A 1,153,433-nucleotide genomic window follows, 5' to 3' on the forward strand; every position below is an offset into this window, starting at 1 on the left:
AAAAAGAAACAATTTATGATGAGCATTGTATATTTTAATATATTGTGCAGTTAAATAACAATGGAGCTTTGTTTTTTCTTTATTGTTTTTAAAAAAGAAATACTTTATTATGTCGATCACAAGGCAGTTCAATAATTTTTTGTGCACATGATAAAGGAATAGTTATACAATTGAAAAATATATAATTTGCCTAATGACAGTAGGTGGCCGTCATAATTATTGTATGATACGTGTACTTCCTATAAACAAAATACTGTAAAGATTTTGAAACAAGAAATAAGAACGGAGAAATTACTGATGTGCAAGGTGTGTCGAATCCACCACTGCACTTGATTTAGCAAAACAACTGTGTTACCCCTCGCCTGTCAAACAAACGAATGTGGGGTGAGTAGGATCGTTCCCTCCCTACTTTGCTGATAGTCCCCATAGCTGGTCTAATATAAAATGATATTCTTCATGAAATGGACTTTAAAGACATTACTGACATTGTTGCTGCAAAGAAAGCAAAGACAGTTTGTATATAATTAGCACTTTTCTTTTCTCTATGTAGCCTACTTCATTGTTAATATTACAATTGACGAATTTGTACATTTCCTCAAATATGCTGTGAGGCAATTCATATGGATTTCTGAAATTCCCACATGCATGCTATCCCAGGACCCTCACATACGTAAATCCGACTCTGGGAAATGATCATGTGACAGAAATGCAGCAAAAGTGACATGAAAAATTTAGGAAAACCTATTCCCCAGCTACTTCGTCAGTTATAGATCTCACAACAATCTTCTACAGATTGAAGGTTTGTATCAGTCCTTTGATGAGATGGTTGTAGCTATAGTCCATTTTTAAATAAGTTTGTAACTAATAATATAAATGTGACTGGAGGGTATTCTTGATGTGTTTATTTATTCAACATTTCGTATTGATAGTATCGTCTTCTACATTATTACATCATATGGTTGTCACATACCAGTTATGTACTAACACCATTTTACGTTGAAGTCTGGTGTAATGTGTATACTTTAAGTGATCATTAAATTCATCATACTGTAATCACAATCACTACATTGTAGTCATAATCATCATCACCATCACCACCATATCACACATCATGATCGTGGTTTTGAATTTTTCCAATGCCAGGCTGTTTTGACAATGTGATGCATGTTTTGTTTCTGGTACAGGTCTAGTTTAATGTTCTTCACTCAATACTGGAATCCCACAAAGTGTTCATCTAGTATATCAGGTCGCAAGAAGGTCAAACATGGGTTTATGTTAAACCAGGGCGACAGTCCCAGTTAAACCTCCAGTAGATGATTGTGGAGAAGGAGAAGAAGAAGAAGAAGAAGAAGAAGAAGAAGAAGAAGAAGAAATTATGATTATGATGATGAGTATTAATATATGTGCAATAAATGCGATATATTTCGATAACCAATATTGAGATCAAGTCTGTCTTGCTATGTTCATTCTTATATACACTGACAAGAAAACAGTTAATGAGTTCATGACGAAACTTCACCTCAAACTGTGCACACAGATCTCCATAGTATAGACTAGCTGCAAGGGAGTTAAACTTATTTCGATAGTTACATCAAGAATCAACTGTGCATAATTGGGGACAATAGTTGAGTTGTGAAACCCCACCCAATTACATGACATGCGAAATAAGCTTGTGCACTTTGCCAGTTGGGCACACAAGAGTTTGAGCACTATCTCAAGGCAGAGGGTACTCAATTTCTTATCATCTTTTTTTCAAGCTTAAAGTTAGGAGGCATGAGCAGCTAATTTATTTGTACTGTATTTGTCTAAATTTTGTGGAGCTCAAAAAAGTGCGCAATTTGAGGGGAGTTTTTGACTTGAAATCATTAATAGTTCATTGTAAATAAATATTCTATGAATGGGGGAATGCATACATGCATATTATTATGTTACTTTGTTCCTTTCTCTAACATATTATCTTACTCTTATTTGTTATACCAACTATTTTTTGCCAGCATCATCATTGTCGGTTGTCATCATTATCTCATCATCAGCAGCAGAAGCAGCAGCAGCAGCAGCAACAATAACAACACCTGCAAAATCTGTTCTCTCAATTTGAAATTGAAAGATCATTTTTTCATCATGACCTGACAACTCACACTCTGTCCTTTGGGTTTGTTTTTCTTCCTTCTACTATCACTGCTCCCATGTTCCGAAAACAGTTTTTTACCAAATTCTCCAAATAGATATTGAACAGAGTAGGTGATAAAGGACATCCTTGACGTACTCCTCTTCCAATTTCACTTCCATTTTAGGATATCAACGTCGAGAATCTTTGCTGAGTGCGATATTAGACTGATAGTCCTGAACTCCTTACATTTCTTGGCATTATTTTTCTGTACATCTTAATTACACAACACTTTACCATATTGACTCCTCATTACATTACACAAACACATCCCCACAGGAAAAACAAACAAAAGGCGCCAAGATCAGCAACAACCAGTTCTGAAGATGGCCAATAACAGGCTGAAACATGTTAACGAGGTAATGTAAAATTTAACACGAGAAAGATACATAATACGTTTTCCGAAACATTATTTTTCTTCGATATTGGAATCAATACTGTCTCTGTAAAATCTTCAGGCCATTCACCTTTCTCATATATTTCGTTGCATGATGATAGAACGCGTTTTCGCGTATCTTTTGAAATGTTTTTCCTCTCGCTTCCCCCATTAACATTGATGATTGAGGTTTTTCACACAATATTCATGGAAATATTGGCTATATGGGTTATGTATATACAATAATATAAAATAAAATACACTACGTTTTAAGGAAAATACATATTGCATTTTATTGCTTTAATTCAAATTGTCCAACTTCAAATAATGATCATCATGAACACTTTACCATAGATGAATTAAATGATGTTCTAAACCAGCACAAGAACAACAAAGCTGCAGGATGAGACAATATTAATATGGAAGTTTACAAGTATGCCAGCAGTGAATTCAAAGCACGACTATTAACATTGTATAACAGAATTTTAGACGGAGAAAACCCCACATAATTGGCATAAGGCTCTAGTAATACCAATTTTTAAAAAAGGAGATAGGAATGACTGTGAAAATTACAGAGGTGTTAGTCTTCTAAATTCAGAACATAAAATTTACACAAAACTTTTAAAACAAAACCTATATACATTTTATGAAACCAAATTAATGGAAGAAGAAAATGGATTCCGGAAAGGTAGATCATGTGCTGATGGGTACTTCACTCTAAAAATGATAATGGAAAAACAAAGAGAGTTTAATAAAGAGACATATTTGACTTTTATCGATTTTAAAAAGACTTTTAATAAGTTAGGTCTAATAGAGAAAAGTTATTTGAAATCCTGATCATGTTCCAAACCAATTAATAAATGCAACCATAAATTATATTGTGAAAATTATATTTCAGTAGCCTATGTACTGGAAACAATCAAACTGAGTGTAAATCAATCACTCAAGGTGTTTGACAAGGTTGTAGCCTATACCCATTACTATTTACTATATATATGGATCATATGATTAGAAACTGGAGAAAAATAAAACATGGTAGTTTGAACATCAATAGAAATTTTAAAGTTAGATATATTAGTCCTTCTGTTTACAGATGATATAATATTATTAGCAGATTCTGAAGATGGAAAAATGTTCTGTTTTTCAATTACAACTCATTTCTGAGGAATACAGGATGGAAATTTCAGTTAATAAAACTAAAGTAATGGGATTCATTGGAAAAAATAATCTCCGCAGCAAAATTTACGTTTGTAATAAACCTGTAGAACAGGTCTCATGTTTTTAATATTTAGGTCATCATTTGAGCTATGAAATTGAATTAGTACAGTACTTTGACTATGCAATAACCATTAATAACATTTTCAAACCTTCTCTTGTCCAAAAACATAAGCCTATAAAACATTGGCGAGACCTGTTCTCATGTATGGAAGTGAAGCTTGGACCATACGTAAATGTGATGAACACCGAATCACTGCCAATGAAATTAAGTTTTTAGAAGAACTGCTGGCTATACTAGATTAGACAAGAAAAAAATTTGGATATATTTAAAGAATTAAATATTGACCCAATTTTAGAGAAAATTCAAAATTATACACAGAAATGGAAATCTCATGTAGGTCTGCTCAGGATGCTTAGAACAAGGATATCACGCCAAGCACTAAATTACCGCCCTTTAGGAACAATAACTTTGGGCTGTCTGCTGAAATGATGGAGTGAGACCATAACAGGCAACCAGGCTTAATACGTGATGATGATGATGATGATGATGATAATAATAATAAATAAGGAGGAGGAGCAGAAGGAGGAGAAGAAAAAGAAGAAGAAGATAGGGGTGTTTTTAATATTCACCCCAATTTTGCAGTTGCATCGTTGTTCTTCCAGAACAGCGATATTTATATTGGCAAAGATCATGACTATGTTTCACTTTGCCCAGTCAATAAGAAAGGTCATGAGTCACCATTTTAAAGGAGTGATAAGCATGCCATAAATGTCTCCTGAAAATAAAAGCGGCTACACACGGTCCAATCTGCAGGGCGGTTGGGTCGGATGATCTGGTTCTGCTTTCCACATGACCCAACCTGCAGTAGGCTGATTCGCTCCGTTGTGAAAAGATATAGCATGGCTCCTTCACTTTCCAAGTTTCAAAAAGTTGGAATTGCATTGAGTTTATTGTCACAGAACGATAAACAGATAGAAAAAAGAAAACAAGTGGCTAAAAAGTGGTTATTAGAGAGAAAAAAATATTAAGTATTAAAGAACTAGAACCAGCAGATTTTAAAAACTTCCTTCGAATGGATAATGATACTTTCAGTGAACTGCTTCATATGGTGGCTCCTTTAATAAAAAAAAAAAAAGCAAGATACTGTAATGAGAGAAAGTGTTAGTGTACAAGAGAGATTAATTGTGACTTCAAGATTTTTAGCAACCGGGGCATGTTCTCAATTTTCTTTTTTAAAATAGACACGTTCGCATCCTCATCGACCTCTTTGTATTTTTCAAGAATAATTTCTGAAGCCTGATTACGCATATCTCTGTTGAGATAATTTGCGTTTGAAATGCCCCATAAACAAGGCATATCTTTATACAGTTCAAAAATACCCCTCCAGACTTCTTTCTCCTTTCCTTTTCCGTCATTTTTCACGTCGCACTCACTGTCATTGCACTCAATCCTTCATAAACGCCACTTCTGCAAGCTGCAACTGACAAGAAATCAGTCCGATCGTGCTACACATGACCCAGCTTGCAGGGTGTTGGAATGAGGGAATCGAGAGATTGGGTGGTTGTCCGAACCAACCACCCAAGAAGAGTTTTGTTGTCCCAGCAAGCCTACAGACCATCCGATTGGCAGGGTCTCTGCAAATCGGATCCTGCAGATTGGGTCATGTGTAGCCACTTTAAGGGACATTTTTACTATCGACATTCTCTGTAAGGAAATTGAAGTTAGAAGTTATTACAAATGGTATTAAGTAAGATAGAAACAACAGAGTTAACAAAAGAAAGAACACTATTCCCTTTGAACAATGTTTATTCATGCCAATTCATTTACTTCACTTCACAGTGCTCTACACTTAGGCTATCTTTTTGTCTAACAGTACCGGTATCGTACCCTTCAGGCATAGTTCATTCATATTAGTTTGCTGATTTCAAAATCAAATATTTTCGAAAAATTTCAACATTCATTTATGAAGTAAACATCAGTTAGAGAAATCATTTATTGTTACATTATGATTAAAATACGGGACTTTTGTGTGTCCCAACAAAAAATACGGGGACTGTCCCATTTTTTTTAGGGACATATGGTAAGCTTATTAAAACCTCGGGCTTTGATGTAAGTCTGTGATCCCTTTTGCCTTATAAAAAGATACCTCAGCTTAATGTCACTAAGCTATCCCCTCATTTAATCCACCTAACCAATAAAGAACGTAGGTACGTGACAATGTTAGTGGGTTAGTTGAGAGGATTATTTAAGGGATATGACATCATACCTTTGTATCGTATCTTTAAAATTACCGAAAAAGAAAATAAAAAAGGTAGGTGCAGCTTGTAAAAAACGAATATTATTTCTGTTATATAGGTCTTTGTATGATGTTCTGAAACCGAAGTCCAACATTTCAAAGTTTTAAAACTATATTGTTATGGTAATTTTAACTTAATATTATAGTTTGCAGTGTAAGAAAAGTGTGTATGTGTCTAATGCCTACCCACTTCACTTAACGTGGTTCGGGTTCCACATACTCCAGATAGATGGCAAGACTATGACCCATTTTCAAGTTGCACACCACTTTGGCAGGCCATGTTATGCATGATTTGTATCTGTGAAGAGTTATGTCATGTACTAGGTGAGTGTATGTGTAAGTGTATTGTAGGGAATGGGTGAGAATGATGGTGAAGGGAGAAGGGGAAACTGGTGCAGACATGTAGTCTACTCCTGTCGAATAGAACCAAGGGGGCCGCCAGGCATAACGTCCCCATCCGACAGGACGAATCACTATCAACAGTGACATATCCCTTCTCTTCATATGCACTGCGGAGAGATTTGGAATTTAACCCAGGCATATTGGTGCACAATCTAGTGATTTTAAGTTGTACACCGCCGTCTCTCTCAGTCCTGAGGTAGAAATTTTACATGAAAATTTCTGACCCCGTCGGGAATCGAACCTGGGCCGGCTAGTCTGGAGGCAGACGTGTAAGAAAAGTAGAAAGGACAAATTTTAATTATGAAGGGTGGGATCTTGATTATATTATGTGATCTCTACCAGACCAACCACGTGGGTAATGTCGATAACGATGTTCGCTACTACAAAGTTAATGTTGGCAGTAAATCACACAGGTATACCAACACAACATTTGCGCGGCACTTCCATCTTGAATATAGTTACAACTTCAGATCGTTATTCTTTTGGCAAATATTAACTTTTAAGTGTAAATAAGTTATTGCCTTTTAATGCAAGCATGTTAGGAAGAACTGTTCGAAACACTGTAAGACTTAGCTATAGTCAAATAAGAACAAAAACTACTAGATGGCCTGGAGGTATAAAATATCATGGTTTTACATACTATCCTAGGTGAGTATAGTATGGCATAACCTCAACTTAAAATTAATTATTACAACACTTGAATGATCCTGTAATGTAATTGAAACGGTGCGCGTTGGCGTTGTTAAAAGACATGTGTTGTAATAAATAAAAATATATGTTTACAGCACAATTGTTAAGCAACGCCTATACTCTGAAACTAACCTAACATTACATTGATATACTCTGAAAACTAATCATTGTGTCGCTCACTTTCATTTGTGTACAATTTTCATTCATTTAGTTACCACGGTGTTTATTTAATGTGTTAGATTTCCCGATGAAAAGGACCCTCCATATGAGCCGACAAAACTATTTATGGTGCAGCGTGTGAAGCCAGTGAAAGGAAATCCATACTGGGACAAGAAGTTACTGAAAGAGCTTCGTTTAGATGGCAAGGTGAGTTTTTTTCACCTTTACTATTTAGCTTAGTTTACCTCCTTTGTTATTGATTCATTCACTGCCTATCGTTTGCAGCAAGAGTTAGACTATCAAATTTCCTTGGACTTCAGTACAGTGTAAAACATTATAGGCCTATCTTGTACCGGTACGGTATCATTTAATCCATGTGTAATGTATCAGTGAAAAGGAAAACAGCTGTTGTGGTTTGTCTCAAAGAACTACTGGTAGTCCTATTTAAGTTGGAGTATGGTTCTCGTCATACAGTATTCCAGCTGATATATTCAGCTTCAGGGTTTGAAAACAGTTGCAATATTTGCCATTTTATTTGGAAGCTCATTTTCTATGATGAAATAGTTGAGGAACTTTGTATCATAGTTTACTGATCTCAGAATAATTCTTAGGAGTCTTTTATCATGTTTATTTTATCAGTTGCTTACTTCGAATAATATAGGGTACTGAGTATGTGGTTTTACTTTTCGGCAACGAATACTTTTCACAGAATAACCTAGAACTGATCACTTGTTGCACATAGCTAGTAGTGAATAGATGTATCACCCATATATTGTTCACATCAGATGTTACGAGTGAACGAATCACCATTTAAATATAAAACACTGTTGTTAATTATGTCGAAATACGATCTCCTTCAACAATAATCTCTGTCTCCACTGAAACTAAAAATGCTTTCTTGCTGGTGTGATCCAGGCCCCAAAACACCCATTGTCCAAAAATTTGCACCTGGACCTCTCGAGCAAACTGAAGTACCGGTACTTAAATTACATATGGCATCAGCATGTGCTATTATGGCGGTAATACTACATATAATAGGTATGAATAGTTCTAGGTTATTCTGTGGAAAGTATTGGGTGCCAGAAAGTAAAATCACGTGTTTAGTAATTACTCCATTCTATACGTAGTATGCAATTGTTGCAGAAAAAATTATGCCTTCTTTGGTCTAGTTCTGTAGAATTACCATAAATAATAAAAACTTCATATTGTTAATTGCATAATGATTGGCAAAGCCAAGATTTTTATGACTGAAAGGTTTTCTAAAAGCTTATTTAGAAAGTGAAAAAATAGAAATAACTTAATAAAGAGTACGTAGAGTTTATTGCATAATGATTAACAGGGCTCACATTTCGATGGCATAGAATTTGGTTAAAAGTTGTTTGCTCATAAATAATTTTGTAGAGTACAATATGATTGAAAATTCGAAACTTTTTACATGTGAATGTGTTCTGTGCAAGTAATGCTCTTTATTGAACCTTTTATCTGCTGCTGTGTTTACTTCTTACATTTTACATAAAGTGATTGATAGTAATCAGTTGAAAAAAATATATATCGTTGCTGATTTCAGAAACAAACTGATTTAATAAATGGGTTACCTTCATAATATATTCTTAAATAATATAAACATATTAGCCTACAAATGAAAAGACTTTTAACAAGTAAACTCTTGTACAGTGAGGTCACAAAATGGACGTACCCCCATGTATTACGATGGGTATGGTTGATTGACTGATATGGACATGTACCTGATAGTTTAACAATCCAAGACATTGGTATGAAGACCTTCATTTTCATAGCACAGCTGAATTCTGCGCCATGTCCTGGCAGATGTTTTGCAGAGATAATCAACGGTCACTTCGTTGAAGACATCTTCCACAGCTGCTCGTAATTGTGCCATTGTGTTATGGCAGTGATTTTGCACTTTGTCCCTGATGAACCCCCAGAGAGCATTATCAGTTGTTGTGAGTTCGGGACTTCATGGAGGCCAGGCAAAAGGATTTTGCTCATCTGGAGATCCTCTTCCAATCCACCAGTTGGGAAAGGTTGTATTCAGGTATCGGACTGTGGTCAGCCATGTTTGTTTATAACTGCATGGTTACCATGGTACCAATGTAAACATGGGGGTACAAATATTCACATTCAACATTCACAAAGCAAGTGAAAGTAAGAACACATCTGGGGTACGCCCATTTTTTGACCTCACTGTATTCTATTAAATATGAACATAAATTTGCAAATAGGCACGTTGGCTTCAATAACAATCTCTACCCCGTCCCACTGCAGTCTCTGACCATTTAATTGCATTGGCTCTATATAAATAGGAATTTTCTAACAACTTAGGTAAAGAGGGTAGGCTACAGTGTTTATTTGAAGCCTACATAAACTTGCTGTGACAACTGTGTGATAGAAAATCATGTTTTGAGTATTCGTGTTTTTACTAGATATAAAAAATACCCTACAGGCCTAAGTACAGAAATATCTCCAAAGAACTAAACAGTGATGCAAATAATTCCAAAAATAATATTGAAATGACTGAAAAGTAACACATTTATGCTCGACCATGCCGAAATGTAGTAATTATACACCTGGTAGCAGCCCTTTAATGGACCTCATTAAAGTAACCTATTCATTAAAGTTCAGGTGTTCCACCAATCAGAAAATAGCATTGTAGCAATATGAAAGTGCAAGTATCGATTATTCTCGGATATGCAATCGAAAGACAACTAGCGAAATGTCACGGAGGCTGGAAATCCAATACATCGCAGAAGGTTATGTTGAAGAATCGATCCAAAATAAAATTGAAATCTCAAATACAATATTAAACTTAGTCGAAAAAAACAACACACAAATTAACATCAATTCACCGTCATTTTCCAGCCTTTCACAAAGCACATTCCCGCAAATTCATTTCACCAATTACACAATAAATCACCTACAGTTGAAATAAAGTCAGTTCTGTTACTATAATAATTAGCGTTAATTGTAAATAATATTCAAATAAATTCAATTTGTCATCTCGTTTTTCAATGTCTAATTTAATTTCAATGTTATATCAAGATTAATGTTTATTTTGCTCTCTACCTAAATATTACAATTAGATTTTGAAAAGGAGCAAATAATTAAGGTTTAAAGTCTTAAGGGTTATCACGATTGGTTTAAACATGCACTAAAACAAGACGTAAGTGCAAGTTTGAACCAATAAATTATTGAGATTTGCGATAGATTAATTAGTTTAGGAAATTGTATATTTATTATGTAGAACTACATTTGTATATAGATCTTTTGTTAAATTATTAAGTTTTGTACTTTTGTGAACAATATCAATAAAGCTATCTATCTATCTATTTTGCTCTCTAGATTATATCAAGGTCAATGTGGACATTTGTTTGTCGGAAAAAATCAATACTTTCGCGTCTGCGCACATCTCACAATTTACGAGCTATTGCACAAGGTCAGTTCCGCTTGCGCTGGTTTCATAAACAAACATACTCGCGTCTTAATTACTGCCATTATAGGCTCGTTGCATAATGTACTATTATACATTATGGAACAATGAACAAGTTCATGTACATAGTTTTGTCTGTAATGCACTAATGTAAAGATAACATGTAATCAGCATGGGGCTCTGATCATTGGAAATCCTCTTTATGAACTTTAACTTTTTATTATGCATTTCAGCAAAATGATATTGCCATTGTCAAGAATATCCCGGAAGTAAATGCAAAGCTATGGAAAATAAAGCATTTGGTGAAGATAACACCAATACAGTGCCCCAATGGGTTACCAGAAGAAGGCGATTATGATGGCACCTGTTTAACACCATTTGGAGAATTTAAAGTGTCTCCGCGACTAAAAGTTGATCCAGAAAAAATTGCAGCAACAGAGGAGTTCGTGAAGGATAAGAGAAGGGTGGATGGTGAAACTCTCCGCAAACTTCTGAGACTTAAGTGGTTAATAGGATGGTGAAGTTTGTAGATACCGATTACTATTTATGAATATGTTTGGGAAGTCTGTCTAGGTCAGTGATATCAAGTACTTGTAAATGCTGTGTACCTGTTACTGGCTTCTGTAATACAAGATAAGAAATACACTATAGGAATCATTAGTAATATTATAAATTTTTTATTTGTTCTGAATGAATGAGTGAAATAATAGAGAGCATAATTTCTTTCAGTGTTTATATTATTTGTAAGAGTAGATAGATTGGAGATAATATTATACAGACTACATAAAATACAATTGAATACCCCTCCCCCCCTGCTGGAATAAAGCTATAAGGTGTACTGTTTCTCTATGTACTTACACCCTTATTTCTGAGGGGTATTTAATTGTTGGTTGAGAAATGAATTCATACGAGGGTATACAGTGGTAGCTTGTTATATAATTTTTTTTTATGCTCGACCATGCCGAAATGTAGTAATTACACACCTTTAATGGACCTCATTAAAGTACACCTATTCATTAAAGTTCAGGTGTTCCACCAATCAGAAAACACCATTGTAGCAATATGAAAGCGCAAGTATCGATTATTCTCGGATATGCAATCAAAAGACAACTAGCGAAACATCACGGAAGCTGGAAATCCAATACTGTCGCAGAAGGTTATGTTCTGTTACTATAATAATTAGCGTTAATTGTAAATAATATTCAAATAAATTCAATTTGTCATCTCATTTTTCAATATCTAAATCAATTTCAAGGATATATCAAGATTAATGTTTATTTTACTCTCTAGATTATATCAAGGTCAATGACATTTTTGTTTCTCGGAAAAAATCAATACTTTCGCGTCTGCGCACATCTCACAATTTACGAGATATTGCACAAGTTCAGTTCTGCTCCCCAGTCAGATAAGAATAACATGAATACTTATGAATAATTTCAAGTTAGAAATATGGTCGAGCATAAAAAGTCGTATGAAACTTGCCTATAATGATAATTAAGACGCTCGTATGAAAATTATGAAACAAGCACAAGCGAGTTTCATAAACATACTCGCGTCTTAATTACTACCATTATAGGCTCGTTGCATAGTGTACTATTGAATAATAGAATTAAAATAATGTAATTTATGCGTTAATATCACATTTTACAGCTTGTACAATATCAAAGCAGTATTATTCACAAATTAATAGGGATATAAATTACACTACCAGTAGTATAACAGTAGAATAGACATACAGTGGAGGCCAAATCTCCTGAAGTTTCGCGAGAGCCAATAACGTGCAAGCGCGATGTTGTCAAACCTACAGATAGGGTGATGCGTGGTCCACCGAACTTGCCTGGCGGGAGAGATGAGCGGCCGGTGTTGAAAACAGATTCCGTTCTCAATAATCACAATCAATCTTCTTAATGTATCCAGCTGTTTGCTGACAACATAAAGTCCACTATAGTCCACTGTAGTATATTCAGTTGTTGTTTTTCACGAGAAGTGAGGGGTATTTTGATCAGTGTTCATTATAGATGCTGTTGCTAGTAGCCAGAGTAGGGGTGTAGTCAATATATACTGCAGGGCTTTGTCTTCTGCAACTGGTACTGATGATTTTAATTTACTTCTTTTGTGGTTTATGGATGGACAGTATAGAAGAATGTGTTCCAGATCTTCATCATGATTATTACACCACAGACAAGTAGGTTTATCAGAAATGTGAAATCGATGTAGGTACAATTGTGTAACAATGTGACCTGTTCTGGCTCTTGTTAAAAATGTTTGAACATGTCTGGGCAAGTTTTTGTACATTTCCAGGTCATTTGGTTTCTTTTGTACAGACTGTAAAAATTTTCCTTTGTCAGAAGAGAGCCAGTTGTTGATCCATAGGTTTGTAAAATGAGAAGCAAAAGCACTGGCTAGAGACATCACTTGAAGAGGTCTTGGTTGCAAATATTTTGCTTGTTTTGCAATATTATCGACTTTCTCATTTCCAGGTATACCACTATGACTAGGTATCCATTGAAATGTTATTTCCTTTTGGAGTTTTTTAGTTTACTTGTTTCTGAATTGGAATAATTCTATGTATGTATAGGTTTGGTACATATTTAATTATATTAAATATAGCTCCCGTGGAGTCTTTAGAAATTTGAGTAACACACGGAAGAGCAGCATCAATAGCTAGCAATTCAGTGTCAAGACTGGAGGAGGATGAACATGGTAGGAAATAACTTTCTTGATATTTTGGAATATAATACCCTGCTCCTGATGTCCCATTATTAGGATTTAGACAGCTATCTGTATAAATTTGAAGGTGATCCTTATATGTGCTGCAGGGTAGTTCCATGGCATCTAACTTAAGAATGTATGGAGGATCATTTTTGGAATGATTTCCTGGAATTTGTATGCTATGTTCTCCATTTCCATGGAGGAATTTCGTTCACAACTGGAGTTTTAGCAATGAGTGTGTCTGTTATATAGAATGGTACTTCTTCTTTTTTTATTTTATAGAAATTACACAGGATAGCACCTGACAGTTTGAAGAACATCTGAGATCTGGATCCAATTTTAAATGTATTTTTAGATCCTTTTGTAATATATAGTGTCTGGTTGAATATTACATTCAATTTCTAGGGCAACAGTTGCTGTGGCTTTTGGTACTCCTAGGCATAATCTTAAGGCTGAGTTTTGAAGAACAGAAATTTTTTGTAGATGAGTTACTGATGCTCCTCCCCATATTTCACATCCATAGGTCAATTTTGATCGTATATAAGCATTATAAAATAGACGCATTGTTGTGATATCTGATCCCCATTTCCTATTAGCTATGATCTTCAAGAGATTTAATCGTGGTAGACACTGTGAAGCAACATTGGTTAAATGTGTTTTCCATAAAAGTTTTTCATCAAAATTTAATCCTAGGAACTTAGGATCTCAATAACAAAACAGTGTAATACAATAATAAATGAAAATGGTTATTACAAACAAATTATTGACTTCCCTGACAAGACACAAAGCACATCGAATACCTACACACAATACAAATAGAAATTGAACTGGCTTCCTTGGCTCTTGTTTTATAATTTATTTTCGATCAGATGTTTATGTTGCCGAATGGATATTGTTTACAGTTAATAGTCTCGGTGCTTTCTTATCGACACGCAGCTGTGTAAATATCACTGGAGGAAGACCATAAAAACTATGAATCAGTTGGAACGGGAATAAGACGCATAAAATTCAAACCGCTTGGCATAGAAATGAGATTTTTATTTCTACTGTACTCGAAAAAATAATGTCATTCAACCTAATCACATGTAGAGACCCTGTCACGAAGTACTTGTCCGAGTGCACATTTTATTTTTATAAGCAGCGTCAACAAATATCCGTACACGGCAATGCAGCACTGTTGCTACTGACTATTACCGTATAAATAAACGTGCCCCAAACTTCAGGAGATTCGAACTGTACTGTAGTGCAGCGGTGTAATATAATGTTGTCAGAACACAGGAGTAGCCACAATACAATAATTACAACAAAGAACTAAACACAATCAAATACATAGCACAAGAAAACGGATACAACCTTAACATAATAGACAACATAATACGTAAGACAAAACAAAACGACAAAAAACAGAAGAATACAACACAAACACAAGAACACAAAAAATACATCACACTAACATACGAAAACGAAAACACACATAAAATTGCAACCTCATTCAAGAAATTAAACTACAACATCGCATACAAATAACACTATACAAAAACATCTCAACACACAAACAACACAAACAAATACAACCACACAGGCGTATACAAACTCAAATGTAACACCTGCAACAACTTCTACATAGGACAGACAGGCAGATTATTTCAAACATGTTACAAAGAACACATCACAGCCATAACAAAATTACAAAACACCTCCACATATGCAGAACACATCACAAATGCCAACCACACCTACAGAGACATCAACACAGACATGGAAATACTGCACATCCAACCAAAAAGCCAGAAACTCAACACAGTAGAACAATATGAAATATACAGACACACGAAAACACACCCCATCGATATTCTCAACACATAACTCAATTTCAAAACACATACACTCTTTGACTCTACACTACGAACGCACCCACACAGGAAACAAGAGGCGCCAAGACCAACAACGACCAGTTCTGAAGATGACCGAAAATAGGTCGAAACATGTTAACAAGGTACGTTAAAATTTAACACGAGAAAGTTCTTATCATACATATTCCGAAATAATTTGGTATTTCATTACTGGTAGGGTTACTAGATTATTTTAATGAAATTCAGGACATAATTGTTTAAAATATAGGACATTGTAGAATAATTTAGAAAAACTGAACACAATATCTAAAATACAACTATGGTAAAAGGTGTATATCATAATATACATTTATTTTTATGTTTTCTTAAAATATTCATTCACACAAAGAATGACAACTATCAATGACTCTCACCAATTATACACAAGACATTAAACTGCTTTGAAATGTAATCATGAAACTCTGCCAAAGTTTTTAAAATTTAGTCTCGTGTTAAAACAATGTCAGACATTATAAAAAATCTCGTTATAAACATTTCATTAATTGTAGTAATACAGTAGCCCACATGGCTCGATTAACACTGAAACATAAAAATTATTTAATAAGCTTTGTGATAGCAACATACAGGCCTATATTGGTGAGGACAAATAAGGCATTGTGCTTCGTGTTCATTTCCTCTGCTGTAAATACGTATACTTCTTCGCTGAAGCAGCAGTGAATTTTTATATTATCTTTTTGGCATCTTGGCACATGTGTTACAACTGAACTGTTGTTGTTGTTTTCTAATGCCAGGCATTTGACAATAAAGTCATTTGACCTCTTGCACTCCAATATTTTTCAAAGATATTATCATCGTCAGCCACTGAAGCACAGATTTTGAGGTGTTCCGAATCCATTTCTTGGTTTGAGTTGCACAATGGGCAGTTAGGGGACTGATATATTCCAATTCTATGCAGGTGTTTGGCTAAACAATCATGGCCTGTTGCCAATCTAAATGCAGCTACAGACGATTTTCGTGGTAAATCGGGAATTAACTGTGGATTATGATGCAGAGAGTTCCATTTTTTCCCTTGAGATTGTGTTATCAAATTTTGTTTGTTGAAGTCTAAGTATGTAGATTTAATAAATCTGTTCACAGAGTAATATGTAGATTTAGTAACAGGTCTGAAAGTAGCAGTGCTGCTCTTCTTTGCTAAAGCATCCGCATTCTCGTTTCCCAGGATTCCACAATGGGATGGTATCCATTGGAATACAATTCTTTTATTGAGTGATATTAATTGAGAGAGCATTTTAGTTATTTCTGCTGTTTGAGATGAAGGTGTGTTTAGAGACTATTGATAGAGTAGCTGCTTTGGAGTCTGACAATATAACTGCATTCTTAAATTTATTAATGTGGCATAGAAGATTCCTGAGACTTTCACTTATTGCAACGATTTCTCCATCAAAACTTGTTGTTCCATACCCAAGAGATCTATAAAGTGAGAAGAGACAGCATGTGACACCTGCACCGGCACCTTGGTCTCTGGAGATCAAGAATCCGTCGGTGTATAAATGAAGCCAGTTTTGTGGAGGTACCTAATAATAATTGTTTCTAAAGACAATTGTTTCATTATTTCAGTGTTTACTTCTGATTTCAGTATTTCTTCTGTTAAATTTAGATTATATTCTATATTTAATAGAGTTAAAGGGTTTGGCTTAATTTGTAAGTTTTCTTTTAAATTCGGGATATTGATTTTCTGTTTTAATTCTTGAACTAGTATTCTTATTAAGTTCCATGCTCCAGCATTCTGTGAAGGCTAAAAACAATTCACCAGTAGAGTGCCTATATTGCTGTCCAATCCAGTACGTTTTCGAGGGCCATTGCACTGCTGCGACATCTTTTGTGCACTGCCATGATAACAAAGACAATATGACAATAATCTTTGATGATTGCCATGTTGCTGTGGTGAGTTGCGGTTAATTCTGCTGTTTTTCGAGTCACTAATCCATTTTAAAACTCACGAATGTTTATTTCTCAAAATCTAGGACATTCAAGATTTTTCAGAAATTCCTCCTGGATGCCAGACAGATGGTTAAAATGTAGGGCATGTTTGGATTCTCCAGTAATTATCAGTACTGGCACTTCAAATCTGGGTAAAATATGAACTGTAGAAAACTCTTTCTGTTCAAATAAATCCCTGGCAGGAACATGTCTAATTGTAAGTTTATAACATTTATAATACGTCTTTTTTATTTATTTTTTTATTTTATTGGGTTATTTTACAACGCTGTATCAACATCTAGGTTATTTAGAGTCTGAATGAAATGAAGGTGATAATGACGGTGAAATGAGTCTGGGGTCCAGCACCGAAAGTTACCCAGCATTTGCTCGTATTGGGTTGAGGGAAAACCCCGGAAAAAACCTCAACCAGGTAACTTGCCCCGACGGGGATTCGAACCCGGACCACCTGGTTTCGCGGCCAGATGCGCTGACCGTTACTCCACAAGTGTGGACTAATACGTCTTGTATGTAAAATTGAGTTCATTTTTCTACAAGACTCTGATCAATCAGAAAACAGTCACTGAATGTAATTCAACTATATTCAGGCCGTTGTAACCTTGCACATCAATAGCTTTGCATAATGTTAGTAGCGAGAGATGCGACGTTGCCACAATGACCACTCACTACACAATACCTGACTTAATTTTGCAGAGTGTGCTATTCTGCTCCATTAATTCTCATGATGATTATTATATAATTCCGTTATTTATTACTGTTCTCTTAGACAGAACTAAAGTTTTTGATGTCTGTTATATTACATTATCTGCAGGAATGTAGGGATCTCATGCTCGTAAAATTGACGAGTCATTCACACCAATGATGATGCCTGACTATGCAATGGACTCTCACTACCTGAGTTACCATTTTCTGAACGACGATTTTTTTTTTTTTTGCGATATTTCTCAGCAGTGCTACAAATAACTTATGTAACGCTAACACACACTCTACACACGTGGTAATAGCACAGTATGTAGCAAACTGACAACACAGCAGAGCTCCACATAGCAGCTGACAGAAAATGCTATGTTCTGATTGGTTCAGAAGGCCACCACACAGCACTATTCAATTTTTTCGTTTAAAGAGTTTCCTATGCAAATAACAACTGTCAAGAGCAAGGTTACAATGGCCTGGGTATAACTCAATATATACTTCCATACTGACACTCTTTCATTCTAATGATACTTGCACCATACGAAAATTAACATAAATCTTTTCAATAAAGAAGAGGGACATGCTTAAATAAGAAAAAGCAGTGAGTAGAAATGTAATGTTCAGACAAACTTCAAGAGAGGGAGAAGAAAAATAGGAACGGAGGCTACTGAAATGGCTTTTAAAGAACCCAGATGTTCATTACTGCCCTTGCATAAGCCTGATATTGGTCCCATCCTGAACAATAATCCAATCTCTAGCATCATATCTCACCTCCCTCCAAAAGCCATTTTAATATCCTCCCACCTACGTCTCAGCCTCTCCGAAGGTCTTTTTCTCTCAGGTCTCTTTACCACTCTATATTAATTTCTCGAGAGGAGGACTAATCGATAGTGATCGCTACTTTGTTCATGTAAGTGTGGATTCTTTAGTTATAACTTTTATGAATAGATGGCGAAGAAAACAGTCAGTGTCGCCAACAGTGCGTAAATATATCCGTATTATAAAATTAAAAATTTGATCTCTCTCTAATGATTGTAAAAAAAAAACACTAGATTTAGCGGGAAACCCCTGATACTGTCAATTATAATAATAATTTATACTTCACCATAATCAACATTTTCCTAGCAGAAGTTTGTCAATTTGTGATATATTTGGTTCTGACTTACCCCATGGTTAGAAAGTTCACCTTCACGATAAGAAAATTGTGAGTCAGATATCTCTGAACGCGTACTTTAAGTGAACAAAAAGATACACTTTGTTAAACGTCTCTGGCTGGACCAATTTTCTAAGAGATGTGGTACATTTTATTTTTGGTCCGTGGCGACCCTGAACAGCAATCGAACTATTCGATAGTATTGAACAATCGAATTGTTCGATAGTGGATTGTAGTGATCGTTGCTTACAAGCGTTGCAACGCTTACAAGTTACGAGATAGTGGCCATTTCTGTTTTTGTGCGAGCGCAATGTATGCGAGTGGTTATGATTATAATGAATAATAGGTTAGCATGGTGATTTATTTTATTTCTACCATTTCTCTTGATTGTAGATAGTGCGGGTGCAAGCGTTCAAGATTTGCTTGTTTACCACATGTACTAAATTTTAGTACTAAATGCAAAGTGGTTTGAAAACTGCAGTTATTTACGTGTAGAATAATTGTATTGTGAGGTACTAAATGGCTTCCGATAAATGTGAACAAGATGATATAGTTTCGGATAAACGCGACGACATTGCAAATGATACAAATGCCGGAGACTCTATTAGCGACAATGTAGTTAAGTCTGACGTTTGTGTAGCAGTTGATAGCTCATCGGAAGTAAAAGAAGATTCGGTGAAAATTGAATTGAAAGAAGTTGATGATGCATCCCAGAAAGAAGAACAAGCAAACAAGACCAGTACAAGCGCCACTTCTGAAAATAATACAGCGAACCAAGAAAGTAACAATTCGATCACAAAACAAGAAAATGAAAAATCAGAAACAACAGAAAATGATGAAAAAACGGAAGCTCCAACCGATCCAGGAAAGATGGACCCTGCCTGGGATGGTTATATACTTGCAGTGAAGGGCATCCTTCCAATAGACTTAGGGGTGAGTGAAAAACTAGTTATAACGCTTGTTTTTGAAAATCCGGGGATTTTTTTGTTATAGGATATCGCTTAATTTTCGTCAAGTTTGACAAACGATTCTGACGTCACAACATGACCGACGTAAACCAACACGACGAGTAAATAAAACTCACTGAGATATCACCTCAACTAACCCACTAACCTTTTCACATACGTCGACCTCATGTCACTGAGATATCACCTCAACTAACCCACTAACCTTCTCTCATAAGTTGACCTCATGTCACTGAGATATCACCTCAACTAACCCACTAACCTTCTCACATACGTCGACCACATGACATCACCCCATTCTCCAATCTAGCCAACATAGGCTATATTCTCATAAACACACTGCCGATATCCTATAGTCATATAGACCCAAATTATCTTAGATTTTCTCCTCCTACTCCTTGTTACAGTTTTCTTACAGCATCATTAACAAAACGTGGACATAGGAGGGTTTGTTTTCTGTAAAAATCTTGTACGGTACAATCGTAATTGTCTGTGAATTTGGTATATCAGCCTATGCGTGACTGGAAGAAGGTAAGCAAAATCATTTGCTCTAAACTGTTTACATAATATGAAGATGCAATTATGAGTCATTGAAGTAAAGTGAAATGTCGGATGTTGAAAAGTAATTACATGGTATAGCCTATTTGCATGTTTATTTTATTTTTTTTACAGGCTCTCAAGAAACTGTTGGTAAATTTATTGGGTGCTAATCGCCACAGGATCAGACCTCGTCAGAAAGATGACCAGGCCATTTATGTTCATTTTAAATGTGTAGATGATATGAGGGGAGCACAAAAGGCTCTTCATAATCAAACCTTTCTGAACAAGAAAATAACAGCGAATGTAAGTGACTAGTACTTTTAATGATTAACGTAAAATTACCTGAGTTAATTATGTTCATGGTTAATTAGTCCTACTAGATATGAAAATTGTAATTCTTGTATCATATTGTTATTGTGGTGACTTATTTTGTATGCAGTGTGAAGTAAGTTTATTTCGGTAATTATGGAGTTTCGACTACTTTTAGACAATTTTTTTCGAACTTCCATTTTATTCGTATTTTACCGTCGTAAAAACGATAGAAATATTTTCATTTGTCGGAAATCAACTAGCCTTTAACCTAACCTAAGGACTCGATTACTTAGGGCGTGTCTCAAAGCTACATTTTCAGCTGAAGTGAATTAGATTGTTGACTAAATAGCCGGATGTGGCATCAGAAGTTATGATCCAAAGCTACAAAGTGCATAGCAATGGAAGTACGTAGTACATGACATTTTTTTCGATTAATATACACACACCTAAAATGGGCTCTAACCTTAGAGAAATGCTGCTGCCCCTGTACGGAAGTGCGCCCCACAAAAAATTCGCAAAAAAAAAAACCTTTTAAGGGAACACTTCCGAACAGGGGCAGTGGCATTTCCCCTAAGGTTAGAGCCCAGTTTAGGTGTGTGTGTGTATTAATCGAAAAAAAAATGTCATATAAACATGCATCCTATTCTCAATTTCTGGCCCGTAATTTTTGATTAATACACACACACCTAAACTGGGCTCTAACCATAGAGGAAATGCTGCTGCCCCTGTTCGAAAGCGCGCCCGTCTAACCTAACCTATGTCAAGACAAAACAGTTCAGTAAATAGCAAACTACGATCACTTACCTCACATTAATGAAGACATGAATACATTTCTTCCAGTCCATAAAAAAAACAATGCATGCATTCACGAGCTGGATATGCCCTCTTGAACATCAACTCTGCTAAATGTTGAACATCCGTAAATACAACCTCCATACAAATCACCATCATGAGACATAGAACTACACGCTTCTTCCATCACCAGAACTAATCTCAAAGTGACAGAGACAAAATGAAAACAATTGAATTAATGTGAACGTCATCAAACATTGATTTATACATGTGCGCCTCGCGACACGATCTTGCGCGGACTTGGTTAATAAGAACCTAAACTAATAAAATCTAACCTTCGTAAATGCAAGATGTGTAACCAGAGCAAGAAGAGAACTGCTTGATTTGATCTGAAATGTACATGCGAAAATAAATTCATGTAAGGATCATGCCGGCCTGCATGAGAGATCAGCGCATGCACCAAAGCCAAATGGTTCCTGTTCTGTTATAAACATCAAACCTAAAATGGCTGACCACCACTTCCAGTCAGCCGATATCCGTAAGTACGTATATATAATAAATCTAAATTTTTTTCTGTTCACTTTCTCCAAGTGTTTCTACATTAGGAATAATACACTGAATAACAAAAAAACACTTTCGGCGGATATCTTGGTATCCAACAAGCGTTCTAAGACAATTGAAACATGCTGATTTCAAATATGCAAACCATTTGTCTCTATTACCCACCGTTCTTGAGATATACGACATCAACCATTATGTTTAACAACTCACAGACAGGAGTTTCAGCAGAGCATTTATTGCTACATAGGATACTAGTGAACATGACTCTAGCTAAGAAAATGGTGCAAATGCGCCACATGACACATAAGTATAGTAATAATATTTGAGTATCACCCTGTAAGTCTTGGAAGTGGCTGTCTGCAGTGATCTGTCTTATTTGTGGACCTATGAACACACCTTTCACTTTCGCGTAACTCAACTCTGAAAACTTATTACACAGGTACTGAAAAACATCAAAGTCGTTGTCTAGTGTCTTCACGAAATTCTTCATGAGCCCCAGCTGTATATGAAACGGTGACATATCTTTGTCATACTCAACCCAAGACACACGAAGGACGTTTTTACTTCCTGACTGCATTCTAACTCTGATCAGTCAATTCTTCTTTATGTAATGATTCTTTCTATCTCTGATGTCCCACTCCCAGATGAAGCAGGAGTACTTGGTATACCCTGTTTGCATTCCGACGAGAATAGTGATAATGATCACCATAGATCCACCAATTGTACTCATGATAGCGTATTTTTCCAAGAAGTAGCGACATGGTTTTGTACGTCTCTTTCAGGTGCTTAGAATATGAAACCAGTACAGTACTGATGCATATCTGTTTATGTTTATAAAAATATTATTTAATACCTTCAAACTTGTCTTAGATGAGTCTATGAACAGTCGCCATGCTTCAGTGCTGTGTTCCATCCCAAGGGTCATAAGATCTTGAACGTCCATGCAGTAGCAAGTAGTGTCACTCATTGCAAAGAACTTCACAAGTTCTTTGTGTCTGTGCCGAATGTGTAAAGTCGTTATATCCAGTGCAAAGAAATTAAATTCTTTACGACGTGAACCGAGCAGTTCAGCTTGGCCTTTTGTTAGTGCTAAGTCGCATACAAGATCGCAAAGTTCAAATGAATATCTTCTCCAGGTTGGTAGTAGTCAGAGTCTGAGTTATTGGTAGGAGATGAAAGAGGACTTTCTTCTTGCGTTTCTTCATTAACTGTGTATTTTGCTGGTGCTGTTGTATTGGACAAGTGACGGGATCATGTGGAATTGGTTTAGAAACTGAAGGAACATCTGGATATTTTACAGATTCACGAGTTTTGTAGGAGAATCCGATGACATTTGTCGAAAAGAAATAACAGTCTGTCGTGTGGTTGCTTGACTCACGCCATATCATAGGAACTCCAAATCCCAGATGGCTGTTGTTCTTCGCCTTCCTTATCCAACCGCACAAGTTGCATGCACAGGTCAAACAGATGAACTGTGGTGCCCACGACTTACCACTATCCACTTTCGAATCAAAGTATAGTTCATATGTTTTCCTAAGAAACAGCATAAAAGTCTTCCGATGGAATTTGTCTGTTACATAGCCATACATGTATCAAAACACATCTGGTGAAGTTCTACATCATCTGGAAAAACGACGAATGAAAAACTACATTATAAACAGTAAACATCGTGTCAGATATCTACCGCTTGTTTATCAGTGTAATTAGAAGGTTTTAAAATGTTAATTTCATAAAAAGCAAAATCAATAGAACCTAAACTAACCAAATCTAACCTTTGTATATGCAAGATGTGTAACTAGAGCACGAAGGGAACTTTTTGATTTGATCTGAAATGTGCACGCGAAAATAAATTCAAGTAATGATCACATTGGGACTACATGAGAGGTCTGCACATGCTCCACAGCCAAGATGATCCTGTTGCGAGCCCCTCCTGTATCCACTCCCATCGAAGTATAAAGACAAAGAACAGATCCTTGAATACCAGTACTGCAGTCCAATCGATCGACCAACTTTGGCACCCATTGTGAGCACAACTTCCGAAAATCCAGATAATCTGACTCAGTTGATAATTTCGTAGAGAATTGACTGAAATTTGTGGGAAATAGTGGAAAGCGACTGATCTCCTCATGAACTTTCTCTTCAACCTGTGCACCAAACCATCATTGACCTACTTACGGTTGCTTAGCAGATTGTCATGCTCATTTTTACGACTTCATTAAAAATTCTTAACCCATCTCTTGCCACTAAGTAACTTACGGCATATTCACCATATATCTCTCAAAATTGACAATGAATCAGTGGCGGCTCGTGGGTATTGAATTAAGTGGGCCTGCACGCAAAAATAAACCAAGCAACTTACTGTATTTAAAGATTAGTTCCATGCGCTTTGTCTTGTAGGTTGCAAACTTTTGAATCATCTGCTTATTAAAATCCGATATGTAGTTTAACATAGTCTTTACAATGGAAAACATAGCTAATGCGGTCAGTCTCTCTTCTCTCATCATATTTCTAAGATAGGATTTTACTCTCTTCAAACACGAAAAGCAACGTTCTGGTTCGGAAGTTGTCATCGGTATGGTGATAGCTATGCGTAGTAGCGTCACAACTTCTGAAAATGAGACCTGCAAGTTCTCAGATAGAAGAAACTGCAAGAGCTTGACTGTGTCACTGATATTTCTGAATTCTTGTTTCTGATACAAAACAGTGAGTTCCGTTTTTAGTTTGTTTTTATTGAGCATTGGGAAAAACTTCACACATACTTTTAGGTCATTTTCAGGAAATGAGTTTTGTAGCATTCAAATTTTTCTTGACACAGAAGAGAAGATAATATCAGATGATCTATGAACTGAAATCGGGTGTTAGCCTGTGTGATAATGAGGTCACATACTTCCTTGGCTGCCGCAACCCCTGTCTGAATCCCTTCGATCTTACGACGCTTTTTAGGATTTTCATTTTCACAGATCTCGCTGTTCAGCATTACTGTGCACTGTTCCGTATTGTCTGTATGGCATTAACAAAGCTTGATATGCAGATATATGATTGAACTTATATTGTATTGATACGCAGAGTCGGCCTCGGTAGCATAGTCGGTTGCGGGTTCGATCCCGGACCAGGTCGATGGCATTTAAGTGTGGTTTAAATGAGAAAGGCTCATGTCAGTAGATTTACTGGCATTTAAAAGAATCCTGCGGGACAAAATTCCACCACACCAGCGATGCTGATATAACCTCTGCAGTTGCGAGTGTCAAATAAACCATAATTTCATTTTTTTATATGCAGATTTGAACCTTAGAAATATCTAACTGCTGATGTTGTAGTTGGTTGTATAATATATCTACATGATACATCAATTAAAAAAAAAAAAAAAAAACTGAGCCAGAAATTGAATTCAGGATCTTCAAGAGTAAGCACCAGGGCGCTTGCCTCATTTATTGTGATGTTGTTAGATGTTTCAGATTCCATTATGGTTTGAAAACATTCTAGCAATGGCTCCTTCTTCTCATTCAAACATTTACTGTTCTTATTTAAAACTCCATCTTGTTGCCCCAGCTGATGGAATTGTCTTTTAAACATATTAATTTAATATAGACTGTGTGGAGATCAAGAGAAGAAAGCAGGGATACTGGATACATTAGCAAAAAATATGCGAGCTTTGTAGGCTATTTTGTTTAGCGGCTCTTTCCATTATGAGATTCAACTGATGGACACTTAATTTCATATTTCTCCTGAATTGTTAAGGTACTGAACTGAATAGACTGTAAATATTGTACAGAATTAAACATTGTCGCAGTTGTTATACTCACAACATTAAAGAAAATGTATTTAAAACTGCGCGCTACTGACAAACTGCTGCAAATTTTGCAGCGCCTGGAAACTCTGGATTCATGGCAAGGGGCTAGCAGGGGGAGGGGTAAAACTAACGCGCAAAGTTTCTGAGATGAGACTGGCAGCTCCAGGGGAGGAAGTGGCTTCACCCTATACTCCTTGTCTCTGGTTTTGCTCTGGCAGCACCAGGAAGGAAGTGACTTCACTAACGATTGCGTGCATGTCAATGAGAGCGAAATTTTTAAAAAAATTCGAGCCGCTAAATAGAGACTGTTTAATAAATGTATTTCACAACATAAAACGAGACAAGAACCACAAATGTCTGGGGGTGCTGCAGCTCCGCAGCCCCCCTTCGAAAGCCGCCCCTGCAATGAATGTCTTCCAGTTTTACTTTTTTTGCATTCAAGAAACTGATAAACCACATTTTACAGGTGACAGGCCACTCCCCTTGTCTTTAACATTCTAAACACACAGAATGATGTCAGAATTTATTGTTGGTGGAAGGCCCATAGACAAGTACTGCAGCTTGGCTTATTTTGCAACCTCCTTGCATTGGAATGATTAGGTTCGTTCCAACAAGCGGTTCATGGATCAGTTCCTGTAAGGTTCCTGTACCATCTTATGTGCATGCGCTAGTTGAGCATCTGCTATGGGATTGAAACTGGACTGGACACTGTTGGAACGCTTTCGCTGATCGTTATGTACTAAATCCAGAGATGCTATAACTGTGATCATCTTTGCTAAGAACGGGATGCTTAATTATTATCGTTTCATAGCTAATTCTAATTGCAGAAAATAGAATTTCGATCATTTTCTATAAAAAGATGACAAAAAATATGGAAGGCAAGAATTCCGCTAATTCAATGTCGTGTACTGGGGGACTCTCATCTAAAAATAGTTCTTTTTTTTTAATTATTAATGTATGTACGTTATTTATTATACTTTTAATCAAAGCTGCATGTTGAAATTGTAATTAACTATTTCAATACCCAAATAATTTCCATTCCCTTTCTTTTTGGCGAAAATTTAAATTAAATCTCTAGTTTTATTATTCGTCTGTACTGTCACTTTTCATCTTTAACCTCATTGATGTGGACAGTCGATCATGTCTTTCTTCAGTATCCAGGAGACTTTGGTGAGCTTATGCGCATGCGCGTCTTGCGTACTCTTCTGTACATGCCTCAATCCGCGGACTATTTCTGACCGTTCCGAACCTGTGTCAAAAGCTTGTTGGAACGCCCGACTGCAGTACATGTTTCTGGTTCAGGACTGGTTCGGATTGTGTTGGAACGCTTTTTCTGTACTGCGCATGCTCACAATGGTTACGGACAGTTTCTGACTGTTGTTGGAACGAACCTATTATTAAAGCTCTTAGGATTACTCTTCAGGCGCGTGATTCACTTCTTGGTGCCATCTTATCGATTCGACTATGGCATCCAGTTCTGATGAAGTCTGCAAATGCCCATCCATCTCCCTGTTAATATGCCGCCTCCTCATATTGATGGCATCTGTTGACAATTCACGTGCTTACATTCTGCTGCATCCTGACTGAAGATTGCAGCACTGTAGTTCCTGCGACTCATCAAGTTGCCAACTATCCGAGGGGGCTACACTCCCTGGTCTGCTCTAATTCATTGTAGAAGCCTTTACAGTTCCCCCAGACATGACACTGTCCACACCTGTGGAGTAATGGTTAGCACGTCTAGCCGCGAAACCAGATGGCCCAGGTTCGATTCCCGGTCGGGGCAAATTACCTGGTTGAGGTTTTTTTCCGTTGTTTTCCCATGACCCAATAGGAGCAAATGCTAGGTAACTTTCGATGTTGGACCCCGGACTCATTTCACCGGCATTATCACCATCTCATTCAGACGCTAAATAACCTAAGATGTTGATAAAGCGTCGTAAAATAACCTACTAAAATAAATAAATAAAAGACATGACACCTATAGGCAAATCCTGGAACCACGTCTGCTACAATCTCTTGGTCGACCTGAAACTGTTAAGGTGATGCATAAAATTGAAGTTATTGAGGTCTATTGCCGTAAGTTACCCAGCAGTTCTGCTTCAAGTGGTTGAGGAAAACCCTGAGCCAATATACTAGTCTGATTTGTCTCCAAATGGCATCTGTGGCTTCACAACGGATAAAGGAACTCAGCACATATGGACAAAATCGTGATCGCAATGCTACAGTAGAAGTATTTGAAATTTAAACTTACTTTGCGGACACACTTTATATTTTGAAAATAAAGTACATAAGGCACTATAAAGTAGATATGTTAGCAAAGAAAGGAACTAAAATCAACTTAAAAACAAATTTCAACTTCCCATATGAATCAATAAAACGAGTCATAAAAAGAAAAAGTAACAGCGAACAGGCAAAACATGAAAATTCAAAATGGAAAGAATCATTCAAAGATCCAAAACTAATTCCTGATCTACCTCGAAAATCTGCCGTGGCCATGTTTAGATTGATTACTGGTCGTGATTGTCTCAGTAAACACATCCATCGTATTGGAGTACTGAATTCACCTAAATGCTTACTGTGCACCAGAGAAGAGGACATGGAGATGGAGCATCTGGCTAATTGTGAAACTCTTAGGACATTTGTGGACCTTCCATCAAAATATTGGGAAGCAAGAAGGATGATGACTTCATTGTTAAATCCAGAGCATTAGATACACACACACAGACATAGACACACCTAAAATATGCATGTAGAAACATTTTTTAAATATTCCTTAACCTAAACACTAGTAAAGACATTTCTCGAATATGTAGGGCTTATTTCTTTAATTGAGATTTGTGTGTGAACGTGCACATATACTCTCCCTTTTTATATATAGAAATTATATCACCATCCTTTTTGTGTTTATTTCTAGATTATTAAGTTTCAGCCACCCGCTCCTGGAAGCAGCCGAAAAAATACAGCTACCCAAAAACTGGGATCATGGTTTAATTTTGCGGACGAAACATATGAGCAACAGGTAGGTTAATTAAGTATAATTCGAGACTTTCAGGATAATTAATGTGACGTGAGATGTTTGGGTATTTGTGCTGTGTCCTAAATATAGAGACTTCCAATGTTTCATTGGGAAAGGGAAATGGGGAACTATCTTATTTGTTGGATCTGATATTAAGAGCATTTCTCCAAGACTGAATTGGGAAAAAGTTCTTGGTAATGAATCCAACAGATAGGTTTCATTGTTCTCCTTTCACTTGCCTTTCATGACGATGAAGTCATCATATAGGCTAGCTCTGAAATGTTGACTGTCTCTACATTTGAGACATAGTGCAAATACCCAAAAATCTCGCACTATGTAGAGAAACTATCCAGGTGAATGCAAGGAAAAGTAGTTCCTTGTGTGTATGGAATATATTATAATACTAAACAGGTTTTTATTTATTAATGTTTTATTTTTTGCACATGCCAAAATGAGAGCAATAACAAGACAACAAATTTGCAGTTCTATTTTAATGTTAAGTGTACTCTGTACAGCGCTATCATTGTAATTCAGTTTTTCTGTCTTTACTCCTTGCAGGTAAAAATAAAGATGGCTGACCTTCAGTCAAAGCTGGAGCATGTAGAAAAAACTATAGGGAAAGCATACCCAATGTATTCTGCTCTGTTAAAGAAAAGAAAACTAAAATATAATGGGACATTTTGTCCTGTAGATCCAATGAAGACATGTCCAACAGATCAAAGGAATTTGCAAACAGTTTATAGATTTACCATAGGTAAGTGACCTTTATTCGTTTTCTCTATGTACCATTTTATATCTAACATAGCCTCTCACTTCTGATTGAGGTTCTTGCAGATATGTACATTATAATAATATGTACAGTAGAACCGTGGTAATGAAGGGGGTAGAGTGAACGGTTAATCGAAAAAATCTGATAATCCGTATCATAAAAGGTTTTCATAAATTAAGTGCATAATAGAGTTTTGTAACTTCCTCCGTGGTTTTTTGTTTCAACAAGCTAGGTAGTTGATCAGAAGTTAACTAATTTGAGTCTGATTTTCAATTATTGGTTTTTAATGGCCAAGGAAACTCCTTATAATGGCTGTCTGTGAAAAGATAGGAATAATAGAGGTCTCATGTTGTAGATTTACATACTTTATATACTTTACATTGGTTTTCATTAAATTGCGCACAGTTGTAATTCTTATCTCGTATTTTGATGCGAGATGAACTATAGTTTCTCTTTTCCCAAACCACTCAAGTTAGATCAGAAGTTAACTAATTTGAGTCTGATTTTCAATTATTGGTTTTTAATGGCCAAGGAAACTCCTTATAATGGCTGTCTGTGAAAAGATAGGAATAATAGAGGTCTCATGTTGTAGATTTACATACTTTATATACTTTACATTGGTTTTCATTAAATTGCGCACAGTTGTAATTCTTATCTCGTATTTTGATGCGAGATGAACTATAGTTTCTCTTTTCCCAAACCACTCAATTACTTGCACTTCTTTCCATAGCAAGACATGTTTACTACTTTTGACACCTGTGGAAGACATTTTGCATAGAAGTTACTCATAGATGGTATGACCACTCATAGAGTAGACCACTGTGCAAGAGTAAAGGTTTGTAAAAAAGTAACCCATAAAAAAATCATACTAATATGATGTACAGTAGGCTACTTCATATTTTTTGCAGCAAAAATAAAAAAGAGCAATAGAGAGAAAGACAGTCTGATAATGCACCATTCGGTTAATAGGGTGACGGAAAATTGGGGTTCTACTGTACATCTATTATAATTATCAGGCAGTATATCTCACTTAACGATATGTTTCAGGAGAAGAACAATTATTGTTTGAAATCTGATTAGTGTAATACATTAGTACTGTAGTCAGTGATGTATGCAATGGAGGGGGAAAGAAACTTGCCACCCTAGCCCATTATCTCCTGACTTAGTTGCTTCATGAGATGTCTTATTGGTGTCACTTGTGAGGTTCAGACCTGTCTTCAGACAGCTGACTAAACAACAACATATCCTCTGCGGTGAATGATTGGCCAGACCTTCAGTCTGTCATGCAGGCGGTCCTGGTTTGAGTCTTGGTCAGGTCTGGGATGTTTTAATTCATAGTGACACTTGTGGCAGACAAGGTCACAGTTGGGGTTTTTGTCGAGGTTCTCCCGTCATACTAGGCATCTACATCATTCTGTCAACATTTTTCCATTTCAGAATCATTTCATAGCATTTCCTGACTGCTGACTGGCTTGGGGTCGAGGGGTGTTGCCTGCTTGAAACCTGTTACTGTAATGAATACGCCTGCCTTGAGAGTTGGCGCAATAGATCGTGAAAGGTCGCAGTGTTGGGTCATAATGTCCTCCCGAATTTTCATTCCATATCTAACATATGTCCTTAATTTTGATCAGTGATCAGTATATTCTTGCAGAAAAGTATTTTCTATTATCCATGTGCTAAAAAGGATAAATGTTCATCTCCCCTCTTGCTTAAAAAAGTCCCTTGTGGAGATGCTTGTATTTCCCTATTTTGACTATGCTGACATTTTACTGACTGACCTTTCCATCGACAACAAAACGAAACTTCAACGTGCTCATAATTTGTGTGTACGTTTTGTAAGCAATGTTCGTAAATATGATCATATTACTCTATCCCTGGAAACAATAGGTTGGCTTAAACTACAGTAGATAGAAAAAGAAATTTATATTCACTTCTCATTCTTCTCTTCGAAATCTTGAATTCTTCTATTCCTTCTTACTTGTCGTCTCGCTTCACTTACATTTCTTCCCACCACAATCTGAACACACTCTCTCGCCATGAAACAATATTAACAATACCATCCCATCGCACCTCCTCATACTCATCCTCTTTCACAATAGCCCTGCCAAGACTCTGGAATTCGTTACCTGCTAGCATCAGGGACTGTCGAAATAAAATTGAATTCAAACGCAAACTTACTATGCACTTGGTCAGTAATTGAGACTCGTTCAGACATGGTTTCTTGTAAATAGTTCTCTTAATCTATTACAAAATATCTCAATATATGGTAATTTCATCACTATAGAATTTTGTTATTCTAGGTTTGATTTGTAATTCAGTAAATACAAAAATATTCTTTGTTCTTAACTTCTATGATAAAATGTCTAGCTTTCATTAATCAGGTAATCTTGTCGTACTTTAATTTTTATTGTAATTGTAATTGTAATTGTAAATTTAATGTTAATTGTAATTTTATTCTTCATATTATAGTTGTAATCCCCTGGTAGAGGGGCAGAGAAGGCCTGATGACCTTATCTCTACCAGGTTAAATAAATACTACTACTACCAATTATAGTAGCCAGAGTTGGAGTGTAGTCAATATATACTGCAGGGCTGTGTCTTCTGCAACTGGTGCTGATTTTATTTTAATTTACTTCTTTTGTGGTTTATGGATGGACATATAGAAGAATATGTTCCAGATCTTCATCATGATTATTACACCACAAACAAGTAGGATTATCGGAAATGTGAAATCGGTGTAGGTACAATTGTGTGACAGTGTGATCTGTTCTGGTTCTTGTTAAAAATGTTTGAACATGTCTGAGCAAGTTTTTGTACATTTCCAGGTCATTTGGTTTCTTTCGTACAGACTAAAAATGTTCCTTTGTCAGAAGATAGCCAATTGTTGATCCATAGGTTTGTAAAATGAGACTAGATATCCATTGAAAAGTTATTTCCTTTTGGAGTTTTTTAGTTTACTTGTTTCTGAATTGGAATAATTCTATGTACGTATAGGTTTGGTACATATTTAATTATATTAAATATAGCTCCCTTGGAGTCTTTAGAAATTTGAGTAACACGCTGAAGAGCAGCATCAATAGCTAGCAATTCAGTGTCAAGAATGGAGGAGGATGAACATGGTATGAAATAACTTTCTTGATATTTTGAAATATAATAAGTTACCCTGCTCCTGATGTCCCACTATTAGGATTTAGAGATCCATCTGTATAAATTTTATGATGATCCTTATATGTGCTGCAGAGTAGTTCCATAGCATCTAACTTAAGAATGTATGGAGGATCATTTTTGGAATGATTTCCTCATTTCTCATGAAAAACAAAAACTGAATAGACTACAGTGGACTATAATGGACTTTATGTTGTCGGCAAACAGCTGGATACATTAAGAAGATTGATTGATATGTCCTTAATTTTATATGTTACACCAAATTTAATCATATGATTGTAATAAAAAGCGTCCTAATGGATAAGGGGTAGAGAGAGCTGTGCACAGTGTTTCTCTTTGACGTATAACTATATCTTTCTTGTGACTGATCAACATTTTACATTAAGCCTTGATCGCCAATGGTGACTGGAAATTTCATACCCTGACCATGGAGATGTCAAACAAAATAAAAGCAGACAAATAGAGATTGAGAGTTTGTTTCAGACACACTTATCAATTCATGTATAAAAGAAGCTCAGGGTCTAAGTACAATCAGATGTCGTTATAACGAATGCCAGTTTAACGAATTCATCAGTACAATGAAAAAAAAAAAAAATTGTATTTCCCATGCTTACCTGCATAAGGTTCCATGTTAAATTATTTCAATTGTACGAACATCAATATAACGAAAATTTCACTACAACGAAAATAAAAATTTCCCCTTCATGATACATATGATCATTACAACGAAGTGGTGATGTGAAACCAGGAGATTTCATTGATGTCAACAGTGCATTGACTGTTGAACAGGAGGTTACAGAAGAGGACATTGTCAGTAGTATAATGCAAGAGGAAGGCGGTATGAGTGAAAGTGATGAATCTGTATGTAGTGACAGTGATAGTAAAAAAGAAATTTCTCTTGCCGAAACTGTAGATATTACTAATGATTTATGGCTATTTCTCGCTGGACAAAAAATTTACCAGAGGACGTGACAAAAAGTGCAAGTGTTATTGTAAATTATCTAGAAGAATCAATTGTAAAATTGTTGTTGTCAGTTGTTCGGGAAAAAATTACAGACTTTTTCTCAAAGTAAAACATACAATTATGACATTTGTGTAAGAAGTAGCATTGATCAATATTACAGTATAACGATCTTTCAGTATAATGAAAATGATGACAGGGTCCCTAGAAATTCATTAAAACGACATTTGACTGTACTTGTTCTTTTGTGTATCAAAATGTGTTGTGTGTGGTTGAATGTTACAGGCATATCTGAAATTGGTCAGTATGGCATTGGATTCTTTGGGAAGAAGATTAAGAGCATTTCATCAACAAATTTATCCTGTCCTGAGCATGTTATAGAAGCAGCAAATGTAAGTATTGCTATAGCTTTCCTCATGTATATGCACAGCAAATATGCAAACACAGTACTGTAATAATGCTGTACAGTAATAACAAAAGTGCATCACCTATGTTCACCAGTGCCGCTAAAGTTCTCTCATAAACAAAGATATGTAATAGTGATATCTTTATTATACAAATTCGTAATGTAGTCAAAACAATATAGGGTGAGGTACCAAAGATCAGAGGTGGCTGACACTTCAGTGCTTCCAACCTTGAACCTGAAGTACTATCTCACAAAGTTGTATTATTTGATGTCATGAAAACAGTAACTTAACTTACAACTTGCTACATGAAGGAATAATAATGATATTTTCGTAATATATTTGTTATATTATAATCACCATATACGAGGGTCATTTCATAAAAATGCACACGTTGGTAGAACTGTGAAGTGGATGAAGTAACATCAATGCAAATTACGTCAGTTGTAGTTGAAGGCTTAAGGAACAAGCACGTGTGTTCATTTCGTCAATAGCATTCTCTATGTTTAGGCAATATGAGCTAGAAATGGAGCCTACACGTGTCTCAGGTATTGTGACAATTGAAATTCAAAGATCGAATCTTTACATGTCAAAACCTCCACAGAAATCCAGTGTACTTTGAGTACACTTTGTGGTGAATTAAAGTGGATTGTATTATAGTTTCATTATGGATGTTCAGCATAGACCAGGAAGGCAGAAAACATCAACAGATGAACAAAGTGTGAAACTTGTGATGAATGCTCTTGAAGAAGATCGCCAAAGGACATTAAAGAACTTTCAGAAGCTACGGTGATTCCACTAACTTCAGAATTCAGTATTTTGATAAACGATTTGAAGAAGAGACAAATTTTCAATTTCTGTGCGAATGGTTCCTCACTGACTACTGAAAAAAAGCAAAAATGCCTGAACATTGCAAACTTGTGGAAACAAAGATTCGTCGTTGAAGGTCAAGCATTTTTTTTTTCGAGAATCATCGCTATTGTGAAACGTGGATTAGACATTTCAAGCCAGAGTTGAAATCACAGTCAAATGAGTTTCTGCCACGTAAAAATTCGATCTTAATGTACGATTTTTGATCTTCAATCATCACAGTGCCATAGACCTATGCCTAAACACAGAGTACGCTATGGACGAAATGAACACACGTCCTTCCTCCTTAAGCCTTCAACTGCAACTGACGTAATTTTCATTGATGTTGCGTAATTCACTTCACAGTTCTACCAACGTGAAGTGATCCTCGTAAAATATACACATAATATGGCACGATATAAAATATATACACGCAATATGGTACCTGAATAAAATTAGTGTAGCTTGCCTTGTCTGATTAATATCTCAAATTGTGCCAACCTGACGGTTACAAAATGACTAACTATCCAGATATCTGTAAACATACGTGTATTCAAGGAAGTGTTGCCAGTAGTGAAGTGAACTTAAACAGCTAGAAAATCACTAAATTTAAGCAGGTGATCAAGTAAGTATTGTGGGAAAAAAATTGAAGTTGTAACCTAGTATCTCATGTTACATTGTACTGACTATACAATTTATTTAAGATTTCATTAATTTTCTATAATGCGGAAACTTGTACAATTCGGAAAACATTTTCGGTCTCTTGAGATTCTGCTTTGAACAAGTTTTATTGTATAAGTATTTGGAATCAAACTTTTATTCTTAAGAACTATTTTTTTACTGATAATTACTTCAGGAACAAATATTGAACTATTATATTCAATTGAAACTTCGGAAATCACTCTATATAGCTTACACAAGGTGTTTTTGCATTGTGTATTCTAAATCTGTAAGACATAATGATAGATTTTTTTAAGCTTTTTTACCAGTTAATGTAGTGATAGATATTTTTTAAGCTTTTTATTTACCAATTAATGTAGATCTGTGACTTACTTAATTAGCACAATTATGTACTGAAATACCTTTTCCGAATACTTGCAGCTTCAAAGTGTAAATTGTTCACAGTACACTTTATTTGAAGTAAAATAGATTATGAGAATTCTTTCATTTAACAGTGTCGTAATATGTTAGTTGAAGACGATGTGACATTAGTGTTAACATTGTTGTTATAATTAATAATTCTTTGGATTTACTGTTCTGAGAGCGGAAATTGCTTACATTACAATAGCAGTTCATCTGTTATATTGTATATACATATAATTAACATTAATAAAGTTTATAATTGTCAGTTGACCATGGTAGTCTAGATGTTACTGTGTGTGCTTCTGGTTTCAAGGTGCACAATCCATACTAGCTGAAGGCAATGACTTGTCATGCAGAAACAGTGCTAAATGCAGCTTCTGTTTGATGAGAAAGTAAAGTGCTGATCGCATGCAGTAGATATACTGCATGTAAAAGATCTCTTTGTTCTTTAATAAAGGCAAATTTCTATGTCTAAGACAGTCATCATTCCATTCTCAACGATAATAGAAGTCACCCCAAAAATGATTGGGGAGATCTCTGATGGAGAAGAGTGAGAACATGTTGATTCATAATCTCATTGGTCCAGGACCATTTGTGTAATGATCCACCAGTACATTAATAGGTGGTGTAAACATTGAAAATAGATACCTGTTAAACTGAAATCAGTTGAGAAGAGTCAGTGACCTTGTTGTCAAGTACTATATTATTCAGTGATATGAAAAAAGAAAAGTAAAAAATTCCGTACAAAGTATGTCTGAATAACGGACATCCCATGGAGGACCCAAGTGCTCAACAAAACAGACACTTTCTAGGAATTTCTTCATTCCTGCAACCAAACTAAAATCTGTGTGATGTATCTTGTCTCACTGTAAAGAGAGAGAGAGAAAGGAGATATGTCTTACTTCGTCTGTATTGTTATGGCGATGGGGAGTGGAGCGATGCCGTCCATCCATCCAGTAGCGGAAGGGACTAGTTGATACATTTTGTAGCGCAAAATAAAATAATAAAATATCTCTCTTCATACTGTGTAGTTCCGTCACTGAGCTTGTCTTTCAAGAAACTGAGTTCCGGTAGCCTGTACAATAACAAGGTTTTGAAAGGAATACTGAAAATTTACAACCGTCCTATAACATCCACCTTCATTTGAAGGGACTTGGTTTTATTGCTACTGAGACAAGATAAACCTTACCAGGTATAATATAGGATATTTGAACCATATCCACTCCATGACATTCAAAACTTTTTCTTTCACTGCTACACGAAAGTTTAAAAATATATACGTAACAAATATAAAGAGACAATTTTAGACTAAAACCTTAAAAATAAGTCTTAATGGGCAAAATAGGAATTTTTGGGCATAATTAAACAGCTTTCAAATGTTCATATTTGATTAAAATGTGAAGATATTTAACTAGTTTTAGTTTATCTCTTCGGAAAAAATTATGCATTTAACCTAAAATCGAGGTCTAGTTATTACCAATAAGAAAACTGACATTGACAGCACCACTGATACTGTTATCATTGTTTTTGTTATCTTTATCCTTCATTTTTATTTTTTAATTTTGATCACTACCATTACTATAGTTGGTGTCACTGCACTACCATCACTATTTGAAATTCCATTGCTGGTGCTGAACACTTGGAACAACTAAGTCTAAGGGCTGTTATTATAAATGCCGTTTAAACCTTACGTTCAATTTAAAGTGAAGTTTTTCATTCTGCTTTGTATTATAAACCTGAACTACCAGTCAATCTTGAGTTAACATGAGTTTAACTTATCGGCAGTTCTCTGCCGTTTAAACTGCAGTTCAAGGCTCAACAGTGCAAGATGGCGATTCCACAATACACATGAATATTACAGATGTTTTCAAAGAACTTATGAGTGACATATGTGAGTGATCAATATTACTGAACGACCACGGTGGCCAAGAATTTTTCGAAATAGAGTGCTCCACTTTGAAATATACATAAATGAACATAAGTTTTAAAACATGAGGTTTTAGAAGCAAACAGTCCTAACCTTCAGAATTAGGCTTACAGTCCTAACCTTGTTTCGAAAAATTGAGACTCAGATACAACATGCAATAGAAAAATGAGAAAGTGCAAAAATATGTGTTTTAGAGTTTGAATTTAAAGATTATTTGAAAAAATAAATGATTTATTTCTTATTTTTGAAAAAAAATCTGTTGAATCTCTGCATCAGTTACTAGTTGCGCTGCGCTATTTTTCCTCTGGAAGTAGACATACTGAAAACGATGGAAGATTTTGGAGGTGTCTGTAAATCTGCTATAAACCTATTACGCATTGCACTGTGTGTGGCAGACAGTCTCCTGGTAAGATTTACTGTAGGACCTGATTTATAAACACACTAATAATATTACCTAAGTTTACTAGACTCATAAAAAGAATTTTATTGTTTGACTGAATTCTATTTCATAAATATGCTAGACAACACATCAAATACGCACACTAATATTATTACTTTATTACTCAGTTGATTCTGTATGGAGTTACGTCGCAGATGGTCATGCAAGGTCTAGTTTGGTTGCATTGTGTTTGGGAGTATAATGTTGGTAGCCAGCGTTAAACTATTTGAGGTTAAGTCCGACAAGCATACTGAAGTATGCGATATTGGTCCTCTTTAGGTTTTTTTTATGATACTCTCTCTGATATCGAAGAACAAAGATGTTTCTTAATGAAGATTTTCCATGAGCGTCGGCTATTTTAAATCAATAATATAATTAAATATTTGTGATCATCTTCTTTTCTTTTCTAGCAGCAATACCAATCGTATTCCACTACGGTTTAACTTAACCGAGACTCTGTAATACGGCACGTTGAGTTAAACTCATAGTTAGGTTTAACTTAGGTTTTACATAATCTTTAGATTAACCATATTTATAAAACCAGACCTAAGTCATTGGTTCTTCTCAACTGTTTTCGACATAATTCGTAGCCATTTGCAATTGTGACAGCAGCATAGAAACATTTCTGAACATCCTCCACTTCTCTTTGTGGAGGAACATGCTCGGAAGACTGCTCTATGCATGTGAACTAGAGATTTGTGGTATATGGAAGGGAGAAGTTGCATTTCAATGAGGCTGTCAATAACGTAACCTCTAACATATACATTTAATGCACATTTCGATGTGTATGCTAATGGTGAAATTAATCATTAATACTAACTATACAATTACTTAAATTCGTGAATCTTCCAAGTAGTGGAAATAATGCACGGTGCAAGTGCAGGCATTCAACAAGTAATTTGTTGGTATCTTTAGCAGCAGTAGAACATCACTGTTAGTCCTGAGTAGAAATAAAATTACCTCGGGAATTATGTAACGGTGTTACACAATTCTCACTTAAGGTATGGTCATACGTCGCTACTTTTGCAGTGATCAGTACAAAAAACTGCGCAACTCTTGTACTGCGATGTGTGAACAACGGTGCAACCCGAAAAGTAGCGGCTGCCGAACCTGCTGCCCGCTACTTTTCCATGCTGTGCGCAGCTTAAAAGTAGCGACGTGTGAACAGGGTTCTCAGGGTTGCAGCCGCAGCATTTTTGATATCGGTTTTGTTGAAACTTTTGCTGCAGTTGCAACCAGTGCTACCATCCAAATGTGCCAATGATGCTTTTATTGTTTGGATATATTTTAATGTTAAATGTGATGAAAATAAATTATTTGTAACAGTTATTAAATACACAACACAGTCTGAGCATAATTGCTGACGATATAATTCATTTTTTAAATTTTCTGTAGCATAGTTCCAAACAGGAGGGTTGCCAACATTGATTATGTGAATATATTGTTGGTTATCATTTAAGTATATAGGCGTTTTTAAAAGCTTTATAGTAAAAATAATGTCAATTTCTGAATACTAGATACGACAGAAAAGCAAATAATTGATAAGGAAGCTTTAGCATGAGTTTCTTAATAATGCGAACATAACCACAAAATGTATATTGAGAAGTCAACACGGAAATGGAAACCTGCAGCATGACTGCGGCTGAAAAGTAGCGCCTTGTGTGTGAACAGACTCGCAACCTCCAGTTGCAACTTTTGCAGCACGAAAAGTAGCGTGCAGCGCACTACTTTTGGCTTACGTGTGAACACGACACGCAACTTTTGCAGCTGCAGTACAGAAGTTACGCTGCAAAAGTAGCGATGTGTGACCGTACCTTTATGTGGATTACAGGAAGTTATAGTAATCAGGACATTGAAAATCTAGATGATATTACTAAAGTGGCCTCAGAACAAATTTTCTGAGAGCCAGAACCTGCTATCCCTATCTGCCTGATAACAGTTAACAGTGTTTTCTGTTATGGCACACATGGGTGAACAATATCAGCTGTTGATAAGGAAAGGCTGCTGTATTAGCATCCTCCCTAGAGACAGCCAGATAGTTCCCATATTAATTGTGTAAAGTCTTTGACTAATCAGCTAAATCCATCAATGCTTCCTTAAGGTAGAATGATAGTTAAAATTCCTAGATGTAATTGTTTTTCTACAATATAGATAAAATTATGAATGTGCGTATTTCTTTGAATGCTTTGTTACTTGATAGAAATTAACAGTAATAGGGAGTCTAGCATAGGAAAGGTGATATTGAAATGGTAATATATAGTATGTGTGGTCTTCACACATGCAGCAAGAAAAGTTGAATTGAGAAATAAACCGAAATTACTTGTTATGTTTTGGCAGGTATTTGAGAAGATGTTACAGGTACCCGTAGAGCCAACAGCAATATTTTCACGGTGGAAAAAGCTGATTATACACACTAATCGTGCAAAGGATCTGATGGTGACTGTTTTCGGGAAGTGTCCAAAGGAGGTGGAAACTGAAGAACTAAAGCGTTCACATGATGTGTTAAAGGAGTACTACACTAATGGAGAAGGAAAGGAATGTAAAATCGCATCACTGCATATGAAGATTGTGTATGTTGACCCAAAATATGTGCTATCTAGTACCCTCTCTCACACTCTCATGAATGTGCACTCGAATTAGGCTGTCTTACAACGTGATAGGCATTTGTTATTGTGTATGTGTCTTATTCTGCCAAAAGGTTTTCTGTGGGCTTTCTTTGCTCGCTTTTCAACTGACACAAACATTGGAACGAGCAAAGTTTGCACTTCCACGTGTTTGTGTTGGTTCTCTCATTCTGTATTCTCTACATGAGAGAATGCATTATGTCTATAGATGCATTGCTGAATAATTTAGAAAAAGAGCTGCCTTTGAAGGCTAATGGTAGCTTTGTGCTTTAAGATTTTTTATGTACTGGAACTGCTTTACTGAAGGGAGTAAAAGGTTTAGGTGATTAGAGCAAAATCATTCAGTAAATGCAAATCGTGATAAATACATGCACAAGAAGCAGTTGAGAAAAAGTTAAAATTGTTTTGATAGGTGTATACTTAAGGTACGGTCACACGTCGCTACTTTTGCAGCACTGCAGTACAAAAAACTGCGCAACTCTTGTACTGCGATGTGTGAACAACGGTGCAACCCGAAAAGTAGCGGCTGTCGAACCTGCTGCCTGCTACTTTTCCATGCTGTGCGCAGCTTAAAAGTAGCGACGTGTGAACAGGCTTCTCAGGGTTGCAGCCGCAGCATTTTTGATATCGGTTTTGTTGAAACTTTTGCTGCGGTTGCAACCAGTGTTACCACCCAAATGTGCTAATGATACTTTTATTGTTTGGATATATTTTAATGTTAAATGTGATGAAAATAAATTATTTGTAACAGTTATTAAATACACAACATAGTCTGAGCATAATTGCTGATGATATAATTCATTTTTAAAATTTTCCGTAGCGTAGTTCCAAACAGGAGGGTTGCCAACATTGATTACGTAAATATACTGTTGGTTATCATTTAAGTATATAGGCGTTTTTTAAAAGCTTTATAGTAAAAATTATGTCAATTTCTGAATACTAGATACGACAGAAAAACAAAAAATAGATAAGGAAGCTTTTGCATGAGTTTATTAATAATGCGAACATAACCACAAGATGTATATTGAGAAGTCAACACGGAGATGGAAACCTGCAGCATGACTGCGGCTGCAAAAGTAGCACTTTGTGTGTGAACAGACTCGCAACCTCCAGTTGCAACTTTTGCAGCACTCAGGTTGCGCACTACTTTTGGCTTACATGTGAACACAACACGCAACTTTTACAGCTACAGTACAAAAGTTGCACTGCAAAAGTAGCGATGTGTGACCGTACCTTTAGAGAATACCTGTAATTTGATGTGAAATGTAGAAATATCATCTGTACAGGTAATCTATTACACGATTTCAGAAATTTTGTATGTCTTTACAGTACAAAAACGAACAGACAAAAGTAATTTGCTAAGCTAAGTAACTTGTTTTTTTTAAATCTGTTATTTTACGATGCTTTATCAACTGCTATGGTTATCTATTGTGTGAATGAGATGAAGGTGATAATGCCAGCAAAATGAGTCCAGGATCCAGTGCCGAAAGTTTCCCAGCATTTACTCAATGGGTTGAGGGAAAACCCCGGAAAAACCCTCAACCAAGTAACTTATTCCAACCAGGATTTGAACCTGGGCCTGCTTGTTTCACAGTCAGGAGTGCTAACTGCTACTCCATAGCAGTAGGCAATATCTTTTTATGCATCCTCTGTTCAATATAGTTTACTGACAAGATCGACACACCTGGAATCTTGGTGGATGATGTTGTTAAATGTTATGTTTTATTTAACGACGCTCGCAACTGCAGAGGTTATATCAGCGTCACCGGATGTGCCAGAATTTTGTCCCGCAGGAGTTCTTTTACATGCCAGTAAATCTACTGACATGAGCCTGTCGCATTTAAGCACACTTAAATGCCATCGACCTGGCCCAGGATCGAACCCGTAACCTTGGGCATAGAAGGCCAGCGCTATACCAACTTGCCAACCAGGTCGACAGAATCTTGGTGGAGAGCTATCGATTGTAACCCTATAATATTGTCTTTGCTCAGATTACAAAGGGTCTCGGTAGTCCTTTTGTGTTTACCATGATAATCATTGGATCTGAGGTTCAAGAGTTCAAACCAAACTGAAGGTGATGGATTTTAAAGGATGTTCAGATCCTTATCATGACTTTTTTCCAAAAGGAAAGAAAAGCCATGAGTTCTATATTTTAGATTTATGGCACATATAAGAATCCTATGGACCATTTTTCGTCCATGTTGAATTTCAGCATCTAAAACACTGTTGTGAACACTTTGCATCTGAAAGATTTACAGCACTATTGCATGCAAATTTCATGCCTCACAATTTGAAGAGTTAGAAAATATTATAATAGATAATTATAGGCCTAAAGAAAATATTATAATGAAATTTATAGTAGATAATTATAGGCCTAATTAAATTATTATAATGTTGGGTACATAACACACGTTAGTACTAGTTATTTTAGCCTTTCCTTCCCATTTTATGTAATCCCTCTTTTAAGAAAAATTCCTATTTAAGGAAACAAAAAGTAATCCCTCAGAAATTCGTTAAAAAGGGGTTTTACTTTAATTCAGTTGCCAATTTTGGCATAAACAGCATCTAAAATTATGGTTTGTCAGCTTCACAAACCATCAATGATACAATTAATTTACATGCCAGTTGAAATGAATACATGGTTAATTCGGTGATAATAGCAAATACCTTACTATAATAATACCGGACAGCTGTATACTAGTAGCATTGGCGTGAATGAGAAATATCGCGGACCTGACATCTAGTGGAGGGGGATGGAATTACGTCCACATATACAAATATTAACATAGCGGGATTCGGACTATTGTTTAAAACGTGTTACTAATGTGGAATAATATATGAAACACTTAAGAAATGTTGAATAGTATTTAATGTAAAATTATTACCTTATATCAGAGCTGCATATTATGAGAATATTGCCTACTTCATATTACTTACTTACTGGCTTTTAAGGAACCCAGAGGTTCATTGCCGCCCTCACATAAGCCCACCATTGGTCCCTATCCTGAGCAAGATTAATCCAGTCTCTACCATCATATCCTACCTCCCTCAAATCCATTTTAACATTATCTTCCCATCTACGTCTCGGCCTCCCCAAAGGTCTTTTGCCCTCCAGCCTCCCAACTAACACTCTATATGCATTTCTGGATTCGCCCATACGTGCTATATGTCCTGCCCATCTCAAACGTCTGGATTTTATGGTCCTAATTATGTCAGGTGAAGTATACAATGCGTGCAGCTCTATGTTGTGTAACTTTCTCCATTCTCCTGTAATTTCATCCCTCTTAGCCCCAAATATATATATATATATATATATATATATATATATTTTTAATTTCAACCTGATAACGTTGCTTAGTTTCCTCGTCCTTTAATTTCAGAATATTGAATCTACTAATATTAGCTTGTTGCTCTACTTGCTTGGCTACTGATTTCTCTTAATTCTCCAATTACCAAATAATGGTCAGAATTACAGTCTGCCCCCCCCCCCCCTGAAAGTTCAAATGTCTACTATACTAGTGTGCCTTCTTTTATCTATCAAGATGTGCTCTATCTGGTTATGTGTCATTCCGTCTGGAGAAGACCACATATATTTATGTATATCCTTATTGGGGGAATGTTGTACTCTTGACAGTTAAATTTTTTGATGTGGCAAAGTTGACTAACTCCATTGTCATTACTACTTACGTGTAGGCTCTCTTTTCCAATTGCTGGTTTAAAAATATCCTCCCGTCCTACTTTAGCATTGAAATCCCCCAATAAAACTTTCATGTGATATCTAGGTAACTGATCAAATTCCTCATAGAAACTATCCTTTATATGGTCGTCTTTCTCTTCTGTAGGGGCGTGAGCATTTATAACTACGATATCGCACCATCTACCCTTAAGTACTAAATACGATAACCTGTCACTGATAAATTCGACCTTTTTTACTGCTGATTTTATTCTTTTATGTACAAAGAATCCTGTTCCTAATTGGTGATTATCATTTCCTTCCCCATAATACAATAAGTAATCGCCTATTTGTGATATGTCATTCCCATCTAACCTAACCTCTTGTACTCCCACTAAGTCTATTCTATATCTAGCGAGTTCTTTTGCTACTAATGTTACCCCTCCTGTTCTATAAAGACTAGTTACGTTCCATGTACCAAATCTTGTAACCTTTTTCCTTTGCTGTTGTCGTGCCGGAGAATCAGTCCCATTCCGAGGCTTACTGTTAGGTTTCGTAACAAGTTGTTATTTACGGTGATGGGTTGTTAGCCCTTCGCCCAACCCCCAAGCTGGAGGACCACCCCTTATCGGCTGTGCACAGCTGCTTATTCAATATATTTGTAGCTACCCTCCATATTTGGAGGCCGTCTCCTCTATCCGCAACTTCATATTACTTTCTGTAATTATAAATTGTTACATATTTTTTCTTTGCTTTAGTGAGATAAAATCAGTTCTGACATTAGGAATGAATCTACAATAATGCTTTATATACCCATTGCTGACAACTGCAAAAATAAAAATGGTAGTATTCTGATGCTTGTAATAATTTTTAGTAAAGGCATGTAGACAACAATAAAACTTAATTTGCTAAAACCTTAAAATTTCCAATATATTTTAACTTCTATTCATTTATTAGGCCTAAATAAAAAAGCTAATTTTTATTGTTCTATCAACACAGAGACAAAGGCATTGGGCCTAATAACGAATTTTGTTGACTCACGTTTTATTAACTGTCGGAAATCGAAAGTACGATTTGGAGCAATTTGTAATGCTGCAATTGTCACAATTATAAACAGCACACATACACCCTGACATTTCAACACAGCACTAATTAATAAAACTATTAACTAGGCCAGCAACAATATACATTGCAGTTGATTACAGCTTGTTTCGCGCGTATCTCCACACCGGCAGGTAGGTAGCAGCACTAGCATCATTTGCATGCAAAACTGCTAGCTGTCCGGTATTATTTAGTAAGGTATTTGATAATAGTATACGGAAAAAATTAATTAACTTGTAATTACACGTCAGTCTTCATATTTACACATGTGCATGTTATTTAACATCATTTCTTGCTTAGTAGCCACTATCTCTTCCAACAAAAGAAGGATAGGGTAATAAAATAAACATTTTCTTTGTTTTTCCACAAATATCTTTTAAAAGTATAATTGAACTCTTACGAGGCTTTATAGGATAACCTGCCATAGATGGGCATGTGGGAATATCTTTATCTTTTATATTCATACATCTCTAGCAGATTGATGATTTTGGACGTTTAAAAGAAATAAAAAAATCAAAACGACAGACACATGAATTCTTGCAGACTCATTACTTGAATGTGATTATATCAAAATTAGATTTATTATCTGATTTATTGATTCATTTTTTTTGAGAGGGAGTCTTTGCAATTCAACACATACCAGTAACTGGTTAATTAAATACTCAACCTCAGCTAGGTGCATTCTCATCCACACCAGTCACCTGTGCTGAGGTTCACTGTGTATGTAGGGTACAAGCAGGCAACTCTACATGCCCCTAGCGTTATTTAAATGATATTCCGTGAAACATCTTCTTTTTCTCCTTTATTTCGTTGTCATAATCAACTTTAAGATCTTACTATACGAGGGGGATCCAGGAAATAACGACCGTTTTGTTGTAATAATTAAAAAAAATATATATTTATTTGAAAAAACAAAGTCTGTTACATAACTGAAGCTTCCTTTACTTCTCTACATAATCACCCCTACATTTAAACATTTGTCGTATCTGTTCACTAGCTTTAGAATTCCCGTGTTATACTCCTCTGCCGCCAGTTCATTAAGCCAGGTGTTCACTGTCTTCTTCAACTCTTCATCACTTCCAAAACGCGTACCACCCAGAAAGTCTTTCAACTTAGTGAAAAGGTGAAAATCGCTAGGAGCAAGGTCTGGACTATAGGGCGGATGATCAAAGATTTCCCAACCGAATTGATCCAGCAATTCTCGAGTTGAAGCAGCAGTGTGCGGGCGGGCATTGTCGTGAAGAAGCACAACTCCTCTCGAAAGCATTCCTCGCCTCTTGTTTTGGATGGCTCGCCGTTGTTTTCGTAAAGTCTCACAATAACGATTTGCATTGGTCGTAGTGCCTTTTGGCATGAAATCCAGCAAAAGAACACCTTTGCGATCCCAAAAGATAGTAGCCATGACTTTTTGTGTTGAGAGAGTCTGTTTGAATTTTCTCGGTTTCTTGGGTGATGAGGGATGATGCCACTGATGTGATTGGCGCTTGGTCTCTGGGGTGTTGTGAGACACCCAGGTCTCATCACCAGTCACAATTTGATCAAGAAAGGCGTCTCCATCTGTGTGATATCGCATCAAGAATGTCAATGCTGAGGCCATTCTCTGAGTTTTGTGTTGGTCACTCAGTTGCCGTGGAACCCATCGTGCACAGATTTTGTGGTAGCCAAGATGTTGCAACACAATTTCACCAAGCAAAGAACGAGAAATGTCAGGAAAGGCAATATGCAATTCGTCGAGTGATGTGCGCCTGTCTTGCAAGATTCTGTCATTCACTTTAGTCTTCAGGTCTGCTGTGATGAGTGATGGGCGTCCTGGTCGAGTTTCATCGTGGACATTTGTTCGCCCATTGTTGAACATTTCGCATCATTTTCTCACATTTCTTTCATTCATTACAGTATCACCATACACTTCTTTCAATTGCCGGTAAATTTCTGCAGGTTTCAAATGTCGGGCATTCAAAAATCGAATCACACTCCTCACCTCACAGTCGGCAGGATTATCAATCACGTCGTTCATTTTGAAGTAACACAAAATGCACAATGGCGACTTGTTGCAACCAGTACTCACAACATTATGAGAACACGTTAAGGAAGCCAGTTGACCTTCAAACAAGGAAGGGGAGTCAGCTGCGCTGCGGGTATGCGCGAACGGTCGTTATTTCCTGGATCCCCCTCGTATATGCGTTTTCTTTTAGTACATTCAAAACATCGTCGTTGTACTACATAAACCTAGCACCTGACTAATGGAATGATTTATTTAAGAATAGAGTCGCGAATTTTACTACCATCATTTCGATTGTCTTCTGTTTGACATGGCTCGGTACGGCCCAGTGACTAGTGGTCAGCGAGTAATGTCAACTATCGACATTGCTCTACCGTGCGTATTATCCAGTTGTTCCAATTTATCTATCTTGAGCTGTTGTAAATAGATGAATATCATCCACAGTGGTGAATCTCAAACAAGATACCATGTTTTAACATCGAATTAGGCCTACGGTAAACTTCATTCTCGTCCATGTTATCCGGCTAGAGATAGCAGGTTCCGCTATTGAAATAACAGGAGGTGAATGGCTCTGATTGGCTCTTTCATTAATGACGTCAACATAGTGTTAACAATTTAGCATACTGGATGGGTGCAAAAAGTCTTTATTGTGTTGAACTAAAAGCATTATTCACCAATTGCAAGAGTGAGCAATCCGTGGAGTTTCACTTTGAATTTACTCTCTAATGAACATTGTAGGTATAAATGCGTACATCATTTTGAAAAGCAACGTGGAACTAGGGACTAGAAGAAAGTTCTTGAAAGTTCTGTCCATGGAACTGTGTAGGGATTTCTTAGAGATCCGCCTGATGATAAGAAATATTTGTTACAATGTTTGAGTAAGGATCAGGGAACTTCTTGGGAAAAAACCAGATGAAGACACTCGGAGATGGGCCGCAGCCGTAAGAAAAACAAAGACAGCGTGCACCCAATGTGGAACATGTATCTGCTGAGAGCACACTGTTTGTTCTTGTGTTTCTTGTACTGGTCTCAGAGAAAGCTCGTGTAGAGTGAAGAAATCCTGCAGCCAATGCAGTGACAGAGTGAATGTGAAAAGTTAGAAGAGTGAATGGAAAGGCACACAAAGACAGGTATCGATCCTCACAAGTATTAACATTGTAACTCACTTTCTTCCATTTTTCAGGAGAAGCAAATGAAGTTTTAAAATGATCGTGTAAATCTGTGTATACAGATAGCAACAATAAGATTTTACATACGATTGGGAAGGTTTAGAGCTACAATGATAGTACTGGAAGAAAAAGAAACAATTTAAGACCATATCAACTAGCATAACTCAAAACCATAAAAAATTGAGTTACAATGTTAGTATTTGGAGGGGCGATATTGCTATAAGTTTGCAACATTTGTTCAGTGTATAATCCTGATATGGGTTTACTTAATTATTAGTAAGTTAATTAATATCAATTAATTATGCCTGTGGACTTTTAATTTATTAATTTATTTAGTCTTTATTTCATTGCCTGCTTGTCATGTAGTTTAACATGTAATAATGTTATTGGATTATTATTTAGTAATTTTCACCATAGTATTCTGGACTGTTGGTTAAGTAGGCTTTTTGCGTAATACACCGTGTTCCGCTTATAAGTATAATAAAAGAAATAGTTATAATTTCATAACAATGCATGCAAATGGGTTAAGATTGGTACCATTGTAAAGAGGAAATTGGGAAGTTTTAATCCATTGTTGTTACTTATTTTTAGAAGACTCACGCATGCGCAGATCATTAAATAAGAGAATTCGTATCGTATCTTTATTCAGTCAGCATGTGGACGCCACAGCAGAAAGCCTTTTGTGTGCTGTCATTAGCAGAACATAGATCCATAATTCGTGTACAGCGCTTGTTTCGCCGTCAGTACAATCTTAGACCGAGGGAAGCTGTACCGACGTACGTCTCAATAATGAAATGGGATAGGCAGCTCAGAGAAACAGGAAGTTTGTTGTCTAATGCAGGTAAACATTCCAAGCGTAAAGTGTCTGACGAAAATGTCGAACGCATTCGCGAGGCATTTGAGAGAAGCCCGCGGAAATCCATTCGACAGGCTAGTGTGCAGTTGAACATCCCACCAACAACAGTGCATACAGTGCTCCATAAAAGATTGCGTTTGCGAGCGTACAAGCTGCAACTTCATCAGATGATTACGCCGAATGATAAACTGGAACGAAAACGCTTTGCAGAAACAATGTTGGATAAAGTGGACGATGACGACACATTTCTAACTCGAGTCTGTTTCTCAGATGAGGCAACCTTCCACGTCAGTGGAAAAGTAAACCGACACAATTGTCGCATCTGGGGGTCGGAAAATCCAAGTGTCGTAATTGAACACCAACGGGATTCCCCTAAATGGAATGTTTGGTGTGGGATCATGCGTGACAGAATCATTGGTCCCTATTTCTTTGCTGAAAAGACAGTCACTGCAAACACGTACCTGGATATGTTGCAACTGTATGCTGTGCCACAACTCCCAGATGGAGCAATTTTCCAGCAAGATGGGGCTCCACCACACTTTGCCAACATGGTTCGCACATTCTTAGACGAACAATTCCCTGCAAGATGGATCGGAAGAGGATCACCGTACATCACATGGCCTGCCAGATCACCAGATCTAACACCACCTGATTTTTTCCTGTGGGGGTTTGTTAAGGACCAGGTCTACAGGACGCCAGTACGTGATTTGGCAGACTTACAAGAAAGAATTTATGCTGCTGTCAACAATGTTACACCACAGATGCTTCATAACACTTGGGTCGAGGTTGAATACCGGTTGGATATTTCCCGTGCCACCAATGGAAGCCATGTTGAGGTTTATGGAACATAAGGTAACAAAAATTCCCAGTTTTCATTCTTTGTAGCAGTTGGTTTCAACTATATACTTGTATTAATTCAGAAGTTATAGCTATTTCTTTTGTTATACTTATAAGCGGAACACGGTGTATGTGTGCATATTCATGTAGTTTGTTTAGTGAAATGATAACATTTCGTAATAATTTACATGAAATTGGGAAGGTGATTTTAATTATTATGTAAAGAAGTGTAAGTTCATAATTTTCTAAAAAGTAATGCAAAGGAAACAAGAAAAAAAAATGAAAATCAACACTAAAGAATGTGAAAAGAATTCCATGTGACTGAGTTATGGGAGATCTATGTAGATGTGGTTCTTTCAACTATGTTAGACTTCTCGCATGGTAAACATAATATGACTTGTCCTGGGTTAAAGTGGTAGACTCTTGATTATACATCCAGTAGTTTTACAATAAATTAATCTAAAATTATATAATAAGGAACGCACATCTGGAAAGCTATTATACTTTGATGATGTTAAACTTCATACACATGTCTATCAAAATGTTGCTCATGTTGCTTGTAATCTACTGTATGAATTCTCCCCTCAGTCGTCCAGGGCGGTCTAGTGATTATCATGCATATTTTATTCAGGAGGGAAGTAAAGCTGCATATCTGTATTGTAGATTTACAGCACTTAAAAAAAAACCCTTCTCCGAATCGAGGGCTTCAGGCTAAATTTGTCACCGTGTCTTACCCATGTTGAGTTTTTTTTTCATAATACAGAATAATCTTTGTAATTGAAAGTGTCGTTAATAGAAATACTAGTGGCACTGCTCTGAGTTTTGTACATTTCTTCATGGAAATACTTATACAGATGCTCTTATATGACTTCCATTGGATGTAGTTTTTTGTGCAAAAAAAAATGAAGAGGAAAATAGACGAGAGCTAGTACTGCATTAAGAAAATGAAAGTTTGGTGCTAAATCTACAGTGCAGTACTAGCTCTGGGCTACAAGTAAATGCGAATAAACATGATAACATTTCATGCATTAATAATGTAGATATCTTCCTATCCCAAGGGAAAAAATGGAACTCTCTGCATCATAATCCACAGTTAATTCCCGATTTACCACGAAAATCGTCTGTAGCTGCATTTAGATTGGCAACAGGCCATGACTGTTTGGCCAAACACCTGCATAGAATTGGATTATATCAGTCCTCTAACTGCCCATTGTGCAACTCAAACCAAGCAATGGATTCGGAACATCTCAAAATCTGTGCTTCATTGGCTGACCATGATAATATCTTTGAAAAATATTGGAGTGCAAGAGGTCAAATGACTTTACTGTCAGATGCCTGGCATTAGAAAACTACAACATTTCATGCATACTTCCATTACATTAATACTAAAGTATCGATTGTAAGCAAAATTCATCTGTTCATTGGTGAGTAAAGCTTATACACAAAATAGATCAACAAATATGTTAGGAACCTTTGTTTGGTATTAGGGATCCTAAAAATTTATTGCCTTGGAAAACTATAAATCCTTGTTCCCCCTCCCATTTTCTCAACACTGCTTTTACTACCTGGCAAAGCAAACTTCTGATGTGGAAAATAGGTGGAACAATGCTGTGATGTCATCATATCATAACATAAAGAGTAATTTGTTGACTGCAGTGCCGTGACCAAAAAGGCAAAGTCTGAAATTTGCCTTACCAGGTAATACAATGAGAAAGCAAAAGTTTCTTTTCACAAGGATAGCTATTTTGTATTAATATATGTCGAACTACCTATTGCTGAATATAGGCAGATTTATTTCATTGATCTTAAATTTTAGGAATACATATTACAGGATTTATGTTATATTCTCATAATAATTTATAAGTAGAAAGTTAGGGGATTGCACATTACATGAGAAGTGTTTTGAAAAGGTGAATATTAGGATTCAAACAAATAAAGATCATATTTTACATTGGATAAAGTGATATACAGGGTGATTTATAAGAAGTTAGTCACTTACAGAGCATATTCTCTAAGACATTTTGAACAAAAACTGTCATATAAATATGGGTTCTATTTTCAATAGTTTCAGAGTTGCACTAATTTTGAAGTTGTTAAAAAAATACCTTTTTTCTTTAGTTTAAAGGGTAAAAGAATATTACAATTATAGTCGCGACGCTGTTATTCCCGGCGTGACTTCTCCTCTTTGCTTACGTCTTAGGAAGTGAAGGCTCTATAAAGTCTAGGTAGGTAGTGTCGTTCGCCATTTTTGTTCTTTCGTTGCCGAGCTACCATACGAGGAATCTATTTGTCACACCATTAAATATTATCATGTCGTAGCTCCTATGATAATAAATCAAATGCACTGTAATTCAGCAAATAATTGAGCGGCAAATAATGTCTTCGTGTGCTTTCTGTGAACACCAACGAAAGAGCCAAAATGGCGGGCGATTATATTAAGTATTTATCGAGCCTTAAGAAATGAATAACGTCTTCCTCAGCGAATCACAAGACACACACGTTTAAATGTAGCCGACCTGCAACGTGATTGGCTGCCGGAAATTAGAGTGACGGGACTATAGTGAATGAACTATTCAAAAATATCATTTCTTTAATTGGTTAGTATTCTGAAGCTAAAAATGTGTTGTGAATTCCATAGTTGCTTCGTACAGAAATTTTTTTTCTCAATTTTTAACTACATAAGTTACATTTTTCTTATGGATTTATCAGAACAATTGTTACAAATCACCTCATTCTTGTAAACTCTTTAAGATTGTACATTAGGATACAAAATTTAACTGTAAAGAATCAATTCAATTCAATTTATTAAACCATTAAACATACGGTGATGGGCTTCGTCACAAAAAAAAATACATACATTTGAAAATACACATATAATTGAAAACAGTAATTAGAATGAAAACATAAAACATTTTGAAACTGTAAAATTAATGAAAACACTTCACTCTTATGTAATAATTGTAACTAATCTAAATAACTTTATTTATTAAAAAACAATTTCGTATGAATTTATGTTAAGAAACTCATCTACAGAGTAGAAAGGATTAATTAAAAGCCAATCAGTTTGCTAGAAGTCGTGTGATCTGTAACAATTGTTGTGATAAGTGTGTAAGAATAATGTAATTTTTAGTTTAAAAAAAACAAAAGAAAAAAAAAATTCAGTACAGAGGAACTAAGGAATTAACAACATATTTTTGGCTTCAGAATATTAGTCAATTAAAGAAAGTATACTTCTGAATAGTTCATTCTCTATTTGTGATATTCTTTTACCCGGGAAACTAAAGAAAAGGTATATTTTTTAACAACTTCAAATTAGTGTAATTCTGAAAGTATTGAAAATAGGACACATTTTGATATGACAGTTTTTCCTCAGAATGTCTTAGAAATAAGCTCCTTAAGTGCCATTAACACCTCATGAATCACTCTGTGTAAGATGAGGTAATTTTGACTTTTTTTTTTTTAATCCTTATAAGACATTAAAATATTGTAATAGGACAGGACTTCGTAAAAATGTTTCTAAAATATACTACTTCATTATTTTGGTATATAAAGAAAACTGTTAATGTTGCGTGATAAAAAAAATTAAGGTTAATGTTGCTTACAGAATGGGTGCTATTACATCATTTTCATACCATGTTATTTGTGTGTGCATATGCACATGTTTATTATGTGGTCCTTTTTTTTTAACTTAAGGTATGTAAAAACAAGCCAATATATTGCTCTCCTTATTTACACAGGAAAGATGAACTAATACTGGGAGTACCTTATATTGAAGAGACGATGGATAATCTGATATTTCCATTGTTACCAAGAGTACAGTTGTGGAATTATGTCGAAGGTGCTGAAATGTTGTACAAAACCATTGAAACATTGATGGAGCTAGGAAAGGAAAGTACAGTCTTGACAGTAGGTTGCAGTATTCTCATTGCACTCCATTTGGCAAAGGTAAGTTTTGCAATCATCACTCAGTTCACCCATCCAGTTTATTCTAAATATGAATTTAAGTAATTTCTTTATTCTTATCTTATTACATGTACTTTTTTTTCTTCAAAATTTGAGATTTTTTAAATTTTATTTTACTATCTTATTTCATAAATTAAAAGTGCCGAAATAAGTATTAAGATCTCTGTTAATTACCTACAGTAGTTTAATTGATACATATTTATCTTACAAACTTATATTTACTATCATTTCTATGTGCTCTCATTCTCATATTGTCAGGTTTGGTCTATTGTATCCTAAGACTTACATACAATGATGTGTAGGAATCTGTTTGCACAGCACTTCATTGTATCTCTGTTTTACTTTTTGTTGCAGAATGAACCTTTTTATATACACCGTGTTCCGCTTATAAGTATAACAAAAGAAATAGCTATAACTTCTGAATTAATACAAGTATATAGTTGAAACCAACTGCTACAAAGAATGAAAACTGGGAATTTTTGTTACCTTATGTTCCATAAACCTCAACATGGCTTCCATTGGTGGCACGGGAAATATCCAACCGGTATTCAACCTCGACCCAAGTGTTATGAAGCATCTGTGGTGTAACATTGTTGACAGCAGCATAAATTCTTTCTTGTAAGTCTGCCAAATCACGTACTGGCGTCCTGTAGACCTGGTCCTTAACAAACCCCCACAGGAAAAAATCAGGTGGTGTTAGATCTGGTGATCTGGCAGGCCATGTGATGTACGGTGATCCTCTTCCGATCCATCTTGCAGGGAATTGTTCGTCTAAGAATGTGCGAACCATGTTGGCAAAGTGTGGTGGAGCCCCATCTTGCTGGAAAATTGCTCCATCTGGGAGTTGTGGCACAGCATACAGTTGCAACATATCCAGGTACGTGTTTGCAGTGACTGTCTTTTCAGCAAAGAAATAGGGACCAATGATTCTGTCACGCATGATCCCACACCAAACATTCCATTTAGGGGAATCCCGTTGGTGTTCAATTACGACACTTGGATTTTCCGACCCCCAGATGCGACAATTGTGTCGGTTTACTTTTCCACTGACGTGGAAGGTTGCCTCATCTGAGAAACAGACTCGAGTTAGAAATGTGTCGTCATCGTCCACTTTATCCAACATTGTTTCTGCAAAGCGTTTTCGTTCCAGTTTATCATTCGGCGTAATCATCTGATGAAGTTGCAGCTTGTACGCTCGCAAACGCAATCTTTTATGGAGCACTGTATGCACTGTTGTTGGTGGGATGTTCAACTGCACACTAGCCTGTCGAATGGATTTCCGCGGGCTTCTCTGAAATGCCTCGCGAATGCGTTCGACATTTTCGTCAGACACTTTACGCTTGGAATGTTTACCTGCATTAGACAACAAACTTCCTGTTTCTCTGAGCTGCCTATCCCATTTCATTATTGAGACGTACGTCGGTACAGCTTCCCTCGGTCTAAGATTGTACTGACGGCGAAACAAGCGCTGTACACGAATTATGGATCTATGTTCTGCTAATGACAGCACACAAAAGGCTTTCTGCTGTGGCGTCCACATGCTGACTGACTAAAGATACGATACGAATTCTCTTATTTAATGATCTGCGCATGCGTGAGTCTTCTAAAAATAAGTAACAACAATGGATTAAAACTTCCCAATTTCCTCTTTACAATGGTACCAATCTTAACCCATTTGCATGCATTGTTATGAAATTATAACTATTTCTTTTATTATACTTATAAGCGGAACACGGTGTACTAAGCATACAGTATAATTGTATTAATGTATTATACTAATATTGGGCAGATGTTCGTGAAAACTGGGAGGGTTGCTTGTTTATGTGAATGATGTGGATATATTAGGAGAAAATCAACAAACGATTAGGGAAAACACGGGAATTTTACTTGAAGCAAATAAGAAGATAGGTTTGGAAGTAAACCCCGAAAAAAATAAAGTATGTTATTATGTCCCGTGACCTGAACATAATACGAAATGGAAATATAAAAATTGGAAATTTATCCTTTGAAAAGATTGAAAAATTCAAGTACTTTGGAGCAACAGTAACAAATATAAATGACACTCGAGAGTCCACACTTGTGGAGTAACGGTTGGCATGTCTGGTCGCGAAACCAGGTGGCCCGGGTTCGAATTCCAGTGGGTGCAAGTTACCTGGTTGAGGTGTTTTCCTGGATTTTCCCTCAACCCAATACGAGCAAATGCTGGGTAACTTTTGGTGCTGGACCTGGACTCATTTCATCGGCATTATCACCTTCATCTCATTCAGACGCTAAATAACCAGAGATGTTCATACAGTGTCGTAAAATAACCTTCATGCTCTTCTGTTCACTGCCTCATGGCAACTGAAATGGCAATGCCTAAGGAACAGTATGGTGGTATCACAGTGTTATTATCGCCGCGCTCTCATGGTTAACATTCGGCAGGTCTTTGAGCGGCCTCGTGCATAACATTCGGCAGGTCTTTGAAATTTAATTGCATTATTGTTTTCAATTTCTTATACCGCCACTCCAATCACTCGCCTCAATTTCAATATTGCAACCAATAAGCTGCTTCCATTATTAAATGACACCTCCTTGTCTAATCCACGTGGACAAAAACCGAGATTGCAATGTCTTGTGCTGAGGACGAACATTAAGGTATGTGACTAAAAATTGTTATTAAAGAGTTATTATTAAGAGTTAAGAATGTCAACGTACTCGTATATGAAATAATAATAATAATAATAATAATCATTTAACAATATAACAAACTAGTGCTTACTCTTATCGAGGAAGTAGACATGACAACGTGACGCTTAGAGTGAAACCTACGGAGCAACAATCAGTTGGCAAAATTATGTTTTAAAAGCACACCGCATGTTATTGTATGATGCCGACATGTTAACCATGAGAGCACGGCGATAATACTACGAGTATGACTTCACATTAATCGATTCAAAATCTCCCATTCTCACGTGTCACCCTGTATGTCTGCAATAGAACTCTGATCCAAATAGTAGTGTAATAAAAATCTTACTTTCAGGTTGCTGCGAAAGTGATGTTGAATCCCATGCCATCCATTGAGATGGCAAAAAAATATGCCGAAAAGAACAACATTACAAATTTCGAGTATTTTGAATGTGATTGGACAACAAAAATCTCATTTGAAGACTTCGCTGAAAAGATAAAATACGACGACTTCTGTGCTATATTCAATCTCACGCTGAAGTCTTACTCCCCATGTAAGTATGGAATTTTGTTGAGTACTGAATTAAATTTGGAGGAACATCGACATTTCACTTCTGGTACAAATTAGACACTTGTTTGTTTCGTATGCATTTCTTTGTTGCATTTTTGCAATATAATTCAGACATATGATCAACTTATTTACAGTATAAAGTGCCAACAGAAGTTTTGAGTTTAGTGCAACAATTGATAAGTAAAATCCAAACATTATGTCCTTTGGGAGGCTTGAAGCAACCACGAGGCCTGGCTAGTTAACATGCCACCTGTCAAAAGCAATGTTTATAGAGTTCCCATTCGTCCCGTTTTTCCCGGGACAGTCCCATTTTCTCATCCTATGTCCTGGCATTCCGACTTTTTTTTTTTTTTTTTTTCAAATTTCCTGCTTTTGAATAGCCTTCCTAAAAAAATTGGATTACGAAAGTTGTTCTCTTTTCAATAAGTAGCACTCCTGGTGACTAATTCATAGAACATTATTTCTATTGCAATGTTGGTGATACTTAGAGCGATGCCCTTTTCTTTGCTCTCCATGCTTATGTTGGCAATATTAGTTATAATTTCCGTTTCCGATTACATTCAGTATCATAGCATCATGACGAAACGATAGGATCAGAAGAGAATTCCCATTCATCACAGGTGCAGATGAAAATGTGGAATGTAGCCTACATTGTGCAATTCTATATTTTGCATTTCACATGGTGGCCAGTCATAGTCAACCACGTTCATAAATCTGAGAAATACTTGAATGCATCTTAAAATATTATCTTCACTTGTTTACAGTACCTATCATCAAGTCGTATTTTAATAATAATAATAATAATAATAATAATAATAATAATAATAATAATAAAATGAAATTAAGTCCAGTTTCAGTCAGTACTTCTTTAATGTTCTTCTATGTGCCTGTGCAGAAAAAAAAGGTGGAGTGGGGTAAGGTCATGCACAATGCGCAAAAAAAAAAAATCAATAGGGATACTGTTTTAGTTAGATAATGAGGTAATGAAAACTTTTTTCTTTTGTTACAGCATCTGTACATTGGAGCCATCTGAGAAAGATGGAAAAATTGAAGAAAATATTGGTGATTGAAATGAACACAACAGCAGATGTCACATTTCCGTTGATAGTACCTTCTGTAGGCACAGATACGAGTAAACCATTCTTTCCTTCTAGAATAATTCCATTGGATCTATTGCCAAATTCCAAAACATACGTGAAGTTGACTCTCTTTGAGCGCATTGATCAAGAAGAACTAACACTTATTCAGAAGAATGTGGGTCTGGAAAAATCAGTCAATAACCAGAAAAATCTTGGTTTAGGGAAAACAATGCCTTATAATAAGAAGATAGGGGCCGGGAAAGTAGTAACACCCTCCAAAAAGCAGAAAAATACAGGTATAGGAAATTTAATGCCTGGGAAATTGGCAACAACTTCCAAAAAGACTCCCTTCAAGAAACCATATGAAAGGCAGTATTCACAGCCACAAAGAGGCTGGGGAGACTTCAGGAGTAGCAATCTCTGGGACCAGACTCCAGGCATGTTTCAGAACATTCCTCATAACCAATTCGAAATGCAAAGACCCAGAGTTGGTGGTTCATGGAATTTCCCATTGGCCATTGAAGAAGAACAAGAGATTGTGATGCAGATGCAAAGAAGACATTTGGCAATAGAACATAAGAGAAGAGAGGTTGTAATGCAACAAAAACTTGAAGAGGAAATTAGAAGTCAGATAGGGAGAGATAACTGGAGGCACTATAGTGTGGATGAAGATCATAGAGGGGGAATTGGAAAAACAGAAGAGAGATTAAGAGAACTGGAGAGAGTTAAATGTGAACTGAAAGATGAATTTGGTGTGTTGCGTAATCTTCTTAAAGATACACTTAGAGAAGCAGCAATACCACAGCTGAAGGATGCAATTGCAGAGGCAATTAGAAGTGCTGGAATAGTCAAACAGGATGTGAGACCCAGTGATGCAGATGCCAATAGAGTAGGTGCCCCAGAAGTAGCAATACCACAGCTGAAGGACGTGATTGCAGAGGCTATTAGGAGTGCTGGAATTGTCAGCCAAGAGACGAGACCCAGTGATGCAAGTGCCACTGGGAGAGGTGTTCCAAAAACATATAGAAATGCAGGAAATCCCCAGCGTTTTCAAGATCAAGACAGTTCGCACTTGAATCAAAACATTGCGTCTTTGGGTAATCGAGAATATCCTTATATGGGAAAAGACAGGCAGTATCCAGGTAACTGGAAACAGTCCAACTTAACCAGAGAGCAAGAAGTGCCTCAAGGTGCTCCACCTTCTCTGCTTTCCCTGAAGTTGAAACGACCACCACCACCAACATTACCTGAAGCAAATGAAACTCTTCAGGCAGGTGGTTATTCAGATTATGCTTACCAATCACAGACACATGGTACCATTAATAGGAATGAGCCTAATTATAGGAACTTGCCGGAGAGAGACATCAATATAAGAAGTAATGAGATGGGTGTAAGGAGCAGCCATATTCACAGGCCAGATCAGGAACTATTAGCACAAAGAGAATTTAGAGGTGATCAGTTTCGTGATCAGGAGATTGGTAGTAGCTCTATGAGGGGACAGAATTACAACCCTAATTATAATCGAGATGTAAACGTACAAAGGGTATTTGATAATGATCCATTATATGACAGAGTTGAAAGAGACTATATCCAGAAGTACCCTAAGACACAAGCAGGAATAAGGGACTCTGAGAGCTACATACGACGTGGTAATGTGGCTGATCTGTTACATCAAGGTGACAACAGATACATGCAAGAACAGACTTACAGTCAGTTATTGCCCACACCTAGAAGCTACAACAGTTCCATGACATACGATCAGGAAGATACTAACAAAATGTTGGCAACAAGGAATTTTGAAAATAATGCAAAACGCATTAAGTTGGATAACACAGTACACCAAGGCAGGTTTAGTGGGTATGCAAGTGAGAGTAAGCCACCATTGGCTGATAAACATGGTAGGTATTTAGGATGGTGAGCTAAAGAGTCGTGTTATGCTCTGGTAAATACTGGATACAGATGTACCTTCAAGATTTTTGACAGAAAGTCAAAACGTACATCACTGTAGACAATATTCCAGATCTTTGAGGTAGAAGAAATGTTTGTATTATCAGAATTGAGACTGAAATGCAATTGCTGTTCTAAATTGGGAATGGAGGAGAGAAAAAGAACGAAGAAAGCAAGGAAAAAAAAAACTTGAATCTAAGTACAGATCTCAAGACATTGAATAATAGGTTCAGAAGATAAAAGTTAGTTTCATTAGTCGTTTATTATTCTGTGGAATAGAGATGGGTGATAGTCACTCACAGTAGTATTGATTATACTATCAATAGTAGTTCTTACAAATTGATAGTCCTATTGATAGTCATAATAAAAATTATCGATACTATCAATAGTCATTACAAACTTTTTTGTTAATTTATTGTAAACTGAATATATTTCTGAATTAATTTAGTAATATATTCTGATTGAATCTGAATTACATACCAGTAACACATAATATTGTAATCAGTCCTTAAAGTCCAAACATTGTTTTTTTTTAACTTGTGACCATTGCTCCAGGAATAAGTTTCCCATTAATTGGGTTGTAGACGATTTCTCCTTTCACTAAGTTTCCACTTTTAGATAACAGTCTTTCTGAGGGAACTGAAGATTGCACTGAATACAGATACTTCCTGGTCAAATTACTTAGTTGTGGATGAATGGATTATGATAAAAAAACGGATGAGTGGAAATAAAATACTGGATTTGTTTAGTTAAGTATGAAAAATGAGTACGTGCCTGAAATTTTTGTAGTAGTTAAATAGGAATGCACAGGAAAAAGAAATTTACTTAATGTGAGGTTGAGTTTATAAATTATAATTGTGTTTTATTATACTTTGATTCTGTATACTGAAAATTTATGTAATCAATTAATATGATTTATACTAGTATTAGACAATATGTTGATTGTATATACCTGAACATGATAACAGGTTTTGTTTATAATGTGTCAAAAGTAAATATATTTGTTTTTCTGTTTGCGACCACTAGAGATTTTCATTTCCACTAGATAAATTTGTAAGCAACTAACGCTGTTATTAAGGAATATTATCTTGCATAATTTTGTAGATTAATGGAGGTCATGAAAACTGGTTCCAGCCAATCAGAGAGAGACCATCCAATGTCTCAGTTCTCATTATAAAGGGACTGTATCCTTCCCGGATCTACTCTGCCATTTATATGAGAGGTGTAGAACGTTTTTAATTCTACCCTTGGTTGCAAAGGGAAGAGTCGTGTGAGTTGTTTACGATTCAAAACAATACTGGGATAAGTTGTGAATGAACAGTTACAAACGATTCGTAATGTCTGATTGAATCGTTGGAATCGATCCCTGTAAAAGAATCAGTCTGAAATCCTAATAATATTAAGAATTGAAGCCTTGCCTGGAATAGGGATCTAAGCGCCACAATTGTCGAAAAAGCATTATTAGTGGAATAGGAATCTATGATAGTTTCTCTATCATATCGTCGCCTGAATGCAACAACTAGGTAACTCGAAATTTGCGTTTTTTAGTTACCTCTTTTATAGCATAGCAAAAATCGCACAAAATGTAATCCAGGATCTAGGTAACTGATCGAATGATACCAGCGACATCTATTTTCCAATATAACAAATAGGTAAAAGAAAACGAGACATTCCTTAGTGCAATAAATAAGTATATAGGCAATGTTACAAAATATGAAAAATCAAGTTACTTAGTTCTTGCATTCAGGTGACGATATGGGGACATCTGTCAACAGCTATGGCAACTACATCAGGTTGAAATTCCAAAGTCGAAGTTCGTTCATTGTGGAAGAAGGATCTAGCTCCAGTTAGTTTTTCTTAAATTTCTCAAAAGAACAGAATTGGAGCTTAGATCCCTATTTGGGGCAAGGCTTCAATTATCTTCCCTTTTTTGGATACTAGCAATCATCGCCAAAAGTATTGGAAACAATTTGACTATCGATAGTTTCGATAATTGAAGTCATAACTATCAATAATATCGATAGTGCTGTTGACTATCACCCAATACTATTGTGGAAGTTGAGTAAATACCCTATAAAGGAGTTGTATTTTTTTTATATAGCCAAGATATATATTGACAAGATTGATTGATTGATTGATTGATTGATTGATGTATCCATTGTCCTTGTCTATGACAGTTGATGATATTTACTGGCTTGCTCCCAATATTTATAATATCCTCACCGTATGTTGGACCTTCATAAGTCTCATGCTCAGTATCTGTTTCTACTAGTTCATTATTTACCGTACAATTTGGAGATGTTTAAAAGTCATTCATGTTCAGAAAAAATATGGATAGTAGTGGTAGGCTTGGCACACTACATTGTATAATCTCGAGTTTGAACATAACTTCATAAGTGTATGAAAATTGGTAATTTTAATTTAAACATTTATAAACCATTGTCACAGTGAAAGGAAGTTTTTATGTGTGTGATAAACATTGCTGCATTTCAAGAACAAGAACCTCTGTTAGTGTTCTTTGCATGCTTGTCTGTCCATCTCTCTCTGACAACTTATAATCCTAGAAACCTACAAAATGTACAGAGAGAAGTTGGGTGAGGTTCCCTCTTCTATTACTTGAATTTCATTCTTCTTTTTTTTAGTTTTCTAGTTGTCTTTCTTTTCACGATGTATGTACAGTATAATGGAGATCTATTAAGTCATTTTGGACATTTTCATACCATTTAATTAGAGGTTGGTAACAATGTATGGTCTAGTGGTCAGAGCTTCTGGCTATAGTTCATGAGGTCCCGGGTTCGATTCCCGGTTAGAGCACAGGAATTTTTCCTTAAAGGGGATTATTCCTGTTTTCGTCCATGGTCTGGAATTTAGGTCAAGTTTAGATTTAAGACTTCTCCTGGCACCACATTATCATAATCATCCTATCACATCATCGGGGTAATGTAACACCGCCTTCCAGGCGCCCCAACCTCATAAGTGAGTTACAACTAAGCCACGGCCAGGAGAGAAGACCAGAAATGTCGAAAAGACAACCTGGTGGCATTGGATTAAAAAAAATATTTATATTAGTAAAAAAAAAAAAAAAAAAAAAAAGGTAAAGGTATCCCCGTAACATGCCATGAAGGCATTTGGGGGGCACGGAGGTAGAGCCCCATGCTTTCCATGACCTCGGCACTAGAATGAGGTGGTGTGGTCGGCACCACGCTCTGACCGCCTTTTACCCCCGGGAAAGACCCGGTACTCAATTTTATAGGAGGCTGAGTGAACCTTGGGGCCGTTCTGAAAGTTTGGCAACGAGAAAAAATCCTGTCACCACCTGGGATATTTTCAAAATCTGTGCTTCAGTGGCTGGTCATGATAATATCTTTGAAAAATATTGGAGTGCAAGAGGTCAAGTGACTTTATTGTCAAACGCCTGGCATTAGAAAACAACAACAACATATTAGTACATTTTTAAGAAATATAGTGAGCAGGCATTCAATTATTTTGTCTGATTGAAAGTTGTCTTACATGAAAATATGTAGTTATTGAATAAAGAGTTATGATTTAAGTGTATTTAAAATTGTCTTATTTGTCTTTCTCTTGTATCCTATACACAAGTCTGTTCAGATATACTTTAGACCCTTTTGTAAATTAAAATTTAAATACCGGTAATTATTTCTTTACACATGTTTCCTGATATTTAGGATGTTTGAGGTTTTGACAGTGATTAGATTTCGAAGAAGAATTTGAGTTTTTAAACTGTAAGCTGATATGTAATATTTCTGACATTAAAATGTTATTGAACAGATGCACTTTCTCAAGGTTATGGACTTGTTTTTTATTTAAACCAGGGCCTGGCATGAGAGCGGCTCCATTTAGTCGGCTAGAGCTGCTCTCGCTCCGCAAGGCACTTCAATTCCAAGCCAGAGCAGAACGCTCACGCAGTGGCGGACTCACATTACAGTTACCTTCCCTGCATTAATATAACAAGAACCACGGTTGTTCTAGTCATTCAGGCTGTCAGTACATAATAGTTTATAATGATATTACATTAATCCATTGTACATTACAGAATTTATAACACTCTTATTAATTTAATGGAATAAACTTCGCTCTATGCACACACAAAAATCATTAGGCTTATTTACATAACCCATACGCACATACTGCTATCTCCTCACCACAGTTCTACGAGACAGGCATATGGCTTCCACTTCCCCTAATTGCTGTGGACAGAGTTCATCTGCCAATATAATTAAACATCGCTTGATGAAGTTACCTTCGTTGAATGTTTTCAATTCCTTTGCAATTTCGTGGCAAATTTTGTAGCTAATTCTCATTGCCGATTCACTAAGTGCATTATTTTCATTCTGTTATTATATAATATATGATATAATATGACATGACCATAAATTAATACAACTTAAAGAAAATGTTTCTCAGGTACATTATATTAGAGTATTTATTCGATATTTATATTGCATTATAAGTTATTATAGTACATTTAGTAATATATAATTTTAAATTATACAAATATGATATATCATAGTATAGTATATTACAGTTCATGATATACAATATGATATATATATTATGATATATCATAGTATAGTATATTACAGTTCATGATATACACCGTGTTCCGCTTATAAGTATAACAAAAGAAATAGCTATAACTTCTGAATTAATACAAGTATATAGTTGAAACCAACTGCTACAAAGAATGAAAACTGGGAATTTTTGTTACCTTATGTTCCATAAACCTCAACATGGCTTCCATTGGTGGCACGGGAAATATCCAACCGGTATTCAACCTCGACCCAAGTGTTATGAAGCATCTGTGGTGTAACATTGTTGAAAGCAGCATAAATTCTTTCTTGTAAGTCTGCCAAATCACGTACTGGCGTCCTGTAGACCTGGTCCTTAACAAACCCCCACAGGAAAAAATCAGGTGGTGTTAGATCTGGTGATCTGGCAGGCCATGTGATGTACGGTGATCCTCTTCCGATCCATCTTGCAGGGAATTGTTCGTCTAAGAATGTGCGAACCATGTTGGCAAAGTGTGGTGGAGGCCCATCTTGCTGGAAAATTGCTCCATCTGGGAGTTGTGGCACAGCATACAGTTGCAACATATCCAGGTACGTGTTTGCAGTGACTGTCTTTTCAGCAAAGAAATAGGGACCAATGATTCTGTCACGCATGATCCCACACCAAACATTCCATTTAGGGGAATCCCGTTGGTGTTCAATTACGACACTTGGATTTTCCGACCCCCAGATGCGACAATTGTGTCGGTTTACTTTTCCACTGACGTGGAAGGTTGCCTCATCTGAGAAACAGACTCGAGTTAGAAATGTGTCGTCATCGTCCACTTTATCCAACATTGTTTCTGCAAAGCGTTTTCGTTCCAGTTTATCATTCGGCGTAATCATCTGATGAAGTTGCAGCTTGTACGCTCGCAAACGCAATCTTTTATGCTGTGGCGTTCACATGCTGACTGACTAAAGATACGATACGAATTCTCTTATTTAATGATCTGCGCATGCGTGAGTCTTCTAAAAATAAGTAACAACAATGGATTAAAACTTCCCAATTTCCTCTTTACATTGGTACCAATCTTAACCCATTTGCATGCATTGTTATGAAATTATAACTATTTCTTTTATTATACTTATAAGCGGAACACGGTGTATAATATGATATATATTATAGTATAGTATATTACAGTTCATGATATATAATATGATATATCATGAACTGTAATATACTATACTATGATATATCATAATACTTGTATAATTTAAAATTATATATTACTAAATGTATAATAATCTATAATGCAATGTAAATATCAAATAGATACTCTAATATAATGTACCTGAGAAACATTTTCTTTAAGTTGTGTTAATTTATGGCGTTCATTACCAACATATTTGTCATATTCAGTAGCATGTTGTAAAGAATAATGCCGTTGGATATTGAACTTCTTAATCAGTTGGAGTGTTTTATGCCAAATTAAACACTTTGCTAATCCACTGCTCTCTACCAAAAAAGAACCCCTCCCATGATACATTAAACGCATTGGGAATAGCGGGACGGTTTAGTGTATGAGCGGAAGCTCCGTCTTCAAAGTTCGCCATCATACTGCAGAGACACCACTGCACTGACACTGAATGACGTACAGTGTGCATACGTCAGAGCGCTCGCAAGACACGCTCTTTAAGGCACACAGTGCTCATTTCTCAGAATCACGTACTGTGCCTAGCCCTCATTTAAACCATGGATTCTAAGACCAAAGTTATAAATCAAGTTGAACCAATGTTCTTTGAGTACGAGTGTTAATGTGATTATATGTTACAAGTGTTTCTACAGTGAATTTAATATGTTGTTTCCTAAATAAGTTAACAAGGATCAGTTATTCATAGATTTCAAAAAGGCATATGACTTGGTTAAGAGGGAAGTATTATATGATATTCTTATTGAATTTGGTATTCCCAAGAAACTAGTTCGATTAATTAAAATATGTCTCAGTGAAACATACAGCAGAGTCCGTATAGGTCAGTTTCTATCTGATGCTTTTCCAATTCACTGTTGGCTAAAGCAGGGAGATGCGCTATCACCTTTACTTTTTAACTTCGCTTTAGAATATGCCATTAGGAAAGTTCAGGATAACAGGCAGGATTTGGAATTGAACGGGTTACATCAGCTTCTTGTCTATGCAGATGACGTGAATATGTTAGGAGAAAATACACAAACGGTTAGGGAAAACACGGAAATTTTACTTGAAGCAAGTAAAGCGGTTGGTTTGGAAGTAAATCCCGAAAAGACAAAGTATATGATTATGTCTCGTGACCAGAATATTGTACGAAATGGAAATATAAAAATTGGAGATTTATCCTTCGAAGGGGTGGAAAAATTCAAATATCTTGGAGCAACAGTAACAAATATAAATGACACTCGGGAGGAAATTAAACTCAGAATAAATATGGGAAATGCGTGTTATTATTCGGTTGAGAAGCTCTCATCATCCAGTCTGCTGTCCAAAAATCTGAAAGTTAGAATTTATAAAACAGTTATATTACTGGTTCTTCTATATGGTTGTGAAACTTGGACTCTCACTCTGAGAGAGGAACATAGGTTAAGGGTGTTTGAGAATAAGGTGCTTAGGAAAATATTTGGGGCTAAGCGGGATGAAGTTACAGGAGAATGGAGAAAGTTACACAACACAGAACTGCACGCATTGTATTCTTCACCTGACATAATTAGGAACTTAAAATCCAGACGTTTGAGATGGGCAGGGCATGTAGCACGTATGGGTGAATCCAGAAATGCATATAGAGTGTTAGTTGGAAGACCGGAGGGAAAAAGACGTTTAGGGAGGCCGAGACGTAGATGGGAGGATATTAAAATGGATTTGAAGGAGGTGGGGTATGATGATAGAGAATGGATTAATCTTGCACAGGATAGGGACCGATTGCGGGCTTATGTGAAGGCGGAAATGAACCTTCGGGTTCCTTAAAAGCCATTTGTAAGTAAGGTTTAAATCTTATATATTAAGTAAGTTTAAAATGTAATTATGTTATTTAAAGGAAAGAATTATTTAGTAAAGTTATGAGAAAGGTGGGAATGAAGTATGAATTTAGTATGAATAGTTATTAAGTGTAGTGGAGAATAAGAGAAGAGAAGTGGGATAGTAAGTGTTATAAATTAGAAGGAGGGATAAGTGAAAGTGAAGGGACGTGAAAGATTTAGTTAAGAGCAGATATTAAGGTCATGTTACGTCAGTGTGTAAAGTTTGTAAATAATGTAAGGGAATGCTGGCCCAAATACAGAAATGTAAAGGGTCAGCAGGACCGAATATGTTGAGAGAAATATCTTTTCTGACATCAGAAATACAGTAGAACCTCGTTTATCTTTCTGAAGTTTACTACCAGCAATTTTTTTTTTCTGATTTCCATTCTAATTCTCTCAAAATATTGTTCGGGAATGAAATATCTTCTTGCTCCAGACACCTCATGACTGTGTCAACTGATTCAAGTGTAATTTGTAGTGGAACTCACAATTCAGACACTATCTCTTATTCCCCTCCACTATCATCATTGTCACACGTAGGGTAAACTATAATTCATCACTTTTTATTTCATGCCCAGAAAGTGCCAAGTGTATATCCAGACACCTATTAATGTTTTTATCGAAGAATTTGCCATTTTATTCCACTACTGTTTTTAATGTCTCTTCCACTACTGTCATTCTCTTCAAACCCTTGAAATTAGTCTACAAATTCCTCAATGTCAAGGTTTATTACACTTGTATTGGAATGTGAGGAGTAAGTGGATGTGTGAACTGTTGTGAATGGCAACAAAGTTCTAAAATAACTAGTTTTACACATTTCGATTTTAAAGTCCTGGGCATGACTAGTAGCTTCTCACAGGATTTCTTTATACCAAAGTATGCAAATCGATTTTTAGCTGAGTTTTCTGTATTACTTACAAGGGAAGGGTTTCGGCTCGAACAGGAATTTCGTATCCAAAATTTGTATACAGGCCCATCCTTACATCTCTGTAAAGCTCCCAAAAGCATTCGTTTGTGTAATGTGTGGTTTGTCTGTTAGAGCACTGTACAAGTTGAAGGATGGGGAGAGCACTGCACAAGTTAAGGGGTGGGACACCTTACCCATAAGCCTAGCCTAGCCTAGAAACTAGTGTGAGTGGTAAAATGTCTAAAGCCCATTTAAGAATATTTTTCTCCAACGTTCTGTCTGAAAATATTGCACCTAATCAAAAGTGTACACTGTTGTGTGATTCATTGAATGCGCACAAGGACACAACCTTAATAAATTAATCATTCCAAAGCTAGGACATAGAATGTATGATCATTCCACCTGAAAAAAAAAAAAATATATCTATTTCCTTAGACAATACAAAATATATGCTCGGAGGATAACAGATTACATAAGGACTCTTGCTGGGAATCCAGAACTTAAATTGGGAAATCGAGTGTTTATAATGAAAATGCACTCTGTTGTTCATAACCAGTTGTCTGCTCCAGTATTCCACCCTGTTTTTCAGTATTCCTGGCAGTCAGCTGGCTACGTGAATCCTGAACAAGTCTCGGACTTCAAAAATGTAATTCAGGTGGCATTTGATTTTTCGCCAATGGAGTGTAGTTCAGAAGATTGTTCAGGTGTTGCTTTTGCGTGTTGTGCTAATTTCTCTGCTCCATGCTGTTTCATGCATTTTATAGAAAATCCTCGTGTACATTTTTAAAGAAGTGTATTGACCAATACCAACCAAACGGAGAGTTACACAAATGAATGCTTTTACGGTCTTCATTATCATTGTAAGGCAAGCCTCTGTACAAATTTTTAATAAAAAATTCCTGTTTGAGCCGAAACCCTTCCCTTGTTAGGGGAAAAGTGTGAAGACTGCCTGATAATCTGATTATCAGTTAATTGAGAGAAAGATACTCGAAGTTTTACTGTACTTGAGGTTTCGTCACAGTCTACTATATACAGTCGCGAAGCTTGAGGTGTTTTTTTGCAAATCTCGTGATAAAGCGCTCCAAGCGGTTAGCAACTAGAAACAATAGACTGTCCATGGTCGACTTTGGACTGTGTCGTATTTCTGTCGAGTGCTATCTCGTTGCGTATTTCACATTGATGCTTGTCAAATGTTCGTTATTGGTTGTAATGAAAATATTAATGGCTAAAATATAATAATTGGAATAATAATATGGGACAATGAGGAGACGTTTGTAGTACTATAAATAGTAGCAACAGTAAGAGAAAGAGGCCAGAGTTATCCTTTTCCGATTTCCGAAAGATTCAGAAAGGTTCCTGGGTTTCCACAAGAATGCCGTGCAGAAATAAAATTCTTAATTTTGAAGTTCTTTGTGACTGTTAGAATACATTATATCCTTAAATTTCACAATTAAATGTTTCAGTCTAACCGAAAGGACATTAGATACCGGTTAAAGTTCTGCTAAATTTCCAGAGAAATAAAGGTTAGGTCTACTTTTTTTTTTCAGAGGATATATTTTTAATTGTAGCTATAATTTTGTTATTATTTGTATGTTATTTTACTAAGGACGTAGACAAATTAAGTTTATTTTAATGAAATTTATTGATCACGTTTTATTTTCAATTCCGGTGGGATTATTGCTTAGGCCTACTTTTTTTTTCAAAGGATATGTTTTTAATTATAGCGGTTAATTTTGTTGTTATTTTTATTTGTTGCTTTACTAGAGACGTAGAAAAAGTCTGTTACAATAAAATTTATTGATCACGTTTTATTTCCAATTCTGGTGTGATTATTATTGCTTAACCTCATCCCACTTTGTTAACTACGTAAGCCTACACTACAAGTACCGGTACACGTAAGTTACTCCATTAATTCATATTTCCATTATTATTGTTGTAAAGGAAAATGCAAATTAATATTTATTGGTTTCATAGTTAATTATCGCTATAATCTTGAATGAGTGAAGCTTTTATAGTAAATTTCAGTTCGTTTTGCACAAACAAAAATTATATTAACTTATTTCTTGCAGGTATCTTCGAGTTTATGGTGGAATTTAATATACTTCATTAAAATAATAAATTAACTTTATGCATTTAATATTTCAATAATGGAAGGAAGGTGTTAATTTTTCCAAAAGAACGACAACGAAAGTGTAACATACTTTGTCGTCTGCTAGGAGAGAGATCTGCGATGATGAGGCGATAGTAGCGATCCTAGTGGTGGGCAACTACCCCTGTTTGCATTTTTACTACATATTGAGCTTCGCGACTGTATATATAGTAGACTGTGGTTTCGTTATCAGGTATGATGATCATGACAAAGGAACCTCTAATTCTGAAACGTTGGAAATACATAACATTGATATAATCAATATAAAAGTTTTGTAAAATTTCCCTCCTGTTCCACGCGCACGCACGCACACACGCGCACACACACACACACTTTTTTTAAATTTGGTATTTCCAAGAAACTAATTTGGTGTAACGTACAGTAGAGTTCGTATAGGCCAGTTTCTGTCTGATGCTTTTCCAATTCACAGCGAGCTAAAGCAAGGAGATGCATTATAACCTCTATACTTTTTAACTTTGCTCCAGAATATGCCATTAGGAAACATGGTATTGGTTTGGATTTGAACAGGTTACATCAACTGCTTGTCCGTGCGGATGACGTGAATATGTTGGCAGAAAACCCACAAGCTATTAGGGAAAACACTTTATGCTGTAATTTCATATTGATATTGAACAATTTTATCATGAAAGTTACTGTACGGGTTTCCCCCCCCCCCCTTTTTCCTCCCTCTTCATGGTACCGAATATTCAGTGATAGATGTCACTACATGGTTAATGGATTTGTATAATTTGTCCATAGATGGCGGAATATAGTTTCCAATGTTGCCGCGTCTTGTTATGAGGGATTTTCCTTTTCAATAGGGATCTTAAGACAGTTTGTGTGTCAGCATTGTGACCACACTTAACCGCACTTATCCCACCCACTCACGATACACTTGTCACCGTAATGTTGCAAGTGTGGTTAAACCTATGTTGTGGATTGATATTTTTGTTTTAATGAAGTATGATGAACTTCATCAAATACTTTCCAATAAAAGCGTCGTAAGAACGCTTTTCTATATCAATTGGTGTTTTGTATAACATGGAATCTAAGAGAGACATTTACCATTTGTGGGTTCAATACACAACCAAGGTAAACACGAGTGGGCGTAACTACATGACAAATATTGTCAGAAAGATGTGTAATATATATAATTTTAACAAGACATGTTAATTAAGTTAAGAAATAAATTAGTTTGTAATGCATCCATTCCAATATTCTCAGAGGCGAAGACTTCTTCAGAATGCTTTTGCAGTCTCAAGAAGTCAAGTAGCATGTGTCAATTTCTTGAACATTTTTTGAAGTACGTAATTATGATATACCACAATTTGTCATTGTGACTGTAAATATTTTAAAATTATCCCTTTTATTAATTATACATTAAATACAGAAATTCAACTTTTTTCTACAAAAAGTAATTCATTTCTTGTATTTACACTTTTAAACCTCAATGTTTAAAACAAGACTACAAGTCATAATTAAACATGTTCTAGTGCTTTCAACAATTAAAGAAATTAAATACAATCCATAATAGTGATTCTTTGTGATATTTAATCTCAATTTATCAAGAACTGTCAAAGTTAATGAACTGGTAGTGGGAAAAGGGATGAATTATATTAGGTGCTGTAGAACATATAGGCTATTGTTTGGAAAAATCCTTGATGTATAGAAATGAAATCGCAGGAAGATTTTAAAAACCAAATAAATTAAGTCCAGATTCTCGATTCTAATTTGTAATTGGCTGTGAAAATTGTTAGTGACATTGCAGAAGAGAAGTCATAATAGGCCTATTTTATAGTTACTGTTATGTTATGTGGTAATATGTTCATTTTGATTCTTGAAATATTTTAACCGCAAGTAATCGTGTTAATTGAGCATTCCTTTCTTCATACAGTTTAACGCTTGTTGAAATAGAGTTAAAGTTGAAGAGCAGGGAAAGGTAGTTCACATTTAATTGAAAATTTATTTTAATTTGCACCATAGATTCTGCATGATTATAACATAAATAGCCCATATCGCTCATAATAATTTAAAAACATGATCTGATTGTGTTTATGGATTCTTTACAGCAGTAAATTTACCCACCACAATCACCATTACCACTAATATTCAGTTACTGTTTATTTGAAAGATAACTAGCCACAGTAAAAATTGTGTGCTGTACATAGGTTTTTCCAGTTCTCTCTTCCCCCCTTTCCAGGAATGAAACAAGCCTTAGCTTGTTGTTATTTCGAAGTATGAGCTGACAAATGGTTTTTAAAATTTTAAAGTAAGATCTAGAGCAGGCATGCCCAGCCAGGACAATTCTAGCCTTCAATCGAGGTGCGACAGTGAGGTAGAATATTTTTTATACTTGTGCCTGCATGGTATTCTGAGATTCCACGTCACTATTGCACCTTGTTTGAGGGCTAGGTTTGCCTGGTTTAGAGACTGTTTGCTTCTTTTTAATAATTATCTTCTAATAATAGTTCGTGCTGCTAGTTAAATATACTTGTATTGATTGTGTGGGTATCCAAGTTCTAGATCGTAGACTATCATAAGGTACAAAGCCTTCAACTTAAGATGCAACCCTGATCACGGCAGACAGGTGATAGGCTGGTCTCTATACTGGGAAAACTCAACTGTGTTGTGCGGCAGTAAGCAGGCTGGCGGGTGGGTGGATAGACTGGTCTCTCAAGTGAGAAAACCCATCGGTATTGTGCGACCCAACATGCAATTAGTGTTAGTTTCTCTTCTGTAAGGTGTGGATGTGTTGTGCAGCGGTCACTGAACTGATAAGCAGCCCGGCATGCAATAAGTGTTAAGTTAGTTTCTCTTCTATATGGTCAGTTTGTTTTCATTTAACGTGTTTGATGAACTGTGCTCTGTTTAAGTGTAAATTTGTCATGGTGTTTACCACTGAACAAAGGGTGTTTTTACTTTTGACGTATGCTAAGAAGAATTCCTATAAAAGTTATCGTCGTAAATTTCGTCGTCAATTCCCTGATTCAACTGTCCCACTGGTTGGGTTTAGGCAGGAAGAAAAACAAGAGGTGCACTCTACTAACAGAGAAGAAGCTTGATGATATCGGAGCACTCTTAGGCCGTGTCTCAAAGCTACATTTTCAGCTGAAGTGAACTAGATTGTTTTTTTTTTTGAGATGTATTTGTTTTTTATTAAGAGAAAGAAAAAAAGAGCGAGTGTCAATCTGACTACATTCTTAAAATACAATAAATAATTACTGTAAAACAGTTGTATAACCACACTGGTGGAGGCAGTTTCGTTGTCATGCTAGATTGTTGACTAAATAGCCGGATGTGACGTCAGAAGTTATGATCCAAAGCTACATAGTGCATAGCAATCAAGTCCGTAGTAGCTAGTAAACGAAAATGCTTGCTTGATTGTTGATTTGTTCACTAAACTAACATGGGTACCTCATCAGCAATTGGGGTTATGAAATCTGAAAATGCTTTGGAAGTGAATAATGTAAATATAATGTAGAATAACATGTTAACTTTGAACACTGACATTGTTAGTACCTTCTGTACAATGTTTTAAACATTATTGTAATATATTAAGCCCTTATCTTTTTCACATAACTCGTAATGAAACTGCATTAGGACAGTTACTTACTTACTTATTGGCATTTAAGGAACCCGGAGGTTCATTGCCGCCCCCACATAAGCCCGCCATTGATCCCTTTCCTGAACAAGATTAATCCAGTCTCGATCATCATATCCCACCTCCCTCAAATCCATTTTAATATTATCTTCCCATCTACGTCTCGGCCTCCCCAAAGGTCTTTTTCCCCGCCGGCCTCCCAACCAACACTCTATATGCATTTCTGGATTCGCCCATACGTGCTACATGCCCTGCCCATCTCAAGCGTCTGGATTTAATGTTCCTAATTGTGTCAGGTGAAGAATACAATGCGTGCAGCTCTGCGTTGTGTAACTTTCTCCATTCTCCTATAACTTCATCCCTCTTAGCCCCAAATATTTTCCTAAGAACCTTATTCTCAAACACCCTTAATCTCTGTTCCTCTCTCAAAGTGAGAGTCCAAGCTTCACAACCATATAGAACAACCGGTAATATAACTGTTTTATAAATTCTAACTTTCAGATTTTTTGACAGCAGACTAGATGACAAAAGCTTCTCAACCGAATAATAACAGGCATTTCCCATATTTATTCTGTGTTTAATTTCCTCTTGAGTGTCATTTATATTTGTTACTGTTGCTCTAAGATATTTGAATTTTTCCACCTCTTCGAAGGATAAATCTCCAATTTTTATATTTCCATTTCGTACAATATTCCGGTCACGAGACATAATCATATACTTAGTCTTTTCGGGATTTACTTCCAACCCTATCGCTTTACTTGCTTCAAGTAGAATTTCCGTGTTTTCCCTAATCGTTTGTGGATTTTCTCCTAACATATTCACGTCATCCGCATAGACAAGAAGCTGATGTAACCCATTCAATTCCAAACCCTCTGTGTTATCCTGAACTTTCCTAATGGCATATTCTAGAACAAAGTTAAAAAGTAGAGGTGACAATGCATCTCCCTGCTTCAGCCCGCAGTGAATTGGAAAAGCATCAGATAGAAACTGACCTATACGGACTCTGCTGTAAGTTTCACTAAGACCCATTTTAATTAATGGAACTAGTTTCTTGGGAATACCAAATTCAATAAGAATTGCCTTCTTAATTCAATGCTGCACCGTGATGTCATGTTTTTTTTAGAAAAATAGTCTATGAAGAAGGCCATGTTTTAAGCATACATTTCCAAAACTCCCTAGTGTGTAGTTCACAAGTCACCTAGTTGCTAGTCACTAGTGTGTAGCTTTGAGACACGGCCTTAGAGGCAAGTCCGAAAAAATCTATCTCGCATGTAGCTGCACAGGCAGGTGTGTCTGTAGGATCGGCCCATAAAGCCACGAAATTGTTACATTCAAAGCCTTATAAAATTAGAAAAGCTTACAAAGTGAACATTCCTGATCATAATGTTAGAATTAATTTCTGTAACTGGCTTTTAAATTCATACACAATGACATAATCCCGAACTGTTGAAGCATGGTTGCATTTAAGTGGATGTGTAAATTCACAGAATAATCGCTATTGAAGTGACAACAATCCCCATGTGCTTCATGAAGAACCTCTGCATGATGTTAAGGTTGATGTGTGGTGTGCGATCACTTCTGGGAGAATAATCCGGCCAATCTTCCATTATAACACAGTAGATTCTCATCATTAATCAGTGACATATTGTCCGAATTTTTTGAACAAATGAACGAGGATAAAAAATGATGGGTGGTTTATGCAAGACAGTGGAACAGTTCATACAGCCGAGCAATCTACACAGGAATTAGGCGTGTGTTTGGTGATCAGTTGATCGTTAATTGGCCCCCGCGTTCCTCGGATCTTAATTCATGTGACTTTCACCTTCGGAGTGTGTTAAAACATAAAGCGTATGTGTACAATCCTCATACATTAGAGGAACTTCAAGAAAATATTCGAACTGTGATCTCCAGCACTTCAAGGTAGGAACTGGATTGTGTATTTCAGTATCTTCTTCACCGATGTGAACGTTGTATTGAAGCTGGCGGAAATCATTTTGAACATCTTATGTCTTAAGGTAAGGACGTAAACACCAATTAATTTTACAGATGATAAACTAGGCCTAATATTAAATAAAGGTAGAAAGAATGCACGTTGGGCCTGTTACTACTTAAGAGTACGGCCCATCTGCCAGTGCCTGGGTTATGTCTTAAGTTGAAGGCGCTGTATTTAAAAGTACCTTATCTGCAGTAAAATTTCATTGTTACTTTATTACAATGTAAGCAACAGAGAGTTTAGAGAGAAGTGTAACTTGTTTTCTAACCATATTCTTTTTGATATGATTCATAAGATATCAACATATAATAATAATAATAATAATAATAATAATAATAATAATAATAATAATAATAATACCGGTATATTTATTTATTTACTAATATTTATTGTGCTGTACAACAGCCTGGGGCCAATAACAGTTCAGCACAAGATAAAAGTTGGCACAAGATTTACAGTGAATAAAGAATGACAAAAACAGTGCATACAAATAATAATTAAAATTAGAGACAAATGCAAATCAACAATAATGACAAAATGAATAGATAACTACAAAATACATGCTACAGAAAAGTTCAAGAACAATACAAACAAATGAAGTTGAAATGAATGCGATTTTGATGAGTATGCTTAATATAAGAATAGCCAAACAACAAACTATACAATAAACGGATCTGAATTAATATAATGTAAATTGGCAGCTTTCATGCATCTGACAACTGGAGAGAGAGAGATTTAGGCTTATAGGTATAAAATTTTTTTGAAATCTTAAACTATTCGAAGGGGCTCAAAGGTAGATATTGCTTATGAAGGATTCACAATCAATAAGGCCTTAGAAAAGAATAAGTAGTCAAGTTCAAGACGTCTAGCAGCATAAAGGCTAGAAAAGTTAAAATATTTACAAGTACGCTCATAATTGAAAACAGATGAATTTGGTAAAACCTAAAAGCACATAATAATAATAATAATAATAATAATAATAATAATAATAATAATAATAATAGTAGTATATACGTCTGAAGTCTGATTAATGTAGGCCTAATATGTCAGCGATGTATGCAATGGAGATGGAAAGGAACTGGAAACACTGCCCCATTATCTCCTGGCTTAGTAGCCTTATGAGTGGTACCTTATTGGTATCATTTATGGGGTTCAAACCTGACTTCGGAAGTTGCGCCACTGTAAATGAATTGTATCACTACAACAACACATTTACCTTCTTATTGCAATACATTATATGGATTGTTCACTACATTAACACATTGTTTATTGCATGCAGGAGCAGAATGTAAAAATAATGAGTAGTGGTTCGAATGAATCACCATTGTTGGCACTTCATTCACAAGGTGATTCCCAACTCGGTGTAGCAGGGATAGCAACATTGCAAACAAAATAGATTAGGTGTAGGCCTATAGTATTATGTGAGAGGTTAGGTTAGATATGTAGTATTATGTGAGAGGTTAGGTTAGGTATGTAGTATTGTGTGAGAGGTTAGGTTAGATTAGGTGTGTGAGTGAAAGGTTAGATAGATTAGGTGTGTAGTATTATGTACGTGGAATTTGTGCTCTGAGGCCTGTGTAGCATGAAAGATTTTGTCTTGTGCCAATGTCTACATTACAGTCCTTAAAACTTTATACAATTCTACAATTTGGAATTTCTCGTTAGAGATCTTTTAGAAGTTGATACATCTCCACAAATGCTATTGCTTTGTCTTTTGACTTACAGTACGTCTTTTGACTTTGCTTTGCAAATTTATACAGTTGTTAATTCTTTATCTGGTAAATATAAATGCAGAGAGTCGAAATAAAGTGGCGAAAATAATATTGTTTGTGAGAACATGGAAGGCTGGAGTAGTAAAAATAAACATTACACAAGGGAATAATGCCATGATTTTGTCAAACTTTTGTTCAGATTCATGTATGGCTCTTCTTGAAGTTCACTTATAACGTTATAACTTTTTGTTAAAATATAAAACTTTTGGAAGTGTTAAAATGTATTTAAAATACGGTAGTAAAATGTACCTTTGGTACAAAACAAATAACACATTACAGGAATATCTAAACAATCACATCGAACATACAAATAAATACAAGTTAAAATGCAATAGTTGCCTTGATTTCTACATAGGACAAATTGACAGATCGTTTCAGATAAGATACAAGAAACATTTTAAAGCAATAACCAAACCACACAACACATCAAATTGCGCAAAAGAAAGCAAAGGCATTGGGAGAAGTAAAATAAATATACGCGTAATAATTAATAATAATATAGAAATATAATATGGAGATACCACACATCACACTGAAAAGTCAACAACTAAACATAATAGAACAATATGAAATATATAAATACATAAGAGCATATCCATAAAATATGCTTAGTTCCCAATTACAATTTAATACATACACACCATTAACATAAATACTATGCAACACTCAAACATCCCCAGTACCACCTGAACATCCCCCTTCCATAAAAGATAGGACAGAAAACAGCAAATCAAGAGACGAATACCACAACTAATGCAGTACATCACCAGCTGCTGACTGAGGCGAAACATTACGGAAAAGGGTACATTACCTTTATTTAAATAAATTTTAATACCTTTAAAAGTTTTATATTTGAAATATGGTACTTGAGAAGAAATATCTTAAGAAAATGTTAATTACAGAATATGGTAGAGAATGAAATAGAAAGACAACGAGTGTGTAATGCGTTTTATTAATTAATTATAATATTGTTTAACATATTTCAGTAAATGTGTCTTTATATTTGCTCGAATGGTTTTCTCATTGCGTGTGTGGATGGCTCTTGAAAGAGGGGCTGGCTCTGAAAATTCTGGACTTTTGTCTATCTCAGATGAAGTGTCGATTTAGAATGATGGACATTTTGTAATGGTCATGTTAAAAGTGGAAATCAGCTAAAATTTATTGTACTTTCTTCTTTGGTTTCGTTCATTCAATTAGGCAACGGTATGCATTTGCAGAGTTTGGTAAAGGAAAATGCACAAAATAAATTCAAGTAATTAACTAGCAGACTTACTCGTGTTAATTATGTAAGTCCGTGCGGCTTACAGCTGTTTCGGTGCTTCATCACACCATCCTCAAAGCCTACTAGATCTCGGCGTCATCTCGAACTTCTCTGCCTGTTGTGTGGGTGCGTTTGATTGTTGAAAAATGGAGTCAAATAGTGTGTGTGTACTGAAATTGATCTGTGTGTTGAGAATTTGATCGGGGTGTGTTTTAGTGATTCTCAACACACAGATCAATTTCAGTACACACACACTATTTGACTCCACTTTTCAACAATCAAACGCACCCACACAACAGGCAGAGAAGTTCGAGATGACGCCGAGATCAAGTAGGCTCTGAGGATGGTGTGATGAAGCACCGAAACAGCTGTAAGCCGCACAGACTTACATAATTAACACGAGTAAGTCCGCTAGTTAATCAATTACTTATATTCAAGTGTTAAAAGTAGTGTACGCAAGATTCAAAATGGAAAATAAATTCGTTTAATCGGTTAAATTGTAATCAAGGGACATTTCTTTCTTTTCGCTCTAAAAACATTTTCGTAATATAGGCTTTGTACAAGTGAAATTATTTAACTTAGGGTCTTAAGGAGATATGGATGAGGATTACCTCTTTTTCATTGAACTGAAAAATTCATGAAAGTGATATTCGTTGTGTCAACATTTGACTGGATCTATTTAAGGTTTACTAGGAGTCTGGAGGTCTTCACCAGCCATGAGACAGGCTAAACTCCTTATTGGAGAACCAAAACCTGACTCAACTAAACAACTCCTGCCTTTGAACAGGACAATTTTAAGTTGGGTCACCTGTCTTTTGACCAGACATTGCCATCTGAATAAGCATCTACATATATTGGGCCTTAATGATGACCTGACTTGTAAGAAATGTGGGATGAAAGCTGGGTCATCACCTCACATTTTGTTGTGTGCTGTGTTTTTGTGTTTAAGCCACATCAGACTCATTATCTCGGGAAACACATGCTGTCTCTTAAGGAATATCAGGAAATTAAATCCAGTAGCATTGTAAAGCTGGTCACACACTTCGGTCTTCTGGATTGATTTCCAATGTATGGGCTGCACAATGGGCCATTTGTTTCTAAGTGCTATAGTATATCATTGAATTGTAATTGAAAGAATCTTGCATTTGAATGGTATCTGATGAAGTCGTAGTTTTGAATTTTGTGAGTAAGTTGAGATAAAACGACACCTGTTTCAAATTAAGCCATTTCATTTACATTAATTCCGTTTTGGATTTAACACTGTTTGAAATGATAAGGTTTTTTTCGTGAACAGAAGTCAGTCTTATCAGCTAAGGTCATTTTGTTTCTTTCATGAAATATGTATGTGTATGTATTTATTCACACTGCAATGGGTATATACCCGGTGGCAGTGGTAACTAATTACACTCAATAATGACAATAATAAACACAATTAATAAAAAATACAATTAATAATAATACTAATAATTAATACTAATAATAATAATAATAATAACAGGGAACATCCTAAATTAAATGAAGCACGATCACTTAAAATAACATTTAAAGTAAATCTAATTTGTATCTTAAACCTAAGTTCGAACTAAAGCCCACGAGTATGATATGTTCATATCTGCACAAGTACCTTTCAACACTACACTCATTTCGCTGTCAACTCACTCACTGCACTGGAACTACGACACATTTCACTGATTCTATCCTGATTTCACTAACACTTCAAAAACATTTCACTGTTCAAATACTTTGCACTACCACTGTAAACTATAAAGCTTCACTGACAGGAACACTTTTCACTTACACAACACACTTCACTGACACCACATAATTCTTTACTGATACAACACTTCAATAACAAAATATCATTTACATCCTTTAAATACTGTGTATAATTACCGTCTATTAGTAAAGTCCTTAAGCCTATTTTTAAATACATTTTTGGTATACAGGAAGGAATATGTCCTTAAGAGAACTGCTTCTTTACAGTAATTATTTATTTTTCAGAATGAAGAGGATTTCTTTCGCCAATTTGTTAAAGGATTTGTGGCAATATGGGAATCGCAGTTAGATCTTGATTGGAGCAGGCTACCAGATTGCTGTCCAGTGAAACATGATTCTGGCCCTCATCTTTCCAGACTACCAGAAGAATTGCTGCCAGCCATTGGCAAGTTCATGTATCTTGCCAAGGAAGAAACGGAGAAGGTTACCATTTTATTTGTAGATTAATTAAAATTAATTTATTCATTCATTAGGTAACGCAATTGTAAATAAATACCTACATACCGACATTATTATTATTATTATTATTATTATTATTATTATTATTATTATTACTACTACTACTACTACTACTACTACTACTACTACTACTACTACTACTACTACTACTACTACTGCTATTACTATTATTATTATTATTATTCTGTTGAGACTTGAAAGCAAAGCCGTCCAAAGAAGAGATGGACTGAAAATTCTAGTTTGAGACCGTAACAGGCCACTTGTCCTAATACTTGTTAGGAAGATGATGATGATGATTATTATTATTATTATTACTATTATTATTACTACTATTATTATTATTATTATTATTATTATCATTATTATTACTATTATTATTACGACTACTATTATTATTATTATTATTATTATTATTATTATTATTATTACTACTACTACTACTACTATTATTATTATTATTATTATTATTATTATTATTATTATTACTATTATTACTACTATTACTACTACTACTATTATTATTACTATTATTATTATTATTATTATTATTATTATTATTATTACTACTATTATTATTATTATTACTACTATTATTATTATTACTACTATTATTATGATTATTATTATTATGGTTATTATTATTATTATTATTATTATTATTATTATTATTATTATTCCATAGAAGCTAGTCCTTGCCTTTGAAGTGACCTGATGACAGTATATTTTTTTGTCTTCAGAAAATTATACATGCTAAATAGAGGTGGCAGGACTTGTGCACATGGTATTCATTCTACATTTATTAGTGTACTGGTGATAATAATTAATCCAGAACTAAAGTTGTCCTATTTTATTTATTGAACATTGAACTTCTGAGGAAAAATGTTATTGATCTCTGTTGGTTTTTTGCAGAAATCCTTGAATTCTGAATCTCTGAAGAAGGTGGAACTGTTAGTGCGCTGCCTAATTGTCATTTGTCGTAACTTCGACAACATTCCACTTATTGCTTCCTGTGATTATGTTAGTCAGGCAGTTGGAATTGCTGCCACAATTATTCATCGAGTGAGTACACATCTTTTCAGAGACTTCTTCATTTTGCATGTCAAGTTTGTGAAGTAAATGAGTTACAAAAATGTAAAAAAAAAAATTATGTCTGAATTTAAGAATGAATTTAGATGTCAAATGTCTGTTTCTCTTTCAAATAAACAAGCCAACTTTAATCTCATGCACAATAAAAGAAACGTACATGATACTGTACAATGACAGAGAAGAATGGGAAAATTGCGAATTTGAGGATAATGAAGTCAATGACAACTGAGACCCTTGGATAGTAGCATTACAAATACAAAGAATATGGAAGATCATCATGTGGGAGAAGGTCTTGAAACTTAGATAATTTGGCTGTATTTTTGTCTGTTTAAAGGAATCTGTCCTTTAATCGATAATTCGATAATTTTGTAATTACTTATCCCAAATTAGCACATATAGTTGGACGAATTGAAGGGGTTGTCAGACTGGTCCATTACATAGTGATGGACGTTAAAATGGCATTGATTAATTTGCAGAAAAACGATTAAAAATAGATACAAAATAATGGATATTAATGATCAAAATATGTAGAGAATATTAAAGGAAATAAAAGTGAAATTTGTGACCAAAATTAAACGAAAATGCCCCAATAATGACCAAATAGAACAAAAATGCTCTTAAGAGAAAAAATGCTCTAACGAATATGTCTTAACACCCAGTTTATCATAAAATATGTAAATGCTAAAGCAGCTATATTTCTGGCTTACCAAAAAAAAAAAAGATACAGTTTCTTGAAAATCCTAGCCCTACTGATATTACAGTATAATGAAATTTATATTGTAGACTCTACTGCTTCTTCTTTCTGTTATTCTGAGACTTCAATTTTTTTTTTTTTTTTAATTTTTAGTTACTTCTTCGACATATGAACATATTCCCCATTATTATGACGTTTCTTATTATAATATAAAATGAAGTCGTAATTAATTACAGAAGTCTTTTGAAAAGATATTTTTAGAATTATTCTGATAGAATAAAGATTGATTTTTCTCATTTTTTTTTTTAAATTTTCCACATACAAACCCTTTTTACATAAGTATATTAGGGTTAAAGTTTTTAACTAACTATATATATATATACAGGATGTTTAAAAAATACGGGGCATAATTTCAGGTATGTATTTCCCACATGTAGACAATCAAAATATTTCATTACAACATGTATCCGGAAATGCTTTATTTCCGAGTTATGGCCTTCACAACATTGAAATTCACCGGAACCATACCTCATGTTTTAGAAGACACTCCACTGATCAATCGTCAACACATTCACTTCTTGCATGATGGCGCTCCTGCACACTTCAGTCGTACGGCTCGCCAGTACTTGGATCGAAGGTTTCCTGATCGATAGATAGGTAGAGGTGGCCCAATTGCTTGGCCTCCACGCTCACCTGATCTGAACCCTCTCGATTTCTACTTATGGGGCCATTTAAAATCATTGGTTTATTCGTCTCCGGTGCCTGATTTGGAATCCTTCGGAATCGAATTGTGGCATGTTTTGAGGACATACGCAATACTCCTGGAGTTTGGGATCGTGTTCACAGGTCAATGAGACATCGATGTGAGGTCTGTATTCAAGCAGGAGGTGGACATTTTGAACATCTTCTGTAATGACAACGACCTGCGGAAAGAAAAACGTTATGGTGAATTTCAATGTTGTGAAGGCCATAACTCGGAAATGAAGCATTTCCGGACACATGTTATAATGAACTATTTTGATTGTCTACATGTGGGAAATACATACCTGAAATTATGCCCCGTAATTTTGAAACACCCTGTATATAATAACAATATAGTCACTTACATTTTTCTTCTGTTGATGTTGTGCATAAAATCAATATAAACTTAATCGGATTTTTCTCATTGTCAAGGAAGATGGGGTAAAGTGTACAAATTTTGTTGATATTAAGCATATTGCATATTGCTTTGAGAAAACCGACTTTGAGAATCTTTCTTAATTATTACAGTTAGTTGAAGACAATGCGGACTTCGGTGAGGCTGGCCCGTCGTTTTTTGTTCACTTCTGTCACTTTTTGGAATGTCTGTACGATCCATACTTCACATGGAGACTTTTCCTAGCAGGAATTCGCACGGACTTTGAGAAGTTACCATTACAACCTGCACTTCTGCACGTTGAAGTTGTGCCATTCGTGTATGGTGAGTACTTATGTATCATATCTATGTGAATTTTGCCAATATATACCCCGTTAGTTGGCCGTTAGGTTTTGAGGGGGATAGAATATAGTCGTCATATAAATTTGATGTACTTCGTGAATTTATTTCAGAACTGATGATATTTGGTAAGCAAGTGTGTAAATTTTATAGTTGCAACCCTGTTTTATGTTCAGCAATTGTACATAATTTCTTGGAGAGAAATTAATTAATTCATTCATAGTGGTTTTAGAAAATGAGCTCTGACACGGAAATAAAGAGTTTCCAGACCCTTGTTTATTTAACATATTTTCATCCTCTTACTTACTTACTGGCTTTTAAGGAACCCGGAGGTTCATTGCCGCCCTCACATAAGCCCGCCATTGGTCCCTATCCTGAGCAAGATTAATCCATTCTCTATCATCATATCCCACCTCCCACAAATTCATTTTAATATTATCTTCCCATCTACGTCTCGGCCTCCCTAAAGATCTTTTTCCCTCCGGCCTCCCAACTAACACTCTATATGCATTTCTGGATTCGCCCATACGTGCTACATGCCCTGCCCATCTCAAATGTCTGGATTTAATGTTCCCAATTATGTCAGGTGAATAATACAATGCGTGCAGTTCTGTGTTGTGTAACTTTCTCCATTCTCCTATAACTTCATCCCTCTTAGCCCCAAATATTTTCCTAAGAACCTTATTCTCAAACACCCTTAACCTATGTTCCTCTCTCAAAGTGAGAGTCCAAGTTTCACAACCATAAAGAACAACCGGTAATATAACTGTTTTATAAATTCTAACTTTCAGATTTTTTGACAGCAGACTGGATGATAAAAATCTTCTTAACCGAATAATAACAGGCATTTCCTATATTTCTTCTGTGTTTAATTTCCTCCCGAGTATCATTTATATTTGTTACTGTTGCTCCAAGATATTTGAACTTCTCCACCTCTTCAAAAGATAAATTTCCAATTTTTATATTTCCATTTCGTACAATATTCTCGTCACGTGACATAATCATATACTTTGTCTTTTCGGGATTTACTTCCAAACCTATCTCTTTACTTGCTTCCAGTAAAATTCCCGTATTTTCCCTAATCCTTTGTGGATTTTCTCCTAACATATTCACGTCATCCGCGTAGACAAGCAGCTGATGTAACCCGTTCAATTCCAAACCCTCTCTGTTATCCTGGACTTTCCTAATGGCATACCCTAGAGCAAAGTTAAAAAGTAAAGGTGATAGTGCATCTCATCCTCTACATGTGAGAAATATTTCCCTAAAGTTTTGACATACCTTTCTGTTACACTCTGTATATTAATGTGAGGTTCAGCGTTGGTTACGTCAAATTAATATTAAGCCTGTTTTTATTTCCCCAGTCTGAGGTATAACTCCTATCTTAGCCATCCCATATGACTAATATACTGGAAAACTTGTGTGTGCACTGAAATTTTGTGTCATTTTCCAGACTGTTTCCAAACGCCGCTTATTGAACAGTTTCCTCAGCTGAGCACAGAACTCGTCCATGTTCTGGGAGCCGTCATCTCTGGAGCCCAGGTAGGTGATGTTGCATAGTTTAGGCCTTTATTTAACTTAATAGCTGCCTGAAGTTGATTGTAAGAATTTCAGATTATTCTCTATACATATAATATCAATCATCAATTTATTTTTCTGCACCATAAATTAATTTTTTTCATATATATTTCTTCATAATACGAAATAGATTTATAAATGTAGAGTTAACGAAAATATGTTGTTGTGTAAGTTCACTTGTCCTTCGTGTTGTAAAATAGAACTTTCAGTTTCAATCTTGTACTTTAGCCTACAACAAATTTTATCGCTACCATTTATATACGGAATATTTTATTATATGAGCAGATATGTCGCGTAACACATGCAATATGCATTTAGTGAACCCAGCCAGCTAGATTATTCCATCAGAAATAGAGCTCTCTCTCTCTCTCATACCACTATTACTTTCTGCGGTAAAAATTCATCTACATGAATTATGGAGATGTTGGCAGTCATTTCCTATTTGCTTCTGTCACATTATTTTCCTTCTTTGGTTGAAGCTCTTTCTGGATGATGGTTGTGATTTTCTGTTGGATTGTTTCAGATTCTGAATCAGATATCTGGTTTATCAAATATTTTCCTCTGTCAAAACATAATGGTTGTTTTTTATTTTTATACTGGCATTTATAATTTGGGTAATTAGGTAAATTTATTACACATTAGGTCAAGTTATTCCCAGTTCCAGTTTAACTTTTCTGGAGGAGGCAAAAATATAGGAAATTGTGTTTGACTTGGAATTCTAAAGAATTGGATGTCATCTTTATAACGTAATAATAGATTAGACTAGAAACATTTTTAAGGTTTCATAAATATATGCAAATTATGCTCCAACGTTTCAGTTTGTTCTTTTAAAGTACCTAGCAGTGGCGTAGCGTCAATGTAAGCTAAAAAGCTCAGCTTCCCCAGTAATAATAATTTCATAATAACCTGCAGTTTATGAACAAAATTATTTATTAATTTTAATAGAGTTTATATTTATGCGTTAAATATTGTGATGCGGCAGCTCAGGATGATTCGTGATGCAGCAGTAAACAAGAAGCCTGCACACACCAGCTTCCAAGGAGACCGGTTTCTTTCATTCATTCTTCTGTGTAACCCACTCCGCAGATTTTCCATCCCTTTCTAACTAAACAACCCTGGTCGCAAGGCTCGCAAAAGCTAGCTTTTACATTCAAAATAATTTAGTTTCCGAGTTATCCCTTTCGTGAGTTGTGTTCAGTTGAAGTGTTAGTGTGCGCTGTGTCTGATATAATAAGTAATGAGTGAAATAACAGTTCCTGACACCAATTTACTTGAATTTTTAGGACAATTCTATTATCAAGACTGACTTACGAACAAAAGTGTAAGTTAGAAAATAAATGACCGACTCCCTTGCTGTCAATGAAGGACATAACCAAAACACAGATGCATACTTACGTAATGATAGTAATACTGTATCTATTGACCGTTAATATTGTGATTTCTCTAAGTATGACAGGGAGTGAGCTAATGTTATACGTATACATGTCTATTTGTTAGAGATACTGTATGTGTAAACAGTGAAATCATATTTTACTACATACCATTTCAGGTCATGTATTGATGTTACTTACGAGGTTCCAACCAATCTTCGACTGCTGACTTGACATTGACTATTATTTATTTTAAAACTATATTTTTGTAATACGTTTTCTCATATGTACATGAAAGACAACTTGACTTAGCTTCCCCTGCTCAAAATTTCATGCTACGCCACTGGTACCTAGTTATGTTTTTGTTATAAAATTATTATTTAGTGTGGTTGGCACACTAGTTCTATCTGCTCTTAATGATAAGTCCAAGGAACACATTTTACACACGTACATAAATATGAAAAATAGAATTCTGGGTACTTACCCAAGTTGTGAAACTTTCGGGCAATGTTCTATGCTCAGCCATAAGCATTTCTGTATTACTTCTTCATTAATCATTGAAATCAAACTGGATTAAATTACTTAATTTTTTTAACTTTTTCGTAATTGGCTTTGTTTGCCAATTGTCCGACACTAGACAACAACTTTTTCGTAATCTAACCCGAATCACGCAAAGTGAAGTGGATAGGCATTAGACACACACACAGACACACAAACAGGGCAGGATAGGACAGGACTTGACTTGGGAGGGCAGGGCAGGGCAGGGCTTAGATTACTGTAGGCTACATTGAAATGATTATATTTGAACTAAGGCTTTTGTTGTGATAAGTATAAGGAATGGATGTAAATAATTTGTTAATGTTTTGTTATGGAGGCAAGTGGGGTCACATTCTCATTAACTGCTTTCTTTGTGTACGAGGGAAACTAAGTAGAAATAGGTATACATTAAGTAGAGACAAGTTGAGAAGAGTCAGTGACTAAATGTTGAACAATAGAAACTGATCAGTCATATATTATTTTTATGGAAGTTAATGCTTGTGTGACAACTAATTAGTGAATTAGTATCGAATGTAATAATTTATTAATAATTTATTTATTTAATCTGGCAGAGCTAAGGCCAGAAGGCTTTCTGTTCCATCAGTCCATCACTGTGGAGTAATGGTTAACACTTCTGACAATGAAAGGAGCAGGCCCGGGTTCAAATCCTGGTTGGGGTTTTTCTGGTTTTTCTGGGGATTTCCCTCAACTAATTAAAGCAGAATTACTGGATAACTTTCGGCATTGGACCTTGAACTCATTTCGCCCCATCATTCATTCAGAAATCATCATCATCATCCCATCTATACATAGCCCAGGTTAAGTTCTCAGTGCAGCATGCTGTACTTGTACAAGAGCGCGGAAGTTTGGCTATAAGTATCATTCACAGAACAGGAGTTGTAAGCACAATAAAGTTCAGGGTGTTGTTACGGGTCCCTCCTGCATAAAAAAAAATCGAATAGGAATTATTTTTGAAGTAGACCTATACATTTCATCCACGAAGTTCTGGTTGTTACATGCTGTAGTGTTACAATGTAAACGTTCATAGCCATAAACAATCTGAAAATGAAATAAACTGCAACAATTACAGAATGTTAGAAAAGTCCCAGTGCAGTCGGTTTAATAAGTGGTTGGAAGCACTGTCTAATTGGAAGTCCCTTGCCTTCTGATTTGCTTTGACACCTTCCCTTCCCAATTCTCCCCCTGTAACCATGGCACAACTAGCGGTACCAACATTCTTAGAGGATATGAATTACCACTCCTTCCTTGCCTGGGCAGTGCAAAGTGACTTTTTTTAACACAGTGTTATTGCCTATTTAATAGAATGAATTCCTAAAACAGATATGTCACTTCATATTTTTGTTGAACTATTAACATATTTATTATTGTGGTTATAGAAGTGCATGTTATAATAATATTTTAAGTGCAATGTGTTCCATTACATTTTATTTTCATATTTGTAAATATAAAATTCAAATTTTGTGGTTATTATTAATGTACGGTATGGTACTATCTTCTTTTAAAACAAAGGATTACATGCATGTAATATATTTGAATAGATAAGTAATTTGTATATGTGTGTGTAATATTTTTTTAAATGGAATTATTGGAGTTTGTTTTTTAGAACTAATTTATAACATTCTTTTATAATGCTTCTCACACATGATTTTGTGGAGAGTTAGGCTAGAGTAGTGGGTCAGCTTCGCAAGTTAAGTAAATAAAAATCGAATTTACTTAACTAAGTACTTATTCTGAAGAAGGAGAAGGGGTTTGAGTTATTCACGTTTATCCACATATTAGTCAACAAAAAGCTTGTCTCATAGAAGCGTTAGGATCAACAACACTATTATTCTTAATTGTGTGAAAGTTATTAATGTAAGAAGTATTGTATAATTAGCTATACTTACGTTTATATTACTGCATTGTGATTTTCATTGGACAGTGTAACAATGAAGTTGCCCAGTAAATGAAATGGAGTATTTATTTCTGTGTGGATGTGCATTTTGAAGTACCTGTGCATTTTTATGTTAGTTTTGCAAGTGGAAAATACACATAATATGTTGACAACGTCGACAGTGACAGTGATGAATTCCATATATCGTACATTCCTTTTTTTTCTTTTTAAGAATAACTTCTGATTAGTTTTTCCAGCAGGATGTGTTGGTGAGTCTTTGAATTATTTGATTTTTATTAGTTTGCCGAACACAAATATAAAAGTGGAATTAGTAGCCTGTGTTATGCATATTATACTGAGTGAGTAGATCATTTACTTACTGTAAAGCAGCCACTTCACCAGAGATAAAAGTCGCTTTAAAGCTTTCCAGTAATTTGCCTTTCTACTTTGTGCACTGAGAAAGTAGAAATATATAAAATAAGTAAACAAACGAGTCAAAACCATCCATTGGTGAAAGAGAAAAATCTGTACATAGGTAGATGGAAGAATAGGCAGAAGGTTAAATGGCAGGCAGGCAGGTGGGCAGGCAGGCAGGCAGGCCGGAATGGGTGGATGTAGTGGGCAGAGTGGACCAGGCATACTGTAGATGAGTGAGTGGCAGGCTGTGGTGGGCAGGGCGGTTCAGGCATAGATGAATGAGTGGCAGGCTGTGGTGGGCAGGGCGGACCAGGCATAGATGAGTGAGTGGCAGGCTGTGGTGGGCAGGGCAGTTCAGGCATAGATGAATGAGTGGCAGGCTGTGGTGGGCAGGGCGGACCAGGCATAGATGAGTGAGTGGCAGGCTGTGGTGGGCAGGGCGGTTCAGGCATAGATAAATGAGTGGCAGGTTGTGGTGGGCAGGGCAGTTCAGGCATAGATGAGTGAGTGGCAGGCTGTGGTGGGCAGGACTGTTCAGGCATAGATGAATGAGTGGCAGGCTGTGGTGGGCAGGGCGGACCAGGCATAGATGAATGAGTGGCAGGCTGTGGTGGGCAGGGCGGTTCAGGCATGGATGAATGAGAGGCAGACTGTGGTGGGCAGGGCAGTTCAGGCATAGATGAGTGAGTGGCAGACTGTGGTGGACAGGGTGGTTCAGGCATAGATGAATGAGTGGCAGGCTGTGGTGGGCAGGGCAGATCAGGCATAGATGAATGAGTGGCAGACTGGTGGGCAGGGTGGTTCAGCATAGATGAATAAGTGGCAGGCTATGGTGAGCAGGGCGGTTCAGGCATAGATGAATGAATGGCAGGCTGTGGTGGGCAGGGCGGACCAGGCATAGATGAGTGAGTGGCAGGCTGTGGTGGTGGGCAGGGCAGTTCAGTCATAGATGAATGAGTGGCAGGCTGTGGTGGGCAGGGCGGTTCAGGCATAGATGAATGAGTGGCAGCCTGTGGTGGGCAGGGCGGTCCAGGCATAGATGAGTGAGTGGCAGGCTGTGGTGGGCAGGGCGGTTCAGGCATAGATGAATGAGTGGCAGGCTGTGGTGGGCAGGGCGGACCAGGAATAGATGAGTGAGTGGCAGGCTGTGGTGGGCAGGACGGTTCAGGCATAGATGAATGAGTGGCAGGCTGTGGTGGGCAGGGCAGACCAGGCATAGATGAATGAGTGGCAGGCTGTGGTGGGCAGGGCGGTTCAGGCATAGATGAGTGAGTGGCAGGCTGTGGTGGGCAGGGCGGACCAGGCATAGATGAATGAGTGGCAGGCTGTGGTGGCCAGGGCGGACCAGGCATAGAGGAATGAGTGGCAGGCTGTGGTGGGCAGGGCGGTTCAGGCATAGATGAGTGAGTGGCAGGCTGTGGTGGGGAGGGCGGTTCAGGCATAGATGAGTGAGTGGCAGGCTGTGGTGGGCAGGGCGGTTCAGGCATAGATGACTGAGAGGCAGGCTGTGGTGGGCAGGGCGGACCAGGCATAGATGAATGAGTGGCAGACTGTGGTGGGCAGGGCGGACCAGGCATAGATGAGTGAGTGGCAGGCTGTGGTGGGCAGGGCGGTTCAGGCATAGATGAGTGAGTGGCAGACTGTGGTAGGCAGGGCGGTTCACGCATAAATGAGTGAGTGGCAGACTGTGGTGGGCAGGGCGGTTCAGGCATAGATGAATGAGTGGCAGGCTGTGGTGGGCAGGGTGGACCAGGAATAGATGAGTGAGTGGCAGGCTGTGGTGGGCAGGACTGTTCAGGCATAGATGAATGAGTGGCAGGCTGTGGTGGGCAGGGCGGACCAGGCATAGATGAATGAGTGGCAGGCTGTGGTGGGCAGGGCGGTTCAGGCATGGATGAATGAGAGGCAGACTGTGGTGGGCAGGGCAGTTCAGGCATAGATGAGTGAGTGGCAGACTGTGGTGGACAGGGTGGTTCAGGCATAGATGAATGAGTGGCAGGCTGTGGTGGGCAGGGCAGATCAGGCATAGATGAATGAGTGGCAGACTGGTGGGCAGGGTGGTTCAGCATAGATGAATAAGTGGCAGGCTATGGTGAGCAGGGCGGTTCAGGCATAGATGAATGAATGGCAGGCTGTGGTGGGCAGGGCGGACCAGGCATAGATGAGTGAGTGGCAGACTGGTGGGCAGGGCGGACCAGGCATAGATGAGTGAGTGGCAGACTGTGGTAGGCAGGGTGGTTCACGCATAAATGAGTGAGTGGCAGACTGTGGTGGGCAGGGTGGTTCAGGCATAGATGAATGAGTGGCAGGCTGTGGTGGGCAGGGCAGATCGGGCATAGATGAATGAGTGGCAGACTGTGGTGGGCAAGGCGGTTCAGCATAGATGAATGAGTGGCAGGCTATGGGCAGGGCGGACCAGGCATAGATGAGTGAGTGGCAGGCTGTGGTGGGCAGGCATAGAGTGCGTAATAAAAACAAGTTTTTTGATAGAAGATGTAAGTGGTGCTGTAAACTGTATTTCTGCAAAGATCGTGAAATAATTTTTGTAACATAGCAGTACTTCCTCTATACCTCATGTAAGGAGAAAGCAGACAAATGTTAAATTTGTATAAGAGTTGTAACCACCTGTTTACAAATGTATGTTGGTTCCACTATATTAAATAAACTACAGAGAACTAATGCCCTTTTTCTTAAAAAGAACAGAGTTCCTTTTCTGTTACATCTTACTATAGTTATATTGGTTTGACATCATAAACCAACTGAAATATGCAGTGTTACTCTTCATTGGAAGTGGTATGAGATGAAATGTGTTCAAAGACATACTATTATAAGTCTCGGCTATGCTACAAAGTTTTGTTTTCTTATACACATTTTAATATATTTTCTGTAATGTTCTTAAAATTATAATGGATCATTTTACTGGAAGAAATTGTAGAAAATGTAGTACAAAGTGTACAAAGAGGTGGAACACATTGTGTATTTGATTGTGTAGGTTTTGCTTATTACACAAATTTGTCTGTTGATCCGGACTCTTCTGATCTTTTCAGAGTATGATATTACGGTTTATACCTGTTGGTTTAGATAATCGAAGAAAAAGTCTAGATAATTCTACTCATTGTTTGAGTGAGGGGGTGAGTGTTTCAGTTGCATGAAAGTTTATAGCTTGATGTGACTTCTGGCTAAACCTGCAGATGCATGTGTCCCAACTTAATAAACTTTAATTCAGATCCATTATTGGGGCTCCCCTCTATTTTTTTTTTTCCATGTAAGTATAAGACTTTATAGATGTAAGACTCTGTGAATGTGTGAATAATGTTCATAAATATTTAAGTTTTAAATTATGAAAACTCTCGAAATTATTGCTTGTCGCAGACTCAGGCAGGTTTCCTGTATATTTGCAAAGAACAGCTGTGACTTGAAAGAACTTAATGAAGTAGAGGATTGTCTATCCCTCACGTTCAAGAAAGACCAAGGAATGGGCTAATATGCACTGCTACCAATACATTACTAGAAATTCAACGTTTCGTTATTTTGTCATTTCTGTGACTAGCTGAACAAATATGCCTAAATCAAGACATGACTTAATTTTGAAGATGTTATAAGTTGCTGTGATGGTGGTGAAAATGAGGAAAAATGTAAACATTGTGAATTAGACATAAAGGAATAATGTGATAATTATACAGGAATACATTTATCGAATGTAGAATATAAAATATATGCAAAAATAATAAATAGTTTATCCACAATAGCAGAAGAAAAACTATTTAATATTAGTAGAACAGTGTGACTTTAAAAGAGGAAGATACTGCCTACATGATTCTTCACAACAAAATTGCTAATTGAGAAAAGACTTAAATTTAAACTCCTAATCCCTCTCCTGTACCTGTATGCTCTATAAAAAACAATAGATGCTAGAAATAAATAATTAAGGGATATCAATAAATAATCAATATACCGCACATCACAAACTATTCTCTTTGCTAATGACCAACGTATACTAGCAAATTCTGAAGACTACTCACAAATCATGGCCCATAAATTAGATGAAACTGCATCACAATTCAACATGAAAGTTTTGAATACTAAACGGAAATACTGATAGCGGCTTTTAGAGGCACAAATCACATTAGAGCCCGCATTATCATTAATAACAAACCTATAGATCAAATTTCAAGTTACTTAGGTTACACCTTAAGCTATATGTCAAACCAGAATATCCATTTGCACCATGGATAATGAGCCACGATTTCCACATTCCAACGTATCTGCAGGGCCATAAGAAGAACTTTACATAATAAAACAAGGAAAGATACCCTAATCAAAATTGTATGAAATTATGGCAATTCCGATATTATATGGATCAGAGGCCTGGTTTATGAAGAAATTTCATATACAGAAAATACAGTTTTCAGAAATTAAATTTGTAAGAGCAGTGGGAAGCTGTAGATTGCTATACAGAAGAAAAAGAATATCTAAGAAAGGAATTAGTAGTAGACGAATTAAATGCAGATTTTGAGCAATATAGAACACAGTGGACAAGGCATGCATTGTGGATGAACAACAGATTACCAAAGGAAATTCTACAGTACCTACACACCAATTAATTGGCAGGAGACATTTGACAAGACCATTAATTAAAAGATGGGCAGACCAATAAATTATCGATACAAGTTTGGAGACAGAATGGAGTTCTAGAAGGAACTAGTCCTTGACAATGTCGATGGCAACGATGATGATGAAAGCTCTATGAAAAGCGTGATAACTATATTTTAAAATACTTGATACTTAAAAATTGTAACTGATTGTTTTTCCATGTAGGCATATCCATCACGTGTTCTTTATATAAAGTGCATGGGTGGAAAATTGAGCACCATAACTTTTTGAAAGTTACTGATACTCTTAAAATAAGAAAGGCATATTCATAAGATAGTCTCGTAAATATTTTTTAAACTAGCCTGATAATATAATAAATTACCAGCACCTTATTTGTTGAAACTTATATTACTATTTTTTGCAATATTGTATCTTCTGTTATCTGTTCAACCATAGGCTACAAAGTTTTTTACTGCTGCTGTTGCCTACTGGATTACTGAGATGTTTTATTTGTTGTCTTCGGTAGAATTTTACACATACTGGTATTCTTTTAGGAAGAAGTTGTGACAAAGATATTTCATTAACCTCTACATGAAACTAAGTTAAAGTTAGCCATAGCAGCCAATAACTTGCGCAGGAAAGAAAATTAAAAAGATTTTGCAGGACAAAGAAAGAAGCATTGTCACTTTTAATTTTAATAGATTTGAAAGCTACTTTCGGTATAATTTAATTTTTTTTTTGTAACGGTTGAAATTATAACGTAAGTAGCTTTGAAAATCAAGGGTATTCAAAGTGGCAGTGCTTTTTTCTTTGTCCTGCAAAATCTTTTTAAAAACACATAGTGGATTTTGGATGCGCAGCGACAATATATGTAAATAAATTTACCGACATAGCTACATTTAAAATGTATTTTAAGGAAGTATCTGAATCTGTAGTTACTTACTTTGCGTTAATTATTTGTTACAGTGTCAATAAATAAAAATGCTGCTGCAACATGACAATGTTGAGTCAAAGATATTGATGTAGTATAAAATGTGAAATATAATTAATTGATTAACTATTGGACTTACTCGTGTTAATTATGTAAGATTTGTGAGGCCTACAGCTGTTTCAGTGCTTCATGCACCATCAGGACAATGGTACACTGATTACTCAACATACCCATGAGCCAACAACACTACAATGAAGAAGTGAACACAATCAAATACATAGCACAAGAAAACGGATATAATCCAAACATAATAGACAACATCATAAGAAAGACAAAACAAAAACTTAACAAACACAAAAACACGCAAAACACAATACAAACACAAGAACACAAGAAATACATCACACTAACATATGAAAACAAAAGCACACATAAGATCGCATCTTCATTCAGAAAGCAGAAATACAACATAACATACAGAACAGAAAACACACTACAAAGACATCTCAACACACAAAAAACACAAACAAATAAATACGACCACACAGGTGTATACAAACTCACATGTAATAGTTGTGACGAGTTCTACATAGGACAGACAGTCAGATCATTCCAAACACGCTACAAAGAACACATTAAAGCAATAACTAGAGGACACAATACATCTACATACGCCGATCACATAACCAATGCTAACCATACATACAATAACTTAATGTGGACATGGAAATCCTACACATTCAACCCTTGAACCAAAAACTCAACACACTAGAACAATACGAAATATACAAACACACTAAAACACACCTCAATCAAATTCTCAACACACAGATCAATTTTAGTACACACACACTATTTGACTCCACTCTTCAACACCTTTCAACAATCAAACACACCCACATAACAGGCAGAGAAGTTCGAGATGACGCCGTGATCTAGTAGGCTCTGAGGATGGTGCGTGAAGCACTGAAACAACTGTAAGCCGCACAAATCTTACATAATTAACACGAGTAAGTCCACTAGTTAATCAATTAATTATATTCAAGTGTTAAAAGTAGTGTACACAAGATTCAAAATGGATAAAATTTTAAAACTATATTCATATTGGAGCAACCTTGATCTATCATGTGTCAAGCTATGTGGAAAGTACAGATCGTATCCAAAAAGTTTGAATTTTATTTCTTTAATTATGAATTTGCTTCAGTTAATTGAATTTGTACACCCTCCCCCACCCTTGGAAAATAAATGTGTGAAATTTGTTCCAATTTTTTATTATTTTAATTTAGCTTAGATTATCATATCACTTGTAACTTGTAAAAGTGATTACAGAATTGAGAATGTAATATTACCGATTTCATACATATTTTCTTCAGCTGTACTACTTGCAATACAGTTCATGAGAGGGGAGCCCTGAGGGTGTGAAGTTTTCCGTATTGTAGTTGGTGCTTGCCATATTTTTTACAACTAACTATTTTCATGCAACAGCCTGTATGTTCCCAGTCTTTGTTTCAAGATTATTTTGCTTAAAGAAACTCTTAATATATCAATGCTCTTAAGATTAGCCTGAAGGAATTCTGTAAGCTTTTGATTGTTGCAACAGACAGATAATTGTAGTTATGAAAATAGTGCATTGATTACAACTTTACTGCACCTCTATTTCAATAGCAATTTTCTTAGATTAGGTTTAATTCACATAGAGTTGTCGCACTTAAGTTGAATTCAGTATTGGGCTGCCTGTGGCTAGACTTATGAATAGTTTTAGAAGTACAAGTGTTAAGGAATTTTGTAAAGGAGAATATATCATTTTCAAATGTACTTTCAAATGTTCAGTTTGAGTCTGTATTCAAAGGAAGTTTTTGTTTTGGAATAGTTCATTATATTCACAGTTGACTCAGCAAACGTGTCCTGCCTTGATGTTGGTGAAGTAGCTTTTGCAGTAGTATGAGAAATATGAGAAACGTGACAGTTATTTTAACACAATGGTACAGCTGGCGGCAGCGTTTTTGGCGTATGTCCTAGAGTATAATGCCCACTTTGTGAGCAGTGCAGCTGAGAATGGTACCACTTCCTATGCACGTCAGATCAGCCATTTGCCAAACACAGTTGTCAGACTGACTGTAGCAAAGGTAAAATACTTGTACTTAACGTTCCCATTACTTATTTCACATGCCAAAAACGGTGATGCAAACTGTATCACCAGCGATTGTTTTTAATAGAACATTTTCATTTAAAAGCTTGACATAATTCATCCAACTTCTTACTAAGTGACTGTTGTAATATATAGTGTGTTTATTTAAAACATTGGCACTTATTCTTGAGAATAACTCTCTGTCTCACTTGCCATCACATGCTGTGTTGAATTCACGGTATGGAATTACTAATGTCGAAACAAAAATTAATAATATCATATGCAAAATAATGGAATACAGACACTAACCTTGATTATGGCAATTGTTCTAAATGCTGTCTGTTCCCATAAAGACATTTTTGGCATTCCTTTAAGAAGTTTTCACTGACTCTACTGAGATTTTGCATAAAAGTACAGTGAGTCCCAGTGAACAATCCCGGTGTTTCTACCAGCTGACCAATGGCTGGTCCCCCTCCTGCTACCACCACTACTTGCATCTACGAACTTTGAAGTAAAACTTATGCACTGTTATATTAATAATATTCGGTACCAGTACTCATCCTCCTCACAGTAGCTGCTGCAAGTGTTGCCCATCTTGTGTGATACATAATTCACAGCACATCATTTACAGACCTATTTCATTAAATCTGTTCACTAAATTTAGTACCTATTGTTTTTTTACATGAAACTGGGTGGCCAGGGATTTTATGTCCCAAGTATTCTTTGTTCTACTATATGATTTCTTTTTCCGTAAGTAGGTTTTTTTTTTTTTTTTCAAAATATGTACATTAGATTTAGATTAGATTAGATTTATTTATTTAACCTGGTAGAGATAAGGCCGTCAGGCCTTCTCTGCCCCTCTACCAGGGGATTACAACTATAACATGAACAATAAGATTACAATTAATATTAAATTTACAATTACAATTACAATAAAAATTAAAGTACGACAAGAATACCTTATTAATGAAAGCTAGACATTTTATCATAGAAGTTAAGAACAAAGAATATTTTTGTATTTACTAAATTACAAATTAAACCTACAATACAAAATTCTATAGTGATGAAATTACCGGATATTGAGATATTTTGTGGTAGATTAAAAGAACTATTTACAAGAAACCATGTCTGAACGAGTCTCAATTACTGACCAAGTGCCTAGTAAGTTTGCGTTTGAATTGAATTTTATTTCGACAGTCCCTGATGCTAGCAGGTAGCGAGTTCCAGAGTCTTGGCAGGGCTATTGTGAAAGAGGATGAGTATGAAGAGGTGCGATGGGATGGTATTGTTAGTATTGTTTCATGGCGAGAGCGTGTGTTCAGATTGTGGTGGGAAGAAAGGTAAGTGAAGCGAGACGACAGGTACGAAGGAATAGAAGAGTTCAAGATTTCGAAGAGAAAGAGAAGTGAATGTAAATTTCTTTTCTTATCTAGTTTAAGCCAACCTATTGCTTCCAGGGATGGGGTAATATGATCATATTTACGAACATTGCTTACAAAACGTACACACAAATTATGAGCACGTTGAAGTTTCATTTTGTTGTCGCTGGAAAGGTCAGTCAGTAAAATGTCAGCATAGTCAAAATAGGGAAATACAAGGGTCTGCACAAGGGACTTTTTTAAGCAAGAGGGAAGATGAACATTTATCCTTTTTAGCACATGAATAATAGAATATACTTTTCTGCAGGTTTCTGTGATTTGCATGTCCCAGTTGAGATTATTATCCATGTGAATGCCAAGATTTTTTACCGAAGAACTGAAAGGGATATGCACTGTACTTACTTTAACGGGGGAAATGTCGAGGTGCTTTACAGCGTCGGTTTGCCGTTTGTGTCCTAATATGATTGCTTGTGTCTTTCCAGGATTGATATTAAGATGGAATTTCTTTGTCCATGTCACAATCGAGTCAATGTCTTCGTTCAATTTATCTATAGCGTCATTTATTCGATCTAAGCGGGAAGAGATGTAGCATTGAAGGTCGTCAGCATACAAGTGATAGTTACAATGCCTTACATGAGATGTAATATCACTGACATATATTGTGAACAACAATGGTCCGAGTACCGAACCCTGTGGTATACCTGATGTTATGTTAAGCCAGGAAGAGCTTCGATTCCCGGATACAACACATTGTTGTCTTTCCCGTAAGTAGGATTCGAACCAACTCACAGCAGTCTCTGACAAATGCAGATTTCTCAATTTATGGGTGAGCAGGTCGAAATTTACAGAGTTGAAAGCTTTGCTAAGGTCAAGAAGTGTTAGTATTGTTACTTTATTAGAGTCGATTGCTTCACGAATGTCTTCTGTCACTTTAAGTAGAGCAGTGCATCAGTAGTGCATCAGTGCAGCAGTACATCATCATGCACTGAATATGTAACTATTGCAAAACGCAACACAACATAATAAACTGCATTTATTCTTAGCTGAGTCACTGCCTGCTTTTACTGCCTGTCAAGGACACACTACAGACTGGCACAGCTGATTTCGAGGGTTGGGGATTAACCAACCATGAAACTTTCACGTGGTGATTGCTATCACTCTTTTCCTCATTCTCTCTCTTTAGACACGTAAAAAAAACGGTCTGAAAGATAACATAAACACCAGTCAGGAGTGATGAAATAACTAAGCATTTGGAGATTCACTAACCATGCAAATAAAGGGGGGGGGCGAACTCGTGAGAATAGTCGAATTGGCATTTTTGGTGATTAGTCATAAAACAGGGAAGTCCAATTTTGAAAATATACATATGGGAAAATATCATATAGCACAACGAGGGAAAACTTTAGATGTATATTTTCTGGTCGCCCAGTTCCATGTAGAAAAACAATACTTTCTAAACTTAGTGAATGGATTTAATGAAGCAGGTTCTGGGAATGATGTGATGTGAATTATACATCTCACAAAATGGGAAACACTTCCATAAGCTACTGTGAGGACGGTGATTACCGAATGTTATTAATATAATTGGGAACATTCGCTGGAATTGATTGTTGTTTAGTCAACTGTCCGAAGACAGGTCTGAACCTCACAAGTGATACCCAGAAGGCATCACTTATGAGACAGCTAGGCCAGAAGATAATGGAGTAGGGTGGCCAGTTCCTTTCCCCCTCCATTACATACATCGCTGACTAGCTACATATTACACTGGTCAGCCACCAGCGTGGCTCAGTCGGTTAAGGCGCTTGCCTGCCGGTCTGAAGTTGCGCTCGGGCGCAGGTTCGATCCCCGCTTGGGCTGATTACCTGGTTGGGTTTTTTCCGAGGTTTTCCCCAATCGTAAGGTGAATGCCAGGTAATCTACGGCGAATCCTCGGCCTCATCTCGCCAAATACCATCTCGCTATCACCAATCTCATCGACGCTAAATAACCTCGTAGTTGATACAGCGTCGTTAAATAACCAATTAAAAAAAATACACTAGTCAGACTTCAGACGCATACAAACAATTGTTCTTTCTCTGACACGTACCGTCACGTGAGATTTACTGCGTGATAATAGATGTACAGCTGTGAAAAAAAAAATAAAGTGGCTGCACTCATGAACAGCGAATATTTTCTAAGTCCACTTTGGATCACGGTGATGTTACACGATGCTCGCGCTTATAGAAGCAGTTTCAGAACTATGGAGTCATTCGATATCAGCATCTCATAGAATAGCGGTAGAGTGCTCACTTAATAATTCGAAGTTGTGAGTTCGAGCATTGTTCAGGTTATCATTTTATTTTGGTATCATTCTTTAGTGATATAAATAATATTTAAGTTATCATTCGTATTCTGCTATCGTTATTTAGCGATATGAATAATATCCAAGTTATCATTTATATTGTTATCGTTCTTTAGCAATATAAATAACATTCAAGTTATCATTTATATTCTGTTATAGTTATTTAGCATTATAAATAATATTCAAGTCAACATTTATATTCTGTTATCATTCTTTAGTGATATAAATAATATTCAAGTTATTATTTGTATTCTGATATCGTTCTTTAGCGACATTAATAATATTGAAGTTATTATTTATATTCTGTTATAGTTATTTAGCGTTATAAATAATTGTATGTGACTAATCGTGTGTACTGTATACTGTGCACTGTGCACACTATCAGTCACATACAGTGTAACACTTTTATGAGATGGTTCCGACATCTGATTTTACATCCTTCTCTTAACATCATGTCATATACACCTCATTGATACGAGTGACTGATTAACAAATAGAATGCCAATACTTGCATTCTTTTTAAAGACTTCTCTTCTGAACATGGTGTCACTAATGGGTTTAAGTTTAAATTAAATTTTAAACTTTTGATTGTCAATACATGCATAATTTTCATGATCGAAACTGGCTATGTAACAACAAAAGATTCAAATAGTGTAGTCACCTTTAAAAGACTATTAATTTATAAATTTTACAAATGTTTATCGCATGTTAAAAATGACTTAGAACCACAACTTATATAATTTTAAATTGTTTTTATACATGTTTTTAACTTCGTTCATAATAAGCACATACGTTTTTTCTTGTATTTCACCTGTGCTCAATTTGTCAATTTATGTCTCTCCACCTGAAGATGATTTAAAAAAAAATCGAAAATATTAGTGGAATTATAATCTTGTAACGTGAAATAACAGAAATAACAGAATATTGTTTCTATATTCATTGATAAGTTGTAAACGGAAACTATAAAATAATTATTACTAATATAATCACTGATGAACTGTTAAGTTATTTCAATAAATAAATAACGACTTCACTGTGTTAATGTTATAAATTTTGATGTTATGTTACCTGATTGACTAGTTTCAATGTTGTTTGCATCATCCTCTGAATCCTAGTCAGCAGTGAGTAAGTTTTGTGCTTGCATGTGTTTCTATTGTAGTTAATATGGCTGATTTATCAAGAAGATAAGTTTTGTTTTAAATTTTTTGATCTAAAACTGACCTACATATCTCAAATTCCAAGTTTTCTTCATTTGTCTATTGAGGTTCACTGTAACTCGTGTTCGAGACTTTAATGAAACACAAAGAATTAAAACTTTTGTATTTAATATATGAAATACGTGGTACCATTCTTTTTTACAGTTTGGAAAATATGACAAAATACATTTGAGTGCGGCCATTTTGTGCTGATTATAAAATAATCAATTCAGTACCCAGTAGGTCATTTTACTCGATTGATTTACTTATATTGGTTAACTCATGTATCTATTCTGTTATATTCCTGTTCTTTATTCTAGTAGGATAACATTGCATTATTAAATTTGTTTAATCTATAATGAATGCAGCTAAGAACAGCTACTTTTATGACTTCACTTTCTCCATCAAAATTTAGCGTATTTTGTCTTAATCGTTTATGGAGTGAAAGATCATTGTTATTTAGATACTTCATCTTCATCTGTTGTTTTGTAATTTTTTAAATACTGATTCGTATATACAAGTATTCACTTATATTCATTTATGCTCGACCATGCCGAAATGTAGTAATTATACACCTGGTAGCAGACCTTTAATGCATGTCATTAAAGTACACCTACTCATTAAAGGTCAGGTCTTTCAGCCAATGACGACTCAGGTTACAACTGTTCAGCCAATGACAGGTCAGCTTTCTACCGATATAAAACCGCAAGTATCGATTATTCTCGGATATGCAATCGAAAGAGAATTAGCGAAAAGTCACGGAGGCTGGAAATCCAATACTGTCGCAGAAGGTTATGTTCTGTTACTATAATAATTAGCGTTAATTGTAAATAATATTCAAATAAATTCAATTTGTCATCTCGTTTTTCAATGTCGAATTCAATAATCAAGGTTATAATATTATAATATTATCAAGTTTAACCGGACTACGTCAAGGTCAATGACATTATTGTTCCTCGGAAAAAATCAAAACTTTCGCGTCTGCGCACATCTCACAATTTACGACCTAGAACAAGGTCACTTCCGATCTTGTCAGTTACAAATAAAATGTATACATCTGAATACCGGTAATTTCAAGTTAGAAATATGGTCGAGCATAAAAAGTCGATTGAAACTCGCCTATAATGGTAATTAAGAAGCTCGTATGAAAATTATGAAACTCGCTTGCACTCGTTTCTTAAATATCCATACTCGATTCTTAATTACTATCATTATAGGCTCGTTGCATAATGTACTATTATCATCCACTGGTGTAACTCAGCTAAGACGTTTGCCTGCCGATTTAGAGTTATGCTCGGGCATAGGTTCGATTCCTACATGTGCTGGTTACCTTGTTGGGTTTTTTCCTCGGTTTTCCCGAACTGTAAGGAGAATGTCAGATAATCTATGGCGAGTCGTTGGCCTCATCTCATTATCATCAATCCCATCAATGCTAAATAACCGAGTAGTTGATACAGCGTCATTAAATAACGAACTTAAAAAAATATTAATTTATCTTCAGCTTTTTCTATGGATTAAACAATCCGCATTCCTGTGTTTTCCTGAATTCTTATTCTGTTGTAAACGAAAGTGATAGTATGCTGAAAAGCTAAAAAATAATAAGAAAGGGAGCATATTATGATGATAACCTAAAGTAGAAAATACAGTAGCCTACATATTATACCTGTTATTAAGTTTTTAAACATCATAGAGGACTGTTCGATGGTAGTGAAATGCTGTTTAAATATTATATGATTTAATGTACCGGTAATTTAAATAGTTAGGAAGTATTTTGAAAATGTAATACTGATAAACATTAAAAGAAAAATGAAAGGGAGGCATGATATACTCATATTAAATGAGAGCTTATTGTCATGAATTACTGTAAAAATAGACTGTTTTCCACACTTCCATGTGCCCTGCTAGCTTTGTTCCATCTTAAGCTTATAGCATTTTACAGTAGTTCCGAGTTTCTGCACAAGTACGATGCATATTATTTAGAATAGGAGCAGCAAATATTTAATCAATATTGATACACACATTGTATATCCATAATAGAGTTTTAATTTTTCAGAATATTGTGAGTTCACAATTTTAATTAAGGTTTGGTTGTATTATAAAAATTGTATCAAACCTGTTGCATTATACTTGTGCACTAATTGGGACTGTTATCCAGAAAGTTAAGATATTTTGCATGTCAGAAAATTAAATCAATAGAATAGATTGCTGTATAGATAAGAGAAAATGTATTTTATGTAGTTTTTATTTTTGGTGGTAGTTCTATAATTATTTTCGGAAATTCTAGTAGTGTATGGTAATTGAATATATTTTCCTTTTATGTACTGGTAGCTTTATGTTCTAATTTGAACAAATACACATATCGATGGCTAAGTAATATATCTCAGAGATTTAATTATATGTGGTAACAGTAAGGAAAGGAAACTGAAGTAGTTGACTTCTATTTATTATTTCGTTGGTAATGGAGTATAAGGTATCATTGGTTTCCAAACTCTCATTTTCTGCTGTCGAGTATGAACTACAGTTATATTAAAAAATTATAAACATTACATGGAATCATACTGTAAAAAAAAGTGGATTCATACATGCAGTTGATTGATTTTAGTGTATAGTAACAAAGTTGTAAATGAATGTGTTGCAGAAACTAAATATTGATGTACTAAATATACTGGGTGTTCAGTTCAAAATGTGTCATGGCTCGCTGTATGCCATCATGTGGCTAGCGATGAGCCTAGAGAATTCAATCTTCCTACACTTCCGCAGAGGTGTATAACCTATGAGGCAGAGAAGTTGCCTAGCAAGTACGGCGTTCATTCTGAAGAGTACGTACCGATACGTACGGTAACGCTGGTAGTGGCAGGAATGTGAACTGTTTGGAAATACGTACTGTCGGGATATGGGGAGAGAGTTAAGACGATTACTTACGTATTTGTTGACATTAACTTCGACGGTCAACATGGACACGGAGCATTTGATTTGTGTTGTGGAATGTTACCGTACGCAACCGATGATAACAAATACCCTGCGTACGACTTGCCGGCGCAAAACACAGTTCGAAAGAGGTTATGGTAGCACACAGACCGTACAGACCGTCATCTGTTGCTACGACGTTCAAGTCATACCGTACACATTCTCAAGTTCAGATTGAAGAACGCCTTAAATAATAGGCAACTTCTCTAACATATAAGCCGAAACTCGCTTCAAATCGGTGACCCAACAACATTGACGTCATGACACACTTTGAAATGAACACCCAGTATAGGCCTATTTAATCTTTAGAAGGTATTTTTTGGATGAGTAATAATGCATTCATTCATAGTTTTCTGCCCAAGTGCAGGTATTTCACTGCAAACCCAGCATTCTCCAGTCTTTCCTATTTTCTGCCTTCTTCTTTGTCTCCTCATATGATCCATATATCTTAATGTCTATCATCTGATATCTTCTTCTGCCCCGAACTCTTCTCCCGTTCACCATTCCTTCCAGTGCATTGTTCAGTAGGCAGTTTCTTCTCAGCCAGTGACCCAACCAATTCCTTTTCCTCTTCCTGATCAGTTTCAGCAGCATTCTTTCTCACCCACTCTTGCCAACACAGCTTCATTTCTTATTCTGTCTCTCTATTTCACACACTCCATTCTTCTCCATATCCACATTTCAAATGCTTCTATTCGCTTTGTTGTAATGTCCATGTTTCTGCCCCATGCAGTGCCACACTCACACAAAGCACTTTACTAGTCTCTTCCTCAGTTTTTTTTTCGAGAAGCCCGGAGATGATGCTCCTTCTTCTATTAAAAGCTTCCTTTGCCATTTCTATCCTCCTTTAGACTTCCTGGCAGCAGCTCATGTTACTGCTTATAGTACACCCCAAGTATTTGAAGCGATCCACTTGTTCTATTGCCTTGTTTCGAATTCACGCGTTTACCTTCTTTATTTTTCTTTCGGTAACCATGGCCTTCGTCTTGTTTGCATTTATCTTCATCCTATACTGCTCACAGCTGTCATTTAGCTCCAATAACATATCCCTTAGTATCATCTTTTCTTCTGCTAACAGTGCTATATCATCAGCAAATCTTATGCACTTTATTCTTCTTCCTCCTACTATCATCCCTCCCATGTTCTGAAAACAGTTTTTAACTACTGTAAATCCTTCAAGTAGATCTTGAACAGAGTAGGTGAGTAATAATGAATGTGTATTATATGCATTTCTTTTAAATGCAATATTTTAAGTAGATCTTGATTTTGTTACTGACATTCACTTTTTTTGGTTGGCCATTCAGTTGGTTGTATGGCCGATCAATTGATTATTGATCATTATATCTCTTGACTTAGTTCATAGATTATGAGATATGTATGAAAACCTGTGTGTTGTTACTCATTGTACCTCTCTTTCTCATTTTATGTTTTACACCAGATGTAAGAGTGATATTACTATACATCTGTTTCCTTGAAAAGTAGGTTTGATTAAATTGATATACAGCATTAATATTTTTCTACTTAAAATACGTTTTGCTGTACTTTTTACTTTCTCGATATTTTGGAAACTAATAGGATATGTATTAGAATGAATAAAATGTTTAGTATACACTTGTTGGAACTTATTTATGGTTTTCTTGGAATAATATTATTTATTTTTCAGCACAATGCGCTACGTGCCATTTGTCCTGCCACAGTGAATATTGTTATGGGTGTTGTATCTCACAGTAAAGCAAACACTGATGTACGACGCACAGCTATTCAGTGTTTTGTCATGATGGTGCAAGTGCTGGATAAGTCCTCTCCTGATCAGGTGAGTTATTTAAGTTTAATTTAGTCATTGGTCTACTATTGGAAGCATTTTATATCTCTGGACAAAATTAAAACTCTCAGCATATTAATGAAGTGCTACTCAATGATATTTAATATAGATTTGAAATACTAAATGCTAAATTAATACATTAAATCATAGTGTAGTCGAATTTAATGAAAGCATAGTAAGAGTAAAAAATAACCGTTAGAACATTGCAAATGTACATTTAATTGATCAAGTATGTCACAGTTTTAGCAGGTGGCCTTGGAATCTCACCAACACTTAAAGTAAACTTTTATTTCTTTCGTTAAACAGTGCTCGCATGAATTATTTTGCCAATTTGTTTGTAATAAGTTATTTACACTCTGTTACAGAAAAAGTAGCCTAGTTGGAGATTTTAAAATTTGAGCCTATCGGTACACAAAATAAATTTTTATAACATTTTTTATACCGAACAAAAGCTTATGCCAGAAGTTTTTTACACTCCATCATGTGTTATTCTCCTCCCACCAATTTTTTTTCTTAGATCTGAACAGTCTACGGCAAAAGATCGTATCATTGTGAAACCACTGTATTGTCGGACCATCGGATCTGTGCCCCTTCAGCATTGTAGTCGTTCTTGGAAAAGTTAACGCCTGTACTCACTCCATTCCACCCGCTTTCCTCCCACCACGTTAAACAGCAGGCCACGAACCTTGCCAAATAGGGATGTTGCCAAACTTCCGTCAAATGGCGTCATAAATAACTGGTCCTCCATGCTACAATATTATTTATTTCAATCGAAATACATCTTGTATTTCTACATTTTTTAAACCTAAGTCCCATGTTTCGAATCACTTTCCGTAGTTTTTCTCTCCAACCTTGGAAATTATTACTTCTCTTGCAAGCTTCAGTAATTTCTTCAATGCTGAAACTTCTTTCTGAACGATATAAAATTCTTGTCTCTTTCTTCTTAAAATACATTGGCTCATATCATCTACAATAATTAAAAGTTCCCTTGGTCTGTTCTTTTCTGGTGAGTCTAGCTTTTCATCTCCTGCACACACTCCCTCTCTCCTGATTTTCTTTATTAGGAGTTCTGACCGTCTATATAAATTACATAAAGTGTTGTATTATTAGTATTAGTTAAGAAAGTAATTTTAATACATAATCAATTGAAATAAAATAAGCCTCACCTGTGATATCAGTTGCTCTTTTCGTTGCCTGATTTATTGGAAACAGATATTGACCTGTTTGTTTCTCTTCATCGCAAAATGCTATTACGTACTTGCTTAATAATATTTCTTTCGCCACTCCGTGCTACAGTATTCATGTTGAGTTGACAACACTGGACTGCAAGTGCAAATATTGTAAACTGTCCTGCAAGACGGCCAAAATTGTGAGTAGTGGGGGACAGAAAGGGAGAGAAATAGAAAAGAAAGAGATAGGACTGCAGGGAGTGAAATGAATTACCAAGGCTGAGAAGGAATTAAAGTTCAGTTCACATATCTTACGCTGGCACAGATCCGATGGTCCGACTATACTTATAATGTTTCGAAACATATTTGTGAACAAAAACATCAGATAAATTTAAAAAAATCAATGCTGATTGGGAGGACTTCTTTAAGCTATGTTCTGTAAACTCTTGTTTCAGACATGAAGAAAAGTAAAGTGGAATATACAAAAAATGTAAAGATGTTGAATGTAAAAATGATTAATCAGTTGTGACTATTACATGTAGCATTAACATTGACATTTTGACACTCTTTTGTAGCCTGATAAGAAATTTTAATGCTGCCTTGCAGTTCATAGTTCTTACAATCATTTATTAAAGTCAGTGCTTTAGTTATTTGGAAGCGAATGTAAGAGAGAGTGAATTTATGCTTCTGTTTGCTTTGAAATGTATGCCATAATTGCACGTAAATAATCTGTTTGTTTGGATTCAAATGTCCTGTTATTCAGGTTTGTTATAAATCAAATTTCTATGCTGTACTTCGCAATTGGTATCTAACTTGTACAGTAATGGCAAAAGAAACCAGACCTATGGAATAATCAAAGTCCCCGAAATGAGCCACTGCGCATGCCACGCCCACATTCACAAGATAGCGAGTAATCTATTGAAATTGTTGTAGTTTCGACTGCTGACGTAGCCCATTTCGAAAGTCATTAGAAAATAAGCTGGCAAAATTCATGTTCTGGGAATAATAAGTTAATTAAGTAGTAAAATATCGCTGCAATCGAAAAGTATTGGGAATAAATTTGAATAAGGAACAAAAAAAAGTTTCCTTCCCAGGCAGGATTCGAACCACGAAAGTCTTAGTTACCAGTCTATCATGCTCTGAAGTGAACAAGGCTCTGAAATCAGCTACAAGGGTTGGTCCGGTTTTTTTTGCCACTACTGTACATTTTTAATGCCTGAGGTCATAAAAGCTGAGAAATCTAAGTTTTTATTCTGTATTTTGTAGAACGCATAACAGTTACTGATTGCAGAGTACAGTAATGTCAGGACACATTTATAAAGTTTATTTGCTATGTCTTAATATTGAATGTTTTTACAGTTATGGTTGTTATATTAAATTCTACTCTTTTATTAGCTCAACAATTTTGTGCTTAAACTGATTTTGAAGAGGACTATAAATAATTAATGTTAGGAAAACTTCGTAGTTTGTCATAATTCGGACAACAAAAGACTGTCATAATTTATTGATTGTTGTATCTAACCAATAGAGACAAATAGAAGTCGGAACCATCATCCAACTATATCAGGACTCAATGATGGAACTTTTCATGAACGACTGGGTTGGGAAGACATCGCAGACTCTTTGTGAGGTGGTGAGTGCACTGCGGTCACTGCTGACTGATCCTCGAACCCAGGAACAGATACAACGAGTAATGATAGATAACCACATGCTGGACACTATCATCACCATCATTGAAGAGAGTGTGGTGAGTGAATACTACATTCCACTACACATAAACAAACCTACTGTCTCTACTGGATGATAAAGAAAAAATTATATTTAACAAATTAGAAACTGTACCTACTCATACATTGAAGTGCATTCGTGTTTCGATGTCTTTTGAGTTAGATTTCACTTAGCATTGTATACTTCTAATTGTTGCCGTTATTTTTTCATTTATCACTTGTGACAAAATGCAGCTTTATGTAAAATTGTACATTTTTAATTGATAACCATCCTACCGAAGTCTCAGGGTTGATGTGTTATGTAATAGAGGTTTGTAATAATAAAATCTCACATTTGGAAACCTAACATTCTAAATGTGCTAAGTGCCAATTTTTCAAATTTCATTTTATTCAATCTAAGGGAGGAACATCCATATGAGAATATCATACTAAATTGTCTTTGTTGTAAATCAACTGTAAGTGACTCATTCGTGCCCCAAAAGACGTGTTGTGGGTATCTCAACATGCATTTCGCGGTGTGTTTTTCATCAATATCTTAGAAAGTTGTTTTTGACACTTAGCACATTTAGAATGTTAGGTCTTGATTTAGGACTTTTATTGTCCAATTGTATGACACAGGGTTGTAGTTTGGAAATATAGTTGTCTCCCTATAATTCTGGGTAATTAATGCACGAACTTCCGCGAAATATCGAAAATCACACATTATTCGAAATTTATTATTATTTAAAGTCCAATATAAGTGTCTTTAGCAAGTAGTGGAGTCGCTACTGTTGATTGCATACTGCCAGATCTGCTCTTTTATATGAAGAATACAGGGGAAAAAAACCTGATAAGCCATGTTTCACTGTTCTTACAAGAGTGCAAGTTAAAAGTTTCAAGACCCATTATGTTCTATTGTCTTCGGGTTATCATTCTTCAAATTTCTTTGGACTAATGACGTTATTCTGTACAGTTAAACTACACATATCTACACTACCTGAGCTATTACTTGACATCTAAAACAGAAAATCGATGATTGTGATCTTATCAAGTTTTTACCCTGTGCTCTTCATATGGTTTGACCGCAGATGCTTGAGAGGATGTGACAAGAGGAAGAGAAGTATCTGCTTTCTCTTCTCTCACTTGACATGGATGATACCATTTGACGTTACTTTGTGCGCTAAAAGACACAAATTCTGTCTGTTCCCTCAGTTTGGCACAGTCTCTCTCTCTTCCTTTATCAATGCCGAGAGTCCTCTGAACATGGGAAACACTACAGCCAAATAGATTGGGCTAGAAGTTTGTGGTGACCAGTACTCTAGAAACCGCACCTCTTGCCTTCGTCTGAACTGTTTTATATAGCAAGGAGAATGGCTTCACTGGCCTAAGAAAGAATCTGCTTGACCTTAATTTTGAAGCAAGTAAAAAGAAGAATACCGAAAACCAGTGACTTTCAGAACAATAACTAAATTTGTACTACGTGTGTAAATAACAAGAGGAATACAACAACTAATGTGTATTAAAAATAGTGTTACAATTACTTCTTTGCAAAAAAATCAAATTATTTCGAACTGCAACACTTAATATATTACATTGAATTAATTTTTCAGTTTTCTTTGAACAGATACTTTGTTAAATGGGTGTTCATTGTGATTTAGTGTTTTTAATGTAATTTCCAGTGTATCAACCAAAAAATGAACACATAATTTCTGCAACACTTTTTATGAAAGCATCTTTCAATAGCTCATATTTCTATCTAAAAGGCAGTGTCATGTCTTTGAAAGGTTAATGTTATTCTTTGTTATTTATTATATATATTTTTTTACATACATTTCTATTACAATTCCTTTTTATCATCAACCAATTTCAAAGCCGATTATTGAAAACTTCACCTTCTCTTTTACAGAGTTTTACATTTGAGAAACAAATGTTGGCCTCAGAGTGCGTCAAGACCATTACAGCTATGTTGATAGGTTCGACAATAGGGAAGGTAAGTTCGTCTTACATAGCCAACAAATGCTTATTGTTTTTAATAGGAGCCAAAATATTCTATTACTAGCCATACCCGTGCGCTCCGCTGCACCCGTTAGAAATAAATATAAAGTAATTACATAATTAAAATAGGATATTTGATCCAGGGAACATTCGTGTTTGATAGAAGGATAAATCGTTTAATATGTTACTTAATTTAAATTGCATCCAAATAATTAAAATGCGATCATTTTGATCCAGAGAGCAATCATTTGGTGCAATGACAATTCCTTCAACATGTTTCTTAATTTTTATTACATGCAACCATAGTTTAATGAAGATTGACATCATTTAGATTTATTGTGTATATTTTATTTTACTTGTTATAGGTTTCCATTGAATTATGGTAATAACTTAATTTTAACCCTTGTTTTCTACATATTCAGTAAATGGCGCTTGGCCCACTATGGTTCTGAACCCTTCAAATAACTTAAATTATATTATATAATATTACATATTATATTATATTATATTATATTATATTATATTATGTTATATTAAATTATATTGTATTATATTATATTATATCAGAAGTTACTGTAATAACATTATAACATTATGTCCATCTAGAGAAACTACACTTTCCAATGGTGAAATAATAATTAATTATACAAATCGGTTAATTTAGCTTCCGGTATTACTTCATACAAACACAGAAACATTCTCTGTAGGCTATATTTCATAGCTTTCGATTGTTGCTGTCCAAGGCCCCTTATAGACGAAGTTATTTGTTCTTAATTCATTGAACCGTCTTAGATGGCGTCATTTTAATTTTAAAACTCATTTATCTCATTAAATATCAGTCCTATCAAAATTTTGTATAGAATAAAACTTATCGGAAATCATTTTTAAATAAACTTTTGTTATGTAACATTTTTCACAAAAATCAATAATAAGCGAGATATTTCGATTTATTTAATTCAGGCCCCCTTACAACCCCCCTTTTAAATAAAGTATTTTGAATGCCATATAGCCTAAAATGTAAGTTACAACGAAGCAACGAACTTAATTTATATTCCAATTTTCATATAAATCGGTTCAGCCATTATCGCGTGAAAAGGTACAAACATACAGACAGACATACAAACAAAAATTTCAAAAATGCGATTTTCGGTTTCAGGGTGGTTAATTATATATGTTAGGACCAATTATTTTTAGAAAATCGAAAATTACCAGAAAAATTTCGGCTACAGATTTATTATTAGTATAGATTAGAGCGATTGGCTTCTCAGTGGACAGAAATAAGAGATTCCCACATGCTTACATAATTAACACGAGTAAGATCGCCATTTAATCAATTATTTATATTCAAGTGTTAAAAGTACTGGGTGTTCATTTCAAAGTGTGTCATGACGTCACTGTTGTTGGGTCACCGATTTGAAGCAAGTTTCAGTTTATATGTTAGAGAAATTGCCTATTATTTAAGGCGTTCTTCAATCTGAACTTGAGAACGTGTACGGTATAACTTGAACGTCGTAGCAACAGATGGCGGTCTGTACGGTCTGTGTGCTACCATAACCTCTTTCGAACTGTGTTTTGCGCCGGCAAGTCGTATGCAGGGTATTTGTTATCATCGGTTGCGTACGGTAACATTCCACAACACAAATCAAATGCTCCGTGTCCATGTTGACCGTCGAAGTTAATGTCAACAAATACGTAAGTAATTGTCTTAACCCTCTCCCCATATCCCGACAGTACGTATTTCCAAACAGTTCACATTCCTGCCACTACCGGCGTTACCGTACGTATCGGCACGTACTCTTCAGAATGAACGCCGTACTTGCTAGCCAACTTCTCTGCCTCTTAGATTATACACCTGAGCTGCGGAAGTGTAGGAAGATTGAATTCTCTAGGCTCATCAGCTAGCCACATGACGGCATACAGCGAGCCAAGACACATTTTGAACTGAACACCCAGTAGTGTACGACAGATTCAACATGTAATTTTTAAGCTGATAGTTACAATTATTTTTTAATGAAAATGCCCTCATTTACTATAATGTGTGGATGTTGCAGGAAATGCTAATGAAAACTGCAGGATATGAACGTCTTTTTTCTGCTCTTAAAGCTGTTGGACAGCCATCAAAAGAACTACTACATGCACTCCTTACCATGGCATCCGAAGAGGAGCCTTCACATGGTAGCAGACTTATGGTAATTCAGTGACAGCTATATTGTCTCTTGTTATTTTCAGATCTTGATTTGAATCTTTCTGCAAGGAATTTTGCGAGTGATTCGCATTTAGTTTTCTACTTTTTTGAAACAGACTGGATGATAAATGCTTCTCAACTAAATAATAACACGCATTTCCCATATTTATTCTGCGTTTAATTTCCTCCCGAGTGCCTTTTATATTTGTTACTGCTGCTCCAAAATATTTGAATTTTTCCTCCTCTTCAAAGAATAAATATAAAAAATTTCCATTTCGTACTACGTTCTGGTCACGAGGCATAATCATATACTTTGTCTTTTCGGGATTTACTTTCGGGCTTTTTTAAAGAACAATCCAGAGTTATCTCTTTACTTGCTTCAAGTAAAATTCTCGTGTTTTCCGTAGTAGTTTGAGGATTTTCTCCTGACATATTCACGTCATCCGCATAAACAAGTGGCTGATGTAACCTGTTCAATTCCAAACCCTTTCTGGTATCCTAGGTTATTCAGTCATTAATTATTTAAAATATGTTAGTGGATACAAATACATTGTTATTATTATTATTATTATTATTATTATTATTATTATTATTATTATTAATTAGTTATTAAATATTGGAGATTTTCGTTTTTGTATACTTTTTTCCGTATATAGGTTAAAAATAAAAGAATTAAGGTTGACATGTTCAAGTGACTTTATTGTGGATAAGAATGCTTCTGACTACAATTTTCTCTGTGCTTATTTTATTTGAATTCATGATTTCAGAATGCTGACGTGTTGCTTCCAACAATAAGATGGCTTGGAGACATTGATGCAGAAGACCAGCAATGGCTAGCAGAGGCAATCTACCAACTTAGCACGTCAAATCTCCCAAGGTCTGTATTTCATGAAATGATAACTATCATCAGTATTATAATATATTCGGGTTTTATGGAGAATTAGTCTACTAATGCGTGATACATAAATCTAGCTGGCTCATCAAACACTACTGCTACGACCCCAATCATACTTAAGATTAAATGTACCATAAATTTCTTGGGCATTGGGTTATGGGATTTCCGTTTTTTTTTTTTAACACCCCTGTATCAGCTTACTTAGCGTCGATGGGATTGGTGTTAGCGAGATAGTATTTGATGAGATGACACCGAGGATATGCCATAGATTGCCTGGCATTTGCCTTATGGTTGGGAAAAACCTCGGAAAAAATCCAACCAGGTAATCAGCACAAGCGGGAATCGAACCTGAGTGCAACTCTGAATCGGCAGGCAAATGCTTAGCTGACTGAGCTGTGCCAGTGGCTGAGTGCTGTATGTTATTTTATGCTCGACCATGCCGAAATGTAATAATTATACACCTGGTAGCATCCCTTTAATGGACCTCATTAAAGTACACCTATTTATTAAAGTTCAGGTGTTCCACCAATCAGAAAATAGCATTGTAGCAATATGAAAGCGCAAGTATCAATTATTCTCGGATATGCAATCGAAAGACAACTAGCGAAACGTCACGGAGGCTGGAAATCCAATACTGTCGCAGAAGGTTATGTTGAAGAATCGATCCAAAATAAAATTGAAATCTCAAATACATTATTAAACTCAGTCGAAAAAAACAACACACAAATTAACATCAATTCACCGTCATCTTCCAGCCTTTCACAAAGCACATTCCCGCAAATTCATTTCACCAATTGCACAATAATCTACATTTGAAATAAAGTCAGTTCTGTTACTATAATAATTTAGCGTTAATTGTAAATAATATTCAAATAAATTCAATTTGTCATCTCGTTTTTCAATGTCTAATTTAATTTCGATGTTATATCAAGATTAATGTTTATTTTACTCTCTAGATTATATCAAGGTCAATGTGGACATTTGTTTCTCGGAAAAAATCAATACTTTCGCGTCTGCGCACATCTCACAATTTACGACCTATTGCACAAGGTCAGTTCCGCTCCTCAGTCAGATAATAATAAAATGAATACTTCTGAATAATTTCAAGTTAGAAATATGGTCGAGCATAAAAAGTCGTATGAAACTTGACTATAATGGTAATTAAGACACAAGTATGTTTATGAAACTCGCTTGCGCTTGTTTCATAAACAAACTCGCGTCTTAATTACTACCATTATAGGCTCGTTGCATATTGTACTATTAAGATTTAATCTAATAGACCTCTTGTTATATTCAACATTTTTGTGTTTGTTTTTATTCCTCGTGACTTAGTTGTAGCTCAGTCAGCTGATTGTTCAACTAACTGGCCATTGTTATGATCTTAACAGGTATTATGAAATGTGTTAGTGGATGAAACAATTTTGGAGCAAGTTTTCTCAGAGTTCTTGGTTTTCTAGTGTCATTCTCTTTTCATTATCCAATCATTTGATCAATTTTTTTCTCGTGTCATTCTCATCCATTATTCACTCATCTAATCAACTCTGATGGAAATTGCCAATTAAAAGATTAAAAGTGACTTTAATAAAGAACTACTCACCTTCATACAGTTTTTGTTTGTCTCTGTCTGGAGATGATGTGATGTGGTTGTAGAGGCAAGAAATCGGAGACATTGAAAATATCGTTGCAGTTGGGTGATGATACATTAAAATGAAACGTGTAGAAGCAAAAATTTGGCATGGTTTTTGACATAAAAGGATCATGGAAGAAACATTGTGAGTATATTCGTAAAAAGGCAGAGGAAACTCTCACTCTTAAAACAACTGGCATGGAAATACCTTTTACAAAATGTATATGAAACAAATTTTTAATTATATTATTGTGAGGAAATACTAATAACTACGAATTTTGAAAAATAAACAAAATTAATTCTGTAATCTTAATGAAGGTCTGGACCAGGATCATCTTCACTGTCCCGCTTTTACTCAGTTTTCTAGTCTTCATGCAAAATATTGCAGTGTACGAGGCCTGTCTAAAAAGTATCCGACCTTTAGCCAGAAAAAATATTTCAAAAACCTGACGGGGTTGGGACCCTAATCCCCTTCAAAGTAGGCCCCTTGTGCTTGCACACACTTAGCCCACCGATGCTTCCACTGTCGGAAACACCTCTGGAAGTCTTCTTTTGGAATGGTGTTCAGCTCCGTCATCGCGTTCCACATTATCTCTTCTCTACTCTCAAAACGGGATCCTTTCAATGGTGTCTTCAATTTTGGAAACAACCAGAAGTCGCAAGGAGCCAGGTCTGGAGAGTAGGGAGGTTGGCGAACGGTTGTAATTCCATGTTTGGCCAAGAAAGTGTGGATCAATTGGGATGAATGTGCGGGGGCGTTGTCGTGATGCAAGTGCCAGTTGTTCGCCGTCCACATGTCTGGTCTTTTGCGCCGAACTGCATCACGGAGTCGCCGGAGAACATCGTGATAGTACTCCTTTGTCACCGTTTGTCCTTCCAGTGCGTATTCGTGATGCACAATTCCACGGACATCAAAGAAAACAGTCAGCATCACCTTGATTTTGCACCTGCCGCGCTTTCTTCGGCTTTGGAGACTCAGGATGCTTCCATTGTGACGAATGTCTTTTTGTTTCTGGGTCGTACCCATACACCCATGACTCATCTCCAGTTATCACAGTGTTCAGAAACCCAGGATCAGTGTTGGCGGTGTCCAGAAGGTCCTGTGCAACGTCACGACGGAGGTCTTTTTGTTCCGGGGACAACAACTTGGGCACGAATTTCGCAGCCACTTGGTTCATGTTCAAACCATCACGCAAAATTGCATGTGCAGAATCTTTACTCACTCCAACCTCTTCTGCAATCTCCCGCACTGTCAAACGACGATCTGCCATCACCAAATTTCGCACCCTCTCAACAACAGCTGCACTCCGAGCAGTTTGGGGCCTACCACAACGCTGCTCACTCTCCGCTGATGTGCGGCCATCTTTGAATCGGTTGAACCACTCCTTAATTTGTGTTACACCCATCACATCTTCCCCAAACACCTGCTGAATCTTACGAATTGTTTGACTTTGAGAATCACCAAGCTTTTGACAAAATTTGATGCAGTATCTTTGCTCAATTCGTTCAGTCATCTTGCGAGAAAACTAAATCCGACAAACATTTAGAACAGCACCTTACTTGGCGACCACCAGCCAGTGACTGGCACAAGCGAATGCAGTGAAAAAATTCAAGCATGCGCATTACGGTTCCTCCTTCTACCGTGCACAGTGGCGCCGCCTTAGAATCACTACTTTGCGCGGGAAAATTTAAGGTCGGATACTTTTTAGATAGGCCTCGTAAGAGAGCGAATGACATCATTGCTAACTGCTAAACATTAGTTACCAACCAACCAATCAACCAACCAACCAACCAATCAACCAACCAACCATATTAGCTTTCATTACGGCTTAGAAACTTGATTACTCCATCGAAGCTATTGAAAGATTACCACCCATTTTAATATTGTTTCCTTTGTTTAATAGCAAGACATTGGCGTGTCAACGTGGGGTGACTCTGGTTGTATGTCAGACTCTCGAAGACCACCGTAAACTGAGTCAGAAAGCAGTTAATGAGCTGATAAAACTGTTAGAGGTGTTGGCATCACACTCCATAACTTCTTATGAACTGAAGCAAATATTTCTCTTACTGAGGGAGGACTCCGATGTCAAAGTGAGTATAGTTGATTAGTATTAACATAAAAAGCAACAGAAAACACATGTGTACACTCATTTTTATTTGTATTAGTGATATAAACAGACAGGAAATGTAAATGAAGGGTTTTTGGGGGACAGAGAAAAGTGAAAGACGTCTGTGAGATTATTTTCACATTTTAATGAAAAATGTGTGTTTTGAAACTAGTAGACAGATTTATATGATAACTAGGGCTAGGATTTTGATGACCTATAAATCATGAAAAAATGTCTTAAAAACAATGCATTTATGACCTAAAGATCTTTCAAAAATGTCCTTAAAAATGCCCTAAAAATTGATCTTACATAATTGGCTTAGTAGGAAAAGAGGTTTTGTACTACTTAATATTTAGATTAGTAATTAAATTAAATTTTACATAATTTTTTCTAAGTAGTACACTTTCATTAATTATTTTACCTGATGTAGTTTCCATGGATGATAGTTCATCTCTGCGTCGGCATGTGGACGTGAGGTCAGCAGCCAGCTGGTCTGTCTTGGCCCTTCATGGGCTGTAGCGCCATGGATTTACTTTACTTTTAGTTTCTATGTCAAGGCCACTCTTATCCGGAATTAGCAGGTATAGAGGAGTCTATATTGAAGGGGTGGTTGAACTGATCAATTACATGGGGTGTACAACGTTAAAATGGCAATATTTGTGTAGAAAAACGATTAAAGTATTATACAAAATAATGGGAATTATGGACAAAATATGTAAAGAAAATATCAGAGGAAATAAACATTATTTTACTAATGGAGATTTATGGCCAAAATTAAATGAAAATGCCTAAAAAATAACCGAAGAAAACAAAATATGCTCTTATGAGTTGAAACAGGCAAAAAATGCAAAAAAAAAATTCCCTAATAAATATGTCTTAAAACACTCAGTTTATCACATAACATATAAATACTAAAGCAGCTATGTTTCTGGCTTACTAGAAGAAAGATGCAATTTCATCAAAATCCTAGCCCTGATGATAACCATTGTTTGTATTACTACATGTTAAGCATGGGTTAGTGGTAATGATGAATGCCTGTCCGAGAGATTATTTAGGACTGTCTTGTTGGCTGTATGAATGAAGCTATAGTCCCGTCGCTCTAATTTCCGGCAACCTATCACGTTGCAGGTCGCCTACATTTAAACGTGTGCATCTTGTGATTCGCTGATTCATTTCTTAAGGCTCGATAAATACTTAATATAATTGCCCGCCATTTTATCTCTTTTTTTTTTGGTGTTCGCAGATAACACACGAAGACGTTATTTGCCACTCAATTATTTGCTGAATTACATTGCGTTTGATTTATTATCATAGGAGCTACGACATGATAATGTTTAACGGTGCGGCAAATAGATTCCTTGTATGGTAGCTCGGCAACGTGAGAACAAAAATGGCGAACGATACTACCTACCTAGACTTCATAGAGCCTTTACTTTCTAAGACGTAAGCAAAGGGGCGGAGTCACGCCGGAAATAACAGCGTCGGGACTATAGTAGTGTAACTTGCAGACAAGCAGTTAGGAAGTTGCGAAAAGATTTAACAGCTTCAATGAATAGGATACCTTTTCATTCCACTGAAGTTTTTCACCATAGGACGAAGATTGAACTTTCTATATGTTGTGAGCTTTTTGTATTACATTTTTTTTTTTTAAATCCAATGCAGACCTTTTCTATATTTAAATTAGAGCAATTTTGAAAATATTTAGAGTTTGAATTTTCTGTGCATTTTTCTGAATTTTTTTTTTATAGAATTGTAGTTTAGTGAGTTGAAATGGTATTATTTGACTAACAACTTTATGACTTTGTTTCAGTTCCCCTACAGAGTACAATTACTTCATGCTGTGTCATCTGTTGCTAGGAAAGGAGATTATGTGGAGTGTAACAGTTATTTCGATATTCAGAAAGACTCAGGTGAGTTGATCACATTGTTTGAAGCAGTTGGAGTTTAATAGCTGAATTAATATATATGGACTGGAGAGGCGTAGATTCTGTCGCAGATGAAGTCCTTTTACAGAATTGAGTTAAGGGAGTAATCCAGCTCAACTGGTCCAAAAAATTGATTTTTTTTTTTGTTTTGTCCAACATCTGAAGTATAGAATTTCCTCTTTTTGTCTACGAAAGAATTTTCTAAATATCTCTCTTAGTTTCCCAGTTATGACCAAAAATATTCACCAGGAGAGTACTATGTTGATATGTTTGTCGTTCGTTCTCCAAAACTTAAAATTTGTAATACCATTTTTCTCATAGCTCGAAAACTATTAAAGACAATTGCATGAAATTTTGTATGGTTATTGTATACGTCATGATGATCTATAATACTGTATATGTGAATTAATATCTTTGTACTTCCCAAGAAACTAGTTCAATTAATTAAAATGTGTCTCAGTGAAACATACAGCAGAATCCGTATAGGCGAATTTTTGTCAGATGCTTTTTCCAATTCACTGTGGGCTACGCAAAGAGATGCACTATCACCTTTACTTTTTAACTTTGCTCTAGAATATGGCATTAGGAAAGTCCAGGATAACAAAGGGGGTTCGGAATTGAATGGGTTACATCGGCTGCTTGTCTGTGCGGGGATGATGTGAATATATTAGGAGAAAAAAGTAAATCCGAAAAGACAAAGTATATGATTATGTCTCGTGACCAGATCATTATACGAACTGGAAATATAAAAATCGAACATTTTCCTTTGGAAAATTCAAATATCTTGGAGCAACAGTAACAGATATAAATGACACTCAGGAGGAAATTAAACGCAGATTAAATATGGGAAATGCATGTTTTTATTCAGTTGAAAAGCTTTTGTCATCCAGTCTGCTCTCAAAAAAGCTGAAAGTTGGAATTTATAAAACAGTTATATTACCTGAATAATTTCAAGGGAAAAATTATTCCGGGGTTGGATATCCATCCCGGGCCTTTGGCAGAGTGTGCCAATGCTCTACCGACTGAACGTCCAAGGAACTTCACCTGACACCTTCTAAATTTTTCCCTTTATATCCACATACCTCGAGTGAGCTGACAAGATGCCAGAAACCAACATCAAGTGCACACAAACTCTGTGTGACTTGAAATTATGATTTTCTGTTAATGTACCTACAGTCAGGTGATTTAGGAGATGTGAGAGCTGAATAATGCAGTATTTACAGAGATCATAAGTTTTTTCACTAATCATATTTATATTATATATATTTTGTGCTTAGTCCTTCACATGTGAGACTAGATGAAAATTATATGGCTGATCAACTAGCGAAAAGAGGAACTACACTCTGCAGACATTTCCTTTGGTCACTTAATATGTATTTAATCTAAATTCCATTAATTTTGATTATTAGATACATATGCTGTAATTCTTCTTGGTATTGTACTTATTATATTATGAACAATATGGGGTAAGAAAGATGCGTTGAAATGATAGCTTCAGTGGAAAGGATGTGAGAACTAAAAATCTACCCCACTACTATTTTTGTTTAATTTATACTAACCATGATTCGAAACTGTTTCTCTAAGATGGAAATGTTCCCTCAGGTTTGTTATCATAAAATTTAACTGAAATTATGGTTTTACAGATGGTATCAGTGTGCCAGGCATAAAGAAGTGGCCAGGAGCAGGATATGGATTTAGTTTCCATTGCTGGGTGAGATTGGACAATGTAGAGGAATCACATTCTGTCAGTCCCACAAACTATCGGCGGCAGCTCTTCAAGTATGTACAAATGCATTATATATGTTATGTGCACGTGTCACTGCAGTTGATCACTGTAAAAATTGAAGTAATGCTTTTCTATCTTTTTAAAAATTTGCTGATATGACGAAGGCATTAGACAGACACGTAGATATTTTGATCAGGTTCGGGATTAATTGATGAGCTTTCTGACGAAGATGATGAACACTGAAGATTTAATGTATTGTACAGCTTGCTGACTAGTGCTGGAACTGGACTTGAAGCTTTTTTCCGACCTGATGGGGCCCTCGTTATTGGAATCAACACCAAGAAGGAATTCCTTTCCGCTTCCGTGACGGACTTCCCTCTTTTAGATGGACAGTGGCATTGTCTTGACATATGCCACGTGGCTGCGAGGTTTGTGAAAATATTTTAAACTTGATTGCTATCTTATCTTTTTCTGTTTACCATATTAAGGAAGTAAATTATGAAATACTGTAGTTGTATTCGCTTGTGTATGTGGTAATTTGTGTCGAAGTTCTTCATTTGAGTGTATAAATAATGAAGTCTCTTATTTATACTCAGTGTTCTTCATAATGAATTCAGTTTCGTGAATGCAAAAACAGTTTTTAGTAATTGTTGAACTTATATGGATCATATGAGGAGACACCGAGGAAGGCAGAAAATAGGAAAGATTGGAGGTGAAGAAGGCAATGTAGTGTTGTAGATATGTCTATTCTATGGAGATGTTTGTCCAGACAATCATGTCCAATATAAAGCCGAAACATGGCAACAGCAGATTTACGAGGCAATTAAGGAATTTGATTAGGGTTCTCCAAAAGCTCTTGAAGTTTACAATTTTCGTTCATCAACTTATGATAACTTTTACTCATTTTCTTCTTTATTATTCGTTTTATTGATTCACAGGGGAATGCAGTTGTTTTTTGTTTAATTTTGGAGTCTCTTTTTTTAGCTAACATATCAATTTTTCCATTTTCTTGTATATTATAATGTGCTGGAACCCATTACATAACTAATTTTTTTCCAAGCTTTTGAATTTGCTTAATCATAGAATGTCTTTCTTTAATTTTCTTCATTTTGGGGTAAGTGCTGGATGCTATTGCTTGAATTGCAGCTTTAGAAGCTGGTAATATGACAATATTTTTGCAGTGGTGTAACCAAAAGAATATGTTTTGGCTAAAAGTATAAATGTCTCCAATCTCTCCATCAAAGTTAGTAGTATTGTTAGTAGTATTTCTTCCCACACTTTTATAAAACGAGAAAAACAGGCAAGTTCCTCCAGCACCACTTTCTTCATTATCATTTAAGAGAGATCCATCTCTATAAATGTGTGTCTAGTCATTAAGCGAATGAATATCTGGTATGAAGGGTTTCTAATGTAATAGACTTTGCTATTTCAGGAGATGTTTCTTTCTTGTTAATGATTTCATTTAAATGTATGTAATAATTAATTGTAATGCTGAATTGTTACATTGCGAAACATAACTCCTTTTCATGAGGTATAGGATTCATGCTCTGTTGTTAAATAATTATTAAATAATAAAATTGTTATTATTATGATTGTGATTATTATTATTGTTATTAATTTATTCTTTTTGCAAATAACAGGCGACCATTTGGACAGAACCAGCTAACAATCTACATAGATGGTACACAGAGAATGGCAGCGGGGGTTAAATCTCCTGCAATGACAGATGTGAGTTAGTGAGTTATATCTAAATTCCTTTCGTATATTGACACATACATACATTTGGATATTTTCATTTTACAGAATAAGGCTCCCCTCTCCTCTCTTGCCTCTCTCCTCTCTCTTCTCCCCACTCCTTTCCCCTTCACTCTCACTCTCATTATCTCTTTCCTTTCGTCACTTCGTCTCATTTCCTGTCATATGTTAAGGTATGTTCATGGATGGGCAACTCGTGCTCCCAAAGTGCTAAAAAAAACCTTGAAAGAGAGAAAGGCAGACAGAGCCAGCCGCAGCACTTAGAAGTTGTTTGTAGTTTCGCTGCAAAAGCCACGGTGCGCTCTGACGGCTCATGCAGGTGATCATGATGTCTATTCCCTGGTTTGAATTTCAGAATGACGCATGGTATAATAATTATAGTAATTTTAGACAGACTATACCTGAACACATAACAAAATTATATTATTTTCTAGCATTGTAAATTAGTTTAGTACTGGAAACACAAACTGAACACAACCTTTTCAAGATACAACAAATATAGCTGCAACACTTATTTATTATTACACTATGTGTTAATATTTATTATTATATGTCTTATTTGAAACGTACAGAGCTAGAATTTATATGTCTTTATACATTAAAGAGTATTCCTCTGTTCTCAGAAAGGTAATAGTCTGTATTCGCAAACAATAACAAATTCAAGGAAGTATTTTTTACATGTTACAACAGATGAAATAAGCCTACTTCTGAGCTCTTTCTTTACTTTGAGAGCTTTTACACTTCTTTCTTGTATTAAACTCTGCCTCAAGCACATACAGTATATATGGAAACAAAGAGTATATTTGGAAATTCTACTTAGGCAACATTACGAACAGTTCGATTCCTGATTTTGCTGGAATCTGAGTGGCGTGCTGTTCTGTAGATTTATTAATTCAAGCTATAAATTTTCAGGATTTTCTATCGGGGTAAGCCAGAAAGATTTCAGAAAAATTTCGATTCCTTGTCAATTGTCACTATTTCTCCAAACTTAGCAGTGAATTCTGCTGTAGGTCTTGAAGTAGGGTCTTATATTTGATAAGAAGATTTTCTTATCACTCTTCAAGATAGTTTATAGTCAAAGAAAGTGAAGTTGTCTATGTTCTACATGATACTACCACATTTCAAATTTATCCATAAATGTTCTTAGCTAGTCATTATATGTCGTGCAATTCTGTAACTCGCACGCACAACGTGCTAATGATATTTGATATCAGTCTCACCTTGTTGATATCTCATTTTTACCTTTAGCTGTTCTAAAGGAGATGCAGACAGTATTTCTTTACTAAAATCTTCACTGTTTATTTGTAATATAAAATGTCATGCGTAAGAAAGTGTAATAGAATACAAGCTTTACCTCTCTTCTTAATAAAAAAATTCTCTTTTTACTCGTAACTAAAGGGAAATGATCTGGGAATTATATTGTTTTTCACTTAAAACGAGCCGCCGCTCACTGCAGACGCGATCGAACTTGTCTTGAAAGAACCGCACACAGACAGTACAGCTAGTACAGAGTCCGTTCTACCTGCATTGAGATTGTGTTGACACTTTGAGAGCACGAGTTGCCCACCCATGGGCATGTTGGTTGCCAGTTTTGTGTTGACTGTGCGATGAGCTTTCTTTTGCTGCATGCCATATTTGTACAATCATCAGTAAGGGACTTAAAATTGATACGGCATCAATTAATTTTCTTTCAGCCTTTCACATTTTGTACAATTGGATCAGTTGTACAAAGGCATAGCAACTCAAGTAGTACTGCCACGGATATGAAGTCTGGTGATCGAGGAGGCCTCCTTCCTGGCGGAATGATGGATCGGGGTCTTTTACCTACTCTTATCAATCAAGTTCCAAACTACTTCACTTTACCCCTTCGCTCGTCTGCGCCCCTTGACCCCAATGTGAAGAGCTTTCCAGCTGGTATGCAAGACACTATTTGGGGTACACCCACCAGTCTCAGAGGGCAGATAGGACTTGCTGCTATGTTTCACGAAGCTCTCACTCCACAGCAAGTGAAGACATTGTATGATGGAGGTAATTCTCTCTCTTCTTTATTGACAGTGTTTCTTATAAAAGATTATAATTTTTATAATGTTATTGAAAATAAAATTTGGTCGCCTATTTTGAGTAGTGTAAGGAATAGATAGATGTCAGATTACGTATGTAATGTTGTATTATACTGGGTGTTCAGTTCAAAGTGTGTCATGGCTCGCTGTATGTCGTCATGTGGCTATCCGATGAGCCTAGAGAATTCAATCTTCCTACACTTCCGCAAAGGCGTATTACCTAAATGCGAGAGAAGTTGCCTAGCAAGTACGGCGTTCATTCTGAACATTACTTACCGATACGTACGGTAACGCCAGTAGTGGCAAGAATGTGAACTGTTTGGAAACACGTACTGAAGTGAGTTTTTTTTCTTACTGTCGGGATATGGGGGAGAGGGTTAAGACGATTACTTACATATTTGTTGACATTAACTTCGACGGTCAACATGGACACGGAGCATTTGATTTGTGTTGTGGAATGTTACCGTATGCAACCGATGATAACAAATACCTTGCGTACGACTTGCCGGCGCAAAACACAGTTCGAAAGAGGTTATGGTAGCACACAGACCGTAGAGACCGCCATCTGTTGCTACGACGTTCAAGTTATACCGTACACGTTCTCAAGTTCAGATTGAAGAACGCCTTAAATAATAGGTAACTTCTCTAACATATAAGCTGAAACTCGCTTCAAATCGGTGACCCAACAACAGTGACGTCATGACACACTTTGAAATGAACACCCAGTATTACATTACATTAGCCTACATTACATTGAAGTTTCCCATGATGTCTAAAATAGTTGAGTTAAAGCAGAAAATGTGTTTGTATGTGTTGGGAAAAATTTGTAAAAATGCAACCTTCCTTGTTCTCATCTTGTTCTCCTTCTCTCCTAGCCTTCCCCTTGTCTTCTTCTTGTTTTTTCTTCGTTCTCCTTGTATTCCCCGTGTTCTTATACATTTTTCTTGTTCTCCTTTCCGTCTCCTTGTGGTCTTTGTGTTCCCCTTGTCCTTCTTGTATTCCCCTTGAATATACAGAGAATTCGCCTATGGGTGGGGCCAGGAAAGCGGCCTGCCTGCAGTGTCGCTTGCGGGAATCGTCTATCCGTAAGCTTCCACTTTCTATACTATACTCTGTAGAGTTTCAATTTTAAAAGTTTAGCAGCTGATGTTTTTGAAACACTAACTTCCTGTGAAACACGTCTTAGACATTTATTAGGAGAGCGTGTAAATGATGCACTGGTTTGATCAATTTTTTCTCCCGTCAATACTCTTCGTTTTCACTTAGGAATTGTAGCATTTATCGACCCTGTTGTCCTTAATTTGTTAACAAGACGTCTAACAGTTTCTCTACCCTGAATTGGAGCACCCAGATATTTCGCTTCAAATTGCCTACGCACCTCTCTACATGACTCTGTTTTCATATACGCATCATACATAAAAACTCTTTGTTCAAGCGTGAATTTTGCGTTTTGCATTGTTAAGAAATTCTACACACACGCTGAATATTTATGCAACTGTGTCAAGAAACTGCACTGTACGTGTTAAACACTGCAACATCTGGCTCACAACTGATAACTTGTCGACCTTGATGTCCTTGATTGTCGAGCGTGTCTCAACAACTGCGCGCACAAAGCGGCGTATCAGTACATGCCGCTTTCCTGGCCTCACCCGTAGGTGAACGCTCTGTATAAAGATATACAACATAGTAAAGCTATGCACCTGTTGACAGGTGTTGACAGGTGATTACCCACACATAGTTCTACGAAAAGATATACAGCACATTAAAGCTATGAACCTGACGATTTTTAACTGTATTGATTTCAATTTCGCCATAATATACAGTATTGTCTGATACTCTTGAAGTCGTGTGATTAAAATTTAATTAATCCAAAATTTCAAGGAAATAATGTAGCTCATAGCCTTTTGACATTTCATATTTTTGCTATTTCTAAAGCTTAGCCAGTAAGAAGCTTTCAAATGTTGATTTATTTCTATGAAAATGCACTTTATATATTGATGACCTTTTTATCATGGCAATATACACAAAATACATTGGTGCATTAATAACATTTGATGCTAATTCATAGCGAGATTTTTATTGCAACTTAAGTAGCAAATTTAATATTTAAATCTTTTCAAAAGAAAGAACTAATGCCATGAAAAGCAAATGAAAGGAATGATCGATGAATTACAAACAAATTAATCTGTACCTTTTATTGTATTTTCTCGAATACCTGCGCACTTTTTTTCCGAAATATATAAGTAAAAATGTGTGTGCTGCTTAATTCGAAATGAAGTTAGTAACATCGCCTGATTTTCTTCCAGTGCAACTCCTAAGGTGGTAGCACATGCCATTATCTTCCCCTGCACGTATTTAATTTGTTAATATTATTAAATGGCGTTTGGATTAGCAGTACAGAATCAATCAAGTTCAAGCATATAGTTTGCGCGTCTTACATTTTCATTTCTAAAATGAGTATCATTAAAGATATGAGATTGCGATTTTTTACTGCAGCAAAAAAAATTAAAATTAACAAAGATGTGGAGGAACATAAAAATGGTGACGCGTGCTAATAATGTTGCAGGATATCATGTAAATGTCCAATTAAGCAAGACAATTGACATGCACTGCACGTAGGATGGATTTGAAATGTGTCTTGTTCCAGAATAAAATGTATTTATTTATTTATTGTTGACTGAAATGTATTTGTGTTTAATTGTTTTTGATTTGTTGTGAATACATTTGTTGAATGTTTTATTTTGTAATGTTATTTATTTTATTATTTTTTTGCCTTTCAAAAGTGGGGTGTGCAGTTTATTCCAGGGCGTGGGGTATTCGAGAAAATACGGTATTTCCTTATATATGTTAGATAGTTTTGTCTGGCGTAACAAAGTGAATGTTAGTTCAACCAAGATCAAAATTGTGGCCTCTTAAAGAAGCTTGCTTAACATTTTAGCAAATCTTTCTGTAGTCTCTCTGAAGATTGCATTGGAGGTAAGTAACACTATTGGTGTATAGGTAATAAATTGTATATTAGCTGCAGGATGATTATCATCATCATCATCATCATCATCATCATCATCATCATTATTGAGTCGTCAGAGGTATGTTATTTGGAGATTCCTTCCACGGTCTGCCTGCCAACTATTAGTGAAATTAAAATTCCAAGTCTTTCAAATACAAAATATCTTATTACAAATTCTTAGGTACTCTTTACTTATCATTCAATGTCATTTATATTTTCAAGAAAGGTAGGCCTAATTTTGTCAATATCGCATTTTGGTATCAAGCGAATCCCAAATCCAAAATTTAGTATTTTTTAATTAATCGACTTAAAAAACATAACTGTTCTGTATTCTGGATCCTTGTGGTCACCCTCACTGGACAGCTGATGATTTAATCAAATCCTTCTCTACTTACTATCATTATTATTATTGTTATTATCAACAACACCACCACCATCATTATTATTATTATTTTAGTGGGTAATGTTAATGGTTGACTCAATTTATTACTGCATAGCGATTTTTAAGTTACACAAAGTGAACACCAGCAGAAACCCTTGCAGGAGGCCTGGACTCCTAATTTTGTAGTCGCTTATGGACGCTTCTTATCAAAAGATTATCGTGAATATTTATGTTGTGAAAGAGGACATTTTTAAAGACGAAGTTTGTGTATGTCATTAAACAGTACAGCCTAATTACCGAGAACTTTGAAATGAATTAGGCTGTTCGGTTTTAGAGAAAGGAACAACTGTGTCTGGCAGAAGAAACTTGACTGCTCTGTAGTGGAAAAAAAATGGTCAGGTGAGGTATTCCAATGCAGTTTTCAGTTATCTTGAAATAAAAGGCGAGAGAAGGATGGATGGAGAGGTTACAAAAATGGAAATATTTGAAGGAATTATGAAATAGAATGCACAACTTGATTTGTATTTTGCAGGTCCTAACTGCCGTTCTCTATTCGCACTGGAAGACGTTCCTGAATTTATCGAACTGACCAGCAAACTAGTGTTCTGTTTCTCTCCTGCCGCATACTGGAATAACTTGTGTCTGGATTTGGCACCTACGAATAAGTATGATGGCCACGTGGTTGCACCTCACTGCCAGACCTTCAGCATTAAGGTACTCATATTATTTCGTAAAATACGCTAGTTTCTTTTGTCTTGAAATTAGTCAGTGTGTTCAGTTTTACAAACATTTTGCATGCACCATTATAAAGAAAGAAGAATAAAATGTAATTTTTGTTTGTAGAAGTGTGTAGACCAGAGGTGTACACAAGGAGAAGGTTTACCGGTTTTGAACCCTAAACCCCGTTTTGAATTTTTTTATCCCCTTCTATAATTTTTCACTGTCAAAGTAACAAAATCTACATCGACATACCCTCCTACTCCTCCTTTAGTATAGCTCGTGCGGAACCTGGTGAAGCTTGGAGGGACAGAGCAGTAGTGTGGTGTGGGGTCAGCTACCAGCTGATGTTACAGTTATGAGATGCAAGCGAGACTGAACAAGCATTACCTCCTCCACTCTTAACCGCCTGTAGAACTGGTTTCGCCATCAAGGTCAAGCTTCACCAGGTTCCATTCGAGCTATATAATCTCTGTGCTTGGTGCTGCAGCACATTGGAATTATAACAATGCTACCTTTATTATAGAGAGATCTACCACCTAGTACTGACCTTGTAATAAAATGAAGCTGACACAACATGAAATTTAACTTGTGAAATATACTGAAAAGGTTGTTTTGACAGCTCTGCAGTGCAGATGTTGTTAAATATTGTGCATTGTCGATTTGAAACTCATTTTAAGAATGGTATTCACCAATTTGTTAGTGTGAGTTCTGACTTTATTATGAAACATTTGTTTAATGTTTTCTGCGTTTGACAGTTGATATTATTTTTAATATGAACTTCACATTATTGTTCCGGATTCTTTGATACCAGTATGTCTAAGTGCCCGCAAAGCTCAGTTTTATAATTCTTTAGCAAAAAGTCGTGTAGTGATTCTTGCGAGGTTAGTGAAAATTTCACATTGGCAAATATTTCTTCGCAGCTGCAGCGTGATGATGTTGTCACGAACATCCTTCCAGAAAATAGTTTCACATCTCCCTGTGAAAACTTAGCTGCTGATGATAATAATAATAATAATAATAATAATAATAATAATAATAATAATAATAATAATACTGATAATACTGATAATGTAAATTGTAAACAATTTTAATAATGTCTCCCCTCCCCCCTTGACAAAATTCTGCATACACCACTGGTGTGGACACTATTTATTTGTTGATAGATAATAAAGATTCAACCTTTTAGATGATGAATCATTCTTCCTTAACAACTTGGCACAAATATTAAGTTTATTACTTCATACTCGATATTATTTGAGAGTTTTATACAAGTGTAAAATATGGAACAATGTTTTTGTACACTGCAATATTTTGTGACTGAACATAAGAAAATATTTCTTCTTACGAAATATGAAAAAGTATAGTTGTTTCAAACAATTTATTTTGAAATGCTTTTTGAACCTTGCCATGTTGGTTTGTTGGCTGCACAGTGTTCTAGTAACTCTCCTATGAGACAGATTTATCACGTACTGTTTGAGTGATTGTTTTCTAAATATTTTTGTAATCTAAAATTTTATAATTTCGTTGGAAATATTAAGCAATGAAGTTGACAAACTCTTATACTGTAATAACTACTGAAAATAACTACCAAGTGATGGTGGAGTGAATGTTTGACTGATTGTGACGTTGCAGCAGTTCTTTTTCCGTTTTGGGAAGAGTAGTAATTTCTTATGTACTTCTTACTCCTTCTTAGTATACAAAGAAATTGATCTACAACAGACGTAACTACCATTGCCATTAGTATTAATAGTATTAGTTTCGTTGCTGTTAGTATTTCTATTACTAGTATTAATTACACTGTTCTCGTGGGCCATGAATTTCACAGCATCTTTGATAAACGAATAGTAGACAATTTTCACTACTGTTCTCCTTTTGTCAGATTGCATCATTGGGAGCTAGCTGACAAAACCATATGCAACCGAAAATAGAAACTGGAACTGTAGGCAGATAACATAATAGCCATTGTTTTTAATGTTTCTTATTACATTAATTAGTTGAAAATATTAGATTATTATATATGCCACAAACTTTATATCTCGTATAACCAATTTTACTTCCCTCTTTCCCTTTGGAGTTTCGTCAAAAAAAAAAATTCTTGTCACTCTTGGCTGGATTTGAACCTGTGTTATTGAACCCAGAAATGCAATAACCATTAAACACATCGCAAATAATGTCTGAAGTGGTTTATAAATTTGTAAATGTATAAATTATGACTCCAGTAAGATCAATTTTTAGACACAGTTTGAGTGTTTAAGCATTTGGTTTTTTTCCAAGAAATATAATTAGAAACATGGACCCAACTTGAAACATGTTTTGTTTACATGGTTCGTTATTTTATGATTGAAACATGTGTTTCTTACAGAATGTCATCAATGGGATTGGAGGAGTCCACGCCCTCTTCCCAATTCTTGAAAATGCTTCCAAGTCAGACGAGGGTCCTGATCTGAGCTTTCTCTCGCCAACCGTTGAAAAGGAATGCCGTTTGATTGAAGGCCGTGAAGGATCTGTTGACTCGGATGAATGGGAGATCCTGCCTTCTAGTTCTTATTCAGGTAAACATTTTGAACAGTAGTAGTATGATAACTTTATGGGACTTATTCTGATTTCATTACAGTTGTTGGACTCTTGTTGAAAGTGAGAAAAATTACGAGCGGGTGAATATTGAATATTGAAAATTTTCAAAGACTTATATTCTCTTCCTAGCATATACCAATATTTGATGTGATTTTGAATTTGTTTCTAAAGAAGGGAACCAAATTTTGTAATATAAATGAATTGGTCATTGTTAAAAGGCACTAAGTAATTTCTTTTAGTATTGTGATAATCGAAAAAATCTGTTCTACTGTTGTGGTTACATAGCACTCTCCATGATAATACTAAAGTAGAAAGTATAATTGGTTTGTTTCATCCTTTATTAAATCCAGAAAAACTTCAGAAATCCATCAAAATTTCCATTTCGTCAAGAATTGACTTAGTGCCTTTCACAGTGACTGATTCAAATATTGAAATGATGCAATAATGCCATAGTTTATTAAGCAAAAGCCAAGTATTACATATCCAAATTAGATAGCAAAATATATGATATATCTGTTAATTCATTTTGCAGGGGTTAGGAGCTGTGCTAATAAGTCATCCTGACCTTTAGTTTTCTCAAATATCATATTTCATCACTTTTGACAATGTCAAAATGTGAGTTATTCACGATGAATACAATTATGAAGTGGAATTAATAACATCTTTACAGAAACCAGTGGTAGTAGACACCACGAACAGTGTAGTGTTATAGATAGAAATAGTACAGAAACATTTGCAGAGTACAGCTGGAAAGTCTGTAAGGAGGAGGAGATAAAAAGAAAGATTGGAGGAGAAGTGTGTTCGAAATACAACTATATAAATTCATGAGAACATTGAAGAATGTAAGAAACAATATTTTATTTCGAAAATTTTCTCCTGAGGTTAGTGGAATAGTGAAAAATTACAGTGTAAGATATCAATACTTCAAGTGATAAGCTCTGATTTCTCACTCTTGTATATGTAATTAATTATGCAAAAGAAACTGGATTTTTTTTTTCAGAAATGTTATTAAAATTATAGATATACAGAAATACCTGATAGTTTATAATACCATACATACCTGAATACACCCCACCATCGAATAATCCGAGCACCCTGATTTTAGGAGAGGGAGAGGGAGAGAGAGAGGGACCTAACTCTGTTCGTCATCACTAGCGGAAGAATCATTGTTGTCTGACCATTTTGTTTAATATAAGATCTTTAGCATTAGAGACTGACTGGCTTGCATAGTTATGCAAGGCGCTCCTCTTTCCCCAATGCTTTTTAATCTCAGCATAGACCACATTTTTGATGAATTATCCGAGCCTAGTGTGGCTGAAGAATTTGGATATGACCTTGTATCGGATCTAAATAATGTAGTAACATTAGGATTTGCGGATGATATTGCACTTGTTGCTAAAAGTACAATTGCTGCATCTGAAATATTTACCATGACAAAACGGTCATTACAGCAGATCGGATTAAGTCTAAATGAATCTAAAACTCAAACCATCGTTATCGAGAAAGGAAAATTAAGTAGTACGACATTGAATCTTGGAGGATCAATTGTTAATAGTATTGATGGAGATGAACGAATCAAATACCTTGGGATTAATTTTTCTGATGAAATTAAGTTTGACATTGCCAAAGTAATCAATAATTTAAATAATAAGATCCAAGCTTTAACATCTACTTATCTTCTGAAACCAGAACAAAAACTCAATGTTTTAAATATGTATATTTGGCCTATACTTGTTTATCCTCTTCAAAATGCTCCCCTTCACCAGCTTTCTGACCGGTTTCTCGAAAATGTGGATAAGTTAATTAAAAGTTCGGTGAAGGAAATTTTATGTTTGCCAGGAGACACGCCCGACGCGATGTTGTACACCGAACGTAAATATAAGGGTCTCAGCCTTTTCAAAGCTCAATGGGAAGCATATTTACAGCATCTCAATATTTGCAACACATTATTGAGAACCTCGAATCCTCTTGTCGTTTCTACAAGGAACATAGCAGCAGAAAAGAAAGTATGTTCCAGGAAGTTAAAAATTCCACCTGAAGATCTGGATATAAGTAACATCAATGTCCATAAACTACGACAAAATCTTAGGAAACAAGAGTACGACAAATGGTGTGCGCTTCCACATAAAGGAAAAGGTGTTATTTTATTTCAAGAATATACTCCCGGAAATAAATGGATTTTTTCTAAGGAGGGTCTATCTTCCTCTGAATGGCAGGACGCAATTAAGATGAATGCTAACGTAGCACCAGTGAGAAGTCTTCATGGGAGATCCTTGGACGGTTTCCGTTGCAGATACTGCAACGAGATTGAAACCTTAGCACACGTCCTAGGATCCTGTCAGCATGGAGAACTCCTGAGAAATTCACGCCATCATAACACCCGAAAACTAATAGCACAAGCCCTTAGAAACAAATCCTTCGAGGTCCATGAAGAGGTGCACTGCGTTGCGTCTGAAGGCGGCGGAATTAGAAGAGCGGACATCGTGGCTCTAGACAAGACTAATAGTAAAGGCTTTATACTGGACCCAACTGTTAGATTTGAGATGAGCCAGACCCAACCATCCGAGGCCAACAAAGAAAAACAACAAATTTATGAGCCTACTATTCCGTATTTTCGAGAAAAATATCAGATGGAAGGCACCTGGGAAGTACATGGTTTAATGATCGGAGCGAGGGGCACCATCCCACGATCAACTGTAAACACTATCAAAACATTTGGAATCCATGACATTATTCCAAAAATAATTACTTCAACCATTAAAGGGTCTGTGGCAATTCTGAAAAATCATTTATACGGAATATCATAATACCCCCCCCCCCCTTTTCTATTCGTTAGTGTGTGATTGTTACAAATATATGTACAAATTTATTATTTCTTAAACTTAAGCTCCTAGTTCACATTTAAATTTGGCTCATCTATCTTACTGTAATTATTACTATTGTTATATGTGTGTTATTCTGTGTTTTTGGCAACCCAGGATGCCTGGGCAGACTATTTCTTGAAATAAATTATATATATATATATATATATATATATATATATATATATGTGATTATTTCTATGCTGGTATTATATTAATAACAATATACACTAAAATTATTCTTTCTTTGTTTATTCCCTAGATAATTATCTTACTGATGTTACATAATTATTTCATTCTCATTAATTCGCCAAAATAAATAAATTAATAATAATAATAATAATAATATTATTATTATTATTATTATTATTATTATTATTATTATTATTATTATTATTAATTTTTTTACAGTAGTAGACAGTAATTTTTCATTCCCTTTTCTTTGTTTCTTTTTTTTTTTAATTTAATATCTATGTTCATATATGTATATTAATTTTTTTGAGGATATACTGAGTCCTTACCCTCAATGGAAGGCAGTTTTTGTAATAGTAATAATAATAATAATAATAATTGGTGTGTGTTTACATTTTCCATTAATTTTATTGCCAACCTTATGTATAGGAACTGCTTCGAATGATAAGATACTGAATCTCTATTTCAGACTGGAAACTGGAGCAGAATCCAGTATCTGGCTTCCTGAGCCTATTGAAGAACATAATAGCTGGTAGTACACTGAATCAAGAGCAATTATTGAAAAACAATGGGCTAGCAATAATTGGAGTTCTTCTGGCTAAGGTAAGATCAATTTAGAGTGTTTGAAAGATTTGTTTTATGATCAAAAATTATCCGACTGCATTAAAAAGAAATTCGTCCGAATTTGTGAAAAAAATTGATAACCTTATCTCGAAATAACTCCAAGAGTGTCTTTTCATTATGTTGCAGGCCAAGCCCCATCTCATTGATGTGAATGTACTGATGGCAGTGCAGTTACTGATCGAGATGGCTAGAGATGTGTCAAATGCCATGCTGCTTCGTTCTTTGTATCAGCATGTTTTATTCAACTTTAAAATCTGGTCACGCAGCCAGTTCCATATTAGAATAGGTGAGGTTATATTTGGTGTGGAGGGAAGTGATGTTTGAGGTAGTAACAGCAAATAGTTTTGGTATGACCTTTGCATTCTATCCCTTTCCTGAAGTCTTCGTTGTTTTATAGACAAAGTACCAAATTAAAATAAACCAGTTTCAAGTAGGTAACATAATGCTTTAAAGGTATCCTGAAGGTAAATGATGTATTTTTATTAGTAAAAATAGTAATCAGTTGTAATTGACTACAAAGCTACGGTTTGGCTATGGCGATCTTCGCCGACGATCATCGCTGGCGATCTTCGCTGGGATTCTGTCCCGTTGATTTGAATGTGCATGGTTTCTTTACGGCGATGAATGTCAACAAACGTCACTGGGCTCGACGAACATCGTTGGCGTTTGCCTTGGAGGCAAAAACCTGGCGATCATTGCCGAGAAACCAACTGTAAAATTACAGTAGGTCATGAATTAAATCATTTAATAACATACGATTTATACATCATACATACCATAATGACGGTAAAACAGAAATATTTCTGCAATTTCTCCACTAATGAAGATGAGATATTAATTGATTAAACACAAATCCCTGTTCAACATGAGCCAAAAAGAAGAAACAACGTAAACAATAACAAATCTATATTTTGCAACAACCAGAACTGTTAATACAATTGAGTAAAGTGATTCATAATTGAAGGATACATACACGATGCGTCAGATTTAGCTACTGAAGCAAAAGTTAGAGTGTGAAATAGTAAGTGAAGTGGAATTCCGAGCAAAAGAGAGAAGTGCAATAACCTCCTCACATTATTTCTTTTATTTGTAACATTATGCCCTAAATAAATGCTCCTAAATGAAAAAAAATAACATTGTAAAAAGTAAAAATAAAGTGTTTTTATAATTGGTTTTTACCTTAAAGTTATGCTTATCTTTCAGCTGGGCTTATTATTTGTGGATAAATTTTGTGGATAATTTTACAATATCATGAATTTAAGACAAAATGAAATTGTTCGGAAGAAAGTCTGAAATATTCCTTAAAATTAGTGGGTTCATTTTCAAGATGTCTTAATATCAGTGAATTAAAATACCCCTCTGTATATCTATTTCTAAACATGACATTAACTGCTGGTACTTTAAAGATCCGTATTTGTTTTTCAAGGCAAAACTTATATTATAACGTTATCATATTGTCATCCACATATATTATCAGCTGATCAGACATGATCAACTATATAAAACAATTTACTATCCATCTACGAAGTTCGCTGGTAAAGAAACCACTCTCTGACAATGACCGCTGTTGATTTCAATTGTCGGCGATGTTCGTTCGATGAAGATCGTCGTAGCCAAACCGTAGCATAAGCAAAGCTCGAAATGGATGTTTTCACGAACTGGAATGCTCTGATTGTATCTATTTCTAACCAAAAATTTTTTCTTATTCGTTATTTTAACTGTTATCTTTCAGGTCATGTGCAGTATATTTCAACAGTGATAAAGGATGATCGAAAATACTTTCGTAAGAGGTACGGCATCCCATTCCTTCTGGATGTTATCCGCCAATATTACTCATCTTGTGAACTGTTGAGCTCGGAGGACAGCAAGACAATCCGTGTGTCGCTACTTGGTTTAGTGAAATATTATATGCAGAAGGAACTGAACGTCAAGGAAGTGTCTGCTATTTTGGGTTTTCTGTCAGCAGTCAAGGAAGAAATCCTGGTGAGCACTTCAACCATAGAACACTGTTCACTGTTCACTGTTCCTGCAATATAATCTTCTAATGTGTAACATAACATCTGTGATTTTTATATACACTGTTTATGTACACATAAAGGTACGGTCACACGTCGCTACTTTTGCTGCGCAACTTTTGTACTGTAGCTGCAAAAGTTGCGTGTCGTTTTCGCACGTAAGCCAAAAATAGCACGCTGCACTCTAATTTTCGTGCTGCGCAACCCGAGTGCAGCAAAAGTTGCAACTGGAGGTTGCAAGTCTGTTCACACACAAGGTGCTACTTTTGCAGCCGCAGTCATGCTGCAGGTTTCCATCTCCGTGTTGACTTCTCAATATACATTTTGTGGTTATGTTCACATTATTAATAAACTCATGCGAAAGCTTACTTATCTATTATTTGCTTTTCTGTCCTCACTAGTATTGAGAAATTGGCATTATTTTTACTATAAAGCTTTTAAAAACGCCTATATACTTAAATGATAACCAACAGAATATTCACGTAATCAATGTTGGCAACCCTCCTGTTTGAAACTACGCTACAGAAAATAAAAAAAGTGAATTATATCGTCAGCAAATATGCTCAGACTGTGTTGTGCATTTAATAACTGTTACAAATAATTTATTTTCATCACATCTAACATTAAAATACAACCAAACAATAAAAGTATCATTGGCACATGTGGGTGGCAACACTGGTCGCAACCGCAACAAAAGTTTCAACAAAACCTATATCAAAAATGCTGCGGCTGCAACCCTGAGAACCCTGTTCACACGTCGCTACTTTTAAGCTGCGCGCAGCATGGAAAAGTAGCGAGCAGCAGGTTCGGCAGCCGCTACTTTTCGGGTTGCACCGTTGTTCACACGTCGCAGTACGAGAGTCGCGCAGTTTTTTGTACTGCATCGCTGCAAAAGTAGCGACATGTGACCGTACCTTAAGTACATACGAGCTATTCCATCTCAAATCGACCGAAATGGAGAGAAAATTGACCTTACAATTTCTAAATACAAGGAAACTTTTTTTGTACGTTGAGAACTGTGATACAATGCAATGGGCAATGTTTGAGGCATCAGAACTTCGTAGTGTTTAAATTAAAAATATTTAAACTTATCGTATTTTCATAAAATTAGCAACTTTAAACTGTTGTATATCCGAAACCCTTTCACCCAATGATCAAATTCATGGTTTATTTTGATGCTGAGAAATAAAAGTTTATATTGACATATAAACAGATTTTCTTACTTTTTATGGAAATGGAGAAATTTAAATTTTTCCTCATTAAGACGCCTTTGGCTAAGAAAAAAATATTTTAAAAATATATAGTTAGATTCCGCATTGAAAGTATAAATACACACATATTTTTTACTGATGGTATATTGATAAGAAAGTATTGAAAATATCAAATAAAGAAAATAAATAGTACGCGCGTGAAGTAACCAGCTGACTGTGAGATGGGAGCTAGCCGAGACACGCAAGCCCAGGAGACAAACACGTGATGTTTCGTCTAGTAGCTGGGCTAGCTTTATCACAAGTTTTCATAAACACAGGAGTAAAATCGCTTATCTTCAGCTCTCGGCCAGTGCGTGTGGTACTGCGCCGTTCAAGTCCAGGCGTGTGAAAATAATCTATTTAATACCCTCGAAACTTATTGCCATACCACTAAGCAAACAATGCCGAATCCCTCTTAATAATGCAAGGTTTTTTTTTTCAATATTTTTTTACATTTTTACAAATGGACAAAAAGCCTAAAATTAAGTAAAATCAGATTATCTGTCTCTCTGTGTACAATAAAAGTAAGGATTACTTCTTAACATAACCTACCAAATGTCAGCTCCAGAATGAGCTCCCGTTCAATGTTCTTCAGTAAATGGTTCCAGAGTTCTGAGCGCTGAAAGAGGCTTGTTTTTATAAAATACGCTAAATTTGTCGCTCAACAATACGAAAACCGTTCGACTTTCGATAGTATATTTTTGAAAATGCACTCTCCTCAACACCTTGTATAAGTAGGGAAAAAATTAGATTCTAAAAAAATGCTAGGTTTTTTACTGATCGATTTCATATGGAATAGCCCATATATTGTATTGATGAGACCTTCTGACTGCAGGTTGTAATTGATATAAAGAAAGAGAAGAAAAATACAGGATCCGGGAGACTATTGAAAATTAGTGCCAAATATGGGAGATCCCAGGAAATACGGGATGGTGGCAATCCTAGTGAAATATGTCTTCTGTTTCGAACATGAGTGCACAAGTTGCTATTTTTTTATTATTTTTCACATCGGAATATGTATGATAAGAACTTTCTTGTGTTAAATTTTAACGTACCTTGTTAACATGTTTCGACCTATTTTCGATCATCTTCGGAACTGGTCGTTGGTGCCAAGACCAACAACGACCAATTCCGAAGATGATCGAAAATAGGTCGAAACATGTTAACAAGGTACGTTAAAATTTAACACAAGAAAGTTCTTATCATACATATTCCGAAGTGATACAGTGTTAAAAGTTGTGTAATCAATATGCATTTTTCACATTTTCACTTTCAGTTAAAGTATTTTATGTTTCTGCTTTATATGATTCACTTTACCTTTTTTTACGCAGTTGCTGGAAGTGCTTGAGATGCTGATCTCATACATGGAAAACAAGAACTGCAAGGATCAGATATTCCTACTTCTCTACGAGCCTCATTCAGCAGAAACGCTTTACTGTCTGCTTGTAGAAAAGGGATTCAGTATGGAGCTTAAACAGAAGTTACTGAAGGTATAATTACACTGGTTGTTCTCAGTTGTTTTCTTTAAATTGGAATTGTAGGAAGATAAAAGTGCATAGTATATTTTCCCTATAAAGTTAAGTTGTTGTTGTTGTTTTCTAATGCCAGGTGTTTGACAACAAAGTCATTTGACCTCTTGCACTCCAATATTTTTCAAAGATATTGTGACAGCCACCTTGAGACTCGAACACGCTTCCCACAAGAGAGCAGGTCGTGCGTGAGTCGACACGGGCTCCACGGAGCACTGGGGGACGGCGCGCAGCTTGGAGAGGCGAGGGGAGGTTGCGCGCACAACTGCTATGTGCGGAGTGAAGGGGGGGACGGACCCTCCCGATTCGTCCAGAAGTCCGTCGAAGTGGAAATCCAGATTATTCGAGAGTGGAATCTTTCGCGAACTCTCGAGAAACTATAGTTTGGTTATAAAAGAGAAGACGCAAGTGAACGTCAGTCAGTCAGTCAGTAAGGCAGTGTTGTTAAAGTCAGTGGAGAGCAAGCCAGACAGTCTTGTGTAGCAGCGAAGCCAGCTTCGAGACCAGAGCGCGACTTGAGTTGTGTCCGTAACTGTGGAGCCTGAAGCCCGGAGTTCGAGTGCAGTGGACCGCAGTTGGGGGACCTGAGTTCGAAGTTCAGCGGATCGTCTCTGAAGGTCTGTGGTTCGAGATTCTGTGAACGCGAGTGACTGAGCTAGAAGAACTAGCCAAGACAAACGAGCTGTGAACTGAGAACTGACCATTCTGTGTTGTAAATAGTGCTTTGTAAATATTAGTTAAAGGAAACTGATAAATGTATGCAGAATTGTGTCATCTGAACCAAAGGCAACAGTGAAATTAGGAAAGATCACAACTGAAAATTTTAAATTGGAGAAAGGAACCAGACAAGGAGATGGGCTGGCACCTCTCTTGTTTAATATAGCCCTACACATTGCAATAATAAAATCAGAAGTCCAAATTAATGGAACTATTTTTAATAAGACACAACAGATTTTAGGCTATGCGGATGATGTCATCATCACCGGAAGAAGGATACAAGATGTTGAAGAAGCCTTGATAGCATTGGATAAGGAAACTCAGAAGCTGGGATTTAAAATAAATACAAGAAATCTAAATTTATGTCAGTCACCAAAAGACAAAATGATCAAGTGAAGGAAGTTAAAATGGGAACATATAAGTTTGAAAAAGTAAAAGAATTTACATATCTCGGATCAATATTGACAGCAAATAATGACCTAAGGAATGAGGTACAAAGAAGAATAAATCTGGCTAACAGGGCATATTATTCACTTTTACCAATTGTTAAAAATAAAATAATATCTAGAGAAATCAAAATCAAGATTTACAAAACCCTAATAAGACCCATTATAACATATGGTACAGAAACATGGGTTCTGAATAAAAATACATGCAAACAACTAGCAGTATTTGAGAGGAAAATCTTAAGAAGGATATTCGGAGCAATTGAAACAGTGGATGGATGGAGAGCCAGATATAATAATGAGATATACGAACTGTACAAGGAATCGGATTTGGAGGCGCACATAAGATGTCAAAGACTGAGATGGTTGGGACACGTCACAAGGATGGAAACAACAAGGAAAGTGAAGATTGTCTTCAATAACAACCCAGATGGAACCAGATTAAGAGGAAGACCGAGAACAAGATGGTGGAACTGTGTACGAGTGGATGTGAATAGATTAGGAATAAGGAATTGGAGGGAGTTGGCGATGGATAGAGAAGGATGGAAGAGAGCCATAGAGGAGGTTAAGGCCCACCTGGGCTGTAATACCAAATAAGAAGAAGAAGAAGAAATATTAGTTAAGATTAACAGTTCATTGTTGTTCGTAATAGTCCAAGTGAATTGTCATTGTCGTCTGTGGAGTGCACTAACGAATACTGTGTTACTGTGTAGAAAGTGAAGAGTTATTATTGAGATAATAAAGTTACATTGTTGTTTAGTTTAAAATTTACAATATTATCATGGCCAGCCACTGAAGCACAGATTTTGAGGTGTTCCGAATCCATTTCTTGGTTTGAGTTGCACAATGGGCAGTTAGGGGACTGATATATTCCAATTCTATGCAGGTGTTTGGACAAACAATCATGGCCTGTTGCCAATCTAAATGCAGTGGTAAATCGGGAATTAACTGTGGATTTTGATGCAGAGAGTTCCATTTTTTTCCCTTGGGATTGAGTTATCAAATTTTGTTTGTTGAAGTCTAAGTATGTAGATTCTATAAAGTGAAGTAACATGTTATTAAGTTCTTGTAAGTTGAAGTTGGTATGTTTGTTCCTCAGCTGTTGTCAGTGTTGCTGCGCTCTGATCGTGTCTATGAGCGGAACAAGACTCGTCTCAGACTGCAGGATGTGTCAGTTCTTGGAGGTTCTTCCATAGGGATGTACCCGGGTTTGGTTGCTTTGCTGCAAGATCAGCCTCTTACAATGGAGGTCACAGCAATGCTGTTCGACCAGATTTTGTCTACAGGTTCGTTTGACTATCCAAATCCTGTCAAAATATCGTAGGAAATTAAATATGTTGCATCCCTTTCCTGTGTAGTATAAGATTTAACAGTATATTTAATACTATTTTGTCTATTGTGTATCATAGAAGTTTCTTATAATTATTGTTACTAATGATGTGAAAAATAAATGAGAATGTCATATATAAGGTGTCTTAGGAGGAATGTAAAATACTTTAAGATAATGTAGTTTGGGTTAACCTACATCGATTTAAGGGGTTAGGTACAGCTTACAGCAGTAAAATTTTGGAAATATTCAACATTTTTTTCCCCCATTACTGTATCTTGTACAATAATAAAAATTAGTATGTATAAAACACTGTCCTTCTGCTATATGAAAAAATATATATATTTTTACGATAAAAAAAAATATTATGCAAGCTCACTTCTCTACCTTAGATAGATTGTCTGATGAAAAATACATTCATCTAAAAAGGATCAAATATCAGTATTTTCTTCTAACACAAAATTAAAAAAAATATATTATTTATTTTTTTATTGGGTTATTGGGTTATTTTACGATGCTGCATCAACATCTGAGGTTATTTAGCGATTGAATGAATTGAAGGTGATAATGCCAGTGAAATGAGTCCAGGGTCCAGCACCGAAAGTTACCCAGCATTTGCTCGTATTGGGTTGAGGGAAAACCCCGGAAAAAAACCTCAATCAGATAACTTGCCCCAACCGGGATTCGAACCCAGGCCACCTGGTTTCCCGGCCAGACACGCTAACCGTTACTCCATAGGTGTGGACGAATATTATTATTTATTAAGGAATGTAGTTTAAAGAACATTATATTGCAAACATTAGTTTCAGCAATAAAATAAAAGACAGAGAACATGAAAAAGTTAACAAGTTTATGAGTTATGATGGAAACACTTCTTCACTGCACAGTAAACTGCCACCATTTTGAATTTTGAAAAAAATAAAATAAATTACTTTTTTGAAATTATAAAAATATTTTTTTTCATATAGCAGAAGGACAATGTTTTACACATACCAATTTCCATTATTGTACAAGATACAGTAATGGAGGAAAAAATGTTGAATATTTCCAAAAATTTTACTGCTGTAAGCTGTATCTAACCCCTTAATCTGATATACCTATGTCCGAAATGTAATAGTTGAAAAGTTATTGATGGGCGAACTTATAAATGGAGAGAGACATTATAGACATAATTCTGCATTTTAGAACATTGTGATATGATACATTATTGAAAATGCTGCATGTTGTGTTGTTCCAATAAGTTTATTTTATAATTAAGTACTAACTCAGAAAAAAAATAATTACACAAGTCATTATGGAGGTTGCCCTTCCAAGGGATTCCATGAATTGTAAATTTTGCCCTTCCTAGGGACTCCATGAATTGTAAATTCATATCAGGTACCGGTACCATTTCTCTTTCTGATCTCAACGAAACACTTGATAGCTTGCCAATTTCAGATAATATCTTGTAAACACGGGAAAACACACAGCTAGATGGAAATCTTAGATTGAGAAAACGTCATATGTATTCCTCAACAGCAACCAATGCATTGCCATCACAAAATCCATAAACAAAAAGCATGTCTGCATAATCACTATGCGAATATACGAATTAAATACAAGTCAACGTGTATTCAGTTGTGTATTGCGCTGGCATTGCAGTGCTCAAATGCTGCCATGTGCAAAAGATCTGGCATAACATGTCAGGTATACTACATGGAACTGCAAGATGTTCCAGTATTTTTCCCTAACTGTTAGACTTCGGACATAGGTATATCAGGTTAAATCAATGTAGGTACATTATCCTGAAGCATTTTACATTCCTCCTGAGAGACACTGTATATGCGAATACTCCACTTAAATACTCCATGCACTAGAAATTTATAGGGAAGTGAAATAGTTATATTTTAATTTATTTTTACATATCATAATTGTAAACACAGGGCTTTATTTATAAATCTTGTCCTCTCACGTGGTGTTTTACATCGCAACTACTAGGTGTTCTGCAGCCAGTGCTGCCCATGCTTCAATTCTGCTTCTTAAAACGTGTATAAAATCTTACCTTATAGAAGATGCTGGAAATGTCATCCTCTCTTGGCTAAACAGACATTGTATCTGGAAAACACATTCTGATCGACACGTTCAAGTTCTGCAACAAGAGATCAAAATGTTTTTTGGTATAATTGTGATGCTGTTATTCCCGTTGTGACTCCTCCTCTTTGCTTATGCCTTAGGAAGTGAAGACTCTATAAAGTATAGGTAGGTAGTATCGTTCGCCATTTTTGTTCTTTCGTTGCCGAGCTACCAGACGAGGAATCTATTTGCCACACTGTTAAACATTATCATGTCATAGCTCTTATGATAATAAATCAAATGCACTGTAATTGACCAAATAATTGAGTGGCAAATAATGTCCTCATGTGCTTTCTGCCAACGAAAAAGCCAAAATAGTGAGCTATTATATTAAGTATTTATCGAGCTTTAGGAAATGCATAATGTTATCAGGAATGAATCACATGTTTAAATGCAGCTAACCTGCAACGTGATTGGCTGCCGGAAATAACAGCGACGGGACTATAACTCTCTGCATTTACTGCCTGCTTGTAAAAAATCGCTCCTGTTATTCATCTTCCATTAACAGCACACCAAACTCCAACTTTCTTATCTTAATGAGGGATTTTATAAACACCTTGTGAATTTTCAGAACACCAATGGCAGTTGTTCTTAATGTTTATACTACCATTTAGGTGTAACCACGACTCATCTAAAAAAAAAAAAAAAAAAGAAGTTGTGGATCAATTAAAAGTCCATTCACTGATGCGAAAACGCGAAAACTACTCAAAATAACATATTTGTGCTGCTGGATCGCCTGATTGTAAATAGTGGGCCCTTGTAAACCTGTAAGGTTGAGTTTTAATAGTTTTGTTGCTTCATGTGCAGAAAAACTGTTGTTGTTGTTTTCTAATGCCAGGCGTTTGACAATAAAGTCATTTGACCTCTTGCACTCCAATATTTTTCAAAGATATTATCATGACCAGCCAAAGAAGCACAGATTTTGAGGTGTTCCGAATCCATTTCTTGGTTTGAGTTGCACAATGGGCAGTTAGGGGACAGAAAAACTTAAACCCCACTTGTGCTAATTTCGGGAATGATTTTTTTTTTTTTGCAATGTGTTCAAGATTTGCGCCAGTTTTATCTAGTTTTCTTGTTAAAACTGTATGTTTTCGCTCATATTGTTTGTTTTTACTGAACCAGTAGATTCAAATTTTTGCACGAAATTGTGAACTGCAATTCTGGAAAGAGGCAGTTGTTCCACATGCACTTGAGCTGATTCATAATTAAAGTAACATTTACAGGGAAAAATGTGTACCTCTAGTCAACTGTCTAACCATCTTTTCAAATTAATGTATACTGCCGCGAGACCATTAGGGAACAGGTTCATATCGCACTCCCAATAAAATAGTGTCGCAACTCGAAAATTATGATTCGTAAAGATATACTATTTCCTAGTAAAATACTGCTATGAAAATATTTTAATAAATAGATACCAAAACCTTTGATAATTTACTATTTCATTATTGTAATTTCATACCTCCTAGTATAACAGCGTTGTAAATAATTTACGAAAATAAATATGTGATTTTCGACATACAACAATATATTGCTGGGAGTGTGATTTGTGTATTGACAGGCAATGGGGAAGGTAGCGGAGTTGAACTATGGGAGTGGCCATGAGCAGCATGTAAAGCACTGCGTGAGCGGACAAGATTTTAAATAAAGCCATGTACTATACCGGTGTACATAATAACAGTCATTTTCATTGAAAGCTGCATGTCGTGATTTTTGTGTGTCATATTTCATCCTGCAATAGAAAAATGTTAAACGAGTTAGCATTTTAAAAACTTCGTCTCAGTTACCAATATTTTGTTTAATCCACACATTCAGAATTTAATTTTTTTTTTTTTTTTTTTTTGGGAGGAGGGAAATAAATAAAATGTTTACATATATATGGGACTTACATGTCTTTACAGTTGGCTAGATTTTTATTTTTATTATTGTAGTATTGTTAGAAACATAACAAATTAATGGTGTTGTAAATTTTAAAATAATTGCATATTTTTATTTGGAGTGTCAAGATCTGATGACAGTTTAATATTTTTACGCTCGACCATGCCGAAATGTAGTAATTATACACCTGGTAGCAGCCCTTTAATGGACCTCATTAAAGTACACCTATTCATTAAAGTTCAGGTGTTCCACCAATCAGAAAACACCATTGTAGCAATATGAAAGTGCAAGTATCGATTATTCTCGGATATGCAATCGAAAGACAACTAGTGAAATGTCACGGAGGCTGGAAATCCAATACTGTTGCAGAAGGTTATGTTCTGTTACTATAATAATTAGCGTTAATTGTAAATAATATTCAAATAAATTCAATTTGTCATCTCGTTTTTCAATGTCTAAATCAATTTCAAGGTTATATCAAGATTAATGTTTATTTTACTCTCTAGATTATATCAAGGTCAATGACATTTGTTTCTCGGAAAAAATCAATACTTTCGCGTCTGCGCACATCTCACAATTTACGAGATATTGCACAAGGTCAGTTCCGCTCCCCAGTCAGATAAGAATAACATGAATACTTATGAATAATTTCAAGTTAGAAATATGGTCGAGCATAAAAAGTCGTATGAAACTTGACTATAATGGTAATTAAGACGCTCATATGAAAATTATGAAACTCGCTTGCGCTCATTTCATAAACATACTCGTGTCTTAATTACTACCATTATAGGCTCGTTGCATAATGTACTATAATGTGAAACTTCTTTGTAATTATACAGAACTTGGGAAATGGTAGAAAACCTTGCTTCTTCATTTTTTAAGTAAAAGTGGAAGGTCTATTGGACGGTTTTACTTAATCACTGTCTTTAACACTTTGAGCAGACAGCAGTGGTGGCTATGCAGGTGCTCTCTCGCTGCTTCATGCTTTGTCTCTTGCTGATCTCAACTTGAAGCTGGAGGCTGCACGTAAGATTCTCACTGCCACCTTTATGAAGCCCAACGCACCACACCACTTTGCAAAACAGGTGCATATGCATTTACATTCTTTGACATGTTATGTAGAATTATTATTTTTTTTTATTCTGTCGTGTAAGAGCTGTTTACTAAGAATGTGTGTGTTTATCTAATGTTCAGGAGTTACCATCGAAGTTACTCTTCTCGTGCTTTCCCATATTTAGAAGGTCTTCATGAAGTTTCAGGGATTCACAGGATGCAAGAATAAAATAAGTGAATCAGGCCTAAAGTTCCAGATTCTGAAGCAAAAAATGGAACTTAGTTTTTCTTTTTATGCGAAAAGACTATACGAGCTATTCCATCTCAAATCGACTGAAATATAGAGAAAATTGACCTTACAATTTCTAAATACAATGAAACTTTTTTTGTACGTAGAGAACTGTGATACAATGCTTTGTGCAAAGTTTGAGGCATCAGAACTTCATAGTGTTTAAATTAAAAATATTTAAATTTATCTATTTTCATAAAATTAGCAACTTTAAACTGTTGTAGCTCCGAAACCCTTTCACCCAATGATCAAAATCATGGTTTATTTTGATGCTGAGAAATTAAAGTTTATATTGATATATAAACAGATTTTCTTACATTTTATGGAAATGGAGAAATTTAGATTTTTCCTCATTAAGACGCCTTTAGGTAGGATAAAATACGGTAATTTAAAAATATATAGTTAGATTCCGCATTGAAAGTACAAATAAACACTTATTTTTTACTGATGGTATGTTGATAAGAAAGTATTGAAAATATCAAATAAAGAAAATAAATAGTACGCGTGTGAAGTAACCAGCTGACTGTGAGACGGGAGCTAGCCAAGACAAACAAGGCCAGGAGACAAACACGTGATGTGTCGTCTAGCAGCGTATGGCTATGCTAGCTTTATCACAGGTTTTCATAAACACAGGAGTAAAATGACGCCCAACGCTTGCTTATCTTCAGCTCTCGGCCAGTAGCTCTCGGCCAGTAGCTCTCGGCCAGTGCGTGCGGTACTGCACTGTTCAAGCCTAGGCATGTGAAAATAATCTATTTAATACCCTCGAAACTTATTGCCATACCACTAAGCAAACAATGCCGAATCCCTCTTAATAATGCAAGGTTTTTTTTTTTCAATATTTTTTTACATTTTTACAAATGGACAAAAAGCCTAAAATTAAGTAAAATCAGATTATCTGTCTCTCTGTGTACAATAAAAGTAAGGATTACTTCTTAACATAACCTACCAAATGTCAGCTCCAGAATGAGCTCCCGTTCAATGTTCTTCAGTAAATGGTTCCAGAGTTCTGAGCGCTGAAAGAGGCTTGTTTTTATAAAATACGCTAAATTTGTCGCTCAATAATACGAAAACCGTTTGACTTTCGATAGTATATTTTTGAAAATGCACTCCCCTCAGCACCTTGTATAAGTAGGGAAAAAATTAGAGTATAAAAAAAATGCGAGGTTTTTTACTGATCGATTTCATATGGAATGATTTTATTAATATCCTGTAATATAATTTTTGTTCATATGCTTTTTTGCTATCCTCTACCATTTTTTCTTTGTCTTCATCATTGTGAAGACTGTGAAATTTTATAACCAAATAATTCCTCTGAAGGTCGTAGTGTTTAAAATGATTGAGAAACTTCGGTGTACACGTATTTACGGTAGAAATGGAGTGGCTAAGAAAATAACGGTACAGGTTGACATCTTTATTCATTATAAACTGTAGTGGTTCACTGTGAGCACAACCCTGTAATATGTAAAGTATAAAATTTGTAAGATTGGCTGTTCATGTATTTCTACATCATTTTAACATATTTAATGTTGAGTGAAAATTTTAAATTATGAACAAGACAAACAAATCAGTTTATATGAAAACAGAGTTATTTCAAATTACCAGATTTTAGAATTTTGTTTTGTAAACTCCCAATAAAGTAACACAAAGAATGACTCATCATTTGAAGTACTGTAATTCTGTATGTCGTAACGGTCACTTAATAGAGTACCGGTACTATAGTATTTTGAACCAAAAAACGGGACATGATCACAGATTTCTGAGTTACAGCAGAATAGTTGTAACTGCCCCTTTCCTTCTGGAAATAATATAGTTAAACTTAGAATGTCGTAATTTTGTAAATATTATAACGGTATATCAAGTAGCGTACTGCTGTAACTCTTGTACAATCCATTTCTTCTCCCTTTATGAAGACATTACATATTTGAAATAAACACTGAATTTTTTACATTTTTTTTACAAATAATGACGATTAATTAAAAGTAATGAGTAATCATGTAGATCTTGATGTAATGTAGTACTTCTTTCTATTCTTAGGGTGAATGCAGCCCGTCTGTTTATCAATTTAAATTATCTTCCTTCTTCGCATACTATTGCTCAACACATCTGTTCACTAATTCACACTGAAGAGCAAATGAAATAACTCGTACATTTATGCACGTAGTATTGGTTTTCGGTTTTCTTAATAATGTAAAGTAATTGTCGAAGGTGCATGGTACTTTTATTTGTGTTTGAAATTGCTTACAAAGTAAGACAGGAGAAATGGGATTTTAGGTCAATCTAACAATACATGTAGTCTTTATCTACTATATTACAACAGAATATCAAATTACAATGTATTTTATGAAACATTGCATTTAGAATACTTACAAATGTGGTTCAATATGCAAGTTATACAGAGTGTTCTCCAGGAAACAGATTTTGCCCATGTAAATGCTGTCAGCTTTTACTATTATAGATCAAATGCAATTACCAAGACAAAGGCGTGTTAATTTCTTCTCGATCGAACATGAGAAGGTTTTGTGTCAGGTAGTATGGACAGATAAAGGAGTCTGAAGGAACTTTCAAGGTTAGAACATTAGTATATAGCTGACTTCCATTTCGTGAAGTTCAAACTATGTCTTATAATACAACAATTGAGGGGTGCTCTGCAATAACAAGGTATGTGTAAGAAGTGCGTGTTTGGCAGTAAGTAAAAGTAACATTGTTTTCATTAACAAAGAAAGGCCTTTGCAAATCTGCGTTTTTAATTATTATTATTATTATTGATAGTTTATATTGTTTAAGTTTCATGTATTATTCGTCAAAATCTCGTTATTGAATTTGTTATTTCGATACATTAATTTTGGCTACTATACCCAGATATGTGTACATACCTTGTTATTGCAGAGTACCCTTCAATTGTTCATAAAATTAATTGAGTTCTATCAATAGAGAAGAAATGCAGTGTGTTTGTGTAGAATTTTTTTTTTAAAGATGTGAAATGTACACTAGAGAAGGTGGTCGACAGTTTCAGAACTTATTATACGGTAAGGCAATAAATTACATCCGTAATGTAATGTATAAATCGCGAGATTTTACTGCTGAAAGCAGACGTGTTGATTCACTGTTACATGACTATTACTTTCCCATGTCACTTTTCGACGACGACATACCAAGCGAAACCTGTTTCCAGGCACATATGCCTTGCTTAATGACGTAGTGTGAAGAAGAATGGACATTTGAAGAAGTTCGCAATATACACATTTTGATTAAAGTTATATGAAACACTTTATAAATTGAAATTTTATATTTCTTTATATAAGGTGGAAGAAGTGTAGTTACTTAATGGTTGTGCTTTTGGTTAAGTCAAGATTAAGTCAATGCGGAATTTACTTGCAAACGTAAATATGGTGGACATTTAATTCCGGTTATGTGCAGGTGGGTTGGCAGGATTGCATCACACGCTTATTGGTGAAACGACCAATCAGTACATCAGAGTTAAAGCAGAGTGGATCACTCCCTGACCTCATGTCATTTGATGAAGAAAATTTGGAGCTGGAGGATGCTTCATACTCTCCCTCATCAGTGTCTCGCCTTTCAACTCACGTCACTGATGCTGCCATGGTCTTGGAGAATGAGATTAAAGGTGAATTTGAAATAAAAGTAATTGAGTCTAGCCATAATTTTTTTATCCATTTTACCTCATCTTTATCCCACTATTTGTTCCATGTGCTGCCTAAACTCTGACTTTTATCATGCTGAGAAAATTAGGGAAGTAATAATAATAATAATAATAATAATAATAATAATAATAATAATAATAATAATAATAATAATCTTTATTAGCCATTAAACAATACAATTATAATAGGCTTAGTCATTATTGAAATACATCAAACATTATATATTAAGAAACTCATCTATGCTATAAAAACTACTTTCAATTAGAAAAGTCCTAACAGATTTATTAAAATTAATAGCTTCTTTTAATTGTCTTGGTAATTTGTTATAAAATTTAACACCTAAAAAAAAAAAAACAAAACTATGAAGTGTTTCAGTTAATCTGCAAGCAGGAATTGCCATGTTAATTCTAGTTCTTGTGTTATAATTATGTATACCTTCAGTTGTTTGGTACATCAAATTATTCAAATGTACGTATTTTACACATTACAATATATATATATATATATATATATATATATATATATATGAACTAGGAAGAGTTAATATGGATAATTGTTTAAATAAGGATTTACAATATTCCCATGGAGAACATCCAAGAATAATGCGAATAGCCCTTTTTTGTAGAATAAAAATATTTTTAGCACCGCTACTGTTTCCCCATAATATAATCCCCTAATTTATAATACTGTGAAAAAAAGCATAATATACGCTTAGTACAGTTTTCATTGTGGTACAATGTTTAAGTTTCCTTAACATAAAAATGACCTTGCTTAACTTTTTATAAATTTCATTAGTATGATTAACCCAATTCAACTTACTGTCAATATGAAAACCCAGTAATTTCACTACAGTAGAAAGTTCATCTCTTTTTTAAACTAAAACATATAGTCTGGGTATTACTTAAATTTAAACTTAATCTATTTGCACTGAACAATACATTGGATTATTCATAATAGTAGTACTATCCAAATTTATGATTTTAAAAACCGTAGCATCGTCAGCATACATAATCATATGATTGGGCAACGAAATGGGTAAATCATTTACAGCTACAATAGAAAGGAAAGGTCCGAGAATGGAACCTTGAGGTACACCACTTGTTAAATATTTAAAATAAGAATTACTTCCATTACATTGAACTATCTGCTTCCTATTTTTTAAATACATTTCAATCAATTTACCTTAATGCCATAGAAAGTAGTGGCGATATTTCATTCTAATTCTGTTTGTGACGCACATTGTGACAATGTTTTAATTTATTGTTTAACAAAAACGAAGTTACAGCGATGCTGTAAAAGTCTGCATAGAGATTCTAACAGAAATAAAGAATTTCAATATACGTACCTGTTATCAATAAAGGTTAATTTTTCATACCGTTTTCTATCTGTAGCTTTTTCCCTCCATTGAATTTTGTTCACATTCATTATATGAGTATTGATTTTACCTTTAGGTGTATACATAATATGTCAGAATTTTAACTTTAGGGATAACGAAACATACTTATTTGAAACATCCAACGCATTTAATTTAACTGGGAGGGGGGAGGGGACATCACTAGATGCATAGTGGTCATTGGAGAACAATAACGACACCAATAACAACGTTATAAAAATGACCAAGATGATGTACCTCGAAATAATATCTAATCATTTTATTTTATTTACTTGCCTGAAGTATAAGCAATAACGTCCATGAAGCAGTTATAACTCTGTATGTTCAGTTTCCGAGTCGTCCATAACACTACTTTGATATGAGCTGAGACTATAGCAAGTGCAAGGATACATTCAAACTAATCCACTGAACTGTGGTGATTATTAGCGGACATTTGGAAGAAATGATAACCAATAATTCAGTATAAATTTGGTTTAGATTTAAGACTTCTCTTGGTGCTACATAATCATATCTAGTCATCCTATCATATCATTGGGGTTATATATAGGTACCCAACGTCAGAAGCCACTGTCAGGAGAGGAAACCAGAAATGTTGAAAGACTGCCTGGTGGCTTTAGTAAAAAAAAAAAAGTGTAAATGCAATTAAATTTATTACTGCACTATCTGTACCTGTGCGCTCTGCTGCACTTGTTAGAAATAAATATAAAGTAATTACATAATTAAAATAGGACATCTGGTCCAAGGAACATTCGTGCTTGATAGAAGGATAAATCGTTTAATATGTCACTTAATTTAAATTGTATTTAAATAATTAAAATGCGATCATTTTGGTCCAGAGACCACTCATTTAGTGCAATGATAATTCCTTTAACATATTTCTTAATTGTTATTATATGCAAATAATTAAAATATCATTTGGTTCAGAGAACATCCGTTTTTGGTGCAATTTGGCCCATCAAAATTTTGCTTGGAATGAAACGTTTCAGAAATCATTTTTAAAGAAACTTTTGTTATGCAACATTTTTCACAAAAATTAATAATAAGGGATATATTTTGATTTATTTAATTCAAGCCCCCTTATAACCTTCCTTTTAAATAAAGTATTTTGACTGCCATATAGCCTAAAATCTAAGTTACAACGAACTTAATTTATATTTCAATTTTCATATAAATTGGTTCAGCCATTATCGCGTGAAAAGGTAACAAACATCCAGACAGACAGACAGACAAACAGACAGACAGACAGACAGACAGAGAGACATACAAACAAAAATTTCAGAAAAGCGATTTTCGGTTTCAGATGGTTAATTATACATGTTAACACCAATTATTTTTGGAAAATCGAAAATTACCAGAAAAATTTTGGCTAGAGATTTATTATTAGTATAGTTATAGTATAATATAGTGAAGAAATTCCCGGTCGGGGCAAGTTACCTGGTTGAGGTTTTTTCCGGGGTTTTCCCTCAACCCAATGCGAGCAAATGCTGGGTAACTTTAGGTGCTGGACCCTGGACTCATTTCACCGGCATTATCACCTTCATCTCATTCAGACGCTAAATAACCAAGATGTTGATACAGCGTCGTAAAATAACCCAATAAAATAAAAAATAAAAATAAATGAAGAAATTTGAGCAGTTTCGTTTGGCTCTTCATTCCATTTATTATTTCTCCAACAAAATTACAAATAAATTAGAAAAACCGTGAAGAAGGTGTTTATCTGGTCATGATTAGAAAAAAATAATGTTAAAGGAGAAAGTGAAATCTCTCGGTATACTCGTAAATTTCTGTTATTTTCAAATATCTTTACCAGACACATAATTCCATCTGAAATTATACTTTGCTTATGCAAAATTGTTTTTGAGAGCATATTTACGTAGTATGTGGGTGCAGAAACTGTGGGTGTGGCTGTTGACAAGCTGTGTTATCTTAATTTCTCTTCAGTAAACCTTTGGTTCAAGAAACATCTGCAGAAATTTTATGAACAATATGTTAAGTAGTGAGACAACTGAGTTTAAAGAAAAAACATCCTACTAGATTCCTTCTCCATTTTTCAGAATTCTTCAGTTTCTTGTCTCTTATTCCTGATCGAAAGATATTTGATGATATGTAATATGAAATATGTATTTATATTATGAGATTTAGACTGTCAGGGTGATTGTATTTGGATACAGACTTTTGGATATTTCGCCTCCAGCAATTTGGAACTGTATACATAATATGACATGAGAGGTAATCTACTCTATTGGATCCATTGTGCATGGCTACTCCAAACAATTGAACATGAGGCCATTTGTGCTTCCTCTTTATATAGTATTGGCTATACAACTACTGCAGTCAAATAAACCATCCAAAAGAACATGAAAAAAAATTATAATATGAATGTATGTAATAGAAAAATATATATGTAAAATTGTTTATTGTTGTTCATTATTGTATTTCAGAGGTAGCAGAGACAGTGACCAATGCCGTAGCTGGCAACATCCATTATGCGGCGGATAATATTTCTTCTGCTGTTGCATCTGCATACTCGGTGTTCCGTCAGAAGACTGTTGAGATGCAGGTATTGTTAAAAAATCGCATAATTTGTTCTGTAGACCCTGTTGTGAACGTTTCTTTAAAGCATATTGCTTATTGGCAGCAAGCTGTAATAGATGATCCTGTTCACAATCTGACTGATGTTCCATCCATGCCATCATTTCACTTATATTTTCTGTAACTTTGTAACAATGATGAAAGAGTGATGGAACGGAGAAAAATTCTCTCCGGCGCCGGGATTTGAACCCGGGTTTTCAGCTCTACGTGCTGATGCTTTATCCACTAAGCCACGCCGGATACAACCCCGACGCCGGTTAGAATCGTCTCAGATTAAGCTCCATCTCTTGGGTTCCCTCTAGTGGCCGCCCTCTGCACTACGTCATAGATGTCTATGAACGCAGGACCGAAGTCCATACATGTGTTGAGGTGCACTCGAATGAGTGACTGGTTGGCCGGGATCCGACGGTATAGGCGCTCTTTCATGATATGATGACGCAGAATATCTGCATGGAAATATCATATGTACTTCGGTACATCAAAATATATATGATATGCGTAATAAATCACTTTGTGATTTAAGACGGCGCCTATACAGTCGGATCCCGGCCAACCAGTCACTCATTCGAGTGCACCTCAACACATGTATGGACTTCGGTCCTGCGTTCATAGACATCTATGACGTAGTGCAGAGGGCGGCCACTAGAGGGAACCCAAGAGATGGAGCTTAATCTGAGACGATTCTAACCGGCGTCGGGGTTGTATCCGGCGTGGCTTAGTGGATAAAGCATCAGCACGTAGATCTGAAAACCCGGGTTCAAATCCCGGCGCCGGAGAGAATTTTTCTCCGTTCCATCACTCTTTCATCATATGATGACGCAGAATATCTGCATGGAAATATCATATGTACTTCGGTACATCAAAATATATATAAAATATATTTGTAACAATGGCTAAATGATGGATTAAGTCGACAACAGATGTCATGATCTAAAGCCTCTTTAGTGAATGATGATGATGATGATGATGATGATGATGATGATGATGATTAATATATAAACAAATACTTGACTTTAATGATTGTGGTTAACATATATCATCGTTATGCTACGTAACTTTTAAGAAAGGATCATGAAAATGTTAATAAAACTATAAATTCCAACCAACCCACAGTGGGACGGATTGCGATTCTAGCCGAAACAAAATCAATTTTCACATGTTCTCATTTTTATGCGTGTCCTATCTCAAGTTGTAGCTAATGGATCACAGAATGCTTATCTATGAGAAAGAAGCTTTGACACTAAACGTACGGACGTCACACAATGATGTTGACGAGGATTCCCCTCGGTAACCAGTTTTATTGCTCAGCCACGCTGAAATAATGTAAGAAGCAAGCTTGTTTTCTGTGATCTGGGGGTGAAACATTTTGTGATTCTGAAATGGAAAATGAAGAACAAGGTTGGTACATAATTATTATATAAATGGAAAATGAAGAACAAGATTGGTACATAATTATTATATAAATTGTATGTTCATAATAACTTTGAATTTTTAGAAATGGCGTGTTAACTTAACAGCGGGAAATGCGATTTTTTAGAACTATTTCTCAAAGTAAACGTTGACTTATAATAGGAGAGTCACACAGAGTCACATTTATTTTTATGTCAGAATGTAGGTTTAAGTATGCACTTTAAGACTAACCTAGTTTCATTTGCTCCTACTGACCGCTCTGCATGTGGTTAATTTTTTTCAGACTCGGAACCGCTACCGGTGATTTCGCACCGTGATCTATTTCCAATACTTGCCAATAAAAGTGGCGACTTGGATGAACTATATAGATATGTTTTGAACAAATTATACATTGAAACATGTTATTCTAATAGTGAGAAGTGCATTCATAATATTTTGAAAAATATTCGAAGTAATTTTAACAGACGTTGGATGCAGTGTCACTGTAAAAAGGATTATTTTCTAAAAATCATTGTTCTTGGCAGGTCAGAGGCAACAACAAAGATATTTTTGGAGCTAGAAAACAGGGGCTTATTTCTAGATTTCGCTCTCAATTAGGTCTTCTTATTGACAAACCGAAATCTGGTGGCCCTGGGACATCAAATGATTGCAATATAGCAAGTTGGTTTTTTTGAAAACCCACAAATTACAGGCAATATTACGGGCATTAGTAAGACCTCATTCACAGATTTTCTGTAATTTTATGCACCATTTCATGTGGATATTCAATATACAGTATATTGAGGCGTTTGAGAAGTACACCAATGATACACCCCATTTATATGTACAATAGGTATATCCATGGTACTACATGCCATCCAGCGTGCATAAAATACTTATACATGTAGGAAAAATTGCAGAAATTGCGATACTTCCTATTGGGATGTTATCTGAAGATGTACAAGAGGCAAGACACAAACATTTACAAAAGTACAGGTTAGACCACGCTAGGAAGTGTCCTCGTGAGAGAAACTTAGATGTCCTACACATGTTGTTAGTATCTTCTGATCCCATCATATCCCACATAAATCGACATCCAAATACAAAAAATAAAAAATGTAATTTGAGGTAATTAAACTACTACAAGTACCACCTGCGAGTGCCAACAACAGCACTACTCAAGATGAGGACGACAGTAGCGCTAGCGGATCCGACACTTCTGGACACTTCAGATTTCTAAACATGAGTCATAAAATTTACTACATATATTACTTTTCTCTTCACAGTAGTCTGTAAAATAATATCTATGTACTTTAATTTTTTATTTGCATTAGTTGTATGCAATTTCTATTACTGTACGATTCTTTTTTAATAAATAAGCATTCTATACTAAAATAATAATTCTCATACAAATATTTCATCAAATGTCATAATAATTTACCTTCATTTTGCTATTTTCAACTATTCGAAAGGAATTTATCAATATTAGATTTTGTTCCGGCTAGAATCGCAATCCGTCCCTCTGTGCAACCCTTCTAATTCCTTAAAAAAAAAAAAAAAAAATGAAAGGCATGTTGGTCCGACAAGTTAACAAGTAAATGAAGATAAATGTCATAGGTCCTTCAATAACTCTCTATTTTTAACCTAATGCGTAGTACAAAAAATTACATTAGGTTATACACAAAAACATATATACGACTAGCGCTTTCGCTATTAAGATAGCATCTTCAGGTCTGGTTAACATATTATGAAGCTTTTTACATAAAGACATAGATGGAATGCAACATAATGAAAATATTATGAAGCTTTTTACATAAAGACATAGATGGAATGCAACATAATGAAAATATTATGAAGCTTTTTACATAAAGACATAGATGGAATGCAACATAATGAAAATATTATGAAGCTTTTTACATAAAGACATAGATGGAATGCAACATAATGAAAATATTATGAAGCTTTTTACATAAAGACATAGATGGAATGCAACATAATGAAAATATTATGAAGCTTTTTACATAAAGACATAGATATAGATGGAATGCAACATAATGAAAATATTATGAAGCTTTTTACATAAAGACATAGATGGAATGCAACATAATGAAAATATTATGAAGCTTTTTACATAAAGACATAGATGGAATGCAACATAATGAAAATATTATGAAGCTTTTTACATAAAGACATAGATGGAATGCAACATAATGAAAATATTATGAAGCTTTTTACATAAAGACATAGATGGAATGCAACATAGTTTTGCAGACTTTTATCTCAAGGCATAGTTTTTATAATTTATGATCTAGACTTTATAGAGGTTTGAATTATTACAACCATTTGCCTGTTTTTCAAGTCATTATTTTACTTTGCCTTTTGTTTGCACAGTTATCTTAACATTGTAATTTTTCTCACGTCGTGTATTTTATTACATTTCATTATGTTGTTGCATTCCATCTATGTCTTTATGTAAAAAGCTTCACAATATGTTAACCAGACCTGAAGATGCTATCTTAATAGCGAAAGCGCTAGTTGTATATATGTTTTTATGTGTATAACCTAATGTAATTTTTTGTACTACGCATTAGGTTAAAAATAGACAGTTAGTGAAGGACCTATGATATTTATCTTCATTTCCTTAAAAAAAAAGTTAAATCCACGTTTCTACATATATTTCTATCAAAAGTTTCATGGTTCGAAGCAGACTAATATTAATTTGTTAGTATAGGTGAAAATGACAAAGTCATAAAATGTATTTTCCTCATATGTTACTTCAAGTGAAATGTAATTTTTAGGTTTGGAATTGAATAAATTTATGCACGTTGTTAAGAGAATTGTAAACTGTAATTTTTTACCTCTGCTAAAAATACAAGTATTTGTTTGCTGTAGGAGAGTTTGGAAGAGCTTGGTGAGTCAGCTGTCTCTCGTCTAAAGAAGCGCCGGAGTCTCATATCACTGTATGAGACGCCACCAGACCGAGAGTGCTCCCCCTCTCCATCACAGGCCTCCCCTCGCCCTGTCCGCACACCACAGTTACTGGCATCCCTGGGACTGGATCTAGATACCCTCAGTTTGGGAAACAGGTATAGCTTAGCGATATGCTGCAAATTGTTAATTAGCTATTACCCTGTTGCTGATGTAATATTGAGAACTGCTTTTAAATTGTCAAATTTAGGTCTGGTTCGAGCAGTAGCACAGAGGATCTGTCGTCACCAAATCAGAATGACAGCACTGCCTCGAATAAGGACAATATCAGCATTGCGTCTGCTCAAAGTATTTCCAATGCCAGTAACGAGGACGAACTGGATGGAGAAGAAGAAGAACGACTTATGTCTATCGCCCTTAAGTATGTAGCATCAACTTTGTGTTAATTAATTTTAGTGAAGAGGAATGGGGTGTGGGGAGGGGGAAGGAAGAGTGGCATGACTCGAGAACCTCATTTCTTTGGTATGTCACCACAAACAAAACCGAAACAGCTATTCCTGACTCAGGATGAATATTCTCTTATTTACATTCCTTCTAGTAGATCTTTCGTCATCCATTATAGAAATTTACAGTGGCGCCTGTGCTGATTTAAAAATGAGTACAAAGAACTCTTATGTTTGATGTATTGTGGCAGTGTGCAAATATTTCGCAGTTCACAGTGCACTTGATTATTTTCACGTTTATCTAGGACATATCCTGTAGATTCATTCCCCTAATTTTCTGTATAACAAATAACAAGACAATCATTATACAATGGATACCATCTCACTGTGGCCTTGGTGGTAATAAAAGGGCAGATTTACTTGTCAAAAAAGGAGCTAAAATTCAACAGTTCTAATTAAACCACATAGAGCCACAATTACAATTCGCCAGAAATTTCATTTAATGCAGTCTTTATGATTGGTACGTTTAACCAAAGGTCCTGGGTTCGATACCCGACCCCGGAACAATTTTTCCCTCCAAATTATTCGTAATCTCATGTGTTAACCATAAAGACGGCATTAAATGAAATTGCTGGCGAATTGTAATTGTGGCTCTACGTGGTTTAATTAGAATTTTGAGGCTTCATCTCTGTGCTTAAGAAAACCTTTCGCACGATAAATACTTTACAAACTTGAAATTTAGAAATCTTCTCACCATTCATGAGTTGCCGCAAGGGACAAAGAGTACTTAAGCATATAATGTTTACAAGTTCATTGAACCATTGATTTTGTTTTGACAATCAAACTCCTACAAATACACAGCTACAAATACATTTTTAGATTAGTAGAAATATACCAGGTTTTAGAAAGACAAGTAATATTTAACAACAATCTCATTTACATATTTAATTATGATCTCCTTTTTTATTTTTTATTGAAACCGTTTTTACTTTGTCTTTAATGGCAGCTTGTAAATTCAGGAGGTTGTTTTTCAATAAAAATTATATAAAAAGCAAGGAATATATTATTTAAGTCAAAACTGAACAACTCATTTATCTTGCATGTTCAAAATCTCTCAGAAACTTTTCTAATGTAATAATTGAGTTAGCAATTAAAAAAATAAAATATTAGAAAACACATAATCATGTATTGTATGCATCATGCTTGTAGTTGTAAAAATTATACAGGAAATAATATGAAATAATGAACACATTTGTTTTGTACAGGCAGTGGAAGGAATTGGACGCAGAGAAACTTGTGGACCAGGAGGAGGAGCTTTGCTATCTGGTGGTGAACATTTTGTTCACAGTCTTGTGGAGAGGTGTGGAGGGCGCAAGTAAGGAGGCCTGGAAGGTTAGTTCTCGTTTTTCATTGTTCCACTTTGTTACCTGAGATAGAATTGACTATAAAGCTGGAATGTGTTCAGCTACAGCATATGAAAAAGTAAATATACTCACTTATACACTTTAGAAATCTCATAGATGATGCACCCTCAACTAAACGATAAAGGAGTCTGCAGATGCATAAAGATTGCCAATTTGCGTGAAATTAATTTAGACCTATTTAATGTATAGTATTTATTTTATTCATTTTATTCATATTGTATGTCACTTTGTTCTCATTATAATTATATAGTATAGTATTGTATTTATTTATTTACTAGCCGTACCAGTGCGCTGTGCTGCACCCATTAGAATTAAATATAAAGTAATTACATAATTAAAATAGGACATTTGATCCAGGGAACATTCGTGTTTGATAGAAGGATAAATCGTTTAATATGTTACTTAATTTAAATTGTATTAAAAAAATTAAAATGCGATCATTTTGATCCAGAGACCATTCATTTGGTCATTAAAATTATTTTAGGAAATACAGGAAACAAATGTACAGAATAGCCTATCAAGTTTTCTGTGCATAAGAAGCTATTTTAATCTTACCTGTCCTCGATTCACTCAGAAGTTACTGTAATAACATTATAGCATTATGTCCATCTAGAGAAACTACACTTTCCAATGGTGAATTAATAATTAATTAAACAAATCGTTAATTTAGCTTCCGATATTAATTCATACAAACACAGAAACATTCTCTATGTTTCATAGCTTTCGATTGTTGTTGTCCAAGGCCCCTTATAGACGAAGTCATTTGTTTTTTATTTCATTACACTGCCTTAGATGGCATTGTTATTGTAATTTTGAAACTCATTTCTCTCATTAAATATCAGTCCTATCAAAATTTTGCATAGAATAAAACTTATCGGAAATTATTTTTAAAGAAACTTTTGTTATGTAATATTTTTCATGAAAATTAATAATAAGGGAGATATTTCGATTTATTTAATTCAAGCCCCTTATAACCCCCCTTTTAAATAAAATATTTTGAATGCCATATAGCCTAAATTCTAAGTTGCAACGAATTTAATTTATATTCCAATTTTCATATAAATCGGTTCAGCCATTATCGCGTGAAAAGGTAACAAACATCCAGACAGACAGACATACAAACAAAAATTTCAAAAAAGCGATTTTCGGTTTCAGGGTGGTTAATTATATATGTTAGGACCAATTATTTTTGGAAAATCGAAAATTACCAGAAAAATTTCGGCTACAGATTTATTATTAGTATAGATTTACTCCCATTATCACTTATATCCATTGTACCAGGTGTTTCAAAATGAATATCGGGATTTTAAGGCTGTGTAGTATTTATTACATTTAACGTACAGTTATAAATAATACATGAAATGAAAGAGCAACTCAAACAGTTTTGCTACAAGTGCTCAATGTGAGCACCATTCGTCACACGGCATACATCGAGTCGATAAGCGAATTCTTCCCCAACCTTGATCAGTGTGTCTGGAGTAATTGTTGCAACAACTACTTCGATCCTCTGTCTTAAGTCTGGTAGGTCAGCTGGTAGCGGAGGTACATACACACGATTCTTTATGAATCCTCAAAGGTAAAAATCGCATGGCGTAAGATCTGGTGAACGTGGAGGCCATGCGAAACAAGCTCTGTCATTCAGCTCCTTTCGGCCAATTTAGCAGTCAGGTACAATGTCGTTTAACCAATCGCTTACTTCCATATGCGTCTCCTTAAAATTCTTCACACAGACGTCGCTGGAATTGCTAATTTACGACTAGCCTTCCGAACTGATTTCTTGGGGCTATGCGTGAAAGACTTGTTCAACACGCTTTATAACAGCAGACAGAGGAAACAGTGCATGCGTGTACAAAACTGTTTGAGTTGCTCTTTCATTTCATGTATTATTTATAATTGTACGTCAAATGTAATAAATACTACAAAGCCTTAAAACCCCGATATTAATTTTGAAACACCCGGTATTTTATGTTCATTTAATATTGTCTTTTTTGTATTCTTGCCTATTGTATTGTTTTGTATTGTGCTGAACTTTAATTGGCCCCTGGCTGTTGCATAGCACATAAATATTAATAAGTAAATTGTTATTATTATTATTATTATTATTATTATTATTATTATTATTATTATTATTGTAATCATGATGATGATAATGATAATGATCACCACCACCATCATAATCATTATTATTATTATTATTATTATTATTATTATTATTATTATTATTATTATTATTATAAAAGGTAAGTGTATTGTTCTTAAAAGTTCATCACGAAGGTTTTACATGGTGCGAGTAACAGAAGAGTGTAATTTTCTGTCTTGTGTTTACATAGAGAAGTATATTGCTTGGTTTATAACAAAATAATCTCTAACAAAGATATCTTGTTTGGACAAGAACATGACTTGAAACTCTAGAATGTTAATTATATTAATTTGAATTTACCTTTGTTCAGACATTCATATTAAATTCGTGTTGTCATTATTTTATATTTGATATGTTATGTTGGCTGATTATGAATATAAAAATGAGACAAATAATTGATTAAATGGCGATCTTACTCGTGTTAATTATGTAAGCATGTGCAGCTTACAGCTGTTTCGGTGCTACTTGACACTATCCTCAGAGCCTTCTGTGTCTCGGCATCATCTCAACTTCGCTGCCTGTTGTGTGGGTGCGTTCGTGTGATGAAGAGTTGTGTCAAATAGTGTGTGTGTTCTGAAATTGATCTATATGTTGAATATTTGATTAGGGTGTGTTTTAGTGTGTGTATTTCATATTGTTGTAGTGTGTTGAGTTTTTGGTTTTTGGGTTGTATGTGTAGGATTTCCATGTCTGTATTTATGTTATTGTATGTGTGGTTGGTATTAGTTATGTGTTCGGCATATGTAGAGACACAGAAGGCTCTGAGGATGGTGTCAAGTAGCACCGAAACAGCTGTAAGCCGCACATGATTACATAATTAACATGAGTAAGATCGCCAGTTAATTATTTATATTCAAGTGTTAAAAGTAGTGTACGAAAGATTCAACATTGAAAAATGAGATATTTATTATTATCTTTGTGTTATATCACGTGTATTTTTTTCCTTGCAGGAGCGTGGTCAAGTGATGGCATGTATAAATCTGCTGGGCCTGAATAACGAACTCTACTGCTCACATCTGCAACTCAAGCTGCGAATCCTGGAGATGGGAGTGCAGGCCTCTCTCTCAGACCTGCGAGATGTAGGACAGACCATGGCACTGTCCACTCACGCAGAAAATGCTGCCCAACTCATGCGCTGGATCTACGACCTGGTTGTGTTGGATCCTAACGAAGACACTTCGAAGAAAGCGTCTACAAAGGTATTATGCTTATGTCAGTTTTTACTTAGAAAAAGGTAACCATTTTGTTTTGCTTAATTAGTTTTTATTAATATCTTATACAAAATTATACATATAATACATTTTTACAACTTCTTATATATTTTGTGTAGGTATATTTTAGTTTCCATCCCTATTTAAGTTACTTAAAATTATTATGGTACTGGTACTTGATGATTGAGAGATGAATCTAGAACGAGAGTGTTAGCTGACTGAAAGAATACTTTACGTTTATTTTCTTGTTTCTCTCATATCTAAGATTGAATAGTTACTGTATTTGCTCGTGTAATTTGCACACTTTGCTTTACCCTTTTCGATCACCAATAAATTCGTAAAATACTCGGATTTTTTTTTTTTTTTTGAAGAGTTGATGTATGTTTTGTTCTGATTCTAATAAAAATACATTCCTGTTATTTTTCCTTTCCATTTTTAAACTTCAAATTACGAGCAAGTTCACACTACAAGTGTTTAAAAGGAACAGAACAGAACAACTATGGTACTTCTAAAACCACCCCTTCATCTTCAAGCACAGGTAACAGAATTAATCTAAATTGAGGATTTACCGTTAGCCTGGAACAATACTATGGAATGTGAGACTCTGCCTTGACGAAAGGACTGTACCGATTCTACAAAAAAAAAAAAAAATCAATGTGGTGAATGCACTGTGGAAAACAAAACCCTTACGGAATTTCACCTAAGTGTTGATGCGTAAAATACGCTGAGCAAAAACATTAAAAAATAATCGTTAAAAAATCAGGGTGCACAAAATACATGGGGGTGCAAATTATTACTTAGTTACTTACAAATGGCTTTTAAGGAACCCGAAGGTTCATTGCCGCCCTCACATAAGCCCGCCAGCGGTCCCTATCCTGTGCAAGATTAATCCAGTCTCTATCATTATACCCCACCTCCCTCAAATCCATTTTAATATTATCCTCCCATCTACGTCTCGGCCTCCCTAAAGATCTTTTTCCCTCCGGTCTCCCAAATAACACTCTATATGCATTTCTGGATTCGTCCATACGTGCTACATGCCCTGCCCATCTCAAACGTCTGAATTTAATGTTCCTAATTATGTCAGGTGAAGAATACGTTGCGTGCAGTTCTGCGTTGTGTAACTTTCTCCATTCTCCTGTAACTTCATCCCGCTTAGCCCCAAATATTTTCCTAAGCATCTTATTCTCAAACACCCTTAACCTATGTTCCTCTCTCAGAGTGAGAGTCCAAGTTTTACAACCATACAGAAGAACCGGTAGTATAAATGTTTTATAAATTCTAACTTTCAGATTTTTGGACAGCAGAGTGGATGATAAGAGCTTCTCAACCGAATAATAACACGCATTTCCCATATGGGGGTGCAAATTATACAAGCAAATACAGTAGCAGTATTGTCATCATTATCATTATCATCATTATTATTATTATTATTATTATTATTATTATTATTATTATTATTATTATTATTATTATATGAGATTTCTAAGCTCATTGTAACGTGTGCTTCAGCTCCTGGATGGTGTTCTTGGCCTGCTAGATGCTCTCCTTGTATTTCAAGAAGGACCTGGAGAAGAGTGGACTGAAATGGCAAAAATGGCGTTTGGTGAGTTTCAAAATGATTCTTATTTCTGTGTAATTAGGTCAGACTTTTTCTTCTCATAGTTTAAAAGTACACTCTATTGCACTCGAAAAATAGAGAAAAAAATTAATGCGAATATATTTAGGATTTAATAATTAGCCTGCATAAAAAATGTTCAAGAAGAGCAAGTTAACTTTTTGGACAGCACTGTAGCTACAGTTGTTGGCACATTAAAACATTGTTACAAAATGAAAGTTACAGCAAGAGGTTTTTTTTCAAGTTTGCATATTTATGCAATTTTGAAATTGGTTTGAAGAAACAAATATGTTGCTCTGTAACACATGTATGGGTACATATTAAACAATGTAATGTAAATCAAGTAGTAGTAGTAAGTCACATTACAATAGGGATTAGTTGATCTGCATCATTTTCTAAGTCTTAGTGCTCGTCTCCACTATTAAACATTTAACAACAGTTCAGCACGTTAAATGTTAAATTGTTTACCATTAACATCCCACATGTTAATTGAACATGTTAATGCCAATTTCATTTAACACTTTGTCCACACTGTTAAACATGTTAAACTTGACTTACTTTGCGTAGACTACCATAAACAGTCTATGAGATTTTAATATAGATAGTGTCTTATTTTCAAACCTTGGACAATGGATCAGATGATGATTTGACTTTTCTAATTGGACAATGGATCAGATGATGATTTGACTTTTCTAATTGCCTCTATTGCTTGTTACAAGGCTTGAAAAGGAAGAAAATGAGAATATGGGTGCAGCAATGTCTTAGTAAAGTTGAAGATCGATTTGGATTCAAAAACTTGGTGAGAATGTCAGAACACGATATTAATATAGTGTTGAAAAAATACTTACTGTTACATCAAAGAAAGACACATTTTAAGAGCAGCCATTTCATCTCAATTAAAAAAATTACAGCGCGAATGATTGACTATCATAGGACCTAGGAAATGATAGATGTTAAAGGAGCAGGAAATATCGTATAATTATTCTTTACGAAGTTTTACGAACGTTAATATATATCACCAAATACGACCATTACTGACGTCAACTAGCATTAATCTAGCATACGACGAGAGTGCGAAAACTCTCTATTGTATTCTCGAGAACAATTAAATAATAATTCCTGTTCTCTAAAACAGTTTTGCCCGTGTATTCATTTGCAGACACATCCCACAAACAAGGCCTTTCCATCAGTGCAATAATTTTATTCTAACGTATTTTCTTTCGTCCATTCCATTACTTCGAACGACTTAAAGCCAACACCAAGGACCAATGATAGTATAAAAATGATAAAGATACGCGCCACAAAATCGGAAGTTAGTTGTTGCTATGGAAACTGTACGAGCTTTGCCCAACTGTACCGACGCTGCACGAGCAAATGAATTGACTTGACATGTTTTCCATTGCTGCTGGAAAACACGCCAACATGTTAAAAGTGTTAACTACAACATACTCAGTCAACATGTTAAGTCAATTGAGTCTTGAAATGTCCATATACATGTTAAATTCAACATGTTGTATTTAACATGTTGTTATTAAATGTTTAATAGTGGAGACGAGCCTTTAGAATGTGCGTAGTACATGAATAATAAATCTTGGTTTTTTTTTTATCATTTAGGCATCTTATTGAGTTGTGCTGCCAACAGCAACTTGGAGCTGTGTGCCATGGCTACGGCCAAGTTACACGCACTCATACAAACTCGAAATATGAAGGATCCTGAGGAAGGGGCTTACCTCTTGTACTTCATGAATCGCATTGTGCAGAAAACTATTGAAGGTGAGTGATTGCTATATGATATTTGTATGGACACACATTCACTTGCGTTGTAATTGAATAATGATGATGATGATGATGATGATGATGATGATGATGATGATGATGAAGATGAAGATGAAAATAATTGACCAGTGGCTTGAGTCCTTATTCTGGAGTCAGGATTCAATCTTGGCAAGTTTAAGTTACATTTGTAGTAAAAAAGGACAGAGTCAAAGTTAGGATACTCTCACAGTGTTGAATTCAGACACTCTCCTCTGGGAGAGTATCACTGTGGGCTATAAGATAAAATTAATCTATTGAAATATAAAGTAATAAACTTAAAGAAACAATAATTTTACCGTTTTTTGAATGTGTGCAAAGGTACTATTTTTAAACGAAAAATAAATCTATATGTTAAGGTATGTGCTAGTACAATTTATGTTTAGTTTCTTTGGAATTTAATTAGTACCGTATATTCCCATATAACATACATTCGGTTAAAGTTGAAGGAATGGTAGAAGAGGCCAAAACAAACACTTTTTGTCAGACAACTTAGGATTGGCATCATACTTATCTTGTTAGATGATATTAGAGTTGGAAACATTGCATCACATAAAGCACACATTACCCTGCTGGATATAACTGTTGTCTATTCACCCTGTGCTCTAAGTGAGGACAGAGCTCAGAGTAACAAACTGTTGCCTGTCAGACTCTCTCAAAGATACCAAGGATAACATGTATCAAGTCTCCTGCGACCAAAATCCTCTTTCTTAAGTCTTCCTCATAATTTACAGGATTTTCATACATTAACATACCCATGTGACCTCATAACAAAAACTTGAGACTGACGAGGTCAGGAGATCTTGGTGGCCAAGCACTAGGTCCTCTGTGGCCGATCCACCTATCTGGAAAGATGTCCAGGAACATACGAATATTATGTGTGAAATGTGCTGGGTTGCCATGATGTTACAATCACATGCATTGCCTTACTGCCAAGGGAAACTCCTCCAATTAAGGGAGAGGGTTTCTTGGAGAAGATGCAAGTAGGTTTCAGTGTTGTGACAGACTGGAAGTAAGATGGGGCTAACTAGCATACCAGTTGAACAGACAGCATGCAGGGTAATTGCGCAATGCCAAGCCTAAGTGTCTTAAAAAAAGTTTGTTTAGGTCTCTTCTACCAGCCATTAAATTTAATGCACGGATTTCTGGGACACCAGTATAAATGATTTTCTAAGAACACATTTGTATCACTGTGACACAGCTGGTGGATAATTTTACAGATTTTACTACATAGTTTATTTTATTTTTTTCAGTTGATAATCAGGAACATTACTCCTTCTTGATTCCTGTGGTGAAGGCTCTGCTTGAAAAACTGAGCACGACTTTGAGTCTGGGGACTCATCTGCCAGATCTGCCACAGACACAGGCTGGACCTGCGTTCTTTGACGATTTTCAGTCTTACTGTCAAACTACGCAGTGGAAGACGTTCATGGAGAAAAAGGTAGGGATGTCGACTTTTTTTGATAATGAATACGAATACAGTAAAACCTCGTTAATTTGGACTAATTGGGGGTTAAGTTGACCAGTTTAACGAAAGTCTGGATTAAATGAAATAACCTAAAAGAACAGTAGGAAGCAGAAAGCACATTAAAACTCCATTTATAGCAACAAAACACGTTTATTATAGTGTATTTAAAGGGCATTGGCCTAAATACAGTATACAGTACAGTAAAATGTAAAGCGATACATACGTGATACCCATAATATTATGATCGTGTGCCCGATGGAACTGGGTCTGCATTACTCGAAACTCTTGCTGCGGAATTTGGTTTGAAGTACATGTCTATTTTCTTTCAGGACAGTAATTTCTTAGTTATAATGTATAAAAGTAAGTCTTAAAACAAAATTCTTAATTTTTCCAAACTCATTATCCTTTTGCCTGTCCGGATTAAGCAAAGTCCGGCTTATTAGGGTCCGGATTAACGAGGTTTTACTGTATTAAAAAATTTTCCATTAAATCTTAAGTCACTGAAGGTGTTAGCACGATATGACTGTAATATCAATACCATAGCTTGTTTATTGTTGGTTGCTATTTGGATTACCTCGAATTTATTGGCAGCCTCTGCTTGTTTTACTACAGCGAAGAATTAAGTTCTGCCTCGTACTCACCCTATCTCCGAAGTATAATACAGTAAATATGGAAGGGTACCTAGCAGGAATACAAACTACTTTTTTATTTCTTAGTATGCATCTGTTGTTGTTAATAATTGATTATATGACGATCAAAATTTGTGGGTCATAAATCTCATGGTGTTCGTAATACTGAATAATTGCTAGAGACTTTGCACATCGTTTCTACTCTTAAATATCAGAGGACGCCATTGAGGGTTGGTCAGTAAAGCCATCTACAATGGAAGGTAGAATTTGTAGGGGAACCGTACAACTTCTTTGCAATAATTAGTCAAAGACGTAGGTTATTCCACAAAGTCAGTGTGGCATAGGATCTCTTCTTTGTCTCTCCAAACTACCCCTTTCCTGGAGAAATGTGTACTTTCGATTTTTCGTCTGAGAAAACCATCGATCTTGGTAAGGTTTTTATCCACGACTCTTGGATGGAAAAGAAAACATGATAACCACTATACTTGTTTTTTTGAAAGATGAGACATGACGGGAGCATTGCGATTGGAAAAACAACTGAATGTCACGTAGCGTGGTAGGCCTGTTACTATGGTAACGATGGTTGAGTTGCCAAACTTACATTCCCACGTGGCAAGTGCTTAATAGCTCTCTTGGTAACATTTATTGTGCACACAATGTTAGCATTGGTACGTTTCGTGTTTGATTCTCTGTCGATTTTTGTATTGTTTTCTTACCTTCGCGTCAATTGTCAATGAATGTTTTAACGCCAGCCATCTTAACATCAATTGCTAGCTTCCATCAGCTGGCAGCATGGTAGTCCATATTGGCAACATAGCACTGTAGTTCCAAGCTCGGCCGCTTAACTGTCATGTCCCATCTTTCAAAAAAACAAGTATAGACCATCTCGGAAAGTTTGGCACCAATGATGGTAACTGAGTTGAATTTTCTCATTAAAGAGAAATAGCCGGTAAATTTTTCGAATCATGCCTTCATTATGGATTAGATTTCTTTTACGTGTTGTTGAGGTTGACCCTCAATATTACTTTCTTTCTGACATAAACTATTATAAGAGGTTCTTCGGGAGATCGAGTCCCAGATCTGATTTCAAGGTACTCCGTCTCCAGAGCTGTCATGCTCGTTAGATCTTAATAAATATATACATAAATGAGATTTACATTGGCCATACATGCACACGAATATTTTAGCATAAATAATCATTTACTACACTGATTTTACACTCACTTTACCAAATGAACTGATCCTATGACACTTTTCACTGTCAACATAACACTTTTCACTATCACTTCAAAAACTTTTTATTGCCATCATAACACTATTATTTGACTGGCACAACACACTTCGTTGTCAAAATGGTTCAAATCTCAGGGAATCAGACCCAGGGCAGTCTGTCTTGAAGGCTGTCACGCTCAGTAAGTCTTAATGCATATGAATCAGATTTACAGAATTAATCAGACAGGTACATGCATATTTTAGCACAGATAATCATTACCTTCACTCATTTTACTGTCACCTCACTTCTACACTGACACTATGACACTTTCCACTGTCACTGCGAAAACGTTTCACTGCCGTTATAATACTATAACTTCATTTTCACAATGCACTTCGGCATCACAATAGTTCAAATCACTATCCTTATATATATAATTTCTTATTTTATGAAGAACTTACTCTGTTGTATATTAGTAATAGGTAGTTTTAAGCCTATTTTTAAATAATTTGACACATCTTGGTAAAACCTCCATTAATTCTGCAGATATAGCGTTTGTATTTAGACCTGATTCTGTTAGGCCTGATACAGTGGTCTCAACGAGTCCATTGTCAGAATATATTCACTTTGAGGGTTATTGGGTTAGTTGTGAAACAGTATTATGTGCTGTCAGATTTCTGTATGGTGTAAGACTCCCACTGCACAATAAGTCAGGCAAGGGGAACAATCACATGCTACTCTCCCCTCCACTAACTCGCCCTTTTCTCACTCGTGCTAAATCGGTATCAAATCTAAATAATCGCACCGTAAATAATTCCAGTTCCTGATAGTTGAGTTTAGGAATGAACATTTTCCGATGTTTCTTCTCTGTTTTCTTGGACTTATTTTGTGAGAATGATAATTTTTTTTTAAATAAGTTGTTGGCTATATTTTAGGCTCACCTGTATACTTTTTGAACAGTATACATAGTCGAGCTCGTGTTCTCCTTCCCGCAAGTGTGTCCCATTCCAATGTCTCATTATTTCGACATGACTGTCTATAGGGATCCTAATATGCGGTGCTGTACTTTAAAATTGGGTAGACTGGCGACTTGTATGCAATCTCTTCGGTGTTTTTTAATTTTTTCTTAGCAGCCTCATCACAAACTGTGACTCCCTCTACGCCTTTGCTGCACCTTTTTTTTTTTTTTTTGGCATGTTGCCCCTCTCTGAGATTGCTGTGGAAAAGGACTTGCTGTAAATAGAAGTTAGAAAATTCACACGTCTTAGGAATACTTTACGACACTTTAAACCAAATTTAGTTCTAAATCTTCTTCACAGGTTACTGTATGTCTGTAAAGTGTGTGCGTGTGTGTGTGTGTGTGTGTGCGTGTGTGTGTGTGTGTGTGTGTGCGTGCGTGTGTGTGTGTGTATGTATGTATGTATGTATGTATGTATGTATGTATGTATGTATGTATCCAATGCCCACCCACTTCACTTGCGTGATTTGGGTTCCGCATATTGCGGATATATGGCAGAACTGTGACCCATTTTCTAGTTGTACACCACTTCGGCGGGTTACACTTTACATGATGTGTGTCTGTGGGGAGTTATGTCATGTACTAGGATGAGTGTATGTGTAAGTGTTCGTGTAAGTGTAGTGTCTGGAATGAGTGATGATGATGAGGATGAGGAAGGGAGAAGGGGAAACCTGGTGCTGGCACGTAACCTACTCCTGTCGAATAGCACCAAGGGGGCCGCCAGGCTTAATATCCCCATCCGATGGACGAATCACTATCAACAGTGACATATGCCTTCTCTTCATATGCACTGCAGAGAGATTTGGGATTTAACCCAGGCATATTGGTGCACAATCTAGTGATTAGAAGTTGTGCACCGCCATCTCTCCTAGTCCTGAGGTAGAAATTTTACATGAAAATTTCTGACCCTGCTGGGAATCGAACCCGGGCCGGCTAATCTGGAGGCAGACACGCTACCACAGAGCTAACTCGGCGGATGTATGTCTCTAAAGTATGAACTCTCAAATAAATTATCAGTGCCACGAATTTGAACATGCTTTCTCACACTTTTTATGTGTTTCACAATTCAGTACCTTTGTCATGTTTATATTTTAGGTACTATTTTCTTAATCTGTTATGGAAGACATACAAAGGTGAAATCATTGAATGTGAATCCAAACAAGATGAATTTTCTTTTTCTGAATTGTACGCAAAAAATGTTTTATTTATAATCCCAAAAGTAAGATATTTGGCTTAATTTGTGCTTTGTGTGGCTTAAGCAGGTACAAGTAATTACGTTGCATAAATTTACATGGAATAACTGCACGTATATTGTAATCATTTCTAATATTAGTTTTATATTAATTATGGAACTCTTACATCACTAGGAATGATCTGAATTTCAAAGTGGTATAGACTGGAGGAATGTTACATAATATATGTTTGGACTCATTGTAAAGAAAACTTCAGGAAACACATAAAAAATCATTTTATTTCTTTGGATTACAGTTGTTCTCTCGGTGCAACAAAATAAAAATAGGTACTTTAAATAAATTGTATTTTAAATACAGTAATCTCATATTTTTAAGGTCGTTGTTTAATAAGTCATGCACTAAGACATGAATAAGCAAAGACAAAGTTTAAAACAAACTGAATATTGTTTAGTATTAGTTTGTAGCTTCTATAGTGTTCTGATTTAAAATTAAATCTAAAATGATAACAGGGGAATTCAGAAAGGATCTGGGTTTTTATAATTACTGCTTATGTTCAATAATATTCAGCATGAATGCTTGAAAAATCGAACGTGAACTCGAAAGTCGATTGTAAGCAATAATTGAAAAGCATATTTTGAAAACGACCCTTGTCCATTCCTATAACTTTGTTGGAAATCACGAAAAACGTTTTTAGATCTAAAATTTCTTACCAACTAGGCAAGATACATTATGAAACCAAAGAAGTTGGTTGCATTTAGAATCAAATGAGAGCATGAGACTCTTTGGTTCAAAGCTGAAACTAATAATTTGTCGCAATTTTGCTGTGGAGAAGAGTCAGTTTGATTCTAATGGCCACTTTTAACGCAAGATTTGAGTGGTTTAGAGGGCGTTCTGAAGTCAAATCATGACAGTTGTATGTAGAGTTATATTTGAAGAATGCATGGACACAGGAAGCTCATTTTCGTTATCAGGTGGACAAGAGACATTTTGAAAATAAGCTCAGTTATTCTGATTGGCGTTAAGGGCAACAGTATGACGGTTTGTCATGATAGTAATATTGAAGAAATAAACTTTTTTGTACATTATGTTAAATGTTTGTTACTCTTGACATAAAATAGCTAAAAAACATCTTAAGAGGATCATAAGGACAATCTGGAAATAACACATACACTGTTTACGTCTTTTAAATAGGCTTTGGTTTACTAGAAGTCGTTCTTGGTGACAGGTTTTTTTTCTGCGGATGTTCTCAGTAGGCGTAAAGGGTTGATAGTGAAAGGCGAATATTTCCGATGTCTCTTATAATTCTCATAAGCTGAACATACATAACTTTGCAGCAATTTAAAGACCACCTTGTAATATTACTTGCAGGTGCTATTTCGTTAAGAGAACATACATTCAAAATAGATTTTACATAAGCTCAATTATTCTAAGACTCAGAATTTGGAAAATTATTGAATTAAAATATAGTTCTTACTACCTATGCTTTAGATTTGAAGGAAAGCTGTATTTACAATAGTGAATAACAAACCTATTCGAAAAACTGCAACAGTGATTGGATACATTTCTTGGTACCAATAAATTAAACAAGTTTTAACTTGCTAACACCAAAAAACACTATCACGATAATGCTACAAGTTGTGAAACAATTTTTATTTTAATTGACATACCACTTGATTGCGCGTGTTTGAGTTCTGTGTGTCACTGGCATTGACATAGTTATGCTGGTTCATTTTAATTAAAGTAAATTAATATTAATTAATTGTACTTACTACTATATAAATAGCTGGGGTCATAAATGGTATTGATGACAAAATAACATTGCCATTCCCGTATGTTATTAACAGAAATTGTGGAGAAGAATACTGTCATTTATTTCAACGTGCGTTGAAAACCAAGTATACATTTGCAATACTTGCTTTTATGTCATCATTCCAGCTTGCAGACAGTTTGACTAAACGGACTTTTATAATTAACTTGATCTTTAACTGTTTCATCAGAATTAATTCTTTGTCGACATTTTGTCATTTGGTTTCATATTAATTCTTTAAGCAAAATTGACTGTTCCCCTGAAATATAATAATTGTATTTCTCAAAATTCAATTAGACAGGCCTAACCTACATTATAAATTAGGCTATCTGTTTAAAAATATGCAACTGTCATTTTTAAGAAATTAACTTAGTAATTCTTCACTTTGCACATTACATCTCTTGAACTTTGCTTGAACAGATCTCTTCTTATTATAACAGTACAAATGTTATCCATAAAGTACACTTAAGCCACTGATAAAAAAGTAAACATAGTCATTGATCTTTGTTAGTACCATGCTGTCTTACGTGTGTCAATAGCTCTTTCTTAAAGTTAATTGACATCAGTTATGCGAGAAAACTATTTAGTTAACATCGTAAACCTTGATGCATGTATATATGTGTTGTTCTGCATGTGAATTTGAACGTAAAACATTTATGTTCAGATCATGATGTTAGTTTATTCAATATATTTTGTACTGTGCTTTTGGAAGTCATGGTATTTTCACTTTGTTGTATGAATAACATACCACACAATCTAGTCCTATATTTTAACAAAAGTAATGTTATATTTCATCTTTTATAAACGTGTCTTGTTGTCTTACACTTCAGCAGAACTATAAATTGTTACAGATGCTCATTTCTCAATTGTAAAATATCTGAATACAGGGTGTTTTAAAAGTGTTGGTCAATAATTTACAGATGAAAAGTAGGAACAAACACAAGCAAAAAAGCTCCAATACCCATTGGTCAGCAAATTAACCGTTGTCGAGATATTGCACATTTCCTGTTGAGATTCCTCGCTGACCAAGACTTGCAGACACTCCTAACTAACTTCTTCATAGAGCAGGTGTTCAAAATGTTTTCCATGCATCTGAACACAACGTTGTGCTCTTCTCTGTAGTGAGTTGCGAATCCTCTTAGGCAGCCTTGGATCATTCATTATTTACTGAAAGGTACGTTTGATCCAAAACCACAATTTCTAAAGTGTGTTGACCTCAGAAGTGTAAACCAGGTCTTGATGCCAAACACAGAAATCTAATCGAATTTAAATCTGGTGGTCTAGGAGGCCACGGTACAGGCATCCTCTACCTAAGGGAATATCGCATGAACGATTAATTTTTGGACCAATTTTATTGGAGCTTTTCTTCTTACTTCTTTCAGTTTGTACTTTTCGTCTCTAAATTATTGATCATCACTTTTGAAACACTCTGTATATGCCATCAATAAGCCTTTCATGGAATGACATATTGAAACACGTGAAAACGATTTGCAGCTATGCATAAGATATTCCTTCTTCACAAGATCTAAGTTAGGAGTATTGTCAGCTCTTCTATCAAAAACACATTTCTTCAAGAGAAATAAATGTATAACTGACACAATCGAGTTCATGTTAATCATAATTAAATAAATAGTTTAAAAAAAGAGTCGTTTTTTAATCGTGATATAGCTAAAAATGTCACATCTTTGAATGTCTAGTGTTATAATGCACTATGAATTTCAAATAAGAGAAAGTCATTTTCTTTCTTTGTTTAATAAAATTATGTTGCCGAAAATAACGTAACACACTACAGACAGATTCTTGTTTTCTTTCTTTCTTTCTCTCATCTCATCTTCTGTTTCTCCTTCACTTTCTTCTATTTTCTTATCTTGTTCCTTTATTTCTTTCCACAACCTTCTTTCCCTACCATACATTTTCCACTTCTTCTCATAGTCATCATCAGCTTCTTCTTCGTCGTCCTCCTCATTTTTCTTCTGAAGATAATCCTGTTGAGTTCTTCTAATCTAGAAATAATTCTTAATCAGTTGTTATAAAGTGAGTTAATTATATATATTTTTCTGTCACAAATGAAGCTAAATTTATAAATTATTTTTTGTCACTTACTAAAAACATTTTCTAAACCAAGTAAATATCTCTTTGTCGTAAGAATTGTTAACAAGATCTTAATGATTAGTTCTGTTTTGTCACATATTACAAAGATTGTCATCTTATACATCTTGTATATTTTCGGAAATTACTTTTTATATGTCCGTTGCCATTAATTAAACTTATACTATTAGTCAAGCTACTGTCTCGTCGTGAATTGTAAACCATAATACTTATTTCCTTTTATTATTATGTTTCCAAATAAGTTTCTTCATTGAATTGTGTATCGTACATATAAAACCTTGTGAATTTATATCACACACCTAGGTTAATGTGAATAAAACAAAATGATAAAGTATATTTAAATAGAAGCATATTCAGATCCGACTTACATAATTTTTTTAAATGCAGGAGAGAATTGTGATCTGACGTCATTGATACATTTAACTCTGTTACTTGATGGCACTAAGTCACTCATTACTTCAGTCAAAATACTTTTGTAGAGAAACAATTTATTAAACAAAAGTCAATTCATTATCTTTTCTTCATGATATTTGACTGCATATTTTTAATCTTGGGAATAAAATTTAACATAAATAAAAATCAACCCTTGTAACCAACGATGACAGTTGAATGATAAATATCTGAACATTCTTAGGAAAAAATGATATGGGAACTATAATACATTATGCTTAAGCTCTTAAAGAAAGTTGAAATCATCCAAAAATGGATGATTTAACTGAGTGCAATTGGACATGCTCCGTGAACTGGACAAATGCAAGACTTTGATAGGAAATGTTTCTTGTTTTGTTAGTCAGGAGAGACTTAGAATTATTTTCCTTCTAAGATAAAGATTGTATGAGTTTGAGAATGGTGTGAAATTTGTTTTTAGAGTGGAAATATCTAATTTTTCTGACTTTTTTTGGTAGAAAATGTTTGCTTATTTTCAGTGTACTGTATTCTTCTTTTACACTTATTCAATTAAGACAGTTTTTTCCTCACTTTCATTTAGCTACATTAACTTTTATTTCATTTTTGTTAAGATATAAAAACTGTGACATCTTTACTTCACACGTTATGCATTATTGTGGTTAAAATTTGTCGAATAAAATGTACAAGGCATTTCTGAAACAAATTTCAATAAACCACTTGATTTAATTGTAATGTATAGTAGCTGTGTAAATTACAAGGAATTGTTATGGAGTTGAAAATAATTTGTGGGAGGAAATTTCCACACCATATTTAAAATACGAAACGTTATTCACTTCTGAAACCACAGAAGGAAATATTCTATCTTTTCCATTAACGTAATTATTTAAGGAAATTAGGGTATTAGATACAGTTCACAAATACCTTACAGCAAGTCTGTTACAACTTCCGTCACATTGAACATCGTCGATAATTTTTATGTATTGTGAGAGACATTAGTAAAATCCCTGAATACTGTAGAACTTTTCCACATTGAATGATATCATCAATTGTTCTGAGTGCCATGAGAGGGATTGATTAATTCACTGAATAATACAAAACTTTCAAGTACTGATAACTGGCAACGTCAGGGTGATATCTTCTTTCATAAAAGTTGTCCTTGTTCGGCTCATTCTTTACTACCTTTGTTTCACTTCAGCAGTACTTTGTGTTAAGGAACTTGTTCTCTTTTCTATCGAAGCATCCCATTGACTCACTGAAGGAGAGAAATTTGTCTGCGATTCTGGGAACTTGACTTTGCTTGTTCCAAGATAGTCTTGTCGATCAGTATAGTCTGTGTCAGATGATTTAAATGGATCTCTGGGTTTTATTTTATTTCCAAATGTTTCTGAAAACGAATCGAAGTAATTTGGTGTCAGATTATCTGTTTTCTTGGGTGGTTGTGTCTTAAATGAGTAGGTGTTTATTTGTGATACTGGGAATTGTGGTTTACCTCCCTCTTCGTATTCTAACTGTGTGTGTAGCGTGTGTTTCTTCTGTTTTGTCTCTGTACTTTGTTGTTGTGTTGCATCTGAATGAGAGTCATCGAATTTAACGGCAGTACTGTAACTGTTTGAGGGAGCTCCATACGAGTCTGAGAGAGGAGTTCCATAAGAGCTTGAAGGTGCTCCATAAGAACTAGATGGGGAGTCAAACAGACTTAACGGTGCTCCAAAAGAAGTTGTGGGTGGATCGTAAGAGTTTGGTGAAACATCATAAGAACTGGAAGGTGCGCCATAGGAATTCGAAGGGGACTTTGGAGCACCATAAGAACTAGATGGAGCCTTTGGGACACCGTAAGAACTAGATGGAGACTTGGGAGCTCCATATGAACTGGATGGGGCACCATACGAGCTGGAAGGGGTCTTTGGTGCTCCATAAGAGCTGGATGGAGCTTTTGGAACTCCATAGGAAGTGGAAGGTGCATTATAAGAATTGGATGAACCTTTCGGAATGCCGTATGAGCTGGAAAGTGCATCATAACTGAATAGATCTTTTGGAGCCCCGTAAGAGCTGGAAGGAGCCTTTTGGGAGCCAAATGAGCCAGATGGTACGCTATATGAGCTGGAGGGAACCTTTGGGGCTCCGTAAGAACTGGAAGGTGCATCGTAAGAACTTGATGGAGCACCGTACGAACTGGTTGGTGCCCCATATGAACTAGATGGTACACTATATGAATTTGAAGAAGCCTTAGAAATACCGAAAGAACTAGAACTCGCGTCATACGAACTTGAAGGAGCACCATACGAACTGGATGGTGCATGTAATGAACTGGAATCAGATCCATGGGAAGATGAAGATGAGAGAGTGAAGGAAATAGAGGAGACGGGTGAATCATAGCTTTCAAGATTCTTGTGAGAGGTAGCGGGAGCTCCGTATGAATCTGATGGTGCATCATAGCTGCTGGATGGAGGAGCTCCGTAGCTGCTGGATGGGGGAGCTCCATAGCTGCTAGATGGAGGAGCTCCATAGCTGCTAGATGGAGGTGCTCCATAGCTGCTAGATGGAGGAGCTCCATAGCTGCTGGAAGGAGGTGCTCCGTAGCTGCTAGATGGAGGTGCTCCATAGCTGCTAGATGGAGGAGCTCCGTAGCTGCTAGATGGAGGAGCTCCGTAGCTGCTGGAAGGAGGGGCGCCATAGCTGCTGGAAGGAGGGGCGCCGTAGCTGCTGGAAGGAGGGGCGCCATAGCTGCTGGAAGGAGGGGCGCCGTAGCTGCTGGAAGGAGGGGCGCCATAGCTGCTAGAAGGAGGGGCGCCGTAGCTGCTGGACGGAGGAGCTCCATAACTGCTAGACGGTGGTGCCCCATAACTGCTAGACGGTGGTGCCCCATAACTGCTGGAAGGTGGGGCTCCATAACTACTTGAGGGTGGTGCGCCGTAACTGCTGGAAGGTGGGGCTCCATAACTGCTGGAAGGAGGTGCACCGTAGCTGCTGGATGGTGGAGCTCCATGACTGCCAGATGGAGGGGCACCATACGAATCTGAAGGTGGACCATACCCATCGGTGGGTGCTCCATATGAATCCGATGGTGAACTGTAGCCGGAACTTGGAGGCCCGTAACTTGCTTTCGGAGGAGGACCGTAACTTGCTTTCGGAGGAGGTCCATAGCTTGCTTTCGGAGGAGGTCCATAGTTTGCTTTCGGAGGAGGTCCATAGCTTGCTTTCGGAGGAGGACCGTAGCTTGCTTTCGGAGGAGGTCCATAGCTTGCTTTCGGAGGAGGACCATAGCTTGCTTTCGGAGGAGGACCATAGCTTGCTTTCGGAGGAGGTCCGTAGCTTGCCTTCGGAGGAGGTCCGTAACTTGATTTTGGAGGACCATAACTTGCTTTTGGAGGTCCGTAGGAGGGTTTTGGAGGGCCGTAACTAGATTTCGGAGGTGGTCCGTAGCTAGCCTTGGGAGGTCCATAGCTAGCTTTTGGTGGCGGGCCGTAACTGGCCTTTGGAGGTGGACCGTAACTTGCTTTTGGAGGTGGTCCATAGCTCGGTTTAGGAGGCCCGTAACTTGGTTTTGGAGGTCCATAGCTTGGTTTTGGTGGCCCATAACTAGGTTTTGGAGGGCCGTAACTTGGTTTAGGCGGTCCATAGCTTGGTTTTGGTGGCCCGTAACTTGATTTTGGCGGGCCGTAACTGGATTTCGGCGGACTGTAGACAGGAGGCTCTCGGCGTACACGAGTATGTTCTGCTGCACATGTGATACTACAGCCGACGACTATCACGTAGATTTCAACGAAGAAAATCTGAAGAAAGAGAAATATAGTGCAATTAATGTCTTCGTACTAGATACAACGTTGCTGTTTTTCGCTGTTTCGTGTAGTTAATGTCAGATAAAATAATTTCAATAATCTGTTGAGATTTTGAAAATTTCTCATTGGCGCCGTGTTTACAAATACAATTTTTCCCCACGAAATTAATATTGCCTTAATTTGGGGAATTTTGCTTATTTATAGAAAATTATAAAAAAAAAATTGCATTACCTTATTCCACAATTGTTTCGAAGCTTTCTCCTGTGGCATCTGCATTTTCCTATTAGAACGAACGGATTGCTTTTACAACACGTAATTGAAATTTATTAATTTTTTTGTTTAATTATGTTGAAAGTTGCAAGACTGTTTTAGTATTCTTATTTGTAAATTTAATATTAATTGTAATTATAATTGTAGTTGTAGTTATAATCACCTAGTAGAGGGGAAGAGAAGGCCTGACGACCGTATCTCTACCAGATTAAGTAAATAAATACTAAATAAGAAGAAAAAGTTTAATAAAACAGCTTAAAGTTGTAATTTGCGTGAAAATTTATGTAGCCGAGTATCTTAAAAAGGGTGTTATATAATAACTAGGCCCCGGTAATTCATGCAATTATGTACTATACTTTCTCCCGAGGGTTATAAATACTCTTATAACTGTTTACACGAATTATTATTATTATTTTTTTTTAGTTTATTGATCATGGTTTTATGTCGCATTAAACTGCATATTTTTGTCATTTTTAAAAATACATAATATTTTAAACATTTTAAAATGCCTATATACGTTTTTTTCAATCTTAAATCCTTTTTACTAACACGTTATGAGCTCATCAAGTGAACGAAAACAAGCAAGTAGCTGTATGGGAAATATCATTTAGAAAATGTGAATGCCATACTAAACTATAAACACTTGAGCTTCACATGTTAAGCTGCTGACTTTCATGTTTACCTACCAGAGGGGTGCAAAATAAAGCTTACAACCGGTTTATATTCGACCGGTTAGAGAACATCCGTCAAGGTCGGGCAACCGGCCGAATATTTGATTTTCAACCGATTACCCCTTATGTTTTGTATGTAGACAGAATACCAGGCGCACTTCATCATACATGAAACCGACGTTTTCTGAGTACACAAACGGAGTAACAATTGAAGAAAATTTACTTTGTCTTATTAAAAATGTGCTTGCTTGTTATAGGTCTACAATTATTGATTGGACACTATAATACACTTATCTTCATAACTAATACATAAATGAACAAATGGATACTGGTAACAACAAAGGAAATAAGTGTAATGCAGAGTATGAAATCTGGTGCGTAAAGAAATTCAAGAATAAAATAAATTGCAATTATTTACTAAAGAGAAGAGCAAATAAATACATAGGCCTACATTCTAGTGTAATATTTACATTTTAAACTCAAGATGTATACCTATAAAACAGTAGTTGTTAATATATGTTATAATGTCTTTTAATTACTCTAAAAGCTGCATTATTATTTCATAAATAAATGATTTTTTAAGAAGATAGAATGTTATTAACAAAAAGAAAAGTACTCTGAAGCTCAAATGCTTGTACTTAACACGAAGCATGTTGTTGCCACTGAAGGTACCCAACTGTAATACCTAGACTGGATGAATGGATCAATCAATGAATCTATGAATTAATCAGTGAATGAATGAATGAATGAATGAATGAATCAATCAATCAATCAATCAATCAATACATGAATGAATCAATGAATAGATGTACGAATGAACCAGTGAGTCGATGATGGATGATGGATCAATCGATGGATGATTGATTGATTGATTGATTGAATATACTGAGAAAGAAAGAATTATCAGTTAAATGGTAATCCTACACCATTGCGTCCTTGCAAGGGCTCTTGTAACTCCTGCATCGTTCAGTGTGGTCTGCCTTTGTCTTCCACCCACAAAAAATGAGAAACAACTCGAATATTCGATAAACCGACCCTGAGACATTTCGCGAGATGGGAGAGCTTTGCATAGTGACTATAGTGTCAGGCGTTCAATAGCAATATACCCATAATTTATATATTTCGTAACCGGTTGTGCACGACTCTATTACGGACATGCAGTTGCTGGGCGTGACGGGGAACCCCTTATTACGCGATACGATGAGATGAAACAGTCACATTATCCTTATGCTTACGATCTGGAGTACGGTACAGTGATGTGTATTTGTGTTGGCATGTAATCATTCATAGAATTTTAATTCTGATAGTGTTGCTAACTATGTCCAAATTTAAATTCCGACGCAGCTAGATGAATGGGAAAACCATGATAAACGTTAAATAGTAATATGCGTTACAAGAGCGGTATGTTGAAGTTTTCATGTTCGAGGAATAGTTTGAAAAAGCGAAACGTAGTTGAGCTTTTTTAATTTCCGAGAATTGAAAGAAAACATACCGCTCGTGTATCGTACATTATTTTATGCGAAGATCGTTTATTACATATCTGAAAGAGGAATTTCTAATTAGTTGCAATGAAATCTCCATCTTGGTTTCTGTTCAATGATGGCAAATTAGCAAAACAAAATATCTATCTTCAACATTGTTGCTTTAAAATGTTTTCTGTGTTTACTATACTCCAGCAGGCCGTGATATACGTCTGTCTTTTTTTTCCCCCCAGTCTATAAATGCGAACTTAAAACAAACGGTAAGGTTATGTAATGATTTATTTTTCATTTTAATATTTTAATAATATTATTTATATAACATATTGCAGTAATAAAATCGGCATCTGGAATCTTGTTGATTTTTTCACGGCTTCCTTAATGTTACTTGCATCACAATGCAGTAACTTTAGTGGAGTTGTAGAGTTTACTTAATTTTTGCAAATATTTAAAAACAGTAATTAACAGTGCAATTTAGGTGAAATTGCAGTGGTAAGTTTCCAATTTATAATTATTACTACATTGAACGTCTCTAAAAGTAATATGTTAAAAGCCTAAAGCAGTAAAATCAATATGTCACTTAAGCGGTAAGAAGAGGGAAATTGTTATGTGTGTTAGGTTGGGAATACTGAATGTGGAATTTTAGACTTTCCGCGGATTGGTTTTGTGCGGAAACCAACCGAATACGCACGATCTCGCACAAAGGTATTTTTCCTAACCTGATTCATATACATGCTTTGCTTCGCGTTGCTGAGACGATACACAATTATTTTCCATTAGTAAATCTGTTACTTTCGTTGAATGTCCTTGGCGAGATCAGTTCTTTATACCAATAACACCGAATACTTCCCTTCCACCTGCGCCAGTGTTAACCCGATGGGGAACGTGGTTCGATGTGGTCTTGTAATATGCTCAGCACCTACAATCAATTAAAAACGTGGTTAATTCATTGAACTCGAGTGATACTTCTTGTATTGTAGGAGCTCGAAATATATTCTTAGGTACTGAGTTGGGAGGAAATCTTTTCCGATCTACCAAAATTGAAAGGTTTCAAGCCAGAAATGACTAATCCACATGAAACAGTTTCAAGGTTTAAATTCAACTGCGAACGGTTAAATTCATATGCTACCAAACTTAGTCTTTCAGTTGCAGCCCTCGGCAATTAAGGAAACAGTTATTATTGCTTACCGCTAAGATAAGAAAGTGTGATTAACATAAACTTAATTTTTTAAGATTGTTTGATAGTCACGTCTGGCTTGAAACCATTAATTAATCATGCCATTGAAAACTGCAACACTTTTAAGCGTGGCAGAAGAATGTCAGGATCGAGTGAGGCACTATCTTCTAGTACTGTTAATGGAGCACATTGTGAACATTTGCGGTTGTGAACATACTGTATACAATTGTATTTCCAATTAGATTAATGTTTCCCATTTGCCAACTGACTTCTGTGTCACATGGTGTATGCATAAATTTTCACTTTTTTTTTAGTAATTTAAAGTTGCACAATTTATAGCTATTAAGGGGTATACGCACTTGAAAAGCTTTGGATCCTCATGGGGCAACAACAGTGTTCTTTGTTTTTTCTATTAAAGTACAGTCAGCCTCACCGTTTTTGGCGTGTGAAATAAGTAATGGGAACGTTAAGTGTGTTTTATATTTGCCGCAGTCAGTCTGACAACTATGTTTGGCAAATGGTTGATGTGGCGTGTATAGGAAGTGGTACCATTCTCAGCTGCACTAGCAACATGCTCACAAACTGGGCACTATATATCTAGGACAAACGCCAAAAACGCTGATAGATACTGTATAGGTCTATTACTGAATTTAATTAATCATTCATAGATAGTAACAGTAACATATACGGATAATAGTTGCGTTTTTATAAGTAGCGCATAGAAACTTGCTGTTATGTTATGACTAAACTTCGGTTTTTAGGTTAAATGCCTATTTTTATTTGTAGGGATAAACTAAAACTAGTTAAATATCTTCACATTTTATATAAAATATGAACGTTTGAAAGCGGTTTTATGGTGTCTAAAATGCCTATTTTTGCTCAGTAAGAACTATTTTTAAGGTTTTAGGGCCCAAAATTGCCTATTTATATTTGTTACCGGTACGTATATATTTTTTAATTTTCGTGTAGCAGTGAAAGAGACAGTTTTGAGTGTCATGGAGTGAATGTTCTTGAAATATCCTGCATGTTGTAGAAATGAAGAAATTCCTGGAAGGTGTCTGGTTTTGTTGAGCACTTGAGCACACAGTAGGAATGTGATGAATCGGGAGGATGTAGTTCTCCCAAAAGAAATAAGCATGGCAAATATTGCTAGATTTAAATATGCATCCATTGCTTCGGTATAATTGGGAAGAATTTTTTCCGCTTATAAAATGGTTCTGTCTAAGAAAAGGCAAAGTTTCACAATAGAAAATGAGAGAAAAAATTTATGTATTGCAATCAGTTATGAATGATGTGTTAATTGTAAATTCATTTATAAATAAATTAATTTAATTGTAATATGAACACTTATGTATCAATGGCCTTAGAGCAATGAGGCCGATGAATTCATTAAAAATTACGTATCGGTATTCATAATTTAAGACTTAACAAAAATAAAGTTTGTAACGGCAAATTTTTTTTACCGTTTTTGTCATTGTATACCGTAATGCTTAATACTCACTTATTAATTGCATTTTTATAGTTACTGTAGTTTGTGTGGATAGAAATTATGTTTTAACTGCATAAAATAGTATTTTTAGCTGTTTGAAATTGTATTTTTAGTGCTTAATTTATATTTCAGTGCCTATTTTGGTAAATTTCGGGCCTATTTAAGGTGCCTAAAAGTTAGTTTTTAAGTGCCTAAAAATCCGAGGTCTAGTTATGACATGACTCAACAGCGGATACAGTCGGAGCAGCTCATGAAGAGTTGCATAAAATTGAGGCGCAACTTCCGAAAACTATAAAAGTAAAATTCACTTTTAATACAGTTACAGGAATAATCCGGATACTTTGAAAGCGCATTCCGTCTTCTGCTTCGAAGAGACAATCCTAGTGACTTTTAGAATATTTTTTTGATCCGGAGAAATAGGTCAAATTTTATAAATATGTTTCAAATATACGTATATAAATAATTTAATTCTTCAGACAATTATAATAATCTAATAAAAATTATCCTTTGAATGGCGAAGAAATGCAGATTCTTTATTTAATAGTTTACGAGTAATCTTTCTCTAAAAAGTTGAGTGTCGGAATAGTTACAATACAAGGTTGGGAAATGCTTTTTACAAAACGGAGGAAAAGTTTGAAAAACGAGCAGAGCGAGTTTTTCAATTTCCGAGATTTTGTAATGCACTTGACAAACATTTTTTGCACGAACATATTTTTAAAATTGCAAATACAGTATATTTTGCATTGAAAATTTAAAGCAATATTATTCCAAAGCCTTCGCAAAACTATACTATAATGGTAACTAAGTAACAATAAGTACACTGTAAAGGGTCTATTTCAGTATAGTTTTATGCTATGAAGAATGGCTTCCCTAGCAACAAGTTTCTGTGTGGGAATTTAACTTTCAAGGCCTAACAACAGTAGCTATAAATATACTCGTAACCAAAAAACACGATCGTGCAAATATATATATATATATATATATATATATATATATATATATATTACGTTCAACATTTAATATAACGAAAATTAGTGCACAGAGAAACCGACTTTTGTAATATTTTAATTCAAAATTTGAAAAATGCTATTTTTTTTCTCCCCGATTTCACATGGAATGTCCCATACAGAAGAATAGGAAATATACAGTATATGAATACAGTTTCCTGATTATTAAAATGCACATTGGAGAAAATATGATTTTACGAGGATATATGATTAAAAAGTAGCAGTACCATACCTAGTTGTTTACTCACATTATCGCTCACACTGGCATTAATTACCGAGAAAGAAATTCGTCTTGTTAAACAGAAAATTTCTCAAGTTTATGTATTGTTATCATCCGTGGAAATAATTGGAAAACTTTTTAGTGCGTACAGAACTTGTGTGCAAAAGAGAAATCTCATGACAGTTTTCGTGATAGAGTTTCAGGACATTTTAATACACGTAATTGGCTCGTGGTACTTACTGCTGATTCGAGTCTCTTCACGTGTAAAGTATTTATGTACTGCAATCTGTTCTAGACTTCCGTATTCTTTCAGCGAATTTCTCCATGTTCTAGTAGTAATTACTCTATTTTATGTCAGATGTTGCAACACATAGATCAAAATAATAACAAGGGACCGTAATTTGTCCCACGAGGCTACAAGATTGTGTTACTGGAGTTTTTAAGTTGACGACGCGGGTGCCTCTAGCAAGCGAAGTACCGGTACTTGACTGATTGCTGACGCGACTCCGCTTTGATCAAGTTGGGCAGAACAAAACATGGACCACTTTAACAGTTACACTAATATTTACTATTTAAATTATTTACTCTAGGATACGGTATATTTACTATTTACACTATAATAAAGAATGCTGGCCCACATTGATCAAACATTATTTACATTATTATGTAGAGTGTTGTGTATTGTAATACAAGATATTTTATTTCATAATACTGTAGCCTACTTATTTTGTAAATCGTGTATAATAGTGTAAATATGTTTGATCAATGTAAGCCTATATTCTTTATGACAATGTGAGTAGTAAAAATAGCTTATTCTAATGTACGTGGTGTAAAGGGGCTGTCAGATATTCACTACTTTCAAAAGGCGATTGTCAAAAAGACTGTTTTTCGTCTCTATAATGTGATCTTTCTATAGATATTACTTTTGTAGAATATGATTTTTATTTTTAATGTAACATTTTTCCTTTCCTATGTTAATTATTCATTTGGTCCAAATTATCTTATGTAACTCTAAATTGTAATTGTTTAGACTAACTGTTGGAATTACATGTAACTAAACACATCTACATTTTGCTGTTACTATAATAATAATAATAATAATAATAATAATAATAATAATAATAATAATAATAATAATAATAACAAATAATATATTATTATATTATATATAATAGCAATATATTATATATTATATAATAATAATAATTATATATATATATATATATATATATATATATATATATATATCTTGGATTTAAAATATCGGCATCCTAATCAATTCAAATGAACAAAAAAGAAAATGTAAATTAATGTTAAAAACACGTAATGAAATTTTAAAAAAGAATATTCTGCGACAAGATGTGGTAGCTATCAAAACGATAAAAATTCATTGAAAATAAATAATATACATTGAATATTATAAAGAGGAATAGAGATGGTGATTGATGATGTTCAATGAAGATTTTAAAATGGTCGATGCAATTATCTGAAGAGTCTTTTCAGGAATCTTTAATTTTCTGAGGATCTCCAATGTAAATTTGGGAATTGTTCCTCGCGCACCAAACGTAAGTCCAATGACATTCCAATCTTGAATATTATATTTATGACTGAGATCATCACAGCAAGGAAGGTAAATAGCGCGGTTCTCTTCATGTACCTGCTTTGGTTGATCTTCATTAATTAATTAATTTCGAATCTTACAGTGGGGTCAAGAATTATTAAACGTTTATTATTATTATTTATTATTATTATTATTATTATTATTATTATTTAGTTGATGTTATAATAGTCATAATAACAATAATACTAACCGTGGATGCGACAACCTATAGAGGGGAAAAGCCGACCAGCCGACTGCTCATGTCCACATGTCTCAGCAGAGGTAAACGATCAGCCTATATAGCTGATAATAATATATAAAGATGCCGAAAGGGAAAAGAGAGCCGTGAAGATCGAACAGAAGATGAATAGAAAGTTATGGCTCATCATTAACAGATACACTATAAAAATCTCAGTCATAAAAACTATCGTATTCCAAAATATAAGATGAAGAAATCAGGTTTTAAACGCTGAACATAGTCACGCAACTTCCATTACAACTGGGTCTGGTAGTTGATTAACTTCAGCAATATCAGAAAGGGGTGTAAATGTGATGTCCACGCGGATACAGATACAGATGCAGATGCAGAGCGCAGTGGGCAGTGGAAGGCGGCCCACTTCTGAATTACGCCAGCGTTTTCGGTCTGCAGGTGTGAGTTGAAGTATGCCGAGGTGATTCATTGCGCACCGTTACAAGTCTGCGTCTGTCCGGGTCCGCGTTCCTCGAAGGTCTGCTTTCTTTTAAATAGATGATGATTACGCTGATACTAATATCAAGGTCAGAGTCTGTTCTGTTTAAAGGTCAGCAGTGGCTTATTGCTATAAATCTGGCATTCGTTTCCTTTTGGTTTGTAGGGAACATAATTTACAAACTGCGGGACAGATATTTTCCGCGTATCTTGATTTCTCTTGTCAATCTTATTTCACATTTTGTCGCTAGGTGTTATTACATTTTATCTGCTTTCCTTGTTCTCTTTTCTTGCTTCTTCAATCTTATTTCATATTGTTTTGTCGTCATTGTTATTTCATTTTATCTGCTTTCCTTGTTCTTTTTTCTTGTTTCTTCAATCTTATTTCATATTGTTTTGTCGTCATTGTTATTTCATTTTATCTGCTTTCCTTGTTCTCTTTTCTTGTTTCTTCAGTCTTATTTCATATTGTTTTGTCGTCATTGTTATTTCGTTTTATTTGTTTTCCTTGTTCTCGTTTCTTGTTTCTTCAATCTTATTTCATATTGTTTTGTCGTCATTGTTATTTCATTTTATCTGCTTTCCTTGTTCTCTTTTCTTGTTTCTTCTATCTTATTTCATATTGTTTTGTCGTCATTGTTATTTCATTTTATCTGCTTTCCTTGTTCTCTTTTCTTGTTTCTTCTATCTTATTTCATATTGTTTTGTCGTCATTGTTATTTCATTTTATCTGCTTTCCTTGTTCTCTTTTCTTGTTTCTTCTATCTTATTTCATATTGTTTTGTCGTCATTGTTATTTCATTTTATCTGCTTTCCTTGTTCTCTTTTCTTGTTTCTTCAGTCTTATTTCATATTGTTTTGTCGTCATTGTTATTTCGTTTTATTTGTTTTCCTTGTTCTCGTTTCTTGTTTCTTCAATCTTATTTCATATTGTTTTGTCGTCATTGTTATTTCATTTTATCTGCTTTCCTTGTTCTCTTTTCTTGTTTCTTCAATTTTATTTCATATTGTTTTGTCGTCATTGTTATTTCATTTTATCTGCTTTCCTTGTTCTCTTTTCTTGTTTCTTCAATCTTATGTTATATTGTTTTGTCATCATTGTTATTTCATTTTATCTGCTTTCCTTGTTCTCGTTTCTTGTTTCTTCAATCTTATTTGATATTTTTTTGTCGTCATTGTTATTTCGTTTTATCTGCTTTCCTTGTTCTCTTTTCTTGTTTCTTCAATCTTATTTGATATTGTTATGTCGTCATTGTTATTCCATTTTATCTGTTTTCCTTATTTCTTCAATCTTATTTCATATTGTTTTGTCGTCATTGTTATTTCATTTTATCTCCTTTCCTTCTTCTCTTTTCTTGTCTCTTCTTTCCATTTTCCCTCCTTTTTCTTCTCTCGTCCACCTGCGTATAATCATCTTCGTCTTAATATGAAAACAATACTTCGGATAGAATTAAATGTGAAATTAAACTGACATAAACATTGCGTTTTTGTTCGTTATTTTGTTGCTTTAACGTCTGAGAAGAATCTTTGAACAAATCTTCTGAATTACTCATGAAGTGATTTATATCGCAACATTCTTTAACTTCAAATACCGTATGTTATTTTGAATGTGATGGGAATTGTAATTTGTCATGTATGACTCTAAATATATTAATGCAACTCGGCTGATAGATTTACGACCATTCTGCTCTTACATATGTAATTTTTCATGCATGGCTGTAAATCTATCATTAAACTCTACTGTTATTAGTACTGATAGATATATGATCATTCTGATCGTTAGATATATACTTTTTCACGATTGGCTGTAAATGTATTTATATGACTCGACTGTTATTGGTACTGATAGATTTACGATCATTCTGCCCGTTAGATTCCGTATATACTTTTTCATGAATGACCTAAAATGTTGTGTATGAGTTTATTAACATTGTGTATGTAAAAGCGTAAGATATAACTTAAATGTATTTTGCAGCAAGAGTACAACAGGCTTCATATCTTATGTTATAACACTTATAACAGATATTATTACTTATCCTGACAATGCAATGACTTCATTGTAAATTTTTAAGGCTAATAAAATCTGATCTTATTCCGTACACAATAATGGATGAGGGTGATGGGGAAGGGACATTAATAATCTGCAAGACTAACCTTCGGCAGTATGTGGCGAAGTGTAATTCCATGAATGTGGCCGCCATTATCTTCGGCTGTCGATATTTCTCAATATCGATACAAGTAGAGATACTATAAGGTGGCCTTCGGCGTTATACAGCAGTGATTAGTACGGGTATTGCTATACTTTTTTTTTTAAGATGGACATGACAGTAGCGTTGCGATGGGAAAAATACAACTGAATGTAACATTGCGTGGTAGGCCTTTTGCTATTGTAACAACGATTAAGTTGCCAAAGTTATAGTTCCTACGTAGCGAATGCTTAATACCTCTCTTGGCGATATTTATTATGCACACAATGTTAGCATTGACACGTTTCGTCTTTCATTCTCTTTTCGCGTCAATTGTCAATGAATGTTTTAACGTCAGCCATCTAACGGCAATTGCTAGCTTCCACCAACTGACAGTGTGGTAGACCATGTTGGCAACTTAGCGCTGTAGTTCCAAACTCGGTCGCTTAACTGTCATGTACCATCTTAAAAAAAAAAAAAAAACATATATAGCATTATTGGTGGACTGGAGAAGTAACCAACTTAAAAACGTCCCCTCAAACCGTGCACATAGATCTCCGAAAGAGATAGATCAGTATAAAGCATTATAGTCGCGTCGCTGTTTTTTCCGGCGTGACTCCTCCTCATTTCTTACCCCTTAGAAAGTGAAGGCTCTATAAAGTCTAGGTAGGTAGTATCGTTCGCCATTTTTGTTCTTTCGTTGCCGAGCTACCAGACGAGGAATATATTTGCCGCACCGTTAAACATTATCCTGTCGTAGCTCCTATGATAATAAATCAAATGCGTTGTAATTGAGCAAATAATTGAACAGAAAATAACGTCCTCGTGTGCTGCCTGCGAACGCCAACGAAAGAACCAAAGTGGCGGATGATTATATTAAGTACCTATTTATCGAGCCTTAGGAAGTGCATAACGTTATTAGCAGCGAATGACAAGACGCACACGTTTAAATGTAGCCGACCTGCAACGTGATTGGCTGCCAGAAATAAGAGCGACTGGACTATAGCTGACAATATGAAGTGTAAGATCATGAAATTAAAGCGTGCATCTGTTATTCGCGACAAACTACTTCCTTGGAAAAAATAAACATTCTTGAATCAAATGAAATCAAATAGAAAGAAAGGAAATTAGTGGAGTTATCATAATAAAGGATGAATATTTCTTTTGAAACGTTTGTAGATGTTTAGGATGAAGAATCAGCCGATAATGAAAGTGATATGAGCATTTCATTTGAAGACTTGGTTACCCAGCCCAGTGGAATTTAGTGACACTAAGGCGGTATGGGAATTTCTCGAAACGATTTCGTGCTGACAGTAGTGTACACACAGTCTGATTTAATTTCATTAAGTAGTTACTTCATAGACAATGGATGTGGAGACGTTTTTGATTCAGCATTGCTACTACGAATTACGCATGAGAACGGTCGCCAGAGTTCTTGACACCTTAATAGTTTTACCTAGACAGGAAAAAAAAGGGAAGGTCAGTGTTGTGGACGGGATAAATGCAACGTGAATGTTTTGGTTGGGTGTGCATGACGCAGAAATAATTTTTGTTGTAATCACGCAACTGTATGAGTCTCTTATGTTGCACAAATATCGACTAGTAAACATAATAAACACTGCGTCTCAAGTTTTAATTGTTTCATTAAAATACTGATTGTGAATTTAATGAGCGTTGCAAAAAATAACTGATATCATCTGGTTGCGGGCTGCAGACTGTTGGCACGCCTCTCTGCGGTGATTCATGGAGGAAAGCAACCTAACTACTCTCTCCAAGTACAAGCCGTTATTTTTAATGCAACATTTCAAGTAATTTTTTTACACCCTTACTTTTATTATGGGCAGGTATTTTTTTATATTCGTCTATCACTTGTGGAGCTCCATGTACGCAGTTTTAGGACAGGTTTTAGTATGAACTCATTGAAAATTCGCTTGTTAGTTTACCATGCATTGGAAATAGCTCTAGGTATTCCGTAAGGAACAATTAGAAAATCACAAATTGGCAAATAGATAGCTACAAAAATAATTAAGATTGGAAACAAAATAGCGAGCTTTCCGGAACCCGATAAAACTATTATTTAAAAACGCTGCGGATGTCTAGCGTCGAAGGAACGAAAGAACTTGTGTTAATGAGATAGTATTTTGGCGAGACGAATTTAATGATGGGATTAGTACTTAACATTCGTATTAAGGTGCGTACACACGTAGCGAACAAACAACGAACGAACGAACGAACGACAAACGAATGCACTCGCTGATTGAAATCGGATCGTGTAGACGTCGCAGCAAAGGCAAACCGATCGTTTGGTTTGCCTTCGGTAGTGATCCGTCGCTTGTCGGTGCATCAAAGGAGGTTGGTATTCGTTGTGAACGGGATTTGCCACTTGTTTGCAGAACGCAGCGGTTAGTTTAATTTCACCAACAAAACGTCGAAACTCGAGTTGACTGAAGAAATTGTAATCAAACTTACTGATGTATATAGGAAGCAGGAAATTTTATGACCATATTTTGCACAGTAATATTTCGAAGTCTGTTTATGAAATGCGACAGAAGTTGTAAAACTGTCCCGATTCAAATAATTTCAAGGGAAAAATTGTTCTGGTTGAACGTACCAGCGCTCTACCAACTGAGCTACCCGGGAACTCCACCCGACACCGTCTCAACTTTTCCCTTTATATCCACACAACTCGCTTGGGCTGACGAAACGCCAGAGACCCACATCGAGTGCACACAATCTCTGTGTGACTTGGAAATGTGGTTTTCTGATAACGTACACAGTGACGTATATATTATGCAAATCTAGTCTTTCAAGTAAAGCTCCCTGTAAAGCAGGTTTGAATAATTTCAAGGGGCCGGGAACAATTTTTCCCTTGAAATTATTCAAATCTGCTTTACAGGGAGCTTTACCTGAAAGACTAGATTTGTCCCGATTCAATTCGACGTAAATCATGAAGCAAGTCAGTGCCTGTATATCGATTGTGACTTTCGTAGAGTGGCGTCTGCCACCATTGCCTTTTTTAACTTTATTTTTCTTAAACTGCCTATAATAATAACAACGGCTACACTTGCTATAATTATATCTTCGTCTGCTATTACTGCGGATAATCAGCGAACGCGAATGTTCTCTAATCACTGATATTTGTATGTTGTTCCGAACAGCGAACGAAACAACGAAGTTTTGCTTCATCATTCGTTGTTCGTTCGGTACCTGTGTACGCACCTTTACAGTTGCGAAAAGAAAGTGTGCCTGTTGGTTTTACGTGAATACGTCTATCTTAAATCGACGGATATAGACGAGATCTTTCGTTTGGCACCAAAATCAGGGCGCTCGTTCATCGGAGTCGTGAGATAGAGGTCTGCTGCCCGGAAATTTTCATTCTCGCCCAAAATGACCGCACATTTATTTCAATTGTATTATTAGTCATAAAGTTATGGTATCGGAATGAATCACCCTGCGAACGTTACATCGTTACATCGCCGTTTCCGTCCTGGTACTCCATATCTCGGTCTGATTTTGAAGACGTATTCACGTCAAAATAAAACCTAACCATGTGCAGTTCGAGCGGGATCCCAACCCACGTCTGTGCACAGATTCAAATGCACGATTAAAGCCTTGGGTTTTCTGAAACGACGCATGCGACGTGCGAGGTGCGAGGCCCGCCTCGCACAAATCCGGACTACACAAGAGATAGTGAGTGGTTTTTATGGCTGCGAGGTGCGCAGACCTCGCATCTCGCAGTTATAGAAACCACTCACTATCTCTCGTGTAGTCCGGTTTTGTGCAAGGCGGGCCTCGCACCTCGCACGTCGCATGCGTCGGTTCAGAAAAACCAAGGCTTAACTCTCGCTGCTTCCAGACCACGCCGTGCTGTAATATCTGTTTTATTAGCTAAATGTGAATTGAAAATAAGCCACATTAGCTCCAACATGGCTGATATGACAATGTTCGCAGACAGGCTAGTCGGTTGCTGCGAATGAATCTAAAACTGATGCACAATGACTTCATCTCACTGATATTGCAGGTAGTTACTTTTGTTTGTATACAAAGAAGAGGAAATATTGAGGTGCTACAAATAAATCGATTTCGTAACGTCAAATCCTACCAAATCACTTTGTTGAGAAACTACCAGGTAACTGAACTTGAGAATTGAAAGCATCTTCGGTACGATTCTATCTCACATAGTCACATATATGAGTACTTACACCAAATATGCATTAGGAATAACTGAAATTACTGTCGCATAGTAGGAACAACTGCGCCCCTATTCCACAAAAGTATGGTCTGATAGTCTAGTACATTACAAGTGTATTGAGCTGTAACTAATAGTTATTAGTAGAATTGTGTTCCATAAAAGTTTTTTGTATATTTCCATACTTGCAACAGTAGAAGTTAAGTAAAGATTAATTTTTGGTCCTCAGTGGTTAGAGCGCTTGGTACGTAGGACCAAGGACCCGGATTCGATCCCCGGCACCGGAGAGAATTTTTCTCCTCTAATAATAACCATTGTTAGGCCTACCATAACAGATGTATTCTGTAGGACCAAAAATTAATCTTTACTTAGATTCTTCGCCCATCAGTGCATAATATACTGTGGAATCCCGGCCACCAAGTCACTCAATTGAGTGCGCTCTTTGTGTAATGTCAGTTGATTTAATATATGTCAACATATATGTCGAACATGGGGTAAGGCCACAAAGACCACACTAGAGGAGGGAGATTCGATACTGTGATTGAGCTTCGGCGTAGCTCAGTGGTTAAAGCGCTTGGTACGTAGAACCACGGACCCCGGTTCGGTCCCCGTCGCCGGATTGAATGTTTCTCCTCTAATAAACATTAATAACCAACAGTAGAAGTGATTTTTCATTGTTCTGTTGCACATAAGCACTAATATTAGTCAGTCTGTTGTAATTTGTACAGAGTTCTCTGCAACTGAAGGAATGCTAATAACTTCAAATATCGGTGAACTTGTGTAATTCAAGGAAAAAGAAGACGAAAAGACGTTGGAATGGCCTTAGAAGTGAAGCGAATCAATTTGGTCTAATTCCTGAACTACTGCTGCCACTGCTAGTTTTTTATGAGGGCAACAATGACGAGAAAAACGACAATTACAATATTACATCAAGTTTGCAATAGGCACACACAAATTAAAATCGCTCAGAAGTGCTAGCCGAGAATTCCTAAGCATCTGGATAACTCAATAACGCCAGTATCTTGATATTTGCCGTTATAATTGATTAATTAATGCCCATTTGAACTCATCCGACGAATCCTCGTCAAATTGTGTGAAGTTCAGTCTGCTATAAGTTCTGTTGAGCAGATGTTCTCGAGAGCTTCAGTTTCATCTGACATTTCTCTGCCCCGTTATCGTGTCATCGACTCTGGGTAACTTGTGTAGTAAGATATAGAGATCACCAAATAAGAGTTACTTGCATAGCTACCTACTTTTAGCTATTATTTTATTGTAGTAACTATCTTCTTACTTTCATATATGAAAAAAATAATGTGTGCCGCTTACATTTCTTGACGACGCTTAAGGCATGGACGAGAGAGCTGCCATTTTTTTCTCGACCTAGGCAGCAAAAGGAATGATTGGCATCGTGTTTCGGCTGCTTTACCATCCCTCCATAGAAAACCGGTACTGTTGCTTGTAGAAGGAAGAGTGAATGGAGTCGTTCAGATAACCATCGACCAAAATAACTCTCCCAGGATAAATCTACCTCATTTTAAAGTTTGTAGTCAGTCGATTTAAAAGCTGAGCCAACGCACTTTTTCCTTTATAGAATTAGCTCGAAATAATCACCTTGGGTCTCAGTGAACTCCAAGTAAAAAATTGTGATCAGTAGGGCTCGGAAGTTGATGACCTAAAAATCACAGAAAAATGACCTACCTACCTATAAAATATCTTAAATTTTCGAAAATATGACATTTAAAGGTAAGCGTTCACTACATCCTATCGCACTCATAAGCTGTCGGCAAATCCGTCCACGTTTCTCGGATGAGCAACTTTTCCGATGCGTGCGATGATGGCCTTCTTTAATAAATCAATTTTAATTGCTCAACTGTTACTATTATGTTGTGCTATGTTCAGTGTCGCGCCAAAATAGCAGACGGAAAACTTAATTCGCTTGTAGAAACTTGCGAAGAATTATATAATTTGAGGCGTTCCCATTACAGTAATCAAGTCGTTTCTTACATATATATATATATATATATATATATATATATATATAATGTAACCAATATCTCTTTCGTTTCTTCCTCTTCAATTAAGAGGCATGAAGCAATTACAAATTCTTATTCGCTAACATTTATGATTGATAGATCTAACCTCAAACTCCTCTGTTTTCAGCAATGTCAATATCGTATGGCGTCATGTTTCAAACAGCTGATAGGGAATCCGATGAGGCGATGAGGTGGAGCCGTTACAGTGAACGCTCTGCACTTAAAATATCCGTTGCGTGCGATTCGTACGAGGAGTGCGATACGATGTAGTGAACGCTTACCTTAAGTTTAAGAAAAAAATTAAGATTTTAATAATAATAATAATACTTACTTACTTACAAATGGCTTTTAAGGAACTCGAAGGTTCATTGCCGCCCTCACATAAGCCCGCCATCGGTCCCTATCTTGTGCAAGATTAATCCAGTCTCTATCATCATACCCCACCTCCCTCAAATCCATTTTAATATTATCCTCCCATCTACGTCTCGGCCTCCCTAAAGGTCTTTTTCCCTCCGGTCTCCCAACTAACACTCTATATGCATTTCTGGATTCGCCCATACGTGCTACATGCCCTGCCCATCTCAAACGTCTGGATTTTAAGTTAATAATAATAGGCCTAATAATAATAATAATAATAATAATAATAATAATGGAGCATAAAAACTGTAGGTGGGATTGCTACTAAATTAAAATGGGCTTTCCAGCTACTTTTTAACCACATAAATGCACTAACACTGCGAAACTAGCGCTCTACAAAATATTAGTGCTACATATGACAGAAAATATAATTAGGTCGATGATAATACTGAACTAGTACCTATAGGCTATACAACATAATACAGTGTGTTATAGAACATAATAGTAAACATGATGTACAGTGTGTCCGCAGGAACATTCCGGGGTTATAAACACAGTTGATACAATTGTTGAGGCAGCCATAAATGACTTCCAACAAGGGAATATCATTAGACTGCAGAACACGAAAAAAAGTGAGCTACAAATTTTCAAGTTAATATATATAACATGGGGAGACGAAACGTTCTTGCGTTAACAAAAATTTAACCATGCCAATATTTTAGTCCTAAGCCTGTTAAATGCGAAGCAGGAGCCGATACGACCAGTCTCCAGTGTTGAAGCGGGAGCCGAAACAATCGACCTTCGATGTCACTGCGGGAGCCAGAATGACCAGCCCCAATCAATAGCCAGAAGTCGAAACAGATTATAGAGAGCCGACACGGCCTCACCCGTTCAAATTATCAATCGTATGTAAGATTATTGTTCGGCCTTCTAATATTTTTTCGTGTGATTGGCGAACATCTGATAGTTCAATCAGAAGAGAATTCCAATAGACCGATCCAAATTATTTTACGTTAACCATATCATTACATTTGTCTTTTTATTGTGACATTGGAGAAAATTCTCAGTTAAGCAGAAAATTATTTCGTGAGGATTTCCCAGTAGTGTCATGTTAATGAAATTAGATGTGTGCATGTCCAAGGTCCTGTCATTTTGAAAGTACTTTATGTTACTGTGCTAAATAGTTGGCTGGAGTGAGAGTGTGATCTGGAAATGAACCCGTGTGAAGCGACATGCTCGTTACATTGTCAGGGTTAATGGCTCCTTAGCACGGAGACTGAAAGCATTGTGAAATTAGGACTCATCTTCATTTTCCATGCTGCTCTATGCTGTGAGTTTGTTGAAGTAATTTCTGTCATCTTCAGCAGCAGTAGCATTTTATGGTCATTCTCTTTCAAACTTGGTAATTGCGGGGCCTTGTAGAGCGTCCTAGTGTCTTTGACCTTTAGGTTTTTTCTTTTCGGTCGTTGTGTAACAAATATTGCAACAAGGATTTATTTTTGCAGTTTATTTTAAATCTCTGAAAGGTATTGGGTAGGCTAAAGTAAATATATATTTTCTTAGTTGGTTATTTAATGACGCTGTATCAATTATTAGGTCATTTAGCGTCGATGGGATTAGTGATAGCGAGATGGTATTTGGCGAGATGAGACCGAGGATTCGCCATAGATTTCCTGACGTTCACCTTACGGTTGGGGAAAACTCGGAAAAAACCCAACCACGTAATCAGCCCAAGCGGAAATCGAACTCGCGCCCGAGCGCAACTGCGGATCGGCAGGCTAGTGCCTTAGCAGACTACCAAATACGTTCATCATTGTGTCATTTATGCACAAAAAGGATCTATATATTATTGGAATTTATTAAAAAAATATGTAAGTGTTGCTGCGATTGAACTCCAGATCTTTGTTGTCAAGGTCAGACATATCAAAGCGTCTGCACTGCGTGCTCTCAAGAACCTGCACAACATTTCCTTAAGAGCGATGATTGTACTTCTTCTTGCTGAAAGGTGAACTTTGTTGGATTTATATTCCTTGTAGTATGAGTACGTAATACAGGTGCTTTGGCATCCCTGGTGTGGGTAATCTCCGCCCGTTATAGTGGCCTTAAATGTGATTTCACTTGGTAGATAACTCTTGATTGTGTCTGCCAATTTTACTAAAATAGTATTTTTCTATCCGACATAAAAATAATGGACGGATAATATTACAACGAAGTGAACAGAAGCGACTAGAAACATTTGAAATGTGAATATAGAATGGATCGTGTGAAATGGAAAGGCAGGATAAGAAATGAAGCTGTGTTGGAAAGAGTGGTTGAAGAGAGAATGATAATGAGACTGATCAGGAAGAGAAAAAGAGATTGTCTGGGTCACTGGCTGAGAAGAAACTGCCTACTGAAGAATGCACTGGAAGGAATAGTGAACGGGAGAAGAGTTCGGGACAGAAGAAGATATCAGATGATTAGATGGCATTAAGATATATGGATCGTATGCGGAGATAAAGAGGAAGGCAGTAAATAGAAAAGATTGGGGAATGCTAGGTTTGCACTGAAAGACCTGCCTTGGGCAGAAAACTATGAATGAAAAAAATAAATGTCATAAAGATGATGTGATAACTAGAATAACTAGATCACACTAATTTTGAGATACTTAACAGGCATTAGGTCAGTGATGGTGATTTCAGTTTCGTGTTACGTAACGAATGATAAATTGAAGTTTTGATTATTTTTTTTATTAATCTTAATCCGGAGGTTGAGGACCGCCCTATAATCTCGACACAATCTTATTTCGACCGGAGTTATTCCTGTTCATATTAATGCTTGTTTTTCTGAGATTCGCTCTATTAGTACTGTCTTGTTATTCTCTCGTATTCGCTTCTGAATTGGCTTTTCTTCTGCATTATCTTAACCATACTCTGTAAGCCTGTCAGAAATACGAGTAGCACCTTTTTTCTTGAATTTTTTTCGTATCATTTTATTGTTTCTAATTCTTTTCGTCGTTTGTTTCCCATTTTCTTGATTCCTTTCTGACTTGACTTCCGTCTTGTATTTCAGTTTTCTATACATACTTTTATAACATGTCGCATTTCGCATACATTTTAATGTTTCTCCTCACATTTCCCTCTCTTTCAATTCACTTCAGTCGCTTACATTTTAAATTTTCTCCTCCTATTTCCCTCCCTTCCAATTCAATTCAGTCGGCCACAGCTCTCTGAAGTTTCTCAGTGTCAGACGCTTATAGAGTTCTAGTGAGTTACAGAATTAATTTTGTTGTGAGATAGTGATGTACTCTAATGAAGAATACGTATCATTGCGTATAATTTATGGTTCGGCAGGTGATTGTTATTCTTTCCGTTGTAAGAAAATGTACTCAAATGAAAGTCCTATAACTCAGAAATCGAGGATTTCAGGATCCATCTCGATATAATCATTTTTTATTTTGTAAATATCAGGAATTCATACTTGAAGTTTTCCCAACTCTTTTCGTTACACCCTGTATGCTGAGACCTAGTCTCCTCTCTTCTTCCAGTCGTTAGACATGATTATTCTACAATAATTGTCTTTCTTTTTAATACAAATTCATTTACAGTTATTTACCTGTGTACTAAATTGATGCGCGATGATCTTTCGTATTACGATATCGGAACCAAAAGAGACGATGTCAAATTATTAAAGCTTAAATGAGAATCGTTGTAACTCAGGGAATAACGAAAGCGAAGGGTTTGAACCCCCTTTGAACTTTTTGCAAAACGACATATTTAGATTTGAATATTTTTTTATCCATAATCTTTTCCCCTTCTCAATGTTTCACTGTCAGAATAACAGAATCTACATGGATATAAGGCATAGTCCTCCTACCCCTTCTCCAATATAATCCCTGTGCTTGGTGCAGCGGCGCGTTCGAATTATAACAATGCCATCTTTATGCTATACAGAGACCTACGGCCTAATACCGGCCTTGTAATAAAATGAAGCTGACACAATATGAAATTTAACTTGTGAAACATATTGAAAAGGTTATTTTGACAGTTCTGCAGTGCAGATGTTGTTAAATGTTATGCATTGTCGATTTTAAACTCATTTTAAAAGAGATATTCACCCGTTCGTTAATTTGAGTTCTGTCTTTATTGTGAAACGTTCGTTTAACATTTCGTGAATTTGACAGTTCATATTTTCAATATAAACTCACATCGTTCCGAATTCTTTGATATGTCTAAGCGACCGCAAAGCTTAATTTTACAATTTTTAGTAAAAAGTCGCGTAATGATTCTCGCGAGGTTAGTGAAAATTTCACATTGGCAAATGTTTCTTTGCAGCCGCAGCGTGAGTGACGATGTTGTCGCGCGAACGTTCTTCCCGGAACTAGTTTCACATCCCCCAGAGAAAATTCAGCTGTTAATAATAATAATAATAATAATAATAATAATAATAATAATAATAATAATAATAATAATAATAATAATGACACAAAATTTTAAACACCAATAGGCTAATGTAAATTGTAAATAATGACCCCTCCCGTGACAAAATTCTGCGTACGCCAGTGGTTGAACTTGAAACATGTTTTAACGGCACCGTTTTTAATAGCATTTCAGTATTTCAATAGTAAGAAGTCAGAAATGATATAATAATAAAATAAAAAAAAACTAAAATAATTCTAAAATAAAAAATAAATCTAATAAAACAAAATGATATATTATATCATAACATAAGATAAATAAATTATATTATTGACACCACAAACCAATATTTTATTATATTAAACTATTTAAGTAATTATAATATTCAAAATGCAACAATATCACTATCCAAAATCAATAAATGTAAAGGAAATCAATGCAAAAATAATAATAAATATTCACGTGAATAACCTAAAGAACACGAATAAATACCAGAATAATATATTCCATGCTGACCATACTACTACTAATTCCACAATTTGGGATATCTGGCCGACATCTACGGCTGACCACTAGAATCCAGAATACAAAGCAAAGGTTAAATTAAAAATAAGATAAAATATGATTTGCGGAGAGAATACAGAACAATGATAAATTTAAAAATAAAGTACAATTTGATTTCGGTGAAATATGAGATGAAAGTACAATGAAGAGTAATGAAATGAAGTAAAAAAAAATATTACGTAGTGTTATACAAGTGATTGTGTAAAATGGATAATGAATCTCTCAATACCATTAGACAAATTTTGTTAATGTCCTCATTAGAAGATTTAAGAGAAAGGAGAATGGTTTTGGTTAACTTAAATGAAGTTCCCCTAGCGCCAAAAATAAGTCCTTTCACTTCCCATTTGAGTTTGCAGTGTTTTGGAGGAAGCTTCAGCTCTCGGGAGCAGGTAGTTCCATCTTCAGCAGGATATTGATAAATTAGGTACGTTCCGTGTATTGCAAGTGTCATTTAACCACCATAGTAAATGTAGAATATCCAGATGGATTCGTTAAATTCTAGTGCATAGTTTGTGAGTTTGTTGGGAATGAGGAACAGTGCCCATTTCAAGGTTTTCCCATTGTCCGCTTGCGCGCGTCTGTTGTCGACTTTTCTTTACCTCGTCACTGTTACAAAGTCAGCATCTGCGTGCTGGACCGTGACATCCGCGTTATGGTGACCAGGGTATGACCCAGAATACTTTGTACGATTGTAACTTACTGCAGTTCATTTTTACACGAGCCAGCATATGTTCAGAGGCGGCAGAAAACAAAGAGAGAAGCGGAAGATCGCTTACACATAACTTAGATGTTATTACACAGACAGCCGTATTATATTTGTTGAAACTGTGTTACGTTACGATCTTGATTGACTGATGCTGTTTCCAAGCATGCATTTGTCATTCTGTATGAAGTAGGGTAAAGGTTGGTAAATTGTTATATGAGTAATATTGTGATAGTTCTTTTTGAAAATTTATTACAATTTTACTGAGCGAGAGGAAGATCGGTTTTTTACGTCAACGTATTAAGGGTATATGTACGTGAACGACCACAAATACTGTATTATCAGAAAATGCAAACTCTAAATTTCTAAAATGTAAGAAAATGAACTCACAACTGGACAAAATTTATAAACTACCACAACAAGACTTATTAGAACCTAAATATCTGATAAAAGTATAAAAAAGGTTACTAATAATATTTTTAATCCAGTTTTATCCAAGTATAAAAAAAATTCTGCAGTTACATCATTTGGTAACCGTAACATTGTTATGGTCTCTCTGACATCTTTAACATTTTTCTTGCATGTAATAAACACTTATTTCTGAAAAGTAAACTACTCTCATTCATGTAGAGATGTTTATTTTAATACAATTAATTTTTTATTTCTCCTATATAAAATATATTAAAATTTACATAATGTTTTATGACCTAATTTTTCTATTTTCAAAGAAATGGGCATTATTGTAGTCTATCTTTTGCGTAAATGCATGTTAAATCAGTGTACAAAATTTTAGAATTCTATCTCTAATAGTTGTGGAGTTATGAAATAGTATCTGTAAAAATTTTCAAATTATGTAAAATTTAATTTAAAGTAAAAAGTGAATTCTAAAAAATATTATTAGTAACCTTTTTTATACTTCTATGAGATATTTAAGTTCTAATAAGTCTTGTTGTGGTACCTTGTAATTTTTGTCCAATTGTGAGTTCATTTCCTTATAAAATTTTAGGAATTTAGAGCCTGCATTTTCTGATAATATTTGTGGTCGTTCACGTACATATATTCTTAAGGGAATGTTCGTGGACAAGTTTCTGCACCAAACCGGTTCTTATCTCGCACAGTAAAATTGTAATAAATTCTGAAAAAGAACTATCACAATATTACTCGTATCACAATATTACCAATCTTTACCCTATAACGAGAAAGTGTTGTGATGCTGTAAAATATCTTTTTAGATGTTAAATACATTTATTTTAACATTATTTCCGTTCTCGTTCTTGTTGTCGTTTCCGTTCCCGCTTTATTGTGATCTAGCGCTGCACATACATTGTTTCAGTACGTTCGGATGAGACCTATAGTACACGTTCGTTTTCGAAGAATTCGAATTCGTATATTGTTGTTTTATTCGAATTTTTAACTTCTTGATGCCATCGATATTCGTACAAGAGCCATTTCGTTGTACAATAAGGTCTTCTTTACTATCTGGAAAGGTTTTATGTTACGTCTTTCTCTCTTACTTTCCGGGCCTAAAAGACTGTCGGAACGTGGTAAACTAATGCTTTCGCAAACAACGGAAAATAGCTGACTGCCAAAGCCCAAGTACTGTTGTGTTTAGATAGCTTGGCCGGTGTCATGCGCGAACATGTATATAGGGATGATGTGGAGTGAGTCAGTTTCTCAGCATATTCAGTGGGGCAGGAGGGGGAAGGAGGAGAAATGCGTGCATGCTGACGTAAGTTATAGTTATGTTGAGAAACATTGGTCAAGTACCTGGACTCCATGGGCGATCACAATTTTTCCACTCACTGCTATCGAAAAACTCGTACTTAACACAATGCAATCTTTTCTTTTTAGTCTTCCACTCACAATAAAATTAACTACAGTGTCTTTATTGGTTTCATCACGGTACTAGTGGTTTTGCAATAGTTAGTATACTATGCACTTGCACGGGAAAAGAAGTGAACTCTACAGGAGCTGCACAGCGACTAACCCATACACCCCTTTTTTTCCTTGCCAGTATCAAATGGACTTGCCTGGTTTACTGCGCATAATGTTATGACCGACCAAGCTATCTAAACACAACAGTACTGACATGGATTCTTGTATGTGCAGTTGATAAAATTCAATCATTAACGTCGTCTGGCTGCCCAGACTGAGATTTGTCAAGTTGATGCCACCTTCATTGAAACGGTTGAAGCCGATCAATAGGATGTTTATTCTTTACTTTCTTATTCTCGTAGTTACACATTTACAAATCTATTCGGTAGCTCCTTTTACAATTAGGCTTTTTTTTTAATTGCGAATTTTTTCCAATAATGACGCAAAATCATTCGAATCGTATTTTTTTCGTCACTCGTGCAGAATACAGTATTAAAATATTATTAAAATGGTGACAGAAGAACGCACTGTAATACAGTAGTAATGAACATCCGTAACAATTTCAGTGCTCTTTCAAAAAACAAACGTTAATCCTAGTAATACCAACCGGGGGAGGGGGGAATTTGAGCACATCTTCTCCAAAATTTATATTTTAAATATGTAATTTATATATTAGAATTGTGAAAACATTATGTAGTGTCAATTATGAATCCTTCTATCTTATTGTGATAATGTTTAATCGTTTTCACTTATAGTTTTATTAAAATACGAAAATATATCTTAAGTGGACAAAAAAATCCCCCATCCCTTGTTGAAGTAATTGTTCGAAAATATAAATGACATTTCAATTTTTCTCTTTTATTATAGTACATACTATTTGCTGATTATAAATTTAAAAAAAAAGTTCAAAATTAAGCATTTTTGTAGTAAAACTGTGGTCTGTTCAGTACGTGAAGATGGGTGTGAAGAAAGTAGTGCGTAACATTTTCCAGACTGTTCTGTTGAAGTAATTGTTCGAAAATTTACAATGACAGTTCAATTTTTCTCTTTTATTATAGTACATACTTACTATTTGCTGATAAAAAATGTCAAAAAAATTGTTCAAAATTAAACATTTTTGTAGTGGTTATAAAGTAACCTCCCCCTCACTCCGTTGATACTGCATGTTATAAAACATCTTTGTATTGCTAGGGTTAAGGAAAATGTAGATTTATGTCGAATGACTTCTGAAACCACCTAATATAAGCCATGCAGTAATCGAAATGATTGAATAAATTGTTCCATTTTAGGTACAAATAAAGGGATGATCACTCACTCGATTGCAGCAGTATGTAACAAGTTGTTTAAAAATGTGTTACTTTGTAGTGGCAGTGGCTGAACAAATTCCGTATCAATATCATGCTCATCAGTGCCAATATTTTATACAGCCATGTCGTGTTTCGGTGTCATTGTTCTCGCTGCTCTGTCACTATCACCATCATTACTATCACTATCATTAGAATTACGAGTATATCATGAATCACATCTGAAAGGAATAATCTTTTTCTCAGTATTGTTTTTCTATCATTTCAATATGCCTGGGAAGCCCTTTCCAATCTTCTTTTGTCACAACTGACAGTATACTTCTTGTCACTTGCGTTAGTTTCTGCGAACTTAAATTACCCGTGATATTCTGTCTTGAAGTACGTTTATCTTTAGTCAAAGCAAATTCAGTTGGATTTAAGTCTCGCACATAATAGAGACAATCTGAGAAATTCGTGGCATTGTCGTTCTAAAATGTTTTTCTTGATTTTTGTTTTGGCTTTAGTAGTATCGGTACAATAAGATTGTTGAAGCCAATCTTTCTCACATTTCGTCACTGTTCACTTCTTTCTTATAAAGCCAAAATAGCATGCGTTCCTGTAGAGAGGATATCGTCGTTGTTCTTGCAATAATTCCTATGTGACATATTTATCGTTTTTCAGATTTTAGCTCTATTAAATAACTTAAATCGTGATACAGGAAATAATAAAATCTCCTATATGTAATTATATAATCTTTGTTTCGAAAATGTAAGAATTCACAGTCTCCTATGTACGGTTGCCATAGGATGAATAAATGTGTTTTTCCTTCCTCCTGAAAGATTTTATATTTTGCACATAGGAGTTATTGCAGGAACAACGACGATATGCAGATGGCGGCTTATCGATATGCAGGCAGTAAGTAGTATGGAGCATTTTCCAGAGAGAGAAAGAGAATTTGGGAATCAGCTTTTGTAATATTCATCTTTCAAAAGTGTCGGTGTTCATTTGACCTTGCTAATCCCCCGATGCACTTTCGGCTTTATAGACCAATTCTAAATTTGAAAGCAAATCACTATTCCTACATGTACCATAGTTAGCCTTTAGCGTTTACATTCGCCTGAACACCTACGCTCTCATTTTAACAGCATTTCTGAATTATATTGCTGTCTGCCTTATCTTGCTTATGTAACAAAAACTATGTCCCTTGCTCCCAATTCCTCTATATGTAGGAAATGTCTTGATAGAATCTTCTTCTTTGATTTGAATTTCCTCCATTTTAAAACCTAGATCTTTTATTACTCGTTGCAAAGACTTATTCTACCAGAAAATCTGTCATACGTTTTCTTATAGCAGAAGTTTTGGAATATTGTTCGCACTTTTTTATCTTTAACGTAGAAACCTTGTATTAACCTTCTGATGGAATTCTTTGCATTGTAAAAAGCCACGAACGATTTTCTCTTTTTTTACCCGATGATTTGAAGAGCCGGACCGAGTCTGTGGCATTCTTTTCCTTGTGTTTCATATTTTTATTATGGATAACCGCGACTTTGTTGTCTTATTCAATGGAAACAGTAAATGTTTTTCTGTCAACACTTCATACATTTTAATTATTTGTATTGACAATAATTCTGTGTCCTCTTGTCGCCCTGGGTGGCACAGGCGATATAGCGCTGGCCTTCTGTGCCCGAGGTTGCAGGTTCGACCCCGGCCCAGGTCGATGGCATTTAAGTGTGCTTAAATGCGATAGGTTCATGTCCCTAGATTTAGTGGCATGTAAAAGAATTCCTGCGTTACAAAATTCCGGCACACCGACGACGCTGATATAACCTCGGCAGTTGCGAGCATCGTTAAATAAAAAAAAAAACGTACAATTTAAAAAACATACAATACATCCATGTCCTCTTGGTGAATAGAATATTTTTATATAGTGATATTTCTGTGATGTAGCCAAACATGTCTCCTTTCCTCAACTGTCGTAAAATACACGTAATATTATCTCATAAAAATCGAAATAACTTTAAATTGTACTCTCATAGATATGAAACAGAACGTATGAATTCTTTAAGATTATTTGAACCAAAATGCAACATTGCTACATTACTTAATCATAGCAGTAATTTAGGCCCAAGAATATACATATAACAAATATGTATTTAAATATTCTAATCTTGTCAATTCTAATAGTTCTAGTATTAAATTAAAAAAGTTACGTAGACCTATGGATTTTATAAATAATAAAAAAGTGTAAATTAAAATTTGTGTATTCTTATTGTGCAGTATACATAAAACAAATTGTATTATATACTTCTTAATTTAAAATCAGGAATCCACATCCTGAGCACGAGTTCTACTCTTTCAGGGGTGGGCTAAAATTTTATATTTTACCATAGCCTACTATATTTTATGTTACAAGTATTCGAAAAATTAAAATACAATAAAAATAAAAAGAGCTTTAGATAGATCAGTGAGCTAGAGATCCAGGAATGATGCTGCAGATGGAATACGCCGTCTTCCAAGAATTTGGCAACATATTGTTAACATGGCATGGGACTATGTTTGAAGTATGTAATGCCAAAAATAACCTAACTAAATGTAGTGTGAAACAGTAACTATGTTGCTCTTACTTTTCGAATGCCCTGGTAATTGTAACATATATTTCATACAACGTTTGTAATTTATTGTATATATCGTAATACTACTACTGATACTACTACCATAACACTAATAATACTGTTTTATTATTATTATTATTATTATTATTATTATTATTATTATTATAAATATAACGTGTAGGAGCTCATACTGCACGTAAAAACGCAGGAAGTCATGTACCTGTATTGTAAAGCCAATATTTGATGCTAGTTAATTTTCGTCTCAATCTGCGATCCACACTGGTTGGGCGAAGTTCCAAGAAGCAATAACTCGTGGATTGTGTGGTCCACTTAAGTGATGTGTTTGGGAAATTATCATATTAACCCGGTTAAACTTAAATAGCGACTTTTTTATTCTCGGCTGTAAAAATCAAACTCGCTTAATAGCTGAGACATGAGTATCGCTGGTTAGATTTCTATTAGATTTTTTTTTTCAATGGTGTATGCCATCTATATTATCTTTCTCATTCTTGTTAGTCACCTATTTTTGCAATCTTTTCATAGTAGCACATACCTTCTATTTCATTAGCGGGTACTTGCTATTATAATTTTATTTACATTAACTGTCCCGTCTGTCCCGATCCGTGTTGTAGTGGTCTAAGGCATCCTGCCTAGGATTCGCGTTACAGAATGCGCGCTGGTTCGAGTTCTCATGGGAGAAGAAATTTTCTCATGAAATTTCGGCCAGTGTTCGGGACAGGTGCCCACCCAGCATCGTGATGCACTTTGGGAGCTACTATAGGTAGCGGAATCCGGTTGCGAAAGCCAGCTATAACGGCTGGGGGGATCATCGTGCTAACCACACGATACCTCCATTCTGGTTAGATGATCGTCCACCTCTTCCGGCATGTGGGCGTGAGGCCAGCAGCCGGCTGGTCGACCTAGGCCCCTCACGGGCTGTAGCGCCACGGATTATTATTATTATTATATTATTATTATTATTATTATTATTATTATTAACTGTCCTGTCTGGAACTTGTGCGCCAAAGTTGTAGACCTACTGTGGAGGTATCTGAGTTGCACCATGGGTGATAATGAAATTTTTATTACTATATATATATATATATATATATATATATATATATATATACATACATATGTGTGTGTGATATTAATGACAAAGAGGACACGAATATACCTCACGAAAACTCCCCCCTTCCAAAACAATCTTTTTCCTCCACAAATTGCTTAATTTCAATTTGACTTTCAGAATTTGAACCCAGGACTCCGGTGTTGAAAACAGACGCTTTAGATTTTGGACTAGTAGTACGCCCTATTTCAGTATTAGGGTTAGTTATATGTTATACCTTGCGAAAGAAGAGAGATTTTCGATAAATACTCGGAAATGAAACAAACTTTATCTAAAGGAAGTATTTATGTCTTTCTATTTTTCTGTGTTGCTTCACAGTGTGGACGAATTATTACACAGATCTTGAATATACTACTGATATATAAACCCCTAATAATGATGCTGAATGTGGAAGGGAGTGTGAAAGTGCGTACATATACAGGATGATTCAGTAAAAGCGTGCAAAAATTACTCAAGAAATAGGAAATGCTCTAAGGAACATTTTCAAATGTCTTTGGTGTCTTTTTAATCACATGATAGGCTCAAAAAGTCTAATTCTATTCTCATTTACCGTGAAAGCCTATTATCGCATTTTTATTTTACTAATTCAACATCGATTTAATCTAGCATGCCTATATCCATATTTGAATAGTTAAGTCGGAGGTACACCTTTCGCTAGTATAATTTTACTAATATTTCAACATTTATTTCCCTCTGAATCTGTAAGTCCTCTGGAAACAAAAATTGGCATGCTTAATATACACCATCTGTACATCAAAAAATAATTTTAATGTTTCTGATAGCTAGTAGTTATTTTTTTTTAATTATAAAACATTTTTGAGAACTTTTTTTTCACCCGGGCAGCGTTTTAAAATGACTATTACACTCTTACTACGTCATACTACTTTTGACCAATAAAACGGTACGAAAGGACGTATTTCAACCAATCATGGCTGCTTATCGCACAATTTTATCGCGTCCCTAGCATTTGTTTAATTTTATCGCGTCCCTAGCATTTGTTTAATTTTATCACGTCCCTAGCATTTGTTTCTTTGTTTGCCAACATTTGAAACTGCGCTGGTATGGACGTCAAAAATATATATAAAATTACAAACCACTCCAGTCGATGCACAGCAGTTTCAAATACGACTCGCATTGGCATTCAAGAACAAGAATTAATAAAAATCACTGATCATACCTATGCATCTTCTGAAATCCGATTTACAAATAAATGAAGAGCACCATTAGGAAATCCTGAATAAGTTGAATACACCATGTAGGCCTAAATCAACTAGTTCCACTTCTATTACGCACACGTCCAATATAACATCAATTGAACCACCAACCACATTCAAATTTGAAAATTGTACATTCAATAATTATTCCTTTTAAAATTATTCATTCGGAAATTCTGAATAAGTTGATACACCATGTAGGCCTAAATCAACGAGTTCCACTTCTATTACGCACACGTCCAATATAACATCAATTGAACCACCAACCACATTCAAATTTGAAAATTGTACATTCAATAATTATTTCTTTTAAAATTATTCATGTTTATTTTTTTATGTCATCGTCGTTAATTAAAACTTTTCTAACACTTGTGTATATTAGTTAGGTTATGTTATAGCTTTTTCTCTGAGAGGATAAAAAGAACTTCTGCTATATGATATTATGGATAGTCACGTATCAGAGATTGTTTAATATTAAGATTTATTGAATAGTAATCATTACAGTGTCTGTATAAAGACACTACTGTCATCTAGCATGCATCTAGCGTAATATTTGTAATGTTGAGATGGTGCAATAATACATTTGAAGACAGTTGTATTTTCGTTAGTCAATTAATATTTTATTGTATTGGAGTACTTCGTTACTTCTAATCTTTATATACTTTGTTCTAATCGTGTAATAGTCAATTAAATCCCACTCGAGTTTTGATTTTCTCTAGATAAATCAAAACGTCTAGTGAGATTACTATTGATAATCCAAAATATACGTGAGATATCTTAATTAAACTTTGCATGCATGTAAAGTTTTCTCATGTGAACAACATATAGTAAAATGTTTAAGATAGAATGAATAGTTTATTTAAAAAAATAATATTTATCAAAATTTTTTGAAAAGAAATTAGTATAAAATGAAATAAAAAAAAAGAAATATTTTTGAAACTAACATATAGATTTTAGTATATGTTGTAGACATGTTTATTAAAAATAAATCAAAAGAATAATTATATCCAAATTCAAATATTTGAGTAATTTATCATTAAAACTCTGTCCGACTGAAAAAATCTAAAAAAAATTTCTTAATTAAAAAAATAACTATTGGGTTTTCAGAAACATTAAAATTATTTATTGATGTACAGATAGCGTATATTAAATATGCCAATTTTTTTTGCAGATGATCTATAGTTTCTGAGAGAAAAAAAGTTGAAATATAGCAAAATTATGCTGGTGAAAAATGTACCTCCCCCCTTAAATTACAAAGATAATTGACTTGAGAAGATTAAAATTTCATACAGTTTTCAGCGCTACCTATATACAGTATGTTTAGGGACCATACATGACATAATAAATCTTCTGCTAAGGAAATATCCTCGTGATAATTTGCTTTATTGTTGTTGAGTACAGTGTTTTCTGAGGAAGACGCGATTGATGTTATGGTGCTTTACATCATTTTATTTTATTTGAAATGTTATTATATTTACTTTTGAGAATCTTATATGCCTTTGAACATTTACCCTGTAGATAATGACAAAATAATCTCATATCTTAAACGGCATAACTATAGATTATATATGAATAATTTCAAGGGAAAAATTGTTCCGAGGCCAAACATCGAACCCGGAACACTATTTCCCATAAAATTATTCAAGTCAGTTTTACAGGAAGCTATACATGAAAGCCAGATTTGCATAATACACGTTTACTGTTCGTTAGCAGAAAACCACAAATTTAAGTCACACAGAAAGTGTCCACTCAATGTTCAGTCTCTGACGTCTCGTCAACCCACTTGAGATATGCTGAAATAAAGGGAATAATTTAGCCGCTGTCTGGTAAAGTGCCTGTTTAGTTCAGTCGGTAGAGCATTGGCGTGCTCAGCCAAAAGTCTCTGGTTCGATGCCCGGCCCAGGAACAATTTTTCCCTTGAAATTATTCAAGTCAACTTTACAGGGAACTATCCCTGAGTCAGAGTTGCATTTAATATTATGTATGTTTAGTTAAATCATCGTAGAATAAGCACAGGAGCGCGTCGTACAATTCCGAAACATTAAATTTCAAACACTGGTTTCAGATTCTCGTCTCTAGTCTTTTTCTGTTATCAGATATATTAATTTTCAATTTTCACAACTGTATTGCTTCTTCATGTTGTGTAGTGTTTAATTGAAACTGCAAGCATTGAGCAAAACACTAATAGCTACGAATTGTATTTTAGTGTTCTTTATACAGGGACATCATTTTATTTTTACTAACATTTTTAATATTAACCTGGCTATACCTTTCTATTAACGATTGAAACAGGAAACACCGTTTGCTACCCTTTCCACGACGGAGTTCGATGATACTGGCGTAAAATACAAACCACTTTACTAGGTATAGGAGGGAAGAAAAGTAGTTCATCCATTTATGTAAACTAGGAAATATCGCAATTTTGAGTTTGATGATTTTCATTAGGTTTTTGTTTAATCAAAATACAGTACTGTATTAACACTTAGTGTTTTACACACGAATTGAGCTATCCATTCGGAAGTGTTAATTATGCAGTGTATATTGTACTGTTACAGCACATTAGCGTACTATATAGAGAATGAAGTTAAATTGAAAAATAATCATAATATGGATATTTAAACACATTTTAGAAAATGGTGGCCGTTCATTTCGATACAGGCTTCAATTCTTTTGTCCATATTATCGCACTATAGACTATTGTACCTAATTCCAATTACCAGTTTCGTCCTTCGTACGAGTAACTCATGTTGAAATAATTCTGTACCTACTCTATAAAAGAGTACCTTACGTACTGTAAATTCAATCTTTACTTCTGCCCGATCCGAAAAGATAAAAATCACTCAGAAATGCTATCTACTGTCCGTTCAAGTGGTTTTGTCGCAGGGTTGTAGAAAGGGGGGGGGAAATCACGTGACAGTTAATTACTTAAGGAGGCCCTTTTATTTAAGTTACTTTAAACACTTGAATAGTATTACGTAGACGTCCAATTCCTAACAGAAATTAATGTTTTCAGAAAAGAGCTAAGATAACTCAGCTACTAGACTTTACAAAGGGGCGAACAGAAGCAGGTGGGGGAAACCGGGATGCGACATAGGGAAACGGACGACAGTACCCGTACGAAAATATGATTCAATATTGAAAGCTCTTTCGTCACTGGAAAACGCGAACATATTTATGAAACGTACTATACTCAGTAACTCGGTAAGTACTGCTTACGCGCCCTCGGCTCTGTGTCGTGAACGGTTGGAAGTTTACTAGTAGAAGGGGTGGGAGTGAAGTACATTCCAAAACTCAGGTACAATAAAAATTGAAGTAAAAATAAAATGATGTCCCTGTATTTTGGTGGAATGGAATGAGTGTAATGTTCCTAATGTTAGGGAACTATTTACTAGTTCTGTTTTAGGCTCACAAGCAAACATTGTGATGGGGCAGATAAAAAAGTTAAATATCTTTTCTCCTACCATGTTAATAATGTCAGAAGAAGTCCTTTTACATATTTTGGCCACTCAACCGCAATTACGAGGCCGTCCAGAAAGTGGTTTTCCCTGGGGCCGTTTACAGAAAAAAATTGCATGGAAAGATTTATTGAAACAGATACAGTAATTGTTGCTCTATTTGTCAACATATCCCCCACTGAAACTGAGACATCTGTCATGCCGTGGGATCAATTTTTGTATCCTTGTGTCGTAGAAGTCTGCCGCCTGGGATCGGAACCAGCGTTTGACAGCCGTCTGCACCTCTCTGTCGTTCCATGATATGACAAATGTCTCAGTTCCGGTGAGAAATATGTTGAAAAATAGCTCAATAATTGCTGTGTCTGTTCCAATAAATTTTTCCAATGAAATTGTGTTTTCTTTCTGTTAACGGCCCCTGACGAACTTACTTTTTTAAGGCCCTCGTAGAGTGGCGAAAATTTGTATAAGCACTTCTTTTGACATTATTAACATGGTGAAAGAAAAAAAATAACTTTTTTATATGCCCCCATCAGAATGTTTGCTTGTCAGTTGAAGTAAGGAGTCACATACTCTAGCACATACCTGCACAAACAGCGCTCAACGAGAGCGCGCGCTCCTTCGGAGCGGGAGAGTCGTGTTTACCGCTCGCCGAAACGGAGAGGAAGATACGTCAGAATGACATAGACTTGCTACAGGTAGAGGAGAGGGAAACGACCACTCAGTTATCTAGTGGAGTGCAGTGTGTAGGCCTATTCTCAGTAACTTTCACATTGCTTACCTACTGCTACAGTACAGTATGGAGGAATCTAAAAGACGGAACATAACATTTAACATTTAACGATTTACAGCTCGAACTTATTGATCTTCAATGTGAGCTAAGGGCTAAAGATCGTTTGAATAATAGTACTAGTCTGGTTGAGTTTTACAAAACTAAACGTTGGCAATAATATCCACGAGTACACAGGCTGACTGTGAAATTTTTTTTATTATTTTAGTAGGTTATTTTACGACGCTTTATCGATATCTTAGGTTATTTAGGATCTGAATGAGATGAAGGTGATAATGCCGGTGAAATGAGTCCGGGATCCAATACCGAAAGTTACCCAGCATTTGCTCATATTGGGTTGAGGGAAAATCCCGCAAAAATCTGAACCAGGTAACTTGCCCCGACCGGGAATCGAACCCGGGCCACCTGGTTTCGCGGCTAGACGCGGTGTGGACGGCTGTGAAAATGATTGCTATGTTTGGCTCAACATTTATATTTGTGAGCAACTGTTTTCTATAATCAACTTTAATAAAGGCAGACATCGAACTTCTGTAACTGATGTTTCATTAAGATCAGCAGGCTACTGTTCCTTTCAGCTGCCAACAGCATAAAACCTCGTTTTGATGTACTGATAAATAAAAATATAACAAAATGATATTGTACATTTAAGTAGCTATAGAATTTCTATCATTTGTGTAAAATAAATATTTATTAATTAATAATAGTCCAAGATAGTTTTGCAAACACTGAACGGGAATTCATTTCATAAACACTCGTAATAGTACTTCCTTTTGTGTATATTTTGTACGAGATCACCCCCTTCTTCCGTCTATCCCTATACAGTTTCAGTTGCTAGAAATTGGAACTCGCTTCCGAGTGATATAAGGGGTTGTTGGACAATAGCTTCATTTAGGTCAAAATTACATAAATTCTTACTTAACAGATGAATTGCTGATTAATATTTGTTACTTATAATGAAACTAACATCTGTCCATTCTTATTATTATTATCTTTAATTTATCTAAATAGATTTACAAAACCTCTAATGGCAATTACATTAATATTCTCATTATAGAAATAGAAATATATATATTCTCCCTGTAACATAGTCCTAGTAAGCTTATATTAAATTAATTTTCATCATTTTACTAGCTATCTCAAATATTAAATTAATTATAATTCATTGAATTAAATTAGCTCATAAATTAAGTTACTACTTTACCTTATAGATTTATCTAAATTTAAATAAATGTGTAGTGAAGATTATTGCTGGAGAACCTTTTAAGTGTAGTGAAAATATTTGTAATTTAAATTTATGTATTGTATTGATTAAGGCTGGTTGAGTGGAAGAGAAGGCCTTATGGCCTTAACTCTGCCAGCGAAAATAAAACATTATTATTATTATTATTATTATTATTATTATTATTATTATTATTATTATTATTATTATACAGAGCGCAGCTAATATCTGTGAGCCGGCTCGGAGAGCGCAAACCTTGTGCAGGCCTGCTCTAGCATGTTGGAAAATACGTATTCGTACAATTACTACAAAATAACCAAGCCTTAGTACAAGCCTAAAGTCACAAGTAGTGTTTAGAACAAAATATTTGCCACGATTTTTTGGCAAGCACAAAAATTTCGATGTCAGATATAATGTTCCAAAATATTAAAAAATAAACGCCGTATTATTATTGCACTCTTAAATCATCTGCGAGAAATTACACTTCATGAACAACCTTTTATATGTTCTGGAAGTTAATGAAAATGGTTTGAGTTTTTGACCTGCCGCAATGATGTGGTCGCTTGCAGACACTCACCGTACGAGAGACTGCTTGCCACTTCATGGTGCGCACCTCAACCTCACTGGCATCACTGTCACACTCTCACACTCTTCGCAGACTGGCCGCTCTTCCGATGCGACCCTGCTTTATAACATGCGCCTCTCCCGCTGTAGGCAGGAAATGCATGCCGTCTTTTCTTATTTGCACAAAACAGAGGTTTAATGTACATAAAGCTATTGTGTGCACGGTTCACTTGGACCGTAAGAGAAAATATTAGGAAATTGCATAACGATGCAACTCAACAAAACTTGTTCACTGTTTGTAGATATTAAGGGTTTGTGACCCCACAGACAGTACGGAAGTATTGGTGGTTGATGCGCATAGTTATCACTAGTATATTTTCAAGATTGGGGTTCTGTTTGACTATTCAAGAAAATATGTGCCGACATTAGATAGCCACGAATTCTGAAACTCTTTAGCCATGCAGTTACTATGATGTAAGACCTTCAGGTAGACACAACAGACATAGTGCAAACACACAAACACATCTACTTCCTGTGTGAGTAAGACAGATATGTAATTTATGTGTAGAAATAATTCGGCAGTTATTAAAACATGTATATTTTGTATGAAAGCCGCTAATTGGAAATCGAATTGACTGAAAGAGCTGGATCGAGAAATAAACATATTAGGTCTAAATTGGCCATGGAGAGAACTAGGGTCTATAATCACGAAAACTATTAGAATAATAGTAAAAGAGAGGGCAAACGAAATTTCGAGACAAGATATTTTTAGTAATATTAAGATCTAGGATCACTAAAATACTATAGGGAGGTTAAGCAGTTTTGGGAACAGGAAGAATATGTTAGACTCAATTCAAGGGAAGAGAGAACGGGAATGGCATGGTGGAGATTAGGTATCTGGAGACACAAGAATAAGAGAGGGAACGTAGAGAAGGATAAATGTCCTTTGTGTGGACTAGCTGAAGACGCAATGCATATTGCGTTAGTGTCAGGCAACTAATGATTTCAGAAACAGTTGGGTGGATAAAAAATTTCTACAAATAAACGCTATAGTAGCTTATAAAAAATGAATGGTCACCTAAACACCAGCAATCTGCTTAAATTAGGAAAATTTCTTTTTAGAATTAAAATTAGATGGGAAGAGAAAGTCAAAGCCCTAACGGAGATGGAATTATAAATGTTGAGTAGTCACACGATAAGAAACTACGAAGAGTAGTCAATGAAGTTAACAGAATAATTCTTAAGAGATTGAGCATAAAAATGAAAAAGCTAAAGTAGGAGTTTTAAATACAAGAGCTATACTTATTATTAGTTGATTATTATTATTATTATTATTATTATTATTATTATTATTATTGTGAACAGAGGATACTTATAGTTCAATATGTATTAGTTTTTGTTATATTTGTATAGAGAGTGATGGCGGATTAAGAACCGGAACACATCTAATCCGCCATGACGTGAACAAAGATTGATGAAATAAATAAATAAATAAATGAATAAATGAATAAATAAATAAATAAATAAATACATAAATAAATAAATAAATAAATAAATAAATAAATAAATAAATAAATAAATAAATAAATAAATAAATAAATAAATAAATAAATAAATAAATAAATAAATAAATAAATAAATAAATAAATAAATAAATAAATAAATAAATAAATAAACAAATAAATTGATTGGAAATGGGATCTACGACGGTCATTGACGTTTTGTCAGATGGATCCAGTAATATTTAAAAATTCGAATTTAACTTTTTTATTGCTGACAAATCATGTATTGTGGGTCCCTATCACCACGGCATGGCGCGTCCTCAAGTTGCGGATAGAGGAGACTGCCTCCAGATATGGAAGGTAGCTGCGAATATATTGAATAAGCAGTCGTGGACAGCCGATAAGGGGTGGTCCTCCAGCTTGGGGGTTGGGCGAAGGGCTAACAACCCATCACCGTAAAAAACACCTTGTTACGAATCCATACAATAAGCCTCGGAATAGGACTGATTCTCTGGCACGACTACAGAGCACGTATGGGCGAATCCAGAAATGCATAATTATAGAGTGTTAGTTGGAAGACCGGACGGTAAAAGACTTTTGGGGAGGCCGAGACGTAGATGGGAGGGTAATATTAAAATGGATTTGAGGGAGGTGGGATATGATGTTAGAGACTAGATTAATCTTGCACGGGATGGGGACCGATGGCGGGCTTATGTGGCGGCAATGAACCTGCGGGTTCCTTAAAAGCTATTTGTAAGTAAGTATTGCTGACAAACACTTCCTTGAAGAAATGAGCGAAAACGGATATCACGCTTGAGTGAATTATTTTACTTTATGGCATATACATATTCATTTTTATTACGGAACTATATTATCTCTAGAATCGCAAATGACGAGGGTTGCTTTTGTAGTCATTTGCTATACGTTGTTCATTATTTAGAAGTGCATTAGGTTTTAAAATACAGTATTATCATTCGTGCGATCAGTGTTTCGACCAGAACATTCTATCTGGATCAAAATGAGAGTTGTATGAACCAGCAACAAAATATTGTTGTACAAACAACGCGTTCTAAACAATTTGCATTATAGGGAGTGAAGAATTAATAAAATTTGAATCTAAACAATTGAACAGTGTGATCCCAAAATTCGCTCAGTCCATTTGGCCATTTGTATGATTTATACATATACAGGGTGAGAGGGGTATACGTGCAAATATTTTGATATTTGTTTAAGAAAAATGCAAGTGAATTAACGCCCTGTTTACTTTTTCCTTTGCCCTTATAGTTTTTCCATAAATGTGTCACGTATTTTACGGTATGATGTTTTGTGAATGGTAGTACTATGAAACGCCTGTCAGTTTAGGCTATACGCACGTCTTTAGATATCATTATTATACTCCAGCATAAACAGTTAAGGGTGAATAAACTTGCAGGAACCTCACTTGACTTAATGAAGGTTCACTGATCCTGAATTAGCCATCGGTCCCTATACTGAGCAAGATTAATCCAGTCTCCATCATCATATCCCACCTCCCTCAAATCCATTTAATATTATCCTCCCATCTACGTCTCGGCCTCTCCAAAGGTCTTTTTCCCTCCGGCCTCTCAACTAACAGTCTATATGCATTTCTGGATTCCCCCATACGTGCTACATGCCCTACCCATCTCAAACGTCTGGATTTAATGTTCCTATGTTAGGTGAAGAATACAATGCGCGCAGTTTGCGTTGTGTAACTCTCTCCATTCTCCTGTAACTTCATCCCTCTTAGCCTCAAATATTTTCCTAAGAACCTTATTCTCAAACACCCTTAATCTCTGTTCCTCTCTCAAAGTGAGAGTCCAAGTTTCACAACCAAACAGAACCGGTAATATAACTGTTTTATAAATTCTAATTTTTATATCTTTTGACAGCAGACTAGATGACAAAAACTTCTCAACCGAATAATAACAGGTATTTCCCATATATATTCTGCGTTTAATTTCCCCCCGAGTGTCATTTATATTTGTTACTATTGATCCAAGGTATTTGAATTTTTCTATCTCTTCGAAGGATAAATCTCCAATTTTTATATTTCCATTTCATACAATATTCTGGTCACGAGGCATAATCATATACTTTGTACCATCACCATTATCATAAAAAATGAACCTTTTTGTGCTTTCAGATGTATATTATTACATTCACAGACTGTGATAATGGTATGCTCGTTCACTCTTAAACTTTGAGCGTAGGCATGTTGGATTAAATCGATATTAAATGACCAAAGAACACGCATCTACATTATTGGACATCAAACCTGGTATTCTTTATACAAAACAGTTGAATAAGTTCATACATTGTGTAGAGTAATTAATTGTAGAAATATATTATATATTATTACGAAGTACCGAAGTAAATATAATATTTCCGAGCAGAAATTTGCGTCATCTTATGATGAAAGATGAGTGGAACGGAGAAAAATTCTCTCCGGCACCGGGATTTGAACTCGGGTTTGAGCTCTACGTGCTGACGCTCTATCCTCTAAGCCACACCGGTTTCCCATCCTGGTGTCGGATTGAATAGTCTCAGTTTAAGTTCCACCTCTTGGGTTCCCTCTAGTGGCTTAACCTCATGCACTGCGCCGTAGATGTATGACAGTAGCACAATGTCCACACATGTGCAGAGGTGCACTCGTTATGAGTGACTAAGTGGCCGGGATCCGACGGAGTAAGCGCCGTCTTAAATCACGAAGTGATTATTTTTCGCATATCATATACTTTTACGATGTACTGAAGTACATATGATATTTCCGTGCAGAAATTCAGCGTCATCATATGATGAAAGATGAGTGGAACGGAGAAAAATTCTCTCCGGCACCGGGATTTGAACCCGGGTTTTCAGCTCTACGTGCTGACGCTCATAGAAAGATATTGCATTTTAATTGAGAAGCGGTTGTAGGCCTTTATGCCAGTGTACAGGTAGAGTGAAGACAAAGGGAATAAGAAAGTTTTCGGAAAAACTAAATATTGTATAAATACAATGTTACGCGCTGTTCATGTTCTGAAGGTAAAATAATGTGTGGTGGGCGTGACTGCTTGTCTGCATAACAATAGAGCGATGTCGACGATTGCGAGATAGGCCTATATTCCTACTGTTTACTGTTACAATACTTAATTATTTCAGATTTGGGCCAAGTTTACAATGCTGTTTGAGATTTATATTGTTTTGTTAGAAAAGTATTAAATAAATTATAGCCGAATTTTTTAATTACAGTAATGGTTTTTATTCTTGGAAACAGTAAACGTCATTGATGAAGTATTTTTGACAGTAATTACAAATAGAGAATGAACTATTCAGAAGTATAATTTCTGTAATTGGCTAGTATTCTGAAGCTAAAAATGTGTTGTTAATTCCTTAATTGCTTCGTACAGAATTTTTTTTTGTTTTTTGACAACAAAATTACATTTTTCTTACGCACTTATCACAACAATTGTTATAAAGCACGTCATTCTGGTAAACTCTTTAAAACTGTACATTAGGATGCAAAATTGAACTTTAAAGAACCAAGTTGCTAGACGTCGTGTGATCTGTAACAATTGTTGTGGTAAGTGTGTAAGAATAATGTAATTTTTAGTTTAAAATTGGAAAAAAAATCTATATAAAGCAACTAAGGAATTAACAACACATTTTTAGTTTCAAAATACCGCACAATTAAAGAGAGTATACTTCTGAATAGCTAATTATCTATATATAACATTCTTTTACTCTTAAAACTAAGAAAAAAAATATTTTTTAACAATTTCAAATTAGTGTAACTCTGAAAATATTGAGAATAGGACCCGTGTTTATATGACAACTTTTGCTCATAATGTCTTCGGAAATAAGCTCCGTAAATGGCAGTAACTCGTCGTGGTCACTCTGTAAATTGTATTGTATTATTTTGTATTAAAATTATATTACATTACATTATATTTTATATTAACTTATATTATATTTATACATACAGAGTTGTGCCGGTACATTTTCGTTTTCTGCGAAACCCTCAAATTTAGAGCTACCTGTGCATGAAATAAGATTAGAAGCATTGTATTAGATTAATATAATGTACAGTACTAATACTATTGATGTTATAGTATGTTACAAATATTGAAATATCTTTAAAGCCAGACTGAACAGAATTTTGATCATTTTTAAATATAGAGAGTTGATTTCCATATGAATTACCCCATTTTGCATGGAGATATGATACAATTTGTTTTGTTCCATAGTTTAATTTATTACTACTTCTTTACTATAAAATAGTTATATTACCGGTTGTTCTTTATGGTTGTGAAACTTGGACTCTCACTTTGAAAGAGGAACATAGGTCAAGGGTGTTTGAGAATAAGGTACTTAGGGAAATATTTGGGGCTAAGAGGGATGAAGCTACAGGAGAATGGAGAAAGTTACACAACACAGAACTGCACGCATTGTATTCTTCACCTGACATAATTAGGAACATTAAATTCAGACGTTTGAGATGGGCAGGGCATGTAGCACGTATGGGCGAATCCAGAAATGCATATAGAGAGTTAGTTGGGAGGCCGAGGGAAAAAGACCTTTGGCGAGGCCGAGACGTAGGTGGGAAGATAATATTAAAATGGATTTGAGGGAGGTGGGATATGATGATGGAGACTGGATTAATCTTGCTCAGGATAGGGACCGATGGCGGGCTTATGTGAGAGCGGCAATGAACCTCCGGGTTCCTTAAATGCCATTAAGTAAGTTATTAACTACTTCTTTGCTAGAATGATGTGAAAGAATCCTTCAATTTCGTAATTTATTTTAAATTAACAACATCCTGACTGAATACTGCTGTTTCATGGAAGAAGATGTCTCTAACATTTCATAGCTTAGTACTGGAGTCGTCATCTCAGTACACTATGGAGCAAGCTCGCTAGCTCAGTTCTATCCCTTGGACATCAACTGTGCAGCAGGAGTTGGGGGAAGGAATCAGGTGATGGCAGTGGCGTCCGTTCACTTGTTCAACCCTTTTAATCAGTCTCTAATAATTATAATAAAAATAAATACGGAAGAAGCATGTATTTAATTTATTTTAAGAGGAACTGTGTAATAAGTAAATCACTTTTCAGTCTAAGACAAGAAACCAGTTGTATTTTTCCGTTATGTATTTTAACGTTTTTGAAAGTAAATAGTTTTTTTTTTCATATTAAAGTAATTGAGAACTTATAGACCTATAATGTATTTTCACTGTTACAAAAAATTAAATCGAATCCATTAGTAATATTTAAATCATGTCGTCCTATTCCTTTGTTCAAGTGTCGTCAATGAAATAAAATAAATTATCCATTTTTTTATCTGACACTATATATAACAAAACCAATTATTTCTCATTATGTATAACATATGAAACATATTATCTTTTCTGTTACAAGACTGAAGTAAATTATTTTATTACAATGTAAATAACAAATGATAAAAATTATTTTCGCTGTTCATTAACCAGTTATATTACCGGTTGTTCTGTATGGTTGTGAAACTTGGACTCTCACTTTGAGAGAGGAACAGAGATTAAGGGTGTTTGAGAATAAGGTTCTTAGAAAAATATTTGGGGCTAAGAGGGATGAAGTTACAGGAAAATGGAGAAAGTTACACAACGCAGAGCTGCACGCATTGTATTCTTCACCTGACATAATTAGGAACATAAAACCCAGACGTTTGAGATGGACAGGGCATGTAGCACGTATAGGCGAATCCAGAAATGCATATAGAGTGTTAGTTGGGAGGCCGGAGGGAAAAAGACCTTTGGAGAGGCCGAGACGTAGATGGGAGGATAATATTAAAATGGATTTGAGGGAGGTGGGATATGATGATGGAGACTGGATTAATCTTGCTCAGTATAGGGACCAATGGCGAGCTTATGTGAGGGCGGCAATGAACCTCCGGGTTCCTTAAAAGCCAGTAAGTAAGTAAGTAAGTAAGTAAGTAAGTAAGTAAGTAAGTAAGTAAGTAAGTAAGTAAGTAAGTAAGTAAGTAAGTAAGTAAGTAAGTAAGTTCATTAACATTGGTTTTCCTGGATTTTTAAATCGCTTTTCAGTTTAAGACAGCAAAAGAGTTGTACTTTTTCGTTATGTATTGCAACGATTTTGAAAGCAAATAGTTTTTCTTTTTTCATATTAAAGTAATTGAGAACGTACAGGCCTATAATGCATTTTCACTGTTACAAAATATTAAACAAATCGAATCCATTACTAATATTTAAATCATGTCATCCTATTCCTTTGTTCAAGTGTCGTCAATAAAATTAATTATCCATTTTATATCTGACACTATGTATCACAAAACCAATTATTTGTTATTATGTATTACATATGAAACATATCGTTTCTGTTACAAGATTGAAGTAGGCCTAAATTATTTTATTACCATGTAAATAACAAATGATAAAAATTATTTTCGCTGATCATTAGCATTGGTTTCTTGGATTTTTGAATTCGTTTTTCCCTCACAAACTGGTCAATTTTAGATCTCAATGCTCGTGTAGAACACAATCGAAGAAGGCATTGTAAATTATGGTCAGAAAGTTGACTTCTGTGATGGGATGCGTTGGCTTGGCTCGACACACTGCACACTACTACTTCCTCAGCCAGCGTCTCGGCGCTCCGAACTAGTATGCAGGCCAGTTGACGTTGGCTGGCTTAGTATTTTGAACTGTAAGTTCTGCATACACTTTATAAAAGAAGTATTCTCGAAATGATTCAGACATTTCCCTGCACGGAACGGATTATACTCTATAAAGATTTCTACTTTTTAAAGCCACAATAAACGTCTTTAATCTTGTATGATTAACAGTACTGTTTTCGAGTAGGTACTTAAAACGTTTCACTCTTGAGGCGATACTGTCTTCACGGATGGCTGCCTAACCTAAGGAGAGTGAGAATTGTAAACTGATCTCGCGGCACGCGCTGTGTTCGTACCAGAATTTCACACCAACATGTTTCCTATCCGGACGCATTTTTACACTTTTGTTTTCTTGTTCACCTGGCGTAACTTTGGAAGATAACGCCGTAACAGTGGTTTCAAGGTCGTGGGCTCGTGTTCTAAAACCGGAGACTCGCATCATTAAAGCAGCAAGTTCTTATTAAATCTCTGCATTCAACTAATCCTGCTGATGTTATATACGGACGGTTAACATGCCTGACCGTGGAACAAGCGAGCTCGAGTTCAAATCCTGATTGGGATAAGTTATGTGGTTGAAGTTTTTCTGGGCTTTTCGCTCAACCCATTAAGAGCAAATGCTGGGTAACTTTCGTCGCTGGACCCTGGACTCATTTCCCTGTCATTATCACTTTCATCTCATTCAGACTCTAGATAACCTAAGCAGATGATAAAACGTCATAAAATAACCAATTGAAATAAATAAATAAATAAATATATAAATTTAGCTTCCCTTATGAAAAGGTTGCCAGATTTGACAAAGCGTATTACATATAATTTGGAAACACACCTAAAAGGTAAAATGATATGCATTTGAAACGGTTAGGGAATCGAATATACAAAATGTCAGAAAAATTTACACCTAAGTAGCGTTTGTGCTCATTTACAGTTAAGAAAGTGGGGGGAAAAATATCATCAGATAGGTTAGAATGATTTGAATGCCATATAACGCGAGAAAAATAATAGTACGGATTTATTGGCATTGATATCTAAACCAATCAACAGCCATCGGTTAAGATAACTTGAAATTTCCATTATCATTCCCATACAAATGATTTCTCAATATCTGAACCGATCCTTTGAGGGCACTAATGGCTATTTCCTTCACAATGCTGTGTGTTAGGCCCAGGTTTTTACATTTGCTGACAAAGAAGGAGGGTCGGTTTGAATGGGATTTGTACGTGATGTGTAAACGCCTCGTATTGGGTTAACTTAATATTTCCTAAATTAATGTTAAAATCATGTTAAATTTAGTTATCTTTAACTTCAATTACATTTGAAATTATGTAGTTTAAAGCCCATATTTTAAGCTTTAAAATGAGCTGTGAATTAAACCTGTAGAATTTACAGATTCGGAGGTAGGGTCTACATGTTTTATTTATTTATTTATTTTATTGCTAATAAGTTTGAAATGAATACACGTTAATAAATACAATGAAAGATAAACTAGCCCACTCCTGAATGAGTAAGACTCGTGCTCAGGAGGGGATTCCAATACAGACAAAAATAAAATTAAAATTGAGAGTGAATACAGATTAAATAGTGTTTAATATGTTTAAACCCAAACTATATATCCAATACAATTTTTTTTTATTTATTTATTAATTTGGAGAGGATTCGTGGTTAAAATAATATTGGAATAAAATTTGTTTAATAATCTGGGACCTTGACTCATGCTATGATAAAAAGCTGCATTGGTTTTACATTTTGGTTCACACAAACACAGAGAATTCATATTTTTAGCTCTATATTTATGTATATACCTTTCAAAGTTATTAAAATTTCTATGAAAATATTTTAATAAAATAAAATAACACATTTGTTTAATATTGAAAACTTTGAAGTGTTTAAACAACAATTCAGTTGGGTAATTTTTCTGCTTTTTTTAAACAAATTTTTAATACATGTGTTTGTAGAACACCGTAACCGGCCAATGTATATAAATTTCATTGCAAATAATTTGGTAAGAAGTTATGTTACATCAAAATTAACACCGTGAGTTTACTTTCTTTGATGCAGGAAATGCATAAAACTAGTTTGAACTTTTATAAAAATGTAGTGTTTTTTAAGTGTTCCATTTCACGTAGAATGGATGTAAGGGATGTTTGTCCAAGTCCGACAGGTGGCCTGGGTGGCATTCGTGGAATCCGACGTTGATTGGTGGACCATCCTGCTTCAGTCCCTGATAGAACCGTGTCCCGTTTCGCGAACGAGTAGGCTGATAAGCCCCAGGGGCCCGGAATCCCAAGCCCATCCTGAGAAGCCGACACCGACAGGTTGGCCATCCTGATCAGCCGACGCTGACAGGTTGGTCATCCTGCCTCAGCCCCTGATAGAGCCAGGTCCCGTCTAAATACGTTTAGCCTTAGGACGGTATGGTATAGTTGCGCCCCGCGGTCAATTGGGAGGCCTAGGTGTGGCATAGTGCGCCCCGAAAAAATCAGGTAGCAGAATGGACATGGCATAGTTGCGCCCCGAAGAAATCAGGTAGCAGAATGGACATGGCATAGTTGCGCCCCAAAGAAATCAGGTAGCAGAATGGACATGGCATAGTTGCGCCCCGAAGAAATCAGGTAGCAGAATGGACATGGCATAGTTGCGCCCCGAAGAAATCAGGTAGCAGAATGGACATGGCATAGTTGCGCCCCGAAGAAATCAGGTAGCAGAATGGACATGGCATAGTTGCGCCCCGAAGAAATCAGGTAGCAGAATGGACATGGCATAGTTGCGTCCCGAAGAAATCAGGTAGCAGAATGGACATGGCATAGTTGCGCCCCGAAGAAATCAGGTAGCAGAATGGACATGGCATAGTTGCGCCCCGAAGAAATCAGGTAGCAGAATGGACATGGCATAGTTGCGTCCCGAAGAAGTCAGGTAGCAGAATGGACATGGCATAGTTGCGCCCCGAAGAAATCAGGTAGCAGAATGGACATGGCATAGTTGCGCCCCGAAGAAATCAGGTAGCAGAATGGACATGGCATAGTTGCGCCCCGAAGAAAAGATGTTATGTTTTATTTAATGACGCTCGCAACTGCAGAGGTTATATCAGCGTCGCCGGATGTGCCGGAATTTTGTCCCGCAGGAGTTCTTTTACATGCCAGTAAATCTACTGACATAAGCCTGTCGCATTTAAGCACACTTAAATGCCATCGACCTGGCCCGGGATCGAACCCGCAACCTTGGGCATAGAAGGCCAGCGCTATACCAAGTTGCCAACCAGGTTGACCCCCGAAGAAATCAGGTAGCCGAGTGGACATGGCATAGTTGCGCCCCGAAGAAATCAGGTAGCAGAATGGACATGGCATAGTTGCGCCCCGAAGAAATCAGGTAGCAGAATGGACATGGCATAGTTGCGCCTCGAAGAAATCAGGTAGCAGAATGGACGTGGCATAGTTGCGCCCCGAAGAAGTCAGGTAGCAGAATGGACATGGCATATTTGCTCCCCGATAGACATAGTACACACGAAAGTGATTGTCATAAAATAAATAAATTACTTAGAAATATTATAGTGGTATCGGTGTACAAACAAAAAATGCAGTTCATTTATTGTGTGTGATAGACAAAAAAAGTGTTATTTTAAATAGCAAAATTGATCATAACCACGCTGCGGACTTACACATTGATAGACAAAGTGTATCGAACAGTGTTAAAAGAAAAGCTACGGAAGGCATTTCTGAGAGACCCATGAAACTCATTTGAATATGTCAGTTAACAAAGTACCGCCAACTTCATGGTGTTCATTTTTACGGTAGGTTATCGATAATCACTGGATAAACAGTAGAAAAACAGTGAATAAACTACTGTCAACTTCATGATGTTCATTTTAACGGTATCGATAATGAATATTAAATCGAATAGGAAATCAATAAGGTTGATTGATTACGAGGCTCGAGTTCCCCTGATGTCTTTTTTATACCTATTTCCTCGGGGCGCAACTATGCCATGCCCCTTTTCTCTACCAGATGGGAACGGGGCGCAACTATGCCCACAAAACAGCGACCCTTTTTTATCTGCTGCATCTTACCTGACCGTAGGGCGCAACCATGCCCTGCCCCCTCAGGAGCCGGGAGCACCAAGCCTTTCCTATTTTCAACATCGTAAACCCGTACTACCTCCAAGACTTCATCCAGCCAATTTACTATTGCGGTTATATGAAATGAGAGGAGGTGAAGAGTGAAATGATAGAGGGAAACGGAAGTACCCCAAGAAAAACTCTGTGCAACATCTGCTTTGTCCATTCGAATTCCATCACGACCTGGCCGGGGATCTAACCCTGGTCGTCTGGATGGAAGGTCAGCGCGTTAGCACTGTAGCCAGAGATGCGGCTTACAGACTGTATACTGTAGTTAAAAAAGCCATTCATAGCTGTTGATCGGTGACTAAACCTATGTTACTCACCAAAAGTCTAATCATGTGGAAGAGAAAAACGTTGTAAATGAGTTGTGATCCACTCAGGACATAGGTGTGTGTTTGAGAATATTCACACGTGTGAGGTTGAATGTCAAGGGAGAGTTTGTGTTTCTGTACATTTATAAACCACATCACGAGTGAAGGTCGCATAGAAAATTGGTTATGTGTAGGCTGTAGAGAAAGCTCTTCTCCATTCAATTGAGTTAATAGTAGTGAATCTTCCGGTGTACGTAAGCTCAGCTGGAATCCACCCGTTCCATGTGTCCGTTCTAGAAGGTGAGCTGTTTTTCAGGCCGATAATATGTAAAGGTGCAGCACAGAGTAGGCCTACCAACTATACGTCATTCACAAATTCTTTAAAATGAACGTAACACAGTTGAATGGTATGCAGAAAGCGCACTTTACGATGTGGCGACGTAAAGATCTGGATTTTTCACTGAATTTACTATATCCGAAATATTCTAGAAATTGCATGTAAAATTGAATATAATTATTTTGTGTTGAAATACAAGTTTTATAACCTTCTTGTCGTAGATCAATATAATGTGTTGAGCGATGTATCCATCTTGTGTACACACTTGAGTGAATTGAAGGAAGATGTAAACAACATATTCTCTTTCTTCGCCAAGTACAACAACCGGTAAGATGTTTGGTAGCAAACTTTGTGTTCAGTGTGGAAGGAGGGAAGTCACTGGTGAAATTCAACACCTACTGGCTAAATGTTTCCGGATAATGAATGAATACTTTATATGAAGTAACAAAAAAACCACATAAATTATATTTCAGCGTCGATTCCAAAGTAAAAGAATATAGGGTAAAGGTTGGTAATATTGTGATACTAAAAATTTTATGATAGTTCTTTTTGAGAATTTTTTACAATTTTACTGAGCGAGAGGAAGTTCGGTTTTTTCGTCAATGTAGGCCTTTTAAGGGAATGTTCGTGGATAATGCACAAAAGCGGTCCTTCTCTCGCTCAGTAAAATTGTAAAAAAATCTCAAAAAGTACTATCGTAATATTATTAGGGCCACAGTATTACCAACCTTTACCCTATTTTAATTTAATACTGACTCTTAAAATAGAAACATAATATTATATAGTACCGTATAATATAATCAAGTCCTCCAATGCACTGGGTTGAACTCAACAAACTAAGCAACTGCCATTCTTACTTTGGAGAGGAGGTGTGGTGGGTAGTATTTATTTATACCTTCCGACCATCAATGGACACGAGTGTACTGCGTGCTATGTCGCTTAGCAATTAGAAAACTGGAAAATGGAAAATGATCTTCGACGAACTGGAATTTATTTTGACTCGCTCTAAACATTTACTGAATAATGTCATACCGTCAATATTTTTGAACACATGTTAACAAATACCAAGTAATATTATGTTTAATAATAAGTCAAATTGTACTTTGAACAGTAATTATATTTACAAGTACCGGTGATTGTTGTCCTTACGGTATCTTACGATTGTGTCATGCTGGTGGTTGAATCTTAGGTTTGCGCATTCAAACCCGGCCGAGGGCGATACATTTTAAGAAAGCAATAAAATCCGTAGCACATCTTCCGTAAGGTACGTAAAACTGTGTCCCGTGTCATAGATTTACTTCACCTGAAAGAAACCTGTTTGTGATAGAGGGCTCTAGGTAAAATTCGTCGCCCTCATTGAATTTCGACGCTAAGTAACCTCTGCAGTAGAAAGGTCATTAAATAAAATACATGGTGAGTCGAACCTAAAAGATCGGCTCTCCTGCCGTCTCTCAGTACTACAGTCAGACAAGCAGGTGACGCCAGTTCTCGCGGATAACGTTCTTGTCGTTTCAGGATGCTACAGTCTGGCAAGTGATCTTTCACATAACTAGTAAATTATTTATTTAAGGAAATTGATAGAGTCTTATTTGAATTTCAGAGCAATTGCTCAAAATGCCCTCCGTTACGTTCTACACACATGTTGGAGTTTCGTATGAAGTTCTGGGACACTGGCTGGAACTCATCCTCACTAATACTGCGTATAAGCCGTGTTATGTAATCTTTGATGTTTTCGTGCACTTTTTTTTGTTTGAAGTACACCATAGATAAAAATCACACACCGACAAATCTGGAGAGCGGGAAGGCCATAGTCACTATTTATTACTCTGCAGTCAAAGATTTCACCTAAGGCTTCTATTGAATGCGCCGGTGTGTGAACTCAGTTACAATACAATTCAGACGGCTAACTAAGATTGACAGTGTGAAGTTCCAGCAGAATTGTGTCGAAATTGTAGTGTAACAACTCACGCATTGTCCTGCGCCGAGTTTTGAGCAATCCTACATTATCGGTATTCGTACAGAGCTGTGAGATTGCTGTGGGAGAGTAGTGCGTTGGATTTTCTCCATCTCGTGTATAGAACGTGTTGGGCGGTATTTTGTATTATTTGAGTACATATTAAGTGATTTCATAATGCATGTCTTTTGATTAATAGGTTAAGAAAATATGATGTAAACAGTAATGTCATTCACATAATATGATAAAGATATTGTATTTGCTAATCGCGTTAAATGTTTGATGACAAATTATGTGTCAATTTCGTTATCCTTATTTTACTAGGGCATTCCATAAGTAATGGCAACAATGCTGTAAATCAGTGCTCCTAGCGGTGACCATAGAAATCTTGTATTACGTAAGAGAGCAGCGATTGTTTCATAAATATGCAATATTGAAAGTCTCGAAGTAGCCATATTTTGTAAATACAATTGCTGTTTCTGATTTGTAGTAAACAGTACAACCCTGAAAGTACGAACAAGGGTGCTTCATAAAAATCCAAGTTGCAAGAGAAAAATATGCAACTCAGTGCTTTAGAGCATTACAAGAAGCCTGTGGGAGAGAAGTCCTACCATACTGAACTATTGCAAGTTGGGTGGAAGCGAGGCATTCGCTTTCACTCAAGTGTTGACATCTGAAGATCTCTAGATTGATCAGTGAGAGAAATTCCAGAAATGCTGCTGCAGATGGAGTCTGCCGTTCTCAAAGAATTTGGCAATGTATTGTTGACATGGCAGGAGTTTATATTTGAAGTATGTAATGTCAAAAGTAACTTAAATTAATTTAGTGTGAAACAATAACTATGTTGCCATTACTTTTCGAATGCCCTAGTATTTCTCTACTGCAATCTTTTATGATCTTAATTCCATAACGGCTGACTCCATTTTTCACTTATTTTTTACTTGTACGAAATTAATTACAATATTATATTTGATGATTATCATGCCTGTGTAAATTTTGAAGCTGTTTCTCGCTTTGAAACATTTTCTTCAACGTTTTGTTGAGTTTTCTGTCCCTTTCCTTGTTTTTATCTTCTGTTGCAAGAAATTCTTCAAATGAAGACCTCCCTCAAAGAAGGTTGTATATCACATTTGTATGATTTTTACAGAAAATAGAAAAAATAGTCAGTCTTTGATGTACAGTAGTGGCAAAAAAAAAAAAACGGATCGACCCTTGTAGCTAATTTCAGAGACTTGTTCACTCAGAGCACGATAGACTGGTAACTAAAACTTTAGTGGTTCGAATCCTACCTGGGAAGAAACATTTTTTTTTTTGTTCCTTATTCAAATTTATTCCCAATACTCTTCGATTGCAGCGATATGCTACTATTTAATTAACTTATTATTCCCAGAACATGAATTTTACCTGCAATCGAAAAGTATTGGGAATAAATTTGAATAAGGAACAAAAAAAGTTTCCTTCCCAGGCAGGATTCGAACCACGAAAGTCTTAGTTACCAGTCTATCGTGCTCTGGAATGAACAAGGCTCTGAAATCGGCTACAAGGGTCGGTCCGGCTTTTTTTTGCCACTACTGTACAACCTTATATCACCAGAAACTCAACATTGTCAAAAATGTAATATACAACCTTCTTTGAGGAAGGTCTTCAAATATGGAGCTTGTTCTGTTTTCTAGCACATTATTGTCCCGTAATTTAAAAATACTGAAAATTAATTTCTGCAAATCATTGTTATTTTGTGTAATCGGTATGTAACTTGTGTGAAGTAAACGATTGAAATAAAAGTCTTGCTATACGTAAATATTTTTGGGTCGGTGAATTCTAATGTTGCTTCACAGTTTTTAGAAAAGCAAGGAGGATGGAGCTGGTTGAAGGGCTCAGTCCTTGAAGGTGCTAAATGGTGATTATGGTGATAAGTACTGTTAATTTAATGCAGTTGCATAGGTAACTACTCGTATTCAATGAGCAAATGTTTACAGTCTCGTAACTTCGATAAACAGAAATGCTAATAGAGGTAAGAGAGCTGCGTCCGATTGTGATTGTGCCCGTCACGCTTACGCAATTTGCTGAGTTGTTGCCTGCTGAATGGGGTTAGTGTTCCGGACTCGCCGTGTCGACACACGACCCACAACACTGTGCATTGTCTTCCCAGCCTCTCGTTTGTCTTGCACTGAGGCCGAAATGGGTCCTCTGAACAATAAGCCACGAAATCGGCCAGGCCGACCGTTCCGTTTCGCAGCCTCATTACGACGATTTATCGAATTCGAGTAACAAGATGTGCGTATAAATGCGAAACGACTAACACATTAGAGCCAAGTCGCTTTCTGAGCTATCGTATTCTTCAAGCACTGGACTCTGGAGCCCGTTGTTGCTGTTGCAGTTGTTGAAATTAACTCTTCTCTAGTCTTCTCGCGCTTCTTCCTTGTACTCAATGGTTAAGAATTTGCTTTCATTGTCACTTTACATTTGTTCTTTGTACATGGTCTAAATATGATAGGTCATTCGAAATAATAATGACCAACTATTCAAACCTCTTATTGTCCGGAATCACGCAAGAATCAACGCTTATGACACCTTGGAAAAAATAATTCATTCATATGCAGGGAAATATAGATCATACGAAAGTCGTCAACATCGTCGTCATCTGAAAATCTTTAGACCAGCGTCCTCAGGAAGTTCTACAACTGATCTTTCCATATTCTAACCACGACGTAAATACCAGATCACTTATCTGTGGCACGCTAAGTATATCTCTTCATAGAACATCTTGTTATTCATCATCTTTTACAGTATCCACCTCGCGTCAATGGAATTCCTTGTCACAAAGTATTAGGGGCTGCAAGACAATAAACACATTTAAAAACAGCTTAAAAGATAACCTTATTAGCATTTCACTCCAATCATACTGATTTAAACTATCACTGACTACGTTGTTACATCTTTCTTTAGACATCATCCTGATAGTGCTGTATTTTCAAAATTGTCTCATAATAATCTCTTTCTACTATCTAATATTATTTGAAATATATTAACATTCTATGTATTTTAGCTTAATTCTGCTACACAGTTTATTTCAGTGTTTAATTAATAGTTCATAGTATTTTGTTGTTTAATTCGTAAATAACTCTTGTATAAATGTAACTCTCATCTAAATCAAATTGTTGAATTCTTTGTAAGTTCATGCATATGTATATATACTTTTTGCTGGTTGAGTGGAAGAGAAGGCCTTACGGCCTTAACTCTGCCAGCTAAAAAAATTATTATTATTATTATTATTATTATTATTATTATTATTATTATTATTATTATTATTATTATTCGACGTCCACTATTTTCTCTGTTTTTTGGTATATAAGCGAATATTGGTAAGAAAATATATCTTGGCAAGTTCCTTTGGCATTGCAGTGATCATGTTAATATTGTCTCCAATTTCCGGGTGCGTTAATCAGATGATTTAATTTGTTTGCGACATGTCTCCGGTTTTCTCTGCGTGTAGGCCTATTTCTTTTACTAAGCACTTTCACATCACTGGCCAGTTTAAAGTTTTAACCGTAAGTAATACTGATGAAAGCATGCAAGAAGTAAGAGTAGGCTACATTTTACGGTGATTATCTTGAATGTGAGGTGATAAGTAATTCATTGTTATAATTTATAACCTTTTTAGAGAAGTGAAAATCTGGCTTTCAGGTAGTAGCTCCCTGTAAAGCAGGTTTGAATAGTTTCAATAAAATTTAGAGAAGTCTTTATAGCTGAACAGATCGGGGGATGCCGATTCCCTCCCAAAAATGAGGTTACGATTATCTCCCCAAAAACGGTACAGCTCTATCCCCTCCTAATTTTTTGTTGTTTGAATTCAGTGTAGAGATTCCCTCCATGCGTCAACCAGACACACAATCTTCCTTCACACTTTACACAGACTTCGGACTGTCAAACGTATAATTCAAATAACCAATCCATACTCTTGGTGTGTTAAAAAATCATGCTAATTGATCATGTCGATTAATTGACTTCGGACTGTCAAGGATATAGTCTAACTGAAATAACCAATCCATACCCTTGCTTGGTGTGTTTAAAAATCATGTTAATTGATCATGTCGGTTGATTGACTTCGGACTGTCAAGGATATAGTCTAACTGAAATAACCAATTCATACCCTTGCTTGGTGTGTTTAAAAATCATGTTAATTGATCATGTCGGTTGATTGACTTCGGACTGTCAAACCCTTGCTTGGTGTGTTTAAAAATCATGTTAATTGATCATGTCGGTTGATTGACTTCGGACTGACTTCGGACTGTCAAGGATATAGTCTAACTGAAATAACCAATTCATACCCTTGCTTGGTGTGTTTAAAAATCATGTTAATTGATCATGTCGGTTGATTGACTTCGGACTGTCAAACCCTTGCTTGGTGTGTTTAAAAATCATGTTAATTGATCATGTCGGTTGATTGACTTCGGACTGTCAAGGATATAGTCTAACTGAAATAACCAATTCATACTCTTGCTTGGTGTGTTTAAAAATCATGTTAATTGATCATGTCGGTTGATTGACTTCGGACTGTCAAGGATATAGTCTAACTGAAATAACCGATTCATATCCTTGCTTGGTGTGTTTAAAAATCATGTTAATTGATCATGTCGATTAATTGACTTCGGACTGTCAAGGATATAGTCTAAATGAAATAACGAATTCATACCCTTGCTTGGTGTGTTTAAAAATCATGTTAATTGATCATGTCTGTTGATTGACTTCGGACTATCAAGGATATAGTCTTAACTGAAATAACCAATTCATACCCTTTGCTTGGTGTGTTTAAAAATCATGTTAATTGATCATATCTGTTGATTGACTTCGGACTGTCAATAATATAACTGAAATAACCTATCCACACCCTTGGTGTCTTTATTCTTCTGTATAAAAACATCGGGAAGGGCTTTGTAGGACATGCAAAATTGTGAAATATTGAACTGTCCGTTATCTAATTGTTCAAGTTCATTTTTTAAATACGATCGTATTTCACTTTTGTTTATAAGTAGACCTATTTGTAGTTGTACCTGGGTGGATAACGACAGAATTTATTTTAAGTTTTATATCTGTCCCTACTTTCCATAAAACATCTAAGAACATAAAAATGTTTTGGGTGTGACGTATAAAAGCAACTGTTAAATTTTGCGTGGAAACTTTCACTGTTTATTTGTATGAAGAAAGTGCAAATAATGTTGAAAGTAGTCGAGAACACTGTTATGAACCAATATTTTCTACATTTTTTTCTTAGTTAATTCTAAATGAAAAGATTACGATGTTTTTAGATTCACTAACAGATGGACTGCTTACATGGACACTAGTGTACTTAGACCATTCATGTCCGAAACGATATGTAACCAAAAACAGATAGACTATGACACCCACCCACCCACCCAGGCTTTACGGGAGGGAATCGGAGTATTTAATTCCAGCAGCTCCTTTTTGGTGCGGAGAGGATCGGAAAGAAAAATTAACCATGGGAGAGAGTCGGTCGAAATTTTTTCACTGTGCATTTTTCGGAGCAATATAATAGTTTTGCTGTTGAAGTGCTCTTTAGAGACAATAATGTACCACGTTGTTTAAACTAGGTTTTTACTAAGACGAACTTTTAACGAACACATACGAGTTATTTCGGAATAGTTGATGAAGAAATTCGTGTTAATGTGTTTGTGGCAGTAAAGTGTAAATGGTTCTAAATGTACAAATTTGTAGTGGTTTTTTTCAGACGAAGTTGCGCAAGTGAAAGTCGATGTCTTCACTTATTGTAGAATCGATCGGGGACGAGTTACTGTATATTTCAATGAAATCAATTTCGCAGAATGTGTTTGTAATGCTCACGAACCTGCCCTCACCAAATATAGAGCGGATTATTCTCATTCCTTAGTTGATCGAATGCTATTGCGCTCTTTTCTTGTTAATATCTTGATGCGAAGATTCGCATCTCATAGCCATGCTTGTTGTACTTGTTCAGCTGAATTGAGTCTCTTTCATATTCGGCTGCGCATAAATGTAAACAATTGAGTCATTGACATGTGAAAGGTCGTAACTGCCAAAAATTCGAATTTTTAGGTTTTTCATTGAGAATGTAGTAAATGGCCATGCCAATGGCACAGAGAAGGTAGTATGTCTGTATGTAATGAAACGAAGTTGGAAACGTAGTCACTAGATGTTGTAAGTTGTATGTGCACAGCTGTTGGCGCGGAGAAGGTAGTAACTCCTTTTACAACATCAGAGTGTGTCTAGACAAATATGGGCTGATAACTGTGAAGGGGAGAATAAGAATCGGATGATTCTAATGGTCCTGATTTACATTATTGCCAAGAAACATTTCGATTCAGTGGACTTGAAATTCCTGGTTTCAGAACATTCCTACATGCCATGTGATAGGGAATTTGGCATCATAGAGAAAAGAAAAAAAAAAAGATGCAAGACCATGGTTCCAGAAGAGGTAAGGCCTAATAATGTAATAATGATGAAGGTTGAGGATTTCTTCGACTTTTCTGCGGAATGTGACAAGTTTTTGAATACAACTCCTATCAAAATCAGCACCCTCAACTGGATTAGACTTTCAAGAACTGATTTTCCACTAATAAAAATAAGACAGTCATTTAATGACCTTGAAATGTGGACAGAGCACAGGATTTTTAAGAAAGGACAGTCATTAACGTCAATCACTAACTTGCAGTGCTTACAACGCCTTGAAAGAAGACCAGTCGTCCCTGATGCCAAAAAGAGAGACTTATTATCTATGTTAGACTTCCTCGATGAAAAGTATCATGCATTTTACCGAAAAATTTGTGCATAATGTATAAATAACGTTAATTCTCAGTTTGGCTAAGGAGTGATTTCAATGTTGTATTTTCATAAAATAGGATTTCACAGATAAATCTATGCCAGACTTTTAAAATTTCATATGTAACACAAACATGAGTGTATGCCTTTCATTTAAATCAGTTTCTGTAATAATGTAAGTGAGAGAGTGTTCATAAATTTGTTTTTTTTTCCCCTGAAAAATTTTGTTTTTGGCAGTTACTACCTTTCCCATGTCAGCGCCTCAGTTTAGGAAAATTAACTTATTCACGTAAATATATTGAGCATTCACATATTCGTTTCTTTTTAGTTGTATTTTTTAGCAATTTGAAGATAAGAATGGTCGGCTATAATCGTCAGTTTAAAAAAAATCCTGTCATAACACTTAAAAATTACTCCATTACTTCAGTATATTTGCGCTTCGAGCATGTATTTCATGTCCTTCTTGTAACTGTGTGTAGATGAACTTTGTTTTACTGATTAAAAATTCATAAATAACAACAATTTCGTAACATACCGGTACTTTATTTACAGTTCAGTAAAGCCTTGGTTTTTCTGAACCGACGCATGCGACGTGCGAGGCACGCCTCGCACTAATCCGGACTACATGAGAGACAGTGAGTGGTTTCTATAACTGCGAGGTGCGCAGACCTCGCCTCTCGCAGTTATAGAAACAACTCACTATCTCTCATGCAGTCCGCATGCGTCGGTTCAGAAAAACCAAGGCTTAAGTTATATTGAACGTAACTCAGTCTTAACAGTATTCTATTCCTGGATTTTATATTGTTTAGTTTTTTAAATAAATGTCCCAGTAAAACTTTTTCACACTTCATTTACATGTCTATCCTTACAGTATTTCATAAGAGTATATTAAATTAATTTAATTACAAACTGCCCCCCATTGAGGCTAGCCCTATATCCTCAAAAAAATATACATATGTAAACATAGATATAATTAAATCAAGAAAAAGAAACAAAGAAAAAGGCATGAAAAATTACAATTGCTATTAATGTGGCACCATGTGATTAATCAGGATTTGACAGGATTTTTTTAACACAGTTATCACAATGTCATCCCTCAGAGATGTTGGCAGAGCAAATTTCAGTTGAAATTCTTCGAAAAACGCTGGTATAGTCCCTCGAGCAGCTATGAGGAAGCCGAATACCTCAACGTGAATTAAGGCATATTTCATCTTGAAATAGTTGACTGTAGGCTCATACATCGCCTTCTTCTCATGGTGGACTTCGGCTGACTGATGACATCCTACTTCAAAACGTATTTTGAGGTTCACAATGATGCCCTGTTTAGTGTCAGTATTGTACGCTAAAATATCGACTCGTCTCGTTGACCCATTTTCAGCTATACAAAAGATTTCTTCTTCTACTGTCCAGCCCTTATTTCTTAATGCGGCAGCAATTTTGGATCTTATAAGTAGGCCTGTGACATTGGAGCATGTGTACAGCGAAAGAAAGCCAACTCACTCCAGGATATACACAGAGTATGCAGCACTGCTCCGTCTTGTAGAGTACAGTCTGCAGAAGAGAATAATACACACATCCCTCTGAATTACTGTACTTCCTATTTTTATTTAACTTCATTTCAACTATTAGAAAATTCCATTCAACACATGTTGGGTTAGATTTATTGTCTATTACGTGTTTAGTTTGTAAAATTACAGTGAACAACAAGATGCATTCTCAAAGTTTCGAAAGCAAATGCGAGTCTACTACTGTCTAGTATGGATTTGAATGCAGAAAAACTGCGAAGCGACAGGTACATATGTGAAATATTTGACATCTAAATTATCTATTGTGTATTTGTCACCCGGCAGAATATTAGCTACCTGACAGGGTAAACTGTGATGTTTACCATCTTTCTGTATGTTGGTTTCAACGTAGTTACTGCCTTTAATATATAGGGTGCTGAAACGGTAACAATCAGAAGTACTTTGTCATCCTCTATACACTACCTGATGCCATAATAATTGCATTGCATATTGAGAAATCCCACATATTGTAGAATTTTTCACAGCATTTATCACATCACACGACAGTAGGGATGATCCAGCAGGGCCTTCCGGATCCAGAGCCCCAACAATCACATTAACTACATGCCGTCCAACAGCATCCGTCGTCTCTTCGACACCAGATGTGTTGGTTTGTTAGTTTACAACTGATCTCAGTGTTGTAAAGTTTCTCGACATAGTACTTCCGTAACGTAGTCTGATGTGGAATTTCTCTTCTAGTGTATTTCTGTAAAAACTCGCGGAACGCCGTATTTGCGAGTTTGTTAAATGGTATGTCGGCAGGTATAATTGCCTTACACATGTTTTCATAAAATGTTGAATTTGACAACGGGTCCTGGGCACATTTCCTTGTTCCCGCTGTTTATATTGTACTTACGTGCCTTTGAACGTTACATTTCTTGTTTTTAGCAGACGTAATTCTGACATTGTAAAGTTTACAATACAAACTGTTATTTAGAATGCAAAATACATCTGCACCATACTGTGAAACTAAATATTCTAGTTTCCAAGACGTGTTTCTTTCCTTCTGAGCCATACTAAGGCGCGCATTACACTTTACGACAGTCTGTATTATACATGAATGAACTGTACCGTGGCGATTGTGTCGTCTCCGTACACACATACACTTGCGTACTCTGTGTATATCCTGTAGTGAATTGGCTTCCTTTCACTGTAAACATGCTCCAATGTCACAGGCCTACTTATAAGATGATATCTAATTTTATAATCTGTGTGCTGCAAAACGTAGAAATTTACAAGCCCGACATTTTTATAAGGATAAGTAGGACCTATATATGAATGTAATTTATATTCATGCATGACGCAGGGTACTACATTTCCACCAATTTATATGATAGTCGTTATTGCAACATGAAAATTATTAATTATTTTTTGGCGTTTATTGTGTAGGCGTCGACCTACATTAATAAAAAAGAAGTGAAAAGATTTTGTGAGGCGGAAATTACACTGATCACCATGGAAATGCTTATGTCATATCCGATAAACGTAACAATGTTTATATCTGAAGCAATGCTTAGTTACAGTATTTGGATTTACGAATACTTCTGTTATTGTATTTATTATTTTATATTTTATTTTTTAATTAATATTTGAGGAGAAAAATTCGCTCCGGCTCCGGGGATCGAACCCGGGTCCTTGGTTTTACGTACCAAGCGCTCTGACCACTGAGCTACGCCGAATTCAATCCACAGCACCGGACCGAACCCTCCTCCTTGAATGTTTCCCTTTTGGCCTGACTCCAAGCTAGGCATATATGTTGACGTTTTATGTCCAAGTCAACTGCCATTATAAAAGGGGCGCACTCAGCTGAGTGACTTATTTGGCCGGGATTCCGCAGTTAAGTGCACAGTAATCTGTACAGAAATATGCACTGCTAGCTATGAGAATATTAGCTAGCAGTGCATATTTCTGTACAGATCCCCGGCGCCGGAGCGAATTTTTCTCCTCAAATATTAATTGTCAATATTACAGATATTATTTTGTAGGACAAATAATAAAAATATCTTTAATATTAATATTAATATTAATAATTTTATTTTTTTATTTAACCTGGTAGAAATAAGGCCATCAGGCCTTGGCCTTCTCTTCCCCTCTACCAGGGGATTACAACTACAATTTACGTTATAAAATACTTAAATATCTTATTTTAGTTGTATTACAAAGAGGAGAATGTCGTCAAAGAAGATGTCTATATACCCTAAGGTATTTTCTAAACTTCGAACGGTCTATAGTAGATTTTTTTCCTCTCGTGGTGAGCATTTAGTCCTGAGTAGAGAAGTGGTTCTTAGCATTGCGTCCACACGATGTCTCACAGACGGATCGCATCAGCGCACAGGAAGGGAACAAACATCGCTACCTTAAGTATCTTGATCTCCGCAGGGAGATACCGTGCAGGTTTCTGATTATTCCTTGAACCAAGGCAGGCATTTGGAAAGGATATAATTAAGGCCGGGTTTCGGATGGAGGCAACGTATCTCGAGATGAGATGCACTCCTACCCGAGCGGCGCAAGGTCGTGATGAATCGCGCGAGAAAGTGCCACCTACACAATCCCCAGTTTTGTGAAAGGAGCGACACTTACGCACAAAAAGTGACGGAAGTGACGTACTTTCACTGCATGGGCTATGTTCAGTGTTCACTCAGGGCATAACGCACATTTAATTGAGGTATTTGATGGAAGAGGGACGAAAATAGATATATATGCGATGACGAACAACGTCCACAGATCAATTGGCCTGGATAGCGCAGTGGTTTAGTGCTGGCCTTCTGTCCTCGAGATTGCGGGTTTAATCCCGGCCCAGGTCGATGGCATTTAAGTGTGCTTAAATGCGACAGGCTCATGTCAGTAGGTTTACTGGCATGTAAAAGAACTCCTGCAGGACAAAATTCCAGCACACCTGCGACGCTGATATAACCTCGACAGTTGCGAGCGTCGTTATATAAAGCATAATTTAATTTCCACAGATCATTCTAAAGATATTTGAGAGAATATTCAGAAATGAAGACAACATAAAAAAAAATATTTAAAAAAATATTTGCACTTAGTCTTTTTATGTCCACTTTTCAAATATCTTTTTTTCTTTCTTTCTTTCTTTCCTTTCCTTTCCTTTTCTTTTCTTTTCTTTTCTTTCTTTCTTTCTTTCTTTCTTTCTTTCTTTCATTCTTTCTTTCACTGTTTCTTTGTTCAAAGTATAAAGATAAAATATTGTGATGCTGCAAAACTTTGATTTCGATATTTTCTCGGGAATACTGTACTCGTTTTCAGTCTCACTGATACCTCATATTCTGTGCCTGTGTGTGTAAAGCGTTTTCTTCTAAACAATTATTCATATTCAGTATCTACGAGTACGAGCCAATTCAACTGGGAATGATGCACGCGAAATAGAATCATTCTAACTGAAATTTAATGGTTCTTTATTTGAAAAAGCACAAAAATGACGGTTTACTAAAAAATGTTGCGAAACTTTTTATTTACACTTTCGTTTTTCCATTATAGCTTACGAATATGTAAAGACGAAATATTGTGATCCTGGAAACATCTTTTTCGATATTTCCATGGAAATGCACCTTTTGACCATTCATAATAACAAAAAAACACTTTCTATTTTGTAATTATACTCAGTACCTGCAACTCAAATTACCCGGGAATGATGCATGTGAAATATACAGTAATTATTATTGTACAAATTGATGAGTATTTGAAATGAAAAATACACATTGCACTACATGAGTTATCAGACGATTGTATGTGAAGTTAGTACCAAGCGAAAAATTACTTCCGTCTTACAAATAACTAGATCGAAACTATTCTGGGTTCATTCAATAGCCAAAAGCTCCATCACTCAGCACAAAAAAATTCAAAAAGCTATATTCATTAGAACCAAATCAATGCCGAGCTCGCTCTTTCAGGCAATTTTTTCTCATATTTCACACTCTTTAACAACCATCTCTCCTTTTGACATTCCAAAATATTGTGACCATGATCTTTCCCAATTTCTCCGGATCATGTGGCGATTTGTGAAATTCATGACGATTATTTGTGGCCCAAATGCTGAAATTTCGTGAGTTTGCTTAGCTAACCAGACAAATTTAATGTAATTGCGCTTCATTGCCTACCACCTTCTGAAACCACAAACAATTTCGAATCTAATCTGGTTCCAGTAGCCAGTGTACTGACGTCATTGTGTATGGCCGAAGCTTTGCTTTCTTTGTTGCCCTCTGCCGTGCCTCCTGTCTCCTGCGAAAGCCTTTGCAAGTTTTTTTTAGGAGACTGTTCCAGTTTCGTACATACTTTACCGTAGCCTCTGTCGACTGTGATCGATGTCTGCATCAGCCATCGAGAAGGGACTCTGCCATTTCCAGTTTACTTGCAAATCATGTATATATTGTTAACTTGGACGGCGCTTGTAGCACAGTATTTTTATTTTGAATTGCCTTTGTGTTGCGAGAAGTGAGCCAGCAATCCAATATGTTCTTGCAAAGACTACACAATTTTTTCGCACTGTTGTCGTGTTTCTGCCAATGTTGCCAACACATCAAGTGTATTCCCGTCAGTCTAACACCTCGAAATCCATCAGAATCCGTCAAAATTAAAAAAAGACCTACTCAATATATCTACATACAAATTTTAACACAACTTACTTATTAATCTAGATTAAAATAATTTATTCACATCATCTGCCTCTAGTTCTGTAGTTTATGTGCTAGATTGGTCTGTGCTACCCCAAAAATTGAACAATTAAAAATGACAGAAGCTAAAAAAATCAAAAGACGATGTAAATTGTAATTTCCGTCGGAAAATCCGTCACCCGTCAAAGCCATTCTTTTCCCGTCCGCTACATTGAAATTCCGTCAGTTTTGACGGAATTTCCGTCCAGTTGGCAACACTGGTTGCTGCCACCAGCGTTCGAGCTTGTGTGGAATGACTCAGCATAAAGCATTCATTAATTCACATGCGCTTCGAGATGAATTTCTACCACCATTTCTTATCTAACACAATAATAAAATTACAGGTTTCGGTTCTATATGATTACAAAAGAAATTCTTTTGTTTGCAATGCTGAAAATGGAAGATAGGCTATATTTTATTTGGGCTTACAATATACTTTAGTTAAGCTATACAAAATTGTACAATTCATATCAAGTAGATTAATTCAATGTACAAAGAAACAATTCAACAGTTGAGCTATACACACTACTATTCAATTTATAGCATATATAATTCCTATTTAGCCTATAATACTAAGGTGATCCCAGGAGTAATGCATACTGCGCATGTGCTCCCATATCCCTGGAGATGCTAGTTGTTATTTGTTGTGTTAATAGTGACAGTTATTCTGAACGATTCACTAAATTGCTCCTACTATAACACAAATTGGAAATAGTTTCAGTTATTTGTTGAAATTTAAATATTGGAATACAACATATACAGTACAAAAATGAACATCTCCAAAACATTTGTTTATAATAAAATAAAATAATTAAAAAAATCAATAAATGTTCTAAAAATAAATGAATAAAAATATAAATCCAATAAAACAAATTTTAATTTTGTTGACATTCAAACATTCGAACACCACCTATAGCTACTACAATGGACATCTCTAAAAAAGGCCTCACTAATTAAATATTTCTAACAAAATCGCTTTTAGAATAACCATACCGTAACACACAAGAATAAAAAATAAAAAAATTTGGAAATCAAAGGTCATGATAATATAAAGAACAATATGAATAATGATATAAGTAACACAAAAGACGGTCAGCGCGTCTGGCCGCGAAACCAGGTGGCCCGGGTTCGATTCCCGGTTGGGGCAAGTTACCTGGTTGAGGTTTTTTCCGGGGTTTTCCCTCAACCCAATACGAGCAAATGCTGGTAACTTTCGGTGTTGGACCCCGGACTCATTTCACCGGCATTATCACCTTCATATCATTCAGACGCTAAATAACCTCAGATGTCGATACAGCGTCGTAAAATAACCCAATTAAAAACACAAAAGAACATAATTTGGAACCGGACAAATTAAAAAATGAAGAGAATTAAGCTACAGATTGAATTTAATATCCTGTAATTTTCGTGACACAGACTACCAAGGGGGATAACAAGATCACCCCATTTGAATAAAGTAGATTAATTATATTATCTATGTTATTCTTATTTCAAAATGTTATTAAACACATAACGGACAAATACATGGAATTTTAAAAATAAATATGAAAAAAAAAAATGGAAATATTACTAAAAATCATCAGTAGGGTAATTTTGTTACCCCCCTTGGTAGCAGAAGGGTTTTAAAGGAAAATGAGCTACTACAAACCTTAATTTCATTAGTAACATAGTGAAGAACTGGATTGTTGCAAGACGTATAGGCATAAAACGTACAAAAAGTATGTCATCTTCATAACACTGATTTTTCTCTTTGTTTTCTCTTCCCATGTTTTTTTCATTTTCTTTCATTACATCTATTATCGTTGTCTCCCTTTTCTTCCAGTTCCTCCTTCTTTTTCTTGGTTTGGTTTACTTATTTATTTTGTCTATTTCTCGTTCAAAATATAATTGAGAACCTTATGACAGTCTGTGTCTATAAAATAGAAATACATTAAAATAACCGACGTTAATTATAATGTATTCGAAATAATGTTCTTAAATCGTAAAAATTCAGTGGAATTAAAACAGATTTATTACTTAATTTTTGTGTTTTCGTATAAAACTTTCGTCGCCTTAATTTGTAAGCAACTTTTATTGATATTTTATTTCATTCTCGTACGTGATTTCTTCTTTATATCCTCCAACTCGTTATCGAAAGCACTAAGTACATAATTATTAGTGTTGTTGTCGTGCTTAAGAGAAAGTGAGGCCGCCACCGGCAACCTGTTCCCCGTGACCTTCATCGCAAATGGCTCCCGGTGGTCAATTAGCATCTTTATAGTCTCGTTTTCAATTACGTGGAGTTACTTCCCAGTTGCTTCCCGCTCTTCTATTTCCGGTTCTTGGCTATAACATCTCAACGAATGAGTGAGGTCATTGCTTGATATGAGCCGGTAACGCCCACACAGTGTCCGGGCAATTTTTTTAAACTATAAAATAGTACTGCCTTCGACCCCAGGTATTTGCATTGTCTGCCAGTTTGTAATAAACAGGCAGCGAAACTTGTTGTCCGATGAAACAGGTTTGCTGTTCCTTTACTATAGGTACGGGTTGGTTTACTTGCGCGTGAGTAGTCATGATCAGTGGTGGAGAGGGATAGGTAGTACTGTATTTGCCATGTCTTCACCTAGAGAGATGGACAGTTATACATTCTATTCGCAGCTCATTAATTTCTCACCGAACGTCAATATAGCCTAATAAACAGAGCTGTTTATTACTGTGTGAGATTAAAGTGTGACATAACAAGGTATGGATGGAACTTCATTAACTCATAATGTATGATGACATATTATCATTGTACAATAATGTAAGATATAAGATGTAATTAATTTTCAGTTTTAATGATTTATAATATTATCATAAAGAATAAAGAAATAACTTTATAGAGATCACACATAATAATTTATGCTCGACCATGCCGAAATGTAGTAATTATACATCTGGTAGCAGCCCTTTAATGGACCTTATTAAAGTACACCTTTCATTAAAATTCAGGTTTTTAACCAATCAGAAAGCAATATGAAAGCGCAAGTATCGATTATTCTCGGATATGCAATCGAAAGACAACTAGCGAAACGTCACGGAGGCTGGAAATCCAATACTGTCGCAGAAGGTTATGTTCTTTTACTATAATAATTAGCGTTAATTGTAAATAATATTCAAATAAATTCAATTTGTCATCTCGTTTTTCAATATCTAAACCAATTTCAAGGTTATATCAAGGTTAATGTTTATTTTACTCTCTAGATTATATCAAGGTCAATGACATTCGTTTCTCGGAAAAAAATCAATACTTTCGCGCCTGCGCACATCTCACAATTTACGAGGTAGGCTATTGCACAAGGTCACTTCCGCTCCTCACTTAGATAAAAATAACATGAATACTTATGAATAATTTCAAGTTAGAAATATGGTCGAGCATAAAAAGTCGTATGAAACTTGCCTATAATGGTAATTAAGACGCTCGTATGAAAATTATAAAACTCGCTTGCGCTCGTTTCATAAACATACTCGCGCCTTAATTACTACCATTATAGGCTCGTTGCATAATGTACTATTCTTCTTTAGCTATATTATGATATAATTCAATATATCAAAGAACAAATTATTATACAGAGTGTTTCAAAAGTGATTGTAAATAATTTAGGGATAAGAAGTAAAAACGAAGAGAAGCAAAAAGATTCCAGTAAACATGGGTCCGCAAATTAACCGTTTACGAGATAATGCCATTTTGCGCTGTTTGGAGTCTTCTGAATACTAAGTACTAATTCCAACAAAAACAGTGGTAATTTATTAAATTATTAAATTAAATTAATTTATCAATCACGAGACAGCAAAATCATCATTTTGGCTTCAGCTCCACATAAATGTGATTGAACATACACAAAAGAAAATTTTGTTTGAACAACAGTAAAGTTTGTGGATAAACAAGATACAGTACAGTATAAAGAAGTTGACAGAAGAATTTTACAGCAAAATGCTGACCTTGCACTTGATTGCATCTGTCTAGTCTTTTCCGCAAAGACCCAAAAATGTGCTCGAGCAATCCTGGGTGATTTCATTTTCTGGAAGTCGTCTACAATCCGATGCTGCGATTTGTCTGGTGTGATGAAGTCTGTTGTTTATACTGGACTTTTTTCATTATTCTATATACAAAAATTCAAAAGAATTTAAATCCTGTGATCTAAGTACAGGTCCTCCTCTACCTATCCACTGTTCACCATATCGTCTGTTTAGATATCGTCTCACAATTGGGATGGGGAGAGTGCGGTGTACAGGGTGATTCACGAGGATTTACCGCCACTTGCAGAGCTTATTTCCGAAGACATTCTGAGCAAAAAATGTTAAATAAACATGTGTCCTAATCCCAATATTTTTAGAGTTACACTAATTTGAGGTTGCCAGTAAAATACCTTTTTTCTTTAGTTTTAAGAATAAAAGAATATTACAAATAGAGAATGAACTATTCAGAAATTTAATTTCTTTAATTGGCTAGTGTTCTGAAGCTGAACATGTGTTGTTAATTGCTATGTACAGGTTTTGTTTTTCAATTTTTAATTAAAAATGACGTCATTCTTACGCACTTATCACAATTGTTACAAATCATACGACTTACAGGAACTTGATTCTTTACAGTTTAATTATGAATCCTAATGTACAGTCTTAAAGAATTTACAGGAGTGCCGTGATTTGTAACAATTGTTGTGAGAAATGCGTAAGAAAAATGTAATTTTGTAGTTAAAAATCGAAAAAAAAAAAATCTGTACGAAGCAACTATGGGATTCACAACACATTTTTAGCTTCAGAATACTAGCTAATTAAAGAAATGATGCTTCTGAGTAGTTCATTCTTTTTCTGTAATATTCTTTTACTCTTAAAACTAAAGAAAAATGGTATTTTACAAACAAATTCAAATTAGTGTAACTCGGAAAATATTGAGAATAGGACACTTGTTTATATGACTTTTTTTTGTTCAAAATGTCTTTGAAAATAAGCTCCGTTAAGTGACGGTAAATCCTCTTGAATCACCCTGTATATTAATTATATTAATGGTCCTCGCCTTCAAAATGAAGTTGATTTACATCGTAGACCTCATGATCTTGAAACCGGGAATGTTATGCGCTAGCATTATACAGTGTGATCCGGGGAAGTTGGCTGCGATTGTTTTAGCATGAATTGGCTTTCTTTGAATAACTGGTTTCGTTTCATTGTAAGAGGCAGCTCCCGCAACAGGTGGTATTTCATCTCAACGTTGCTGTTTGATTCTTTGTGTGTCGACAGCTGTGAATAATGAACGCAGTATTCGGGCCGAGTGTCGATCATTTGTCCAGTCAATCAAACCAACGCCGTAGCGTGCGTGTGAAGTGTACACGTAACTTTCTCATCCTCCTGTCCTTTCATGTTAGGCTTCGATCATGTCTTTAATTTTTTTTTGCATAATTGATGGTTAGAATAGTTAGCTGACATACCCAGGATGACCTTAATCTTGTAGAAGTCAACTTTCACATCCCAGGATGATAAGAAACAAGTAACTTGTAATGAGCGAGCCGCGAACGTACGACCGACGACCGTACAGTCCATGCGAACACTGTGACACTATATCCTCAATGTTGCCAACATCTAGTGGAAAAAAGTGGCTAGAACTGATCCCGAAAATGGCCAGAAATGTCTCAAGTTTAAATCGCTAAAAACGATAGGTCTAAGTATGTCAGGTACAAACACATGAAAAAAATGTATAGTATTATATTATAACTAGCCGTACCCGTGCGCTCCGCTGCACTTGTTACAAATAAATATAAAGTAATCGCATAATTAAAATAGGACGTTTGATCCAGGGAACATTCGTGTTTGTTAGAAGGATAAATCGTTTAATATATTACTTAATTTAAATTGTATTTAAATAATTAAAATGCGATCATTTTGGTCCAGAGAGCACTCATTTGGTGCAATGACAATTCCTTTAACATGTTTCGTATTTGTCATTACATGCAACCATAGTTTAATGAAGATTGACATATCATTTAGTTTTAATGTGTAAACTTTATATTACTTGCGATATGTTTCCATTGAATTATGGTAATAACTTACTTGTAACCATTGTTTTCTACGTCTTCAGTAAATGGCGCTTGGCCTACTATGGTTCTGAACCCTTCAAATAACTTAAATAGTGATACAGCATAAACAGTGATGTGTAATTATATTTCTTTCTTTTGAAAATGTAAGAATTCACGATCTCCTATGTATCATTGCCATGGAATGAATAAATGTGTTTTTTCTTCCTACTCAAAAATTTTATATTTTGCACATAGGAATTACTGCAGGAACAACAACGCTACAATCTGAGGCGGCGATGAAAATGTATTGTATTGTTATTTTAAAAGTCTTGTAACTTCAAAAAAGCGATTTTCGGTCTCAGGATGAATAATTATACATGTTAACACCAATTATTTTTGGAAAATCGAAAATTACCAGAAAAATTTCGACTACAGATTTATTATTAGTATAGATAATAAGCTCAGAGAGAAGGCATTAGAAAAATAGGCAATTGTTAATTATAACTCACCTAATAGAAATACACATCATCGGCAACGCTGCCATCTTCCTTGTCCTCGTTTCAGTCGTTTCCAACACCCTTACAGAAATACTAGGACCATTCTCTGATGACGTATAGGTTGCAGTTGTTCCTATAAGCCGGCGAAGAACTTCAGAAGGAACTTCATATGAATAACAGCACTTTTACTTGCGGCGCAATCCAAACTTGACGTTCAAATTAATCAACAATGTTTTTATTTTCATCCTCTACCTCAATTTGTTTTTAACAATAGTGACTTGACTGAAAACTCTCTTTACTTCAGCATTCGAATTTGGCTAAATTAACGCAGAGGTATGATTTACGGAATTTACAAAACGCTTTTGCATTGCCTGTAGGAACAGGTTGTATCCAGTCTTTTAATTCCCCCAAATTCTCTCATTCTTTTCGATACTTTTGAATATATTTAGGTTTCGACATGATTAATGGTATATTTTTTACTCACGTGATATTTAATTAAAAACATTCACTAATTTCAATCACATCACACCTCGATACATGAGCTAAACTACCACATAGCAATTATTATTTTATGTTTGAATGTAATGCAATCTGCAGACAAAAATCACAAGATAAATGCAGCCTTGAATAATGTGGAATACAGCATGAGTTCATGGCATCATCACGTGCTCAGTGGAAAGGGAGAGGAGAAAATTCTTTTAACCAGGGGAAGTACCGAATACCGATGATGGAATGCGTGATTGCATGCTATTGTGCAATTTTATGTAACGATAGTGACCATTGAGAAGTCCGAAGTCGAGAAGCAGACCACGTATGCACGTATGAAGATATGAAAATTAGAATGTATCTAAAAAAATTCAAAAATGGCCAGAAACGGCTAAATGGAACACAGAAAATAGCTAAAATGCCACAGGTGGCATTTCGAAGTATTTGTTGCTAGATCAGTATTCGAAATGGCTACATTTAGCCACAAAGTGGCTATATTGGCAACACTGGTCCTCATTCTTATTCCGCATCAGTCTGTACGTAGTTCAGAGGTTAACATTTTGCTCTACTGCTCTGGCGTAGTTCAGTCAGTCACGTCTTCTCACAACAGTCGGAGTTTGATTTCCGACGGGGTCTGTTGAATTCTTCACAGTTGGACGGATTTTCTGAGAGTTACATAGTTTTATCGTCCACCTCTATGGCTCCGCTCCACCCATCCTTTATCATATGATAATGCAGAACTCCTGCACGGAAATATCATATGTACTTCAGTACATCACAATAATGTGATATGCTTAAATAATCACTTAGTGATTTAAGACGACGCTCATTCGTCGGATACCGGCCACTTAGTCACTCGTAATGAGTGCACCTCTGCACATAATGTGTTGGACATTGTGCCACTGTCACACATCTGTGCCACAGTGCATGAGGGTTGGCCACTAAAGGGAAACTAAGAGGATTCAGTCCGGCATCGGAACTGGAATTCGGTGTGGCTTAGTGGATAAAGCGTCAGCACATAGAGCTGAAAACCCGAGTGCGAGTCCCGATGCCGAAGATAATTTTTCTCCGCTCCACCCATCCTTCATCAGTGAATAAAATATGCGCTTTCTAACCAAGCGGACCATAGTTCGATTTCCGATGTGAGTTCCACGGGGTCGGGACTGGGTGTTTGTTTTTGTTTTATACTTGTCTTATGACTTCTCCGTGGTGGTCCTACATCGTGCTAACCACACGGTCAGGGAGGCCCGCAATGTAGTGTTGGTCCAAAGACTGTCCAAAAGATCTAGACATAATGATGTAACGCCTCCAGAAGAAGAATCGTCCGCATTATCTCGCCAAATAGCCTATCGTCTTCCTGTCACAGTTCTCTTGACGTTAATTAACCCTTCAGTTGATAAAGTGTTACTAAATAACGACTAAAAAATATAGACCATAATCATAATCGCCGTCATCATTAACGGCACACACCATTAAAATAACGTCGAGCATCGGCCTTTCACACTGGAGACTCGGATTGCAACAAGTTATCCTGGAAATTATGGTGTTAAAGGGGCAGTTTAGGAATTTTTTCCCGATGTACTTTCGCTTTCACTTTCAGTATTATTAATTGTAGTCAACAACAATGATGATGATAATGATGATGATAATAATAATAATAATAATAATAATAATAATAATAATAATCCGATGTCCTTATGGCCTTTATACCCCTATTAAATAAGGGTATAGGAAAGTAAAACGGAAAGTGCTGCTGAAATGAAATTTTGTAAAATTGGATAATGTGAGAACCTCGAGTAAAAACCTCATCGTGGGATTTTTCATTCATTCATTCATTCATTCATTCATTCATTCATTCATTCATTCATTCATTCATTCATTCATTCATTGTCTTCTGCCCAAGGGCAAGTCTTTCACTGTAAACCCAGCATTTTCCAATCTTTCTTATTTTCTCCCTTCTTCTTAGTCTCCGCGTATGATCCCTTAAAGTCGTCCATCATCTGATATCTTTTTCTGTCTCGAACTCTTCTTCCGTTCACCAATACTTCCAGTGCATTCTTCAGTAGGCAGTTTCTTCTCAGCCAGTGACTCAACCAATTCCTTTTTCTCTTCCTGATCAGTTTTAGCATAATTCTTTCTTCATTCACTCTTTCAAACACAGCTTCATTTCTTATTCTGTCTGTCCACTTCACACGTTCCATTCTTCTCCATATCCACATTTCAACTGCTTCTAATCTGCAATTCATTTTATATTTCAGATGTGTCTAGTAATGTCATAAAATAATGTTATAAATTTCAATCAAAGACACAACTATCTGCAAATGTTTATTTGCTACATGAATATAAGGTATATAAACGTTTTAGCCTTGTGGGGCATCATCAGATATATTAAAATTATGTGATCTGAACTTAGATTAAATTAGATTTATAAAAGCAAATACGAACAGTGTGTAATACATGGTGATAAAATGTACACACAATTCCAATTTTAATCATATTTGGATTTACACTACATTAAAATTCATCATTTTATCTTATTTCTTGTTACAATTAGTATACATATAACTCATGAAAAAATTTTATCACCATGTATTACACACTGTTCGTATTTGCTTTTATAAATCTAATTTAATCTAAGTTCAGATCACATAATTTTAATATATCTGATGATGCCCCACAAGGCGAAAACGTTTATATACCTTATATTCATGTAGCAAATAAACATTTGCAGATAGTTGTGTCTTTGATTGAAATTTATAACATTATTTTATGCTTCTAATCGCTTTTCTTCACTTCATCTTCCATATTTCGTCCCCATACAATATCACTCCACACAAAGCACTTCACTAGTCTCTTCCTTAGTTCTTTTTCCAGAGGTCCGCAGCAGATGCTCCTTTTCCTGGGATCTTATCCATAAGTATTACTCCAATCAGCGCTGGATATCGAACCGAAGTAGGAAATATGCACGCGTTCTAGTACTGAGGAACCGAAAGAGATCGTCTCTGTAATTGAGAAAATGAATTGCCTTAGATTTCATTGTACGATGCCTTCTCTCGATTCCATAGAAGATTGAGAAGGTAGAGGTTTGTAATGTTGTTCAGAAGGTTCTAGTATTTTATATGATAGAGTTACCAGATGGAATATCTGGGACCGAGGACATCCGAGACTGAAAACCAGGACAAACTAGGACACCAAGATTAAATGATAAAAATTGTCATATTGCATAATAAAACTATTTAATATTACTAATATATTGTTCACGTGTAATAATAGTTATAATACGAACATTGCAAACAATGCAACTAACTTCTCAATTCTGTCGTGCAGGTCGCAAAATGAAACTGGGGTATTTACTTTTCAGTTCATTAGTGAACCTACATTTCCGCTTCGACATCTTTAAATCTAAATGCAAATAAAATTTATAGTTTAGTTAGTAGGCCTAATTCGCATATATTCCATTGTGCCGAAATTAAGTTTGTAATTATAAAAAATAAAAATAATTACCTCCTTGCCTTTAACATGTATCAATGTCGGCTGTACTACAATGGATAAACGTTCTCCACCGCATGCCGCGTCATTTACAAAACAAAGGAACGCCACGCAGCGAGACTCCAGAAATCAATCAATCCCTCGTTTCGATATTTTAAACTCGCGAGATACCAGAGATCGTTGTAAACTTTTCGGTCATTCAGTGGCACCAACTTCTCCACCCTTAAAAAGAAAGCACAGTTTTATCCTAGTCAAGATTATAACGAATCTCGGATGTGAGTGCGTTTTATAAATGAAATTTTAATAGGTATCTCGGCAATTTAGAAAATCCCACCGGACGTCCCCGGACACATTAAAAACTGGGACATGTCCGGGAAAACTAGGACGTCTGGTAAACCTATTATCTGACTTTGTGTATTTTTAATCTATTGCTTAGCGATGCTGTATCAACTGCAAGGTTATCTAGTGTCTATGGAATTCTGAGAACGAAATGGTTTGACGACATGAATCCGAGGTTTTGCCATGAGTTTACCTGTCATTCGCCCTACGGGTGGAACATAAAAAACATCCAGTCCAAAATGCAGACGAACACATACCCGAACGCACTCTCAGATCAATAGACAAAGGGGCTATCGCCAGAGCGACACCTGTGGTGTTCTGTAAAGTTGAGACGTGGTGACTAGCATATTTCACTTTTTGGCATCCGAAGGGAATCCGCTCAATTTTTCCCATAGCCTACATTGTTTAGACTGAAGAGAACTTTTAATCCACTTTAGTCTTGATAATGATTCACGTAAACGCATTGCTTTCACATTCGCACGTGTCGATGCTGACAGGTGAGATACGAAATGCTACTTTCATAAATGTGAAGAACAAGTTTTTCGCTTATGGAATATTATTACTGGTCACATCCATAGGAATTGGCTGTAATCATTGGGTTTGCAAAAGGAATTTGTTTATTGCCGGAGTCAAACAAAGTAGCTACTACTATCAGGTATTTGTGCAATTTGCTGTTATTAGTATTTTAATATTGCGCACCGTTAGCCAAACGGCTTTCTACACTCTTAACTCGGGTTCAAATCCCGGTGGGTCCAAGTGGAATTTGTGATTGTCAAATACGGTGTTAAATGGTAGGCATTTTACTGTTGCTTCATCAGTCATCACGTTCATGACAATGGTGCACTTTAGATCACCTCCCATGGTACACTAAGGGCAGAGAGTCTAAAATACGGATTGTTCCACCTAGGGAGGAACACTGGCGTAAAAGACGCAATAGTAATATACGTTACAAGAGCGGTATGTTGACGTTTTCATGTTCGAGGAAAAGATTGAAAAAGCGAAACGTAGTTGAGCTTTTTTAATTTCCGAGAACATGAAAACAAACATACCGCTCGTGTATCGTACATTATTTTGTGCGAAGATCCTTTATTACATACCTGAAAGAGGAATTTCTAATTAGTTGCAATGAAATCTCCATCTTGGTTTCTGTTCTATGACGGCAACTTTGGAAAACAAATATATCTATCTTCAACATTGTTCCTATAAAATGTTTTCTGTGTTTGCTATACTCCAGCAGGCCGTGATATACGTTTGTCTTTTTTTCCCCCCAGTCTATGATGAGTCTGGAATCTTGTTGATTTTTTCACGGCTTCCTTAATGTTACTTGCATTACAAATGCAGTAACTTTTGTGGTGTTGTAGAGTTTACTTAATTTTTGCAAATATTTAAAAACAATAATTAACAGTGCAATTTAGGTGAAATTGCAGTGGTAAGGTTCCAATTTATAATTATTACTATATTGAACGTCTTTAAAAATAATATGTTAAAAGCCTAAAGCAGTAAGATGAATATGACGCTTAAGCGGTAAGAATAGGGAAATTGTTATGTGTGTTAGGTTGGGAATACTGAATGTGGTATTTCACACTTACCACGTATTGGTTTTGTGCGGAAAGCAAGCAAATACGCACGATCTCGCACAAATGTCAAATACCTGTCATAAAAAGTATTTGAATATTTCACGGTTTCTTTCGCTTTAAAGCTTTAAAAAAACCTGAACCTTGGTTTTCGCTTGTCGACTTGCGTATTTCAGGGCGAGCTTACTCGAGCTTCACTCGCCCAGTGCAAAGGCTCGTCTTCCTTGTCTAGCGAGGACAACGACTGTCCCCGTCTTATCATTCGCCCTGTCCAGGCCTTTAACATCTTCGGCGATTCCTTCCTGCTGCTGTTCAGTCGTGCTTGTGACATTCCGTACCTAATCCTGCGGTTGTTATTGTTACGTCCATTTTCGGCTTTTTCCCTTCAACATTTTCTGATGTTCCTTTAAACACAACGGCGAAAATTGGAGTGAGACAAGTGGCTTGGAGTCTATATAGACACTTCCTCTCAGCCCAAAATTTCGTTGCAAGGACGTGCTATCACGTGCCTTTTAATTATTTCTCCCTTTTCCCCTTCTTTCAATGTTATTGCATTCTCTTGTTGATTTTCAAAACATGTTGCATTTATCTATTTATAATTTAAGTCTTAATTCTACTCTCAATTCTTTTAAAATATCTTCATGTTTCTCCTTTTTAAATTTCGTCATTTATCGGCGCTGTATCAACTACGCGGTTATCTAGCGTGGATAGAATTTGTGATAATATAAATTGTATTTTGCGAGCTAGATCCTAGGATGTACCATGGAATTATTTGATATTCGGCTTGTAGTTCGGAAGAATCTCGAAAAAACTCAACCGGGTAGTCAACCCGGTATATTCGAACCTACTATTGAGTCCAGTCTCGGAGCACGTGTTCCGCTCGTTACTCCTGGATCGCTTCAGTGGCACCTCATTTCTCTTGTGCAGATTGAAACGAGCGATAGGGTACTCTGAAATGAAAAGAAATCCTATATTACGTTTTGTGATTAAATGCACGGTTAATTAGAAAATTAAGTTGGAAGCTTCAGCAGTCCGGCAACATCGCCGCTAACACACTCTTCTCGTGATACAGATATAAGAGGTCAACGAACTCGGTGTGGCTCGCTAGATGAGCTATTGCCTGGCGCTGTGTTGTAACCAACTCGCACCGTGCTGTGGATCGAAAAAGATATTTTTAAAATTAAATTTACACGAAAACCATCCACACTCTTGAAATATGACAGAGGGATAAATGATTCTTTATTAGTTTTCCTATCGATATGAATAAAAATCACGATCCTACTCGCAATAGTTACCGAATAAGAGGTTGTTGAACATTTGGGGAAAGTAACATTTTTTTCTTAAAAAAAACTGTGAACTTTCGACCAATAAGATATTATAGTTTCTTGTTACATAGAACATGAGCTATTCGCTCTGAAAATCTGCAAGACTATTTCACTTTCACCTTGTATATACCTACGTAAAATCGTACAATGTTGACAAACTACTACCTAACAAAACTACGTACAAAATACCGTGCTGAGGAACAGAAAAGTATTTAAATTTCCATTAGTTTTTGATACATGGATCGTATATGTAGAGCAAAAGGAAGTGGGAAAATAGTGGAAATTGGGGAATGTGGGGTTTGCAGTGAAAGACCGGCCTTCAGCAGAAAACTATGGATGAATGAATGAATAATTAATTACTATACAGTCAATAATCCCGCGCCGTGGCGTCGTGGTCTAAGGCATCCTGCCTTGGACTCGCGTTACGAAATGCGCGCTGGTTCAAGTCTTCCTGGGGGAAGAAATTTTCTCATGAAATTTCGGCCAGTGTATGGGACCGGTGCCCACCAGCATCGTGATGCACTTGGGGATCTACGATAGGTAGTGAAATCCGGTTGCGAAAGCCAGCTATGGGAGGATCATCGTGCTAACCACACGATACCTCCATTCTGATTGGATGATCGTTCACCTCTGCTTCGGGATGTGGGCGTGAGGCTATCAGCCGGCTGGTCGGTCTAGGCCCTTCATGGGCTGAAGCGCCACAGATTATTATTATTATTATTATTATTATTATTATTATTATTATTATTATTATTATTATTATTATTATACAATCAATAAAAAAAATTCTCTCTCTGCCATTATTAGAATACAGCCGGCAACTATTTGGAAACTGAAGAGATTAGGAAACTCTTTCAGCATCATTCCTGTATTAGAATGACGCAACACAGAATACAAAAAGACGTCATCTTGGGAGATATTTCTGAGACCGAACATGCAGATCAGAAGGGTTCTACACAGATCGACAATCGTTCGCTTGTCCATATCGCGTGTTACAAGGCAGACAGTAGCAATAAACGCTAATGAAGTGAAAGCTTATTTTTGCGGACTCATTAATGTAATTAACACTAGTCGATACGTGAAAGTTGATTGATTTATTTTACCAGAGCAATTACTCTCACATCGGAGGCATGGAGATGAAGATAATGTTTGCTTCTAGAAGCGTCTTGCTTGTTGTGCCAAGTTATCTAATTTATTACGTTAAGAAATAGAACGCAAGTTGCAATAAATAACTCAATATCAATACCGCTTATATCCAGTTCAGTAATAGGATTGTAAGAAAGAGTGCTCATTTTAAACGTTCATTTCTTTAGTTGTGTGTAATTTCCGTTTATACATAACTCAAATTAAAATGCGGAAATAATCCTAATATAACTTTTTTAATACATTTTATTGAAATATGTCTCCTTAATACGGTGAGACGTCAGTTATGTATCAGTACCAGTATTTTACTTTCTTATTGCACGAAGTAAGACAGTATAATTCATTTTCACAGGAATTTCTCAATCTGATGATAATACAGAACTTCACTGTTCATGATTGTTCACAGCAGATTGATCTAATCAAGCCGTTGATCACTGTAGCTTATTGCGTAAATATTCCGTTGTTTTGATAGAAATAAACTGAAAATATTTGAATTTGAAAGTCATTTTGAGAGTTGATTTCAGATAAGATGAAATTTATATTAAATTATAATTGTATAGTTTCAGTCTAAAACTTAATCTATATTAATACAGAATTAATTATCTGTTTTATTACATAGCAAAATTATATTTCCAACAAATATTTTCGACTTATTTAAAAAGTCATCTTCAAGGGGGAGAACACAATAAATGGCACATTGAGCACAGGTGATATACAGTGAGAGAACATTAGTGTATATTATAAAATTGAACATGTATAGAAACATTATAAAATTTTGTGAATACTAGAGCGGTTCTAAGTCATTTTGACATGCAATAAATAACATTTGTAATAAGTTAAAATGAGTCTTATTGTGATAACCACACTTTAATTGAGTCTATAAATATTACACTGGTCAAAAAAAGTTAAGCATATTTCCAGTTTACCCAATAATATTTGTTTCTTTTGTTTTATGTGGCACGTATTATGTTTACCAATTCAAACTCATTTGTTTTATTCTGCATCACTAGGTAACGTCCAAATCACGGCTAGTAAACAAAGCCTGTAATTCGAGCAAAGTTCAATCAGTGCCGTTTTGCTTCATAGTGCAGTACAATGGCTCGGAACACCCTTACAATGGCAGACCGCATCAAAATCATCACTCTGATGGAACAAAACATGAGACAAGTTGATGTTGCTAACATCCTTCATGTGAATCAGAGTATTGTCTCCAGACTGTGGAGAAAGTTCCAGGAAACCCAGTCAATAGCATATCGACCTCGCGAGGGCCGTCCACGCAAAACAACACCAGGTCAGGACCGGTATGTAAGGTTATCTGCACGTAGGAACCCTATAGCCTCAGCTACAACTCTGCGCCATGACCTGCGCGAAGCCACTGGTGTTGTTGTAAGTAGCCAAACTGTACGCAATAGACTTCATGAGATAGGGTTGTATGCTCGAAGACCACTCAAGACTCCAGCACTCCGTCCACATCACAGGGGTGCTCGTGCAAGATGGGCTAGAGCACATGAGAATTGGACACGAGATCAATGGACCAGAACTTTATTCTCAGACGAAGTGAGAATGGGCCTACACCCTGACAACAACTCTATTCGCGTATGGAGACGAACAGGGGAACGAAATCATCCCTCAATGACCGTGGAACGTCACCAACAGTTTGGTGGTTCAATCTTGTTTTGGGCAGGTGTCATGTTTGGCCGCCGCACACCACTGGTTTCAATATAGGGAAACATGACTGCTGCCGTGTATGAGAACAACATCCTCCAACCCATAGTAAGTGGTTTTGCAGAGACTGTAGGAGAAAGGTTCACTCTACAGGACGATAATGCTCGGCCTCATCGTGCTCATAGTGTGCAGCGGTATCTGGTAGAACATGGGATCCGAAGAATGGATTGGCCAGCATGCTCACCGGATATGAACTGCATAGAGCATGCATGGAGCTTTCTCAGGAGAGCCATTTCCAATCGTCCACATCACCCATTAATGATTCAAGAACTCAGGAATGCTGCCTTGGAAGAATGGGACAATTTGCCTCAGGAGAGCTTAGGTGCGTTGGTACTGAGTATGCCCCGTCGCATACAAGAGTGCCTCAGGGTTCGTGGAGGACCAACACGTTATTAAACAGGTTACTGAAAGCACCATTTCCTTTTCTTTGATGATGTACGAATTTCAACTTCCCTTATCTTTTCCGTTGTTTCCAAACAATGCAACTTTTTCATTTCATATTGAGTCCATTGTTAACAAATAGTGTATTTCTACTTTCAAGTTTATTCTGTGGAACCAAGAAACCCAATTATAATTTATCTATTTTATTTTAATTAATAAAAACCGTTATATGCCTAATTATGCTTAACTTTTTTTGACCAGTATATAACCAATTTAGGTCATATTGTATGCACACAATTGAAATTTAAAAGTTAAAACATAGCAGTAATAATCCGCTAGTGATACTATGTTCAGATAAGAAAAGTAATTGACGGGATATAAGCACTGGCATTCTATGTGTTTGATTTTCAATCATTCGTATTAATATAGATTGATAAGTAGGCCTACTAGACTGAAACCTGCTTTCTGAGAATGTACAATTGAAATATAACCCTTAACTTGGCAAAGCTTCATTTCTCACACTAGTTTATTAAACCTTGTCGGACCGTAAAGAAAACAACTATCGCAATGTCCATATTTTTATATGTTGTACAATATTATAGTAAGTCTTATCCATGTCTTCTTGTTGATGGCACAAAATGCAGGGTGCTGATGGAAGGATGCCAAGTCGATTGAGATGTTTACCCAGGATGTCATGTTCAGTGTTAAGACGAAAGCTTGCAACTGCCAGGCAACATCTTGCAAAATGCCCTGCTCTGAAATCGACCGCTACTGGGAAGCCAGAGCCCGAATGTTTTTAATTACTTAATCCGTAGTTTTGTTCACCACTTTTTTGTTTTTCGCTCAGTTAATGATAGTAAATATCATGTACTAGGCATTAGACGAATAAATAAACATTATACTATTGTGAAATTTTAATTTTCTTACTATGTTTTTCTATTCTATTAAAATTATAGCTTATAGCCTATTAGCCTGTTGTATCCTATAGGATACATGGTCAATTTAGAGGTTGATATAAATGAAAATATTTGAAAAAATTATCACTTTTTGCATTCACTTTGTTCACAAGACTGTTCATCGTTATGCCCACAAAGGGTACGTTTTGTTGGATGCAGGCTTATCGCGGTAGAATGTGATAGGATGGATAGGTGGAGGCTTATTATGTTTGGGAAAGAATCATCATAAACCACAGGTTTACCACAAGCTCGGATCCAGGGCCTCTCGTGGCTCGAGCTGCTAGCACAGTGCTCTGGCAGATGGAGACGCAAGAACTTTAAAGTACAAGAAAAGCTGCGTCTAAATCCATAGACATGATCCGCGCTGAATCCCCTACTTTGCTTAGATTTTTATTATACGTAGAATGGGAGAATGTGTTCTTATGTAGGATTATAGCAAATCATATACAATGCTTAGTATGCAGACAATACTTCTTTATAAGGAAGTACAATACGAGGCGCGTCCATAAAGTAACTTTCCCACTCGTCCCACAGCTAGCAAACCATATGTTGCGCAAAGCGACTGCGTGTACATGATAGAGTAATGTCCTGGCATGGCGCATGCGCTAGCGGAACTTTCCGAGTGCTCTCAGTAGCTTCGTTGCATTGATTGAAGATGAACGCTCCCGCCGCGTGTGAAGTGCGTTCAGTGTTAAAGTTTTTGAATGCACAGGGCATAGCGCCGATTGAAATTTATCGTCAGCTGTACCAGGTCTGTGGGCCTAACGTCATGAGCAAGCAGATGGTGCGTTGCTGGTGTAGACAATTTTCAGCAGGACGCCAAAATGTGCATGACGAGGAGCGCAGTGGGAGTCGAAACATCATCACAGACGACCTTGTGGAGCAACGCACCATCTGCTTGCTCATGACGTTTGGCCCATAGACCTGGCACAGCTGACGATAAATTTCAATCGGCGCTGTGCCCTGTACATTCAAAAACTTTAACACTGAACGCACTTCACACGCGGCGGGAGCTGGAATAGGAGCGTCCATCTTCAACCAATGCAACGAAGCTACTGAGAGCACTCGGGAAGTTCCGCTAGCGCATGCGCCATGCCAGGACATTACTCTATCAGTACACACAATCGCTTCGCGCAACATATGGTTTGCTAGCTGTGGGACGAGTGGGAAAGTTACTTTATGGACGCGCCTCGTATGAAAAGATATTACAAGTTGAATCACCAAGCGGACTATGAACGATTTGGTAGAGAAGAACGAGTTGTTGTAGTAAAATGTCTAAAAGTACATTAATGTGATGTACGTAGTTCGCTGACACTATGAGATATTACAATTATTTATCTACCAAGTTACATTCTGTTTACCGTAGTTGCACATTTTTAAAGCTTATGGAATTTGCTGATCGTACATGTAGGCCTTTTTACTTTTGTATAATCCTAAGAGGATACTAAAAATCTTTTTCATAGAATCATATTTAATATATAAAAAAGTCGTAGCCTACGAGTAATAGATAATATTAATGACCAGGACCTGCATTTGGATGACCCAAGGGAGTATGAAACTGATCATTACATTTATACTAGAGTTTGAAGGAAATGACCACAAATTTAAAGAGTGATATAAATAAACATTAATTATTCCGTAAGGTACATTTTTATTTTAATTGTACTTATGTATTCTTTTAATGTTTATTATACATTTCCCACTATGTACCGTATTTTCCGGTGCATAAGACGCACTTTTTTCTTTGTAAATAAGTCTGAAATGGTGATCTTATGCGTCCATACTAACTTTGTGAACGGTTAAGAGCTTCATGGGATTCTGTGAAAACTAAGATAATAACCTGTCGGTTAGCGTACTGTTCTTAAAGTGTTTATATACAGTTGTTTAGTCAACTGTCCTAAGACAGGTTTGAACCTCATAAGTAACACTCATGAGGCAACTAGGCCAGGAGATAACGGGGTAAGATGGCCAGCTTCTTTTCCCCTCCTATATACAGTATATAATAATAATAATAATAATAATAATAATAATAATAATAATAATAATAATCATCATCATCATCATCATCTTCATGGTAGGCTGTCTCATGGCTTGTTTCGACTCAGAGAATCTCTCCATCTGGTTACCGGACGTCCTACGTCACGATAACCTTTTGGATTATAATTTAAAACCTGTTGTGTTATAGAATTATGGTACCGGTATATGATTATACCAATTAATTTTATTTGTATATATTTTCTCTTTTAAATCATATATTCCTAATGTTTGTCCTATTTCATTGTTGCTTACTTGGTCACGTAAAGTAAGGCCTGCTACTCTTCTTAGAAATTTCATTTCAGTTGTTTCAACTTCCTAACATCAGATCTATTTAGAGCCCAGTTCTCAGATCCATACATCAACATTGGAACAGCCATAGTCTTATAAAATTTTAGCTGTGTATCAACTCTTGTCTTATTCTTCAATGTTCTACTTATAGTGCCACACATGTATTGAAATTTATATAGTTTTTGTATTACATCATTATCTTTATTATATGGCACTTCACAACCTAAATAGTTAAAATGAGAAACTTGATCTATTGGTGCATTATTGATTATTATTTTCGATCTGATTGGTTGCTTACCTATAAAGGCCATTTACTTTTGTCTTAGTATTTGAAATAAATAGATTATAAGTAGCCATAGTATTATGTACTTGTAAGGAAGCTAATAATAATAATAATAATAATAATAATAATAATAATAATAATAATAATAATAATAATAATAATCCGTGGCGCTACAGCCCGTGAAGGGCCTAGAACAACCAGCCGGATGCTGGCCTCACGCCCACATGCCGAAGCAGAGGTGGACGATCATCCAGCCAGAATAGAGGTATCGTGTGGTTAGCACGATGATCCCCCCAGCCGTTATAGCTGGTAATCGCAACCGAATTTCGCTACCTATCGTAGCTCGCCAAGTGCATCACGATGCTGGGCACCGGTCCCATACACTGGCCGAAATTTCATGAGAAAATTTCTTCCCCCATGAGGACTCGAACCAGCGCGCATTCCGTAACGCGAGTCCTAGGCGGGATGCCTTAGACCACGACGCCACAGCGTGGGTTATATATATATATATATATATATATATATATATATATATATATTTTTTTTTTTCGTAGAATATAGAGGTGTATGGTGTTGATGCTGTGAGAGCAAGTTATGAACTAGCGCGCATGATTGTCGCAAAACATGGAACTTATTCACACGGACAATTTATTAAGGACTGCATTTTAACAACAGCAAAGAATGATGTCCCAATGAATCTTCGAAGTTCGAGACCATAAGCTTGTCGCTAAATACTGTAACCAATCGTGCACAAAAAATTTCCCAGGCCTTACTTTCGCACACGGCAATGTCATCGGTCACAGAACACTGAATACAGGTACGATTGAATTGTCAGTTTTACGTCATCTGCCCCGAGTCTGGTACCGTGCTCTGTGTAAGTTTATGGTGGCATTGAGTTTGTCATCACTGTTATAGTCTACTGACTTATTAGTTAGTATTAACGTTGTGATGCCTACAGCAAACACTACAATATTTTTGTTATACAACATATTCAAGAAATACTGCTGCATTTGATGATGGTATAATGATTAAATAATTGAAACTGCTAAGTGCTTGTTCTCCTCATGTAAAATAAGTTTCAAATATCAGTCATCAAAGACATTTCACTGCAAATAATAAAATTTAGACTGTTATTGTAACAGATCAGTATGAGGAAGGAATCCAGCTCGAAAAAACAGGCGAACTTGTTCTTGTTACAATCAGAGCAGTGGTTACAATTAGACTGGAGACTTTGCGGATAAACTGGCAGTGAATACACGAGCCACCGCTGCCGGCTGGAGTTTCGCTGCACGCTCATTGCCGGGAGCTCTTCGTTCTTACAATCAGTTGCAGCATATATCTTTAATAGAGCCTTCAGGACGTGATGTGAAAGTACTGAGGAAGGCATTAGCAGATTAAGAGCTCCGAGCTCAACTCTGCATAGTGTTTGCTTAATTATCCTCTCAAGAACTCGCGAATTAAAATATTTTTTATGGAAAATGCTTCAGAAAGTATGCGAGAGGAAGACATAACTTAAATTTATGTTCAATTATGGCTCTGTTTTTTTTTCATCTTAACAGGCCTCATGCCACGATATTAATTAAAAAACGAAGTTTAGTAATTCATCTGTGAAATTTTAGTTGGATCTGTAGGGCACTCGACCTAAACGGGTTTATTTTATAACTCATGGAATTGAAGACAGAAAACGTCATTGTCAGGATCTTATGATAATTAATTATTTTAATCTGTACTAATAATAAATCTGTAGCCGAAATTTTTCTGGTAATTTTCGATTTTACAAAAATAATTGATCCTAACATATATAATTAACCGCCCTGAAACCGAAAATCGCTTTTTTGAAATTTTTATTTGTATGTCTGTCTGTCTGGATGTTTGTTACCTTTTCACGCGATAATGGCTGAACCGATTTATATGAAAATTGGAATATAAATTAAGTTCGTTGTAACTTAGAATTTAGGCTATATGGCATTCAAAATATTTTATTTAAAAGGGGGGTTATAAGGGGGCTTGAATTAAATAAATCGAAATATCTCCCTTATTATTACTTTTCATGAAAAATATTACATAACAAAAGTTTCTTTAAAAATAATTTGCGATAAGTTTTATTCTATCCAAAATTTTGATATGACTGATATTTAATGAGATAAATGAGTTTCAAAATTACAATAACAACGCCATCTAAGGTGGTGTAATGAAATAAAAAACAAATTATTTCGTCTATAAGGGGTTTTGGACAACAACAATCGATAGCTATGAAACATAGCCTACAGAGAATGTTTCTGTGTTTGTATGAAGTAATATCAGAAGCTAAATTAACCGATTTGTATAATTAATTATTAATTCACCATTGGAAAGTGTAGTTTCTCTAGATGGACATAATGCTATAATGTTATTACAGTAACTTCTGAGTGAATCGAGGACAGGTAAGATTAAAATGGCTTCTTATGCACAGAAAACTTGATAGACTATTCTGTACATTCGTTTCCTGTATTTACTAAAATAATTTTTATGACCAAATGAGTGGTCTCTGGATCAAAATGATCGCATTTTATTTTTTTAATACAATTTAAATTAAGTAACATAATAAACGATTTATCCTTATATCAAACACGAATGTTCCCTGGATCAAATGTCCTACTTTAATTATGTAATTACTTTATATTTATTTCTAACGGGTGCAGTGGAGCGCTCAGGTACTGCTAGTTTTTAATATTTTCTTTCTTGATCAATTCTCATATCAAGTAACTGGTGATATAATATGATTCTGTTTCTCGTGTAAGGACATGCATTACCTACTGTATTTACTCGAAAATAAGACCCCGATACAAGATACAAGGATCTCTGAGATTTTCATGTACATTTCCACTCTTACACCAGGAGAAGTTATTACTTTGTTTTGTTGGAAATAGACCGAAACTTTATATGAGAATAGGAACAAGAAGCTAAGAAGTGTAGGTATTTGAAACATGCGCTCCACCCTTTCACTTACTTTAAATGGTAGTAAGCACTGTTCGTTTTTGCGGAATTGCCGTTGACACTGCAAAGCTTTGGGTTATGTCCCAAGAAAGTTAGAAGACTTCCTGCAACGGGCGTGGACTCTGAAGGCCCCGGGTTATATCCCACGAATGTTTGCGAACTCTTCCTATAACGGGCGTCGACTCTGAAGGCTCTGGGTTATATCCCGCGAAAGCGTGAGGCATTAACTAGCCGGGTCAACCAGAGGCATTATCCATGACCTGGACATGCACTGCTGCCTCTTGGGTTAATAGTGTGAATAGAAGCGGTAATCTGGCGGTCTACTTCACAACCACAGCCACAGCCACAGCCTCGTGCGTTTGCTTAACGAAGCTGACCGTAGTAATGGATTTATGAAACCACAACCAACAACTGTCGGAACATCAATTTTGATGAGAGCTAGCACGTTGCAGTTCAAGAAGATAGGAAACTCATTCGTGATTTGTAGTCTCATCGTTAGTGGAAAGGTTAGTGTGTGCCTGCTTTGCTTGTCATATATCTGATTCAAATCCCGGCGAGAGAAAATAGAATTTGTAGTAGACGAAGAAATGGATGGATGGATGGATGAATGAATAAATAAATAAATAAGCAAATAAAGAAATAAAATAAGCAAAATGAATAAATAGAAAATAAATAAGTAAGTAAATAAATAAATAAATAAATAAATAAATAAATAAATAAATAAATAAATAAATAAATAAATAAATAAATAAATAAATAAAATGAATGAAAATGAATACATAGAAAGTAAATACATAAATATAAATAAATAAACAATAAAAATACACACACATAAATAAATAAATGAATAAATAAATAAATAAGTAAATAAATAAATAAGTAAATAAGTAAGGAAATAAGTAAATAAATAAATAAACAAGTAAATGTGTAAAGAAATAAGTAAATAAGTAAATAAATAATGAAACAAATAAAATGAATAAAAATGAATACATAGAAAGTAAATACATAAATATAAATAAATAATAAAATACACATATAAACAAACAAACAAACAGCCAAATAAATGGATAAATAAATAGGTAAATAAGTAAATAAATAAGTAAATAAGTAAATAAATAAATAAATTAGTAAACAAGTAAATAAATAAATAACTAAATAAATAACTAAGTAAATGAGTAAATAAATAAATAAGTAAATAAATAAATGAATAAATAAATATACAAACAAACAAATAAATAGATAAGGTAAAGTTGCCTAATTCCGTGATACTCCTAATCCCGTGATACTTTTTAAAAATTGAATGTCATTCAAAGCTTTGCCGTTCGAAAATAACGCCAGACATCTTTCTCGAAATAGTGCCTATTTCGCCTACTTTTGAGGCACCGGTGAACTTCCTAGCAAGATGAGCAATCCCGTGACGTTTAGTAAAAAAAAAAAAAACCTGTCATGAAATTAGGGGTATCACGGAATTAGGCAACTTTACCCTAAATGTAGAAGACTTGAAAGATTTACCATCAAGACGAAACCACGTAGGTTCTAGATCTCTATGCGATACAGTATAATTGGCAGGAATGTTTCAAGAATTTCGTGTCATAGTGAAACAAAGTGGCTACATTTCAGATCATGTCATTGGCATTGACGACTTTGAATTAATGCTTAGATGTAATACAGTAGTGTTATTTTACTTACTATTGATGCTGGAATTAATAACGTGAAAAATGGTGATAGATATCTCAAGGCTATTGGTTGTACAGTAATATGTATAGGTTAGTTGCATTCACGGTACTGAGGTTGGCGGCAAAGAATTAATGCTTGAAAGATCTTAGGTACGGAAACTGTGGACACCAGAAGAAGAATGATAGATCCTGCTCGCAACTGTTATTACATTCATTTTGACAATTAAGGGTGCTGCACTAATTACTGTTCATGTCTACGTTATATGCTTCGTTATTCCATTATTTGCAGGACTTAATTGCAGGCGCGGCATCTTCACTTGTCTTCTTAACGAACAGGATTTCCCCTTAACAATCGATTGTCACACAAGATGCAAAATGAGCTCCTACACTCGTCACTTTGTTCAGCGGTTATTGTCTTGTCTTTTCGTCTGTCCTATTACAATAGTCTTGTGTTTTAATAAATGAATTCCATGCGAAACTATTTCTGCTACTTTCTCCCTTTACTTGTTAGTCATATTCATCCTCCAAAGATTTCTGTCATCTGATAACCAACATTCTCTTGGGGGCAAATAAAGAAGTTATTTTTTTTCTTTCACCATGTAAATAATTTAAAAACAAGTGTTTATACAAATTTTGGTCGTTCGAGAGCAATTGCGAAGGCCGTCCAGAAAGTAAGTTTTCCTGGGGCCGTTCACAAAAAGAAAACACAATTTCATGGAAAAATTTATTGAAACAGATACAGCAATTGTTGAGATATTTTTCAACTTATTCCCCGCCGGAATTGAGACATTTGTCATTCTGTGATATCAACTTTCGTAGCCCTGTGTCGTAGAAGTCTGCCATCTGGGATCGGAACCAGTATGTGACAGCCGTCTGCACCTCTTTGTTGATCCCACGCTATGACAAATGGTTCAACAGTATATAATATAGGGAACCCTTATTGTTTTATGCAAAATATTGTTGAGCAAGGCAGTGAGAAAAAATTCTTTCTCCTTATTGACATAAATATAATGTATATGATACAGACACAAGTCGAAATACGGCACTTTGCTATTTGTCTATGCAGATTATGTGACAAGGTTAGTGAGTGTAAAAAGTATTTAACTAGTCGCTGGTCATCCACTAGCTGAAAGTAAGCTTTCAAGCATCAAATATAGATATAGTGAGGCTGAAAATCCAACCTGAAAGAATTATACTTTTAGTAGTTTTCCCGTTAAACTTTGCAACTATCAATCGAGAGGTTATGTTTCCTGTATAAAATGTCTTGTAATATTCTTTCTTCATTGTCTATTAATGTTTCCATTTTCTTATTACGTCCAATAATACATGTCCAATGTCATGTCCATCGCCATGAAAATGAAGCAAATTTTACAAATCAATAAACATCAGAGAGAGAGAGAGAGGGGGGAGAGGGAGAGGGAGGTAGGAAGGGAGGGGAGAGAGGGAGAGGGAGAGGGAGGTAGGAAGGGAGGGGAGAGAGGGAGAGGGAGAGGGAGTGTATCAAAAAGTATCCGGAAATCAGTCATAAAACTGAAGTGCTTAGATTGTGATGCATATAAATGTTAATATTCTTATAGTGCATTCTCAAAATATAAGTACAATGATTTTGCAAAATATTTCGAGTAGTACCTATATATTTTTTTTCCTGTCGGCTTTCTCTTAATTTAATCTTCTTGGTGCAGAAAGTTGACCTTGAAGGTGTAAGTTTAATCTTGGAAACAATTAGAGGCATAGAAAACAATGGTTACGGTAAAGGCGGTTTGGTTGCGCATTAACAAATATATATGAGATACCCGCATCTTTCTCAGTTTGGTTATTCACGGCCATTCGAACTATTTCCCTTGTCTTTGAAATTGTATTGTTTTGGAATTTGCAGAAGCTGAAGATCTTCCAGTGATCTTCCAACGATACTTGTCCGCTTAAAGATGTTGAATCTATTATATGCACATCTATCTGATTGTAAGAACACTTTTTCTGTAAGCTGTTTGGAAAGCTCAACATTTCTGCGCCAGTCCTCTAAATCACACATGAGCTGATGGTTCAAGCTGAGACATTTTGTCCAACAGATTAAACATAACTTCACTGAAACAGCTGTGACACGTAACTACAGGTTCCAGTAATGTACAGTCACTTGTTGCACACATGTACAAAGACTACAGGCGACATTCTACTAGCTGTCATATCTGAACTCGCTTAGAAATGAAACCACAATTTCGCAAGTCTAAAGATTATGTACAGTTACATTCTATAAGACAGAATTTTGTTCCAGTAAAACGAGAGGAGAGGGGGACAGAGAGAGAGACATATTGACAGGGGTCGGAGGGCGGGCGGTTTGAAGTGTTAAGGTGATAATAGTGTTAACTGAAAGGAACAATATTTGTGTAACTATGAACTATGAATATGAACTCGTCTCTTCTGTGATTCAATACAAAAGGCCTTTCATTACGTCTGTCGGCAGCGAAGTGTATTATTGCTATTTCCTTTTTTTTGTAGCGGACAAGTACGAACAATGAAGCTTTTACCGGTGCGATTTTATCATTGTCTTTTACAGAAGTTTTGCCCACTACGTTTGTCTTTAAATATCTGTTTGTTCTTCACAACTTTCTCTATACAACAGTGGCGATAAAGAGAGTTTTCCTTGTCTCTTTATTACGCGAACCTAACTATTTTTAGTGAGTGAATATTCGTTGTCCGCCTCCACAATTTCATCCTGCATTGCTCTGTAAAGTAAAAGCATGTGGGTCGGGTTCCATTAGTCAAATTAGATGGTTTTTGTAGTGTTTTTAGGCTGGATTGAAATATACAGATGGAGTTCTTGCGTCATACAGTCCGTTTGGAAAATTATTTGCCATATTTACCTTATTCCCGTTACTTAAATTTATTTTGTAATGTTTTATTTCAATTGAATATTCAAGAAATTGAAATTATAGAACAAATGGTTAAGACAGTATATGAGTCCACACCTGTGGAGTAACGGTCAGCGCGTCTGGTGACAAACCAGGTGGCCTGGGTTCGATTCCCGGTCGGGACAAGTTACCTGGTTGAAGGTTTTTTCCGCGGTTTTCACTTAACCCATTATGAGCAAATGCTGGGTAACTTTCGGTGCTGGACCCCGGACTCATTTCACTGGCATTATCACCATCTCATTCAGACGCTAAATAACCTAAGATGTTGATAAAGCGTCGTAAAATAACCTACTAAAAATACAGTATTTGAAATCAGAGGCCGATAGAGTAAATTTAATTTAGAAACTTTTTATTACGTTGGCCGACGTTATAATAATACGTAACTTAATTATTTGTCCCTATTAATTTAAAATTGGTTAAAGCAGCGTTTCTCAAACTATGGTCAGCGGACCACCTGTGGTCCTCGAGGTCTGCCCTTGTGGTCTTTCAAAAAAGACAGAAGAAAAAATAAAATTCAAACGAATTGCGTATCACACTATAGCTTAAAATCCCAGAGTTTGCAAATGACACATGGCAATCGAATTTAACTGTTTCTCCCAGTACTGATATTTTATGAAATTTATGACCCTACCCGTCTATCGACTTCCCACTTTACTCTCAGCAACAAAAGAGGGTTTCAAAGCACTATACACGTGGTGATTCTCGACATCTTTTCTCTGCACATCTGGCGAAGCGCCTGTAACCCAGCCAGGGACCACCCGAATTCATAACAGAGGACCAAAGTACCGAACCGTAATTCAATTTTAAAATATAAGGATACTGGTATTAAAATATGCTACGAAAATGATACATTTTGCTATCGAAGGGAACAAGAGTAAGGTGGTCCGCGGAACTGTTCTGACTTTAAAAAGTGGTCCCCACTTCAAAAAAGTTTGAGAAACGCTGAGTTGAAGTATCGAAATGAAAACCCAGTCTTTGATGTCGAAAATATTTTCATGTTATAAAAGTATTTAAAAGAAATAACAGAATAAGCTAGGAAGGTACTACTGGGTGTTCATTTCAAAGTGTCATGACGTCACTGTTGTGAGTCAGCGATTTGAAGCGAGTTTCAGCTTTTATGTCAGAGAAGTTGCCTATTAATCAAGGCGTTCAATTTGAACTTGGGAACGTGTACGGTATAACTTGAATGTCGTAGCAACAGATGGCGGTCTGTAAAGTCTGTGTGCTACCATAATCTCTTTCGAATTGTGTTTTGCGTGGGCAAGTCGTACGCAGGGTATTTGTTATCATCGATTGCGTACGGCAACACTCCACAACACAAATCAAAATGCTCCGTGTCCATGTTGACCGTCGAAGTTAATGTCAACAAATACGTAAGTAATCGTCTTAACTCTCTCCCCATATCCCGACAGTAAGAAAAAAAACTCACTTCAGTATGTGTTTCCAAACAGTTCAAATTCTTGCCACTACTGGCGTTACCGTACGGATCGGTAAGTAATCTTCGGAATGAACGCCGTACTTGCTAGGCAACTTCTCTCGCATTTAAGTAATACGCCTCTGCGGAAGTGTAGGAAGATTGAATTCTCTAGGCTCATCGGCTAGCCACATGACGACATACAGCGAGCCATGACACATTTTGAACTGAACACCCAGTATATGCACTGTCTCCTGAAATTAATGATATTGGTGATGTATGATGGGAAATAAAATGCAGCTACTGCTATTAGAATTAATATATAGATGTAGGAGTGGTAAAAAGCCGTTTACTAGTAAAACCTTGTCACACATTTACCCCATATGCAAACATAAAATAGACGAGAACTTGATAAATTCTTGGAGCGACTTTTTTTATCTCTTCAGCGTAACTACTATAGATTAATTGACTTTAAGGGGTGATAGTTTATATTTTGTTCTGTTTTTATAAATAATAGAACACAAAAACCTTTTTACACAGAACGTGAATAAAAGCGTAGAATTAATTGCAAATACATAGAGTTATAATAAATGAGGATAAATATAGGATGAGATGGACTGTCCCACGGCTTGCAGAAAGTTGCAGTAGGTCACCTAGAAGGGTTTTAGATTATTAGTAAGTTTTGTCTTGAATAGAGAAATTGTGACGTATTTCCCACGTCTCGACTGAGAAAAATGAAATGTCAGAAAGTGAAACGTCTGTCACAGTTGTACGATAATTGCATCCCAGTATGAAACACAGCAGGATGATAGCGATATTCTCCTACCTACAAAGGTGTAGCGTCTACTTTTGTTCTTTTTGGAGTTTATACTCTGCCATGATTTCGGGTTTTTATCACATGGTGAAACTCCATGGAGGGGGTTTGACACGACGTTGGTCTCGTACCTGAGGCAGTACATGAAATTACTTGTCCTTTGTTAACGTACAATTATTGTCCGTGAATGGAATTATCTTTTTCTGTGACAGTGCAAAAAATGCCGCACCATGTTGAACACTATGGGCGTATTAAATTATACTTAACGAAGATTTTTATTATTGCGTTTAAAAATGATATTGCGTGACTGAAATGAAAACTCGAGTGTATTTATATTTCTTGATTTGTTAATAGCATATTACGATACAAAGTTGGGAAGTGCTTTTTACAAAATCGAGAGAATGTTTGAAAAACGAGCAGAGCAATTTTTTTAATTTCCGAGATTTTGTAATGCACTCCACAAAAGTGTATTGTACAACATATTTTGTGCGAGATCATGCGTATTTGCTTGCTTTCCGCACACAACCAATACGCTGTAAGTGTGAAATGCCACATTGAGTATTCCCAACCTAACACACATAACAATTTCCCTATTCTTACCGCTTAAGCGTCATATTCATTTTACTGATTTAGGCTTTTAACATATTATTTTTAAAGACGTTCAATATAGTAATAATTATAAATTGGAAACTTACCACTGCAATTTCACCTAAATTGCACTGTTAATTATTGTTTTTAAATATTTGCAAAAATTAAGTAAACTCTACAACACCACAAAAGTTACTGCATTTGTAATGCAAGTAATATTAAGGAAGCCGTGAAAAAACCAACAAGGTTCCAGACTCAACATAGACTGGGGCAAAAAAAAAAGACAGACGTATATCACGGCCTGCTGGAGTAAAGTAAACACAGAAAACATTTTATAGGAACAATGTTGAAGATAGATATATTTGTTTTCCAAAGTTGCCGTCATTGAACAGAAACCAAGATGGAGATTTCATTGCAACTAATTAGAAATTCCTCTTTCAGGTATGTAATAAACGATCTTCGCACAAAATAATGTACGACACACGAGCGGTATGTTTTCTTTCAATTCTCGGAAATTAAAAAAGCTCAACTACGTTTCGCTTTTTCAATCTTTTCCTCGAACATGATAACGTCAACATACCGCTCTTGTAACGAATTTTACTGTTGCATGATCATATGTTTAAAATTACAAATACAGTGTATTTTGCATTGAAAATTTAGAGCAATATTATTCCAAAGTCTTCGTAAAGCTGCACTGTAATGGGAACTTATTGTACGTTCGCTTGGAGAAAAACCAGGGGATAGGGGCTAAAAGCAGAAACACAACTTACTGCTGTTTCCTTCGTCCCGCGCAGAGGTAAACACCACATAGTTGCATTGTCTGTTTAGTTTTCATAGTGTAGGCCTACATTAAAATTAGTGAAATATGTAGCGACCATAGGAGTCTCTTGAAGAGAGTGAACAACATAGTGATGACGACAATAGGCTCTAATTATAATATTTGTACTTCTCCTGTTGGAAGAGGTCATTCATTAGAGAGACAAGCTGCAAATACCCCTATTATTAAAAAATGTATGGGAGAGTTGGGTAGTATCGGACATCGGGTAATATCGGACAGTGCGTTTCTTTCATCTACCACCAGATGGTAGTACCTGAATGACATGATTACGTTTCTGTATGCGACATCACAGAAACGTAACCATGTCATTCAAGCACTATCATCTGGTGGTAGATGAAAGAAACTCACTGTCCGATATTACCCGATGTCCGATACTACCCAACTCTCACCTGTACCTATTTTTCAGTGAAGGGGAAGGCAAATGTGATTCACCAATTGCTGAAACTGTTCGCGCTACGGGTGTTTCAAGATATTAGTATAACTTATATCAATATAACCGAGTATAAAACTTCTAAAAAGAAAACTCTGACTGCATTACAAATAGATATGAAATTCAAGAAACTTGATTTCGTTCATGATATAATACGACGCACCATTTATGAATGTTACAACAACCACATATCCACTACATTGGACATCATTTTAAGTGCAGTGCAAGAAAAGACAAAAGGCACAGATTGCGAATTGCTGTATTGCTAAAAAAAATATTAAATTCGCAAATTTATTATGTTAACTGTAGGCTTATAAAAGAATAAAACTATTATTGCATGACTCAAATAAATATAGGTAGACCTACTTTTTCATTAAAAAAATAGGCCTGAGACACCCAAACCGTACATTTATCTAACTTTTCATGACCCGTTCACTGGCAGGTTAATAATAGTAATGTGAATAATGACACTGATAATAATAATAATAATAATAATAATAATAATAATAATAATAATAATAATAATAATAACAATAATAATAATATTATACTCATAAGAATGACAAATGTTATTAGTGAAAATAAACATAGATCGTAAGTGGGACGTTTAAGTGACGTACTCTAGTAGATATTGCAACGCTGCTTCCTTAGTCGCGTGGCGAGTTGTGTGACAACAACCACTGCTTCTGTAGCTTACTCACTTATTACACCCCTTCTTCTGGTTTTTCTCCGAGGGAACGTACAATAGTAATAATAAGTGCACTGTAATGGGTCTATTTCAGTATAGTTTTATGTTATGAAGAATGGTTTCCCTAGCAACAAGTTTCTGTGTGGGAATACTAACTTTCAAGGTCTAACAACAATAGCTGTAAATACAACAAAAATCACGATCGTGCAAAACATTTATTGCGTTACAGATATTTTGTAAAAACTGAGTGTGGTTTTCGTTATCGATAAAACTCTAGACAGAAAGAATTGTCTGACAATGTATTTCGGATATAATTTTCAGAATTGCATTTCTTTTGTCTGAGTGAATATATTACAGGCCTGAAATGGAAAGGTTAACTGTATAATAGTTACCATATATGCTATTCATTAATGCAAATACATTTTCTGTGATGACAGTTTTTGTCTGAAGTGGAACGTCAGTTTTTGTAATTGAAATGAAACTTGCTGAATCGTATTTCTTGGTAATCGTGTGGCTGTTAGCTTGAAACAGGTCTTCATTGAATATCTAACGGTTTATGGACAATTTTTACATTATGCATATTGTATCAATGTAGGACGCACAAGCGTGTGCTTGTTGTATGTTTGTACCCTTCACATTATCATTCGAAAATTACTATTCTTTTTTAGGTATGTGTATCGATGAACTCAATTACTCCTTCCTTAGTCAACACCATTGCCTCACAAAGGTCTTATTTGTTGGTGGTAGTAATGAAAGTGGTAGTGATGAGGGTGGTTGTCATGGTCCTGCTGCTTTTGCTTTTGATGTTAGTATGGTGATGGTGGTTGTGGTAATGATACTGATGAATTGATAATGATGATGATGGTGGTGTTGATGACTGGTGTGTATTCAGTGTGTAGAGAGTCTGTAATTTATAAAAATTGTACGTATGAAACGCAGGCAAGGCATATGTGTCTCTTCCATTTAAATTGATAGTTCTACATAATAACTGTTGATTTGATTGTCCATTTCAGGTTCGGCCCCTGCACGACACTTACCAGGCGGCGCTATCGGGGCAGCTCACTGAATCTATGAACGTGTTCTGGGCTGAGTGCTACGAAGCCTCCAAAACAGCCGTGCATCGGCGCAACAGAGAAGTGGGCGAGAGCAAACTTCGCTTTCAGGTAAGTTCTTCAACCTTTATGTCTTTCGTTACAGTTTACGAGTAAATATCTACTCCGACAGTATCACCAGCATATACGGAAAAAGTATGGACCTGTGCGTCGGTACCTTTGATGTAGTAGTGCCTTATTTCAGTGACCTTGAAACCAGCTCTATCTGCATCAGCAGGAGGTTCTGCCTTTTTCGCTAGAGTTAGCGCTGATATCGCAACAGCAGTCGACAGCAGAAATACTTTTCAGCAGACTCGTCAGCGAATTAGAATAGGGATATCCTGAACTAGTACCAATAGATAGCGCGCGTGTACTTTGAGGGATGCGCTTTGCGTGTGCATTTCTTTTCCGGTATATAAACATTTAGAATTTACTTGGTGTATTAGTACATCAAATACTCTTAAAAACAACTCAAAATGCCAAATTTTTGTTGTGTTCCTATATGTAAAAACCAGGGAAAGCCTTGTCTTCATTCAGGTCCCAAAATATTCTGAATATATGCTTTAAACCTTAAAAAATTTATATGATGAAAGAGTAATGGAACGGAGAAAAATTCTCTCCGGCGCCGGGACTTGAACCCGGGTTTTCAGCTCTACGTGCTGATGCTTTATTCACTAAGCCACACCGGATACAACCCCGGCGCCGAACAGAATCGTCTCTGATTGAGTTCCAACTCTTGGGTTCCCTCTAGTGGCCGCCCTCTGCACTACGTCATAGATGTCTATGAACATAGGACCGAAATCTGCAATATGCAGAATATACATGTGCTGAGGTGCACTCGTTATGAGTGACTAGTTGGCCGGGATCCGACGGAATAAGCGCCGTCTTAAATCACTTCGTGATTTACGCATATCATATATTATTTCAGTGTACCGAAGTACATATGATATTTCCATGCAGATATTCTGCGTCATCATATGATGAAAGAGTAATGGAGCGGAGAAAAATTCTCTCCGGCGCCGGGACTTGAACCCGGGTTTTCAGCTCTACGTGCTGATGCTTTATCCACTAAGCCACACCGGATACAATCCCGGCGCCGAACAGAATCGTCTCTGATTGAGTTGAGGGAACCCAAGAGTTGGAACTCAATCAGAGACGATTCTGTTCGGCGCCGGGGTTGTATCCGGTGTGGCTTAGTGGATAAAGCATCAGCACGTAGAGCTGAAAACCCGGGTTCAAGTCCCGGCGCCGGAGAGAATTTTTCTCCGTTCCATTACTCTTTCATCATATGATGACGCAGAATATCTGCATGGAAATATCATATGTACTTCGGTACATTGAAATAATATTTAAAAAATTTAATTAATTAAATTGCGCCTCGAAAGTAATTACTTCAAGTAAGGAATTGGTGGCTACAGTTTAATTTTGGAATAGGGAAAAGAACAATTAATAAAAACATATGCAACCTCTACAGCAAGCTATGTTAGCTTAGATTATATTCGGTACTTCTCCGAAGTTTACGCCTGCAGTAAACTCTCGATTAACTGGGATGTTTATTATCCAGGACGATCCATAGTGAGATCCATTTCGTGAATAATGTTTTAAATGTGCTGTAGACTAATTATCAAAACCATGTTTTTACTTCAAATTTTCAAAATCATCCTACATAGTATTCAAAACTGCATGTCCTTAACCTACAAAACACAGAAATAATCGTGATACCACAGTCTAGTATATACGAAGCTTGAGTTGTGAGGGTGCTAAGAACAATAGACTGTGCCGGTAAGTTACTATTTCTCATTGTCTGTAATTGGGCGATATTAGCGATCCTAGCGATTAGAAACTATCTATGGAAGCATATTTACTACGTATTGAGCTTTGTGACTGTATATACTTGACTGTGGTGATATTACTACGATCATATATCATATTATCTTATTAAACATTACATTTTATCTTTCTGCGACTAGAGAAAAAAATACGAGGAATTCAATCTCTAGTCCCTTCTCTATAAAAAAAAACACATTGGTGGCTGCATATCCTGTATTTAGCGTACGATACTTACAATACTAATGATTAAAGAGGTAATATTCATCTTCGACAAAGTTCCTATTTTTTTTATTATTTTTATTCCTGCACCTCGTTCTCAAAGTCCTCATTTAGATTCATCAATATTCAATTTACTCGTAACTATATTCTGCATATTGCAGATTTCCCCATCCATCTCTTAAGGGGAATCGCTCAGTATTATACAAGTTTACGCTTTTATTTATTGTAAATTAAATTAGATTATGAGCCTAAGAAAATACTGAATTATACTAGGTTATACAAAATAACTATAAATGTAATTTTGACACGCAGAGAAAACCAACAAGTGAGAGAACGTAATCAACTGTAGCATATAACATAATATAGTCCTACAACATGTTGTGCCGCATGGAACACTTCTGCCATCTAACGGTAAAACTTTGCATAAGATATCCCTATTGCTGTTCTACCGTTCGCTGGTGTTCAATCACACTGACCTCTAGCGTTTGAAAGTGGAATTATACGCTAACGGAGCAAATGTGCGCAGAAAAACAGACCAGAAAGTTCGCTAAGTGTCCATTCTTTATAATTGTAATCCTATTTGCTGGTATTATTGCTTGGTAATGACTAAGCCCCGAATTTTCATAATTGTGGTCCCAAATAAAACAACAGCCCAAGTTGTCTTTTTTTGTTTTGCGAAATCGAGATTTCATCAGAAGTTAGCGCTGCTAAGGCGGAAGGACCTTCCACCGACGAGAAGTAGCGCAAGTCCTGTCTTTATACATGTTTATGACGTCTTTATCCTTCGTTACCATGTAACAATATCCCAAGTCTATCACTTCGGTCACTGTTTCATTGTCGGCAGTGCCAACTTGGAACCGTGTGTTGCTGCAAAGCCACTGGTTAACAAGTCTGGAAAATGTAGGACACGCTCCAGCTGAATGAAGTTTCGAGTGACTCTGATTGTGAAATTCGTCTGAAATATTTGCTAAAACTGCAGAAAGAAAACAAAAGTGTAAGGTAATGAATCAGTGTGTCGAGGAGCAAACTATACCCAACTGCGTCCACCAAGGAGCATGCAAAACAAAATGTTGAGTAAGGCAGCAAGCTTTAAATTTTTTCCCCCAAAATAATTTCAATTATACTGCGTGTTCAGTTCAAAGTGTGTCATGGCTCGCTGTATGCCGTCATATGGCTAGCCGATGAGCCTAGAGAATTCAATCTTCCTACACTTCCGCAGAAGTTGCCTGGCTTCATTCCGAAGAGTACTTACCGATACGTACGGTATCGCCGGTAGTGGCAGGAATGTGAACTGTTTGGAAACACGTACTGAAGTGAGTTTTTTTCTTACTCTCGGGATATGGGAAGAGGGTTAAGACGATTGCTTACGTATTTGTTGACATTAACTTCGACGGTCAACATGGACACGGAGCATTTGATTTGTATTGTGGAATGTTGCCGTACGCAACCGATGATAACAAATATCCTGCGTACGACTTGTCCGCGCAAAACACAGTTCGAAAGAGGTTATGGTAGCACATAGACCGTACAGACCGCCATCTGTTGCTGCGACGTTCAAGTTATACTGTACACGTTCTCAAATTCAGATTGAATGCCTTGATTAATAGGCAACTTCTCTGACATAAAAGCTGAAACTCGCTTCAAATCACTGACTCACAACAGTGACGTCATGACACACTTTGAAATGAACACCCAGTACTTTTGGCCGTCCAAATTATTTTGTCTTTGGAGAATGTGAGAAGTCGGATACCAATATGTATGTTGAAAAGGACACATTCTTGATATCTTGAAAAGGAGGAACGTTCCTCACCAACGAAAACCAAACGATTAGGATCACTAGAGTATTTTTTATGATGTTATGGAATTTCCTTATATTCGATGTTTACATGTAGGCTAATTTGCTGTTTTTGTCTGATATATCGTGTGCAGATATTTTATTGTTTATGTGAATTTTTGGTCATTTAGTCTATTTATAATGGAGCAGAGTTCAATTCAGTATAGCAAAGAAGAGCTAAAATAAAACAACGGCCCAAGTCAATTTTAAATAAGTCTTAATTCTGTTTCTCACAAGCACACAAACATTAAATCTTGGGGAGTGGATGATTGCAGCTACATTCACCCCCATTGCGGAGCAATGAGCGTCGAAGCGTCGCAAGACGTTACATTTCGTATTCTCAAAACTACGGGGGGTATCAAAAAACGTATTTGACAAAACTTGTTCACATTGACTAAATCTGAATTACCTTTGTAAATTAATGTAGGCCTATATACATAGATGATATAAGTAGGCCTACATATGGGGTGGAGGTAATATAGATAACTGTGTATATTTTAATAGCTTACTCCAGTGATGTCAAAGCAAGCTCATTTTTCTGACCTTGACGTCGTGCGCGGGCAGCAAGCACTAAGTATGAAAAGACGAAGGGTTGTGTATATGAATAAGCAACCTGTTGGGTTAAGAAAACAGTGGTGCACTAACTTCAAACGGAACGTGAAATTTTATGTCGTTATTTTTATATGGCTTCTTTCTGCTTAATATTATCTGTATTGTCTGTAAAACAAAAGTACTAACACTGATTTCTTAATATTGCACTTGTGTTTTAAATCTTAATAACATAATAGAGAGTTAAGAAGGAATATTCACTTAAATTCCATAGTAGTATAATATTATATTGTATTAAGTGGATGAAACACATCATTCATAAAGAAAGTGATCTTCCAAAGAAAGAGATTGGGTATGACATAAGTTGGAATTTATATTGATGGTATCTTTAGCCTTACAAAAGTAATCAATAAACTAATCAAAACAATATTACAGTACTAAGCAAAGTTACCTAGGTACTGTATCTGTTTTAAGTGTAACTAATATTACATAACAAAAATCTTATCGCATTATGCTTTTAAAGTGATATTTGTGAGCAACTTCCTATCATCAGAATATTAAATTACTTTCTCGAAATCTGCTGAAGCTATAAAGCTGACATTTTTACAACACATGGGCACGTATCTTTTGCTTATGATGTAACAGTAGTTGCTTTGTTAATTCATTTCCTTACAAACAATTTCCATGCGAATATTTTCAAAAATTTCAATACACTATCTTCAGTAACAGCGACGTGAGATTCGAACTCACGACCAGCGTCCCGCAAGAGAGAAGACCGCGCGGAGCACTTTGGAATGGCGCGCGGCTGAGAGGGGAAAGGGGCCAACGCGGCGAGAGAGTGGAGAGAGTTTGCGCGCGCATGTTCTGCTTGCCTAGAGAGGCCGAGAAATCCGTCGAAATGGAAGACTCGCGAATTCGAACTTTCGAGGCTACGTCGCTATGGTTATAAATTACTGTCGCGAAGGAACGACAGCAGTTTTCAGTTGATTAGTCAGCCAGTCAGTGAGAAAGCCAGAGCAAGCAAGCCAGTCTTGTGTACCGGAGTTCGACTCGAGTGTGCGTCCGCATCTGCGTCAGCATCCGAAGGCCTGAGTTCGAGTGCAGTGGACCGCAGTTGGAGGGACCCGAGTTCGAGTACAGTGAACTGTCTCTGAAGGTCTGTGGTTCGAGATACTGTGAACTCGAGTGACTGAGATAGAAGAACTGTGAACTGAGAACTGATAGTTCTGATTTGTAAATAGTGCTTTGTAAATATTAGTTAAGATTAACAGTTCATTGTTGTTCGTACTAGTCCAAGTAAATTGTCATTGTCGTCGGTGGAGTGCTATAACGAATACTGTGTTGAGTGAAAATCCAATTGTTGACGAGAGCGTTTAAGGCGAATTGTAGAAAGGAATTATTGTTGTGACGAATAAATTACATTGTTGTACTAATAAAATTTACACTGGTGTCAGAATCGGGATATTATCGACAATGGAGAACCTACAGCAGATCCTGCAAGCCATCGCGGAAATGAAAGCAGAAATGAAAGACGAAATGAACAAGCACATCAGTGAGGTGAAAAGTGATATAAGTGACGTGGAAGCAGAAATGAAAGACGACATGAACGACATGAACAAGCACATCAGTGAGGTCAAGAACGACATAAGTGAGGTGAAAACGGAGATGAAAAGTGACATAAGTGAAGTGAAAGGCGACATAAGCGGAGTGAAAGATGACGTCACTACGCAAATTGAAAGCGTTTCGGCCCACGTAGATGGAATTGTCGCCATCGTAAAAGACGAACTTAAGGCCGATTTGGATAAACTAAACCAGAATTTTACAACTATAAACGAGACAGTAGCCGAGTTGAGACAGGAGGTAGACCATTTCGACGGCAAAATCCGCGATCTCGAACGTCGTCAAGAGGAAACGTGTGTGTTGATGGACCAACATGCTGTAGAAAACAAGCACATCCTCGCGTTGGTGGATCGCCAGGCTAGAGAACATAAACAGATAGTTGCCGAGGAGGTTCGACGTGCCATGCAAGAAGCGGCCACAGAGTTGAGGACTCCCTATAGTGGCCCTGCGGAACCATCGCCTTCAGCCAGACATCACAACGTCAAGACGCCGAAGTTCGACGGTACGACGTCTTGGGCGATATTCCGTCGCCAGTTCGAGGCCATCGCAGAGCACAATGGGTGGACGCCGGCAGAGAAAACTACTCAGCTGCTGGCCGCGCTTCAGGGACAGGCGTCGGAGATTCTTCACAGCGTTCCAGAAGACGGGACAGCCGCTGAGATAATGGCGGCCCTGGAGGGACGTTATGGTGACCAACTTGCTGCAGCATTTAGGACCCAACTAAAAACGAGGGTCCAACAGTCAGGCCAGTCCCTACAAGAATTCGCGATGGCGGTGGAACAACTGGCCCATAAGGCCCTCAGGGGCCTACCTAATGATTTCATCGCTGGAGAGGCGGCCTACACCTTCGGCAGCGGAGTTCGAGAACCGGAAATAAGACAACAGCTACTCTTAGCAGAGCATCGCACCATCAACGCAGCTCTGGCGGCGGCCCTCAGGATGGAGGCAGCCAAGTTGACTGCGAACGTCTCGGCATCGCACCGGATTAGGAGCGTCGCGGCGGCCGACGTCGAGGAGCGTCAACCGAAATCACCCGAGCGACGAAGACGAGGAGTGCCCACCTGCTGGTCCTGCGGCGAGCCTGGACACCTGAGGAGGGACTGTGACCGATCTGGTCACAAACAGGAAAACTAAAAGGGGCCGATGCGATGAGGGGCACGTCGGCGCCGTTATCACCATCCCCTCGGCTGATCTTGAAGACGGTTAACAGAAGATGCGACGATGGGCTGATTGCTGACGGATGGATAAGAGGCCGCCCATGCAGAGTACTGGTAGACACCGGGGCGTCGCTCACTATCGCCAGACCGGAAGTCGTGCGTGGACTACCTGGGAGGACGCCGCTGCGCCGGTATGAGCTAAGTACTGCCTCAGGCGAGAACCTGCCCATCCAAAAGGAGGTTTTCCTGGATCTGATATTGGGAAAGAGGAGACTGGAGATGTGGGTGTTCGTCGCTAACATCACTGAAGACGTCATCCTGGGACTCGACGCCATGCGGATCTTCGATGCAACGGTGGACGTCCGGCGCCGTATCCTCCGTTTTGGTCAGGATGAAGTGTTCCTGAGGGACGTCGAAGACCAACCCATGGCCAGCAGAGTCACCTTGGAGAATCAAGTGACAATCCCAGCAGGCTGCGAGATGGTGGTGACGGCAAGACTAGACGGACAACCTAAGAGAAACCTGCTCCTCGATTCGCAAACAACTCCGATAGATGGTGTTTATGTGGCCAGATCCCTACTCCCGAATCAGAAGGTGGTACCGGTGAGGGTCCTGAATGTCACCAATCGGGACAAGGAGGTGCCTAGTGGAACTGTACTAGGTAGCGTCGAGCCGGTGGTGTCTGTGACGTCGCTGGCAGAAAACGAGGACTGTCACCGACCACGTCCAGATCTAGACCCATCACTGAAAGAGCTGGCTCGAGAATTGCCGGCGAATTTAAGCAAAGGAGAAAGAAGACAAGTCCACGATTTGCTGACAGAATTTCAAGACGTTTTCAGTCTGTCTGAAAACGATTACGGGAGAACGGAGAAAGTTCAGCACCGCATCGACACCGGAAATGCTCGCCCAATCAGACAACCTCCTCGACGCGTCCCTCTAGCAAAACAAAAGGAGATTGACAGCCAACTGGAGGGCATGAAAGCAAGAGGAATCATCGAGGAATCCGACAGCCCTTGGTCATCACCTGTGGTGCTGGTGAAGAAGAAGAATGGGGAACTGCGTTTCTGCGTGGACTACAGAAAACTGAATGACGTCACCAAGAAGGACTGCTTTCCCCTTCCACGAATTGACGACACCTTGGACACCCTGGCCGGAGCAGAGTGGTTCTCGACGTTGGATCTCAAGTCAGGATACTGGCAGGTGGAGCTACATCATGAGGACAAGGAGAAAACGGCATTCTCTACAGGCCAGGGACTATGGCAGTTCACCGTTATGCCGTTCGGCCTCTGCAACGCCCAGGCTACATTCCAGAGACTAATGGAGTCCGTAATGAGAGGCCTGACATACGACACCTGTTTGCTGTACCTTGATGACGTCATCGTGGTGGGCAAGACTTTCGGCGAACAGCTGTTGAACCTGAGGAAAGTGTTCGAGAGACTGCGACAAGCCAGACTGAAGTTGAACCCGAAGAAATGTCATCTATTCCAGAAGAAGGTCAACTACTTGGGACACTTAGTAGGGACCAACGGAGTGGCCACGGACCCGGAGAAGCTACAAGCCGTCAGAGGATGGCCGAGACCGAGGGACAAGCAGGAGCTGCGCCGCTTTCTCGGCCTCTGCACTTATTACAGAAGGTTCGTAGCTGGGTACGCCAACATCGCTAAGCCTCTAACCCAGCTGACCGAGGAGAAACGACAATTCCAGTGGACAGACGAGGCGGAGTCATCCTTCCAGTCGCTGAAAGAGGCGCTCTGCACTGCTCCTGTACTGGGGTATCCCATCCCTGGAAGGAAGTTCACGCTCGACACGGACGCTAGCAACGTAGGCATCGGCGGAGTACTCTCTCAGGAACAGGATGGGCAAGAGAGGGTGATTGCCTACTTCAGCCGAACACTATCCAAGGCTGAGAGAAACTACTGTGTGACTCGTAGAGAACTTCTTGCCATTGTGGAAGCCCTGAAGCATTTCCACAAATATTTGTATGGCCAGGAATTCCATCTGAGGACAGATCATTCTGCACTCACCTGGCTATTGGGCTTCAAGAACCTGGAGGGGCAGACCGCCCGTTGGGTTCAACGACTGCAGGAGTACAACTTCACCTCCGAACACCGTCAAGGGAAGAAACATTCCAACGCTGATGCCTTATCACGACGTCCGTGCCCGGATGGCTGCAAACACTGCCTGAAAGTAGAAGAGCGGAATGGCGCCCACGCAGTCCGAGCAATTGCCGCCCAGCCGAGCCCAGGATGGGATAACGCCGCCATAAGGAGGGAGCAGCTGGAGGACCCAAACATTGGACAGCTACTGCGTGATGTGGAGTCCGGCCAGAGACCAGTATGGGCCGATATCGCCAACCGTAGCACCACTTACAAGAGCTACTGGGCCCAGTGGGAATCCTTCACTGTCAAGGACGGTATCCTGAAGAGGATTTGGGAGTCGGCCGATGGAAGGACCCGCATAGAACAACTTGTCCTGCCTAGGAGCAAGGTGAAGGAAGTGCTGGAGGAGACTCATGCTGGAGTGACTGGAGGACACCTGGGAGCCAACAAGACGCTAGATAAGTTAAGACAGAGGTTCTACTGGTTGCATCAGAGAACCGACACGGAACAATGGTGCCGAAGATGCGACACCTGTGCTGCCAGTCGCGGACCAAGGACACGCAGCAGGGGAGCCATGCAGCAGTACCACGTGGGAGCTCCTTTTGAGAGGATCGCCATCGACGTTGCTGGACCGTTCCCGGTCACGGATCGCGGGAACCGCTACCTGCTAGTCGCCATGGATTACTTCACAAAATGGCCAGAGGTGTACGCGATTCCCAACCAAGAGGCTTCGACGGTGGCCGACGCGCTGCTTGACAACTTCATCTGCCGATTCGGGGTGCCCCGGGAATTGCATAGTGATCAGGGGCGCAACTTCGAATCCAACCTGATGGGAGAATTGCTCGAGCGTCTGGGGGTGCATAAAACCAGGACCACTCCCCTCCACCCACAGTCCGACGGCATGGTGGAACGATACATCAAAACCGTGGAGGAGCACCTGCGGAAGGTGGTGTCCAACCATCAGCGAGACAGGGATGCCAGAGTTCCACTGTTCCTCTTGGCGTACAGAGCTTCGGTCCACGATACAACAGGGATGACACCGGCAAACATGGTCTTCGGGAGAGAGCTGCGCCTGCCCTGTGATCTGTTGTTTGGCACGCCACCCAGCGCCGACCAGCCAGCAACTGACTATGTGGCAGAACTCACCGAGAAGTTGAATGGAATTCACCAACTGGTCAGAGAGCACCTCAAGATGGCCAGCGACAGGATGAAGGTGCGCTACGACAGATTAGCCAACTCTGCAGGATTCCAGGAGGGCGACCTGGTGTGGCTGTATCGACCTACCAGGACCAAAGGGAAATCACCAAAGCTGCAGCGTGCCTGGGATGGACCATACCGCGTGGTGACCCGGATCAACGACGTGGTGTACCGCATCCAGCGACAACCTCGAGGGAAGATGATGGTGGTGCATCTGGACCGATTAGCAGCCTACCAAGGGACTGCCCGGGACGAGCAGCCCTAAGGAGGGAGCAATGTGACAGCGACGTGAGATTCGAACTCACGACCAGCGTCCCGCAAGAGAGAAGATCGCGCGGAGCACTTTGGAATGGCGCGCGGCTGAGAGGGGAAAGGGGCCAACGCGGCGAGAGAGTGGAGAGAGTTTGCGCGCGCATGTTCTGCTTGCCTAGAGAGGCCGAGAAATCCGTCGAAATGGAAGACTCGCGAATTCGAACTTTCGAGGCTACGTCGCTATGGTTATAAATTACTGTCGCGAAGGAACGACAGCAGTTTTCAGTTGATTAGTCAGCCAGTCAGTGAGAAAGCCAGAGCAAGCAAGCCAGTCTTGTGTACCGGAGTTCGACTCGAGTGTGCGTCCGCATCTGCGTCAGCATCCGAAGGCCTGAGTTCGAGTGCAGTGGACCGCAGTTGGAGGGACCCGAGTTCGAGTACAGTGAACTGTCTCTGAAGGTCTGTGGTTCGAGATACTGTGAACTCGAGTGACTGAGATAGAAGAACTGTGAACTGAGAACTGATAGTTCTGATTTGTAAATAGTGCTTTGTAAATATTAGTTAAGATTAACAGTTCATTGTTGTTCGTACTAGTCCAAGTAAATTGTCATTGTCGTCGGTGGAGTGCTATAACGAATACTGTGTTGAGTGAAAATCCAATTGTTGACGAGAGCGTTTAAGGCGAATTGTAGAAAGGAATTATTGTTGTGACGAATAAATTACATTGTTGTACTAATAAAATTTACAATATGGTATATTAGATTTACGAAAACATTCTCTACGGCTACTAAATAAATAGGCCTAAACCTGAAAATTTCACTTTTCTATACGAAAAGTTGAGAAAATATTTCTTTTGAATAAAAAAATCAAACTTGTGAAAAAGAGCATTAAAATTAAAACTTACATTCTTATAATGCACTTATACTTCTCAGGCAAATCTCAAACTTAACATGGATACAGTTTTAATAAGTTCTCTTCCCTTCATCTATTGAATCAGTGTTGGCCATCTCTGAATATAGCTCGACCAAGCGCCATGTACTACCTCTTTCGTCTGTCTCTTTCCTTTCCTCTGTAAAGCGCTCAGGCTCTCCTGGGCTCTAAAGCGCGCGCTTGCTCCTGTGGGCATCAATTGACATGCCTGGCTTACTCCTTGGATAGAGAACAACAAAAATTCTAATACCGTATTAATCCCAAATGAATACCGTAGTTTTCGCATAAAAAACGTTTTTCCCTCCAAAATGTTAACACTATTTTACTCGATAAGTTCTATCAATACGGTTATGATTTATCTCTTGTCATTAGAGAAACCGATAAAAAATTATTTATCCCTTTACTGTTTTAAGTAAAATATACTGTATTCTTGCAAATTAAATAAAAAGATTAACACCTGTCGTTATTTCGTGCCAGTAGGAAGTATTGCAGCCCTACTGCAGTAACAAAGGGTCGGATTGCTGCTGTTTAGAACTGAGTTCGATGTGTGTATTCGTAAATGAGCGGCGATGCGCTGTTGCCAAACTACTCACATTTTCAGCATAATTTTCTAATTAACCATGCACTTAATTACAAAACGTATAATTGTTTTTTATTTATTTTAATCTATTCTAGTGTCCCGTCCACACCTGTGGAGTAACGGTCAGCGCGTCTGGCCGCGAAACCAGGTGGCCCGGGTTCGATTCCCGGTGGGGGCAAGTTACCTGGTTTAGGTTTTTTCCGGGGTTTTCTCTCAACCCAATATATGAGAAAATGCTGGGTAACTTTCGGTGCTGGACCCCGATCTCATTTCACCGACATTATCACCTTCATCTCATTCAGACGCTAAATAACCTAAGATGTTGATAAAGCGTCGTAAAATAACCTACTACTCTGTTGTCCCCTTCAATCTGCACAGTTATATGATTCGGATTTTGGGCACTTAAAAACTAACTTTTAGGCACCTAAAATAGGCCCTGAATTTATCAAAATAGGCACTAAAACATACATTTAGGCACCAAAAAATACAATTTCAAGCACATAAAAATGATATTTTATGCAGCTAAAATGTAATTTCTGTCCACACAAACTACAGTAACTATAAAAATGCAATTAATTATTAAGCATTACGGTATACAGTGATAAAAACAATAGAAATATTGTGATTAGAAACTTTATGTTTGTTAAGTCTTAAGTTATGAATACCGGTACGTAATTTTTAATGAATTCATCGACCTCATTGCTCAAGGGCTGCTAATGATTAAGTGCTCATATTACAATTAAATTAGTTAATTTATCAATGAATTTACAATTAACACATTATTCATAATTGGCATTGCAGTACATAACATTTTTTCTCTAATTTTCTATTGTGAAACTTTGCTTTTCCTTAGACAGAACCATTTTATAAGCAAAAAAAAAAAAAAAAAAATTCTCAATGATACCGAAGCAATGGATTCATATTTAAATCTAGCAATACAGTATTTGCCATGCTGATTTCTTTAGGGAGAACTACATCCTCCCGATTCATCACATTCCTACTGTCTGCTCAAGTGCTCAATAAAACCAGGCACCTTCCAGAAATTTCTTTATTCCTGAACCAAATCATTACAGGATATTTGAACCAAACTCACCCCATAACATTCAAAATTTTCTCTTTCACTTAAGAATATATACGTACAGGCTCTAAAACCTCAAAAGTAGGTCTCAGTGGGTAAAATGGGCATTTTTAGACACCATATTTTATATAAAATGTGAAGATATTTAACTGGTTTTAGTTTATACCTACAAAAAGATAGGCATTTAACCTAACGAGATCTATATATGACCTCGAACCTGTGCACATATCTTGTGCTGTGTATTTGTTTCTGTAAGAAGCCTTTTACACATCCACGATTATTGAGAATAGATTGAGATAATGTCATGGCACGGCTGTAATCAGTGTTAGTGAAATGGGAATGGCGAAGAAAAGCAAATACTGTAGTACTCTGAGAAGACGTTGCCATAACCGCTTTGTACAATGCAAATCTCACAGGATAGGGCCAGTTTGATTTGAGATGGAGTTTACTAGCCTTTGTTATACGCTGGTTGCACCTGCTAAGAGTGAAGTTGCACAGTTGATGCCAAGTGAAATCTATGGTGTAAAAGAGGACATTATTTTGAGATGAAGCAAAAAGTGCGCACATTGTTCTTTGCAGAGTTCATTCTGTGTACGTCTGTTGTGTAAACAAGTTGTGTGTGTGTGTGTGTGTGTGTGTGTGTGTGTGTGTGTGTGTGGAAACAATACATACGAATTACAGACTACTGTGTTCGACAAGTGTATTGTCTACGGAAATAGCACTACTTCTTATAGCAAAGAACCACATTATATAATTATAGGAAATTGACCTATTTTCTCTTATTGTAGGACGTTCTTGTTGCACACCTCTGAAATTATTGCGGAGTTTTTATGACAGCGATGCATGTAGGAATAGGAACTTGATGTTACGATGTTACTCTTATTTACACATCTTGAAGCATAACCTTTGCTGAACCTTCCGTTTAGAAAACTGGTTTTATGTGGGTAATTAAACATGATTTCTCACTCACTGATATATTTGGTAATGACACTCAGGGTGCAATTTGTTATTTCTGAAAGTAATGTATTAGCAATGTGATGCGTCTGCGCATGAAAATGAGCTATTCTTGGCAACTAGTTATGGAACTGCTCCAAAGGCTTAAGGACAAAATAACTGATGATAAAATATTAATATATTTTAGGTGAAATTCTATCGTCTTCAGGCCCACACCTGTGGAGTAACGGTTAGCGCGTCTGGCCGCGAAACTAGGTGGCCCGGGTTCGATTCCCGGTCGGGGCAAGTTACCTGGTTGAGGTTTTTTCCGGGGTTTTCCCTCAACCCAATATGAGCAAATGCTGGGTAACTTTCGGTGCAGGACTCCGGACTCATTTCACCGGCATTATCACCTTCATCTCATTCAGACGCTAAATAACCTAAGATGTTGATAAAGCGTCGTAAAATAACCTACTAAAATAAAAAAAAAATCTATCGTCTTCAGTTTAGATACATTTAGCATTACTGTAATGGTGGATAATAATGAATAGAGGTGCGATTGTTTTTTGGTATTAACGATACACACGAAATATGTAAAAACTTAATTTTACGCACGGAAAATGCGTATCTATTAATGAAAGTCCAAAATTAAATTAGATATATCCGCGAATGTTCGCGGAATTGATAAAAATACACGAAATTACTTCATAATCACGACATTTTCAACAAAAAATCAGGTTTTGTGAAGAATTAGTATGAAAAATTACTGTTTCTTCCAAATTAAACGCGAAAATGTTCTTCGTTGTAAAATGTACAGTCTTAGAAAAAGTTTTGTCACACAGATACTTTACAAGTACCAGAAAGAAGGTAGTGCGCATGATCAGAAGACGAGCGACTCGGTTCACAAGAGAACGACTAGTTGAGGTAATAAGATTAGTTTTGTTTCGTTGTATGCCTGATCATGCGCCCTGTCTCCTTTCTGAGACATAAAATGGCCTGTCTGTGCGATAAAACTTTTTTCTAAGACTGTACATGAACAGTTCTACATATTTGATCGTTTAGCATTACATGTGTGTGGCATCTGGAAACGTTGTACGCATAGCTTCAGGGACTACTTCCGCAAGCAGACAACGGTCATTTCTCTTTCCCGCAACAACTGCCTTCTTGAGATGAAGACGATAGTGCCGTTACCCCGTCACATTCGAATGACATTTAATTACGAATTTAGTTAATGATGCAAACAATTTTCTGTTAATTTTAAAGGGATTGTTTCGTCATTAATTTAAAAAGAATGTTATGTTGTTATTTTTTAAGTTTCTTTAGGGTGCAAAATGTGCACGAAATTGCTTGTTTTTTTTTTACGAAATTTTTACCGAAATTAAACCATTTTAATCACCGCAATCAGGGTAAAATAATCACCATAAAATCTCACCCCTAATAACGAGGTAATGATGTAATTTATTGAACTTCATGTTCTTCCTGTTTGTTTTTCGGTTCGTTATTCATCCGTTTCCCCCTCTTTATTTTTTTGATCTCATTTATTATTTCCTTTCTTGATTTCTTTCTATGTTTATTTTTACATATTTTTTCATAGATAATGAAGTTATATGGCTTCTGAAGTAATGATGAAGTCAGAATTATAAGAAAATACAACCACCGGTTCCTTTTGGAGAGGGTAGGGGAGAGGAGATAGGGGAGGGAGAGAGGGAGAGAGAGATAGAGAGAGAGAGTCTTTTGAACGAAGTACGAAGTAATGGCCACGCTGACATTATAAAAAAATTACTCTGATTATCATATATTACGAGGGCTGTTTTTTTTTCAACCTTCGATGATCCATAAAAAAAGACAAATAACGAAATGAATTTATTACCAAAAAGTTATGTGTACAAACATGGTTACTTTTCGACATAATCACCGCGAAGATTGAGGTATTTGTCATATCTGTGGACGAGCTTTCCAATCCCCTCTTCATAGAATGTTGCCGCCAGTGATTTGAGATGGGCCTTAACGTTGTTTTGAAGCTCCTTATTAGTCTGAAACCTCTGCCCTCCTAGCCATTTTTTCAGTTCAGGAAAGAGGTAGGAGTCGCTCGGTGCTAAGTCGCTGTTGTACGACGGGTGTTCAAACACTTTCCATCAAAGTTGCTGAAGAAGCTGTTGGATTATAGTAGCATTGTGAGGGCGGGCGTTGTCATGAATCAGAAGAACTCCAGAAGTCAGCATGTCTTTTGATTTGTTTTGATTGTTTAATTCAACTTAATTTGACGCATGAAAAAGTCTTGTGAGTTAATTAGAGTGCCTTTTTTTCTTTAACAACGGAAAAAAAAAATAAAAATACGCACATCAACATACATCTAAATAATAATAATAATAATAATAATAATAATAATAATAATAATAATAATAATAATAATCCCTGGCGCTACAGCCCATGAAGGACCATGACCGACCAGCCGGCTGCTGGCCTCACGTCCACATGCCGAAGCAGAGGTGGAAAATCATCCAACCAAAATGGAGGTATCGTGTGGTTAGCACGATGATCCCCCCAGCCGTTATAGCTGGCTTTCGTAACCGGATTTCGCTACCTATCATATCTCACCAAATGCATCACGATGCTGCTAGTTAAAGAACATTAAGTTCTGTTTGTTTTTAATTGGTTATTTAACGACGCTGCATCAACTACTATGTTACTTAGCATCACTGGAATTGGTGATAGCGAGATGTTATTTGGCGAGACGAGGCCGAGGATTCACTACAAATTACCTGACATGGAAAGAGTGTGCCCCTAATGCGAAATATTGTTTGTAGACTGAATATTAAATGCATATATACCGTATTTGGTCGCGTACTTTGCGCCACCGTGTATTTTACGCACCCTAAATTTTAAAGTCTTGTTTTGAACTTCAATTTTGCTCCATGTATTTTCCGCACTCATTTTACATACAATTTTTTTTTTCAGTGTAAGTTAGTATGAATTTTCCTTCCCTAAATTCCATTGGCAATATTTGCATTCCACGGCATTGTTCATTGAACAGTACCCAACTCAACTACCTTCTTCACAAAGAAACCCTAAATAACTTTACTTCAACACCGATGCTTATCCTTGTAAATTACCCCCAAGGGCAGTGACTGTGACAAGTTCTACTGTATAACAGATATCGTGCAGTTGTCACCGCAACATGAAGAATGCATCAATCAACCACCGATAGGCCTATAAACTCGTATAATGTGCTCAATTAAAGACTAACTATAGAGTATGCTACGTCTGCTGTGTACTTTGCATTCATTATGATTATCATATACCCAATACTAAAGTGCAAGAAACGCTGTAGATCCATCGCTGCTTATAGCAAGGACACCTAAGATTATATTTACATCTACTCTTTGCACAGTTTGTGCGCAGTTCTCGTTTATTATTATATACTCAATTTAATTATTTATAATTCAAGTTTACCAGTAGTCTTACGTGAGAAAAGTACTGTATTCTTAATTACTATATACTTACTTACTGGGTTTTAAGGAACCCGGAGGTTCATTGCCGCCCTCCCATAAGCCCGCCATTGGTCCCAATCCTGAGCAAAATTAATCCATTCTCTATCATCATATCCCACCTCCCTCAAATACATTTTAATATTATCTTCCCATCTACGTCTCGGCCTCCCTAAAGGTCTTTTTCCCTCCGACCTCCCAACTAACACTCTATATGCATTTCTGGATTCGCCCATACGTGCTACATCCCTGCCCATCTCAAACGTCTGGATTTAATGTTCCTAATTATGTCAGGTGAAGAATACAATGCGTGCAGTTCTGTATTGTGTAACTTTCTCCATTCTCCTGTAACTTCATCCCTCTTAGCCCCAAATATTCTTAATTACTATATACTTGAATAAAACCCAGATCAAGAAGTCTAATTAAAAAAAATTCGTATATTTTACGCACCCCAATTTTTCAAACAGCCAAAGTAAATTAAAAAGTGCGCAAATTACGGGAGCAAATACGGTAATTAAGGAGTCAGGAGAGACCAGAACCTCAAGACCTGTATTTTTGATCGAAATTATTCCAAGAATATAAAGAGTTTATATATTGTTTTAGTAATTAAATTTAGAATAATCATCAGAATGAAACATCAATAGAATGAGATTGGTAGAGAAAGAAAGTACTCGAATAAAATTGCTCCACGACAGATGGGACGTTAACGTTCAAACGGCCATAGAGAACTTACATAATATTGGTGGTGCCGGGATTAAGGATGTAGTGATAATGCTGGTACAGGTGTGCTGATGATAATCACACGGGAAGGAATTATTAGAGCACCCGAGCACGAGTCTTGCTCCCTACCTCTGACGTTTTTAGAATGATTTTATTGCAGGTACCTGTTACACTACACAGGCCATTAATGCTAGATTAAATGATGACTGGGCAAAATTAATGTTAGTGGAAGAATGGCGAGAAAGAACGGTTTTCTCAGACCTTGTTCTATACCTACTTTTTCCACCAAATTCTTGCAGTGTCTGCGGGAACAGCTATTTCCTTGCTGAGAAGTCATCATCTGACATGCCACGGCTGAGTCCTATTGTCTTGCAGCTTATTTACTACCGTAGATTGAGTATCTCAGTTTGAAATCATATTCCGTTCGGTACCTCCATCAATAATTCTTGAGGCTGTCGCTGATTTCCATCAATTAGGGTCAAAGGATGTTTGTGCGAAAGATTGGCGTTGCGCAGCGTGGAATCCATGAATGTAATTGACATTAAGGTCAGCTTTAAGAGAGAGAGACAGAGACGGAGGTATGGCAATCATGTGGAACGTGAACTTTGAGAAATGATTCCAAGACGAATAAATTTTCGTTGAACTTGTAAATTCAGTTTTACTATTCGAGTGCTACTGTTTAGCCTATGTCGAACAGAAATAGGGCAATCAGAAAAAGTCACATAATAATGAAGAAAATTTCACATAGGCCTATCGATCGGACATACTTATACCAAGCCTGTTTAGATCATTTTGATTGGGCTTTTTGGCAGGGGTACTTGCATCTAATATCTTTAAATATTGAATACTTGAGTTAATCTCTATGGTTGTTTTACAAAATTACTGTTATAGCTCGCGCAAGGAACGATTACCGAAAAGCAATGGTGGCGTTACTGTCTGTTTTGACGTGTGTATGTAGGCACGACGAGGGAACGAGAGGTGCGGGCCGATAGAAGTACTGTCTCTTCCAAGAAGATGAACAGATGGGGACATCGCTATGGAAATAAAGAACGTAGCAAGAGAAAAATTCGAAGCTAATTAAACGCGCAACATATGTTTACGAATGAAATAACGATACCGTGCGATACGAGACACGTATTCACATGCAGTGGAACAAACTAAAGTCGTAATGTAACTATCACAACGCAAGACTGATTATATCGATGTCATTTCTCTCCCGACTGTACTCTTGAATATCATTCAAGCTATCTCGTGACCTTTCCTGTCACCCGCTCTTCCTTATCGCAGTGTTTCATTCGCATTCCTTCCGTCGGTATTCGCTGCTTGCGAGACCAATACGTCTCCCATAGAGGCAATGGAACAAATAACCTTGGACGATGACGCTCTTCTTAGTTCCCTCTTATCTTTCTCACTTGGTTTCCCACTGACTGACTGACTGACTTTGACTCCGACTGACAGACTTATTCTGATGTCTCTCTTACGAACAGACACGTTCTCTTCTCTCGATCTCTTACGCACGCACGAACACACACATGGTCAATATGAGAACTTACGAAACTCCTGTCTGTAGACCTAACACCATTATACTTTGAGATTATGGCGTTGAACCTGGCTTACACTTGCAACTATTTTCAACACGAAAGTTGAAAATATTCCTTTCTGTAGGGTGAATACTTTGAAATAATACTAGATTACATTTTAGGCGGATGAAATGTGTAAATATGGTACAATATTTGTATTTAAAATAACGGTATTCTAATTTTTAGTGATGGGGAGAATCGAATAATTTTAAGAATCCATTAATTTGTTCTTGAATAATATTAAGAATCGAAACATTTATTCGAATAAAATTTCTCGAATACTAATTTCGATTGTTCTCGAGTAGTTCTCAACAAGCTGTAGCTGTCTGCAACTTCCGATAAAGTTGTTGTATTCGTGCATTTCGCAATTGGACGAGAGAAAGAGAGAGAAAAAAGGGGAGACAGAGAGACGATCTGGAGCAAGTCTTTATTACACTCAACTACCTCATATTTATAGGTGAGGTTCGCTTCTCGCAGCATCTATTATCAGAGCAAAGTATTCGAGTACTTGTTCACTATTCGAGATATATATCGAGAACTTACAAGAATCGAATAATTCGTGTTTTTATTCCAATACTCCCATCACTACTAATTTTAGAAAATGTACCCAAAATGTTTGCTTATTGGTAGATATGTTCAATTCCCATCGAAGGAATTGAAGATTTACCATTTTTTTCTTAAAAAACTGAAGTTTTCTTTGTTTCATTATAGGCCTAATTGTCTTGAGTTTCGAAAAAGTCATGATAAATTTCCCTGAGGATCGTTATTATTGTATATTACGAAGCCCTATATATGTGGTTATTTCTTGCTGAATTTATCTTCATTACCTACGAAATAAGTGAAGACCGATGTTATTTGTAGACACGATCTGAAAGGAAACCGATTACGTTCTCATGACAAAGATGTAGGTAGCTCTCTCGGCGTGGAGTGAACTTGAGAGGCAAGTGCATGGGAACGCATTTGTAGCGAGTTGTCAGAAGAATGGAGAAAGTTTTGTTATGACGAGCTTACTGGTTGTATTTTTCATAAAACGTCTTTAATGTTCGGTGAAGAAAAAAACAACAACTGTGGAGGAGAAGATGAGAAATATGGGAAGAATTTCGATGACGCGTGACATACTGCTGGGAATATGTAAATTAAACTATGGAAATGTTTATATAAAGAATCATACTAACACGTTGAACTGCTTTGATGAAAATGATAAGAGTGCATTGAGTCTTCAAATGGCATGTTTTGTTTTCTGCACACGTTTTATACTAGGCCTACTTGTTATAACCTGACGGCTTTCTAGTCGATTAACGGTTTTTTTTTCTGATTCTACGGTTTTTAATATTAAAATCGATAAAATTGTTTATTACAAATGTAAGGAGAAGCCGAGGTATTCTTAGAAAACTCGTCCATATTCTCTTCACTTAGTGCGGACAATAACTCATAAACATGTATCATAGGCCTATACTACACGAGATGCTTCTTTTCATATTCACCTGTCCTCAGTCTTCATCTGAAAATGTGATGTTTTAATGAATTAATATTAGACAGAACGTCAAAACTTGGTTTTCAGTTATTCATAAACTAGATTGTTTTCTATTTAAATTTGAACGAATATGATCGACACCCTTTTCAGAAATTCAGGAGTTATGATTATGTAAAGAATAGAGATAAGAGTTTCATGGTGCTTAACTGTGGATATATGTGGGACATACTTCTTACCATTTATCAAGACTTTTGTCCATTTCTGTAGAGATTTAATGCGCATAGTTAAATAAACAAATAAATGAGTAAATGAATAAATATATAGATAGGTGAATGAATTAAATAAATAAATAAATAAGTAAATAAATAAATATGTAAAGAAATATATAAAGAAATAAATAAGTAAATAGATACATAATAAATGGGTAAATGAATGAATCAATGAACGAATAAATCAATGAAAGAGTGAATGAATTAAATAATAAATAATTAAATACATAAATGAATCAAGTCCTGTGGAATAACGGTTAGCGCGTCTGGCCCCGAAACCAGTGTTCCGGGTTCGATTCCCGGTCGGGGAAAGTTACCTGGTTGAGTTTTTTTCTGGCGTTTTCTCTCAACCCAATATGAGCAAATGCTGGGCAACTTTCGGTGCTGGACCCCGGACTGATTTCACCGGCATTATCACCTTCACCCCATTCAGACGCTAAATAACCTAAAATGTAGATAAAACGTCGTAAAATAACCTACTAAAATAAAAAAAAAATAAATGAATCAATAAATAAATGAATGAATAAGTGAATAAGTAAATAAAAGAGTAACTATTTTGTTATTTTCATTTTCGATTAAATTAGTTAAGAAAAGAAAGGACACTTTTCAGTACACATTGTCTGTATAGGCCTACATTAAAATAGAAAATCGGCTCTAAAAGTTTTTAGTTTATTTTTGCTTAAGTATAATACACTGACAAGTATGATACGGTAGAGACTAAGCCTACGTGTCTTTTCAAACGATTGTTTCAGAGAAATGTGATATTATCCACTTAGGAGATAGAGAAAGAAATGACATAAGTACAAGTTATAAGTATGCCACTTCTTGCACGTTAACATCTGTTCGTTGGAATGGAGTTTACATGGTTCAAGGCGTGCGGACCGGTGAGTTTAGTTAGAATTGAACGACGAAGGAAATTTCCTTTAGTTTTTCTACTGAAATAATAATATAAGCTTCTAGCAGTGTGGCTGCCATTTTACAATTCCCATAGTCTTCCCTCTAGTATTGTTTTTTTAATTTGTCGTTTCCCACAACGAACAGAGGCTGACATTCATTAATGATACCGGGTGATTCTGTGCTTTATTAGGAACTTATGGGGATGATAGAAGTGATCGATATATATATATACAATTTTCAGATAGGAGTCCATGTCCGCAAACGTTCCGTTTGGTAGTTTCTAAAGTGTAGTCGGTGTAGCCAGCTAGCATCGAACTCAATGCCATCTTTCGGAGGTTTTATGAAGGATGGGTAGAGCGGAGAAAAATTCTCTCCGGCACCGGGACTCGAACCCGGGTTTTCAGCTCTACGTGCTGACGCTTTATCCACCGGATTCCAGTTCCGATGCGGATTGAATCCTCTCAGTTTAAGTTCCACCTCTTAGTTTCCCTTTAGTGGCCAACTCTCATGCACTGTGTCACAAATGGAGATGACAATGGCACAATGTGCAGAGGTGCACTCATTACGAGTGACTAAGCGGCCGGGATCCGACGGAATGATCGTCGTCTTAAATCACTAAGTGATTATTTACGCATATCATATTATTGTGATGTACCGAAATACATATGGTATTTCCGAGCAGGAATTCTGCATTATCATATGGGCTATTCCATCTCAAATCGACCGAAATATAGAGAAAATTGACCTTACAATTTCTAAATACAATGAAACTTTTTTTGTACGTAGAGAACTGTGATACAATGCTTTGTGCAAAGTTTGAGGCATCAGAACTTCATAATGTTTAAATTAAAAATATTTAAATTTATCGTATTTTCATAAAATTAGCAACTTTAAACTGTTATAGCTCCGAAACCCTTTCACCCAATGCTCAAAATCATGGTTTATTTTGATGCTGAGAAATTGAAGTTTATATTGACATATAAACAGATTTTCTTACTTTTTATGGAAATGGAGAAATTTAGATTTTTCCTCATTAAGACGCCCTTGGCTAGGAAAAAATATTTTAAAAATGTATAGTTAGATTCCTCTTTGAAAGTACAAATAAACACATATTTTTACTGATGGTATGTTGATAAGAAAGTACTGAAAATATCAAATAAAGGAAATAAATAGTACGCGCGTGAACTATGCAGGTGACTGTGAGACGGGAGGTAGCTGAGACAAGCAAGGCCAGGAGACAAACACGTGATGTGTCATCTAGCAGTCATGGCTGTGCTAGCTTTATCACAGATTTTCATAAACACAGGAGTAAAATGACTCCCAACGCTCGCTTATCTTCAGCTTTCGGCCAGTGCGTGCGGTACTGCGCCGTTCAAGTCTAGGCGTGTGAAAATAATGTATTTAATACCCTCGAAACTTATTGCCGTACCACTAAGCAAACAATACCGAATCCCTCTTAATAATGCAAGGTTTTTTCTTAATATTTTTTTACATGTTTACAAATGGCCAAAAAGCCTAAAAGCAAGTAAAATCAGATTATTTGTCTCTCTGTGTACAATAAAAATAAGGATTATTTCTTAACATAACCTACCAAATGTCAGCTTCAAAATAAGCTCTCGTTCAATGTTCTGCAGTAAATGGTTCCAGAGTACTGAGCGCTGAAAGAGGCTTGTTTTTATAAAATACGCTAAATTTGTCGCTCAATAATGCGAAAACCGTTTGACTTTCGATAGTATAGTTTTGAAAATGCACTCTCCTCAGCACCTTGTGTAAATAGGGAAAAAATTAGAGTATAAAAAAATGCGAGGTTTTTTACTGATCGATTTCATATGGAATAGCTCATATGGTATTTCCGTGCAGGAATTCTGCGTTACCATATGATGAAGAATGAGTGAAGGTCATTATTATTATTATTATTATTATTATTATTATTATTATTATTATTATTATTATTATTTTGTTTGGTCTGAGTAAAGTGCATTAATTGTGTGAAATAATAAATTTACTCTGAATTGAACTCTCATTTTGTTGTCAGAGTTACGTAATATTTTCTTGAACTCTTGACTTTAAATTTGTGAATCCTGTAGGTATAATTAACTCAAACCCGAGCATGAAAATTTATAGGACAGAAAGCGATTTCGGGGAGATAGGCGAGATTGAATTATCTGAGTGCCTCGGTCTGCAATGATTTTCTCTTTCTGTCACATATATTATTAGATCTCATTGAGGTTGAATGTTCCTGTAACACCATTACGAGATGCATGCCTAACACCTTGGTATAGAAGAGAGGCGTCGTAGAGAGTGGCTTTGAGGAGGCGCTGTGGCTTGATGAAGAAGGGCGTCGGAAGTATTTGCATATGCAAACATGCGACCATGACCCGCATGATATCCAGTCCTGTAGCATTTGGAAAGTTTGTTGTTGAGATGAAACACGAGAACCGAGATCATCTAAAAGCGCAATAGAACAAACTCCTAAGAAAACGATTTGAAAATATCTGCGGCCTGTTTAAGATTTTTGAACAATTGTTGATCAAATATTGTATTGGACAAATTCTGTGTGATTTATTTTAGACAAAATCTGCTGCAGAACAGGTTTTTTCAACCACCGGCGTAGCTCAGGCGGTAGAGAGTTTTTTTGCTGATTACGTCTGAGGCAGAGTTTTATAACCTAAAAGTTAAAAAATAATAAAGAGGAAATGCGCATAAATGTACATATAATGACTGTATGAGTCTTGTCTGCTGTATGCAGTTAAACTCCTTGTCCTTTTTACACAGAGTTCTATGTGGTATTAAGATTTTCTGCCGTATAGTACACACATGTAGTGTTCTGCCGCTTGATGAAAACCTGCTTAATTAATTCATTCATTCATCCATCCCAGCCACACCGGCGTGGCTCAGTCGGTTAAGCTCTTGCCTGCCGGTCCCCGGGTTCGATCCCCGCTTGGGTTGATTACCTGGTTGGGTTTTTTCCGAGATTTTCCCCAACCGTAAGGTGAATGCCAGGTAATCTATGGCGAATCCTCGGCCTCATCTCGCCGAATATCATCTCGCTATCACTAGTCTCATCGACGCTAAATAACCTTGTAGTTGATACAGTATCGTTAAATAACCAACTAAAAATAATTCATTCATTCATTCATTCATTCATTCATTCATTCATTCATTCATTTAATGTTCTGCCCAAGGGCAGATCCATTCATTAATTCATTCATTCATTCATTCATTCATTTATTCGTTCATTCATTCATTGTTCTGCCCAAGGGCAGATCCATTAATTAATTCATTCATTCATTCATTCATTCATTCAGTCATTCAGTGTTCTGGCCAGGGGCAGGTCTTTCACTGCATACCCACCTTTATCTAATCTTGATTATTTTCTGCCTTTCTCTTTGTCTCATATGATCCATATATCTTAATGTCGTCTACATCTGATATCTTCCCCCGTTCACCATTCCTTCCAGTAGATCCTTCATTAGGCATTTTGTTCTCAGTCAGTGACCCAACCAATAAAATTCCTTTTCCTTTTCCTGATCAGTTTCAGCATCATTCCTTCTTCAACCACTCTTACCAACACAGCTTCATTTCTTATACCGTCTGCCCACTTCACACGTTCCATTCTTCTCCATATCCTCATTTCTATATAAACGTTTTGTTGTGAAAACCATGTACGGCGTTTGTTGTGAGCACAAGTCGTTGTGTTTGATCGTGGTTTGCACAGCTACGATTTATTGTCGCTTCCGTGCCGTAGAAATCGATTTTGATCTCGTTTCTTTTTCTTATTCTTTCTGGCAGAAGTTGTTGGTAAAGCTGTTAGTTGACGATAGTTGGTGCGTCAGTCTCAGTTCCTCTGTTAAAAAGAATTCCCGTGCAAGCTTCTACTCTAGTCTGGAGGATATTAACTTCGATAGACGGAGGTCTCTTTTTAGGAAGCTGGCTTTTATTTTTTTTTTTTCAGTTGTTCTAATCCCTTTTTCTTAAGATGACTCCGTATAATTCCTGTGCTATAGACTAGGATAAGGGGCTCATATGAAAATAAACGTAAAGAAAACTAAAGAAAGGAGATTAAATAGTAAAAGGACAGATAAAGTTATAATAATAAATAATAATAATAATAATAATAATAATAATAATAATAATAATAATAATAATAATAATAATAACATTGATACTGTTCAAGAATTTAAATATTTTGGTAGTATAATTGACAAGGATGGTGGAGCCTTTGAGGATGTAAAGAACAGAATAAAAATGCAAATAGTGCATTTGTCCAGTTGTACCCAATATGGAAATCTTATATTATATCTATACCTACAAACATTAAAATCTTTAACAGTAATGTGAAATCAGTCTTATTATATGGTTGTGAGACATGGAAAACAAGTAAAATTATACAAAATAAACTGCAAACATTTGTTAATAGATGTTTACGAAGAATTAAAAAAATTAGATGGCCAGATATAATCACAAACTCAGAACTATGGAAGATAACAAATCAGAAAGAAATCACAATAGAAATCAAAAGACGAAAGTGGAATTGGATAGGGCACACAAATTAGGAAAGAAAATCGAGCAGTAGAAAGAATGAATTTGGATTGGAACCCCCAGGGTAGTAGAACAAGAGGAAGGCCAAAAAATACATGGAAGAGAACAGTTTTGGAGGAAATTGCTAGGGAGGGGAAAACATGGAGCGAAGTGAAGAAGTTGGCTACAAATAGGGTCCGATGGAGGCACTTTGTGAATGCCCTATGCTCCTCATGAGGAGATACCGGAGTTTGATTTGATTTGATAGACTAGGATGGGGACAATTTTTGCTGTGAATAGTCTTTTTGTAGTGTTTAGCGATAGTTTGTGATTGTGACTGATGTCATTTACAGATTTGATTGCAGCTGTGGACTTCTCTTTTACATGCATACTGAAGCATGTTGCTGTTGATTGGAAGGTGACCCCCATACATTTGTAGTGATTCTGTAATTGCAGTAAGTGATTGCCGAAGGACACACAGTCTTGACCTGATACTTTACCGTCTTTTCTCAACATGATTTTATTCCTATTTTCTTCTGCCCAATCTGTTAATGTGTTGAAGGCAGATTGTATGTCTTGGTAATCCGTTGGACATGTAGAGAGTTGCATGAGTGCACCTCTGCAGCCTCCATATTTTTAACTTTGTCTACTGTTATACTGAATGTCGAGGGACTCGTGGGAACACCCTGCAGGACACCGTTCGTTTATATTCTGGCTTTTGATATTATCAAGTTGTTAACCCTTATTTTGTTCACTTGGAGGTTACTGCCAATTATTTGTGTTAGGTACCTAGTTGTCTCGTACGTTCGACATTTCCAGTTTCTTCAGGTCAAAAGCCTTCATGTAATAGAACGAAAACTGCATACGCTTTCCCCTTGGCGTATTTTGAGTACTTACTGGTTGTTGTCTATTTAGTTACATGTAGCATATAAAGTTGACTTGGCTTTTCTAAATTCGAATTGTTCTTCTGGTAACTTCTTGTCTACGAGTATTATGTAGTTTGGTTTGTCTGTTAAATAATCGAATAATAATTAAGTGTGCTTAAATGCGACAGCTCATGTTAGTAGATTTACTGGCATGTAAAAGAACTCCTGCGGGACAAAATTCCGGGACGCTGATATAACCTCTGCAGTTGCGAGGAAAATATGAATAAATCTCTCCTCTCCTCTCTCCTCTCCTCTCCTCTCCTCTCCTCTCCTCTCCTCTCCTCTCCTCTCCTCTCCTCTCCTCTCCTCTCCTCTCCTCTCCTCTCCTCTCCTCTCCTCTCCTCTCCTCTCCTCTCCTCTCCTCTCCTCAGTCCTTCCTTCATTAATATCATAACCTGTTAATTGATATTCGTCTTTATGTACGCATGAATTTCAGTTCTTCTGTACTATGTTTTATAATGTAGCTGCAACACATTTCATTACCAAAATATTGACCTCTATGAATCTTTAATCGAAATTTTATACTACCTTAGTGACTACTGTGTCTGCGGGTTGGAGTTGGTTTCTAATATTATAAACTTATATTTGTAGGGTAAGGCTAATGAAGGGGATAAATCCATTTTCCACACACACAAAAAAACTTTTTTAGCTAATAGAAACCATGAAACATAAGCTTTCTTGATTCACTTATCAGTTTGAGAAGCATTTGTAACAATGTGAAAGGAAACAATTAATTAAAAGAAAATACACATATAGGCTACAATGTTATTACGTTTTATTATGTTTAAAATCGCTCTCTCCAAAAATTACCAAAAGTGGAGTTATCCCTTTATTCCTTGACCTTTTTTTTTTTTTTTTTTTGTAATTGCTGTATTCTTGTAAATGTGTCTAAAATTCTTCAGACAGTTTATTGTCCTTATTTTTATACTATTTAATACGAGAAAATTTCATACCGGCACCGGGAATCGAACCCAGGACCTCTCAGCTCTGCGCGCTGAGCGCTCTTTCCAACTGAGCTATGCCGGGACACCATCCTCCCATCTACGTCTCGGCCTCCCTAAAGGTCTTTTTCCCTCCAATATGTATTATTACTAATTAATACAAGAAAAATTCGTACCGGCATCGGGAATCGAACCCATTACGAGAGGGGTTCGGCCGGCGCCGTGGATCGTGTCCCGGCATAGCTCAGTTGGAAAGAGCGCTCAGCGCGCAGAGCTGAGAGGTCCTGGGTTCGGTTCCCGGTGCCGGTACGAATTTTTCTCGTATTAAATAGTAATAATACATATTGGCTACTTCATAGTAGCCGTATAATATTCAATGAAGTGGGCGAGATCTCATACAAAATGAATATGTGACTTAATTTTATAGTTTTACAACACGTAAAAGAAGTAATATATGCGAAGAGAAAGTATGTTGAATTTAAATTATATTGTTTATTTCACTCTGTATAATCGTGTTACCCTCACAACTTGACTTCATAGTTCGAAAACAGCTTTTGACTTTCGACACAATGTTATGGCATGTCGAAAGCTGTATACTGTTTATCCTAATTCAACGTCGGAATTCCTTGTAATAAATTTGTATTTGGAGACACTTTCACTGTGTTCGTCGGTACTTTAGTGCCGGTTCCAGCCCGAGGGCTTGCACTCCCTGAACTTTTGGGCTGGGGAATCTATCCGAAGACGGTAATTGTTTGTTTTTTTCATGTGAAACTGAGTGGCTTTGCACGAGAGTGAAACACGACGGATGCCGCAGCGCGCGTGACCTTGACTTTCACGAGCAGTCCAATTAGTTTGGCTAAATGCTGATGTGGGTTACACGGAAGAAAAGTAAAACTACTGCGGAAACAACCGAAAGCTTCAGGGGTGGGCCGGCCGCATCACCAGATGCTGGTGCAATATAATAGGTAGCAAAAGTAATAAGGCAGTTTTGTTATAGATAGAATTGTTGGGTTGTTTTCTTACTTTAGTAACTTTTTAAATCCTTCTGTATCATGTTGGGCTGCTTGATTTGTTTACAATATTAGATCTGTATTTCATTTACTATCATCGTGTGCTAACCTGAAGTCTGATTAGTGTAATATGTAGCTAATCGGCGATTTATACAATGGAGAGGGAAAGGAACTGGCCACCTTACCCCATTATCTCCTGGCCTAATTGCCTCATAAGAGGTGTCTTCTTGGCATCAGTTGTGACGTTCGGACCTGTCTTCGGACAGTTGACTAAACAACAATAATTTATCTTCTTCAGTTCCGAATTTATATAAAAAAAATTGGTGTAACATTAATACAATACATTGAAGAAAAATTGCAATATGCCATTCACAAACTACACCTACTAGGAAAAGAAAACTATGATTTGAGCATATCAACTCATAAAACTAAAGTAATGGCCCACAGTGGTAAATTTCCAATTCGTACAAAAATAATAGTTGATAATAAGCCCATAGAACAAGTATCTCATTTTGATTATTTAGGTTGTAATATAACTTATGATGTAGATAGAGATATTGACAACAAAATAAGCAAATTCCAGTGGATATGCGGAACAATAAATATAACACTAAAAAATAAAACTAGAAAAGAAACAAAACTAAAGTTCTATAAAACTATGGCAGTACCCGTGTTGGCATATGGAAGCGAATCATGGATAATTAAAGAACGAGATTAAAGTAAATTACAGGCTGCAGAGATGAGGTTTCTTCGCAGGGTAAAGGGATGTACAAGAAGGGATTTGATAAGAAATGAGGATATCCGTAAAGAATTAAATATATACAACATAAACGAAAAAGTTGAAGATTATAAAGAAAAGTGTAAAGAACACCTGTCTCGAATGGATAATGAAAGAATTCCAGCACTGATACAACAATACCAACCTAAAGGCAAAAGATATGTCGGACGTCTTAGGAAGAGGTGGAACTGAATAAAATGTGAAGACGGAACAGGCACTAAGCCTGTTGAAAAAAAAAAAAAAAAAAAAAAAAAAAAAAAAAAAAAAATCGGTCACATAATCATTCTGGGGTTCAAAAAATCCCAAATCAAGTCTTTACAGAAAATACAATTTTGGGGCAATTTTGACTCTTGGTGTCCCCAAATTTTAAATTCTAATTTATAATTCTGGTATAGAAATGTTGCAAAAGTGATACTCTTCATTCCTATCAAATTTAATTTTTCCAAATTTTCAAAAGTATCCAAGACACTGCAAAAAATTAAAAGAAAATTATGTAGAGTATACTCTACAACAGGACTGAAGAGGTTATGATTCGTCCAATCTCAGACAATGCTCTGCCTCCGTACCCTGCGATGGTGAACGCGTCCGCCGATAGCCAAAGTTGCCGCTTCCCGATCGAAAGATGAATGGTATATGTATCCGCGCTCTGTGCCAGAGGTTTCGATTTCCGTCTTTGCTAGTCAACGTTGGAATTTAAAGCTGACAGAGACTCTAACAAAATATTTTACGCTATTGCTATTATTAAGTTATTTCTTCCTAATTCTTTACCATCGTCACCACTGCTTGCACCTCAAATAATAATAATAATAATGATAATAATAATAATAATAATAATAATGATAATAAGAATAATCTTTTGGAACATCTTTCATGATATTTCAAATTTTCAATTTTCAAATTTATTCACAATTTGCATTTGAAATGAATTCATATGAATAGATACCCGAAATGAGTATATGCTCGTGCTCGGGTACAGTCCAGTAGTCTACATAAATTTTACAGAGATCAATAATAATGTTGATGATAGAAATAATAGTAATAATAATAATAATAATAATAATAATAATAATAATAATAGAATAACCGTGACGGAGATACAAAGATAGTAATACGAATTAATTCATTAATAATAATAATAATAATAATAATAATAATAATAATATTAGTAATAAAACAAAAATATTTAGAAATAATAAAATAAATACTAAGACGGATAAAATAAAATATAAAACCACTTAGCGAGAGTTAACACAACTTAAATAAGCATATAATAACCAGGAAAAAAATGAACTCGAAAATCAACTATGCAACAGTTGTTCAGTTTATTCTTTCTTTGTTTGGTAAGAATAACACAAGACCTTTCCTTCATTTAACACAGAATAAATGTAATGTAAGGAATATATTATTGTGTTTATTGGGATTGATCTCTGTTACCCTCGTCGTGAACCAAATTCGAGTTTACCACATGCGTTATCACTTTGCCTACACGTATGTCCTGTGCTCTGCAGTAAGGAAGCCATGAGTTTCCGCATTTCCCTGTAGCGATATATGTAAAGCGCACGCCAAGTTGCATGGTCTTGTGTGAATGAACTAGCGGCCCGTCATTCGTAACCCTCGATGAGCAGTCTCGTGTGCTTCGCTGCCAGATCGGTGATAAATAACATTAATTATACAGGTACACCCGCCAGAGCGTAAAGCGATTGTTTCTTCCTGGAATGTTTGCGAGTCTCCTTTCTTAGTCATTCGCATTTCATCACGACATTACCTTCAAACTGAAGTTAGCTCGTACAAGTTCCAGAGTTGGTCGTACATACTTGCAGGAAATTGTTACTGCACATGTAAATACAAATAGCGAATTTGTTTTTTCGTCTTTCACCACTTTCACTAGAAACAGAAAGGATGCGTGTTTTACACCACGCATTTTCCGTATGTAGGCGTATGGACTTGACGATGTGTGCCAGAGGAAGAACAATTGTTTGTATGCATCTGAAGTCTGATTGGTGTAACATGTAGCTAATCGACAATGTATGAAATGAAGTGGGAAAGAAACTAGCCACCCTACCCGATTCTCTCCAGGCCTAGTTGCCTTATAAGTGATGCTTTTTGGTATCATTTGTGAGGTTCAGACCTGTTTTCGCACAGTTGAATAAACACAATTTGATTTACGTTGTCCTATATTGCCTTCATATATAGGGTGAGTCATAAGTATGTTTGGAAAACGCTTGAGCGTGCTCCTGGATCAAAAATAAGAACAATTCCTTATATGAAAATTGGTCGGAAAATGCTTATTTATTGGAGAAATGGTCATACTTTGTTTTTCTTCTTTTTTGTTGTGTCACAAGTCATGTTTGGAAACTTGTCATTTAACGTTTACAAAAAGTGCTCAATGTGTCCCCCTCCATTGTTCCCACATGCCTGAGCACGACGTACACACGACTGGCGAGTTCGCCCAAACACCATGTTGTCACCACAGATCAATTGGCATGCATTTTGAATACGTTGCAATAGCTCCTCTGCATCATTCACTGGTGTTGCATAGACGACAGTCTTCAAGTGTCCCCAAAGGTAAAAATCTAATGGGGTGAGGTCAGGTGATCTGGGTGGCCAAGGCACTGGACCACCGCGTCCAATCAAAACAAAAACAATGTAGTACTACTGTCTTGTCACTGAGTGTTTGTAAACAAACACTAGTACAAAATCAAAACAGAAACAACACAACGATATGATCAGATACTTATGAAAACAAAAGTCACTATTACTCTAATAAATATTTTCTCTCAAATTGTCATATAAGGAATTGTTCTTATGTTTGATCCAGGAGCACGCTCACGCGTTTTTCAAACATACTTGACTCACCCTGTATTTATGACCTATTTGAAAGTGCTGTCAGTTTAATATATTCCTGAAGATAACGACTGATACAAAGGCCTAAAGAAAGTACATTGAAGATTAGAAAAAATCTTTTGTAATTAACAAGGATTATCTTAGCTGTCAGGCATCTCATCGTTAAGCATAATTTATAGGCCTACACGAAGCTATTTTATGAGGCGAGACAGTCATTCTAGAGTCTGTGCATTTTAATTGCTAGTTAATTTGAATAATCGCAATATTCCTTTCCGCTTTCATTGTAGGGAACTTCTAATGATGGAAACAGACTTTCACAAAAGCTCTTTTGGCATTACTTATTATGTATTTTTCATTTTATGTAGGCATTCGTATTTTGTTTAGAAGTCTTATGTTTTTATTTTACTAAAGGCATTTTGCATCAGTGGTGAATTTTAGGCGACCAGCGAGAGCCCAAGGTTAGTAAAAGGTATGATACCTGCCTTATACAATCCGTCACTGAGCAATGCTTACTATCCTGTGTACTCGTATCCGACCGAAACATTACTGCCTCAGCCGGGTAAGATGGAGTGGAGAGTTAATGGTAGTCTACAGTGACTCGATTGAGATGTGAACATTCAGTTTTCATAGTGACAGTTTTTTTTATGTTTTATTTTAATGTCAATTTAACCTTTTCGAAAGGTATTTGTCAAATTGTCAAAATTATTTACAGAATTTGAATTTTTTTCTTTCATGTGAAACTTCTGCAAACTCAATATTAATTACCTTGGAAGTTCTGTATTATTTATTTGTAGTAGTATTTTATTTGACGATGCTTTCAATTCCGGAGTTTATTCGTGGTCGAAGTTCAACGGAAGCGAGAAATTGCAGGAATATTTTGCCTGGAGCGCTCTATGAGGAATAGAGTTTTTTTTACGTATGGCAGGATCCTGCAGCTTTAGGTTTCTTGCGGAGGAAGCTGTGCTGATAATTTTATCGCCCTTGGCTGGGTTTGAACTCGCGAACCTCGTATCCAACGATTTGTTAGGTAACCTCTAGACCACCAGGACGATTTCTTTGTATCCATAGCTGAAGAACTATCTTCATAATATGCTACAGGCCTCTGGAAATAACTAAAAATATATGGAAACAATTCTTAAACCATTACGGATACGAAAATCCGCTGAAAAATTCCGTTCACAATTTTATGATACTGTATTAAGTTCAGTGCGAGCCTGTAGAAATAAAATAATTTCTTTTCTCAAACAGGAATTGATAAGTCACCAATTCAACAATATTCATTCACTCATAGTGTTCAGCCCAAGGGCAAGTCTTTCACTGCAAACCCAGCATTCACCAGTCTTTTCTATTTTCTGCTTTCCTCTTTGTCTCCTCATACTTGCTTACTGGCTTTTAAGGAACCCGGAGGTTCATTGCCGCCATCACATAAGCCCGCCATTGGTCCCTATCCTGAGCAAGATTAATCTAGTCTCTACCATCATATCCCACCTCCCTAAAATCCATTTTAATATTATCTTCCCATCTACGTCTCGGCCTCCCCAAAGGTCTTTTTCCCTCCGGCCTCCCAACTAACACTCTATATGCATTTCTGGATTCGCCCATACGTGCTACATGCCCTGCCCTGCTCATCTCAAACGTTTGGATTTAATGTTCCTAATTATGTCAGGTGAAGAATACAATGCGTGCAGTCTTCGTCTCCTCATATGATCCATAGATCTTAATGTCGTCTATCATCTGATATCTTCTTCTGCCCCGAATTGACAATCGGATAGAAACCAGTAACATTCAATAAAAACATGAATATAGTCTACAGAAATAGCCTAAAAAGGTAAAAAATAAACACATTTGTTAATATTATATATCATGAATAATTTTATAAATTTCTTTTTTAAAAGGTTCAATTTTAAAATGTTTCAAATTTGGAAAATGGTTTGTAATTGTATTATAAAGTCTTGGTCGAAACTAGCATCATGTTTAAGTGCTGCACTTGTTTGAATTTAGGCTAAATTAATGGGAAAGTAGACTTTTGTCTTCGAGTATGATATTCATGTCGATTAGATTTATGTTTTATTTGATTTCTGTGGTAGTAAGTTAGTAAACTATGTTTATAAATTTCTTCAATAGCTAGTTAATACTTTAAAATCTGCACAAATTAAATTTGTTTTGTAATCCATATTTTTGGTTAGAAATATATAATAATAATAATAATAATAATAATAATAATAATTAGGGGGCGGATGTTGATGACCTAAAAGTATACTTAAAATGATCATTAAAATTCCCTTAAAATAATGAAAAAATGACGTGAAATTAAAAGAAAATGACATTAAAATATTATTCACCGTATTCGCACCACAACTTCTTAGAAATTAGTCACCTTGTTTCCATGACTGCCCTGCAAATGTCGGAGAGAGGAGTAACTTCCTGGAATTTGACTAAGATAATGGAAAAGAGCATGCAACTAAATGAAAGTTTTAAGGGAAAACTATAATATTTTAATGATGGTTTACAATGTGTTTCAATCAGGAATGGTCCATGTCAGTGCCTTCATTCTCCGTCTCCTCTTTCCGTTTTCACTCTTGTTACCAGACCATCCAGATGGGGAGGTAAATGACAAAACAAATTGTGGGCGCAGCATGAATTCTTGCAATCTTTGTGTTAAAAATACTGTCTAATGGGAGTACATCCCTTCCGAATCATATTGGAGACATAACGTCCTATTATCCAGGAAACGGTGAATGTTCCCCCTTCCAAACATACATAAATTCTAAGGACATCTTCGAGCGGTCAAAGCCCTCACTTAAACTAAGCTGTTGTCAAGCATTTTATATTACTTCTGTTGTGTGAGGTGAAGCCTTCAGTGGAATGAGGGATGGACTTTAGAGTCTGTTCCAAACTATAAAACTCAAACTTCACTGTTGTTCACTTATTCAGTAGGTAATTACTAGTAGGGTCTACTACTCATCTGTTTGCTTAGAAAAAGATTTGATAAGACTATTATGTAAAGAAGGAAATAAAATTGTATTCAAAATGATCTAAAAGTTCTTCAAGATATTAAAAATGACCAAAAAATGTCGAAAAAATGAATAAAAATGACCTATTAGTTCAAAAATGTAAAAAAATGCAAACAATGAAATATAAGAAATTAATTTTTACTAATGTGAAAAATATGAAGATGACTTTTCATCAGCATCCGCCCCCTAATAATAATAATAATAATAATAATAATAATAATAATAATAATAATAATAATGGTGTAACGTACATCGGCGTACAATGCAGGACTGTCGTCAGCGTCGAAAGATGACAAAAGAGTCTGCTGTTTCGACGCCGAACAGAAACAATGAAAATAACGTGAACTTGCTAAATTTGGTGGCCAAAGTGACTAGTTTTCTTCCAGTATTACCGTCATCAAAGTCATCAGTGATTATCTATACACTCTTCTCTGTTCCAAAGAAATGTAATTGCTCAGAAGCCTACAGTGATGTTGTCATCGGTCGCCTCCGTCTTACGGACGTTCTGCGGTAGCTGATGGAGGGCAATGCGAAACTCCGGCAGCTGACCCTGCCGTGACCTTCAAAGCGGTTTTCGTGTAATTCGGCCAGGCGACCACATGCACCTACATGGTGATAACACAGTATAATTTTTATCTAAAATTGGGGAAGTAGGCTGAAAAATGTGAAACAATGATGGAGAATAGAAAATCGAAACAGGATGCGTGAAAGAGGGTTGAGGCTGGAGGAGCGCGCCCACTTACGAACACGTTTAATTAGCAACATTTTGATGACTGTATATTTCTTTCGGCGCAGGTTCCGTTGATGGACCCAATTTTTGAGGCAGCAAGAAAGACATGGACACCCATATAACTTTCGAAATGAGAAGAAACATCTTTATGAACCCAGATTTGTTCTTGTGAGACGACTGACTCTGATATGCAGCGTGGAGGAACTGCATTGAAATGAAAGCGCAATTAAGTAGTTAGTTCCACTTACCGCTGTTCTGCACCTCCCTGCGTCGTTTTAATTACTGGGTTCGCACACTGTGGTGCGGCATTACTGAATTACTGAATTCTTTTTGCTTGTTCTCTTGTAGTTCAAGAAAAACAGAGTAATTATATTCTTTTGTTTTAGCGAAGTTCAGACAGATTTTAGTAGCCTACATATCTTTTATTAAAACGATATGATTTATAGTGTTTAATGCCGAAGGGAAAATAGCTTAGGTTACGTACTGTAACAAGTTCTGCCCGGAGGTAAGAGAAAGATCACGACTATTCTCGTGTAATTATACGTTCCTTGTGAAGTTCTTTCCACACATTATTTCTAATTGAAGCAATTACAAGTTTTGGTTAGAAAACAAGTAAATTATTGGATTATGAAAGGAGGAACAAGTTTAAGGTGAGTTACTCCGTACGTTATTAGGGTGGATTGGAGGCGGGGAGATATAACTCTCAAGCTTCCTTTTATTCTGGATAAAATCTTAGAATTTAACTTGAATTTATGTTGCATTTGTGGAGTTTGAGAAGTCCTTTGACAACGTGAATAGAAATACACTTTGGAATACTATGCTTAAGATAGGAATCCCGCAACATTTAGTAAAAGCAGTACGAATATATAACTTAGCCTATATATAGAAAACAAAATGACAATATCAACAAATACACAAAAAGAAATCCAAACAGCGACCGTAAACTTCTCCTCCTCCTCCTCCTCCTCCTCCTCCTCCTCCTCCTCCTCCTCCTCCTCCTAAACACTGTTTAGGCCTTTACGACCTGTTTCGAGGCTAATTAAGTGTTTTCAGTCAAATTGGTTACTCCATCTTCTCACCGGTCTTCCAACGTCTCGGCCTCCAAATGGTCTGTAAAAAAAGCTTGCCGTGGAAGTCTTGAAGGACTCATTCTTCTGATATCTTTGTATCTCTTCCACCATATTCTCCTGTTGTAGTTGGTTTCTAATATCTTTATTACGTTGTCTATCTCTTCGGGTAACTGCCAGTGTTGATCTCAGGAACCTCATATGTGCAGCTTCTGTTCTTGATTTATCCTTAGCTCTTAAAACCCAAGTTTCACTTGCGAATTTTAGGGCTTGTTTTGAAGTAATATTATGTATTCTTAGTTTAATTTCTTTTCTCGTGCCTTTCCCAAAATGTCTTTTAATACACCCATTTAATTTATTATATTTTTGTGACAGTAAACTCTGGTCTTAAATAAGTATATTTTCTGTCACCGTCACTTTTTAACCTGTATATTGTCGACCTCATGCAAAATTGAATCAGGAATTTAAAAAACCCTACATGTACACTAAACCAAATTTTTCAGGAGAAACAAAAAACTGTACTATATTATTGTGTTAGGTTTAGAATATTTATTTTTTTGTATATACTTATGATGGGTAAGTAGAAGTAAACACACAAAAACCTGATACTCTGGGTCAAATAGTAACGAAGAAAATAAATATATTTAATGTACATGTGGGTTTTCTGAAATTCTTAGGCTCAATTAAAACACTTTTCAAATTTACTGGAGCATAATGTTTTATACAATAATTACAATGTTGTAACAGTCAACCTTCTGGATCTTTGGCACATACAGGCCAATTGTATATGTTAGAATAGAACATATTTATATCATCTTGTCCACACCAGTGGAGTAACGGCTAGCGCGTCTGATCGCGAAACCAGTTGGCCCGTGTTCGGTTGGGGCAAGTTATCTGGTTGAGGTTTTTTACGGGGTTTTTCCTCAACCCAGTATGAGCAAATGCTGGGTAACTTTCGGTGCTGGACCCCGGCCTCATTTCACCGGCATTATCACCTTCATCTCATAACCTAAGATGTTGATAAAGCGTCGTAAAATAACCTACTAAAAATATCATCTCGTCTGGAAGGTACGATTTGAATTTCTGTAGATCTACAATTTACTTCCGCATTATAGGGTTACTCTCTTGGTATGCAAAAGTTGTAGGTTGTGAGTGTATTAAAGATAGATCAGCTAGTACAAAATGTATGTTCCTCTGGTACTTAAATACATTTTTTACACCTAACAGCGCCTTTGGTTTCATGTGAATAAAGAAACTGGGAATGGGCACATGTGTGCTTTCTGTTTATAACGATGCGTATACATCTGTAATCTCGATTTTTTTTTAAGTCGACATATGGGGTTTCTGAATTTCCTGATTCAATTGGGATATGAGTTTAGTTCACAATATGTTTACTTTCAATATTACTCCTCTGAATTATCTATCATTCGCTGACTGTCGTATAATAATAACTGAGGAAAGATTAAAAAGAGGTATTTTTAAATTGAACAACATAAGCAAAGAATGTAATATGAAAATTTCCGCAGAAAAAATATACACATTTTGGCCTTTGAATGACTAGATACAACCAGAGCAAGTATGATAATAATTGAAGGATGAATAATAGAGCAGGTTTATAGTTTCAACTAGATCTAAGATGTCATATGTCTACTTCGGAAATGATAAAAATTTTAATGACAAAATAAATAAATTTAGTTATATACGAATGTGGAACAATCAGAAGGAATTTAAGTAAAACAAGAGAAAAACGCAATTCAAATTTTATAAAGTAATGGCGGTTCCGATATTTCTGTACTGTTAGGCATTAACAAGAAAACAAGACGAGGGATGGGTGGAGCGGAGAAAAATTCTCACCGGCACCGGGACTCGAACCCGGGTTTTCAGCTCTACGTGTTGACGCCTTATCCACTAAGCCACACCGGATTCCAGTTCCGATGCCAGATTGAATCATCTCAGTTTAAATTCCATCTCTTAGTTTCCCTTTAGTGGCCAACCCTCACGCACTGTGTCACAGATGTGTGACAGTGGTACAATGTCCAAAACATTATCTGCAGAGGTGCACTCATTACGAATGACTAAGTGGCCGGGATCCGACGGAATGAGCGCCGTCTTAAATGATTAAGTGATTATTTACGCATATCATTTTTCTCCGCTCCACCCATCCCTCATCATATGGTAATGCAGAATTCCTATACGGAAATATTACCAAGGAAGTCGACGTTTTTGTCACTTTTGGAATTGGGCATTTTTTTGTCTTGTTTTTATCCCGAATTTTGTGAGACAGTTGATTCGCGGATGTTAACTGTGCGACCAAAGAATTATATTTGCTGTGAAGAATTTACAAGATAATTGAGGGAGAATTATTTTACCTCCTTAGCGAAAATTGTTGTGATCGATTAATAAATTGTCACGTATCTTCAGAATATTTTATTTTTCATAGGAGTCAGTAATAATTATATCTTTCATATACTAACTTGTCAGCCCTGATGTAATATTGATTTAAATTAAGCTGTACCTAATATTTTGCTGCATACATACGTTTATTTTCAGACTGTCTTAAACAGTTATTTTGAATACACTTTATCCTGAAATGAAAATTGTAGTGGATTGATTTAATTTTATAACACATAGTCAATTTTCTCAGTCACTTTATCTTCTCCCTTTAAGAAAGTGAAATATTATTTGCTTTTTTTTTTACTTGGTTATTTAACGACGCTGTATGAACTACTGGGTTATTTGGCGTCGATGAAGTTGGTAATAGGGAGATGGTATTTGGCGAGATGAGGCCGAGGATTCGTCATAGAGTACTTAATGTTTGCCTTACAGTTGGGGAAAATGTTAGGGGAAAAACCCAACCAGGTAATCAGCGCAAGCGATAATCGAACCCACGACCGGCGCAACTCCGGATCTGCAGGCAACGCGTTACCGCCTGAGCTACGCCGGTGGCCTATTTGATTTTCTCCAGATTGTTGGTGCAATTACCTTACAGCAATGTGAAATTAAGGATGAACGAATGACTAGTTTTAGAAAACTGTGATATTGGTTATTGTAATGGTAAAATAGAAGAAATTTCGGATTAACAGTCATGACATTTTCGAAGTTCATTCACTCGAAGTACCAAATTACGAAATTAAATCTCATAAAACCAGTGTGATGCTTGAGATATTGTCGCTTAAAATTGATATGGAATAAGTATACATTTGGTATCAATTTATATATATTTTTTGTAGTAATTGAAGAATGTTGAAATGAAAGTTGCAATGGATGTTGTTTAAGAATATTTCAAGATTACGTTTTCATGATATTTTATGATCACAAAGGGAAATTTTGCTTTGTCGTTCGGTATTGTGTTCAATTCCGTGTGTAGGCTATACCTACTTGTTTCTTCTATCACCAGAGAGGCACAGAACCAACGAGCTAGAGTTGCTCGTTGCACAGAACTGAACTCGTGCTCCCATCTAGCGGCATCTTGGCTCAGTAAGCTGCTGGATTGGCTATTGTGCATAACAGTAATGAGTTCTCTGGTACGATGCGTGGAACTCATAATCCTCTCTTGTCCTATTGTGAGAAAATCAAGTTTGAAGGAAATTGTAAATATCTAGCTGATTAATTTGTTTATTAAAGACATGCTTTAGGGATGACAATATGAGAGGTACTTTGGCTTATTTACAAGTGTTGAGCAATTGTCTGTAAATACACGAATCACTATAATGAAGAAACGGTGCAGAAACAAATTCTGCGTGTACGAAACCCATAATATACACTAAACAAAAAAATAACATTGTTGTTCCTTATCATTGGGCAACCTTAGGGATTCCAATTTAATGTTGTTTTATGCAAATCATGCTTTCAGGTAGTAGGTCCCTTTAAAGCAGTTTTGAATAATTTCAAGAAAAAATTGTTCCAGGGCCGGGTATCGACCCATGGCTTAGCGCACGAATGCTCGCCAGGAACCCCAGGAACTATACGTGAAACCGTAACAATTAATGTTGTTTTATTCGTTGTCCCATAAGGTTTCCTCAGCATGTGTCTTATCCAAACTTAATTTTCTTTTGAGAATCTGCTGTGAGATACCTATAGCCTATTTCTTAATTCTGCATTTTATAAGAATTTTATGTTGCCTTACTTTTCCTCAAACCTTATCGTATGTGGCCATGTTAGGGACGGCAACTGTTTTAGGAAGCATTTCTAAACGATTATAAATATTGAGTAATTGAGACTTTTATCTTTCAGATTTGAAACTTTGTTTTCCTCGATATCTGCCTACGTCTCCAAAAGGTACAAAGTTTCTGTGGGTGTTTAGATGCTATTTTTGAAGCATGCTTCTCTCCGCCATATTTATCTACATTGGACATTCTCAGCTTATAATCGGGGATTAATTGTCCATGAATAGTCGATTTCTTACACATTTATGGAGATTATTTTTAACCCGATTTCTTTTATCTTCTATCTTGAGAGCTAATAGCTATTTTCTCATGCCTTGCAATTGCCGAGTAAGAGGGCAGATGTCATCGGTAAAGCCAAAGTTCTCGAGGCGAACTGCTAAATCCCACTGAACACCTCTTTTTTTTAAATTTGTAACCTAAATGACTTATTCTATTATGAGAATGAAGAGTGTGAGTGATAAAACACACAGTCGTTCTCCCTTCTCAGGTTCTTTTATGACTTGATCATATTTTTTATATTGTACGGAGGAGGAATCCAAAGGCTGACACTGCAGCCTGAGGCTTATTGTGTTTATCACCCCTATTCTGTGAATGATTGGGTATCCGAACAGCCGCGCTTTTGTACAGATACGGAATTAAAATTTGAAGTGAGTCTTGATGGGAGTCCACCTGTTTGTAGGAAACTGTTTCGCACGACTGTCCACAAGTAGCATAAGGTGAAGGTTGGTAATATTGTGATATTATGATAGTACTTTTTGAGAAATTTTTACAATTTTACTGAGCGAGAGAAGAACAAGTTTTGTGCAGAAACATGTCCACGATCATCCCTTAATACATTGACGCAAAAAATCGATATTCCTCTCGCTCAGTAAAATTGTAAAAAATTCTCAAAAAGAACTATCATAATATTATTAGTGTCACAATATTACCAACCTTTACCCTATATAGAGAAGCTTTTGTTTACTGCACATGCGCAGTGTGTTGTAAGGGAAACTTATAAGATTACAATAAGGAAGCTCCAAATTTTATTTTCATATTTGTAAAAGTACAGCACGCCGCACCGTGAACTTAACCCGAGCTGTGGTATGGATGATGATATATGAATTAATGATAGCGAAATGAGTCCGAGGCCCAACGCGAAAAGTTACCCAGCAATTCTACTTCAATTGGTTGAGGGAAGACCCTAGAAGAAACCCAACCAGGTAACTTATCCCAACCAGGATTTGAACCCGGGCCCGCTTCTTACACGGTCAGGCATGCTAACCGTTACTCCACTGCGGTGGATCTCGATCATATTACCCTCATATGGCATTTTGGTGTGCATACTTATTTATTGTAATTGTGCGATAGTTTTAAATTCGGATATAATGTCATTTAATGTTCTAGAACAGATATAGTGGCCGTAAGACATCGAGATAACTCACTTACTTTGTGTTTAATGATGCTTATGTGTGCAGTTACAAAATAAAGATATCAAAGGCTTAATGAGAAGAAAATAACATAGTAATGAATGTTGATTCGCCTTGCTGTATAGATTCCACGCTTAACGGATCTGTCAGAGAAGTTGCCGCTGTAACTTGACGTTCATAATTGCATACATCGCTGACTAGTACCGGTAACATATTATTATTTACTCTAATCAGACTTCAGATGTATACAGACAATAATACGAAGGGTCTCGGAAGAAAATTCACTACATCTCTCTCTCCAAAGTGTAGGTACTATTTGTCTTGGCTTGAAAGACATGGGCTGAAACACGAAAGAAAGCAAAGCAATATAGTCTAGAAATTGAGATGGGAGCCACCAAACATACAGCTACTTGGAGAAATAATATTCTCACACTTGTTAGGCCACTTTGCGTATACTTTACCTTATTGGATGAATTTAGTTATCTTTGAAATTCCATATCTCGCCTTCGAACCAAATGTAGCCCAAAATAACCACCTACTTAATTATCTCCTGACTCATTGCTGATTCACCCTTGACAATTACACCCTATTTCACAGAATGGTGCTTGATGACACCATTATGTCTCACTAACCACAGAAATATTATTTTTATACGATAATGACAGTTTCGTTACATGTTTATTTTAATTCTTAAATGGATCTTATTGTAAAGGTAAAGGTTTCCCCCCATACACACCCAGAAGGCGTTTGGGGAGCATGAACGTAGAGCTACTTTCTTTTTTGATTTCGGCACTAGAATGAGATGGCGTGGGCGGCACCACGCTCCGAAAATACCCGGTTCTCAGTTTGATAGGAGACTGAGTGAACCCGGGCCCTGGGAATCTTTGGCAACGAGAAAATCTCATCACCACCCGGGATCGAACCCTAGACGTTCTAGTCCATAACCAGTTGCTGTATCCACAGCCTGAGACTTATTGTAATTATGATAAGATAATGTTGTACAGAGAACTCGTTTCTATGACAAAGTGAAGGAATTTAAGGTCGAATAAACACCAGCGATGGTTTAAAAGGATGTTAGCTTAAATATCCAAAATTTCATGCGGAGAAAGAAATGTAAATCCCGTTATAGTATCATTATCAATATTGAGTTTTAAGATTGTTCAATGTTTGAAGTTTTTGGATTTATTATGTTCATAACTTCTTAAAAAATAATCGGAATACTATCCCTGTGAAAGTGTTTGTGTGGCATGTTATATCCAGTAATTCGTTTTTCTTTTCCTCTCTTCTTCATGTTTTGAGCTTCAGCTTGTTGCACTTCCAAATTGACACTTGCAACTTTCATCTGGCCGTCGTAGTACATTATTTCTTCTTCGTTTAGGTTTTACATGACGTAGTTTCTTTGAAAGTCTCTTGTTCTCCCTGTATTGTATATGATCCAGGCGTTTATATCTCTATTCCTCTATTCCTTCACTTATATCGTGAATCATTTTTTGTCTCTTCTAATATCCTCAATGGATTTGTGGAATTTTGTCTTCGCGCTTCCACCGTATATAGTCCATACTACAGAACGTCCATATGATAAAACTTCTATAAGGTCAAATGTCCATATTGTCAAAATGTCTATACGGTGAAAATATCCATGTACTAAATGTCCATACGACAGAAAGCCTATATGATAAAACTTTCTTAAGGTGAAAATGTCCATAGTGTCAAACGTCCATAATGTCCAAGTTCAAAGGAAAATTCTGCTTGAATAGAACACAACAAAATTTTATTCCATAACTCGTACAAATAAATTATTAATCATCGGGAACCGGAGCCCCACTTTTAAGATGGTAACCAATACTTTTAAGGTAGCTATATGAGAATTTCTCCATTTTCTTTGTACCTGTTGTAGTTTCTTACAATCTGGAGAATTTGTCTTTGATTCGTCAAATACGTTTTATTCACCGGCTCTTTAATTTGTATATACCCCCCTCTTTCTTGCAATATTTGTCTCCAAATTTCATTTCCTTCGCGCTTTAGGCAGTGTATAAATCTCCAAATGGATGGATGATGTACAGCCAACGCTCGTGCTTTGTCTCAACACGGTTGAAGATGGGCTTTACTTCTATACCTGCTTCATCGGCACAATGTAAATACTTATCTGTGCCATCCCGCAAAACCCGAATGTTATCCAGGTTGCTGATAGTTATCATTGCAGCATTACAAATTTTCCTTTCCCTGCATCGCCAATATATTTTTGTCCTCTCTCTATTAAAGTCATGATGTTGGTACAGGTACCCACGAAAATAAAAGAAGTGGCTTACCCTTCTGTGATGGCACTAACTGACGATTTCGTTTCATCTTCAAAAATTTCAATTCTGGTTAGTTCTGTACTTGACATTTTTTTACACAGATTACTATAACTACCTTGAACAATGGATATAGTGTACGTTATAGAGCTATGGACATTATGACTCTGAAAATTAGAGTGAAGTGGGCATTATAGAACTATGGACATTTTAACTCTGGACGATTTAACATGGACATTTTCAACGTGGACATTATTCCATGGACATTTTGACGTATGGACATTATAATCCTGGACTTTATGTCTGGTAACTGTCTTCGCAACCTGAGGACTACACTTCTATATTTTTCATTACCCATATAGATTTTACAAGGAAGATACACCAACTTATAAAGCTGTGATATCGTTCTTATCTTGTTCTATTCTTCAGAACCTTTTAATAATTCCACAAAGGTGGTTGAATGATGTATTTTGTGTTATGTATTTTCTTCTAGTAAGCAGGATATTCCATCTTCTATCAATTTGAAGTTAAATGTATTAATTTATTGTAATGCCTGTTTTTGAAACGTAATCGTGCTTCCTTTACTGACCATAGAATTAACTCTATACTTTTAAATTTATTTATGTCACTGTTTTTTAGTAACCTTAACCTCATAAAATACTCTATAAATTTTGTGTTCGAATTAGCTGATTATTGTTAATCCAACTCTACTATTGCTCCTTTGTCGACACCTCATCGACTTGAACTTCTGTGCCAAATGCAGACATTAAGCAATGATCTATCAGCTATCCACACTGCCAATTGCTTCAGTTGTATTTTTTCTGTTTCAGTCCCAGATTATGGGTCCATTTCGACTCCGACAGACCGAAGACAGCGCGCGGTACAGCAACTTGGTGAACCAACAACGAAATCAAGAGTTGTTGGTGCGTCGCAAGTGGCGCCATCTGAAGCAGTTCTTCATTGGACCGCGAGGAGCGTGGCGGTCAAGGTAGGACAGACCTCACATGATTTCGCAGAATTTACGTTTGTGTATTTGACTTCTGGAAAGCGCGTAAAACACATAACGTGGCATAGTATTTTTAATGATTGTACTACTGTATATAATCGTTTTTATTCAACCTGCATAAGGCACTGTAATTATTATAGTTATTATAGTGATCAAAATTCGGTCGGCAATTTAAAGAAAGCGCGTAAGACATTAACTTGAGATATCGTCGTTTAATTTGAGGCTTTCTTCGCGATGGGTTTTTTTCATTGCAGTCATTTTATATAAGAAAGATCAGTTTACCGATTTCTTCTTTATTCATATGGTCATAGTTTTTTTTTTTCGTAATTTTGACCTTAAACTCTTTTCTGCTTAAGTAAATCCAGTAAATTTTTATCGGCACATTAAAATAATTTCGATGCCTTTTCCAATTTATTTTGTGATGTATAATAATAAAATTAATTATGTTATTTTATATATGCACAAATAACAATAAATTGATTGATTTCTTCTTATTTCTCGGTTCTTTATTTTATAGCTCAAAATCAGTGTTTTGTGTTATAATTTTGGTTCTTTAAAATTGAAATGAAGCTGTAAATTATTTTCATATGAATCTGAAAGAAACGTTGAAAATTGTGATGTACGAATATATTTAATGTGAAATTGAATATATGAAGTTAAAACTTAAAAGTAATTTGGACTGATGAAAAGGCTATGAGTAAAAATTCTTGGATATCAGTTTTTGTCGAAGTTTTAAAATTTCTTTAATTTAGTAATACATTAAAAGTTTGGACGTAAGATTCTTCTTCCATATAAGGTGGGTGCTCCTATTATGGCCATGTTCCTGATATGGCCACCCCGCTATTGTGAGTTAGTTAACCAAAAAATCTGCTAAATTGCAGCAGCATCCAGTGAAAGGGCATCCTGGTATGTCACTTGATCGTTTTCCATCCAGTCAGGTTGAGCAATATGGGGTCAGTTGCCTGTTTTGCGGTTTTCATGTGACCTCTTCTTATTTTTCTCTGGTAAGTCTCCTTTGTTTGATGCATGTTTTTCAAATACTTACTCATGAAAACCATCGTACTCCATTCAGTTTTTAATGTTCTGTTGATTGGTGTTGTCGTTGATGGCGTATCTTTTACGAGTTGTTCATAATCAAACGATTTTCGTGAAAGCTTACCTGCTCTTGATATGGCCATATCAAATGCACCATGGCCATATCAAGTTCATTTCACTTTTATTTTTTCACCTAACAAATTTACATGCCTTATAGCTGGGATTACACAAAAATTTTGTATTTTAAGAAAAACAACTTAATTTTTGATGGAAAAACCTGTTTTGACTACACTTTTGAATTATAAAAAAGATTATTGAGTGTCATATTTATTCATTTTACACCAAAATTATTTAATTTTAGCACAACTGCGCTATCAAACTGAAAACAATCACGATTTGTAGAACATGGAACAAGGGTGGCCATATCATGTGCACGTCTTCCTGATATGGCCAGTAGGTAGACTTTTGGAATTTGGGACTTTTTGGACAATTAAAGCTATTTTTATGGGCAAAGAAAATTGTTTTAAGAAAGTCCATTAGACTGAGAACGAGTAAGAAAAAAGTGGTTTACACTTTTTTTCAAAATGGCGGCTAGAAAAATTCTCAAACCTTAGCATGGCCATATCAGGGACACCTACCTTATTAACGTTAATTATGCTGCTTTAGTACATCGTCACTTATTAATAATGCTATTCGAACTGTAGATAACGCTAATAAAATTAGAATCAACACGATAAATAGGGCGAGATAGGGACAGAAGGAAGAGAGATACAAAGATATTACTTTACTTAACTTTGCGTTAGGTCAATTTAGTTGTACTGTTACTATACTAGAACAATATTTTGTCGCGGAGCTGTGTCAGTGATTTTCCATTTCTTGCTTCATGTTGCTCTACGTGCCAAGTAATTAAAGTATTTAACTTTATTAGTCGATGGTGTGTTTGTGTTAAAACGGAAGGCAACAAATTATCGCTTTCCTGCTGATGCAATCATAGTGGAATATTTAATTGGAGTCGTTTTGCACCATGTGATTTGAATTATAATCTGATATCGTAATATGGAGGTTAAAATAGAGCTCCGGGCGTTTAATTCTGAAAATAGTGGGGTACACTTTCGTAGGCTATGTTGTGGAAATCACTGTTCTTCTTACTGTTGCGTCTATTCACACGAGAAATGAACAAGACGGAAATGTCTCGTTTTTAACCAGTGCCATAATTATTCATGCTCATTTTTAAACACGGCCATTGGCGTAGACCAAGAGTATTACAAGATAATTTCGCCTTAGGTATTTGTTCGAAGGATCCTTGTTGTAAGATTTCACAAATATCGATGTCGGCATCATACTAGATGGACGCATTGTGTGATTATCGCAACATGAAGTTCATCAATACAACTCTGTACGTCGACATAGAGTTCCTAACCTGTGATCATAAGTAGGGACCGGATTTTTAGGGTTTTAAAAAGACCATTTTAGGTTTTTGGAATAGGTGAAACAGGTCTTTTTTTTTTAGGTTTTATGTCCAATCTGTGAAAGGGGTCGCAAAAACTGCCAGATTGTTAAAATGTATCCTTACAGTTATTATTAAAAAATAAATATATTTATTAAGGCAACATGGACCACGAAACTGATCTTTTCAAGAACCAAACCATTTATCAAAATTTATAAGATCTGACAGTTTTGTTCCTTCCCCTTTAACATTATTTGTAATTTGAATAAATTATTGTAACAATTAATATTTTATCTAATATAATTTGCCTTGATATAACTACATAAATTTCAATTTTCAATAAATAAAAGGTACAGCACACACACAACTTCTGAATTAAATTTGTTGAAACTTGATCAAGAATTATTTTAAAAAGTAACAAACAAGCAAACAAACAAACAAAACAAACAAACAAACAACATTATTTACTGGTAACTTACTGCTCCAGGTTGCAATATATGACCAAATACTTTTCAAGATTCTCAACTGAGAAGTTTTTTTCTATTGTCTCTCAAAATACATTTGAAGGACGAAAAGTTTCTTTTGACAGAACATGACGTCATAGGTGCAAATTTCATCGCTGCCACTGCAGGAGGTACCCACGGTAACTGACAATTGAAGCTTCCCCCCCCCCCCGGAGAATGGAGCACACATTTTTCATTTCTTCAAACCCTGGATTCCTCTGCAATGCTTTCTTCACTTTTAATGTGACAGCTTCACCCAGGATCTTGGTAGAAGCGTCAATGACACCAATTGCTTCTTTCAGTTATAGCGACGAAGATTCCAAGTACTCAATATATTTTGGAAGGTCACTGAAATGTGCCTTGAGGAAAGCAAGGGAGTCATAGATGGGTCATTGCTAAGTACAGATTTTGCCTTAGGGATTGAGGCAACCTCCTCCACGTCGAGAGTGTTCCTTCCTCGCTCTCTCTCTCTCTCGAAATAAAAAAGTCAATATATAACACAGTAAATATAGAATAACGCTTATCAACAATGATGTAGGTTTTTTAGGTACTAAGTTCCAATTTAGATTTTTTTAGGTTCAGCAGAATTCACATAATACGACTCCTACGGTGATGATTGGAAAAAGTATTGAAGAAATTGGGAGTTCAGAAGCAAGGAAAAAAAATAGGTAAAAACCTACAAATCCGGTCTGTAGTCCTAAGTTTCATATGAGTGAAGAAATACGTGCACTTCACCCGTATTAGGGTACGTACACGTTGCAGCGACGATAAACGATAAAAGAAGCAGCGATGCTATATCAGGGAGAATTGAAGCATGCATTGTCATTGAGGTGTGCATATTGGAGTAACGATAAAAGCGAAGATACACGATAAAAGCAACGAAAAAGAAAAGTACCATTTTCTTCGCTCTTGTCGTTTATATGATCTCTGATTAAGATAATATTAATCTGTATAATTACCGGTGGTTGTCAATATATCCGAATATTAATCGATTTATTATTATTTCCGCATATTAAATTAATTATTGTAGATATTGGCAAATTGATCAGTTGTGTATTTATTGGTCATATGTTATGTGATCACAAGAACCAATCACAACACAACGAATTTATACTATCTTTGGGATGAGAAACTGGTTTAATTTCGTACGTATTTAACTTATATTAACCTTGAACTTAGCGGCTGATATTTCCTATATATCTTCTTTCATTAAGTGAATGCATAGAATATCTTCTACTGCTAAATCAAAATGTTCGCTTCCCGCGTCCTCGTTGCTCCGATATGAACACTTGATTCTTGATAATACCAAAGCGTCGCTACATCGTTTCTTTTATCGTTTATCGTTGCTCCAACGTGTACGTAGCCTTAGATTTTATTGACTTGCGCTTGACCTTGTTACCTGCCTTGGTGTACGCAGCGACTAAGGCCCAATTGTATAAAACTCCCTGACTAAAGATCAACTTTGATCGAAGATCGAAAAGTAAACCGAGTTCAGGCACTTCTTCTATTGTATAAAACTTTTCTGCGATCAAATTACCTTGGTTCAAATGCAATCTAAGTTCACGTGAAAAGGATTTGGCAACATCGCATAAACAGGTGAAATACGTGATGCGCGGACCATTTATACAGGTTTGTTCAGTGTTGCCAATCTAGCGATTTTAACTCTTTTTCAACAACAATTTCTTTTAACTTTTATATTGCTTAAATAGGGATTTAGTGACCTTTTTAGCACCCCATAGTGACAAAATTTAATCTTTCTTTGTTGATAATGAGAAATCTAGCGACTTTACAACTACCTTTTCGCGACTTTCCGTATTACACTCTGTTGGAGACACTGGTTTTTTTTTGTAATGTAAATAATGGCAGACAATAAGAAGGTTGACTGTTCTCCAAGTTGTTATCATGTTATGGTGTTTGATACTGCTAAACATAATAAAGCTTTATAAAACGACAATTTTCGTTTAGTAATTCAGTTAATTGAACGTTTATGAATGCACCTATCATATCCATTAATAATTAATGGTTGTTATAAACATAATATAATTATAGGTTATGTTATTTGATACTGCTGAACACGATAGAGCCTTATAAAATATAAGAATGTTTGTGCATTAAGGCAAGACATTGAAAGAAATATATATAAATGTACCTAACATATCTATTAATATTAATAATAATGGATATTTTATTTGCACAATCTGTCACTCGTATATTTCAAACAGAAAAGAAATAACTGAACTTGGATCATCTAACTTAATCGGAGAAATTTCTTCAGTCAAAGTTGACTTTAGTTTGAGACAAATTAATCTCAGATTAGACTTTATACAACACAAAATTCCAAGTTCAGCTGAAACAAGGATCAGTTTAACCTCTGATCTAAGATTAAATGGTTTATACAATCGGGCCTAAAGCGCGTAAACTTAACGTTGCGTGAAGGCCTCGGTCCGGGTTTCAAACCTATTAAGGAAATGTATACAGTATATGCAGGGCCCTTGCTGTATATGTCCATTGCCAAATTGAAATCTTGTGCTGTAGTTGAGGTTCATCGTTATACTGACTTCACGCCATGGAAACCCACTATATAGCGAAATTAATGCATATATTTGGCAGATGATAGATTAAATCAATAAGAACTAGAAGTTCTACAGCAGCCTTTTCTTACGGTTTGTCCAAAATTTCGCAATACATGGTGAACCGTAAGTAATGCCATAAATTTTGGGAGGTTATTCTTTGAGATATTTCAAACAAAAAAGTTTAGTACAATTTTGCTCGTTTTCGCTTCCTTTTCAAGATAAAAGTTGTTTTATATGAAACATTTCATATCGTGTTTTGGGAAAGGCACTAATTGAATTCTCAATATGCTCAGTCAGTTTAAGATAACAGTGTGTTATAATAAGAGTAAATAATTGGATGAATTTTAGTATTATCCTTTAAATGTGCAGACATTTGAGGAACTTCGTTTCACTTCTGCAGAAACAATGAGGACATGTTTGAAACATTTTACACAAGCATTATTTATCTCAAAATCTGTATCATTATCACAAATTTCCTCATTTGAAATTGTCACAAATTTCGTCCTCGGCATCTTGCTATTATTCTTCTTTACAGGACGTTGAATGTTGCCTATTATGGATAGCAGTATTCGGCCGTAATGTAACCGATCAATTAAAGTTCACTGCTGAACGAAACACACTGAAATCCCCCACCCCAACGCAATTACGTACTGGTACCTAGTCAGAGGCGCATGAAGCGCAATGTAACGGCATACAACTCTTAGCCCTACTTCTAACCCTTAACTTGGCAAAGCTTCATTTCTCACACTAGTTTATTAAACCTTGTCGGACCGTAAAGAAAACAACTATCGCAATGTCCATAATTTTATATGTTGTACAATATTATAGTATTGTGAAATTTTAATTTTCCTACCTTTTTTTTTTTTCTATTCTATTAAAACTAGTGGCTTGTGCAGCAAATGCTGCAAACTAAGTTCATTAGACGTTCAAATAAACATTTTTCAGATTTATTTTCAGTGAACAATACCAGACATTTGGAAAGTTATTTGCTTCTATAACAATGAAAGATACTTTTTCTCGAGAGATAATTTGTAGAAACAAAAGCCGCCCTAAATAAGGGTTCGATAGATCGGCCTACTAATCAATTCATAAAGAATAATAAGTAAACAAAACAAGTAAACTGAAGAGAACCGCGCATATAAATATCTAGACCACACCGCCATTAAATATAAGAAAAAGACCCAACCCCGCTTGATTAATAATTACAAAAATATTTGATTTTTAATAATATTATTATCTTACGTAATTTTTATAGCTTTCAGTAACATATACTATATATACTATATAGCCGCCACTCAGTAAAAATAGAAATCAAAATATAATTTAAGTTATTCTCTACATCTACTTATATAACCCCAAAACGTTTCACTTCCATATCATCAATATAGCATTAATATGTATAATTAATGAAAAATAGTCACATCATGGAATTAACTACAATAATATTTCATTTCTAATGGTAATAATATCATCAAACCACCTCAAGTTTTGTAGTTTTTAATATCCAATACACAGCTGTACCCAGAAAATTACACACCACAGAATCGAACCTGTAAATTATTTTTAATAAGTTAAGTTTTTAATAACCAATTTAATTTGAGCTCTAAAAATGTCAGCAGTCTTGCAGATCACGGCCTTCGTGTAATATTGTTTACTGTAGTATGTGTTTTGTTTTATTCTGTAATGCAACACGGCCGACTGGATGCTCGCTTCGCTTCTCCTTTACAAAAAAAGCGAAGGGTATATCAAGTCGGCCGTGAATGCTATTAGCTAGTTCTCAAAACTGACGACAGATGGATTTTGGAAAATAGGAAAATTGTGTTCAAAAATTGACATTTCACTGAAAACTACTATTTTTCCGAAAAACTTTGAGTTCCAAGCTTCAAAATGAGGGGTCATTTATTAAAATCCGTCCAGCCGTTTTCCCGTAATTTCCATTACCAGTTCAAATTATATATATATATATATATATATATATATATGTAGATTATAGCATATAGCCTATTAACCTGTTGTATCCTATAGGATACCTAGAGTGAAATTCATAGTCGTCAATTACAATTGAGTGAACTCTTAAGTGGTTACTTATACTCATTTCTAATTCATAGTTGTCCCTCATCCACATAATGAGTATTTACTTAAGTGAGCTCATCTGTACCCTTAAGTGACCACTCATTTTCAAAATGTATACCGAGAATGATTTTGAGGATTTTGTGGAGTTTGTTGAACCAAATGAGGAGGGCATATGTGTCCCAAAAAGATATATATTAGAGACATGGAGAATCCTTTTAAATGTATAGTGGACTGGAATTTAAGAAACGATATCGTTTTCGCAAGACCATAGTTGTTGATATTTACTGCCTTTAATAGACAGATACTGTATGTTGCAAACAACAGAGAGTCATCACTCCCATCGCTGTTGAAAATGTTGATAGCACTAAGATTTTATGCAGCATCAACATTTCAAGTAGTGTAATTACACTAGGTCTATTTCTCTCAACAGAATTAATATAACTTATTAAAACAGAATACATTATTTACAATTGGTGTGCAGATATGTACCACGCAAGTCAGCCTATAGTGTGCAGGATAATTTCAAAAGTCTCCGAAGCAGTATCGCGTCATATTAAAAGGTTCGTAAAATTTTCAACATCTGTTAGTAGAGGCATTCAATGCATTAAAAGTACATTTTTTTTTAAGAAAGCTGGTTTCCCGGGAGTTATCAGTGTTAATGATGGCACATATATATATATATATATATATATATATATATGTGTGTACATTTCAATATCAATGTCACAGGAATCGAGTTCAGGGTCGTTGGTGTCAGATGCTGGACGACCACCTGTTTTCAGTAAGCTTCTCTTTTCTGCCGCGAATTATGCCTTCTAAGAAATTTTATATTTCTCCATAGTTTCTTCAACTGCTCAACATTCCTTGAAATATTTTCGGGGTTGGAATTCTGCTCTGACGCAGTAGTTTCCAAAGCAGTTTCTTGAAAAATAGACACAATTAAATTGCCTGTTTTCTACGATGTCTTTATGCCTTAAAACAAGCTCTCGAATTAGAAGTCGTTCCTCTTCGGAAAAATGCTTTCCTTTCAGCATAACCTGCTTATTTTCAGCTAAGGTTATTGTTATTTAGTACAATAATATTGATAACTCGTTGTTATAGCAACTCCACATGTAGAACGGCCTTTGATTAGTACAGTGAGAGCCAGCTTTTTATTATGACGTCATGTCCAGCAGCTGTAAGTGAAAACTCATTTCGTGAGAATAAGTGTTGTCTATGAATTCAGGATTTACTTAAGGGTTCACTTATTATAAGCAATCCCTTATTACTTAAGGGTTCACTCATTCTGTAAAGCCTGGTTCAGACGGTGCGTGTTTCTGTGATGGATTCCAAGGTGGCTGCGCGGATGGGTAGCCTGCGTGCTCACTGGCTGGCTCCTGTGTTGCCTACGGTGATGGTAGTTGTTCACACGGAGCTGGCTCTTTTCACAGTTCAAATTGGAAAATCATCTGCTGCTTCATCTGTTGCCAACACTCGTGATCAAAAAGAAACTAAACCGTGAGTGGAAAACAACTAAAGTCCTACATTAACAGTAGTAAATGTCGTAATAAAGTAATCAAGCCATAAGTGCAAAACAGCTAAAGTCCAATATTTAATTGTTGTTTTTTAGAAACTAAAGAATATAGAAAAAACAGGTTTAGTTGGAAAACAACGAACATGGCGCCATGGTTTCAGTGGTGATATTATATGATCATCTTTGGTTTCCAGCCTGCAAACTTTCACGAAAAATAGCAAGGAACCTATCCTCGAAATCCAGCAAGCTAGCCATCCAAGGAGCCACCACAGCTCATTACTTACGGCGAGTGACCACGCAGGCTACCCATCCGCCCAGCCACCTTGGAATCCATCACAGAAACATGCACCGTCTGAACCGGCTTAAGTGACGACTATGAATTCCGCCCCTAGTCATTTTAAGGACTAATAGTAGATGTTCAGTGTGTTGTGATCTAATTGATCGGTTTGCGAAGGAAGATCATCGTCGAATAAATTTGCTGTATAAGTATCTAATAGTAATAAGGTACGTGACAGGTTCTAAATTTTTTAATACATAAAAAACCAACCTCTCATCAGTCATGTCTTGGCCTCCTCAACTTTCAAACCCACCGTCCGTGCCATCTATAATAATATAATTGTGCAAGTCCTAAGGGGTAACGAGAGATCATGTGCAGGGAAACAATTAGAAATTAACGTGTGTATTTTAGAGGATATTTTTGCTGTCTTCCCGCGCCGGTCACGATATTGTTGTTATTTGATTGAACTGTTTGCCCGCTGAGCCGTGGCATTTTCACAAAGGTCGCACCGGCCTTGTTGTACAATGGAGGAGTGGTCGCCTGTACTCCACGGAATTGAAAGTTACAGCAGATAGCGAGGCGAAGGTGTACGCTTCCCTGCAATGCCTGTTGTCACGCTGCAGATAAGTCGATGGTGCGGCTCACAAATAATGAACCTTTGAAGTTCTAGAAATTCTCCACAATTGCTTGCAAGGCTTCCTTGTTCCAGTCATTGCCTTTGCCATTTCAGACTCGATGCAAACGAACATTATTCTTGGCATCTTTAGAAGTACTGATATCATAAAATGTTTAAGGGGGAGGAGGTACCCATTGGGCTGCAAAAATTAAGTGAAATTCCTTTTTTATATTATATATCTCAACTACTATAAAAGCTAAATTAACAAAACTTTGCGTGCTTAATATACGTACATTATACTTTATAAAACACCATTCGGAATATTAAAATAGCTAATAATTACCAATAAAAATATAAAATTTGCATAATTTTTTTACAAACATAAAGTATTTACATAATAAAATCTAATTATTAATGAAATGTGTGCATGATTCTTTTACAGAAATATTCTAAAGACCTATATCAACAACATAGTCTAGGATCTTTTACCTAATCCTTCAGGTAATATTTCTTTCTTAATTAAAAATTTTAGAAAATTTAATATTGATGATAACGATAGAGAAAAAAAAATATTTCTGGAAGGAATAGGTAAAAGATCCTAGACTATGTTGTTGATGTAGGTCTTTAAAACATTCCAGTAACAGAACCGTGCAGATATTTAATTAATTGTATATTTTATTATGTGAATGCTTCACCGTTGTAAAAAAATATGTAAATTTGATATTTTTATAGGCAATTAGGCTTATGTTTTATAAAGTGTGATGTATAGCCTATATATATTAAAAATAAAAAAAATTGTTCATTTAGCTTTTTTAGTATCTGATATATATATATATTTTTTTCTTTCAATAAATTTTTGCAGGCCAATGGTGTGCCTCCTCCCTTAAGATTAACAATTTAGTCTTAACAATATTTCATGTTACAACTTGCACTTAATGTATAGTTTTCAAGAAAACTAAATTTAAAATGAAGAGTACAGGCGAAAAACCTGTAGGCTTACGTCACGTTTTACTGTTTTTACAGGAGAGCAGATTAAAAGTTTCAAGCCCCATTATATTCTATTGTCTTTCGGCTATCATTCTTAAATTTTTTTTGTTCTAATGAGGTTGTTATTCTGTACAGTTAAACTACAAAATCTACATAACCTGAGCTATTACATGACATCTAAAACAGAAAATTGATAATTTTGGACTTATCAAGTTTTTCCTCTGTGCTCTTCAAATGTAATGTTACTCTTATAATTTGTCCAAGTTTGTAATTTTTAAATCTTATCTGCTGCTGATTTTGAGATTATTTAAGCGGCACTCTCCAGTGAATTTCTAAAAATATTAACAGTTGTAGGGCAGCCAGTTCTTTGAGAAGTAAAGCCGGAGCAAATGAAAGTACTTTGTCACATCTGTTATTTCCTGTCCACATAAAAGTGATTAGCTGAGATGGATATCTAGTCACTGATTACTCTGCAAGTCATGGCTGCCTGCAAGCTGTACATGTAGCAGTAACAGTATTGCAGGTTATATCTGAAATATAATAGTGATAATAAGACACTGGGAAGGAGTAACTAAAGGAAAGACTCCGAACATGAAGGGGAAAAATAGAGGAAATGCAAAACGAGCTTCGGTTTTTACAGAGACTCGGTAAACGTGAACCGAACATAAGGCCTCTTACCGGTTTTTAACGGATTCGGTTATTTTAGTGTACATGCTTCACTTCTACGTATTGCTGGATGCCTATGGAGTAGGGCGAAGTTTGTAATATGTTGATATCCCCTCTCATGTTCGAACATTGCACGACACTAGATCGGACTACGTCATGAGGATTTCAGAAGTTTATGCGAAGCACTGTCGAGGAAGTAAGGAATTTTGTGATGGTTTTACATGTTATAGGGTCAGATGATAGTGATGTAAGATAAGTTAGCGTTTCTTCTAAGTCAATAGTTAGAATAAAGATACTGAATACTACTTATTTTTACATATTACCTTGAAAGTTACCTCTTTATGTTGTGTAAGGATAAAATAATGCTTTCGAAATAATGGCACATGGAACAATCTGATCGGCTCTTCATCGGCTGTTGGACTGTAAATTAGTTACAATAAGAGTCAGACGATTATTTCAAGGGGAAGTGATGTAGAGCATATCCCAACTCATATTCTCTGAGCACACATTCTGTGTAAACACGACATTCCATTGTTCTGCACTTGAACTGGCAATGATACGTGACCATGGAAACACGCGAAGAAGACGCTCCGCCTAGATTTGGAGCAAGGTCACGTGCTACATAGGGACAGGTTCTTCTTCTCTTCAGGAATAACCTGTTGTTAGCCTTGATCAAGTCGCTTCTTCTTCTCTAGAGGGCAGGAGTCGGGCCGAGCACATCGTAGCGTGAAGATGCTCCGCTGTGTTGCGTCACAGTGCAGTCTCTGCTGTGTAGTGTGGGTGGCCGCATTCTAGCCTGGATTTAGTTGTACAAGTGCCAAATGTGAAAAAAGAATCACTCTCATTGGAAAATAGTGCAAGTGTTTTTTTTTTGCCCTAGAAAGGCATTATTTGTCTTGAACATAGCTGCTATTAAGTGGTACATTAATAAAATTCATAAACAGTTATTCTTTCCGAAGGATTTAGTGACTGTTTATTAAGTGAATCGATTATTGTTATTTCAAATGAAAAAGTATTAAGCTATTCCAGTTTCTCGCTAAGGAATCACATGTGCTGACAGCTAAAATGTCCCAAACTCTAACACCTGCGTTGGCTATTTGAGAGAATTACTGTTTTATTTTGGGATCAGTTTCCTACGCAATAATTTTATATTCGTTGATGAGGAAATATCGAAATTGTATTGGCACAGGCAGATGTATTCTTACATAAGATTATCACCATTGATGTGCGTGATGTTTCCTCTGCCACATTGAGTTTGTTTGATCTACTTGTCGAATATATTTTCAAGTACACGGTTATTTTACTACGAATAAAACAAGTGTTGCATTCACTTTTTGTGGACATTGTGTCGAGTTGAATTACATGTTTCGAACTGATTGGTTGTTGTTTGTAATCCGTAATGGTAGTGACCTACATTACATTGAAACGAAACCGATTGTTAGGGTACATTGAGAGAAAAATTGTGAAAGTAATATAGAATAACAATATCCTATATTTAATTTCCGAAAGATGAAAGGTTTTTCTAAAAATTTACATAATTTTGTAGTGGAAACAATATTTCAGTGACGAAATACTATTCAGTATGGAAAGAAACTTAAGGTCACTGTGTATAGTAAGTACTATTGTCACTGTATTTTCGCGAAATCTATTATTAGAAATACTTTTTGTACTCTATAGTTTACCAATATAATCGGAATATTTTCCCCTCTTCTTGGAAGTGACTCAAGTGACTATATTTTCACTCATTACTGCTTACCGTTAAGCAAACTGCTCGAATATCAATTTCCCACACCAGAAGCACGAATGTATTTATTTTGCTAATAATTGTAACATAAAATATAATATATACAGAAAAACTTTAGCTCGTCCCTGAAAGAGTAGAACTCGTGCTCAGGGGTGGATTCTTGAATTGAAATTAAGAAGTATGTAATACAATTTGTCTTATGTCTGCTACGCAATAAGAATATATAAATTTAAATTTACAATTTTTCAATTTTTATAAAATCCATACATAACTTTTTAATTTAATACTAGAACTATTAGAATTGACAAGATTAGGATATTTAAATATAAATTTGTTATATATTCTTGGGCCTAAATTACTACTATGATTAAATACTGTAGCAGAATTGCATTTTGGTTCAAACAATCTTAAAGAATTCGTACCTTTTGTTTCATAACTATGAGAATACATTTCAAAATTATTTCGATTTTGATGTATGAATTTTATTAATACAATATAATAAATTTGTCTTATGTTAAGAACATTAAAATCTAAAAACAGTTTTTGAGATGGAAAATCAGTAGGTTTATGAAGACATATTTTAATTATTTTCTTCTGTAATAAATAAAGTGGATTAAAATTGAATTTAAATAAGCTACCCCCATCCTATAATTCCATACATAATTACCGATTGAAATAAAGTTAAGTATATTGTGCGTAATAAACTTATTGACAAGTAATTCTTCAATAAAACAAAATAATATATTATTTTACGTAATTTATTACAAAGGTAATTAATGTGTTGGTTCCATTTTAAATGATTGTCGAAAATTATGCCTAAACACTTAAGTTCAGAGGACTCCTTAATAATCGGACGTTTACACTGTATAAGACAACAATCAGAATTATGTAATTTAATAGTTAATATAGATGTAGGAGGTTTGTTACGTTTTTCAGATATTTTATTTTCGTTGTTAGAAAGATAATTTATGTCAAACCATTTTTCCACCAAATGTAAAACTGTGTCATCTGTATAAGAATGAAGAACATCATTGTATTGTTGTAAGTCAATGTTTAATGAGTCTATATTAAAAATAAAATAGGGCCTAGAACTGTGCCTTGAGGAACACCTATATTAATAATTGAAGGTTCACTTGAATAATTGTCAGTTTTCGTTATTTCAATTCTGTCGTTAAGATACGATTTTATTAAGTTTAAAGCATTACCTTTGATTCCTAATAAGTCTAATTTCTCAATTAAAATATGTTGAAATCGTAGGTAATCTGTGTGAGATTTATGGTGAACAAAGATGGTGTTTCGGTAAGGATCACGCTGAGTACTGTGCCAAAATTCTACATATCATCATAACTCTGTTGTAACGTACATCATCCACCAAACATCGAAGACGAAAAATTCATCTTCTCTTTCTGGACATTCGTCCTAGAGGGGGCACTTTCGATCAGTGATCAAGAATCAAAGTACATTACTCGCCGTTGGAAAAGAAATTCTGTCATCATCTCAGGAGAAAACCAGATGCTAGTTTCATGTTATTCAACAAAATATCGCATTTCACATCCAGGACGTTTGTGTTATTCAGAATAGTGTTTGTCTTGGTAACCTTTTAAATCGTGATAGTTTGCAAGTTGTAATTGTTCTAAATGATTTGAACTAGAGGTCACAAGGTAAGTGACAGGTTTGCTATGATAATCCGCATTTCATGAACCGAGATTCGAACACATGTTACCGAGCACTGTGAATGTGGTGCAATCACCGGGGAGCGGCCGAAATGCCGTTGCGTCACGGGGGCGGATCCCCGGCTCATGTGGCCCACATAACGCAACCGCCTCACTCCTGGCCGTAAAGGCGCGAGCGCAACGTTGTTTTTCCAATTTTGTTCCTTGGACACAAAATGTAAGCTCGGTCCCTTACAAGTCAGAGTAAGATCTTTGTGCATTGTTTCCTATAACCTAGCTATGTCTGTTTATTGCGGATCAGCTATTCTTAGTTGTTGTAAATATTGTTTCTTGCAGTGTTGAATTCATTCACCTTTCTAGAGGAACATGAATCTACATTGGTAAGGGAGGGGATTGGCTGATTAGATCTGGATTGTGCAACAGAATGAATATAATTAAAAATGAAGCAATGATTAAAAAAAAATATATATTTTTTTTCAGTGTGCACTTGTCATTTGTCAGAATCACTACTTTATAATAAAATAAAATTATCTGGACTTGTTTCGAGTTTTGTAAAATTGTACAAGCTCTTAAAAGTAAACATATTCCAGGAGCTTATTACCGCCATACTAAAACAAGGAAAATCTATAAACCTCTATGTATCGAAACGAAATCAGGTATGCTGGTACTGCGTGATTAATTATATTATTCTTTGAATTTTGTTTAAGGGCGATTTCATCTGTAGAGTCGGTAAGCAGGTGTGAAGGTTTTGTATTAGCGAATGGAAAAGGTTTGGAAGAAGTTTGTGCAGTCTATTTTAAGATATTGTTCTGTAACCTATAAATAGCAATAATAATAATAATAATAATAATAATAATAATAATAATAATAATAATAATAAAATAATGATGATGATGATTTACCCTGTTTATACAGAAATTGTATTGGTGAACCTATAATGGGTCAAAGTGTTAAATATCTACTTCGAAGATCCAGATTTAAATCTTGAACCATTCACTGTCATCCATGCACAGGAATAGGTAGGCAAAATTTAATACAACTCTGATATGCCTATTTTATGATAGACTGCAGAAACCAAGCACGGAATTAAGGGTTGAGCTTTGTCATATAATTTATAAGTAAAGAGAAATATATATGATATTTTATTATAGTTCACAGACAAAATATACATATAATCATTGAAACCTTACATTACATATTTTATAATTTACATATAGATATACAATTTTTAAACTTAACTATTTAATATAACATGTTTTATCTTGCACTTGCGACTAGTTTTGTGCAAGACTCAACTCATTTTAGTATGTTGATACAATTAGTAGCCTATTTGTTCACTTGCCTGAGATGTACTTCACGTTTCAATCTGCAATGTGCAGCTAGCATATATAAATCTTCCATTATTCTAGTATATTTGAAACTTTTGAATATATATGTTTTATTTTATTTATTGATATTACTATTCAAAAACTAAATCTTTTTCCTAATCCAATTTTTTGTCATTTATTCTTTCCATTCTAATTTTTTTGGCCAAAAAGAGATATAGACCTATTTGCCTTTGTAACTTTATATTATTATTATTATTCATGTTTTCTTTTAGCTATTTCTTTATTCATTTGTATGAACTTTTCATTTATAAATTTCCTCCGTATTTCTTTTGTATATTGACATTAAAAAACAACATGAATGCCATCTTCTCTATGTCCACATAATGGGCACGTGCCTTGAGGTATAAGTCCTCTATTATTTCTTAATCTCCAAATTCCCAGTCTGAATCACACTGGTTCAAATCTTTCTTTCATTTTCATATTATATACATATGTACTCCGTCCCCATATATTTTTAAAGAGAAATATATGTATAATATATAAGTAAAGAAAATATATGTATAATATATAATAAATGTATAATTTATAAGCAAAAAAAAAAAAAAAAAAAAAAAAAGAGAGAGAGAGAGAGAAAAAAGGAAAATCTGTGTGTTAAAGTAGCCTAGATATAAATTGTGTGTCTCCACAGCAAAATATTATGTAATTTCTTGTAGTTTTTCAGTTTTCATCTATTACCACAATAAAGATACCATCAGGATGCACAACATATCGCGAAGTCTTTTTCGACAAAAATTGACATCACCTTGGAACCACAAAATTATAGGTAAATTATCGTGTTGGCACATTTACTTCCATACATTTTTCTTTAAATATATTTTTATGTAGTAGGTTTACACCTTTTGCAATGCAGCATTGCTTTTAAATTAAACCAACATAAATATTAATTGTTTCTGTGGCAGCAACATGGTTAAATATAGTGCAGATCATTAAATCAAGATGCATTGAATATCATTAAGTTCGCTCGGAAATACCAGCAAACCTTGGAAATGTCGTACATGTAAAGTAAAATTTAAAGTAACTACTTTTACACATAATTTCTATCATACATTCTTGAATTTTCTTTTGGTTTTAAATAAGAAACCACATCGTTTTTCAAAGTTTTATTTTTAAAATGATACACACTTATCATGTAATGGTATGATGTTATAGGAAAATGAAAGGGAACTGTGCATACAGGGTTAACAAAATGTCTGGAAAGAATAATCAACAGATAATTCCATTAAAGGTATGTCGCTTAAATTAGATACTTATATTCTAATATGGAGCGTTCTGCTCTCCTGCAAAATATTTTGAATTCGCCTCTGATATACGCAAAAATTATCAAACGTGATAGATACTTACGAAATTGATACCGTGAACTTGAGGTTAATCCACGCAATATACATACGAGCAGTAACATGGAACTTGTTAATTTTAGTTCTTACTCATTTCATCTTATCACGTAGCCACACCGACCTCATTAATAGGACCCTTCTGTGCAAAATTCCGTATGGCAGTTTGTCAGTTCTGTTTTGACATGATCCATCGGCGACTATAAATGACCATTGCGATTCATTTAACACTTCAATTACCGTGATGTCGCTTGACAGTGTAGTCAATAATAAGTTTTGAAATGTTGAAGAATTATTACATTCTAACACACTGTTGAAACATCCTATATACAGCTAAATTTTCGGATGAATCCAGTTGTTTAACGTGTTAAATTATGTATTAATTGCGTTGCGTACTGACTCATTGCTCCAATTGTTGTCACATTTTAATGAGCTGTAAACTATGTGAGCTAAGAGTGAGCTGAGACAAAAGTCTTGAAAAATTTTGCCCCTTCCATGCAACAATAAATGCGATCCGGAATTTTCGTCACCGATTTTTCGTCACCCAGTGATTTCGTCACACATTAAAATTTGCCACTGCAACATTTTGTCACCGATTCACTTTTGTCACCACTATATTTTGTCATCAAATCACTTTTGTCACCACCATATTTTGTCGCCAATTTAATTTCCTCGTCACTATTCGCCACCACAATTTTTCCTCCCTTCGTATCGCTTCCTTTGATGATACCTAGGCCTGTGTAAAATGTTATGGATGAGCTAACCCCAATCTTCGATTACCATGATGACATGGATCGTAGACGTGGCAGAGGTAGGCAGCAGCCCATGTTCCCTCCAAATACACGGAATTGTTACATTCGTACCAGGGAAAACCTGCCCAGAACAAATACTTGTGAAGCATGACATAAACGTTTCAATACTTTAATAGGCAAAGCACATTCCTCCTTTACCATGTCCTTCAGTTGCTACAGGAGGAGGCTGCAAGGATACATCAGGACATTGAGAAATTAGAAGCAGGTCAGTCTCCACCCAGAAAAAAAGAAGAAATACACGTCCTTAGATAACAGAATTGCACCAATTGTCCATAGATATGAAGCGTATAGAACAGAAAATAACATCCTTGGTTACCTACGTGTCATATGTCACAATTTCAGTGGAAATTTAGGTTGAAACTCTGTAAAACAGGATGCATATATGCAATTTCAAACTCCATGTTAATACAGAGCATAAAAATAATTATACAGTGATGGTTTTAGACTCATAATGAAAACAGCCTAAATGTAATTTTCTCCAATATTTTGATGACAAAATCCCCTTAGTATAAAAAATGATCACAATGTGTATGATGACGAAATGTTTTCGGTGTCAAAATCTCCTCAGTGACAAAAAGCATGATGACAAAATGTATTTGATGACCAAAAAACAATGACGAAAAGTAAGTGACTTACTATAACAGTGATGAAATTTCCGGTTACGAAATGCCCTAGATCCACAATAAATTGTTTTTATAGTAAGTACGAGTAGGCTATATTAATTGCATGATTGACGATATGTGTTAGAGGAAAAACAATTGTTTGTATACATCTGAAGTCTGATTAGTGTAATTTGTAGGTAATCGGCGATGTATGCATTGGAGGGGGAAAGGGACTGACCACCCTACCACAATATCTCCTGGCCTAGTTGCCTCATAAGTGGTGCCATTATGGTATCGCTTGTGAGGTTCAGACCTGTCTTCGGACAGTTGACTAAACAAACATAGCATAGTTACTATCTCGTTTACTCTGTGAGTGTGAACTAGTCTTAATCATTGTCCTTGTGTATACCAAGAATTTTTGCCACATTTTGAAATTCACCTGAAATCCACATTTCTCCTTTTCTTTCGCTGGAACTAAAATAATAAATATGACTGAACTTTATGACAAACATCAGGACATTACGTTGAAGACGGATATACTTTCATATCTGAGTCGGGAATCGAAACCATGACCGTGGGTTTCACTTAGTGTTAAAATACTCCTTAGCCGTTTCGTAGAGCCTACCACTGCCACTGTTATTATTTTTAGTGTGTAACGTGATGTTTGAACTTGTCTTTCGTTACATAATAGTTTAAGCCCCTTGCAGTACATTTTTGGACAGGTGTCTAAATATGTCTTATACCTCGAGAGTAGGTCGAGCATGCATTCCTGGAGCAGAACATTCCGTAGTGTACTAATTGCCGTGACTGGTGGGTCTGGAGTTTTTGAGGCGTGGATTTCTCTGTCTTGCTGTAAGGCTGCGTTACCAGGAAGGGACCATTCATGGTTGCGTGATAGATGGGAATGTTTAGTACCATCACGAAAATGATCACAGCACCACGCATTATTACTTGATGGTGGATATTGCTAATCGACCGTTATATAACGGCAATTAACGAAAGATGTGGGGATAATTCGGCTTGACGGAGAAGAGGAAGTGGGGACACGGTTCACACGACTCTTGGAGAAAGTGTATAGGATGGACCGAATGCCGCGAAATGTTTACATCTCTTTTTATATCATCGTGTTTGGAGCATTGAATCCTTTTGGCTATTGCTTTTCCGTAGGACAGCATTTCTCGAACTTTTGAAAGTAATGATCGCTTTAAAGCATTTAAAAATATTGCTGACCTTAATAAAAATGTATTCCACGGCGTAGCTTCGTGATCTGAGCAGCATGCCTAGGACTCGCGGTACAGATGAGCCAGTGTATGGGATCGGTGCCCACCCAGCATCTTTATCAATTTGGGGAATTACCCTAGGTAGCGAAATCCAGTTTCGAAAACCAACTATAGCGGCTGGGGGAATCATCGTGATGACCACAAGTAGTTCCGTACTGGTTGGATGATTGTTCACCTCTGCTGAGGCATGTGGTCGGCCTTGGCCCTTCATGGGCTGTAGCGCCACGAATTTGGCTGATTAAACATTCAATCAGTTCATAAACTGTAGAGATGGTACCGATACCTTGGTGAATCGTTCATTTGAAATCGTCACATAAATTTGTCGAGTTATGACATTAAAACTGATAATGGAAATATGAACTTACTTTAAACAGTGAACCATGCTGTCGCATGTATTTTAGTTACCATACCAAATTGTTACTTTAGAATTCATTGGTGGGAAATTGCAGGGAGAAACTCGCTATTATTAAAAAAATTAATTTAAAAAGTGTTTTAAATAATTTATTTGTTTCTTAGTTTATGTTAATTAATATAAATCTTCACGCATTGTATTCTTCACCTGACATAATTAGGAACATTAAATCCAGACGTTTGAGATGGGTAGGGCATGTAGCACGTATGGGCGAATACAGAAATGCATGTAGAGTGTTAGTTGGGAGGCCGGAGGGAAAAAGACTTTTAGGGAGGCCGAGACGTAGATGGGAAGATAATATTAAAATGGATTTGAGGGAGGTGGAGTATGATGATATAGAATGGATTAATCTTCCTCAGGATAGGGACCAATGGCGGGCTTATGTGAGGGCGGCAATAAACCTCCGGGTTTCTTAAAAGCCAGTAAGTATGTAATATAAATCTGGGAGAGTTGTCTTCTACGTAGAACGAATGAAGAGTGACAATAATACTATTTTAATTAGTTTTATTTATAGTCTCTAAAAGGTATTATGTAGTGAATATTTTTGAAAAAAAAAATGTATTAAAATCACGCAGTTTTTTCAGAATACAGTACTTTATTTATTTGTGCTATCTAACACAATACAGGTTAGCTAAGACATTCACTTTTGCCTAAATTAAATTTCCCAATAGTTGCAATTTTGCCACACATATTATTTAATAATTCCACAACCATTAGAGATAGAATGCTGAAATTTTGCGCACTGATTTCAAATTCGTTTATGAAAATAGTAGAGTACAGTAATGCCCATATCTTCGAAAATAAAAAATAGGTCTAAAACATGATGTAAATTTCAATATATGTTATATATATGACACATACAAAATTAATTGTATTAAGATTAACAACTCTACATGTCTGTGAGTAGTCCACTTTTTACATGCAGTAAAAAAATTAAAGATGTCAGAGAAACTCTAACAATGTTATCGTTGCCAAATGATGTAGGCTAACTGCATATATTTTTTTCATACTCTGATAAAACTGCCGCTTAAAAATTATTATTAATGGCCTTTTTATACTTTTATCAGCTATTAAAGTTCTAATAGGTTTTGTTATGTTACATTGTAATTTTTGTCCTCTCTTGAGCTTATTTTTTTGTAAAATTTTAGAATTTTAAGCCTGCATTTTCTAATACTATTTATGGTCGTTCACGTGCATATACCATTAACTGCGAGCTCATTGATTGTCGGCATTATTCTTAGTGCATTGAATTGCTGCCATCTATCGGTACGTTTGCGAACAACTAGCCTATACCATTTTACATGTGTGCAGATACGTTCACCATGTACAATGGAATTGGGATTAATGTCTTGTGTAAATTTGTAGTGGAAATAGAAACCACCAGGGTACGAATTGGGGGGGGGGGTGTCAAGAATCGTCCTACTGGAGAATATAGTGTCCCCTGCTGAAAAGGTTTTAATTTGTCTCCTTCATGTGGCTAAGGTATAGTTTCTGTATTTTATATGAGGTATTAATGAAGTACATAAAAGCGATTTGCCTTTCTTCTTTTAATCCCTATAAATTGAGGTCGACAATACGAGTCGGCCAAGATTCCTATTATTATAGACAGTATTTTTTTTTATCGAAAAGAAAAATTTTAATGCCTCGCTCCTCCCTGGAGGAAATATTCATTCGTACTCTGAACCAACCCAACATTTAGATTTTTAAATAATTCTAATGCAAATAGTAATTATAAAAAAATAAATTATAATAATTATCAAAGTTAAATATATATAGTTGATCCGAGTTACGAGTATGTATGCTAATGAAACGCATATCTTTAAACCTTTTAAGATAGCTGCATTGTAAACTATATTTCTTAATGGGCAAGCCGTATGAAAAGTCACGAAATTCAAGATGGACAGTACTTCATTTCCTTCGCTCCGAAACAGGGGTCAGTCGAAAAAAATACAACTCACTGACGTGATAACACAAATTAAGAGAATTAAATACTTTTGTGAGATGAACTTGCGAATCCATACTTGTTTTTTGTGTTTCAGAGATTGCTCATTATCTTATGTATGTATTTATTTACACTGCAAGTGGGCAAGCACCCGGTGGCAGTGGTATATACAATATTAACAATACACAGTTAAAATGATAAGCAATACACAATAAAATTTACAATACATAATAAAATTTACAACACATATACAATTTTATACACAATACAATAAGAATACACAATACAATTTAACACAATAATAATAAAACATAAAATAAAACACCTAATTTTACAACACAACCTACATGATTATGTATAGGTCCTACATAATTTTCAATAGTCTTTCACTTTACTCTCATCTCATTCCCTGTAGTGGCACTATGACGCATTTCACTGACACTTTAGCACACATTTCACTGACACTCTGTAACACATTTCACTGACACTATAGAACACATTTCATTGACGCTATAAGTGGATTAACGGCGCTTTTCATTAAGTCGATTTTTGTGGTTGGTTTTGATTTTGGTAGGTGATGAAGACCCTTTCATTAAAATTTTAAGACATCAGATAAGTCAAATACTTACTCCTTCCTGATGACAATACTGGGACGAACATGAACCATGGCATTACGTTTTGTGTCCAGTTTCTTTGTTCTTCACCGTTAGATTTGTGTACAGTGAAAAGAATCGAGGGCTCAGGAAAACTTGTCCAAAATTTTTTATTGTAAATAATTTCCAGTTTGTTCTTTTAGGATTTAGGGGAGAAAATAAATGGTTTATAGTTATGTGATGTCTTGCTAGGAATAACTTCAGCTATGGGAAATAAGCAAAATTTATTTATTTTATTCAATAGTTCGACGTATTTTCTTCACCACAAATACCTTTATCTTGTAATGAACACTAGAGATCTCGAAAACAATTCATTTTGCCATGTCTGCCACTTATTACGTCAGCCTCTGAAGTCGACTTGATCCGTCACAGCCTCAGGCAGAGAAGACCCAACGTATTCAAACCAGGGTTTAAGCCACAGCCCCATTTTGCTACTGAACTTCTACAACTGCAACAAACTTTGAACGTAAATGTGTAAAAATGCGACAACCAAATTGGACTTCAGAAACGAAGATGGTAATGGAGAAATTGTAATCACAGATGTGTCTGAACTGATCTGAATTTAAATGAAATGCTAATGGCATGAGCAATGTTCTGAAAGGTATTGAGCAATAGATGTTCTGGAATTCATTTCAAAGTGTTAATGCAATTCATGTAAGTTAAGTGAACAATTTCTTCTAATTGATTTATTTAGTTGCATGAATCTTGTAAAAACTGTAATTAGAAACCTCCTTTCAGTAAAAGAGCACTGTGCTAACAATAAATCCTGAAGGGCCACTAGTAAAGAATTTCAATGTTTAAAGTACCCATAAAATAACGCATTTTAATGTGATGTAAATTCAGCAGTAATTGTTACTTACATAAGTATATCTAGAGTGTGATAAGATGGATTGAAAGTAATAAAACTCCAAGAAACAAATTACAAAACTTTTTGTTTCTGCATACTTTATTAATTTTATTTTTCTGCGAAATTATTTATCATATTGCACAAACATTTCGCAATTTGCACTAATATAATTTTTCGTGTGTGCATTTTTTCGACAATTATTTATTTTCTAGCTTAAACCCTGATTCAAACACATTAACATTTTTCCATCAAGTATTAGCAACCAATTAATCGATGACAACCAGGTGATACTAGCAGGCACAATTTTATAGCCCACTTTTTGTCCAATAGCTTTGCACTAAAACGCGGATTTTTCTTCAAGTGCTTTCTTATCATGTCTTCAGAGTCACATTTGACTAAACAGATGAAGGTCAGTTTGAGATTAACTGGTGAATGTTATGGCCAAGGAAATGGGGTTCATAGGGAAGAAAGGGGAGTGAAAATTGGCGCCACTCAACCTTGCAAAATTCCGAATAAATTCATGTGCTAAGCTGTTTTGTAAGACGAAGGAAGTCTGCATGTAATTTTCGAACTGCATGTAAAGAGAGTTGAAGAGAAAGAAAAGCAAAGAATATTGAATGAGTTTATGAATGAAAGAAAACTTTGGATGGTAGGGGAGTAGTGGGTAAAATGAGACACATAATATTATTAAGACATATGTATGCAAGTGAAATTTCAAGTATTTTTAAAATGAAGTGCAATAGAAATATACATTAAAACATGGAGTACAATAATACATAAACAGAAATGTTAATAGATAAAGGACATAATATACAATGCGTGTTTGTCAAAAAAATGCTAATATCTCACTGTTCCCATTCAGGAGAGTACAGTGACACACCACAGTGTCTCTTAACGGACATTGAAATGATTTACATTTATTTCAAAAGAAAAGAAAGCTTGCTGTCTCTTTGTCTTGCCATGTTCTGTAGACTTATTTAGAATCATTTTGATGTCTGACTTCGAAACCATTGAAACATTTGGAACATTTTGAAAAGTGAATTTTCCATGACTTTTCGAACTTTTGCGAAAAAATAAAATTAATTTTTGGTGACAACAAATCTTATAATTTAATTTAATTCTTTATTATTTTTAAAATATTTTCTTAAATTTTGTGAATAAATTTTTATTTAAGAAACCATTAAAATGTAATGTATCCATTATTTTAAGCTATAGTTCCTAAATTGGTTACTAGTATATTCATTTTTAATGTTAGTTACCGGTAAATGTAATATGGTTACAGTTTATTTTTGCAAATCATTGTTACATGGGAACAGTGAGTCGTCTCAGTGTACCCTTCAATGGCATGTCTCACTGTTCCCTTTACGCATAGTTCGTTTAAAAATGGCGCCATCACTTCAAAATCAAAACAAGAAAGACGAAACTTTGCCAAACATAACGTCAACTACCATAGTATTAGGTAACAAAACATTCATATTTCTATTTCATTTGTATATCCAATATAACCTTCATTACACACAAGCCAAAATTTTACTTCTAGAGTAAAAAATTACGATTTTTTTAACTCACCTTTATAACTAGAATCAAATCGAGTATGAAAAATATTGTTACTTTACTCATGCAACATACAACTCCACTGTTACAAACATTTCAACATCAAAATTTACCATCTAATAAAAAATGTCTCACTGTTCTCCCTGTCTCACTGTACCCACTTCTCCCCTATTTAGCGATTCGCTCTTGCAGCCACAGGCTTAGCTACAGTTTAGTCAATCTGAGGTTTGTTACCAAGTGGACCGGGATTCGAAAACCGGCGTATAACACGACATTCAAACTGAATAAAGCAACAGTGGTGGAGATTTTCCTTGACTGTGTCTTGTTTTCGTCGCCATCAGTGTACTGTTACTTCATGATGGTCATAGGTCGCTTAAAAAGGGTAGTTAAACAAGGCGTTTGTTATGCATTTTACCTCGGAACCGCAGTGAAAGTTCCTAGACTCATAATGTACAAAGTAAGATACGAAAATAGTGAAATACTGCTCTGCATCCCAGTAATGAATCTAATATCCGCATGGCATACAGAATGTTGTGGTATGTGCTTTTGCCTTTCGTCGAGAGATTAAGAACAATGTTAACATCAGGAGCAGCGCTTGCATGCGAGAGCAGGGCCGGGTGCTCCACTCCCGGATCTGAATCACGAGCCGGTATGTGAAGTGAAAGTGTTGCCCGATCAGGGTCACGGTCCCTCGATGTTGTAACGAGCCACATGTTTCACAACAATTCGTAGGCGTGGCGTGCGCGGGCTCGGAGCTTGGTCACTGCACTTGGAACAGATATTTCACACACGGGTTTCAAAATTCGGTCGATTGAACTTCGAAAATTTAAGTCCTTCTAGCAAACAAATATATATTTCAATAAACGGAACAAAAAAGTGGGTTTTTAACGAAGAAAACAGAGAGGGCACTAGTAATTTTTGAAAATAAAATATTGAGAAAGATTTTTGGTCTCATTCAAGAAAATGGACGGTGGCGAATTAGGAAGAATAGGGAATTAAGCCTGTACCTGGAACCAAATGTTGTGTCACTAGTTAAAAGTGGAAGACTGAGCTGGTTAGGACATGTAATAAGAAGAGAAGAATAATCCCTGATAAATGTTAATTGGGAAGAACTGGCAGATGAAGGAGACCTTTGGGAAGACCCAGATTCCGCTGGAATGACCAGGTGTAAAAGGATCTGGAGCGGGTCTAGGAATTCTCGTCTCCGGATATGTCGTCATTATACCTTATTGTCACCGATTACATTTTGGTCATCGGCATTCTGGCCACCGGTTACATTTTAGTCACCGGTGTTCTCGTCACCGATTACATTTAATACTTTAGTAATGTTTTATTGGAAAAATTTAATGAGATTTAAATGTCATTGTAAGGTTCTTTCCGTAGTTACGCATATGAGTATAATGAGATTTAAATGTCATTGTAAGGTTGTTTCCATGGTTACGCATATAAGTATAATGAAATTTAAATGTCATTGTAAGATTGTTTCCGTGGTTACGTATATAAATATAATGAGATTTAAATGTCATTGTAAGGTTGTTTCCATGGTTACGCATATAAGTATAATGAGGTTTAAATGTCATTGTGAGGTTGTTTCCGTGGTTACGCATATAAGTATAATGAGATTTAAATTTCATTGTAAGATTGTTTCCGTGGTTACGCATATAACTTAAATATAATGAGCTTTAAATGTCATTGTAAGGTTGTTTCCATGGTTACGCATATAAGTATAATGAGATTTAAATGCCATTGTAAGGTTGTTTCCATGGTTACGCATATGAGTATAATGAGATTTAAATGTCATTGTATGGTTGTTTCCGTGGTTACGCATATAAGTATAATGAGATTTAAATGTCATTGTAAGGTTGTTTCCATGGTTACGCATATGAGTATAATGAGATTTAAATGTCATTGTAAGGTTCTTTCCGTAGTTACGCATATGAGTATAATGAGATTTAAATGTCATTGTAAGGTTCTTTCCGTAGTTACGCATATGAGTATAATGAGATTTAAATGTCATTGTAAGGTTCTTTCCATGGTTACGCATATAAGTATAATGAAATTTAAATGTCATTGTAAGATTGTTTCCGTAGTTACGTATATAAATATAATGAGATTTAAATGTCATTGTAAGGTTGTTTCCATGGTCACGCATATAAGTATAATGAGGTTTAAATATCATTGTGAGGTTGTTTCCGTCGTTACGCATATAAGTATAATGAGATTTAAATGTCATTGTAAGGTTGTTTCCATGGTTACGCATATGAGTATAATGAGATTTAAATGTCATTGTAAGGTTGTTTCCGTGGTTACGCATATAAGTATAATGAGATTTAAATGTCATTTTAAGGTTGTTTCCATGGTTACGCTTATGAGTATAATGAGATTTAAATGTCATTGTAAGGTTGTTTTCATGGTTACGCATATAAGTATAATGAGATTTAAATGTCATTGTAAGGTTGTTTCCGTGGTTACGCATAAAAGTATAATGAGATTTAAATGTCATTGTAAGGTTGTTTCCGTGGTTACGCATATAAGTATAATGAGATTTAAATGTCATTGTAAGGTTGTTTCCATGGTTACGCATATAAGTATAATGAGATATAAATGTCATTGTAAGGTTCTTTCCGTAGTTACGCATAAAAGTATAATGAGATTTAAATGTCATTGTAAGGTTGTTTCCGTGGTTACGCATATGAGTATAATGAGATTTAAATGTCATTGTAAGGTTGTTTCCGTGGTTACGCATATAAGTATAATGAGATTTAAATGTCATTGTAAGGTTGTTTCCATGGTTACGCTTATGAGTATAATGAGATTTAAATGTCATTGTAAGGTTGTTTTCATGGTTACGCATATAAGTATAATGAGATTTAAATGTCATTGTAAGGTTGTTTCCGTGGTTACGCATAAAAGTATAATGAGATTTAAATGTCATTGTAAGGTTGTTTCCGTGGTTACGCATATGAGTATAATGAGATTTAAATGTCATTGTAAGGTTGTTTCCATGGTTACGCATATAAGTATAATGAGATTTAAATGTCATTGTAAGGTTCTTTCCGTAGTTACGCATAAAAGTATAATGAGATTTAAATGTCATTGTAAGGTTGTTTCCGTGGTTACGCATATAAGTATAATGAGATTTAAATGTCATTGTAAGGTTCTTTCCGTAGTTACGCATAAAAGTATAATGAGATTTAAATGTCATTGTAAGGTTGTTTCCGTGGTTACGCATATAAGTATAATGAGATTTAAATGTCATTGTAAGGTTCTTTCCGTAGTTACGCATATAAGTATAATGAGATTTAAATGTCATTGTAAGGTTCTTTCCGTAGTTACGCATATGAGTATAATGAGATTTAAATGTCATTGTAAGGTTGTTTCCATGGTTACGCATATAAGTATAATGAAATTTAAATGTCATTGTAAGATTGTTTCCGTGGTTACGCATATAAGTGTAATGAAATTTAAATGTCATTGTAAGGTTGTTTCCGTGGTTACGCATATAAGTATAATGAAATTTAAATGTCATTGTAAGGTTGTTTCCATGGTTACGCATATAAGTATAATGAAATTTAAATGTCATTGTAAGATTGTTTCCGTGGTTACGCATATAAGTATAATGAAATTTAAATGTCATTGTAAGGTTGTTTCCGTGGTTACGTATATAAGTATAATGAGATTTAAATGTCATTGTAAGGTTGTTTCCATGGTTACGCATATAAGTGTAATGATATTTAAATATCATTGTAAGATTGTTTCCGTGGTTAGCATATAAGTATAATGAGATTTAAATGTCATTGTAAGGTTGTTTCCGTGGTTACGCATGTAAGTATAATGAGATTTAAATTTCCGTGGTTACACATAGGCTATAAGTATTTGGCAAAAAAAATTTAGGTGTAAGGTGACGTTCTTACTTATTTTAGTTATTATTAAATTTATTGTATAGATGAAGCATCACGAAGGGGAATTTCGATTCACTCGTAGTATTAGGGGCTTTAGGGTTATTGCGACGGTCACTCCCCACCCCGTAAAAGAAGAAAGTGGAGGATTTACACAGAAGGATTAGTAGGCTCGCAGAACGATACCCTGATTATAAAGATAATGGTGATGTTCTCACATACCTCAGAGCCATCGGACACAGTTTGGGTGGCAATTTTAAAACATATACCATGTAACATTTTATGATGTCTTGCAGTTTTGAAACATTAATCACATAACATTTTATACAGTAGGCCTATACCTATGGATATTTTACTTGTAAAAGTAAATTATTTACAAGAAAATGTATACTGGTGACTAAAAAGTCAAAGTGACCAAATTACCGGGTGACAAAATTGCAGTGACTAGATGGTACAATGATGAGAGTTCCGGTGACGAGAATTCTGCTTCCCATCTGCAACGAATAAGAGGAAATAAGACCATGGCGGAAGATAGAGAAGCTTGGAGGAAGATTATGTTTGAGGTCAAAAACCTTCTGAGGTTTGATGCGCCATTATGGTTGATTGATTAGATTAGTCCATACTTTAAATATAAAGAGGTTGAACATATTGAAAATATTAAACATTTAACGTTGTAACATATGATGAAAAATAATTATTATTATATGAAGGGCTCAGGGGGCGGGGGGGGGGGAAAGGAGCTAACTCACATTAAGTTAGTTTCGAGAAAAAGCTATTTGAAAGTTTAAAAAATTCTACAATTCAGGATTGTGTGTGAATGTGTATGAAACTCTGCTGAAGTATTATGTGGAATATTCAGTTTTGCTGGGGAGAGAGTTTCTATGTAAATTCTTTTTTTAAGACTAGTAAAATAATACCTAAAAGGAGAAGGAATTACAAAATGGGATAGCTCCTTTTTCCTCAGACTTTTTAAACATAAAACTTTGTCCACGAACAAGAACTGCGTACTTCCTAGGTGCCATAATCTTCTTCTGAGATGTAAAATGTAGCTGGCCTTTATGTTTCTTCTGTTTTGTTTATTATTTGTGCGGCAGTATTAGCTATAATTTTTTGTTCGAATTATAATAACGACAGCTGATGTTTTATACTCATGAACAATCCCAAGACATGATGTCAAAGCTGATGCAACATCAGATCGACTAAATCATATTAGATTCCTAATTGACTGCCAGTTTTCAAAATTACGCTTCCTCTTCCTACTTACTGAATCTTTCACGGGGCTTTGCTCTATACTTACTTACTTACAAATGGCTTTTAAGGAACCCGAAGGTTCATTGCCGCCCTCACATAAGCCCGCCAGCGGTCCCTATCCTGTGCAAGATTAATCCAGTCTCTATCATCACACCCCACCTCCCTCAAATCCATTTTAATATTATCCTCCCATCTACGTCTCGGCCTCCCTAAAGGTCTTTTTCCCTCCGGTCTCCCAACTAACACTCTATATGCATTTCTGGATTCGCCCATACGTGCTACATGCCCTGCCCATCTCAAACGTCTGGATTTAATGTTCCTAATTATGTCAGGTGAAGAATACAATGCGTGCAGTTCTGTGTTGTGTAACTTTCTCCATTCTCCTGTAACTTCATCCCGCTTAGCCCCAAATATTTTCCTTAGCACCTTATTCTCAAACACCCTGAACCTATGTTCCTCTCTCAGAGTGAGAGTCCAAGTTTCACAACCATAAAGAACAACCGGTAATATAACTGTTTTATAAATTCTAACTTTCAGGTTTTTCGACAGCAGACTGGATGATAAGAGCTTCTCAACCGAATAATAACACGCATTTCCCATATTTATTCTGCGTTTAATTTCCTCCCGAGTGTCATTTATATTTGTTACTGTTGCTCCAAGATATTTGAATTTTTCCACCTCTTCGAAGGATAAATCTCCAATTTTTATATTTCCATTTCGTACAATATTCTGGTCACGAGACATAATCATATACTTTGTCTTTTCGGGATTTACTTCCAAACCGATCGCTCTACTTGCTTCAAGTAAAATTTCCGTGTTTTCCCTAATCGTTTGTGTATTTTCTCCTAACATATTCACGTCATCCGCATAGACAAGAAGCTGATGTAACCCGTTCAATTCCAAACCCTGCCTGTTATCCTGAACTTTCCTAATGGCATATTCTAGAGCGAAGTTAAAAAGTAAAGGTGATAGTGCATCTCCCTGCTTTAGCCCGCAGTGAATTGGAAAAGCATCAGATAGGAAATGACCTATACGGACTCTGCTGTATGTTTCACTGAGACACATTTTAATTAATCGAACTAGTTTCTTGGGAATACCAAATTCAATAAGAATATCATATAATACTTCCCTCTTAACAGAGTCATAAGCCTTTTTGAAATCTATGAATAACTGATGTACTGTACCCTTATACTTCGTGAAATATACATTTCTGGCTACAAGAAAGAAAATAAAATTAATATCTCAACAACAGACTTCTGAATCAAGTCAGAATGGATTTACTATCTAAATAACACATAATTCTGAGGAAGCATATAGGCCTTAAATGATTAATCAAACAACAAATATGACTGCTTTAATTACAAAATAAGGAATCATGCACAAAATAATAATTATTATTCATAATGGTTATAGTTCCCTAAAACTGTAATCATCCGCTGGTACATCATCTCTGAGGAAAGAAGGTATTAAACCACAAAACATATTTCATCGAAATTATTGTATTAAACGTACCTGTGGTGAATCTTCTCCACTATCAGAAGAATTTTCAGTGTCAAAATCATTTTCTATAGGCCTATCACTAGAACACTACATTTCGTCTTTACCATCCGCCATTTTAATCTGAGGTTAACTCCTTTTTTGTTCAGAAATATAACAGCAGAATGTGGTTGGAATAAAACACTGTGGATATTGCGGTGTTATTTTTACTGCTACCAATACAATCTGATGCGAACTGTTACACACATTTTCTCAGTTTTTATAAAAATGTGGATTAGCTCCTTTTTTCTCCGGGCCCTTCATATCTCCGAATTATAGACATGACTACGCCTGCTGTATCTAAAATCATTGCAACATGTTTATTGCCATAAACATTTTTGTGGTTTAGTTTGTTTTCATGTATGATAATGTTATGTTTGAAAATTGTCTTATATTTACCGTGCTTATATGTGGACCAAATATAGTAGTTCAAATCCGGACGAGAGTGATGGATTTTTAGGGAGAAAAATTAAATGCGATTTACATCGAATAAGGGAGTGCAACAATTGTCCCACATGAAGTAGATTTGCTGTGTGTAAAAGATCTCTTAGTTCATGAATAAAGACAATTTGTGACGTTTCTGCAATTCACTGTCACTTATTGCCGCTGTGAAATGTACACTGATCACTGGATGTGTAGAATTTCTGCACCACTTGAAAGATCTATTTACGAATATTACAACCATATGAAAAACCGCTTTTGAAAAAAAATGTTTCATTTGATTCATTTGTAAAATTCGAGTGGGCGTTGTGTTTGTTGTATCGTTGGACATTTTAATCTGGTCATAACATATTCTCAGAGTTTAAATTATAGTAAGGAATATATTTTCATATCAACTTTTATTTTCATTATTAAAGGGAACATTCTCTGTTGAGACTAAAGGAAAATTTTTAAACATTGCATAGCAATGGAAGTAGTTAAAATAAAAACTATTCCTGATGGTATTCTGCCATTTATTCTCACTTTATAACTCTTCTTCTGTTGATACTTGATAGACTGTAGTATGCCAATGTAGTCTACTTCGAGGACGGGATGGCTTCGTACAGGGAACAATATGAAATCTCCACTCCGTATTGAGGACGCTCATCTCTTTTACACTTTAGTTCTTTCGGCCTTTACAAGAACTTGAGAAAGACTTTAAATCAATAAGTAATTATTACTTTAAAAATAATAATTTTCGAAGCTGTACTATATTATTTCTAATTACTGTGTGATGGCGTCTCATGCAAAATAATCGCGATAGGACTATTTGTTTATAACAAAATGGTCTCACTGTCCAATCCATTTTGTCACGGAATGTGTCCCCATTATGCTGTTGGATTATCTGTCCAGTGAATATCATCGTTAGGGGAACAACTAGGTTCTAAACCCGGAAAAACCAAATGTAATTTTTGGCCGACAAATTCGAACTTGTCCGAGATTCTCTTGACATATGTTTTTTCCCCCTTGTCATTCCACTATTTCGCTACACTTCACTTTTATCCCTATTGTCGGTACAGAAAATAAACGGGAGTGTACCTCATCATATATTATTAACAGAAAAACTTACTGAGATTTGTATGGTGATACGTTCTATAGGACAAACACTCATACAGTGAGTTATCCAGTTGTTGTTTTTTTTTTTTTTTAGACTTAGGTACTTTTATACGCACATAACTGATATTGATGTGAATAGAGCATGTGAATACATACATAATACTACTACTACTGTTGCTGCTGCTACTACTACTATTACTGCTGTTGCTGCTACTACTAGTTCATAGCCTATTAGTAAATATGACGAAGTATTTGGCAATACAACATGACGTAATCGAGGTTATGAAATATGCAAGAAAAATATAAAAGCCATCGGCGAAGCTAAAGCGTTAACGAGTTCAACTCTTTCTGAGGTTACGTTCGTGCGTCCGTGGGGTTTATTACCTCGTTTTTTTCCTAGCTTTTCCAAAACAGTAAGAACTCATCTTGCCAAATATCACCTCACTATTACCAGTTACATCTCACGGTTGATACAGCATCATTAAATTACGAATTAAAACAATTAAATGGAAAGAGAAATATGTTATATACTCAACCTAGATAAAATACTTTGAAACTTCGAACGAGAGAAAAAAAAATAGTATTGCATTCGAAAGAAACGGAAAAGTGAAATAAGATATGTTATTGTACTGAATAAGGTAATATTTTTGTTTTATTTAGATGTTTTTTCAAATGAGAACATGCCTGGATAATTCTCTCTTCCCTTTTGAATATATCCTTGCCCATATACAATTTCTACAGTCTGTGCCAAATTTGTGAGGCTTGAGACATGCCATTCGTCAATGATTTGTGTAGTGATTATTTCCGTTACGTTGTTCTCAATGGTCAGTGATTACCATGTTAACCATTAGCGTTAGGGTTCACGGATCAAACCTGCCCGAGGGGAATATTTTTTAAATGGCTATAAAATTCTTCGCGTGGCTTCCTCCCGGGAGAGTAGTAATCTGTGGGTCTTGTGTCGTATGTTTATGGCATGTGAAAGACATTCATTTTCAACGTTACCTTTCAGAATTCTGTAATGTTCCTTCATACGGAACGGCGAAAATCATAGTGAGTAAAGTGGTCAACAGGATTAAAACTCCCATTGGCACTTCTTTTCAGCCGTAGTTTCTCCTTTTCCCCACTCTGAATAACAAATATGCCGCTACTGTTACTACTACTGTCACTACCACCTTCATATGTTTCTCGCATGGTTTCCAAAACTACTGAAATTAAAGTACTATGATGTACCGAAGTACATAATATGATATTTCCGTGCAGGAATTCTGCGTTACAATATGATGAAGGATGATTAGAACAGAGAAAAATTCTCTCCGGCACCGGGACCCGAACCCGGGTTTTCAGCTCTACGTGCTGACGCTTTATCCACTGAGCCACACCGGATTCCAGTTCCGATGCCGAATCGAATCCCCTCAGTTTAAGTTCTACCTCTCAGTTTTCCCTTTGGAAAACTGTACTGTATCACAGAATATGTTACAGTGGCACAATGTCCAACGCACTATGTACAGATGTGCACTCAATTACGAGTGACTAAGTGGCCAGCCGTGGCGAAAATATAACTCACGAGCACATTGTGGTTTACAATGATAGCTGTGCATGTCTCTTGCTCCCCCAATCCCCACCCTCTCACTCACTGGAGTCAAACTCCGTTCCATATGTATTTGTCTCTGACCTGCGAGTGGCGTATCGTCGCAATGTCTCTCTCGAAACTATGTACCTCTACAAAAACGAAAGTTTCAAGTAGGATGGGAGGACGCATTTTTTTTTTGCTGTCAATATGATGAGAATATTAAATGTATGATTTGTTCACAAGTATTACGAGGAAAACGGTTGTACAACATAAAACGGATTATACTACATGTTACTCATGAAACCTTAAAAGGTTAAATATTATTATTGTTATTATTATTGTTATTATTATTATTATTATTATTATTATTATTATTATTACTATTATTATTATTTCGATCCTTTTTCAGCAGATGTACAAATAATGCGGTTAGGTCTTCAATTTAAACTCACAGATTTACAATGTAATGTTACAATGAAAGCTAGATGTAAGGACTTGACAAATGTTGAACTTTTCAAATCTTTGCCAAAAAATAAATATCCGAAGCTTCGTTCTTTCGCTTGCTCTGTTGAAGCCATGTTCGCTACAACTTACGTTTGTGAAAAATTATTTTCAACAATGAAAATAGTAAAAACCTAATTTAGATTACGACTGACAGACAAATACCTTCGTGATCAACTACGACTGGCAGTAAGTGACATAATTCCTGATTTTGAAACTCCGTCGCAGAGACATTCTGAAGACTGTTAACTTTATATTGTGATAATGTGTCCTATGTTTTCTTGTTCATTTTTTTCTTCGTTACGCGTACTAAACATTAGTTTGTAACCTTAAACTGTATAAAATTATATTTAAGTGCTTGACGTAAGGAAAATGAAAATCCGTTAATGTGTCAGACAGTTGCTTCATTTCCCCTTCGGGTGTCCGCCTCACTCCATAGGTGATATGCACATTGCAGGTTACACAGTGGCTCGGCGCACGATTACATTTTCGCCACGGCTGATTTACGCATATCATACCGGGTTCGGGTCCCGGTGCCGGAGAGAATTTTTCTCTGTTCTATCACCCTTCATCATACTGAAATTAATCTTTGATGAAATGGTGATGACAATATTTTTATGTAGTAGGCCTAAACTTGGTGTGATTTATTGCATTGTACTTAGAGACCTGGAAGTGATTTACTTTATACGCATGCGACTGAGCGTTTCTGAGGAATGTTGATGATTAGGAACAGATAAAATGTTGGAATAGTTCGCGCTCCACTAGTTTGGACTAAGGACTTCCCACGTATAAATAACACACCTGGAAGCGTCTGACAATTATAAACTAGATGAATTTAAAAGTAATTGAAGCGTGCGTCGCATACGCGTCAAGATCGAGTCTGCCAGGAAGTCAAATCCTTGCCAAATTCCGAACACACTCCGCTTCCTGGTTCTACATTGCGAAAATTTCTCTAATTGTTACATTCCTTTTGGATAAGACATGAACATATTTCCATTGCTTTCCAGAATAGCACGACTCTTCTGCTCAGCGAAATGCTGCGACAGATTGACTTGAGTTGTTTTCTAGTAGTATAGACCGATTACGGAACAATTGACTTAACCTACAGCAGCGTTTCTCAAACTTTTTTGAAGTGGGGACCACTTTTTAAAGTGAGAACAGTTCCGCGGACCACCTTACTCATGTTCCCTTCGAAAGCAAATTTATCATTTTCGTAGCATATTTTAATACCAGTATACATATATTTTAAAATTGAATTAAGATTCGGTACTTTGGTCCTCTGTTATGAATTCGGGTGGTCCCTGGCTGAGTTACAGGCGCGGCGCCAGATGTGCAGGGAAAAGATGTCGAGAAACACCGCGTACATAGTGCTTTAAATCTCTCTTTTGTTGCTGAGCGTAGAGTGGGAAGTCGATAGATGGTAGGGTAATAAATTTCATAAAATGTCAGTACTGGGAGAAAAAGTGAAATTCGATTGTCATGTGTCATTTTCAAACTCTGAGATTTTAAGATACAGTGTGATACGCAATTCGTTCGAATTTTATTTTTTCTTCTGTCTTTTTTTAAGTACCACAAGGGCTGACTTCGAGGACCACAGGTGGTCCGCGGACCATAGTTTGAGAAACGCTGGCCTATAGAATAAGATATTGTGATAACGTTCTTCTGTATTAATCAATTACCGTTAGTGTATTCAGCCATTCCAGCTGTCACGGATGTTACAGTTTCACTATTTTCAAGCTCTGTATATTGGAAATGAAATGACTTTCGTCAACTTTCATTATTAGAATCAATTTAGAATATCAGTATAATTTACAGAAAAAAAAGTTGTATAAAATTTATTACTGCAGAAAATAAAGAAAAGGTTCCGTCACGGATGTTACAAGATTTCTGAACTCACTTCACACCTTATTAACAAAAAGTGTAAAACTCAAGCAAAAAGATATTCATTCTCATACTGTCCGTGTGAAAGCTATGCCAATTTCATAGCATCCAGTTAGTTCACGAAAACATAATCGGTAAATTTTTTATAGCAGTTTCTTCCATGTCACGGATGTTACACACATTTCATCACGGATGTTACAGATGAGTTAATGTTCTTCATTTTCCAGTTTCGAAACAACTGTGACATTTCTAAGTCAAAATATTTACTCAAACTGTAAGATCAATAATTGTTATTAACCCATACTACTTAAAATAAATGGCAGAAAGAATATGAAGAGTCCAGTGCAAGAATGATGGATGTCACTTTCTTATCGAAAATGAACCAAGACTGTCAATGCATAGCTTAAGACATATAGAATGTACATAGAGAGTTATATGGCATTAACACTGATAGTCATTGTCCAGTAATGATCGGAAAATCAGAGTTAAGCTTTGAGCGCTAAGCATTTAAAACTTTCAATTGTTTCTTCAGCAAAATGTATTCCAAATGACATCCATCATTCTTGCAGTGGACTCTTCATATAGTACAGAGTAAAAAGTTCCTTGAGCCTGGAGCTCTGGAATTAACAGTGCAGACTCTCAAAATATTTCTTCAACAATAGCTCTCCTTGAAAAATAACGTTAACAGCTGATACATCTATGACTAAGTGCTGCAAACTTTAGGGGAACAAAAGAGTACCTATTACCTAGCCAAGACCACTTAGATTCAATGCCCAATTACTTGTAAAATATTTTCATTTTGAAAATAAAGCATTAGAATATTGAAATTTAGAACCTTATGTATGTCTTACACCAGGGGTGCTCAGCCTTATGAATACTGCAGGCCTTTAAAAAAATGTTCTCTTGGAGGGCCGCAGACATCCTCCAATAATAAATAATTTACATAAATGTCTTACTAATTAGTGGTTACTGTAATTTATAGTAATTAATAATATAAGTCTGTTCAAATATGTTTTTTAAATTTTAAGTTTGAAACTTTACTATCGGGCCGCAGCAAACATAGTCCCGCGCATGAGGCCTGCGGGTCGCGGGTTGTGCACCGCTGTCTTACTCTAATAATAAACAAATATTTCTGAAAAATAATTCTCAGTTTGCCTGGAATGGCTTTATAATCTGTTATGGGTCTTACCTTAAATTTTGTCTAACATTACTCTTGTTACTGGTACTACGACTGCTTTTACGACTAATATTACGAATAGTACTATTACTACTACTATCTTTTATTACTGCTCTTAATAATGCCATTATTACTGCTACTACAAGTGCTACTTCTGTTTTTACTAATACTGGCTTTATTACTATTACTAGGACTGCTTCTCGTACTATTATTAATACCACTCTTACTATTATTACTGTTAGTACTAGTACTCTTTCTTACTAATACTGCCATTACTACTACCGCTTCTCGTACTATTAGATACTATTCTTACTAATACTACTCTTAATGCGGAAAAGCTAAGCTCTCTGAGACCGGCTGTTTCCCATCCTTGCTAATAGGCTTACTACTAGAGATGAACAAAACTAACTGCCGCTCTCGCTCGCTGTGTTCGTTGCATTTGTCTCGTCTCGTCTCGTCTCGTCTCGTCTCGTCATTCTCGTGCACTTCGAGTCTCGCTCATCATTCTCGAAATAGCATTATAAATGTTTAAATGAGACAAAAAGACAAAACAGAACAGTATCTTAGTTATCAAAATGTTCTGGTTCTTTTGTATGATATTACCTATGGTTATATAAATAGAACAAATTACATGGATGTAAATGTTGGCAATCAAATACAGTATACAATACAATACAATGTATAAATAGAAAAAAAAAACGATTCTCAAATGAATTTGAATTTCTAAGAAACATAAAACATAACTTTAATATCTTATCATTTGAGATTGCACACTTGATCTCAAACATATGAAAAGAAAATTCCTAGCCTTTTAATAATGGCCTAATAATTAAATAAAGATTGGGGAACGGATTATTATACACTGAAAGGTAGAGATGATGTTTCAAATATGCTACTTGATTGTTTACACATAGCTAACATTTGTCAAAGTAGATAAAAGTTCAATCAGGTATAAACAACTGTGGCGATTCAAGGCTGCTTGACGTTCGGGACTTCGGAAGTTATCAATCTCGATGTCTCGAAACGCTGACAAGCAGTCTTTACGTCAACGACGCGACGTATACAACATTGTCGTGCGGGTTTTGGGCTTTGCGGGCGCTGTTAGTCTTCTTTCTCGATCGTTATTAATCTGTACTTACTACTGCTACTATAAAGCCTTATTTAATTTAACATTGATACAAGAATAAACTGACAATATTAAGCCATAATTCATAGTAACTTCTGTACCAGTTCGACTGTATACTGTATACAGAGTGTTAACAAAGTATTGGATATTACTCATAACTTCTTAAATTTTAATTTTATAAAAAGTGTTTTGTACAAAATCTCTTGGAGGTAAACCATACAATGTGATATCAGTGTTCGAAATGAAGTTAGTTATTCAGGCACAGGGTGTGACAGTAAACTTTATTTTTTAAGTGGCACTCTATATTAAAATTTACATATTTCAAATCTCTATTGAATTGTACGTATGAATGTGTAGAAATTTTACCCATTCGCCCTTTTCATGTCTTTTCGTGGACCTCGTACTTGCGACAAATAAGTATGTAAAATCATGTTGAGTATGTCATAAAAAAACTGTCACTAACCAAACTTTACAACAGTTGCTCAAAATGAGAACCATTCACAGCTAAACAATGTCCCAGCCTATCACGAAAATCGTCCATTATAGATATGAGAAGGAACAAATCAGTCATGTAACTGTGAGAAAAAACAATGTACTGTTTTTGTAGAAGACTTTCTCAGTTTGAGCATCTTTGTAGAATTTGGTTAGTAATAATAGTCTAGTATTTTTGTTTAGTGTTATGTCCTATTCAACATGATTTTACATACTCGTACTTATGTGTCTCAAGTTTGAGATCCACGAAACAAGTTTAATAAATAGTTAAAAGGCATGAAAGAGTGAGTGGCTAAAATTTGTACACATTCATACGTAAAATTTAATGGAAATTCGGAATATTTAAATTTTAACATAGGGTGCCAATAAAAAGAAAAAAGTTTACTGTCACACTGTATATGTCTGAATAACTATTTTAGAACACTGATATCATATTGTATGGTTTATCTCCAACAACGTTTGTATAAAACATTTTTTTTTTGTAAAATTAAAATTTAATAAGTTATGAGTAATATTCCATACTTCTTGAACACTCTGTATATGAAGATGGAATAAGTTCTTGAGACAAGAAAATATTGCAGGTTATATTGTAATTTACTTTAATGTATTAGGGGAGAGTCGGGTAGTATCGGACATCGGGTAATATCGGACAGTGAGTTTCTTTCATCTACCACACGATGATAAAACCTAATTGACATGGTTACGTTTCTGTGATGTCGCTTAGAGAAACGTAACCATGTCATCCAGGTACTACCATATGGTGGCAGATGAAAGAAACGCACTGTCCGATACTACCCGATGTCCGATACTACCCGACTCTCCCCTACTTATGCTGTAATATATTTTAAAACGTCCTTGATTATGTTTGATACTTGAGTTCGTACCAAGTGAGATTCAGGTTTTCCCCTCTTCAAGTAGGCCTAATTCATTCCTACCATTACCTAAGTGATAAAAATGGGAGTTTCACGTCTCTGTTACCAATACCTTGTAATGCGCCAACAGAATACCTTTATTTCTATATTTGACGATAGCCGTGATCATTAAATTGCGAAAATACGTCCATGCTTTTCGATTCCTGTGCTGAGAACTGAACCGCGTACGTCTAGAAGGCGAGGTTGCATGTCCATTCGAACCCACCTGCCGAGCTGTCAGTCCGTGTTTCACACCCGGCGCGGTGTGGAACAATGGCGAGCGCACAGTCTGATGCAAGGTCCACAAAACCCGTCCAGACCGATGACTTCACTTCGAAGGCGTGGCAACTTGATCAGCTATTACATCAGAGTGAATGAACCCATTGCGTCGTGACGCTCAAGGTCCATTATGTCGGGCGTTCACTCCGTGGTCGACGATCAATTCCTTGGTGACACCCAATGCTCGTTGAGCGTAATGCATTCAGCTCTCTTGTTTATGCTTCAGCCTCAAATTTTTCACATGAGGTCACTGTTGATCAGTGGTTTCGTAATCTACCTGTACTATTTTGTGAGAAAGAATTCGTTATTGATCATTAAATTCTAAGTTCTATAAAAAATATACATACATAAGTGTTCAGCCCATAGGCAGGTCTTTCACTGCAAACCCAGCATCCTGCAATCTTTCCTATTTTCTGCCTTCCTCTTAGTCTCCGCATATGATCCACAAATCTTAATGTTCATTTGATATCTTCTTCTGCCCCGAACTCTTCTCCCGTTCATCATTTCTTCCAGTGCATCGTTCAGTAGGCAGTTTCTTTTTCTCTTTCTGATCAATTTCAGCATCATTCTTTCTTCACACACTCTTTCTAACACAGCTTCATTTCTTATTTAGTCTGTCCACTTCACATGCTCCATTCTTCTCCATATCCACATTTCAAATGCTTCTATTCTTTTCTCTTCATTTATATAAAAATACGTTTATATTGAATTGGCTTCTTATTTCTGAGATCGGTAGTTCGATCTTTAATACAGGCTGTCTTGACAAGTTTTTCATGGCTTTTATTTATTTTCGGAAAATTCCGGACTTATTCTTTAACATATAGGCTTACCATTATCTTTTGTCACAGAAGCCGCTTAACTTCTAGTTTGAACAAGTCTTCAAATAACATATTTTTGTAGTAGTTCTGTCTTTGCAGTACTGTTCTACATACATTGCGTATCCTAAGATAATTTCCCATCAGTCTCCCTAAATATAGATGCTGTTAATAGTGAGGTAATATTATAGTAATGCAACAATAGAGTAGTTGGAATGTCAAATAAAAGCGAAGCATTTAATTAAATTTTGGTTTTCTTACCTGTGGCTTGACCACATCAATAAATGTTGTTGTATTTTTCTCCCGATGGGCCATTCACCAGTCACCAAAATGGAGTACGATACCGGGAGAAAGTTTTCTCTAATGTCACTTTGTCTACCACAGGTCTTTTAACGAGAGACCGTCAGCTGACTTAAAACGGATAAGCCTTTTGGTGCCTTATAATAATAAGATTCACTGGAACCAGACGAGGAAAACAGTTGCTAAAATTGTAGTTGTAGGAAAATAATTGATGTAAGTTTGAAAGAGATCTAGGGTAAGTTATGATAAAAGTGTGAATCATATCTAGGAAAACCGTCCGTAAAAGTATGAAGATGTGAGAAAATAGTCGATAAAATTCTGAATAGTGTTTAGCAAAATGTTGGCAAAAATTTTAATACCATCTAGCGAAATGATGAAGACTTTGGGAAAACTTCCGGTGTAAAGTTAAATTGGGTTTAAAGAAGGGTAGTTGATAAAGGTTTGAATAAGATCTAAGAGAAAACCCGGAAAAGATGTGAACAGGATAGAAGTTTGCATGAGAACCAGGAAAAGAACTCAAAGAAGTTTGAAGTAGATCTAGGAAAAGAATCGGTGAAAATGTGAATGGGATTTCGAAAGATATTTTGTAAAGTTTGAAGCAATTCTAGGAAAAGAGTCAAGTAAGGTGTAGAAAAGAACAGGTGAAAGTGTGAATAGTGTTTGAAAAGAAAGTTTGTTAATCTTTGAAGCAGATATAGAAAAAGAGTCTGCGAAAGTTTAAGTAGGGTTTAGAAAAGAAAATTAGTACAAGTTCAAAACAAATCAAGGCAAAGAAAAAGGTTAGTAAATGTTGTAAACAGGTATGTTAAAAGAAAGGGTAAATTTGTGAAGGAGGTTTAGGATAAGAATTGGTGAAAGTTGGAAATTGGTCTAGAAAAATAGTTGATAAATTTTTAATTAGAAATAGGAATAGAATTGGTAAAAGTTTGAAGTCATTCCAAGAAAGTATTTGAAAATTTGAATATACATGGCAACATAAATTTAAAGTTATCGTAGATTTCTGGATGCTTATTAAATTACGTTTGACTTTGGTAGGACGACGATAGCTGGTATCCAGATCTCGGAAATGGGCATTAGAGTAAAATAGCTTTTGTACCACTGGGTCAGAATATTATGCTCACGGATATATATAGGGCAAAGTTTGGTAATACTGTAATAGTTCTTTTTGAGAATTTATTACAATTTTACTGAGCGAGACGGTCAGTTTTTTGCGTCAACGTATTAAGGGAATATTCGTGGACAAGTTGCTGCACAAAACCGGTCCCGCTCTCGCTCAGTAAAATTGTAATACATTCTCAAAAAGAACTATCACAATATTATTGGTATCACAGTATTAGCAATCTTTATCCTATAGTGTTTGTCCTGATAGTAGGTACCGATGCAAAAGGTTTCACATTTACATTTCAAAACTAATGCATAAGTACTATATAGAGCTAAATGATTAGACATAAACTGTTGATTTATTTTAATATCGTTATTTCATGCTGTCTAGGGTACATATAAATACTAAACGATATATTCGGACTCAGTCCACAGCATTGTATTGCATGTTGGTTGGACTTCACCATAAATTGTTATCTATTCCATCTTTTAATTGGTTGGCAGACACTTTTTTTTACGTAGGTGTAATCCCACACGAGAAGAAAACAAGTGGGTGAGTGTGATGATCTGGAAGCGTACACATTATGTTCTTCTCAATTAATGTATCTCCCCAAACTTTGTGAGTGATGTGATTCCTTAGTATGATTTTGTTGTAGAGCGGTGCCCATTTTGCTGGAATATATACCCAGCTGGTAATAAACAATAAAACGTGTTACAAAGTTGACACAAGATTTGTCAATATACGTTTTACGTTTTTCGATATAATTAAATTCTTTAATCGTGTTGCGAATGATATAACCGTTTGTAGTTATTTTTCATGAAATATTATTAGCATTCTAAATGACATAATTTTCTATGCTTCTAAATATGAAATAAACTATCTTTTTTGGATTGGACATATTTGATTTCATTTATAAACTCCATACGGTTTAAGTAATTGTATGGTATGATGTTGTGTGAATGAAATTTGAAAATTGGCATTTGATAGCTATATGCATATTATAATAATTTCCAATATATATATAATATTATTATGAGACTCTGACCATATTCCTTTCCTTTTCATTTGACCCTGACCGTTATGAGTTCTTACTTCTGTGCAAATTTTCTCACGTGTAAGTTTACAACTAACCAGTAAAAAAGAGGTTTACAACTAGCGACAGGCAATCCTTCAAGAAAGAAGGGCTTTCTGCTACTTGTTTAACCCTGTGGGCAGATGGTGTAAAAATAAACGAAAAGTAGAAAGAATTCTCTATGATATATTATACTAATTAATTTCTGTTACGCAATCTATTTTTCCTTGTAACTCCATGGTTTCATCTGCTAATTAATGTGGTGAAACTCAGAAAATTAACAGACAATTTACGGTCTATTAGAGAATATCGAATTAATAATAATAATAATAATAATAATAATAATAATAATAATAATAATAAAGATATATTTTTGTAAAAATCTCTTAATCTATTTTTTTTGCAACATCGCTTTACTTTCTCTCTAACTTCATATAATGTCAGAGTGAAATATATAATTCTGCAGCATTTGTTCTGTTTGTTACAAAAATTAAGACTGTATCAGACGGATTATGTGAAATATAAAAGTATTTTTTAATGTTCCTGTGTTTCACTGTACACCAGGTACCATAAAAATTTTGCGAAATACATGTCAGCCGGAAGTTTTCTATTCTACGAATAGAAATCGAAAATCACTAGCGTTACGTGAATGTAGGCCTATATTTGTTTTCAGAACGTGACAACAAAATTCTCATAGCAAGACAATCTTTATTATATAGATTGATAGAAAAATGATCTAAAACCTCAAATAACTCGTCGTGATGTGTTATGGCTGCTGTATTTCAAGGCCGCAGCTTCATGAAGTAGAATTATAGGACTTATTAATGCCTCTGGTCGGGAAAATAATGGAGTTATTATTTTCCTCTTAAAGTGCCGTAAAACCGTTGAATTTTTTGTCTATGGAACTTCAATCTGTCATTTACCGTTTAGGAAAGTGATGGGGAACTGTATGAGTTGCATGAAGAAATAAAAATCACTTTTTATACAAATGACATTTATTGTCGTTTAAGTATTACAAATAATATGGCGAGTAGGAACGATATGCAGGCGGGATATGTTAAAAGCTATTTAAATGACGAAATGCGAAGTGTCCGGTGTTAACCATGGTAAGCCTTAGCAAAGCCTCCGTAACCGAAACCGGGGGCGGCTACCTTAGCGAACCCAGGTGCGGCGTAAGCGAGAGGAGCGGCGACCTTAGCGATGGCAGGAGCGGCATATGCAGCGGGGGCGGCGTATGCGACGGGAGCGGCAACCTTGGCGACGCCACCAAGAGGCTCCCTGTGTACGACGGCGTTGAATCCATTGACGGGGTCGGCGGTGTACTCAACGGTGCGGCGGGTGCCGTCGGGGTCCACCAGGCTGTAGGCTCCCTGCACCACGTCTCCGCTGCGGGTCTCGTGCTGTCCCTTGGAGTCACCGGTCAGAGCGTCCTGGATGTCGTAGGCGTAGCTGTACTGGGGGTTGGGGTCATAGTCGGTGTCTACGGCGGCGACCTTGGCGAAGGCGGGGGCGGCGTAGGAGACGGGGGCTGCGACCTTAGCGACGGCAGGAGCGGCGTAGGCGAGGGGGCCGGCCCCGAATGCAGCGCCGGCATAGGCTAGAGGGGCTCCATGAGAGTATACGGCTGGAGCGCCGACCACTCCTGCCTTGGCGACTGCCACGATACCGGCGAGGAAAACAAGCTGAAACAAAAACATTAAACGGGACTCCTTTAGTAACGGAAGGTAGCAACTATTTTTAAGAAGAAATAGATATTATGTGGCAGTTTTATAAGATTTTTTAAACAAGGACACACATAACCATAAAATGGCGACATAGAGGTATGGATAGCTTAGGGCGTATTCATAGACAAGACTTTGGACCAAAGTTGACTTTGGAAAGTACAAAGTCACCATTCCACAGTCGACACTTCGACGAAAGTAAACTTCAATCGTGACTTTACTTCGAAGTCGCCGAAAATCTAGACTTTGACTTTGACTTTCGTTCGTGGACATAAGAAAAATGGCTGATATTTCGATAATTGTTAAATTTTTCGAGAATATTGAGGACATGTAGGGGATTATTAAAGCTGTTTATGTTTCTTAGCGTATTATTAGATATAGATACTAAATTTAAATCAAGGTACAGATTTGATAAACAGACAGTACTAGATATCCTTGTCATGTTTCAACATTCATTGATCAATAATAATCAAAGAGGATTATCTGTTCCACCAATAATTGAATTTCTTATTTCATCGCGATTTTACGCTACAGGTAATTAATTGATGGCTTAATATTGATTTGACTGTTTAATTCTATAGAGAATATGTTATACAGTTGGATATACAGTTAATTTTTAATCCTGCGGTCGTCATAATAATGTTTTCTGAATATTGATTTCAATTAATTTTTAAGTAGTCTGACATTAGTGGCATCTTCTTATCTTCCATATTTTCAGAATAAAATTATTTTGTAATGAAACAATTCGAGGGCTTAATGTGAACCTAATGTAATTACAATCGATGTTTTATTCACAACATAATTCTTAGCAGGCAATATTATTTCAGATGAACTATACCACCATGTTTTGTTGTTACGAATTTTATTGTATTATATACGAGTACAAGACTGTTTGGAACTGAGTTACGATTTTTTGTGACCAAGTAGAAGAACGAATTATTATCTATTGGTGTAAAGGTCTAAAAATATCAATTTTTTTTACTTACGTTAGTTTCACACTAAGCCCACGAATAATTATTCTTATGTAAAGCTGCAAGAACGGCTAACAATCGCTTAACATATACCGATGTTCAATTTTTTCATTGATTTGTGTCTCAAAAGGTGTCTCTGATTGTGGCAATGCCTACTCTATTTCAACTGTCTATTAATTTAATTCCTTTAGAAAGCAATGATTGTGATTGCCAACATTAGAACAAGATCGTCAAATCTCGACTTACCAAAGTAAAGTCAAAGTCTCAGAAGTATTGTCTATGAATAGGACTTTCAACAAACTTAAACTTCACTACGAAAGTCGACTTTGGAAAGTCTTCATCCAAAGTCTCGTTTATGAATATGGCCCTTAGTTGTCAAATATAGTGAAGTTAGTGACTAATCGGCAAAATGCAGAGGACAATGAAAATGATGAAAGTATAGAGATCCATCAATCTATAGATGCGGCTCTTTCAGAGAACTACAAGGATCTTGTAGCAGAAAGTACACCTACTCACTCCGTACTGATATAAGTTACTGTTTAGAAGATGCTGAAACATTTCATAAAATATAACCCTTTATGAATAACGAATGTAGCCTACTGTACACAAGAAAATATTTTAATAAATGATAGTGTTATGGTAATGTATTGATATTCGACTAAATTAGATGCTTGTGCTTTTTGTTTTATTACTAAAGATATATCCAAACAATGCATTTCTGAAATATATAAAAAATGTAAATACAGTAATCAATTATCCGACAATTTTCACTGTCATTGCTTTCGTTCTCTATAGCTGGATAATAATTGAGCCACTGCTGTATTCATAATTCCGCCTGGATGTTAGATGGCACACATAACTATAGAGTTGGAGAAGTTGTCGACCGCTCACGGAGTAAACTACACTAGGACTTTTTAAATATGAAATTCGTTTATAATATGTTAGCAGAATGTCTTTTAATTTGGCCAATGGTAGCGTGTATATTTATCACTCAAGAGGTTACGATTTCGATTTCCGATTGAGAAAATGCATACTTGTTTCTCGTCTGCATGAACCGATGTCTCTTTTCTTGTAGTTATCGTGTCTTTCTTAAAAGTAGGTAAAATAGATTTTGATATTTACACTTTTATGACTGTTAAATCTGTAGTGCTCGGGAAAAGTGACACAAGTCAGTTTCCACAAACCTTTTTTGATAATTTATTGACAACTTACGGAACATCTGCTCGCTTGGAAAAAAATACATAAGTATTCCTCCCATTACAATAATTCATACAGAAAAAAAATCAAATCGACATAAACCAGTGTAAGTTGTCAATAAATTATCAAAAAAGGTTTGTGGAAACTGACTTATGTCACTTTTCCCAAGGACTGCAGAAATGACGTAGCTACTCTGAATTTTCTGATCGTATCTGGCGTTGTAGAAGAAGACATGGTTATATTACCTTCCTTAACGATTCATAATTTACCGAGATTAAAAGCTCATTCACAATGAAAATTAAACATAACCGTAACATAAACACACAAGTTTGCGCCCAGGCTACGAAGTGGGGTCTTCACAATGATTCACATAAACATTGCCGTAAGACGTTAACATGAAAGTCTGCAAACTTCAAACTTTCATGCTTATGCTTACATGATTTGCAAACAGTACACAGTCGTGGAGCTCTGAAGTATACGACAGAATATGAGGAAATGGCGTCGTTATGTTTCCATGATTACCAAGTATCTTTGCGGTTATGTTTATGTTCCCATTGTGAATGCTCTTGATTTTACCGTAACGTTTACATTTCTAACTTAACGCTTACGTTATGTTTAATTTTCATTGTGAATGAGCCTTAAGACTGCGAGTCAACTTTCAGCGAAAACCGCACAAGTCAACATTCAGTAAACACAGGGTAGGCACAGTCTAGTATGTACAGTCACGAAGCTCAATACATAGTAAATATGCATCCATAGATAGTTGCTAACCACTAGGATCGCTAATATTGCCTCATTACAGACAATGCGAAATAGTACCAGCACAGGCTATTGTTCCTAGCACCCTCACAACTCAAGCTTCGTGACTGTATATAATAGATGGTGTGTAGGTGTGCGAGCGGCAGAGACGAGAATGACACGCGGCGCCAGGGTTGTCATATCAGTCAAGTTAAAATACCGTACCAACCTTTAATTGAACTGAATTTGAATTTAAGGGCAGGATAACAACGACCCATCACTGCGACCATATTAGATCTATTGCGCTAACGCAAGCGCATTCTAAAACTCACACCGGCTGACTACACTGAGGTTCGCTGCGTACCCAAGTTTCTAGTATGGAAATCCACATGTTCCTAGGCCAGCCGCCTCCGTGCGTCGCTAGCCGGCTTTCGGAGAATGCAGAAATGTTAACGGATTAACGTAGATACCTAATTTGGGTAAACGGGAGAGCCCCGAGGAAAACCCAAACTGCGATCTTTCGGTCACAAGTGTCACTGTGCACCAACTTTAAAAAATATCGTATTTTACTTATTTTTAGGAAATAAAATCCTCCCTAGTTAGGAGCCGCTAGTTTGGATTATATGAGTGTGGCGCGGAATTTTAAATTACAACTTTAATGTGCCACATGTTGAAAAACGCTGCTTTACATGGACCAGTCCATTGTGAGAAAATAAACACTTAACTACTCAACGGAAAGTTAAATTCCACATTAATTAATATAGGCGTAACAATGACTGGAAGTGAATTAGCTTTCAGAACACAACTTTTGTGCGTGCCTCATGTCTCAATACATTCTGCGCCATTTACTCTTGCACAGGAGATCGAAGATTCCGAATCAACTACTTTCTTTTAGTTATCAAAATATTGTCTTACACAGAAGTTTTGGATTTGTTGAATATATGTTTCACTGAGGTTTAAAACATTTTTATTGGACAAGACCAAGTTTAACGTAAACTCCTCTTAAGAGATTATGACGAAAAATAAGGATAGTCGAATGAATCTAACTTCTGCTACATGGTATGACGTATGGAATTGTGCTTCACAACATATTAAATTGCTACGTACACTGCTGATATAAACACTGTAATTACAGTTGTGATTTACAGGCGGACAGAGCCGAAGAAAATATATTAGTTTTCTTTTAGAAAATATGGAAATATTTTCTTATTCCGGATGACCAAATATATTACGTTGCAGGAAGAATTAATATCATGAAATAGTATGCACAGATGCGTTGGCCTTATTAGTATATTCAAAGTTGTTCATCTAGTAAATATTATCTTAACTTCCCTTTGTTGCACGATAAATGTGATAAAAAGGGTTTTGTAATTAATAACCTGCATATTACATTTAGGAAATTGTTTATTATGATGTATTCGTGCAATAATAATAATAATAATAATAATAATAATAATAATAATAATAATGGTAGTAATAATAATAATAGGCATTATTGTTATTATTATTATTTGGTTATTTAACGACGCTGTATCAACTAGGTTATTTAGCGTCGATGGGATTGGTGATAGCTACATGATATTTGGCGAGATGAGGCCGAGAATTCGCCATACATTACCTGACATTCACCTTACGGTTGAGAAAAATCTCGGAGAAACCCAACCAGGTAATCAGCCCGAGCGGGGATCGAACCCGCTTCTCAGCGCAGGCAAGCGTCTTAGCCGACTGAGCTATGTCGATGACTATTATATTATTATTATTATTATTATTATTATTATTAATACTGAGCACGATGAAGTAATGGTTATCGTTCCCGCCTCGTATTCAGATTTGCCAAGGTCTTTTCTTCGAATGCTGTGATAGAGCCTATCCAAAGGGCCACTACTCGCCTCCTTCCCAATCCTAATTAATCCTTCAGAACCACTTCGCATATATCCTACGTACCGCTATAGACTTGGCACCTATCCGTGTATCACCCGTGGGAAACGTGTCCCCTGTGGACATAATGGAGAACCACGGTATTGTGGAGAAATTCGGGAATATATTACTATTAATGGTTACGGTTTTTTCACAGAAGACGTAATAATGGGATTGAAATAGCTGTGAAATAAAGTTTAATTACTCTTAAAAAAAGGTGCTTCCTCTACTGTTATCTCACCGGATGTGCTTCAAGTAGAGCTATATTTTTCTGCGATGCGTTATTCATTAGATGATCTATGATTTGCGTATTTTTTAATCGAGAAATAATGGTCATGAAAAAATGTTTGCTAAGAATGAATATAGACTAAGAGAATATAGGTTTTCACAAATGTTTAAGCTAATAGCACAGAATACAAACTCTAGGCCCTATAGGAGAATCAGTGCCTAAAATTGTGCAGATTTTTTCCAAAGAACTTGAATTTTACAAGATAGATTTCATTTAGACACTCCGATAGGTGCTTGATTCTGAAGAAACGTACCACGTTGACCAACTGTGATATCACAACTCTGCACATTGTTAGGCTATATCTCTTTTCTGGAATATAACAGTAGAAGTTTTTAACAACCATTGTATTTGAAAATGAACACAACTAAATATCTTAGGGATGCCTTTTTTATTTTAGCCGTATTTTAAAATTTTGATGAGATTGGTTAATATGATTTTGTAAATTGTTACAATCAAGTTACCTTATCGTTTTTTACTTGATTATTTAACGATGTTATATGAACTACTGGGTTATTTAGCGTCGATGAAATTGGTGATAACGGTTGGGGAAAACCTCAGAAGAAACCCAGCCAGGTAATCAGCCCAAGCGGGAACCGAATCCACGCCCGAGCGTAACCAGCAATCAAACGCGCTATCGCCTCAGCTACGCCGGTGATACCTTAGTATTGCCATGAAGACGAATATATCAACAAGTTCGTCTTTTGTTGGGTATTTAGATTCAGTATTAATGTCAGCGAGTCTGAGTGTGTTAAATTTAATGAAATCTGTTATAAAGTTTATGAGATGAGCTGAAGTTATGCTTGATGAAGAAACCGATGTCATTTTCATCTAAGGCCCGTTACGTGCATAGACATGTGGATACAATGCTACAATCAACAGTTCTTCCATTTGCAGGAGGTGTTGGTGAAGGGTTCATGCATGAAGATGTAGACCTATAATAACGCCCGTCCGCATGTTGCTAGTTGTGTTGAGGATTGACTTAATGCCGAAGGAATTCAAGTATTGTTTTGGCCAGCACATTCTCCTGACTTGAATCTTATTGAGCACGTGTGGAATTCGCTTCAGAGAAGGGTTCAATGTTACTTCGACGATGTCCTTACTCTTGAACAACTTAACAATTTGCTTTTACGTTAATGGAATCAGGTTAATTTCTTCATGCCCACGAGGTGCAAAGCGGTTGTAAATTGAAGAGGATGATCTACTCTTTACAGATTAATGTTTTCTCTCTGTCATCAACCTTAAATCACACTTTAAATTGTTTGTGACATGTAGTGTTCGGTCTCTTAACATTAGACACTATTTTTTTCTAATTTTAAAATTATATTAGGCCTAATAACTTTGTACACATCTTTAAGTTCATTTGTAAAAGTAATGTAATTATGCTTTCAATATATGAAATATCGCTAAATCCCTTTTCAATTACGTATAGTTCCTATGTTATTAAAATTCTTCGACCATTTGTTTCTGTATATTTACATTTAACAGAAGTGAATTGAACTTTGTTATAATGTACACATTTTGCACTGGTATGCAGAAAGTACTACCATATAGTTATACAGGATATATGTATACGAGAATAGATTGACGTCATAGAATGACTTGGCCGTATCGTGCTCTTCGGGAGATCCGAAATTTTCTTGGGACAAATATTACATTTAATGCTAAGATGCGGTAATGGTCTTAGAAAATGTATTAGCTTCCTGAATATTATAAACATAATTGTTATTTCGCTGTTTTAGTTTCTATTCCTAATAATGCCTATAGCTTGCGTTTTGCTTACATTTAGCAGATTTTTGGAGAGCTACGATGTTTAGCAGTTTGAGAAATCTTGACTTATTTTCCTTGTAAATGACATCAGGAAGTAGAATGAATGTGGTGTCCTCTTTCACATACAGCAACTCAGCTTTTGGCACAGAGTCAAGCCATAGTATTGTTATTCCTCATGCTAATATCTATACAGTCTGTAACGCCAATTCTTCGTGTGGTTCTCTTATACACTTTCAGACCTTGTCAGTAGTTTCAGATCGCTTTGAACAGAGAACATTATTGCTGGGATTTTCTGAGGATGTAATAGGTTTTTGTGCCTGTTCTGTTTTCATATATTGATTGGATAATTTTACTTTTTTTTTATCGCCTACGTGGACTTTTTTTATAAATACTAAAGAAGATTCACAGATCTTAAGTTATTTTTCGCTACAAATTATTTTTTTCAAACTTTGGATACCTACCTCGTTCTGTCATTTTTAAAATGGAAAATTTGTTGTATTTAATGTCGTTAGCAATGCTAGAATCTCCATTTGATGTTATTTAAGAACGTCTTTATTATTTTCATAATATCCAATTGCACTTACATGTGTTTGTAATATGATAATCGTAGTGCTATTGATATTATTGCCAGTCTTAAATTTAAAATACCAAATCTGGTTGCTCTTTGGTAGAAATTTTATCTAGATTATTCAGGAACTCTAGGTTACAACTATGCTTGAAGTATTTATTATTGTTATTTTGATGTATATTGACTCCGAATTTAGAAAAGTTGATTACATGTACAAGATTATTGTAGTTCTGGGTGCTTTTGAAATCGGTGAAACTTTGTGAAAAATATTTTTCATCTAGACACATCTATTTCAAAGTATGTTATATCATAACTAAAACTAAAATTTGCCGAAGTTCCCTGGGAATATATCGAACTCTAAATAGTTTGAGGTTTTGAGCTGTAATCCCTGCTGTTAAAATGATTGGAAAACAAAATAGCAATCATATTTCATTTTTATGTGGTCTCTTTTTATATAATCTGATTATTAATGTTTTTATTTTTTTTTTAAATCTTATTTTCAGCGAAGTTTCAGAGATTTAAAAGGTGTTCAGAATTTGGAGTAGGCATAAATGACAGGAGCCTCACGAGTGAAAATAGAAAAATGTGTTACAATATTCGTCTGAAGACAATCTCGTAATATTCTCTATTTTATGTGTATGTGTGTGCATGCGTGCGTGCGTGCCATGGTTCCCGCATTACTCCCGCTTTTCAGCATCTCTAAAAGTGATTTTATGTAGGTACTAGTGTTGAACAGCGATCGAGAAAGCAAGATTAACAGCGCCTGCAAAGCCGAAAACCCGCACGACAATGTTGTAGGCTATATGTCGTGTCTTTGACGTAAAGACTGCTTGTGAGTGTTCCAAGACATCGAGAGTTGATCACTCCCGAAATCTCGAACGTCAAGCAGCCTTGAATCGCCACAGTTGTTTATACCAGACTGAACTTTTATCTACTTTGGCAACTGCTATATAAACAATCAAGTAGCCTATTTGAAACATCAGCTCTACCTTTTAGTGTATAATAATCTATTCCCCAATCTTTATTTAATTACTAGGCCCTTATTAAAAGGCTAGGAATTTTCTTTCTGTACGTTTGAGATCAAGTGTACAATCAAAAGTAAAAAAAATATTAACGTTATGTTTTATGTTTCTTAGAAATTCAAATTTATTTGAGAATTTTTTTCTATTTATGTAACCATAGGTAATATCATAAAATAGAACCAGAACATTTTGATAACTAAGATACTGTTCTGATTTGTCTTTTTGTCTCATTTAAACATTTATAATGTTATTTATTTCAGTTATGTAAGTTATTCAAAGTTACGAAATTTTTCCACGCCGACCAAATGCTATTTCGAGAATGATGATCGAGACTCGGAGCGCACGAGAATGACGAGACGAGACTCGAAAGACAAATGCAACGAACACAGCGAGCGAGAGCGGCAGTTAGTTTTGTTCATCTCTAGTAGGTACCATTGTATGATTATATCATGTGGAATTTATCTCGCTATAATTTAAAACTCTTCTTGCTGTTTTTATCAAGAGTAAAATCTGGAAATGATCACAGTGACGCTATTGAATAGTAAGTCTTCTAATTTTTGTAGAAATTGTGCTAAAATTATAGGCCTCATAAGAAAATGATGGCAGTATGAGCTATCTCACAGTTGCAACAGGATCTACTATACAGTTTACAGTGTCTACCGACGGATGAAACCACGGGTGTTGGCCCTTCAACAGTAAATAGGTAGAGGTGTCTGCCTATATGCCATGGAGGCACAAGGCAGTCAGGGATGTAGAGATCCCTGACTTTCTTGATGTCAGCACTTAAAGAAGCTATATTATGAGTACCAAGCTTTGATCGTATTTCACTACCGGAAGATCCGATTCTCAGTTGTGTAGTAGATACCGGAGTTGTTCTGGAAATTATGAAGAAATGAAATATCCCACCTTTATCCATGCTTGAAACCAGGGTCTCTAGGTATTGGCCTATCCCTAGTTTTCCTTCAATTGAGATTTTAAACTATAGAATTGAGACGGTATGGTAATAAGCAAAGGTAGGAAATTCGTACCGAAACTGTTAAGTTGTGTGAGCTTGGACTGTACATATCTACCGAATGAACAGTAGTAACGCAACTCTCAACGTCAAGAAACCTGTACAACAAACATGTGCAGTCAGGTGGTAACCAAACTTGTCTTTGTATCAATAACCCATAACCTCAGAATAAGAAACAGAATGAATAAATAATAGGCCTATTGTATAAAAAAGATAATTGCATTTAGAATCTTCATAATTTTCAGTATAAAATAATTCACCCATATACAGTACATGCAGGAACAAACAAATTGCATAATTTTATGTATCTTGGCTTGTTACAATTAATAATAATGTACATTTTCAGTTTACCAAAAAATACTCTGTGTTCAGAAAAAAGCATTTGTACCTGGAAAATGTTAGTTCTACGTCACTAGACGCAACTGGAGCAAATTTTAAGTATAATACAGTATTCCTTATTGTATTATCAAGTGAACAATAGCTTTGTGAATCTAACAGTGGGATGTCACATTAACCCCATAATTCGTTTCAAGAACACTTTTCATTTTTGTTTTGATGACTATTGACTTCTTCGGATTAGTATTATATTCGAACAATAATTATTCTTTCTCATCTCGCGGCATCAATCATTTATATATTTTCTGAACTGCAGCAGTGTTATTCTTGTAGCAATTGTTTGAAAGAATATTGAAATATACTAACATTATACATAAGTCTAGAAAGATAAAATTATATCTACTTTATTCACATTTTGAAATAGAATGTTTCTCTTCGTTATTATATTTACCATGCAAAGAAAAGTATTCCATATATGTTTGAGCGTGTGTGCGTGCGTACGTGTGTGTGTGTGTGTATAGTCTATATATTTCGTAGCACAGTGTTCCTGAAGTAATATTCGTATTGTAGATTATATTTCCAGACTACAGAATTCCAGTAACATTTTCCCCCTATTTCTTGATAAATGGTTACCAGCAAGTCTTGACGTATTCCATTCAACTTCGTGTGATTGTAAGATTTAAATTTTTCCATGCTCACTAAACTGCACAACTCCGCTGCAAACGTTAGCACGTATTGAAACTGCTTCTCAACTGTGCATATTGCTGTGAAGTAGTTACGAAAGTCATTCATCCACACTTACGTTTATACTGTGAGGTTATGTGAACACAGTATAGTATACACAGAAGACAGCTAGTGCTATAGAGCCGGTGTGACCTATATCCGTGGCTGGACTCAGACTGAAAACTGTGTTTTGGTACGAACTTCCTAGCTCTAGTGATAAGTGAGCTATATATAATAATAATAATAATAATAATAATAATAATAATAATAATAATAATAATAATAATAATAATCCGTGGCGCTATAGCCCATGAAGGGCCAAGACCGACCAGCCGGCTGCTGGCTTCACGCCCACATGCCGAAGCAGAGGTGGACGATCATCCAACCAGAATGGAGGTATCGTGTAGTTAGCACGATGATTCCAGCCGTTATAGCTGGCTTTCGCAACCGGATTTCGCTACCTATCGTAGCTCCCCTAGGGCACCTGTCCCATACACTGGCCGAAATTTAATGAGAAAATTTCTTCTCCCATGAGGATTCGAACCAGCGCGCATTCCGTAACGCGAGTTCTAGGCAGGATGCCTTAGACCACGACGCCACGGCGCGGGACATAAGTGAGCTATGGTGGAATGAAAATAAGGAAATTGTAACTATTCGAAAAAATCCTACAGTCGTGATTTATGTGTTTGAAATATTTTAGCTTCTCCGGGGATCGAACCCAGGTCCTTTGATAAGCTGTTAGTGAAGTGATCGCTGAATTGCAACCGTTAGTGAAGGAAGCGCTGCCGCTGTGCTAAAGAGAGGTAAGAGTGTGCTCACCTGTGCGAGAGCCATCCTGCTGAAGAGCTGCTGTTGTGTAAGGATGCTCGCGCGAGTCTCTCTTTTATACGATCCGCATCACCTTTCACTGGCCGGCAAGGGGTTGCGGCCACAGCGTACCACGCCTGTCCCGACCCGACCCGCCCCGTCCTCACACCCTCACAGCAGTGATTCTGTCGCCCGCGAAAACCGGAAGTGGGCCTTGATCGTATACTTAATGAAGTTTAATTAACTGCTACTACATGTATGCTGTTAAATAATGATTATTTTCTAAGCTCTCTTCTCTTCCTTACGTGGTGGAGTCAATTTCGTGACATACGAGTAGGCCCTATAGCAGTGATTCCCGAAGTTTGGGTTGCGACTCCCCCCTGTGGGGGTCGTGTAAAGAGCTGAAGGGGATCGCGAAATGATTTACAAAATTAAATAAAAGCGCCTTATTAACATACAATTATTTTATATTTAGAAACATAAAGAACGTTGAACATAAAATAATAATATTTCAGTAGTTATAGAACAACAAATTATTATTTTATTATTTATTTATTATCACACACATTTATTATTACAATCAAGAAACTACAAAAATACATATTACATATAATAAAAACAAACATACATTAAAATACTATTATATACACTACCGGTCAAAAGTTTTCGATCACCTATGACAACTATGGATTTGTGGTTAAAACAGGGATTTCGTTTTGAATATTCTATCATATCATAACGCTAGAGAGAGAAAATATTTATTTTGTTGGTCTATTTAGTTTTTCCGATGTGTTTGTACATTGAAATAAAGTATATAAGTTAGTTGTTTTCATAGCTGATCGAAAACTTTTGACCGGTAATGTACATCAAACAAGAATGAATGTGTCAAATATTTAAACAAAACAGAAGTACAACTTAAAGAATTTACCCCTATGAGCAAACGCTCGTGGTCGGGAGTTCAAAACCGTACTGTGGATAAGCAGAAAGAAGAAGACAAAATAAACAATTAATATAAGCAATAAAGTATTGCAGAGTACAAAAACAAGAGCCTATATGATAAAAGCAGTCACAATTTAAAAAGTTTATAATCAATATTCACAAGTATGTAAGACTAATATTTATCGTATGTTAAATTTCCATAATAATTTCTTTAATTTTAAGTTTAAATTTAATCGTACTTATTTTACAATGAATGATTTGATATTTTCCGTCAATTATTTAACATCTTGTATATAGGTGTGAACCTTTATATTACATATTTATTCTAGGTATTAACGTTTTCGTCGTACCAAACGACATCATCAGATACATGATTGAAATACAATATAATAATCTCTTATTTTGCATACCATATCCCGTATTGTTTTGGCATAGTTAATACCTAGAATAAATATGTAATATAAAGGTTCACACCTATATACAAGATGTTAAACTGACGGAAAATATCAAATCATTCATTGTATATCAAAGACTTACCTGATAAAATTTCTTCAAAATGAATTGCAAAATAGTACTTATTTCAGCTAAAACAGAGTACTGAGAAATGAATTTGTTGTATAGTTTTAAGCCATAGTTGAAGCCATGTTTCATACCAGTTGCCGTTGAACTTTTGGATTTTGTGAAATTAATTAATTTGTTAATGATAAAAATGAAATAATATTGTAATCAATGCGATAAATATGCCTGTTTTTCAGAAAGCAGCCTGTCAAATCTGTATTCTGTATTCGATACACACAGTGATATGACTTTCAAGTTCAAGGAAATCATAGCTTGTTACATTTTGCATAAATAAGAGATTGCAAATGTTATAAAAAATTTAAGGTCTTCATTTGGAAGCTCGAAATATTCTTCCATTCTTTTGACCCAGAACTTGTGTACGCTCTGCGAAAAAGAAGTCTAGTTTCAACGTTACAGTACATATTTAAATGATTTTTGACTTCTTTTTAAAATTTAAGTCAGTCTAAACTGTCTAAAAACGGATTCAGTAGCCATCTGTGACTCTTGTAATCATTTTTTGAGTTTCTTTCGGAAAATACTGTCGTTCGAAATTGTGCAAACTTAACTGTATGTCCGCGAAAACAAACTGATTATGTATTGTATTGTACGTAAGTAAATTTTTGCATAGGTTCTTTAATACACTGAGATCAATAAAATTTCTTTTTATCAAGTGATGTCCATCAGATAAAGTTTTTTTTTATAAATCCGTTGATTTTATCCATGACTGCTATTATTTTAACATCTTGGCCTTGCTTTGTAAACTACTACCATAAGCATTGTAAAACCATATTTGAGATGTTTATTGACATTGTTATTAGTCCGATAAGTTATGAGTAGTCTGTCAGTATTTGAGATAGTCATCACTGCATAATCTTATTATTTTTTTTTTTTTCATTCTTGTTACTGCCAGATGTAGAAGCTTCAAGGAATGGTAAAATTGTATTTATCAACAGTAATCTCACTAGACGTTTTGATTTATCTAGAGAAAATCAAAACTCGAGTGGGATTTAATTGACTATTACACGATTAGAAGAAAGTATATAAAGATTAGAAGTAACGAAGTACTCCAATACAATAAAATATTGAGTTACGAAAATACAACTGTCTTCAAACGTATTATTGTACCATCTCAACATTACAAATATTACGCTAGATGCATGCTAGATGGCAGTAGTGAGCAATGCCCTCTCGTCGAGAAGTTTTCGATCTATTATACACGATGGCAATGTTACTAGTCAAGAAGGCTTTGTTGATTCAGTTTCATTTTTATTAAAATGCAATATTCTACTTCAATTATCCGAATCCCAGTAATCAACGTCACTTGTCAGATGATTTCCAATAAATCTTAATATTAAACAATCTCTGATACGTGACTATCCATAATATCATATAGCAGAAGCTATAACATAACCTAACTAATATACACAAGTGTTAGAAAAGTTTTAATTAACGACGATGACATAAAAAATAAACATGAATAATTTTAAAAGGAATAATTATTGAATGTACAATTTTCAAATTTGAATGTGGTTGGTGGTTCAATTGATGTTATATTGGACGTGTGCGTAATAGAATTAGAACTCGTTGATTTAGGTCTACATGGTGTATTCAACTTATTCAGAATTTCCGAATGGTGCTCTTCATTTATTTGTAAATCGGATTTCAGAAGATGCATACGTATGATCAGTGATTTTTATTAATTCTTGTTCTTGAATGCCAATGCGAGTCATATTTGAAACTGCTGTGCATCGACTGGAGTGGTTTGTAATTATATATATATATATATATTTTTTTTTCTTTTGACGTCCAGACCAGCGCAGTGTCAAATGTTGGCAAACAAAGAAACAAATGCTAGGGACGCGATAAAATTAAACAAATGCTAGGGACGCGATAAAATTGTGCGATAAGCAGCCATGATTGGTTGAAATACGTCCTTTCGTACCGTTTTATTGGGCGAAAGTAGTATGACGTAGTAAGAGTGTAATAGTCCTTAACAAAATGCCTACAGCACGTTTAATATTCAATATTTCACTAGTCGCTCAACTGTACGTACTTTTCATTTGTAGAGATAGGTTGACAATCAGACATGTGTGCTGATTTTAATACAAGTACAAGCATTACACATAGCGCATCATTAACAACGATTATTCACGAAAAAATCTGCATGAGAAATGAGGATTACAACCTTGTTCTGGGCGGCTATTCAATTGTTGAAAAATTATCGTTGTCTTTATGACAAAAATTCGAATCATATAAAGATCATTTCTTACAAGAAAATATATAAAACAAACCGTATGAAATAAAATCTGTAACTTTTAGTTATATTGTTAATGTACAGTAGTCTTTTCCACGTTATGAGAAACGTGAACTTTGTAGGCTATTATATTATTTGTGTAAGATATTTTTTTGTCTTCATGTGTAGAATAAGTGAATATTTATAGTATCACATACACAAGCTGATACGGTATGTAGGAACAAGTTCCACTACATCGTCATTCATCGTCGAAGCATCCATTATTATTTGCACACTCTTCAATTATTGTTTTGTTTTGACGTCGTTCTATTGGCATTGTGAATGTTGAAAGACGAATCTTATGTTCATGTCCTTGTGGTAATGTTAACGTTCTCATTGTGAATGGGCCCTCAGAGTTGTATTGTGGCTCCATATTCGGAAATATCTTGATTAAAGCCTTCCGTGCTTTCCTCACTTTCTACAGCTCTATATCGCGATCCTGATTTAGAAAAGATCTCTCTTTATATAAATATATTTTTAAACAAAATAATCTGCCCTCAATGAGGGTGACCATAAAGATCCAGAATAAAAGGACTACAGAATAATTTAGAAATACAGGAATTGTATAATAAAAAATCCAGAGAAATGCAAACCCAATAGAATCATCAGTGGCCAAAATATAAATGGTAATATATTATTTGGATTGAATCCTTAAGAATATTCAACAAAATTTTTTGAATTTAAAAAAATCGGAGACCGAGTGCCTTTAAAATATTACATGTGAGTTTAGGAAGTGTGCCACGTGCACCTAAAAAGACCAGAAACACTCCACTGACTAGTGGGAATGTTATATTTCTCACTTAGGTAAGGGATGCAGGACTCAAATGGATTTATTTTCCTCATCAACGTGTTGTGCCTGCAGGGCATCCCTCTCAAACCGGATTGTAAGATCAAGAACTATTCCATTAGATTGAGTCCTGTGGATGGCTACAATATCTGCTCTTCTGTTCGAATCTAAGGATGAAACGCAGTGGATCTCCTCGTATACTTCCAAATCCACGACCCTTGAGGACATCAGCAATACCGGTTCTGGCCTTATGGTGTCGATTGTTGCGCAAACTGGCCCCATAATTTATTGAGTCTGAATAACCGCATTAGGCAAAATAAATAAATAAATAAAAAATAAAAAAAAATAAATTAAAATAAATTGTTTATTTATTAATTTATTTTTCAGTATTATTTCTTATTTTTATTTTTTATTTGTTTGTTTATTTTTCATTTGTTTATTTCTTATTTTCCTAATTTTATCTGTTTACTTTTTCTTTAATTATTTTTTCATTTGTTTATTCAGTTATTTGTTTATTCACTTATTTTGATTCAGAGGATAATTTACAAAGAGGATTACATACATTAAATAGAATATTAAAAGATTTTGGGATGGAAATTTCAGCACAAAAATCAAAAGTAATGGCATTTTTAGGACAAGACCCGTCAGAAGTAAGATAATACACAATAACCAATGCCTCGAACAAGTACAAAATTTCAATTATCTGGGTTGTGAAATATCTTATCAAAATGAAAAAGACGTGAACAAGAAAATTACCAAGTTTACACAAATTCTAGGAATAATAAACAATACATTAAAAGCTAAATTAGTACAAAAATCTACAAGAATAAAAATATATAATACACTAGCATTACCCTCCCTTTTATACGGAAGCGAGATTTTGACATTAAAGAAAAAAGTCATGAACAGAATCAAAGCAACGGAAATGAAATTTTTCAGGAGGACAGCAGGATATACTCTTTTAGACCGAAAAAGGAATGAAGAAATTTTTAGAACAATTAGAAGTAGAGTCAGTAGAAGAAAAAATCAGCAGATACAAATTCAATTGACTAGATCATGTAAGAAGAATGGAAAATTCAAGAATCCCAAAAATTATGATGCAGTATAAACCTAGAGGATATCGTCGGCCAGGAAGACGTTTTAGAAGACTGCTAGATGGGGCGAAACAGGTCTACAGAGGCCTAATTCGTGAAGGATGATGATGATGATGACTTATTTTGATTCATTTATTTGTTTATTCATTATTTATTTATTTACTCGTTCACTTTTCATTCGTTCATTAGTTTCTTTAATCTAGTGAAGTTAAGACCACCAGGCCTTCTCTACCACACCATAAGAATAAAATTATACAAAAAATTACAAATGTAAAGAAAAGAAGTAGGCCTAAGTATGAAAATAAGCATTTTGTAAGTTTTAAAGCTTTCTGTTCATGAAGTAGGTTATCTCTTCGCTGTGGTGGTTGCAGTTCTGTTGTCCAGGTTACCAATAAAAGTGTAAGTCGTGGTTAGAACGATGTTTGCTACGGATACTTTTGTTCCGTGAATTAGAATGAGTGTGGAGAACGCCTGCCTGCACACGTTTGGGGAATGTGGAGACAGGGAGGGTCGAGTCGTGAGCCCCTCCCAGTAGAAAGCACGCTGCGATTACAACAATGCACCATCAGGAGGACCACGGTTGAATACCCGGTCACTTTGCATGCCCTTCTGGTAACACTATTGAGTTCCAAAGTTGTGTTTATGACTCAGCAGATCATGTGGCAATTCTTAAGTAAAAGACGGAGAAGAGGGACAAGGAACACACACAAAAAAAAAAAAAGATTTGTAGTGAAGGCAGCATACACGAAATTGTATTACTGTATTTGATACTCGTTTTTGTTATAACATTTTCGTAAATAATTTGGTCCTTATTAGCACTAACGTTCATTCGTAATTCAGTTGCCTGATGACATGTGATCAAAAAGATTAGAGATCAATCATTGCCGGACATATGACTCGAGATGGAAAGTCATGGCCTGGATGAAGCTTTCCTTCGATATCAATTTCCGCTATAACTTTTTATTATTGATCAATATCTTTTCTACTCTGATCCGATGATTTGTTGTATTACACGAGAAGAATTTGCCCGGCCACCGGCGTGGCTCATTCGGTTAAAACGCTTTCCTGCTCGGGTGCGGGTTCGATCCCCGCATGGGCTAATTACCTGGTTGGGTTTTTCCGAGATTTTCCCCAACCGTAAGGTGAATGCCAGGTGATCTATGGCGAATTCTCGGCCTCATCTCGCCAAATACCATCTCACTATTACCAATCTCATCGATACCAAATAACGTCGTAGTTGATACAGCGTCGTTAAATAACTAACTAAAAAAATCTCCTGCAATAACTGAATGTAGATCAATTTTAACTTTATAGAAAGCAGAAACGGCAAAGAAAATGAATACTGTATTTCAATCAAAGAAAGAATTGTATAAAGCTGTGAGACATAATAGACTATTAATTCGGGGGGGAAGAAGATGAAAAAAGAGAAAACTTCGAGAATAAATACATTAACTACAACAAAGTGTTTTATACCAAGGATGGTGAATACACGATGATATCCAAAATGATTCATACCTATGCCCATTACTTCAAAAGACATTCTTACTTGTTCGATATCTGCGCTAAAACTTAAACCCCTCATATTAAACCGTGTTCATAGCCAACATATGTTTGGACAATCTTTTTTTTTATCAAGGGAGCACTTATAGCCTACATAGCTACATTGTATCGGTGGAGTTAAGAAATTGAGTTCCTATATTCTTCGTCGAGGTCCTGACTATCTGTTACAGTACTTACATGTTAACTTCGTTCTCGAATATTTTTGTCATTATTTACAATGTATAGTACATGTTTTTCTGTTTTGCAACTTTGGCTTGGTATCTTAAACCAGAATGAACCGAGGCCTTGACATATTACGTCAGGCAATAAAGCTTCAGTGTAGGGGTAAGGTTCATCTGTTGAATGCGTTGCAATATCTAACTCCCGAAGCAGTGCGGTATTCGGTTGTCCCTGTAGATGTAGATCATGAGGAATCTCGCACAATCATTGCGTGGAACGTCCTAGTCAAGGCATTTCGTGACTCGCGAATCAACCCCTTAACACACAAGCAGGGTGGAGGGGTAAGGCGTGGAACGTCCTAGTACAGTCATGGCATTTCTTGACTCGCGAATCAACTCCTTAACGCACAAGCAAGGCGGAGGAGTAAGGCATGGAATGTCCTAGTACAATCGAGGCTTTTCTTGACTCGCGAATCAACTCCTTAACGCACAAGCAGGACGGAGGAGTAAGGCGTGGAACGTTCTACTACAATCATGGCATTTCTTGACTCTCGAATCAAGCCCTTAACGCACAAGCAGGACGAAGGAGTAAGGCGTGGAACGTTCTACTACAATCATGGTATTTCTTGACTCTCGAATCAAGCCATTAACACACAAGCAAAGGCGTGGAACGTCCTAATACAATCATGACATTTATTGACTCTCGAATCAAGCCCTTAACACACAAGCAGGACGGAGGAGTAAGGCGTGGTACGTTCTACTACAATCATGGCATTTCTTGACTCTCGAATCAAGCCCTTAACGCACAAGCAGGACGGAGGAGTAAGGCGTGGAACGTTGTACTACAATCATGGCATTTCTTGACTCTCGAATCAAGCCCTTAACACACAAGCAGGACGGAGGAGTAAGGCGTGGAACGTCCTAATACAATCATGACATTTATTGACTCTCGAATCAAGCCCTTAACACACAAGCAGGACGGAGGAGTAAGCCGTGGAACGTTCTACTACAATCATGGCATTTCTTGACTCTCGAATCAAGCCCTCAACACACAAGCAGGACGGAGAAGTAAGGCGTGGAACGTTCTACTACAATCATAGCATTTCTTGACTCTCGAATCAAGCCCTTAACACACAAGCAGGACGGAGGGGTAAGGCGTGGAACATCCTAATACAATCATGACATTTATTGACTCTCGAATCAAGACCTTAACATACATGCAGGACGGAGGGGTAAGGCGTGGAACGTCCTAGTACAATCATGGCATTTATTGACTCGCGAATCAAGCCCTTAACACACAAGTAGGACGGAGGGGTAAGGCGTGGAACGTCCTAGTACAATCATGGCATTTATTGACTCGCGAATCAAGCCCTTAACACACAAGTAGGACGGAGGGGTAAGGCGTGGAACGTCCTAGTACAATCATGCCATTTATTGACTCGCGAATCAAGCCCTTAACACACAAGTAGGACGGAGGGGTAAGGCGTGGAACGTCCTAGTACAATCATGACATTTATTGACTCGCGAATCAAGCCCTTAACACACAAGTAGGACGGAGGGGTAAGGCGTGGAACGTCCTAGTACAATCATGACATTTAGTGACTCGCGAATCAAGCCCTTAACACACAAGCAGGACGGAAGGGTAAGGCGTGGAACGTCCTAGTACAATCATGACATTTATTGACTCGCGAATCAAGCCCTTAACACACAAGTAGGACGGAGGGGTAAGGCGTGGAACGTCCTAGTACAATCATGACATTTATTGACTCGCGAATCAAGCCCTTAACACACAAGCAGGACGAAGGGGTAAGGCGAGGAACATCCTAGTACAATCATGATATTTATTGACTCGCGAATCAAGCCCTTAACACACAAGTAGGACGGAGGGGTAAGGCGTGGAACGTCCTAGTACAATCATGGCATTTCTTGACTCAAGGTCAAGCCCTTAACACATAAGCAGGATGGAGGGGTAAGTCATGGAACGTCTTAGTACAGTCATCGGCATTTCTTGATTCGCGAGTCAACCCTTTAATACACAAGCGGAGTGGAGGGATAAGGCATGATCTCCCTCTCCGTAGCCATCACTTGTTCATTCAAAGTTACCCAGTGTTCAAGTAAACCTGACAGGATCAATTGTGGACTGGCTTGTTTTTTGACATGCGCAATCTGATAGCTTATTTCATGAAAGAACAAGCATGATTATCACAGATAGGATTCATTACCGCATTTGTTTGGAAAAACTTCGCCTTTACTGATTAATTTCACGTCTTTCCTTGTTTTACTATCCCTGTTAATATTTCTTCCATTGTCTTTTTTCGCGCTTCTTTTTTACAGTCTCCTCTTTCTTTTCGTTCTGGACCCCAGCATGTCCTATGTGATTTAAATTCCATGTCAATTTATTGTAGTAAGCACTTATTACCAACTGCTTGTTCTGAATAAAGAGAAAGATCATTCATCAGAATATTATTTTTACAATCCATAGTTCGGGACCCAAATCTTACTGACACGCTTTATTTTTTGTGGTTTTGAATTTATTCTATATGAACCTATAGCAGAATCAAGAAAATATGTTTCAATTTTCATATTAATTTAATATTTTATATAAATAAGTAATGATGAAATTGAAATTGAAGGGCACAACATTAACAGTCACAAATTATAAATATATAGGATCAATACTGCAGCAAGATGGATCACCAAAGCAATAAATTGAGTGGCGAATATGTCAAGGAAAACGAGCTGTTGGAATACTAAATTTATTACTATGGAGTAGTAACATTTTGGCGAACAAATAATTTATAACATAACAGTGGAGAGTATAATGCTCTTTGAAGCGGAAACTTGGGCAATATAGCGTATAGTGCCCGCGTTTTATTAATACCCAACCGGCATCAAAGACGACGCTTTCCTTTCAAGAGATAAGATTGTTTATTAGTTAGGCTTCTCAGATGCTGCCCAGTCACAAGAAGCGGTAACATATGACTACCAATGATGCATTAACATTTTTTAATTGACTAGCCGATATCAACTCCACGTCGAGTACGAAACACTGTTGCCGTTATGTCGTTGAGAATTAAAATATACCACCAAAGGTGATGATATAGTCGGCGCCTTAATTTAATACCAAGTCGGAAGCGTTGTTGTCACGTTTCCGCTGTAAAGATCGTTCCTAGTTATACAGTTACCATTAACGATGTATTTATTTCAACTCGCATCAATAAACTCGAGATACGGCAACTGTGTTTCGTACTCCATGTCGAGTTGATATCGGCACGTCAATTAAAAATGCTAATGCATCATTGGTAGTCATATGTTACCGCTTCTTGTGATTGGAGCGGCATCTGAGAAGGCTCAATCAATAAACAAATTCTTATTTTGTCTCTTCAAAGGAAAGCGTCGTCTTTGATGCCGGCTGGGTATTAATCAAACGCGGATACTATAACTATAGTCGCGACGCTGTTATTCCCGGCGTGACTCCTCCTCTTTGCTTACGCCTTAGGAAGTGAAGGCTCTATAAAGTCTAGGTAGGTAGTGTCGTTCGCCATTTTTGTTCTTTCGTTGACGAGCTACCAGACAAGGAATATATTTGCCACAACGTTAAACATTATCATCTCGTAGCTCCTATGATAATAAATCAAACGCACTATAATTGAGCAAATAATTGAGCAGCAATTAACATCCTCGTGTGTTTTCTGTGAATGCTAACGAAAGAGCCAAAATGGCGGGCGATTATATTATATTTATCAAGCCTTAGAAAATGCATAATGTCTTCATCAGCGAATCACAAGACTTGCAAGTTTAAATGAAGCCGACCTGCAACATGATTGGCTACCGGAAATTAGAGCGACGGGAGTATAGAAGCAATCTTTACAACGGAAACGTGATAACAACTCTTGACATTGCAAGTATTGATGCGTGCAAGAAAGATATATCACAATAGAAAGGCTTTCGACTGGGTATTAAATAAACGCGCCGACTATACAAGAAGGAAAATTAAGAACCATTGAAATGGACTTCTGGAGAAGATCAGATAGGAGGTCAAGAAGAGAAAAGCTAAGGAATGCAACACTAAGGCAGATAATAATGAATGTAGATAAAGGTGTAATAGACGTTACAAATGAAAAAAAAGATTACAGTGATGTGGGCATGTTAAAAGGATGGAAGATGGAAGAATAGCGAAAGAAATCATGCGAAGGGAACCAGAAGGGATAGGAAAGGAAGACCTGATAAAAATTGGAATGACGGAGTAAGGAGAAATATGCAACTGAAAGGACTGCGAGATCCGGATACATTAAATAGCGAACAATGGAGGAAAAAAATTAAATAAACAACATGAATACTTTGTTTGGGTGAGGAAAAATTACAGCACTATATGAAGTTCTATAATAGAGAGGTATAAATAATGCAGATTTTTTTTTTATTTCTTTGAGGAGTAGAGGTTACTTACTGGAATAAGTTAAAAAGTTTGTTTTCAGTAACATAATTTCTAAAATCTAAAAGTTCATTGTAAAGAGTGCGGCAAAACATCCTCCCTAATTTAAAGTTTAAGTAAACAACAGTGGGAAATTTAGGTTTACATGCGTTGCCATAGCGATATCAATGACATGCGCAAAACAACAAGAATATAATAGGACATTGAATACACGGAATTGACATTCAATTAGTGCAAATTGTAATCTGTAACGAATTCAGCTATGCCGTGGACGGGTGAAGAACGTGCTTACGCTGTGGTATCTTTTCTGGTAAGTGGTAATTCCGTTGTCGCTGCTCAGATGTTTCCCGGACGCTTGATTTCTTCACGCGGCGACGTCCCCTGGCCAGAACGGTCACCAGACCTTGCACCCTGCGATTTTTTTCTATGGGGGCAACTTAAGGCTGAGGTGTTCAAACATCGGCCGAGGACTTTGCCACACCTAAGAAATGCAGTACAGGAAGAAATTGGTCTTACTCCTCAAGAAATGCTAGTGAGAGTGATGCAGAATTTCCGAAGTCGCATTCAACAATGCATTGATAGTGAAGGACACTACTTGAGAGACACGTTATTCAAAAAATGAAAAATTCCCACTGTTAAGATACCATTCATATTAATAAAGTTTCCTTATTTTGATCCATCTGTTTATTATTTAAACTTTAAATTAGGGAGGATGTTTTGTCGCACCCTTTATTTTATATAAGATTACTTCAACACTCTCTATGAGAGGTTCATTGTATCCGATATTGCACTTGGCGTGCTGTAACTCGTACTAACTAAAATGAATGGCTGACCTCTCGCTGCAATTTCCCCAGGCGGGATCACTTGCTCGATGCACGGGGCAACAAGCTGGGCGTGCGAAATGGCGACACTACAGCCGGCCCGCAAACGCGTACACTTTTCACAGTTGAAAGGTCACTTGCTCGATTCCATTCTGTGATTGATGTGGCCTTGTTGGTGTGCTCTTGCAGACCTTGTAAACACAACACAGCCATTATTTCTTGAAGATTGTTTGTTTATTATGTTGATGGTATCCCAAATTCAGAAATGCTCTCTAAATTTAGTTACATTTCAGTCTCTTTAGTCATAGTTTGTTATCTGTACTTCAGCTCTTGAGTGTTTTGTTAAGTGCAATTAGCCAATACTGAAGACGGTATTACCAAATACGACGTACAACAACGTGTTCATGTATTGATGACTTTTAGCATTATCTTTTTCTCTGTACTGCATGTACACAATTTCAATATTGCGTAGTAAGACTATATTATCTTGAATTGTATGTTTTAGAAATGTGACACAGGCCTAGACCTACTATTCCTTTAGCGATAAGAAAAATTGTTTCTGAATAGATGAGTGCAAGGGATATTTCATTTGATTTTCATTTCATTTATTGTATTCTATAGGTCTTACACAGATCCGTGGAATGGTAACCATGCTCCCCAGACCTGACACAGATGGATTTTTATCCGTGGGGTTCCTTAAAGGCGATTGTTTATCAAGAGAAGATTAGAGAATTTGGCCACTTGCAATCCCACATTCTTTATGCAAGCGGTCAGATCCCTATTCAGACACTGCACGCAGTTGGGTCAAACGCATTGACATCTGCATTGAAAACAACAGGGGTTATGTCGAACATATTTTGTAATCACATTCCTAACAAAACCGCTATCTATTGCGAATTTTTAATCACCCTGTAAATACTCGTAGGCCTAATGTGTTATATGTTATTCTTAATATTTACATATAAGTAAAAATTCTATTACGTCGCCTATCTTAGAAAACAAAGAACTGAATGAAACTGGAACATACCAATGACCTGATCCTTGTGACGACTGCGACGTCGACAACTACGATGTTACATTCTCTATACAATTCGTAGAATGATCATGTATAATAAGAGAGATAGCTTAGCTTGAGAACACATTGTTTAATGGAGAATGAGAGGTTGTAATATGCATTTTCGATCTCCGCAGTAAATAATTTCATTCTTTTGAGCCCGGAATAAACATGTAAGGTACCCTTGCATCTGCAATCAGTTTCAGTGAACTTCATTTATTCATATGTTTACTGTATATTATAATGCAGTATTTATGATTAACTCTTTAAAATGCAAATTAGGTAAATTATGAAAATAACTTGGGTTTTGCCAGTAGAGGAAATTTATACCTTTTAAACAGTGGACATAGTGTAATGTAGTTAAATAACCAGAACTAATAAAGTGATGTGCTGCAAACAGAACAAGAATGTCTGAGCTCTTCTGTGATGTGCTGCAAATAGAACAAGAATGTCTGAGCTCTTCTGTGATGTGCTGCAAATAGAACAAGAATGCCTAAGCTCTTCTGTGATGTGCTGCAAGTAGAACAAGAATGTCTGAGCTCTTCTGTGATGTGCTGTAAATAGAACAAGAATGTCTGAGCTCTTCTGTGATGTGCTGCAAACAGAACAAGAATGCCTAAGCTCTTCTGTGATTTGCTGCAAATAGAACAAGAATGCCTAAGCTCTTCTGTGATGTACTGCAAATAGAACAGAATGTCTGAGCTCTTCTGTGATGTGCTGCAAATAGAACAAGAATGCCTAAGCTCTTCTGTGATGTACTGCAAATAGAACAGAATGTCTGAGCTCTTCTGTGATGTACTGCAAATAGAACAGAATGTCTGAGCTCTTCTGTGATGTGCTGCAAATAGAACAAGAATGTGAGCTCTTGTGTGATGTGCTGCAAATAGAACAGAATGTCTAAGCTCTCCTGTGATATGCTGCAAACAGAACAAGAATGCCTAAGCTATTCTGAGATGTGCTGCAAATAGAACAAGAATGTCTGAGCTCTTCTGTGATGTGCTGTAAATAGAACAAGAATGTCTGAGCTCTTCTGTGATATGCTGCAAACAGAACAAGAATACCTAAGCTCTTCTGTGATGTACTGCAAATAGAACAGAATGTCTGAGCTCTTCTGTGATGTGCTGCAAATAGAACAAGAATGCCTAAGCTCTTCTGTGATGTACTGCAAATAGAACAGAATATCTGAGCTCTTCTGTGATGTACTGCAAATAGAACAGAATGTCTGAGCTCTTCTGTGATGTGCTGCAAACAGAACAAGAATGCCTAAGCTCTTCTGTGATGTGCTGCAAATAGAACAAGAATGCCTAAGCTCTTCTGTGATGTACTGCAAATAGAACAGAATGTCTAAGCTCTTCTGTGATGTACTGCAAATAGAACAGAATGTCTGAGCTCTTCTGTGATGTGCTGCAAATAGAACAAGAATGCCTAAGCTCTTCTGTGATGTACTGCAAATAAAACAGAATGTCTGAGCTCTTCTGTGATGTACTGCAAATAGAACAGAACGTCTGAGCTCTTCTGTGATGTGCTGAAAATAGAACAAGAATGCCTAAGCTCTTCTGTGATGTGCTGCAAATAGAACAAGAATGTCTGAGCTCTTCTGTGATGTGCTGTAAATAGAACAAGAATGTGTGATCTCTTCTGTGATGTGCTGCAAATAGAACAAGAATGTCTGAACTCTTCTGTGATGTGCTGTAAATAGAACAAGAATGTCTGAGCTCTTCTGTGATGTGCTGCAAATAGAACAAGAATGTTAGAGCGCTTCTATGATGTGCTTCAAACAGAACAAGAATGTCTGAGCTCTTCTGTGATGTGCTGCAAATAGAACAAGAATGTCTGATCTTTTCTGTGATGTGCTGCAAATAGAACAAGAATATCTGGGCTCTCCTGTGAAGTAACTCTTGAAATTAAGAATATTTGTTTTAAGAAATAATGTGTAAACAAATCAGTTCGTGTTTCTATTAGTTAATACTAAAAAGTGAAGCATTCATTGTTTTTCTTTTGCGGGGTTAATCAACGGAAATCTTTCGACGCTGCGATAGTACTGTGTATTGTACTATCCTTCTAAAGATGTAGGGGTTCCATGGGAGAGCTTCAGAAAGTGGATTTAAAGCCCCATAGACTTCACAGAGTTGATTCAGATAATTTTCTAACTATCATGATACATACTAATGCCCTGCAATGTTCGAACATAAGTGAGGCAACCAAGACATTAAAAACTTCGTCTTATTTCATATGAAAAACTGATCACAAGCTCTGTGCTAAAATCCTTAAGCGGTTAAACATGAGTGAAGAACAGCGAATATTTGTATAACAAGGTGAAACAAACACGACAAGTCTCCTTCTGCAGAGCGAACATCGACCAATATCGAACTTCGCCATACTCAACAAATTTGAACCGAACATAACGCCTGTAATACACAATGCTAATACCCACAATCCGACTCCGTAGGAGGAATCGGGTCTCGCCCAATGCGTCCATGACTGACAATGGTCCACTGTAAAATGTTTGCTAACAAAGTTATTACAAATTAAAAGTTACTGCTAGTAAATATTATGCATCGCAAAAAAGATTTTAAACACTGTAAATAACACAAAATATAAGCATTTTTTTCTCGTGCATGTGAGTATTAAATTATTTCTGTCCTCTGACCTCCGTGAACTTTAAAAATTCACGTGACCCATTAAGAAAAATAATTGGAAACCGCTGTTCTATGCCATCCTGTTGTATATTTTTATGAAGGGAAATGTAAGGTGACAGATCTTGGTAGCCGCAGCGGTTAAAAATTCTTGGAATTTGCGATACGAATATGATGAGCGTGTGAAACATGTGTAGGAGCATTATACGCGGATCTTGCATCATTTCCCTGGGAGAGATGCTTCGAGTGCATTCGTTGTAGCAACTAAACGTACTTGCCTGTGAATTGTAATAGCAATATGTCCACATTTCCGTACCTGAAACACGCCCAGTTATTCACACGTGTGAAGTGCATTTTCATAACTAAGATACGCCCAGTTATTCTCACGTGTGAAACAAACATGCGAAATTTGTACCATTACCATTTTTTTCCTTAGGTTTTGATGCAGTTTCATGCTTATAGAAATATAGAACATGCGCATTTGCATTGTGACATGTACAACTTAATGAAGGCAGCCAAATGACACCCATACAAGGTACAGTACATATGCTGCAAGAACTCAGTGAAGATGAATTTTGTAGACGTACTCAGTTTGCTGAAACCCTCAATGACATGCTCAACCAGAACCCTAACCTCGTGCAAAAAATCATATTCTCCGATAAAGCTACTTTCTGTCTAAACAGTATTGCAAATCGTCACAACTACCATTACAGGACTAAAGATAATCCTCGTTGGATGATAAAAACATCATGTGGGGTGGTATAATTGATGACAGATTTATAGACCCATTTTTCATTGATGGGAACTTACGAAATGTATTTAAACATCTTGCAGAATGAAATAATTCCAGATTGTGGTACTTCATTCCCTGGAGAAGGAGGAGGAATTCAAGATGATATCTTAATCCAGCAAGATGGTGCCCCTGAACATTATGGATAGGTAGAAGAAGAAGTATTGAATTACTGCCAAGATCCGATGATCTGAACCTATTAGATTTTTTCTTATGGAGATATTTGAAATTGAGGTCTACCAGGACCGACCACGAGACCTAGAAGACACTTAAAACAAAGAATTAGGGATGAAATATAGCATGTCAGTTGAACAGTGTTGCTGAGAACAGTAAGAAAATTCAATGACAGATTTATACATTGTTTGACAGTAAATGGGGTGTCATTTTGAGGATCTTAAGTGTACTGAAATCAACACGTGATACAACACAACAATGCTAATTTTGGTTTTAAGGGGTTTTCTGGCTTTAAAATCCATGTATTGTATTATTATTGCAGTTAAATTTCAATGATGAATATCCTACAATGTGTCTATTTTAAATTATAAATTTAAATAATATTAATATTGTTATTCAGTTGTTTTCATTAGCTTTATTCACTTGTTTCTATTAGCTTTAATATGCAATTGTTTAATCCAAAGCCGCCTCAAATTGATGTATTGAAGCATTAAAATTTCCCTTCCTTCAATACACATACATTGTCATCAAAAGAGGTAATTTTTATTAAATGATAGTTTATAAATGACAAAAGAAATATGATTTTGTACGTACTTAGACCTGAGGAATCCAAAAATGAGGAAATAAGTACACGGTGCCATTTAAGAGGAGAGGTTTGTATTTTTTTTAACTTTTTTCCTATTTGGTGTAAAATATTAATTTTTTGTATGTAGAGAGCTCATATCTGTGGCAACTCAACCAAATAAAAATATTTTGAAAAAAAAAATTATTTGGGGGCCCAAATTTGAAAAAAAATATATACACCCAATTCGGGATTGTACTAAAACCGATATATCTAAACCGTTTTTAAATATAGATTCAAACAGTTTTTTGCAATGTATTTCCAAAAGCATGTTCTACAAACTGTCTGTAACAGAATTTTGATATTAGTCCCTACGTTTGTAAAATAAATAATTAAAATTTAATAACAATTTTCTGATTTCATTTCTTGCAAACAAACGGACGTATTTTTAAAATGAAATCAATTAACAAAATCCTGTTACAGAGAAACGTTTCCTAATAGTCTAAAGAATGTGTGTTCTAAATTTCATGCCTGTATCTTTAATAGTTCAGAAATTATATCCATTTTTGTCTGGCAATATAGCAAAAAAAAAAAAATGAAGTTTCTGGAAACCGATAAAAGCGGGCGAGTGATTTAAAAATCCATAACGCAGGAAGTTTAAAAATGGCGACTCAACATCCGATAAGAGCACAAATACCAACAAAATGTTATGCTATGCATTCCACACATATCACAGAATATTTTAAAGAATTTTTTTTTTTGAAAATTTAATCATTTTTCACCAAAAAATACCATCCTCTCCCCTTAAAAAAACAGACTCATTGTCACACCTTTTATAAATGAAAAGCATAGGTAGTATTTGAAAAGATCTTAAAATATTCCTTCTTTGATATCGTACAACTTTTGTATAAATAGTTTCTTCATAAAATTAAAAATAAAGTTACGATCATTGTTCCATACCTTTTAGTCACCCTGTTTTATATTGTAATGTATTATATTTCTTTCATTATCCGCGCCAGAGTCGAACCTCGGTCCACTTGTTTAGGAGCGCATGGGCTATTCACGTAGCCACATCGGCGGACTTAATTAAATACAATGTCTACATGCAAGATGAAAATAAGGAAGTCATGAGATAAAGACACAAGCGACCTTCGATCAGGAAGCACCCTTTTTATAAGCTGTCAAGAACTGTGTTATCTGCCAGCGTCTGAAATAAAGAGGAAATAGAAAAATATGAAAAGGAGAAAGAGATGAAGACAGAAGTAAGACGGGAAGATAATATATTTAAGTACCGGTAGTTCCCCTCTTGTCTACTACTACGATAAATTAAAATGTCGTTATAGTCCCGTTTCTTTGTACAATCTTCCATTGTTTTGAATAAACGTAAGACGAACTATGTTCAAGTAATTGCTGTGTTTCTAAAGAAAATTTGAGTATAATAAAACTTACCTCCAGTAATGGAATATGGTGCTGCATGTTGGGATCCTTACAGATTAGAACAAATAAATACACTGGAAAAGATTCAAAAAACGGGCTCGCAAGTGTTGTCGTAATAATTCACCATTAAAATGGGACACACTCACGGACCGGAGAACGCGAATTCGATTATGCGCAATGTTCAAAACATACAGAGGTGAGCCTGCCTGGAGCGAAATAAAAAATAGGTTGCAACCGCCAAATTACTCTTCAAGGAACGACCACTCATATAAATTGAGGGAAAGAAGACAGAGGACGGACACTGGAAAGTTTTCTTTTCTCAATCGTACTATCAGAGACTGGAATGCTTTACCTGCAGACTTACTAAAGGCTTTACCAATAACCAAAAATGTATTTAAAAATAGGCTTAAGGACTTTATTAATAGGCGGTAGGATATCATACACACTACTTAAAGGGTGTAATTGATATCTTGTTATTTGAAGTGTTCTATCAGTGAGGAAGTGTGTTGCCAGTGAAGTGTGTAGTGTCAGTGAAGTCTATTGTATAAGTGAAGTGTGTTGGTGTCAGTGAAGTGGCTGTGCAAAGTATTTGAACAGTGAAATGGTTAGAAGTGTTAGTGAAATCAGGTAGAATCAGTGTAGTGAGTGAGTTGACAGCGAAATAAGTGTAGTGCCGAAAGGTACTTGTGCAGGTATGAACCTTCACACTCGTGGGTCTTAGTTCGAACTTAGGGTTAAGATTAAAATTAGATTTACTTTAAATGTTATTTTAAGTGACCATGCTTCATTTAATTTAGGATACTCCTTGTTATTATTATTATTATTTTATTATTAATTATTGTTTTTATTAGTTGTGTTTATTATTAATTGTCATTATTGAGTGTAATTAGTTACCACTGCCACCGGGTATATATCCATTTGCAGTATGAATAAATACATACATAAAATGAAAACTGTTTCATTAAAAAAATCTCTTACTAATATTATACATCAATTACATCAATAAAGAAATGCAGTACTTTTCGAGCTTTATTTATCTGCTGAGAATATTCTATTGCGAATTTATGCAAACGTTGATTCATTTGATTTATTTTTAGCTTCTTCAAAACAGACACTTTATGGATAATTAAGGGAATCCTTTTAAATAATTAAACTGTTGTTTGCTTTCTAATAATATGCAATCATTTTCCACGAGATGTGCTATATTTATTACTAACGCGTTTGTACGTGTGTTTCTTCTCCAGTCGGATGAACTTCAATAGAGAACACACACACCTTCTGTATGCAATCTTCCTTGTCGAGCAGTGACAAGCATATAATCACTACCTCAGATCTAATCTGTGCTTATGAATATAACATGACGTTAACAGAGTGTAATGAGTACTGCAGTTGGCGCTAATAGTGATGTGCAGTCACTCTTGAAGGTTTCAGAGATCATTGGCTAGCCGTTGCAAGTAAAGTCATGGGCAGAATGGATTTGTTTAATCTCATCTAAAATCTCTACGTGACATGAAAAACAAATTTAAGATTGATGACAGATGCAGTTACTGCTATTGTGACATCTCTGTTTGTGTGGTTAATTGTTGCATCTATCGTCAATGTGTACAAATATTTTGGACCAAGTCCTAATGTGTCATTCCATTACTGTATCAGGTTTATTATGAGGATCTTCTCTCTTCGTTAACTTTGTCAAAAGGCCACTCAGTGCACTTTCACACTCTGTCTGCTGGTAATAAATTAATGTAATTCGCTTTTCATTATACACACAACTCCAGCGGAAGAAATCACGCCGGTACACCTAGTAATATGGAGAGTAGAAATGACAATAAGAGAACTCAAAAATGGAAAATCTACCCCAACCCTGCAGATGATAAGATCACAAACGAGTATCTCAAAATTGGGCGCGGTGTCCACACAAACCTCTTTAATGTAATAGCCAGGCTTCGGTCCTGGGCACAGAAACGCATGAAGTTCAGAACGCACGGCCGATAGTGTTGTGTTGGTCGAGTGAAGTGGGAGATGGATAGCACTGTTATTTCGTATCTCAACATGTAAACAGTCCGCCACAAAATATATTTCACCCTGTACAGATGCAGTACATACAGCACATTCCTAGTGTAGACAATAAATGTCTACCATTAAATTATTAACGTGAGTTGTAACCTTCAATCAGGTGTCCCTACGCCAAAGCCTGTTACACGTACCGCAGCCAAGCAGCAATAGGCCTACACACAACGGTAATGCACGTTACGGATCCACCTGTGCTGTTGCAGTCGGGTGACTGCACACGTGTCATGACGTCATTTATACTCCGTGTACTCTAAACCTCATACTGGTTACTCTGTGTCCCTAGGCCAAAGCCTGGTAATAACACAGAGAAAATTCCTGACCAATGGCAACACAGTATCGTAAATTTATTGTACCCTACAAAAAGGGCTCAAAAGATTATGTGAACAATTACTGTCCTCTAAGTAGGCCACAGGGTCCGGCAGAATGATCTCCCCGATTAGAAACATAAGTAATGTTTGATCAATGTGGGCTATATTCTTCATGATAGTGTAAATAGTAAGAAAGACCGTATTCTACTGTACATATTGTAAGTAATTTAAAATGTAAATATTAGTGTAATTGTTTAAGTGGTCTATGTTTTGTTTTGTCCAACTTGACCAAACAAAAGTTGCGTGAGTAGTTTATGAATATAATATTGACCTAATTAGTGAAGCGAGCAGCTCATTGCCTATATTCCCGGATGATACCATTTCTTATAACCTTGATCTCATACGTATAAGGAACATGCCGTTTTCCTGATTGGCGTGTGCCCAGTAGCAATAAATACGCCATAACTATCAAGTGATCAAACAGTCTTGTCCTCACTGCCAACTTTCTCGTGTAGATGACATGTAGGAGCTTTTTCTATTTTTAATTTTTGTGTGCCAATTCCTCAATTTCGAAATCTCTTACGTATAACTTCTCTACTGTGCTCTGATTCCATAACCAAGTTCTATACTACTAATAATTATTCGAAGCCCTTTACTTTCTATTGCACTGAACAACAAATTTTTACTTTTTGTCTTGCCCCGAAATAAAAATAGGTAAATATTACTAATATTTGTGCCCCAAATCTGAATTTAAAATCCAATTTACCCCATCACATACCATTTTCCCGGGAAAATGAATTGAATTTTTATGACAAATATTATTTGTTTTTAATTTTTGCTGCTATTGATACAATTACAACACACTAGGGATTAAAAATTCCTCATAATACTTGAAAAATGTATACTGGATACAAAAATGATGTTACATAGTTTAAAACACAACAACAATAAAAATATTTCATGCATATAATGAGAAAAATCTCGGAATTTGAACTTACATTTAAAATAATTTTCTGGATGACTTCTGTTCATACCTAGACCCGGGACTGTATTTTACAAGGCACTAACAACAGTCTGCAAGCATGCTGGATGATGATCTTCCTTTACATCGCCTTTACATTTCAGATATTTCTTGATGAAATCTTTCCCCATGCTCTTCGTTTACCGCTCCAAAGTTAGGAGGAAGGAAATCCAAATGAGAATGTAAAAAGTGTATTTTGTCATATGCACTTAACTTGATTTCCACAACAAGTTCTATGTAGTTCTCTGTCCTAGAATTTCCAAGGAAATTTGAGCAAACGTCTTTGAAAGCGCGCCATGACAATCTTTCTGTAACGGAAAGTTTTTCCTCAAACAACGGGTCAGCCATAAATTTGTGAATTTGTGGACCGATGAAAATGCCCTCTTTTAGTTTTCCTTCACTCAGACTGGAAAACTTTTCCTTTAAATACTGAAAACCACATCCTTGTTTGTTCATTGCATAGACCTCAGTTTGAACTGTTATGAAATTTACTTAATAGAAGGGACCAATATGTTTATTTATTAGAAATACAAAATAATATGCCAACAACCACAATAAACCGTAAATAAGTCATAAGCTCATAAAATGCATTAGCTTTTGTTTTGGTTTATACCCCCAACCCGCGCCAGATGTTTCCTGGGGGAGCGCTTATCGAAAAGTGAAATCACAGTATATCTTAAAAACGTTACGTGATACGAAGAAAAGAGATGCATTTTCGGATTCAGCGCACATCAAACCTTAAGGGACATATTGTTTTAAGTCGGAGCAACATTATTGTTGTTCACTGTTATTTGTCCATAAGGGGGACTGAGTTATCTGAATTTTTAAATGATTTTCATAAATGCAAGGAGAGACTATAATAGCGATTTACAAAATATTCCTGCCAGGTACCCAATTAAATGGACTCTGAAGCACTTGGGAACCACCACTAAGCAGAAGTTAAAAAAAATAATTACCGTACACAGACATGCACTTATTTTATATTTTAATATGTGGAAGATTCAGTATCCACAACCATCTTTTCAGAACTTCACTGGTGGGTCGTTGGCTTATTATATTTATTTTTTCTGTGTAACTCATATGAAATATTTTGGTCCTCAGAGTGCTAGATTTTAATTACATTTTGCGTCTAACTAGTTTACAATACTTTCGTAGACAATTGTCAACTATAAATCTCGGTTAATTGCTTTGCTACTTTATCAGAAATTATTTATTGCAAAAGGTGTTTCACTGACTTCGTTACAAGTTTTAAGGAGCGGTAGAAGTGATCAATACGAATAATTTTCGTGTAGGAACTAGTCTCCTGTAATATTCGAACATGAGAAAGGCTACCAAAACATTACAAACTTCGTCTTATTTCATATGAAAAACTATGATCGTTGCTAAAATCATTAAGCGGTTAAAACATGAAGGGGTGAGAGTGCAGGACAGCGAATATGTTTATAACAAGATGGAACAAACACGACAAACCTCCTACTGAAGAGCGAATATCGAACTTGACCATACTCAACAAACTTGAACCGAACATAGCGCCTGTAATGCACGACGCTAGTAGGAACCCATATTCTGAAAGAGTTCGTTTGTTAGTTACAAGCGTGTGTGTGTGTGTGTGTGTGTGTGTGTGTGTGTGTGCGTGTGCGCGTGTGTGATAATCGATTTAATAACTTTGGAGGACTATGTTAGAAAAAAGTAATTTTCGTATATTAAAATATCCACGTGGCTTCGAACTAATGACCACTGGATTGAAATCTCAGCTCACTTTAAACATAGCTGTTCTTCTTGGGCAGGTTACCTGGTTGAGTTTTTCTCAAATGTAGGACGAATGTCACGTAATTCCATGGCGAATTTTCGGACTGATCAAATACCATTTCAGAACCCAACCACGTAATAATCAGCCCGAGCGTATTTCCGGGTCAGAAGACAAACGCACCTGCCGCCTAAGCTACGGCGATGACATGAATGAATGATATTAGTACAGAAGCAAAATTATAGTACCGAAGACCGACTTGTCCATTCGATTTTGTCGCTATATAAACGGTGGAAGGAATTGTGTTATCGCCACTTTAATTCACAAGAGTTGTAGATCAGATCGTTACAAGCAAATTTCGTGAAATACGAGTATTGTTTATGATACGACCAATAATCTATTGAGAATTCTGAGTTTTCAAGAAAATTAAATACAACATATAACAACACAGTAGTACTCCTTCACTTTACTGACTCGTAGATACCCTGTGCCGGCTTTCCACAGCTGGTGATTAATTGAAACCGGTGCTTTTTGTGACTAAAGTACTATTAAAACAGTCATAAATAACTGATTATACATTACCTATAGAAAAAACTCGTGTTTAAAAAATCATAGAATCAGTGATCAAAACTTTAATACTCTCTCTCTCTCTCTATATATATATATATATATATATATATATATATATATCGAAAACCGTTCGCAAAGGGATATAATTTTCCCTCGAAAACCGTCCGCAAAGCAACATAATTTTCCCTCGAAAACAGTCCGCAAAGGAACATAATTTTCCCTAGAAAACCGTCCGCAAAGGAACATAATTTTCCCTAGAAAACCGTCCGCAAAGGAACATAATTTTCCCTAGAAAACCGTCCGCAAAGGAACATAATTTTCCCTCGAAAACCGTCCGCAAAGGAACATAATTTTCCCTGGAAAACTGTCCGCAAAACAACATAATGTTCCCTCGAAAACCGTCTGTAAAGGAATATAATTTTCTCTCGAAAACCGTCCGCAAAGCAACATAATTTTCCCTCGAAAACCATCTGCAAAGGAATATAATTTTCCCCAGAAAACCGTTCACAAAGGAACATAATTTTCCCTCGAAAACCGTCCGCAAAGCAACATAATTTTCCCTCGAAAACCATCTGCAAAGGAATATAATTTTCCCCAGAAAACCGTTCACAAAGGAACATAATTTTCCCTCGAAAACCGTCCGCAAAGGAACATAATTTTCCCTCAAAAACCGTCTGCAAAGGAATATAATTTTGTCCCAAAAACCGTCCGAAAAGGAACATAATTTTCCCTCGAAAACCGTTCACAAAGGAACATAATTTCCCCTCGAAAACCGTCTGCAAAGGAATATAATTTTCCCTCGAAAATCGCCCACAAAGGAACATAATTCTCCCTCGAAAACCTTCCGCAAAGGAATATAATTTTCCCTTCCACTTTGTGTAGCAGACTACACGTGCGACAAGCAGTGCAGTTTGTATTGTTAATTATTGTTTTGGATTTAGATTGTCATTTGAGCAGTTAATGAAACAACGGAATGCGGTAATTTTGTGTGGATGTCACATATCTAAGCAGGATGCAGTTTACTTGGCACATTAGTCGCTTCGGATTTCCGCTCGTCATCTGTTAACAGGTGTTCACAGATTGCATTATTTATCAGCCGTGGCGCTCGAGTCTGCCTGCTAATTAAGCGCATTCTTTCGGGGAAATGCTGTACCTTGTGCGACCAGGTGTGTCGAAACGAATCAGATGAAACTTCACTATTTTTCAGCGGGTCGTGACCGCGTCAGCGCGTTCCCCCCTTGTCTCTAGTTCTATCGGAAGCCATTCACAATATTGTTCTTCTCTCAGGCTGAGGTTGATTTCTCTGACACTGTTACTTTTAATGAGTGACGCAACAAGGGCTGTAATGTAGGTTTAGAAGGGAAAGTAGCTCTTACAGTGGTAACTAGAGGATGGTATAGCTAGTTATCACATACCGGTACCGGAAATTTGGAAATCTTAATGTAGCCCACAAGATATCTGTATTGCTAATATTGAAGCTTTAGTTCCATATCAAGTACCTAATCTTATCTCTAGGGCCTGGAAGTTCATGCATTTGCATACTTTTTTTTTTCTAGAGAGTATAACTATATGCTTACACATTATCTATACGAATTATAAATTTTTGAGTTTATTTAGCATAGTTGTATGTTGCATATAAGTACAGTAGTGGCCAAAAAAAAAAACCGGACCGACCCTTGTAGCTGATTTCAGAGCCTTCTTCACTCCAGAGCAAATAGACTGGTAACTAAGACTTTCGTGGTTCGAATCCTGCCTGGGAAGGAAACTTTTTTTTATTCCTTATTCAAATTTATTCCCAATACTTTTCGATTGCTTGTAAAATTCATGTTCTGGGAAAAAGTTAATTAAGTAGTAAAATATCGCTGCAATCTCAAAGTATTGGGAATGAATTTGATTGAGGAAAAAAAAAGTTCCTTCCCAGGCAGGATTCGAACCACGAAAGTCTTAGTTATCAGTCTATCGTGCTCTGGAGTGAACAAGGCTCTGAAATCAGCTACAAGGGTCGGTCCGGTTTTTTTTGCCACTATTGTACATATTTTCGTCATTTTTATAAATGCATTATTTTCAATACTTTTAGACTTAATTGTGCAGCATATTTATAAGATTTTCTTTTCTCGTGAACACAAAAACCAGGGAGCTGCGTGAGAGATAAAATGTGTAAATGACCGGGATGAAATACGAACACTCAAACATCATGTGCTAGGTCACTGATTTGCATACCTGCATTAAGAAAATTTTGTTAAATGCCCGTCAAGAGTTCAATTATTTAGATCAATAACGTCAGCACGTCTGGCCGCGAAACCAGGTGGCCCGGGTTCGAATCCCGGTCGGGGCAAGTTACCTGGTTGAGGTTTTTTCCGGGGTTTTCCCTCAACCCAATACGAGCAAATGCTGGGTAACTTTCGGTGCTGGACCCCGGACTCATTTCACCGGCATTATCACCTTCATATCATTCAGACGCTAAATAACCTAGATGTTGATACAGCGTCATAAAATAATACAATAAAATAATAAAAAAATAGATCAATAACACCTGATATTCCACTCCTACCTCGACCACTGTTAACCCAACGGGAACGTGACTCAATGCAGCCTTAGCCTATATTATGCTCAACATCTACAATCAGTTGAAGAGGTGGTTAATGCATTGGTCTCAAATAGTGCTGCGTCTGTTGAGACAGCTCAAACTATACTGGCAAACAAAGAGTTGAAACAGAATCTTGTATCTATATCTATGCTAATTATTTCCTGTTTACCAAAAGCAGTCACGTCACTGTTGTCACTCCCTTACATGTGTCACTAGCCGCTTTTCGTTAAAATCTAATCTGCGTTCTGTTCCTGGTAGTATAAGGTTAACAGTAAAGGAAAAAATTACTAACATTATTCTAAAAACTCCTGGGTGCCAACAGTTGTACGATATTCGAGACATTCTCGAACCATCTTTGCTTCAACCTCTAAGGAATAAGTAAGTTAATATTCATTAGGATTCGTACTGTTACAGAAAACTTATTTATTAGAACATATCTATTGAAATATTTTTAATTTTTAAGGGAATATTTGCATATATATATATTTTTTTAAGTTTTTAAGGCATAAACTTCCGGGCCTTACTTATCACTATTTTATATTTATAATCCAGTGACGAACTTTAGCAAAAGGACAAATCGTCGGATTTAACGCCGGATATGTAAGCCTGGAATTTAAGATATTCGCAGTCGATATTGATGTATTTTTTTCCCAGCTAATGTGCCTAGACCATTTTCCATACGTATTCTCTACATATAGATTCGGTTGTCGAATTTGTAGAACATTGAGCCGGGAACATAGTCACTGGTTAGTCGTGAGGATGTAGATCAATATTGAGCACCTCTGTTAAATTTTGGGAAACAAACTTATATCTATTACAACAAAATAAATGCCTTACAACTATGAAAACATGTTAATATCAGTGGCACGAAGACAGCACATACTTTCTCATACATTTTACGCTTCTCACAAAACATTCAGGCCATTGCCAGTTATCAGTGTTATTTCTGCTTGTGATTTGTTTTCTTAGGCTGCCATTGAGAAGATAGACAAAAAGATAGGTAGATGGATAGATGGATGAATGATGGATGCATGGATCGATGGGTGGAAGGGTGGGTAGGTAGGTGAGTAGATAAATAGATGGATTGATGGATGGACGAACAGACAGAGGCATTAAATGAATGGATAAATAAATAAATAAATAAATATGTAAATAAGTAATTAATAGATACATAAAATATTTAAATAAATAAATATAAAAATGAATGCAATTCTGTACACTTCAATTATGATTTGGTTTTCTGGTTTGCATGTGAAATGTATGCCTCTGTTACCCAAAAAGAAGATATCTGGCTTAATTCATGAATCGTAGATAGCAGCAGATAGCTCAGTCGGTAGGCGTATTTTATACTTCATCGCGGCTGCATTAGGGCGTGGGTTCGATTCCCGCGTGGACTGATTATCTGGTTTTGTTTTTTCCCCTAGGTTTTCTCCAACCGTAAGGCGGATATCAAGTAATCTGTGAAGAATCCTCGGCCTCATCTCGCCAAATACCGTCTCAATATCACCAAATCCATCAACGCTAAAAAACCTAAAATTGTTTGATACAGTCGGCCTCGGTAGCGCAGTTGGCATAGCGCTGGCCTTCTGTGTTCGAGTTTGTGGGTTCGATTCCGGCCCAGGTCGATAGCATTTAAGTGTGCTTAAATGCGACAGGCTCATGTCAGTAGATTACTGGCATGTAAAGGAACCCCTGCAGGACAAAATTCCGGCACACCGGCGACGCTGATATAACCTCGGCAGTTGCGAGCGTCGTTAAATGAACCATAATTTAAAAATTGTTGTTTGATATAGCGTTGTTAAACTACTAACTTAAAAAATTGTTGATATGTGTTATTAGCTTTGCACAAATTGACATAAGATATTTATTGCTATATCGAAAATTGGTTATACTATTACTTCGTTATTTTTTATCTCGGTATTTAAAATCGGTAGGAATATTAAAGATATCCTCGAGTTTTTCAGCATCACAGTAGTTTCTCTGTATACTTTTTAGGCCTGTGACGAAGAATTAAATTACGCACACAGCGTGTTTCGCAACTATCCAATTATTTTGTTATGTTGCAAATGATATTACCATATATATATATTGCTATCATCAATTACTATTCAAAAAATCTGGTTACATAATTTCCTCTTTTTATTTCTCTTCCTCAGGCTTTTCTACTTGCCAGCAGTTGCCTGTTCCGATGTGACAAAGTTGCTGTTCCTTCAGTGTTCCTCTTGAAGCCTTTTCCTTCCTGTTGCCTATTTACTACGTATCTTAATGAGAGGATGAACTTTCGTTCTCTGGATTGTACATGGAAAGCATTTTTGTAATCCAGAAAATAAATAGGCTACACGTGAACTTTTTATGATTTAAATAGTTCAAGTAATTAATTTTATGCAAATATACTTAAAATGTCTGTACCTATATGAAAATAATTTATAATAATATGTTTCTATTTACAAAAATCGGCATTTAAAAGTGATACCAATGCTAAGGTATGGAATATGAGATATTGGTTCACTGTTCCATTCACGTGTAATAATTGAGTTTACACCTGAGACAGTTCGTTGAAAAGGACACTTGTGCTATCTCGCTTGGTGGACTTGGAAAATTTTGAACCGAGAAGTAGTAATTTATGGAACAAAACTTTTCGTTGTTTGTTTTATGTAGGACAAAAAGAAAGCCACGAAGAAAATGGCCTGATTTGTTTAAAACAAGTTATCAATTTATATTATTGATCTCAAATGAAGAGTCATACATTTTAAAATAAAATTATTATATTCCATATGCAGAGTGTTTCAGAATTCAATTAACAAACTGAGAGAGATAGATGGAGAGGCTAAGGCAAACAGTTTTTGTTCGACAATATAAGTCGACAGCTCTTCCTTATCCCGCCACGTGACGACCATGTTGCCAGCGAAATGCCTAAAAGTGGACTACTAAAACTTACTGTGAGGACTGTGGCATCATCAGTTGATAAGCTTCTGTCTGTATTAGTGATGGTCTCATTTTCCTACCACAGTGCTTGAACATTTAGCTCCACTTTCCACAAGAAACACTTTCTGCCTTGGTTGAGGATGTGCCTATGGCTGTGTGATACCAACTCGATGTTGTCCGACCGATTAATGTCCGCCATTTTCTGATTTCCATATTCCACCTGGTGGATTGGTCGTGCTGAACTGGTTGTTTGGCCACCACGATCACCAAATCTTATCTATTTGAACTTATTTCTGTGGAGTGACAAGAGTAATTTGGCTTTCGCCACAGAATTTTGATAGTAGCACAAATAATCAGTGGTACTCTATGGGTGTTGTAATGCGTGAGACAATCCATAGTTCGCCTCTATGAGATTTGTTTGCAGGTAAATAGAACAAATGTTGTAAGTAATTGTGACCTTTGTACAGACACTTATATTTCCCTATTTTGACTATGCTGACATTTTACTGACTGACTCTCCAGCGACAACAAAACGAAACTTCAACGTGCTCATAATTTGTGTGTACGTTTTGTAAGCAATGTTCGTAAATATGATCATATCACCCCTTCCCTGGAAGCAATAGGTTGGATTAAACTAGATAAGAAAATAAATTTACATTCACTTCTCTTTCTCTTCGAAATCTTGAACTCTTCTATTCCTTCGTACCTGTCGTCTCGCTTCACTTACCTTTTTTTCCATCATAATCTGAACACACGCTCTCGCCATGAAACAATACTAACAATACCATCTGATCGTACATCCTCATACTCATCCTCTTTCACAATAGCCGTGCCAAGACTCTGGAATTCGCTACCTGCTAGCATCAGGGACTGTCGAAATAAAATTGAATTCAAACGCAAACTTACTAGGCACTTGGTCAGTAATTGATTTCTTGTAAATAGTTTCCATAATCTATCACAAAATATTTCAGTGTCCAGTAACTTCATCACTATAGAATTTTGTTATTCTAGATTTAATTTGTAATTCAGTAAATATAAAATATTCTTTGTTTTTATATGATAAATTATCTAGCTTTCATTAGTCAGGTAATCTTTTTGTACTTTGATTTTTATTGTAATTGTAATTGTAAATTTAAAATTGTAATTTTATTTGTAATTGTAAATTTAATACTAATTGTAATTTTATTCTTCATATTATAGTTGGAATCTCCTGGTAGAGGGGCAGAGAAGGCCTGACGCCCTTATCTCTGCCAGGTTAAATAAATAAATACTAAATAAACTAATTTAAGAAATTATAATTTTTTACTAATACGATTTGATCATCGCGTGGCGAAGTAATGACTAGTCGTCGACCCCATGTTGTCTAACAAAAAAGTTTACCTTGCCTCCCCAACCACCTCTCCCAGTTTGTGTATTGGATTCTTAAACCCACTGCATATAATTCCCTGTTAAATTAGCTTGTAGATACTGAGTATAAACAAAGGCCGTCCAATAGCTTAGGATAAATCGCTGTCCATAGAAGACAGATGGACGACAGAAAGATGGCATGTTCAAAGTAACATTTGCGTTATGAGAGATTTAGAATAGGTGCATTTCCGCGAAAATATCGAAATTGATTTTTCGCAACTTCAAAATATATTTTTCTTTATACTTTGTATAACGATAAGGTAAGAACTATGAAGAACAACACCGGACAGCTCTCAAGCACTTGAATGCATTTATATTGCAGGCATAAAGAAAAGATGCTGTGGCAATGTTTTGTATAAATACGTACGTGGCATGACATCATTGCAGAATATCTCGGACGCATCGGAATCCTGCAAAACTTAAACTGCATGCCGTGGAGCCTTGGAGAGGAAATGACTGTGCACCACCATGATTAGTGTACTGCCGTAACATCTCATTTTCATAAATACCCGTATAGGTATACTGGGGATCGCGACACCATATGTAAATGTATCACATCAGTCAGTGGTATAAATTGTCAATGTATCTGCCATCTGACAATGAAAAAAAGTCATCTGTAAAACCAACAAGGGTCAGTTAGTGCTTTGTGCCATGTTGTCAAGAGATAACCTTCATCAAACTTTGGGGTAAAACATCATCTGCGATAACTAATAACAGATGAAACTAATTTTCAGTTAATTATTCAACGACGCTTTGTCAACTAGTACGAAAGTTACATAGCGTTGATAAAATTAGTGATAGCGAGATGGTATTTGGCAAGATGAGTGATCATACATTTTCCTTACTCTTGGAGGAAACTTCGGAACAATCTCAGCCTTATAATCAGCTCAAGCGGGAACCGAACCCATGCCCAAGCGCGTCGCCATATCAGCAAGAAAACGTTATACAGAGTTTTAAAAAATACGGGGCATAATTTCAGGTATGTATTCCCACATGTAGACAATCAAAATAGTTCATTACAACATGTGTCCGGAAATGCTTCATTTCCGAGTTATGGCCTTCACAACATTGAAATTCACCGGAAGATTTTTCTTTCCGCAGGTCGTTGTCATTACAGAAGATGTTCAAAATGTCCACCTCCTGCTTGAATACAGACCTCACATCGATGTCTCATTGACCTGCGAACACGATCCCAAACTCCAGGAGTATTGCGTATGTCCTCAGAACATGCCACAATTCGATTCCGAAGGGATTCCAAATCAGGCACCGGAGACGAATAAACCAATGATTTTAAATGGCCCCCACAAGTAGAAATCGAGAGGGTTCAGATCAACGTCAGGTGAGCGTGGAGGTCAAGCAATTGGGCCACCTCTACCTATCCATCGATCAGGAAACCTTCGATCCAAATACCGGCGAGCCGTACGACTGAAGCGTGCAGGAGCGCCATCATGCAAGAAGTGAATGTGTTGACGATTGATCAGTGGAGTGTCTTCTAAAACATGAGGTATGGTGTTTTCCAGGAAGTTTGTGTACCCCTGCCCCGTAAGTCTGTTTACAAGTACATGGGGTCCAACTAATCGATCACCAATGATACCGACCCACATGTTGAGGGAGAATCGCACGTGGTGATGAGATGGAACAGTTGCACGTGGGTTTTCATACGTCCATACATGCTGATTGTGGAAATTGGTTATGCCATCTCGTGTGAACTGTGCTTCATCTGTAAATAATACTAAGGCAGGAAAGTTCGTATTTACATCACACTGCTGCAAGAACCACTGACAGAACCTAACTCGTGCAGGGTAATCTGCTGGTGATAGGGCCTGTACACGTTGCAAATGATAAGGATACAATTGATACTCTTTCAACAGTCTCCAGACAGTCGTATGAGGAACATTGACTTGCAACGCTACCCTTCGTGTGCTGATAGGAGTCATGTTCACAGCCTCCAGAATCTCCTCCTGTACTTCTGGAGTTGTAGCTCTTGGTCGTCCCCTTCCCAAACCAGGAGAATTAAATTTTCCATACTCGCACAGACGGTAATGGAGACGTACAAATGTCTTCCGATCTGGACATTGTCGCTGTGGGTACCTCCCCTGGTACAAACGACGAGCCAGCGCAGCATTGTCGTCCGCCTTACCGTACATACCAGCTCTTGATTTGAATACATGTCGCACAGTCTAACGCCTACACAACACTGAATGTAACCTTCGCCTCGGAATGAACTGTCAGAGTGCCCTCTTAATGTCCCCTTTGACGGCAACGACCTGCGGAAAGAGAAACGTTCCGGTGAATTTCAATGTTGTGAAGGCCATAACTCGGAAATAAAGCATTTCCGGGCACATGCTGTAATGAACTGTTTGGATTGTCTACATGTGGGAAATACATACCTGAAATTATGCCCCATATTTTTTAAAGACCCTGTATAATTCCCCAATTACGGCGTAAATCAGTTGCTTTGTAGTTAGTTTTTGGGTTATCTTCTATTATAATCGAAAACAAGAATTTCAAATTTGATCATGTCGATTCAGAGTTGCGCTCGGGATTGGGTTCGATTCCCGCTTGGGCTGATTACGTGGTTGTTTTTTTCCGAGGTTTTTCCCCAACCTTAAGACAAATGCCAGATATTATATGTTGAATCCTCGGCCTCATCTCGCCGAATACCATCTCGCTATCATCAATTTTATCGACGTTAAGTAACCGTGCAGTTGATAGAGCATCGTTAAATAACCAATTTAAAAAAATTGGTTATGGAATATTTAAGGTAAAAGTCTCAATATCTGAGATCTAACTACGGAAAAGAACGATATTGTGCTACTATATTCGTGGATTACTGCTGAGTTTTATTTCATTGGTGTGAAATACTTTAAAGCAAAATGCAGAAACTATGGAGGTGATACAGAGAACGTCGTACATAAAAAAATTTTTGGTCTTCACGATTTCTACTGTAGTACTATCCACACACATCAGTATTTACACTTGTGTAAATTCTAAATCATGTTAAAGTACATTAACGCGATTTTATCTACGGGAACGGCGGACAGAAGTCGTTTTGCATTGCGGCTAATCAATATATTGTATGTAGTCTACAGTCCCCTGAGGAGAAAAATATGATAATGAAGTTCGATGAATGTGTTTACTACTTCAAAACGGTGATGGTTGGTTTTCAACTATCACCAGATTTAGACCTACTTGACTTCCACGTCGTGAAGTTTCGGAGATATACTGTGACTGGTGGTCTTGATTTGATATCATCTAAGCTGATACGCCCTCCAACGTAATTTTTAATGAAATGATCTGTAGTGAAGGATTATTTTAGGGGAAATAGAGAGTATTGTTGAAATGACATTTGTAAAATTGAAGGAACAATGGAACCCCGGGAAAACCCTCATTTTACGATATTGTTCACCACAAATATTCCAATACAACGGCGGGGATCGAATCAGAGTTCGCGGAATAATATATTTTCACTGTAATATTGAGCTCCTGGAGCAAGTACTTGTACAATATACGTGTATAGGTATTGATTAAGTTATTAAAAGTAACTGCCTACCTAGGTTGCAATATAACTTGGAAGATTAGCCCTGACCCAAACACGCGCAGAAGGGAAAGCGCTTTATTCTGCCGGCCGCTGCAGAGGGAATGCTATTATTATGGTCTGCTGCGCATACCAGTGCTTGACTATACCTAAGGCAAACGCGCGCACAGCGAAAGGCAGTTTCCTCCCTTCCGCCGGCCGCTAAAGGAGATGAAGTCATCATGTCTACTGCGCATACCATTTTTTGGCTCAGGTTTTACCTTCTCAACTGTACTTTGATTTCCGTACCATATTCCATTTCACTATTCATATTTTATCGCCTTATTTTCTTTCGATCGTTTTGAATAACCTGTAGAGCTAAAAGAAGGAAAGAAAATTTGGTTTACATACTTCCATTACACAACTGTGTTTCTCATGTAGCGCCTTTTTATACAATCTCTTCCCTGACTGAATCTTTCCCGGTAGGCTCATGCACAGTACTTGCTCACAGTAAGTTCTTTCCTCTAATGTAGGAATTGTGACAACTCCAGAATGCCTAATTATTACAGATTATTATTCAAAATACATTATTATTGGAAATTATAATTAATAAATTATTTACAAGACTTTTCCGGGCACCATGATCAGTAAATACGTTCATACGTAGCAAGTTACAGCCATTTCGTTTCAACTTCAGTAGCACTCTAACAATTCAAACACTAATAACCTCTTTATTTTCCTATTTATTACACGTAAGTGATGTGTGAAACTGCGTCCAAATTTACGGAATATAATATTCTGGATTAAGTCCTTACGGCCAATGCAAAGTATTCAATTAGATGGTATAGTTTCTCTCTTTTGGTAGTAATATACTGTATATCTTGATCTTCAAATATCTGTACCACAGAGAAAGGTGGAGTCTGGTGAGCATCAGGCTCAGGCACTGAAACATCTTGTTCGCTACCAATCCAGAGTCCGGGGAAGGTTTCGGGAAAATATTGACACACTTTATAACTGTACTTTTTTCGGAATACCAGGTGTGACGTCAGAATGTACAGTAGTTTAATATAATAGCTGTAACTTGTTATAAAAGACTAGTTATAAAAGATATAGTGTATGTAGTCGTATAAACTTAACTACTTTTTGTGATGTTCAGAAAATCCTGTAGCCTATAATCGGAGTCTAGATGCGAGAATCAAGTTGAATTATACGAAAATACATACATAAAAGACAAACTTGTGTTACGGCAATACAGCGAAATCTCTTCTTATGGACACCCCCAAGATACGGACACTCCTCATATACGGACAGATTTTTATCTCCTAACTGAAATAATATAGAAATAATGATAAGTTCAACTCTCGTTTACGGACACTCTCAGACACGGACACGGACAGCTGTTTGACAGTTCCAAAACTTGCTGTACCTCTTGACTACGGACAGAACTTGGATTTCAAGACCTAATGTGTTACAAAAATGGAAAATTTAGTTTTGAGGACAATACATTTAGCTGGAAGCGGGTGAAATTTCTTAACATGACAGAAGACAATGTGGTCTTGTAGGCTACCGCTAACCGAGCCGGCTACCCCTTGTTTTGCTGGAAGCGGGTGGATAAACAAATTCATAAAATTTTATTTAAAGCGTGAATGGATATACTATAATTTACTTACTTATGGGCTTTTAAGGAATCCGGAGGTTCATTGCCGCCCTCACACAAGCTTGCCTTCGGTCCCTATCCTGTGCAAGATTAATCCAGTCTCTACCATCATATCCACCTCCTTCAAATCCATTTTTATATCATCCCCCCATCTACGTCTCCGGCCACCCAACTGACGCTCTATATGCATTTGCGGATTCGCCCATACGTGCTACATGCCCTGGGATATATAATGCATATTATAAATTTATTGTTAGACTGGGGAGCCTCCCTCCCAATAAAGGACACCTCCCAGATGCGGACAGATTGTTACGTCCCTTCGATGTCCGTAAATGAGAGGTTTCACTGTACATGAAAGAAAACTTGAGATCTAAATTGTTAAAATTATGGTACATTCTGATACGAAGGAAAGAGAAAATTGAAATATTTTAGGAAGAAATTAAATTACCGTTCTCAGGTTTCACTGAGCCCAGACACTAGATATTTATATATACCGGTGCTATATTAATGGTATTTCATTAATCGCCTGAGAAGGTTTTGTCAATCGATACGTTCGTATGCTGTGTAGATCCTTAGATGTTATGCATTACTGATAATTGAATCAAGATCCAGTAATGTTTGTGCTTGTAAAGTCTGTGTGATGTATCTTGTCTCACTGTGAAAAGAGAGACAAAGGAGATATCTCTTACCTCGTCTGTATTATTATGGCGATGGGGGAGTGGAGCAATGCCGTCCATCCATCCAGTGGCGGAAGGGACTAGTTGATACATTAACAAAATATCTCTTCGTACTGTGTAGTTCCGTCACTGAGCTTGTCTTTCAAGAAATTGAGTTCCGATTGTCTGTACAATAACAAGGTTTTGAAAGGAATCGTGAAAATTTACAACCCTCCTATAATCTCCACCCTCATTTGAAGGGACTTGGTTTTATTTCTGCTGAGACAAGATAAACCTTACCAGGTATAGTACGAAACAGAATTCTAACAGTCTGTGTCTTATGTCGTTCTTACTGGTTACATTGTGCGTTTAATTGGTGGTAGGCCTGCTGTAATTTAAGCTGACTCAGCCTTGGAGCACAGCGTCTGGCATTGGCAGTTATTGACAAATGATAATTGTGTAATATTTGTTATGTGTATCTATTGAGGTCACTTGCAATAGAGTTGATTGTTTCGCCATGTTAATTATATGTTATACAGTATGTGGTCGCTTGAATGTGTTCGCGGGCCTGTGGAGCATGTAACAATAGCCGGCAAGAGTTGGCTTCCGACAGAACTAAAACTGGTTCGCAATTCGGGGAAACCTAATGCGGTTGATAGTGATGACATAAGACGACATATTAATGTAATCCTGTCTGACTGGCCAGGAATGTGTGCCAGTTAGGCGAAGGATCAACGACTGTGATGCTTTTAGTCAATTAAGAATACTTGAATGGGTTATTTATGAAAGGGTCTAAGTCATTATTTTGTGAAAATGAGTTTGTAATGTAATAACTGCTCTTTGAGTGTAGATACATCGATTTAGATATGAAGAGGACTCACACTCTAAATGCTTTGTAGAATTTATTATGCAATTTTTATTTCAGCCTTAATTTCAAAATTTTGGCTTATAAGCAGTTTTTCTTTAATTGCTAACAATTTAGTATTCAAGACTTAGGCCATTTCATAAATAACCCATTCACTTGTAACTTTAAGATTGTACAGTTGTACGTCTACCGATGGCATGTGTCTGAAAGTGACCAAAAATTGCATGACATTTCGCAGGAGTGGATGACTAATATGATACATAGTAAAAAGATTAAAGAATATTGAATTGTGTTACTTGAACTTGTTCCAGCCGGGACTCATATTTGAATAGCGAAGGACAAAGAGTTAAGAGGTCACATAAACTAGCATGGAAGGAAAAGGAAAATGTGGGTTAACTTCAGACTATTTTGAGGAATTGCATTTAACTTCGAAACTACTACTACTATTCTATAAAATAAAATCAGAACACAGTAATTGCTATCAACATAAAATATGCATATTTATTTTTGATATAACTATAATTCACAATATGCGAACTTGCGTATATACGATTATGATAAAATTATAAATACAAGCATGGTTTATACAGCGAGGTTACGGCGATGGGATAGGGATAGGATTGCTGCGAGACGTTTAACCGACGATGGCCTTAGCGTGGAAGGGAGAGGCGGCGTATCCCAGAGGAGCGGCAGCGTATCCCAGAGGAGCGGCGACCTTGGCGACAGGGGCGGCGTAAGCGAGGGGAGCGGCGACCTTAGCGACGGGGGCGGCGTAAGCGAGGGGAGCGGCGACCTTAGCGACGGCGGGGGCGGCGACGACAGCCTTGGCGACAACAGCGGGTTCACGGTGAACGACGGCGTTGAATCCATTGACGGGGTCAGCGGTATACTCGACGGTACGGCGGGTGCCGTCGGGCTCCACCAGGCTGTAGCTGCCCTGGACGACGTCTCCGTTACGGCTCTCCTGCTGTCCCTTGGAGTCACCGGTCAGAGCGTCCTGGATGTCGTAGGCGTAGCTGTACTGGGGGTTGGGGTCGTAGTCGGTGTCGACGGCGACGGGGGCAGCGACCTTGGCGATGGCGGGAGCAGCATAAGCGAGGGGAGCGGCTACCTTAGCGACGGCTGGTGCGGCATAGGCGATGGGGGCGTGAGCAGCCAGAGGAGCGCCGGGGGCCACAACTGCGGGGGCGCCGATGATACCGGCGTGGGCAGCGGCCACAAGGACGGCGAGAACGACGAGCTGTTGGAGTAAAATAGACGTTAAGCTCTTACTTCGCCAAGTATTACACGATAGTGGATTAGAATATGTTGATTTGCAAATCTTCTTAAATAAAAATGTCTAAATGCTATCGCAGTTACGCAAATTTAATGAAATTTGATTCTCCTTCTGTTGCAATTTATTTATTTGCTTGGCTCTTTGTAGTGCGTTGACTTCTCTTGGGCGCTAAAACAACTTGAATGAAAAACTATTACAGCTGAGGCCGAAGAAAACAATGTATCGCTTTGTTTTACTGTGTTCGCACGTCATTGCCACAGACTTGGAATTGATGGAACCAAATTTTTCTCACTTAATAAATGAATTCAGTGTTGAAATAACAGAAGTTTATCAAGAAGAAACAATTTGTAGCCAATCAAATCAGAGTTTTATAAACTACAGTGCTGATACTTAAGAAATTTGAAATTCTCCCCTATAGCCACTCTTCCAAGTTTTTGTGTGTAGTCTTTAATAAATGTTGGAGTATAGTGTTGAAAATAGGGCGCAACCGTACTTTATTGCTTCTATTACAAATATCACTCTGTTATCGCATCAGCACTGGAAAAATAAATAATTTATATGTTCCTGAACATAGGATTAAAATAATAATGTTACATCATCTGCAATATAGTGAGGACCTATTTAAAAGGTGTTGTATTATTAATGAAGTAACTACGCCCCTGTTTGCATTTCAATACGAGTATATTATAGTACTTTGATACAATATGATTCACGCATAGAGAAACACAATGTTAAAATTTCTCTAGAACAAAATGTTCATTTGTAAAAACAGTTGTTTCATGTTTCTAACAGTCTGAAACGTTTTCTTTACTTTAGAAAAATCAGTATGAACTTAGAACACTTGCGTTAAACCATGTACAATACTAAGTTTAATGTAATTGTATGTCTTCGTAACATTTTATAATTTGTCCAGTGCGAGAAGTTTTATGGATTTAAACATTGCAAATATAATATGTTATAATGTACTGCACTACATAGGGCCTAATTCATGATAGGAGAAAATTATAAGTGTTAGGAAAGCGTATTGAACCTTGGCCATTTCTTGGTGCAAGAAAATATGTTATTTTATTTTCATTTCTGACAATTCCGAATATGAATTTATTTTGTTTTTGCTTTACTTTCTGCAGTTTACAGTGAAACATCAGAAATTCTATAATGTTATGTTTATAATAGAATGTAATTTGGCAAAAATTCTGAACACTTAAATGTGTTCAACTTGGACTATATTATAGATTTTCTTTGAATAGTAAAATGTGAAATACATAATGCGCCAGCTAATAGAATCATTGTTGATATTAATGTCGTAACTTGTGGTTAAAGTTTATTCGTATCACCAGTTTGGATATAAAACCATTTTAAGAGTAGAGTAATGAAATATTTCATTGTACAAGCTTTAGCATCATCAACTCTACTATTCCAAAAAAAAAAAATAAATAAATAAAAAAAAGTAAAAGCCGAATTTCTCCATACATTTCAACCACAGGCAAGGAGCTCTATAAGATAATTGGGATCCATATACAGTGGCTAATCAACTAAAAATTTTAATTCCTTTCGGTACTGCAATAATAAATTATAGTAGCTAGTAGATGCCTTTAAAATTATCAGTTACAAACGTTTTGTTATTCTAATTATTAATTTCGAGCTTCTAAACTTGTTTCCGTTTGCCTTTCTCTAGAAAAACATAGTGAAACATCAAGCCGTTTAAAATATTAAATAAATTAGTATGCTGATAAAATACATACTTTAATTGCTTTACGAATTATAACTGAAGCTTTCTTTTATTATTATAGATAACTAATATAATAGTTTTTGTTTGAGAACTGCTTTAATTGATCTTATTTTCTAATAAATGCGAAAACTTTCTGTCATTTTTTGTTGGTACAAATAGTTCACTTGTGTGTAAATATGTTAAACAAAATCACTCGTTTGAGATTATATGAGAATAAATAATTAAATGAGATAGAAGCAGTTGGTATATAGAATTATTCTGTAGTTTTGAGATGATCTTTTACTGAAAAAGGTAGTATGTTCTGTACTGTCTTGGAAAAGCAATTTCAACAATTTTGTTTTGCCATAAGAGAGAAATAAGTTCAGTAATACAAAATTTGTAGGCTGCCCAAATATTTGGTTTTGGTATACCATGTAGGCTACATCAAAGGAAAAATAAGAAAGAAATGTTACAAATTAAAATTTTAACACTTTCATGCTTTCCTCAATGTAGAGATCCTAGCATTATTAATTAGAATATGTTAGTTTGACTCCCTCGAAAGTTTTGATTTATGTAAATGAGTGGAAAACCAAATTTGGAAATAATATTAAAAGAAAGTATTTTTCCGCAGAAAATTTTCACCATTCTTTGGTGCACACGAAAGTAAGAGAAATGAGTGTGTAATGATTTAGTGGGTTACTTGCCTTGAATGCCATTTTGATCGCTGTGATCTTCGTTTGAATGATGCTTGGGTTTGGCGGCCGTCGAGTTTATATACCTGATCTGCAACACTAGGCACCCGTCCAGTGATGCAACACCTTACCCTACCCCACCCTACCCTATATTTGTGATGACGTTATAGTGTTATCATTTCATTCACTTTTTGTGCCCCCGGTTGCGGACTAGTTTGATGGCGAAAACAAAGCCGACCCCACCCAGTGCCGTTTCGATTGTGCATGTGGGACAGGGGTGCACAGTCTGTCAGAACACAGAATTCTCGTAGACGTTCTTTACTTAAGTGTAACATTTTATGTGTAACATGTTTATCGAGAAAGCTGAGAATAGAGGATGTAACTATGTAGTCGAGAGCTGCGGCTTCCGTTGACCCGTATATTGACTGTAATTGATTTATATTTCATTGTTTTCTCGAATTTCTTTCTGGAAATTTCTGTAAAACATTTAGTATCAAGGTATAGTCTTTTTCATATCATACATTATACCAATAGGGTCTTCTTCTTATGCGATTAATTGGAATAATTTAATTTGTGTTTGCAGTTACAAGCCCAACACACCTGTGTTCGATTACTGAAAGTGAAAGTGGAGATGCATGTTTCTTAAACAAAAATATGTTTTTATTAAGATCCATGTGTTTGGGTTATGTTATCTCCAGATATAACTTTACTTCATGCTAACCACTTTGATATGGAATCGTGCCACATTTTAATGTGTAGCTTTGATATAGAATTGTCATTAAAGTGAAGACGGAACATACTGGAGAATCCTATCCTCAAGAAATATAACTATGGCGACGTACGGCGATGACGAAAAAGAAGAAGAAACACATTTCACTCCCAATATTGAACCATGCCATTAATATTTGTGGAGTATAAACTTTTGTGTCCCGCGCCGTGGCGTCATGGTCTAAGGCATCCTGCCTAGGACTCGCGTTACGGAATGCGCGCTAGTTCGAGCCCTCATGGGGGAAGAAATTTTCTCATGAAATTTCGGCCAGTGTATGGGACCGGTGCCCACCCAGCATCGTGATGCACTTGGGGAGCTACGATAGGTAGCGAAATCCGGTTGCGAAAGCCAGCTATAACGGCTGGGAGAATCATCGTGCTAACCACACGATACCTCCATTCTGGTTGGATGATCGTCCACCTCTGCTTCGGCATGTGAGCGTGAAGCCAGCAGCCGGCTGGTCGGTCTAGGTCCTTCACGGGCTGTAGCGCCAAGGATTATTATTATTATTATTATTATTATTATTATTATTATTATTATTATTATTATTATAAACTTTTGTACATATATGTATACATCGTCGTTGTTCCTGCAATAACTCCTATGTGCAAAATATAAAAATTTTCAGTAGGAAGAAAACGCACATTTATTCATCCTATGGTATCCTTTGAAGAGGTGGGAAAATTCAAATACATGGGAGCAACAGTAACAAATATAAATGATACTCGGGAGGAAATTAAACACAGAATAAATATGGAACAACCGGTAATATAACTGTTTTATAAATTCTAACTTTCAGATTTTTTGACAGCAGACTGGATGATAAAAGCTTCTCAACGGAATAATAACAGGCATTTCCCATATTTATTCTGTGTTTAATTTCCTCCCGAGTATCATTTATATTTGTAATATGCATATTTGCGCTAATATAGTTACAGCATACAAATTCTTTGGTCGGCGGGAAAAGCCACATATGTCAAAAAAGTCGATTTTTCTGTTGTATCTAATCACAGAAGTCTAGTATTTTTTTAATTTTTTAAATAATATAATTTCTTGTATCTTAAATTGAAAAGGGTCTTACTTTAACCAACATACATGAATTTCATTATTATACTTATATTCAGTTAAGAATAAATTAAAAAGAAAGTCTCTCCTGAAAAATGAATTTTTTATTACTTATGTCCCTTTTCCCGCCGACCAAAGAATTTATTTAAATGTGAATATAATTCAGTCTTTATATTCTCGAAAATAAATGCAAGAAAATCTCCATTCATTTATGATAAAGCATGTCTGTCTTACGGAAAGGAACCACCGACATTGAATAAATACGAGGGTGAGTGGGTCATTCAAGTGGTGGAAACTAGCATGTCCTTGTGCATGTAAGATATTGTCACTGTCAGCTTGTGAAGTAGCTGTCCTAACTGAGCCAACATTATGTAAATATATTCACATTAAAGAGGATGCGTACAGTTTGCGGAAGCAGTGGAGAAGGATCCAGCTATCTTGCACATTCCTAGTTTACTACCTCAAATGAAAATACGTGAACGTAATTCGATATTAGACGCAGCTGGCGTATCCATACCTCTTCCTCTTCTAATGTCTTATATGCTCATACCAAGTATAGCGAAAGTATTGTAATACTCGGAAAATACGAGTTATCAGATTTTCACTCATTTCGAATACTCTTCGTACTGAATAATAATACTCGATATGCTATCTGTCCAACTACAGTATAACCTATGTAGCCTTTCTGAACTATTTTAAATAGTTCGTATTCAACACTGTATGTATATTTGTTGTTTTATAAGTTAAATTCTTCACTTAAAAAAAAAGTCACTGACATAAGGAAAAATACTGAACAAATTCTGCAGGTTACAGTTAGGCCATAAAATGCAGGTATATTATACTATACTTCAGGTCTCTGCACATACATCTTATATTATAATCATGTATGAAGTATGGCATAGTATACTATACTGTCAGGACTCAGAGGGTATGTATGTATGTATGTATGTATGTATGTATGTATGTATGTATTATGTATGTACGTACGAGTATGTATGTATGTATGTATGTATGTAACGGCGCTCGCAACTGTCAGTAAATCTACTGACATGAGCCTGTTGCAAATAAGCACACTGAAATGCCATCGACCTGGGCCGGGATCGAATCAACAACCTCGAGCACAGAAGGCCAGCGCTATACCAACTGCGCTACCGAGTCGAACTGTATGTATGTATGTATGTATGTATGTATGTATGTATGTATGTATGTATGTATGTACGAGTATGTATGTACGTACGTATGTATGTATGTAACGACGCTCGCAACTGTCAGTAAATCTACTGACATGAGCCTGTTGCAAATAAGCACACTGAAATGCCATCGACCTGGGCCGGGATCGAATCAACAACCTCGAGCACAGAAGGCCAGCGCTATACCAACTGCGCTACCGAGTCGAACTGTATGTATGTATGTATGTATGTATGTATGTATGTATGTATGTATGTATGTATGTACGAGTATGTATGTACGTACGTATGTATGTATGTATGTATGTAACGACGCTCGCAACTGTCAGTAAATCTACTGACATGAGCCTGTTGCAAATAAGCACACTGAAATGCCATCGACCTGGGCCGGGATCGAATCAACAACCTCGAGCACAGAAGGCCAGCGCTATACCAACTGCGCTACCGAGTCGAACTGTATGTATGTATGTACGTATGTATGTGATTAAAACTAATTTTAATTGAATATTTATCTGTTTCATAGAAAGTAGTTCTCTACTCTCTGTAGGCCATATATTATTTCCAGTAGTTACTATACTTTGTTCCATAATGTCTGACAGGAGATGTAAATATTGCCGGCAGAGGAGAAAAATATAACTGCTATTCAATGACAGAGGTCTCATTCCACGCTTGACTTGAATTTGGACGGTTTGAAGCATTCTATCTCCGCCCAGCTTCAAAATAAAAATGGAATGAGACCTCTGTCATTGGTTGTATAGCAATTATACTTCTCTCCTCCCTGCCGACAATGTTTACTTCTCCTGTCAGACGTTGTGGAACGAAGTATAGTTCGGAGAAATATTAGCGTCTCTCATTTGGATTTCGTTTAAACGAAATATGTAGACCTATAGCTTAGTATACGTTTCTAATATCTTGCAGAAGAACAGATAGTAGAAATCCATGAAACTTGACTAATAAATGAGAATTGATAAACTTTTTATTTGTCTGTTCTTGTGAAATTACTCTTAAAGACGAACTCTTACAAACGAAATGCAGGTTTGATTAATATATTTTTATTTATCATATCTTATCTTGGAAACATGTATTGTAATTAATAAATCGAGTCAAATAGATTATTTTATTGAAATTGTTATACTCGTAGATGTCATGAATTGTGAAGTTGATCTTTACCCATTTAAAAATGGAAAACTTTGACGCTTTAATTTGTGTGTGTGTCTTTATAAAGTGACTAGTGGCATTGAAATGATTAACTTCCAAGACTGTACTGTACTTCGGAAACTGAAAATTTCGTTTACCTTCTATCATGATGTGCTGAGTTCTATTATGTCTTGAGATAGCATTGCCGACTGCAGGCAATACCGTCTTAAGGTCCTGTACAAATTATACTATTTTTACGTTCAGTATTTATATAAGTAATACATAAAATTATTTTAAGTTTTATTATGATATACCCAATGAAGTTATTTTATTGTCTATGATATGGATGGAACAGTTACGATATGGCGAATAGAACGAAGTTGTTTAAAATGCTGTATATTGACCTATGAAGCCACAGTTGCGAAATTATTTTTATGAAAAAGAAATTCTCGGTTAGTATAGTAGTATTCGGGATTTAATTAGTATATTCAAATACGAAGCAAAAATACTACTATCTTTAAATAGTTCGTGTGTTTGAAAAGACTGGGGTTCAGTCTCTGAGACAAAGTAGGTTCCAAGATAAACTTAGAAATTTCCTTTAATTTAGGAGACAAATAGGTACAGTACTTAGAGATTGCATGGTACCTATCTTTCAAACTTCTGTCGTATGATGCACTCTTGTAAGAAAGGTTAGAATTCACAGAATGTTCTAGATCTAGACACAGAATAGAACCCATCCCGCTTGCTTTTTTTAGAATAAAGATTATCTGAATATACAGCACCTTGAGCAATTGATGAAATTCTAATTTTATGAGCAGAAAAGTTCACAATCTTGACCAACATGCCGTTGGGACATTTCAACCCAGTTCAAATTGTCAAGAGCACAGTCTTTCACCTTGACACTAATATTGTGTTTCAATCCGTGTGTTGATTTCGCCAATCATGTTTCTCCTCCGAGTTACTAAACTAACTTCTGCACGCATCTCTTGTGTACAAATGGGCTACTTGTTCCTCTTAATTGGCTAGAAGTAGTGCATTTGAACTGCTTCGTAACTTTTCTCCTCTTCATTTATTCTCTTTTTTATATTTAGTGAATTTGAGACGAGTGTAGCCTACACTATTTTATATACGGAATCCATCGCTTGAATCTCTCTTTAATATTTAACCCGTGTTTATAGGTTCGAACTCTTATTTTACAACACTGTTGATCTCCAAAATGTTTCATTTTACATGTCGAATGAAAACATTTAAGAATTTTATTTAATATAAAATGACGTTATTTTGGTGGATTTGTTTTTTTTTTTTACGTTTCAAATTTAAGAATTTTGTAGAATATAAAATTACCTTATTTTTGGGACTTTCGTTTAAAAATTGTAATCCTCTCTCTGTAAGGTAGAACTTCTTAACACTTCGTTTGAGTGTTTTACACATTATTTTTGCTTTTTATTCATTTACTTACTGGAGAGAAGAGCTGTTGATGATTTAGTTCATAAAATTTCTGGAAGATGATGTTGTTCAGCGGACAGCTGCGTTGTGCACTGCCGCGTCCGCTCTACATCCGCGAGCGAGGAAAGATAAAATGTATGTACTGTAGTATTATTACCCAACGTAGTGCAAGAGTTCAAAAACTTCATCCCATGTATCTAGAACTTATACCGAAATGTTTCCATTATCGGTCAAAAAATGTACTCGTAAAATGATTAGTATGGATTTTAGCCTATAATACACTCAAATTTGATTTTCTGTTATACGGTTTACGAAATCGGCCGCCGTTTCTATGATAGTAGCTTTTAGTTTCTGAAACTGGTTTAGCGGAGAAAAAATGTTCATAAAAACTTCCTCAAGCAATTAGAAAAAAAAAACAATAGCTTGCACTAGATCCCTTCAATAGTTCACAAGAGACTGAGGTGAACTGCATTCATGCCACTCCAGACAAACGCCCTTGAACTTCGGCGCATATGATGTACGCATTGTGGGAGGCAACGCTTCTGTACGTCTCGTGGAGTCATGTACTGGAGACTCAGTACAAAATGTGTCATGTATTGGGTTTATAGGTTGTAATACGTATGAAAGCGTTCTCATTTCCTTATAAAAGACTAAAACGTTTGGTTTGAAAATATACTACTGCAATGCATTAAATTAAATATAGAACTCTTAACTATCAAATGTAAAATTTCAAAAACCTATGTAAGCCACGGACGTAGCTGAGGCGATAGCGTGTTTGCCTGCTGTTCCAGAGCTGCGCTTGGGCGTGGGTTCGATTTCGCTTGAACTGATCACCTGGTTGGGGTTTTTCCTAGGTTTTCCCCAACCGTAAGGTGAATATCAAGTAATCTATGGCGAATTCTCGGCATCTCGCCAAATACCATCTCACTATCACCAGTCCCACCGACGCTAAATAGTCTAGTAGTTGATACAGCGTCGTTAAATAACTCAAGTAAAAAAAAAAATAGAAATTTATTTTGACTTTCTCGAAAAGTGTTTTATAAGTAGTTCATAATTGGCCATTGGTTACAATTAAACTTTTAAGGATGTGCATGACATAGTTCTGGTCTTTTTTTTTCCTTTTAATTTACGAGAAAATGAAACTTGACATAGAGGTGTGCATTCATGAGATTATACGAGTATGTCCATAGCATGTCATGTAATTCGAACTACAGTTTCAGGTTTGTAATTTGGAGATAAATTTGATAATTTTGTTATTCAACTTTTTTGCTTCAGTAATATAGGTTAAAATGTTTCCTTGCTGTTGTGTATCCTCACAAATTTTGTGGCAGTTTGGGCATATCAGCTGTCGGATTACGAACAGTGTCCTACGAAGTTAATAGTTATTAAAATGAAATTCTGGTCGTGTGTTGTATTCCAATCTGATGTGGATTTCTTGCAAGAAGTGAAATAAAATTTATCTAACATAAATGTTGCTTTACTGCATATAATTCAATAAATTGTGTAAAGTGATGATTATTAACTTAATAATCATAATCATCACCATAATCGTAATCATTATTATCATCATCATAAACTTAAGTTCGGCGAAATAATTCTTTCCATCTCAGAGATTACTTCCCACGACGTGTAGGTCGTTTGTTATGTTTTCCCTTTGGCCTACACTACAGTTGTGGAGTTATCCTCTAATTCATCCGTAGAATATTTTCATGCCAATGTCTTTAAAAATTTTGGTTCTATCATTTGGATTTAAAATTTATAACAGAAACGTTTGTATATATATATATATATATGTAGTTATGTTATATACAGTTATATATACAGAGTGTAACTATGTCTAATTTTCTTATGTGATAGAGGACATGAAAATAAACATTTTTTCCTAATAAAGTAGTGGCCGGAAATGCTTCGTATAAAAGACAGAGCTCATCACTTACATTATGGCTGTATTTATGTTTCAGCAGTTCTTGTTACCATGGAAATAATAATTCAAGTTAATTTGTTGTTGTATGTCACAAAATATCGTCTGTGAGATCTGTTTATTAAATTTCATGATATTAAAATATATCGGTTAAATATTGAACTTGCAGACATGCATAATACATTTGGAGCAACTTACGGCAATGCTAATGCTTCTGGAGATACTTGAAGATGTTCCGATTCATATGCGGAGAAACACGATCTTTTAACACGACGGTGCACCCGCACATTCGGTTTAAATTGTCGAAATTACTTAAATTTATATTTTTCGTTTCGTTGGATAGGAAGAGCAGGTCCAGTTGCTTGGCCGGCACGTTCCCCAGATGATTCCAGTTGATTTTTGTGTTTGAGGTTATGAAACACCCATCGACACAACAGAAGAACTAGTTACTAGAATTATTCTTGCTTTTGACGATCTTCTTAACTGACTGCCGATAGATTTTAAGTAAAACTGAATGACGCTCATATACATTCGATCGAGTTCACATACATGAATGAGATATTGTGTCCTTCGAAAACTAGCTGCATTTTATTTTAATGTCTAAGTACTTTAATAATTAAAACCATTTGTCGTCCGCTTTCTCAGCATTTGTCTTTTGTCAGAATATCTAAGTGGACTGTATACAATTTGATATGATTTCTGTCTGCAATGTATCAGCTTCTTCACACAGACACATTCGTGACAAGAAAAATCTTAATCAGACAATATAGAAATTGCTTCATATTTCTGGGATTTTTTGTTTATTGTTTACACTGGTGATTTTGTTCTTTTCATGTGCGTTTTGTGTTTGTTTCCTGTTAATGTATGATTTCACTGAGTGGAGTGATAATTTCATACTTTTGTATTCAATATGGGATTCCTTCTTTGCATTAAGAAAAATATTCGTTGTTTGTGCCACATTCCGAAGACATCCATTAAACAGATATAGTTTTAATTTAATTTTGATATGAGATTCAGAAGATTGTGATGGAAATTCTGAAGGTCTAACTTCAAATTCTACACTATCATTTATATGTTAACACATACATTTTTGTTTTAATGTACAAATCGAATAATTACTTTACTCGTTTCATTTCTCTTTATGTTTTCATGTTTGTTAATTCCGGATCCCAGTGGTCAACCTCACTTGAGGACGGATGATTTTAAATAAATCTTAGTAGTTTATTTATTTATTTTTAATTAGTTAATTTACGATGGTATATCATCTCTTAAGGTTATCTAGCGTCTGAATGAGATGAAGGTGATAATACCAGCGAAATGAGTCCAGGGTCCAGTGCCGAAAGTACCAAGCATTTGCTCTTAATAGGTTGAAGGAAAACACCGGAGGAAAAAGGATAACCAGGTAACATGTCCCAACCAGAATTTGAATCCGAGCCCTCTAGTTTCATGGTCAGGGATGCCAACTGTTACTTCATAGCGGTTGACTCTATGTTTTATTAATGTGCTGGAGTTGCAGGGATGGATATATTGCAATAATGGATTTTATGGCTGGTTGTGAATCGTATAGGACAACGGAACTATCACATCTCTTTATTTGAGGTTATACAGCACTTCTTCAAAATTTGTCGGAAATGTTTTTACGACTTATAATAATAATAATAATAATAATAATAATAATAATAATAATAATAATAATAATAATAATAATAATAATCATAATAATAATCCGTGGCGCTACAGCCCTTGAAGGGCCTAGATCGACCAGCCGGCTGCTGGCCTCACTCCCACATGCCGAAGCAGAGGTGGACGATCATCCAACCAGAATGGAGGTATTGTGTGGTTAGCACGATGATCTACCCAGCCGTGTTTTTACGACTTAAGATACCGAAAAGTGTGTTATAAATTTCTACCGCAACGTACATTTCTCTCCATTTTTGTTCAGCCAGTATCTGTCTTAGTTTTCTGGAAAAATAGCTAGAATTGAAATAACTCAAAGAAAATGTGTGAACTATAAGTAGGACTCCCCGTGTCGTTGTGATCTCGTGTGTTTTGCTCGGGGCGTTGTTTGGAAACTCGGCGCGGTGTCTTCATGCTGGTGACGCGAGAGTTTCTAATGGACCCTATAAGTGCGAAATTACAGTCTGCGACGTATTTATCGCCCCTCTTATCTTGCAGCATGTCTGGATCCGGGGTTGCTGCATGATGTCACTTGTTCCCTGTGGGGATCGTTTCGTTTTGCAAACCGCAGACGATTTCCATTACTCGCGGTGACGTCATATATGATCTTATATATAAAAAGCGAAACAGGCCATGAGAGCAGACATTCGTCGACGAACGACACAATTTGTCACATTAGCTATATATAGCATATTTACGTTTATGTTTTATTTATTACTTAAAGAATTAAGGTTTGTACTTCTCGCGTAGCCTAAATATTGGAAAAGCTAGGGTATGTCAGGAAAGTGAGGCTAAATTCTGGAATAGACCTTAATACGGCCAAGGTGTAAAAGTTATTTTTTTTTCTCATTCATATACGAGTCATATACAGGGTATGGGTTAGTCTTGACTGTTTTTGTGATAAAAACGTTGACTTACGAAATATGTTGGTAAGAGTGATCACTTCTTGGCGCTCAGTAGATAACGAAATTATTTTTTAAATAATAATAAATAAGGGGGTGATTTTTTTATATTAACGATCTACGCAAAATGTGTTAACAACTTATTTTACTCGTGGAAAATGCAAATTCCTTAAATCCAAAATTGAGTGCAGTATATCTAGGAATTTTCGTCAAATTGGTGGAAATCCAGTAAATTACTTCATAATCACGATATTTTCAACAATAAAAGGAGGTTTTATGGAATATTCTTACGAAAAATGACTTCCTTACGAGCAAAACGTGAAAATTGTCTTTATATCGCTAAAGAACGATAACGAAATAAAATGGTAGGCTAACTTGAATATTATTTGTATAACGCTAAAGAACGTTAACAGATATAAATGATAACTTCATTATTATTTACTGTATAAAGCTAATGAACAATAACAATATAAATAATAACTTGAATATTATTTATATCCCTAAAGAACGTTAACAAAATATAAATGATTACTTGAATATTATTTATATCGCTAAAGAACGATAACAAAATAAAATTATAACTTGAATATTATTTATAACGCTAAATAATGATAACAGAATATAAAATATAGGCCTACATGAGCATTTCTACATATTTGATCGTTCAGCATTACATGCTTGTGACATCCGACAACAATGAAATTGAATTATGAATGCAATTAATAATGAAAACTATTTTCTGTTAGTTTCAAAGGAATTGTTTCAATGATAATTAAAAAAAGTTATGTTATTATTTTTTAAATTTCTTTAGGGTGCCAAATATGCGCGAATTTGTTTTTTTTTTTTTTTTTCGAAAATTCACCGAAATTAAGCCATTTTAATCACCGAAATCGGGGTAAAATAATCGTCATAAAATCACAACCGTACTAATAAATTATTGCAACGTTCTTTAGAAGTACTAGTAAAAAAACATATGAAGGATACAGTTGAAAATTTTGGACTAGATTACTGTATATGTATGAGAATAAGGGTTTTGGCTGAATTTCTATAAAATTTGTTGTTGCTATACGAATCTAATGGAAGGGGATATTTTTTTAATATGTTACACAAATGGTGAGATATATTTCTATACTTAAGAGAAACATTTAAGTGAAAAATGTTCCATGATCAGCGGTTTGAGTTGTGTTGGTGTAGATTGGCAGTTTTTCATTCATGAGAACAAAAATCTGAAGTATTGTTTAGATATCACCTCGTGGATGACTTAATAGAAGCCTCTAGGCCTACCTTTCATTGGAAAATTGAGGATTACTTGTCCACTACACGTCGATTGTGAGCACGCGATCGCAACTTGTTTATACTGTGAATACACTCTCTCTTTCTTTTTAATTTGAAATAGTTTGTGATTTCGAGGTGATGATACGTACGACAAATTCTGTGTGATAATCGTCTGTACAATATGATGCTTATGTGGCGATAAAGTTATTTTGCTCAATTGACGTTTTGCAATCTGAAATGTAGGTAGAATTTAGGTTTTCAGATGATTAAGATGCAAAGAAAAATTTCATACTTTCAACCGGGTCTTAAAATTTGATGTCAATGATCATTTGAGTCATATCATCGAATTTACAGGGTGGAAGTGAAATAACTTTGCAGATTGAAAGGGACGATAGGGTACACGCAAATGAATTGAAAATCTACATTACGTTTTGCGATGCAATGCACGATTAATTAGAAAATTTAGTTTGAAGTTTCAGCAGTCCGGCAACATCGTCGCTAATACACTCTATTACAGGGATGAGACGATATTAGCTCCCAATCACGGTAGAAGAGCTCGACCTTGATCACGATCGCATAGCGCATCCACTACATAGCGTCCCAACGTAGACACAGGGATGTACATGCATATACATCAAATAAAGGCAGCAGTTATAATAACTTGCGTTACTAATTTTCTGGCTATGTAATAGGGCTAATTATTCAATTATTTAATATACATGTACATATGTAAACAAATCGCAAAGGAAAGGTGTTTTAAGAACAAAAATAGAAATAGGAAAAGTTAATTCTTTGTAAACCATTTTATTGTCAAAAGCAATTATTTATTATGTATATACTTAACTTCATTGGTTAGAAGAAACTAATAGGGTCTACCTGCTGGACGTGTGTGATCTCTAAGTACTTCTGAGTATTTATTATAAAATTAATGACAATATTGATTTAAATAGAGTATAATGATTGTGTGATTGTGAAAATGTAGTCCTTACTCTCCAGTCGTGATTATGTATTGAGTTTTCTTAGAGTGATTTGTGAGATGCACGTAACACGAAAAAACAAACTGATTAAATTATGCTATTGAAGAGCCATCGTAATAAATTATGCTATTGAAGAGCCATCGTAATAAATTATGCTATTGAAGAGCCATCGTAATAAATTATGCTATTGAAGAGCCATCGTAATAAATTATGCTATTGAAGAGCCATCGTAATAAATTATGCTATTGAAGAGCCATCGTAATAAATTATGCTATTGAAGCGCCATCGTAATAAATTATGCTATTGAAGAGCCATCGTAATAAATTATGCTATTGAAGAGTCATCGTAATAAATTATGCTATTGAAGAGCCATCGTAATTTTTGGGGTCAATCATTTAAGGAGATACGTGTGATTTTTAAAATTTCCACAATTTTCGGCCAAAAATTTGTGAAATTTAAATTATATAAACAGATCTACAATACTATGTAATCTGTATACAATTTGGTGCCATTAAGTCTAATGGTTTTGAAATTATATATTTTTTAATATATTTTATATTGACATCACTGTGCTTCAGTGGCTGGCCATGATAATATCTTTGAAAAATATTGAAGTGCAAGAAGTCAAATGACTTTATTGTCAAACGCCTGGCATTAGAAAACAACAACATATTGACATCACTAAAAAGCTCCTTGCGTTAAAGTTTTCAAAATTTGTAGTTCATATTTGCTCAAAATCTTGAAAATAGTTATGGGAATAAAAATTAATTAGCTTTGGAGATCAGTCTAAATAGAGAGACACAATAAATTTTTAAACTTTATGAATTTACCATTACAGCATATTTAATCAAAGTGCAATATGAATATTCCTCGAAGAAACTTAATATTAATATTTCATACAAATGCTAGTTAAATTGTATTCATCAACATTTAATTGATCTTTGTGAAAAGTTTCAGACCAATATGACAGTAACTGTTGTGCAAGGAGCTTTTCATTCAGTAAACTGCTTAAAATTTTAAAGTCGAGAAAACAGCGTAAAAAATCCTCTCAATTCACGCACTGCATGATTATATGGTTAAATCATTTAAAAAATTCTCAAATATAATTATAATTATAAAAACAAAAAAAACGTGGATTTTCTTAATTTTTCAGCATTATTTATTGTCTGAAATCAATTTCTCTCTTCTCCAGAATAATGTCTATATCTGTGTTGTGTTTCGTACTGACGTTTGCCATTTTTTTTACAAATAATATAGTATATATTTTTTACTTATTAAACACTGCACCTCACCGCCATGTTCATTACATAAAAATTGAACCTTCTACTTACCATTAAAATCTGTATTGTAATCTCGCTTGCAATCTGTCATGGTCTGCAACGTTGTATGTGCTGTACATCCTTGTGCCTTAGGTAGAAAAGCTCCGCGCTTATGGAGAGAGCTTAAAAAAGCTCGCGCTCAGAATTAATAGTAAGCATCGCATCCCTGCTCTATTAGTATTCAGATGTAAAAGTCAACGAACTCGGTGAGTCTCCGTATGTAAGTTGTCAAGACGTTGCCACGCGTTCGCTTCGTGCAATTGTTTGAATTTATAGTTTTTTTTAGTTAAATTTACACGAAAACCGTGCACGCTATTGAAATACGCATGAGAGATAAATTATTCTTTATTAGATTTCCTATCGATATAGAAAAAAATGGCGGTCCATTTCGCAATAGTTACCGAATAAGAGGGTGTTAAACATTTGGGAAAAAACATTTTTTTTTCTGAGAAAACTATGAGTTTTCCACCAATATAGTATTACAATTTTTTGATAGAAAATAAACTATTTGCCCTTAAAATCTGGAGGGTTATTTCACTTCCATCCTGTAAGCCTATAGTGATTCTGACATATTGCAAGAAAACGGAAGTAAATAAATAGGGGAACAATAATCGCCTTATGAGTGTTGCCTTATTGGTGCCACTTATAAGGTTCCAACCAGTCTTCAGACTGTTGCTAAACATACTACCTATTATCTCCTGGCTTAGTTGCCTCATGAGTGATCATAATTAGTATCATTTATGAGGTTCCAACCAGTCTTCGGATTCGGACTGTTGGCTTCACATACTTTGCGTGAAACATAATAAAGTATTTTTTCGTATGAGGATTCCGAAGAAAATTGGAAAGAGAGGAGATTGTATAGTAACTTTTAGGGTTAAAGTCAGGATAGGAGAAGAAATGTCAGAGTGAAGTGGAATAGGGAGAGGAGTACGACTAGGATGTACTTTATCACCTACCCTGTTCAACATCTACTTGGAGAATTTTGTGAAGAACTGTTTTCAGAATATGAGAGGAGTGATAGTAGGAGGAAGAAGAATAAAGTGAATAAGATATGCTGATGATATGGCGTTGTTATCAGAAGAGGAGACGATGTTAAGAAATATGCTATTGGAGCCAAATGATAGCTATGAGAAGCATGGGATGAAACAAAACGAAGACCATGATTACCGAAAGAAAAATATTGGACATTAAAAATAATTTATTATAAAACAGTGCAACAGCTAGATTTACATCATCCTGTAAATTTATTTTCAACATAATTTGTTTTTAATAAATCGTGTAATTAAAAGTGTCTGATTTATGAAAATTAAAGAGCGCTTCCATGTTTACATACAATATAGAATATGTATGTATGTATTTATTCACACTGCAAATGAGTAAATACCCGGTGACAGTGGTAACGAATTACACTCAATAATTACAATTAATAATAAATTAGAATTCATAATATTAATAATAAAATAATAAAGGCAATATGTATAATATTAATAAGGAGCATCCTAAATTAAATGAATCATTAACATAACATAATTAATTAAAGTAAATCTAATTTATATCTTAACCCTAAGTTCGAACTTAAACCCACGAGTATATAATAATATATGTTCATACTTGTTACTTGCACAAGTACCTTTCAGCACTACACTCATTTCGCTAACAATTCATTCACTGCACTGGAACTATGAAACATTTCACCGACACTATCCTGATTTCACTTTCAAAAACATTTCACTGTTCAAATACTTTGCACTACCACTGTAAACTATAGAACTTCACTGACACAAACACACTTCACAGGCTCAACACACTTCACAGGCACAACACACTTCACAGACACAACACACTTCACAGACACAACACACTTCTTTACTGATACAACACTTCAAATAACAAAACATCAATTACACCCTTGTCCACACCTGTGGAGTAACGGTCAGCACGTCTGGCCGCGAAACCAGGTGGCCCGGGTTCGATTCCCGGTTGGGACAAGTTACCTGGTTGAGGTTTTTTTTTTCCGGGATTTTCCCTCAACCCAACATGAGCAAACGCTGGGTAACTTTCGGTGCTGGACCCCTGTTTCATTTCACTGGCATTATCACCTTCATCACATTCAGACGCTAAATAACCTTAGATGTTCATAAAGCGTCGTAAAATAACCTACTGAAATAAAAAATTACACCCTTATTATTCGTAGAATAATTGTACTTACTATATCAACCTCAAATCGCTAGCCTAAACCCCATTACAAGCAATTTAGGACGTTCACTATAACTCACACCCTTTCACTATAAATCTTATCTCATTTCTCTGCCACTATAACTCTCAGAATTTACTTTTAAGCTCACTGCACTTTCACTACAACACACTGCACACCCAATATAAATCACTGGAGATTCACTATGTTTCTCTGCTTACTCACTATACTTGTAAAACCACAAAATAGTCTGCATAATGTATTACCGTCTATTAGTAAAGTCCTTAAGCCTATTTTTAAATACATTTTTGAGTATTGGTAGAGCCTTTAGTAAGTCTGCAGGTAAAGCATTCCAGTTCCTGATAGTATGATTGAGAAAAGAAAACTTTCCAGTATCCTTCCTCTGTCTTCTTTCCCTCAATTTATGTGAGTGGTCGTTTCTTGAAGAGTAATTTGACGGCTGCAACCTATTCTTTATTTCTCTCCAGGCAGGCTCACCTGTTTTGTACACGCGCATAATCGAATTCGCGTTCTTCTGTCCGTGAGTGTGTCCCATTTTAATGTTGAATTATTACGACAACGCTTGAGAGCCCGTTTTTCAATCTTTTCCAATGTCTTAATAAGTGAGTGATAAGATGTTCAAAATGTTTTCATTCATGGAGGCAGATTAGCCATTTTTTTATCGATTGAACATGTAAATTACAGCAAAAAAATTAGGTGAACTCTAAGATCTTACCATTATGTTTTTCTTAGATGGTTAACTTGGAAACCCCACCACAAGTCTGAAAGTTTATTCTTACCTATAATTTACCTATAGTCTAATAAAGAGACTTCGACTCGCTTTCTGCTTGCAGAGAGATTACTATATAATTCATATCAAATTATAGAATTAGACCTATATCAAAGTAATGATGCATGTTATGAACTACAAAATGTGACTCTAAATAGCGCATTTAATTTTTGCTTGTGTAGTATTGGTCAGTGCTTTGAAGTCTGTGTATAGTGTTCGAGTTCTTTATTCTCTGTATACCAATACCGTTTAATTACATCGATTAAGCGCAATTTTTCCCCCTTGAGATAATGTACCTCTTATCTTGTAATATTACCTCAATCAGAAGTTTCTTAGTATCATGTTCGTTCGATTATACTCTACAGTGAATGTATAGGAATGAAACCGAATCCACTTTCATGGATATAATTTATGTTCCATTGTCTGCATGATCAGCTCATTTAAACTTGAACTGAGATCCATAGTGAAGTCTGTAAGAATAATGTATAAAAAAACTATGAGAGCCGTTTCTTCCTTCTAATATCGTTCCCTTACCCAATCTCTGTTCTGTAATACTTCATTGTTACAATTACATAATTTAAATTACATGTACTTACTTTTCAGCTCAAAGTTCTCGTCAAGGAAAGAATCTAAAGCTTATTTCTTTCTACGAAGTAACAAGAAATTATTGAAAGTAAGAATCGTCACTTTTTTTTTTAGTTGGATGAAATACTAGAGTAAAAGGAAATTGCAGTGTTGATGCAATATGATTGTTACTCGTGTATAAATATAGTGCATTGCACATGCAACTCCTGAGGATTTATTTCCACACCAGCACCATTATCACTCCACCAGTACCTTCCCCAAGATAAATGATCATTCTACAGACGTGGTCAAGTTTTCATCACTAGGGACCGTACTTCGTCCCAGGAGGCTATAAGATTATGTACAGTAGAATCCCCTATTAACCGATTGTTGGATTATCCGTCTGTCATTCTCTCCTTTTTTTTTTGTTGCAGAAAAAATATTGAGTACTGCACAATACATTAGTATCTATTTTTTTATAGAGTGTGATATTACAACCCTTTGTCCTTACACATTATGATCTACTGTTCGAGTGACCTGTTTAATTTCTCTGCAAAACGTCTTCCAGAAGTGCAAAAAGGATACATGTTGTGCTAAGTATCGAAGAGAGGTGCATATAATTGAGTGGTTTTGGAAAAGAAGAACTGTGGTTCATCTCACATCGGAATACGAGATTGGAGTTACAACTGTGCGAGATTTAATAAAAAAAGGATAAAGTTTATAAATTACTTAAATATATAATATGAGATATAGTTTTCCTATATTTTCACAGAAATCTATCATAGGAAGTTTCCTTGACCCTTAGAAACCCGTCATTGACATTCATTCATTCATTCATTCATTCATTCATAGTGTTCTGTCACTGCAAACCCAGCATTCACCAGTCTTTTCTATTTTCTGCAGTCCTCTTAGTCTTCGTATATGATCCATATATCTTAATGCCGTCTATTATTTTATATCTTCTTCTGCTCCAAAATCTTCTCCCGTTCATCATTCCTTCCAGTGAATCCTTTAGAAGGCAGTTTCTTCTCTGTCAGTGACTCAACCAATGCCTTTGTCTCTTCTTGATCAGTTTCAGCATTATTCTTTCTTCACCCACTCCTTCCAACAGAACTATTATACTTAAAACTTCTGATCCACTACCTAGTGTGTTAAAACACATGACAACGGAGGAAATTACGAAACTGCATTATGCAGCAATGTACGAAAGTCTTCTATAGTACGGATTATTCGATTTTTTCGATTAACCGTTCAGCTCACCCCCTTCATTACCACGGATAATACAGGTTCTACTGTAGTTATTACTAGAGTTTTTGCTGTTACGGACGACGCGAGTGCTAACAGGGGATGTGCTTCTGCCTGCTCACGCGACTCTTGTTCAAAAAACTACGCGGAACAAAACATAAACCACTTTAACAATTATACTAATACTTACCATTTGCAATATTGTCGACTTTCCCGTTTCCAGGTATACCACAATGACTAAGTATTTAATGGAATGTTATTTCTTTTTGGAGTGTTTTTAGTTTACTTAGTTGTGTCTGAATGGGAATAATTCTATGTGCATATTGGTACATATTTCATTATATTAAATATAGCCCCTTGGAGTCTGTAATTATTATTATTATTATTATTATTATTATTATTATTATTATTATTATTATCATTATTCTTATTATTAAATATCCGCGGAAAAGAATCCTAATTCACCAAGCGGTATGCTAGGGTTTTAGTTTCTTTATACGATATACTACTTATCTATACTATTTATTTTTACACAGATAATGGTGAAATATGTATCTGTAGTCTTTTAAAGATAAAGTTTAGCAAGTCTATAAATTGTCTGTAGCAACAAGGTTTTTTGATTACTTCACATAGTGGAGTCCTGTATTCGGTGTCGCAGTCCAGAAGATGTGTCTTTATTTGAAATCTGCTTCAATAATAGGACAGTCAAATAGAAGGTGTTTCATACTGTGAAGGTCTTCGCGGCAGGAGCATGTAGAGTCGATGTCTGCTGGAATGTTGAATTGTCGAAGTAAGTTCCAAATTTCCCATGTCCAGAAAGAAACTGCGTTGTTACGATAGTAGGTTTGAAGTGATGGCTTTTGAGTCGGTCGTGGATTGTTGGGAAGTAGGTGTGTCTTGTCAGTGATCCGGTTGTGCATGTCGTCCATCTAGTATTCCAGTTTTGATGAGTCTGTTATCGCATTTGTTTCTTGATACGTATATGATATCAGTTGTAAACTATATATCGGAGTTTCGTTGCTGGATGCTGCAGCTTTCGCTAGCTCATCAGCTCTTTCATTTCCTCTTACACCATTGTGTCCACGGACCCAAGTGAGGCATTTGTGGTGTGCGTACTTTTGAAGTAATTCCCTTGCCTCTATCGCTAATGGGTGACGGTTGTACTTGTCAGCGATGCAATGAAGGGCAGCTTGGGAGTCAATAAATATGCGCGCTGTGTTTTCGTTCTTAATGCACCATTAAGAACGAAAACACAGTCTGTAATTATGCAAATAGATTTTTCAGAAATTTGAATAACCCAATGAAGAGCAGCATAATTATGATAATTACTATTATCTATAAATTCACTTCAATTTGGAAACATGCTAACATGCCTAAATTCAATATTATTATTATTATTTTGGAGGAAAAAATTATCAGTCAGGCGGCAATGATATATCAGATATGAAAGCGATTATCCAAAGACTTGGTTTGGCTTGGCTCTTCCAGGACCTTACCCTTTGACGATACTTGTACTTAGGCTTGCTTTGGCCGATTGTGTGTCCTATACCGGGTGTAACTGGTTTATGGTAGATCCCAATTTTTTTTTACAGTTATGCTACGATTTACATTAAACTTGGAGAAGTATTTATGTGATATAAAATACACAAGCATTTGCAAGTGTTATTTAAAAACCATTTCCGGTTTTCTTGATTAGCCGGAAATGGTATTAACTTTCTTATTTCACATGGAACACTCTGTATATTCCTTCACATGGCATCATCTGTAGCCACTGAGTTCAATGATGTATCATCAGTGAGATTTGAGTTTTCAGTCTTTTTGTAAATAACATTAAAATAAATATAATATAGACTTTGACTAATTTAATGAAAGTTGGGTCCTTTACACAGAACAAAGGAATTTCAACCCACTAATCCAGAATAATAACCAAAACTTCATCTGTGTTGTTCAAAATGTCCATCATCAGCATCATGACATAACCTGGTTCTTTCAGTTATATCTCCCGCATACCGTTATGTAATTTCTAAGCGGTAAAAGTAGCAATTGCTTCTGTGACTCGATTTTGTAACTCTTGTAAAGTCATTGAATGATTGTGTTGAATAAAGGTTAGTAGTAGGTTATTTTACGACGCTTTATCAACAGCTTAGTTTATTTAGCTTCTGAATGAGATGAAGGCGATAATGCCGGTGAAATGAGTCAGGGGTCCAGCACCTAAAGTGACCCAGCATTTGCTCATATTGGGTTGAGGGAAAAACCCGGAAAAAACCTCAACCAGGTAACTTGCCCCGACTGGGAATCGAACCCGGGCCACCTGGTTTCGCGGCCAGACGCGCTAACCGTTACTCCACAGGTGTGGACTTGAATAAACAACGTGCTTTTAATAAGGAAACACAAAGAAGACTAACACTGATAAGTCAGGTGACCTAGCTGGCCACAAAACAGGTCCTTAGCAGATATTGTTATTCTCTTATTAAAAATACTATCAATTCAAATTTGAACATGTTAGATATCATCATATTCAGAATTTTAACACGAGTAAAAAAAATGAATAAATATACAGGGTGTCCCATTTGAAATAAATTTATGTCATTTTCGATTAAACCGGAAATGGTCTTTAAATAGGACTCTTTTTGAGTATTTTATATGATAAAAACTCTTCCCCAACTTTTATATAAATCGTAGTATATCTGCAAAATATATTTTTGATCTACTAGAATCCAGTTACACCCGGTATATGAGATGAATGTCCAAGTCCGACAGATGACCTGGGTGGTAATAGTGAAACAGATTGCTGACTCTGGACCACTGGACATGGCCAGGTCCCATCCTCAGACGAGTTCTACCTGATAAGCCCCAGGGTCCGGAGGGACAAGTAATTCCTATATCAGCATAAGAAACCCTACTAACTCCAATACTTCACATCGGTCCATTTTTAATTACCACAGATGGTGAAATAATGAATGTGGAGATTATTGGTAGAATGATAGAGGGAAATGGAAGTTCTTCGAGAAAAATCCTCTGCAGGACATTGTATAAAGCTGGAGCCCTTACATCGATTATGTCAGAGACTAAAAGGTGAGATGAGTATAAGAGTCACACAGTGTTGTATAGTGGAAAGGATGGAGGAACACATGAATATGGGGTTGCATTTATAGTGGATAATAATATAAAACATAATATTATAGATTTCTTGCCAGTTAATGAAAGAATATGCATAATGAGACTGAGAATGAAATTTTTCAATATAGCCATGGTAAATGTATATGCACCTACAGAGGAAAAAGAAGCGGAGCTGAAAGATGAATTTTATCAGAAGTTGGAAAGATCTATACATGCACTCCCAACAAATGACAATGTCAAGAATGGAAGACACAAAATGAAAAAGATGAACAACACCATACAACCTGGTAGAGGAGAAGATAAGCCCTAATAGTCTTACCTCTACCAGGTTATAAATAAATAAGTAAATAAATGAATAAGTGAGTGACTGAGTGAGTGAGTAAATGAATAAATAAATAAATAAATAAATAAATAAATAAATAAATAAATAAATAAATAACCGGACCAAACAAAAACTACATAGAAAAAATAATTGGACCAACAGAAATAGGGGCCAAGATCATTTATAAAAATTATAAAAAGAAGAGGCCCTAATAGAGATCTTTGCGGGTCCCCAAGGATGAACATTTCAACGCCTGACCTGTCTACCAAATTTTTATCACGGCCTGGCCGAAGATCGAACATGCGTAGAAGACCAAAGCTCTAGGATCATACGCGAATGAAAGCTCCAGAAATACAGTGAGCATTAATATTAATGACAAAGACTTTGTCTGCAATCAATGGATGATAGCGACGGATGAAATCATCGGTAATACGGTGACCATCTTTTGACAAAAGTTTCGTTTCCAATCAGGGGTTTTCAATTCAATCTTTCATCGCACCCATCAGTTGATTCGGAACAAAACCTACACCGCCTCATAATAGATCTCGTACACAAGGTCAGATCTAAGCCTGACCTACATACCAAACAGTGGAAGGAGGCAAGCTAACAACCCCCTCCCGCTTTGACAAATTGAGGTCTCCGACTACACGCAAATAAATACCTTTTCATTAATAAGTAAGGTCCATGGCACTTCAGAGTCACTACAAGGCCAGCAATGCCGCACACCTATCCAATGCCTCAGATCAATAAATGTCCAATCCAGTTTACGACATTATTGAACCATTTCTTAATACATGCAAATGAACCACTTAAAGGACATGAAACACTAAAATTTCTTATAGCAACCGGTTCAATATTGGCAGCAATAACTACTGAAGAGAACTAACGTATGCTATGTCTTAATTTGTTCCATTGAGACCTATAAAAATGATTCAAATTATTAAGTCATTTCGAAAGTCGGTTAGTACAGATAACGGTTCGATTACTTACTTACAAATGACTTTTAGAGGTTCATTGCAGGGGCATTGCAGCCCTTACATAAGCCCGCCTGAGCAGGGTTATTTCAGTCCCTAGCATCACATCCACCTTCCTCAAATCCATTTTAATATTATCCTCCCATCTACGTCTCGCAAAGGTCTTTTTCCCTCCGACCTCCCAACTAACACTCCATAAAACCAACCATACACTCCATTAAATCAAAATGCAACACTGCTACAGTATTTAATCATAGTAGTAATTTAGGCCCAAGAATATATAACAAATTTATATTTAAATATCCTAATCTTGGTAATTGTAATAGTTCTAGCAGAGCGTTTAGATCTTCTACTCGCTCTGGTTCTAGTATTAATTTTGAAACGTTATATATGGATTTTGTAAAAATTGTAAATTTAAATTTATATATTCTTATTGCGTAGTAGACATAAGACAAATTGTATTATATACTTCTTAATTTAAATTCAGGAATCCTTCCCTGAGCACGAGTTCTACTCTTTCAGGGGCGAGCTAAAGTTTTTCTGTTTATATTATATTGTATGTTACAATTACTAGTAAAATAAATAAATAATTATGCATTTCTGGATTCGCCCATATGTGCTACATGCCCTGCCCATCTCAAACGTCTGGATTTAATGTTCCTAATTATGTCAGGTGAAGAATACAATGCGTGCAGTTCTGCGTTGTGTAACATTCTCTATTCTCATGTAACTTCATCCCTCCAGCCCCAAATATTTTCCTAAGAACCTTTTTCTCAAACACCCTTAGTCTCTGTTCCTCTTTCAAAGTGGGAGTCCAAGTTTCACAACCATACAGAACAACCGGTAATATATGAATGAATGAATGAATGAATGAAGCCACTGTGTCCCATGAAGGGCTAGGGCCTCCTACAGGAGGAGAAGCTCGGTTGGTGTGGTTCACATGATGAGCTATTTCACGTGAACAATATTTACATTCACATTCACTGTGTGAGATACACTAGAGTTTGTCAAATTTTAGTTCTATATGAGTTTGTTCACTATTTGTCTCCACTCGTTCCTGTTACGGGCGATGGTTGACCAGTTCCCTCCCAGCTGCAGCTTGAATGTATCTGCCCAGCTTCTTCTTGGCCTGCCTTGTGTTCTCCTTCCTATGTACGGGTCCCACGTGGTGGTTTCTCGCGCCCATCTGCTTTCGGTAATATAACTGCTTTATAAATTCTAACTAAGATTTTTTGACAGGGGACTAGATGACAAAAGCTTCTCAGCCGAATAATACGAGTAACAGGCATTTCCCATATTTATTCTGCGTTTAATTTCCTCCCGAGTGTCATTTATATTTGTTATTATTGCTCCAAGATATTTGAATTTTTCCACTTCTTCGAAGGATGAATTTTCAATTTTTATATTTCCGTTTCGTACAATATTCTGGTCACGAGACATAATCATACACTTTGTCTTTTCGGAATTTACTTCCAAACCTGTCACTTACTTGCTTCAAGTAAAATTTTCGTGTTTTCCCTAATCCTTTGTGGATTTTCTCCTATCATATTCATGTCATCCGTATAGACAAGAAGCTGATGCAACCCGTTCAATTCCAAACCTTCTCTGTTATCCTGAACTTTCCTAATGGCATATTATAGACTGAAAATATTATAGTGCAATATAGTGGACCTTATGTTGTAGAAAACAGCTGGATACAATAAAAAGATTGATTCATAAATTGTAATAATAGAGTAATAGTAACTGCTAAGGAGAGAACTTCATAATTAGATAGTCCAGTTTCGAACGAGTCTGTGTGAAATATGACGTTAATTTAATGAGATGATTCGCATGGACATACAAAGATATAAAGCAGAATGGAGGATCGAATAGGGTGTAGTCTTTAAGGTTCGGCTGTGCGATGTAAGATTGACGAATAGTGTTAGTTTACACGTGTTCTGTTTCTGAAATGTACTGAATATTCAATTGTAGAGATGGTCACTGACTGCCAACTGCCGTCCATTCGTGATGTGTCAGGCGTTGGTGCCAACTATAGTGATCCTCTGTGATTATTCAAAGCATGAGCTATTTAGTCGTAAGATGGTTTCTCCAAAATAACATTAAAGGGAGAGGTTCACCATTTACCAGCAAAAATTGAGTGAAATTCATTTTTGTTACATATCTCAGCTACTGTAAAAGCTAAATGAACAAAAGTTTTATTTTATTTTATTTTAAATCCACCACCAACAGAAGCAAGCTTCCAATTATAGGTGGCTTACATGGGTACATATACAAAATACATAATAAGAAAAAACAAAACAAACAACACAAACGAAAGAAAGAAATTAAATACCGGTAATAGATGCTAGAATATAATATTGCAGTTAATATAGTGCCAGATGCGAATATAATAATGTAAAATTATTTAAAAATTAGAGTAAAAAACGTTATAATACACTTCTTCATAATTTAAATATCTAAGGAAATAAAATTCTTTTTAATATTGTATGAAATTTTTCAACTGTTAAACTGAAATCTAATTGAGAATCACAATTTAAAGACAGAGAGTTGTAAGTATTATACATAACAAGCAACGAAGGGTTCTTGAAGAAAACAGTCCTAGGAATTGGAATAACAAAAGGTTGACTATGACGTAATTATCTTCTTTTTGCATCGAAGTGAAGGAATTTAAGAAAATCACAGTTATTCAATAGTTAACAGTCTTATAGAGTAAAATTTGACTATTTATTAATCGTCGAGATTTTGAAGTTTTATAATTAAATTCAAAAAGTAACTGATTATGTATTATATTATATTATATTATATTATATTATATTATATTATATTATTATTTTCATGCTTAATATACTCGCATTACACTTCATAAAACAGTATTCAGAATATTAAAATGGCTAATAATTTCTTGTAACAATAATATCAAATTTGCATATTTTTTACAAACGTAAAGCATTTACATAGTAAAATCTACAATTTATTAATTAAATATCTTCGTGATTCTTTTACAGAAATATTCTAAAGACCTACATCAACAACATAGTCTAGAATCTTTTACCTATTCCTTCAAGAAATATTTTTCTTAATAAATTTTTTTATAAAATTTAATATTGAAGGTAACGATTAAGAAAGAAAAATATTTTTAAAGGAATAGCTAAAAGATCCTAGACTATGTTGTTGATGTGGGTCTTTAAAAATTTTCAGTAAAGAAGCATGCAGATATTTAATTAGTTGTATATTTTATTATGTAAATGCCTTGCAGTTGTAAAAATATTATGCAAATTATATATCATATTACAAGTAATTATTAGCTATTTTAATATTCTTAATAGTGTTTTATAAAGTGTGATGTACGTTTATTGAGCATGAAAAGTTTTAATGATTTATTAGAGGAGAAAAATTCGCTCCGGCACACGGGATCGAACTCGGGTCCTTGATTCTATGTACCAAGTGCTCTAATTACTGAGCTACGCCAAAGTTAATCCACAGCACCGAATCGAATTCCTCTCCTCTGACTCCATGTTCGACATATATGTTAACATATAATTATTAAGTCAACTGCCATTATACAAGGAGCGCACTCAACTGAGTGACGTGGTGACCGGGATTCCACAGTAATATGCACTGTTGGGCGAAGAATTAATTTTTGATCCTACAGAATATATCTGTTATGGTAACAATGATTATTAGAGGAGAAAAGTTATGTGGGACCAAAAATTTAATCTTTACGTAGATGAAAAGTTTTGTTTATTTACAGTAGCTTTTATAGTAGCTGAGATATAAAAGCAAGTGAATTTCACTAAATTTTTGCAAGAAATAATTTGACACTGTAGACTCCACCGTACTTAATCATTTAGCTTACTTGTTCTCATCGACGTAATCGGATTCGTTTTGCTATAGGTTCTGTAACAGTTGTAGTGAAATTTGTCTAAGCACTTATTCGTAAATTGGGTTACTCTTGCGATTTTCGTACCATCATTGCCCCTTTATCTCAGTTTCAACATAATAGCCAATGTTTGTTATTTAAGAGGAAAGTGTGCAGGTTTATTAGCATAGAAATAGACATCTTCAACAAATTATAGAGCAAGAATTGTTTAAAACATCGAAAATCACATTACGTCGTTTTGTAAATACATTCTTAAAGTTTCTTTCAACAGCTTACAAATCTTCGTGTATACATCCTGTGACACACAGCATATATCATGTAGAGCTCTGCATTTTATTAAGAACGACCGACCGAGAGTCATGATTGACACGAGTGCTCGAATAGCACCTTGACCTTCATGGTAGTGCTCTGTTTCTTGGCTAATGACAGTGCTGAAGTGTGGCAAGCAGTTGAAAGTTCAGTCGTCGTCCCCCATCTCTCAAATACTAATATGTTACGTCATGATTTCGTTTTTTTTTCTCTTCAAAATTTTTCGAGGCCCACAAGCTATGAACTATCACACACTGTTGCTACAGCTCCCAGACCTCTTGCAAAAACACACTAACTCTCCTATATTTTAGTTTGTTCTCCCATTTTCCCTTCCACCAGCATCATTATTTATTTCTTCTTCTATAAATGATGACTCAGCTTAATTATTTCCTATAAATACCTGTTGATCTTGCTGCTGCTCGAATCCGAGAATCTGTGGCTTGGAAATTTAATGCACTCCCCGTTTTGCTTAAGCGGGGACTGAACTGAAAAATAGGTATATATGACCTAAAAGGAGATTTTTGAATTTCTACATTAAACATTCTAAATATTGTTGTGAATAATTTCACCAAGTTTCATTTTCATATTCCATTTCTAACAGGTATTTCTGCTGCCATTTTTAAAGTCGTGCGTTATTTAAATGCTGTGTATGTATGTATTTATTCACATTGCAATGGGTATATACCCGGTGGCAGTGGTAACTAATTACACTCAATAATGACAATAATAAACTTGTTAATTAATAATACAATTAATAATAATACTAATAATTAATACTAACAATAATAATAATAGTAATAATAATAATAATAATAATAATAATAATAATAATAATAATAACAACAGGGAATATCCTAAATTAAATGAAACGATCACTTAAAATAACATTTGAAATAAATCTAATTTGTATCTTAAAACTAAGATCGAACTAAAACCCACGAGTATGATATGTTCATATCTGCACAAGTACCTTTCAACATTACACTCATTTCGCTGTTAACTCACTCACTGCACTGGAACTACGACACATTTCACTGTTCAAATACTTTGCACTGCCACTATAAACTATAAAACTTCACTGACAGGAACACGTTTCACTTACACTACACACTTCACTGACACAACACACTTCACTGACACAACATAATTCTTCACTGATACAACACTTCAATAACAACATATCATTTACACCCTTTAAATACTGTGTATAATTACCGTCTATTAGTAAAGTCCTTAAGCCTATTTTTAAATACATTTTTGGTTGTTGGTAAAGCCTTTAGTAAGTCCGCAGGTAAAGCATTCCAGTCCCTGATAGTACGATTGAGAAAAGAAAACTTTCCAGTGTCCGTCCTCTGCCTTCTTTCCCTCAATTTATATGAGTGGTCGTTCCTTGAAGAGTAATTTGGCGGCTGCAACCTATTTTTTATTTCTCTCCAGGCAGGCTCACCTCTGTATGTTTTGAACAGTGCGCATAATCGAATTCGCGTTCTCCTGTCCGTGAGTGTGTCCCATTTTAATGGTGAATTTTTCCGACAACACTTGAGAGCCCGTTTTTGAATCTTTTCCAGTGTCTTAATATGTTCTAATCTGTAAGGATTCCAACATGCAGCACCATATTCCATTACTGGACGTACTAGTGATTTATATGCAATCTCTTTGGATTTATCAGAACCTTTTCTTAGTACCCTCAACACAAAGTGTAACGCTCTCCATGCTTTTCCCGCTGTGACTGTAACGTGTTCCCCGCAGCCGAGATCGCTGCTAAATGTTATTCCGAGGTATTTACATTTGTCAACTTCCGGAATGGTTTCACACCCTAACGTATACGATGCGACTATTTTATTTCTTTTCCTTGTAAAGCTGATGGCTTTGCTCTTTAGAGAATTTATTTTCATTTTGTTGGCAATTGCCCAATCATTTATTCTATTGAGGTCATTCTGGAGAAGAGTAGTATCTTCATAACTTTTTAATTCCCTGTATACCATACAATCATCCGCGAATGAGCGAACCCTAGACAAGATATTAACTGTTTTAATTTTGTAACTAATTATGTGCACATTGAGACAGAGAGCCCATTTCAGATAGTAGCTTACATATTTGTCCAACTGATAGAATTTCGGGATGTATTAATATGCTTCCCTATACTATATTATCAAAATATTAACATGAAATTAATATATGAATAATTAATAATGCTCATACTACTTAAACTACAGTTTTGAAAATTTGCATGTACGTACCAAGTAAAACCAGTAAAACCCAGAACTAGTATGCAAAAAACAATTCATGTATCTTTTGTAGTTTATAAATTACAAAAATTCAATTCATTTAAACGTTGATGTCTATTTTCTCAGTTTAAATTTTTTCTACACATTCACTCCTTCAAAATATATCTACTCCCACATTTATTGACATATTTTTCTGAACTTTTTTCTGCTTTTCCAGTGTATTCCAATATTTTAAATTTCGCATTCAGTTTTGTGGTTAGTGTAAAGTATGATTGGGTCTACAAATGTTTAATTCCCTAATATGCATGATTTTTTTTAATTTTGAAATTATTAAATTTAATAATTTTTAATTCAAAACATAATTGGAGCTTGAAAAACTAAGTGCTAATTATGTTTTACCATGCCATAAGCTACCGTGAGAAAAAAATTATTAAAAAATTTGTGAAATTGTGGCACGAAGATAGGAATTATATAGATATAAAACATGAACATATAATATTAATATGAAGAATTAATTATGCTGATATTACTTACACTACAGCTTTGAAAATTTAGGGTCTAAGACATTTCGTAACCGGAAATTTCGTTACTGTTTTAGTATGTCACGTATATTTCGCCATTAGTTTCTTAGTCATCAAATACAGTTTGTCATCATGTTTATTTGTCACTGAGGAGATTTTGTCATTGAAGGTATTTCGTCATGTACATTTTGTGATCTGTTTTATACTGAGGGGATTTCGTTACCAAAATAATGCAGAAAATTACATTTAGGCTGTTTTCATTGTGAGTCCAAAACCATCACTGTATAAATATTTTAATGCTCTGTATTAACATGGAGTTTGAAGTTGCATACATTCAACCTGTTTTATGGAATTTCAATCAAAATTCCAACTGAAGTTGTGACATATGGCACATACGTAACCAAGGATGTTATTTTCTGTTCTATACGCTCCATATCTATGGACAATTCGTGCAGTTTTGTTATCTAAGAACGTGTATTTCTTATTTTTTTTCTGGATGGAGACTGACCTGCTTCTAATTTCTCAATGTCCTGATGTATCCTTGCAGTCTCCTCCTGTAGCAATTGAAGGACATGGTAAAAGTAGGGATGTGATTTACCCATTCATTCATTCATTCATTCATTCATTCATTCATTCATTCATTCATTCATTCATTCATTCATTCATTCATTCATTCATTCATTCATTTTATTCCATAAATTTTACATGAGCAATGAAGCTTTAAGATGTGGAACAAATCAAAATTTTACAATATTACAATTACAATTTTTACAAATTTTTATAGTTTTACAATTTAGTAATTTTCTACAATTTTTACAATTTTGTGCAATTTTTTACATTTTGGCGAGATGTAGTGAGATGAAGTGAGGTCCGAGGATTCGCCAAAATATTACCCGGCATTTGCCTTTTGGTTGGGGAAAACCTCGGAAAACCCTAACCAAAGGGGTTGATGCCAACGACTCGCTATAGCCCATCCGGCTTCAGTCCCACGGCTGTGGAAAACCTCGGCAGAAACCGAAGACCAAAGGGGGATCCAATCCAAGCCCGAACGCAGCTCCGGATCAGCACCCCAGCGAGTCTGCCGACTGAGCTACATCGATGGCTCTACTAAAAGTATACAATATATATCCAATCACATTATTAAATTTATAAACGCAAACGATCATTCATCAGTTGAGCTATATGTATAATACAAAACCAGTAGGCCTAAGTTAATTAAATTTAAGGCATACGCAATTCAACCAGTTGTGATACACAGAAATTGATAATACATATCATAAAAATTACTTCAAATTACAAACACAAACAATTTATCAATAGAGCTATATAGATTACTATTCAATTTAAAGCATATGCAATTCATCGGCCAAAACTATAGAAATATATACAATACAAAGTAGCATACTTTCATTAAGCTATACAAATTTGTGCAATTAATATCAAGTAGATTAATTCAATTTATAATCATAAACAATTCATCAGTTGAGCTATACAGACTACTAAAATTTACAGCATATACAATTCATCAATTGAGCTATACAGACTACCATTCAATGTTAAACAAAAATATACAATGCATAGTAAACAGATTAAGGGGGCACTCAACTATATTTTGGAACTTTTTTCCTATTTGACCAATCTTTTTTTAAATTTGGAGAAAAAGTTTAATGTACACATGGAAAGTAACATGCAAAATCTCAGCTCATTAGATCCAATACTTTTCAAAATAAAAAATATTTCAATTTTTAATCAATCATTAATTACAATAACACTTTTTATTATCATTTTTTATTTTTTGGCTTTGTGCATTTGGCTGTGACTTCTCAATGAATAGGGGAAGAATTCTGCATATTGAGTTAGTTCTGTCGCGTAAATTTGTGTAGAAATTTAATTTTTCATTTCTATGACACTTTTTCTCCAATTTTTAAGTTGAATGTCCCCTTAAGTCAATATAAAAACATATTCTAGTTGAGCTATATAAAATTCTACATGTAGAATAATTCAATTCACAAGCATATTAAAGTATTGAGACGTCTATGCTACGCTTCACAAGTATTTGTTGTTCTGGGTAGATTCCATGTATTTGGAGGGAACATGGGCTGCTGCCTACCTCTGCCACGTCTACGATCCATGTCATAATTATTCTCAAAGTAATCGAAGATTGCGGTTAGCTCATCAATAACATTTTATATCGGTATCAGCCAGGGAAGCGACACGAAGGGAGGAAAAATTGTGGTGGCAAATAGTGATGAGGAAATTAAATTGGTGACAAAATATGGTGGTGACAAAAGTGACTCGGTGACAAAATGTTACAGTGGCAAAATGTAATAAGTAGGCCTCTGTGACAAAATCATCTGGTGACGAAAAATCGGTGATGAAAATTCCTGATCCCGAAAATTTGCAGGCATGTACCACCAAGTATTGCCCAAAACTAAATATGTTACCCGACGGGTGCGATAAAGCGAAATTAAGTTGTTTCAGATTTCACTGATGAGTAGAAAAAGTGTGGAACGGTTCTTTTTTTATTCAAAGATTAATTGTAATTGTTAAGAGAACGGTTTAATGGAACTGTGTCAGAAGACAATAGAATAGATTAAATAATTACTTGCATAAGATTGCGGTGATGTAGGTTAATCACTATGTCGTAACAGATTATGGGAAACGAGAAGCCTAGTGGCTCATTTCCTTATTAGGCCCGCCCTGCTGCCACGGTTACACTGCTTCCAGTTCAAGATTTTCTTTTTACTGCTGCTTTGAAATTGAAGGTCAGGGCGGTATAGCGACCTTAGCCGCTCTTAACCACGGCGCCTGCTAACGTTAGCTGACTGACATTCACAATGTTTTCTCTATTTCATCGCGGCTCCTATTTATTTATCACTGAGCTCTAGATTTTAAAATATATTCATTCATTCATAGTGTTCTGCCCAAGGACAGGTCTTTCACTGCAAACTCAGCATTCTCCAGTCTTCCCTACCTTATTACTTTCTCTTAGTCTCCGCATATGGTCCAGCTTATATCGTAATGTCGTCTACCATCTGATATCTTCTTCTGCCCCGAACTCTTTTCCCGTTCACCATTTCATCCAGTGCATCCTTCAGGAGGCAGTTCCTTTTCAGCCAGTGATCTAGCCAATTCCTTTTTCTCTTCCTGGTCAGTTTCAGCATTATTCTTCTTTCACCCACTCTTTCCAACACAACTTCGTTTCTTGTTATGTCTGTTAATATCACACTCTCATCTCCTCCATATCCACATTTCAAATATTTCTATTCGCTTCTCCTCACTTCATGGTAATGCCAATGTTTCTGCCCCATACAATGCCACGTTCGATACAAAGCACTTCATTAGTCTCTTCTTTTCCCAGAGGTCCGCAGAAGATGCTCCTTTTTATTAAAAACTTCCTTTGCCATTGCTATCCTCCTTTTCACTTTTGGCAGCAGCTGATGTTATTGCTTATAGTACACCCCAAGTATTTGAAGCTGTCTACTTTCTCTACTGCCTAATTTATAATTTTCAAGTTTGTCTTCTTTATTTTCTTCCTATGACCATGGTCTTCGTCTTGTTGGCATTTATCTTCATCCCATACTGCTCACAGCTGTCATTTAGCTCCAGTAGCATATCCCTTAATATCATCTCCTCTTCTGCTAACAACGCCATATCATCAGCAAATCTTATACACTTTATTCTTCTTCCTCGTACTATCACTCCTCCCATATTTTGAAAACAGTTCTTCACTAAATTCCCCAAGTAGATGATGGACAGTGTAGGTCAGGCCAGCAGAACCCGTAAGTAGGGGAACTATGACGTCAGCCTCACTTCACTTCTATTGGGGATGATCGAGTTCTGTTTAGAGTTGTTGACATTCTTTGCGTGTCGAAGGTCCATCAGTGGCGGCACTATAATTTTCAAAAAGGATTGTAATAAAGTCATTGTATTTATAATGCGTCGTTTCAAGGTATACGATTGTATTAGTTTTTCTGTCGGTAGTTTCTTTGGGTGATATACATAGACATTTCGCTAGCCCGCGCTACGAGCGTGTTAAACTAGCCCCGGCGATCGACTGATTACTTGTACAGGATTCATATCATATCATAGGCCTATCGCTAACACTGGTTTATGAATACGAAAAACGTTAGTTCGCTGATCATCCACCTGAAGCCCGCAATAAGAATGTCTATGAATATGGCCCTATAAGTTTTCTTTGCACCTAGCCTGCTTTAGATTTTCCGAAACTTTCCATCTATTATCATCATCTACGTAAACATAAATTTGTAGCATTTAAGTGATGAATCTTGAAAGTTAATATAAATGTCACTATTCATTTCAATACAAACTGAACACATCGAGTGATTTTACAATTCATTTTGATTTTCAGATAAATCTATTCAAGATAATAAATTTATTTAAAATGCTCAATCATATGATGTATCAATTTGCAAATTTATTATTTGCTAATACATCTTAAAAGATGTTTATGAGCGTTTTCGCCTGTACTACATCAACATACTCGTATATTCAAATATATGGTACGTTAAACCAAAAGTCCCGGGTTCGATACCTGGCCCCGGAACAGTTTTTTCCCTCGAAATTATTCAAATCAAGTTTACAAGGCGTTATGCCTGAAAGCTTGATTTGCAAACCTAGGACTATAAATAAAAAACTATTCTATAATAACGCCTGCAATAAGCAAAAGTAAACCTACTTATAAGTACTTCTTTTTGACCCAACTATTACCAACTTAAGTAATTACATATCACCATAATTCATTACATATCAATTTAATTACATATCTTAATTAATTACATATCACCTTAATTTATTTACCTATCACCTTAATTACATATCATCTTAATTAATTACATATCAACTTAATTAATTACATGACACAACGTAGATAATTACACTGCACCTACAATTACATTTTCAGTCTAATCTTCTCAACCTTTACTTAAATGTATTGATTTTGAGAGGACCACCCTGAAAGATTGCCGCAGGTAAGCTGTTCTAGTCTACTATTGTGCGGTTAACAAAGGAAAATTTTGCCACGTCCGTTCTTTGTTTTCTCCATTTAAACTTCCTAATATGATCTGCCCTGCCTAAGTATGATGTGTTACTAATTAGCATTGATGTCGGTCCATGCTTTGTGTCCCATTTGTGCCTTAAACAATGCGGTGAATCTGGTTTTTCGTCGCCTTGATTTGAGAAATTCCCACCCTAAGTCTTTTACTATCTCCTCACCATGTACCTTTCCCATTTTGACATATTTTGCTGCCTTGCGTTGAACCTTTTCTATTGAATCGATTTGGTTTTGTCTGTATGGATCCCAACCTACTGCACCATATTCCATAATTTGGCGAACAAGGGAGTAAATAACTTCCAATTTGTTATAACACGAGTACAATGAAAGTACTATTACTCTGTGTTTAATATAGAATTCAAAACATTCGCGTCTACTATTTAGATAAAGTTAAAACACTTTGAACCTATAACGTAATTATTTCAATCATTTGATACTTCTGTAATGGTAATGGAAATTCTCATGAATCGAAACAAATTATTCCAGTTTATTTCTTCGAAAACAAACCTACCAAATTCGACTGTTTTACTTATCAAACATTTCATTTTGTCTTTGAACTCATAATGTAAAATTCGAGTTAAGGACATAATGATTTCGAGCTTGAAATATGGAGCTTACTAATTAGATACATCGCTACTACTTTGGTCTTATTGTATGTAGTGTAATCCGTTATTTGATTTTTTGTTTTAATTTCTGATTTTTGCGTGCTAACATTTGAAGAGTCCACTGCAAGAATGATGGATGTCACTTTCTTGTCGAAAATGAACCAAGACTGTCAATGCATAGCTTAAAACATATAGAATTTACATAGAGAGTTACATGGCATTAACACTGATAGTCATTGTCCAGTAATGATCGGAAAATCACACTTAAGGTTTGAGCGCTAAGCATTTCAAACTTTCAATTGCTTCCCCTAAAAAATGTATTCCAAATAACATCCATCATTCTTGCAGTGGATTCTTCATTTCTGATTGCTGTAATCATCTCAGTAGATATATATGTATATCTGAAGAAGTATTAGCTAAAGCTGGAGAAATATGTAACTTTTGGATTCAATTTATGTAAGTTGTGATACATTTTATGAGTTTTTAGACTTTCAAGTTCCAGGACAGGGTAGATTATCCAAAAGCCTAATTCTGATGGTACACTAATTAGGCCTATATTAGTAAAATGTGTACGTTTCAAAGTAAATGGTTTAACAATTTTATTTCTGCTCAGTGTACTATCAAATGGGTTGCAGGGTATTTTACTGCTAATCTTAACAATATTTGCTCATCTGTTTAATACTTTTTTCCTTCTGGAAGCCTTCCTCGCCGTGTTATGTAGCTTTTTAAATTTTCTTCCCTCTCGGAGCTTTGTGCAAAGGCAATATTCGTCTTTTTCATTCCAACTTTAGCCGTAGGTTTACTTATTATAGGTCTTTGTGAATCGTAGTTGAACCAATACCCTTACTCCACCTAATACAGGTCTGGACATAAAGGGGAAGAGAAAAGAAAAGAAGATACCCTCCTCGTATCCTTTTCGCATACACCGCTTTAGAAACAACACAATAAAGCACTATGCATCAGTGGGGGATTTAGGCAACCAGCGAGAGCCGAAAGCTATGGTACGTGCCTTACACAATCCGCCACTCAGAAATGCTTGTCTTCCTGTCTACTCGTATCAGTCCGAAACATAACTGTCTCTGCTGGGAAAAATGAAGTAGGGAGTTAAGGGGTAGTCTGCTGTGACTCGATCGAGGTTTTAGTGCCCATGCCTGACCTAATATAATAAGAATGACATAATATGTTGAAGACGAAATTGTAACTCGTGACCATGAAGCTAAGTAGCGGCAAGGATGCAACTTGACTTTGGGAGAACCTTACAATATTTACATAAAAAACAGAAAAGTCCTGTTCTACGTAAAAGTGTGTTGCCTGTGAATGTTAAAGAAGTTAGATCAGTCAGCTGAGAATACTAGGTTTCATGGAGATGATATTATACGGAGCATCTTAAAAGATATGCAGCTGTAGAGAAAGAAGATACTTTGGTGCACAAGTATTGAAGTGTAAGAAAACTAACGGCTTTGTTGTCAAACGTCACAAACTCACTCACTCACTCACTCACTCACTCACTCACTCACTCACTCACTCACTCACTCACTCACTCACTCACTCACTCACTCACTCACTCACTCACTCACTCACTCACTCACTCACTCACTCACTCACTCACTCACTCACTCACTCACTCACTCTTTTACTCTCTCCCTCCCTCCCGATTACATGTCCGCAACAATTTTTTATATCTATCGTATTACCAATTTTACTTCTCTTTTAATTAATTTTCTTGAACTACTATTTACAAGCCACATGGAAAGAAAACTATTTACTGTGCAGATAGGAAGATAGGTAAAGGTTTCGCGTGTATGCGCCAATAAGGTGCTTGCAGGGTATGGTGGTAGGGCTTCATGCTTCCTTGACTTCTGCAATAGAATAAGGCTGTATGGTCGGCAGCACGCTCCGCCTGTCTTTTACCTCCGGCAAAGATTCGGTACTCAATTCAATAAGAGATTGAGTGAACAACAGAGCCTTAAGCATGGGGAACGAATATTCGGATTCATGCAATAGTAGAGTGGGAAATGTCGTGGTAGGTGTGTTAGAAAATAATGAAATAATTTTCAAGCGGTGTGTTTGATATATAAAGGGTGCGTCAGAAAGAACGGATGGATTTCAAACTATCGATACGCAACGAGGAGAGAGATATAGTGAGGGGGACCACGACTGTTGGGTCAGCCGTAGAATGCAGTTTCAGTTGAGAATATGGTGTTGGTCTGGTGTACAACGTGCTTTCATCGTAGAGACATTTTTGAAAAATGAAGAGTCTGTGATCACCACTCAGGACTCATTTCGACATCGGATGTCACGCTAGGATTCCAACTCGGAATACAATTTTGCGGTGGGTGGCTTCATTTCGTATCACAGGTTCAACATTAAAGAAGAAATCACCTGGACGAAATTCTATTGCACTGAGATTGTCCGAGGCTACGGTAAGATCTCGCGCCCTGTGACTTCTTTCTTTGGGACCATTTGAAGGCGTAAGTTTGTAAACATCGATCACATACACTGGATGAACTGAAGACAGCGATTCGTGAAGAAATCGTGGCAATTGCACCAGCTATGACTGTGAAAGTGATGGCGAACATCAGAAAACGCCTCGATGCCTGTATTGAAAGCCAAGGACATCATATGGATAATGTTGTTTTCCATAAATAAACTGCATGTATTGGTGAATATGTTGATAACAATAAATTTTTGATTTGATGAATCTTTACAATTTTCTTGCCATGTGAAATCCATTCGTTCTTTCTGACGCACTCTGTATATATATATATATATATATATATATATATATATATATATATATATATATATATATATATATACAGTAGAACTTGGTTGTAACGACATCCAAGGGACCTTGAACATTATGTTGTTATAAACGAGTGTCGTAGTAACCGAGATTCACATTATCAATCTAGTGAGGTGGAAAATGAAAAATAACAAACTTAATTAGACTTATTTTAGATTTATGTATTGACTTTTAAGCCTACAATGAACAAAAATAAAATACACGTAGGCCTACAATTATAAATACTGTATTCTGTATTAAAACAGTTTGTTCGGTACTCACCAAACTATTTTACTTAGAATTGAAGTAATCAGTCATTTTACTCTGTTGTCTTCTACTTGCCCAATACACACTTTCTAGGGCTAAATTACGTTCTATGTTCATAATTTCAGTTGCAATTTCACTGCTCCCTTCCCTAGGTTCATAGAACGTGTTCATAATTCTAATGACTTCTAAAGCGTCACTCACTTCTTTTAGTGGCCATACTGCATTAAAATGTGTGCACTTGGTGAAAACTTCCTGTCGAAACTGATCTAATACCTCATGAGAATCCGCCTGCATTCCAGAGGTCTATGACAGAAGGAGACTGTAAAGAATTTGTCAGGGTCAGATTTCAACAAAATATTTCTTAAAATACTTTGGTTCTTAGAAAATCTTATTCCAAACTGAGATTGAAAGTGACGTTATATGCGAGGTAGACGCATATGCGTTTGTCGTATTAGGCAAGGTAGGAAAGCATATGTCTTACGGGAAATTAGTTGGGACCACAGAATATTTGACGTTATAGGCGAGGTTTCGCACAAAACGAGGTCGCTATAACCAAGTTCTACATATTACTGTACATGCAATATATTTAAAAGGAAGTAAGAATTATTGTTTAAGACTATGGAATTTAAAATCAGTTTAGATTCCCTAAAAGTTGTTACAAAGCAAAATCCATTCTCTGTTGTTGTAGAGTGAATCAACAGATACCGACATTAAATAAATTGCTTTATCTAGTTATCGTGTTGAGAACGATACCTTCATAATTTCTTTGAAAAAATCATCTGTGAATTTAAAACAACTTCTCAGAAGAAATATGAAGATTGTTATTCTAAATATGGCCATAGTGAGTAGAAATAATCACAATAGTTTTCTTCCAGAGTCTCACTGGCAACGCCAAGGATGGATTGTTTCTTCATGTCTAATACAATTTCAAAATATGTCTTAAAAATGGGAAAGGATTCAGGCCGTTGAGCCGCCACTGCTACTACTATTAGGTTTCTACTATTTCTGGACATACTACTACTACTACTACTACTACTACTACTACTACTACTACTACTACTATAACTCAACCTTGCATAATACTTTTCTCAATAGCAGTAGATTGTTCTCACAGCCATACAGCATTGAAACAATCTAGAGCATAAGACTTCGTTAAACACTTCCGTAATATGAATGACATAATGAGATGTGCGATAGTTATCTATGGAAACTGCAGGGAATGCAGGTGTGGTATCCATGCTTTCTTTATTCCACTAAAATACTTATTTAATTTATAAGGAGCATAGGAACATCTTAAAACTGTTGACGACAAAAAATAAACTTGGATTTTGTTAAAATTTAGTTTGTCTTTATTCCACTGCGAAAAATCTTCATTTTGTGCAACATTGTTTCTGTTACACAATAGCTCCGAGCATCATCTTCTAGCTGGATTGTTCAGTACAGCAATATTTCTTAGAGTTGAATTAAAATAACAAATCGACGTAAGAAAGAGACATACCAATACGTATTCATATTGGAGTGACAAAGGATGAGGTTAAGGTACTTCGTTGAAAGAAAAATTGCATATATTCTGTTGTAAGAAATATGTTTAATATGACATTACATTTCGCAATATGGAAATGCGTTTTAGAAATTATAAATAACTAAGTTTTGTGAAATGTGGTGATGAGGACTTAACCGAGGATGGCCTTGGTGTGGAAGGGAGCGGCATAAGCGGCGGGGGCGGCGTAAGCCAGGGGAGCGGCGACCTTAGCGACAGGAGCGGCGTAAGCCAAGGGAGCAGCGACCTTAGCGACGGGGGCGGCGAGGGGGGTCTTGTGCACGACGGCGTTGAATCCGTTGACGGGATCAGCGGTGTATTCGACGGTGCGCACAGTGCCGTCGGGTTCCACAAGGCTGTAGGCTCCCTGGACGACGTCTCCGCTGCGGCTCTCCTGCTGGCTCTTGGAGTCACCGGTCAGAGCGTCCTGGATGTCGTAGGCATAGCTGTACTGGGGGTTGGGGTCGTAGTCGGTGTCGACGGCGACGGGAGCAGCGACCTTGGCGATGGCGGGAGCAGCATAAGCGAGGGGAGCGGCGACCCTAGCGGCATAGGCGGGTGCGGCATATGCGGGTGCGGCATAGGCGCCATAGGCGCGGGCGGCCAGAGGAGCGCCGGGGGCGACGACGGCAGGGGCGCCGATGAGACCGGCGTGGGCGGCGGCCACGAGGGCGGCGAGGACGAACAACTGAAAAATGAAGACATGTGTTACAGACAGTACGGAATGCTGAATATGTATTTCTCCGAACATATTTTTTGATAAGAGAGTTATATCTTGCCTGCTAAATTATATTGTACACTAATGCGATTTTAAGAAAATAGTTTTCTTTTCATAGTTCACAGTTCTACATTGATATTACATATTTATTTTCGCTGTTCTGAAAGGACAGTGAGAAATAATATCTTAGATGTTCTTGCTATGAAACAAGTTAATGTTAATGTGGGGCTCATGTACAGTGGACATGGCGCCAAGCTGAGACGACGTACCTTAGCTGCCATGCTGAACGCTGCGGGAACGAATCTGGCCAGTGGTCGGGTGCCGCAGTTTTTATACCATCATCTGTCGCAACGCCCTCGCGCAGCCACGCCTGGGCATGCGACCCTTCTAGGTCGGACTCTTAGGAATTCGAATGAGTGATCGGCCTTCCCTCCCAAGTGTGAAAGGCGATTCACACACTGTTCTGCTGATAAAAGAAGTTTTTACAAAATCAGAATTTGCTCTAGTATCGACCTGATTTTATAAGTAGTGGTTATGCGATCTGTGTGTAGTTTGAAGTTAAAATCGTGACCGATCAGTCCAAAGTCATATTTGTAAACGATTAGGTACAATTTCCTTCTTCGAGATAATAGTTTAATGTCTTGGGACAAAACACAATTAGTATTACCAGACAGGGTATGGATGTATTTAAATTTTCGCTATGACTATGGAAAAGAGAGACAGTGACCATTTTTAACCGTCTGCACATTTTACATTTAGACCTCTGAATAATGGATGCAGTAGTTAACATTATATTGTTCAAGAACTTTTAAAATAATTTAGAATTTATTAATACCGTATTTGCTCGTGTAATTTGCGCCCCCGCGTATTTTGCGCACCCTACTTTTTAAGGGATTATTTTGAACTTTATTTTTGCTCCGTGTATTTTGCGCACACATTTTACGTACATATTTTTTTCAGTGTAGTAGGGATTACGTACATATTTTTTTTCAGTGTAGTAGGGATTTTCCTTCCTTCAGTCCATCGTAGGTCATTCACCAGCAACTGAAGTACCTGCTTCAGAAAGAAACCCCAAAGTCCCGCTACTTTAACAATGCTTGTCCTTGGTAGAGACAAGTTACCGGTATAGAAAATTAGCCCTACCGTAAATATTTATCTATACATATACTAATTGAGATAAACTCAGAACAGGACCTCTTATTTGAAAAATCCGCATATTTTACGCATCCCAATTTTTCAGTGGCCAAAGTTAATTAAAAAGTGCGCATATTACGCGAGCAAATACGGTGGTAGTAGTAGTAGTAGTGGTAGTAGTAGTAGTAGTAGTAGTAGTAGTAGTAGTAATTGTAATAATAATAATAATAATAATAATAATAAACACGAAGAGGATGGCAGAAAGAAAAATATTTTTCGTTGCAATCAATACAGCTGCACAAACCTCATTGATTGGATTTAATGTGATTCCCAAGTTCTTTGAAAGCTTCAGGAAGACTTTTGAACTACCACTGACATTTACTACTGACATCATAACTTCAGTTTTGAAACGCTCTTGCCAAATTCTGAGTTATCATATTCACTCTGTTTAATATCTCTTTCTTCCCTTTATAATTCATATATATTTATTTTAATTTTCTGTCAACAAAATTATGTAAACATTTAATATTTTAAAATTAATGTAGGAGAGTATACTGAGTCCTTCTGGGCTACTTACAATGGGAGGCAATTAACAATTTATTAATTAATAATAATAAGAATATAATTATATATATGATGTATTATATTAATAATAATAATAATAATAATATTATTATTATTATTATTATTATTATTATTATTATTATTATTATTATTATTAAATCTGCTAAGACATTAGATATTTGGCTTGGAGTTCCTCCAAGTCGTTGACGCCAGTCAATGAGATTTGTGCAGTTGTATTGATTGCAACGAAAAATATTTTTCTTTCTGCCGTCCTCTTCGTGTTTCTCTTACGTTACAAGATTAAAGAAACAGTAAACGAAATCTCTCCTCATTAGTCAACCACTATCACATACTTCTTCTTGTCCACACCTGTGGAGTAACGGTTAGTGCGTCTGGCCGCGAAACCAGGTGGCCCGGGTTCGATTCTCGTTCGGGACAAGTTACGTGGTTGAGGTTTTTTCTGGGGTTTTCCCTCAACCCAATATAAGTAAATGCTGGGTAACTTTCGGTGTTGGACCCCGGACTCATTTCACCTGCATTATCACCTTCATCTCATTCAGACGCTAAATAACCTAAGATGTTGATAAAGAGTCGTAAAATAACCTACTAAATAAAATAAATACTTCTTCCTTCAGTTAAGTCGATATTTCTCTAGCTTAGTCTGTTGAATTTTATAATTCTTTGGTTATCTTTTACAATTATGTTTGGGCGATTCACAGCTTATTTACTGTATTTAAAAATTTTAAATTATATACTTTTCCTTAACATCTAGATTGATATATGAGAGGCTGTTGTATATTCTTGGTAGAAATCTCATGTCAGCAACTATATCCTCCCTTCCCCGAATTTCTTTAATCACAGTTCGACATCCAGTGCAATATTAATATTCAGACTCTCTCTCTCTCTCTCTCTCTCTCTCTCTCTCTCTCTCTCTCTCCCCCCCTCTCTCTTTGCCTGTCACTCACACACACAATTTTGCAAAGAGGTATGTCAGATATTAAAATCTTTCTTTCTCATAATTATAGCCTTATTGACATAGTTGTATTTTACGAATGGTATATTTGGAAATGCCCCAATATACGACGTTTCGAGACTTGGATCTGCTCTCGTCTTTAGCTCTTTTCGTGATACTGACACTTCTTAGTTTTTTTTTTAATTTCCATGAGATTAGCGGAGGCAAGGATTTAAGCCTGAAACTCTTTAACACTAATCCAGTACGTTAACCACTAGACCACCGGACTGGACTAATGTTTAACCACCTCCAAATAAAAAATAAGAAAAACTGTCAGTATCATGAAAAACACCTGAATAGAAGAGTAGACCCAACTCCGGAAACGTCGTGTATTTCTAATATATCAAACAATGGACAATGTCCGAAAAAGGCGAGTCATTAATCATATACCATTGTCACAGAAATGTAGACTTTTAGAGATTCATTAGTAATTTATACTTAATTATTTTATGTTCTCAGAGCGGACCGATTCCCCTAAATGATTTAGTGATTTATTTCAACAGTTGGCAGCACTGACTCATTAGGCAGACGTCCACTCACCACCAAAATAACAATCGCTGTATCAGTTTTACTTATTATCTCACACAGAACAAGATTCTAAACAGTATTCACACTGTACAATAAAAAGAATATTGTGGAGTATTTAAAAAACAGCTGTAATTTTCTTATTTAACACCTTCCTCCTGCAAACAATAATTTATTTTTCACAAAGAAAGAAATACTACTTCCGCGCGATTCCAGTTCTATCAGCTTCTAATTTATTATAAAGTAACTTATGAGATGGAACACCTTACAAACCAGTGTCGATGGCTCTAATATTAAATATTTTCTAAAATTGACCCGATTCGCCCGCTGGGCCTATTCGCCCCGCTTACCCTATATTTACATTTCTCCTTATGTCTGTTGAGCTTAAGTGCCTATTCACTTATGAAACGCGTACATTGTGCTGAAAAATTTAATTATATATCTATTATACTAATTTCTGATTGAAAAGTATAATGACATATTTACACATTAAGAAATTACATATAATAAGTTTACGTAATATTAAACATTAACAAATCTTGTGTTTTATTTATATATTCTCGTTTTAAACAGTCCAGAATAACGGGAAAGTTTGATAGTAATCGACATTGTGAATGATCATCCATGCTCAAAGAGTCAAATTTCTATCAATCGGCCTGGGTGGTGCAGTCGGTAGGGTGCTGGCCTTCTGTGTCCAGGTTGCGGGTTCGATCCAGACTCAGGTCGATGGCATTTAAGTGTGTTTAAATGTTACAGGCTTATGTCTGTAGATTTACTGGCATCTAAAAGAACTCCTGCGGGACAAATTTCCGGCACACCGGCGACGCTGATATAATCTCGGTAGTTGCGAGCGTCGTTAAATAAAACATAATTTATAATTTCTTTCCGAGAATCGGGTGACTGAAATTGATTGTCACATATTGCTCGTTTTGCAGAGCATGGCATCAATAAAAAAACGCTCAATGGAATACGAAGAGACTAACACAAACATACTTAGGCCTAATTCCGCAAAGAAGTATTTCAGACATTGAAATCTTGCGTATTACATAATCCATATGTATCTTTCGACTTCAATAATTTTTGCATGGAAATCTTTTACGTTCAAGAAATAGGGCTTCAGACATTTATATGTGGATAATGTGAAAATTTGAATCTTTATATAGGTACAATTTACTATGTGGGACTCATAAGCTTATAGTGGATAGCTTATAATGCTTGTTTCCTTTCGGAAACCCAATCTATACAGCATGTGTTTATATGGAGTTTGTTACATTTCTAAAATCACAGATGATACCTCTGACTTCTTGGTGTCTTCAGGCGAAAGAGACTCGAGAGTGCTCCTATGTTCATATTTATAAACCTTCGCTTTAATCATGGAAGCGATTCACTGGTCTGTCCATGAAAAACTGCTCCTGTGTATGAGCTGGTGGTTAATTTTTTTTTCTTATGAATTGTTGTAGGAAATGTTTCAGTGCTTCGTTTCCAGCACAGATGGGAAAACCATTTTCCCGACCGAAGCGTCGGATTCTTGTTAACTGACCAGGATGGAACATTATTAAATAAAAACCTTTAACTTAACTTCACTATATTGTAATGATCCTCCACAACTAAGTATATATTTTTGATATAATTTAACTAAAAATAAAATGAAACTGAGTGCCAAGTTAGAGCAGTATTCTATTTTTTTTTTTGTGGGGAGGGGTTTTTAGACTAGTTTATTTCTAAATTCTAAATTATTCTCAATCTTCAATCCTCTAGTATACAGGGTGTTTCCGATGTGGTGTTACAAACTTTCAGGGGTGATCGCGAAGGGCACATGTATCAATTTGAGATAAGGAACCCTGGTCCGGAAATGACTGAGTCGAAAGTTATAAGCAAAAATAGTTGTGTGGAAATGGAATTGTAATTTCGCACCACGTGCCCTCCTTCCCTTAACCTCTGGAACAGTCGTGGAAAAATGGTATGGGCCGGATGTCTCCTACGTGGGTACCTGACCCGATACAATCTGTGAGCTTGTCTACTGTTCCCATTGGCTCATCCGTATTCGAAAATCAGGTCTGCTTATTCCACTCTCGTGTACTCCTCCATTTCACTAGGACTGATCGACTGGACACTGCAACTTGTACACATACACTGCTTTCTACAGACATGCATATCAGGACCGACCATGTCCGTTACACATTACGCTATCTGCATTGCTTTAGTGTAGTTTCCTGTCGCGATCTCTCAGACAGCGCACTGAATGGAATACTGTATGTAGACAACGTAAACAACGTCAGATGAATGCAGTATGTGTAAGATGTACAGATAAATACACATAAATAAGGTGTACAGAGGAATAAAATTATTTCATTTCCAGAGAACTATTTTTGCTTGTAACTTTCGACTCGATCATTTCCGGACCAGGATTCCTTATCTCAAATTGATACATGTGCCCTTCGCCATCATGCCTGAAAGTTTGTAACACCACCTCGGAAACACCCTGTATAACATAATCCACTTACACGTTTCTATCAACTATGTAACTTTTACTCTGTACATGATGGTAGTTCTGCGTTAATGTTACTAGCGTACAAGACAATTTAGAATGGAACTTCTGATTAAGTACAGGCGAAGAATGGAGGAATAACCATGGTATGTGTTTTTAAGCGAGAGAGAAAACAATGGTCTATTACACAGAGTTGCGAAATTAAATTTTGGCGCTTGGCTTTTAATATCGAAGGTTGATTTTGATTAATAATTGTTGGCTTATGTTGAAGGATCTGAAGTCAGATTTTACCTATCATGTATGAAACAATTTTTATAATGATTTGAAAAATTTCCATATTTATAGCTCCATTCATGCAATATTAACACATTTAAGTACATAAATCAAGTAATCTTTGAAAATGTCTACACAGTAAACAAAATCAAAGAACACTATCTTGTTCATATTCACAATTTAGGTCAGGAATGTCAGAAATGAGACTCTAAATGTGCAGTTATGTGCGCGGATCGCCGGTCTGTGCGCACTGCATCATTCAAGGGTTGCTCTTACCAGTTCTTAGCTGGAGGGGTGTACAATAATCTATTCTGCGCTCCTAGGGTTGGATTAAATAGGCATTTGGTCATTATAAACACTCTTAGCAGATGGAAAAAAACACGGTTATTATCAGTGTCTATATTTGACAATTGCAATAGAAAAAACTTTAGGCTTGCTCAGTTATACTTGACAAAGTAGTGGTTTGTAAAGCATAATTTATTAAAATGATTTTATATAGTATTTGAAGAAAAACAATATTGCAGTAATTTCGAAACAACAAGAAACGAACACAGTATTTCATTTTACGTAGTAGGTACTAATTATTTTAAATAATAGACCCTATTCTTTCATTGTTCAAGCATTATAATTTATTGGGACCATTGGTACACAAATGTTAAAGAAAATATACTCCAATTAATTACATGCAGTAGGACATTGCGAAGTTTTTACACTGAAATAATTTCCTTGCTGTATGTCAATATAAATTAACATTAATATTAATAAATTATATAAATTAAGCTTAGACTTTAAATTCACATATAGTTTATTAAGAAAACGTTGAGAGCAAGTATCGACAAGTTGGAAGCGTTACTGAAAGAAATTAAAAGTGTAGTTCACAAGCTGTGAAGCGACGATATTCTATTTATGTCAGGTTTAAAGATTTATTAATGTAAGTATATTGGCATAATATAGTGACATGAGACAGAAAATTTGCCATTATATATTTTTCCAGAAAATTTTTCCGTCTTGCAAATAGTTGCTTTCTTCGCTCCTTACAACCTCAAGAGCCTTAATGTATTCCTCACAATATTCTCATCACTTACCAGCTTATGAAATGAAAGTCGTAAGTCGTCTAATCTTTGATGGCTGTTAGTACAGACTCTAAAACAACGCCATTGTCAAGTTCGTTTTGCCGTGAGAGTACTGATTAACTTTACTAATCTGATCTAAGCTGTTACAACACTATTACCTCGACATGGGCTGATCAAAACCTTTCATTTTAAAATAATTATTGTTGGCTGAGGAAAACATTACAACAATTATGTTATTCATAATTTCCCTTCTTCGTTATCTGTGAACTCCTCACTTTATTTATCATAACTCATTCACAGACAACCAAATCAGTACCCGTACTGAAACTGAGTTACTGAAACAAAAGCTGATATGCTGTTGCAGGTCTGTATAGCCCTGTCGCGTTCCCCTCCAAGGCGAATCACTCCCTCCAGGTAGGGGAATAGAAAGTGCACACCGCACAGACTATGCACAATGTGCGCAACTGCACAATGTGCGCAACTGCACAATGTGCAGGGTTTTGACACGCCTGACTTAGGTTCATCTCATTCCAAGTCTCATGCAGACACATCATTTTTCAATACCGCTTGCTCTTCATCTGGAAGTTCTGTCTTCGAGATTGTCTTCTATGTTGCAGCTCCACATTGTCTCTTTTCATAGACCAACAGTAGTCAGCCATCATCACTTCATCCCATCTGCCTTGATAACGCTTTTCTACTTGTTTCATGTCTTGGTGAACCCTTTGTCCGTGTTCTTCGCTGTAATCTCCAAGACAATTAGGGAAGAAGTCAAGATGGCTATGAAGGAAATGGATTTTAATGTTCATATTGCATCCTAAATTTTTCATAACACCATATTTTCTACAATATATCGATTGTCTGACAGTCGATCGTGTTCAATCACTTTACTTTAGATTATATCGATTGCAGTATAAGATTACTACTTACTTACTTACTTACATACTGGCTTTTAAGGAACCCGGAGGTTCATTGCCGCCCTCACATAAGCCCGCCATTGGTCCCTATGCTGAGCAAGATTAATCCAGTCTCTACCATCATATCCCACCTCCCTCAAATCCATTTTAATATTATCTTCCCATCTACGTCTCGGCCTCCCCAAAGGTATTTTTCCCTCCGGCCTCCCAACTAACACTCTATATGCATTTCTGCATTCGCCCATACATGCTACATGCCCTGTCCATCTCAAACGTCTAGATTTAATGTTCCTAATTATGTCAGGTGAAGAATACAATGCGTGCAGCTCTGCGTTGTATAACTTTCTCCATCCTCCTGTAACCTTATCCCTCTTAGCCCCAAATATTTTTCTAATCATCTTATTCTCAAACACCCTTAACCTATGTTCCTCTCTCAAAGTGCGAGTCCAAGTTTCACAGCCATACAGAATAACCAATAATATAACTGTTTTATAAATTCTGACTTTTAGATTTTTTGACAGCAGACTAGATGACAAAAGCTTCTCAACCGAATAATAACAGGCATTTCCCATATTTATTTTGCGTTTAATTTTCTCCCGAGTGTCATTTATATTTGTTGCTGTTGCTCCAAGATATTTGAATTTTTCTACCTCTTCGAAGGATAAGATTACGCGCGTAATTTAAATATACCGTACTTAAGGAATTACATAAAAACTGTGGATGCTTGACGAAAATGGATTTCAGTTTTTGCGGAGAGCATTAAAATGTCATTCAAAATGACCTTTCGTCATGTAAAACGCCAAAACATGGCAACTCTGTGTTATTCAAAAGTGTAATTTGGACTCTCAGCTGGTTGTTATGACCCAAATTTGGAGAGTGCCCTCATCGCCTATCCTTCTGTTCACCTGAAGGTGAAAGCAGAATCTTTCTTCGAAACGTTGTAAGATCTTATTCATCACCACTAATGCAAAAAGCTCTTTCATCTTCTGATGTATGTCTTTGTTTACTACTGAGCCACCTAAACACTCCATATTCGAAACGTTTCTGTTTGGTGGTTAGCCTTTTGAGACTAATCTTTGCTGAGCCCCCGTGTTTTATGTGAAACAAGTATTTTTTAGCTAGTGTAATAGGCTGTATACTTATGAATGTTTTGTTTATATTGTTGTTTCTGTAATTTTATTAAATTCTCGAATCTGTGCTGTGAATAGAATATGTAAGTAAATGTCCTTATCTAATTTTGTAACAAAAAAAACTATGCCCATTCGTTTTGGTCCAAAGAAAGAAAATAATTTTAATAGTTATCCTACTGAAACAGCAGAACTCTCGCCTCTCTTCGCTCAGAAGCATTGTTTCAGTATGCGTTCTTTGTAGGGTATGCTAAAGCATTCACGTTGTAAATTAACATAATAAAAAAGACGAATTTTATTGTATTCACATGGCAAAATCTATGTCGACTAACTTTATGTAATCGCCACCGGCGTCACTCCTTCGGCTGAGGCGCTTGCCTACCGATCCGGAGTTGCACTTGGGCGTAGGTTCGATTCCCACTTAGGCTGATTACCTAGTTGCGCTTTTTCCAACTATAAGACGAATAAGTCACAGGGAGCTTTACCTGAAAGCCAGATTTGTATAAATATAAGGCGAATGTCAGATAATATATGACGAATCCTAGGCCTCTTCTCGCCAAATACCATCTCGCTACCAATCCCATAAACGCAAAATAACCGTGTAATTGGTACAGCGTTGTTAAATAACCAACCAAAAATGGTATGTAGTCGCGAATTTATTGAATACTGCTGTACCCGTGCGCTCCGCTGCACCCGTTAGAAATAAATATAAAGTAATTACATAATTAAAATAGGACATTTGATCCAGGGAACATTCGTGTTTTATAGAAGGATAAATCGTTTAATATGTTACTCAATTTAAATTGTATTTAAGTAATTAAAATGCGATCATTTTGGTTCAGAGACCACTCATTTGTTGCAATGACAATTCCTTTAACATGTTTCTTAATTTTTATTACATGCAACTATAGTTTAAAGAACATTGACATCATTTAGATTTATTGTGTATACTTTATTTTACTTGTTATAGGTTTCCATTGAATTATGGTAATAACTTAATTTTAACCCTTGTTTTCTACGTATTCAGTAAATGGCGCTTGGCCCACTATGGTTCTGAATCCTTCAAATAACTTAAATAACTTATATTATATTGTATTATATTATATTATATTATGTTATATTATGTTATATTACATTATATTATATTATACTACATTATATTATATTATATTACATTATATTACATTATATTATATTATATTATATTATATTATATTATATTATATTATATTATATTATATTATATTATATTATATAAAAAGTGTGTTGATAACGGATGTACTCCGATAAGTAAGTTTTTAATTTGTTGTGGGGGCTCTTGAATCTCAGGAGGAACAACTTTTACAACAGCGCAACATAATCTGCTTGGTTCATTACCCAATTTTTTTGCATTGCATTTAATGCATATATATTTTATGTATTTTAACATGATTCAATAGAGCATAGTTAAAATTTGGATTATAAAATAATGTAATGCTAAGCTAACATACTATTACTGCGTACTAAATCAACACACTCTCGTTGTTCATTAATTCTCTGAGATTAAAATGAATGTGTACATAAACATTATTTTGAGAAATACAGGAAAGGAATATACAGAATAGCCTATCAAGTTTTCTATGCATACGAAGCTATTTTAAATTTACCTGTCCTCAATTCACTCAGAAGTTACTGTAATAACATTATAGCATTATGTCCATCTAGAGAAACTACGCTTTCCAATGGTGAAGTAATTAATTATACAAATCGGTTAATTTAGCTTCCGATATTACTTCATACAAACACAGAAACATTCTCTGTAGGCTATGTTTCATAGCTTTCGATTGTTGTTGTCCAAGGCCCCCTATAGACGAAGTCATTTGTTTTTTATTTCATTACACCGCCTTAGATGGCAGTTATTTTAGTTTAAAAGTCATTTATCTCATTAAATATCAGTTCTATCACAATTTTTCAAACAATAAAACTTATCGGAAATGATTTTTAAAGAAATGTTTGTTATGTAACATTTTTCACAATCAATAATAAGCGAGATATTTCGATTTATTTAATTCAGGCCCCCTTATAACCCCCCTTTTAAATAATGTATTTTGAATGTCATATAGCCTAAAATCTAAGTTACATCGAACTTAATTTATATTCCAATTTTCATCTAAATCCGTTCAGCCATTATCGCGTGAAAAGATAACAAACATCCAGACAGATAGACAGACAGACAGGCAGACAGACAGACAGACAGACGGACAGACATACAAACAAACAAAAATCTCAAAAAAGGGATTTTCGGTTTCAGGGTGGTTAATTATATATGTTAGGACCAATTATTTTTGGAAAATCGAAAATTACCAGAAAAAGTTTGGCTACAAATTTATTATTAGTATAGATTAACAACCTGCTCTTGGATTGCATATTCGATGATGCAACCATTGCACGCAGACGGAAGGAAACACACCAGTTTCTTGTTTAAGGGGACCGGGAATCTGCAATCTTAACACATGTTAAATTAGTGATAGCCTATTTACAGTGCCTTAAAAAACAAAAATTGACATTTTGAGCATATTACAGGGTCCCGGTCCCCTATACTTATTTTAGTTCATTTGTTGTTGTGCTTTTGGTAGTTCGTACTACTTAACTTTTCACACTAGCCAAAAATTGTTAGACGTTATTAAATCGGTCATTTTAACTAACATTTATTTGAGAAGAAATAGCAATGAATGTGCTTTTGGACTATAAAGCCAGTGTGCACGACTCAATTAAATTCAATGAGTGGTTTTGTTTGGTAGTTTTATTAAATTATTGAAATATCAATACAGAGTGAATCGTAAGTAATGTCATTAATTTCAAGAAATTATTATTTGAAATGTTTCAAAGGAAAACTTTAATATAACTTTACTCGTTTTTACTTCCTTTTCGAGATATTTTTTTATATGAACATTTCATAGCTTGTGGGGAAGCTATTGACTGAATTCCCAATATGCTCAGTCGATTTAAGAGAGCAGTTTTCTATGACAATAAATGACCGAAAGAATTCTAGGTTTGTCCTTTAAGTATGCAAAAATTTGATCCGAACAAATGTAACATTGTAAACTTCCTCTTCAATACGAAAAGTTTATATGTTCAGATCCGAAAAAATGTAACATTGTAAAATTCCTTTTCAATACGAAAAATTTACTTGTTCAGATCTGAACAAATGTAACATTGTAAAATTCGTTTTCAATACGAAAAGTTTACTTGTTCAGATCAAATTTCTGCACATTTAAAGGACAAAACTAAAATTCTTGAAGTCACTTACTATCATAATACACTGCTCTCTTAAATTGACTGATAATATTGTGAATTAAATCTATGCCTTTCCCAAGACACGCAATGAAATATTTGATATAACACATTTTTTTTTTCTTGAAATGGAAGCAAAAACAAGGAAAATTGTATTAAACGTTTTTGTTTGAAATATCGCAAAGAATAACCCACTGAGAATAATGACATTACGTACGGTTCACGCTATATATTAAAAATACCACGAATCGAACTTCAGTTAGGCCTACGTCTTCACCTCCTTCGGTTTCTACATGAGCTTCAGATATTTTCATGTGTTGTCATACTTCTTATTTTATCTCTGTATCTCTATTCTTGATTCTGCAGAAGCAATGCCATGTGACGCAAACACTGCTCGATTTAAAAAAAAAATAGTTTGTATTTTCGTCGTCTCACTTTATCACGCCATGGTGGCGTTTTTATACGTTTTATACCTTACCGTGCATAGTTGGTAGTATTCCTATTTTTTAAATTTATATTGAACTTCATTCTTTTATAAATAACATTTTACGAGATATCTATTGATATCTATCAATAAGATGATGATTTGAATTACGTATATGAAGAATTTGCGGGAAAAACGATGAATGTCACAGTTTTCTTAAGGTTGATGTCATTATCTAATTCAATGGATCACTGCGAAATTTAGTGTTGTTCTAATGAAAAATGGTAAAAAGGAGAATTATCACCACGAATACAGTAATCCTTTCCTTTATTTTCTATAGAAACAGCACTACATCTTGCAGTTATAGACTCAATTAGATCATTATCTAATCCTTAATAGAAATGTGACATTCATCGTTTTTCCCGCAAGCTCTTCATATGTAAGTACTTCTAGCTTAGTATGCATTGGGTATTGAAGTTTCATACCTGTTCACAATGATATACATTTAATTTCTTTCGTACTTTTCTAAATGAAACTGTAAATGCATTTTGTGCATAATTTCGGTTATACTTTTCCCCCTTCCTTTTCTACAGTTTTTGAATTCGACAGGTTTCCATCCTTTGCACTCACTGTGTTTCAGGAATACATTTTACCGGTACTGGTTTCCTCAATCTGTAAACTCAATTGGCAGAAGTGACAAGCAATTAAATTAATTTTGTATGAGATAATGGTACTGATACTGTGTACAAGTAATCATACAACAAAATAATAGCATTTCGACGGCCCAGTTCAAAAGGGAAACAACTCAAAATTAAAAGTTTTGAGAAAACTGCATTTTAAAGCTTTATGATGCTGTGAAAAATCGAAGGATCGTTGAAATTACTATGTTGAAGCTGGAAAGAGAAGACAACTGGGTAGAATCTTAGGAGAGACCAAAGCAAGTAAAGGCCTAGTTCACGAAGTGAGAAGGGGGAAAGAGAAGAAAATGAAAAAAAGAAGAATAATAATTATCATGTTACTCAGAAATTGTGTCTCCCTTCCTTTCTACAGTTTTTTGCATTCGACAGGTTTCCATCCTTTGCACTTACTGTATTTCAGGAATACATTTACCGGTACTTGTTTCCTCAATCGGTAAACTCAGTTGGCAGAAGTGACAAGCAACCAAATTAATTTTGTATGAGATACTGGTACTGATACTGTGTACAAGTAATCATACAACAAAATAATAGCATTTCGACGGCCCAGTTCAAAGGGGAAACAACTCAAAATTAAAAGTTTTGAGATACCTGCATTTTAAAGCTTTATGATGCTCTGAAAAATCAAAGAATCGTTGAAATTTCTCCAAGTTCTGTTAATGATGTTTTATGTGTACCATAAGTTTCGAATTATAGTGTGTTAATTTTCACAGTGACATGAAGCTTTAAAATTCAGGTTTCTCAAAACTTTCAATTTTGGGTTGTTTCTATTTTGAACTGGGCCTTAGATTTGTTATTTTAATTTTATTGATAGTGAGAGAAACATGCATATAAGTTTTATGTAAGCGATGATTTCGTGTCGTCTCATCTTAATCATCGCCACTAGGATTGATTGATGGTATCTGTCTTGATTACTTCAATTTGTTCAGATGCGTGGTTAAACGCTATAGGAAACTTTGATAGTGACTAGGGCAAAACTTCATACAACTACATAGATTTTGAGTAACTTTATTTATTCAAATTAACAAAATATAATTTGTGACTATAAAGTGTAAATAAATAAGTTACAAACAGTGTGCTTGCAAGGAAGGAAATGAAGGATAAAGCTAGGAGTACATGACTGGATCAAGGATGGCTACTTAACCGAGGATGGCCTTGGTGTGGAAGGGAGCAGCATAAGCGGCAGGGGCGGCATAGGCGGCGGGAGCGGCATAAGCCACGGGAGCGGCAACCTTAGCAATGGCGGGGGCGGCATAAGCCACGGGAGCGGCTACCTTAGCGACGGGGGCGGCGAGGGGGGTCTTGTGAACGACGGCGTTGAATCCGTTGACGGGATCAGCGGTGTATTCGACGGTGCGCACGGTGCCGTCGGGCTCCACAAGGCTGTAGGCACCCTGGACGACGTCTCCGCTGCGAGATTCCTGCTGGCTCTTGGAGTCACCGGTCAGAGCATCCTGGATGTCGTAGGAGTAGCTGTACTGGGGGTTGGGGTCGTAGTCGGTGTCGACGGCGACGGGAGCAGCGACCTTGGCGACGGCGGGAGCAGCATAAGCGAGGGGAGCGGCTACCCTAGCGGCATAGGCGGGTGCGGCATAGGCGCCGTAGGCGTGGGCGGCCAGAGGAGCGCCGGGGGCGACGACGGCGGGAGCGCCGATGAGACCGGCGTGGGCGGCGGCCACGAGGGCGGCGAGGATTAGGAGCTGTAAAAAAAAGGACATAGTTATAGTATAACTACTGTGTGAAATGGTTGTGCAAATATACAAATCAGCGATGCTTTTTCTTATCTTGGCGTGTATGAATACATAGTACGACCTCATATTTTTGATTACTTGGTTTTTCTTTATGATTCAATTGTACAGAGTTATAGAAGAAATTCTGTGGTGTTTGGTCAAAACATAACTTTAAAAACATGTTTTGAGATACAAGCATTTTTATTTGCTCTTTTCCTATACAAACGATAATAATATTTATTTATTTAATTACAATCTGTCAACATAAATAATTGTTATAGACATAGTCAGTGGTGTTAGAAAACGTATGCCTGTTAGCAATTATAAAAATCAGTATTACAAAATATCTTACAGGTATAACATATGACTTTCAACATTGAGAAACTCATTGATATTATAAAATGTCTTAGTTAGAAGTCAGTCTGATACTCGACGTGTACAAATGTGAATGAAAATAACATAAGATTAGATGGAGATATCACGGCTATACCAAACGAAAGAGAACTATTTTTTGTATAGGGCTGCGAGCTAAAAGAGGCCATGTTTTGGAGTTATCATGTTCTGGCCAAACACCACAAAATTACATTTCATAGATTAGAAAATCGTTAATCAAGTTATGACCCTTGTGGTGTAGGTATTGGCATATTGAGCTTCTTTGTGAAATATTATTCGACAGTAACATTAAAAGGTTTGAGTAGGTAATTTATTGCTGTTATTTAATTTAAGGTAAGTTGTTTATAATGTAACTTGAATAATTCATGTGTGGTTTCATACATACGGATTAAAATGGAGTAGTTTAACAGCCTTGTAGTCCTTAGTTGTTTATTTTTTACAAAATTATTTAATATTATTCTCACATTCAAGATGTTTAAGAACAGTAATTTAGAAGGCATGTGAAATACGTACCCTAACTGCGTTTATGATATAGTGGTAATACCACATAGATTAAGTTTTGAAATTTCTAAGAAGAAATTACTAAGATCTGAATGTGAAGTGAATTAATGTATTAGAAATGCAGATACGTAGTACGAACACGCAAGCTGTTTGACCTTAGCTAATAGAATTGCCAAATTGTTTGGCACCTGTAGTACGTTGTCGATATCGCTGCTTTCATAGCGTTTCCTAATTCTATTAGTTTGAATCTTACTCAGCACTCCGGTTGGGCAGATTTTATGTTGAAATACAAGTATAAGTGGCACGCTTACGCTGTTGAATGCATTAGCCAGGGGTCTAAAACGAAAGGAACGGCTTCTGGTCTTGTAATCGATTACTGACATCTTATCGCTCACCTGATTTGACAAGCTGCAACTCCGAACATTGTAGGCGGGGAAAGCTTGAAGGGGAACATTACCATTTTGTGTTCTAGTGCGTCACCAAGTACAAACTTTGTACAGTAATATGGTTAGCTTTTGTTTTTTGCAGTGATGCAAGATTAACATTTGATATTTTCAAATATCGCCATATAAAATTTCGGATCGAAAAATTACTTTTTTCCAGTTACTGTAGTTTAAATTGAAGTCGACAGTGGCAACTTGCTCAATTTTAGACCAAGTCTGCATTCGATGGACTGCGTACAAATCATACTGCTACATTTAGAATTAGGAACTTTCGCTCAAATGTGAGAAAGTAAAATGTATGATAATTAGCGCTCATGTTTAGACACGAACTTATTTCGTTTATGGTCCTTGCGTCGAGACTCATCTTTTTATTTGTCACACTTTGCGTACTCAAACATTGATTTTCAGGAAGCGAGTATACAGTATGTGTGTTGTGTTCATCGTTCTTGTGGAATTATATTTGATGAATGTGTAATTGGTTTGGTTTGTATTACATTATCGTAAAGTGAAGTTATTCGGAATGTAATAGCATGCTTTATGCTTCAAATAAGTTTGCAGATAGATGCTGTTTTAAAGTATAAATATGTAAACTGTAGCAATGTTTACTATCGTTACTTTACTTAAAACTTCAGCTATTTCAGGCTCATGGCTTACAGTATGTCGACATCTGCTCACCTATTTGAAATAATAAGTTATTATGTAAAATAAGACCTAAAAATTAAAAAATAAATACTGGATAAATAGAGCAACAGGAAAGATTGATTCACACTTGTTTATTGTAGAGTTAAAATTAAAAAAAGTATTACAAATATTTATGGTAGTAAATTGTGAAAAAGAGCAGATAAATAAGTTTTAAAGTCTTAACGGTTATTATGATTGGGTTAAACATGCACTAAAACCAGACGTAAGCGCAAGTTTGAACCAATAAATTATTGAGATTTGCGATAAATTAATTAGTTTAGGAAATTGTATATTTATTATGTATAACTACTTTTGTATAGGTTATAGATCTTTTTGTTAAATTATTAAGTTTTGTACTTTTGTGAACTAATATCAATAAATCTATAACTATCACTATCACCTAAAACGTGCAACGAATTTCATAAAAATTAATTTAAGTGGCATATAAGATTCATACTTTCTTTCTAACGAGCATAGTTACGTTGGCATGGTTTTTATTTTTATTTTATGAAAATATAATTATAATTTTCAGACATATACATTCTGCATTTAAACCTTTTGTTGTTTTAGCGTACTTACTTACTGGCTTTTAAGGAACCCGGAGGTTTATTGCCGCCCTCACATAAGCCGCCATTGATCCCTATCCTGAGCAAGATTAATCCAGTCTCTACCATCATATCCCACCTACCTCAAATCCATTTTAATATTATCTTCCCATCTACGTCTCGGCCTCCCCAAAGGTCTTTTTCCCGCCGGCCTCCCAACTAACACTCTATATGCATTTCTGGATTCGCCATGCGTGCTACACGCCCTGCCCATCTCAAACGTCTGGATTTAATGTTCCTAATTATGTCAGGTGAAGAATACAATGCGTGCAGCTCTGCGTTGTGTAACTTTCTCCATTCTCCTGTGACTTCATCCCTCTTAGCACCAAATATTTTCCTAAGAAACTTATTCTCAAACACCCTTAATCTCTGTTCCTCTTTCGAAGTGAGAGTCCAAGTTTCACAACCATACAGAGCAACCGGTAATATAACTGTATTATAAATTCTAACTTTCAGATTTTTTGACAGCAGACTAGATGACAAAAGCTTCTCAACCGAATAATAACACGCATTTCCCATATTTATTCTGCATTTAATTTCCTCCCGAGTGTCATTTGCTCCAAGATATTTTAATTTTTCCACCCCTTCGAAGGATAAATCTCCAATTTTTATAGTTCCATTTCGTACAATAATCTCGTCACGAGACATAATCATATACTTAGTCTTTTCGGGATTTACTTCCAACCCTATCGCTTTAGCGTACTTCGCTTATCAATTAATTTAATGAAAATTGAATATGTTCTCTAAGAATTATTCTTATAAATTGTGCACGTACCGTCATATCGTGTTCAAATTTCGAAGCATTTAGTGAAAAAGTGTATTTGGTGTATTTGTAAGTATTCATTTAAGACGTATTTGATCGTGTGGTAGAACTTGACACTCGTACTTACCTTGCAGGCCATTGTGTGTGTGTGTTTGCTTGCAGTGTGCAGAATTTGGGGAGTGCACGCCATTTATACCCCCGCGTGACGCAAGCACCCATGTCTCCGTTTCGACACGGACCACGCCTGGTTCAGCTGTGCCCTTGCCCGCGGCAACCGCACTCGATCCGATCGGTAGCCCGACTTGTCGTACAGCAGGTCCTGGGTTCGGTCCGCGCCCACATTTCAACAGCAGTTTGAAATAGTTTTCTATCGGTTCGACTGAAATCCTTCTCTTTTCGTCACACCATCCGTATGTGATCGTTATTGTGTGATATATTTATTTATTTGTTTATTTATTATTTTGATAATAATTGTAACATAAAATATTATATATACAGAAAAACTTTAGCTCGCCCCTGAAAGAGTAGAACTCGTGCTCAGGGGCGGATTCCTGAATTGAAATTAATAATTATACAATACAATTTGTCTTATGTCTACTATGAAATTACAGTATATAAATTTAAATTTACGATTTTTCAATTTTTATAAAATCCATACATAACTTTTTAAATTTAATACTAGAACTATTAGAATTGACAAGATTAGGATATTTAAATATAAATTTGTTATATATTCTTGGGTCTAAATTACTACTATGATTAAATACTGTAACAGTGTTGCATTTTGGTTCAAACAATCTTAAAGAATTCATACCTTTTGTTTCATAACAATGAGAATACAAATTTTTATGTATGAATTTTATTAATACAATATAATAAATTTGTCTTACGTTAAGTACATTAAAGTCTAAAAACAAATTTTGAGATGGAAAATCAATAGGATTATGAAGATATATTTTAATTATTTTCTTCTGTAATAAATAAAGTGGATTAAACTTGAATTTAAATGAGCTACCCCATCCTACAATTACATACATAATTACCGATTGAAATAAAGTTAAATATACTGTGCGTAATAAACTTATTGACAAGTAATTCCTCAATAAAACAAAATAATATACTATTTTACGTAATTTATTACAAAGGTAATTAATGTGTTGGTTCCATTTTAAATGATTATCGAAAATTATGCCTAAATACTTAACTTCAGAGGACTCTTTTTATAATCGGACATTTACACTGTATGAGACAACAGTCAGAATTATGTAATTTAATACTTAATATAGATGTAGGAGGTTTGTTACATGTTTCAGATAATGAGAATGGAATAATTATGGTTTTAGTTTCGTTGATATGAAATTACAATGATGATAATAGAAGTGCACTTTCGGAATAGACCTATACACATGGTTTATTATGAGAAAAAAAATGTACTATGTCCCAAAAGTCATGATTGGGTTTCAGAGGATTATATTTTGAATGGATAGAGGTAGAAATGTAATATTTGTACCAGATAAAATAAAACACTCAAGGTTTTTCGTCTGTAAGTTTGAGGCACTGAAGGAAAGACGGTAAAAATCGAAAATACGCAATAATTTTCATTGTTACAATTGCCCATATTCGCACATTGTGTCGATGAACATATCCAGAAACGTGAAAAGTGGCCTCATCACTGAACAGCACACGATCTAAAAGCTGTTCGTCGTTGTCAGTTTCATTAAGGTGGCCTACAAGAATTTAGTGAAATTCATATTTTATATCTCAGCTACTATAAAAGCTAAATGAATCAAACTTTTCACGATTAATATAAACCCTACATACATTACATTTTATAAAAGACCATTCAGAATATTAAAATAGCTAATATCATTCTTAAATATCCATGGAAAAGAACCCTAATTCACCAAGCGGTGTGCTAGGGTTTTAGTTTTGTTATACGGTATACTTCGTATCTATACTAATTTTTTTTTAGACAGATAATGGTGAAATATATATCTACAGTCTTTTAAAGCTAAAGTTTAGCAATTCTATAAATTGTCTGTAGCAACAAGGTTTTTTGATCACTTCACATAGTGGAGTCCTGTATTCGGTGTTGCAGTACAGAAGATGTGTCTTTATTTGAAATCTCTTTGCTTCAAAATTAGGACAGTCAAATAGAAGGTGTTTCACACTGTGAAGGTCTTCGCGGCAGGAGCATGTAGAGTCGTCTGCTGGAATGTTGAATCTGTCGTAGTAAGTTCCAAATTTCCCATGTCCAGAAAGAAACTGCGTTGTTACGAAAGTGGGTTTGAAGTAGTGGCTTTTTAGTCGGTCGTGGATTGTTGAGAAGTAGGTGTCTCTTGTTAGTGATCCGGTTGTGCTTGTCGTCCATCTAGTATTCCAGTTTTGATAGCTAATAATAATTACCTGTAAAAATAATATCAAATTTACATAATTGTTTTTTTACAACCGTAAAGCATTTACATAATCGAATATATAATTAATTAAATATCTTTAACTGGAATTTTTAAAACCTGCATAAACAACATAGGTAGTCTAGAATCTTTTACTTATTACTTCAAGATATATGTTTTTTTTCTTAATCGTTAAACCTACCTTCAATATTAAATTTTCTATAGTTGTTGCTTGAGAAAAAATATGAATAGGTGAAAGATCGTAGAGTATGTTGTTGATGTCGGTCTTCAAGACATTCCTGTAAAAGAATCATGTAGATATTTAATTAATTGTATATTTTATTATGTAAATGATTTGCGGTTGTAAAAAATTATGCAAATATGATATTTTTAGAGGTAATTATTAGATATTTTAATATTCTGAAAAGTGTTTTATAAAGAGTTATGTATGTATATTAAGCATGATAAGTTTTGTTCATTTAGCTTCTGTAGTAGGTGAGATATAAAGGAATGAATTTCACTAAATTTTTGCATGCCAGTAGTGTAAGCATATCCACAGCAAACTCATACCTTTTGTAATAATCATCTGGATGAAATGCATATAAGAATTGAAGTTTATAAGGAGTCAGATGAAGATGTTTCTTTAAAGCTCTATGAACTGTTGTTTTCGGAAGTCTTTATTGTCGGGCACATTTACGAACTGATTTCTTTGGACTCTGAACAAATGCTCTACGGATGCCTTCTACAGTTTCTTCATTTGTCTATGGTCTTCCAGTACGCTTTTTCTTCATTAGGCTTCCAGTCTCTTTTAATTTATTGTCTATCCCAACCAAGAAATTTATTCTCGTGTGGAGGTTCTTCGTTAAATACGAGACGAAATTCACGTCGTACACGAGTCACAGATTCAAATTTTGATCAGCCACAAAGGCATTGTACTTTTCTTTGGACTTCCATCTTGTGTAATTAATTGTAACAATGAAAATTATTGCATTTGTTCGATTGTTACTGTCTTATGTTTTCTTCAGTGCATCAAAGAAAAAAAAAAAGAACTTACCGACGAAAAACTTTGGGACACAATGCATTTAAATATAGGTACTGTATCTCTTTCATACACATATTTCTAAGAATACCCATTTCCAAGTTCCGATATATGTACGTACCTTGAAATACGGCTATTGCGAAAATCCACTTCTATCCTTTTTAACGAATAGGAAAGCAAAGTTAGAGAGTAGGCCTACGTTGAGGCTTCGGAATGTACTGCGTGTAAATTTCTATGTGCGTTTTTATGTGAAAATACACTAGTGGAGTTTGTTCTTAAAAATAATATTTTATCTGCTATATAAACTGAAGAATTAAAACTTTGGTAAATTTTATTAAGGGGACAGTCAACTTAAAAATTGGAAAAAAAGTGTCATAGAAATGAAAAATTAAATTTCTACACTAATTTACGTGACAGAACTAAATCACTACGCAGAATTCTTCCCCTATTCATTGAGAAGTCACAGTCAAATGCACAAAACCAAAAAAATAAAAAATGATATTTAAAAGTGATATTTCAATTAATGATTGATTAAAAATTGAAATATTTTTTATTTTGAAAAGTACTGGATCTAATGAGCTGAGATTTTGCATGTTACTTTCCATGTGTATATTAAACTTTTTCTCCAAATTTGAAAAAGATTGGTCAAATAGGAAAAAAGTTCCAAAATATAGTTGAGTGTCCCCTTAAGGCCAACAAAAGAGAGGTCTGAGATATGCCGAACTCACGTAAATTGCAAACAAAAGGAAAAAAGAAAAACGCCATGCTACATTCAATTATATAACACAGTGGAGTCCCTCCGTTGGAATCTTCTGTTATGGAAACTTCTAATTTGGAAAGCTAGCTGACTCCGCCCACTACAGGAACACTACTCCTCGATTAATTGGTTTCCAGACAGAGATCTTTGTTTATTTCAACAGATATTAGGTTGTTTCAACCTTGTTGATAATTTATTTTGGTACTCCATCATTATGCAGAATTGTGAGTAATTTCTCTCTGTTAACTCTATGAAATGCCTTAATGTAATGCATAAATGAAATACGCGTATCCATGTTAAATTCTCTCTATTTTGGAATAGAATTTTAAGAGTGAATGACCTTAATAAATACAAACATGTGACTGAAATGGAGAGATCAGCTCTATAGTCATTGCCATCCAGAGCAGAGTTGCTTTCATACATCAGCTTGAAAGATTTCGACCTTCGAAAAAAATCACATTGAGATGCAGAAGAAGGAGTGTTCTCTGTGGTGCGACAGATTGTAGGAATGAGTAACATATGGAAGGATCTTACACTTCGGCAGTTAATTGTCGTGTGGAAATTTAAGAGTAAGAACTCTGAGATAATAATAATAATAATAATAATAATAATAATAATAATAATAATAATAATAATAATAATAGTGATAATACTCATTCCCCAATACATAGACTAATTTATTAATCTCTTTCCTATGGCGATCTGCTCACTCTTAAGTTGTGTCCTGCAACTAGTGCTGAATAGACGACTGCGATCACCTGATAACGTGATAGATACTAGGAAGATTATTGATTTTTCTACTGTTATTATTGATTTGTTTAATCATTTTCAGTTATTTATAATTGTGTTATTTTGTTTTCTAATTTTTTTCTTCTCCATTATTTTCTCTTTTCCATTATATTTGTGTACCTCTTTTTTTTAATTTTATGGTAAGTTTTGTCTTTTAAGCAGCCTCCACTTGGAGAAAGCTGAATAAATAAAGTTTATTCAAAATAAGTGTCAGTTATTCAATCAATGTCGTGAGCAAAAGTTTGTTGCAATAGAAATAAAATGTACTAAATTACAAGAAATATAATATAGTATTTGACATAAAATGTAAAAACAGATGAATACAAACAGTACAAATGGAATAATAATAATAATAATAATAATAATAATAACAATAATAATAATAATAATAATAATAATAATAACAAATACTAATAATAATCGAAATAATACAAAGGAATGGAGCTTAGAAATTATACAAAATAGATTTAAATTGTATATAACTTGCATCATATGTCTGGACGTAATCTAACTCTAAGTTCTGAAAGACAACAGTTTATTGTACCTTGTATTATAGTGGTAAACTTCTGTTTTATGGTGACAAGTATTAAGGTTTCATTTAATTTTTATTCTAATAATAATAATAATAATAATAATAATAACAATAATAATAATAATAATAATGAGAAGAAGAAGAAGAAGAAGAAGAATCTAAATTACAATCCACAGAAATGAATTTTCTCTGAAGGTCTGTTCGATGTTCCAAATTGGATGAAGTACAAAATGAAGAAGTGAGGAGAAAAAATGAATATAAAAAATCTATAATTGACTACATTCGTAGCAAACAGTGAACGTGGTACGGCCATGTTCGGAGGGTGGAGGAGAAGAGACTGCCAAGACAGATGTTGGAATGGATTCTGAAGGCAGGGAGAAGGTGGGAAGGCCATACACTACATGGATGGAAGAGATTCGTAAAACTGAGCAACGTAAAGGATTGGCAGAAGGAGACTGGGGAGATAGAGCGGAATGAAGAAGGAAAATTTGGCATAGGAAGATGCTTAAGGATTGTTAACCTGTTAAGAAGAATAATAACAGTGACAATAATGGTAATCGTAATAATTTTAATAGCATACTAATAAAAGAGTAATAACAATAGTAATTATAATAAAACAACTATAATAATAATAATAATAATAATAATAATAATAATAATAATAATAATAATAATAATAATAATACAGGGTCACCGGCGTATCTCAGTCGGCTGAGGCTCTCGCCTTCCGATCCGGAGTTGCACTCGATCGTGGGTTCTATTCTCGCTTGGATTGATTAACTGATTGGGTATTTTTCCGATGTTTTTTCCAACCGGTAAGGTGAATGTCAGGCGAATGGCGAATCCTCGACCTCATCTCGACAAATACCATCTCGCTATCACCAATTCCATTGACGCTAAATAACAGTTTACAGTTGATACAGGGTCGTTAAATAACCAAGTGTAATAATGTAGGATTTGCCACGACGTTGTAAAGTTTTGATTTCTGTTTTATTGTAGAGTTTGTTTTCATAATTGGAAAACACACTACGGGATTTCCGTCTTGTGGAGTCGACATTATATACGCCAGAGATCTGCATCGGACGTTTTCGCTCGAGCGTCAAGTAGTTCATAGCATAATCCGATAGGCAGCGCACATGCATGATGAGTAAAATTGTCACGAGCGATAAATCCTCGAACTGTAAAAGCCGAGCGTTAGACATTCTTCTTGTTACAGTGATGAACTATGTAGTAACATCATAGATGTTTATCATTACAAAACTTTGCAGTGTTTAACTAACCTCTCCATAGTACAACTACAAAACTTGCTTTAAAATGGAATATAAATGTTATAGGTAAATGTTTTTTTTTTCTCCACACAGGAGTGATTTTGTTTTTGCCACATCTGATAGATGTTATTGGATGTTAATGTAATTATTATAAACGGAGAACACAATCACGGTAATGCAAGAACTGTATCAAGTTTTCTAGTAGTAGTAATAATAATAATAATAATAATAATAATAATAATAATAATCTCTAATAATTAGTGTATCTATCTTTGCGTCTGTAACAGTTGTGCAGCATAATGATTCGTTTTATTATATTTTCTGTGACGTTATCTCTGTACTAATATTGTTATTAATCTACTGCTATATCAATAATATTTTGTAAAACGTTTCTACATTGTCGCAGTATATAGGCGGAACACTATGTATGGACCTATCATATTATATACTGTATGTGGTGAATCAAATATTGAATAATTATTAATTCGCAATAATAACTGTATATCAAAGTTTTTCATACTATTTTATTTATAACTTCATGTTCCTGTTTTGGTACGTGCCATTGACTGCTCCATTAAACGTTTGTCATAAACGCAGAAAATAAAGCCTTATTTTTACCGTGTGAGCAAAACATATGTGTATCTTATCCGTCGCCTTCCATACAAGATAAGACATGTCGGTGAGATGACCTTGTACTGTGCTTCTATTTATTACGAGCGTATCACGACCGATCGTATCTCACTCGAGGGTGCGACACTCGACTGAGTTCAAGCGAGCGATTTAACTCCAATGCAACACTCTGAATTATACGCTCTTCAGATGATAAATCATTACATAATCCATGTTATATTACATCAAAGCTATTTCCGTAATGATTATTTTATAGGGCCAAATATCATCGTCCAGTCTTCTTCATACAGGCTGTTGATTTTATATTAGTGGTGGTGGTGGTGGTGGTCGTCGTCGTCGTCGTCATCATCTCGTCGTGGTAATAATGGTTAACAGCATGAACATAATCACCATCATATCATTACTCGTCGACGCCGAATAACTTTGCAGTTTAAGAAGCCCATAAATTACACGAGAACATGATAAAAGGGAACAAGAAAATTCAAACGTTGAGGGTGGAGGAGAGGTAGAAGAATCTTTTGTGCTCGCGTATCTCTGCGGCACTAGAGCGATGCTGTGATGTCTGACGGCCAAGGCGTGGCTCGGAGGTCACCCAGCCGGTGTGGCACGCTAACCGAGTCAAGATCAACGACATCGAGTGCTATGACCTATTTGCGTCACCGTATAAGCTGGGTGTGTGGCAAACTCTTAAAAAAACCTACTTGCACCCATACTTACTGTACTACTATACAGTAAAAATTCGAGCATACTTCATGAACCTGGTGCAGTAGACCCATTTGAAACAGTGTATAATCTACATATTTAGTGAAGTTTTCTCGTGTCGTGACAAATTTAAATTAAATATGGCGACTTCCTTACATGGAGACAGTTATTGTCAGTATCACATAATAAACCTATTGGCTGTGAAAATATTTCGTTCACTTGACTTCGTGTAGGAATTATTAAGAGAATGTCCATTATGAAACCCTAACGATGAATTCAAAATTTCAAATTATCGAGGTTCAATTTTAATTCACTATTTTAATGAATATTGTTTCCTAAGACTGAGGTTTACAAATTGTGTCATTTTCCTTCCGCCATACAGAAATAGCTCGTTTCGACTTATACTTCCTGCGTAATTTGTTCTCAGTATTGTAGCCACCTAAGCTGTCTTCTTCAATGCAATTTGCTGACTGCAATAGAAGTAACGAATTGAAGACGTGCGCAAAATCGGTCGAATCCTAATTTTTTGGAAGAGAGGGGAAAACAGATGAGTTTTGAAATTTCTGTAAGGCCAGAGAAATAAACACAAAGGCTTTGATTGAATATGTTTAACTTCCACGATGCTTCCTGATGTTAGAGCACTCATAAATAGTACACCTTGCAGAACTCATCTGGAAATTTTCCATTTTGAAGGATGAAACTTTTTACGCACGTCTTCAATTGTAAATCATCAGTAATTGCATAACAAAGTGTTTGTTTTAGTAAGTAGTATGAATATTAGAATGTATCTCGACCAGAAATCTTGTAATCATAAGTAGTAATGTTTACTTGCTGTGCATCCTGCCCAATGTTTGTTCTTGAAACTCTGGAGTTGCAATTGGTACTGGCTTACTGGAGTAGAAAGGAGTTCACTGCATAGTTGTGTAGAATTTTCTAGTTTTACAAGAGTTTCCTTAACGAAGGAAACAGTATTTCCTCATTCGATTGTATGAGAACACTAATTAAATATTTACATGTGGCACACTCGTTTTTGTTAAATTCGAATTGAAAATTAGATTTTTATGGTGTTTGGGTGCCCAGAAGTAACATTTTACTCGTGTAATTGGTCTAACTTATAGCCGTTTGTTCTGGACTAGGTGATATAATTCGTAGTTAAAAATATACTGTACGTACTTAAACGTATTCATGTTTCATAGATAATCCAGTATTAAAAGAGATAAATCATTGCTTCATTGGCTCACTAGAACGTTTTGTATTATGTCCAAATTAGGACGATATTTCATGCCATTGACAAATTTCTCTTACCAGCCCTAATATTTCTGTCTTGGAATATTATGTATACTTTCTGTTATTTATCTTCAGTGCTAAAACTATCTGTGACCTATCGATGCAATTGAATGACTTAAGTATAGAACGACAGCGAAAAATGAAATGTAATATTCCAACCAAAGCTCGGCTTCAAAAAGCTCCAGCTAGTCGTCTCAGATTGTTTGTTAAAATATTATGCCACTGATTGCTAATGTCTGCAGACTAAATAGGGGATTTGTTGCTATACATAAAATACTTTGTAAGAAATGGAAAGAAGGCAGTAGTTAAATGTTGGTTACACATTTCAATAGCACTTCATTGTTATAAAACTTGCTGTTAGCCAATATATATGCATTGACAGGAGACAGCACCTCGGAATCAATTTGAGGAAATGTCGTTAAGGCACACAAGTGATCTCAAAAACAAAATATCAATAACAATGCCAAATAGAGAGCTTGTTCATGTTTTATTGCTTCATAACTTAATTAGAAGGAAGGAGTATTTACAAAGAGTTGGTTTGGAAGATGCTTAACCGTAGATGGCCTTAGCGTGGACACCAGCGGCATAGCCAAAAGGAGCGGCAACACGGGCGACTGGGGCGGCGACAGCAAGGGGAGCGGCAACGCGGGCGACGGGGGCGGCGACAGCGAGGGGAGCAGCAACGCGGGCGACGGGGGCGGCGACAGCCACGGGAGCGGCGACCTTAGCGACGGGGGCGGCGAGGGGGGTCTTGTGAACGACGGCGTTGAATCCGTTGACGGGGTCAGCAGTGTATTCGACGGTGCGCACAGTGCCGTCGGGCTCAACCAGGCTGTAGCTGCCCTGGACGACGTCTCCGCTGCGGCTCTCCTGCTGGCTCTTGGCGTCACCGGTCAGAGCGTCCTGGATGTCGTAGGCGTAGCTGTACTGGGGGTTGGGGTCGTAGTCGGTGTCGACGGCGACAGGGGCGACGGCCTTAGCGACGGGGGCGGCGTAGGCGAGGGGGGCATGAGCGACTGCCACGGGGGCGGCTACTCTAGCCACGGCGGGGGCGCCATAAGCGAGGGGAGCGCCAGGGGCGACAACGGCGGGAGCGCCGATGAGCCCGGCACGGGCGACGGCCACGAGGGCGGCGAGGACGACGAACTGCAACAAATGAATCGTGCGTTAGAACTGTAATCTGTTGTCGACACATTGCATAATACTCCAGAAACGTAAGTTCGATCCACGATCGACGTAGCGACATCACAGCATTTTGATGTTCTTTAGCATTAATATTGAATTCTCATGATTTTTGTACCTGATAAATGCTTAATAACTGTAAGATTTGACGTACTTCGGTAAATAAAATAATATGCTAAATAATGTATTTTGAATTGACGTGTAACATTGTTTTTTATCTCTCTCACTCACATGTCTCGCTTCACTTTATGATGTTGTTTATCGTTTAGTGAACAGCGTATACTGAAGAGCGTACCAATAAGTGATATTTTAAAATTAATTTGAATTGTGTTTACAGGGATGTCATTAAAGTTATATAAATGTCGTTAGTTGCACTTACTGAGCGCATTCACTATAATTATCGTAAAATGCATTTTATGCTCGACCATGCCGAAATGTAATAATTATACACCTGGTAGCAGTCCTTTAATGCATGTCATTAAAGTACACCTATTCATTAAAGTTCAGGTTTTCGATTATTCTCGGATATGCAATCGAAAGACAACGTGGGAAGCGTCACGGAGGCTGGAAATCCAATACTGTCGCAGAAGATTATGTTCTGTTACTATAATAATTAGCATTAATTGTAAATAATATTCAAATAATTTCGATTTGTCATCTCGTTTTTCAATTCTAAATCAATTTCCAGGTTATATCAAAATTAGTTCATGTTATTCTCTAAATTATATCAAGTTCAATGACATTATTGTTCCTCGGAAAAAATCAATACTTTCGCGTCTGCGCACATCTCACAATTTACGAGCTTGCACAAGGTTACTTCTGCTCTTCAGTGAGATGCGAATAAAAATGAATACTTCTGAATAATTTCAAGTTAGAAATATGGTCGAGCATAAAAAGTCGTATGAAACTTGCCTATAATGGTAATTAAGACGCTCGTATGAAAATTATGAAACTCGTTTGCGCTCGTTTCATAAGCAAACATACTCGCGTCTTAATTACTATCATTATAGGCTCGTTGCATAATGTACTATTATATTCATCTTTTAATCGAAATCTTTTTAAGATGTTGGACACTGTTGAATCAGTAGATATTAATTGGAATAACATAGCTATGATTTAATTCCAAAGGATTAATGTCCAAAGATTATAAATGAGAGTCTGGAAATAATTTTTTTCTTGGTGTAAAGATACATATTCTTTACTTTTACCCGAAGAACTGTTTCTTTACTTAACCCAAGAAGCCATAGCTCATTAATAAGCGCAACAGTTTCTTTCCTTCTATCTTAGTCAATATGCTGTATATTTTTTACATTTTACATTATTACCTTCTAGTTAATTCAGTTATATTTCGTAAATATGCTTAACTTAGCTATGTCTCTGTGAGTCAAATAATATTAATTTCATCACGCTACGCCAATAGGCGAGTTAAGATGCTCGTCGTTATAAATTTTCGAACTATGTGTGCTACTCACCTTGTATGCCATTGCTACTCGAGTTGTGCGATGCTGACTGGACGGTTGTAAGGGCTTTTATACCCGATCTGTCGCAAGCCTCGCCCCACTAGCTACCGCCGCGGCGCCTAAATACTGACCACGCCTGTAGTGGAGGTCAGGGCCACCTTGAAAATTCGCAAGGTATTCAAGTTCAAGCGAGGTCGGGTCCATTTCATTAGCCACATCGGGTATGGAGCGAGTCACTTATTTTGCATATTTGCTGATAGCGATACCGAAATGCTGCTGACCACGGTGTTTAATGCCAGTTCTTCACAATATAACGTATTGGCTTAATGTCAGACTGTGTTATTATATTCTTCTTGTAGGTAGCTATATTTTAGCACTCTATATAAAACACTGAAGGAAATGAATAATAAAGTCATATTTTAACTACAGCATAGGTTTTCCACTTCAGAAGACCCAGGTTCAAGTCCTTGAGTGTTCAAATGGAGTCTTTAGTAAACAAAGCGGTTTTGGTACGGACTCCTCTCACTTCCGGTGCTGGAATTTCACCACTTTTTCATTGATCATAATTCTGGTGTTTGCACCAAGGGCAATCGGCGAAGCCTAAGTGATGTATAGTTTCGGCTGTTTACTCCTACAAGAGTAAACTTATGCTCTAGGGCAGTGTTTCCCAACGTTTTATCCTTGAAACTAATATTTAGTTTTGGCGGACCCCAAAGTGTTTTCTATAATTTTGGCTGACAATCACGTTCTACTTACTAAATATTTGCATATCTTAGTGAATTGAACATCCTTAATTACAGGGTGATTCAGACTACCAGTAACAGTAATTTATTTCGGAAACCCACATGTGAACTTTCACTTAAGCTTGATTTCATCAGTCAGCTCTAAGAGGAAGTAGGGTCAGTGGCGTATTACTTTAAAATTTCAAATGGGAGTTGGGGTCAAATAGGGTACCATTTGATAGAGCTCTTCAGAACAAACAACTTTCATAGGAAACGTTTTTATTAATTCCTACTCTTTCAATGAGAAAACGTACGAAAAGCAATGGGTAATTCGGACCAACCGTGTCATTTATTTCGGAAGTAGTGCATGAAAATTTTCGAGAAACACATATTTATGACTAAACTTTCACTTGAGCTTGATTTCATCAACCAACTCTAACAGGAAGTAGGGTCAGTGGCGTATCACTTTAAAATTTCAAATGGGAGTCGGGTCAAATAGGGTACAATTTGATAGAGCTCTTCAAAACAAACAACTTTCATAGGAAACGTTTTTATCGATTCCTACTCTTTCAATGAGAAAACGTACAAAAAGATAATGTCATCAATATTGAGAAATGTTACAAGACGAAAATGTAAACAAGACAATTAATGTTGACATGTTATTGCAAGGCTGGACAATTCCATTGATTTTTTTTATAAATTTTCAAATTATCTGCCGTTCTGAGCACCACACACCTGTACTCTTCTTCTAGCACTGTCAGTGACTCCTAATACTTCGGCGTAGTCAAGTGACTGGCAGAGTAGGAATTAATAAAAACGTTTGTTTTGAAGAGCTCTATCAAATGGCACCCTATTTGACCCAACTCCCATTTGAAATTTTAAATGATACGCCACTGACCCTACTTCCTGTTAGAGCTGATCGATGAATTTCCGAAATAAGTGACTTACAGGTGGTCTGAATGACCCATTGCTTTTCGTACGTTTTCTCGTTGAAAGAGTAGGAATTAATAGAAACGTTTCCTATGAAAGTTGTTTGTTTTGAAGAGCTCTATCAAATTATACCCTATTTGACCCCGACTCCCATTTGAAATTTTAAAGTGATACGCCACTGACCCTACTTCCTCTTAGAGCTGATTGATGAAATTAAGCTCAAGTGAAAGTTCACATGTGGTTTAGTTATAAATATTTTTGTCTCGAAAATTTTTATGCACTAGATTCCCAAATAAATGATTGTTACAGGTGGTCTGAATCACTCTGTATATTGATAGCGATATGAAATTTCAGTTTTAGCTTTTAAATATACAGTAGAGTCTCGTTAATCCGAATTACGCTAATCCGGAAATCTGGTTAATCCGAACAAAATCATTTTAAGAAGAAACAAATTTATTGTAATAGTACAAAGTAGCGAAAAGAACAAAAATGTATAAATTCATTCAATTTCTTTTACTTAAAAAATATGAAATAGCACATTCAAGGGTACTTACAACAATTAGTGTTTTCTGTACATAATTTAAACATCTGTCATGCTCATAAAATCAGTAATTTTCTGTTGTAATGAAGTGAACCTGTTGGTTGTGGTTCTCAAAATAGCAACAGGGTACTCCCACCACCGTCTCTCAGCGCTCGTGAATAGAATGCATTGCATTACATGAAATATTTAGATTAACCCGAAAATCTTGTAATCCGAATAGATCTTGGTCCGTATTAGTTCGGATTAACGAGACTCTACTGTAATTATATTATTGTAATGTACCGAAGTACATAATAAACCTGAAAATACATAGATCTAAATACAAAGTTATTTTACGTTACATTGTGTCTTTGCTGTGAAAAATAAAACCCATTTTTTAGACTTACCATAAGGTTATCTGTGGGATGATTAATGTTGTGTGAAATCTGGCTCAGTTGTAGGTAACTAAATTACAAGTCTATCTCAACATTAAGCTTGCTTCTACATTAAATATTTTGTTCTTCAAAAAAATCCAGAGCAGAGAGTGCACTCTCACACAAGTATGCTGATACAAATGACATTAAGTGTTGTATTGCAATTCGGGAAACATCGGGGTATATGAGTGGTGCATGCACTCTAGTCTGCAAGATGGACGTTATTGTAGGAAACTCTACTTTTAAGTTCGATTCAGAAGATTATAATAGCCCTTCTTCTTTTTGACACGCAAACTATTTCACCAAGAAGAGATTTTTCATACGATGGTTTTTTTACATTAGAGAAATTATATTATTCCCTTAATTTTATTGTCAATCAAAGTGTTTTTATATTTTTCCCTTATATCCACACAATTCGAGTGGTCTGACGAGATGCCAGAGACCCACCTGGCCCCGGAACAATTACTCCCTTGAAATTATTTAAGTCTGTTTCACAGGGAGCTTTCCTTGAAAAACTGGACTCGCATAATATAATATACGTTACTGTAGGTACGTTAACAGAAAACCACAATTCCAAATTACATAGCGTTTGTGTGCACTCGATGTGGGTCTCTGGCGTCTCGTCAGTCCACTCGAGTTATGTGGATATAAGTGGAAAAATTGAGATGATTTAGGGTGGAGTTCCTGGGTAGCTCAGTCGGTAGAGCGCTGGTACGTTCAACCAGAGGTCCCGGGATCGATACCCGGCTCCGGAACAATTTGAAATTATTCAAGTCTGCTTGACAGGGAGCTTTACCTGAAAAATAGACTTACATGATGTTTTTATACTTCCAAAATTATCGGACGAGTGTTCATGATCATGTGTTGCCAGAAAGTCACCAAGAATGGGATATGAACCGAATTCTCGAATTCTCGAGACCACAATTTTGATTTTTTTTTTTTGCCGTTGCTTCAGTGTTATCCTGAACAGTGAACACAGATAAAATTTGACCAGATGATTAGAATTTTAAAAACTAAAAATATCGAATAGGTACGCAATACTTGCCAACGAAGAAGTCTCTCAGGCGAACTGATTCTTATTAAGGGTACTGGGTGGAGCTCTTTGCAGAATTTTCGCTTATAAATATGATTATATAAAATATGTTTCCTCTGTTTCTATCGAACACAGACAAATGTTCTTTGGACCGTCTGATAAACAAATGTTGGTGAGTTGTGAGCTGGCCACAGAAACATATTATCTAATTATTTTAATATTGGCGTGGCAGTAAGAAAAGTCCATTGAAAAAAAAAAACATTGGGATTGTGAACTGTTAAAAACACCAATTACGAAACTTTTTAATCTCATTCTTTTCAAACTTTCCCCCATGTCAAAAGCATATTATTTGAGAAAATGAGTGGAATAAAAATAGTACTTTTTCAACTACACAAGCACAATGTGATAAATTCCCATACGTTTATTTTGTCCTATAATAGTACATTATGCAACGAGCCTATAATCATAGTAATTAAGATGCGAGTATGTTTGTTTATGAAACGAGTGCAAGCGAGTTTCATAATTTTCATACGAGCGTCGTAATTACCATTATAGGCAAGTTTCATACGACTTTTTATGTTCGACCAATTTTCTAACTTGAAATTATTCAGAAGTATTCATTTTATTTGTATCTGACTGAAGATCGGAAGTGACCTTGTGCATAGCTCGTGAATTGTGGGATGTGCGCAGACGCGAAAGTATTGATTTTTTCCGAGGAACAATAATGTCATTGACCTTGATGTAATGTAAAGAATAACATGAACTAATTTTGATATAACCTGGAAATTGATTTAGAATTGAAAAACGAGATGACAAATTGAATTTATTTGAATGTTATTTACAATTAACGCTAATTATTATAGTAACAGAACATAACCTTCTGTAACAGTATTGGATTTCCAGCCTCCGTGACGTTTCCCTCGTTTTCTTTCGATTGCATATCCGAGAATAATCGAAAACCTGAACTTTAATGAATAGGTGTACTTTAATGACATGCATTAAAGGACTGCTACCAGGTGTATAATTACTACATTTCGGCATGGTCGAGCATAAAATTTTTGTCTCTCCACATTTTCACTACTTGAATTAAATATCTTAAATTAGTAGCCCACTCAGTTTAAAGAATTATATAATTTTTCTTTAGCATACAGCATTTCAGCTCGTCATCTTAAGTAGTTTCTGAGCAAATTGTTCCTGAATTTAAAACAGTAAAAATTATTTGTTTCAATACTCTTTTTTACGTTCTAAAACTTGGTAACCTAGTAGTTGACGCAGCGTCGTTAAATAACCAACTAAAAAACTTAATAAAGACGTGACAGTATTAGGAGAGTAATGAGAGTAATTGGCATGATAGGTTGGATCGTTACTAACGCGCCATCTTATTAGCCTATGATTTGCTTACTGTTGTGTGTGTTTGAAGTGTAACCAGGATTCAGAATGCGGACCTTTTCTTTCCAGTTTCTTTCCTGGAAGGAGAGGCGGACTCTGAGATGATTTACTTGGCCACTTTGTTACGAATACGACCTGGAAATGTCAGGGACGCTGCGAATTTAAATCGTAACTCAAATTGTAGCCCCATGGCATTCAGTGGACTATTTACTACCTAGTGATCTCCTATGTTTCTTCAGCCTTCAAATGTTTCTTTGTGTCCGTTATTGGAAGCTTCTTCTTATTCTTCTTGAAACTATCAAAAATTAGGCCATGGCTGTTTCGCTTTACACTAGCCATATTTCTTTTGGACATCCTATGTCTCTTTTGTCTTTATATCTAGGACTACTGAAAGGCCAGTTTCGTATATCTTGACTCATAATCCGTGGCGCTACAGCCAGCTAGGGCCAAGACCTACCAACCGGTTGCTGGTCTCACGGCCATATTCCGAGGCAGAGGTGGACGATCATCCAACCAGAATGGCGGTATCGTGTGGTTAGCACGATGAGCCCCCCAGCAATTATAGCTGGTTTGCGTAACCGGATTTCGCTACTTATCGTAGCTCCCCAAGTTCATCACGATGCTGGATGGACACCGGTCCCATAAACTGGCCGAAATTTCGTGAGAAAATTTCTTCCCCCATGAGGACTCGAACCAGCGTGCATTCCGTAACGCGATGCCTTAGATCACGACGCCACGGCGCGGGACATCTTGACCCATACATTCTTTAAATCTGTTCTCCTCGTATTTGTCTGTTGTCTTTAGTCATAATTAAGATATTCTTGCATTTAGAATATCTTCATTATGATATTGGGCGAGGTTAGTCCTTCTTCTTCTTCTTCTTCTTCTTCTTCTTCTTCTTCTTCTTCTTCTTCTTCTTCAAGGGTGTATATTTGAACTGTAGCGCTTAGGCACAATTAGCGCATTGTGTACCCCATGAGCTGGAAATAAACCTAGAAGACCGCAGTGTGACACCAGCCTTGCGATGCTACTTTGTTTCATTTTATTAAATTCCTCGGGAGATGATAAATGTGGGTTAGTCCATTGTTTACTGACGTAATATTTCTCATTCTTGGTACTGTTTTAAAACTATGATTATTCTTGTAGAATAGGGCCTACCCACTTTTCACTGCTGAAAAATAGAACAGGCACTGTCATCGCTTCTTGCAACTTTCATAGTATTTCTTTTCTTTGTTTATGACTTAAAACTATTTTTATAGTGCCACATATTGTTCTTAATGTATATAATTTTCCTTACTATAAACATAATTTTCCTTACTGTGTATACTTAAAAATATTGTATTCATTATATGCTTTGTACTGCACTATTTTATTACTACTATTAGTATTATTATTACTATTAGGCCTGTTATTATTTTATTATTTATTATTATTATTATCATTATTATTATCATCATTACTATTCTTATTTTATTATTATTGTTATTATTATTATTATTATTATTATTATTATTATTATTATTATCCATAATTGTCTTATTTTTTATACTTTGTAGGCCTCATTTATTTTTGACCTGCTGTTCACATTTTATTATGATTTTTTTCTTTCCTTCTCTATGTTATACATTATGTCTCATTTCTTCTTACTTGTTGTTTACATTTTATTATTATTATCTTATTCAGTTTTGTTTGTACTTTGTAAATTTGTAGTGTTTCTGTAACGCAGTTTTTACTCCTGGTTGAGTGTTAGAGAAGGCCGTATGGCCTTAACTCTGCCAGGTTAAATAAATCATTAGTATTATTATTATTATTATTATTATTATTATTATTATTATTATTATTTTAATTTTAGTTCGTTCTTTACTTCTGTAATCTATGAATCATAACATAGGTGAATGAAGTGGCGACCTCGATTCTTTCATTATTTGTATTAGGTTCGGTAAAGTTGAGTTGTTCCTTTGAATTCGTTGATATTTCTTTCTTTTCTATTAAGCCTACGCGAAGTGCAAAGAGAAAGTGTTGTGATGAATTTTTTTTTGAGAATTTTACGAAATGTTCCGTTTTCAGCATCCCTAATAATGAAAAGATGGTTTTGATCAACCAGTACAAGGATTTCTCCGGAACTTTTTATTAAACTTTAATCATCTATGGGTCAATTTATCCTAAAAATGACGCATTTTGAGGTATATTTTTAAAGTAAAATTTAATGTTTTGTATAAAATACACAATAGCAATACAGTAAAAATTAAGTCCCAAGATTTCCTTTCTGACGTTTCTATACGTAAAATAGGCTGAACGAAATGACAAATGAAAAGAAAAGGCATGACTTGTATAAAACACAATTGTCTGAGAAAAAAATATTTTCACTTATTTTAGTAGAGGCGCGTACCTAAATTTCTGCTTTCCTCGCTTTGAATTATAGGTTGGCTTATTAAAATCCATCCATGGAGAAATACGGTTTTTGAAAGTGATCAAAGCTTTAGTACGCCTTCCTTCGTAAGAGAAATGAAGCTGGGCTTTGTCGTAATACATTTAGGGTACCGGTACGTAAAATAACTCTGTCTTTGATAGAAGGTTCCATGCAAAATTTGTCGCCCATTCTGGCCCATGTGAAAATTTGAAGGTCTTACTTATTGAAGAAAATTTGCGCAAATACTCTACCTAAAGGCAAAAATAACATTAGATACATTTAAAGTTTGGATGGCATAGGACAGATATATCTGAAGTCTGATTAGTGTAATACGTAGCTATTCGGAGATGTATGCAATGGAGGGGGAAAGGAACTGGCCACCCTACTGCATTATATCTTGGCTTAGTTACCTCTTGAATGACACCTTAATGGTGACACTTAGGCTCAAACCTATCTTCGGACAGTTGACTAAACAACAACAATCAAAAGAGTAATTGACAAGAGGAAGAAACACTGGAAATTCTTCTGAGACTATGGTATTGTTTCTGGTGAACTCGATTTTAACCTTGTCTTGCGTCTATTAGCAGTGATCAGTCAATTCATTGCTAATTATATTTCATCATTTTGCATCTGGTAATAGGGACTACGTTATTATTTTTAACAGTTTATATTTTTATATTTCTGTACTTTTAAAATTTAATTATACTAGTTTTGTTTAATATCTGGCCAATTTATTTAACGGAAGTTGGGATACTATGCTTTACATCTAGGTACATACAGAATGTCCCAGAAATGCCGTCCACATTATTCAAATAGGCAGGCCAGTTCACGCCATCAGGGATGGGTAAACACGCTGGTTTGACAACTTTTAATAGCCTACTTAACAAATACATTGAGTAGGCCTACACGCTTAAGTTATCCGCAAAGATAGACGTCGATTAACATTAGAACATATAACAAGAAAAGTATTACAGTAAACTTAAAAAATAAAATTTATTTGAATGGAACTTTATCACCTTTGATACTACTCCAGAATAGGGATGGAGGAAATAATTGAAATACCGATATATTGATATTGCAGTATATTGCAAACCAAATTTCGATAATCGAGATATATATATATATATATATATATATATATATATATATATATTGCTCAAAATATATCGGTATATCGAAACGATTATCGATATTCCGTAACTAAATTAATAGATACTAATGCAATTATATTTTCAGCTGTACATTTTTTACAATAAACTTGCTTAATTTTAATATTACTTATTAGCATCGAAATTAACATCATAAAAGTCAAAAGCATACCTAAAATGTGTAAAATTGTAACGATAAATGATACATTTTCAAAACCATATTATATAGTTCCTAACCTAAATCAAAATTATAGTGGAAGTAAGGTGAGCTTAAATGACACAATGGAAAAGAGTTAAGTGAGTTATACATGGGTCAGTATTTGATACTGGAATAGGATTCAATTATTCTAATTTTATACAGGATTTAATCCAGGACACATATAATGTTATTTTGTACCTAACAACGTAATCATTTTTAAATGTAAGTAAACAGTACTTAGAATATTACAAGTATTAAAAAACGTCACAATTGATTTGATACAGTCCTTCTATAGTAAGTTCCCATTGCAAGTTATTGTTACACTTCAACACTCCAAACATCAATGGTGATGCTGATGGGGATAGAATTTTTATGCACTAAAAGATATAATAAGAAAAAAATGTCAGTACCAGATTATGCAAAGAAATTCTAGCCGTAAACAAATGTAATACCGGTTTTAATCCTTGTTTTTATTTACATTTCAGAACATAGAAAGAAAAGTTTTGATAGCCGTTTTGAAGTCAGACGGTTCCTTTTCAGAGTCACAGTTGCTCCTGCCATGGAGAAAATTAACCTTAGTAGTAGATAAACCTCCTGTCTCAGTCACACATCGCATACGTTGCACTTTGAATTTAGTATTGCATATTAAACAGTTCGAATTCGAATTCTAGTGCAGCCAATCAGAGCAAGAAATTGATTGGATTGAATATTTCAAGGGTGCACAATTATGCCACTATCCACCTTCATTAGCGCCATCTCTCAGAGAATTATTATCGAAGTTGGATTTTGTTGTTGTTGATAATAATAATTCCAAAAAAAAAAAAAAAAAAAAAAAAACCCCGACGAATTTGTAAGAAAACTGATATATTATACGATATACTTACTTACTTACTTACTTACTGGCTTTTAAGGAACCCGGAGGTTCATTGCCGCCCTCACATAAGCCCGCCATTGGTCCCTATCCTGAGCAAAATTAATCCATTCTCTATCATCATATCCCACCTCCCTCAAATCCATTTTAATATTATCTTCCCATCTACGTCTCGCCTTCCCAATGTCCTTTTCCCTCCGGCTTCCCAACTAACACTCTATATGCATTTCTGGATTCGCCCATACGTGCTACATGTCCTGCCCATCTCAAACGTCTGGATTTAATGTTCCTAATTATGTCAGGTGAAGTATACAATGCGTGCAGTTCTGCGTTGTGTAACTTTCTCCATTCTCCTGTAACTTCATCTCTCTTAGCCCCAAATATTTTCCTAAGAACCTTATTCACAAACACCCTTAATCTTTGTTCCTCTCTCAAAGAGAGAGTCCAAGTTTCACAACCATACAGAACAACCGGTAATATAACTGTTTTATAAATTTTATTCTAGCTTTCAGATTTTTTGACAGCAGACTAGAAGACAAAAGATTCTCAACGGAATAATAACAGCCATTTCCCATATTTATTCTGCGTTTAATTTCCTCTCGAGTGTCATTTATATTTGTTACTGTTGCTCCAAGATATTTGAATTTTTCCACCTCTTCGAAGGATAAATCTCCTATTTTTATAGTTCCATTTCGTACAATATTCTGGTCACGAGACATAATCATATACTTAGTCTTTATTCTGCGTTTAATTTCCTCTCGAGTGTCATTTATATTTGTTACTGTTGCTCCAAGATATTTGAATTTTTCCACCTCTTCGAAGGATAAATCTCCTATTTTTATAGTTCCATTTCGTACAATATTCTGGTCACGAGACATAATCATATACTTAGTCTTTCCGGGATTTACTTCCAACCCTATCGCTTTACTTGCTTCAACTAGAATTCCCGTGTTTTCCCTAATTGTTTGTGGATTTTTTCCTAACATATTCACGTCATGCGCATAGACAAGAAGCTGGTGTAACCCGTTCAATTCCAAACCCTCTGTGTTATCCTGAACTTTCCTAATGGCATATTCTAGAGCGAAGTTAAAAAGTAAAGGTGATAGTGCATCTCCTTGCTTTAGTCCGCAGTGAATTGGAAAAGCATCAGATAGAAACTGGCCTATACGGATTGGAACATATAACAAGGAAAGTATTACTGTAAGCATAAAATAAAACTTTATTTGAATGAAACTTTTATCACCTTTGATACTCTTTCAGAATGCATCCAACATGACACAAGAATCATACGAGTATACTACAGTATAACTTGAAATGGACGGCCTTTCTGGGACACTGTGTATTACAAGTGCGTTTATTTAAAGCTTTATTTTTTTAATCAGATCTGTACATGTGTTGCCTACATAACTTATTGTTCGAGGTAATAGCATTGTCTGTGGGAACTATCCTGTACCAGTAAGCATTGTATTAAATTCGAAGATACTCTTTGAAATAATCCTCCACAGAAAGTACGACGTTCAAATGTTTGCGTGGAGGCAGTCGGCCCGGTTACGAGTCCTGCGCGTTCTGCCGTCTGAACGAGATTAAATTAATTTCTCTCCAATGTCACAACAGGGCCTTGACGTATGGCGGGGAAAAGTAGTTACAGATAACCATCGATATGGGTGAAAATTCGCGTGACCTAGATCAGGTGCATTTCTTACTTTTGCGAAACTGCACTGAGCTGGGCTTGCTGAAATTTTCACACCAGTAGTGAGCAGAGTGTCTACGATATGAGAAGTGACAACTCTCTTCTATATTTTATGGGAATCTTCACCTCAGCAGCTGAGGCGAAAGGTTCCCCTTCCAATGTAATTGAGTATATAAAAAACCCATTCAGTTGCTTCGATATTAAGCAACAGGCATCCAATTTGTAATGAAAAAAAAAGAATTATCTACTTTATTTAATCTTCAAAGTTGTGCACCGTTATGGTTCAATGAAATGCGCTCTCGCTTCCCAACCTAGCAGTCTATGGTTCGATTCCCGGCCTGAGCAGAGATATATCTCTATTCTACAAGACTGGGTAATAATTGTTCTTGTCTTATACTTCTCCTATGACTTCTCCGCAGTGGCCCTGAATTGTGCTCCCATTGCACTATTTTGAGTGACATTAATACACTATATTGCTCCAAACATATGTCTTCTCCTATACTGCATTTGATTGTAAATAAATGTAAAAGAAAGATATTAAATATAACAAAGGAAGTATGAGAGAAAAAATCTTCTACAGTAGAACCTCTATTATCCGTGGTAATGTAGGGGGTGGGCTGAATGGTTAATCGAAAAAATCGGGTAATCCGTACCATAAAATGTTTTCGTAAATTCAGTGAATAATATTTACACTTTCGTAATTCCCTCCGTGGTGTTGTGTTCGACATGCTAGGGAGTGGATCAGAAGTTCATTAATTTAAGTCTGGTTGCCAACGACGGGTTTTTAATGGGCAAGGAAACTCCTTTTAATGTCTGTTGGTGGAACTATATGGGTAGTGGAGACCTCGTGTTGTAGATTTACATACTTTATACACTCAAATCTCGTATTCTGATGCGAGATGGGCCACGGTTTCAATTTCCCCAAACCACTCAAATATTTACACTTTTCCTTTCGATTCTTAGCACAATAAGATTCCTTTCGACACCCGTAGAAAACATTTCATACAGAAGTTATATACAGTACCACAATTCGAACAGTAGACCATACTGTGTAAGGCAAAAAGCTTGTAATAACCCCCTCTAGAAAAGAAATAACGTGTTAATACAATGTACAGTACTTCATATATTTCTGCAGAAAAAAAAAGCGAGAGAAAGACAGGTGGTTAATACACCATTCGGTTAATAGAGTGATTGATAAGTGGGATTCTACTGTACTGTATCTTGGTTTATCGCTTTTATTTTTTGTAGCCTTTTTGTTTTCCATGCAGATGTCGTAAATAGTCGAGTGATAAAATTTTCAATATGTTGATTGAGAGAGAGTCTAATTGATCTGATGGCTGTTTTAACTGCACAAATTACTTCATGAAAGTGAGGTGAAAAAGTAATTACACAAAACGCATACGTATTGTTTCTGTATATATATATATATATATATATATATATATATATATATATATATATATATATTTTTTTTTTATATATTTTGATGTACCGAAGTACATATGATATTTCCATGCAGATATTCTGCGTCATCATATGATGAAAGAGTGATGGAACGGAGAAAAATCTGAGACGATTCTAACCGGCGTCGGGGTTGTATCCGGCGTGGCTTAGTGGATAAAGCATCAGCACGTAGAGCTGAAAACCCGGGTTCAAATCCCGGCGCCGGAGAGAATTTTTCTCCGTTCCATCACTCTTTCATCATATGATGACGCAGAATATCTGCATGGAAATATCATATGTACTTCGGTACATCAAAATATATATGATATGCGTAATAAATCACTTTGTGATTTAAGACGGCGCCTAAACCGTCGGATCCCGGCCAACCAGTCACTCATTCGAGTGCACCTCAACACATGTATGGACTTCGGTCCTGCGTTCATAGACATCAATGACGTAGTGCAGAGGGCGGCCATTAAAGGGAACCCAAGAGATGGAGCTTAATCTGAGACGATTCTAACCGGCGTCGGGGTTGTATCCGGCGTGGCTTAGTGGATAAAGCATCAGCACGTAGAGCTGAAAACCCGGGTTCAAATCCCGGCGCCGGAGAGAATTTTTCTCCGTTCCATCACTTTTTCATCGTATTGTTTCTGATTTTTTCTATTTGTATGAGGAAAAAGATGACAGATATAACAAAGATTTGGAGTTCATTATGCAAATGGACTCGATGAATTTCAGCCGGGATTTTGTTTACTCGAGATCAGCTGACCATGAGAATAATAATAATAATAATAATAATAATAATAATAATAATAATAGTACTAACAATATTAATACAGAAAAGCGCGCAACGTACAGAGTACAAGAGTTCAATTCTTGCTGTTACAAAACTTTGTTATAGGCAATAATTAAATAATAATCAACATATGAAAAAAATGGATCAACAATAAAAATTAAATTTTAATTTTAATTTTTTTTATTGTTAACCCATTTTTATACGTTGAATAATTAAATAATCAACATATAAAAAGTGGGCCAATAAAAAAATTTAATCAAAATTTAAACGTAGAAAAAAAAATAAAAACCGATATATCCATACAATTTAATCACTTCTGTTTGACTTTACAACTAGTTATTTTTGTTCGGTAGGATGTTTGAGTTGGTAGTGCCTCTAGTAACAATTTCACATGAGTGCATACCTTATTCCAGTCTTCCAATTCTTAGTACTTTTTGGTCTATTGCGATAGTTTGTTTTATCGCGTCACTCAACTTGACTTTCTTTAAAGGTCGACAGCAATGTACATATCCCCTGTAGTCTCCTCTGTAAAGTTAGAGTAGAAACTGCTTCTCCATTTTGCTCTAGAATCTTCTTGATTACTCTTTTTGGACTTCTTGTGTTTTCCAAAGTGAATTGTCGAATTTTTCTATCAGTTCGTGGACTTGTTATTCGTTTCCGGCCACATTTTCATTTCCTGTGTGATTATAGCTTTATATGTTGTAATTTTTGTATTTGGATTTCTTAATTCAAAATTGGGACACTTCTTCCATCACAGTACGTAATTTCTCGTTCGGTTTATTCACAGTGCTGGAGGAGTGTGACAATTTTCTTCGGAATATGTATATATGTCTTTCTCGTGTTAAATTCTATCGTACCTGATTAACATGTTTCGGCCTATTATGGGCCTTCTTCAGAACACGAGAAAGACATATACCTATACATATTCCGAAGTGATATAGTATTAAAGTTGTGCAATCAAGATGTATATATGGACAATTTTCTATATATATATATATATATATATATATATATATATTTCTTAGAGTGAGATCAAGACCTTTCCCCACTCCTTCAATGAGGGCGGTTTGCAATTGGAAGGCCATATAGATTTTAAAACATTTTAAATTTAATTTCCTCTAATCTATTGCAATATAATCAAACCTATGTTTGCCTTTATAAGTTTATTAGAAGCTATTAAAAAAACAAAATGCTCTATATTTTTCGCAATATTGGAATAATTCCACGTAAATTGAATAAATGAATAAATTACCAAGAATGCACTATAGCATTTCATTCCTGCAAAATCAACAATAACGCTTCATACCCTTGGCATACTACAAAAATGTACTCGAAACATTTTTATATTTAATGTGATCATAACCTCAAATAGAAAAGAGAAATTTTACTATTTATACTGTATGCTGAGTACATTAATTTGGGACTCCACTGTAACTTGATTTACCTTATTAGACGGATTTAATAAGTGGAACGGGAAATTATTTAACTTTACTGTCAGCGTAACAAAATAAAATGTTTCTGCAAGCCTCTTCCCTATCTTTAATGAAGTAGCCTAAATTCCAAACAAATGGAGGATAAGTGGCTCAAAAACATTATGCTATCCAGGTATGTACGTGGCTAAAATCCGTTGCACCGCACCGGTGGCAATTTAGATTCCTCTCTAACACAAAACGGTTCTTGTACATATTAAAATCATTTTTACTTTTTCATCATATGTCTTGTAAACATAAAATATTGATATGCTGTAAAATCTCGATTTTGAAGTGTTCGTAGACGTACATACGTATTTTTTGGATTCGCTGTATTAATGTGGTTTTCGCATGAAGTAGGACCTATACATGGTGCATGGATTTTATTACATACATTGCATATCAGCCATTCTTCCGACAGTGATGCATGTGTAATGTAATAAATACTTGCAAAGAATAAGCTAGAGTATTTTTAAAACACAAAAATTAATTTAGATATTTCTTCCTTAAGCATAACCCTATTTATAATTAAAAATATATCGACTATATCTTCAAAATTCTTGCGAGGAAGACATAAATCGTCATGTAAAAATTATAGATTCCAGGCGACATATTTGTGACGTAATACTTTGTTTCTTAAAATATCGATCTAGTCGAGTAGAGAAAGAAATACCACAGCTGGTCTTACCAAATTAAATCACAGAAAATCAAATAAGTAAGTTATAGTGGAAAATAAAGGAAAAGGTACTCGAGCGCGCGTCCTAGCATTCGGATATATGGGAAAGAATTATGTGAGCTCCAAGCCGGGTAGGCCACTATGTCTCAGTTTGTGGCTGTTCCATTGAAGGAACGTGGATAAAAGTTGAAAGAAAAGAAAGCAGAAAATGGACGTAACCTATTAGATATTACAGATTATTTTGTTATATTTAAAGTATTATTGTCATTTCTTGGTTGTATTTTTGTCTACTAACATTTTTATCTTGAGAAATGAAATGTATTTACATTTACGCCTACATTATTGATTATATTGATGCAATTATTATTAATATACTACTGTTTGTATGTTTTAATGCGGTATATGAAGGAGCATGGTTTCAGAATTAGAAAGTACCTGTAGTTAATAAGTAGATGTTGTGTTTCAGTTTAAAATATTGATAATATTTGTTTCTATATAATATTAAATGCATTTGAGCGTTGCCTACTTGAAATTTAAGGGCAAATATATCCATTATTTTCTATAACTTTTCGCAGAAGTTACATTTTACGTGATACATAATGCACTATCAGTAGTCAAAATAACTGTAGGTTGAATTTTTTTTTTTCATTTCCAGTGAAGTATAGGCCTATAGTAATAATTTTCGGAGATTAGATATACCTTGGATAATTTACATGCTTTCAACCATTTGTAACGACCTTAATAAATAGCATACCCTTCTCACTTAAAAAATAAAATAATTAGGTCGGATCTTATAAAGTTGCTTTTATGTACTTCACTGTCAATGGAAAAAGTCCAAGCTACAGCTCTTCAGAACAATTGTCCAATGCTTCTAATTTAAAATTATCAGTGTCTGTATGACATTTATACTTTCATTGATAACACGAATCTCTTACTTTGACAGCAACAAAGAAAATTGTGAAATATCCGTATTTGAATATGCTGTATTAACATTCATAGTGAACGGAGTTTCAATTAAGTCTTAGTAATATTTATTGAAGGTGACAGAGCAAACTATTGTAACTATTTTATTTCTTTTAAATTTAAATTATGGTTTATTTAACGACGCTCGGTACTGCAGAGATTATATCAGCGTCGCCGGTGTGCCAGAATTTTGTTCCGCAGGAGTTCTTTTTACTTCATCGACATAAATTTCGTTCTACATATAAAACTTATTATTATTACCCACTCTGCTAACATTTACATTTTTGTTCGATATTCTTTCCTTATAACATATGATTTTCCTAATTCCTCAATTAAGTTGGTTGATACCCATAAATGTCATTTTGAAGAAGTATTCCATCTCTAGGACATTTTGATCACATCCTAGAAATAGACTAAAAACTAATGTGCAGGGAAAATGGTAATTGTATTCTTCTGGAATTAGATTCTCCTGTAGATATTAAAATATATCACGTTATTGTTTAAGAACATTTATCAGTGAATTAAAAAAGAATTAGTTCATACTATAGTGGATAAGACTTGCATGTACAGTCTTAGAAAAACGTTTTGACGCACAGATACTTTGTCACAGAAATGAGGTAGTGCGCATGATCAAACATACAATGAAACAAAACTAATGTTATTACCTCAACTAGTCGTTCTCTTATGAACCAGGTCGCTCGTCCTCTAATCATGCGCACTGACTCCTTTCTGGGACTTATAAAAGTATCTGTACGACAAAACGTTTTTCGAACACTGTACTAGGAAAGGTTTAGGAAAATGTGTTAACGGGATAACTGTGGGCTACAACCTCATATTACCCCAGAAGAATAAATCTTCTGAAAAGAAAAACGTATTGTACGATTGTTATAAAATTTATTGTATTTAAATATAGCTACATACAATCATACGCACATCAGAAGGATGAATGAGTGATTATGGGAATGGAAAAGTGGTGTCTAACCGTAGTAGGGGCGAGCAGCATAGCCCAGACCTCCGTATGCGAAGGGGGCAGCGACCTTAGCGACGGGGGCGGCTACATGAGCGAAGGGTGCGGCTACATGGGCAACGGGGGCGGCGACAGCAACCTTAGCGACGGGAGCAGCGAGGGGTGTCTTATGTACGACGGCGTTGAATCCGTTGACGGGATCAGCGGTGTACTCGACGGTGCGCACAGTGCCGTCGGGCTCCACAAGGCTGTAGCTGCCCTGGACGACGTCTCCGTCGCGAGATTCCTGCTGGCTCTTGGCGTCACCGGTCAGAGCGTCCTGGATGTCGTAAGCGTAGCTGTACTGAGGATGGGGATCGTAGTCGGTGTCGACGGCTACGGGAGCGATTGCCTTGGCAACGGGGGCGGCGTAAGCGCCATAAGCCAAGGGGGCGGCAGGTGCCACGACGGCGGGAGCGCCGAGGTATCCAGCTTGAGACACAGCCACAAGGGCGGCAAGAACGATGAGCTGCGAGCAAAAGATAAAATACTTAAACATCGGGAACAGATAGATGTTTCATTTATTGAAGTGAATGAGAGAGCAGACTGTTGCAGTTTGGCTTCTTTTATTTATTCAGAATATGTATTTTTCGGAGAGTATTGTTGAATGCAATAAGTAAATTTTACGTATCTTAGTTCATAATGGTAACATGGAGACGGATACCAAGTCCACAAAGCTTCTTCTAGATCAGACCTGCAGAACTCGCAAAGTAGGGGAACTATGACGTCAGCCTCACTCCACTTCTATTGGGGATGATCGAATTCCGCCCCGAGAATGAATGTTGATGCAGACGAGCGTAACTAGAACGCCGTAACCGCACAGGTAGAAAAGGTGGGTGGGATAAAAGAGGGGAGGAAAACAGTCGCTCTCAAGAGCTACAGTTCTGCAGGCCCGTTCTAGATTCTTGAAAACTTAATTTGAAATTCTTAACTTCATAATTATTATTCGTCTGTTATTCGGTCATTCGTTATGGCGTGAAACTAAATGCAGGCGTGCTCCTTAGCTTATAGTAAGAACCTTATGGCTAGCTCACTGTCCATCCGAGTGGTTATGTCAAAGGGTCATCGAAACAGGGGGAAATCACATTATAGTTACTTATTTAACCGGTCCCTTTTCTTTAAGTTATTTTAAACTGTTTTATGATATTAAATAGAAGTCAGATTCTGAAAATCAAATGTTTTCAGGAAATAGCTAGGACGCCAGCCACACAAGTCTTTACAGAGTGGCCAGCAGAAACAGTTGTGGGGGGGGGGGACCGAGATGCTACATACCCACTCGGGCGGATAGTAGCTGCGAGTGGAATTATAGCAAGGAAGTGAAGCTTTTCAGTGCGCTTTCTGTTTTCCCTCACGTGCAGGTAGGTTTTACGAGATAAAGAATGACCTATAAGGACAAATCGTTGTTGCTAAACCAAGCGATATCTTAATTAACAGAAACTTTTACGAAAGGGGGCGAAGTTCGATGTCCGGAATGTGTTCTGAAATTTGTTATAGACAAAGCTGTTTGGGGGCGGTGGGTTTTTTCTCAGTATCTTCATTATGGTTTGGTTGTTGTTTAGTCAACTGTCCGACGACAGGTCTCAACTTTAGAAGTAACACTATAAGGCATCACTCATGAGGAAACTAAGCCAGGAGATAATGAAGTGGAGTGGCCAGTTCCTTTCCCCCTCCATTGTATACATCGCCGACTAGTTACATGTTACACTAATCAGACTATTGATATTGTAATGGATATTTTTGGGGACTAAATTACGTAAAGTGATAGTGATAGTGACAAAAGTAGTTTCTGCAAGTGGAGAACTCTCATCTGCTGCTGTTGATGATGAACATTATGATTAGAAGGCGAAATTGGACGAAAAAGAATTAAAAGTAAGCTATCACGCGTCCTTGCAAGGGAATTTGGAACCGTGAGGAAGAATCCATGTGAGCTCCAGGCTTGTTGACCACCTGTCTCCGTTTTCCGCCGTTCCTTTGAAGTGACTTAAGCGAATTTTGAGGGGAGAAAACGGAGAATGTACGTAATCTAATACCTATCACATAACTCTGACCTCTTTCCGTTATGCTTTAAAGTAGGGATTCCGATAATAAATTACTCATAGCTCTTTTCGTAGTACTTTATGCAAAGATTCCGACAATAAATTACACATAGCTCTTTTCGTAGTACTTTATGGAAAGATTCCGATAATAAATTACACATAGCTCTTTTCGTAGTACTTTATGCAAAGATTCCGATAATAAATTACACATAGCTCTTTTCATAGTACTTTATGCAAAGATTCCGATAATAAATTTATAGGTCAATCCATGCTTCTCTCATCTTCAGTGATCCAAATTTAATGTAATATTCATTGTAATTAATCATCTTTATATAAGTGAATTTTTCGAAAGACGTATTATGGGGGACGACAACTGAAGTGCTATATTACGCACTAGGCTTTCTTCTACTGTCTAGATTCCGCTATATTTCGTGCTACTATAGAAAGAATTTGTTCGTCTTTGCATCAGTACATGGTTATATGCTATGGATTTGCGATATTTAAATTAATTTATTTGCGAATTCACATATGCAATAAATTTCAAAATCCTAACAAAGCTTCGCTTTTGCTATATAAGGAATCTTTTCCTAAACACTTTTGAATTTTCCGATTTTCACCTTGGTTCTAGATATTGGTGAGAAATATATTCAAATTCTATGCAGGTAAGAAGTCAAACGAATAATTAAGTTTTCTTAAAAATATATACACGTAGAGGCAGAATCATGGACCTGAACTTGACATTTAACGAAATTTTCTTTCGTTACGAGCTTTAGAATCCTCTTTTTGTGATTAATTCACGTGCGATCACGTCTTTTCTAGTTGGTAAAAGTAGCTACATGTAACACAGTCATTCGACACCTATCTCAATATAATGTACTACTAATTTAGAACGTGTGGGATTATGAGCCTACATGTTCCATATCCTTTCCTGATAATCTCACAGCTAAATAAATGTTGACCAAAATATATACAGAGTGGTTCACGAGAATTTACCGTCACTTACGGAGCTTATTTCTGAATTAATTCTGAGCGAAAAAGTCATATAAACATGTGTCCTAATCTCAGTATTTTCAGAGTTACATTAATTTGAGTTATTTGTATAATACCATTATTCTTTAGTTTTAAAGGTAAAATAATATCACAGGAAAAGAATGAACTATTTAGGAGTATCATTTCTTTAATTAGCTAGTATTCTCAAGCTGAAAATGTTTTGTGAATTCCGTAATTGCTTCGTACAGAATTTTTTTTTTCGATTTTTAACTACAAAATTACATTTTTTACGCATTTATCACACAATTGTTACTAATCACGCCACTCTTGTAAATTCTTCAAGCCTGTGCATTAGGATACATAATTAAACTATAAAGACTCAAGTTCCTAAAGTCGTATGATTTGTAACAATTTTTGTGATAAGTGCGTAAGAATAATGTAACTTTTAGTTAAAAATTGAAACACAAACTCTGTACAAAGCAATTAACAACATATTTTTAGCTTCAGAATACTAGCCAATTAAAGAAATTATACTTCTGAATAGTTCATTCTTTATTTGTAATATTCTTTTACCTTTAAAACTAAAGGAAAAAGGCATTATACTAACAACTTCAAATTAATGTAACTCTGAAAATATTGAGATTAGGATAAATGCTTATATGACATTTTTTTGCTCAGCCGGTAAATCCTCGTGAATCACCCTGTATATGAGCAATCAACCAGCTAAGCTGTATTTTCCATCGGTAATATTGTAGAAATGTCGCACCAAACTGAACACTCATGTATTTGTTGTGTGATCTCGTAAATCAACACAGACGAATGCAGGCTGAATCTGATTTGTTACTGGCCGCAAAGATTACCACTGAGTCGCCAGCTTAATGGATTTAAGTAAATAAATGTGTTTGGGTGATCATATTTGACTAAACATTATCACCTACTGGTTTTCAACTAGAGAAATTTTATTCATGTTCTGTTATCGGTAGATCCTTGAAATCTGTGAAATGCTACTTCGAGTAGATTTCTCTCATACTTAGTTTATATTACCCTTCACATGCACGAATATCGTTATATCATGGACCTAGTGTAATAATTTATTTTGAACTTAAATAGGCCCTACTCATTAAATTAAAATCTAGGATACATATTGTTTCTCATCCTCGCGATATAGAAGAAATATGTATCATGGACACTTCAGCAATGACTAATAAAATAGCTCTTATAAGCAGCATACTTTCTGGACAAAAATAAATGTTATAATAAACTAATGGCCTCTTAACTTTTCAGAAAGCGAATACAGCTATTGCGAAAACGGAGATTTAAATTTGAAGAGTAATAAATTTATATGTTTGAATGACACTTCAAGAGCACTACTTTAAAATATATTAGAGAAAACATTCTTAATATTCACTGACGAAATAGTAATTCCGATATCGATCTGAGCCTATTGCTGTCAGACATGGATTGTAAATGTGTTTTATAAGGGCTACCCGAGGCTATTAGATGAGAAGTATAATGCAGTAAGGAATGAATTAAGAGTCTAAAGTTTTTGTGACTTAATTAGGGATATAGACCCAACTGAAATGAGCGCATAATAAGAATGAAAAGAAAAACTTAAAAAAAAAAAATTGTAATGATTTTAAATCCGAAGGAGAAATAACGATTTAAACTTTAGCAAAAGTTGTAATGATAGTTTAGAACCAGGAGAAACTCTTGAGCCTCATCCGTCAGGATGATGATGATGATGATGATGATGATGATGATGATGATGATGATGATGATGATGATGATGGCATATAAGTTTTTGTTCTAAAATAATTGAACGGAGTTCCGCAATAAGAGACCAACCGCCAAAAACCTGTTTTCGAGATACTGACCATTGAAATAAATCTGGTTTTTATTAAACAATTTATGCAAGAAGTATTGTAACATTAATATTATTACAGAAAATAGCACAAATAATACTAAAAAAAGGCTAACTGATTTTTAATAATAGACTAGCGGTTGATTTAATATTGCAAAGCAAAATCTATACTAATAATAAATCTGTAGCCGAAATTTTTCTGGTAATTTTCGATTTTCCAAAAATAATTGGTCCTAACATATATAATTAACCGCCCTGAAACCGAAAATCGCTGTTTTGAAATTTTTGTATGTCTGTCTGTCTGGATGTTTGTTACCTTTTCACGTGATAATGGCTGAACCGATTTATATGAAAATTGGAATATAAATTACGTTCGTTGTAACTTAGAATTTAGGCTATATGGCATTCAAAATATTTTATTTAAACGGGGGATTATAAGGGGCTTGAATTAAATAAATCGAAATATCTCCCTTATTATTAATTTTCATGAAAAATATTACATAACAAAAGTTTCTTTAAAAATAATTTCCGATAAGTTTTATTCCATGCAAAATTTTGATAGGACTGATATTTAATGAGATAAATGAGTTTCAAAATTTCAATAACAACGCCATCTAAGGCGGTGTAATGAAATAAAAAACAAATGACTTCGTCTATAAGGGGCCTTTGACAAACAATCGAAAGCTATAAAACATAGCCTACAGAGAATGTTTCTGTGTTTGTATGAAGTAATATCGGAAGCTAAATTAACCGATTTGTATAATTAATTATTAATTCACCATTGCAAAGTGTAGTTTCTCTAGATGGGCATAATGCTATAATGTTATTACAGTAACTTCTGAGTGAATCGAGGACAGGTAAGATTAAAATAGCTTCTTATGCACAGAAAACTTGATAGGCATTCGTTTCATGTATTTCCTAAAATAATTTTTATGACCAAATGAGTTGTCTCTGGATCAAATTGATCGCATTTTAATTTGTTTAATACAATTTAAATTAAGCAACATAATAAACGATTTATCCTTCTATCAAACACGAATGTTCCCTGGATCAAATGTCCTATTTTATTATGTAATTACTTTATATTTATTTCTAACGGGTGCAGCGGAGCTCACGGGTACGGCTAGTGAATAAATAAATTTTATGCAATAAACGAATTTTGCTTATAAATAGCAGCAAAATGCTGATATCGCATTCTTGATTTTTTCCCGAGTTAAATAATCCAGTTAACAACAGGTTATTTTGTGCAAATATCTCAATTTTTTTCAAATTGTCGGTTGGTCTATTGTTGCGTAACGCCGTCCAATTGCAGTTTGACAAAACTAGCTCTGACACTGGAAGTAAGAAACTTTCTCGATTCGCCGCCTCCACGTTGCAGTATTTCACGGTATCACTGTATTCTCACCTTGAAAGCCATGACGGTGGTGCTGATGGTGAACTGTGAGTAGCCCTGTGGCGCGCCCGTTGCTTATATAGCCCAGGCTTTTGTCCGGCGCTGACCACGCCTTGGGTCACACGCACTTGTTCTGTCACCTCATTTGGCAACAGGTATCTGCCAACAGTAGTATTTTCGCAATTTTTAATATCGCATTATGTGTGAAGTGTTTCGGAACCTCTGAAATATTTTACTCAAATTTTTTTTTGCAATATCGTATTTTTGGAAATACTACCGTTTCGTGGGACTGTCGTGTTAAATGTTTTATTATTGACTGGAATTTTTAGACACTTAGAAAACTAACTTTTTGTGACACCTATAATAGCCTTGAATTTATAAAAATAGACATTAAACATAGATTTAGGTACGTAAAATTACAATTTCAAGCAGCTAAAAATACTATTTAATGCAGCTAAGATGTAATTTTATCCACACGGAATATAATACCGGTAACTATAAAAATGTAATTAATTAAAAAAAACTCTGTTTTTGTAAGTCTTATATTATGAATACCTGTATGTAATTTTTAATGAATTCATCGACCTCATTGCTCTAAAGCTGCTAATACATAAGTGCTCATATTACAATTAAATTAATTAATTTACCAATGAATTTACAATTAACACATTATTCATAATTGGCATTGAAATGCATAACGTCTTTCTCTATTGTGAAACTTTGCCTTTTCTTTTTGTAAGAGAAAATGATACGGAAGCAATGGATGCATATTTAAATCTAGCAATATTTCCCATATGATGAAAGATGAGTGGAAAGGAGAAAAATCCTCTCCGGCACCGGGATCTGAACCCGGGTTTTCTCCTCTACGTGCTGACGCTCTATCCACTAAGCCACACCGGATTCCCATCCCGATGTCGGATCAAATCCTCTCAGTTTAAGTTCCACCTCTTGGCCTATCCTCATGCACTGCGTCATAGATGTATGACAGTGGCACAATGTCCACACATGCGCAGAGGTGCACTCGTTAAGAGTGATTAAGTGGCCGGGATCCGACGAAATAAGGCCGTCTTAAATCACGATGTGATTATTTTTCGCATATCATATATTATTATGATGTACCGAAGTACATATGAAATTTCCAAGCAGATATTCTGAGAGTATTCGTTCCGACATCGGGATGGCAATCCGGTGTGGCTTAGTGGATAGAGCTTCAGCACGTAGAGATGAAAACCCCGGTTCAAATCCCGGTGCCGGAGAGAATTTTTCTCCATTCCACTCATCTTTCATCATATGATGACGCAGAATATCTGCATGGAAATATCATATGATTCTCACTGTCTGCTCAAGTGCTCAACAAAACAGACACCTTCCAGGAATTTCTTCATTTCTACAACCAAACTATTACAGGATATTTGAACCAAACCCACCCCATGACATTCAAAACTTCTTCTTTCACTGCTACACGAAAATTTAAAAATATGTAAGTAACAAGTAGAAATAGGCAATTATAGATTCTCAAACCTTAAAAATAGGTCTCAATGGGCAAAATAGACATTTTTAGGCAACATACTTTCAAACGTTCATATTTTTATAAAATGTGAAGATATTTAGCTAGTTTTAGTTTATCCATACAAAATAAGGGATTTAACATAAAATCCGAGGTCTAGATTAAATAGGGGTTTTCAATTTTTTATTTTGTTATAGGGAGTATTTTTTTAATTTCTTGGTGTCATACTTAGAAAAAAAGTACAATCTTTCGAAACATTTTTCCGTTCGTTATTATTTTTTTTTGTCATTACCCATTGATTGATATATTGTGACCAAATTCTGTACACAATCTTTTTTGTGGATTTATTTTATAAAAACAACATCAATTTGTAGCTTCCTCTGTAAAAGGAAACAGCAAATAAATTCTAAATTATTATTATTTTTTATGTCTGACAACACTTTATGTAGTTTTATTATTAGGCAAGTTCTAATTTAAAATCGAATTGGGCCTATACTTAGACCTATATCTGGCTTATTTCGTTAAAGTTATAATGGACAATACAATTATGAAGAAAACATTCTCCAAGTATTTCTGTCTCGTCAAGCGACCTAGTACCTTCTCAACGAATACAGGCAGAGGCATCTTGCCTGGCTCCAGATATCCGAAACAAATTATAATTATAGATCATCAGGAAAGTGATTTCTGGCACGATCTCGGAAACAATGACGTCAGTCTTTTGACACCGTATTGAATCACAGGTTCTAATTTTGTTTTGCTTGTTTACCACGGAATCATATTTTTCGTCAAGTATAAGTAGCGATTGTGGTTTAAGAAGGACGTTAAATAAAGAATGATTCCTTACCGGCTTAAGGTACTTTGCTGTTTTTAATAAGATTTTCTCAATCATTCATAGTTTTCTCTTCTTGCAGTGGGAATCTTATTGTCATAATTAGGGACCGTATGCAGGCCCAGTCAGTTTCTGTCAGATGCGTTTCCAATTCACTGTGGGCTAAAGCAAGGAGATGCACTATCACCTTTACTTTTTAACTTTGCTCTAGAGTATGCCATTAGGAAAGTCCAGGATAACAGAGAGGATTTGGAATTGAACGGGTTACATCAGCTGCTTGTCTATGCGGATGACGTGAATATGTTAGGAGAAAATCCACAAACGATTAGAGAAAACACGGGAATTTTACTGGAAGCAAGTAAAGCGATAGGTTTGGAAGTAAATCCCAAAAAGACAAAGTACGCCTATATGATTATGTCTCGTGACGAGAATATTGTAGGAAATGGAAATATAAAAATTGGAAATTTATCCTTTGAAGAAGTGGAAAAATTCAAATACCTGGAAGCAACAGTAACAAATATAAATGATACTCGGGAGGAAATTAAACACAGAATAAATATGGGAAATGCGTGTTATTATTCGGTTGAGAAGTTTTTATCATCCAGTCTGCTGTCAAAATATCTGAAAGTTAGAATTCATAAAACAGTTATATTACCGGTTGTTCTTTATGGTTGTGAAACTTGGACTCTCACTTTGAGAGAGGAACATAGGTTAAGGGTGTTTAAGAATAACGTGCTTAGGAAAATATTTAGGGCTAAAAGGGATGAATTTCAGGAGAATGGAGAAAGTTACACAACGCAGAACTGCACGCATTGTATTCTTCACCTGACATAATTAGGAACATTAAATCCAGACGTTTGAGATGGGCAGGGCATGTAGCACGTATGGGCGAATCCAGAAATGCATATAGAGTGTTAGTTGGGAGGCCAGAGGGAAGGCCGAGACGTAGATGGGAAGATAATATTAAAATGGATTTGAGGGAGGTGGGATATGATGACAGAGACTGGATTGATCTTGCTCAGAATAGGGACTAATGGCGGGCTTATGTGAGGGCGGCAATGAACCTTCGGGTTTGTTAAAAGCCAGTAAGTAAGTAAGTATGCAGGCCCATAGTGTATGGAAGTAAGGTTAGTTGTACAGCGTCGATAAATAATCGAGTAAAAAAAAAAGGTATAAATTGGCGAGCATTGACATGAAATAGAGAAGCCTGGCAGAAACTTCAAAGGAAGGCTGTTGCCCAAAGAGGGCGGTTGTGCCTCTGATTTTATTATTATTATTATTATTATTATTATTATTATTATTATTATTATCAGTTGTACTGTGTTATTGAACTATTACAGAGAAAATACCTCTAGGTACGTTACTTTAGTTACGCAGGAAAATCGGCACAAGTATTGAGCTAGCTAGTCGAAGATCAAATACATTTCACGACAACTTGTGATGTCAGAACGGCAACTGGGCGAAAATTATCTATCGAGGCAACGACCTTCACTCGCTTTCTTACGACATCCAAATTCTAGTAAAGAGCAAATTTAACATGTACGGTAATCGAAATCTCATAATCTAGAAAACATTCTTCACTTCGTAAAAGAACACTATTCTGTTGTGCTGTGTAGGATAAATGAATCCTTTAGGGGGAGAATCGGGTAGTATCGGACAGTGAGTTTCTTTCATCTACCACACGATGATAGTACCTGATTGACATGGTTACGTTTCTGTGATGTCGCATAGAGAAACGTAACCATGTCATTCAGGTACTACCGTATGGTGGTAGATGAAAGAAACGCACTGTCCGATATTACCCGATGTCCGATACTACCCGACTCTCCCCTATACTTGTTCAGAAATGGAACTCATTTATTGCACCTTTGTAGAACAATCTCTGGAAATAGAATTCGATTTGTATTATTGCATTATATTGCGTTGTGAATCTTCTTCTTCTTCTTCTTCTTCTTCTTCTTCTTCTTCTTCTTCTTCTTCTTCTTCTTCTTCTTCCAATGTAATCTTGTTGCCTGTGCGTCTATTTGCAATTGGATATTTGTCCCTAGTTATTTTTACTATTGCCATTTGTCTTTCGGCTTAGTTGTGAATAAAATACGAACGAATTATTGAAAGAATGGATGTGTATGTATGTATGTATGTATGTATGTATGTATGTATGTATGTATGTATGTATGTATGTATGTATGTATGTATGTATAATATACGTTGTTGGCGATTTTATTTATTTATTTGTTTATTTATTTATTCATTTATTCATTTATTTATTCATTTATTTATTTATTCACTCATTTATTTATTTATTCACTTATTTATTCATTTATTTATTTATTTACTAGCCGTGCCCGTGCGCTCCGCTGCACCCGTTAGAAATAAATATAAAGTAATTAAATAATTAAAATAGGACGTTTGATCCAGGGAACATTCGTGTTTGATAGAAGGATAAATCGTTTAATATGTTACTTAATTTAAATTGTATTTATATAATTAAAATGCGATCATTTTGGTCCAGAGAGCACTCATTTGGTGCAATGACAATTCCTTTAACATGTTTCTTATTTGTTATTACATGCAACCATAGTTTAATGAAGATTGACGTATAATTTAGTTTTAATGCGTAAACTTTATATTACTTGCTATATGTTTCCATTGAATTATGGTAATAACTTAATTTTAACCATTGTTTTCTACGTATTCAGTAAATGGCGCTTGGCCCACTATGGTTCTGAACCCTTCAAATAACTTAAATAGTGATACAGCATATATAATGATATGTGATTATATTTCTTTCTTTCGAAAATGTAAGAATTCACGATCTCCTATGTACCATTGCCATGGAATGAATAAATGTGTTTTTTCTTCGTACTTAAATTTTTATATTTTGCACATAGGAGTTACTGCAGGAACAACAACGCTATAATCTGAGGCGGCGGCAAAAATGTATTGTATTGTTATTTTAAAAGTCTTGTATATCCTTAAATATTAGTCTTATCAAAATTTGCATGGAATAAAACTTATCGGAAATAATTTTTAAAGAAACTTTTTTTTATGTAACATTTTTCACAGAAAGCAATAATAAGCGAGATATTTCGATTTATTTAATTCAGGCTCCTTTAAGTAAAGTATTTTGAATGCCATATAGCCTAATTTATTTAATTCAGGCCTCTTTAAGTAAAGTATTTTGAATGCCATATAGCCTAAAATCTAAGTTACAACGAACTTAATTTATATTTCAATTTTCATCGAAATCCGTTCAGCCATTATCGCGTGAAAGGGTAACAAACGTTCAGACAGACAGAGAGACAGACAGACATACAAATAAAAATGAAAATAAAAGCGATTTTCGGTCTCATGATGAATAATTATACATGTTAACACCAATTATGTATGGAAAATCGAAAATTACCAGAAAAATTTTGGCTACAGATTTATTATTAGTATAGATTAATTAATTAATTAATTAATTCATTCATTCGTTCATTCATTTTCCAATGAATAGCTGAACTCAAAGTACCTGCCTTAGTTAACCTGTTGCATAGTGTTTTCAAAATAATATCCTTGTAAAAAGTTAGCCAAACTGCAAACAATGAAGCTTGTGAAAACTTCTTGAGGCTAAGGAGTGGCAACCAAGGCAGTTTTACCACAAAATGTCACATAGATTAGGACAGAAAACAAGTTCAAGAGAAAATCCATCAGATTGAAACTGCAAAAGGAAAGAGGTCAATCCCCCAAGTGCGACCTTCAGCTGGGCACGATGTCCGCTAAGTGCGGTTACACCTCTGTTATTATTTGACATAAAAACCGACATTTATGTGCAAACCTACCAGTAATATCGGGCGTGGAGAATGGCCAGTCGAGCAGCACATTCTGTCCACAATACATAGGCCTACATGGCGCTATAAGAAGCAAAGTAATTAATATTGTCATGCTCACAGTTTCAGACTTTGCTGTGTAGAGAATAAATCTGAAACAGAGCGAGGTGGTTCAGTGGTAACGCACTACACTCGCTTTCGGAAGATCCCGGGTTCAAATCCTGTTGCCGGGCAATCTGAATGAAGTTTTTCATGGTTTTGCTCAGTCACAAATGCAAATGTCGGCATGAAAATTTGCATACCATGCTTCATCACTGCCTTAATCACCACTTGATCACCATTATCTTAATCATTAATAAAATTGAAATCAGTTTAAATGTAAACAAGGTAAAGTCATATATAATATGCGATAATAGAAACAATCACTGCAATAGTGTACTGCCTATTGATGTACCCAAACATCCTACACAGGCATTTATATCCTCTCTCTGTACAATCTTCCAAAACAAGACTAAACAACAAATACACTAGTAAAAACAGAAAGTTTCACTCTTCAAGATACCTAGTAATCTAATTTTGTACTATTTCATCAGACGAAGTTAATCTCCAAAAACACTTGTTCATAATTCTATTATCCTCATGACGGTACAATTGTAGTTGTAATTATTAACCTAAGACATTAGTTTCACTGGGTTAGTTGTTTTTTTTTGTAAGGAGTGCAAAGGCTAATTGGGATGTCCCGGTCTCTGATCGGGTCAAAAACTCTGATAGAACTGATACTCCCTCTGTTCCAAAATATGGTATAGAAAAATGTCATTTATTCCGTTCCGAAATATGGTATACATTTGTTAAAGTTCTCAGCAATATATTGTAACTTTAGTCCATCTTGTAGATACTTATTTGTATGAGAAATTAACATAAGAAAAACTAATAAATAAAGTACATTTCATTCTATGTGAAATTAATGAAGGAAAAAAACAAGCATTGTTTTGAGAGAGACAAATTAACATAAAAACTGCAATAAATTACAACCCGTTTTTGTACGACTATTGTGGCTTAGATGTCCTGTTCAAAGTTGATTGGGTTGGTGTTACATTTTCTGCAACAGGAACACCACAGCAGGTGCCCATTTGCTTTCTGTCCATAATGAACTATTTAAAATATTATAGTTTGGTGAAATACAGAAGACTAGAAACATTCACAACTGCACTGTCTGATAGTCCCTTCAATACTGAACAGAATACCACGCAGCGAAACATTTCGTGCGCTCATGCGCAACAATTAAACTTGTTTTCTTTGTTACTATACCATATTTTGGAACGGAGGGAGTAGAATTCTTCTTATTGTTGAACTTTATTCTGTAAAGACTGCTGTTCAATATTTTATTATTCCCTGAGAAGAAGCTTTTCAGATGTAAATTACTTTGAGAGACGTTAATTTGCTGTGTTATAGTCTATATAGGATACTTACCGTGTTGTGTACGAAAATACTTTCAGTAACGCGATGTCACTGGTTCTGTCTTAAGACCTATATCTGATAATATTAAACCAATAAGAAGAATTAACTTGGAGACAGTTTTCTCTCCACGTGTAGTAATACTGTTCATGTATCCTCTTTTTTTATAATTTGACTAACAATAAAGTATTAAAGAACAAATAAGATAATTGTATATTTGAAAATATCATCTACTCATAATCATTACACGAAAGATAAATTCAAGCAGGCATATCGTTCGTCAGAATCAGTCAATGGCAGCACTTTGACCTGGTGAAAAATGTTAAATAGTTCGTGAGGTATTATTCAGTAAAGTCTTTTATTAACAAAATCAGAGTTTTTCTTTTATAACACTACTGACGAAGGATACAATACGCTTTTGTGGTCATCGGATGATGTGTTTGTCATTGCTTCGTCAACTATCCGAATACAGGTTTGAACCCCATTAGTGACAACAATAAGGCAGGCCGCATAAGGCAACTAAGCCAGGAGATGAGGTAGAGTGGCCAATTTCTTCCCGCCTCCATTGCATAAATCGCTGACATTAACTAATCAAACTTCAGAAGATGGCTATTATAAATGTAAAACATGTACAGCGATGCCAAATTATACAAGATAGCCGAATTTTTGGTTGCGAAAGCTGCTGTCTGCCTTTTTTTTTAGCGTGCTTGTATTTTTTTTACTACTTTCGCCAGGTCAGACGTGAGACTGGCAGAGGAATAGTCTTGAGTTGAAGATCCGTTAATTTATTCGTTTTATATATTCATATATTGATATTATGTTTGTATATTTTCATTTATTTCTGTAACTTATTCGTAGTCATACAAGACAGTAATGAAGGAAGGATTTTAATGCAGTGCCTTTCTGTGAACGATACTATTTCAACATTATTTTGTCGGAAATCATTAAACTTTTTATGATTACTGTTAAGTAGTTATAGCTACTAGACCTAAGCCAAATTGATGGCACATCCATATTCGCCTCTATGATGAAGTCAACTCGAAAGCAATCGCTGCCTCTTAACACAGCTATTTCTCCGAACAGAAGAAAACTGTGACTATTGAGTGGTTGAAAGTTCAATGTTATACGCATTAGAAACGTGTCTTAGAATGTACATGCGAGATATGAATAATGATGTTGAGGTATCTGTTTGCAATAGATCATTGCATTGTGCAAAGTGACAATGGTTATTTTCCTTTGTTATTTTCGACATAATATACAGGGTTATTCATAAAGTTCTCCCCCGGTTTATGCAGGTAATTCCTGAGGTTATTTGGAACCAAAAATGTAAATAAATTAATGAGATCACATCCATAATTACGCAGTTACGGTTATTTGAAAACGGCAAAAAAAAAACTTTTATTTCAGGATTTCACTAACAAATATTCAAAAAAATAATAATTAAAATACAAACAATTTAGTGTTTATGTACTAGTCTCTTTCATTCGGATTGGATTTAAATCACATTTCCGAAAAATACCTCCCTGAATCTCAAGGCAACGGTCCGCACGGGTGTGAACCTCACGTGTAGCATTTCGTAGATTCACACGTTTGTTCCTTATCGTTGCCGCGGTATCCAGAATGTGTTGAAAGCAACTCTTCGCATGTTTATACCTTAACCTGATACACGATGTCTTTCACCCACCTTCAGATGCACGTGCAAGTAGTTATGGCAACAAACATGCCTAGCGCTCCATTCACTATGACGCGTTTCGAAAATGTGTTGTAACTCCGTAATTATGTATATGATCCCATTAATTTATTTAAATTTTTTGTTCCAAATAACCTCTGGAATCACCTCCATAAACCGGGGGAGATCTCCGTGAATCAACCTGTGTAAAGATGTTCGTAGGTTACGGCTATTGTTCAAAACGTTGAAAGTATGAAAGTAAAAGGAAGGTGAACTCAAAATTGGGAGCTCTCCATTATCAGTTTTATGTCTAGACACTGAACTACCACTGTGATTTGATGGATGTCCATCCATCCATATGGCGCTACAGCCTCTACTGGGCCTTGGCCTCCTTTAGAAGTCGCCTCTATTCTTCTCTGTCTCCAGCCTGATGTCTCCATCCCCGTACTCCCAACAGTTCTCTTGTGTCCTTTTGGACTGCATCCTCCCATCTTGCTTTTGATCGGCTTACTGATCTGGTGTTATAAAATTTCCCATTTATTATCTTCCTGGTATTCTTCCTTCATCTATTCTTACAACATGACTTGCCCATCTTATTCTTCTGATTTTTATGTCATCGACTATATTTATGTCCCTGTACAAATCGTATAGTTCCTTGTTGTATTTTAGATGCCAGCGTCCATTATCTAGTATTGGTCCATAAATCCTTCTCAGGACTTTCCTTTCGAATGCATTGAGTGTTTCTTCCAATGTTTGCGTCAATGTCCAAGTATCACATCCATAATATAGAACGGTTTTTTTTAAGGTTTTTATAAAACTGTATTTTATTATTTCTGTGGATATTTTTACATCTAAATATAGTTTGGAGCGAATAATATGCTCTGTTTGCTGATAATATTCTGGCTTTTATTTCCTCTGTTTCGTCATTAGTATTAATTAATTATTGTTCCAAGGTATTTGAAACTTTGACAGTTTCTATATCATGATCGTTAGTATTTCTGCATTATTTGTTTTTTTGTTCTGTATCATTGCTTTTGTTTTCTCTATGTTTATTTCTAGTCCTATTTCTTCTGCTTTTGTTTTTAATTCTTCATAAACCTCTGATACTGCTAATTTAGTTCTCCCCATGATGTTGATATCATCCGCATAGCCAAACTACCTGTACTGACTTGTAAAATATTGTGGAGTTAACTTGTACTTGTAATTGTCGAATTACATACTCCAATGCAATATTAAAAAGTGTGGGTGCTAATGCATCCCCTTGTTTCAACCCATTTTGCACTGCAAAACCGTCTGTAAGGCTTGGTCCAATTTTAATATGATATAAGGAATCTTCCATTGTTATCTTCGTTAATCTAATCAATTTCCTTGGGATGTCGAATGATTCCATAATACTGAAGTGTTTATTCCTATTTATGATGTCATAAGTCTTGTGGAAATCTACAAATATTTGATAAGATTTGATGGTTGTAGGCCTATATTAAATGAGGGAAGGCGACCGAAGCTTTAGCTGCCAGTAGCTGAAGAACATTTTAAGTTTTGTGCAATATAATTTGTCTTGGGCATAACATCATTAACTTCCACAAAAAATACTCATCAAAATGCATAACTCCAAAGGTTATTCCCCTTGTGAATGGGCAGACATGTAAATATCTACACAAGTTACACACATGAAGTTAATTTTAATAACTTTATTTTTTATGTCTGTACATGATGAGCGGTAATAAATAAGCAAAAACGATACATACGAGTTATAAAGTATACTTAAAACTAGTGACTAAATTATATGTATGTAGGGATTAGCCGAGGATGGCTTTTGTGTGAAAAGGGGCAGCATATGCAGCGGGGGCAGCATATGCAGCGGGAGCAGCATAAGCGTGAGTTGCGTAGGCGGGAGCGGCATAAGCTGCAGGGGCAGCGACAGCTACAGGAGCAGCGACCTTGGCAACGGGAGCGGTAAGAGGAGTCTTGTGCACGACGGCGTTGAATCCGTTGACGGGATCAGCGGTGTACTCGACAGTGCGCACAGTGCCGTCGGGCTCCACCAGGCTGTAGGCACCCTGGACGACGTCTCCATCACGGCTCTCCTGCTGGCTCTTGGAGTCACCGGTCAGAGCGTCCTGGATGTCGTAGGAATAGCTGTACTGGGGATGGGGGTCGTAGTCGGTGTCCACAGCGGCGACCTTGGCGACAGCAGGGGCGGCATAGGCGAGAGGGGCTGCGTGGGCATAGGCTGGAGCGGCATAGCCGAGAGGTGCCGCGTGAGAGACGACGGCAGGAGCACCGATGATACCCGCACGAGCAACGGCTACAAGACCGGCGAGAAGGATGAGCTGTAAAGTGAAACAATACATATCATGATGGTTAATCCCTGAATTATAGACACTTATCTCTGAAATCTTACTTTAATAATAATCCGTGGCACTACAGCCCGTGAAGGGACCAAACCGACCAGCCGGCTGCTGGCCTCACGCCCACATGCCGAAGCAGAGGTGGACGACCATCCAACCAGAATGGAGGTATCGTGTGGTTAGCACGATGATCCCCCAGCCGTTATAGCTGGCTTTCGCAACCGCATTTCGCTACCTATCGTAGCTCCCCAAATGCATCACGATGCTGGGTTGACACCGGTCCCATACACTGGCCGAAATTTCATGAGAAAATTTCTTCCCCCCCATGAGGACTCGAATCAGCGCGCATTCCGTAACGCGAGTCCTAGGCAGGATGCCTTAGACAGCGACGCCACGGTGCGGGACGAAATCTTACTTTATCTAGAGAAAATCAGAACTCTAGTGGGATTTAGTTGACTGTTACACGATTGGAAGAAAGTGTATAAAGATTAGAAGAAATAAAGTACTATAATATAGTAAAATATTGACTTACGAAAATACCGTGCTAAACTGTCTTGCAAATGTATTATTGTAACATCTCATCATTACAAATATTTCGCTAGGCAGTAGTGTGTTATGGTTAACTCTTCTCTTGTTACCATTTGTGCGAACTATGCAGTCTTCATTGAACTCTATGCACAGCTACTAGTCAAGAAGGCTTTGCTGATTGTTTCATTTTTATTAAAACAGTTACATTCCACATCAATTATCAAATTATATTAAACAATCTCTGATACGTGACTATGATAATAATAATAATAATAATAATAATAATAATAATAATAATAATAATAATAATATCATACAGCAAAAGCTATAACATAATCTAAATAACATAAACAAGATAAATTATAGAGAAGTTTTAATTAAGTTTGATAAAATAAACATGAATCATTTTAAAAGGTACATTTATTGAAAGTATAACGTTGACAAACAAAGAAACAAATACTAGGGAGGTAATAGAAAGAAACATGCTAGGAAGGTGATAAAAATTATAGCATAAGCAGCCATGATTTGTTGAAACACGTCGTTCCGTACCGTTGTATTGGTCAAAAGTAGTATGACGTAGTAAAAGCGTAATAGTCATATTAAATTATGAATTATCACTAGCGGTGATAATAGTATGGAAACAAGCATTAATTTTTAAACCATATGGCAAGTGAGAAGTGTTACAAACGCAGGGAAGGTGGAATGATCAAGGAGTTTTACATTTTAACTGGGATGATTGCCGTTTATAATGTATAGATGTACTCGGAACGGATCTTTGGGTCATACTTTGGTGATTATTATTATTATTATTATTATTATTATTATTATTATTATTATTATTATTGTTATTATTATTATTATTATTATTAATAGTAATAGTAATACGGAAATGGACTAGATCTCTAGATATAAAAAACTCATAGAAATATTCACGATCAATATATACACTCTTCAGTACAGTTTATCAGTACTTCATTTTTTTTTCTTATATATTGTCTTCTCTCCCTTTTGAATCAGGTCCATGATAATCTCACAAATTGTCAGGAATCTTTTGTTTACATTTTTTAAACATCCAGAAACTGTTCTTTCAAATACTACAAGCATGGATAATTTCCTCATCTATTACACAAAACAAAATTGATTGGATTGAAGAAGAGTTAGAGACTTGGTAGGAGTCGTACTCAAATAGTACGATTAATTAATTTTTTTCTATATTAACATATCTTTTTTATTACTATTGATGTTCATTATAACTACCAAACATTTATGTTTCCTGCTTACGATAACTTGTTACGACAAGCTGAATAATTTTAAGTAAGTGATCTTTTTTTATTGGCATTATTATAAACCAAATTTCTGAGAGATTCTCATTTTATTTTTACGAATTATGATTTAGTTACACAATTCTCTACATTTTAAGAAGCATTTAGGAAAGTTTATCAACAGTTAACTAACTAGAGGTTTTGATTTTTGTGGAGAAAATAAAAACTCGAGTGAGATTTAATTGATTATTACACGATTAGAAGAAAATATATAAGAATTAGAAGAAATAAAGTACTCTAATACAATAGAATATTAATTGACTTACTAAAATTTTATTTCACTAATGTTAGCTTCACCAAAACCTTTGAACGAAGCCACCATTTTCAGTTGACTGCCTATGCGGTAAACAAATGACGATCGCAAAGCATGTTTTATAGTACCGTAAATAATCTGCAGTTTGAAATGTTGGTAAACAAAGAAACAAATGGTAGGGAGGTGATAAAAACAGAAGAAAGTAGCTAGGCTATATAAAGGTTAGAAGAAATAAAGTTCTCTAATACAATAAAATATGTATTAATTGACTTAGATATGAATTGACTTACTAATATTCTATTTCACTAATGTTCCCTTCATCAAAACGTTTGAACGGAGCCGCCATTTTCAGGCAACTATCTATGCGGGAAACAAATGATGATCACAAAGCATGTTTTACAGTACGGTACCATAAAGAATTTGCAGTTTGAAAATGTTGGAAAACAAAGAAACAAATGTTAGGGAAGTGATAAAAACAAATGCTAGGGAAGTGATAAAATTGTAGCGGTAAACGGCCATGATTGGTTAAAACACATTCTTTCGTACCTTTTTATTGGTCAAAAGTAGTATGACGTAGTAAAAGTGTAATAGTGATAATAAAATATATATATTTTTTTTTATTGTATCTCAATTTTGCTATCTGTATTGAAACAGGAATATATGAAATTCTGATATTCTGTTTGTTCTGATACGTATGATAGTTGTGACGATGATGATGATGATGGTGACGATGATAATAGTGTGTAGTGATTATCAGATCATCGGCGTAGTCTATGTGTAACAAGTGGGACTCGTGAATCTAGATTGTGTTCGGGCGTTGTTTCTTACTCCTCTTGATCTTATTAACTGATTGGATTTTTTTTCTAGGTTTTTTTCACGTATAAGGTGAATGTCAGGTATTCCCCCGACGAATCCTCGGACTTATCTCGCCAAGTACCATTTGGTTAAAAACATCAAACTGATGCTAAATAATCAGGTAGTTGATACGCCGTTGTTAAATTGTCAACTGTACAATAAACATAAGTACTCGTATTTATATTCAGATGCATTTGGACATGAAAAGTGCCCGAATGAATGATATGAATTACTCTTTGGTGAATGTACCATTCTCGTACTTCTATGCTTTCGTTAATAGAAGAGAATTTCGTCAGTTTTCTTTTGTGACATATGCATTCCACGTTGATGATTAAAATAAACTTCTTGTGAAAAGGGCGAGTCCCATTCCTATTGTTTGCATGCTTATTCATCGGACAGCTTTCACTTTCATTGGACTGCATTTTTATCACCAATTGTTTTTCACTGAGCTTATAGTAATAAGTCATGCAGTGAAGGTGATATCTTACATTCTAGAGCTTGTATAAATTAATGAAATATTATAATCCGCAATTCCACCAAATCCGTAGACGCCTTGATAGAGAACAGAAACAAAATTGTAAGTTTTAATAGGCCTATGTTGCGGAGACTTTAACGCACGTATGGACTAAGAACTTGTGTAAGCGAGTCATGTGAATTATACGAATTGAAATTGCATTCGTATTGTTTTACGAAGATTAGGTGTAACTAAATGAGTTCATGGCTTTTTAATGCCTTGTCTTTCGGAGGTGGAGTTCGGTGTTTGATCCCGGCAGAGCGTACATTATTAGAGATGACAGTTTTAAAATAAATTCGTAGGCTTATTTTAAGATAGTTCTGTATTTAATGATCCATTTCAATTTATCATAGACCCTGTTCAGTGTTTATTAGATAATTTTATACTGAATATGGAGTAGCTAACATGTAATGAAATTGGTGGAAAATTGTAGTCTTGAAGGAAACCTGTCTCATAATAATGATGCCAAGAAATTTAAAGGATCTTCTGGAGATGTAATATATTGCGTTGGAGATGCCGTATGCAGACATATACAGGTAACGTTTTTTTTTAAATATGTAAACGTTTGAGTTTAGTAATGATTACGTGCAGATTGAAAGAAAGACAATTGATTTTTTCTGAAATGAATTTTGCGTGCATATGTGCTGCAATCCAGCTACTTATGACAATTAACCTCCATTTACGGCATGTTGTTTCGTGCAGACAAATGTTATAGAACTGATTAGATCGCAGTATATCGAGTTCACAATGAAAGGCAGTAGCTCTGTGAATGAATTCTGACATTGCCTTAGAGCGATGTTTTTGGTTGTCGTTTACATAATACTTTTTCAGAAATGTGTTAAGACACGCAGTTTGTATGCTTTTGACATACAGATGTGTGGAAAATTGTATGGGTTAGAGCTCTTCATTGATGTATTATGTACGACTTGGAGTAATGTCGTTGGGCAGACATAAATCACTACTTGGTTTGGCGCAATCTGGACAGTACGATCGTATGCGGTGTACGTTCAACTGACTTCGCGAATATTGATGGAAGATATTATGTGTTAACCTATGTTTTATTTTAATTTGCCTATGTTTTCGCCTTTGAAGGATGTGAGATATCTTAATTAGTCGCCGTTTATTTAGAGATTTTGTTTCGATATTTTACTCTGTGCGACCTCCGTATGATGATGACGATGATAATGATGATGATAAACATTGTCATTTGCAATTTCATGTGATCCGTTACGAGTTGACACCATTTTTAACGCTTTGCCTACGCTTCCTATGCTTTTACCACCTGCTGAATATTCTCCGTTGGTAAATTGTCAATGTGAAGGGAGGGAAGTTCGATCCTGGATGTAAGTAAGAAGTATTTCTTGGTGCCATGCCTTCCAGAATGGTACTCAATCTGCCTTCTCCTAATGAGTGTCGAGATTTATTTCTGGTCGTAGTGTGATTCCGGCTACTTATTTCTTCAAGTCGCAGAAAGTTCCAGGCCACTATATTCTCCTCTTACCCGCCTTTAAGACTATACAAAACATCTTTACATGTGAATTTTAAGAGAAGTTAATTTCAATTTCAAAGCATGGAAATGTCTGAAATATTGCATTTAGAAGCTACGTTATAGTGTTTCTATTGTTCTGGAGAGATTTTATTGAACTAAGATGAAATTTTATGACATCGACCGTAAGCAGCTGTACATTAGATAGACAATAATCTAAACGGCCCGCGCATTCACTGTCCTTGAGACTGATGTTAAATAAATTTTGAGTACGAAGATGCTGCCTGAAGACGATTTCGATTGAACGCAATATTTTGTACAAACTAAATCATTCCAAACATCGTTTACTAATATTAACTGAAATACAGCACAATCTTTTTGAGTAAAATTAATTACACCTCACATGCATACTTACTACACAGTTTGACTTATATTATAGATTATATGAACAAAATCCGTGCAATAGTATAAAAGAAAAGGTTGGAAACGAACAAAATTAGATGTGCAGAGATGTTAAAAGCAACGTTTTCTGAAAACATGTATCTGTGTGAATATCTCGACATGATTCTGGCAGCGTAAAAATAACAGACACAATAAAAAAGAAGACTACATAAGCTGCAATTCAAGTAAAAAAGAAAAGAATAATTTCTTCTAAGATAAACATAATTTCTTTCTGGAATCATGTTTATCTTAGAAGATAACAACAATAAGTCAGTCGTAAAAATTCGACATATTAAAATTTATGATAATATGCATAAAGAAACAGGTCTAGATTTCAAAAAGTAAATTAAATAATGTAAAGCCCGGTCCAGACGTAAAAGCTTACTTCACGTTTTACTTGCACATGATTCCAACTCACTGTTCAGTCTTCGTTCAGTTCTAAAAAAGTCGCTCAGTTTTACGGTCCACACGCTCCTTCTTACTTGTAACGTTTTACATGTGCAAGTAAAATATCAAGTAAGCTGTTGCATCTGGACCTGGCTTAAATAGTAGTGAATAAAGTTTAGATACTTCCTGAATAAGCATTTCAACTGAATCTCTAAGTATTAAAAGCAAAACGGCAGACTTTTAGTACACATAGTTTTCGCAAACTACTAATTAAAAGTGAGAAGCAAAACTTGTGAAACATTCGTTGTTGGGGATTGATATATATGTCAGTGTGTTGACGACGTTGGAAGTGAGTCTTCGAAGTAAAAAAAAAAATAATACACAGAGATAATATTGTAACAAACAACACATTTAAAATCATTAACCATGCTACGCCAATGAAAATTAGCATTGTCTCTACGTATTCAAGTCAGGAATGATAGTTGGAAAAGTTGGTCTGAATTTTAGTAGTTTGAGTACACTTTCCGATCCTTTCCTGAAAAATTATGAAAGTCCATCCAGTAAGATAGCTTATTACGAAGTGATAAGTGATCAGATGGCTTAGAGCTCGTATTGTGATTTGAAATATTAGTTTTGTCTGTATTTCGAACTTTCTCACTCACTACTAGGGAGAAAGAAGGCGGAAAAGATAATAGATCGCATTATTTCAACTCCATTGTAGAGTAGTGATAGTGACGATAATAGTAATTTAATGATGTCTTGAAGTGCAAAGGTTATTCTGCGTCGGAATTCAACGGGAGTGAGAAATAGCCGAAGAATGCTGCGTAGATCTCTTTAAGATTCTCTTACCTGTCGTAAATGTACGACACGGCTCTCTCAGCTTCATTTCCCTCCCGAAGGAAACCATGCTAAAGGTTTTATTGCCCTTTAAAATCCACCGTCTTTGTCAAAGTTTCAACCCGCTAGAAAACTGAGGACGACACAACATTGTAATAGTTATGAATATGTAAACAAAAATAAATCTCGAATAACTTAATTTTAGACTATTTACTTTGTGCATTTTGTTAAAGCGGCGATTATTTTATTTACTGTATTGAGATCACAGTCTGAAAGTAGTAATTATTTTCATGGGACTGCTAGTTTTGTGTTAGTTCTCAGTTTTTGAATATTCAAAAAGGAAGAAGTAAGGGTTTTGATATTGATTTTCATAACCTTCTTATTGGTCATTTTGCCTGTCCGTCACATTAGAGACAAGATACCAGCATAAGCAAGGACTGTTAGTTTGTTAAAGTTTCCTGGTATAATATAAGCTGCAGTAATTAGGATAATGTAGTACAATTTCGAACATATTTCGTTTTTGAATACAAGACACAATTTAAAATAGCAAATTTATTATAATTAAGAAGCCTCCCTTTTGTTATCATTAATCCATTGATATGATGTAATCATAAACGTTTTAAATGGTCTGATTTTACAAAATCGTTCGAAAATATACCGCAGTAGGTACAACTCTGAACACAGTGTGATACAATTTCGATGATAAGCATTCTCTACAATTTTTTTCTCTTTATCGCCTAACACAATTCATAATATCAGACATCACATGATTGGTGTCATATTCTGTGACCTTGAAAAATATTCTTCATTATAATAGCTGATTAATTAGAAATTACACTTGTATTCTTTCTATGGAGTGGCATTGACCCCTTAGGTATCATAGTCGGCGACTAGCATTAGAAAAGGAAGCAGCATTTTTCTCGCGTTGACAGTTAACTATAACGCGGTTATGCAGAGAAACTATAAACAAGTGACTGTCGAAATGTAAATTTGAAATCAAAACTACCAAATTTCAAACTAGAATTATGGATCAAAGTCTTACTTCGTTCAGTATTATACTACGTTCGAAATTGTACCATCTTACCCTATTAGGGAAATTCTGCTTCCTTTATATTTCTTTTTCTTTTGAGACGCGGTTGAAATCAGGGAATTTCGATTGGGCCACCGCCCACCTGTGTTAGCATTCATCTTACTGTATTGTTTGTATTTTATTTTTTGAAAGCATTTTAGATTTGGACACAAATAGCCATAGTAGTGACACGCCCTTTTTCAGACCCCATTAACTAACAAGTTACTTTCCAAACTATCACCTAAGTCATACCTTATCGAAACCCGTTAGATTTCTTACAGATTTTTGTCGCATTCGCAACAGCATTTTGAAAATGTAAAGACATTAACGTAAGATGTAAAAACTCTGTCATTCTGATGGTTCTTACTTTCCAAAATTCAAAGTACAAAATAATTATAGTAAATTGTGGGTTTTCATGAAGAGAAACGCGCATTTCTTAACGCCATTAGCCTTATGATTACTGGAATTTTACATAAAATCATAAACAACCGCAATTAAATAATTTACATAATATGGTCAGGACACGAATTAGCTAACTTAACCAGTCATTGACACAACGAAAAAAAAGGATTAGTTACGTTTTTTGATGATGGTGATGATGATGATGATGATGATGATAATAATAATACATTAAAAATCATGTAATTTTAGGAAACATTCAGAATAATAATAGAAGCAAATGAAGATCTCATATCTTTAGAATTAATTCCAAAAGAATACCTTTAAATAAAAAGTTATCATCCTCAAAGAAAGAGATATTTGACGAAGCCATTGAAAGGGCGAAACGATATTGTAAGAGGCCATTAGGCCTTTTAAATGAAAAAAAGAAGAGGGTAGAAGATAATAGGTTATAGGCGGAAAGTAAAATTTTGGAAAATATTTCTGAGTGAAGCTAAAGTAAGTCTACATTTGAGGAATGTCGAATCAAAATGCGCTAAGTCCATTTCACTTTCTTACATGTATCCTTTTCTTATGGTGATGAACCAATGTGTTGTTTGGTTTGGTTTAAAAAGTGCTTCCTCCTAGTCTGTTTGAGTCTTAAAGTAGTTTCAAAATACGCTGTCTGGTTCAAAAACACTGATTAATTAAATATTGATACTTCTGAAAAGTATTTTCTATGGACTAAGTGCATTTTGATTCGATGCTCCTCATTCTAATTCGTTATTGTTATTATTTTTGTTATTGGTGGTGGTAGTGGTGAGTGTTCTTAAGAAAAGATGGTTTCAAGCCGAGGACCGAATCACCGTTAATGTTGGTTTCATGCCCGAAACCTTCTCATTAACATTTTTGCTTATTGATCTCTATCACTGACATATTCTTCTGTACAATTCCCGAATACTGTTATAGTTTTCCATTATGTGACAGTTTTTAGTTATCTTGTCGCCACACCTATACAGACTAACCATTGCTATTGATTTCTTTTTTTGTTCGTATTATGTTAAATTTAAAATTGCCGAGGTTATATCAGCGTCGCCAGTGTGCCGGAATTTTGTCCCGCGGGAGTTCTTTTACATGCCAGTAAATCTAATAACATAAGCCTGTCGCATTTAAACACAGTTAAATGCCATCGACCTGACCCGGGATCGAATCCTCAACCTCGGGCACAGAAGGCCAGCGCTATACCGCCTGCGCCATCTAGGGCGACTCGTATTATGTTAACACTGACGAATATGACATAGTAGTGATAGTGTTAATAAAGTTTAATAATAATCTAAATATTTTTGCTTACTGCAAATTGATATTAAAAATATATTTTTAATTATAATTAAGGGAACACTACAGTGAGACGTTTTGTTTTGCTTTTTTTTTTTTTAATGCTGTTTTCGCGACTTTAACATTTTAAGCAGGTTAGTGAATAAAAAAAAAACTTCTTGCACAACAGTTGTTGTCAAATTGGTCTCAAACTTCTCACAGAGGTCAATATTAAATGTTGATTAACAAAATTTAATTAGCTTTTGTATGAAATACGAGTATTAACATTAAGTTCCTTCGGGGCATATTCATATTGCACTTATATTAAAATATGCTGTAATAGTAAATTCATGAAATTTAAAAATTTAATGTGACTTTCTATTTAGACTGAGCTCAAGAAGCTAATTATTGTTATCCAGTAACTATTTTCAAACTTTTGAGCAACTATGAACTAAAATTGTTGAAAACTTTGACGCAAAAAGCCTTTTTATTGACGTCAATATAAAATGTATTTAAAACATATAGGCTAATTTTAAAACTATTAGCCTTAATTACACCAAATTTTGTATAGATAGTATTATAGGTCTGTTTATGTAGTTTAAATTTCACAGATTTTGGATAAAAGTCGTGAAAGTTTTAAAGATCATAATATGTATCCCCTGAATATTGCAATGTATTGCCTGTGATGTAAAACCTTTGATAACGCGAAAACTTAAATTTAAATGAATTTTAATAGTAACTGTTTCTAGGTTTATGCCTAAATTATAAGTACATGAGGTATAAGATATGAGACTAGAGAAGATAAAATGTTATCGCGAGTTTTTCTTTTGTATTCACCTATGATAAGAAAGCACTATTTATAAATTTCAATTTGTTACACACAGAATGTTCTCAGGTTTCTAATAAAGATACTAGATATACTTTGTGTTTTGCACTTCTCCTAACAACTTACCTTGGACGCCATTGTGATGCAGATGACACCTTCGTGAAATGAAGTTGCTTTTATATAGTGACGGAAGTAGCATTGCTTTGTGCTGTGACGTATTGTGCTGCTGTAGGAACACCTTTCACCCCGGTCCTCTAGCGGACCCCGCCTGTCTGTCAGGTGTAGGCAGGATGAAGCAATGGAACTGGTTCTTATTTATCAACTGAACTATATCACAGAGTTAAACAACCCTGCCGAAGGTGACGAATTCTGCCATAGTCCTCGGTTCTGTTCTCGGTAGCAAAACTTGATTTAGCGTCTATTTCTGGCATTATTTATTTTGTGTTAATTACACTGAACAACAAATTTTTACTTTTTGTCTTGCTCCGAAATAAAAATAGGTGAATATTAGACTACTAATATGTGTGCCCTAAATCTGAATTTGAAATAAAAATTGCCCCATCACGTACCATTTTCCGGGGAAAGTGAATTGCATTTTTTATGAAAAAAAATCCGCTGCTACTGATAAAATTACATCAGACTAGTGATTCAAAATGCCTCATAATACTTGAAAAATGTGTACTGGTTATGAAAATGATCTTACATAGTTTAAAACGCAAAAAAACACAATAACAAGACAAATATTTCATGTGTATAACGAGAATAATCTCGGAATTTGAACTGTCCATTTAAAAGGATTTTCTGGATGACTTCCGTTTATAACTAGACTCAAGACTGTCTTTTACAAAGACCCAACTATAGTCTGTAAGCATGCTGGATGATGATCTTCCTTTATATCGCCTTTCCATCTAAGATATTTTTTGATGAAATCTTTCTCCGTGCTCGTCGCTTACCGCTCCAAGGCTAGGGGGAAAGAAATCCAAATAAGAATGTAAAAAGTGGATTTGGAGAGACATATTACACCCCATTTTCTCATATGCACTGTGTCTGTAGTTGTCTGCCCTAGAATTTCCAAGAAAATTTGAGTAAAAATCTTTGGAAGCACGCCATGTCATTTTTTCTGTAACGGAAAGTTTTTTTTTTTTTTTTTTCAAGCAAAGAGTGAGTCATAAATTTGCGAATTTGTAGACCGATGAAAATGCCCTCTTTTAATTTGTCTTCATTCAAACTGGTAAACTTTTCTTTTATATCCTACTGATAACCACACCCTTGTTTGTTCATTGCGTAGACCTCACTTTGAACTGTAATGAAATTAGTGAATAGAAGGGCCCAATATTTATTAGAAATACAAAAGAACATGCCAACAATCATAAGAAATCGGAAATAGGCATAAACTCATAAAATGCATTAGCATTGGTTTACAATCCCCAACCCGCGCCAGAGCACTTATCGAAAAGTGAAATCATAGTATATCTTAAAACCCTTACGTGATACGAAGAAAAGAGATGCACTTTCGGATTCAGCGCACATCAAACCATAAGGGACACATTGTTTTTACTCGGAGCAAAATTCTTGTTGTTCAGTGTTATCGAAGCATTTGAAAGAACCATAGCATTTGCAAGAGAGTATTCATCATTTATGCTGAATCAAACTTCTATTTGCATGTAAAATTGAACGGAGATTTCAAATATGTAAAATTTAATATAGGGTGCCATTTAAAAAATGTTATTTTTTGCCACACTTTGTACATGAATTAATACTTTTGTGGGACCACGGCCGTAAGTTTTAGATATCTCCAACAACATTTGTTTTTGTTTTTTTTTTTTTCATAAAATGAACACCTATATAAAGAGTTATTAGCAATATTTCATACTTAATGAACACACTGTATTTTGTTAGTCCTTGTATTATGGAAGCAGTGTTGTTGATGAAATCAACATAAAACACGATGTTTTAACAGAAAATGAGAGAATTTAAATTCTGATGGAAATAAGATTTGGTGACAGAAGATGTACAGGACAAGACATAGGCCTATGTACATTTTGTAACTATATTCATCGAAATCAGCTGTCTGTTTCTCTGTAAACTATGAATAGAATAAAAGAGAAATTCAGAGAACATGGACATGTCTGAGATAATATAAAAACCAAATTTTCTCTTCTTGTTTTATGTTGATTTCATCAATAAAACTTCTTCCATAATACAGAGACTAACAAAATATATAATTATATATATTTTTTTAAACAATGCCACCAGATTGTCTTTTCGACATTTCTAGTCTTCTCTCCTAGCAGTGGCTTAGTTGTAACCCACTTCTGAGGCTGGAGCGCCTGGCAGGCGGAGTTACATTACTCCGATGATATAGTAGGATGTTTATGATTATATGGTGCTAGGAGAGGTCTTAAATCTAAACTTAACCTAAATTCCAGACCATGGACGAACACAGGAGTAATCCCCTTCAAGGAAAAATTCCTGTGCTCTAACCGGGAATCAAACCCGGGACCTACTAACAAAATAAGTTAACAATAAAATTGCTACCGTATTAACCATAATAATGATGCTGCTGTACAAAACAAACGAAATATTACGTAAAAAATATGATCTCTCAGGTTATACAGCGTGATTTATATAGAACTAACACATTTCTTTTTTCCTTTATTTCAAAACGAATGATGCTAGCCACAATTTGTTATACCTAAAATAGAGTATCTTTGGGAGATTACTAACCTCTATAGCAAATGTTGAAAATTCTTTATTTATTCGGCTGTAAATTCACTTAATGACCAGTTTTTAACATCAAATTAAGCAGGAGTTTTAATTCCCTGTCACGACATGCGCAGATGTTTATTTTTTATTCTGTATATTTGTCATCAAAGATCCAGTTGTTTCCAATTTCTTTACCAATCCCGGTATTGTGTTTCTTTCGCGTAAATGCCCTTTGAGTAGCTGTAATTGAATTCGCAATCCAGTATTACTTCACAAGGAAGGCCGTTGATTTAATGTGTAGTCCTACTGCATTTTCACTGACTGAAACAAAATGTCGAAAACAGCTGTCAACAATAAGGAATAAAGAAGGAAATTCAGGGGTGACAAAAGTGATAGAATAAGAATAGAGAAGAAAGTGTTAAGTGTAAGAAGATAGTGTAAGAGTTTAGTAAGATAGACATACAAACAATGAATAAAAGATAATTAAAGTGGAAGAATATCTGAACAAATGTGAAATGTAAGAAAGAGAAATTGTAAGTGTAATTAGATATTTAATGTTTTTCAATGTTGTGGGTTGGGAGTAGTATCAGGGGTACTATAACTGTAGGAGTATTATAGAAATAAAATAGGAAATTTAAGACTGAAGCGAAGAGAAAAAGATAAATACGTAAATAGACGATAGAATAGTAGGGAAATAATAAGTGATGTAGGCCTAAGCGTTGTAAAATAGAGAAAAGGGAAATGTAGACAAATAATTAAAAGAAAATAGCTGGACAAGAATGATTAAAAGTAGGCAGATTTAAAAATAGAGAATAAAATAAATAAATAAGTAAATAAATAAATAAATAAATAAATAAAATAAAAATAAATAAATAAATATGGAAAGGAATATGCAATATTTAAGAGGAAAGCGAGAGATGGAAGGGAGACAGACCAGGTATGAGAGAGAATAGAAGAGGATAGATTGGGAAGGATAGATAGCAATTCAGTTAAGACAGAAGATTTAGAAGTAATAAAGAAATACTTGACAGAAATAAACAAGAAATACTTGGAAAATTAATATGTTAATATAAAAGGGTGGTATGTATTAAAGGGATGGTGGATCGAAAAGCAGAAATGTGAAGGTCCACCATAACTATGAATTGTAAAGTTGGCTGACAAATAAATCGTCGTTGTTCCTGCAATAACTCCTATGTGCAAAATATAAAATTGTTTAGTAGGAAGGAAAACACATTTATTCATTCTATGGCAGTAGTGCATAGGAGATTGTAAATTCTTACATTTTCGAAATAGGCCTATGTATAGGAGATTTTATTATTTACTGTATGACTTACTTACTTACTTACTTACTTAATTACTGGCTTTTAAGGAACCCGGAGGTTTATTGCCGCCCTCACATAAGCCCGCCATTGGTCCTTGTCCTGAGCAAGATTAATCCAGTCTCTACCATCATATCCCACCTCACTCAAATCCATTTTAATATTATCGTCCCACCTACGTCTCGGCCTCCCCAAAGGTCTTTTTCCCTTGTAGTTCCATTGTAGTAGTTAGAAGGAAACAGGCAAAATTGAAATTCTTACAGAATCCAATTGTGGAGAATAGAGATAATTATTTCAATGAAAGACGGGAAGAAGTCGTACACTTAGGAATAAAAAGAGAGATTATTTGAAGGAAAAACTGAATGAGGTAGAAACAAATAGTAAGAATAAAACATTCGAGATTTATATAAGGGTATAAAGGAATTTACTGTATGACTTACTTAATTACTTACAAATGGCTTTTAAAGAACCCGAAGGTTCATTGCCGCCGTCACATAAGCCCGCCATCGGTCCCTATCCTGTGCAAGATTAATCCAGTCTCTATCATCACACCCCACCTCCCTCAAATCCATTTTAATATTATCCTCCCATCTACGTCTCGGCCTCCCTAAAGGTCTTTTTCCCTCCGGTCTCCCAACTAACACTCTACATGCATTTCTGGATTCGCCCATACGTGCTACATGCCCTGCCCATCTCAAACGTCTGGATTTTAAGTTCCTAATTATGTTAGGTGAAGAATACAATGCGTGCAGTTCTGTGTTGTGTAACTTTCTCCATTCTCCTGTAGATTCATCCCGCTTAGCCCCAAATATTTTCCTAAGCACCTTATTCTCAAACACCCTTAACCTATGTTCCTCTCTCAGAGTGAGAGTCCAAGTTTCACAACCATACAGAACAATCGGTAATATAACTGTTTTATAAATTCTAACTTTCAGATTTTTGGACAGCAGACTGGATGATAAGAGCTTCTCAACCGAATAATAACACGCATTTCCCATATAATTTAATTTCCTCCCGAGTGTCATTTATATTCGTTACTGTTGCTCCAAGGTATTTGAATTTTTCCACCTCTTCGAAGGATAAATCTCCAATTTTTATATTTCCATTTCGTACAATATTCTGGTCACGAGACATAATCATATACTTCGTCTTTTCGGGATTTACTTCCAAACCGATCGCTTTACTTGCTTCAAGTAAAATTTCCGTGTTTTCCCTAATCGTTTGTGTATTTTCTCCTAACATATTCACGTCATCTGCATAGACAAGAAGCTGATGTAACCCGTTCAATTCCAAACCCTGCCTGTTATCCTGAACTTTCCTAATGGCATATTCTAGAGCGAAGTTAAAAAGTAAAGGTGATAGTGCATCTCCATGCTTTAGCCCGCAGTGAATTTGAAAAGCATCAGATAGAAACTGACCTATATGGATTCTGCTGTATGTTTCACTGAGACACATCTATTTAAGTTATTTAGTAGAGCAAAAATCTGAAAATCGGTAATTATGTCACATAGGAGTTATTGCAGGAACAACGACGAAATATGTCATATATCATCATATCGTAACACATAGGTACTTATAACAGCTATTGACGTACTCATTTGTCTTTATTCTAGTTAATCTAAACCTGTGAGCGTTTGTTTCTACCTCACTCTGTTTCTTATATTTCTAGTCCATTGTACACCACCATTTTCCTAAATTCTTCCGACCATCTTTGCCACGGGCGTCCTCTGCTTTTTTTTTCTCTCTATCTCGGATCCCATGTTGTTGTAGCATGAGCCCACCTGTCTTATTGCATGCTGGCCACGTATGAGTGAATAGCCGAAGTAATTATTAAACTTGATGCTAAATTTAAATAAAGGCTGCTGTTATTTAGAGAATTATGTGAGTCACTTGGTGGCAGTGTGTTACGCGATTGCCGTGTTTTGACGCGGGATGGGGTGCGTTGGCACAAGTCGGGATTCGTGTGGCAAGGGGTTACCTGCTCACCTTGGATGCGAACGATGGGAGGGTCGCGTCGCGCGCCACTTGGGCTGTTCCCCGTGGCGCACAGCTTTCTCTTGCGTTGCGTGTGCGGGACGCCTATATCTGTGCAAGTGCAAGTTACACTTACTGGGAATTTCTTACTTTGTCGAATGCTCACACGGCATCACGCCTTTTATTGAAACGAGAAATGGAGGCCTATAACTGTTCTTTGCAAGGGGAATGTATAGCGGAACAAAACCGGAATGATTCCGAACATAACAATGAAAAGGCATAATACAACCCGTAATGTTCTTCCTCTTCCTCTTCTTCTTCTTCTTCTTCTTCTTCTTCTTCTTCTTCTTCACTTCATGGATTAGGCGAGTCGCCTGTTCCGAATTCACAGTGATTCCCTCCATTTCTTCCTAGGTCTTCCGACATCTCTTAGTTCTTTTGGTTTATATTGATATGCTATCTTGGGCAGTCTTGTTTCTTGCATTTTCTGAACATGCTGTTCCCAACCGACGCGGTGTTGTTGAATTTTATCATTTATTGTATATATTTCCAATTCACTTCTAATTTCTTCATTTCTTATATTGTCTAGTTTTGTGCATCCTTTGGTCCTTCTTAGAAAGTTCATTTCTACACTTTGTATTCTACTCAAATTCTTATTTGTTACCCAGGACTCGCTATCATATAGAAGCACCGGTACTGCCATTGTTTTGTAAAATTTCAATCTTGTATCCTTCCTTGTTTTCTGTCTTAATGTTACATGAATGGTGCCACATATCATTTGGAATTTTGTTAATGTATTATCAGTATTTTCCTGTTTCATATCCAGAAGACAGTTCACAACCTAGATAATTAAATTTTAACACTTGTGATAGAGGTTTATTTTCTAATATTATTTCGACCTTATGAGCTGTTTTCCTAAAAAAAAACATTAGTTTTGTTTTCTCTGTAGAAATTTTAAAATCAAACTCTTTACTTATCTCATTTAAACAATGTAGAGAGAATTGTAAATCATTTTCTGTTGTTTGCATCATCAGCATACAGTAAAATGTTAAAATTTGTTGTATTATTTAACCTTATTCCCTTCGTAATTCGTTTTGAGACCCAAACAATTACTTCTGACTGGTGATCAGAAATGTTTTCAGTCTTTTCTTTCACATATTCCATACCATTAGATTATTTGAGATTTTGTAGAAATCAGTAATGAATGTTAAGTTGTTAAATTATTCTAAATTAATGGCCTTTAGCAATATGGATTATATAAATTAGCAATATATTTAATCAAAACATTTCAATGTTTCCCTCTCAAGCCAAGAATTTATGTTCAACGCTCTTCTGCGAGTTGAATTGATATACCGCTGCCATGTCTTGTATAGCCTAAACAATAGCTATTAGCGCAGCCCGTATAATAAAAACAAACCGTACTCTGGTCTGTGTTACCTGCGATGTGTCCCAAGAATGTGTACGAAGGTTAGTTATTCGTGGAAGAATATAGCCGATAGCGAGTGCATATTTTTTTTGTCATAGAGTTGCCCTCGTTAACCTCTAGAGTGGAACGATAGTTAATTATATCCCAGATATGTTGTCCTATCAAGTTAATCTTCTCTGACTTGCAGTTTTATGGACTCTGGAGCTGTCGTATACGTAGTATTGTATTCGCCAAACTTAGACGACCCCAGCTCAAAGGAAAGAAGTCAAAGAAGTCACATCAACATGCTCTCGATGTTTATGTTATGTAGTTGGCTGCGTCCGATAACAGAATTGCGTTGCCAAACGTAGACGGCCTCAGCCCGAGTAGAGAGGTCAACTTATCTTGCCGCAAGAGACAACTATTATACGAGTACTAACTTCTGTGTTAAAAAGAAAAAACATTTACTTGCCTCAGCTCAGCGGCTGGGCTAATTCAGAGTCATAATGTGACAACGCTGCATAACTAACAGGCATGCACCGTATAATTTTGTTATTGTTATGTTTTGGGTAAGGCACGAGTCAGAAGAGTGGTGTGAGTGAGGTCGTCTAAGCTTGGCGAGAACTGTACATCAGTCACCATACTTATGAATCACGTATCGGTCTGAGATGGCGATTTCTCTGAGCTGTGATTTTGGAACTATAGTGACAGTCGTAACCAGTGACAAACCTATCACAGCGACAAATCACATCACACCCCATTACTACCGAGTGGTGCAAATGAACATATAAATTGTGCATGTGAGCGTAGGAATGGTACGAACAATACCAGTCGGTGCATAGAATAGGAAGTTTGGGAAGATTACCGCAATCTGCGAAGAGTTCTTCATATACGCGGATTAGCACTTACGTTAATGTTGCGATTAAGTGTTCTAGTTTCGTGACAGTCGTGTACTCGCGGGCGCTCCTCTGTTGGGAAGATGCTATATCATTTGACATCATTGTGTAATATCAAGTAATATACAACGCCTCTGACCACCGATCTGTGCTACTTTGGGTGCGTGTTCAGAACCGGACCGCTTGACCTCAAAGCACTTCTTGCAACACTGACTTCATTGTGTCCAAGGGGACATAATTATTGTCTCCTCCTTAACGGAGACAAAGTCGTTTGATGTTTCAGCGTCTTTTAAATCACGGAGACTATTCAAGTTTGGTGTTGATTCGCTCTGATGATTAGATTCTTGACTTGATAATGAATAATTGATGAAATGGAATTGACAGAGAAGCCGATGTTCTTGGAAAAATATGCAACATGTGGCTTCCTTTACTACTAATAATAAAAAAAACAACTTTTCACAGAATTTCATCATGTCGTCTACATGTTTGACTCATTTCAGTATTTTACATCTCCATGTCCTTCAGCCAACTGTTTTTACTTCATTTTCTGAGATGCACGATTTAACAACAACACAGCATTGATTTCGATGACGAAAATAAAAAACTGCTTGCATCTTAAACCGTGATACTCTTTGCCTGAAAGATGGAGTCTGGATGTTTTCCGACTGTTTAGCATCTTTTTAATACGTGAAATGAATATAACTTTATTGCTATCATTTTCACCTTAATATAATTCTTGTAGCGAGTAGCCTATACAATTATTCATTTAGAGTACTCAACTGAGTATATAAAGAGAAGGATCTAATTTGTAAAGCTGCTCGCAGAAGTGGATTCGAAATTCGTTTGGAGTTATTGGTTCGATTTTTTCCTAAATTTTCTCCAACTGTAAGGCGGATGTCAGATAACCTCATGGCAAATACTCGGACTCCTTTCGCCAAATATTATCTCGCTATCACCAGTTCCACCGATGATAGATAGTGGCGCATTTTATGAAGCATCATTAAATAACGGATTAAAGAAGAAAATAATTATTTTCTAAGACCACATCATTTGTAACTTTAAACTACTGTTCATATTTTAGGAGAAAATCGGAGCAAGGAATGTGAGTTTTTCTCCCCACTCTTTAACTAACCCCCGACACGGAATCGGTCGGCCAATGACTGAGCCTTGTTTGTACTAGCCGGCCAATAACATCACCCCATCCATCTGCTTCTTCAAAGACGCTGAGTTACTCGCTTACCCTCTCCTCTTATCCCACAAGAATCATACTCCCCTCACAGGAATCTTCTCGTGAAATTTTGACACTGATGTAGAATACTTATTTTAATATTATACTGCTTGGTTTCATGTAGGATTTTGTGCTAATTTCTGTACTTTTGTTTCAGGTGAGTACTGAAAATCATTTTGCTGAAGTTGCCGGTTGGTGAGTACTATTCTCTGTTTTATATCTCAAAAGATGGTGTCAATTTCTCTCTTCTATGAATCTCTGTTATATATCAGATGCCATTCCTTTTGTCTTCGGTTTCAGAATGCCAGTGAAACTTTTTTTGTTCTTTGTAAGAATATTTGCTTCAGATTGAATGAAATAATAAGTCGCGTTTTCTTGTTCTTAGAAGCGTTAATATTCAGCACAAACAGATTAATTTTATATTGTCTGATAATGTTTTTGTTGAAGTCATTTTTCCCCATCTATTATGAAATGAAGGAGAAACTGCGTATCAAATTCTCTTATCTGAATTGAGTAATACTGAAAGTAGTTGTCTGCCAAGTTTTCTCCTGCTTCTCCAAGTTTAAGCATATTGCAAGTTCTTCTCAGACGTAGTATTCGTTTTAAAGCCTACATAACTTTAGATATACTCAAGCAATGATTGCAGATAAAGATTATTTCCGTTAATTGATAATGCAGTTTTTAATTTGACACCGCATCTGTAGTGAAGTAATATTTTTGTTGGTTTATGCTTTTATTCCAGTCTACTCAGTAACATTAATATTCAGGAATTTAATCTATGGTACCTTTGATTTTAATGGTTATTTAATGCGTGCTACATGTACCTTCATTAGAGAATTAATTTAATTTATTTCAAAGTCAATATCCAAAGGTATCACTTGAATAAGTTTACTGTTGCTGTGGAATTACCGTACTAGAACATTTTGGTGAAGTATCTTGAGTTCTCTTACGAGAAACATTAGATGGTCGTCTTCTACCTTACTAAAGTTTTAAACGTTTTTATTTTTACTTGTCATCTGTAGTGTCAGCATAACTGCTTCAATTAATTTTTTGAAGCACGAATTCATTAATGTCTTTAAATTCATAATCCTATAGTCTCCGTTGCTTGGACGAATTTTAACTTAAATCTTTTGTTTTTTAGAATGCTTTATGCATGTTGAATACAAACAAATTGCGGTTTTTATTCATATACAGGGTGTTAAAAATAACGTTTACAACGTTTCAGGGATAATAGAGGAGGTAAAAACAAATATATTTTGTAAGTGACAAAACTTTGGCAGATGCGCCGTTTATTGTGTACAAGTGTTAGTATAATTCATAAAGAACAAGACCAATTGTCGTTTTAGAGGTGGTGTTCAAACTGCCGTCCATTGAAGGCATTGCACAACTGATACCTTCGTAGTATGGAATATCTGCAATCCTCGAAAAGGCCAACATTGTCTCTAATAACATGTGCAGCTTCAACAACGCGTTCAACTAAGTCTTCTGCCGTATCGATCGGTGTCTCATACACAAAACGTTTCACGTCTCCCCACAAAAAAAAGTCCAGTGGGGATAGGTCCGGTGATCGAGGTGGCCACGATACCGGCCCACCCCTGCCAATCCCACGATCGGGGAATGTAGCATTTAGGTGGTTCCTGACACGATGATCAAAGTGCAGAGGTGCACCGTCATGCTGAAACCATATTCGTTCTCCGATGCACAATGGGATATTTTCTAAAAGTTCTGGTTGGACGCAGCGTAGAAAAACAAAATAATTATCACCACGGAGACTGTTAGGCAACAGAGAAGGCCCTACAAGTTGGTCGTGCACAAATAGACCTAACCAGTGTGTGTTGTGACGGAAGTCAAGTCATCTATCCTTTAGGTAATCTAGCGGAAAAACGGCGTATCTGCTAAAGTTTTGTCACTTAAAACAGATGTTTGTTTTTACCTCCTCTCTCATCCCTGAAACGTTGTAAACATTACATCTAACATTCTGTATAATGCGACCAAGCGTCTAGTCGTATTAGGGAAATGCTAAAGTATAAGCCTTAACGTCATTCTTGACAGTCATAGAGAGTATGTAATACAGACCTGCCAAGTTACTAGACATGAGATGCTGGAAATGGAAATTTGGTAGGAGATATGCTCTGTAATAATAATAATAATAATAATAATAATAATAATAATAATAATAATAATAATAATGTTTACAACGTTTCAGGGATAATAAAGGAGGTAAAAACAAATATCTTCTGTAAGTTTTATTATTATTATTATTGTTATTATTATTATTATTATTATTATTATTATTATTATTATCATTATTATAGAACTAAAACATTGTATTGAACATAAAAGTTACCGTATCACTTCTAAATTTTGGAAATTATCGTGTCAATGCAAGACAGTAGAAGTCATTGGCTGTTGCAGGTAACTCGCATTTTATGCAAGAAAGTTTGCAGGCCTGTATTACAACCATAAACTGACTATAATCCATAACAAACCGACAACAGCGACGGTCTTGCGATACGTCTCCGTCCCTTGGACATATGTCTTCAGTACGTGCAATAGCCTTGTAACTTTATAGTGTTTCCAGTTCTCATTAATTTAGAGCAGGCATTCCCAACTGCTGGCTCTATGACATCACACGTCTCTGCTCTAGAGCTCCGTGAAAAGGGAAGCAAAGCTATAAGGGCAAAGTAGGGGAAGTGGCAATGGAAGGGATGGAGATGTTTAAATAGCGGAGACAAAACATTACCCTCCCTCACGTGCTCTACTAGCTCTGCTCCGAAAGGGGAAAGGTGCTCCGACGTCACAGGTTGTCCAGTTGGAAATGACTGATTTAGAGGCTTTATTGGATTCATTTAACGGAAAATATTATGGTTTTTAATTTGTAATAACTTATAATGGTAAGATATGTAGACTACTTTTTATGTTTGCATCCAATTTATAGTTTGAACGTAACTGCCCTAACATTCAAAGCAATAATATTATATCTTCAAATTGCGAATCGTTTAGACTCCTGTGGATAAAAAACTTTGACTTTTAATTTTATTCTTTTAGAACGCTTACTTCATATACGGAATGTAAACGAACAATGGTTTTAGGATTGTTTTAATTGTAGTGATTCCAATGCGTGTATAAGACATTCTTCTTTATGGTGTATCAATGTAGTTGCGTTTTATTTGGAGACTTCATTGTATTTCACAGGAAACATAATCATGAATTTCAAATAATTTATACTCTTTAAGATTATACTTTTTAAGATTATACTTTTTGTGCTACGTGTTTTTTTAAACTACATTGCTTAAGTCGTAAAATATTTCTTGTTTAGAATTACTCTTCCAAATACTCGTACATATATAAAACAAACTCCCAAATTTGGTATTAGATGTACAAGGAGGGTTATAAGTTACTTTCCCCAATATTCGTTTTTAGGTTTCATACTTATACACATATATAGATATTATAACTTGAACAAACGAATATCTGGTTTCATTGGACCATTCTTTTTTAAGGAACGGTTACATAATGTATATACACATACATGTTACAAGAGGCGATTATTCCTGAAGTTGAAAACTGCCTTCTTTTTGCCGATATGCATTTGATATGGCAACAGGATGGAACACCACCTCATTTTGGTGCAGGAGTGAGGGACTTCTTGAACCAGCAATTCCATGAATGGATTGGCCGTTGTGGCACAACAGAAAGGCCACCCAGATCATGCGACCTGACACGATGTGATTTTTCGCCGCGGGGTATCCTGAAAAATGAATTTTTTGCTCAGAAATCGCAGGATCTGCATCAGTTGCGACAGATAATCGGATAGTCATTCGTGAAAATCGATGAAAGTCGTCAGTTATGTTCTGTTATGTGTAGATCAGTACCTAAACTTTGTAAATTGTGTATCGAGAAACAGGAGCTCCAGTTTGAACAATACCTGTAAAGGAATGTGTTATCAAATGTACGTTGAATGTAATTAAGTGTAAGGAAGTGTTTAGGGAAAGCGACTTTTCGCCCACTCTGTATTTGCTATAGAGACTTAAAAAACTGCTTAAGAAGAAAATGTTGTGGTGTATAATTATTGTTAAATAGAGAAATTCGCATATAAAACAATGAAAATTACTCTTCGTTTAGAGACAGTTTGACACACACAAAGCAAATCTAAGAGATTACGGATTCTTGTTTATCAGATATAAGTATTGGACTGAAATCTCCTATGACGTACATTTATTTATGCGTAAAGAAACAAAGACATGTATAAGAAAGTACTTTTATGATGTGTCAATTTAGAGACTCCAGTGCGTGTATGAGACATTGTGGTTTTAATATTGATGTCCGTGTAGAAGCTGAAATGTGTCTGTAAAAGAACTCGTTGCTATTATGATTAATTCAGAGAGACTTGAATGCATATAAAATGTGAAAGTGACGTGATGTGGTTTTAAATCTATTTATGTTCACAGTCCCAGTGCATATTAAAACAAACAGCCTTTGAATGTCTAGTGCTTGTTATACTAGGACGCTTGTGCAAGAATAAGACAGAGATCTTCATTTCCAAATAATTTTTGTATAGAAATCCACATACATTCATAATACACAATTATTATAATTTTCAAATATTCTTGTACAATGCAGCAGAAGCCTACTGGAATTTACAATATTATTCTCTGTTGAAAAACTACAGCTCGTTGTACTATGAAAAACATGATCTCTAATAAAATTGTTTTTTTACATAATCCTATGAATAAAATCCTTTGCGTGGCTTCCTTCTGTAGGGAAGTAAAACTGTAGGTCACGTGGTGTATATTTACTGCTGTTAAAGAATCCCGTCTCTAGTAGAAGTCTGCTGAGAAAATTTGTCTTCCATTTCTTGCCTATGTTTAATTTCGACACAGAGGACATTTGACAGTTAGAAGCATCGTTAAATAAAATACTACTACCATCATTCCTTTCTCTTCCTCTTCCATGGTCGTTTTTGTATTAGACCTACGAGAGCGACGAAAAGGTGGAACTCTTTCCGGGTAGAGAAATTTCGGAACGGAGTCCTTGTGTACTTGCTTAAATGTATTTTTAAACGTATACGTACTAAACTTCTGTAGTTTTCAGTTAACGTTTTAATATTCTTTCTCCCATAGCAGACTGTCTAAATGACAAAGAATACTATACAAATTTAAATTTCTTGATACCATAGTAAGTGTTACAACTGTTGTAACAGTAGCAAAGATTCAATTTGCTATAAAGGATTCCACGTTAAGAAAAAAGCATTAGTTTTATGGACCTTGTCTAATACATTATACAAGCTATGTGCTAGGCAGACGTTTCTATGGCAACTGGTCAGTTGATGGAATAGCCCCATATGCTCAATGCTTTTTTCTTAACGTCAAATCCTCTATAGTACATGATAGTATGAAAACAATTATGATAACAGGACTATATAAAGGGAGACTTTAATGCAGGTATAAGACACGAACTCTTCATAGTTTTCATATACTTTTTGTTTAGATATCCCGATGTTCCTCGAAGACATTAATGTATTTCGATTCTAATATACTGTATTTTTCAGACTATACACTGCATACATAAAAAACAGAATCTATTTCTGATTTGGAATACTTATTAATTTCGGAAGTTGAATGTATTGGGACAATTTTTATACTATACCTTCTCTCGAATTATTATTTTCAGAAGCTAACAAATAACTGTAACTTTTCTTTAATATCATAATTCTTTGGTATACTTACTTGTCTCTTGAATTATTTTAGGCTCGTAGTTTTATTTTAAATATGCAAGAAAAATGTGAAGTAGTTGATCATATGTTATCTCTTTAGTACTTCTTTGTGATTAATATGAATATTTTTACGAGTATGCTACGTTACGATGATTCATTCAGTACTTGGGTGGAAGTAGAGTCTTGTGATGAGTTTGGTTGTATATTTTAACATACTTTTGTGCTTCAGTACTGGAATTGAAATTCTGAATCAACGCAACAATGCTTATGATATATTTTATACATACGAGAGGTGAATTCATTGCAGCTAAAGATGTTTACTCATGCTGCTACTTTGTTTAGCGAAGGTTTGTTATTTATAATCTAATGTGCATATGAAATTAAACGAGTTAAGTTTTTGAAGGTTTCATTAGATAAAAAATGTTGACACTTAAGTGACTTACCTGCTCCGTGATAAATATCATATCTTCCTTGAAAAGAACTGATGTTGAATTGATACAATAAAACTACTCATAAGACTTACATGATACATGATTCTTAGTTTTTATTGCTGGCGTGAAGAAATGACTCTGATTTTTACGCCTTTTATCATTTTTTAGGCTTCACAAACTGTTTTAATTATGTTGATGTCATTTTGAACCGACTATACGGCATACGCCTTTACAAAGCACATGATTTTAGCCAATACTCATGCAGAATTACTACGATGTTGCTAAACTGCTAGCGGGAGAGAGTAAAAGACAAAGAGAATTCACTACGTGTCGAATATGTAATTAATGCATATCTAAGTTGCACTCCTGTCATGTGCCAGTCACCCTGGACAAACTCCACCTGTTCCCGACTGTTGTGCCTTCCAAAAACGTATGAACTATAGTTCCACAAGATTTTAAATATTGTTTCTTTGGGCAGATGCTTACGTAAGACTTTATTATGAAATTTGTGCTCATTGATCATACCAAATAATTAGAAGAAGATGCAGGGATATTAGTGTATCTTCAAACTTATTTATATAATTCAGTTGTGGAAGTGTGTAACTTTTGCAGGATTGTATATCATGACTGTATATAATAATACTGTTGCTTAAATTTGCGAACTTCCTCCCATATCTATGAAGAAATATTCTATATCAGCAATGGTATAGTGCTTTTCTTAACTGAACCTTCGTCTCAGAGTACAATATTAAATTATCTAAACCCTATGTAGGATTTTCCGGAATAGAGAGAGATATGTTGAAACTTTTAAACTGGAGTATATTTATATCGGGTACAAATTTAAAAAATCTTGAAAAGTAACGAACTGATGGTGTACTTTCACGTAATTCTTTGTTTAGCGTCTTCCATGTAGCATATATTTTCGGTATTTTGGAAAGTGAATTGTATGCCAGTCAGCTATTATGTTTTTATTTATTAGATCATTTAGGTTGTTACGAAATGGAAGTGTGGAGAACATGGTTCAGTCAAAAATCTGTGTAAGAATATTTAATTAAACAAGAATGCAAGTCTTGATTTACCTTCATAGCTCCAACAAACCAAGTCTTTAAAAGTATCTCTCATAGTTAAAGAAATGTTGCATCTACAGTTGACTATCAGGTCTTTGGACTCATTAAGGTAGCAGTACGGTTTTGTCTATCTCTTTTGTTTTATGGCTGACAGTGACTGGAAAAATAGCTGAATTAAGTTATGAGAGTATTTCTATTAACCCATTTAAATAACATCCATAATCTCCAAAGTTGCTGCTTGGACTCTAACTTCGGCATGGGAAGTCAACGTTATAGCCTTTCGCCCAACGGTGTACCGACAACGTATTGTGGAAGCATTGGTAGAAAGTTGTGTTCTTCATTCTGTAAAGTAACATTTAAATAGCCTTCCCCCATGGACTTCTTCATTCATAACTTCAGGTAGAGAAGAATTGCATGCAAATTTAACAATAGTGGAACGATTGTTTCACAAAAGTCATGCTTTTTTTTTTTTTTTTTTTTTTTTTGTGAATTCATTATCTATGTTTTGAGCAGTTCTTGCCCAAGTCTGCATGCTCCACTTCTTCATATTAAATGAGAAGAAGTGTGTTTATGTTGTGAGCAAGGTGTAAAATATTAAGACAACAATTAGATTTATGTAGTGTTTATTCACTTAAATAGCGGAGTATGAACAAAGCGCGGTGGAAATATACATGCAGATGGAAGCGGGACGGATTATAAGTGGGAAAGGTTAAAAGAGTTTAGCCGATGATGGCCTTTGTGTGCAGAGGAGCGGCGTATCCCAGGGGGGCAGCATATCCACCATATCCGTAGGGAGCGGCGACCTTAGCAACGGCGGGGGCGGCATAGGCAAGAGGAGCGGCGACCTTAGCGATGGCAGGGGCGGCGACGACAGCCTTGGCGACCACTGCGGGTTCACGGTGAACGACGGCGTTGAATCCGTTAACGGGGTCGGCGGTGTACTCGACGGTACGGCGGGTGCCGTCGGGCTCAACCAGGCTGTAGCTGCCCTGGACGACGTCTCCGCTGCGGCTCTCCTGCTGTCCCTTGGAGTCACCGGTCAGAGCGTCCTGGATGTCGTAGGCGTAGCTGTACTGGGGGTTAGGGTCGTAGTCGGTGTCGACGGCGACCTTGGCGACGGCGGGAGCAGCGTAAGCCAAGGGAGCGGCGACCTTAGCTACAGCGGGGGCTGCATAGGCGAGGGGGGCGTGAGCCAGGGCAGGGGCGCCGTAGGCGAAAGGGGCACCGGGAGCCACAACAGCTGGAGCTCCGAGGAGACCAGCGCTGGCGGCTGCCACGAGGGCGGCGAGGACGACGAGCTGAAAGTAGGATAGTAGCTTGAGGTCAGCACAAAATACTTCAATCTTACAACTACATGGTTATTTTGGTTCTTACCGCTAAACTTGTTACACTATTTCTTATTTTGGGAGTTATTGCCAACTATTGAATCAGCTTCTCTGCTCTAGTAACTTAAGTACTTGAGGAGCTCCCGGAGTTCTAATCCTAGTGATACATTAACTGAAACTCGTTGAAATGTTCAATTTGGTGTTCGAGTGTTTATTTTGAAACTTCATTATTTATTTACATATTCGAAGAAACCTTATTGAGAGTTTACATTTTACATGATGTTGAATTTGCGTATTCTTTTTCGTGTCTTTGCTGAAGCGTTGTATTTTTTCTGTGGTAGAATACTCCGTAATATTACCTAATATTCAATATTTGTCTTAGAAATTTGATGTACTCTTCAACGTAAGGGAGGAAATTCATATATTTGCAACATTTAAGTTATTTTACTTAATATATGAATAAACGAGAGTTTCAGAACAGGGTACCTATCTTTCTCCTCTTCTTGCACTACCTTACAACAGGACTGTTTCGTAATTTAGTAAGAATGTGTTAGATGTATAATTTCTGAAACATTCATTGTCAAGCCTTTATATTTGTCCCATACTTTCATGTACTGCCTTACTATTAGAGAAATTCGTTTTAATTACATAGTTTTTTTCTTTTAACTTTAGATATTTCCTTGAAACATATTTTGTTTCAACTATACCAACAGAGGAGTGGTTAGTTAAACGTTGTATTCCAACACTTATTTTGGAGTATCGTGTCTTAATATCTTTTATACGATATCTGTTACGATTTTAAAAATATGAACAAAGAATTCTGAAATACTGTTAGATGTACATACTGCACAGTACTTTAATTTTATGGAAGCTTAAGAGAAAGTTTATCCGATATATGTTATTATTAAAAAAATATGAATAAACAATTCTGAAATACTTTCAGATGTACTTAATATACAGTACTTGAAATGTTTTTTGTCCGAAAAGTAAACAAAACTTAAGAACTGTTGTTAAGAAAAAAATGATTTGTGGAAGTCTCTGAAAATTTCTCAGCTTATTCTTTACAGTCTTTGAGTAACTAGCTTCGACTGTCACACCAATGAATTTAGGTGGAGGATTTAATTTTTTAAATATATTTGAATTAAATTTTGACGCTGTTGGAGTTTAGTTTCGCGAGTTCGAATCTGAGGTAGGGAATTTGTGGTTCTCAGTGAGATGCCCTGCGCTGCCTCAAGTGAAAGTCCCCCATTGTGTCCACTGCAAGTCATATGAGTCCCACATTGTGCCCGGGCAGTCAAGGTCGAGCAGAAGGCCAGATTTAGGTCATGACCCTCTGATAAGACTAATGCGAATTAACGTCTCGTTGCAATATGACGGTGGTTGCAGTTTTGACCGACATGGAACATAATGAGCTGCAGTCGCTATCAGATCGAGGCACGCGCAGCTACGAGATCGGGCGGAATGCTTTCCCTGTCACCTACGTCAAATTCCAGCGCGCCGACACTCCCAGTTACAAAACTGTAGCGTTGCCAGGTGTTCCAATTGCATCAGAGCTCCACTCCATTTGCTGAACAGGTACCTTGTTCGTTTCCCGACCACGGATTGCTTAGTGTATTTATCATCTATCCCTAACGCCTTGGTTGAGATTTCTTTTGCATTGATATTTGTTGAACCGCCGTTGATTATCAGATTCGTGGTTATCTGAGTGTACAATATCTAAGTTTTAGCACGTTTGTATGGTATTTAAATGTAAAGTATTGGACGAGTCCGGTTTTCCACGAGAAATAATATTAATGTCGACGGCAAATACAATAGTACATTATGCAACGAGCCTATAATGGTGATAATTAAGACGCGAATATGTTTATGAAACGAGCGCAAGCGAGTTTCATAATTTTCATACGAGCGTCTTAATTACCATTATAGGCAAGTTTCATACGACTTTTTATGCTCGACCATATTTCTAACTTGAAATTATTCATAAGTATTCATGTTATTCTTATCTGACTGGGGAGCGGAACTGACCTTGTGCAATATCTCGTAAATTGTGAGATGTGAGCAGACGCGAAGGTATTGATTTTTTCCGAGAAACAAATGTCATTGACCTTGATATAATCTAGAGAGTAAATAAACATTAATCTAGATATAACCTTGAAATTGATTTAGACATTGAAAAACGAGATGACAAATTGAATTTATTTGAATATTATTTACAATTAACGCTAATTATTATAGTAACAGAACATAACCTTCTGCGACAGTATTGGATTTCCAGCCTCTGTGACGTTTCGCTAGTTGTCTTTCGATTGCATATCCGAGAATAATCGATACTTGCGCTTTCATATTGCTACAATGGTGTTTTCTGATTGGTGGAACACCTGAACTTTAATGAATAGGTGTACTTTAATGAGGTCCATTAAAGGGCTGCTACCAGGTGTATAATTACTACATTTCGGCATGGTCGAGCATAAAATTAGATTTTTTATACATAGAAGTTGCAAGCCTTCGAAACAGTCCTCAGTCTAGAGAATGAGTATGTTAGAATTCGGGATTAACTTCTAATCTATATGACATAGTGTGGATATTAGTAACTTTAACAAGATACATGGATGAAGTTTTGGTGAGATACAAAGAGCAATGGAAAGCGATTAGAGACAGAGTAGTTAAATTTGATAAAGTATTAGTAATGCCGTTACATTTAGTTAAGGCATGGATAAACCGAGAAAGAAAACACCTGAAATCCAAGCAGCAAAAGTCAAGTGGAATGAACGGAATTAGCTGAGGAGGAACTGAAATGTTCCGAATTAATTCAACTTTGACGATAACATAGATTAATATAAATAAATGTATTTCACATAGGCATAGAATAGAAAATGGAGAATTACAGAACACCGATACTCTGAATAAAAGAAAGAACATATCCTGTACTTCCGACAAAGAGCTGGAAAAGCTGGAGTACATTTCAGTCTTTAATAAATGATAATGACTCTGGTTTAATGATGAAATTGATTAAATCTCAGGAAATTCTCAGGGAATGTGAATTCCTTCTGAATCATCGTCCTACCGTATACAGAACCAAGGTACTACACGTTGAACGTTTACCTGAGTATATTTATGTCATATATTGGAGATATTAGCTTTAGCGAGTTTTCAGAGCACACATAAATTAAATTTGTAGTTCTGTGCTTTGAAAGGTTTTGTCTTTAGGATCTCCCTAGCTAGTATCAAACTACATACTGAATGGTAATCCTTCTCTTATCTTACAATATGTCAGCAGTTGCTTTTGTTCACGCTGTATTTTTATTCATAATCAGCTATGAAATAAATGCACAGTTGAATAATAATGATAATAATAATAATAATAATAATAATAATAATAATAATAATAATAATAATGAATTATAAAAATTCTAAATAAATCAAGGCATTATAAGAATAGGACACAAATTTTTATAATTTGCTATTCATGCCACGTGCCTCCTTTCCAGATCTCTTCACACATTCTTCAGGATTCTTTGGTATACATAACGTAATAGTATTATAAACGAAGAGTTAACATCAGGCACTGCTTTCCTTGCCCTCTTATTTCTTGGTGTTCGCCATGGCAACGTTCCTTGACTTTCACTTGGTCTGAAGTTTGGCATGCCAATGACGGATGTACTACTTGGAGATGTTTATTATCTCAGAATTATGTCACCATTCAGTCGTTATTTACAAAGCCAACCCATCAGTTTAGTGTGCTACTGAAGTAGATAAGTTATGTTCTGCTATAATCCACATTGGTTACATCCTGTGAAGTCTGGACCATAGCCCAAATCTGTGTTTTTTTTTCTCAATCTGATAATATATAAACACAGTGGGGGCCATCGTAACATGGGGTCGGTATTAGGCCAAATATTTCACTAAAGGAAATATTACATTTTGATAACAAACACACTTCCGTACTTTAATCAGTATTCGAACCTACGACGGTAGAGTCCAGGTAAAAGCGTCTAAATGTTGTATACACCACGGCGGGCGTTCTATGTTATCACGTTCCTATATTGCCTATAATAAGCAGCAGAGACGTATAATCTTTTCGAGATTTTTCATTGAATTTACTCGCTTGAATGATGAAATCAAAAGCTAGGCGGGGAGTGTTGCTAAGTTGTAGGTACTCTCCATCGTCCAGAGATAGCGCTCACTGTGGGCGGGAACCAGTTTAGTATAGAGCTCACTGACGGGAACTTGCGACTAAGTCGCGCACGCGCTTGAGAAAGATGACAACTTTCAAGCAGGCAATACATTGTAGTACAGCTGCTTAGCGCCCAGTTATTAGCTCAAGAGATAAAGTGTTAGTCTTTTGCAGATGGTTAATTATCGAGTGTCCTTCCTATTTAACGACCATTGTAGGCGGATGAAAATGAAAGCTTATTTTCCTGGATATGAAATAACATTAAAACGTATTCCTATTACAGGCCATAGAGGGCCACTGCGTAGCGGGAAGTTAAGGCTCCCAACTTTTCTAGACAATCGACTTTAATAACAGTAGGGATGTCAGTCCTACGTGCTTGCCGCCTTTACCTTGAGGAAATATCTTTAGTACTAATTTCTGGATAGAGTCTGAGTAAACTCCAGTGCTATAGTGCAGCCGGAAGTATTAGAGCAACGGACGTCCATGAATTCATCGGGAATCGGACCCGCGACCTTCCAGCTTATAGCGCAACGTCTTAAACCCGACGCTACCACACGACTCCAGGAAATCCTTGCTTTTAGTCTTTACCATTTCTGTATTGGAGTATGGGTAGACTTTAAATGATATGTAATTAATTCTTGAGTAAAGTGGAGAGTCATCGTAACATAATTACATGGAACGCGCATTGGAATGTGAAATTAATTGTGGTAGGTCACAAAAAATGAGCAAATTTTGTCACATCGGAGTTTTACTATTAATCACTCGATGGTTTTGTGAATGTTATAATATAAAATTTATCGATTCAAAGGGAATTGCGAAAACGTGACTATTACAATCGTAGTCTTCACACAAATGGTCTGTACTCTATCGAGTTGTCCATAATATTGCCAGGACAATGTCCCTGACAGTTCTCCATGATGTTGTCAACAAATACAGTACTTGAAAGCTTCATATGCTGTCTCGTGTTGTGCCTAATATTCCGGGCATATATTGAAGTTGGGCGGTCTGAAGCGTTCTATCTCCGTCCACTTCAAGAGAAGCCTGGAACGTGACCTCAGCCATTGGTTGATTAGCAAATATCTTTCTCTCTTCCTCTGCCGGTAATGTTTACGTCGCCTGTCAGATATTATGGAATGCAGTATAGACTAAATAGTATATAAATACAATATATATTACAATCAGCAACCAGAAAAATGAAAATTTCTAAGATACAAAAGTGACAGTACGGTTAAAGCTGCAAGCCAGCATGTTGCGGATTCAATTCCCGATAGAGACTCGGATTTTATTTATTGATCTAATCTTTTCGCCCTGACCATAGCCCTAATATTCAATCATCCTGAACAAAAATGAGTACCAGAGATTTTACGTTTGGGCGAAGATGGCAAACATGTGGGACTGATCCCTACTGCTATTAATGTCGATTGTTTAAGAAAAGATGAAACGCCTTAACATCTATAGACTGTACTAGGCAAAACTTTACTAAGACACAAAGGTGAAAAAGTACGCTAGGAACTTGCTTTGAACCACTGGCGTAGCTCTGTCGGCTAAGGCGCTTGCCTGCCGATCTGGAGTTGCGTTCGGGCGCGGGTTCGATTCCCGCTTGGCTCATTACCTGGTTGGGTTTTTCCGAGATTTTCCCCAACCGTAAGGTAAATGTCAGGTAATCTATGGTGAATCCTCGGCCTCATTTCGCCAAATATCTTCTCGCTATCACCAATCCCATCGACTCTAAATAACTTCGTAGTTGATACAGCGTTGTTTAATAATCAAAAAAAGAAACTTGCTTTGAGTACTCTCAATGAAGTTAGATAACTGATTAAAATTATTCCTGCAATGGGGAATACGATGGACTAATTCTGAATCGAATTCAGTTACACCTACATTTTGTTAGGTTTACTGCGATATCTCCGTTAGCTCTCAGATGTCAAATAGTTGAAAAATTCGTTAGACGTAAGATCCATGAGTTAAAATCCAAATCTGTATGGTGACTGCGTACAATCACCCTGTCACGCAAAAGGTCCGAGTTCAAATCTCGATGAGGTCTGGGATTTAAAATGACTAAAGTATACAACGTGTAAGGTGTTCTGTGACAGTTCTTTTAAGGGCCGAAACCTTAGCATAAAGCAAATAGAAAAGTTCTTTGCCATTTCGTTCCTTTTCGCTTAGATTTCTCATAAATAATTATTATACGTAAGTAATAATTTTTGATCCCATTATATTTTAAACGCATTTACATGTTATCGACGTCTAGAATTCTTAGTTCCAACAATCAGTTTTCTGCGCTTAAGCTTTAAGAATATTTTAATACTTTAGTTACTAATAAATCGCTTTAAGTAAAGAGTGTTTGGCAACGCTGTTACGGGACGCGTGCTTCACTCCTAAGGCCGGAGTACTGCGGGACGTAAGGGCAGTCACCTCGTGAAGTAGGTCCGATGTTAACATTGACTACATAACTGCCCATACTGCTGTGATAAACGATTGTTTCCATGCGTTGGCAAGTGCTACTGAATTTACCGCGATGTTACATGTATTTCTAGAAACAAAGTTGATTTCCCACTAAATAAAAGAGATAACGCAAAATAGCAAAGGAAAATTCAGTTCCTTCTAACTTAAGGATTTATTCTATGAATTTACTGTCATTGAATATCGTCCAGCTTGTATTCTTTGTGCCTCAGAAAGGCAACAACGCCGGAAGATTGCTATGGTAATGTGAATAATATTCTGTTACGTGATACTCAGTTCAAGTTCTAATGCTTTCTTTCTCTTCCCCGTGTGAACAGTTTTCATATTCATAAACTTGCAGCAGATAGTAATTACTCTGTACAAAAAGTTTAGTAATTCTTATCGATGGCTAAATTTTGAATGTTGTAGTCTATAGCATTTTTTAAAATAGAAAATCACTTCCAATTTCGTTTATTGTATGAAACTTAGCACGGTTACATTAGTGATTGTTGTATCGGTGAGGTATGTTGGAAATTACTGGTTCATGTTAATTTCTGTATCCTGATTATTAAGTTGTTTAGTTTCGCAAGTGACAGTCCAATTAAGTGATTAGCATACAATGACTATTCTTCCGGTGTTTATGCTTATCATACCCTACTTATTGCTGCGATTTTTATTTTCTTAATGAATATGCTTTTGGATTTTTTTATATTGTCTGTAGGAAAGTAATGATCATTTGTTATTTAATCTAGACGTGCGTCCTCATGAACTTCTCTTTGCATTTTGGAAAGATTCAGATGACTGTGATAATAATAACAATAGTAAGATATTATTTGTGTTAGATACTATTATAAGAGTACTAAATTATTTCCATTATTTAAGCAAATATTGAAGAGCTCTAAATGTAAATGGGATATAGAACTGCATACTTATTTACAAATGGCTTCTAAAGAACCCGGCGGTTCATTACCACCCTCACATAAGCCCGTAACCGGTCCCTATAATGAGCAAAATTAATGCAGTACCTAGCAGCATATCCCACCTCCCTCAAGTCCATTTTAGTATTATCCTCCCATCTACGTCTCGGCCTCCCCAAAGGTCTCTTTCTCTCAGGTCTTCTAACTAATACTCCGTATGCATTTGTGGATTGACCCATACATGCCCTGCCCATCTCAAACGTACTTACTTACTTACTTACTGGATTTTAAGGAACCCGGAGGTTCATTGCCGCCCTCACATAAGCCTGCCATTGGTCCCTATCCTCAGCAAGATTAATCAGTTCTCTATCATCATATCCCACCTCCCTCAAATCCATTTTAATATTATCTTCCCATCTACGTCTCGGCCTCCCTAAAGGTCTTTTTCCCTCCGTCCTCCCAACTAACACTCTATATGCGTACCCATCTAAAACGTATGGATTTAATGTTCCTAATTATGTCGGGTGAAGAATACAATGCGGCAGTTCTGTGTTGTGTAACTTTCTCAATTCTCCTGTAATTTAATCCCTTTTAGCCCCAAATAGTTCCCTAAGCACCTTATTCTCCTACACCCTTAATTTCTGTTCCTCTATCAAAGTGAGAGTTCAAGTTTCACAACCATACAGAACAACCTGTAATATAACTGTTTTATAAAGATCTGTATAATATTTGCCTATAATATTATCAGAATAAAAACAGACACTCTATGCATTTCTGGATTCACCCATACGTGCTACATGTCCATCTCAAAGGTCTGGATTTAATGTTCCCAATTATATTAGGTGAAGAATATAATCCTTGCAGTTCTGCTTTGTGTAACTTTCTCCATTCTTTTGTAACTTCATCCCTCTTAGCCCCAAACATTTTCCAAAGTACCTTATTCTCGAACGCTCTTAATCTCTGTTCCTCTCTCAAATGAGAGTCCAAGTTTCACAACCGTGCAAAACAACCGGTAATATAATTGTTTTATAAAAAGCTGCATAGTATTGTAATATTATCAAAATAAAAATTTGTTACACTTCTAAAATAATTCTTATTTGGAATGAATGAAATTCGAACTAGGCCCTATATTTTTTACAGTGTATATTTATGTGTGGAAGCGTACACTCTATTTTTAAAAGGAGATACAGTCTTCGTTAAATTATACAATATATAATAATAATAATAATAATAATAATAATAATAATAATAATAATAATAGTAATATTTTTATGTTAAAGTTATTTTAATGGATAAAACAAATATCGTTAAGTCAATTTAAATATGTATTACTTAAGCTTTTTTTGATGATATGTTGTTGTTCTGATTTAAAAGCAAATTTTTAAAAATGAAATTACAAATTTGGCCAAAAATTTAATCTTACTGAACAGAATTGACCACTTCCCCTACCTTGAATGCCATGGTGGTGTGTGTTGGACGGTAACTGCTGGATATCGGCAGTGCCTCGTTTTATATAGTGAGATCTGATGCAATATCTCAAGCTGTAGGAATGCCGAAATTGGACACACCTGAGCCCCGCCATCAGTGGGGGAGGGAAGGCGGCCTTGATAGCGCGAAGCAGGTCCCTGCTCCTGATCTTGTTTTTCCCACTACTGTGCAACTGCAGGTCATGGCGCAGGGGTAATTTTATAGAGGTTGCTAACTGCATACAATTGTTCTCCGGCGAGCAGCAGTGGGAGTCACTTATCTATGGATGAATTTGCCGCCTTTTCCATTATTTCCTGAATCGGTATGGGTTGAAATGAGTAGTGCTCTAGATTCGTAGCGAAACGCTATTAAAATTGTGTATAAAGTAGGCTGACCAGATTTTTTATGATCCAGCAGGGGACATCGGCAATTTCAAGAAAAACCACAAACGTTTACCTAGTCACTCTCCGTTAAAATGTTGCAGAAAATACATGCAACAGTAGGTACAATGATAGAACTTTGCACACTAAATCTGTAGAGTACGGTATCTTAACTGCTTGAATTAAATGCCTAATAAACACACGTAACTCTTATATATGATTATAGCTACTAAGAATTCAATTTCAGCACTGACGCGTGCATGGAAGTCTTTCACATAATATTGTACACACTGAACTCTGTGTGAAGAATATATCTTTTTAAGATCTGTTCATTCCCGTACAGCTTCACATTAAGTTCTTCACTTGAGAAATAAAAGTTTGTTTTCACTTGTAACAAAGCTTTAACTGTTTCAATTTTTACTCTTGACTTTTCATTACTCCAGATTGAATTCATTGTATAGAAGAAAGTCTTCAAATGATGAATTACTACTGAAAGACACATGATTAATGACACTATTTTGAGAAGATTTTCAAATGGAATGCCACTTTTCACCCGTTGGCTTGTCAAAAAACTCCTATTTTTTTTTTAACTAATTAAAAATGGACTCTGCGGCAGTTCTAACACTTCCGCGCAACGCGAATAAAGACAAAGATGCTATGTTCTTCTCAAAGTTTGCAGAATATCTCATACTGTGCTCGATGGTTCTTCTGTCTCATACTGAGAACCGTTCAGAAATGTGTATGAATCGTAGCAGTTTCATCACGATACTTAAATATTTACGTGTAAAATGTTATTGAAACAAAATCAAAACTTCTATGGACGAAATTAATTTCCGGGGACAAAAACGGGGACATTTGCTCCCCGGGGACAGCAACTCAAAACCGAGGACTGTCTCCGGAAATCGGGGACGTCTGGTCAGCCTAGCATAAAGACAAAGCATATTCTCATCAGACTGTATAGGGACATAGCTTTAGGTAGTAGCACTGAGATTATTCAGTAAATAGTAAGCAGACTAGTGGAAATTGGATTGCTAAACTGTACGATGTGTAATTTGTTTTAAGGGAGAGAAGGTCAAGTCTGCATCAAATAGCCAGACTAGTGGATGACATAAAAGACGCCACGAAAATACCGAAATGAAAACTAAAAGTAATTTTTGAGGACTACTCCAGTGACTAACACGTTTTGATGCAGTCGAGTGGCCCAAATTTTGTTTGTGGGTCTGTACATGCAGGTTGTTAACTAATAGGCTTATGTGGAAAACATAGGCTATGGGGAATTGATAGAGCACTTAAAAGGAGCAAAAGAGTTGGTGTAACTTTATAATCAATTTCAGCTTTATGTTTTTAATTACCGGTACTTATTACTTTATTTTTCTTTACTACATTATCATATTGGACAAACCAACACACAGTATCTGTAATGGATGATTCATTCATTCATAATTTTCTCCCCAAAGATAGGTCTTTCACTTCAAACGCAACATTCTCCAATCTTCCATCTTTCCCGCCTTCCTCTTAGTCTCCGTATACGATCCATATATCTTCGGTGCTATGAATGGATCTGAGGTGTATTGGCGTGAGAGGTGGCAAGATATTAAAAATGACTTGAAACCTTACGTTATGGTGGCAATGGGAAGGAGAATGATCTGCACAAGAGGGAAATAAATTACGAAGAATAAAGAATACTGTTCGCGTTTGGGATTCGTCCACAAGAGCGTCACAACACGAAGAAATTTTACTCACCCGATTGAGGATTGGTCACTGTCATCTGACACATGGCCATCTCCTATGTGGCGAGCCTCAACCGGAGTGTGATCTATGCCATGTTCCACTAACGGTGGAACATTTTTTATTACAGTGTAGAAAATATGACCGTGTCTGTCGGCAATATGGAATTCAGCCGACTCTACGTGACGCTCTTGGAAATTATTTTAATTGTACAAATGCAATTCTGAGATTTTTTATCGAATACAGGACTTGGCAGGGTGAGTTAGTTTTTTATTGATCCGTTTTACTTATCCTGCGGAACCTTTACATCCGGAGGATACATTCGTTGTTCATATATATTTTTAACACACTTAACATTTGGACCTTTTACAGCCGAGCATTTAATTATTATTAGCATTAATTATTTCTGGTGGCATATGTTTTATTATTTTATTTCTTTTTAAATACCAGCTCAGGTCTGTGATCTGTTCACTGTTATGGTTTTTATGCATCACCCTGTTGAAACTGCATTTGTTTGCCTCGTTTTAACCGTGGCAACGCTTTTTGGTTCTTTTAAGCATTCTGATTATTGTATTGTGTTTGTTTTGTGAAGAATTTTAGATAAGGGCGCAAATAGCCATAGTAGCTGACGCGCCCTTTTAAACCGCACTAACTAACTCCATATATCTTAATCTTTTCTATCATCTGATATCTTCTTGTGCCCCGAACTTTTCTCCTATTCACAGTTCATTCCAGTGCATCCTTCAGTAGGAGGTGACTTAGCCAATTTCTGTTTCTCTTCCTGATCAGTTTCAGTATTATTCTTTCTTCACTCATTCTTTCTACCATAAATGGAAGGAAAAATTTAAAAGGTACGCAAAACGCTTCCTCGCAAAGGGTTCGGGGCTGAAAGAAACTGAATATGTGAACTTCAAGTCTGTTGGCCACTTATCTCACTACGGATTACGCTGTTACACTGTAGGAGCTCTAGAAAATTTTGAAGGGGAAAAGCCAAAAATGGACGTAACCACATTTGCGAGGGGATTCTTATTTTGTCTGGCCATTTCACGTACCCCATTCTTCTCTATATCCACATTTAAAATGATTCTAGTAATTTCTCTTCGCTTTGTCTTAATACCCCTGTTTGTGCCCCATACAATGCTACATCCACTTGAAGCAGTTCATTAGTATCTTCCTAAGTTATTTTTCCAGATGTCAGCAGAAGATGCTTCTTTTTCTATTAAAAAGCTTCCTTCGCCATTGCTATCCTCCTTTTGACCTCCTGGCAGCAGCTCATGTTAGTATTTACAATACACTCCAAGTACTTGAAGATTTTCACTTGTTCTACTGCCTTATTTCGAATTCGCAAGTTTTTCTTCCGATAACCATGGACTTCATCTTGTTTGCATTTATCTTCATCTCATACTGCTCACAGCTGTCATTTAGCTCAGTAGCATATCCTTTAGTATCATCTCCTCGCCTGCTAACAACACCATGTCATCAACAAATCTTACGCACTTTATTCCTCTTCTTTCTACTATCACCCCTCCCATGTTCTGAAGACAGTCCTTCACTAAATCCTTCAGGTAGACGTTGAGCAGGTAGGTGATGAAGGGCATCCTTGTTTGTACCCCTATATCTGTTACACTTTTCTCCGGAATTTATGATATCAAAATATGGTGTGGCTCGAGGATCTAAATATCGAAAGGAATAATGGCGAGGTCCTTTCTTTCTTTCTTTCTTTCTTTCTTTCTTTCTTTCTTTCTTTCTTTCTTTCTTTCTTTCTTTCTTTCTTTCTTTCTTTCTTTCTTTCTTTCTTTTTATGTTTCCAACGAAGAGACACTTACCATAATCGTTGTGATAATATTCAAGTCTCCTTGAAGGTGTGGGAAATAACTACTCCAGCCATCGTTACGTCGTCGCCAAGTGAGGCGTGTCATGAGTCTACTTCAGTGATGTCAAAGCAAGCGCATTTTTCTGACCTTGATGTCCTGCGCGGGCATCAAGCGCTGGGTATGGAAGGAGGAAGAATTATGTACATGAATAAGCAGCCTGTTGGATTAAAAAAAAATAGTGGTGTACAAACTTCAAACGGAACGTGAAATTTTATGTCGTTATTTTTATATGGCTTCTTTCTGTTTGATAAAAGCAAAAGTACAATATTAATGGCATAATAAATAGTTAAGAAGGAATATTCACACAAATTCCATACTAGTACAGCTATACTACACTAAGTGAATTAAACACATCATTCATAAAGAGAACGATATTCCAAAAAAGAGCTTGAATATGACATGGTAAAATGGAATTGATATTGATGGTATCTTTAGCCTTATGAAAGTAATCAATAAACTAATCAAACCAATATTATAGTACAAAGCAAAGTTACTGTTTTAACTATAATATTACATAACAAAACTCTTATCGCCTTATGTTTAAAAGGTGATATTGGTGCGCAACTTCCTATAATTAGAATATTAAATTATTATCTCGAAACCTGCTGAAGCTATAAAGCTGACATTTTTACAACATATGGGAACATATCTTTTGTTTATTATGTAACAGTAGTTGCTTTGTTAATTCATTTCCTTACAAACATTTTCCATGCGAATATTTTCAAAATTTTCAATACACCAGCATCAATATTACGTATTTACGATATATTAGATTTAAGAAAACATTGTTTCAGTGCCTGAATAAATAAACATATCTGAAAATTTCACTTTTCTGTAAAAAATTTGAGAAAATATACCTTTTGAATAAAAGAGCAAAGTTGTGGAAAATGAACGTTAAAATTAAAACTTACGTTCTTATAATTAATTAATTAATTCATTCATTCATTATATTCCATAGATCTTACATGAGCAATGAAGCTTTAAGATGTGGAACAAGTCAAAATTTTACAATATTACAATTACAAGTTTTACACATTTTTACAATATTTTACAATTTTTACAGTTTTACAATTTAGTAATTTTCTACAATGATGAGGCACTTATACTTCTCCAGTTCACTGCGGGCTAAAGCAAGGAGATGCATTATCGCCTTTATTTCTAAACTTTGCTTTAGAATATGCCATTAATTCCAAGATAACAGAGGGGGTTTGGAATTAAAAGGTTACATCAGCTGCTTGTTTATGCGGATGACGTGAATATGTTAGGAGAAAATCCACAAACTATTAGGGAAAACACGGAAATTTTACGTGAAGCAAGTAAAGAGGTAGGTTTGGAAATAAATCCCGAAAAGACAAAGTATATGATTATGTCTTCTGACCAGAACACAGTACGAAATAAAAATATAAAAATTAGAAAATTTATCCTTTGAAGAGATGGAAATATTCAGTCAATATCTTGGAGCAACAGTAACAAATATAAATGGCACTCGGAAGGAAATTAAACGCAGAATAAATATGGAAAATGCCTGATACTAATCGATTTGGAAGCTTCTGTCATCCAGTCTGCTTTAAAAACTGAAAGTTAGAATTTATAGAAGAGTCATATTGTCGGTTGTTCTTTATGGTTATGAAACTTGGACTCTCACTTTGAGGGAGGAACAGCGACTAAAGGGGGTTTGAAAATAAGGTGCTAATTAATTAATTAACTTTAATGTGATGACTTGTTTTAAATGTGTTGCTCCCCAACTTATTCCCTTAAAATTACGCACTAATTGTGTTGTAAAATGCGTCATCAGCTCTAATGAAAGCAAAACATCTCGTGTTTAATCGGATGCAAATTAAATACAGACGCTAAGAATGAAAATCTAAGAGGTAAGGCAATGAAACTTTCCGTACATGTACGAAATGAAGACACAGGAGAAAGCGTTGTAACGAGTGCGGTATATGAAGTAATCAGAATAAAATATTCAAGTCATGTGATACATATTCATTAAAATGAATTTCCGTGACGAATTCACCAAATGTCATACCGAAACGGGAAAGAGCTTCAGGGAGGTTGAAAAAAATGTGAAAAGATCAATTCATTGTAGTAGGTACGAGAGGATGAAAATTCTAAAACGATTTCACTTGCGTGAGATCGTAGGTTCGGCCAGATTGCAAGAAGCTTACACAAAACAAATTGAGTTTGTATTATTTATATCTCTTCTTCTGGGACTAAATAGCATCCGTTGGCATGTAATTGTCCTTTGTTGTGTTAAGTATCGATCTTCCATCGTGCTAACCCTTCGGCTAAAGAGTCTCGCTATTAATGTAGATGTCGAGTATCGTGATTCACAATCTTAAGTATAGACAAAATGAGTTTAATGGCCCAAACCTTGGAGGTACCGTCAATTGATGTGAGTTCAGACGGTTTTTTAGACTTTTTTATATAGTTTGTAAATAAAAAATGCAATAAATATAGAAATTACATAAATTTTGGGGTATACGTCTAAAGAAACTTATTTCCTAATTAGTTATTAATAGTTATTGATTACTGCAATTTATAGAAATTAATGTAAAGTGTCCGAACTCACCCCAGCATTGGGGTGAGTTCGGGCACTAAATTGTTACTTATTTATGTCTGAAGTTGTCCCACTGTGAGGGTGAGTTGGAACACAATTTCTTATTTATTTTGAATGCTGAGATAATAAGGATATATTAGACTATAAAACGTAAGTATTGCAAATTAAAATGACGTAATTGGCATAAGAACATTCCCTTTATTCCTTTATAAACACAAACTTTATATGAAGATAGGCCTAAAGTTTCCTGATATTAAAAATTTTGTCTCCAATAAGCTGTGAATAGAAAAAACAGATGAAAGTGATGTTGATAATGAATGAAGAAAACACTTTATACCTTTACACATTATTAAAATTGGAACAAACTATTCTCTGTTTACAAATACACACACTTTGGATGACTTTTTTTTTAACATATTTCCCTTTGTCATGTGATGGAGTTTATAGCACTGTTGCAATTTGGTCTTTTGTTACGGTGTCCTCATCAGGCTCTTTTGGGAAAACAAACACTGACTTACTGTCTCCGCAAGGACGTAAAAATTTCACTTCCACGTCCCTTGCCCCCACTTCAGTTACGACACCATCAAACTGTCTTGTAAGTTGTTTCTTCCACTGCTGATAAGTATGATTAACAACTGCAAATGCTTCCAATTCTAGCACAGGCCCGTCCTTTTCATCATTCGACGACCAACATTTGAGGTTCCAGTTGCAGGATAGCGGGCATGTCGTGTTTGCTGCATTCACTTTGTTTTCCAATGTTGATCTGGAAATTCCATACAGGTCAGATGCCTTCCTATAGGATAATTTTCCCTCTTTAATGTATTTTACAGCTATTTCAAGCTTCTTCGGGTCATAATGACCTGTTTGCCTAACACCCGGCTTACTTTTGTATTCACGCAGCATTGTCCGAAATCACCCCACACTTTCTAGTCACAAATATGCTTACTACAAGGATACTGATAAACAATTAATAATGCAAACTGAACTGTGGCTGTGTAAACACTTTCAGAAACTGCAAAATGCACAAGCAAAGATTTTTTTTATATATCCCTCACTCTACAACTATGAAAGTATCCACATTGTGAAAATCCCAGTTATTACATCGTAAAATTTAAAAGGCCCAAATTAAGTTTTCCAAACAAAACCATCAGTGGAAACAGGAAACACGTGTCACTTGCAGTATCTGTTAAGGTTCTGTTAAGTGCGGGAGTCATAAACTCATGTTGTAGTGTGAACTGACTGTCATAAGAGAGAGAATAACAGTAGTGTCCGAACTCACCTCACTTGACGGTACGTGTGATTTATTATTATTATTATTATTATTATTATTATTATTATTATTATTATTATTATTATTATTGTTTTCGTTTCCACAAAAACAAATCCGCTACTTCGATAAGAGACGAACAGTTTTATAGGCACACAGTTATTTCCTAAGAGAAGAGAAATAAATTTCCACACTGAGAGTTACGGAAAGGAACAATATTATGTCTCCTAATTTTAAAACTTAACTACCTTAAGAGCCAGTTGAGATAACATATACACACAGCTGTAATCTCACAACTCTCATGCTGTGTAGTGGATTCACATTCTGCCTTTCGTATAGTTCTCGATCTCTCTCAATGCGATAATGTTTTTATTTTAACGGTGTACTAATGTTATGTCACTGTGCATTATAGTATCAGATTAAAAAGTGTTTCAAAAATCACAGTTAGAAGGTTAATCACTGAGCGAATCAAACAGGAATTGAACACTGGACCCACATGAAAGATAGATAGAGAAAGAGAGAGAGTAATCTTATGAAGGAAGGAATATAATGAGTTATGCGGATATTCTGCAACTTGGCAGACCACAAATCAGGTTAGTGATAGTGATGATTACAGGACACTGCACTCGGAGGAAACACCTGCATGCACTAAGTAACTTTAATGCATATTCTATCGGTAAATTATGCATTGAGGAGACAGAAACAGTATCTCACTTCATTTCCGAGTGTGAAGATCTAACTTAGGGCCGATTTCACCAACATGTTACTAACCCACAATTAACTAATTGTAATTTAACCTAAATAAGAAGTTAAACGATATTTAATTTGTTTGTATTCCACCAAACTAAAGCCTTTTAAAATAAAGCAATTAATTTCATTTCCAATTAAGTCATCGTGTTCAGAATCATAGAAAAATCGTAATTTCGAAGGCCATGTTTCCTATTAATATAAGCTGTGACTTTTATAGTAAGTTCATTTGTTATATTACAATAAAATGACATCATAAACAGAAGTAACCTCAATACATAGGCCTATGAAAATCATCGTAAACAAAAAGAAGGATGGCCAGACTTCAGAAGAAAAGAAGAAGAGTTGGAAAAAAACTTCATCCCAATGTCTTCAAAAAAATATTGAAGACAAAACGGAATAATATGAAAATGGATGCAAGTGCAAGGAAATATCATACAACTAGCAAAATGGAAAAAACTTCATGGATTTGCGCTATTCCATTGCCTTCAAATGTAATATTAGACCTACATATAAATTTTTATTCATATTACTTGAGTTGCTGTATTTTAGGCAATCGAAAATTGATTAAACGTTTCTTCGATATATGTATAATTTAAATTATTATGAAGTACTTAACTATCAGTTGGAAATTCAAAATCACCTTCTGTACTACTCAAAATATACAATGCTGATGTTTTTCTTAGCCTAAACGGCATCTGCAAATCTTTTTCCACTAATGTATTAAATAATCTTCTCTTTCCGAAATTATCTTTGTCCCTCTTGGTAAGAAATCAACTTCGTCAATACCAAGTCCGTCATTGTCCTTGTCATCATGAATATTATCGTCGTTGATGCGGGGAAAGGAACCGGCCACCATACCCTATTATCTCCTGGCCTAGTTGCCTCATAAGTGGTATCTTTTGGTATCACTTGTGAGGTTCAGATCTGTCTTCGGACAGTTGACTGAACAACAACAATGTAGGATTAATTATTTAAATGACCAAATATTGACCAATTAAGTTAAATGTAGTTTAATGAGAGCTTAAAGCCCAATTTGTGTTGGTGAAATGCGGTATCCCTTTAAGTGTCAATTAAAAAGACTAAGTAACAATTAAAGTTAAATGTCTTTGATAAAATCGGCCCTTAGAGAGATAGACGTTAATACAGAAAGTATTTTCCAAAATAAGAATTTTGTGAGTGTGTTGCTAGACCTAATTCAGGGAAGAAACTGTTACCGTAAATAAATGGGGGCCAAGAATGCAGTATCACTAGGATTAATCCTAGAATTGATTGTTTATCGACCCATTGATCTTTCTATCCATCCATCTATCGATCTCCATTAATCCGTCTGTCCGTCCATCCATCTGTCCACCCACCCACTCACCCATCCATCCATCCATCCATCCATCCATCCATCTATCCATCCAGTCATCTGTAAACGAATCATTTGCGTCAAAATAACATAGAAACAAATCTCAGCGCTAATTTACGAGATATAATTGACGAAAGTGTCGCCGAAGGATACAGACGTGGACAAATTATTAGACTAAAACGTTTTCTTGGAAACATAATATAATTCGTCATACCAACTATCAGTATAATTTACAGAGTCTCTATTGTTGTAAATATGATTGTTTACATCTTGTGGTACATTTTTCCAATGGTTAAGTATATTCTTTTCTGGCTATGTTGGTACTACTGGTATTTTAATTATATACTGCAGAAGATATTCTCCCATGGTCTGCAAGAAGACCGGACATGAACGAAATTGAAAATCTGTGATCTACACTGAAGAAGAAATTGAACAAAAAGAGGCCTACAACAACACATGGACTCATTTAAGCACTGTCTGATATCTGGCTAAATGATGCTGATATTCAAAGAAAGTATCTAACTTTGGTTTCCAGCATACATGGCAAAATCAACGCGTTAATAAAGAATAAGGGAATGTTCACAAAATATTAGTAACCTCCAGACTCAATTTTCTGTTAATTATTTCTGTGCAAAATACATTTTGTTCATTATTTCTTCCGATAAATACAGTTTCGTTGCACATATAATTAATTTAGTCTAATAATTTGTCCACGTCTGTAGTATTTCCACGAACAATATTAAGATTCTGAGCGATCCTTGATTTAATTCTTGATATGATTTATGGAGTATAGTGCGTTGATACGGACACTGAATTAGAAGACCTATATCAGTCGGTAACAGAAACCGCAAACCATGACTTACCAATTAAATGGAGTGACCCCATAACTTTGACATCGGCACGGGAGGCAGGCGTGATATCCGTTACGCAACGGCGCGGCGTTCTGGCTAGGGTGTTACACTTCGCTGTGAGGTTTACATCATGCGCACTGGACATGTTGCATCAGCCATAGAGACGGCGCTTTACAACATTCTAACGTACACCTCACGTTGTCTCTACATTCTTCTGAATTAAGCTTTTCTTATATAATTACTAATGAAGGTGACAGATGTTACGAAGTTTAACAATTTTACGACGACTGAATTATCGTTAAAAAATCTAGGAATATATTTTGATAACGAATTAAGTTGGAATTACCAAGTAAAGCACACTGACTTAAGGGAAGAGGATGGTAGTTTTTCGTGAAAAATGAGTAAATTTTCAAAAAACAAAAACATTCTTTAAAATTCTCTGTGATATGTGTGGAATGCATAGCATAACATTTTGTCGGTATTTGTGCCCTTATCGGATGTTGAGTCGCCATTTTTAAACTTTCTGCGTTATGGATTTTTAAATCACTCGCCCAATTTTGTTGTTGTTTCCGGTAAATTAAATTTTCAAAATTTTTTTTTTTCTTTAAAATACCCTTTGATATGTGTGGAATGCATTGCATAACATTTTGTGGGTATTTTTGCCCTTATCTGATGTTGAGACGTCAGTTTTAAACTTCCTGCGCTATGGATTTTTAAATCACACGCCCGCTTTTATCGGTTTCCAGTAACTTCATTTTTTTTGCTACATTGCCAGACAAAAATGGATATAATTTCTGAACTGTTAGAGATACATGCATGAAATTTAGAACACACATTCTTTAGACTATTAGAAAACATTTTTCTGTAACAGAATTTTGTTAATTGATTTCATTTTAAAAATACGTCCGTTTGTTTGCAAGAAAGGAAATCAGAAAATTGTTATTAAATTTTAATTGTTTATTTTACAAACGTAGGGACTAATATCAAAATTATGTTACAGACAGTTTGTAGAACATTCTTTTGCAAATACATTGCAAAAAATTGTTTGAATCTATCTTTAAAAACGGTTTAGATATATCTGTTTTAGTACAATCCTGCATTGGACATATATATATATATTTTTTCAAATTTGGGCCCCCAAATAATTTTTTTTTCAAAATATCTTTATTTGGTTGAGTTACCACAGCTATGAGCTCTCTACATACAAAAAATTAATATTTTACACCAAATAGGAAAAAAAGTTTTAAAAAATACCATCTTCTCCCCTTAAGCACCGAACTCGCGAACAAATTATGTATTCATAATATATGTATAAGATATGTCCGACGATACGATAATATTTCATCATTTTTCGACGAATCTTTATCTTGGCTCAGGCTCAAGGATCGCACAACTTTACACTGTCTTTATCTTCTATTTCAAATTCTGCGCACCTCAGCCCCAAGTTATCTGTCGTCTCGTCTTGTGTGTTTATGCTCCAACATAACCTAAATACTCGATCTCAGATCACCGGTACATTGAGTAGGCCTATAACTCATCATAACATTTCCCGATACTCTTCATCATTCACCGTTTCAGTTTCTCATCATTTGGAACGCCCTACCTCATACTTTAATGGACTGTCAGACATTTACTAATTTCAAAACCCGGTTGTCAAATAGACTGCTTAGACTGCGAGCTTTCCTAAAATATTATTTTTCGTTGGTTGACTTATAGTTAATTGGTTTACATGTATGCAATGGAGGGGAAAAAGAACTGGTCACCCTACCTTATTATCCTCTGGCATAGTTGTCTCATTAGTTACGCCTTAATTGGTTTCACTTATGAGGTTCTAACCTGTCTTTGGAAAGTCTGTTAAACAACATTAATATTAACAACAATGTGCTTGACTTAAGACGTTCATTTTTGTTTAGTCATCCCAAATAACAGTCGAGACATGTGGGAGGTTTTTAATGGTTTTGCAAGGGTAATATCACTGACATCGTCACGTAACTGTTACAAATTGATCTTAATTTGATAACGAATTAAGTTGGAATTACCAAGTAAAGCACACTTTAAAAAAAATCTGTTCGTGTCTTCACTCGTTAAGCCGGTTCAAGCATTTCTTTCCCCCGCCACTGAAACAAACATTAGTTCAAACACTCGTAATGCCGGACTTTGACTGTGACGTGTTGTTCACTGACTTATGCACTGAAGTCTCGAACAAATTACAAAATGTTCATAATATGTGTATAAGATATGTCCGACGATACGATAATATTTCACCATTTTTCGACGAATCTTTATCTTGGCTCCGGCTCAACGATCGCAGAACTTTATACTGCCTTTACCTTCTGTTTCAAATTCTGCGCACCTCAGCCCCAAGTTATCTGTCGTCTGGTCTTGTGTATTTATGCTCCAACCATAACCTAAATGCTCGATCTTAGATCACCGGTACGTTGAGTATACGTCATCATAACACTTCCCGATACTCTTCATCATTCACCGTTTCAATTTCTCGTCCTTGGAACTCCCTACTTCATACTTTAAGGGCTGTCAGACATTTACTAATTTCAAAACCCGGTTGTTAAATAGACTGCTTAGACTGTGAGCTTTCCTAAAATATAATTTTTCGTTTGTTGACTTATAATTAATTTGGTTTACATGTGTGCAATGGTGAGGGAAAAGAACTGGCCACTCTACCTTATTATCTCGTGAAAATATTTGTAAACAATAATGTCTCTTACCTAAAACACTAAGCTAAGCGTTTAGAGACCATGTTTATATGAACATTTTGGTCCATAAAAATACGTCCCAGAATATTTGACACCAATTTAAATACACCGTGTCGCTGTTGTATTTAGGACAGATTATGCTTCTCTCATCGTTGTTTCCGTATGACATCCTTGCTTCGAGGCACGATTTCTTTTCGCCTGAGGCTAATGTCCTTGGCATTTTGTACTTCATACGCATTGCGATGTTAATATCTCAAGAACTTGCACCACTGAGCTCTGTTGTTCTCTTACGTTACAAATCGCCGTCATATCTATTCATTGGTCAAGTCAATTTATATTCAATTTGGAAGCCGACAATGTGGCGATTCATATTGTCCTGTCTCCCTTCCAATGTAAACGCACAATACAACTTGATTTCGAATCAGCTTATAATCGTGCTTTGTATGATGTGATGGTCAGTTTCACTTTAATCTGTATAATAGGGTAGAGTGAATCTATACATGAAATTGTTTTTCTTATCTGTTTTCTAAGCGGAATAGTTGCAAGAAATCTGTATTTTCATTTAACTTAGGAATGTGAAATTGAGTTGCCCCAAGAGCTTTGAAGTTTCTTAAAATTATATATATATTTTTTGCCTCTTTGTACAGGGACATCATTTTATTTTTACTAACATTTTTAATATTAACTTGGCTATACCTTTGGATCAACGCCGTTTGCTACCCCCTTCCACGACTGGAGTTCGATGATACTGGCGTAATATACAAACAAATCACTTTACTAGGTATAGGAGGGAAGAAAAGTAGTTCATCCATTTACGTAAACTAGGAAATATTGCGCTTTTGAGTTTGATCATTTTCATTAGGTTTTTGTTTAATCAAAATACAGTAAAGTATTAACAATAAGTGTTTTTACTCACGAACTGAGCTGTCCATGTGGACGTATTCATTATGCAGTGTATATTATACTGTCTACAGCATATTAGCGTGCAATATAGAGAATGAAGTTAAATTGAAAATAATCATAATGTGGATATTTAAACACATTTTTTAAAATGATGGCCGTTCATTTCGATACAGGCTTCAGTTCTAATGTGCATATTGTCGCACTATAGACTATTGTACCTAATCCCAATTACCAGTTTCGTCCTTCATACTAGTAACTCATGTTGAAATAATTCTGTACATACTCTGTAAAAGAGTACCTTACTTACTGTAAATTCAACCTTCACTTCTGCCCGATCCGAAAAGATAAAATTACTCAGACATACTATCTACTTCCGTCCAAGTGGTTATGTCCTAGGGTCGTAGAAAGGGAGGAAATCATGTGAGAGTTAATTACTTAACGATTCCCTTTTGTTTAAGTTGTTTTAAACAGTTGTATAATATGACGTAGACGTCCAATTCCTAACAGAAATTAATGTTCTCAGAAAAGAGCTAAGACAGCCCACCACTAGCTGGCGAATAAAAGCTGGTGGGGGAAACCGGGCTACAACGTAGGCAAATGGACGACAGTACCTGTGCGAAAATGATTCAGTATTGAAAGCTCTTTCGTGACTGGAATACGCGAACATATTTTTGGATCGTACTGTTTACTATGACCGTAAGGCTACTATGACTGTATATGCGGCCTTGGATCTGTGTGGAGGACGGTTGAACTGCATTAGTAGAAGGGGTGGGAGTGAAGTACATTCAAAAACTCAGGTACAATAAAAATTGAAGTAAAAATAAAATGATGTCCCTGTATATTTGTTCTGTTATTTTGTTTTTCATTGCATAGCTAATGAATTGCTATAAAATTACATATTTAAACTTTATTTGGAAGACTCTAAATTGGGGTTGCAGTATACAGTATTTTTGAGGGGATCAAAAAGGACAAAATATATAGCATTTTACATAAAATATAACCAAAATTCCATTTCAGCCCATTTATTTTTTTTTTAGTTAGAATTTATTCTTGTTTTCCTTTTCATTTCCTTCTGAGTGGTAACTAAATCAACAGGTCCAATTATCATCCTTCTTTCTGTTCTTTGCCCTAGTAAAACATTCTTTTTTGTTTTGGAACACGGCGGTCTTTATCACAATTAGGCCTACAGCATTAATTTTTTTTTTGCATTTGAAACTGCATATATCAAATAGCTTGTTTGCTTCTTCTTTGAATTTTGCAATGTTGTCATTTTAGTTGTCGTCACTATGTCGTTTCTTACAAGGCTTCATTAAGTTTGTGTATTGATCGTAGTAAGCACGAATCAGTTGTAATATTCTTGTATGACTGTTTTCGGAATTTATGCATTTACCTGGATTTCCTTAATTTTGATAGCAACTCTTTCTGAAACCTCTCCAACAGTAGATTCTTTTGAACCACATTTTAATCCATTTTTGACCCATCATAGATAGGTAATTGTGATGGGTTCAGCCCCTCTGGCATTGCGAATACACGACCAGATAAGATTTCTTGTATTAATATTAGAGATATTCTGATTTAAATACCCTGCAACATAAGAATGAATTTCCATTAATTTTATTGTATTAATTATATCATACCATTTTTCTTATAAATTAAGATTTTTGTGACACTTCAAAATGAAACAACAGTGGACCAAATATATGCAGAATCTTTTAGCATGTATTTTTTAACATGTTCCTGGTATCCTGTTCAGTTTAATTCACTGGAGAATGTTCTCTCGCTAAAAAATCTGAACCTCAAAATTTTGTTAAAATTTCAAAATATGATGCTCTTGGGGCACCTCTAATATTAATCTAGAGAAAATATATTTTGCGTTGTTCTTTATGATATCACCCCACAACTTTTCGCTGGTATTACATTTTGATTCCATAGGCTAAGCTTCATATTTTTCACTCCACTTTACTGTAAATCATTACCAAAGAAAGTCGATATTTTTGTCTAAATATGATTTATGTTGTCGGTTATTGATTTAAATCTCGTCAAGTTTGGTATATTTTTCGACATCTCTTGGACATTTTGTAAACTGGCGTACTTCATCTCATGTAATGGGAGTCTCTGTTTATACTCGATGTGGTTAGTTTCAAATTGTCTGGAGAGGAAATTCTACGTAGAAAAGATATGCCAGAAACTTTATTTATTTACTAGCCGTACCCTTGCGCTCCGCTGCACCCGTTAGAAATAAATATAAAGTAATTACATAATTAAAATAGGACATTTGATCCAGGGAACTTTCGTGTTTGACAGAAGGATAAATCGTTTAATATGTTACTTAATTTAAATTGTATTTAAAATATTAAAATGCGATCATTTTGATCCAGAGATCACTCATTTGGTGCAATGAAAATTCCTTTAACATGTTTCTTAATTGTTATTACCAATTATTTTTGGAAAAGCGAAAATTAACAGAAAATTTTTGACTACATATTTATTATTAAGTTTATATTATATTATATTATATTATATTATATTATATTATATTATATTATATTATATTATATTATGAAAAAGTGTGTTGATAACGGATGCACTCGAATTAGAAAGTTTCTAATTTGCTGTGGGAGCTCTTGAATCTCAGGAGTAACAACTTTTACAACAGCGCAACATAATCTGCTTGGCTCATTACCCAATTTTTTTGCATTGCATTTATTGCATGTGTATTTTATGTATTTTAACACGATTCAATTGAGCATAGTTAAAATTTGAATTATAAAATAATGGATTGCTAAGCTAACGTACTATTACTGCATACTAAATAAATACACTCTCGTTGTTCGTTAATTCTCTGAGATAAAAATGAATATGTTCATAAACATTATTATAAGAAATACCGGAAATGAATATACTGAATAACCTATCAAGTCTTCTGTGCATAAGAAGCTATTTTAATCTTACCTGTCCTCAATTCACTCACAAGTTACTGTAATAACATTATAGCATTAAGTCCATCCAGAGAAACTACACTTTCCAATGATGAAATAATAATTAATTATACAAATCGGTTAATTTACCTTCCGATATTACCATACAAACACAGAAACATTGTCTGTAGGCTATGTTTCATAGCTTTCGATTGTTGTGTCCAAGGCCCCTTATAGACGAAGTCATTTGTTTTTTATTTCAATACATCGCCTTAGATGGCAGTTATTTTAATTTTAAAACTCATTTATCTCATTTAATATCAGTCCTATCAAAATTTTTCAGGGAATAAAACATATCAGAAATCATTTGTAAAGAAACTTTTGTTATGTAACATATTTCACAAAAATCAATAATAAGCGAGATATTTCGATTTATTTAATTCAGGCCCCCTTATAACCCCCCTTTCAAATAACGTATTTTGAATGCCATATAGCCTATGATCTAAGTTACAACGAACTTAATTTATATTCCAATTTTCATCGAAATCGGTTCAGCCATTATTGCGTGAAAAGGTAACAAACATACAGACAGATAGACAGACAGACATACATACAAACAAAAGTTTCAAAAAACCGATTTTCGGTTTCAGGGTGGTTAATTATATATGTTAGGACCAATTATTTTTGGAAAATCGAAAATTACCAGAAAAATTTCGGCTACATATTTATTATTACTATAGATATTATATTATAATAGTGGCTTGTGCAGCAAATACTGCTCCAAACTAAATTCGTTAGACGCTCAAATAAAAATTTTCAGATTTATTTTCAATGAAGAATACTTATTAGTTATTTGCTTCCATAATAATGAAACATACTCCCTCTGAATGGATTTTTTTAGGCCAAATACTTTTTCTTGAACCTATCCAACTTCAGTTTTTTAGCTTCAACGCGAAAACGCAAGTATCAATGTCAGGACGATAGCAGTAGCTATTTCAGGTCATTGTGGATTGTAGGCAAAAGTTAAAATATGTCAGGTTTGCTAACCTTTCGAACAATAGCATTTTCGTGTAGAATTTGAAATGTAGAGCGTAAAATCATTTTATCCTACTAAGAGATCTTGGTGAAATGATCTGGAAACTACAAAATTTTCTAGGCCTCTTATTTTATCAGTAAGTAATACCTTTTAATCTTTCCTTAGGAACTGTAATTTTTGCGCTCTCTCGAGCCAATACTGAAGACAATGACACATATCAATATCTACACTACACCGCCATTAAGTATATGAAAAAGACCCAACCCCACTGGGTTAATAAGTATAAAAATATTTGATTTTTAATAACAATATTATTATCTTACTTAAGTTTTGTAGTTATATATAGCAGCCACTCAGTAAATTATAGAAATGAAGATCTAAATTAAGATATGCTCTAAATTTACTTACATAACCACAAAACGTTTCACTTTCATGTCATCAATGTAGCATCAATATTATGTACAATTAATGAAAATATAGATGCATCATTATATTAACTATAATAATATTTAATTTCTAATGGTAATAATGTCATCAAACCACCTCAAGTTTCGTAGATTTGAATATCCAATACACAGCTGTACTCAGAAAATTATACACTGCAGAATCAGTTTTTAATAACAAATTGAATTGAGCTCTAAATATGTCGGCAATCCTGCAGGTCATGGCCTTCGTGTAATAGCCTATTGTTTATTGTAGTGTGTGTTTTGTTCTGAAATTCAATCAAGTCGGCCGTGATTCAATAAAATTAGTTCTCAAAACTGACAACAGATGGATTTTGGAAAATAGGAAAATTATGTAAGAAAATTGACATTTCACTGAAAACCACTACTTTTCCGAAAAACTTTAGGTTCCAAGCTTTAAAATGAGGGGCCATTTATTAAAATCCGTTCAGCCGTTTTCCCGTAATTTCCATTACTAGTTCAAATTATATATATAGATAATATTATATTATATTATATTATATTATATTATATTATATTATATTATATTATAATTGATTGATGTATATAATGTCAGAGATTTAAAATTTAAAACACATGTTTACATTAATGATTAATCTGCGATTGCGTGCGTTTACATAAAGGTTAAATGGCGTCTATGGCCTTAGACTGAACATGTAGAATCGAGGTTCTTTGATATTTGAGCTTATACTATATGCTTGATTTGTGAAATTAAGGTTAAAACCATGTAAAAGTTAAAGCTTAAAATTGAAAAACTGTACATTATTATTCGATGTGTTGTAGAAGGTGAAGAGGATTCTCAGTCTGTTTCACCGTGGTGATAGGTGTTTTGTAAAAGATGTTCAATCGAGGATATTTGAAGAGATTCCTTGATAATATTTATAAGGGCAGACATTACATAATCAAAAGGAAAGTGAAGTTGCTTAAGATAATTCCATGTGAATTTGAAAATAGAACCTCTAATGCCAGAACAGCAAACCAATGACAGACCATTGTTTAAGAGGGACGTTGTACTTTTGAGAAAGATAAGGGAGATAATCACCCTGAAACCGAAAATCGCTGTTTTGAAATTTTTGGTGTATGTCTGTCTGTCTGTCTGTCTGTCTGTCTGTCTGTCTGTCTGGATGTTTGTTACCTTTTCACGCGAAAATGGCTCAACGGATTTCGATGAAAATTGGAATATAAATTACGTTCGTTGCAACTTAGATTTTAGGCTATATCGCATTCAAAATAGTTTATTTAAAAGGGGGGTTATAAGGTGGACTGAATTAAATAAACCGAATTAACTCGCTTATTATTGATTTTAGTGAAAAATGTTACATAACAAAAGTTTCTTTAAAAATGATTTCCTATAAGTTTTATCCCAGGCAAAACTTTGATAGGACTGACGACGATGGCTACAATGACATCAAAACAAATGACTCCTATTTAAGGCGGTCTTGACGTTTATCAATATTAATATACAGAGAATATTTTGTGTGTTTATATGAAGTAATCTCAGAAGCTAATTAACCTTAACTATTTGAAATTTGTAGTTTCTCTAGATGGATGTTATGATACAAATGAGGACTGAGGTAAGATGAAAAGAAATCTGTACGCACAGAAAACTTGATATTCTGCGAAATATTGTATAACTTGAATATTGCAACTTTATTTGATCAAAATAAAATACTCTAATTTTATACACTCATTTTACCATAGAGATCACTGGAGCTGAGTTATTTTAAAAGGTGTCATAATATACCCATATTCGTTTCCTGTGTTTCTTAAAATAATATTTATGTAGGGTACCTCATTTTTTTATTTGCATAAACAATGAAATACAACCGAGCGAGTTTGCTCTGGCGGTAGGATTTGAGACACGCATTCGGGAGTCCCGGATTCAGACCCCGTGGCCGACCAATCTGACTGGGGTTTTTCATGATTTTCCTTAGTCATAAAGGCAAATGCCGGATTGGAAAGATAAATGCCATTTTTCATCACCGCCTCAATTACCAATACCAAAAACATTAATCAAAGTCTATAATCAGTTAATGGACACAAGCCATCTACAACACACTATAGAAACAGGAAGTCAACAAGAGTAAACACGCCCTGCTGATATACCCACACATTCTAAACTCGCGACATGACCACAGATGTTAAGGCGTGAATAAAATAAACTTAAAAAAAAAGATGCACAGTAAGGTTAACATAAAAATGATCTCCGTACACAATCAAACCTATAAATTTGGAGTGATTGCATTCAAGACTAATTTAGAAAAATGTTAAACGAATTATCTTCGCAACAAATGAGTAGTCTCTGGACCAAAATGATCGCATTTTAATTATTTAAATAAAATTTAAATTAAGTAACATATTAAACGATTTATTCTTCTATCAAACACGAATGTTCCCTTGATCCAATTTTCTATATTATTTATGTAATTACTTTATATTTATTTCTAATAAGTGCAGCGTAGAGCACGGGTACAGCTAGTCTACAATAAATTGAACACAAAGCAACCAGGCAATATGAAACAAAAATTTTCTATTTTCAATACACAACAATATTTTACATAATATCAACGCAGATAAATAAATTAAATAAGCCAACAGGAAAAAATATTACAATACAATTTTATCTATCACTTTCTTACAATCATTCTTACAATCACCATCTCTTATTTATTCGTACTGCCGACGTCACTCAATAGTACTGCAGACGTCACTCAATAGTACTGCCCCGTCACTCAGTAATGCCGACGTCACTCAATAGCACTGCCACCGTCACTCAATAGTACTGCCGACGTCACTCAATAGTACTGCCGTCGTCAATCAATAGTACTGCCACCGTCAATCAATAGTACTGCCCGCCACTCAATAGTACTGCCGTCGTCAATCAATAGTACTGCCGCCATGACTCATTAGTACTGCCGACGTCACTCAATAGTACTTCCGCCGTCAATCAATAGTACTGCCGCCGTGACTCAATAGTACTGCCGACGTCACTCAGTAGTACTGCCGACGTCACTCAATAGTACTGTCGAAGTCACTCAATAGTACTGCCGACGTCACTCAATAGTACTGCCGACGTCACTCAATAGTACTGCCGAAGTCACTCAATAGTACTGCCGACGTCACTCAATAGTACTGCCGCCGTGACTCAATAGTACTGCCGACGTCACTCAACAGTACTGCCGACGTCACTCAATAGTACTGCAGACGTCACTCAATAGTACTGCCCCGTCACTCAGTAATGCCGACGTCACTCAATAGCACTGCCACCGTCACTCAATAGTACTGCCGACGTCACTCAATAGTACTGCCGTCGTCAATCAATAGTACTGCCACCGTCAATCAATAGTACTGCCCGCCACTCAATAGTACTGCCGTCGTCAATCAATAGTACTGCCCGCCACTCAATAGTACTGCCGCCATGACTCATTAGTACTGCCGACGTCACTCAATAGTACTTCCGCCGTCAATCAATAGTACTGCCGCCGTGACTCAATAGTACTGCCGACGTCACTCAATAGTACTGCCGACGTCACTCAATAGTACTGTCGAAGTCACTCAATAGTACTGACGACGTCACTCAATAGTACTGCCGACGTCACTCAATAGTACTGCCGAAGTCACTCAATAGTACTGCCGACGTCACTCAATAGTACTGCCGCCGTGACTCAATAGTACTGCCGACGTCACTCAACAGTACTGCCGACGTCACTCAATAGTACTGCCCGCCACTGAATAGTACTGCCGCCGTGACTCAATAGTACTGCCGACGTCACTCAATAGTACTGCCGACGTCACTCAATAGTACTGCCGCCGTCAATCAATACTACTGCCGCCGTGACTCAATAGTACTGCCGACGTCACTCAATAGTACTGCCGACGTCACTCAATAGTACTGCCGCCGTCAATCAATACTACTGCCGCCGTGACTCAATAGTACTGCCGACGTCAGTCAATAGTACTGCCGACGTCACTCAATAGTACTGCCCGCCACTCAATAGTACTGCCGCCGTGACTCAATAGTACTACCGACGTCACTCAATAGTACTGCCGACGTCACTCAATAGTACTGTCTAAGTCACTCAATAGTACTGCCGACGTCACTCAATAGTACTGTCGAAGTTACTCAATAGTACTGCCGACGTCACTCAATAGTACTGTCGAAGTCACTCAATAGTACTGCCGACGTCGCTCAATCGTACTGCCGACGTCAGTCAATAGTACTGCCTCGTATTCAATAGTACTGTCTAAGTCACTCAATAGTACTGCTGCCGTGACTCAATAATACTGCCTCGTACTCAATAGTACTGTCGAAGTCATTCAATAGTACTGCCTCGTAACTCAATAGTGCTGCCGACGTCACTCAATAGTACTGCCTCGTACTCAATAGTACTGTCGAAGTCACTCAATAGTACTGCCGACGTCACTCAATCGTACTGCCGACGTCACTCAATAGTACTGCCTCGTAACTCAATAGTACTGTCGAAGTCACTCAATAGTACTGTCGAGGTCACTCAATTAAACTGCCGAGGTCACCCAATGCAACTGCCGAGGTCACTCAATTAAACTGCCGAGGTCACTCAATTAAACTGCCGAGGTCACCCAATGCAACTGCCGAGGTCACTCAATTAAACTGCCGAGGTCACTCAATTAAACTGCCGAGGTCACTCAATTAAACTGCCGAGGTCACTCAATTAAACTGCCGATGTCACCCAATGCAACTGCCGAGGTCACTCAATTAAACTGCCGAGGTCACCCAATGCAACTGCCGAGGTCACTCAATTAAACTGCCGATGTCACCCAATGCAACTGCCGAGGTCACTCAATTAAACTGCCGAGGTCACCCAATGCAACTGCCGAGCTCAATCAATTAAACTGCCGAGGTCACCCAATGCAACTGCCGAGATCACTCAATTAAACTGCCGAGGTCACTCAATTAAACTGCCGATGTCACCCAATGCAACTGCCGAGGTCACCCAATTAAACTGCCGAGGTCATCCAATGCAACTGCCGAGGTCACTCAATTAAACTGCCGAGATCACTCAATTAAACTGCCGAGGTCACTCAATTAAACTGCCGATGTCACCCAATGCAACTGCCGAGGTCACCCAATTAAACTGCCGAGGTCATCCAATGCAACTGCCGAGGTCACTCAATTAAACTGCCGAAGTCACCCAATGCAACTGCCGAGGTCACTCAAATAAACTGCCGAGGTCACTCAATTAAACTGCCGAGGTCACCCAATGCAACTGCCGAGGTCACTCAATTAAACTGCCGAGGTCACCCAATGCAACTGCCGAGATCACTCAATTAAACTGCCGAGATCACTCAATTAAACTGCCGAGGTCACTCAATTAAACTGCCGATGTCACCCAATGCAACTGCCAAGATCACTCAATTAAACTTCCGAGATCACTCAATTAAACTGTCGAGGTCACTCAATTAAACTGCCGAGATCACTCAAGTAAACTGCCGAGATCACTCAATTAAACTGTCGAGGTCACTCAATTAAACTGCCGATGTCACCCAATGCAACTGCCGAGGTCACGCAATCGTACTGCCTTCGTTATCTAATCGTATTTTCGCCATCTGTCTCTTTGTATTATTGTTTTGCATATTTTTAGATTATGCGTACTTCTGCCTTCAGTATATACAGCATAGATTTAAGTTTCCAAATTAGTCACAGCTAACGTGCGTATCCAAGCGACGGTTGACAAAGAATGAGCAGGCATTGTTTCGTAGTACAGGACGTTCGTTTGGCTCTCTGCAGCCAACAAGCGATACAATGTGGTTTCCATGGCCGGCAGAGATTGCGTTATTACGTACCCAAATTCCCCCATGTAATTGTTCCTATATACTCTTAATTAATATTATTATTCACACTATTAGGCTATATTTTCATTTAATAATTAGCTCTGATCTGTGTTCTACAAGTTATTAAAATAACATTAATCTGCATTCACACATTCCCGACAACTTTCTGATGAAAGTGCTATCCACACACAAATGTTTCCCGTATTTCCGTAACGCCCGCGGTTTCTTTTCTTACATGTCCCTACATTCGTCTATATTAGGGATGTCGAACTGCCTGTATTACGTGTTCAAATTACGAGCAATACAAATCCAACAAGGTTCACTTTTTAGCACGATAAAGTAGAAACATCGCTTTTAAGGAAATGTTAAGCGGGTACTTGAGTATCACCATTTCATTCAGACGCTAAATAACCTGAGATATTGATACGTCATCGCTTTGACATCCCTGATCTATAGTGGATGTTATCCTTGTATATCTTCATTTGCTTTTTACTCAATTTTTAGGATATTTTAGAATGTGAAAACAAATTTGTTTATTCACTCTTCTAAATTTAAATGTAATATATCTTTGAATTAAACGACATTTCTAGTTTTTATGGATGACTGTGATATAAATTTGAATGGGCAAGATAAATATCGCGTATGTTATTAGAATACGAGTATTAAAAGCATAATGTATTCTCATTATGTGTGTTTAAATATCAATGTGGGATATGGATTTTCATACTTTTAACGGTAATCCTGGGTAAGTAGAGATTAGCCGGGGGTAATGAGCCCTGCGGAATAATCTACCTCATGATTTTACTAATATTATTAAAATAAATTTACAAATTACTAGTTGAAAATAAATCTGAAAAATGTTTATTTGAGCGTCTAATGAACTTAGTTTGCAGCATTTGCTGCACAAGTCACTAGTATATTATATTATATTATATTATATTTTATGCTCGACCATGCAGAAATGTAGTAATTATACACCTCGTAGTAGCCCTTTAATGCACCTCATTAAAGTACACCTATTCATTATAATTCAGTTGTTCAGCCAATGACAAATCACCTTTGTACCGTATAAACCCGCCAGTATCGATTATTCTCGGATATGCAATCGAAAGACAATTAGCGAAAAGTCACGGAGGCTGGAAATCCAATACTGTCGCAGGAGATTATGTTGTGTTACTATAATAATTAGCGTTAATTGTAAATAATATTCAAATAAATTCAATTTGTCATCTCGTTTTTCAATTGTAAATCAATTTCCAACTTATATCAAGACTAATGTTCTCTAGGTTATATCAAGGTCAATGATATTCGTGCCGCGGAAAAAATCAATACTTTCGCGTCTGCGCACATCTCACAATTCAGGTCAGTTCCGTTCGTCACTACATAACCATAACATGAAAACTTATGAATAATTTCAAGTTAGAAATATGGTCGAGCATAAAAAGTCGTATGAAACTTGCCTATAATGGTAATTAAGACGCTCGTATGAAAATTATGAAACTCGCTTGCGCTCGTTTCATAAACGAACATACCCGCGTCTTAATTACTGCCATTATAGGCTCGTTGCATAATGTACTAATATTATATTCTGAACATGGCTTATTCATTTGTTCCGACATTGAACGGCTTGTGCAAATGAAACTATCTCATAAGTTTCAGAAAGCAACCACGTAGTGATTTTGGTTATTGAGCTTCAAATGGTTTTGTTCAGTAGAGTTTATTTATTTATTTATTTATTTATATTTATTTATTTATTTATTTATTTATTTAAGATCGACAGAAGTACGATGTTGTTACAAAAGTTTATTCATGTAAAAGAAAAATGTAAAAGAGTGTTTATTATTAATTTTCTTATTTTGTTTCTTATTGCAATCCTTTGTGACATATGTTTATATTATTAATACCCTATCAATATGTCTGATTATAATCCTTTATTACACATGTTTATATTATTAGTACCGTACCATTATGTCTGATTGTAATCCTTTATGTTTATAATATTACTAGCCGTACCCGTGCGCTCCGCTGCACCTGTTAGAAATAAATATAAAGTGATTACGTAATTAAAATAGGACGTTTGATCCAGGGAACATTCGTGTTTGTTAGAAGGATAAATCGTTTAATATGTTACTTAATTGGAATTGTATTTAAATAAATTGCGATCATTTTGGTCCAGAGAGCACTCATTTGGTGCAATGACAATTCCTTTAACATGTTTCTTATTTGTTATTACACGCAATAGTTTAATGAAGATTGACATATCATTTAGTTTTAATGTGTAAACTTTATATTACTTGCTATATGGTTCCATTGAATTATGGTAATAACTTAATTTTAACCCTTGTTTTCTACGTCTTCAGTAAATGGCACTTGGCCCACTATGGTTCTGAAACCTTCAAATAACTTAAATAGTGATACAGCATAAACAGTGATATGTAATTATATTTCTTTCTTTCGAAAATGTAAGAATTCACGATCTCCTATGTACCATTGCCATGGAATGAATAAATGTGTTTTTTCTTCCTACTCAAACATTTTATATTTTGCACATGGGAATTACTGCAGGAACAACAACGCTACAATCTGAGGCGGCGGTGAAAACGTATTGTATTATTATTTTAAAAGTCTATCAGACCTACCAAATTTTGCATAGAATAAAACTTATCGGAAATCATTTTTAAAGAAACTGTTATTATGTAACATTTTTCACAAAAAAACAATAATAAGCGAGATATTTCGATTTAATTCATGCCCCGTTAAATGAAGTATTTTGAATGCCATATAGCCTAAAATCTAAATTACAACGAACTTATATTTCAATTTTCATCGAAATCCGTTCAGCCATTATCGCGTGAAAAGGTAACAAACATCCAGACAGACAGACATACAAACAAAAATGTCAAAAAAGCGATTTTCGGTCTCAGGATGAATAATTATGCATGTTAACACCAATTATTTTTGGAAAAGGGAAAATTACCAGAAAATTTTCGGCTACATATTTATTATTATATTATATTATATTATATTATATTATATTATATTATATTATATTATATTATATTATATTATATTATATAAAAAGTGCGCTGATAACGGATGTACTCCGATAAGAAAGTTTTTAATTTGTTGTGGGGGCTCTTGAATCTCAGAAGCAACAACCTTTACAACAGCGCAACATAATCTGCTTGGCTCATTACCCAATTTTTTTTTGCATTGCATTTATTGCATATATAGTCTATTTTATGTATTTTAACACGATTCGATTGAGCATAGTTAAAATTTGAATTATAAAATAATGGATTGCTAAGCTAACGTACTATTACTGCATACTAAATCAATACACTCTCGTTGTTTATTAATTCTCTGAGATTAAAATGAGTGTGTACATAAATATTATTTTAAGAAATACAGAAAACGTATGTACAAAAAAGCCCATCAACTTTTCTGTGCATAGGAATAGTTAAATAGCTTTCGATTTTTGCTGTCCAAGGCCCCTTTTTCGATTGTTGTTGCCCAAGGCCCCTTATAGACGAAGTCATTTGTTATTTCATTGCACCGTCTTAGATAGCGTTATTTTAATTTTAAAACTCATTTATCTCATTAAATATCAGTCCTATCAAAATTTTGTGAAGACTAAAACTTATCAGAAATCATGTTTAAAGAAACTTTTGTTATGTAACATTTTTCACAAAAATCAATAATAAGCGAGATATTTCGATTTATTTAATTCAGGACCCCTTATAACCCCCCTTTTAAATAAAATATTTTGAATGGCATATAGCCTAAAATCTAAGTTACAACGAACTTAATTTATATTCCAATTTTCATATAAATCGGTTCAGCCATTATCGCGTGAAAAGGTAACAAACATACAGACAGACATACAAACAAAAATTTCAAAAATGCGATTTTCGGTTTCAGGGTGGTTAATTATATATGTTAGGACCAATTATTTTTGGAAAATCGAAAATTACCAGAAAAATTTCGGCTACAGATTTATTATTGTTAGTATAGATTTTTGTTCTTTTTACCCCACATATCTTAAACTTACATACTTCGATATTGCGGATTTTGTAAAACAGTGCTTGCTTCTAACTAAAACTGAAGATATCGTATACTTATAATACTGATCTATACTTCGTTTCATAATGTCTGACAACTTGAAGTTGAACGGTCTGAAGCGTTCTTCCCCCGCCAAACTTCAATATAAGCGTGGACTGAGACCTCTACCATTGGCTGAATAGGAATTATATTTCTCTTCACCTCTGCCGGCAACGTTTACTTCTTCTGTCAGATATTATGGAACGAAGTATAAATAAAGGAGAAGCAGTGGTGTATTGTTTATAAGAACTATAGAATACAACTTTTCCATTTCTGATAATAAAAAAGTAATCACGACGTTTCGACGATTCATACCATTATCGCCCTATTTTGGTCCATCTGAAGACGAAGATAGAATCGGTATTCGGAAAGTCACGATTTCCTTTTTAATTATCAGGAGTGGAAGAATACGAATCTATTCCTCTTAGAAACTTAAACCTACTAGTTGCAATACTCTGTCAGGTACTGACAAAAGATCTACACGATCGTAAGAGGTAAGAGGGAGATGTTCAGTATATAATTAGAAATATTGGTATAGATTCTTTCGAATATACAAGAAATGCTTGAAATTTGTCACACAAATAATTTTCCATTGATGGCAACCTCATCTGATACCATGATATTTTATTCGTCTCCCAACTTGTTCCCATTCTCAATTTAGTACTTCTCGTTTCAAAAACGTTATTGAAATACATTCTTCAATTTTCGGTAATTAGAAATCACTCAGACTTTTTGAAGACTTCCATTTAATATTGCTTCAATTCTTTAATTTATGACTGAAGTATCAGATACATCAGTTTATGAACCTCAATGTATTCAGATATGAACATAGTGAAATGAATTTCTGCTTAAATCACTCTCTAATTGATATACTTCACGTTAGCTAGAACGGTGACCCACAAACTGGTGTACTGGTGTCCGCTTTAGATTAAATCTGATCTCATTTAATCTGAAATTGAATGTGTTTTTGTGGTTTCCTATTGAATATAATGTTCGTTTCAACCATATGTCGTCTTGACACGATGCTCTTCTAAAAATATGATCTTTAATTGCAATACCCTGTTAGAATAAAAAACAGCGGATATCTGTAACATTTTAGTCCGTTATTTAACGATTTTTATCAACTACTATGTTACTTTATTTAGCGTCGATGAAATTGATGATAGCGAAATAATACTTGGCGAGGCGAGTCTGATTTCTTGTAAAAATTTAATATTTTTCTCAGTGAATATTGAATGTTTATAATTGCTAACATAAGGTTTCATATTTGGGTAATGTAGATAACATTAAAACTTCGCATAATAACAAGATGGTCGTTTACGAAAAGTATCCAGGTTCGTCTTCAGGTGATGTAATATTTGTGTAGGCTAGTTGTTGCGAATCCGAATGAAGTTACCTAAATTATGTTTTATTTAACGAGGCTCGCAACTGCAGAGGTTATATCAGCGTCGCCGGTGTGCCGGAACTTTGTCCCGCAGAAGTTATTCTACATGCCGGTAAATCTACTGACATGAGCCTGTCGCATTTAAACACATTTAAATGCCATCGACCTGGGCCGGGATCTAACCCGCAACCTCGAGCATACAAGGCCAGCGCTGTACGAAGTACACTACCGCGGCCGACAATCCGAATGAAAGATGATTAAAAAAAAAAGGAGCAGAGCATACAGTTTTACGTGTTTTTTTTTCTTTGTCTCTCAAGTTTTACATTCTTGTATTACGGATTTCGTACAAGAAAGTGTCCTTCTAACCTTCAACAAGTAGTCTAGAAATCTGAATTTTCTACTTTTTTATTTTAATCTCATCGGCACTTAATATTTGTTGTAGCTGAATAGGGTAGTTTAATTTATAGGAATTTAACTCGAGCCAGTATTTTGTGTTGCTTATCTACACTATGCTACGTATCGTAATCCGGGGCTACTTTGACTTTCCGAGTTACTTTGACAGTTTTCGAGGCTACTTTAACACTATACTTTTCAAATGTATAATATTGTTTTTCATTGCTAATATAGTGTTGGTGCAGTATGCGGTATATGGTTAACTATCAATTTATGAAGTAATTATTACCTTATAGGCTACCCGTATATTATTATTGTGCGTACAGTACAATTATTTAGTCCTGACAGTCGCCGGAGATGTGCGCGTGGGACAGGCGAGTCCATTTAGTTACGCCAAGGGGTGTTTGGGTTATTCACTCGCTTGCCTTTACCGACCGCTCGCCCTAACTCTACTCCGGAACTCTCCCCACTCCTCCTATTACTTCCCCTCTTTCGCGTCGCTGAGCTTTCAGGACTAAATCGGTCTGTAAGTATATCGCAAATCTGCATTCTTTGATATTGAGTTTCCAATTATGTTGACATGCCAGTTTTAATTACTTTTACTTCATAAAGAAGTTAACAGAAACGTCTTCCTATTACACAGATTTGATATTATAAAAGTAATCCTGGATGCAAATCTAGCTTTCAGGTAAAGCTCTCTGTGAAGCAGACTTGAATAATTGCAAGGGAAAAATTTTTCCGGAGCCGGGTATCAGTCACGGGACCTTTGGCTGAGCGAACCAACGCTCTTGAAATGTTCTAAATTTGTTGACTATTGTTGCCACTCTTTTGGCAACTTCAGACAAACAAATGAAAACAAAGAAAAAGATTCTAGCTTTTGTATAAGATAACATTCCATTTCTATAAACTAAATTTTGTATATAATTTGTATTATAATCAATAAAATGATAGCAATGAACATAAACAATTATTATACAACTGTCCTGGTTTTGAGAAGTAAGTTACAAAATCATCGAATGTTATTTTGTTTAATTGGAATGAAATGTTAGAATAAGTAGGACTTATTAGTATTTTTACAATAATTTAGATAATTAAGAGTATATGAGTAAATTTCAATTATATAAATGACATTTACCTCTTAAAATTCCATTCTATAGAAAAATATTAATGAACGAGTTAAAAAAATAGCATTCAATGCTTGTGCCCATAATACCCTGAATGACGGTGCCCACATTTGCCTTAGTGTTTTAGTTCAACGGATGGCCAGTCAGTCCAGCGAGTGCATGCTTCACAATCCCCACTATATGGGTTATTGCCCTGTTTAAGTCTACCATTTCCGCCTGTAAAGTTTTTCTGTACTACTCACTCATTTGTGACAGTCATTCCTTAAGTAAATCCTGTAAAAATCAACAACTATTTGTGCTGTGCTCAAAAGTGTACTCACATACATAATTGTATTTGTAGCGTTCACATGTCCACCAGCGTCAACATCGTTCACACTACGGTTCGCAACCTTAGGTCAGCTGTACCATTGTACAGGGACATCATTTTATTTTTACTAACATTTTTAATATTAACCTGTCTATACCTTTAGAGAACCGGAAACACCGCTTGCTCCCCCCTCCACGACTGGAGTTCGATGATACTGGCGTAAAACACAAATCACTCTACTAGGTATAGGAAGGAAGAAAAGTAGTTCATCCATTTACGTAAACTAGGAAATATCGCGATTTTTAGTTTGATAATTTTCATTAGGTTTTTCTTTAATCAAAGTACAGTACTGTATTAAGAATAAGTGTTTTTACTCACGAAGTGAGTTATCCATGCGAACGTATTCATTATGCAATGTATACTGTCTACAGCACATTAGCGTACAATATAAAGAAAGAAGTTAAATTGAAAAATAATCATAATATGAATATTTAAACACAATTTTGAAAATGGTGGCCGTTCATTTCGATACAGGCTTCAGTTCTTTTGTGCATATTATCGCACTATAGACTATTGCATCTAATTCCAATTGCCACTTTCGTCCTTCGTACTAGTAACTCGTGTTGAAATAATTCTGTACCTACTGTACGTACTGTAAATTTAATCTTCACTTCTGCCCGACCCGAAAATATAAAATTACTCAGACATGCTATCTACTGTCCGTCCAAGTGTTTATGTCGCAGGATTGTAGAAAGGGAGGAAATCACGTGACAGTTAATTACGTAACGAGGCCCTTTTATTTAAGTTAAATTAAACAGCTGTATAATATTACGTAAACGTCTAATTCCTAACAGAAATTAATGTTTTCAGAAAAGAGCTAAAACAGCTCAGCTTTTACAGAGGGGCGAGCAGAAGCAGGTGGGGGAAATCGGGATGCGACGTAGGCAAACGGACAGTACCTGTGCGAAAATATGATTCAATATTGAAAGCTCTTTCGTCACTGGAAAACGCGAACATATTTCTGGAACGTACTATACTCAGTAACTCAGTACTGCTTACTATCTGCGGTCTTGGTTCTGTGTGGAGTTGGAACTTCATTAGTAGAAGGGGTGGGAGTGAAGTACATTCAAAAACTCAGGTACAATAAAAATTGAAGTAAAAATAAAATGATGTCCCTGTACTATCTGATGTATCGTAACTCACGAATAAATAGGGTAACATGGGCATTACATTAAGACTGCCCATATTATCTGAGTGCCCATATTTGCCTGAATTTACGAAATTTTCTTTAAGGTGATACGAATTTTCAAATGAATTGTTCTCATTTTGTTGTTATTGTTATTGAACAACATCGCATTTTTTGTAATTATTTACTCCACTGCAAGCAAATTGAAAGTGAAAACACGATTGATTATCGACGAAGTACTCCTTTGGCATTATTCCAATTCGTGTTGCTATAATAGAAGGTCATGTGACTGTCTTGTTTGAAACATGTTTTGTCGTATTATAATATTAATCTCAATTACAATACTGTACTTGTGAAGTTACAGTGCTGATACATCAGTTACTAGAGGTATTGATTTAATTTCTGGTTTACGGGTAGATCTGTACTTTTCGAGAGCAGAAGTTTTTATGCTTAGAAGTATTCAGACTACATTCAGCGAAGGAGAATGAGTGCTGAGATACGTTATCAAAGTATTTTTATATTTCTGTTCTTATTTTCAACTAGTTTAGCAGATATGATGTCATCTACGTCATATTCTGGCACAAACTAAACTATAATCGAGAACACATTTCTCAAGAGTGTTGTTTAGAAACGCCCTCGTGGATGAGAATGTGCTTTCTGACATGGAAAATTCGACGATCTAGACATCCGAGCAACAATGGTTTCCTTATTTAAGTATATATTATTAATAAATAATCATCATCTTCACTTCATGGATTAGGCTATAAAGCCTGTTCCGTCTTCACATTGAATTCAACTCCACCTCTTCCTAGGACGTCCCACATATCTTTCGCCATTAGGTTGATACTGTTATATCAGTGCTGGAGTTTGTTCATTAGTCATTCGAGACAGGTTTTACTTCCATTTTTGTTCATAGTTTTCTACTTTATCATTTAAATTGTAGATATTTAATTCTTCAGGATGTCTTCATTACGTAACTTACCAAATCTCTTCTTGTACATCCTTTCACTCTATGGCAGCACTGGTGCTGCTATTGTTTCTTTTCTTGTTTTATTTTGTAATATTCTGATTATTGTCCCGCAGATCCACTGGAATTTATTTAATCAGTTATTTATATTCAAGTGTTAAAAGTAATGTACGAAAGATTCAACATGGAATTTATTAATTTTGTTTTCAGTATCTCTATTTCATAAGTTATGTTACAATCTAAATAATTAAAATGGGAACTTGTAAGGGTTTATTATTAACTACAGTACCATTTTTGAACGAATTGAAATTTACCATTGTGGGCAATTACTTTGGTTTTATTAGCTGATATTTTCAAATTATTCATCAGAAAATATTAAAACTTTTTTCGAATTTATCTTTACTGATTAGTATAGGGTAAAGGTTGGTAAACTGTGATACGAGTAATATTCTGATAGTTCGTTTTGAGAATTTATTACATAATTTTACTGAACGAGAGGAAGATCGGTTTTTTGCGTCAACGTATTAATATATAAATCCCACAAAGGTAGCTGCCCTCCAGTAAGGGTTGCAAAAGGACACAGCATACTAAACAAATAAAATAGAAATAAACATTTGCGTTATCACTATTTACGATGTTTATTTTCAAATGGAAGCTACCCTTGGGAAAGTACTTTTATTCAATAATTATTAGTAATCAAATAGAATATAAGGAAATTTAGGTGTACAGGTGATTACGTAAAATCTGAACAGAATATATCATTACGTCTATAGATAATTTTCAAAATATTTAAAGGAATTCCAAAAGACTTAAAACATTCAACTGAGAATTTTGGAATTGTCCGTGGACAAGTTCCTGCGTAAAACCGGTCCTTCTCTCGCTCAGTAAAATTGTAATAAATTTTCAAATAGAACTATCACAATATTACTCGTATCACACTATTACCAACCTTTACCCTACCTGGATTCACTACCGTCTTTCATTTTTTCTCTTAAATCATCTCCTATGTATATTAAAAAGACTAGGATACACACTGCAGCTTTGTTGTGTGAGTCCCTGATACGCTATCTTCCATATTCCTGCACATTGAGAACCACCTGTAAGTGCACGATTTTAAGTCCCCTGTATTGTAAAAATAGGGAACGCAGTTAATATATTTTTCATTTTGAAAGGTGGTGTTGACCGATAAGCAGAAGTACAGGGACATCATTTTATTTTTACTTCAAATTTTTATTGTACCTGCTTTTCTGAATGTATTTGACTTCCACCCCTTTCACTAATGTCCTTGCTAACGTCAGCCCGGCCGCTTTTGCTAGCAGTGAAGAAAATAGTACAGAATACAGTGTGTTTCAGAAATATGTTGCATTTTCTATAGAAGAAAGAGCTTATATTATTGAAGTTTATTTTCACACAGGTATGGTGTGTAGCATAACTGAATTTATCTGTGTGGACTGAGCACAAGTGAAGATTAGAGTTACCGAAAGTACGGTACCCTATAATATGGTGCGGTACTTAACTGCATTATTTAAACAAAAGTTTTGTTTTACTGTTAGTAGGTATGAAGGACGATGATGGAAACTGGAATTACAATATAACCGAATGTGAACAACAGTTTTTTTTAACGCTTTCCTGATTATATTACGTTATATTTTCGTAGAAATGTCATTAATCTGGTAGATAAATTTAGAGCAACAGAGTGTACAGAAAGGAAGAAAAGTGTAAGAAGGCCAACAAAGGGGACAGAAGGTGTTGTAGAAGATGCTAGAGAAAGTATGTAGTGAAGTCGTAATAAGTCGGTCAAGAAGTTAGCTGTAGAAATTGAGGTTTCTTACGGAAGTGCTCACAAAATTCCTAGGAATAAATTAGGTTAGTAATATGCTGAATAACGTAGACATTACATAATGAATATAACCGCCTGAAGAGTTGGGTTTGTGAAAAAAAAAATTGTTACTACTCTACTGTCTTTTGATAAAATACCGTAAAAGTAATGATCAAACTGAAAATCGTAATACTGTATTTCCCTGTAACATAAATGGCTGCACTACTTTTCTCTCCTCCTATAGCTAGTAAAATGATTTGTTTACATATTGCACTAGCAACTCCAAACTCCTGTAATGCAAGGGGAGTAACAGTGTTTCCGAGTATAGCCAGGTTAATGTTAAAAATGTTGGTAAAAATAAAGTGATGTCCCTGTACAATGAGTATAGGATAAGTGGGACCGCCTATTTGCTTATAATATAATATATAGTGTTATTAACTATATTACATTTTATTGATTAACGTTTTCGGCATGATATGCCATCATCAGATCATTAGAAGCTATCGCTTTATACATGCTTAATATTGGTACAACATAGGTATTAACCATGTATAAAGTGATAGCCTCTTATGATCTGATGATGGCATATCATGCCGAAAACGTTAATCAATAAAATGTAATATAGTTAATAACACTATATATTATATGATAAGGAAATAGACGGTCTCACTTATCCCATACTCATTGTAGTTATTATAATTATACAGTTAGCGAATCATTCCTCTTCAGGTGTCATCGAACAACAGACGACAGAGTCTTCTCGACTCCTCCTGCACTGCGAAATGACACAGTTCATTTCAGTGTGCAGATTTAAACCAGCCATCTGCTCCTCGTCCAGTCCCGTGATCATTTTGATCACACTTCCGTCCCCCTCGCGTATGTGGTACCTAAGAGGTTACGTCCATTTTCGGTTTTTCCCCTTCAAAATTTTCTAGAGCTCCTTCAGTGGAGCAGCGTAATCCGGAGTCAGACTAGTGGCCAACAGGCTTGGAGCTCACATAGTTAGTTTCTTGCAGCCCCGAACCCCTTGCAAGGACGCGTTTTGCGTACCTTTTAAATTTGTCCTCCCAATTCTCCTCTCTTTTTCGATTTCGATTTTCGAGTTATTCATCGTTCGTGACGTATGGATTGTCTCTGTGCTGGCGTAGAAAGAATTTTTAGGTCGTGGCATATTTTAGATACAAGTAGGTTGTCTGATAATACTAAGGAAAATTACGAAAAGTACCAGTCCTTTTGGACTTCCGGGTAAATCTCGAAATATCTTAATGTTACGTCAGCACGATAGGACTATTATAAGTGGAATAGGAAAGAAATAACAAGAGAATACTAGTTCGTTGTTTTATTTACAAAAGTACATAGATATCATTAAGTGAGGTACACAAAGCAGGAACACAGTTACGGACCAGGAGATCAGCGGGCTTAATAGTGCTTGTAGGCATAAGCAGGGGCGGCGTAGCCGATGGGGGCGGCATGAGCGGCGTATGCCACCGGTGCTGCATGGGCGGCATATCCCACAGGAGCTATCGCCTTGGCTATGGGTGCGGCATAAGCAACGGGAGCGGCCACCTTTGCGACGGCCGGAGCGGCATAGGCTACTGGGGCGGCCACCTTAGCGATCGCGACAGGTTCCTTGTGTACGACAGCGTTGAATCCGTTGACGGGATCTGCGGTGTAGTCAACGGTACGGCGCGTGCCGTCGGGATCCACCAGGCTGTAGCTGCCCTGGACGACGTCTCCGTCCCTGGTCTCGTGCTGGCTCTTGGAGTCACCAGTCAGAGCGTCCTGGATGTCGTAGGCGTAGCTGTACTGGGCGGGCGCGGCGGGGTATGCGACGGGTGCTACGGCCTTGGCGACTGGGGCGGCGTAAGCGACAGGGGCGACGGCTTTGGCAATGGGAGCGGCGTAGGCTGCCGGTGCCGCATAGGCTGTGGGAGCTGCGTAGGCGACAGGGGCGGCGTGGGCTGCGTAGGCCACGGGCGCTACAGCTTTAGCGATGGGAGCGGCATAGGCTGCAGGCGCAGCGAAGGCGGCAGGTGCTGCGTAGGTTGCAGGTGCTGCATAGGCTGCAGGCGCAGCGTAGGCCGTATGCGTTGCGTAGGCGCCCGGGGCTGCATACGTTGCGACCGCTGGTGCTCCGACGATACCTCCTCGCGCCACTGCGATGACTGCAGCGAATATGAAGAGCTGAAACACCACGGACATGATTTTATTCCAGTATGTGCTTCCATATTTAGATGGAGATAACTTACAGTGTTAGGCACATCAACTTCTACTTATTGGTAATTTATGCTATGTATTTATTTCTTTTCTTAAGGCTATGAATCTGTGAAATTTCTAACTTATTTTTACACCAATTAATCTGAAACTTTTACCACATATTTCTTACTATGCAGACATACAATACACAAATTTTCACTTTTGTATTCCAGTTAGTTTTCTTAATTTTTGTTGATCTTTTTCAATACTGAATTATAATTGTCCCAATTTTTAAAGTTTACATAATTGTTATTTAAATGTATGTAAAATATGACACATGATTTTCATATTTTTCCAATTACTTATGAGAAAAAAATATTTACCCTTTTAGTTGTTAATTTTTTAATTTTTTAAAACTTATCACATCCTGAACTCATGGTGAAGTGAATACTTTCAGTAGCAGAAAAAAACATGTGCCAGTTTACTTCACATGCTTTTGTGGACTTCTGTGGAAAATATCACTGAGATTGGAGGAAAACTGCAGTCTTTAGAACATTTTGAGTGTTACAAAATGTTAAAAATTGTAAAATGAAGAAAATGAGTATCAAAGTACAACTTATATATTATGATATATACTATCGATATCCTTCCTTCCTATACAGGTCTACCACATACATTTTTCTCCTACATAACTGCATGAAATATGAACTGAATGAAAAGTAAAATTAGTTTTTATTTGAATGAAGAACAAAGTCTATCAGAATGATAGCTGAGTATCAGTTTAAAGGGAATGCAGCTCCACGCATGCATTGATCCCTTTAAATTCGCCCTGAAGCGCTTTAAATTGTCATAGGGCCAAAATAAGCGCATATTTAGAAAATTGAAACATTATTTTAGAGTTAAAAACAAAATTTCAATTTTTTAATACTTCTTTATTTTCACCGATCTATAGCCTTAATGACACTTTTAAATTGCGACAAGATGATATGGCGGCAATGGAATAGTTTGAGAACCCGAAGTTTTCGTACGAGGATTGTCTCTTAGCTTTTGACGTGAATACATCTTTAAAATCAGGCCGACACATGGGATACCAGGACGGAAACAGCGATGTAACGTTTGCAGGGTGATCCATTCTGACACTGTAACTTCGTGACTAATAACATGATTGAAATAAATATGGACTCGTTCAATCTGGTATACGACTACGATGCGAAGATGACCTTGAGTTGGCTCCGCACATGCGCGAGGCGCTGATAGTAGTCCAGAGCGACTGGCGGCTGTTTTGGATGTGGGCAAAAATTTCCGGGCAGTATATCTAGCGACCGTGATGTGCTAGCGTGCTGATTTGTGCACAAACGAAAGATCTCGTCTAGATCTTCTTCAAGCCAGATGTATTCACGTAAACCCCACACCCCTGTACTCGACACAGCCACACCTCGATTAATCTTGAGGATCCTGTCGAATTCGCAGATTGAACTGCAGCTGGGAGAAAGTTTATGTAGTCCTAGAGCAACTGATGGGCAGATAGCATTGCCTATTAATGCTCACTGCTTTTTTCCTTTTGTGTGAAGCATTTGTTGCTCCTTTCCATTTGTTTCTGCTAATTCACTTTCTGAATTCTCTTTTGTAATATTTACGCCTACATTTAAACTATTATTTTAGGAGTGATGCTGAACTTTACACATCATTGTGTATATGTGTACTTTTCTACCTTTACGTAGGTACTGTATTTGTAATTCAATTGAACAGAAGCAACTATTTCTTTTACTGTCTCGTGTATGCGGTATAAGTTACGAGTTTGCCTATTGACCCGGAGAAATGCTCGGGCGTGGATTCGATTCCCACTTGGACTGATAAGCAATTGCGTTTTTCCGAGGTTTTCCCCAACTATAAGACGAATGTCAGGTAATCACCTGACGAATCCTCAGTTCTCATTTCACCAAGTACTATCTCGCTATCACAAATTCCATCTACATTATTTAGCCTAGTAGTTTATAAAACGTCGTGAGAGCATCGAGCTGCTGCCGTGGTCCCTTGAAAGTGTTGGAACTGATGACTAAACTAATTTGAGAGTAAGTTTTCACGCCACTCTCTTCAAAAGTTGTGATACATAACGCGAGCTTCAGGAATCGCAACATATATTCAAATGTCTTATGAAACGGGCTGTGACATCAGTCCTGCCGATGTATGTGCCATGGAATTAATTTATTTCATAGTGTATGAAATAATATTTTGAAATTACTAGATCTTTGTAAACGTTTCATTGTCGCATTAAGTACATTTACTGTACTCTGCCCTATTACCTTGCAGTATACATAAACTGTGTTTCTGCGATTGTACTCTATTGTTCTAAGGTGTATAAATGTCATTGAAGTCTATTGAAGTCATTGGTCTATTTTATGATATTGTTGGTTTTCATATCTTGCCACACTCAATCTCCATTCTATACACTCATATCCCAATTAGCACTCTTAGGGACTTCAGTTTCTTTAAGTACATATTCATTACTTTGCACATCTTTAGCCGACACCAAATCCAATGTTCATCAATTATCCTCGTGTTTGCCTGCTTATCTGAAGCTGAGCTTGGGCATGGGTTCCATTCGCATTTACGCTGATTTCCTGGTTAGGGTTTCTTCAAGTTTTCCCCAACTGTATAGCGAATTTCAGATAATATCTTAGCAAATTCTCGGACTCTTGTCCCCAGATCCCTCCTCGCTATCACCAATCCCATGGACGCGAAATAAGCTACTAGTTGGTATAGCGTCATTAATGAGAGACTAAGAAAAATTTAATTGAATTAATTAAAAAAAAATATAGGCTAATATCCAATCTTTGGATGAGTCAATTTTTAGTGTTTTATGTAGTTTCAATAAGATTTACTCGTATACTTACAAAGTGAGGTAATGATTTTTTTATTTTACAATTTTATTGTTTCATAGATATGTAATGTAGAGTAGTGGCAAAAAAAAAAGCCGGACCGACCCTTGTAGCTGATTTCAGAGCCTTGTTCACTCCAGAGCATGATAGACTGGTAACTAAGACTTCCGTGGTTCGAATCCTGCCTGGGAAGGAAACTTTTTCTTTTCCTTATTCAAATTTATTCTCAATACTTTTCGATTGCTAGTAAAATTCATGTTCTGGGAATAATAAGTTAATTAAATAGTAAAATATCGCTGCAACGCTAATTATCTATATATCCGATTGTTATGAATTAAGTTATTATTATTATTATTATTATTATTATTATTATTATTATTATTATTATTATTATTATTATTATTATTATTAGATAAAAATACTGGCACTGTTGTGATTAACGAAAACGAGCTTCTTTTTTAGTTGTTCATTTAAAGATGTTGTGTCAACTACTAGGTTATTTAGCGTCAATGAAACTAATGACAGCGAGATTTTATTTGGCGAGATAAAGCCGAGAATTCGTCATAGACTACATGACAATCGCCTTACGGTTGGTTAAGACCTCGGAAAAATCAGGTAATCAGTGCAAGCGGGAATCAAACCCACGCCCGAGTGAAACTCCGATCTGCAAACACTCTACCGCCTGTGCTACGCCGTGGCTAAAAAAAAGCTTCATCAGCCGTATAATCTAAGCATCATTCATTCACTTAGTGTTCTGCCCAAGGGCAGGTCTTTCACTGCAAACCCAGCTTTCTCCAATCTTTCCTATTTTCTGCATTCCCAAAGAAACAGATATGCAACAGAAAACTAAGACATCTATAACTTCTACAACAGCGGTTCTCAACCTATGGTACATGAACCACTGTTGGATGATTCTTAAAGTGAGAAATACAATTATAAGTTGTCAGAAAATATAAACATAGGCTGTATAGTTGTTTTCTGTGCATTTTATGTAACACTCTATTAAATAAAATAAAATAGTAACTGTTTTAATTAAACACGCCTAAATAAAGCATTCAATTATTGGTATTGAAGAATAGGAACGTTTTTTATGACCTTGGGAGCGATACTGGACGATTTACCATTATAAACTTAATTAGTGATACAGCTAATGTCCTAAATTAATAATCATGGTACGTTATTGCAAAGGTTGAGAACCGCAGTTCTAGAACATTACAAGAATGTTGAAAGACGAAGCTCCTAATCAGCATAATTATTACAATTAGCAACAGCAGCAATAAGGATTTTAACGTATTATATTCGCCTGCCAGCTTTAGATTTAGTGATCGACCTTCGGCTGTATTTATACTCTTGAAGGAAGGTTGCTATTTCCGGTTCTCAGATCGTTGAGTAATTCTCTTTAGTCAGGGCCGGTTTATAGAATAATAAAATATGAAGAACAATTTGTAGAACCAATTTCATTTATGTATCAAATGAAACGTGAGAAAAGAAGAGAATCGAACTTTAATACAATGTGAATTACTTTTTAAGAAAGCTGAAGTATTCAAAGATGATGTACCGGTATGGAATTTTAAATGAAAAGGTAATACTCGCGTATTTTTCGCACTTTTTGGGGTAAAAAATCCGTTTCGAAGTAGGGGTGCATAAATTACGCAAGGAAATAAAAACTGACATGCCATTATGAAGAACAGTATTATATTTCAAAGAACTATACACACTACACTGGTAGGCCTATGATTAAGAATGAGTGAAAACTCAAAGTAGCTGCAGAAAAATCGCGATGCTTCTGAAACGAATAAGAAAGCATCAGTGTTAGATTCTATCGTATGTTTGCGTATTTCTAAATACACTTCTTTAAACGCATGCTAATTCCCGCCCTTTAGGAGAACCAATCCGGTTGAGAAAAGGAACAAACCTCTGATGCCAACTGGGTGTTTGGCGACCTTGAAGAACACAACTGGTCAAGGACGGCATGCCACGGGTTGCGCTGTACTTTCCCAATTTAACTGACCGGTAAAAATTAAAGTAAAAAGAAAATTTAAATAGAAATTTAGACTGCCTCCGTGGACTGTTGGTCAGCATGCTGGCTTGCAGATCCGGAGGTCTCGGGTTCGGGCTCAGCTCCCAGCGAGTTTTTCTTGAAGAAGAAAAATTACCTGGGTGTCTAGAGTCTGGAAATTTGTATGAATGTGAGTGTGATTGTGAGTGTGCCGGGTTAATATTAATTGACCGATCATCAAAATATAAAATACATCAGGACTCGCTGGGCAGTAACCTGAACACACGTTTCAGCGTCACATTGTTGACAAGTAAATCCATCTGTTAGCACAACCGTAAAGCATCTAATAGATGCTATAGAGTTACCAACAACGAAACAAAAAAAAAAAAATAGGAATTTAAACATTTGGGTGCGAAAATTACGCGGGGAAAAAATTAAGTCCAAAATTTGATGTTTAAAAATTGCAGTGCGAAAATTACGGGAGTAAATACGGAAAAGTTATTAATTGTGTGGTGAAAAGATGAGATACAACTTCCCATGTAGGATAATTGTCTGAAGACAAGACTGCCAAAGAAACCCTGGAAACAATTAAGCGATTGGAAGACGTGATAACGAAGATCAGGCCGAAACCTGGACCTCGATTGCCGAGTTCGTGAAAGCCTGTGACTGAGCTTACCTTGATGGCCATGTTGCAGTGAGTGGCTGGGTCCAATGAAGTGCTGCGTCTCGCTGATGCAGCTTATATATATACAACAGCTAATCATCTCGTCTTAGTGATGCAAGTCTCTTTGTGTTGCCCCCTTTCTATAACGGGTATTCGTGTACGACTCCGCCACGCCTTGACCGTGGCCCCCCGCTCTTCCCTCGACGGCTCATTCTATAGGGCAAAGAAGGAAATCGCAGCGCCGGCCGCTGTGTATTCCGCCTGCCCTTTGCCCTTCCCCCCCCCCCTCCAGTATATCTGCCTTCTCAATCGTTTTTTGACATCCTTACCTCTGGTGTAGCGCGTTTCGTGTATAAACTGCGCGTTTCAGCGAATAAAGTTTTGTATGTATCTGACACGATTTCATATCTCTGTGGCAAACATCTGCAGTCAAAAAAGCCGAGGGTTCGGTGTTAGTAGTAAGAATATTGATGTCTTCTGTTCCTACAGTGATTGGCTTGTAGCGCGGGTTTAAAACAGGGATGTCAAAACTCCTGTATTACATGCTCATACTACAAAGTGAGGCATAGGATATTACTTACTTACTGGCTTTTAAGGAACCCGGAGGTTCATTGCCGCCCTCACATAAGCACGCCATTGATCCCTATCCTGAGCAAGATTAATCCATTCTTTATCATCATATCCCACCTCCCTCAAATCCATTTTAATATTATCTTCCCATCTACGTCTCGGCCTCCCTAAAGGTCTTTTTCTCTCCGACCTCCCAACTAACACTCTATGCATTTCTGGATTCGCCCATACGCGCTACATGCCCTGCCCATCTCAAACATCTGGATTTAATATTCCTAATTATGTCAGGTGAAGAATACAATGCGTGCAGTTCTGTGCTGTGTAACTTTCTCCATTCTCCTGTAACTTCATCCCTCTCAGCCCCAAATATTTTCCTAAGCACCTTATTCTCAAACACCTTTAACCTATGTTCCTCTCTCAAAGTGAGAGTCCAAGTTTCACAACCATAAAGAACAACCGGTAATATACAATTGTTTTATAAATTCTAACTTTCAGATTTTTTAACAACAGACTAGATGACAAAAGCTTCTCAACCGAATAATAACAGGCATTTCCCATATTTATTCTGTGTTTAATTTCCTCCCGGATGTCATTTATGTTTGTTACTGTTGCTCCAAGATATTTGAACTTCTCCACCTCTTCAAAAGATAAATTTCCAATTTTTATATTTCCATTTCGTACAATATTCTCGTCACGAGACATAATCATATGCTTTGTCTTTTCGGGATTTATTTCCAAACCTTTACTTGCTTCCAGTAAAATTCCCGTGTTTTCCCTAATCGTTTGTGAAATTTTTCCTAACATATTCACTTCATCCGCATAGACAAGCAGCTGATGTAACCCGTTCAATTCAAAACCCTCTCTGTTTTCCTGGACTTTCCTAATGGCATACTCTAGAGCAAAGTTAAAAAGTAAAGGTGATATTCAAAACCCTCTCTGTTTTCCTGGACTTTCCTAATGGCATACTCTAGAGCAAAGTTAAAAAGTAAAGGTGATAGTGCATCTCCAGAGGTTAACTACAACAATATACATGACGTTATCGTTATTTTTGCATTGGTACATGCTTTGGATTTAATATGTAATATGGCTAATAGGAGTATTCAACATCGTGTGTTTGCAGTCGATAGTTACACGGAACATGAGAGTGTAATGCATGGATGACGATTTGGAGATAACCGAGGCAGACGACCAGTTCCATCCAACTCGTCAAACAATTCTGTCATGGGTGAATAAGTTGAGGGAATCAGTTTCAGTGAGCAGTGTAAAGAGAACTGGACCAATGAAAACTGTATTGAATTGTATTGGAAACTGGATTGGACTTCGGCGTAGCTCAGTGGTTAGAGCACTTGATACGTAGAACCAAGCACCCGGGGTCGATCCCCGGCGCCGGAACGGATTTTTCTCCTCTAATAATCATTCTTCAGGAAGCCCCTGTGACAAGGATATGGTTGTATTTTCTTTTTACTACCTGCATTGTACATTTGAAGTTTACCCGTAAATTCACATCAGTAAGCAACCGGTTCTCTTTCCGACCTCAATGAAACACTTGGTACCTTGCCAGTTTCAAATAACTTCCGGTAAGCATGGGAAAACACGCGGCATGATGGAACCCTTCGATTGGGAAAACGTCGTCTCTATTCATCAACAGCAGCCAATGTATTGTCTTCACAAAATCCATAAACTCATAAACCATATGCTGACAAATTTGACCACATTACACCCTCGTTCAAATCTTTATCCTGGCTGCAACTTAGTAACCTTAGAACATTTCATTCGCTGTCTCTTCTGTTTCGAGTTCTCCACACTTCTACTCCAAGTTATCTTCGTTCCCGGTTTAACTACTTATCCTCCAATCATAATCTAAACACCAGGTCACAGGAGAGCCAAATCCTAGCAATTCCTGCCCATAGAACACCCCACTATTCATCCTCTTTTACTGTCTCAGTCCCCCGTGAATGGAATTCTCTACCTCAGAAGATTAGGGGCTGCCAGACAATAACCACTTTCAAGAAAAGGCTAAACGATTTCTTACGGGCACAGTCAAATTGAAGTTATAATTGTGATCGAGTTTAATAATTTAATTTAATTTAGGTATGACTGTCATTACTATTATTATTACATAATTATTTTATTGATGTTGTGAAGATGAAAAGAATTGTCATTGTATTATATTAATTGTGTATTATATTGTCTTGTATTGTAGTATTGTATTGTATTGTATTGTATTGTATTAATTATGTTATATTCATAGCATTGTAGTAATTTTCTATCATACTGGTTTAGTGGAAGAGAAGGCCGAATGGCCTGAACTCTGCCAGTTAAAATAAACCATTATTATTATTATTATTATTATTATTATTATTATTATTATTATTATTTTATTTTTTAGTAGGTTATTTTACGACGCTTTATGAACATCTTAGGTTATTTAGCGTCTGAATGAGATGAAGGTGATAATGCCGGTGAAATGAGTCCGGGGTCCAGCACCGAAAGTTACCCAGCATTTGCTCTTGTTAGGTTGAGGGAAAACCCCGGAAAAAACCTCAACCAGGTAACTTGCCCCGACCGGGAATCGAACCCGGGCCACCTGGTTTCGCGGCCAGACGCGTTGACCGTTATTCCACAGATGTGGACTTATTATTATTATTATTATTATTATTATTATTATTATTACTATTATTATTATTATTATTATTATTATTATTATTATTATTATTATTATTATTATTATTATTATTATTATAAACAAACGCTATGTCTGCTTCTCAAGATTCAAACGCAACACAGCAACAGCAATGTACTCAACTCGACAGTAATACTGTGTACTGAAGAATTAAAAACAGTGTGAAAATAACACTATAGGGCATACAGACGATCCTGTATTTCTCCCCAAGCGTTCAACTTCAGATATTGGTAGCCTTTATTAAGTTAACCCAAACTATATTATCCTAATATATTTTACATTCCTCCTGAGATACCCAATATGCAGCATAGTAAAGCTATGTAAAAAAAAAAAAAAGAAAAAAAAAAGCGGACCGACCCTTGTAACTGATTTCAGAGCCTTGTTCACTCAGAGTACGATAGACTGGTAACTAAGACTTTATTGGTTCGAATCCTGCCTGGGAAGGAAACATTTTTGTTCCTTATTCAAATTTATTCCCAATACTTTTTGATTGCAGCGATATTTTACTACTGAATGAACTTATTATTCCCAGAACATGAATTGTAACAGCAATCGAAAAGTACCTATTGGGAATAAACTTGAATAAGGAACAAAAACAAGTTTCCTTCCCAGGCAGGATTCGAACCACGAAAGTCTTAGTTACCAGTCTATCGTGCTCTGGAGTGAACAAGGCTCTGAAGTCAGCTACAAGGGTCGGTCCGGTTTTTTTTTTTGCCACTACTGTACGTATTGATTTTTTTCGCTTCCGAATTGTATTCTTGTGAGGCATTGTAAATCTAAGGAACTTTCAGAAGGATTTTGAGATCTCAACCGTTTGTTGAGATACGGAAGTGTTCCTCTGAAGGCACTCATTGTGAAAGACTGAAATTGTTTACCTAGGGAAGATTCCTGTCAATGAAATCTGAAGCTTTATTGATTAATTTATTTTATTTATTTATTTGTTTTTGTGAATTTTTCATACGTAAATTTCCGTTGCTGTAACAGATAGGCCTACCTTACACATCATAATAAACTCTTGTTCCTTAAACTATTATGGGCACTATACTACGTTCTATAATGTCTGACAGGAGATGTAACATTTCCGCCAGAGGAGGAGAGAAGTATAATTGCGATAGAGAGATCAGCTGTTAGTGTATATTTATCAAGAAACTATTGTTGAAGGAATTTTTTGAGAATCTGCACTTTTAATATCAGAGCTCCAAGATCAAAGAACTTTTTACTCTGTACTGTATTCTTTCTGCCATTTATTTTCAGTATTTTGGGTTAATAACAATATTAATCTTATGGTTCAAGTGAATATTTTGACTTAGAAATGTTACAATTGTTTCGAAACTGGAGAAATGAAGAACATTAACTCATCTGTTACATCCGCCACATAAAAGAAACAGCTATAAAATATTTACCGATTATATTTTTGTAAACTAATTGGATGCCATGGGATTTGTATAGCTCTCACATGGACACTATGAGAATGAATCTCTTTTTGCTTGAGGCAGAGACCTGAGTTTTACACTTTTTGTTGATAAGGTGTGAAGTGACTTCACAAATCTTGTAACATCCATGACGGAACCTTTTCTTTATTTTCTATAATAACAATAATAATAATAATAATAATAATAATAATAATAATAATAATAAATTTTATTCAAAAACATTTTTCTATAAAATGAAGTGATCTTCTAAATTGAGTCTAATAAGAAACGTTAATAAAAGTCATTTCATTTTCGATATATAGAGTTTGAAAAAAAAAATGTAACATCCATATTGTATTGTATTTATTAACATTCCATGTTATTCATAGGTACATTGCTTACAGCTATAATATAGAACAAGTCAAAAAACTTAATACTATTATAAAGTCTTAATTTATAGTCACAGTCTAGATGAAATATATAGGCTACAGACGAAATTTACAATATAGTCTCTAGTGCAACACAAAGTTTTAGTATCAATTTCATGAAGTGTTATTGAATTTCATGAATTCACCTACAGAATAGAAGGCGTGAGAAATTAGGTACTTCTTTAATTTGGCCCTAAATTATTTTATGTTTTGAGTTTCATTTTTTATATCGATAGGGAGGCTGTTAAAGATTTTTACTACCATATAACGCACTTCTTTTTGATAGCACGATAGACTTGCCGATGGAGTATGAAAGTCATTTTTTGACGCGTATTTATGCTATGAACTGTTGAATTAGTTACAAAGTTTTCACGATTACATACGAGGAAGATTATTATTATTAATGAAAAGATATATCCGTGACAACCGGAACGGCTGTATTATTATTATTATTATTATTATTATTATTATTATTATTATTATTATTATTATTATCATTATTATTATTATTATTATTATTATTATTACTGTTATTATTGCTTGGTAGGCTATATTAAAGCAACAAGGATGGCTGGAACATTCCTTCACTTCTGTATGAAGTTGCTACGGTAATTGAAATACCATTTAAATTAGCTGTCTTTGAAATGTTATGAATATTTATAGACCTATAGATAATGAATGCACAAAGACATAGACAAAGTAAATCCATAGTAGGTATTACCACAGTCTACTATATACAGTCGCGAAGCTCAATATGTAATAAAAATGCAAACATGGGTAGTTGCCCACCACTAGGATTGCTACTATCGCCTCATCATCGCAGATCTCTCTCCTAGCAGACAACAAAATATGTTACACTTTCGTTGTCGTGTTCTTTTTGAAAAATTAACACCTTCCTTCCATTATTGAAATATTAAATGCATGAAGTTAATTTATTATTTTAATGAAGTATATTAAATTCCACCATAAACTCGAAGATACCTGCAAGAAATAAGTAATATAATTTTTGTTTGTGCAAAACGAACTGAAATTTACTATAATAGCTTCACTCATTCAAGATTATAGCGATAATTAACTATGAAACCAATAAATATTAATTTGCATTTTTCCTTTACAACAATAATAAAGGAAATATGAATTAATGGAGTAACTTAAGCGTACCGGTACTTGTAGTGTAGGCTTACGTAGTTAACAAAGTGGGATGAGGTTAAGCTATAATAATCACACCAGAATTGGAAATAAAATGTGATCAATAAATTTTATTGTAACAGACTTTTTCTACGTCTCTAGTAAAGCAACAAATAAAAATAACAACAAAATTAACAGCTATAATTAAAAACATATCCTTTGAAAAAAATAGGCCTAAGCAATAATAATCCCACCAGAATTGAAAATAAAACGTGATCAATAAATTTCATTAAAACAAACTTAATTTGTCTACGTCTTTAGTAAAATAACACATAAAAATAATAACAAAATTAATAGCTACAATTAAAAATATATCCTCTGAAAAAAAAAAAGTAGACCTAACCTTTATTTCTCTGGAAATTTAGCAGCCTAAGTGACAGAACTTTAACCGGTATCTAATGTCCTTTCGGTTAGACTGAAACATTTCATTGTGAATATGATGTATTCTAACAGTCACAAAGAACTTCAAAATTAAGAGTTTTGTTTCTGCACAGCATTCCTGTGGAAACCCAGGAACCTTTCTGAATCTTTCGGAAATCGGACAAAGGATAACTCTGGCCTCTTTCTCTTACTGTTGCTACAATTTATAGCACTACAAACGTCTCCTCCTTGTCCCATATTATTATTCCAATTATTGTATTTTAGCCATTAACATTTTCATTACAACCAATAACGAACATTTCACAAGCATCAATGTGAAATACGCAACGAGCTAGCACTCGATAGAAATACGACACAGTCCAAAGTCGACCATGGACAGTCTATTGTTTCTAGTTGCTAACCGCTTGGAGCGCTTTATCACGAGATTTGCAAAAAAAAAAAAAAACACCTCAAGCTTCGCGACTGTATATAGTAGACTGTGGTATTACATTAGCAAAACGAAACGCCTTTATATTTGAAATGCGAATCTTATGTAATTAGGCTTGAATAAGCCGGAATATCTTTGTGGATTGAAGTCTAAGTTTAAGAAACTAATGTACGGAACGAAGAACCAGATTATTTTATACATATGTCGCAGGTTACAGTATTGCCAAAGTAATTTTTAAACTTTGTGACAAACTGCAGATGAACGCCCTCGTTTTTTATGATAATACGAGAGACTAGAAAGCTGTGTTCATTGGACCCTGAAGTTGCAAGTTCAATAGGGTTAACCATGTTAAGGGCACGTAAATAACATAATACTAATGCTTGCCTCGCCAAAATGCCCGAGAAACTCCGTAATAGGTATGCTGTGAACTAGCAATTTCATTTCATCTGCTGTCCGGTCCGTAAACATGCAACGCATGCACGAATCCACATGCGTGATATTTTCGCACCCTTCTAGCTTCATATTCATCATTCTAAATCAGTGTCATTTGTATTCAGGAGGTTGTATGTAACTTCTCTGCAATTGCTTCGGAACTGGACGAGCAAATGACTACTCGTGCGAATGAACTATAGCCTACATGTTTTGCATTCAAAACAGAACTTGTGCTTATATTGTGCTTCAGTCATCATAAGTCATATGCGGCTGAGCAATGAATCCTAGGCTTAATGGTAGTAGTAGTAGTAGTAGTAGTAGTAGTAGTAGTAGTAGTAGTAGTAGTAGTAGTAGTAGTAGTAGTAGTAGTAGTAGTGGTAGTGGTAGTGATAGTGGTGGTAGTAGTGGTCTGTGTTTAATTATACAAACTTAACAGTTATGAAAACCATATTACTTAAGACAACTTATTATTGTACTGGCAGCTAGAACGAAAACCATGTTACTTAAGAGAACATATTATTGTAAGAAAACGATAATACTTAAGACAACATATTATTGTACTGGCAGCTAGAACGAAAACCGTATTACCTAAGACAACATATTATTGTACTGGCACATAGAACGAAAACCATATTGCTTAAGACAACATTAGTGTACCGGCAGTTAAAACGAAAACCATATTACTTAAGACATATTATTGTACTGGCAGCTAGAACGAAAACCATATTACTTAAGACAACATATTAATGTACTGGCAGCTAGAACGAAAACCATATTATTTAGGACAACATATTAATGTACTGGCAGCTAGAACGAAAACCATTTTACTTATTATTGTACTGGCAGCTAGAACAAAAACCATGTTACTGAAGGCAACATATTATTGTACTGGCAGCTAGAACGAAAACCATGTTACTTAAGACAACATATTATTGCAGTGGCAGCTAGAACGAAAACCATATTGCTTAAGAGAACATATTATTGTACTGGGAGCTAGAACGAAAACCATATTACTTAAAAAAACATATTACTATACTGGCAGCTGGAACGAAAACCATATTACTTAAGACAACATTATTGTACCGGCAGCTAGAACGAAAACCATATTACTTAAGACAACATATTATTGTATTGCTTAAGAGAACATATTATTGTACTGGGAGCTAGAACGAAAACCATATTACTTAAAACAACATATTACTGTACTGGCAGCTGGAACGAAAACCATATTACTTAAGACAACATTATTGTACCGGCAGCTAGAACGAAAACCATGTTACTTAAGACAACATATTATTGTACTGGCAGCTAGAACGAAAACCTTATTACTTAGACAACATTATTGTACTGGCAGCTAGAACGAAAACCATATTACTTAAAACAACATATTACTGTACTGGCAGCTAGAGCGAAAATCATATTGCTTAAGACATGTTATTGTGCTGGCAACTAGAACGAATTCCATATTACTTAAGACAACATATTATTGTGCTGGCAGCTAGAACGAAAACCGTATTACTTAAGACAACATATTATTGTACTGGCAGCTAGAACGAAAACCGTATTACTTAAGACAACATATTATTGTACTGGCAGATAGAACGAAAACCATATTATTTAAGACAACATATTATTGTACTGGCAGCTAGAACGAAAACCACATTACTTAAGACAACATATTATTGTACTGGCAGCTAGAACGAAAACCATATTGCTTAAGACAACATATTGTACTGGCAGCTAGAACGAAAACCATATTACTTAAGACAACATTATTGTACTGGCAGCTAGAACGAAAAGCATATTGCTTAAGACAACATGTTATTGTACTGGCAACTAGAACGAAAACCATATTACTTAAGAAAACATATTATTGTGCTGGCAGCTAGAACAAAAACCATATTACTTAAGACAACATATTATTGTACTGGCAGCTAGAACGAAAACCATATTAATTAAGACAACATTATTATACTGGCAGCTAGAACGAAAACCATATTACTTAAGACAACATATTATTGTGCTGGCAGATAGAACGAAAACCATGTTACTTAAGACAACATATTATTGTACGAGAAGCTAGAACGAAAACCATATTACTGAAGGCAACACATTATTGTACTGGCAGCTAGAACGAAAACCATATAACGTAAGACATAATATTATTATACTGGCAACTAGAACGAAAACCACATTACTTAAGACAACATATTATTGTACTGGCAGCTAGAACGTAAACCATATTACTTAAGACAACATATTATTGTATTCGCAGCTAGAACGAAAACCATATTACGTAAGACAACATATTATTGCACTTTCAGCTAGAACGAAAACCATATTACTTAAGACAACTTATTATTGTACTGGCAGCTAGAACGAAAACCATATTACTTAAGACAACATATTATTGTACTGGCAGCTTGAACGAAAACGATATTACTTAAAACAACATATTATTGTACTGGCAGCTAGAACGAAAACCATGTTACTTAATACGATGAAAGAGTAAGGGAACGGAGAAAAATTCTCTCCGGCTCCGGGATTTGAACCCGGGTTTTCAGCTCTACGTGCTGATGCGTTATGCACTAAGCCACACCGGATACAACTCCGACGCCGGTTAGAATCGTCTCAGATTAAGCTCCAACTCTTGGGTTCCCTCTAGTGGCCGCCCTCTGCACTACGTCATAGATGTCTATGAACGCATGACCGAAGTCCACACATGTGCTGAGGTGCACTCGATATGAATGACTAGTTGGCCGGGATCCGACGGAATAATGCCGTCTTAAATCACGAAGTCATCGTATGATGACGCAGAATATCTGCATGGAAATATATGTACTTCGGTACATTAAAATAATATATGTGATATGCGTAAATCACTTCGTGATTTAAGACGGCGCTTATTCCGTCGGATCCCGGCCAACTAGTCACTCATATCGAGTGCACCTCAGCACATGTGTGGACTTCGGTCCTGCGTTCATAGACATCTATGACGTAGTGCAGAGGGCGGCCACTAGAGGGAACCCAAGAGTTGGAGCTTAATCTGAGACGATTCTAACCGGCGTCGGAGTTGTATCCGGTGTGGCTTAGTGGATAAAGCATCAGCACGTAGAGCTGAAAACCCGGGTTCAAATCCCGGCGCCGGAGAGAATTTTTCTCCGTTCCCTTACCCTTTCATCGTATGATGACGCAGAATATCTGCATGGAAATATCATATGTACTTCGGTACATTAAAATAATATACATATTACTTAAGACAACTTATTATTGTACTGGGAGCTAGAACGAAAACCATATTGCTTAAGACAACATATTATTGTACTGGCAGCTAGAACGAAAACAATATTACTTAAGACAACATTATTGTACCGGCAGCTAGAACGAAAACCATATTACTTAAGAGAACATATTGTACTGGTAGATAGAACAGAAATTATATTACTTAAGACAACATTATTGTACTGGCAGATAGAGTCAACCACTTTTCCATAGAATGGTGATAAACAAATGTAGATAAATGGTGAAATCTTTGTAGTAAACTGTAATACATCGTAAAAACATATTCCAGCGTAATCTTTGTGCAATACAAATTTCATTTTGGAGTAGCAGATCATATTTGAACCTTTTTTACAGGATAAGTAGCACGTGCGTTATATATTTGGACAATGGTATATAATAATAATAATAATAATAATAATAATAATGATACTTGTCAGCGATATATGCAATTGAGGGTGAAAGAAACTGCTACCCTACTCCATTGTCTCCTGGCTTAGTTGCTTTATGAGAGGTGTCTTATTGGTGTGACTTATGAATGAGGTTCCAACCTTTTTCGGACAGGTGACTAAACAGTAATAATAATAATAATAATAATAATAATAATAATAATAATAATAATAGTAGTAATAATAGCTTCTGAGAAGATCGTTTCGGAAACGAGCAATGACAACGATGACGAATGTGAGATTTTTGTTATTTAAATTGGATGTTTTAGAAAGCTGGCAGATGCAGGAAGATTCTGCTGCCTGTGAATTAATTAATATCTATATGGACCTTCGTGTTTCTACACATTTTATGTAAAGATTAGTTGTGAAATTAAACTTGGCATTTCTGTTTCTCAGTATTTTCATAGCAGGAAAGATTGATCAAGATTCCGTATTTTCTGCCACGCTTATTTCGATTTAAATGTAAAATGCTTCATAGAACCTATATAAAAACTTAAAATTACTCGCAAGGGAAAAGAGTATAAATTGTATACATACGTATAGCCTATTATAGTGGTACAAATTTTATTAGCTCTCGTCTCATTATTTAACACACCAATCACTCTCTTACTTGATACATTTATTTTAAATTTTCCCATTTGTTTTGTTAGAATAAGGATTTTCATTTAAATGGTCACCTTCTTCAAAGGCCTATGTAACTTATATTCTCAGAAATCCCGAACTTGTCCTGCAGATAGTCTGTACAGCAATAAGCTCCTAATAATGTCACAATTTTTTTGTCATTAAATCATCTGTCATTTCTAAGTAGTTTATTTTTAAACTCTGTCAAATATATTTTTATATAACGTTATGTATTTTGCGAGGAATGCTGACACTTGAGGTTATGATATATAATATCTCTGGCCACAGGCGTAATCTCGGAGTATGAAAATATGAAAACTAATATTCTGAACTTTCTGTTACTTTACGCCACTGAGTGTGAAAGTCCGCCACTGATACAAACTATACTCGGATTTGTAGTGACAAATTTGCAGTTTTATTGTGCTGGAGGAATAAAGAGCGAGGAGGTAGACTGGAACCGTAACGCATGGGAAATATAATAATGAATCTCAGCTCAGACCGCCCCAGGCGAGTTGCTGAAAGGTCATGTGCGCCCACCTTCTAATGTGGCTACAGCAAGAAATATCACACATCGGAAATTGCACGAACGTTTCAAAACTACATCTAGAAACTAACTGGCGTCATCGTATGTGACGCTGGTCACGAATGCCCGATCTCCGCCCGATTTATCTTAACGTTATGAATATCTTTGCGGTTTTATTTAAGAATGTAGCATTAGCTGAGTGACGGATGTGTTTACTTTCTAAACCGGAAACCTGGAATAAAATCTCTGTAAGATGAAATTCGTGGTGAATAGATACTTACTTACTTACTTACTTACTGGCTTTTAAGGAACCCGTAGGTTCATTGCCGCCCTCACACAAGCCCGCCATTGGTCCCTATCCTGTGCAAGATTAATCCAGTCTCTACCATTATATCCTACCTCCCTCAAATCCATTTTAATATTATATTTGAAGTAAACTTCCATCATATGAAATTTGTTTTTCAGAAACCTAATTAATATACATTAGGCCTACTGTTTTTATAACTTACGTTACTGAAACTCGTTTTGTTTACCATGCATTTTGTACTTGTATTTTTCACCATAATTGAGGGGTTTACCGGGAGAAAGGCGGATAGACCTCTACGCCCTTCTTCGGGAAAACGGTGTAAAATGTAGTGAATAATTCGCTAATTATAGTAGCGAAATTTTGTTTTGATTGTACTGTACATACCTGCAGGACAGGGCTGCGTGCGCGCGCGATTTAGTCAGTCAGTCTACAAGTAGAGCTAGTGCTGCGCGTTACCGCATACTGTACTGTGTGTGTTTTCTCTTGGTAGCGACTAAATATATATAGTTCAATTTAGTCAGTCCAGTTGTTTCCTTTGACTACTTTTTATGTTCATTATTGTCCTTGCTTTAAGAGTAAACAAGCTTATGAAACTCATAGATTCAGACGGAAATATTTTATGTTCTATAAAGAGATTTGTTACAATATTCGGATTTTTGGGCTTATTGTTATCAGGATTATACAAAGAATAAATTTTATTTATTTATGTTCATACAAAATGGAGATTTTCTTTTTCTGTTATATTCAGATATTTTGCTTTGCGTACTTTCAGTATATCTGAAATAATGTAAATTACTTTAGAAGTACATAATAAATGTCATAAAATGTATCTTTGTTTCAATTCCGTGTGAAATTTAAATCTGAAATCTTCATTAAATCCCCTAAGCAAATCATTATGTGGATAAAGGGCGTATAGACCGAAGTTTTATATGGTATAAATATATGGAAATTTAATAATATAAATTGCCTAAATGCTACAAAATATTTATACTCATTAAGATTTTTAATTTAATGTATAATTTTGTTCACATTCTGTATAACATTTTATTCAAGTGCGTTTTAAAATCTTAGATTGCCTGTATCTCAATTCACCATATCGACGTATACGCCCTTTTTCCGGCAAACCCCTCAATTTTACCATAGCGTCTTTTATAAAAATTTATTTATATGTCAAACGTCGTTATATTAATTTGCATGGCAAATCTTGCGCCTTCTTGATTAAAGAAAACCGCTGCCCGAATAGAAATTACAACAAATCTTTATAAACAACTTTTCCATTCCCTATCAATAACACGAAGTGACCTTCAGACACAATCTAAGTCTGAACACACAGCTTTGTAACATTAACTCAATACTAATGGTAGTATCACTCTTGTACAAAGTATATGATTATGTCTCGTGACCAGAACATAGTACGAAATGGATATAAAAATTGGAAATTTATCCTTTGAAAAGATGGAAATATTCAAATGCCGTGGAGCAAGAGTAACAAATATAAATTACACTCCAGAGGAAATTAAACGCAGAATAATTATGGGAAATGACTGCTATTATTCGGTTGAGAAGCTTTTGTCATCCAGTCTGCTTAAAAAAAACGATAAGTTAGAATTTATAAAACGGTTATGTTACCGGTTGTTCTGTATGGTCTTAAACTTGGACTCTGACTTAGAGAGAGAAACAGAGGTTAAGGGTATTCGACAATGAGGTTCTTAGGAAAATATTTGGTGCTAAGAGAGATGACGTTACAGGAGAATGGAGAAAGTTACACAACGCAGAACTGTACCCATTGTATTCTTCATCTGACATAATTAGGAACATTAAATCCAGACGTTTGAGATGGGCAGGGCATGTAGCACGTATGGGCGAATCCAGAAATACATGTAGAGTGTTAGTTGGGAGGCTGGAGGGAAAAAGACCTTTGTGGAGACCGAGACTTAGATGGGAGGATAATATTAAAATGGATTTGAGGGAGGTGGAATATGATGGTAGGGACTGGATTAATCTTGCTCAGGATAGGGACCGATGGCGGGCTTATGTGAGGGCGTCAATGAACCTTCGGCTTATTTAAATACCATTTTTAAGTAAGTATCGCTCTTATTGACCTACTGCACTCTTAACTTCAAAAAAACATTATAGTAGGTTCTTCAATTTTTTGTCCGACCATCCCATCTCTGTACTTTGCAACCGCTTACGAAATTGAAACCCACTCTAGTCGAAGAATGCTGTGCAGTAGAACATAGAATAATAATAAAACTTTCCCTTTGACAGAAACATTAACGCATTTCATGCAATATCCTGAATTAATCTATGTCTTAGTACATATCCCACACGATACCATATATGCCACAACGTCCTAGCACATTTCAACACTCAACAACTGTTTGAAAGCTCCATTCCGCACAACTTCCCATTACTGTAAGCAAACTTATAGTGCTAGAAATCAATTCAATATTACTGCAAACTCATTGGTCCTTGATAAGGCCGTAATACCACCTAGATAGAAGGCCTGAGCATTAAAATAATATGGCCGCCTAAGCAGCCATTTATTTGCACTGAACAGTACAACTAGTTTCAGCTTTTTAAAGTGAATTAGTTACTATATTTTAATACAAATATTTTTCAAACGCTGCTGTTTAATAATTAAACTATGATTTACGTAAGCTTAAACAAATTAACCAGATATGAATAAAACTCAGTACTCTAAGACTAATTTTGGCTTATTTTTTAACACAATATTAACCTTCTCACAATTTTTTCCCATGCAGACTTATAAAAGTAAAAATCACAACCTACCTCAATATTATTAACTTCGGTACCTTGAGACTATGGTAATTATATCTTCAGTTGTTGAAATTTGGATGTGGGTACTTTGCTATAAATTCAAGAAAACCGTTGAGATATTTATAATATTTAAATAAAAAATAATGCAATCTAAGGTTTTAATTAGAATATATTATTTTAATGTACCGAAGTAATGATGTTTCCAGGCAGATATTCCTCGTCATCACACGATGAAAGAGTAATGGAACGGAGAAAAATTCTCTCCGGCGCCGGGATTTGAATCCGGATTTTCAGCTCTACGTGCTGACGCTTTATCCACTAAGCCACACCGGATTCCACCCCGGCATCGGACAGAATCGTCTCATGACGTAGTGCAGAGGGCGGCCACTAGAGGGAACCCAAGAGTTGGAACTTAAAACTGAGACGATTCTGTCCGACGCCGGGGTGGAATCTGGTGTGGCTTAGTGGATAAAGCGTCAGCACGTAGAGCTGAAAACCCGGGTTCAAATCCCGGCGCCGGAGAGAATTTTTCTTCGTTCCATTACTCTTTCATCATTTTAATTAGAAGTTTTCAATCCTAACAAAAATTGAGTTTTTTACAATTCATTTTGATTTTCAGATAAATCTATTCATTGTGATCAATTTATTTTAAATGCTTAATCAATATGATTTATCTATTTGCAAATTTTATTATTTTCTATTACACTTAAATAGATATGAACGTTTTCGCCTGTACGGCATCATCAGATATTTGAAAATTGCGGAAATCTAAACTTAATCTATTAAATTGTACAAAGTAATATGCATAACAAAGTTGATTGATTTGATCATGAGTTTTATGTAGTGGAAAACTTATTGGTAGAAATGTTCAATTTTGAATTTGTGTAATTTATTTTGTCGAAAAATGAAGTATGTATTTTAAGATTGTGGATGTGAATATTAATACATATAACTCATGTTACATTGTTTGTTAAAATATGACTTATTGTAAAGATAAAATAGTTAAAATTGATAAAATTTATATAATATACTTTGTGTCTAAATAAGAACAGATCACATAGTGCTATGCAATTATTATGATGTAGTCAAATGGTGTATGTTTATGCAATACATACAGCATACATACATGTTAATTATGATTTAGGTGTTTTTAGTTCTTAAGGTCCAGTTTAGGTTGTTTTTTTTTTTTAGTTTCAACAGAATTTACATATATGACTCTTATGACCATGATTCGAAAAATGTGTAAGAAATTATAAGTTTAGAAGTAAGTAAAAAAATAGGTAAAACCTATAAATCCGGTCCCTAGTGATAACTCTGGAAAACACCGCGCAAAGTGAAATGAAGTTTAGAAGTAACAATATTGAAATGTTATCAGAAGGACTATTATTTTAGATGTCATCTTCACGAAGAAAAAAATGTTATTAATATAACACATCATCATCGTGTCGTAATTGTGAATAATTTTTTTTATCTAGGAGAGTAGAATCAGGGGAAGTGAGAGTGACGCTCAAAGCTGACAGACAGACAGACAGACACGTGGAAGACGTACAAGCGCGTGTGATGGGCATTTACAAGTCGATCCGGCAGAGGTCCGTGTGCATGCGATCTGTTTAGCATAACAGTCGGCAAAGACATCTGAATAGAAAGCTGTCATGGGAAACTGCTAGTGATTCCATCATTTCTTTTGTGGGAAATGAATGTAATATATTTCCGGCATTACTTAATACATAATAATGGACGAACGCACTCTTAAACGGATTTACAAGATGTCTCTTGTCCTCGCCATGATTTCCTCTGTCTCACCGTTCTTCTGAAGGTGATGGAGTTTTGGATTTTTATGCTTGAATTCGTAGTTACTGCAAATGAGAGTTGTTTTGGCAGGTTGTTGCTGGGTCCTTCACTACTGCAAATTCCACAAGTCCTTCTTTAACCGTCATCATTACTCGTATAATTATTATTAAGGTGCATCGTAGAAACACCTCCCACGATTTACCAAGGCAACATCACAGTGGCCAAGTGAATCTACATAGTTAATGTGTTACTACTTGTTCAGGTCACTGATGAGTAGAGTTTGGATTTTTATGTAATTTTGATTCTATAAATATGTAACTAAAAACCTCAAAATATGTGCTAAATATAGCTACACTATGAAACTTGCACAGGGAGTTGAAATTGTTATGCCTAGAGCCCGGATGTTTGGCAAAATGCCTTTTTTTACTGGGTGGAAGTAAATCATTATTTGCAAAGATATAAATGTTATTTAGAGTAAATCAAAGTCATAGGGCCAAATTTTATTTTGCCTATTTTGCCTTTTTAAGGTGTTTCTTACTAATAAATGTCTTTGTCATTTTAAAGCAATATTTCTTGTTTATTTGCAATTTTCTAATTAATTGTAATGTAATGTGTATGAAATTTAGATATTTGAAACAATGACTAACTTTACTAACAATTATTGTAAATAAAAGTAATTTATTTCTGCTAATAATCGTGGTGTAATGATCGACAATTCGCATTTACAAATGTCATGTCTTCACGATATCTACAATCAGCTTTATAATTTAAATATTAAGCCCGTTCTCATAGAAGTTGTCACGTAGCATTTCCAATTGTTTGCTTTCATATTTTCAAATCTTACTGTTACAATTTTGTGCTACTCGTGTTTATTATTGTAGGAGAAAGAAATTTGAGTGAGGAACAGTCAGTTATTGTCGGGTGACAAGGTATAAGATCGGTTAGCCAGAATGTCTAAATTCAGTAAACCATTGAAAAGTAAACTTCATGCTTACGTTAGTGAATTTGGTGCCCATGTGTTTTCAATTATGTAAGGTTTGTGAAAAGACAGTTAATCACGAAAAAAATATTCAACATGTGTCACCTACGAAGTAAATATGTGAGTTATGTTGATATAATTTAAATTTATTGCTAAAATATATTATGCCTTTTCAAAGATTATTGTGCCTTTTTTACGTTTTTAATTTTTTGCGTGCCTATTTTAACTGTTATAAATGCTTAAACATCCGGGCTCTAGTTATGATTTATTAAAACAATTAGTTTTACTTTAAATGAAGACAAATAAGATACATTTCAAACAAATTACACATTTATGTATGTCACGATATAGGTTTTAGTGCGATTCTAAAGTTAATCAAGACATGGAGCACAGTGTGCCACAATGAATTGCTCCATATTTTGAGGAGTTAAGTTCTTTCGGCGATCAAACAGCATGTTCTTATAAACCTGCCAATCACCTAGGTTTTACCACAGTTGAGAACAAAGTACAAGACTATAGGATTGGGCAGGAAATATCAGGTTATACGTGAGTGGTTCTCCTGTCCTGAATGCTGAAATATGTAACTCATTATGTACTGACAACTGTGAGTTTAAAATCGTATAAACATTTTTATAACGTCGTTTTAGTGTATGCTGACATATTGACTAGTTTTCTTTACTAGACGTTTAATTAAATTATATTTGGCATGGATGTTAATTTTATGTAAACATATCTAGGCCTAGTAGCATATTGCGCGAAATATGTAAAAATATATATACAGTATTATCAAAATTAAATATAGTGGTCTTAATAGCCTAAGAGAAAGGAAGCAGTGTTGGAAAGAGTGGGTATAGAAAGAATGATGCCGAAACTGATCAGGAAGAGGAAATTGAATTGGTTGAGTCACTGGTTGAGAAGAAACTTCCTTCTGAAGGATGCACAGAAAGGAATGGTGAATTGGAGAAAAGTTTGGGGCACAAGAAGATATCAGATGATAATGACATTAAGATATATGGATCATATGCGGAGACTAAGAGGAACGTAGAAAATGGGAAATACTGGAGAATGCTGGGTTTGCAGTGAAAGAGCTGCCCTTGGGCAAGACACTATGAATGAATAGCCTAATTCTCCAACATTTTGAGTTTTCGGGCAGATACATACTGAGAAAAAAATACTGTATGTAATTACATAAAATTCCGGACTCTACGTATAAGAATAGGTCTATGAGTATCATGTCGTAAAGAAATCTTTAAGCCATAGTTCAGCAAGCTGAAGAAACCGAAGTTTGATCATGGACACACTATGAGAGATTCGTGATACAGTTGTGTCTTCTATGAGATCATTTCATTATACTTATTGCTCTTAACAATTACCCAGACATACCTCGATAGCAGAGTCTTAATGCAGCTCACTGTCAGATTGTGGGCTCAAACTCAGCGCAGATGGTTTTAAGACTTTATTTTGTAGGTCTTCGGCATGTTGTTGCCCTTTTTCTGAAATTGAAGAATAAACGTTTTGAAGTAAATGACACATAGGTGCTTTCTCAGTGTACAACAAGCATTATAATTAAAATTAATATTTTAAAAAAGTTGTGTCAGATGAGTTTCATTGTTCGAAACAATCTTTTTGCAGATTGTTTACTTTACTAAAATTCAGAACTATATACTGTCACTCCAAAATTGTTCCTTGAAGCTGAAAGAATTAAGTCGCCTATTTAACACTCACTAACGTTACATGCGGAGTGGCATATAAACATAACTCCATACATACATACATACATACATACATACATACATACATACATACATACATACATACATACGCACACACACATACACACGAGTTAGCATTCCCATCAGGGTTGAGATACTTACAGGCTTCGGTGCTTATGCGAATCTGTGAGTCGTCTAGAACCCACCACCACTGACATCTACCAATCTCTGGAAAAACTGCGAGGAACACAATTGCGGTGGACGGCGGATTCGACGTCATGTAAACACAGGAGATGCCCTATTTTTTCGAAACGAAGATGATAATTCAAGGGAATTGTAGACAGTGCTTGTGGAATTATGAGGGGGGGGGGAGAACTGGAGAAACAGAGGAAAACTACCTTGGCTTTGTTTAATACAAAACTTCGCTGCGCCTCCAAAATCCGCTATGTTTTTTAAACATATTTTGGATTAGAAAGAAAAAGAGCATTGTCACTTTTAATTCCCTTGAGTTCCAAAGCTACTTTCGGTATAATTTCATATTTTTTTCTTGTGATGATTGAAATGCTACTGAAAATTGGTTTGAAAGTCAAGGGAATTAAAAGTGACAATGCTTTTTTTTTTCTTCTGCAAGATCTTTATTAGTACAGGTTTATGGCCCCCTAGATCAGCCGATCTAACTTACTGTGATTATTATCTTTGGGGGAAACCTATAGGGAAAAGTTTACCGAAATAATTCCAATACTATAGAAGAACTGAAGACCGAAATAACACTTACAAGAGAGTCTATTACTGGAGCAGAATTACAGAAAGTGGCAAATAATTTGTTTAAACTATGTGAGCAGTGTCTTACTGCAGACGGGTGTCATTTCCAATAGTATCTTAAATTAATGGTGAGTAATAAACCTGTGTATATGTATTTTAGTAATAATTTAAATTCATACACATATTTTATTCTATAGTTGCTACATGTCTTGATTTGCCGGTAGTAACAGAACACACTCCTCGCCGGTGCAAGCACGACACGCAGAAAAGTCTTATGGAGTTACGCTGTAATCTGGTTTCCTCGTAAAATGAGAGCACTGTACTATTAAGTTAGCGTGAAAAGGATTACCTCTTTCCCTACTGGAAGAGACTGAAAATACTGAATGTGATCACGCGTGTTGCTGCATTGTTGTGAAGAACACTTATGGTAGGCATGGGAAGTGGAAGTTAATTAAATGTGCTTTGGAATAATAAATGCCAGTATCCATTTGGAAATGTTATACATAATTTATTGCTATACAGAAACAATGAACAGGACTATATACATATGGCAGTGAAGCAGATCGGAGCGAAATATTCTAGTAGTGACCATGGTGTGCGTAGGCGACCGGCGCCACAGCCTTGACGAAGGGTGCAGCGTGGGCGGCGTACACGGGGGCCGCTACGGCCTTGGCAACGATGCCGGCTGCTGCTTCCTTGTGCACCACGGCGTTAAATCCGTTGTGAGGATCAGCCGTGTACTCGACGATGCGACGCGTGCCGTCTGGCTCCACCAAACTGTACGTGCCGTGCACCACGTCGCCGTCACGTGACTCGTGCTGGCTGTGGTAGTCCCCGGTCAAGTGGTCCTGCACGTCATAGGCGTAGCTGTACTGTGGGTGGGGGTCGTAATCTGTGTCTACGGCAGCTGGGGCGTAGGCGACCTTGGCGACGGCGGGGGCGTAATGCAGGGGAGCGGCAACCTTGGCGACGGCGGGGGCGTAGTGCAGGGGAGCGGCAACTTTAGCGACGGCGGGGGCGTAGTGCAAAGGGGCGGCGACTTTCGCATAAGCTGGTCCGTATCCTCCGACAATAATTGCCCTGGCTGTTGATAGCAGCGCAACGAAGACGACCAGCTGCAAGTAGAGAACAATGTGTGAGAAATATTTATTACAGAACCGAACAAACTAATTATAGTTCTTATGAGTGCTTGCTGTCTACTATTCGCTTCTTTCTTTCTTCGTAATGTTGAATCTTCTTCCACACGGACTTACAATCCGAGTATGTATTTTAAACAGTTCTATACAGGCACACATTGCGGGCCTTCCTGACTATGTGGTCGGCATGGCACAGGGCCACAGCTTGAACAACACAGGGCAGCACAGGACAAGGGACAAAGACCCAGTCTCATGGACTGAAAATAAATCTCTTCCATTGCCCATGCTGGAAATCGGACCAAAGACCGTTTGGATAGGGAGAGCATATTATGAAATCTCTAGAGCCTAAATTATTCGTTTTACTCTCTCTTTCTTCATACGCCTGGAAATTATGTTCCGCCTTAGACACAAAAAATGACCGCTCTTCTGTAGCGTAAAATTTGTGCAAGTCCACTTCGGGCAGCGCCTGGTTCACAAGACTAGGGAAAGGATGTTCATTTTGCACCTAATTTACTTCCTGAATAAATATATCTTATTCATTATTTTTGAAGGAAAGCAATTTCTTCTGTTTATGAAAAGAATTCATACAACCACACCAAGTTATCAACTACGGAAATTTGAAATAAGACTTATCTCATGCCATTGTTTAAGTGTTTTTGTTTAGTTAACTGTCCGAAGACAGGTTGGAACCTCTTAAGTAACACAGTAAGGCATCACTGATGAGGCAACTAGGCCAGGAGATAATGGGGTAGGGTGGCCAGTACCTTTCCCGCTCCAATGCATACATCGCGAATTAGCTACATATCCCACTAATCAGACTTCAGATGCATACACATTTGTTTAATTATATTATTTATTTTCAACTACCAAAAGAACAATATCCCGTGACCTTCCTATCCGACTTGAAAAATGTATCTCTGTACTTGACTCGATGTTGTAATTTTGTCCGCATTGATAGGCTAATAGAAAGATGCGTAAGTCAGTAACTTTCTTATGTATGCAAAATCAAGATCCAGTTAGTATACAGTTACTACGCTAGTGACATAAGACTGGATTTTTAAAGAAATTTTTAGAACTTTCTTCACCCTTACATATCACTGTTATTGTGCAGCATTTTGCATTGAAGAACATTCTTCATAAAAAAACCGACAGAATTGTTATGTGACACAAAAGCATAGGTTTTAGTCTCCAGAAATATAAAATGTAATGTTTTATTTTGATTGGCAGAGTTAAGGGGAGTGATGGGTGAAAATTCTATTTTGTACATTTTTCAAGCTACGTCATTGATTTTTGTACTCATAATCACGTCGTGAGAGATAATGATGTGAAATTTCATTTCTATGAGTCAATTAGTTTGTGAGTTATTAATAAAAATATTTTCAAAAATTTGTAAACTATAAACAGGAATGTGTCGCTCAATTTTTCAGTAAAATGTTTGAAATTTTTTTCTGCAAGACCAGTGACATATTTAGAAAAACTCATGCATCAGTTTTCCTATATCTCTATTACAAAAGATGGGGAAAAAATTTTATATCCACGGCGAAAATAGAAATTTTCCATTGCCACTGCAAATATTTCAATTTTTATTTTAAAAAGTATTAACTTATTGATAAAGACTCATGCACTATTTTGTTAACCACGGTGTATAGGACATGCAGTACACATTTCATATTCGTAGCATCAAAATTGTAAGAGCCTTTAGACTTAGAACCTGATGAAATGTGCTGAAAATAGAGTGTGAGAAAACATGTTGTAAAATATGCATGGGAATGAAATTCAAGTGTGCAGCCATTTATATATTGCGTAATTTTTATTCTTTTCGAGCGCCGCCGAGCATTAAAATTGCTCAATTTATAAATAAGAGATTGCTGATTCATTTTTATAACAAAACGAAAATACGATTTTTGACTCAAAATGACCAAAATTTCACCTGCCATCTTCCTTAAGGCCATTCGGCTTTCTTCTCCACTCAACCAGTATAGTAGAACATTATTATATTGCTATAAACAAAACATAATTCTTGATACAGATCACTAAATTTCTACATTAGAAAATCGTACATTTTTCATCTGTCTCTACGGGTTAGACACTTAAAAGTTATTTTTTTTCTGCTATTTTTCGCTCTCAAATTGGATGGATACATGAAATTAAACTTTGTGCTGTGGGGTCAGCACGACGCAACGTTGGTCCTTCACCTAAGACAACGCAGAACACGACATTGACAACACAAAGTCTTCCTTCTCTAGGCGTAATTTTAGCGTATTATTTTACCGTGACTTTAACGAAAAGTTAAAACGGCGCGTCTTGTAAGTTACACGTACCCCAGCCGGTTATTCTGAGAAATTGACGAAATGAAATCTATGATTGCTTAATTTTATTACGTTGTTTGAATATTGCTATTTATAATCTTGAATAATAAGGGTGCGGTTTTACCCATTGTTTAAATGTACTGGCTGTTAATTGTATGTAAATAATATCCAAAAGTTCACATGATTATAGTTTATGCAGGGCTATTAATTCATTGGTACACTCAAGTTACGAGCTATACGAAGGTAGTTAATATTCCCGCGCTTGCGTTTGTATATAGATACATAATTACGGCGTATTTCGGTTTCAGTACTTAACAATATGTGGGTGAGTTAGCTCTATAATTCTGTGATTAGGACTTTGTTGTGCAAGAAACTTGAAATTATGTTACTCTTATTATGTAAAATAAAATAAAAAACACAACAATTGTTTATCTGTTTATTGGAAACTGTCTTACTCTGTTTAACTCCCTTTTATCTGACTTACCCACCACTGCGTATAGCAGTATAGCGTTCAATTGATCGTACGTTAGACATCACAAATGCTAGCCTCTCTGATCATGGTATTGGCACAGTCTAGTATAAGTCACGAAGCTCAATACGTAGTAAATATGCATCCATAGATGGTTGTTAACCATTAGGATCGCTACTATCGCCTCATTACAGACAATGCGAAATAGTACCTGCACAGTCTATTGTTTTTAGTACCCTCATAAACTCAAGCTTCGTGACTATGTATACTAGACTGTGGTGTTAGTATGACGCTGTGACATCATAGGGTAATCACAAGACGAGGACAAAAATCATTCCCGGGGATGGAAGATAAATTTCTTCCATTGTTCGCGCTGACAATCGAACCTCGTACGGTTTTGTTAGGAAGCGCACGCGCTATTCATATAGCCACAACGGCAGGCTGTATGTATTGGGAACACACAGAAAACTTCAAGTAAAATAAATAGATGAAAATAATAATGCTATAGAGTAAGTTTTTCCAAAACTTCAGTAGGCTACATCGTAAACGCTGATTAAAATAAATAAAAGTAGAACTATTCAAAATTAAATTAATTTTATTTAATTTACCTGGAATGAGTTTTTAAGTGTCGTATTAGACAGAGATGTCAGAAACCTTTGTTGGGACTTGCAGACTAAATTATCTTATATGTATACAGTATATAATAAACAAATACACATTTTCGTTCTAAAAAGGAATTTTTCATTGTTACATTTCGTTGCTTTTCCGGAATACTGTTGCAACGCAAAAAATCTGTTTTGCACAGAAGAGCGTGTTTTAATTTTCTTACAACTTCATTTACTTACTTACTTCCTTACTTACTTACAAATGGCTTTTAAGGAACCCGAAGGAGCCCTCACATAAGCCCGCCATCGGTCCCTATCCTTTGCAAGATTAATCCACTCTCTAGCATCATATCCCATCTCCCTCAAATCCATTTTAATATTATCCTCCCATCTATGTATCGGGCCTCCCAACTAACACTCTATATGCATTTCTGGATTCGCCCATACGTACTACATGCCCTGCCCATCTCAAACGTCTGGATTTAATGTTCCTAATTATGTCAGGTGATGAATACAATTCGTGAAGTTCAGCGTTGTGTAACTTTCTCCATTCTCCTGTAACTTCATCCCTCTTAGCCCTAAATATTTTCCTAAGAACCTTTTTCTAAAACACCCTTAATCTCTGTTCCTCTATCAAAGTAAGAGTCCAAGTTTCACAACCATACATAACAACCGGTAATATAACTGTTTTATAAATTCTAACTTTCAGATTCACAACTTCATTTGCTTCCTATTAATAGCGATTCATCTGCCAGCTAGCGAAAAAGAACAAGTATACTTCGGAGATACAGCACTGTTCCACTTAAAAATTGATTTTTTTTTTGTGGACATGAAAATCTCAATTTTCGCTTTGTTTCAGTTACAACAGTATTCGGAAAAAGCAACGATTTGTTCGGATCAAATTTCTGCACATTTAAAGGACAAAACTAAAATTACTTCAATCATTTACTATCGTAATGCACTGCTATCTTAAATTGACTGAGCATATTGAGAATTCAGTCATTGGCTTCCCAAAACACGCTATGAAATGTTTTATATAAAACAATTTTTATATCGAAACGGAAGCAAAAACGAGAAAATTGTATAAACGTGTTTGTTTTAAGTATCTCAAAGAAGAACCCCCCGAAATTAATGACATTGCTTACGATTCTCTTTGTGTATTATTTGTCCATGTCAATATAAAATTGATAAAAATAATTTTATGTTTGTTCTCTATATAGTAATTTTGATGTCATTTAAATAATTTTGCTAAATTAATTACTTCATAATTAATTTGTATGTGACTTATATCGATTAAACACATGCCTTCAGCCGGAGACAAGCGCGAGAAACTGTGGGACTGATACGTACCTTGGATGCCATGGCGTTGCAGGTGCAGCTGTTGTGTTGTCGAAGTAAGCAATTGTCGCGCTTTTATATAAATGATGTAAGACTCTGTGAGGTCCTTTCACCGAAGACTGATAATAGGTGATACACAAAATCAGAATGACCACGCCTTGACCATGGCTCTGCCGTGTCCCCAATGTGGAGCATGCCCCGTTCTCTGCTCTGCATTTTCATCCAAGTAATTATAAATTTAGCAGTGAAAGTGGCCCACGCGCTGTGCAATTCTTTAGCTTCATTAAGTCGAGCGCAATACGTTTATTTGATTTGTTTGTTACGAATGTATTTCAACTGACAGCTTTTGATCGAAGGAACACGGGCTCGATGCTCAGCTTATATTGCAACAGATATTTTGAATAGGGAGTGCAAAAGTTTGCGTATTCTGGTGTTATCCGCTCTTCTTACTGCCACTATTCATTATTGTTACATGATCATTAATCTAACAGTCGCTAAATATAATATAGGAGAGACTCGGCTAATTCCGCAATATTAAGAGTAAATCTATAATATTTTTATCAAAATGTTTATTGAAAAATGTTATGAAGGTATGTAGACGTAGACGAAACCTTTCATTACCAAATGAGATAAAGAGGCCTATTAAAATGCAAACATATTTAATTGTACATACATTACAGTTGAAAAAGAACAACTCGGGTAATTCCGCAACAGTGCGGATAAATCCGCAATAGGACTTGGTAAATTCCACAGTCGTAAATAATTATGAAATACATTATGAAAGTAACATAAAAGGAGCAATTTATATGTAACAATGCTCACTTTTTTCACAGTTGTGTAGCAAAACACGAAAAACAGTCAACTTTCGATGTTTCACTGTATTGCCGACAGAGATGTCGACCAATATCCTTGATTTTTTTCTATAGCACTGCATAGGACATGCCTCCTGTTGACAGCCTCTCAAAACTTACGTTCACGCTATTGTAAAGCTGCAGTAAAATCATATATGCACTACTGCGGAATTAGCCGAGTTTCCCATAGACATATATATTAATTAATTCATTCATTCATTGTTCTGCCCAAAGAAGGTCTTTCACTACAAAACCAGCTTTCTCCAATCTTTCCTCTTTTCTGCCTTCGTCTTTATCTCCGCATATGATCCATATATCTTAATGTCGTCTATCATCTGATACCTTCTGCCCCGAACTCTTCTCCAGTTGTCCACATCAGTGGAGTAACGTTTAGCGCGTCTGGCCGCGAAATCAGGTGGCCCGGGTTCGATTCCCGGTCGGGACAAGTTACCTGGTTGAGGTTTTTCCCGGCGTTTTCCCTCATATGAGCAAATGCTGGGTAACTATCGGTGCTGGACCCCGGACTCATTTCACCGGGATTATCACTTTATTCTCATTCTGATGCTAAATAACCTAAGATGTTGATAAAGCGTCGTAAAGAAACCTATTAAAAACCTCTTCTCCTGTTCACCATTCCTTCCAGGCAGTTTCTTCTCAGCCAGTGATCCAAACATTTCCTTTTCCATTTCCTGATCAGTTTTAGCATCAATCTTTCTTCATCCACTCTTTCTAACACAGCTTCATTTCTTATTCTGTCTGTCCACTTCACATATTTCTTTCTTCTCCATATCCACATTTCAAATGCTTCTAGTCGCTTCTCTTCACTTAGTCGTAATGTCAATGTTTTCTGCCCCATACTCGATACAAAGCATTTCACTAGTCTTCTTCCTTAGTTATTTTTCCAGAGGTCCGCAGAAGATGCTCCTTTTTCTATTAAAAGCTTCCTTGGTCATTGCTGTCCTCCTTTTGGCTTCCTGGCAGCAGCTCATGTTACTGCTTATAATACCCCAAGTATTTGAAGCTGTCCGCTTGCTCTACTGCCTCATTTAAAATTTTAAGGTTTACTTTCTTTATTTTTCTTCCGATGACCATGATCTTCGTCTTATTTGCATTTATCTTTATTCCATACTACTCACAGTTGTCATTTAGTTCCAGTAGTACATATATTCTTTAGTATTATCTTCCTTTGTGCTAACAACGGTATATCAGCAAATCTCATACACTTAATTCTTCTTCCTCCTACTATCACTCATTCCATGCTCTGAAAACAGTTCTTCACTAAATCCTCCAAGTAGATGCTGAACAGGTTGATAAAGGACATCATTGTCTTACTCCTCTCCCAATTTTACTTCCGTGTGACATTTCTTCTCCTATCCTATCTTTTGCTCGTTGTTTGATATAAAGATTACTGAACAGTCTCCTCTCTTTCCAATCCACACCTATTTTCTTTAGGATCCCCATCAGTTTATTTCAATCCATTCTGTCAAAGGCATATATATAGTCGACCTGGTTGGCGAGTTGGTATAGCGCTGCCCATCTATGCCCAAGGTTGCGGGTTCGATCCCGGATCCCGGACCAGGTCGATGGCATTTAAGTGTGCTTAAATGCGACAGGCTCATGTCAGTAGATTTACTGGCATGTAAAAGAACTCCTGCGGGACAAAATTCCGGCACATCCGGCGACGCTGATATAACCTCTGCAGTTGCGAGCGTCGTTAAATAAAACATAAAATTTATATTGAAGAGTCCGCGGGAAAAGCGATGAATGTCACATTTCTGTTAAGGATTACATAATGATCTAATTGAGTCTATAACTGCAAGATGTAGTGCTGTTTCTTTAGAAAATAAAGGAAAGGATTACTATATTCATGGTGATAATTCTCCTTTTTACCATTTTTCATAAGAACAACATTAAATTTCGCAGTGATCCATTGAATTAGATAATGACATCTATCTTAAGAAAACTGTGTCATTCATCGTTTTTCCCGCGAACTCTTTATATATATATATATATATATATATATATATATATATATATATATATATATATATATATGAACAAGTGTTCAGATCTCAGAAAGTGTGTGTTGTAAGACCCATGTTTATTGGACATTATTTTCTTGTTTTGATGCATACTTGCATCTCCTAAAATATGGGATACTTTTTTTTTAACACTCTGTATAACATTCATTTATTACTTTCATCCTAATCAGAAGGAATGAGTTCCCATGTAATTTAATAGTTTTATTTTACAATTTTGTACATACGACGATCTACGTTTCAACAGGACGTTTGACTGTGAGAAATTTATTGGAATAGTCTACTTTTGAACATAATATATAAAAAATATATATGTGCCGATTATCATTAATGGCCTCTGTCGGGGGACGAGTACATTACAGACTGTTCCTTCCCCGGCTTCGGATATATTTCCTCTTTGGCAATTTATTATTGTGCAATCATTTTCATGAACACATCGTATTAATGTACAGCGTTAATATTGTTTAATTATATGAATCTATAAATGGTACAAAACTTGAGTAATATAAAAGTTTGTCAATTCCAGGCGGTTTAAATGGGAATTAATTATGAATTGAAAGAAATCTTAAAATACAATACAGTGCAGCCAGCCCACATTCGTTAGTGAGGTATGAAATGGAAGTAGCAACAAAGGATAGGCTGTCAGAGCGATGATAAATGGTGTTAATTAAATTTTTGAAGTTAAAAAAATAATTGAGGGTTTTTGAGGTAACACTAAGTACAGCAATGCACCAAAGAAGATTTCCAAAAAGAATCTCACATTATCTTTCAATAGGATTAATAATGTTGATAGACTGAAAAAGAATCTATCATAAATAACAATGGAGCCATAGTATATTTGAAGGACTTAGAGCCAAAGGCGACTAAACCACAATTACAAAATGAGTAAATAAGGGGTGAAATTAGGAGGATCCTGACAAAAAATGATTGGTTTCACAATTTATTTTAATTGGTCTACATTGAATAAATACAAAAATATAACATGAATTTATAACAACAATGTATAGTTTTTGAAAAAAGACTTAATAATGAACAATACAAAATTGTGGGTTGGTTGCCTTTGGCTCGGAGCCCTTCATTTTTGGGGCCCAATGTTTAAAAAAATGAATTTAATTATTTTATACTCATTTAATAACACGTTTGTCATTTGTACAGTTTAATAATACAGCTAATATAGTCATTTAGGGACTATTAACCTTCCGTTTTCTTATCGTGAACTCGAGATTAAATGTGGGGCTATTTTAATCATGTGCATCAAGACTCTGTGCTACTTCTTGCTCGTACTATTGTGGTCAGTTTTTTTACTAGTAAAACCACTCGTTGTGATGCAATGTAGACCTAACCGCAACAAGACTGCACAAATGCTTGAGTTTTAACTGCCATTTAATTTCTCGTTTTAACGAAGAATGTTTTAAGGACTTCATTTCTGTAGGCTATCTGTTAGCTTACATAACGCATTTCTCTTTGTAGGTTCGAGGTTACGATTCTTTTTCATTAACATCATTCTTTAAGCGCCATATAATTGAATATGTGAAGTCAGTACAAACTTGTTTAATTTTTCGTTCTTAACAGTGCCTTAACGCACCTGTTAAATCAGTCTGTATCAACATGTGATCACTTCATTTTCTTTCTGTATCTGTTACACATTCTCATTATGTGAAGTTAGGGATTTTTTTTTTTTTTTTTTTGTTTAAGAAAAAGTGAACAGATATAGCAATAAATCCTCACAATTATCGTGAATATTGTGCGAAACATGAAACAAATAAACTTACAACATACTGATAGTCATCGTCCTTCATTCTCAAGTTCATAACGTCTGCACTCAGATTTAGTTGAAGATCCTTCACAGCATTTTTCCGCGTGATATGCATATGAATCAGCAGTAGTAATAAACTAATGAACATCAGTGTAAAAAAATCAAATATATACCTCTTCTAAACAATGCACCATCTCTTTCTCCTGTTTTACGAGTAAATCAATAGTAATAAATTCTGTTAAACTGATTTTTATTGGAATTGCTTGCATTTTGAGAGAAATGAGATGTGTATTGTAAACTAACAAGAAGAAAATAATATAGATGCTACTTAGTAAATGTGTGTATTTTCTTTAATTAACATAATGCTATTTATCGAGTAAAATTTGTTAAATTCCATGGCTAAATGCTTATTTCTGGAATGAATTGAATAAAATTGCACTTGTTCAATATGAATAGAATCCTTGCAGTAGAATAAGAAAAAGTACTGAACACTGATGAACGAGAGAATACGACATTTATATAGAAGATCAAATATTATTAAGAATCATATGTCCGTGAAGTTTTTATTCGATTATTCGCAGTGACGGAATATTTTTGTATAATTTTTTATGAAATTTCTAGTGAAGTGCTTTGTATGGAGTGTGGCATTATATGGGACAGAAAGATGGACATTACGACGAAATGAAGAGAAGCGAATAGAATCATTTGAAATGTGAATATAGATAAGAATGGAACGTGTGAAGTGGACAGACGGAATAAGAAATGAAGCTGTGTTGGAAAGAGTGGGTGAAGAAAGAGTGATGCTGAAACTGATCAGGAAGAGGGAAAAGAATTGGTTGGGTCACTGGGTGAGAAGAAACTGCCAACTGAAGGATGCACTGAAAGGAATGGTGAACGGGAGAAGAGTTCGGGGGTAAAAGAAGATATCAGATGATAGAGAACATTAAGATATATGGATCATATGAGGAAACAAAGAGGAAGATAGAAAATAGGAAAGATTGGAGAAAGCTGGGTTTGCAGTGAAAGACCTGCCCTTGGGCAGAACACTAAATGAATGAATGAATCGGATATTATGACTCTCACAAATGCGTTTAGGTGGGTAGAATTTAACCTTTCTGTAGAATGGAATCAGTGTAAGTAGAAAACATTTTCCTCGCGCTGTAATATAGTTTCCTGGTACTTTAAATGGACTTTGCATTTCCTGTTACCTTAAAATGGATATTACATCTATAGTCTTGTAAAGTATTTATTAATTTCTTCAATTATTTGTGTAGTACGTTTATGTTGTAATTAAGGATTGAAAGTTACTGGGTAGAAAGGAACAAGCTGGATTAAGTAAAATATTTATTTATAAAAAAATACATACAAAAATTATACATGATGCTGAACTAGTGAGTGGGATGAGCAATAACGTTCGGGCCTGATGGTAATGACTTAGTAGTGCTTGAGGAGACCACCGTATCCGTAGGCGGCGACGGGGGCAGCAACCTTAGCGTATGCAGGGGCAGCATAGGCGACAGGTGCAGCCAACTTGGCAACAGCTGGGGCAGCATAGGCGACGGGGGCGGCGTGAGCAGCGTATGCGACGGGGGCGGCGTGAGCGGCGTATGCGACGGGGGCGGCCACCTTGGCGTAAGCGGGAGCTGCGTAGGCTACGGGAGCAGCGACCTTGGCGAAGGCGGGGGCGGCTACTGCAACGGGGGCGGCAACCTTAGCGACAGGAGCGGCGACCACGGCAGGCTCCTTGTGGACAACGGCGTTGAATCCGTTGTGGGGGTCGGCGGTGTACTCGACTGTGCGGCGGGTGCCGTCGGGCTCCACCAGGCTGTAGCTGCCCTGAACAACGTCACCGTCCCTGGTCTCGTGCTGGCTCTTGGAGTCTCCTGTCAGGTGATCCTGGATGTCGTAGGCGTAGCTGTACTGGGGATGAGGATCGTAGTCGGTGTCGACAGCGACTGGGGCGATGGCCTTAGCGACGGGTGCTGCGTAAGCAACTGGAGCGGCGACCTTGGCGTAGGCGGGAGCGGCGTAAGCGACTGGAGCGGCGTGGGCGGCGTAGGCGACGGGGGCAGCTACCTTGGCGTAGGCAGGGGCGGCATACGCAACTGGGGCGGCGTGGGCGGCGTAGGCGACGGGGGCTGCTACCTTGGCGTAGGCGGGGGCGGCATACGCAACTGGAGCGGCGTGGGCGGCGTAGGCGACAGGGGCGGCATAAGCAGGGCCGCTGACGATCCCCGCCCTAGCGACTGCCAGGAAGGCGGCTAGCACTACGAGCTGCAAAGAAAACGAGAGCAATAGCTTAATGCTTATGTTATGGTCTTGTCCAATAATATGATCTGGTATCACTTGCCCTTGATAGTAGGGACAATTGAATTGGTTAGCAAGGAAGAACTATGTATACCAGGTATTATATTTCTATATTTATTTTTAAAGATCAGTAGATTAAATTTTTTGTCTGTCTATTAGCCGAAAATATAGGCCAATAAAAAATTTAAAACATGCAACAGTTAGAAATTTCGCCATGTACAAGTGAAAATGATTACATGATATTTAACAAATTTGGGATCAGAATTGAGAAACAAATTGAGCTTTCACCTACAGTCGTCTTGCATTCTTGCTGTTCCTGGTAAAACTAACATCTTCAAAACTATTGGGCTGGAATTTCGTGTCTTTATCTTTCAGGTAAGCTCAGCTTCCTGTTAATTAATGCATATTGAATTCACATCGCTACAACTTACTATGCTCACTTTTTGGTCAGTATAGTGCGCAAGGCTAATCACAGTAATTTTTAACGGTAGTCACCTATTTCCTGGTTATCTTTTCGTACAAAACGATTTACTTTATGCGAATGATAAATAAACAGATATATGTAATAGATTAAATGAACATAAATTTATAGAAAATTCGAAATGTCTATATTCGTAAACGTATTTTGGAACTTTTATGTTAATTCATGTTGTTTACAGCTAATTCAAACTTTATATAACGTCCTTAATTTTGTGCATTTTGAGTTGTGATTGTAAATTTGGTATTTTCAACACGGTGCTCGATTCATGATGTATAGTGCTCCTAATGGGAGTGCTGATATTGGTACCTTCCCAATAATCATCAATTCTGCGGCTTCGTAGAATAATATAGAAATGATGACTGAAGCAACTGAATTTTATACCAAATATGCAATTATTATCTTCGAAAGAAGACGACAGAATGTCATTTCTGATTTTGTTAATGCATTTTGCACCTCAACCATCTAGGTATTTTAACCTGCAACAGAAGCCTTTTCGTATTTTCTTCAAAACATTGATCCATATTAAATTTATTTCCTGGATGCGAATCTCTGCCGTATCTTTCGTAAATTCCCGTATTGGTACATCAGCCTTACTCTCTATCGTGGTAGCATTCCAGACGTAATTTCGAGTTAATCCAGATTCGAAATACACTCTTAGAATTGGCTTTGATGCCGATGTCTTTCTCCGCTTTGCCCAGTGTCTCTGCACCAACGTTGAATATATTTTCTCAAATAGACCACGCATCCCTGTTGTGTAACTCAGGTCACGAATAGTTTTTTACCGAAGGATCGGTAAATCCTGATACATTTGTGAAGAAAGTAGAACAGGTATCGTCTGCGCCTTATTCCATCATTGATCCTTTACTGCCTTAACTAACCGATTCTGATTAGCAACTGTGCTTTGAATTTTATCACTTCACCGATTCCAAACATTTGCTACAATTGACATCTTTTCCAAATCCTCTTTCTGATTATACCGTACATAAAACCGAAGTAATTGATTAGTATCGTGTCGATAAATACAGTAAACACATATTTACGGAATGCTAATAATAAAATAGTGAAAATATGGAAAACGGGAGTACCCCGAGATAAGGTGTTTAGATACCGCGTGTTCCACATTTGACTCACTGGGATTTGAACCCCGGTCTACGGAATGGAAGGCTCCTTACGTTAATTACGCCGGTCACTACACTGGATCACTGCACACTGCACTAGTCGTACTGCACCTACCTTGAAGGCCATGATTGTGTACCGAGAGGACTGCTCTGATGACTGCTCTGCGGTATCTGCAGTTTATATACGTCTCTACGTGATGTAAGTGGTGTGTGCTATCTTATTTTTTGCGATACCCTTTCACTTGTATGTGCAGCAAGTAATACCACGCCTTGACCATAAAGTTTCCTCCCCGGGGGGGAGAGACAATAATTCGGTTGGACGCTAATTTGTGTGAATCATGGAAATGTCTTGCGCAACCTCCTCCACTGCGTAGCGGAGAAAGTGTAGCGGTGCAGCAGGTACCCGACCGGCCTGTTGGCGACTCGATCTCGGACCACAGCAACTGCAACAATCTGTCTATTTTGTTCGAATAAGGCAAGAAATTCATAGGAAAATGTATTACAGTATCTGTTACGTATGAATCTATCTGAATATATTCTTAAAATAATAAATGTATCTATTTTTCATTTTAAACATAACAAGTAGCCCTATTTGCGATTATCTGATATTTAGATAGAAAGGACGCCATTATTTGAGGAGCAAACTTTCAAAACCTGACATGTCCATTTTTAGAAATTGCTAAAAAAATATGTGCCTCTGTAATAAACGAAGATTTTTGTATTATGAAATCTTATATGAATCTATAGCAACAAAAATAATATTTAATATTTCACTACAGAAAATATTTTGTTCATTGCAGAGATGCAAGTTTTGGCATCTGTAGTGTATTTTCTGAAAGTGGACATGTCTGGTTTTGAAAGTTTGCTCCTCATGCAGAGGACGGAAATTTCTAATCAGTTTATGATGATAGGTGGTAGTGATAGGATAAATGATGGATTTGTAAAGGAAGAGAGGGATGCTGACTTGTAGCTTTTTTCTTCGGACTTGTATCTCCGTTATATTTCGTCGGCTTACAAGGAAAACATATTAAGTCAAAATTGTTACTTCTGAGAAATAACCGTTTGAAAGTTCTTAAAAAAAACTGAATTCTCAAAATATTATTTTCAGTAAATTGTTTCTCTTTATCTGCATTTCATTTTCCAAGTCTAAGTTTATAGATACATCCAGTCTGATCTCAAAAAAAGCTGAAAGTTAGAATTTATAGAACAGTTATGTTACCGGTTGTTCTGTATGGTTGTGAAACTTGGACCCTAACTTTGAGAGAGGAACAGAGGTTAAGAGCGTTTGAGAATAAGGTGCTTAGGAAAATATTTGGGGCTAAGAGGGATGAAGTTACAGGAGAATGAAGAAAGTTACACAATACAGAACTGCATGCATTTTATTCTTTACCTGACATAATTGCGAACATTAAATCCAGACGTTTGAGATGGACAGGGCATGTAACACTTATGGGCGAATCCAGAAATGCATAGACTATAGAGTGTTAATTGGGAGGCCGGAGGGAAAAAGCCTTTAGGGAGGCCGAGACGTAGTTGAGAGGATAATATTAAAGTGCACAACTCATAACGGTGATGCATTTAAGCCCATGTCTGTTGTAACATAAGAGGGGTGATTTGTTGAAAAACTTGAGTAATTTTTACTTTCAGGTTTCTGTAAATAGGCAATTTCTTTAACAAAACTCTACACGAAGAAGTCAGTAGGAGTTAGATCTGGGGAGTTTGGGGACCAAGCCAAGAGATGGCTGCTTCTCGTACTGGGTTTCGCCTGCGACTTCCTGCATGATTTTTTAGCACAGAACCTGTTTCTATGTTCGATACCACAACATTATGGAATCGTATTTAGGTACTAGGCACACCATACTAATGTCGAAATTCCGTTTGAACTCTTTTGAACACTTTCAAATTTAGCATGCCAAAAAACACATTGTGCCCGCTGTTGATTTGTAGTAGCCATTTTAATCATCTACGATTTTCATTTGTCCTTTCAGATTATGCATTGTTGATTGTCATATATGGAAACTCCCATCTTTTAATCATAATATAACCAGCAATAAATTTTTCCTACTATCATAATAGCTTTATAATAATATTACAGTCTAGTATATACAGTCACGAAGCTTGAGTTGTGAGGGTGCTAGGAACAATAGACTGTATCGGTATTATTTCGCATTGTCTGTAATGAGGCGATATTAGCGATCCTAGTGGTTAGAAACTATCTATGGATGCATATTTACTACGTATTGAGCTTCGTGACTGTATATTCTTCGTAAGACTTATTCTCGAAGACCGATTTTGAAATCTTTATGATCTTCGAAATAACGGAGACCAGATTATAATAATCTCCTCATGTAATTAGCCTGTGCTCTATAACAGACAGGTTCCTTGAAATGTACTTGTCTAAAGCCTGCTGTTGCGAATATTTAATTTTTTATTCCATTCTTGACAAAACGTGTCTCCATTCCACAGAATTTCGATATTCCGTGCATAAAAATGACATCGTAATAATGTTAATTGCCCATGGGCTATTCCACCTCACTCGTATATTGCGATGAAAGTGGTGCAATATATGAAAATGAAGCATTCTGAGAACTCTGAGTTGCATGTGTTTGGGCAATGTGATCAGGTTGAATATTGCAACACGGTGGAGTCACCTGCTGTATATCAAATGGTGAAGGTGTGGTAGAGCGTTGGAATTCAACATTGAACCTGAGTTTCGTCCGTACGGAAGTTGCCACATTCAATCGCCGTGCTCTCACTATTATCAATTCAGCAGTTTTCCAGTGGTTTTGTGTGCTACGTATAGCCTACAGTTTTTTTTGTCCACTTGCTATCTTGTATTTAATATGTTGATTTTGAATTAAAAGTTCTTTCGTGTTGTATCTTTTAATATTGTCATAAACTGTGCTATTTATATGCCTTTCGACTTGTTTCAACATAATGTTAGTTTGCGATTGGTTTTCCGGCATATTCTTCTATTACACTAGCCTACAGTGATTTTGCTACTGAACAAAAACAAGTGTACCAACCCTAATTTGAGTGTGCTGTTTACAGATCTGAAGTCCGTTTTTTTATATCACGTCACAATTTTTAAAACAATAACATTTTTAATTTTTACATTTTTAATAGATTTAGATCCATTTTATTTATTTTGTTGTGAATTTGCTACTGAACAAAAACAAATGTACCAGCCCTAATTTGAATGTACTGATTACAGATCTGAAGTCTGTTTTTTTCTATCACGTCAGAATTTTAAAACAATAACATTTTAATTTTTAATATTTACATTTTTAATACATTTAGATACATTTTATTTATTTTATTGTGGTTTTGCTACTGAATAAAAACAAATGTACCAACCCTAATTTGAATGTACTGATTACAGATCTCAAGTCCGTTTTTTCTAACACGTCACAATTAAAAAATAATAGCATTTTTAAGTTTTACGTTTTTAATACATTAGATACATTTTATTTATTTATATAGTGATTTTGCTACTGAACAAAAACAAATGTACCAACGCTAATTTGAATGTGCTGATTACAGATCTGAAGTCCGTTTTTTTCTAACATGTCACAATTTTAAAATAATAGCAAATTTAAAAATAGTAATGTTTTTAATTTTTTATGTTTACTTTTTTAATACATTTAGATCCATTTTATTTATTTTATTGTGATTTTGCTACTGAACAAAATCAAGTGTACCAACCCTAATTTGAATGTGCTGATTACAGATCTGAAGTCCGTTTTTTTCTAACACGTCATAATTTTAAAATAATAGCAGTTTTAAGTTTTACATTTTAATGCATTTAGATCCACTTTATGTATTTTATTGTGATTTTGCTACTGAATAAAATCAAGTGTACCAACACTAATTTGAATATACTGATTACAGATCTGAGTTCCGTTTTTTTCTAACACGCCAGAATTTTAAAATTTTAAGTTTTACGTTTTTAATACATTTAGATACATTTTATTTTATTGTGATTTTGCTACTGAACAAAAACAAGTTTACCAACCGTAATTTAAGTGTGCTGATTACAGATCTGAAGTCCGTTTTTTCTATCACGTCATAATTTTAAAATAATGACATTTTTAATTATGATGTGTGACATTACGTTCACTGAGTGATCTCGAACTCAAAGTTTGGGATACATAATTATGCACTAGTGTTAACTAGGTTTTTAGGAAATTATCGAGCTGATAATTATGCTGAGCTAGTATATAACATCCTTAGAGCATTTCAGAATCTAGGTTGTCGCACATCTTTAAAATGCACTTTCTTCATTCAGACCTTGACTTTTTTCCATTAAATCTCGGCGCTGTAAGCGACGAACATGGTGAGAGGTTCCGTCAGAACATATCAACGATGGAATCCGGGTACCAGTGTCAATACGGTCCGAGCATGATGGATTATTTTGCTGGTTCCTACAGCGATCAACCACATTCTAACATAAGCGATAAAGCAAAGGTCTCGAGCACTTTTAACAAAGTTTTTAGTACTTACTACATATTGTAAGTGTATATTTTAAGTGAAGTCTCAGGCGGAGAGAGTATAGGTGGGATTGGAGTCTGAAACAATTTCGACTGAATTTTCGGCGAAGGCAGTTTTAAGTGGCATCAGAAATCAGAACCAATTTTGAATAGCTATGGAATCAGCAAAAATGTATCGATGCAACCTCGATATAAAGTCTTTTAAGAAACCAATGTTTTTGTAACACTTTCGCTGTCAGTGAAATGCCTCATGCCAGAGACATTCAGTGACGCGTTAAACCACATGGGTGGGAATAATGTTTTGTAACTTCAGTTCCGGTATTGTAAGAATCGATTTATATATCTAGCAACCTTCAACAATCATCGAAGTATATCTGTGTTATAGTTCATAACTGTAAGAAAGTAGTCCGATGATATAAGTGTTTGTAATTATATGCCTTAACATAACATTTATCGCTGTAGTAGGTTTATTATTATTATTATTATTATTATTATTATTATTATTATTATTATTATTAATACGAGTATATATTGAACTTGTATGAAATAAGGAGTTGGAAGTTGTGCACGACAACGTCGCAACCATGGACAACACACTGGAATTAAATCAGCCTACTTCAGAAATGGAAATACTTCACTGCTTACTACTCAGTGGCGTATACTGGTTAAAGGGTTTGGGCTACCACTGACCCTATTATTACACAAAATATATCTAACAATTACTTTAATTTTAATTACTATGGTAAAACTAATAATACAAAATTATTACATTATGTTATATTATAAACTTTTTCTTTTGTAATTTCCTTGGGCTACCGCCGGTAGCCCGGGTAGTCGGCAAAATAAGCCCCTGTTACTACTGTATTTTAGTAATCATAATTTTTAGCAATTAACATCATCATCTTCATCATCTTCTTATTCTTCATCATCATCATCATCATCATCATCATCATGTCGTCATCATTATCTTCTTCTTAAAGTAGGCTCCATTGTCCTGGTTCGTTTTAAAAATAATTTTCTTCTTCCAGACTCTAGAACTTTCGACGTCTAATCGTGCTCTTCGTTTATATTACAGTGCTTGGAGAATCTGGAATCGTACAATCTATTAATACCAATTTCATTTTTCAATTTTAAGAAATGTGTCTAATTTTTCACTTCTTTAAAGATATACATTCACCTACGTATCTAACAATTTTACATCTTCACTGTTTCAACCAATTTTCTATTCATAACTCACTCTGAAAGTTATAAAATATATGAACATTGACAGTGCCATTTCCAAAGTAGAAGAATTTAACCTATACACAGGCCTATTACAAGTGAAATACATAAGTAAACACGATCTCGTTATGTTGACTTCTTCAACAAATAAGATATGTGGCTGCGAAGCAAGAATGCCGGCTATAGCTATGCATGAATATACTGTAGACTAACATTTAGTCTAATAGCATTAAAAATTATGTAAATACATTGCATCGTTAATTTGGGAACCGAGATTCCCCTGTTGTCTTTTTCATTCGCTACATCTATTAGGAATTTGCATAGATTTTATTTAATTTTCTATCACATAGGCCTAATATTATGTCGTATTAGTGGAAATATTGCACTTGTCTCTGCATCTCCGAAATCCGTTATGTCCATTTAAACAGATTTTTCAGGAGAAAGAAAAAAGCATTATCACTTTTAATTTCCTTGTTTTTCAAAGCTACTTTCGGTAAAATTTCAGTCACTATAAGAAAAATTATGAATATCGAAAGTAGCTTTAAAAATCAAGGACATTTAAAGCGATAATGTTCTTTTTTTCTGTTTCTGAAAATCTGTTTAAATGCATACAGTGGATTTTGGGGACGCAGTGACGTTTCTCCTCTTTATTATCCCATTCATTGTCCTTTTTTCGTTTTCGTTGGATGTCACAGTGTCGTTTAGTTCAATTTTTCGTGGTATTGAAACTATACTCTTTATTTGATCTGTCCGCCATGTGTGCGGGACTCCATTAATATGGATGAATCACGACGCGACTCCGACTTACTTGAGATAACCCAGCATATTACATTAACAACGGGGAGACTCCCATGCCCTAGATTGAATTCGAACTCGACTGTGGTTTTCACGCAAATGTACTGTTGCACGGTTTAGCAATTATGGACACCTAGGCGTCACAGTTTTGTAACTGAAAAAAAAATGGTTGAATAACTCTTCATAATAGTTGACTCAAAGGTATGATTAATCTTCACCAGACCATTCTATTTAATTAAGGTTGCATTTAAGTGCTGCAATTGAACGTGGGTGCATTCCACGTTTGTTGTGGCGACGGGCAAGGCCAGACGGCTGTGGCCGGTCACAGAAGCAGCGAGGTCGCGCGCGTTTAACTGGAGCGGCCGTGCCTCACCTCGCCTCGCCTCGCGCTGGGTTACATCATTTCTCGCTACATTGCATGCGGCGTTTCCGGCACCGTGTGTGAACTGACCTCAGGTGTCAATCCGGAACGTCACGATCGTGTCTGTGGTGTTCACGGCAAAAACTCGCAGGTACCGGAGCTAAGTAAAATGTATGATTTATCAAACTGGACAGGAAATAGTATCAGCGATTTTATTATCAATAAACTCTGGATTTTTTGGGATTGAGAGGATTAAATTAAGGTTTCTCGGTGTTTTCTTTTATTTCATAATTCCATTTAAGAAAATTTGCAGATACCAGAGCTGAGTAAAATGAACATAGTCTCATGATTTATCAAACTGAAGAAGAAATAGTATCAGCGGTTCTATTAAGAATGTCCTACATGTATCAGTAAACTCTGATTTTTATTTTCGGTTGAAAATACTTAAATTTAGGGGTTTTTCGGTGCTTTATTTTATTTCATAATTCAATTTAGGAACACTCGCATTTATTATCGCCGCGCTCTCATACTTAACATGTCGGCATCATACAATAAAGCGGGATGAGCTTTTAAAACATAATTTTGCCGACCGATTGTTGCTCTTAGGTTTCACTCTAAGCGTCACGTTGTCACGTCTACTGCCTTGATAAGTTTGTTATATTTTTAAATGACTACTACTATTATTATTATTATTATTATTATTATTATTATTATTATTATTATTATTTCATATACGAGTACGTTGACATTCTTAACTTTTAATAATAACTCTTTAATAATAATTTTTAATCACACACCTTAATGTTCGTCCTCAGCACAAGACATTGCAACCTCGGTTTTAGTCCACATGGATTATACAAGTAGGTGTCATTTAATAATGGAAGCAGCTTAATGGTTGCAATATTGAAATTGAGGCGAGTGATTGGAGCGGCGACATAAGAAATTGAAAAGAATAATGCAATTCAATTTCAAAGACCTGCCGAATGTTATGCACGAGGCCGCTCAAAGACCTGCCGAATGTTAACCATGAGAGCGCGGCGATAATATCAGAGCTAAGTAAAATATATGTAGTCTCATGATTTATCAAACTGAACAAGAAATAGTAATAGCGATTCTATTAAGATTACCCCAAATGTATCAGTAAACTCTCTGGATTTTTTTTTTTTTTTGGACCGAGAGAATTAAATTTAGATTTTCCGGGTGACTTCTTTTATTTTATAAAATCATTTAGGAAAACTCCCAGGTACCAGGGCTAAGTAAAATGTATGTAGGCTCATGATTTATCAAACTGAACAGGAAATGGTATGAGCAATTCTGTTAAGAGTATCTCACATTTAGCGATAAACTCTGAATTTTTTTTTTGGATCGAGAGGATTCAATTAGGTTTTCCCGATGTTTTCTTTTAATTCGTAATTCCATTTAGGGAAACTCGCAGGTACCAGAGCTAAGTAAAATGAATGTAGGCTCATGATTTATCAAACTGAACAGGAAATAGTATCAGCGGTTCTGTTAAGATTATCTCACATTTAGCAATAAACTCGGATATTTTTTTTGGATCGAGAGGATTAAATTAGAGTTTTCCGGTGTCTTCTTTTATTTCATAATTTCATGTAAGAAAACTTCCAGGTACCAGAGCTAAGTAAAATGTATGTAGGCTCATGATTTGTCAAACTGAACAGGAAATAGTATCAGCGATTCTGTTAAGAGTATCCCACATTTAGCAATACAATCTGAATTTTTTTTTGGATCGAGAGGATTAAATTAGGTTTTCCCGATGTTTTCTTTTATTTCGTACTTCCATTTAGGGAAACTCGCAGGTACCAGAGCTAAGTAAAATGAATGTAGGCTTATGATTTATCAAACTGAACAGGAAATAGTATCTGCGATTCTGTTAAGAGTATCCCACATTTAGCAATAAACTCTGAATATTTTTGGATCGAGAGGATTAAACTAGGTTTTCCCGATGTTTTCTTTTATTTCGTAATTCCATTTAGGGAAACTCGCAGGTACCAGAGTTAAGTAAAATGAATGTAGGCTCATGATTTATCAAACTGAACAGGAAATAGTATCAGCGATTCTATTAAGTATATGCTACATTCATCAAAGAAGTCTGGATTTTTTTGGGGTCGGGAGAATTAAATTTAGGTTCTCCCGGTTTGTTCTTTATTCCATATTTCAATTTAGGAAAATCTCGCAGGTACCTGGGCTGAGTAAAATATATGTAAGCTCATGATTTATCAAACTGAACAGGAAATAGTAGACTATCAGTGATTTTATTAAGAATGTCCCGTATGTATCAGTAAAATGTTAGTTAGAAATCCATTTGCATTAAACCAAATTTCAGCATCTCTTAGACTATGTTATACCCGATTAATACTTGATGCTCTATATCTTAAATTCAAGATTTTGTAGTGAAGTCCTTGTTTCAGGAAACACCTCAATTATTCTGGTTTTTGTAATACCATACAAAATACATTTACGTGTTAAGATAAATTAAATCCTTGTTAGATAAAAATTATCTTCATTTAAACGTTCTGATTGTGGATGAGGCGGTAACAATTACAGCTGTCTGCTTTTCCTTGTACTTCAGGTACCTCGCATCTTATCATTACAGTTATGTTAATTATTACCACGCATACAACTCTAACTCTGTGGGATAATGGAGCATGCGGCCGGCCCTTCTTCGTCCTCGCTGTAATTGAGGCCTCATTATTCTCTAATGACTCAAGTGGCTATTTTGAAATCCGAACAGGGATTGGCGCAATGGAATGACATTTATTAACATCTCTAGTTAAATCTGTACTAATACTACAGGAAAAATGGAAATGGTATATATAGAGTTGAATGCGATCGTAGTCACACCTTTCTTCTCTCATGCCGTTTGTTGCAAGTTCTGAAATCAGTGCTTAGCCGTATATCAGAGACGATTTCATTTGTCATCAGTAGATTTTATTTTAGGTTTCTGTTGAATAAAACGGCAAATGAAACTGTTTCGTTTCAATACTTAGATTTATCGTACACTTTTATTCAACACTACTCCATTACACCGCACTTCGATTATTATGACGTTTTGTTAAGTGACCTAAGTTCTGAACTGTCAGTCAAGTTACAGCGAGTTCAGAATATGTGCGTCAGATACGTGTGCAACATCCGACGATATGATCACATATCACCGTCCTTCGCAAGTCTTTCGTGGCTCCGACTTAAAGAACATAGAACTTTACACTCTTTGTCTTTACTCTTTCGAATTCTGCACACTTCAACACAAAATTACCTTTCGTCTCGTTTCTCTTATCTATACTCTAACCACGACGTAAATACCAGATCACTTATCTGTGGCGCGTTAAGTATACCTCTTCATAGAACATCTCGTGATTCATCATCTTTTACAGTATCCACCTCGCGACAATGGAATTCCCTGTCACAAAGTATTAGGGGCTGCAAGACAATAAACACTTTTAAAAACTGCTTAAAAGATAATCTTCTTAGCATTTCATTCCAATCATACTGACTTCAACTATCACTGTCTACATTGTTACTCCTTCCTTTAGACATGTATCCTGATAGTGCTGTATTTTCAAAATTGTCTCATAATAATCTCTTTTTATTATCTAAAATTATTTGAAATATATTAACATTCTATGTATTTTAGCTTAATTCTGCTACATAGTTGTATTTCATTGTTTAATTAATAGTTCATAGTATTTTGTTGTTTAATTCGTAAATAACTCTTGTATACATGTAACTCATATCTAAATCAAATTGTTGAATTCTTTGTAAGTTCATATGTATGTATACTTTTTGCTGGTTGAGTGGAAGAAAAGGCCTTACGGCCTTAACTCTGCCAGCTAAAATAAATCATTATTATTATTATTATTATTATTATTATTATTATTATTATTATTATTATTATTATTATTATTGTGCCATCAGACGCTCTCAAATAGACCCTACAGTAGGGTGGAATGAAAATATGAAGTTTATGGAATCAAAATGTTAAACCAGGGAAAGGTTGTGGGGTAATATCATAAAGAACAATTCAAAATATATTTTCACTAGATTAATATTTAGAGTTGCCCCAAGAGCATCATATTTTGAAATTTTCACAAAATTTTGAGGTTCAGATTTTTTAGCGAGAGAACATTCTGAACAGGATACCAGGAACATGCTAAAAAAATACGTGTTAAAAGACTCTGCATATTTTTGGTCCACTGTTGTTTCATCTTGAAGTGTCATAAAAACCTCAACTTATAAGAAGATTGGGAATAATCACAAAATTCTTAGGTATGATATAATTAATACAATAAAATCAATGGAAATTCATTCTTCTTATGTTGCACGGTATTTAAATCATATCTCTAATTAATAAAATAAAACTGCCCTTCTGCCCTGTATTCGTAATGCCAGAGGGGCTGAACCCATCACAATTAGCTACCTATCACGACGTAATAAAATATTATCTATGGGTAAAAAATGATTTAAAATCTGACTTCAAATCAAAAGAATCTACTGTTGCAGAGATTTCAGAAAGAGTTGCTGTCAAAACTAAGGAAATCCAGGTAAAGGCATAAATTCCGAAAGTCAGTCATACAAGAATATTACAACTCATTCGTGCTTACCATGATCAATAGACAAAGTTAATGAAGCCTTGCAAGCAACGACATAGTGACGACAACTAAAATGTTCTCATTTAGTAAAAAATTGAAATATCTTTGCAGTTCATAAGTTAATATTAAATAAAAGAATATTGTAAGGCATGGGACATAGCTTTTAGATATGGATTTTTTTTTTACTTAGTTACTCACCATTGCATACTAAATGAGGAATAAAATTTATTTTCATGAATTCTGACTTCACAGGCAACAATTATCTAAAGTTATAGGTCAATTGTTATATTTTCTTTCCATTAGCATGTTAAGGACTGTATATAACAATAAAAATAAATCAATCTTTGTAAAATTTCAAAAACATGGTGGATAGTATAAAAATCTTGACTTCATTTTTGGAATCACCAGATGAAATTACATAAGAAACAGCAGAAATTTTACATTCAGCAAAATCACTCTTGACCAGTGTTATTATTCAGAACTATCAGTAAAAATTCAATCTTCTTACATAATTCGTTTCTGAGATTGTGCACTCACACTATGTACACAAATTTAATATATTTTTTTACATCGTATGTATAGTAAGTAAACAAATCTATACACTTGTCCACACCTGTGGAGTAACGGTCAGCGCGTCTGGCTGCGAAACCAGGTGGCCCGGGTTCGAATCCCGGTCGGCAAGTTACCTGGATGATGTTTTTTCCGGTTTTTTCCCTCAATCCAATACGAGCAAATTCTGGGTAATTTTCGGTGCTGGACCCCGGACTCATTTCACCGGCATTATCACCTTCATTTCATTCAGACGCTAAATAACCTAGATGTTGATACAGCGCCGTAAAATAACCCAATAAAATAAAAATAAAAATCTATACACTTTAAGATTATGTTGCGCTATTTAAAATTTTAATTTTCATTAAATTTTGTTTTCTCAACTTCCCTGTTATGAATACTTTCGATTATTGTTATATGTACATCATAGGGAGATAACCCGTGGCTAGAAAATTGGACTCGTGTCTTTCAAGGGCATTTTTGTCATGACGAATATGGTGGTGCGTCAAGACACAAATCTGATCATAGTGTATGGACATTTTCTATTAAATACTCGTACTTACTTACTTACTGGCTTTTAAGGAACCCGGAGGTTCATTGCTCTCTCACATAAGCCCGCCATTGGTCATCCTGAGCAAGATTAATCCATTCTCTATCATCATATCCCACATCCCTCAAATCCATTTTAATATTATCTTCCCATCTACGTCTCGGCTTCCCTAAAGGTCTTTTTCCCCTCCGGCCTCCCAACTAACACTCTATATGCATTTCTGGATTCGCCCATACGTGCTATATGCCCTGCCCATCTCAAACGTCTGGATTTAATGTTCCTAATTACTGTATGTCAGGTGAAGAATACAATGCGTGCAGTTCTGTGTTGTGTAACTTTCTCCATTCTCCTGTAACTTCATCCCTCTTAACCCCAAATATTTTCCTAAGCACCTTATTCTCAAACACCCTTAACCTATGTTCCTCTCTCAAAGTGGGAGTCCAAGTTTCACAACCATAAAGAACAACCGGTAATATAACTATTTTGTAAATTCTAACTTTAAGATTTTTTGACAGCAGACTGTATGATAAAAGCTTCTCAATCGAATAATAACAGACATTTCCCATATTTATTCTGTGTTTAATTTCCTCCCGAGTATCATGTATAGGTTCGTTCCAACAACAGTCAGGAACGTCCGTAACCATCGGGAGCATGCGCAGTACAGAAAAAGCGTTCCAACACAATCCGAACCAGTCCTGAACCGGAAACATGTACTGCAGTCGGGCGTTCCAACAAGCTTTTGACACGGGTTCGGAACGGTCAGAAATAGTCCGCGGATTGAGGCATGTACGGAAGAGTACGCAAGACGCGCATGCGCATAAGCTCACCAACGTCTCCTGGATACTGAAGAAAGACATGATCGACTGTTCACATCAATGAGGTTAAAGATGAAAAGTGACAGTACAGACGAATAATAAAACTAGAGATTTAATTTAAGTTTTCGCCAAAAAAAGAAAGGGAATGGAAATTATTTGGGTATTTAAATAGTTAATTACAATTTCAACATGCAGCTTTGATTAAAAGTATAATAAATACTTTACATACATTAATATTAAAAAAAAAATAACTATTTTTAGATGAGAGTCCCCCAGTACACGACATTAATTAGCGGAATTCTTGCCTTCCATATTTTTTGTCATCTTTTTATAGAAAATGATCGAAATTCAATTTTCTGCAATTAGAATTAGCTGCGAAACGATAATAATTAAGCATCCCGTTCTTAGCAAAGATGATCACAGTTATAGCACCTCTGAATTTAGTACATAACGATCCGCGAAAGCGTTCCAACAGCGTCCAGTCAGTTTCAATCCCATAGCAGATGCTCAACTAGCGCATGCGCATAAGATGGTACAGGAACCGTACATGAACTGATCCATGAACCGCTTGTTGGAACGAACCTTATATTTGTTACTGTTACTCCAAGATATTTGAACTTCTTCACCTCTTCAAAAGATAAAAATCGTGGTGATAGGGACCCACAATACATGGATTAAATACTCGTGGCTGCCCTAACCATTATGCAACTAATCCGTTTCATGTCACAGCACTACGTTAACATATCATATGAAGAGGAATTTATTAATATGTGTTGAGTAATGGCCTATTTGTTTATACGCACAAAATCGTGACTTGTTCGCCCGTGGGTGGAGCTTCGGGCCAGTTTGTTTAAACGGCAGCATCCGCTAATGGAAATAGTGACGAAATTGCGCAAGTGTTCCTTAATACGCCACGGACCAGTGATAAAGCATGTTATCACGCCGAGTATCGAACCCGCAACCTTGGTGAACAATAACAAGCTATGAAGGGCATTGTTCCATTCACTTTTATGAGTTGCATTTACGAAACATAAACTATAGGTTAAGAATAGCAGCGGACCTCGAAAAACGTATCATGTAGCTTGTGTATGAACATGACGTATAATAGTACATTATGCAACGAGCCTATAATGAAGGTAATTAAGAAGCGAGTATGGATATTTATGAATCGAGCGCAAGCGACCATATTTCTAACTTGATATTATTAATTTTCTTTGTATCTGACCTTGACCAATGTCCCGTATGTTGTGAGATGTTGGCAGACGCGAAAGTATTGATTTTTTCCGAGGAACAGATGTTCTCATTGACCTTGCTAGGCCATAAGAACCTACAGAGATAACATTGAAATAAAATTAGACATTGAAAAACGAGATGACAAATTGAATTTATTTGAATATTATTTACAATTAACGCTAATTATTATAGTAACAGAAAATAACCTTCTGCGACGGTATTGGATTTCCAGCCTCCGTAACTTTTCGCTAATTCTCTTTCGATTGCATATCCGATAATAATCGATACTTGCGTTTTTATAACGGTAGAAAGCTGACCTGTCATTGGCTGAACAGTTGTAACCTGAGTCGTCATTGGCTGAAATACCTGACCTTTAATGAGTAGGTGTACTTTAATGACATACATTAAAGGTCTGCTACCAGGTGTATAATTACTACATTTCGGCATGGTCGAGCATAAAAATATTTAAGGTTATAAGATCGTGGAGACATACAGTGCAAATAAAACATTACTCATTTATAGATTACTAACTTAACGTTAGTTTATTTCTTATAAAGGCTGGCCCGCAATAAACCGGGGACGAGAACGGAAATATTGTTAAAATAAATGCATTTAAATGTGAGCATTCACAATTATCTTTCACGTTCCCGGGCTCCGGCAAGCTTCTCGTTAATTGTGGACGATTTTCCAGACACGTCATGATTAACGACATCATTAAAAGGACCCTAATTTCCGCTGGTTTCCCTACCATCCTAGAACCCAATGGCATAAATCGTTCCTATGCCAACGTCCAGATGGCTTAACTTTAACACCATGATCCAAAGGCAAATCACTTTTATAATAATAATAATAATAATAATAATAATAATAATAATGATTTATTTTAGCTGGCAGAGTTAAGGCCGTAAGGCCTTCTCTTCCACACAACCAGCAAAAAGTGTATATACATATGCATGAACTTACAAAGAATTCAACAATTTGATTTAGATGAGAGTTACATGTATACAAGAGTTATTTACGAATTAAACAACAAAATACTATGAACTATTAATTAAACACTGAAATAAACTGGGTAGCAGAATTAAACTAAAATACATAGAATGTTAATATATTTCAAATTATATTAGATAATAGAAAGAGATTATTATGAGACAATTTTGAAAATGCAGCACAATCAGGATGATGTCTAAAGAAAAAAAGCAACAGTGTAGTCAGTAATATTTTAAATCAGTATGATTGGAGTGAAATGCTAATAAGGTTATCTTTTAAGCTGTTCTTAAAGGTGTTTGTTGTCTTGCAGCCCCTAATACTTTGTGACAAGGAATTCCATTGACGCGAGGTGGATATTGTAAAAGATGAGGAATAACAAGATGTTCTATGAAGAGGTATATTTAGCGTGCCACAGATAAGTGATCTGGTATTTACGTCGTGGTTAGAGTATAGATAAGAGAAACGAGACGAAAGATAATTTGGTGTTGAGGTGTGCAGAATTCGAAAGAGTAAAGACAAAGAGTGTAAAGTTCTGCGTTCTTTAAGTCGGAGCCACGAGAGACTTGCGAAGGACGGTGATATGTGATCATATCGTCGGATGTTGCACACGTATCTGATGCACATATTCTGAGCTCGCTGTAACTTGACTGACAGTTCAGAACTTAGATCACTTAACAAAACGTCACAATAATCGAAGTGCGGCATTACTAGGGTTTGTACTAGGGTAAGTTTTAGTTGCTGGGGCAAGAAGTTTCTCAAGCGACTCAAAGAGTGAAAGGAGGAACAGATTTTCTTTATCGTTTCTTTAACTTGAAAATTCCAACTTAGATTATTATCAAAAAAGAAGCCGAGATTTTTTACGACAGATGAATAAGGGATTAGCGTGTTGTTAAGGGTAACAACTGAAAGATTACTGTTATTAAGGGAGTTAACTACACGCTTATGTCCAATAATTATGGCTTGAGTCTTACTTGGGTTAAGTGCGAGTCCGAAATTGGCCGCCCAAGTGGAGACAGTGGCTAGGTCACAATTTAACTTGTCAATCGATTCATTGATCGTATTGGGTCTGGAATGTATGTAAAGTTGTAGGTCGTCGGCATAGAGGTGATATCGGCAATACTGTAAGTTCTTTGATACGTCATTAATGTAGATAGAGAAAAGTAGTGGTCCTAATACGGAGCCCTGCGGCACTCCCGCCTTTGTGTATCGCCATTGGGAGAATTGATTATCAAGTGAAACACACTGTTGGCGGTCCCGTAGGTAGGAGTCCATCCAGCTCAAGGTATTGTCTGATAGGTGCAAAGTTTTCATCTTTGCAAGAAGCAAGTCGATATCAACAGAACCAAAGGCATTGCTGAAATCGAGAAGAGTTAGTGCCGTTACTTCACCCCTATCCATAGCTTCACGGATGTCCTCGGTCACTTTAAGTAGGGCTGTAGTAGTGCTGTGTCCATGCCTAAAACCCGATTGATAGTCATCGAGGAGTTTGTGTTCGTCGAGATAGTTCGTAAGTTGTCCGTGTACAATATGTTCTAATGCTTTTGAAAGAGTGGGAAGAATTGATATCGGTCTGTATTGGTTTACTGTAGAAGGTGTGTTAGATTTAGGTAAAGGTTTCACTAATGCCATTTTCCAGAGTGAGGGGTAGGACCCAGTCATAATAGATGCATTGAATATATGGGTGACGGTCGGCAGAATCACATCTATTATTTTATACAGGAGAGTGATATTTATATTGTCTACACCTTGGGCTTTAGATTTCATACATCGCAGCGTCTTCATTACGTCAGTCGGGTTAATGTATTTAAAGAAGAATTTATCCCATACAGGTTGGGGGCAAGATCTGAGAAATTCAAGAGTCTCTTTTTTATGTAATGGTTCAGGTGGAGCAGTGACGAAATGTTCATTTAGGCTATTGAGTGACAAGTTGATGTTATCTACCCGAGGCTTTGCTTTTGTTAGACCCAGGTTATTAAGGTTACGCCACAATTCTTTCGCACTGACCGAAGGTATAATAAGGGAATGTGCATGGCGTAATTTAGCATTTCTTACTGCTTGATTACATTTATTTCTTAAAACTTTGTAAGTATTAAAATCTAATTCGTCCTTGCTCCGTCTGTATTTACGATAAGCAGTGTCTCTGTCTGTCATGAGTAATTTTATGGCATCGCACATCCAAGGCGCAGGGCGTCTACCAACTCGTCTGGTTTTCAAGGGTGCGTGTTTATCGTATAACTGGATTACTAGGTCGTTAAATTTTTCGATTTTGTCGTCAATGTCTGGTAAATTCCACACTTCAGTCCAAGGCAGGCTAAGTGCATCGTTGATTAATTTATCATGCTCAATATGCTTCAAGTCACGGTATGATGTGATGTGAGGTTTATATTTTGGACAATACAAGGAATATTCTAGAAAGATTATGTCGTGTGCTGAGATACCCGGCGCTGGTAGTTGTCCATTCGTTAATGCTAACTGAGGATTAGTCGTGGCAATAATGTCAAGAAGTGTCTCCGATTCCTGGGTGTGGTGGGTAGCTGCGGAAGGAAGGATGGATATATTGTAAGACTCAAACATGTTCTTAAGTTGAACTGTAGCGTAATTACTTGAATTTAATAAGTTTGTATTGAAATCGCCTAAAATAACAGTATGGTCATAGTGAGGCACAAGATTAAGCAAAGGTGTTTCAAGATCACTTAAGAATCCTGATTTAGGGGGTTTGTATACAACTCCAAGGAGGCACTTTTTGTTGCTTGCACCGACTTCGATGAATAGATATTCAGGATGTTCTAAGACTTCATTCGAAGACTGGTAGACAATTTTAAACGGTAAGTCCGATCGCACATATATCGCAACACCACCTCCGCGTTTACCAATTCGGTCATTTCTACAGAGGGTGTAATTATCTAAACTTACTAGAGAAGATGATAGGGAAGGCTTCAACCACGTTTCAGAGATAAGAATAGCGTGAAGAGACAAAGGAGAGAAAATAGACTGAACTTCATTGAAATGACAGAGAAGGCTTTGAGAATTTATGTGGGCTACTTTTAAAGTGTTAGGATGCGAGCTGAAAGACGATTTTAACAGGGCACTGGTCGAAGTAGCAGGTAGTGGGTTAGGGGTGGCTGGGGTGGGTGGGGGTGAGGCTGTGGAAGGGAATTCAGAAAAGTGAAAGTCGTTTGTGTGAGGGGCTGCAGACAGCGAGTCATTCACCTCGATGCAGTCAATACTGACAACTTACAGAAACTAAATTAATATAAACTAATAGTAATGCAATAATGAAAGAGATTAATAATAATATTTATATGATAACAGTAATAGTGAATATTGCAATCCTACCACTAAAAATTGAATTACGGACTAAGAAAATGTGGTAGTGTATGATGTTATGACCTAGTGCTTGCATATTAACTACGGCAGATCAGAAGCTTTTACAATTTTGTGTTTTACATTCCCAATTTTAACAAAAATAATACCGTCTGTGGTCCAGACATTAGTCAGTCCATATCGCGTGATGCAGTCTTTCAATAGTGCATGCCGGGATTGCGTTAAGTCCTCTCTCAACGTTACACCTGAGTTTTTAACAATTTTTTATTAGTGAACACTTCTCTTCTTTTTCGGTAACTTACGAATTTTACGATCACCGGCCGAGGTCGGTCTCCTTGCCTCCCAACCCGGTGACTCCTATCGATGTCGCTCACCACCAGGTTGACCCCGACTTTTGCCGCGACTTCGATGGCGATCTGGTCTGTGTCCTCGTTGTTGTTTTCTGGGATCCCAAATATACGGAGATTCTGCCGGCGCTGATATTGTTCAAGAGCATCAACCACTGGGATGCCACTTGTTATAGCACCTTCGCTTCTTCTTATTTGCCTAAAACTTCCAAAGTCGCTGGATCAGCCGCTGCATCTGCTGTGACAATTAAACGCAATAAGTATCTCGATCTTCTGGATATATATAATTTTGTCGTTTTCGCCGTAGAATATATGGGCCCATGGTGTTCCGAGGCGAAGTTGTTTGATATCGGCAAGTATTTATCAGCACTTAACGGTGACTCTCGCTCTACGGCTTTCCTCCACCGAAGAATTAGTATTGCCATTCAACGAGGGAACGCTATAAGTGTTATGAGGACTTTTCCAGAATCTAAATCATTGGAAGAAATATTATATTTCGTGTAGAGCTGTAGACAGATTTTCGCATCCTTTAGTTTTGTTGCTAATTTCTAGTTTGTCCCTTACTGAATTGTTTAATTTAAATTTAAATTTCAAAATTGAATTAAATTTTGTTTTGTATAAGAGAGTTTGACATGTTTTTTTAGATAATATTGTTCTAAAATAAAGCATTAGGTAAAATTGTTAAGTAGGATAAAACCACTCTGTGAATTATTATTGTTTCAATATTTATTGTTTGTATACATATATTGTACAACATATAAAATATGTACAATGAGTAATATATCATATATCTCATACCTATATCATATATTATATATCATACATATATGTGTATATATAGGTATATTATATACCAACTTATTGTTATTGTGTTTTGTGATTCTAATTCCAAGAAAATAAAATGAGTTGAATTATTTATTTTAACATTATTTCTGTTCTCGTTGTTTCAGTTCCCGGTTTATTGTAGACCAGCTTTAAAAGTCTATACGAACGGGATGAATGAAATACAGTAATCTTAAATAAATAATTATTCTTATCATGTAGGCTTTCACGGCCGGTGTCTAATTGATAAGGAGCTTCCGGGCTAAGATGTCGTGGTCTACTGGTATAGATATTCCCAGACCTTTCGTCTACTACTGCGGCAGACATCTTCAGTGGTAAGGTATCCTAGGTCTAAGTCTTCTGCTAGGGGTACCTGTGGCAACTGATCAGTATAAGTTCCACCATCAGCATCGTGTCCGGCTAACTTACAAAATACCTTTATTTGTAAGATACCGTTCAGAGTTTGAGAAATGTGGCCTCGACAATTGGACTCCTAAGTTGTTTCGAAACGTCAGAGACAGAAACGATTGAACTCCTAAGTAAAGGGTCTTCCACTAAGAATGTCACACTTTTAAAATGAATTAAATTGTATAAACGAAACAGGTTTATTTATTTAATTACTATTATTATGAAGGACACTTAATGTCATTACGTATGGAACAGAACGTCAGTTAAATGGCCGCCGCGGCTTCGTTGGGTTGCTCGTATACGGGTCTTCCAATTTTCAATAACAGACAAACATAAACCAGGCTCAATTTCACGAATAACGCACGTGGTATTGTTTCTTAGATCATTAAGTGTTTCTGGCTTGTTGGCATAAACCCGTGATTTAACATAACTCCATAAAACGTAATCCAGCGGCGTTAAATCACATGATCTCGGGTGTCAGTTAACATCACCACCACGCGAAATGATGAAGTCTCTGAACTTCTCCATCAAAAGGTCGACTGTTTCGTGAGCAGTATGACACGTGGCGTCATCTTGCTGAAACGAGACGTTTCTGAGTTCCATATCTTGCAATTGAGACCGAAAATAGTCCCTTATCATAGCCCGGTATCTCACACACACCGTACACTTCACGTAATGCACGGAATGCTAGACAAACTGATGACTTTTTTTTTAAATAACAAGTTTTAATGATTTCTACGCGTTGTGGAATGGTGTAACGTTCCATGATTATTTGTCAACAGCAACTGTAACCATGGAAAAAATATGACTGCTATAGCTTCATAAACACGGCAGCTGCTACCTAGGCGGCCGGTGTGGAGATACTCGCGAAACAAGCTGTAATCAACTGCAATGTATATTGTTGCTGGGCTAGTTAATAGTTTTATTAATTAGTGCTGTGTTAAAATGTCAGGGTGTATATGTGCTGTTTGTAATTGCTACAATTACAGCATTACAAATTGCTCCAAATCGTGCTTTAGACTTCCGAGAGTTCATAAAACTTGAGTTAACAAAATTCTTTATTAATCCTAATTCCTTTGTCTCTGTGTTGATAGAACAATAAAAATTAGCTTTTTTTATTTAGGCCTAATAAATGAATAGAAGTTAAAATATATAGGACATTTTAAAATTTAGCAAATTAAGTTTTATTGTTGTGCACATGCCTTTACTAATTATTACAAGCATGAGATTACTACCATTTTTATCTTTCCAGTTGTCAGCAATGGGTATATAAAGCGTTATTGTAAATTCATTCTTAATGTCAGAATTAATTTTGTCTCACTAGAGCAAAGAAAAAAATACGCAACAATTAATTACGGAAAATAATATGAAGCTCCAATATTTCTCATAATATGCAGCTTTGATATAAAATAATGTTATTTTAAATACGGTACTATTCAACATTTCTTAAGTGTCTCGTATATTAATCCACATTAGTACCTCAAGTTTTTAACAATAGTCCGATTTCCGCTATGTTAATATTTGTATTTGTGGACGTAATTCCACGCCGCTCTGCTAGATGTCAAGTCCACGATATTTCGCACTCTCGTCAATGCTGCTAGTATACAGCTGTCCGGTATTATTATAGTAAGGTATTTGTTAAAAGTAGGACACTCTTATTGGAAGATTCTGTAGTTTCAAAACGTCAGAGACAAGAAGCCAATGTCGGTTGATAATCCCAAAATATTATCTGCAGGTTCAATAATTCATTTTCGTGCTGCTTCTATTTTTTAACACAAAAGAAGTACTGCAGTTGATATATACTTATTATACAGGAACATCATTTTATTTTTACTAAAATTTTTAATATTAACCTGTCTTTATCTTTGGATTAAAGGCCTAGAACCGGAAACACCGCTTGCTCCCCCTTCCACGACTGGAATTCGATGATACTGATGTAAAACATAAATCACTGTACTAGGTATAAGAGGGAAGAAAAGTAGTTCATCCATTTATGTAAACTAGGAAATATCGCGATTTTGAGTTGATAATTTTCATTAGGTTTTTGTTTAATCAAAATACAGTACTGCATTAACACTTAGTGTTTTTTCTCACGAATTGAACTACCCATTCGGACGTATTAATTATTCAGTATATATTGTGCTGTTACAGCACATTAGCGTACAATATAGAGAATGAAATTAAATTGAAAAATAATCATAATATGGATATTTAAAGACATTTTTGAAAATGGTGGCCGTCCATTTCGATACAGGCTTCAGTTCTTTTGTGCATATTATCGCACAATAGACTATTGTACCTAATTCCAATTACCAGTTTCGTCCTTCGTACGAGTAACTCATGTTGAAATAATTCTATACCTACTCTATAAAAGAGTACCTTACGTACTGTAAATTTAATCTTCACTTCTGCCCGATCCGAAAAGATAAAATTACTCAGAAATGCTATCTACTGTCCATTCAAGTAGTTTTGTCGCAAGGTCGTAGAAAGGGTGGGGACCACGTGACAGTTAATTACTTAACGAGGCCCTTTTATTTAAGTTATTTTAAACAATTGTATAATATTACGTAGACGTCCAATTCCTAAGAGAAATTAATGTTTTCAGAAAAGAGCTAAGACACCCCAGCTACTAGACTTTACAGAGGGGCGAACAGAAGCGGGGGGGGCAGGATGCGACGTAGGCAAACGGACGACAGTACCTGTGCGAAAATATGATTCAATATTGAAAGCTCTTTCGTCACTGGAAAACGCGAACATATTTCTGGAACGTACTATACTCACTAACTCAGTACTGCATACGCGGGTTTGGTTCTGTGTGGAGGACGATTGGATGTTTACTAGTAGAGGGGGTGGGAGTGAAGTACATTCAAAAGCTCAGGTACAATAAAAATTGAAGTAAGATGCCCCTGTATAAAATGGCCATCCCTTTGATCTGTACTTATGACTTTTCTTGGAAGCGCTGCAAACAATAAAAGTAGTTATTGAAGTGTGTTCTATGTCAAAACGTAAGCCGTTGCCCGCCCGGTGTTGTCACCCCGTGAACTCCAGTCTGGTTAAACCGGCAAGACGGCTTGCGTAACAGAAAGTGATACAGTTGTTTTCAAGTTCATGTTGACCTACATAGCGACTCCTGAAATTCCTGACAAGGCCAAGACATTGACAGCGGCTTTCAGTGATTGTCAAATGTTTAATAAAGCGCCGAAGGTTTGCTTTTTGTTTGACGCGGCGTGAAAGTGTGGCAGTGGAACCATGTAACACGCGCTGCTGCCTTTCTCTGCTTCGGGGGCGGCGCGTCGGGCAGTCTGACACATCCTGCGTGGTGAAATAAGAGGGAGATCAAATTGATAGGCCTATAGGTACTTAGCACCCTTTTGGAACTGATGAAAGAACATTGGAGATAAAACTGACAAGAAAGTATAGTGTTAAATATATTAGGAATATTTATTTTTCAGTCACTGACTTTGCTGCAATATATGTAAGGTACAAAACCTTTACGTTACATGTTTTAAAAATCGTATGAACGTTTTCGTTGGACTATGCCAACATCATCAGATACGACATTCACTCTAGCAATACCGTTAGTCTCAACAAATACAATACATATTAATAGCTTACAGAGTAATAAAAACATACTAAAACCAACATAATTAGGATACAGATGTTGTTCTTGTGTGACTGCCCTGATTATCAAATAGTTAAAAGTACACATGTAAATTACAATATATATATATATATATATGTTTTTGCAAGTCTTTACGAGTAAAATAATAAAAAAATATAAAAATGAAATGAACTGCATATTGTAAAATGTGAAGAGATGCAATTACAATTAGCGAATTTGTTTATGTCCGTGTTCTTATTTCTTATTGACGTAAGTCTTTCCTCTGTCCAAATGTGTGTGCATCGTGGTGTATATCTTGTAGGTTTACCTTGAGTGCTTGTTCAAAAATTATTATGGATGTCTTAGTGTCCAACAGTATTTTCCATTTTAGGTTGTTTTATGTCGATTAGCAGTATATGCTTAATTAGACGGTGATGTTATTCATCCAGCTAGAAGTGATCAAATTAAATAATATATACTATCATTAAGTTAATGATCCAACTTTAAATAAAGATTTGAAAAAGTTAAAGTTCTACAAGGTGATGACTATTGGGGATGAGGTTGTGGAAACATATCGTGTAATAAAAACATTGGTTTCACGAATATGAGTCTCCTTTTTCATTGTACGTTTTTGACATAAATGTGCCTTTCCCCGCACCGAATAAGGACACCTGTTCCGGGATTCGTGTTGAAACGAAATATTTCAGAATTTCAAATACTTATTATTACAACACTATGAGTCACAGCCGAATGCTAATCTTATCTTTAGCAAAATGATTTTAAATCTGTTACCACTAGGGGTTGATTTTAGCATATTTGCATGTTTTATTCCTTAGTTGCAAATTATGTGCTATTATATAAATGCATTTCAAGTTACTTGTAAACAAAGGTCAAGATTTTATAGTGCATATATAGGCATATTTAGGGAATTAACAAATATTTTTCTGTGGAGGATACGTGAAAATGTTTTAGTATTGTGCTCGATACGAGTAATATAGCGTAAGAGATTCATATAGTTCTAGGACTCTTTTCACTACTGATAACAAATACCACCAATGTAACTGTGCTGGTTGAAGAAGTTTGCGAGGTTTTATGCCTAAGAAAACGTGGAACTCTGTAAATTCGATTTCTATTTTCAAACTGTGCTGCTCCTTTTTTCATGTTATCTCCAATTTTATATTCTAAGCAAATATTCGTACTGTCTATTGTAATTGGGGCTTTGCCCTGTAATAGACATAACTAAGTAAATAAATAAATAAACAAACAAACAAACAAACAGACAGACAAACAAACAAATAAATAAATAAATAAATAATAAGTGATAAAAATAATTTACTTACTTACCTCTTTATTACCCAAAAATTTGCCGGTACGAGTGAGTTTGCTTGACATACGAAAATTTTGCTCGTCCACGGTTGAATTTTGACATGGAAATGATTTACCTGCAAATTTTGTTTGCACCTCTATCGTTTAGTAGCAGAAAATATGCAACACAGTCCTTTAAGCCTTACTTCCGTTCTGAAGGAGACCGATTCTAGGAATTTCTATCACCTTAAAAAGCAGTTCTCCTCGGTCGGACTTGACCCATCTACCTCGAATTCAAGATATTCAGGTTTGTTTAAACTGCATACTTAACAGTAGAAAGGTGTAAAGTGCCAAATTCATGAACAGTATTTTATTAATAAATAACTTTCGCTATTGAACAATTTTATTTAATGTATTTCTTAGAATTGAGTTGATACTACTTACAACTTTTCACCAAACTTTATCAATAGTTTGATGATACTACTAAAGTTACCACACTGAGGCAAACAAACTTCACAATTTATGAAATGTGTTAAGTCCCATAAACATTTCGTAGGTATTCTGATCCATTCATTCTGCACAGATCTGTTAATTTCTGCAAATACTTCCATTAAAGTGGTTTTGCAGACTGGAAGCATTTGGAACTGAATATCGCCTACTTTCATCATGATTACACCGAACAACAAATTTTTACTTTTTGTCTTGCTCCGAAATAAAAATAGGTGAATATTACTAATATGTGTGCCGTAAATCTGAATTTAAAATCCAAATTGCCCCACCACATACCAATTTCTGGGTAAAATGAATTGAATTTTTTGTTGAAAAAAACCTCCTGATTTTTTTTTAATTTTTCACTGCTACTGATAAAGTTACTAGGGATTCAAAATGTCTCATAATATTTGAAAAATGTGTACTGGATACAAAAATGACGTTACATAGTTTAAAACAGAACAACAAAAAATATTTCATGCGTACAATGAGAAGAATCTCGGAATTTGAACTTACACTTAAAAGAATTTTCTGGATGACGTCCATTTATACTAGATCCAGGACTGTATTTTACAAGGAACCAACAATAGTCTGTAAGCATGCTGTATGATGATCTTCCTTTATATCGCCTTTCCATTTCAGCTATTTCTTGATGAAATCTTTTTCCATGCTCGTCGCTAACTGCTCTAAGGTTAGGAGGAAAGAAATCCAAATGAGATTGTAAAAAGTATATTTTGAGAGACATATTACACCCCAATTTTTCTCATATGTACTTGACATGGTTTCCAAACAAGTTCTATGTAGTTGTCTGCCCTAGAATTTTCAAAGAAATTTGAGCAAACATCTTTTAAAGTGCTCCATGCCTTTTTTTCTGTAACGGAAAGTTTTTTCTCAAACAAAGAGTCAGCCATAACTTTGTGAATTTGTGGACGAATGAAAATATCCTCTTTTAATTTGCCTTCACTCAAACGGTAAACTTTTCTTTAAATACTGAAAACCACACCATTGTTTGTTCATTGCGTAGACCTCACTTTGAACTGTTCTGAAATTTACTGAATATAAGGGACCGATACCTGTTTATTTATTAGAAGTACAAGAAAACATGCCACAACCATAAGAAACCGGAAATAAGTTATAAACTCATAAAATGCATTAGCTTTTGTTTTGGTTTAGAACCCCCAACACGCGCCAGATGTTTCCTGGGAGAGCTGTTATCGAAAAGTTAAATCATAATATATCTTAAAAACCTTACGTGATACGAAAAAAAGAGATGCATTTTCGGTTTCAGCACACACCAAACCGTAAGGGACACATTGTTTTAAGGCGGAGCAAAATTCTTGTTGTTCAGTGGTATGACACGTTCTATGTTGACGTCGTTGTACTGGTACGACAGTAAAGAGACCTAACAGAAATGTTGATAATATTGAATAATCTTGGTCATGTAACTTAGAAAATAAAGCTATTTTCTACTCGGTATCAGTTCACTGCATTTTATTCTGTATTTTCATACCACTTACAATAAAGAAAAACGTGCTAATTTAATGATATTTCCCCCATTTTTTTTTTTTTTTTTTTGGATTTTTAACTCTAGGAATGGAAAAGATTAAAACAAACCAGCTGTGTCATCTAGACGTAATACAGTGTATTATGTTTATATGTAATTCATAGCCTACATTACCTACGTATTATGTTGTATATAAGATTTACCTACGCTGATCTTCCTGTTTGCTGAAAACACCACGGTATATAGGCTTAATCAATAATGCCTTTTGCCATAACTTCACTATTAACACGACAAATAAACAATGGAGGGAAATCAAAACGAATGGCACATTGCACCTTTTTTATGAGAGTGACCTGGTAATTTTACACCACTGTCATCTTCTGGTGATCTTAATAACACACTACAATTTTCTGTGGATCTAGTCCTGTTGATATTAATGCCCCTTGGCCAATTGCAACATTCTGAAGAAATATCACATTTTTTTTTAATTTTGGCATTTAACATTTTTCTACTGTTAAGTATTCAACTGTAGTCAACGGTTTGAAAAGCATTCTGGTATGTTGACATGAAACTTATCCTGTTTTTAATTCCTTAAGTTAGTTTACTGAATTCTTGGATGGATACAAGTAGTTATCTACAGGATGTTTCCGAGGTGGTGTTACAAACTTTCAGGGATAATGGTGAAGGGCACATGTATCAATTGTATTTTTGCTTGTAACTTTCGACTCGGTCATTTCCGGACCAGGGTTCCTTATCTCAAATTGATACATGTGCCCTTCGCCATCATCCCTGAAAGTTTGTAACACCACCTCGGAAACACTCTGTATATAGCCTATTCAAACTTTGAAAGTGAGACTACAGGAAAATTGCTGTTGTTATGGTTTATTTAACGACGCTCGCAACTGCAGAGGTTATATCAGCGTCGCCGGATGTGCCGGAATTTTTGTCCCGCAGGAGTTCTTTTACATGCCAATAAATCTACTGACATGAGCCTGTGGCATTTTAAGCACACTTAAATGCCATCGACCTGGCCCGGGATCGAACCCGCAACTTTGGGCATAGAAGGCCAGCGCTATACCAACTCGCCAACCAGACAAGAAAATTGCTAATATTGTTATGAGATGAACAGGAAGACATGTTTGTGATTAGAGTGTAAGAAACAATCCGCAGGCTTTCTATCTATGTGTCGTGTTGAACATCCCGCTAGTTGGTATCAGACATCATTTTGTGTGTGCATGCACCTTATGAACCGATGACCACTGCGTAAGTTAGTTCTTGTGTATAATTTTACAAGCTGTTGGTGTTGTATTGCTCGATGTTCAGTTTCTTTGATAAACGTGATCTATTCTTCCAATCCGTATTGTTGCAGCATGACATGACTGGAGTTACGCATTACAATGGATCGTGGTAATATCCGCGGGTTTAAAATGTTAAGGTCATTTCTCTTGAGTAGATGATGAGGGCGCATGAATAATAGCCAGGCGAATTAAATTTCGTGGGTGAAAGGTCATGGTACGTACTTCGTTCTTTGTTCGAAAGTTTTATGTCGTAGCATTCCAATACAAAGCAAGCCAAATATGCTGAAAGGGATTTGATTGCTAAGTGTTGTAGTTTGAATATAAAAGGCGACTTCCTGACGCCGTTCCAGTGGAACTTTGTAGGTTGAAGTATTACTATAACGCCTAACGATGAGAGATTCCCATGTCGGTTACGTTCCCCTGGCACAATTGAAGGATTCCCTACAAAATGAGGGTGACTCCACTTTTTGGTGAAAGTAATGTTTTGCTTGTTTCATACGTTAAAAAACATGCCCGACCTTTTAGAGCAAGAACGGTGTGATTCTGAGCATTTGGTAGTAAACCCCATTTCAGTTTGGTTGATAGGCCTTTCCCCTCTACTCACACTCTCTACCATCAGTGAAGGGGAAGATGCTACTGTCCATTTCACAAACATTCCACTAATTGACTTTCAACACAGTGACAAATTTCTTTATTTAACATTTGTACCAGTAATCTTTATTTCGGAAGTCTACACTAAGCGTTTCTATTTAGTTTTCATTGCTGTTAAAGTCAACTGGCACATTAAAAAGCTACTGACAGCAGAAGATGAATGTTTTCTTCACCGCTAGTTGCTACTCTACGGCATACAGAATGGGACAGTCTGCACTGTGTCGTTCCCCTCTAAATGCATACTAGAAGCTAACATTCCTTAATTTAATAAATTATTAGTTGAAAATATTGTATGAACGGCACTAAAATATACTGAAACATGTAATTGTCAAACATCTGTATGGCTGTATTTTATTATTTACTTAGTACTGTATTTAATATTTTATTTTCTCCTGTGTCCAGCTTCGGGGGTGCAGGTATAAGAGGTAATAGCTACCATCTCTGTCGCTGACGGACTATAATTTTTCGCTGTAAGAAAAATCCTAATGTAAATAATAGCACGTGACTGAAGTGAGGCTTCATTGGCCGCTGTTTGGCGCCATAGATTCTCAGTACGTGTTCCCGCCTACTGTTGTACATTCTGTTTCTTGTTAAACATTTCCCGATACTCGTCAAGTTGGCCTAACCTCACTACTATGCATTCATTTGCTTAGGAAACATTTATTTTATAATTACTGTAATTAAATTATTTTTAAGTCTTATGTCTTCACAGTGGATAGTTGAGGTTGCAAAAGCCATACTTCAGTACCGCGTGCTTACGTGAACAAGTACGAGCTCAAGTGACGCCAGCTTGCTACAAGAACAGACTACCTCGGTAGTACTGTTGGTATTCATCCGCGTTCATGGTACATAACAAAATATAAAAGCAGATTTTCTTTTACATAGCGTTTTACATATGAGTTAAATGTTTCATCGTATTTAACGACTAGAATTCAATTTTTTATTTTCAAATAATACAAGATTGTGGTTTCCAAATACGAACTATATTTTCCTGCGTCATGTGAGTGTTTCGACTGGGAGCCAATCACGGGTATGACAGCAACGTGCTTATGTTTACATTAGGATTTTTCTTACAGCGAAAACAGTATAGGTGCAAGTAGAAGGGGAAAGAAATGCCTTCGCATGCTCTCAACTTGTATGAAATGTCGTTTAAGTTACAGCTGATCTCCCAGTCGTTTCGTTGCAAAAAGGAAACAGCTCCTGGAGCTATACAGGATGAATCGTAAATAGTGTTATTAATTTCAGGGGGTTATTCTTTAAGATTTATCAAACAAATATGTTTAAATAATTTTGCTCGTTTTTGTATATTATGCTCATTTATTTTGCAAAAAGCCTATACCATTACCGTTATAGGCAAGTTGCATAGGACTGTTTTTGCCTGTCTGTCCTATGTAGAAGTTGTTGCAGATGTTGCAACATGTTGTTCAAACACGTTAAAAAGAACAGTATAGTATACAGGATTGTTTCCGATGTCTGATAACGAATTTGAATGACATGTCAGGAATCACACGGCAGCTGAACTGTGGCACGAGGTGACAGACGAGTTCTGAGTGATCTCATAGAGTGCACGGCGACTCACAGCCGAAATTCCCAAGAAAATCGAGCCTTTTTGGGAGAGGTACATAACAACCCTTTCCGATACCAAGTACAGTTAAGTGAAAATGAAAGAAGCCCGCAATAAACGAGGTTTCGTTATTTCCAAGAAAGGCATCTTAATAAGATTGGTAAAGCTCGAACAGAATTAATTTGTATCATCTCGTGGAATGCGGCGACTTGTGACGGGGGTGTATTTGCTTGCTTTTTCCACTCTGGAATTAATCCTATCCGAGCTTTGCCAGTCTTATTAGGTACACACAAGATGTCTTTCTTGGATATAACGAAACCACGTGTTTTGCAGACTCCTATGATTTTCACGTAACTGTACTGGCATCGGAAAGAGTTGTTATGTATCCCTCCCAAAAAAGATCGATTTTCTTGGGCATTGCTACTGTGATACACCGTGCACTCACTACTAGTCTGTCATCTCTTGCCGCAATTCAGCTGTCGGTGTGATTCCTGACGTCATTCAAATTCGTTAGCCTATACCATTACCATTATAGGCAAGATGCATACGACTGTTTTTTTTCGACTGTGATTAAATGTCTATGTTTTGAGTTTTTACAAGTATCTTACTTTGTTACTTTGCTGATAATGAAATGGTGACCATGAGTGTATTTTGAGCGTATTCTCGACTATTGCTACAGATGACAGGCCCGGACTATGAGTGTCTTTTCAGCGTGTTCCCGAGTAGTGTAACAGATGGCAGGAACACTTTTGCTTGTACGCCGTATTTATTGATTTCTTTCAGGACTTTGGTATGACTATTTTAACCTCAAACCGACACACATTAAAACAAAGGAAATAAATTGAATTTATTATAATATTAAAATTAATATGAACAGAATTTATTTTATTTTAAATGCATGTTGTTCATTGTGCAGTTTCTGCCTGTCATTTTGGATTGCTCCATTCAAGGCTTGCACGCGTACGATACTAATCAATATCGTATATGCTCAGTTGGAAATCGATAATTGAAATGACATAATGAATAGCAGTACTTTAATGTATGTTATTAAGGTAAAGTTACGTCACATGTAATGAGCGTATTATAGTATGGCCGAGCAGAAATGATAAATAGGCCTAAGTTACAGTTGATGGTGATGATATGAGTATAAAGCTACAAATGGTAATGAAATTGAAGGAAATGTAGTTATTGTGATCTTGATAACAATGACGACGGAGATGACTACCGGGTATTATGATGTGAGAGATTATGGTTATTGATGATGTAGGCGGAATTGATAATGACTAGAGGGAGGAAAAATGTGCGTTACCACGCGATACAGGTTAGTTTGGTCTTAAGTATAGATGACGTCACAGGTACAAGCGCAATAACATAAATGCACTACGAGAGGGCGGCAGTACAAGTAGGAACCAACAAATGACCTTCAGTGTCAACTTCTAGTCGTATGGGGAAGGAAGCCAGGTGTTTACAATATTGCTTATTGCCTTTGTGCAGGTGGTAGTGTTGTGTAAAAGTGGTTTAAAATACCTAAGTCGAAGGATTTTGAATTTTTTTTTATTTTAGTAGGTTATTTTACGACGCTTTATCAACAGCTTAGGTTATTTAGCGTCTGAATGAAATGAAAGTGATAATGCCGGTGAAGTGAGTCCGGGGTCCAACACCAAAAGTTACCCAGCATTTGCTCATGATTTGGAATTAAACAGTGTAAGAAATAAATACGGAAGAGAGATTGTTATTCCGCAAGGAGAAAATATTTTGTGCCGTGCGCAAATTTGAAATTTAAATACGTAGGAAATATTACATAGAGCGGCATTGTAACATCAAGAAACATACCGAAAACGTACGAAGGTCTTAGACATCAAATAATGAAAAACATGCACGATCTGAATTTAATGTGGATTTATGTAATATGATGATTTCCGCAAATATTCCGTTCAAGAAACTTGATAATCAACATTTTAGAGTTGAAAAGGTGAAAGAAAATTTCCATGAATTCTGCAAAAAAAAAAAAAAAAAAAAAAAAACCGGTTATGCAGTTCTGTGTAACATTTTGAGTGGAGGGAAAAACGACGATACTATGGCGCTTTTTTCATTTGCACCTCTAACATCTTGTGAAACGGAAAGAAGCTTTTCGATGTTGAAAACTGTTTAAGTGATAGACGTCGAACTTTTTCTTTCGATAATTTACGGATGTATATTGTGGTTCAGTGTAATGCATCCTTTAATCATCCAGGCGGTGGCAGTTAACATTTGAGATACGATTTTAAATCATCATAACTATATTACAACTTCATTCCAGTATTTATAGATCGATTGAATGGAGTTATGGGGTTCTCATTACTAGACTGTACTCTCTTGCCGTTGTTTACGTGAGCGAATGATAACACTATAGTCCGTTGACTCTGAACTTAAGGCATAACGTACATTTTTCCGTCCGTAATAATGACGTTTATGGTCATAAAGACGACAGAGATTGTGGAGAGGAGGTCGATGTTCATGTAAATCAAACATGGGCATCGTGCCTCACTTAAGAATTAGTGCCTCACTTGAGAATTAGTACCTCACTGACCTTCACAGAGCTTATCGCTCTGAGTGACATCATCTTCACAGTCCCCGTTCCTCCCTCACGTAGCTCCTAGGCGTGGGCAGGTTCTATATCAGTTTCGTAAGCAATATCAGTGGTGGCATAATGGCATTATCAAAGCAGTGTGTACGCGTTAGAAAACGATTTTTTCATGAGAAATGGGAGGAAGAGTTTTTTTGCTGTTTAGAAGGGGAGAACATACGATGAATGTTATGCTCGAAAATCCTATTAGGCATTAATAAATTTAATATACAACGACATTACTCCTTATGTCATAAATAACATGCTGAATTAGAAGGTAAGACAAATTAAATGTTATTTTTTCGTGCTATTCCGAAGAAAATGTATGATCTTAACATTTGCATAGTATACTAAATACGACATTATACCTTAAACACGCTGCATTAAAAGGTACTAGGAATTAAATGTTGTTTATACGTATTATTTCTGAAAAGAAATTTATAAAAAATATCAAATGTGCGTAGAAAACGAAATATGATTTTCTAAAATTATTTTAGGCCGAGAACGTGCAGATCTATTAAGTAATTTTGATAAACGCCAGAATATTCAAGAAAATAAACGTAGACAACGTGATGGAATATTATTGGCTAGTTACGCAATTTCTCGCCTGTGATTTAAATCAATTCAATGATGGAGAAATAGTAAAGAGGTTTATGATTAAAGCTGCCGAATTAATTTGCCAAATTGAATAAAAGTTTTTGGAGTCTCTCAGGTTAACCAAGCGCTTTCCTAATATTAGTAGGTTATTTTACGACGCTTTATCAACAGCTTAGGTTATTTAGCGTCTGAATGAGATGAAGGTGATAATGCCGGTGAAATGGCTTTCCTAATAATTCGCCACTGACCGCCTTAGCGATTACGATAAGGTGACGCAGGTCACAGCAGTTTGTATTTCCCATCCTACTCTGCAGTCTCCTCTCCTAGTAAACAAACTATTTCAAATCGAGTGCTTCGTGTAAGCGAAAATTGTGCCCATGTATGATGTAAATATTAATAATGATAATGATAACGAATGGTTAGGTTGATGTAGGTATTGTATGTTGATGAATTGGTGATGGTGGTGATGACGATGACGACAGTAATGACGATTCACGTTTTAGAGAGTAAAACATTAATGCTGGGTTGCAAGAGACCTGTTCCATAAATTGCTATTCTTTCGTTAAGTAACGGCCTTTAAACTATTCCAGTCTTTAAAGTATAGGTCTTTGCAAATGTGATATTTAACGATATGTTAGCTATTCCATCTTTAAACGGAAAAGATCCAAAACGACAGAGCCATCGTAGCCGGCGCAAATAATTCCCTAATTATACGTGCGTGTCGCTATGGTAATATGGTGTTTTTTGGATAGTCATTGTTTTCAAACTTCGTACTAGATAGACATACAACGATTCTTGGTATAGATTGATAGAGAAGTAACCCTTCCTGTTTCGGTACATCTCATTCAAGTGTCCACTAGGGCTTTGAATTTTGATATGGCTACAGTCTACGCACCAGTAACATTGGGGAAATTGCAAATTGAGAAGAAGTCCTGTTTTACTGTTTACACAGAATTTCCTTGAGGCATATTAATGTATTGTTCTCTCATTCTTGCAATACAGTCACACATCTTACTATTCTACAAACTGTAGATTTATAAACATGAATATGATCCACTATCACATTCTGAAACGCTCCTATTGCGTAATACGCAAGGCAATTTACTGCGTGCGATTTGTTTTCCAATATGATGCCCAATTTTATGCAAGAGAGCCATGAATGTGTCTTTTGATAATCTAAATCTAACCTTAAAATCAATACTTCGTATTCTTCTAGAGGATTCGATCTGTCTCTCAGTGTTCTTGGTAGATGTTGTAACACATCAAACATAACCTCTACGTCAGCGATTCTATAACAGTAATAAAATTGTTTTATTCACAAAACTTTTCCTATACACACATGAGTCTCGAGTTCATTGTGATATGAATATTACATTTCACTTACTTCTGATGATAACATGTCCACGAAATTACTTAATACTGTCAGATACAAAAACAAGAAATATACGTACAATATGGCGGCTAACGATTCGTTAACAGTTTACAGCTCCGATTTTCGACCTATAGTTTACAGGGTGCTTTAACGAACCAATAGCTTTAAAGGTCGTTCTTGCAACGCTTACTTACGCTAAATGAACAGTTATAGGACCAATAGCGTTTAACGAACCTATAAATGGTTTCTTGCAACCCAGCATAAGTGGAATTGGATGCGATAACGATATTGGAAAATAAGCTGAGTCTGAATGGAATCTCGTAGCGGTGCGCAACATCTGGTGTCCGCAGCGCACTCGATGCTCGCAGGTTTCCTAAATGACAGACAGGAGCGTTCTCGTGCAGGAAACCAGCCTGCGCTGCGCGCTGGGTAATTGCTGTGCACCAGATGTAGGTTACACTTATGGGGCCCCGGGCTGTCTCTGTTGCTCAACGCTTTGGAGAAATCCGAAACCCAAACGAGACCTTTATTTTGTCTTCTTAACGACACGATTACTCTCTTTCCAAAATTCTCTTTGGGTTTCAGGTAAATTATACCGAGCTTGTCGACGCAGGATTCCGGAATTGCTATAATTTGATAACGATGTATGAACATAAATGATCAACTCTGTTTTGCTTGTTAATATGATGGTATAGACAGTAATATATATTATTTTAATGTACCGAAGTACATATGATATTTCCATGCACTCATAACGAGTGCACCTCAGCACATGTGTGGACTTCGGTCCTACGTTCATAGACATATATGATGTAGTGCAGAGGGCGGCCACTAGAGGGAACCCAAGAGTTGGAGCTTAATCTGAGACGATTCTGTCCCACTCCGGGGTGGTATCCGGTGTGGCTTAGTGGATAAAGCATCAGCACGTAGAGCTGAAAATCCGGGTTCAAATCCCGGCGCCGGAGAGAATTTTTCTCCGTTCCATTACTCTCTCATCGTATGATGACGCAGAATATCTGCATGGAAATATCATATGTACTTCGGTACATTAAAATAATATATATGATATGCGTAAATCACTTCGTGATTTAAGACGGCGCTTATTCCGTCGGATCCCGGCCAACTAATCACTCATAACGAGTGCACCTCAGCACATGTGTGGACTTCGGTCCTACGTTCATAGACATCTATGACGTAGTGCAGAGGGCGGCCACTAAAGGGAACCTAAGAGTTGGAGCTTAATCTGAGACGATTCTGTCCGACGCCGGGGTGGTATCCGGTGTGGCTTAGTGGATAAAGCATCAGCACGTAGAGCTGAAAACCCGGGTTCAAATCCCGGCGCCGGAGAGAATTTTTCTCCGTTCCATTACTCTTTCATCGTATAGACAGTAATGCTTAAAGAAATGTCGATTTAGACTGTAACACTTGTGGTACACTGTCAGGTGCAACTGGCTGTAATTTCTAGGTAATTACTATACCTGGTAAGGTTTATCTTGTCTCAGTAGCAATAAAACCAAGTCCCTTCAAATGAGGGTGGAGATTATAGGAGGGTTGTAAATTTTCAGTATTTCTTTCAAAACCTTGTTATTGTACAGGCTACCGGAACTCATTTTCTTGAAAGACAAGCTCAGTGACGGAACTACACAGTACGAAGAGAGATATTTTGTACTTTTATTTTGCGCTACAGAATGTATCAACTAGTCCCTTCCGCCGCTGGATGGATGGACGGCATCGCTCCACTCCTCCATCGCCATAACAATACAGATGAAGTAAGACATATCTCCTTTCTCTCTCTTTTCACAGTGAGACAAGATGCATCACACAGACTTTTAATCTCACTCTCGGAGAGACAGTGTTTGTACTAACCACCTCGCCTTTACGATTTGTAACCAATAAATTCCGAAAGGTAAATATTTACAATTAATAAAAGTCCTCAAGACTATGGTAAGCGCTTACTTACTTCCTTACTTACTTATGGCTTTTAAAGAATTCGGAGGTTCATTGCCGCTCTCACATAAGCCCGCCATCGGTCCCTATCCTGAACAAGATTAATTCAGCCCTTAGCATCTTATCCCACCCCCTCAAATCCATTTTAATATTATCCTCCCATCTACGTATCGGCCTCCCCAAAGTTCTTTATCCTTCCGACCTCCCAACTAATATTCTATATGCATTTCTGGATTCGACCACACCTGCTACATACCCTGCCCATCTCAAATGTCTGGACTGGAATGTTCATAATTATGTCAGGTGAAGAATACTATGCGTGCAGGTCTGCGTTGTGTAACTTTATCCATTCTCCTGTAATTTCATTCATATTAGCCCCAAATATTTTCCTAAGCACCTTATTCTCGAACACTCTTAACCTCTGTTCCTCTCTCAAAGTGAAAGTTCAAGTTTCACAACCATACAGATCAACCGGTAATATAACTCTTTTATAAATCCTAACTTTTAGCTTTTTTGAGAGCAGAGTGGGTGACAAAAGCTTTTCAACCCAATAATAACAGGCATTTCTGATATTTATTTGCATTTAATTTCCTATCGAGTGTCATTTATATTTTTTAATATTGCTCCAAGGTATTTTAATTTTTCCACCTTTTCAAAGGATATTTTTTTTTTATTGTTATGCTCGACCACGCCGAAATGTAGTAATTATACACCTGGTAGCAGCCCTTTAATGGACCTCATTAAATTACACCTATTCATTAAAGTTCAGGTGTTCCACCAATCAGAAAACACCATTGTAGGAATATGAAAGCGCAAGTATTGATTATTATCGGATATGCAATCGAAAGACAATTAGCGAAACGTCACGGAGGCTGGAAATCCAATACTGTCGCAGAAGGTTATGTTCTGTTACTATAATAATTAGCGTTAATTGTAAATAATATTCAAATAAATTCAATTTGTCATCTCGTTTTTCAATGTCTAAATCAATTTCAAGGTTATATCAAGATTATTGTTTATTTTACTCTCTAGATTACATGAAGGTCAATGGCACTTGTTTCTCTGGAAAAATCAATACTTTCGCGTCTGCGCACATCTCACAATTTACGAAATATTGCACAAGGTCAGTTCCGCTCCCCAGTCAGATAAGAATAACATGAATACTTATTAATAATTTCAAGTTAGAAATATGGTCGAGCATAAAAAATCGTATGAAACTTGCCTATATTGGTAATTAAGACGCTCGTATGAAAATTATGAAACTCGCTTGCTCTCGTTTCATAAACATACTCTCATCTTAATTACTACCATTATAGGCTCGTTGCATAATGTACTATTGTATTTCCATATTGTACTATGTTCTGGTCACGAGGCATAATCATATACTTTGTTTTTAAGCGCTAGCTCCGTGAATAAAGAAAAATTCAAAAGAAGGAAAAAAAGTTGAAGGAAGAAAAAGAGAACAAGAAACATACTATCTACAAATAGGATAGCTTTATTAACGTACTGTCTTCGTAGACCTATTCGAAAATTTATCCCGTGGTTTCAAATAAAGCTTTTCTTAGTGCCATTTAGTTCATCCAGGTAAATACTGGGATGTTGAATTAAAATGCAATTCAACTGATTATTTCAAATTCTTTTCTAATTTTTGTCACTATTGTATGGTAATCCTTAGCATAATCTAATTTGAAGAGCTACTGGAGTGGAAAAGATGTTAATTTAGCGCGGATGATAATTATATAGATGAATAAGAAATATCGTGAAAACGCTCAACTAAATATAACTCTCCGAATGAATTCCCAACAGTGACTCTAGCACATGGCTATTCCGCTTCGGCGCTGGGTCTGCCCGTCCATCAGAAACTTTGGTAATTTCCGTGATCTATTGTTTGGTTACAGATAATAGTAATATGCGTTACAAGAGCGGTATGTTGAAGTTTTCATGTTCGAGGAAAAGTTTGAAAAAGCGAAACGTAGTTGAGCTTTTTTAATTTCCGAGAGCATGAAAACAAACATACCGCTCGTGTATCGTACATTGTTGCTTTAAAATGTTTTCTGTGTTTACTATACCCAGCAGGCCGTGATATACGTCTGTCTTTTTTTCCCCCAGTCTATGATGAGTCTGGAATCTTGATTTTTTCACTGCTTCCTTAATGTTACTTGCATCACGAATGCAGTAACTTTAGTGGAGCTGTAGAGTTTACTTAATTTTTGCAAATATTTAAAAACAATAATTAACAGTGCAATTTAGGTGAAATTGCAGTGGCAAGTTTCCAATTTATAATTATTACTATATTGAACGTCTGTAATAGTAATATACGTTACAAGAGCGGTATGTTGACGTTTTCGTGTTCGAGGAAAAGATTGAAAAAGCGAAACGTAGTTGAGCTTTTTTAATTTCCGAGAGCATGAAAACAAACATACCGCTCTTGTATCGTACATTATTTTGTGCGAAGATCGTTTATTACATACCTGAAAGACGAATTTCTAATTAGGTGCAATGAAATCTCCATGTTGGTTTCTTGTTTAATGACGGCAACTTCGGAAAGCCAAAATATCTTTCTTCAACATTGTTGCTATAAAATTTTTCTGTGTTTACTATGCTCCAGCAGGCCGTGATATACGTCTGTCTCCCCCCCCCCCCCAGTCTATAAATGCGAACTTAAAACAAACGGTAAGGTTATGTAATGATTTATTTTTCATTTTAATATTTTAACAATATTATTTATATAACATATTGCAGTAATAACATCCGCATCTGGAATCTTGTTGATTATTTCACGGCTTCCTTAATGTTACTTGTATCAGGAATGCAATAAGTTTCGTGGAGTAGTAGACTTTACTTAATTTTTGCAAATATTTAAAAACAATAATTAGCATTGCAATTTAGGTGAAATTGCAGTGGTAAGTTTCCAATTTATAATTATTACTATGTTAAACGTCTCTAAAAATAATATGTTAAAAGCCTAAAGCAGTAAAATGAATATGGCGCTTAAGCGGTAAGAAGAGGGAAATTGTTATGTGTGTTACGTTGGGAATACTGAATGTGGTATTTCACACTTACCGAGTATTTGTTCTGTGCGGAAAACAAGCAAATACGCACGATCTCGCACAAAAATAATATGTTAAAAGCCTAAAGCAGTGAAATCAATATGTCACTTAAGCGGTAAGAAGAGGGAAATTGTTATGTGTGTTAGGTTGGGAATACTGGGTGTGGAATTTTAGACTTTCCGCGGATTGGTTTTGTGCGGAAACCAAGCAAATACGCACGATCTCACAAAAAAAAAAGTTTCATTATTACAACACTGCTAATTAAACAATGGCGAAGAAAGTCTTCAGTTAAAATATCAGCATTAAATATTCACCTCAATCACCATAAAAAATCAGAGAACATTCCGAGTGGCCACATATCAGTCTCTTAAGAAAGAGTCTGTCCGTAAATTGGCTTCATGGCCCCAATATGTAAACAAAACAGACTTTGTTGGTGTGTCTGTTGTAATCCTTAATTTGCAGGAAAAGTGTGGCCGGTAGACACATTTACATAACACTATTGAAGTGTTCGGTTCCAAGACAAATGAGTGGAAGTTCCTAACGAGCCGACGTGCGTTACGGTTGTAATTGTAACGCTGTGTCCATGATCCCTTCGCCTCACACAGCACATTAATCTCTCCTAATGAATGTAGCGCTAAAGTGTTGACATTACTACGTACGCGTACCTCGCAGCAAAAATGTGGGTCATAGTTCAATTAACTTTCACACTACTCAATATTCTAATCGAATGACCACCTGATTCGTTTTGTTTCTTATACTGCAAGATGTGACCGTCTCTCTCTTTTACAACCTGCCTCCCTGTTTTCCGAATTCTCCCCTCTCTATTTCTTTGTATCGATCTTTTTACGTAAAGATTAATTTTTGGTCCTACAGAATTTATCTGTTATGGTAACAATTGTTATAAGAGGAGAAAAATTCGTTCCGGCGCCGGGAATCGAACCCGGGGCCTTGGTTCTACATACCGAGTGTTCTAACCACTGAGCTACGCCGAAGTTCAGTCCACAGTACCGTATATGTCGAACTTGGAGTAAGGCCACAAAGGGAAAAACACTAGAGGAGAGGGATTCGATCCAATGCTGTGGATTGAACTTCGGCGTAGCTCAGTGATTAGAGCGCTTGGTACGTAGAACCAGGGACCCGGGTTCGATCCCTGACATCGGAGCGAATTTTTCTCCTCTCATAACAATCGGTCTTTTTAATTCGACCTTGGCCATCTGTTATACATTGCATATGTTACATATATACTTAGGCCTACATACAGAGTGCAATTAAAATGTTGTCATTATACACGTCACTTTGTACCTTAATTAGGCCTTACTTATTTACAAATGACTTTTAAAGAACCCGGAGGTTCATTGCCGCCCTCACATAAGCCCGCCATCGGTCCCTATCCTGATCAAGATTAATCCAGTCCCTACCATCATATCCCACCTCCCTCAAATCCATTTTAATATTATTCTCCCATCTACGCCTTAGCCTCCCCAAAGGTATTTTTCCCTCCGGCCTCCCAACTAACACTCTATATGCATTTCTGGATTCGCCCATACGTGCTACATGCCCTGCCCATCTCAAACTTCTGGATTTAATGTTCCTAATTATGTCAGGTGAAGAATGCAATGCGTGCAGTTCTAAGTTGTGTAACTTTCTCCATTCTCCTGTAACTTCATCCCTCTTAGCCCCAAATATTTTCCTAAGCACCTTATTCTCGAACATCCTTAACCTCTGTTCATATCTCAAAGTGAGAGTGCAAGTTTCATAACCAAGCAGAACAACCTGAATTATAACTATGTTATAAATTCTAACTTTGAGTTTTTTCGATAGCAGACTGGATGATAAAAGCTTCTCAACCTAATAATAGCAGGCATTTCCCAATATTTATTCTGCGTTTAATTTCCTCTTGAGTGGCATCTGTATTTGTTACTGTTGCTCCAAGGTACTTGAATTTTTCCACCTTCTCAAAGGATAAATTTTCATTTTTTTTATTTTTCCATTATATACTATGTTCTTGTCACGAAACATAATTATATACTTTGTTTTTTTTTTTCGGGATTACTTCCGAAACTATTTTCTTAATTGATTGAAGTAAAAATTCCTGTCTTGCCACAATTATTATTCCTCCTATTGAATTCTTTCCCAATCACCGTCTCTCTGTTTTAAGTCTAAGCGTACTTGATCTAATCATCTAGTCCGGGGTCTAGCTAATGTCCTCCCAGAAGTCTGTCCCCGCGTCCGAACCGTGGGAGGTGGCCAATGCTCAAGAAGGAGATCGCTTGTCAAGGTGATGTACACCAGGGACATAGTCCCTGGCACCTTCAAGGTAGAAGCAAAGGCTTGACAAGAATCCTGAACATGAGCAGCCAAAGGGGTCCAGTTAAGATACGTGAGGCCCAGCAAGCCGATTTTAGAATGCTTTCAAAAGAAGAACTATCCTCGGATATGGGACTGTTAACCGTAGACGACATTATATATGATGCATATGACTTTATTTCTATGTTTTTATATGTTTATGTGTCATTAACGTTTTAGTACATTGGTAAACAGGGAACGCAAATAAAATACTACTTCTTGAAATGAAAAAAAAATCGTAACTGCTTTAATCTGAAGACCATTAACGAAATATTTGCTAACGACTAATTCTTTCAGTTAAATATCTGAATTAAATCATTTATTTTTTTTACTGCTTGAAAAATACATTAAAAATATATATATCATTTGCATGAAATCACTTAGGCTTATAGTATGTTACTTATTTTTGTTTTGTTATACACTACAATATGAACCAGTAGAATACTTATAATTATGCGGAATATATTATAAAACATCAAGTAGGCCTATGTGCTACAGATGTTTTATTGCCTTTAAGTTATTCGGACTTGCATCGAAAGTGTCATATGAAAGTAGTGCTAAATATCAAGATAGTCTCGTGGATTTTGCAGCTTCGTTTATCGGTCTTCGATGCCGACTGTACTCATTTCTGTCTTACTATATTGTTATTTTTTTATCTCTCGTCTGAAATGCAATTTTGAATGATGAAAAGTGTCGTCATTGGATCCTACGTATGGTGTTCCACCGTATATACGAAGCGACTTAAATCTATATTTATTTTATCATCATTACCATCATCAGCAGCAGCAGCAACTACTTTTGTAGTCCTTTTTTTTAACTGAAATGTTTTTATTCCATCTGTCTCCTTAGGACCTATTTCTATTTTACCGTTCTGAACGCGGCGTTCACTGTAGCATCGATAGAAGTTGAGCTTAAGAAACTCAACCATTATACCAGTAGTCAAATTCCCCTGCTGTGTTATTGATCTGTACAAAACTGTGTAAGTGTAAGACAAGCGTACTGTGGCGGCGCGCAGGGGGTCTGTAGCGCGGGGGCCTTATGGCATGCACACCATTACATCCCGGGTAGTACAATGGACTCACCTGAGCGGCCAGCATGCGAGAATAGTCTTAGTCCGTGCCCACCCTAAGGGCCCTTGCACACGAGCGACTCTGATTACGTTTGTATAAACGAAACTACCCGCTATAAAGGGTGCGTTTAGAGAAATTCAATAACTTTTCTCCTCTTTAATAGATATTCATGAAACTTTATACAGTAGTTACACGTAGTATATTTGTCTTTTATACAAACTTTGATTACGTTTTTATAAGGGAAATTACCCCTTATGTGTTGCATCTAGAGAAAATGATTAACTTTCTCATATGTAACAGATTTAGCCTACATAAAACTTTGTGCAATAGTTTCGGGTAATATATTTGTTTTGTATACAAACTGATTACGTTGGTACAAGGGGAACTACACTTACGGGGGATGTATTTAGAGAACAATTAATAAGTTTTCTTCATCTATCAGATTTTCATGAAACGTTGTACAGTAGTTATGGGTTGTATATTTGTTTTGTATACAAACTCCGATTATGTTTGTATTAAGGAAACTACCCCTTATAGGTGCTGAATTTATAGAAAAATTAACAACTACTCGTATTATTAACTTTTCTCCTATTAAACATATTTTCATGAAATTTTGTACAGTAGTTACAGGTAGTATATTTGTTTTGTATAGCAACTCTTGTTACGTTTGAGAGAAAGGGGTGCATTTAGAGGAAATTAATAACTTTTCTCCTATCTAAGAGATTTTCATTAAAATTTGCACAGTAGTTACAGGCAGTATATTTGTTTTGTATACAAACTCTCATTATACTTGTGTAAAGGAAGCTGTCCCATTGTAGGAGTGAATTTAGATAAAATTAATACCTTTTCTCATACGAAACAGATTTTCATCAAAATTGTACGGTAGTTAAGGGTAACATATTTGTTTTGTGTACAAGCTCCAATTATATTTGTGCAAAGGAAACTATCCCATTATAGGGGTGAATTTGGACAAATTTAATAAGTTTCCTTCTATTTATCAGATTATGATCAAACTTTGTACAGCAGTTAGAGGTAAAATATTTATTTTGTAACAAGAGGCAAAACTTTCTCAGGAATTAGTGGAATAGGCTTTATAACAGCTGACATGTACGCTCTTTTTATTTTGTGACACGTTTCGGTGTAGTAATTGTAATTTCCTTCACAAAATTAGCAGCATCTTTCTTTCCCTGATCTGTCAAGCTTATCTGTGTCAGAAAGAGAAATTACTCCTGAATGCAGTGTATGTGGTAATTTAACGACGCTGTATCAACCACTAGATATTTTAGAGTCGATAGGATTGGTGATGGATGTTATTTGACGACATGAGGCCGAGGATTCGCCATAGATTACCTGTCATTCGCCTTACAGTTGAGAAAAACCTCGGAAAAACCCAAACAGGTAATCAGTCCAAGCGGGAATCGAACCCACACCCGAGTGCAACTCTGGATCGACAGGCGAGCACCTTAGCCGAATGACGCCGGTGGCCTGCAGTATGTTTCTAGCTTTCCTTCTCTCAGACCTCTCAGGAGATTCAGATAAAATTTTCATAGATCTGCATCGTCTGTCACTTTTTCCATTATTATATTACGAGTGAAAAATGACACACCTTTTGCAGTTCGACTGCCGCCGGAACCGACGACACACACCGCCCGTGTCGACTGCAGAGTCGCCCATGTCGGCGGCAGACCGACTGCTTTTTGCAGTCGACCTTGGCGGCAAAAAGTCGCTCGTGTGTAAGGGCACTAAAGGAGGAATAATAGAATATAAAACAAGCGTATGTTCTTTGTAAATTATATGTTGATATACAGTGTGTTTTAGGATAAAGAGTAAATATTGTAATGCATAGATGTCCAATTGTAACTCGTACTAGGTAACCCCTGGCGTAAGCAACCCGCAGCGCATATTCTTCGAGGTCGTTTTTCCTATTTAATGTGGAAAGTTATTGACCTTAGCAAAGTATCCTTGACGTGCAATATCTCCTGGTTCTATAAGCGTTTGGACACCCATGTTGTAATGTGTTGTAGTATTGATAAATGTGAGTAAAAAAATTATACCTATGAACATGTGTCCAATTTTTAATGGATGTTATTTGAATTTGCCGCTTAAAAAGTTATTATTAAATGTATTAAAACAAATGCATTTTTGTTAGTATTTATTGACTGATAAGAGACAAATAATTGATAGATTATACACATAAAACTGGTCACTCTACCCCAGTATCTCCTTGCCTAATTTCCTTATAAGTGATAGCTTATTGGTGTTATTTATGAGGCTCAAATCTATCATCGGTCAGTTGACTAAACAATAGCAATACTCGTAGGTATAAAGGAACGAGAAATACACCATTGTTTGCATTTATTGACTGACAAAACACGAATAATTGCCAGCTTACAGTTAGAGATATTAAGGAGAGTTACATGCGTTATTATTGAATGGCTAAGTACATGCCTTACAGGTTTAAAGAAAGGTGAATATATTATTTGATAAAACACTATTTGACAGTTCGTACTTAAAAGGTATTAAAGAACAATAAATGCATTATTGCATATATTTATTGACTGACAAAACACAAGTAATTGATAGTTCATTGAGTTGAAGAACGATAAATGCCATATTGTTTGTATTTATTGGCTGACAACAAATATATAATTGACAGTTCATACTTAGTGGTATTAAAGAGCTATAAAGAGTTATTGTTTATATTTATGACTGACAAAACGCAAGTAATTTACAGTTGGTAGTTAGATTTATTAAAAGACGATAAATACATTATCTTTAGTATTTAGTATTAGTATTATTAGTATTTATTTATTTAACCTGGTAGAGATAAAGCCGTCAGGCCTTCTCTACCCCTCTACCAGGAGATTCCAACTGTAATACGAAGAATAAAATTACAATTAGTATTAAATTTACGGTTACAATTACAAGTAAAATTACAATCAGTATTAAATTTACAATTACAATTACAATAAAAATCAAAGTACGAAAAGATTACGTCAGTAATTAAAGCTAGATAATTTATCATAGAAAAGCAAATAATATTTTATATTTACTGAATTACAAATTAAACCTAGAATAACAAAATTGTATAGTGATGAAATTACTGGATATTGAAATATTTTGTGATAGATTAAGGAAACTATTTACAAGAACTCAATTACTGACCAAGTGCCTAGTAAGTTTGCGTTTGAATTCAATTTTATTTCGACAGTCCCTGATGCTAGCAGGTAGCGAATTCCAGAGTCTTGGCAAGACTATTGTGAAAGAGGATGAGTATGAGGAGGTGCGATGGGATGGTATTGTTAGTATCGTTTCATGACGAGAGCATGTGTTCAGATTGTGGTGGGAAGAAAGGTAAGTGAAGCGAGACGACAGGTACGAAGGAATAGAAGAGTTCAAGATTTCGGAGAGAAAGAGAAGTGAACGTAAATTTCTTTTCTTATCTAGTTTAAGGCAACCTATTGCTTCCAGGGATGGGGTAATATGATCATATTTACGAACATTGCTTACAAATGTACACACAAATTATGAGCACGTTGAAGTTTCGGTTTGTTGTCACTGGAAAGGTCAGTCAGTAAAATGTCAGCACAGTCAAAATAGGGAAATACAAGTGTGTCTGCACAAGGGACTTTTTTAAGCAAGAGGGGAGATGAACATTTATCCTTTTTAGCACATATCATTTATTGACTGAAAAAAAAACACAATAATAATTGTTAACACTTCCCAGTACTGATTTGGACATCTCAACGCCAATCACAATGTACTTTGTAGTTCAGTGGTAATGGTACATATTATTCTTCTTCTTAGGTCGTCTTGACGCTCTGTCAATAATTGTGCAGCAGCACCATCAATAATGCGAGCGTTCAAATCTCTCTTATTTACTTTTTCTCTGTATACTTCGCTTTTTATCCATCTACGTAAACCAAAATCTAAGGGAGTGAGGTCTGGAGACCTTGGTTGCCAATGAGCGGGAACTCCGCTATCTAATTATTCATCGTTCAGGCAAAATGCGATTTAGATATGTCGCGACACATGACGGCTAAAATGCGGAGTAGCTCCACGTGCTGAGAGAACATGTGACTGCTTGTAGTCAAGGAAACCGCCTCCCAATATTAGTGGAAGTTCGTTTTGCAAAAATTGTAGGCAACACATCGGGCTGAGTTACGTGATTTTCGATCATACCTCTGTATTGCGCGGAACTCCAGATAAAGATAACTATCTGAGCATCCATAAACAGCAGAACACATGTTTATATTCATTTTATTTCGTTCAGAATTACCGATACTACGACATCAAAATACTTACTATACCCTTTGAAACATCCTGTATATTTATATACAAAGAATGTGCAAACTAGATTTAGTATTTTGAACTGCATTGCGTTACGTTTTTGCTGTACCATAAGACACGCATTTAACTTACAATTTTGTTCCACAACGAAATACAGGCCAAGTGAGTATGAAAATAGCGTATGTTTTTTCTACGACGGTGCGTAAAGCTGCATTTTACCCACTGTTACCAGTGCGTAAAGTGAGCCTTTAAGACACCAGTGTGTAAAAAAGTAAGTAATCACTTTACTCATTGCTATTCATTTTACTCACTGTCAAAGAAAATGAAACATTCAATGTAGAAATTTCATTGAATAAGAAATTAATGCATCATCTCAGTCTTTCATGATGTAAATATTACACGTAACACAAATAAGTAACAAATTTAGCATTCATATTTATATATTAGCCAGTATTATTTTGAAGTTACATCTGTCATTGCAACAAGATATAGCATTCAAGTTTTTAAGGGGAGTCTGTACTGCCATCCCAGCAATGAAAAGCGGAGTAATAAAAGATAAAGACCGTAATTTTAGCCTTGTTACATTCAATAATACTTGAAGAATAACCCCTAAAAATTTCAAATGTGGTTCTTATGTAAGTCCTGAGAAAAGTGCACCTAAATTAGATGAAATTTACATTGCTGGGATAGGCAGTACAGACTCCCCTTAAACCCCTTTGTTTATTATATAGCCGGTTTAGACGGCCATGGAATCGTGATCATAAATAAAACAGGCTGTAATTCCATGGAAAGGATACTTATTTCTTAATGATTTTGAGTTTGCACTGCCATGAAATCGTGATCTTATAACCTCTCCAACTTGAAATATTTATTTAATGTAAATTTGTGCTATCGTACAATAAACATTGTATGACACACATTCGTAAAGTTATCTTTTTTGGCATTGAATGCCAAAAAGAGAACCTTTACAAAACTGTATGATAAATAACTATTTCACGAGATGTCATATTATAAAATAATAACTACAAGTTATTAACGTAGGCCTATAGCAAATATGTGTTAAGGTTTATGAACATATAGTAGTTTAAAATAGCGATTGACTAAAAAATGAAACTATGAAATTCCAATGTAAGATTATTACGCATATTGGATTTTAATGATAGCCATTACACCACAGATGCAGTTAGCTTGCACTGCAAATGCTGTATTGATTCAGAGTCAGTGAATGTATTTGCGAACCCTCTATAAAGCTTATTTCCAACATAATATGGACGGAGTTACGCAATAAGAGACCAAGCGCCAAAAACCTGTTTCGAGATATTGGCCATTGAAATAAATTGTTTTTTTTTTATAAAACATTTTATGCAAGAACTATTATAACATTCATACTATTACAAAAAATAGCACAAATAATACCAAAAAAGACTAACCGATTTTTAATAAGAGACCACCAGTTGAATTAATATTTCAAAGCAAAATAAATAAATGAATTTTATGCAATAAACGAATATTTGCTTATAAATAACAGCAAAATTCAGATATTGCACAGTTAAATTAACCTGGCATCAACAGATTTGTGTAAATATATATATATATATATATATATATATATATTTTTTTTTTTTTTCAAATTGTCCGTTGGACTATTATTAACTCCGTCCAAATGACAGAACATTTGCGCCTGCAATCTAGGCGTTTTGAAATGTGCTCTTCTAAGGTTTACTATTTGCTTTACTTACTGGCTTTTAAGGAACCGGAAGGTTCATTGCCGCCCCTACATAAGCCCGCCATTGGTCCCTATCCTGAGCAAGATTAATCCACTCTCTATCATCATATCCCACCTCCCTCAAATCCATTTTAATATTATTTTCCCATCTACGTCTCGGTCTCCCCAAAGGTATTTTTCCCTCCGGCCTCCCAACTAACATTGTATATGCATTTCTGGATTCGCCCATACGTGCTACATGCCCTGCCCATCTCAAACGTCTGGATTTAATGTTCCTAATTATGTCAGGTGAGGAATACAATGCGTGCAGTTCTGTGTTGTGTAACTTTCTCCATTCTCCTGTAACTTCATCCCTCTTAGCCCCAAATATTTTTACTATTTGCTTTACATTTAAGAAAACATCACGTTTTCAGGTCCCGATTTCCCTTAAGTAGGCTATGTGTTTTTTCGTGCTTTTCTCGACATTTTGAGATATACCCCAGGCGAGTCCTTAAATTTGTGGCCACCTTCTTTCTTCTCACCAGTTCATGAACTCTGAAAGTCTGTAGTTTGAAAAGCGTTTGAATAATGACTGGGGCCGTGTGCGACGCGCCGCAGCTCTTGAACTGAGGAAAGTGTCATGATGGACGCTCACTTAATAGCGAAGATGTCGATTAATGGCCGTCATCGCGTATTCGCGACCCGTGTCAGCACGTGATTTGATTTGGCACAACAGCCGACGAGAAAGTGACCTACAACATGTCTCCACTTCCGGCCATCTTCAGATTCGTCTTTACTCTTTAAATATCTCATATTCGCACCCCAAATTTATGTACTAATAGTTCCGGTTCCGTGCCTTCGATGTACCTAAAATTCTATACATTTTCCTGGAGGCGAAGGAAGATTTTGGGATTCTGAAGTCGCCGACCAAGGAAGCGTTTTAATAACAATCGATCATGTGGATAGTGTGACGTCTTCCTGGTTGGCAAAGCGACACGCATTGTGCTTTATAAAAAGGAAGGCGAGCGTCGTCTTCAGTACACAACAACCAGCGATCTTTCTTCGGCTGCATATCCACAGACATGGCTCTCAAGGTAAAGTCCTGGGTAGATTAACTGACACTACAGTACAGTACAATACACTTGTTATTACATTTTTATTATTATTATTATTATTATTATTATTATTATTATTATTATTATTATTAACTCCATATGTAGATGAAATTATTGGGGATCATCAATGTGGTTTTAGGCGTAATAGATCAACTATTGATCAGATATTTTGTATTCGACAGATAATGGAGAAAAAATGGGAGTATAAGGGTACAGTGCATCAGTTATTTATAGATTTCAAAAAGGCATATGACTCGGTTAAGAAAGAAGTTTTATATGATATTCTTATTGAATTTGATATTCCCAAGAAACTAGTTCGATTAATTAAAATGTCTCAGTGAAACGTGCAGCAGAGTCCGTATAGGTCAATTTCTGTCAGATGCATTTCCAATTCACTGTGGGCTAAAGCAATGAGATGCACTTATCATCTTTACTTTTTAACTTTGCTTTAGAGTATGCCATTAGGAAAGTCCAGGATAACAGACAGGGTTTGTAATTGAACTAGTTACATCAGCTGCTTGTCTATGCGGATGACGTGAATATATTAGGAGAAAATCCACAAACGATTAGGGAAAACACGGGAATTTTACTTGAAGCAAGTAAAGCGATAGATTCGGAAGGTAATCCCGAAAAGACAAAGTATATGATTATGTCTCGTGACGAGAATATTATCCCAAATGGAAATATAAAGATTGGAAATTTATCTTTTTAAAAGGTGGAAAAATTCAAATACCTGGGAGCAACAGTAACACATATAAATGATACTCGGGAGAAAATTAAACACAGAATAAATATGGGAAATGCCTGTTATTATTCGGTTGAGAAGTTTTTATTAACCAGCCTGCTGTCAAAAAAATTTGAAAGTTAGAATTTATAAAACAGTTATATTACCGATTGTTCATTATGGTTGTGAAACTTGGACTCTCACTTTGAGAGAGGAACATTGAGAATAAGGTGCTTAGGAAAATATTTGGGGCTAAGAGGGATGAAGTTACAGGAGAATGGAGAAAGTTACACAACACAAAACTGCACGCATTGAATTTTTCGCCTGACATAATTATGAACATTAAATCCAGACGTTTGAGATGGGCAGGGCATGTAGCACGTACGGGCTAATCTATAAATGCATATAGAGTGTTAGTTGGGAGGCCGGAGGGAAAAAGACCTTTAGGGAGGCCGAAACGTAGATTTGAAGATAATATTAAAATGGATTTGAGGAAGGTGGGATATGATGATAGAGACTGGATTAATCTTGTTCAGGATAGGGACCAATGGCGGGCTTATGTGAGGGCGGCAATGAACCTCCGGGTTCCCTAAAAGTAAGTAAATAAGTAATTATTAGTATTTTTATTATTATTATTATTATTATAACTCGTGTTATTGTAAGTAATGGCAAAATATAGCTTTAGTGCTTCATAAAGATAACAATCGTAGGTTCGAACCCTAAATATGAAATGGACATTTTGTTCTTTCAGATTAGAGTTGAGCTTAAACGATATTTCCAAGTATCTGTGACAACTGTGACTGTGACAATTAAATATCTGTGACTTTTATCTGTGATTTTGTCACACCGATATTTTATATCGACAAGTAAGCACAATATGCACGAATTACACCGATATTTTGTTACACCGATAAAAATTAACAGGAAATATTGAAGAGCAGTGCAACGTGAATACGAATTCTCTATACACGCCACACATCAGTGGTGTATATGGGAAAATGCAACAAATAAGTTATGTACATGTACCATTAACAAATAAATACTAAGCTAACTCAACAGAAACATGTAAAAAGTTAACCTCATATACCAAGAGGTTATATCGTAGTCGATTTTAGATATGGAATCAGTTGATAATTTTTTTATGTAGTTGAGTATGGAAAAATTGAGGTTTGTGATTATCCTAATCGTTTTAAAAATTGATCCTTTTTATTGTATATAATATAATGGATAAATAATTATTTTAAGTCGTGCATTAACATTATAATATTGAGTCAGAATAAAAATTAACGAAGCATCAGTATTTGGAAAAACAATGGAAAATAATTATAACACAAAACTGTTGTTCAGACAAGATTTTACACAAGATAAAGTATTGGTAACCAATGGTATTATTATTTAAATCGTGTAATCATTATATAATTTATAATAAGATTGTGAAACTAGCGCTGAAGTAGTTTCGGCGAATTCGGATGTGAAAATCGTTGCATTTATAAAGATTTTTTTTTTTTTTTTTTTTTTTTTTTTTTTTTTTTTTTTTTTTGGAGAGACAGTTCCTCGGGTTAAACTAGCGCTGAGGTAGTTTAGGTGATTTCGGAAGTGAAAATCGTTGAATTTGATTTTTTTGTGGAGATGCAGTTGATCGTATATCCAAGGCATAACAAAGCCTAAACTAACCAAACCTAACCTGTCACAGATTCGTATATGCAAGGTGTATATACGGAGTACGAAGGGGACTACCTCAACGCTAGTTTAATCGTTGATCGTATATGTCTAGGCATAATAAAAGCTTAAACCAACCAAACCTGACCTGTCACAGATTCGTATATGCAAGGTGTATAAGGGGAATACGAAGGAAACTACCTCAAGGTTAGTTTAGCGAAATAAGTTGCCCATCATATTAGCCAGTTTTGTCTCGTTCGGTTTTAATTGAGTGGAAAATACTTACACATTAATATAAATTGACAGTAAGCTTAATGTGAAAATGTGAAGATCTCGGGGGAATACATAAAATATTTATAAAACATATATACAGACTAAAATATGAAAACAAAATGTCAGATTCATGATTATATTACTATAATGCCGCTAATAACTTTGCAACACATCATCACTTTGAAAAAAATAATATTGAACAAAATATCACGAAAAAATAATCAAATACCACCGCCCGATTGCTGTTATTGTATCATGCGCATGCGCAAACCCACGACGTAGAGGAGAAAATATCAGTCACAGACGTTGGAACGGTGACAGAGTACTGAATACGGAGCAGATTTCGATAGCGATATTTTGTCACAGATATTTCGCGTCATCAGTCACAGGTTTATCTGTGACAAAAAAATACCTGTGACAAAATATCGGTTTGTGAAATATCGGCCATCTCTATTTCAGATACCTTATTTTCTATTGTTTTAGTTGGGTCATTCGGCGTCATATCGATCCCACGTGAAGGAATGAGGTATTACGGTGGAAAAGTCCAAAACTGAACTTGAGAAAATCCGGACAGAATTACAAAATCATAATCTGCTTTCAGTCTTAATTCCTAACGCCTGGTCTGATTACAGAAGCATTCCTCTGTTGAAGATTGGAATGTGTTGGAGTTATTGGCTATAATTATTATACTTGTGTCATCTGCAAATAATATGGGAAGACCTACATCTTTTATTAGGGGGGCAAGATCATTTATGAACACTAGAAAAAGTAGAGGACCTAATATTGATTTTTGAGGAATTCCATTATTAATAGTTCCCCATGCCGAGGCAGATTTCATAGTTGTATTGATTTCGACTTTCTGTTTTCTATGTATGAGATATGAATAAAACCATTGGTGTACAACACCTTTAATTCCATAATAATCTAATTTATCTAGCAGCATTTTATGATTTATACAGTCAAAGGCTTTGGACAAATCACAGAAAATCCCTCCAACTTGTAGTTGTTTGAGCATAATATGAGTATACGAGAACTGTGTCAAAATTATTTGAGATAATTAAACAACAGCACTTGAATTAACACGTTTTCATAATTTTAGTATACTTTTTGTCTGTAATGTGGTGGTAAGCAGCTGTGTTAATTTCTGTTCGTGTTTTGTTTGTTATACATTTTCATGTCCTAGTCTCAGTTATTTGTAGGACGTGTTTTCTTAATTTGGAACACGTTGCAGTTTTTAACTTTTGTAATTAATGTTTCTTTGGTAATGTGTAATTGAGCGTATTTATCTATGACAAAGAACATTTATAAGGCCTATGTATTCATTTAATTTTTTGAGTGTTATATTTTGCATAACAATTTTCATTCATGCAGCCGAAATGAAAGATTTGACTGCCTTTTTGCTTCTAATGTAAACATAATAAACTTTAGGAAACTGGAAACACTCATACATTTGAAAGTTCACTTTTTGAGTGCGAACGTTTTCAAGAGTTTGTTTTCCTGCTTTTCTTAAACGTTTTAGGAATTGACGGAAGTTTTTAGATATGTTGTAGAATCTCAATATTTTCAGCAACGAATTATTGGGGGTTTCATATTTTCATATCAAGCTGTATCTGAATAAACATGTGTTGTTCTTTCCATTCAAGATTATATCTGATACGAAATCCGTGTATTGGTTTTCACTTACTGAGTTCAGTGTTCGTAGACTTAACAGTCAAACAATTCTAAAGACGTCGCATTGTCCCTTGATCCATGTTTGTCTTTGTCCTACTGTTCTTTTCAGTTATTCATAGTTGTTGCACTTCATTTTACTGAGCATGTGTTTGATGTATTTTCTACTCGGTCTTCCTGTTCCTTGCTTAAAAATCGTTCTCACCTCAATTAATTAACTAAAAATGTGTTATGTCTGATTATATTATGACATGACCAATTGATTTTATTTTTTCCCGTGGTTATTTTTGGAATAAAATTATAAATAAATACGCCTTACAAATTACCGGTGAGTAAATGATAGGTATCTAATTATTTATATGTAATATTACCTCTACTGTTGTAATAATTTTTGTTCTGTAGTCAAAATATTTAACTTTCGAAGTCTGTGATTAAATGCATGAACTAGATAGTGTAGATTCAGTACTGCTGATTGAAACCATTATTATTTTGCTATTATATTAATTAAGCCCATTATTATTTAATAACAAGCTGAGAATTAGATCTTGAAGAGTCATTCCTTCAAGGCAGCAGATGTCCTTGTCACGCGATCTTCGTATAGGTCGTCCAGGGTCTTTTCTGCTTTTGCATTGATGTTAGAAATCAAGTTCTTTAAGTATATTATTATCCATTTCTTGCATTTTATGTAATTATTTTATTAAGATGTTTGAGATGAACTATACTTTCTAATCGTATTTTTTTTTCTGTAAGAGTTCTGTATTATTATTATTATTATTATTATTATTATTATTATTATTATTATTATTGCGTAATCTTCCCCAATTTGGTGATGTTGTTAAAGACAAGGTGTGACATTTAAATACCTTATAAGAATTTAGTTTACATAAATTGAAATTTACAATAGATTAAATTACTTACAATAATTGTAAATTATTTAAGATCACGAAAATCTGCATTAAAAGTAAAAAGATAAAGATAAAAATAAAATAAAAAGTAAAATGAGTTGTAATTTTAATTGAAGTACCTATAGTGTAAGTGTCGTAAAATCTCTAGAAAACCCTTCAAAGCTAAATTAGAACTTTCCTTTATTACTGTTGTCGTTGACCATGCTAAAGTGTTTTTATTCCAGTTGTTTGCTGTTGATACATAATATATGTCCAAATGATTACATTACTCGCGCTTTAAATTTTCTTTCAACTCGTCTTGTGGAATTTCGATATTTGTAATATGTTTAATGTAACACGAGATGACTGATACGTAAAATTCCGTCATATTCTTTCTAAATTCAAATATCACTTACTTTCTTACTTACTGGCTTTTAAGGAACCCGGAGGTTCATTGCCGCCCTCACATAAGCCCGCCATTGGTCCCTATCCTGAGCAAGATTAACCCAGTCTCTACCATCATATCCCACCTCCCTCAAATCCATTTTAATATTATCTTCCCACCTACGTCTCTGCCAAATTCAAATATCATTCGTCCTAATTACAGAGTAGTTTAAATTTATTTGTAGTACTTATCAGTCTACGGAATAGAATAGAATTTTAATTTCTGATGGATTTTAAATTTGAGGTTTTCTTGGGAATACTTTTTTTTATAGAACTCTTATCGTTATAGTAGGAAGACCCGCAAAATTTCAGAAATTTTTTATACTTATAAATTAATGAATTATGACGTAAATAATACAATCCATTTCATTGGGCTGGACAAATAACAAAATACTGCATGCAACGATGAAGAATTTTTGTAAGTATATTATAGAAATGAAACGTTTTCTCTCTCATTTCCTTATATTCGAAACATAAAGATAGGTATTCTACTTGTATTTCTGGTTGTGGGACATTTCATCCCAGGGTCTGAATAATATTTTGTTGTTTAAAAGCCCTCTTAAATGAGCTATTTTGTCCCTAAGTTCGATTGTTAGTGAACAGGTGGACACCTTCCACTGTAGCTTGTTATAATTGTGTAGCCCTGTATTTAACCTCTTGAGAACAGCTACTTGACTGATGAATGAGGAATGATGGATAGATTATTACGAAGAACGTTAATTGGGAAATTGTATAACAGTGTAATATGGTACGCCAGACTAGCAGGGCGCAGAGTGATGGCGCAATGCGTGTTGAAGAATCGCCTTGTTAATTATAATTATCGGAGATCTACTTTCACGCTACCCTGATCTCTGATCTAGGAAGCCCTACTTCTTGCATTCTCTGTAAATTATAATTCTTTTACTTTCAATTTCTTCCGCGTGTTATTAATTTGCGTGTAATAATACACGTAGTTAAAATCCGAGCTTCTATCATATAAGTCCACGCTATGGGTGGGGTTCCTCGCCACTGCGAAGAAGCAAAAGAATTTCGTATTACAGGAGTGTAGATATGTATGCTCATATGAGACCCTTTCACACAGGATAATGATTTTAAAATAGATCATTCATAGAGGCCTAATTTGAAGATACCTGTTAAGAAAAATGTTCTTGCTTGTAGTAACTTAAAACTGCGTTTAACAATTCAATTTAGAATTTAGACAATTATTATTCCGGCAGATATTAGACCTTCTAGTCTGTTTCGACTCCTATAAAATTATTTCCATTTCTTCCTTGGTGTGCCGACGCCCCTTGTTTCTTCCTGCTGGTATAAAAGTATTCATTTTGTAGTTTTTCTTTCGTAATTCTTTGTACGGGGTTTCACTACTTGCTTCTGTAGTCGATGATTCTTTCCTCTGAACTGTAGAGGTTCAATTGTTGTCGTACATCTTTATTTTTCTAATTGGCCCCTCTTGTAATTCCTTCTAATTCCTAATATCGATCTTAAAAATCTCTGTGGCCTAGATTCTGTTTTCCTACCTTCTCCTTTATAGTCCCATTATTAACTACCGCATAGGCAGCTTGTCATAGCTTGTTTTATAAGTTTAATTATTTGTACCTCTTTCCTAGTTTCTCTATCTAATATTCTTCGAATGGTTCCGCAGATGTAAATCCACTATAGCTAATGTTCTTCCACTGGTTCCGTAGATATAAATCCACTACAGCTAATGTTCTTGCACTGGTTCCACAGATATAAATTGACTGCAGCTAATGTTCTTCCAATAGTTCCGCAAATATAAATCCACTACAGCTAATGTCTTCCAATGGTCCGGCAGATGCAAATCCATTATAGCTAATGTTCTTCCAATGGTCCCGAAAATGCAAATCCATTACAGCTAATGTTCTTACAATGGTTCCGCAGATACACATCTATTACAGCTAATATTCTTCCAATGGTCCCGCAGATGCCAATCCATTACAGCTAATATTCTTCCAATGGTCCCGCTGATGCAAATCCATTACAGCTAATGTTCTTCCCATGGTCCCGCAGATGCAAAGCCACTACAGCTAATGTTCTTCCAATGGTCCCTCAGATGCAAATCCATTACAGCTAATGTTCTTCCAATGGTCCCGCAGATGCAAATCCATTACAGCTAATGTTTTTCCAATGGTCCCGCAGATATAAATCGAATACAGCTAATGTTCTTCCAATGGTCCCTCAGATGTAAATCAATTACAGCTAATGTTCTTCCAATGGTTCCGCAGATATAAATCCACTACGGCTAATGTTCTTTTAATGGGTTTTCCAATAATTCCGCAAATGTAAATTCACTACAGCTAATGTTCTTCGAATGGTTTCGCAGTTGTAAATCCACTAGAACTAATGTTCTTCGAATAGTTCCGCAGATGTAGTGGGTTTATATTTTTCGGAACTATTCGCAAAACATTACGTGGAGGAAGTAAGATTTAGGTAATGACATGCATAAATATCTACAGCCACTATAGGCCTATGCAATGAAGTAAACCTTGCTAAGGAATGTACTAAGACAGTCAAAGAATTTCCATAGCTTCATGGGATTTTCCACGCTCTAGTATGGTTCTGGAATATTACGAGTAATTTGACAACCCCATAAGAAAAATGCATTCAGACTGTTAATATGAAGTTTTTAATATTTTCAGTGAGTGTATCTCCTTGACCATAAACCTAACGGACATTTAAGACAGGAAATTAAAAAATAATATTGCAGTTAAATAGTGTTGTCAAAGAACTAGTTAGAACATATAATGGCGATGTTCCCCAGTATACTATCTCATGACTATCGATGGGATGACCTACGAAAAGGTAACGTGTCAGTTTTTTTTAAGTTGAACCGGAACTGGACAATAAACCGAAAATATATTGATAGTGATAATACATAATCTACTGAGAGTAGCTGAGTTTATGTTGTTGCGATAGCAGACTGATCAACGAATAAGAGTTCAGAGGAATAATGAGTAATTACAATTAAGTTGTACCTCTACTGCTTCGTCTATCTATATAGATGTAATTCTGGTCAAGATCTTAAGCATATAGCCCGATTGCTACTATTTTTTAACCGTTATGATGCCATTCCCTAAATCAACCTTTCTTCAGAGTGTCTTACGTGTATCGAGATCACGATCTTTCACTTTTAACGCACACATTTATTATCATAATCCTCCATAAAGGTTAGACAAGGTAGTTCCTTTCGGCGAAAAGAATTAATGTCTGTCTAACATTTCAGCAGTCTTCTTTTCCCTTCGGCCGTTACTGTAAAATTTGTAGAGGCGCTTTTGTGTTTTAGTTCTGCATTACTAAAATATTTCAGAACACCGTTTTATTGGTAATCTTGTTCGCGACAGCCCATAGAGGTCAAGGTCTACTAGCCGATTGCTGGTTTCACGTTTACATGCTTGAGAAGAGGTGGACGATCTTTCAGTCAGTACTGAGGTGACGTGTGGTTAGCACTATAATACTCCCAAACGTTATAGCTTGCTCACAGAAACGGATTTTACTACCAACTGTAGTCCACCAAATTCATAATGATGCTGGTTGGGCACCGCTACACACATTGGTCGAAATTTAAAGGAGAAATGTATTTTTCCATAAAGACTCAAACGAACCGCTTTTTCCATAACGCTAGTACCAGGCATGTCTCCTTATAATATCAGCACCGGTCGTGTAATGCAAGTAATTGAAGCAGGCCTATATGCAGTGTGCATAGCCCTCATCATAGACTGAAGGTTAACTGTGGGGTAATTAGTGTAGGTAATCGTTTCTAAAGCAAATGAAGTTTCTTCACAAATATATTGATATACGAGTATAAGCAGCAATCATTCTTCGTCTTTACAATTTGATAATTATATAAAATAAGGAAAGCTTACTTTAGTATCCGTTAACGTTTTTTTTAATAGTCAACTCTCCGAAGACAGGTCTAAATCTCATAAGTGATACCAACAAGGCATCACTTATGAGGCAACTAGGCCAGGAAGGTTATGGTGGCCAGTTTCTTCCCCCTCCCCCCATTGCATACATCGCCGACTAGCTACATATTACACTAACCAGACTTGAGATGTATGCAAATAGTTGTTATTCCTCTGACACACATCGTCAAGTGAGATGTACCGCCTGATAATAGATGTGCATCGGTAGGCCCTATGCGTAAACAAAAATTACTGCATGAATGGAAAAATAGTTCTTTAATCATTTATTTAGCGATGTTGTAGGCCTATCTAGCGTCCTTTGAATGGGTGATAGGGAAATGATGTAGTAGCCTATATTCGACGTGATGAGTCCCAGGATACATACATACAAATATAGTGTTCTGCCAAATGACAGGTCTTTCACTGCAAAGCCAGCATTCTCCAATCTTTCTTATTTTCCGCTTTCCTCTTTATCTTCGCATATGATCCATATATCTTCATGTCGTCTATTATCTGATTTCTTCTGCCCCGAACTCATCTCCCGTTCTATCCTTCTCCATATCCGCATTTCAAATGCTTCTAGTCGTTTCTCTTCACTTAGTCATAATGTCCACGATTCTGTTCCATATAACGCCACAATCCACACAAAACACTTCACTAGTCTCTCCCTTATTTCTTTTTCCAAAGATCCGTAGAAGATGCTCCTTTTTCTTATATATAAACGCTTGAAGAAGAGATTTATGAAATGTTTAAGTAAATTATTTATGTAAGCTCTAGAAACTATTCACTATCTCTCGTGTAGTCCGGATTTATGTGAGGCGGGCCTTGCATTTCGCACCACGCATGCGTCTGTTTCGGACACATTGGTTTTTCATTGACCCCAGTTTCAGGGGATTTAAAAAGGAAGCTAGTATTTTAAATTTAGATCAAAATTCATTGATGATGAAATACTGTAACAAGCAATCGAAGATAATCTGAAGATGAAAATAGATGAGCCCAGGCAAAAATCAGACATCCATGCATTGTTCTTTGCTAAATGGGAGTGACCCGTTGCAGTTTGCGATCGTCCTGGGCCTGCTAGCGGCCGTGGCCGAGTGTGGTGTGATACCAGCGGCACCAGCCGTGGCGCTGCGCACCGACTACGACCCACACCCCCAGTACACGTTCGCGTACGACATCCGTGACGCCCTGACGGGCGACGCCAAGAGCCAGCACGAGACCCGCAGCGGAGACGTGGTGCAGGGCAGCTACAGCCTGGTGGAGCCCGACGGCCACGTGCGCACCGTGCTCTACGCCGCCGACCCAGTCAACGGGTTCAACGCCGTCGTGCAGCGCGGGCCCCTGGTGCACGCCAAGGCGGCCGTCAAGGCCTTCTGACGAGCCGCGACGTCGCGTCGTGCTTCCGCCTTCTTATTTATGTTGCTTACCTACAATTTATCTATTTAAGAGCTGCGCTTAGTGGCCGTCACTTATTTATCTGCTTGCTCAAGCCGCGATCCTATTGCAAGATGTATTGAGTGGGACTCTGTCATGCAGAGATTCTCAACAATTCGGGACTCTCTGAGATTTTTAATATAATTAATATGCCTCAATAAAACGAGCGACATAAGAGGAACTGTTGCTAATTATTCTACTCAGCTGTATGTAATCGCATAACTTGAACACATTTATTGTTTTAGAAATCGATCCAAAGTTTTGGCATGATCCAATTGCCGAACATAAATAAATCCCACCAGATCATATATGATCCTGTTATCACTTTTAAAATTAACTATATGCTCCTTTTTTGTTTTGTTTTTATATTTAAATGAGTAGGTCTCGGTATTAACAATTATATTATATTCATTTTTAATTAAGAGTTTTATTAAATTTTGTCCCATAAAGAATATTTTCAGGAAAATGTTTAAGAGTGAAAAGGACTGCTTCCGAATTAGGCTATGTCTTCCTTTTCTTATTTAAATGCTTGACTTTCAAATTTCTCTGCATTTGTTTGCTTATCTGTAATTATGTTACTTCAAAATTGTCATTTCTGTCCCTAAATATGTGCATAGGCCTATAAGTATTTGTCTCTTGTTCTTTTGTTTTAACCCTTTCCCTCATAGTGGTTGTTCAGAAGAACCACAGTTTTCTTTATTTCTAAATTTTATGACACAGATAATCCACCAAGGAACCACCTCTTGAGCGTATGTACAGGTGCCATCTGTGTTTTGAAATTGTGTGCAGAGTTAAAATGTTGAAAAAAATTGATCGAAGCTTTTTTATGATCCATGATATGAAAACCATAAAAAATTAACCGCATAGTGATTGTTCAGAAGAACCACAGCTTTCTTTCTTTCTAAATTTTATGGCACATATATTCCACCAAGGAACCATCTCTTGAGTGTACATACAGGTGCCATCTGTGTTTTTAAATTATGTGCAGAGTTAAAATGTTGAAAAAAATTGATCGAAACTTTGTTATGATCCATGATATGAAAAACATAAAAAAATTAAATTGTGCTGCAAAAGGTTAAACGAAAAACATATCTTTTGAACGCCCTATTCTAAGTAGAAATTTTAATTGTAGATAGTTGAAGAGAACATGATTTTATATTATTTTGATATTTTTAGGAAACATAGCGATTGGTTGATCACTTAAGTTTCAAAATTTCGTAGTTTCCGATAAAGTTTTAAGTAATTACATTATGATAAACATGAGAACTAAATTCGTTTAAATTAATTTGTTTACTTTGATAACAAGTACGTAATTTATATTTTATTTTACTGATTATATAGATTTCATCATTTGAAAGAGAATTCAATTTTTAAGGTTTATCTGTAGAAAATTACTCTCGTGATGTGACTATTCATCGCAAACTGAACAACCATTTTTGATGTCATTAACTTGGCATAACCAGACATTTATGTGAATTATTGTGTTCTAGTTATGTGCGATCTGGTTGCATAAGCGAATTATGAAATGCATATCTCTATTATCCAGATTTTTTGTTTTATTCATGAAACTTCTCTTGAGTTTGGATTTACAGCTGGTTCTCCTCTTGCAATAAGGTCAAGGCACAATTGGAGAGGTGGTGTAACCCCCAGAGTAAGTGTGGTGTGAAGGAAAGGTTTTGTTTACATTTCTTATTGATTATGTTTTCCAGTTACTACACGTCCCTTGTAAATTGACCGGTGTTGATTCCACGAACTACCAGAGTACATCATATCCCTCCACGAATGCTTTGATTTCCTCAGTATCCCGCGCTCCGTAATCGCCTACGATGTCTTGTATACAACGACAATGGCGACATCAGCACTCAGCGGTCATGTAACATGGGACTCGTAGTATGAATTTAATTGTGAATCTGTGATGTAAATATTATGAGTACACAGAAAATTTGGCATGTGCACTGTGCTGAAAAATACGAGATGTGATACTTTTATTGTGTCTATTCTATATAGTGAAATCATTCATGTGATCGCAATGGGACAGTTTTATTTAATACAATATTTGACTTTGGTTTGAAATTCTGAATTTACAATAAAATTATTGGTTTGTTTTATTCTTCGTTAAGAAGATCCAACAAGAAATTCATAAATGTTACTTTTTCCGCACAGTATTTCAGAAGAAAAAAAATAGTAAGATGGATTTGGAAAAGTAACTTATGAAGAAATGTAACCATCTACTTTATTTCTTTCTTTACCGCAACTTGTTACTGTGGTATTGCAGTGGTGCAAATAAACATACAGTAAAATACTGACTTCACTTTTGTTATTACTGTATCACCTCCTTTGAATTCCTTCATGCTCTATTAACATATCTATAGGAGAAGCTGAAAATGAAAAAATGAAGTGAATTTCTATTTAGTTTTCATTATGCGAAGTACACTGTCTATAAAAAAAGTAATTGGGCACTGTTTAGAACCTCGTGGTACCACCTCTTGTTGCTATAACAGCAGCCACCCTGTCAGGCATGCTCTCCACTAGATAGTGTAGGCTATCCACTGAATGTGTCGCCATTCCTCTTGCAACATGGCACTCAGTTGGACAATGGAAATTGGCCCCATGTTTCGGCGGCTACTATGCAGTGGTATGCAGGCAATAAAGTTCACCGGTTGGACTGGCCTGCACAGAGTCCCGATCTCAATCCCATTGAGCACCTTTGGGTCAAATTGGACCGGCGATTGAGGTCTCGGGAGATGTGGCCAACTTCCATTGTCCAACTAAGTGTCATGTTGCAAGAAACATGACGACGCATTCCAGTGCATATCCTACACAAACTAGTGGAGAGCATGCCTTACAGGGTGGCTGCTGTTATAGCAACAAGAGATGGTACCACGAGGTTCTAAAGGGGCGAAAACAGTGCACAATTGCTTCTTTGTAGATAGTGTATAAAGTCGAAACATTGCGATGCTGCAAAAATTCAATTTCAAGTTTTTCATGGAAATAGGCCTAAACGTTTTCTGCATACAAAAAAGTAGATTGTAGAAAATTCCGTCTGTCTGTGTATCGCTGTTTCTTCACAACTACTCCACTATTTTGTTCATAGTGAATTTCGTCAAGTATTTTTATCCGAGAAAAACACCATGAAATACAGAATTAATCAAAATGGTTTGAGCCATTTCTGATTTTTTACGAAGAGACTACTAGCAACATGGATTACTACTTTAAACAGTGACTATCAACATGCATTACTACTTTAAAGAGTGACTATCAACATGCATTACTACTTTAAAGAGTGACTAGAAACATGCATTACTACTTTAAAGACTGACTAGAAACAAGCATTACTACTTTAAAGAGTGGCTGCCAACATGCATTACTACTTTAAAGAGTGACTGGAAACATACATTACAACTTTAAAGAGTGACTGGCAACATGTATTACTACTTTAAAGAGTGACTGCCAACATTCATTACTACTATAAAGAGTGACTGTCAACATGCATTACTACTTAAAAAACTGACTATCAACATGCATTACTACTTTAAAGAGTGACTGTCAACATGCATTACTACTATAAAGAGTGTCTGTCAACATGCATTACTACTTTAAAGACTGACTAGAAACATGCATTAATACTTTAAAGAGTGACTATCAACATGCATTACTACCCTAAAGAGTGACTGTCAACATGCATTACTACTTTAAAGACTGACTAGAAACATGCATTACTACTCTAAAGAGTGACTACTTTAAAGAGTCTCTAGCAACATGCATTATTACAAAGAGTGATTCAGAAAGTTTCAGACTACATTTGTCTTTTTTTCGATAGTGAGTACTAAAGTACACACTTTATTGGTTCCTTTTGTTTAGAGGAGAATAAGTTGGCGAATGGACTGGTGTGTGTTTTTGCCTTTTAGAATTGCATGCGATAAAGTCTATTACTTCCGTGCAGCGAGAATTAGAAGCGACTATGGAGCGAATTGTTCTTCCACATCCCAATAATCTGCCACTTCACGTTCACACTCCTGAATTTCGACCAATTTTCACTCTTTTTCAAGGAAGAAATCTAATCTTTTCACATTTGTAGTAAACTCCACAACTGTTTACTAAAATGGAGGAAATAAGCTGATTAACAGCTTCCAATGTTGTGATGTAAGTGACAGTGGCGGTCCCGGGTCAATTTGCTGCGAATTTCAAACTGAAGAGAATTGTAGAAAATGACAGTTTTTCCTAAAGAAAATAAAGCAAAAAATCTGGATTTTAATGCGTGAACGAGGTGTCAAAATTTTTTTTAACAAAAAATAATATTTTTACGCGAAGCCTTTGAGATATTTCTAACTCTGTCCCAAAATTCATTGATCTAAATATATCCATTCTTATTTACTTATAAATGGCTTTTAGCGAACCCGGAGGTTTATTGCCGCCCTCACGTAAGCCCGCCATTGGTCCCTATGCTGTGCAAGATTATTCCAGTCTCTATCATTATATCCCACCTCCCTCAAATCCATTTTAATATTAACCTCTCATCTACGTCTCGGCCTCCCCAAAGGTCTTTTTCCCTCCGGCCTTCCAACTAACACTCTATAAGCATTTCTGGATTCGCCCGTACGTCCCACATGCCCTGCCCATCTCAAACGTCTGGATTTAATGTTCCTAATTATGTCAGGTGAAGAATACAAAGCGTGCAGTTCTGCGTTGTGTAACTTTCTCCATTCTCCTGCAACTTCATCCCTCTTAGCCCCAAATATTTTCCTAAGAACCTTATTCTCATACACCCTTAATCTCTGTTCCTCTCTCAAAGTGAGAGTCTAAGTTTCACAACCATAAAGAACAAACGGTAATATAACTGTTTTATAAATTCTAACTTTCAGATTTTTTGACAGCAGACTAGATGACAAAAGCTTCTCAACCGAATAATAACAGGTATTGACCATATTTATTCTGCGTTTAATCATGTGAACGCTAGCGTCTCAATAATTCTGTTCAGTAGGATAAATGTGTTTGCTTTTTGAGCTTGCAGATTATTTATAAATGTGGTTTTATGGCTGGAAGTAGTGGCCTCGTTTTTCCTTCTGCATTTAGTTTGTTCGATATTTTGTTTTGGTGGACATATATACGCAAAAAAAATATATATTCCAGTGATAAAAGTGATACTTGATACATCCATTCTGGAGTAATTAATGTTTTTCCTACAAAAGAAAGTAATTGTTATATCATCCGCAGTTTGAAAGATAGAGAGATTGCATTTTCAGTAAAAAGAAACTTCATTTTTTATAGGTATTTGATCCCTTTATAAATATTAGGAAATTTCACATAAGTATAAGGACAGGAGTGAAACATCAACTTAAACTTCTGGTAGAACCCGTAGTTGGTTTCGGTGTGTCAAGAAACCTTTAACATTTCAAAGTTGGTCTGTTGCACATAGTGTGCAAATTGAACTTGTATAAGCAAGGTAAAGTCGTATTAGAATTATTGTTTTGAGTAATCCAAAGTTCATACTGTTGTATTTAATAGCTTTCGTACAATGAATGTTTATAATTGCTGACATCATTTTGACACGCCATGTATGATTATTTTAGTAAAAAAATTAACCGGTCTTCATTTATGAAAAATATCCATTAGGGATTCAGCCAAGCCGGCTCTAACTATTCTCTTTCTAATTTTATTTCTTACACAAGATGAAATGGTAAATAAAACTTTGTGATTATTGTGTTCCTATAAATGTTCATGTCGGAATAATGATTGTAAGGTACTCCTGTAATAATCTTACGAATCTAAACATTCTTTAAGTAAAATTTCGAGTTAAAAAATATCTATTCGAATTGCTTTGAAAGATCACTATATAGCAATTCCAGTTATCACGGATGTTATATTTTTACTATTTTCAAACTGCTGTCTATTCAAAATAAAATGACTTTTGTCAACTTTTATTATTATAATCAATTTAGATTATCATTTTACAGAAAAAAAGTTAAATTACATTAGTTAGGTCAGATGCAACAGTGTTCATGAGTAGGATAGTTATATACAATAAAAGTAATTTAATACAATTATATGAACACTTTTTAATGACTGAATAAAATTAATAAAATCGGTTAAAAACCAGACATGTTTCGGAGGAATGCTCCTCCATCTTCAGTGGTAGTACCACGGAGCATTCTTCCGAAACATGTCTGGTTTTTAACCGATTTTATTAATTTTATTCAGTCATTAAAAAGTGTTCATATAACTGTATTAAATTGCTTTTATTGTATATAACTAGAAAAAAAGTTGTTTGAATAAAATTTATTATTATTGCAGAAAATAAAGAAAAGGTTCCGTCATGGATGTTACAAGATTTGTGAACTCACTTCACATCTTATTAACAAAAAGTGTAAAACTCAGGTCTCTGCCTCAAGCAAAAAGACATTCATTCTCATAGTGTCCATGTGAAAGCTATGCAAATCTCATGGCATCCAATTAGTTAACAAGAACATAGTTGATAAATATTTTATAGTTTTTCTCTCCATGTCACGGACGTTACATTTTGTCACGGATGTTACAGATGAGTTAATGTCCATCACTGTTCCAGTTTCAAAACAACTGTGACATTTCTAAGTCAAAATATTCACTTTTCAGGTTGGAATTTCTATTGCTCACCAGAATCAGAATTATAAATAATTGATTAAATGGCGATCTTACCCGTGTTAATTATGTAAGCATGTGCGGCTTCCAGCTGTTTCGGTGCTATTTGACAGCATCCTCAGAGCCTTCTGTGTCTCGACGTCATCTCAACTTCGCTGCCTGTTGTGTGGATGCGTTCGTGTGATGAAGAGTTGAGTCAAATAGTGTGTGTGTTCTGAAATTGATCTGTGTGTTGAGTATTTGATTAGGGTGTGTTTTAGTGTGTCTGTATATTTCATGTTGTTCTAGTGTGTTGAGTTTTTGGTTTTTGGGTTGTATGTGTAGGATTTCCATGTAGCACCGAAACAGCTGTAAGCCGCACATGCTTACATAATTAACACGAGTAAGATCGCCATTTAATCAATTATTTATATTCAAGTGTTAAAAGTAGTGTACGAAAGCTTCAACATGGAGAATTATAATTCAATGCATTAGCGGATGAAGGATTTATGTAACATTTTTGTGAAATTTGAGTTTCCTTAGTGAATGAAGATGATGTAAGTGTGCTTTCGCAGTGTACTTTATTTCAGTTTGTCTTGTCGTAGAATATAGAAATGCAAAGAGGATGAAGGACGTTTGTTGTAGATGCAAAACTGTTTTTTAATGGCTGAAAGTGTCATTTATCTGTGGTACCGGTAATATTTGTTACATAATCTCTTCGTCCACTGATGTCTGATTGGGTTTTTCCCGAGGTTTTCCCCAACCATATGGCGAATGTCAGATAGTCTGTGGCGATTTTTTCGCCTCATCTCTCCAAACATTTCGCTATCACCAATTCCATCGACGCTAAATAGCCTAGTAGTTGATACAGCGTCATTAACTAAAAAAAATCCACTGATGACTTGAATTAGCCTGTGCAGGTACAGGACTTTGAGTTTTCTTTCCTTTAAGGAGTAAAATTTTGGAAATATTCAACATTTTTTTTCCTCCATTACTCCATCTTGTACAATAATGAATTTATTTATTTTTTTCAAAATTCGAAGTTCACTGTGCAATGATGAAGCGTTTCTCTTATAACTCAAAAAGTATCCAACATTCTGTGATGAAATTTTTTGTGTGTATTTATGCATGTCATATCTACAATATGATGCAAAATCACTTCTCTACCTTTGATAGATTGTCTGATAAAAATAAATTCATTTTAGAAAATGGTCAAATATCTAACACAAAATAAAAAAAATATTGTTTATTAAGGAATGTAGTTGAAAGAGCATGATATTGTAAAAATGAGTTCCAGCAATAAAATAAAAGAGAGAAAACACGAAAAAGTTAACAAGTTTATGAGTTATGGGGGAAACACTTCATCACTGCACAGTAACTTTGAATTTTGAAAATAAAATATAAATTTTTTTTAAAATATTTTTATGCTTGACCATGCCGAAATGTAGTAATTATACACCTGGTAGTAGCCCTTTAATGCACCTCATTAAAGTACACCTATTCATTATAGTTCAGTTGTTCAGCCAATGAGAAATCACCATTGTACCATTATAAAACCGCAAGTATCGATATGCAATCGAAAGACAATTAGCGAAACGTCACGGGGGCTGGAAATCCAATACTGTCGCAGAAGGTTATGTTCTGTTACTATAATAATTAGCGTTAATTGTAAATAATATTCAAATAAATTCAATTTGTCATCTCGTTTTTCAATTCTAAATCAATTTCCAGGTTATATCAATATTAATGTTCATGTTATTCTCTAGATTATATCAAGGTCAATGATATTCGTCCCTCGGAAAAAATCAATACTTTCAAGTCTGCGCACATCTCACAATTTAGAAGGTCAGTTCCGCTCTTCACTTAGATAATCATAACATGAATAATCTACTTATGAATAATTTCAAGTTAGAAATATGGTTGAGCATAAAAAGTCGTATGAAACTTGCCTATAATGGTAATTAAGACGCTCGTATGAAAATTATGAAACTCGCTTGCGCTGGTTTCATAAACAAACATGCTCGCGTCTTAATTACTGCCATTATAGGCTCGATGCATAATGTACTATTTTCATATAGCAGAAGGGTAGTGTTTTACACATACCAATTTTCATTATTGTACAAGATACAGTAATAGAGGAAAAAAATGTTGAATGTTTCCAAAAAATTTACTGCTGTAAGCCTTACTTAACCCCTTAATATATGATGGGAGGTTTGTGATTTTTCAAAGAGAAAGACAGCTGTTGGACTATGGTTGTACATAATTCATTTGACACGAAGTTACCTAAATAACAGTTTTATTACTAACTACGTAAACGGAATAATGATTAATTGTGTGCTGTTTAACGGGTTTTTAAATTACGGAGAGATGAGATTGTGTACAGCCTGGAGGCGGAGAGGCGTAGCGGCTGATCGTTACCCCTGTACCAGTTAATTTATAATTTATATAATTCTTACATCAATGTCAAATTGTTTTCAAGGTCAGGTTCTGTGGAATTCCACTTGATATCAGAGACAGGTTTGTCAACTTTACAGGGTTATTTTAATCGTTTGACAAGGTTGTCTTTCTTTTTCCATGACCCCACATAACGATTCTTAAACCTGTATTCTTGAAGGAAAGAGAAATGCTTTCACCAGTCTGTTAGGTAACGGTTTCGTAATATGAGGCAATCACTCAAATTGGCAAGATTTGTATGCGAGTGGACTCTCTTTCTGGATCATGAATTTCAATGATCGATGTCAGCAGCCAACGAGCGCTGGCTGAAACTACGATTGACGTTTAAATACCTTGACGGAGATTTATTACATACTCGCGGTAACGAGTAGCAAGTGCTAGACGTGCGTACAGTTTTATTTCTCCTTTGCGGCACAGTTCTTGGCACCCCGAGGCAACTCACATGCGTACTGTTATGAAAAGTTAAGTTATGCATATACAGGGTGGAAGTAACATAGTCTTGCAGATTTCCAGAGCGAATAGCTCGTTATATGTAACAGAAAACTATAATACCATATTGGTGGAAAGATCATAGGTTTTTTTTTTTCGGAAAAAAAAAATTTCCCCCAAATGTTTAACAACCTCTTATTCGGTAACAATCGCGAGTAGGATTGTGATTTTTGTCCATATCAATAGGAAATCTAATAAAGAATAATTTCTTCCTTTGGCGTATTTCAATAGCATGATCGATTTTCGTGTAAATTTAATTTTAAAAACCTCTAAATTCAAGCCATTGCACGAAGCGAGCGAATGGCAACGTCTCGAAAGAATGCAGCTTACGTACGGAGACTCAGCGAGTTCGTTGACCTCTTACATCTGTATTACGTGTACATTGTATTAGCGACGATGTTGCCGGACTGTTCAAACTTCAAACTTAAATTTCATTTTTCAGGCAAATTCATGGATGTCTTCAAAAGCAAATTTATCAATTTCAGAATACATTAATGCAATTAAAATGTCCAGCAATGTATCTGCGGTTAGATCTGTGCCCGGCAGAAGTTTCAACACAACCCGTTGTCGCCATCCTGGCTGCAACGAGACGGAAACTCTTGGTCACGTGTTGGGATTCTGTCGAAAAACGGAGCTGCTGCGCAACAATCGACACCGTAAGGCCAGGACCGGTATTGCTGATGTCCTCAAGCGTCGCGGATGGGAGGTAAATGAGGAGATCTACTGCATTTCATCCTTGGATTCGAACAGAAGAGCAGATATTGTAGCCATCCACAGGACTCAATCTAAGGGAATAGTTCTTGATCCTACATTCCGATTTGAGAGGGATGCCCTGCAGGCACAATACGTTGATGAGGAGAAGAAATCCATTTATGAGTCCTGCATCCCTTACCTAAGTGAGAAATATAACATTCCCACTAGTCAGTGGAGTGTTTCTGGTCTTTTGTTTGGTCCGCGTGGCACACTTCCTAAATTCACATGCAATATTTTAAAAACACTCGGTTTCCGATTTTTTGAAATTCAAAAAATTTTGTTGAATATTCTTAAGGATTCAATCCAAATATTACATTACCATTTATATTTTGGCCATTGATGATTCTATTGGGTTTGCATTTCTCTGAATGTTTTACTAAACGATTCCTGTATTTAATCTCTTTGTCTTTCTAAATTATTCTGTAGTGCTTTTATTCTGGATCTTTATGGTCACCCTCATTGCGGGCAGATTATTTTGTTAAAAATAGTTGTATTTAATCGTGCATTTAATCACAAAACGTAATATATAAGTTTTCTATTAATTTACGTGTACCCTATCGTCTCTTTCAAGCGCCAAGGTCCTTTCACTTCCAGCCTGTATATGTCACAGGATAGCTGAAAGTTAAGGCTGCCATCTTTGCACACAGTCGGCATTTGTAGCACTATGGATGTCAGTCCTACTGTTCTCTTACACCAGTAGTTGCCTAACGCCACGAACTTGTGATGTAATAGAAATGCAACCTGCACAACCCTATCGCAGTGAGGGGTGGAGTGGGTACCTCCTCAAGTAATGCAGTGACTGACAGTGCCTAGACGGACTGTACCGGACAATAAAAACAATATAATATTCATCGGATACTTAAATCTTTGGTATGGTAAATTTTTTCACAGCTTTTTGGATTTTTCCAGAACTACGAAGAATTTACTTTTGTAGTATTATTTCATGAGCAGCAATGTGTTGTTGAAACCTCGTAAAACTTTTTCACTGTTAAGTACCTACTCATCTACTCTTAATTTTTATTTCCCTTAAAAATTTGATTTTTGTTTATTTTTATGTCATCTGAAAGCTTGAACTTTCTAGTTTTCAAAAATATATCAGTTTTGTCTCTAGGATGTTTGGATAATTAATTAGTTGAGTTTATATTGACCGGAAGCACCCTTTCTTTAAACTGGAAGTGCATTTCTGCAAGTGTCAATCCGTCACATTCTGTCAATTTTATATATTTTTCGTGTAATAAAAATTCGAATTTGCCGGTAGAGTTTGACTGTATTATTTTTCATACAGTCAGAAAGCTGTATCTTTGGTTTTACAATTTTTGATACCCTCAGAATGTAGATTATTTTTCTCCCATGTTTAGTTTTACAGCATTTTACAACACTAATCTCAACACAAAGTGCACTTAGAATTGAGATATTTCCATTATTCTTGCATAAAAATGAAGCTGATTAACGTAGCTAAGTGCCAAACTACAAACAGTGTCTTACTGCTTAAGAACGTTATCGTAATTTTAAACTTCAAGATCTTAAATTTTTATTTTTATGTTTGAAATTAAAAAAAAAATAAAATAACATTTGTTTAATGGAATAAGATAGGGAAAAACTGTTTTCACAGCTTATTCTGTGTTCTTTTAGGAGTAAGACAGTGAAATAAATTTTGTTCTAACATAACAACTGTGGGCCAAGGACTAAAACAAAAAAAAAAATAAGTTTTCGCTGTAAAAATTGCCTTCCTGCCCTTCCAAAAATATTTGTGGGGTGTATTTTGTGTGGAAGTCCTTAATTATGTGTCAAGTAATCAGAGAAAAAAGAGTTTTTAAAATTTGGATAGAAACTGCATTGTTTTCTCCCAAGGGTAGATAAGTACCATACCGTTTACATTTCAATACAGTGATCATTAGGATCGAAAATGTATTAATTTTAAACATTCCGTCAATCTTTTTGACTAAAATTGTTTGTAGTTGGAAAATGTGTACCCATTGGTGAGGTCCCACACTTGCTCGGCATGGTGATCCAAGAGTTGAACTAAATTTAATTCTGAGACGGTGGAAATGCTGTCCTCATTGCGAGTGGAACCAACCGCGAAGACATTGAACTGCTGCAACAATATTGCGAGGCAGCTTTTCGTTATCAAGATCGTGGCTGCGTGATTAACTGGAAGTGAAAGGAGTCGGGAAACAGAGTTCACTAGTTTGTAATATGATTTATTGGCGATAAACGAATTGACATGGAGATGAAAGACAATGTTTGTACTGGCCGGCGATTTTAGCCGTAGTAGGGGCTAGCGTAACCATATCCGCGTCCGTAAGCAAGACCACCATAGGCAGGGGCGGCGACGGCGGCCACTGGGGCGGCTACCCTGGCGACGGGAGCGGCGACTGCGACGGGGGCGGCTACCTTGGCGACGGGGGCGGCGACCACGGCGGGTTCACGGTGAACGACGGCGTTGAATCCGTTGAGAGGGTCGGCAACGTATTCGACGGTACGGCGGGTGCCGTCGGGTTCCACCAGGCTGTAGCTGCCTTGGACGACGTCTCCGCTGCGGCTCTCCTGCTGTCCCTTGGAGTCACCGGTCAGAGCGTCCTGGATGTCGTAGGCGTAGCTGTACTGGGGGTTGGGGTCGTAGTCGGTGTCTACGGCGACCTTGGCGACGGCAGGGGCGGCATAAGCGACAGGGGCGTGGGCGGCATAGGCGGCAGGGGCGGCATAGGCACTAGCAAGGGGAGCTCCAGGGGCCACGACGGCGGGGGCGCCAATGAGACCGGCCCTGGCGACGGCCACGACGGCGGCGAGTACGAAGAGCTGTACAGTAAAACACAAATATCATACTCTCTGCATAAATCATTTTACGATATTATTTATTTCACTACTGCATGCATGGTCTATACCAAGGATGTCAAAACACCTGTATTACGTGCTCATACTACAAACAATACAAATCGAACAAGGGTCACTTTTCAGCAATATATAGTACAAACATCGCTCTTCATGAAATATTGTGCCGGTTCTTGACATTCATGGTCTATACAGAGAAATCAACTTCTTTTGCAGGAAACATTACATTATTTTCTATAACTATTTCAATGTAAATGGGTCCAGTATATACTCTATCAGTAAATTTCCAGCATTTTACTAAAAGATTCTGCGTTTTACCCTTACAGAGTCTTTAAATTTTTTATATATTCAAGTACCTATGGATAAAATTTGCTCGGAGTACTTTTTTCCCATGTACAGTGGATTCTGCTTAATAGGACCACATAGGGACAGTATGTTTTGGGCCAATAATTCGGCTGGTCCTGTTAACCGGAATTAGATACATATATTGACGTGTACTGTATTTGTTCCTCTAAGCTTGGTCCTAATATGCAGATTTATTGGACCAAAACGCATGGCTCCAAATAGTCTTATTAAGCGGAATCCACTGTATTCTAATTCCGTCATTTTTACAGTATTATCGCCTCATCGCCATGAGGGAAGTGTATGAGTTATTTAAAAAATATGTCAGAGGAATCGTATAATCCCTATAATTGGGTGGAACATTGAAGTGATTTCAAACAATCATAGAACACCACTCGATGAGAACCTTTTTTAGCCTAATCTTAAAAGAAAGAACTTTAATGAATATCGCAACCAGTACAAAAAGATAAATGCAGCCTTCTCTTCTCTAGCCACCAGTAATATTTAATATACATATACGATGATATCCGAACTTCATTTTATTTTAAAATAATGTTGTGTTGCGGTTTGCATCGGCGCGCTGCCGCTTATGAGCGAGATGCGCGTAGAATATTACAGAAGTGGTAACCGAAATTTTTCCCGAATAGGTACCCACTTAAACGTTCCATGTTAGAAATCAGTTGTCAGCAGAAATAGTAGTTACTTTTGTCTACAACGTAACGTAAATGTTTAAAAACGATTTTCTTTGAAATCTTCATAAAATGTTATTACTGACATCACAACACGTGATACTAATTAGCCAAATATTATTTTGGTGTCTGTTATAACATTGTCTAAATTAGTTTGCCGTTAATGTTGCCCTAACAATTATTCACAAAATATAATTTACTTTGTAACACATTCTTTAACTGAGAAATTCATTGAGTCTGGATTACATGTTCCTGATACCTGTAGTAAGTCTACGAATGTAACCATAAGCTGATACTGTACCTTGTATGCCATGTTGTGTGCTGATTTGCTACTGTGCTGTACAGCTGTCGCAGCGATCTTTTATAGCGGAAAAGTTCAGTGTCTTTAATTACAGTGGGCCATGAGGCGGGTTCCGCCCAATATTGCGCCCCCGACCCGTTCAACCGGTCACCCGAGGGATGTCGTCGAATAAAGGTCGCTCGGTCTGCCGCGCACCGACTCCCGAAATTCTGTCTTTGAACCCTGTCCGCGTACTAAGTTAATTATCATAAATCATGCTGTTTAATTACCAGTTCTGTCTCAATCTAGTCGGTATGTTGTTCGTTCTGTTCCATTATTAATGTATGCGATTTATTAGCGATAAAATTATTTATGTTTGTATCCATTTTAATATATTGTTCTGATACTTTTAAGTGTGTATATAGGCCTAAATGGCTATTCAATTAACACCTACTTCAACAATGCTGAAGACGTGTTCACGTAGTTTTACTACGCATTTGTCATAAAGTGCATAAGATTTGCTGATGATACAGCGTTGTTAGGAAAATAGGAGATGATACTAAAGAATATGCTACTATAGCTACACGATAGACCAGGTAGCCCGGGTTCGATTCCCGGTTGGGGCAAGTTACCTGATTGATGTTTTTTCCGGGGTTTTCCCTCAACCCAATATGAGCAAATGCTGGGTAACTTTCGGTGCTTGACCGCGGACTCATTTCACCGGCAGTATCACCTTCATCTCAGTCAGACGCTAAATAACCTAAGCTGTTGATAAAGCGTCGTAAAATAACCTATTAAAATTATAAAAAAATACATAATAGCTCTGGACAGTATGGGATGAAGGTAAATGCAAACAAGAGGAAGACCATGGTTATTGGAATAAAAATAAAGAAGGTAAATTTAAGAATTCGAAACGAGGCAGTAGAACAAGTGGACAGCTGCATACTTGGGGTGTACTATAAGCAGTAACATGAGCTGCTGCCAGGAAGTCAAAAGGAGGATGGCTATGGAAAAAAGAAGCTTTTAATAGAAAAAGTTGCATCTTCTGCGTACCTTTGGAAAAAAAATAAGGAAGAGACTAGTGAAGTGCTTTCTGTCGTGTGTGGAATTGTATGGGACAGAAACATGGACATTAACGACGAAGTGAAGAGAAGCGACTAGAAGCATTTGAAATGTGGATATGGGGAAGAATGGAGCGTGTGAACTTGACAACCACGAATACGAAATGGAGCTGTGTTGGAAAGTGAAGGTGATGAAAGAATGTTCCTGAAACTGATGAGGAAGAGAAAAGGGAATTGTTTGGGTCACTGGCTGAGAAGAAACTTCCTATTGAAGGATGCACTGGAAGGAATGATGAACGGGAAGAAAGCTTGGGCAGAAGATGATACCAGATGATAGACGTCATTAAGATGTAGTCTATGGATCATATGCGGAGACAAAGAGAAAGGCAGAAAATAGGAAAGATTGGAGAAAGCTGGATTTACAGTGAAAGACCTGGCCTTGAGTAGAAAACTATGAATGGATGAATGTCTTGGAATGTGGTTCTGATTGTAGAATTTCCATATAAATATAATAGACTTTGGTAATATGCTAAGCAAAGAGTTGAAGGTTTTAGACTGGATATAGTGTTAATCACATTGCTTGAAAATGCGAATGTTTGTGAATTTCTGATACTGGATTTAATTAATTAATGATCATGATAATAATAGGTAACCAGTCTGAAGAAATATGTTAAGGTCAAAACCCTTCTTCATTTTAAATATTATTGTTATTATTATTATTATTATTATTATTATTATTATTATTATTATTATTATTACTGGCTCTTAAGGAACCCGGAGGTTCATTGCCGCCCTCACATAAGCCGCCATTGGTCCCTATCCTGAGCAAGATTAATCCAATCTCTATCTTCATATCCCACCTCCCTCAAATCCATTTTAATATTATCTTCCAATCTACGTCTCGGCCTCCCCAAAGGTATTTTTCCCTCCGGCCTCCCAACTAATACTCTATATGCATTTCTGGATTGGCCCATACGTGCTACATGCTCTGCCCATCTCAAATGTCTGGATTTAATGTTCCCAATTATGTCAGGTGAAGAATACAATGCGTGCAGTTCTGTGTTGTGTAACTTTCTCCATTCTCCTGTAACTTCATCCCTCTTAGCCCCAAATATTTTCCTAAGCACCTTATTCTCAAACACCCTTAACCTTGTTCCTCTCTCAAAGTGAGAGTCCAAGTTTCACAACCATAAAGAACAACCCGTAATATAACTGTTTTATAAATTCTAACTTTCAGATTTTTTGACAGCAGACTAGATGACAAAAGCTTCTCAACCGAATAATAATAGGCATTTCCCATATTTATTCTGTGTTTAATTTCTCCCGAGTATCATTTAGATTTACTGTTGCTCCCAGGTATAATAATAATAATAATAATAATAATAATAATAATAATAATAATTTTATTTATTTATTTAGAATATTAACGTGCAAAACAACAGCACAAGGCCAATTAAAGTTTAGCACGATACAAAAGAGAACAAAACAACAGATGATGATGAGAATGAATGATAGAAAATGGCAATGAGATGAAATACAAACAATATAATAGTCTACAACAATCATAGATCAAATAAAAATTATAAAATTATACAATAAGATAATTGAAATAATGGAATAGTCTATATTAATCAATTGACCAAATGTAAGGAAAAAAATGGACAAATAATTATTAAAATTAGATCAGTGAGTTAAAACTCAAAGATATACTACACATTAAATGGATCCAAGTTGAATCCATGCAAATTAGCATATTTAATACATCTGCAGACCGGAGACAGAGATTTAGAATTCCTATTATAAAACAATTTATGAAATCTTAAACCATTAGCTGGAATACGAAGACTGATATTGTTTATGAAAGATTCACAATCAATATCACCCTTAATGACTTTACAAAAAAATTAATAATCAAGATCCTGACGTCTGGTGAACAAACTACCGCAATTGAAATATTTGCATTTGATCTCATAGTTATAATCGGAATTTGGTAAAAATCTATAAGTACACAAGGAAATAAATTTTCTTTGAATATTCTCCAATTTAGCCGAGTCAGTGGAAGTAATGGAGTTCCATAGATGAGATGCATATTCAAGCTTGGATCTAACCAACGTATAGTATAAAATTAATAAACACATAGGAGTGGAAAAAGAATAAGTTATAGACCTAATTATACCAAGCATTCTTAACGAATGGGTATAAATATAATTAGATTGAGATAGGAAATTAAATTAGTAGTAGTAGATTTCCCTCTAGTAAATCCATGTTGGGCCGGATTGATCTTATTTTTGACATAAAATGAAATGTGTTTGTGAATAATTTTTAAAAAAATTTTAGAAAAATTGTTTAGGATAGAAATGGGTCTATAATTAGTAACACTGTTTTTATTACCAATTTTAAAAACTGGAATAATGGATGCTTCCTTCCAAAGTGATGGGTAAATTCCTGTTTTTAAACTAAGATTGAATAAAAAAGTTAAAATGGGTATGAAAATATTAGAGCAACCCTCGATTATAAAATTAGGAATGCTATCTGTACCATTAGATTTATTAGGCTTTAGCTTTTTAATAACTTTAGTTACATCATCGGATGTAATTTTAGGCAGGGGCAAACAGTCAGTAATGTTAGAATCATAAGTAATGAAATTAGAGTTACTATTTTGTTGAACAGATTTAAATTGACTAGCAAATGCATTTGCAATTTCTTTTTCATCTGTGATGTGAACGCCATTTATTATTAATTCTGTGGGATTGCTATTAGTTTTTCGAAACGTTTCTACATATTTCCAAAATTTATTTGGTTCATGCTTTAGGTTATCATCAATTGATTGTAGCCATTTGAATTTATCGGATTTAATTATGGCTTTGACTTGTTTTCTAAAATTAGAAAAAATTTGATAATGATGATCAGTTTTATATTTTTTGTAATTTTTATGGGCTTTTATTTTTTTTCTTAATAACCTGACATAATTCGTTTGAAAACCATTTAGGATAGTGCGATTTTTTAACAAATGTGACAGGGACACAAAGAGATATAGCATTGCTTATAATTTGAGACAAGGAATTTGCAGCAGTGTTTACATCAGTAGTCTGATATATGCTAGTCCAATCATAATTGTATAGAATAGAAGAAAGATACAGATGATCACCTTGAGAATAATTTAAGTATGAACTGATATGACAGTGTTCCGGTAACGATAAATTTACTTCAATATAAATAGAGATAGATGGATGATAAATATCCTCTAAAACTAAAGAGTGATCGGCAAGTTTAACTGTACTGTTATTGACATTAGTAAAAACCAAATCAAGAAGATTTTTACTTGTAACGGTAATAATAATAATAATAATAATAATAATAATAATAATAATGATAATACCGTGTACTGCACTTGATATTATTTTTGCAAAGTTGTCTCACGAGAAGGAAAGAGATGCTGCGTTGAACTTCAGTGTGTTGCATCTCGTGAGAGTTGTTGCTTTCTGTCGCAGCTCTACTGCCACGTCACGCCACATTGAAATGAAGTTTATAAAGATGCGCTCTCACATGCATGCCAAACTGCACTAAATTCACATGCGTGACTGTGATATGGGATTATTACTGCAGTATATTAAAACATTCCTCAATTGTGTCAGTTTAAACACAACAAAGTAATTATTACACCAGGTAGTGTGCAGAAGATTATACTCTTAAGTAATATGGGAGGACACGGCTGCGGTTACTAGTGGAGGGAGACAAGACTTCACTTTTCTCCTGCAATCTGGAGTGCTATCTCGAAAGTAAATTTCTGAGATATTCACTCATCTCTTGTGAAGAAAAGAGAGACGGTATACTTTGTTACTTTATTTCTTCATAAAACTTCTTAATGTGCGAGTCTCGTAATATACAGAATGACCGTGAATTCTGTCATTAATTTCAGAGGGTTATTATTTTTTTAAGTTGGTTATTTAACGACGCTGTATCAACTACTAGCTATTTAGCGTGGATGAGATTGGTGATAGCGAAATGGTATTTGGCGACATGAGGCCGAGGATTCGCCATAGATTACGTGGCATTCACCTTACGGTTGGGGAAAACCTCGGAAAAACCCAACGAGGTAATCAGCCCAAGCGGGGATCGAACCCGCGCCCGGCCTTAACCGACTGAGTCACGCCGGTGGCCTTCAGAGGGTATTTCAAACAAAGGAGTTGAATAAAATTCTGCTCGTTTTTATTTCCTTTTCGAGATAAAAATTATTTTATATGAAATATTTCATATTTTGGGAAAGCGATTGATTTAATTCCCGAACTGTTCAGTCAATTTAAGAGAGAAGTGTATTATGATAATAAGTTAATATTACATTTGTACGCATCAAATTTCTTACATTTAAAGGACAAAACTGCAATTCTTTCAATTATTTATTATCATAATACACTGCTCTCTTAAATTGACTGAGCGTATTGGGAATTAAATCAATGGTTTTTCCAAAACAAGCTCTGTAATATTTCATATAAAATAATTTTTATCTAGAAAAGGAAGCAAAACGAGCAAAATTGTGTTAAACTTTTTTGTTTGAAATATGTTAGAGAGTAACCCCCTGAAATAAAATTAGACCTAATGACATTACTTACGTTTACTCCGTGTATATATTATGTTCAGTGTATTCAGTGCAAAGTGTGGCTAGTTATATCCAATTTTATTGCATAAAGGGAGTAACTCCATTATTTGTTTATATTTTACCTTCTTCAATTACTGATTGTAATAAATGAGTGATAAAATGACACTCCTAGGTACGTAGGACATACTCTAAGGAAGGAAATAATCTCAATTAAAATTGGAATTTTTTTTAGAATGTTTTAGTTGCTTTCCACAACTACGTAAAAGTGGAGCTACCTCCTTTTTGCACGGAATCCTCCAATTATCCTTCTCCCTTCCTCTGCTGGCATTGTTTACTTCGCTACCAGACATAATGAAACGGAGTATAATAAGCACTTAACGTTACATATACCTATTATCGTTTTTGTTGTGTATTATTACTGAAAATTTCTGTGTGCTATTTGACATACCAGCTTTTCCCGTTAGGAACTGTATTGTATTGTATTGTATTTATTAACATTCCATGGTATTCATACATGCTTACAGCTAGAATATGGAACAAGTCAAAAAACTTAATACTATTATAAAATTTTAATTTATAGTCACAGTCTAGATGAAATATATACAGACGAGATTTACAATATAGTCTACTAGTACAACACACAGTTTTAGTATCAATTTTATGAAGTGTTATTGAATGTCATGAATTTACCTACAGAATAGAAGGCGTGAGAAATTAGGTACTTCTTTAATTTGGCCCTAAATAATTTTATGTTTTGAGTTTCATTTTTTATATCTATAGGGAGGCTATTAAAAATTTTTACTGCCATATAACGCACTCCTTTTTGATAGCACGATAGACTTGCCGATGGAGTATGAAAGTCATTTTTTGACGTGTATTTATGCTATGAACTGTTGAATTAGTTACAAAGTTTTCACGATTACATACGAGGAAGACTATTAACGAAAAGATATACTGACAAGCCATGGGCATTATTTTGTAGTTTATTGAAAATAGTCCTACACGATTCCCTAGATTTGGCACCTACTATTATTCTAATTACTCTTTTTTGTAATAGAAATATATTGTTACTATCTGTGGAATTTCCCCAGAATATTATTCCAAAACTCATTACCGAGTGGAAGTATGCAAAGTATATTGTTTTTAAGATATTGATATTGACTATCTTTTGCATAGATCTAATAGCAAAACAAGCTGAATTTAGTTTGGGGGTAATTTCTTTAATATGATTTTTCAAATTTAACACATTATCGATTTTTAAGCCAAGAAATTTCGTTGTTGTTGTTTCTAATAGGGATCTATTGTTAATTATTGCGCTATAAATTTGTGACGTTGAATTTGGACAGGATTGTAATTTTTGTTTTCAATTTTAAGGATTGAAAATAACTTCATAGTTTATCAAAATGTACTTATTAGTGGCGGTTCTCCTCTGAATATTCCATATTCTACTTAATTTTTTACTCAAGAAGTTTCACAATACTGTCAGTTTATTTTCGTGTCTAGCTTCTACACGTATGATGAAAGAGTAATGGAACGGAGAAAAATTCTACTCGTATGTCATAGTGGAAACACCCAAAAGTTTGCATAAAAAAAAACAAGTTGCCGCATGATGCTGAGAACTATGGAGTTCAGATAAAAAAGTTGATTTAAAGATGGCATCCTGATGTGGCAACTTTCCTGTTTTGCAATCCAGACCGGAAAGCTACATATGAACTGGTTGTTGTGTTTGAAGAGAGATTTCTGCCGCTGGCTGTACAGTATTCGGTGCGCATTTCGGTCGTAAGCGGTTTTTATTAGCCAAGGCCCAAGGTTCGCAACCGTACACAACAAATAACTTTATTGTGGAACTCGAACCGAGTGGAATTTCCTTACTTTGAGTAGTTATAGTTATGACTACTAAGTAAATACTGATATCATGTAAGGGAAATATACTAAATTATTGTATTTTTTTAGGTTAACTGCATTGTTGATTTTTCGTTGTGTTAAATGTAATTTAATTTCCTTTCTATTCCAAAAAGAGGTTCCGGCTATAAATATATAAACGTTAACACATTTTAAATTAAGACATAGTAAAATTAATTTGCCTTTAATTATGCCCTATTTCACTATCAATTGATCACTGCCCACCATTAAAAGAAGCCACGTATGTCAAATATCTGGGTATCATTATTGATCAGAATTTAAAATGGCCTCATCACATTACTTATCTTTGTAAGAGGCTTCGTAAAACAATTTATAAATTCGTTAATCTTCGATGCTACTTACCTATTAGAGTTCTACGAAATGTTTATTTGGTCATTATTCAGTCTATCATTCAATATGGTATAATTGTTTGGGGTGGAAGTACAAAAATTAATCTTAGTCCGTTAAATTTACTACAAAAACGAATAATTAAAATTTGTTTGAAGAAACGTTTCGATTATCCAACTAAATTAATTTATTCTGAATTTAATGTATTTAATATTGAACAAATTTATAAGTATACGCTGTTAAAATTTTATCATAAAAATCGTAATAAGTTTGTATTACAGACACACAATTATGACACAAGACGAAATATTAATTCAACATTAGTAGAACCTAAATGTCTCACATCTGCTGGTCTAAAGCATAGCATTAATTTTGGCCCTCGGTTGTACAATGCTTTAACTAAATTACACCCAGAACTTCTAGCATGTAACCCACTAACATATAACAAGAAAATTAGAAACGTGTTAATATCTTCAATTTGATTAAATAAATTTATAGCCTATGTATATGAATTAATCAACCTATATTATATTTGTATTCTATAATTTTGAAATACATATTAGTCCTACTTTTCACGTGCGATATTATTCTTCTCTAGTGTTAATATTATATTATATAATTCCATTGCCGCTGTAATTATATTTTAGTTCCTATTTTATTTTACATATTTATTTTTATTATTATTATTATTCTTTTTATTACCCCCTTTGATTTGATTACCTGGTTGGGTTTTTCCGAGGTTTCCCCCACCGAAAAGGCAAATGCCGGGTAATATTTTGGCGAATCCTCGGACCTCATCTCATCTCACTACATCTCGCCAAAATGTAAAAAAATGTAAAAAAATTGTACAAAATTGTAAAAATTGTAGAAAATTACTAAATTGTAAAACTATAAAAATTTGTAAAAATTGTAATTGTAATATTGTAAAATGTTGACATGTTCCACATCTTAAAGCTTCATTGCTCATGTAAGATCTATAGAATAAAATAAATGAATGAATGAATGAATAATATTATATCTGAACTGCGACCGAGCACGAGCGCTGCTCATTCGGTCTCAAATTTTGTTAATACTATTGTATCTTCTTTTTATATTGCTTGTATTATTTTATTTCTATTTCTCTCGTTTGTTTTGTAATTATATTCTTTATCCTGTATATTTAAATTTAAATAAATAAATTAATTAATTTATTAATTTATTTATTACACACCAAAGCTGACCTAATCTAACTTAATAATTAACTGACAGTACAACATAACTGTGCCTTTTCCAAGGAATTTACCATTTTGAGAACACAATACTGCAATAATAATAATAATAATAATAATAATAATAATAATAATAATAATAATAATAATAATAATAATGTCTTACAGGGAAGGACATGCATTATAGGATATATACACCTACCCCCACATTTTATTTCATGAGCGGTCTTCCATATAATTATCTTTTAATACATTGCCTCTATAATACTTGTGTCTCTTGTCATAAAGACAACGCTGTTCTTGATACAAAACAATTAATGTTTCATCAAATCATTCCGTAGCAAATGAAAATTATTTACTTGGAACGTTCTGAAGTAGGAATTGATGTAAAATGCAGTTTGTAGAAACAGCCAACAGATGGTGTTAGTAAAAAGAACGCTCTGCGATCGTGTTTTGTTTCAAAATAACATAAACGCAAGCGCAAAAGGTTGGAGTTTGCAAACTTTTCTTGCGTTTATATCAGCGTTTGCGCTTACGTATTTCATTGTGAATGCTTTCATTAAATAACATGGGTCCAAAGTCTTGCGTTTATGTTGCGCTTGCGTTTAATTTTCATTGTGAATGGGCCTATAGAGAGACTGGGTTTGCAGTAAAAAGAAAAGTTAATTTTTCACAGGTATTTCGTTTCTTTATAATATCAGGGGGTTTTTACATATGTACGAGGGAAAGTCAAACAGTAACCTTAATATATAAATAACAAATCAAACGCATAGTATATATATATATATATATATATATATATATATATATATATATCAGGAACACTTGCATTGAACGTAGTGGGGACTATGTTGAAAATTGATGAAGTGTTTGTAGTCTTATTGTACATATTCAATTAATAAAACAATTATTAAGGTTAATTTTTGACTCTCCCTCGTATAAGGACAGGAATCTATTTCGAATGGGTGTCCTTAAACTTCAGGTAGAAATTGTACATGAGTATCATTTTCTATCATCTTATTTGAAAACATTCTGCCTTCTTAAAGACTTCAGATAATTATCTGGTTAAGATGCCGTAAAGTGGGGTGACTTTGAACGCCGAGGTGACTTTGAACAGTAATTTAGCGCCTTTCTAAATTAAATGCTGTACCCAATTGCGAAAAAACTGAACTAATTTATTGACAAATTAAACAGTTTTTTCGCAATTGGGTACAGCATTTAATTTAGAAAGGCGCTAAGTTACTGTTCAAAGTCACCTCAGCGTTCAAAGTCACCCCACTTTACGGTGATACTGAAATAATCTTAAATTAAACTTGGTACACCGCTAATGTTTTCTTTTCTTCGCCGGAGACCCAGAGTAACTTCAATTTTTTTTTAACCTGTAGTGAACAAGGATTGTATTTACATAAGTTTTAGAATTATTTCTATTTTTTCCGACATCGTTTCCCAAGTTTACATTAATATCATCATTGCTCTAGGACAGGCATGTCAAAATCCTGCACATTGTGCAACTGTCTCTGTGCGATGTGGACTCTCTATTCCCCTACTTGGAGAGAGTGAATCGCCTTGGAGGACAACGCGACAGGGCTATATGGGTACAATACCTGCAGCAGTTTTCGTTTCAGTAACACAGTTTCAGTACGAGTGCCGATTTGGCTGTGTCTGTGAATGAGTTATGATAAATAAAGTGAGGAGTTCACAGATAACGGAGAAGAGAAATCACGAATCATATAACACAATTGTTATGTTTTCCTCAGCCAACAATAATAATTATTTTAAAATGAAAGGCTTTCATCATATCATGTGGACCTAATAGTGTTGTGAGGTGACAATTTAGATCAGATTAGTAAAGTTCTCAAAATATGATATTGCCAGCGCTTATTTCTTAATCAGTACTCTCACGGCAAAACGTACTTGACAATGGCGTTGTTTTGGAGTCTGTACTAACACAGCCATCAAAGGTTAGACGACTTACGACTTTCATTTCATAAACTGTTAAGTGTTGAGAATATAGTGAGGAATATATGTGAGGCTCTTGAGGTTGTAAGGAGAGAAGAAAACAACTATTTGCAAGGCGGAAAATTTTTCTGAAAAAATATATAATGGCAAATTTTCCATCTCACGTCACAATATTAATTCAATAGGCCTATACTGATATTAATAAATATTTAAATCTGACATAAAGAGAATATCGTCGCTTCAGAGCTTGTGAACTACACTTTTAATTTCTTTGAGTAACGCTCCCAACTTTTCGATACTTGCTCTCAACGTTTTTATTTATTTATTTTATTTTATTGTATTGGGTTATTTTACGACGCTGTATCAACATCTAGGTTATTTAGCGTCTGAATGAAATGAAGGTGATAATGCCGGTGATATGAGTCCGGGGTCCAGCACCGAAAGTTACCCAGCATTTGCTCATATTGGGTTGAGGGAAAACTCCGGAAAAAAACCTCAACCAGGTAACTTGCCCCGACTGGGATTCGAACCCGGGCCATCTGGTTTCTCTCAACGTTTTCAAATAAACTATATGTGAATTGAAGTTCTAAGCTTAATTTATATCATTTATTAATATTAATGTTAATTTATACTGACATACAGCAAGGAAATTATTTCAGTGTAAAAACTTCACAATGTCCTACTGCATGTAATTAATTGGGAGTATAATATTTTCTTCAACATTTGTGTACCAATGGTCACAGTAAATAATAATGCTTGACGAACAATGAAAGAGTAGGGTATATTACTTTAAAATAATTAATACGTACTACGTAAAATGAAATACTTGTTGTTTCTAAATTACCGCAACTTTTTTTCTTCAAATACTGTATAAAAATCATGTTAATAAATTATACTTTACAAACCACTACTTTGTGAAGTATAACTGAGTAAGCTTAAAGTTTCTTGTATTACAATTGTCAAGTATAGACACTGATAATAACCGTGTTTTTTCCTTCTCCTAATGTGTTTATAATGTCCAAATGCCTATTTAATCCAACCCTAGGAGCGCAGAATAGATTATTGTACACCCCTCCAGCTAAGAACGGGTAAGATTGATGCAACCTGCACAGACCGGCGATCCGCACACATAACTGCACATTTAGAGTCTGATTTCTGACATGCCTGCTCTATGGGGAAGTGCCCATTGTCGGCGGCCAGCTCAACATGTCCTCGAGTATACCTTATTTTATTTCAAGGAGTGCAGTTCGGTGGCTTATTTTAACACCGAACTGCACTCCTTGAAATAAAATAAGGTATACAGAGCAGATGAATGATAGAATGTAACAATTTGTTCATCGAATGAAAGAACCAACTTTAATCTTGAATTACTCCTTCTTGTGAAACAATTTAATTGGTCATTGTAACGAAATCTCCCCTAGAATAATAAAGTAGGAATTGTTATTAGAACCAAATATCTTGTACATTTTCATTTTCCAAGAAGAACTGAGAATTATTTTTAAGTAACGATCTTTTGTGGGATATCTTTCAACGTCATTGATATGTTCTAAATTGTTGTAATTATCTAGTATGAGTCCTGTTCAAACTTCAGCAGGACCAAGGGTAACTATCAGAACTTGTGCTCCGAGTTTGCCTTCGGGTATAGTTTGAATCCCACTTTGCCTGATTACCTGGTTGGGTATCTTACGAAATGTTCCCTGCCTGTAAAGCGGAAGCCAGATAATCTCCAGAGTCATCTACAAGTAGGCTACATACTTTGTCACCATCAACAATTCCATGGAAGGTAGATAACGTCGTAGTTAATACAGCATCTTAAATAACGAATTGAAATATTGTTGCTGTTTTCTTGAAGTATGCGGATACTTCTGCAATACTTCCAAATATCCGATTTCATAGCAGCTGTATAAAAATCACGGGGTTTCACATAAGTACGAGGGAAAGTCAAACAATAACCTTAATATATAAATAACAAATCAAAAGATTATTATTACTACGATCTATATGAACGTTTGTGATTAAATTTCTTTCTTATGACGCAACACACAGCTCGCTCACTAGCCAAACAACCAAGGAGGGGCCATTAACGCTGAATCGAGCTGTATCTCGTGGGATCGGGTTGAGGGACCGCGGTGTTGTCTACTGGAAATGTAAAGAGATTCTGCAGGCTGTAGAGAAGTTTGGAGGCGGTCCGTAGGAGAATATTAATTAGAGGAGAAGGCCTTAGGACAGACACGTCATTTCATTCCGGGTAGCACAATGGGCCCACTCAAGCAGTCTACGTGTGAGGGCAGTGCCAATCCGTACCCCTCCCTTTAAAGAGTACTAGTATATCCCTCTAAGCATCTTCTCCGTAATGAAAAGTTGCTCATTGCCCGATTTCGTACATCGGGTTGAAAAAAATAATCTTAAAATGAGCTAAAAAAAATAACAACATCGTAAACAAAGACTGTCTCTTTTTCAACCGATGGTATTTGCTTGGCTGATATCGAGTGCGACTCCCAGTTGAAGTTACGAGGCGGAGGGTCTGCCTACACTCTGAGTTTATTCTGTTTCTGGAAAATGGGAGCAGACCGAACGGTGACCCAGAGGGCAGCATTTTGGGCGCTCCGTGACTTTCGCAAAGTGCGGTCGACGGCGAGGGCTCCAAGTCCGCACGACTTGTCCATGAGCCGTCCGTTCACATGTAACCCACATACGGCTCGTCTAATAGACCAGTTTCTGCATTGACGGCTATTACCACCTATTTTTTCTCGCGAAGAATGCACAGCAAGTTGCTCGAGATGGCAGAGGCTTTATAAACAGAGAGATCTGCCGCACAGTTCATCAGTCTCGGCAGTGCAGGAGAACAACGCTATGGCTTGCAAGGTGCGTAATATTGCGTGCGTTGTGTAATAGTGTTGTACTTCACGACGCCAACTTTTTTTTTCAACTAGGTATTTATATCTTCCTACTTTAGTTGCAACGATTAGGTACGTCTTGAAATAACTTATTATTGTTATATTATGCCTTTTAATAATTTTTGTCGCATTGTGCTCTAAATCTTCCGTGTCTTCGGCGATTTATTTCAGGCGACGTTTTTTATATGTGGATCAGAGTCAGAAGAGGAGAAAATTTATGTAGAAATGATGATATGCAGGGAAAGGATTTATATGTAAATACATATTTACTTATAAAGCTAATATAATTTATATTTTGCATTATCTTTATGTTTCACAATGTGTAGGGTTGAAAAATCCTACTTTTATTTTCCATATTTTTCCATATTTTAGAGTTTAGTACATATTTTCGTTAATTTCCATATATTTTCCATATTTCATATAAAACAGTCCATATTATATTAGGTTTAACAATAAAACAAAACAAAATTCCATTAACTTTTAAAAATACATTTCAACAATAGAGATTTAAACACATGTTCAGTAATCCCTTTAACATCAGAGTTATTTGAAAATTAGCAGTCCTATCAACAATGGGAAAGTAAGTTACAAAACTGTATTAATTTAATTTAAAATTTTTAACAGACTTCAGTTGTGCAGCTCAACAGTTAAATGCCAGTCAGAGTACACATAGGTTCAGTTTTGTAAATCATACTATAAAGACGGTAAATATGCCAAAAGTACGTCATTCAGTCAATTTAAAATCAAAACTAACAAGTTACATTTCAGAATTTAAAGAAGATGGTTTATCAACTGACAATAAAATATTATTTTGTAATTTGTGTCAGTGTGCAGTATCATCTACACAAAAGTTCCTGGTGCAACAACACATTACAACTAGTAAACATCAGGCCAACAAACAACTAAATTCCAAGCAGAGACAATTGTTTTTAACACAACCAACAACATCGAATGTAAGATCTGAGTTTAACATCGACCTGTGCCGTTCTCTCATCTCTGCTGATATTCCTCTCTACAAACTAAAGAATAAGGTCTTCAGGGAATTCCTTGAAAAATATACTCAACATACAATCCCGGATGAGTCAACACTTAGGAAGACGTATGCTCCATCCATCTACGATGAGACAATACAGAAGATAAGAGATGAAATTAAAGATAGTTCAATTTGGGTTTCCATTGATGAGACTCCCGACAAAGAAGGTAGACTTGTTGGTAATGTAGTTATCGGTTTGTTAAGTGAACAATATTCTGAACGAATTCTTTTACATTGTGATGTTCTAGAAAAGTGCAATAACAAAACTATAGTTAAACTGTTCAACGAAGCTATGGGTATCCTGTGGCCAAAGGGTATTATGTACGATAATGTGTTATTCTTTATTAGCGATGCTGCCCCTTATATGGTCAAAGCTGGACAAGCATTATCTGTTGTATATCCTAAATTGACTCATTTTACTTGTGTGGCGCATGCATTTCATCGTGTGGCAGAAGTGGTCAGAGACAATTTCCCTAAAGTAGATTTGTTGATTTCATCAGTGAAAAAAGTATTTCTCAAAGCTCCCAGTAGAGTTAACGTGTTGAAAGAAATGTACCCTGAAATTCCATTGCCACCAAAGCCAATTTTAACTAGATGGGGTACATGGCTAGAAGCAGTTGAATATTATGCCGAACATATAGACTCTATTAACAATGTTCTCCTTGCATTGGACTCTGAAGATGCAGTCTCAATTGATACTGCGAAAACAGTTACCTGTGACATAAGTGTGAAGAATGACTTAGCTCACATTCAGCATACATTTTCATGCATCATAAAAACGCTCAAAAGTCTCCAAAATAGGCACCTTTCACTATCTGAAAGTTTTGAAATTATAAATAGTACTGTGGAACAACTGAATCGTGGTAGAGGTAAAGTTGCAGATGCAGTAAGAGCTAAGGTGGACACTGTACTTTCAAAAAACCCTGGATATGAAGAACTACAAAAGGTTGTTGCTGTGATGAGTGGTGAATCAACAGTGAAGATTAACTTGGACTTATCCCCAGCAGACATAGTGAAATTGAATTATGTACCAGTTACTTCTTGTGACGTCGAACGCTCTTTTAGTCAGTATAAATCTATCCTCAGAGACAATAGAAGAAGATTCACTTTTCAGCACTTGAAAGAAATGTTTGTAACCTATTGTTATGGTAACAGACAATAAAAATTGTGTTTTGTTGAAACTACATTGGAAGATAAGGTACGTCCATTATATTTTTTGTTTAGTTTGATTAAAATGTACCAATATTTAACGTACATAGTCATTTTTTTATAATTTTAAGTCCATATTTAATTCCATATTTTGGTAAAAATCCATATTTAATTCCATATTTTGGTAAAAATAACTACATATATATTTACATATTTCATATATTTTTAGTCCATATAAATCCGTTCCCTGATGATATGTAATGCAAGCCAAGAGCTAAGTGATACATTTGTTCATTAAGCAATGAACTTTTTGAAATCGGCCAAATCGTATCCGTATATACTATTAAAAATTAGTGGCGATAAGGAAGGAATAGTGTAATTGAAAGGCATGAAACCAAAGTTTACCTGATATCACAGTCTAGTATATACAGTCTCGACCTGGCTGGCGAGTTGGTATGCGCTGGCCTTCTATGTCTAAGGTTGCGGGTTCGATCCCCGGCCAGGTCGATGGCATTTAAGTGTGCTTAAATGCGACTGGCTCATGTCAGTAGATTTACTGGCATGTAAAAGAACTCCTGCGGGACAAAATTCCGGCATATCCGGCGACGCTGATATAACCTCTGCAGTTGCGAGCGTCGTTAAATAAAACATAACACTATTTAACATTACAGTCACGAAGCTCAATACGTAGTGACTATGCATCCATAGATAGTTGCTAACTCTAGGGTAGTTACTATCGCCTCATTACAGACAATGCGAAATAGTACCTGGACAGTCCATTGTTCCCAGTACCCTCAAAACTCTAGCTTCGTGACTGTATATACTAGACTGTGCTAATATCTGGTTTGTTTAACGAGGATAGCGTCTACCGTCTATAGTGTTCAAATTCTGGTGCCTTAACAGATGAGTTAGCTGTTGATTGTCTGAACTTTGAATCTGAAATAATAAAATGATTTGGTCAGTTGTATATGACTTTGAAGGACACTGCCATCGTCTGAAGTTACTTTCGCGATATTTACTTTGAAAGAGAGAGAACAAATTCAAATCCTCCTGTTGTATTTCAGGTCTTGGCAATCGAATCCCAAGTTTTCGGCCACGAAACTAGTACATTACCACGTGTTTAGTCGAATCAGGCTTATTGTGAGTGTATTGGCGACTGGCAAGGAAGGGCATATATTGGCCGAAATGGGAGCTCTGAGACACCCAGTAACGAACTCTGAACTCATAATTAAATTCGTTACAGCCTTTAGCTAATATTAACACGTATTGATATTTTGTTTCACTGCATGACTTGTCAACTACATACGTCCAGAATCGGAGAGGCAATGGTGAATGGGATCATGATTTGGGAAATGAGGTTTTGGAAAGATTAGCTCTGATCACGATTTGTCTGGAGAGAACAGCTTGAGATGGACAGTGGTAGCAGTAGCATCGATAGTGCTAGTAAAAGTGTTAGTATTAGTAGTACAGTGAAAACTGTCTATGACGGATCCTTTATAAGAAGGAAACCTGTCAATAAGGAAAGAAAATCTCAGAACGAAACGATTTTATATACGAAAACAACTTCTATAAGCCGGAAACCTCCGTAACGCGGAAACGGAATTGTGTTAAAGAACCATTGGTTAGTTGCCTGAATAAGACGGAAATATATTTTTAAATGAATGCCACAACTACTTAGAAGGCATTGCGAAAATAATATTTGCCCCATGTAGTCAGTACATCAGTGTAGTTTTTGTGTTGTATTGTATTATATCTATTAAGATTCCATGGTATTCATACATTGCTTCACAGCTAGAATATGGAACAAGTCAAAAAACTTAATAGGCCTACTATTATAAAATCTTAATTTATAGTCTCAGTGTAGATGAGATATATACAGACGAGGTTTACAATATAGTCTACTAGTACAACACAAAGTTTTAGTGTCAATTTCATGAAGCGTTATTGAATTTCATGAATTCACCTACAGAATAGAAGGCGTGAGAAATTAGATACTTCTTTAATTTTGCCCTAAATAATCTTATGTTTTGAGTTTCATTTTTTATATCCATAGGGAGGCTATTAAAAATTTTTACTGCCATATAACGCACTCCTTTTTGATAGCACGATAGACTTGCTGATGGAGTATGAAAGTCATTTTTTGACGTGTATTTATGCTATGAACTGTTGAATTAGTTACAAAGTTTTCACGATTACATACGAGGAAGATTTTATTAATGAAAAAATATACTGACAAGCCATGGGCATTATTTGTAGTTTTTTTAAAATAGTCCTACACGATTCTCTAGATTTTGGCACCTACTATTATTCTAATTACTCTTTTTTGTAATAGGAATATACTGTTAGTATCTGTGGAATTTCACCAGAATATTATTCCAAAACTCATTACTGAGTGGAAGTATGCAAAATATATTGTTTTTAAAGTATACATTTTATTTAAATGGTGTACTGAAGTGTAGGAAGGTACTGATTTAAGTGTACAGTCAGTTTTTTTTTTAATCAAATTTACCAAGAAAGTAGAACGAGTTAATCCAATAACAAAGTCGTGACAATAAGTTAAGTTAAACATCAGGACAAAATGAGTTCTGTTATGTCATCTGAACAGGTATTAGACGTAAAAATTTATATTTATAAATGGTTGAAGTTATCTTTGCATGTTCCTTAAATTGAAAATAAATTTAAGCATCTCTTTGTAAGAAGGAAACCTAAGAATATGAAAAATTTTCTACTGAACCATCATGTTCCGTCGTAGACAGGATTTACTGTAGTATATTTAACGTCGATTTTAACTGCGGAGGTTACTGAAAGTGGAAAGGGAATTACCGACGAATTTTGCCTGAAACCCTTTACTTAGTATTAGGGACAGGTTTCTTTTTCGTGCCGTTAATCTGTAAAATGTGGCCCACCGCTTTACTTCCCTCCCGGAGACAGCCATGTTAAAATCTTTATCGCCATTCAAAATCAATCGTCCTTGGCCGAATTGACCTTGCGAACCTTGTATTCAAAAGGAAATATGGTAACTCAAGACTGCTGAAGACGACGTTGGCTGGTAATGGATATATTAATTTTTTATTTGTTAGCTCCAGAGAAAATTTAGTCGATTACGCTACATGTTACAATGGGTTTGAGAGAGCGGACAGAGACGGAACTTTTACGTTCCTTTGCATTTGTGTTAAATTTCTTTGACGCTATACTGCATTTCAAAAACAATAGTAGAATTTTTTTTTTTAAATCGTTCAGTTTTTTAAATGTATTTCAATTTATTTTAAGATAGAATGCGAGTGTGAGCTAAGTAGTGTGTGGGATATTTTAGTTTAGTATTTAATAATATGTCGGTATGTTGTTTTAATGTAAGATATTTAACCGTGTGATGAAATAGGAAGTCTATGTGCTGTTTCCGTGTTTAGATATACGAATGAAGCGCGTCAAACAATTTTATAGCGGACTAGATAAAACAATATTAGTATTATATATTAGTCAGTTTACAATGTCTTTCGACATTTTCTGACAGCCAAATATTAATTTACAGTCACTGATAAATGTATCGCACTGCAAGATACCACTCCCCTCTATCTCTCCATAGGTCTTCTCCTAATTGTCTTCTTTCCATAGCTTCCAGAATGCCCTTTTTCGATGTTGCCATAGGTCTTCCTCTTTTTCTTCTTCTTGATGGGGTCCAATCATATGCCAACCTTGGTAATCTTTCCGTATTCATTCACATCATATGCCCATCCTACCATATTAGTTGTTTTGTGAAAATATCCTCTACAATATCATTCTTAACATGCATTTTCTCTCTGATTATATCGTTTCTAATTCTTTCTCTTCTTGAAATGCCTGCTGATCGTCTCCAATAATCCATTTCTAAGGCCAAAAATTTATTTTTGAACACGTTTTGCAATTCCCGAGTTTCTGCCCCATATAAAGTTGTACTTCTCACAATTGATTTATAAATTTTATGTTTAGTTGAATTCTGATTTTATTATCCCATAATACTTGATTAAGAGTGGATATTGCATATTTTCCTTTCTTCAAACGTTCTTTCATTTCTACATGGTTCTTTCCATCATCTGTGATAGTAACACCTAATTATTTGTATTTATTACTATAGGCTATTTAATAACAAATTTAAAAGGCATGATGGGACCGATAAGCTAATTTACTATTAGTGACAAAATTTATTTCATGTGCCGTCATGACGGCACATGAAATAAATTTTAATTGTCACTAATAATATTTAATAACACCTTTATTTTCAAGTATCAGATTTTCTTTCCACCAATAACCATATAATGAGATTTTTCAAAATTAAATTTTAATCCAGATTTTTCATATTCTTCAATGAGTTTTCTGCTCATTTATTCAATATCATCATAGTCTTCTGCTATTATAATTTGATCATCAGCAAATTGTAGAGTATATATATATTTTTGTCACCAACCAAAACACCCATATGCCTACATTTCTTCTTCCATCCTTTCAGAGCTTCTTCCAGGTAAATTTTAAAGCAACTGATCTAGGGGAAGATAACCCTGAAAATAAATTCGCGGTCCTCCAGGTTGGGGGTTGTTCGTAGGGCCAACTCCCCTGCAACGAGATCCATTATGGAAAAAACAAATTGTTAAAAAGCCTAGACTGGATTACAAACAAGACGACGAAAATGGCAACAAAAACAATATTAGTTACTTTATAATTATATTTTTTTTGATAAATTAATATTGTAATTGTGCTACAAACATTTCTTAGGGCCCAATGTTTGTACTGTTAATAAAATAACTATAGGGGGAAAGGAACTGGGGACTCTACCCCATTATATAGCTGGCTTAGTTTCTCCATAAGTGGTATCTAATTCGTGTCACTGGTGAGGTTCAAACCTGTCTTCGGACAGTTGACTAAACAACAGCAACAACAAAGTAGCATATGAGCAAATGCTGGGTAACTTTAGGTGCTGGATCCCGGGCTCATTTCACCGGCATTATCACCTTCATCTCATTCAGACGCTAAATAACCTGAGATGTTGATAAATTATCGTAAAATAACCTACTAAAAAAAAACGAAGTAGCTATATTTCAAATTTTTTCTTTTACTTTTTTACGAAACGGCGTTTAGAAAAAGATGTCTTTCCATAAAAAATAATCAACTGTAGGTATTTATATGGTGTAATATAGAGATTGCAATACGTTTAACTGTGGTCCTGAGTTTGTCTTATTTAAAGAATTACAGCAATTCGACCGTGCCCTCGATAGCAGAATTACTAATGTATCGGTTTTCGACGTCTAGACACAAGTACAAATTCTAGTCAAAGCGAAAGTGGGATAGCTGTAGATAAGACAGTATTAGGCCATTTTTTCCCCAGTCATAACTCCACCATTTCTCCATAATGGTCTCGTTATCTCATCTTCACTGTTGTACTTGAACTATATTAAGAAGTAGTTAAAAATAAATTATTGTAATATATTATTATGTGCATCTTCCAATGGAAAGAATGCTAGTGTAACTTAGTGACCGCATGGATCACTAGCGTTATGCGCTCGGCTACAGCTGACACGAAATGCACTCGAGCCTCTGTATTGTATATAGGCCTACTTATGCCGTGGTTATCTCTCTTTCCTGTCCAGTGTTACAAGCGAGGGGAGCTGGCTAAAGCACAATACTTCACTCTGGCCTTGAACATCATTGAGGAAAAGTATATCCTACAGAGAAAATAAATTGCCTGAACACCTGGGTTTGTAGTGACAGTGTACTGGGAATTCGTGTGCATTAATCAAATTGAATTGTCTTAATTAAATCATGCAATTTACTGACCTGAGTTGAGGCAGTTATATGGCCATATGAGTCACAAACTATAAGCATGTTGGCCTTGAGCAATTATCCTTTTATAATTCGGCTTACTGCGCCATTTTTATATGATTAATGTATTTTAAAGAATGTCAGGTCCTCTAAAATGTTGCATTTAATACAGCATTGCTTAGTATTCACTGTATGAGAGTATCCATGTCTAATTAGAGAGTAGTTCTAATTTCACTCTCAGAAGTTAGAAGATAAGCCTTGTTAATATCGGAATTCGTTCGTTCGTTAAGAAACGTGATGATTGTCGTTCGTTTTGCTTTTTCCTCGTTTACGAAATATGACTTGAAAATCGATGCGACATATGCCGTTTCTTGCGCGCACTCTGATCCTCATAGTTCCGCGACACCATATTAAAGCTCTCGCATTAATTCTCTAGTCTATGTTATTTTTCTCTTTATTCAACTCTAGTTACACCTTAAGTGTCAAATTTTATGTTACAAAATATGTTCCTTTATTTTGTTAATATAGTATCTCTAAACGACAGAACTGTTTATGTGATATTACAAAAGTGACATAGAATTGTTAAAAGATTGGAAATAAATTATACGTTACCTTCTGTCCAGCATTTCATTTCTCGTTACGTGGCACGTAGAAGCGGTAAGCAAGATAATCAGACGAGTAGCATGCAATCCCACCCAAGCGTTCCGGTATTACGTCATAGCGAACACGTCTGTTATTATTGGCACGCGTGCCAAAATAAGCCGATTACGCACGACATTGGATGTAGTAACAACCTGTTTATAATGTTAGGATGACATAAAGATTATTTTATTAACAAGAGCGAGCTAAAATATCAAGTTCCTTATATAATTTGTTTTTTAGATGTGTGCAGCCGCACTCATATAGCCTACGCAAATTTAAAAATATATTTTCAAGTATTATGTAATAGTGATTAAAAAACTGCGGACCTAAAACTATGTCTCACCTATTAAAATATTCCTGAATGATATTTATAACCAGACAGTGTATGCGGGATGACTTAAGGAAAAGTGAAGTTGTTTCGTATCGGAATATATGGCACATGCCGCGTCGTCCGTCTTTTGTGTACCTGGCGAGTACAGCAGCGTACATAACGAAGGAACCCCGGTCCGTTCATAGTAATATTGCAACGCAATGTGTGCAGTTGTGTTATCCTGCTCAAGTATTTAGTACGCGTTGAATTGTGTTGTGCCGATCCATTCATAATTGCGAATGCAAAACGTTCAATTCGCTCAGAGATACGAAGTGCAATAATTAAGAAGTATGGGATTGACATTTTATGTATTAACGAAGAAATCGAAAAATCGAAGGAGAATTGGGAGGAAAATTTAAAAAGGTACTCAAACGCGTCCTTGCAAGGGGTTGGGGGCTGTACAAAACTAAATATGTGAGCTCCAAGCCTGTTGGCCACTAGTCTCACTCCGGGTTACGCTGCTCCTCTGAAGAAGCTCTAGAAAATTTTGAAGGGGAAGCCGAAATTGGACGTAACCTCTTAGGTACCACATACGCGAGGGGGGGGCTGAGATTGATCAAGTGATCACGGAACGGGGCGAGGAGGAGTTGGCTGGTGTTTGCCGTTAGAATGGCAAGACGCCGTCATCTGTTGTTCGATGACAAAGCATGTGAAGGCCGTCGGAAGAAGCGCCGTGTAATCTAATCTGCAATTTGAGAGGTCCCTGTCCTTTCAATTTGCGACTTATTGAGTGACCTCGTATATTTAATAGACTATTTATATTATCTGAACTAGGGCATAGGCCTACATCGTTTATAATAAGGGTGGAATATATATGGGGAAGGGCATATAGGTCCGTGGCCCATTTCTTATAGGGCTCATCCCGACATTTGTCTTACGCCTGAGGAAAACCACGGAATACCTTAGGCAGGATGAGTCGTCTCATATAAGAGACTAGCCAATTTGGCTATTATTAACGAAGACAATATCGTCTGTAATTTATGCAAAATTGAAGTAATAACCAGAACAACTCAGGCTATAGAGAAACATTGCAACAGTACATCGCACAGGAAATGCGTTGAAATGAAATCTGAGGAACCATTTACATCGTTATCATCATCATCATTTAGTAGTGCGGGTCTAAACGAGACATGTGCAACATGATGCTCGGTGCAAATATTCCTCTAAAGAAATTGATTGATCACCATTTTAGAAGTTTTCTTCAGAAATTCTCTCTAGACAAAAACTGTTTAAGCGATGGGCGAAGACGATTCAGCAACGACAACTTACGAAATATATCGTCGTTTACTGCAACGCTAGTAATTCCATCAATGATGATGAGGTATGTGCAACAGTACTTCATTTTTCTTTTCTTTCTGACTGTACGGAGATACAGTAGCATGTTGACGTCGTCTGTTTACGTTTAAAACCTGTTGAGCCAATGGTCTGAATGAAAAGAATGTAACATATAGTAAATGTGCACCTACATTCAACGATAAGTTATCTCGAATCCACTGTCTAATTATAACACTGTAACAATTATCAAATTTTGGCTGAAAATTTGTGTACATTGCCGTTTAAATATTAGCTAAGTTTCGATGATTTTCATTATATTCACATACGTTTCCTTAAAGTGCTTTACTTTAATGTCTGATAATAACAGTTAGTACGAACAAATTGGAAACCACGAAACTATTTGTGGCACTACTAACCACGAAAATATTTATGGCACTACTACTACTACCACAACTGGATTCTTTTATAGACCTACACATTTTGAACTTCAGGAAGTATGTACAACTATTTACGTGTATTAAAAGGGTACTTAAACTTTCGCAATTCAACCGAAGTTGTCTGGCTGGACGCCAGTTCGGCTGTCACTTAATAGTGTAGCTTAGCTTAGAAAACGTGGAACCTGCTGTTGTTATGAGTTACATTCTCATGTAGAGACGTTTAAATGCACCGAAGTGTTCTGTACAGGTCACGAGTGCAAACCAGTTTGCAGCTCCGAGTCCACTATGGCTGTTTATACGGATGCCAGTACAAGTGAGATCTCTTTTCAGTGCGTTTGCTACATTTATTAATGACTACTCTTTCAACATATTGTAACTACAGCGAAAGGAAATCGTGTCTGGATTGTTATAACAATAAATATCGCTATATAGTTGCATAATCTGTCTATACTTCGTTCCATAATTTCTGACAGGAGACGTAAACATTGCCGGCAGAGGTGAGCAATCTGAAGCGTTCTACTCTCGCCGAACTTCAAGACAAGACTGGAATGAGACCCCTGCCATTGGTTGAATAGCAACTATACTCTCTCCTCTGCCAGCAATGTTTACTTCTCCTGTCAGATATTATGGAACGAAGTATAGTTATGAATTTTATGAGATAGGTAAACGATTAGCTTGTCAATTGTTTCGCATAATTGAAATACTGGATACTTAGTGTTAGACTTTGTGGTGAGGAAGTGTGGTTTTAGGGTGTTCTCTTTTCTTTTTTACTCGTAATTTTCTCTCCTCAAATATTTTTCATGATCCCATTAGCACTTACTCAAATGCCCTGTCTTGGTAGCCACTGACAACTATTTATGTTCTGACACTTAGCAGAAATATCACTGACAAAAGTAGGCCTGTAGATTAATTGAGCAGAAACTGTGCATTATAGATTGTAACTTCAGAGGAGCTAATAGTGAATAATGATAACAAATAGTTTAATATTTTAGGATTATGTAATGATACTATACTATTGTGGGAAACAGCCGATTGAATTATGAACTAATTTGCCTGTAACGATTGAACATAAGTGAGGAAAACACCAAAGATGACGAGTAATGAAGCGTTGAGTTCAAGAATGGGACTTGTCCACAATTTTACGGTATCTGAGTTAAGAGTTGTGCTGTGTATACAAGTGCACTCTGCATTATTTAATGTAAAACGATACTTGTTTTATCTTTTAAACATAGAAAAATTTCGGCGTTACGTTTGAAAAGGGGACTTGTCGACGCTCTTCTTACACGAAACTTAGCAGAAACGTTGCCACGCGAGTTCTTTCATTTGTTTTCATTTCAGACAAAATGGCAGTCAATAGCAATTACTACTAGTCTTAAAAAGTTAGTGTTCCAAAAGTGTCTTCAAAGTATGCTTTTTTATTTTTCTTTTTCAAAAAATCAGTTGCAGTGAAAGGGAATGGATGGGCATTGACATCATATAAAATATTTGATTTCTCAGCAGCATCACAATGTGTAACAGTATCTCCTCATTGGAGTGCTCTACTTACGATTTCTCACCTGTAAAACCTTGTAGGGATCCTACTATGTCAAATGTGCCCCCAGCCTACTTTCATTTAGTAGAAATAAAGACTACCAAGGCCAATGTTGTTGCTAAAATGCTTGAAATAATTCCCTTAGAACACCGGGATTATTTCAAAATAATTGCTGAAGGATTTTCTGATAAAGGAAAACAACAAAAACACAGCAAGATTCAGAAAGTGAATGATTTCGAATTTGGTTGTAATGTCCATTTGAAAATTTTATAATGATTGTAGTTTTGTTTCAGTAATGTTCGCTTCACTGTGTCATGCATTAAGAGATTAAATATAATCTATAGATAATTTTAATATTATGTACTTATTACAAATAGGACATTCCTATTCAATGCAAAAAAGGAGACTTGTTTACATTTTTTAAACTTTCTCAAATTCACAATTGTTTTCTGAATATGTATGTAATGACATACAGAACCCGAATGTACAATAAAAACAAAATCTATTGTACTATTTCTAAGGTATTTTGTTTTCTCAAAATTATTGCTGATAGTCTACTCCCCTTTTTGATCTAAAAGTTCTAGATTTTTAGAATGGTTAGAGCTCTACTATGTTCCATTGTGCATTTCAGTTGATTGTATTGGCAGTAGTTGCTGCTGTAGCAAGAGCAGGGTATCTTGGAGGCGGTTATGGTGCTGCCCCTATCTACAGTTACGCCGCTACGGCTCCAGTATTGAAAGCAGCACCCTCATTCACTTACGCCGCCACTGCCCCAGTGGTCAGTTATGCTGCCCCTAAGGTAATCGCTTCAGCTCCAGTTGTCAGCTACGCTACTCCTAAGTTAGTTGCCGCCGCCCCCGTGGTGAAGACCGTAGAGCCTGTATACCACTCCGTGCCGCAGTACAGCTTCTCCTATGGCGTGAAGGATCCTCATACCGGTGACTCTAAGACTGCTCAGGAGACCCGCAGTGGCGATGTGGTGCAAGGAAGCTACAGCCTGTCCGAGCCCGATGGCACCGTGAGGACCGTACATTACCAGGCCGACCACGTGAATGGCTTCCAGGCGGTCGTGGAGCGAACTCCCGCAGTTGTGAAGACACCAGTTTATGCTGCACCTGCCCCTGTAGCTGTTAAAACCCTGGCTGCTCCAGCAGTTTACGCTGCACCCGCCCCTCTAGCTGTTAAGACCCTGGCTTCTCCTGCAGTTTACGCTGCACCTGCCCCTCTAGCTGTTAAGACCCTGGCTTCCCCTGCAGTTTACGCTGCTCCTGCTCCTGTAGCTTTTAAAACCTTGGCTTCTCCTGCAGTTTACGCTGCACCTGCCCCTGTAGCATTTAAAACCCTGGCTTCTCCTGCAGTCTATGCTGCACCTACCTACGGACTGAAGACTTTTGCACTGCCGTCATATGGTTATCATTGAACTGTGATCGATTCATAATTACATATTTATTATTATTATTATTATTATTATTATTATTATTATTATTATTATTATTATTATTTATGGCATTGGGCTGTGTTACTAAATGAAACATTGTTAAAAAGTTCTGTTTGTGAACTCTGTACTCGAATGCTTTAAATAAAATCTATGTATATGTTTACAAAATTAAGTGTTTCAAGGTACCACAAATCCGAGTTTATTTTCGCTAAGTAAGCTCTTTCGATGTATTTCACCAGAGTTTTCGGGGGAAAATTGGCTCAGTATAAGTCATTCGTAATGCTCAGGAATCGTAACAAAAGCAAGACACTTCATTTTAATAAGACGATGTTGCCCCGAAGCAGATAGGAACGCTACCAAAGTTACGAATTCAAGGGTGTGAAGCTGGGCAATGAGGGAGCATTGAAATGTTGTTTTATTAATATCGAAGGGATTCTGAATGGAATTAATAATAAAGACCTGAACAGATTATTGAATAAACATGATATTATATGGTTAGCAGAAATCTGGATGAATGTTAATAATAAAAAATAGTAATAAAATATTTTATTTAGGGCCTACTTCGGAAAGACAATAACAAAACAGGGAAAATAGCTCTTTTAGTCAATAGAGAACTAACAGATAAAGTAGTATAAATTAAGTCAAAATTAGAGGAAATGACTTGGATATAGTTACTAGATTGCAACAAAAAAGTGAAATGTGTATTATATTGTACGTATGTGCACTCCAGTATTTCAAAATATACAAATAATTTCTGGATTAAGCTGAAAGAAGAAGTACAGAGTGAGTCAGCCAGGACTAGACCGGAGTCAGTGGAAAGTCGTATGCGTAGTAACTGCTGAGCCATCGCAGTGATCAGACCTCTTATTGGCGTACGTCTCGTGTTTAATTACTTAACAAGTTCACACAGTGAGGGTGCAGTTGTATACCGTAAATTTAGAGTGCAGTAGTGTGTCATCATGAAATATAGCCTTGAACAACGAGTGTTTATTTACGACAACTTCGTGAAATACGAATCTTGGAGAACATTTGTAACAAACTTCGGTCAGTTATTCCCTGATTCGCCAGAGCCTTCTAATGATTTACAATTTAGTTAAATTTCGTACAACTGTATAGGAAACGAAAATGTGTGAAGTGTGTTCTCTGTGAGGAAATGTTAGATGAAATTGGCCACCGACTAGAGAGAAGTCCTACGACATCATCCCGCCGTGTAGCTCAGGAGTTAGGTGTGCCACAGTCTTCAGCGATAAGAGGTACGAAACAATTAAAATTAATACCTTAAAAATTCGTGTAGTTCCAGAGTTTAATGGAACCCGATCATCAGAGGACACTTAGATTTTGCATGTACAACAATCAGTGTATGATGGACTACTTGACCCCACCCTAAGTTTTATAGTAACGAAGCATGGTTCCACCTCAGTGGTTATGTGAACACTCAAAACAGTCGTTACTGGGACAGTGAAAATTCACACCGTTTTCACGAAGGATTCGTACATGACAAATTCTAGCCATTTCGGAGAACGAACTGCGGCGAGTTGCTGGACATGTCTCCAGGAGTTGTGCAGTTTATCAGATATCACAAGGACGTCATTTCGAACATCAATTGTGAATTCGGTAAGTATATAATTACGCAATACTATCTGCAAAATCGCGGAAGAATCCTCTGCATGTGGTAGCGTCGTTACGTATGAATCAGCCGCCGTGAGTGCAGTTAGGAGTCTAGCCTTGGCTGGTTCACTCTGTAAATGAAATAAAGAATGTATACAAAACAGAGGAAATACTAAATATGAAGAATTTCAATGGCAGAGCAGCGGAAGAAGACATCGATAGCATAATAGTTTGATACGAAGAGAGAGATAGATTAAGATGTAGCAAGTAATGAAAAACTTTGCTCTCATCGCTGCTATTAGGAACTAAACTCTCAATCATGCTTTCCATTTCACCATAGCTACTAGGCCTACTTACTTTCACAATGGTATTTGCACAATTCCTAAATTGCACGTCATTACTGTCGATACAATTTTTTCTGCAAGAAGATATTTATTCCTGATACAAGTCAAACTCGTATTTATGCAAGTATGCAGCTGACCAGTTCGATAACATTGTAACGCGATGCATCCTGATCCAGTCAGACTGGAACTTGTGTGGCCCGTTTCCAGCAAAGTATTGTATAAAAGCAAGGCACACCGTACTATCTACACACATCGCAGCATAGCATAACACAGGAAAGCTCCACCATGGCATTTAAAGTTCTCCTATTCGCTGCCGTCGTGGCTGTTGCTAGAGCTGGACTTCTAGGTGCTCCCGCCGTTGTGGCTCCTGCAGCTCCTGTAGCATACGCTGCTCCTGCCGTGGCGCACGCCCCAGTGGCCGTAGCCGCCCCTGCGGCAGTGGACACCGACTACGACCCCAACCCTCAGTACAGCTACGCTTACGACATCCAGGACGCCCTGACAGGAGATTCCAAGGGACAACAGGAGAGCCGCAGCGGAGATGTTGTGCAGGGCAGCTACAGCCTGGTGGAGCCCGACGGCACCCGCCGCACCGTCGAGTACACTGCTGACCCTCTGAACGGATTCAACGCCGTCGTTCACCGTGAACCCGCTGTGGTTGCCGCTCCTGTCGCTAAGGTCGCAGCTCCCGTTGCTGTCGCCGCTTCCGTCGCTCATGTGGCTGCTCCAGTTGCTAGAGTTGCTGCCCCCGTGGCTGCTGTTGCCGCCCCCGCTTACGGAGGTCTTGCCTACGGAGCCGGTCTGGGTTATGGACGCGGTCTTGCCTACGGAGCGGGGCTGGGTTATGGACGAGGTCTGGCTTATGGCGCTGGTCTTGGTTACGGACATGGTCTGGCATATGGCGCCGGCTACGGTTATGGAGCTAGGCCCTATTATGGTTAATTGATTATTATATTTATTTAATGTATTTGTTAATAATAATTAAAAATAAACACTTAAAAAATTGTAAGTGTATTTTGTAAAACCCCTCATAACAAATGGGAGTTCAGAAGTTTCACACACTTTTCCTCACTCTTCATACAATTGTAGCACGACAATGATAACTGTCAAAGCTCATACCTCCTCAGAAAACGAAATTATACTGACAAATGGCTTTGAGAGAAACTGGAGGTTCATTGCCGTCCTCACATAAGCCCGCCATCGGTCTCTATCGTGAGCAAATAGTCTAGTCCCTACCATCATATCCCACTTACCTTAAATCCATTTTAATATTATCCTCCCATCTACATCTCGAACTCCCCAAAGTTATTTTTCCCTCCAGCCTCCCGACCAGGGTTGCCAGATTTTAGATTTACCAAAGAGGGACAGTATTTTCCGTCATATACAATACTTACGTTTAGTCTTATAGGAAGGATGATGTGAGTTTGGGCAGATTTTAAGTTTTCACGATTATATAAAAGAAGAGAGAGAATAGAAAACCATCCCTTGAGTTGATGGAACTAATATGAATTTCGAAATTGCAATTTTAATTTTAAAAAAATATTCTGGGTACAAGTTTCCAAGTATAAAACAATGTACTGTAAGTTACACAGCGGTTCCCTGACATCTTTCTGAAGGCCTTGTGGCAATAATATGTTACGACAAATTATTAACTTATTAATTACTTAATAGTAATTTGTCTCATAGATTTCCCCAGCTGATTATTATTAATTGTAAAACAAATTCCAAATCACTGCATCATATGTGACAAAGTATTTAAATTTAAATATTTATTAACTGATTACAATGACAAAATTTATTGATACCTAAATTCATTTATTTTGTGACTTAGCATAGCCCTGTTACTACTACAAACCATCATCTAAAATACAGTACGTATACATTTTCAGAGCTTATATACATATTTATCACTAGACTTTAACATTTTCAACAAGCTTTTTTCCATTCTCTGCGACATGCTTTTCTGATGAACGTCTCTTTCTAAATGTTTAGAAATATCGTATTGATACTGAATTGGTTGTAAACCTTACACTTGCCAAAATATTAGTTTTTTCTAAGTGCAGATCTCCATTATTGAGAAAATTATTTTAAATTTAATGTAATTATGTAGGTCTAGAATAAAGTAATTATTAGATAATGATGAAATTATAATGTGATGTTCATTTTCTAAAGGAGGGACTTTTTGCGACCCACCTCCAATCGAAGCGGGACGCGGGAATTTTACCTGAAAATTGGGACATGTCCCGCCAAATCGGGACATCTGGCAACCCTGCAGTCCCAACTAATATTCTATATATATTTCTGGATTCGCCCACACCTGCTACATGCCCTGCCCATCCTAAACGTCTGGACTGAATGTCCGTAATTATGTCAGATGAAGAATACAATGCATGCTGTTCTGCGTTGTGTAACTTTCTCCATTCTCCTGTAACTTCATCCCTCTTAGCCCCAAATATTTCCCTAAGCACCTTATTCTCGAACACCCTTAACTCTTATTTTCCAACTACCAAATAATGGCCAGAATCAAAGTCTGCCCCTCTGAAGGATCGAATGTCTACTATACTAGTATATCTTCGTTTATCTATCAAAATGTATTCTACAATTCTTTCTGTTAAAATTATGAGTGTCTGATTTATTTCATTATCATTTTAATTTAATCTCCGTAAATTACAATGCAAATTTCTGCCTTAAGTATCATAATTTCATAATTAAAATTTGTCTTGAAATACCTGTAGCTACAAGGTATTCCAGTTGTGAGTTATCATTGTTGTGCACGTAAACTCTGGCATTGCATTGCCTTATGAATAAAAATGTAAATAAATGGATTATAATATTTTTGACCTTAACTGGAACTGTGTGAAATAATTAATTGAGAAGTGTAATGATCTTAAGCAAGATGTGCTAAATAAGAAGGAACATGAGGTCATTGCACTTCTAGAGTGAATTAGGTATTATCTCGTCCTTTTATGGTTGTTTGTCTGGCCACTCTACCCTGTTATCTCTTGGCTTAATTACCTCTTATTGGTATCACTTATGAGATTCAAATCTGTCTTCGGACAGTTCACTAAACAATAACAATCTATGTCCAAGCTAGGTTTTTATTAAATAAATTTCATGCCTAAGTTCCAAGTCTGTGAATGCGTTCTGAATTTCAAAGTACTAAATGAAATAATCGTCATACAATGAAACAGCAAACATCTCCGATGTTCAGCTTCATTCCATCTATTGGTGTAAGTCGTCTTGGTAGGTTTGACATAACGAAGACACTTTTGAAATATATCTTCTTGGTTAAACTGTTTCACCGTAAAGGGTCGGTTCTTCTGTTGCATTGATATATCTATATATATAATTTGAATTGATAATGGAAATTACGGGGAAACGGCTGAACGGACTTTAATAAATGACCCCTCATTTTGAAGCTTGAAACCCAAAGTTTTTCAGAAAAATAGTCGTTTTCAGCGAAACGTTAGTTTTCCTACATAATTTCCCTATTTTCCAAAATCCAGTTTTGAGAACTAATTGCATTACAGGATAAAACAAAACACACACTACAATAAACAATAGGCTATTACACGAAGGCCATGACCTGCAGGATTGCTGACATATTTAGAGCTCAAATTCAGTTGGTTATTAAAAATTTAAACTCTTACTAAAATAATTTACAGGTCTGATTCTGCGGTGTGTAATTTTCTGAGTACAACTGTGTATTGAATATTAAAATCTACAAAATTTGAGGTGGTTTGATAGCATTATTACCATTAGAAATGAAATATTATTATAGTTAATGCCATGATGTGATATTTTTCATTAATTATACATATTATTGCTATGTTCATGATATGAAAGTGGGGTTATGTAAGTAGATGTAGAGAATATCTTAAATTAGATCTTCATTTCTATAATAATTTACTGAGTAGCGGCTATATAGTGTATATAACTACAAAACTTACGTAAGATAATAATATTATTATTAAAAATCAAATATTTTTATAGTTATTAATCAAGTGAGATTGGGTCTTTTTCATATACTTAATGGCGGCGTGGTGTAGATATTTATATGCGTCATTCTCTTCAGTATTGGCTCGAGAGAGCACCAAAATTACAGTTCCTAAGGAAAAAGCAAAATGTATTATTTACTGATAAAATAAGAGACCTACAAAATGTTGTAGTCTCCCGATCATTTCAGCAAGATCTCTTAGCAGGATAAAATGATTTTACCCTCTACATTTCAAGCTCTACTTGCACCAGCTATACCAAGATGCTATGTCTATTTTTCGAAAGCATAGCAAACATGACATTTTTTTAACTTTCACCTACAATCCACAATAACCTGAAATAGCTATTGCTTTACTCCCACATAAAAAGCCCACTGATCGTCCTGACATTGTTACTTGCGTTTTTGCCTTGAAACTCAAAAACTGAAGGTGGATAGGTTCAAGAAAAAGTATGTGGCATAAAAAACATTCAGAGGTAGTAGGCCTACGTTTCATTATTATGGAAGCAAATAAGTTTCAAAATGTCTGGTATCCTTCACTGAAAATAAATCTGAAAAAATTTTATTTGAACGTCTAATGAACTTAGTTTGCAGCATTTGCTGCACAAGCCACTAGTTACTTGTATTTTGAATTGTTTTAATCAAACCTTGGTCAGAATCGCAAGGCAACCTAATGTGGTGTGAAGGTGGCATTATGTGTGATAGACTCACACATATAATTTGATGTTGATGCTATAATTACTGCATTTATTATAAAGTTTTTGTATTTGCCTCTGCAGTTATCTGTGAACATGTACCTATCTACTGGTACTTCTTTCACAATTCTTACAGTAGAGAAATAAAAAGCATAGGACGCAATCTCTTCAGGAGTTCTCTTACCAACAGATTCTGGTCATTAATACTTATAATCATTTTATTATCCACAGTCATGAACTGAGTCCAATTTTTGTCTTGTAGAATGCTGATTGTCTTTCCGAGGGCTCGTCCCGAAATGGATTCATGCACTTAGCCTTACATTGTCCCATTGTAAGCTTTATATATGCCATATTAATACAGTGTGACAGATGGCCCTAGCAGCATTAATGAATTCGATCCTGTCAGGTGAACCATCCTACCCAAATCCTGACAGCCAGGCTCCATTCCCAGACAAGTCCTGATAATACCTAGGGCGTAGAGTTCCAAGCCCTTAAATCCTATATTAGCATCAGAAATCCGTACACCCCCAGGCCTTCATCCCAAACAGCTTTGAACTATTGCAGATGATAGGTGAAAGTAGGTGAAGGTGTAGAGGGTTAGTGGAATGAAAGAGAAAAACGGGAGCACCCAGAAAACCCACTACACCTTATGTTTTGTTTAACACAAATTTCATCACCACCTGGCCGGGGATGGATGAAACCACCTGGATGGAAGACCAGCATACAAATGCTGAGTCACAAACTCTTGTAGAATGTTGAACTTTTATATGTAAAACTTTAAAGCTAGTAACGCATGCTGAAAATCAAAGCAATAACTTCTACTTCAACAGGATTATCCTTGACCTTTTATCCAAATCTGACTTTCATTTATTCTGTTAACAACACTTCGGAATAAAATAAAATTTCACCGGTGAACCAAAATCAAGTTTTTTTTTTTTTTTTTTTGCAGGAATATATGTACATATTTGTTTTAAAAAATCCGTAGTTCTAGTTTAAAATGTTTAATATAATTATTAAAGCTATTGGTAAATGTCACCAAAACCATGATCATTCAGTCTAGTTATAGGCCCACTAGTAGTCTCTATTACGCAGGCCTTCGGGCTTCCCGCATAATTTGCTGCTGAATCCATGTTCACAGTTGGGCATTCATGTAGATTATCTATGTCTATTACTGAATTTTCATCGTTGTAAGAAAAACATTTCTGTGGCTGATATATTTAAATCCTGTATAATAGTTGCTGCCAAATGGTCGTGACTCATCATGATGTGGAGCATTGCTACTGAATCAAATTGTCATGACCATTTGAGTGGCTGAATGGAATAACGTCCCATTCAAATCTATCTTCAAAATGACAGGTTTTAGTAAAACTTGTAATTTTTATGCAATTAATTAACCTGTAGCCCAATAAATTTTAAGGTAGAAAGATTGATGTGTATTGTAAGCAATGCCTTAAATTGTGCAAAAATAAATTAGTAATATTATAGAGCTTAAAAATTACTGGAAGTTGGATGGGCCATTATTCCATTCAGCCACTCATTTATGAATCGGGACATTCCTACTGATTCATATCTTGATGATTCTGGTATCACAGACTTATTTAATAGAATTGCCCATGATTTATTTCTACTTCCAGATTTGAATTATTTGAATTTTTAAACTGTTTCTTTTTGTATATGTATGTTTGCGAGTAATTTTATGGAATAATATAACGACGTTGTAAGCTATTTTCATTTTGTAAGTTTTTGTACTTTTTTTGGCCAAAGCATCTACTCATTTGTTCCCTTGCAGACCACAGCATGCAGGTATACGTTTATTATAGTAGTGTAAGTCAATGAGAATGTTGATAAGTTTTTGTATTTATAACATCTTGTGGATTATTGGTACCATACCTTACATGATGCTGTAGTTTGAATAGCGAAATAAAATCCACTTTAGGCCGGCAGAATACTGCATCGAACATTCTGTCTCGGACAGCAGGATTTTATCTCGTACCATTCCATGTGACTGTGATTGCACGCATTGTTATGAAATTCGTATTGGAATGGGTTTAGCAGTTTCATTTATACCACTCAGAAGGCCTTAATTAAGGATATGCTAATTTTAAATAAAATCTTTTATTTATAAGTATAATTTAATAGTCATCTTCTAAGATTTTATTTTATAATTGATAATCAATGGTGCTTAATTATTACATTTTTTATAACAATATTCATATTTAATCAATTATATTTATTTGCTATTAATTTCCGGATCCTCGTGTTCATCCTTAATTAAGGCCGGACGAGTTATTTCTCTCTCTCTCAGTAATTAATCTGAGACAGTTTGAAAAAAAAAAAAGACAATGACTTAGTTGCAAGTTGTTTTCATTAGAAACCAAGTAACCAACATTATAGCACCCACGCACAGATTATATAACGTGCATGATCTTACATCAAGTTTCAGTATATTTTTTTATTCGGTATACTGAAAGTATAAAATGCAAATAATTACACATTTCGTTGTATATTGATTTTTTTTTTGTAGACAGAAAAAAAATTACTGATATTTTTTTTTATCAAAAATTAAAATTTCTTATTCTATGTTTTTAATTTGTATCGTGTTCTCGTAGTTCTTGAGATTATTTTATTCAAATTTCAAATATTCAATAAAAGATGGAAAGGGAGAGTATGCGTAGGGAGTTGTGTTAATTTTAAATTTCTCATTTACAATATTTGTTCTTTTAAGATTTGTGTAAACAGTTGTCATTAGGATCTGGAAATCCTAACCTTGAAATTTTAAAGAAGTATGCTCCCGATATCACCATAGCAGTGAGTCTATTTCGCAACGGAACTTACATAATTTATAATTTGCACGTTATTACTGCAGATATATATTTTTTGCTTCTCGAAGATACCCATTCCTGACACAAGTCAAACCCGTAGTGATGCAAGTTTCCAGTTAACCAGTTGGATAACATTGAAACTCAATGCATCCCGTCCCAGTCAGACTGGAACCTGTGTGGCCCGTTCCCAACAAAGTGTTGTATAAAAGCCAGGTACACTGTACGGTCCTCACACACCACAGTACAACACAGCTTCACTATGGAATTCAAGCTTTTCGTCCTCGCCGCCGTCGTGGCTGTCGCCAGGGCGGGATATCTAGGCGCCCCAGCAGTAGTGGCTCCTGCGGCCCCTATCGCCTACGCCGCTCCCGCTGTGGCACATGCCCCAGTGGCCGTAGCTGCTCACGCACCAGTAGCAGTAGCGGCCCCCGCTCCTGTGGCCGTGAACACCGACTACGACCCTAATCCCCAGTACAGCTACGCTTATGACGTCCAGGACGCCATCACCGGAGACTCCAAGGGACAGCAGGAGACTCGCAGCGGAGATGTAGTGCAGGGTAGCTACAGCCTGGTGGAGCCTGACGGCACCCGCCGAACCGTCGAGTACGCCGCTGACCCTGTCAATGGATTCAACGCTGTCGTTCATCGTGAACCCGCCGTGGTTGCCGCTCCCGTCGCTAAGATCGCTGCTCCCGTTGCTGTCGCCGCCCCCGTCGCTAGGGTTGCCGCTCCTGTTGCTGTCGCCGCCCCCGTCGCTCATGTGGCTGCTCCAGTTGCTAGAGTTGCTGCCCCAGTTGCTGCTGTTGCCGCCCCCGCTTATGGAGGTCTTGCCTACGGTGCCGGTCTGGGTTATGGACGCGGTCTGGCTTATGGTGCCGGTCTGGGTTATGGACGCGGTCTGGCTTATGGTGCCGGTCTTGGTTATGGACGCGGTCTGGCTTATGGCGCCGGTCTGGGTTATGGACGTGGTCTGGCTTATGGCGCCGGTCTGGGCTATGGACATGGTCTGGGTTATGGTGCCGGCTACGGGTATGGCGCTAGGCCCTATTATGGTTAATTGATGTATCATATTTGTTTGCTTAATGTATTTGTTAAATAAAATATTATACTTTAAAAACATCTAATGCATAATGTACAATTTTTTAAAGAGTTAATCCATAAATTTCACACATTGGCTCTTGTCATTCTGATGATCATAACTAATATCGCAGTTATGGTCATAATTATGACAGCTACAAGTCCACCGCTGTGGAGTAACACCACCCTTGAAACGTGTGGACCCGTGTTAGAACCCTGTTTGGGACAAGTTACGTAGTTGAAGTTTTTCCGAGATTTTTTCTCAACCAATTACAGCACAGTTGCTGGATAACTTTCGGCATTGGCTCTCGTACTCATTACACCATCATAATTACACTACCCCTCTTTCACAATCTTCTCTGTTTCTTTCCCATATTTCGAGCTTGCATTCGATGTAGAGCCGCAGGCTGTAGGGGAGTTGGGTGCCGGTCCGCAGGGGAATCTGTAGCGCGGGGGCACATAATTGAATTACAAGTAGTACAATGGGTCTTCCCAAGCGGCCTACTTATCCAACCCCCAACCAGCCCGTGCTCCTCCTCTCAATGGGGACTAGTGGATGACAGGTATAAGACATGAAAAACATTGAAAACTTACTAGAACTATACACACATGTTTGGTACCGTATCTTTATTCTGAGCGTGACGGTTATATGGGTTTAATTGCTTTGCCCTGTACTTTAATATCAGTCTGTAAAAATATATAGTAACTAAAATGAGACATAATATTGCAACAATGCTCTTCAAAACTGAATGAATATTACAGCGATGGGAATCAAGAGTTAAGTACAATGATTTTATTCAAGCAGTGAATACACTTGTATCTTGCATTATAATAACTGATCTATATTAGTTACAAATACTAACGTAGGCGGTACATAATAACAATAAAAAAAATTAGTTATTGTCTTAGAAATTTTGTGTGACTCAGAATTAGTAATTTACAATTCATATAGATTTTTCACATAAGCCGATTAACATGTATACTGTAATAGAATACAAATAAATTGGTTAATTAAAGGAAGAAAATTTCATCTAAATAAGAGGACTCGGGGAAGGATGCAAGAACACTTGTGGCATTACCGCGCTGAATGGCGATACCAATGCGCCGACGTAGATATTGACTGCTTCGAGGGTCCCCAGAAAGCTGCACTAAACTTCTGCCTATGGTGGAGATGAGAGCTTTGGCTTCACTACATCATGATCCAAAAGTTTCAACTGCAAAAGGGACAAAAATATAATTATTTGCAAGATGTTTATATTTATGGTGTTTGCTGACAGCGGCACTTTCTGCTGCAGATCCTGGTGTCTTAGAGGTTGAGTTAAGTGTAGTTTTCGCAATAATTGTTTTCGCCAACAAACGTTTACAGTTTGTGTAGAGCGAAATGGCTGTATAGTCCTAAAATTCTAAAATCAACTATGTACAAGTCAAAGAGTGCGAGAATTTCGGATAAATCTTTTAAAAGGAAGACAAATTCTGTTCTTTTGTTTTTATCATTCATGTAACGACGTTGTATCACCTACGTGTTACCGAGCACCCATGGAATTGGTGATAGCCAGATGACTTGATACGTCGTAGAATTCGTCATAGAATTACTTGAGCCAATCACAATATATGAACACGAGTGGAAATCGCTAACTCCTCTACTGTGATAAAGCTTTTCATTGACACTATATCGTGGCGGAAATTTTCCCCGTGTTACTGTTTTATTTATAATAATGAAACCACGATATTTCTAAAAATGTGCATTCAAATATTTCATCAAACGTCTAGAATGTTGTAATTTCCCGGATGACGTGCGTCAGATGTTCCCAGGAAAATTATTTACTTTCGGGTATATTAAAGATTAGAAAAATCGTTGGCGCATATTTAAATGTTACACTTGAGATTTGGGGTATACGGACTGACTGATAAACTTTGAAAGGGCATTTCACAAGTGCAATTTTCTTCAGAAACGGAGCCAGAGCCTAGAAATAGTATACATTTTATGAGCTTATGTTCGAAATCGCTTTGGTGCTAAGTCACAATATATTTTTTATTCTGCAAACAGTATGCTTAACATTGAATGGACGTGTTCAAAATGAGTTCCTTCGATATAAGCCCTGCAGTGCCTCTGTTGTTCTGGCTGACAGATTTACAGGAAACAGTGTGAGAAAATTTAAACAACTTGGTGTAATTCGTCTCGTGTGGTTAATGCACGATGCCGTTGTCTCATTTCAGTCGAGTTATGGCTACCTATTCTTCGTAATGTATTGTTGACTTGCACTCTCTTCAATTCTTTTAAGTGTGCTATCCCGTATCCATTATTTTATCAACAGCAATATTGAAGATGTGATCTCAAAATGCGTCCAGTCCATTTTTGTGAAAGGACAACACAAGGGTTGTTTTCGAAGAAAAGAAACATAAACTGTAATGGTAGATGTCTAAAAGGAATCATATATGTATATGTATAAATAATAAAAATAGCCAAATGGACGGAGCTAGTTTTGGGATCATACTCTTCAATTGAGAACATTGAATTGTTCCGGAAAATTGAAAACCAAGGTTTCCGACGAATTCGAAGGCATTAACGGTTTTTGAAGAATGAAGAGATCTATGATGAGGCATTGCGGGCCTTATATCCGGGCGCAAGAAGTTTATTTTAAGTATATTTTTGCTGCAACATAAAATAATTTCGAAGGAAAGAATTTTTGCGTATAAATCCATATAATCTTTTCTTTTTACTTTCATTCCTGATCCTGTCCCTGCAGTAGATCCGCTATATTATGAAACATTCTGTCACCTCTCAGAGTTCCACATAGGAAATTATTGTGGAAAAAGTACTGTGAGTTTTCCCATAATCTGAACATAGGAGTGTAAAAAGAAGTAATTGAAGTTCCAGGTTATTTAATTACACTAGTTCAGTCACTCTACATATTTCTATTTCAAAATTGGGTATTATAAATACGGTCTTCTTCGACATTCAATTTAAAGTCATTATATATTAATGGATATTTAGCGCTAAAATGTGTTATTCTTGCGAAGTCTTCATACTCATATAAATGTTGCAAATCTTCAAATACATTGAGTAAGGAACTGCGCATTTTAAAAATAAAGATTAGTATAATCTTCTGAAAGAATTTGTATGACTGTCAAAGGGTTGTTAAAGACATTACAAACTGTAATTCAGTATCGTTTAATTCCTACGTATTCTGTTATGATAAATATCACTACACTTGTATAATGAATTCAGCGTATTGTGGTATTTTCACGAATGTTATATTTTCATCATCACCTGAAATTTAACCTTCGCCAATGCTTTAATTCTGTGCAGTTGAAGAGATGTTCGGGAGGCAGAATATTATTATGTTAAGAGTATATTAATTCCGTAGTTGTATCCCAGAACGAAACCATACGCGAGAGCTACGATTTTTATTATAGCCCGCATGTAGCAACCGTAGCCTTGGTAGTGTTCACAGTTTATGAGGAACTACAATGAGGAGAAGGAAGAGCAGGAAGGCATGTAGTTCGCATGACTTCTCATCCTATACACTATGCGTATGTTGTTTCAGGATTTTGTGAAATTAAATTTAATATATTAAAGTATATATTTAAATTATTAACCAATACATTAAGCAAATATAATACACAGTTTAACCATAATAGGCCTTAGCTCCATAACCTAAGCCAGCGCCATAAGCCAGACCATGTCCATAACCAAGCCCGGCACCATAAGCCAGACCACGTCCATAACCAAGACCGGCGCCATAAGCCAGACCACGTCCGTAACCAAGACCGGCGCCATAAGCCAGACTACTTCCATAACCCAGACCGGCTCCATAGGCTAGACCGCGTCCGAAACCGAGACCGGCACCGTAGGCAAGACCTCCGTAAGCGGGGGCGGCAACAGCAGCCACTGGGGCAGCAACTCTGGCAACGGGAGCTGCTACAGCTACTGGTGCAGCAACTCTGGCAACGGGAGCTGCTACAGCTACTGGCGCGGCAACTCTGGCAACAGGAGCAGCCACAGCTACTGGCGCGGCAATTCTGGCAACGGGAGCTGCTACAGCAACGGGAGCGGCAACATGGGCTACAGGAGCAGCCACAGCGACGGGAGCGGCGACCTTAGCGACGGGGGCGGCAACCACGGCGGGTTCACGGTGAACAACAGCGTTGAATCCATTGATAGGGTCAGCGGCGTACTCGACGGTGCGGCGGGTGCCGTCAGGCTCCACCAGGCTGTAGCTACCCTGCACTACATCTCCGCTGCGAGTCTCCTGCTGTCCCTTGGAGTCTCCGGTGATGGCGTCCTGAACATCATATGCGTAGCTGTACTGAGGATTAGGGTCGTAGTCGGTGTTAACTGCTACTGGTGCGGGAGCAGCTACGGCCAATGGTGCGTGTGCCACAGCACGAGCGGCGTAAGGGATGGGTCCTGCGGGTGCCACAACAGCTGGGGCACTTAGAAATCCAGCCCTGGCGATAGCCACAACGGCGGCGAAAACGAAAAGTTTGAATGCCATGGTGGAGTTGTGCTGTTGTGTGTGCAGACTGTATGAAATGTCGAGCTTTTATATAAAACTATGTTGGCTTGGAAACGGGCCACACAGATTCCAGTCTGACTGGATCGGGATGCTTCACATTGCAGTCTTAACGGGCAGGCTGTTGCAAATGTCACTTTTTTTCCTGGGTGGAGTAAGAGTAGTACTTGACAAGTTTCATAAATGAGTGAAAGAATATTACAAGGCCACGACAGATACTGAATAGTATCAAAACAGTGATTTGTTAGACACTACCAAGGAAAAATTTACGAAGAGGCTAATGAATATACATATGATTTTAGTTCACTTCTGTTTATGCATGATGCAATTTTGAAATTTTTACATGGGCAATTGAAAGGAAGGAAAACTTAAGAAAGTTATAGTCATCTTTTAATTTTTCTTTTTCACGACTTGGAATATATTAATGATAAACTAATTCTTTAATCTTCTTTTTGTCTAACACTGACCTCTACTAAATGATGTGTAATTTATTCGTGATTAACATTTCTTTGGAACTATGAGATTTATCTCCAGACACAAGTTATTTGACAGCACTTCTTAGTCGCTAATACTTATCTATAGTGCAGATGAGATAGTCGATTAGAAGAAAAAACCCAAATACCACAAAAAAATATAACAGAAAAAAAGATAATTTTCATTAGTTTTAATAATTTAACAAAAATATTGGTCTTGTAAACCAAAAATAAGGAATACCTTTTAAAACTTCAGAAAAAAGATAGATTGAATAATCAATACTTTTTGAATGCAACCCAACTCGACAAGATGGCAGTGGAGTACTGTCTACATGTGGCAACACGAGGAAGATTGAGAAATCTAGTATTTGTGCACGTTTCCCTGTGTCAAAGATAATGAGATACGCAGTTTAAATTACTCTGCCTTGGGACGACTACGATGGAAGAGTAATGGAACGGAGAAAAATTCCCTCCGGCGCCGGGATTTGAACCCGGGTTTTCAGCTCTACGTGCTGATGCTTTATCCACTAAGCCACACCGGATACAACCCCGACGCCGAACAGAATCGTCTCTGATTGAGTTCCAACTCTTGGGTTCCCTCTAGTGGCCGCCCTTTGCACTACGTCATAGATGTCTATGAACATCGGACCGAAGTCCACACATGTGCTCTGCATGGAAATATCATATGTACTTCGGTACATTGAAATAATATATGATATGCGTAAATCACGAAGTGATTTAAGACGGCGCTTATTCCGTCGGATCCCGGCCAACTAGTCACTCATAACGAGTGCACCTGAGCACATGTGTGGACTTCGGTCCGATGTTCATAGACATCTATGACGTAGTGCAAAGGGCGGCCACTAGAGGGAACCCAAGAGTTGGAACTCAATCAGAGACGATTCTGTTCGGCGTCGGGGTTGTATCCGGTGTGGCTTAGTGGATAAAGCATCAGCACGTAGAGCTGAAAACCCGGGTTCAAATCCCGGCGCCGGAGGGAATTTTTCTCCGTTCCATTACTCTTCCATCGTATGATGACGCAGAATATCTGCATGGAAATATCATATGTACTTCGGTACATTGAAATAATATATATATATATATTGGGACGACTAGTCACCTCGGAAACTACAAAGGAGTTATTCTTTATATACTTTACTCGTATTAGTATTAATTTGGGATTGAGTGCCTACAGAACGTGTGTAGATATCAATTGTCATAAAGATGCTTCAGATATTGACAGGAATTGTGAGACATTTTTAACAGGAAGGAAAAGATCAATTGCTAGTAATCAGAGTATTTGAAAGTTTTTATACGAAAACGCTGATTGTTAGTAGTAGGATCTGTTCAATTGTTAGAAGATAATGTGATGTCGGAGTGTGATAAGTGTATGGTTTGTCGAAGGTAAAATATAATTGATATGTGTTTGAGAATGGAAATGATTATCTATATCTTTTGAATTCCAGTAATAATTTAAGTCTAGAGATCTATTGTAATATCATCTACAGTTGATCAGATCATGATAGGCGGAATTTGGGCATGGGTTCGAATCGCGCTTGGGCTAATTAACTAGTTTTGGTTTTTTCTGAGGTTTTGTCAACTGTCAGGTAATTTCATGGCTAATTCACGGACTCATGTCACCGAATACCATCTCGCTATTATTATTTTCACAGATGTTAGATAAACTAGCCGTTTATACTGCGTCTTTAAAGATCCAGTAATGGAAAATAGATCACTATATAGAGTGAAGCATAAGTATTGGCATTAAGATCAGGGGTTATTCTTTGAGATATTTCAAACAAAAAACGTTTAATATAATTTTGCTCGTTTTTGCTTCCTTTTCATGTTAAAAATTGGTTTGTGTGAAAGATTTCGTAGCGTATTTTGGGAGATCCATTCATTTGATTCTCAACATGCTCATTCAGTTTAAGACAGCAGGGTATTATAATAAATGATTGAAAGAATTTTAGTTTTGTTCTTTAAATGTTCAGAAATTTGATCCAAACAAATGTAGCCTATTGTAACATTTAAAAATACCTTTGCAGAACGAAATGTTATGTTTGTTCGGACAAATTTCTCCACATTTAAACTTAAAAACTAAAATTTTTTCAACCATTTAATACACTGCTTTCTTAAATTGATAGGGAATATTGGGAATTATATCAATGGCTTTCCCAAAATACGCTATAAAATGTTTCATTCAAAACAATTTTTATCTTTAAAGAAGGCAAAAACGATACAAAATTGTATTAATTCTTTTGTTTCAAATATCTCATAGAATGACCCCCTGAATTTAATGACATTACTTACTGTTCATCTTGTATGTACAAGCAACACTACGGAAATATAATTTGTAGAAATACTTATAATTTATAAATTCATATTATGGAAAGGAATGCAGTTACATTTGAAAGAAAAATTCTACAGATACTGACTAAATCGCCTTATATGACAGGATCGTTAAACCAGTTAACATTTTAAAATTTGAGTGACATAAATATTTGTTTTTCGGATAAATTTTTATGTTTTATAAAAATTTGTTAGATAGTAGGTACTGACAACTAAAAGTAAAATACACAGAGAAAAGCTGTGATTCATCATTTCTAGTTAATGTAGTTAAAAAATGTCTATATGAATTTTAATGGATTCAGAAATGAAAGTATATTTCAGACTAAGTGAAATGATATTTCAGATATTACAAGAAGTCTTATTTGGCTATTGAAGAAATCGGAAATGAGTTATTTATATTGTATATAAATAGACAAATGAGAGAATGGACCTTTTTCCTAGCACGGATATCATTATTTCTCCATGAAATCTAAATCACGCTCTCAGAATGTGGTGAAAAGATACTTTTATATGTACCGTATTCTTAATTTGTTATTTTTGGTAGTTGAGATCAGCGAACTGTGCTACTACCTTGAGAATACTAATAATGTCAACGAGGAAGAAGATAACAGCAATTACAGCAACAGTGGAATATTTGAAAAGTCCAGAATCAGGGAACGGTGTCCTTTTTTCTAGAATTAATTCTGCCATTGAGGGTGAAAGATACAGTATTCTTCTTCTTCCTCCTCTTAGATGTCGTCGGTCCTCTTCTACCGATCGTCTAGAAGTTTTGATGAGTGCCTTCCAAGCCGGAAGATAGAATCACGATAGAAAAATAAGAACGAGCTGAAAATGTACGTATGAGGCTTGTCATAGCCTAGATATAACTAGCAGAGAGCTGATTATCTTGTCCACATCTACAGTATATGTTTTCCATTACATTTGAAACTTATCTATTTAATTACTATCCGCTCGTTTGTTGTTTCTCTCTTTCTTCTCTAGGTTATTTAGAATTACATTTGTTAGTAATACTCGATACAATGTCATTACCGGACAATATGTTAAAATTAGTTTCAATGAATATCTTCAGACTTTCGATAACAGCATATTGACATTTCTAATAGTTATGGTTGCTGCTACACGGGGGACGAGAACGTTGCTTTGCCTTTTAAAGGTATGAGCAAGTGGACGAAGTTGACCGACTCTGTTCTAATTTTAGAATCTAAATTATCGATTTGTAGAGCGTACCCTGACTCACTATGATTTGCAAGTAACAAGTTCAGCAGATGTTGTAATTGGAAGGTAAATTTTAGTGCTGATTTTATCAGTTTCCTTCTGTTCTTATATAATTTGGGAATATATTTATTTTTTAAATAGTAATGCGTCATTATCTGTAGCAAAACTAAAATAATTAACTCTTTCTACATTTAATGCTAGTCTTCTCTTCTTTAGGCTTGTACTATATGTAGTAATTCTGAATATTTTCATTTTGACATCACAACCATAGTCTCGTACTGCATAATTGTATAACAAAAATTGACTCCAGATATTTATTTTAAACCCAAAAAATGCTATAATTTATTATTGCACGGTATATTTCGCGTACAAAGCTTCTAGGGTTTAAAGAATGCTATAAGTACCCTTTACCTCCTAAGTCCTGAGAATACAATATACTATACCATACTTCGAACATGATTATGATGTAAAATGGATGTGCAGAGATCCGAAGAATAGTATAATACATATACCTGCATTTGTGTCCTAGCTGTAACCTGCAGAATTTTTTCAGCATTCACCCCATGTCAGTGATTTTTTAAAATGTAGAAATATATTCAATGTTGAAAATAAAACAAAAAATGTTTCAGGACATAGGAGGATATGCAAATTTTTGCCAGCTCCGGATTATCGCAACGGTAAAATTTACGGCAGTTCTCGGAAAAGTTTCGTTCCTAACAGAATTCATAATCTCTTTGCATTTAATCTTAGCGAAAATATACAACATTGTTGTATTGTAAAATTACTGTGTTTACTTCTTTCGGAAAAAAACATCTAGATTAGAACTTTATTGATTTACATATTATCAACTGTTTCAGTTTGTGAATACTTACCAATGAAATTCCCTTGCAATAGTTATATAAGTATGAAAAACTGTGTATACGTCCAGGCATGAAATACTTATGTTGTTATAATCACTATTTTTCTAACCTTATCTTGATTCTTCTAATAATATTAACGGCCTAGGCAAAGCCTGTTTGGATCTCATTTATTTCTAACGTTTCCTGATATAATATCCAATAGATCGACGACCTCTATTTTAGCAGTTACGTTGGTATTCTTATATAATTCATCGGTCCATTTGTGTATTCAGATTTTCTTTAAACTAGTGAACAAAAATTCAATGTTAGTTTTAAAAATACATTTTCAATTTTATTATCAACAAATGGTACAGTAAGCAAATAAATATAATACATCAATTAACCATAGTAGGGCTTAGCTCCATAACCGAAACCAGTGCCATAAGCCAGACCATGTCCGTAACCAAGACCGGCGCCATAAGCCAGACCACGTCCATAACCAAGACCGGCACCATAAGCCAGACCACGTCCATAACCCAGACCGGCTCCATAGGCTAGACCACGTCCGAAACCGAGGCCGGCACCGTAGCCAAGACCTCCGTAAGCGGGGGCGGCAACAGCAGCCACTGGGGCCGCAACTCTAGCAACAGGAGCGGCTACAGCAACAGGAGCAGCAATGGGTGCGGCAACATGGGCAACAGGAGCAGCCACAGCTACTGGCGCGGCAACTCTGGCGACGGGAGCGGCTACAGCAACGGGGGCGGCAACATGGGCAACAGGAGCAGCCACAGCGACGGGAGCGGCGACCTTAGCGACGGGGGCAGCAACCACGGCGGGTTCACGGTGAACAACAGCATTGAATCCATTGATAGGGTCAGCGGCGTACTCGACGGTGCGGCGGGTGCCGTCAGGCTCCACCAGGCTGTAGCTACCCTGCACTACATCTCCGCTGCGAGTCTCCTGCTGTCCCTTGGAGTCTCCGGTGATGGCGTCCTGAACGTCATAAGCGTAGCTGTACTGAGGATTAGGATCGTAGTCGGTGTTCACTGCCACAGGGGCGGGGGCCGCTACTGCTACTGGTGCATGAGCCGCTACAGCCAATGGTGCGTGGGCTACAGCTGGAGCGGCGTATGAGATGGGTCCTGCGGGTGCCACAACAGGGGGAGCACCTAGAAATCCAGCCCTGGCGATAGCCACAACGGCGGCGAAGACGCAAAGTTTGAATGCCATGGTGGAGTTGTGCTGTAGTGTGTGTAGACTATATGAAATGTCGAGCTTTTATACAAAACTATGTTGGAAAAGGGCTACACAGATTCCAGTCTGACTGGATCGGGATGCTTCGCATTGCAGTCTTAACGTGCAGCCTGTTGCAAATGTCACTTTTTTTCCTGGGTGGAGTAAGAGTAGTACTTGTCAAGTTTCATAAATGAGTGAAAGAATATTACAAGGCCACGACAGATACTGAATAGTATCAAATCAGTGATTTTTAGACACTACCAAGGAGAAATTTAAGAGTCTAATGAATATACATACTGTATGACTTAGTTCACTTGTGTTTATGCATGGTGCAATTTTGACATTTTTACATGAGGAATTAAACGATAAAAACTTAATACAGTTTAAAGTCAAGTTTTAATTTTTCTTTTTCACTGTCTTCGAATATACGTATTAATGATAAACTCATTCTTTAGTCTTCTTTTTGGCTAATATTGACTTCTAGTTAATGTTGTGCAATGTACTCGTGGTTAACTTTACTCTGGAATTGTGAGATTTATCTCGAGACACAAGTCGTATTTGACGCCACTTCTTAGACGTTAATACCTATCTGTAATGGAGATGAGACAGCCAAATACTCGACAGGATCGCCAGTGGAGTACTGTGTACATGCGGCAACACGAGGAAGAGTGAGAAAGCTACTATTTGTGCAGGTTTTCCTGGGTCAAGTATAATGAGATACGCAGTTTAAATTACTCAGCCTTGGGACGACCGATCATCCCGGAAACTATACAAAGGAGTTATCCTTTATAAATATTTTACTCGTATTACAGTAGAGCGTCTCGTTTAGGCACAGTGAAATTGTAAACAAAGTGCAGGTAAGGTAGGACGAGGGGGAGGACGAGCTGTACGATAAACACGAGGGATGCACAAGGTTTTTGTTACAGCATTTGTGATGGAGCATTAATTGAAATTATATTTTCCAAAAACACACGAATTGCATAACGTTATCATATACATATTTTAACAAACAAGGGATTGTAACGTTGAAATCATTGAATATAACAAATCAAATTTTGCTACTTACATGATGTTGCTTTCAAACAGTATTTTTTGCTGTCATGAATTTCATTTTCTGTATGACTAACATAATATCATCGTCTTCTGTGGCCGAATTAACAAAACTACAGTATATTGGTGTGAACTATATCTGAATAAATTGAACTTTGAGAAGGTATTATTATGTTTAGGAAATAGTGTTGTCACTTGAGATCAGTATACTGTAGTATTATTTTGGGAATGAGTGCCTACACAACGTGTGTAGATATTAATTATCATAAAGAAGCTTTTGATATTGATGATAGTAATTCTGAGGCATTTTTAACAGAAAGAAAAATATCCATTGCTAGTAATCAGAGTCTTTGATAGTTTTTATACGAAAACTCTGATTGAAAACGCTAACAGTAGCGTCTATTCAATTGTTAGAAGATAATGTGATGTAGGAGTGCGATAAGTGTATGGTTTGTCAAAGATAAAATATAATTTATATGTGTTTGAGATTATCTGTCTTTCGAATTTCAGTGATAATTTAAGTCTAGAGATCTATTGTAACATTTTCTGCAGATGATCAGATCATGATAGGTAGAATTTGGGCATGAGTTCGAATAGCGCTTGGACTAATTAACTGGTTTGGTTTTTTTTCGAGGTTTAGTATTATTAGTATTAGTATTTATTTATTTAACCTGGTAGAGATATGGCCGTCAGGCCTTCTCTGCCCCTCTACCAGGAGATTCCAACTATAATATGAAGAATAAAATTACAGTTTCGTCAACTGTCAGGTAATTTCATGGTTAATTCACGGACTCATCTCACCGATTACCATCTCGCTATCATCGATTCTGTAGATGAATTAAGATCAGGAGTTATTATTTGAGATATTTCAAACAACGTTTAATACAGTTTTTCTCGTTTCTGCTTCCTTATCAAGAAAAAAATTGTTTTGTATAAAACATTTCGTAGCGTATTTTGGGAAAGCCATTGATTTAATTCCCAACATGCTCAGTTGAGTTTAAGAGAGCAGTGTATTTTGATAATAAATTATTGAAAGAACTTTAGTTTTGTTCTTGAAATGTGCAGAAATTTGGTCCAAACAAAACAATGTATTGTAACATTGTGGAATACCTTTGGAGGGCGAAAAGTTACATCTGTTCTGACAGATTTCTGTACATTTAAAAGGTCAGAACTAAAATTCTTTCAATCATTTATTATCGTAATACACTGTTTTCTTAAATTGATAGGAATATTGGGAATTATATCAATGGCGTTCCCAAAAACCGGCTAAGAAATGTTGAATAGAAAACAATTGTTATCTTCAAAGAAGGCAATAAACGATGCAAAATTGTATCAATTTTTTTGTTTGAAATATCCCATAGAATAGCCCCTGAATTTAATGACATTACTTACTATTCATCTTGTATATACCAGTAACACTACAGAAATTTAATTTGCATTAAAACTTATAATTCATAAATTCATATTATGAAAACGAATGGAATTACATTTGAAAGAAAACTTCTACATGTAATGACTAAATCGCCTTAGATGACAGGACCGTTAAACCGGTTAACATTTTAAAATTCGAGTCAGATAAATGTCTGTTTTTTTTTTATAAATTATTGTATTTTATAAAAATTTGATAGATAGTAGGTACTGACTAATATTTCAAAATTACATTCAAGACTTTCCAAATCCTGGAATCTGGAGTGCAATTCCTGATTTAGTTCTCTTAGTATTTGCGCATATCCTTTCAAGTCTGCGGTCGTTACAAAAGTGTGAATGTGAACCGTCCTTAGTTTTGAGAAGTGCTCGAGGTTCTTATCCTTTAACTGACGTTTTCAAAGTGATAATGTAAGTTTAAAGATCTTGATTCTGTCATGCATTTGGGTGATTATTTGACCTTTACCTTGAAGAGAGATTCAAAACATTCAAATGGCCTTTTAAATCTGTTAGAAATGCTAAGTCATAAGTCCATTTAACATTATTCTCAGTTTCGGAATAGGTTTATTCAGTTGTTCCATGAATAAAGCTATCTCTTTTCGTAGTTAAAGAACCCGATCCAGCATTGTTCCACGGCACCCGACATGTTTGCAGTTTATGAAACCGTCGAGCCGCCACTGTCACTCACAAGACCTCGACGAACACTGCTGTGCTTCTCGCTCCTGCAATGCATTACTCCGGAACTCTGCCCGCGCAACAATACACCGAAGTTGACGACCACTGTTCTAGAGGCATGAGCAGGTGAACGAAGTTGACCGACTCTGTTCTAATTCGTGAGGGTCCAAGTCAATTTTAGAACCTAAATTATCGATTTGTAGAGCATACCCTGACATACTATGATTTGCAAGTAACAAGTTCAGCAGATGTTGTAATTGGAAGGCATATTTTAGTGCTGATTTTATCAATTTCCTTCTGTTCTAATATAATTTGGGAATGTATTTATTTTTTAAATAGTAATGCGTAATTATCTATAGAAAAACTAAAATAATTAACTCTTGTTACATTTAATGCTTGCCTTCTCTTCTTTAGGATTGCAGCATATTTAGCAAATGTGAATATTTTTATTTAGACATCACGATCATAGTCTCATATTGCATGATTATATAACAAAGATTGCCTTCAGATATTTCTCTTAAGCCCAAAAATTGCTGTAGTTTACTTATTGTATATTTTTGCGTACAAAGCTTCCAGGATTTAAAAAAAGATATAAGTACCCTTTACTTCCTGAGTTCTGAGAATATAGTATACTATACCATACTTCGTACATGATTATGATATAAAATGTATGTGCGGAGACCCAAAGTATAGTATAATACATATACTGTACCTGCATTGTGTCCTAGCTGTAGCCTGCAGAATTTGTTCAGCATTTTTCCTGTCAGTGATTTTTTAAAGTGTAGAATTATATTGACCTTTAAAAATAAAACAAATGTCTGAGGACTCAGGAGGATATGCAAATTTTTATCAGGTCCGAAGCATCGCAATGGTAAAATGTACGGCACTTCTCGGAAAAGTTTCGTTCCTAAAAGAATTCATAATCTCTTTGTATTTGAAGACATTATAACAATAAACAATGGTTGTCAAATTTGCTATTTTACAGGACAACAATAAAAATAAATAGAACTACACATGTCAGTTGTTTCCATACAACTGGTGTTTATCCTTGTGGCTATTGCACCTGACATGTGTCATTTTTGGAGTCTATAATCATTTGAAATAGTAGTAAATGCGTCCTTAACTCAATTTCATTAAAAATAACTAGGGCAGTTTTTGTAATGTTGTCTTCATTTAATCTTACCGAAAATATAACAAATTGTTATATTGTAAAATTACTGTGTTTACGTCTGTCGGAAAAAAAACATGTAGATCAGTACTTCATTGATTTCTATATTATCAACTGTTTCAGCTAGCGAATACGTTATCAATGACATTCACTTGAAATACTTTTGTTGTTATAATCACTATTTTTCTAACCTTATCTTGATTCTTCTAATAAAACTAACGGCCTAGGCAAAGCCTGTTTGGATCTCTTTTCTTGCTAACATTTTCTGATATAATATCCAAGAGATCGATGACCTCTATTTTAGCAGTTACTTGGTATTCTTATATAATTCATCGGTCCATTTGTGTATTCAGACTTTCTTTAAACTAGTGAAAAAAATTCAATGTTATTTTAAAAATATATTTTCAATTTTATTATCAACAAATAGTACAGTAAGCAAATAAATATAATACATCAATTAACCATAGTAGGGCCTAGCTCCATAACCGAAGCCGGCGCCATAAGCCAGGCCATGTCCATAACCAAGACCGGCACCATAAGCCAGACCACGTCCATAACCAAGACCGGCACCATAAGCCAGACCACGTCCATAACCAAGACCGGCACCATAAGCCAGACCACGTCCATAACCCAGACCGGCTCCATAGGCTAGACCACGTCCGAAACCGAGACCGGCACCGTAGCCAAGACCTCCGTAAGCGGGGGCGGCAACAGCAGCCACTGGGGCCGCAACTCTAGCAACGGGAGCGGCTACAGCAACAGGAGCAGCAAGGGGTGCGGCAACATGGGCAACAGGAGCAGCCACAGCTACTGGCGCGGCAATTCTGGCGACGGGAGCGGCTACAGCAACGGGGGCAGCAACATGGGCAACAGGAGCAGCCACAGCGACAGGAGCGGCGACCTTAGCGACGGGGGCAGCAACCACGGCGGGTTCACGGTGAACAACAGCGTTGAATCCATTGATAGGGTCAGCGGCGTACTCGACGGTGCGGCGGGTGCCGTCAGGCTCCACCAGGCTGTAGCTACCCTGCACTACATCTCCACTGCGAGTCTCCTGCTGTCCTTTGGAGTCTCCGGTGATGGCGTCCTGAACATCATAAGCGTAGCTGTACTGGGGATTAGGGTCGTAGTCGGTGTTAACTGCTACAGGAGCAGGGGCCGCTACTGCTACTGGTGCGGGAGCAGCTACGGCCAATGGTGCGTGTGCCACAGCACGAGCGGCGTATGGGATGGGTCCTGCGGGTGCCACAACAGCGGGGGCACCTAGAAATCCGGCCCTGGCGATAGCCACAACGGCGGCGAAGACGCAAAGTTTGAATGCCATGGTGGAGTTGTGTTGTGATGTGTGCATGCTATATGAAATGTCGAGCTTTTATACAAAACTATGTTGGGAACGGGCCATACACATTCCAGTCTGACTGGATCGGGATGCATCATATTGCAGTCTTAATTGGCAGGCTATTGCAAATTTCACTTTTTTTTCAGGGTGGAGTAAGAGTAGTACTTGTCAAGTCTCATAAATGAGTGAAAGAATATTACAAGGCCACGACAGATACTGAATAGTATCAAACCAGTGATTTTTTTAGACACTACCAAGGAGAAATTTAAGAAAAAGCTAATTAATTTACATATGATTTAGTTCACTTCTGTTTATGCATGATGCAATTTTGAAATTTTTAGATGAGCAATTGAAAGGAAGGAGAACTTAATACAGTTAAGTAATCTTTTAATTCTTCTTTTTCACTGTCTTCAATTATATTAGTGATAGAGTATTAATTCTTCACTCTCCTTTTTGTCTATTTAATATTCTGACCACTAGTAAATGATGTGCAATGTACTCGTGATTAACTTTACTTTGGAACTGTGAGATTCACCTCCAGACACAAGTCGTATTTGACGGCACTTCTTAGACGTTAATATCTTTCTGTAGTGGAGATGAGACGGCCAAATATTCGACAGGAACGCCAGTGGAGTACTGTATACATGCCGCAACACGAGACAGTTGAGAAAGCTAATATTTGTGCAGGTTTCTCTGGGACAAGTATAATAAGATACGCAGTTTAAATTACTATGCCTTGGGACGACCAGTCACCCCGGAAACTACAAAGGAGTTACTCATTGTATCTTTTACTCGTATTAGTATTATTTTGTGAGTGAGTGCCTACACAATGTGTTTAGATAACAATTATCATAAAAAAAAGCTTCTGATATTGATGACAGTAAGTGTTCGAGAATTGAAATGATTATCTATGTCTTTGGATTTCCAGTGATAATTTAAGTCTAGAGATCTATTGTAACGTCTTCTACAGATGATCAGATCATGATAGGCAGAATTTGTGCATGGGTTCGAATTGCGCTTGGGCTGAATAACTGGTTTGGTTTTTTCCGAGATTTAGTCAACTGTCTGGTAATTTCATGGCTAATTCACGGACTCATGTCACCGAATACCATCTCACTATTATCAATTCCATAGATGTTAGATAAAATGGCCGTTTATAGTGCGTCTTTAAGGAACCAGTAATGGAAAATAGAACACTATATAGAGTGAACTGTAAGGATTGGCATTAAGATCAGGGGTCTTTCTTTGAGATATATCAAACAAAAAACTTTTAATACGACTTTGCTCGTTTTTACTTCCTTTTCATGAAAAATTTTTTTTGTGTGAAAAATTTCGTAGCGCATTTTGGGAAAGCCATTGATTTAATTCTCAACATGCTCAGTCAGTTTAAGAGAGCAGTGTATTATGATAGTAAATGATTGAAAGAATTTTAGTTTTGTTCTTTAAGTGTGCAGAAATTTTATACAAAAAATGTATTGTAACACTGTAAAATGCCTTTACAGAACGAAAAGTTACATTTTTTCGTACGAATTTCTACATATTTAAAGGTTAAATCTATAATTCTTTCAATACTTTATTATCATAATACACTACTTTCATAAATTGATAGAGAATATTGGGAATTAAATCAATGGCTTTCCCAAAACATGCTATGAAATGTTTCATATGAAACAATTTTTGACTTGAAAGCAGGCAAAAAGCGATAGAAAATTGTATTAATTCTTTTGTTTGAAATATCTCATTGAATAACCCTCTGAATTTAATGACATTGCTTACTATTCATCTTGTATATACCAGGAACACTACAGAAATTTAATTTGTAGGAAAACTTATAATTCATAAATTCAAATTATGAAAACGAATGCAATTACATTTGAAAGAAAAATTCTACAGGTACTGACTAAATCACCTTATATGGTAGGATCGTTAAACCGGTTAACATTTTAAAATTTGAATCAGATAAATGTTTGCTTATTATAACTTAGTTTATAAAAATTTATTAGTTAGTAGGTACAGACAACTTAAAAAAAAAACAGAGAAAAACTGTGATTCATCATTGATAGTTAATTTAGTATTTAGTTAACTAGATGCCTACTTGATTTTTAATGGATTCTATGAAACAGAAATGAAAGTGTATTGCAGACTAAGTGCAATGATATTTCTGATATTACAAGAAGTTTTATTTGGCTACTGAAGAAATCAGAAATGAGTTACTTATATTGCATATAAAATGACAAATAAAAGAATACAAAGAAAATTGCTGGACCTCTAACCTAGCACGGATATCATTACTTCACGATGAAATCTAAATCAGGCTGTCGTAATGTGGAAAAAATACTTTTATACGCTTTCTTAATTTGTTATTTTTGGTAGTTAAGGTGAGTGAACTGTGCTACTACCTTGATAATAATAATGATGTCGAAAAGGAAGAAGATAAGACTAATTATACCAATAGTGTAATATTTGAAATGTCCAGAATCAGGGAACAGTGTCCGTTTTTCTAGAATTAATTCTGCTATTGAGGGTGGAAGATAGACTCATCTTCTTCGTCGTCGTCATTCCTATTGTACCTATCGTCTAGAAGTTTTGATGCTAGCCTTCCAAGCCGGAAGATAGAATCACGATAGAAAAATAAGAACAAGCTGAAAATGTACGTATGAGGCATGTATAAATACGAGTATAACTAGTAGAAAGCTTTTTACATTGTTTACATCCATATGTTTCCCAGAACATTTGAATTTAACTTATCTATTTAATTGCTTTCCGCTCTTTGTTGTTTCTCTCTTTTTTTCTCTGGGTTATTTAGATTTGTCTTTGTTAGTAATACTCGATACAATATCTTTACCGGGCAATATATCGAGAACAGCAGATTGAAATTTCTAATCGTTGTGTTTCCTGCTGCACGGGCGACGAGAACGTTGCTTTGTCTTCTAGAGGCATGAGCAGATAAACGAAGTTGACCGACTCTGTTCTAATTCTTGAAGGTCCAAGTCAATTTTAGAACCTAAATTATGGATTTGTAGACCATACCCAGACTCACTATGATTTACAAGTAATAAGTTCAGCAGATGTTGTAATTGGAAGATAAATTTTAGTGCTGATTTAATCAGTTTCCTTCTGTTCTGATATAATTTGCCCCTGTGTTTATTTTTTAAAATAGTAATGCGTAATTATCTATAACAAAACTGAAATAATTAACTCGTGTTACATTCAATGTTTGCCTTTCCTTCTTTATGCTTTTAGTATATGTAGTAAATGTGAATATTTTCATTTAAACATCACAACCATAGTCTCATACTGCATAATTATATAACAAAGATTGCCTCCAGATATTTCCCTTAAACTCAAAAAATGCTATAGTTTAGTTATTGCACATTTCGCGTACAAAGCTTCTAGGGTTTAAAGAAAATTATAAGTAACCTTTACCTCCTGAGTTCTGAGAGTATTTAAGTATAGAATTATATTGAACTTTAAAAATAAAATAAAAAATGTCTCAGGACACAGGAGGATATGCAAATTTTTGTTAGCTCCGGAGAATCGCAACGGTAAAATGTACACCACTTCTCGGAAAAGTTTCGTTCATAACAGTATTCATAATCTCTTTGCATTTAACCTTACCTTACTTCTTTCGGAAAAAACATATAGATCAGTACCTTATTGATTTCCACATTATCAACTGTTTCAGCTTGAAAATACGTTACCAATGAAATTCACTTACATTAGTTATGTAAGTATGAAAAACTGTAGATAGGTCCAGACATGAAATACTTATGTTGTTAAAATCACTCTATTTCTATAATCTTATCTTGATTTTTCTGATAATACTAAGGGCCTAGGCAAAGCCTGTTTGCATCTTATTTCTTGCTAAGCTTTCTTATAATATGATATCCAATAGATCGACGACCTCTATTTTAGCAGTTATGTTAGTATTCTTGTATAATTCATCGGTCTATTTGTGTATTCAGATTTTCTTTAAACTAGTGAAAGAAAATTCAATGTTAGTTTTAAAAATACATTTTCAGTTTTATTATCAACAAATAGTACAGTAAGCAAATAAATATAATACATCAATTAACCATAGTAGGGCTTAGCTCCATAACCGAAGCCAGTGCCATAAGCCAGACCATGTCCATAACCAAGACCGGCGCCATAAGCCAGACCATGTCCATAACCAAGACCGGCTCCATAAGCCAGACCATGTCCATAACCTAGACCGCCTCCATAGGCTAGACCGCGTCCGAAACCGAGACCGGCACCGTAGGCAAGACCTCCGTAAGCGGGGGCGGCAACAGGAGCAGCTACAGCTACTGGCGCGGCAACTCTGGCAACGGGAGCTGCTACAGCTACTGGCGCGGCAACTCTGGCAATGGGAGCAGCCACAGCTACTGGCGCGGCAACTCTGGCAACGGGAGCAGCCACAGCTACTGGCGCGGCAACTCTGGCAATGGGAGCTGCTACAGCAACGGGAGCGGCGACCTTAGCGATGGGGGCGGCAACAACGGCTGGTTCACGGTGAACAACAGCATTGAATCCATTGATAGGGTCAGCGGCGTACTCGACGGTGCGGCGGGTGCCGTCGGGCTCCACCAGACTGTAGCTTCCCTGCACTACATCTCCGCTGCGAGTCTCCTGCTGTCCCTTGGAGTCTCCGGTGATGGCGTCCTGGACGTCATAAGCGTAGCTGTACTGGGGATTAGGGTCATAGTCGGTGTTAACTGCTACAGGAGCGGGGGCCGCTACGGCCACTGGTGCGTGCGCTATAGCTGGGGCGGCGTATGGGATGGGTCCTGCGGGTGCCACAACAGCTGGGGCACCTAGAAATCCTGCCCTGGCGATAGCCACAACGGCGGCGAAAATGCAAAGTTTGAATGCCATGGTGGTGTTGTGTTGTGATGTGTGCAGACTATATGAAATGTGGAGCTTTTATGCAAAACTATGTTGGACTGGAAACGGGCCACACACGTTCCAGTCTGACTGGATCGGGATGCATCACATTGCAGTGCTGTTGCAAATGTCACTTTTCTGGGTGGAGCAAAAGTAGTTCTTGTTAAGTCTCTTAAATGAGTGAAGTGAAAGAATATGACAAGGCCAAGACAGATTACTGTTTAAATAGTATGAAAGCAGTGATTTTTGAGACACTGCCAAGGAGAAATTTATTTGAGAGGAAGGTAATGAATATTTTCCACTGTCTTCGAATATATCAAGGATGAACTGGTATTCGTATCATTTTGTCTATTTCGGATATTGGCCTCTAGTTAGTGTTGTCGGCTAAGGCGCTTATCTGCCGTTCAGGAGTTGCACTAAGGCGTGGGTTTGATTCCCGCTTGGGCTGATACCTGGTTTGGCTTTTTTGAGGTTTTCCTCAATCGCAAGGCGACTGTCAGGTAATCTATGGCAAATCCTCGGTCGCATCTCGTCATATATCACATCGCTATCACCAATGCCATCGTCTCGTAGTTGTTACAGCGTCGCTAAATAACTAAGGTGAGGTGGGAGAGTTCGAAATTAAGAGATTTATCTTTAATCGTAAGTCGTATTTGACAGCACTGCTTAGAAGTTAATCCCCATCTGTAATGGAGACGAGATAGGCAATTACTCGACAGGATAGCGAGGGAGTAGTGTCGACATGTAGCACGAGGAAGATTGGGAACGCTACGATTCGTGCAGGTTTCCCTGGGTCAAATATAATGATTTTGAACGTAGTTTAGTTTATAGGCCTACCGCCTTCGGACGATCGGTCATCTCGGAAACTACAAACGAATTGTATTATACTTCATACTTTATTATTAGTAATATCTTGAGAGTGAGTGCTTACACAATGTCTGTAGATATTTATAGTAAAGGAAGAAGCTTATGATATTAATGACAGTAATGGAGACATTTTTAACAGACAAAACAATCTATTGCTAATATCAGAGCCTTTAAAAGTTTTTATACAAAAACCCTAATTGTTAATACTAGGATCTATTCAGTTGTTAGGAGATAGTGTCGTGGAGGAGTCTTACAAGTGTATGGTTCGTTAAAAATGAAATTTAATTTATATCGTGGCAACATTTTTAGAAAATGGAAATGGTTAACTACCCGTATGTCTTTTGAATTTCAGTGATAATTTAAGTCTAGGAATTCTACTTCATGATCTTCTTCTATAGATAATCGGATCATGATAACTAACAGTAGAGTGACTTACTGGTATGTTCCAAAGACAGTATTTGGGCATGGGTTCGAATCGTAATTGGGCTGATTAACTGGTTTAGTTTTTTTTTCCGACGTTTTTTCAACTGTCAGGTAATTCCATGGTTGATTCACGGACTCAACTGAGTACCGTCTCGGTATCAGCAATTCCATCGATGTTAGATAAACTCGCCGTTGATACAACTCTATAAATAAGTTAAGAACAATAGAGCATTATAGGCTATACACCAGTAACACTATAGAAATTTAATTAGTTGACAATAATTCATAAAATCGTATTTTGAAAACGAATGCAATTACATTTGAAAGAACAATTCTAAAGGTGCTGACTAAAGCGCCTTAGCTACATAAGGGCTCGTTGTATAAGTTAACATTTTTTAATTTTAGTCAAATATCTGTTTTTTTTAAGAAATTATTATCTATATTTGATAAAATTGTAGAGGTGTACCACAAGTAGGAATTATAAAGTTGACTGAGAAATAAATATCAAATATTTGATAAAAATTTGTTATACAGTACTGACATTTAAAAATAATACATAGAGAAAAGCTGTGATTCATCATTTCTATTTAATGTTGATAACTAGATGCCTTTATAATTTGTAACGAGTTCTATGAAACAAATGAAAATATATTTCAGACCAAGCGGAATACTTCTGATATTACAAGAATTTTTATTTGGGAAAATGAGATTAGAAATTAGTTATTTATATGACACATAAATGAAAAGATAAAAGAAAAAAAACTTTTTACCTATAAGTTTACGAGATATCACTACAGTACTTTGTCATGTTCGTAACTTCCTAAATGTAAATCACGCCGTCAGAATATAGTAAAAATACTTTTATGTTTTCTGTTTTATTTTGGTACTTAAGCAAGAGCTACTTTAATGATCAGCGGTCAATGTTACTGGTTCAAGGATGATGATATGATGATGGTGATGAATAATACAAAGATAAGACCAGTGATACCAGCAGTGCAAGTTTTTGAAAAAATGACCATAATCTTAAAAAAACTGTTCCTTTTTTGAGAATGAGTGAATATTGTCATTCAGGGTGGACGATAATAACACGATAAAAAAAAGAACAAGCTGGAAATGCACATATGAGATTTGTCATAACCAGCAGAAAGCTCTTTACATTGCCCACATCCATATTTTTACCATACAATTTGAATTTAAATTATCTATTTGATTGCTTTTGTATTGTTTCTTCCTTCCTTCCTTCTCTAGATTAATTAGATATTTGTCTTTGTTAGTAACAGTCTGCACAATATTATTATCGACAATATTTTAAAATTAGTTTCGATGAATATCTAGAAACTTCGAAGACTAGTGACTTCGAGAACAGACGTTGGTGTATTTAATTCCTATGCTTCCTCTTGCACCGGCCGCGAGAACACTGCTTTGTCTTCGAGAAATGTCAGCGGGTGGTCGAAGTTGGCCGACTCGGTCCTAATTCTTGAAGGACCAATTCAATTTGAGAATAAAATTTATAGATATGTAGGGGATATCCTGAAGCACTGTTATTTGCAAGTAACAAATGTATTAAATGTTATAAAATTTGGTGCTGATTTTGTCAGTTTCCTTCTGTTCTAATATAATTTGCCCATGTTTTTAATTTTGTAAAATATAGTATTGCGTGATTATTAAAAAAAGTGAACTAATTATAATTAACTCGTGTTAGGATTTTATACTTGTCTCTTCTTCTTCTTCTTCTTCTTCTTCTTCTTCTTCTTCTTCACACTTGTAGTAGATTTAGTTAATATGCATATTTTCATTTATATATCACAATCAAAATCTTATAGTATACAATTATAATACGAAGATGCGCTCCAAATATTTGCCGTAATCCTAAAAATTGCGATAGTGTAATTACTGTATTGTTCCGTATATTTCGCATAAAAAGCTTTTAGGTTTTAAAAAAGGTAGAAACATGCAGAAGCAAACTTTTGTCAGCTCAGGGACATCGCAACGGTAAAATGTGCAGCACTTCTCGGACAAGTTTCCTTCCTGACGGAATTCATAATCTGTGTGCATTTAATGTTACCGAAGATCTGAAAAGAATCTTATATTGTTACAGTATTATGTTTACTTGTTTCGGAAAAAAAGATTATGTAGATCAGTACTCTGTTGAGTTCCATATTATCAACTGTTTCAGCTTGTAGGCCTAAATGCATTACCAATCTAATTCACTTAGTTAGAGAGTATGATGAAATTTGTTCAGATTGTCAATTAATATAGATAAATACAATATAATATTTGTTACTCAATCAAATGACAAATCAATGTAAAATAATGACTTATATTATATGGTCATTAAGTTGAAAATGTTAATTTATAGACGTACTTACGAAGATGTGGGACGACCTGCTGCTATCGGACCTGTAGCTAATATGACGTGGGCGAAGTGAGTGTTCGTGTAAACAACTAAAGCGGAAGGATATTGCGTTGTGATGGGGTTAGAGGTTGTATAGGGGATTCCGAAATTGAGTCAAATTTTCATTAAGAATGCTGTTCTCTATTTGAATCTGTTTTTCAATATAATATTCTTCTGCAGAGTTAATTAATTTTGTATCTATTCCTGATTTTAATATTTTTAAAGTTTTATGTGTTGGACCTAATTCATGTCCAGTGTCTATTACATTTTCAGTCATTTTCAAATTCTTCAAAATTTTTATTTATTATTTCATTACAGATAACTACTTTAAACATAGGATGTTTCACAGTGACCTATACAGTTGCCACGTTCAAACGACGTGAGTACTTTCATTATCCATTCCAATCGTACTTTTAAATTTTATAATTTGCCATTTCTATTTCATATTTATATATTTCAGATATAACCCATCAATCATTGGACTCTACTGAACAAGAGTTTCACAGAATATTATGAAGTTTAAATCATAACACTACGTTGTTTCTAATTTTAATATTATTTTAATTTTATGACCTGTAACATTACATTTTAATCATGGAGATGTTGTACATCATTAATTTTAAACAGTTTATCTACCACCAATGTAATGACTATACAGTTTGATATTGAGATATTGTATAATTGTGCCTGAAGATGCCTGAATGGGCGAAAACGTTTGCAGTATGTAATTTATGTGTATAAAACTTAATGACCATATAATATAAGTCATTATTTTACATTGATTTGTCATTTGACTGAGTAACAAATATTATATTGTATTTATCTATAATTCACTTAGGTATATACTTAAGTATGGGAAACTGTAGATATGTCCAAACATCAAAATATTTTTGTTGTTAAAATCACTGTATTTTTATAATCTTCTAATAATACTCAGGCCTAGGCATAGCCTACGTAGATTTCATTTCTTACTAATGTTGACTGAGATATCCAATAGATCGACGACCTCTTAGTCTCTAGTTCAGAAGTTACGTTGGTATTCTTATATAATTCATCGGTTCACTTGTGTATTCAGGAGTGAAGGAAAAAACAATCAAACTTGAAAGTTCTATTTAAAAATACATTTTCAATTTTATTATCAACAAATAGTACATTAAGCAAATAAATACATCAATTAACCATAGTAGGGCTTAGCTCCATAACCGAAGCCGGCTCCATAAGCCAGACCATGTCCATAGCCGAGACCAGAACCATAAGCCAGACCGCGTCCATAACCAAGACCGGCACCATAAGCCAGACCACGTCCATAACCAAGACCGGCACCATAAGCCAGACCATGTCCATAACCAAGACCGGCACCATAAGCCAGACCGCGTCCATAACCGAGACCGGCACCGTAGGCAAGACCTCCGTAAGCGGGGGCGGCAACAGCAGCCACTGGGGCAGCAACTCTAGCAACGGGAGCTGCTACAGCAACAGGAGCAGCTACTGGTGCGGCAATATGGGCAACAGGAGCAGCCACAGCGACAGGAGCGGCGACCTTAGCGACGGGGGCGGCAACCACGGCGGGTTCACGGTGAACAACAGCGTTGAATCCATTGATTGGGTCAGCAGCGTACTCGACGGTGCGGCGGGTGCCGTCAGGCTCCACCAGACTGTAGCTTCCCTGCACTACATCTCCGCTGCGAGTCTCCTGCTGTCCCTTGGAGTCTCCGGTGATGGCGTCCTGGACGTCATAAGCGTAGCTGTACTGGGGATTAGGATCGTAGTCGGTGTTAACTGCTACAGGAGCTGGGGCCGCTACTGCTACTGGTGCGTGAGCAGCTACGGCCACTGGTGCGTGCGCTATTGCTGGGGCGGCGTATGGGATGGGTCCTGCGGGTGCCACAACAGCGGGGGCACCTAGAAATCCGGCCCTGGCGATAGCCACAACGGCGGCGAAGACGCAAAGTTTGAATGCCATGGTGGAGTTGTGCTGTAGTGTGTGCAGACTGTATGAAATGCCGAGCTTTTATACAAAACTATGTTGGAAACGGGCCACACAGATTCCAGTCTGACTGGACCGGGGTCCATCACTTTGCAATCTTAACGGACAGGCTGTTGAAAATGTCGCTTTTTTTCTGGGTGGAGCTAGAGTAGTACCTGTTAAGTCTCTTACTATGTAGTAAATAAGTGAAAGAATATGACAAGGCCACGACAGATGCTATTTGAAGAATACCAGTGCAGTGATTCTTTAAAGTTAGGCTAGAAGAAATTTAGCAATTGGCTGGTCAATATAAAAACGTTTTTAATTTACGTCTGTGGGCGCGGTACAATTTTGAGTGTTGATATATCATGTAGACAAATTAAGACAATTGAATATTTTCATTTTTTTTTTTTTTTTTTTTTTTTTTTTTTGTAATTTCCATTGGCTTTAAATGTGGATGAACTAATTCTTTATTCTCTTGGCACATTTGAACAGAAAAGACGTTCTAGTACAGTGGTCGGCAAATCGCGCGGCTGGCTGTAATTACGTCATACCTCTGCAGGGGCATGTAGTCAATCTCTTTATGTATTACTGTGATGTAATCTTATGTGACGTTCTAGTACGTCTAATCATATTTGTAACATTTGTTTTGAATTCCTTATTTATATGCTAGTAATGTTTTTCATGGCAAGTGTGTCTCGTTGCTCATGTTATTGTACCTAGATGTAATCGTTCCAGGTTTGGTGTGGTTTAAGTTCAAATGTTTTATAACTAAAAGTTTTATTTTAAAGGATGTTTTACATTTGAGGAGGCAATGATAGGCGACAATAGAACTCTATATAAGTAACATTAAATACTTTTAATATTGTAGGTAAAGTTATCAGGTATTAATTTTTAATAAAAACAAAGCCGATGACTTAAAAAATAACAGTTGTAAATATAAACTAAACTACTCGTATATTGCATGAAGAATCGTTGAAAAAGTTAACATTGTCTCTCTTTTTTTTTTAATGAGTGAAATATCTTGTTTTTGAAAATTTGTTATCCTTATCAGACTATAATGAAGCCCAAGAAACAAAACACAGAAAATGTTTAATTAATGCTAAGCTGTGAAAGTATTTAGATATCTATTTGATAGTGAAATGTGGATCATAAAGATTAGTGCAAAAATATTTCTGGAATCGATCATAGATATTAAAAGTAGTGTTGTGGGATATAATCGATTAGTCTGATCGATTAATCGATCAATTTCTGTTGTAAGATTAATAGATCAAAAATATATAATCGAATAATCGAGTCGATTAAAATTAATCGGTTATACTTTTTATTAATTATTATTTTGTTAATGCAAACTCAGACTAAAAATTCTAACAATATTCGTCTCTCAAAATTTACTTACTTAAAGCACAATACATAGTACCGTTATTTTGTAACTGCAAAGCAATTAGCATAGGCCAAATCTTTGCACAAATACTTCAGAAAGAGATGAAGATATGAGGACAGTGACCTATCTACCCCTATTATAAGTTGAAACTCAATGCGAAACCCGTATTAAGTTTTATAGTTTTCCAAGAAATCTTTCGCCTTGCTGTTAGCTCATCTTCCTAGCATATGAAATACGTACTTTTCTGGAATTTTCCCCCTCATCTCTTAGCCATGGCTACACTGTGTGTAAATGAGAGAGTATTTACATTATTCTCTTTCTAAAATTTTGTAATCCGATTACAATAGGGACCAGTCTACTGTTTTGACCACTGCAGTTTCTTTACTGAGTTTGTAGATGAAGGGTGTGTGTTTAGTTTGCTAAAGAAAAAAATCAGATTTCTGTGTTCTGTGAAAAGTGAGAACTCCATTATGCCATATGAGTATTCGAGAGGTAAACTCGGTGAAACGTTTGGACTTAATTTGAACGATCGTGGAAAAATGCTTGACAGAAAAAAGTTCTTTCGTGTTTACCGATGGAGGAAATATTGTTAGTAAACGTAGAGCGGCACTTAATTCTGGGCATATGAATGCACTCATATGTTTAAAATCATAGATGAAGCATTATTAACTAGACTTGTCTTCATAATGTTTTTTATTTGTGTTTGTCTCAAAAATCCCCTGAAAAATTGACACAAATTATAAGACTACATAATAAATATGTTATTAAATAACTAAAATAGTATTGTTTTGTAATATAACGATACAGTATAAACAAAAATATAACATTTTATACTTATGCTTATCACCGAACACAAATTAAATTTAACAATAGTTGTGTATTACAGTATATTGTAACTTTTTCAAATCGATCAAAGATCGATTAATCTATCAGTTAATCGATTAAATTCAAACATTTAATCGATTAAATTCAAATATTTAATCGATTAAATATTTCGATCGATCGACAGCACTAATTAAAAGATGATATATTTAGATGTAGCCTATGTAGAGATCAGAAATAAATTGCGTACGCAGGAGAGGAAACAGTGCAAGTGATTTGAATAAGAAGCGAATTGATACCTATTGCTTTGAATTAGAATGGTAAAAATGTTAAGTGAACACGATTGGTGTATTATTTGTCTAGAATATATCCTCCCTAATGAATAAAGGGGAAATGGGAGTAAAAACATATTTTGAAAGGATGGTCCTATATTGTGTTCACCTGTAGCCTCCCTGCTTTCCTTGGAATATTAATCTGTATCACTGTACTAACCCTACATATTTAGAGGATTCTCGTATCCTGAATATAGTCTCATTACAGCTATAGTCTGTGCATTTCGAACTGCCGGCTCAAGGTCAAGCAGTGAACTGCATTTGTCACATGTGCTTACCCCAATCCTGGGCCATTCCCAACTAAAGTCAGTTGGGACAGCCGGAATTACCAGTGCTTCAGTTCACAGTTTTCAGTTCAGTGACTCGTGCGTGGTTTGTACTTTTGTACGTGATTTCGATCCGCCAATTCGAAATGCACAGATTATACCAGAAAACTACAAGTACAAAGAAAGTTTTGTGGTGCTTCTTAAATCGATTTCGAGGCCTTCGTGAGAATACAAAAGTTAAAGGTACCTGCAAATAATGGAATTTTGTCTGTCGATCTGCTTGCAGCCTTTTTCCATAAACTATTTGACGTGTTTTGTTTATGTTCAGTACTTACGACTCAATTGTTGCTGCATAGATTGCGTGTTGGATTCGCGACAACATTATGAGCTGAACTTACAATGAAAGTATTTTCTATGTTGAAAGTAATACAGTTATTAAATAATTTGTTTAACCTCCAGATACATTTACGCAATAAGGTAACTTGTCTGTTATATAAAGAAAACAGTAGGATGTTGACAATTAATGTTTCTTTAAAGAAAACGTTGTTCTAATGAGGCACAGGGTCCGAGGAAGCCGTAAATATTTGCCTATTAAGGATGATTCAAATTGGTGTAGTCTGCACGGAATTTCTCATCCGTCTCCTCCACATGTGTGACGGGGTCGAAGTGAGCACTCTTGCATTGCAGCGAATGTAGAAGGCTCGTATATTCCAAAGATAGTGCTCGCCACACTTACCTGCAAGTTGACTAGCTGCAAAATACACTATCTACCAAAAAGTAATTAGGAATTGTTTTTGCCCCTTTAGAACCTCATGGTACCACCTCTTGTTGCTATAACAGCAGCCACCCTGTCAGGCATGCTCTCCACTAGTTTGTGTAGGATATCCACTGGAATGCGTCGCCATTCCTCTTGCAACATGGCACTCAGTTGGACAATGGAAGTTGGCCCCATGTTTCGGCGGGTTCTATGCAGTGGTATGCAGACAATAATGTTCACCTGTTCGACTGGCCTACACAGAGTCCTGATCTCAATCTAATTTAGCACCTTTGCGATGAATTGGACCGGCGATTGATGTTTCTGGAGATGCGGCCAACTTTCACTGTCCAACTGAGTGTCATGTTGCAGGAGGAATAGCAACGCATTCCAGTGGATATCCTACACAAACTAGTGGAGAGCATGCCTGACAGGGTGGCTGCTGTTATAGTAACAAGAGGTGGTACCACGAGGTTCTAAAGGGACAAAAACAGTGCCCAATAACTTTTTGGTAAATAGTGTATTTGGTGTTAGCACATTTCATAAAATGCAAACTGTTACGTGCTTATAACATTTTATAATACAAAATAAAATAAATATTCAGGAATTAACTGCTATTATCGGTATATTTGCGCAAAATCAGTGAGACTGAAGTTGCCTGGCAGTATTGTGTATCATTTGCAGTTGTCCAGAGATATCATTCACTTTAGATGGAAACTCGCAACTTGAGAGTCTCGTATATTCACCGATGCTTCCAACAAAAATGACCCTCTTGGATATGAGGAAGAGAAATGTTTGTGATAACATTCTTTCAGTTACAGGAATAGAATTGTGAATTTACAATCGTAAAAATGTCTGACGAAAGGTAGTCGTACTTAAAATTGAAGTTATTTATGATATTATCTGTAATATATATATGAGAAAATATCTGTAATTTGCAAGACATTCCCTTATGCTACATGTTTACATCGTATTTTCACATTTTTTTTTAAACGATTGCCATCCTCTTCTTTGACATATAGTCTATAACCTCTCGGTGCCAATTTCAATCTGTTAGCCAGTAAATTTGGGCAGTTGTATTGGGGTCATCGAGTAGAATGAGTTTTTCTTTTCACATCAAGACGAGGGTACGAAAATACCAAACAAATGTATGTTTGTTATTAAGGTATTCACCTACCCTTAATTTTTTATTTTCCTTCAAAAATTTGATTTTTTTAAATTTCATCTGAAAGTTTGAACTTTCTCGTTTTCAAAAATATATCAGTTTGTTTCTATGATGTTTGCTTAATTAGCTGAGTTTTTATTAACCGGAAACACCATTTTTAAACCGGAAGTGCAGTTCTTCAAGTGTCAGTCCGTCACATTCTGTCAGTCTTATATATTTGTTGTGTCAGAACAATTCGAATTTGGCAATAGAGTTTGACTGTATTATTTTTCATAGTCAGGAAGCTGTGTATTTGGTTTTACAATTTTTCATACCCTCAGCATGCAGATGATTTTTATCCATGTTCAGTTTCACAGCATTTTACAACACTAATGTTAACACAAAGTGCACTTATAGTTGAGATACTTTCATCATTCTTGCACCTTGATACAGTTGACACGGACCTTCTATTATGTAAATTAAGACTTCTGAATCTTTCTGAAAGTTCTGTTACTTGGTTTGAATCCTACCTTCTCGAACGTCAGCAATGTGTCATTGCATGCGTTTATTCTTCAAGATGGTGTGTCGTGAAATCTGGAATTCAACAAGGATCAGTTCTCGGATCTTTACTCTTCATGATTTATATTAATGACGTGACTAAAATGATAAAACACTGCAAATACAATATGTATGCTGACGACTTGCAAATTTATTTGCATTTCCACCCTGACGAGATTAGTGACGCAGTAAATAAAATAAACGAAGACTTAAATTCGATTTCACTGTGGGCACACAAATTTGCATTAAGGTTAAATCCAGGGAAATCGCAAGCAATCGTAATGGGACATAATCGTCTACGAAGTACTCTTGATAGTGGTACTAAGTCCACACCTGTGGAGTAACGGTCAGCGCGTCTGGCTGCGAAACCAGGTGGCCCGGGTTCGAATCCCGGTAGCGACAAGTTACCTGGTTGAGGTTTTTTTCCGGGGTTTTCCCTCAACCCAATACGAGCAAATGCTGGGTAACTTTCAGCGCTGGACCCCGGACTCATTTCACCGGCATTATCACCTTCATTTCATTCAGACGCTGAATAACCTAGATGTTGATAAAGCGTCGTAAAATAACCCAATAAAATAAAATAGTGGTACTATACCACATATAATATTGAATGGGATTATTGTTAAATACAGTGAAACATTTAAAAATCTTGGCATTTTTATGGATAGCGATCTAAATTGGAACATTCAAGTAACACACACTTGCAAAAAAATATTTTCTCAACTTCACTCCTTGTTTCATATGAAAGAATTTCTACCACTTAGTCTAAAAAAGAATCTTATTCAGACGCTTGTAATGCCCCATTTTGATTATTGCGATTCCTTACTAATTAATGTAAGTTCACTCTTAGCTGAGAGAACAACGTGTTCATAATGTGTGCATACGATTCATCTGCAATACTCGTAAATTTGACCATATAACACCTTCCCTCCAGTTACTTTCATGGGTGCGTCTGAAGGAACGAAGAACAATACATTCACTGTCTCTTCTGTTTAGAATCATGCATACTTCTACTCCGAATTATCTGGTATCGCGCTTTCCATTTCTTACAACTCTTCAAAATCGGCATCAAGCACTTCTTTCTAACCCTCATCATAGGACGTCTCTATACTCATCCTCCTACACTGTAGAAATACCACGTCTCTGGAATTCGTTACCCAGTGATGTCAGGGACTGCCGGACTTTATCACAATTCAAAATTAAATTGGAAAATTTTGTCTTGTTTAATGCTTTTTAGGTATTACTAGAAGTGTTGATTTGTGTTTTCTACTGTAGATTAAAATTGCAAGTTTTTTGTTTATGTTAATTAATTAGAATACAATTAATTATACTTAATCACTCATTTAAAATTTGTGTGACTGCAACCTGTGTATATTTTTGTGTGACTTCTCTTTGTTTATAGTGTTTTTTTTTCTTTTTATTTCTGTTATTGTATTTGTATTTCTGGTGGTGTGGAAGAGAAGGCCTGATGACCTTAACTACACCAGAATAAATAAATAAATAAATAAATTTGATTGATGTAGCTAAGTTACAGTCCTACTGGATAAGAGAGTTAATTTAAAACTCCAAGATCTCAATTTTTATTTAGTAATTGTAATTTCCAAGAAAAAAAATGACATTTTTCCTTAATGGAATAAAATTGGAAAAAAAAAATGTTTTCACAGCTTATTGTGTATGCCTATTCTTCTACGAGCAAGGCAATGAAATAAATTTTGTTCTAATATAAAAACTGGGTCCAACGACTAAAACAGACAAATCTCATTTCTCGCTTTAGAAATTGCCGCTACTGCCCCCCTCAAATATTTGAGGGATTTATTTTGTGTGAAAATTCTTAATTTTTTGTCAAGTAATCAGGGAAAAAAGAGTGTTTAAAAATTGGATTAAAATTGCACATTTTTCTCCAAAGGGCAGGCAAGTACTTTAAGCTGTCATTACTTGTTCCGTAATTTAAACTGCTTTCTGTACTTTTGTGTTGATCTGTTAGAGGTCTACACGGGTCAAAATGTCAAAGATCGGACTGGTCCAACTCGTTCTTCTATGAACTCGACTCTAGCCCGAGATTATTTTGAAATGTGCTACCCGAGCCCGCTCGAAACTTCAAAGTATCTGAAGTATGCCGATGAAGGCTAAAAATGGAAGATTATAATGTTTACTAAAATTATTCGTGTATAATAAGTAGTGCAACCGGGGTAAACGTAACCAAAAGCAGAAAACGATCATGTCAACAAAATAATAAGTAAATGAATTTGTGCAATGTGAAAATGAGTACTCACTTGCCATTATTGATCTTTGTTCACATTTATTAATGTGTACTGATTAACTTACGATTTGATATGCCATGTTACTGTTTTAGATGCATTATTAAATTAGAAATAAAATTCCGTTTGTACTCGTATATTTTCCACATGTAGGGGCAAGACAAACTTTTTCTGTAAACTTTGGTTACAGGCATAGGACAAACATGTTATTTATTTAAAATATAAAAAAAACCGCTATCACGGCCCGAGAAAAGGTCCATAAAATATTTAATTCTTGCTCTAGTTACACGAACCGGAGAAGCCCATAAAGATTTAGGCTCGAATCCGGCCACGTGAACCTATTTTGGCCAAACATGATCTGTATGTTGCGGACATATTAATGGCGCAAATTATATATAAATACACTTATGAGATATTATTAAATAAAATTTGATTGAGAAGGAAAGAAGGAAGGAAGGAAGAGGCGTAGTAGCGAAAAAGACATTCCCGAAAATCAATTACATCCTGCAGCTTGTCACAAAGTAAAAGGATTCAGTTATGTATAAAAAAAATATTGTATATTAAATTCGCTTTCGGGACCATTGTCAAAAATGTTGGATGCTCCATTGATTTTGTTTCTTCCAGCCCATAGCGTGAGATACATATTTGCAACTATTTGTTCTTGTAAAGTACATTATTTTATCTGATATGGAAACCAGTAATTGCGTCCAGATGTGAATTGTTTGTTATGATCATCGTTCTTATGCTTCTTCCTCATCTTGTATACTAATAGTCTCATTGGTTAGACCTAGCCCGTTCTGGTCCCATGTCTTGCCAATGTTTTGTGAGGCATTAAATATACGTAACAACAACCTCTTTAGTCTCTATTTTAGAATCTGGGTTGATATTTGCTGCTTTTCATTAATTCGTTTTGCATGTCTCTACAAATTTTCTTTCAATGAAAAGTGTGTGAAACTTCTGAACTCCCATTTCTTATCAAGGATTTTACAAAATACACTCGAAAGTTTTGTTTAAAGCGTATATTTTAAATTATGTACAAATATATTAAGCAAAGAAACAAATATATTATAACAGTTAACCGTAATAGGGCCTAGCTCCATAACCGAAGCCGGCGCCATAAGCCAGACCATGTCCATAACCGAGGCCAGCGCCATAACCCAGACCATGTCCGTAGCCAAGACCGGCACCATAAGCCAGACCATGTCCGTAGCCAAGACCGGCACCATAAGCCAGACCATGTCCGTAGCCAAGACCGGCACCATAAGCCAGACCATGTCCATAACCCAGACCGGCACCGTAGGCAAGACCGTGGCCGTAGGCAAGACCTCCGTAAGCGGGAGCGGCAACAGCAGCAACGGGGGCAGCAACTCTAGCGACGGGAGCAGCTACAGCAACAGGAGCAGCAACTCTAGCGATGGGAGCAGCTACAGCAACGGGAGCGGCAACTCTAGCGACGGGAGCAGCTACAGCAACGGGAGCAGCAATTCTAGCGACGGGAGCAGCTACAGCAACAGGTGCAGCGATGGGGGCAGGAATTGGAGCTGCAACTTTAGCTACAGGGGCGGCGACCACAGCAGGTTCACGGTGAACGACAGCGTTGAATCCATTGACAGGGTCAGCGGCGTACTCGACGGTGCGGCGGGTGCCGTCAGGCTCCACCAGGCTGTAGCTACCCTGCACCACATCTCCGCTGCGAGTCTCCTGCTGTCCCTTGGAGTCTCCGGTCAGAGCGTCCTGGATGTCATATGCGTAGCTGTACTGGGGGTTGGGGTCGTAGTCAGTGTCTACTGCCACAGGGGCGGGGGCGGCTACGGCCACTGGGGCATGCGCCACGGCAGGAGCGGCGTATGCGATGGGGGCTGCTGGAGCCACAACTGCGGGGGCGCCTAGAAGTCCGGCTCTGGCGACAGCCACGACGGCGGCGAAGACGAAAAGTTTGAATGCCATACTGAAATTGTGTTGTACTGTGGTATGTGCAGGCCATAGAGTGTTCTTGGCTTTTATACATTACATTATTGGGACGGGTCATACGGTTTCCAGTCTGACTGGATCAGGATGCATCGAATTGCAATGTTAACCGACAGGCTGTTGAAAGTGTCACTCTTGTTCTGAGTGGGGCAAGTTCAATTATTGTCAAGTCTGGTAAATAAGCGAAAGAATATATGAACACGACGCATGCTATTGAAATAATACTTACCTTTATATTTACAGTGATTTTTGTGTCGCAAGTAAGGAACATTTTTAGAAATAACTCATGTTAATGAACATATAGTTATTTTTCTTCTTTGGGAAAATTACTGTTTATAATTGAGGCGGTAGCCGGAAAAAGGTTCCATAAGCAAAAGTCTTGTTTCAAGAAAACGAAGATTGAAAGATTTATTTTTAGGTAATTGCACTTTTATCAAAATAACAATTTCCATACTGTTATGATAATATTTGTCTACAAGTTTTTGTTAAATAATACATTCCGACTTTAATTGTGTTATAATTATACATATTTTATTGGAACATTTTATAGGCCCTTTTTCCAGAGAACAAGCTTATTTTATCAAAATACTTTCGATATGATTATATTTTAGCAGACATTAAACATCAGCATTGAACAGCGCACATTACAGATGTTTACAAGTTCATAATCATTTTAATAGAATAATATTTCTTACATATATCTCATAGTTACGTCATAAATTGTACTGAATACGTCAAAATAAAGAATATCTGTCGGGTACAGAATACAGATTACAGGTTATTTAGTATTAATGTAGAATTCATTCACACTCACTTCAAAGTTTATCTTCAGAGTGCAGTTTACACTTTAGTGCACATCCTGGATGGACTCACACTCACTTTGAGGATCATCTTCACTGATGTTTGCTGAATTCCACAACAACGTAATGGTACATGGGTTCATTCAATTAGCTACCCTGCCCTCTGCTTACAAGATATTCAAACGAAACTTTGTAAGGAAGTAGATTTTAAAACGGAGACTCGAATTAAAAATTCTGCCGCCTCAATTATAGTAAATATACATAATCTACAAATTTAATATTTTTCAACAGAATAACTTATTCTCTTTCATTGACTTCAAATGTTTTTAACAATTTTCCATAAATAATAATTTTCCTTCATCCGAACTTAATTTTAGTTCTTCAAAAATGTTTCTCTGCCGTATCTTCCTCTGCAAGCTCATGATTTTGCATGCTTCTCTTTACTCCCTCAATTCATTTTTCTTTTGATCTTCCTTTTCGTCTGTTGCCTTCTGGATGCCAGTTTAAAATATAAAAGCACATTTTAGATACATTATACTACAATATGAAGGGAGATAACTGTGTTGATACAAAAATTCAACTGAAAGATCTTCGTGAGAATAAATGTTTTTGGCATCCCTGTTACCAAAAAACTTGGGTATGCCGTCTGTCTGTCTTATCTGCCTGTCTGTATAGGCTCTATAGCGATTTATGTTAAAACATTAGGTAGATTTTGTTCAGATCCACTTTCTACGAGACAATTTATCCGGGTATGAGGTACATGAAGAATGTGACTGGTTTTAATGATCATGTAGAACAGCGATCCTCTTCCATAATAATAAATTATTGGATAATTTTCTTCGTGTCTTGCTGCACAATAGGCTTTAGTATAAGTGAAGTCAAATTTCTTGCCAATTTGATTTTTTAAAGAATATTTTTTTGTGCAATCCAGAAACTGTAGTTTCCGTAATACATGCTAATTTAATTTATGTTTACCTTTTGAATAGTACACGTTTAAAAAAACTAACTATAAATACTAATATATAATATAACATGTTGAAGGAATTGAGGTTTTATTAAACTTATATATTATTTTAATGTACCGAAGTACATATGATATTTCCATGCAGATATTCTGCGTCATCATACGATGAAAGAGTAATGGAACGGAGAAAAATTCTCTCCGGCGCCGGGATTTGAACCCTGGTTTTCAGCTCTACGTGCTGATGCTTTATCCACTAAGCCACGCCGGATACAACCCCGACGCCGGACAGAATCGTCTCGGATTAAGCTCCAACTCTTGGGTTCCCTCTAGTGGCCGCCCTCTGCACTACGTCATAGATGTCTATGAACGTAGGACCGAAGTCCACACATGTGCTGAGGTGCACTCGTTATGAGTGACTAGTTGGCCGGGGTCCGACGGAATAAGCGCCGTCTTAAATCACGAAGTGATTTACGCATATCATATATATTATTTTAATGTACCGAAGTACATATGATATTTCCATGCAGATATTCTGCGTCATCATACGATGAAAGAGTAATGGAACGGAGAAAAATTCTCTCCGGCACCTCAGCACATGTGTGGACTTCGGTCCTACGTTCATAGACATCTATGACGTAGTGCAGAGGGCGGCAACTAGAGAGAACCCAAGAGTTGGAGCTTAATCCGAGACGATTCTGTCCGGCGTCGGGGTTGTATCCGGTGTGGCTTAGTGGATAAAGCATCAGCACGTAGAGCTGAAAACCCGGGTTCAAATCCCGGCGCCGGAGAGAATTTTTCTCCGTTCCATTACTCTTTCATCGTTTATTAAACTTGTTAAAATTATGGAAAAGTATAAATATATTAGGCCTATGTGTTAACAATATTTTCTTTTTGTCATTTATCCAGTTCCATTACCATAGAGTAGTAAATGTTATAAAATACTCTTTATATTAATTCAAAATGACAGTAGGCTTAATTGCTTTGTATTAAAATTATGTGTGTGTATTTACAAGTTAACACTAATCGATAATAGAGCCTAAAGATGACCAGCGATGCTTTCTTGCAGTCCGACTCAATATTTTGTGTGACATCCTAGCCGCTCAAAGCCATTTTTGAATTTTTTTGGTTGGGTCTATACATTTTTCAGGTGCTTACTGCCTATGCCTCTGCAGTAAACTCCGGGCCATTCTCGTTAATGAGGTATTTAAAAATAAATAACGGCATCGGAATATGTTAAAATCTCCCAACCATCCCAATTCCTCGTTAAAAGGTATGGCTTTCTCGGCACACACTAACTTATACCAGAGATGATACGTCCTTCTGTCCATTTTTATTTCACCCTCGTAGAAGTGCTACTTATAAATCTTACCGAACACATTTCGCAACAATGAAGCTTTTATCCTGTTAGAAATTATTATAAATTGTCGTTGTGGTTTATTTTCTTGAATTATTATTCAAAAGACATTAGATAAATGAAAAAATTTGCTATAAACCAATAGACACTTAACTTCATTTAGAGAATGTACAATTTAAGTAGACACAGGCTAAACATAATTATTTTCAGAAATTACACATAACTTATCATATTGGTACTAATGTACTCGTATGTTATTATTTTGCTATTTACAAAAATGGACGTTTATGATATATAAATGCTAAAAGATGGATTTTTTCAAAAGTAATATGTAATTTTAATTGCTCGTATTTCCTTCATTTTCTACACAAACATAAACATTTGGGCACTGACTTATCACACGAGAAATGAAATTTTTGCGTCACCATGATCCAACAATTACAAATCACGAGACCGGAATGAGCCTTTCATGGTTTAATCCTTGAAGTTTGTGATAATGATATGATATGATATGATATGATATGATATGATATGATATGATATGATATATGATATGATATATTATATGATATATTATATGATATGATATGGTATGGTACGATATGATATGATATGGTATGATATGATATATGATATGATATTATATGATATATGATATGATATTATATTATATGATACATGATATGATATGATATTATATGATATATGATATGATATATGATATGATATATGATATTATATGATATGATATGATATGATATGATATGATATGATATGATATGATATGATATTATGATATGATATGATATGATATATGATATGATATGATATATGATATGATATGATATATGATATGATATGATATGATATGATATGATATGATATGATATGATATGATATGATATGATATGATATGATATGATATGATATGATATGATATGATATGATATGATATGTATTGTATTTATTCATCTATCATATATCTGTAAGACAAACCTGTTACAATTCTATATTACCCCATATATTATGTCTTATTTTACAATTTTATTCACATATACATACATACATACACATACATACATAATACATGCATGCATACATACATACATACATACATACATACATACATACATACATGTTCTGCCCATGGGCTGGTATTTCCTTGGGTAACTCTAAATCTCTTATTAAATCATTGAGTTCAACTGGTAAACTGTTCAGGACTTTCATTCTCTACATCACACAGCCTTCTTGATTATGTTTCGGATTCTCATCAACTGGTTAGTACAAAATTTTATATTCGAAAACTGGGTTATGGTTGCAGCAAAATCACTAGTGCCTACATTATTAATATAAATCATAAAATATAGTTTTGTGTAAAAATGATGGGTGATGTGCCATTTTTGATGTCATTTCTGGCTTCAGCATACAAAAGTATATAAAGGCGAGTTAAAATTTAAAAAAAATAATAATAATAAATAAAAATGTCATCGCAGGCCTGTGCAATTCAATTTATTTAATTTTTAGAATCTTCCGGTACCATATTTCTGTATAAAAAGACTTACAGTAATCTACATAGGAGTTCTAGTGTTAATTTGAGGTTTTGTGTTGGTGCAGCCCCTAATTATCCCCACGGTCGAGGACTTCTTCCGCTGCGAATGGGATCAGCGCCTAATAAGGCTGCTCGGCGGGATGTGGCAACACTCACCTTGTCGGCTGGCAGGCTGGGCGGCGAAAGGGAAAGTGACCCCGCCCTGCCGCCGGCCGCATAAATGTCAGGCGCTCGCGCACGCTGAAGGTCCCTCAGCTCCATCTATTGTCCGGGTCAAGACTATCTCTCACTCTGTGTCAACTGCGGCAGATTCTTTCCAAAAAGTAGTAGCTGTCTATTATTGTGTGATTTAGGTGTTGGATCGCGGTTATCGTTAAGTTATACAGGCTTGTGACGTCACAACAGAAGTGCTATGTCTCGCACTCACGTAGATTAATCCTATACCGATATGGTTGTTTCTTTTAAATAATATGACAAAAATGAAGCAAAAGAGCTCTAGGTACCGAAACTTTAAATTAACACTTTCAAAACTAACTGTGCTGGGCAACTTTCGGTGCTGGACCCCGGACTTATTTCAGCGGCATTATCACCTTCATTTCATTCAGACGCTAAATAACCTGAGATGTTGATACAGCGTCGTAAAATAACCCCCCCCAAAAAACTAATTGTAATACAACATAATATATATTATTTAATGTACCGAAGTATATATGATGTTTCCATGCAGATATTCTGCGTCATCGTACGATGAAAGAGTAGTGGAACGGAGAAAAATTCTCTCCGACACCGGGATTTGAACCCGGGTTTTCAGCTCTACGTGCTGATGCTTTCTCCACTAAGCCACACCGGATTCCCATCCCGGTGTCGAATCGAATCGTCTCAGTTTAAGTTCCACGTCTTGGGTTCCCTCTGCACTACGTCATAGATGTCTATGAACGTAGGACAATATCCACATTATGTGAGGAGGTGCACTCATTATGAGTGACTGATTGGCCGGGATCCGACGGAATAAGCGTCACAAAGTGATTTACGCGTATCATATATATTATTTAATGTTCCGAAGTACATATGATGTTTCCATGCAGATATTCTGTGTCATCGTACGATGAAATAGTAGTGGAACGGAGAATAGTATGAACTTCAAATACTGGGTATTCATTTCAAAGTGTGTCATGACGTCACAATTGTTGGGTCAATGATTTGAAGCGAGTTTCAGCTTATAAATCAAGGAAGTTGCCTATTATTTAAGGCGTTCTTCAATCTGAACTTGAGAACGTATACGGTATAACTTGAACGTCGTAGCAACAGATGGCGGTCTGTACGGTCTGTGTGCTACCATAACCTCTTTCGAACTGTGTTTTGCGCGGGCAAGTCGTACGCAGGGTATTTGTAATCATCGGTTGCGTACGGTAACATTCCACAACACAAATCAAATGCTCCGTGTCCATGTTGACCGTCGAAGTTAATGTCAACAAATACGTAAGTAATCGTCTTAACCCTCTCCCCATATCCAGACAGTACGTATTTCCAAACAGTTTACATTCCTACCACTACCGGCGTTACCGTACGTATCGGTACGTACTCTTCAGAATGAACGCCGTACTTGCTAGGCAACTTCTCTGCCTCATAGGTTATACACCTCTGCGGAAGTGTAGGAAGATTGAATTCTCTAGGCTCATCGGCTAGCCACATGACGGCATACAGCGAGCCATGACACACTTGAACTGAACACCCAGTACAATAAAAGCTCACATGAATTAGTCCTACTTACCTGGTTTTTTGGAAAATCATTGTGCCGTAAAGTCGTTATTTTGCTTTTGTTTGAAAACACAATGTTGTTATTAATTACTTTTGAGCAATTATTTCCCAAAATGGGTGGTCCCCCAAAACGGTACCCATAATATGGCAGACGTTTCGAACAACAGTTATTAACTCTGTATTACATATAGCCTAGCACTTTTGCCGTATAAATCAATGCTTTCTTTTTCGACTTTCATTTCGAAAAGGTTTATAAAATGCAGAAATAAGTACAATGTGATGTGAGTTTACATTTGTGCTCATTTCATTTAGTGTTCTGCCCAAGGGCAGGTCTTTCACTGCTTTCTCCAATCTTTCCTATTTTCCGCCTTCATCTTTGTCTCCATATATGATCCATATATCTTAATGTCGTCTATGATCTGATATCTTCTTCTACCCTGAACTCTTCTCCCGTTCACCATTCCTTCAATTGCATCTTTCAGTAGGCAGTTTCTTCTCAGTAATTATTAAAATTGTTCACAATTTACATTATCGATATTTCAAATTTTGTGTATTATTATTATTATTATTATTATTATTATTATTATTATTATTATTATTATTATTATTATTATGTTACGGTATAATTAGTAATATTACGATTATGGATAAAATTACTCAAATGTAAATGTAATTTTTTTAATCCAGGTGGGGCTATTTAAACCCGCTAACCCCTCCTTGCGTATGCCCCTGTAGCAATATCAGGAGTAGTAAAAGTAGAAGTAGTATAGTATTATTGTAGTAATGTGGTTTTGAGTAATCGTAAGAGTACTGTATGCGAAGTAGAAAAATTGGACTGATTTCGAAATATTGCTCTGATTCGAGGTCTGTAATCAGGATAGCCGTCCTTGAAAGCCGAGATACTAAAATTATACTATTTTCTGGTAGCCAGTTCAATATGTTTGGAGCCTCCAGAATTATTGGTTCTTTTCGTTTTTATTTTGGAAACAATGAAACTCAAATTTGTTATTGTCTTTCGATGTATTTGCGTTCTGCCAATAATCGACGTGCTGGTCGCAGTTGCGATACTGCACACCGGCACGTACACAGTGCATGCTTCGTTGTTCGTAATTGGAGCATTGCCGCACGAAGCGAGGCGCTGCGTGTGTTGATCGTATCTGAACCGTGGTGCCGTCTCGCGACAGCTTCGGAGAGCTTTGGTGCACGACCCCCCCCCCCTCCCGAAACGCCGACAGGTAGGACGTGCGTTGCACGATCTGCCGAAGGTTGTAACACATTTTTTCGAAGTTGCTACGTGGACTTGTGTTACCAATTATATGTAATGCTATCCAGTCCAAATCGTAATTTCCAATGACAGTTTATAGCATGGGTAATTAATTCAGGAATTATGTCAGTTGACAGTTACCAAAGAAGTACTGTCTGTTTACTTCGTAATATTTTGATATGTCTGACCCATCAATTTGCCTTTTGATTAAAGCACGCAGCATTTATTTTTCGGGAAAGTTACCAACTTAGTTTCAATCCCCAACTTTGGAGGAACGAACCATTGCCTCTTCTGTCGGTCTTTTGGGTTCTTGTCAATTGTGGCTCCAAGTCATACGAAGTACTTAATGTACTCTTCCCCGGCAAGCGTGCCGTATTTCCTAAGCAAGACTAACAGCGCCCGCAAAGCCGAAAACCCGCACAACAATGTTCTATACGACGCGTCCTTGACGTAAAGACTGCTTGTGAGTGTTTCGAGACGCCGAGATTGATCACTCCCGAAGTCCGGAACGTCAAGTAGCCTTGAATCACCACTGTTATTTATACCTGACTGAACTTTTATCTACTTTGGCAACTGTTATATATATATATATATATATATATATATATATATATATATATATATATATATATATGTATATGTATAAACAGTTAAGTACTCTATTTGAAACATCATCTCTGCCTTTCAGTGTATAATAATCCGTTCCCCAATCTTCATTTAATTACTAGGCCTTATTAAAAGGCTAAGATTTTTCTTTTCATATGTTTGAGATAAAGTGTGCAATCTCAAGTAAAAAGATATTAACGTCATGTTTTATGTTTCTTAGAAATGCAAATTTATTTGAGAATTGTTTTTTTTTTATATTTATATAACCATAGGTAATATCATATAATAGAACCAGAATATTTTAGTAACTAGGATGCTGTTTCGTTTTGTCTATTTGTCTCAATTGAACATTTCTAATGCTATTTATTTCAATGATGTATGTTATTCATAGTTACGAAATCTTTCCACGCCGACCAAATGCTATTTCGAGAATGATGAGCGAGACTCGAAGCGCACGAGAATGACGAGACGAGACTCGAAAGACAAATGCAACGAACACAGCGTGCGAGAGCGGCAGTTAGTTTGTTCATCTCTAGTTCGAACATAAGAGGGGATTTCAAGGTTTTTTGTTTTTTATTATTTTTTATTTATTTATTTAATACTTTACATTTGAGCTACATTAGGCATTGCATTCCGAAAGAGCAGAAACTCGTGCTCGGGCGCAGTTCAGATCAGTTATACAAAATATATCACAAAATTAAGAGAGTTCATTGAGCACAATAACATTAATAAATGGTAAAATAATACAGCATGTAATAATAGGGTCTATATACAAATAGAAAGCACAAAAGTACATAAATATTAGAGTATAAATTTTTAACTCAATTAGCTTAAACAATTAAAGAATTAATCTGATTTTTTTTTCTTAAATCTATGTGTGTTAAGTGTACTTAGCTCAGGGTAAGCTCTAATTAATTAATTATATATTTTGGGTCCAAAATTTCTGCTGTGTTTTAATCCAGCAGTTGTGTGGCATTTGGGAGTATTTAGAAAGAAACTGTAGTTTTGTCTCGTATGGTATTCGTGAGGATCAAATTTAAATTTATTGTGGTTTTTATGGAAGTAAATCAGCAATGTTTGTTTATAAATTTGTTCTAGATTTGATACACCAAATTCCTGAAAAATTAATTTTGTTGCGTAATCAAAAGGTTTATATAGACAAATTTTGATATTACAAACTTCACCCTGTTCCATAGGCATCCAACAATACGTAGAAGTTAAGCATGTAAACTAAAATAACCGAATTCGTTAAAAACTGGTAGGAGGCCATATCTTCGGTTCGTGTTTTCCGAATCCCTGTAGAACCGAATCTCGCTTTGCGTTTCTTCAATCTTTCCCCATCCTTATGTTCGGTGGCTTTGTCCTTAGTTCCTTCTCTCTTCTGCGCCTTTATACTTTAGCTGCCAGGCACTTATCTTGCGGAGTTACGCATAGTACTGAGTGCAGGTAATTTTTTTTGTTATTAATATGACTAAACATTCAAAACAATATACGTACATAGGCCTATAAGTAAATGAAACAAAATATCTGTCCAAAAACGCACATGTTCATAGTACTGACTACTATTTTCCAATATTCAAACGTGGGAGAGGAAACCAGACATTACAAGCTTCGTCTTATTCCATATTAAAAACTAATCGCAAGATACGTTTTCAGTTCCTTAAGCTGTTTAAAATATGAAAGAATGGCAGAGGAGGACAGCAAATATTCTCATTATATGGTAGAACAAACATGACAGACTTCCTCCTGCAGAGCAAACATCGGCATAGATAGTCATTCTTCCTCTTCCCTCTTCCCCTCCTGTGCACATTTGTGATTAAATTTCTTTCTTATGACGCAACACACAGTTCGCTCACTAGCCAAACAACCAAGGACAGGGACCATTAACGCTGAATTGAGCTGTACAGTGGACATATTTTTTATAATTATTTCTTCTATCTAAAAGAGTACCTGTAACCTAATTGCTGTACATCTTCGGAGTTACTTGTTAGCACTTTTTATTAATGTTTTACTTGTTTTGGGGACGAACTCTTTAGTTACTTGTGAATTGTCCATTTATAAATCTATTATCGGAGTTAGTATTAATGAAATTAAATTGGAGTAAATTAAATATGACATAAATCTACATTATTAGTGTAAATTAATAGCTAATATTTTTTTTATTCAAAATAATGTAATTGTATATTCAGTACTGTAGTTTTTCTCCCGGGTAGTACGAGTATTTTGTGTAAATGTTATTGTAATGTAATTCTGTGGCACCATCGAACTTCGAAACTACTTTTGTAGTAGACAGTTTCAATTCACAATAATATATTTTTTTTTTATTTATTCTGGTGTAGTTAAGGCCATGAGGCCTTCTCTTCCACACCACCAGAAACACAAATACAATAATAGAAATAAGAAGGAAACAAAAACACTATAAACAAAGTAAAGCCACACAAAAATATACACAGGTTGCAGTCACACAAACTTTAAATGAGTGATTAAGTATCATAATTAATTGTATCCTAACTACTTAACTAATATAAACAAGAAACTTGCAATTTTAGTCTAGATTAAAAAAGAAAAGAAAACACACACAAATCAACACTTCTAGCAATACCTAAAAAGCATTAAATAAGACAAAATTTTCCAATTTAATTTTGAGTTGTGATAAAGTCCGGCAGTCCCTGACGCCATTAGGTAACGAATTCCAGATGTGAGGTATTTCTACAGTGTAGGAGGATGAGGGATAGAAAGAAGTGCTTGATGTCGGATTCGAAGAGTTGTAAGAAATTGAAAGCGCGATAACAGATAATTCGGAGTAGAAGTATGCATGATTCTAAACAGAAGAGACAGTGAATATATTGTTCTTCGTTCCTTCAGACGCACCCATGAAAGTAACTGGAGGGAGGGTGTTATATGGTCAAATTTACGGGTGTTATATGGTCAAATTTACGAGTATTGCAAATGAATCGTATGCACACATTATGAACACGTTGTAGTCTCTCAGCTAAGAGTGAACTTACATTAGTTAGCAAGGAATCGCAATAATCAAAATGGGGCATTACAAGCATCTGAATAAGATTCTTTTTTAGACTAAGTGGTAGAAATTCTTTCATGTGAAACAAGGAGTGAAGTTGAGAAAATAGACAATTGCTTTATTTATTTACAAGATTTGGTAACGTTGACTTCTTCCATCATGGAGTCGAGCTGGTTGGCAAGTTGGTATAGCGCTGGCCTTCTATGCCCAAGATTGCGGGTTCGATCCCGGGCCAGGTCGATGGCATTTAAGTGTGCTTAAATGCGACAGGCTCATGTCAGTAGATTTACTGGCATGTAAAAGAACTCCTGCGGGACAAAATTCCGGCACATCCGGCGACGCTGATATAACCTCTGCAGTTGCGAGCGTCGTTAAATAAAATATAACATTATAACATCCATCATGGATGATACCTAGCTCATCCCAATCTGGTAGAAAATTATCCTTAGCCATTTTCTCCACATAAATATCGTAGGTCTGTCAGAGAACTAACCCCGTTTCTTTTTCTGAAAAGCGGTCAGCTTATTATTTTTACGGCTGAAACTGCAAGAGTACTTATTCTCCTGCCGTCCCACTCACTGCATTTCATATTTCAAACTCGGACACCTTTCCTTGACAACTTCTTTTAACAGAAAAAAATTGAAACGTGTCTATCTACAAACGGGAAACACCTTGATATTAACCGGCGCATAGGCCTATAGAAACAGAAGATTGTTATCGGATTTAGTGGACATTTAATACTACATCTCAGTGAGCAGCCGAATTGTTAACCGTGACTGATGGCGCGATGCAATGACCGTTCACGTGAGTGCCCTGCTATGATCAGGTTGAGCAAGCCGCAACGTCCTTGCGAGGTATTTGTGCCCGATAAGATGGGCGTGGCTGTTTGCACAACCGATACGAAATGTCGTGTTACACATTTGCACAAATTATATCCAGCTGCACTTCGGGCCTGATTACATATTATTTTTCTCGGCTGCTACTAGATGCATTTGTGCGGTAATTCTTTATTAGCCCTTGCATTTTATACATATTCAAGACTTTCTTCAGATGTTTACATTGTAGAGAATGTAAAATCCTGTCCAATTGGTTCCGAGAGAACTGAAGTAGATTATAATGCACACATATGTTACAATTGAAGATGAGGAAGAACTGGTTTTAATGACGTATACTTTACACCAAACTTTCGAAACTGATATTGCTGAAAATGGTTTCTTCTGTGATTGTTTATTACAATGTATAGTTGTGATAATTACGAATCGGTTAAGGAAATTTTATCGTTTTTTGTCAGGTCAAATATTGAAAAATAGATTCAAAAGAAGAGGTGTAGTGTGTAGTCGTAAATAAAATAATGCCAGGACGCATCGTGAAAGGATTATGATTATTATTATTATTATTGTTATTATTATTATTATTATTATTATTATTATTATTATTATTATTATTATTATTATTATAGAATAAACTGCGAGAAGACGATCTTCAGACTTTACCCCATTGTGTAATACGTCGATGGCTGGTAAAATTCATGTTCTGGGAATAATAAGTTAATTAAGTAGTAAAATATCGCTGCAATCGAAAAGTATTGGGAATAAATTTGAATAAGGAACAAAAAAAAAGTTTCCTTCCCAGGCAGGATTCGAACCACGAAAGTCTTAGTACCAGTCTGTCGTGCTCTGGAGTGAACAAGGCTCTGAAATCAGCTACAAGGATCGGTCCGGGTTCTTTGCCGCTACTGTACGTAAGAATACTTTCGGAAAAAGAAATAGTTTATACTTGTTATTCTGATATGTGAACCTTTACAGTGAATAATACATTTTCAAGACGAATGACATATAATATTATTAGGAGAAAAAATTTCCGTTTAACACTTATTGTAATCAGAATCATAGTCGCAGAGACTGTCTGCAATGCACCAGTGAAAATAAACTGATCAACAAAAATTTCTAGAATTACGGCTGTTTGAGAAAGAGGGTGTAAGAAAAGAGTAGGCTATATTGTAACTATGTAGGCTTAAGCCTGCAGTTGAAGAGTTGAATAAGAGGATAAGATGTTGTATGTAGGCTTAGGTACGCAGTTAAATTCTATATTATTATTATTATTACTACTACTACTACTTATTAGTAATATCGGTGTTATTATACATACTTACTACTAATTTATACTTATACAATACGAAGTTGAGTAAGAAGCAAGTAAGGCAATTATTGTTATTTTAAAAAGTGCAAATAAAGAGGCAGGGCGCTCCTAGGTTGGAGAAAAAAGTATCAGGACGACACCCTGGCCCGCCCTGGTACGACTATACCCCTGGTTTTAGTTTTAATTCTTCATACTAGCATCTTGTCCAGTTCGCGAATTTTTCAAATTGCTCACATAGGAAATATTTTGTACATTTTTTCTAAATCAGTTATTTCAGCTGTCGGTGGAATTTATGATATTGAGATAATATCTTGGGATATAAGTCCGAGGATTCGCATAGTGATTGGCTAGTGCGTAAGGATGTATGTATGCCATCATACTAACATGTCATGGATCACCGACTTAGTTCCAGTGTTTGAGCTGATTACATGGTTGTTTTTTTTCATGCCTTCCCCCAACTCCAAGGTGGATGTCAGTCATCTGCTAATTTATCGCGAATCTCGATCTCATCTCATCTCGCTAGATAACCTGCAGCTGACATACAACATCGTCAAATGCCCGATTGAAACATGTAGTGGAACAAGTGCTTTGAGAACCTATGTCACTTCATGGTATATGGCTTTAATAACAGAGATTACATTATTTTTTCAAAACAATTCTTGTTCTTTTATTTTTAATTCTGAACTTTTTTAGAACAAGTTTTTGATTAAACATGTGCAGTCCTAGACACAAAATATGATCGCTCTTCTGTAGCCTGAATTTGTCTAAGTCGGCCACCTTGGGGCACACAACTAGGGAAGGGATGTTTATTTTGCTCCTAATTGACCCCCTGAATGTATCTTTGTTATAGATTACATATGACTCTTGATCTATAAACAGACAGAGAAGGCAACAAGACGAAGGAAAAACAAAGAAGAGTTTTGCCTAAGAAATTCGTTCACGTATAAACCTAAGTTTTCAGGAAATCAACCGAAGTTTTCCGGAAGGGACTTAGAATATGGTAGCCGGTCATTTTTTGTCTAAGACGATACGTTATGCAAAGAATGAAATTATGTTGAACAAATTTCCTTGAATAGGCTACATCAGTTGTTTGACAGTATCTCTAACGTAATGAAGGGAGTAAAGTAAGTGAAGTCAATGCTCTATCGGTATTTATTTAATTGATATTTTGTGTTATTTTTGTAATAATGGTCATTTCGTTCAAGTAAAAATTATGCTTCATATTTATCATTTCCTGATGAATTGCATATAGTATGAGAGCATTTTTGGAGGAAGTGCTGCATACATACAAACGGATAGACAGCACATCAAAAACCGCCCTTTTGGTATAGTAATAAAGAGACATTGTGCTTTAATTTTTCGCATATCTTTGATAGTACGTGTACCCTCAGGTGAGAAGATCTGAGACAGATAAGGAATGATATTATATGATATTCTATGTCGTACCAGGATCAAGGAATATCTATGCTAGTGAGGAATACAGAGTGAAACAGCCGGTGAAAAACAACGAACAACTTTATTGTACTCCATTTACCCGTACATACTATACAAATCACTTAACCAAGATAAGCGTGGCCGGCTCCATAGGCCAGACCATGTCCGTAGGCGAGGGCGGGAGCGGCATAGCGGGCAACGGGAGCGGCGACAGCGACAGGAGCGGCATGGGCAAGAGGAGCGGCGTAGCGGGCAAGAGGAGCGGCGTAGCGGGCAAGAGGAGCGGCGTAGCGGGCAACAGGGGCGGCGACTGCGACGGGAGCAGCGACCTTAGCGACGGGAGCGGCGACCACGGCGGGTTCACGGTGTACGACAGCGTTGAATCCGTTGACGGGGTCAGCTGTGTACTCGACGGTACGGCGGGTGCCGTCGGGCTCCACCAGGCTGTAGCTGCCCTGGACGACGTCTCCGCTGCGGCTCTCCTGCTGTCCCTTGGAGTCACCGGTCAGAGCGTCCTGGATGTCGTAGGCGTAGCTGTACTGGGGGTTGGGGTCGTAGTCGGTGTCTACGGCGACCTTGGCGACGGCAGGGGCGGCATAAGCGACAGGGGCGTGGGCGGCATAGGCGGCGGGAGCGGCATAGGCGACGGGGGCGTGGGCGGCATAGGCGACGGGGGCGTGGGCGGCATAGGCGACGGGAGCGGCAACTGCCCTAGCAAGGGGAGCTCCAGGAGCCACGACGGCGGGGGCGCCAATGAGTCCGGCCCTGGCAACAGCCACGACGGCGGCGAGAACGAAGATCTGAAAATAAAGATCGGTTATGCAGTAACTTCCTGCGAAAAGAATTTGGAATAGCGAAGGAAACTGTTATGTTATTACAAATCTTTCTATTATCTTTAAGTGAGTTTACTGATACATGGCCTAGAAATTTGGAATTAAATTGCATTTCTTCCTCTGTATTTTTCAATTTTTATAATAATAGTAATAATAATAATAATAATAATAATGGTTTATTTAACCTGGCAGAGTTAAGGCCATACGGCCTTCTCTAACACTCAACCGGGAGTAAAACTGCGTTACAATAAATACAACAAATCTACAAAGTACACTACAATTTTGCACACAAAACTGAATAAGACAATAATAATGTAATGTAAACAACAAGCAAGTAGAAATCAGACATAATATATAACATACAGAAAGAAGAAAAAAAAAATGTGAACAGCAGGTCAACTTTGTCGAATTGTTTGCTGTATTTAGAACACAATGAAACGGAATTGGGGATAAAGAAGCATTTCCACGACTCAGTGATTGCCTCGCAGTTCTCGTTCATTTCCTTAATACCTCGTCTTATAATTTGTTAACACTTCGACAATTTTGCGAAGAGTGAGTGAGAACCGTTCAGAAGTAATTTTGTACGCGCAAAAATACACTAAACGGAGACTTCTACAGATTTTGTTGCTACACGGTTGGTATTCAGTCATTTGCTAAATGACCTCTTGTACAGGACGTATAGGCCTATTCGTATATTGTGCATATTCAATAACAATATGAAATAGAAGTAGCTTCAATCGCAGTTCACTCATCAGCTAAAGTAGCTTTAATATGATTTAGAAACTACAGTCGTAGATTCGAAACCCACGTAGTTCATGGATTTTTTTTTTTTACTACGGAGTATATTCAGTCTTATATCCTGCGTATGTGGACAGTTGGCGAAGTGATGATCCACGTTACGTATTTTATAATGTATATAAACGAGATTAAGTTCACTTTAGGACTTGGAGCGTGACTCTTCAGCAGTTTTAATCCCTCTTAAAATTTAACCAAACGCCTCCGTATAATGCTACATCATTAAACCAAGAGTTCTCAAATTAGGCCCACATCTTCATTCTTAAAGAAAGTAACCAATGTGTGAAATGTAACATTATTTTCAGTAATCAGCTATTAATGACGCTGTATCAACTATTTAGCTCCATGGAAATAGTGATAACGAAAAGATATTTGACGAGACGACGCCGAGGATTCGCCATGAATTACCTGACATTCGCTTTACAGTTGGGGAGGACCTCGGAAATATCCTACTAGAAAATCATCCCAAGCGGGAATCGAACCCACTCTCGAACATAATTGCGGAACAGAAAGTGATATTAATATTCAGTAGGAAATTATCTTAGTTTTTCCCAGGTGTATCAGCTTCTGCTTCATCTCTGACGAGCGATTTAACTTAAGTTACTAAATTTCACACATACGGAGGTAGTTAGACTATCTCTTTTTGTAATTGCAAGCATTCTACATAGGATAAATTCCACGTTTCGCATTTCTGACGTAGAAATATAGATTCAGTGTTATTCACAAAAGGTTATACTTATACTTAAAAGTTATAATGTATTACAATTGCGTGGCTACAGAGATAATTTTGTATGAATAAATTGTATTCAGATTTGCAGAAGATAAAAACTATTTACTATTTACTGTCATACAAGTGCAGCTCTTAAACATGGTGCTAGTTTCGGCCAAGACTTTATAATAAAATTACAAACCATTTTCCAAATTTGAAATATTTTAAAATTGAAGCTTTTAAAAAAGAAATTTGTAAAATTGTCCATGATATATAATATTAACAAATGTATTTTTTTTGCCTTTTATTTCCGTCGACTATATTCATGCTTTTATTGAATATTACTGGCTTCTGTCGGATTGTCAATTTATATTAAATGTGTATTTTTCTCTCTTTTTCTCTTTCTTCTTTTTTCTTGCTCTTGTGTTGTATTTATTGGTTTGAATTAATTTGCTTACTGTATTTAGGAAACTGTCTTTGTAAAATGTTATGTTATATTATTGACTAAGACCACACCGTACACGAGCCTAGCTCTTACGGTAGTGGCTAGAAACATTTTTGTTTTATAAATGTAATTTGTACTCACTAGCTAGCTAGTTAAATAAATAAATAAATTTACGTTTTCTAATATTAATTTGTCTTATGATTTATTATGTAACAGCTAATGAACATTTTATACTCTCAATTGATGTATTCTTATATTAATAAACTATTAGTTTTTGTTCCCAAGCATTTAACTACAATTAAATTAATATTTCTGAATGCCCGGTACCCGGCTACGTACCTTGAAAGCCATGTTTGTGTGACACTGACTGCGATATGGAGTTACTGTGTGTCCCGTTTATATAGCGGGTCGAGCGGCCCCGCCCTGACAAGCCACCCTCGTCTCACCAGTAGAACGGGGTGCAGCAGCAGGTTCCGATTGGGCAACCCGTGCGCAATATGGATCAGACTGTGTTGCAAGTGCGAAACAATACACTGGCCCACTGCTATTCTGCAATGCGTAGCTATTCTTATCCTTCTGAGAAATATGAAAATTATACCCGATCGTTATTAATTTTGGTGTGACCATAATTTTAAAGTAGGAAATAGGGTTTTAAATACAATAGTGTTCGCAGACGATCAGGTGGTCTTGGCAAATAATGAGAATGAGCTTCAGTTTGCCTCTTACCAACTCCTTAATACAGCTCTAAAGTATAACCCGGAAATCTCAATAAGGAAATCTAAAAAGATGGCTTTTCTCGGAAAACGTCCCAGAAGATCTAAAATAATATTAAATAATAAGATTTCGGAACAGGTTAATCACTTTAATTATTTGGGGTGTGATATTACATACAAAGAAGACGAGGATGTAAGAAATAAACTGGGAAAATTGCAATATATGAGTGGAACAATGAAACGCACTATGTCAGGAAAAGCTAGAAAAGAAACTATGTTGAAATTTTATAAGATAGGTAGATAGATAGATGGATTTATTGAGTAATATTATATATATATATATTTTATATTATCATAATTTTCTCTCAAATTCAATGCACGGGTCTTCTGACCGTACGTGCTTTGTACCCAAAACAAGTCCTCCTTTGTAGGTTCCCCCTCCCCCACCTATGATTATATCCAACTACTCTCTAAAAGAACACACATATTAAAATGAAAATTGCACAATAAAACACATTATATAATATATCCTAACCTAAAAGACATAAAAGTGTACAGTTGGGTAGATACTATTATCCCTTCCTCAGTTCGCGTCACAAACTTCAACAGCTGAAGTTATAATCTTTCTCGCCTTCAAGAGGAACAATCCAGTCTTTTTTTCCCTTTCTCTATTCCCCATGAGGTCAAGACATGCAAGCGAACTCCTATTCTGACTTAGCATCGAGGGTGGTAGATTTTTTCTCGGTACATGTTCCAATTCGACACACTGTAATAAAATATGTTTATAGGAGTCCTTTTCTCTGCAAAGCGGACAAAGACGCTCCCCTTCTTCGTTGACAATTTTATTACCCTTCCATGCCCCCAATCTTAGCCATGCTAAACCTGCTCTGCTGTCTTTGTTACAAGAATTTATGTAGTCACACCTCCCCCAGTTAAGCATGAGATCTGATTGTAAATGTAGTGAGAACTTTTCCGAACATTGGAACTCAATCTCTTGCCTCTCGATATCAATTAAACGCATCTTCAAAGTACGCCATACATTTCTCCTGTTATTCTCTCCTTTCTCCCACACCTATCCCATTCCTATATGATGCAGCCCTCTCTGCAGTTTATAAACCCACCCCTTTTCCCAATGAAATTTTATAAAGTCATGGCAGTGCCTGTATTGATGTATGGTTCAGAAAATTGGACACTGAGAAGATCTGATAAGAGACACACAGTCTACAGAAATGAGATTTCTGAGGAGTGTAGCTGGATGAAATAAGGAATAGGTAATTTTATTAGAGGTGAATTAGGGATTTTTAACGTGAATGAAAAGATGCAAGAGAGAGAGAAAAAAAAAAGAAATTGGCATGATCACATCTTTCGGATGGAAGATGGAAGGTTGACGAAGATGGTACTAAAGTACCAACCATTTGGATATCGTGATGTGGGTCATCGTAGAAGGAGATGGCAAGATGACTGGACATGAACGTGTGTGATCGGAACGGAAGCTATTGGTCCACCTTGTAGCTGATGCTGATGGTGATGATGATGATTATTATTATTATAATTATTATTATTATGATTATTATTATAATTATTATTGCCATCACCATCATTATCATCCTTGACACTACCACAATCATTGATTTATTTACGTATTTATTTATATTTTATTTTTTTCTTGTTAGGAGGGAGGGAGGAATCATCCCATGCACTACGACCTGAAGTCTATATTTATTTATTTATTTATTTATTTATTTATTTATTTATTTATTTATTTATTTATTTAACCATCTTTTTGTGTATAAGTCCTCGTGACCTGTTACGCTATCCAGACACTTTTCTGTGTTTCTACAAAGGTTTTCTATCCCTTGATTCTTAATTTATAACCTATCGAGGTAGACGTGGTCTGTGACGGTTGCTAATTGAGTGAGAATTTATGTGCGTCAATTGTAATTGGTTCTATTTTCAGAATATCCATATTTATAGTTATCTAATTTCGCATATCCATCAGTTATTCATATAATATGTATGTATAATTCACTTATACGAGTATTAATTTGAATGAACTTTATAGGTTGATTTGCTTTCGTTTGGCTTGCTTTTTCGACGATCGGTCCCGGATCCATATACCTAGACATTCTGGGGCACATTATGCTATAATTGACCATGTCCGATAGGAGTCCTGGGTGGATTCATGAATTCGATGTTCACAGCCAGGTCATCTCGCCTCTGCCCTTAAATCCTACATTGTACTGGAGACTTGTAGGCCTACTACTCCTACAACTTCATCATACCATAATATTTTAAACATTGCAAATTATAGATAAATGAGGAGAAGATGGAGAGTCTTAGTGAAATGAAAGGAGGAGATGTAACTCGACAAAATCTGTATGCAATTTCTGCTTTGTCCACCATGAATTCCATCATTACCAGACCAGGAGTCGAACTTGGGCCGCGTGGACGGAAAGCCACCACACAAACGCTGTCACAGGCGCAGCTTGCTTTGTACATCAGAGAATGGTGAACTGACGAAGTGAACAGGTATCGGAGAGTGAGAATTGAGCAAAGAGACCAAAATCAGTACGACTTTGAAAATGACCTTGAGGCCTTACTAGTTTCATATCGAATGATTGCAAGGATGCTTTACCGCGGATAAGGGTAACTGGATTGTGAAGTTAACTGTACACTTTATTCTGATGTCAAGATTGAGATATTTTATGTATATTCCTTAATTTTGCCGATATAAAACTCTTGGTGTATCGACTTCGTCCTGCTTGCTCTTTAAGTCGACTCTGAAACACTCTACTTCGCAATACTGTCACCTGGCGGTGACTGTATGAAGTTCGTGGTCATTCACACCTCGAAGTCCCGATCGACAAGTGAACATTATCATCCAAAACTATATTGAATAATGTAATGTATGTATGTATGTATGTGTGTATTTATTCACACTGCAATGGATATATACCCGGTGGCAGTGGTAGATAATTACACTCAATAATGACAATAATAAACTTATTAATTAAAATACAATTAATAATAATACTACCAAAATCTCCTATGTTATCAATCTTTCACATATTATTTAATATCTGTTAATTACATGCAACATTCTTTCATCGAAATGAAGTTAATAATGTAAGAAATTAACTAATATACTGTAGATATTAAATTTAGTCCTTGGTAAAGATATCGTGACTTTATAATATAATTTTGCAGTCTTCAGTACATCAGGACAACGGAGAAATTTAACACTTTTAATTAATAAAAGTAGATCTATATGATTTCTCGCGCCTTTAATTGATAAATAAAAGACAAAAGAAACTCTTTGCGCAACAGGCCAAGGAGGGTCAAAGGCTACCAAGCGAATGTACATACGCATGCCCCAGCTTAGGTGAACGATCATCCAGCTAGTATGGGACATCGTGTGAAGTACGATTTTCCTTCCAGCCGTTACAGTTGGCTTCCGAAACCGGATTTCCTACTCACAGTAGCTCCCAAATTCATCACGATGCTGGGTGGACACTGGTCCAATACACTGGCCGAAATTTCATGAGAAAATTCCTTCCCTCATGAGGACTCGAAGTAGCGCTCATTCCACAGCTACGACGCGAAACTTAATTGAGACATAAAAGCCAATAAGCCTATTGTTAAGGGATTATTCACTGTTTAAATTACGCCGAAGATAAGAGAATAAAATGTATTTATTTAGAAGGAAACTCTTTCAGCTTTTTCAACGACGACATGCTGTCTCTTTGGACAAAGCATGACTAAAACACAGAGTGAAAATAAAAAGTGAAATTAAAAGCAGAAAGATCACAGAAGAGAAACACAGGAAACGAACAGTCAGCTTTTCTAGTCTTATTTCAACTCCTCTTGTAGTTCTAGGTGTTCAGTGATCTTTATTTGTATTGAATGGCATTGCTTATTATTTGTTTATTGCCTAGCAATACCTATATTCATTTTATTTATCTGAATTTTTCTGTCAGTTTTTATCTCTTTGTCCCAATATATTTACTTAAACTCTTCAGTTTTGAGACATCTTCTTGGAGTGCATTAATAATCTTGTGTTTTGCTGTTACATAATTTGGAATTATTTCTTGTCTTTTGCTGTATAATGTTTACATCATTTTCTACACTAGTTAATGTCTTATATCCTCTTGTAGTTTGCTGTAATATTTTTTTGCTAGATTTTTCGTCAGTGTGATCCATCCTCAGGTATGATTTTATTATTATTATTATTATTATTATTATTATTATTATTATTATTATTATTATTATTATTATTATTATTATTGTTATTTCCTAATTGTACCAGCTTATTTGAATAATCATTATTAGGAAACGAATTTCTAGTTCCGTACCTATTTTGTTTACTACGTCTTACTCTATGTTGTTCAGATATCTGTACGTTTCATGTAGACCCTACTCAGGATGCTCCTGCTAAAATTATATAGGACCTAAAACGCCTAAATGAACCATAAAGTCCTATAAATGCCTAAAAACTATGTTTGTGCTGAAAATCATATTTTTAATATATTTTGCATATAGCTATTTAAAATAACAATACCGGTACTAAAAAAAGTTATATAAAATGTAAAAGAACACCTCTGTGATGTAGGGATCAGCAGAGAGCCCGGGTTCGATTCCGGTCGAATTGGATTTCCTGGTTGGTTTCTCAGGGTTTTACCTCAACCGTAAGGCAAATGTCAGGAAATTCGGGCCACAACATCCCTGAATATCGCCGGCTTCTTTCATCATCAAAATCATATATATAACAAATCAGTAATACATCTACAGACGCCATCTAGTTCACAGCAATAGAACCAATATCAACAATAGTCGGATTTCACCCAAAAGATTAACTCGCGATATGACCAGAGATGTTAAAGTGATATCGGTCTTAGAAGTGGAGGAAAGAATATTTTACCTAATTTTCTGGAACGAAGTTTGAAAAGTTCATCTTACCGTAAAAGGGGTGATAGGTTGTTCCGTTATTCGAAATGGATCTGACCAATCAGTACTCAGTCTCTTTCACAGATAGAATTTGAGTCTTCAGTTCAGTAGCTCTCATTGTCAGAACCAGTTCTTCGTACATAAAATTCACCTAAAATGGAATATTTACTGAAATTAAAATTATTGTTAATTTTATGTTAACTACTAAAAGTCCTAAGTTGGATTTCATAAAGTCCTAAATCTCTCTTTTTAGCACTTAGAAATCCGTTCCCTAGCCACTAGGCTATGTCCTAATAAGCTACTGATGTCATGACACCTTCAGTGGATTAGTGGTGGTAGTGGTGGTGATTATGGAAGATGATGATGATAATACGAACGTGTAGTTGTAGAAAAAGTCCCTATTTGCAAGGGGTCTGAAAGTTGTCAGATTAATATGAGAACTTGGCCTCTTTTCTTACTTCGATAAACGCTGTCCAGCTTGTAACATCAAGGGGAAAATTATCAAGGGAAATGATGATGTAACGTAATGACACAATAACAATTAAGGAGTTGAAGGGAGTCGATAAACAAGTAGCAGCATTAACCATAAAACACACCAGTATTGTCAAGCCCAAGCCGGTCTATCGTCGGCTGAGGTTGTAATTACTCGCAATCATCTAGGTTCGAACCTGCGACGTTAATGACTATAATAAATGGGAGTCGCGAATCAGACCACAACTCCTACGAACTCAAAATATTGGAGAGAAATTACAGTAGAATGAAATGCGAAGTACTGTCTTCGATCATCTGTAGGCCTAGTATTACGTAGAGTACAGTAAAGGAGGCAAGACCTGTCCTTTGACTTTATCATGTGTCGTGGCTATATCACCAATGAATATGAAGGGAGAAGATAGGTTTTAGTCTGACAAGCAAACGATCTGATGGGGGCAGATAAAAAAGTTATTTTTTTTCTTCCACCATGTTAATAATGTCTAAAGAAATGCTTATACAAATTTTGGCCACTCGACCGCAATTACGAGACCGTCCAGAAAGTGATTTTCCCTGAGGCTGTTTATAGAAAAAAAGCACAATTGTATGGAAATATTTATTGAAACAAATACAGCAGTTGTTGCGCTATTTTTCAACATATTCCGTATTGGAATTAAGACTTCTGTCATACAATGAGACCAATTTTTGTGTCGTAGAAGTCAGCCGCCTCAGATCGGAACCAGCGTTTGACTGCGTCTTTACCTCTCTCTGCAGATCCCATGATATGAGAAATGTCTCAATTGCGATGGAAAATATGTTGAAAAATAGCTCAACAATTGCTGTGTATCTTCCAATAAATTTGTCTAATGAAATTGTGTTCTTTTTCTGTTAACGGCCCCTGGCACACTTATTTTTTTACGGCCCTCGTAATTGCGGTCGAGTGGCCAAAATTTGTATAAGCACTTCTTTTGACATTATTAACATGGTGGAAGAAAAAAAAATAACATTTTTATCTGACCCCATCAGAATGTTTGCTTGTGAGATTAACTTCCGTAGATGCCTTAATTTACGTTCGTATAACATCATGAAACAAACTCTCTTTCTGATAGCTCATTCTTCCCATCTCGCACAACTCACATGCCAGGTCTCTCCTCCTCATTTATACCTCTTAATTTTATCTTGGGATTATTACTACGAATTAAGATGCTGTATGTAGGATGTAATAATATAAGAGATTACAACCATGTTTGTAGTAGACCTATATTTATCCTCTCTACTTCTTTTGTTTATCTTTATTATCTTTTCTTCTATTCTTTCGTTATTATTTATTTTTCCATTGTATCTTTCTCTTTGCCTCTTCTCTTCCTTTGTTTCTCCTTGTCCGTTTTTCTTCTTTCTTTCTTTCTTTCTTTCTTTCTTTCTTTCTTTCTTTCTTTCTTTCCCTTTTGATTATGTTGCATGTCTTCCTTCGCCATCTTCCTCACTTTCTCTCTTTGTTCTTTGTCTTGCTCTCCCTGTTTCTGTTGATTCCCAGTTGCTTTTTCATCTCTGTACTACTCCTCAAAGCATGTCATCTTGTTCACCTTGTTTTGTTTTCGTGTTGTTCCCAACTTGGTTAAAATCGACTGTTTTAAAGAACGACATAACAAGTTTATAACCCTGAGCGCGGACATCTCAATTCTAACCGCAGATGGGCGCTAACATTTCAGTGAAATCCGGGATCCAGTTTTACTCCTACCTCTTTGACCTTTATCGCAGTCCAGATGATGGGGCAGAGGTCGCGGGGTGCAGTGATCTCATTCATCGCTACGCAAAGCTTTTATTTCTTCGACTTGCTTCTACAAGTCCCTTTTCCGAGTATGGAAATCACGTGAAATTCTAGTAAATAATTTTAGATATACTTATTCAAGAATATCCCTTTAAAGTTGGTATTTGTTCAAGTAACATAATTTTATTCGATATATAGGATTTTTTAAAGTCTATTCGAGCACTGCTTCTACTTCTTTTCTTCGGTATGCGATTTAAGGCGGATTAATGAAAACTGTAAGCTTAATTTTTCTCTGAAAATTTATACGATGTTGCTTATTTCTGGCTTGTAAGACCAATGTTTTATTAAGTTATAAAACCTTAATGGTAATTTTTTCGTTATACATTTTGTGGACTTTGGGTATTCTAACAATTTATTTATCCAGTCTGACATTCACATTGTAGTACACTGACTTATTACTAAATTATTCCATGATTCGATTATCGATTATCGAAGTCGACTGTGCTGATATCTTGAGTCTCACCCAGACAGATGCAATATGTTATATCTTACAAATGACTCTCCATCCGCCCAAGTTAGCCATATCACTTAACCGACTCTGAACAGCCTTTTTCAGTATCGTCATATTCTGCTTGTTCATAGATTAGGCATTCAGGGCTGTTTTGGCCCCTTTATTTCTGTTATCTTGGTCTGTTGTCAGATCTCATTCAGCTCCTTTGTTCTTGTGAAACGGAAGTAGTGATATTCTTCGTATTTTCATTCATATATCGTATATATGAATGCTGGCTTTCTGCGTCTGTGTTTCATTATTATTATTATTATTATTATTATTATTATTATTATTATTATTATTATTATTCTGCACGCATTGTATTCTTCACCTGACATAATTAGGAACATTAAATCCAGACGTTTGAGATGGGCAGGGCATGTAGCACGTATGGGCGAATCCAGAAATGCATATAGGGTGTTCGTTGGGAGGCCGGAGGGAAAAAGACCTTCGGGGAGGCCGAGACATAAATGGGAAGATAATATTAAAATTGATTTGAGGGAGGTGGGATATGATGATAGAGACTGGATTAATCTCGCTCAGGATAGGGACCGATGGCGGGCTTATGTGAGGGCGGCAGTGAACCTCCGGGTTCCTTAAATGCCAATAAGTATTATTATTATTATTATTATTATTATTATTATTATTATTATTATTAAAACCAATATTAATTGTACCAGGTCTAGTATTTCCTCACATATTATTCCTGTCAGTTATTCCAGTACAGGTCTTAATATAACATAATTTCTAATGCCACACTTCTTTATCTTATGATAGTGTCCAGCAATTGAGTCGCGGAACAAAGAACTTTATTAAATTTCTTTTGTGTTTCAAATCCTTGTCACAAGCCCCTTCTGTAGTTTGTAATACTTAGTACTTTTATTGTTTCTAAAAAGTTCTATTGTATTGAATCGTGTCTGTATTTCGGTTTTTGTTTCTTAACTAGTTATTCATTTTCATTTTTTTATATTATTTATTTAATCGTTAACTGTTTTTGCTTTTACTAGTGATTTTCCTTTTATATTCCGTATTTTATATTGTTATCAAATTACAATATTTTGGTCTATGCGTACTCAATCATATGACGACTTCTCATTAAACAGACGGAGTTTGTTCTTTCGCATATTCTATTACAGTTCTATGAACAAAGATGTTTGTACGGATGTTCTAACAGTAGTTTGACTTCCCCCTGTTACTGTTCCATCATTTCGTCTTTATTTTATATAATAATACACTTAAATAAAAGTAACAGTTAAGAAAAAGTACACAAAGTTGATGTAAAAATGTTAAATGTTATGTTTTATTTAACGACGCTCGCAACTGCAAAGGTTATATCAGCGTCGCCGGATGTGCCGGAATTTTTTGATGTAAAATATTTCTAGGAAATAAGAATAGGATATTAGTCGTTCTCAACGTCTCAGCAATCGAGTATCTATCGAGTATCGCTTCGCTCATTTCGAACGAATATTTGTTCAAAGAAATATAGCCTAGTTCAGTAATACTTTACTGCCTATAGCAGTTCTGTTTGCATGGAAAAACTAGAATTTGTGTATATAAACTAAAGTCCAGTCCATTTATGAAGTCGTAAGTCTACGATATTATCTTACTGTATTTACAAAGTTCCGTAAGAAAAACTTTATACATGAAAGAATTAATGACTAAAGCAAAGAAAACACTTCTTAAAGACTAATTACTCTGTTACACAAGTATTTTAAATAACAGGTTAGAAATATCTTGCTGCCTGATAGTTATCACCACCTTTTAGATTTTGAGTAATTTACTCTTTACGGTATACTAGCAAAGTTTGTCTAGTAATTGCATTGTTGTTCTGTAATTTTATGCACATCTCAATACAGTTGTTATGTATCATCTGCAGCGAAAAAAAAATGTTAAAAAATTAAGAAATGCAGGACCGTCTGAAGATGGCACGAAGCAAAGCGTCTTTCCTCACCATAAATTCCAGTCTCCTTAATTAAACTTTAATTGAATTTACTTTCCGTAATATTAACGGAAAAATATAGAGAAACAGGAAAAATGAAGGTTATATTATATTAATTATAAAACGAATTTTATTGTAACTTTTATTAAACTGTGGATTAATACAACAGAAAGGTTAGAGTCAATGTTACAGCAGAACATCCCCTATGGGAGGTACGGGCCGGGGTATGCGCCGTACGCAATGGGGGTGGGAAGAGAACGGGCGGGGATTCGCACGGGGGTGGGAACGACAGGCGTCTTGCGCACGACGGCGTTGAATCCGTTGACGGAGTCGGCGTAGTAGTCGACGGTGCGAACAGTGCCGTCAGGCTCCACCAGGCTGTAGCTACCCTGCACCACATCTCCGTCACGGGTCTCGGTCTGTCCCTTGGAGTCGCCGGTGGTAGGGTCGTGTACGTCGTACGAGTAGCTGTATTGTGGATAGGGGTCATACTCGACGTCGGCGGCGTAACGCATTGGAACAGGGAGTGCAACAGGATAGGCTCCCAGGTACAGCGCCTTTGTCGCGGCCACGAGGGCGGCGAAAACGAGAACCTGCGGACAAAACACACAGAGTGACCATTTACTTTTTTTGAGTCGCCTGATTTTGTCTCCATACTTCAAAATGTCTATAGGCTATAGGTCTACAACTAAACAATTGACATACTGTTCATCTTTTAATGCCTTAATTTACTACGATTTTCACTTTCTTTATATAGGTCTACCAATATGCTATATTATTGTCGGACCATCGGATCTGTGCCCCTTCAGCACTGTCATCGTTCTTGGAAAAATTAACGCCTCTACTCACTCCATTCCAGCAGCTTTCCTCCTAACACGTCAGGCCACGAACCTTGTCGAATAGGGTGGTGTTGCCAAACTTCCGCCAAACAGTGTCATGTCTCTTTAATATTGCTTATTAATAATGTGAGGTCATAATTTAATTTAAGTAGATCTAATGACGCTGATTGACTTCTACTATTAATTGGAGATAATTATGATTACAGTGGATATTTCTTGGTTAAATGGAATTTACGTGAAGGCAATCTATTTTGTTTCTAGAAAGAAATGTTTTCGTCATAAATACTTTTTCTTCACCTTATTATCTTATTTTGTTAGGTTTGGAACGTGATCTTGAAGGCCTAATAAAATTATAAAATTGTAGGAATGAATGAACACATAGTCATGTACCCTCTTTCTTTCTCATCCGGGCTAAGGACCGGCTATGGCGAAGTTAATACATACTGCGATCTTATTTACATACTATAAAACATAACATACTGATTATGTGCAGGAGTTCTAATTTATTCTTATGAAAATAATTTACATATTTACAAAAGACCAAGACTTGTATTATGCATGAAATTACAGAGGGCATATCCCGGACATATCTGAATCTGAGTCACTACTATTGCTGCTGCTGCTGTCTTCACCCAAGTTGATAACAAATCTAGCTACTTCCTCTTCTATTAATCCGTAACGTTTCTTTCCCACCTTGGAAATTTATTGCTTTCCTCGCAACCTTCAATAATTTCTTCAAAGTCGGAACTTCTTTCTGCATGGTATAAAATTCATCAACCAATTGAAATAAAATAAGCCTCATCTGTGATCGCAGCTGCTCTTTTCGTTGCCTGATTTAGAGGAAACAGATATTGACCTGTTTTACTTGCTTAATAATATTTTTTTCACCACTCCGTGCTACAGTATAGATATTGAGTTGACAACACTGGACTTCAAAATTGTGAGTAGTGGGGGAGAGAAAGGGAGAGAGGTAGAAAAGAGAGAGCTAGGAATGCAAGGAGGGAAATGAATTACCGAGGCTGAGGAGGATTTAGGGTTCAGTTCGCATATCTTACGGGGGCACAGATCCGATGGTCCGACTATAAAAGGGAGTGATTCTGATGTTACAAAAAAAAAAAGCCCAATTTCGAGATTCTGAAAAAAAGAGACATTTTCAGTATTCCTGATAACGAAAAATTAGTTTTGGATTTGCTAGTTTCCCTGATTAATTGGGGGAAATTTTCTCTTTTCGTTGCCTGATTTAGAGGAAACAGATATTGACCTGTTTTACTTGCTTAATAATATTTTTTCACCACTCCGTGCTACAGTATAGATGTTGAGTTGACAACACTGGACTGCAAGTGCAAATAAACTGAAGAAGGTTCAAAATTGTGAGTAGTGGGGGAGAGAAAGGGAGAGAGATAGAAAAGAGAGAACTAGGAATGCAAGGAGGGAAATGAATTACCGAGGCTGAGGAGGAATTAGGGTTCAGTTCGCATATCTTACGGGGGCACAGATCCGATGGTCCGACTATAAAAGGGAGTGATTCTGATGTTTAAAAAAAGCCCAATTTCGAGATTCTGAAAAAAAAAAAGAGAGACATTTTCAGTATTCCTGATAACGAAAAATTAGTTTTGGATTTGCTATTTTCCCTGACTAATTGGAGGAAATTTGCCCGTTCAGTACCCGTCAGTCAACTACCCGGAAGTGATTAACATGAGATATGACATTAAATAAAATATTAATGGGGGTTTATTTTATATCAGTAACATAATGACAGTTTATTCTCAATCAGAACAATATATATATATATATATATATATATATATATATATATAGATAGATGGATGGATGGATGGATGGATGGGTGGGCGGGCGGGCGGGCGGACGGACGGATTTATTGATGCATGATAAATTATACAAACTCATGTACACAAGATCCTTCGCACGAGCCCGTACGGCCATCCGTGCTATAACTATGCACAGTTTGAATCTTTAAAACGAAAATAATGCCTATTAATAATAAAATAGTAAAACAACAGTTATTATTATTATTACTACCGTTATCATTAATTATCACAATTACAACTAATCTAACTTCAAATAAAAATTTCAAAAAAATAATAAAAATAAAATAAATGTAAGATATGAAAAGAGAGAGAAAAAAACGCAGTGAAACATATATATATAAACAATTCAATTCCTTATTGGGACTGCACGAAATAATCCAACTAATAAATATAAAGGTAATACATAAAAAAACATAGGCCTACACACGCGATAAAAAAGACACAATAAATACAAAAATAACATTATCCACTAATTACTTCATCATTCCAAAACTAATTAATAACTCTTTCCCTTATTTTCTCTGCTCCCTCCCCCTCGGCCAGTTCCACCCTCAACTGTCGAACTTTTGCCATAAATTTTCCCACACTGTCACAAAATTTAACGTTATTTAACATATCGTATGTTGCCAAGTGCCCCCTGCTAGATGTAATGAAGGACTCTGGCAGGAATCGTTTCCTCAGAGCTTCTGTGGCTTCACACTCCGACAAAATGTGGTGTAATGTCTCGCCGGACATATTCTCGCAGAACAATATATTCTGAATGTCTTGTTCAAATAGTTTATAATTTGAGTCAAGTTTAGTAACTGTTATCTGATTGTCCTCATCAAATTCTGTTAATAGAACTAATTTCACCAGTATAAGTACCCTGCTGCGGCTGAATGATCAGGCCTTCAGCCTGACACACAGGCGTTACGGATTCGACTTGTCAGACTTGGAATTTTTCATTAAAAAATCCCTACTGACACTTGTGGCGGACAAAGTCGCTTTTGGGAGAGAGGAGGTTTCTCGGGGTCTCCCATTTCGTCATACTAGACATCTACATCTCCATTCCATATCATGCCATAGCACATTACCCGAACGTCGACTGGCGATGCACGGAGGAGGGTGGCATAGGGATGAGTGGAGTTGCTTGCTCGAAACCTGAGTAGGTACGCAACGAACCTTGTACTATCAGTCTATGTGGGTTTCGAAATGCGCCTAGTTTGAGGGTTAGCGCAATAGATCTTGAAAGGTCGTAGTGCTCCCCTCCCGAAATTCAATTAATTTCAATTCAATCAATAAATGTGTTAAATAATGAGATAGAATAGTCAAATTCTTCGACTACACTAATAGTCAAACGATTCCCATTCCTGCTACACCCAAAAAGCCATTATATTCACACTCGCATATTATGATTTGCATATATCCAATGAAAACATGAAAAAAGGTAAGAGGTGTGAAATGTGTTTAAGGAACTTCAAGACTTAAATTTTCGTTGTAATCTGGATATACCTATTTTTCTTTAATAGAGATACGTTTCTGTAAAGTACAGTAATTTTCTGGAAAGTCAGATTGCTTGTAAATATCTTTTGTCAGTAGTCTACAAACTTAATTGTTTGATATAGCCTACGCATATTAATAGTGCATATTGAAGATACAATGACCGAATTTGAGTAAAAATATTTAATTACAAGCTTTTTAAAATATTTTGAAATTATGACAAGAAATGATTTTTTTTTTATTTCTATGCAAGATGTTATAGGGCTATATATATATATATATATATATATATATATATATATATATATATATATATATATATATATATATTCAGGGTTCTACAGCTACTGCCGTCTTCCTGTGCCAATCCTCCAAAGCCTTCTGTCTTGTGCGTCTTCAGTCCTCAACCCCCTCTTGTGCATGACCTCCATTACTTCGTTGTCCCAAGTTCTTTTTGGTCCACATCTTCCTCTTCTTCCTGGAGGTTTCCACTGGTAAATTTGTTTAGGCCATCTATCTTCGCCCATTCTCATCAGATGATCAAACCACTTCAAACTCTTATTTTCTATTCTATTTAACATTGTCTCTTCAGCATCCATTCTATGCCTAATTTCTTCATTTTTAATGTGGTCCAAGCGGGAGACTCTAGCACTTCGTCTCAAATAATCCATTTCTACGGCCAAAATTATTTTTCTATAATATGCATTCGTTACCCATATTTCATTTCGTAGTTTAATACAGATTCAACTAACATTTTGCCAATATATTTTTTGGTATCCTTCCAAAGATGTTTATTCCACCATATAGAATTTAAACATGTTATAATTTTTTTACTTTTTTCAATTCGTTTTTTATTTCCTCTTCGCCAATACCTTCTGCTTTAGTTATAATTGTACCTAGGTATTTTGCCTGGTTAACTTTTTAATTTCAATTTTATCATCTATAACAATATTATCACTACTTTTAGTATTAATGGCCAAATATTCTGTCTTCTTATAATTTATAGAGAGACCCCAGGATTCATAAAATTTGTTTAATCTTTTGACCATAAATTCTAAATCAAAAATATCTTGGGCAATCACTACTTGATCGTCTGCAAATTGTAAATTAAATAGGAATTTATCTTCTATTTTTATTCCCATTCCTTGACAGTTTTGTTTCCATTGTTTCAGGCCTATGTAATACGGGTAAAAAATTCTAAGATTTCTGTAATTAATTCTTATTAACATAACCAAACACACTTCTTCAGTAAGATTCCTAGACATTGTGCAAAAGTAAGGGAAGTAGGCCTACATCCCCCATAGTTTTTGGACATAAAGACGTAAGCACTATAAGATGACGTGATTAGCAAGCTCTCCAGCCGTCTTTTTCCGCAAGGAAGACTCGTTACCCAAATTTATAGCAGATTGAACCCCGGAGCCATTTTAACAGATGTGGCTAAATGAACAATCTCACCATCATCTGGGGTCTTCCAGACTGTAGTCTGTCGATAGAACCAATTTATTTCTTTGTTGTTTCTGTAAATTTTCCTAAATAACTGGGTGATAGTGATTTAAGTTATCACTTTCTTTGTATTGTAACACATTTCGTATGTTAAAATGTAAAACTAATATTACACAATATTTCCTTGCCTATTGCTGTCGCAGAGTGAATTCTACCTTCATGGATGAAATAGATTTGTCCGTACCTTAGGTGCCATGTTTTCTGCTCCCCGATGTTCTTCTGATAACTGACGATGTCGAAAATGACAACGAAATCTTTTATACAAATGTTCTGACAATGGTTTCTGGACCGGTTACACTTGTTTAGATTCGGCTTCCCTTTTTCCGACAAAAATTCATGGTCGTCAAACTCATAACCATCTGTCGAGATAATTAAATCGAAACCCAAACTTGGACCAATTAGTACACTTGGCATTGGTGAAGAGACGCGTACATGACCCTGGAAACATAGTGCAGTTCTAGAACAGTCACAATTATGAATTAGTGGCAGAAATGTACGTAGTGTCACACGCAATGAAATACCTTACAAATGCATTACACTGACATTTCGTGCATCCTGACGGAAATCGGAGTTGATATTAATAATCTAAATCAGATTGTTATTGTTCAGTCAAGTGTCCGAAGACAGATTGGAACCTCATAACTGACACCAATAAGGTATCACTCATGACGCAACTAAGACAGAGATAATGGGGTAGGATGGCTTCCCTCCATTGCATAGATCACTGACTAGTAACATATTACTAGACCTCGGATTTTACGTTAAATGCCTATTTTTTTCTGTAGGGATAAACTAAAACTAGTTAAATATCTTCAGATTTTATATGAAATATGAACGTTTGAAAGCGTTTTTATGATGCCTAAAATGCCTCTTTTTCCATTTGAGACCTATTTTAAGGCTTTAGAGCCTAAAATTGCCTATTTATGTTTTTTTACATATATATTTTTAAATTTTCGTGTAACAGTGAAAGAGAAAGTTTTAATTGTCATGGGGTGGTCAGGTTCATATATCCTGCAGGCCTAATAGTTTGGTTGTAGGAATAAAGAAATTCTTGGAAGTGTCTGATCTTTTAGAGGATTTGAGTAGACAGTAGAAATGTGCTGAATCGGGAGGATGTAGTTCTACCTGAAGAAATTAGCATGACAAATATTGCTAGATTTAAATACGCATCCATTGCTTCCGTTTGATTGGGAAGAATTTTTTTCGCTTCTAAAATGGTTCTGTCTAAGAAAAGACAAAGTTTCACAGTAGAAAATTAGACAAAAATGTTATTATGTATTGGAATGCCAATGACCCAACCAATTTCTTTTTCTCTTCCTGATCAGCTTCAGCATCATTCTTTCTTCACCCACTCTTTATAATATAGCTTCATTTCTTATTCTGTCTATTTACTTCATACGCTCTATCCTTCTCCAATCCACATTTCAAATGTGTCTAGTCGCTTCTCTCACTTAATCGTAATGTCCGTGTTTCTTTCCCACATAATGCCACACAAAGCACTTCACTGTTCTCTTCCTTAGTTATTGTTCCAGAGGTCCGCAGAAGATTCTTCTTTTTATGTTAAAAGCTTACTTTGTTATTCCTATCCTCCTTTTGATTTCCTGGCAGCACCTCATGTTACTACTTCTAGTACACCTCAAGTATTTGATGCTGTCCACTTGCTCTACTGTCTCATTTCGAATACGCATGTTTACCTTCTGTATTTTTCTTCCGATAACCTTGACCTTCGTCTTGTTTGCATCTATCTTCATCCCTTACTGCTCGCAGGTGTCATTTAGCTCCAGTCTCATATCTCTTAGTAGGCCTATCGTCTCCTGGTCCGATAACAACGGCATGTCATCTGCAAATATTATGTACTTTATTCTTCTTCCTCCTACTATCACCCTTCTCATGTTATGAAAACAGTTCTTCACTAAATGCTCCGAGTAATTTTTGAACAGGCTATGTCGTAAAGGGCATCCTTGACGTACTCCTCTTCCTATTTCACTTTATTTTGACATTTCTTCTCCTATGCTGATTTTTACTCCTTGTTTCATATAACTAAATATTACTGAACAGCCTTCTCTCTTTGCAATCCACATCAATTTTCTTTAAGATCCCCATAAGTTTATTCCAATCCACTTTGTCAAATGTCTTTTCTACAGGGACATCATTTTATTTTTACTTCAATTTTTATTGTACCTGAGTTTTTGAATGTACTTTACTCCCACCCCTTCTACTAAGGAAGTTCCAACTCCACACAGAACCAAGACCGCAGATAGTAAGCAGTACTGAGTTACTGAGTATAGTACGTTCCAGAAATATGTTCGCGTTTTTCTGTGACGAAAGAGCTTTCAATATTGAATCATATTTTCGCACAGGTACTGTCCGTTTGCCTACGTCGCATCCCGATTTCCCCCACCTGCTTCTGCTCGCCCCTCTGTAAAAAGCTGGGCTGTCTTAGCTCTTTTCTGAAAACATTAATTTCTCTTAGGAATTTGACGTTTACGTAATATTATACAGCTGTTTAATTTTACTTAAATAAAAGGGCCTCGTTAAGTAATTAACTGTCACGTGATTTCCTCCCTTTCTACAATCCTGCGGCATAACCACTTGGACGGACAGTAGATAGCATGTCTGAGTAATTTTATATTTTCGGGTCGGGCAGAAGTGAAGATTGAATTCACAGTACGTAGAGTAGGTACAGAATTATTTCAACATGAGTTATTAGTACGAAGGACGAAACTGGCAATTGGAATTAGATGCAATAGTTTATAGTGCGATAATATGCACAAAAGAACTGAAGCCTGTATCGAAATGAACGGCTACCATTTTCAAAATTGTGTTTAAATATCCATTTTATGATTATTTTTCAATTTAACTTCTTTCTCTATATTGTACGCTAATGTGCTGTAGACAGTATACACTGCATAATGAATACGTTCGCATGGATAACTCACTTCATGAGTAAAAACACTTACTCTTAATACAGTACTGTACTTTGATTAAAGAAAAACCTAATGAAAATTATCAAACTCAAAATCGCGATATTTCCTAGTTTACGTAAATGGATAAACTACTTTTCTTCCATCCTATACCTAGTAGAGTGATTTGTGTTTTACGCCAGTATCATCGAACTCCGGTCTTGGAGGGGGGAGCTAGCGGTGTTTCCGGTTCTCTAAAGGTATAGACAGGTTAATATTAAAAATGTTAGTAAAAATAAAATGATGTCCCTGTAGGTCGACAAATACTATGTACACTTCTTTATTCTTCTGACAGACGATTTTGAGTTATTTGTTAATCCTCTCATCATGGACATAATGAGAGCTAGGCCAAAATTACAGATCGAAGTAGCGTGTTTACATACTGGTACATAGTTGAAAACACAATGCAAATATTTATCAGGTTTAGAATTATTAAAATAGTGCTTCCAGAAGCAAAATGTCTATCCCTTTGCTCATTTGCTGCCAACTTAGCACTTATGTTTAGCTAAACATACATTGTGATTTTTTTTGTCAAAATTTATAATTTTAAAATCTAAATAAAGGTCCCTCGTAACAAACATTTACTTGCTATATTACTAGTAGCCGTTTGTGAATGACATGAGATTTTGTAAAATTCAGGTGCAATGAAAAAGTATTGTTTTTTAATGAAAATATTCATGTAATATAAATTATGAACAGGTTAACAAATCCTAAAGAATGTGGGTATAATTGTTTTTATCACGTTTTAGGTTTTTAGTGATAAATTGGTATATCTATACTAATAATAAATCTGTAGCCGAAATTTTTCTGGTAATTTTCGATTTTACAAAAAATAATTGGTCCTAACATATATAATTAACTGCCCTGAAACCGAAAATCGCTTTTTTGAAAATTTTGTTTGTATGTTTGTCTGTCTGTCTGTCTGTCTGTCTGTCTGGATGTTTGTTACCTTTTCACGCGATAATGGCTGAACCGATTTATATGAAAATTGGAATATAAATTGAGTTCGTTGTAACTTAGAATTTAGGCTATTTGGCATTCAAAATATTTTATTTAAAAGGGGGGTTATAAGGGGGCTTGAATTAAATAAGTCGAAATATCTCCCTTATTAATTTTCATGAAAAATATTACATAACAAATGTTTCTTTAAAAATAATTTCCGATAAGTTTTATTCCATGCAAAATGTTGATAGGACTGATATTTAATGAGATAAATGAGTTTCAAAATTACAGTAACAACGCCATCTAAGGCGGTGTAATGAAATAAAAAACAAATGACTTCGTCTGTAAGGGGCCATGGACAACAACAATCGAAAGCTATGAAACATACGGTAGCTTACAGAGAATGTTTCTGTGTTTGTATGAAGTAATATCGGAAGCTAAATTAACCGATTTGTATAATTAATTATTAATTCACCATTGGAAAGTGTAGTTTCTCTAGATGGACATAATTCTTTAATGTTATTACAGTAACTTCTGAGTGAATCGAGGACAGGCAAGATTAAAATAGCTTCTTATGCACAGAAAACTTGATAGGCATTCGCTTCCTGTATTTCCTAATACAGGGTGCGTCAGAAAGAACGGATGGATTTCACATGACAAGAAAATTGTAAAGATTCATCAAATCAAAAATTTATTGTTATCAACATATTCACCAATACATGCAGTTTATTTATGTAAAACAACATTATCCATATGATGTCCTTGGCTTTCAATACAGGCATCGAGGCGTTTTCTGATGTTCGCCATCACTTTCACAGTCATAGCTGGTGCAATTGCCACGATTTCTTCACGAATCGCTGTCTTCAGTTCGTCCAGTGTATGTGATCGATGTTTACAAACTTACGCCTTCAAATGGTCCCAAAGAAAGAAGTCGCAGGGCGCGAGATCTTACCGTAGCCTCGGACAATCTCAGTGCAATAGAATTTCGTCCAGGTGATTTCTTCTTTAATGTTGAACCTGTGATACGAAATGAAGCCTCCCACCGCAAAATTGTATTCCGAGTTGGAATCCTAGCGTGACATCCGATGTCGAAATGAGTCCTGAGTGGCGATCACAGACTCTTCATTTTTAAAAAATGTCTCTACGATGAAAGCACGTTGTACACCAGACCAACACCATGTTCTCAACTGAAACTGCATTCTCTGGCTGACCCAACAGTCGTGGTCCCCCTCACTATGTCTCTCTCCTCGTTGCGTATCGATAGTTTGAAATCCATCCTTTCTTTCTGACGCACCCTTTATAATTTTTATGACCAAATGAGTGGTTTCTGGATCAAAATGATCGAATTTTAATTTTTTTAAATACAATTTAAACTAAGTAATATAATAAACGATTTATCCTTCTATCACACACGAATAATCCCTGCATCAAATGTCCTATTTTAATTATGTAATTACTTTATATTTATTTCTAACGGGTGCAGCGGAGCGCACGGGTACGGCTAGTGTGAAAATAAATACATTTAATTTTGTTTTTTTTTTTTAATTATAACCTCTATAAGATTAGAATGTATGCAAAATTTCAGATCTCTACGATAAACAGAAAACGTCATATATCATAAAGTAATCTGAAATATAATTCTGTGGTGCGCGGTAAAAAGGGTATAAGTCATAAATTGTAAGTTTTCAGTAGCGAAAAACCAAAGTTTGAAATGAGGACCAATATTATTATGGTAGGCTGCAGCTCTGATGCTCAACACCATTATGGAAGAGGATAAACATATGCCATTTGTAATATGTGAAGTGCATTTTTTGTATTCGCATGCCGGTCATACTTATAATTCGTGTCATAACAACTAATTTATGACTTAAGCCCTTTTTACCATACACACCATAGAATTTTGACGGCCCAAAGACGGTCAGTAAATAAATATACTCACAATATGAATAGCTTATTTCTGAAATTATTTTTTGCAGTACACATCTTCAACGCAAATATCTCCGAGAGTCCTAGTGTTCAATCTCAAGAAAATTCAGGAAACTGAGAATTTCAAAACTGTAATAATTCATTCTGCCCGAAAACTGCAGTAGCCCTGAGAACAATAAATTTTGAAATTAATATCCTTTTGCGTTGGAGAAGTATTCAACCATATGTGATGAACAGCGTAGTCAGAATGTCTAGAAATACTCTTTTATTGTTTTTCTCTTTTAACCCTTAAATTCGCAAAGTAGTAGTAGTAGTAGGGTTTAAGAAGGGCGCGTCAGCTACTATGGCTATTTGCGCCCTTATCTAAAATTCTTAATGTGACAAATATATAAATGATATAATAATCAGAGTGCTAAAAGAACTAAAAAGCGTTGTCACGATAAAACGAGGCACACAAATGCAGTATAGGCTACATAAGGTGATTTCTAAAGAATCATAAAAGTGAGCAATTCTACCACACTAGGTGGAATTCAAGACGAACAAATAAAACAATAAAACTAAGGCCACCAGAGATAACTTGTGAATCATATTTTAAAACCATAAAATTTTATAAAATATTCGGATGTATAAAGTCCGAAATGTCAACAATGTAAAATCAAATATAAAACAACAAATGTAACCTCCGGATGTAAAGGGTCCGGAGGATAAATAAAACGGATCAATAAAAAACTAAATCACCTTATCCAAACCTGTATTTGATAAAATTCTCAGAACTGCATTTGTACAATTAAAATCATTTCCAAGAGCATCACGTAATGTCGGCCGAATTCCATATTGCCTCCGTACATGTTCATATTTCCTGCAACGCAATAAAAAGTGTTCCACTGTAAGTGGAACGTGGCACATATCGCACTCCGGCTGAGGTTCGCCACGTAGGAGATGGCCGTGTGTCAGATGACAATGGCCAATCCTCAACCGGGTGAGTAAAACCTCCTCGTGTCGCGACGCTCTTGTAGACGAATCCCAAACTCGAACAGTATTCTTTATATTTCGTAATTTGTTTCCCTCTTGTGCAGACCATTCTCCTTCCCATTGCCACCATATTTTATATTTCAAGTAGTTTCGAATGTCCTGCCACCTCTCGCGCCAATATACCAGAGAGCCATTCAGTGCGCCAGCCCTGGCTGCAGCATCCGCGGCCTCATTTCCTGGAATCCCTACATGGCCAGGATTCGCAAAGTATCCTAGAGGATACAACAGATTAATAGGCTATGTATATATTTAATTTGAACTGTTGCGGAAAATTTTATGAAAACTATACATCCTGTGAGGTTGTATGATGTCTCAATCGAAAGCTTCTTCTTCTTCTTCTTCTTCTTCTTCTTCTGCACTTCACGGTATAGGCAAGCTCCTGTTCCGTCCTCATAGCATCTCTCCATCTCTTCTTTGGTCGTCCCACGTCCCTCCTTCCAATCGGTCGGTATTGATACAGTAATTTTGGTAGTTTCGAATTGCTCATCCTGTCTACGTGATATAACCAATTATTACGGTAGCTATCAATTTGTTCATTTATAGAAACTGTCTGCAATTCTGTTCTAATTTCTTCATTTTTAACTTTGTCCATTAGTGTGCAACCTTTGGTTCTCCTTAGAAAATACATTTCCGCACTTTGAATTTTTCTTTTTGTACTGTTCGAACTTACCCAGGCTTCACTTCCATATAATAACGTTGGGACTGCCATTGTTTTATAAAATTTCATTCTAGTTTCTTTTCTTGTTTTATTTCTTAATGTCTTGTGGATGGTTCTACATATCATCTTAAATCTGGACAATTTAGTGTCTGTGTCTTTTAAATTTCCTGAGTAGACACTCATTTCGAAACCTAAATATTTATAATTGGACATCTGCTCCGAGGGTTGTTTATCAATTATAATTTTTGATCTCATATGCATTTTTCCCAAGAAGGCCATTATTTTAGTCTTACTTTTCGAAATTTTAAAGTTATAGTTCTTCGCTAACTGATTTAATATATGGAGAGAATATTGTAAGTCATTTTCGGTTTTCTGTATTAAACCTACGTCATCTGCATATAATAAAATATTTATTTTTCTTTCTCTGTTTATTTTTATGCCTGGGTTAATAATGAGTTTCCATTTTTGAATAATGTCATTCATATAAATATTAAAAAGGGTTGGCGACATGCTACACCCTTGTCTAACTCCTTTATTTATTATTATTTCTTCTGTTCTGGCATCCCTTGTGTTAATGATTATTTTAGAATTTATACTCGTATACATATTTTTCACTACATCTATTAAGTGTTGAGGGTATCCTTTTTCTTCCATTATACACCATAGCTTTTTTCTGTTTACTCGATCGAAAGCCTTTTCAAAGTCTATAAATGCGACATGAGTTTCGAGATTAAATTCCTTCCTCTTCTCAAACATCTGTTGCATGATAAACACATTATCAACTGTGGAACGTTCTCGTCTGAAACCATTTTGTTCCTCCTCCATAAGAACTTCTGTTATTACTCTTAGCCTTTTATTTACTATTCTTGTATAGATCTTGTATATTGCATTTAAAAGGCTGATTCCTCTATAATTTCTGCAGTCTTCACGGTTTCCTTTCTTAAATAACGATATAACTTCTGCTATTTTCCATGATTCAGGAATCATTCCAGTTCTCCAACATTTATTAATTAACTGTAGTAGTCTTTCATGCAAAGCGTTTCCTCCATATTTTAATAGCTCCATATTGATACCATCCGGGCCTGTTGCTTTTCTGTTTTTAGTGTGTTCTATAGCTTCTTTAAGTTCTTCAAACGTAATCCCATCAATCTCTTGCATTTCCGTCTTCTCATTATTTATGTCAGTTTCACTTTCAGTTTCTTCCAACCACAATTCCTTATAGTGTTTTATCCATCTATCTTTACCTATTATATTTAACCTCGCTACATCTTTTTCGGTTTTATTCGATTGTTTGATTACTTTGTATGCGAAATCTTGCCTATCATGTATATCGTCTTCTATTTCGCTTATAAATTTTTCCCAAGAACTTTGATGAGCATTTCTAACTATTGTCTTTGCCTGGTTTCGTTTCTCCTTGTAAATCTGTTTAGATTCTTCATTCTTTTGTTGCACCCATTGTTTATAGGCTTTTTGTTTCTCTTTAATTGCATTCTCTATTTCTGGATTCCAAACTCTTAGGCCTTTCTTACTTCTGAATTTATTCTTTCTATCAATAGCTTCTTGTGCTGCTTTTTCTATACACTTGTTTATATTTTGCCATTCTTCTTCGATATTTTGTCCATTTAAGTTATTAGTAGATATTGTTGTAATCTTTGTTGATATAAATTCCTTATGCTTTCATCTCTGAGTAGGTATACCGTAAAGACTTCTGTGTTATGGCTTCTTGGTTTACTTTTCATTTCTTTCCATTTCGAGTATAATACAAGTTTAGCCATTACCAAATAATGGTCTGAATTAATGTCGCAGCCTCTGTATACATGTACATCTATTACCTGTGATCTTAATTTGTCATTTATTATAACATAATCAATAATGGATCTCAAATCCCTAGCACTCCATGTATATTTATTAATGTCTAGTTTCCTAAAAAATGTATTAGTAATTTTAAAATTATTCATACTCGCAAACTGTATAAGTTGTTGTCCATTCTTATTCAAACATTTCTCTCCATTTGGGCCCATTATTTTCGGGATTGGTGTGTTACCAACTCTTGCGTTGAAATCTCCACAGATCACCATGTAATCATTCTTATTTATCTTTTCAATTGTTTCTTGTAGTTGTTCATAGAACTGTTCTGTTTCTTGTTTCTTGCCTTGCTCAATCGAAAGCTAATAATATTAATATTGCGGGAAAATTTAAATGTTTTGTAACGAAGTTCATAAAAGCTTTAAATTAAAAAAAATATATGCGTCCGTCGCAGCAAAGCGTATGCCGTAGGACATTTTGCAGTTCGTTTCGTAGTGTTGTGCAGAGGGCCGTGGTTCACGTAATGTACGTTATCTTTATTTGAGTTATTAATACAGCTTTTTGAGGTTTTTTTGAAGGTTATGAATAGTGTCAGTAATGTGGGGCTTTGTGTATAGGAGAGGCTACGTTTCAAATAATGAAATTTCAAACATCGTGTTTCCTTAAAACGTTCACAAATGTAGTTATCGAACCCTGTACATGCGAAATGTTGACGTCACAATGTCATGCTTTTCGAGACCTCGATACCGTAATAATGGTTTGTTCATCTTTCAACTGGCACGTATTTTTTTTTTCGTGTTTCAATATAGTACGTGTGTTTTTATCTGGTATTATTTAAAAAGTAATAATGTTATTACGTTGTAAATTTAGTTGTTATTTATTAGTTCACTAGCCGTACCCGTGCGCTCCGCTGCACCTGTTAGAAATAAATATAAAGTAATTACATAATTAAAATAGGACGTTTGATCCAGGGAACAGCTTTTACAACAGCGCAAGATAATCTGCTTCGCTCATTACCCAATTTTTTTTTGCATTGCATTTATTGCATATATATTTTATGTATTTTAACACGATTCAATTGAGCATAGTTAAAATTTGAATTATAAAATAATGGATTGCTAAACTAACGTATTATTACTGCATGCTAAATCAATACACTCTCGTTGTTCGTTAATTCTCTGATATTAAAATGAGTGTACATAAACATTATTTTAAGAAATACAGAAAACGAATGTACAGAATAGTCTATCAAATTTTCTGTGCATAAGAAGCTATTTCAATCTTACCTGTCCTCGATTTACTCAGACGTTACTGTAATAACATTATAGCATTATGTCCATCTAGAGAAACTACACTTTCCAATGGTGAAATAATAATTAATTATACAATTCGGTTAATTTAGCTTCTGATATTACTTCATACAAACACAGAAACATTCTCTGTAGGCTACGTTTAATAGCTTTCGATTGTTGATGTCCAAGGCCCGTTATAGACGAAGTCATTTGTTCTTAATTCATTGCACCGTCTTAGATGGCGTTATTTTAATTTTAAAACTCATTTATCTCATTAAATATCAGTCCTATCAAAATTTTGTAAAGAATAAAACTTATCGGAAATCATTTTTATGTAGGTTGTGTTGTAAAATTAGGTGTTTTATTTTATGTTTTATTATTATTGTGTTAAATTGTATTGTGTATTCTTATTGTATTGTGTATAAAATTGTATATGTGTTGTAAATTGTATTATGTATTGTAAATTTTATTGTGTATAGCTTATCATTTTAACTGTGTATTGTTAATATTATATATACCACTGCCACCGGATGCTTGCCCACTTGCAGTGTAAATAAATACATACATACATACAAACTTTTGTTATATAACATTTTTCACAGAAATCAATAATAAGCGAGATATTTCGATTTATTTAATTCAGGCCCACTTATAACCCCCCTTTTAAATAAAGTATTTTGAATGCCATATAGCGTAAAATGTACAACGAACTTAATTTATATTCCAATTTTCATATAAATCGGTTCAGCCATTATCGCGTGAAAAGGTAACAAACATACAGACAGCCATACAAACAAAAATTTCAAAAATGCGATTTTCGGTTTCAGGGTGGTTAATTATATATGTTAGGACCAATTATTTTTGGAAAATCGAAAATTACCAGAAAAATTTCGGCTACAGATTTATTATTAGTATAGGTTATTGTGAATGTAACTGGTCGACCAAGAAAATGTGGTAGAACGTTTAGAAACGTTATTGCATTAAGAACTCATAAACGACTTATATTTACCTTCAACAATTAACTTTCTTTTTTCTTTAATGTTTCACATCACATTATTGTACATGTTTATTGTATTCAGGACTCTTGTGGTCACTCAAAATTGTTTGAGCTGATGTCTATAATTTAGAATTATTATTATTAGAAGATGACGGTTGTAACAACGTTTCAAGAAGTGAAATTATGCATGAAGACAGTGTTACATATTACGATGTAAAAATGTTAAAAATATGTGCACCCATCGCAGCAAAAACGTATCCGTAGAACATCTTGCAGTTTATTTCGTAGTGTTGTGCAGAGGGCCGTGGTTCACGTAATGTACTCCACTAGTATGCTATAATTTTAATAGAACAATAGAAAAAATTGGTAGCAAAATTAAAATTTCACAATACTATAGTATTGTACAACATATAAAATATGGACATTGCGATAGTTGTTTTCTTTACAGTCCGACACGGTTTAATAAACTGGTGTGAGAAATGAAATTTTGCCATTTTAGGGGTTAAGCGAGAATTCAGATTTTTTCTTTCGATTAATAGTGTATCTGGCACATTTTAACGTAAAAATTATGAACGGAGATATCTGTAAACTATGCCATCCCACCAAATAACAACATTGGCTACATCATCGATCCCACCGTTAGATTTGAAAAACAAAAGAGCCAACCTGAAGATGTAAATAGGGAAAAAACGACATCTGTGTACGTACCGTTCCTTATTTCATGGACAAATACGGTCTACAACAAATTGAAGTACGCGGAACTATTCCCGGTTTCTTCTTCCAGACCTGGCAACGTTTCTGCCTACAGAGGAAGACAATTGATGACATCGTTCTTGCAGCTCTGATAGGATCAATATTTATACTCCGAACCCATCTCTACGGTCAACATTGATCTTCAAATAATTAGTACCTAATTATTTATTCAGTCATTGTCATTGTTGTAAGACTCCATTAACCTTAAACATATGTATGTTATTTATACTTTCAACTGCCTATTGCACAATATGCTCTGTCTTTGTGGGATCCTGTTAATACAGGGACTGTTATCGTTTAGATAAATAAATAAAATTGAGCACTGAAATTAGATAGTATATACGTTTGTTTCATATTTTGCTTTTGTATGCCCTCCTAATATATAAATCATGCCTTTATGGCACCGATCTTTGATCACCTGTAGGATGCTGATATTACTTAAATATGCTGACATTAGGAGCACAGGGTATGAAGGTATAAAGACGTAGGCCTATATTAGACGTGCTTAATAGTTTGAACCATGGAAAGTGCAACAAAGGGAAATGAAATAGTAATGTAGACTCGCATTTCTTCCGTTCTTAGGTATATCTTGGTCATTCTGTACCTTCATTAGCATTAAAAGCACAGGATGCCTTCTTTTACGAATTCTAAACTCTGTATGTTGGTTCTCTTATATTCCTCTTGTAACAGGGACTATTTCGGACAAACACCGAAATAATTTGTTTCATTAGCCTACTAATAAATAGCAACGAAAACTACAGCATCGTGGAAATATATAAATTTAACACAAGGTCTTGCGCAAACTTCACTGAGTAATAATTGATCTATTTTACGTACTATTCTTCTTCTTCTTCTTCTTCTTCTTCTTCTTCTCTTCTCTCTAGGCCTCCAGCCTGTTAATCCAGAGTATCTCTCCATCTGCTTAATGGTCTTCCTGGGGATCTTCTTCCGGATGGGTAGTTATCCCTGGCGATTCTCGCAATTCTATCCTCTCCCATTCGAGATACATGCTCATTCCATTGTTGTCTCCTTATTTGCGTCCATTCTCTAATTGGTTGTATTTTGCATTGTTCTCTAATCTGATCATTCCGTATATGGTCCCTTCTTGTGATTCCTACAATTTTCCTTAAGGTTTTCATTTCTGTTGTATCCAACATCTGTTTCGTTTTTGCTGTTTCAGGTCTTATTTCAACTGCTTAAGTGAGAATAGGGCGCACCACGGTCTTGTAAATTCGAACCTTAGGTTCAATGTGGAGATATTTATTTCTCTATATGGTGTTCAAATATGCCGATACTCTATTTGCTTTAGTAACTTGGTTTAAAATTTCGTTTTGTAAAAGGCCTGAGCTTGATAACTGGAAGCCAAGATATTGAAAGCACATCACTTGTTCAATTATTTGTTTTTCCAATTCTAATTTGCATCGTATTGGGTTCTTACTTATGACCATAGATTTTGTCTTCAGTGTAGATATTTTAAACCCATAATTTTGGCAGCTGGTATTAAACAGATGTAACATTCTTTGCAGATCATCTTCACATTCTGTTACCAATATTACATCATCGGCATAACATACCATTTTTATTTCTCTACTTCCCATTTTATATCCTTTCTGAGTCTTTGTTTCTTTAATTATTTCTTCCATTACCATAATAAAAAGTAAAGGACTCAATGAGTCTCCCTGACGAACACCTTTGTTAACACCTATTGCATTTGTTAGGTGATCGTTTACTTTGATCCTTACTGTATTGTCTGAATATATGTTTAAAATAAGAGCAATCAGCCCATCCGCTACATTGTTTTTAGTTAAGATTTTTAAAATGGTATTTAACTCCAAAGAGTCAAATGCTTTTTCTAAATCGATAAAACATAAATACGTACTAATAAAAAGCTTAAATATACCATCAAAACATTATAAAACATTAAAGATCATTTTCTCTTCCCATTGCGGGTACTTGACTTAGCGTTCTTCACCCACGCGTCCCCATTTAGGAGTGCCGAGCCAAAGCTGTAATACAACATAAAAATCGAAATCAACAAAATTCTATATGAAAGAAAGAAACGTTAGAGAAACAAAATTAATCTTATTTAGCTCAGCTAGGCCTATGTATCAGCCAGCATATTTCTACTTCGGATTCATCTTTGGGGCCTAGCGCTACAGCAAAACAGTCATAAGTGGATTGCCATGCGTTTCACTTCGGTGTACATACTGTTGTTTCAGAAGAGTGTCTTAAGTCACTGATTTGTTACTATGTGCCCTTTTTCGCATCGTAAGTGAGCGCAGGAATAATACAATTAAATTATAGGGGCAGGGCATGGTTGCGCCCCACAATCAGGTAAGATGCAGCAGATAAAAAGGGTCCCTGTTTTGTGAGCATAGTTGCGCCTCGTTCCCATCAGATAGAGAAAAAGGGCATGGCATAGTTGCGCCCCAATGATATAGGTAGAGAAAAATACATTACGGGAACTCGAGAATCGTAATCAACCAATATTATTGAATTCTTATTCGATTTAATATTCATTATCGATACCGTTAAAATGAACACCATGAAGTTGGCAGTACTTTATTAGCTGACATATTCAAATGAGTGAGTCGTTGGACTATGGGGCCTTAGCAATCTTGACATTTTTTTAGTGATTTTCACACCGTCTGTGGCATATAGTGAGGTTAATTTAAAATTAATGTTAAGTTTAGCGAAAAGGGTAAAGAGTTAATAATTCACAATGGTTCTAAGTTTCGATTTGCGAACCCCTGTACCGTAGGGTTAAGATATCGGTGTACAAACAAAAAATGCCGTTCATTTGTTGTATGTGATGTATAGAAAATTGTTATTTTAAGTAGCAAAATTGATCAGATGCTACCTGATTTCAGTGCAGCTACCACTATAATATTTTTAAGTAGGCCTAATTTATTTATTTTATGACATCACTTTCGTGTGTACTATGCCCATCGGGGCGCAACTATGCCATGTCCATTCTGCTACCTGATTTCTTCGGGGCGCAACTGTGCCATGCCTAAGCCTCCCAATTGACCACGGGGCGCAACTATACCATACCGAACACGGAAGCATCCATAGAAAGCCTGCCCATAAACTTTTTCCGTCCCTTTTCCATACAAATTGTACTTAAACTTGCCAGTATTTGAACCAGATATCCTGCGTGGAATGTCGACACAAAGAGCTAGACTGAAATAAGAAGGGAAAGCCTGCCCAAAAACTTTTTCCGCCCCTTTTCCATACAAATTGTACTTAAATTTGCCAGTATTTGAACCGGATCTCCTGCGTGGAATGTCGACGCAAAGAGCTAGACTGAAATAAGAAGGGAAAGCCTGCCCAAAAACTTTTTCCGCCCCTTTTCCATACAAATTGTACTTAAATTTGCTAGTATTTGAACCCGATCTCTTGCGTGGAATGTCGACGCAAAGAGCTAGACTGAAATAAGAAGGGAAAGTCTGCCCAAAAACTTTTTCCGCCCCTTTTCCATACAAATTGTACTTAAATTTGCCAGTGTTTGAACCAGATCTCCTGCATGGAATGTCGACGCAAAGAGCTAGACTGAAATAAGAAGGGAAAGCCTGCCCAAAAACTTTTTCCTCCCCTTTTCCATACAAATTGTACTTAAATTTGCCAGTATTTGAACCAGATCTCCGGCGTGGAATGTCGACGCAAAGAGCTAGACTGAAATAAGAAGGGAAAGCCTGCCCAAAAACTTTTTCCTCCCCTTTTCCATACAAATTGTACTTAAATTTGCCAGTATTTGAACCAGATCTCCGGCGTGGAATGTCGACGCAAAGAGCTAGACTGAAATAAGAAGGGAAAGCCTGCCCAAAAACTTTTTCCTCCCCTTTTCCATACAAATTGTACTTAAATTTGCCAGTACTTGAACCAGATCTCTTGCGTGGAATGTCGACGCAAAGAGCTAGACTGAAATAAGAAGGGAAAGCCTGCCCAAAAACTTTTTCCGCCACTTTTCCATACAAATTGTACTTAAATTTGCCAGTATTTGAACCAGATCTCCGGCGTGGAATGTCGACGCAAAGAGCTAGACTGAAATAAGAAGGGAAAGCCTGCCCAAAAACTTTTTCCTCCCCTTTTCCATACAAATTGTACTTAAATTTGCCAGTATTTGAACCAGATCTCTTGCGTGGAATGTCGACGCAAAGAGCTAGACTGAAATAAGAAGGGAAAGCCTGCCCAAAAACTTTTTCCTCCCCTTTTCCATACAAATTGTACTTAAATTTGCCAGTATTTGAACCAGATCTCCGGCGTGGAATGTCGACGCAAAGAGCTAGACTGAAATAAGAAGGGAAAGCCTGCCCAAAAACTTTTTCCGCCCTTTTTCCATACAAATTGTACTTAAATTTGCCAGTATTTGAACCAGATCTCCTGCGTGGAATGTCGACGCAAAGAGCTAGACTGAAATAAGAAGGGAAAGCCTGCCCAAAAACTTTTTCCTCCCCTTTTCCATACAAATTGTACTTAAATTTGCCAGTATTTGAACCAGATCTCCGGCGTGGAATGTCGACGCAAAGAGCTAGACTGAAATAAGAAGGGAAAACCTGCCCAAAAACTTTTTCCTCCCCTTTTCCATACAAATTGTACTTAAATTTGCCAGTATTTGAACCAGATCTCTTGCGTGGAATGTCGACGCAAAGAGCTAGACTGAAATAAGAAGGGAAAGCCTGCCCAAAAACTTTTTCCGCCCCTTTTCCATACAAATTGTACTTAAATTTGCCAGTATTTGAACCAGATCTCCGGCGTGGAATGTCGACGCAAAGAGCTAGACTGAAATAAGAAGGGAAAGCCTGCCCAAAAACTTTTTCCTCCCCTTTTCCATACAAATTGTACTTAAATTTGCCAGTATTTGAACCAGAGCTCTTGCGTGGAATGTCGACGCAAAGAGCTAGACTGAAATAAGAAGGGAAAGCCTGCCCAAAAACTTTTTCCTCCCCTTTTGCATACAAATTGTACTTAAATTTGCCAGTATTTGAACCAGATCTCCGGCGTGGAATGTCGACGCAAAGAGCTAGACTGAAATAAGAAGGGAAAGCCTGCCCAAAAACTTTTTCCGCCCTTTTTCCATACAAATTGTACTTAAATTTGCCAGTATTTGAACCAGATCTCCTGCGTGGAATGTCGACGCAAAGAGTTAGACTGAAATAAGAAGGGAAAGCCTGCCCAAAAACTTTTTCCTCCCCTTTTCCATACAAATTGTACTTAAATTTGCCAGTATTTGAACCAGATCTCCGGCGTGGAATGTCGACGCAAAGAGCTAGACTGAAATAAGAAGGGAAAGCCTGCCCAAAAACTTTTTCCTCCCCTTTTCCATACAAATTGTACTTAAATTTGCCAGTATTTGAACCAGATCTCTTGCGTGGAATGTCGACGCAAAGAGCTAGACTGAAATAAGAAGGGAAAGCCTGCCCAAAAACTTTTTCCTCCCCTTTTCCATACAAATTGTACTTAAATTTGCCAGTATTTGAACCAGATCTCCTGCGTGGAATGTCGACGCAAAGAGCTAGACTGAAATAAGAAGAGAAAGCCTGCCCAAAAACTTTTTCCGCCCCTTTTCCATACAAATTGTACTTAAATTTGCCAGTATTTGAACCAGATCTCCGGCGTGGAATGTTGACGCAAAGAGCTAGACTGAAATGAGAAGGGAAAAATCAGAACGAAAATATTACTTTTTGTTTATGATTTTTATTCAACCTTGGATTAATACAACAACAGAAAGATTAAGAGTCAGTCTTGCAGCAGAACATCATTACCGGAGGTACGGGCGGGAGTATGCGCCGTACGGAATGGCAGTAGGAGCAGTACGGGCGGGGATTGGCACGGGGGCGGGTACCGCAGGCGTCTTGCGCACGACGGCGTTGAATCCGTTGACGGCGTCGGCGTAGTAATCGACGGTGCGAACATTGCCGTCAGGCTCCAGTAAGCTGTAGCTACCCTGCACCACATCTCCGTCGCGGGTCTCGACCTGTCCCTTGGAGTCGCCGGTGATAGGGTCGTGTACGTCGTACGAGTAGCTGTAGTGTGGGTCGGGGTCGTACTCGGCATCGTAATTAAACGGAACAGGACGTACAACAGGAGAGGCTCCCAGGTACAGCGCCTTAGTCGCGGCCACGAGGGCGGCGAAAACGAGAACCTGGAAAGACAATAATCAATCATTGCTGCACTGTACTAGATAGCTGAAAACACTATTGGTCTTGCGTCTTGTTACAATACAATTATTACTTCAAACAGGAGTGTATTCAAGGGGGAGGGAAGAGAAAGCACATTCTCCCTTTAACAAAAAATTGTAAATTAAAAAATAGATACGTTTTGCTTCTTTTGTATTCTCTCAAGAGCGTATCTAACTGAATTAATAAATGTTAAGGATTACCAATAATTTTCTTTAAACATACATTTTTGAACTAACGAACTAGATATAATTTGTATGTATGTAAATGTCTCTAGGTCCACATATCCTCTTAAGAACATAACTATATAAGTCACTGTCTTTTAACACAACAGAATATAGAAAATTAGCATATATTTATCTATGTAAAGATTTACTAAGTAATGTAGAAATTTTTATGTACTACTCTTGATTTTTTTATTTTAATTTTATTAATTCATGGGTGATATTTATCTTTTTTTTTTATCAAAATCAAAGTCTTTCTTAAGAACATAACTATATAAGTTACTGTCTTTTAACACAACAGAATATAGAAAATTAGCATATATTTATCTATGGAAAGATTTGCTAAGTAATGTGGAAACTTTTATGTACTACTCTTGATTTTTTTATTTTAATTTTATTAATTCGTGTGTGATATTTATCTTTTTTATCAAAATCAAACGTCTTTCTTAAGAACATAACTATAGAACAGAATATAGAAAATTAGCATATATTTATCTATGGAAAGATTTACTAAATAATGTGGAAACTTTTATGTACTACTCTTGATTTTTTTAGTTTAATTCGTGTGTGATATTTATCTTTTTTTATCAAAATCAAACGTCTTTCTTAAGAACATAAGTATATAAGTCACTGTCTTTTAACACAACAGAATATAGAAAATTAGCATATATTTATCTATGAAAAGATTTACTAAGTAATGTGGAAACTTTTATGTACTACTCTTGATTTTTTATTTTAATTAATTCATGTGTGATATTTATCTTTTTTATCAAAATCAAACGTCTTTCTTAAGAACATAACTATATAAGTCACTGTTTTTTAACATAACAGAATATAGAAAATTAGCATATATTTATCTATGGAAAGATTTACTAAATAATGTGGAAACTTTTATGTACTACTCTTGATTTTTTTAGTTTAATTCGTGTGTGATATTTATATTTTTTTTTATCAAAATCAAACGTCTTTCCATCTAAATTTATTTGGACGGCCCAGTTCAAAAGCGAAACAACTCAAAATTTAAAGTTTTGAGAAACTTAAATTTTAAAGCTTCATGTTGCTGTGAAAAATCCTATTAATACACTTTAATTTGAAGCTTATGATATATATATATATATAAATATATATATATATATATATATATATATATAAGACACCTTTAACAGAATTTGGAGTAATTTCAATTATCCTTTAAATTTTTATAGCTGCATAAAGGTTTAAAAATTCAGGTTTTTCGAAATTTCAAATTTTTAGTTTTTTTTTTTTTTTTGAATTGGGCCATTCATTTAATAACTATATCCGTTTAGACTTGTTTCTGATGCATGTTAACTACTGATCAAAACATAATTATCTGTTTAATGATCTGCGAAAATGGCAATCACGTACGTGAAGTAATGTTAGCACAAAGTCTGATTTTCGCGTAAGTTGACACAGAACATCGCTATAACATTGTACAACAACAGTATTCGAATACACAACAATGGTAATTATCCACTGATATTATTAGTCCCTATTATACCCCATTATCTCCTGGCCTAGTTGCCTCATAAGTGGTGCCTTGTTGGTATCATTGCGGACAGTTTACTAAACAACAACGACTATGTCGTAATCGTTGCTTATTTCAATACATTATTTATTGTTCTCGGCTTACTTCATTGTTAAAAAAATAAATTATGGTTTATTTAACGACGTTTGCAACTGCCGAGGTTATATTAATGTCGCTGGTGTGCCGGAATTTTGTCCCGCAGGAGTCTTTTACATGCCAGTAAATCTACTGACATGAGCCTGTCGCATTTAAGTACACTTAAATGCCATCGTCCTGGGCCGGGATCGAATCTGCAATCTCGAGCACAGAAGGCTAGCGCTATACCGACTACGCTACCCTGGTCGACTCTTCATTGTTACTATGTCATTTCCCTTATTGTTATATTTTAGTTTAGGAGGTTACATTGTAGTTAATGTTGATGTAACGCCCATTGCCGCTTAGAATTAATTGAAATTTAATTAAATATTTTCTCTATACTACGTAGGCTACTATTAGAATCAATCACTGCAAGTAACCATTACCTTTTCAAGAGTAGTTTTTTGTAGTCTAATCATGGAATTTATGCTAACGTAGGCTATAAAAGCTAATAATAGGCAACATCAACATTTCCATAGTTTATTGCTTAATTAGTTCCACAATTTGACCGTTTGCATATTTGGAGTTGAATTTTTTTGAATGACAGATGTAACTTTTAGTGAAATCTTTTATTTTATCTGACACTGAAAACCATTTTAATGATGTCATTGAATTAAATACACAATTCATATTTTTGACGTGATTTTTCAAGCAAACGGTGTAAAATTACTTCCATTTATATAAAAACAAATACCGAATTCTTGATGGTATGTTCGTACCTTGGCTACCATGTTGTCTGTTCCCTAATGTTCTACTCACAACTGACGATGTCCGAATAAGTTCTTCAGTCTTTTATACAAATTCACTACAAATAATTATTTGTAACAAGTTTCGGTTGTTTTCGTACGACCGGCATATTTGCACAAAAAAATTCATGGTCGTCGATGTCCGGTCCTGAAAGTAATTAATTATACTTTATAGTTTCAACTCCGCTCCAAATGCCAACGTAATAAATTTTAATTTAAAGACAGGCATTACCTGCTTTCCATTAAACAGACCAACTCGTTGTTACAGGGTCATCTCTTACAGTTGATTGGGATATAGCTTTATTCGACGACCTTCATCATGGAACCTCTTCCGTTAATGTTCACAAAGACGTAGTTAACAAAAGTGGTTTGATGGTCCTGTTTCTTATAGGAAGTCATGTGTATCTCTGCGTGAAGAATAAATTGTTTCCTGGTTTTGTATAGGTGACGAGATTTATATTCGGACATTTCGAATCAGCTTATAGATTGCTTCATAATGCTGTCACTTAAACTCTAGAAGGGTTGTCTATGCTGTTTGGTCCGTTATGCTTGGATTTAATATCTCAGCCACTTTAGTACTATTTCAGGTTCTATAATAAAGATGTTACCTCTTAGTTATCACTTATCACCTGGACAATACTCTTACATTATTGATTCCGTCATTCATAAGCATAACTATTCAAGATTGCTAGTGATGTGACCCTATGATGGAATTTAAATTTTGGAAACGTCGGTTACATTAAATCTCAGCACGAGCTTGAAATCCTGAAATTCTTCTACCCACAGCAGATTAATTTTGAATTTTGTTTGTCCATACGTTGTATTTATTATTTATTAGAAGTCAAATATCGACCCTTTGATGGAATTTATATTTTGGAAACGTCGGTTATATTAAATCTTAGCACGAGGTTGAAAACCTGGAATCCTTCCACTCACAGCAGATTAATTTTTTATTGCCTGTGTCCATACGTTGTATTTATTATTTATTAAAAGTCAAATACCGACCTTATGATGGAATTTATATTTTGGAAATGTCGGTTATATTAAATCTTAGCAAGAGGTTGAAAACCTGGAATTCTTTTACTCACAGGAGATTAATTTTGAATTGCCTGTGTCCATACGTCGTATTTGTTATTTATTAAAAGTCAAATACCGACCTTATGATGGAATTTATATTTTGGAAACGTCGGTTATATTAAATCTTAGTACGAGGTTGAAAACCTGGAATTCTTCCACTTACAGCAGATTAATTTTTAATTGCCTGTGTTCATACGTTGTAGTTATTATTTATTAAAAGTCAAATACCGACCCTATGATGGAATGTATATTTTGGAAAAGTCGGTTATATTAAATCTTAGCACGAGGTTGAAAACCTGGAATTCTTCCACTTACAGCAGATTATTTTTTAATTGCCTGTGTTCACACGTTGTATTTATTATTTATTAGAAGTTAAATACCGACCCTATGATGAAATTTATATTTCGGAAATGTCGGTTGTATTAAATCTCAGCACGAGGTTGAAAACCTGGAATTCTTCCACTTACAGCAGATTAATTTTTAATTGCCTGTGTTCATACGTTGTATTTATTATTTATTAAAAGTCAAATACCGACCCTATGATGGAATTTATATTTTGGAAAAGTCGGTTATATTAAATCTTAGCACGAGGTTGAAAACCTGGAATTCTTCCATTCACAGCAGATTAATTTTTAATTGCCTGTGTCCACACGTTGTATTTATTATTTATTAGAAGTTAAATACCGACCCTATGATGGAATTTATATTTCGGAAATGTCGGTTGTATTAAATCTCAGCACGAGGTTGAAAACCTGAAATTCTTTTACTCACAGCACATTAAGTTTGAATTGCCTGTGTTCATACGTTGTATTTATTATTTATTTAAATTCAAATACCGATCTTATGATGGAATTTATATTTTGGAAACGTCGATTATATTAAATATTAGTACGAGGTTGAAAATATGAAGTTCTTCCACCCACAACAGATTAATTTTGAATTACCTGTGTCCATATGTTGCATTTATTATTTAGTAGAAGTTAAATACCGACAACTGCATAGATGTATAGATGTTACGTTGTCGATCCTGAACCTAAAGCAAAAGCAACAACAACAACAACAACAACAACAACAACAACAATAATAATAATAATAATAATAATAATAATAATAATAATAATAATAATAATAATAATAATGCATCAGTTGTGTATGTGTGCGTAACGGTTTTAGGACTTTTCGTAGTACCTGAAAACTATGGTTGCTAACTTTTTTTTTAAGAAAATACGGGAGACTAAGGAATCGACAAAATTTCACATATAAAATATACAAATTATTCCGTTCAGTTACGAAAAACAACTTTATTCTACACTACGGCAGCTAAGCTTAAACCAAGTGTATTTCTAGACAGATTTTTTTTCTCGCGTAATAGTTGAAATCGACTGCAGTTCACAGCTCTGATTTGATGAAATGTGTCGTGCTCCTGTTTCGAACATTTCCCATTATTGTTCATGAGATAAAAAATCCTCTTTGTATGAGCATTACTACTTGGTTTGTTTAGAACAAATTTGGTTTGATTTTAGACGGGTGAGCACTAAAACCCATTTCTGGCAAGCATTAGCTACCTTCTACAAAGACTGTACAGTAGTGGCAAAAAAAAAAAACCCGGACCGACCCTTATAGCTGATTTCAGAGCCTTGTTCACTCCAGAGCACGATAGACTGGTACCTAACTAAGACTTTCGTGGTTCGAATCCTGCCTGGGAAGGAAACTTTTTTTGTTCCTTATTCAAATTTATTCCCAATACTTTTCGATTGCAGCGATACTTTACTACTTAATTAACTTATTATTCCCAGAACCAGCAATCGAAAAGTATTGGGAATAAATTTGAATAAGGAACAAAAAAAAGTTTCCTTCCCAGGCAGGATTCGAACCACGAAAGTCTTAGTTACCAGTCTATCGTACTCTGGAGTGAAGAAGGCTCTGAAATCAAGTACAAGGGTCGGTCCGGTTTTTTTTTTGTCGCTACTGTACGTTTTAATGCATCTCTTGAATAACAAAATTCATAATACAGTATAATCAATCATCATTCACGGCAAAGTCAAATGTTTAGAATAAAAATGTTTACATTATGCAAAAATAAGATTGAAAAATGCTCGAAGAGAAGACTAATACGGAAGCTGGGCGATTGTTAAAAATTAGGGGCAAATACGGAAGATCCCGAGAAATACGAGAAGGTTGGCAACCCTACTCAAAACTCACACCACGGAAATTTCGTTACTGATACTTCGTCCGAACAGATTTTTGGTTATAGGTGGAATATTACCAAAGGGCTTTTTGTCATAGAAAAATGTTCCTAAATATTCACTGTTCACAATAAAATTTAACTTATGTTACAATATACACAGAAATGGTGGTTGCACACTTTTTCGAAGTATTTTTATTGCTGCAGTATATTTTGAGAAATAATAATTGTGCTGATGGAAGCAAAAAAATTTGTTGTGTACACAGATTTTTTAAAATTCCGGCAAAGATATGTACGAGAGACCTTAAATATTGGGGGATATTACTCTCGTTGCGTTATTCTTGATGCCAGGATACAACACGTTCCACCCTCATAAGTATCCTCGTACTAATTTGTTCATTTTTACAGGTGAATGCCCACTTTTCAATTTCTCTGTACATATCTACGCTACAAGAACATAAAACCCTTGTATATAATTTTTCTTTCCTCTCTAGTGGTCGAAAAAAAGCTTGGAGCGTCACTCATAATTTAGGTGTCTAACTCTGTAACAGTAAATGTGTAAGACATTCCATATGACGAAATGTCTGAGATTTGATAAAATACGAAAGGTTCATTCTCTTTATCGTGACGAAATGTCTTAGATTCATTTTCATTTTATGTGACGGAATGTCTCAGGTGCATTTTCCTTTAGTGTGACGAAATGTCTCAGTGTCATATTTCTTTTCTGTGACGAAATGTCCATGGTACGAGTTTTCGGGTACGAAAATTCCGGATCCCGTGCGTGGTTAACAGCATCTCCATTACGGCGCCAATGTTTGTTTGAATGTAGACCTTTATCACAACTATAACAAGTAAAGATACCTAGTCTAAATGCCCATTGCCAGAATATTTTTCGGATCGTTAACTTATATATTGCGGTAATGCTATTATTAATTACGTGCTTTCATCTCAACTGGTTAGCCAAATATGGAGCGGTTTTTATGTGCCAGGGGAAATAATTGCATTTATAATGTTATGTATTAATATTTAGATACTGATTAATGTAGAATGTAATATTTTTTTTAGTAAAATAGAATTATATATACAGTAAATCTAATTATGAAAGATCAGTAACTTTTTCTGAAGTCGGAGTATTATACACAGTGACGGAAAGTTCAAGATTTCTGTGACAGACGATGGTCGTTGGTGCAACGACGAGCGAATAGACACTTGTCAGTCTCTGAGAACTGAATGAAATTCGTTTATTTGAATATGTTTTATTTATTTAATGTGGAATGGCGTTTACAAATTTCTGTAGTGAAATCTGAAAAATAAGTTCAAAGCTATTTTATATGATAACCTTCAGGATTTTGTAATTTTGATTATTTTCTTTACAAAATAAAAATTGTAATGTAAATGTGTTTCTTTGATTGAAAATCTGCTGGAGGATTCAGGATCACACAGATATTCTTTACGTGGATGATCACGATATAAGATTTATTGTCGCTTCGGAAACTAACTTAGAAATTAAAATGAAGCTATCACGGGATGCAGATGAGTTTTACATTCTTGCCTACATTTTATCTCTGCAAAGATAGCAAATAAAAGCAAAAGATGTGAAATTAAAAACGTAGAATGATGGTAAATTCAGTCGAATTATAACAATATAAATTATTTATCATTTCCTAATAATAGAGTACCGGGTCTTTCTCGGGGGTAAAATGCGATCGGAGCGTGACGCTGACCATACCACCTCATTCTAGTTCCGTGATAATGGAAGCATGGAGCTTAATCTTGCGTTGAAAAGGTATACCTTTTATTACAGTACAATAAATGTGTATATAGACCTCAATCGCTGGTCCAATTGAGGACCGTTTTTGCAAAACTTGTTAACTGTAAAAACTAAATTTTATAGGAAACACAAAAAACTGAAATAACTGCAACTTTTGCTGTAGCTCTCACATAGCAGAAAGCAAGTTTTGAAAAAACGATCACACTTTGACACACTACTTTGAAGGAAAGAATAATATTTTCCTAAGAAGCCTTTAGCATCATGTAGTGGCCTGTCTTATGTTAACTAATCCACCAAAATCTCAATTTTGAAAATTTTGCAGTTAGCAAGTTTTGAAAAAACGGTCCTCAATTCATCCCAAAGGTGCTCAATGGGATTGAGATCAGGACTCTGTGCAGGCCAATCCAACCGGTGAACACTATTGTCTGCATACCACTGCATAGTAGCCGCCGAAACATGGGGCCAACTTTCATTGTCCAAATGAGTGCCATGTTGCAAGAGGAGTGGCGACGCATTCCAGTGGATATCCTACACAAACTAGTGGAGAGCATGCCTGACAGGGTGGCTGCTGTTATAGCAACAAGAGGTGGAACTGAGGAGACAAAGAGGAAGGCAGAAAATAGGAAAGATTGAAGTAACCTGGGTTTGCAATGAAAGACCTGCCCTTGGCCAGAACACTAAATGAAATGAATATCTCACTGGGGCTATTTAGTTCTACAGTAGTTCATTCAAGTTCCGAATCTTTATCTCACATTGTCATCGTTATTGGCGCCATTCTTGTAATCTTAGTATGTTCGTTATTGTCATTATTAAATACATAGTAGCATACAGCGCTGTCCCTTCGCCGCATGTCCGAGTCGCGGTATACTGGCAGCGATTGAACACTTTCTTGGATGCAACTGTCGTAAACAGTCGCCGCTTGGTGCCTTTCTCTTTTGTGGCAAATAGTTGAGAATTCGGGCTGACCGCCACCTGACCCGTCGCGCCGGCAGTCCTTGATTTCGAAACAAGACAAGGGCAATATACTCCCGGCGCGCACTCTCTTATGCGTGTGATCTTCCTATGTGCTTGCTAATTATATTAAAAAGCCTATAGGCTATTAAGTTTATTTTGATTCTGTAAAATTACCGTGGCATAAGAAAACAACGTTCTCTAGAAAAGGAGACACGATTCGCTTAAAAGATTTTGTAAAACTAAGACTGTACCAAAACATTGGACTCTACGGATCATAATGATGGACGAAACAAGACTGAATAAACGTTACATAAATGCGATTTCTTTGGGAAGTGAGTGAATTGATCATATCAACAGATTATATGTTATATAGCAAATATTTCAGAAAATGAAGAAATCATTGACATAGAACAACACAACTATAAATAAAATTAATAATGTTTTTAGAAATATGATCAAAACAAAAACTCACTATCTTGCAAATACAAATCTTCATCACAACATAGGTTGTTGATACATGTGTGTGTAACGGTGAAAGTAGGAGTATTGTACTCTACAAAGATAGATTTTCTTTCCCTATTTACCTATCTATGTACCTATCTACCTGCCTAGCTGTTCACCTATTTAAGTTTGTGTCTCTATTTACCTGCTTGTGTAGCACCTAAAATTATATTTAGGTACAGGTACCTGAACTTTTACACATTTGCTTTGTGGAGTGTGAGTTAAACATACGTATAAGAAATTTGTTAATGATGTTTTGCTACATTTTTTAGTTCCAATGCGTAAAAAGTATAAAAATATTCAAGTCTGTGAGTTTTGAATTATCTAGCCTTGTTAAGTTTGTATGACATAAAAGTATGTTGTACTCTATAATGTCAGAATTTTTAATTTTAAAGTCAACCCCATGACACACCAAATCGGCCCAGAGAATGGCGAGAGGTTAAGACATTTACAGACAATATATATAGAGATAGTATTTTTAGTAGTCTATGTATATTTTTATTTTTTGTCATCTCCACTTACAAAAATATAAAGTGCTTTTGTATTAACATCACGTTGCATTACCTAAACCAACGCCATAATTACTGAACCTTTATGTCTGATTTCACTAATAAGTTTTTCTGGGAATATTTCAAAATACTGGGCAATTTTAAATTAGGGATAGTTACTGGTATGTATATTCACTGTAGTAGCAGTATTGCTATCTGCAGAGGGACGATATTTTGGCTCCAAAAAGTCATACGACTGCTATTATTTCATATGTAAAAAAAAAAAAGGTAAAGGTATCCCCGTAACATGCCATGAAGGCACTTGGGGGGCATGGAGGTAGAGCCCCATGCTTTCCATGACCTCGGCACTAGAATGAGGTGGTGTGGTCGGCACCACGCTCTGACCGCCTTTTACCCCCGGGAACGACCCGGTACTCAATTTTATAGGAGGCTGAGTGAACCTCGGGGCCGTCCTGAAAGTTTGGCAACGAGAAAAAATCCTGTCACCACCTGAGATCGAACCCCAGACCTTCCAGTCCTTAACCAGCTGCTCTACCAACTGAGCTACCCGGCCGCCATTTCATATGTAAATTTCAATTTAATTTATAAGTCCAGGTAAAATATATATTTTAGTGAAAATAAACGGAGTGTTAAATTTATGCCGACTATGGCTCTATATTTAAGAACATCTGATATTTAAAATTGATCATGTCAACAGTTTTCATCTCACGTCTTTCTATGCTATATGACTTACAATAATAATAACACCGATAAGGAAAAGTTATGAATTCTTTTTGAGTTTGTGAAACTAAAAATTTTTAAATTACATTATTAAGGGAACATTTATTTTGCATTTAGCGAAATCGTAGAATGAACGACAATTTCGGCTAAATTAGTTAGTATGGCAGTCACGGCGTTAGGAGAATGTGTTTTTAATATCTTATGAGGTCGCGTCGCATGATCCACTTGTCACTCAAACAGCTGGACCGCAGGAGTAGAAAGGAAACTGGAATTCTATTTTATGAAGATTGTGGTGTAAGAGCTCCAGATAGGAACCAGTCGAAGAAGCAAACTAATCGGTGGGCGTGCACAGCGCTCACACGGCGTATAAATATGTGCAGATCCGCGTGAAATTTCATTCGTTCCTCTACTTATCTTCCCACAATGGCTTTCAAGGTAAGACATGTAGTTTATCGGTAAATTTTTACTGTCTTCGAACATAATTTGACATAGGTGTTAAAATGTAATGATTCTACTTTATTTGCAGCTCTTCGTTTTCGCCGCTGTTGTGGCTATCGCCAGGGCAGGATTCCTCGGCGCCCCCGCCGTGGTTGCACCAGGCGCTCCCGTTGCTGTCGCTAGACCTGCTCCAGTAGCTGTTGCCGCTCCCATCGCTCGACCCTTTGGTCCAGTAGCTGTCGGCGCCCCCATCGCTCGACCCTTTGGTCCGGTAGCTGTCGGCGCCCCCATCGCTCGACCCTTTGGTCCAGTAGCTGTCGGCGCCCCCATCGCTCGACCCTTTGGTCCAGTAGCTGTTTCCGCCCCCATCGCTCGACCCTTTGGTCCAGTAGCTGTCGCTGCTCCTTTTCCTAGGCCAGTAGCAGTCGCCGCCCCCGCTCCCGTAGCTGTCGCCGCCCCCGCCCCCGTAGCAGTTGCCGCGCCTGCCCCCTTGGCCGTCGACACTGACTTCGACCCCAACCCCCAGTACAGCTACTCTTATGATGTCCAAGACGCTCTGACCGGAGACTCTAAGGGACACCAGGAAACCCGCAACGGTGACGTCGTCCAAGGCAGCTACTACCTCGTGGAGCCTGACGGCACTCGTCGCGTAGTGGAATACACTGCTGATCCCCTCAACGGATTCAACGCCGTCGTGCACCGTGAACCTGCTGTGGTCGCCGCTCCCGTCGCCGCCCATGTCGCCGCCCCAGTTGCCCATGTCGCCGCTCCAGTCGCCCATGTCGCCGCTCCCGTCGCTGTAGCTGCTCCCATTGCCAGACCTGTAGCTGTCGCCGCCCCTGTCGCTAAGGTCGCCGCTCCCCTGTACGGAGCCGGAGTTGCGTATGGTGGAGTTGCGTATGGTGCTACACCCTACTACGGTTAATCACATCCATCTGTTCTAAATTAGAACTGTGTATTTCATTGCCTTCGGGCCACAAAGACTGACACCGAAAGGTCCATGGCTGAAACTTGCTCATTATTTATAACATAACATAAATTAAATATATATATATGTATTATACTTTATGATTATTTTTCTACCTTTTCATTGCCAGTCATTAGCCCAATCCAGTTCCAACCTTTCTTCATCACGTCTTAAATGCTCATAGTTGTTCAGCTGTCACGTGTGTTATAAGCAGGCAGCGCATTTTCGTTCCCAAATAAGTTAGGAAAGTTATCGGTTAGTATATCCTGGGATTTCAGGGTTCAGACTCTAACCATAAATGTTTACGTCAGGATGCTACGAAAGGTAAAATCTAGTTCTGATCTAAATGAGGGGTTTGAAAGCAATGGTGGATCATTAATGTTTAGGTGAGGGGTTTGGACTTTTTCCATTGCTGGTTGTAACGATCAAAAAATTAAGACACAACGTTTCGAAGGGTGGTTCTCCCTTCGTCTTCAGGTGGAAGGAAGGAGAGAAAGGAAAAAAACCTACTGTTGGGATCGTTACGTACAGCTATTCTGTATGACTGATCGATTGATTCCTGGCTTCGGTGGAGATTCTATTTAAGTCATAAGTTTGATTTAGTGCCAACATACTGCTTATATTTTGGAGTAGAAGTGAACAATATTCTAAACAGAACAGATAAAGAATGTGCTATACTACGTTCCTTTAGGCGGACCCATGAAAGAACTTCAAAACATGACGTTATATGGTCAAATTTACGAGTGCTACATATGATAGGATATATTTACTATATCGATGATAATACTGAACTAGTATATGTAATATATTATAGAACATAATAGTAAACATGATACACATTAACTGTATACAGTATACTCTAAAAATACTGTACTGAGCGATCTATATTTATGCCTAACTTTTTATTACACTGTAATAGCGAAACCATTCAGGTTAAGTGACCCATTCTACCGTTAAATGTACCGTGTTCCATATCATTAGAAGCACAAAAGAAGCTGTCATTTTATTTTACTTTATTGTGTTCTCAGTACGGTCCGAACATTTAGTGTATTCAGAAAAATGCAGTGTAAATCTTAAAACATTAACCATGGCCACAAGACTGTCTGTATACGATCGAACACGAATTGCTCTGGAATGGAGGTGTGGCAGTCCCCAATTATGGTGCAGAGATGGTGGAGAATGGTGAAAGGAAAAAATGCGACGCAGGACTACAAGACCATCAAGAGATTTCACGCCAACTTGATTCGCACTGGCTCAGTTACGCAACAGAAGGGTGCTGGCCGACCAAAAACAGTGATCACAGGAGGGGGCAAAGCAGCCGATACTGAGGCTTTCCAGAGAAGTCCTAAGAATTCCATTCGACAGTGCTAGCGGGAATCTTGTGTATCCTATGGGTCCGTGCAGCGGCCATGGAAACTACACTTTGTGCAAGCAGCTTTTTAGCATCGTTGTTCACATCTCGGCTGGCTCTTTATGTTGTTTATTTATGTATCAATAGATAGCGTTTATGTATGTAAAAAAAAGAGAGAGAGGGAGCATTTCATGGCTCTCACGAGAATACATTTTGCAGCATCCACGATAACAAGAAATTGGGTTTTGAAATAGATTGTATATTTGTCTGCCCGACCTAAACTCCACACTTCAACATTGAAATTTATCCTTAATCAGACGACTGTTCTTCTTGTTTATTTTAATGCGCTAAGTGCGAAAGTGAATGTTATCACTTAATTCTTCTCTGATGAATGAGCTTCATCCCTTTGATATCCCTATATTCTGGAATAGTTGACATTGACGTTGGTTGATAACTGAAGGAAGATCTAATATACTTTAGTTATATTTAAGTCTTCCTCTTTCCTTATTTCCATAAGCAAGTTATGTTCTTGTTTTCAATAATTCAAGTCAGTTTCAGTTTGTTGGGTGTGTTTCGATTATGTTGCTCTTCATTTTGGGATATGACGTGATGTGATATGAATAAATCCCTAAAGAAAAAGCAGAGTTTAGTTTATAAAAATGCATAAATAATTAGTATAAACTTTCAACTTCATTTCGCATCGTACGTACCAGATTATTACGAGTATAATAAACTTCGGATTTTGAAGTAGGAATGTTTACTTAATTACGATGTCGTGGAAGCACGGAAGTAAGCTCTGCAAACCGCTTTGTTGTGTATATAGCTGTTTGTTATGACATTAAGAAGGAAACTGATGTCTCCAGTGGTTAGAATTACACATGAACTTCATTCGGCTTGTAGTTTTAGTGATTTGACGATTCATTTATTTACACGATATCTGAAACTCTGGTTAAATAACACACAGTCTCCAATGCCATTTCGTATTATACAGAGTGTTTCCGGGTTGGTATTACAAACTTTCAGGCATGATGGGGAAGGGCACATGTATCAATCAACCCTGGTCCGGAAATGACCGAGTCGAAAGTTAAAAGCAAAAATAGTTGCGTGGAAATGGAATTGTAATTTTGCACCACGTGCCCTCCTTCCCTTAACCTTTGGAACAGTCGTGGAAAGATGGTATGGGCCGGATGTCTCCTACGTGGGTACTTGTCCCGATACAATCTGTGAGCTTGTCTACTGTTCCCATTGGCTCATCCGTATTCGAAAATCAGGTCTGCTTATTCCGCTCTCGTGTACTCCTCCATTTCACTAGGACTGATCGAGTGGACACTGCAACTTGTACACATACACTGTTGTCTACAGACATGCATATCAGGACCGAACATATCCGTTACACATTACGCTATCTGCATTGATTTAGTGTAGTTTCCTGTCCCCATCCCTCAGACAGCGCACTGAATGGAATATTGTAAGTAGACAACGTGAACAACGTCAGATGAATACAGTTTGTGTAAGATGTAGGTACAGATAAATATGCATAAATAACGTGTACAGAGGAGTAAAATTATTTCATTTCCACACAACTATTTTTGCTTGTAACTTTTGACTCGGTCATTTCCGGACCAGGGTTCCTTATCTCAAATTGATACATGTGCCCTTCCCCATCATGCCTGAAAGTTTGTAACACCAACCCGGAAACACCCTGGATTGATATGGAGAGAGCAAGAGAGTGGTACACTGTTATTTCTATATTGCTAACATATTTGACTTTCCTTTAAAAATAAAGAAACTATGCACTGTAGTTTCTTGTTTTATAAACTACTGTATAGGATTAAAATTTCATATTCCTCTCTGTGTACTTACGTAATAATTCAAAAGAGATTTTACGTGAAAAATAGAGATGTTATATTGTGCTAGCTCATTACTTGTTCTTAATATAAAATAATTTATTGCATCGCATGTAAAAAAATCTTTGATTTGCATCATGCTTAAGAAATGACAAAAATGATTGTGGTGCATCTGATGATTGTAATTAGAATTATGATTACAATGTTGTTTTTCTTCTGTCTTCCATATAAGTAGGCTATCAAGCCTCTTCATTTAGAGACAAGAATCAAGCCATCTCTTATGGAGTATTCCTGGGCTCCTATTCCCTTTCGAAGAGTTGTCCCTTAAAGTCTTCACTGTCCTATCTTCTGGCATTCTATCAACGTGTTCCTTCCATTCTGGTTTCCTCTCATTGATCCAATCCCTTATAGCTTAACCTCACACTGCTCTCTAATGTCGTCATTCCTAACATGATCCAATCTAGTCTTTTTGACTATTTTTCTTAGTATGTTCATTTCATTGGTTTCAGTAATTTGTTTTGTTCTTGTAGTGTCAACTCTTGCTTCAGCTGTATAACTGAGTATTGGTCTTATAATAGATTTGTAAATTTTTACTTTTGTTTCCATTCTTAAATATTTATTTTGCCATATTATGTATTTTAGTAATCCAGAAATTCTTGCAGTTTTAGGAACTTGTTCCTATTGAAGACCACCAGACTAGTTATTTCTGTTGCTAGATAATTGAATCTCATCACTTGTATGATCTTTCCTTCAATTAACATTCCTATTTTCAAAAGAGGAGATAAATTTCTTTCAGAGAATTATAGAGATATAAATCGTTTAAACACATTTTGAAAATCAATATCAAATTAATCAGCATTAAACTATTAGATGTAATTTCTTTCTGTGATGAACAGCAAGGTTTCAGAAAGGGACTCTCCTGCACAGACACCATTTTTATCGTTAGACAACTTTTAGAAAAATCTTTAGAATTTAATAAACCATTATTCGCAGGTATTATTGATCTAGAAAAGGCCTTTGACGGACTTGAATTACGCATTGTTTTAAACATTTTAGATTCATATAATGTACTTAATGACCTAATACTATTAATCAAGGATTACAATGCATGTGATGATAATGATGAGGACTCCTGAGGAGGAGAATGAGGAAGCATTCATGTAGGAATTGCGTACTTTTTAAGGTTCGTGTAGAATAATACTGAAAGTTGTTATAAAGTATATATTTTAAGTTATTAATAAATACATCAAGGAAATATAATGAATCAATTAGCCGTAGTAGGCCTTAGCTCCATAACCGAGGCCAGCGCCATAAGCCAGACCATGTCCGTAGCCAAGACCGGCACCATAAGCCAGACCGCGTCCATAACCAAGACCGGCACCATAAGCCAGACCACGTCCATAACCAAGACCGGCACCATAAGCCAGACCGCGTCCATAACCAAGACCGGCACCATAAGCCAGACCGCGTCCATAACCAAGACCGGCTCCATAGGCAAGACCTCCGTAAGCGGGGGCGGCAACAGCAGCCACTGGAGCAGCCACATGAGCGACGGGAGCGGCGACAGCAACAGGAGCGGCTACACGGGCGACGGGAGCAGCCACAGCAACGGGAGCAGCCACACGGGCGACGGGAGCGGCGACAGCAACGGGAGCAGCGACCTTAGCGACGGGGGCGGCAACCACGGCGGGTTCACGGTGAACAACAGCGTTGAATCCGTTGACGGGATCGGCGGTGTACTCAACGGTACGGCGGGTGCCGTCGGGCTCCACCAGGCTGTAGCTGCCCTGCACGACGTCTCCGCTGCGGCTCTCCTGCTGTCCCTTGGAGTCACCGGTCAGAGCGTCCTGGATGTCGTAGGCGTAGCTGTACTGGGGGTTGGGGTCGTAGTCGGTGTCGACGGCGACGGGGGCTGGGGCTGCTACGGCCACTGGTGCGTGCGCTACGGCCACTGGTGCATGTGCCAAGGCAGGAGCGGCATATGCGACGGGGGCGGCAACTGCCCTAGCGATGGGGGCTCCAGGAGCGACGACAGCGGGGGCTCCCAGGAAACCGGCCCTGGCCACAGCCACGAGAGTGGCGATAACGAAGATCTGCGTAGAGTTAATAGCATTTTAGAGAAGATATAACAAACCCGCGTAATTCTGCCATCACTGTCAGTTGGGAACCAGTTTTGGAGAGAATAAAAGGAACTAATATTTATAACTGCTGTCATTATTATGTCTGTCTTAGAATTGATTAATCGTACCGTTCATGCATATTCTGTAAAAAAGTGAAAATTTTGAAATATCACATTGAAATTCATTTGAATCGGAAATGAATGACTGTACGAGTTGCAAATTGTCTTGCATAATTCATCTCCGTACATTCCTATCAAAAATATTTGGCCTGGAAAGTTGACTTTATTACATGAAGCATTGAAAATGATCGTCATAGATATCATTTACTCAGCGTATTAACTCTTTCAATGAAGAGACCGCCAATAGGAGATACGAAATAGAATATATGTCCTACCCATTCTAATGAGAAATGATCTATGAGAGAAGAATCCAAAAAGGATAGCTGTCCTTGAAAAAGGGGTACCGAGCGGTAACAGCACCTAAATTATTGTAGATCAACAGTATTCTATTTTAAATTTAAATTTTATTTTTATTTTAAAGCGACTTTTGTGTATTTCTTAGTAATTTCTTCTTTTGACCACGGTTAAGAATACAGATACGTCCACTTCTCTGAACATCTCACGTCTCCATGCCTCTTCATCGAGACAATTTTTCGTTAGGACTACATGCAGTTTGTACTCTTGTCCTTGTGTATAACTCCACTAGTCATCAAGAATTTCTTATGAAACATTAGGGACGTCAGTTCTAATAAATTGAACGCAAGTGTCTTCTACGAACAACGTGCCAGTATTTGTAGTTAACTTGGCCTTCGACATTGTTCGTGGTGCACCATATTAGGTGAATTTACGTTAGACGGTCATGTGTGATGAATAATCGAAGAATTGTGAAATTGCGGCAGAAGAAACGATATCATCCGCGAAAACCTACAGCAAACCCAGATTTGTGCCCGAGAAGTTTCACATTTTACTCTCGCTGGGGTTTAACCCGTATCTCCGGCCTGGAAAGTGTACTTATTTATCTATCCATTTGGATAATTTCCAATATTAGGACAATGAATATAATCGAACTTCTAAGAAAATAGCTACCGTTTTTTTTCTGAAATTATTATAAATTTTAATAGCCGGAATCTGAAGCAGTTTCTGTAAAGTTTGAAATTATAATTTTTAAGTTCGTTTCGTAGCCACGTTAATGCAGTATTAGCGTGACATTGCTTGCAGGTTGTACTGCTACGTACCTTTGCTGCCATGTTGCTGTGGTCTGCTTGACAAGTGTGCGGAATGTAAAATCGCTCGCACTTTTATATCTGGTGACTTTGTAACAAAATATGCATTCTGTCCGGTCCAACTGGATCATGACATTTGCGGCGACTTTCATTACTGAATGAAATTAACGCTTACTAACCAAGTGGATTGCTACAGAGCTCCTTGCAGTCCCTCTTACATAGACGACACAATATTTACTTGATATTTTGATGTCCCAATCCTTAGTTCAAAAGTGGGTGTCATTAAGTGACACATTTACATTAATTGCACGTACGTAACGCAGTAATAAATGAACCACATGAACTAGGCCTGTATTAAATCTTTATCAAATTGTTTACAATCGCATTTTTACAGATCCCTTTCTTTGCCAATTTACTAAAATCACTCTTCCGAAGATATTTTAAGCTTCTCCGACACTTACTCCAGAGATATGTAGGCCTCTAAAACTTAGTGACAATGAGGAATGCTCCTAGTCTCATTACAGACCTTCTCTATCTCTCGCCCATAAGCTTGAAGAGGAAAACCGTTGGAGATGATTTGAAGTAAATCGCCATTTTTTTAAGTTTTGTAAACAGCTGATTATTTTCCTATAGTAAAAATTATTTTTACGTAAATCATTCCCCGATGAATTGCCCTGTAGGTCATGAACAAAATATTTCCATTAGTTAGAAGAAATCATTTGACTGGTGAACAGACAAACGCTCATTGAGATGACTTATCCAGAACACATCCGGTACCATAAATATTGAAAACATATTTTCGTGGAAATCTTCCAATCTATATTTTATTGTATCACAGTAGGTTCTCCTTGAACTTCATGCAATGAGGTGGGACCTATTTGAAGTGAACTGTCATTTTGTACTATTTTAGAGTACTCAAGAACTTGGGATAGACTGTGTGTGTGTGTGTATTTTTACATAAATTCTTCTATAATTTAGGACATTCTATATTACTAGTTCTCAAAACTGACGGAGGATGAATTTTGGAAAATAGGAAAATTATGTAGGAAAACTAACGCTTCACTGAAAGTTAATATTTTTCTGAAAATCCTTGGATGCCAAGCTTCAAAATGACGGGTCATTCATTAAAATCCGTTCAGCCGTTTTCCCGTAATTTCCATTACCAGTTCAAATTATATATATAGATATTCAGAGATTATATCAAACGATGTGGCTAGAAATCGTCGGTATAAATTGATTCCACTACCACTAAATAAAACAATAAAATATTATTCAGGTGACTGAATTCGCAATTGTACACGGTGTCCGATAGATGATTTTAAAATGGAAATCCAGTGTATTAACAATGTGCCTTTCCCAACAGACAGTTGCGAAATGACCTGGCAGTTAAAGAAATAATAATAAAAACAGACTATATCGAAGACCACTTTATCGATTTCAAGGTTGATGAAAACGAGTATGTTGGTCGGAATCATAAAATTGATTTTATAGCAACAGAACAAGTTCAGCATAATTGCATGGTATAATTAAAAAAAAGGGAGAGAAGACCTGTCGCATTGAAATACTGAGCAAACTGTAAAAGACGGATGTTGTGCGTCTTATTATATATTCCCTTTTTTGTGTGCCTCATTTTGTTCTTTCCATGTAGCACTGGTGAGATGATAGGGTGACCTAAATATGCAATTTAAGGATTGATTAGGTCGCAACTTAAAACAGAGATTTGAAAATAAATTAAGTCCGAAAGAAGGAAGATTCGAATAGAAAAGGTTATATGATTTCAATCAGCAACTTATCGAAGTTCGATAAGTTGCTGACTGAAATCATATAACCTTTTCTATTATAATTCCAACTTATCTGAAACCAAATATGTTTTTCAACACTTCGATAAGTTGCTGACTGAAATCATAGAACCTTTTCTATTATAATTCCAACTTATCTGAAACTAAATATGTTTTTCAACACTTCGATAAGTTGCTGACTGAAATCATAGAACCTTTTCTATTATAATTCCAACTTATCTGAAACTAAATATGACTTTCAACACTTCGATAAGTTGCTGACTGAAATCATATAACCTTTTCTATTATAATTCCAACTTATCTGAAACTAAATATGTTTTTCAACACTTCGATAAGTTGCTGACTGAAATCATAGAACCTTTTCTATTATAATTCCAACTTATCTGAAACTAAATATGTTTTTCAACACTTCGATAAGTTGCTGACTGAAATCATAGAACCTTTTCTATTATAATTCCAACTTATCTGAAACTAAATATGACTTTCAACACTTCGATAAGTTGCTGACTGAAATCATAGAACCTTTTCTATTATAATTCCAACTTATCTGAAACTAAATATGACTTTCAACACTTCGATAAGTTGCTGACTGAAATCATATAACCTTTTCTATTATAATTCCAACTTATCTGAAACTAAATATGACTTTCAACACTTCGCTAAGTTGCTGACTGAAATCATAGAACCTTTCCTATTATAATTCCAACTTATCTGAAACTAAATATGGCTTTCAACACTTCGATAAGTCGCTGACTGAAATCATAGAACCTTTTCTATTATAATTCCAACTTACCTGAAACTAAATATGACTTTCAACACTTCGATAAGTTGCTGACTGAAATCATAGAACCTTTCCTATTATAATTCCAACTTATCTGAAACTAAATATGACTTTCAACACTTCGATAAGTTGCTGACTGAAATCATAGAACCTTTCCTATTATAATTCCAACTTATCTGAAACTAAATATGACTTTCAACACTTCGATAAGTTGCTGACTGAAATCATAGAACCTTTTCTATTATAATTCCAACTTATCTGAAACTAAATATGACTTTCAACACTTCGATAAGTTGCTGACTGAAATCATAGAACCTTTCTTATTATAATTGCAACTTATCTGAAACTAAATATGACTTTCAACACTTTGATAAGTTGCTGACTGAAATCATAGAACCGTTTCTATTATAATTCCAACTTATCTGAAACTAAATATGACTTTCAATACTTCGATAAGTTGCTGACTGAAATCATAGAACCTTTCTTATTATAATTCCAACTTATCTGAAACTAAATATAACTTTCAACACTTCGATAAGTTGCTGACTGAAATCATAGAACCTTTTCTATTATAATTCCAACTTATCTGAAACTAAATATGACTTTCAAACAGAAAGATTCGAGCTGAAAATTTTAGAGTGTAAACTCGAATTCCTTTACTTTCATACTTTAGTAGTATTCTTTGTTTAAATTTGACACGAATTTTTTAAAATGACAGATTTTCCGTTATTCTGACATCCTTGATTTAGAATTACTCATTACAGTACGCATGAGCCTGTCGCAACTGTTTCCTATGACAGCCTGGATGTTTCAGAAAGTAGTCCCGGTCGTGAAGTTATTTAATAAAACAGGCCTTGAGGAAATTGTTGAAGTATGGAAAGAGAAAACAAATAGAAGTCTATCGTTGCTAGGTTTTATTATTGTTTCAGGGGATTTTGTCAGATATGCCTAACAATTAATTGAATTACCGCAGATATTAGGAATTTAAATTATATGTAGAATGTTACTTTGAAGCATCGGGTTTAATCAAGATTATACACGCGCACGATCATATCATTTAAAACATTCCTTTCCTTGTATTAACACAACGTCGTTCTGTTACAACAGTTTATTTTGTCTTCAAGCTATTTTATTTTTTCGTACTTACCATTTTGCTTTTGTTAAAATTATGTTCTTGTTGTCTTCAATTTTAAGTTTCTTTATTGTTTTATACCTTATGTAGCTGTTATTTTAGGTGTTTGACACAATTTGACCGGTACGTTGAATATGCTAGGCTATTTCAAGAAATTAAAAAAAATACATGTTTACCATAAGTTTAATTCAGCAATGGTTTTACTGATTTTTATATGACTGGTAGAGCCCGATCGCAAACTCGTGGCACCAACATGCGCGAGCTTCTTTCTGAGACTTCGGAGTGGGGGGTTCTATGTGTGCAGGCGACTGCTTAAGGTTGGTTCACAATAAACCGGGAACGGAAATGACGAGAACGAGAACGGAAATAATGTTAAAATAAACATATTTAAATGTGAGCGTTCACAATAGTTAATTGTGAATGCTCACATTTGAATATATTTATTTTAACACTATTTCCGTTCTCGTTCAAGTTGTCGTTTCCGTTCCCGGTTTATTGTGAACCTGTCTTTACTCACAGAGCGTACTGTTCAAACGCCCCCCCCCCCCAGCAAGACTCTTGGGCGAGTCCATGTAAGTGGATGCCAATTCTTCTTTCGCGCAGGTGTCACGAGTTGCGATCGGGGTCTGCTTCATTTCGAGCTTCTGAGGATTGTTAGACACAAATCTACTACATCGTATTGCAGGAAAAGTTTTTGCGCTGTCTGGAAAGGTCAGGTTTAATACAGTTTTGCTCGTTTTTGCTTCCTTTTCGAGAAAAAAAAGTTGTTTTATATTAAACATTTCATAGCTTGTTATGGGAAAGCTATTGATTTAATTCCCAATATTCTCAGTCAATTTATGACAACAGTGCATTATGACAAAATAAATTATTTAAATAATTTTAGTTTTGTTCTTTAAATAGATAACAAAGCAGATAGCAGTGTCACAAAACAATAACAAGACATTGTCGGGACATTGCGCCATTGAATTGTTGTTGGTTTGGCAGCACTGTTATCTATTCTGTTACCTGTTTTGTTGCATTTATTCACATTTATTAAAGCCAGCGTTCTTATTGGGACACCCTATATATTCATTTACTGCCACACAGTTAAATGTAAGAGGGCCAGTGTGTCTAGAATCTTATTTGATAAGACTTTTCTGAATTTTGTAGCTACCTGTGATCATTTATTTTATTTTCTTATGTAATGTATATGAAACGCAGGCAAATTGATATTTATAATAAATTAATTACACAAAGAATAAAAAATGAGGGACACCGTACGAGCAAAGCTCATGTTCCGGTGAAGTTGCATTATAATACAGGAATACAAAAATGAATGCACTCAAATAATATTATATAGGCTCATACAAAACAAAAAATAGGGTATAATAACATAAAAACTTTATACATAATATCAATTTAAGTTATCATTGATAAGAACATGATTAAAGGGTTAATTAGCAGTCCATCTGTCAGTGTAATTTTGTTTTGCCTTAAGGGGTTAGGTACAGCTTACAGCAGTAAAATTTTTGGAAATATCAACCTTTTTTTTCCTACATTACTGTATCTTGTACAATAATGAAAATTGGTATGTGTAGAACACTGTTCTTCTGATATATGAAAAAATATTTTTACGATTTAAAAAAATATGTATCTATTTTTTTCACAACTCAAAATTATGGCAGTTCACTGTGTAGTGATAAAGCGTTTCCCTCATAACTCATAAACTTGTTAACTTTTTGATTTCTCTCTCTTTTATTTTATTGCTGAAACTCATGTTTATAATATCATGATCTTTAAACTACATTCCTTAATAAATAATATATTTCTTTTATTTTGTGTTAGAAGAAAATACTGATATTTGACCATTTTTAAAATGAATTAATTTTTTTATCAGACAATCTATCAAAGGCAGAGAAGTGATCTTGCATCATATTGTAGATATGACATGCATAAATATACACAAAATTTTTCGTCACAGGATGTTGGATAGTTTTTTAGTTATGTGGGAAATACTTCATCACTGCAGAGTGAAATGAATTTTGAAAAAAAAAAAAAAAAATGTAAATAATACTTTTAAATCGTAAAAATATTTTTTCATGTAGCAGCAGGACGGTGTTTTACACATACTAATTTTCATTATTGTACAAGATACAGTAATTGAGGAAGAAAATGATGAATATTTGCAAAATTTTACTGCTGTAAGCTGTATGCAACCCCTGAAGTCTTGTCCAAAATATGCAATTGAAGACCTCAATTGAAAAACATTGCAAGTCCAGTGATGTAAATTTTTCAGGAGAACAAGAAAACCATTTATTTCACTTTCTTATATATCATCATGATTCACACAACACAAATTTAGGCCATAAGTTGACTTGTTTCGGTCTCAGCTAGACAGAGTCTTTTTTGTGGATGGCCAAGTCGACGTCTTTCTTGTGGATGGTAATGTGGAGGAAATGCTGTTCTCCAAGCCCGTCCAGGAGCTAAAGGTAGCAGCCCTACCACTGGAATATTCATCGTCTGGCTAGTAACCCGACTTGAGGAATTTTAACATTACTTTTAAGCCACAGCGAAACAGAAACCGGATAGATAACAAAGATGACGACATAACGCAACGAACTTTCTTAGGCCTATAGACTAGGCGGAAGAGAAGGCCTACCGGCCTCAGCTCTGCCAGATTAAATAAATAAATTATTATTATTATTATTATTATTATTATTATTATTATTATTATTATTATATGATATATAAAAGTCAATCAATTGAAATTAGACATTTTTTCCAAGCATTTGTTGATGACTGTAATTTTGATTAACATTAAGTATTGTTCAATACATCTAATTATTGTTTCAGACTATTTTGGTGTTACTCCACTCCATAATATTTGCGTAATTTCATAATGCGAATATTCACATAGCAAAGTTCCTACTACACAAGCAATTGTAACATGAGTGCATACACAGAGTGAACCGTAGAGTAATGCCATTAATTTCAGCGGGTTATTCTTTCAGATACTCCAAACAAACAAAAAAAAAAAATACAATTTTACTCGTTTTTGCTTCCTTTTCGAGAAAAAAGTTGTTTTATATGAAACATTTCATAGCATGTTATGGGAAAGCTATTGATTTAATTCACAATATTCTCAGTCAATTTAAGAGAACAGTGCATTATGACAAAATAAATTATTTAAATAATTTTAGTTTTGTTCTTTAAATGTGCAGAAATTACATCCGAACAAATGTAACATTATATATTATTTTGCATAACGAAAAGTAAAATTTGTTAGGATCAAATTTCTGCAAATTTAAAGGACAAAACTAAAATTATTTAAATCATTTATTATCATAATATACTGGTCTATTAAATTGATTGAGGATATTGGGAATTAAATCAACGACTTTGACAAAACATGTTATGAAATGTTTCATATAAAAGAATTTTTATCTCGAAAGGGAAGAAGAAACGAGTAGAATTGTATTTTTTTTTTTGGAGTATCTGAAAGAATAACCCGCTGAAATTAATGGCATTACTCTACGGTTCATTCTGTGTATGCACTCATGTTACAATTGCTTGTGTAGTAGGAACTTTGCTATGTGAATATTCGCATTATGAAATTACGCAAATATTATGGAGTGGAGTAACACCAAAATAGTCTGAAACAATAATTAGATGTATTGAACAATATTTAATGTTAATCAAAATTACAGTGATCAAAAAATGCTTGGAAAAAATGTATAATTTCAATTGATTGAGTCATATATCATATAATAATAATAATAATAATAATAATAATAATAATAATAATAATAATAATAATAATAATAATAGTAATAATAATAATAATAAATTTATTTATTTAATCTGGCAGAGCTAAGGCCAGTAGGCCTTCTCTTCCGCCTAGTCTATAGGCCTAAGAAAGTTCGTTGCGTTATGTCGTCATCTTTGTTATCTATCCGGTTTCTGTTTCGCTGTGGCTTAAAAGTAATGTTAAAATTCTCAAGTCGGGTTACTAGCCAGACGATGAATATTCCAGTGGTAGGGCTGCTACCTTTAGCTCCTGGACGGGCTTGGAGAACAGCATTTCCTCCACATTACCATCTACAAAGAAGACGTCGACTTGGCCATCCACAAAAAAGACTCTGTCTAGCTGAGACCGAAACAAGTCAACTTATGGCCTAAATTTGTGTTGTGTGAATCATGATGATATACAAGAAAGTGAAATAAATGGTTTTCTTGTTCTCCTGAAAAATTTACATCACTGGACTTGCAATGTTTTTCAATTCAGGTCTTCAATTACATATTTTGGACAAGACTTCAGGGGTTGCATACAGCTTACAGCAGTAAAATTTTGCAAATATTCATCATTTTCTTCCTCAATTACTGTATCTTGTACAATAATGAAAATTAGTATGTGTAAAACACTGTCCTTCTGCTACATGAAAAAATATTTTTACGATTTAAAAGTATTATTTACATTTTTTTTTTTTCAAAATTAATTTCACTGTGCAGTGATGAAGTATTTCCCACATAACTAAAAAACTATCCAACATCCTGTGACGAAATATTTTGTGTATATTTATGCATGTCATATCTACAATATGATGCAAGATCACTTCTCTGCCTTTGATAGATTGTCTGATAAAAAAATTAATTCATTTAAAAAATGGTCAAATATCAGTATTTTCTTCTAACACAAAATAAAAGAAATATATTATTTATTAAGGAATGTAGTTTAAAGATCATGATATTATAAACATGAGTTTCAGCAATAAAATAAATGAGAGAGAAATCAAAAAGTTAACAAGTTTATGAGTTATGAGGGAAACGCTTTATCACTACACAGTGAACTGCCATAATTTAGAGTTGTGAGAAAAATAGATAAATATTTTTTAAATCGTAAAAATATTTTTTCAATATATCAGAAGAACAATGTTTTACACATACCAGTTTTCATTATTGTACAAGATACAGAAATGTAGAAAAAAAAAGTGTTGAATATTTCCAAAAATTTTACTGCTGTAAGCTGTACCTAACCCCTTAAGGCAAAACAAAATTACAGTGACAGATGGACGGCTAATTAACCCTTAAGAGATCAAAACTTTTTTTCACTACGCCAGGTTTAAAACACAGAATTAGTCCAGGTCCAAGATTATCGGCCTACAATTCCAGAATTAAAATGCACCCTGAATTTTCTACACTTTATGTTTCTAATTTTAATAAAAGAATTAATCATGTACTTATCAATGATAACTTAAATTGATATTATGTATAAAGTTTTTATCTTATTATGCCCTATTTTTTGTTTTGTATGAGCCTATATAATATTATTTGAATGCATTCATTTTTGTATTCCTGTATTATAATGGAACTTCACCGGAACATGAGCTTTGCTCGTACGGTGTCCCTCATTTTTTATTCTTTGTGTAATTAATTTATTATAAATATCAATTTTCCTGCGTTTCATATACATTACATAAGAAAATAAAATAAATGATCACAGGTAGCTACAAAATTCAGAAAAGTCTTATCAAATAAGATTCTAGACACACTGGCCCTCTTACATTTAACTGTGTGGCAGTAAATGAATGTATAGGGTGTCCCAATAAGAACGCTGGCTTTAATAAATGTGAATAAATGCAACAAAAATAGATAACAAAGCAGATAGCAGTGTCACAAAACAATAACAAGACATTGTCGAGACATTGCGCCATTGAATTGTTGTTGGTTTGGCAGCACTGTTATCTATTCTGTTACCTGTTTTGTTGCATTTACTCATATTATTAAATCCGGCGTTCTTGTTGGAATACTCTTTATAATTCTCAAACAAAGGAACAGAATCACAATGAAACGGATGAAATATTATATATTATTAAATCCGGCGTTCTTGTTGGAATACTCTTTATAACTCTCAAACAAAGGAACAGAATCACAATGAAACAGATGAAATATTATATATTATTAAATCCGGCGTTCTTGTTGGAATACTCTTTATAACTCTCAAACAAAGGAACAGAATCACAATGAAACAGATGAAATATTATATATTATTAAATCCGGCGTTCTTGTTGGAATACTCTTTATAACTCTCAAACAAAGGAACAAAATCACAATGAAACAGATGAAATATTATATATTATATATTATTAAATCCGGCGTTCTTGTTGGAATACTCTTTATAACTCTCAAACAAAGGAACAGAATCACAATGAAACCAGATGAAATATTATATACCTATTCAGAAAACAGAATGATATAAATTTTAAAATCAGAATTATGAAAAAGGAAATTAGAAGAATAGAAAATAAATTGTGTCATGAACGAAATCTGTCAATGCAGTATTATTTCATACAAAATAGTTTGAAAATGAGAAAATCTCTACTACAAAATGGAATATAGACCGTAAGTCCAGCAAAAGAAAAAGGAAGACCTTTGAAAAGAGGCCGAGACAGACTGTGACTTGATTTGTGAGGTAAGGTCATATAGCATTATATAGGGTTGTTTCCGATCTCTGATAACAAATTTGAATGACATCATGTGCGTCAGGAGTCACACGACAGCTGAACTGTGGTGCGAGGTGACAGACCAATAGTGAGTGATCTCATAGTCAGAGTGCACGGCGACTCACAGCAGAAATTCCCAAGAAAATCGAGCCTTTTGGGGAGGGGTACATTACAACCCTTTACGATGCAAAGTACAGTTAAGTGAAAATAAAAGAAGCCTGCAATATTATTATTTCCAAGAAAGGCATCTTCTATGTACTTAATAAGATTGGTAAAGCTCGAATGGAATTAATTTGTATCATCTCGTGGGTTGCGTCGACTTGTGACGAGGGGGGGTGGATTTGCTTTCTTTTTCCTCTCTGGAATTAATCCCATCCGTGCTTTGCCAGTCTTATTAGGTACACACAAGATGCCTTTCTTGGAAATAACGAAACCACGTTTCTTTGCAGGCTCCTATGATTTTCACGTAACAGTACTTGGCATCGGAAAGAGTTGTTATGTAAGCCTCCCAAAAAGGCTCCATTTTCTTGGGCATTGCTACTGTGATACACCGTGCACTCTGATTATGAAATCACTATCTACTGGTCTGTCACCTCTCGCCACAGTTCAGCTGTCGGTGTGATTCCTGACGCACATGATGTCGTTCAAATTCGTTATCAGAGATCGGAAACAACCCTGTAGCGTGACATGACCTCCTGCATCTCACTATCGTTTGTTTTATTTCTTGTCAGCAGTGATGTTTAAATTCTTTTATGCTCGACCATGCCGAAATGTAGTAATTATACACCTGGTAGTAGCCCTTTAATGCACCTCATTAAAGTACATCTATTCATTATAGTTCAGTTGTTCAGCCAATGAGAAATCACCATTGTAGCATTATAAAAGTGCAAGTATCGATTATTCTCGGATATACAATCGAAAGACAACTAGCGAAACGTCACGGAGGCTGGAAATCTAATATTGTCGCAGAAGGTTATGTTCTGTTACTATAATAATTAGCGTTAATTGTAAATAATATTCAAATAAATTCAATTTATCATCTCGTTTTTCAATTCTAAATCAATTTCCAGGTTATATCAAGATTAATGTTCATGTTATTCTCTAGATTATATCAAGGTCAATGACATTCATTCCTGGGAAAAAATCAATACTTTCGCGTCTGCGCACATCTCACAATTTAGAAGGTCAGTTCCGCTCCTCACTTAGATAACCATAACATGAATAGTTTCATAAAGAAACATACTCGCGTCTTAATTACTACCATTATAGGCTCGTTGCATAATGTACTATTGTAAAATACATGAAAACATAAAGTCGAGTGTGCTGATTTGTGGAAATGCTTGGAATTTGTCTGAAAGATCACAAGTTATTCAACATTGTTAGAGGATGAGCTCAGAAAATATCTGAAGGAGTGATTCTCTGTTTGTCATGCAACGGCAAATTACCAATAACCCATGTAATTATCCTTCGGATTTTTTTAAATCCTGCTTAATTTGCGTAAGGAAACTTTGAAATAGCGCAATTAAAGTAGCATTGGAGTGTTCGCCCGCCCAATTAGCGCTGTTAATGTGCTATCCAGCGTTCCAGCATCATCATAAACCGACCAAGTTCCTACGCACAGGCCTTGGCTGGATCTGTAGGGCAGAGGTCGCGAGATGTCTCTGATTCAGATTTCAGGGCCACTCAGGCATTTTGAACTGCTATACAGTTATACTTGTGGCAGAAATATTGGTGTAGTAGGTTGGAAAAACCGTCATTTGCGATGTTCCTGACACTTACACAAGCGAGATTTGGGCGTAGTTCAACAGAGAAGGAAAGTTATATTCGTACTCACTGTAAAGCATTCCATAAAAGTGTCACTTTTAGTTAGCTTTTGAGTTGTGAATCATTATTTATTGTTGAAACTTAAATGCCTCTTTATTTCTTTAACATGTTCTTGGCTAGAAACTGCTTAAGGGGAGGCAGAGGTGAAATTTTTGAACAAAACTGAAGAAAAAATGAAAATTTGTTTTTTTCCATTTTTATTATCTTTATTTTTATATTCCGATGTTAGTTTTTGATTTTGTGCCCTTAAACGTATGAAATTAAAACCAAGATAACTCTATTACTATATTATCCCCATAATAAACTAATACTTATCATTATTTATATACCTTCTCTGAACATATAAATAAAAAGAAATATTGAAAATTTCTTACAATATGGTGCATGGAGCATTTTATATCAAACGATATAATGTGTTATAAAATTATTAATATTTACAGAACTATTGTACTTAGGAAGTTGAAACTTGGTATGTCCATTACTAATAACATACTTAGTATCCATGATCAATTTCAAACAAATCGGATAAATTTTGTGGATTTTGAAATATTCACCTCTGCCTCCCCTTAAAATTATTCATTCTTCTGTATTGGTTTGTGATTGAATGCATTTTAAGAGCGTGCGTGCATACATCGTAATAAATCACATACTAGAAGGATCTTGTTCATTCGTTATATCCCTCCGATAGCCTTTTCACGCAAAAGAATTTTTGTGCTTTGCTATTGGATGGAATTGTATATAATTTTAATCTGGATTTAGATAAATCCCAACCATATTTTTTAAATTACTTTAGCTACGTATTTCGCGTTAATCGGATGATGTGAATATATGTTAGGAGAAAATCCACAAAGTATTAAAGATAACACGGGAATTTTACTTGAAGCAAGTAAACAGATAGGTTTGGAAGTAAATACCGAAAAGACAAAGTATATGATCATGTCTCACGACCAGAACATAGTACGAAATGAAAATATAAAAATCGGAAATTTATCCTTTGAAGAGCTGGAAAAATTCAAATAGCTTGGAGCAACAGTAACAAATATAAAGGACACCGGGGAGGAAATTAAACGCAAAATAAATATGGGAAACGCCTGTTATTATTCGGTTGAGAAGCTTTTGCCATTCAGCCTGCTCTCAAAAAACTTTAAAGTTAAAATTTATAAAACAGTTATATTACCGGTTGTTCTGTAGACGGCCGTGAAATCGTGATCTTATAACCCTTCCAAATTGAAATATTTATTTAATGTAAGTCTGTGCTATTGTATTGTATGACACTCATTCGTAAAGGTATCTTCTGGTCTTCGCCTGTTTGTGAAACTTGGCTTCACCTCGTTTCGCAATCTTTACATTCGTGCCAAAAAGAGAACCTTTACGAATTTGTATCATAAATAACTATTACATTTGCAGCGTTCTTCTTCTTTTATTATTATTATTTTTAAAGATATAAATACTGTATTGTATTGTAGAAATAGTGAAACACGAATTCAGATTCTGTAATGTACAGTAATTAAAATACATACGGGTCTCACAATTAATAACGTAGGTTGAAAAAATCTGTCTCTAGGACGTAAAATTATTTTGTCACAGTAACTGAACATGGTATTGGTCACTAATGAACGACATTGAATTCCTCTCACACTGTTTAGTGTAGGACAACCCTCTTTCCTTGAAATTCCACTTTTGGCCCGTAAAATGAAGGGTTCAGAGCCATAGTGGGCCAAGCGCCATTTATTAAAAACGGAGAAAGCAAGGGTTAAAGTTTAGTGAATACCATTGTTTAATGAAGATTGACATATCATTTAGTTTTATTGTGTATACTTTATATTACTTGCTATATGTTTCCATTGAATTATGGTGATAACTTCATTTTAACCCTTGTTTTCTACGGCTTTAGTAAATGGCACTTGGCCCACTATGGTTCTAAACCCTTCAAATGCTTTTGTTCACAGTGACTGCAAACGGTAATTGTCATTAATGACTGACATTACCGGACACCTGCAAATCCCTCTCAACGACGGCCTGTGATTAATGTATGTAGAACATGAATTTTTAGAGAATAATTTACATTCTTCCTAAAATGTTGCTATAAACGATTTGCTTATTAAAAACGTGTCTTTATAAAAATAATAAATCACATCAATTAAAGTGTTAACTTCCCACATCTGAGATTGTCAAAAGTTGTTCACATTTTGTATTGCCATGATATTTTCTTCGACACAGCTTATGCTAGAATCGATCGTAGCTGTATTAATTAAACATTATTAGGCATAAGTTTGTTCTTAATTTGTGTGTTTATTACTCTTTTAAAATATATATATGTAGGGCAGACTAGGCTAATTTCGTGATACTAAGTTTTTAGTGCAAAGATAAGGTTCATATTTTAAAAAAATGTGTGTTTTTAATGTACGTACATTATTCAGTTTCAGGAAGTTAGATGTCAGCATTTTTACGTCAAACAAACTTATACGATAATTGCAAACAAGCAAAGGTTTAATGGGCTGTATTACATATATCGTATCCATGGAGAAATTGAATAATAAATTACGAACTGGTGCTCCGCCTGAAAAAAAAATTATATGCACTAGGGCCAAAAAAAATGTCGTTGGTTTACTTATAATCTTATACTTATAGTTATTTAATTGACAACAACTTATCTTCAGCTTGTTTAGCTTTAATATGAACTCCGGAAGGAATTTCGGTTTCAACAGATCCCGACATCATTTCTAACATAACAGAACATTGTTTATTAAATTCAGAGACTGGTAACTTAACAACAAAGTAATAGTATCATGCATGGCCTCCCTCAACGAATAATTTTTATTCTACGTATTCTTTTTTTTTCTGTTATACACAGTCCCTAGATACCAAAACAAAACACTCTAAATAAGACACACAAACACAAAGCGAATTTCTAACTTAAAACTTCTATCAAAAAGTTTTAATTAATTCAATTACGGACTAGTGTGCCACAAAATAATGTATGGACCTTTGGCGAAATTTCATGTTTAAACCTCGGGCCACTTGCACCCTGAGGTCAAAGGCCCTCAGCAAAAACCCCGTAGCCCTCGCTATAAACAAATTCTTTCCGCCCTTGATACATAAATTACTATTCTTTCTAAAAATGTTTTGAACATCGTTGCCAAGGCAGTACGTAGGTTATTTTGTTTCTTGTAATTTTATTAGTATTTTGAATTCATTTGATTAATGAGTTTAATTAGGAGTTTTGTAGTAGTAGTAGTAGTAGTAGTAGTAGTAGTAGTAGTAGTAGCAGCAGCAGCAGCAGCAGCAGCAGTACCCATTATGCAGTTCATTAGCAAGTATCAACTTCAGTGGAAGGGTCATCTCGAACGAATGGATCGATGCAGAATTCCAAAAGCACTGTTTCATTACCATCCGCATGGCAAAAGATCTCTAGGTCGTCCGAAGAAGATATGGACTGAAAATTCTAGTTTGAGACCGTAACAGGCCACTCGGCCTAATACTTGTTAGGAAGACGACGACGACAATTAGAATTAGGTGAGGATTTACTGGCAGAGGGACATGTGGAGAATTCTTTACAAACTAAAATGAATTTCATCGGCAGAATTTTGCACAACAGAAACGATGTTTCTTAAACTTCGGAAAATGTAGCAGTACCATCAACGTCTCGAGAAATAAATAAAACCCTCATTTTAAAGTCTATAGATCGTACTTCTCCGGTAATATTTAATAAGTGTACGAATTGTACTATCACATTTAATTTTTCTAAATAGGCTTAAGGGCTCCATTTATTTCTACATAACTCACTAATGCACAGCGATTTATTTTGTTTGTATAGCAATCACAGAACTTGCAGTATTGTCAACTTACGAAGCAGGTAATAGTATGATACTTCACAGGGTTGGGAAGTGCTTTTTATAAAATCGAGATTTTGTAATGCACTTCACAAATGTGTATTGTACAATTTTTTTTTTTTTCAGTTTTTAAAATTGCAAATAGAATATATTTTGCTTTGAAAATTTAGAGCAATATTATTCCAAAGCCTTCGCAAAACTGCACTGTAATGGTAACTAAGTAACAATAATTGCAGGGTAATGGGTCTATTTCAGCATAGTTTCATGTTATGAAAAATGGTTTCCCTAGCAACAAGTTTCTGTGCGGAAATTCTAATTTCCAAGGCCTAACAACAATAGCTGTAAATACAACAAAAACACGATAGTGCAGTCGACCTGGTTGGCGAGTTGGTATAGCGCTGGCCTTCTATGCCCAAGGTTGCGGGTTCGATCCCGGGCCAGGTCGATGGCATTTGATTGTGCTTAAATGCGACAGGCTCATGTCAGTAGATTTACTGCTTAAATACGACAGGCTCATGTCAGTAGATTTACTGGCATGTAAAAGAACTCCTGCGGGACAAAATTCCGGCACATCCGGCGACGCTGATATAACCTCTGCAGTTGCGAGCGTCGTTAAATAAAACATAACTTAAAACTTAAACGATAGTGCAAAATAGTATAGGCTATTACAGTACAAGGTTGGCAAGTGTTTTTTTTATAAAATCGAGGAAAAGTGTGAAACACGAGCAGAGCGAGTTTTTCAGTTTCCGAGATTTTGTAATGCACTTCACAAAGTATAATGTACCACAGTTTTTGCACGATCATAGTTTTAAAATTACAAATACAATATATTTTGCATTGAAAATTTAGAGCAATATTATTCCAAAGCCTTCACAAAACTGCACTGTAATGGTAACTAAGTTACAATAAGTGCACTGTAATGGTCTATTTCAGTATAGTTTCATTTTATGAAGAATAGTTACTCTAGCAACAAGTTTCTGTGTGGAAATTCTAGCTTCCAAGGCCTAACAACAGTAGCTGTAAATACAACAAAAAAAAACACGATCGTGCAAAAGAAACAATGGCGAATAGGGAAAAAAATACATGGTCGTCCAAAAAAAAACATGAACATGACAGTTCATTTGTATTTAATGTAATTAAACGTTTATTAGGGTTTATTAAATAGGTATAAGATCCCATGAGCGTTATATTTGATCTTATTTTGAAACAGATATTCTATATATGTATATATTTTTTCGTCACTTCACTAAAGCATTTGAGAAAAGTAATAAATATACTTAAATTTTGATCGGTATAGAAAAACGGTAAATTCGATGACTGTCGATCACTAATTTTAAACAACAGAAGCCATTCAACACAATCATCATAATGATAATGAAGCGTAAGTGTAATAAAAATTACGCTGAAGACTGCAGCATTGACGCTTCGGTCACAGATTTCACAAAAAGTGGCAATGATCGAACCCACGTATGTGGCGGCGTTGCCTGGCAGATCATTAATGAAGCGCGTGCCGCCATTTGCATGAGACCGTGTCCGGGTCGTCTTGATTCTAAAATTTCAATCAGACCAACCATAACCCGGAGCCGTCGCTAGTCCTTGTCGCTCCTCTAAGGTCGCGATCGCGACAGGCTGTAAATCGCCCGTATTATCATCCTCTTCCCCGCTGCGGTGCTGTAAATCGCGTCTCGTTCGTTCGCAGGTGCCGTAAATCGTCGTCCCTTCCTCTTCGTTGGCTAGCGACCCAGTTGCATCTTGCGACATGACTCCGCCTACTTCGGGCACATCCTTTAATTTGAGAACGTTTTAGCCATTCTTTGGGATGAGTTATTTTAATAACTGCTGCAAAGGGCATCCCGAGTTTTGTGTATATAAAGATAACAGAATCATCCAGATTCGTCAGTGCGGACTACAGCTTCCTCTGAGAACAGACCCAGCCATGACTTCCAAGGTAAGTCAAAGATTTAATGTTACCCATCGTAGTTGAGTTCTTGTTCATAGGAAAGTCCAGAAAAACAGAGAAAGTTTGGAATAGAATGGGTTACATCAGCTGCTTCTTTATGCGGATGACGTGAATATGTTAGGAGAAAATCCACAAACTATTAGGGAAAACATGGGAATTTTACTTGAAGCAAGTAAGAAGATAGGTTTGGAAGTAAACCCCGAAAAAAAGAGCATAGTAAAACTTGGAAATTTTTTTCTTTGAAAAGGTGGAAAAATTCAAGTACCTTGGAGCAACAGTAACAAATCAAATGACACTCGAGAGGAAATTAAACGCAGAATAAAGTGGAAAATGGCTGCTATTATTCGGTTGAGAAGCTTTTGTCATGCAGTCTGCTCTAAAAAAACTGGAAGTTAGAATTTATAAAACAGTTATATTACAGGTTGTTCTGTATGGTTGTGAAACTTAGACTTTCACTTTGAGAGAGAAACAGATTGAGGATGTTCGAGAATAAGGTGCTTAGGAAAATATTTGTGGCTGAGAGGGATGAAGTTACAGGCGAATGGTGAAAGTTACACAACGCAAAACTGCACGCATTGTATTCTTCACATAATATAATTAGGAACATTAAATCCAGATATTTGAGACGGGCACTTATGGGTGAATCCAGAAATACCTATAGAGTGTTAGTTGGAAGAGTGAGGGAAAGAAACCATTGAGGAGGCTGAGACATAAATGGTAAGATAATATTAAAATAGATTTGAGGGAGGTGGGATATGATGGTAGAGACGAGATTAATCTTGCTTAGGATAGGGACCGATGGCGGACTTGTATTAGGGCGGCAATGAACCCCCGGGTTCCTTGAATTCCATTTGTAAGTAAGTAAGTAAGTAAGTAATCATCTCAAATGTCTGGATTTTTCTCTACAAGGGGCAGAACAAAAACTATTTTGTAACTAATTATTTTCACATAGAGGCTAACCAATATGCGATTTCATCTTTCTTTTGAATTTTTATTTGTCCTGATATCGTTAATGGTAATGCGAAGTAATAATTCTAGAGCGAAAGTGCGTTACAGGCCTACATTATTTTTAAAGAAACAAGCAGAAACCATTGTTTACGTTCACAGTTAAGCTTTCTTTTTCTTTCAGAACAGTTAGTTCCTGGCGAATTGCAAGGAAGTTTATTTACATACTGTATATGCGTTAAAGTCTAGTTTGCTCATGGAAATATTGAGTTGATTCTTTCTGTATTCTATTCATGAAACCTATACAACCTTCTTAATTATAGTGTGTTTAACATTGATATTGGACACCGGCGTAGTTCAGGCAGTAGCGCGTTTGCCTGCTGATCCGGGGTTGCGCTTGGGCGTGGGTTCAATTCCCGCTTGGGCTGATTACTTTGGTGGGTTTTTTCCGGGGTTTTCCTCAACCTCAGGGCGAATGTCAGATAATTTATGGCAAATCCTCGGCGTCATCTCGTTATCACCATTCCCATCAACACTAAATAACCCAGTAGTTGATACAGCGTCGTTAAATAACCAAGTAAAATAAAACGTTGATATAGAGTCACCGGCGTAGCTCAGGCAGTATCGATTTGTAATCGTGATCCGAGATTGCACTCGGTAGATTAATTGTTGGGGTTTTCCAAGGTTTTTCCACCACTTCTATCGACAATACATAAAGTAATTATGCATTTCATACACCTTCCGTAAATAACGGACTAAAACATTGACATTGCGTTGTAATCGCATTAGTTGTGAATTTATAGTGCTGGTGTACAATCATCACGTTTCAGGAGCTGCAAATTCTCAGTGCATGGCATAGGTCAGTGGTTCCCAAAGTGGAGGTCGTGTAAAGAGTTGAGGGGGACCGCGAAATGATTTGCAAAATGACACAGAAACGCCTTACGAGCATACATTTATTTTGCATTTAGGAACGTAAACAATGTTGAACATATAAATCAACAAATCTTTTAGGAGTTAGAAAGTAAAAAGTAAGTAATCTGTTCTTTTTTTTCGGAACAATTTATATTAGCTCATGTTGTCATTATTTTTTAATAAAAGTTTTCAGGAATACTTCATATATGGAGCTTAAATCCATAGCACTTATCTGCCATATTAGAATAGTAATTTATTAACTAGTAATTGTAGGTAATTCTGAATAGCTATGCTCTGCTGGGGGTAGATTTTCTAATCATTCAATTGAATTTCTCGTTTGTGTTGGAAACAAATTTTGTAGACTCTCAAATTTGGACTAAATATTCGATACACACAGTGATATAGTTTTCAAATTAGAAATTTCGCGTTCTTGTTTAGATGAAAATCATGGAAGAGAAAATGTGCATAAATACGAGATTGCAAATGTTATCAAAACTTTAAGAGCTTCTTCAGCAAACTCGAGATATTCTTTTGATGTAAAACTGGCCAAAGCTCAGCGAAAAAAGGTCTAGGTCTAGGTGTTTTTTCAACATTTCATCAATAGGTACATATTTGAATGGGATTTTCCTTCATATCGGTATTTTTTTTTTTTTTTTAATTTCAGTCAGTTGATCACAACTGATTAAGTTTCCATCTGTGACTGACATAATAGTTTTGAGTTTTCCTTTTCGGAAAATTCTCCAGAAGCTGTTATTTATAGTCGTACTTCGGGTGGTATCCACTGGTTTTGAGTAAAGTTATAGTTGTTCACGATTTTACAGGGATGTCTATTTCTGGAATTGAGTCAAGAATCAGTTCGCAAGTGGAGGTGGGTTGCAAATTGAAGTCTCACACAAAAGTGGGTCGCGCCTTTCAAAAAGTCTGGGAACCACTGACATAGACTAACACTGGATTAAATATCTCACATTCCTGTTGCAGCTTCTCCTCGTCGTTCTGTTCAGCGTCGCGGTGAGCGCCGCGCCGCCAGTTTCCTTCAATACGATTCCCGTGAGGCAAGGCATCTATTCACCTGCCGTGACCTACACCTCGAGCCCCGCTGTTACTTACGCCTCATCATCCCCAGCCCGCTACGCCTATGCGTCACCTGTCGTAGAAGCCTACCATCCCGTCGCCACTCCTGCAGTGTATGCCGCCAAACCCCAAGCCTATGCGTCACCTGTCGTAGAAGCCTACCGCCCCGTCGCCAGTCCTGCAGTGTTTGCCGCTAAATCCCAAGGCGCCGTCGACCCTAACTACGACCCCAACCCCGCTTACAGCTACGCTTACAGCGTCAACGACCCCGAGACAGGCGACGCCAAGAGCCACGAGGAGACGCGCAACGGCGACAGCGTGCAGGGCAGCTACAGCGTCGTGGAATCCGACGGCACCCGCCGCACCGTCGAGTACTCGGCCGACGCAGTGAGCGGATTCAACGCCGTCGTGCACCGCGAGGTCGGCGCCGCCCCGCCTCCGCCTGTGGCCGTCAAATCCTACTCGCCCGCACCCGTTGTTGCTGCCAGGGTAGCTGCCCCCGCTGTGGCGTACCAGTCCTCGCCAGCCGTCGCCTTCCAGTCTGCTCCAGCCGTGGCACGCGTGGGGTATAAACCCGCACCTGCCGTGGCGTACAACTCCATACCCGCCGTAGCGTACCATTCCGTTCCTGAGGTGGCGTTCCAGTCCGCACCGGCCGTCCGGTACGCCGTACCAGCAGCTCAGCCTGTGGCGTACTCATCCGTCCAGCCCGGAAACGTCCACACGTCGTTTTCGGCACCGTTCGCCAACTACGCTTACTGATGGAAAAACGATCCTTGTACTTATTTGTCGATTTGTTCATTCCAGGTGTTGTATTTCTAATTAACATTTTTTGTGAATATTAAAGCAATGATTAACTGAAACTTTGTCCTTTTCTTGCCATATGCAATTTAACCTCAACTTTCCAATCCTTTTTTCCAGGGTGTTTTGTCTATATTCCCACCTTAATCACTATTATTAAATTTCTATCTAAAGGCTGGTTCACAATAAATCGGGAACGGAAACGACAACGAGAACGGAAATATTGTTAAAATAAATGTATTCAAATATGAGCATTCACTATTAACTATTGTGAATGCTCACATTTAAATACATTTATTTTAACAATATTTCCGTTCTCGTTGTCGTTTCCGTTCCCGGTTTATTGTGAATCAGCCTTAACATGTAATAATGTTTGAACTTCGCAAGTCTTCACAAAATAATTGTAAATAGAGAAACATATTTGCTGTTTCGTCAACTGTCCGAAGACAGGTCTGAACCTCGCAAGCGATACCAACAAGACACCACTTATGAGGTAACTATGCCAGGAGATAATGGAATAGGGTGGGCTGTTCTCCTTACATTGCATACATCGATGACTAGTAACATATTACGCTAATCAGACTTCAGATGCATATAAGCAACTTTTCTTCCTCTGACACATACCGTCAAGTGAGATTGTGAGATGTACTGCTTGATAATAGATGTACATCAGCCAGAACCTTAATCAGAGATTAGAAACATATTGTAGGCCTATATTTTTCAAAGAGAGTAGCCATAAGTAATTGAGAAATATTGAAATAAAATCTTCACATTTGGCAGTAGACCTAATAGTAAAACGCTCTTTGTCAGCAACAATTATGAGATAACCTGCTACGCACCTAATACCAATTAAGAATATTTTATTGCCATAATTTTCCTATTTAAGTTCTTTACTCCTTAAATGTAGACCTGAAAGTAACCATGAAGTTCTCCGTAGGTGAAATTTTCAAATTTAAGTTTTTTAATTACCAACATTCATAAAATTATTTATTGGCATTTGACTTTACAAAACACTAACACTCGCTCAGTTTAGTTAATTGTAAGAAGCTGTATGATATTGTGTTGGCATCATCAGCTATCATATTGGAACTTATGTTTCAAATGGCTCTTCATAATGAATTTACATGAGATGAACTAGTTTTTCCAAACTTATTTTAAGATTAGTTAATCCTATTTACGATTACTTAATTTATACCTGGTTTTATTATATTGTCTTGCACCGTGACTTCAGTGGTAGTATTGCTAGCTACAAATAAGCGTTTTGAGATTCGATTCTCCATAAGGAAGTGGAGAAGCTGGTTGTACTAGTATGTTCCTTGTCTTGTGTTTGTCCTGTGTTGTCGTAAGCTACATTACCAAAGAGTCATCCTACTTATGGATACCTCATGTTGGTTCACAATCCTCAATGAGGACAAAACGAGCCTTATTGTCCTGACTTTCAAAGAAGATTATTAAACTATATGCTGTTATATGAAGTATGTGCAGAGAACAAATAAAGTTAATTTTGTTCCATGTATTTCTTTTTCTCTTGCGTACGGTAGTCTTTTCTTATGTAGTCCTAGTAGACCTGGATTTATTCCATTCACTTCCGTCTCCCAGAAAACTCGTTTTTCGGAATAAATATCGCCCAAACGGCAATAGTCACATTTTTAGGAAAAAATATGAAGAAAACATTAATCGGTGTCATTGTTGTTTTTTCGTACTAGTAAAGAATATGTATTTCTATAAATAAATATTGCTATTACATTACACTTTACATAATACTAGTGGCTTGTGCAGCAAATGCTGCTGCAAACTAAGTTCGTTAGACGTTCAAATAAAAATTTTTCAGATTTATTTTCAATGAAGAATACTTGTCTTTTTAATAGTTATTTGCTTCCATAATAATGAAACATACTCCCTTTGAATAGATTTTTTTAGGCCAAATACTTTTTCTTGAACCTATCCAACTTCAGTTTTTGAGTTTCAACGGCGAAAACGCAAGTATCAATGTCAGGACGATAGCAGTAGCTATTTCAGGTCATTGTGGACTGTAGGCAAAAGTTAAAAAAATGACAGGTTTGCTAAGCTTTCGAACAACAGCATTTTCGTATAGCTGCTGCATGTAGAACTTGAAATGTAGAACGTAAAATCATTTTATCCTACTAAGAGATCTTGCTGAAATGATCTGGAGACTACAAAATTTTGTAGGCCTCTTATTTTATCAGTAAGTAATACCTTTTCATCTTTCCTTATGAACTGTAATTTTTGCGCTCTTTCGAGTCATTACTAAAGACAATGACACATATCAATATCTACACTACACCGCCATTAAGTATATGAAAAAGACCCAACCCCATTGGTTTAATAAGTATAAAAATATTTTATTTTTAATAACAATATTATTATCTTACTTAAGTTTTGTAGTTATATATAGCAGTCACTCAGTAAATTATAGAAATGAAGATCTAAATTATGATATTCTCTACAGTTACTTACATAACCCCAAAACGTTTCACTTTCATGTCATCAATATAGCATCAATATTATGTACAATTAATGAAGAATAGACGCATCATGATAATAATATTTAATTTCTGATGGTAATAATGTCATCAAACCACTTCAAGTTTCGTAGATTTGAATATCCAATACACAGCTGTACTCAGAAAATTATACACTGCAGAATCAGTTTTTAATAACAAATTGAATTGAGCTCTAAATATATCGACAATCCTGCAGGTCATGGCCTTCGTGTAATAGCCTACTATATATTGTAGTGTGTGTTTTGTTCTGAAATTCAATCAAGTCGGCCGTGATTCAATAGAATTAGTTCTCAAAACTGACAACAGATGAATTTTGGAAAATAGGAAAATTATGTAGGAAAATTGACATTTCACTGAAAACTACTACTTTTCCGAAAAACTTTGGATGCCAGGCATGAAAATGAGGGGTCACTCATTAAAATCCGTTCAGCCGTTTTCCCGTAATTTACATTACCAGTTCAAATTATATATATAGATGACTATTTCTTTTTATTGCGGTCCATACGATCTTACATCCAGATTATTTGGCCCAGTTGGGATTTTGAGATTGACATGCCCGATCTGCAGTAGTTACAACATATCAGTTGTAGTAGAAAATATTAATAACTATTTATTAAATCTGGCGGAGCCAAGGCCATTGGGCCTTCTCTTCTGCCCATTCCGACTCTAATTGAATACAATAGGCTTACAGTAATTCATTACATTATTGTCTAGACCAGTCTTGCGATGGTGACTAATATTTGCGGGCGAGAGCTATTTTATGCCCGCTGCGCGCGCGCGGAGCTCTTTTACCTGTAAACATTGCTAAAGGATGTACAGATCTTAGAACACAGCGCATCATGACGGAACGGAAGCACTTAAAGCTTTCAAGGAAGAGTGGAAGATACAATATTTATGCTTCGAACATGGTAATGTAGTCCAGTGTTTGTTGTGTAAAATAATATCATTTGCAAAAAGAGCAACATAAAACGGCATTATGAGACGCAACATGAAAAAAATATAGGCATTATTCAGGAGAAGAGAGAAATAAATTCATTTCGGAATTGACATCGAAGGTAAATTAATTTACATTTGGGTCAGCAGATAGTATCTAGATTCTTTTTATTTCTTTATTTTAAACGTATTATTGATGTTTTATTTGTTGCTTGTTTCTGGATATTTACTTTTATTAGACTACGTGTTTCTTTAATTTAGAAATAATATTTTATCTTTGATTGCACTTTAACTTATACTATTACTAAACTCAAAATGCTAATTCACTTTTATTCCAATAACTATTTTCAGGATTTTTATCAAATATGTACTAAACATTTTGAAAACTTTGATGCAAGGAGCTTTTTTAGTAACGTTAATATAAAATATACTTAAAAATATAATTTCAAAACTATTAGACCTAATTGCACAAAATTTTGCAGAGATGATATTATTATAGATCTGTTTATATAGTTTAAATTTCAAAAATTTTGGCCGAAATTGTGGAAGTTTTAAAAGTCATACATATCCCCTTAAATGATTGACCCCAAAAATTACGATGGCTCTCAATATCTTAATTTAATCAATTTGTTTGTTTTTTTTTTTTTTTTTTTCGTGTTACGTGCATCTCACAAATCACTCTAAGAAAACTCATTACATAATCACGACTGGAGAGTAAGGACTACATTTTCACAATCACACAATCAATATACTCTATTTCAATCAATATTGCCATTATTATTTTTTCAACAAATACTCAAAAGTACTTAGATATCACACACGTCGAGTAGGTAGACCCTATTAGTTTCTCCTAACCAATGAAGTGAAGTATTTACATAATAAATAATTGCTTTTAACAATAAAATGGTTTACATACAATTAACTTTTCCTATTTCTCTTTTTGTCCCTAAAAACCCTTCCCTTTGCGATTTGTTTATATATGTACATGTATATTAAATAACTGAGTAATTAGCCCTATTACATAGCCAGAAATTTAGTAACGCAGGTTATGTAATAATTGCTGCTTTTATTCGCTGCATGTGCATGTACATCCCTGTTGTCTACGTTACAGTGAATGCGCTATGCGCCCGTGATCAAGGTCGAGCTCTTCTACCGTGATTGGGAGCTAATATCGTCTCATCCCTGGTCTAGACCGTACGACCACATGAAAATGAATAATAAAAGTAAATAATGAAAGTTAGATAAGTGGTGTTAATGGGGCAATAATAAACATTGATAGGTAATAATAATAATAATAATAATAATAATAATAATAATAATAATAATAATAATAAAATAATTTAAATATTTATTCTGTAATATGTATATAACCATTAAACATTGAGGAACTTGAAACGACTATTATTGTTAACAAGAATTGTTTGAAAAATACTTCCTTCGTCTATTCTTAAATTCGTTTGATGTCTGACAGTCTCTAACATTACTCGGTAGGGAATTCCAAGGTCGAGGAACAGCCACAGTGAAAGAAGATAAGTATGAGGTTCTTTGGTGGGAGGGAATGGATAATAATGAGGAGTGTTGTGATCGTGTGTCTAGATTAAGGTGGCTGGATACATTTTGAAAACGGGGCGCGAGATAGACAGGAGTGGAGAAATGCATAATATGAAAGAGGGGGGGGGGGGAAAGACAGTGGGTTTTTCTTCGATCTCCTAGTGTTCTAGACGGAGCCAGGATAGCATTTCGAGGGATGGTGTTACGTGATCAGCCCGGCGAGGAAGTATGTGATCAATTTTTGTACTTTCCTGTATACTGCCGTCAGCTGTACCGTGGGATGTGTCCAATACGGATCTCGTATAATCTGTTAGAATTGAAACCCCAACTCGTTTGCCGAGAAGCGGTTATCTGAGCTACGCCTAGGTCCCATACCCTTTTGCACTAGCTGGAACCGGTTCGCGGGTGCGACGAGTAGGGGGAAGGCGTGAGAGCGCTGAGGGTTCTACCGGGACCCTCGGGTCCCAGGTTCGAGCTGGCCTCGGCACGCGCCCCAATTATAGCGGCGTTGCCTCACTCTTGCCGGGCCGGACGGCGGGCGGGGCGCTCGGTGACCGTGACGCGAATCAGTTGACTGCCGAACTCCGTGAGAACTAGCTGTAAGTACTCTGTTGCTCGTTTGGGGGTGGAGCACCCCAATGGCTGCACATCTGGGTGAGGGGATGCTTTTCATCTCATTGCCTCATCCTTTCATTTTATGTCATTGCTTGGGATCCAGCATCACATGTCCATCACATTGTTGAGTAGCACACAGCAAACATCTTTCTGCTCATTACGATCATGGTTATGAAACTATTTCTAGGCTTGGTACTAAAATATCCGTTGTCATTTTGAATGGTTTGTTACTAAAACCCTATTGATAGTTGATAAATTATTATTGTTATTTATTATTATCATTATTATTAGTGTTATTATTATTATTATTATTATTGCAGATAACAGAGACGAATGGCGATATATCGTGAATGAGGCTAAAAACGTCTTAAGTTTTGAAATGCCCTAAATTGATTATTATTATTATTATTATTATTATTATTATTATTATTATTATTATTATTATTATTATTATTATTATTATTATTATTGCAGAGAACAGAGACGAATGGCGATATATCGTGAATGAGGCTAAAAACCTCTTAAGTTTTGAAATGCCCTAAATTGATTATTATTATTATTATTATTATTATTATTATTATTATTATTATTATTATTATTATTATTATTGCAGAGAACAGAGACGAATGGCGATATATCGTGAATGAGGCTAAAAACCTCTTAAGTTTTGAAATGCCCTAAATTGATTATTATTATTATTATTATTATTATTATTATTATTATTATTATTATTATTATTATTATTATTATTGCAGAAAACAGAGACGAATGGCGATATATCGTGAATGAGGCTAAAAACCTCTTAGGTTTTGAAATGCCCTAAATTTATTATTATTATTATTATTATTATTATTATTATTATTATTATTATTATTATTATTATTATTAGTATTGCAGAGAACAGAGACAAATGGCGATATATCGTGAATGAGGCTAAAAACCTCCTAGGTTTAGAATTGTCCTAAATTGATTATTATTATTATTATTATTAATATTATTATTATTATTATGCTATTTCATCCGGACTACATGATTCTTGAGTATACCTATTTTTAATTTTCTACTACATACGGGTGAACCGTAAGTCATTAATTTCAGGGGGTTATTCTTTGAAATATTTCAAACAAAAAAAATTAATATAATTGTGCTCGTTTTTGCTTTCTTTTCGAGATAAAAATATTTTATATGAAACATTTCATAATCTTCTTTTTTTTGGGGGGGGGGGGAACTATTGATTTAATTTCCAATATGCTCAGTCAATTTAAGAGAGCAGTGTATTATGATAATAGGTTATTGAAAGAATTTTAGTTTTTTCCTTTAAATGTGCAGAAATTTAATCCGAACAAATATACCTTTTCGTTCTGCAGAGAAATTTTAGCAATGTTACATTTGTTCGGATGAAATTTCTGCACATTTAAAGGACAAAACTAAAATTGTTTCAATAATTTATTGTAATACTACTCAGCTCTCTTAAGTTGACTGATCGTATTGGGAATTAAATGAATGGTTTTCCCAAAACTCGATGTGAAATGTTTCGTAATAAAAATTTTTTATCTCGAAAACCAAGGAAAAATGAGCAAAATTGTATGAAACTTTTTTTTTCGAAACATCTCAAAGAATAATCCCTTGAAATTAATGGCATTACTTACGGCTCACTCAGTATACTAGCAAGTGTAGCTTTTGAGTTAAAGTACTAATGTGCAAGAACATATTTGTAGATAATCCAGCATGATTAATACAAATCATATTTCACATCAGATCGTTTCACAAGGCTGTCTTATAAAGTCCCTTGTAATATATTTCTTTCAATTTTCCAGTTGATCTTCACTTTCTTCTTCTTCTTCTTCTTTTTCTTCTTCTTCTGCTGCTGCTGCTGCTGCTGCATTTAACGGATTAGGCAAAGCGTCTATCCCGAATTCACAGCAAATCTTTCCATATTTTCAGTGATCATTCTATACCTATTCCCTACTAATATAGTTAATATTTGTTTACTAATATAAAATAATTACTGTATTATTATACTACATAATTTTTCTGATAATGTTGTGTTTGTATCTTGTAACCTTTTATTGGAAACAACCCTCCAATATTATTCCTGCATGACCTTGTTTCACATTGTATTCGTTTCCCCAACATATACGCGATTCGTAGAAGAATTGCTCTCACATTTATGTATACAGTATTTCTCAAAACCTTGTTAGAGGGGATATTCAAGTGAACATTCTTTTTATGAATATTATTGGTAGGCCTATTACTTTATTTTCGTGTTACAAATACTTTGCATTTTAATATTACCATATTCTTATAGCTTGAGAATCTCTCAGCTTCTTTTCTTAAAATGTTTCTACCTGATACAATTGCAACACCTACTGTTATTGTTATAACATTGCATTAAAATACAAATTTAGTGAACCTGAGTTCGACACCTGACTGCGAAGTGAATATCTGTCTCTGATCTTACAGTTCGCCTTTGTTATCTTAATAATTGTTCTATTAATTACTGCATGCAGACCACGTAACTAAAGATTACCGCTTGTGTTGCATGTCTGTTGTTGACGTAATCCTCACTGTAACGAGGTTATTATGGAGCGTGAAGTTCAGAGCTTTTTAAAAGTTGTTGTTATTATTATTAATTATTACTGTATCATAATCATATCATATCATATCATCATATCATATCATATCATATCATATCATATCATATCATATTATATCATATCATATATCATATCATGTCATATATCATATCACATATATCATACCGTACCATACCATACCATATCATATCATGTCATATATCATACCATACCATATCAAATCATATCATATCATACCATACCATATCATATGTCATATCATATCATATATCATATCATATCATTCATATCATATATCATATCATGTCATGTCATATCATATCATATATCATACCGTACCATACCATACCATACCATATCATACCATATCATGTCATATCATATATCATATCATGTCATATCATATATCATATCATATCATATATCATATCATACCATATCATGTCATATCATATATCATATCATATCATATCATATCATATCATATCATATCATTCATATCATATCATGTCATATATATCATATCATATATCATATATCATACCGTACCATACCATATCATACCATAATTATCATATCGTATCATGTCATATCATATATCATATATCATGTCATATATCATATATCATACCGTACCATACCATATCATATCATGTCATCATATCAAATCATATATCATATCGTACCATACCATACCATATTCATACCATATCATATATCATATCATGTCATATATCATATCACATATCATACCGTACCATACCATATCATATCATGTCATATCATATATCATATCAAATCATATCATGTCATATATCATATCATACCATAGCGTATCAAATCATATCATATCATATCAAATCATATATCATATCATATCATACCATACCATATCATAGCTCATATCATACCATATCATATATCATATCATGTCATATCATATCATATATCATACCGTACCATACCATACCATATCATACCATATCATGTCATATCATATATCATATCATGTCATATCATATCATGTCATATCATATATCATACCATATCATATCATACCATATTATGTCATATCATATATATCATATATCATACCGTACCATACCATATCATACCATATCATATCGTATCATGTCATATCATATATCATATTCATATCATATCATGTCATATATCATATATCATATCATGTATCATATATCATACCGTACCATACCATATCATACCATAATTATCATATCGTATCATGTCATATCATATATATCATGTTATATATCATATCATGTCATACCATATCATATATCATACCGTACCATACCATATCATATCATATCATATATCATATCATATGATATCATATCAAATCATATATCATATCGTACCATATCATACCATATTCATATCATATCATATCATATCATATCATATCATGTCATATCATATATCATGTCCATACCTGTGGAGTAACGGTCAGCGCGTCTGGCAGCAAAACCAGGTGGCCCGGGTTCGATTGCCGTTCGGTGCAAGTTACCTGGTTGAGGTTTTTTCAGGGTTTTCCCTCAACCCAATATGAGCAAATGCTGGGTAACTTGCGGTGTTGTACCACGGACTCATTTCACCGGTATTAATTACCTTCATCTCATTCAGACGCTAAATAACCTAAGCTGTTGACAAAGCGTCGTAAAATAACCTACGTACTAAAATAAAAATATCATATCATATATCATATATCATGTCATGTCATATCATACAATCCTTAAACAGTTGCATGGAATTTGCATGGCTTTCATAATAATTTAATTTTGTACATGTAGATCTATAAGTGAGAAAGAATTATTAATTTTCATTAGCTTAAACTTCCCTAGCAAGAACAAATGTTTGTTGAATAGGTCTAAGTTTTTATATCGCAAGTTCAGCCCTCAGTTAAAACTTAGTTCTATCTTGAGATTTTTGTAAAATGGGTAAAGCATTTGTTTTATTGAGATTCTTGCAAAATAAGTAAAGCATTTGGAATTTTTATCACAGCTCTTATCATCTTGAGCTATAATGTATTTTTGATGTCATATTACTTCTTGCACTACTATCACCCCATCAGTCACCACCACCACCACCACCACTACTACTACTACTGCTACCGCTACTGCCACTGCTACTGCTACTGCTACTGCAGAAAGTATATATATAGACATAATATGCTAAACTTCAAGAAAAAATACAAGTACGAAGGGGATATGTATCAAGACAGAACTATATCTCACGACACACTGACAATTGCGCTGTTGGCGTAAAGTTACAAAATTTATCATAATTGAGTCTGATCAAAGAGATGAGGCAATATCAAGATTGCAATTTATATCTCCCAACAACCTTATGCACTCACATCGTATAGTAGGCCGACATTTCTCGTTCATAACTTTTTTCAAATTACATTCCAGAATTAAATTTTAACCTCGTACAGAAATTTTTAATTATTTACATATTATATAACAATACGGTGTATGGTTGCCTTTAACTTCTAACCGTTAATTTTTGCAATCCGTGCTTCAATTTATTAACCAATTAAAAGTTTATTCTGTGATTTTTAACGTCATGTAACATAAATAGGCGGAAAGCTTCTGATTTTTTTTACATGTCTGTCCGTTCGTCCGTCTTCCCGCCTCTGCTACCAGTTTTCGTATTTTATGGCACATAATGTTTCGAAATTTAAAAATAATCAAGTCTAGTTAGAAATTCATGAATTATAATTACATACCATGACACAAAAGAACAGATTTACTGTTTCTTAACTATTGAAAAACGTTTTTGTGATTTTGTATATTTACTGTTTTAAAAATTATGGACATTTGAATTTCTGAAGAAGTTCTTATACGAGCACTTGAATATAATATAATTATTATGAAACATTGTAGGTTATGTCGTTAAAAATTTCTAATCTTAAGGTTTTTCTAGAACTCAGAAAAGTGGCGAAATAATGATGGTTTTGAGGCTATATTTTGTTTTAACAAAATCTCTGTGACTCAGTATACAGTAGTGATAAAAAAACCGGACCGACCCTTGTAGCTGATTTCAGAGCCTTGTTCACTCCAGAGCGTGATAGACTGGTGACTAAGACTTTCGTGGTTCGAATCCTGCCTGGGAAGCAAACTTTTTTTTGTTCCTTATTCAAATTTATTCCCAATACTTTTCGATTGGAGCGATATTTTACTACTTAATTAACTTATTATTCCCAGAACATGAATTTTATCAGTGTATTTTCTAGTGAATTTCGAAATGGGCTACGTCAGCAGTCGAAACTACAACAATTGCAATAGATTACTCGCTATCTTGTGAATGCGGGCGTGGCATGCGCAGTGGCTCATTTCAGGGACTTTGATTATTCCGTCGGTCCGGTTTTTTTTGCCACTACTGTACATTTATTAAAGTTTACACATGGAAAATAAATGTAAATAAATCTAAGCAAGATAATATATTAAAACAATGTCAAAACGGTAACGAACCTCTGTTAAAAATGATAGTGATAGGCCTACATAAAATTCTGTACGTTGTGTAACTCTTGCCTATTGGTATAGAATTTCGTATTTTGTGCAACACTGAATTTATTTCTTGTCTTGGCATACTTAGTGACTAATTGCTACCTCTACCATTTAGCCTAAACTGTAACCACTTGCATTTCTGTCCCTTATGCCTGTCTTTCGCTTCTTGTTTTCCTGTTTCTTCAGCCGAGGGATATATTTGAATTACTTCATTAACTTAGACACTGACCTCGATTCTGAAAATAAATGCTCTCCATGCTTCGCTTAGTATGTAGCTGTTCCTTTATAATATAATATAATATAATGAATACTTTCGGTATCGTGTACCTAGACCAGAAATGAACAGATAGAAGAATTCGTAGCAACCGAGTAGTAGAACAGGGTCACTATCCGTATATTCTTCGTTCCGTCAGAGACGTAATAATTATCTCTGCGGCTCCCATTCGGTAGCTCAGTGCTGTAGCGGACTCAGGTTCGATCCTCGGCTTTGACTAAAGTCCTACTTGTAATGGAAAAAAATGACAGGAAATTCATAGGATCCCTGTAGTTACGTGAAACGTTTATGCTGTCAGTTGGGTGTTATTGTGATATTAAGATTTCTAAGGAATTGCTTCTCATTTATGATTGTCAATATGGTAGAGAGTGAATAAACTTACCTTAGTACAAACACAAGAACACAAACAATAAATCACACTAACATACGAAAACAAAAACACATACAAGATCGCATCTTCATTCAGGAAATTAAACTACATCACATACAGAACATAAAACACTCTACAAAAGCATCTCAACACACAAACAAAGAGATTTAATACAACCTAACAGGTGTATATAAACTCACATGCAATAGCTGCAATAATTTCTACATCGGATAGACAGGGAGATCATTTCAAGGAGTAGTAGTAGTAATGATATTTAACGAATATAAATTTATTCTCATTTAAATATTAAGTAAATTTAAAAATACTGTATTAGCTAAAATTGTTTCGGATTGTTAAATAGTTACCTATAATGTTTACGTAATCAATCCATTGAAAAACTTTTTGGCTCTGATCGTGTCGCACTGTTAACAGTAAGTTGTTACACAAAGGCCAGAAACATAATCATAGCAGGACTTCGTTATTACTTTCTGTCCACTCTTTGGTAACATAACATTTAGAATTTCTTCGTTCTTTGAAGTTATGAAAATGCATAAATTCCATTTTCTCTTAGAAAACTAATTACAAGGATTGACGTGTGTTCAGTTTTAAACAGGTTTAAGAGCGGTGACGGGTGAAATTTTGGTCATTTTAAGTCAAAAATCGTTCTCTTGTAAAAAATGAATAATCAATCTCTTATTTATATGTTGAGCAAGTTTCAATGCCCTGCGGCGCTCGAAAGCATAAAAATTACGCAATATATAACTTTAATTTCATGCAAATTTTACAAGCTGTTTTCTCACATTTTTTTTTTCAGCACATTTCGTCAGGTTCGAAGTGTAAAGGCTCTTACAATTTTGATGATAGCATCAAGAAATTTTTACTGCGTGTTCTAAGTACTGTGATAAAGAAAATGGCGCATGGGCTTTATGATTAAACGAATACTTTTTAAAATAAAAATAAATTGTTTATAGTAACATTGCAAAATTTCTATTTTTAGGTATACAGTGGTTATACAAACTTTTTCCCCCCTTATATAGTAAAGATTTAGAAAACTAATACGTGATGTTTTTCTAAATATGCCACTGTCCTTGCAAAAAGAATTTCAAACATTTTACTTAAAAATTAAACGACACGTTTCATTTTGAAATATGCAATTTTTTTTAAATATTTTTGTTAATAACTCAGAAACTAAATTCACTCACAGAAATAATACTTCACCACAACATTATCAATCACGCCGTGATTATGTGTGCAAAAATCAAAGACGTAGCTTCAAACTGTATAAAATAGACAATTCACCCATCTTAAGTAATGTTAATTTAGTCTTAAGTGGTTAGGTACAGCTTACACAGTAAAATTTTGGAAATATTCACCACATTTTTCCTCCATTACTGTATCTTCGTAAGTGTAAAACACTGTCCTTTTGCTATATGAAAAAAAAATTACATTTTTGTTTTCAAAATTCACTGTGCAGTGATGAAGCGTTTCCCATATAACTCAAAAACTATCCAAGTTTCTATGATGAAATATTTTGTGTGTATTTATGCATGTTATATCTACAATATGATGCAAGATCACTTCTCTAGCTTTGATAGATTGTCTGATAAAAAATAAATTCATTTAGAACATTGTCAAATATCAGTACTTTCTTCTAACAAAAAATAAAAAAATATATATATTGTTTATTGAGGAATGTAGTTGCAAGATCATGATATTGTAAACATGAGTTTCAACAATAAAATAAAAGAACGAGAACATGAAAAAGTTAACAAGTTTATGAGTTCTGAGGGAAACGATTCATCACTGCACAGTAAAGTGCTACCATTATGAATTTTGAAAAAAATTTAGGCTATATATAAATAATTTTTTTAAAGAGTAAAAATATTTTTTTACACATACCAATTTTCATTATTGTACAAGATACAGTAATGGAGGAAAAAAATGTTGAATATTTCCAAAAATTTTACTGCTGTAAGCTGCGTATACCTAACCCCTTAAATATTCGACTTTAAAACATCTTATTTATTTATATTACAATTATTATGCCCACTAATATTAACTCTATTAACATGGTTAATTTATAATTGTTATAGATTTACGTAAACACAGTCGGGCTTAATCAGTTGAATGGAAGTCTCAGGCAGGAAGTTAGGGTAATTTGAGGTAATAACATTCTAAGTTGACAGTTTGCAATTATGCATTTTTCTGTTGTGTTTGAATTTTGTTTTGTCATTATATCTATGCTACTAAATGATAAAGTGAATAAAAACAGGAAGAAAAATTAATGAACGAAATAACGGAGTGTAAGAAAATAGTAATGAACGAATATGAAAAATGGACGAATTTTCTCATTGACGAAACGTCTGAGGATTCTGAATTACAATGATTACAGTAGGTTTTAATTCATGATTAAATCACAGAAAACGTTCTTGCGAAAATATATTAAAAGCTTCAAGGTTCTCCACTTATGTTGAAACCTGGAGAACATGAACGTTAATTTGTGCTTCACCAGTTGGTGTTTTGTAAAATAATTTATTTAGGTTGTTTAAGTACAGTAATTAAGTTTTTTCTGTAAAGCTTCTGATTCACTCCGGTATACGATGCAGTTAATTTGCTGATTAGGCGAGTGACGTTCACATATCCTTGACTTCAAATAAATGTAGTTTCCAAAATATATATCAAAAGTAAAGGCTGCAGCGAAGGATAGCAAGTGACCGCTTTAGAGCTTACCGCTTGTTCCGTATCGAGTCGCCTTTGGTATTTAATATTCTCCTACTACCTCGTAATAGAAACTGAAACTAGAATTTTATATTGTGTTGTCATAAGAACATCTAGTACAGTACGGTACCACCACAAGATAATTTTATCGCGATGTCTTTTCATTAGGAATAGGTATCATACAGTATATTTTAGAGTTCTAATAAGTAGACTCTTAAAGATCAACTTTTAGGCACTTAAAATTATCGAAAAGGCACTAAAATACAGTTTTAGGCATATAAAAATAAATTTTCGGCAGTTAAAATGATTTATGTACCTTAAATCTGTTTGTAGACCTATGCATTCTAACCACAATAGCTATAAAATCTATCTATTTCGTTGCTCTGTGACTGTTGATACTTAAGTGTCAATATTACTTACTTACTTACTTACAAATGGCTTTTAAAGAACCCGGAGGTTCATTGCCGCCCTCACATAAGCCCGCCATCGGTCCCTATCCTCTGCAAGATTAAACCAGTCTCTATCATCACATCCCACCTCCCTCAAATCCATTTTAATATTATCCTTCCATCTACGTCTCGGCCTCCCCAAAGGTCGTTTTCCCTCCGCCCTTCCAACTAACACTCTATATGCATTTTTGGATTCGCCCATACGTGCCACATGCCCTGCCCATCTCAAACGTCTTACAATTACAATAAAATTATTAGTTTGCCAATGAATTTAAAATGAACAAAATTGCTCTTAACTGGTACTGCAACATGTATCAAGTTTTTCTCTAAATTTTCTGTTGTGAAACTTTGCCTTTTCTTAGGCCAGGGATGCAGAACTGTGCTACAATTGTGACAGACGTCACAAGCCGGAACAAGTAACTCATCCCTTCCCTTCAACCCTCGCGTCATTGGACATGGTATTCAGTGTGATTGCCAAACGTCACAGATACGTCATTGAAGGCTCCGGCCTTGTGGGCGGGGGAACAAACTCTTTCCTCATGCTTCCAACCCTCTCGTCCGCAGTTCTACAACCCTGTCTTAGACAAAACCTTTTACAAGCGAAAAAATATATTTACAGTGATACCGAAGTAATGGGTGGGCCTACATATTTAAATCTAGCATTTTTCCATGCTGATTTCTTTAGTGGGAAGTACATCCTCCCTATTCATCACATTTCTATTGCCTGCTGAAGTGCTTAAAAACAGTCAGTTTACACTAATTTCTTCATTCCTACAACCGAACTACTATAAGGTCTTTGAACCAAATACACTCATGGAAAAAAAAATCCAACTATCTCTTTCATTGCTGTACGAACAAAATAAAAACGCACATTAACATAATATAAATAGGTATTTTTAGACTCTGAAACCTCAAAACAGGTAGGCAAAATAGGCATTTTAGGCACCATAAAATCCTTCAAAACATTAATATTTTGTACAAAACATGAAGACGTCATATTTAACTAGTTTCATTTATTACTACAGGAAAAAAAATGGGAATTTAGCCTAAAATCCGGGGTCTAGTATTAAGATACGAAATATTAACAAGTAATAAATTATTAATCGTAACTCAATATGCAGTAGATATTTATTTAATTGCAGTGAGCGTTACTTTTTATTTCTCATATAGCAAAAGTATTGAAAATATAATTTTCCAGTATACGTAATATACATGTCCGGGCAAAATCGAATTTTTGGCTGGTACAATCAGGTGCCGCTGCATTTGTGGGAATTGCCTCTAGGTAAGTTGTTATTTAATAGTCTCTATTATAGCCTATGTTTATTGTAAAGGGCAGTCATCGCGTCTGTAATTCAGGGTATCAATTCACAATAATAAATTAATTCAAGACTAAAATAATTTTTATGTAAAATAATTAATGTAGTATCACTGTCTAGTATACTGTATACAGTCACGAAGTTCAATACGTAGGGAATATGCAGCCATAGATAGTTGCTAACCACTAGGATCGCTACTATCGCCCCATCACAGACAATGCGAAATAGTACCGGCACAGTCTGTTGTTCATAGTACCCTTACAACTCAGGCTTCGTGACTGTATATACTAGACTGTGGTAGTATACTAGATTTTTCGATAAGCAGATATTCACTTCTGAAATGATACGGTGGTAGTGTAGGGTGGATGAGATGGCGTCGGTAGTGATAGTGGTGGCGATGGTGGTGGTAATGATGATTATGAATCAGTTAGTAGGAGATATACAGTGACGATTTTTGACGGGAAAGGACAAGAAATTAACAATATTAGGCGTTACCTCCAAGAATTTCACTAGAACACGTTCAGTCTCCTATTAAATGACTCTCGCGGATTTCTTCCAGGTCTGAACGTGACCGCTTGCCTTAAGCTCTGCGCTTTCATTGCGCTCGGGGTCCATGGTTCCAGAATTGTACAAATTTAGAAAAACTGGATTCCTCGAGAAATGTGTCTTTGCCGCTGTTTTGACAGGCGAGGTAAGCCAGCGCTTTCCAGTTCAAGGCGTCGCAACGCCTCGGGCACCGCTCGAGTCATTGAGCCTGATTCATGTCACATCAAGGTCACTCGTTCACTTTCACTCTCGTTAACTCTCGTGTATACGCTACATTCAAATGACATTGAAATCGCCCTGTATCACGCATGTGTTCAATATCACCACACTCATAATCGTCATTCTTCACGCATCAAGCATCGTTGCCAGTAGCAATACACGTACGATACATAATTTTAATTCAATGTTTCTTTGGACGTCTTATATTTATTCTGCCGATTGATTGCTAGCTTATAAACCGATGAGATGACCTTGAAATAATAATCGCAATGTGCAGGTTATCTTGTTATCTCTTTGGCCTTTCATTGTATCGTCAAAGTTAAACATTTTAATTATTTTCGAATATCTGTGTTTCTTTCCTTCAATTTTCAGAACGTTGTAGCTATTTAATATAATTTTGTGCGAGATCGTGCGTATTTGCTTGGTTTCCGCACAAAACCAATCCGCGGAAAGTCTAAAATTCCACACTCAATATTCCCAACCTAACACACATAACAATTTCCCTCTTCTTACCGCTTAAGTGACATATTGATTTTACTGCTTTAGGCTTTTAACATATTATTTTTAGAGACGTTCAATGTAGTAATAATTATAAATTGGAAACTTACCACTGCAATTTCACCTAAATTGCACTGCTAATTATTGTTTTTAAATATTTGCAAAAATTAAGTAAACTCTATAACTCCACTAAAGTTACTGCATTCGTGATGCAAGTAACATTAAGGAAGCCGTGAAAAAATCAACAAGAGTCCAGACTCATCATAGACTGGGGGGGGGGGGGAAAGACAGACGTATATCACGGCCTGCTGGAGTATAGTAAACTCAGAAAACATTTTAAAGCAACAATGTTGAAGATAGATAATTTTGTTTTGCAAATTTGCCGCCATTGGACAGAAACCAAGATGGAGATTTCATTGCAACTAATTAGAAATTCCTCTTTCAGGTATGTAATAAACGATCTTCGCACAAAATAATGTACGATACACGAGCGGTATGTTTTCTTTCAATTCTCGGAAATTAAAAAAGCTCAACTACGTTTCGCTTTTTCAAACTTTTCCTCGAACATGAAAGCTTGAACATACCGCTCTTGTAACGCATATTACTATTTTTGAATTATGATCACGTCTCGTTTACTTATTGTCAGTGTTCTGTTTCGAGATAACACTTTTGGTCTATACATTGTTATAAAATTTAAAATATTCTCTTTCCTTGATTTATTTGATTACAAAAGCATTATAAATCAGTTTACATAATTATTTTTTCCATTTTATGCAATTAATATGTACTGCTTATATATGGTACAGTCTCTCCAAAGCATTTACATTTGCTAACACATTAGTTTGTAATTAGTTTGATAACATAGAAGAAAACTTTTAGAGATTTTCTGAACGTCGCATCAAATTTATGTGAATATTTTGACAGTTTGAGTGCCTGCCCATGTACAATGAAAAACTAAGGGTGGAATTCATAGTCGTCACTTATAAAATGAGGAGAGACTTAAGTAATGAGCGTTTCCCTAGCACTTATTTTAGATCGTATTGCAGAGACGCTACTCATTCATATGCCCTGAGCATTCCCTTAAGATCGAAATAAATGCGGCAACATGGCTAGACGTGAGCGCTTTCGCACATTCAGTTGTTTTCCAGCACCTTCAAATTGTTAAATCGGCATTATTATCGTAGACAGATACACAAGTAAATACTATAGAGCTCAAAATTATAAAGAATATCGAGAAAGCATTTTGCAAAAGAAGAAAGAAGTGAGCTAAGAGAAATAGTTAAGAAATATAAATAAATATAAATCTGCACAAACCAACTGCAAAATAATAACAAAATCAGAATAGTTTTATGTTTTGCCAAAGTAGATTATTATTATTATTATTATTATTATTATTATTATTATTATTATTATTATTATTATTATTATTATTAGTTATTGCTGTAGCATAAAATCTCAAAGCAACCAGTATTTTCAGCAGTGGTAAAATCGGTAAACCTCTCATGATTGTATTATGATTTTTAACGAGAGGCACCAGAATATTCACAACAGTGTTCTTGTTGAAACGATATCTCTTCAATTGTTGGTCATTGTACATCTGTAAAGGGTTTTCTATATCTCTGATAATATCTTTCGTTTTGCCGAAACAGATTTTCATTTTCATTATAGAACTCAATAAATTCAATAAAATCATAACCATCATTCATTGTATACCGAATCAGCTGATTACAATGCATATGAGGAAACTCTTGAGTAAGCTGACAAGCTACCTTATTTGAATAAGTGTTCACTTCAGTGGGATTTATGAATTGGAAATTATTATAAGCAACTGCTCAAGGGTTTCCTTACGATAAATGTTGACTGTGAATTCGGTCCTAAGTAGTGTTTTCCGTATATATTACATATAGCTTTTCGATATTAGAGGCTATCGATATTTAACAAATATAATTAATTATTTCTTAAAGATTATTTTTTGTGAAATAGAAAACATAAATGAAACATACGATGAAAGAGTAATGGAACGGAGAAAAATTCTCTCCGGCGCCGGGATTTGAACCCGGGTTTTCAGCTCTACGTGCTGACGCTTTATCCACTAAGCCACACCGGATTCCACCCCGGCGTCGGAAGAATCGTCTCAGTTTTAAGTTCCAACTCTTGGATTCCCTCTAGTGGCCGCCCTCTGCACTACATCATAGATATCTATGAACCTAGGACCGAAGTCCACACATGTGCTGAGGTGCACTCGTAATGAGTGACTAGTTGGCCGGGATCCGACGGAATAAGCGCCGTCTTAAATCACGAAGTGATTTACGCATATCATATATATTATTATAATGTACCGAAGTACATATGATATTTCCATGCAGATATTCTGCGTCATCATACGATGAAAGAGTAATGGAACGGAGAAATCAAATCCCGGCGCCGGAGAGAATTTTTCTCCGTTCCATTACTCTTTCATCGTATGATGACGCAGAAAATCTGCATGGAAATATCATATGTACTTCGGTACATTATAATAATATATATAAATAAAACAGTTTAAGAAAGGAATGTATATGTCAGATGCACAGTTAGTTAAGAAATAATTGAGTGCGTTAGTTAGAAATAATAGGGAGTTCTAAATTTCATAAATGTCTGTCGATTCTCAATAAAATACACCAAGTCGAGATGCTCTCTTTACATATAGTGGTCGGCCTGGGTAGCGTAGTCGATTTAGCGCTGGGCTTCTGTGCTCGAGGTTGCGGGTTCGATCCCGGTCCAGGTCGATGGTATTTAAGTGTGTTTAAATGTCACAGGCTCATATCAGTAGATTTACTGGCATGTAAAAGAACTCCTGCGGGACAAAATTCCGACACATCGGCGACGCCGATATAACCTCGGCAGTTGCGAGCGTCGTTAAATAAACCATAATTTTTTTTACATTATAGTATTCATACTGTACCGAATTCCAGGTAAGAAAAACTTTGTGGTAAACGAACATTTGATGCGAAATGTATCACGTCGTTGTGATACGTAACGTGATTTGTCATCTAATTGCATTGCACGAACTCTCCACTTGCGTTCAGTACAGTCTGTTAATATGGAAAGTGGAAATAAGTTTCTGTTAGTATGAAGACAGGCATTGGATTCTATAAAGTAATGCATTTTTATAATACCTTATTTATGATTAGTCCGATTTTTCCACACAAGAACGATATGGAGGTAAACATTTGATAACTGTAAAAAAATTGTATTACGCAGTCGTCTTAATGCTGCTGCCTGTGCAGTCCACCACGCTACAGCACAGACTCCGATCTCTACAGTGGCAAGTGTATTTGTTCATAGTTTATGTTCAGTATAATATTAATAATGTTTATATGTTTAGGCACGTACCGAAGAGATAAATTTGTAGGGTTTCAAAAGAGTGAACAAGTCTCGGCATTACATGCGAAATCCCCACACCTGTGGAGTAACGGCTAGCGCGTCTGGCCGCGAAATCAGGTGGCCCGGGTTCCATTCCCGATCGGGACAAGTTACCTGGTTGAGGTTTTTCCGGGGTTTTCCCTCAACCCAATAGGCTATGAGCAAATGCTGGGTAACTTTCGGTGCTGAACCCCGGACTCATTTCACCTGCATTATCACCTTCATCCCATTCAGACGCTAAATAACCTAAGATGTTGATAAAGCGTCGTAAAATAACCTACATGCGAAATGGTACAGGTTATGTCAGGTTGTGACGTAGGTTCTATTTGCATGACTGCAACAGTACGGCCTAAAGGAAGCTCTCCTATTTTAGACATTTAGGGCCGTATTCTTAGATATCCTTAGCGCTTCCGGTGGATGATCAGCGAACTAACATGTTTCGTATTCATAAACCAGTGTTAGCGGTATGATATGATATATGATATGATATGATATGACATGACATGACATGACATGACATGACATGACATGACATGACATGACATGGTATATAAATCCCGTACAAGTAACCAGTCGATAGCCAGGGCTAGTTTAGCACGGTCGTAGCGCGGGCTAGCAAAATGTCTATGCATAGCACCCTACATATCTGAATTCTGAACGTATTACGAATTTCGGTTCATGATTTTTACATATTTCACTTCTGTCTAAATGATCATAAACGTTCAACATCTCGATAAGGAATTGCGAACTAATTTTTAGAGCGCGCGTCATCACTAGCCTATAGGAAAAACACGTATGATTTGGTACTATGGCACTATATGAAATGATAAAGCTCTACCCATTTGTTTACCTCAATATTTTATCTGGAATTCAGTACTGTATACGTAGGGAATGTCTTAACGATTACCCTTGAGATTACCGTTTCGATATTTGAACAGTAATACATTTCTACGAATTGTATTAACCTATTACAATTTGATTTATTTCCTTTTTCTGAATCAGAATGAGCTGCTGCTCTTGCTTGAATGTCTGTTTACGCCGGCATATTTCTCATGCCGGCCAACAGTGTGTTATCCAGGATGCATGCAGGGAACCCCACATATCCCAGAACCAAGTTCCTTCTCGAAATCGCCAGCTTGTGATCGGAGAAATGCTAAAAAGAGTAATGGAACAGATAAATTTTGATGGAATGATCTCGATGGGAAAAGGCGAAACACTGATACACCCTAACTGCGACTTTGTCCGCCACAGTTTTGGCCGAGATTTGAACTCGGACCGCCTACGCCAAAGCCACCGCAGGGACTAATTTCAATGACTGAACATGATCCAGTATTGATCCAAAATCACTGTTACTCTGAGTGCTCATAAATTTTATGTTCGACGTCAGGTGGAATAGTTATTCATCCTTGAGAAATACTTTGAAGAATTGGTCGTGTAGTGCCAGAGATTTCACACAATACCCGCTTCATAGCGCGAGAATGATCTTTTAGAGATTGCAATACAATAACTTTCAGAGTGAATGGAGTTTGGCTGCCCGGGTCTATACGTCACACTAAGTCGTCTGACGAGAGATGCAATTGCTTCGTTCATCAAATCGCAACCGTTCTTGTATTGAATGAAAACTCTTCTTTACACATTTATAACTTGTAATAGCTGATGTGATTGTTATACTGTAGGTTATGTCTAGATTTGATAGTACTGAAGGCAAACATTGTTCTGATGTATGTCTTCGAAAAAAATGTTTCGGAATGATGAATGTGTTTTGTAATATTCGGGTGGAGACAAAATATCACAATAACTGGCCTGACGACCTGATTAGCTACCCGACTTGTACGAACTGAGGCTAAGGTAGCGAATTACACTCAAGTTTCCACACTAGGGGACACATTGCGCAAGCTTAAAGATCGATATACATCGCCACTGGTCGAACGACCTACGCAGCTTGTAGGTCTGGCATTTGTTAGTCCAGATTTAGAGAACAAGGCGTTCCTTTGAGTTTGCTTTACACGTATAACCGCGAGAGAACAATTGCTTGTAAGGCAGAGGTCCCGCCCTCGAATACTGGAAAGGAAACCGAAAGCTAATAGATGGGTTCTTTGCACCAACGTCAATGTCAACATCATCATAATTATTATTATCATAACCTCCATAATTCACCATCTTCATCATGAAACAATGCGTTCTGTTTATGAAACGATGGCAATTTGACCTTATTAAAATTGTCCATATTTTATTCAAAAGAGGTGCAGCGTATACTTTCTTTCCTCCACACGATCACAACACTCTTCAATATTATCCATTCCCTCCCACCGAACATCCTCATATTCATCTTCTTTCACTGTGGCTGTTCCTCGGCTTTGGAATTCCCTACCGAGTTTTGTCAGGGACTGTCAGACATCAAACCAATTTAAGAATAGGGTAACGAAATATTTTTCTAACAATTCTTGTTAACAATAATAGCTGTTTCAGGTTTCTCAATGTTTAATGGTTATATAAATCACAGATAAATATTATCTCATTATCATTATATTATTATTATTATTATTATTATTATTATTATTATTATTACTATTTCTTACCAGTGTTTATTATTGTCATACTAACATTACTTATCCAACTTTCATTATTTACTTTCATGTTGTTTTATGGTCTAGATATTAATGTAATAATTATGTAAGCAATTGTATTCAATTAGAATTAGAGTCTGGCTAGGCGGAAGAGAAGGCCTACTGGCCTTAGCTCTGCCAGATTAAATAAATAAATAAACAAAATTTGATAAAGTACACAGAAACTCTCAATATTCGAAGTTTTGATCTACTTTTGTCTTCAGTTACACAGAAAGACGAAAATGGTATCCTAGTCGTCGGAATCGTTACAAATGGCTAGATCCACATAGTCGGTTATATGCATTGTATTTATAACGAACCTTCAAAGTAAGATAGATTCAGCCTTCGGAATGTGAATTTTTGTATACTTTACCAAGAATAGAAAAAGTCAAAAGTTTCTTCTCCCTCATGTAGATCTCTGCATCGGACCATGAAACTTTTGATAGATATGTGTGTAGAGACATGAATTTAACACTTTGGAGGAATTTGCAATTTTTATTCAAGTTTCCATGTCTGAGAATCTCGCGAAACTTAAATTTTCACAATAGTGATTTTCGTCTATACAGAGTATATTTGAGATCACATATTACAATACGATAGTGAGAGTGTAGGTCATCAATACAAACAGCAATGCCTGCCCATATGTAGGTACATTGTTTTGACGGTACTCTGATGGACGTTGGGGAGTATGAAGGTAGGCGAAATTATCACTACAGTGCTATTGCCTATTGCCCCAAAGTCAAATTAGGAGGCATGCATGTTCACATTGTAGGGCTTAGATGTTAGCACTTATGTGCAAGGATCTCCGATGAAAAATAAAATTTGATTCTTTTCATAGTAGTAATTCCTTTCAGACATAATGTATTACTGAATCGGTGTCATGGATGACATTTCAGATGAAAATAAATTGCCGGTAACATCAATAAGTAAACTTTGACCATTGGGAAACAAAGTTTTTGAAGTGGGGTAACTTAAAGGACTGTCGATCTTCATTGCGCTAACATGCAGCATTTAAACTTTGACTTTTGGAAAATGTGATAGGCACGGTAGAAATCAAAGGCTAAAAGTGGGTCGCACCTTCAAAACGTTTGGGAACCACTGATATATGTATGAAAGGTTTTCACTCCCCTTTCGTAGGACGCCGTACTAATGATTTTCATCGTTCTTTGAAAATGTATCACTCTCAATTCAGTAAGAACTCGCAAGCTTTGTATACAGTAACACGCTTGGTGGCCACTAGGTCACCAGCGATGACATGGGAATTGGAAATTTTATATAGAAGTTTCTGGGCCACCGGAGTAGTCTAGGGGTAGTAAGTGAGCTTCGTGCTCGGACATTGGTTCGAATCTCTCTTCGGCTGATTAAATGGTTGGTTTTTCCGAGGGTTTTCCCAGTCGTAAGGCTAATGTCAGGTAGGCCAATCCTATAGATAATCCTCGGGCTCATTTCGACATACTCCACAGTCTAGTATATAAGTCACGAAGCTCAATACGTAGTAAATATGCATACATAGATAGTTGCTAACCACCAGGATCGCTACTATTGCCTCATTACAGGCAATGCGAAATAGTACCTGCACAGTCTATTGTTCCTAGTACCCTCATAAACTCAAACTTCGTGACTGTATATACTAGATCAGTGATGTCAAAGCAAGCGCATTTTTCTGACCTTGACGTCGTGCGCGGGCATTAAGCGCTAAGTATGCTAGGGGGAATAAGCAGCCTGTTGGATTAAGAAAACAGTGGTGCACAAACTTCAAACGGAACGTGACATTTTATGTCGTTATTTTTATATGGCTTCTTTCTGTTTGTTATTTTCTATACTGTCTGTAAAACAAAAGTACTAACACCTATTTCTTAGCCTAATATTGCAGTTGTGTTTTAAACGTTAATAACATAATAAAGAGTAAAGAAGGAATATTCACACAAATTCCACAATACTTACAACTATACTGTATTAAGTGAATTAAACACATCATTCATAAAGAAATTGTTATCCCAAGGAAAGGCACTGAATATGACATGATAAGTTGGAATTGATATTGATGGTATCTTTAGCCTTATAAAAGTAATCAAAACAATATTATAGTACAAAGCAAAGTTGCCTAAGTATATGTTTTAACTGTAACTAATATTACACAATGAAACTCTTATCGCATTATGCTTTTAGGTGATATTGGTGCGCAACTTTCTGTTATCAGAATATTAAAAATTATCTCGAAATCTGCTGAAGCTATGGAGCTGACGTTTTACCAACACATAGGCACATATCTTTTGTTTGTGATGTAACAATATTTGCTTTGTTAATTCATTTCCTTACAAACATTTTCCATGCGAATATTTTCAAACAATTTAATACACTATCTTCAGTAATACGTATTTACGATATATTAGATTTACGAAAACATTGTACCTGTAAGGCTACTAAATAAATATATCTGAAAATTTCACTTTTCTGTAAAAAAGTTGAGAAAATACTCCTTTTGAATAAAAAAGCGAACTTGTGAAAAATGAGCATTAAAATTAAAACTTACATTCTTATAATGCACTTATACTTCTCAGACAAATGTAAAAATTAACATGGATAAAGTTTTAATAAGTTCTATTCCCTTTATCCATTGAATCAGTGCTGGCCATCCCTGTATATAGCTCGACTAAGCGGCATATACTACCTCCTTCGTCTGTCTCTTTCCTTTCCGCTGTAAAGCGCTCAGGCTCTCCTGGGCTCTAAAGCGCACGCTTGCTCGTATGGGCATCAGTTGACATCACTGTACTAGACTGTGATACTAGGTACCACCTTGCCGATTCCATGGAAGCTAGATTAACCCGCAATTGGTACAGGTCGTTAAATAATCGATCAAAAGAAATTGTGAATGTAGTCTATAGTTGGAATAGTGTCAGTGACCTCAACGTTTTCGCGACATTGGATTGTGTGACCATGTCTGTCCGTGTCGGAATGCTATTTGCTGGCTTCGTTATATAATCGAGTGGCGTGACAGGTTCCGTTGAAAGGGAATTCGATGCGGGAAACCTGTTCGCGGCGTGAAGACGCTCCTCCAAGTGCAAGTTCACTGCCGCCCTCAGGGGGAAGACGGCCCCGCGCGGAGCAAGGTCGTCTTCGAGGCTTCTTCACGCCGGAGAAAGTGATGACGAAGCCAGTTGCGCGGCTTCCCCGGCTCGACTGATTGAATGCCTGGTCGTCTACATAATCATCATTAACGGTCCAAGTGGGTATAAATCCTTCAGTAAAACAGCTCTTAAAACGGAAAAATATTTACTGCAACATGTACAGGTTTAAACAGTGCTATTAATTTATATTTTCCGTTATGACTGTCATAACATAACCAGATATTAGTATCCTGAGAAAAGCAAAGCAGTTTTGTGGAGTTTTTTTTTTATATATAGGCGTCCACTTATGCCAGGCCTGCACAAGGTTTGAGCTCTCCGAGCCGACTCACAGCTCATGAGCGGAATGCAGATACTGTATTAGCTGCGCTCTGTATAAGGGTGGACTGGAAGCAGGGGTGATCTCGTACAAAATATATACAAAAGGAAGTACTATTACGAGTGTTTATGAAATGAATTCCAGTTCAGTGTTTGCAGAACTATCTTGGACTGTTATTAATTAATAAAGAAATATTTATTTTACAGAAGTAATAGAAATTATATTAGCTACTTAATTGTACAATATCATTTTGTTATATTTTTATTTATCAGTACATCAAAACGAAGTTTTATGCTGTTGGCAGCTGAAAGGAACAGTAGCCTATGATCGTAATGAAACATCAGTTACAGATGTTCGATGTCTGCCTTTAATAAAGTTGGTTATAGAAAACAGTTGCTCACAAATATAAATGTTGAGCCAAACATAGCAATCATTTTCACAGCCAGCCTGTGTAGTCGTGGATATTATTGCTAATGTTTAGTCTTGTAAAACTCAACCAGGCTAGTAGTATTATTCAAACGATCTTTAGCCCTTAGGTCACATTGAAGATCAATAAGTTCGAGCTGTAAATCGTTATGTTCCGTCTTTTAGATTCCTCCATACTGTACTGTAGCAGTAGGTAAGCAACGTGAAACAGTTACTGAGAATACACACTGCACTCTACTAGATAACTGAGTGGTCGTTTCCCTCTCCTCTACCTATAGCAAGTCTGACGTATCTTCCTCTCCATTTCGGCGAGCGGTAAACACAGCTCTCCCTCTCCGAAGGAGCGCTCGCGCTCGTTGAGCGCTGTTTGTGCAGGTATGACTTATGCTGATTATCTGCTTGAGCTTTTTCTGATATTTTCCCCAAATGTAAAGCGAATGGAAAGTAATACCAAGCAACGTCCTCGCTTTCATCTCGCTGTTACCAGTTTTACCAACACTAAATAACCGCATCCTATATAACATAGTTCAGTAACCCATTTAAAATTACATATAGGGGTAAAGGTTGGTATTACTGTGACACGAGCAATATTATGATAGTTCTTTCTGAGAATTTATTAAAATTTTACTTAGCAAGAGAAGAACCGGTTTTGTGCAGCAACTTGTTCAAGAACATTCCCTTAATACGTTGACGCAAAAAACTGATCTTCCTCTCGCTCAGGAAAATTGTAATAAATTCTCAAAAAGAACTGTCACAATACCTATTACTCATACCAGAATATTACCAACCTTTACCCTATGTAGGAATTATTATTATCATTATTATTGTTATTATTATTATTATTATTATTATTATTATTATTATTATTATTATTATTAACGAATGAAAATATTATTGAAGTTGCGGAAATAAAATTGTCGACTTCTCTGTGCATACAAAGAGTGGAAAGTGTTCAACTACAGTAATATCACAGAGTAGATTCTTAAGATAAAAGGAACAGAATTTTCTCGGATATTGTTAGGCAATGGATTCTTGTGGATTTAGCATTAGTGCTTGAGTCAGACCAAGAAATTAGTCGGAACAAGGCCAATCTTTCTGTGAATTCCCACGTAACATAGTAAAATAAACAAATGAAAATTGTATGCTCGAATACACAAGTTGATGGTGCATTTAAAGTTTTTCTTCGCAAATTTCTAGCAGAACAGAACCCTGGACCTCCTGCGTAGACTTCCAATGAGTGAAGAAATCGGAGTTGGTCGGCTTGTGACAAGATGACCGTGAGACCCTCTGGCTACCTGACCTTTCTAGAAGTCGTCCAGTTTCATAACTTGTGGGCCCTGCCCCAGCGTCGTTGCGTAATGGAGGGGGGCAGGTGACACCTGCAGCATGTCTTGTTGCAATCCGACAGGTAAAGCACCCCGCATTCCTGACCTCTGTACATATGTGTCACATTCGAGGTGCTACAGAACCAGTTATTCCCCTGTCGACTGTGTTTATCTTTTACATGCAGTTGAAACTGCTTCAGTTTTAATGAACAAGTTCTTACAATTTATTATTCATTCAATTATAATAGCTGGTAAAGAATTACACTGCATAATCCAGTGTTTTGAAATATCCCGATGATATAATCGTGAAATTACCCCATTTTAACTCATAAATTAGAGACTCAATCTCGAATTAAGTTATAAATATGCTTCTTGACGACTGTAAAGGACACACAATTTAAGGGGAGAGGTACAGGTACACCTTTCGCCAGCATAATTTTACTATATTTCAATTTTTTTCTCTTCAGAATCTACAGGTCCTATGGAAACAAAAATTGGCATGCTTAACATATACTGTCTCTAGGCCTACATCAATTTAATGATTTTGAAAATCTGATAGTATTTTTTTTTTAATTATGAAACATTTTTGAGAATGTTATTCATCGAGGAGGGTTTGCATGATAAATTACTCAAATAAGTTGTTTGAATTTTGGTATAATTCTTCTATGGGTCTATTTTTAGAAAACATGTCTAAAACATATAGCCTTCTAAAATCTCTAACATAATAGTTTAGAAAAATGTTGTATTTATTATTTTTATTTTATACTAATTTTTTCTTTAAATTTCGATCAATATTATTTTTCAAAAGTAAACTATAACTCTATCTTAAAGATTTTACTAACATCTGCCTTGAAAAAAAAAAAAAAGAAAAGAAAAGAAAAAAAAAAAAAGAAAAAACCTCTAAAACATCCCATCGGATAATGTACATTTTTCAAATGAGAGAACTTTACATGCATCCAAATTTTCATTAAGGGGTTACGTACAGCTTACAGCAGTAAAAGTTTGGAAATATTCAACATTTTTTTCCTCCATTACTGTATCTTGTACAATAATGAAAATTAGTATGTGTAAAACACTGTCCTTCTTCTACTGTATATGAAAAAAAAATATATTTGTACGATTAAAAAAAATTATTTACATTTTGTTTTCAAAATTCACTTCACTGTACAGTAATGAAGCATTTCCCACATAACTAAAAAATTATCCAACATTCTGTGATGAAATATTTTGTGTGTATTTATGTAAGCTTATGTGATATCTACAATATGATGCAAGATCACTTCTCTACCTTTGATAGATTGTCTGATAAAAAGTAAATTTGTTTAAAAAATGGTGAAATATCAGTACTTTCTTCTAACACAAAATAAAAATATATATTATTTATTAAGGAATGTATTCAAAGAGCATGATATTCTAAACATGAGTTTCAGCAATAAAATAAAAGCGAGAGAACATGAAAAAGTTGACAAGTTTACGAGTTGTGAGGGAAACGCTTCATCACTGCACAGTAAACTGCCACCATTTTGAATTCTGAAAAAATATATATAAATATTTTTTTTAAATCGTAAAAATATTTTTTTTTTATATAACAGAAGGATAGTGTTTTACACACACCGATTTTCATTATTGTACAAGATACATGAAAGGAAGAAAAAAATGTTGAATATTTCCAAAAATTTTTACTGCTCTAAGCTGTACCTAACCCCTTAAGATATCTTCAGTACATATTGGGTTATCACGTAAACGCTGTCCGGTGAACGAAATTCTCAAAAATGTTTTATAATTTACAAAAATAAAATAAATATATGGTTTTAAAAACATTAAAATCATTTTTGATGTATAGATAGTGTATATTAAGCATGTTAATTTTTGTTTCCAGAGAATCTATAGATTCGGAGGGAAAACATTTTGAAATATAGTCAAATTACCCATATATTAGCGAAAAGTGTACCTCTCCCTTAAGTCTTTTTGAACTTCACTGCTTTAAAAAATTCTAAATAAATTATTGTATTCTATTTTAAAATTAAACATTTCCGTTATACTACGAGTATCATAATACTGCATTTAATTCCAAAATAGATTGCACTTTTTATACTTGTTCCTTTCGATTTTCTTACACACTATAAACACAAAAATAATCTCTGTGCAAGTAATGAACAGCTTAAATTTGAACTCGCATGTCTTGGAACTAAACTTTACACATATCAATATGTGTCCACAACTAGATATTATTATTATTATTATTATTATTATTATTATTATTATTATTATTATTATTATTATTACTACGTGGACATTTAACAATCATATTACAGTATGACGACCAAGTTGATTAAGAATTGAAGCGGAAAAATAGATTTTTTCCAGAAATGGGCCTGTGTAAACTGATAGTAACTTTCAAGTGGAAACAAGAGTCCAGGATGGAAGATAACAGAAGCTTGAATTCCATACTCAATAATTATATCTTAGTCGCTAACACTTTATTTTTGTCGACATTATGTACCACCAGAGTTCGCTTCGGTAGGACTATGAATCCTGAAATCATCTTAGCTGCAGGTTATCTGATTCATTAGATTACGGATTGTTAGATACAGGTCTTCTGATCTCTAGCTGAGACACTCATAATAGTTCCACATCTTCACCGTAGTATTCTTATCATCCCAGTCGCCTATAAAATGATCACTGTAGCTTTTAACTTTGAGGTAAAGGGAACCTGAGCTACTTACTTTCTCGCCAAAAGCATTAAAAATGATTTGAAGCTCTGAATTTGTACAATCCAATCGATTTCATAGCGTGTGCGATGAAATTTGTAGCAGTGGAAGCCATTCTATTTACTTATTGCCCCAAGTAATAAGTCGTTCTGTGTCTATTTTTCAGTAACATAAGTAAGATATTTTATGCGTAGAATTACGCTACATATCGTAGATGTATTTTCATATGTAAATGGAATGCCAACATTATAGTATAGTTAACTTTAATAATTTAATCACATGAAAATGTTTTCATGTCTAAAAACTACAAATAATTTTTTTCTACGATAGTACGTAAAGTTGCATTTTACCCACTTATCAGTGCGTAAAGTGAGTCTTTAAAACAGTAGTGCGTAAAAAAGTAAGTAATCACTTTACGTACTGCCAAAGGAAATGCAATATTCAATGTACAAACTTTTTTCAATAAGAAATTAATGCATTATCTCAATCTTTCATGACGTAAATGTTACATGTAACACAAATAAGTAACAAATTTAACATTCATATTTACATTTGATCTCGTATTATTCTGACGTTACATCTATAGTAGGTCTACTGTTGCAACAAGATTTAGCATTCAATTTTTTCTAACAGCTTGTTATTTATATGGCCATGAAATCGTGATTATGAATAAAACAGGCTGTAATTGTATGGATACTTATGTCTTAATGGTTCTGAGTTTAGACGACCGTGAAATGAATAACCTCTACAACTTGAAATATTTATTTAGGTTTTTTTCTCGTTGCCAAACTTTTAGAACGGCGCCGAGGTTCACTCAGCCTATAAAATTGAGTACCGGGTCTTTCCCGGGGGTAAAAGGCGGCCAGAGCGTGGTACCGACCACACCACCTCATTCTAGTGCCGAGGTCATGGAAAGCATGGGGCTGTACCTCCATACCCCCCAAGTGCCTTCATGGCATGTTACAGGGATACCTTTACCTTTTACCTTACCTTTACCTGATATAAATCTGCGCTATCGAATAAAAACATTGTATGATGCACATTCGTAAAATTACCTTTGTGCGAGATCGTGCGTATTTGCTTGGTTTCCGCACAAAACCAATCCGCGAAAAGTCTAAAATTCCACATTCAGTATTCCCAACTTAACACACACAACAATTTCCCTCTTCTTACCGCTTAAGTGACATATTGATTTTACTGCTTTAAGCTTTTAACATATTATTTTTAGAGACGTTCAATATTATAAATTGGAAACTTACCACTGCAATTTCACCTAAATTGCACTGTTAATTATTGTTTTTAAATATTTGCAAAAATTAAGTAAACTCTACAACTCCACTAAAGTTACTGCATTCGTGATGCAAGTAACATTAAGGAAGCCGTGAAAAAATCAACAAGATTCCAGACTCATCATAGACTGGGGGAAAAAAAGACAGACGTATATCACGGCCTGCTGGAGTATAGTAAACACAGAAAACATTTTAAAGCAACAATGTTGAAGATAGATATTTTTGTTTTGCAAATTTGCCGTCATTGAACAGAAACCAAGATGGAGATTTCATTGCAACTAATTAGAAATTCCTCTTTCAGGTATGTAATAAACGATCTTCGCACAACATAATGTACGATACACGAGCGGTATGTCTTCTTTCAATTCTCGGAAGTTAAAAAAAGTTGAACTACAGTTCGCTTTTTCAATCTTTTCCTCGAACATGAAAACTTCAACATACCGCTCTTGTAACGCATATTACTATTTTGACTCTCGTGTGTTTCTGAATCTCGGCTTCTCCTCGTTTCACAAACTTCACGCTCGTGCCGAACTTATATTACCATAAATAACTATTGTAATAGGTATTATTATATTATGTGGAATAACGATACATTTCAATTCATTTGTATCTTCATATATATCCGATTTCTTATAGTCTGCTGTCTGTCTGTGCGTCCGTCCGTCTGTCCGTCGGTCCGCCTTCTGTCCATCGATCCGTCTGTTTCTCTGTATGAGTCTTTGTGTTTCTATCTCTCCGACCGGCGAACTGTCCTTTCTTTCCGTTCAATCCGTCTCAGCTATTTAATCTATTCTTCTTGTGAGATTAGCTCTCTCTGCTGAAGATATGATATTGTACTATTTTACAAAGCCGAACTCTTCTTTATAGGGCTTAGGAGGGTGTTAATAAAGAGTTGTTGGAATGATCGCAAGAGATACCGTCCGCCGCAAATTGAAACATCATTTCATCACGTGATGTTATGGGACTCGAAAAAGATAAGCAAAACCGTCGCGTCTCTTCGCGTCGGATGGCCCTCCAGTAAAGAGGTGGAGCAGGAATCCAGACCGGCGCGGCGGACAGCGCCGCCTTGCGAAATCGGGCCTGCTCGCGTTATTATTGCTCCACTGGGAGAGACAACGCAAACCGGTCCCATTCGCGCGCTGCCATATTTTATTCGATGAGTCGTTATAGCCTACTTTCCTTATTTCACAATTCACAATTATTGTAGCTCTGTGTCAGTGCCTCTCTCCGATCTTTTTTTAGCACTGCTCTGTTGGAGGCATGGCTGACACGTGTAAAAATAGTTAACACTTGAAGGCATGTTTAAATTTATACTTATAAGGTCATATTATGACGGTTTTATAACCAAACCTTTATGACACTCAATATGCACACATATACACACCTAAATGTAGACTATAGGCGTTCTCCTTATAGGACGTAAATTCTTATATAGATTTCGTTTTTAAGGAATGTGTAAAATTATTATTGTCCCGCGCCGTAGCGTCGTGGTCTAAGGCATCATGCGTGGACTCTCCTTACGAACGCTGTCTAAAACTACTGCTACTACTACCGCTACTACCATATTATTGCTACTGCCATCGCTACTAACACCACTATCGCATATTCTACTGCTACCATTACTACATCTACTACTACCACTGCTACAACTGTTATTACCACTACTACTACTACTACTACCATCGGATCTACTACTGCTACCGCTACCACTATTACCACCGCCACTACTACTACCACCACTGCTACTATCACTATCACTATTATCATTACAACTACTACTACTGCTAGGCCTACTATTACTATCGCAATTACCACTACTGACATCTCTACTACTAACCTACTATAACTACTGAGTTACTACTACTACTACTACTTCTACCACTACTACCATTACTATACCCCACCACTACTACAACTACTAGTAAGCCTACTATCTAATACTACTGCTGTCACTACTATTACTTCTACCAATAGCACTACTACGAAAGACTACCACTACTACTACCACCATGACTACCAATACTACCACCACTATACTACTACGTTCCACATCTTTTTTGCCTAAGTTGATACTGTTCTATCAGTGGTGGAATTCATTCATTAGTCATTCGATACAGGTTTTCCTTCCATTTTTGTTTATAGTCTTCTATTTTGGTTTAAATTGTAGATATTCACGGAAAAGTTTAATTTTGTTTCTTTTCTTGTTTTGTTTTGCAGTGTTCTGTGTATTGTTCCGCAAATCCACTGGAATTTATTTATTTTGTTATCAATATCTCTACATATTTCATAAGTTGTGTTACAACCTGAATAATTAAAATGGTACACGTGCCGTAGGGTCTTATTTTCAACTATTATTTTGAACGAATTGAAAATTTGTCACTGTATGCCATTACTTTGGTTTTATTGCTTGATATTTTCAAATTATAATTCTCTTTTCATTTTTATTCACTGTCTTGTATTAACATGTTACAACATCAGGAATATTAAAACATTTAAAAATTTATCTTTACTGATTCGTATACCTGGAAACAGATTTAAGCATTCTGCTGCCTGAACTGTTCCTCAGTCATGAACGTGAACAAAATTCTCAGATAGTCTTTAAAGTATATGCCTACTTATCTATTAAGGGATGTGATTTTTATAGATATGTATTTCTCAATTAGGTGACAAGGCCAGACGATACTCTTTCTTTACACTAGAGCCTACATGTTGTGTAAACCTGTTCCCTTTGTAAGTAAACTTATCACCATCACGTTTAATTTTAGTTATTTTGATTTCGTTATCCTTTACAAATGTTGGATTGTGACTAAAAATGTCAACACGATTAAGTTATTCACAATAAAATATAGAAACACATGATTTGTAAAGATAGTAACCCTATACATTATGGAAATGTAATTTTTCTGAGAATTTGCAATACGTGTATGGAATTTTATGTTACAAAAGTTTATTATGTGACCTACAATCTCGTCACAAAGTATGTGTGACGAATAGGAAGCGTGGCAAGTAAATTGTGACTAAACATTCGTTTTTTTGTTTTGATATTTTGCAATCCGAAATTAAAACGAAAGAAAAACCAAACAGATGCGGAAGCTATCCATTGCATTGACTAATTATGAAGGCATGTAGTCTCTTTAGTGCTGATTTTAGTTCACTTTGCATCCTCACAATCTATTTCCAACAAGATTGCATCTCTTCACCGCTTTCAAGTCATTAATAACAACAAGCTTCTTAGTTACGAGTTCATCATAAAGCCCGTCACGTACTGTACATAGGAATGAATATTTGTAAAATATAGGGGAGAGTTGGGTAGTATCGGACATCGGGTAATATCGGACGTGAGTTTCTTTCATCTACCACCAGATGATAGTACCTGAATGACATGGTTACATTTCTGTGATGTCGCATACAAAAACGTAACCATGTCATTGAGGTACTACCATCTGGTGGTAGATGAAAAAAAACGCACTGTCCGATATTACCCGGTGTCCGATACTACCCTGCTTTCCCCTAAGATTATGTAGAAAATAACTAATAATTTTTATATTGTTAGATTGTCTCCAGTGAAGGACGGGTTGCAGCTGCAAGATGTTGGAACGTCTGGTGCAATAGTTGGAAACACGCCGAAATAGAGAAGTTATTTATTTGGGATCTTAATTCAGCTTGTTTTTTACTACATGAAACAAATTTTCATTAAGGTTAAATAATATGAGATAATTATGCTCTTACCTTAGAACTGTAGTCTATCCGTCGATACATCCATTCTTTTTTTACATTATGAAGTTCTTAACCTAATTATGTCTCAGTTTCACGATTGTTAAGAAAATGTGACAATGCAAAGGTCTTTAAAATTATTTGCGAATATAAATGTTTTCATCATCCCCTGAAGTCGAAAATGTAACTTTTGACAAGCCGTAACTAGTGTTCAGCCTTTCCTCGAAAACATTAAGCGAATTTTTTTTTTTTTGTAGGGTATATTAACATTCAATAGTCAGTTAATTCAGAAAATATGGTTAATGTATTCGCGTTTATCCGTGTATCTAATACATATTTGTCTGAATAAGTTTTGAAACTTAAGCTGCAAAGAACAATTGAAGGCATTATTACAAAAACAACCCTTGTCAAAGTTTCTGTATTTCAGGAAAACAATAAAAAATAAAAGAACACACATGTCTGCTGTTTTCGTACAATTGGTGTTTATCCTTGTGGTTATTGCAGCTGACATAGGTCGTTTTTGGAGTCTATAAACAGTTCAAATAGTAGCAAATGTGTTCGTAACTCAATTTCATTAAAAATGACTAGAGCTGTTTTTTGTAATACTGGCTTCAATTTAAAAATCTGTTACAAACTAAATCAGAATAATATGTAGTCAGTTTTGATAAATTTTGAAAATTATTGCTGTAGACGTATGAAATATTCTGTTCAGATTTTACGTAATCACCTGTACACCTAAATTTCTTTATATTCTATCTGATTACTAATAATTGTTGACTAAAGGTACTTTCCCAAGGGTAGCTTCCATTTGAAAATAATGATCATTACACAAATTTTTAATTTTTGTTTGTTTAGAATGCTGTGTCGTGGCAATTCTTACTGAAGGGCATTATATATAGCATTGTTCGTTCAGGTAAAAATGATATTGAATAATGAATTATTCGATGACGGCTGCGTCGATATGACGCAGAAGAAAAGTACATATTATTGTGATTTAGTTTGTAACATATCATTAAATTGAAGCCATTATAAAAAAACAGCTCTAGTCATTTTTAATGAAATTGAGTTACGAACACATTTGCTACTATTTGAAATGTTTATAAACTCCAAAAACGACCCATGTCAGCTGCAAAAGCCACAAGGATAAACACCAATTGTACGAAAACAGTTTGACAGGTGTGTTCTTCTCCTGAAAAAAGAGCAATTTTGACAAGGGCTGTTTTTGTAATAATGTCTTCAATTGTTCTTTGCAGCTTAAGTTTCAAAACTTATTCAGACAAATATTTATTAGATACACGGATAAATACGAGCAGTACACCAAGGAAATTAATACAAGCTCCTTTTCTTAAAAGTACCGAACGCACTCCTTGATACAGCATAATTTTACTTCGTGTTTCTTATTCTCTTCAAGAGATAAATGTTGTAATGCCGCGAACAAGTTGACTCGTTATTCTATCTTTCGACCATTTGTTTGCGTTTATCTCATTTAAGAAGAATAGTCTTATGTTAGTGGTGGAGTTCCATTTAAAATTGTGCTATGTTTTTAGATATTTACATTGTCATAAACATAGAAACATCCAACATTTCGAAGAAGTTTTATCCTGGACACTAGCTCTAGGTAAACGACCACAGCAGATTGGTTCCCTTTGCTTGCTTTTTGTGATGTTGGAGCTGACACCCGCTCTAGATGTTTTTATACCTACATAAGGTCTCATATTGTATATCTGCCTCGTGCAACGTCACAGTTTGTGGTAGAGGGAAGAGAGGTAACAGAAGTTTGCAACGTTTTTAATGCTTTGATGCCCACGACCAAGATAAGTAATTTGAAACCTACCGGTCACTCACCGGCAGAGATATAATAAAAGAATTTTAACACGGTGCATAAGTCAAGAAACCTTGAACTACTTAGAACACCATGAAAGCACAGATAATGTACATATCTTTAAATGTCTTGCTACGTATTAATGCAGTTCATTTACAGAAGTGTGTCACTCGGCCTGCTTAAGGATAATGTAAAGCTGTTTAATAATATTTAAAAGAATTGTCTAAGTTTTCTTTTTGTTTCATATCCAGTCAAAGGTTTTTAAAAAGTTTTGTGTTCAGAATATGACTTTTAGTTGCTTGTTCCAACTTCAAAATTGAAAGAATACCTCGTGTGTATTGTTATAGAGCTATATTTTAATCTCTCTAGTGTACCTTCTGCCTGTGTGTCTGTTACAACTGCAAGTTTGTATTTATATGATAATAATTTAGCAATTTTACATTGAAGATTAAATTTTAAACCTTTGACTGAGAAATACTTCTCAAAGTACTGTTTATTTAAAGTTATATTTCATTACAAAAAACCTGTGTGTTCTGTAACATAATTGGAAGCTGGAAGAAGCGTGTGAGTGCACTGTCGTATATAAGAATGTTGTATATTACTTATCAGCTATCATTTGTGTGCGATTCTTCTCAAGCTACATTATGTTGCTTCTCTGCTTGTATTGTAATTTTCATTGTAACGCAGCGTTTCAAGTTCTTATTGTATTGTAACTTTTGTTTGTTATGGTTTAATTCCTACCACAAGACAAATATATTGGTTTCCAATTCCTTCTCCCTTTTCCCTAATGAAGAAATAAAGATTACAATTATCACTGCAGTTGCACAGTCAAGAACTGCAGTTTTTCCTTTCCTCTTCATCCATTTTTCTGACCTGTCGAAGTCCTTGCAAACGCCACATTATGAAGGCATGCAGATTCGACATAAATTCATATTTTCTTCTTCTTCTTTGGTTCTACATCCGGGTTCCAGCCTTGACTGCCCCAACGATGCTTTTCCATGTCCTTCGATCTAACACCTTTGTTTTCCATCCTCTAACACCTCCTGCTATTACATCCTTCTCCACTTCATCCAGCCATCTTAGCTGAGGTCTTCCTACTTTTCCAATAGGTATAGTGATTATTTTCATCCTTCCTACAGATATGGCCCAGCCACCTGACTCTCCTAGCTTTAATTTCTCTGCAAATATCTGGTTCTTAAATTCCTATTTTAGGGAGGAGAAATGATGTTTTGTTATTCATAGTAAGGGAAAAAATATTCCTGAGTTCTAACTCATGATTTTTGTTTTCCTAATTATTGCGAAATTTAATTTTTGTTGCGAATTATTGCCAATTGTTGACGCAGTCCTCATCGTAACAGAATTAAATAATTAAGTCTCGTGAGAAGGAATAAATTTAGGCTACGAATTCGCTGGTCAGTAAATAATTTCCATTAACTGAAGTACAGTAGGCCTCATATTTGAATTAGAGTCTGGCTGGGCGGAAGAGAAGGCCTACTGGCCTTAGCTCTGCAAGATTAAATAAATAAATAATTATTATATTTGAATTATACAGAAGTGTAAAAGCTACAGCCAATTAATTTCCTTTTGTAAAGCTTAATGAAAGTTGGTGTTTATGTAACGTTAAATTCACTATTATCCCAGATCTCTGGTGAGTGTTACACTGTGTTATTCCAGAAAAAAAATATTGGAAATGGTATCAATTCGAGAACATTTTTATTCCATGTGGAAGAATAATTAACTTTATTTTGCAAATAATTGTTTTAACGGAAATGTTAGGCTTATTTGCGATTCCTCTCTTATATTTTATGTATAATGACGACTAGAATAATTCTTTGTACAATTTCTTTGAATTATCAGCATGTAATAGGAAGAATGATGTCGCAAAAATTGCGTGTTATATAAAAAAATTTAAAACGTTTTCAATGTTAATGTGGAAAATTGTGTTATTTTATCCCTGCTGATTATGAAAAAATTCTGTTGAGCAGTATAATTAATTGTTTACAAACATTTTCTCTTCTTTAGCGTGGATTTTTAGTTTACCTAAATATACATTCACAACTGAGTCGTCCACGCCTGTGGAGTAACGGTCAGCGCGTCTGGCCGCGAAACCAGGTGGCTCGGGTTCGATTCCCGGTCGGGGCAAGTTACCTGGTTGAGGTTTTTTCCGAGGTTTTCCCTCAACCCAATATGAGCAAATGCTGGGTAACTTTCGGTGCTGGACCCCGGACTCATTTCACCGGCATTATCACCTTCATCTCATTCAGACGCTAAATAACTTAAGCTGTTGATAAAGCGTCGTAAAATAACCTACTAAAATAAAAAATAAAACAAACAACTGAGTCGTAGGTAATCTTCAATTTTTGTGACAAATACACGTGCATTTCTATGCAATTATGTCACTACACATTCATATTGATTGAACATATAGTACATAGCATGAAAATGAAGTTAATGTTTAACTGACATAGTGAATGAAATATGTGTCACAAACACTTATTTATATATTTATTTTATTTTATCGGCACATATTTGTCTCATCTTAATTATTATGAATATGTTTATCTACTTTCGTTGCAAAAGTAGACCATTATTTGACACTTTAGTACTGTAAAAGTTTTGCTTTTATTATTAAATGAAATGGAAAATACGTTGCTATATTATTTTACTTAGCAACGTGTTATGAAGCATTTTAAACTACAATTATTACCATAGCAACAATACAGCTGACGTCATGAATCACAAACAACAAAATTCTTCAATGTTATAAGAGATTTAATACGCCTAATTGAATTTATAGATTTATTTTCTTCTAATTTTCGGCAAATAACGAACTGCGTAGATAAAATATTGTATACAGCTCGTACGAAAGTACGAGTAGTTTTATTAACTCGTAGGTCTTTTGTTAGATTACTCCTTCCGGTCGTGATCTAACTTGACCCACTCGATAATGAAGCTCCACTTTTGTACGTCGTTATATAGTATCTATTATAATTTGAACTGGTAATGGAAATTACGGGAAAACGGCTGAACGGATTTTAATGAGTGACCCCTCATTTTCATACCTGGCATCCAAAGTTTTTCGGAAAAGTAGCAGTTTTCAGTGAAATGTCAATTTTCCTACATAATTTTCCTATTTTCCAAAATCCATCTGTTGTCAGTCTTGAGAACTAATTTTATTGAATCACGGCCGACTTGATTGAATTTCAGAACAAAACACACACTGCAATAAACAAAAGGCTATTACACGAAGGCCATGATCTGCAGGATTGCCGACATATTTAGAGCTCAATTCAATTTGTTATTAAAAACTGATTCTGCAGTGTATAATTTTCTGAGTACAGCTGTGTATTGGATATTCAAATCTACGAAACCTGAGGTCGTTTGATGACATTATTACCATTAGAAATTAATCATGCTTATTAAACCAGTGGGGTTGGGTCTTTATCATATACTTAATGGCGGTGTAGTGTAGATATTGATATGTGTCATTGTCTTCAGTATTGGCTCGAGAGAGCGCAAAAATTACAGTTCTTAAGGAAAGATAAAAAGGTATTACTTACTGATAAAATAAGAGGCCTAGAAGATTTTGTAGTCTCCAGATCATTTCAGCGTGATCTCTTAGTAGGATAAAATAATTTTACGCTCTACATTTCAAGTTCTACATGCAGCAGCTATACGAAAATGCTATTGTTCGAAAACTTAGCAAACCTGACATTTTTTTAACTTTTGCCTACAATCCACAATGACCTGAAATAGCTACTGCTGTCGTCCTGACATTGATACTTGCGTTTTCGCGTTGAAACTCAAAAACTGAAGTTGGATAGGTTCAAGAAAAAGTATTTGGCCTAAAAAAATCCATTCAGAGGGAGTATGTTTCATTATTATGGAAGCAAATAGCTATCAAAAAGACAAGTATTCTTAATTGAAAATAAATCTGAAAAATGTTTATTTGAACGTCTAATGAACTTAGTTTGCAGCGTTTGCTGCACAAGCCACTAGTACTATTGTACTTATTAAACCGTATTACAAAGAAGACTGTTTACATCGTTTTGAAAATCTACTACTGAGTTCACGTCGGAAAGAAAGAAATTGTATAATTTGTAACATGTATTGAATACTTCTCTTTTGACTCGTTTACTCGTACCTGGTCGTGTGTATGTAATGAGTTTGACACTTGACTTTAACTTTGCATGGTTCCATAGTCATGGATTCGAGAGTTTGTCCGTTATCAATGTCTATCATCGTGCTATAGTACCCATTTCACTGAAGGTGACTTTCTTGCTTGTCTGATGTACGATGTGAAGAAGTTATAGAATAGAAAAACTTACGAGCATATGGATGAATCCTTAATTAATTTATAATCGTTAAAAATTATTTATAAAAGAAGGCGTCATGCAGCCTGTACAAAGAAGACAGCAACAGAAACAGTACGTACAACTATCTGGTTTTTGGGAGTCTTAATATAAAATTATAGATTCTCAGTTAGAAATATTACTATTATAATGCTGATTTGTCGAGATCAGTACATAAATACTATCTCGTTCCATACTGTTTACTGCATTCGTTAATTTTACAAATGTTTATGATAATTTTAATCACATTCTGAATCAATTCAGTACGCAATATAGTATTCGTATTTCTTCGGAATAATAAATAAAAACAGATATAAAATACATAAATTCTGCTTGTGATAACTTGTCATTGGTGCTTGCACAGAGAGAAACCCGCCATTTTCTCAACTTCTACCTTACTGTGAGCAGTTTCCTATGGAGAAATATTTTATTACTATCATTATCATTAGCATGATCATGTTTGTAACATGATCACTGCCACCGCGTAGTTCTAGCGGTATCGCGTTTTTTTCTTAATACAAATTTATAGAAAATGTAATATTGAAGATAACGATTAAGAAAAAACTATTTCTTAAAGAAATAGGTAAAAGATCCTAGACTCTTAGCGATAGGGTTGGAAGTAAATCCCGGAAAGACTAAGTATATGATTATGTCTCGTGACCAGAATATTGTACGAAATGTAACTATAAAAATTGGAGATTTATCTTTCGAAGAGGTGAAAAATTCAAATATCTTGGAGCAACAGTAACAAATATAAATGACACTCGGGAGGAAATTAAACTCAGAATAAATATGGGAAATGCGTGTTATTATTCGGTTGAGAAGCTTTTGTCATCTAGTCGTCTGTAAAAAAATCTGAAAGTTAGAATTTATAAAACAGTTATATTACCGGTTGTTCTGTATGGTTGTGAAACTTGGACTCTCGCTTTGAGAGAGGAACAGAGATTAAGGGTGTTTGAGAATAAGGTTCTTAGGAAAATATTTGGGGCTAAGAGGGATGAAGTTACAGGAGAATGGAGAAAGTTACACAACGTAGAGCTGCACGCATTGCATTCTTCATCTGACGTAATTAGGAACATAAAATCCAGACGTTTGAGATGGGCAGGACATGTAGCACATATGGGCATATAGAGTGTTAGTTGGGAGGCCGGAGGGAAAAAGACCTTTGGGGAGGCCGAGACGTAGGTGGGAAGACAATATTAAAATGGATTTGAGGGAGGTGGGATATGATGGTAGAGACTGGATTAATCTTGCTCAGGATAGGGACCAATGGCGGGCTTATGTGAGGGCGGCAATGAACCTCTGGGTTCTTTAAAAGCCAGTAAGTAAGTGAGTAAGTAAGTAAGTAAGTAAGTAAGTAAGACTCTGGTTGATGTAGGTCTTTAAAAGATTCTAGTAAAGAATCGCGGAGATATTTAATTAATTGTATATTTTATTATGTATGTTAAATGCTTTACGGTTGTAAAAATATTCAAATTTGATATTATTTATACAGGTAATTATTAGCTATTTTAATATTCTGAATAGTGTAAATAGTGTAATATTCTGAATAGTGTAAAAAGTTTTGTTATTATTTGTTATATTATTATTATTATTATTATTATTATTATTATTTTATTATTAGCTATTTTAATATTCTGAATAGTGGGTAAATAGTGTAATATTCTGAATAGTGTAAAAAGTTTTGTTAATTTAGCTTTTACAGTAACTGAGATATAAAAAAGTGAATTTCACTAAATTTTTGCAGGCCAATGGTGTACCTCACCCTTCTATAAATAGGCCTATTAAGAAAAGTACGAGATCTATGTTTGAGTCAGATTTCCCACAATGATTTCTCTCTCCATTTGGACCACATGACCTTATAATAGAGAAGAAGTGAATACACGATCAGCCTCAATAATCACAGTGCTGTGTGTTTTCTCAATTGCGTCAGGACGTTTTATGGACATTAATTTAATCGAGACCATGCTATCCGATTCTCTAGAATCATGTCGCAATTCAGAAGTTTCACATTTGAAAGTCTTCTGCTATGTTTCATTTTAGTTCTTCGGTATTTTTTTTTTGTCAAAACTTATTTGTTTATTATGGTTACGTTTTCCAATTGATTGGCTTCATGCCCCGATGTTGCAGTGTCATGCTAGATTTTATAACGATGTCACGATCATTTCTATGAAATTTAAAAAAGTATTTCTCTATTTACAATTGAATATTGTAACATTCGAATATTCCTCTGACGTGAAACCTACAGTGATGTTTATGTGTTTAGAATTTGCTGCAATATCTTATCATTAGGAATTCATTGCTATATAATACCGGTTATCCTCTGATTGAGGTTCTGGCTGATATGTATCTCTGTTAGCAGACAGTACATCTCAATTGACGATATGTGTCAGAGGAAGAACAATAATTGTTTTTATGCATCTGTGTGATTAGTATAAAATGTAGCTAATTGGCGATGTATGCACTGGAGGGGGAAAGGAACTCGCCATCCTACCCCATTATCTCCTGGCCTAGTTGCGTCGTAAGTGGTACTTTTTGATATCACTTGTGAGGATCAGACCTGTCTTCGGACAGTTGACTAAACAACAAAATATTACCGGTATAGTTTAGCAGTTTTAGTCATTATTTCTGACTGTATTTTGTTCTAAAATGAAAGCTTATTTACGACTATTACACTCTTACTACGTCATACTACTTTTGACCAATAAAACGGTACGAAAGGACGTATTTCAACCAATCATGGCTGCTTATCGCACAATTTTATCGCGTCCCTAACATTTGTTTAATTTTATCGCGTCCCTAGCATTTGTTTCTTTGTTTGCCAACATTTGAAACTGCGCTGGTCTGGACGTCAAAAAAAAAATATATATATATATATATATATATATATATATATATATATAAAATTACAAACCACTCCAGTCGATGCACAGCAGTTTCAAATATGACTCGCATTGGCATTCAAGAACAAGAATTAATAAAATCACTGCTCATACCTATGCATCTTCTGAAATACCTTTTACAAATAAATGAAGAGCACCATTCGGAAATCCTGAATAAGTTGAATACACCATGTAGGCCTAAATCAACGAGTTCCACTTCTATTACGCACACGTCCAATATAACATCAATTGAACCACCAACCACATTCAAATTTGAAAATTGTACATTCAATAATTATTCCTTTTGAAATTATTCATTCGGAAATCCTGAATAAGTTGAAACACCATGTAGGCCTAAATCAACGAGTTCCACTTCTATTACGCACACGTCCAATATAACATCAATTGACCCACCAACCACATTCAAATTTGAAAATTGTACATTCAATAATTATTCCTTTTAAAATTATTCATGTTTATTTTTTATGTCATCGTCGTTAATTAAAACTTTTCTAACACTTGTGTATATTAGTTAGGTTATGTTATAGCTTCTGCTATATGATATTATGGATAGTCACTTATCAGAGAGTCCACACCTGTGGAGTAACGGTCAGCGCGTCTGGCTGTGAAACCAGGTGGCCCGGGTTCGAATCCCGGTCGGGGCAAGTTACCTGGTTGAGGTTTTTTCCGGGCTTTTCCCTCAATCCAATACGAGCAAATGCTGGGTAACGTTCGGTGCTGGACCCCGGACTCATTTCACCGGCATTATCACCTTCATATCATTCAGACGCTAAATAACCTAGATGTTGATACAGTGTCGTAAAATAACCCAATAAAATAAAATAAATAAATGTATCAGAGATTGTTTAATATTAAGATTTATTGAAAATCATCTGCCAAGTGACTTTGATTACTGGGATTCGGATAATTGAAGTGGAATGCAACTGTCTTAATAAAAATGAAACTGAATCAACAAAGCCTTCTTGACTAGTAACATTGCCATCATGTATAGATCGAGAACTTCTCGACGAGAAGGCATTGCTCACTACTGCCATCTAGCATGCATCTAGCGTAATATTTGTAATGTTGAGATGGTACAATTTTGAAGTCAGTTGTATTTTCGTAAGTCAATTAATATTTTATTGTATTGGAGTACTTCATTACTTCTAATCTTTATATACTTTGTTCTAATCGTGTAATAGTCAATTAAATCCCACTCGAGTTTTGATTTTCTCTAGATAAATCAAAACGTCTAGTGAGATTACTTTTGATAAAATAAACTAATTAATAACGACATATCTTAGGTAAAGACGAAGTTTAAAATCGTGAATAAGAAGCTTATTCAGAAATTGGAGGAGACTTACAATTACCGTTCCCGCTTTGGGTGTTTTCCTCAGCAGTTGACGGACGGACTGAACAATAAATCTGACGCCCCCAACACAGTGCGTATTAAGAGTTCATTCACACACACAGCAGCCAGTTTGTGCCTGTAGCAAAGCATTATTGTGAACTTTTACGCTGCATCTGATAATAGACCAACACTCATGCATATGTGAAAGTTCAGTGGTGTAACTACTTGTGTTCAACAACACGGAAATTATACCTAAATGGAGTATGTCTTATAAGTGCGTCTGCCAAGAAGTCGAGTTGGTTCTTTGGTTAGAGTGATACTTTCCTCTTTGGAAGATCTCTGGTGAAGACAAGATTTTTAATCTCGTTATAACTTCCTGAATGACGACGACACCCAGCCTCCTTCGAAATTAAATAGGCCTAATGAATTTTTTTTGTCAATGTGTAAGATGACCGAGGCGTGATTCTAATCACATCGCTAGGAAACGGATTTCTAAGTGATAAAAAAGAAAGATTTAGGATTTTTAAGAGTTTATATATAATTAATAATTTTAATTTTAATAAATATTACATTTTAGGTACAGTAGTGGCAAAAAAAACCGGATCGACCCTTGTAGCTGATACAAAAGAATCCTGTACTGTGTATTGTATCAAACTGGTAATTTCAATATGTATAGTGAAGCCAGAGGTATGTGCTGCTATTTAATGTAAAAATACGCAGTTATCTTTGCCGAATAGAGGTAGAAATGTAATATTGATGCCAGATGAAAATAAAACTCTCAAAGTTTTTTCGTCTGTAAGTTTGAGGCACTGAAGGAAACAAAAGACGGTAAGAATCGAACAAATGCAATAAATTTCATTGTTAAAATTAATTATACAAGATGGACGTGTTTTGTGACTAGCAAAATTTGAATCTGTGACTCTGAAATCAGCTACAAAGGTCGGTCCGGTTTTTTTTGCCACTACTGTAGAAAGAACTGAAGCTGACAATGAGTGCTACTGAATTGAAGACTCACATTTTATCAGTGAAATAGACTGATTGCTGATTGGCCAGTTTCATTTCGCATATTGGGAGTGCATTGGCGCGAAAACTAATTTGTAAGCTCTCGCCTATCCTGAACAACCTACCACGTCGTTTATGCTAGGATGTACTTTTCGAAACGAACTTCAGTTCCAGTTTCCTTTCGCATAATGGGGGCCCATTGTCGCGAAAACTAATTTGTAAGCTCTCGCCTAACCTGAACAACCTACCACGTCGTTTATGCTAGGATGTACTTTTCGAAACGAACTTCAGTTCCACGAAATTAGGTAAGATCGTCTTTCTTCTAAGACCAATATGGGACGAACTTGTCAGACCAGTATTTGTCTGTAGGAGAAACGTTTTTACATATTAAATAGTATTTTTGTAATTTTGGGGGAATTTTTGCATTTTTAGTCCCGGTATTTTTATTTTAAATATACGCAATATAGTAAAAGGCACTTTTCGGGCACAAACGTAATCATAGGCCTTTCTAGGAGTTTATAATTCATTTAGGCGTTCTAGGTCCTATAGAATTTTAATAGGGGGATCCTGTGTACATGAAAGGTAGAGATATCTGAATAACATACGTCTAGGACGTAGCAAACAAAAAGGTACGGAGCTAGAAATCCTTTCCCTACACATCACCTGCTCCCAGTGCCGAGGTCAAGAAAGCATGAACATTCTACCTCCTTGCTGCATGTTCGTCTCAATGGCGAGTAATGCAGCTACATTTTTACCTTAAGTTATAGCCTATACGACAATTCGTACTTGAGGAGATTAATTAGTGACAGTGGAATATGTGGTGCACCGAGGAACTGTATAATGGCAAGGCAGCGCATTTCTGTTCCCAAACGTACAGCGGATTGAGTAGTTTCTTCTGATATATATGTTACGTCACGTGGATGTGTAAGTAGGGTATAATTGCAAGCAGGTATGCATGGGGTCATTTAATAATAATTATGTAATGTATTATAAATATGCCTCTGTAACGTCATATGATGTAGAAAGAACATTCTTTTAGTTGAAACAAATTTTATGTGATGTTCGCAAAATATTTCCATTTCATAGCCTCAGAATATGTTTTCGTTCATTGCAACGGGATAGGTTTTGATAAACGAATTATTTGTAGGTATATATTGTGTAAAAGTAAATATTGCTAATTTGTATATTGATTTTCGTTATTATTATTTTGTCCTTGTAACGTCATGTGACGTAGGAAGAACATTTTCTTAGCTTAAATAAATTTTTACTGGGAGTTATAGTAAAAGATATGAATTTCATAATCTCAGACAAAGAGAGACCTTTGGGGAGGCCGAGACATAAATGGGAAGATAATATAAAAATGATTTGAGGGAGGTGGGATATGATGATAGAGATTGGATTAATCTTGCTCAGGATAGGGACCAATGGCGGGCTTATGTGAGGGTGGCAATGAACCTCCAGGTTCCTTAAAAGCCAGTAAGTAAGTAAGCAAGTAAGTAAGTATCGTTTTTTTTACTGTAACAGTTTATTTCGTTAAATTAATTATATATATATATATATATATATATATATATATATATATATATATAATATATATGGAGTATTTACAGTTAATGTGTTTCATGTTTACTATTATGTTGTATAATTGTATATACTAGTTCAGTATTATTATCGATCAAATTATATTTTCTGTCATATGTAGCACTAATATTTTCTATAGAGCTAGTTTCGCAACGTTAGTGCGTTTATATGGTTAAAAAGTAGATAGATAGATAGATAGATAAGAGGTCAATAGAAGCACACAGAAATATTATAATTTGTATTACGGATTGATATTTCAAATTTATTCAAGTGTTGCGTTTTTTTTTTGCTCGGCAGTGTATAATCGTTTGTAGGAGCCTCATCGTTGACTTGCCAAATTAAACGACCGTACTTCTTATGGAGACTGACTTGATCTTAGATATCTCTTCGAGGCGAGGGGATGAGAGGGGTGTTGTTCACTGTGGAGTTTAAGTTGTTGATAAACTAGATAGATAGATAGATAGATAGATAAGTGCATTTATTGATGCATAATAAATTATACAAACTCATTGTATACAAGATCCTTCGCACGAGCTCTTACGGCCATTCGTGCTGTAGCTATGCACAGTTTGAGTCTTCAAAACGAAAATAATGCCTACTAATAATAAAATAGTGAAACAATAGTTATTATTATTACTACCGTTATCATTGATTATCACTATTATAACTAATCTAACTTTATACCAAATTTCACAAAAATAATGCAAATAAAATAAAAGGGTGGTTAAAAAGTAGCTAGATTGGCCATTTCAATTTAGTAGCAATCCCATTTACAGTGTCATGCTCCATTATTATTATGCACCGAACTAGGTTATATCTTCCGTAGCGTCCTGACGTAAGCATTTAGGATCAGAGTTTGAATCCTAAAACTCCAGGATATACTGACCGATAACTTTCCTAACTTGTTTGGGAACGAAAATGCACTGCCTGATAATGACACTGGCAGAGGAAACTGAAGCAATCGGAGAAACCAGTTTCAGGCGACTTTGTCCACCGCAACATAAATCTCGCAAGATCAGCCCGGAAACGATCCTCTGATCCCCACTGTAAGAATCCCACTGTAAAGAAGCGTTAGGGCGTGAGGGACTTTATATAGTGGGTGCTAATATAATTCAGGAAGCAGAATAAACCGGCCTGCCGCTCAGTTGCGAATATACCGGTAATGTTACACAACAGAGTCATCAACTCATCACCAAGCAGCCTTGAAGATGAGAGTCGTCGAACCTTCACGTCTTAATTCACTTCTTCACTCAGACCAGATTGTAAACATCCATTCATACTAGTATTCAGACATCCTGCCTTCATTGCGATTGTAGTTTGTTTAAGTACTTAATTCTTAATTGGTTATTTTACGATGCTTTATCATCTGCTATGGTTATCTAGCATCTGAAAATGCCAGCGAAATGAGTCCAGGATCCAGCGCTAAAAGTTACTCAGCGTTTATTCTTAGAGTTGAAGGAAAACCCCATAAAAACCTCAACCAAGTAACTCGTCCCAACCAGGATTTAAACCAAGGCTCGCTCGTTTCACGGTCAGGTGTGCTAACCGTTACTTTATTTTGCAATCCTTTGAATTCTATTCTTTATTTAGACATCTTGATTACACAACTTTTAACACTATATCACTTCGGAATATAAAGTATATACATAAATTATATGCTTTCACGTGTTAATTAACTAAATTACTTTTTTACTAGTTTCGGCTTGGGGGCCATCATCAGAACTGGGTGGTCTTCGCGTCTTCTTCTTCCGTTTCCTGTGGGAGTCAGTTTTCATTGTCTATTTGTTATTGCCATCAACTTTTTCTGCAAAAAATGGAAAAACATGAGAAAATCTCGCCATTGTAACCGATCTCAGTATCGAACCCCTGACTTTTCGATTAGAAAGATTGTAAGGTGCTTCGGAACTAAACCATTCTGTAAGAGACTAATAAATGGAGAACAGTAGGTTTCTATAAATGCTATATTTTTAATGTAGGCCTACTTTAAGTAGAACTAAATTTGTTGCACTCTGTAATATTGCGTGTAAGAGTGAGTGAGTGAGTGTGTCTGTGTATCTATGTATGAAAGAGAGAGACACCCTGGTTCTAATGCTTAAAATCCATGTACTGTACCTACTCGTTTACAGACGAAAAAACGTTTAGAGTTTTATTTTCATCTGGCATCAATATTACATTTGTACCTCTATTCGGCAAAGATAACTGCGTATTTTTACATTAAATAGCAGTACATTTCTCTGGCTTCACTATCCATATTGAAATTACCACAGTTTGACACAATACACAGCACAGGATTCTTTTGTATCAACTACAAGGGTCGGTCCGGTTTTTTTACCACTACTGTACGTCATCAAATCCGTGGACAGATCACAGTGGTAGCGCAACTTGACACATCTGTTTTTTATGCGTGACTGTGATTGGAGAGACGTTGAAATTATCTAATAAAGAAGGAGAAAAGGAAATATTCTAAAAAAAAGTCTACTCTATCTAAAATTTATGGTAGAAAACCGTTAGCTTACCAGTGCGATAAGTAAAATAGTAATGGCAATTTATTAGCTACAAATGTTACTCATCTTGTATTACAATCGGAGTGTGTGACGTCAGTCATGAACACACATATCCTAACACATTAACACACGTAGCGAACACAGTCTTGCATTTAATTGTACCAAGGAGTCGATTTCGTGTCATTTCTGTCTGGTTCAATTAATTTTGATTTGATTAATTCACAAAAGGAAAATGAGGACTTGAATTTGGACAAAACTTGAACCATGAAAGTACGGATCGTCGAACTCCGAATAGAGGAGCAACGAGTGACGAAACTAACCCAACCTCGCGCCCGCGGCTGTTAGAACCGATACTGGTCTACGCATCGACGAGATGTCCCCGTGAGTAGAAAGGGACAACTCTTTATCACTATATAAGCTCTCATTTTTGACACAACGATCACAGTTGCTCACTGAGCTTAGACAAGCAGACACGCAAGCAATATGGCCTTCAAGGTAAGAAGCACACATGCCAGCACGCAGTGATCTAGGGCTAGTTACACGAGGAGAGTGAGATCGGTGGGTCGTATAGCTTACAGTATCCCTGGCATTGCAGAGACTGGGTAAAGATCTGCATTAAGAAAACTTAATGAAACAGAGGGGGAATAGTTCTCTTGCTAATTAAGTGAAGAATTTCTGGATTCTGTTGTAAACTCGAAATATTATATGAATTTATAATTGTAGTTGCCAGTATTTACAAAAATAATTACGTATAGTAAATAAATACCGTAGAAATTGTTATTAAAATTTGATGTATATAACTTCAGTACGATCTTCTAATTGGAATTTAAATTCCAGCGTATAGTATACAATTGCTACACTTAAAACTAAGTGTTTAATGATAGTAATAACTAGGCTTGTAATGTTGGGAACTGATTACAAAGGTGACTGCATCATGGTACATAGGCCGGGGACATGGACTAGTAACATTGACTTGGTTCTGCGATCGATTACGGGAATAACAATGTGAACATAAACAAATTTCTACAGCTCTAAAAATAAATATAAGCATTAAAAATATATATTTTTATGTATCTTCAGTTATGCGCAGAAGAATTATCATACAATTCATTCACGTTCACTTCAAAACACTCACCAAATTCCGCTGCAAAAATATTCGCCTGAGAACCTTTAACTATCGGCACTGTTTACGCATGCTACAGTAATGACTGGTGAACGGATAGTAAACTTGAAACCGCCATAACACACCCTATCGGTCCTCAACAATACGGGCCGTGTTCACAGACATTCTTAGTGCGGGCTTCAGGTGAATGATAAGCGAACTAACGTTTTTCGTATTCATAAACCAGTGTTAGCGATATGATAGATTTGAATCCTGTACAAGTAATTAGTCGATAGCTGGGGCTAGTTTAGCACGCTCGTAGTGTGTTCTAGCGAAATGTCTGTGAATAGTACCCTACAAGTCTAGTAAATGATATTGTATTTCGCACTTTTTAGTTGTTTATAGGTCTATTTGATTCACTTGCAGCAAAGTAAGTGAAAGCGTTTGTTTATTTAGTAACGTACTTTCAGGTGTTTAGTTTTTTAATTCCTGCCTTAAATTTTTCAAGAAAGGTATCAGATTTTGCAGACATGATAGAACTTCGCTACATAATATAATTCGTATTTTTAAATTTCGAATGAACTTTAGAATATTGTTGTTGCGACAGTGCAGTTATGAGATAAATATTTTACAAAGTTAAGCTTCTAATATAAACAATTTTTTTAGTAATATTTTTATTGTCTTTATAATATTCGTTATAATTTTATTGAACTATAGAGAGTATAGTTGAGGTAACGATACGTCCATAAGAGACAGTTGCTGGAGTAAGAGTGATAGGCTACTTGAAACAACTGCCCCGAGAAAAATATCGTCGTTGTTCCTAATAACTCCTATATGCAAAATATGCATTTTTTTTTCAGTAGGAAGATAAAACACATTTATTCATCCTACGGCAGCCGTACATAGGAGACTGTGAATTCTTACATTTTCGAAACAAAGAAATATTAACTTACATATAGGAGATTTTATTAATTGCTGTATCACTATTTAAGTTATTTAATAGAGCAAAAATCTGAAAATCGATCAAATATGTCACATAGGAATTATTGCAGGAACAACGACGAAATATACTACCACAAATTTGGCAACATTTTGAAATTGATACTAGCTGTTCCTTTAATTATAAAATTAGTTCCCTACATAGCGTAACTATTAAACTGCATTGTTCATCTATATGGAAATATATAAGTATTAACGATATTAACGGTTTTACAGTTCTACCATTTGCATGCCATTTCAGATGACCTTGAAAAGTACCGGATTGTTATTTATTTCCACTCAAACCATCGAATTTCGTACTGTAACAGTCTCAAAATTTGAATCTCCTTCGGAATTAAATGAAGTCAATTGATAAAGCAACTTAAGCGATTCCTAAAGCTGTAAGTGGGTTATTGGCTGTGTACACGCCATTGAAGTATTAGTTATTTCACACAGGAAAAAAAAAAAAAAAAAAACATTATTCCCACTATAGACTAGAGCGTTGTGATATGGTCAGCACTACTTTCTGAACGACTTTACGACACCCTCCTCCGAGAAGGACCCAGTACTCAGTTTTCAGTCAATCCAAGTTCATTATGGGAAAGTCAAGAGTCACTTTAGATAAGTTTATTGGGAGAGTACACTCACGTTTCTCCTTATACAAAAGAAATATTACATGAAGATTTAATATAGCAAAACTTATCTCACAAAGAAAATATCTTCTTCAAATGAAGTTTTAATCAGCAAATGAACAGTTCCGTATGAGACACAGAAACAGATACATTTATTTAGCTTACAGGTTACTAAAATACTCTGAATTTGAGTTACATGTTTTTTTTAAACCAAATATCTGCATTTTCACATTCTTAGCCTGATAATTTAGATTTAAAAGGAACACTTGGTAGTAAAAACAAGCAAAAACATAATTAAACTAATTTCTACCCCTCGGGTTCCACTTGTTCTGGAATGGCTGTTTTATAGGAGGTTGTGTTGATTTCGGTGCTATTGTGGACGAGATGCAAAAATTTCGCTTTCACCTAGGTTTGCATCTGAGTTTTTCCCATTCGTAGCGTCTGGATTCTGATCCCGTTATAATTATTGCCATTGAAAATCATAATAAAATAATTATTCACGAATTTGCGGTATAATATTTTATTAGCCTAAGTGTGTGAGTTGAAAATGGTGTAAAGTCCAGCACGCGGACAGCTCTAGTTACGTGTTTGAGGTCAGCAATTTAACGTAAGTTGCGCAACTCGTTGCTTCCGGCTGCTTTGCTCGCCTCGCGTAGAAGGCGTGGCGTGAGAGAGCCTCGGTATCGTCTCGCTTGGCACGTCACTTACGGACTCTGCTCGGACCGGTTTGTTGTGATTGCGGCGGTTATGATAATCCTTGTTGTCTGTGGCAGTTTTTTTTACACCGTATGTTGTTCTTTATTTTATTTTTTAAAACCACATGTGTGATTGTTCAGTCGGCCGAAAATTGTAGTTTTATATTTCCATTCGGCTACAGGTCATTTACTAAGCGAATTGTTTAAACGAGTCAAAACAATTCCAGCCGATCAGAGGTGCAGTATAACCCCACTAGTCCGAATCCCGCTAATCCGTAATTCCGAATATTCCAAGATTTAGAGAAGGCGAGAGAGAAGAGAAAGGGGAAACTCGACCAATTTAATGCTACAGTCATGGATGAATATATAATAGGATGCGAAACTTACTGAGTTTCCCGTAACACATACTAGAGGCGTTGTTGTAGAAATTGATCTTGCTGCCACCTGTTGGGGGGAGGGGCGTTATTACATCTAGCAGCGCACCAAGTAGCGAAAAGAGTAATTACTCCATGCATTTAGCAGCGCACTTGGTGACGAAAATGTTAAACTGTGCAGAAAGTATTCCCTCCTTCAAAACTAACCCAATTTAAAATAAAACATTTACATTTTTATTCCTCACAGCATCTTCTACTGAAAATTCTTACCGGAGCCAACAGGAAGATAAAAGAGACGATCTATTTTACAATACCCAATTAAAATATAACCAGACAGAGACAAAAAATAAAGAAAAAGGTTAGATAATTGGGGTTGTATTCTTTGGGTATTTATTGTACAGCACAATGGAAAAGTCTGCAAGAACTACGTAGATAGTTAAATTTATTATATTACTATTACTTTACAATACATTCAACAACACTATTTTTACAACGTCCATAAACATCACTGTTTATACACACACGTAGTATCACTTTATGTTCACTTATTAGCAAGTTTCTGTCTGCCATCTCGTCTCCTCGAGCAATATCTCGAACGGATAAATAGAGAACTCTGGGTAATGTGCCCAACACGTAGTTCTAATGTTCAGCACCTACGACGTTGGGCGCTGATCATCTTATTTCAGCTCCCCGCCGCCAGATGGTGCTGACCGCAGTTTCGCTTCCTATTATATATTTATCCATGCTACAGTATTTATAAACTCGAAACATATAATATACGTACAACTTACCTTGTCACTAGTGAATGAATTAGTTCTTGTTTTCCTCACTATTATGATAATCTGTCAGCTTCTTCTGACGAAGAGAACATGATCTTAAGGGTTTATGTACAGCTTACAGCAGTAAATTTTGGAAATATTCAACATTTTTCTCCTCCATTAATGTATCTTGTACAATAATGAAAATTAGTATGTGTAAAACACTGTCCTTCTGCTATATGAAAAAAATATATATTTTTACGAAATAAATAATTATTTACATTTTTTTTTCGAAATTCAAGATGGTGGCAGTTCACTGTGCAGAGATGAAGCGTTTTCCTCATAACTCAAAAACTATCCAACATTCTATGATGAAATTTTTTGTGTGTATTTATGCATGTCATATCTACAATATTATATAAAATCACTTCTCTACCTTTGATATATTGTCTGATAACATATAAATTCATTTTTAAAATTGCCAAATATCAGTATTTTCTTCTAATGCAGAATAAAAAAAATATATAATTTATTAAGGAATGTAGTTGAAAGAGCATGATATTGTAAACATGAGTTTCAGCAATAAAATAAAAGATAAAGAACATGGAAATGTTAACAAGTTTATGAGTTTTGAGGGAAACACTTCATCACTGCACAGTGAACTGCCACCATTTTGAATTTTGAAAAAAAAAATATAAATAATTTTTTTAATCGTAAAAATGTTGAAGAGAATATGATCTTAAGGGTTTAGGTACAGCTTACAGCAGTAAATTTTGGAAATATTCAACTTTTTTTCCCTCCATTAATGTATCTTGTACAATAATGAAAATTAATATGTGTAAAACACTGTCCTTCTGCTATATGAAAAAAAAATTACGATAAAAAAATTATTTACGTTTTTTTTTTTTTTCAAAATTCAAAATGGTGGCAGTTCACTGTGCAGAGATGAAGCGTTTCCTTCATAACTCAAAAACTATCCAACATTTTGTGATGAAATTTTTTTGTGTGTATTTATGCATGCCATATCTACAGTATTATCCTAAATCACTTCTCTACCTCTGATAGATGTCTGATAAAAAATAAATTCATTTAAAAATGGTCAAATATCAGTATATTTTTCTAATGCAGAATAAAAAAATATAATTTATTAAGGAATGTAGTGGAAAGAGCATGATATTATAAACATGAATTTCAGCAATAAAATAAAAGAGAAAGAACATGGAAAAGTTAACAAGTTTATGAGTTATGAGGGAAATGCATCATCACTGCACAGTGAACTACCACAATTTTGAATTAAAAAAATATATATATAAATAATTTTTTTAATCGTATTTTTTTTTTTTTCATATAGCGGAAGGACAGTATTTGACACATAGTAATTTTCATTATTGTACAAGATATAGTAATGGACAAAAAAAACTGTTTAATATTTCCAAAAATTTTACTGCTTTAAGCTGTATCTAACCCCTAAAAGGGCCTCATACAGTAGCGGTGCTGCAGATTATAAACTATTCTCAAAATTTTAAATGTCTCGGAGATCATTCAGTGGCTCTAACTCGTTATTTGTACACAAATCAGTGGAATTTTGGCCTCTTATTTGGCATCAATAAATTTATTATCAAATTAATTTATTAATTTTGTTTACACAATTTAAAGGAAATAATCTGCTGCTCATAAGAGCAAAAACGTAGTACCTCCACAAGTAATTGTCAGATTCTAAGCTTATTTTTTATTTATGACTTCAGAAATGCAGTGTTAGAGGATGGACCCCAGTGAACTTCCTGGATTACAAAGTTTTTGAACTGTATTTTTTTATTTTGTGATAAGGGAAAAAATTATTTTTATTTTACATTATTTACTTGAAATTTATGAAATTATGCTTACCCTGGGTATATCTCGATGAAAGTGGTTCATCCTCTACAGTTTGAATTGCTACAGATATCCTGAAAATTTGAAACTATTTGGACAATTTGTTCAGGAGATATCATGTTTTTAGTACCAAAAATAGCACCAAATTATTTCCTTTAAATTTTGCAAATAAAAATAGTGAACTATTATGATAATTATAAATTTCTTGATGCCAAATGAGAGGCCCAAATACCGCTTATTTGTGCACAAAAAATGAGAAAGATCCACTGAATTATAACTGAGATATTTACAATTCTGTGAAAGGGGAGGAGATGAGGCGTGGTTTCTCTGTTTGCATTCATGTCCCCCGCTTAATTCGAAATTTCGATAATCCAAATAGGCCCTGGTCCCAATTAGTTTGAACTAGCGAGGCTCTACTGCATTAACTGGTCTTTTTTTCCTACTGAGGAACGCGGAATGCAGTATGCATGCTGAGACATGTTTCACAGCACATTTTCTTCAACAGTTATTGCCTATCCAAAATAACTACATTCCTTGATGTAAACAAATGCACACGTTGCAGTTAATCGTGATTGAAATCCGACCGAAGATCGATTTTCTCTTGTCAATTCTGTGCAGATTGATAGTTCACAAAAATTAAATTGAATTCTTCTTTCAAATAACTTTTGCAAAAAGGAAACAAAACATGTATCTATTTCTACGTATACCCTACGACAACAAGGCATAAATGTCTATTGAGCAAACTAAGTACCCTTGAATGCAGCGGTTCCCAAAGTAGGGTCATGTAAAGAGCTGAAGAGGATCACGATATGATTTATAAAACAAAAGAAAAAATCTTATTAACATATATTTGTTTTGAATTTAGAAATATAAATATAAACAACGCTCATATAAAAATGTTTCAGTATTTATAATGTGTCTATTTATCAGAAAGTGACTCTCAAATCTCGAATCTGTATTCGATACACACACAGTAATATTTTCAAGTTCAAGGAGATTTCTTGGTTTTGTTTCGATGGCAGTTCAGACGAGAAACTTATTTTGTATAAATACGAGGTTGCAGTTATTATCCAAAATTTCAGAGCTTCATTTGTAAACTCGAGGTATTCGTACATTATTCTGATCCAAATATGGTTTACATTCTGGGAAAAAAAATTTAGTTTCAGCATTCTATTAGTTGGTAACACAAAAAGCTGAGTATCAAATATAGGCAACTTTAACAGTGATAACTCAAATATTTTTCGTCGGAGATTCTGGGTTGCTTGTTTAGATCCCCTCTATAACCAGATAAATTTCTTCGGTTGAATTCTGAAACACTCCTCATTGTGACATCACAGCGTGCATCGTGCTTACTGAATACACTCTGTTGTATTTACGTCCATTCGAAATTGTTGAAGTTAAAAATTCCTACTCTCCGACTGTATTAATAGAAGAAACAGCATCATGTTCCGACTGATTCCCCATTTCAGTTACGACGGGACAATCAGTGACCAAAAGTTTATGAAGCATAAATATTTTGTTTGCTTGAAAATGTAACTTGCGGCTGAGTCATTGTGTGAAACGAAAAAGAAATGCTGAACGATTCGTTTTGAACGTTTCTTTTAAAATGCAAAGGCTAATCGAAGTTTACTCTCGGTAATGTAGGGATGATACATGTAGATATGATAGTATAAAAACTCTTTACACAGTCTTAGTAGTAGTATTCATTTATTTAACCTGGTAGAGATAAGGCCGTCAGGCCTCCTCTGCCCCTCTAGTAGGAGATTCCAACTATAATATGAATAATAAAATTACAATTAATATTAAATTTACAATTACAATTACAAATAAAATTACAATTAGTATTAAATTTACAATTACAGTAAAAATCAAAGTACGAAAAGATTACATGACTAATGAAAGCTAGATAATTTATCATAGAAAAACAAAGAATATTTTATATTTACTGAATTACAAATTAAACCTAGAATAACAAAATTGTATAGTGATGAAATTACTGGATATTGAAATATTTTGTGATAGATTAAGGAAACTATTTACAAGAAATCAATTACTGACCAAGTGCCTAGTAAGTTTGCGATTGAATTCAATTTGATTTCGACAGTTCCTGATGCTAGCTGGTAGCGAATTCCAGAGTCTTGGCAGGGGTATTGTGAAAGAGGATGAGTATGAGGAGGTGCGATGGGGTATTCTATTCCGGGAATATTTTTCTGGTGGCTTGATGAGAACAATCGCCTGGGTTTCACATGATTGCTTAAAGACGACATATTAATAATCTTGATTATACTTAAATATTGTCTGAACGGGAAGTTTTATAGTATGGTTACCTGATATTTTTCCTAACATATTTAGTTTTGTGTTTCATCGTGACTGAAATGATATTAGGTGGCGAGAGTTAGCTATAGGCTAGTTAATTAGAGTTGTGTAGGTCCTGTCTGAAAGAATTTATAGTTTCCATTAGCGGTAGAACACCTATCGCAGCACCAGCTGGACACTAGTTGCACAATGAGGAACCTGCTGCTCAACTGTTTCGTCATTCCTCCACAGCTCTACATTCCCATCGCAGCAGCACTTGCAGTCGCGAGAGCCGGCTACTTGGGAGCACCGACCTACGGCCCCGCCCTCGCGTCCTACGCCGCCCCTGCATACGCCGCTCCTGCTTATGCGACGCCCGCCATCGCAGCTCCTGCGTACGCGACGCCCGCCTTCGCCGCCCCTGCATATGCGACGCCCGCCTTCGCCGCTCCTGCATATGCGGCTCCCGTCGCTGCTCCCGTCACGAAGGCCGTAGTGGACCATTACAGCCCTCCCCAGTACAGCTTCTCGTATGGAGTAAACGATCCCCACACAGGTGACAACAAGGAACATCACGAGACCCGCAGCGGAGACGTAGTGCACGGCAGCTACAGTCTCATTGATCCCGACGGCACACGTCGCACCGTCGAATACACTGCCGACGACGTCAACGGATTCAACGCCGTCGTTCACAAGACTCCTGCCGTCGCTGCAGTTGCTAAAGTCGCAGCTCCCGTCGCCGCTCCTCTGGCTGCCCCCGTCGCCGCTCCTTTTGCTGCCCCATACCACGCGTCGTACGCCGCTCCTCTCGCCGCCCCCGTCGCTAAGGCCGTGGCCGCCCCCGCATTCTACGGCGGAGGCCTGGGATACAATGCTGCTCCAGCCTTCGCTTATGGAGCTGGTTACGGTCTTGGCAGGAGGGCCTTGGCCTACGGAGCTCCAGCACTTGCTTATGGGGCAAGTCACGGTTTGGGCTACGGTGCCTATGGCTCCAGTTACGGATACCCATATTCCGCTCGTTTGGCCGCTCCCGCTCTATCTTATGGGGGCTCATTTGGCCTGCGCCCTTCCCTTGCGTATGGCGCAGGCCTTCCCTATGGAACGGGGCACCTAGGATCCCATGACCTGATCACTAAAGCCTATTTCCGGTAGTTCAAATGTAGTTTGTAAGTTTATTCAAGACTGTATTCGCTCATATGTATACTGTATTCATGTATCCCATAACACTTGCTCAATAATATTATAGACCATTTATACTACTTTCTGTGTACTTAATTCACTTTCCGAATCATCCTTCCTTAATCTCCTCAATCATTAAATTGCAGCTTTGAACATTTTCTATTATTTATAATTACACGTAGTATACCTATTCAGAAAGAAGTACTGATTAGAGTCCTGGGGTTTGGTTACCTAAAACCTCCAAGCGACCCTCAGCAGTGTAGGCAAGTACAGCTCATGCATTATGTCCAGACGCTCCCCCACTCTTCCTACAGAGCTGCGCACGAGATCGGATGAGTCTGCTTACGAATTATAGGGGAGTGAGTTAGTATTTGCCTTGAACTCGGTAGACAGATGCCCGACCTTCCTTTCTATTCCTACCCTCTTCACTGAAACATTGTTCCCTTACTGTACATCGCGAGTGTCTTGATAAAATGCATGAGCTGTATGGAGCATAGGCGGCACTCGATCCTACTACACAGTTCAAGTCTTCAGTTCAGTGAACTTGCGAAAACAAAACAAAGTTGGGATCTTGGAGATCAGTGCTCTAATAGAATAATATGGTAGCCAGCACTTTATTAAGAAAGAAGAACATATATTTCATCAGAAAGAAGGAGACATGTTTCATTTGAAACACTTAAAATGTTTACTGTCAAATGTGTAGTGACTGGTAAAGCTGTCACTAATTTGTTTTATTTTAAGTTTGTACTGACATATATATATATATATATATATTTTTTTTTTTTTTCATTTAATTCGAACCTTTAATAACATCTAAAGTATCTTAATGCGTTTTACTTATTGACAAATTTCGGGCAGCATGTAGCCATGGCGACTAAAAATTATTATGTGGTGTCTGAATTGTTTATTGAGTTCACATTTTTTTTAACACTTCGATTACTTTTATGTTGACACATAATGTTAACAAAAGCGGTTGTATGAAGAAATTCGAATGTACTTCTTAGATTAATATTGTTACAAATTTTGTTGCGCATCTCAAGATATTGTCACTAAATAGCTTCAGTGGAGAGCACAGAGCGTCTCCGAGAGAATGTGTTTGCATTGCACAGATATTTAATATTGTTTAATGCATTTCAGTAAATGTATCATCTTAGCCCGAATGGTTTTCTCATTGCATGCGTGGGAAAAAATGTGGTGGCTCCCGAAAATGAATTGGCTGACTCATGAAAATGTTTAGTTTTGTTTTCGACGTGTGACGTGGTAAAAAAATATATATTTTATTGTATATAAACTATCTTTAAATAAATAGACTCTACTTCATTGTTATTAAATTCAAGTGGTATTTCGTACATGAGTACTATTCTTTGTTATTCACCGACTTTCAGACACAGGTACACGAATACAGGCTGGGTGGTAACCGCTGCACTAAAATGAAACTGGTAATAGATCATGAGGAGAGATTTGAAAAATGTAAATACGTTTTTTCTCTAACATTCACCGTTTTCGAGGAAATCGTTATTTTTCTATATAGCCATCACGGCTACTGCAATAACTCTATCAATCTCAGTCTGCACTCTTCACCTTCCCCTCCCTCTCTGCTGTACTCAGTCTGTGACCCGTGTCAGTCTGCTGCGTTACAAGATTTATTTTAACGATTTTTCTCAATTATTCAATTTCCAAGGGCTGGTCTTTCACTGTAAACCCAGCATTCTCCAGTCTTCCTTATTTTCTGTCTTAAATAAGAGGTAGGCCTATGATCAAGCAACATTACGAAATCAATTTCTCCGCACAATCGATGTATTAATCGACAGTACCACCCGAGAACCAATAGAATTGGTTATTCCTTATGTAAACGTTTCTCAATGTGAATTCTGAAATTACTGTAGTTTTCTTATTTTTGTTACTTGGTTGTGAATGTTACTACAGTATATGGTCGGTGTAGTACAGGCATTCTCAACCTGGTGCTGTTTTAATGACATTTGGTGCTATCGTCGTGCGAGTAAAAATGGGCTCGCGAGCATAAACGCTCCTAAGGTCCTTTTTCAATGCATACTTTGTTGTATGAGCCGGAAAAAATGGTTTTCCTATCCATCCATTGCACTATTTTAGCGACTTCATGGTGTATAATCTTTTTAATTCAGAACAGCTGATAATCACCAGACCTATCTTCCCATTCTCCTCCACAGTTGACGTCACAGTGCAATCCTCCATTTATTTTACGTGCCAATATATGTATTGCGATGCAAGCAACTCCAAAGCCTGATTCACAGTATGACGTTTAGATTTTTACGAACAATTTTTAAACTAAAGATGATCGGACCCATGTTCATATGACATTTTACGCTCAATTGATTCATTAGTCGTGAATAACCCTGTATAGATGTGTAGTGTACATGCAATAAAAACAATGTTACAAGTCGCTGAGAAATTGCTGTTATGACTCTTCTTTGAAATATGTACAGTATATTTTAAATGACAAATTCAGTTGAAGTCCTATAGTAAGTGATCTAATCTATTCTAAAAATAAGACATATATAGGGTACACCCAAATGTACAATAGTTTGAAGGTGCCATGAAGGAGATGTTGATGAAAAATATTGGAACAATCCATTTACCCTGTAAGAGCAGGTCACAAATTGTACAAAATCAAACTCTTTAGAAATATGTGAAGTCTGTCATTCTTTTCAAGTCTTTCGTTCCTATTTGTAGAGGAATTCTGACAGGTTATTAATAGGACTAGGTAAATAAATATTTTATTTGCATTGTAATAGAAACTCGTAATTGTGTTTTAACTTTCGGACAAGGTCACCTGAGCGTATATTTTAAGTTCTATTTCGCATAAAACATATACATGGTGATTCATTATTACGTGTAAATACTTTGTGTATGTAATGTTGAGGTGAAACTAAGGCTAAAACGTTCTATACAACGTTTTCTCAAAACCTTTAATTCCAGAGTTTCGCCATTTTTCGTGGAACTTGCGCTCCCAAACAAAGAAAGGATAACACGCCAAATGTAAACTAATTATTACTTTCATACAGTGCATTTGGACTTCAATACAAAAATAACCAAAGTCACTAAATCCATATCCTCGGCAGTCCACTTATGCACGTTTTGTGAACTAAAACCAAACACAGTAAAGAATGTAAAGCAATTTCCTCTAGACTTTACACATTTGCACAATTCTTAGTGTAATGCATGTTCAAAGTGCTGTCCCTCGACTTGAAGAAGTCCAGAGGGTTCATGTCCGGTGATCTGGCTGGCCAAGGAGTTGGCCCTGCGCGACCTATCCATTGACCTGGATACGCAGCATTGAGATACGCCCTTACGTTGCGGCAGTAATGCGCAGGAGCACCATTGTGCATAAACCATAAGTTCACTCGCGTTGGGAAAGGGATATCATGTAGCAGACCATGCAATTCGCATTCCAATAATGCGCGGTAGATTTCCCCAGTCAACCGCAGAGGTGAACTCTAGGTCCGAAAATTGACTCCCCACAATAGCACACCAAATGTGTGGGAGGACAGTAATGCCTATGGAGTTACTACGACGTAGGTGCCATCTACTGGAACTCTGGAATAAAAGGTTTTGAGAAAAAGTTGTATAGAACGTTTTAGTCTTAGTTTCACCTCTACAGTACACAGGCAAAATATTTACACGTAATAATGAATCGCTCTGTATTTTGAATTATTTTTATGTAAATACGTATTTTTAAATATTTACATAAGAACACATAAAAATTAAGTTTTCATATAAAAAATTTTCAACAAAACCCCCATTTAAGATTAATCATCACCCGAATGTTCAGTGGAGTAGCTTAGACGTGACAATTGGCAACTGTTTCTCGGAATTGCCTGTCTATGAACCTGAAGTCTGCTGTCTCACCACAAGCGATAAGAGCTGTAACCACTAAAAATTGTACTGTAACTAACACACATAAACATTGATGTGTCATTTAGTAGTGCTTTGTAAGTTATCATAACGCTGATTCGGGAAACAATTTTATAAACATCTGTTGCCTCTTCTTTCGTTTCCAATTACAAACATGTCTCTAGGGAGTGCATGTTGTTTCTCAATGGCCAGAGCGCTCTTTTTTCCAGTACAAGGCACTGTTCCGCGATAATCGTCAGTCTTTTGTGATGGAAAACTTGAGGATGAATCTCATTGTGTATTGTAACTCTTCAGCAGTTGGCGAGACAGCATAATAATTTATACTCGTGAGTACTGCATATTGTTTATATGCACATAAAATAATTGAAACATAATTAAATATTTTTTCTTTTTTTGTTACATATTTTCCCGATTTTTAGTACATAAAAATAAATCTTTTCCCGATTTTTAGTACCTGAAAATCCGAGGCCTAGTTATTAATATACTTAACCCTTAAATTGACAAAGTATCCTATAGGATACAACAGGTTAATAGCCTATATGCTATAATTTTAATAGGACAATAAAAAAAAAATTGGTAGGAAAATTAAAATTTCGCAGTGCTATAATATTGTACAACATATTTCCACGTGAAAATCTGTTTTAATAATATAATGAGAGTTAAAACATGAATGAGGAAGAAATAAAACTTTTCAGAAAAATAAGTAAAATATGTACTAACAATTTGTAGGATTTTGGGCAAATTATTCGAATGGTCTATCTCCTTTCAGTGATGTAGAATACGAACATGATGACTTGTTTATAAAATAAAAAAAAAATGCATTCAAGATATAATTTGCTAAGGAATTTTATGTAAGACATTCAGATAATTGAGTAATTAAAGGAAGAACATTTCATCTAAATAAGAGGACTCGGGGAAGGATGCAAGAATACTTGTAGGATTACCGCGCTGAATGGCGATACCAATGCGCCGACGTAGATATTGACTGCTTCGAGGGTCCCCAGAAAGCTGCACTAAACTTCTGCCTATGTGCCTATGGTGGAGATGAGAGCTTTGGCTTCACTACACCATGATCCAAACGTTTCAACCGCAAAAGGGACAAAAATATAATTATCTGCAAGATGTTTTTGAACGGGTTACATCAGCTGCTTGTCTATGCCAATGACGTGAATATGTTAGGAGAAAATCCACAAACGATTAGCGAAAACACGGGAATTTTACTGGAAGCAAGTAAAGCGATAAGTTTGGAAATAAATCCCGAAAAGACAAAGTATATGATTATGTCTCGTGACGAGAATATTGTACGAAATGGAAATATAAAAATTGGAAATTTATCTTTTGAAGAGGTGGAGAAGTTCAAATATCTGGGAGCAACAATAACAAATATAAATGATACTCGGAAGGAAATTAAACACAGAATAGGGAAAATCCTGTTATTATTCGGTTGAGAAACTTTTATCATCCAGTCTGCTGTCGAAAAATCTGAAAGTTAGAATTTATAAAACAGTTATATTACCGGTTGTTCTGTATGGTTGTGAAACTTGGACTCTCATTTTGAGAGAGGAACATAGGTTAAGCGTGTTTGAGAATAAGGTGCTTAGGAAAATATTTGAGGCTAAGAGGGATGAAGTTACAGGAGAATGGAGAAAGTTACACAACACAGAACTGCACGCATTGCATTCTTCACCTGACATAATTAGGAACATTAAATCCAGACGTTTCAGATGGGCAGGCCATGTAGCACGCATGGGCGAATGAAATGCGTATAGAGTGTTAGTTGGGAGGCCGGAGGGAAAAAGACCTTTAGGGAGGCTGAGACGTAGATGGGAAGATAATATTAAAATGGATTTGTGGGAGGTGGGATATGATGATAGATAATGGATTAATCTGGCTCAGGATAGAGACCAATGGCGGGCTTATGTGAGGGCGGCAATGAACCTCCGGGTTGCTTAAAAGCCAGTAAGTATAGTATCTGGAAGATGTTTATATTTATGGTGTTAACTGACAGCGGCACTTTCTGCTGCAGATCCATATAAAATGTGGACATTGCGATAGATGTTTTCTTTACAGTCCGACACGGTTTAATAAACTAGTGTGAGAAATGAAGTTTTGCCAATTTAAGGATTAATCTTATCTCTCTCAATTCGTTAGGGTAGTTAATTATGGTTCGGATTGTTTCAGTGAATAATTGAGTATATGAGTAAAATCAAAGAAATAACTACATTATTTGTCAACACAGAAGCGATCATCATCATACCCGTTTTTACAAGTATAGATTATTGATTAAAATAATTTTGTAAGGTAACGTCCACTTGTTTACAAGAAATGTTATTTTTTATGTGTCCCCTTAAAAATCATTATAACAAAAGAATGATCATTTCTTAAATGTTACAAGGGTTTGTAATCTTCTGAGGAACAGAGAATTTGATATTTGGTGTCGTCTCCCACAGAAAGGGAAAGGCGTAGTTTTATTTAAACAATATCCTAATGCTAACAAATGAATTTGTAAACACGAAGGACTCTCCAACAGCGAATGGCGCGATGGCATTAAAATGGTTGGAAATGTTGCTGCAGTACGTGCTGTGCCGGGAAGATCTCAGGACAACCGTTGTAGATATTGCCACAACGAGGTTGAAACTCTTGCACACGTCCTGGGATTCTGTGCGCACGGCGAAGCTCTGCGAAACGTTAGACACCACCAAGTACGATCAATTACAGCCACTGCCCTTAAAGATGTCGATTGCAACACCTTTGAAGAAGTACATGGTCTCTCCGTCACTGGCAGTACACGGCGCATAGATATAATAGCTTTCAAAGAATCTACAAGATCTGGATGCATAATTGATCCCACTGTGCGTTTCGAAACGGATGAGGAACAGCCAGCAGAAGTGGATAATGAAAAAAAGAATATCTACAATCCTACCATTCCCTATTACCTCAAAAAATACCAGCTAAAAGAGCTTGAAGTAATCGGACTTCTGGTTGGAGCAAGAGGTACCGCTACTCTCTTCATGAAAGATGTGTTTAAGAGACTTGGAATGCCTACATATATTATTCCGATTTTAACCTTAGCTATATTGAAAGGATCAATTGCTCTCCTGAAGAATCACCTATATTCGAAATCAAACTAAGTTCAGTAGTATTCTTTACTTTTTTGTAACACTTACCTTTCTAAAAATAGGTATATTTCCTCTAATCTCAAAAAAATTATTTGCAGCTATGTACTTGTAAGAATTTCAATGTTAAAACAAAATCAATGGTTTTTCATGAACTTGCAAAAATTTGTATGGTTAAGTACTGTTTGTCCCTTGTGGCAGGTCACGAATGGTGAGAAGATATATAAATTTTAAATTTTAAATGTAGCCTATTGCAGATAATCTAGAAATTAATGACTATCGATTTCTTATTACCAACATTGCTTGGTATAACGAATCATGTTTTGAAAAATAATTAAAGTCACCAAAACTTTAACTCCCAGATAGGCGAAGCGCTCACTTTCATGGTTCGTCACAAACTGACAGTCCAAGTCCGAAATGCTGCGGGGATTTCCTTCTTTCGATCTGCACGTACTCTTCTTCTTCGTTCTTTTTTCTTGGCCTCGGGTTCAATTTACTGATCCTATGTAAATTCTCTGATGTAAAACTATATTCTGTACTATGACTGAATATATAGTACCGAAGTAGCGCACCCACAGGTGGCTAACTATTTACAAAAACGTAAATGAATTATAGATGATAAAGGGATGATAATGAACACGTCTGCACTTCACGGAAACAGACCGATGAATCAATCTACACGTACATTGTGATCGGCATGTATGTGGTGATGCGTACACGAACCTTTACAAGCGCACTATTGCCGGTAAATCCAGTCAAACATGAACGGAACCCAAGTGTCTTGTCCACGGCTTCCTGGACCGCCCAGCTAATTGCACTGGGTGCCGTGATTGATGTCTGTCCCCGAGCGCTGTGCTAGTCACAGAGATTCTTGGAAAAGAAAGATCTTATCTGACTGACCCGCATTCTCCTGCACTGCATATGCAACTGATACAATTCTTTAGAATTGTGAACTCAAAGAATTTTGCTTCCTATTTGTCTTTAACAAATGCAACAATAATTCTTAGATAATTCTGAGAATTGAAGGGTATAGAGCCATAGTGGGCCAAGCGCCATTTACTAAAAAACGGAGAAAGCAAAGGTTAAAGTTAAGTGAATACCATAGTATAATTAATGAAGATTGACATATCATGTAGTTCTAATGTGTATACTTTATATTACTTGCTATATGTTTCCATTGAATTATAGTAAGAACTTCATTTTAACCCTTGTTTTCTACGGTTTTAGTAAATGGCGCTTGGCCCATTATGGCTCTGAACCCTTCAATTGTGGTGCGAAAAAGAGTTGCGGGATATTTCTTTTAAAATTGCTCAAATGCCACCATGTTATCTTGTCACTGACATTGAAAATCCTGTGCATAGTAAATGGGAACATTAAATAGGGAACTACCATATTTACTCGCGTATAACTCGCACTTCTTTACCAAAAATACGGAGGGAAATTCGGGTGCGTGTTATATGCGAAGTTTTTTATGTGGGGAAAGTTTTTATTGGGAAACAAAGCCTTTAACACAGATTGTGCTTATTTATTATAACTGCATACAGCTAACAGATCTAATATGGCGGCTGGGGTCCTCACTTTATTCATTGCTCCCAACCTCCGAGCTACTCCCGTCCTTGTGTGCATTAGCCTACGTTCCTTGTCGTCAGGCCATACTCCATCATCTTGATACTCATCGAAATCATTTTCTGTGTCTGGTTTAAAAAGTTTTCACAACGATGTCCGTTGATACCCGCCCGTACAATACGAGATATATGTAATTTCATATTGAGAAAATAGGGTACGACATATACGCGAGTAAATAAAGTATCTATCTGTACGATTAAATTAATTTGATTGTGATCAGAGTGATATTTATCGTGGTTTTTGTTTAAAAAATAATTTGAGTTGAAAATAATTTGACATAAAATAGAGTACCGGTATTTGATAACATACCATCCAAAGAGTTGCTTATTATTCAGTAATATTTGGAATGTGTAATGAAAATTTATTAGGATGTAGACCTACTTATATATCTCGAGTATCTCCAATCTGAGATTTATATTCATTATGCAATGACATATTTTCATTTCTTCTTATACATATCCAGCTATTACTTACCAGCTTAGCTCAGACGGTAGCACGTTTGCCTGCTGATCCTGAACTACGCCCGAGATTGATTTCGATTCCCACTTGGGCTGATTACCTGGTTGGGGCTTTTCTTGGGATTCTCCCTACTGTACTGCGAATGTCAGGTAGTTCCGTGACGAATCCTCAATCCCATCTCTCCAAATGCCATCTTGGTATCACTAATTCCATCGACGCTAAATACCTTAGTAGGCTACTTCATACAGCGTAATTAAATAACCAAATTTAAAAATTGCATTATTATTATTATTATTATTATTATTATTATTATTATTATTATTATTGTCCTCCTTTACTGTGGTCGTACCAGAGAATCGGTCCCATTCCGAGGCTTATTGTATGGTTTTGTAACAAGCTGTTTTTTATTACTCGGTTAAGAGAGAAGTTTTATATAACATTCTTATTGAATTTGGTATTCCCAAGAAACTAATTCGATTAATTAAAATTTGTCTCAATGAAACTTACAGCAGAGTCCGTATAGGGCAGTTTCTATCTGATGTTTTTCCAATTCACTGCGGGCTAAAGCAAGGAGATGCACTATCACCTTTACTTTTTAACTTCGCTCGAGAATATGCTGTTAGGAAATTTCAGTTACATCAGCTTCTTGTCCATGCGAATGACGTGAATATGTTAGAAGAAAATTCACAAACGATTAGGGAAAACACGGAAATTTTACATGAAGCAAGTAAAGCGATAGGTTGGAAGTAAATCCCGAAAAAAACAAAGTATATGATAAATTATTTGAGCAGTATAATAATTTAACTATCTTGGATTACAAACCACAAATGAAGAAGAAAAAACCTCAATGAAAAAATTATGAAATTTAACAGAGCAATGGGACCATTAATAGAATATATAAACCTACCTTGGTACAGGAACATACGCGTACTAGAATTTACAACATAGGCCAGACCTACTGTGTATTATGTTACGACATTGTTGCCTGGACTATTCGTAGTATTGATATGCAGAGATTAACTGCTGCAGAAATGAGATATATGAGGCGTACATTAGGATAGCGGATACCGCAGGGGAAAAATTAAATGTCCGTTATTGAGAAGTGTTCGCTATTTAGAAAATCGTTAGTATTTATTACAGTACATTAAAATTTCTCATTCATATTCAACTCTATATTTTACAGTACAGTACAGTAGACAGTGAGATTGTGAGATTGTTTACAATATTCATCCAGAGAGAAATCGTACCGGTAAATGTTTTGTAAATGAAATAAACATCAGTCACTGTACCACTTCACCTTACACAAAGAAATCTAGAATTGTTGATTGTTTATTGTGAATTTTGGATATCTCAGTTTCAATATGTGATCAGCTCACGAACACTTAATTTCTCCTTGTGACTATGCTTTACAATATCCACTTTCTCTTTTAGTGACAAACGTTCACGTTTTTGTGACATTTTTAATGTGACTGTACTTCCGAACACTCAACTTGACAAACTAAGAAAGTACGGACTGCTCACGTACCGTATCACAACTGTGCTGCTTACCTTTAGTGAAGTACAAGAACGTTCAAATGCACGATAATGATTGTTGCAAAGAATTCGGTTAGAATTCCGTTTAATTTACAACCGTCTTTTTCTTTTTTTTTTTTCTTTCACGCTGTACGTTATTTGGAAGTTTTAATTGTTTTTGGGAGATACATTTCAGTGTCCACGTCCGTTATTGAGAATGTCCGCTATTTGGAAGAATTTTATCATAAGGGCCAATGTTATTTTGCAGGGGAATTTTAAATTGTCCGCAATTGAGAGGAGTCCGTTATTGGAAAGTTTCCGTTAAGGGAAGTTTCACTGTACTAGAATGGACAACATGTTAACTATTTTGGATACCAAACCATTATGAAGAACAAAGAGATCTCAATGGAAAATTTATCAAATTTAACAGAGCAATGGGGACCATTAATAGGATATTTAAACTAACCTTGATACAGAAATACACATGTACTAGAAATTTACAAAACATAGGCCAGAGCTATATTATGTTATGACATTTTTGCCTGGACTATTCGTAGTAGAGATATACAGAGATTAACTGCGGCAGAAATGAAATATATGAGACGGAATAGGGATACATAAGAACATACCTTACTTACTTACTTACTTACTTACTTACTTACTTACTTACTTACTTACTTACTTACTTACTTACTGGCTTTTAAGGAACGCGGAGGTTCATTGCCGCTCTCACATAAGCCCGCCATTGGTCCCTATCCTGAGCAAGATTAATCCAGTCTCTACCATCATATCCCATCTCCCTCAAATCCATTTTAATATTACCTTCCCATCTACGTCTCGGCTTCCTCAAAGGTCTTTTTCCCTCCGGCCTCCCAACTAACACTCTATATAATCATTTCTGGATTCGCCCTTATGTGATACATGCCCTGCCCATCTCAAACGTCTGGATTTAATGTTCCTAATTATGTCAGGTGAAGAATACAATGCGTGCAGTTCTGTGTTGTGTAACTTTCTCCATTCTCCTGTAACCTCATCCTTCTTAGCCTCAAATATTTTCCTTGGCACCTTATTGTCAAACACTCTTAACTAGTGTTCCTTTCTCAGTGTGAGAGTCCAAGTTTCACAACCATGAAGAACAACCGGTAATATAACTGTTTTATAAATTCTAACTTTCAAATTTTTTGACAGCAGACTGGATGATAAAAGTTTCTCAACCGAATAATAACATAAGAACATACAGCCCGTGAAGGGCCTAGACCGACCAGCCGGCTGCTGGCCTCACGCCCACATGCCGAAGCAGAGGTGAACTATAATCCAACCAGAATGGAGGTATCGTGTGGTTAGCACGATGATCCCCCCAGCCGTTATAACTGGTATTCGCAACCGGATTTCGCTACCTATCGTAGCTCCCCAAGTGCATCACGATGCTGGGTGGGCACCGGTCCCATACACTGGCCGAAATTTCATTAGAAAATTTCTTCCCCCATGAGGACTCGAACCAGCGCGCATTCCGTAACGCGAGTCCTAGGCGGGACGCCTTAGACCGCGACGCCACGGCGCGGGACAACATAAGAACCTACCTCATGAAAAAATGTGATCGAATCAGTCGTAGCCTATATTACCTACAAAATTTCAGGCAAAATTGGAAATCAAATGTAAACACAATGCCTCCATCTAGAATTCCACATCAAATGTTGAATTATCGTCCTGTAGGTAAGAGATCTTTGGGCAGATCGTTAAAACTTTGACAAGAGACCGTAACATGTAAGGATGACGATGATGATGATGATGATGAGTATGATGATGAGTATGATGATGATGATGATGATGATGATGATGATGATGGGCTCAGGATCTTCTGGGAATCGAAACTTACTCATCTCTGTGAAAAACTGTATGAAAGTTTGTAATGGAAGAAGTGAATATGGACTGAAAAAGTTCGGATTGCGTCATTAGGAATTTGTACAGAAGTCTCAGTGCCAATTAGTTACCTAATTCATTAGTCGAGTCGGCCTCCTTAATTGGTTCGAGTTACCGCTCTGCATCGACGCTGCACCCACGTGTTACCTCACAGCATTGCGAAGTGTCACTGCCATTTGCATGTCCAGTTCTCCCCAACTGGATCGCTGGCATTGGACAAGCACGGTAAAGGTCGCCGCTTGATTTTGACATTATTTTCTACAAATGTTGTGAACGATATAGCTGCAGTTAATTAGTTCGTCCACCTCGCGGAAGAAAGACAGGACCAAAGTGGTCTGAAATGAAAGTATTGCTGTTAGTTCGCCTTGCCTTAATCCTTGCATTCCTTTCGTATTTTCGCGGCCATAGTATTGCTCTTTGAGACTGTCTTATTAACCCTTAAGTTTAATAATGAAAAGTGCCGTCCATATTTGTATAACTTGGGTCAGAGGGCATACTGGGATAGTTGGAAATGAGAGAGCCGATGAATTGGCAAAGATGGCAGCCAACTCTGATGTGCCACTGTCGTACAATTTATATCCGCTATCCTATATCAAAAAAGTAGCCAAAGAACATTATATGCAAGAATGGAACGAAAGATGGGTCAATAGTGATAAGGGAATTCTTACAAAAGAGCTATATTTTCCAACGGTCTATGATCATAATAAATGTAAAGTAATAACGCCAAATTTCGTACTGACACAGTTTTTGACTGGGCATGGAAAATTCGGCGAATACTTAAATAGATTCCATATTAAAGACGATGCAACTTGCATTTGTGGGGAGGAATCTCAAGATATCAAACATGTATTATATGATTGCCCAGTCTTTTGCCGTGAAAGATACGAGCTTGAGTTGTTACTGAACACTTTAAACTATACATTTACCAAACCGTTAACCAATATACTTACCAACTCTAAATCATATAAGTATTTCATGTCCTTCTTGAATAGAATATTCGTGAAACTGTAAAATGTTAAATTATTCCGGGAAAAAAAATCTTATTATTTCTAATCAACTATAATGAAGCTGCAAGTCTTCAATTTCGCATACTATAATATTGTACTATAGGTTTTAATTATGCATTTGATTTCTAATTTTGAGGCATTTCTTGTAATACCTGATTATTGCCAATTGTTATTACTAAATAATGTATTTAATTCGTAAATTTTAAGCCATCTCTTAGTATAGCTATTTATTGCTTCTAAAATAACATGTTTAATAGCTATTTTATATATATATATATATATATAGAGACATGCCTTGAGGCTTTATGAAACGATCCATTCTTTCATTAAGGTGCATTCTTGTACATAATTCATGTGAATTGCAACCTTGACCACAATTTTGTATTATAATTTTATTATTGTTTATTGCTTATAAAATATATTTTGATGCCAACTATAACCCTAATATACCTCAGGGTGAAATAGAGTTTATTAAATTGGATAATAAAAAAAACCCTTTCTGACCTGAATTTGTTTTTGATTTTTCACAATTATGGGTCACTGGATCATAGAGACACCATGGAGAGAAAAAAAAAAAAGCAAACCTCTTTCTAATAACAACTGACCAAGGAACTGACGGGTGCTGCACTCATCGTTAAAGAAAGAAACTAAATGAACTCATCAGGCAAATCATATGAGTTAATTATTCCAGTTGGCAGGGGTGGCTTGTCCATAAGGGCTGCGGAGCTGCAGCACTCCCTGCTTTGACAGGAAAATAAAAATAATGTTTATTTTAATTTGTAGAAGAATTGTTACAGCTTTTATTGGTAAATTTCTTTATATTTCATCTGGCCGGGAATATGTACTATTATCTTATGCATAATCTTTTTGCGCGCCGACTGTATTGGAATTGACACTGCATTCAAAGTCGTCCTGGGATCTGCAGGGTGGGACAGCTCGTAAGAGAGTGTGTCTTGCATGGCCAGGGGGTAGAGAGGTGAAGGGAAGCAGAGGGAAACTGCCGCTGTTTAAAACCCATATTTCGCTGCAGTGGCTTGCAGAGCCGGCCACAAGGGAAGATCTTTCCTCCCCTCCCATACCGCTATTGTAATGCTGCGTCAAATGGATTCTCTATTCCCTTGAAACTTAATGACAAAATTTGTATTTTCTCTTCACATACTTACTGTTGTAGAATCTTATCGAGTTAATATAACGAAATTAATATTCTCTTTTGCCTTATTATTACGTATATATCCAGCCTCCAGCAGAACCTAATGTTTGCCTTAACTCAAAATGATTGCACGAGTAGAATCCTTTTGATATAGCATGAAAGAGACTTCTTTTCCAGTTTCAGAAAATTGTTGATCATCAGTATATCTGAGTGTTGCTTTGGTGTGACGTCTTAATACCGTAACTTAACCAGTACAAATTTGGAAGCATGAGTGTGTGTGAATTACAGAATATTAATTTTATTTTTCTCAACTTTCCCTTGCGGAGAATATTGATGTAATGAAGTGAAATTAAAGGGTCGTCTTACTCAAGCTTCATCCAGCCGAAATAGTGTGTATATGTAAGGAAGTATAACAATTAAATTTACGCTAAGCATTTGTGGTTACGTGGATGTGAACAAAAAAAAAATCTGTATTTTGTTTTCCTTGCCTCCTCTTCGGTGGTAATGCTGCTTGGACTAGGAGTGGTTTGACACGTTTAGGACATTTGCTCCTAAAAAGCAAAACGCACGAATCTTCGCAGTCTCACCTGAAAAATGTTGTTTCATTGGCTATGTTAGGCAAAACTAATATTACTGTGCAATTAAGTGAAACGAACAGAACAAACATTCTCAAACATAATCAAGAAGTGAGAAAAAATCGTGAAATTATTTAAGAAAATATTGATTGTATCAAATTTCGTGGCCAATATGAACTTCCCCTTAGGGGACATGATGAAAAAATGATTCGAAGAACCCTGGTGTATTTCGTGGGTTGCTACAGATCGCGAGTAATCTAAATGAGCCTCTCAAAAATCATTTGGAACATGCCACTGTTGAAAGGTTATTCTAAGACAATTCAGAATGCACTGGTAGATTGCAAGTTGAGTGTCTGCCGATCTGAAATTCAGACTGAAATCGATGGTATTAGTTTTTTTTTTTTTTTTTAAGCAAATGATGCCACAGACATCTCCCAACTAAGTCAAGAAGTTTTGGTTTTTCGATATGTAGTGCATTTATTTTTGTCCTATACTTATTAGTAATGGTATCAAGAAGTGAAATTTGTATGTACAAAAATCTAATGCAGCTCTCCCAATGCACAAGTTCACGAGCCGACACTGCCAATTGGACTCACTAGAGCGGAAAGAATTAATTAGCATGTAATAGCTGCGCTTTATCGACTTATAACTTGCGCCAATATTTCGAGTACCTCGTGTTGCTTCTTAATATTTTTCTAATGAACTGAGTGGTGTGTCACTCGTCCTCAAGGTCACGACATATTTCTAGTAATGGACATTCTTTCATCAGATGACGGGTGTATGTATGACAAGGAAAACGTGTAGGTTCATAACATATTCCTCGATACTTTCTAACGTCTTCTCAGATCTCGATTTCGTAAATGCTCATATTATTTTTCACAACTATTCGGCCGTCACTGTAGCAGAGACAGAAATAACGTGTGTTACAAAAGTCTCGAGACAAAATTAAAAACAAGACGAGAAACAAACTATTATACAGGGTAATTCACGAGGATTTATTGCCACTTACGGAGCTTATTTCCGAAGATATTCTCAGCAAAAAAAATCATATAGGGGAGACTCGGCTAATTCCGCAATATTAAGAAGTAAATCTATCATATTTTTATCAAAATGTTTATTGAAAAATATTATCACGGTATGTAGACATAGACGAAACCTTTCATTATCAAATGAGATAAAGAGACCTATTAAATGCAAATATACTGTCCGTTACTCAGGAGAAGACGACGGAAAGAATGTGACCTTCTTGACTATCGCTGTTGATTATTATAAACATCGCTCAGATAAGCATCCCAGTAGCCAGGTTATTACTCGTGCAGGAAACACGAGTAACAATGCGTATGGAAATTAAAGCTAAGTTGAACAGAAGGAGACCTAATGTTTCCGCTTACTGCAGTACAAATATTGCACGTGTTGTCGTCCGTTATCTGTTCACATCCCTTCCTCCTCAGTCCGCTCTCGTCTTCTCCTGAGTCACCGACAGTATTTAGTTGTACATACATTACACTTGAAAAAGAACAACTCGGGTAATTCCGCAACAGTGCGGATAAATCCGCAATAGGACTTCGCTAATTCCGCATTAGTAAATAATTTGAAATACATTATGAAAGTAACATAAAAGGAATAATTTATATGTAACAATGCTCACTTTCTTCAGAGCTGTGTAGCAAAACACGAAAAACAGCCAACTTTTGATGTTTCACTGTATTGCCGACAGAGATGTCGACCAATATCCTTGATTTTTTTATATTACTGCAGAGGACATGCCTCTTGTTGACAGCCTCTCAAAACTTACGTTCACGCTATTGTAAAGCCGCAGTAAAATCATATATGCACTACTCAGGAATTACCCGTGCTGCGGAATTAGCCGAGTTTCTCCTAAACATGTGTCCTAATCTTGATATTTTCAGAGTTACACTAATTTGAAGTTGTTAGTAAAATACCTTGTTTCTGTAGTTTAAAGGGTAAAAGAATATTACAGATAAAGAATGAACTATTCAGGAGTATCATTTCTTTAATTGGCTAGTCTTCTGAAGCTAAAAATGTGTTGTTAATTGCTTTGTACAGATTTTGTTTTTCAATTTTAAACTAAAAATTACATAATTCTTATGCACTATCACAATAATTTTTACAAATCATACGACTTTAGGAATTTGATGAATTTACAAAAGTGGGGTGATTTGTAACAATTGTGATAAATGCGTAAGAAAAATGTAATTTTGTAGTTAAAAATCGAAAAAAAAAATCTGTACGAAGCCACTATGGAATTAACACTTCAGAATACTAGCTAAATAAAGAAATGATGCTCCTGAATAGTTCATTTTTTATCTGTAATATTATTTTACCTTAAAACTCAAGAATAATGGTGTTTTACAGACAAATTAAAATTAATTTAGCTCTGAAAATATTGAGATTAGGACAAATGTTTATATGATATTGTTTGCTCAAAATGTCTTCGGAAATAATTTCCGTAAGTGGCGGTAAATCCTCGTGAATCACTCTGTATTTTGCTATAACATGAAATATAGGTACGTTATTTGATACATATCCACAAACTTAAACGGTGGCGTGTGACCCATGGTTTCAATCTGACGGAATTTCGTTCTGACCTGAGTTACCAGCGCTTAAATGGAATGGCGAAAATTATGAAGAATTCTATGTAACTGTTTCTTATTTTGAGATTCCCAACCATTGTTGTAAATCTCACGACTGAGTAAGTTCCATAATATTTCTGTTGGACGGGTCTGTACCTGTGGAACTTTAGGAACATTCTCTGCTCTAAGTATAAACTAGATGTTATGTTATATCAGCCAGTCACGAGTGTTTCGTGCTTAATGGCTAAAAAACCAGATAAGGTCAGATCAATTCATAGTTATTTCCGTCAATAAAACGCACCAACTTAGGTGAGCATCTTTGGGATGCAGATGTTAGCATCAACAGCTTCTCCTCTATCGCGACGAACAAAATCCTGACTGAGACACTCTAATTGAAGAAATAACATACCGCACTAGTTTTGTGTCCTTAACTTTGAACTTATTTATCGACGAACACCATCAGGAGTATTTTCTACATCAGCAGTGTAAAAATCAACATAACCTTTTATTTAGACGTTGGAAAAAAATACTAATCATCCTCAATAATTATGATTATGTTGATGACGAAATTACGTTTGAAATGTTCACAGCGTGCAGGAATTCTAGGAAGCTGAGCTTCTCTGTACTTTTGAGTCTTCCTTCTCTTTCTAAATTTTAGGTTATTTGATTCAGAGCTTATGGTTATATTTTAAACACTGAAACTTCGACCTAATTTTCTTGTTGAAGTTTTCAATTTCATTTTCAGAGATTTATAAAAAGCTGTTTAAATTTCTTTGAGCCATTGTTCTGAAACGGCCACTTTTTGGTAGACTGTGCACGGCTTTTTCTTCTTCATGCTCAAAAATAGTCATGCAATTTGTTACTTTTAATGTTCCCGTATATCTAAGTACACGAATTATTTCCTTTGATAACTACTGTCCAAATAGCCTATAAATAATTCTTCACGCTTCCATTTGAAAGCTTAGTCAACATTTTTTTCGGTATTTAATTGTCATAGGAACAGAAATATATCACCATACCTAGGCCCGATTAAAGGAATGCAAATAAAATCGGTTCCTGATCATCAGTCAGTTGATGCCAGCAATTTTAACCAAATGAAAATTAATGTGACTTATAGGCTGTTAATAACCAGAAAACTGTCAATCTTAATTTTGAGGGTTATCACTATTTATGCCCGAAGTCTTCAATTACAAACAAGCAATACAAAAAAAAAAGAATGCTCTAGGAGGTCTGGTATAATTTCGTGATAGTACAAGAGTATTTTCGTGATAGTCCTTAAATTCAAAATATTTAGGCATATTCAGTCAAATTTTAAATTCCACAATCAGATTCCCTATAACTCAAACAATTAATTTTTTTCCGTATTTTGAAAAGTATTGGTATGTATCATGAAACCATTGATCACAACTGACACACTGAATCCATCTTTCACCATATTTGCCGTCCTCAAAATTTTCTGAATAAGATCCGCACAAATCATTAGGCTTATCATTCGGCTTTTCTTTAAGCACAGATCTTCTTTGTTTGACTCCTGAAGATGATGTTGTTTCGTTGTCTACTCTTTTAACTCACTTGAGAGACTGAAAAGTCATTTTCATCGACTGCTGCTTTGGTGCCTTCTGGTCCTCGTCGAACTTGCCAAGGAAAAAATGGAGTTCCTTTGCTGCAGTTTTCCTTTGTTTTAGACACAATCAATTGCCTTTTTGGGATCCATTATATTGTATTTCTTTTCACATTTGACTCTGCGATTATCTGCTATCCGCAACATGCACGACGACGTGCAAAATATATCAGAGATGCTATGAATACTCGCAAATGTTTTACGTTTCATGAATTTGATACTTCTCCCGCCAGAAAATGTTGTTATACTATATAAAAAATTTAAATAGAAAAAATGGCCTCGTAGAATGAAAGAAACGCTAAGAAAATAACCTCCCAAGATAAGCCTGTATCAGATAATCACTGAATATTGATACGTTTATATTTTTCATCAAGAAGTATACAATGTCAGTATTTACCATTGAAAACAATTTGGACCACAAAACATAGCAAAGAAACTCTTCTTTTAACAAAGGAAATCGGATCGTATATTCACTCACAAATTCAAAGCTATAGATCTTACAACTCTTGAAGTAGATTCCAAAAAAATCTGCTCACGTCACTGCAAGAGCGCAGTGAACAGAATCTATGTTATAATACATCAGAATTACATTTGTCGTTTCTATAAATTCATGATAAATTTAAATAAAAATATCACGAAATTAGCCGTGTCACGAAATTAACCGGGTTTGCCCTATTATTTTAGACAGCCGTTTAGTATTTATAAATATTTTGTGCGAGATCGTGCGTATTTGCTTGTTTTCCGCACAGAACCAATACGCGGTAAGTGTGAAATACCACATGCAGTATTCCCAACGTAACACACATAATTTCCCTCTTCTTACCGCTTAAGCGCGACATTCATTTTACTGCTTTAGGCTTTTAACATATTATTTTTAGAGACGTTTAACATAGTAATAATTATAAATTGGAAACTTACCACTGCAATTTCACCTAAATTGCAATGTTAATTATTGTTTTTAAATATTTGCAAAAATTAAGTAAAGTCTACTACTCCACGAAACTTATTGCATTCCTGATACAAGTAACATTAAGGAAGCCGTGAAAAAATCAACAAGATTCCAGATGCCGATGTTATTACTGCAATATGTTATATAAATAATATTGTTAAAATATTAAAATGAAAAATAAATCATTACATAACCTTACCGTTTGTTTTAAGTTCGCATTTATAGACTGGGGAAAAAAAAAGACAGACGTATATCACGGCCTGCTGGAGTATAGTAAACACAGAAAGCATTTTATAGCAACAATGTCGAAGAAAGATATTTTGGTTTTCCGAAGTTGCCGTCATTAAACAGAAACCAAGATGGAGATTTCATTGCAACTAATTAGAAATTCGTCTTTCAGGTATGTAATAAACGATCTTCGCACAAAATAATGTGCGATACACGAGCGGTATGTTTGTTTTCATGTTCTCGGAAATTAAAAAAGCTCAACTACGTTTCGCTTTTTCAATCTTTTCCTCGACCATGAAAACGTCAACATATCGCTCTTGTAACGTATATTACTATTCTTTATTTCGAAAATGTAAGAATTCACAGTCTCCTATGTACGGCTGCCATAGGATGAATAGATGTGTTTTTCCTTCCTCCTGAAAGATTTTATATTTTGCACATAGGAGTTATTGCAGGAACAACGACGATTTATATTATACCATCAGAACTACATTTGTCGCTGGTATAAATTAAATTTAAATAAAAATATCACGAAATTAGCCGTGTCAGGAAATTAACTGAGTTTGTCCTATTATTTTAGACAGCCGTTTAGTATTTATAAATATTTTTCAGAAGGTATGGTTAGATGCATATGGAATGCCGACACACTTCTTTTGTTTTGTACTGCAAGAGAAGATTTAACAGAATAGTGTTGTCCATCTACTGTGTTAAATCTTTAACAGGCACCGTGGAACCGTATAATTTTTGTGGACCTAGAGGAGGTGACAACAAATTGAATAATAATAGGGAGCCGCCTTAATTAGAAGCGTAAAAATGCAGGATTGCACAAAGTTGTGGTGGCAAGAGAACAAGTTCCAGTTTGTTGAGTGACCCACTTCAGGCTTCCTGTCACGCCCTCTATCTGCTTCTTCTCGCTTGTGGACACAGCGGCGACAACACCGACACCCGAAATGGGGAGCAGTGGTATATAAGCACCTAGGTCCTAGCTTCCAGCATCAGTCGCACAAACACGCATCACACAACATGACACGCACTGTAAGTATTCGCGAGGATTGCCCTTTTTAGCATATTAAATCACTTTCAAAAATTTGAAAATCAGTGGCATAGTTCTTTGGGGAAAAACAACCATGATGAGTAATTTATTTATTTATTTATCTATTTGTATACAACCATTTATTTGTTTATTTATTTATTTATTTATTTATTTATTTTCTGCATACAACTCTATATATATATATATATATATATATATATATATATATATATATATATATATATATATACACACAGAACCGAGTTCAAATTCTAAAAAGTGCAACTTGGAATTTGTAATGAGAAGGTTTTTCCGGAGGAGCTTTATCATTTCACAAAAATTTCTATTCAAATTCAAATTCAAATTTATTTACAATTTACATTTGAAATGAATACATATGAATACATACCCGAAATGAGCATATTCTCATGCTCGGGTACAGTCCAGTAAGCTTAGTCTACATAAATTTTACAGACAACAAAATAATAATGCTGATGATAGAAATAAACAATAATAATAATAATATTAATAATAATAATAATAACAATAATAGAATAATCGTGACGGAGATGATACATAGATAGTAATACAAAATAATTCATTAATAATAATAATAATAATAATAATAATAATAATAATAGTGATAATACAAAAATGTTTACAATAATAAAATAAATGCTAAGACGGATAAAATAAAATATAAAACCACTAGCGAGAGTTAACACAACTTAAATAAGCATATAATAACCGGAAAAAATGACGAGCTCGAAAAGCAACAGAAAAGTTCCTTGTATCGCAGACGACAGCAACCGCCGTATTGACATTGTGTTATGCATTAATGGTAGTAGGGGGGAGCCGAAGTCTACGTAACTGCCGTTCTCTTCGAATCTTCTCATACAATCATGGAAAGTTAATGCTGAAAAACAAAATGTCTACGGGTCAAACTGTTCATTATTACCAGGATAAATACAAATAATACTGAAATATATTAATCAAGTTTCATTTATAGATCTCCCCTTTTGTGCAAAAGGTATCATATCAAAATAAATTATTAATTAAAATTATGTTATTATTATCTTATATCATCATCCTACCTCGAAATTAATTAATACTAATACAATGCTTTATCATTTCACAAAATATTTCTATTATCTTATGTCATCACCCTACCTCGAACATGTACCATCCAGTAGGTTAGTCCACACCTGTGGAGTAACGGTCAACACGTCTGGCCGCGAAACCAGGTGGCCCGGGTTCGAATCCCGGTCGGGGCAAGTTACCTGGTTGAGGTTTTTTCCGGGGTTTTCCCTCAACCCAATACGAGCAAATGCTGGGTAACTTTCGGTGCCGGACCCCGGGCTCATTTCACCGGCATTATCACCTTCATTTCATTCAGACGCTAAATAACCTGAGATGTTGATACAGCGTCATAAAATAACCCAATAAAATAAATCCAGTAGGTTACAAAATATTATTATTTAGTACGTGGAATAAATTATTTGAATTGAATATCGTAATAGTAGAAAGGAAGAAAAATATAAATTTTTATGTGCTTTAGATTTTTGAGTGATCAGCAGTACTTTTTATGAAGATTCATACGAATATTCTTTGTTCTGATTAAGGTAATTTGATAAGTTTTGTGAAGATCTCTTATTACATTCCGTACATACATACTTCAGTCAATAATTTCAGATGAATTCTCGATTTGAGATATCAAATTCCATTTCTGTAGTAAGAATGGAAGAGGAACAATGATTGTTCATTCTTTATGTTTACTTAACAATAAGTATATCCCAACGTAGTAGCGTATTATTATTATTATTATTATTATTATTATTATTATTATTATTATTATTATTATTATTATTATTATTATGTACTGTTAACCTACTGACTGCCGTATTAATATTAATACAATTCCTCGTTCTTTCATGTTCAATTTTTAATTTAATAATTATAATATATTTTTGATCATTTTCTAACTTACCTATATATTTCAATACCTCCGATTCACCAAACTCACCTAGCTTAAATTTTTATTGTCAGAATTCCTCAATTAAAAAATGCTTACTTAGGTACCAGATTTGACCCAATATCTCTCTTATAATTTATTAATTTTGTCAGATTTCGTATTATATATCTAGTAAAATGTAGTGGCGTTTCTTTCTCTTGTGTATTTGGACTTGATTTCTTTCCTTATATTGCTTGGGCAAAGATTTAAGTTTATGCTTAATAATACAATATTTACTCAATTTATCTAAAAGTGAAATGAGCTTTATTTTATATTTAATCTAACAAGAAATTTTGTCAGTCAAGGAATTTTTCATTTCATTCCCAGAAAGATACTTCTTGTGTGAATCAAATTATTTGTCACTATTCATTATAATATTTGTTTTATAAACAGGTTGTCATCGCATAAAACTTTTGGTTCTTTACGAACTGCTCTATCTTAATGCAACTGAAGTCGGTATCAAGCATCTTCCTACCCCATTAGGCCTACTGTCCTTCATTCCTCGCACTTAATGCAAACTAAGTTTTTACTATTCTTGCTGACAGTATTTCGAATTCTATGTTTATGGAGACAAATCTTTCCTTCGTCTCTCCTCTGAATGTGTCCTGATGAATGAATTCGACTATCATGAGATACATAGGCATAACAATTATTAAGCTGTTGAATTTTGATTAATGTATAAACATATCACGAACAAGGTACCAGTATTACTAGCTTACGTTAGATTCATGTCATGCGCAATCCAGTAGAAAGAGGGAGGGACGGACAACTGGGCGGTTGCTGTGAAAATGCTTATTGATATATTTTGAAGCCTAAGATTTTAATCTCTTACAAGTGAAAGTAGATATGAGTTTTGAAAGGTTCGGTTCGACGCTCTTCTTTGGAGGGTACAGTTGTGCTGCCCCTAATGGAGCTTTATCCATACTACTTTTCCTCGTCATATGGTCTACATTGTAGTCCGAACTGTTTCATGTTTGTTGAAAGTTACTCCAGCTCCACATGAAAGCACTTGTTTTAATTTTTTGGGCTTTAATAAATACTACAAATACAGACGTGGAATTTGTGCAACCTCGTCTCGCTTTGCTGAACTTTTGAACTTAACAGCATTTTTCTTTCAGCTCTTCGTTTTCGCCGCCATCGTGGCTGTTGCCAGGGCAGGTCTGGTCGGCGCTCCCGCCGTCGTGGCTCCTGGTGCCCCTCTCGCTAGGGCAGTTGCCGCTCCTGTTGCTTACGCCGCCCCCGCCCCTGTCGCTTATGCCGCCCCTGCCGTAGCCAAAGTCGCCGTCGACACTGACTACGACCCCAACCCCCAGTACAGCTACGCCTACGACATCCAGGACGCTCTGACCGGTGACTCCAAGGGACAGCAGGAGAGCCGCAGCGGAGACGTCGTCCAGGGCAGCTACAGCCTGGTGGAACCCGACGGCACCCGCCGTACCGTCGAATACACCGCCGACCCCGTCAACGGATTCAACGCTGTCGTTCACCGTGAACCCGCTGTGGTCGCCGCCCCCGTCGCTAAGGTGGCCGCTCCAGTTGCTCTTGCCGCCCCCGTCGCTCGTGTCGCCGCCCCCGTAGCTGTAGCTGCTCCCGTGGCCCGTGTTGCCGCTCCCGTTGCTGTAGCTGCTCCCGTCGCCCGTGTGGCTGTTGCGGCTCCCGTTGCTCGTTATGCTGCCGCTGCCCCCATTGCCAGGGCTGCCTTCGCCGCCCCCGCCGTCAGCTACGCCGCTCCCTTCGCTAGGGCTGCTATTGCCGCCCCCGCCGTCGGCTACGCCGCTCCCTACGCTAGGGCTGCCATTGCCGCCCCCGCCATCGGCTACGCCGCTCCCTACGCTAGGGCTGCCATTGCCGCCCCCGCCGTTGGATATGCCGCCCCCTACGCCGCCGGCTACATCGGCAATGCTGTCCACACCTCCTACTCCGGATCTTACGCTACCTATGCCTACTAGTCTGCCTTCAGTCATGCTTGTAATTTATTGTTGTACTTCGCATATTCAATACATGTTCTCTACTTAACTCGTGACTTTTGTTTCATTCTGTACCCGTGAACCATGACCTGATCTCTCCCTTCTTCCCCGCCAGACTGCTTGGGCCGTTACTGTTTTTGAGCGGCCTCACAAATAGATTAGAAGTTTTGAGCTATGTGAATATAAAAAATGTAGGTTGAAGATTTATTTTTCAGTCGTTGACTTTACTATTTTGTATAATGTTATTAGGTGTTAACCTTTACATAATAAATTATACGACGTACGAACGTTTTCGTTGAGCCTGTCAACATCATCAGATACAAACTGTCATTTTACAATATCATTATTCTCAGTATTATCTACACAATCTACAAATATATTTCATGTTTTTATCACATGGGGATGAAATCTTTTAAAAGTATATGAATTAGCTTTCTAATGTTCAATTATAGATACCCCAAATATCATCATCATCATCATCATCCTTCACGAATTAGGCCTCTGTAGACCTGTTTCGGCCCCATCTAGCAGTCTTCTTAAAGGTCTTCCTGGTCGACGATGTCCTCTAGGTTTATACTGCACCATAATTTTTGGGATTCTTGAATTTTCCATTCTTCTTACATGATCTAGCCAATTTAATTTGTATCTGCTGATTTTTTCTTCTACTGACTCTACTTCTAATTGTTCTAAAATTTCTTCATTCCTTTTTCGGTCTAAAAGAGTATATCCTGCTGTCCTCCTGAAAAATTTCATTTCCGTTGCTTTGATTCTGTTCATGTCTTTTTTCTTTAATGTCCAAATCTCGCTTATGTATAAAAGGGAGGGTAATGCTAATGTATTATATATTTTTATTCTTGTAGATTTTTGTACTAATTTAGCTTTTAATGTATTGTTTATTATTCCTAGAATTTGTGTAAATTTGGTAATTTTCTTGTTCACATCTTTTTAATTTTGATAAGATATTTCACAACCCAGATAATTGAAATTTTGCACTTGTTCGAGGCATTGGTTATTGTGTATTATCTTACTTCTGACTGGGTCTTGTCCTAAAAATGCCATTACTTTTGATTTTTGTGCTGAAATTTCCATCCCAAAATCTTTTAATATTTTATTTAATGTATACAATCCTCTTTGTAAATTATCCTCTGAATTGGAAATTATGACTTGATCATCGGCATAGAGTAAGATATAAATATCTTACTCTATGCCGATGATCAAGTCATAATGTTAGAGCACTGGTTATTTTGATTCCTGACGTGTAGATTTGGTTCCATTTTAAAATAATTTCATTTATAATCAGATTTTTTGTATTCGACAGATAATGGAGAAAAAATGGGAGTATAAGGGTACAGTACATCGGTTATTCATAGATTTAAAAAAGGCATATGACTCGGTTAAGAGGGAAGTATTATATGATATTCTTATTGAATTTGGTATTCCCAAGAAACTAGTTCGATTAATTAAAATGTGTCTCAGTGAAACATACAGCAGAGTCCGTATAGGTCAGTTTCTATCTGATGCTTTTCCAATTCACTGCGGGCTAAAGCAGGGAGATGCACTATCACCTTTACTTTTTAACTTCGCGCTAGAATATGCCATTAGGAAAGTTCAGGATAACAGGCAGGGTTTGGAATTGAACGGGTTACATCAGCTTCTTGTCTATGCGGATGACGTGAATATGTTAGGAGAAAATACACAAACGATTAGGAAAAACACGAAAATTTTACTTGAAGCAAGTAGAGCGATCGGTTTGGAAGTAAATCCCGAAAAGACAAAGTATATGATTATGTCTCTTGACCAGAATATTGTACGAAATGGAAATATAAAAATTGGAGATTTATCCTTCGAAGAGGTGGAAAAATTCAAATATCTTGGAGCAACAGTAACAAATATAAATGGCACTCGGGAGGAAATTAAACGCAGAATAAATATGGGAAATGCGTGTTATTATTCGGTTGAGAAGCTCTTATCATCCAGTCTGCTGTCCAAAAATCTGAAAGTTAGAATTTATAAAACAGTTATATTACCGGTTCTTCTGTATGGTTGTGAAACTTGGACTCTCACTCTGAGAGAGGAACATAGGTTCAGGGTGTTTGAGAATAAGGTGCTTAGGAAAATATTTGGGGCTAAAAGGGATGAAGTTACAGGAGAATGGAGAAAGTTACACAACACAGAACTGCACGCATTGTATTCTTCACCTGACATAATTAGGAACATTAAATCCAGACGTTTGAGATGGGCAGGGCATGTAGCACGTATGGGCGAATCCAGAAATGCATATGGCGTGTTAGTTGGGAGACCGGAGGGAAAAAGACCTTTAGGGAGGCCGAGACGTAGATGGGAGGATAATATTAAAATGGATTTGAGGGAGGTGGGGTATGATGATAGAGACTGGATTAATCTTGCACAGGATAGGGACCGCTGGCGGGCTTATGTGAGGGCGGCAATGAACCTTCGGGTTCCTTAAAAGCCATTTGTAAGTAAGTAAGTAAAATAAAGTTGGTGATAGTGGACAACCTTGTCGAACTCCATTATTAACTAATTTTCTTTCGGATATACAGTTATTTATTTTGACACTTATTTTGCTGTCTGTGTAGATTTCTATTATATTTTGTAATAGCAAATTTGGAATATTTTTATCTTGTAATATGACGAATAAAAGGTATCTTCGGACTTTATCAAAAGCTTTCACAAAATCAATAAAAGCTATATGGGTTTCTAAATTAAATTCTCTTCTTTTTTCTAACAATAGTTTGATACCCCAAATGTCAACATTTAAAATATACTTATACAATTTTTGCAAGTCATCACATGAGAACAATATTATAAACGATATAGTGATATAAGCTAAAAGTGAGATTAAAATATAAAATAAAAGATGAGCTAACTCTCTTCCATGTTATGCTATGCATGTGAGGATTTGCTAGGAATCATATACTATAATATGGAAATATGAATAATTTGTAACAAAACATTGTAATTTGCAAATCCTCACATGCATAGCATAACATGGAAGAGAGTTAGCTCATCTTTTATTTTATATTTTAATCTCACTTTTAGCTTATATCACTATATCGTTTATAATATTGTTCTCATGTGATGACTTGCAAAAATAGTATAAGTATATTTTAAATGTTGACATTTGGGGTATCTACAATTGAACATTAGAAAGCTAATTCATATACTTTTAATAGGTTTCATCCCCATGTGATAAAACATGAAGTGTATTTGTAGATTGTGTAGATAATACTGAGAATAATGATATTGTAAAATGACAGTTTGTATCTGATGATGTTGACAGGCTCAACGAAAACGTTCATACGTCATATAATTTATTATGTAAAGGTTAACACCTAATAACATTACACAAAATAGTAAAGTCAACGACTGAAAAATAAATCTTCAACATACTCATAGACTTTTCTGAAAATTACGCATAATGAATTGCAAAATAAAAAATGTAGGTCTACTTCTTCAGATGGTGTCGAGGGCATATGTCAGTTGTCTTCCATAATGATGTGGAGCGTCTTGATTTCCAGCCCAGCATAATGATATTGAACCTCATTTCAATCTTTGCTTTTGGTCTATTGAAAACTTGCAGTTTATGACTTATGCCCTTTTACCCCGCATCATATCCTGTTAATTCATTTTTCTTTATGAAGTCCCTGCATATACGGAAAGATCATCCTTCTTCGTGACTTAGAAATAGGCTACATAAGAAAAAGGAGTCTGCGGTAGAGCTCACAGCCCGGCGCTAGCTAGAAAGTCCTCGCTCCATCTTTCTTACTCTTCGTTTCATAACTTGTTCAGGTTCTTCTTTTAGAATTAGGTTTATTAATTTCTATACGCGGGAAAAATTAGTTTATGTCTCGTATTTCATACTTGGGTCACTTTACTACCTAGCCTATGATATGAACGCCGACATTCTTTTCGTGGGTAAGTTAAAGATTGTCGAATCTTTAGGCCTATGCTATCTACCCAATCCCGATAGGTACGAGTATTAAAACGCAAGGAAGCTATGCTTCACAGTTCCATTTGTGCCTTAATGGCGTTTCCATGAAGAATCGATCTTCAGTGCTCGAAATGTTTTTTTACTTCTATATAAAACTCGGGGACTCTTTTTGTGGGTAAAGACTGTCGAATCTTGATGCTATCTACCAATTCCCGATAGGTATTAAAACGCAAGGAAGCTATGCTTCACAGTTCCATTTGTGCCTTAATGATGTTTCCATGAAGAATCCATCTTCAGTGCTCGAACTGTTTTTTACTTCTATCTAAAACTCGGGGACTCTTTCTGTGGGTAAAGGCTGTCGAATCTTTATGCTATCTACACAATCCCGATAGGTACGAGTATTAAAACGCAAGTAAGCTATGCTTCACAGTTTCATTTGTGCCTTAATGATGTTTCCATGAAGAATCCATCTTCAGTGCTCGAAGTGTTTTTTATTTCTATCTAAAACTCGGGGCCTCTTTTTGTGGGTAAAGGCTGTCGGATCTTGATGGTATCTACCAATTCCCGATAGGTATTAAAACTCAAAGACTCTATGCTTCAGAGTTCCATTTGTGCCTTCATGGCGTTTCCATGAAGAATTCGTCCTCAGTCTCGGATTATCTTTATTATTTTTTTACTTCTATTTAATTATATATTTACCTTTGAGTGAGTTTTTGACTCATATGTACAGCCTTAGACACACAAAATGACCGGTCTCCTGTAGTTTGAATTTGTCTAAGTCCACTTCTGGCATCTCCTGTTTCACAAGACTAGGAAAAGAATATTTTACACCTTATTTATTCATAACACTTGACTTATAAACAGACAGAAAAAGCAACAAACAAACAAAATAAAGGAAAAAAAAAGAGCGTATCGTGCAAAAGAAATTCTTTCAAGTGAAGCTAAACCTAAGCTCTCATGGAATCAAGCGAAGTCTTCCGAAGGAGACTTTATGTATGGTAGCCGATTATTTTTTTGTCTAATAAGAACGCTTGGTCCAGTTAGGTCTATAACTTATTCTTTTTCTACTCCTATGTCTCTATTAATTTTATACTATACATTGGTTAGATCTAAACTTGAATACACACTTGTTGTCTGGAATTCCTTAACTTCCACCGACTCTGTTAAATTTGAAAATATTAAAATAAAATGTATTTCCTTATGTACTTTTCTATTTATACCCAATTCCTGTGTTTATAATTATAAGATTAGCTGCAAATAATTTGTTGTAGACTATATTCTAGACGTCAAGATCTTGATTAGGTTATTTATTTTTTGTAAGGTCATACTTACTTACGCCTGCTTACTGGCTTTTAAGGAACCCGGAGGTTCATTGCCGCCCTCACATAAGCCCGCCATTGGTCCCTATCCTGAGCAAGATTAATCCATTCTCTATCATCATATCCCACCTCCCTCAAATCCATTTTAATATTATCTTTCCATTTACGTCTCGGCCTCCCTAAAGGTCTTTTTCCCTTCGGCCTCCCAACTAACACTCTATATGCATTTCTGGATTCGTCCATACGTGCTACATTCCCTGCCTATCTCAAACGTCTAGATTTAATGTTCTTAATTATGTCAGGTGAAGAATACAATGCGTGCACCTCTGCGTTGTGTAACTTTCTCCATTCTCCTGTAACTTCATCCCTTTTAGCCCCAAATATTTTCCTAAGCACCTTATTCTCAAACACCTTAACCTACGTTCCTCTCTCAAGTGAGAGTCCAAGTCTCACAACCATAAAGAACAACCGGTAATATAACTGTTTTTTAAATTCTAGCTTTCAGATTTTTTGACAGCAGACTGGATGAGAAAAGCTTCTCCACCGAATAATAACAGGCATTTCCCATATTTATTCTGTGTTTAATTTCCTCCCGAGTATCATTTATATTTGTTACTGTTGCTCCAAATTATTTGAACTTCTCCACCTCTTCAAAAGATAAATTTCCAATTTTTTAAGGTCATAAAAGATGAAATTGATTGTGAATCCTTCTCAAATAATAGCAGTCTTCGAATTCCTACAAAAGAATTAAGATGTGAAAAAAAAATATGCTAGAATTTCAAAATCTCTTTCTCCGGTTTGCACATGCATAAACATTGCCAATTTGCATGCAATTAATTTAGATCCATTTAATGTATAGTATTTACTTTATTGGTGTTGTATGCCACTTTGTTGTCATTAATCTATTATGTATTTTGTTAGTATTGTATTTATTTATTACACTCGTTATCATTTATATCCATTGTTTTTATATTCATTTAATATTCTGCCTTTTTATATTCTTGTCTATTGTATTGTTTTGTATTGTGCTGAACTTTAATTGATCTCTGGTTGTTATACAGCACATAAATATTAGGTAATAATAAATAAATAAAAATAAATCGCCCATTTCTATGGTGGATCAAATAATAATAATAATAATAATAATAATAATAATAATAATAATAATAATAATAATAATAATAATAATAAATCGAATAGCAGACAGACTATTTTGGTCTTTTCTCTGCCCTAACACCATGTCGACCACTTACCTTACAGCGTTACTGGGATGAAGTCGATACTAGTGTCAACAATGTTTGAACATGAGAGAGACAACCAGGACATTACAAACTTCGTCTTATTTCATATGAAAAACTAATCGCAAGATCTGTGCTAAAAAACGGTCAGCGCGTCTGGCCGCAAAACCAGGTGGCCCGGGTTCGAATCCCGGTCGGGCAAGTTACCTGGTTGAGGTTTTTTCCGGGGTTTTCCCTCAACCCAATATGATCAAATGCAGGGTAACTTTCGGTGCTGGACCCCGGACTCATTTCACCGGCATTATCACCTTCATTTCATTCAGACGCTAAATAACCTGAGATGTTGATACAGCGTCGTAAAATAACACAATAAAATACAATAAAATAAATAAATCTGTGCTAAAATCCTTAAGCAGTTAAAACATAAAGGGTTGGAAGTGGAGGACAACAATCTATATATATATATATATATATATATATATATATATAATTTGAACTGGTAATGGAAATTACGGGAAAACGGCTGAACGGATTTTAATGAGTGACCCCTCATTTTCATACCTGGCATCCAACGTTTTTCGGAAAAGTACTAGTTTTCAGTGAAATGTCAATTTTCCTACATAATTTTCCTATTTTCCAAAATCCATCTGTAGTCAGTTTTGAGAACTAATTTTATCGAACCACGGCCGACTTGATTGAATTTTAGAACAAAACACACACCACAATAAACAATAGGCTATTACACGAAGGCTATGACCTGCAGGATTGCCGACATATTTAGAGCTCAGTTCAATTTGTTATTAAAAGCTGATTCTGCAGTGTATAACAATTTTCTGAGTACAGCTGTGTATTGGATATTCAAATCTACGAAACTTAAGGTGGTTTGATGACATTATTACCATTAGAAATTAAATATTTCTAATGTGTATCATTTTACCTTTTAGGTGTGTTTCCAAATTATATGTAATACGCTTTGTCAAATCTGGCAACCTTTTCATAAGGGAAGCTAAATTTATTTATTATCATGATACATCTATTTTTCATTAATTGTACATAATATTGATGCTATATTGATGACATGAAAGTGAAACGTTTTGAGGTTATGTAAGTAAATGTAGAGAATATCTTAATTTAGATCTTCATTTCTATAATTTACTGAGTGGCTGCTATATATAACTACAAAACTTAAGTAAGATAATAATATTGTTATTAAAAATCAAATATTTTTGTACTTATTAGCCCAGTGGGGTTGGGTCTTTTTTATATACTTAATGGCGATGTAGTGTAGATATTGATATGTGTCATTGTCTTCAGTATTGGCTCGACAGAGCGCAAAAATTACAGTTCCTAAGGAAAGATCAAAAGGTATTACTTACTGATAAAATAATTTTGTAGTCTCCAGATCATTTCAGCAAGATCTCTTAGTAGGATAAAATGATTTTACGCTCTACATTTCAAGTTCTACCTGCAGCAGCTATACGAAAATGCTATTGTTCGAAAGCTTAGCAAACCTGACATTTTTTTAACTTTCGCTTACAATCCACAATGACCTGAAATAGCTACTGCTATCGTCCTGACATTGATACTTGCGTTTTCGCGTTGAAACTCAAAAACTGAAGTTGGATAGGTTCAAGATAAAGTATTTGGCCTAAAAAAATCCATTCAGAGGGAGTATGTTTCATTATTATGGAAGCAAATAACTATTAAAAAGACAAGTATTCTTCATTGAAAATAAAATCTGAAAAATTTTTATTTGAACGTATAACGAACTTAGTTTGCAGCAGCATGTGCTGCACAAGCCACTAGTATTTTTATAACAAGGCAGAACAAACACGACAGGCCTCCTTCTGCAGAGCGAACATCGGCGAATATCGAACTTCATTATACTCGACAAACTTGAACCGAACATAGAGCCTTAATGCACGTCGCTAGTCTATACTGCTACTTTGGGACGCCTTTATAATTATGCATCCCGCGCGACAATACCATCTGAGTGCTCATTGGCCGCGTGCCACGTTGTGGATTTATGGGCGTTTGTTTATCTTTAAGGGGTCCGTGTTAGGTGCTGCTGGATTCGTACGCTCTTTGAGGACGCCGCCCAACACTGGGTGTTTCACATTTTACATCGTACTCTTTCAAGAGTTATTGTATTGGTGAGAACAATAGAACTAACATCTAGTGTTTGGTTTCGTTTAACATCCATGTTTAATTTCCTCTAATGCCTACAAGCCATATTTGCACCTCACAAAACTTTTTGTAGTCGGCACGTTAAAGTTGTTACAAAACTATACAGTAAAGGCTGGTTCACAATAAACCGGAAACGAGAATCGGAACGAAAACGAAAACGGTAGAATTGTTAAAATGTGTTCATTTAAATGTGAGCATTCACAATTAACGAAAAGCTTGTCGGAGCCCAGGATCGGGAACGGAGAGTTGGCAAAGTTTCAACTTTGGCGTTCACGTTTCCGATCACAGCACACTAGATTCATTCTATTGCCATCTAAAAGATATTTTGTCGTCATATATTTTATCGCAAGAAGACTGTGACATAACATATGCATTATTTTGTTCTGTACTGTGCATCATGGAGCAAGTTTTATTTGATGAGATTCTAATATTGAGTGTTGAGGAAAATCCTCAATGTTTACGATAACCTTTCAATAGCTGCATCTTTGAACACCAATCGTAAGTGAATCATATTTTATTACTGTATTGGTTGCATTACACACTACATATTCATGCTTCAATTCAATAACTACTGTTGTGTTCATTTTTGTTCTATTACAAATGTTTCTTCTCTAATTATTTTACGTTATGGTAGACTTAAAATATGTTGTGATAATAAAGATGCATAGGCATATTTATAGTACCGTAGGCTACCTAATGAAATGTTTCAGTTGAAATTTCGAAGTTGGTTAACCTGTGTTTATGTTGGCTGCCTTGTACTCATGAGAGAACGCCATTGGTAAATTATACACAAATAACATCAGAATGCGTAATATCGACTTTACATATCGTTATTGACATGCATATCGATATGCATAGTCGTCTACGCTCTCGGTTTATTGTAAATAAAAAATTTTCATATTCACGTCCTCTGCTTCTCGTTTTCATTCTGGTTCTCGTTCCCGGTTTATTGTGAACCAGCCTTAACTCCCCCGTATCCGCGAGGGATATGTTCCGAAACTTTCCGCGGATAGCAGCGAACTCTATAAATAAATATTTTTCGATTACATACATACCTATGATTGTATGATTTGTATGATTTATTGATATTAGTTCACAAAAGTTCAAACTTAATAATTTGAAAATTATCTGTATACAAAAAGTAGTTATACATAATAAATACAGTCGACCTGGTTGGCGAGTTGGTATAGCGCTGGCCTTCTATGCCCAAGGTTGCGGGTTCGATCTCGGGCCAGGTCGATGGCATTTAAGTGTGCTTAAATGCGACAGGCTCATGTCAGTAGGTTTACTAACATGTAAAAGAACTCCTGCGGGATAAAATTCCGGCACATCCGTCGACGCTGATATAACCTCTGCAGTTGCGAGCGTCGTTAAATAAAACATAGGCTAACATAATAAATACACAATTTCCTAAACTAATTAATCTATCGCAAATCTCAGTAATTTATCAGTTCAAACTTGCGCTTACGTCTGGATACATACCTATGATATAGTTTAATTCACAAATTACAATCAATAAGACATTAAGAAAGCAAATAATAATAATAGCAAGTAGCAGCCACATACAATATGGAAATTTCAACAGATAAAACAAAAATCATGACATGCTGTGGGAAATACCCAATACAAAGTAGAATTTGTCTCAATAATAAAATATTAGAAAGATGTAATAGTTACCCATATTTAGGTTACAATCTTTCCATTTTTGAAGAATTGGACATATCACAGAAAGTTAATAAATACACAAGAGCTATGGGCATTATAAATAGTATAATGAAACCATCCTTGGTTCAGAAACACACCCGCATACGTCTCTACAACACATTGTCAGCTATTGCAGCGAAGCATGGACACTGAGGAAAGCAGATAAAAACAGAATAACGGCTTGTGAAATGCGATTCATGCGAAGAACAGCGGACTATACTAAATGAGATCTGAAGAGAAATTGTGAAATTTTAAAGGAACTAAAAACTCAACCAGTTTTAGATTACATTGTTCAATATCAGTCTAATTGGAAACATCATTTGGAAAGAATGAGTAATAGTAGAATCCCAAAGGCAATTTATGATTATGTTCCACACGCCCAAAGATCTGTGGGTCGTCCTGCTAAGAGATGGCGTGAAAATTTTTTGTGAGACCGTAACAGGCCTTGTGGCCTAACACTTGTCAGACAGAACAACAACAACAACAACAACAACATAATAATAATAATAATAATAATAATAATAATACGCCTACGTTGTATAGGCCTATTATTAAACTTGTGAACACGCTCGCTCGCCATCTAAATTTTCTGTACAACTCTTCAGATTAAGATTCTAGGCTCTAAATTACGTAAAGAAAATGTCGTTGAGGTTAATCGCTGGTACAGATTCCACGGATACGACGAAGGGGATTAAGCCTGGTCCACAATAAATCGGGAATGGAAACGAGAACGAGAACGGAAATATTGTTAAAATAAATATAGGCGTATTTAAATGAGAGCATTCACAATTAACTTTCACTTGAATACGTGTATAATCAAATGTAATTTACGTAATTCAAATAAAATGTATAGTTCAGGAAATATAATCAAATTAAATTCAGTCCATCTTTTAGAATCACGCTGTATTACAGACTGTACAGATGAATTATACGCAATAGTTTATTTCTAAAAGTTATATCAAGAACAGTGGAATAACTTTTATTGTATATTGTAGGTCCGATATCACATCCTCGTGAATGAGTGAATGAACGAACGAATGGATGGATGGATGGATGGATGGATGGATGGATGGATGGATGGATGGATGGATGGATGGACGAATGGATTGATGGATGAGTGGATAGACGGACGGACGGATGAATGACTGGATGAATGAATGACAAACAGAGAAATTAAAGTACCTGGAAATATTGGAAAAAAGTAACTAATGCAATTTGACGGCGGGATAGAATTACTATGAACGCAAAGAAAAGCATGTGCGAAAATTTTGCCATTTATGAATTGTATGTTTTACATTGATGTGCTTAAACAAAGAGATCAATTCAAGTTGACTCATCTTCAGATATGTAAAGATGTAGTTTTTTTTTTTATTTAAAGGGGCGGTAGACCATTGGCCTGCAAAAGTTTAGTGAAATTCATTTTTTATAGCTCACCTACTATAAAATCTAAATGAAAGAACTTTACATGCTTAATATGCATTCATTACACTTTATAAAACACAATTCAGAATATTAAAATGGCTAATAATTACCTGTAAGAATAATGTCAAATTTGCATAATTGTTTCTGAACCGTAAATCATTTACATAGTAAAATGTACAGTTAATTAAATACCTGCATGTTTCTTTTACAGAAATATTGTAAAGACCTACGTAAACAATCTTTTACCTATTATTTCAGGAAGAATTTTTTTCTTAATTAAACATTTTAGAAAATTTAATATTGAAGGTAACGATTAAAAAAATATTTTTTGAAGGAATAGGTATAAGATCCTACACTATGTTCTTGATTTAAGTATTTAAGACGTTGCAGTAAAATGATGCAGATATTTAATTAATTGTATATTTTATTATGTAAATGCTTTAGTGTTGTAAAAATATGCAAATTTGATATTTTACAGGTAGTTATTAGCTATTTTAATATCCTGAATATTGTTTTATAAAGTGTAATGTACCTATGTAATTATGAAAAGTTTTGTTCATTTAGCAGAGATATAAAAAAATGAATTTCACTCAATTTTTGAAAGCCAATGGTTACCTCCCCCCGTAAAGATTATCATTCTGAGAATCAATACATTTGGACATTGGAAATGGCGATATTAAATTGCATAAATGCACAGAGTTGCGTAGTTACCATCCATATTGCTCATTGCACATTAGAGTGTGTATTAGGCTGCTAACGAATGTGTTTCTGAGAACTGCCACACATAAACCTCAGTTGAAGTAGGTCTGTGTGTCAGAAAGGTAATTCTAGATTATAGAAATTTACGATAGCCCTCTCACTCTCTGGCGTCATTCTCCTAAGTAGACTGTGCGGTTTATCTTACCGAATTTTCTGGATAACTTCTCCAGTTGAGAAGAAAGTGAGTCGCCTAACCTGTCGGAAATAAGGGTAATGTGTCTTAATTACGCATAATCCTCGTAATGCAGCTGCAAGGATCTTGTCTGCCTGACATTTGATACGCTGTCACGACGAAACAAAGAAACCCACTCCGCATAGCAGAGGCACAACAGTAGTCTCAGGGGTGCCCACTTTTTGCTTTTATATCTTTTCCATAGAATTTGATTGTTAAGTGAAATATTCGTTTTGGCTGTGATGACTAATTTTGGAATATGTATGATAAAACTTTCCTGTGTTAAACTCCAACATACCTCGTTTACATGTTTCGACCTATTTATTGGTCATCCTCATAACTGGTCGTTGTTAGTCTTGGCGCCTCTTGTTTTGTTTCCTGTGAGGGTGTATTCGTGTGGTGTAAAGTAGAGTCAAAGCAGTGTGTGTGTTCTGAAATTGAGTTGTGTGTTGAGAATATCGTTTGGGGTGTGTTTTCGTGTGTCTGTATATTTCATATTATTCTAGGGTGTTGAGTTTCTGGCTTTTTGGTTGGATGTGTAGTATTTCCATGTCTGTGTTGAGGTCTCTGTGGTTGTGGTTAGCATTTGTGATGTGTTCTGCATATGTGGAGGTGTTTTGTAATTTTGTTATGGCTGTGATGTGTTCTTTGTAACGTGTTTAAAATGATCTCAAAAACATCTCAACACACAAACAACACAAACAAACAAATACAACCACACAGGCGTATACAAACTCAAATGTAACACCTGCAACAACTTCTACATAGGACAGACCGGCAGATCATTTCAAACACGTTACAAAGAACACATCACAGCCATAACAAAATTACAAAACACCTCCACATATGCAGAACACATCACAAATGCTAACCACACCCAAAGAGACATCAACACAGACATGGAAATACTACACATCCAACCAAAAAGCCAGAAACTAAACACACTAGAACAATATGAAATATACAGAGACACGAAAACACACCCCAACGAAATTCTCAACACACAACTCAACTTCAAAACTCACACACTCTTTGACTCTACACTATACCACAAGAACGCACCCTCACAGGAAACAGAACAAGAGGCGCCAAGACCAACAACAACCAGTTCTGAGGATGACCAATAAATAGGTCGAAACATGTAAACTAGGTACGTTGGAGTTTAACACAGGAAAGTCTTATCATACATATTCCGAAGTGATACAGTGTTAAAAGTTGTGTAATCAGATTGTATGACTATTTTTTGGATTTTCAGCTGTGTGTAGAGGTTACTATCTTCCAGATCACATATTAACAGATTGATCTGCCTTATGGTCTTTCAAGGCAACAACTTTTATCAATTTCACTATGCTGCCATCTAGCGACTGCAGAAGAAGTCACATTATAGCTCTCTTTTGAATTGCATGGAGCAACTGTACTTCCCTCTAGCGGTCGTTACCAATCAACATTGGCGATTCTGGTGGATGTTCTCTTCCACTTGTTACCGTTTTTAACATGGAGATAGGCAATCTGTTATGTATGTGATCAGGGCTATCTCTGATGTTTCGAAACTTCTTGCAGGTTTCATCATGCACACCTCCAAACTTCGCTTACTGTACTTTTGTTAGTTATGTTCTGGTAACCCAAAGAAATGCATAGGAACTGATATTGAAGAATTTCTATGAAGCTTAGTCGTATTGTTTAAATCTTTGCCACAGTATGGTATTGTGTACATAAAGATTTCATAGGAAGAATAATATCATAACATCATGATTGGTTAGTTGGTTGTTGATTCCTCCAATCATCTTGATTGTATACTTTCCTATATTCTGCTACTTCAACGTCGCCATCAGCCACCGGCATGGCTCAGTTGGTTAAGGCGCTTGCCTGCGGGTCTGAAGTTGCGTATGGACGCGGGTTCGATCCCCACTGGGGCTGATTACCTGGTTGGGTTTTTTTCCAAGGTTTTCCCAACCGTAATGTGAATGCCAGGTAATCTATGGCGAATCCTCGGCCTCATCTCGCTATCACCAATCTCATCGACGCTAAAAAAACCTAGTAGTTGATACAGCGTCGTTAAATAACCAACTAAAAAACATCGCCATCTTCCATTCTTATGGTTCAACAATTTGAAAAATTCCATTTCTAGGTTAGAAAAACCTGGAAGACGGAATTCTTTCCTTGCACTGAAAGGAGGAGGATGATGATGATGATGATGATGATGATGATGATGATGATGATGATGTGTGAAGTCCATTGGTTTATGTTGTCACAGGCGGTTAAGATATAAAGTTTTTCTCACCAACGACCCCTTTTACCCTTATTGAAACACAATGTAAACCACTCAGTAAGGCTTTGTATTTTCCGGAAGAACTAAACGCTGTTGTCATACATTCTCTCTAGCTGCTGTGCCGCTTTAGTCGATCAGCTGATGGTTATCAGTGGTGGCGCTCACATTTTTTTTTTTTTTAAGTTTCTGAGTTAAATAGATTGTAACTATCATGAATCTGGAAGTGCATATCTGTTGTATAATTTGCTTTTTTATTTAACTTATTATCGGTAATTTCACTTGTGTTTGTGATTTTTCAAGTCGGTGCTAGATAAAAAGGAAACAAAGTTTTACAATCTGATCGTCTCCGTCACTTCTTTATCCAGCGATCGTAATGTAGCGTAAAGATTGGTAATACTGTGATACGAGTAATATTGTGATAGTTATTTTTGAGAATTTATTACAATTTTACTGAGCGAGAGAAGGAGTGGTTTTGTGGAGCAACTTGTCCACGAACATTCTCATAATACGTTGACGTAAAAAACCGATCTTTCTCTCGATCAGTACAATTGTAATAAATTCTGAAAAAGAACTATCACAATATTCCTCGTATCACAGTATTACCAACCTTTACCCTACCCGGGGTTTCCTCGCTTTTTCTAACACTCCATGATATATGCCGAAAGGTTACGGCAGCGATGGGTCCAAGTGAGAAGGTGGCTACAGTATTTCCTGCTCTTTCTAAATATTCTGTGTCAACATAAACTAGCTAGGATTTAGTAGAACTGAATTGTAAGGTCGGTATTTTTTCTTGGAGCCCTCTTATAGAAAGAAAAAATATTTTTACGTGCCGTAAACAAACCACGGAATTTTCAGTCATATTTATCTTCCGAAAGAAGTCATACCAATTATTATTCTTAAAATCTGTTGTCCTCATCCGGATTTGAATGCACGAGCCTCGAGTCTGTACAGACCGATTATTTAGTCCTGACAGCTCAGCGACGCGAAAGAAAGGAAGTAATAGGAGTAGTGGGGAGAGCTCCGGAGTAGAGATAGGAGTGAGCGGTCTGTAAAGGAATGCAGTACAGCTTAACTGTAGGCTACTAGAAACATAGTGCTCTACCGCACGCATGACATCCGATCGCTCCGACGGCAAGCGAAAGACTAACCCAAGCACTCCTTGGCGAAACTAAATGGACTCGCCTGACCCAGGCGCACATCACCGGGGACTGTCAGGACTAAATATGATAGCCATTCGATCTCTAATGTTGTTGTTTTCTAATGCCAGGCGTTTGACAATAAAGTCATTTGACCTCTTGCACGCCAATATTTTTCAAAGATATTATCATGGCCAGCCACTGAAGCACAGATTTTGAGGTGTTCCGAATCCATTTCTTGGTTTGAGTTGCACAATGGGCAGTTAGGGGACTGATATATTCCAATTCTATGTAGGTGTTTGGCCAAACAATTATGGCCTGTTGCCAATCTAAATGCAGCTACAGACGATTTTCGTGGTAAATCGGGAATTAACTGTGGATTATGATGCAGAGAGTTCCATTTTTTCCCTTGAGATTGTGTTATCAAATTTTGTTTGTTGAAGTCTAAGTATGTAGATTTAATAAATCTCTTCACAGAGTAATACGTAGATTTAGTAACAGGTCTGTAAGTAGCAGTGCTGCCCTTCTTTGCTAAAGCATCCGCATTCTCGTTTCTCAGGATTCCACAGTGGGATGGTATCCATTGGAATACGATTCTTTTATTGAGTGGCATTAATTGAGAGACCATTTTAGTTATTTCTGCTGTTTGAGATGAAGGTGTATGTTTAGAGACTATTGATAGAATAGACATCCGACATCTAATGTTTAATAGAAGATAATTAAGACCCTTTATGAAATCTCTTAGCTTCTGTTGACAGTTACAGTATATTCAAATACATCTGATTGCACATAATAAACATTGCAATACACTTGACACATTATTGAAACCTTACACAGTACATGTACAGATTTTCTTTAAATCCTTGACAGAAATGTATTACATCCCTGGGATGGCAGTATCACACATATTACTCGGAGCAGTTGGCAAACAAGAGCGGCTTTTAGAGGTACGAGCACATGTACTTCACACTCAGTTACGCAAGAGTAGCTCTTAAGTTTCCAGTGCAATTTTGAGACTATATAAATAATGATGGAGCCCAGAGGTGTCAGTTCTAACCTCACAGCCTTCAGGAAGACTTCATCATGGTGATCAAGGTACTCATTCTTGCAGTGTCAACACAGTGGACTCTGGTTCTCTATAAATTAGGCCTACATGTTTCTCGGGCATTACGGAATGTACGGAACAACTTAGCCTACCTATAAATATACTGTAGTGAGACGTGATATTTAGATGTTGTAGAAGCAATATTTTATATTTCTTGAGAAATTTATAGCAATGATCTGAGCTATATGGATAGGAAAAACAGTTACAGTGTCGTTTGTTTCAAGTGGCCTCGTACTTGTCAGGAAGGAAACGCGTGTCTGATTTTAATTATGAGAAACTCGCAATTAGACAGTGGTGACATATTTATTTTCCACTCTGCGTGCTTGGTTTGCCTCGACCTTTCTTTCAGTTTAGGAATTTGGCTATCTATGACATGAAATATACTTAGTATACAAAAGACTTACACCATTACTATATGGATAAAATTTAGTGCAAGAAAATATTTGTTAATATTTATATTCATAGACTTGGAGGCTGTCAGCAAGGAGTTTAAAAACATTAGAGATATTGATCAAACTTTATAGATACCAAGCACTCTGTTTACACATTGGTCGTCTCTTTGTGGACAGATTTCACTATCACAATAGTACATTATGCAACGAGCCTATAATGGTAGTATTAAGACGCTAGTATGTTTGTTTATGAAACGAGCGCAAGCGAGTTTCATAATTTTTATTCGAGCATCTTAATTACCATTATAGACAAGTTTCATACGACTTTTTATGCTCGACCATATTTCTAACTTGAAATTATTCATAAGTATTCATGTTATTCTTATCTGACTGGGGAGCGGAACTCTCGTAAATTGTTAGTTGTGCGCAAACGCGAAAGTGTTGAATTTTTCCGAGAAACAGATGTCATTGACCTCGATATAATCTAGAGAGTAAAATAAACTTTAATCTTGATATAACCTTGAAATTGATTTAGACATTGAAAAACGAGATGACAAATTGAATTTATTTGAATATTATTTACAATTAACGCTAATTATTATAGTAACAGAACATAACCTTCTGCGACAGTATTGGATTTCCAGCCTTCGTGACGTTTCGCTAGTTGTATTTCGATTGCATATCCAAGAATAATCGTTACTTCCGCTTTCATATTGCTACAGTGGTGTTTTCTGATTGGTGGAACACCTGAACTTTAATGAATAGGTGTACTTTAATGAGGTCCATTAAAGGGCTGCTACCAGGTGTATAATTACTACATTTCGGCATGGTCGAGCATAAATTAGATAATAATTACCAACATGCAGTACATTCTATCAACGTCTTTAAAAGTGTAACTCGAACATCAAAGCTTTTATTTATTTTCTAATTAATATATTAGCCTTCAGGGGAGAGGATGGTATTTTTTTTAACTTTTTTCCTATTTGGTGTAAAATATTAATTTTTTGTATGTAAAGAGCTCATAGCTGTGGAAACTCAACCAAATATAAAAATTTTGAAAAAAAAAAAAGAAATATTTGGGGGCCCAAATTTGAAAAAAATTTACCCAATGCAGGATTGCACTAAAACCGATATATCTAAACCGTTTTTAAAGATAGATTCGAACAGTTTTTGCAATGTATTTGAAAAAGCATGTTCTACAAACTGTCTGTAACAGAATTTTGATATTATTCCCTACGTTTGTGAAATAAACGATTGAAGTGTAATAACAATTTTCTGATATCCTTTCTTGCAAACAAACGGACGTATTTTTTAAAATGAAATCAATTAACAAACTTCTGTTACAGAGAAAAGTTTCCTAATAGTCTAAAGAATGTGTGTTCTAAATTTCATGCATGTATCTTTAATAGTTCAGAAATTATATCCATTTTTGTCTGGCAATGTAGCAAAAAAAATGAAGTTACTGGAAATCGATAAAGCGGGCGTGTGATTTAAAAATCCAATGCGCAGGAAGTGTAAAAATGACGTCTCAACATCCGATAAGGGCACAAATACCCACAAAATGTTATGCAATGCATTCCACACATATCAAAGGGTATTTTAAAGAAAAAAAATTTTTTTTTTGAAAATTTAATTTACCGGGAACAACAATAAAAGTGGGCGAGTGATTTAAAAATCCATAACGCAGGAAGTTTAAAAATGGCGACTCAACATCCGATAAGGGCACAAATACCCACAAAATGTTATGCTAGTATTAAATAAGCCACTGGCGTAGGTCTGGCAGTAGCGCATTTTCTTATTGATTGGGAGTGTGTTCTATTGCTGCTTGGGATGAATACCATGTTGGCTTTTTCGAGTTTTCTCCAACTCTAAGGCGAATGTCAGATAATCGTATGGCTACTACTAGACCTCATCTCGCAGCCACCATTTCTACACACGCTAAATGACCTAGTTGGTAGTTGATGAAGCGTTATTTAATAGCCGACTTGAAGATAGTATCGAATGTGAAAGTTTGCTATCACGAGAGGATTCTATCCCACTTTATGAGTGCAGAGCACGTGGGAGTGTGATAGAATGGCTCATTCGCCCTAACATGGAAATGCGTTTAACGGTCACTTCCCAGCTGCTTCAAAATACTGCGGAATATTAATCGCACACCTCTGATTGCGTCACATTTCGTGTTATACCAGTATATAGCTGTGACAGTGCAAGAGAACATCTGATCTATTCCTTACGTAAGGAACTTCTTGGAAAATTACCTAATAGCTAAAAAAGTTTACGTTTTATAAATAACATATTTTTATTTTACTTATTAAAATCCTAATAGTGAAAAGTGAAAAAAAAAAATGTATGCCTATAGCTTTATTATTATTATTATTATTATTATTATTATTATTATTATTATTATTACTATTATTATTACTATTACTATTTTTAGGCCCTGTGCATTTTGAGACACACGTGATCGTTATTATTATTAGGTCCTGTGCATTTTGGAACAAAGTGTTCTTTATTATTATTAAGTCCTATTCCACTTCATTATAAGTTAAAATAGAAAAGAGAAAATGTTTAACGTTATGTATCATTTAAATGTTTGTCAATCCTATGATTTTGAAATGCTGAATGTTAATTCAAAATATTCATACACACATAATTATGCACAAACACAATACAAACACGTTTCACGAAGAAGACAACTTTACTTGTAATATTTTATCTAAAAGTAATTCCCCCGTAGATAAGCACGTATTTTCCCTGTAACTTATGACATTACTTTAAATAAATGTCAATAAAACAGCAATTTTTAATTTTCAGGATGCAAACTTAAGTTATAGTAATATGCGTTACAAGAGCGGTATGTTGACGTTTTCATGTTCGAGGAAAAGATTGGAAAAGCGAAACGTAGTTGAGCTTTTTTAATTTCCGAGAACATGAAAACAAACATACCGCTCGTGTATCGTACATTATTTTGTGCGAAGATCGTTTATTACATACTTGAAAGAGGAATTTCTAATTAGTTGCAATGAAATCTCCATCTTGGTTTCTGTTCAATGACGGCAACTTTGGAAAACAAATATATCTATCTTCAACATTGTTCCTATAAAATGTTTTCTGTGTTTACTATACTGCAGCAGGCCGTGATATACGTCTGTCTTTTTTTTCCCCCAGTCTATGATGAGTCTGGAATCTTGTTGATTTTTTCACAGCTTCCTTAATGTTACTTGCATTACAAATGCAGTAACTTTTGTGGTGTTGTAGAGTTTACTTAATTTTTGCAAATATTTAAAAACAATAATTAACAGTGCAATTTAGGTGAAATTGCAGTGGTAAGTTTCCAATTTATAATTATTACTATATTGAACGTCTTTAAAAATAATATGTTAAAAGGCTAAAGCAGTAAAATGAATATGACGCTTAAGCGGTAAGAATAGGGAAATTGTTATGTGCGTTACGTTGGGAATACTGAATGTGGTATTTCACACTTACCGCGAATTGGTTTTGTGCGGAAAGCAAGCAAATACGCACGATCTCGCACAAAAGTTCATTTACATAACCTGTCCTTCCATACTGACTTAATTTTCATTATTTTTCTCCGTTAGTATCCATGGAATTTGGTTTCAAACTTTGAAATTGCTCTCCTGAAAAATTTGGTAAAGTGGACAAAGCACGTTCTTTTCTTGTGCTCTTCATGTAAGAAATACCCGACTGATGGAATAGTTTAAAAGAATAAAATTAAGAACTTCCCTAATGGTGCTCTAAATTTGGTATAGAGGAAATTGTGACGCATAAGGCCAACGGTGTCATGTTCTCAGCTTCTGTTGGTGGCGTTCACCGTATGCCTGGTGCGCGGAGGGTACACAGGAGTCCCGACTCTGCCTCTTGCCGTTGCTCCAGCTGTGAGAGTTGAGCCCTACGACCCCAACCCACAGTACAGCTACGCCTACTCTATCCACGACGCCCTGACCGGTGACTCCAAGGGACAGCAGGAGACTCGCAGCGGAGATGTGGTGCAGGGCAGCTACAGCCTGGTGGAGCCCGATGGCACGATACGAACCGTCGAGTACTTCGCCGATCCCGTCAACGGATTCAACGCCGTCGTTCACCGTGAACCAGCCGTGTTCGCTGCCCCCGTGGCGAGGGTAGCTGCACCTCTTGGTGTTACTTCTCCGGTGGCCAAGGTGGCCACACCTGTCGGTGTTGCTACACCTATTACTGTTGTCGATGATACTGTCAACATTGCTGCCCCTGTTGCGAGGGTGGCCACTCCTATTGTTAATTCCCCTGTTGCGAGGGTGGCCACTCCTATTGTTAATTCCCCTGTTGCGAGGGTGGCCACTCCTATTGTTAATTCCCCTGTTGCGAGGGTGGCTACTCCGGTCGGTGTTGCTACTCCTGTGGCAAGATTGGATACTAATGTCGACGATGATACTGTCGAAGTTGGCGCCCCTGTTCCCAGTCCTGTCTCTGATGGTACCTCCGTGGTGAGGCCGGATACTGTGGTCACGCCCATCCCTGTTGCTCCTGTAGCTGGTGTCGTCACTTCTCCTGTAGTACCCGGCGTGACGTACGCTGCTACTCCTTTTGCGCGGTCTTTCCTGCAGCCTGAACTGCCATCCTACGACCCATATGGATACAATGTGAAACGCTTCACTATGTCATTTAGTACTCCGACATTCAGCTACTCCTACTAGTTAATGCTTTCCGAATTCTTGGTTACCGAATCTGCAAATACAGAACATCTCATATCTTGTGTACCTGAGCATGATATATTGAGACTTTGTATTAGATCTTTGCTGTGTGCCACAACAGCATGTACAAGGACATCAGTTTATTTTTACTAACATTTCTAATATTAACCTGGCTATACCTTTGGAATCAACGATTAAGAACCGGAAACACCGTTTGCTACCTCCTTCCACGACTGGAGTTCGATGATACTGGCGTAATATACAAACAAATCACTTTACTAGGTGTAGGAGGGAAGAAAAGTAGTTCATCCATTTACGTAAACTAGGAAATATCACGATTTTGAGTTTGATAATTTTCATTGGGTTTTTGTTTAATCAAAATACAGTACAGTATTAACAATGCGTGTTTTTACTCACGAACTGAGCTTTCCATGCGGACGTATTCATTATGCAGTGTATATTATACTGTCTACAACACATTAGCGTACACTATAAAGAATGAAGTTAAATTGAAAAATAATCATAATATAGATATTTAAACACATTTTTGAAAATGGTGGCCGTTCATTTCGATACAGGCTTCAGTTATAATGTGCATATTATCGCACTATAGACTATTGTACGTAATTCCAATTACCAGGTTCGTACTTCGTATCAGTAATTCATGTTGAAATAATTCTGTATCTACTCTATAAAAGAGACCTTACATACTGTAAATTCAATCTTCACTTCTGCCCGATCCGAAAAGATAAAATTACTCAGACATACTATCTACTGTCCGTCCAAGTGGTTACGTCGCAGCGCCGTAGAAACGGAGGAAATCACGTGACAGTTAATTACTTAACGAGGCTATTTTATTTAAGTTATTTTAAACACTTGTATGGGTATAATATTACGTAGACGTCCAATTCCTAACATAAATTAATGTTCTCAGAAAAGAGCTAAAACAGCCCAGCCACTAGCATTTACAGAGAGGCGAATAGAAGCAGGTGGGGGGAACCGGGATGCAACGTAGGCAAATGGAAAATGATGCAATATTGAAAGTTCTTTCGTCACTGGAAAACGCGAACATATTTTTGGAACGTACTGTTTACTATGACCGTAAGACTACTATGACTGTATATGCGGTCTTGGATCTGTGGGGAGGACGGTTGAACTTCATTAGTAGAAGGGGTGTGAGTGAAGTACATTCAAAAACTCAGGTACAATAAAAATCGAAGTAAAAATAAAATGATGTCCCTGTATAAGCACTGCGGGACATGCAATTTCTCTGATGCACCGATGCACGCCATGTGAGATACCGCGCTGAAAATTTGACAGCGTTGTAGTCACATCCAGTGTACAGATGAGGAGGCGAGACCTGGCATGTGAGCTGTGAGAGATGGGAAAGATTGAGCTGTCAGAAAGAGAGTTTTGTTCATGATGGTTAATATTATACGAATCTACTGAGATGGAAGTTCATCTCAGCCTAAAAACTATCTTCCTTCTCCATACCCATTGGTGATATAGCCACGGCACATGATAAAGTCACATGACTGGTCTTGCCTCCTCCACTGTGGTTCAGTACACCGCTGATATTAAGCTTTCTGTCAATGTATGGGTTGGTGTGGATTTGTGAACATGGTACAGATTCCACATCGATACTTGAACTTAGGGGAAGTAGCAAATAGAACATGTGACACGAACAAAAGAAGATAGAAATTCTTAAAATGTATGGCGTGGAACTTATAAATGCAACCTTTATACGTTAATTTTACTACAGAAAAAAGTATTAAAAATTTGTTTAAAAAAGGAGAAAGATTACCCAAATGAATTGTTGTTGTTTAAACATTTCAAAGATTTCAATATTAAACAAATGTATTATTTTATTTTATTAAAATATTTTCATAGAAATTTTAATAACTTTGAAAGGTATATTGATAAATATAGAACTAAAAATATGAATTCTCTGCGTTTGTCGGAACCTAAATGTAGGACTAAAACCAATGCAGCTTTTTATCATAGCATGAGTCAAGGTCCCAGATTATTAAACAAATTTTATTCCAGTATTATTTTAACCACGAATCTTCTCGAAATTAATAAAAAAAATAAAAATAAATTGTATTTGATTTATAGTTTGGGTTTAAACATATTAAACACTATTTAATCTGTATTCACTCTCAATTTTAATTTTATTTTTGTCCGTATTGGAATCCCGTCCTGAGCACGAGTCTTACTCATTCAGGAGTGGGCTAGTTTATCTTTCATTGTATTTATTAACTTGTATTCATTTCAAACTTACTAGCAATAAAAATAAATAAATAAATTTATAGTTTGACATGCATGAAAAAGGCCTTTGCAATGACCGGAACGGTAATGGGAGAATAAAGATATCTGAGAAGTACGGAAGCTCATGTTGTTGTGAAGATAACATGTTTTCTAGGTATTTTAAGAAGCCTAAACTTCTTGAAAGGATCAGACATTCCAAAAGCTGTCAGCTCAGTTCTTTAGCACAGTATACCTCTTAATATTGACTGCCTATATTAGCCATCTATCCTATTTGTAGCGAAGAAATGTAAAAGAATAGGAAAATCATTCGACATTAAATAGAAAAGTGCGAAAATGTAATGTTTTATCACAGTTTGGATGATTTTGTTTTCGACTCCAAAATAAATCTCCCTCGTCATTGCCAATGACTTTCCGTTCAACACACATTAACACGACCACAATAGAGAGACAACAGAGTACCCTGATTTGTAAACAAGAATACCACCACTGCTGCAATATAGCCTATGTGGCGGACCGAAGTAAATAATGACGGTCTACTATCATTTCCAAAAACATTACACTCACGGATAACAGTATTTTTGTGGCAGTTTATATCGGTTACACCCTGTATATGCTGACTTAAAATTTTAAAACTTGTCGAACCTACTGTAAGTATGATGAAGTTTATAAAACTTAATTACAATCGTTCAAAAGTCTTTTTCCTAAATTTACGTTAAACTTTATTGGTCATATTTAAGATAAGGACTCGGTACTGCTTTGACAATGACATATGAGATCTGTCTTTAAACAAAGCGTTTGTATTTCGAGAAATTTATATCATTACAAAGCGGAATGAAACTTCATGTACCAGTTAGTGGGAGTGTGCACAGCGCTCAGATGCACGATAAATGAGATATTAGATATGCTTTATCTCTGTATTGCTATATGTATGTAATGTTGTAAGTTATTAAAGAGTAACATTTAACTGGTCAAATTTTCATGACAGGAAATGGAAATTTTGGGTCGAGGGCTTATAATGGACATGTTGTAAATAAAATCATAACATATTATTCTATACAGCTAACAACTTTTTCAAGTGGTTCGGCTTTGCAGTATTGGAGGCCAATGTATTGTTAATAGCAACACAGTAGGGTAGTGCAAATTCCACTGTTATTTATGGTTTTTCTTCTTCATATTAAAGAAATGCTTGTAACTTGATCTCAAACTGTACCTCTTTGCTGTTAATATGTTGTTAAATACGTAAGCGTAAGAACGAAATGGAAAGAAGAATTTGCTAATTCTGTTTTATTGTGAGCTTCTCGCGTATATTAAATGTTTATTGACGGATTAGTTCTGTTTATATTGCATGGCTCTTCCTGTTCTATTTCATTGTATCACTGTATTCATATAAGTTCTAAATAAAAATTATGTATTATGTTATGTATTTTCCTTAATTTAAAATTGTTTATTTTTACTACACCATTCCCTTCAGTTGTACTTCGGTCCTATTTAAGCTTACCAACTTTACTGTGGAATGGTCCCTCACTGAACCGTAGCGTCATGATTTAAGAAGACATCATACCTTAGACTAGCGTTATGGAACGAGGCCTGGTTCGAGTCTTCGGCCAGTGCATGGGACCCGTGTCCACCCATCATCGTGATAAATTTGGAGAACTGCAGTAGGTAGCGAAATCCGGTTCCGTGACCCAGCTATAATGCCTAGGGGGGATCACCGTATTACCCCGTACTGGTTGGATGATCGTTCACCTCTGCTCAGGCATATCGACGTGAGGCTAGTTGTTGAGTCTTGACTCTCTATGAGCTGTAAGGCATATTATTATTATTATTATTATTATTATTATTATTATTATTATGGAATGTGATATGAGTAATATTATGTTAGTCTTGTTAAATATAAGTTAGTGTTATTGTTTTATATTACAGCTATGGCATTTGCGTAGAGTGAGAATTTTGTGAAGTATTTGTACCAGAAATCTCTCTGTATTTTCACACATCATCTCTGTATTCCTCATCTTTCACTGTTGCTACCTCTCGTCACTGGAACTCTCTACCGCCTGAAGTCAAGGGCTGCCGAACATTGAAATCTTTCAAATCCAAGTTAGAAAATTATCTTATGACGAGTTGCCAAATTAACTTACTATTATGACAAGTGTTGTATTGCATGTTTCCTCGTATTCACATTTTTTTATGTTCTAGTGATATTTAACTTATTTTATATTTTTGTTTTAATATTTTCCGATAATGGTATATCTCTAATGTGATAAGTTGAGCTATATATAAACATAATTTTCCCTACTGTGTATGCTTAAAAATATTGTATTCATTGTATGCTTTGTACTGCACTATTTTATTACTACTATTAGTATTATTATTACTATTAGGCCTGTTATTATTATTTTATTATTATTATTATTATTTATTATTATTATCATTATTATCATTACTATTATTATTATTATTATTATTATTATTATTATTATTATTATTATTATCATCATCAATAATTGTCTTATTTTTTTATACTTTGTAAGCCTCATTTATTTTTGACCTGCTGTTCACATTTTATTATGCTTTTTTCTTTCCTTCTCTATGTTATATATTATGTCTGATTTCTTCTTACTTGTTGTTTACATTTTATTATTATTATTATTATTATTATTATTATTATTATTATTATCTTATTCAGTTTTGTGTGTACTTTGTAAATTTGTAGTGTTTCTGTAACGCAGTTTTTACTCTGGTTGAGTGTTAGATCAGGCCGTATGGCCTTAACTGTGCCAGGTTAAATAAATCATTATTATTATTATTATTATTATTATTATTATTATTATTATTATTATTATTATTATTATTATTATTAGAAATGAGTGAGGAAAGCATATCAATAACTCAAAGGTACCATATTAATTTTATTGTATATTGTATATTTCTCTGTGCCAATGATCCATGGTTCAAGTCTGAAATATGGTACAGTACTTCTTACTATATCATCAAGCGAACAATAGCTTTGTGAATCTAATAGTGCATCTCGTATGTAGCATATATTGAGCTCATAATTCTTTTAGAGGACGCTTTTCATTTTGCTTTAATGACAATTGGGCCTTGTGCGGATTGATGTATACAGGCCACTTGAACAATATTATTTCCACATATCCAATGACTTCAGTCATTTCCACATTAACTGGACTGCAGCAGAATGATTGTTATAGGGAATTCAATTGTTTGTAGGGATATTGCAGCTGTTTGAAGGGATACATATATCAAAAAGAATTATATATATTTGACTTAGAGGAAGACTGTTTTGCATTGCTTATAACTTAAGTAAAGAGAGGTGTTCCACGTGGGTTTAATAACACAGTGTCCCTGATCTAGGCTACTGTTCGTTTTATAGATTAAATTTCCACATGACATAGTTTCCAGTAAAATGTTTCTCCATTTATTACTGTGGTTACTAACATACTCTTGAGTATTGCATTCAACTTCTTGTGATTTGAGGATTTAACTTATGTCACGTTGAAAGACGCTCATTCAACTGCATAACTCCACTGCGAACGTTAGTACGTAATGAAACTGCTTCTATAATGTTCATATTATGCTAATGTAGTGACTGACAATATATGAGAAAGTATATATCATTAGAATGACTCCGAGTATTTCTATTGGTCTATTCAGCCACTGGCGTGATCTGGGAATAGGGTGCGAGACTCATTGCCCAGGACTGCAGTGAGATCTCAGTTCTAATCCCGCTTGGAATGATTAGGCCTACCTGGTTCAACTTTTAACTAGATTTTCATCAACTGTAAGGCGAGTGTTAGATAATCCCATAGCGAATATATACAAAAACCACCTCGCTGTTATCAATTTTATTGATAATAAGTAACTACGCGTCGTTAAATAGGAAATTGAACATAATTGTTATTGAAATTCAGCATATGAAGTTTTAAGTGTAGGCCTACTTTTACTAAACAAGGTACCGGTAATATTCTTAAATAGGGACGAGGAACAAAATAGCATAGAAGTTTAGAGCAAATGGATAGGCAGACGGACTGACGAACAGACCAAATAACTGAAATATCGCATGTTAAGACGTAATTGGTGAGGTGGTGGCTGTGATACCCCAGCCATTGTAAGAAAAGAAGCCTGCGCCAGGTGGATGTGCGGAGTTATATTTCTTTTTCATTGTTTGTTATGCTGCCTGCTAGCCTAATTTTGAAGAAAACCTAGTTGAAACAAATAAAAGTACTTGATTATATAAATTAAACATTCAGTTTGATTATCTGAGTGCAACGATACGAGTTTCTGAGTTGGAGTAAGTGCAATCCCCACCTCTCCAGTTACGTGACTAGAAAAATACCTCGCCATTTACGGGTTAAAATTTTTTTCGTATCAGTGATTATGAAAGAACATAATTTCAATAGGCTAGTATGTAGGCCTACTACAGAATACATTACATTCTCTCTCTTAGAACTATAGGCTACTAGTTTCTACGTACACTGAAACAATAAAAATCTTCTATATCTTAGATATTTGTGTTCGCATTAGGATACTGAAATCAAGTGATCTCTTCTCAAAATATTTTTACTTAATTTCTTTTCTTTTCTTTTCTTTCCAGGTAAGTGTGTTGCTTCTTTTATGGATGTGTGCCAGACATTCCCGGAACCTGACGGTGAGTCATTTCAAAATGAAGTACCTACACTAGATAATAATCTACTGTAACTTATGTGCTTGTAATTTCTAATATTGTTCGTTACAAATAACGTACAGATAAATTCATATTACATTACACTAAAGGCCTTCATCGGTTGCGTTTGTGTAGGAATCGTTCTTGGGCAGTCTTTATATTACCGCATTGCATAATTGCAATGATATAGGTTATTTCACCACTGATATCAGTTAGCGAACTTCAGCATACCTTTACCAGAGACCATTATTCTTTGAACGATTGCACACGATGTATTTGTTTTTAGAAATCTCAAATATTGCTCATTTGCACAGCACACTCGTGGATTTCATTGTGCATTGATTATTTCTGTGGTGTTCGGGTAAAGGGGTATGTCATTTTTTTTGTGCAGGTGGAATTTTGTTCCCCAGATGAACACACAAGTTAAATTATACAAGTGGGTGTGCAAAAATCAAAGAATACTGGCAGTTGATGTGTTTTATTTGTGTAGAAAATTATTTGTAATAAGGGTTCCAAGTTTAATTTTCATTTATCTCCGAACTCATTTTTATGACTTATCTCCCTTTACCCAAACACCACAGGTTTAACCATTTATTATAAGATTGATTCTCCGCGCCGTGCTTACAAACGTGTTGTTATCTTGATTTATCGTCGTGATTAACTTTCTGAGTTAACTCTCATGCCCACGTGCATCAACGTCGGTTAGTGCAACCACCGGTTAAAATTGCCACCTAATACCTGGTTAAGCATTTTTACGGTGCATCGACCTGGGTTAGGATTTACATAGGAGGTTAACCACGGTAATCTCTAACCGGCCATATTAGAGTGGTTAAAGGAGATATCCAATGATTAGTAGGCCAAGTAGAACAAAATGGCGGCCAGATCCACAGCTGATTATTTCGAAGACGATTATTATTGTGCAGTACTTGAATAGAGATTATGGTGAGCGTGAAGTTTCTTTAATGGAAAGAGAGAATTCATATGAGGAATTAGCTGACAGAAAATTTCAGGAGGGATTTCGTTTATCAAAATCTACAGTGTCATTTCTGTTGCAACAAATGTGTCACTTAAAATAACACAGAAACAGTCGTATTTCTCCTATGGATCGGCCGCTTATATTACAAATATATGCAACTGATATTTTCTTTATTTTAAGAGGGAACACTCGAGTATCTCTTTTTCTACGTCACTGGCTGAACGAAGAGAGGTTATGGATGGATCTTAGGATAATGCACAGTTCCCTGGTATGAATGGGGTCCTGAATCGTATACGCATTCGTGCTAATCTTCTTCATCCTTTCCCTTTATTGAGATTCTATCTTTTATAAATATATATAGTATATTTAAATGTAGTAATTAAGTATATCAATACTTCAAACTCACTTTGAATAGAATCATTTTTGCATTTCATTTTCAATTCTGTGCGATTTTAATCTAACAGCATTGAAAAACAAAAACATGCATTTCGCAAAACATAACAGCGCCCAAAGGCAAACAATTACAACACGAAAATGAAAAACACGTTCGTTTCCATGTAGCCTAGAACGGAGTAAGCGCAATCGTTTTCAGACATTGATTATTATCTTTGCAGAGGAATGGATGCTTTTCTTTATTCATTTAGTAGAAACAGTGTATCATCATCAGGTAAAGGAAGTTAATGCCCTAAAAACGTCAATAATATGTATGCATTTATGCCGTAAAAGTAGATAAATATGCTACAAAATATGCATTATCAGCCTGAGATTATTTTAACAGAATAATAAGGTATAGGTAACTTACGTTTACTCTATGGATTTTGAAGTGCTTGCCTCATTGCTGAATTCTCTTGTGTCATTCTTCGCCTGTTGTCTCTCAGCATAGCTTCGTAGCGCGAAAATCTTCGTTCTACGTCACAAGAAGTAAGAGGGGCTTGCACAAAAGCTGTGAGATGTTCTATAGAAAATTTTGTTGGTTTTGGAATGTTTTTCCTTCGAGAATATCTTGACTTTCTTTAAGTTGATAATAGCCAGGGTTTTTGGAAAGAATATTTGCTGTTTTCTCGTTAACTTTATCTCCTACATTTCCTGGTTAAACTGGATATTGTTCTATCGAAATCTGCTAAAGATTGCAGTAAAGGAATACCAATTGCTAACTTGAGAGACTCCCTAGGAGGACTTCATCGTTACATTCAGAATTCATAAACATAAATTTGTCGTGTTTACGAGGTTACACACTTTTAAAAATGAGGGAAAGAAAAATAAACATACGTAATATGCAATTTCCCTGCATAAATGTTAAAATATGGTGCTTTTATAAATAAATGCAAAATATGCACTTTTATGCACAATGAAAGTAATATCACTGTATTCAGATTTGTGATTCATGTAGATAATCTTTCAGCATCTTATTTATTTTATTTTTTATTTTAAATTCACCACCAACAGAAGCAGGCTTCCAATTACAGGTGGCTTACATAGATATATACACAAAATACATAATAATAGAAAGAAAACAACAAAACAATCAACACGAACGAAAGAAAGAAAACACATAATGGTAATAGATGCTAGAATATAATATTACAGTTAATATAGTGCCAAATGTCAATATAATGATGCAAAATTATTTAAAAACTAGAGTAAAAACATTATAATACACTTCTTCATAATTTAAATATCTAAGGAAATACAATTCTTTTTAATATTGTATGAAACTTTCAATTGTTAAACTGAAATCCAATTGAGAATTACAGTTTAAAGACAGAGAGTTGTAAGTATTACACATAACAAACAATGGAGAGTTGTTGAAGAAAACAGTTCTAGGAATAGGAATAATAAAAGGTTGCCTATGACGTAATTCTGTTCTTTTTACATTGAACTGAAGGAATTTAAGAAAATCACAGTTATTCAATATACCGTTAACAGTCTTATAGAGTAAAATTTGGCTATTTATTAATCGTCGAGATTTTAAAGTTTTATAATTAAATTCAAAAAGTAACTGATTATATGAAATTTGTTTGTCATAAGACGACACGTGATGTTTTTTAAAATATAAATAACGTAAAAATCTTTTCTGTATCCTTTCTATTTGCATCTGATGGGACTGGAACATTCACACAATGATAGAGAACAAATATGCAAATATTGTTTAATATATTGGTAATATTGTTTATTGTTAATAAAATAACATTGACAGAAATACAATCTTAGTTCTTTCCTGAACGAGTAAAAAACTCGTGCTCAGGGAGATATCTAAACACAAAGTTAACACAAAGATAATTTTTTGACACAAACTGGGTCAAGAAAAAAAAATTTACAGGAATAAATTAAATTTAAAAATACAATTTCAAATTTAACAATTTAAATCATACAAATACATATACATATTAAATCAATATATATTCTTTAAAAATTAAATTCCTAACGCTATTTTTTAAATTCCTGATACTAAAATCTTCCAAATTTGGGTATTTATCAATTATTTTATTGTATAACCTTGGACCAAAGTAGGTACCATGGCTCAGAGCTGTGCTTGTGAAACACTTTGGTTTCTCTAGTCGTATAAAATCGGATCTTTAGTTCCATATTTATGATGATACAATTTGAATTTATTGCGGTTTTTATGTATTAAGATTAATAAGGCAATATAATAAATCTGTTTAATTTTCAGAACATTAAAGTCAGTAAACAAAGCTCAGATGAGTAATCTATTGGTTTATTAGGCATATTTTAATAATTCTTTTCTGAATAAGTATTAGTGGCGTGAGATTAGAATTACAAGCATTTCCCCACCCTCAAATTCCATACTGGAGAATGGATTGAAATAAAGCTAAATAAATGAGACGTAAAATATTAATTGGTAAATATGACCGAAGTATAACAAAGATATAAATTGTTTTACGTAATCTAATGCATAAATATGTAATATGTTTGTTCCATTGTAAGTGTTGGTCGATCGTAATGCCTAAATACTTAATTTCTGAGGATTCGGTTAATATGGGACATTCACAATTTTGAGAAGAACAATCTGAATAATGAATTTTGAGCCTAAAGGAAGATTGAGGAAATTGAAGACCACTGGACCTTAGTGAAAATGGAACAACAGTTGTTTTGGATGTGTTTAAGGAAAGAGCGTTTGAATCATCAAATTCATGAACTTGCTTTCCCTAATCATCATAGACTTTACGCTGGTTAAATGAGATGTCAGCTGACCATGTTTAAGTAATCGGTGGCTATGAATGGTGCACAGAAATTACATTTTAACCACGGTTACTGATTACCGTCGTTTCGTAATCCGTTTTTAACCGATTTTAATACACTTCGCCACCAGTATTTATTCTAATTAGTGTTCTACCACATTGAAGTCATAGTGCCATGCTTCTAATATTCTGGGGCGCACTCTAGGGTTTGGTAAACTGCGAGCTCAAACGGTTTCTCATCGCGAACAGTCTGAACATTATCCTCGGCTAGTACGTTCATGGTGTGCCAAGTAAATGGCTTCCACCACGGGTTAACAAAACGTACAGAAAGTGTGAAAGTCATTGCAGATCAATGGACTGAAGGCTGTACGCGTATTGCGCCCGTCGGGATCAAGCCGCCCTTCCGCTACGGCTCGCACATCCGCAACGTGGCGCTGTCGGATTCGCCCGACCTCCTGGACCTGCGCCCTTGCGAGGCGTAGCGTTCCGGCGACACCAGCAGCAGCCAATGGCACCATCGCTACAAACCCCCCACTCACTGCGCTCGGCGTCGCCGTCCCTCTTCATGTTGCAGCTGCTCATCTCCACCATGCTCAGCTCAGTTGTGCGATCAAGAGCGCATCCGCAACAACGCCGTCATTTGTCCCCCATCCTAGTACTTCCATACGGATGGTTCGCGGCCGTGCGGGAATCGCGTTGCGGCTTTGGCAATACCGTAGATGCTTGGAAGAAGTACAACGGCAAAGTCTCTTCCATCGCCAGGTACTACTCCGTTGGTTACTATAGAATGTGGCTGGATCTCTTCCTACATTGGGGACCAAGTTTTCCTGCCTTACTTACTTACTGGCTTTTAAGGAACCCGGAAGTTCATTGCCGCCCTCACATAAGCCCGCCATCGGTCCCTATCCTGAGCAAGATTAATCCATTCTCTATCATCATATTCCACCTCCCTCAAATCCATTTTAATATTATCTTCCCATCTACGTCTCGGCCTCCCTAAAGGTCTTTTTCCCTCCGGCCTCCCAACTAACACTCTATATGCATTTCTGGATTCGACCATACGTGCTACATGCCCTGCCCATCTCAAACGCCTGGATTTAATGTTCCTAATTATGTCAGGTGAAGAATACAATGCGTGCAGTTCTGTGTTGTGTAACTTTCTTCATTCTCCTGTAACTTCATCCCTCTTAGCCCCAAATATTTTCCTAAGCACCTTATTCTCAATCACCCTTAATCTCTGTTCCTCTCTCAAAGTGAGAGTCCAAGTTTGACAACCATAAAGAACAACCGGTAATATAACTGTTTTATAAATTCTAACTTTCAGATTTTTCGACAGCAGACTGGATGATAAAAGTTTCTCAACCGAATAATAACAGACATTTCCCATATTTATTCTGTGTTTAATTTCCTCCCGAGTATCATTTATATTTCTTACTGTTGCTCTCAGATATTTGAACTTCTCCACCTCTTCAAAAGATAAATTTCCAATTTTTATATTTCCATTTCGTACAATATTCTTGTCACGAGACATAATCATATAGGCCCTACTTTCCTTTGCTGTGATCGTCCCAGAGAATCAGTCCCATTCCGAGGCTTATTTGAAGCTGTTTTTTTACGGTGATGGGTTGTTAGCTCTTCGCCCAACCCCCAAACTGGAGGGCCACCCCTCATCGGCTGTCCGCGACTGCTTATTCAATATATTCACAGCTACCATCCATATCTGGAGGCCGTCTCCTCGATCCGCAACCTGAGGACGCGCCATGCCATGGTGATAGGGACCCACAATACATGCCACATTGCGTAATTTTTATAATAGCCATGCTGTCGTTACCACTTCTCTTATGTATCAAATTTCGTCAAAATAATGATATTCATTAATTTCACTGCAAACTCAGTGTTCTCCGGTCTTTTCTATTTTCTAGCTTCCTCTTTGTCTCCGTATTTTATCCATATATATATATATATATATATATATATATATATATATATATATATATATATATATAAGGGGCCTAATATCGTCTACCATCTGATATCTCCTTCTGCCTCGAACTTGTCTTTCGTTCACCATTCCTTCCAGTGCATAATCCTTCAGTAGACAGTTTATTCTCAGCCAGTAACCCTGCCAATACCTATTTTCTCTTCCTGATCACTTTCATCATTATTCTTTCTTCACCACCTGTTTTAGCACAGCTTCACTTCTTATTTTGTCTATTTCACACGCTCCATTCTTGTTCAAACCTGCATTTCAAATGCTTCTAGTCGTTCCTCTTCACTTTTCCGTAATGTCATGTTTCTGCCCCATACAATGCCACACTCTACACACAGCATTTGATTAGACTCTTCCTTAGTTCTTTTTCCAGATAGCCGCAGAAGATGCTCCTTTTTCTGTTAATAATATTTTTAGTGCAGTTACACATCTCTTACTCCAGGTGCTGTGATTGTTTTTCGTATAATTAATATATTCGTCATGGACACAGAATTGTTTTTTGTAGAATTAATATATTCGTCATGGACACAATTGTTTTTGTATTATTAATATATTTATCATGAACACAATTGTTTTTTGTATAATTAATATGTTCGTCATGAACACGGAATTGTTTTTCTATAATTAATATATTCGTCATGGACACAATTATTGTTTTTGTATAATTAATATATTCGTCATGGACACAATTATTGTTTTTGTATGATTAATATATTCGTCATGGACACAATTATTGTTTTTGTATAGTTAATATATTCGTCATGAACACAATTATTGTTTTTGTATAATTAATATATTCGTCATGGACACAATTGTTTTTTGTATAACTAATATATTCGTCATGGATAAAGAAGAAAAGTTTTTGGAAGAATTTATAGAATTATAGGCCTATAGACAAAATAGTTGCTAGTGGGAAGTGAAGTCAGATTATCTTCATAGACCTACGAGTTTCCTGTTGCCAAATATCTTAGGGTGACAGATAATCATCCCTCTGTAGTTATTAAGTCGCTCATTATATTTGCTTCGTAATTTTGTTTCTTACTAAGTTCAATAAAGCGTTGAATGTTTCATTATCCATTCTTGAATAATTTTTCTACGTTCATCTTCACGTAACTCTCATAGTAAATTCATATGAGAGAGTACACATTTTTTTAACAACCTGTCCTTGCAACACTTTGTTCTTTTATTTTTCTTCCCTTCAATATCATCTAACAAAGCTCTACCACAAGAATCGTAGCTTTCTTCTTCTTTGATGGCATGGTAGTACACTGATACTAGTTTTTTCGTCCCCATCTAGGCCTTCTCTACGAACACCACCAACATGAAAACATTCACATTCTAGCGATCAGTAGAGATGGTAGATTTCCGCAATAATGATAAATGGGAAATGTGTCCAAATTAAATAAATAAATAATTTTATGTTATTATTAAAATTATGGTTTATTTAACGACGCTCGAAACTGCAGAGGTTATATCAGCGTCGCCGGTGTGCCGGAATTTTGTCCCGCAGGAGTTCTTTTACATGCCACTAAATCTAGTCACATGAGCCTGTTGCATTTAAGCACACTTAAATCGAATCCGCAACCTCGGGCACAGAAGGCCAGAGCAATACCAACTCTGCCACCCAGAGCGACTAATTTTATGTTTAAAGGCATGTTAAGTATATTAGTATAATTTTCTAATCCGTCATAAAATGTAAAATTGAATACAAAATGCAAAGTATATGTGGTTCTGTGAAATAAGAGCGAAATTACATTTTATGAAACATTTTCGTGTTTTATATTGTAAAAAAAATACAATCTAGCTGAAAGCCTCCCTCCTTATAGGCTAGACTATAGTTTTTTTTTCAAATAGTTTGATAAATCTACCATCTCTAGCGATTAGTAAAATCGTATTACCTGTCGAACTACAGTTATTTATATTTGTGGGAAAAACAGCGAACGACATGTCTAAACGAATTTATTTCCGACTTCTAGTACGACGTATCCTATAACATGTCGTTACATCTGTGGGCCGTTTAAGATTCAAACAAAGTATGAAATCTTGCGATGAGATCTAATTCATGCAAATATGAAGTGATTCTATGACGTAGAATGAAGACTAAGGAATCATGTAGAAGAACTGGAAAGATAAATTTTATCGGATCTATTTGAGATATTCTATGATTATGTCTCGTGATGAGAATATTGTACGAAATCGAAATATAAAAATTGCAAATTGATCTTTTGAAGAGGTGGAGAAGTTCAAATATCTGGGAGCAACAGTAAAAAATATAAATGATACTCGGGAGGAAATTAAACCCAGAATAAATATGGGAAATGCCTGTTATTATTCGGTTGAGAAACTTTTATCACCCAGTCTGCTGTCGAAAAATCTGAAAGTTAGAATTTATAAAACAGTTATATTACCGGTTGTTCTGTATGGTTGTGAAACTTGGACTCTCACTTTGAGAAAGGAACAGAGATTAAGGGTGTTTGAGAATAAGGTGCTGAAGAAAATATCTGGGGCTAAGAGGGATGAAGCTACAGGAGAATGGAGAAAGTTACACAACACAGAACTGCACGCATTGTATTCTTCACCTGACATAATTAGGAACATTAAATCCAGACGTTTGAGATGAGCAGGGCATGTAGCACGTATGGGCGAATCCAGAAATGCATATAGAGTGTTAGTTGGGAGGCCGGAGGGAAAAAGACCTCTAGGGAGGCCGAGACGTAGATGGGAAGATAATATAAAAATGGATTTGAGGGAGGTGGGATATGATGATAGAGAATGGATTAATCTTGCTCAGGATAGGGACCAATGGCGGGCTTATGTGAGGGCAGCAATGAACCTCCGGGTTCCTTAAAAGCCAGTAAGTAAGTAAGTAAGTTTGATAAATCTACCATCTCTAGTGATCAGTAAAATCGTATTACCTGTCGAACTACAGTTATTTATGTTTGTGGGAAAAACAGTGAACGAATTTATTTCCAACTTCTAGTACGACGTATCTTACAACATGTCGTTCCATCTGTGGGCCGTTTAAGACTCAAACGAAAGTATGAAATGTTGCGATGAGACCTAGTTCATGCAAATATGAAGCGATTCATGACGCAGAATGAAGACTAAGAAATCATGTAGGAGAACTGGAAAGATAAATTTTATGGGATCTATTTGAGATGTTCGAAGCCGTATATTTTACTTCCTTCTCTCTTAGCGCCATCTGGTATGCTAAGAGCAAAGAAAAGCAATATATTTGTTTTCTGGAGCCAATACGAGCATTTGAATGGATGGAATGTTTTGGGAATACCATTTTGGCCCAGATTTAGACGGTGTAATAAACGGTATGAAATACGCATCACGACGGATTCATTGCGAAACAAGAGTGGCTCGAAGCGCAAGGACGCTCAGGACTCCTTTCACTGGACGCTCTGAATTTATCGTCGCAAATTTTATTTCCTGTCATCCAGTCCCGGACCTGGAGGTCTGAATATGGTGAAAAGCGGCCCCAACTAATGTCATCCCTAGGGCGCCCTTGACCGCCTGACATTTCCAGAGGCTACCAGCTGAATGTAATGTTCTTTAATTGGACCACTTGCCAACACGAATACTTTATTTCGTGTACGGTTCAGATGACTCCTTATTGCGCCGTCAGACATCTAAATATCTTATCTAGAATATGTAAATTATAGGGTACAGTGTGGCGTGCTACCGGAATCCCTATAGGCTTTTAATATTCTACGTTCACTTTCACCCTTCAATATCATTAATAGATGTAAAGGTTGGTGGGCACTTTGATATATTAATTAAATGTATTATGGATTGATTTGTCCGTTAGGATACAATAGCACGTTCTTCAGTCAACAACACGGAAATGTGGAATGTTGTATAGTAGTATTAGTAGTATTTATTTATTTAATCTGGTAGAAATAAGGCCGTCAGGCCTTCTCTGCCCCTCTACCAGGACATTCCAACTATAATATGAAGAATAAAATTGAAATTAGTATTACATTTACAATTACAATTACAATAAAAATCAAAATATGAAAAGATTACCTGACTAATTAAAGCTAGATAATTTATCAACAGTAATCTCACTAGAGGTTTTAATTTATCTAGAGAAAATCAAAATTCGAGTGGGATTTAATTGACTATTACACGATTAGAAGAAAGTATACTGTATACAGTTTAGAAGTAACGAAGTACTCCAATACAATAAAATATTAATTTGACTTACGAAAATACAACTTTCTTCAAATGTATTATTGTACCATCTCAACATTACAAATATTACGCTAGATGCGTGCTAGATGGCAGTAGTGTGTTCTGATTAGCTGTTTTCGAACATAAAATATACTTTAATGCTCGAAATTAGCTCGAAGTTGCTATCAGTTGTGCCAACTATGGAATCTTCATTGAACTCTGTAGACGATTACTAGCAATGCCTTCTCGATCTAGATCACGATGGCAGTGTTACTAGTCAAGAAGGCTTTGTTGATCCAGTTTAATTTTTATTAAAACAGTTGCATTACACTTCAATTATCCAAATCCCAGTAATCAACGTCACTTGACAGATGATTTTCAATAAATCTTAATATTAAACAATCTCTGATACGTGACTATCCATAATATCATATAGCAGAAGCTATAACATAACCTAAATAATATATACAAGTGTTAGAAAAGTTTTAATCAACGACGATGACATAAAAAATAAACATGAATAATTTTAAAATGAATAATTATTGAATGTACAATTTTCAAATTTGAATGTTTTAGTGCTTGATGGTTCAGTTGATATTATATTGGACGTGTGCGTAAAAGAAGTGGAACTCGTTGATGTAGGCATACATGGTGTACTCAACTTATTCAGGATTTCCGAATGGTGCTCTTCATTTATTTGTAAATAGGATTTTAGGGAAGATACATAGATATGACCAGTGATCTTTATTAATTCTTGTTCTTGAATGCCAATGCGAGTCATATTTGAAACTGCTATGCATCGAGTGGTTTGTAATTTTCTGTTTTTTTTTTTTTTTTTTTTTTTTTGACGTCCAGACAAGCGCAGTTTGAAATGTTGGCAAACAAAGAAACAAATGCTAGGGACGCGATAAAATTGTGCGATAAGCAGCCATGATTGGTTGAAATACGTCCTTTCGTACCGTTCTATTGGTCAAAAGTAGTATGACGTAGTAAAAGTGTAATAGTCATAGAAAAACAAAGAATATTTTATATTTACTGAATTACAAATTAAACCTAGAGTAGCAAAATTGTATAGTGATGAAATTACTGGATATTGAAATATTTTGTGATAGACTAAGGAAACTATTTACAAGAAATCAATTACTGACCAAGTGCCTAGTAAGTTTGCGTTTGAATTCAATTTTATTTCGACAGTCCCTGATGCTAGCAGGTAGCGAATTCCAGAGTCTTGGCAGGGTTATTGTGAAAGAGGATGAGTATGAGGAGGTGCGATGGGATGGTGTTGTTAGTATTGTTTCATGACGAGAGCGTGTGTGCAGATGATGGTCGGAAGAAAGGTAAGTGAAGCGAGACAACAGGTACGAAGGAATAGAAGAGTTCAAGATTTCGAAGAGAAAGAGAAGTGAATGTAAATTTCTTTTCTTATCTAGTTTAAGCCAACTATTGCTTCCAGGGATGGGGTAATATGATCATATTTACGAACATTGCTTACAAAATGTACACACAAATTATGAGCACGTTGAAGTTTCGTTTTGTTGTCGCTGGAGAGGTCAGTCAGTAAAATGTCAGCATAGTCAAAATAGGGAAATACAAGTGTCTGCACAAGGGACTTTTTTAAGCAAGAGGGGAGATGAACATTTATCCTTTTTAGCACATGGATAATAGAATATACTTTTCTGCAGGCTTCTGTGATTTGCAATTCCCAGTTGAGATTATTATCCATGTGAATATGCCTCTGTCAAACAATAAGAGCGGTCCAAGTTAATACATATTTTTTTTTCTGTTTCGTTGATTCTACAGTCTGATCCGTTTGGGTATGGATAATATTAATTTATTATTATGAAGCTATTATGATAGTAGGAAAAATTCCTTGCTGGTTATATTATGATTAAAAGATGGGCGTTTCCATATATGACAATCAACAATGCATAATCTGAAAGGACAAATGAAAATTGTAGATGATTAAAATGGCTACTACAAATCAACAGCGGGCACAATGTGTTCTTTGGTATGCTAAATTTGAGAGTGTTAAAATAGTTCATAGGGGATTTCGATGTGAGTATGGTGTGCGTAATGTACCTAAATACGATTCCATAATGTTGTGGTATCGAACATTTGTAGAAACAAGTTGTGTTAAAAAAGAAACATGCAGGAGGTCGCAGATGAAACCCAGTACGAGAAGCAGGTATCTCTTGACTTGGCCCCCAAACTCTCCAGATCTAACCCCTCCTGACTTCTTCGTGTGGAGTTTTGTCTATTCACTGAAATCCAGGAACATTGATGATCTGAGAGTAAAAATTACTCAAGCTTTTCAACAAATCACCTCTCTTATGTTACAACGGACATGGGCTGAATTGCATCACCGTTATGAGTTGTGCAGGGTGCGCAATGGGGATCATGTCGAGCTCTGAGAAAGTTCCTATCTTTCAGTGTTGTATGCACAAAGTTTCAACAAATAAAGTTCAGTAGCAAATGTTTTACTGTGTTTTTATTTTATCCGTACCCAAACGGATCACCCTGTATATTGATCTGGTCATGCATGTGTTTGCATTGTATTATTTAAATGAACATTACAGCATTAAGTGAATGTGTTTCTTCATAGGTAGGCCTGATTACTAAACGCACAGATTTATGAAAATATATGTGAAAGGGATTTGAAAATAATAAATGTAAAAACATTTCTCAAAGCAAGATCAATTGAACCACTTGTTGTAGAAAGGAACCAGTACACATGATACATACACAGCTGAAAATGTACTTAAAACTTAAATGTAAATATTAAATTTATAAATAAATGTTACTAAATACTTATTACTTTAACCAAAAACATATTGTCGGACGTATCTTTGATCAAAATATGGATCCTTTGAACTATTAAATTAAAAATATATTAGATTCTCATGTGGTTTGGTTCCTTTCTGAGTCTGCGGTGCAATTATAGTGAAGGCGACATATTTCAGATGGTTATAATAAATAGTCGCAAACAGACGATAAGGGGTGGTCCTCCAGCTTTGGGGATTGGTCGAAGAGCTAACAACCCATCATCGTAAAAAATAGTTTGTTACCAAACCTCAACATAATTCTCGGAATGGGACTGATTCTTTGGCGCGACCACAGCAAAGGAGTAAGCTAATGCGATTTGGTACTTGGAATGTCACGGGTCCTTATGGAACAGGAGGGGCAACATTAGTAGCAAAAGAAGTAGCTAGATAAAGAATAGATTTTGTGGTAGTACAGGAGGTTAGATTAGATGGGAATGACATTTCACCAATAGAATATTACTTGTTGTGCTATGGGGAAGGAAACAATAATCATTAGTTGTGAAACTTGGACTCAGAATTTTAGGGAGGAACAGAGGTTAAGAGTGTTCGTGAGTAAGGTGCTTAGAAAAATATTTGGGGCTAAGAGGGATGAAGTTACAGGAGAATGGAGAAAGTTGCCACAACGCAGAACTGCACGCATTTTATTCTTCACCTGACATAATTAGGAACATATAGCACGTATTGGTGAATCCAGAAATTCATATAGAGTGTTAATTGGAATACCTGAGGAGAAAAGATCTTTGGAGAGGCCTAGACATAGATGGAAGGGGTCGACCTGGTTGGCGAGTTGGTATAGTGTTGGCCTTCTATGCCCACGGTTGCGGGTTCGATCCCGGGCCAGGTCGATGGCATTTAAGTGTGCTTAAATGCGACAGGCTCATGTCAGTAGATTTACTGGCATGTAAAAGAACTCCTGCGGGACAAAATTCCGGCACATCCGGCGACGCTGATATAACCTCTGCAGTTGCGAGCGTCGTTAAATAAAACATAACATTTAGATGGAAGGATAACATTAAAAAGGATTTGAGGGAGGTGGGGTATGATGCTAGGGACTGGACTGTGACAGTGTCCGGCAATCCGTGACGTCACTAGGTAACGAATTCCAGAGGCGAGGCAATGATACAGTATAGGAGGATGAGTATAGGGAAGTTCTGTGACGAGGAGAGATTGATGCTGATTTCGTAAAGTAGTTAGGAACTGAAAGCGTGAAGACAAGCAATTTGGAGAAGAGTTATGTAAAATTTTGCATAGAAGTGAAAGAGCGTGTTGTTGATGTTTATTGACTTTACTGGCTTTGAGCCAGAGGCCGATTTAGGGCCTTATACCCGCAGGACGCCCTCTCCAGCCATTGTACATAAATAGCATATAAATATATTTACTGTACACATATAAAACTATTTCTGGCATAAGTGCCAGTAGGTGTGTGATTGTAGTGACTGATTCCTTTTATTTTTTGTGTAGGCCTAATTTGTTGATTTGCTATATTGTAGGGGACTAGTTAGTATTAATATAATATGCATATGGTACATATCAGGAATGGTGAACGGGAGAAGAGTTCGGGGTAAAACATATCACCTGATAGACAACGTTAATGTATTATTATGGGGAGATTAAGAGGAAAGAAAGAATTTGGGAAGAATGAAAAATGCTGGGTTTGCAGTTAAAGATCTGCTCTTGGGCAGAACACTATGTATGTATGTATGCATGCACATACATATTTTGTTTTTGAGATTTTTAAGTTTCCCCATCCGGTGGCAGAAGCATCTGAATGGTTATGGAGACTTTTATGTGTAGAGTTATTTTATTGATCTGCATATCTGTTGCTGTCGTGTGTCCTCTCAGACAGTATTCAAATTTCCAACACGTGTTTGCGGTTTTGTTTGTGTGTGTTAGTTTGGTGGTTGCGCCTGGTGGTAATTGTAGAGGAGTTTCTCGAGTGTTGTTCTGTTGTTTTTGTTCGGTGAATTTGCGAAGATGTGTTGTGTATATACGCGATTTACTGCCGAATGTGTGTATTTATGATTTTTCGTTCCTTTAGACGAGCCCAGGAGAGCAGCTCATGAGACGCTGTTACATGGTCAAATTTCCGAATATTACAGACGAATCTTATACATACATTATGAACACATTGCAATCTCTCATTTAAATTAGAACTTAAGTTTGTTAACAAGGAATCACAGTAATCGAGATGGGACATCACGAGTGTCTGTATAAGATTCTTTTTTAATGTAAGTGGTAGATATTGATGTGTCCTATTAGACATAAGTAATCAGAAACAAATTCGGGACCTCGGAGGTCATAGCCACATATCGATGTCTAAGAATTGATACCTTTTATCTGTAAATTGCAGGCGAATCGAACAACTCTTTTAAAAATTAATTTTTCCAAAAATCTTCAAAAATGTTATGTACTGTATGTTTCTGCTTTGCAAGATTTTTTTTTCTCGAGGACAAAATATTAGTTAACTGTCCAATTTTGTGAAGATAATACTGTAACAATGTAGTTAAACTAAATGACCGTTTTTGTAGATAGGGTAAGGTTGCCTATATCGCACCACTTTAGCATTTATAACTTTTATTGAACAATATAGTTTTTATTTTCTGCATTCCTTTACAGAGATACATTTCCAGAACATTTACCTTTGATGTGAAAAAGAATCCTTGAATTTGATTTAATATTTTTTAATTAAAATGACATTTTCGAAACACATGTCAGTGGTGTCATTTAGGCAACTAGTTTCCTAAATAGTACCTGCGGTTTCTTAAATCGCACCTCTTTATCTGCAAGGAACAGGATGAAGGAAAGCTTTTAATATTGAACATATTGAAGAGTATTTCAATTAATAATGTAATAAATGCAAATTACAAGTTTATTGAAATTAATGAAAGAGAGTAACGCATCTTCAAATGAAATTGAAAAAATAGAGCATAAATTACGTAACATTTAAACTTTCTGAATGTGTTTTTTATTGTTATACATTTGCCATGTGCTTCACCAGGCAGTTCAGACTGTAAATTGCGTCACCTTTTCTCCACGATTATCTCGAACCACCTAAGAACTGCTTCATGATATAGCTGTCTGAAATGATTTGAAGATAGAAACATTTAAAGGCTGGGCCTATGAGTATTATGATGAGGAAGCTGAAACAGGAGCATACCATTTTCCCGAGATAATCTATCTTCTAAATTTTTTGAATGGGTCGTAAAGGTGGATATACAGAAGCAGCACTTTTTTCTATGACAGGTTGAGTGGCAAATAAAATGTTTGAGCTATTCGACAAATAGTTCACTGTTGATGTAACCTGATTCAGAGCAAACAAATAACGATCCTGGAGGAGCACCAGCTGATAATGGAGGATGCACTGTTTGACGTTTATAAATTATCACAGGTGGCACAAAATACCTGGTGCGCTTGTACAACACACACTTGTTGTATTAACGCCCATTTCACCACTTGATATTGCACCTACCTGATGCATTTCTAGTTCAGTTAAAATTTCTGGGGCCTTCTTTTGTGCGGTTAGAATTGCTACAGTTGCTCATATCGCACCGGTGCGAATTAGGCACCTACAGAGTGGTGCGAATTGAGAAACTACGCCAGAAGTTATTATTTCCTTCATTCTAGCCTATAATCACCACATGTTCGAAAATCCTACTAAGTTAAATAAATGTTCTTTAATACCTCTTTAAACGAATAATTAAGATTATGGATTCCTTTGCATATAAATCCGTTATTTAGTTACAAAATGATAGCTAAATATACATCCACCTGAGCGATTATATTAAATACTCTATCACCACATTGCTAGCACAAAGAAGTGGCAGAAATCAAGTGACATGGTGGAACTTCATATGGTAGATTGTAACAATACCACTAGATGCTACACTACTACAGTAACTTGTTTTAAACTAGCAGTGGTGCCATTTAGGAAGCGGTGCGATTTATGCTACTCTACCCTAAGTGGTAGATATTGATGTGTCCTATGAGATATAAAGTGATCAGGAACAAATTCGGGACCTCAGAGGTCATAGCCACATATCGATGGCTGAGAATTGATACCTCTTATCTGCAAATTTGCAGGTGAATCAAACAACTGTTTTAAAAATTAATTTTTCCAAAAATCTTCAAAAATTGTATGTACTGTATGTTTCTGCTTTGCAATATTTTTTTCCGAGGACAAAATATTAGTTAACTGTGCAATTTTGTGAAGATAATACTGTAATAATGTCGTTAAACTAAATGACCATTTTTGTAGATACGCGGTATCACTTCTCAGCCATCAATGTTGACTCGTTCAGCATAGATGAATTTTAATTTTGACGGATGAGCTCCACGGGAGTGACTGGGAAGAATACATGTCAGGTATGCAAATGAGCAATCGTGAAGCTGGGCGGACACCTGTCAAGCGAAGACAACAACCATGTTTGGGCTGGGGGAAGGTAAACCACTTAGTCAGATAAAGAGGTTTCTGATGCTATGGCCACTAGCATGCCACATTTTATTATATCCGTGTTAATACACATTGACAAAATTATGCTGTCATGCGCACATTACAGATTTAAAATAATATACCGAGCTCTTGAATTGGGTGGAATTGGATGCGTCGCAGATTCCCTGTTCGTTACAGTTACAACTTTCGTCATAATAGGAGTGCCTTGTAAATCCTTTATTTATGTATAATATTTCCATTCCGCAATGGCTACAACTTACCTGGATATTATGTTGTAGTGTAATTCGTATTATGGAAATATGAAGGAGGGGGAGGAATATGTTGACCTATACGTAGAGCCGTGGACTATTGCACCAGAACTGGTCATAGTCACCGTCAAGTTGATGATGACAACGGTGATGAGTGTGATGACTATGATGATCATGATGGAAACCTTGTTTATTTATTTATGTTAAGGAACTTACAAAAATTTGTTATTGTACAACGTGTTATCAAAATGAGGCTTTGACGTAAAACTATTTTTATCTCCTTACTGGAAATGATATGGGAGTATAACTTTGAAATTGTCTGTCACATAAAAATGAAAACTCCTCCTTCTTCTTCTTGTATTCCGTTGTTCTCCTTGTGTTGCTCTTGTTTTCTTGCCTTCTCGTTCTTCTAGCCTTCTTGTTCTCCTTGCCTTCTCGTTGTCCTTGTCTTCCTCTTGTTCTCCTTGTCTTCCCCTTGTTCTCCTTGTCTTCCTCTTGTTCTCCTTGTCTTCCCCTTGTTCTACTTGCCTTCCCCTTGTTCTACTTGCCTTCCCCTTGTTCTCCTTGCCTTCTCGTTGTTCTACTTGTCTTCCCCTTGTTCTCCTTGTCCTCCCCTTGTTCTCCTTGTCTTCCTCTTATTCTCCTTGTCTTCCCCTTGTTCTCCTTGTCTTCCCCTTGTTCTCCTTGCCTTCTCGTTGTTCTCCTTGTCTTCCCCTTGTTCTCCTTGCCTTCTCGTTGTTCTCCTTGTCTTCCCCTTATTCTCCTTGCCTTCTCGTTGTTCTCCTTGTCTTTCCCTTGTTCTCCTTGCCTTCTCGTTGTTCTCCTTGTCTTCCCCTTGTTCTCCTTGCCTTCTCGTTGTTCTCCTTGTCTTCCCCTTATTCTCCTTGCTTTCTCGTTGTTATCCTTGTCTTCCTCTTCTCCTTTTCTTCTCGTTGTTTTCCTTGTCTTGCCCTTGTTCTCCTTGCTTTCTCGTTGTTATCCTTGTCTTCCTCTTCTTCTCCTTTTCTTCTCGTTGTTTTCCTTGTCTTGCCCTTGTTCCCCCTGCTTTCCCGTTGTTCTCCTTGTCTTCCCCTTGTTCTCCTTGCCTTCTCGTTGTTCTCCTTGTCTTTCCCTTGTTCTCCTTGCCTTCTCGTTGTTCTCCTTGCCTTCTCGTTATTCTTGCCTTCCCCTTGTTCTCCTTGTCTTCCTCTTGTTCTCTTTTCCTTCTCGTTGTTTTCCTTGTCTTGCCCTTGTTCTCTTGTCTTCCCCTTGTTCTGTTATTTTCCCTTGTTCTCCTTGCATCCTCTTTGTTCTCATTGTATTCCCCTTGTTCTTTATGTATTCTTCTCATTCTTCTCTGTTTATTCAGCTTGTTCTCCTTATACTTCGCTTGTGCTTCTTTTATTCCCCTTGTTCTCCTCTTTTCTAATTGTAATCCCTTTATTCTCCTTATACTCTCACTTTTCTCTTTGTCTTCACCTTTTTCTTCTCCCCCTTGTTCTCCTTGTACTCCCACTGTACTCCTAGAATGCCCCTTTTCTCCTTGTTCCGCCCGCTATTCGTCAACTCTTCTACAGGATGCATAGTGAAACTATGCGCCCTTCCGCAGGTGATCGCACCCATACGTAAAGATGTCCAACATAGTAAAGCTACGCGTCTGGCTTTTCGTTTATTTATTATTATTTTTTTTTCACAACATTGAGTACCACTTCATGATTATATTTCGCGCGCACAACTTTTGTGGTATTTATGTAGTGGCGGTGTTATAACAGTCAGTGTTCTCGCAAAATCTAATCGTCTTAACTCGTCTTCTCGACACTCACATCAAGTCATAGCACAAGCGATACAGGCTTAAATATATTGTTTTATGCTGTTAGCCGAGGGCAGGTTTATCAGTTAGGCCCTGTTTCTTGATTTGGCGTCTTCTATTACTACTTTTACCAGTCCATTAGCCGTACTCAGTGTGATATTCTAGCAAAATTGAGCTTTAGCCACTGCCACAAAGATGTCACAAACTCTCTCAATAAGACAAGCAAAGAATTTTGCGTTGTTCACCGAATGTAACGTTCCCGAACTATTTACAAGTTCCGTCATGTATTCCACACCACAGGGACCTTTAGGGTAAGGCGATTATCCGTCCCTACAGTCCTGAATTTAGATACCCTGTCGCAGATTTCTTCGATGCCAGCTTTTCTCATTAGCTGCCAGTGCCAATATTTCAAAGCGCTGTGATTGTTTCACTATGCGTGCTTCATAGAGTCTATTACACCAATGATTCTACTAAATATTGTGTCAAATTTCAGAATTAAATTAAGTTTGGCTATCTTATTGAGTAAGCTTCAAAGTAGCTATAAAATTCCCCTTGAGTGGTTTTTCTGGTACTCTTTTACCTCTTGTATAGCATCAGATCTGGAATTCTTACATTTTCCTTTCTAGTCACATTCTGTATTAGATTTTTTCGTACGTTTGTTTGTGTTGTACTGTTTGAACTATTAATCACTGTAGGCCTATTTTTAACGTGAGCCGTCCGCTGCTTGAGTAATCATTATTTCTACAAATTTTAACCCATCTCTATCTACTTTTCGGAGGCCCCAACTATCATTTGTTTGTAATAGTGCTGTACGTGCGATTACGTTATTTTCAGTCGTGAATTTGTAAATTAAATCCAGTTTCATTAAAATTATTCAAATGAATGCTCGCACATACACACACACACACACACGGATTAACATTTTAGATTTTAAATAGTATTATCCAATGTAGTGAAAATTACAACTTAAGGGGTTAGGTATAGCTTACAGCAGTAAAATTTTCGGAAATATTCAACATTTTTCCCCTCTAGTTCTGTATCTTGTACAATAAGGAAAATTGGTACGTGTAAAACACTATCCTTCTGCTGTATGAAAAAAATATTTGTACTATTTCAAAATATATATATATTTTTTTCAAAATTCCAAATGATGGCAGTTTATTGTGCAGTGATGAAGCGTTTCCCTCATAACTCATAAACTTAACTTTTTCATGTTGTCTCTCTTTTATTTTATTGCTGAAACTAATGTTTATAACTACATGCTCTTTCAACTACATTTCTTAATAAATAATATATATTTTTTTATTTTATGTTAGAAGAAAGTACTGATATTTGACCATTTTTAAATGAATTTATTTTTCATCAGACAATCTATCAAAGGTAGAGAAGTGATCTCGCATCATATTGTAGATATGGCATGCTTAAATACACACAAAATATTTCATCACAGAATGTTGGATAGTTTTTTAGTTATGTGGGAAACGCTTCATCGCTGCACAGTGAACTGAATTCTGAAAACAAAAATGTAAACAATTTTTTTAATCGTAAAAATATTTTTTCCATATAACAGAAGGACAGTCTTTTACACATACTAATTTTCATTATTGTCCAAGATACAGTAATGGAGGAAAGAAATGTTGAATATTTCCAAACTTTTACTACTGTAAGCTGTACCTAACCCTTTAACATAGCATTAATATCGACGCTAAATAACCAAGTACTTGATGCAGCGTCAGTAAATAAACATCAGTTCACAGTTCTAGGAGTCATTTTCAAGACATTTGTCTTCTGAACGCATATTATGAGAATTGCATGTGTAACGTTTGAGATGTTAGGCCTTCACGGTAGGGTTATGAAAAATAATTTGGAGTTCAACCATATATCAAAATTTAATATTTCCGACGTTCCGAAACGAGTTAACAGGTTCCACCATCAGGGTCAACCAAACACAACAGATACCTCAGACTGTTATGACTTTGATCACCAGATGTTAGTGGTTCCGGAATGTTTAAAGTATTAAATCTCAAAACGTTTGAAAAATCTTCTGCACAAATTTTACAACACTTTTGAAGAAAAGGAGAGCATTCCGCTGATCGTTTTGAATAGGGCTCATTGCCCACAAGGTCGGTTTCATTTCTGCGAAGTTAGGTAATGTGTGTGTGTCTGATGACGGCCGTGGGGTTCAGAGCGCGTGATGAGGGGAACCTACATATGCACACGACTGCGCCCCGGGCTTGGGAGATGCGTAACGGAGGAGCCCCACTCAAATTTGGGAGGAATTCTATATAAACAGCAGAGCGCCACAGAAGCGTCACAGTCAATACAACACAACAATGCAGGTACGTGCTTCGTTAAGTATAGGACTAGTGAGGAAGAGTGCTGTAACAGTATTTCTTTGTTTACGAAATTCATACTATTAGAGATGTTAAGTCTGGGAATTTATGTATGTCTGTAACAGATTACGATCGGAAGTGACTGTGTAGCTTGGTGTTAAATTTATCTTATATGTCGCATGTGTACATTTGCCACGTTTGTTTCTGCAACAGTTTCCAACGGTTTGAAACCCTCATGATCATGCGCACTTCAAGTTTGCACATAGTAAATTCGATTTGCGCATGCTCGTGACGGTTGCAAACTGTCGGGAACTGCTGTAGAAACAAACATATATTTCCGGTTTAACAATGTGTCCATACTTCCACTGCATAGTATTTGTCACTTTAAAATCACCGAGTTTTTGTCCATTGTTTTTCATCTATGATCTGTTAATCTATCTGTTCTGGCGTTCATTCCAAAAATCTCCTGGATATTCTCTCACTTGAATTCTTCAATCTTTTTAATCTTTTTTAATCTTTTATTGTATATAATTATTCACAGTGTTTTGTACTTCAATTTTGTTTCCAGCAACATTATTTTCCATTTTATGTAGTGTAGATACCGTTGGTCATCATTGCCAGAAGTTCCTTCTGGTTATAATCCAATTTTCAACTAGTTTCTTAGTTCATAGATAGAAACTGGATATTTTACCTGGAGAGTTGTAAACATTCCCAACCCATATAATTACATTACATTACATTTACTAAATGCATTTAAATTTACAAAAGATAATGTCATCTGTGTTTTTAGTCTTCAGTCTAAAATAAGATATTAACACTCCTTTTTCTTCTTGAATATTTGTTGTTGTCATTCTTTCCGTTCCCCTCTTCTTTTTCAAGTCTTGGCTTCGTTATCTCTATCTTCCGATCGTTTCTGAAGATATTTATCATTACCAGTTCTTCAAAATTTCCCTTTGGAAGTGAATTGCATGATGGAATAAATTTTTTAATACAGGAATTTTTCGTTTCTATAATCCTGCGATCATTGTATTTTTTCTTAATCTGTTTAATCTTATAGTTGAAATATTTTTTTTGCCCACTTCTCATAACTTAATCTATGCTTTTATACAAATTACCAGCTTTTAATTGGTGGAAACTTTTCAAATTAGCGGTTTGTGTTCTATTCTGGTCCTAGTATACCATTTATGTCAGCTTTAATTCGTAACGTTCAAACTTCATAAAGGGAATAAATTTTAATAACGATAGCCGGTAGACCGCGAGACTTTTTTCTCTTGTGATGATTTGGTTTCTTGTGCATTTTTCCTATCATAATATTGCACAGTTTTATCACACGAGTAGTTCACTATCGTCCTTGTAAAGCAGTGGTCCGCATTTCTTGACTCCCTAATCAACTCCTTAAGGGACACTGGGACTGAGTTTTGAAAATTTTAAAGTTTTTTTTTTATCAATTTGTTTCAAATTCGGCGGGTTTATTGTGTCTATACGTTTAAATAACAATACCAAATTTCATCAAGTTTCATTCTTTAGTTCCTTAGATATTGTCACGTATTTTAATGATATTAAATTATGCTCAAATTCAAAACGTTCCTAACGGCTTCAGAATTGTTTTTGATTTTAAAAATATTCTATAAAAAACTTACATTTTATGTCAAAGAAAACTGCACATCGATATCTAAATTTGAGAATTGAGATAAAAATTTTCTTACAAATCATAGTTATTCAAATCAATCGTCTTCAGTCTCCAGAGGCTCCATTAATTTTGTTCTCTATTTTAACTATAATGCTCGTACCTACTTTGTTTTAATTTTGGCCTTTAATGTTTAGTTTACTTGGCAGTGACTACTGAAATATGTTTATGGACCATCTTTTTTCTTTTTCTTCAGTTTCTTGGATATGACGATTTCATCTGAATGTTATATTTTCCATTTTCTTTATTACTGATAGAGTTACTTTTATTCCAGCGAATTAGGCTACATGCCTAAATTTAATTATCATATTGTATCTGTTGCAATCTTCTTCTGTGGTAGCCTGTTTCCACAATTCCTTTTCGTTTGTGAGTTACTTGTAATTATAGGGGAACAACTTACAAACCTCTGTTGGTCTGTGCATGCGTCAATCTTAAAGAGTGACACAATATACTATTCATCTTCTCCTTCCTAATTGTCAGCCAATAGTAGCGCGTACTGATAGCAGTGATGCGTCAGATGACTTATCAGTCAGTAGCGACAATGGTTCAGATTAATGGCGGTAAACTCCATACTCCGCCTCCACCACAGCAGTAAGGTTTAGTAACCTCCTACAACGGAGTTTTGCCAGTTGTAGGCTTATAGTAGACAGACCCCTATGTAGACGGCAGGCACATTGTTCAGACCGCAGTCACGACGTTCTTGTTGCGCTCGCCTGACGTGCACTCAGCAGAATTGGTGTTGCAGCTGCTGATATTTTGCGTGCTGTTGGCGTGGTCGCGCGCTGAGCTGCTGTTCGCGTCACCCGGCGCGCTGACGGGCGGCAGGCCCTCTGCAGCCACGACGGACTTCGACACGAATCCGCAGTACACGTTCACATACCGCGTGACCGACGTGGCGACTGGCGATTCCAAGGCGCAAGAAGAGACGCGCAAGGGCGACACGGTGGAGGGCAGCTACAGCGTGGTGGAGCCGGACGGCTCCGTGCGCACAGTGCGCTACCAAGCCGACTCCGTCAACGGCTTCAACGCCATCGTGGAGCGCAACCGCGCCAACAGCCCCCCGCTGCGCCACGCCGGCGCCGTCACGCTGCTCACGTCGTCGGAGCGGCCCGTCACTTTCAAGCCCACCACCATCCGCCCGGTGCTGTCGTCCTACCGCCAGAACTCGAACTCGTACTCATCCTCTACCAAGGCACCGTACCCACCCGCCACTAAGCCGCCATACCCAGCCGGCTCCAAGTCTTCGGCGCTGCAGGGCAGTGGTAATCTGATTCATACATCCTTCTCGGCGCCTCACGTAACATACAGCTATTGAGCATTTTGAAACTCATTGAGACACACATATTCACAGTTGACTCATGAATTTCTAGCCACATTGTCAACATGAAAGAAATAGAACATTTTTGAACAGTAATTATTTAAATTGTGATAACTGGAACATAAATAAATAGAACATTTTTGAACAGTAGTTATTTAAATTGTGATAAGTGGAACATAAATAAATAAGACATTTTTTTAACAGTAATTATTTAAATTGTGATAACTGGACCATAAATAAATATAACATTTTTGAACAGTAATTATTTAAATTGTGATAACAGGAACATAAATAAATAAAACATTTTTGAACAGTAGTTGTTTAAATTGTGATAACTGGAACATAAATAAATAGAACATTTTTGAACAGTAATTATTTAAATTGTGATAACAGGAACATAAATGAATAGAACATTTTTGAACAGTAGTTATTTAAATTGTGATAACTGGAACATATATAAATAGAACATTTTTGAACAGTAGTTATTTAAATTGTGATAACTGGAACATAAATAAATAAAACATTTTTGAACAGTAATTATTTAAATTGTGATAACTGGAACATAAATAAATAAAACATTTTTGAACAGTAGTTGTTTAAATTGTGATAACTGGAACATAAATAAATAGAACATTTTTGAACAGTAATTATTTAAATTGTGATAACTGGAACATAAATAAATAGAACATTTTTGAACAGTAATTATTTAAATTGTGATAACTGGAACATAAATAAATAGAACATTTTTGAACAGTAGTTATTTAAATTGTGATAACTGGAACATAAATAAATAGAACATTTTTGAACAGTAATTATTTAAATTGTGATAACTGGAACATAAATAAATAGAACATTTTTGAACAGTAGTTATTTAAATTGTGATAACTGGAACATAAATAAATAGAACATTTTTGAACAGTAGTTATTTAAATTGTGATAACTGGAACATAAATAAATAGAACATTTTTGAACAGTAATTATTTAAATTGTGATAACTGGAACATAAATAAATAGAACATTTTTGAACAGTAGTTATTTAAATTGTGATAACTGGAACATAAATAAATAGAACATTTTTGAATAGAACATTTGGAACAGTAATTATTTAAATTGTGATAACTGGAACATAAATAAATAGAACATTTTTGAACTAATTATTTAAATTGTGATAATTGGGACATAAATAAGTAAAACATTTTTGAATAGAACTTGTATCTACCTCTAGACAATGTTTGGTGTCGAAATTTCGTTACCTACTGAGAATTGATAAATTTCACTACGCTTAATGCGTAATAGGAGATGATGAGTTAAAGTAAAATATGTTAAGTCAAAAAGTTCCTTAAGATTATGAGCAAAATGATTGTGTTTGAACTTCATATTTTAAAGATACAATTCAGAGGCCTGGCTGATATGATTTCTCAGGTGTACCGTATTTATTGTATGTTGGTGTCTTTGTAATCATGCATCTTATTCCTATTTGGTGGTTAGTCAGATGGAAATAGATTTTTAATTAAGTTACTGTGACCTGCTATCATAACTTCTCACTTAGGTGTAAGAATACATTTGCCAACCAGGCCACATGGGTGTACTTCCGTCAAACACATTTTTAAGCTTGTAACTTTAGATATTGGTATACTCTTGCACAAGGAAGTACCTCAGTCGAATAAATTTATCTGATTATCGCAGTCTTCTCGCGTAATGTATTTATAGCTTAGCAGTCAGGAATATAATAGAGGACATTTCACCGCGAGCACACTGCTTCTATCGACCAGAAAAGAAAGACATGTCGCTGGTAGAAAAGTCAGTACATTTCATAGGTTGAGATATTTCCTGTATAGGTACCTAAATTTCTGCTATAATATATTATATTTATGTTATCTAATTTGCAGCGTGGAATTTGTAACTGATTTCATTAATAACTAAACAATTTCATATTTCGTCCAAAGTTAAAAGTATTAATACATGTAAGTGAAATATCACAAAGAAATTATGTGCCTAAAGAGGACCTAATCTGGAATATTGAATTTAAAATGAAGTAGAGATTTCGAGATAGCACCTTACGACACATACAGAAGTATTAAAATAGTAGGGCCAACAACAAAATTTTGAACCTACATGTTTTAAATTTCTGCTGTTTTCTTTGTCTTGTACTTTCTCGATATGGTGCATGTTATTTCCGATTTATCGGCTAGTAATGAAATTGTTAAAGTAACTAATAAACATTGCTACATATCTGAGTTATTGCCCAGTGTACAAGTTGATCAAGGGTTATCAAAACTTCAGAAATATATACTCTTATTTCTCCATGTTACTCTTCTCCGATATGATCTTGGGATTTGATGTTCTTTTTTTTCGATTCTTACTGAGAAATAGTTTGTTCATTGTATCAAAAATAATTTACGTAACATAAGAACTATATTGTTAATTTGATGTTTGTTTTCTGATAGGTGGTGACATCTGTCGCGTTATCATTTGATGACGAAGCTTGCTGCTGACGTTCTCAACTTCAGGGATCTTGTTAGCCTTCGGATATATCCAACAGGCGAATGATTTATAGCCTCTGTATTCGTACATTCTGCGTACATGAAAACAGGTGCATTGCCATAGAAAACAGACATCATTGTGAATGTAACATGAAGTGTATTACAAAATCTTTTGTGCATAGTATGAAATAAATAAGACAGATTTACAAAATGAAAGTTCAAGTTTTCTAGTTTCACAATGTTATAAAGGTTATCACAGCTATGATGACAAAACAATGACATTAAGTGCGTTGGGAGTTCGAACTGGTTTATTTTGTGATGGTTTATACATTCACAACTTGAAGGACTCGTCCTATTTTCAGCTTAAAAGTTTCCTAACACAGTGTACAGCATCCTAGGACTTGTAGTACAGGGTAGTTGTAAAAATAATGTTCCTACTTAACCTGCTCTAAACGGAAAACCATTGGTCAATGCAACGAAAAATTTAGTGGAAACATTTTGGAAGCATGGGGAAGAGAAATGATCAACATACAACTCCATTAGGGAAGTATGTACAGTAGTGGCAAAAAAAACCGGACCGACCCTTGTAGCTGATTTCAGAGCCTTGTTCACTCCAGAGCGTGATAGATTGGTAATTAAAACTTTCGTGGTTCGAATCCTACCTGGAAAGGAAACTTTTTTTTTTGTTCCTTATTCAAATTTATTCCCAATACTTTTCGATTGCAACGATATTTTACCAGAACATGAATTATACCTGCTTATTTTCTAATGAATTTCGAAATGGGCTACGTCAGCAGTCGAAACTACAACAATTTCAATAGATTCTCGCTATCTTGTGAATGCGGGCGTGGCATGCGCAGTGGCTCATTTCGGGGACTTTGATTATTCCGTCGGTCCGTTTTTTTTTTTTGCCACTACTGTACAGATGCGGAAATAAAATTTGGAGCTCCTTTACTGTACGAGGTGACTGACTCAAGCCGTTCATAAATTGTTTTAGACATCACGACTAGGGGTGGACACAATACTTTTCGTCGTTGACATTCTTTAACTCGCAGCGTTTATATTTTAGTATAAATAACGCTTGGGAACAGCTAAAATAATAATGGACATAGGTTCAGTGGACTAATTCATACATTAATTCATACGATGCGTCTGAGTAAAGAAACAAAACATTTATAATACGCGGATCTCTCGAGGATAGTTCTTGGGTTTTAGCTAGAATGATGGGTTCGTATGAATGTTTCGACTGCCTGAGAGGATTCGATATTCTATCCTTTCTTTCGTACTCATCAATTTCGAACTTCGATTCCAGTGATTAAAGAATATTCTAATTAATACTACTTTAAAATATAAATACGCAATTCATCGTAACATTATATAAATTAAAATGTTCCACTGCAATAGCTACAGAAACTCGAATTCTACCGTCCGTAACCATTCACGTTTCGAATCTCTGAAGCTCGTAACAGCAAAAGTGAAAGATAGCGACAGAAGAATTAAATATAAGATGTTCCAGCAAGCAAGCTACGTCGACATCATCCAACTCCATGCGGGTTGTTCTCGATCTCGTATGTCTTACACCGTATGATCTGTCACAGTCTGAATCCAACTTTTTTCTTTGTCTACCCAGGTTAATTATTTATGAAAACAAGAACTTGAAACGATGAATCAGTGATAAAGGCAGGATTCGTTCTTCAATATGAAATATACTTCCATGCAAAATTTCATGAATTTATCTAAAAAAAAAAAAGTGGAAATTATCAGGAAGACAGATTTGAAAAACGTTAGTTGCGGAAAATGAGCAATAAACTTACGGAAGATAAGTTTTGTCCATATTTAAATAGACAAGTCAATTGACACAGTCTCAGGTTTAGACTAAAACGCGAAAAGGCAGTAGAGATATTTAAACGTGTTTTTTTACCGTAGGCATTCTATTGAGGAAAGTCCATTCAACAAGAATAAAAAAAAACACATTTTTTCGGCTTTGTTAAAGAATGTATAAAACATTTGTTTTCAAAACTTTTCTTTCCTGTAAGAGCTGGGATAACACGTTGACATAGCAGTTCGAAATAATGTTTGTCACATATTGGCTCCTGAACTCCCATCCCTTAAAAAAAAAAGCGAAACTAACAGTGAAGACGCACTAAACAGTGACTCGTTCAGTATGCAGATAAGCTTCGTGAGTCTCGTTTGAAGGCACAGATCCCCAAATTCGGAAATTTTTATTTTTCACCCTACCAATAAAAAAATGTCCATCATTCCACAGCATAACGCAAAACCAGGAGTTATCAACATACACCTACCTTTGAAAGGAGTCGAAGGACGAAGGCGTCACGTGTCACGTATGTTAATTAGGCCTACTGCGCAATGTGTAACGAATGAATTATGTAGAGCAGTGGTCATCAGCACAGAGCACCCTGGGGCTAGCGTCACTTACCCGCGGAGAACACACTGCACTATGGTGCAATCGTAGCTGCTAGCGGGTATGCTCTCTACCTCTTCCTGCTGCACAACGGGGCACGCGGGACGGCTCCGCTTACCCTTTACCTATTTCAGCGAGTGCAGACGATCACTGATGTAGTGCATGGTCTTGAGTAAACTTTTCTTACACCGAATTTGTTACTCTTAGAGTCAATAGTTCGTTGTTTAGAGCTATTTAATGAGGCACACTTTAATTATATCACGCCACATATTCTTTTCAAGTTCAACACTAGAATATTTTTCAGTTTTTGACCATGAAGAATCATGAATATGTAGGACTGATTCCAATATGTAAATAGTAATGGTAGATCATTAATTTCGTCCTTCACGCGAAAAGTAGAATACAATTTAACGCTTGAGTTCAACATATAATTACGTTCATGTAATTACAACTGCGTCTGCTATCATCTGTGTATTCAGGCGGGAATTTACCATTTTCATAATTGCCATGTCTGTTCGAACACAGTTATCTCTTTATTCGTTCATTGTCATTCTCATTGTGGACAATATAATGTTCCCTGTAAACAAATATAAATATATTTAAGTAGTAGTGAAGGTTCTGTATGTATTATCAATGTAATAAACGTTTCTCAACCACTGTAGGTTTCGCTACTGAGGTCTGTTTTCTTCAACTGGAGCAAATTAATCGAAATTCGTGAGAAACCCCAGACAAAACCTCAACCGGGTATCTTGACCCAACCAGAATTTGAACCCAGGGCCGCTCGCTTCACTGCCAGACATGCAAACCGTATCTCTACAGCGGTGGACTCTATTGTTGACATGATGATAAACGTTAGTTTTGTCTTATGTATTAATGCCTTTTCCCAGAATTTGTAATTTGTTGCACTGGTTCAAGAGATTGGTCAATTTAGTACAGTAAGTAAATAAAATGGTGCAGTTTGGTACAATTTGGTATAATTTTTTGTGAGATCTGGTACATTTTAATTTTAGTCAGTTGTAACACTGTAGCTGCCTTACCCTTGACTGAGATACTCCGATATTTGCTTCTACAAGGGTCATTTCATAAGTCATGACAACTGTGTTTTATCTTCCGAATAATAGAAAATTTGGTTAGTTTAATATAATACATAGGTTTGAAAACCTGTTGTACACTGTACGAGATGCCGCCGCCAGATTGCGTCTGTGTGAATTGGTGGCTAGTTGACAGCACACGCAAAAGTTAGTATGCTAGAGGCTGTGTTCAAAGATGGATGTAAGTAAAGTTGAACAGTGATCATACGTGAAAATTGCAGTTCTTCGTGGCAGAAATCCTCGTCAGTGTCATTCTGAGCTACGAGAAGCAACTGAAGAAGCTGCGTGAAAAGCGGTTTGCAAACAGGGAGGACATCTTAACAGCGTTCCGACGAAAGCTGGTACACATAGACGAATAACACACAGCCGATGGTATTCAATGCCTGTATGATCTTTGGCAAAGATGTGTGGCAGTATTGGAGGATTATTTTGAAGAATGTCAGCTGTGAGTAATGCAGCCTACTTTGTTTCCTTTTGTGGATAATTAAACGATTTCTATTTACGCATCTTTCAATTTCCCTTATCCCTTTGCCTCCCGTACCCGGACCCAATTTGGTACCAACATTGCGAAGCACATTCCAGTGACCTTCAAACGCATATAGTGAATTTATATTCCTGCAGCTTTATTGGCTGATATAATATAGTTACCATGACTTATGAAATGACTCTCGTAGAATAAAATCGTCACTGAAGAAGTCGTTCTCATATAGACCTGACTATACTTATGGAAATGTATGTTTCTCCTTCTTCTATTGTATTTAGTTGCGGTAGATGATTGGCACGTTTGTTTCATTGTCTGATAGATGATTTGTTGCTGTACTAGAAGTCGTGTAGGAAGTGGTAATACTCAGAAGTTAATAGACAATGTATGGAGATATAAAATAGGACTGTCTAAAAATACACAAAATCGAACAATTTGGCTTTTAATTTTGTAATGGAGTGAGTGGAAACTGACTAATTTTCTCCCAACTTTTTAAAACCAATGTATAATCGGAACAAACTGAAATGCGCTGGTTTATTTAGATTGGACGTTGCCTCTAGTTACTCTGCTGGTTATCTCTAAGTGCTAGTAAATGTTTCTCCTGCCTTTGATATTATTGAATCACCATCGCATCTTCTCTTTTATACTTCATAACATAATAAGAGAGTAAAAGGATGCATGCAAATTCGAACAAAATACTGCAAGTCAAGCTAGAAAGCACTAATATTATGACTATGATATGTGAAAATCTAGCACAAATTTGGGGAATCTAGAATAATTTGATTAATCTTTCTCCCGGAGTGTGGCAACACTGGTCCTACTAATTCAAGAGTGACGAAAGTATCTACCATCGTCTTCGAGCTTTATTATTGACAAAACTATTTAGAATCTGGACGGAAAAAAACATATACACATTTCCGGTTCCTGTTTCTCTGTCAATATTGACTCCTGTGGTTAGCATATACACCATACCATGAGATAGACACTTCCATGTCTACAAATCATTTAACAGGTAAGGTGCGGGTTTTCATACAAGCTTCAATCCTGTGTCTCAATTTATTCAGGATTCTTTTTTCCTCGCGATGCAATGTTAACCAAATGACTAGACCGTCAGTTTTCCACGCTGGAAATCCAAATTCAATTTCCGCCAAGTTCAGCAGTAATTTTTTGGTGAACAGAAGTATTTAGGGTGGAATTTCTTAGATTATTCTTATTTAACTTGCCAGCATTCCACCGTTTCTCTATTATTATTATTCTTCTTCTTCTTCTTCACCACCACCATCACAACTACCACCACCACCACTACCACCACCACAACAACCACGACTACTACTACTACTAGTGGAGGACAATTGATATAAATGGTCAAGATATCAAAGTACTCGCCATTGGCGTGGGGAAGTGGGATTCCCTTCAGACAATATCCAATCAATTAAAATAAAGGAAAGCAGATAGGACTAATTTCAAATCCTTGTATAATATTAACAACTCATCATATCTTTCTCATCTCTCTAACATTGAGTCCAGAGTGCAAATAATGCGTTATAGGTGTTTTCTACTTTTAGCGGCACCCCAATGGGTTTTAATTAAATATATTTAAATGAAATATATTTAGAGCACTATAATGCAGTTTTTTATTTATAATTTCGGCCCCGTCGTTCGGTAGTTCGTTCTCTACCTCATTGTGTGATGTTAAACTTGTATACGAGTTTTACTGAATACTTACGATATTGGTGAGTTGAACATCTTCTGTACACTCTATTTTATTTTTGTACTCCAGTATTATAAATATCTTTATTGTTAGTCATAATCGTGCACAATATGCCACATTATTATACGAGTGCTGTTAAATATTGCCATGCCAAATAAACTATTGTCATCTATACTAATAATAAATCTATAGCCGAAATTTTTCTGGTAATTTTCGATTTTCCAAAAATAATTGGTCCTGAAACCGAAAATCGCTTTTTTGAAATTTTTGTTTGTATGTCTGTCTGTCTGTCTGTATGTTTGTTACCTTTTCACGCGATAATGGCTCAACGGATTTCGATAAAAATTGGAATATAAATTAAGTTCGTTGTAACTTAGATTTTAGGCTATATGGCATTAAAAATACATTATTTAAAAGGGGGATTATAAGGGGGTATGAATTAAATAAATCGAAATATCTAGCTTATTATTGATTTTCCTGAAAAATATTACATAACAAAAGTTTCTTTAAAAATAATTTCCGATAAGTTTTATTCCTTGAAAAATTTTGATAGGACTGATATTTAATGAGATAAATGAGTTTTAAAATTAAAATAACTGCCATCTAAGGCCGTGTAATGAATTAAAAAACAAATGACTTCGTCTAAAGGGGCCTTGGACAGCAACAATCGAAAGCTATGAAAGATAGCCTACATAGAATATTTCTGTGTTTGTATGAAGTAATATCGCAAGCTAATTAATTGTTTAATTATTATTTCACCATTGGAAAGTGTAGTTTCTCTAGATGGACATAAATCTACAATGTTATTACAGTAACTTCTGAAACATATAGCAAGTAATATAAAGTATACACATTAAAACTAAATGATAATATGTCAATCTTCATTAAACTATGGTTGCATGTAATAACAATTAACAAACATGTTAAAGGAATTGTCATTGCACCAAATGATTGCTCTCTGGACCAAAATGATAGCATTTTAATTATTTAAATACAATTTAAATTAAGTAACATATTAAACGATTTATCCTTCTATCAAACACGAATGTTCCCTGGATCAAACGTCCTATTTTAATTATGTAATTACTTTCTATTTATTTCTAACAGGTGCAGCGGAGCGCACGGGTACGGCTAGTATATATTAATATTACTAAACTATTTTCCATGCAATAATAGGCCTATTTGCCGTCTTAGCAACGCATTCTTCATTGATCACGATTGCAAACTACCCACCATTATGAATGTGATACGTTATTTCCTTATTACAGTAAAACCTCGTTAATCCGGACTAATTTGGGGATAAGTTGACCGGTTTAACGAAAGTCCGGATTAACTGAAATAACGTAAAAGAACAGTAGGAAGCACATTAAAACTCCATTTAGAGCAACAAAACACGTTTATTATGTTGTATTTAAAGGACATTGGCCTAAATACATTATGCAGTACAGTAAAATTTGAAGCAATATATACCATGCAGTACATACGTGATACCCATAATTATAATGTTGTTCCCGACGGACCTGGGTCTACATCACTAGAAACTCTTCCTGCGGAAGTTGGTTTGAAGTACATGTAAACCTTAAAACAAGGTTCTTCAATTTTTCCAACCTCATCGTTTTTCTTTGCCTGTCCGGATTAACAAAGTCCGGCTTATCGGAGTCTGGATTAACGAGGTTTTACTGTAATTGTTTTGTTACGCTGTCATACAAAAAAAAGTATTAAAGACGTTTATAATGTTGTAACTTATGGTTATTGCACTCGTCAAAATTAGGAAATTCGCTTAGCTCGTTTCCTAAACATTGACTCATGCAATTAAGTATAATATTATAAACTATTTTCATATAGCCAATGCCGGCGTTTCTGGCGTGTGTCCTTAAGTAAAAAGCCAGTCAGTGAGCACTTGTTGCCATTGTAGCTGAGAACGATACCACTCAAATACACGTCACGTCAGCAGTCTGCCAATCACAGTTATTGTCAGTCTTATTGTCCACTGACTGCAGTAAAGGCAAGATACTCGCACTTCGTGCTTCTGGGGTGTGTCCTTGAGTACTTTGCCCAGTCAGTGGCATCTGTTGTCACTTCGGCTGAGAGAGGTACGACCTCTTTAACAGAAGTCACGTCAGTAGTCTGTCAGTCATAGTTGTCAGCTTTCTCGCCCACACACTGCGACAAAGATAAGATATTCGCTCACAACGTTCCCACTACTTATTTCACACGCCAGAAACGGTGGCTTTGGTTATAATGGACTATTAAGCTCGCCATTAGACTCGTTTGTCAATAAATTAATTAAACAACACATAAACTGTGAATATTTTATGAAGTTTACTCACAGTTTCTTTTTCTACTCCGATTTTATGTTTTATACTTACAGTCTTACTAATAAACCGTGTATAGTTTTTATACGAGACTTATGCAGAGTTGAGAGAGAAAACTTTACTAATAAACCATGCATAAGCAATGGATGTATAAACAGTCTGTAACTATTCAATGGGAATTGCTTTGCAGTAGTTATATACACGAAGCCCCTTGTTTAAGCGTTGTATATAGAGAAAAAATGGCCGCCCCTCTAACAGCTGTTCGTATCGACTGTCATTTTACGATGATGGTTGCCTTGTAACCACAGAAGAACAAACCAAAGAGCAGAAAATAATTAGAATAATATTGCTTTAGCTTGTACTCTTTGGCGAAAATATAGTGTGGTAATCGATTAGAGCCAGTTGTACTGTCGATACTTAACACGCCACACTAGAGCGCTCTACCGGATGCAATAGAGAACGTCAGATATTCTATTACCATTCGTAACGAAGTGATGACGAAACATGACGTAGCTGTGTAACAGTTATACTGTTATACGCGACGTATGTAGTGATTATTAGTAAGGAATTTACACACGACGTATAAACGAGCTACTCATTGTATAAGTATAAGACAGTTAAACGTCTGTATATAGAGTTTTTATTAGTAAGACCGTTAATATGTATCAATTTGATTGATATTAATAATATTATTTTCACATGCCTAATTATCGTTTATAGTTGGTAAAGAGTCCAGTTTTTTTCATGTGTTGTCTAAGGATAGAATGCTACGTTAATAAGTCCATAAAGATCTCCATGTCGGTTCTTTTCAGGGTTCTAATTCATCTAGTTAAGTCTTCAAGAGGTCTTTCCCTTACTGTGTGTCAGGGAAACTTGTTGGATAAACGAGAACATAACACATATTTTTCATTATTACTACGTGGCTTTGTGGGCTTCTGATTTTTGAGTCTACATTAGTCTAAAAAGTGTATGAACGAACTCTCTAGCGAGGAAGTAACGATTGCTGGAGGTTTCTTTGTTTGCTGCATTTATATATTCATGTATTCGAATACTGGACTGTGGGCTGTACTCCTGTTATAAACTTCTGACCCTGGATAATCACTACATTTCTCATATTGACGCCCTTCGGTCCCAACCTTTGCTGACAGCTCGATCATCTTGAGAAGCAAATGCATAATAGCACAAACTGTCGGTTGTCATGCGTAATGCCTCAAATGCTATACAATTGTACCGAAAACGCCCATATCCTTATAATATATGATACAGTATGGAATGTATTGCGATAAGATCTTTTGAATAGATGGGCTATTTATTATATCGAATTCGAGAAATGTAATTATTTCTGATATGCCATTCGTCCTAATTTTCCGTATTACTGTTATGGCGATAGTTCGATTTGCATTTCGGTGACACTATCCTAATGGAATAGACATTATAGTTCCATCTATATATATATATATATATATATATATATATATAATTTGAACTGGTAATGGAAATTACGGGAAAACGGCTGAACGGATTTTAATAAATGCCCCCTAATTTTGAAGCTCGGAACCAACCCAAAGTTTTTCGGAAAAATAGTAGTTTTCAGTGAAATGTCAATTTCCTACATAATTTTCCTATTTTCCAAAATCCATCTGTCGTCAGTTTTGAGAACTAGCTAATTGCATTCAGGAGAAGCGAAGCGAACATCAAGTGGGCCGTGTTGCATTTCAGAATAAAACAAAACACACACTACAGTAAACAATATTACACGAAGGCCATGATCTGCAAAAATGCTGACATATTTAGACCTCAAATAAATTGGTTATTAAAAACTTAACTTACTATATATAATTTACAGGTTCGATTCTGTGGTGTGTAATTTTCTGGGTACAGCTGTGTATTGGATATTAAAAACTACAAAACTTGAGGTGGTTTGATGACATTATTACTATTAGAAATGAAATATTATTGTAGTTAATGCCGTGATGTGACTATTTTTCATTAATTATACATATTAATGCTATATTGATGATATGAAAGTGAAACGTTTTGGGGTTATGTAAGTAGATGTAGAGAATAACTTAAATTATATTTTGATTTCTATATTTTACTGAGTGGCGGCTATATAGTATATGTTACTGAAAGCTGTAAAACTTACGTAAGATAATAATATTATTAAAAATCAAATATTTTTATAGTTATTAATCAAGTGGGGTTGGGTCTTTTTCATATATTTAATGGTGGTGTGGTGTAGATATTTATATGCGTGGTTCTCTTCAGTATTGGCTCGAGAGAGAGTATCTTTCATTATTATGGAAGCAAATAACTTTCTGGTATTCTTCATTGAAAATAAATCTGAAAAATGTTTATTTGAACGTCTAATGAAATTAGTTTGCAGCATTTGCTACACAAGCCAGTAGTCCTAATGGAATAGACATTATAGTTCCAAAATAGTACTTATATTTTTACACGATATTATTTCTTCTTGTAAAACATAAAAAATAAACTTACTTTTGTTAGTATATTAATTAAATACCATAGTGTTCGGCATATGAAGGGTATATGGAAAAAATGAGCAGAGTGCTCAGAAGCGAAAAAAGAGTTATTACTACCCAGAGGAAACTAATATATGAGTGTGTCATCATGTTAAATATTACTGAGTATAAACAATTAGCATCCGAGAAACATGCAGTTCAAATTTTTGGTATTTTATGAATGAACGATCAAATTGCTCTCCTGAAACATTTTGCTTCATGTGATCCCTGGTTTCCCCTCCCTCTGTAGGTCTACCCTTCTTATGTGAGTGCGAAAGCACGCTGGAATCAATTAAATTTGATCATTAAAATGTTCAAAATTATGAAAAGTTAATTAATTTGTTACCAATTATTTTAATGATAGTTTAATTTCAGTCAAGTTCACTAGAATTCCTATTGATGGTACCAAGGTTTGTTTCCTAGCAAATAAAATTCTGTAAGTTTTTGATGGACGAAATTGCATATTGGCTAGTCTTTGCAGAATATTCCAGTTTCTTATATAATTTCTAATGCGCTCTTTTCTTGCTACACTATCAACCAGATCTTCGTCTTTGGATGTTTCCTGTAGCTTGAAAGGAATTTTTATAATATAGCAAACTCAAGAAGAAATATGAAAATTTATTTTTGTGATAAAAATAATGCATATTTCTTCATAAGTTTGCAACAATCCAATATGTATCAATTTCTTTCAACAAAAATATAATTGTATCGTATATTTCATAAGTTTGCAATGAAATAATGTGCGAAAATTTCATTGAGCAAAAAATATAATTGTATGATATATTTCATAAGTTTGCAATGAAATAATATGCAAAAATTTCTTTGAGCAAACAATATAATTGTATGATATATTTCATAAGTTTGTAATGAAATAATATGCAATAATTGCTTTGAACAAAAAAATACAATTACAATCGTATATTTTCATAAGTTCGCAATGAAATAATATGCAATAATTTCTTTGAGCAAAAAATATAATTGTATCCTGTAGTTCATAAGTTTGCAATAAAATACTATGCAACAAATTCTTTGAGCAAAAATATAATTATATCGTATATTTCATAAGTTTTCAATAAAATAATATGCAACAATTTCTTTGAGCAACAAATTTAATTATATCGTATATTTCTTAAGTTTGCAATGAAATAATATGCAACAATTTCTTTGAGCAAAAAATATAATTGTATCCTATAGTTCATAAGTTTGCAATAAAATACTATGCAACAAATTCTTTGAGCAAAAATATAATTATATCGTATATTTCATAAGTTTTCAATAAAATAATATGCAACAATTTCTTTGAGCAACAAATTTAATTATATCGTATATTTCTTAAGTTTGCAATGAAATAATATGCAACAATTTCTTTGAGCAAAAAATATAATTGTATCCTATAGTTCATAAGTTTGCAATAAAATACTATGCAACAAATTCTTTGAGCAAAAATATAATTATATCGTATATTGCATAAGTTTTCAATAAAATAATATGCAACAATTTCTTTGAGCAACAAATTTAATTATAGGGGTGACTGTTGTACCTTTAAACACTTTTCACATTTTATTTTTTTTAATTTTGGGAAATGGAATTTTTTAAAGGAAAAAATGCTTAAAATAATTATTGAAGATTCCTTTACAACTCTCTGTATGTATTTTCCTGTTTTACAGATCTATTAAGGATGGAAAAAATAAAATGAAGGGATATGTAATGTGTTCAAAGGTACAACAGGATCATGTACCTTGGAACATACCCTCTTGTAAGTTGGAACACATGGAATATAGGTGGGAATATAGCTGTAAAAACTGACAATCATATTTCAAATGTATTTTCAATCATAAACCAGAGCAGGCTTCTCTGATTGAGATTTTATTTCCTGGAGGAGCAATAACTGCTTCAACAGCTTTCTTCAAGGCATCCGGATCAATTGGGGGCTCTTTAATTCCAGACTTACTTCGTGACATGACCTTAAAATAAAAGAAAAACAAAAACCGATACTATCGTGTAATTTGGAACATGTTCCATGGTACAAGATGTTTTGTGTTCAAAGGTACAAAAGGGTGCACGTGTAAACAAATATGGTTCTGAAAACCAGAGAGTCAAATAAATCATGGAAATTAAAATATGTTATTACTCACCAGATGATAGGGAACACGCCGTACTTGAAAGATATTAACAAATGCAATCTGGTTTTGTGTTAGAAAACATACATCAATGAACGAAATGTTTACTGTTGGTACTAAAAAAACTTATTTTGTCCACAGAACTCACGCTTTGCAATAAATCAAACCGAAACTACGACCAGAGCTACTTAGCGGCTTTCTCTACAATCTACTTCAGTTTGAGTCCTCTAGGTAGCAACAAAAATTAAAGAACAAAGAATGTTCAAAGGTACACTATGCTAAAGGTACAACAGTCTCCCCTATCGTATATTTCTTAAGTTTGCAATGAAATAATATGCAATAATTTCTTTGAGCAAAAAATATAATTATACAGTATATTTCATAAGTTCGCAATAAAATAATATGCAACAATTTCTTTTTAGCAAAAAATATAATTATATCGTATATTTCATAGGTTTGCAATGAAATAATATGCAATAATTTATTTAAGTAAAAAATGTAATTATATTGTATATTTCATAAGTTTGCAATGAAATAATATGCAACAATTTCTTTAAGCAAAAAACGTAATTATACCATATATTTCATAAGTTTTCAATAAAATAATATGCAACAATTTCTTTGAGCAAAAAATACAATTATATCGTATATTTCATAAGTTTGCAATAAAATAATAAGCAACAATTACTTTTATAAAAAAGGTATGTCCTATATTTAATATATTTGCAATAAAATAATATGCAACAATTTCTTTTAGCAAAAAATAAAAAAAAAATAAAATAAGATGTTCTATATTTCATATGTTTGCAATAAAATAATATGCAACAATTTTTTAGGAAGAAAATATAATGTCCCATATTTTATATTATGTTTGCAATAAAATGATATGCAACAGTTCGTTTAGGCACTGTAGACCATGAAATGATGATTTATCGATTGATCTTGATAAGATGTATATCAAGTGCATCTCGCGGACATTCTTTGGCCTGTTTTAAGTGTCGCCTTTTTTTTGATCGTAGCTGGCATTTAGATTTTTACCTTTATTTTAGCTCATTGTCTATAACTGAATTATGACCGCTGACACACTGTGTGGAAGTCAGAGGTCGAGGCCCACGTGCATCCTGTTGGCAAGGTGACGAGGCGGTGCTCTCGGACACCTGCTGCAGCCTGCCCAATTTTTCAGCGCTTCAAATTTCTATAAAAGGATGGGCGACACTGAGTTGCATTGTCGTTTTAAAGCTTTTAATTGTAATATGCTGTATAGTACAACCTACCATCTATCAAGCAAGCTGGGCCAATCATTTCTATATGCCTTTGGTCTCTGAGACGGACGTTCTCATTCGTATGATTAATAACAGCATAAAAATTATAATTGCTGACTTCATACACGAAATATATGTCATGATGATACACTTTTTCCTTTGAGTTCGAGTCGTAGGTCCAACCTAGAATTAGAACAGTAATATCTGTGTTTCCTCAACACAATTTTTGACAATTTTCGCAAGGATTGAATTTATACCTTGTGATCATGGTAATTAAAACTATAATTAAATATTTAAGACATACTGGACGATCTAGATCTGAATAGTTTCTTATTAACACAGTTAGTCTTGTGACTTTGAAGTACCAAAATGTTTCAAGATCAACTTTGAGCATAAAATGAACGTACCTAGATCCCTGTCCAGGTTCCAAGCGTTATATTAAAGCTAAGGATTGCAGTCCTTTTTTTAATTGGTATTTAACAACGCTGTATCAACTGCACGGTTATCTAGTGTCGCTGTAATTGGTGATTGAGAGATGAGTCGGAAGATTGGCCATGGGATTACCCGACATTCTTCTGAAAGTTGGGGAAAACCTCGAAAAAACATAGTCTCGGAACACGGATAGAGATCGCTAATTCCAAAGCAAAGCATATAGCTGCTTGTTACTTAATGTACTAGATTTAGATGATTTGCATGTTATCTGCTTCACTAAAGGATTTAAAATCTGTTAGGACGACTTTTGAAGTATTAATGTACAGACACGGAATTAAAATTTGGAACGAGTCTTGATGGAAGTCTACCTGTATGTAGGCAACCATTGAGGGGCTCAGTGAAAAGGGACCCGTGCCACAAAAACTAATTTTTGTAGGAGAAGCATATTTAAGTCAGTGTTTCTCCTATGCGCATATGTGCAGTGAAGTCAATGTTTATCTATCTGTCTAATATATAAAAGTGAATGTGGGTATGTATGTATGTGTGTATGTTCTCTATACAAATCTACACGCTTTGGCCAATTTGTGTCAAAGTTTGCACATTTAACCTTCATAACCAGGAGAAGAACATAGGCTACATTAAAATCGGACAAATAGACGTTAAATTAATTAAAAAGATAAAACATAAAAATATATACGGTCAAATATTAATGTATAATATTAAATGCAATCTTCTACAGTCAATTGTTCTTTATTATTGTCTGTTGTATTCAACATCGACTTTCATGAGGCCATGGAAAAAGCAAAACGATATAAAATAACATTGTAGATACATCATGAAAGCCAAAATCTAGACAATTCATGCATTAAGTATCTTTATGCAGTCCAGAACCGTATTACGTGTTTCTCGAGATAGTTGTAGATAGTGAGCAGACTGTGTTTTATCAAACTGAATTCTTGAATTCTTTGAAATCGCAAGAATTGTCAACACATAATTGAATACTTCATATTGAATCACCAATAGTACTATTGCGAAATATTGATCCACAAAAAGTATGCAATGGAACAGGAATTGGTGTGAAAAAAACTCATGCCAAACGTAACAGAAGTGATAGTATTAACTGGCAAAACGAAAAGAAAAGATGATTTTATCCCACATATTCCTATGGTAGCCAGTAACATGCCATTCGATTTTAAGCAACTGACATTTCAGTGCGACTAGCATTCGTAATGACCGTAATAAAATAAAGCTCAAAGATAGTCACTCAAAGTTGCAGGCATTCACTTAAAAACTCCGTGTTTTTCACATTGTAAATAAATTGCGTAACTTGCTTTCGAGTGAGCACACCTAAACATATATACACATTTATACAAAAGAGGGAAAAACGAATTGTATGCCTATCAATGATACTTTTGTCATGTTCCTAATTTAGTAAGCCCATTGAAAATAACACTATATTAATTCTAAAATACGTATCTTTCAAAATATTATTGTCCGTGTCCGATAATGTGTTATTGCGAAATTCTGTGTAATCATGTTGCCAGTGTAGAATGTTAAGCGTTGTGGAAAGAACAGTCACTTCATTTCTATAACATATGTTTCAAAATATTATTATTTATGTTGACTTCTTGCAAAATTATACTCTATCTGCAGTCTGTATATAAAATAAAAAGTAATATATTTAATATGTTCTGAATTTGTTAGATGGAATATCTCGAGTCATATTTAAAAAGCCCGGGTATGATACGTACAGCTGTCAAGGGGTAAAAAATCCTCCAATATAAACTGAATTATATATGTATATATTGATTCTTTGGTACGACCGATAGACAGATAAATTTCGGCTCACGATGACACCCTAACGGATTCAGACTGGGAACAAGGGAATTCCCTAATTACCGTCAGCTCTCTGAAGTTCAAGCGAAAGCACATCTAGACATAAAATTACGTGAAATGTAAGTCAGCACAGCTTCAGATCAATGTACAGATCTTATAATTATTTTATCTCTGCCTCAGTACAATGTCACATTTGTGGTGGGGAGGAAAAGAGACGGCAAGAAAAATTATTTAATACGCTGACAGCCACGACTAAGATAAGGCACTTGAAATTTAGCGGTAACTGACCAGCAGAAATAAAATGTAAGATCCGTAGAACATTGAGTCAACATTAAGAGGGCGTATAGAGATCGAAGGGTGTGTTTTTGTTTTGCTGAACTTCAAGACAATGTTAACTCATTTAAAGGTTGTGTGACTGTAGCCTGTATATATTTTCGTTGGGTTTTACTTTGTTTATACTGCAGTTTGATTTTTCTATTATTTTATTTGTATTTCTGGCGGTGTGGAAGAAAAGGCCTAATGGCCTTATCTACACCAGAATACATAAATAAACAAAACAAATAAATATATAAATTTAAAAAAATTAAATATGAAGCACATGATGAAATGATTTTCTTCTCGGTGCCTGATCTAAAGCTGTTTTAAATTTAGTTAACCCTGGCAGGCTAAGGAGTTCATTAATTCATGTAAGTGAAGTTAAGTAACGATTCATCTTTATGGACGAGGAAAGCTTAGTAAAGACAATTTGTTATGATTGTCTATAGTAGGGTTTTCGAGATTTCCAAAAATTTAATAACCAGTTCAATTAAAAATAGAGGCAGAAAGAAAACCCACGCAACGCCGGGTACTTTGAGCTAGTTATTAAAATATAATGCGTCAGACGAATGACATAGACTATCATTTTGTGTGATATTGAAAGAAACGAACCACGCTCACTTCTGAACCTAAAATAAAATAACGTGGCAGTTCTGTCTTGTTAAAACACTTCATCCTTAACCCACGGCGATTCCAAGTGAAGTCCCCGTGTTTCTATTTTCTCATCGGCGTCAACTTGAGCACAGCGCGTGACCTCACTTGGAAGCATTCATCATAAATAACACATAATGTTAGTGGTTTCTCATTAAAATTGGGTGGCAGCGAGGCGAAACTGGGTGGCTGTCAGACAGCTGACCTTTCCTCCACCTCGCTCTGAAGGACGGGTATCAAACCCTCCTCATATAGTGCTCCCGAATGCCAAACTATTGCATCGTTACATTGTTCCACTTCCAGAACATAAAGTATAAAAATATTTGACAAATTACCCTGCCCATTGCGTTTATCATTCGTGTGACTTCTTACTAGTCACTAGTACATAAACAGATAAAAAGTGCAATATATTACATACACTTTCCCACTACGTATTACAGGATTCATCTGTTAAGTTCAATGTAATGTGGTCTATGTGGATTAAAAGGATGCTTAATTCCTGGAAGACTCAAAATTGTGGTGTCAGTTGATGACTGCTCTCCGAAGATACCAATAAGATGATGTAGTATTGAACGCGGATTTGTTAAAAGGACGGATATGATATACAGGTTGCTCTAAAATTCCCCTTACAAACTTCTTGGACTTGTTAAGCGGACTGAGTAGATAATATTTTGAATCGGAACCCACGACCGGAAACGCACCGTTTCCGTGCTACAGCCGTTTGAAAGCAAGCACTGCCTGAACGTACATCACGTGTCTCAACAAGTAATAGCTTCGCGATTCGTCCGCCTGCAGCGTTACATGATGAGGGGTGATTACGTCAGATCCTCCATGGTCTCCATGATCACCGGATTTGACTCCATTGGACTTTTTCCTCTGGGGTCCTATGAAGAGTTTGGTTTATGAGACTCCTGTAGAGACAGAAGAAGATCTGGTGACACGAGTTGTGGTCGCTGCAGGAGAGATTGCAGATACACCAGCTGTGATAGAGCGCGTTTACCAAAACATCATTCGTAGATACAATGCGTGCAACGAAGTTGGTGGTCGCCACATCGAACCGCATTTGTAGTGGATTTGAATGTTAACCATCATTTGAAAAGGACAAAAACAGTTTAAGTTGAACTGTAAACAAAAGTGTTTGTGACAAATGATTCAGTTTCCATTTTGTTTCTTTGGTTATTAATGAGTTGAATTGTAGAACAAATGCTGTACTGGGTCACGCCTCATAATAAAATAAATTACTTCTAAAGTGGTCGCGTTAAAAACATGTTTTCAAACGGCTGTAGCACGGAAACTGTACGTTTCCGGACATGGGTTCCAATTCAAAACATTATCTACTTAGTCCCCTTAACAAGTCCTAGAAGTTTGTAAGGGGAATTTTAGAGCACTCTGTATTGTTACGTCCAACTATAGATGAATTTCCGTGTAGCGGTGTAGTGAAATTACTATGCTGTCTTTATTTTTAGACGTCCTTAACATTTATCATAAACGTTTATCTGTACACCAGCTTTCGTTCATTAGTTTACGTAGTTTATTACCCACGTACAGCTTTTTAATTACTAAAAAAATTGGAACATGCTTTGGCATTTAACTGAAGGGAAACTATTACATAAAGCGTGTCTCTGCAAAATTAGATACAACAAAAATGAAAATAGATTAGAAGAATAGAGATCGAAACAAGTTCAATAAATAAGAAAATATTGTATAGTAGAACCCCGATCATCCGTCACCCGATTAACCGATTGTTGGATTATCCGTCTATCATTTTCTCCTTTTTTGTTGCAAAAAAAAATGCTGAATACTGCACAATACATTAGTACGTATTTTTGTATATAGAATGATATTACAGGCCTCTGCCCTTACACATTATGATCTACTGTTTGAGTGACCTATTTAATTTATCAGCAAAACAACTTTCAGAAGTGCCAAAAGACTACATGTTGTGCTAAGTATCGAAGAGAAGTGCATATAATTGAGTGGTTTTGGAAAAGAGGAACTGTGGTTCATCTCACATCGGAATACGAGATTGGAGTTACAACTGTGCGAGATTTAATAGACAAACAAGGATAAAGTGTATAAATTACTTAAATCTATAACACGAGACCTATAATTTTCCTATCTTTCCACAGAAATCCATCATAGAAGTTTCCTTGACCCTCAGAAACCCGTGATTGACATTCATTCATTGTGTTCTGTCACTGCAAACCCAACATCTCCAGTCTTTCCGATTTTCTCCCTTCCTCTTAGTCTCCGCATATGATCCATAGTATATCTTAATGCCTTCTATTATTTGATATCTTCTTCTGCCCCGAAATCTTCTCCCATTCACCATTCCTTCCAGTGAATTCTTCAGTAGACAGTTTCTTCTCAGTCAGTGACCCAGCCAATTCCTTTTTCTCTTCCTGATCAGTTTCAGCGTTATTCTTTCTTCATTCTTTCCAACAGAGCTATTATACTAAAAGCTTCTGATCCACTACCTAATGCATTAAAACACATGACCACAGAGAAAATTACGAAACTGCATTATGCAACACGTAATTTATAAAAGTCTTCTATTGTACGGATTATTCGATTTTTCGATTAACCGTTCAGCCCACTCCCTTCATTACCACGGATAATAGAGGTTATACTGTAGTGTGACATAAAACTGCAGGAAACCTTTGTTGAGAGCAAAGAATAGCACATAAACCTACCTGAAACGGGTGATAAAGATATCCGAGATTCAAGCAGATTAATATGATTCGGCCATATAGGCTAATGAAAGATTAGCCAGGGAAATATTTAAATGGAAACCAATAAGAACAATAGCATAGGGAACACCAAAATCAATGGGAGGATGATAATAATGAACTACCTGAAATAAATGAAGATTAAAAATTGGAGGGTATATATACAAAATAGGAAAGAATAGCAGGGAATTGTAAAGAAGGTCAAAACGTGCAACAAACGAAGTTGTAGAGCCTACTTACTGAGACTTGCACCGAGACCCCCTGGCTTATAAGTCCAGCGCGCTAACACTGAGTCACTATGACGGCTACACTGGAAAAACACACAGAATCCCATTACATCAAAGGCCTCCTGCATGTTTTCTTTGTTATTTGCCAGGGAAGCTACTGTTCGTATTTTAGCAGAATATCCGTGCAAGGAATGCGAGTTTTCCCCCCACTTTTTTAAACAACCCCCGACACGGAATCGGCCGGCCAATGACACCACCCCCATCCACCTTCTCCTTCCACGCTGAGTTACTAGCTTACTCTCTCCTCTTACTTCGCAAGGACCATACTCCCCGTGAATTTCGATAGTAGGCCTACTCCTGACAAGACTTAGGTCTGTCCATTTTTCTATTAACTATGTTCGTAAAAGCTCTCAGTATTGTTCGTGCAACCTCTTATTCATTCATAGTGTTCTGCCCAAGGACAATCTTTCATTGAAAACCCAACATTCTTCAGTATTTCCTATTTTCAGCCTTCCTCTTAGTCCCCGCATATGATCCGTACTATATCTTAATGTCGTCTATTATTTGATATCTTCTTCTGCCCCGAACTCTTCTCCCATTCACCATTCCTTGCAGCACATCCTTCAGTAGGCAGTTTCTTCCCAGCCAGCCACCCAGCTAAATCCTTTTTCTCTTCCTAATCGGTTTCAGCATTATTATTTCTTCACCCACTCTTTCCAACACAACTACGTTTCTTATTCTGTCTGTCCATTTCACACGCTTCATTTTTCTCCATATCCACATTTCACTTCGTCGTCATATCCATGTTTCTGCCCCTTACAATGTTGCATTCCACACAAAAGACTCCCACTAGTCTCTTCATTAGTTCTTTTTCCAGAGGTCCGCAGAAGATGCTCATTTTGTATTAAAAGCTTCCTTTGCCATTGCTATCCTTTTGGCTTCCTGGAAGCCTTTCTTTCAGTTCTGTCCAGGATGTTTTGCATTTAGCTGCACTGATCCATAGCCCACCAGCTTCCTCCCTGAAGAAGTCCATCCAACACGTTGGTCGCACCTCTTCGTAACGCGCCCGTGGTCTTCTGATGTTCCTCTTATTACCACTAAATTTGTTGAGAAGAATATAGGCCTACCTGTATTTATATACGTACAAAGTGTTTTAACGGCATTGTCGAGAATTAGTCTGAACTTATTTTGGACTTCCTTCAGTTTACACCTGGTATACACATTACGGGACTCGTGTGACGAGAAGTTGTCACAATGCCGGATCTCCGACTCCGCTAAGTACAACATACGAATATTTACTTACAGCTGAGATATTCATAATCTACGTGGCTTCGAACCCACGCATTAACGTAGCATAAAAGCTGCGCCTTATTTATTGCGTACAATACCACGAGAAGAAAGAGAGATCTCTGAAAAATTACCTCGTTCATGCCTGGTAAGAAGGCCATCGGATAAAAATGGAATAATATACATCTATGCATTTCAATTATTGATTATTCATACAATAAGTATGCTCATTTTTAATTCATACGGGAAGAATATAAATATTTAGCGTTTTTAGTATGAAGTGCCTTTAATGGTAACATGTATATCATTCCCTTATGAGGAATCTGCGACGAAACTAAACTTATGTTCTGTGGAAATATCGTGTCAAGAGTTCTGAGACTGGATTCCATGGCATCTCACCTTCATTTAGACTCTAAATGCGATAAAGGCAGAACGGAATGCAGATTTACATTTAGTGTTGACCTTTTTAATCTGCAAGCAAATGAAGCTCACATCTCACTAGTGATCTTGTTAACCTATATCATCCTTAATATCGTCTCTGTCAGAAACGACAAGACACATCGTAATATAGAGTGTTTGAAATTCTTTAGTGTAAGTTTCTTCACTTACACTTCCAAGAACACTCTCTACGTAACCTTTACTCTTAAAGTATATTCTTAAATGGAACACTTAGAAAACAACATTTATCTCAACTTGTATTGCCAACACATTCTAACTTCGCTGTAATTTGTTTGGTGTAATAACTTGACCACTACCCCTTCGAATGAGGTAATGTGATATTTAAAATAAACTCGTTCTGGATATGTTTCTCATATCTGTAATGGAATCCATCGGGAATTTCAACCCACTTGTTGCTCGAATAACAAAGCGAGTTAAACTAGAAATAGCATATACATTGACAGTAGATAAATAGACTACTATGCAAGGCTTTTGAATTTATGAAATTGATCTTCACACATATTCATAACTGCGCCTGAACAACTGTATACATCATGTACTTGAAGAAACGTGGTCATTGCCGTAATTTGTCTATACATGATGTAAAATTAATTCAGTTATCTTCTTACTGCTGTAAATAAATAAATTTGCTATGAAGTGAAATTGGCACAGATAACATTAGGCTTACATAATACACCGTGTCCGGGTTAGAGGCATCAAGAAATGGTTGTCCACCATTTATTAACAGGAGAATATTTTATTATTATATGTTTGGCACAGGATGCAGAAACTCTTCAACATTTTGAAGAAAACAAAAAAGATAACTTACGTTTTATCTGCAGTAATCTCAGACCTCGAGTGACATTTATTAGGACTGTTTCGTGAATAAAATAAAAATAAAAATAATATATCCCTAAAATTCGATCACAAAATGTTAATAATTGTGCATTAACGAATACTTAACCTACTCAGACATTGTGAAGTTGAAATACTTGTAGATGAATATCGATTACTGCAATAAAGAAATTCGATGTTATTATTCAGTAATGCCAATTCCGAAAAGCGAAATACAGGTTTAACAATGTTAATTACATGTACTGCACTTTTCTCTTATTATTATAACATAAATACATTTTCATTATCTGCTGAAATCATAATTTAATTTAACAGTAACAGTGGATACAGCTATATGCCAATGCTTATGTATTCACAGCGAGACATGTTGCTACACAGTGAAGCCATCTCTGTATGGTAGGTCTAATTTATTAAAACACGAATTTTATTACGCAATACGGATGGCAGTTTGATCAAAGACCTTATTATTACTATGCAAGGTCTTTGGGTTTGATATGCGATGATGTTACATAAATTTGAACATCTGACTTTCTATTAATTGTTTCATTTCATTCACAAAATACAAATTTTATAGGCTACAATTATAGGTTAAGTTACCTGTGGGAGCAGGACCATTGTCAGTTGTGCCTTATTTCGACTGTTACAATCAGTGCTATACACGAAAGCATTTTTTATAGTTTGGCAAACGCATTCTCGCTGAAGTGTATAACGGAACTAAAGCTCCATCTACACAGTACAATATTCCAATCGCGTATGCGTGCAATCTGGTAAAAATATTGAAAGACTTAAGTTTAAAAGGTACGTTCAATTAAGATGCATGAAGATTTTGTGTCTACATGGTGCGCCGTTTTGAACATCGTCTTCACTGCGTAAATATATTAATTAATATTAAATATCAGTCTTGCATTCATTGCTTTAAAGTTGAAAGAAAAGTTTAACCGTGTAGTTGCATCTTAATGCATTCATGATCATCAATTTACGGGGAAACAGTTGGCGACAACGACTAAACAAAAGAACGATCATGCGATAAATTGATAGCGATAAATCTAGCTGCAAAAATTATCGCAAAGTGTGACTGTAATTGGTTGGAATTCAAAATTTCATTACAATTCATTGGTCGAAAATGGAATGACGTCATCTAAACGAAATAGTCATTGTGATTTATGTCACGAATTGCTAATAGTCAACATTAATCATTCTAATTGAACGTAAAATATGGACACCACAGCAAAAAGTGAAGTGCGTGCTTTAGCTTGCTGAATTTAAATCTGTTCCCAGAGTTCGACGCCGATTTCGTCTAGAATTCAACGTGGTCCACCTACGTCGAAATCAATTTTGGAGTGGGATAGAACTCTTAAAGAGACAGGATCCTTAATTCCACAAACAAGCAAACATCCCAAGAAAAAAATAGCCGAAGAAACGGTCGATCGTATACGAACTGCATTCAACCGGAGCCCAAAGAAGTTCATTATACAGGTTAGTCATCAGTTACAGATTCCCAAATCAACTCTTCATGACGTTCTTCATAAACGACTCAAACTACGTGCATACAAGCTCCAGCCAAATATACAATAGAAGCCTTTAGCAACTTCAAAACTAAAATAAGTATTGCAAATGAAATAAGGTATATTATCAAAATTCTGCAAGCACAGGGAAGTCAATTATTCTGCAGTGAATCCTATCACATAATGCCGTAATGGGAAATGATCAAGCAGACTTCGTATTCAAGAAAAGCACTGCGATAATCCAAACACAACCCATGACAATAGAGAAGAGACTAAAATATCTCAAAAACGAATTAAAAAAAGACAAAAACAAAACCAAGAACTAATTTACTATCTGGAAAACCATACGAAAATATACAATACACAAGAACCTCAGAACAACTACCAAGGAAAGCAACAATTTTCTTTCTTTCGATTCTTCACTGGCCATGACTGCCTGAATAAACACCTCAACAAAATCAGATTACAACTCACAAATACTTGTTACATCTGTAGTCAGCCATGTAATCAAGACAAGGACCACCTACAATGCAGAAACATATTCCGGGGGGGGGGGAACAATATCTTGCAGAATTATATTGGGAGTCAAGAGGATTAATGGTTCAGGCCAATATGGAGCCATTGAAAAATAATAGAATTTTCATCCAAACATGAGCAGTAATTTTGTTATCATACTTCTCACAATTTTCTCGTCTGGTAACATTCCGTGAGTATTATAAATCTATCTGCTCAATTACCAGTGGCTACTGTTGTATACTAATCTATAATTGAAATCATTTTATGATTTTATGACGGAAGTTGCACCGGATTTACTTTTTTTCCTACTAAAGCCACACCACACGTTAGATACGTGAGCTATATTTCCAATGATAGGTTCGTTCACCATCTGATACTTGACATTAGATCAAATTCACTAAAAATTCAACGGAAAATATGCTGATATTTAACGTATTGCATTCAGAATTTTATAAACTACCGGTACCTTCAAACATTCTAATACATGAAGAAATGTATACAGAAGTAATGTGTATGACTTGAGGCTTTCACGGCGTTTGATGTAGAATAACTCTTCTCGGGTTCTCAGCCAGGTGAGTTTGAGATTTGCTTCCAAGCTTTCGATGGCTAGCTCTGCCATCTTCTTCAGGGTATGAAGTGATTTTCTCCTGTAAAGTTGTTCTTGTGCCGTGGTGGAACTGTCAATCCACTCCCAATCCTGCGGATGAAGCGCGGAAGTCAACTGGAGGTGGATGTCTAGAAGCTCGCGGGCGATGGTGTCCAGGACTCTATTAGTGTGGTGCATCCGTTCTCTTACGAGCGCCAGGCTCGTGCGTCTGAAGAAGATGGCAGAGCTAGCCATCGAAAGCTTGGAAGCAAATCTCCAACTCACCTGGCTGAGACCCAGAGAAGAGTTATTCTACATAAGTGATGTCATTAATTTTAACAGGTTATTGTTTGAGATATTTCAAATAAAAAAGTTTAATAAAATTTTGCTCGTTTTTGCTTCCTTTTCGAGGAAAAAATTCGTTTTATGTGAAACATTTCATAGCGTGTTTTGGAAAGCCATTGATTTAATTCCCAATATGCTCAGTCAGTTTAAGAGAGCAGTGTATTATGATAATAAAGTATTGAAAGAATTTTAGTTTTGTCCTTTAAATGTGCAGAAATTTAATCCGAATAAATGTAACATTGTAAAATTCCTTCGCAGAAAGAAAAGTTACGTTTGTTCCGATCAAATTCCTGCACATTTAAAGGACAAAACTAAAATTTTTTCGGAATATGTATGACAAGACTTTCTTGTGTTAAATTTTAACGTACTTTGTTAACATGTTTCGACCTATTTTGGGTCATCTTCAGAACTGATCGTTGTTGGTCTTGGCGCCTCTTGTTTTCTGTGAGGGTGCGTTCTTAGTGTAGAGTCAAAGAGTGTGTGTGTTTTGAAATTGAGTTGTGCGTTGAGAATATCGTTGGGGGTGTGTTTTCGTGTGTCTGTAGGCCTATATTTCATATTGTTCTAGTGTGTTGAGTTTCTGGCTTTTTGGTTGGATGTGCAGTATTTCCATGTCTGTATGGTTGGCATTTGTGATGTGTTCTGCATATGTGGAGGAGTTTTGTAATTTTGTTATGGCTGTGATGTATTCTTTGTAACGCGTTTGAAACGATCTGCCTGTCTGTCCTATGAAGAAGTTGTTGCAGATGTTACATTTGAGTTTGTATATGCCTGTGTAGTTGTATTTGTTTGTTTGTGTGTTGAGATGTTTTTGTAGAGTGTTATTTGTTCTGTATGCGATGTTGTAATTTAATTTCTTGAATGAGGTTGCAATTTTATGTGTGTTTTTGTTTTCGTATATTAGTGTGATGTATTTTTTGTGTTCTTGTGTTTGTGTTGTATTCTTATGCTTTTTGTGATTATGTTTTGTCTTACGTATTATGTTGTCTATTATGTTGGGGTTGTATCCGTTTTCTTGTGCTATGTTTTTGATTGTGTTTAGTTCTTCGTTGTAATCCTGTTGGTTCATTGGTATGTTGAGTAGTCTGTGTACTATTGTTCGGAATGCAGCTTGTTTGTGTTGTGTGGGGTGGTTGGATGTGTTGTGTATGTGTGTTGTTGTGGGTTTTCTGCATACTTTACTATATATATATATATATATATATATATATATACAGGGTGTTTAAAAAATACGGGGCATAATTTCAGGTATGTATTTCCCATATGTAGACAATCAAAATAGTTCCTTACAACATGTGTCCGGAAATGCTTCATTTCCGAGTTATGGCCTTCACAACATTGAAATTCACCGGAACGTTTTTCTTTCCGCAGATCGTTGTCATTACAGACGATGTTCAAAATGTCCACCTCCTGCTTGAATACAGACCTCAATCGATGTCTCATTGACCTGCGAACACGATCCCAAACTCCAGAAATATTGCGTATGTCCTCAGAACATGCCACAATTCGATTCCGAAGGGATTCCAAATCGGCACCGGAGACGAATAAACCAATGATTTTAAATGGCCCCACAAGTAGAAATCGACAGTTTTCAGATCAGGTGAGCGTGGAGGCCAAGCAATTGGGCCACCTCTACCTATCCATCGATCAGGAAACCTTCGATCCAAGTACCGGCGAGCCGTACGATTGAAGTGTGCAGGAGCGCCATCATGCAAGAAGTGAATGTGCTGACGATTGATCAGTGGAGTGTCTTCTAAAACATGAGGTATAGTGTTTTCCAGGAAGTTTGTGTACGCCTGCCCCGTAAGTCTGTTTACAAGTACATGGGGTCCAACTAATCGATCACCAATGATACCGGCCCACATGTTGAGGGAGAACCGCACCTGGTGATGAGATGGAACAGTTGCATGTGTGTTTTCATACGCCCATACATGCTGATTGTGGAAATTTGTTATGCCATCTCGTGTGAACTATGCTTCATCTGTAAATAATACTAAGGCAGGAAAGTTCGGATTTACACCACACTGCTGCAAGAACCAGTGACAGAACCTAACTCGTGCAGGGTAATCTGCTGGTGACAGGGCCTGTACACGTTGCAAATGATAAGGATACAATTGATACTCTTTCAACAGTCTCCAGACAGTCGTATGAGGAACATTGACTTGCAACGCTACCCTTCGTATGCTGATAGAAGGAATCTCCTCCTTTACTTCTGGAGTTGTAGATCTTGGTCGTCCCCTTCCCAAACCAGGAGAGTTAAATTTCCCATACTCGCACAGACGGTAATGGAGACGTACAAATGTCTTCCGATCTGGACATTGTCGCTGTGGGTACCTCTCCTGGTACAAACGACGAGCCAGCGCAGCATTGCCGTCCGCCTTACCGTACATGAAGTGTATCTCTGCCAGCTCTTGATTTGAATACATGTCGCACAGTCTAACGCCTACACAACACTGAATCTAACCTTCGCCTCGGAATGAACTGTCAGAGTGCCCTCTTAATGTCTCCTTTGACGACAACGACCTGCGGAAAGAAAAACGTTCCGGTGAATTTCAATGCTGTGAAGGCCATAAGTCGGAAATAAAGCATTTCCGGGGACACATGTTGTAATGAACTATTTTGATTGTCTACATGTGGGAAATACATACCTGAAATTATGCCCCGTATTTTTTAAATACTCTGTATAGATATAATTTTTTTTCAATCATTTGTTATCATAATACACAGCTCTCTTAAATTGACTGAGCATATTGGGAACTAAATCATGGCCTTCTCAGAACACGTCATGCAATGTTTCATATAAAATAATTTTTATATCGAAAAGGAAGCAAAAACGAGCAAATTTGTATTAAACTTTTTTTGAGTAATCTCAAAGAATAACCCCCTGAAATTAATGACAGTACTTACGGTTCACTCTGTATAACAGTAATCTTTCAGTTGTTACCCTTAACAACACGCTAATCCCTTATTCATCTGTCGTAAAAAATCTTGGCCTTTTTTTTTTTATAATAATCTAAGTTGGAATTTTCAAGTTAAAGAAACGATAAAAAAAATCTGTTCCTCCATTCACGGTTTGAGTCGCTTGAGAAACTTCTTGCCCCAGCAACTAAAACTTACCTTAGCACAAACCCTAGTAATGCCGCACTTCGATTATTGTGACGTTTTGTTAAGTGACCTAAGTTCTGAACTGTCAGTCAAGTTACAGCGAGCTCAGAATATGTGCGTCAGATACGTGTGCAACATCCGACGATATGATCACATATCACGGTCCTTCGCAAGTCTTTCGTGGCTCCGAATTAAAGAACGCAGAACTTTACACTCTTTGTCTTTACTCTTTTGAATTCTGCACACCTCAACACCAAATTACCTTTCATCTCGTTTCTCTTATCTATACTCTAACCACAATGTAAATACCAGATCACTTATCTGTGGCACGCTAAGTATACCTCTTCACAGAACATCTTGTTATTCATCATCTTTTACAGTATCCACTTCGCGTCAATGGAATTCCTTGTCACAAAGTATTAGGGGCTGGAAGACAATAAACACCTTTAAAAACAACTTAAAAGATAACCTTATTAGCATTTCACTCCAGTCATACTGATTTGAACTATCACTGACTGCATTGTTATTTCTTTCTTTAGACATCATCCTGATAGTGCTGTATTTTCAAAATTGTCTCATAATAATCTCTTTCTATTATCTAATATTATTTGTAATATATTAACATTCTATGTATTTTAGCTTAATTCTGCTACACAGTTTATTTCAGTGTTTAATTAATAGTTCATAGTATTTTGTTGTTTAATTTGTAAATAACTCTTGTATACATGTAACTCTCATCTAAATCAAATTGTTGAATTCTGTTCTGAATTGTTCATGCATATGTATATATACTTTTTGCTGGTTGAGTGGAAGAGAAGGCCTTACGGCCTTAACTCTGCCAGCTAAAATAAATCATTATTATTATTATTATTATTATTATTATTATTATTATTATTATTATTATTATTATATAGTTTCGAAGTCTGAAAAAATTAGGCTTACTTGCAGTTTTGTCAATATAGTGACTAAGATTAAAAGAATCGGTATTTTACTTCTTCTGTTGCCTCTACCACTTTTATTCTACTATATCCCTGCATTTCATTGGTTCTGTTAAGTTAATATAATTTAAAATGTTTGCTTTATAAATTATTGCCTAATTTTAAAATAAAAAGTTGTTTAATTGAATTCCCGTTCAGGAACTATGTCAGAAATAAAATATGCAGCTATTTGTCTTCTTATTTCGTTTAAAACTACTGGATCGTGTTTCACGACTGGGTAGATTTACGTAGCCTATAAATTTCCAAAATTTTCAGGAAGAGGACATACGAGACCTTCGCAAATGAATGTAAGTGTGTAAATCAGTTTCGCCGTTAAGTTAGGTGAACACCTGACCGGAAGGTGAGACTGCTCTTTTATTATCATCAGCTCTGATTTATTGGCAAGTCCTGCTCAAGGGCATTGTGCTAGCACCACCTCGCCCCGGGCATCTGCTTACTTATTTGAGTTTTTATAAACCACGGAAGTTTTTCCCACAATTAAATCTTTGCCCAAAGGCCTTAAGATAAAAGTTGAAGTTGGAATTCTCACAACCGATTTATTTTTCTTCATTAATTGATTCGTATTCACTTCAGGTTTCTGACCAAAAATCTGTTCCAACTTAACTGTCATTTTCTGGAAATAGAAACTGCATATTTCAGTGTTTCCATTGTTATTAAGTATATTAATTTATTACAAAAGTAATATGGAATGGCAGCAAATGCTGTTACTATCGGTACTGGACCCCGGACTCATTTCACCGGCATGATCACCTTCATTCCATTCAGACGCTAAATAACCTAGATGTTGATACTGCGTCGTAAAATAACCTACTAAAAAATATGGAATTGCAGCCACCGGCGTAGTTCAGTCGGCTGAGGTGCTTGTCTGCCGATCCGGAGTTGCACTCGGGAGTGGGTTCGATTACCGCTTGGGCTGATTACATGGTTGTCTTTTTCCCGAGCTTTTCCCATACCGTAAGGCGAATGTCAGATAATCTATGACGAATCCTCTATCTCATCTCGCCAAATACCATCTCGCTATCGCAATCCCATCGACGCTGACGTGGAAAAATTATTACACTAAATTAATTATATGTGCAACAAAGCTGTTTTTATCGGCAGAAATAATGAACAAAAATGTATTTTGCACAGGAATAATGAACAGAAAATTGAGTCCGGAGGTTAGGAATATTTTGTGAACTTTCCCTTATTCTTTATTAACACGTTGATTTTGTCAGGGATGCTGGAAGCCAAAGTTTGACACTTTCTTTGAATATCAGCATCATTTAGCCAGATATCAGACAGTGCTTAAATGTGTCCAAGTTTTGTTGTAAGCCTCTTTTTGTTCACTTTCTTCTTCAGCATAGATCACAGATTTTCAATTTTGTTCATGTCCGGTCTTCTTGCAGGCCATGGGAGAATGGACTGTTGAATATCTTCTGCAGTACATAATTAAAACACCAGTAGTACCAACACAGCCAGACAAAATATACTTAACCATTGGAAAAATATACGAGAAGATGTAAACAATCATATTTGCAACAGTAGGGACTCTGTGAATTATACTGATAGTTGATATGACGAATTATATTATGTTTTCAAGAAAATCATTTTAGTCTAATAATTTGTCCACGTCTGTAGTAGTTAATACAGCGTCGTTAAATAACCAAGTAAAAAAACATTCATATGGAATTTCAATTTATATACTGAATTTATCAGCCATTCATATGAACATAGTTCGAATTCATGAATTTCCCGTCGATCTAATCCTTTCGACTGCATTATGGGTCACTCAGCTCTTAACAGAAAGTAGCTACGTACTACCAGAGTGTTTCCGTGGAAGCAAAGATAATCATCACATAAGACTTACATTCCTACTGCAATTCATTGTCAGTAATGACTATTCCGTGAGGTGAGAGCCTTAACATCCCGTTAGTCAAAGGACCAACCGGGACCTGTAAAGGGGATACCTTTGTATTAAAATAATAATAATAATAATAATAATAATAATAATAATAATAATAATAATAATAATAATAATAATAATAATAATAATATAATTAGTAGTAGTAGTAGCAGCAGAAGAAGCACGCCTACCTTGTTACATAATAATAATAATAATAATAATAATAATAATAATAATAATAATAATAATAATAATATTCACAAGAACAAGAAATAAGGATTCCTAAAGGTTGTATACAGGCCTATTAATATTTTAAGAACTATAAAAACAGCAATGAATTTTATTATAATGAACTTTTCTACTAGGGGATCACTGGATAGTCGATTGTATATTAATAATAATGATGCTGATGGCGTGATGAAAGAGCAACAGGAGAGTGAAAACAGAAAAAATTGCATTATAACACTTCTGTTAATCATAAATTGAAGCATAATGTGCCAGTGATCGCATTGGGATGTTTTTTGTCGGAAAACTCGACATAATTGCTGGATATTTTATTAGGTTTTGGATAAGATTTTATTAATTATTATTGAAAAAATTTAACATCTATTAGACTATACTGGGTGTTCAGTTCAAAATGTGTCATGGCTCGCTGTATGTCGTCATGTGGCTATCCGATGAGCCTAGAGAATTCAATCTTCCTACACTTCCGCAAAGGCGTATTACCTAAATGCGAGAGAAGTTGCCTAGCAAGTACGGCATTCATTCTGAAGATTACTTACCGATACGTACGGTAACGCCAGTAGTGGCAAGAATGTGAACTGTTTGGAAACACGTACTGAAGTGAGTTTTTTTTCTTACTGTCGGGATATGGGGAGAGGGTTAAGACGATTACTTACGTATTTGTTGACATTAACTTGGACGGTCAACATGGATAGCATTTTGATTTGTGTTGTGGAATGTTGCCGTACGCAATCGATGATAACAAATACCCTGCGTACGACTTGGCCGCGCAAAACACAGTTCGAAAGAGGTTATGGTAGCACACAGACTTTACAGACCGCCATCTGTTGCTACGACATTCAAGTTATACCGTACACGTTCTCAAGTTCAGATTGAACGCCTTGATTAATAGGCAGCTTCTCTGACATATAAGCTGTAACTCGCTTCAAATCGCTGACTCACAACAGTGACGTCATGACACACTTTGAAATGAACACCCAGTAGTAGATGCGCAGAATTGAATGAAAGAATTCGTGAGTTTAATATCGTTTGAGATTTTCACATACTTATCCTATATTTATTATTATTATTATTATTATTATTATTATTATTATTATTATTATTATTATTGACCTGCTGTTCACATTTTATTATGCTTTTTTCTTTCTTTCTGTATGTTATATATGATGTCTGATTTGTACTTACTTGTTGTTTACATTTTATTATTATTATCGTATTCAGTTCTGCGTGTAAAATCGTAGACATTTTATTATTATTATCTTATTCAGTTCTGTGTGTAAAATCTTAGTGTACTTTGTAAATTTGTAGTGTTTTTGTAACGCAGTTTTATTCCTGGTTGAGTGTTAGAGAAGGCCGTATGGCCTTAACTCTGCCAGGTTTAATAAATCATTATTATTATTATTATTATTATTATTATTATTATTATTATTATTATTATTATTATTATTATTATTATAAATGTCCCGATTCTTGGCTTCTAACCTATTCTATTTATATTTTGATAATCTTCAAATTAAAGTCTTATATTTCAAGCTTCTCTGGTCCAAATTTAATGAGGTCTTACATAACTTAATTTGAGAGTTTGTATTGCCTAGAAATTCTAACAGACCCTTTTTTATTTATTTTTTCACTCTATAGTCTAATACTTGTTTATTTTAGAATAAAAGGAACCATGAAATAATAGACACAAATATAATATTCCGGAAGTGCTTTAAACACTAAAATTTTTGGTATTCATTAACATCATTATAATCGTCATCGTCGTAGTCGTCATAAGTGTCATCACCACTACCGCCCCCCCTTATATTAGTAGTAGCTAATCTGCTTTAAACAGCTGTTAATAAAGTTGGCGTATTAATATTTCATGTGAAATCTATGTGGATAGTCCTAATTTGTATTGTACATTTTGGTGAACATTTTTCAGACATTTTTTTTATAATCTGTATAGTCTCTTATACGTGCTTGTGTGTATCGCATTGAATTCGTGGCCAATGTACCAATTTTCGATATTTTATTATATCATGCAGGGACGAAATAAGCGATTTGGAGAAACATGATTTTTTAACGTCCCATATTTCTGAAGAGTGCAGAATCACTAAAAGGCAACAGTAACAGTCAGAAGCACTTTGGACATGATTGGGACACTATCTAATGCTTGTGTTTCTTAAGAAAATTGAATTGTAAACATTGAACGTTTTTTTGTGGGGGCTGTTACCCCTCGCGTCCGTTCTAGCGGAGTTCACACCCGGACGGAACAATGCGGGTTTGAGTTATGGTATCTGGACCGCAGCCAAGGATACGACAGCTCTGAGGAATGCGCCCTGCCTCCTCGCGCGCGCTTCCATAAATTGACCACAAAAGTCGTTTTAATGATGGGACAGGGAGGGGGAATGTCCACGGCATCGAAGGAAGGGGTTATCTGCCCGAAACTCGAGGGTACAAATACTGCGAGCCGCCACCTCGAACTTCAGTCGTGTAGATCGGCACATCCGTCCTCGTAGCATCGCAATGGCTTGCACTAAGGTGAGTTCTGCAAACAGCGCTGCTTCCTTTACTTTCTCAAAATTCGAAGTATAAGGGAAGTACTGTGATGCTGTAAAAAATATTTTTCGAGATAATACACTTTTTCATCATTCCTGATACCAAAAGAAAAAAAAGCCATTTTGGGACTGCCATCTATTTGAATGCTTCACTATTTTGTGGATTTTATTCTTATTCTGTATCTAGGAACCATTTTAACCACAGAGTGGGCATATGAAACATAATGATTTTAGTAACAAATTAAACTTTGATATCTCAAAATATAAAGACGAACTAGTATATTTTATTTTTATCAACAGTAATCTCACTAGAGGTTTTGATTTATCTAGAGAAAATCAAAACTCGAGTGGGATTTAATTGACTATTACACGATTAGAAGAAAGTAGGCTATATAAAGATTAGAAGTAACAAAGTGTACAATAAAATATTAATTGGCTTACGAAAATACAACTGTCTTCAAATGTATTAATGTACCATCTCAACATTACGCTAGATGGCAGTAGTGTTTTATGATGATGTTTTCTTGTTACCGGTATCAGTTGTGCCAACTATGGAATCATCATTGAACTCTGTGGACTGTTACTAGTCAAAAAGGCTTTGTTGTTTCAGTTTCATTTTTATTAAGACAGTTGCATTCCACTTCAATTATCCGAATCCCAGTAATCAACGTCACTTGATAGATGATTTTCAATAAATCTTAATATTAAACAATCTCTGATACGTGACTATCCATAATATCATATAGCAGAAGCTATAACATAACCTAACTAATATACACAAGTGCTAGAAAAGTTTTATTTAACGACGATGACATAAAAAATAAACATGAATAATTTTAAAAGGAATAATTATTGAATGTACAATTTTCAAATTTGAATGTGGTTGGTGGTTCAATTGATGTTATATTGGACGTGAGCATAATAGAAGTGGAACTCGTTGATTTAGGCCTACATGGTGTATTCAACTTATTCAGGATTTCCGAATAAATAATTTTAAAAGGAATAATTATTGAATGTACAATTTTAAAATTTGAATGTGGTGGTGGTTCAATTGATGTTATATTGGACGTGTGCGTAATAGAAGTGGAACTCGTTGATTTAGGCCTACATGGTGTATTCAACTTGTTCAGGATTTCCGAATGGTGCTCTTCATTTATTTGTAAATCGGATTTCAGAAGATGCATAGGTATGATCAGTGATTTTTATTAATTCTTGTTCTTGAATGCCAATGCGAGTCATATTTGAAACTGCTGTGCATCGACTGGAGTGGTTTGTAATTATATATATTTTTGACGTCCAGACCAGCGCAGTTTCAAATGTTGGCAAACAAAGAAACAAATGCTAGGGACGCGATAAAATTAAACAAATGCTAGGGACGCGATAAAATTAAACAAATGCTAGGGACGCGATAAAATTGTGCGATAAGCAGCCATGGTTGGTTGAAATACGTCCTTTCGTACCGTTTTATTGGTCAAAAGTAGTATGACGTAGTAAGAGTGTAATAGTCCCTACAATTTTTTTCCTGGCTTAGCTATGAAGATGTAATGCTGATGCTTCATGAATGTTTCGTTGATTCTTTATTAATTATAACCTAAAATTATGAGAAAACGTGAGGAAAAAAATTTGGTAACATTTTACAATATGACTTCCAATTTCATCTTGTGATTATATACCGTATTTCTTATTTCTCACTACTTCATTTATCGTAGTTTATTTACAAAAGTATCGATAGCTATGAATTGAAGAATGTTTAATATTGTCAGTCAAACTTTATTTCTATTCCTTTATTACATCGAAGTAGAGAAAGGGAGAATGTCTTGTGTCGCATCTGTAAGTAAAGCAATGTAAAATTTTTCTGCTACAACGCTTCACAGAACTCTCTTTTTAAAACCATCATATTATATATTTTTTATAGAGACATACCGAAGTTTGAGGGTCATCATGGAAGCAGAGGGTCATCTTTTCGACAAGTGGTCAGGAAAACAAATGAGCTCCTAAATCAATCAAATAGAAATGGGGCGATAAGAAATGAGTTTTAATGGCAGGCAGAGTGTTTATCTACGTCTCCATGCTAATTTTGGAAGACCAGTGCACTCATTTTATCAGGTATCCAGCTTTAAAAGCATTTTGCCCCTATTGACTTTCAATGTATAGATCCTCTGTGCTTAATCAATTTGGAGAAGCAAATAAATTTTATAATCTATAAAAGCTTAAATTAAAACCTGCATGAGCAGAGCAGACTCATTTTAATGGGATACTCTAATATATAATTAAATTACTGTACCGTATGCTTTATAATTTTGAACAGAATTTGAATTCACGCTGAGAGAACTGCAAGAGACGGGAGAGGTTAGTCAACCAAGAATACGTAGAATAAACTTATTGTTCATATCAAACAAACATTTGATAAGGTTAATTATTGTTTAACTTTCTTTGCGATATTAGTTTAAGTTTTTACCCCGGTCACATGACTATACACGGTAGCAAAATTAAAATTTCACAATATTGTACGACATATAAAGTATGGACATTGCGATAGTTGTTTTCTTTACAGTCCGACACGTTTTAATAAACTAGTGTGAGAAATGAAGTTTTGTCAATATCCGTTTAGAGAGAACATTAATATTACCTGAGATTAAAGAAAGCGTTGACAAACAAAGTAGAAATGAACGTAGAAAATATTTGTGCTAAAAAAATAAGCCGGTAGGTTGCAGTGTATCCGGGGCTGGATAGCGGAAATTTCTCAGAAGTTTCATTATATGTATATAATACAGAAATTTGTTTACTTTATGATTCTTTTACTACAGAAAATCTGATCTGCTTCTACTAATTACGAGTGACGAAAATGAATAGTGTTAGAATGAGAATAGTACGGAGAACTAAAATACTCGGAAAAAGAAAATACATGCTGTAGACGTTTATCCACCGTAAGCCACTCACAGTATTGCGGGATCGAACCCGCATTGCTTTTGCTGAGAATGTGTCAGTTTACTAATGGACTTACAGTAAGGAAACTTGGCCATTTTCAGTGATTGTTTGAAAAACTACTGCTCTTTTGTGTGTTGGCGGGATTGCTAATTATATTACTTTGTGATTCAAGACGGCGCCATGTTCCGTCGGACCCCAGCCACTTAGTCACTCGTAATGAGTGCACTTCTGTACTTTTGGTTGGGCATTGTGTCTACTGTCACAAATACTGTGACACAGTACATGAGGGTAGGCCAACAAAGAGAAACACAGTAGGTTGAACTTAAAATGAGAGGGATTCAATCCGACTTGAATCCGGTGTGGCTTATTGGATAAAGCGCCAGCACGTGAAGCTGGAAACCCGGGTTCGAGTCCAGGTGCCGGAGAGAATTTTTCTCCGTTCTACCGATTCTTCACCATATGCATTGCCAATATTACAGTTGAAAATTTGGTTAACTATTATTATTCACGGAATAGGATAAAACCTTCGTGTTTAAATTACTATAGCACGTTTCCCGAGACTTTAGTAGTTTCTTCATTCAAGCAGAGGATAATTTATTCTCACACAGTTTCACTATTGGTCTCGAAAAATTCCTGCCGATTTTGATTTCGTCGTGTCTATAATGATAGGTACAGACGTGGACAAATTATTAGACTAAAACTTTTTCTTGGAAACATAATACAGTTCGTCACATCAACTATCAGTACAGAGTCTCCATTGTTGTAAATGTGATTGTTTAGACCTTCTGGTATATTTTTCCAAAGGTTAAGCATATTTTTTCTGGCTAAGTTGGTACTACTGGTGTTTTAATTATATACTGCAAAAGATATTCTCCCATGGCCTGCAAGAAGACCGGACATGAACGAAATTGAAAATCTGTGATCTATACTGAAGAAGAAAGTGAATAAAAAGAGGCTTACAACAAAACATGGACTCATTCAAGCACTGTCTGATATCTGGCTAAATGATGCTGATTTTCAAAGAAAGTGTCAAACTTTGGTTTCCAGCACCCCTGTCAAAATAACGTGTTAATAAAGAATAAGGGAATGTTCACAAAATATTAGTAACCTCAAGTCTCAATTTTCTGTTCATTATATCTGTGCAAAATACATTTTTGTTCATTATTTCTACCGATAAATACAGCTTCGTTGCGCATATAATTAATTTAGTTTAATAATTTGTCCACGTCTCTATCTGCACAAATTGTGTACTTCAATATGAATTGCAAGAAATACAGTTATATCAATATGCCTATGTTAGGATTTGCTTCATGCATTGCTCGGTATCGAACTTAAGGCCGGTTCACAATAAACCGGGAATGGAAACTACAACGAGAACGAGAACGGAAATATTGTTAAAATAAATGTATTTAAATGTAAGTATTCACAATTATTAACTATTGTGAATGCTCACGTTTCAATACATTTATTTTAACATTATTTCCGTTCTCGTTCTCGTTGTCGTTTCCGTTCCCGGTTTATTGTGAACCAGCCTTTATTAGGAGACGTGCACGTTCTAAGTTCCAGTATGTGAGTTTGTCTCGACGCTGTGCCCCTACTTATAAGAATGAGAAAATATCAATAACAAAGAAAGATCTTCCATGCCTGAGATGGCATTTGAAGTCTATAACAGTGGCTCATGCAGCACGAAAATTCCTCTTCAACTGTATTACATACAGTACAACAGTACCAAGAAAAATACATAAAAAAGTATTGAGAAAGTACGTAATGTTAACGGTTGTTTATCCGTATCAGTTTTTATTGCAGTGCGTCTGTGTAAACTTGTAATATGACGTGAAATACTGAGATCAGTTTCACTGTTAACAGATGTTCCTAGAATCTTTGCAAGTTTGTATACCTGTTCAGAAACGTAAGTAATGGGTACATCTAGCGACCTGTACGATTATCTGTCATTTGATAGAATCTGAAAGGAACACAACTATATCTGGCTTACATATTGCCTCAACAACCGGCTTCTGACATACCAATGCGCCATATGTTCTACGTCTGTCAAGTCTTATAAATTCCTCGTCTAGCAACCTATACATAATCCTATTGTGTTAAACTCATGCAGCAGAAAGTAGTTGAAGTTGGTAGTTATTATTGGTGTCATTCTTGTCATGATGATGATGATAATAATTATTTTTGTGCTTTTTGTTTCATTCTGCTTTCATTCTAATTTTAGTGTTTTTAAAACTTACAAAACTATGTGAAATTATAAAATTCTCAAAGAAAAAAACATTGAATTAATCAAATCATATCTACTAATAAAACAAAATATAATGAAATTAATTCTAGATATTAATATTATTAGTGAAATAGATCATTATAAGCATAATAATATGTTTACTGTTACAAATATTTTCATAACATAATAAGCAATAAGTTGGCTTAAACTAGATAAGAAAAAAAATACATTCCCTTCTCTTTCTCTTCGAAATCTTGAACTCTTCCATTCCTTCGTACCTGTCGTCTCGCTTCACTTATCTTTCTTCCCGCCACAATCTGTACACACGTCATTCTTGTCATGATGATGATGATAATAATTATTTTTGTGCTTTTTGTTTCATTCTGCTTTCATTCTAATTTTAGTGTTTTTAAAACTTACAAAACTATGTGAAATTATAAAATTCTCAAAGAAAAAACATTGAATTAATCAAATCATATCTACTAATAAAACAAAATATAATGAAATTAATTCTAGATATTAATATTATTAGTGAAATAGATCATTATAAGCATAATAATATGTTTACTGGTACAAATATTTTCATAACATAATAAGCAATAAGTTGGCTTAAACTAGATAAGAAAAAAAAAATACATTCCCTTCTCTTTCTCTTCGAAATCTTGAACTCTTCCATTCCTTCGTACCTGTCGTCTCGCTTCACTTATCTTTCTTCCCGCCACAATCTGTACACACGCTCTCGCCACGAAACAATACTAACAATACCATCCCATCGCACCTCCTCATACTCATCTTCTTTCACAATAGCCCTGCCAAGACTCTGGAATTCGCTACCTGCTAGCATCAGGGACTGTCGAAATAAAATTGAATTCAAACGCAAACTTACTAGGCACTTGGTCAGGAATTGAGACTCGTTCAGACATGGTTTCTTGCAAATAGTTTTCTTAATCTATCACAAAATATTTCAATATCCGGTAATTTCATCACTATAGAATTTTGTTATTGTAGGTTTAATTTGTAATTCAGTAAATACAAATATATTCTTTGTTCTTAACTTCTATGATAAAATGTTTAGCTTTCATTAATCAGGTAATCTTGTCGTACTTTAATTTTTATTGTAATTGTAATTGTAAATTTAATGTTAATTGTAATTTTATTGTTCATATTATAGTTGTAATCCCCTGGTAGAGGGGCAGAGAAGGCCTGACGGCCTTATCTCTACCAGGTTATACGATGTAAGAGTAATGGAACGGAGAAAAATTCTCTCCGGCGCCGGGATTTGAACCCGGGTTTTCAGCTCTACATGCTGATGCTTTATCCACTAAGCCACACCGGATACCACTCCGGCGTCGGACAGAATCGTCTCAGATTAAGCTCCAACTCTTGGGTTCCCTCTAGTGGCCGCCCTCTGCACTACGTCATAGATGTCTATGAACGTAGGACCGAAGTCCACACATGTGCCGAGGTGCACTCGTTATGAGTGACTAGTTGGCCGGGATCCGACGGAATAAGCGCCGTTTTAAATCACGAAGTGATTTACCCATGTCATATATATTATTTTAATGTACCGAAGTACATATGATATTTCCATGCATCGTATGATGACGCAGAATATCTGCATGGAAATAGGCCTATCATATATACTTCGGTACATTAAAATAATATATCTACCAGGTTAAATAAATAAATACTACTACTACTACTACTACTACTACTACTACTACTACTACTACTACTACTACTACTACTACTAATATGATTTTTCTGTTTTCATTTCAGTACTAATCTTTTGCTTTTGATGTCTCGAAATAGCTTATTTTCATTACCATATTTTGGTTGACTTCTGGTACTTTTGTTTTTAGGTACAACATTCTTATATTCTTCTATGTCAAACTCTACAATGATCTTCAGCTACTCTTCCTGGTTGTTCATATTCAAAATCTACAGCCTACTTACAGGAATAAGCTACGTCTTCATGCCAACTCTTTACTGAGAGAAATAACATGACTTCAAGCAAATACCTTCGTCTTTGACGCTGTTATTATTTAATTTTCTTTAATATTACCTTCTTTATTTCAATTTTTGTAATCATATTTTTTTGTAAAAGGCAAGAGTTCGAGAGACCTGGTACTTAGCTAGAATACAACATCATAAAAAATATGTTCTTCTTTTACACAAGCGTTGAAATTTCCGATCTATTACACATTTTGCAATGATTTCTTCTAACTAAGAATGTATTATTAATGTGTGTCACTCGCCATCTTAAGAAACCATTTATACCAAACTATGACTTAATTAACACAGCATTTAAATTTTAAGAATGTTTTTACACATATTTTATTATTATTATTATTTTTCGAGTTTGTTTAATATCTAATTGCAATCGCATTTATTAAATTCAATGTCTTACATTATATTATACTTGATTAGTATAGGCTACTTTGTCTTAAGGGAGACCAGCGTATAGATGGGAGACCATGAGATCCATGGTAAGTTTGAGGGAAAAAAATCAACATTTGTAAAAACAACTGAGTAAGATAGTTGATAGCCGTCCCAACCAGGGTTTAATAATCGGCCTCCTAATCAATTCTAAATGAATATTTTTCTTTAATAGAAAGCCTAGTTAGGTAGGCTATCATTGAGAAATTTATTGGAAATGCAACAAACGATTTAGGCTACAAGACAAATTACATTTTATAAAGAATATAAGTGATGATTAATTATGCTAATCTCACTTCAATGAGAGATACAAAATGAATATTAATACATGGGAAGTGAAAGGATTTCTTTTTGGCGCTAGGGGAACTTCATTTAAGTTAACCAAAACCATTCTCCTTTCTAATAAATTTTCTAATCAGGATATTAACAAAATTTGTCTAATGGTATTGAGAGATTCATTACCCATTTTACAAAATCACTTGTATAATACTATGCAATTTTTTTTTTCACTTCATTTCATTACTCTTCAATATATTTTCATCTCATGTTTCTCCGAAATCAAATTGTACTTTATTTTTAAATTTATCATTGTTCCGTATTCTCTCCGAAATCATATTGTATTTTTCATTTAACCTCTGCTTTGTATTCTGGATCCTAGTGATCAGCCGTAGATTTCGGCCAGATGTCTTTTTTCGTTACTTTAACTCTTAAATTGACAAAACTTTATTTCTCACATTAGTTAATTAAACCGTGTCGGACTGTAAAGAAAACAACTATCGCAATGTCCACATTTTATATGTCGTACAATATTATACAATATGTCGTACAATATTGTGAAATTTTAATTTTTCTACCAATTTTTTTTATTGTTCTATTAAAATTATAGCATATAGCCTATTAACCTGTTGTGTCCTATATACTTTGCGAAGGGTTAAACAATTACAGTTATTCGTTTCAGTTATTTTCGCATAAACTAATTTATTTACCAATTTGAGAGAATCACTCTCTGTCTGCAGTGAAGGGATCTATAAAAATCCTAAGAAACCATCTCTACAGTTAAATAGATTGATCTCTTTCCTATGACGATCTGCTCACTTAAGTTGGGTCTTGCAACTAGTGCTAAATAGACGACTGTGATCACCTGATAGCAATTAGATACCGTACTAGGAAATTTTATGTTTCTTCTGGAATTAATGATGTTTTGTTTAGTCGTCTTCAATTATTTATAATTGTGTTATTTCTTTTTATTTTCCTTCTCCATTGTTTTTTTTTTTTTCATTATAATTGTGTACCTACCATTTACTAAAAAAAATAGTAATATACGTTACAAGAGCGGTATGTTGACGTTTTCATGGTCGAGGAAAAAATTGAAAAAGCGAAACGTAGTTGAGCTTTTTTAATTTCCGAGAATATGAAAACAAACATACCGCTCGTGTATCGTACATTATTTTGTGCGAAGATCGTTTATTACATACCTGAAAGACGAATTTATAATTAGTTGCAATGAAATCTCCATGTTGGTTTCTGTTTAATGACGGCAACTTCGGAAACCAAAATATCTTTCTTCGACATTGTTGCTATAAAATGTTTTCTGTGTTTACTATACTCCAGCAGGCCGTGATATACGTCTGTCTTCCCCCCCCCCAGTCTATAAATGCGAACTTAAAACAAAGGTAAGGTTTTGTAATGATTTATTTTTCATTTTAATATTTTAACAATATTATTTATATAACATATTGCAGTAATAACATCGGCATCTGAAATCTTGTTGATTTTTTCACGGCTTCCTTAATGTTACTTGTATCAGGAATGCAATAAGTTTCGTGGAGTAGTAGACTTTACTTAATTTTTGCAAATATTTAAAAAGAATAATTAACATTGCAATTTAGGTGAAATTGCAGTGTTAAGTTTCCAATTTATAATTATTACTATGTTAAATGTCTCTAAAAATAATATGTTAAAAGCCTAAAGCAGTAAAATGAATGTCGCGCTTAAGCGGTAAGAAGAGGGAAATTGTTATGTGTGTTACGTTGGGAATACTGAATGTGGTATTTCACACTTACCGCGTATTGGTTCTGTGCGGAAAACAAGCAAATACGCACGATCTCGCACAAAAGAATTTTTTTGTAAGCTTTGTCTTCTAGGCAGTCTTCACTTGGAGGAAGCTGAATAAAATTTAAAAATGTTGCTGTGTATAGTTTTAGGTAGGAGATAAAGAGGTATTTTATTTATTTACAATGAAAACTCGCGGTGACTTGTATCCGAGCAGTTGGTGGTTCTGGCGGCGCTGCTGGTTGGAGCTCAGAGCGTGTACATCGGGCACCCAGTGGCACACCACCCCGGCGCAATCATCGACGACTTCGATCCCCACCCAGAATACAGCTACTCATACTCCGTGCACGATCCGATCACCGGAGACACCAAAGGACAGCATGAGACCCGCAGCGGAGACGTGGTGCAGGGCAGCTACAGCCTGGTGGATCCCGATGGCACGACCCGCACCGTGGACTACACCGCCGACCCCGTCAACGGGTTCAACGCCGTCGTGAACCGCCAGCCGGGCGCCGTCGCCGCCCCAGTGCCGGTACCCGCTGCAGTCAGACCCGTCGCCGCCCGTGCCTACTATGCAGCGCCCTACTCTGCCCCCTACGCCTACCCCCACTACGCTTATCCGCATTACGCCGCCCCTGCCTACAGAGCTCATGCCGCCTTCACATCTCCGCACGCCTCCTACATCGCTTGAAGAACATGTACCAGTGACGAAGAATAAACCAACTTAGCATTACTTATCAGATTGCTCCGCTTTGTATAAACGATATTATTTACAATAAATAACATGTATATTTTCTAAACTCTGTCTTTCTCTAATCCTAGTGGGAACTAAATGTTTGTAACATATTGGTACTGAATTTTATTGACAGCCTTTCTCGAATTATAGTCTGCAAATATTACATGACTAGGCTTCGTATTCCAGCTACCTAAAGACTGAAGTTAAAGACTCATTGGGTATGTAGTACGCCGAACACAGGTATTGCAACGGATAAAGATACAGGGACATCATTTTATTTTTACTTCAATTTTTATTGTACCTGAGTTTTTGAATGTACTTCACTCCCACCCCTTCTACTAATTACCGTCTTCCACACACATCCAAGACCGCATATACAGTCATACTAGCCTTACCGTCACAGTACGTTCCAAAAATATGTTCGCGTTTTCCAATGACGAAAGAGCTTTCAATATTGCATCATTTTCGCACAGGTACTGTCGTCCATTTGCCTACGTCGCATTCCGGTTTTCCCTCTCTGTAAAGGCTAGTGGCTGGGCTGTCTTAGCTCTTTTTGAGAACATTAATTTCTGTTAGGAATTGGACATCTACGTAATATTATACCCATACAACTGTTTAAAATAACTTAAATAAAAGGGCCTCGTTAAGTAATTAACTGTCACGTGATTTCCCTCCTTTCTACGATTCTGCGACATAACCACTTGGACGGACAGTAGATAGCATGTCTGAGTAATTTTATCTTTTCGGATCGAGCAGAAGTGGAGATTGAATTTACAGTACGTAAGGTACTCTTTTACAGAGTAGGTACAGAATTATTTCAACATGAGTTACTAGTACGAAGGTCGAAACTCGTAATTGGAATTATATACATTAGAACTGAAGCCTGTATCGAAATGAACCGCCACCATTTTGAAAAATGTGTTTAAATATCCATATTATGATTATTTTTCAATTTAACTTCATTCTCTATAGTGTACGCTAATGTGCTATAGACACTATAATATACTCGTACACTGCATAATGAATACGTCCACGTGGACAGCTCAGTTCGTGAGTAAAAACACTCATTGTTAATACTGTACCTTATTCTGATTAAACAAAAACCTAATGAAAATTATCAAACTCAAAAGCGTGATATTTTATAGTTTACGTAAATGGATGAATTATTTTTGTTCCCTCCTATACCTAGTAAAGTGATTTGTTTGTATATTACGCCATCGAACTCCAGTCGTGGAAGGGGATAGCAACCGTTGATTCAAAGGTATAGCCAGGTTAATATCAGAAATGTTAGTAAAAATAAAATGATGTCCCTGTATAAACAAATAGGTCGTCGCTGCGTGCTTGTGGAGTACAGTCAACTCCCCACATTCTGAAGCTATACTAGTAAACATGCTTGAGCCGTGATGTTCATTTTCGTCGTGATCTTTGCAGTGAATAATAACGTGCATTCGTAACTTACCGAACTTGAACATATGCGGATGTCACTTGAAATTATTTTATATTGCAAGAAATTATTTCAATAGCACATGACGTTATTGTTGTATGATGTAGTACAAGAAATTCCTATTTCCTGATATTTTTTTGTGTTTCATTAGGATACCTATTGAATATGTCGCTCATTACTGAAAACCCACTAATTTTCTATATAGTTTTCTAGAAATTCCCTAAAATATAGATTATTAATTTATTAATTGAGGTATTGGCATTGAACATCATGGTAGGCTACACAAATCGATACTAAACATCGAGTTAATGCCTTCACCATTTCCAGATTTTGATCATACTGGTTCTTTTCGGTTACGTTCAACACACTTTCTGTGCCTTTGATATTGCAGTGTCTTTCAGTGCACTGTTTTTGTTACTTTTACGTATATTTTGCACAATTTATATGTAATGTTGTCTAATAATGACTGTTGAAAAATATAGGTTCAAATATTCTCAACTATGCTCTGCAATATTACACACTTTAGCGTCTTACCTAAGGCATTATATCTCTGCAATGAACCTTCGATCAGCCGCAGAGATACAGTTATTTAAATAATACGACTAGTAAGAGCAGTGATCGATAAGACTACTCACTATGACTCTATCCCGGTTTTTACTTTCTAGAGGAAGAGGGCAGAGGATGCGTAACTATTTTGTATACGAACGTACCTGTACCTGCGTTGTAACGTCACATATACTTCGAATCAGGCAACCTCATTCCAGTTTATAGGTAGCAGGAATACAGTCTATACATGAGTATACATGTAAATATTCTGCGCGTGGGAGTCCATGTAAAAAATGGGGAATATGTATGAATATTGAGTCAAGTGTTGGACACTATTGAATGATTATTCGATTAAAAGACTGAATGGTTCGAATGTATCATTCAGTATGTAGGATGCATTTGGATTTTCATTTCTGTTTATTATACTGGACTCATCTCATCGGTCCTATGAAGAATGCAAAAGAAATGCATCAACTGTTACTCACTCCAAAGCTACTTGAAACCACATCCCTATTCGCCAGCTTCCGAACGGGTAACGTCTACAGTACAAGCTTGATAAAAACATTAACGAATCACTATACATGTAATAATTCCACACCTGTGGAGTAACGGTTAGCGCGTCTTGGTGCGAAACCAGGTGTCCCGTGTTCGAATCCCGGTCGGGGAAAGTTACCTGGTTGAGGTTATTTCCGGGGTTTTCCCTCAACCCAATACAAGCAAATGCTGGGTAACTTTCGGTGCTGGACCCTGGATTCATTTCACCGACATTATCACCTTCATTTCATTCAGACGCTAAATAACCTGAGATGTTGATACAGCGTCGTAAAATAAGCCAATAAAATTAAAAAAATAAAAGATCGAACTATAGTCTTCAAATATTACGTGAGTGGATGTAAATATTCTGCGCGTGAGAGTCCATGTAAAAAATGGGGAATATATGAGCCGTTCAGAGCAGAAGTGGTGTAAGTCAAAAATGGGTAATGAGGGTTAAAGTAAACATTCTGTAAAATACAGCGCAAAGTAGCAATTAATGTTCAGTTTATTCAAACTATTAGTAGTCAGTGGATAGCAAGAACGACATATTAATTGCTACTTTGCGCTGTATTTTACAGAATTTTTACTTTAAACCTCATTACCCAATTTTGACTTACACCACTTTTACACCGAACGGCTCATATATAAATATTGAGTCAAGTGTTGGACACTATTGAACGATTATTCGATTAAAGACTGAATGGTTCGAATGTATCATTCAGTATGTAGGATGAATTGAATTTTTTGTGTCTGTTTATTATACTGGACTGATCTCACCGGCCCTGTGAACAATGCAGAAGAAATGAATCAACTGTTACTCACCTCAAAGCTACTTAAAACCACGCCCCTATTCGCTAGCTTGCGAACTGATAACGTCTACAGTACAAGCTTCATAAAAATATTAACGAATCACTATACAAGCCGTTCAGAGCAGAAGTGGTGTAAGTCAAAATTGGGTAATGAGGTTTAAAGTAAAAATTCTGTAAAATACAGCGCAAAGTAGCAATTAATATGTCCTTCGTGCTATCCACTGACTATTAATAGTTTAAATAAATTGAATATTAATTGCTACTTTGCGCTGTATTTTACAGAATGTTTACTTTAACCCTCATTACCCATTTTTGACTTACACCACTTCTGCTCTGAACGGCTCATACATATTTAACCTCTGCGGTAGCTGAATGGCCAGACCTTTAGCCTGTCAACACCGCTTATCAGATCCACTACATCCCTACTCTCAGCTTTCCCTGTGATGTTCTTTTCCGACCAGGGCCGTTGAAGAGAGTCCCACACCGTAGGTATGATCGTGTGCATGTTTATGAAAGAGAAGCAAGGAATCCAATTTGGACAGCAGTGACAACATGCTTACCTATTACTTACTTACTTATAGCTTTTAGAGAACCCGAAGGTTCATTGCCGCCCACACATAAGCCCGCCATCGGTCCCTATCCTGATAAAGATTAATCCAGTCTCTACCATCATATCCCACCTCCCTCAAATCCATCTTAATATTATCCTCCCATCTATGTCTTGACCACTCCAAAGGTTTTCTCCCCTCAGGTTTTCCAACCAACAATCTGTATGCATTTCTGTATTCACTCATACGTGCTACATGCCCTGCCCATCTCAAACGTCTGGATTTAATGTTCCTAATTATGTCAGGTAAAGAATACAATGCGTGCAGTTCTGCGTTGTGTAACTTTCTCCATTCCCCTGTAACTTTATCCCTCTTAACCCCAAATATTTTCTTAAGCACCTTATTCTCAAACACCCTTAACCTCTGTTCCGCTCTCAAAGTGAGAGTCCAAGTTTCAAAACCATACAGAACAACCGGTAATATAACTGTTTTATAAATTCTACCTTTCAGATTTTTTGGCAGCTGACTAGATGACAAAAGCTTCTCAACCGAATAATAACAGGCATTTCCCATATTTATTCTACGTTTAATTTCTTCCCGAATGTCATTTATATTTGTTACTGTTGCTCCAAGATATTTGAATTTTTCCACTTCTTCGAAGGATAAATTTCCAAGTTTTACATTTCCATTTCGTACAATATTCAGATCACGAGACATAATCATAAACTTTGTCTTTTCGGGATTTACTTCCAAACCTATCGCTTTACTTGCTTCAAGTAAAATTCCCCTGTTTTCCCTAAGAGTTAGTGGATTTTCTCCTAACATATTCACGTCATCCGCATAGACAAGAAGGTGATGTAACCCGTTCAATTCCAAGCCCTGTCTAACTGATAACATGAGAAACTAAATTGAATTGTTATCACAAAATGTGCAGTGAGAAACTATATATCATCTTTAGTTCTCTTTTTTATTTAATTAATGCATAATATGTAGCATACTTTTCACAAGGCACTCTTGATTAATGTATTCCAAGAACTCTTTACGGTATTAATTAGAGTTCGATCATTAATGTGATTGGAGCGTCAAGTGTGTAGATGGCCGTCGAGAGCAACATAAATGTTTTGTGTCACGTAGTCACTCACTTCCCGCACCGCGAGCGAGGCCGCTCATATGTGATCTGTGTCAAGGGTGAGGGCGCTTGTATAACTCGTCGAAGTGCCGACGTTTTCAGTTCCGCTCTCCTTCTGCAATACGTTGCTTCCGTCGGAATTCAATTTCCATTAAAGATGTGGAGATTTTTCTGCGTAAGACACGCAACCTCAGATTTCTCTGGTCTAGCTGTAAGTTCATCACCAACCTTGCTGAGTCTTGTGCCCGGGTAATGCCTCCAGTTTCACGATCTGACTCAAAATTATTTTCATACCGTGTGACCTCTGTCTTCTGTCTGAACTGAGATTCTTCTTCTTCTTCTTCTTCTTTTTCTTCTTCTTCTTCTTCTTCTTCTTCTTCTTCTTCTTCTTCTTCTTCTTCTTCTTCAGTCCCTTCTGTTGCTAAGTGTTAGGTTCGCCTCTCTCCGTCCATTTCAACCATTTTTCCCCGTCTCTAAACATTCTCTTCATCTCTACCATTGTTTTTCCTTTCTGTTGGCCTATTCTTTCTATTGTATCCTCCCATTTAATCCTTGGTCTTCCTCTTCTCTTTCTTCCTTCCACTCTCATTTCCATCACCTGTTTAACCTTCCTTTCTTCTCCCATACGATATACATGCCCAAACCATTTCAATTGCCTTTCATTAATCACCTCTGTTAATGCTTTTCTCATTTTAACTTCTTCTCTTATCCTGTCATTCCTTATCCTATCTCTTCTGGTCTTTCCTACAGCTCTTCTAAGATATTCATTTCCACTGCTGTTAATTTACTTCGATGTTCATCTAAGAGTGGTAAGCTTTCGGTACTATATTGTATTATAGGTTTAATTATTGAATTATATATCTGTATTTTTGTCTTAGTGGTTATTTTTTTTCCCAACTATTGTATTACTTATTTGATAGTATGCTGATGTTGCTTTCTTTACCCTGTTCAGTACTTCTTGATCTACTCTTCCATCACTCTGAACTTTGCTTCTTGGTCATATTTTTGTGATGTGGTTTTAGTTGAATCCGAAATTCTTTCCGTTACATTTCGTCTCCATGTCTCAATCTCTCATCGGATTTTGTTTTGAATTTTCATTTAGAAGGTCTCTAATATTCTATGCAGTCACGAAGCTCGAGTTGTGAGAGTGCTAGAAACAATAGACTGTGCCGGTACTATTTCGCATTGCCTATAATGAGGCGATATTAACGATCCTAGTGGTTACCAACTATCTATGGATGCAGATTACTACATATTGAGCTTTGTGACTGTATATACTAGACTGTGATCATACTGCAGTGATGTCAAAGCAAGCGCATTTTTCTGACCTTGACGTCGTGCGAGGGCAGCAAGCGCTAAGTATGGAAAGAGGAAGGGTTGTGTATATGAATAAGCAACCTGTTGGATTAAGAAAACAGTGGTGCACAAACTTCAAACGGAACGTGAAATTTTATGTCGTTATTTTTATATGGCTTCTTTCTGTTTGATATTATCTATATTGTCTGTAAAACAAAAGTACTAACACTGATTTCTTAATATTGCACTTGTGTTTTAAATCTTAATAACATAATAAAGAGTTAAGAAGGAATATTCACTTAAATTCCATAGTAGTATAATATTATACTGTATTAAGTGGATGAAACACATCGTTCATAAAGAAAGTGATATTCCAAAGAAAGAGATTGAGTATGACATGATAAGTTGGAATTTATATTGATGGTATCTTTAGCCTTACAAAAGTAATCAATAAACTAATGAAAACAATATTACAGTACAAAGCAAAGTTACCTAGGTACTGTATCTGTTTTAAGTGTAACTAATATTACATAACAAAACTCTTATCGCATTATGCTTTTAAGGTGATATTTGTGAGCAACTTCCTATCATCAGAATATTAAATTATTTTCTCGAAATCTGCTGAAGCTATAGAGCTGACATTTTTACAACACATGGGCACGTATCTTTTGCTTATGATGTAACAGTAGTTGCTTTGTTAATTCATTTCCTCACAAACAATTACCATGCGAATATTTTCAAAATTTTCAATACGCTATCTTCAGTAATACGTATATATATATATACATATATTAGATTTACGAAAACATTCTGTGAGGTTTCTAAATAAATAGGCCCATATCTGAAAATTTCACTTTTCTATATGAAAAGTTGAAAAAATATTTCTTTTGAATAAAAAAATCAAACTTGTGAAATATGAGCATTAAAATTAAAACTTACATTCTTATAATGCACTTATACTTCTCAGGCAAATCTAAAAATTAACATGGATACAGTTTTAATAAGTTCTCTTCCTTTTATCTATTGAATCAGTGCTGCCCATCCGTGAATATAGCTCGACCAAGCGGCATATACTATCTCTTTCGTCTGTCTCTTTCCTTTCCGCTGTAAAGCACTCAGGCTCTCCTGGGCTTTAAAGCGCGCTTGCTCCTGTGGGCATCAATTGACATGCCTGTAATACTGTATTGCTGCATTAGCAGGAATTCAAAATAGACACATCGCGCAAGTTGATTGCCTAGTTGATTTTTGGAAAAAAATGGATAAAGAACTCTTAGATTAGATCATGTCGAAATTGCTTTTAATTAATTTTTTTCTGTGTCCAATATAGTGAGAATTAATTACATCATTAATAAAATGAAGTTGTCCATGCACTCAATATGAAAAGCATCTTATACAATCCCTTCTAGTTAGGGCGTGAAGCTAACAGACCTCGATGGGGAACAGCCTGTTGCACTTCAAGGACTCCTTGTGTGGGTTTTGCAAAGTTATTATAACCCACATGCTTCTCTCTGTGCAATCATCAGCATTATTAGTGATTAGTATAACATGAGACATGCAATAAGTATGTTTTAATGGACATCCAGAATGAAAGCCGGACATAAATATACAGTCAGATGGCATACCGCATATCTCATAAAGTGGCTTGCAATCGATAAAGATGACTTATCTCTGAACTCTCTGGAAATAATGTTAAGAGAATGGAAACTTATATCGTGAATCGCATCTAGCTTATCGCGGGGTAAAAAGAGACACATTCGTTTGAATCCTTTCCTTGCACAGGTCTTTCGCTATCAGTGCATCTTGTCTGCAGCAAGTTTTTGTTCCTATTGTGGATTATTATGGTCCGGCACAGGAATCTGTGGAGTAACTTCGCGCATATGGGGGCGGAGTCTATCTTTGCCGGAGTGTATTGCGGGCAGCATCAGCTCGAGATCGCTAAGGGGTAAGATGCTCGTGGTAGAATGTAGAGTTCTGTTGGAAATTATCCCCTTCTGCAAGCGATTGCTCGCTTCGTTCAAGCAATGCCTCCCCCAGAGCGATCATTGGCCCTAGCTCTCCCACATACCACTTGCGCAGAGGTCTTGTTTCGTATTTCTACTCCACAGATTCTTGGGATGGACCATAGATTCGTGAATATATCACTATGACATTAAGTCTTTACCCTATGTAGAAGCCGTTACAGGTTGGTAAAGCATGACCTTGGATGCGCTGTAGACGAAAATGTGTCTATTCCATACGATTTCCATATGTTGCCGCCCATATAATCTGCGCGAGATGATAAGGCCATGCTTCAACTACAATGAAACGGCTTCTATGTGTTATGATGATGATCTGGTTCGAGTGTTCTGGGAAGGAATTTTCTTATGCCATTAATTCTGTTAGTCTATGGGACGAGTATCGCTAAATTAGGGGAGCTACAGTAGTAGATAGCGAAATCCGGTTTCGAAAACCTGTTATAACGGCTGAATGGATCATCTTGCTGATCTTACGATACCTCCGTTCTGGTTGGGTATTCGTTCATCTCTGTTGGAGCATGTGGACTTGAGGCCAGCTGGTCGACTTTGGCCATCTATGGGCTGTCGCGCCACGGAATTTTTATTTAATGTTAATGATGGTCAGGGGCAAGTATTTACGGAGATTAATTTTATCATTTGTGATTTTTAATATTGGTGTCGGCGAAGATTGTGGAAGTTTGATTTGTACTCTTGGCGGAGATTAATGAGAAATTTTGGAAAATAAAATTATTTTGGAATTGGAGTATTAACTCAGTATAAATATTAGGGTACTTTCCAAATAATTAACATTAAAGGTTCGTTGGATTCTGGTAAAGGCGCGGTATGGCCAATAGACAATATTTGTTGGATTGAGACTGTATTCATTAAAAACGAAAAAAAGCTTGCAGCTCTCTAATTAACACTTTCAAAGTGAAATGTTGAATTCTCCGTCTTTTGAGTTCACTAATGTAATCACAACACCTGGAACACCATGTAATGTAGCCTATTTGGATATGTAACAGATTCAAGTGAAAAAAAAAATCCGAAAAAAACTCAGTATGAAATTCGCTATTAAACGACGCAGTAGTAATAATTCGCGAATGTGTTTATATTTCGCTGTTAGAACTCTATTTCGCGATTTGTCGCGATTGTTTTATCTACATATTATTAATGAGAATCACTTAATTTGTAAAGATTATTAAAAATCTGTTGTATAACTATTATGTCGTGATTTTCGCGATCTCCATAAATACCCGGCCCTAGTGATGGTGGAGGTGATTATGATGATATCTCCATTTCATTGTTCATCACGAAATATAGGCTTATTCATAAGTCCGCGAAACATTAAACAAATTCACCATAAATTTATTATGCAATGGACGATGGTAATTCTTACTCTGTCAGAGAGAGTAACTCTAGGGTCACTAGTAACACATATGGCGTTCAGTAAATGAGAGCAGTCATTTTGTGTTGAAATATGCAAGAACCTCGTCCCTTATGACTACACAGCTATGATTTCGAAAAGAATTCCAGAAACCAGCACCTGTTTTCTACAGTATCAAAAAATGGTGTGAGAAATTCCGGATTTGCATGGATATGCTGGAAAACTGGCTGATGCCACAGCTCAGTGAGGTAATAATTACATCTTTCAACAAGACGGCCGTCCAACTCATTACAAAAAATACATGCGAGGGTATCTCAATCAAAATTTACCACAAAGGTGGATAGAACACGTGGCACAAGATGACACGTTAATTCAGTGACTATCTTGGTCCCCAGATTTAACCCCATGTGACCTTTTTTTGTGGAGGTTTGTCTTTGTGTTTCCACGCCCCGTTAATCTTCAAGATCTTCGCAAATGTATCACCGCTGCTGTGGCTCTGGTTCGACCGTAATATGCTGATATGCACATAGGATGAAATGGATTGTCACAAAGATATCTGCCATATCTGCAAAGATCGACACATTGAGCATTTGTGAAATATAGAAAAAAAACAGTAGTAAAAAACTTGGTGAGTTTATCTCTGTCAGTATAATAAAATTTGGTATCCGTTGCTTAGTTTCTTAGTGATGAATTTTTTTAATGTTTCACTGACTTAGAAATAACCCCGTAGCATCCAAGATGCAGGTCAAAGTTTTGAGGTGAATGAAATTGGTTGGATGGCTACAGGTAGTACATCGGAACACGTTATTTGTGCATTACAAATTGAAAATTTGAATATGTCTCCATTGGCAGTGTTTATTTTATACCGAGCAATAATAATGGTAGTAGAATAGTAGAATTGAACAATATAATGGAACAGCTTACCTGTGGTAATCTTTCAGGGTGGTCCTCTGAAAATCAATACATTTAAGAAAGGGTTGAGAAGATTAGACTGAAAATTTAATAGTAGGTGCAGTGTAATTATCTAAGTTATGTCATGTAATTAATGAAGTTGATATGTAATTAATTAAGGTGATATGTAATTACTCAAGTTAATAATAGTTGGATTTAATAGAAGTACTTATAAGTTAGGTTTACTTTTGATTATAGTAAGTGTTATTATACCATAGTCTTTATTTATAGTCCTAGGTTTATTGCATTAATTTATTTATAGTTAGAATTAAATTTACATTTATTTTATTGTTATTGTTGTAATTATTGTAAATTTTATTAATATCGTCGCCGTCTTCCTAACAAGTATTAGGCCGAGTGACCTGTTACGATCTCAAACTAGAATTTTCAGTCCATCTCTTCTTCGGACGACCTAGAGATCTTTTGCCATGCGATGGTAATGAAACAGTGTTTTGGAATTCTGTATCGATCCACTCGTTCGAGATGACCCTTCCGCTGAAGTTGATATTTGCTAATGAACTGCATAATGGGTTCTATTTGAAGTTCTTGCATCATGTCCTCATGTTTTCATGATCCCAGCGAGTATATCCAGCTGTTGCTCTCATGAACCTCATCTCACTTGCTGTTATTCTACTGACATCTTTATTCTTCACAGTCCACGCTTCACCACCATTGGCTGTGCTAAGGTTTTATACAAGCCTATTCTTGTGTGTCTTTGTACTAGTAAAGGTTTCATGATTTTATTAATGATCCCCATTTCATCATTACAATCCATCTTTGTCATCTGAGGCTTCTGTTGAGACTTGAAAGCAATGTGAAAATGACGTTCAATGGGTTGCTAGCCCAGAGAGGTGCAATTGGTGGGGTTCCCACCTATGCAGCATTTCCTCTGCATATGACATTTCAGTTATACCGCTGATACTCGTTCGTTCAAAACGGGTTGCACCACGTGACGGTGAGGATGGGATTTGGATAGGAGAGGTTGTAGATGGAATGCACATCACTACCTTTTAGCAACCCATTTTATGAATATAATTATTGTAATGTTATTGTTGTATACTATATCACTGCCACCGGGTGTATACCCAATTGTAGTGTTAATAAATGCAAACATACATACAATAAATGATAATATTACTAATAATAATAGACTAATAATAATAATAATAATAATAATAATAACAATAATAACGAATATCCTTTTGAGAAGATTAACTCCATATCTAGATGAAATTATTGGGGATCATCAGTGTGGTTTTAGGCGTAATAGATCGACTATTGATCATATTTTTTGTATTCGACAGATATTGGAGAAAAAATGGGAGTATAAGGGTACAGTACATCAGTTATTCATAGATTTCAAAAAGGCGTATGACTCGGTTAAGAGAGAAGTTTTATATGATATTCTTATTGAATTTGGTATTCCCAAGATACTAGTTCGATTAATTAAAATGTGTCTTAGTGAAACATACAGCAGAGTCCGTATAGGCCAGTTTCTATCTGATCCTTTTCCAATTCACTGCGGGCTAAAGCAGGGAGATGCATTGTCATCTCTACTTTTTAACTTTGCTCTAGAATATGCCATTAGGAAAGTTCAGGATCACACAGAGGGTTTGGAATTGAACGGGTTACATCAGCTTCTTGTCTATGCGGATGACGTGAATATGTTAGGAGAAAATCCACAAACGATTAGGGAAAACACGGAAATTCTACTTGAAGCAAGTAAAGCAATAAGGTTGGAAGTAAACCCCGAAAAGACTAAGTATATGATTATGTCTCGTGACCAAAATATTGTACGAAATGGAAATATAAAAATTGGAGGTTTATCCTTCGAAGAGGTGGAAAAATTCAAATATCTTGGAGCAACAGTAACAAATATAAATGACACTCAGGAGGAAATTAAACACAGAATAAATATGGGAAATGCCTCTTATTATTCGGTTGAGAAGCTTTTGTCATCTAGTCTGCTGTCAAAAAATCTGAAAGTTAGAATTTATAAAACAGTTATATTACCGGTTGTTCTATATGGTTGTGAAGCTTGGACTCTCACTTTGAGAGAGGAACAGAGATTAAGGGTGTTTGAGAATAAGGTTCTTAGGAAAATATTTGGGGCTAAGAGGGATGAAGTTACAGGAGAATAGAGAAAGTTACACAACGCAGAGCTGCACGCATTGTATTCTTCACCTGACATAATTAGGAACATTAAATCCAGACGCTTGAGATGGGCAGGGCATGTAGCACGTATGGGCGAATCCAGAAATGCATATAGAGTGTTAGTTGGGAGGCCGGCGGGAAAAAGACCTTTAGGGAGGCCGAGACGTAGATGGGAAGATAATATTAAAATGGATTTGAGGGAGGTGGGATATGATGATAGAGACTGGTTTTATCTTGCTCAGGATAGGGATCATTGGCGGGATTATGTGAGGGCGGCAAAAGCCAATAAGTAAGTAAGTAAGTAGTAATAATAATAATAATAATAATAATAATAATAATAATAATGGTACAGTCCCAGAAACAAAATTTGGGCCACCTAATGTTACAAGTTCCAGATACAACGCATTGCGCATGTATACAGTAAACGAGGGCGCCTAAATGTATGCTGCTTGTGAACAGTCTTGCGAAGCTTGTTGCCTGCATAGAGGAGACCTGTCTTCAGACAGTTGACGTCTTTACTCTTTCGAATTCTGCACACCTCAACACCAAATTACCTTTCGCCTCGTTTCTCTTATCTATACTCTAACCACGACGTAAATACCAGATCACTTATCTGTGGCACGCTAAGTATACCTCTTCATAGAACATCTTGTTATTCATCATCTTTTGCAGTATCCACCTCGCGTCAATGGAATTCCTTGTCACAAAGTATTAGGGGCTGGAAGACAATAGACACCGTTAAAAACAGCTTAAAAGATAACCTTATTAGCATTTCACTCCAATCATACTGATTTAAACTATCACTGACTACATTGTTACTTCTTTCTTTAGACATCGTCCTGATAGTGCTGTATTTTCAAAATTGTCTCATAGTAATCTCTTTCTATTATCTAATATTATTTGAAATATATTAACATTCTATGTATTTTAGCTTAATTCTGCTACACAGTTTATTTCAGTGTTTAATTAATAGTTCATAGTATTTTGTCGTTTAATTCGTAAATAACTCTTGTATACATGTAACTCTCATCTCAATCAAATTGTTGAATTCTTTGTAAGTTCATGCATATGTATATATACTTTTTGCTGGTTGAGTGGAAGAGAAGGCCTTACGGCCTTAACTCTGCCAGCTAAAATAAATTATTATTATTATTATTATTATTATTATTATTATTATTATTATTATTATTATTAAACAATCTTATCTTCCTCCTTTTTTTTCTCTATTTTGTATTTTTTTTTTAAATTTAATTAGGAGTTTAATCTGGAAGAATTTTCTTGCGTGTGGGATTCTTCTAACGATACGTAAGTCCTCGTCCGGACAGATGTTCCTGGGACAATGTCGCGATGCTCTTATTGCATGCCGACGTAACCTTGACGTGTTTCCTTGCCTGTGCGCTTCCGGTGTGCGTCACCTTGCCAATCACCTTCCGATGAGAGCTACCCCGAGGTCGACCGTGGGGGTGGGGGAGCAGAATAAAACAGCGCGGGCTGGTTCCTGCTCGGTCATATCGTAATTGCACGTCCGAGGGAAACGTACGGTGCCGCCATGGGATACTTGCAGGTACGTGTGCTCTCAGGTCAAGGTCGAGTAGGGCGAAACCGGTAGATTGAGCGACATGGTTAGAATAATAATTAGCGTTTTTATATCACTTTTGTAGTAGTTATGTAAATAAGATTTAATACTTTTATAATATTAGATGAGGTACGACATTTTTGGAATGACATATTGTCTCCATCATCGAGGAAGACAGAGAGGAACCCATGTGTTGGAACTTTCACAAAGGGATGTGGAAGCTGTAGGATAGTTCTTTCTGACGGTTCCAACAGTTTAGGTTTCTCCTTTTCTTGCCTTTCCTAATGATTAGTCGATTCGTAGGGCTAAAACGGTGGATGTTCCTGCATTTTGACACGATACAGTAACTCAAAAATCTCATATAAATTATACAGATTTGTAAATATCATCGAATACTGTAACAACACGAAACAGGATGGCCGATAAGTACAGTGCAGTTTTATAAGGATTACTATTACTGCTACTAATATTCATTCAAGTTTTCTACCCAAGGGCAGGTCTTTCCTTGCAATCTCAAATCTTTCCTATTTTCTGCCTTCCTCTTAAACTTCACATACGTTTAATATATTCTAATGCCGTCTATCATCTGATATCTTCTTCTGCCACGAACTTTTCTCCCGTTCACCATCTCTTCCAGAGCATCCTTCAGTATGCAATTTCTTTTGAGCCAGTGACCCTGCCAATTCCTTTTTCTCTTCCGGTTCAGTTTCAGCACCGTTCTTTCTTCCCCCATTCTTTCCATGTTTGGAGTTTTTCTTGGGAAAGAAAGAAAGAAAGAAAGAAAGAAAGAAAGAAAGAAAGAAAGAAAGAAAGAAAGAGGTAGCTTTCTCGCACACCACTCTCCCTTTCGCATTTTAAAATATTCTACGGAGCCCCAGCATGGAGGTGAGGAGAGTGGATTTGACTAGTTGAGCCCTGCGGACTTCACTGAAATCCTACATCATGTATACCCAGATTGCTCGGCCTTATAAGCTTTGACGGTAACAACGTTTGTCAGGTTTACTATGCTGCCATCTAGTTGTTACATAAGGAGTCACGTCATAACTCCCATTTGAACTGCATTAGCGACTGTACTGCCATCTCGTGTTTGTCTACGGCGGACGGGTGGCGATCCTGGCGGTTGTTCTCTTCAAAGTGCTACCGATTGTAACATAGGGATGAGATATCTGTTTCATAGTAAGATGATCTAGGCTGAAATTCACCGCAATGGTTAAGTATCATTTCTATCTGGGTTTTTGACCCGATCAGGGACCGGGAAATCCCAACTAGCGTTTATAATAATAATAATAATAATAATAATAATAATAATAATAATAATAATAATAATAGGCATAATTCAAACACAGGTTATGCAGGTTAGGAGTATGTGTTCTCTTTCGTCTTCAACATTTCGAGATACCTCAGAATTATCGAATCTCTGCATTTCTTAGTCATTCTTCTCATTGTGTTCTGATTCTGGTCTGTAATTATAGAACATGTGTGATATTCTGGTGAAGTTCATTCTTGTAACATAAAGCGTACACCAGTTAGTTCGTCAGAGACTATCCAGAGTACACCTCAGGAAATGGATGTATGTTGCACTCGCAATGAATCATGGAGAATTGTAGGGTTGTCACATGGAAACCTAAGTACCCAGAAAAAACACCGGGGTGATGTCTGGACCACGGACTTATAGGCCTAGACACAAGTTATAAATTCAGCATGAAACAGGATTTGAACCCGGTCCCCGTGGCTTTGCCCAACGAGGTGGCACTGAATCATAGTGTCTATTTTGTTATACCTTTATATTATATCAGTAATATTGTTTATTCTTGGTCTCTTTTCTTATCCTGAGCGTTTCCGCGCATTCCGTGGGATTATCCAAAATTAACTCTGTTCTCTTCTGACAGAGGGCAGTATCTTCGGCCATTTTGTGCTACTTACCGGACAGATGGCTGGTCTATCACGGAAGATGGTTGATGGCATACGGAGTATAATAATTATGCATTGTAGGATTGGGTAGGAAGCACTGTCTACTATATACAGTCACGAAGCTTGAGTTTTGAGGGTGCTAGAAACAATAGACTGTGACGGTACTATTTTGCATTGCCTGTAATGAGGCGATATTAGCGATGCTAGTGGTGAGCAACTATCTAATGTTTGCATATTTACTACGTATTGAGCTTCGCGACTGTATATACTAGACTGTGGTAGGAAGCATGTCGTGACCCTTTGTAATTGGTTCCATCCCTGCACAAATCTGTCGAGACTTTGGAAACCACGAAAAGTCTAAGTCAGGGTAGCCGGTCCAGACTTACCGATTACAATTAGGCCTAATCATTATGCTCGGTTTAGTTGGTTTATAATTTCATTTTATTATGGTAAGCTACAACGAGTCTGTGAGAGTGATATATACAGTGTCATTTCTGCCGTTGTAATAACATAATCTACATTGTTTTTGTAGGTCTACACTTTTCACTGGTATAAAAGCACCTGAAGTAAACAAAACACTTCTTTCCAACTCCCTTTTTACATTTCGTAATCATTTCACTAACGCTGGAAACATGTACAATTGAAAGTGAGGTTAATGAAATACTAACAAAAGACAGCAGGTGCGCTACTACTTAAAACAATACAAGTCTTTAAGTGCGTGTGAACTTAAGAGTTGTTACGCTTGCTTATCAGTAAGTTTCTTGCTAATGTGTACACGTGTTTATACATATTGCTTGCAAAGAAGTTCATCACTCGCACTAACTCAATTTCGGAACAATATCTAGCGCCACGATCATCACTACCGTCGTCATCATCATCATCATCATCATCATAGTTCATTATTTATTAATCACATTTGGAAGGGAAATAAAATGTAACAGTATTCTTTCAGAACTTAAACCATTCTTCATCTTTGATTACACGTAGTATTAAAATTTTAATTCATTTGTGACAAACGTTTTTATTCGGAATTATAATGAAATATTTTGCCTCTACATACATTATTGTCGTACATATAATATTAAGTACAATTGAATGAAATTTAATATGAGATTATGTTAAGATCAGTACGAATTTCCTGTAGGCGATGGATGGGTAGTTAAAATATTGTTTAGAGATATACCTTTTTTGTATAAAGATCACTTAAATAGATGTTATAAATGTGCCCATACTTTTATTTGAAGTTCATTAATATAGAAACACTATTCTGGTTACTGCACTGTGTACTTAATAACGCTGAAACACTCTGTGCTGTGATTTTAAATGTTTTATAATTTGTGATATTCTTCTGAAGTTCATGGAGGACAGTAGTGTTTCGCATTTTATCGCAACTCGAATTTTTGCTTATTTGTCTAAATTATGAAAAAGTCTGATGTCGCCCTTTGATAAGCATTTTCAAAATTTATAGTCGACTTAGTTTCACATTTTACATGTCTTACATCTGGTTTACATTACTTTCTTACTTATGGCTTTTAAGGAACCAGGAGGTTCATTTCCGCCCTCACATAAGCCCGCCATCGGTCCCTATCCTGAGCAAGATTAATCCAATCCCTACCACCATATCCCACCTCACTCAAATCCATTTTAATATTATGCTCCCATTTACGTCTCGGCCTCCCCAAAGGTCTTTTTCCTTCCGGCCTCCCAACTAACACTCTATATGCATTTCTGGATTCACCTATATGTGCTACATGCGCTACACATCTCTAACATCTGTATTTAATGTTCCTAATTATGTCAGGTGAAGAATACAATGCGTGCAGTTCTGCGTTGTGTAGCTTTCTCCATAATCCTGTAACTTCATCCCTCTTGCTCCCAAATATTTTTCTAAGTACCTTATTCTCAAATAGGCCCTACCCTTATCCTCTGTTCCTCTCTCAAAGTCAGAGTTCAAGTTTCACAACCATATAGAACAACACCGGTAATATGACTGTTTTCGAGAGCAGACTGGATGATGAAAGCTTCTCAGCCGAATAATAACAGGCATTTTCCATATTTATTCTGCGTTTAATTTCCTTCCGAGTGTTGTTCATATTTGTTACTGTTGTTTCAAGATAGCCTATTTGAACTTTCCCACCTTTTGAAAGGATAAATTTCCAATTTTTATATTTCCATTTTGTACAATGTTCTGGTCACGAGACGTAATCATATACTTTGTCTTTTCGGGATTTACTTCGAAACTTATGTGTTTAGTTTGTAAAATTCCCGTGTTTTCCCTAGTAGTTTTTGGATTTTCTCCTAACATATTCACATCATCTGGTTTACATATTGTTACAAATTCAAATGCATATTAGCTTCTTGTTTCTTAGTACACATATCATCGTATGAGTCGTTCATGTTGGTATCCTCAGGAAAAAAAAAAAAAAAAAAAAAAAAAAAAAAAAAAAAAAAAAAAAAAAACATTCTTTGGTTTTTCCGTTATATTATTGGTGCTATAAAGCTTGGGATAAAGTGTTATTGGTACATTTATGTAATAATAGCAGAATAAGTAGTAACATTCCGGGTAACTTCCCCGTTACTGTTTTTCTACCATCGATTGGTACGTGATCTTTGCTGAATTCGAATCTAGCTATCCGTGATGTCTTGCTGACTCTGAAATCGTTGAGTTGGGTAGTATCGGACATCAGGTAATATCGGACAGTGCGTTTCTTTCATCTACCACCAGATGGTAGTACCTGAATAACATGGTTACGTTTCTGTATGCGACATCACAGAAACGTAACCATGTCATTCAGGTACTATCATCTGGTGGTAGATGAAAGATACTCACTGTCCGATATTACCCGATGTCGATACTACCCAACTCTCCCCTAACTACGTGCTTTTCCTGCCACAAACGAGAGAAAATTCCAAGTTTACTACAATGGGTAATAATTTGGCGGACAGCTGCTTGAAACAGCCTTGCCTCGCGTGTGGAGACTGGCATCTCTCCGGGTTCCTTCGCAGGTCGAATTGTTACAGGTCGTGAACACGTTAATTACCGCGGGCGCTTTCATTTGTTATTCTAAACACATAGAATACATGACCCGGAGTCTTTGGACGAGTTGCGAAATAGTATATGCATACTGGACAAGCAGCGGTTTCCAATCGTTCATAGAAGGAGGTGTCGTTGAACCTCTTAAGGAATAGTCGCTTATTGGTATCAACTACAGGTTACGCAATCTTGATTACTTGATAGGATTCTTGTTTCGGCGAATATATAAGTAAGATTATGGCTTATGGTAAAATGTTTTATAGGATTTTTTATTTGGAAACTCTAAGAATAGTAACAAAAAAAACCTCAGTCAGGATAGTCGCACTAGAAGATCAGACAGCCTGGACTTGAGGATAGATTATTGCTCTCTGAACTTCTTGGCATGCTTATTAAAACAGTGGTAGGTATATCAACTTTAAATTTAATCAGTTTAACATCATGCAATTTATGAGGAAATATTGTGTAACTACTCTCAATTTCACATAGAGACTCGTATTTACTACTACTAAACGGCGGTAGTATAAACTATCAAGAGTATTAGTTAGTTTTCGAATTCCATAGGCCTACATTTATGTCAATTCTTTGGTGAGGAAAATTGTTTGTCGTCTTTAAAATTTAGTTTTAACAAGAAAATGGACTATTAGTAGTAGTAGTAGCAGTAGCAGCAGCAACTTACTTACTTACTTACTTAATTACTTACTTACTTACTTACTGGCTTTTAAGGAACCCGGAGGTTCATTGCCGCCCTCACATAAGCCCGCCATCGGTCCCAATCCTGAGCAAGATTAATCCAGTCTCTACCATCATATCCCACCTCCCTGAATTCCATTTTAATATTATCTTCCCATCTAAGTCTCGGCCTCCTCAAAGGTCTTTTTCCCTCCGGCCTCCCAACTAACACTCTGTATGCATTTCTGGATTCGCCCATACGTGCTGCATGCCCTGCCTATCTCAAACGTCTGGATTTAATGTTCCTAATTATGTCGGGTGAAGAATACAATGCGTGCAGTTCTGTGTTGTGTAACTTTCTCCATTCTCCTATAGCTTCATCCCTCTTAGCCCCAAATATTTTCCTAAGCATCTTATTCTCAAACACCCTTAACCTATCTTCCTCTCTCAAAGTGAGAGTCCAAGTTTCACAACCATACAGAAGAACAGGTAATATAACTGTTTTATAAATTCTAACTTTCAGATTTTTGGACAGCAGACTGGATGATAAGAGCTTCTCAACCGAATAATAACACCCATTTCCCATATTTATTCTGCGTTTAATTTCCTCCCGAGTGTCATTTATATTTTTTACTGTTGCTCCAAGATATTTGAATTTTTCCACCTCTTCGAAGGATAAATCTCCAATTTTTATATTTCCATTTCGTACAATATTCTGGTCACGAGACGTAATCATATACTTTGTCTTTTCGGGATTTACTTCCAAACCGATCGCTTTACTTGCTTCAAGTAAAATTTCCGTGTTTTCCCTAATCGTTTGTGTATTTTCTCCTAACATATTCACGTCATCCGCATAGACAAGAAGCTGATGTAACCCGTTCAATTCCAAACCCTCTGTGTGATCCTGAACTTTCCTAATGGCATATTCTAAAGCGAAGTTAAAATGTAAAGGTGATAGTGCATCTCCATGCTTTAGCCCGCAGTGAATTGGAAAAGCATCAGATAGAAACTGACCTATACGGACACTGCTGTATGTTTCACTGAGACACATTTTAATTAATCGAACTAGTTTCTTGGGAATACCAAATTCAATAAGAATATCATATAATACTTCCCTCTTAACCGAGTCATATGCCTTCCTCTTATTATTTTATAAACTATTTTCGATCTGTATGTATGTATGTAATGTATGTATGTGTGCGTACGTGCGTGCGTGCGTACGTACGTACAACATAGTAAGCATTCTCAGACCGGTCTGTCTGTATTCGTCTTTAGTGGTGCGTTGTGTGACTTTATTACCGCCATCTTTCAGATCGTTGTACTAATTCTGGCAGTCTTGGCCGTCGCTCAAGCTATCATCTGTCAGTTCGACGACTCTGGACCGCACTTCTTCGGGATGAGAGTACAAGACGGCCTGAGCATGGTGCTAGTACGGGGCGATGCCGAAGAGGAGTATCAAGGAAAACAGCGCGGCAGTCTCAGTCCTGGCACGCACCCCAACGTCAACTGCTGCTGAGCGGTCCGACGGAACAAATCTTCAACCAAAGAGTCCACAAACACTCCTCGTGCAAGTGGACAGATTCTATAATTGTGACACTACTATTTAGACTCCAGATATTCGCGTCGTGAGGTCTAAAGAGAACTGAAGGACAAAAGTGCGATTTTTCTTAGTTTGTCTAGCGAATTCATGTTTTCTATTTTAATGAAAACTTGAAACAATTCAAAATTTATTTTCATCACTTGAAATATGTCCCAATTTTTGGTAATAACCGTTAATAATTTTATTACAAAACTGGAACATATGTGTCGTAAGAAATAGTGACGCTTTATTTCCAAAAATCGCAAGGAAAGAAACAACAGAAGAAAAGAAAAAAAATGGAAGATCAGCAAATACGATAAAACAAAATTTAAACTCGGCATGATTTGTAGAAGAGAGGGAATCTCATTAAATTAAGAAGGTTAGGACAAATTAAATTTTCTTAGATGTTTTACTTCAAGAGGTATAACAGATAAGAGCGATTTAAGATTTTAAAATGTTAATCGTTTTTCGAAGTTCTGGGTTTTTGCAGCACAAAAAAAAAATAAAGGAACATTCAACATTCTATAGCCGATACATAGATCTAAAACGGATATAACAAAGTGAACCCCCCCCCCCAAAATAACCGCTTACAGTATTACAGAAATGTTTCAAGATATACAATACTATTTCTGATATTAATCATATAGGCCTAGTTCTCTGTATCATGTATAGCCGATACTTATATACATTACTTTATTTTGTTACTTTATTGACATTTAAATATTCTTACTCAGTCAGATCTGATTTCAGTGTTATAAACTTATACTTCTTTCATTTATATGTCAGTCTCGGAGAAATTTTTAAAATGTATATAAACTCCGTTTCTGAAATCTGTAGAGTAAGTCGATGCATTTGGATGGAGCCGATGACAAGCGATGGAGCCTTTCAGTGCGGAAGTGTGTTTCGGGCTGCATCGGCTCAAGGCCGCTAAGGGGCAGATGCGCGTGGTAAGCAATTCTTTCCCCCAGAACGGCCATTGAACTGACTGCCTCCACTCACCCATTGCGTAAAAGACTTGTTTCGTCTCCTATAATCTACAGATTCCAGAAACGGAGTATAGAAATCCTATGTTCATAGTTTATGATATGAAAGTAACGTAATATAAAGGAGTTTCCACTGCATTTACGTTTCATAAAAGCATTCAAAATAATTGTAGATTAATGTATAATCTATGGTGATAACTGAAATTCTTCAATGTTTTAAAATAATTAAGACAGTGTTATAATTGATATAACATGTTACTTCATTTTGTCTAAATGTTAGTGAACTCTGGAAAAATATCACAAAGAGAGTCATATCAAAACTGCTTAAAGTATGATGGAGTTTTAGCTTTTTATTATAAATCCGGTTCACATGATTTGTTGTGTTAGGAAGAAATAACCTGCATTTTTTTCAAATTCACTTCTTTTATTTCAGAATTAATTTTTAATATGTACAGTAATAATGTTTTCTATTGGAAATAAGAATATGACTTTCTTCAGTTTAAGGAAAACCATTATAGGGATGGATTAAATATTTTCTAAAATAAGAAATTCATCTTCCTAGCAACTGATTAATATAATTAGCTTATTTATTTCGAATTTCATATTTGTTTCTCTGGAAAAATGTTCAGAATCTCTGAATTTCAACGAAATGTTATAATGACCCTTCATCTGAATATAACTCCTCCAGGTAACATAGTTTAACTGTATTATATTGTAGACCTACGTGTCTGCTTTCTGTGATACGTAATTTATGTAATTACGTCCCTGTGATATTTTATTAACGTAATAGTCTTGCTCCATATGTCGACATTCGCTGTTTATATTACGTACTATGTGCTGCTTTATTTATGATTCAGTGTGTATTTACTGTGTTATTATGTATTGCTTATTTATTGAATTACATTTCATTTTATAAAACTTATGTTGTTACATTTAGTTTTCTATCCTGCATTCCTCCTAACGGGACACTTCTATGAGTTTTAAATCTTTTACAATTTTCATCCAAAATTAATGAATTTCAAACTACATAAACATGGCTACAATACTATCATCTGTACAAAATTTGGTGCCATTGGGACTAATAGTTTTGAAATTATATTTTTTAAATGCATTTTATATTGATGTTACTAAAAAGGCTCCTTGCGTCACTGTTTTCACAATTTTTAATTCATAATAGCTCAAAAGCTTAAAAGTAGTCATGGGAACATAAATTAATTAGCTTTTTGAGCTCGGTCTAAATAGAGAGCCATAATAACTAGTGTCCCCTTAATAGCAAGCAAATTATTTGTCTATATATTTTGATGTACCGAAGTACATATGATATTTCCATGCAGATATTCTGCTGAAAAGCCGGGTTCAAATCCCGGCGCCGGAGAGAATTTTTCTCCGTTCCATCACTCTTTCATCAAATTATTTGTCATTAAAACCTTGCATAATTATAGTTTCTTGAAACTTGGCCTATGCCAAAATTTCGAAATTAAATATGCTAGTAATTATATAATACTGAATATCTAACGAAATGCATAGTTTTATAAAAGTCTGTCGAATCAGTGACGGAAACTTAGATCTTATGTTCGTCTCATGTCTCATGGGTGCTGTGTTTTCTGGAGCAATAACTTTGCGCCATGCTGAAAACGAAATGGCCTCATTTTGAATGTCAAATTTTAGTGGATATTTTGTATCAACACAAGGAATGGCTAAAAAAAGGTAGTTCTTGTGAAGGAATAAGATGAAGAAGAAAGCAAGGGATGGCGATAATGATTTCGAAGACGACGATATGGCTAATATAATTCGGCATCATTATAGGCTACGCTTTATTTATTTGCATACATATTTCCATCATACAAATGTTGTCCGAAAACACTTGAGACATACGAGGTGGACATTAAAGTAATGAGACTGATGTTTTCCCAACTCTTGAGGCAACCCTGTAGCCTCCTATCAAATATACTGTATGTTTGACCTTGGTCCTTACTCCACCCGAATTCAACTGGCAAGTGTAGAGTAACTGCTTGATCAGTGAAGTTGTGTGTTTGCTTCTCATCAATACAATGAAATCTCATAACATCACCCTTGTGTGAACTCGATGAAAATGCCACAGCAACGTATGGAAACCTTCAGCAGACTTCTGGAAATTAAGTGATTTTAAGAACACAAGTTTTTCGATGACCTAAAATTTTGCCGAGGGCAGAAGCAATGTTGAAGATGAACATCAACAACTTCACGGACAGATGACAACATTGTCAGGATAAAGAAGTTGTACGAACCGATAGGCGATTAACAGCCAGAATGGTAGCACAAGAATTGAACATGAATCGGGAAACTGTTCGCCTCATTCTAACTGAAGACCTGGGTATGAGAAAAATTTGTGCAAAAATCGTTCCAAAAAATCTCACCGGCAACAGCGAGATAAACGGAGAAATGTGGTTGCTCAACTGTCTCAACACTATCGCTGCCTCTATATTCACCTGGCTTTGCTCCATGCGACTTCTCTTTATTTCTTATTGTGATAGGAAGCCATTTTCATACAACAGAAGACGTCTAAAAGGCCTTAACCAAGGCATTAAACAGTATCTCAAAAGATGAGTGGCAGTGGCAGTAGCAGCAACGTTGGAATAAGTGTGTGCAGTCTCAAGGGAACTAATTTGAGTATGATGACAATGTAGTTAGTTAAAAATATAAGTAAAAGTGTTTTTTAAATCAGTCTCATTACTTTATTATCCGAACTGGTAGACATATTTATGTACTGTATATTATATAAATAAAATTACTGATGTGAACTAACTATTTTAGGTCTGCAGTGTGTTTTGCTGATTATGATATCTGTAGAAAGAATAACTAGCTCCGATACCATGTGATTAGTCACATTGTTTTGTTTGATATAATTCTGTTACTATGTAGTGAAAATTCTTACATTTTACTTTATTCCTCCCCGGTGATTTGACCAGAAAATATTGAACACGAGCGAAATCCATCCAACCTATACACAGACAGATAAACAGATAACATTTCAATCACCATTTTTGCGTGAAGTTGAAAACGTAGTATAACTACTTTCTGTGCACTTTGTAATAACGTTTATGGAAAGAGATTTTGCAAGATAGTCGAAATATAGACACAGAAGTATATTAATAAAATGAATAATAAATTTCATAAATAAATAGTAGCATACAGCAACTTGAATTGTTTCTTTTTCAAGGGTGTTTAAATTGAGTTTCCGATGTGTGCAGTTGTACATATCTTTTGATAAAGGAGAAAGTTTTCAGATACAAGAAGTAATATTGTCCTCAGCAGTATCAATTGAGAAGTCCTGTAGTTATAGAAAAGTTTGGACGTGAGACTGCATGATCTGTATATGTATATTATTGTTATTGATTCTCATAAAGCTGTAACACAAGCTAAACGACGTGTCATATAGATTGACAGGATGCGAAATCATTTCTTTCCCCTTGTACTTATTCTGAGTCCGTCAGTGATCGTGCGGTAGCTGTTACCTCTTATACCCACACCCCCAAGCTGTACACACAAGAAAATAAAATATGAAATTAAGTACATATGTGAATATAAAATGCAGCCACACAGATGTTTGACAATTGCTTGTTTCTGTAGATTTTAGTTTCGTTGTTACAATATTTTGAACTAATCACTAATTTTATTAATTAAGGAATGTTAGTTTGTGTTATGAAGTCAGGGGGGAGTGACACAATGCAGATTGTCCCATTGTGTATGCTGTAGAGTAGCAAATAGCGGTGAAGATTACATTTATCTACTGCTTTCAGTAGCTTTCTAATGTGCTAATTGATGTAAATAGCAATAAGGATGAAATACAAACTCTTAGAAATATAGATTATCGGTAAACATTTTCAATAATAAAATTTGTTACTTTGTGTTGAAAATCAATTAGTCGAATGTTTGTGAGATGGGCAGTAGCATCTTCCCCTTCACTGGTGGGAGAGAGTGTAAGTAGAGGGGAAAGGCCTCTCAACCAAACTGAAATAGGGAGTAGCTAGTAGATCTCTTATCATGTCGCTTAAGTTTCCCATTAAGTCGAGAATTGCCGCAAAGACCTTGGTGATCTGGCGGAACGGAATGGAGTGATACTGGTTGTCTGGTCACAGGGGCATAGTTGCCAATGAGAGAGTTGATTTCCTGGGAAAGGACGCGGCTGAAAATTTTCGTCTTGCATAAGAATAATTGCATGAGATTGTAGATAAATATAAAACCACTTCTCTAAACTTAATAAGTACTTTAATAATTTAGACGGCAGTGTTATTGGGGACTATTTATTATGCAAGAAAAATTAATGCCGAAGTACAGAAATTGATAAAGTTCATGTCTGGCTTTCATGTATGAGACTAAAATGTGATGATTGAAAGATCCTCAAGAAACGTCACTGAGCAGATATTTACTTGGAAAAGCATCGACATCAGTTGTAGTAGGCACTGCTCTCTTTGAAAACATAAGCATTCAATGGAAACCCAACATATAGCTTATATTTATTTATTTATTTATTTATTTATTTACTTATTTATTTAATCTGACAGGATTAAGGCCATAAGGCCTTCTCTTCCATTCTCTGTGCCTGAAGAAGAAACTGACGTAAATTATGATTATATCTCTTATTTGACATTATTATTGTAACAGAACCACTATTGACGAATGATATACAAATTGCACATATTTTAAATGACAATAAATATAATATAGGCCTATGTACAAGGTGGGTCAAAAGTCGCTTTCCCCAATATTCGTTCTTAGGTTTCATACTTGTATACATACACAGATGTCATAACTTGAACAAACGAATAGCTGGTGTAATAAGTGGTGCGTTGGCAACCATGTTCGTGTGTCAACTGTTTTTCCATTGTCATATCTTGAAAACAACCCTCGTTTTGTCGCTATGCAATTGATATGACAACAGGATGGAGTACCACCTCATTTTGGTATAGGAGTGAGGACTTCTTGAACCAGTAATTCCATGAATGGATTGGCCACCGGGGACAACAAAATGGCAACCCAGATCATGCGACTGACAAAATGTGATTTTTCACTGAGAGGTATCCTGAAAAATGTTTTTGCTCAGAAATCGCAGAATCTGCATCAGTTATAACAGATGATCGCACAGTCATTCGTGAAAATCGATGAAAATCGTGATTTACCTTCTGCCATATGTAAATCAGTGTCTAAACGTTGTGAATTGTGTATCGAGAAATAGGGCCTCCATTTTGAACAAAATCTGTAAAGGAATGTGTATACAAATGTAAATTGAATGTAAGGAAGTGTTTGGGGAAAGCGACTTTTAACCCATCCCGTATATTTGGTATTATTAATTATGGACAAATACTACCACTCTAAAGAAATTATAAACATTTCGGAATTATAGGAGCAAAATAAGTGTAATTGGAAAGTGGAATACAAACAAGTCGCTTCCGTTCTTTAACTCCGTTAAATTTTTAATATTTGAAGGGGTGAGAATAATATAGTCCTAAGCCACACAGACAAAATTTTACAGGAGAACGTATTGAAGATTTAGAGTTAATGCTATTAGGTGCGGTATCATAATTTCTTTGCCGTATACTTACGTCATGTGTTGAGTAATTTTTATCATATTTTACTAGTAGCTTCCCAGTAGGCGTATGTGTAAGAAATGAAATCGTACAAAAAGACTATTTTGTTGAAAGTGTGGCTTTGGACTATCTCATTCTCTGCCCTTCATATATTGGGTACAGGTTGGTAATATTGTGATGTGAGTAATATTGCGATAAGTAGCTATTTTTGAGAATGTATTACAATTTTACTGAGCGAGAGGAAGATCGGTTTTTGCGTCAATGTATTAAAGGAATGTTTATGGATAAGTTTATGCACAAAACCGGTCCTTCTCTCTCTGCGTAAAATTGTAATAAATTCTGAAAAAGAACTATATCACAATATTACTCTATCACAATATTACCAACCTTTACCCTGCATCTGTTTTCTTGGTATTGAAGTTCTTAGTGCTAACCGAACCCGCCTTTATTTTGTTAGGGCCATATGCGTAGACATTCTTAGCGCGGGCTTCAGGTGGATGATCAGCGAACTAACGTTTTTCGTATCCATAAACCAGTGTTAGCGATATGATATGATATGATATGATATGATATGATATGATATGATATGGTGTGGTGTGGTGTGGTGTGGTGTGATATGATATATGATATGATGATATGATGTGATATGATGTGGTGTGATATGATATGATATGATATGATATGATATGATATGATATGATATGATATGGTGTGGTGTGGTGTGGTGTGGTGTGATATGATATGATGTGATATGATATGGTGTGGTGTGGTGTGGTGTGATATGATATATGATATGATGATATGATGTGATATGATATGGTGTGATGTGGTGTGATATGATGATATGATATGATATGATATGATATGATATGATATGATATGATATGATATGATATGATATGATATGGTATGGTGTGGTGTGGTGTGGTGTGGTGTGATATGATATGATGATATGATGTGATATGATATGGTGTGGTGTGGTGTGGTGTGGTGTGGTGTGGTGTGGTGTGGTGTGGTGTGATATATATGATGTGATATGATATGGTGTGGTGTGGTGGTGTGGTGTGGTGTGATATGATATATGATATGATGATATGGTGTGATGTGTGATATGATGATATGATATGATATGATATGATATGATATGATATGATATGATATGATATGATATGATATGATATGATATGATATGATATGATATGGTGTGGTGTGGTGTGGTATGATGTGTTGTGATATGATATGGTGTGGTGTGGTGTGGTGTGGTGTCGTGTGGTGTGATATGATATGATTTGATATATGATATGATATGATATGTATCCTGTACAAGTAATCAGTCGATAGTCGGGGCTAGTTTAGCACGCTCATAGCACGGACTAGCGAAATGTCTATGCATAGCACTCTTACTGTTTTGCTATCCTCGATTAGATTAAGCAGACTTAGACGGATCGGACACATGGGCAGAATGTCGGATGATAGGAAAGTGCACCAAGTATGTTCCACGCAACCGGAAGGAAGAAGAACAAGGGGAAGACCTAGGAATAGATGGTGGGACTCTTTGCAGGATGACATTGGAAAGTGTGGAATTAAAAGATGAACATTGTTGATGAAAGATAGAGGACAGTGGATGAGGACACTACAGGAGGCGAAGGCCCTCCTTGGGCTGTAGAGCCGTGCGAGAATAAGAAAAATAAAAAGTTGCTTTACATTATATTATGATAATGGTTGATCGTTTTATATATCTACAGAAGTTATTCAGGCGCGAGGAGATGACTAGCCTATATTGCAGTACCGGTATTTACGTTTTAAAGCAATAGTGGGATAAGAGTGAGCTGAAAACCAAAATACTCGGTGAGAATGTTCTCCAAAATCCTTCTTTCACCAGAATGCTAACAGCTTTTTTCTACTTTCGGTCTCTTGGGTGAGAAATTATCATTGAACTTACCTACGACTGAGTCTTTACGCCTACATGTAATTACTGTCATCTTACACTACATGTTTTCTCACATGCAGAAGTACAAAGGATTTTTGACTGATTAAATATGAATGATAAAAGATTCCTCGCAGCTCATGTTACCATTGTGTAAGGTGTTAAACAAGACCGTAATTACCTCTCATTGCGGCGACGTCTCAGGTGAGAAATATTACCTTCTCTTCTCGATGCCTGCAACAGAATGTTAACTGTTCGTCTTGTCGTAAGATATATGTAACCGAAGCTTTAATTTTTTTTTGCAATAGAGCTACTAAATTACGAACAGTAGGCCTACGTCTGTTATTTTTCTCATAACTTGATATTCTAAGGTACATTTTAGCGTTGATTTTTGTCTAAAATACTTATCCTAAACATAATTAACATCATCAGCATCCTTTCCAATATTAGGCCAAGCTGCTTATTATAATCTCTCTATTGTTTATGTGAGCTCTCGAAGTCTCACTTTTTAAGAAGGTGTGAGAAATACTAGTTATCGTTATAATTATATCTGTTAAGTTTCAAAAATAATCTTCTCTCCATTTTTAAAGCGTTTACATTGTGAATTTATCCAAAATATTTCCAATTAAACATATGCCAATTTCATCAGCAATGAATATGGATGATGGTATTCTTTATCCCTTGGTGTGTAGTAGCTTCTTTTATAGTCGTTATTGGCAGACAAGTACAAAAGAGCTGCAGTAGACGAAGATAGTGGATAAGGTATTTATAGGTCTACAGTGTTGGCACTAAATCCAGAACTTGATATGTATGTTTTTAAGAAACTTCGATTGTACAATAGGTCTTTAATAGCCGTTTCTACAATGGTTAGGGTCTACTACAAAACATATTTTATACATGAATATTTTCTTTCTGTTTTATGTTGAAATATTAGGTAAGAAAAGTCTGTATGACCTTCGGATTAATTTTTACCTCCATCTTCTGAAACATTCAAACAACTCCGTCTTTTGGGTTTGTATTCTATGACATTTTTCTGCTAATTGTTCGATTTACGCGTTTTCTCCAAGATTCCCTATATTATTTTATCTTATTATTAAGGTTCGGATAAACTAGCTGTATCAGGATAGGCATCCTTGGCCCGTGCGTTTTGTTTACAAATATTGACTAGTTGTCACTTGTCCCCAGCCGACAATAGTGACGACGTATATTTAGTTCCTATCGGCTGTACTTTACATCACTGATGTTTTAGCTAGAAGGTGGAGACCGCTCTTCCCAGCAGGTAGAGTTTTAGATAGTGGAAGGGGATAGTTTTTACTTAGTCTGAAGCAAGGCAAGACCCTATTCTATTACAGCTATGCGGCCTATCTTGATACAGCTACTTTATCCGAACCTTACTTGTTATGTACATTATATAGACTATTACACTTTTACTACGTCATACTACTTTTGAGTCCACACCTGTGGAGTAACGGTCAGCGCGTCTGGCCGAGAAACCAGGTGGCCCGGGTTCGAATCCCGGTCGGGGCAAGTTACCTGGTTGAGGTTTTTTCCGGGGTTTTCCCTCAACCCAATACGAGCAAATGCTGGGTAACTTTCGGTGCTGGACCCCGGACTCATTTCACCGGCGTTATCACCTTCATTTCATTCAGACGCTAAATAACCTAGATGTTGAAACAGCGTCGTAAAATAACCCAATAAAATAAAATAAATACTACTTTTGACCAATGAAACGGTACGAAAGGACGCCTTTCAACCAATCATGGCTGCTTATCGCACAATTTTATCGCGTCTCTAGCATTTGGTTAATTTTATCGCGTCCCTAGCATTTGTTTATTTTTATCACTACCCTAGAATTTGTTTCTTTGTTTGCCAACATTTCAAACTGCACTGGTCTGGACGTCAAAAAAAAAAAAAAAAAAAAAAAAAAAACAGAAAATTACAAACCACTCCAGTCGATGCACAGCACTTTCAAATATGACTCGCATTGGCATTCAAGAACAAGAATTAATAAAGATGACTGCTCTATATGAAGAGGACCATTCGGAAATCCTGAATAAGTTGAGGGATACACCTTGTACATCAACGAGTTCACTTCTTTTACGCACACGTCCAATATAACATCAACTGAACCACCAACCACTAAAACATTCAAATTTGAAAATTGTACTTTCAATAATTGTTTCTTCTAAAATTATTCCTGTTTATTTTTTATTTCATCATCGTTAATTAAACCGTTTCTTGTTTATTTCATCATCCCTAATTAAAACTTTTCTAACACGTGTTTATATTAATTATTTAGGTTATGTTTGTTATAGCTTCTGCTATATGATATTATGGATAGTCACGTATCAGAGATTGTTTAATACTAAGATTTATTGAAAATCATCTGTCAAGTGACGTTGATTACTGGGATCCGGATGATTGAAGTGGAATGCAAATGTTTTAATAAAAATGAAACTGAATCAACAAAGCCTTCTTGACTAGTAACCGCCCACAGAGTTCAATGAAGATTCCATAGTTGGCACAACTGATAACAAGAAAACATAATCATAAAACACTATCGACATCTAGCGTAATGTTGAGATGGTACAATAATACATTTGAAGACAGTTGTATTTTCGTAAGCCAATTAATATTTTATTGTATTGGAGTACTTTGTTACTTCTAATCTTTATATGCTTTCTTCTAATCGTGTAATAGTCAATTAAATCCCACTCGAGTTTTGATTTTCTCTAGATCAATCAAAACCTCTAGTGAGATTACTGTTGAAAAAAGAGTTCTCGTTTACTTTATTTCTTATATGCAGCACTTACCTTTCTGAAAACTTGATTTGCTCTACTCTTTCATATCGCATTCTCTCCCCTCCCCCTTCTGCCTCTAATTGTTTATGATTCACGTTCAAAGGTGTAACAGTTGTCTTGGACTTAATTTTTGCCTCTTATTTTGCAGTGTACTTTTCAAGATATTGATACAGATTGAATAAGAAATTTACTCAAAATTTTTCATACAACTTTTATCGAGGGACGGTTTTACAGTGCAAGCTTTCGTCCACCATTTCTTTACGATAATGGGTATTCATATCAGATGTTTGTAGACATTCCGGGTAAACTCGCTCGTGATCATGTGTCAACTCAGTTGAAAGACTTACCCCCTGTCTTAAAATGTTTTCATCATTTTCACGAATGTTAGACATTACGAACATCGGTGAAAAGAAAAGAAAGTGTTTAATAGTTGTTAAGTATTTAACATTTGTTAACTTTAGAACATGATTAGTTACAATATATCTTACTTTCCGGAAATTGCGCCGGATGAACGTCTTTGTTATATCACTCTTAGTTAACGTGCACACTTTTATAGTATTCCTTTAGTTTCATAATAATATTAATTAATAGCATGAATGAGTTGAATGGGAAATAATTTTTCTCACAAGAAATAGTCTACGATCCTCTCCACATTCTACATCACGTGCTAGAAGAGCAAGAAACCCCGGAAGACATTTTAAGCTCTGGAATGAGACCATATTAGGCTACTTGTCATAAATCCAAAACTAAAATTAAAATATAAGAGACTAATTAATTCAAACATGCCCAAGAGAAAAGGATGGCTACTTTTCCTGATCGCACAATTCAATTGTTTGCCGAAACAGGTAGTGTGGAACTTTTGTTTTTAAGGTTCGGTATGTAAAAACATTAAGTTCCGCATATCAAAACCTTCCGTTTAGTCCCAAAATAAATAGATGACTATGCTTAATTGCAGTGTATCGTTTTGAAATCCATCTCCAGAATGCTACATCACAACCATTATTTTGGAAAATTATTTCCACAAGCCTTGCTAATTACTTCCTTCAACACATTAATTTATATATTATTCGTTGAAACATTTAATCCGGCCTAAATTTTATCTCTTGATACAAGAATGAGATGTGACAGCCATCTGCACCTCTCTCTTAATCCCACGGTAAGACAAATGTCTGAATTTCGGTTGGGAGTGTGTTGAAAAATAACTCAACAATTTTGCTCTATCTGTTTCAATAAATCTTTCCATAAAATTGTGTTTTCTTTTTGTAAACGGTCCTAGACAAACTTACCTTCTGGACGATCCTCATAATTGCGCTAGAGTGATTAGCATTTGTATAAGCACTTGTATTGACATTATTAACATAGTGGAAGGAAAAAAAAAACTTTTTTATTTCCCCCCCCATGAAAATGTTTGCATGTTAGATCCTAAATTACTGGCCAAAAGGTAGAATAAGTTCCCAATTATTGGAATAATGTTTGATATGTGTTTATGATTACGATGGTGGAAGTGGTAGTGAACTTTTTAGTTTGCGTGATTTTATGACGCCATTTAGTTTACTCTCGAGTAAGACTGTCAGAATACAGTTCGAGCCTTAAGGAGTTAGGTACAGCTTACAGCAGTAAAATTTTTGGAAATATTCAACAATTTTTTCCTCCATTACTGTATCTTGTACAATAACGAAAATTGGTATGTGTAAACACTGTCCTTCTGTTACACGAAATATATATATATATATATATATATATATATATATATATATATATATATATATATATATATATTTACGATTTAAAAGAAAATTATTCATTTTTTTTTTCAAAATTCAAAATGGTGGCACTTTACTGTGCAGTGATGAAGCTTTTCCCTCATAACTCATAAAATTGTTAACTTTCTCATGTTCTCTCTCTTTTATATTATTTCTGAAAGTCATTTTTACAATATCATGCTCTTTCAACTACATTCCTTAATAAACAATATTTTTTTTTTATTTTACGTTAGAAAAAAATACTGATATTTGACCATTTTTAAATTAATTTATTTTTTATCAGACAATCTATCAAATATAGAGAAGTGATATGACATGCATAAATACACATAAAAATTTAATCACATAATGTTGTATAGTTTTTTTAGTTATGTTAAAAAAATGTTATGTTGTATTTAACGGCGGTCTCAACTGCAGAGGTTATATCAGCGTCGCCGGATGTGCCGGAATTTTGTCCCGCGGGAGTTCTTTCACATGCCAGTAAATCTACTGACATGTGTCTGTCGCATTTAAGCACACTTAAGTGCCATCGACCTGGCCCGGGATCGAACCCCCAACCTTGGGCATAGAAGGCCAGCGCTATACCAACTCGCCAACCAGGTCGACTTTTAGTTATGTGGGAAACGCTTCATCACTGCACAATGAACTGAATTTAAAAAAAAAAAAAATGTAAATAATTTCTTTAAATCGTGAAAAGATTTTTTTTTTCACATAGCAGAAGGACAGTGTTTTACACATACTAATTTTCAGTATTGTGTAAGATATAGTAATGGAGGAAAAAATGTTGAATATTTCCAAAATTTACTGCTGTAAACTGTACCTAACCCCTTAAGTCCTCCACATCGGCATGACAACGCGTGTTTTGGAAATGTATGCATTTGTTTGTCTCTGATGCCAAGTCAGAGAGCATTAAGTTTGCTATTGGAATGTGATGCAGATTCACAGACCGTGACAAGAGTTCACACACAACAATAGACGCTGCTGCACTCTGATTTGGCCGTCAGATAGCGTTGCGTCACGGGGAATGATGTATCTGGTCGCGCTCTGAAGGGAAACAGTGCGACTTAATTGGTTACATTATAAAACGCAACAGTTCTGCATTCACCAATGAATGGGTAACGAGTGGAGTGCGATGTCGCAATTGTCACGCTAGAGAAAAAGAAAGGCGACTCCCACGATTAAGTCATCGTTTGATGTAATAATTAGACCTCTTCCTCTTGTAGGTCTACTTACAACAGCAATAATTTGCTGTTCTATATCCAGATGATCACTTTGTAAAACAATATTGTATGCATTTCTAAGTTGCGAATGAAATAACATTATCTTCCCTGTCATCATAAACTCATCTTCATTATATACTCGTACTTTATAGAATAAATATTTCGGTTTTTTCTAACTTAACATAATTTCATATTTTTCTAGGGAATCAATCCTGAACCTCTTGTTTCATTCCGTAATGATTCTACGTTGTATACCGTCATAATTCATCATTATTAACGTTACAGTTCCGTCTCCACATCAACAAAGATGCATTCATTCATCCATATGGATGGTATGGTATACAGGGAAATAAAAATTTATGAAGATGCTACTCTTCTTCAGACTGACCTAAATAGAATAAACGATTGGGCAATAGCCAACAAAATGAAAATAAATTCTCTAAAGAGCAAAGCCATCAGCTTTACAAGGAAAAGAAATAAAATAGTCGCATCGTATACGTTAGGGGGTGAAACCATTTCGGAAGTTAACAAATGTAAATATCTCGGAATAACATTTAGCAGCGATCTCGGCTGGGGGGAACACGTTACAGACACAGCGGGAAAAGCATGGAGAGCGTTAGACTTTGTGATGAGGGTACTGAGAAAAGGCTCTGATGAATCCAAAGAGATTGCATATAAATCACTAGTACGTCCAGTAATGGAATATGATGCTGCATGTTGGGATCCTTACAGATTAGAACATATTAAGACACTGGAAAAGATTCAAAAACGGGCTCTCAAGTGTTGTCGGAAAAATTCACCATTAAAATGGGACACACTCAAGGACAGGAGAACGCAAATTCGATTATGCGCACTGTTCAAAACATACAGAGGTGAGCCTGCCTGGAGAGAAATAAAAAATAGGTTGCAACCGTCAAATTACTCTTCAAGGAACGACCACTCATATAAATTGAGGGAAAGAAGACAGAGGACGGACACTGGAAAGTTTTCTTTTCTCAATCGTACTATCAGGGACTGGAATGTTTTACCTGCAGACTTACTAAAGGCTTTACCAACAACCAAAAACGTATTTAAAAATAGGCTTAAGGACTTTACTAATAGACGGTAATTATACACAATATGTAAAGGATGTAAATGATATTTTGTTATTGAAGTGTTGTATCAGTGAAGAATTATGTTGTGTCAGTGAAGTGTGTTGTGTCAGTGAAACGTGTTCCTGTCAGGGAAGCTTTATAGTTTATAGTGGCAGTGCAAAGTATTTGAACAGTGAAATGTTTTTGAAGTGTTAGTGAAATCAGGATAGAATCAGTGAAATGTGTCGTAGTTCCAGTGCAGTGAGTGAGTGAGTGGACAGCGAAATGAGTGTAATGTGGAAAGGTACTTGTGCATATATGAATATATCATACTCGTGGGTTTTAGTTCGAAATTAGATTTAAGATACAAATTAGATTTATTTTAAATGTTATTTTAAGTGATCGTGCTTCATTTAATTTAGGATATTCCCTATTATTATTATTATTATTATTATTATTATTATTATTATTATTATTATTATTATTATTATTGTTAGTATTAATTATTTGTATTAGTTATTGGTATTATTATTAACTGTATTTTTAATTAATAAGTTTATTATTGTCATTATTGAGTGTAATTAGTTACCACTGCCACCGGGTATATACCCATTGCAGTGTGAATAAATACATACATACATACATACATACATACATACATACATACATACATACATACATACATACATACATACATACATACATACATACATACATACATACATACATACATACATACATACATACATACATACATACATACATAGTTTTCTACCCAAGGACAGGCCTTTCACTGCAAATCTAGCTTTCTCCAGTCTTTCCTATTTCCCGCCTTCCTCTTAGTCTCTACATACGAGTCAAATACTTTAATGGTGTCTATCATCTGATAATCTTCTTCTGCTCCGAAGTTTTCTCCCTTTCACCATTCCTGATCAGTTTCAACATTTTTACATCTTCAGTAGATAAGTAGAAGTCGTCAATCTGGCATGTCGTAGACCATAAATGGTCGGTCATTGTCTGAATCCATCTTTTTTCTTAGTCTACATAGGCTGTGACGTTCTGACGGTAGTGTCGCTAGGATTGACATAGTCAAAATATTTTTAAATAAATTAATAAATTGTGTTAAAAACTACGCTGTCTGCTCTTTAAGGGTAATTTTTTATTATGTCCGTTAATTATTCTGAATGTGCTTAGGAAAATATTTGGGGCTAAGAGGGATGAAGTTACAGGAAAATGGAGAAAGTTACACAACACAGAACTGCGCGCATTGTATTCTTCACCTGACATAATTAGGAAAATTAAATGCAGACGTTTGAGATGGGCGGGCATGTAGCACGTATAGGTAAATGCAGAAATGCATATAGAGTATTAATTGGGAGGCCGGAGGGAAAAAGACCTTTAGGGAGGCCGAGAGTAGATGGGAAGATAATATTAAAATGGATTTGAGAGAGGTGAGATATGACGATAGAGACTGGATTAATCTTGCTCAGGATAGGGACCAATGGCGGGCATATGTGAGGGCGGCAATGAACCTCCGGGTTCCTTAAAAGCCAGTAAGTAAGTAATTATTCTGAATGAAAGAAAAAAAATTAATCTGAGGGACGCATTAAGAAATAATAGCTGGTCAGCTGGTCTGTAGGAAGAACAAATGACTCAATAAAAAACTAACCATTGATAAACGTGACTATAAGAAACGTTTAAAAGTCGAAAGAAAACAAATAATAATTAATAGATTGACTTCACATGTTTAACATAACATTGTCATACGAAGACATTCACATATACGCTAATAGACACCTCTGATTCCGCCTGCGAAACCATTAAATACCTCCCACATTTCTGTATTGATATTTGGACTGCCTAAACAAAAATGAACGGCTTAATTCTGACACTCTGTACAGTGTTTGCTGCAACGTGTTCGGCACATACAAAGTTATTCACTCTATGTGCTCGGTGGAATTGTTTTTTACAATCAAACATTCTTGGATAGAATCAGGTAATTTTGGTGTTAACCTCCTGGCAGCATGAGCGTGTATTTACATAACTTCCGTTGCGACTTGCCATCTGGTCAGAGTTCACTGTTAGCGACTGCCTCTTCTCGCAACACATGAAAGTGGTTTCCGACTCGGACGGAGGCTGGGCCTATTTGAATAGTGATGAAGCATCCGGAAGTATTTGTGCATGCGTACACACCACACCGCTGCATTCCTCTGGCGCAGTTGCTCGCTGTCTTTTGGGCGTGTCCTGTCTAAATACTGAGGAATCTAATTCCACGTCATATTAGTTAGCTTTCTTCACTTCATTAATTATTCGTATATATCCATTCAGAAAGACTGCATACTGGCAACTCCAAATACGCGTGACAGCTTCCCTGACCATCCCATCATCAGAGTTGTTGCGCTGGGTGCAATAACAGCTTAAGTTGAAAACCCATGTTTTGAGAAAAACAATGTCAAAATTTTAGAACAACGTAGAAATTTTAATAATACATATGCTCTTATCATTTGTTTTGTATAATATTTTAGAGAGAGAATATCATCGAAATGATATCTTGGATTTAAAATATCGGCATCCTAATCAATTCAAATGAACAAAAAAGAAAATGTAAATTGATGTTAAAAAATACATAATGAAATTTTAAATAGAATATTCTGCGACAAGATTTGGTAGCTATCAAAACGATAAAAATTTGTTGAAAATAAATAATATTATAAAGATGAATAGATTGAGGATTCCTAAAGGCCAGAACCAAATTCTGCTTGAAGCAAGTAAAGCGATAGGGTTGGAAGTAAATCCCGAAAAGACTAAGTATATGATTATATCTCGTGACCAGAATATTGTACGAAATGGAAATATAAAAATGGGAGATTTATCCTTCGAAGAGGTGGAAAAATTCAAATATCTTGGAGCAACAGTAACAAATATAAATGACACTCAGGAGGAAATTAAACGCAGAATAAATATGGGAAATGACTGTTATTATTCGGTTGAGAAGCTTTTGTCATCTAGTCTTCTGTCAAAAAATCTGAAAGTTAGAATTTATAAAACAGTTATATTACCGGTTGTTCTATATGGTTGTGAAGCTTGGACTCTCACTTTGAGAGAAGAACAGAGATTAAGGGTGTTTGAGAATAAGGTTCTTAGGAAATTATTTGGGGCTAAGAGGGATGAAGTTACAGGAGAATGGAGAAAGTTACACAACGCAGAACTGCATGCATTGTATTCTTCACCTGACATAATTAGGAACATTAAATCCAGACGCTTGAGATGGGCAGGGCATGTAGCACGTATGGGCGAATCCAGAAATGCATATAGAGTGTTAGTTGGGAGGCCGGCGGGAAAAAGACCTTTGGGGAGGCCGAGACATAGATGGGAAGATAATATTAAAATGGATTTGAGGGAGGTGGGGTATGATGGTAGAGACTGGATTAGTCTTGCTCAGATAGGGATCAATGGCGGGCTTATGTGAGGGCGGCAATGAACCTCCGGGTTCCTTAAATGCCAATAAGTAAATAAGTAAAGATGAATAGAGTTGGTTATTGATGATGTTCAATGAAGATTTTAAAATGGTTGATGCAATTGTCTGAAGAGTCTTATCAGGAACCTTTAATTTCCTGAGGATCTCCAATGTAAATTTGGGAATTGTTCCTCTCGCACCAAACATAAGTCCAATGACATTCCAATCTTGAATATTATATTTATGATGGAAGGTAAATAGCGCGTTTTTCTTCATGTACCTGCTTTGGTTGATCTTCATTAATTTCTAACCTTACAGTGGGGTCAAGAATGAGACCAGTTTTTTTTTTATCTCGGTCAATTATTATGATGTCAGCACGCCGTGTAGATCCTTCCATAGAAGGACATTGAACTTCCTCATATACTTCGTATTCACCATGTTCCCTTAATCTGTTAGCAATTATTGAGCGGACTGTGTTATGTCTGTCAATTCGCAGTAATTCGCCCTGAGGGCAGAAACCTAGCACGTGGGGTAACGTTTCATGCTCATTGCATCTCCTGCAGTGAGTATTGCTAAGGCTTCTACCGGGGAGAGATCTAACTGCGATAACATTGGTGCTCATTTTAATGGCATTTACCAAAAATTATTTAAATTATTTAAGTCCAATGTCAGTTAAAATTTAAACACAACCCATTTTTAAATATTTGTAAATAAAGTTTAAAAAACTTATTGCATAGAAATTCTGAGACGTCTTAAATTAGAGTACCTACGTAGGAATTAAAACCAGTGGGAAAGTTTTATTTCACTAACATACAGGAACTTTATTGAATGAATAATGAGAAATAATACTACATTAACACTTCAGCTTATCAAAATAACACACAATAAGAATTTTAGCTGATAAGCCCTTACATTTCTATGGAAATATGCTGTAGAAACAGAATAACATTTGTTTTAAATTTCTAATAAGAAAAACAAGATGTATTAATAAAATCAGTTCTGAAACTATGCTAAAGTTGAAAACTCTCCTACTATAGTGTCAAATATTCTTATTTATGTTCACCGATTACACTTTCAGGATGATTTTCATCCAGCACTGGTTCAGAACCCAAAACATTTTGAAGCGAACATACATTTTCTGGTTTCAAGAATTTCAGTAATGAAATTATATATATATATATATATATATATATATATATATATATATATATTTTGACAATTATAAACCAGAACGAGGGGGAATTTTTCAGATTAAGGTCTTCCTTTGGTGGTATATTATGTCCTGAAAAACTGAATAGTTGAAAAACGGTATTGTAAGTATATGGTACTGCCAAAGACCCTGATGTATTAAAATGAGTGTAACATATGTTTGTATTGCGAATTTTGAATCTTTCGACTTAGCACAGCACTTCACATAATGAACTCTCCTGCCGTTTAGAATCAACGAAATCAAATACAACTTTTAATCAAATACAACTTTTACAGTGATAGAGAAGATATGAAGATTATGAAAATTCCATCGCCGGAATAACAACATAAGTAGACTTAAGTTGTCATTGCACCCAGCGCAGCACCTCAATTGAAATATCATGATGAAGAATCCTGTTCTGAGTTTGAAGCACACATTAGATTGGATTCTATTCGCCCCGTATGATGGGATGACATGGATTTATTTCAAGTAGGCTAAACTGTACTTTTATGTCACTTTTCAAACAAAACAATAACATGTGATTAGAATATGATTAAATACACAATACACATGTGACAATATACAACAGTGTATTCACACTCATAAATGTATATAAAGTGGAAGTAATGTAATTGTGCAGATTCTAACAGTTTATTCCTTGGAAAGAGTGCACCAAAAAACATCTAGTAGGCTACCATATTGATCCCAAATTAATGCTTTTATAAGAAAAAATCATTATCACGTAAATGTTGACATTGTTTTACTCGATAGGTACTATCCGTACTATTCCGATTTGTGCTCTTATCATTAGAGAAACTAATAATTAATTATTTATCCTTTTGTAATTTTTAAATGAAATGGATGATTTTCTTGTAAATTAAGTAAAACGATTAACACGTAGTTTTATTTTCTGCCATTAAGAAGTCTGGTAACCCTATTTCTGTGACTAAGGGACGGAATGCTGCTTTTCAGACACGAGTTCGTGTGTAGTAGATGAGCCGGCGTTGCCCTGTTGCCAATTTACGCAGACTTTAAGCCCGATTTTCTAATTAACCATGCACTTAATTACAAAACACATAATAGACTTTTATATTTTAGTGTATTCTATTACCTTCTTCAATCTGCATAATATCGTACTTCATAATCCATTTCAATCTCCACATCTGTATCTCTTCCAATCTGTAGATTAATATTTTTTGTACTTCGTACATAATTTTGAATATCGTTCTCGATAATCCATTTCAATATGCACAGTTATATCATTTACAACCTGTAGATTAATATTTTTGTCCTTTGTACATAATATTCAATATCGTTCTCGATAATCCATTTCAATCAGCAAAGTTATATCATTTCTAACCTGTAGATTAATATTTTTTGCTCTTTGTACATAATTTTCAATATCGTTCTCGATAATTCATTTCAGTGCGCACAGTTATATCATTTCCAACCTGTAGATTAATATTTTTGTACTTTGTACATAATTTTCAATATCGTTCTCGATAATCTATTTCAATCAGCACAGTTATATCATTTCTAACCTGTAGATTAATATTTTTTGCTCTTTGTACATAATTTTCAATATCGTTCCCGATTAATTCATTTCAATCTGCACAGTTATATCATTTCCAAGCTGTAGATTAATATTTTTTGTACTTTGTGCATAATTTTCAATATCGTTCTCGATAATCCATTTCAGTCAGCACAGTTATATCATTTCCAACCTGTAGATTAATATTTTTTGCTCTTTGTGCATAATTTTCAATATCGTTCTCGATAATTCATTTCAATCTGCACAGTTATATCATTTCCAAGCTGTAGATTAATATTTTTTGTACTTTGTGCATAATTTTCAATATCGTTCTCGATAATCCATTTCAGTCAGCACAGTTATATCATTTCCAACCTGTAGATTAATATTTTTTGTACTTTGTGCATAATTTTCAATATCGTTCTGGATAATCCATTTCAATCTGCACAGTTATGTCACTTCCAACCTGTAGATTAATATTTTTTGCTCTTTGTACATAATTTTCAATATCGTTCTCGATAATTCATTTCAATCTGCACAGTTATATCATTTCCAACCTGTAGATTAATATTTTTTGCTCTTTGTACATAATTTTCAATATCGTTCACGATAATTCATTTCAATCTGCACAGTTATATCATTTCCAAGCTGTAGATTAATATTTTTTGCTCTTTGTGCATAGTTTTCAATATCGTTCTCGATAATCCATTTCAGTCAGCACAGTTATATCATTTCCAACCTGTAGATTAATATTTTTTGCTCTTTGTGCATAATTTTCAATATCGTTCTGGGTAATCCATTTCAGTCTGCACAGTTATATCATTTCCAACCTGTATATTAATATTTTTTGCTCTCTGTGCATAATTTTCAATATCGTTCTCGATAATCCATTTCAATCTGCACAGTTATATAATTTCCAACCTGTAGATTAATATTTTTTGCTCTTTGTGCATAATTTTCAATATCATTCTCGATAATCCTTTTCAATCTGCACAGTTATAACATTTCCAACCTGTAGATTAATATTTTCTGTACTTTGTACATAATTTTCTATATCGTTCTCGATAATCCATTTCAATCTGCATAGTTATGTTACTTCCAACCCGTAGATTAATATTTTTTGTATTTTTTACATAATTTTCAATACCGTTCTCCATAATCCATTTCAATCTGCACAGTTATGTCACTTCCAACTTGTAAATTAGATTAATATTTTTTGTACATTATTTTCAATATCGGTCTTGATCATCCATTTCTATCAACACAGTTATATCACTTCCAACTTGTAGATTAATATTTTCTGTACGTTGTACATAATTTTCTAATCGTTCTCAATAATCCATTTCAGTCTGCACAGTTATGTCACTTCCAACCTGTAGATTAATATATTTTTTTGTACTTTTACATAATTTTCAATGCCGTTCTCCATAATCCACTTCAATCTGCACAGTTATGTCACTTCCAACTTGTAAGTTAGATTAATATTTTCTATACTTTGTACATCATTTTCAATATCGTTCTCGATAATAATTCATTTCAATCTCCACAGTTATATCACTTCCAACGTGTAGATTAATATTTTTTGTACTTTGTACAAATTTTTCAATATCATTCTCGATGATCCATTTCAATCTGCACAGTTTTATCACTTCCAACCTGTAAATGAATATTTTTTGTACTTTGTACATAATTTTAAATTTCGTTCTGGATAATATGTTTCAATCTGCACAGTTATATCACTTCCAACCTGTAGATTAATATGTCTTGTACTTTGTACATAATTTTCAGTGTTGCTCTGTATAATCCGTTTCAATGTGCACAGTTATATCACTTCCAACCTGTAGATTAATATTTTTGTGCTTTATACATACATTATTTTCAATGTCGTTCTCTGTTATCCGACTTACCTTCAGCCCTGTTTAGGTCGGAAAACCGAGAATCTCTATTGAACTGTAAGAAATCATGCAAATAGCGGTTCGGACAGTTAACATCGGAGGTCCATCTTCATGCCACCAGCTTTGGTTATTCAGCTAGTTAAGAATAATGAATTTGCATAATAAAATAGGATTATATGCCGATGAACCTACTGTTTTGGAATAAAAATACGCAAATCAATAGACGAGGGAGTGTTACGGGCTGGGGCTTCGCGTAATTCGGATGAGGCTGTGGGATTATCCCAAAGATGTGAACTATGCTGTTAGCCAACGATCAAGGAATGGTGTCAGATGTGAGAGCCAGGCCTGGGAACCAAGTGTTTGTTATAAAAGCGGCGACGCGGGGCAACTGGAGCAGATCTCAACCGTCCATCAACATGCAGCATCTCACAGTAAGTGCGCGTCTACGTATCAGCCATGCTTTGCACTTCATATTTTATATTTTATGAACTTATTGTGCTTCTTAATGTAAACATACTGTTCTCGGAATATGCTTGACAATTCATATATAATTAGGGCCTACTATAATTTATTCTCTAAATTTTCTCTCACATTTAAAGTTAAGACTTTCTTATTTATTTTAATTGCTTTCACTTTAAAATAAAATTACATAATTATGTATTTCCTTCTTCTTCTTTTTCTTCTTCTTCACTTCAGGGATTTGGCTCAATAGCCTGTTCCGGCATTTACCGCTTCTTAGGTCTCTGTTTTCTGTTTCCTATTTTCGAGAGTCTGCTATTTTCCATTCTATAGGCTTGCATGTGCGTATACATCTCAGTTTATTTTCTTTTAATTTTACTCGAATGCTACAAATCTTAAGCTCTGATCTTATCTTATTTTCATACCAGATCACTTCTTTTTTGCTCCTAGGAATGTAATTTCGTCTTGAATAATTTTTGTTCTTCTATTTTTGTCAGAAGCCGTGTTTTACTTCCATGCAACAATGTAGTAATTGGAAAGATTTCATACAATTTTATTCTGGTAACGTTCCTTGCTGGATTTTTTAAATTTTGTACAGGGTGTTAAAAACGCATTCAATATTTTTCGAAGTGGTAGTATTCATCAAAATAATAATCCCAATAACCATGGGTACTAAAATTAATATCTTCCGAAATATGAATACTTGTTCATCAATATCATGGTAACTGCTCATTGTGATTTACATTTAAAAAAAGTCAATGTTCTGAGTGGTGCTAATACAGGGCTGTTTCCGATCTCTGATAACGATTTTTGAATGACGTCATGTGCGCCAGGAGTCATACGACATCGGAACTGTGATCAGAGGTGACAGACCAGTAGTTAGTGATTTCATAGTCAGAGTGCATGGTGTCTCACAGCACCAACGCCCAAGAAGATCGAGCCTTTTTGGGAGAGGTACATTAAAAACCTTTGCGATGCCAAATATAGTTAAATGAATATCATAGGAGTCTGCAAAAAACGTGGTTTTGTAATTTCCAAGAGAGGCATCTTCAATGTACTTAATACGCCTTGCAAATCTCGAATGAGATTAATTCCAGAGGGAAAAAAGCAAGAAAATTCACCCCTCTTCACAAGCTGCACTACCCCAGAAGATGATATGAGTAGCTTAATATCAAAGACGGACATCTGACTTCAATCGAAATTTAGATAGCTGTGGTTTTTTATACAAATTTTCATGCTGTTGCCAGTTATAGTGAAACCATATGCAAACTCTAACATTATATTTATAAAATAAATTGCCTTAAATATTACAAAGAACACTGTGAATTTAAAAATTGCCTCTAGATCAAAACTATGGAGAAGACAGATGTCCGTCTTTGATATTAAGCTACTCATATAAATTAATCCTATCCGAACTTTACCAGTCTTATTAAGTACACAGAAGATGTCTTTCTTGGAAATAACGAAACCACGTTTTTTGCAGGCTTCTATTTTCACTTACCTATACTTAGCATCGGAAAGGTTCTTAATGTACCTCTCCCAAAAATGCTAGATTTTCTTGGGCATTGCTGCTGTGAGACACCGTGCACTCTATGAAATCACAAACTACTGGTCTGTCACCTCTGACCACAGTTCAGTTGTCGTGTGACTCCTGACACACATGACGTCATTCCAAAACTATTATCAGAGATCGGAAACAACCCTGTATTAATAAAATCAAGAAAAAAAATTGTAATAAACCGGATCCTAAAACAAGTGCTTTGAAATTGGTATTGTAAGCACAGAATATAATTTTCTAATGTGAGCTCTTTGCTTGTTGCTTCCTGGGTATACAGTAACAAAGTGTGATTCCCTAAGATGTACGGCAAAAGGATGCGTTACAATGAATAAGTATCACATTGGGTATCTCCTATGATTTTGATGAACAAGTACTCATCTCGAAAGAATTACTAATTTTATACTCATGTTCATTAGACTTTTTTGTTTTGTTTTGTTTTGATGAATACTACCATCTTTCAGAATACTGAGTGTTCTTTTTTTTTTTTAATGAAAATCACTATGACATTGGTAAACAAGTACTCATTTTTCGAACGATGTTACTTTTAGGACTCATGTTTTTATGCTTTTTTGTCTTATTTTGAATAAGATGAATACTACCACCTCTCCAAATATTGAATGTTTTAACACACTAACAACGTTTGATTCTCTAAGACATACGGCAGAAGGATGCTTTACATTGAATGAAAATCATGTTGAGCATCTCGTATGATTTCGATGAATATGTACTCATCTCGGAAGATTTATTAATTTTAAAACCATGCTTTTTAGATTTTTTCGTCCCGTTATGGTGAACACTACCACCTCTCAATATATACTGTGTATACTTCTGCAAATATGTCGAAATACCTGAATTTTAATTAATTGTGACGTAAATTTTATTGGCTTTTGTCTCTTTTCATATATACAGAATGGTGATATATATATATATATATATATATATATATATATATATATATATATCCATTATTGAACTATACTGCTTCGCTTAAAAATGTCATTAAAAATTAATGTGAAGTTCATTAATGAGTTTATTTCCATCATATTTTATTAATTCATTATGGATCTTTTCGTTCCTGGTGATCTTCTATTTTTTTCCTTCACTCTATTAATTTTATCTTTTACGTTTATAAATTTGAATTTTTCTATACATACAGAAAATATATTAGCTTCTACTTGCAAATTAAATATTATATTAGTTTCTACTTGTAAATTGCTTATATAGGCCTAATGATTTTATGTGCATTTGTGCGAATAAACATATTTGGTCTGCATTTCTAGCAAAATATTGAAGCATTTTAACACATGTTCGGTCTCCATATTTTCAGACTTAAGTTACTACAAATATGAATAGAATGCTTCTATTTTCATGATACGGCATTGTGCACGTGTAACGGTTAAAGTATATTAATTATAATATATACATATAAATATATAATAGATTTGTGCATTCTCCCTTCCAGATATCTGTCCCTTAGCATATTTTTCACCTGCTCATTCCATTATTGATTGGATCAGCTCCTCTTTTTCCTTCCATAGATTGTTCATTTCTATAGAATTTTGGACCAGCTACTAATCGTCCATACCAATGAGGTGACCAAACCAATTGAGGTTCCTCTTCTCAGTCCACTCAGTCACATCCTCATCAGCATTCATAATCTGTCTAACATTTCGAATTTTGTCCATCCTAGAGGTTCTCGAGTTTCTTCGAAAGAAGTTCATTTCTGCTATTCTTATCTCCTGTTAAGTGTTCATCAATAAATTTTCTGTAATTCCTTCTCCTCTGGAAGGAATTTGCATGTAAATGCTCGAGATAATGTGGCCAAGTATGAGGCTGTCGTAATCGATGGTGTAGGCCTATTCTTTACCATGGCTGAGGTCCACAGATGGACAATGGCTCCCTTCAGAAGGAAAATGAGCTGGAAGACTCGCAGTCAAAATACAATTCTAGAGGTAGCGTAATTCGCCCGTGATAGGTGTGCTTCAGTTTGTTACGTCCTCTACCTGATGTCCACCAATGTATCAGTTTTTCAGCATTTACAAATTGTTGTTAGGCAGATCTTCTACACAACGTTTCATTACTAAGCTTTATATCTTTCAATCAGCTGAATCTTATCGTCAAAGAAGTAGCAGTGCGAACACCTTTAGATTATCACAGGTACAATGCTTCAGGATGTATTTCCGTTCTGTGCTGGCCGAGGAATTGAAGGAAGTAGGGTTTACAGTCAATCAAGAGGTGCATGAACTATCCCCACAAGGAAGTGTTCGGCGAATTGATATCATTGCCATTAAGAACAACTTTGAATACATTCTCGATCCCACCATCAGTTTTGAGACACATCAGATCAACCGCATGAGATGAACAGTGAAAAGAAACGGATCTATGAACCAACAATCCCGTTCTATAAAGATAAATATAGCCTGTCCCACATTGATGTAATAGGTCTGATGGTGGGAGCACGAGGTACCATACCCTCCTTCTTTCCAACAAATGTAAAAACCTGGGTCTAACACACAGCATTGTGAAGGAAACAGCCATTAGTGTCCTCAAAGCATCGGTTCAGATATTGAGAAATCACTTGCATGGGAGTGATAATGGAAATTTCAAGTTATCTTTACCGATGGCTGTTGATTGGTTTAGATATCAATGCCAATAAATCCGTACCATTATTTTTCTCGCGATATATGGCATTCAAATCATTTTAATCTATCTGATGATATTTTTTTCCCCCCTTTCTTAACTGTAAGTGACCACAAACGCTACTTAGGTGTAAATTTTTCTGACATTTTGTATATTCGATTCCCTAACCGTTTCTAATGTACCGTATATCATTTTACCTTTTAGGTGTGTTTCCAAATTATGTAATACGCTTTGTCAAATCTGGCAACCTTTTCATAAGGGAAGCTAAATTTATTATTATATTATAAGCTGTAAATTAGTTTTCTTCAGCATTAATCGAACTGTCGTTGCCAATCATGCACATAGTTGACTTTGATCATAATAATAGACTGTAGGTTATTACTTTTTTAATTTTTAATAGTGAGTGGGTCAGTGTATTCTGGTATAGCATAGTACTGTATCTCCTAATTATCTGGATCACAAATGATCCTGACATGTAAAAATTACATTTTAACTTGAATATACATTATAACGAAATGTAAAAATATTTTCACAAATTTACCTTAATTTATCCCATTTCGTATTTGTATTTGGTTTCTTTTCATTCCCTTTCTGCTGAATCAATAGTGAATCAATATGATTGCAATTGTCAGATCGCGACTCTGGTGACAGTGCTGGCCACCTCCGCCTTGGCGGGCTACACATCAGTGGCATACCCAGCCTACACGACGAGCTACGTGGCGGCGCCTCAGCATCACTACGCACCGCCGGTACCCGTGTACCCCGACGCTTACCCGCAGTATAGCTTCGGCTACAGCGTTCAGGACGCGCTGACGGGCGATTCCAAGACGCAACACGAGACGCGTGAGGGCGACGTCGTCAAGGGCAGCTACAGCCTAGTGGAGCCCGACGGCACCACTCGCACCGTCAAGTACACGGCCGACCCCGTCAATGGCTTCAACGCTGTCGTGGACAGGCAGCCTTCAGTGCTCAAGGCCGTAGCGCCTGTTTACAAAGCGGTGGCGCCGGTGGCGCCCGTCTACAAGGCGGTGGCGCCGGTGGCACCCGTCTACAAGGCAGTAGCTCCCATCTATAAGCCAGTCGCAGCTCTACCTGCATATGGTTACCATGGCTACCACCACCACTACTAGCACAATGTGTTAGTTTTCTGACTAACTCTTTATTGAAGTCATTTTCTATACGCTTAACACACTCCTGTCAGCTGAGCGCCGATTCTAGTATGTGATATCTACGACTACATCACCATTTTACTTGCCATACTCTGTTCTGTATCAGTAGCGGCTGCTGGAAAGGGGGGCTCCAAATCGTCGCCTTACCTGTGGAAATAATTTAAAATTATTTTCTTAGTTCCGCTTGTTAGTTTCAGTTCAAATAGTAAAATACATGTTTTCACTGTGTGTTATTAGCTATTCCTTGGCATTATGCGTTTCATAACTGAACCCCTTCATGGGAAAACTCTACGAGCCGCCTTTATTCTGTATAATATATCATTGTATTTATAAATGTATATTATTTATTTTTGTATAGAAAATAAAATATGTGAACAGTGAGTCTGTAATTTTATTTACAATATTTTACAATGCTACATTACCTTCCTGCATCCATTCAATGTATTTTTTTTTTTTCATTTTTTATCAATTATATTTTTTTTACAATGGATGATCAGTAAAATTTAAGTTAAACAGTACTTATGCTCGTTTATTTTTAATTCTTGTAGTGTTATGTTTTTATTCCATAAAATCAGGTTATATGTATGTATTGGTTGCTCTCGGTAGCGTAGTTGGTATAGCGCTGACCTTCTATGCTGGAGGTTGCGGGTTCGATCCCGGCCGAGGTCGATGGCAATTAAATATGTTTAAATGCGACAGGCTCATGTCAGTAGATTTACTGGCATGTAAAAGAACTACTGCGGGAGAATTCCGGCATACCGGCGACGCTGATATAACCTCTGCAGTTGCGAGCGTCGTTAAATAAACCATAATTTATTTATGTATGTATTTTATTAATTATTAATAGCTAATTGGTTATGCTAGGTGGCAGTATCACTTAATCTAATACAAAATACATTTACCTAATTTTTACAAAAGTGACAATAATATTAATGCGAGCATAATACAGCAACATGATTAAATAAATAAAGGAAGCTATTGTTGAAAGTAAACCTAACTACTTAAATAAACCTAGTTTGTCAACATAATTATTAACATGTGAACTTAATAATATTGTGCATGTTAACTTAATCAATTACGCATCAACTTAATTAATTTCACTTCATCTTAACTAATTACACATCAACTTAATTATATCAACTTAATTACGCATGGACTTAATTACGTATATCAGCTTAATTAATTACAGCTGAACTTAATTACTCTCCTTATTTACATATTAGTTCATTAATTACTTACAAACTTAATTCCATCTTATCAACTTAATTAGCGAATTTACACGATACCTTAAATTACTTTCAAATTTCCCTAAGGAAGAACAGCCGTCAAAAGACTATAGACAGCTCATTCCGATTTTTATAGTTCTACTTAGCAATGAAAGTTAACCGACCTCTGCTCTCTTTTTTCTAGTTTTGATTTTGAATTCGAGAGCGCTTTTATTCGTGATGACTACGGCCAGGATTTATATGCATAAATAAACTCGAAAATATGCAATATAAAATAAGAAATAAGCAAAAATATGCAAAATCCATTTTTGTAGAATTTACTATCTTTTCAAAAAATAAAATTTGAATGATGTGTCACATATATACCGGTATACATGTTTTTTTTTTTTTTTGACGTTAAGGTTTAATGTACATTTTATTTCTATATTTACCTTACTTTTTCTGGTTACAAAAAACAGATAACTAAATATTATTTAGGAAACAGATTGCAACCATTTGTAACTACGAATTAGTTTCGTGTCTGTATATAGTATATACAGTCGCGAAGCTCAATACGTAATAAATATGCAAACATAAGGTAGTTGCTCACCACTAGGATCGCTAATATCGCCTCATTACAGGCAATGCAAAATAGAACCGTCACAGTCTATTGTTTCTAGCATCCTCAAAACTCAAGCTTCGTGACTGTATATAGTGGACTGTGATAATAGCATGTTTTTACTTGCCCAAGAGCTGACAGTAGAATATATGGTGCGTAATCTCGTATTATTGAAAATATTGTGACACTGAATTATGATACAATACGATATGATATGATATGATATGATATGATATGATATGATATGATATGATATGATATGATATGATATGATATATGATATGATATGATATGATATGATATGATGTGATATGATATGATATGATATGATATGATATGATATGATATGATATGATGGTAAACATTTTTCTCATTTCTCAAAAGATATTAATTTTACGACCCATGTTAGTTTTACAATAAAACATGACCCGATTCAACGGATACGAAAATAACTTACTCGGCTGATACAGCAATAATTACTGCAATGTAGAATCAGTTTAAGTACAATAGTACGACTACGAACTATGACGTACTGTTGTCTGGTTAAGCGTCCTCTTGATACAAACAGAAACAAAGATATGCTGTGCAATACACAGTGACAAAAAACTGCATTCTGTTTCCTCATTTGCTTCTTGCCAAAGAGCTCACAGTGGAAGATATGCTGCTCTTACAGTGGCGGTAAAAATTTGCTCATTTCTCAAAAGATATTAATTTTAGGACCATGTTTGTAGGACTTTTCTTACGTCTTTTGATGCATACTGCCTCCTCGCTAAATATTGGAACTTTTTTTTTTTTCAAAAAACATAAAATTGTTCGGTCACGTTAAAAAGTGTTAGCATTTTTAAAAAAAGGGTATATACCTTGGACAGACGGCCCGTTTCGACGCGATGTTGTGTCTTCATCAGTGTCCCACGAACTACTGTTGATCTTGAATTCTGCGATTTGCATTCGTCAGTTGTAGGGGTGGGGGTGTGTTGCTCTTATGGTGGGGGCTGGTTGTTTGTGTGTTATGACGTATCATGACGTCGAGCAATGTGTGGGTATTGAACTGTATATGTGTATTAAGTATATGGTGTGGGTATGTTATTGTATGTTTATATATTTCGTATTGTTTTCTAAGATGTTTAACTGTGAAGTTTTTGGTGTGATGTGTAAAATTTCCATATCTGTTTCTATATTATTGTAGTCATGATTATTGTTGATAATATGTTCTGCGTAATTTGATGTGATGTAGGGTTTGGTTATAGCTTTAATATGTTCATTACATCTTGTGTGAAAGAATCTTCCTGTCTGTCCTATGTAAAAATGTGGGCAACTATTGCATTTTAATTTGTAAACTCCAGTTGAATTATATTTATTTGAATGTTTAATGTGATTATTTAGATATTTCTGTGTTGTGTTATTTGTTTTGTATGCTATCTTGTATTTTAGTTTTCTGAATGAAGTTTTGTAAGTATTGGTATTGTGATATGTTAATGTTATGTATTTATTCTCACGTGGTGTTTGTGTTGGTTTGTTCTGTTTTTGTTTTGCCTTTTTTATTAGTGTGTCTATTATGTTAGGGTATATCCCTTGTCTTGTGCTATATATTTTATTGTGTTTAGTTTTTCAGTGTAGTTGTCATTGTTTGGTATATTAATTAATCTGTGTGTCATTGTACGGAAAGCTGCATGTTTATGTTGTATGGGATTGTTTGATGAATTGTGTATGTGTGTTGTGGTTGTGGTGGGTTTCCTGTATACAGTAGAACTTGGTTATAACGACATCCAAGGGACCTTAAAAATTATGTTGTTATAAACGAGTGTCGTATTAACCAAGATTCACATTATCAATCTAGTGAGGTGGAAAATGAAAAATAACAAACTTAATTAGACTTATTTTAGATTTATGTATTGAATTTTAAGCCTACAATGAACATAATAAAATACATGTAGGCCTACAATTATAAATACAGTATTCTGTATTAAAACAGTTTGTTCAGTACTCACCAAACTATTTTACTTAGAAGTGAAGTAATCAGTCATTTTACTCTGTTGTCTTCTACTTGCCCAATACCCACTTTCTAGGGCTAAATTAATTTCTATGTTCATAATTTCAGTTGCAATTTCACTGCTCCCTTCCTAGCTTAATAGAACACGTTCATAATTCTAATGGCTTCTAAAGCGTCACTCACTTCTTTTAGTGGTCATACTGCGTTAAAATGCGTGCACTTAGTCAAAACTTCCTGTCGAAACTGATCTAATACCGCATGAATTCGGGCAGATTACAATGGGGTGGGGAATCCGCCTGCATTCCAGAGGTCTATGACAGAAGGAGACTGTAAAGAATTTGTCAGGATCAGATTTCAACAAAATATTTCTTAAAATACTTTGTTTCTTAGAAAATCTTATTCCAAAATGAGGTTGAAAATGACGTTATATGCGAGGTAGACGCATATACGTTTGTCGTATTAAACAAGGTAGAAAAGCATATGTCTTATGAGGAATTAGTTGGGACCACAGAATATTTGACGTTATAGGCGAGGTAGCGCACAAAACGAGGTCGCTATAACCAAGTTCTACTGTATTTTGAATTCGTGTCTGTTATTTGTTTTGGTTATGGTGATGACTAAGAAGTTTATAGCTTGGTTATGTTCTGTTTCTATTGTATACTTTAATTTGAGATGTATTTTGTTGAGTTGTTGATGTAGATTTTCTATTTGTATTTTGTTTTTTTTTCTTCAGAACACTTTGTATAGGCCCACCGCCAAGAGGTCTGAAAAGTCTTATATCTTCTCTTTTCTATTATCAGCTCGACTTAAAATTCAAGTTTCACTATCATTAAGAACTAACTACCATTAAAACCACTGTCGCCAAAAGGGTTATACACATACGTGATACTTAGGAGGACCACGCACCCCGAGAGGGTACGCCTCACAGCAATACGCACGTGTTCAACTTTCTCTTGCGGCAGTTGCAACACGGCGCACGGCCCACGTAGCGATTGCCACACGACTGACTGCTTGGCCGAGCCGGACTGCGTCGTCCGTCGCGTGGACTGCGCAGTGTATTGTCGTACCGATAAACGAGTGCCCATTGTAAATACAGATGTGTTACTTCACGCGAGAAATGCTTTACATGGGCTGCTACGGCAACTCCAGTTGAACTGAATAATAAAATTAAAGGAGTTATATCAAAACTCAGTGTCGGCAAAAAGTTTAAGGACACCCATCCAAAACAGGTAATGAGCTATAGGCATTAAACTTTGTGCTACCGTGCACATGTTACTGTTTGATCTGAAAGTACAGTATAACAACAAATTCCACAATTTGGGACATCTGGTCGAAATCTACGGCTGACCACTAGGATCCAGAATACAAAGCAGAGGTTAAATGAAAAATACAATATGATTGCGGAGAGAATACGGAACAATGATAAATTCAAAAATAAAGTACAATTTGAGTTCGGAGAAACATGAGATGAAAATACATTGAAGAGTAATGAAATGAAGTGAAAAAAAAAAATACATACTATTATACAAGTGATTGTGTAGAATGGATAATGAATCTCTCAATACCATTAGACAAATTTTGTGAATGTCCTCATTAGAAAATTTAAGAGAAAGGAGAATGATTTTGGTTAACTTAAATGAAATTCCCCTATCGCCAAAAAGAAGTCCTTTCACTTCCCATGTATTAATAATCATTTTGTATCTCTCACTGAAGTGAGGAATACATGGGTTGTAAATAGACTTCTTTTCATTGTTAACGTTATTGGCTTGTTGATCATCCTTCTCAAAACGGACAGTGGGGTCAAGAATAAGGCTTCTTTTTTACATTTTAGTAAAAACCAGAGATCTCTAACTCTACCCATTCAAACTTTATGGTAGCTACTGTTTATAATTTAAGGCACTCTCAATAAAACGTCATTTATATATAACAAAAAAAATTATAACTTGGAAATAGTTTGAGCTAGGTTCCTGAATTCTTTTAAACAAGCAAGTCTACCAGGTAACAGTCATATCGTTATTGCTAAAGCTCATAAAAAGTGTGTGTTAAAATTTTGGGAGGGGTTGAACATTTGCTAAATTTAGTGAAAACGGGATAAAATGTAGCAAGAAGAAACATTGTTTTTAGTTTTCCTCCATTACTGCGTAGATCGTCATAAGTTCTTTCCTTGTGTCAGAGCAGTGTGCTAGGAGACTTTGATCACGTGGCTCGTCATAAGGAGGGAATGTTTCTTGCTGCATTTTATTCCGTTTTAACTAAATTTAGCAAATATTCAACCCCTCTCAAAATTTTAACACACAATTTTTTTTGTAAGTTTTAGCAATAACGGTCTCATAAATAAATAAATAAAATAAATAAATAAATAAAAAATTGCTATCTGATAGACTTGCTTATATAAAAAAAAATTCAGAAACCTAGCTCAAGCCGTTTTCAAGTTATAATTTTGTTTGTTATATATAAATTACATTTTTTAAGGGTGCGTTAAATTATAAACAGTATCATAACGTTTGAATAGAGCTAGAGACCCCTGGGTTTTACTAAAAAGTAGCATTCCTTCTGTACTTTTAGGCCAAACAGTAACATGTTTATGTCAGCACAAAATTTAAGGCCTGTAGCTCATTACCTGTTTTGAATGGGTGTCCTTAAACTTTTTGCCGACACTGTATCATCGTGAGGGAGGCAAGTGACCAATTTTTAAATCTATCCAGGGTACTCGAACAAATAATATTTGATTGTCTTTATTTGAATATTAAGAATGTAAATGAATGATGGTATCCAGTAATATATCCAGCAACTGAAAACAACATACAGGTTTACTTGCGTGTAAGATATTTGAGTCGCCTGGAATCAAACAGCACTTCATCCAAAAATCTGATTTTTCAGGAAAGACGTAGAACTAATTCCATCCTGTCTGAAAGTTGTTGGACGAAATAAATAAATCCAATGTAAAGTGTAAGCTTCAAGATTGTACTTAAAGTGCAAAAACAGCGATTTCTTTGATGTACTGAAACATTTTAAGCGATTTTCCACTAAACATGTGTTTAGATTTTAAAATGTTTGTCTCTTGTCCAATGGTAGGCAAAAAGATTGCTCGGCTATAATATTTGTCAGTCGAAGAATTGAATATCACACATGCCCAGTGTCAAAAATGTGTGTCCGCTTCCGTATAAACCTCGGGTTCGAATACTGGAAAAATCCTGTTTTGTATTTAATGTGTTCTTTAACTATTTCAGTTAATGGGGGAGGAAGGGAGAGTAATAAGGGTGGAATTGTAAAGAGAAATTTAAAAGATTCAAATCTAGTGTCTGCTGGGAATATTGAGAATTTTAGAAACATGATGGTAAAAAAATTCGAGGAACCAGGTCAAAAGTTACGTGATCCGATGGGAATATTGAAAAGTGGTGAAAAATATGGTGGAGGAGACGAGAGTTGATAGCGATAAAGAAGACAAGCTAGTGAAGAAAGTTCAAGCTACGAAGAGGAGGGGGGGTGATCAGTGAAAGAGATACAGAGCAGTGCTGATAACGACCTGTTCTACTAGGGCAAAAATAACTAATGAATAGTTCTTTTTCTGTTCAGACATAATGAGTGACCAATATTAGTGAACTAGTAAAAGATAAGAAAAGAATACATTGAACTGTCTAATGGTACTGAATTTGATTAATATCAGCATCAAAGTAACGAAAGTTTGAATAGTAGGAATTATTGATGGTGCACATAAGTTGTTATAGTGAAAAGCGAACTGAATAGCGAATGAGCTAAAGAAATGAACTGGTATGAACAGTAAGGTATATGTGAACTAGTGAATAAATAATAAATAGCGAAAAAAAGATAGGATAAGTATTAAATAGACGATAGACTGAGCCGTAAGAGGGGAGATAGCTGGTGGGAATAGGATAGTTTTAATTAAGTATACTGAACGGGAGAAAAGTTCAGGGCAGAAGAAGATATCAGATGATAGACGACATTAAGACGTATGGATCATATAAGGAGACAAAGAGGAAGGTATAAAATAGGAAAGACTGGAGAATGCTGAGTTTGCAGTGAAAGACTTGCCCTTGGGCAGAACACTGAATGAATGAATGAATGAATGAATGAATGAATGAATGAATGAATGAATGAATGAATGAATGAAAGAATGAATGAATGAATGAATGAATGAATGAATGAATGAATGAATGAATGAATGACTCCAAACAAGTGTTATTTGTAATGATTGTTAATGGTGGACCTCACATTTTCATGTTACGGTGCCACCATTACAGTTAAGAAATGCTGTGATAAAATATATCATATATCATATCATATCATATCATATCATATCATATCATATCATATCATATCATATCATATCATATGAAGAGTTTGCGGGAAAAACAATGAATGTCACAGTTTTCTTAAGGTTGATGTCATTATCTAATTCAATGTATTACTGCGAAATTTAATGTTGTTCTTATGAAAAATGGTAAAAAGGAGAATTATCACCACGAATACAGTAATCCTTTCCTTTATTTTCTATAGAAACGGCACTACATCTTGCAGTTATAGACTCAATTAGATCATTATGTAATCCTTAATAGAAATGTGACATTCATCGTTTTTCCCGCAAGCTCTTCATATCATATCATATCATATGATATATCATATCACATCACATCATACCATATCATACCATATCATATATATCATATCATATATCATATCATATATCATATCATATCATATCATATCATATCATATCATATTTATTTATTTTATTGCTAGTAAGTTTGAAATGAATACAAGTTAATAAATAGCCTACAATGAAAGATAAACTAGCCCACTCCTGAATGAGTAAGACTCGTGCTCATGAGGGAATTCCAATACAGACAAAAATAAAATTAAAATTGAGAGTGAATACAGATTAAATAGTGTTTAACATGTTTAAACCCAAACTATAAATCCAATACAATTTTTTTTTTATTTTTTATTAATTTGGAGAGGATTCGTGGTGAAAATAATATTGGAATAAAATTTGTTTAATAATCTCGGACCTTGACTCATGCTGTGATAAAAAGCTGCATTGGTTTTACATTTTGGTTCACACAAACGCAGAGAATTCATATTTTTAGTTCTATATTTATGTATATACCTTTCAAAGTTATTAAAATTTCTATGAAAATATTTTAATAAAATAAAATAATACATTTGTTTAATATTGAAAACTTTGAAGTGTTTAAACAACAATTCAGTTGGGTAATCTTTCTGCTTTTTTAAACAAATTTTTAATATTATTTTCTGTAGTAAAATTAACGGATAAAGGTTGGATTTATAAGTTCCACTCCAACCTATGATACCATACATAGATTGAAATCATATCATACATCATATCATATCATATCATATCATATCATATCATATCATATCATATCATATCATATCATATCATATCATATCATATCATATCATATCATATCATATCATATCATATCATATCATATCATATCATATCATATCATATCATATCATATCATATCGCATCGCATCACATCACATCATATATCGTATCGTATCGTATCATATCATATCATATCGTATCGTATCATATCATATCATATCATATCATATCATATCATATCATATCATATCATATCATGTCATATCATATATCATATCATATATCATATCATATCATATCATATCATATCATATCATATATCATATCATATCATATCATATCATATCATATCGCATCGCATCACATCACATCACATCATATATCGTATCGTATCATATCATATCGCATCACATCACATCACATCACATCATATATCGTATCGTATCATATCATATCATATCACATCATATCACATCACATCATATATCGCATCGTATCGAATCATATCATATCATATCATATCATATCATATCATATCATATCATATCATATCATATCATATCATATCATATCATATCATATCATAATTCATTGTCACAATATTTTGAATATTATGATAATACGCAAAGAGTGACGCGATTTATAATACGCGTATAATAGTTTGTTACTCAATACTTTCAATATTTTTATATTCCATACACAAGAAGTAACGCTATTTTGTAGTAGCCTACATGTGAAAGAGATCTGTGAATCAATTATTTGATATAAGCTGATACTTACATCTAGCTATCGTAATCTTACGTGTAATTTTCAGATTGCATGGTTTTCTTTTTATGTTAATTCCTGATGGTTCAACCACCTAATCTAGCACGGATCCTTCGCTGTCTTTTATATGGATCACAGACCCCCACAACTCGTGATGTGCAGCTATTGTAGCTCTCTCAGTACTAAGAAACAGCACCATTATTATTTTCATCTCTATAAGTTCATTAGATGTAGAATATCTCAACAATGAAGAATAAAGTCACCGACTAAGCTGTTGTTTGTCATTTCTTATGTCCAGATATGTTAAAATGGAGCAGCATATAAAATTTTGCACTCTGTTTCGGGCCAACATGGAAGCCAAAGCCATGAGAAGCAATCATACACATTTTCAGCAAGATTAATGCACTACATTATGCAGAACTGTGCACTTTTGTAGAGAAGAGCGTCGGCCGACACGCTCGGCAATAGAATGCGTGAAGCTTGCATCACGTTGGAGGGGGAGCGCGTCGTGTTATTTCGGCTATTGTGCACAGCGATGCCACGAGCATAGCAACTACCTTGCTCTCTTTTGTCCAGTATGGTTACCGGAAGCAAAGAGAATAGATAGCTGCCGGATATTCTCATTCGTTTCTCCTAGCGTACAATTGTGCATCGCTTAGTGGAAATTACGTCCATATTTTCTAGAAAGGGAAAGTGAAGCAGTAATTGAATCTAAATCGATGAGGACTTAAGTGGTTTTGAGTGGTGGAACGTGCTCACACGAGCCGCATTCACCAGATAGCAGCACTAGTACAGCTCTATATGACGACTGTTTTTATTCTTAAGAGATTGCCAGGTAAAAATCAGGCAATGATGTAAATAATTTTTATTTCATAACCATATCAGGGCGAAGGGAGTACGTTTCTTAAACAAAAAATTTAAAATTACAGGAAAATACCATTTTATTGTATATTCGCAATTTTTCCTTCCTTATTTCGCTATTTAATGACTTCGTATCAATCAATCAATCAATCAAACTCCTGTATCTCCTCATGAGGAGCATAGGGCATTCACAAAGTGCCTCCATCGGACCCTATTTGTGGCCAATTTCTTCACTTCGCTCCATGTTTTCCCCTCCCTAGCAATTTCCTCCAAAACTGTTCTCTTCCATGTATTTTTTGGCCTTCCTCTTGTTCTACTACCCTGGGGGTTCCAATCCAAAGCCATTCTTTCTACTGCTCCATCTTCTTTCCTGATTGTGTGCCCTATCCAATTCCACTTTCGTCTTTTGAGTTCTATTGTGATTTCTTTCTGATTTGTTATCTTCCATAGTTCTGAGTGTGTGATTATATCTGGCCATCTACTTTTTTAAATTCTTCGTAAACATCTATTAACAAATGTTTGCAGTTTATTTTGTATAATTTTACTTGTTTTCCATGTCTCACAGCCATATAATAAGACTGATTTCACATTACTGTTAAAGATTTTAATTTTTGTAGATCTAAATATTAAAAGATTTTGGGATGGAAATTTCAACACAAAAATCAAAAGTAATGGCATTTTTAGGACAAGACCCAGTCAGAAGTAAGATAATACACAATAACCAATGCCTCGAACAAGTGCAAAATTTCAATTATCTGGATTGTGAAATATCTTATCAAAATGAAAAAGATGTGAACAAGAAAATTACCAAATTTACACAAATTCTAGGAATAATAAACAATGCATTAAAAGCTAAATTAGTACAAAAATCTACAAGAATAAAAATATATAATACACTAGCATTACCCTCCCTTTTATACGGAAGCGAGATTTGGACATTAAAGAAAAAAGACATGAACAGAATCAAAGCAACGGATATGAAATTTTTCAGGAGGACAGTAGGATATACTCTTTTAGACCGAAAAAGGAATGAAGAAATTTTAGAACAATTAGAAGTAGAGTCAGTAGAAGAAAAAATCAGCAGATACAAATTCAATTGGCTAGATCATGTAAGAAGAATGGAAAATTGAAGAATCCCAAAAATTATTATGCAGTATAAACCTAGAGGACATCGTCGACCAGGAAGACCTTTAAAAAGACTGCTAGATGGGGCCGAAACAGGTCTAAAAAGGCCTAATTCGTGAAGGATGATGATGATGATAGATATAATATAAGATTTCCATATTGGGTACAACTGGACAAATGCACTATTTGCATTTTTTATTCGGTTCTTTACATCCTTAAAGGCTCCGCAATCCTTGTCAATTATACTACCTAAATATTTAAATTTTTGAACAGTATCAATGGACTTCGTATCAACTACTAGATTATTGAATATCAATGGAATTGATGTTAAGTAGTTGCATTTAGCGAGATGAGGTCAGGGTTTCCCATGTAATTACCTAACATTCGCGTTACACTTGGGGAAAAGCTCGGAAAAACGTCAGGTAATCAGCCCAAGGAAGCTCATCTTCTAAACAGCAGGCAAAGAAGTCACCGAGTTATAAAACAAGGCTTAAGAATACAGTTAATCTTTTATATTTCAGGTTGATTAAGACTCAAAATAGTCACTTATATCTTAGCCCAAAAGTATAAAAACTGCCTGATAACTTAAAATTATTAAGTATTTTTGCTTTGAAATCAAGAATTCATAACTGGCTAGTTTTAAATCCTTTATATTCAATTGATGAGTGTTTATATATGTAAAATATGAATACAGTGGACTCTCCTAAGTTCGACTGAACAGAATTGAAAGTTCAGTCCAATAAGGGTAATGGATGTGGCAGGTGAAATGAATACAAATTCTTATTGGTTATCCAACAACGAATACAGTACTGTACTTGCATTTCCTGCCCGCCCCGAGACTTTTGTATGCTCTTCTAGTATCACAGTGGTTTCAACAGTTCCGTCTCACAAAAGGCAACATTCTCGAATAGAAAAAGAAGAGTTCATTAATTTAAAATCAGTGATTAAATATAGATGTCCTAATCAATAAAATATTCTGTTTTCCTTCAACAGAAGTATCACTACAAGACGCAGAACCAATTCCCATTCAAATAGCAAACCCATTTCTTAGTTTCCGTATAGGAGCGTGTCTAATTCTCCTCGTAAACAGCGAATTATATAATGTCGAATTTGTTTTCTGTAGAATTTAAGAGATTCCACTGTATATAAGTATGACTTTTTAATATTGTATATGTTTTTATGATGTCGGAAATTTGAATTTGAAATTTTTAAAACAAGACTGTATTGGATATTTATAAATGCATTCTATCTTACTGACGAATTTTTAAATATGAAGATTAAAAATATGTAGTAATATTGTTGTGTGTATGTAAGTTTGTACATCTGTTTTTAAGTTTGACACTGTTTAGAGTCTGTATGGAGCTTAATGACAATAAAGTTATTATATTACATTACGCGCCTACCACCTGAGGTACGCCTGTTACTACATATTTATTTTCTAAATTATTATCGACTTCAGTATGTCGTTTCACTGTTTCATAATTTTTTTATAGTTTCTGATTTTTGTAAATAATAACATTATTCATGACTTTAATGCCTGTTCGTACCTATTTATGTTATGTTTTCCTTGTATTATTTTATTACTATCACTTTTTGTATCAGTCAAATTAATTAATTAATATCAACAACCATGTTATGATTTTTCTAGAATTAAAATTATCTATAGTAATATCTCAAAAGGTGTGAGATTTTCCGATAAATCCACGAGCGAAGCGAGTGACATTTATTAGGACTATTTCGTGAATAAAATAAAAATGTAAATAATTTATCTCTAAAATTCGCTCACAAAATGTTAATAATTGCATATTTATGAATACTTAACCTATTCAGACATTGTGAAGTCGAAATAGATGAATAAGGATTACTGCAATAAAGAAATTGAATGTTATTCAGTAATGTCAATTGAGAAAAGTGAAATAGAGGTTTAAAAATGTTAATTACATGTACTGCGCTTTTCTCTTGTAATTTTAACAGAAATACGTTTTCATTATCTGCTGAAATCATAATTTAATTTAAACATGTTATAGTATAAATACGAATAACCTGATTAATACATTAATTAAATGAACAATTGTTATGAAGGAGTGTCATTTTCTTCAGATACAATGGGCATGGAATTAGAAGGTGAAGATGTAGATGTGAAAGTAGGATTTCGCACTTTATTTAGTACAATGGATTCATGCTCATCGATTTACGTGG

The 1,153,433-nt window shown here is 35.8% G+C and overlaps 36 protein-coding genes, 2 long non-coding RNA genes and 1 other non-coding gene across 40 annotated transcripts; 16 read left to right on the plus strand and 23 right to left on the minus strand.

Moving 5' to 3' along the window:
* Window positions 1-6,887: 6,887 nt before the first annotated feature.
* Window positions 6,888-11,482, plus strand: mRpL30 (mitochondrial ribosomal protein L30). Its single transcript, XM_069840118.1, has 3 exons — window positions 6,888-7,108; window positions 7,390-7,516; window positions 10,988-11,482. Exons 1-3 carry the CDS (start codon window positions 6,996-6,998, stop codon window positions 11,273-11,275), a joined length of 528 nt encoding a protein of 175 aa, XP_069696219.1. The 5' UTR covers window positions 6,888-6,995; the 3' UTR covers window positions 11,276-11,482.
* Window positions 11,483-19,545: 8,063 nt separating this feature from the next.
* On the plus strand, window positions 19,546-61,272 carry LOC138709381 (uncharacterized). Its single transcript, XM_069840119.1, has 9 exons — window positions 19,546-20,096; window positions 20,801-20,971; window positions 29,038-29,142; window positions 29,698-29,893; window positions 34,320-34,426; window positions 41,074-41,306; window positions 54,733-54,940; window positions 57,981-58,179; window positions 59,206-61,272. The coding sequence occupies exons 1-9, from the start codon at window positions 19,683-19,685 to the stop codon at window positions 61,191-61,193; spliced, it is 3,621 nt and encodes a 1,206-aa protein (XP_069696220.1). The 5' UTR covers window positions 19,546-19,682; the 3' UTR covers window positions 61,194-61,272.
* Window positions 61,273-72,720: 11,448 nt separating this feature from the next.
* On the plus strand, window positions 72,721-759,209 carry LOC138709386 (neurobeachin-like protein 1). Of its 2 annotated transcripts, XM_069840124.1 has the most exons (37): window positions 72,721-72,924; window positions 82,461-82,658; window positions 83,604-83,753; window positions 85,744-85,933; window positions 87,399-87,487; window positions 94,789-94,872; window positions 108,940-109,089; window positions 111,796-112,014; window positions 113,880-113,963; window positions 116,020-116,157; window positions 116,921-117,030; window positions 120,580-120,766; window positions 122,594-122,693; window positions 124,352-124,487; window positions 124,698-124,862; window positions 126,075-126,162; window positions 127,884-128,217; window positions 132,171-132,352; window positions 134,721-134,910; window positions 138,455-138,588; window positions 138,736-138,895; window positions 140,342-140,592; window positions 143,206-143,364; window positions 145,666-145,852; window positions 150,823-150,965; window positions 154,643-154,850; window positions 158,722-158,840; window positions 163,154-163,347; window positions 163,440-163,610; window positions 164,898-165,024; window positions 168,147-168,395; window positions 169,920-170,013; window positions 171,640-171,798; window positions 173,091-173,278; window positions 284,447-284,596; window positions 331,761-331,918; window positions 759,079-759,209. In XM_069840124.1, exons 1-37 carry the CDS (start codon window positions 72,874-72,876, stop codon window positions 759,080-759,082), a joined length of 5,700 nt encoding a protein of 1,899 aa, XP_069696225.1. In that variant the 5' UTR covers window positions 72,721-72,873; the 3' UTR covers window positions 759,083-759,209. The 2 variants fall into 2 exon arrangements, with proteins under 2 accessions (XP_069696225.1, XP_069696226.1); XM_069840125.1 differs by lacking the exon at window positions 94,789-94,872.
* Window positions 177,618-222,748, minus strand: LOC138709388 (pro-resilin-like). The gene is made up of 2 exons (XM_069840126.1): window positions 222,642-222,748; window positions 177,618-185,455 (listed from the first exon to the last, which is right to left on the minus strand). Exons 1-2 carry the CDS (start codon window positions 222,666-222,668, stop codon window positions 182,858-182,860), a joined length of 2,625 nt encoding a protein of 874 aa, XP_069696227.1. The 5' UTR covers window positions 222,669-222,748; the 3' UTR covers window positions 177,618-182,857.
* LOC138709400 (cuticle protein 21-like) lies at window positions 378,290-390,502 on the minus strand. Its single transcript, XM_069840139.1, has 2 exons — window positions 390,393-390,502; window positions 378,290-378,994 (listed from the first exon to the last, which is right to left on the minus strand). Exons 1-2 carry the CDS (start codon window positions 390,405-390,407, stop codon window positions 378,410-378,412), a joined length of 600 nt encoding a protein of 199 aa, XP_069696240.1. The 5' UTR covers window positions 390,408-390,502; the 3' UTR covers window positions 378,290-378,409.
* On the minus strand, window positions 429,481-432,838 carry LOC138709399 (larval cuticle protein A3A-like). Its single transcript, XM_069840138.1, has 2 exons — window positions 432,694-432,838; window positions 429,481-430,245 (listed from the first exon to the last, which is right to left on the minus strand). Exons 1-2 carry the CDS (start codon window positions 432,703-432,705, stop codon window positions 429,640-429,642), a joined length of 618 nt encoding a protein of 205 aa, XP_069696239.1. The 5' UTR covers window positions 432,706-432,838; the 3' UTR covers window positions 429,481-429,639.
* LOC138709383 (cuticle protein 21-like) lies at window positions 472,803-473,919 on the minus strand. The gene is made up of 2 exons (XM_069840121.1): window positions 473,762-473,919; window positions 472,803-473,462 (listed from the first exon to the last, which is right to left on the minus strand). Exons 1-2 carry the CDS (start codon window positions 473,771-473,773, stop codon window positions 472,908-472,910), a joined length of 567 nt encoding a protein of 188 aa, XP_069696222.1. The 5' UTR covers window positions 473,774-473,919; the 3' UTR covers window positions 472,803-472,907.
* Window positions 487,987-492,372, minus strand: LOC138709382 (cuticle protein 21-like). The gene is made up of 2 exons (XM_069840120.1): window positions 492,238-492,372; window positions 487,987-488,694 (listed from the first exon to the last, which is right to left on the minus strand). The coding sequence occupies exons 1-2, from the start codon at window positions 492,298-492,300 to the stop codon at window positions 488,134-488,136; spliced, it is 624 nt and encodes a 207-aa protein (XP_069696221.1). The 5' UTR covers window positions 492,301-492,372; the 3' UTR covers window positions 487,987-488,133.
* On the minus strand, window positions 501,976-504,299 carry LOC138709384 (larval cuticle protein A2B-like). Its single transcript, XM_069840122.1, has 2 exons — window positions 504,162-504,299; window positions 501,976-502,653 (listed from the first exon to the last, which is right to left on the minus strand). Exons 1-2 carry the CDS (start codon window positions 504,171-504,173, stop codon window positions 502,057-502,059), a joined length of 609 nt encoding a protein of 202 aa, XP_069696223.1. The 5' UTR covers window positions 504,174-504,299; the 3' UTR covers window positions 501,976-502,056.
* On the minus strand, window positions 521,717-528,229 carry LOC138709404 (larval cuticle protein A2B-like). The gene is made up of 2 exons (XM_069840144.1): window positions 528,141-528,229; window positions 521,717-522,317 (listed from the first exon to the last, which is right to left on the minus strand). The coding sequence occupies exons 1-2, from the start codon at window positions 528,150-528,152 to the stop codon at window positions 521,820-521,822; spliced, it is 510 nt and encodes a 169-aa protein (XP_069696245.1). The 5' UTR covers window positions 528,153-528,229; the 3' UTR covers window positions 521,717-521,819.
* LOC138709403 (larval cuticle protein A3A-like) lies at window positions 539,077-550,224 on the minus strand. The gene is made up of 2 exons (XM_069840143.1): window positions 550,088-550,224; window positions 539,077-539,733 (listed from the first exon to the last, which is right to left on the minus strand). Exons 1-2 carry the CDS (start codon window positions 550,097-550,099, stop codon window positions 539,200-539,202), a joined length of 546 nt encoding a protein of 181 aa, XP_069696244.1. The 5' UTR covers window positions 550,100-550,224; the 3' UTR covers window positions 539,077-539,199.
* Window positions 567,310-577,161, minus strand: LOC138709401 (cuticle protein 21-like). Its single transcript, XM_069840140.1, has 2 exons — window positions 577,011-577,161; window positions 567,310-568,001 (listed from the first exon to the last, which is right to left on the minus strand). The coding sequence occupies exons 1-2, from the start codon at window positions 577,020-577,022 to the stop codon at window positions 567,423-567,425; spliced, it is 591 nt and encodes a 196-aa protein (XP_069696241.1). The 5' UTR covers window positions 577,023-577,161; the 3' UTR covers window positions 567,310-567,422.
* Window positions 614,241-647,396, minus strand: LOC138708671 (uncharacterized). Its single transcript, XM_069838758.1, has 4 exons — window positions 647,249-647,396; window positions 641,965-642,494; window positions 616,351-616,567; window positions 614,241-615,100 (listed from the first exon to the last, which is right to left on the minus strand). Exons 1-4 carry the CDS (start codon window positions 647,258-647,260, stop codon window positions 614,336-614,338), a joined length of 1,524 nt encoding a protein of 507 aa, XP_069694859.1. The 5' UTR covers window positions 647,261-647,396; the 3' UTR covers window positions 614,241-614,335.
* LOC138709392 (cuticle protein 21-like) lies at window positions 653,214-656,045 on the minus strand. The gene is made up of 2 exons (XM_069840131.1): window positions 655,904-656,045; window positions 653,214-654,156 (listed from the first exon to the last, which is right to left on the minus strand). The coding sequence occupies exons 1-2, from the start codon at window positions 655,913-655,915 to the stop codon at window positions 653,317-653,319; spliced, it is 852 nt and encodes a 283-aa protein (XP_069696232.1). The 5' UTR covers window positions 655,916-656,045; the 3' UTR covers window positions 653,214-653,316.
* Window positions 706,696-720,121, plus strand: LOC138709405 (cuticle protein 19.8-like). Its single transcript, XM_069840145.1, has 2 exons — window positions 706,696-706,788; window positions 717,438-720,121. The coding sequence occupies exons 1-2, from the start codon at window positions 706,777-706,779 to the stop codon at window positions 717,756-717,758; spliced, it is 333 nt and encodes a 110-aa protein (XP_069696246.1). The 5' UTR covers window positions 706,696-706,776; the 3' UTR covers window positions 717,759-720,121.
* On the minus strand, window positions 730,291-732,426 carry LOC138709402 (larval cuticle protein A2B-like). Its single transcript, XM_069840142.1, has 2 exons — window positions 732,270-732,426; window positions 730,291-730,904 (listed from the first exon to the last, which is right to left on the minus strand). The coding sequence occupies exons 1-2, from the start codon at window positions 732,279-732,281 to the stop codon at window positions 730,368-730,370; spliced, it is 549 nt and encodes a 182-aa protein (XP_069696243.1). The 5' UTR covers window positions 732,282-732,426; the 3' UTR covers window positions 730,291-730,367.
* Window positions 759,210-762,067: 2,858 nt separating the features above from the next.
* Window positions 762,068-762,782, plus strand: LOC138709397 (larval cuticle protein A2B-like). The gene has a single exon (XM_069840137.1). The coding sequence runs from the start codon at window positions 762,123-762,125 to the stop codon at window positions 762,777-762,779; it is 657 nt and encodes a 218-aa protein (XP_069696238.1). The 5' UTR covers window positions 762,068-762,122; the 3' UTR covers window positions 762,780-762,782.
* A 6,780-nt stretch (window positions 762,783-769,562) lies between these two features.
* On the plus strand, window positions 769,563-770,467 carry LOC138709394 (cuticle protein 21-like). The gene has a single exon (XM_069840134.1). The coding sequence runs from the start codon at window positions 769,608-769,610 to the stop codon at window positions 770,403-770,405; it is 798 nt and encodes a 265-aa protein (XP_069696235.1). The 5' UTR covers window positions 769,563-769,607; the 3' UTR covers window positions 770,406-770,467.
* A 3,523-nt stretch (window positions 770,468-773,990) lies between these two features.
* LOC138709391 (cuticle protein 18.6-like) lies at window positions 773,991-774,961 on the minus strand. Its single transcript, XM_069840130.1, has one exon. It carries the CDS (start codon window positions 774,922-774,924, stop codon window positions 774,055-774,057), a length of 870 nt encoding a protein of 289 aa, XP_069696231.1. The 5' UTR covers window positions 774,925-774,961; the 3' UTR covers window positions 773,991-774,054.
* A 5,187-nt stretch (window positions 774,962-780,148) lies between these two features.
* Window positions 780,149-781,070, minus strand: LOC138709393 (cuticle protein 21-like). Its single transcript, XM_069840132.1, has one exon. It carries the CDS (start codon window positions 781,046-781,048, stop codon window positions 780,218-780,220), a length of 831 nt encoding a protein of 276 aa, XP_069696233.1. The 5' UTR covers window positions 781,049-781,070; the 3' UTR covers window positions 780,149-780,217.
* A 4,687-nt stretch (window positions 781,071-785,757) lies between these two features.
* LOC138709389 (cuticle protein 18.6-like) lies at window positions 785,758-786,742 on the minus strand. Its single transcript, XM_069840127.1, has one exon. It carries the CDS (start codon window positions 786,721-786,723, stop codon window positions 785,830-785,832), a length of 894 nt encoding a protein of 297 aa, XP_069696228.1. The 5' UTR covers window positions 786,724-786,742; the 3' UTR covers window positions 785,758-785,829.
* A 3,967-nt stretch (window positions 786,743-790,709) lies between these two features.
* On the minus strand, window positions 790,710-791,620 carry LOC138709385 (cuticle protein 21-like). Its single transcript, XM_069840123.1, has one exon. The coding sequence runs from the start codon at window positions 791,584-791,586 to the stop codon at window positions 790,783-790,785; it is 804 nt and encodes a 267-aa protein (XP_069696224.1). The 5' UTR covers window positions 791,587-791,620; the 3' UTR covers window positions 790,710-790,782.
* Window positions 791,621-796,386: 4,766 nt separating this feature from the next.
* LOC138709395 (cuticle protein 21-like) lies at window positions 796,387-797,278 on the minus strand. The gene has a single exon (XM_069840135.1). It carries the CDS (start codon window positions 797,241-797,243, stop codon window positions 796,455-796,457), a length of 789 nt encoding a protein of 262 aa, XP_069696236.1. The 5' UTR covers window positions 797,244-797,278; the 3' UTR covers window positions 796,387-796,454.
* Window positions 797,279-805,768: 8,490 nt separating this feature from the next.
* On the minus strand, window positions 805,769-806,749 carry LOC138709390 (cuticle protein 19.8-like). The gene has a single exon (XM_069840128.1). It carries the CDS (start codon window positions 806,709-806,711, stop codon window positions 805,839-805,841), a length of 873 nt encoding a protein of 290 aa, XP_069696229.1. The 5' UTR covers window positions 806,712-806,749; the 3' UTR covers window positions 805,769-805,838.
* Window positions 806,750-821,685: 14,936 nt separating this feature from the next.
* On the minus strand, window positions 821,686-824,886 carry LOC138709396 (cuticle protein 21-like). Its single transcript, XM_069840136.1, has 2 exons — window positions 824,744-824,886; window positions 821,686-822,422 (listed from the first exon to the last, which is right to left on the minus strand). The coding sequence occupies exons 1-2, from the start codon at window positions 824,753-824,755 to the stop codon at window positions 821,745-821,747; spliced, it is 690 nt and encodes a 229-aa protein (XP_069696237.1). The 5' UTR covers window positions 824,756-824,886; the 3' UTR covers window positions 821,686-821,744.
* A 9,613-nt stretch (window positions 824,887-834,499) lies between these two features.
* Window positions 834,500-840,661, minus strand: LOC138708640 (larval cuticle protein A2B-like). Its single transcript, XM_069838730.1, has 2 exons — window positions 840,621-840,661; window positions 834,500-835,379 (listed from the first exon to the last, which is right to left on the minus strand). The coding sequence occupies exons 1-2, from the start codon at window positions 840,630-840,632 to the stop codon at window positions 834,990-834,992; spliced, it is 402 nt and encodes a 133-aa protein (XP_069694831.1). The 5' UTR covers window positions 840,633-840,661; the 3' UTR covers window positions 834,500-834,989.
* Window positions 840,662-858,471: 17,810 nt separating this feature from the next.
* LOC138709408 (cuticle protein 19.8-like) lies at window positions 858,472-861,682 on the minus strand. The gene is made up of 2 exons (XM_069840148.1): window positions 861,609-861,682; window positions 858,472-858,950 (listed from the first exon to the last, which is right to left on the minus strand). Exons 1-2 carry the CDS (start codon window positions 861,618-861,620, stop codon window positions 858,567-858,569), a joined length of 396 nt encoding a protein of 131 aa, XP_069696249.1. The 5' UTR covers window positions 861,621-861,682; the 3' UTR covers window positions 858,472-858,566.
* A 7,987-nt stretch (window positions 861,683-869,669) lies between these two features.
* On the plus strand, window positions 869,670-870,853 carry LOC138709406 (cuticle protein 21-like). Its single transcript, XM_069840146.1, has 2 exons — window positions 869,670-869,787; window positions 869,879-870,853. The coding sequence occupies exons 1-2, from the start codon at window positions 869,776-869,778 to the stop codon at window positions 870,713-870,715; spliced, it is 849 nt and encodes a 282-aa protein (XP_069696247.1). The 5' UTR covers window positions 869,670-869,775; the 3' UTR covers window positions 870,716-870,853.
* A 4,309-nt stretch (window positions 870,854-875,162) lies between these two features.
* Window positions 875,163-877,456, minus strand: LOC138709407 (cuticle protein 21-like). Its single transcript, XM_069840147.1, has 2 exons — window positions 877,310-877,456; window positions 875,163-876,048 (listed from the first exon to the last, which is right to left on the minus strand). The coding sequence occupies exons 1-2, from the start codon at window positions 877,319-877,321 to the stop codon at window positions 875,224-875,226; spliced, it is 837 nt and encodes a 278-aa protein (XP_069696248.1). The 5' UTR covers window positions 877,322-877,456; the 3' UTR covers window positions 875,163-875,223.
* Window positions 877,457-894,956: 17,500 nt separating this feature from the next.
* Window positions 894,957-898,899, plus strand: LOC138709410 (cuticle protein 8-like). Its single transcript, XM_069840149.1, has 2 exons — window positions 894,957-895,096; window positions 897,944-898,899. Exons 1-2 carry the CDS (start codon window positions 894,968-894,970, stop codon window positions 898,796-898,798), a joined length of 984 nt encoding a protein of 327 aa, XP_069696250.1. The 5' UTR covers window positions 894,957-894,967; the 3' UTR covers window positions 898,799-898,899.
* A 26,121-nt stretch (window positions 898,900-925,020) lies between these two features.
* Window positions 925,021-938,542, plus strand: LOC138709411 (uncharacterized). Its single transcript, XR_011334924.1, has 3 exons — window positions 925,021-927,237; window positions 928,063-928,270; window positions 935,741-938,542. It is a non-coding gene; the product is annotated as an uncharacterized lncRNA (long non-coding RNA).
* A 12,980-nt stretch (window positions 938,543-951,522) lies between these two features.
* LOC138709412 (cuticle protein 21-like) lies at window positions 951,523-961,357 on the plus strand. Its single transcript, XM_069840150.1, has 2 exons — window positions 951,523-951,890; window positions 960,351-961,357. Exons 1-2 carry the CDS (start codon window positions 951,879-951,881, stop codon window positions 961,248-961,250), a joined length of 912 nt encoding a protein of 303 aa, XP_069696251.1. The 5' UTR covers window positions 951,523-951,878; the 3' UTR covers window positions 961,251-961,357.
* A 21,467-nt stretch (window positions 961,358-982,824) lies between these two features.
* LOC138709413 (cuticle protein 21-like) lies at window positions 982,825-986,985 on the plus strand. The gene is made up of 2 exons (XM_069840151.1): window positions 982,825-982,960; window positions 986,088-986,985. Exons 1-2 carry the CDS (start codon window positions 982,949-982,951, stop codon window positions 986,916-986,918), a joined length of 843 nt encoding a protein of 280 aa, XP_069696252.1. The 5' UTR covers window positions 982,825-982,948; the 3' UTR covers window positions 986,919-986,985.
* Window positions 986,986-1,004,177: 17,192 nt separating this feature from the next.
* LOC138708550 (cuticle protein-like) lies at window positions 1,004,178-1,011,168 on the plus strand. Its single transcript, XM_069838666.1, has 2 exons — window positions 1,004,178-1,004,189; window positions 1,008,404-1,011,168. The coding sequence occupies exons 1-2, from the start codon at window positions 1,004,178-1,004,180 to the stop codon at window positions 1,009,280-1,009,282; spliced, it is 891 nt and encodes a 296-aa protein (XP_069694767.1). The 3' UTR covers window positions 1,009,283-1,011,168.
* Window positions 1,011,169-1,020,912: 9,744 nt separating this feature from the next.
* LOC138708552 (cuticle protein-like) lies at window positions 1,020,913-1,041,655 on the plus strand. The gene is made up of 2 exons (XM_069838667.1): window positions 1,020,913-1,021,166; window positions 1,040,575-1,041,655. The coding sequence occupies exons 1-2, from the start codon at window positions 1,020,913-1,020,915 to the stop codon at window positions 1,041,218-1,041,220; spliced, it is 900 nt and encodes a 299-aa protein (XP_069694768.1). The 3' UTR covers window positions 1,041,221-1,041,655.
* A 36,294-nt stretch (window positions 1,041,656-1,077,949) lies between these two features.
* LOC138709414 (larval cuticle protein A2B-like) lies at window positions 1,077,950-1,088,569 on the plus strand. Its single transcript, XM_069840152.1, has 2 exons — window positions 1,077,950-1,078,106; window positions 1,087,987-1,088,569. Exons 1-2 carry the CDS (start codon window positions 1,078,092-1,078,094, stop codon window positions 1,088,458-1,088,460), a joined length of 489 nt encoding a protein of 162 aa, XP_069696253.1. The 5' UTR covers window positions 1,077,950-1,078,091; the 3' UTR covers window positions 1,088,461-1,088,569.
* TRNAY-GUA (transfer RNA tyrosine (anticodon GUA)) lies at window positions 1,084,543-1,084,614 on the minus strand. Its single transcript has one exon. It is a non-coding gene; the product is annotated as a tRNA-Tyr (tRNA).
* A 14,203-nt stretch (window positions 1,088,570-1,102,772) lies between the features above and the next one.
* On the plus strand, window positions 1,102,773-1,110,131 carry LOC138709415 (uncharacterized). The gene is made up of 2 exons (XR_011334926.1): window positions 1,102,773-1,102,858; window positions 1,109,797-1,110,131. It is a non-coding gene; the product is annotated as an uncharacterized lncRNA (long non-coding RNA).
* Window positions 1,110,132-1,133,750: 23,619 nt separating this feature from the next.
* Window positions 1,133,751-1,139,676, plus strand: LOC138708641 (larval cuticle protein A2B-like). Its single transcript, XM_069838731.1, has 2 exons — window positions 1,133,751-1,133,900; window positions 1,138,759-1,139,676. Exons 1-2 carry the CDS (start codon window positions 1,133,766-1,133,768, stop codon window positions 1,139,254-1,139,256), a joined length of 633 nt encoding a protein of 210 aa, XP_069694832.1. The 5' UTR covers window positions 1,133,751-1,133,765; the 3' UTR covers window positions 1,139,257-1,139,676.
* The last annotated feature ends 13,757 nt before the right edge of the window (window positions 1,139,677-1,153,433 follow it).

Source organism: Periplaneta americana, chromosome 11 (assembly GCF_040183065.1).
Source record: "Periplaneta americana isolate PAMFEO1 chromosome 11, P.americana_PAMFEO1_priV1, whole genome shotgun sequence".
NCBI lineage: Eukaryota > Metazoa > Arthropoda > Insecta > Blattodea > Blattidae > Periplaneta > Periplaneta americana.

Bases quoted from the DNA above. Each gene is read 5' to 3' on its own strand.
- mRpL30 (XM_069840118.1), top strand. From the start codon at position 6,996: ATGTTAGGAAGAACTGTTCGAAACACTGTAAGACTTAGCTATAGTCAA. The intron at 7,109-7,389 runs GTGAGTATAGTA...TTAATGTGTTAG, and splicing joins GGTTTTACATACTATCCTAG to ATTTCCCGATGAAAAGGACC. The intron at 7,517-10,987 runs GTGAGTTTTTTT...TATGCATTTCAG, and splicing joins AGCTTCGTTTAGATGGCAAG to CAAAATGATATTGCCATTGT.
- LOC138709381 (XM_069840119.1), top strand. From the start codon at position 19,683: ATGGCTTCCGATAAATGTGAACAAGATGATATAGTTTCGGATAAACGC. The intron at 41,307-54,732 runs GTATGTTGACCC...TTATTTACACAG, and splicing joins TCACTGCATATGAAGATTGT to GAAAGATGAACTAATACTGG. The intron at 58,180-59,205 runs GTAAGTATGGAA...CTTTTGTTACAG, and splicing joins GCTGAAGTCTTACTCCCCAT to CATCTGTACATTGGAGCCAT.
- LOC138709386 (XM_069840124.1), top strand. From the start codon at position 72,874: ATGGAATCTAAGAGAGACATTTACCATTTGTGGGTTCAATACACAACC. The intron at 128,218-132,170 runs GTAATTCTCTCT...TGTATTTTGCAG, and splicing joins GAAGACATTGTATGATGGAG to GTCCTAACTGCCGTTCTCTA. The intron at 168,396-169,919 runs GTATTATGCTTA...CGTGTGCTTCAG, and splicing joins CGAAGAAAGCGTCTACAAAG to CTCCTGGATGGTGTTCTTGG.
- LOC138709388 (XM_069840126.1), bottom strand. From the start codon at position 222,668: ATGAAGTGGCAAGCAGTCTCTCGTACG. The intron at 185,456-222,641 runs GTGAGTGTCTGC...CTCTTTCTTCAG, and splicing joins GGCAAGCAGTCTCTCGTACG to ATTTTCTTCGTTGAAATCTA.
- LOC138709382 (XM_069840120.1), bottom strand. From the start codon at position 492,300: ATGGCGTGCACTCCCCAAATTCTGCACACTGCAAGCAAACACACACAC. The intron at 488,695-492,237 runs GTAAGTACGAGT...TTTTTTTTACAG, and splicing joins CACACACAATGGCCTGCAAG to CTCCTAATCCTCGCCGCCCT.
- LOC138708671 (XM_069838758.1), bottom strand. The intron at 616,568-641,964 runs CTACTAGAATAT...CGAATTCGACAG, and splicing joins GCCTACGCACACCATGGTCA to GATCCTCAAGATTAATCGAG. The intron at 615,101-616,350 runs GTGCGGAGCCAA...GTGGTGTTTCAG, and splicing joins ACTATCAGCGCCTCGCGCAT to CTCTTCATATTCGCTGCAGT.
- LOC138709397 (XM_069840137.1), top strand. From the start codon at position 762,123: ATGGCATTTAAAGTTCTCCTATTCGCTGCCGTCGTGGCTGTTGCTAGA.
- LOC138709394 (XM_069840134.1), top strand. From the start codon at position 769,608: ATGGAATTCAAGCTTTTCGTCCTCGCCGCCGTCGTGGCTGTCGCCAGG.
- LOC138709391 (XM_069840130.1), bottom strand. From the start codon at position 774,924: ATGGCATTCAAACTTTTCGTTTTCGCCGCCGTTGTGGCTATCGCCAGG.
- LOC138709393 (XM_069840132.1), bottom strand. From the start codon at position 781,048: ATGGCATTCAAACTTTGCGTCTTCGCCGCCGTTGTGGCTATCGCCAGG.
- LOC138709389 (XM_069840127.1), bottom strand. From the start codon at position 786,723: ATGCACACATCACAACACAACTCCACCATGGCATTCAAACTTTGCGTC.
- LOC138709385 (XM_069840123.1), bottom strand. From the start codon at position 791,586: ATGGCATTCAAACTTTGCATTTTCGCCGCCGTTGTGGCTATCGCCAGG.
- LOC138709395 (XM_069840135.1), bottom strand. From the start codon at position 797,243: ATGGCATTCAAACTTTGCGTCTTCGCCGCCGTTGTGGCTATCGCCAGG.
- LOC138709390 (XM_069840128.1), bottom strand. From the start codon at position 806,711: ATGGCATTCAAACTTTTCGTCTTCGCCGCCGTCGTGGCTGTCGCCAGA.
- LOC138709410 (XM_069840149.1), top strand. From the start codon at position 894,968: ATGAGTTATTTTAATAACTGCTGCAAAGGGCATCCCGAGTTTTGTGTA. The intron at 895,097-897,943 runs GTAAGTCAAAGA...TTCCTGTTGCAG, and splicing joins ACCCAGCCATGACTTCCAAG to CTTCTCCTCGTCGTTCTGTT.
- LOC138708552 (XM_069838667.1), top strand. From the start codon at position 1,020,913: ATGGCACCATCGCTACAAACCCCCCACTCACTGCGCTCGGCGTCGCCG. The intron at 1,021,167-1,040,574 runs GTACTACTCCGT...TGTAGACGGCAG, and splicing joins AAAGTCTCTTCCATCGCCAG to GCACATTGTTCAGACCGCAG.
- LOC138708641 (XM_069838731.1), top strand. From the start codon at position 1,133,766: ATGCTGTTAGCCAACGATCAAGGAATGGTGTCAGATGTGAGAGCCAGG. The intron at 1,133,901-1,138,758 runs GTAAGTGCGCGT...TGCAATTGTCAG, and splicing joins TCAACATGCAGCATCTCACA to ATCGCGACTCTGGTGACAGT.